The sequence below is a fragment of the Mauremys reevesii genome, linkage group 11 (assembly GCF_016161935.1).
Source record: "Mauremys reevesii isolate NIE-2019 linkage group 11, ASM1616193v1, whole genome shotgun sequence".
Lineage (NCBI taxonomy): Eukaryota > Metazoa > Chordata > Testudines > Geoemydidae > Mauremys > Mauremys reevesii.
In genome coordinates this window covers 66,311,901-67,465,333 of record NC_052633.1, presented here as the reverse complement: position 1 = coordinate 67,465,333, position 1,153,433 = coordinate 66,311,901, and the positions used below count along the sequence as shown (strand labels likewise).

Sequence of the window (1,153,433 nt, the reverse complement as noted above, 5' to 3'; positions counted from 1 at the left end):
TTGGTTTGTAGGAATTTGCATGCGTGTGTTACAAGCATTTTAAAGTGATCGGCCTTATTGCATTTAATTTTAAACAATGGCTATGTACTTTCCTTCCTCTGGGATTCTTCCAAGAATTTCTTTTGGTTAGAAAGGGAGTGAATTTTGGCTTTATACATTTGCAGGTCACCATTTAAAAACTGCTTTCCCATTCACCTTTATTCTGTTATTGATTTGGAATCTTATCCAGTCTCAAGTATTTATTTGCCGAATTCTCATGTTATTGTCATTTTAATAAGTTGAGCATTTTTCAGTAGGCAGCTGGCCAATGCCAGGAGCATATACATGTTGCTGACCTTGCTGTATTTACATTCCCAGCAAGCATAATAAAATACATTTCAGCTACCAGCAGATCATATCTCTCTAATGTCCCTCATTTTGAGGGATTTCCCTAAATTTAGCCCCAAAGTTAACTCTACTCCACAGAAATTGGGTTTTCTCACTTTTTTTTCTTGAAGATTGTTTACATCAGAAAGATAGTATGGTGAAAATGAGGCTACAGGAGTATTTACCCTTAAAAAAAAAAAAAGATCACGCAGCATTTCAAAGTTCCTGTGTAGATAATTTGTTTGTCCTTCATTTTCAGTCTTTCCCATGCATTGAGTCCCACCCGTGGGCCTCGGCGAGTTGAGAGGTGTGGGCCAGACGAATGTGTAATAGCATAGTGACAAAGCAAGGCTGAGGACTTCTTCTTACAGATTCTGTAGACCGTTAAAAATATCAGCAGGGCAGATAGCCGAAGAAGCAACTCCATATAAAAAAGGGCAGATCCATGAGCAGGGAGTTCACCACCCCAGCCCTCCCGAAGCTGCATCAACAGGGAAAGGATGTAGATGAGAGCCAAAATCAAGGATATTTTATATTTTTCAATGTCCTCTACTAATTAGGACCATCCTGACTCCCACCACAGCATAAGAAAGCAAATCATGTGTATTTAGACAACACTCTAGGAAGCAAAGGTCAGATCTTGCAGGCAAAACTCCTGTTTTGTTCAGTGGTGCTTTCCTGAGTAAGGACTGTGCGCTCGTTCGTTAATACCGCTGCTAGAAAGAGTCTATGAGGGGATTACATGGTGATTGTTAAAATATTCTTCAACATACACTAAGGAACAATTTGTCTCCTCAATAGTGTGTCTTAACAACATGCTCTTTTTATGATGTGTCATTTTAAACCACCATATTCACGCAGATGTACATTGAGCATCTGGATAGACAACGAAACAGAAAGTAACAAAGCACCTAATTCCTATCCATATGGGTTGGTTACATAAATAATTGTAGCAAAACACCTCTAAAAGGAGATTAAAGAGGATGAACACATGAGTGACAATGTGCAATAAACTGCAAATGAATACGTCAGGATTCAGCACCATGTGTCAATCTTAATCCCTTGCTAGGATTCAAGCATGTAAAGAACCCAAGCATGTAGAGAACTCTCCGTTTTGGCTACTTATGCAGCTGTAGCATAAAGATCTGAGTGTGAAATGCTTGTTCAGCCAAAATCCATGTGAGAACTCCTTAGTCAGCGTGGGCGTTTATAAAAGCCCAGCATTTCCTTGGAAAAACTAAAGTCAATAATAATTAAAGAAATGAGCCATGTTTCTGTAACAAATCTCGGCTGTTATGTAAAACGGACTTCCCTTGTGTTCATTTGAGGGTACACGCAATCCTCCCAGAGAGGGCTTGTAAACGCAATTGTGATCTGTAAAACATCCCCAGCATTTTTTATGTTTTCTTAATTTTTCATGTGACCTCGGTGCTGGGGAAACACGATGGACTGGGCATGGGACCTCCCTATCAACAGACAGCAGCACAGAGCTCCTGCCTTGTTCCATCAATGGGCTTCAGGCTTATTCTGGAGAGACTAAATCCAAGGGGAAGAAAATAGCTTCCATGCCCATTCTAGCGAGTGGTGATTGAGCTGGGCACATGGCACTGGCTTTCTGTTGTGTATTTGGTTGTCATGGTTAGCCACATGGAAGTTTCATCAGTACCTGTTTGAAATCTTCTACTTTGAACAGGTAGAGAATACACCCATCACTGCTACAGATATATGGACCTGGTGATGCATGGAAAATCTCGACAAACCTCTCCGTCTCATCCGACCTTGTTCCCTACATGTCCAGCGGGCGGGAGGAGTTATCAATCTGGTTGTTTTGTTGGTGGGTGGTGTCATTATTCCACCACCACCAGACTGAGATCATGTTAGAACAGTTACATTCCAGTCACTGTGGAATACTGGCCTGAAATGGCCAGAAGTCTCTATAATGCAGTCCACTTCTGCAGAGATTAGCTGAAAGATTTGTGCAGACAATGGCTAAATGGGTTCCGCCACAGTCATCACTCAAACAGGACCCTGTTTCCTACACAGTCGGACTGCAGAATCTTACCTGGCGACGCGGACATGTGTATCAGCTGTTGCCGCCATCATGCAGTCCTCAGGACCCATCTGCAGTCTGAGGTCTGACTTCACCTCTCTGGTGTAAATCACGAGTCACCTGTTTCTGACTGTTCTCCCTCTAGTCTAGTGTGTGTTTTATTTTATTTAGGGTCTTGTTGGGGAGGATATAATGTGTGTATGTGTTTGTTTGTTTTGTTGTTGCTATGGCCTCTGTGTCTGTAAATAAAATGGAGGTTTTGGTTAGCTGCCTGCTCTCTGGCCTCAAGTGATTGCTTCCTACACCGGCTGTCCCAAGGATTTAACACTTTCCTCCTTATTTCTACCTGAGACTAGAAGGGAGATGAAAGGGAAAACAAAATTAGATGGACTAATTCCTTCTTTCTGAAGGGACCCATTCAGTGTGATGGCCCAGAACTAGCCATTGCAATGACTTTTCTTCAAACCACCTATCACTTTAACGACAGCACTAAATACGCTAAATGCTTCCCTAACGTTACTCTTCCAGGTAAGCCATTGCTGTCGTTACCATAGTGATATCATGTAATCATGATCAGGAGGGAAGGTGGTCCTCACTCTGGGAGAGTTTGGTCGCCCTTCTAGGCTCTCGCTCTGGTCCTGCACATACACAGAGGTCTCACCAGCTAAACTGTGCATCTGGCCACAGAGTTGTTACATTTTGGTGGCCAACTCTACGAATTGAACTTCTATGGACTCCAGTGCTTGGGGATAGAATGTGTTTATCACAGCCACCTAATGGCTGTCCATGGAAAGGTGAAAGCCCTACTACTACCAGTACCAGCTGCAGGAGTTGTTCTTTTAGCTTGTGTGGTAGAGAGCTAGGGGTTCTTGAGGTTGGAGTCCTGAGTTATTCTCTCCCAGATGCTACACATGTGCAGTTTAGCTAGGTGTGATGATGGTATCCATCAGCACGCAGCCTCAGCTCAGTTAGAGTGGGAACTGCTGATCGGAGTGCAGAGGCAGAAGCAAAGATCAGCTCCCACAAAATGAGCAGCAAAACAAAAACTGCATCTATCTGAAATTCCAGCCTCAGAAGATGGAAATCATCAAGCTAGGGATCTGTGTCTCCCTGGATACATAGGGCAGCGTGTGCTCCTAGCTCATATCAAACACTAGCAGGAGTTACTGATGTAAATCTCCCACGCGTTGAGTAGAGCGTATCCCCTTATGTCTGCTCATCACATCATTCCAGCTCTGAGTTCGCAAACCAGAGCTATTGATTTAGAGCGTTTGCCGGCATGCTGTGCTGGTGTGATATACACCACGGTGGCGCTGTTTGTTACTCTCATGGCAGCACTTCACTTATAAATCACACTTCCCAGAGGCTTAGCATCTGCTTTTAAAAATACCTTTCTGCCAGTGCTCTCGGAATTTAATATATTTTAAAAATCCAAACTGTTTAATGGCTCGGACTGAAATTGAAAACTCATTTGCCACGGGCCCAAACTTATTTCCATTGAAGTCAGTGACAGAGCTCCTGCTGACTCCAGGATCCAGTCCTATAAACTGTGAGGACATTTACCGTTTAGTAGAAGGGAGCAGGAACACACCAAATCGAGGTGGAGGTAATGGCAAGACCATGTTTAGGCCAAACTCCAGCACAACACTTAAGCACACGCTTAACTTTAAGCATGAGGGTGGTCCCAGTGAAGTGACGGCAGCTCAGGGGGAGAGGATTGGGTGATACCTTGTGTCCCTCTCTGAAATCAGGGTACTCAAGTGCTTTGCTGGATCAAGATGTAATCGCGCACAGCAGAAGAGACTCTGAGCCTAGCTAATGGCTGCAACTACTCTCCCAGAGCTAGAATATGGTGCACAGGAAGGTCACACAGAGTTTGGGCTCAAAGAATCTGATCCAAAACTCACTGAATTAAATGGGAACCGTCAATGGGCTTTGGATTTGGCCATAAAGGAGACGTGCAACCCTAGAGAAGACACCGAACCAACCCATCCCTTCTAGCAATGTTCAGAGGTGGCTTGGTCCCAGTTCTGAATGATGTGGAGTTGCAGGGTTTCACAACAGCATACGTAATCAGAAAAAATGCTGGTTTGCTATCTGACTGATACACAAAATGATTACTCAGTGCCTGCAGTTAGAAACATTATTGGCCGGGTGCTTGTTAAACTGCAGTGGTCTCTTTGCAACAGCTCACATTTATAGGACACAGGAAAGTACAGGAGTAAGAAGGCACAATGCAGCTGAAGCGAGTGGAGCTGCACCCACTGAGGGTATGTCCACACTTTGAGCTGGAGATATAAATTCCAGCTCAAGGAGACATAGCTGCAATAGCTCTGATCAAGCTAGTGTGCTAAAAATAGCATGTAGCCATAATGAGTGCGAGCAGCAGGCCAGGATAGCCACTCCAGGTATGATTCCATCCAAGATGTTAGGAACGTGCTTGGTAAGCTAGCTCCTCCTGCAGCTTGCAGGATCAGAGCTAGCACAGGTCTGTCTCTGCAAACCTCCAACCTAAAGTATAGGATACTAGGAGAGAATTTGACCCATTGGGAAGGGAGGTGGTTTTTTTTTTAATGGAATTTCTCACAGTATTTCCAGCATAACATTAACGATACATACTGTTCAGATATAATCTGAGTTTTAGGGAAACTTTGAGGTCAGTCTATATTTTATCTAGGCAGGTTCCCCCATCTCAACTTTGTTGTCCCACCTCAAGAGAAACCACAGTGAAGTGGGAAAGCTTAACTGATGTGTGTCTCCAGTTAGTCTGGCTTGTCTGTCTTTCCTTGTCTTATACCAAGTTAAAATAAGAGATTAGGAGCACTGAAAGAGTTCAATTTATAGAGGTAAGACTCAGATGTAGTATTTTGGTAAGTTATTAAACATGATGTCTGGGGATCTGAAATTTATTTCACTTTAAACACCAGGTGGCTGGTCCTAAATTAGCGCTTTGGGCATTGGTTTATTCAGAAACCCTGAATGCTGAATCTGTATGCATGACATTCTATGCAATATACAGTAATTGATTTCCATTGTACTGTGTCTTGGTAAAAATCAGATTGCTGGCAGATTATCTCTGGTGACCTTGTGTGACGGTGCAGGAGAATGCTAATGCAATGTCTGAAGTTTAGCAGATCAGCTACTGCATGTGGCTCAAAAGGGAGAGAAAGTTACTTATTCAGAGACTTATAAATACATGTGCCCATTGCCTGAGCCTCTGAATGCATCCACCACAACGAATCCTGTATTTATCATCATGCTGCCAACAGTCAGCATGATCCAAATGTACAACATTCCCAATGAAACATAGATGCCCTGTCGAATCCTTAGATAGTGGTGGACGAGTGGTCCAGATAAGGAGGGCTAGGCAGAAAACAAGAATATTTTTCAATAAAAAATTTCCCACCAGAACTAATGCTAAGCAACAGGCTCAAATTCAAAATGTACATGATAAAGTGAAAATACAACATAACTGAGAGGTAGCATCTAACCAACAACCAGTCGTCCTTAAAGAAATAATCTTCCTCTTCACCAGCCAGTGTCAGGGCAAAAGAGGGTTTTACATTGTACTCTAAAGATTTACAAACTTAGGCTCTGTCAGACCAATGGCAGAAAGCAGCTCCCAGAGCTGAGAGTCCTCCACTGAGAACTCCCACCAGCTGATCTCAGGGCTAGATTCTCAGCATCCCCTCCCACAGATCTTTATTGCAACACAGGGCTATAAAGCTAGCTTATCTGTCCTGATCTCATTCTAGTAAATGGGGATTTTACCATTGAATTCTATGGGGTCAGGATCAGCGCTTAGTAATTAACACAGAACTGAATTTTTTAAACCCTAAGGAGAATGGGTGCCACACAGCAATGTGGAGAGAGGTAGTTATTGATTATCTGTATTACAGTAGCAGCTCCAGGCCCCATCCAGAATTGGAGCTCCCTTGTGCTAGGCATTATACACACACCTAGGGCTGCCCCTGGCCCAAATAGCTACCAGCTGAATAGGCACAACAAAGGGTGGGAGAAAGGACGTATTATCACCTCCATTTTACAGAGCGGGAGTTGAGGTTCAGAGAAGTTGAATAACTTGCCGAAGGTAATGTACAATATCTAAGGCAGAGTTTGGAGTAGAACCCAGATCTCCTGAGTGCCAGTACTTGAACCCCAAGACCACTGAACTGAATATTTTCAGAAGAGCGAATATCATCCACCATTGGCAACGGTCTCAATGATCACCAGACTGGGACGGAAACGTAATGAGAGACCAAGATTTCTCCCTTATCCAAATCTCTACGTGGCTCAGTGGCCTGTCTCTTTAACTCAAGTTACTTTCAATTATATGAGTGAGTCCTAACTTACACTGGCCCATTCCAGTGGAGCTGTTTCAGGCTCTTTCTTAGAAAAATCGCTAAGTGGTAACCCATCGCTTTAAGAAAACCATAAGGTATAGCACTCATTAAAAAGAGGATTCTTACTAATGCACGTACTCTGTCTTCATTATGTCAATGCACCTCTTTAAAGAGATTTGTAGAAGAATCCATCCATTTATTTCCACACATAATTTCTCAATAGACCATTTGCTTCAAAGATTTTATCGACTTTTACCACTACATGAATCCTCAGGTATTTATTTTTAGGCCCCAGAGGACCCATTGAAAAGGGAATTTATTTTATGAACTTTTATGACTGACTAAGGTTTTTCTATGGCTAAAAAGCTTCCTATTCTGCCCAAATTCTGTTCTCTGCAAAGAATACTTGGCAGACTTTCTGCCTAATCCTGATTATTGACTAAAATAGTGGGTGTAAGACACTTGTGAAATTTTAGCTCCTATGAATAAATAAGAATATAGTTCCTACTGCGTGGAACGTCTGATAGGAATACGCAAGAGAAAACAGGAATGCAGCAGAGATATGTAGACCCTGGCTTGGTGTCTCCTTCCTACCTTTAGGGGATACAGAGGGACTGACTGTGGCCAGCCCTGAGTGGAAGAAGGCACAAGATGATGTCCAACTTCTTGGAACTCCTACACTGTCGGGGTGAGGAGTGGGGGCACAGTTCCAGGGACTTGCGCTGATAGGAATGCTAGCCCCCTCCCAATCTAGCTGAACCATTGCTCTGGCTCCTAGTTCCAAGCTGTCTGAATGACTTATCTACTAGCAAATGAGGTATTCTGAGTAAGCTTCTGACCACTTTGGGAGTAGGGGGGATAGAGGGTCACTTCTGTGGAGTTCCAGAAGTAATTCCATCTTTGAAAAACCCATGCCCTCAGAATTACCGATGATGTTTTGGTGGTACATTTAATATTAAAATCAAATCATGCTAAATCGAAGTGACCACCGAGATGGTCAAGGGTGTTGCCTAGAAAAACAAAACCCTTCTCCCTGTTCCCACAGGGTTCATGCAATATTTGAACAGCACAAGGGCAAAGCAAACTGGCAATTCTCAGGAAGCATAATTTACCCGCAAGCTGTGTTGTTTCTGTGCAAGCAGTGAGATCTTTTCTTGCTTTATATATATGAGGATTGAAAATCTCCAAAAAGGGAGAAGGACCCCTGCCAAAACTATGATAATCTGAGCATTTAGGCATGTTACATCCATCCATTGCCAAACAAGTACCAGTAAGAACTCAGAAATAAGAATATATGTCTGGCTTGTGCAGTTTCCGGACATCGGTGGCTCATGCACACTAGGGGCATTTATTTATCATGGTGTTTAATAAGAAATAAACACACAGGGTGAAACCCTGGGCCCACTGAAATCAATGCAAAACTCTCAAATCCCAAGATTGCACCGAAAGTGACTAGAGGCCCAGTGAGATTTCTGTGCAAAGAGAGATTGAAAAGAGTGAGGCTGTTTAGTTTAGAGAGGAGGCCAACAAGAGGGGGCAGGATAGAGGCATGTGCAATAATGAGTGGGACAGAGAAGGTAAGTTGGGTGTTCAGATCTACCTTTTCCCATCATACAAGAGAGTAGCCAGTGAAGCTGAATGGCAGCAAATGTAACATTGCTAAAGGAAATATTTAACTGGTGGAACTCATTGCCACAAGATGTCACTGAGGCCAAAAGCCAATGGAGTCCATAAAAGGATCAGACAATTATATGGATAATGAAAGCAGCCACAGTTACGTTTTATGCGGGTGTACAGGCATGAGCCACCCCTCTATACCCCCTCCTGGCCAGATGTGGCATAGAAATTGCCCATTTCTTGCTTTACCCTGACCAGGTGTTAACAAGTGTGTTTGCTTACAGCAGCGCAAAGAGAAGCCAAGCCATTAGTAAGGCCTGGGCTACACTAGCGGAGGGTTCAAACTAAGATACTCAACTTCAGCTACGCTATTTGCATAGCTGAAGTCGAAGTATCTTAGTTCGACTTACCTGGCCGTCCTCACAGTGGCGAGTTGACTAGCGCGGCTCTCCCATCGACTCCGCTTACTTCTCCTGCCGAGGTGGAGTACGGGCGTCGATTAGTGGATCGATTTATCGTGTCCAGACGAGATGCGATAAATCAATCCCCGATCTAGCGGGTAGTATAGACGTACCCTAAGTTTCCCTTTAGTGAAGCCCCCTGAAAGGAGCTTTGGAGAACAGTGCCTCAGAGCCCAAAACGTAGAAGTCCAAAACAAAAACTCTCTGGATCTGACCAGATCCGGTCTTCAGAGAACTTGGCCAGAGATCACTTTCCAGTTGTGCAGCTTCTAATCATCTCCCCCGCATTCAGCTTCCTCTTCCTGTTTTAAACAAGGCAGCTCTCGGATGGAGCAGGGAGTCTCCTTGATTATATGCACTTGGTTCTGAGTGCGGCCCCTGACTGGCCCTTACAGGATAATGTACTCCTTCACAGAGGGGTATAAACCCTCATGCTTCAGCGAATAAGCCCACCATTAACTGATAGGGGTAAGGAAGAAACTCCCCTATAAGCAGGTTGATTCACAATTGTCTGGTAGGAGTATCTTGCACCTTCTTCTAAAGCATTTGGTGCTGACCACTGTCAGAGTCATGATACTGGATTAGACAGACCAGGAGTCTAATCTGGTGTTAAAATTCCTATGCACTTAGCACTGGGACATTGAATCATATGAACAAATAGCTAATGCTGGTTTTACAGGTAAAACCATCTTATCACAAAGCTTCTGAGTCTCAGTGTGTTCTCAGATACATTCCCTGTGTTGAACTGTTCCTCCTTGCTTGGCTCCAGCTCATGGGCACTTTATATATTTCCACCCGGTCCAGTAGGAAAGAGGCCTGAGCAGCTGTGTAATGTTGCAGTGCCCCATTCAACAGCTTTCAGGCTCCACCCAACAAGTGGTTGCATTTCAGTGATAAGACAAGTAGATTCTGTAGCAATTGCTGGGATTTGTAAAATGCTTTGAGAACCTTCTGGATCAAAGGTGCAATATAAATGTAAGATTATCATTAGTTATTATTTTAAGATGTTAAGGCTCTGAAGCTCCTGCTAAGCCAAAGTATCACCTTCACCACATTCAAATCCCTCCTAAAGAATCCCTCTCTCATAGGTTCCTAGATTATAAATAGTCATGGAAGGATTCAGTTTTTATCATTAAACATTGATTTCACTGGACACACACAAACTGACAAAAAAAATTATTTCCATCAGTGATCATTGAAATTTACAGATAGTCAAAGAAAGAAAAACGTTGCTTGACAACTTACTAGTTGGATGTAAAGCTATTTATTTTGTATACTTTGACAGTGATGTTGACAATTTGTGTTTTAATTGTCATAAAGCTTTAACTTTGAATCTGTGTCTACTCTCTTTAAACAATCCTTGTCTGAGCCTCCTCACACACAACTATTTCAAATTTAATGACAATATATATCTCCAGTGGCACTAATATTTTATGGTGACATCTTCATCATCTGGACCCATGGGAAGGAGACTCTGGAAAATTACAAGATCCATTGCAACACCATCACAGGACCTAACCAGATCCAGCCACACCATCCGGGTTTTCATTCACCTGCATCCACACCAATGTAATATGCCATCATATGAAAGGATAAATGGACACAAATCAGACATTAGGAATGGCAATATACAAAAACCTGTAGGGAACACTAACCTCGTTATCTCTAGCTTGCTTCTTGCTTGCTTATATATACACACCTGCCCTGGAAATTTCGCTGCAAAACGTCTGTTAGTCTATAAGGTGCCACAGGACTCTTTGCTGCTTCTGGGGAAATTTAAAAATTGATAATAAAATTAAAACATGCTTATAACCCATAATTTTGCACAACTGTGAAAATGTAAGCAGATAACAATAAAAAGTACTTAAAAGTAAACATACATATTATCCACTGAAATGATCAAAAAATAAAAATTGAATTCTGCCAAGCCTAATTATAAGTCAGAAGGGAAAAGGCAGCAAAAAAATAAATTCATATCCCATCTGTTAAACAAAGGTGCAAGCCATCATCCTCTCCTGTGTCCTGCACCTAACACACAGTTGCTAGAGCACAGCTCGGGGTAAACTGAGGCAGGAACACACATGATTGAGTGAGCCAGACATGGGCAGTGGGTATCATAGGCAAGGGGAGGTGGTGCCTCCCCAAACACCCTACCATGGCCCTGCCCCCGGTGGAGTAAAGAAATCGATTTAAAGAGCCCTTTAAGTAAAAAAAAAAAAAAAGAGCTTCATTGTGTGAACGGGTCCAGGCTTAAATCGAGGTAACACTGCTAAATTCAACCTAAAATCGTAGTGTAGACCAGGCCTGTGTGTGTGTTTCTGTGTATTTCCGCCTTGTAAGCTCTTTGGACAGGGTCTGTGTTCATTTGGTTTTTGTACAGAGCCATATTTTAAGCCATATTGTCAATGCTTAAAAATAACCAAATAATAGCAGGACCAGACAGTCTGTGCTACAGCAACTTCCTCTGATTCATGCCTGTTCTTCTCTCTTTGATTGACATCAGCAATTGATCTTGTTATCCATATGAGCACCTGAGGGACATATCATGCCTTCTGTGACTCATGATTGTTCTTTACTCAGAAATTGTTACTGACATTAAAACACAGCGATTAGTTGCAATCATCTTTAATTATCACATGGGTCTTCAAAGGGCTCCTTTTTCTCTTCTACCTCCTTCTTTGGGCTCTCGTTAATTAAATAGAAACTTTCTATAGCCAGTGATTAGATTATCCAATATTACTTGCCTGAAGCAATCAAAATAAAAGCTGGAAATTGTGCTCTTTTAGTACAAATAAATAGATTCCAGAGGCTTTAATCTAATTAACCAGTGACTGAGTTAAGTGGAAGATACTGCATTATGCATACAAAATACCTCCACCCCAATAAGAGATTACAACCAGGTTCTTCATATGGTTTAAGTGATCAGAACCAGAGAACATCTATTAAGGAGTCATAGTTTAATACTTACAGGTATTCACAGTTGCAAGGTAAATAAAATGAAAGATGCTTAGAGGCAATAACAGAGTTTAACAGAAACACTTGTGGTTAAATCCTGGAAGTCAACAGGAGTTTTGCTATTGACTTCAAGGGGACTGTGATTTCACTCTCTGGGATTAAATTTCTGCCTCCCCAGTGAATATAAAGCAAACCTTTTAGAGAAGCTGGAGGATCACTTTGCATCAGACAGTTTCCTGTAGGGAGACACCAGACACCCCTATTTGGTCACCCTCTTGCTGTCTTGATATGCCTTTAGTTAAACACCACAGCTGGGGTTTTTCCTTCTGTTCCTGTAGCTGTTTTGAACGAAGCAATTCTGGCCATAGTCTCTTTGTTGGAGAAAACCTCTGCCATTGGCTGCTTACATGGAGCTCCCATGGCAGTCATTGTGCATGCCTGTTTGAGGGCAGAGTTCTTGATCCTCTTGTTTATCTTCACGTGTAACACAATGGCGATCATATAGAGCTGGAATTTGAATCGCTGAGGCGGTTTAAAGCTGATAGGGGAAATTCTCTGCTCAGTTCTCCTGGGGTAGTTCCGTAGACTTCCATGGTGCTGCACTGGTGGTGTTGAGATGAAAATTTGGCTTGACTTCTTGAGGTTACATTGCTAATACCCTGGGATGCATTCCTGGATAGGGGTTTAAAATGAGGAGTTGGAAGGGTGACCAGATAGCAAGTGTGAAAAATCGGGACGGGGGTGGAGGGTAATAGGTGTCTGTATAAGAAAAATCCCCAAATATCGGGCCTGTCCTATAAAATGGGGACATCTGGTCACCCTACAGTGCCCTCCAACTCCTAGGGTGTGTTTTGGCCCCCAGTGAGTGAGGGCTGTTGAAGGAACAGAGGAAACCCAGGAATCTATACCTTCTGCAGACCCATGATCTTTCACCTCAGTACGCTTGAAAGGATTATGTGAAAATCCAGTAATAGCTGGAAGGACTTTGCCACCTGGGACATATGTCTTATGCAGAAAACATTGAGGAAGGAGTTTATTTTATTCAGGAAACTCCTTAGACAGCTTCTTTTTCCCTGTCTTTATCTTCATGAAGGTTGGCAATTCATGTAAGGATGTGACACCAAAGGTCCTCCTCCATTTTAAAAGGCAGGGCTTTGGCCATCAACACCTGGCTCTGTGTCCTGTCCTATTCGAGCCATGCAATGTTTAAATAAAATTATTGTAGTTCTTAAACACAGGCTCTCTGCAACCTCAGAAGAACTTTACAACAGGTAAGGGAACATGATTTATAACCTGCCATTGTCCCTTTAATACTCCACCTTCTTCATACCTCATTATGTATTATAAAAAAACCCAAGCTATTTGTAACTGTATGTACTATTTTAAAGCAAGGTCTGTCAGGGATTTGTCACTAAAAGGGAGGAAAGACTATGTGAAGATACTCCTGGAGAAGGAATTTCAGACAGGATCTCAAAGCCAGGTGCATTGATAAATGTGCCACTGCCAAAAGCTTGCACAGCCCAAGATTATGATGAATTTCTCCAGCTGCTGGAGTTAATGCATAATGTATTGATATCATTTGTGTTCATTTGTAGCAAATAATTACCTTAAAATATTATCACTCATTTACATTACTTGACTTCTCTATTAATTGCATAAATAATTGGTTAAAAAACTATGTTCAGATCAATGAGAAGCATCAATAATATACTTTCATTTTTCCTGATAAATACATAGGAAAAATAGGCAAGCACAAACAGATGCTGCATATGGTAAAAAGTCTGGGCCATCTAGGAATTTCATGACTGACACTATGCAGTTATGAGAAGCTGCACAGTAGGAATAAAACTTAGCTGTCCAGGTTCAAAAGTACCAATGTAGCTGAAGTAGCTCTCCATTAGTTCTTGGCAGTATAGGGCAGGTAACACAGGTACAGGTAGTTCTCTTTCCACCCAGTAGAGGGCAGTGGCATGCCATATTCTGTTTAATGTATGATCCAGATTGTAATTGACTGGCTAATGTGTATACCAGTCAATTACAATCTGGATGATACTTGAAACGGATAGAATACATTGCCAACATATTCTAGCTACATCAGTTTACAAGAGATGTGTCAAACTAACAAGATAACTCTCAAGTCAGTATCTGTGCATATTTTAATATTATATTTTGGGCCAAATCATATAAGCCAGCTGCATATAGATCCCAGTAATTTCCAGAGGAGTGTCTCATATGGAGGATTAGTAAGACTGGGCCCAACAGCTTCTTAGCCACGTACAGGTAGCTAGGAGCGTCGCATGGTGCAGAGCTGAGGAAAGAGCTGCGGGGGAAAAAAGGAGGTGCCTGTTGTGCTCTTGCACTCAACACATCTTTGGCTGTCGTACTCCTGGGGGAATTCTGTACCATTGCGCAATGCAGAATTTTGCAGAAATTAATGTTGTATGTGAAGAATTTCATTCCCCCCCACGAAATGGGCTGCAGAGCTGCTGGCTGCCACTAGCAGCCTCTGGACCCAGCAGATCCCAGCTCGCAAGTAGGAGATACTGCCGAGGGAAGGGGGAGGAGGAGCTGGAGGGTTCCTGGCAGCTGCAGTTCCCAGCATGCCCTGAAGGAAGGATACGGTTGTGTGCAGGAAACTCTGTGTTTCTCTCCCTGGATCCCTAGGCTCTGGGGCAGGGGTCGGCAACCTTTCAGAAGTGCTGTGCCGAGTCTTCATTTATTCACTCTAATTTAAGGTTTTGCATGCCGGTCATACATTTGAACATTTTTAGAAGATCTTTCTAAAAGTCTATAATATGTAACTAAACTATTGTTGTATGTAAAGTAAATAAGATTTTTAAAATGTTTAAGAAACTTCATTTAAAATTAAATTAAAATGCAGAGCCCCCCAGACGGGCGGCCAGGACCCGTCTGGGGTAATGCGAGTGCCACTGAAAATCAGCTCGTGTGCCGCCTTCGGCACATGTGCCATAGGTTGCCTACCCCTGCTCTGGGGGGTAGGAGATGTGAGTGTCTGGGCTGGGAGTGGGGGAGTGGTTGGGCTCGGGGAGGGGTGAGTGTCTGAGGGGGAAGGCCCCATAGCTGGGCTTTAGGGGGAAGGGGCAGAGAAACAGGAACTGGGTTGTCTTAGGCATTTCTGTAACCCTCTATTCCCGGAGGAATATTTTGTGTGCCTGTATTGTGACAGACATATTTGCTGACAGGTACTTTGAAATAAATTACCAAAATAATTGAAACTGACATGATTATATTGTGTTATTTTGACAAATAGAATTTGCAGAATTTTAAAATATTGTGCGCAGAATTTTTAATTTTTGGTGCAGAATTCCGCTAGGAGTAGCTTTCAGACTAACACCTTAGATAGAGGCTGCTGAAGCCAGCACAGCTCCTCAGAACTGGACCAGCACTGGGGTGATGGCGCTGAGGATGAGGGAGCTGCAGAAGTGACTTAGACACCTCTGCAAACCTCTGACCTACACCAGCAGCACAGGAGCTGGTCTGGATTAGAGGTTTATGGCAGATGTGCTGCCTGAACCAAATGTAAAGGGTCAATTGTGTAAGAAATCCGTTTGTATCTATGGCATCACATTTCTGCTTTAAAAATTAGGACATAACCTGTGATTTCTCAGGAAAGAAGGACCGGTGTCTGCTCTGATCTCGTGATCTTTTGCTGTAAATTTTCTGTCCTGTGATACTTCTAGAAAGAGCAATCCTAATCACCCCCTTTATAATACAAACAAAGGTACCAGGCAAAAGGCTGCACAGCCAATAACTTCTCCACTGTGTGCCCTTCCGTCTTGCTTGATAAATGGTGATTTAGCTCAAAGATTTTTCATGCACTAACATAGCCACACAATACTATTTTCCTCCCTTACAAGGTGAGACAAAAGAGCTGTGCTTTTCGGCCCCATGGCAGTTGTCTTTATTTCCAGAGCGATGTCAAGGGGGGACAGAGAAGGGGGATTGGTTTGTGGGGCTCCCAACCTACTACTGATGCTTCAGTCAAATCAGTGGAGCATCAGAAAAACATGCTGACCTCATTATCATCTTGTCAGAAATCCTCGGCAAGGTTGAATTAATGGGAGGCACCAGCTCCCTGACAACCGGCTCCAATCTTGCAGGCTGCCAAAAACTAAAAAAAAGTAACCGGTCAATTAGCTGATTCTCTTGGAAGAAATTATTTCGAACCATTCTGAAGAGAAAACTTAAAAGCTCTCAACGTTTAATTTGATAAAGGTTTTGGTGCCGTCTGGACAGATTAGTATTCAAGGGGCAGTTCCGCCCTGCGAGAGGCTGTGGAATATGCGCTCTTTGCACTTGTTGCGTCTCCGTGATTTCCATATGAAACATGTTTGTGACCAAAGTGTTGATGAAAGCTCAAAACTGGGCCGTCATTTAATGGGGGTGATGCCATTTACAGATCCCTCCTTCTCCTTCTTGTCCTGTGCCCTGTAAATCCTAACCTCAATCCTGGTCACCGGGATTGCGAGCAATAAAAGTGGGGTGCCAACAAGGAGTTCTGACACCATGGCAAATGCCCTCTTTCCAGCTACGTACCTGACATGGCCCCCATCACAATCACTGATGTAATTATCCTCACAACATCCCTGTGATCTAGGGCAGTGTTGTTATCCCTATTTTACAGAGGGGTAACTGAGGCACCGAGAGACTAAGTGACTTGCCCAAGATCACACTGGAAGGCTGTGACAGAGCCAGGCCTTAAACCAAGATCTTCTAAATCTTAGACAAGCACCCTAACCACTGAACTATGCTTCTCTCTCTCTCTCCCTCTCCCCGAACAATACCTACATGCTGCATCACTTGCTGGAGGTCCTAATAATAATGTTAAAAGTTAGGATGGAGGCTCTTTCATGCCCAACATTTTTTTCAGGCATGTTCTCTGCTAGAAAGGCTGCACTGGAGCTTGCCCTGACAAATGTTTTTACCTTCCTTTTAAAACATGAGATGATTTAAGAAACTGAAAGTTTCAAGGCAGGAGTTTTAACTGAAAAGATATATCGATTTGCGGGAGGTTGTGGAATAAAAAGAATTAGTGTGGCACAAAAAAACCCAACCCTTTGTTCTAAAAGTCACCTCAGTATTTCCAATGTATTTATGGGAGCTGATGCTCACATAAACTGAAGGTGGTTCTCCTATAAACCTAAACAATCATTTACCCCAGTGTGGATTTTGGGGGTGCTGTGTGGCAGGAGCACACCCACCTAGGAAGGAGGCACGTACACCCCCTGGAGTCGCACAGAAAAATAATGATCACACTTAATGCCTCTACCAGGACTTTTTTAACCAGGGATCTCCAAGCATTTTCCAGACATTCATGAATTAAACCTCACATTGTCCCTGGGAGGAATTATATCTGTTTAACAGATGGGATATTAATTGATTTGTTTGCTGGATTTTCTGTGGTGCCTCACAAACATCAATGCATTTATATTCACACACCTGTAAGGAAGGGAAATAGTATCATTTTACAGATGGGAAACCGAGAGATTAAGTGTCATGACACAGGTCACTGAGGAAGCATGTAGCAAAGACTTAAACCCAGATCTCCTGAACTCTAGTCTAATGTCTTAAGTACAAGGCCAGGGAGGCATAGAGGCTTGTCATTGATCACGCATGATCTGTAGCAGAGCCAGGAAGAGAACCCAGGTCTCATGACTTGCATTCTTATGCCTTGACCACAAGAGTCTCCCTGTTCCTCTGCCCATTGTATGACCCCTGCATATGTGGAGAGCTGTGCAATGCATTTCCAGTGAATCTCAAGCCATCACCATCTCAGCACGAGTGATAGACTCAAGTGCTAAAGTGAAAGACTCAAAGAGCTCTGTCTACTTAGCTTAGCAAAGAGAAGGTTATGGGGTGGCTTGATTACAGTCTATAAGTGCCTACAAGGAGAACAAATATTTAATATTGGGCTCCTCAATCTAGAAGAGGAATGTATTGCATGATCTAAGGGCTGGAAGTTGAAGTTAGACAAATTCCAGTGGAAATAACTTGTGCATTTTAAACAGTGAGAGTAATTAATCTTTGGAACAATTTACCAAAGGTCCTGGTGGGTTCTCCATCACTGACATTTTAAAATCGTGATTGGACATTTTTCTAAAAGATCTGCTCTGCAAATTATTTTAGGGCAATCCTATGGGCTGTGTTATACAGGAGGTCAGACTAGATGATTGCAATGATCCCTTGGAATCTATGAATCTTTGAAACCTGGTTGTCTATATCCTCTGCTCTCCAGCCCCTTCTCATGCCCACTCTGCTTCCTGAAGCCACATGGAGCCCCAATGAGGGCACAGAGTGTGCCATGGAGTGGGCGCTCCCATCTACCATCCCCCCCATCCCGTGTCGCTCCCTTCTACATATAAAACAAATGGGGATGACCCAGCCCTTGAAATAACTTGGATCAACCCTCATGCTATCTAGTTCTATAACTATTTTAACCAAAACCTGGTCTCAGGATTTGAGTATTTGTTTGGCTCATCATCTGGGATTTTATCAGTGAGATTTCACACCATCTATTTCTCTGCCCCCTTATAACATTCACGGACTTGCTCTGGCTTAAAGCTGTCCAGTTGCCCACTTAGGGATAAAATATACAAAGCAGTTGGTGGTAAATAAATGCGTCTGGCCTGTTTTGCATAAATCTCTGCTGTCTACCTCCCCCGCCCCAAACTAATACACGTAGGTATAGCTAAACATTTCCATGTTTCTGGAGTTCTAGGAGGAAAACGCTTTCCACTTCCATTCAGCTATTTCCAAGCATAGTAACTGGCGTGTGGCAGCATAAGAGAACTCCCAGAGGAGGGTTTGGATCCTGGAAAGCTCAGATCCCAAAGTTTTTCAGACATAGAGTAAAAATCCTGCCCTGTGACTTCCCCATACCCCCCAAAAGGGAGAAATCTGGCTCCCAAAGCATCATTGTATTTAAAAAGCAACTAAGATTTATTAGCACCTAAGGAGCAAGGATTATTTAAGTTAACGAGTAGCCAACTAAGCCCCACACCGAGCTGGAGTCTTCAGAAAACGTGCGCTCAGAAGCTTAAGCTTGCCAAGGTTAATGAAAATCTCCAATGGCTGTGTGTGCACTCAAGTAGGATTAAATAAAAAACATATATCCCAACTGGACCCCAGGAGGGAGAGCAATGGAAAATTGAAAATATGCAAAACGTTGCACAATAAAAGGCTGCAAGGGCTTGAAAATCCTGCAGTGTTTCATGGCAGCCGTTTCCAACCATACCCTTGGAATTGTTTTGGGGGAATTCTGTGGCTTTGCAACACAGGAGGTCAGACTCAATGATCACGGTGGTTCCTTCTGGCTTTGGAATCCATGACCTAGATCAGTGGTTCTCAAACTGTGGGTCAGGACCCCAAAGTAGGTTGGGAGCCCATTTTAATGGGGTCGCCAGGGCTGGCTTAGACTTGCTGGGGCCAAAGCCCAATCCCGAGGTCTTCAGCCCTGGGCAGCAGGGCTCAGGTTACAGGCAGGGGAAGGTGGGGCTCTGGCTGTGCTCCCCCAGGGGGCGAGGCTTGGGCAGCCTCAGGCTTCAATCCCCCCCTGCTGGGGTCCTGGCTCAATTTTTGTTGTCAGAAGGGGGTTGCGGTGCAGTGAAGTTTGAGAACCCCTGACCCAGATCACAGCTTTATGGAAGTGAAATCAGAAGTAGGCACACATTTTAAATAGCGAGGGGTGATTAACCATTGGAACACGCTGCCAAGGGATTTAGTAGACTATCTGTCACTTGACGTTTTCAGATTAAAACTGGATGCCTTTTTGGAAAATATGCTTTGGACAAACACAAGTTACCGGGCTCAACAAAGAAGTAACTGGATGACGATCTAAGGCCTGCATTATGCAGGCGGTCAGGGTAGATGATCTAATGGTCTCTTCTGACCTTAGAAGATATGACTCTAGATAGGAACAGGTTCCTGGTATGGAGAAGGCTGAGAACCATTGCTCTGAAAGAAAACTGCAACCAAAAAGTCCCAACGAAGTGTTAACAAACCGGTCAAGAGGAGACTGCGAGCCAACGCTACTGGGGTGTAGCCAGGAATCTGCCACTGACATGCAATGTAACGGTGGACTAATCCGTCAACATGACTGTGCTTCTCAGGCTCAGGTTGGCCACTCCTGGCGAAGATACATGACTTACTGTGGCTGTACACTGCACAGGTGTAATTTATAAAGTCAAAATGACCGAGCATTTAAAAATTGGACAATGGCAGCCCGTGAACCCCAGGGCTGCTTCTACCTGGTGATATTCTGGACAAAAAGAGCTCTCAACATGCCACTGCTTCACACTGACTCAACAGACATCTTAGGCTTCAGACAGGTGACAATCCTGGAATCGTGTTATCTATATAGAGGGACTGAAGAGGAAATTGCTGGTAGTGTTATAACAGTGTGCAGGTAGGGTGGGTTTAGGACCAGTACTATGTAGCTGTGGCTATCCACAATGTTATTAGCTATTGAACCGTTATTTTAATTTTCCCGACTCATCATTTTTGAGGTAACAAGGCAGCACCAGCCCTGGTATTGCTACCCCTGCTCTCCTGGCATTATGATGCTCACTCAAATCACTAGATTGTAATGAAGGGATTGCTAGTGGCTTCAGTGTCTGTAGTGGCTTGGGATGGAGATTGACCATCACAAAAATAATTACTCCCAGAGTCCCAGCTCAAACTTGGCAGCACATTTGTTACATGGATCTCAGGCCTGACTTATCACAGCACCCAGACAGAACTTTAGACCCAAACTGGCTTAATTATATGATTTTAGGTCAGACCTGCAAAGGGACATCATCAACTTGAAATTTAGTCAGTTTAAAAGACTTTGGGGTACCACACCTGCCCCACAGTCCCCTGGCCAATTTTGTTTTGTTTTTCCAATCACATCCTAGTTTTTTAAATTTTTCTCTACCTTGTTGCTGAGTGAAAAACCTATGTAAACGACAGGGGAAACAGACTATAGAGAAACACAATTAAACTGACGGTTCTCAGAGTTCTGTTAAATGCACAAAACAATCAAGATGAAAAAAATGGACCAATTCTTTCTTTTTTACACCTCTGTTCTCTCTCAGCCTCAGTCATGTCAGGCCTCACTTGTAACAAGAGTAGGTAAAACAAACGTTCAGACCAAAGTGTAGTTTTTAAGTATCTCCCTTTAGTATGATGTTAATGTAGTTCAGTGTGAGACCCTCATTAAGATTATGAGAGCTAATAAAGTTAAGTCTAAGAGTGTATTAGGTTAAATTCCTGACATATACATAAGGAGTGAATAGTTTTGTGGTTAAGGCACTGGCTTGTGAATCCAGAGGATCTGCATTCAATTTCCAAGCTCTGACATACACTTCCTGTGTGACCTGGGGAATGTTATTTAACCTCTCTATGCCTTAGTTCCCCATCTGTAAAACAGGGACAATAATTCTTTATTTTGTGCATCCTTTGTGAGTCTTAGAATCTAAATAGACAAGCTCTTCCAGACAGCGACTGTCCCTTAGTACGTGTGTATACAGAGCGCACCACATCGGGGCCCTGAGCTCAATTGCAAATAACAAATAAACAATAAGAGCTAATACAGGTTCAGAATATAAGAAACTTTCTCCACTTGAGAAGCAGGCCTCTGCTGTGCAATTGAAATAGATGCACCAGCCGAGTGTTTGTACAGAAAGTGAAAACAGTTCTGTCCTATGAGCAATCTCTCTTGAGGGCACTGAGGTACATGGTAATTGATGACTTCCCTGACCTTATCATTGATGCCCTAGGAGAACAGTGAAGTTCTCTCGCTGTTGTGTAAAGGGAATAAGCTGTTGCCAGTGCCCACTGGGTCTGATCAGAATGCATATTTAATAAACAAGAGATGCAAAAGAGGGCTCATCCTGGCAGAGCCAGCTGGGTAATGGCACCCCAGTTTTGAGTAAGCGGTGGTGTTCTGTGGTTTCCTTGTAACTGTTGCTTCCATAATCATTTTTATTTTTCTGATGCTTTCATTGTTGTAATTTTAACCTGGCCATGGAAATCAAGTTATTTTCTGCTTCACTAAACTACCACAAGTGAGCAGATCACAGGACGTATTGTATTATTCCCAGAGAGCTGCTGCTGGCCTCAGATTTTCAACTGAAACCAATTTTTAATGGCAGCAAATTGTTAATTCCCTCAATGAACTTAGCGCTAAGGAGGTCTAAAACCCCCAAGCAATTGCGCTTGTCAGTTTTAAGCTGTTCTGATCTTTGTGCTTCTCGTCGTTGGTTTTGTTTCTCTCTTGTCAGTTTCACATCCAGGAGCCTTGTGTGCTTGGCAAGAAGCGTAGGCCTGGGAGTGCCACAAAGCACACGGGGGCCTGGGGGAGGGCAGGAGAGAAATACCCCTGGATTGATGGCATCTAATCAAGAAGTAGAATTTTTTTTATTTCATGTTGGAAACTGGCAGCCCTAAGCTGTGACGTACAATATTTCTGGTAAAGTGATTATGTTTGGCTGAGTTTGCATTACTCACAAAACCCCTTTAGAGACAGAGCAGGCCTGGAGGCAAAGACTTGAGCAAGAGGTGGTGAATAACATGCACCGGGTGCTCAGGACAGCCCCAGGAAGTATTGTGCCTCCGAGAGAGAGTTCCCATACTGTTTTCTCCCTGACTCTGGGAAGGGTATTCATGTGTTGCTTGTATAGGTCAGCATAAGAATGGCCCTACTGGGTCAGGCCAAAGGTCCATCTAGCCCGTATCCTGCCTTCCGACAGTGGCCAATGCCAGCTGCCCCAGACCAGGTAATCATCAAGTGAGCCATCCCCTGTCGCTCATTCCCGGTAATACTACCCCTCTGTTCCAGCGTGGCTGTGCTGGCCCATGCATTGCAAGGGCTGGGGCCAAACTCTGACCACCCCCAGCCAACCTGTTCTGTGGGCATTACGTTGCCTGCTTATTGCTGCATGCCTAGACCTAAAGACTGGGGAGCACAGAGGCTAGGGTGACTAGATGTCCCGATTTTATAGCGATAGTCCTGATTTTAGGGCCTTTTTCTTATATAGGCTCCTATTTCTCCCCCACCCCCTGTCCTGATTTTTCACGTTTGCTGTCTGGTCACCCGAACAGGCATAAGGGTGCAGGAGGGTGTTACTAGCCCGAGGCAGGAGAGGGAGGAGACCCCCCTGCTGTCCAAGTCGCACTTTAGCCCTGTGTCACCAGGGTCATCCCATTCAAATACATTTTTCAGGAAAAGCAATGAAAAAAATCTCCCTTGGAAAAGGCCTGAAGAAGACACTGTCCAACGTTTAAATTGCTCGATGTACTTATTTAAACAATTCTAAATACAAGATGGAGTCTCTCGCCACACTTACAGCAGTAGCTTGTCACCCTGACATTGACCTCACAGTCATTTACTTTCCTACTAATTCCCAGTGCAATCCCCAAAACACTGTCAATCAGTGGCACTGAAGAGCCTGGCGGTATTTTCATCTGCACTCCATGAAAGCACTTGTTAATTCTCTATTCCGTCCTTAATTACATTAATGCAATGACCATTTTATCAGTGCTTTACAACTCTGCAGTTAAATCTACTATTAAGGCAGGAATGCTCCAGCTCAGATATTTTAATTAACATGAGTGATCTCACCTTTGTCTGTACTGTTTTTTTTTAATGTTATTATTCCAGGCAATTGTTAAACTACTCACTGTTTTAGAGAGTTCGGCATTTTTGCAAAAATGTCAGAGCTATTTCCCTCTTTTTGACTCAGATTTCTTGCTCATTTTCACTAGGAGGGTGGTGAAGCACTGGAATGGGTTACCTAAGGAGGTGGTGGAATCTCCTTCCTTAGAGGGTTTTAAGGTCAGGCTTGACAAAGCCCTGGATGGGATGATTTAGTTGGTGTTGGTCCTGCTTTGAGCAGGGGGTTGGACTAGATGATCTCTTGAGGTCCCTTCCAACCCTGATAGTCTATGATTCTATGAAGAAGGGATGGGTGCGTCAGACCAACTTAGGGAAGGGCTTTGCAGGCATATGGGGCAAGTGGAAGAAAGGCTGCCGTTGAATGTGGGAGAATAACATGGAGATGGCCTTTAGTAACACAGCTTGGGTGCTGAAATCAATGGGACTCCTCTGTTTGCAGGAGCAGGCCCAATGTAGCGATGCCAAGCACTGTCGTTAACTGGGTTAATTATATTCATGTTGCTAGGACCATTGTGAATTATGTTAATAGCCGCATCTGGGGAAATTACATCTTCATTAATTGGTCCTGATTGCTTTTTGCTGGATGTGATGTTTTTGGCTTTAACATACAGCGTAACAATTATTGTAATCAGCCCATGCAGTAGCTGCATAAACAGTAGACCATCAACTAGCCCAGCTAATTAATTCTTGTAGGCTCTAGAAATGGCAAAGGCCTGTTAGGTTATTGTGATCGGGGTCCCAATGGGAGTCATCTGTGGTCACTCAGGGTGAACTGCAAAGAATGGGGCAGACAGTCCCCCAAAAGCTGGTGGATATTCCAATACTTAGATTTACCAAGCCAGCATAAAACAGCTTCTTTATTACCTCACTAGTTACTCCGAAGTCCAAACATCACAGTTCCCTTAAAGTGATCCAGCCTCAGGCCTCCACCCAGGTACCTAAGTCAAATATGATGATTTCCAAAAAGCTTATTTCATCATATAAAAGAAAAGGTTCTACCAATCCCAAAGGATTGGACACATTGCCTCCCAGGTTATTGAATGTTTCAGATCTTACCCAAATACACGCTACAGCCTAAACTAAACTAAAATGTATTCAAAAACAAAAGAGAGTCTGGTTAAAAGAGCGATATACATACAGACATGAGCTCAGTTCACTGCGGTTCAGATTCATAGCAGAGATGGTGAGCTTTGTAGTTGCAAAGAGTTCTTTCAGAAATAGTTCATATAGTCCAATGTCCAAACATCATATTCAGGGTGGATCAGCATAACTGGGACCTCAGTCTTGCGACTCAAACTTCCCCCGATGAAGCTTAAGCAGATCTGAGATGACAGAATCAAGACCCAAGGATCTTTTTTTCATGTCTTTTGACAAGTTGGAGTTCAAAAGGTAATTAGCCTGACTTTGAAGGAGGTCCATCACTGGTACTTAGCTATAGAATTAACATAAGGCAATTTGCTTGTTCCTCCACCATTCACAGGACATTTCAAAGAGAGATGAATACCGAGATATCCCGTGTTTATGATTAATTTAAATGCTTGGATGTTCTTTTGATCTCTGAACTATCAGAATACAGCATAGACTGGGACTGTTGGTTACATTATCAACCCTACTCATACATATGGAAATACACAAAACCACACACATTATCTCCCCAGTCTTTTGAGGGTTATTTATTTTGTAGGATGTTTAGCCCTTTCTAGCCATGCGTCACAGTCAACTTCTCCCCTCTCCCTTCTGTCTCCAGCCAGTGAAGAGTTGTTTCCGGTGCTTTGTCTAGTAGAATTTTAAACATTACCCTGTAGTTAAAAATGACAACATTGTGGCCTACAGCCATAGAGAATGCCATGGGACAGATGTGACGTCTGAGCTCGAAACCAGTGAGCACTATTTGATGCTTTGGGGCCCAAATTCTGGGGACAGTTACACCTTGGTCCTCTTGGTTCAGTTACAGCAGGACTGTTGCATTTTAGCCCTGATTCAGCAAGGCACTTAACCTCTTCAGAAATCCCTTTGATGGCACTGGAACTACACACATACCTAAAATCAGACATGTGCTTTCATAATTTAAGGCCAGAAGGGACCATTAGATCATCTAGCCTGACCTCCTGTATATTAGAGACCACTGAATTTCACCCAGATAGCCCCATACTCAGCCCAATGATTTAAGTCAGTCCTGGGGAGACTAAACTGTTGTGCGCCACAGGTTAAGAGCAGAAGAGGCCGCGGTGCCCCCAATATCCAAGAACCCTGTAATGGCAAGGAAGTGATTAGGTGAGATTTACCCATTTGATCCATATCCGGCGCAGTAGAGGAAGATGGAAAAACTCCCAGGTCCCTGCCAATCTGTGGAGGGGGAAAATTCCTTCCTAAACACAAATCTAGTGATTGATTTGACCCCGTGCAAGTGAGCAAGACACATCAGCCGGGCATCTCAAAAAGAGGATTCTCTGTACCACCACAGAACCCTGCTCCACCCTGTCTAGTGTCCCACCTCCAGCTGTGGCTAATCTCAGATGCTTCAAAGGAAGGCAACAAAACCCCAACCAAACAAAAACAAAAATACCCAGAATACATCTGACCAATTATGCACTGGGGGGTGGAGGAGAAGAAATTCCCTGCAGGTGACCAGTTGAACGCCTGAAACATGAGATTTGATTACGCCATTGACTTAATCCAGAGCTGCAAGTGTTATGAGTCTGTTGAAGACAATGCAGGCAATTCCATTTGTCCCATGGCCCATGAAGGCCGAGGATGACCAGGGGGACTCCTAGATTAACAAATGCCAAGGCCAGAAGGGACTACCATGCTCACCCACCTGAGGCCCTGCAGGCATCAGCCATAGAATTTCTCCCAGAAGCCGGATTAAAGCATAGCTTTTAGAAAAATATCCAATCTCACTTTAGACTCCAAGCAATGGTGAGTCTGCCACCTCCCCTGATAAGCTCTTCCTATGTTTAATTACACTTAATGCTAGGAAATAGCATCTTATTTCAAGGTTGAATGTGTCTAATTTCAGCTTCTGGCCACTGGATCTTCTTATGCCTTTTTTCTGCAAGATTGAAAAACTCCCCATGATCAGATCTTTTTTCCATGTGTAAGGACCTATATACCCATAGATCAAGTCCCCTCTCAACCTTCTTTTTGACAAACTGTAAGTTGAGCTCCTTAAGCATCACATTATAAGGCTTGTTTTTCAGCCCCTGGTTCATTTTTGTGCCCCCATGCCTGAATTCCCATCAGAATTTCCACATCCTTCTTGAGGTGTTGACACCAGAACTGGAACACAGTGTTCTCATTGTGGTCTCACGGGTGCCGCATACAGAGGCAAAATCGCTTCTCTACTTCTACTTGATAGTTACCTTTTTATACGTGGAAGGATCGCATCAGCCCTTTTGGCCCAAGCATTGCACTGGGAGCTCGTGTTGAGGAGATTGTCTAGGATGACCCCCTAAGTCCTTCTCTGAGTCACTGCTTTCCAAGACAGTCTCCCACCCTGTAGGTATAACCTGCAATCTTAGTTCTCAGTATTTGGCTGTATTAAAAATGCATGCTTCAGTGCCTTTCTGAATCAGGCCTCTAACCCTACCTATGGTCCCACTCAGAGTAACCTAAAAGCTACTGACAAAGCTTCTTAAGAAGTTGTGCCCCCCACAGACATTATCATCTTGATGGTTGCTGCTGGACAGAAGATGGGAGGATTCTACGTGGAGACAGAAGGAACTCTTGGATAAAATGGCAATGGGCTATGTGCAGAGCAGAACACGGATCTCTGTTTTGCTTTCAGTGTAGCTGCAAACAAGGAATTAAACTACATTGCAGTGAACTATTGCTACATGACAGAAAGCACCGTTTTTAGCTAGGGCAAGGATTCTAATCTCTTTTGACAAAAGACAAGCTCAAACAATACAGAATACCAGGCAGAGGTAATATATTACCACTCACGAGGAAACAGGCTAAAACGCGCTCAAGGCAGAGCGCCTCATAAGTTATAAGGGGGTTGGTTCTGGGCTGGCAGTAGGTTGTATTATGGCCCTGCCGGTTCTGCCTTTCATTTACACAACATCATTTTTCACTGTAATGGTGGTTTTCCAGTCAGCTTTGTAAAGGCTGTTACTAATTGGACTGGAGTCGTAGGCTTTGCCAGGACTCAGAACAAGGCCAGCATTGGTTAAATGAAAATGGTGAATTTTGCCATCTAGCATTTCTAAGCATTTTGAATAGCCGTCTCCTGAGCTGGGGGGGGGCAATGGGGGAGGGACATTGTAATGACTGGAAGAGAGAAATTTAGCACAGGAGTTTAACCCACTTGTTGCTTCGGAAACTCAGACGTGCTCTCCAGTTGCAGTGATTCGGTAGAATGCCAGTGTATAAGGGGTTAAAACAGAGCAGCGGGAAGAGAGGAAAAATACCCTAGAGCTTTTTGCAAATAAACTTCACAGCCTTCCTGGGGAGAGATGTGCTTTCTTTTTAAGAATGTGGGTTTAAAGAGCAATGTTCTCAGCTTCCATTCTTTGGAAAAATGTGATTTTTAAATTGATTTTCTAGGGTTGCAATACCCGTTGGAACACTCTGAAAAGATCCCCTTTCCTAGGGCTTTGGAAAAACCAAAAAAGCAAAGTCTACCCCCAAACACTTCATATCAGGTTTTACTGGGACATCACAGTACATGCTTCAAACTTCTTTAAACAGGGACTTGTCAATTTATTTGCCCGCAAGGTGCCAGGTGTCCTCTATAAATAAGTAAATAATGATGCTGGGCGCAGGCGTACTAGAAGGTTTAGTAAGTGCAATGTAGGTCTCAGGCAAAACTAGATGTATTAAATATAGCTCTAGCCCTTTGCCTTAATGCTGAGTTCGAGTGTTAGCTAAAAGCGCCCAGTAATCTAGTCAACAAGACTTGGTGGGCCTGGGTTCCTAGTTTATCCAAACTAACCAGCTCACTCATATGATGTGGCAACTTCATTCTCAAAATAACTGCAGCCCGGATATTAAAACTCCCAGCAGCGATGTCACATTTTTAGCTACATAGGAGTTGTCGAGACCGGAAAAAGGTTGAAGTCAGGCTGGACCATGACCTTTTCCCTAGCACAGGTGAAAGGTAATGCTTTGTACCTTGATTGAGCTGGTTAAGGTCTACCCTAGCTCCCTCTACAGATACAGTAATTCTGTCTTCCATGCCCATTCATATTTTGGATTCTATGTTGAGACTGCCAAGAGAGAAAAACCGCTGATCAGATGGATTAAATAAACTGGAAGGTGATTTAGTGAGGTGTCCCCTAGGAATGTCCCCAAAACTGAGCTCCTAAATCTTGTGTGTATTTTATTTAAAACAGGAAGGTTCCTTTCTACCACCTTCAACTATTGCAATGGGTTGCACACTGCAAAATCCTTCCTTATGGCCCCAGTCACCACAATAGACTCATCTTAGTTCCAGGGAATTGTCAGAGCAAAGACATGCTGATGATCACCGGGGCTCCGTGTGGGGCTTTGTCTGCCTATCTGCATCGCCTTGCAGGATCAGATTCCTAGTTAGGAGAACAAGACAGATGAAGGTGAGAGGTAGAGAGACACTGTGATGATGCAGTAGATGGTAGATGGCTGTGTCACACATTTGTGATGGCTTTCTTTTTAAGCCAGTGTTGTAAAAAATTGTGTCAGCAAAATATTACAAACAAAGAGGCTGCCACTATCATAAGCATAAATGATTCAAGCTTTTTGGTAAGAAACAGAACACAGTACCTTATTGGTAGGCCGGAAGTATTGATATGTAGCACTATGTTTATTCTGAAAGGCAATTAGGGCTGTGCAAGCATTCACGTTGCCTCATCAATATGCCAAAGTCATTATTAGTTGACCATTCCAACTTCTGTCTAATGCTGAAGCATAACATATGCCATTGTTCTTTAGCACAATTGCTTTGTGACCTCAAATAAATACAGATGAAGTGAAAGTCATGAGACATACAATGGAAACAAAATTTAAATACAGGGAACTAATTAATGACATGAAGTAAAATGGTAACTTGTGAAATGCCGCTTCTGCAATGGAGAAAAAGGTTTACAAGAAGGGAGCAAAAATTCATAAGAAACCTAATTGCTTGGGTGTTTTTTTTTCCCTAAAAGGTGTGACTATTTTTGCAGCCATCCTAAATAAGTTCAGCTCCCTTTGTGTTTGAGGACAGAAAGTTGCTAGTGCTGTTTTAAAGAGCCTGCAAGGGGAATGGAGAAGTTTATCTTGCTTTGATATAGGAGTTTTCAGCTCCTGCCATCTTCTGGTACGTTGATAGCTAAATTATCTCACTTAAGTATGCAAAAGTTAGCTCTTCCTTGTCCGGGCGTTCCGAGGTAGCTTTAACAGTGCTAGAGCAAAACTTCTGCATTTGACTGTGGTCAGTGGCAGTAAGGTGCCTAAAGAACTTCAGTAATGCGGGCCTTTGGAGCCTACGTTTTACTGAAAGTCAATGAGACTTCCAGGTGCTTAAGTTCCTAAGTCAATTTTGAAAATGGGACATAGCCATATAAATCATGTAGGCCTTGCAGCTCTGAGTGGAGCAACACCTAAATATCTTTAAAAATCTTGGCCTGTGGTCCTTTTTGGGAAATCTCTCTTCCTTTTACAGGTCTTGGCTATGCACAAAAATCCTGTCCCCAAAAAAGACAACAGGAGTTTTGCCATTGACGGCAATGGAGCTAGGATTTCATGCAAAGTTACATGGACTTAACTAGAATCTGTTTTTATATAGTTTGAGTTAAATCAGTGGAAACTCCTGCATGGCCATTCTTAATTAGATTTCAGTCTGGTTTCTAGCAATTTAGCTTCAGTAAGTAAGGGATCAACACAAGCTAAACTGCTAGAAACCAGGCTGAAGTCATATTAAGAGAGTGTCCATTCAGAAACTGGCATTGATTTAACTAAAACAATTTTAAAACACCGTTTTAGTTACACTGGTGCAACTTTGTGTGTAGACTGGGCACTAGAAACATTAACCCTTCAGACACCATGAGTGACGTTACTCCCAGCCCTTTTTGCTGCTACTTACGCCTCCCACAACCTCCTCCAGCAGCACTGTCCTGTCAGTTGCTCTGACTCCAGTCCTCGCAGCCAGCAAAGGCTTCCTAGGGAAACCCCCCTCACACACACACTACTGGAAAAGAGCCCTGCTTCCCTCCCAGTATACTCAGAGAAATGCGCCTCTCTATGAGCCTGCTTCCACACCTAGGGAGACATCCTGGCCTCCTCCAGTCAATGGCAAAAATACTGCTCTAAGTGACACGGCACAGAATTTGCAGCCAGGGAGTGGGAGCTAAAGTGATTTTTAAACCACATTTATGCCTTCCCAGTCCTGGGTTGCTCCAGGTGCTGGAGCCCTCAGCAGAACTTAGAGCCCTGGGACCTTTCTCAGCGCTTGGCAGCCTCCTTGGACTACCTTATAGGCTACAGCACTGTGCAAAATCCCCACAATGCTGCAGCCACACCCTTGGTACCAGCCTCCTGCCCTATGCCTGGCACACTCCCTATGCCAGGCCTTGCGAGAGCCATAAGACATCCTGAGGACTTATCTCCCATAGTGCCAGTGCTGGATATGGAGCTTTCAGAGCCCTTTTCACTTCTCTGGCCCTTTCGCCCAGGGAAAGGGTGAGAACTGTAGTTTAAGGGTTAACCATCATGGTACCTTGGTAATGGTATTAGCGTTAGCTGTAGACACTTTATAACCACTACCTTATAAAATCTTTACTTGGGTAAGGATCAGAGATATCAGGAAATCCATGGTCTATATTCTTTTGAACTAAAAAATATTTTAATTATTGTATAGAAAAATAGCTAGAACATTGGTCTTCACCTTCCTTAGCCTTGGGGCTATGAGGACTCAGCTCCCACCTCATTGTCCAAAGTCATTACAAAGGTCAGAACTCAGTTTGTTTAAACACTCTTAATATGTAGACAGTTATTCAAACTCCTATGTGCAGGCACATGACGAGAGAGTCAGAAATCATGGTCTTCTGTATACTCTGAATTGGCTCATGGAACTGTAAATTTCCCTTATTAGTCCACGGGCCATTTGCCATACATGACTCCATTCATCTGTGGTAATTTTTCTCTCCATAACCACTTGCACTGAGTATGACTCTGATTTTTATAGTCCGCCTCTGACACATGAAGCCCTTCTGGTGCTTTTTTCCTAGCATTGTAAACAGATCTGCTCTGGCCTCCCCAGATAACGATCTCTGACTGTAGCCTCATCCGTTAATCATGGTCCACACCTGGCGAGACATAAAAACGCTGCTCTCTGCGGACAGATTGAATGTTTGTTTAGAGCAATGAGTGATGTGTCTCTCTCTGGTCTAATGCATACAATTCAGTGCTGTGGCAATGGCTTTCCCTGCTATGCAGACTCTCTTAAAGGTAGGCTCTCCTGTACCAATATCTGGGTTTTTGCCTACAGGGGAGATCGTGTTAGGATCTTTAGAAGTCTAGAAGCCTTCTCAAGGACAGACATTCTGAAATAGAGAGTTGGGAAATCTTTCACGTTAATATAAAAAGCCCTAGCCCTGTGATATCTGAAGTTATCTTTGCTATAGAAAAAAAGAACTTTTTCTAAGCAAGCTTAGACTTTGCCGAATGTAGTAGCCCTGCACCCGAGGATCTGCTCGTTCTTCCCACCCCCTGTGAATGTACCCTCGCCCAGATATAAAAGCTTTCTTCATGAGGATTTTCACTGAGTGTATTTGAATGAAACATTTACAGTATCTCTCACCTTATGCAAATGTTCCCAGCAGCAGCCTCTGTCTGTGCCCAATGCCTGTGGTCAGGCTGAGAAGAGAGCAAACGTAGCAATGTGACAAAGGGGATAGAGCTTCATTAGTGTGTGGTTTTATTATGAAAAGTGACTATGTAAAAACTGCACCTTCTTATGCTACAGATCTGCTCCCAGGGTGCAGCGTGAGTCACTAACGGCAGCAGATGCAATAAATTTCTAACTTCTTCTTACACCCACTGGCATGGCATCACCAACACACAGGCCAGTAAATGAAGTGGATTCTACTCTGGGTCATTCATCAACAGAACAGTTTACTAACTTCCAGTCTGTCACACCTGTGCGATCTCACTGAGGCATTACCACTGAGGGCATCAAACAGACAGGGGGGTTGTATAGATATAACAAGTGACCTAATTTGGCCTGCAATCTTTCTGAGTGGTAATGAAGAAGAAAAAGAACCCATCTTGGTTCTGGGGCCATGGTTGAGTGTGCAGGACTGGGAATTAGATAAAATACGATTTTACTTGTGAACTGAGCACATTTAGGGCAGAGAGAGACAATAAATACAACAGAGTCATTGTTCAGAGAAGAACCACATTTTAAACTCCGCTGAAATTCTTAATTTCCCCTGAGCATGCTCAGAAGTGACTTTTCCCAATTGCTTATAATTTTATTCTCTAATTATAATTCCCTCCCTCCTCCCAACCAAATGACAAGGGCCTAATCCTGCAACCCTTACTCATGTCAGTAGTGAAGAATCTGACCCCCAAATGCCCAGTAAGGATCATATCTCTGCACCATTTCAAATTTCCACCTCTATTCATTTTTCTCTAACCTTGTTCGAAAAGGGTTTGATTTTTTTTGTTTATTTTTTTATGACTGGAAAAGTGTTTCTCACCCCAATATTATGATGAATTGTTTACATAGCCGTAGCACTCAAAGGCCTGAAACAGGATCAGGGCAACACAGAGCTGGGAACTGTACAACCGCAAATGAAGAGAATCTCCACCCCTATGACTTCCATAATTCAAAAACAGCTGGAAAGTGGCTTGTGTGAAAATAGCACCATTGGGCAGAGATCAGGCCAAGAAAATTTCAGGCCAAAAGGTTGGGTGCTTAAGAGAACTATCAATGGGTAAAACTGGAAACCAGTTTGTCACCTTAATAACTGCAGATGTTATTCCAAAAAGAATCTGGCTGAAGCTATAATTAGGACAAGTGCCATTCTGAAGTGCTGCCGCAGGTCAAGCAAAGACATTAAGCATTTCAGGGGAATTTTAAGTGACTTTCCCAACCGTGTTTTATTGTAATGTTCTTGCAAAGATCCTCCAGCTAGACATATCCTATGGTGAAAACAACACTGAGTTCACCATGTGTTAATCCCCCAAGACCATGCTTCAGAGAGCAACACTGTAGCTTCAAAAAGATTCTGCACAGCTTCTAAACTTGTGAACAGGCCCTTGCTGTGAACCGGAGAATATAAAATATGCTTTTTCCAGGATAAAAAAAGATGGATTTCCTCCCAACTTCCCTGGAAACCTGCTGAAAACACAAATCAATGAGTCTAAAATAGCCCACTGTATGAAGAGGGATTCAAATGTGCTATGATCCGAACAGCCGCTCAGAGGGTCTGAGCCGAGGGAGGACTATAGAACTTGCAGCACTAACATTTTTTCATATTTCATATGGAGTAGCTGGTTTTCATGCATTTTCCATTTCATGTACTATTCCTTTCCTGACTCTTTTTAAATCCTCACTGTAAAACTATCTTCTTCACTATATTTCTCTGTGCTCTAGCCCAACCTCCCTGAGGACCACCTCCTGCTCCCTGTAGGTTCTTTTCCCACCCCACCACAGAACTTTTTATTGTTGAGAAGGGATATGGTGCTGGGTGTAGAATTTGAGTTGGGATTAGGTATCTCCAAGTACTTATTATTGTCTTAACTGTTATCTCCTGCTGAGCAAATATCACAACCTATACCAGATCATCCTCTTTATGATCCAGATTGCTTAATGGCTCTCCTATATACATCCCCCAATCCCTTGCATTGTGCTGGTCTTCCAATGGTCGTTGGCCTTTCACTCATCTCATCATCAATTATGCCATGCATCATTATGTGGAGAAGTTACAATGAATGGGCCTGATTCACAACTTGAACCCACGTGGTGGAATGTCAGACTGGAGAAGGGTGAAGAGAAATAAGCCCCACACATTCTCCCAGCGTGGGGTTGGAGCCAGCCAGCACTGTCTGGAGAGAGAATAGGATTAGTGTACCGAAGTAGTGCATGATTCAATACATCTCCCAGGCAGCTTTGGCTCGGAGATTGAAGCTGCCCTACTATCTGGTAGACGACAGCTGTTTTTCCCCTGGGATGAAACTTCCCTTTGGGTACAGTTATTGCTGTGTCTGTGCTGCTGAATCAAGCCCTACATTCCATGAAATGCTGAAGTGGACTAATTACATCCTACTCTGTTGTTTTCCAGTTTTGACCATGGCCATAAAGTACTGGGTGCTACAGGATCTTAACTCCCCATAGTTATTGCCTTTCGCAGGATTACGCCTATTTCAGTGACAGGATACTCTGGGACCAAGAGCTGGTGTTCACCTCGGGCGTATTTTTTTTGCCACGTACTGAGAATCTGTTGTCCAGATGTGTATCAGTTTCTAGGCTCCACTCATAGAGTCATAGCATTTAAGGCCATAAGGGACCATCAGATCATCTAGTCTGACCTCCTGTATATCACAGTCCATCAACGCGACCCAGTACCCACACACTAAACCCAACAACTGAAATTTGACCTAAGTATTGCAACCCCCAAGAAATTAGACTATTATAGACCCACACAGAGAATAGGCGGCATAGAAGTACACCAGTGCCTACTGTCTGACTCATTCTCTCATTAGCCTGTGCATGAGTTTGTTTGGACCCCATATAAATTGAGGCTCCACATACCTGTTATAGGTTTAAACTAATTATTAGGTTATAGGACACTTAAGATACTCTCTATAAATTGGAACCGTGTTGTAACCTGATGAGGGGACAATTGTGTAGCCGCTGGGTATTTTATATTTCTAATCAGATGGATCCCAAAGGGGCTTTGTTTTATCTCTCTTAGTTGTCTCTGCCTAATGTTATTTATTCTTGTTTCAGCTATTCATTTTTATTCTGCCATTTAACCATTTGAAATGCATTCCCAAGCATACTTGTCTATATCTAAAAATATGCAAATTAAAAAAAATAGTAAAATATTCAATTACTAGTGAGTTAAAAAACCCAGAACAAGCCTGCCAGTTTCTCTTTATTTTAGAAATGATAAAATACTCTATCAAACTCTCTCTCTCTCCAACAAGAGACCGGCCACTAAACTGATGACTTGTGGATTAACCAAACAATCTAGCAAGTCATTTGTAGAAATGGCCATTTGTGAAGAGTTTGCAGTGCTGTCTGAATCGGTTTGATCTGCCAGTGTTTCGCAGTCATTACTCATTACCGATTGCTTCCCAGTGCAGCGTGATTTTCCAAAATGTCCTCCTTCATTTTCGCTGAGAAGGTCTCTAGAGTCACTTTCCACTGCTCCTGCCCCCCCTGAGCTTGCTTCTTGAGACTGTGGTAATACTGGAATAAGATGCACCCCGAAAGGTATTTTCTCCAACTTTTTTGCTTTAACCACTGTAAAGCCAGCTTCATGGGTTCCTGATTTATAGTCCTCTGGTTTGGTGTTGACTTGTATTTTCCTTCTTTTACGTGAAGACGCCTCCTTCTCTGTATCATGGGTGCTGGGATCTCTGTCCTCTGATACAGTTACCGTTTGATATTCTAAATATGCAGATATTGCTCCATTTAAGTACTGAAGATTGATTTCATGGGATGTTGCCTCCACCTAAACAAGCAAACAAAAATAAACATAGTGAACAAGCTGTACGTGTCTATTCAATGCTATGCCTCTTCTTAGCTGTATGAAAGGCACTTAACAATTTACTACACAGGAAGAAAAGACTCATAGTAACTTTAAAAGAAATGTCAGTAACTCCAGGCTATTGCTGCTAATGGAAACAAGAGGGAGCTTACTTCTGTAGGATTCAGCCAGGCATCCACATGACTGGGGTTTTCTGCAGATTTTATGGCACACACTAGCGTTCGAGTTATCGCCTCTTCCACCCGGGCTTTGTGGTCTGCATCCTATCCCAAGAACATAAAAGGTAAACGGAGAAAATGTGGCACTTTGCACCTTTTACAAAGCCTTGGAGGACCTTGCAAAGGACCAAACCAAGAGCCTTAACTTGAAAATCCTTAACACAAGAAACCATGGGATTACTCACATGAAGAAGAGGTTGCAAAAGGGATTATTTGGATAATTAAATCTGATACCTCATAAATTATACAGCATATGAATGCTGCTGAATTTCTAATGATATACATTTATATAGCCCCTTTAATCTAGATGGACCACAATAGCATTTTACAAAATTATACATATAAATATTTTAAACACTTGAACCACAAAGGATATTACTGTGAGATGGCAAATACCTTGGGGCTACTAAGGCACATGACTAAGTCCTATGAACATTCAGGAAGCTTGTTGTCGTCTGACAGTAACAGAAGCCCACTAATATGTTGTTGCAGTTTTAAATAGCAACAGAAGGAAAAACAAATGTTTCCTTCCCAGAAGAATGCTCATGGGCTTCTGCTAAACTAAAAAAATCAGTAATTGATACAGCTTCGCAAATGTGAAGAGAATGTATAAAATGACATAAAACAAAACTCACCCCGCAGCGGCAGCTCCTGGGGCCAGGCCTGAGGGCCTACTCCAGTTTGGTCCAGCCACTCCCTGGTCATGATGGAGGGACACCTGGGTCAAATCTGAGTGGCGCTGTGACCCTGCACGCCAGATTGCAATGACCAGAAAGGAGAACCGGGCCCAGCCCTGTGAGACAGGAGCTGCCGCTGTGGGGTGAGTGCAGGGCAGGCTCGCTCTGCAATACCGCAGGGCCTCCCACTCTCCTGGCAGGCAGGATAACACAAAATAACATGACATTCACAAAAAATAAAATGAAAAATTATAAAAAGATTAAGAGTTTTATGGGGCTCTTGTAATTGATTCTTGCCTGGTACAGACCTTGAATTCTCCCTTCACCCCTTGGCCAGGTAGACACGGGCTAATTTGGGATTTTTAGAACAGAGAAACATAATTTTGAACGACAGTCTGTCGTCTTCCACTTTCTATTTAACTAAATAGCTTAGAGGCGGTGGAAAGGTAGTTAGAAGGGAAGGAGGTTGATCGGGGTGTGCAGTGTTGATTAGCACTCAGATATCACAGTGATGAGTAGACTATAAATGGACAGATAATTTAAGAGTCACTTGGGCTCTTCGGGGGAAAGCAGGAGAAAAAGGAAGATGTACCATAAGTATGAGCCAGCCAGCCAGTCAAGGATTGTCAAATTTTGGGTTGAGGGTTTGAAACATTAGAATGTGTCAAGCCTTATAGCTTGCTGGGAAGGGTGTTAAAGGCTGTAATACATCTTGGAGTTTCACAGTAGAACCTGGAATTCATGCAGAAAAATAATCTATCTTCATTTCTGCACACTAGTTTTAGGACAAAATTCTGCCATTGGTGGTGTGTGTGGGGCTGTCATATGGGGGTATCTGTTCACATTTATTAATGTTCTTTCATAAAAACCTCCTCCCTGCCAAAATGACAACATCCTGATTTCTACATATAGTAAAGCTGTCATCAAGGGTTAACTGGGTTACTCAGAGTAGCAGCCATGCTCTATTCCTCTCTTCTTGTCTAGTTAGAGGGAACTGACTCCCCCTTCTCTTGTGGGCTCTGTTGTGTTGTAGTAAAATAAAGTAGCACGTTCCCAGCCTGCAGTCCTGTGAGTAGACTTATTTTTGTTGCACTGAGCAATCCCTTTGCAAAACTACACATGTAAACGGTTAATATTTTTCCAGGTATTGTGATCTTGGGAGTCATCCTACTGTGCTAAATCCTGGGGCTGCATTAATCATATGACTTAGTTCATTAGAAAGCAGGGTTTGACTCTGTCACATTACACTGAAAACAAATTAAACTTCTACTCTTATTCTAAAAAGTCTTGGCAAAATAATTAATGGTATCACTAGGATGATGCTGGCATGACACGCATCTGTCAAAGTGAAAGCGGCTGGTTCCAGCTCCAAGTGAGAGAACTGCTTGAATAGGTAATGGAAACGTTCTCAATATTATATTTTAGTGCCCGAGTCATGAATTATTTTAATAGATGGATTGCCCACATCTAAAAACAATGTTGCTGTCATCTGCAGGGATAATAGGCTGTAATCAACTGTCACCTGTGCCACAGTGATTACATGCACTCCTTTCTAAGGTTCAACTACTGTGCAATTTACTTATTAGCCAAAGTCATTTATTTTGTTTGTGGGGCCTTTTAATTTTTGTATCTTATTAGGAAAGTCCAACAGACTCTATTCAAATTGGACTCCCATTGTGTTCAGTCAGAGCTTTGCCTTAGTAAGGGTGGCAGAATTTGGCTCTATTTTATTGTACCAGTGGATAACAAAATGAGAAAATAGTAAGAGAAAGGAAACAAAAATATGTCCAACAAATAGCTCTCTCACTCTGTATTTATCTGTCTAGTACAGTGGGCCCGACTCTGACCTTCAGCTCCTGAGTGGTGCAGTTCAAGAGGCAGAGCCCAGTTTAGGGATGAGGAGGGGGATTTAAGTCACTTTTGCAGACTCTGAATTCTAGACACTGACAGAGGCACCCCCAGTCGCTGGCACAAATCAGAACTGCCTCAGGGCCTGTACAAATTTATGACAGCCTTGCATGGCTGCCTGTAGGCTGCCTTGCTGACCCAGAACAGAGGGACTGCAGCGTTCCTAGATGCCCCCTGTACGTGGCACTGTGTAGGAGACTGGCACAGGACTGCTACACGTTGTTCTTATAGCTGAATATCCCTTACAATGAGAATTCTTTCTCAGGAGGATCCACCCAGGTTTGAACCCCTCTGTTCTTCCAGGGCAGCAGAAAGATGCCAGAAGATGGCTCAGAAAAGGGGCCATCCCTGTATAACTCTTTGTTCCTATCATTTCAGCTATCATTCACAGATTTCTGTCCTAGTAAAGCCTGTTTCTTTAGCCACTTTAATAGTATTTCATACTGCGATAGTATTCATGATCACACGATTTGGGTTTAAAACATTGTGGAGTATTGAGACTCTATCACTGGAACGATCACATATCTATTCATTAACAAAAACACAGTAAAAACAACGCCCAGAGAAAAGGGAAATTAACAAAGCCAGAAAATCCAATACAAGCACAATCTCCACTCTCAGGAAGATGTGAATTAAACATTCCAGGCAGTCGTATTCTTTGCCATTTTGTTTGCCATTTAGGCCCTGATCTGGCAAAGCACTTAAGCATATGCTTTGCTGAACAGGGAAGGAGTCAAGCTCATGCTTAAGTCCATCCCTGTTCAGCAAAGCAATGTTAACTGTGACTTCAATGGGACATAAGCATGTGCTTTTTTTTTTTTGTCCCATTGAAGTCACAGTTTAAAATTAAGCATGTGTTTAATTGCTTTGCTGAATAGCGTGAATCTAAGGACATGCTTGAGGTGAAGTGCTTTGCTCAATCAGGGCCTTAAATTATGAGCCTTCAAATCCTTATTTGTGTAAAGTCTGACTGATCATGTTGCCTACTCCCTTCCCAAGCCATGAATGCAGCTGCTAGGCATGGGGCAAGATTAAGGGAGCCTCTACAAGACTCCTTGTAGTCCACTGCAAGGATTTAGAGGAAGAGCTGGGCCAGTGGATGCATGATTAAAGCTCTTTACTCAAGAGCAGACATGTGATAACTCTGTGACCTGGTCAAATTCCCCTCTGTAGTATTAGTTAGAGAAGTTCTTCTGCTTCCTGATTTTCCTTACTAAAAACATCCAGGCAAACACAAAGAGTTGTGCAATGTATTGGCCCAGCATGGCTGCATTCTAGTGATGGGTGATAAATGATCCTTCTATAAACACAAGTCTGTAAAGTGTGTTGGGATCCCTCTGGATGAAAAGTGCTATGAAAACGTTAGATTATTAATATAACTGTAATGTGGCTCATTGTGTCATTAGATGTGGGGCCGAATAATTTATTTTTAACCAGTGAGCCTACACTATATGGCATATGCTTTGTAGCTTAAATGACTTAAAAGGAACGTACCAGTTCAATCCAAGAGTTTATACTGACTGTGATGGGGTCAACGCTTTCTACATAGTGCCACCAGTGTCTGGGTACAAACAGGACCTGAAATGAAGGGACACAGTCATCAGAATAGCAGCAGGAATCTTCCTTTTTCAAATACTGTAGCAAATGGTCTATTAAACCTCTAGTGTAACTGTAATATTTCCCTTATTTAAAAGGAAGTTGGAAGAGTATTCCCAGTCTGAAACAGTCAGGCAAAAATAATGGTAAAGTCTCATTAGCAAAGCACCATACTGTACCCAGAATCATTAAAAGCAAGCAAATGCTATTTGTATATATCTTTCATCCAAAGAGTTCAAACACGAATTCATTTCATCTGGAGGAAACAGCATGTTTTTTATGTAGATGGGCACAGAGAGGTTAAATGATTTGCCCAAGGTCACAGAAGAGGTTATCCAGGTCTACAATGAGGGGGTCTGACTTTAATTTCTCCCTCAAGCTCAGAGTATTCCATTGTCTCACAATGTCAGTATTTACTGTGTATGACAGCGGACACAGTCCTGTACTACCACTTATCCAAAATCCTCTTATCTGAAACAGGGTTGTAACCCCATAACTCTTTCAGTTAAGTGAGGTCCAGATGCATAAAAAGCTGCTAGCTGGCTTAGCAGGACTTTAGAGAAAGTCCTAACCATACCCTGCTGAGCAAGGACTCTTTGGTAGACTCTTCAGTTTAGCAGGCTTTCCAGTTTCTTTATAAAGACGGCCAAGCTGGTTTCCCCAGGAAGTCAGTATTCTAAAGTTCTTCTAGGTGATTAATAATGTGCAGCTCTAATTCTGGTGAATAACTATCCTTTTATTACACTTGTCAAATTTAGTAGACTATTTAAAAAATAAGATGCCCTAAAAAATCATGACTATCTAGTTTAGATCAGAGCTATATTACTATATTAGTGTGATATTTTTGACATAAAATTGATTTTAAACCTTGGCTTTTATGGTGCAAAGACATTAACGTTGTTTTGATGATATAGTACTAGCTTTATAGATTGCAGAACACTAGATTAACATAGGGTTATCAAGAACAGCATAAAAGACTGTTTCTGAACGGGTAAGAAAATGGTTGGACTATAGAGACAGTAAAAATATACACTTCAGGAAGGGGAAGAGCAGTAATGATTTTTATCTGAATTATAGCCAGTTTTTTTCTTGCTAGACACAAATTTCCTGTAAGAATGTCCTATCATCAAGATAACCACCTTTTCAGATAATACAGTACTGGGTTGACTAGAAAACTATGTGGAAAAAGACCAATGAGGCCCCCATTCTACAAACACTTACATACTCATTTAGCTTTATGTACATGAGTGGTCTCATTTAAGTCAATTAAGCACCTGCATAAATGTAGCATCAGGGCTTGTGAGCCTGGGTTAATTTTGGATGATGAGCTGAAATACAGCTCACAAATTTCCACTTAAAACAAGCGAAAGGCTATAGATGTTTGAGGGTCAAGAATATTCAGAAAGTAATCTTAACCTCATGCAGCTTACAGACCAGAGTAAGCGGATGATCTGAGCAAGAACAGATCGAATCACGCAGCTGTGAGCACAATGCATACTTGCCATTAAACAAGCCAAATGTTAAAATGTAGATGTGGTGCAGAAGTCCAAAGACATTACAGATCCCTCCAGTTGCTAGAGATGGATCACAATGGTGTTAACTCAGGGAAGTTCTATGGCCTATGTTATACAGGAGGTAACACTAGATGATAAGGTCCTCTCTGGTCTCAGAATCTATGAATATAGTACCCAGTTTTAGAGTATGAACTTGATCTACCAAAGTCAATAGCAAAACTCTAAGCACCCAATACTCATTTACACTAAGGCCACTTCACACCATCACTCAGGAGTGTAATTTATGCTTCCTTTATACTTCCAGAGCGGTGTGAATGAGCATCAGAATAAATGAGAAACAGGCCCTAAGGTCCAGGGTGAAATCCTGGCCCCATGATGTCAACAGTAAAACTCCTATTGACCAGGATTTCACTTTAAAAGTTCTGCTATATTAGCTGGTGACAGGAAGGGGGAATAGAGGGAAGAGGAAAGGATATAATAGTCTTAGACTTCTGTATGACATTTGACTTGGGGGTCACACTTGGGATTAGAGTAAAATAACTAGACCAATATAAAATTAACATGGCACACATGAAATGGATTTAAAGCTGGCTAACTGAGAGGTCTTAAATGTAATTGTAAATGGAGAATTGTCATTGAGAGGGTGTGTTTCTAGTAGGGTCCCACAGGAATCAGTTCTTGGCCTATGCTATTTAATGTTTTTATTAATAATTTTATGTTTTTTTCCCCATCACCAATGATAAAGTTGAAGATGACACAAAAATTGAGGGAGTGGTAAATAATAAAGGGGAGAGGCCACAAATACAGAGTTGTCTGGATCGCTTGGTAGGCTGACAGCAAGCAAATAATGGTGTGTTTTAATATGGCTACCTGTATACAGCCAAAGAACGTTGGCCATACTTACAGATTATTCCCATTTTACAGATGAGGAAAAAGAAGCACAGGGAGAAGTGACTTGTTCAACACCATGTAACAAATCAGTGGCAGAGCTAGGACTAGAACCCAGGTCTCCTGAGTACCAGGGAAAGGGTGATGGCAATGAAGCAAAAGCAAGATAACATACATTGGTAAGTGCAGAAATGCTTAAATACAAGGTGCTGTTTGGAGAAATGAATTGGATGTAAGGAACGGAAGGTTGTGAAGGCAGCCTGGCCTTTCGGTGTGGCTGGTCTCTGGTTGCAGGAGCAGAAGAGGGGATTTCATGTGCCATGACATCAAATGTAATAATTGTAAAGGATGTATATATCTGGAGCCAGCACTGTTTCCTTATAGAATTTATGGGGCAGCTACAAAGCTTTGACTGCAAGAGGAAAACTAGGAAACATAAATAAGAAACAGCGAGAACAGCTGGGTTTAGTAAGCATATGATCATTAAAATCAGAATTTATGCTAGCGAGAAATGTGAAATTATTAAAGGTGAATAGGCAAATCTTTAGGGAAGTTGCAAGACACAGCAAAAAAGTGATCACAGACAGCTGTGTGCAAAAAATAACCTGTATGGGGCTGTCCATAAATTATGTAACACATTTTTTGGTGATTTTCAAGACCCAGCCATCCCTTGTAACACTTTAACACTGAAACAAAACACACAAAATTAAGGACCCATCCACCCCTTAGTGCAGGGGTGCCCAACCTACAGCCCACAGGCCATACACGGCCCACCAGAGCATTTCATAAGGCCCGTGGCCTGCTTCAGCACAATATACTAACAGCTGATTCATTAGAGTTTTGTCATCAAGTTTACACACTTGTGTAAACTAAAATGATGTAAATAGACAGTACTGTACATAGGTTGTTTCTATCTAAACACAGACGAAACAAGAAGGATTTAAAATAGAAATCAATACAGGTGACTTTAAATCTTATTAAAATACGCTGAATCTGTTTGGCCCACGCAAGGTTGTGCTTAGGTTTAGATTGCCCTCCTGTGCAGGGGCGGCTCTAGAGCCCAGCGGGGCAAGCACCTGCCTGGGGCAGCCCTTTCCCAGGGGGGCGGCAGGCTGGGCCGGTGGACCTGCCGCAGTCATGCCTGCGGGAGGTCCACCGGAGCCCCGGGACGACTGGACCTGCCACAGGCATGACTGCGGACGGTTCGCTGGTCCCGCGGCTCGGCTGGACCTCCCGCAGGCATGACTGCGGCAGCTCAACCGGAGCCGCCGGACCAGCGAACCGTCCGCAGCTGCGGGAGGTCCAGCTGAGCCGCGCGACCAGCGGATCCTCCGCAGTCATGCCCGCGGCAGGTCCGCTGCTCCCGCGGCTCGGGGGCGCCTCCCGGGCATGATTGCTTGGGGCGGCCAAATTTGTAGAGCCGCCCCTGCTCCTGTGTAATAAGGTTGGGCACCATCTGCCCTAATGCGTTACATAAATTACGGACAGCCCCTAAGGGAACAAAACCGGCTGAACATGGGGAATATTTCAGATCGGAGAGAGAAATGGAGAGAGAGGGATTTTCATATGCCTAGTTTTACAGAAAGGAAAGCGATAACTTCATCAGATCTCCAAATGAAACAAAACAGAGTCGCATATCTTTGTGCTCCTTCAAAGTGGAGCATACATATTTAACATCTGAAAATCAATGGGAAACATGCTGGTAAACCACAGTGAAACTGAAGGAATAGGGGTAAATGTTTAGCGTACAGATCTACGGATGTTGGTGAAGGGTTAAGTCAAAAAGCAAAGCACAGACAGAATAATTTCAAGCTGAGAAAGAATTCGCTGTGGGCATGCTTTTCACTCATGCCACTTTTGTTGCAGGGGCTGGAAAAGAAAGATACAAAACTAAATAAACAATCAGATAGAAGCAACTCGGATAATTGTAATATTTTGGCTAGTGGATGGCAGATATGGCTCATCGCAGATAAAGGCAAACTAAGGCATTTGTACAAATCTCCTGAAAAAGAGAAAATGAAAGGGCAAAACATTAGAGCACAGATACAGAGATAACTTCTACAGAGTAAATGGAATGATGCAGAGGATTTGTATATCCAGAGCCACATAATGGGTTGGAACTTCTACTGAAACTTCCAATGCAAATGTAAGGTGCTGATAGTCTCTTTTTAAAGAAAACGCTGAGCTTCCCGAGGAGTGAAGTATGTATATGCAAGTAATCACTGCTTGTCACAAAGAGATATTTGGTAATCAGAAAGTGATGCACAGAAGAACTTGGGTGGTGAAGGTGGCAAAAAAATGTCTGCAACGGAATTTAAAAATTCCAAGGCCAGCTCAGCTTATTACAATGGTCTTCCCTCTCTGAGTGCACCCACTATTGCTGCAACTGTGGCAGATGCTGACAGAGCTATCCCGTTCTTGCATCCTTCAACAGAGCCTCTTAAAGAGTACGTCTGCACTGTAATAAAAAGACCCATGGCACAACCACGGCTGGCCCAGGACAGCTGACTTGGGATTGCAGATCTTAGGCTGCAGAGCTAAAAATGGCAGTGTAGACGCTTGGACTGGAGCCCGGGCTCTGAAAACTTTGAGGGGGTGTGGGTCTCATATCTACAATGTGATTTTTAGCCCCACAAGGCCAAGACAATTTGACCTAGGCTCTGAGACTACTTGTCCTGGTTTTTTATTGCCATGTAAATGTACTTTGGTAGGGCGGTGCACCACAAGGTTCTCCCGTCCTCCCATTCACAACAGCTTGGCTTGTCTCCACTTCTCACACACTGCAGGAGAACTGGGCTGCTATCACAGCTGCAGCAGTAGGCAGCAGCTACGAGGTAGGGGAGTCACCTTGAGCAGCCCCAGTGAAATACCGGGGAGGGGACAGCATGGTGGATCAAGAGGTACTAGGACCAGGGGATGGAAGGATTGATGGAATGGGAGGGAAGAGTATGTAGTTAGTAGATTTCCTTATTGATGGGTACAGGGAGGAGTGGAGCTGATGGATTTTTTGTCATGGGGAAGGTGATGGGTGATTCAGCCAGGGATTTTTCACATATTTTGCTGATTGAGGTGAAATTTTTTTTGAGGCAACCTATTCTGGCAGCTCATCATCGATAATGGCATAAATCCACTACCAGTTGCTCCACCTCGTCCAACTTTTCTGTACCAGATAGGCTTGTTCTGAGGTTTAACTGAACCAAGCAGATGCTCCACTGTGTTAGCATGAGCCCACTCCATAGCACTCTGAGAGGCTGATCTGCAGCCACATACACCGCTCCCCCAAAAGAGTTGTTTTATCCATGTTAATCAAACGCCTTCACCTCCGACACTTTTGGATTCTTCTTTAGTTAAAATCATTCAAACTCTGTTACAGCAAAATCCCTTTAAATATTTTAATATACCCTCTGAGCTTGAACATTTTACTGACTTTTAACAAGAGCTTGAATATATTATGTTTCCTGTGTTCCTGACTTGCTCTTTATTTTCAAGGGTATTTTATGTAGAGACAGGAATTTTGTTTATCAAGAATTTATCTGCTCTTGCTTCTTATTACTTGGGACCAATTCCTGAAGTGCTGTCGGTTTAAAAAGCTGGTTACTCAGGTAAAACCCTCATTGAAATCAGGGGGAGTTTTGCCTGCATAAGGGCTGGGTCAGAACAGAGTAAAGAGTTCACGACCTGGCCCCACCTGAAGTCACAGTGTTGTCTGGGATATTTTGTTATTTGTATTGCAGTAGGACCCAGGACCCCGAGTGATGGACCAGGACCACATTATGCTAGGTGTTGTACAAACAGAACAAAGACCTGCAAAGAACTTAGCACAATTACTGATTGTGGAAAGAGAGGCTGGTGTGAGGACATGTATACTGGTTGTTTACAATTTTAGCAGGAAGCCAGGCAGTAGGGGAGTTGGGAACTATTCTAGGCAGAAGCCCCACAATAAAGCAGAGGGAGAGAGAGAAAGACAGAGTGCTAGTGAGTCCTTATTCTGTTTTCCTTATTTTGATAAAAGCTCCTTCTTCAGTGTTGGAAGACAGTGCCTCTTTTTGTGATTCTTTACTATTGATCACATGACATGGGGGATGTAATGACAGGAGCACCACAGCCTGAGAAGTTAGGAGGAGGCAGTAACGGGAGGTGGGGTGAAGGGAAACAATGATCAATAATACTTAGCAATTATATACCATCTTAGAGCATTTTACAGGCATTAAATTAAACTTATTAGTCTGGAAGGAGTCCAGGGAAAAGGGAGAGGATGAAGGGAGAATAGGATGTGGCTCTGGCTTTTCTTTTTTTTAAAAGATTTTTATTTTTTTGGACACATTAAATCATCTCTGAACAAAGAAACCAGAACAGCAGCATTTTGGGTGAAAACACATAGGTTTGGTGAATGAATGCATCAGCAGTCACTCACGCACTTGTGATTCTCCCCTGTGGTACAATCAAGGAATGGCTAAGGCCACATTTTTAAAAACAGCCTCTCAATTTGCCCCTGAAATTTTGCAAATTTGCATGCAGTTGTCTGAGCTTGCAGTTTTGTGAATTCAGTCACTTGCAGATGCAAACACTAGCTTTGAGACCTCCAACTACCTGGTTGGCCCTCCAAACAGTGGGATGTCTCAGTGTTACCATGTGCATCCAAAATATATTGTGGATGCAAAATTGAAGGTTGCATTGAGGCTTTATTAGAAATTTAGCCCACAGCCACAAGTCATGTTTAAACTGAAGTCTTTTTAAAAAACTAATGCAGTCTTTATACAGCTAGTTAAATTGGGAATAGAATCCATTCTTCCAGTGATAAGGGGCACAAAATGTTATAATCAAAGCACATTGTACCAATATATAATTTCCCAATGTACTAATGAGGGATACTGCATTAAATTCTGCAAATGAGCATAGAAAATTGCTTATAGCAAACTGATGAAATTAAACACATTGGCCAGAAGGTGGCATTAGAAACATTAAGTTTATTTGATATTCATCGCTGCACTCAGCCTACATGCAGTTGCTTTCCTGAATACCCAAGAATACCTTTGTCTTTTAATTTTCAAGCCTGTACTGTTACAGTATCTAATCCCAAACACTTTCTAAGAAGGAGTGGAGATTACTATAAATTACCACAAAATAAATCTGATTGCAAATCCTAAAGTAATTGTATTAATTCCCATCTGAAAGAGAGAGACTGAGTGGATATCAAAGTCTTTATTATTTAGGGATCTTCTCCATCATTAATAATGGCATCCTTTTAGGTTATTCCTTCCTTCTCACTCAAACAATAAAGGTCCCAAGGCAGTAACCACCATCCTTGTGGCTGAGAAGTATTGGATGAGACTGCTCTAAGAGTCTGCTGTGGAATGGATGGAGGCACTTCCTCAGTACTCTCTCTCTCTCTCTCTGTGTAGGTGTGGGTGTGGGTGTGGTGTCTCTCTCTCTCTCTCTCTGGCACTGCGTACTACTGAGCTGACCCAAGACCTTTATTCTTCAAGATTAATTTGTAATTAGTTTAAGCCTAATTAATATCATATTATAGAGTCATTATCAAACTGAATCATTCAGACAGAGGTTATAAATGGCAATAGCAGTGCTTGGCACTGTAGATAATGCTATGCTAAATAAACACAGTTTTACTGAAATTAAGCAAAAAATAATAATTTAGTACCAAGCCTTCCTCCTCCACTTCCCCTTCCCACCCCTACTATTGCTGTAAGGAGGGCAAATGGCAAAACCATTCATTTTGTTTTTGGCACTGTTAACAGTTAACATAGTGTAAACTATTAATATGCTTTGCACACAATAAAATTACTTTGAAAAGGCCTAAGCTTTCTATTTTCAGGAGCACTTTACAAGAATGTGCATTGCTAAATGTAAGCAAATGGGTAACTAATGCAGTAAATGGCTGGAAGATGAAGCTAGACAAATTCAGACTGGAAATAAGGCATACACAGTTTTTAACGGTGAGAGTAATTAACCACTGGAACAATTTACCAAGGTTCGTGGTGGATTCTCGAAAAGGGACACTGGTGGCTCCGGTCAGCACCACTGACTGGGCCAATAAAAGTCTGGTTGGCGGTGCTACGGAGCTAAGACAGGCTAGTCCCTACCTCTCCTAGTTCTGCGCTGCGCCCTGGAAGTGGCCAGCTGGTCTGGCTCCTAGGCAGGGGGGCCATGGGGCTCTGCGCACTGCCCCCGCCCCGAACCCTGGCTCCGTGGACAATGGGAGCTGTGGGGGTGGAGCCTGTGGGTGAAAGCAGTGCGTAGAGCCACCTGCTGCACCTCTGCCTTGGAGCCAGACCTGCTGGCCGCTTCCAGGGTGCAGCGCAGAGTCAGGGCAGGCAGGAAGCCTGAGGAAAACCTGTGCCCCAGCCCTGAGCCCCCCACAACCCGGAGCCCCCTCCTACACCCCAAACCCCTCATCTCTGGCCCCACCTCAGAGCCCGCACCCCCAGATGGAGCCCTCATCCCCCCTGCACCCCAACCCCTTCCCCAGCCCAGAGCCCCCTCCCGCACCCTGAAATCCTCATTTCTGGCCCCATCCCGGAGACTGCACCCCCAGTTAGAGCCCTCACCCCCTCCTGCACCCCAACTCCCTGCCCCAGCCTAGTGAAAGTGAGTGAGCCACTGAGGGAGGGGGAATGTAGTGAGCGGGAGACAGGGCCTATGGGAAGGGGCGGGACAGGGGTGTGGCCTTGGGGAAGGGGTGGGGCTAAGCTGTTCAGTTTTGTGTGACTAGAAAGTTGGCAACCCTATTTGTGATGTTGAGCAACTCATTTATAGCTTGATTTTCAAAGACTGATTTATCAGTCCATCGGTTCCCTCATCACTAAAATAGGGTTACTAGTACTCAGACACCCTTGTAAAATGCTACACAGTCTTTCAATGAAGTGCACTATAAGTGCAAGCATTGTCATTATAAATACTCCACTGTTAAAGCAACAAGTTGGGCAAATGTTTCCATGGTGAAGGTTATTCCTCACCATCATAACATAAACACGTTTCTTTGTTAGCTCTGCCTACTCATTAATCAAGTACACTTCACACAACATCCAGGTTTCAGAGCAGCCAGGCTAGAGCACTGCTCTAGAAAGTTTCAAAAACAACCTTTTAAAGAAGAGGATATGTAAGTACTTGCAAGGACTTCTATAAAACTAGGCAGCCTTTTGAGCTAGTCCTCCAAATGTTTGGAGTTCTCTTTTAAAAGTCCGGAGAAACAATAATAGTGAACAAAGGAAGTTACTGTCGCCAGATAATTGTATTAAATCCCATGTGTACTGGGGAAGGGGAAAGCTGAGCTGTTGTCTTTTCCTAGCTCATGTTTAGCAGCATAAACTATTTACAGAAAGTTCCAAAATAACGTCAAGTCTAAGTGTGGGTGGTACCTGTCCTGGATTGAGTGTAACCACATGGGCCTGGGCTTTCCTGAACTGAGGATAGTGTCTCAGATCAGGGTTGACAACGTTGACTTTGCTGAATATGCTGGATTCCTCATAAGGGATCCTAGTGGGATAAAGGAAAGTGGTGTTGCTAGGTGGGAAAAGGTGCCATCTTTTCCTGAAAGGAGAGAGAAGATAAAAGTTGATTCAGTAAATGCCTCTTCTGATGGATGACTGAAGGCAATCACAAAATTTCCAATAAAACATAAATCTACCTGCTGTTTGCGTCTCCTACACAGTAAGAACGCATGCAGTTCCTACAGGCTGTTCTACTAAAAATAGTTTTAAAAAATTCTACACATATTTAACTTTACATTTATATTTAAGATTTACAGCTTCTCAACAATGAGTTTTGCAAGGGGAATAAAAAAAAGTAGTCTGTAGCTCTTCCATTTAGTTTCTCCTTCCTTCTACAGAGCACTTGAATAACCTACAAATACTCAGGGCAACGCGGCCCAGGGTCCCATCTCTGTCCCTCCCCCCGCCCCTGATCCTGAAAAAAACTCTACACTACAAAATTAAGTCGACTTAAGTTACATCGACACACAGCCACTATAGTAATTAAATGTTTTGCACGGTCACACTAACTCCTTCTGTCGGCGGTGCGCGTCCTAACCAGGAGTGCTTGCACCAATTTAACTGTCTGAGTCGGGTACTGACAGCTGGAGCCCTGGGCGGCAGGGCTCTGGCTGTCAGCTCGAACAGTCTCAAGTAAGCAACGCAGTGTCTACACCGACACCGCACCAACTTAACTACATCAACCTAAGTGCTACACCTCTTGAGGAGGTGGAATTAATAAGTCAGTGTAGTGGGCGGCTTACATCGGTGGGAGTAAAGTGTAAGTGTAGAGTCTTAGAGAGTTAGGCCTCAAAATGTTCACAACACCTGACATTTTCCCTATGAACCATGATCTCATGGATGAAGAACACATTTTCACTAGGTAAATATATTTTGATTCACTAATTGACTGTCTGCAATATCCCTGCATGCTATAAGTACAGGGCACTGTACATATATGATATTGATAGTAATAGGAGTACAATTTTGATATTCTACTACATGTTGTCATCTACGTTTCTTATATTCATTTGTTAATCACAAAGTTTGTTATTTAATTTACTAATCCATAATAACTTGATGGTCATCTACCATAGTTATGAGTATGGTATAAAGACATAAGTTAGATAGATATGTGAGGAGCAAGACAAGGTGCAAGAGGCAATATTTTTTATTGGATCAACGTCATTTGGTCAGAGAGAGACAAGCTTTTAAGCTACAGGTGTGGGAAAGGTACCGTGTCACAGCTAAATGCAAGATAGAACAGATTGTTTAGCATAAGTAGTTAGTAAATATTCTAAAGGGACCATTCAAAGTGGAGTGGCCCGTTAACACCTTTGCAGTCATATGACAAAAAAAGTGGGTTACAGATTGTTGTAATAAACCATAAATCCAGTGTCTCTGTTCAGTCCATGATTTGTACTGTCTAATAGAGTTATGAATTTAAGCTCCCAGACTCATCTTTTGAAAGTGTTGTGTAGGTTTTCTTTGACGATGAAGATTGATAGGTCAGATGCATAGTGATCTTCTTGTGAAAAGTGTTCACCCACAGGTGATAAAGTATTTTTGTTTTTTGTCATTTTCCTGTCTGAGTTCATTTGAGAGTGTAGAGAGTTTCACTCATAATAGTTGTTTTGGGGCATTTAGTGCACTGGAGGAGGCATTTGTAGGATCCATGGATCTTGAAAGGTGTGTTGTGGAAGGGTGTTGATCATTGTAGCAGTGGAGATACGCCTGCAGGTTTTCCATCTCTTATTATGACAGGGTCTGGTGCCACTTTGGATTATGGTATATCTACACTTTGGACTATGGTATATCTATGCTCTCCCATCGGCATAAAACCCCCCTACTACCTCAGTATTGTCAGTGTATCACACTGGGTAAGGGTCATGACATCTCTAGTAGCTAATCCAAATAGTGATAAGAGCCTACTACTGCTCCCACTTAATGGGATCTTAACTCTAGTAGTAGAGGACTATGCTTTAGAGTGCAAGGTCCCAAGCTCACTTCCTATCTGTGACCAGTGGTGCAGGTACTCCATCAGCATGCACCATGCTGTGCTGAACAAACAGGAGAGATGGACCATATCCCAAAGAGTTTACAATCTATTTAAACTGCACATGCTGCACTGAAAAAATGTTGAGTTTGCCAGACCTTGGAGCATCAGTTTTATGTATAATATAAATAAATCTTCTTACCAGGTAATTTCTGCATGTATTTTTCCATAAAGCTGAATGGCTAATACATGAGGCAAAGTAAACAGGCATATAAATAACAATTTATAAGGCGAATACATTACGTGATGGAAATAACTAGCAGTAGGAGTAATTAAAGTAATAGCCCAAATGGTGAATTTATGAAATGTTTTAAGAGTAGCCATCTAATCAATACAGCAGTGACCCGCACATTTATTGACACCATGGACTGGTAAAACAGAAGGCAGCACTTTGAAGCAAGGTTAAAACAATCTGTGCCGCTCCCCTCCTACTTCCAGATTCTGGCTGCTTCCCCACTTCTTGCTCCTCTCCTATTTTCATGCTACTCAGCTCTTTCTTACTTGCCTAGAGAATCTGGTTGTCAGTTCTAAGTCACAGATCTGAAAATGAGACATGAAGAAAGCCAAGTGGCACAAAACCAGAAGAGATGGGAACAGAAAAGTAGCCAGAACCAGAGAGATCAGCACAGATGGGAGTACCACAGGTTGCTGACATTTCTTGGTACAGATAATAAAAGCTACTGCTAAGCAGCTGGCATCAGAGAGAAATTTTCAGTATAAATAGTTAACCTATTTCCCAAAACTCAATGACAGTAATATTTTGCACAACCATAACACCCTAGGAAGGGACAAGTGAGTGACTAGCTTAGAAAGCCATAGGGCTCCAGGCCTGGGTTCTATGCAGGAAGGCAAGCGTTGTATGAGCAGGACCAAAATACAGCAGTGTAGCCTGTTAGCCTCTAAAGAAGCCAGTCTGAAACACATAAGAGGAAGCACGTGTTAGCAGCAAAGGGCTAGGGGTAGCTCAGTGGCTGTACTGGAGAGGCAGCACCACTAACTTCAGTGTAAGCCTGTTTTGGGAAATAAAGACTGAGTTGTTTGCCAGCCAGTTAAAAAGGCTTTACTGTCTCTGCTCTAAAGAGGCAAAGGATCCCCAAACTGTCTTAACATGCAGCCTCTTTGAAAGCTTTACGTTCTTCTTGTTCTGAGGAGGAAAAGGGCTTTGTTTCCAGTCTGCTTGAAGGTTTCATGCATATTCTGTCACAGGAAGGAGCAAGCAAACAGAACCAGGGACTTTGCTTTCCCAGAGAGAGAGGAAGTAATTTTGGGAAGGCAGACAAATCGGCAGAGCGGACCCAGAATTTTGTCCAACGTTCCATGCTGGAGACTGGAACTCCAAAGTGTATAAGCTATAACGGGGGTCGGCAACCTTTCAGAAGTGCTGTGCCGAGTCTTCATTTATTCACTCTGATTTAAGGTTTCGCGTGCCGGTAATATATTTTAACATTTTTAGAAGCTCTCTTTCTATAAGTCTATAATATATAACTAAACTATTGTTGTATTTCAAGTAAATAAGGTTTTTAAAATGTTTAAGAAGCTTCATTTAAAATTAAATTAAAATGAAGAGCCCCCCCGGACCGGTGGGCAGGACCTGGGCAGTGTGAGTGCCGCTGAAAATCAGCTTGTGTGCCGCCTTCGGCATGCGTGCCATAGGTTGCCTACCCCTGAGCTATAAGGACAACTGGGCGGCAATTCTGTGATGCAGATGATCTCCCAAACATGTACTACCTGGTTAGGACAGCACCAGGGCTGCTGCAAGGATGTTTCGTGTCCTAGGCGAAACTTCCACCTTGCGCCCTCCCAGCCCCGAGCCTCCCCCACCACGGCAGCTCCCCCCCTCCGCCCTGAGGCGCCCCCCTTGCGGCAGCTCCCCACCCTCACCCTTAGGCACCCCACCCCACCCCTGCTCCGCCCACGAGCACGGGCACCCCAAGCACGCCGTGGCTGCTTCACTTCTCCCGCCTCCCAGGCTTGCGGTGCCAATAAGCTTAGGCGCCACAAGCCTGGGAGGCGGGAGAAGTGAAGCAGCCACGGCGTGCTCAGGGAGGAGGCGGGGCACGGGTGAGCTGGGGCGTGGAGATCCCCTGCGTGCCGCCCCCCCGCTTACTTGCTGCAGGCGGCCCTCCCCGCGCTCCCCTGCCCCAGCTCCCTCCGCCTAAATGCCGCCGGCGACCAGGGCAGCCGAAGATCCGGCCGCCGTGGTCGCTGCCAAAGAAAATGGCGCCTCCCAAATGCCAGTACCCTAGGCGACCACCTAGGTTGCCTAAATGGTTGCACCGGCCTTGCACAGCACATAGTACCTCTGAAGTCAGTGGGACTGCTCATGGTAATAAGCACTGTGGTCAACAGTATTTGTTGAATTGGGCCCATTAAGCCTCCCACATGAGGCTCTCAAATCTCTTTACAAACATCTGTGAAAACACACCTGTGAGCTACGTATAACTAACCCTGTTTGAAAGATGCAGGACCACTGAGATAAAAGCCTTGCAGCAATGCAGAGCCAGAACTCCTGACTCCCAGGGCAGGTCTACACTAAGGGCGGAGGTCGAACTAGGGTACGCAAGTTCAGCTACGTGAATAGCGTAGCTGAATTCGAAGTACCCTAGTTCGAACTACTCACCCGTCCAGACGCCGCGGAATCGAAGTCCGCGGCTCCAAGGTCGACTCCGCCACCGCTGTTTGCAGTGGTGGAGTACCGGAGTCGACCGCGGCGCTTCCGGAGTTCGAACTATCGCATCCAGATTAGACGCGATAGTTCGAACTCCGAGAAGTCGAACTCACCGCATCGACCCGGCTGGTAAGTGTAGACTAGCCCCCAGTCTTGTGCCTTAGTCACAAGTTTATCCTTCCCAAAACAGTGATTTAATTAATCACATTAAAACCCCACTGGCAAGCTATTCTGCCCCACCCCCACAGTACACTGGAGTGCCTGACACAAGTATATACAAACTGCTTTGTTACTGGACAGTTGCTAACTGGGGTTGGGTTTAAGAGACATTTTGTTTTTTTAAGGAAACTAAAGCAAATACTTAAGGGAACGGGGAAGAAGAATTGCATGGAATTTGCAAATAGGAAGAATGAACAACAAAAAGACAGGCCCCAGATTTGAATGTCAAGCCTTGAAGTGTCCCTTTTAACTTTCCTCAGAGCTGGCTGCTCCTGTCCTCATGTTTCCCTTTTAAATGAATTCTAACAGGTGATTAGAGGCTTTAGCCTAGAGCTGCGGCTCTCAACCTTTCAAGACTACTGTACCCCTTTCAAGAGTGATTTGTCTTGCGTACCCCAAGTTTCATCTCACTTAAAAACTACTTGCCTACAAAATCAGACATAAAAATACAAAAAAGTGTCAACACACGATTACTGAAAAATTGCTGACTTTCTCATTTTTACCATACAACTATAAAATAAATCAATTGGAATAGAAATATTGTATTTATATTTCAGGGTACAGTATATAGAGCAGCATAAACAAGTCATTGTTTGTATGAAATTTTAGTTTGTACTGACTTTGCTAGTGCTTTTTATGTAGCCTGTTATAAAACTAAGCACATATCTAGATGAGTTGATGTACCCCCTGGAAGACCTCTGCATCCCTGGTTGAGAACCACTGGCCTAGATTAGTTTATTTCCATATTTTTTATTGCAAAACACAAAAAAGCCAAACAAACTTTCCTAAACCCATCCTGCTCAACTCATAACTATTGATGATTTAAAATATTTATTTATTTTAGATGTATAAAATAGGCCCAATACAACCAGTTTACTGTATAATTTACGACTGATTTAAAAAAAAAAAGGTAAACAAAAAGACTCTCCTTCCACAAACATAACAAAATGTAAATTACGCACCAAACCCTCAAACCTTTCATCGCTTCCCAAAGAAAAACGCTCAGCTGTGCTGGATCACTGAAGGCTTCAGAAAATGAAAATGGTTGACGAGCTAACAATTATAATACCTGAAGGCTGGTTTATAGTAAAAGTTGCTTCTGTAAATTCTGCACAAACATAAATATTTCTGGTTACCTTCCTTGTATCTGTAGTACTAAATTGCAGCCATAGGAATCCAAATGACAAGGAGTATTTGCTCCTGCTGAGCCAATCCACAATGTGCTCTCCTTTCCATTTCTTCCAGGGAAACCAAAATCAGACCACATTATATCCTGTTGCAGAGACAAAGTTATTGATGTGAGCGATGACATCTTATCATCCTTTGACTTCTGTGACCCTGTCCGCTTATGTTTCTCTTCTCTCATTACCCCTCTGATCACTCTTTCCTTTTCATCTTTTTTCTGTTCCCCTATTCCTCTCCATATAGGAATCCCACAAGCCTCAATCCATGGCCTGTTCCCCTTCTCCCTCTAAATCTTATCCCTGGGTGATCTCCTGTGACCTGATTCTTTATGCAGATGATTCAGAAATCTACCTCTCCATTCCTGCCCTGTCCCTATATATAAATATTTCTCCAACGCTAAGCTGAATTTCTTATTTTTCTTCCTAAACGCTCATCATCCTCCTGTCTCCATTCCTCTACCATCCCTCAGGCTCAGAATTCCTGGTTGAAAAATGTCAAAATCTGAAATTTCAACAAAAGAAAGGAATACCATTTTCATAAAATCTTCACTGTTTTATCAACCGGTTCCATGAGCTATGTGGCACCTTTGACTCCTCTCTCTTTCTTCCTAAACATCTTGTCACTACTTCCACCACGATTTCCAAAACATTCAGCCCTTCCTCTCTCTCCACTCCAGTGGCTAAAGCTTTTGTATCCTCCAGCCTCAATGTCTGAAAATTTCTCTTCCTTTTGTATAATGGGGCTAGTCCTGCTTCTGCATTTGCAGCCAGGGAGGCATCCTGGGCAGCTGATTCGATGCGGTTCTGCTGTAAAGGGAGATGGGGAAGGACAAAAGCATAACTGCTATGGAGGAGGGCAGCACAGGAATCCACCAGCGTTTGGATCCTCCCATCCTCCTTTCTTTGGTGCAAAAGGCATATGAGGATACACAGCGTGGTCGTGACCTGTAATGCATGGGCTTGGGTGGCTTTCCCTTGGATGGTTCTCCCTCGTTTGGGGCAAAGGATTCCCATCTACACCCCCAGCCTGCCCCCCCAGACCAGAGCGCACCTAAATAGTCTGGCTAGCTGCTGGGCAGGGGATTTGTCCATTAGAAAATATTTATCCTGAGGCAGGCAATATTGTCTAATGGGTAGAGTCCTAAACTGAGACTTAGGTGATCTGAATTCTATTCCTAGCTCTGCCCCTGGCTTGTTGGATGGTTTTGAACAAGTCTGTGCCACAGTTTCCCCATCTGTAAAATGGGGGTAATGATACCTCCTTTGTAAAGTGCTTTGAGATCTATAGATGAAAAGCAATATAGCTAGATAAAAGACGGTTACTCACCGTTGTAACTGTTGTTCTTCGAGATGTGTTGCTCATATCCATTTCATGTAGGTGTGCGTGCGCCGCATGCACGTTCGTCTGAGACTTTTACCCTAGCAACTCAGTGGGTCGGCTGGGCGCCCCCTGGAGTGGCGCCACTATGGCCGCGGATATATACCCCTGCCGACCCACCCACTCCTCAGTTCCTTCTTGCCGGCTACTCCGACAGTGGGGAAGGAGGGCGGGTGTGGAATGGATATGAGCAACACATCTCGAAGAACAACAGTTACAACGGTGAGTAACCGTCTTTTCTTCTTCGAGTGATTGCTCATATCCATTCCATGTAGGTGATTCCCAAACCTTACCTAGGCGGTGGGGTCGGAGTGAGACGTGGCTGAATGTAAAACTGCCGAGCCGAAGGCGGCATCGTCTCTAGACTGCTGCACCAGAGCGTAGTGCGAGGTAAACGTGTGTACCGATGACCAGGTTGCTGCCCTGCAGATCTCCTGGACCGGCACATACGCCAGGAAGGCGGCCGAGGAAGCCTGAGCTCCCGTGGAATGGGCCGTGAGGTGGCCCGCCGGAACATGGGCCAAGTCATAGCATGCGCGGATGCATGCTGTCAGCCACGAGGAAATCCTCTGAGTGGAGATAGGAAGGCCTTTCATATGGTCCGCTACTGCCACAAAAAGTTGAGGAGACTTATGAAAGGGCCTTGTGCGATCGATGTAGAAGGCAAGTGCCCTGCGGACATCTAGGGAATGTAAGCATTGCTCTCGGGGAGATGAGTGAGGCTTTGGGAAAAAGACCGGGAGGAAGATGTCCTGATTGGTATGAAAGGCCGAAACCACCTTAGGCAGAAAAGCGGGATGCGGCCGCAGCTGTACTTTGTCTTTATGAAAGACCGTGTAAGGAGGGTCTACAGTCAGGGCCCGAAGCTCGGAGACCCTCCGGGCCGAAGTAATGGCCACCAGAAAAACCGTCTTCCACGAAAGGTAGAAAAGAGAACAGGTTGCCAGCGGCTCAAAGGGCGGACCCATGAGTCTGTTCAGTACCAGATTGAGGTCCCAGGTAGGGGAGGGGTGACAGACCTAAGGGTAGAGGCGTTCCAGCCCCCTGCGGAACCTAATGACCACTGGGTGAGAAAACACCGAGTGTCCACCTTCGCCAGGGTGGAAAGTGGATATGGCCGCTAAGTGAACCTTCAGGGAAGATATAGCAAGGCTTTGTTGCTTAAGATACCATAGGTAGTCCAAGATGACAGGAACGGGAACCTCAGTGGGTACCGGAGTCCGTGACTCACACCATAACGAGAAGCGCTTCCACTTGGCCAAGTACGTCGACCGAGTGGAAGGTTTCCTGCTGCTGAGCAAGACGTGCTGCACAGGGGCGGAGCAGCGTAACTCAGAGGCATCTAGCCACGCAGGAGCCACGCCGTGAGGTGGAGAGCCGGGAGGTCCGGGTGGCGAAGAGTCCCGTGCTCCTGTGTTATAAGGTCCGGGCAGAGGGGGAGGGTGATCAGAGGGGACACCGAGAGGCTGAGCAACGTGGAGTACCACGGTTGCCTGGGCCATGCTGGGGCAATCAGGATCAGATGAGCCCTGTCCTGCCGGAGCTTATGGACCACTCGTGGCACAGGAAGGACCTGCTCAAGTGATCCGCGAGAGTGTTCCGAACTACCGGGAGAAAGGATGCCACCGGGTCGATCGCATGAGTTATGCAAAAGTCCCACAACTGGATGGCCTCTGTGCAAAGAGGGGAGGAGCGAGTCCCGCCCTGCTTGTTTATGTAGTACATGGCCGTTGTGTTGTCCATAAATACGGAGACACAATGGCTGGACAGAGACCTGCGGAACGCCTGGCAGGCTAGGCGAACCGCTCTGAGCTCCCGCACGTTTATGTGGAGGGAGAGCTCCTCTGGTGACCACAGGCCCTGGGTGCACAGATGGCCTAGGTGGGCTCCCCAGCCGAGAGAAGACGCGTCTGTCGTCAAGGACAGCGTGGGTTGGGGCGGGTGAAAGGGCAACCCCGCACCAACCGTGGAGGGGTTCAGCCACCAGTCGAGGGAACGAAGCGCAGTCGATGGAACGGTGACCAGAGTGTCCATCGAGTCTCTGGCCAGACGGTACACCGAATGTAACCACATTTGAAAAGGGCGGAGCTGAAGCCTGGCGTACTTGGTGACGTACGTACACGCCGCCATGTGTCCTAGCAGAGCGAGGCAAGTGCGGACCGAGGTTGTGGGGAAGGCCTGAAGGCTGCGAACGACGGATATCAATGCCAGGAACCTTGGGTGAGGGAGACAGGCCTTGTCCAGAGTGGAGTCCAAGGTTGCTCCTATGAAGTTCAGCCTCTGTGTGGGAACCAGGGTGGATTTGTCCACATTGAGCAGCAGGCCGAGGCTCGTGAACAGGTCCGATGCTATCCACACATTCTCCGCGACCTGTTCTCGGGAGGCCCCCTTGAGGAGCCAATCGTCCAGGTAGGGGAATACGTGGAGCCCTTGGCGACGGAGGTGGGCGGCCACCACTGCCATGCACTTCGTGAATACTCGAGGTGCTGTGGAGAGGCCAAAGGGAAGGACCGCAAACTGGAAATGGCGATGGCCCGCCACAAAGCGGAGGTATCGTCTGTGTGGAGGAAAGATGGCTATATGAAAGTAAGCGTCTTTCATGTCGAGGGCAGCATACTAGTCCCCGGGATCCAAGGAAGGGATAATGGTCCCTAGGGAGACCATGCGGAACTTTAACTTTACTAGGAATTTGTTGAGGTCGCGGAGGTCCAGGATCGGCCTGAGACTCCCTTTTGACTTTGGAATCAGAAAGTAACGGGAGTAAAACCCTGGTACCTCCTCTATCGCTCCGATATTGAGGAGCGTCTGGACCTCCTGCAAGAGGAGTTGCTTGTGAGAAGGGTCCCTGAAGAGGGACTGGGAGGGAGGGCGGAAAGGCGGGGTTGAAGCAAACTGGAGGTGGTATCCGTGCTTCACGGTGCATAGAACCCAGACATCTGAGGTCAAGAGGGACCACGCCGGGAAAAAATAAGAGAGGCGGTTGGAGAACAGGGGGGGGAAGGATCTGAGACAGGAAAAGGTATGCTGTCCCCGGGCGCGCCTTCAAAAGGACGACTTCGGGTCCGACTGCGGCTTAGAGGAGCCGCGATTCTGGCCAGACTGAGGGCCCGAATATCGCCTGCGGCCTCCGCGCCCTCGGCGTCTATTGAAATCCTGCCCTCGCCGAGGGACAGAGTACGGATGGAAATGCTGAGGGCGGTAGGTGCGCCGCTGGGTTACGGGAGTGTGCATACCCAGGTTGCGCATAGTGACCCTATTATCTTTTAAGTTCTGGAGTCTAGAGTCAGTTTTCTCTGAGAACAAGGCTTTCCCCTCAAAGGGCAAGTCCTGTAAGGTGTACTGAAGCTCGGGCGGAAGGTTGGAGGCTTGTAGCCAGGAGATGCGTCGCATGGTAACGCCGGCCGCCAAGGTCCTGGCTGTGGAATCCGCCGCGTCAAGGGAGGCCTGCAAGGAGGTCTTTGCCACCTTTTTCCCTTCTGTCAGGAAGGCTTTGTACTCCTGGCGGGAATCCGGGGGAAGCAAGTCCTGAAACTTGTCCATTTCCGCCCAGGTATTGAAGTCGTAGCGACTCAGCAGGGCATGTTGATTTGCTACACGCAGCTGCAGGGCGCCCGCCGAATAGACCTTACGGCCCAGGAGGTCCATACGTCTGGCCTCTTTAGATTTCGGGGCGGGGGCCGGCTGACCATGAAGCTCCTTGTCGTTGACCGACTGAACGACCAGAGAGGAGGGAGGCGGATGCATATAAAGGTACTCATACCCGCGGGATGGCACCATGTATTTCCGCTCGACTCCCTTTGCCGTCGGCAGAATAGAAGCTGGCGTTTGCCACAGCGTATCTGCCTTCGCCTGGATGGTCTTGATAAAGGGCAGAGCTACCCTGGTGGGTGCGTCTGCTGACAGAATGCTGCAGACCGGGTACTCGACCTCTGCGACCTCCTCCACCTGGAGGTTAATGTTAAGCGCAACTCGCCTGAGGAGGTCCTGATGCGCAGCAAGGTCCACTGGGGGTGGGCTCGTCAACGATGTGCCTGCCACCGCCTCATCCGGTGAGGAGAGGATGAAACACCGGGGGCAAGGACATCCTGGAGGAGCTCCTCCTGGTGAGGCTCCTGCTCCAGCTGCTCGGGTGAGATGGTGGTAGGAGGCAGCTGTGCATCCGTACCAGCTGGCGTAGGGCAACTTACGGTTGCCTCAGGGGCCCGATGTTCGGAACGGATGGTCTGCGATGGGACTATGGGAGCACCTTGGGCCTGGTGATAAGCCCAAGGTGTCCAAAAGGGCCACCGCTGAACTCCTTGTGATTCAGAGCGGGAGTCCTGGAATAAGCCCTCCGGCACATCTGCGTCTCAGTCTTGGGAGTATTGGCTACCCACCTGGGACGAAGCCGAGGGGTGTCGAGAAGGCCATGGTGGAGCAGATAGGCCTTGGGCCGACGTCCCCACTGATCTGGTGCTCTTCCGCACCGGGGAGCGGTGCCGTGAGGGACTCCGGTGCCGAGAACGGGTCCGGGAGGTCGACCGTGACCGAGAGCATCGGCGTCGAGAGAGGCTCCTGGTGGGGCGGTGCCGGGACCCCGAACGGTGCCGTGAGTAATAAGATGGTGACCGGGAACGGTGCCGCGAGTCCGACCGGCGTCTTGTCAAGGAGCGGTGCCGGGACTGCGAGCGGCGGGACGAACGCGAACGGTGCCGGGATCTGGAACGCCGATGGGACCGCGATCGGGAGCGGTGCCGGCCGGGGGCGCTGACTGACAGTGGATGGATCAGGGCCGGTTTTCCAATGGAGTGGATGACCCGCACCGACGGTGCCGGGGGTGGCAGCGGTGCCGCATCCGAGATCGCAATCAAGTCCCTCGCCACTTCACAGACCTCCGGCGTGGATGGGACGATCAACTCCACCACGGCAGGTGCCGGGGAGATAGGGGCCGGACTCGACTGTCTTTGGCGGACCGGAGTCGACAGCAACGGCTCCGCAGGCACTGCCATGGCTGCAGGCACCGGCTGGTGCGGTGGAACCGTGCCCTCGTGCCGCACTGCGGGCGATGCCGGGGCGGCAGGGGTCTTGGACTTCTTAGCTTGAGGTGAGAGCGAACGGCTCTGGCCTGACTTAGAAGCAGGCGCCCGGTGCCGAGGTGTAGTGGGCGCACCGGTGCGGCCCGGTGCCGAAGAGGCGCTCCTCGATTCTGAAGGGGGTGCGCTCGGTGCCGTGGAGGGGTTAGAGCCGCCTCCATGAGGAGTTGCTTAAGTCTAATGTCCCTCTCTTTCTTTGTACGAGGCTTGAACGACTTACAAATCGAGCACTTAGCCGATAAGTGCGACTCCCCCAGGCACTTCAAACAGGAGGAATGTGGATCCCCTGTAGGCATCGGGCGATGGCAAGCCGAGCACGGCTTGAATCCTGGGGAACCGGGCATGAGCTCCGGCCCCGGTGCCAGGAGGGCCTAAGCCCAGAGCCCGACTAACTAACTAAACTGTAAGTAAACAACTAAATGCTAACTATCTTATCTAAATTTAACAAATTCGAGAACTATGTACACAACAAGAATAAGAACTATAAGAGAATGCTAGGGAGGTGGAGGTCAGCACGCTGCACTCCACAGTTCCAACGACTGACATGGGCGGTAAGAAGGAACTGAGGAGTGGGTGGGTCGGCTGGGGTATATATCCGCGGCCATAGTGGCGCCACTCCAGGGGGCACCCAGCCGACCCACTGAGTTGCTAGGGTAAAAGTCTCCGACGAATGTGCATGCGGCGCGCGCACGCCTACATGGAATGGATATGAGCAATCACTCGAAGAAGAATAATTATTACTGCCATGACTCCATATTCTGGAATCTTTCAAAACAAATGAGGTACTGTTAGAGACATCTTGATTTTAAAAATATAATTAAAAAAAATACAAAAGCCTAATAAACATTTGTCAAAATCAGCAAGAAATAAAAACTGAAAAACTGCTCATAGAGCTTTCCACAGACACAAGATTTAAAATCCAATATAACTATTTCAGTGATAAAGTTAGTCATAATAACATCTCTACCCTTTAATCTCACACCTAAATAGTTTCTGTATTTTGTTACAATTTAAATGGAAAGATTGTGTGCACAATCAATATTAGATTTAAAAGAACTCTTTGAAAATGCTGCAGCCATAGTAAATACTTGAAGCGATTGTGGGTAAAATAGTTTTTAACCAATGAGCTGAAAAGAAATTGGTAAGATTACTGATATCTTGGCACAATGGGCTTCTTTTTTACAATAAAAAAGCTACAAAAAGAAGAAATGCACTCAGAGGTATTCCCACCATAACAGATGGCACATTACTTGTGAATTACATTTATTTCATTTTCTGCTTATAATGAAGTTAATCTGTATCTGTATATCACTTTAAAAGGTCTCATTTCTATTTAAACTTCATGCGTATATCTTGCTGCTGATTTATATCTCAAATGCTGTAATAAAATATCAACTGAACAAAAAAATGTAAGATGCTAGATACTGCTCATAGATTAGAATAATGGAATCATTACCTTAACCCACATAACTGTAAATGATAAACAGTGCAATCTAAATTTCAAACAACTTCTAAATGGCCCTATTAATCACTATAAATAACAATGTAGTTAGCCTTCTTTTCTCCTTCAAGTCACCTTAGGTAAATCTAAATAAAATCTAAATGAAAAAGGTGTTAACATCAAATTCATAGAACAAGGGAGAATTACTACAAATAACACTTTTGGGTGGCACAATAGTGCAGTAGTGCTTGGCAAATCCTGCCAGTCTCTCGTGGACGGCAGGATTTCACTCCCATGCCAGTACAGTCAGCATATGATAAGTAGATAAGATTCTTAAACTCCTAATTATGTACTTGTGTGGGTTGGATGGAAGTTGCTTCTCTCAAGAAAATTTCTTATTGACCCCCTGAAATAGCAGTTTTAGGTAGATGTTCTGCATGTGGTTATTTTATGTAATTCTCCCAATCTTGTGCCATAAACTAAAGGTCCATTGAGGCAGTAATATATAGGGCCAAAATTCGAGGCAGTCATGTAGAGTCCGGGCAAGCGTGAAATGGTGCTAGAGCTTCAAATCTTGTTTAGCCAGAAAGAATTCCCCTCATGAATCATGCTGACATTTGCAGAGAGTAAACACCCCGACATTGAGAGTTGTTCAACTCGTACTGTATTATTTATTAAGCACTGGCAATGTGTTTGACATGCTGTACAAAAGAGTGCAGGCAGAGAAGGCCTGGAGAAAACTTGCAATGCGTCCCAAAACTGGCTAGGATGCGTGCTCATCCTTTCAAGAATGGGCTACTCCAGTGTATTTTAGCACTTTCACGAATAGTAAGGACATAATCCTGCAAACACCTGTGCACTGGTCTTCAAGGATTATTTAATGAGGAACTGTGTGCCTCCTGAGTCAGTATGCACAAAATGGCAGTGAAACTGTATTATGGTCTTGATGCTGCAACTGGATCTATGCAGTTGGGATCTTTGGGCCAGTGGAGCTGTACTGAAGTTAATGGAGCTGCACACAGGTGTAAGGGTCTTCCTGCATTGATCCAACTGCAGCATCAGGGCCTAGGTTTGTAAACTATCACGCATGCCAATTGCTTATCATACTAGTGGAATAATCAAACCTTATACTCACATCTTAAAAAAAAGAAAGCAGTGGAGGTTTTAAGCTGTAGAGGTCACATAAATGGCAATTTAAGGGCCTAATCCACAAAAAATCAGTGGAAAGCCAGACACCCATTATCTACAGTGGTGTCTAGATCAGATCCAAAATTATGTGTGGCTGGGTGGGAGGAAGTGGTTACAGCTGCTTTAGACAATTTGTTTTGTAACTCCCACAGTGCTGTGTTTTTATATGTCAAGAGTTCCCCAAGCTTGAGATGGGTGCTCTTTGGTGTGATATTTTTGTTAGACTGAAATCAAAATAAACAAGCATCCAATAAAACTGAAAAATTGGTCAAAGGAATAGAGAAGTGAAAAGGCTAGACAGAGTTTAAAAACTATAATAAATCACTTACAATAATTAACCAACATCTTTAGGACATTTACCTGCATAGTTCTGAGTTGAAGGTAAAGTTAACGGTTTACCTTGAAAATTTCTGTCTTGTCTTCAAATATCCTAGCAATATATTTATAGTCAGCATAAGCCCAATATTTGGAGGAATCGTAACAACTGAATGGTCTAGAGAAAGAAGTAGGCTGTCCAGAAGTCCAGGCCAAAAACTCTTCAAGTGTAGCTTCCACATAACTACATTTGGTTTCAAATTGAGGAGCTGGAGCAATATAAGAAAAGACAACATTACATGCATACTGAACACAGCACTATAAAAATAGAGACAGGGTGAAGCAGTTTAGCAGACGAAACAATAACTTTGTCTCAGCTTGGCCCACGGATTAAATGAAATATAAAAACCAACGTGAAATTAGCTCAATTGCCTCACCCCAACACACAACTGAAAACAGACCACGTCACCAAGCTCATGTCTAATTTAACACAATTGACAGTCAGTCTGTCCTTTAATTAGTCTCTCTCCTTAAAGATTCTCTCTCACGTTCCTCCCACCACCACCGTTATTGAGGCTTCTTTGATTTATGGAGCTGGACTCTAACTTTTTTCCTCTCATCTAAGGGAATAACTAAATCAGCACCATTTTACAGAAGCAGCAAATAGCGGAGCCCTACACATGTCCAATAACCCATCTGAAAGGCTGTCACTATTTTTCAATACTTATGGATAAAGCATCTTGCAGCATCCTCTGCCAGCCATAAAAGATTCACTAGGGCCATTACCTCAATTGAAGCAAGCGTTCTTTCCTCAGGAATATATATACAAGATAGGTAATTTTTATGTATAATAATCTTATGGTATTATACCACAAAAAAGGGTTTTAAAGTACTTCCACAAATGGGAGTCAGCTCGCAAGGCTGAATTAACTGAAGCTGACAGAATGGCTGTTTGGAAATTCAGTGAAAAACGCTCTGTATCTAACTCTGTTTGGGAAATATTTTTAAAACTTTGTTCAGGATATAAAGTACAACCACAAAGATCTATGCTATAAAGGCCCTGGAGTCCTCATTGTGCTAGGAGAAATGGGATCATTAGCCCATATGTGCAGGGCTTCTGGCAAAAGGCTTGAATTTTGAGTCAAAATATCGCACAAATACACCCATCTCTCTGCACAAAATCCTGTTATGTTGATCTGTGTGTGCAGAGAACAGTGGCAAGAGGAAACATACCACAACAGAAGCAACCAAAATAAATAGGTGGATCAAGTCTAATTATTGCAGACAACTCATATGGCCAAGTCAGTAAAGATTTGCGATTCATAGGGGATCATCAACTGAACTTGAGCTCCTAGCATGATGCTGTGGCCAAAAGGGTTAAAGCAATCCTTGGATGCAAAAACAGGGGAATCTTGAGTCGGAGTTAGGGAAGTTATTATACCTCTGTATTTGGCTCTGGCCTGACTGCTGCTGGAATACTATGTCCAGTTGTGGGGTCCGCAGTTCAAGAAGGGTGTTGATATATTGGAGAGGGTTCAGAGGACAGCCATGAGAATGATTAAATAAGAAAACATGCCTTATAATGATAGACTCAAGGACCACAATTAATGTCACTTAAGGAAGAGAAGGTTAAGAGGGTGGCTTGATTACATTCTATAAGCTACATGGGTAACAAATCCTTAATAATGGGCTCTTCAATCTAACAGAGAAAGGGAACATGAGTCAATGGCTGGAAGTTGAAACTAGACAAATTTAAACAGGAAATAAGGTTTCATTTTTTAACAGTGAGAGCAATTAACCACTGGAAAACACTTATCAAGGGTTGTGGTGGATTCCCCATCACTGACAATTTTAAAATCATGACTGGATGTTTTCCCAAAAGATCTGCTGTAGGAATTGTTTTGGGGAAGTTCTAGGACCTGTGTTATACAGGAGGTCAGACTAGATGCCCACAATGGTCCCTTCTGGCCTTGGAATGTATGAATAAAAAGCTGTTGTGTGTGGAGCTGCTGAAGAGGATGTTATCCAACCCCAAGTCTGGGGTAGGCTGCAGTGCAGCCATGCTCTGGCTGCTATTCCAGCCTTTAGTTTGAAATAATGTCCACAGTACCGCCATGCCTTGTACACTGGGATTCCTAGCCAATGGATTCATGTAACAGTGGAGTCAGAGGCCCAATCCTGAACTCTTTCCTTCACGCAAAAGTGTATTCAAAGCAGATATGGAGGTCACTTCCCCACTGCACAGGTCCCCTTGCATAGCCACTCTGCCTACAAACATGTGCCCTATGCAGGGGTATGATGGCAGTCCCACAGCACAAAAGCCTTTGAGTGGGCTCTGTGCTAATGGGTGAATTTGTCCCTTTGGGTGAGATTTTGCAAAGCACTCAATGTTGGCTAACTCTGCTCCCACTGAAGTCAACAGGGGATTTTTATCCTTGACTTCAATAGGAGCAGAGTTAGGCCAATGGTGAGTATGTCTGAAAACCCTTAGCAAGTAAGATGGGGGAAAAAAATAGAAACCGGTGGTTGTAGCAACTGTGTGAATCTGTTAAGTCACCACCATCATCAGTCCTGTTAACCATACCATAAAGGTTGGCACCATTGCAGAACAGAGCATTGTAAGTCTTCACTGCACAGAAGACGGAGGGTACTGAATCAGCATGAACACTGGTTTTACTATCATTGCCCTCTTGTCCCAGGAATATTCTGGTACACTATTTCAGGTCAAGGTCAAGTAGCAGGGGAAGGCCTACAGTGTTTTTGCTGCACCATAGTGCACATCACCTTTGGCTTATCAGAGACCTTCATTTCCCATCACAGCTAGTCGTCCCAGCTTCAGATATACTCATCCAGAATGTAAAATGAAAAATTACATACTGTACTATAACCATTATTGATGGAAAAAATTACTACAGGCTGCCTGAATGGCAATGAAACAGCAGTAATTTAACCTTGGACAACTTGTATGCAGCTGCTTAGTAAGGGAATCCTTTTATTCTTGCACAATAGTAAGAACTCTGGGGGAATTCCTCATTGCTCTGATTTTGCTATCATGGCAATTCCCATACAGTCTCATACATTTGTTCTGATTTCCTTTGGGCAGGTGAACAGCTCTCTTAGGGCTTGTCTATACTACTACTTAAATCGATGTATCGCTCTGGGGTGTGAAAAAGCCAACTCCCAGAGCAACGTAAGTTAGATCGACTTAAAGCAGCGTCTACACTCGGCTATGTCAGCAGGAGACACTCTCCCACCGACCTGGCTTCCGCCTCTCATTGAGGTGGAGTAACAGAGCTACGGGAGACCACTGTCCCATTGGCACAGCATGTCTTCACCAGACACGCTCCAGCAGTAGTGAAGACAAGCCCTTACAAACTTTCACTGTCACCCTGTCATTTTCTACTGTAGTAGTGTTGGTAGCAGCTCTCCGTCCAGCTTATTTTCAAGTTTATTAGCTAAGAATGTCAGATAAGCTTAGTATTTAGCAATATATAACTTGGCTTGGTGCTATATAAGGGCTTCCTCCAGAAATCACTTTTCCCTGCATAAGAATTGCATTGAAGACACAAGAACCCCCCTCCCATCTTAAAATCTTATATCTGATTCATCCTATGTGTTGCAGTCCAATGCTGCCTCCAAATATCCAGTCATTAATGCAATGCAATGCACATCATTTTGCTAAAGGATAGACTGATGTAAAAAAATATATAAAAGGTATCAGAACTATTGAAGGCAGTTCAATATCTGAATTATTTTGATCAGAACAAAGAGTGCTCATGACACTGCCTGTTTTATGAGATAAGATAGAAGCAACTATTTTTAAGTGAAGAAATAGGGTATTTCTAACTTTCCATGTATTTCACACAAAGCTTTATTTGGACAATTCCAACTATGAACAGTAAGTCCTGCAGACTGTTGAAGACTGTTGCTTCTAGGCTGTAACTTCCTCGGGGCAGGGATCTTTTGGTTTAATTTAGATTTGGTTCAGCATCAATCACACTGTGGATAATGAATAACAAACAACAACAAAAACAAGTATTTAGAAAATTTAGAAAAATGGAGAAGTCTACGGCAGCCTGCATGCAAGTGTCAGTGATCAGAACTGGAAAGCAAGAACACGAACAGGCTTCTGACTATGCAGTGACTGAAGATTGAAGAATTTAAAAAATGAGATCATTCTTAGACTAAACCAAACAATTCTAAACTGGGCTAGCAGTGCTGTGCATTGACGATATCTGAGTTTGATGCCTGTCACTGATCTCTCATTCCCTGCACTAGTGCTGTGAACTCAAACTTGCGAATAAGATGGAGTACTTTGTGCAGAACATCAGCTCACCTACTTGCCTAAGCACTGGCATTGACAGAAGGCTGAGAGGGGACATAAGTCTTCAAATATGTAAAAGGTTGTGATACAGAGGTTAGTGATCATTTTTTCCTCCATGTCCATTGAGGGTAGTACAAGAAGTAATTGTTTGTAATTTGCAGCAAGGGAGATGTAGGTTAAATATTAGGAAAAACTTCCTAATTATAAGGATAGTTAAGCACTGAAATAGGATTACCTAAGGAGGTGTAGAAACTCTGTCACTGTAGGGTTTTAAGAACAGATTAGACACATACCTATCAGGGATGGTGTAGGTACATTTAATCCTGATTCAGTGCAAAGGGATGGACTAGATGACCTCTTGTGGTCTCTTCCTGCCCTACATTTCTATGATTGTATGATACCAACTGCTGTTCCATCCAGAAGGATGGTGTCTGCAATGCAGGGTCTCTTAGTAGAAGTAGAGAAAATGCAATACCTGAAGGCTCTAATAAAGATGCATGGTTCCACCTTTTTATTTATTTTGATTTATGTTAAATAAACAACAACCAAGCCACCCTACCAAACATCCATCCACACTTCTAGGGACCTTAATTATTTAAAATAACAATCCATGCAGAGAATAACTACTTAGCAGTATAACAAAGTGCATGCACATTCACATACCAAAATTCTATAAAATAGCCAGGGATGTAAACATCCAAAGAATAGACCAGCACATCCAGCATCCCATTATCACCCAAACCCTCTGCCTTCCCCCAAAGCCTTAGCAGATGGTGTCATGGTTACAGGGCAAGCTGCATTTCAGTTCCCTTCATGGGCGCCTTTGAGTGCACCCCTCACGTGACAGGCTTGGCTTTCACCTCTCTTGAGGATGGAACCTCACAATTCAACTACTCTTTGATCTCTGGGTTGCAGCTCTGCCATTTCCCAACTGCGTAATACAACAGGCCCGGCTCTATTTGGCACCTGCAAGAAAACTTTTCTCTGGGAGCTATGGCCCACAGTTGATTAACGGGATCCAAACCTAGCTTCTTCTCATATTGTTTATTCATCCAAAGGTATTGTAGCAAGCAGAGAAAAGACAGTGGAAGTCTATATGCATTGTCTCACCTAAACTTTATCCTTTCCTTGCAAGTTTTGATAAGCTCCCCTCAGTCCACCTATCTCCATTTCTGGGGTGGGAGAGAGAGACTGCGCAGCTACTTACCTGCGCAGGTAAGTTGCAGCAGATGTAGAAATACCCAAACTAGCTTTAATCTAGCATGTATATACATGCTGCAACCACACTTCTGATTGCAGCGCAGGCACATCCTGTCAGAGACTAACCTTCAGCAGCTGCTACCTGCTCCCCACACCTTCCTCTAGGCAGCAGGCTTTAACGGTTTAATGTGCCTTTGATCCTAAACTCTGGCCTTGAGAAAATAAAGCTGTTAATCTGGCTGGAGCCAGGCAGGTAGGCATTTCCTGATCAATAATCCCTCAACCACTCTTGGTATTCTCTCTGGATGCATCTTTGTCATTGTTTTATTCCCTGCTTGTTTTTTCCTAACAGCCTCCTTTGATATAACTTTGTGTAGTCCGACAGAATAATATCAGCAGGCAAGCTGAGGCACCTATCCTAGTCATACACACAATACAGATATCTAACTTGTTCTCCACATCTGGTCTGTGGAATATGCACTAAAGATCAGTTGGCAACTGGCTATTTCAGGCTAACGGGAAAAGCAAGTGCTGAGATAGGTGCTTGCCAGCCGCTCCCTCTCCTTTATACGGTTTGAGGGCCTCCACAAGCTATAGCTTTGATCGTGTTAGAAGGTAATAGGTGGTCTCTCGGGTAGGCAGGTCCCAGGCCACTTAGGGCTTTATAGATCAAAATCACCATCTTAAACTCCTGCCAGAAACCAATAGGCAGCCAGTGCAGTTGAGAGTGATAACACTGTTGGCTTGCAACAAAATCCCCCTTTAAACAAGCGATTTGTCTCACTCTGAACCAGCTTCTGAATGGATTTCAGGTGTAACTCCAGGTTAAGCACATAGCAATAGTCTAATCTCGAGGCAATGAACATAGACAATATCTATATCCGAAATAAATGTTTGCAACCCTCTAGCCAGGCCTGGATGGAAAAAGCCATCCTGGCTGTTGTTATGCTGACCACTGATAGAATCATCTAACAACACTGTTAAATTGTAAACTCAGGTGACTAATGGCAGATGAACACACTCAATCAGAGGGGCCAATATAATCTTTGGAGATTGCGGGAACTGTGGGATAGCTACCTACAGTGCAACGCTCCAAAAGTCAACGCCAGTCTCGGTACTGTGGACGCACTCCGCCAACTTAATGCGCTTAGTGGGGACACACACAATTGACTGTATAAAATCGATTTCTTAAAAATCGACCTCTATAAAATCGACCTGATTTCGTAGTGTAGACGTACCCATAGGTGGCTTATCTAACAAATTCTTACAATGTAATGCTTTCTGGTGCAACAAGATCCTCACTTAGCTACAGTACAACCCCAGAGGGCTCTACTCATTTTCTTAAAGACATTTGCAACTTCTATTGCATATAACGGTGTGGTCCTGGACACAAAACTGATTTCCTAGAGACTGGTTGTCACCAGGGATCAGCAATGAAGGGCAAGACATACGAGGACTTTAATCTTAAAATATGAAAACTCTAACTGTTTTGAATCCCTGACTGAAAGTTGTTATACGAGGACTCATCATGTAAGCTGGTGTCAGTCCAATTCTTAATAGGTGTCACAACTGGAACTCTAGTTGCCAACCTCAAGAAAGATGCCTAAGATTTGACAGACACTGAGACTAAATTACCTTTTCATTCCTATTGGTGCTTCCTCCATGTTAAGGTGGAAGTACATTAACAGAGCATTGTGGAGAGCTTCACAACCATTGCCTATATTGTGCTAGTTTCCATTGGTATCAATATGGTACCATCTGTGAAATGGCGATGACAATAAGAATGGTTGCTTAGATAGCACTTTTTATCAATAGATCTTAAAGAGCTTTACAAATGAAGTCAGTGTCATTATCCCCATTTTACATATGGGGAAACTGAGGCACAGGAGAATGACTTGTTGAAGGTCACCCAGCAGGTGGGTGGTATAGCCAGGAACAGACTAATACCCAGGTCTCCTGAGTATCAGTCCAATACTCTCACCGCTAGTCCACATGTCAAAGGGGTGAAGTGAAGATGAATTCTTGTTTGTAAAGTGCTTTGAAAACATAAAATGCTAAGCATTACATATCTGGCAGTTCTTGTATTCCACAGTAATCCAACATATACTTTGTCAATTCCATGGTTGTTAGTATCTCATTATACTTGTTACATACTTTTATCTCCCTGCTTTGACTCATTAAAAAAAAAAATCTTCCCAATTGATTAGCTAGTGTGTGAGACACTGCCCTCCACTGGACAGACTCAGAACCATTTAATTATGTCCTGTCTGGACCTGATTGTAACCACAGACAGTAGCCGCTAAAAGGCTGCTTCATTTCACCCTCCTCCCCACATAGGGGTAGAGCTTTGGTTCTGCCCTACCAACACAATGGCTAGTGCAGCTGCATCTTTGAGCTGGGGGTGTATGCTGGAGCACGTATAGGGCTGGAACAAAGTATATCGCCACCCCCTTAGCAGGGAGAAAGTAGGAGGCAGGCTGTGGCTTTGACTCACAATCTACTTTTCAGTCTGCTATTGAGGCAGTGTGTACATGGGGCTTTCGGCAAAGCCACAATTGACTCAAGTCATATTCTTAGAGCAGGAGGTTCTGTGTTCTATGCTGTCTTGAAGCTCACAGTGGCTATGGCAAAATGCTTTTATTAACACTTTGTACTTCTATAGTATCTTTTATCAGAGTATCTCAGAATGTTTTAACAAACAGTAATTAGTCCTCATCTGTTTTACATGGAGTTTATCTCCATTATACAGATGAAGACACAAACAGATTGGTTAATGGCATGATTTTCAAATATACTCAGCCCAGCAGCTCCTATAGGGATGGCAGTACAGATGCTCAACACCTCTGAACATCTAAATCATCACCTACCGCCTAAAACATCTAGGTGATTTAGGGATGACCACACAACAATTATGTAACAGAGCCAGGAAAGGAAACCAGGATTTGTGATTCTTAGAAGTCAGCTCTAACCATTAGACTTCCTGATCCAAATGTGAAAAGAGGGGGAGGGGGAGAAAAAAAAAAGAGAGCCAGTGAGAGAGAAAGATGAGATCACTGGCTAAAACAAACCTCTCATTTCATTCCTCTCACCCACAGTCTTTGTTAGATGTAATGTACTGTGAAAAGAACATTTGGCATGAAAGCATTGCAGAGGATTAAGGAGGATATTAAACAGAATTTCTAAATGTAACCTAATGCCATCTAAAATCCTACCTGTGTCCCTGTTCTTCATTCCCATCCTAAACCGTATTGTCCTTCCATCCAACACCTCAGAAAGATATTTAGCATTCCAGTGTAGTACTGGCCAATTGAAAACCATGTTACAAAACACTGCCGGTTGTTGTAGAGACATCACAATTTCCTTGGCTTTCTCTGGAGTAAAAGGTTTGACATCTTCACCTTTGGAAAGAAACAAACAGTTGTAGAGAGATGATTTCACACAGTGTGAAAAACACAAATGACTAATATCTCCCTCGATGATGGCTGATTTTTTTCTATGTACTTGTTATATTTGTTTAATGAAAATTCTATTGCCATTCCAGAGAGGTCATTTCCTATCCTAAATTAGAATTTAAAGAGGCACATTAATACTCAGAAAACAAAACATTGGTAATTATTTATAATTTTCAGTTCCCTAATGTAGAATGTAGCCCAGTGGTTTAGAATTACTCTGACAATTAAGAACTTTGTGATTAATGTCCAAAATTGAGAGAATATAAATTTTATGACTAACATTCCTTCTGTGCAGGGTTCCTTCTGAAAAGTGCAGCATACCATCAGAGATGGCACACCGAGTGCCTAATGCATCTGATTTTAACCAGTGAATTAAACATTCCTTTCAGTGCAATCACAACAGCAGATATCTCAAAAGATAGATATAGTTCTATTTTAAATTATTTTCACCTACAGGCTTTTAAAAGACAAAAGTTGTGCCAATCCAAGGACTATGCTAATCCCAGATTTCAATTTAGCCCTTAGTTGTGGAAAGATTTATATGCCCCACTGAAACTGTCAAGCTGAAAAGTTGGCAACTTTGTATAAACTCGGCAGTTTTACAACAACTTCCCTTTAGGAACACGTTGAAAGGTAAAGTTTCTTTTAAAAAAAAAGAAAACAGCTCCACAGTGTTGGGGCAGTGAACTACATTTCTGGATCATAAAAAACTATAAATTAATTTTACTAGAGGTTAGAATAATGAACTCATCCAGAATTTGTATCCACATAATGCAAAAAATTGAGAAGGACTAATAACTTTGTTTTGTCACACCCAACCCTGCCAATTTCCTCCTCCAACAAAAAAAATATTTTGGGCCAAATCATGGCCCATGCTGCACAGTGCCTAAGCATGTCATAAGGTGGCCCCTTATTCCCTTGTGCTAGTTTCCCCTAGCGCCACTCCAACTATGGGAGGGGAAGCAGGATCTGCAGAGCCACTAGTTCTCCCATCACCACAGGCGTGCGAGAGAAGCGGTGGAGTCTTGGTTCTACACTCCCCACCCCTCCAGTGTGTTAGGCAGCATAGCTGTGCCAGCATGCCAGAAGACGTAGCTTGCACTAGATATAGTCCTAATGTAGTGTACTCTCTCCTCAAAGTGGTAAGGAAACTGAGAAGGTAATTGTGACTGTGAAAGCGAGTCTCCCAAGTAGGCTGCTCCTAGGGAAGTATGCCATGCTGGCCTTCACTCTGGGTTCACGGCAGTGCAATGAAAGAGCCAACTATTATTAATTATTGAATAAATACTTTCACTGGCGTAGGGCCTGGAGGTTCCAATCACAGCCTGGCTCCCTATTATGCTACATATGGTTCACACATATATGAAAAGATTATTCCTGCCCCAGTACAAAATAAGAGACAACATGTGGATAAAGCAAAAAGACAGGGGAAGCACAAAGTAACAGTGAGACAAGTCTGGCTCATGTAATAAACAAGCGCCCAGCACACATACTGTGTAACCATTTAAAAGGCATTTGTAGGTGAGTTTTAAAGGGGGACAGCGGAGTGGCCCAGGAGATTTTTACAAAGGGCATTTCCCATTCGCAAGGTGTGGTCTGAGGGAAAGCACAAAGACGCCTGATGGAAAACTTGACCAATAAGCAATAAATGCACGTACTGTGTTACTGTATTTCCCATGGAATAAAAAGTAAAAGTATCCCATCAGAGGCACTGGTATTGAATAATTAATAATAACTGCGCAAATGATAAAAGTTCATTTTGTAAGTTTTTCTTGGGGAAGAGAAAAGTTTAGCAAAGATAAAGTTCCTGGTCCTCTGGGGACATTAGCAATGGTCAAACTGATGTGGATCTGACTGATAAAACAGAAAAGTAACATTACAATGATATTGTTTCCAGTGGAAACCGGGATGTCAAAGAATGTAGCTACCTGAATTCAAAGTGCAGACTGCGTGATCACCAACATTAACCAAATGCCAGCTTTCCTCCCTGAAAATTATACTGCTGTTGGCAAAACCAGGAAAACCACAAATGCACTATGGGCTCAATCTTGCAAGGTGCTGAGCAGACTGGCCCCAAGTCAGCAAAGCGCTTAAACATGTGAATACAGCAGACCCTCGCTAGAACACGCATCTTTATAGCACGAATTTGGTTATAGCGCGGGGCCGCACATGGATCCCAAATGTAATTACCTTCATTGGAATCCATGGTAACGTGGTCCCCGTGTTAACACGTGACCGTGCATGGCTCCAAAACCCTATGTTCTAGCGGGGGTCCGATGTAGTTTCACTGAAACCAGTGAGACTGCTTGCTTGAAGTTAAGAACGTACTTAAAGTGCTCTGCTGGGCTGGGGCCAGAGTGTTCAGAATCTTGTAGGATTAAGCCCTATATAAAAGCTTCCTTGCCTCATATATTATGCTTCATATGAAAACTCCATTCAGTTTCTTTACTCAGTCTAAGAGTTGTCCCTAGAAGTCATGGCATCATTTATTTTAGAAAAACCCAAAGCCCTTGCACTTATCAAATGAGATGTAGAAGGGACAATGTGATTTGGTTTCATACCATGTAGAAGTGGAACAACATAAGCAAAGATCTGATTTTTTGAGCCATACAAGACTTCCACAGGTTCAGTTTAGACACCCAAGAGAGAGAACAATGTTCATTAAAAAAAATTCTTCAGCATACACAGCAGTTTTAAATCAATCAATAAATGTTTAGAAAATATAAAAATAACTGGATATCCTAGATTTCTATATTCCTAAACACTATGAAAAGGCTAATTTTGTCTGGCAAGAAACTGGTATGTTAAAAAAGGAAGAAGAAAAACAGGATGGATTTATTTAAATCAAAGCAATTTAAATCAAGAAGTGGAAAGCCTTGAAATCATTGATTTTCATCTGTTTCATTTGTTCTCTAGTTAGTTTCGAAATAAGTGCATTTTCATTGGTTGATATTAACTATTAAAACATGTCGATTTACAACTAAATAGTGCCTTTTCACTAGATTTGGTACATCTTTTTGCTACCTAGGAGGGTAAACTGTAACTATATACATTTAGTTAAGCAATTACATAGCTTAATATTTTCAGATTCTTATTAATTGTACATTTTTAGTATGTTAGAAAATGGTGAATGATATATTGCTTATTTACTAGACAGTTAACTTTTTGCTCATGATGTGTCAAGTTTCATTAGGATGGTAACTGAAATTTAATTAAACACACAAAACAGCATAGATTTTTATTCAACAAAACTACGTTAAATGTTATGGTTACATTAACTTCTCTTATCAAAACGTGTTTCACATTTACAAGTAAATGATTTATTAAACAGAGGGATTAACTGTTGTCAGTGAATTAAACTGATTACTTCAGGTCAGCCTGGGAAAATTTTCAAATATGCTTAAGTGAAAGTGACAGGAGCTTAACTTCCTATTCAGCTGTCTCTTGAAATTGATACATTCTCCTAAATTACTTAGGCTGACCTATTGTGCCATATTTATAAATCTAGACCTCAAAAGTTAGTCATTTCCCCCCCGATGCTTTCTTTACATAGGAAACCAGCCTTTAATTTTTTATTTTTTACTTAAATGTTTTAAGAGATTATAATAAATTTAGGCCTTATATTTTGAATTCAGATTTTATTTTAAACAGGTTTATTTTTAAAAAGAAAAATTATTATAATTTAATTAACAAAATATAAAGATCCAATTTAAATAAAAAAATCTTATTTTTTTAATTTTCCTCAAAAAAAAAAATCAATGATTTTTATCCACCTGGAGAAAAATGGATAAATTCAATTTCTTCTTATAGTAGAGTTTAGACCAGTGGTTCTCAAATTTTTGTATTGGTGACCCCTTTCACACGGCAAGACTCTGATTGCAAAACCCCACCATTAATTAAAAAGATTTTTTTATATTTAATACTATTATAAATGCTGGAAGTGACGTGGGGTTTGGGGGTGGAGGCTGACAGCTCGCGACTCCCCATGTAATAACCTCATGACCCCCTGCAACGGGAATAAATTAAGTTTTTGTATTTTATGGAAGCACTGGTTCCTACTCCCATAGAGGCATTAAGCCTGGAACCGTCAAAGGAGACTAAGGGAGTTCGGACTCTAAATCTCAATGAAAGGGTACGTCTACACTACGGGACTATTCCGAATTTGCATAAACCGGTTTTGTAAAACAGATTTTATAAAATCGAGTGTGCGCGGCCACACTAAACACATTAAATCGGTGGTGTGCGTCCACGGTCCGAGGCTAGCGTCGATTGATGGAGCATTGCACTGTGGGTAGCTACTCCGTAGCTATCCCATAGTTCCCGCAGCCTTCCCCGCCTCCCCAGCCCCTTTGAATTTCTGGGTTGAGATCCCAGTGCCTGATGCGGCAAAAATCATTGTCGCGGGTGGTTCTGGGTAAATGTCGTCAGTCACTCCTTCCGCTGGGAAAGCAACGGCAGACAAGCATTTCATGCCTTTTTTCCCTGGATTGCCCTGGAAGATGCCATAGCATGGCAATCATGGAGCCTGTTTAGCCTTTTGTGACTGTCACCGTATGTGTACTAGATGCCGCTCACAGAGGCGATTCAGCAGCGCTACACAGCAGCATGCTTTTGCTTTTGCATGATAGCAGGGATGGTTATCAGCCATATTGTACCATCTACCATACCATAAATTGGTAATAAGATGATTGTGGCTACCAGTCCTTTTGCACTGTTCCATTTGCTGCTGTCATAAGTGCCCCTGGCTGCTCTTAGCCAGGGCGCAAAGCAAACAAATTGGGAATGACTCCCTGAGTCAATCCCTCCTTTTTGGTATCTAAAAATAGAATCAGTCCTGCCTAGAATATGGACAAGTGTACTAGAGAACCACTGTATCATAGAACCAAAGAGCACAGCTGCTCTGTGTCAGATCCTGCAGAAATTATGAGCTGTATTCTATTCACAGGGGGTGCTCCTGCAACAACCCCACCTGTTGATTCCGTTCTTCCCTCAGCCTTCCTGGGCTACCGTAGCATTGTCCCCCCACTTGTGTGATGAAGTAATAAAGAATGCAGGAATAAGACACAGTGATTTGTTAGTGAGATATGAGTGGAAGGCAGCCTCCAGCTGCTATGATAGTCCAGACAGGACAGTAAGGAGTGTGTAGGAGAGGAGCCCAGCATCCCTCTGCTAGTTCAGGGGCACTTGAATCTTTTCTTTACACATGAAGGGTGGGGGCTGATGGAGCTCAGCCCCCTGTTTCTATGACGACGATGGTTATCAGCCATATTGCACCATCTACCATGAAAAATTAGGACCAGGCGCCCTTGATCGACCTAACAGATGCTGGTCATCATGGTTACCAGTCCTTTTGCACTGCCCCTTTTGCCAATAGGCTGATGACGAGGACGGATACCAGTCGTATTGTACCATCAGTCAGCCATAGCGTGGGGGGAGCAAGGATGTTGGTGTTGAGTGCTGCACCATCGCGTCTATCTGCAGCATTCATTAAAGATAGGGTGACATGTAAAAGAGTCAAGAGAGGATTGTTTTCCCTTTCACTTCTTGGGGTGGGTGGGGGGGTGCGTAAATTGCCGAGCTATGCCCTGACCCACTGCGGACACTGTTTTTGACCCTAGAAGCATTTGGAGCTCAGCCAAGAATGCAAATGCTTTTCAGAGACTGCAGGAACTGTGGGATAGCTTGAGTCCTCCAGTCCATGAGCGTCCATTTGATTCTTTGGCTTTCCGTTACGCTTGTCACGCAGCAGTGCGCTGAGTCCCTGCTATGGCATCTGTCTGGAGATATTTAAAAAATGATTTTCAATGTCGTCTTCTGTAACGGAGCGCTGATAGAACAGATTTGCCTGCCCTTACAGCGATCACTGATTAACTGCATCACCACCCGTGCTGATCAGAGCTCCACGCTGGGTAAACAGGAAATATTCAAAAGTTCGCGGGGCTTTTCCTGTCTACCTGGCCACTGCATCCGAGTTCAGAATGCTGTCCAGAGCGGTCACTGGTGCACTGTCGGATACCGCCCGGAGGCCAATACCGTCGATCAGCGGCCACACTAACCCTAATCCGATATGGTAATATCGATACTAGCGTTACTCCTCTCGTTAGGGAGGAGTACAGAAACCGGTTTAAAGAGCCATTAAAATCGATATAAGGTGCCTCCTAGTGTGGACGGTTGTGGCGTTAAATCGGTTTTACACTCCTAAAACCGGTTTAAACACGTAGTGTAGACCAGGCCAAAGTTGACTTCCTAGCTGCCTTTAGCTCTTATGAAAATTCCAGCATGTAAAGTTTTAAGAATAAACTGCTCTGTTCACTCATTTTAAATGATAAAAGTAATATTTTTAAAGATGGCTGCCATGTCTTAATTCAGGAGGTTTTTATAAGCTCTCCTCTTATAAGCAGAACAAAACTCGACATGGCATTGCTGAGAAAGAAGGTGAGGATAAGTCCTGGTCTTCGGCCTCACACACTCCACTACATTAATACCCAAGCATATGGAGGACTCATGGGGACCATATGCCTTGCCATATGTTATCCCTTACACCAGGAAGAAGCAGCTATGGGTTACCAAGCAATAGATTAATACACATGGAAAAAGCAAGTTCAGGAAAAGTGTTCATCTGGGAGCATGACAGCAGATACTGGTGCGGTCACACGCAAGCTGGCTATCTGGTATGATTAACAGATTGCTATTCAGCATGTTTTTGCTGTGACACTAGGTCAAAGATTAAGGGCAAAGCTCAGACACTGCTGGAGGGACAGACTGAACTTTGGAGGAGAGACCTTTTGAAAAATTATACCACCCTAAACTGCTAATTCCTGGTGCAATTCATTGTGATATAAAGCAGAGTTAGCCTTCCATGACTAGGCAGCTGTGCTGGTCGTATTTGTCTTTCAGCTTTTCAAACATACAGTAAAATAAAATTACTCCTAGTTAGGCTAAGTTTATCACCACACAGCTGTTCTTTTGCCTGGTCTGATTTTAAAAAGCCAGTAAAAGCCTGCAAAGTTTAATTTTTAAGGACATAAATCCAAAGAAACACAAACAATTTATGGCAGTTTTCTTGCTTGTAGGATTTTTTAAAATTGCATTTTAATGTGGAAACATCAGTTATATTGTATAGTTTAAGGTGCTAAACTGTTGGGGTGTACTGCAGAAGCCTGTTTATAGAGACTTTCTCTGAAGGGGTGGGAAGATTCATTACAGTGTCCATTCAGCCAACTGTTGATTTTGAGAGTCTTTCTAAACTGATTTATACATACACCTTGTGCTTTAGAGTCACTGAGATCTAGGGATGCCAGGTAGATCCTGGGATTGACTGCCAATATGACTATCTTGAAAGACAGGGTTTTTTGCAAGGCTTGTAAACAACCAGTTCACAAGTCATTCAGATTAAGGATAGGTCTGTCACGGTGTGATGTCTTGAGAAGAACAGACTCCTTAGAATTTTCCTTTCCAGGACCCAGAAATTATTACCTCAGCAGCACTCAAGTTAGACACTGTTCAAAAAATCCCCTCTTCTATGGGTTGTTTAGATTCTTGGATATGGGGCAAAGGAAATAAAGGCTGCAATTTATTCTTTTTCCTTCTGGACTACAGCTAGCATCCATAGGTTCATGTCAATTTGAACCACAGCCTCTCATCATAGTCAACTCTCCATTAGGATGAACAGAAGCAGCATGAAGGATGAACAGAAAGGGAAAAAAGCACTTCGGGTCCTATGGAGCAGCTCTGCAAGCTCCTGCTCCTCATGTGCAGGACAAAGAGGGGAGAATGATTCGACAACCCAAGATGTCTACAACAGTAGATGATAGCTATCTTGGGGACCTCTGGATGGGAATGCTGGGTGTCAGGAAAAGATCCTGTGCCAACTATGTCTTTCAGGGTCTTCCCTACATGTCCACTCGACAGCCTATAAAGGGAACAGAGATACAACTTAATGGAGAGTTCTGCTACTATTACTACATAACAGCTCAGTCTCTTGGCTACCCAGCATGAAGAGGGCACTGAGTTACATCATACAAATACCTCACCTTCAGTTGGAAAGGGGTGGCCAACACTTCTCCAATACGTCTCCTTGCTTAGGCGCCGACTCCGAGGCTGGAGCCACAGGCACCAACTTTCCAATGTGCCAAGGGGTGCTCTGCCCCCATTCTATCCCTTCCCCCAAGGAGTGGGAGCGGGACGTGGGGCAGAGCAGGGGGTTGAGCACCCAGTAAGGCCAGGGATGCTTGTTTTGAGCTACACATATTGGAGCAACTCATGAGGATCAGTTTGGACCCAGAGGAGGTAATAATGGCAAAAATGGAACCAAAGAAGTCATCTAGTGCCCCCTCAAGCAGGCACCCTACTCTGTTATCTGGTGGTAAGAAGAAGGCATCAGCAAGAATGCTGGCACCGACCACCTCAATGCTGATGGCCTTAACTCCGGAAAGTTGGTGCCTGTGTCTCCTTGAATCCTTGCACAAGCACATGGTGACTAGCTTCCACAGCCATTACATCACGTCTCGTGGTGAGCACATTACTCAGTTTGGACTCAGAAATGGATGTGTAAACACTGTGCTGCTGTGGAAATTTTTATCAATATTTTTCATACACCATCTAACAATGGAAGGCAAGTGCAAACGGAAGAAAAAATACACAGATGAAAATCGAGGCTTCCAACAGGAGTGGGAGACTAAGTACTTTTTCACTGAATGTAATGGGAAGGCCATGTGTCTTCTTTGCCAGATGTGTGTATCTCAGTTCAAATCTTCAAACTTGCAGTGTCGTTTCTCTTCGAGCCATGCACATATGGATCAAGAATTCCCATAAGGTTCTGAACTCCACACTTTAAAATTGAAAACTTTGGAAAAAAAATGGATGTAGAATCCCAGTTCGTCACCAGATTTTCCAACTGATAGCAAACTGTAACATTAGCCTCCTATTATGTGGCTTGGCACATAGCCCGTGTGAAAAAGCCCTACTCTGAAGGTGAGTTCGTAAAAAACGTGCCTCACTGATGTGATTTCAATCCTGTCACCAGACAACAAGAATCTACAGAAGAAAATTTCTGGTCCGCAGCTTTCACGTCATGCAACGGAACGCAGAATCTCTGATCTGAACGGTGACACTGAATCACAACTGCACTTGCAACTTCAGCAGTGGGAATATTTGAATATCACTTTGGACGAGTCACGAGTCAATTATCAGTATTTGCCCACACTGTGTCTGACGACTGTGTTATAAGGGAAGAATTCCTCGATATCGTGTTACTAAGGCACGGAACTCATGGACGAGATCTAAAGGAGGCATTGATGTTGGTAATTGTAAAAAAACAACTTGCCCTTACAGAAGCTCACTGCCATTGCAACGGACAGAGCTCCATCCATGTGGGGATCTGCGAATGGATTAGTAGGGCTTTGTAAGTCTGACGAGAGCTTTCATGAATTTTGGACTTTATTCAGTTGGGAGCAACTAGCATCTAAGAATCTCAAATCTGATCATGTCATGAAACCTATCTTGCACACTGTGAATTTCATTTGCTTAAATGCACTCAATCACAGACAATTTCAAAATCTAATTGAAGAACTGGGTGAAGACGACTCCCCTGCCGATTTGCCATTTCACTGTGCAGTTCGGTGGCTCTCGAGAGGTAAAGTTTTTTCCGGTTTTTTGAGCTTCTGAAACCAGTAAAATTGTTTATGGAGGAGAAACACAGAATACTGCCTCAGCTTACAGATCCTGGGTGGGTTCTAGATTTGGCATTTCTTGCAGACATGCTGCTGCATTTGGATAAACTAAACGTGGACTTGCAAGGAAAATTCCGGTTGCTGTCTGATCTAGTGCAAGGCGTATTTGCGTTCATGAACAAACTGCAGTTGTTTCCAGACAAATGTTTGAGGGAGCGCTGACACACTTTCCCTCAATGTCACAACTTCAAGCCAGATCAAAAGAAGATGCAGCACAACCCCTAAAATGGAGCACAACTAGGTATGCAAGTGTGATTAGAGATAGTAAGGACAGTTTTGAGGAAAGATTCCAAGATTTGCAGTGGAAAAGACCTAAATCAGATTTCTGATTGACCCTTTTAGTGCTGAAGCCGATTGTCTGAAGCCCCCATTAGTCACTGATGAAGCAACATCCCAGACCGAAATAATAGAACTTTTGGAAGATGACAGATTGAACTCTGCTCAGAAGACAGAGGGGACCCTTACTTTCTGGAAATCTGTACCAAAGGAAAAGTACCCCAACATCAGAGGTGCAGCCCTAAAATTAATCCTGATGTTTGTTTGCCTCGACCTATCTTTGTGAGTCTGTTTTCTCGACACTCAAACACGTGAAATCCAAGCACTGATCCATTTTGACAGAGAGCCACTGAAGAGAACTGCTGCTTGTGAGCACAACTAAACACAAATAAAACTTCAAGGGAATTGTTGAAAGCAAAGATTGCCAGAAGTCCCACTAAGTAAAAGGGTAAGTTTTTTATTATTGCTAATTATAAATATATAAAATTTGCATTATCAAATTATATAATTATGTGTGTGCATATATATACATATACAGTCATTACATATTACTGTGGCTCTTTGGCAATGTACAATGGTAAATTCTGGCTCTCTCTCAGGCTCAGGGTGGCCACTCCTGAATTAGAGCCAATATGTTCTCAGCTCTCTCTTTGAAGCGTTGCTATCTGGATAGGTACTGAAACACCTTCTCCATTCAGTAAAAAAGCAGTCTGTGTACAGCAAATAAGCAATTATTTAATTAAAGCAAAACAAAAACTCCCTACATCATTTTGTACAGGAAGAGAGAGTGGGTGGGTTAGTTTTTTGGCAAAGGAAAAAAGGCCTCTTAGTGGCAAGAACTGGCTGGGGCTTGGAGCCTCAGAGAATAGTCTTGCAGGAAGCCCTCTTCTATTTAAGTAATTTGTATGATTTAGTAAAATCCCCAGGAACAGAGAACTTGCTGTATCTTTGGAAGATCTTACTGTATTACATGTATGTATCATTATGGGCCAGAGATTGTAAATAATTCCACGGGGGAAGGATGGGACAGTGGGAAGTAATCAGGCAAATTCACTCAGACTGTAACCTCCCCAGAGAGATACCCCTAACCTGTACAGGCTCGCATATACTGGTTCAAACTGGATTCTCTAGAGAACCAACAGACAAAGAAATGACTTTTGGATAAAAAGCCTAAGTTTAAACTGACTTGAGGCCTGCTTTCTGATCCAGCAAACAGACAGACCTTCTTTCCAAGAGAGGCCTCAATCCTTCCTGGGAAGGCTTGGAAGGACCTGAACTAGTCATGGGGGTGCTTGTTCTGAGCCAAGTGGTTACAAACTTATAACCACAGAAATACCCCCAGGTGGGATCTGAAGGACTGATCACCTGCCAGAGCGATTGTTGGAGGTGGGGGTGATCTCTGGTTAGTTTGTTAGCATGAGTTCAGGTTCTTTTATTTTGTTATTTATTGTCTGTAATGCTTTCACCTTAAGAATAAATGTGCTTGCTTAGAAGGAGCTGTGTAGTAACTTATACTTTTGGGCAATTGTGCTGCTTATAGCCTTTGAGGAGAAGGCACAGCAGCCCTGCGTAGGCAGTTTGATTTGCTGGGGAATTCAGTGTAGGCAGCCTGGAAAAAACCCAGTGAGGACAGAGAGAGACATGACAGCTGGAGAGCTGGAAGCCTGAGAGTGGGTGCCCTTGGTGGACCATAGAGGAGGAATATTGGTGCAGTTGCCCTGATCTGTGACACTTGCATCAAGAGTCTTTGAGGGATCAGTCATTCTGGAATCTGAGACTCCTGAAAGCTCCCCATATTCATTTAGTTTATCATTTTTCAGCATTATATCAATCCCCTCCATGGCTTCCTGAAGAGCTGTAGACAATGAGGGTTGACAGGAGATATGAAGATAGATTTTTTGCTTCACATTTTTGTTACCTCCTTCCTTCCTCTGGGCTGACTACAGCACCGTCAAGAGGAAAAATAAACATCTAAAGGTGCTGCGTTAGGATCTGTCAAGCTCTTTCCTGTGTAGCTCTTAACCAGGGGGAGGTCTCTGGTGTAGTCCTCTTCATGCCTCTTGGTAATTAGCAAGCAAAATAGAATATTCATTTTTCAAAAAGTTCACCCAGGTCGAACGAATTATTTAATTCCTTAAGTGAATTCATGGGCAGCACAGTATGTTAAGAAGGCTATCTACTCCAGGGAGACAATTATCAGCCAACTGCAAAGAATGTAGCCAGTAAATCCTGGCATGAAATAGAAGGTAAAACTTCCTAAGTATTCAGGTCATATCATACTACTTAATAAAATATTTATGTCACATTAAACTTTCACACAAAAATAATTGTTTCTGTCATGTGAAAAATAGGACAAAAGATCACGTTTGAAAAGGCAAAGCTGTCTTAATCATGTACTACTTCATTTAAATTGTTTTATACTCCCTGGTGCATGTCAGTTGTTGTAAATGAATGTAGTGATTTTTTGCTTTATTAACTGTGTGGCTGTGAGCTATGGATAAATACTTCTTGCTCAGAACTGCAGGTATTTAACATGAAATCTTATTTTCAATGCAGTAAAACAAGTCACTCCTCTAAATTTTTATTCTGTATCTCCAAGTAGGCGCAATCCTATAATATATGTGCTCATGTGAGTAAAGTTAAGCATATACTTGTAAGAGCAAGGCCTTAATAATTGTGAATAACTTATTAAAACTGTCAGATGATTCAAGATATGCCACCTGCTGCTTTTAAAAAGAAAAGTTCCTTTCCTCTAATACCTCTGGTTTACCTTCAATTTTACTTAAACCCATTCCTAATTGCCAAATTCTACACTGATTTATACCCTGTGCAAACTCCCCACATTGCATCGTGTGTAAATCAGTACACAATTTGGTCTTTGATAAGTAAAAGTAAAATTTATATAAAGGAAACAAAATGCCAATAACACATCTTGGACATAGTATGCCACAAGCCACGGGGAAGCAGGCAGTGGAGATGCATGTTCCCTTTCAAGAGAGGAAACACTGAGACGGAGTCTGCTGCTGCCCAACTGTAATCTGATTAAAAAAGAGACAAGAGTATTAGCAAACTAATTTTTTCTATCGGGCCCAACAAGTGATGTATCTTCACAGCACAAAAGGCGAATGAATAATTTGTCCCACTTTTTTACTTTACACAAGATATGTTCAGAAGCCAACCAAGAATCATACTTTGTCAAGTTTCAACTCAAATTCAATTACTGTAAGAAATTATATGATTTGGCACAGATGTTTTGTATTGTTTGGAATGGCACTTCAATGCTGTTACATTCCAAAATAACAATCTGCTAACTGAAAAGCCAATCATCTTTACAAGAGGTGTTTTAATATACAACAATGGATCCAGATTTTAATACTGGGGAGGAGGTGAAAGGGTAGTGATGATTTCTGACAATCACTTTCCAGTCTCTCTGTGCTGCCAAGAGAAAAATCAGTTCTCAATTTCTGATTTAAAATTTATTCTGAATACTGTGCAGCATTTGGGAATAAAGAGTTTAACACAGCAGGGAGTCTGCAGAAAAGTGGGTTTGATTAAAGTTGTTCAGAAGTTAAATGTACAGTCATTAAGAAGTTAAATGTGCTGTCATTAATGTAGAATAATGTAAATTACAAGAATTCATTAGCGAACAGTAGTTGTCTCCTGCCAATGTACCCTGCTGTTTAAATAATGGAGTTTAATTGAGAGGGTTTAGAATTATCTTCAAAGGAAGGAGAACAAGTTCTATTGAAAATATTTGCAGAATAACCCCCATTACACTGCATTGCTTGCAAATGTGTAAGAATTAATCATCCTAACTTCTTATAAAGAGGGGAAAAATGATAAAGAGTTAAAGGACAACCCCAGGTATTTTGAATACAGTACTCTGGAAGTGCCAAGCCACTCAAGTCAACTAACCTCCATCTTCCTAAGTGCCTGGCAATCAGGGGAGGGCGGTTAAGAAGAGGGGATCCAAAACCCCTCAAAACCAAAAGTAAATGTAATGATCTGGGGAGGAGCTTATACTTAATTTTTTTTCTCAATTACGCCCACAAGGTAAGTTTTATTTTTTTAAATAGTTACAGTAATCTGCATGTGATTACACTGGTCTGCAAAACAACAAACTATTTTATGGCAATAGGAGGCACTTAAATATATATTGATAAGATTTCAGGGCAGTACATGAGTGTTTAGATATGACTTCTCTGAGCATCAATGAGAGTTCCGTGCTTAAACTTCCACTGATCTCTGCTATTAGTGGAGGAGTAGCGGAAGAGAGAAGAAATAGACCCCACTCACTACCAACAGCATTCTTGAAGAATCCTGCTAATAGCAAAGGGAGTGATCAGTCTGCAAGTTACGCTGATGCAGAGTCTGATGACATTCATCACCTGACCTACAGTTTGTTTTTCTTTCCTTGAAGAAAAAAAAAAAAAAAGAACGAGGAGTACTTGTGGCACCTTAGAGACTAACAATATATACACACAGAGAACATGAAAAATGGGTGTTGCAGTTGGTATGGCAACACCCATTTTTTCCATGTTCTCTGTGTATTTATATATCTTCCTACTGTATTTTCCACTGCACGCATCCGATGAAGTGGGTTTTAGCCCACGAAAGCTTATACTCAAATAAATTTGTTAGTCTTCAAGATGCCACAAGTACTCCTCATTCTTTTTGCTAATACAAACTAACACGGCTACCATTCTGAAACCTGTTTCCTTGAAAAGTGATTCAAGTGATTAACTGAGAAACCAGCTTTGTGCTCAAGCTGAACTTTCATTGTTGCCAAGGAGAGGATACAGCTCCAGACTTCATATGGGGCATACTCATTTGGTCTAAAGGACAGCATTCAACAGATTTTTTTGGTAACCTTTGTATATTTCTGTTAATTGTCTTTAGCAGAGTTATGGGAAACAGAACGTTTAGAGGACCTGCAGAACTCACTGGACAGATGAATATTTATTTAGTTTTAGAGGGGAAAAATTATGGTCTTTGATCAAAAATCTCCAACATGATGTAAGGTGTGTGGGGGAGGCTGTGCTTTTTCTTTCTTTGCCTGCCACAAATCCACACCTTTGTCACATAAATTACACCCACTTACACTGCTGTGAGAGTGATTTAGCAGCAAAGAAGTACCTTTCAAGTGCTTCTGCTTGTGTACCCTGATCACAATCCTGTATCTACTTTCTTCAAAGGTACAGGGTATTTAATGCAAAGAGTAGTGTTGCTACAATGACACAATAGAAAAACTGAGAATTCACGTCAGGATATTTAAACATTCATTTTTCAAACCAACCAACAACCACCTACAAAATCCCACCCCACCACATGTTGTGGCCACATTGTACATACAAAATGTTTTCTATTTTTAGCTTTCTTTGTTCATGGTCAATTTTAATATTACTGTGAGTTGTTCAGTGTATACTATAAGATGCACTGACATTTGTAGTCATGTAGGACCTCACAGATGTGTCTGTATTGTACAACATAGTCAGAACTTCAGGGCAATAGCAGAGCGAGAGAGAGACTGTAGATCTTTCTGGTCAAAAGGGACTACCCCCTTTAGCTAGTAACAGTGTACAGCCTATAACATGGTTTCTCAACCCATTGGTTGCAACCCAAAATTGCGTCACCAGAATGTGTCAAAGAGTTGTGTGGATGTCCCAGTGTGGGAGGGGGAATCAAGTCCCTCACCCAGGGGATGGGAGGCCCTGAGAAGGGGTCAGGTTCTGCCTACAGGGGGTGGGGGGAAGGGTTGCAGAACTCACCCCGCAGCACCGGCTCCTGCAGCTCTGGTCCCACAGTGCTGGCTGGGCTTGGCTCCCCTTTCCAGGCACTGTGAGGTTGCAGCGCCACTCAGGTATGGCCTAGCCACCCCTTCATCATGATGATGGAGGGCCAATCAGGTCAAGTTTGGGTGGTGGTGTGACCCCATGTGCCAGGTCACAACTTTACTCTCCAAATTTGGTCTGGCCAGACCCTCATTAGGGAGGTCAGCCCAAGCCTGACCAACGCTGCAACCCCAGATATCGCAATGGCCAGAGCAGGGAGCTGAGCCCAGCCCCAGCCCAGGGAATTGGAGCCACTGCAATGGTATGGATGGTTGTGACATACCAGGATACAATCCAGACTAACGAGTAGCTGTGTCACCCTGCCCTGTAACCTGGGGTACCCTTTACAATGCCTTGCTGATCACAAACGGCCTCCAGCATGTAAGTCACTCCCAGCTCTGCCTGTGTGCGTGCTGCAGCCAGCCAGCCACCCCTTGGTTCTTACCAGACTTAAAGACTGCCACAGGGTGATCCCAACAAACATGTACTCTCAGATTTCCCCCCAGAAATGTATGTCCTGTACTGCCCAGCCCTCTCCTGGACAGTACCAATATAATGAGTGTTATTCCTTTAAGGGAATAATACAATTTGTTACCCAGATACTTCAACTTGAACACACAGGATTAGATAAAACAATCAAACTAGTTTATTAACTACAAAGAGAGATTTTAAGTGAGTACAAGTAATGAGGCATAAAAGTCAGAAATGGTTAGAAGAAAAATAAAGATGAAATGCTTACTGGTGCCTAACAAACTATATTCAATTCAAAGCAAAGTTTTCTCATCATATGCTTACTGACCAAACTCCGTTGGTCAGGACCCCTCCCTACCACCCCTCCTAGAGTTCAATGTCTGCTTCCTTTCTCTCTTTGGGTCTAGTGAATGTGATGGGCAGGGGGAAAGAGAGAGGGGTGCGCCTTGGGGTGTCTGTCCCTCCTTTTAAGAATTTCAGTCCCCCCCTTGAAAAACATTTCCAGCTGAGAACCAGGAGTCAGAGAGTCTATGTGGATGGATATTCCCTGCTGTTTTTTTTTCCACCTGTTTGAACTTCCTTAATCTTCCCTGCCTGCTTGATGACTGTGTTTACTGCTTAAATTAGGAGTGTGTGCTCTGCTTAACTTTTTGTTTAGGACAAACCTGTTTGCCAACTTTTGTTTGGGCAGGGTTGTGGGGTTTGGAAAATGTGTTATCACCACCATACAGGGAAATCTTATAATTTTGCATACAATGTTGCTATGCATATTTTACCAGGACAATACTGACCAGCAAATTATGAATTTTCAAAGGATACCTTACAAGGCATACTTTGTACAAAGATTATTACAATAGTGTGTAGAGTGTGAATACAGGCGTGTATTCCACCACAATTGTGTACTTGTTAAAGTAATAAGTACTGAATAACAATGAAATATGTATATACTGTGGGTAAGAAATATTTAGCAATCTAGGTATTTTTTGCATTAAAGCTATTTACTGGGTCACAACAGGCCATCAAGGTTTACAAATGGGTCCTAAGCCCCAAAAGGGTGAGAACCATAGGCCTATAATACAATTGAGCAGTTCTTATTCTATGCAGTAGGGGGCAGTGGTTCACATACGCACTACCTAGTATAAACGTGTGTGTGTGTATATATAACGTATGATGTGCACCGTGGTTAAGAATATAGTTTTGTCACAGATCATGGATTCTGGGACTTTAACGGGCCTGTGACTTCTTTGGCTTCAGCCCCCGCCTGCAGCAGCGGGGCTGGAGGAGCTGTCAGCTCTCAGTAGTGGCAGGACTCGAGCTGTCAGCTGCTCCCTCGCGCGTGCAGCAGGGCTTGGACTGTCAGTGATACCCCTGCCCGCCCTGGAGAGGTCACGGACTTCTGTGAATCTCTGTTTATTGACCATGACCTGTCTGTGACTTTTACTAAAAAGAACCATTACTAAATCTTAACCGTAATCATGGTTAGTTATTGATGCAGTATAGTTTCTTAAAGGGCTGTCAGGTTAAAATATATCCTTTACAACAAAACAAATATTCATGCTAATAACATCTTAGATTATTAAGCTGAAAGAAATTTGAAGAATCCATTGTGTACATGTCCAGAGAGGTTTATACAGCATGCAGCACAAGAGGGTCTCCAATCCTGATTGGGGCCTTGAGCATTACTGTAATGTAAATATTTAATAACAGCACTTTTCATTATTTATTATGTTTGTTTCCATTTTCCTTTGATGAAAATAGTCTGGTGAGTTTAACTTTTGAGTCAGTTCCTAATCAATTTCACTTTCATGCATATATTCATACAGAGGTGGGCAAACTATAGCCCGCAGGCCACATCCAGCCCGTGGGCCCGTCCTGCCTGGCCCCTGAACTACCAGCCGGGTAAGCTATCCCCAGCTCCCCCCCGCCCCCGCTGTCCCCCCTCCTCCACAGCCACACCACCACGCGGACAGCGCTCTGGGTGGCAGGGTTGCGTGCTCCTGCAGAGCAGCATGTCTGCCTCCAGCCGGGCGGCACAGTTGCCAGACATGCTGCTCTGAGCGGCACGGTAATGGGCAGGGCTGTGGATGGGGAACTGGTGGGTTGGGGTAAGCATGGGGTTCCAGGGGGCCTGTCGGGGGCAGGGGTGTGGATAGGAGTCAGGGGGGCAGTCAGGGGTCTGGGAGCAAGGGGGTCAGATAGGGGGTGAGGTGTCCTGGGAGGTGGTTGGGGCGGGGGGTCCTGGGAGAGGGCGGTTAGGGGACAAGGCGCAGGGGGGTTGGATGGGTCGGGATTCTGAGGGGGGCAGGAAGTGGGAGGGGATGGATAGGGGGTAAGGGCCAGGCTGTTTGGGAAGACACAGCCTTCTCTACCCAGCCCTCCAATGTGGCCCTCGGGCCAAAAAGGTTGCTCACCCCTGCACTAGCATAATGCCGATTGTTTATTAAACATTGTTTCCAGCATTTTGTTTTGAATTTCATAGTTTGGGTTTAGCAAAAACCTGCTGTTACAAAACCTTGGTTTAGGACTAAATTTGACCTAATGTTGTCCATTACTGACCTTTCTGAATGAACTCTCAATCTTAAAGTTGCATTAATGTTAGGGGTTTTTTTACATAATACATATACACTCAATATAAAAGTTACTGTCTGTCCAGAGAGATAGAATATACAAAATTTTACTGGAAAGTACAGCTTTAGAATGTAGAAATATATTAAATTTCACAGCTTTATAGTAGACAAACTACTACTAATGGTATCAAAATCTCTCTCTTCAACCCAGAGATTTTCTTCATGTTTATACATAATGTCCCACTCCAAAGTGTCTCTATCTTCTGGTGGTCGTGCACCATCTTCAATAAAAAGACCAGCTTATTGAAGGCAGTCATTCCCCATTTTTCATGAAGGGCCTGATCACCCTGAAGGCACTCAGCTCCTCAAATTATTTGATTTTGTAAGGAGCACCATGCCTCCTTTGATTCCATATGGCAGCCAATTGTTCAAGATGGAATATCTTCATATATAAATCACAAATGCTTAGATCGTTACATTAGAGCAATTACACTGAAACAGCAACGATTAGTGTGGTGACAGAAGATGTTGAATAAGCCCTGATCTACACTACGAGTTTAGGTCGAATTTAGCAGCATTAGATCGATTTAACCCTGCACCCATCCACATGACGAAGCCATTTTGTCAACTTAAAGGGCTCTTAAAATCGATTTCTGTACTCTTCCCCGACGAGAGGATTAGTGCTGAAATTGACCTTGCTGGGTTGAATTTGGGGTAGTGTGGACACAGTTTGAAGGTACTGGCCTCCGGGAGCTATCCCAGAGTGCTCCATTGTGACCGCTCTGGACAGCACTCTCAACTCAGATGCACTGGCCAGGTAGACAGGAAAAGCCCTGCAAACTTTTGAATTTCATTTCCTGTTTGGCCAGTGTGACGAGCTCAGAGGTGATTGTGCAGATCTCATCAGCAGAGGTGACCATGGAGTCCCAGAATCGCAAAAGAGCTCTAGCATGGACCGAACAGGAGGTACTGGATCTGACCGCTGTATGGGGAGAGGAATCCTTGCTATCAGAACTCCACTCCACCCCAGAGGACTGCCCAAGCAACAGAAAGCTGGCATTCAATAAGTTTTGAAGTGCAGTGTGGCCTTGTCCTTCCCTCCTCCACCACTCCACCTGGTGCTTCCTTCCTCCCCCACCCCTCCCGGGCTACCTTGGCAGTTATCCCCCCATTTGTGCGATGAATTAATAAAGAATGCATGAATTTGAAACAACAATGACTTTATTGCCTCTGCAAGCAGTGATCAAAGGGGGGAGGGGAGGGTGGTTGGCTTATAGGGAAATAGAGTGAACCAAGAGGGCAGGTTTTCATCAAGGAGAAACAAACAGAACTTTCACACTGTAGCCTGGCCAGTCATGAAACTGGTTTTCAAAGCTTCTCTGATGCGCAGCGCGCCTTGCTGTGCTCTTCTAACCGCCCTGTTGTCTGGCTGCGCGTAATCAGTGGCCAGGCAATTTGCCTCAACCTCCCACCCCACCATAAACATCTCCCCATTACTCTCACAGATACTGTGGAGCACACAGCAAGCAGTAATACCAATGGGAATATTGGTTTTGCTGAGGTCTAACCGAGTAGTAAACTGCGCCAGCACACTTTTAAATGACCAAATGCACATTCTACCACCATTCTGCACTTGCTCAGCCTATAGCTGAACTGCTCCTTACTACTGTCCAGGCTTCATGAGCCATGGGAGCAAGGGGTAGGCTGCGGTAGCTGTGACCGCACGGTGCTGCCAGCTGGGAGAGCAGCCTGAGGCAGAAGCCTCCAGCTCGCATGATATTCCAGGCAGGATTGAATCTCCATGAGATGAAACTTAAAGAAGAGAACGACCTGGAGTCACTCCCATTTATGTCCAGGCGCCTCTGACCGACCTCACCGAGGTTGGCCAGGAGCATCCAGGAGACGACAACGATGGCTAGCAGTCATATTGCACTATCTGCTGCCACGAAGGCAAGGAGCTGCTGCTGTGTAGAAATGCAGTACCATGTCTGCCAGCAGCATCCAGGAGATGTATGGTGATGGTGAGCTGAGCGGGCTCCATGCTTGCCGTGGTATGTCATCTGCACAGGTAACCCAGGAAAAAAGGCGAGAAACGATTGTTTGCCATTGCTTTCATGGAGAGAGGGAGGGAGGCCTGATAATATGTACCCAAAACCACGCGTGACAATGTTTTTGCCCCATCAGGCATTGGGAGCTCAACCCAGAATTCCAATGGGCGGCAGAGATTGCGGGAACTGTGGGATAGCCACCCACAGTGCAACACTCCAAAAGTCAATGCTAGCCTCGGTACTTTGGATGCACTCCGCCGACTTAATGCACTTAGTGGGGACACACACAATTGACTGTATAAAAATCGATTTCTAAAAAATTGACTTCTATACAATCGACCTAATTTCGTAGTGTAGACATACCCTTAGTATGGAGAGACATGAACATATGAAACAAGTTACAGAACCGATGTTCTCTGGTGCATATTTTTGATGTTCTGTTGAAAGAACGAAGATGGTAGCTATCATCTCTAGGGGGCACGGAAAATCTTAAGTGGTCTGGATGCCTTTTTTGAGAAGCGCAACCTTATGGACTTGTCTACACAGTGGAAATGCTTGCAGCAGCTAGTGTGCACTACCCTGTGTGGACACGTCTACTGCACAGTAAGAGTGCCTTTGTGCATTGCAGCTTAATGCACTTCAGAAACACATTAAGCAAAACACCTCAGGGCAATCTCAGTGCTGAGTAAGGGTGTCCATATGGGGAGTTAGTGCAGAGCCGCTAGCATGCTTTAAATTCTCACTCTAGCTTACTGTGCACTAACTTCACTGTATAGACAAACCCTAACTGTGCATTTTCTGGGGTCTGAATGTTTGGGGTTGGTTGTTAAATAACATTCTTGAAAAATAATATGCATTCAGATCAGTGACCTGTGCCTTCAAGCTTAACTGCACCTTAACCAATTTTGGGTGTGTGGGAATAGCAAATTGGTCTCAGGTGCTTGTTAGTTCTTGTCTAACTAATGCTGGCTTCAATCAAAAATATCAATGTAAATTATTTTTATTTATAATGAACTTCACACTGACTATCAGAAACCTGCAAATGTACAGAGATCTTGAATATTTTAGAAAATTCCTAGTACCCTCTCCAAAACAAACAAGACTCCCATAAAAACCACAAACAAAACCAATCAAAGATATTATGATATAAACAGGATTATATGCACAGCAATGCACTTTTTCAAATTTTTGTACAGTGAATTTTAAGACATATATAGTAGGCATTGTGAATTGCCTTTACATGAAAGACTGGAGCAGTTTCAAAATAACATCTCCCTATTTCATGTTTGCAGTGTTGTTGTAGCTGTGTCGGTCCCAGGATAATAGAGAGACAAGGTGGGTGAGGTAATATATTTTATTGGACAACTTCTGTTGATGAAAGAGAGAAGCTTTCAAGCTACACGGAGCTCTTCTTTAGGTCAGGAAAAGGTACTCAGAGTGTCACAGCTAAATACTAGGTTGAACAGATTGTTTAGTATACTATAAGCATATTCTTTTATACCTTCAAAAGATAAGCCTGAGAGCTCAAATTCATAACTTTGCTAGACACGAAAAATCATGGTCTTAAGAAAGACACTGGATTTATGGCTATTAGAACAATCTGTGAGCCACTAACTCCCCTTTTTGTCCTATGACTGCAGGGGTGTTAACAGGCCATCTAATCTTGAATGGTCCCTTAAAATGTGCGTGAACTACTTACGCTAAACAATCTGTTCCACCTTGTATTTAGCTGTGACAGTCTGAGGGCTAGTCTACACTTGAAGTGCTATATCGGTGCAGCTGTGCCACTGTAGCAGGTCTGGTGAAGACACTATGCTGATGAGAGAGAGCTCTCCCATTGGCATAATAAATCCATTTCCAAGAGAGACTCTCCCGCTGACATAGCGCTGTCCACTCCAGCACTTAGGTCGGTGTAATTTACGTCATTTGGGGGGGTCATATTCACACCCCTGAATGATATAAATTATATTGAAGTAAGTGGTAGTGTAGACCTGGCTTGAGTAACTTTCCTATACCTGAAGAAGAGCTCCATATAGCTCAAAAGCTTGTCTCTCACTAACAGAAGTTGGTCCAATAAAAGATATTGCCTCACCTACCTTGTCTCTCTCAACTTCATAATAGAAGTTGACCAAATTCTTTGCTACTACATTAAAAAAACAAAAACAAACAAAAAACCTCATAAAACTCTAATTGTGTAAGTCTTAGGAGTCAAAAAATCTTCATATTTGTCTGAATACACATTTAGCTGATCTGACAGTATTCAAGTTTCTAGGTTACATTATAATGATCTTAAAGCATGCAGAGATTTTCATACCCAAATATACAAATGTCAGTTAGGAAAATGGAGGAAAGAGTGATATTAGCATATTTAGAGAAGTGTTATATCCATGAGTGAAATAATGCAATCAGTTAGCTGCCAGATAATTTGATTTCCACCAGTTTATCAACAATGCAATGCTCCTTTACATTAACAAATTTAAATGGTATGAAATCCTGCAAACAAGAATAATTCATGTGAAATGTTAGACTGTGTTAATTAAATAGCTAGAAAAGGTCATGCCACCACTGGAATATCTGCATATCAGCTACAACTGATATGAAATATGGTGGAATGATTTCAAATAAGATTAAAATAAACCATTTTAATCATATGCAATCAATAGTAAATAAAGATAGCTTTACATTATCTATTTTAATATCTGCTGCTCATTTTTTGTTATGGTTGCTGTTTCTTGCTTAAAATATATCAGCTCTTACTGGTCAGTATGAGAGTCAAAATATATTCCAAAACAGTCAGACGATGAGAAGGCTTGAATTAATTACTGAACATTTATTGTATTAATTATTCCACATATATTCAGAGTCTTCATTTTTACACTAGGGTAAAAACAGGGGAATATTGTATTTACTTATTAGCCCAGTGATACTCAGATTGAGGCTTGGGAGCGGCAAGTGGCTCTTTAACACGTCTCCTGCAACTCTTTGCAGCACATGATATTAAAACACAGTGATTTAATTATTAACCAATTTAAGTTATTAGCCAATCAGGATGCTTTTACTACGTTATTAACCAACTGTAGAATACTTGGTCAGTCATTTTGCTGTGATACTATTATAAATATAAAAATATTAAATGAAACAATGAATTCACAATACTGTGGCTCTTTTGGGTAATGTTGATCGCTAATTTGGCTCCTGAATGACAGAGGTCTGCGTATCACTGTACTAAACATTAAAGAGCACTGAAAATTCACACTTCTGAATGAATTATATTTTCTACTGATTAGTGTAACAAAGAACACCTAGGGTTACTATAACTGAAAAAGGTTTTGGGGGGGAAATCTTTCCCCACCCCCTCTTTGTTTACCTTTTGCATTTAACAGCACGTTATCATTGGCACTACTTCAAAGAGTCAGTGAAATTACAGTGTAGTTATACTAGATTGCAAGATCTCTGGGGCAGGGCTGTAACAGTGTTAGTGTTAGTAAAGCACCTTGCACTATGAGGCACTGATCTTGGTTGATACCTCTAGGCGCTACTTAATTGAGCCAGGCCTGAATTTGGACTATGATCTAGTTTTGCTGCCATTTCACATTAAGGTTCATATCTATTTACTCTCTGCTATTACCCATATGTCTCCTATTAAATAATTGTGTGTGAATTATATTTTTCCCAGGTGAACTAGCCTGAATTTGTCTAGACAGAATCTCATTTTCTTACTTTTCCCCCATATTTCTAATTATTTAGGTTGGTATAAATTTTCTTCAATCCACTCTGGTGCTTGCAATTCCTAGTTTAGGCCCCAATCCTGAAATCAGATCTGCAAGGGCATACCATTATGCCAGTGCCCATAGTCTTTCATGAGACTCCATTAGGGCATAAGGATCCACTTGCACAGATCCGATTGCAGAATTAGGGGTTACGTTTGAATTTCGTTGATGTGCTGTTTAGATGTATTAGTGAGATAAATAACACTGAATCTAACAGTCATTCTGGTGCACCCTAATACACAGCTTACCCCAATTTAACATACTGCCATTTATCAATTAAATTTCCAATCATTGTGACAGAACTGAAGCCAGTCTGAAATAAATACATTTTCAGAGAAACTGGAATACTGTGCAGCATAAGCAATTAATTTTATAACTACATGTGGTAAAACAGAGTCTATTACCTATTGATATCTATGACATAATGAACTGAATATATTCTTCAATTTGTTCAAATGATAATACACCTCTACCCCAATATAACGCTGTCCTCGGGAGCCAAATTTTTTTACTGCGTTATAGGTGAAACCGCGTTATATCAAACTTGCTTTGATCTGCTGGAGCGCGCAGCCCCACCCTCCCGGAGCACTGCTTTACCACGTTATATCTGAATTTGTGTTGTATCGGGTCCTGTTATATCAGGGTAGAGATGTAGTTTATAATGAGCTTAGCTCATGTGACAGATGACTGTAAATTCATCTGAGGTTTTTAAAAAAAGTAAATCCATATAACATTCAATGGGGATTATTTTTTTATTTAGATCACCATTGTTATAAAACAATACTAGCAGCTTATAAGCGTAGTTTACATTTGGTGGAACTGTGCCTATCCAAGTCATATCTAGCAGTCACCAGCAGAAACCAGATCTCTTTCCCACCTCTTTGTTTCCTTTTGCCTTAAAGACAAAAAAGGAACAAGTGGCTGACCTGTCACAATACCTCACCATCTTTTATAGCATCTCAAAAGCAAATTTAAACCTGGATCCTGCAATTGGATCTGTATAGGTGAATCACAAGGAGTCTCATTTGAGTCAGGGAGAGGTGATAGCAGATCAGGGAGATTTATGCAAAGTACATATAATGAGGTTGCTTGTACTAGTAAGATACCCATACACACTGAGGAGGTTCATTTAAAGATTGTATGTGTTTTAGGCATGGGAGTGTGGGTCATTGTTGAGGGAAATGTGGACTTTGAGTGGGGATCTGAAGGAGCAGAAGGAAGATGCATGATGCACAACATTCCAAGGGCCAGCAGAAGATTAGTCAAAGGAATTTACAGAAGGATACAAGGGGTGAGTGGAGAGAGAGAGAATAAGATTGAATCTATAATTTGTAATGCTGGAAAACAGCAAATAGAAAAAGAGGATTTATTTTAAAAAATACAATGAATTTAAATCTTAACTTGGAAATATGAAGTGGATACTCATGTGGGCAAGTTAATGTTACTATGAGAACTTTAACTTCTGTGTTTCCTGACATTTTACAGCCTTAATGCGTTTAATGTCATTGGGCTGTTAATGTTCTACTTTTGTTGTTTGATTTTAAAAAGGGGAAGAAAAACTAAGGGCATGGCTACTCTTGCAGATGTAGAGCGCTGTGAGTTAAACCCACCTTCGTAGAGCGCAGTAGGGAAAGCGCTGCAGTCTGTTCACACTGACAACTGTTTGCGCACTGGCATGGCCACATTTGCGGCACTTGCAGCAGCATTGGGAGCGGTGCATTATGGGCAGCTATCTCAGCATGCAAGCGACTGCAATGTGTTTTTCAAATGGGAGGATGGAGTGTGACAGGGAGTGTGTTGTGTGTATTTCGGGGGAGAGAGAGTGGGTTTTTGGGGGGCTGAGAGCATGTCAGCATGCTGTCTTGTAAGTTCAGACAGCAGCAGACCCTCCCTCTCCCCTCCACCTCTCTCACACACAGCATTCCACACTAATCTGTCTCAGAGCACACTTATCTATCTTGGAGCAGATAAGCAGCCGGCTGTCAGAAACAGAGCTTTCAAACGGCATATCCAAATTCCTACAGTGATTCAAATCAATGATAAGAGTGGCCACTTGACTTAAGGGGATTATGGGACGTTTCCAGATGCTGATCAGAGTGCAGTAATGCAACACCTCATCCACACTGGTGCCGTGGCACTCCAGTGGGGGGCGCAGCAAACATTATTCCACTCACCCAGGTGGAGTACCAGCAGTGCTGTAGCTGCAGAATCAGCGCGCTCTATGTGCCTTGCCAGTGTGAGCTAGTGTGCCCGGGGCTCCTTTATTGCGCTGTAACGCGCAAGTGTAGCCAAGCCCTAAGTAGTAATGACTCACCAGAGGCACGAGTGTTAAGGACCATGCACATGACACATTAACAGTCTTAGCACCTGTAACCTTTGTAGATGTAATTCCTCAGGGGTGCAGCTCCAGCAGGGTTAGGAACAGTGGATGCGGTACAGCAGACAGGACTCCCTACAGGTAAAACCTGTCTACACCGCAGCTTCCACTGTTGGCTAGCCCCAGTGGAGCTGAGCTGAAGCGGGGCTGAGTTTGCTAGTGCAGAAGAATGCACGTCTCGGAGACCTGCTAGCACGGAGGTACTTACCGGAACTGAGCCCATACCTTGAGGTTAACAGAGGCCAGACTGTGAGGTGCTGGGAGCAAACGGTGCATGTGTGTGCACACGTGTTCCGGCAGCGGGGGAGGGAGCCGCTAAGGCGCCAGCGCCCGGGCTGCAAAGAGGGTGTTGCAGACCCAGCCAGGCGCTCCCCACTTGCCCAGGCTCTGGGGGCCAGGTCGGAGCCCGGACAGCGGGCTGCGCTCTCAGGCCATGACCGAACGCGGCAGCCAGCCCGGCTGTACACCCGCCGCAGCACACACGTCAGCCGGCCGGGGCCACCTACCGGGCAGCGGGGGATCCAGGGCTGCGGCCTCTGCCATGCTCCCGCCGGGTGGGGGGGGACAAACACGCCCGGCTCAGGCTTTGTCCACCACCAGGAGCCCCGCCCCCTCCGGTCACATGAGAGCAGCGGAACCCTCACGTGGGTTTGTTTGTTTGTGTGTGGAGGAGCCGGGCGCTGTGGTCACGCGCTCGCCGACCGGTTCTGGGGGCTCCGGCCAGCAGCGGGGGTTGGTCGGGGTGGGACAGTTCTAGCATAGCTCCGTACACAGTGGAGAACCCCACTTGCCCCCAGTAGGAAGCGACCGTTTGGGGCGTGGGGGGGCTTTGAGTGAGGGAGACCCCCCCCACCCCCAGGGAGTGTCCGTTGGGGGGGGCTTTGAGTGAGGGAGACCCCCCCCACCCCCAGGGAGTGTCCGTTGGGGGGGCTACGGGTGGGGGGGCTCTGAGTGAGGGAGACCCCCCCACCCCCAGGGAGTGACCGTTGGGGGGAGGTTGAGTGAGGGAGACCCCCCCACTCCCAGGGGTGACCGTTGTGGGGGGGGCTCTGAGTGAGGGAGACCCTCTCATCCCCAGGGGGTGACCGTTGGGGGGCGGCTCTGAGTGAGGGAGACCCCCACCCTCAGGGAGTGACTGTGGTGGGGGGCGGCTCTGAGTGAGGGAAACCCCCACCACCCCCAGGGGTGACCGTTGGGGGGCGGCTCTGAGTGAGGGAGACCCCCACCCCCAGGGAGTGACTGTGGTGGGGGGCGGCTCTGAGTGAGGGAACCCCCCCCACCCCAGGGAGTGACCGTTGGGGGGCGGCTCTGAGTGAGGGAACCCCCCCCACCCCAGGGAATGACTGTTGGGGGGGCGGCTCTGACTGGGAGTAGCTGGGTGGGTGGGAGGCAGGGAGGGAAGGTGCCGGCCGGTGGGCAGGGCCGGCCGGCTCGCGCATGCGGCTGAGCAGGCCCGGCAGAGGCGGTGTGATTGTGAGTTTAGCGTCGTTTCCCCGGACCCCTCCCCGATGCCCTAGCAGGGCACGGGCCCCTCAACCGCCCCGAGCGCTGCTGTCCCCGAGCCCGTCCTGGCCGCCCGGAGGCAGGTCCCTCGCCGCCCCCCGCAGATGGGTCTAGGCTGGAGCAGCGCGGAGGAGCGGGAGTCCCTGCTACCACCGCCGCCACGGGGGGCGGCGGGGGGTCCCGTTGTGCCCCAGCTTCGGCGGGGCCTTACCCCGGCGGCGGCGGCGCCCCGGCTGGTGCCGGTACTGGGCCGGGTTTACGGGCGGCGCTGGCTCGTGCTGCTGGTCTTCTCGCTGCTGGGCTTCGCGCAGGGCCTGGTGTGGAACAGCTGGGGCCCCATCCAGAACTCGGCCCGCCTGGCCTTCGGCTTCTCCAGCTGGGACATCGCCTTGCTCGTCTTGTGGGGACCCATCGGCTTCCTGCCCTGCTTCGCCTTCATGTGGCTCATGGATAAGAGGGGTAAGTGGGGGATCAGGGGTCTGGAGCTGTCGTGGGGTGGGTGGCAAAGGGGTCCCAGGGCAAATGAGAACGGCCCTAGCAGAGGCTTTCTGGCAGGCACGGGCTGCGGTTGAACCCTGGGGCACTGGCGGGTCGAGCGGACTCGCCTGGCGTCCTGTGGGTCACACTGTATAAGGCAGTGGGGGCTGGGGCTGCAGGGAGTTTTCATAACATCTTTGTTCTCCTTATCCCGCTCTCCCCATTCATATTTGTCACTTTGCCTGCTCACCCCATTAGCACCTCTTGCCATCTCTTCTTTCTCTCCCTCGCCATTCCCTTTTCTCTCTAGGGGTCACATGAGGACTCTGACGTACTCCTCTGTGTTTGTTGTTTTTCCTTTAGTTGGGTTTCATTTTTGGATGGCTGTGGTTTGGAGCTAAACCATATATTAAGATTTCTTTGTTCCCATAAATATATAATACTACTACTACCTACTATTATGTAGTGCTTTTCATCCTTAGATCTCATTATACCTAACCCATTTCCATTTATGCTGAGTTGTCTTTCAAGATTGGTTGAATGAGGAAATATCTTAAAGATGAAATGAATGATATTTTAAATATATAATTGAAGCAAATGCACAGCAGAAGTCATTCACTACAAAGGATGTTTAAAAACTGTCTTAACAATACCTTTACAATTAAGGGGATTTACGGAATTTCCCACCCCAAATCTCGAGGCCTGTAGGTAAGGATGTAGAGAAGGTTTAGTGTTTCTAACATGTCCATTTCAAATATTGGGTTAATCTTTGAGACCATTCTAGTATCAATGTGAAGCTTGCATAATAAAAGTTCCTGAAAATAGGAAAATGTTATTACAAATTGGAGCATTTGTGGCAGTTTCAGTGCCTTGGAAAAACTTTACATTCATTTTTAAAAATGGACTAGCTATCAAGTTCGTGGTATCTTTTTAACCAACCTTTGAGGAAATTTTAAGATAATCCCTGAAGTTGTGAATTTAGATTATAAACTTTTTGAGGATTGTTTTCTTACCTATATTTAAAGTAGTACACTTTGTGTGCAAAAATTCTAATATCTACAGCGAGTTTGTGCAAGGCCTGTTAAGAACATGAGCACTCCCACTGAAGTGAATTGAGGTTACTCATGGATAAAGTTGAGCATATGTACGTTTGCAGGACTGGGGCTTTTGTCTCTAGTTATTTCATTTATTCTAGGGATTAACTGTTTGCTTATCTGAAGGAAAGGGAAAACAATAACTAATTTGAAAATATGTACACATTGTAAAGCACTATAATTGTTTTCATTAGATCTCAAGATGTCTTTGGGGGACAAAAACTATGCTAGTAGCAAGCAGTCCTATACTGTCATAGGCCGTCTCCCAAACAGTTTACAGTCTTAAATTAAAAATAGTTTCTCTAGACCAGTGGTTCTCAAACTTCTGTACTTTGGAGACCGCTTTCACATAGCAAGCCTCTGAGTGCGATCCCCCCTATATAAATTAAAAACACTTTTTAATATATTTAACACCATTATAAATGTTGGATGTAAAGCGGGGTTGGGGTGGAGGCTGACAGTTTGTGACCCCCCCCCCATGTAATAACCTTGTGACCCCCTGAGAGGTCCTGACCCCCAGTTTGAGAACCCCTGCTCTAGACTATTGTGCCATTGTTGGTATAATAATGTTAATTGTTCTGTAATTAAAAGTTGTTGGAATCCTGTTGGCTGTTTTCCCTTCTACAAGCAAAGAACACTACAAATGCTCTCCGGGTTATGCAAACCCGCCTTATGGAAATCTGCATTTATGCAAAAAGTTCCGTAAGCTTTTTTTTTTTTTTGCATAATTGTTGGGTATATGTTCCCGACTTATGCAAAATTCAACTTGCATAAGTCAGGAAGCATCTGAATTGTGTTTCCAAATGCAATAAATTCCCATTGAACTTGTGTGCAAAGAGTTTGGACTTGGACAGCATCAGCACGTGCAATCCAGAATGTGTCTAACTGAGAACAGAGTGAACAGTGCATCTTATTTGTTATAGTCTTCCACCTCACAGGCACTGAGGCACTGAAAAACACAAATTGCTGCACACAATTAAAATGTTACTTTCTGCTGCAGCTGCATGTTCTGAAAAACATCTACTAGATTATGTGAATCAGAAGTGCAAGGAGAAGACACAGCAAGTCTTTTTTTGAACATAATGCAGGCTTATGCCTTTTAATTTTCCTGACATATTGAAATCAAATCCTGGACCTCATCAAGTGGAATGTTATGGTGTTTCACCTGACAATTAGCATTTCATCTATATCTTTTTTTTATTAAAGTTGATGAACTGAAGAATCTTTCTTGAATGTTAAATGCACTACTGTTGTGGTCCTGACATACGAACCTGAATATCAATACATTTTGTTCATGGTGAGAGGCATCAGGAGTAGCATCACATATGATAGGATAATAGATGGCTTTTTCTTTTGCTGCAAGAATGGCCTTTTGCCCGCTTTTACCACATAATTCAGTAAACTCATTCTGACTCTCTCATGAGAGGTAATGTACCTGTCCTTGCATTGTTCTATCCTCTACCTGCTTCTGTTTACTCTAGCCAAATGGCCCTGAGTTATGTTGTCATAATGATCTAGTAACTCAAGAGTTCCAAGTTGCCATTGTATGGTTCATCAATCAGACTATCTCCTTGAAATGCTATGCCTTCTGAAGCAAGATGTAAGATATCCCAAGATGTAAGATATCCCAGTATTGCTGTCCATCTTGCAGCTTTTGTTAATATTCGTTTTTGGATCTTACTGTGTGTTCTCCATCCACATCACAACACGTACTCTGATTCCTTCCACTGGCAGTAGTGGGTTTTATGGTCTATGCTCTTTTTATGTTCAGGAAATTTGTGATGTAGGTTGAGACATTTTTTCATAGCTGGAGAATAGTCTTCACTTTTTGCCAGTGTACTGCATTGTTTGTTTGTCCTCACCCTCAGAAAATAGTCAACAGGGGAAGCAGTACAGTTCTAGGTGGGTAGCCCTTCAAACAAGCGTATCTCTTGTAATCTCTTCTCTATTTTTGGAAGTCGTACATTTGAGAAGAAATTCAGGAGAATTATGGCCATCAACATCTTTTTGGCACAGACTTCACCAATGTCTGCATTTCTTTTAAATTCAGTACACCAGATAGAACAATTTTTTGATGAACAGAATCTGTAATGTGTTTAGGCCACAATCGTGAATCAGTTAAAAAAGCATGAATCAGTAAATAGAAGCAGGAGAGATTAGTGCTGCACTTGCAAAACTTCCACTGAGCTTGGTGGTGATAGACTCTTTGAAAGTCATTAGATTGGAATCATACAATTCATCTGCCTGTTTTCATTCATCAATTTCCACGGTCTCTATATTGAAATCACTTTCACCTTGCTGTTTGTGTTCATCCAGTTCCCCAGTTTGTGCATTGCTTGAACCAGACTGTTGAGAGGTCTTGTCTGTTTGGAAGAATTAGAGGATTTATTGTTATCCATTAGCCAGAAACTTGAGGAGTTTAAAGAAAAGAAGCGATCTGATTTGTATTTACAGCCAGACATGTCAGTATGGTACATATATGAATAATACACCAGTGACAAATGCCCTGTAAGCATTCTGGAGGTACTGTACCCTGTCCCTGTGATCTTGTCTCAGCCCTTCTAGACCTGCCGGAGGACCAGCTCAATGTTCCGTCTCTGGGATCAGTTATTAACTCTCAGATCTTCTAGGCTGTAAAGTTTTGGGGATCAGCCAGACCAGTAAAGCATTCTGTTAGCTCCTGCCTTGTAACTTCGGGTGCTTTAATGCTATGCTGCTATGGCTCAAAGCTCTGACACCAGTTGCCAGCCTACAAGCATAAAAATCTCACCCTGGCTTTTGTCAGCCTAGTGACGCCTTGCAGGGTGACCGCAAGAGCACTTCTGGTTCTGAGTCTCCCCAAATCTTTCTATCTTGAAATCTTAACTACCAGGAATTTGAACTTTTCCCTTCTGGTTTGTTACCTCTGAAGGAGTGAAACCTGCCCCTGTTATCAGTGTGCACACCAGAGACCTGCTTGAGATAAACATAAAATTATTTAATAGAATAATTATAGATTCAGAGATGAAATAGTAAGGAAATCAAACAGATACAAGTTACACAGAAAATAAACATAAAGATGCAACTTCAGGCTTCACACTTCTATATTGTTGCCTCTGAACCGTTTCCCAGCATATCCTCTGCTGTCAGTGCCTGGATGCTAGCCCTCAGTTTCTGGATGTCCTTCACTTCAAACCCCTTCTCCTTTAAGGGTTTTCAGTTTTTCTTTCTCTCAGACTATGGTGATTTTCAGGGTGGGGGAAATTCCTTTCTCTTAGGCCCTATCTATACTGGCAAGTTTCTGCACAATAAAGCAGCTTTCTGCGCTGTAATTCCCGAGGTGTACACACTGCCAAGCCATGTAGTGTGCAGAATCTACGCATTTATCGGCGGCTGAACAGCTGTGCAGAATTAGAAAGTGTCCAAGAAGAACTAAGGAGGACTTTCTGCGTGATGTTACGATGCTCTCTGCCACCGAGAAACAGGAACGGAAGGAGTAGCGGGACACAAGAAGAGGGACCAAAAGGAGAACGCGGCACGCTGGAATGAAGGCACAGAGTGGCTCTTGACGGTTATGGAGCACCAAGCAGACACACTCTAGGCGATACTAGCTCTGCAAACTGAGCAGCTCCGAGCCTGCCCTCCCCTTCAGCCGCTGTTGCAAAACGGTTTCCCATGCTCCCCCCTGACACTGCCAACACACTGTTATCAATCTCCTGGCTCTAGTCTATACCTGCGGCTTTCCAATCCTCCCCCTCCACAGTCCAGCACTGTGGACTCCCACTACCCACTGCACTCAACACCCATCCCTCTGCAGTTTGGCCCTGCTGAAGCACAGTACCTGCTGCATTGTACTCTGTAGGAGAAGGTTGGATATGATCCCAGGCCTTACACAAATCTTTAGCTGTCCCAGAACCCCTCTTCCTCCTGGGACCTTCCCTTCCCCTGTCCCCCTCACTGCTGTTTTTTTTGTTTGTTTGTTTGGTTGGTTTTTTTTTTTTTGGTTTTACTCTCTTCTCTGTTGTTTCTTAATAAAAGAATTGTGTTGGTTTGAAAGCAATCTTTATTCTATTAACTGAAAGCAAAAAGAACCCTGCAAAGCAACATACAATTATGTTTAAACCCACATATTACATCGTCTGTACCAATCACCTTGCATTACACTTTTGAGCATAGTAACAAATATTAGTGGCTTTCAGCTTCAAATTGCTGCCTCAAGGCATCCCTGATCCTTATGGCTCCACGCTGTGCCCTTCTAGTAGCCCGGGTCTCTGACTGTTCAAACTAAGCCTCCAGGTGCTGAGCCTCTGCGGTCCAGCTCTGAGTGAAGATTTCACCCTTCCCTTCACAAATATTATGGAGCATACAGCACGCAGCCAGCTCCAGATTGCCATCGAGGCAGCGCCAGCAGGATTTTAAATGGCCAAAAGCACACTCAATAGTTACTCTGCACTTGCTCAGCCTTTTGTTGAACCGCTCCTTGCTGCTGTCAAGTCGCCCCGTGTATGGCTTCATAAGCCACGGCATTAAGGGGTGGGCGGGATCTCCCAGGATCACAATGGGCATTTTGACTTCCCCTATGGTGATCTTCTGGTCCGGGAAGAAAGTCCCTGATTGCAGCTTCCTGAACAGGCTAATGTTCCGAAAAATGCATGTGTCATGCACCTTTCCAGACCAGCCTGCGTTAATGTCAGTGAAATGCTCACGGTGATCAACAAGCGCCTGGAGAACCATTGAGAAATACCCCTTGCAATTAATGTACTCGGTGGCTAGGTAGTCTGGTGTCAGTATTGGAATATGTATGCCATCTATCACCCCTCCGCAGTTAGGGAAGCCCATTTGTGCCAAGCTATCCACAATGTCACGCACGTTGCCCAGAGTCACGGTCTTTCGGAGCAGGATGCGATTAATGGCCCTGCAGACTTCCATCAACACGAGTCCAACAGTCGACTTTCCCACTCCAAACTGGTTAGCGACTGATCAGTAGCAGTCTGGAGTAGCCAGCTTCCGCAGTGCAATTGCCATGCAGTTCTCCAACGGCAGGGCAGCTCTCATTCTCGTGTCCTTGCACCGCAGGGGTGGGGTGAGTTCATCACACAGTCCCATGAATGTGGTCAGCACCTCCATGAATGCCACAAGCAATCTCATGTTGTAGCTACAACGCATGGCGAGATCAATGTTGCACTGCTCTTGCCTTTGTAGTTTAAGGAATAACTACTCCACTGCCACTTGTGACATGTTGGTCAGAGCGAGCATCGTACTGGTCAACAGTTCAGGATCCATTCCTGTAGCCTGAAGAGGCAGGGTGCGCAATACACAAAACTGTTGAAAGATGGCACCAAATGCATATGGAAGCACAGGGATTGCTGGGATGCGAAGCAATGCATCATGGGGCACTGGGACAGGACTCAGGATGCCCCATGACCCCCTCAGTCTTTCTGTAACTCTTAGCAGCAGAAGAGAAAGAGGTGCTCTGTGGGATAGCTTCCCAGAATACACTGCTTTGAATACCGCTGCAAGTGCTGGAAGTGTTAACACACTGTTGCGCAGGCAGCTGTCGTGAACACACCGCAGCAGTTTCCCTTTAGTGTTCTCTGAGCGGCGCTGTAACACTAACTCTGCCAGTGTAGACATGCCCTCATTAGTTTTCCAAGACTGGGGATTTCTTTTCAGTTTCAACATTTTCCCATTAACTCTAAAGGTCCACCATTGTCTTTTCCTGGCAGGACAATGAATAAGTACTTGAAGTTAGTTTCATGCATACAACTGGCTTAAGAGGAACCCCTCCATGCTGTGAGATGTACTTGAAATTGTAGTGCGAGTCATGAGCATACTATACTATGTAGCAGGGATCAGTAACCTTTGGCATGAGGCCCACCAGGGAAAGCCACTGGTGGGCCAGGCTGATTTGTTTACGTGCAGCATCCACAGTTTCGGCCAATTGCAGCTCACACTGGCCGCAGTTTGCCATCCCAGGCCAATGGGACTTGGGGCTTTAGGCATTGGACAGGAGCAGGAGACGCAACTTGGGCATAGTTTGACTTCTGTTTTGGGGGGGAGGCACATGGTGGGGTTCAGGCTAGCTCTGCACAGCGGGGCATGGGGAGGGAGCTCCACAGCCAACCTCTGACTCACCTCAACAGGCCACTCAGCCTGTCTGGGTTGGAGGAGGGGCACAACCAAAAATAAACTCAAAGTGTGTGTGTGATGGGGGAAGGGAGGGGCTCAGCTCACAATGGTTGAAAGCTGCTTAGCATGCAGGCAGGGGATAGCTAGGGGCTGTGCGCTGGAAGGGTTGTGATCACTGCTCCCTGAGGGCTCTGCTGGCCCTGGAGCCAGGTCCGCCCACCCATGCCGCTCGTACTGGCTGCCCGAGCAGTCAAAGTGATTTGGGAACTGATGAGTAGCCTTAGCCCTGGGCACCAGCAGTAGGAGAAAGAGGTGTGGGAGCACCATGGCTGCCTGCTCCATGACACCAGGCAGAGCAGCAGCCGCCCTGCACTGCTTGGCTTAGGCTTCCTGCCTCTGACCTGGTCGGTGGCGGGGTGAGGAGGTGGGGTGTGTGAAACTGCCCTGTTCTGGCACTGCAGTTGGGGGGCAACACCCCCATCTCTGTCCATGGGCTCAGGGCTTCTGCCCCATAAGGCACCAGGGTTTGCGGACCCCCTGAAACTGGCTCATGACCCACCAGGGGACTGCAGACCCTCAGTTGAGAACTGCTGCAGCAGAGCACATAAGCTTGGTCAGAGCAGTGGCCGTGGTCCTTTGGCGTTTTAAGCTCTCTTGGCTAGGCATTTTCATTTAGAGCAGTGTTTTGTTTTCTACTTAGGAATACAAACATGTTTGTAATTACACTGAATTTGCTGTACTGTACAGACATGCTGAAATTACACCATTTATTCTTATGGTATATTCACCATTACTGGCTATCTTCGGCACAGAAAGATACATTGAAAACTGTATTTGTCAAATGCCATCAGCTAAAATTTGCTATTTTGATTGTTACATATCACAACTTGTGAGAGAAGAAAAAACATTCCAGTTCAATATTACTACTGGGCCATATTCTGCCTTAAATATTTATGCACCTCTCTGAAGCCAGATTATGGTTTGTCATTAGTTGTGTAGCTGGCCATGATCTGTTCAGTCTGAATTTGTTTCATGATGGTTCAGATTCTTTGACATGAAAGCTGTTTGTCATTTTTTTTATTACTGTTGTGAATAGTTTAAAAGCTTGGAACTTAAACCTGTTCCCCTACCAAACCTGTTTTGTCTGTATTACATGCATGTCTTGTTATACTGCTGCTTATAAACATTTGCCTGTTCTTACTGGTTTTGTTTTTTTCTTGTAAAAGTAATCTGGAAATGAAAAATACTTACTCAGCACACTAACTAGGCTGAAAAGGATACTCTGCATATAGACAACAGCACACTTTATCTTTTCTAAGGATTTCTAAAATCATGCTGGCGTATTCTGGTGCCCCAGACACACTCATTTTACGATATTACAGCTGTCAGCCCTGGACTATGGAGTCAACCCTAAAAGAGTTAGGTAAGTGGTGTTTATTTTTAGTAAATCATATCAGACTAAAATAAACATCACTTAGCTGACCCTTGGCCATGTTGTTTCCCTTCTACCAACATCTGCATTTGGAAGGGATACTTCACGCACAGATCATAAAAATGTAAGGGACCTCGAGAGGTCATTTAGTCCAGCTTCTTGTGCTGAGGCAGGACCAACTAAACCTAGAGCACCCTGACTAGTATGCAGAGCTATCCGTAGGGTATGGCAAATTGGGGCCACTGCTCTGGGCCCTGTGCTTTGGGGGGGGGTCCCGTGGGCTGGTGCGATTGGCTGGCTTGGTCAGTCCCAGAAGTGACAGATTTGTAACTTCCACCCCGGACCCTCCCAGCCCCCTAGGGACGGCCCTGCTGGTATGAGTCCATTCAGTTCTTAAAATCCTTCAATGATGTAGATTCCACAACTTCCCTTGGAAGCCTATTCCAGAGTTTAACTACCCTTCTCATGCTTTGTCATAGAAATAGGGTTCAGCCACGCCTATGCCATTGTTATTCTCTCCCTTTGTCACCTCCCCAGTCTCCTGGATCCTGTGGAGAGCTCTAGTCAGAGTTCACATAGGTCATGGGATTGGAGGCTGGGTGAGCTGGGGGTGTGAGGAGTGGACAGGCTGCAGGTGATGTGTATCATGCCATGTTTGGCTTCACAGAGAATCCCCAGCATATAGGCTGTGCTGTCTGGTCTGTTTGGCTTCCCAAAGAGTTAGGGAGCAGCTGCAGTCAGGGATAGGCTTATGGCAGGGGTTCTCAAACTTCATTGCACCGTGACCCCCTTCTGACAACAAAAATTACTTCATGACCCCAGGAGGTGGGGGGACTGAAACCTGAGCCCGCCCAAGCCCCACCGCTCTGGGCAGGGGCGGCCAAAGCTGAAGCTCAGGGTTTCAGCCCCAGACAGGGGGCCTGTAACCTGAGTCCTCCAGCCCAGGGCTGAAGTCCTCAGGCTTTGGCTTCTGCCCTGGGCAGTGGGGCTCAGGCTTCAGTTTAGGGGTCCTCTGTCTTATGACATGGCTCCTATGGAGCCAGATTGTCTGATAGCATAAGAGTCAGTGTAGGAGTACGGGGCCTAACCTCCTGCAGATACCCAGGGATTTCCTAGGTTTGAGGGCAGGTCCCACAGCCTTTTTCCTAATGGTGTTTGTGGTAAACCCTGCCCCCTGATAGGACAGTGTGGAAAATTTCCACAAGGGACAACTCATGGAGATTCTCACATTGCCTGGAAAAAATCTCCCAGTCCCACAAAGAGTGGGATGATGTTGGTCCAACATGAGTTAATGTCATGCTCCACTAGGGTCCTTTCATCCCTAATGTATGTGATTTGGGGGTGGGAAGGGGTGGGAGTTGGGTGTGCAGTGTCATAGCAGAACTATATGCAGTTGGCAGTCTCTTGGGGCATGTGAGCTGACAGATAAGTTTTGTTTGTTGTGCAGCATATTTGTGTTAAGTAAGTGAAATGTAATGCTTTTGTTGTCAGCTCATGGTTAAGAAAATATAGTATGTAATATCTTCTAGTTATTACACCTCTACCCCGATATAACGGAACCTGATATAACACGAATTCGGATATAATGCGGTAAAGCAGTGCTTGGGGGGGGCGGGGCTGCGTGCTCCGGTGGATCAGAGCAAGTTAGATATAATGCGGTTTCACCTATAACACGGTAAGATTTTTTGGCTCCCGAGGACAGCGTTATATCGCGGTAGAGGTGTACTTGTTTTCAGGAAAATAAACCCTAAAATATTATATGGTCTTGACAAACAAGTAAAAGAGTGAGTCAAGGGATACTTTTATGGTTGAAAATTTTTCTTCTGTATTGAGAGTGAGGTTTTCCTGACCTAATGTAATTTGACCACACACTTATTCTTCTAAAGGTACGGTTGTAGGAGTTTATTTGAGAGGAATGAGGGTTTGATTTTCACAAATACATCTTTCTTCAGTCAGATAGTAGAAATGATACAAATGTTAAGAGAGTTTTCTTCAGTTCTCATCGGACCTGAGCCATCATTCATCAAAGTAAATGAGAATATTCCCACTGACTTCTGAGAGTATTGGATCAGGCTCTTATTGTTTGAATGGTACAAATTGGCTAAAGATTGTAACATGGCACTTAAATGTTGTGTACCATCAGTACGGTGTACCATCAGGCTTGTTTGGAATTGTAAACTCTCAGCCTTTTTATAAACTCAGAGTAATGACAATACAAGTCCTATAAATAATATGTATTGACAGTCTACAATGCACTCTTTCTCTCTGTAAATGTGGGTGTGTATGCATGCACACAAAATGGAAGTAAATGGTCAAATAAATGTTCTACTTTGCATTAAGTAACGCAAAATTAAACTAATTGAAAATAACTTGAATATTATTAAATTGTCATTTCTGAGTATGGTCTCGGCATTCTCCATCTTGTAATACATTTAACAGTCAGAAGAATTTTGACAGTTTCATGTCAGGTATTTAATTGCATCTATTTCTTTCTTACCTGTTTTTAAATTATGAACGGTTATGTGGAATGTTCAGACAGTTTATTCTCTTGAGTGGGAAGAGAAATTTAGATAAGCAAATTAATTTAAAAAATTAGCTTCCAAGATCGGCCTATCTAATGTAACTGTTGATTTTCTTGTTAGTCACATAAATGACCATTCCTTTTCTGAATATTAAGCTCTTGGCTTCGTTGTTGTTTTGCAACTCACTTAACTTCCCTGTGTCTCAGTTTCCTGATTTAGGAAAGACATACGATAATTCCTACCGACATCACCATTCTGTTGTGAGGCTTAATTCTTTAATGCAGCCTTGCAAAATTGTCATGAAATTTTAACATGTAAGCATAATATTTACTTGACTGTCCTTTAATACTACGAGGACAATGGGGAAAAAACTGTCACCTAGGTAAAATAAATTACTTATGGTGTACAAATTGAATGTTGGACAGTGGCTTTAATATTTGAAATTATCAGATGTGGTCAGTATGCACCCCAAAAATTGAAAAACTCTGATCTAAGTTGCTAGGGGGGTCCATGTAGCTTAAAGCAGTGGTTCTCAAACTAGGGCTGCTGCTTGTTCAGGGAAAGCCCCTGATGGGAGGGGCCGGGCCGGTTTGTTTACCTGCTGCGTCAGCAGGTTCAGCCAGTCGCGGCTCCCACTGCCCGCGGTTCGCTGCTCCAGGCCAATGGGGGCTGCAGGAAGCAGCGCGGGCCAAGGGACGTGCTGGCTGCCCTTCCTGCAGTCCCCATTGGCCCTAGTTTGAGAACCACTGGCTTAGAGCAACTTCGGGGCTAATTACTTCAATTCACATTGTCCCCTCTTTACTTTGGACCTGCACTGAGGAAGGGTTTATGGAATGATATTTTTGGAGAGTTTTGAAAAAAAATATAGAGCGCGCACGACAGACAAGAAGTGAAAGATTGTTCCAAAATTTGAGGAGAGAGAAGATATGAAAGCCACAAATACAGAACCAAAGACAGCAGTTCTGTTTTTACAGTGCTGCCTAGCATAAAGGGGTGCTACTCCATGACTAAGTATCCTAGGTAATACAGTAATACAAATACTCCAATTATATTTATTATTGTTTAATTGGTGCACATCACTGACACTTGACAAAAGTGCCAGACCCAATTTTGGACAAATCTTAACACTGTTTGCTTAGATCAATAGAGAGTGGGGCATTTTTCACACTGGCACACACAACAGGGTGGTGGCTTTTATTGTAATTTTTTCATATTCATATTGTTGTAATCCCCAGAGACTTCAGTTAACATCAGCGCCTCGTTCCTTAGTTAACATCAGGTGTTATACAAGCACAGAAGTAGGTAAACTCCCTGCCTTAGAAGCCTAGAGGAGTTGTCATGCTGTGGCTAGGGAGTACACCTTCTACTCCTTTATGCCGTGATCTCAAAAACAATCTTTTCTTATCTCAGCTGCATTACTGCAAGAGGTTGGTGGTTTTGAAACATAGTAGACCCTCAAAGATACAAACACCAGAGTTATGGAGTGACCAGTCAACCGGACACCATGTGGAATTGGAAGTAAGCAATCATTCAGCAGTGGAGACCAACTCCCTCCCCCCCCACCCCCAACCCCAGCAAATACTGTATTGTGTGTGTATTTCATCTTAAAAGTAGGCACATCTGGGCTGCCTGTCCCCCATCCCAACCCCTTACTTGCCACGTGGGGGGCAGCCACGTGTAGGTAGCAGGTGAAGACACTGAAGTTCACAGGCGCAGCTGTAAGCCCCCAAGCAAGCAGAGCAGGAGCAGTGCTGGGCTCTGAGCTGCTTTTCTGTAAGCCACAGGTGCAGTGTCCCCTCCCCCTTGACCAGGAAGGGGACAAATTTGCAAACTTAGTCCAAGCCCGGGAAAAGAAACTTTCCCAGCTCCTGCTGGAACCTGGTCGGGAGTGTGAGCTGCTGGAGCCAGAGCCCAATCTCCTGCCTGCACGCTGTGCTCTGGAGGAGCAGCTCACTTTTAAAGGGCCACAGCCTGCTCCACATGGTCACTGACGCCATAGTGCCCCTCACTCATCACCCTTGCAGCCAGGGGGCTAGAACCAGTTGCCAGTCCCCACCCCCACTCGCCGGGCAGCCACTTACAGGCAGGAGGTGAAGATGCTGAAGTTCACAGGCGAAGCTGTGAGCTCCCGCTCCGAGCAATCCACCCTGAGGAGCATCCCATAACATCTTGTTCAGAGTTACGAACAACCTCCATTCCTGAGGTGTCTGTAACTCTGAGGTTCTACTGTTATATTGCCTCCTATTGGATCATTCACAAGTCAAGTACAAGTGTGAGCTCCAGCGGAAGAAACCCAAGATGAGGCTAGACTCATACATTTCAAAAAAATTTGTAATGGTTAAAAGGGAAATTGAAGAATTTATGAAACATAATTGGAGCAGTCTCTTCAGTTACTGCGATTTTGGTCAGGTCCAGTAAGATCATAGAATATCGGGGTTGGAAGGAACCTCAGGAGGTCATCTAGTCCAACTCCCTGCTCAAAGCAGGATCAATCCCCAGACAGATTTTTGCCCCAGATCCCTAAGTGGCCCCCTCAAGGATTGAATTTTCAACCCTGGGTTTAGCAGGCCAATGCTAAGATGTTGTGGCAGTTCTCAGGGTACCCGGGACAGTAAGTCACCTTGTTATCTCCCCCTCCCCCATTTAGTGAAAAGGAGTCTGTCTTGTAGTAGTTGGATATCAACTTCCTTACACCTGCAGCCATCAAGCACTCTCCTCTGGGCTTATGCTACCTTTTCTTCATGTTGCAGGTTAACAGTAGGTGCATCCCAATCTCTGAATCCCTTTGAATTGTTTCCTTGTAATATCCAGCCCATGACATTGGCTATTCATGAACTCCAGATCTTCTGCACCCAAAATTGCAGTGCACCCCAGTTTATCAATTTTTCTTTAAACCACTGCTATTGTAAACCATACAGCACTTGTGTGCACTTAAATAAACCTCCTTTTGTTTTATTATAAGAAAGAATAAAGATTTAACTAGATATATGAAATGAGAGAAAGTGATGGAAACAAGTAGATAAACCAAATCATAAAACACAAATCTGAGTCTACACTTATAGTTACCTTTCCTATTAAAAAATACCTTTCCTATATAAAATATGTTTTTGCCTCCAAAAGTTCAGTCTTTTGTCAAGCTGTCTGGTTTCATAAGAACCAGGACCCAAAAGTTCATGAAAGCAGCCTTGCTTCCCAAGGGGTTTCCTCAGTGAATGGATCTAGAGTGCTTCTCCCTTCTCTGTGTTATCAAAGAATCATAGGAGTGGAAGGGACCCTGAGAGGTCATCTTGTCCAGTCTCCTACACTCATGGCAGGACTAAGTATTATCTACACCATCCCTGACAGCTGTTTGTCTCAGCTGCTCTTAAAAATCTCCAATGATGGAGATTCCACAACCTCACTAGGCAATTTATTCCAGTGCTTAACCACCCTGACAGGAAGTTTTTCCTAATGTCCAACCTAAATCTCCCTTGCTGCAATTTAAGCCCATTACTTCTTGTCTTATCCTCAAATTAAGAACAATTTTTCTCCCTCCTGTTTGTAACAACCTCTTATGTATTTGAAAACTGTTATCATTTCCCTTCTCAATCTTCGCTTTTCCAGACTAAACAAACCCAGTTCTTTCAATCTTCCCTCAGAAGTCATGTTTTCTAGACCTCTAATCATTTTCGTTGCCCTTCTCTGGACTTTCTCCAATTTGTCCATATCTTTCCTGAAATGTGGCGCCCAGAACTGGACACACTACTCCAGTTGAGGCCTAATCAGCACAGAGTAGAGCGAAAGAATTACTTCTCGTGTCTTGCTTACAACACTCCTGCTAATTCATCCCAGAATGATGTTTGTTTTTTGCAACAGTGTTACACTGTTGACTCATATTTAACTTGTGGGCCACTATGACCCCCAGATCCCTTTCCGCAGTACTCCTTCCTACGTAGTCATTTCCAATTTTGTATGTGTGCAACTGATGGTTCTTTCTTAAGAGGAGTACTTTGCATTTGTCCTTATTGAATAACTAAATACTGAAAACAGCCTTCTATTTCTGTTCATAGCCAGGGCAAAGTTTTGTCCATTGTAATTTTTCTTTTTCACCTCCGATAGGTTTTGATTGGTGGTGCCTCTGATAGTTTTCCTTTGATAGTTTGTGGAGGGAGCAAGGCTAGTCAATGGAGTCTTGCATTACCTTGCCAGCTAATTAGGGAGCAGTGACAACTCCCTCTTACTTGAATGGGTCATCTTTGAGGCACATCAAATCCTGGGGATTAATTTCTAAAATACATCAATAAAGCATATTTTCAGTATAAATATATTGTTTTTTAAATATTACCTGTACAAACATCTCACATTGATTGAATCTTGAGAAGTTACCAACTGTGGACACCTCACATGATATCCCTGTGGTATAATGAGTTTTTCTGGTCTGAGGTAAGAGCTGTTTAAAAGGTTCAGGGACCCTTTGCAAAGAGATCTCTTGTCACAGGTATACCTTAAAGAAATATTGACACTAAAGCACAGAGCTTTGAAAATAAGGGTGTTTGGGGGGCGGGGAGAGAGTAGCAAGAGTCAAATGCAACATTACAGCTCTCAATTGAAATATCCTCTGATAGTACATTAAGATCCTGATCCTGCTGTCATTAAAGTCAGCGGCAAAGCTCCTATTGATTTTAACAGGAGCAGCAACAGGCTCTGGAGGATTTAATAAAGGCTAAACGTGAATTTAGTACTTTTTTTAAACCAAAAGCTGTCTTTTCAAAGCAAAAGCAGTATGAGTTTGGTGAAAGGGCAAGTAAATTATCCAGTTCAGTCAAAAAAGGCAAAAGAAACCTGAAGAAATGTTTCTAGTTTAATTGCACAACAGGGCATTCACACTCTTCCTGTGGAAATAAGCAACTGAATTTTATGAATAATATAAACCTTTTAATGTCTTAAAAGGTGACACTAATCTGAACATAATAAGTTTTATGAAAGGGATTAATTTAACTAAATTAACAAATCTTGAAAGAGATGACATTGAGGGATCCTTTTCACGTGAAGAGATGAGAGAAGCAATTAAATAGGTAAATCCCTCTGGAGAAAGATAGCTTTGTAAAACCAAGCTGTCAGACTCATTGTGATCAGAAGGCTCCAGTATAAAAATCTGTATTTTCAAAGGATAAGGTAAAGGGCACATTAGTTCCTCATTTAGTCTTGAGCCAACAAAGATATATGCATGTGCTTAACTTTATGTTCTGAGTAGTCTTGAAAATCCTGTTAAGCCTGTGCACATGTGTTTGCAGGATCACAGACTCAAATAATGAAATTGCTATCTTTGAGCACCAAAATTAAGATCTACACTAACATTTTATCACTAAAGAGAGAAAGGTCCCAACAAAATTGGATACGTCATATGAGAGAAATAAAGTACAGAAACTTAGTAAGTGACAACAATGAGAAGTCCTTATGGCACCTTGGGGCTTGGCTACACTTACAAATTTGCAGCGCTGCAGCAGGGTGTGAAAACACACCCTCTCCAGCGCTGCAAATTGCGGCGCTGCAAAGCGCCAGTGTGGTCAAAGCCCCAGCGCTGGGAGCACGGCTCCCAGCACTGTACGTTATTCCCCACAGGGAGGTGGAGTACGGACAGCGCTGGGAGAGCTCTCTCCCAGCGCTGGCGCTTTGACTACACTTAGCGCTTCAAAGCGCTGCCACGGCAGCGCTTTGAAGTGCTAAGTATAGCCACAGCCTGAGAGACTAACAAAGCTTTGGGCATAAGCTTTTGTGGGCTAAAACCCCCTTCATCAGATGCATGGAGTGAAAAATACAGTAAGCAGTGTAAATATTACAGCACATGAAAAGATGGGAGTTGCCTTACCAAGGGGGAGGGGCAGTCAGTGCTAACGAGGTCAATTCAGTTAAGATGGAAGTGTCCTATTCTCAACATTTGACAAGAAGGTGTGAATATCAATGGAAAATTTCTTTTGTAGTGCTAACGAGGCCAGTGCAATCAAGGTGGATGTCGCCCATTTCCAACAGTTGACAAGAAGGTGTGAGTATCAGCAGAGGGAAAATTACTTTTTGTAGTGACCCAGCCACTCTGAGTCTTTATTCAGGCCTAATTTGATGGTGTCCAGTTTGCAAATTAATTCCACTTCTGCAGTTTCTCACTGAAGTCTGTTTTTGAAGTTTTTTTGTTGAAGAATTGCCACTTTTAAGTAGGTGACTGAGCATTGGCATACTGAATATAAAGTGAATGCAACTCAGTTCTCCTCTTCTCCATGTGTCTAGACAGGGAAAGCATTCAACAGGGTGGAATGGGATTACTTATTACAAATATATAAAGTGTGCCGCTTTGTCCTGGCAATATCAAAGTGCATATATTGGCTATGCGCAAAACCTAATGCATTGGAATTAAGTGATGGAATTGCATTCAGCTCTTTAATGCTAGACAGGCACAAACAGACTATTGACTTCTACCACTCCTGTTTACATTTGCTTTATAATTGCCAAAGCATCCAGGAAACAAGACTTTTTTGAGGGAGTTTAATATACATTTTTCTGTGTGGATGACAGCTTATTAATACTAACTAATCAAAGTACATGCACTAGACATCTGATAGAATTAATAAGTAAAAATTGTTTCTCAAGACTTCCCAGTTGAAAAATAAATTAGCAAAAAAAATTAAACTACTTCCTTTGTCCTCTACTGCCCAAATACTTGGCTGTCAGAATGGAACTTATGATGATTACCAAAAGGGATCAAATATTTGGTTATATTGCTTAATGGAGGGTGAAAAACACAAGAGCCAGTAAAAGTACTAATTCAAGAGTTGCACACTTTTTTAATGAACTGGGTTGAACTAATACTAGTGGCATGGGGATGTACACAATCAAGATGACTGCAGAACCTTGGTTGAATTATCCTTTTGATATGTTCCCATTAAGGTATTCCAGTGAGGGATTTTGAAATAAATTAGAATGATTGAAAATTGTATGTAGGGAGGGGAAAAACCAAGAATTTAAGCTGGGTAGAGTAGATGTTCCTAAAACCCTACAATTAATTTTGGGTCAGCATATAAACACCATTATGTCATCCATGGTCTTGCTACACACACTTATACCATCCCTTCTGCATATTAGCAAAAAATTACGCACTCAAGCTTGGGTAAGGTGGTGGTGAAAGGCTGGCATTCTTACTGGGGCAGAATTAAGATTTTGGGATGTTCTCTGTTGTGTATGGTAGTTGTGCTACTAATTAAGGGATAAGCTTTATGCTTTCATTTCCTTGTCTTTTAGGTTTTGTGTTAGTTATGTATAGCATAACCGTAACTAATGCAGAATGCAGCGTTTCTTTGCATATTTCCTATGATTTTAGCTGAATCTTCAGTGTAGCAAAACTCTTATGAAGAACTGGACCTCTGTCAAAGAACTCTGTGATGATGCTACTTTGTGAAATGAGCTATTGCTTTGTCAGAGTTCCTACTCTTCATTAAACTGTTCAGTAGCAATGAACTAGCAGCTTCTTCAGCTAAGATTTCTCAAACAGTACAAAGCCCCATGCCTAACAAACATCCATTCCCTATGCCACTGCTTTGGGGTGCAGAGAACATTACTGAAAGCATACATTCCTCTCCTGAACTGTTCAAAAAGACATCCACACCTCAGTATAGTAGTTGCTGCCATAGGACCCCATTTTCAAGAAGAATGTTAATTTTTTCCTTCTATGAATTAACAAAATAATTATGTAACTCCAGAGAACCTACCAAATTAGGTAATTTTATTTTGCCTTTCTATAGTTTGTAACTATTAAGCTAGAGAGGTCCCCAAATTGAGGGTCAAAGTAACTTCTTTTTTTTTTTTGGTGGGAGTAATTGTTAATTGATGAAAATTTGGAAACTAACTGGTTTTCTTGAAACCTCTCCAATTTCAAGCTTTACTCAGTGATTGGAAAATTTGGGCTACGTACTTGTTTCCTATTGAACAGGCTAAATTCCCCCTTAAAGTGCAAAACAACACAACCTTAACCGTAGTGTCGCAACGGCTCTATTATAATTAGTAGCAGTATTATTGATAGGTGTTTTATGGTTAAGTGCTGAGCACATACATGGCTTTTTACAAATATTAACCACTTAATGCTGAACTATTAATCCTTGTCTTTTCAGTAACTGTTTCTTTACAGATTTATTTTTGCACATGAACATGAAGAAATGGCAGCTTACTTCATCTTTTATTCCTTCCTTCCCCTTTCTACTCCAAGTGTCTTATTTCAGAATGTCTAGATGGGAAGAGGCTGTTAACTTTTTAAGCTCTCACTTTGTCACACTGTGTTCTTTATTTAGTGCTTTTTATATGCATGCTGTGGCTGTGACTCCATAGTTAACTTGTAACTAACGTTCCATTATACTGGCTTTTGACCAATCTTCCAACTTCCTCAAAAATCTGCAAATTAAGCATTCTAATGTATGTTCTGTAAGCCAGAGAAGGACTTTTTTTCCCCTTTGCGAAGTTTGAGGTTAATCTGACTCAACATCACAGAGGGATGAGAGTTTTGAAAGTAAGAGGTCTTCTGCTTTTGTAAAGTCTTCTGGTGTTTTTTTCTGGAATGTTATAGTTCAAATGCAGCTGGGCCTAGAAACTCCACATCTGTTTTATTGAGTTGCCTTCAACAACAACTAGCCCCTTGGAATATTTTGGAAAGATAGAGTTAATTTTTGTTTTATTAGCCACGAAAATTTTTGAATCTTTGAAGACTTATCTGGCCTCAGCAGAGCCTATGAACCTTAATGGTTAATCCTTCAGGTCACTTCTAATCTGAATCATTTACATAACAGTTCCTAGCCCAGGGGTCTCAAATACGCGGCCCATGGGGTTCTTTTGTGCGGCCCGCCAAGCTCCCCCGTACCCTCCCCCCCCCCGCCTACCCTGTGCCGCCGCAAGCCTCGTGCTGCTCCCTGAAGCGGCTGAACTACTGTATGTCCCTGCAGCCCTGGGCAGTGGGGTGGGAGGCAAGTAGAGGGCTCCATGCTCTTGCAGCTCCCATTGGCCGGGAACTGGGAACCACTGCCAATGGGAGCTTTGGGGGAGGTACCTAGAGGAGCAGCACATGGCGCCATTCCCCCCTCCCCGGGACTCCGGCTGCTTCCTGGAGCAGAGCGGGGCCGGGGACAGGGCAGGCAGGCAGGCAGGGAGCCTGCCCTGGCCGCAGGGCACAGCGCTGCCACCCCGGATCCGCTCTAGGTAAGCGGCGCTGGGCCGGAGCCCGTACCTCACACCCCTTCTGCACCCCAACCTCCTGCCCGGAGCCCCCTGCCACATCCCACACCCCTCCCACACCCCAACTCCCTGCCCTGAGCCCCCTGCTGCACCCTGCACAGCTCCTGCACTCCCTACCCTGAGCCCCCACCGCACCCCTCACCCCTCCTGCACCCCACACCCCAATTCCCACCCGTACCCTGCACACCTTCTGCACCTCAACTCCTTGCCCTGAGCCCCCTCCTATACCCCCTGGGGGCAGGGAGGGGGCAGAGTTGGGGTGAGGACTTCTGGGAAGGGGTTGGAATGGTGGCAGGGAAGGGGCGAGAAGAGGCGGGGCAGGGGTGGAGTGGGGGCGGGGCCGGGGGCAGCGAAGTGGGGTGTCAGTGATGCGGCCCTCAGGCCAATGCACTAGTCCCCATGCGGTCCTCAAGGTCATCTGAGTTTGAGACCCCTGTCCTAGCCCATCTTATTGCAAAGATAAAATTGAAATTGTAAACCAAATGCCAAGGTTGAAAGCTTGCTACAATAACTTTTCCTAAAAATCACAGGATTGACATGGTCTTTTCATTGACTGGACTCTAGCAGTCCTATATTCCTCACTCCCCAGGAGGGAGAAGCAGAGAGAGAATTTTCATACTTGCTTTTCTGTTCAGTGTCTGCACTGAAAGCACCACCAGGAGATTGTGTCTTTGCCAGTCGTTGAGCCAGCGCTGCTTCTAACTCCTCTCCCTCATAAGGTGGGATGGAAGCAGCTATATTTCTCCAAATGCAGAATTTTCACCAACCATGTTCTGTAATGTGGGAAGCGAACTTAAGGTAACAGCAGAGCATTTTTTCCTGTGTCAGGTGGGAGCAAGAGAGGCACTCGCCACAGTTAGAGGGCTTTTGTGCAGAGGTATAATAGTGGAAACTTCTCTCCTCTCACAGCAGTCAGGAGCCCTTGGAGTGAGTGGGTGGGGAGAGAGTCAGGTACTTCTCTTGTCCCTCAGCAAAAGGGGTGTGAATCTTAAAATTTCAGACACCTACTTGTGCAGGTCTATTCCGCCCCCAACAATCTTCTATTCATTGAACTTTTTGAAACTTTGCACTTTTAGAGAGAGATAAGGGATTGACTATGTGTACACAAATTTGCAGAGGTACAATAGGGTTGAGGTCTGTTATTTCTCACCTCTGTATATTATTTATTTATTTTAAAACATTTTTGCTGTTAACAAGCATGTTATCTCTGGAGACACAAATCCACAGTTTGAGATCTGCAAAACTAAGCATCTCTGATGGTATTAGACTGAGCACTGAGTCCCATTGGGTATATAGAAAGATTAACCTAAATAATCTATACAGAAGCTCCTGGAATCCCGTAAAATTGGGTCCCTAATCCATGAACTATTGGAACTCATTTACAAAACTTTTCTTAAACATTACATGAATATATTGTCTTATACTATAGAATTAGAATTTATAATCCCTATTCCATGATGAGATATCTTTGAGCTATAATGTATCTTAATTAAAACTATCTTTAGATAGGTTTTTCCTCAAAAAGCATTTTATCTAAAAAATCCGATTTAAATAAACAAAAATCTGATTTTTAAAATTGTTTTTAAAAAATCATTGATTTTTATCCATCCTGCTCCTGACTGATGAAGCTGTGGTGACCTAACTCTCAGTGTAGATGCAGCTATATTGCCATAAGAATGCTTCCGTCAATGTAGCTACCGTCATTCGTTGAGGTGGTATTCATACACCAACAGTCTAAACTGACAGAAGTGTTTTTTCTGTGCCCACACTATGGGGTTATGTCAGCACAGTTGTGGCAATATTGCGTTGTCTCAGGCCTTGGCTACACTTGCAAATTTGCAGCGCTGCAAGCAGGGTGTGAAAACACACCCTCTCCAGCGCTGCAAATTGCGGCGCTGCAAAGCGCCAGTGTGGTCAAAGCCCCAGCACTGGGAGCGCGGCTCCCAGCGCTGTACGTTATTCCCCACAGGGAGGTGGAGAACGGACAGCGCTGGGAGAGCTCTCTCCCACCGCTGGCGCTTTGACTACACTTAGCGCTTCAAAGCGCTGCCGCGGCAGCGCTTTGAAGTGCAAGTGTAGCCAAAGCCTCTGTTTGATTAGCAGCTGATGAGTTACTGCATCCCTACTACGTTACTAGCTCAAATGTGAGCAACATTTGTACTTCAGATACCTTACCCCATTCCCTTTGGCCGATGGACCAGTTAGCCCGAGTTTAAAACATCACATAAGCTAGATTTTTTTGTGTATGGACAGGAGTCTTAGGAGCAAAACTTGAGTGATAGCTTGAGCTTAAAATGCAGTGAATACAAGCCCATGGTGAAAGACAACATTTGCCTCAAAGTGTATGTCTACAGTGTGGCTGGGAGCATGCCTCTCAGCCTAGGTAAACAGACTCGCAATAGTTCTGCTTAAGCTAGTGTGCTAAAAATGTGGACATTGCAGCATGGGTGGTGGCTTTGGCTAACCTCACAAGCTCTGACCGAGGGGGTAGCATAGTCTTAGTCTCAGTCAGCTAGTCTGATCGGCTGCCCATCCACAACATCCACATTGCTATTTTTAGTGCACTAGCTCAAGCAGAGCTAGTGTGAATCTGTCATCCTGGACCAGGGGTCTCAAACACATGGCCCGCAGGCTGCGGGGCTCTTGCGTGTGGCCTGCCAAGCCGCCCGCCCCTCTGCCTACCTGTGGAATTGCCCCTTGTGGCGTTGTGAGCCCCGCGCCGCTCTCTGAAGCAGCTGGCAGCACGCCCCTTCGGGCCGGGCAGGGAGGGGGAAGGAGGCAGAGGGCTCCTGCAGTGCCTCCTTCCAGGCACCGCCCCCCGCAGCTCCCATTGGCCGGGAACAGGGAACCGCGGCCAATGGGAGCTTCGTGGGAGGTACCTAGAGGAGCGGCAAGAGCAGCGCACGCACGGAACCCTGAGTCTCCTCCCCCTCCCCCAGGGGCTGCAGGGACACGGCTCCAGCTGCTTCCTGGAATGGAACAGCGCGGGGCTGGCAGGCAGGTAGGCAGGGAGCCTGCCCTGTCCCTGGTGCGAGCTGCTGCTAACCCGGATCCGCTCTAGGTAAGCGGCGCAGGGCTGGAGCTCACAACCTGAACCCCTCCTGCACCCCAACTCCCTGTCCTGAGCCCCCTGCCACATCCCACACCCCTCCCACACCTCAACTCCCTGCCCTGATGCACCCTGCACTCTTTTTGCACCCCCCCCGGGGGCAGCATTGTGGTGGGGACTTCGGGGAAGGGGTTGGAATGGGGCTGGGAAGAGGTGGGGCAGGGCGGGGCCTAATGGAAGGGGTGGAGTGGGAGCGGGGCCAGAGGCAGCGAAGGGGGGGTGTCAGTGATGCAGCCCTCGGTTCAATGCACTAGTCCTCATGTGGCTCTCGTGGTCATTTGAGTTTGAGACCCCTGACCTGGACTGTGAGGCACACTCAGAGCTGCAGTGTGGATGTACCCATAGAGTTTACAATCAAAATAGACAAGATAGGAAAAAAGCTGGGAGGGGAGAAAGAAGCACAAAGAGGTGAAGTGACTTGACCATGTTCACAAAGCATGTTAGTGCAAAATCAGGAATAAATCTCTCATCTGTGTGTCTTAGTTTAGTGCTCTCTTGTCTGGAATGCTTTGCATAAGAACCTGAACAGATATATCACACTTGAATTAGTAGCGAGAGATTGAGGTTCTCTGTAGCAAAATATGTAAAGTGAATAAACAACTGCAAATTCATTGGTTCCTTCTGAAGCTGAGAAGTAGAAAATTAAAAGCCGGAGAGATAAAACCATAAATTTTATTAAAAACACTAAAGCTTGTTCCAAGCTAGCATTTTGGTCTGCAGGCTCATGCTGTTTAAAGTCTGGATATGTCTATACTGCATCTTGGCGCATACCTCCCAACCTATGTAGACAGACTTGTGTTCACTGTGCTCAAGCTAGAATGCTAAAAATAGAAGCACGAATGTTATGTCACGGGCAGTAGCACAAGCTATTCACCCAAGTCCAAGCTCATCCTACTCTCGGGTCTCAGCTTGAGCCACCATTCTGCCGCAACATCCACACATCTATTTTTAGCACATTAGTTTGAGTGGAGCTAGTGCAAATCTGTCTACACGGGATGGGAGGCATGTTCCCACCTACAGTGTAGACATACCTTCTCTGCTTGTTATCTATGCAAAAAAAAGTGTCTTGAATAAATAAAATGTACAGTCTTTTTGTAGTAATTTTTAACTGAAAAGTGAATCTTTTAACCGGATCATTGCATTGCAACTCTTTTTGCATAATGATGAATAAACAATCATAGAATATCAGGGTTGGAAGGGACCTCAGGAGGTCATCTAGTCCAACCCCCTGCTTACAGGAGGACCGAGCCCCAGAGAGATTTTTGCCCCAGATTCCTAACTGGCCCTGTCAAGGATTGAACTCACAACCTTGGGTTTAGCAGGCTAATGCTCAAGCCACTGAGCTATCCCTCTTGTGCTGTTTCAAAATTCTTAGCTGATAAATAGAAGAAACTACAACACTTGTAAAAAAAAAAAATCTGCCTTTTATGTACCTAGAATCTCAGAACAAACAAATTCCATTCTGAGAGTCAATAATACAGAGTGTATGCTAAAACTGGAAGTACTGCCTAAAACACGAAATTGTTGAATGGTGTTTAACTTAGAATTTAGACAAAATATAATAAGAACATAAATATGGTCATACTGGATCATACCAAAGGTCCATCCAGCCCAGTATTCTGTCTACTGACAGTGACCAATGCCAGGTGTCCTGGAGGGAGTGAACCTAACACGTAATGATCAAGTGATCTCTCTGCTGCCATCCATCTCCCCGCTGAGGCTAGAGACACCATTCCTTACCCATCCTGGCTAATAGCCATTAATAGACTTAACCTCCATGAATTTATCTAGTTCTCTTTTAAACCCTGTTATAGTCCTAGCCTTCACAACCTCCTCAGGCAGGGAGTTTCACAGGTTGACTGTGTGCTATGTGAAGAAGAACGTCCTTTTATTTGTTTTAAACCTGCTGCCCATTAATTTCATTTGGTGGCCCCTAGTTCTTATATTATGGGAACAAGTAAATAACTTTTCCTTATTCACTTTCTCCATACCACTCATGATTTTATATACCTCGATCATATCCCCCCTTAGTCTCCTCTTTTCCAAGCTGAAAAGTCCTAGCCTCTTTAATCTCTCCTCATATGGGACCCATTCCAAACCCCTAATCATTTTAGTTGCCCTTCTCTGAACCTTTTCTAATGCCAGGATATCTTTTTTGAGATGAGACCACATCTGTATGCAGTATTCAAGATGTGGGTGCACCATGGATTTATATAAGGGCAATAAGATATTCTCCGTCTTATTCTCTATCCATTTTTGAATGATTCCTAACATCCTGTTTGCTTCTTTGACTGCTGCTGCACACTGCATAGATGTCTTTAGAGAACTGTCCACGATGACTCCAAGATCTTTTTCCTGATTAGTTGTAGCTAAATTAGCCCTCATCATATTGTATGCATAGTTGGGGTTATTTTTTCCAATGTACATTACTTTACATTTATCCACATTAAATTTCATTTGCCATTTTGTTGCCCAATCACTTAGTTTTGTGAGAACTTTTTGAAGTTCTTCACAGTCTGCTTTGGTCTTAACTATCTTGAGCAGTTTAGTATCATCTGCAAACTTTGCCGCCTCACTGTTTACCCCTTTCTCCAGATCATTTATGAATAAGTTGAACAGGATTGGTCCTAGGACTGACCCTTGGGGAACACCACTAGTTACCCCTCTCCATTCTGAACATTTACCATTTATTCCTACCCCTTGTTCCCTGTCTTTTAACCAGTTCTCAATCCATGAAAGGATCTTCCCTCTTATCCCATGACAACTTAATTTACATAAGAGCCTTTGGTGAGGGACCTTGTCAAAGGCTTTCTGGAAATCTAAATACACTGTGTCCACTGGATCCCCCTTGTCCACATGTTTATTGACCCCTTCAAAGGACTCTAATAGATTAGTAAGACGTGATTTCCCTTTACAGAAACCATGTTGACTTTTGCCCACCAATTTATGTTCTTCTATGTGTCTGACAATTTTATTCTTTACTATTGTTTCAACTAATTTGCCCGATACTGACATTAGACTTACCGGTCTGTAATTGCCAGGATCACCTCTAGAGCTCTTTTTAAATATTGGTGTTACATTAGCTATCTTCCAGTCATTGGATACAGAAGCTGATTTAAAGGACAGGTTACAAACCCTAGTTAATAGTTCCGCAACTTCACATTTGAGTTCTTTCAGAACTCTTGGGTAAATGCCATCTGGTCCTGGTGACTTGTTACTGTTAAGTTTATCAATTAATTCCAAAACCTCCTCTAATGACACTTCAGTCTGTGACAATTCCTCAGATTTGTCACCTACAAAGGATGGCTCAGGTTTGGGAATCTCCCTAACATCCTTAGCCATGAAGACTGAAGCAAAGAATTCATTTAGTTTCTCCTCAATGACTTTATCAACGTTAAGTGCTCCTTTTGTATCTCGATCGTCCAGAGGCCCCATTGGTTGTTTAGCACCAACTGTAGTTTTAGTCCATATTAGTTGAGCTAAACATATGTTACAACACATATGAAAAGAAGCCAGAACTATCAATATTACCGTAACTAAATTTACTGCAGTGGAGAGGTGAAGAATTGTTTTATACTTGGCATCTTTTTAGAATTTGTTTACATACTAATTTTAATATTTTGGGTTGTTGACAGAGAATAGTTCAACTTATCACATTTTAACCTAACTTGGTCTTGCCAGTGTAGATGAGACAAAAGGCATATTACATCCCTTTTACATAGTTATAACATGGCTTGACCCTGACTACAAGGTAGGATCAGACTATGTTATAAGTAGAGCTGGTTGAAAAAAATTGAATTTCAAAATGTTTTCATAAACTGGGGGGGAAATCATGATCAGTTATTTTGTTTTTTAACCTGCCCAGTTATAACACAATCTCAATATGGTAAAATGGGCTGTGTAGACAGAATTTTAGAGATAAAGTATAGATTGCGTAAATTACCTAGACATCTTAATTCTGGATTATTCAGGACTCTCAAAGAGACAGTGTGACATCTTCAGAGCAATGAGTAGTTACGTGATTGTACTGATTCCGCTGAAGTCTGTTTAGTGCATATTCTCATGATTGTCACTTCCTAGCTGCTTCTACATTTATTCCAGTTATTATAAATGTTCATTCTTGTCCTTGAAGGTTGTCTGGTGTTCACACTGAAACACTCAATTTCAGTTTTAGTTAAATTTGCTGCTTTAAATCTCTTGCCTTTGATATAATCTGTTACAAGCTTCAGAGTAACTTCAAAATGTGGGAGTGTAGTTGTGACCGGTGCCTGGAATGAACCCCACTGAGAATGCCACACTCAGGGCAGACTGCAAGAAACAGGTCAGACAGTTCCCCCAAACTGGTGGTTTATTCTATAATTAGATTAACCAAATGAGTAGCAAAAGAGCTTCTTTAGCACCACACTCGTTAACAAGAAGCCAAACACAGGCCCCTTTAGGCATTCCAGCCCTTGGTTCCCATCCAGACAAATTGATCTGATATAATGAGAGGTTACTGAAAACCCAATTCACCATATATGAGGTTCTACCAGTCCCAAAGGATCAGACACTTACCCTCTGATCAATATGTATCTCAGATCTTACCCAAATACCATGCTGTCAGCCAATCCGTAGTTAAACTAAAGATTTATTAATGAAATAATAGAGTTATGAATGGTTAATCATATACATGCAAATGATTACAAAGTCCTTAGATCAGGTTTGTAGCAGTGATGGAATAGACTGCTTTTCCAGGGTATTCTAAGTAACTACTCAGAGTTCCCCATACTACAGATTGAACCTTTTCCTGTTTAAAGTTCAGCAGACTAGAGATGCTGGATCAGGTCTGAGGTTTCTCTTTTATAGCTGAAGCAGGCTGTCAAGTGTTTTGAGGACAGCATATGACTGCAGATTCTTATTTGTGGAGTACACACTGACCCACAACTTTGAAGTTAACATTCTATTTCCTATGCTTACACAGATAATCTAGTTACACTTGTTAACATAAGGCAAGAGCTGGTCATTCATTATAACAGGGATAGATAAACTGAAGACAATGTAGATAATATCAGTTTTCTGCAGTGTCTCACTGTGACGCAGCGATTCTGGCGGGACCCAACTGAGAGTGCCAAATCAGGACCAATTGCTCAAACGTCACACCCCCAACGCAAAATTGATGCAGGAAGGGATGACAAAACATCGCTGACTGCATCCCAAGAGCCCCCTTTCCTTGTGTCTGTCTCACTACAGCTAGTGTTGGGCTAGAGGCCGTACCAGTGTATAACCGAAATGGTTTATCAAAGTCATGTTCAATAACATGAATGAATCTCTTTACAAACTCAAGGTATAACTTGGTTAGCTTTTGCAGCATGGTTCCCGTATGTTTCATGTGATCTTGCCAAGAGCTAAAGAAAACAGCTACTTTATCCATACCAGCTTTGGCCAATGTTTTGAACCCAATTAACATTAAACCAATGTAGATATTGATGTTGTTCATAGTACAGGAATCTTGGCATTTAGCCATGAAAGCAATATGGTAGTGCACCTTAGTTTCCCCTTTCATACAGCACATCAGGTCTGGAATGTATTTTCCCCTGTGAAAAGTTCCAACGCTGTTTACAGGCATTAACTGTGAAACATCAGTATAGCAAGGCCCTTTAACATAAAGTGTGTTTTCATGTATTCCTTTCAACATGTTCAAGGGATTTTCCAAAAGATTAGGCACATTGTACATTGTTACAGTTCTTGGCAATAGCAACACATTAGTTACAAAAATTAGCATTAGCAATAACAACAAATTTATTGCAAGTGTCCATTTACAATTATGTTTGTCATGCCACACCCTTGGCTCAATACCATTGGAGTTTGGGCATTTTAGGGTTAACCTGTGGCTTCCCTTTGCAAAATTCAGTCTTTTCTTTTCTTCTTGTCCTTCAGGATTAAACCCTGATTTCTCTTGCTTAACAGAGTTCACTGGCTGATGGGGTGGGCCCTCTGTGCTAACAGCTATTAGCAAGTCTTTCTTCTCCCTGCCAGCCAAGTAATTCGCATCAACACAGACACTAGCTTTTAACTTCTTAGCTGCTGTGGATTCCAAGGCTGGACTTTGTCTTACAGAGATACCACACAAATTCAAAGGATCTGAGGGTGAGAGCTGGCTTGCTCTCCCCTGCCTCCTTAAGCATTCAGCCCTAAAACTGTTCTGCTTTGAAACACCAGTAACCGAATCTGTCCTCAGATCCTGAAGCACAGACTGCTCACTTACAGATTCAGCATGGAGACATTCCTGTCCCAACACCATTGTCTCCCCAACAAGCTGGCCACACAAAGCCTCGTGGTTATAGGGCTGCTCAACTTCCTTAACAGCTTCTACTCCACCTGAGACCTTTTCAAAGCTGCCAACACTGAATCTCTCAAAAGGAAAGTCAGTGGATCCATTCACAACCGAAAATTTCTGGCTGTTAGGAACTGAAACTTTCTTGATTAAATCACTTTTACACCCTTCAGTTGCAGTAAACTGCTTGCACAGGCTACCATGAGGATTCCTTTCCCTAGGAGCTTCTTCAAGCAGCAATTCACCCCTCTCAGAAATTCTGCCCTCACCCTCTCCACCTAGGGCTTGCTCTACAGGAACACTTCCCTGAGCAACCACAGACGCTTTCTGTGTCTCACTTACATTTAGAATCACTTCAGGCCCAACAGGCGGATTTCTACACAATCCCCTTTTAGGCACACCTACAGACTTTCTAGATAACAGGTTAGAAGCAGTCTCCTTCCCTTGGCCATGAACAAGTTCAGGAATCTTTTCCTTCTTGCTACAAGTTGTCAAACTGTCAGTAGGTAACACCATCAAATCACCTTCATGCTCTCCTTGTGCCCTGGCTAGGGTATCACCCTGATCAGACAGAGTTGCTACACCCCTTTCCAACCACACATTAGCAACTGGCAAACTACAAGCACCAGAATTGTCTGTTCTCTGGGATTTTGCTAAGACACTAACTGGATGCAACCTAGTCACAGTGCCATTCTCCCCAGCAGACACAAACTCAGGACCATTCCCTTCCTGGGCTTTAGCTGTATTTACAACCGACTCCGAGACAACTGAATCACCCTCAACCATCATAGGCTGGAAGGCCCCTTCTGTCTGCTCCACAGACACAGAAGAGCCGGAGACACATTCTCCTTCACCAGGCACACAGCTTGGGATTTCACTTCCCTTGTCCCAGCACACAGGGCTGTTCACAGACAACTGCTTGGAAACCGAGGTAGCTCCCTTCATAGGCAAGTCAATACCCCTGACAGACACAGGCACATTCCCTCCACTGTCACATTTCTCCACACAGGACACAGGTAAGGGATAGGGACACTCCTCTTCCACTATCCCTGTCTTCCCAAACTGCTGATTAGACAAAGCCATTAGCTCACAAGGCTGCCTAGGCTCCTCCAAACTTTCCCTACCAGGCACATTGCCTCTCCCAACAGATAAGCTGCTGCTTTTTTCACTACACTGAGCTACTTTCAGCAAATCACAGTTACCCATTTCAGGTTCACTTCTACAAGCTGCACTAGCCACCAATCCATCACCTATTACAAATTTACCCTTTCCTTCCTTAGTTAGGGCTTTAACCTGACCATTTACTTTAATCTGCTTCTGAGAAACATTTTCCTCCCCAATGAGATCTTTCTGCTTTTGATCTAACTCCAGATTCACTTCTGAGACATTAGACAGACATTCAGAAACTTCACTCACAGACACACTGCTTCTTGGCACAGACAAACCTTTGGAGCAACCCACCTCAGGCAAATCATTCCTCTCCTGTGACTGGTTACCTGGACTGAACAAAGCTTTAACAGTTTCCCCAATTAAAAGATCTTTAGGCAATAACTTTCTGACGCCAGCTATCACTTCATGCTGAGCCCCATTCCACTCAAGGTGGATTCTGGCTAAAGGCACACGGACAGTAAACTCACAGAGGATCACAACATTCACGCTCTGATTTGGCAAATAATCTTCCTCTTTGACCAGATCTGCTTTAACAAGAGTGATGTTAGAAGCCATAATTTGCCCTAAACAGCTTTTACCATTGACTTTTACACACTCTATGAATTTTCCATTACCATTCCTATCCATAGCACTGGCACAATTTATGGGGCCACCCCCTACTGAACACACAGTAACAGCATTGACATAAAAGGTGGCATTGTTGGGGTACATTTGGTTACCCCCAGACAACTGCTCAGAGTTATACAACATACCAACATTGTTACAAACTGGACTTTCAAGAGGATACAGTCTCTGCTGTTCTTCCATTGCTTTTTTGACTTGGAGTTGGAGTCTAGCCATCTCCTGTTGCATCTGTCGAGTTTTCTCCTCAGCAGCCAGCAGCTCCAGACGCCTCTTACGAGCTTTTTCTTCTCTCTTAGCAACTTCTTTCTTTCTCTCATCAGCCTCTTTCTCCATTAGAATTTCTGCCAGTTCTTGCTCATAATCAAACTGCAGGCTGTCTCTCAAGGCTTGCAGTTTCCTTGCTTTTCCTGATGCTTTCTGTCTCATGGTCACTGATCTTTAACCAACCAAACTCTCAATCCCAAAGTTAAAATTTGGATAGCGTGGGGTTCTGACCCAAAGCTTAATTGACCTGGTTCTGTGGATCCTGCTGACTACGCCACTGTGACGGAGCGATTCTGGCGGGACCCAACTGAGAGTGCCAAATCAGGACCAATTGCTCAAACAGGGCAGTCACAGCCCTAGGCTGGGGTTTTTCCACCTCTAAGGCAAACCAAACCAGCCAGACAAAAAGGACTTTGGTCTCACCCCACTGGCTAACCACAAGTCACACAAGCAATTTCCTTAGACACTCCAGTCTCCCAGTATCACCACCAGTGCACTCGTCCTGGGGATAAATGGTTATGAAAACCAACACCCCAATAAAAGAAAAAGGTTCTCTCAATCCCAAAGGACCCAGACCCAGGTCAATATACACATCAGATCTTACCCACAAATCACGCCGTTGCCAATCCTTTAGAATCTAAAATCTAAAGGTTTATTTACAAAGGGAAAAAGGTAGAGATGAGAGGTAGAATTGGTTAAATGGAATCAATTACATACAGTAATGGCAAAGTTCTTAGTTCAGGCTTGCAGCAGTGATAGAGTAAACTGCAGGTTTAACTTAAGTCTCTGGAATATATCCCCTGCTGGGATGGGTCCTCAGTCCCTTGTGTAGAGCTTCAGTTTGTAGCAAAGTCTCTCCAGAGGTCAGAAGCAGGACTGAAGACAAGATGGAGATGATGCATCAGCCTTATATAGACTTTTCCAGGTGTAAGAATCCCTTTGTCCTCACGGTGGAAAATTACAGCAGAAATGGAGTTTGCAGTCACATGGACAAGTTTCTGCATACTTTGCTGAGTCACAAGGCGTGTCTGCCTTCTTTTCATGGGTCAATTGTGTAGCTGATGGCCCTTAATGGGCCATCAAGCCAGCTATGCAGGGCTAACATCAGCTTGTCTGGGACACTTCCCAGAGGCAGAGCATAATACAAAATACAGACAGTACAGAGCGAATACTTATAACTTCAACTACAAAATGATACACAGACATACAGACAGCATAATCATAACCAGCAACCCAGAACCTGGTCTTAGACACCTTATATGACCCCCTTTACTTAGGATTTGGTGCCACTACAGAACCTTGGTTGCAACCCATGTTCTATATGGTTCCCATTTATATCAATAACGTCACACTCACATCTTTCATTTTAAGGTTAACTGAACACAGTTGCATACATAATGTAACGCAATTAAAACATGAAAAAGATTTAAAATCTAAAAGCTAATTTGGTTACATTGATAAACTTCTAACAGGATATAGGTACACAGAGAAATGAATTTAACATCTACCCTTGATTTCTATTACTACGAATGAATGGATTAGTGATTACTGGTCTAGTACATCTTTGGTATTCACATACAAGTAAATTGTCCTTATTACAATTGCAATGCCTCTTGTTAAGTTGTTATGGGTCATATACAGGTTAGCTGATTTGCCAGTGTTGCAGTACTTATATGAGCTATCATCTGGCAAACTATGTTGCTATACTGAATAATGCACCCTCAAGTCTTGTGAGGGTTGTACTGCATGAAAGGCTGATTCTAATGGATATTGCACCTCTTGTTATGCATGTGTGTAAAAGTCCTGTAGTCACCCAACAAGTTATAAGTAGCTGGAATAACTGTACTTCTTGATGAATCTTGTTTTTTATTTAAAAAAGTCTTTACATTTTTATACTAATTATCTAATAATTCTGACACTGCATATATGCACAGTTGTAACCTTCTTTAAGAATTCAGTTTAATCATTTCATAATACTCATTATATTATTCTGTGGACCTTTTGAGGGTTTTATATGCCACTTGAAAATAAACTGTTTTCTTCTCTTTATTGCATTCCCTACTGCTCCTTTATTGCACTCATGGTTGTTGCTGACTGATAATAACAGTGAAAATGTAAGAGGTAACATACAAAATGGTCTATTTTCTCCTCTCAAATAGAGGGAGTTTGTGCATGCAACTCCACATCCAGAGATAAGAGACCTCAAAATATGAGAGTAATGCATGATTTTTTCACATCCACAATGTATGAAAACCTCTTGCTGGGTTTGAGATACAGTAAATTAGGCTCTCCTTTGAGTATTTGTCCATGTTTATCCCAGTCTAGGTGGGGATGTGCCCCCTCAGAATCTTTGAAATAGCAATGACTGTTGGGCTGCATCTGTGCCCTATATGACCTCTTTACCCTCCCCCCCCCCGGCAAACTATGGGCAGAAGGGGTAGAGCAGTTACAACCAGTGGTGAGCTGGAGCCGGTTCGCACCGGTTCGCGCGATCTGGTTGTTAAATTTAGAAACCCTTTTAGAACCGGTTGTTCCAGGACAACGGATTCTAAAAGGGCCGACCCACACCCGGCCCCAGCTCACCGCTGCTTCCTGGGCTCCTCCCCTGAAGGCTCTGCCCCGCCCTTCTCCTCCCCCTTCCCTGCTTGCCGCCAATCAGATGTTAGCGCGGGAAGATGTTTGGGGGGGGGGGATAGCTCAGTGGTTTGAGCATTGGCCTGCTAAACCCAGGGTTGTGAGTTCAATCCTTGAGGAGGCCATTTGGGGATTGGTCCTGCTTTGAGCAGGGGGTTGGACTAGATGATCTCCTGAGGTCCCTTCCAACCCTAATAATCTATGATTCTATGAAGCCTGGGACTGGGGAGGACTCAGAAGCAAGAAGCAGCTTGGCAAGGTAAGCTGGGGCGGGGAAGCCAGGAGGGGACCAGGGAGGGGTGGTGTGGCCTACCTCAGTCCTGCTCCTGCCGAATGCCCCAGCTCCGGCTGAGTGGCTCTGGCCCCGCGCCTCTGACCCCAGCCCAGAGCGCCTCGGGGCCGGGGCGGAGGCGCGCTGCTCGGGGCCGGGGACGGAGGTGCGGCGCTCGCGGCCGGAGGCGCTCGGGGCCGGGGACGGAGCTCCGGCTCCAGCCGCGAGCACCTCCGGCCCAGTTCTGCTCCAGCCTAGCGCCCCGGGCCTAGCTCTGGCTCTGACTGCGAGCGCCTCTGGCCCCGGCCCTGAGTGGCTCCGGCCGCGAGCGCCCCGGGCCTGGTTGAGCAGCACCGGCCCCGGCCCAGAGGATCTGGCCTAGGCTCTGGCTGAGCAACTCCGGTCTCGGGCCCGGGCCAGAGCCACTCAGCCCAGAGCCAGGGCGAGGCCTGGGGCGCTAGGCTGGAGCAGGACTGGGCTGGGCCGCGACGCACCTCCCAGGAGCCCTCCTCGCTCTCCCACCCCATCTTACCTTGCTAAGCCTGGCTCCGGGTCAGCCCCAGTCTGGTCAGTGCTGGTCCCTGCCAAGCGGCTCTGGGTCAGCCCCAGCCTGGTCCAGCACCCCTGGCCCGGCCTCCAGCATGGTAAGGGAGCAGGGAGGGGGTGTTGGAAGAGGGCAGGGGAGTGTGGGGGTGGGTGGATAGGGTCAGGGCAGTGTGAGGGCAGGGAACAGGGGGATTGAATGAGGGCAAGGGTCCCCGGGGGGCAGTCAGGAAGGATCAGAGGTTGGATGGGGCTGTGGGGCCAGTCAGGGGCAGGGGTTCTACTTCCAGGGGCAGTCGGGGACTGAGAGAAGGGGTGGTTGGATAGGGCAGGAGTCCCGGGGGGCCATCAGGAATGAGAGGAGGGGTTGGATGGGGTAGGGATTGGGCGGGGGGCGTCAAAGAATGGGGGGGGGGTTGGATGGGGCAGGAGTCCCCGGGGGAGGCACGACCCCCCCCCCCGTGGGGTGAGGAGGAGGGAACCGGTTGTTAATTTTTTGGCAGCTCATCACTGGTTGTAACCATCCCCTTAGTTTATTCTCCAGATCTATCCTTATCCAGGTAGTTAAAGTTAATTTCCTAGAAATGGTCCCTTATTTTTTTCTCGGCACTTTGTGCCACAGCTGCTTAAAATGTCAAATTCATAGCCATTGACCTTCACATCTTGCCCATCTTTTGGCAGGCACAGTCCTCTAGACAAGTCATAGCTGTTGTTTATTTTGTCTCAGCCAGAGCCATGTGTCTGCCCGTTACTCTATCTGCTTGTCATTCTCAAGAAGGAGAAAATCTTGAGACTTTTGGCTAAAATTACATCTTTGGGAGGAAGTGTATGAGGGACACTTTGGACCCAGAAGAACAGGAATTGAGCTCCAATATGGAACTTCTCACCTTGAAGTTCTAGTCTGTCAGTTTTCCCATCAGCTGGGATGAGACTCCTAAGGCTGGTATCAGTAAGAAATCTGACCTGGCACTGACAAGCCTAAAACCAGCTCAGCACTGGTTGCTCTGGCACCAGAGATGAGTACTGCTTTTTCTACACCCACACAAGATAGGTCAGAGCACCCGACCAAGCACAGTTCCCGGAACCAATCTGCCTCCCCTAAGAAGGGAAAAGTTCAGAGGCCTGAGAACAGCTTTTTGCCTTCACTCTCCTCTTGAGAACTGAACACACATCCTTCTCATGCTACAGGGCAAGTGATGTAGGTTCAGCTTCCAGCTCGGTGCTGAAGGGTCTGAAGGTTTTCCTAGTCCCTGTGTTTGGTACTGATTCCCCAATACCAAAAATCACGGTACCAACACCAAAGTTGGCATCGGCAATTGAGGCACTAACAGTTCCATCTGATTTATTATTAATGGACGTTCCCTCTTCTGTTACCATCCTCAGTACTGAGGGTGCTTCATCCATTACCAGCTCTGACATCTAAGCTCCCAGTATCAACATTACCTCAGAGATCAGAACCCCGCCCTTAATGGAGAACCATTCCTTCTCTTGGTCACACCACATTTCCTCTCACTCCCTCGCATCCCCCAAAAAATCCAACCCGGAACCTTCACCTTCTTGCTCACTGAGTTCAGGAGGTAGTTCTGATCTGAAGGGATGAACTACTCATTTCAGAGCCCTGGTTTACCCATCGCATGGATGTCAGTATCCCAACCAACATATCCTTAACCAATCTGGTCAACTTTATCCATACAACTTTCCCCTATGGCCATACTGGACTTAATGGGACCCACCATCCAGAGTTAGGTTTTCTTCCTGATCATCATCCAAATGTGGAGAGCCTCGTTCTTTGGCATGTGACCCAGGATGCCTAGGGTCGCCCTCACTGAAAATGCTAACATCAGGGTAGGCTGCAAAAAGGAGAGCAGAGTCTCCCAAAAGTGGTGGCTAACACTGAAGTGAGACTCACCAGCCAGTCACAAACTGTGCTCATGATCACTCACACTTGTTATCAAGAAGCTGAAAAAAGAAATCACACAGCCCCCTTTATTGCATTCCAGTTCTCTGCCTCCCAATTAGGACATAGGTCCAGTAAGATGAGGAGTTATTTAAAAACTCTGCTCACTATACAAAATGCTCTTCTGAACCCCAAAGCCACATTACCAGGTCAATGTTAGTTTGGATCTTATGCAAAATACCATGCTGCCAACCAATACTTTAGTATCTGAAACTAATGGTTTACTAAAAAAGAAAAGAACAAGAAGAGAGTTGTTAACTGGTAAAGCAATCAGATACATACATAAGACTTCAAAGTCCATATATCAGGTTCTTAGCAGTATTTATTCCTGGGGTAATTCTGTGCGCCTGCAAAAAACATGCCCCTCCCCCCCAATTCCTGTGCTTCTCCACAGAAAATGGCAAGGAAGCCCCATCTCCCCACACCCAGACCCCCTCTTGCTGAGTCCCAAGCACCTTCACCTGGATCCCCTGCAGAATCCCATTGCCCCTGCACTTGGAACCCCTCAACAAGCCCCTGTGCATCCAGATCTCTCACTGAGCTGCCCGCACCCAGATTGCCCCACACAGAAACCTCTCACCCCACGCCTGTATCCCCCCACACTAAGCCCCTGTCCACAGATATGCCCCTATATGTCTGGCTGACTCACAGAATATAGCCCTTGCCTTCTCTCAATGGGTTCATTGTATAGCTGATTGCCTTTGATAGGCCATAAAGCAAACTTAGTTCTGATGTCATTCTGTCTGGGGGCGTCATCTAGATACACAGCCCAAGCGTGAAATACAAATACATCACACATATTCATAACTCACGATACAAAGATGATACAAACATATAAACAAGACTATCATATTTGTCAAATCATAACTTTCCCACTGATACCTTACATGGCATATGTGGTAAGAGTCATTAAAATTTTATAATATTGGTATCAATAATATCACAAAGTGTCTCACATATTCCATACGGCGTCACATGCAGCCTCAGTTTCAAGATCTCCCACAGAAACTCTTAGGGGAGGGGAGGAAGAACTCCTGATGGATGAGGAACAGACAGGCTCCAGTACCAGGTCCAGATGATTTTGGTGCTTTGTTCGAGCTGCTGTCTTGAATTTTTGACACCCTTGAGATTGAGACCTCAGTGATGTTAGTAATGCCTATAAATGAAGGGATTATGGAGCCAGCTAAAGATGTCTGGAAGATCCCTGCTATTCTTATCCTGATAGCTCCATGTCAGTTCAGCCTCTGATAGCATCTGAGAAAACCTTAGTCCTGTACTTCCTGAGGTCGTTAATTACATCCTGGATCTAAAGCTCTTTGGACTCTCCATTCAGTTCATGTTTTGTCTGTGTGGATCCCTCTCTAGGTGCACATGCGCCCCGTACATGTGAGATCAGAATCTTTGAATAGCAGTGTCCGTTGGATGGTGCCATTCCGCTGTATGTTTTAGCACCCCTCTTCACCCTCCCAACCATGGGGGGGAAAGGGAAGAGTGGCCACAACTATCACTAAGTTTCTTTGCTAATTCTGAATTTCAGCTTAAGGAAGACTCTTCAACAGCAGGGAGTGGAGGGTGGCTCGTGGGATTCACATGGACAAAGTAATAAAACAGCTTTTTATATCATTGGTAGGACTGTGGTATCTTGCCAGGAGGGCATAGTTGTAGGTCAAGGGATTTGCTTCTTCATCTCAAAGAGGTCCCAGTGTAGTGCTGGGCAATCACTGGTTGATCCCAAATGCCAAATGAGGTTCTTTAGAGTTCTATCTAGTTGTTTGGCTTGCTTGCACAATCTTTATATGAAGCTACTGGGCAGATTAAGATATTTTGGGACTGTCATTTCAATAAAACAATATTCAAGTGTAGCTCGCTTTTTCACAGAACTCAGATTTTACAGTTTAATTACTTTCCTAGTGTCTGGTGGATGCAGGCATATGGCTAAAAGCAAATTGTCTACAACTCAGTTGATAGAGAAGTACTTCTTGTTTGGTTTATTTTTGTTTTTGTTAAAGGGAAGCATTTGAAGGAGTGATGGGGAGGCAGTGTCAGAAGCACTTATTGAGAGTATATTTCCAACTTATGCCTGAAAGGGTTTTGTGGACTTAGTGGCCTCTTGGATTCATTGCTGCCACTAGCCCTTAAGTGCCTTTTTCTGTGTGTATGTGGCTGGGATATTGTATTAATTCTTCCTGTGTAAAGACATTAAAGTGGTCATCCAGCTGTTGTTACTTCCGGGGTTACACTTACCCCTGAGGTTCATACAGAATCTTCTAGCTAGTGCAGAACACAGCTCCCAATTCCGGAGTAGTGACTGCTGGTGTGAAAACCTGTACATCAAGCCTACATTGGCTTCTAAGTTAATTCAAAGTTCATACAAAGTGATCTGGATTGGTTGATAAACTGAGCCTATTCAAACAAAATGTATTTTAATATAGCCAAATGCAAGAATCATACATGTAGGAACCAGAAATACAGGTCATACCTACAGCATGGGGGGAATGTATCCTGGAAAGCAGAGACACTAAAAAGTATTTAGGGATCATAGTGAGCTCTGAGTGTTGGGGTACGTCTTCACTACCCGCCGTATCGGCGGGTAGCAATCGATTTCTCGGGGATCGATATATCGCGTCTCATCTAGACGCGATATATTGATCCCTGAACGCGCTTCTGTCGACTCCGGAACTCCACCAACCCGAACGGCGGTAACGGAGTCGACATGGGGAGCCGTGGACATCGATCCCGTGCCGTGAGGATGGTAGGTAATTCGATATAAGATACTTCGACTTCAGCTACGTTATTCCGTAGTGTAGACCAGCCCTGTGACTACTGAAAAAAGGGCTAAAGCCATCCTTAGATGTATAAACAGAAGTAGTGAGTTGGAGTAGGGAGGTGACTTTACCTCTTTATATTCATTAGTAACACCACTACTAGAATATTGTATGCAGTTCTGATGTCTGCATTTTAAAAAGGATGTTGAAAAATTGAAGAAGGTGAAGAAAAGACCCACTAAAATGATTAGAGGACTGGGGAAACTGCCTTACAGTGAGAGTCTTAAAAAGCTCAATCTGTTTAGTTTAGCAACAAGAAGATTGAGAGGTGACCTGACTACAGTGTACATGTACTTCCATGGAGAAAAATATTGGGCACTAAAGGGTTCTTTAATCTAATGGAGAAAGGCATAACAAGAACTAATAGGTTGAAAGCTAAAACAAATTCAAATTAGAAAAAAGATGCATTTTTAACAGAAAGGATGATTAACAAGTAACTACCAAGGAGAGTGGCAGATTCGCCTTCTCTTGATGTCTCCAAATCAAGACATGGATGCCTTTTGGGAAGATATGTTTTAGTCCATGGGTAGTCAATAGTTGGACTGCCGGGAGCAATCACAGGTAGACAAGTGACTGGCTGCATGCTGGCGGGCTTGGGGGAGCTGGGGCTGCGGGGTAAGGTGGAGGAGCCTGGCACCAACACTCACCCTGCTACTGCCACCTTCACCATCCTCTGGCCACACTGGCCTGCCACTGAGGAGCAGCATGAAATGGTCAGAAGGCACAATTGCAGCTCAGTCCTAGCTGCAGTTTAGAGATGCACCATTTAGGGAGGGTGGGGGAGCATCTTGTGGCTGGGGCTGACATCAGGTGAATGGAGCCCCAGCAGGCATGCAAGGCTGACATGAAACTCATGGGGGACAGGTGCTTCTTCGCCTTCCCTAAATAGTACTCCTGCTCCCCCAAGAGCTCTACCAAGAGTCCTGCTGCCCAGATTTTGACAGCCAAGTAGTCTGTGGAACCACAGTTAAAGTGTTGTCTCTCCCCCCCCCTCCCCGCCCCATCAAAATCTGAAATGGTGCCCCTGGGTCACAGACCCCACAAATAAAATGCCCACAATTCCACCTAAGCTGCTGAGGGGTGCATATTTCCTGTGTCTCTTGGGGAAACCTCCTCTGATTAGCTTCATTTTCCCTTGCTAGTCAATAAGCAGATCCTCTGGCAGTCTGCCTATTTGACTACTTGAGGACTAAAGCATTGGCTGCATATTTCCTTGCTGCAATCAGGACTGCTGCAGGAAACAGGTGGTGCTCTCTAGCCCTGCCTCTCAGTAGGTGTCATTCTTACAGGAGACAGGAAGCAGAAGAAAGAGTTCAGTGGCCTGCAGCAGCTTTGCTCTTCCCTTCCCTCAACTCCTGTGACAAGGGGAGGGCTCTTGTGCCTTTCCCTCCCTGCACTCCCCCTCTCCCTGGCCTGTATGTGGGGGGTGAAGAGCCCTAGGAACTGCAGCAGAAGCAAAGGTGAGCCAAGGTAGTCCCATCTCCCACTCTTTTAGCATTTAATGTCACTGTGTTTAAACATGGCAGCTAAAAAGGAAAGTTGACACCAAAAACTGTTCATTTAAAGAAGAGTGACGCTTACTGCTTTATTTTGCCACAACATCCAAAGAGTTGACCAGTATGTTTAATTTGTAGACACTGTGGCTGTTGTTAAAAGCGGGACTATCAAACAGCACTATGAAACGAAGCACTAGGATTTTGACCACAAATGTCCACTGGGCTTCTGTTTAAGATCAGACAAGATCACGTTGTTAAAGGACGTATATTTTCAGAACACAATTATTATTTCAAAGGCCACTTTTGCTCAGGAAAAGGCAACTGAAGCTTCATTGAGGTGTGTGTGGACAATGGCAAAACACAGGAAACCTTTCCCAGATGTGGACATTATTAAGCAGTGTATGGTTACTACAGCTGAAACCGTTTTTGCAGAGAAGAAAGACATTGTTGACGCATTCAGACAACTGCCAATCTCAGACACAACAGCTATTAGGCACGTTGGGATAATGGCACAAGACGTTTTTGAGTAGTTGTATGAGAAACTGAAAATAGGAAAATGTTCCATGGCAGTGGACGAATCCTGTGATATCAAGGATGTAGCTCTGCTAGTGCTGTATGTCCGTTTTTTTGATGGAGAGAAATTTGTGGAGGATTTGTTGTCCCTTATACCAGATAACGATCTCACATCAGGTGGGGATTTATATAAACTGTTTTGTCTAATGAATGTTTTGATGTGAATCAGATTGTATCAATTACAAGAGATAGCACTCCTGCAATGATCAGTACTCACTGAGGGCGTGTGAAATGTCTGGAAGATCTGAACCCCAGTTTGCTTTCCTATCACTGTGTAATCTGCCAAACTGCACTTTGTGCAAAGCTTAGTAATTAGTATGCTAATATAATGTCAATGGTGATTAAACTTGTCCGCTTCCTTTGGTTCAAGTCATCACTGCAACACAGGCAGTTCAAAAGCTTGCTTTCAGAAGTATCTGGTGATTACGATGATCTGTTGATTCATGATGACATTCGCTGGCTGAGCAGAGGGCAAGTACTTATAAGGCTGCGAGAAATTTGAGTTCACGTAGAAGAATACCTACATAACATTGCAGGGAAAAAGGCAGGAGAGCTATATGCATTTTTGAGGGATGCTACAAGCATGATGATATTGGCCTTCCTTGTTGATTTGACAGGCCACTTAAATGATTGTGATTTTCCCCCCATGGCTGTAAATTAAAATGTAGTGGATCTCCACAGCAGTGTCGCTTCATTTCAAAACAAACATAGTCTCTTCAAAAGTGATTTGGAAACTGGGGAGATGCTGCATTTTCTGACGCTGCTAAGCTGCCAGAATACTGCAGGTGTGAATCAGATGGCATCATCTCTGGACAGGCTTCTTCAAAACTTCCAACAGCGGTTCTAAGAATTTGAAAGTGATAGGGACATCATCTTGTTTGTAAGGAACCCATTCATGATATAAGCAAATGGCACTTGCGTTCAAGCAAAAGCATCGTTTACAGATGTTGAAAAAGCAAAAGTATAGCTGGAGCTTACAGTTTTACAAGTAGGTAGATGAAGTGCTTAAGGTGCAGCACACCGAAACTACATCTGAAACTTTCTGGACAACCCTTGTGCTGGACTCTGCACATATCCACACTTGAGGAAGGTGGCATTTAATATTTTGACTGTGTTTGTCTTGACATACATGTGTGAGCCAGGATTCTCAACAACGAACAACATTAAATCGCATAATTGCTCCGTTCTGACTGATAATCATCTGTGCAATTGCCTCCGTGTTGCCTTGACTGAACTTTCTCCAGACTTCAAGGCCCTTGTCCAGTGTGTCACTTTTCCCACTGATAGCGAGTAGTCTAATTATACATTATTTATGCATATTTTATTTTAATTTTGTATTGCCGTATAAAGTTACATTTTCAGTACTGATGCTACAGTTTTAACAGATATTTCACAGTAATTATTTAGGATTCTTTTGCCTAATACATGTGTAGGTGAGTGTGTACTTGTTATTGGAAAGACTTGAATCATAAAAGATAGAGTTCATGTGTACTAAGTGTTTTCTTTCGAACTCTGATACTTATTAAATAACCCACAAAAGGCTTGAACATTTCAACTATTTATCTCTATATATATATATATATATATACATGCCTACAATAATTTTATTTGACAGAACACATTCAAAACTTAAAACAGTTGTCTGAAAGTGTTTTAGTACTAATATTTGTATCTATTTGACATTTTATCTATATACCTTCTCAAAGTCTAAGAAATAATTTATTACATCTTTCTTGGAGGTTATGTTGAGGTTATAAAGTGGTTTTATTTTTCAGTTAATTCACTAAAATATAAGCAATAGGCCCTGGGTATATTACACAGCATTGTATGAGTGGCACGTGTGGTGTGAAAAATGTTGCTCTGGAGTCTGGACCTTGACTATACCTTGATCAAGAAATTCGGACCTTGACAAAGAATAATTGACTCCCCCTGCTTTAGCCAAGCACAAGTTATTGGGCTCAACATGGGGTAATGGTGAAATTAAATGACGTTTTATGCAAAAGGTCAGACTAGGTGATCATGTGATCCCTTCTTGCCTTACAGTCTATGAAAATAAAAACTCATAAAATGTACAGCAAGATGCCACCCCTTTTGTTGTGCTGGAGTCTTGTGGCATTTGGTGTCTTTAGTCAATTCTAGTGCATGAACGTGAATGAGAGCAACCTCTGAAATTCTGATGTGCCTAAAGTAAAGGCATTGCCTCAATGATAAAATAAATTTATATCTGTGCATTCTAATTTTAGGGCTAAATTCTGCATCCCTTAGTCAAGCACATCTCCCATTGGCTTTGGTGGAATAGTGTAAAGTGTTCCTCACTCTAAATATCTAATTTAAATTTCTCCATGATGGAGCACTATGCTTAAAATAAGCAAATTACTGCTGCTTTTGTGACTCCCCAAAATGAGAGAGTTTTGTTCACTGTTCTGATTCTGTAGCAGCAGTTCACTAGCAGACTATGCTGATCTATGCTAACATCAGTCAATTGTGCTGATACACAAAGAAAGATGTTTGCTGTTATAAGACACTATATAAATAGAATTTTTCATTTCTTGACATGAATAGGAGTTTTGACTTGAATGGGTGTTTCTTCTGAGTAAAGTCTGGGCTTTTACCATCTGCTTTTCACATGTACTTTTCAAGGTTCTCTGTATTTTCATCATAACAAGTGACTGAGAATATAGTTTAGAAAGTGAAAGAAGGAGTAATCTTTAAGGCTTACAAATATGTGGATGTGGAATTTTATTCATGTCTCTTTATATGTAGTTATACTGTTTTTGCATGATCTTTGTTTTTATGGCAAAATACACTTGGTATGTCTTAGGTCGCAAATTGGGTAAAATGCCAGTAACAAAAGAAAAAATACCAATCCTATTTTAATGTCTTAAAGTGTTGCTTACATGTAGGCATGATGGGACAAAAAGTACGGCACATACACAGTTCCCTGTGTATTTTATTTTCTGTCATTCCAGTGAAGAGTCATAACTTTTGAATTAATTTGTATTTTGTGAAAATAGAAAGGAAGCTGGAAGTTTGAATTATATGGAATGTTGTCACTGCATTCTTCAGTTTGGGATGGTAAAATATTTAGTGGTTTGCAGTCCGTACAAATGGACCTAGTATTAAAGGAATAATGCTATGCTTATTATATTTAGTAAAATTATAGGCTGAGATTCTCATCCCTGCTCTGGCCCCTTTATAGAAGGGTTGAATTGGTGTAAAGGGACACCTAAAACCCCTGGTGAAGATTGCTTTGGCACAAGCACTATGGAGGAAGGCCCCTGTGTAAGTGGTGTGCCAAGTCATCAGGGATGTGTTGGGGGGTAGGGCTTCAGAAAAAACAAACACATACTGAGAGTGGTTCATGGTCAGAACAGAAAAACTGAGGAATTAAATGAAATATTAACACCTTTATGCTCAAGTGATGTTGTGTAATGACTCCTTTTGCAAATGGTTACAAAAAATTCAGAAATGAAAGGTGCTTCCCATACTGTAACCTTTTCCTAATCCTTCCTGTGTAGTACTAGAGAGAAGAAAAAAGTTAAGATATGATCCTTGTTCAGTGACATGTTCAGCAAAAAAAGTTTTATAAATCACTGGGATCTTTTTTGGCACCTCCAAGATGATCATATTTTCCTAATTTAGCACTTTCAGTCTCTAAGTTGGAGCTGTAAACTTCTTACCGTTGATAACTTCAAATAGAAGACACCTGTTGGAAAAATACTAAGTCTGTGATGGGTTGGATTGTTCCCTTGATGTTGCATAGATATTGCCCCCGTCTTTTAGAAATTCTTCCAGCGCTGTAAAGATTACCAGTCTCTTGTGTATTAAGTCTGTATGAGGTATGGTCAACTCCTGTCTCATGTTTTTGTTTTATGATGGTCACTGAGGAAGAGGCAGTGTCTCTGTTTTAGCAGTCACAAGAGAGAATCTTCAGCCAGTTTGGGGTATTTTTGGGGAAGGTGGAGTGGGAGGGTTTTAATACCCCAGATTCACCCCGTGGATGAAACACAAAGTGGGGACCAAAATGCTTGGAAAAATTCGCTAAACAGCTGGAGCTAATTTCTGCCCTTGAACACATACACATGGCCAGAAATTGTCTTGTTATATATGAGGGCAGGAATTAGTCCTAAATAAAAGCTTTCACTGAAATTGTATGTTCAGCTGTTGTTGTGACCTCCCATGCAACTAGCCTCTTCTCCTCACTTCTTTATATTCCACACCATGGTGCATTAGAAGGTTAATTAGTAAACAATAAGGGCCTGGTTTTCTTCTCTCACCAGCATTATTTCTGTAGGTGAAAGAAGATTTGGGCCCAGTAGTACATCATGTCATTTGCTGTATTTAAATACATACTATATTTAAGAGTTTAGAGGAGTGTTCCCCACCTAAAGCCTTGATAGATATTTAACAGTGGGGGAGAGATTGTCAACTAGCCAAATCAAACATTTGATTGCGCATGTCACAGGGACTTTTAACAACCATGCCTTGGGGTATGTCTATACTACCTGCTGGATCAGTGGGCAGCGATCGATCCAGCGGGGAGAGATTTATCGCGTCTAGTTTAGACGCGATAAATCGACCCCCGAGCACTCTCCCATCGACTCCTGAACTCCACCGGCACGAGAGGCGCAGGCAGAGTTGACGGAGGAGCGGCAGCAGTCAACTCACCGCAGTGAAGACACCGCAGTGAGTAGATCTAAGTACATTGACTTCAGCTACATTATTCACATTGCTGAACTTGCATAACTTTGATCTACACCCCCATCCTCCACCCCCAGTGTAGACCAGGCCTTAGAGAAATGTTATAAGGTATTCAACTTTGTGTAAGTTTTATTTGTAGTTTGTGTGTGTTTATTGTATACCAGTATTGTATACTAGTAATCTGTTTCAGGATATGTGCCCCAGATAGCATTTTGTATAATAAAAGCTTTAAATTTAAGAACGGCTACTAATGTCAAAGCCAAAATGTATGAAGGCTTTAGAGTAAAAGAACAGATACTAAACAATAACATACTGTGACTGCCGTTTGGGAAGTCTTTGTTAGACTATTGTCTTCATTAACTAAGGTGGAAACGAAAAAGAAGTTGAGAGAACCAAGATCTGAAATGTAAAAAAAAATAATTGGGAAGCATGTTATTAGCAACGAGACTATTGTCTAAAATAAGCTACTTGTCTGACATTCTTTTACTGATTTTCTTTGGTGTGACAGTTTCAATGTGCTGTATTATTCTTTAACCGGGGGGGATTTTTAGGTGTACGTGCATATTAAGAGGAAACAAAAGGTCAAAGAAATCATCAGCACAATTTGAAACACTTAAAGGCAATGCATTATAATTTGTAGTTTAGGAACTCAAGGTTTAGACTTCAAATTTGGAAGGGTTGAGGAATTATCAAATACTTCATTTTCTTTATTAGGTTAAATGGATGATTTTCAGTTAAATTTCCTGGCATATGAGATTAAGATTAAATTTAAGGAAAGACTCTAAACCTTGGATTCATTACAGATTTCTTAGCTGCAGGTTAAAGAGAGACTCTTCTGATAGAAGTAAGAGTGACTACAGACCTCACTGTTTTCAGAGTAAAGTGTAGAACAAGGGTTGTTCAAAATTTTTGTGTCCATTCTTTTTTCAGTGGAAAACTATTTTTTTTGCAAAAGTCTGCTATGAATAATTTCAACTTTTCATCCCAAAAATGAACATCTGAAAATGGAAATATTTTGATTTGTAAATGTTGCTTCATGGAAGTTTTAATTTGGTTGCTAATTCTTCTCTATGGGTTAGGCTTCCTGACTGGACTTCATTTTCCATGATGTACCCCTTCCCTCTCCAAGAGGGGAGACTGTGGTGCATTTTGGGAGATGTAATCCAGCCATAGAACCCAGTGTGTACATGAGAATGGGAGCATGAGGCGTCCTACCTACAGCTCTTATAAGGCACTGCAGCAGCATTTCCAAATCAAAATAAATTGATTTCTTTCAGCTCAACTTTTTTCGGTATTTGAATTTCCACCAAAATATTGACATTTTCCATGGAAAAATCAGACAAACTTTTTAGCAGAAGAAAACTCACTTTTTGATCAGCTGTACGTAGAGCTCATTTCTTCAGGGTAGCTTCCCACAGCCACAATAGAAACCACAAATGAAGAAAGGTAGAAGACTGTGGTAGTGAAAGAGGGAGAACAAAAACAAACAAGGTTGCTTCAGGGGAAGGAAGGCATTAGACCACATGTGCCACCACAATATAAATGTTTAATAACAATGTGGACCTTTTATATTGTAATAGTGTTGGTTTTTTTTTAATGCGCACCTCCCGACACGTGCACTGTGTGAAGGATGTATATATAGCGCTGTGCGGTCCAACCATTCACAGTTCCTTCTCTAATGCCTTTGATTTGGGACGGAATCCCCAGCAGAGCCTGCTTTTCCAATTCCCTTACTAGGTAGTACTTTAGCTATTAGTGTAGTATCCTCTTCAACTCCTTTCTTTCTTCTATTTTAAAAATAAATTTTGTTGTTGTTTTAACTTTACCTTCACAGTTATTTCATAGCTTAGGTTTCCATTTCCCTGATTCCCGCTCTTCCCGACCAGGAAGCTTTTTCCCTCACCTTTAGGCCCAGATCCCCCCAGGTTTAAGAGGTGCGTTTCTTATGGGGCTGCCTTCCACAGTGCATTCGCTGTCTGGGAGAGGGACATGTCCCACAAAAGTGTTCCCACTGCCTTGGCCTGAAACCCAGAGCCAGAAAGACCGGGACATTAGATTAAAACTTCTCCTCATGGGGAAATCGCTGCGACTGGCATTGGACCTGGACCAGTTTCTTCCACGGAGAGACCTTCACGCTCTGCCAGGTTGTCTGCCAATCCTCACTCCCCACGTCCCCCAAAGAGAAAGTTTTCTTTTTCTCACTCGGATGAAAAGAAACGGGCTCCCTCCTCACACTTTGAGGCACAGCCCACAAGAACACCGTTCCCAGCGAGGTCTGTTGCTTCAACATCATCTGACAGCGGACACAGCTCCTGGACCTGTTCAAATACCCCGATACCGACATGAAGAAACGGTCTAAAGATCCAAACTGGGCAGACTTACAGCCCTTGGCACAGTTTCCCAGCTCTGGGCAGTGATAGAGGCCGACTTCAGGAGCTACAGCACTGACAAAAATGCCGGCACTGGTGCCTTTCCGACACTGATGAAACAGTTGGCGCCGGCCAAGTCTCTGGCACCATCTTCAGACACTTCAGGAGAATACACCCTTCGTCACTGAGTCATACACTGGCACAGATGATGCTCTTCTCCCTTACCCCCAAGACTTTAGATATCCTAAAGATCTGCTGGAATCTGACACTCCTGAGTCTTCACTCCTTCAACATGACCTCCTCCCACTTCCACCCTCCTCTCTGGACTCACAACACTCCTCCCTTTCTCCACCTAGGATGGCACCTCTCTTCCCCAGTGATGAGGAGGAAGAGGAGGGCTCCATTGCTCCCTCATCTGCCAGGCAAATCACACAAACTCATCCTCTCTATTCACAATCCACATCTGGTCCACAATCTTGACATGGACCACTATGGATGCAGCCACATTTTCCACTCCCTCAACACTGGCCATATTGGGACCCATAGGCCATGTACAGGGCACAGTTTGGGAACTCTCCCAGGAAGCAAAGCTGGAGACCTATACCTCTTCCTTCTCCATTAGTCTCTTGTCCTCCAGCGGTTGAACCCCCGCCTGTACCAACTGAAGAGGAGGAACAGGAAGAGGACGCTCCACCAGCACTACTTTTTTCATCCTCTTGCAAGGCTATCATGCCTCCACCTCCTACGTCTGCTGACAATTTCAGACATTTTCAGGACTTATTCTGCAGGATTGCAGACTCCCTGCAGATTCCTTTGGAGGAAGTCAGGAACCAGCAGCATAAACTGATTGATATCCTCCACACATCCTCTTCCTCCAAGATCACACTACCAATAAGTGAGGCTCTTCTCAATCTTTAGAAGCTGCTCTGGCAGTCCCGGCATTCATCCCTCCAACCTGCAGCCAGGTATCAGAAATGGGTGCCATTCAGTTGTGTGCAGTGAAATTAAGGCATATAGCAACTTTTTAGATGACAGATGAAACTATTTATTTTCTAAAAACCTACTTCTGGCAATTAATAAACCAGATACATATGTTTTGGCAAATACTAGTAGTCAAATATAATGAAAGCTGAGAATATACAAATATGTGATTGCTTAACCTTTCTACTGAAACTGAAAATCCACTCTTTTATCTTTTTTTTTAAGAAACTCCAAGGTGTAGAAATCTGGTAAGCTGTGCAGATACATAAGTAGTTCCCTTTTGATGATCACTCAAGCCAATTTGGACAAGCATTTGCTGTGCTGAGTGTTGCATGTGAATGTCTTAATGCACTTTGAATTTGAAAAAGACTGTTCCATCGTGGCAGTAGAGTAGGGAATAGTCATAATTAAGGTATCTGACTTGTTGACCTCAGACAAGCAAAATATGTAAATCCAGCATATGAATAGTTCTATACAAGTCCAAATTAATTTTTCCCTTGGAGCTGTTCTGAGTTGTACACAGCAAACAGTTCGGAGTGCAGCTGACTAATATAAAAAAATACTGAGGTAACGTACTTGCAGAGATATGAGACTATCAGCTGGAAAATGTGTATGGAACTCCTTGAATCTTTTTGGAGAAATTCAAGTTTTGCTACGCTTTCAAATCTTACTGACATCTGTTTGCTGACATTGTCAGTCACCTCAGAGAAGAGACGCTTACATGTTGCTTGGCCTTCTCTTGCTCTCTTTTCCCGAGGTTCATGTGCATCTTGCTCTGACACCTCTTTCCAAAACTCATCAAAAGTTTGTCGCTTTTGGTGAATTTATTCTGTCTCACAAATCTGCTGAATACAAAACCCAGTATTGTCCATCTTGGTTTGAAGAACATCAAATAACTCTCCTGTCACTTCAAATATGTCACTCCAGAGTCAAAGGAGAAACATAAACTGACAATCATCAAGCATGGTCAGAAAAGTCTTGGCTGAGGTAAAAGATGAGCATTCCAGTCTCCTGGATTTTGCACTACACTTCTCTGTTCTGCTGAACAGTTTGTACAAGCCTTGAGTGAAAATTTCATCTTGTGGTACAAACAGAAGTCAGGCTTTGCTTAAATACGTTTCAGAGAAGTTCAGCTTGATTTGGAGATCAAGAGAAAAATGCAGATATTCCTTCTAAATTTTTTAAAAGAATCAGTCATTCTCTGATACTGTATCCTGGAAAACTGAGGGCAGGATTTAAAAAATGAGCATAGCAATGAGCAAGAAATGCACAGGGGAATTTTTCACAAATGTGTTTCTGAAGCCCACTTACATGACCTGCAATTACTGCTGCACATCGTATGTCTGAGCTACCAACTTGTCACTGAATTTAAACTTCTGGCACACCATTTCAACATAGCGATAAAGGCCAGCTGCAGTTCCATTGTTGCTAACTTCAGTAAAACTAACCAAGAATTCTGTAGCATCACCATTCTTGCTCACATAATGCAGTATAGTCAAAAGCTCACACTTATTGGCGATATTTGAGGTTTCGTCCGGTAAAATAATAACAAATGGCATTCCTCAATTTCTTTGACAATGACATTAAATCGAACATTACTTACTGCTTTGATGAGGTCATTTTGAATTCTGTTTGTTGTTCCTGAAAAAACAATAGAGGTTTCCAGATGCTGCTTCAATTATTTACTCAACTCACTGACTAATTCTAGGATTTTTACATAACTGCCCTGTCTCAGAGAATCATCTGATTTGTTATGCCCATGAAATGCCAGCTCTTGTTCTCCAAGATGACATACAGCACAAATTAGTTGCTGTCAGAATCAGGCTATTTAGCAAATTTTTGTGTGTGTTGTCTCACAGCAATTCTCTCTTGCTCATCTAACTGAAGATAAGTGTAAGCTTGTCCCAATGTTTGTAACTGTATGCAGGGTGCTAGGTGTTTCTGGCTAGTTTCATGATGTCTACATTTTGTAGATTGTTTAGGCCATTGTATCCTGCCTTATTCCGCAATTTCTTTTCCTTGATAAAAAGGTAGACAGGGTCAGCATTATACCTTATTTCTGTACACCTACAGATCCATTCACATTTATACATTGCTTTACTAAAATACTGTTTCAGATATTTTCCTGCTTTTCTGTAAGAACTCACTAATTGCAATTTTGGTTTTGACTGTCCATTTACTATTATTTGTTTTAATTATATAGTCACTTAAACTAAATTTAACTAATTTTGTACTAAACTGATTAAGAGTTTATGCCACTAACTTTGGTCTATCACAGATGATTCATTTGTACACTTGCACGTCTTGTATATTTAATTCTACACTTGCCGTGGGAGTTCTCTCTGGCTTGGTCTCAGCTGTAGGATAGCACTGATGAGGACAACAGTAACAGTGATTGCTGCCATCCCCTTCCTGGGCATACTTGATGTTCTCTTTATTTTCCACACTTGTGTTTTGCCATTAATGAGACTTTATTCCAGCAACCTGTGCGGAACTTTAATCTATGCCTTAAGCTTTTACAGAGAAATAATGTTTTGAAAGTGCTGGCTAGTCAGAGAGTATATGGTACAGAACAGAGAATAGAAGAACATATGAAACAGAAGCATATAAAAAGGCATTTTTCAAGGATGCACTTTAAAGCAGGAAAAGAATCAGGTGTGCTAATGAAGTGGAAACAGTAGGGGGGACATCTTGGTTTTTGAGCACCATAAATATTTAAGTAGATTTTGTTTTAGAAAACAGTAAAGTTTCAAATCAATTATGTATATAACTATCTAGGGGCTTTGTTTAACATGGCAATTTTAGTGTGCATATAATTTGTCTATAGAGTGCTATATGAATTTCTATGTTCTCCTGTATATAAATTTAGCAGAACTTGGCTAGTGGCTACCACTGACTGACTGACTGACCTGCTTATCTTGGTCCCACTCTCCAGTGCATACCTAGTATATTCAGTTACACACTTGCATGCCTGACGCTCCACAAAATGGCATCCTCCATGCAATGTGCCCTTGCATGTGTGGTACAAGCTAAGTCACACTGTGCAGAAGACACAATTTTAAAATGGCATCCTCCATGCTCATTCGCGCAAGCGGGCCGGACAGAATGGGACCACAGGCAGCTAGTTTTTCTGGGGCACACAGTGCATACGTTGCATGAATGGATGGCAACTGAACCAGGGCTGGACTTTTTTTATTCATATCTACAAATGCAATTGCCTATGTTCAGTTGTAGTTCAGAAATGGTGGGTAAGCCCAGGATCTCTGCAAGTTTACAGAAAGGGGGTTTAGAGCAAGAAGAATTTATTAAGGTTTCTTATTTGCCTGTTAGTATTGCAGTTGCTTTAAGTTTCATGTAATTGAATAATTCAGGGGAAAAAATGTTCCACTAGTCTGTGCTCCCTGGGACACAGACATCCTGCTACATGCAATGCTTTCTTTTGTTGTGAATGAACTTCAAGTTGTGTGGCCATATAGATATGAAATGTACAAGTGCTGTTTCATTGGATATATGCCATATTTCATAAGGCTGTCAAGATTTAACTCTGTCAAGATATATCTATTTTCCTTCTGTTTACTGATGACAGAAACACATCATTAGTAGTTGGCAAATGAAATTACAGCACTAAAGATGAAGTTGTTTTTGATCTAGCAGTTTCTCAGTCCTGAATCACAGATTTGGAGGGAAAAGTATTTAAGGAATCAGTCAATTGTAACTTATTTTGTTAGAAATGTATTATGCACGCAACCTCTGACAACTTGATCTGAACCCATCAAAAACTTCTGTTAATTGCAAGCACTGCAAAGAAGGCAAATTTTTCCAGTGAATAATTTATTTCTTCAAGGTGAAGTATAGATCTGCTTTATGAAAGAATTCAGCAAACCTCGCGCCCCCCCCCCCCAAAAAAAACCCCCAAACCAAAACAAAAACTCACTACTTCATTTAGTGTTCAGAAAAGAATGTGTGTGGGGTCCATTTCTCCCTCTACATATATAGTCCAGAGATTTTTAGATTTCAGATCACATCCATTGTGCATAATAAGGAACCTTCAGCATGAGTACCAGTGAAACTGTATAGTATTTTTCTCTTCTAAAGGTGCTTATATATGATTGGCCCAAATCCTGCAAAAGATTGAAAGGTTGGAGCTTGAATATAGAGAGGTCTGTATTTTACAATGTGAAGTCATGGTTGATATCTGTAATAACACAAAGCTTCATGGTTATGTAGGTATTTATGAAAAAGATGGTGTGTCAAGAAGCAATTTCAGGTTGCATGTATGTGTATGTATTCAGCTTCATTCTTAGCATTATTACTGCTTTATTTTTAAAAATTTTAATATATTGCAATTTTTGTTTGTCTTAGGTCTCAGGGTAACAGTGTTGTTAACATCCTTCCTCATGGTGTTAGGAGCCGGCCTAAGATGTGTACCACTGTCAGACCTAACAATAAGAAAAAAGTAAGTGGACAATATATATACACATTTTTGGCGTGTTTTAAATGTCCCTGTTTTCGCTGCTATTACAATACAGAGTAATGTTAACAAAGGTTTTCCATATCAGACTCTGATATATAGAAACACCCATTCAATTTAAACTAGCTGTAACACTTCTTTATTTGTTTCTCAGAATTGATTTTAGCATAATTCTTTTACATGGTATCTGAGATTGCAAAGCACTTTATAAACTTCAATTAATTAAGCATCACCACACCCCTGTGAAGATAAGCATTAAGCTTAGTTTTACATATGAGGAAACTGAGGTATAGAGAGGTTAAGAAACTTGCCCAAGATCATACAGTTAATCATCCCACACAAAATAAAAAATAGCTTATTTGTTTGTTAAATGTTAAGTAAGTAGCTTACATTTTACGTATTGGATTTCTGTGATCAAACACTGAGGCAAATGAACTAATATGAAAGTGCCCCCTTTCATACAGTATATTACAATCCTCATTCCTAGGAAATATATATTTTAAAATTACTTGCTTTCTATGTGGTTGAAATGTATCCTTAGCACGTAGGCAATGTCGGAGATGGGAATAGAAAGTAGTACCTTAATAAAGCCACATAAATCCAAACTGTTCAGTTGTGCCTTTCTTTAGAATGTCTTGAATTTGGAAGCCTGTCCGTAGTACAGGCTACAAGTCTTATTTTTATGGACATGCTAAATGACCATTTGTTGTTCAGCCATCTTTATTTGTCTGTTTTTATACACTCTCTTGCCAATAGGAGGCAGCATAATAACACAGCTATACATTTCTTTTTCTTCAGAAAAGTATAGTAGCATTGACTCATAAATATTTGTGTGTGTGTGTATATCTTATTATCTAGAAAAGGAGTTAATTTTAAAGGATTTTTTGGTCTGGAAGTGTCTCTTTGCTTTAGAAATTCAGTGGTGTATTTAACCTAGCCTTGCTCTAGGACCACATATATTTGCTCTTTGTGGATCATTCAGCAGAGAACAATGAAAGAGAAGGATTTTTTTTAATTCTCCTGCTCCTAGCCTTGCTCCTGAATTTCATTGCTCCAAAATGAAATAGCAATGTGGAAACTTTTTTGCTGAGGAAAGAACAGTGGCTTTTATTTTTGAAATGCCAAGTACATTGTAGGGCAGGGATTTACAGACTGCAAATCAGGTAAGTTGTAAAGAGAGAGTTGGATGGTTTAGGGTACAGGTAATGAGATAAGAGATCTAGGTCATTGATTCTAATCCAGACCAGGTCAGTAGTGAGTAAAGTTACCATCACGTGATGACTAGTTTAATGACGTAGGTGTAATGTGTTGATGATTTCATTCCAATTCTCATATGACAAGTATGTGTATTACAAAAACCACAGGCACACCTGATATTAACCATCTTTGTGCTAGTCACAGCAGGTTATTCAAGGATTCAATGGGCTGTGAAGTGAGGTTGAAGCATATTGTCAAGGCAGCTTGGGGAGTTGTTCTTGCTGATTGCCCATGCTGTACCTGTTCTGGGGATATGTAGCAGTACTCAGTCTACAGCTCTGTCAATCCTGTATCTCTCACCAGCACCAACAATTAAATATTACAAAAATGTGTTAAATAGTTTAAATGCAGTGGAATGAAATATTTTGTACTCTTTCACCTCTGACCTGCTACAGTAGGGTTATGAAGTATTTAAGCACCAGAGATAATGTATTCTCAAACTGTTGCCTGTGGAATAAGTTTCTGGAGAAGATCAGATTAATTAAATCAGCCTTTTTGAGTAAACTTTTCCACCATGTCCACAATGAAGGGAAGCGGGGCAGGAGGGAGAAAAAAAAACCCCACTCCCTTATAGGTGTTTTTCTCACCAAGAGCCTCTTAAATTAGGGAAGGAAGAGGAGCTGAAGACTCAATGAAGACCAATAAGGACCGTCCCATCCATATCTAATTTATCAGGGAAGCTCTTAGCTATTATGGTGAGGTGTGCTACTGAAAACCTATAGATCTATTGGTAGCCTGAGGAGAATCCTGATGGAGAAGGTTACTTATTTCATTTGTTTGTGCTGTGAAAATATATATAATCTCAAATTGAAATTGATAAAATTGCTAGATATTTTGCCTGTTCTATGAAAGTAGAGAGGGTTTTTTAGAACTTACAGCTCTACCTATGGAAATAGTTTGATCGTTTAGGTTGTGTGATAAAAATATACAGAGGATTAATTATTTCCCAACTGTGTGAAAAAGGCTGTTCTTTTTATTGTACATTTCTTGTGACAACTGTAACTGCACTGTTCACACTGTACATGCAGCTATCTGCTGTTAACTTTGCATTTTGAGGCCGAAGACTGAAAGCCAAGTTACATCACTTGAGAAATCTTTTATCGAGTAAAATTGTGCTTATTGAAATAGGCATTCTTGGTTTATACAGCTTTGTTTTTAAATTTTGTAACAGTTGGCTGTGCCCTCAACTGTGCAGTTATTCCAAATACTTATGTACATAAATATATGAGCTTTCATCAGCCCATAGGATTAACAGGTTATGCTTTGGCAATACTTGAATAGTTTGTTGTTCCACAAATAAAGTCTTCTTGAATTGAAAACTGATTTTCTTCTTTATAATGCCTATTTTATAAGGTGGCATAAGTGAAAATCTTTGAAACATTTTTTAATATTCTGTAATGATATTGTTAGAGTCCAAGGAATAATCTATAGAAACATATGTAATGGTTACCCATGGGAGAGTTGCACTGATATGATGATGAATAGAATTAGAATAATGGTTTCTGGGTTTTTATTTTTGTTTTTTTCAGTCTCAGTTTGGCCTAGTAGACATTCTATCCCAAAACCTTTAGCAACTCAGTATTAAGGTTGTTCAAGCACATTTCCTATCAAAGTGATCACTAAAAATCCAGGAGATCACGAATTAAATTTATGTTCCATCCACACCAACTCACATACTTTTCTACATAAACAGTATAATCCCCAAATATGGAGTCCACAACAAACTCCTCAGTTCTAGTGTATAACCACCCACAATGTACACATCCAATACCTCAAAGTCACACTTAAACAAAACTTAATACTGACCTCAGCTGACTTGTGTCCTGTATGCATAGGTATAGTGGTAAAATCTGTAATGTGACTTGCATGTGAGACAGTATTAAGTCAGAATTAAGTTTGTACATTTATGTGACTGAGGAATTACATTATGGATCTGTTCCCAGGGCACCTGATCCTTCTGGTGAACCTACAAGAGGGGGATCTAAGTGCATTAGCAGGACTGTCAAACTAGGACTCCCATGCCAAAAATTAATAAAACTAACAGAGGTTGGATTGAAGGACATGGATGAAATGGAGAGTTATAGATATTGGCATGAGACTTGTGGACCCAGGGTACATAGTGGTGCTAAGGACTGGTGGTCTTTCATGCCTGTGTAGTTAGTATGTCGTAAATGTAATATCCATTGTTACATTTAAAGAAGAAAAAAAATCCTTCGTTAAATTTATGTAGGCTCAGACCAGACACATCTAGACTTTCTCAGATAATTGTTGTTGTAAGTGTCAGGGATATTACGGTAAATTTGTAAAATTGTAAAAAGGTTATTTAAATAAATTTCTAAATGTGATGAAAGCCTCCACACCTCTTATATGCAGATTTAAATTGGGTTTCTTCTTATCTTTTCAGTTTGCACTAAATCTAAAATATTTGTGGTTGATATGAAGGCAAAATTTTCTCCATCCAGTTGACTTCAATATTTATTCTACTTGTAAAAACAAGAGTAAATAATTTTAAATATTGTATGTAAAGCGGAAATGCTCTGTGCATTTTCTTCTTTATTTTTGTTTAAAAAATGTTTCAGTCCAGAAACACTTGTCTCCAAAGGAAAGATTTTACCAGATACGCTGGTGTAATTATACCCGTATAGGTACACCAGAATAAGTGTGTTCACATGAACACCATATAACTCTGTTAGTTTAATAGTGGCTTTTTAGATTAGCTTAAAACCCATCCAAAGTGACATAAACCAAACAGGAAAAAAAGGTGCTGTTATACTGGAATAACAGCATACACAGAGGGAGTTATACCAGTATAACTATATGGCTATAAATCTCACCCTAGCTTATACAGGTATAGTTTGTCATGTAGATAAGCCCTAATATCCTTCATGATTGATGTGGATTTGAGTGTCAGTCTCAGGGCATGGAGGGTCATTAGAGAAAATTGAGTATTGGGCAATGCTTGCCTGCCTGAGGAGACATAAAGTTCTTTACCTCTTGGAAACTGAGGGCTTGGCTACACTTACAAGTTGCAGCGCTGGGAGTTACAGCGCTGGTCATGCAGCTGTGTAGGGCCAGCGCTGGAGTGTGGCCACACTGACAGTTACCAGCGCTGCAGTGTGGCCACACTTGCAGCACTTTCCAGCGCTGTATTGAGAGGTGCATTGTGGGCAGCTATCCCACAGAGCACCTCTTCCCATTTTGGCGCTGAGTATTGTGGGAAGGGGAAGGAAGTGTGTGGGTCATTCCGCTTCCTGTGCCAACGCCCGTGGTGCATCGCTTCACATCCCAGCAATCAGTCTTTCTGGCAACGTTTGGCGCCATTGTGAGTGTCTTTCTGTTTTACTCTCTGTGTGTGAATCGCGATTTCTGTGGGAAATGGAGCCTGAGCTGCTGAGGACTGTGCTGATGAGTGTCGCCAGCACAACATGTTTGGCAGTCGAGCTATTCCTTCAGCTCCAAAGTGACAGTGAGGAGTCCGACGATGATATCGATATGGATTTGCCTGCCGCGTGTGACACTACAGTGCTTGTGGCATTCACGGAAATGCTCAGCACCGTTGAACGCCGCTTTTGGGCTCGGGAAACAAGCACTGACTGGTGGGATCACATCGTCATGGAAGCTGGGATGAAGAGCGGTGGCTACAGAACTTTCGTATGAGAAAAGCCACTTTCATGGGACTGTGTGCTGAGCTCGCCCCCATTCTGCGGCGCAAGGACACAAGATTGAGAGCTGCCCTGACGGTGGAAAAGCGGGTGGCTATTGCAATCTGGAAGCTGGCAACTCCAGACAGCTACCGGTCGGTCGGGAACCAGTTTGGAGTGGGAAAGTCGACCGTTGGAATCGTGTTGATGCAAGTTTGCAAGGCAATTAATCGCATCCTGCTAAGAAAGACCGTGACTCTGGGGAACGTGCAGGACATTGTGGATGGCTTTGCACAAATGGGTTTCCCTAACTGTGGAGGGGCGATAGATGGGACGCATATTCCGATTCTCCCCGGCCTCAGAGTACGTTAATCGTAAGGGGTATTTCTCTATGGTTCTCCAGGCGCTTGTGGATCACCGTGGGCATTTCATTGACATTTACACAGGCTGGCCTGGAAAGGTGCATGATGCACGCATCTTTCGGAACAGTGGCCTGTTCAGGAAGATGCAGGCAGGGACTTTTTCCCAGACAGGAAGATCACAGTAGGGGATGTCGAAATGCCCATTGTGATCCTTGGAGACCCCGCTTACCCGTTACTGCCTTGGCTCATGAAACCCTATACAGGGAAGCTTGACAGGAGCAAGGACCGGTTCAACTCCAGGCTGAGCCGGTGCCGAATGACTGTGGAGTGTGCTTTTGGCCGTTTAAAAGCGCACTGGAGATCCTTGTATGGGAAGCTAGACTTGGGGGAAAGCAGCATCCCCGCGGTTATATCCGCTTGCTGTACCCTCCATAATATTTGTGAAGGGAAGGGTGAAACATTCAGTCAGGCATCGACCACCGAGGTTCTAGTCCTGGAGGCTGAATATGCACAGCCAGAGAGCAGGGCTAATAGAGAGGCCCAGCACAGGGCTTCAAGGATTAGGGATGCCTTGAGGGAAGAATTTGAGGCTGAAAGCCAACAGTAATGTTTGCTGCCTTGCATGGGAGTGAAGTGGAGTTTTTACACTGTTATTCTATTATCCCTAAAATGATTTGCAGTGCCTGTTTCTTTACTGGGCTAAGGTATCTTTCACTATCTGCTATAATAAAGACTGTTTTCAAAGCCAAGAATTGTTTTATTGAAAAGAAAAAAACTTCCTTGACAGACAGACAGACACACACAACATTTCATGAACACAAGAGGGCAGGGGTGTGGGTTGGTGAACTGCACAGTCACAAGTTTGCATATGTCCTGTCTGGAGTGCTGTGCAATGAATCCTGCACTTCAGGGTGCATAAACTGCATGGTGATGGGGGTTGAGTGCAGAGGGTAAGGGTTGTAGTTATCAGGGCTGGTTGGTGAGCATTACAGGTGTTGGAGGCAGCTGGTGGTGGTAAGAACCTGGATGCTGGGGAAGGGGGGTTTGAGCTGACATTGGGGCACAAGGCAAAAAGCTTTGGGACGGGGGGGGTGGGGAAGTAGCACTAGTGCTCTGCTTGCATGGCAACGAGTGACTCGATAGAGTCCGCTTGGCACGACAGGATGCTTAGCAGCTGCTCTGTGCTTTTCCTCTTGGCCACTGCATTTCTCTTGCGGATCCTGCTTTCCTTTTCTCTCCACTCCTGCAAGTTTTTACTCTCTCTAGCAGAGTGAGCAATAACAGTTTTTAGCATGTCCTCCTTGCTCTTTCGGGGATTTTTCCTCAAATTCAGCAGTTTCTGTGCTGTGGTACATCTGGTCAGTCCAGCAGTCAAGGTCACTTTAGAAAGGCAGAAATGACAACATTTAACAGGGTAGCATTGTTTTCATTATCTCATCCAGACAGTAATTCCCACACACTGAAGGAGTTCTTAGTCCTCACTTTAGCATTCTTTTACCACACACATAACACAACAGAAGACACAAAATGGTGAGTGAGGGGTGCTGCATAGAGGGAGAAGTGGGGCTTGAGCGATAGAGGGGTGCTGGTTGCTTCGGGGAAGTGCACCGAACAGCTGCAGTGATAGAGGGGTTGAGTGAAGATGCAGCTGCAGGGGTGATCTTCACTATCTCCCTATCTCTATCACTATCTTCACTAAAGAGTCTCCCAACATTTTTCACAGGAGTTAATCCTGGAAGATATCTCCCTGCTGCGGGTCACTAGGGAAGAGCGGGAGGCTCTTCTACAGCAATGTGGATTCCGCCCTGGACCCTATGCAGCTTGCCTGTGTTCAGCAATGGTCCCCCCACCCCTCGCGGCACAGTGGCGCGGACGCGTTAGCCTGACTGGGACAAGGACCACAGTGGCTCTCCCTATAAACCTGCGCAGGCATATTGCCCACGCTCTGGCTGAAACTTTTGAGGGGATTACTGCAGCCGATTACCGCGACGTGATAGACCACATCAATGGGCTATTCCACATCTAGGCTGGCATGCATGCAGCCCTAACCCCCCTTCCTCTCCAGAAACATTTCCACCCAGAAAATAAAAGCCGCTTACCGGTAACCCGCTGCTCTGCTTGTCCTTCTGCAACTGCTGGCTGCTGCGATTGGGTACTTTCCTCCTGGCTTGAGAACAGCTCCTGGCTGCATGCGCCCTGGGACTCTGGGGTGTCTTCCCCCATCCCAGTAGCTTCACTCATGTTTTCCTCCACCTCCTCCTCCTGTCCACCACCCTGCTCAGAAGTGTCCATCGTGGTCCTGGGATTGGCAGTGGGGTCACCCCCAAGTATCGCGTCCATCTCCCTGTAAAAACGGCAGGTCGTGGGGGCAGCTCCGGATCGGCGATTGCCCTCGCGGGCTTTGTAATAGGCACTCCGCAGCTCTTTAACTTTAACCCTGCATTGTAGTGCGTCCCGGCTGGGTTTGTTTAGTTTTACCTCAGTAGTCTCTTAATAACAAATGGTGAAAAGAAGCTTTCATTTCATATGGCCCCATTTTTCAAACTTGGATAAAGCTTTGACCAAAAAACATTCTCAAGTATATGACAGCTATGATGGCTGTACAAATAACATGGTGTTATGATATGAGGATTTGAGTGAATTTGTCCCTGTACTGTCAGGGGTCTCGCTATACTGTTATGTTGTTGCTTTTTAACTGACAGTATGTCTGACAGAGATGTCAGTGTCTTGGCCTGATACTGCAGTGTTTGTTTCACTGTAAATCCTTGTCTTTCTTCTGGTAGGCTTTCAGTAATATTAGTTTAAAAGTAACTACACTTTTTCAATTATTTTAACTTTAAAAACACAATCCATTGTTTTTTCACAACTTTACAAGTTTTTTTTTTAACACAGGTAAGAGAAGAGATATACCCAGATTTAGTATCTGAGATATGTTCTGATCTGATGTGGGTCATTTCAAAGTCAGCTCATTCTCTAATAACATGATAGATTGTGATGAGACTGCAATAAGTGCACACCGGCTGCTCATAGAACTTCTGTGTGGAGACATCACCACCACCACCACCACCACAGGAGAGAAGCCAGGAGAAGGAACATCAGTCACTGCTGTGACCCAGCAGCCAGGATCCAGAAGCTCTACTGGTCAAACCACCCTAATGCTATGAGACAGAGCCTTGACAGGCCCTCATCTTACTGCACAATCTCGTCAGAGAGACTATTCTCATACTTCAAGGGTATGTTTAACTGTGTAGCTCAGAGCGACGTGCAGCGTCCAGAGTGCCTTCGTCTTCTACCGCACATTGACTGTGCAGGAGACCTGGACCAAGACTTTACATCACAGGAAGTAGAGACCAGACTTACGAAGACCAAAAACACAACTCCAGGAAAAGATGGTATTCGCTATAACATCTTGAAAAAACGAAACCCCAGCTGCCTGGTACTAACTGCACTTTTTAACAAATGCAAACAATTCTGCTGTACGCCCAGCTCCTGGAAGAAGTCTATGACGGTGCTCATCTACACAAAGGCGAGCAAGATGACCCTAGCAACTGGAGTTGCTATCTCTCTCTGCTCCAACATGTACAAACTGTATGCCAGCTGCCTCGCGGCTAGGATAACAGACTGGTTGGTGAATGGAGGAGCCATCAGCTCCATCCAGAAAGGCTTCATGTCATGCAAAGGCTGCTGTGAACACAACTTTGTCCTTCAGACTGCCATCCGCACGGCCAGGAGGGCACGGAGGCAATGTGCCTTAGCGTGGCTCAACCTGGCTAATGCTTTTGGATTGATGTCCCACCAGCACATTTTTGCCATGCTGTGAGAGTTTGGGATGCCTGAAAACTTTCTCCAACTGATCCAGGAACTTTATGAAGGCTGCACCACCACCATCCGCTCCATGGAAGGAGAGAAGTCTGAAATTCCTATCCATAACAGTGTGTGAAGCAAGGTTGTCCCCTCAGCCCCATCGTTTTCAACTTAGCCACGGAGCTGCTCATTTGAGACATCTCCAGCAGGCTAGGCGGTTTTGACCTCTACAGCAATAGCGTGAATATCTTGGCCTTCGCAGACGATCTGGTCCTGATCACAGACAACCTCGAGTGTCTCCAACAAATGCTTGACATCACCAGCCATCCTGCCAACTGGATGGAACTCCACTTCAGTACTAGGAGGTGCACATCCCTGCATATCGATGGCAGTAGAATGGACTCAGTCCAGGCGACATCTTTTCAGATCCAGGGTGAACCTATGATCTTCCTTGAGGACGGGAAAGTATACCAACGTCTCGGCACGCCCACAGGTTTCTGCATCCAACAGACACCTGAGGATACCATTGTAGAGATCCTCCTCCCTGCTGGCACCACGGCAGAAGATCAATGCCTTGAACACCTTCCTGATTCCCTCGTATCTCATTCGTCCTGAGGGGATCTGCTGTGGCGAAGGTATCTCTGAACAAGGCAGACAACACCATCAGGCAGCTAGTGACGAAGTGGATGTTTCCTCCCAAGAGAGCCAGCAATGAACTGGTGTACATCTCGCACAGGCAGGGTGACGCCAACGTCCCTGTATGGGTGATCTGTGCAACATTGCACAGATCACTCACGCCTTCCGTCTTCTGACGTGCCCGGACGCCATGATGAGGAACATCACAGAAAGTGCCATTCGGGATGTCATCAAGAAGCGAGTCGCCAGGACCCTCTCCAACCAAGATGTTGCCACCTACCTGAGCACCTTGCTGAAAGGTGAATTTGGAAGAGACAGGGGAGACTTTGTTTCACTCTGGACTCGTGCTCACAACGCTATGTAACAACTGGAGAAGCATATCTGCTGCCGCTGGATATGGTGCGAGGAACAGTAGGAACTGGGAGTCTTGGTGCCAAAGGTGAAGAATACGGAACACACAGTCCTCACTCCATAAGCTAGAACCATGCTGGAGAGGACCCTGAAGGATGCCATCTGCTGCCAGTATGTTGAAAACCTGAAGCGGAAGCCCGACCAGGGCAAGGCATTCGAGGTGATGTGCAAGTGGGGTGCCAGCAACTGCTTCCTCCCCGGGGGCAGCTTCACCCAATTTGCTGACTGGAGGTTCATCCACAGGGCCCAGCTCAACTGCGTTCTGCTGAATGGAGCTGTCCGCCATGGGAATCAGGACAAGCGATGTAGGAAGTGAGACTGTGCCAACAAGACCCTACCCCACCTCCTGTAAGCCCCGTTCCAGAGCCTGGCAGCTGGGACACAATGCCATCCTAGATCTCTGGTCAGAGCCATCCCACCACCCATAGGAAAGGTTGCCATGAACTCCACCATCCTCACAACTGACCGTCAACTGCAACCACATATTGTCATCACCCAACGAGGACTGGAAGAAGATCATCATGGTGGACGTCACAGTGCCCTTTGAGAACAGGACCCCGGCCTTCCACAGTGCCCGAGCTTGAAAGGTGGAGAAATACACCCCTCTGGCCGCCACCTTGAGAGCTAGGGGTTACCAGGTTCAGACGCATGCGCTGATCATTGGAGCCTTGGGCACATGGGACCCCAGTAACAAGCTAGTGTTGTGAGAATGCAGAATCAGTCAAGACTACGCTTGGCTGATGTGGCAACTCATGGTGTCAGATGCCATCAGATGGTTGAGGGACAGCTACATAAAACACATCACCAGACATTGGCAATACCAGGAGGGATGAGCTAGAGTGCTGATGAGAAGCACAGTAAGGAAAGTAACTGAAAGACTTCCCTGATAGATTTTATTTCCTATGGACAACCTATCCTAATTCTCAATTACTGAGGGACAATCTCCACTCATTAATATGTTTTGCTTTCCACAACCAAATCTCTGTACAACTTCTCATGAGTGATGTACCCGAATACTTGGATGCTAATATCTAAACTGTGTTCCTAAATTTATTCACCTAAATTTGGATTATTGCTGATTATGTACTCTGTGTATCGTATGACTTCTTAAAAACAAACTCTGTATTTGTGGATAATCTAAGTACTATACCCAGATGTACAGACACTCTTTTTTCAACCTATGATATTACATAATTTCTTTAACATTAGCTTTAATAAAATGTTTAAATCTGAGAGATGTTCTGATCTGATGTTGGTCATTTCAAAGTCAGCTCATTCTCTAATAACATGATAGATTGTGATGAGGCTGCAATAAGTACAACAGATGAGATGTGAGCTGAGTTCCTAATGAAAACTGTAGACGGTACATTTATAACAATTTTTATGTAATTTATTGCCAGAGATAATGTACCACGCAGTGGCTCTGCTACACTATGACTTTCTACCTGTAATAATTCTTTTTACTGAGAAAAATGTCCTTACATTATCCCACATATATCAATGACTACATGTGTCAAAAACAAACCAGAAAACGCTAACAACCACAATCCCTGAATATCCAGGTGGCACAAAGCTTTTGCCTTACAAATGTATCATTTAATGAAAATCTTGAAAAAGTTGCCATTTATACACAAAGAAATCGTTTGGTAAGTTAGTTTAATACATTACTTTCTCCAGATGTATGTTTGCTTCCCAGTTCTTTTATTCCGCTGTGGACTGTAGGTAAATTATCTTTGGGCCATAAGCAGAAGAGGGTTTGATGCTTTTTAGTGGAATTGTATTGCTAGAAAGCACTGATATTATCTAGCTTCCTGGTTTCCCTCTACCTTTATAACTTAACTATTCTAAACCTCTAGTATGAGTCTAAGGAAAGATCTAGCCATTGTGAAAATTATATTTTTTTCACTCAAGTAGAATCAATTTCCTCCTATCCTGTAATAAATCTTCTAATGTACAATGTGAATAGTGTCTGTTTTTTCATATATTTTTTTATTTTCTGGGCAAGTGGCTTAACCTCACCATGCATCAGTTTCTCCATCTGTAAAATGTGGTTACTATTTACTCACCTCACTGCCATCTAGCGAGGCTAAATCCATTCATGTTCGAAATGTGCTTGGAGATCCTCACATGAAAGGTTCTGTTGTTTGTTTCCAGTAGCTCCCACAAATTATTAATCACTGTATGAACTCAGAAGAAGTCACCATCTGTTTCAAATGAGCTGAGTAATGAAAATTAGCATGGATTGAATAATTCACTGCCTATGGTAAATGAGAAGCTTTCCCTGGTAAATGTGAGGACATAACCATCAATTGCTGCAAAATATAAACTTCTCTACAAAAAATCCTTTCGTAACGCAGCTATAAATGCCAGCAAAGAATCTGCCAATTGTGAACTGAATGTGACTCGATACAGTGTTATTTTTTCTGAGTCATCACATGGGCAGGTCATTGCCTCTGCTGCTGCTCATAGGTTTGCCAAACAGCAGAGAATGAAACTAACAAAACACTAATTATTTTTAGTGCCTCTGTTTAAAAGTGTGGGCGGCAATGAAACTGTCAAGAATCTTTCAGTTATTGTTGTTGTTTGAGCCTGTAAACAGCAGCAGAGGCAGACATGGTGTTGTTTGTGAAGGCAGAAAGGTAGCAGGGACCTTTTTCCGTCAGCCTCACAGCAGCTAGAAGGAGTAGTGTAGTGTTATGAAGACACCCTTCACTCCTTCACACAGCTCTGAGAGAAGGGAGGCAGACTGTTCCTTTTCCGTTCCAGTAACTAGATGAAGGTGGATCTTCAGATTTACCAAACTCTAGTCAAAGACTAATACAAAAGGGTTTGAATAGAAAGTTTCAACCTTAATGCCTCTAAATTTCAACCACTAAATGCCTCCTGTTGTGTAATCAGCTTGTTTTCTCTTGCTCAGTTCATTCAGTGATGTTACTGTTAACATAACATAAGAATGGCCATACTGGGTCAGACTAAAGGTCCACCTAGCCCAGTATCCTGTCTTCCGACAGTGCCCAATGCCAGGTGCCCCAAAGGGAATGAACAGAACAGGTAATCATCAAGTGATCCATTCCCTGTCACCCATTCCCAGCTTCTGGCAGACAGAGGCTAGGGACGCCATTCCTGGCTAATAGCTATTGATGGACCTCTCCTCCATGACTTTATCTAGTTCTTTTTTTTAACCCTGTTATAGTCTTGGCCGTCACAACGTCCACAGGTTGACTGTGCATAGTGTGATGAAACACTTCCTTTTGTTTGTTTTAAACCTGCTGCCCATTAATTTCATTTGGTGACCCCTTGTTCGTGTGTTATGAGAAGGAGTAAATAATACTTCCTTATTTACTTTCTCCATACCAGTCATGATTTTATAGACTTCGATCATATCCCCCTTTTGTCGTCTCTTTTCCAAGATGAAAAGTCCCAGTCTTATTAATCTCTCCTCATACGGAAGCTGTTTCATACCCCTAATCATTTTTGTTGCCCTTTTCTGAATCTTTTCCAAATCCAATACATCTTTTTTGAGATCAGGCGACCACATCTGCACACAGTATTCAAGATGTGGGCGTACCATGGCATACTGTCACAGTTCAGGGCTGCTACTACGCCTATATTCACCTTCTGTGATCCAGCAAGGGAACCCACTGTAAGCTCCAGGCTACTTAGCCATCACCTCTGTTAGTGGAGACTCACTCGGGGGTATGTTTATGTTGCAGTTAGACACCCGCAGCTGGCCCACATCAGCTGACTGGGGCTCAGGGTGTGGGGGTGTTTAATTGTGGTGTAGATGTTCCAGCTCCGAGCTCTGGGACCTTCCCACCTTGCAGGGTCCTAGAAACCAGGCCTCAGTCTGAGCCCAGACGTCTACACTGCAGTTAAACAGCCCCACAGCTTGAGAGCCCTGCGAACATGGGTCAAGTAGCACAGGCCTGCCATGGGTTTTTAAGTGCAATGTAAACATACCTAGTATCCCTCTGCCACCTGAGGTACAGTGAGTCGCCAGTATACCTCAGGGTTGTGTTCTTGAAAAGGACGACTGATACTGGAAACCCCCCATACAGTACTGCACTCATGAGGGCCCCGCCTCTTCCCACCCTCCCTTCACCCCCACCCCTCCGCTTCCTGCTCAGTTCTGCTCCCTCCTCCAAGCATGCCCCATCCCCACTCCTCCCTCTCCCATAGGTGCGGGAACTAGCCATGTAGGTGATGCTGCAGCACCCCCAGGTTTTAGGTGGAGCTGTTGGCCCCACACCCATGCCTCCACTCCCCAGCCTGAGGCTTGGGTCCTGGCCGCCAGCTCTGCACTGGGGGCCCACTCCCAGCGCCGTGTCTGGGGCCCCGAGCCCAGGACTCAGCTTCCCAGCCCTGCACCCAGGGCTCCATGCCCAGGGCTCGGTCCTGACTGCCAGCCCTGCTTCCCGGCTGCTGGCCCTGTATCTGTTCACATAGCTGAAGTTGAAGTATCTTAGTTCGACTTACCTGGCCGTCCTCACGGCAGCGAGTCGACTGCCGCGCCTCCCCCATCAACTCCACTTACTCCTCCTGCCGAGGTGGAGTATAGGCATCGATTCTGGGATTGATTTATTGCATCTACACGAGACACAATAAATCGATACCCGATACATCGAACGCTACTTGCCGATCCGGCGGGTAGTATAGACGTACCCTGAGTTTCAAGACTTCAGGTTTATGGAGAAGATGGTATGATGAGACTACCTACAGTGGCATGTAGCTGATTTGCGACTGCTAGCAGCAGATATCTCCAATGACTGGTGCTGGGACATTAGATGGGGAGAACCCTGAGTTACTACAGAATTCTTTCCCAGGTGTCTTGCAGGTGGGTCTTGCACACATGCTCAGGATCTAGCTGATTGCCATACTTGTGGTCAGGAAGGAATTTCCCCCCAGGTCAGATTGGCAGAGACCCTGCGGGGTTTTGACCTTTATCTGCAGCCTAAGGCATGGATCACTTGCAGGTTTAAAGTAGCATAAATGATGGAATCTCTGTAACTTAAGTCTTTAAACTATGATTTGAGGACTTCAGTAACTCAGCCAGAGGCTATGGGTTTATTACAGGAGTGGGTGAGTGAGGTTCTGTGGCTGCAGTGTGCAGGAGGTCGGACTAGAAGATCATGATGGTCCCTTATCATCTTCGAGTATGAGGCCTGCTTCGCTTCAGATCCGAGTGCAATTGTATGGTGAGGTTGCTTGTGATGATAGGAGACAGGACTCGGCAACCTGGGGCTCACTCCTGTTCTATGTCTTATGTTGCTAAAAGCTCATGTTTTAGGGCTGGCCACCTGTAGGGCTCATGAAAGCCCTGAGTCCGTTTTGTCTCAGGCTATTTAACCAAATATCCTTTTTTTCCTCTGTTGTTCCCCAGAGAATCCAGTTTGAACCAGTATATGTAAGCCTCTCTCCAAGTGGTCATAATTCATGGAGGTGTTACAACTTGAGTGAATTAGCCTCACCACTGCTCTTACCACCCACCCCCACCGTTCTTAGTTCCTGGGGGGCTGTGGTCCCCCATCACCAAGAAAATACATGCAATCTCTCAATATTATGTAAACATTTGCATTTTTAATACAATGAATTGCTAAAATACTTAAACTTAATTCAATAAGGTTTAACTTGATACAGTAAGATTTGTCCAGCATATTGTCATATCTATCACAGTTACAGTTTCAGTATTTAAAACCTGGTAATTACTTCCTTGTTGATAAATTGTGATGTTGCAATTGTGTCGGGTGAATCAGACAGGGAAGCACAGGCTAATTTTAAGGAAGGACATGTCTACAATAAGGGCACGTCTACTTACAGCACTGGCAGTTACAGCGCCGCTCAGAGAGTGCCGAAGGAAAACCACTGTTGTGTGTTCACACTGACAGCTGCCTGCGCAATAGCGTATGCACAATTGTGGCACTTGCAGCACTATTCGGAGCGGTGCACTCTAGGCAGCTATCCCACAGAGCACCTCTCTCTCTTTTGTCGCTAAGACTTGTGGGAAGGTGGAAGGGGTCATGGGGCATCCTGGGTCCTGTCCCAATTCCCCGTGATGCATTGCTTCGCATTCGAGCAATCCCTGTGCTTCCATCCACATTTGGCGCCATCTTTCAACGGTTTGTGTACTGCACGCCCTGCCCTGCCTTTTTCAGGCTGCAGGAATGAATCCCGAGCTGTTGACAAGAATGCTGTTCGCACTGACTAACACATCACGAGTGGCAGTGGAGTTCCTTAAACTACAAAGTCAAGAGGAGTGCAATGTTGATCTCGCCACGTGTAGTAGCTACAACACAAGATTTCTTGTGGCATTCACGGAGGTGCTGACCTCAGTGGAATGCTGCTTTTGGGCTCAGGAAATAACCACTTAGTGGTGGGATCACATTGTGATGCATGTCTGGGATGACGAGCAGTGGCTGCAGAACTTTCACATGACTGTGTGATGAGCTCGTCCCAGCCCTGTGGCGCAAGGACACGAGAATGGGAGCTGCCCTGCCATTGGAGAAGCGCGTGGCGTTTGCACTGTGGAAGCTGGCTACTCCAGACTGCTACTGATTGGTTGCTAACCAGTTCAGAATGGGAAGGTCGACCGTTGGAGTCACGTTGATGGAAGTGTGCAGGGCCATTAATTGCCTCCTGCTCCAAAAGACCGTGACTCTGAACAACATGTGAGACATTGTGGATAGCTTTGCACAAATGGGCTTCCCTAATTGCCAATTCTGCCACATTCCAATTCTGGCACCAGACCCCCCCTAGCCACTGAGTACATTAATTGCAAGGGGTATTTCTCAATGGTTCTCCAGGCATTTGTGGATTACTGTGAGCGTTTCACAGACATTAACACAGGCTGCTCCAGAAAGGTGCATGACGCGCGCATATTTCGGAATACTGGCCTGTTCAAGAAACTGCAAGCAGGGACTTTCTTCCCTGACCAGAAGATCACCGTAGGGGAAGTCGAAATGCCCATTGTGATCCTGGGACACCCTGTCTACCTCTTAATGCTGTGGCTCGTGAAGCCATACATGGGGCAACTTGACAGCAGCAAGGAGCGGTTCAATAACAGGCTGAGCAAGTGCAGAATGACTGTGGAGTGTGCATTTGGCCATTTAAAAGCCTGCTGGCGATGCCTGTATGGGAAGCTGGACATGGCCGATGACCATATTCCTATGCTTATAGCCACATGCTGTACGTTCCATAATATTTGTGAAGGGAAGGTTGAAAGCTTCACTCAGGGCTGGACCACAGAGGCTCAGCGCCTGGATGCTGAGTTTGAACAGTCAGGGACCAGGGCTATTAGAGGGGCACCGAGTGGGGCCATAAGGATCAGGGATACTTTGAGGCAGCAATTTGAAGCTGAAAGCCACTAATATTTGTTCTATGCTCAGGATTGCAGTGCTTGTAGTGCTAGGAGGTGATTGGTGCACGTGATGCAAGAAGGGACCTTAACATAATTGTATAATTAACGAGGAGTACTTGTGGCACCTTATAGACTAACAAATTTATTTGGGCATAAGCTTTCATGGGCTAAAACCCACTTCATCAGATGCATGGAGTGGAAAATACAGTAGGAAGATATCTGTACTAATACATGAAAAGATGGTAGTTGCCTTACCTAGTGGGGGGGTTGAGACAAATCAATTAAAGTGGGCTATTATAAACACGATGAAAAATCAATTTTCTAGTGGTAATCAGGGTGGCTCATTTCAAACAGTTCACAAGAAAGTGAGAGTAACAGTATGGGCAAATTAGCATAGGGAAATTCGGTTTTTTTAGTTCTTGTAGTGACTCATCCACTCCCAGTCTTTAGGCTATGTCTACACTTAAAACACTGCAGCGGCACAGCTGCAGTGCTGTAGCACTTCAGTGTAGACACTCTCTACAGTGACAGGAGGGGATCTCCTGTTGCTGTAGGTAATCTACCTCCCTGAGAGGTGGTATCTAGGTTGATGGAAGATTTCTTCTGTTGACCTAGTACTGTCTACACAGAGGGCTAGGTTGGCATAGCTACATCTCTTGGGTGTGGATTTTTCACACCCCTGAGAGACACATAGCTAGGCCAGTGTAAATTTTCAGTGTAGACCAGTCTCTGGATGTGGATTAGTGACCTGAGGGAAGTGTAAAAACTCAATAGCTTGAGTCATTTACAATTAGACTTGATAAAGACCTTGAAAAGAGGCAAACAGGATGGACTACAGACCTCTTTGGAATCACAGCCTCTATTGTTCTATGCAGATTCTCCATTGCCCTGTCTCTAGCTAACTAAAAAGATGATCTAGGACAATTGGATGATTCACATGACCTGTCAATTTGTATGTCAGTTAATTTTTATCCTATACATGTCTTTACAAGCACTCCTTATTATAGAATGCTGTGATACATGATACTTAAAGTTGAAAGACTAAAACCAGTGCCACTCCCTGAGTCAAAAAGCTTTTAGCAGAGAATCCACAACCCACCCTCCAAATGTAAGGGCTTGGCTACACTTACAAGTTGCAGCGCTGGTGGAGGCTTTCCAGCACTGCAATTACACCCCGTCCACACTTGCAGGCGCTGCAACTCCTGGTTGCAGCGCTGGCTGAAAACCCATCCCGGCAGGGGTATAAGGAGTGCAGCGCTGGTGATCCAGCGCTGCTCAGCAGGTGTGGACACTCACCAGCGCTTTAAGTGTCCTCCAGGGAATAAGGAGTTATCCCAGAATTCCTGTTCAGCCACTCTGCTCATCAGTTTGCACTCTACTGCTCTTGCCTCAGGTGACCAGCCCTTTAAATGCCCCGGGAATTTTAAAAATCTCCTTCCTGTTTGCTGCAGCCAGGTGTGGAGTGCAATCAGTTAATCTTTCCAGGTGACCATGCCTCCACGTGGCAAACGAGCCCCAGCATGGAGCAATGGCGAGCTGATGGACCTCATCAGTGTTTGGGGGGAGGAATCAGTGCAGGCACAGCTGCGCGATATCTTTGAGCAGATATCAAGGTCCATGCTGGATAGGGGCCATGATCGGGACGCACTGCAATGCAGGGTGAAAGTTAAGGAGCTGCGGAGTGCCTATTACAAAGCCCGCGAGAGATGGGCGAGATACTTGGGCGTGACCCCACTGCCAATCCCAGGATAACGATGGACACTTCTGAGCAGGCTGGGGGACAGGAGGCGGAGGCGGGGAGGAAACCACGAGTGAAGCTACTGGGATGGGGGAAGACACCCCAGAGTGGGCATGCAGCCAGGAGCTCTTCTCAAGCCAGGAGGAAAGTACCCAATCGCAGCAGCCAGCAGTTGCAGAAGGACAAGCAGAGGAGCAGGTTAACGGTTTATTTTCTGGGTGGAAATGTTTCTGGAGAGGAAGGGGGGTTATGGCTGCATGCATGCCAGCCTCTAGATGTGGAATAGCCCGTTGATGTGGTCTATCACGTCGCGGTAATCTGCTTCAGTTATCTCAGCAAAAGTTTCAGCCAGAGCGTGGGCAATATGCCTGCGCAGGTTTATAGGGAGGGCCACTGTGTTTCTTGTCCCAGTCACGCTGCGCCACTGTTCCGCGAGTGGGGATCATTTCTGAACACAGGCAAGCCGCGTAGGGTCCCGGCGGAATCCACATTGCTGTAAAAGAGCCTCCCGCTGTCCCCTAGTGACTGGAGATAGCTTGCAGGATTAACTCCTGTGAAAAATGTTGGGAGACTCTTTAGTGAAGAGATAGGTAGATAGTGAAGATCACCCCTGCAGCTGCATCTTCACTCAACCCCTCTATCACTCCAGATTACCCGAAGCAACCAGCCCCCTCTATCAATCAAGCCCCACTTCTCCTTCTATAAGCACCCCTCACTCACCATTTCGTGGCTTCTGTCGTGTTATGCGTGTGGGAAAAGAATGTTAAAGTGCGAACTCCCTCAGTGTAACAATTCATGTCTGGAGATAGTGGATACAATGCTGCCCCTGTTAAATGTTTCATTTCTGGGTTTCTACAGTGACCTTGACTCCTGGAGTGGGCAGATGTTCCACAGCACAGAGGCTACAAAATTTGAGAAGAAATCCCCGAAAGAGCAAAGAGGACATGCTGAAGACTGTTCTTCATCACTCTGCTGCAGAGAGAAAGGAACTGAAGGAGTGGCGAGAGAAGGAAAGCATGATCCGCCAGAGACATTGGCTGTGGCAAAGAAGAAAAGCACAAACCAGCTGCTAGAGATCCTGTCGAGCCAAGCGGACTCTCTCAAGGCTATCGTAGCCATGCAGGCAGAGCAGTCCCGTGCTGCCCCACAGCCCCCCCCGTCCCAAAGCTTTTTTCCTTGTGCCCCAATGTCAGCTCAAACCGCCTTTCCCCAGCATTCAGTTTCTTACCACAACCACCAGCCTCCAACACCTGTACGTTCACCAACCAGCCCTGATACCTACCACCCTTACCCTCTGCACTCAACCCCCATAACCATGCAGTATATGCACCCTGAAGTGCAGGAATCGTTAAACAGCACTCCAGACAGGACATATGCAAACTTGTGACTGTACAGTTCACCAACCCACACCCCTTCCCTCTTGTGTTCATGAAATGTTGTGTGTCTGTCTGTCAAGGAATTTTTTTTCTTTACAATAAAACAATTCTTGGCTTTGAAAACAGTCTTTATTATAGCAGATAGTGAAAGATACCTTAGCCCAGTAAAGAAAGAGGCACTGCAAATCATTTTAGGGATAATAGAATAACAGTGTAAACAGTGCAATTCACTCCCATGCAAGTCAGCAAACATTACTGTTGGCTTTCAGCCTCAAATTCTTCCCTCAAGGCATCCCTAATCCTTGAAGCCCTGTGCTGGGCCTCTCTATTAGCCCTGCTCTCTGGCTGTGCATATTCAGCCTCCAGGACTTGAACCTCGGTGGTCCATGCCTCACTGAATCTTTCACCCTTCCTTCACAAATATTATGGAGGGTACAGCAAGCGGATATAACCGCGGGATGCTGCTTTCCCCAAGTCTAGCTTCCCATACAAGCAACGCCAGCGTGCCTTTAAGCACACTCCACAGTCATTCTCAGCCTGTAGTTGAACCGGTCCTTGCTCCTGTCAAGCTTCCCTGTATAGGGTTTCATGAGCCAAGGCAGTAGGGTCTCCAAGGATCACAATGGGCATTTCCCTACTGTGATCTTCCTGTCTGGGAAAAAGTCCTGCCTGCATCTTCCTGAACAGGCCACTGTTCCGAAGATGCGTGCATCATGCACCTTTCCAGGCCAGCCTGTGTAAATGTCAATGAAACGCGGTGATCCACAAGCGCCTGGAGAACCATAGAGAAATACCCCTTTCGATTAACGTAATCTGATGCCAGGTGGGGCAGAATAGGAATATGTGTCCCATCTATTGCCCCTCCACAGTTAGGAAACCCATTTGTGCAAAGCCATCCACCATGTCCTGCACGCTCCCCAGAGTCACGGTCTTTCTTAGCAGGATGCGATTAATTGCCTTGCAAACTTGCATCAAAACGATTCCAACGGTCGACTTTCCCACTCCAAACTGGTTCCCGACCGACCGGTAGCTGTCTGGATTTGCCAGCTTCCAGATTGCAATAGCCACCCGCTTTTCCACCGTCAGGGCAGCTCTCAATCTTGTGTCCTTGCGCCGCAGAGTGGGGGCGAGCTCAGCACACAGTCCCATGAAAGTGGCTTTTCTCATACGAAAGTTCTGCAGCCACTGCTCGTCATCCCAGACTTCCATGACGATGTGATCCCACCACTCAGTGCTTGTTTCCCGAGCCCAAAAGCGGCGTTCAACGGTGCTGAGCATTTCTGTGAATGCCACAAGCACTTTGGTGTCATACGCGGCAGGAGAATCGATATCGATATCATCGTCAGACTCCTCGCTGTCACTTTGGAGCTGAAGGAATAGCTCGACTGCCAAACGTGTTGTGCTGGCGACACTCATCAGCACAGTCCTCAGCAGCTCGGGCTCCATTTCCCACAGAAATCGCGATTCACACACAGAGAGTAAAACAGAAAGACACTCACAATGGCGCCAAACGTTGCCAGAAAGACAGAATGCTGGGATGTGAAGCGATGCACCACGGGGCGTTGGAACAGGAAGCGGAATGACCCACACACTTCCTTCCCCTTCCCACAATACTCAGCGCCGACGAGGTGCTCTGTGGGATAGCTGCCCACAATGCACCTCTCAATACAGCGCTGGAAAGTGCTGCAAGTGTGGCCACACTGCAGCGCTGGTAGCTGTCAGTGTGGCCACACTCCAGCGCTGGCCCTACACAGCTGCATGACCAGCGCTGTAACTCCCAGCGCTGCAACTTGTAAGTGTAGCCAAGCCCTAAGTTTCACTTAATGCCAAATTCACTAGCCAAAGGAGCAGATATCCAGAAAATGCTCCTAAACATGGGTTTCTAAGATGGCTGCCAAGATGGTATTTGAATCAGGCCTGCACTCACCCACTTCCATTTTAAGGCAGAAGCAGAACAATTGGTTATTTTATAAGTCTTTGTTAAATTCTTTATGAAATTTTTCTGTCGTAATATTTTTTCATGATTGTGATAAAAAGCGTCACACTCTTGGGATATTTTCTGTTATTTGAGCTCAATACTTTCTACATTGCTTGGTACCTGAAAATACTTTCCCAATATTCATCTAATTAATGCAGAAATCTGAGAGCAGAACAGAGCTGAACACAGAATCAATCAAAATTAATCTGTTAGTGTGTCAGGTCTTAAAAATATTTCCAGCTGGGTTCAGAACTGGACTAAAATTCTCTTGCAGTTCTCGCCTTTCATACAAAAGATATCTTGTATTACAGAATCAAACTTAAATTACAGTGTAAGGCTGTAGGAAAAAAATGTAGTTGCTCTTTGCTCCTTTTGGATAACACAAACAGAAGAAAATGGGGAAATAATGGGAACAAATGTTCTAATCTTAGAGCAATTTTTAGTGCTGATGATAGTCTGTAGGAAATAGTCTTAATAGTCTTTTAGACCGAATCTAGTTCATGGATAGCAAGACACTGTAACAGCAGCAATCCCTGATACTATTGTGTTCATATTTCTCTGTCATCTGTATTAGCTGCTATATATTTGTCTCCTAGATTATAGTAGTAGGTTGCTACTTAATGCGCTGAACCACATTTTGAGTACGTTTTCCATCTCCTTTGGGGAGAGAAGCTAGAGATACATAGAGGAACAGTGAAAATAATCTCCTTCTCTTGAAAAGTAACTTAATTCAAGCAAGTTCATGAATGAAGGATAAAATTAAGTTAACAATACAAACATATGCAGAGACATTTGAAGCAGGAAATACTCTGGAAGCACAAATAGTTGAGAGAATAAAGTTGAAATTTAAAAACCTAAAATATTGGAATTTGAAAAATAATGTGAAAATACTTGTAAAAGAAATAGGCTATACGATGGATTAGCACCAGGCTTTATAGATGACTAAGAGGCAAATAGAGCTGGCATGATATAGTTAAAAAGATGTCATACTAAATGGGAAAGGAATGAGATCACGGGTTAAAGAAAATTAACTGAAGAGACAAATGTGAAGTCTTTAATTCAAAAAAATCCCCCCCCTCATTTAAGTTATTTGGATAATGTACTGAATTAAAACGTGATGTCTCATCTTGGGTTCGTACAGTGACGTGAATATTTTTGTAACTCTGAGGTTATATATGCGATTATTGACCTTTACAAAGATAATAGGTCTTCATTTTGCAACTTGCTCAAAGACAGCATGTCATTTCTTAACCCATTCTGGAGCATTGTTTCAGTACTGATTTAATCTCTCTGCTAAATCACCAGATTCTTCTTCAAGTGCTTGCTCATGTCCATTCCACATTAGGTGTGTGCGTGCTGCATGCACTGTTGCCGGAGACTTTTCCCTCAGCGGTATCCATCGGGCCAGCTCTAGCGCCCTTTGATGCCTCACATCTATGTGCTGGTATAGGAGGTCCCACTGGCCCCCACCTCCTTTCAGTTCCTTATTGTCCATGATGGTTGCTAGAACAACTCCTTTTGCAGACCCCATCTTCTCTCCCTGACACTTCGAACAGGGCAGAGAAGAAATTCTATGTGCCCTGAATACCTATACTCTAACCCCCTTCCTGGCTCCCTAGTTATATCGACAGCTAATGAGAGGTCTAGACAGGGCTAAGAAAGTACTACCCACAAACAGAAGGGCACAAGGAAACACTATCTGTTTGGGAGAAAATTCAACAGGTGGACTCCCCAAGCCCTGCTGGGGAGATACTATTACAATTTGTGGGACTCCTTGTACAAATTTAAAGACTGTGTCAGGACTGAAGGCAGAAATTTTCTGCCCTCTTAAAGGAAGGAAAGAATGTTGCCAGAGCCTCACTCCAGGCGGCATTGGACCCAGCCGACGCACAGCCAGGATGATGGCCTCTGCAGTTGCCATGAGGCGATGCTCTTGACTGCAGTTCTTGGGGCTACCTCAGGATGTTCAGCTGTCGATTCAGGACCTCCGTTTTGAAGGCTCATCGTTTTTTTTCAGTGCAAACAGACACAAAGATCCATGGCCTAAAGGACTCAAGGGTTACCTTCAGGTCACTAGGCCTCTATGCACCATCTACTCTGAGGAAGCACTTTAGGGCTCAACAGCCAGTCCACTTTTTGGCTCCGCCACCAAGACAGGACCTGGTTAAAAAGAAGGGGCAGAGGTTACAAGTGTCATCAACCACTTCTATCCACCTCAGCTTCGATGCCAGGATCACATAGGTACTCCGGTGGCCCCAAGCATGCCTTTTGAAAGTACACTCAAAGGCACTATATCAGTTTCTGCTTTGAATCCTCCCCCCGCCCCCTTTGATTTTGGACCGATTTTCACACTTCAGCCCAGTGTGGTCCCACATCACACCAGACCCCTGGGTGCTAAATAGAGTGGCAAATAGTTATACTCTTCAGTTTTCATCCACTCCTCCCTCCCACCCTCCTCCTCCTTCAGGGAACCTTCTCACGAGCAACTCTTAGCCCAAGAGGTGCAGATCCTCCTACAGATGGGGGCTGTGGAAGAGTCACTTCAAAAATTGAGAGGGAAAGAGTTTTACTCCCAATATTTCTTAATCCCAAAGACCAAGGCGGGAGGATGGGGCTTCGTCCCATCCTGGACCTGCTTCGCCTCAACAGTTATCTCAAGAAACTGAGGTGTCGCCTGGTCTCCCTGGCCTCCATCATCTCCTCCCTCAATCCAGAGGATTTGTGCTCTACCCTCAACTTAAGGATACTTACTTTTACATTTCCATCTTCCATGGCTACAGAAGATTCTTCAGATTTATCGTAAACCAGACCCATTACCAGTCCACCCTCCTTGCATTTGGCTTGTCTGCAGCCCCTTGGGTTTTTACGAAATGCATGGTGGTGGTAGCAGCCTTCCTCAGAAAGCAAGACGTTCAAGTCTACCCGTATCTCGATGACTGGCTGATCAAGGGTTGCTCAGAGGCCCAAGTAAAGAACAGCACGGGCCTGGTCCAAGCCACTTTCTGAACACTGGGCCAATTGATAAATGAACTAAAGTCGATTCTCATTCCAGTACAGGGAATAGAGTTTATCGGGCCAGTGCTCGACTCAACCCAGGCCAGAGCCTTCCTTCCAGAGGCTCGATTCCAAACAATGTCGGCTCTGATATCCCAGGTCACAGCCCACCCAGTCAGAACAGCCCAGGTTTGCCTCAAGCTCCTGGACACATGGCCGCGTGCACTTCCATGTATGGCGTGCACTTCCATGTATGGCATGCAAAGCTGCGCCTCAGGTCCCGCCAGGCATCGTTAGCTTCAGTGTACTCACTGAACAGACACCCCTTGGACTCAATAGTTACTGTTCCGGCCCCGGTCCTTGCCTCCCTCAACTGATGGAAGAGACCTCCAGTTGGCAGTGGTGGGCATTCCCTTTGTTGCCCCCCAGCCATCTGTGTCCCTAGTGTTGAACGCTTCAGACCTAGGTTGGGGAGTCCACCATGATCGCCTCAAGGGCAGGGCCTGTGGTCCCTGGAAGAGCTGTTCTGGGCATAAAAATGTCAGGGAGTTAAGAGCCATCTGCTTACCTTGCCGAGTGTTTCAGGCAAGGTAGTGCGAGTATTGATGGACAACACCACGGCCATGTTCTACATCAGCAAGCAGGGAGGAGTATGCTCCTCCACCCTATGTCACTAGGCCATCCATCTATGGGACTTCTGCATGAAGCATTTAATCCATCTCGAGGCTTCCCATCCTCCAAGGGCCCGGAACATCCTGGCTCATCACCTCAGCAGATCTCTCTCCTCTTACCACGAGTGGTCCCTTCACCCAGAGGTCACCAGGTTCATCTTCCAAGAGTGAGGATCTCCCCAGGTAGACCTGTTCATGACCAAGCAGAACAGGAAATGCCATCAGTTTTGCTGACTGCACGTGCACAGCCCTGGCTCCCTTTCAGATGCCTTCCTGTTTGCATGGACAGAGCTCCTATACTGTGTATTTTCTACAGTTCCTCTAGTACACAATGTCCTTCTAAAAATCAAGCGGGACAGGGTGAGAGTTATTCTTATGACCCTAGCATGGCCATGCCAACACTGATTTGGCATGCTGCTAAACTTATCAGTAGCACCCCTGCTATCACTCCCACTCTGTTCGGACCTGATTTCGCAATACCACACCGTTTGCTCCACCGAATGTCAGGTCACTTCACATGATCACATGGAAGCTCCATGGCTGAACCTGGAGGAGCAAGCCTGTTCAGAACACATTTGACAAGTCTTGCTGGGTAGTAGGAAGCCGTCCACTAGGGCTACCTACCTCACCAAATAAAAGTGTTTCTTGATATGGTCATCCCAATGAGGCTTTTCTCTGGCTTGATTTTCCTTCTGTCTGTTCTGAAGTACTTGTTTCACCTAAAACAACAAGGCACGGCACACACATCTGTCAAGGTACACCTAGCAGCAATTTCAGCCTTCTATCCGCCAGTGGGCAGTCGGTCAGTTTTCTATCACGAGATGACAATTCGCTTTCTTAAGGGGTTAGAGAGACTTCACCCTCAGGTTTGCAAACAATTCCCCCGTGGGATTGAACTTGGTCCTATCAAAACTCACAGGCCCTCCCTTTGAGCTGTTAGTATCATCTCCTCTGCTGTTTCTCTCCTGGAAGGTTGCCTTCCTGATAGTAATTACTTCAGCTAGAAGGATCTTTGAAATCGGGGCCCTTACGTCAGAACCATCATACTCTGTGTTCTTCAAGGACAAGATTCAGCTGCACCCCCATCTGCCTGCTAAAGGTGGTTTCGCAGTTCCATAGCAACCAAGCCATTTTTCTGACAGTCTTCTTCCTGAAGCAGCACAAGAATTCAGAAGAGCAGCAGCTTCACTCATTGGATGTTAGGCGTGCCCTCACCTTCTACATCGAAAGAACTAAACTACTTCTCAGATCCACGCAACTTTTTGTGTCAATAGCAGAGAGGATGAAAGGCCTACTGGTTTCAGCTCAAAGAATCTCATCCTGTATAACCTCCTGTGTTCAGGCATGCTACGAGCAAGCGAATGTTCCACTGCCTGCCATCCTGACTGCTCATTCCACAAGAGTGCAGTCCTCTTCAGCAGCATTTCTGGCCCAGGTTCCGATCCAAGACATTTGCAGGGCCACAACATGAGCAACACATCTTGAAGAACAACTTGTTACAGAAGGTCAGTAACTGTTCGTTTGGGGTTTTTTGGGACCTCCAATCTAAGAATTGAACATGCTTGATCTTGCTTAGCTTGCGATGTCCATTAAAATCATAGCATGAGATAGTATAGCTGCAGTTGCATATTACAAAGAAAGGATAACACATCTAATTGTTAGATCTATAACAAATATTTTTCCTTTTATTTAATCGTTAATATAATTTAACCCCCCAAGTAAAGAGTCAGTAAAATGTTTCCTTTAGATGGTATGTGATGGTGTTTTTTTGCTCTAAAGTATCTTTTATAAGTTTCCTTAATAGATTTGGATTGAAATTAATGTTGAATGAGTGGAATTCATCAGGTTTTTTTATAGGCACATGTTAGATTTTTAACTTGATAAACTGTCTATCAGCCTTTTCCCGAGATTTTACGTTTTAAAGCTTCTGCAATGCTCTATGACGTTCAGCATTTGTGGCTTGAAGTGTTGCCTAAATGCTGATTAAGCTTGGCTTATGTTTCCCATTTTTAGGCCATATCGTTGTTTCTTATGACTATGTTCTTGCAGCAGTAACAGAGGGTTCACATTTCATTTTTTAAAAATAACCATCAAAATAAATTTTGAAATCACCTCCACTCTCATCTTAAGGTGTATCCTTTTGGAGATTGAAAATGATTTTGGCTGGCTTGCTAGCTAGATTGTCCCTGACTGCTTTTTTAGACTTCATGTCTTTTATAAATTCCAAAAGGTCTTGGCATCTCAAGTCTGATTACATTTGCAAAAGTCAAAGTGGAAGGTTTCTGGCTCGATTCCTTGTTTATAAGAGACCTCAAAAATTCCTCCATGTGTGTGCTGACTGTGCCAGTGCTGGATGTGTGTGTTCAGTGTCTATAGTGTTTGAGACTAATACCTTTGTTTTGATTTCCAGCTGTTAGACCCAGGTGAGAGTGCATCAGGGAGTGGGGCAGGGGAAAGGGCAATTGTATTTTGCTACATGGCTGTTCTAAATAGCAGAATATGACTCTGTCTCAGAACAACTAAGGGTCCAATCTTATCTTGCTTTTAGCGTAAATCTTCCATTAGTGTGGAAGTAAATAATATAATGAAAATATGCAAAAGGGCTTTGTGATAGATCCAAAATTGAAACCTGATAAGGGGTTTAAAACTCCCAGTGGGACTCATGCCTGCGTAACACACATGGGGTTCGGTTTAACATTTTGAAGCTTGACTGTGACTAAGCCTCTTTCTTCCTTTATACCCTATCATGCTATCCTCCTCTCCAAAGCAATGTCACTCTTTTATTCCCTTCACCATTCCTTCTTTGAAGAGAACATTTAACTTCTCCATTCATTTAAGTGCTATTAAGAACAAAGAAGCTTCTAAATTCTTCATGAGTCTAGTCCTGCTTCTCTTAGTATAGAATATTCCTTTTCTGCTAATGATTTCTGCATGTCTTTTGTGGAGTTACACATTTTAGTGCATTCTATATCTTATATAATGTTTAAATAATTACTTTGTAAATGTCTGCATATTCTTTTCTCCATTTCAGACTGATTCATGGAGGGCAGCTGTTAAATGGATTGGCAGGTCCAACTGTAATGAATGCTGCTCCATTTCTCTCCACTACCTGGTTTTCTCCTGATGAACGTGCCACTGCAACAGCTATTGCATCATTGCTCAATTATCTTGGTGCAGCATGTGCATTTTTAGTAGGACCTCTGGTGGTTCCATCTCCTAATGAAACATCCCATCTTGCACTTGCATCTGAAAGTAACTCTGAGCATATCAAGGACCGCATTGAGGCTGTGTTGTATGCAGGTATTTTAAAACTAATTTACTTTTATTGTGTCTAAAGTGTGAACTACTACCCTCTAGTGGCTGGCCTGCAGACAAAACTGCTGATGGCTTAAAGAGTAGTTGTCCTATAGCTCAAGTGGTAGAATCCTGGGTTCTAGGGGGAGCTAAATTCTGTTCCCTTTTCCACATGTGTGGGGTAACCAATTGGGCTGTCTCTCTGAATGCAGACACAGATTCATTCCAAATGCAGTATCTGGTCTAGTTTTTCATATCTTCTGATTTCCCAGGACAAATATCTTCCACTAGGGCTTTGTGTTTTAATACAGAACTTCAGAATTATGCTTGTTTTGTTGAACTTTTTTACAGTAAACCTCTCACTACCAGTTCATGTTTCTCTTTATCATTAACAGTGATAGTGTAAATCCAGCAATCTCTCAGCATTTCATGCTTAACTTCTGTGTTAAATCAGTCCTCATTTAGGGCTTAAATGTGTGAGAGTTAGGGCTATCGATTAATCACAGTTAACTCAAGCGATTACCTCCAAAAAAGTAATCACGATTAAAAAAATTAATCGTGATTAATTGCAATTTTAATTGCACTGTTAAACAGTAAAATACCAATTGAAATTTATTAAATATTTTTGGATGTTTTTCTACATTTTCAAATATATTGATTTCAGTTACAATACAGAATTCAAAGGGTACAGTGCTTACTTTATATTATTATTTTTATTACAAATATTTGCACTGTAAAATGAGAAACAAAAGAAATAGTATTTTTCAATTCACCACATACAAGTACAGTAATGCAATCTCTTTATGGTGAAAGTGCAACATACAAATGTAGATTTTTTTTTTTTTGTTACATAACTGCACTCAAAAACATGCTTTGGCCACCATTCCAGAGGACATGCTTGCATGCTGATGACGCTCGTTTAAAAAAATATGCATTAATTGAATTTTGTAACTGAACTCCTTGGGTGAGAATAGTATGTCTCCTGCTCTGTTTTACCTGCATTCTGCCATATATTTCATGTTATAGCAGTCTCAGATGATGACCCAGTACATGTTGTTCGTTTTAAGAACACTTTCACTGCAGATTTGACAGAATGCAAAGAAGGTACCAATGTGAGATTTCTAAAGATAGCTACAGCACTTGAACCAAGGTTTAAGAATCTGAAGTGCCTTCCAAAATCTGAGAGGGATGAGGTGTGGAGCATGCTTTCAGAAGTCTTAAAAGAGCAACACTCCGATGTGGAAACTGCAGAACCCAAACCTCAAAAAACAAAACAAAACAAAAAAAAACCCCTTCTGCTGGTGGCATCTGACTCAGATGATGAAAGTGAACATGCGTCGGTCTGCACTGTTTTGGATCATTATTCATTAGAGACCTCATCTAGCATGGAGCATGGAATGTGGAATGGAAATGGAAGGATGATGAACATGAATTTTTTTATAGTTTTGGCATTGCATAATCTCAATGGCAGCTATAACAGTCCCATGCGAACCCCTGTTATCACTTTCAGGTGACATTGTAAATGAAGTGGGAAGCATTATCTCTTGCAAATGTAAACATTGTGTTTGTTTGTGAGATTTTTGGATGAAAGAAGGAGGGACTGAAGGACTTGTTTGTTTTTTTGTTTGTTTTTTTTTTTTTTTTTTAATTTTTTTTTACATTTCTACATTCACTTCATCAACTTTCATGATAATTATACAGTTGTATGATGTGAATTGAATGTGAATTGAAATTTTTTTTTTCTTTTTAATATTTTTAAAAAAAAAAAAAAAACTGTACACTTGTTGTGTTGTTGTGTTGTGTTGTGTGTGATATGTTAAATCAATAAAAAAAAAATAAAAAAATAAAATAAAATAATTAATTAAATTCTATTATATTTAATCTATTACAATTAATTTTTAATGCGCTTTTTTTTTATTAGTAAAATCTTTTTGTTAAAATTTGTTAAGTAATTATTTGTTAATATAAAATTTAATAATATAAATTTTTTTAACCAAAAAGTACTTAATGCTGTTCTTTAATAACTGTCACATAAATCTATTCAGAAGCAATAATCTAAAATATTAATAAATATACATGAATGTGAATAATAAGAATGCAAAAAAAATATTTACTGTAAATGATTTATTTTTTTTTCTTTTTCTTTTCTTCAGCAGTTCTTTCTGCAAGGTAAAATTTATTCTAGTCATGTTCAGTGGCAAATTTTTTTTTTTCAAAGATGATGAAGATTTTTAAGAAAAGATGAGGCTTCTTTCTTCTTCTATCTAAATTCTATTAACTCTTCTATTGTATAAGAATTCATTTCAGTTTTCTTTCTAGTTAATTTTCAAGAGTTATTCTCTCTGAGTTTTTGTTTTTATTTTTATTTTTTTATTTTTTTTTTTTTTTTAATTTGTAAAGACAACCATATTGTATCCTGCTATATATTTGCATTATGTGCCAGTCCAGTCTTCATGGTGAGTTTTTTTTTTTATTCATTCTTCACAGAGTGAGGGTCTTTTCTTTACTTTAATAACAAGCATTTGTTTAGCAATTTTCATAATAACCCATAATTTGGATCTGGGGTTTGATGCTTTGCTCATAGTGCTTCCATGCCTGGTATGTGTTGCTTATATGTGTGCTTTCCGCCATGTATGCCATTGTGTCAGTGCACAGTTGCCAGAGAATTTTTCCTCAGTGGTATCTGTCGGGCTGCGCTCCACATGCCTCTCTGGTGCTGCGCCTGCACACTGGCCCTGCACCCCCCGCCCTTCTCCTACCTTCTTAGTTTGCTTTGGCAAGGCCTCACCTTCTGGAAGAAGGTGTTCATTCAGTGATTTTTTTTATTCTTTATTTTTTTTTTTTTTTAATAGTTAGTTTTTTATTAGTTAGTTAGTCTAGTTAGTTAGTTAGAGTCCTTCTAGTTAGAAGGAGACATCTTCTTCTTCTCTTCAGATTTCCTCAGCTCTGGCTCTCTGGTCTTATAACAGAGGTGACCAGATCCATCTTTCAGAGGTGGGCGGTCTCCCCAGGTAGACTGGTTCACAACCAGGCAGAACAGGAAATGTCAGCAGTTTTGCTCACTGTGCAGTCACAGACCAGGCTCCCTCTCGGATGCTTTCCTGCTTCCGTGGACAGACCTCCTGTTCTATGCATTTTCCCCCAGTTCTTCTGGTGCACAAGATCCTTCTGAAAGTCAAGCAAGACAAGGCACAGGTTATCTGTGTAGACTCTGCGTGGCCACAACAGCACTGGTTTGGCATGTTTCTGGACCCCTGCCCCAGACCTGATCTCTCAAAACCACAGCCATTTACTCCACCTGAACCTCGGGGCCTTTCACATGACTGCGTGGCAGTTCCGTGGTTGAACCTGGAGGAACAGGCCTGCTCAGAGCAAGTCCTCCCGGTCTTGCTAGGTGGTAGAAAATCGTTTACTAGAGCGACCTACCTAGCCAAGTGGAAGCGCTTCTCGGTGTGGTCATCCCAACAAGATCTCTCACCGATCCAGTCGTCCCTCCAGTCTGTGCTGGAATACCTGCTCCATCTGAAACAAAAAGGTCTGGCCTTTTCATCAGTCAAAGTACATCTAGCGGCAATTTCAGTCTTCCACTCTCCAGTGGATGGTAAGTCTGTCTTCTCTCATGAAATGTCCATCCGCTTTCTCAAAGAGATAGACTTGACGCTCAAATTTGTGAACCGATTCCACTGTGGGACCTAAATCTGGTTTTGTCAAGACTCTCATGGGCCCTCCCTTTGAGCTGCTGGCATTATGCCCTTTTCCAGATCTCTCCTGGAAGATCGCCTTCCTGGTGGCAATTACCTAAGCCAGGAGAGTCTCAGTAATTAGGGCCCTTACGTCAGAACCCCTGTGTATGGTGTTCATTAAGGACAAGGTTCAACTGCACCCCATCCTGGTATTTCTCCCAAAGGTAGTCTTGCAGTTTCATAGTAACCAGTCTATTTTCCTGCCAGTTTTTTTCCTGAAACAGCACACCAATTCAGAGGAGCAGCATCTCCACTCACTGGATGTTAGGCGCGCCCTGGCCTTCTATGTTGATAGGACCAAGCCGTTCTGTAAATCCATGCAGCTGTTCATGGCAGTAGCAGACAGGATGAAAGGCTTGCAGGTCTCAGCCCAGAGAATCTCATCCTCGATCACCTCCTGTATTCATATGTGCTACAAACAAGCGGGCATTCCACCTCCTGCTATCTTGACCATTCCTTTGACAGGAGCTCAAGCTTCATCAGTGGCATTTCTGGCCCAGATCCTGATCCAGGACATTTGCAGAGCTGCGACCTGGTCATCAGTACATACCTTCTCCTCCCACTACTACGCCATCACTCAGCAGTCCTGAGATAATGCCGAGTTTGGATGAGCAGTGTTGCAATATGCATGTCCATGAACTCCGAGCACTCAAAGAAAAAATGGTTACTAACCTTTCCGTAACTTGTTCTTTGAGATGTGTTATTCATGTCCATTTTGTGACTCACCTTCCTGCCCCTCTATCAGAATTACGGGCAAAAGGGAACTGAAAGGGTGTGGGACTGTCCAGGCCCCTCATACTGGCGCATGAGTACACGGCACCTGAGAAGGTGCTTAGAGACGGCCTGATAGATACCACTAAGGGAAAATCTCTGGCGACAGTGCACATGGTGCACACACATCCAACATGGAATGGACATGAGCAACACATCTCAAAGAACAACAGTTACGGAAAGGTTAGTAGCTGTTCTTTTCCTTTTGAGTGACTCACTTTTTTCTGGAGCCAGATGTATTGAAACTGAAGGGAAGTACAATTTTGGGCTACAGCCTTTTTAAGAGGCAGATAAGATGTTGCATCCGAAAGGTTCCATGGCAGATCAAAGTAATGGTTCATGAGAAAGGAGTGCAAGGGAAAACTGATATCCCTTTTCCTGGCCTCATGGCTCAGTGCGGCTCTATAGTAGTAATGTTGATGGAGATCTTAATGGTAGGTAGCACAGATTTTCTGCATTCCTGAAATGGAAAGGGTTTTTATGAGAATCCCTCCTTGAGACTTGTGGGTGGTATTGTCATGGGTGCAGAAACATTGTGTTGCATCTTTTAAATTTCCTGGGGAGCAACATTTCATAAGGCTGCTGTAAGTTTTTTTACTTTATTCAGCAGACTTTTAAACACACAACTGGATTTTTCTGTCTGACTTCACCTGCTGTGTTAGTGATGTGTCAGCGGGGATGAGATTCTCTTTTGAGGTATAGCTCCTTTGCACCACTCATATAGTGAATGGAAGCTGGATCCTGGATATAATTGTCCAGTAGAGAATTCTGCTGGTTGTGGGGAAACTGTCAGCTAGTTTAAAGGTGTCAGACTGGCTCAAGACACTATCACCCTGGACAACATAGGAAAGGGACTGGGATGAGACAGTATAGCTCACAGAATCCGAGAGCTGTAACTTACTCCCTGATGGCCCCATCCCCACTCTCCTGCAACCCTTGGAGCTCAGATATGGGAGTGAATTTCCACCATACTGTGTAACAATAATACTTAGTAATTATATAGCTCTATTCACCTGCAGACCTTAAAGCACTTCACAAAGGTGATAGGTATCATTCTTCCCATTTAACAGATGGGGAAATGGAGAGATTAAGGGACTTGCCTAAAGTCACATAGCAAGCTAGTGGGGCACCTCAGAATAGAACTCGGGTCTCTTGACACCCATTCCTTTGGCACAGCCATTGGGCCATGATGCAGCTCTCACTTTGAGATTTTGGATATACTACAAGAGTTGTTAACCTTGGATTGGTAGCATGGCAAAAGCATATTATTTTTCTAAAGCATATTTTGTGTAATGGTGGATAAGGCTGTAAGTATACATAGATTTGCTTTACAATCTTTCTCTGAACCATTCCCTTCCCTATTTCTGTTTAATGTAGTGATGTTCCTTGCACTAAGAGCTCGGCTGAATTAAGGTCAGACTTAACAAAGCCCTGGCTGCGATGATTTAGTTGGGGATTGGTCCTGCTTTGAGCAGGGGGTTGGATAGATGACCTCTCGAGGTCCCTTCCAACCCTGATATTCTATAATTCTATGATCATGGCGTCCTATTGTCATATCTGCATACCATATTCTGAACCCCATGACTGAAATAACAGGTATGTTCAGATCAAAATCAAGTTGCATTACCTAAACTGCATGGGGAAGTTTGCCTTGCTGTTGGCTCTAAACAGAGCTATTAGCCATTCATTTTCTGGCGCATGAAATTAAACCCGTCACATTTATTATTACAACATTGTAGGTTCTTTCCTTATTGCATTGCAATTCAGTACAGGATTAGGGCTTTTTAAGACTGGATATACCTTTTCAAAAGGAGAAATACCTTTCACCATCTACAAAGATACTTGTACCTCTGGATATAAAACTTTCCCTTTCCCATTTAGAGCCTACTCAACTAGCCAGGTGCCCATTTCTCAGGCAGAGCTGGGGCCATCCCTTCACTATGACATACAGGGGGTCCCCGGTATATCTCTTCCCCCTTCTCTGTTGTTTCAGATATCTGTCGCTCATCAATAGGGGAACCTTGGTTCTGATCCGCATATCCGTCGTGAATTGGAACACCTTCTCCTATTGTACAGTTCAGTACTGTACTTGCATCTGCTGGCCACGTTCAAGGCTTATTACATATGGAGGACATTCTCCATGCTGATTAAGGAGATGGCAGGTGAAGGAAAGCCCAGTGTAAAGGAGTTTTGGAAGTCCTACAACATCTCGAACGGCGTGGAAAACATTGACGCGTCATGGGAAGATTTGTTGCTGTTCCTGCTCTTGAGTTGGTGAAGGATGTCAGCTTCGAGGAGGTGGAGGAGGAGGATGTACAAGAATTGTTGGAGTCTCACACTGAGCAACTGACAAATGATGAACTGATCGAGCTGGACCAACAATGGATATCCAAAGAAAGCAAGGACAATGACGACAATGACGTAGGGAAGGAAGCCAGGAGTCTGATGACAAAGAATCTCTTCCGTTTCTTTGAATTGCTGGATGAGATGATGGAAATCATACAGAGCGGTTATCCTTTTTGTGAACAGTCTGCCAAAGTCTCCAGGGCTCTCAGTGATGCAGTGGCTTCCTACAGGGAGATCTGTCGTTTAAAGATTCATGCAGGAGAGCAGACGTTGATAAAATCCTTTTTAAGATTTCTGCAGGCAAAAAGCCAGCCCAAGAAAACCCAGCCACCACCCCTACCTAAGTTTAGCATAATTGACACTATTTTATACTGTATTATTGTATTAAAATGTTCTGTGTGTTTGAATGGTGTTAGTAGGGTTCTGCATTATTTTATTCAATGTTTTGTATGTAAAATGTGTACTCTATAACCTGTCATTGTAAAAAGGTGCACTGTTTAGGCGAATAAAGCATTGTCATAGGCGAGTGTGTTGAAGTTGTGAATGCATTCCTCCCCGCCCCCATTCCATTATTTCTTATGAGGAAAAATTCTCCGGTATGCATGGTTTTGGTATCCATCGCCCTTTTCAAGAACAACCCCAGTGTATACAGGGGGACCCCCTGTGTACAGGTCATTGTGGCATGGTGCTCAGATTGCTTTCATGAGGTATTAGAGATTCACTCTTCAGCAAAAGACATACAGCTCCATGCTCAGTGTAGCATTTCCTGACAATTAGTTTGTTGACGGTTCTTGTTCTCCCTTCTTGTTTCAAGTGCTTTGGTGGATCCATCCAGTGTTGCTGAAAGAATTGTCAGGAGGAAGGCAGTCAGTTACTGTTAAAGAGCTCTTGTCTCTGACTGCAATTTCCTTGGCACTTACAGTACATCCCTTACATCTGACCTTTTCCCATGTCTTGCTCTTATTGTTAAACTCTAATAATAAGCTGGTAAACTTGGCCTAGGCTTGCTTTTCTTCTTTTATCTAGAGCAGCGGTTCTCACAACAACATTTTTGGTTGCCTCAGAGTCCAGCCACCAATTCTCACTGGTGGCCGCACTGACACTTTTTTCCTAAAATACTTAATTAACTTTAGGAAAAACAATTAAATAAGCACAGATTCACATCCAAATAATTGTAATTTATACACCTCACCCTGATATAACGTGACCCGATATAACACGAATTCGGATATAACGCGGTAAAGCAGCGCTCCGGGGGGGCGGGGCTGCATGCGCCGGTGGATCAAAGCAAGTTCGATATAATGCGGTTTCACCTATAACGTGGTAAGATTTTTTGACTCCCGAGGACAGCGTTATATCAGGGTAGAGGTGTATTTGTAGGGTTTTTTGGCAGACTCAATAACAAAAATAATGCTGCCTTCCTTTTCATGCCCCCTCCTCCCCCCAATCCAGGGCTTAATGGGTCCTGGACCTTGCTGTGAAAAGTGATATTTGTTAATATCACAGCACACTTAGCAGCTACCTGGGAGGCAATAATGTACAGCAGCATAGAACTTACTGTATTTGTATAGCCTAGAGGCAGTGGTGTTATAGGGTACAGTGGGGGTAGCTAACGTATCCTTCACCCTCAAAGACAATCCTTTTATGTAGGAAACAGCAGTAGGAAGAGGAAACAGCAGTAGGAAGAGGAAACACGGCTTCGTCCAAAGTGAATCATTTAGTATTTGATGCTGGAGAACAAAATGGTCAAATCTACATGAATTCATCCTCAAAATAAATCCTGTGTGTTTATATTTTTTTTTCCATAGAGCAAACTGAAACAGTTATTCTGTTTTTTTTCCCCACCTGGTCCATTCAGATTCTGTGTATCATTTACGTTTCACTTTCATGAATTATTTTCTCCTCATTTGGCAAAGCAGTTGGCAAAGTGCCTTCTCTCTCTGAATTGACTTTATTTAAATAAAAAAAAAAGTATTTAGAGAGGAGGAAACTAAAGCAATCCAGTACCCAGCACTACTGGATTTCTAGATAGTATTTCCAGGTAGTACTGGTGAATCACTTCTTTGTAATAAGATCCCAGGTGCTCCTCAGAGGACATAATCCATAGCTATAGGATTGCCTATACAGTAGTAAAGAATCCTGTTTTTAAGAGTTTAGGAAAACTAGCATATTAGGGTTAAGCCTGTGAATAGGGAGAATGCTGTGTAAAATTGTAAAGGCCTGTAAATGTTAGATGGGCTGGGGGTTGATTAACATTTGTGGCTTTCTCTCATAAAGGCTGATCATGAGACTTGCTGAGTGTCTTATGCAGGTTCAGGCCCAAATTGCCACACTGAAATTTCTGACAGACAAACCCACTGCTGTTGAGCAAAAGCAGCATCTGCAAACAACTCTGTTTCTTCATTTCTCTCCCATTTATGTCCATTCTCTCCTTGGGGCATGGCTGACTGTACTTTCCTTCTTACATTGTAAATCTGTCTGTTACCACAGTAACACTCTCTGTGTGTGCTGTTTCTTGACTCCATCTTTGTTGAATTCTTTTTCATGTCTTCATCATTGTGTGCTGTGACTATTGAAATTCATTGCTCTAGGGCTTCCCCAAGTCCCAGCTGTCCAAACTCGAGCATGTACTGCTACCTGTCTTCTCATACAATGAAAAGTAACCTCATCACTGCCCTCACGCCCTCAGAATTATCCACTTGGGTCCAGTTTGATATCATCCTCCTTGTGTTTAAAACCACAAGCAGACCTGCTCCAGCCTGCCTCACAGACCTTGTCCGGCTCTGCATTGGCCTCCTCTCTGTCTCTTCAGGTAGTGTTATAACTGGTAGTGTTATAACCGTTGATGCAAAAGCCTTTACCTCTGCAGCTCCTGCCATTGCCAATGACCTGCCTATATCTATCTACCTAATTGACTTCCAATCTTGCTTAAAAATATATTCCCTTAATTCCTCTTCCTATTGTTTTAGATCTATAGTTCTATTATTGAAGTTTGTAAAGCATTTGGCGTACAATTTTTGTATGAAATAGGCTAGATAATAACTTCATCGTATTAAAATAAGCTCTCACTGTTAAAATCCATCACAATGTTAAACTTCTCTCTTACTGTGGTTTTTCTTAATTGTCTCTTAGAATTTGGAATGGTCTCCCTGATATTTTCTGCAGCACTAGCCTACTTCCCATCACGCCCTCCATTTCCTCCCAGTGTGGCTGCAGCTAGTCAGCGGCTCAGCTATAGGAGAAGTTTTTGTAGGCTATTAAGGTAGGTTCTCCTGGGGACAGCTTGGGTTTACAGTTCAAAGTCAATTCAGCGTTTTTTACACCTACATTTAAAAAGCAAAACAACAGAACATGTGCTTTAATCTTTTCACTGAAGAACAAACAAGTTAATTTGTAGTGCTTTGTAATCAAATTAAATATTAATACACAGACATGAAAGAACACTAGATGTTAAAAAGTGGAGTCATTAATTATTAACTATTTTCAAAAATATTGCAAACCACATGTCAGAGTCACTCAGCATCAACATCACAGCCTCTAAATATTTTTATTACAATGAATACAAGACAATTAAAGGGATGTGTACTGTAAAGTGTTGAGGTAATTTAACATTGTGAATAACTGAGCATTAAATTGTTTTCTTCATTTTCAGTGCTCTTAAGCTACCAACGTTGCCCATTATGTTGGAATAACTTAGGGTCCAGTTCCCCATTCAAATGTGAGCCCCATAGCCCTTGCTATGATGAAAGAAGTACACAAATGCATCTAAGGCAGAATTTCTCCTATTGAGTCCAGTTAATTGCGTATGGTGTTAAAATGCAAAATGGGGGAATGGAAAATAAGTCATATTGCTGGGCAAGGTCTCAGATTAAACATTTTTGGTGTTTTTTTAACTTTATGAAGAAAATGTCCTAATGCTGCTTCCTTTCTCCCACCCTTGTTCGGTCTTGTGTATTTAAACTGAAAGCTCTTCAGGGCAGGGACTATTTCTTTCTATGTGCTCATATAGCACCTAACACAATGGCATCCTGATATCAGATGGGTCCTCTTGGCACTGCTGTAATACAAATAATAAGTAATATTAAAGGCCTGGATCCTGTAACTGATAGCGCAAAGGTGAACTGTTATGCCCATGTACAATCCAGTTGACTTCAATGGAGCTCTGCTCATGTGCAGCAGTCTACCACCATTCTGTCAGTAGCAGGAATAGAATCAATGTGTAAAAGGGACCATTTAGGATGGAATATTTGTGAAGCTTTTTTAACTAAGCAATTATTAGAGAGCAATAAAATCATACTTGTCATGCACTCTGTGCTTTCTTTACTTGGATTTAAAGCCTGCAAAAATTATTCCTCTCTTCTTGTTGTTGTTAGGGAAATCATTTCCAATCAGAAACACTCAATTTCTGCTATTTGGAACCTGGCTAAGGCTATGTCCAAACTGCAGTTAGACACCCATGGCTGGCCTGTGTCAGCTAACTTGGGCTCATGAGGCTCAGGCTAAGGGGCTGTTGAATTGCAGTCTAGACATTTGGGCTCAGGCTGGCGTCTGGGCTCTGGAACCCTTCCACCTCACAGGGTCCTAGAGTCTGGGCTCCAGCCTGAGCCCAAATGTCTACACTGCAATTAAACAACCCCTTAGCCTGAGCCCCACCAGATCCGAGTCAGCTGACACAGGCCAGCTGCAGGTTAATTTCAGAGTAGACATACTCTGTTACCAGAAGGTGCAAGGCATTATAATCACCAAAGTGTGTCCTTTCTGGAGAAGGTTGGCGGTGAGGGAGGAAAAGGTGAGAACAGAATTGGTCAGTTAATCTGTAACTACTTGAGGTATTAAAAAATAGCAATTCCCTTGAGGGCACTGAGCACACTTATTAATGCTGCATTATGAGCCTAAACTGCTGTGGGGAGAGTCCTGGCTGAGGGATGAGTTGTAAAAACGTTACTGTCAAATAAAAACCCAAACAACAACTGATTCTGCAGGTGAAATATAAAATTTCTGTTGACAGTATTCCATTTGGGAGCCTTGTAACTAATTGGTTGTACACAGTACAGTAAACACTGGATCTGACTTATAGTGTCAGCTAGTGAGCTGCAAAACTCTGAATTACCAACTCACTAAACCTTTCTTAATAAATATATCTTGCAGTTAAATAGTGAACTTATTTCTGTTTTAACACATTGCTGTCAAGAGTCAGGATTGTCTATTGCTATTAAGTAAACGTTGCATCTTTCTCCCCTTATGCATTCTTCCATGCTGTCCCTTCCACAAGGCATTCTCTCTCTTCCTTTGTACACCAACAATTGCCATCTCATCATTCAAAACACACTTGTCTTGGGGAGCCGTTCAGCAATAATCCATCAAAGAGGAAGGATTTATAAAAGAACAGAATCTGCTGTGCTGTAAGAGAGATCCATCATCGATTGTGTTAGACATCAGACCATGTTGTCTGTCTAATCTACATTTTGTAGTCTTTGAGACAGGGACTATTTCTGCTGACAGAGCTGTGTAGGGATACTCAGTTGATGAACCCTGGAGAATCCTGACTCCCTGGATTAGAGTTAGTGTCCCTATTTTGAGATTGCCTTCATATGTTGCTGATGTGCATATCTATATTTGATATATGTTAGCCTGTGGGCTAACTCACAAGTCCATACACCAAAAAACACTTCAGCCATGAGTTTGTATCTTTTTCTTCAGGGCTTCAGTTTTATTTCTTATGTTTAACAAAAGTTCAACACCTCAATCATGTCCTTTACCTTCTTCAGGAACCTGTGTAATCCTTGCAGCCCACCTTCTTGGAATCAAGGTGAGCCTCTCTGCTCCTTTCTCCTTTGCAGTCTGCTCTCTGCAGGATTACAGTCCACAGGTCATCTACCTGGGAGTCACATATGATCTGGGTTCTTTCCCCTGACATCTACTCCCGTCAGCTCTCACTAATAACTGAGTTTCTTGCTGACTCTTATGGAGACAAGGTGATCCTCAAGCAATCACCAGATCCCAGTCTCACAACATCAGCTCGGAGGCAACTGAATAGTCACATATGGGGGCTCAACTCAACTTAATGGGCCACCAATCTTGTTATAATACCCTAGTCAAGACTGGAAAAAATACTCTTTCTAAGGTCCTTAGTTTAGCAATGTTTTTTTTTTTACACTGAAACAGGACATACAGCATGTCCTAGTGCTTCAGTAGAAAAAAAAAATCCCAATACCTGCAAATAGTTTAAAATATTTGTTTCAAATTAACAATAACAGATTTAGTTTTAAAGTAGCTTGACAGTATTCGCCAATTATATACATTTAATATTTTGAACAATCTATGTAAACTATTCTAAAGCTCATTTGAAGAATCTATGTAAACTATTCTAAAGCTCATAAAACTAAGGACTCTGTGTATCTCTCGCTCCTTTATGAACTAGAAGTCATAGTTTCACATGGCATCTCTATCCAGAAAGGAGGCCACAGAATAAGGTTGGTGCTAAATAGACATTGTCAAGGTTATTGCCAGGAAGCTGATTGACTCTGACAGGCTTTCCATCTGAACCGTCTTCCCTTATGGAGTCTAGTAGTGTGCAATAGGGGTTGGGTTTTTTTTTAAAAGCTGATCCATATTCCAGCAGAATGTTTTAATAAAAAAAAGTTGATGCTAACTTTCCTATGTCATAGGCACATATATATTATGATGGGAAATAGTGTGGGTGCAGTGGTTGATAGTGTGACAGGCAGCAACATGCTTGCTTTTTCTGTAAAATTTTTGGATGGTGAGGGATGGTAATTGCAAAGATAAATACGCATGGCCAGATTCTTGGCTATATTCACCTTTGCATAGACTCATATTGTCTATTAATAGGTCCAAGGAGACAAAATGACAGCTTAAGATTGGCATAACATAAGATTGCCTCAACTATGCACCCTTTTCTCTCCTCAAGTCCCTAATGCTGGTACAGCGGGTGGCATAGGTGACTATCACCAGGGGAGCCCCTTACACAGATGTGATTCTCATGAGCTGGATACAGCAGCTTATGGCCAGAATCCATTGGCAAAATAGCCATACCACAGCCAAGGAGCTGATTCATAGCCAAAAGTCTAGAAAAGGCAAGATGATCCAGATGAGACCACCATCAAGGTAGGTTACAATTTAACCTCCCCTCTTAGTGTCTCTTTTCAGTCTAGAAGGAAGACTAGATATGCAATCATGTACCCAGAATTTGAGACTATTTGACAGACAGTATTTTGGAACAAGTTCAGTCCCTTCTTTAGAAAGTGCCTAAACAGGTAGAACATTTTCCATTGTGTTTTATTCTGCAAACATTGACATACCTTCCAAATGTGAAATGTTAAATAATTTTGGAAAATAGCAGCACTGAGTATAAAAGACAATCTGCCCTCTTAGACTCTAAGATTGCACAAGGTAGACCAGAGTCAAGGAGGAGAGAGTGGGCCTAGTAGATGACAGACAAATGATGGTAGAAAACACTGTAAATGCATCTTTAAAATTGTAATGAGAACATGAAATAACCTTACTCCTGTGTTTAGGCTTTCTTTGCACTGTTTTATTAAAAGAAAACTGACAAGTGGTATTGGGAGAAGGCCATGTTTATGTAATGTAGTTGCTTTGCTCGAGAAGAAGCTGTGTGAAAGAAAAAGGGCTCCAGGTAAATGTTGGCTATATTCTTTAGATCTTCTCATGGAATAAAACAAACGTGACCTCTGAAATTCTGAACATTTCAGAGAATGTTCTAAGATCTTTTCCTCAGCTTCAATAGTTGTGTGAACTAGCAAATTGCTCCTTCATGTCTAGGGAGCTGGTGCTGATCAATTTCAGTCCTATGGAATGTTTTGAGGGAGGCCTTTTTGTGGTTACATGAACATCCTTTGGGTAACCACCTTGGACAGAGCCCTAAAAGTAAGCAATAAAATAAACACTGTCCAAACCTTAGTTAGAAATACTAGGGTTGCTGAATGTAAAGGCACCATTTTCTGTCTTCAGGCTGCCTCTCAGTAGAGGTGTGTGCTGTCAGTTACAGTAATGCTGTTGCTTACGTGATTGTTTTAGGACTCGTCTTGTCAACTCCTGTTTAACTTTGTAGGGTGCAGATGATGACAAACCTTTGATTGTTTCACCTTCAATGAACAGTGAAGGTGAATCTTTTTAACTGAAAAAAATCCTGATTTCTTTAGAAGACATTCTTAGACTTGTGTGTGTGTTTCTCTCTCTCTCTCTCTCTCCCCACTGCTTTTTATGGTTTAAATTGCTGATGTTTTCCACTCTTGCTACTGTTCCCCTCTCCCTCATCCCCAAAGAAAGAGAAAGGTATTAAGTACTATTAGCTGAATAGTATGTGTAAATGTATTCAGAGTATAGGGTATTTGAACTGGAGTCCTGTTTCACCCATAATGTTGACAGTCATTTTGTCTCCCTGAGGCAGTGATTCTGGGTTCTAAGTTTGCACATTGTTGGTTCTCAGTCTTGCCTGAAATTTCAGCATTCTTCTCTCTGTTATCTTCCTGGAAAGTTGAATTCAGAATTCAAATGGCATTGACTTGTATTCAGATAAATACCCAATCTCTTTCAAGACTACCATGAGTGCTTCTTACAGTTACTCTCTTCCACTGGCTGGTTTAGAGTATCTTGTTAACTATAACTCTGTTTGTCTCCCCCACACACCCAGTGTTAATAGGTCACAAACACTGTGTTAGAATTGTAGGACTGGAAGAGACCTTGAGAGGCCATCTAGTCCAGTCCCCTGCACTCGTGGCAGGACTAAGTATTATCTAGACCATCCCTGATAGGTGTTTGTCTAACCTGCTCTTAAAAATCTCCAATGATGGAGAATCCACAACCTCCCTGGGCAATTTATTCCAGTGCTTAACCACCCGGACAGGAAGTTTTTCAAGCTAAACCGCCCTTGCTGCAATTTAAGCCCATTGCTTCTTGTCCTATCCTCAGAGATTAAGGAGAACAATTCTTCTCCTTTCTCCTTATAACAACCTTTTATGTACTTGAAAACGGTTATCATGTCCCCTCTCAGTCTTCTTTTCTCCAGACTAAACAAACCCAATTTTTTCAATCTTTCCTCATAGGTCATGTTTTCTAGACCTCTAATAATTTTTGTTGCTCTTCTCTGGACTTTCTCCGATTTGTCCCCATCTTTCATGAAATGCGGCTCCCAGAACTGGACGTAATACTCCAGTTGAGACCTAATCAGCGTGGAGTAGAGCGGAAGAATTACTTCTCCTGTCTTGCTTACAACACTCCTGCTAATACATCCCAGAATGATGTTTTTTTCTTTTGCAACAGTGTTACACTGTTGACTCATATTTAGCTTGTGATCCACTATGACCCCCAGATCCCTTTCCGCAGTACTCCTTCCTAGGCAGTCATTTCCCATTTTGTATGTGTGCAACTGATTGTTCCTTCCTAAGTGGAGTACTTTGCATTTGTCCTTATTGAATATGAAGAACATATGAGGAAGTTCTGAAAAGTTTATTGCTTACGATATTGACTTTCTCACTGTACTTTTCTATGATGCTTCTACAGAAAATGGGAACACAACATTTAAACAAGTGGGGATTTCAAATGACAGGACTGTATTCCGAATACATTCATTGGAGGAAAGGTGTTCTACTGCTTAGCTAGGATTCTTGGGTTCTGTTCCGCTTTCTGCTGCGAATTCACTGTCACCTTGGGGGGGAAATCACTGAAGGCATATTTTCAAATAAAAGTACCTAAATTGTGCCAACACAATACATGTGCAGAAGCAAAATAAGGCAATTAGTTTAAAATATGTATTTACATGTGCAAAAATGGCTAATTATACACACAACCAGTTTCTGCTTCAAAATTATGTGCACAGTTTTCTTTTACATGTGTATATTTTATGAGTTTAGCTTGGGCTCTTTTATTAAGGAAACATGGAAAAATACTTAATCTAGTTCACAGTGAGGTTTGTTTGCCGGAGTGCTTTGAGATCCTTGCATAAAAGTTCTGATATAATTGTAAATTGTTGTTTATGTTCTGCATGAGTATTCCAAAGAGTTGGATTATAATATTTATATGTTTTTAAGTAGAAAATAAGTTTTAAGAAAATAAATTTGTGATGTGTAGTGCAAGTGACAAGCTGGTAGGGCAAGAAGAGACTGCAGTAAATTTCCCTTTCTCAAAGAAAGTAAACAGCAAGAGTAGCTTGAAGAATATGAATCTCTGAATTTATATATGAAATAATCTTTTGTCGCACTGAATTTATGCTTATTGGTTTTTAATATGTTAATACTGCATAGACTGTTAATGTAATAAAATAGCATAACAAACTGAATTTCTTGTGAAGAATAGGAAAGTCTGAGAGCCTAGCATGGTCCAAAAATCAAGAAGGTGCCATTGATACGCACATAGTAAATGCTTTTTCTTTAATAACATGGTGCCAGGCAGTAACTTCTCAGCACTTGGAATTTCAGTGAAATAGTCAAATACTATACTTGATTTTTCTGACTCACTCTTTAGATTTCTACTTTTCTTCTTAATGGGCGGAATATAGATTCTAGGGTACAATTTACTCTTGAAGTTAATCTGAGCCGTTTCTAATACAAACAGCAGCTAACTGCATATATGTTGTCTTCACAGCAATTTCCGTTTTTTGATGATTGCGTTAGCCTATGCTATACCGTTGGGTGTTTTCTCTGGCTGGTCTGGTGTTCTGGACTTGATATTAACACCAGTTCACGTCAGCCAAGTAAGTATTTACATGCAGCAGCTGCTCTATTTCATAGGTATTTTGTTAGATTTGTAATGGTGTTTGAGCTGATGTACATATTCCCTACCTTAGTTTTTCTCACTGTTTTCTGGAACTATCAATATATACGTACCACTTCACTACTGACACGTAAAACAAAACAAACTTTTAGCATTGACATACCAAAAGTTATTGTGGCGCCCCCTGCTGATTCTACAGTGGCAGTTCATATCTTCAGAGCTGTATGTACTGTGATAGACCCAGGCCGGCTGGGTACAGCAGAATAGCAGAAGGCAGATATACTGGCCACTGGATTAACAGTTTTCTGTTCCCTGACTGACCAGAGCAGGGGCTGCTCCAGGCTAATGAGAACACCTGACTCCAATTAACCTGCAAAGAGTCAGCTGAGGCCATTCAGTTAATGTGACCACCTGACTCTAATTAAGGCCCTGCTGTTACTATAAAAAGGGCTCACTCCAGTCAGGCAGGGGAGCCAGGGAGTCAGAGGAGAGGAAGTGCGGCTGGTTACTGAAGACACCCTCAAACCATCGTTAAAGGAGCCCTAAGGTAAGGGTGAAGAAGGGAAAAGCAGGAGAGCTGTGGGGAAGTGGCCCAGGGAAATGTAGCAACTCTGGCAGTGAAAGGTTGGCTGCCAACAACTGCTACCATTAGGGTCCCTGGGCTGGAACCCGGAGTAGAGGGCGGGCCCGGGTTCCCCCCACAACCCACCACTACAGGAACAGCTCCTGGAAGGGGAAGTCAGGTCCCTGTCAGGACAGGAGGCTGAACAGAGACTGTGGGAGTTCTCTCACCAACCTCCTTGCAGCCTATGATGAAAAGGGCTCAGTAGACTGTAACCCTGGCCCTAGAGAGAGAAGGGCTACGTGGAGGGTCACAGTGAGCCACTGAGGCTAGCATAAACCGCCTAGAAGCGCAGGACCCACAGGAGCAAGGTCAGAGCTCTGCCACAGTACTACTGATGTTAATAAAGAGGCAAATAAAAGGGAGTAGTGTTGGCTGCTGTACTTTCACAAATAGTGAAGGAAAAGAAAATCAATGTTTGCCAAATTGAAAGGACAAAATCAGTAGAGAGATATTTTTATTTTTAAGTCTCTAATAGAGTATCATACAAATCCAGATGACATTCCCCAGCAGATTCCAATATAAAGAGAGGTCACATTCGGGGCATAGACTATTTGACCATATCCTTTTAATTAAATTATATTTCCTTTGAATTTCTTAGAAAAGTCCATCAGTTTTTTTGCTAGGATTTTTCAGTCCCCCCCACCTCCTTTTTTCAAAGTAGCATCTTGTTTTCTCAGCCTTAACACTTTCATTTCCCCGTGCTGTTTCCCATCAGGTGGATGCGGGCTGGATTGGATTTTGGTCCATAGTTGGAGGCTGTGTTGTTGGCATAGCAATGGCAAGGTAGGAATAATGATCTTCAGTTCTTCATTTTTCTTCACCTGTAACAATCACTTAGGTTTTTAAGACTATAAACTGAATTTATTTCTGATCATTAGTGAAATATTTGAAATGGCAGATATGACTCTCCAAGATGGATGATGTATTGTTTCTTTTTGTAATTTGTATATTTCATGTTACTGGACTACATGGGTTGAAAATGCCATTTGCTCACTCATCAAGTTTAAGAAGTCATATTGTTATGTCTGAGAGTGCTTCCCATCCGCTCCTTTTCAGGGTAGCCTTGTGAGAAGGAGGTTGCCTGATCTTGGGAAGAACCAGTTTAGCACCTCTGAAAAACAACAAAGAACATCAGTGTCTGTTTCCTGCCAATGCCTGTCTAGCAATCTGATCCACTGAGTGTTTGATGCTGAGAATACAACACACTTCCCACATACGTGGACACAGAGTGTTCCTAGCATCTCTCCTCCTGACCACCATGGGTGTGGAGTGACACTCCCCACCAACCATCTGAAAAGATGTGGATTTATGAGTGAAAAAGTCAGACTAGGAATGCCCTTCCCAAACCAAGCTACCAGACTCTTTCTATCCAAGCTTTGTTTAAAAAAAACAAAAATGAAAAAGCAAAAACCTTCACCTTCCTTGCGGCTCTTGCTAACTTAAGTTAATAAAAAATAGAAAACCGCTACATTACACTCATCTCTGGATTTCCCGGTATAGTTCTGTCTTCTTTCCATCCACTACCAAGGCTCTGATTCTACAATGAATGCTGCACGGGTGCAGGAGTCTGTCTGCACAGAGGTCATTGCAGGATTGGGACCCAAAACTGTATTAAACTCTTTTGGGGCAGAGACTGTCATCTTCTTGTACTGTACAACAACAACGTGTATAACTAATAAATAACAAACTGTAGGTTGAAACAAGAACTAGATAAGTTCATGGAGGATAGGTCCACCAATAGCTATTAGCCAAGATAGTCAGGGATGGTGTCCCTAGCCTCTGTTTGCCAGAAACTGGGAATGGGCGATGGGATGGATCACTTGATGAATACCTGTTCTGTTCATTCCCTCTGGGGCACCTGCCATCAGCCACTGTCGGAAGACAGGATACTGGGCTAGATGGACTTTTGGTCTGACCCAGTATGGCCGTTCTTATTGGGTTTCTCCTCTTGCCACCTCTTATTCCACTTAACAACTAGAAAGGAGGAAGAGGAAAGCTCCCCCACAGACATGGAAAAGGGAAAAAGACATTTGAGCTCCCCCACCACAGTACTCCAAATGCTAACTAGCCAAAGAGCTAAATCCTACTAATCAAGGGTCATACTCCAATAGGATCCCTGCAGAGGACCCATTGTTTGTTAGCTATTGCTAGATTTAGCTATGACATTTTTCTCCATAGCGAAAAGTTTAAAGCCCTCCTGGCATTGTAAAAGTAGTGTTTGGTAAATAATGACCTATTAATATATGTCCTGTCCACGCAGCAAAAGCAGTATGATGGAGAAACTAGTGTGAATACTCATGCAGAATTCTCTCTCATATGGGCTAGCCTTTGCTACTGCAATTGAGGCCCTTGAACACTAGAGGGGCACCCTTTCTAGCCTTAAGCTTCTCTAGCAAGAATTTGCTGATTCAGACCCATAATGCAAATCTCAGCCTTTATGGTAAATTAATTTATTTAATATATAGCCTAGTTTTAGTTTCAGAAAATGCTTAAAGCCTCTCTAACTGCTGCAAAATTGACTGCAAACTTTATAGCAAAGTCAGTATTTTGTAGAGTTCAAAACTTTGCTTTTGAGTAAATTAAAAGAATACTAATAGTCTGTTTCCAAATATGTCTCTGCAATTCAGGCACTATATAGTTCAAACAGTAGCGTTTGCACACACACAAAAAGTGGGCAAGGGTGATTTGTCACTTTTGATAGATGATTCCCTCCTCTTAGGCCTATTCAGCAGGTATCTCTGTAGGATTGAACCAGTGATGACTCTGACTGTAATCTGCTGAAAGTTATAATTAGGAAAATTAGGTAATGATTCTTGTCAAGTATGACAAGCTGATGTATTTCAGTGTCAGGACTGTGACTTTCCAGACTTTCAAGCAGCTATCTCTCTGAACAGTCTGTGGTAAGGTGGGTTTTTGTTTTTTTTTAGTTTTTAGGGGGTTTTGTGTGTGTGTTTTTGTTTTGTTTGGGGGGGGTTCTACCAGCTGTTAATTTGTAAAACCAAAAATGTTACAATTTAAGAATGATAGTGTTTGCTTTACTTTATTCTCCTCAAACCATAAAGTCTAGATATTATTTTACCCTTTCATTAACAAGATTTAATTCTTTAACTGCATACAAAGGGCCTGATTTTTCAAATTTGGTTTCAGTTTTTGATGACACAAATGCAACCATGTAGATATCTTAACCACCTGCTGCCTGCAATGGTAGCATTTGTGCCTGCAATTCACTGTGGGTATTAAATTGTGCCCCTTCAAAGGAAGGCTCATATTGAAAATCAGGACCCAAATCTCTTTATTTTGCTTTTTGTGGTATGAGGAGTTTTTCTCCACAAGGTATATAAATAAATCCTACTTCTCTCTACTCCCCCACAATCCTGAACTAGACATGTTTGGTTAATTTGTGTGATGCATTTTAATGATGGAAAAGTCTGGGATATTTTGGGCAATTGGCAGATGTTGTACCCTTTGCTGGCAGAGGTAGAATGAGACTGGTTTCAAGCAAAGCAACTTTAAAGAATGACATTCATGTTTTATTATCGCGCTGAAACATAAATCTATCTCCTTTTCCCCCAGAATTTTTCTTGTCACGTTCACTAATGATCTCAGATATTTCTGGATTTTTGTCCTTCACAGCCCAGCATTTCCTTCTGCTTTTATCCTGCAGTGATGTCAAAATGCTGAAATGTTGTGACTTGGTGATAATTGCCCTAGCAACAGACTTTTCTCAGCAACATACACTTAGGCCTTAACTGCAAGATCCAGCACAAGTGGATTTGCTTGGTCATGAAAGATCGTGTTGGTGTGTTGCTGCATGGTTGTAAGTGACAGAACTGCTGGGACTGGGGAACAAAAATTTTCTTTCTGATCATTGAATTGAGACCAGTGCTGTGAAAAGTTTACAGGTCTTGCAAGCATTTTTACTAGTCATAGTGAGTTCAACAGAGGTGAAATACAGGCCCTTAAAGGACTGAGTATGACCTTATTTGTTATGTTTTCTCCATTTTTGTTTAATTCAACAGTTTTGTGAAACTTAGAACCAAATAAGGGGCAAATGTCAACTTTTACTCCCAGCAAAATCTGAGATGCCTGTTACTGCTATTAATTTCAACAGCAGCTTCTCTTCCTATATTAAAAGACAGCTGCAACTGCTCAGTACAGTAAAGTGGAGAAAATATCTGACTCCATTTTTCCCCGCCCTCCCACCTCCAATCTGATATTTCATCCACTTTTTTTTATTAGGCAGCATATGTAGAAATGGAATACTGATGTTGGCAGCAAAATAACCCCTCAGACTTTGCTCCATGGGACAAATATGAAGTTCATGTTTTGTGATACTTCTGAGAAGTTTCACAGTTAGTTTAATGACAAAAATACAGAAAAAAATGAATAAATAAACTGACTCCTGTGATTTTAAAGTTTGGTCAAACTGATTAGTTTCTTCTTCCCCCCCTTCAAATCCAGCATGAACAGCTAAACTTCTGCAGTTAGAAGTTAATACTCTATGCTATTTGAAAGCTGGGATTACGAGCTTTAAGATGATATACAGCATTGATTCTAGCTCTACCAGTTATTGACTTCTAAGTTCAGTGTGGAATTGAAATAGAGGGAAGGACAAAATAAGAGGAAAGATGTGGTCTTAAGATCCAATATTTCATAAAACTCCCATCTTCGATAAACTGCTAAACATCACTTAAAGGTGGCATTCTCAACTTTCAAGCTGTATATAGTGTTACCTTTTATATCAGATGGGCCAGGTAGGATTGGACCTTAAAATACTTACCCAACTCTTTTTTTTAACAGGGGAAAATAAGGCAATTAGACAAGTTAGGATGTCTTCATCATTCCAAACTTCCTGGACTACACTACCCCAATCCAACAGGAGGATTAAAACTGAGCTAAGAGGGGAGAAGTTCTTCAGACATCATTTCAATAATAGCAAGGGAACTACAAAAAATTACTAGCAAATTGAATAATATCTCCCTCTCAAATGTTTTTTCTAAGTTTGCACCAGTGTTAAAATCTCTTTTGAAAAGAACAGTTGCAGTACTAATTGTGTTGGGGGTTCAGTGCTCAGCTGGATTGTTTGGGTTTTTTTTAATAAATACAAAAGGTGCAAAAAAATTGAGTGCCCCTGCAAACTGTTTAATAGATCTTATTTAGTTTTGTATCTAGGTGCAAGTGTCTGAGCATAGGGTTTCTGCTTGCCCTATTTACTGAGACCTCCATCATTGACTCATTTGGGTTTACAAGACCCAACTTATCCTCTTGTTATACACAGCGTGTTGTTCTTTATTACAATGACTTCATAGTGATATTAGTATTGGGGGTTTGAGAATAACTGGAAAGGTGTGAGTTTTTCCACAAAAATGGATCCTAGCTCTTCAGTCTAGCTTGAATGAAATAAATACATATTTACGCTTGCACATAATCAAGCAAGTTGCCCTAAACTAATTGATCAATGCACCCTCAAGTCTAAATGCCACTGACTGGCAAGCAGCCATGTAAGTAAGGATGTGATTTTGTTCTGAGAGAGATCTGCTTTGGGGGGAAAAAAATTAAAATTTCCTCTTATGTTTAGCTGCTGAAAAACACTATCTGAACTATCTTTTAAGTTTCCCTTGTAAATATACAAAGTGAGACAGTGTCCCCATTGGCTGAATTGTTTTGAATTATTATTATTATTATTATTATTATTTATTCATTTTTATTTGAATTACTGTCGTGTTTAGGAACCCTAGTCATGGACCAGGTCCTCATTGTGCTGAGTGTTGTAAAAACAGAACAAAAAGACAGTTCTTGCCCCAAAGAGCTTACAATCAAAGTAATAAATGAGACAACAGGTGGATACAGCCTGACAAACACAAATGAGGGGAGTAGAAATAAACAATGAGACAGTACTAGCCAGCATGATAGGTTGTGTTCTCGGCATACCAACAGGCTAAATGTCGTCAAGCTTTTTCTAGGCATCACAGTGAACTAGGATTGTCGAGGAGGATAATGAGTTAGTTTTGCAGATGTTTACAGGGGGCTCTTCCCAATTCTCAGGGGGCAGCATAGGAGAAAGTACAAAAATACTTGTTTGAAAATTTAACAAGTGGGCTGTAGACACTGGCATCATGGGCCAGTCAAAGGCGGGAGTCAGCGTCTTGGTAGCGAATGAAAAATGATTGGATGGGTAAGTGAAGACAAATAGTTTTGATTTAATCGAGAAAAGGGAACAAGTTAAGTGATGCAAAGAGAGGGGTGATACGGTCAAAGCACTAGGCTAGGACAATTATCTTTACAGCAGTACAGCAGCATTCTGCGTAGATATGAAGATTGCATTTATCAAGGCCAGAGAATAGGATGTTGCAGTAATTTCACCAGGCAGATGAAAGCCTAGATCAGAGTTTTAGCTGTGGATGAATGGGAAAGGCCATGTCTTACAGATCTTAGATAGAAAGAATCAGCAAGGTTTAGACATAGCTTGAATATGAGGACATAGAGGGAGGTCCAAGTCGAAGATGATGCCTAAGTTATGGGCTTGAGTGACAGGAGGCGTGGTGGTATCCATAGTGATTGAGAAAAGAGGTAAAGGGGAGAGCTTGATGGGGAAGATCAAGAGCTCCATTTTAGCCATGTTGAGCTTCATCTAGCAGCTAGATGTCCGCAAGGAGATGTCAGAGAATGGCAGCAAAGAGTTAATTTTTAAAATATTATAATAGCAGAGATGATCCCGATAACTGTGATCTGGCAAAAATACATAGGAGTCAAGCATAAGGAAGAGGTAGGGAGTGAGTGTAGTGTTTAAGAGGTTTTGTATATTGGAGCTGTGAAGATGCTTTTAAAACAACAAAGAAATCTTGAATTGTGGTTGTGAGACTGTGTAAAGAAAGATTTCAAAGCAGAGGTTAAAGTTATTTTCCAGTTTTAGAGCATGGTGTTTGTTCAGGTATTTAAAAATAATATGGTCCCTGCCCAAGAGGATTTACATTCTAAGAACTGCAAACAAGAATACTTCCTGTATGCCAATGATCCTGAATTGATGAGACAGACTTTTTTGAACTGCTGTGGAATCAAGTCAGGCTTCAGTTTAACCATGACAAAAATCACCATTATATATAACTCCTTCTAGCAGTTTCAGAATAAGGTGCAGTGGTCTTTTCTAATTTCTGGATTATATAGTGAGAATGTCTTAATTTTACTGTAAAGTGTCATGCTTAAATAACTTGAAAAATAACATTTGAATTTATGAGATTTGTGCTTTTATTTCAGGTTTGCAGATTTTATCAGGGGCATGCTGAAACTTATACTACTGCTGCTGCTATTTGGCGCAACACTGGCATCCACCTGGTTCACTCTCACCTGTCTTACTAGTGTCACTCACCTGCCTTTAACCACAGGTACCTAGAACAATGTAAAACCGTAAAAAGAGATGATTTTTATTGTTCTTTGGGTCTGTTTTATAAACAACTGATATTGTAGGCAAATATTTGCCATCTTAATTAAACTATATTATGATCTGTTTTGAGAACCCAATCCTGATGATAAATACATTAAATATAATAATCTGAGTTTTCATCCACTGATTTATAATGATGGACAAAAAAAGGATTTAAAGCTTATTAAATAAGAATGTCTTTGACTAGCTTTTAAAAGCATGATAAAAAAATTAAAAACTTTGACAAAAAACATAATTATTATAATCCAGAGTATTAATTAGTACCTTTTTGGGGAATAGCTGTGGTTCTGAATAAAACAGTGATGGTGATATTATGAGTATATGGTAGTGGTGAATACATAGAGTTAAAACGGCAACTTTGGGAACTTAGAATTCAAAAGGTTAAATAAATTATTAAAAATTAACTAAAACCTTGAATTAATTAATCCAGTGGAACCCAAACTGTGTGGTGGTCCCCCCGTTCTTCATCACGGGTGAAAAAATGGACTAGCAGTTTTTACTTTTTGTGCTTGTCTGTTCCATCATTACACACCTACAGAAAGGTAACTTTGTACAAAAATTTTGTTTTCTGAATTAATGCAGTGAGCCAAACTTATAAGTCTCCTGTCCCTGCCTACATACGAGAACAAAGCAGACCACTTTAGGTGAAATTAATTACATAGATGGTGATCTAAAACAGAACTGGTATATCAATTTTTCCTTACCAGCCTTTAGTTTCTCTTTTTTTTTAAGAACTCAGCACACTATGTAGGATCCTTGAGAAATAAAGCAGCCTCCTTATCTCTTTGTTTACTCAACATACAGCTGCAGGACTGTAAAATGGAAGAAAAAAAAGTGAACCATTGAATTGTAAAAATAAATAAATACTTAAAATGAAACAGAACTTAAACGGACAGTTGTGTACTCTCAAGGAAGAACTACTAATGTTAGTGCCCTCCCACAATTACTCTGTTTAAAAATGAAATTAATGAAGATTTGGAAAGGAGTTTTTGTAGGCAAATGAAAAGATATAAAGAAACATGCAAATACACAATAACTTCTAAAATGTTATTTTTTGTGGGTAGAATTGGCTCAAGAAACAGTCAGTCAGTGATTGTCAGTGTGGCTCTTTTTGCGATTGACTAATGATTGCGAGTCTGCAATGTGTTTATTGGAGAGCATGTCTTCTCTGGGACACTGGTAGGCTTTTTTAATTTGCAGGTGGATTCTTATAACTGGAATGGGACTCGTGGTAAACTATCCTGATGGGTAAACTGAAAGGAAGCAGGTTAATTTGAGGGGAAGGTAGAAATACAGAGAAACAGATTTAACAGCATTTCTTAATTTTGGTCTGCTTTGTATGCCACAAAGTGCATTAGTAATAATGACATTAACATAGCACTTTTCATCTTCAAAGTGCTTTACAAATATTGAATCTAATTTTGAATGAAGCATCAATGAATGAATATGATAGATCCCATCTCTCTGTGCGTGCCTCTGGTTGAATTTTTGTGGGCAAAATATGTTGGCTTACACACACCAGGGATAGTGCATATATACACAGAAAATTACACAAGTGGAGGCCACATACAATCTGACTATCTCCAATCCTCACTGTACACTGGTGGGTTGGGGGGAGAATCTCCATTTCATGGATCAGGAAAAAGGCGAAAGTTAAATGATTTTTTCCAAGGACCCAGGAGTTGTTAGAGTTGCTATGATTATTATATTAAATCTCAGCCCTTATTATTTTTAAAGATTCATTACAAGTTTTTTTTGAAAGACCTGACTGATCAGTGCCCTTACTTCTATATGGTATACTAAAGAAGGTGTCTTTAGCAACATAGTCTCAGTCATCATGCTGGGGTACTGGATCAGTGATGAATCTGAGGTGAAAGATTACGACCACTGAGTCACCATCAGTACTATTTGTAGCAGAATTCCAGATTCCTTTTTTCTTAAAGGGGTCTTCTGATCCTGGGCTGCAGGATTGTTGTAATTCCTTCCTCTATGATCAGGTGCATTTGTGAGGTTTTTTGTTTTTTTAAGTCACGAGGAAGGTCACACTGTTAACTTTTATAGCAAGAATTTTGATGTCTCTGTCTCTACCTTAGTTTTTGTCTTTCTGTGCCTTGTTTCTTTCCCACTTAAAGATGTTTGGCAAGTTTTACCTTGTAACTCATGTTAAAATATATTGCAGGGGTAGGCAACCTATGGCACGCGTGCCGAAGGTGGCACACAAGCTGATTTTCAGTGGCACTCACGCTGCCCGGGTCCTGGCCACCGGTTCGGAGGGGCTCTGCATTTTAATTTAATTATAAATGAAGCGTCTTAAAAATGTTAATAACCTTTACATACAACAATAGTTTAGTTATATATTATAGACTTATAGAAAGAGACTTTCTAAAAACGTTACAATGTATTACCGGCACGCGAAACCTTAAATCAGAGTGAATAAATGAAGACTCTGCACACCACTTCTGGAAGGTTGCCGACCCCTGATATATTGGAAATCATTTTGCCACTTCTGTGTAATTCATGGACTCTCCTGGAAACTTTCCCTGAATAAGATTGTTCGGATGATTTTTGGGCTGACCATTGTTGAATATCTAGTAGAGCTAAAAGGAGCTTGACAAAATTAGAGCCCAGTCTTCCAAGATGGTGAGCACCTCCTGTGAGGTGGAAAATTACTTCAACTCGTGATAACTTCAACAGTGTCCAGAGTAGACAGTAATGTTACTTTAGCACTTCAGTGCAATAAGCTTTCCTTTAAAAGTCTTTCTTACCTTATTCCTGTGTACAAGTACATATTTTAGGATTTGTCATGAAATCTCCTAAACCAGTGTGTAGTTAAAGGTTAGATTATTCTTTTTAATCTGATAGTTTAGAGCGATCTTTAAAATAGATGTATTGTTATTGCCTTCATAATAAGCAGTTCTGTATATTTGTTTTTTATAAAGTATCCAAATAAAACTACTCCTTTCCTGTGGTAGATTTTCTATCTATTTTCTGTCCAAGTTCTTTTAATGTGCACATCACTGTAGTTTCTGAACACCTTTTTGAGAAAACAAAACCTTGCCTTGAATAGCAGTACTAGCTGTAATGAGTACTAGCAAATCTTTAAAAGGGGATTTTAAGGATTTAGGCCCTAATTTATATCTGCTTACAAGATTTATTTTTCCTCTGTGGCCCAACTTCCCAATTTCTTTACTAGACAGGCATTTCTTTTTATAAGCAGCTCTTTTTTGTAAAAAAAAGTAATATAAAACATATGCAATATGCCTGTTTAATGTAGGTCTTTGTATATTGAATACCAGTGATACATCTTTATAAAATACATTCTTATGGATGAAAATGCACAAGCTTTTTAAAGTACTAATGTATAGGGCTTCATGCAGATTATTCCTAAATGTAATGATGCAATATGCATATGACCTCTGCACTTCACAGTAAGTGGGAGAAACAGCACGTTTAAATTGATGTGGTTGAACTTTTTTGTTTAATTAAAAGTTTGAGGGTATAGAATATAACTGAGCCAAAGTACAGAAGGTTGAATGCAGGCCACTGCCTAGTGGCACTTGGGCTTTGGGGAAGAATTGTGAGATGGCTATTTAATGTGGAAGCATCTCTGTGTGCTCAATCAGTGGAGCAACAGTGACATTAGAGGTCAAGGATGTTGTTTGCACTTTTTTGTGTTTGGAAGATGAGCACTATGTATAGCTGAAACAATTTATCTTAGTATTTTTTGTAGCAATTACTGTGTAGTGCTTCACATCTTCAGGGTACTTTGGATTTATTAACTAATCTTCACAACACCATTGGGAAGCAAGTGCTGTCATTCCTGTATTACTGTGAGGATTTTAAGGCAGAGAGATCAAGGTTCAAAATAATTTTTGCAGAAGCTAGCATAAATGTGCAGTGGTACCTGTAGAGGAGTTCTCTGCTCCCTACACAGGTTTCTCTTCCAAGATTTGTGTGTTCACTTCCACTCCACTCCTTCCCAGAGAGCTTCAGTGGTGTCAAATTTCTTTTCCTGGGTGCCTCCTATGCCCATTAGTATATACAAACATCTTTCTCATAAGCCCTACACGTGCAAAAACACAAGCTTGATAGGGTGCAGCAACATTTGAAACTGCCCAGATATCAGGATGAGCTCATCTGATGCTGCTGGTCTGAGCAGTCAGGAGGGGTGCTGTTCCAAAAGGAAAGCCAGCTACTTCGATGAGGAAGCAAACCTCAATCAGAATATTATGGAGGATGAGCCAGGTACCTGTGGAAGGCTACTCCCATGAGAGGAATGCTATTCAGAAGGAGATGGTATATGTTTGGTAGTATCTACCAGACTCAGTGGGGTGAGTAGTCAAGAGGACTGCGGAAGCAATCAAGAAGCGGTTAACTGAGTGATGTCTGGTGGCCTGTTTTTGAAAATTTAGGCCCAAGCTGCTTGGCCAATCCGACACCAGGGAATTGATGTCAGAGCTGGAGTTAAAACTCTGGAGCTCCTGGACTTCCGCTCAGTTCAGTAGACTAGTTCCTGACATGTTTAAGGGGAAGTTGTTATTAGGTATGATTATTCTCCCTAAAGTGAAGTGGAAGAAAGAAGCTCTTAAGATCTGAGTAGAGGAACTGAGCAAATCTTTGTTGGCAATTTCAAAAGTCAGAAAATGTTTTTGGTCTAACAAAATGTTTTTTTGGTGATTTTTTTTTTTGACAAAATGGTCAAAATCTCAACTTTTTTATTTATTGTTTTTGCATTTTAAAAAAATAAAATAAAAGTAAATTTTACAACAGAAAGTTGGTTCATATAAAAAATGAAATGTTTCATACAGAAAACATCTAAATGAAACTTGTCAAATTTTTGGATTTTTTTTAAATGAGCAATTTGACGAAACTGACATGAATTTGTGAAACATTTTTCTGTCACTGAATCTGCATTTTTTGCTGATAAAAGATTTCAGTTGAAAAATTTCATCCACTACTATCTAAACCAATTTTCCATTACCAGTATATGTGGCAATTTTATAAATCTCTAGCTAAAATAGGGAAAATTCAGTCCTGTTCTTAAAAAAGGTAAATTTTATTAAAAACAAAAAAAGAAGAAAATACATTTGGAACTTAATAACTTTCTTGAGGTCCAGCTTAAAGGTTACAAGCAAAACAAAAGCATTTGGGGGTTATCACAGAGGAGTCCACAAGCCAGTGAGAAATAAAAGAAATAATCCTAATCGCATCTTCCTAGACATTCCCTGATTTACTTACATATCTCGGGTTTCACATAAGTAGTTCTAGGTATGATCTGATGATTTCCATACCTGGCTTAAAGCTTCTTATAGCATTGCTGCTATGTGTCTCCTCTCTCCAGAGAACAACAGACAGACACACACAGGGGAAAACGTTTCCCCAATTTTAAAAAGTTCTAGTCCTCCCATTGGCTCTTTTGGTCTGGTGCCCACTCCCTTCCTTTTACCTGTGGACTTGTTAACCCTTTACAGGTAAAGCAAGTAGAGAACAGTAACTAACTGGCTGGGTGGATGTCCATAAAAGGGAGCTACTCCCTCCCCCCCTTCATTTATCACAAGTCCGTTGTTAGTTTGCTTTGTATTGAACTCATTACATTAATTAATGTAAAATGGGGTATTTTGACCCAAGGTAACTATATAACATAGCACAATGCCAGTTTCAATATCTTGGGCTACGTTGTGTTGCTGAAAATACCTATGGATATAAATACTAACACTTTCTAAGAATTGGTATGTAATGCCAGTTGCATATGACTTAGATTCAATGTTTTATGCAAAAAATATCAATACATTTCTAATATTTATCAGTATTTTCAACAGTATTTTAAGATGTTGGGGTCAGAATTTCCTTTTACAAAATCTGTATTCACATTGGGCATCAGGCAGTCAGATTTCCATGGCAGTCCATTGTGTCAACAACTGAATTTAAGTTATGCAATATAATTAACAATAAATGAATTAAAACTTTCAACAAGTAAGAACACATCTCTCTACCCAAATATAGACCACAATATTGAAGAAACAACCACAGCGAGAGAGGCTAGAAAATTATTTATGCACAAAGGGTAAAATAAGACAGTAATTTCTTTACCATAAATAGCACATATTTGATGTGACTAAAGCAGCATGGCCCAGTGGATGATAGAGTTGCTAGGGACTCTGAAGAACTAGATTTTTATTCCTAGCTTTGGCATTAACTTACTATGGGACTTTGAGCAAATTATGTCATCTCTCTGTCCCTTGTTTTTTCCTATCTGTAATATTGGAGATAAAGACACTTGCCTTCCTTAAAGTAGTTTGAGATCTACAGATGAAAAGTGCTTCGTAAAGGTTAAGTTTATTATTATGATTATCAACAATAAAAAACAAGTACAGCAGCAAATGTGTAGCAAAGTCAGTTTGGATCTGAAGTGAGGAACATTTCAAGACTATACCTATAAATGTAACAGATCTTAAAACTCATCAGTATGAAGCCTCCGTTATTTCATGATCTCTACTCTTTAGCTGAAGGATCACTTACCTATTCATACAATTTTTAGCTCCTCAAAGTTTGTACTTCAGCTTTAACCACACGTTTCACTTGCTTTTCTTTTCAGAAATGTTTGGAACAAATCCAATTTGATCAGATTTCCAGTCACTTTCATAACTATATCAAGATATAAGAATTTGCTAAGCATACACAGGAATGAAAAACTGTGTATACACGTTCATAAGCCGAATTTTTTTAGTAAAAAGGGAAGTACCACAGAAAGGGTGTCGACTTATGAATGGGTATAGAGAGGGAGAGGTGGGACACAGCCCCTCCCCCCAGTGGAGCAAGGAGAGGCAGCAGAGCCAGAAGGGAAGAGGTGGGGCCAGAATCTCTCTGCTTCTGGCCACGCTGTTCTCCCCCCAGCCTCCAAAGCAGCTGCCGCTCCGAGGCTGGCAGGCTGCAGCCGTGCCGCTCGGCCCCGCCCCCCAGAGCAGGCTGCAGCCGTGCCGGTTGGCCCACCCCCCAGAGCAGGCTGCGGCCATGCCACCTGGCCCAACTCGCTGGAACATGCTGTGGACATGCCGCCCGGTCTGGCCCGCCAGAGCAGGCTGCTGCCGTGCCGCCCAGCCTGCCGGAGCAGCTCCAGCCAGGCCAGAGACATCCTCCCCTGGCCCTCCCCAGATAAGGTGGGAAGGGATGGGATGTGGAGAGTGTGGGGGGGTCCCGGCCTAGGGGTGGGGTCATGTGGGAGGTGGTCACAGGGGCTACTCCTGTGATCCCCAGCTTCTCCCCCCAAAAAATTTCCCCACCAGTTGCTGTCCCGGCCCATCAGGATAAGCAGCTGGCATGCCAGGACACTTAGTTTACTTGGGTTTACTTCCGTGCCTGTGGACGCTCGAGGTAAACAAACCATCTCGGCCCGCCAGCACCTTATCCTGATGGCCCGGGAGCCAAAGTTTGCTGACCCCTGAATTATAGGGTCGTCTTGTGAACGGGTCATAAAAATTTTCCATTTTTACTTATCCATCCTGGGGGGGGGTCGGCTTATAAACAAACAGGCTTATGATCGAGTATATACAGTATATTAAAGTTATAAATGTACTTTAAAGGGAAATCCTTCCTTTTTATCTTTGCTTCTCTTAAGCAAATTAAAATAAAAGTTATCACAATGGGTCACATTTCTTACAGAAAAGTTAAAGCTGGTACTTCCCCTATGGTTCTTATCCTTGCTCATGATAGGAATGAAGCTATAAGGAAGTTTTGCTGTTCTACTTTAACAAACTGATTAAAGCTGTGGCAGGATCTGATGTTGGAGCAGAATTTCTCTCATTCAGTACATTTTCAGAGTTCAGTAAAATTGACAAACAGACATCTAGGTGAGGCACCAGCCTGTCATCTTGGCACTTGGATTTTAGCATGATTGCCAAATTAGAAACACTTTAGATCTCTAAAGACCTGTTTAAATTCTCTGTTGAGTCCCAAGAGAAAATGAGTTTAGAGCTACCCTCCTTCTTGTCTATCCATAGAAAACCTCTACATGACTTGGCACAGTTTTTCTACTCCTAAGAGGCCCATTACTGGAATAACCAGGGTACTGGAGATCAGGATACATTATTCCTGAGGGAATTCTGTGTCAAAAAATTAAAAATTCTGCATCAGAAAAATAAAAATTATGTGCACAATATTTTAAAATTCTGTAACATTCTGCAACTATTATTTGTCAATAAATAAATGTGGCTCCAGCATGGCAGTGGGGAGCACAGGCCACTGGCTGCATTGAGGTGGGAGATCACCCTGAAGTCCCCACCTCCCCAGCTCTAGGGACTCAGCAGTGATGCTGCACCTGACCCTGACACAGTGCAAGGGCTGGGCCTGCCCCAGAAACACCCCAGGGCCCTGCTTTTCTGCCCCACGTGCACCAGGTGTGGGTGGGCAGGCTCAGCCCAGCAGGATCCAAGAAGGGGGTGGGGATCTAGGTGGGGGGTGAGAGATTTCTGTGTGGGGCAGTCTGGGTGTGGGCAGCTCAGTGGGAGATCTGGATGCACAGGGGCACATTGGGGGGGGTTCCAGGTGCAGGGGCAATAGGACTCTGCAAGGGATCCAGGTGAAGGTGGTTGGGGATCAGTGGGGGGGTCTGAGTGATGAGGGAGTGGGGCTTGATGGGGTGGGGATCCAGGTGCAGCTGGTTGGGGCTTAGTGGGGTGCGGGTCTGTGTGTGGGAGGCTCATTGGGAGGATCCAGGTTTAGGAGGGTAGAGCATATCAGGGTGAGTGTTCAATGAGCCTGCTTAATGGGGGAGCCCCAGCTGCTGCTGAGGAGATGCCGCATGCCAGGCGCCTGCTTCCCCCCAGGATTTCCCTATCCCCTTTTCTTCCTCATCTCATCCCCCTCCGCTCACTTGCACATTCCCTTCCTCCTGCCCTTTTCCACTCCCCCTTTCATCCCCACTGCCTCTTCCCCCCATTCCCTCATTTTTCCCTACCCTGCTCATTACCCAGCCCCACGGCTGGCACTCACTGGTGCACAGAAAACAGGAAGGCTCCCAGCACACAGAAGGGGCGCATGATTGGCACTAGGATCCAGGAGGCAGCGTTCAGTTGCAGAGTCAGCAGAGTTGAGACACGCAGCCTACTTCGGCTGGGCAGCTCTGCATTTGCAGAAATGAGGTGGGGCAGTGGTATGTTATCTCCTGTGCCTCCCATGCCTGGCCTCTGTTTGTGGGGGGCAATCCCCCCCCAAAATTGCCTGTGGTCATCATCCCCCCTCTCCGGGCACAGCTTCCCTGCCATTTTCTGCAGGGGAGCACAGGAATTCTGCAGGGGGCGGTGCATTTTCTGGGGGCGTGCAGTCCCACAGAATTCTCCCAGGAATAGATATATGGTCAGAGTGGTTTGGGGAAGCTTGGACAGCACCACTCACTTGCAGTATGCCTGACATTCCCTCACACTAAGGGCCTGATTCAAAGTGTATTGAAGACAGTGAATATCCAAATCGTAGGGTTGGAAGGGACCTCGGGAGGTCATCTAGTCCAGCATGCATGGCAGGACTAAATATTATTTAGACCATCCTTGACAGGCATTTGTCTAACCTGCTCTTAAACATCTCCAATGATGAAGATTTTACAACCTCCCTGTAATATATATTACAGGACTTTCCTGGAATGCAGGTATTCTAGGAGCTGATTTGTACCCTTGCCTGGAAGATACTTGAGACCAGTTTTGCTGTGTTCTAAGCACAGCTGAAAATAGTTAAATAGCTACCACTGTTTAACCACTTCCTCTGGGGGGCACGGAGGAACATTTGGGGAGATGTGGTGTGGCCTAGGCCAGCCTCCATGGGGGATGGGGAGGGAGCGCCACCCAACCCCGCTCTGCTTCCTGCTCTGCTCCGGCCCTGCCCCCAGCCCAGCTGTGGCCCTGGCCCCTTTACCCCATCTATGTGTCGTCGTTCCTCCCCTTTTCCCCCCCATCAGGAGCCACAGCCCTACTCCCAGCTCTGGAGGGGGGCAGGGGGCATGGACAGGGTTTGGGGACCACTGCTCTATTCCAATTCATTCTTCTTGCCAGGGAAATGTATAGTAATGGATAACCAAATAAGCTCATACATCTGCCCCATCAATAAATGGTTTTGGAAAATCTGGGCAACACAAACAGGGAAATGTTTGTTGTCTTGTAAGCAGTATTCCCACACCAGTTCTGAAACCAAGAAACCAAACTTTGAGCCTTTTTTTTTTTTACCTTTTATGAGAGATGTTGATCCCTAATCACAGTTAGTTATTGTTCTGTTCATTCCCTCTGGGGCACCTGGCATTGGCTAGTGTTGGAAGACAGGATACTGGGATGGATGGCCCTTTGATCTGACTCAGTATGGCCATTCTTAGAATTTCATAGAATATCAGAGTTGGAAGGGACCTCAGGAGATCATCTAGTCTAACTCCCTGTTCAAAGGAGGACAAATCCCCAGACAGTTTTTTTGTTTTGTTTTTTGACCCCAATTTCCGCCTCGAGGATTGAACTCACAACCCTGGGTTTAGCAGGCCAATGCTTAAACCACTGAACTACCCCTGCCCCTGTAACATTCTTATGTTAATATGTTAGTTAATAGCTGCTTAATATACACAGCGATCTATATAGGTCCTAAAAATACCAAGTACTCTATCACAGTTGCTTTAAAAAAACCTGATTCTATTATTTCTTAATGACTAGAGCTTGCTAATGTAAGTGTCTTGAGCACGTCTTCGCACACTGCTCTTTTCCCAGTTAATTACTTTTCACAAGAAAGGGCAAGTGCACTTCTGATATGATATATGTCATGCAGGTGAAGTACAGCTCTGGTGTGTATTTTTAGCCAAGCAGACGTGAATTAGTTGTTTACCCTGTTTTTGGAGCAAGGAAGTGAGGAAGAAATGTTAGCTTCTGTGCTTGTACTTGCACTTGTCTACATTCTGCACCATTGATGGTAGTCAGAGTTTCTTAATTGAAAAAGCATTTAGTGTAATTGTAACATCAGTTCTTTTAAACTATAAAAAAAATCATGGGACTCTTTAATGATCACGCAGTCTGAAGTCCTGTTATGAGAAGTAAATGGACTCCATTTAATAGCTGGCACTCACCCTGCCATAGTAGCTTTGTCACCCCTTGAGCTGGTATTTTAGGTACTGTACTCACTACAATATGTTAAATAAAAGGCCAAAGCCACTTTTGGACTATCATTTATCTGACTTCTTCCAATCATTTTTTCTTGCACTGTATATTTTATTTATGACTTTCTAGGTAGGCAAGAAAATTGGATTTGTTACTTTTAAACGCTGAATTGATGCAGTAAAATTATTTATTATATTTACAGCACTCAGGAGTTTTAGATGCTTTATACTACCATAACATGGAAATGTTATCATTAAAGTGTGGTTACAGTTAGAGACATAATTATAAATATGTTATTGGAGGCGTCCAGATTTTTAATACTGTCATTTCCACATCCATTTTTTCTTCGTTCACAAGTTAAAAGATGTATTTTCTTACTGCAAATCCTGTAAATTCATCCTGGGATCTAAAACACACCCTGTTCTTTCTGCCTTTAACATTGATCCAGTTGCTTTGGCTTTTTAAATATTTTTTTAGATTTTAAAGTGCATGTGTTTTATGATATGTTATATTTAAGTGTTTATGCAGTGTCCCAAGAGCTTTGTGATTGAAGAGAGTATATATAAATATGATCTATAGCTAAGGCTATGTTTTAGTCACGAGTATTTTTAGTAAAAGTTATGGACAGGTCACAGGCAGGAAACAAAAATTCATGGCCTGTGACCTGTCCATGACTTGTACTGTACACCCGACTAAAACTTGGGTGTTCTGGAGCAAGGGGCGGCTCAGAGGTGCCACAAGGGCTTTAGGGCAGGGGGTGGCCCAGGGGAGCCACTGCTGCTGGGGGAAAATCGGGGGGAGGGGGGCGACGGGGCTAGCAGGCTCCCTACCCGGCTCCACACGGCTCCTGGAAGCAGCTGGCATGTCCTTGCGGCCCCTACCTAGGTGGATTCGGAGGCGCAGCGAGGCGGGCTCTGTGTACTGCCCCTGCCCCAAGCGCCTGCTCCGCAGCTCCCATTGGCCAGGAACCATATTGGTGAATGAGGCAGAGAAGAACCCACTTTGCACTTCTATGTGGTGGTTGCCGGCATTAAAATACTTAGAATTTTCAGAGATGCCAAATGAATGCTGAAATACTGCAGCATTTCTCTACAGTTACTGCTGCAATGAGGGCCATGTAAGTTCCTACCTACTTAGGCCATTGGAATAGGAAAATGCAATGCTATCTACTCTGATAAGGAAATACACCAGTATCTTGGATAATGCTGTGGTGATTGAGGGTAAATGTCTTTCAAAGTGACATGTTGACTCTGCATTGCTCATTGTAATATAAAAATGTGTGTTTGTCACTAAAGTAAAGAAAAGTGACTAGGAAAACATACAGGATATAGATTAGTTGAATATGAAGGTGCTATTTGGAAAATTCTGTAGACAACTGTACCCCACATGGTGCTTATGAGAGGAGCTGAAGCTTTTTGCCTCCAAACTAAGGAACTATCTTAGTTACTTTACCATGCCATCCTTTTCTCCAGCAGAATCAGCATTAGGACCTTTTGTAATTTCATAGGAACTCACTATAGCAAACTCATTCTGTCCTCTGCTGGAGATGTACAGCTTGTCCTGGAGCAAACCTGATTATATTAGAGCCTCCCAAGTCATGTAGCTTGCACCTTAGTGTTCAACACTGTACTCACTATTCAGTTAGCAATGATGGATTTCTTTTCCATCTTAGAGTTCTTTGAGATTTAGGGCAGGTCTACATTACCGCTATAGTGTGTCTGGTGGGGACGCTCTAAGCCGTCAGGAGAGAGCTCTCCCATCAGCTTAATAGCTCCACTTCAGTGAGAGGCAGTAGCAATGTCAGCGGGAAAAGCTCTCCTGCCAACATAGTGCTGTCTACACAGGAGGGCTGGGGGTCCGTGTTAAAGTTGGTATAACTATGTCACTCAAGGTGTGGATTTTTCACACCCCTGAACGACATAGTTAGAGTGAAGTAAGTGTGTAGTGTAGACCAAGCCACAGTGTAGGAACACAGTTCTCAAAGTTCATGAGAACTGGTTGGCTAAATTACAAGTATTTAAAATTTGGGGCAAAATTTCTCAAAAACTGTATGGTTAATGTATTTTCACCATCTGAAGTTCTTCCCAATAGTTACTAGTTCCTTATATATTTTCTCTTTGGAAAGTACTAGAGAATCTCACTTTAATTCTAAATAGGTGTCCATAGATTTATCCAACTGAATTTTTGGGGGAGAAAAGACCTGTCTCTGTTGGCTTCTATTCGGATATTGCAGCTTCAAAAGCCACTACCAGATCCCTTTTTGCCTCTGGTATCAAAAAAGATTCAAATAGTTAGCTACAAATTAGAAAACTGAATCAATGATGGCTGCTTATTTAACAGGGATTAGAGAACTGTGAAAGCAAGAGGCTGTGCTACTGGATGTAACCAGGACTTGTGCCAGAGATTTACTAACTTCAAAATATCAATGAGCGCTTGCAGCAGAATCTGTGGATATCATGGCAGTGGAATTACTCATTCAGTTTCAGATACAAGAGCATGTTGGCATCAGGATACTAAATTTTGTTCTCACTCTTTGAGAACTCTGAACTTATCTTGGAACAGTTCCTCTGACTTTCATCCTCCAGCTGGTTATAAAAGAATTTACAGGAGCTGGAAAAGCTTTTACGGTTTCTCATATTTAAAAAGAGAGAGAGAGAGACAGTCATATCCAGGCCTGTTAAAAACAAATATAGAGGCCAACCTGATCAGTTCCCTTCCAAAGTTTTGCCACTATATCATCTTCCTGGCAGCCTTTTCTGCTCCCCTCCTCCCTCTCCTTTTCTAAGCAAAATCCCTGCTCTAGGGAAAGAAATACGTCTGTGTTTTGGCAGAGAACCGCATCAAATGATTGAGCTGGTGAATAGGCATTTCTACTGTATCTCCTAAGGCCTTCTTTTCTGCCTTTCATTATATCTCATATTTTGACAAATGGTGAATTTTTTTAAGCCAAGTCTCCTGCTTACTAACAACTTCTCAGTTGAGAAATTGAGCAATGCTTAATTTAAGATGAAGTACAGCTTTTTCAATTCTCCACTTTCCATGAGGCATTTTTTAATGTAGTATAGTTTCAGTTTTCATATATCATCCTTCTGCTATAGCACAGGGTAAAGAGACCTTAAAATCTGAAATCTTTTCCTAGCAATTGGGTGACTTTTTGCATCCCAAGGATATTTCTTTTCATATCACCGGAGCTCTTATAGAACCTCCAAGAAATATTCTAGACATTTTATTTGTTCTTTTCAGTCTTAATATTTCTTCTAGCTAATTCTTTCCCTTACATATTTGCTTTTCCTTTGATAGGTCTCGTCATGTCACTGAGACTCCAGTTCAGAAAACCATCATTATTCAGGACTGCTCTTAAGCACGTGACTAAGTCCCATTGAAATCAGTGCTTTCTTGATTTGGATCCTTAGAGTTACTGGATGGAAAGAAAAATGTTTTATTTCTGCATAGCTTTAGAAGATCTAGATTTCCTAGCTAAAATATCTATACTAGCATGAAACTGGAAGAAGTGTGGTGACATCAGAAGTCACAGAACAAAATACCCCAGCCAATAAAAGAAATTGCCATATTCTAATATTATGCATCCGGGATGAAAAATCGAAGTCCTGCAATGACAAATAACCTACTCTGTCAACTAGAGCAAGTGTTCTCAAACCGGGGGTCGGGGCCCCTCAGGGGGTTGCCGGGTTATTACATGGGGAGTCGTGAGCTGTCAGCCTCCACTCCAAACCCTGCTTTGCTTCCAGCATTTATAATGGTGCTAAATATACAAAAAAGTGTTTTAATTTATAAGGGGGGTTCGCGCTCAGAGGCTTCTTATGTGAAAGGGGTCACCAGTACAAAAGATTGAGAGCCACTGAACTAGAGGCTAATCCTGCAATGCCTTGGTATCTGGTAGATCATTAGTATTATTTGTCTGGAAAGTGAAAACAAAAATTAGTTCTGACCTTTGGAACTGAGAGTCAAAATGTTAATTTCCAGTTCATTTCTGATTCAGTACAGTAATTGTTTCTGCTCTAATTGAGTATAAAACAGTTATTGTTCACTTTGGAGGTAACTCAACCTAGATGTCTCTTTGCATAAATATTTTTTCCAATGTTTTCTGTTTTCTGATATTTGGTAAACATACTCCAAATCACTCAGTGTATCTTCAGGAATTCAGTTTGTATCCAAATAAAAATTGCTGAAATGATCAAACCAAAAATAAATGCTGAATACTAACAGAGAGACATTATACGTTATATGATGCACAGAAGTAAAAATAGGTCTCATTCTCCTTTGTCTTCCAGTTACTTAAGCATTAATATCCTGGGCATCTTTTGTTTGAAATATGATAGCAAAATGCTACTATGAAACTAAACCACTGTTCTTGTTTTTTGTTGTAGCTACACTATACACATCCTGTATCTTGCTCGGAGTATTCCTGAATAGTAGCATACCTATATTCTTTGAGCTTTTTGTGGAGACGGTCTACCCTGTTCCAGAAGGAATTACGTGTGGTGTTGTCACCTTTTTGAGTAACATGTTTATGGGAGTGCTTTTGTTTTTTCTCACATTTTACCATACAGGTAAGAAATACGAGCTATTTACTAAATGTAATTATCTGTGAAGACATTCTATAAGGGATCTGTTTTGGCACCAGTGGGAGGAGGATTTACATACCAAACTCCCATTAATGCTAATTCTGTGCATAAATCTCCTGCACATCAGTGGGAGAAAAGACCTGTAATTGTTTGTCTTTACATGCATGCCAATCGAAGAATGAAATCCTTTAGTCAGAAAACAGATATCCAGACTTTGCATAGAACTCACTGCAGAAGGAAGCTATTGAGATACACATGATGGCTGGATTTTTACAAAGAACTGGATAATGTTCTGGCCATTAATAACATTTGTAGCTATGCTAGATAAAACAACAATAAAGCTAATCCAATCTCATGCTTCAGGGTATAAACTGCTCGCTGGTGGTGGGCAAAAAAGAATTTCTCCTCCGTCCTCGCAATGTTTATCACTGAACACATGGTTGGGTGAATTATTGATGGTGGGAGAGAGTTACCTTTGCAAGATATTGGCCACAGCTCTGAGTCAGAATACGACAATAGATGATGTGTAGAGGTCTAATATGCTAAGGTAGTCCTTTGTGTTGATATTTCCAACAAATTCTTTATAGATCCTTTATTATTTTCATCTCTTGTGCATTATTTATTTGTTCACATAATGTGTCATTGTAATTTTGAGTGGTATAGCTTGCAAATTATATTTGCATTTAGATATGAGTTACTATGGTACAATATGAAAATCTAGATAAGTTTAGAATAAAACCCTGCAACCTCACTAATTCTTCTTTTTAAAGTTACAAATTGCTATTTTTATATGTAGAAATCAGCAAGGTTAATTTTTCTTTCTTGGTACAAGAAGAATACTTTCAACCAAAATGTTTGTAGTTTGCTTTGTAAGTATAAAACCTTATATGAATTCTAAGTATAATTGTCAAGACATCTCTTAATTAAAATGTTATGTTCCCAGCCAAGAGGAAAGTGGTAAACTTCACAGTAAACTGTATTTTGAAATTAATAATATTAAATTATTGGCCAGACTCAGATGTCTCAGCATAGTCTCTGGTTTTCTACCTACAATTTCACCGCTACCTCGATATAACGCCACCTGATATAACACAAATTTGGATATAATGTGGTACAGCAGTGCTCTGGCGGGGCGGGGCTGCGCACTCCGGTGGATCAAAGTAAGTTCAGTGTAACACAGTTTCACCTATAACGCGGTAAGATTTTTTTGTCTCCCAAGGACAGCGTTATATCGAGGTAGAGGTGTAATTGTGAAAAAGAATAATTGTAAATTCATTCTACCTTCTAACTGCTGTTTTGTAGGTGCAAGCTGATAGAAATTTAAACTGTCATTTGTGGCCTGGAAATTAAAAGCCAGTTTTTCAAACATGGGCCTGTATCTTCCAGTTAAAAGTGATTTGATGTTTGTTTAGGAAACTCGTTCAAATTGCAATGATTTAATCAAATCTATATTGAGAATAGTAGTGGATGTGAACTGATTTAACACAAATACGATTGTTTCCAGTATTCACAAATGAGTTGGCAAGATGAAACAAAACAAATTTGAAATATTTTCAGTGTACTTCTAAATGAGAGTGAAAGTCCAGTGTTATGAATTCATTTTTCATTGAGTATTAGGATATAGTACATTGTACCAACCAAATCAATGGGTCTGAGGTCATTTTACTAAAAATAATTATTATAGTATTCTACAGTAATCTCTCAAAACATGGCAGTAACATGTTGGATAAACCATGGTTTTGGACCATTATTTAGAATACTCTAGTACTTTTTTCCATAAAGGATGTCAATAAATACACGTGAATGCAAACATGAAAAAAGCATAAGCTGTAGTCTTTTTTTTCCAAAGGAAGAAGCACTCAGTTACACTGTTATCTTCAAGATAATGCATTCTCAATGATGCAGTGTCTCAAATTATTAAAAGCGAGATCATTTATATGATCTCTAAGGGTTGATCAATGTCCATTTGATTAAATTACTGGCTATGTTACCAAAACAAAAATCCATGGAAAATGATTTTGTAATAAAAATGCTTCCTTTTTAAAATCAGTCTTTTCTCCTCTGATTTTCATACATCTTTTACTATTATTCTAACTGAAGTGCAGTAGAATTCTAGGCCTCTCTGCCTCACTTTCAAATCATATAATCAGTCACTAGTTTTCATTCTGATGTCTCCCCTCTCCTCATATTCTGATATTAGTGTCCCAATTATTAAGGCTATTGGGGAGCCAGTCCTTAGAGTTTTCTAGTAGACTGAAGATTCTGATCCAGATGATTAGAATGTGAGATTTAAGACTTTAGAATCCCTAATCTAACTTCTTAGCACCATATTCTAGTATCAAAAGCCCAGTCTCTGCATATTGTTTCATGTTTTCTTCAGTGTTCTATTTTTTTAAAACTTTGGACTTTTTATGATTTGTTAGCATGAATTGACTAGTGCTCTACTGATTTTTGTAGTACAAAAAGAGAAAGTTTAAAATAGGTCATAAAATTCTCAGCCTTTTTAGATGTTTGGTTTAGATTATATTCAGTCTAGTTAAGCACAAGTATAGTTTTCTGAGGAAAATGTTAGAGAGGCATGTTTCTGATAACTTCTGGGAATACAGCAGTCCTACCTAAACCAACGAAGAATTTTACTGAGGCATGTCTAAATTTACTACAATAATAGAGACAGGGTTTTTAGGGGGTGGGTTTTGTACTGCCATTTTCTGGGGTTTGGTTTCTCGAGCTTTCTGATGTTGTGTTTTTGCATTCCAGAACACACATTATGCTTTACCTTTAGCCATATGAATTATGGATTAAACTAAGCAGCATTGCTGGAGCCTTTAATATGATTACTAAACCTTAAGAGAGCATTTAGAATTCTGTAGAAATATTGAATGAGGCAAAAAACCATCTCCAGTAAAACTGATGCTTCTTCAGTAACTTATGTCAGAGACAAAATACTAAAACAAAAGGAATTGCTATGCCTTTGCTTTCTGATTAAAATGGCTAAACTAATAATTAAATATTGATCAGTGGGGAGGACTCTTCAAACCTACAAGACACATGCTCTTAAGAGCTCTTACCCATTACATTTAATGGTTACAAAGAGGTCTTTTGAGAGTTTTTTGTGGGACCTTTATAACTTGGATAGTTTTACTGCACAAAAGTTTCTGTTGAGAAATTAGCTTTCCATATCCAAACTGTGTAGCTGAACTGATGCATAATCAAAGTGCTGTTTATTATCCTTTTCATATTTTAGCCAGTAGAAATCTAAGGGCTTAGATACACTAACAACCAGACCATGGCGTGATAGGGTGTGAAACTATCCAGCTCAAGCTGGGTATATCCTGCCAACATGTGTTAACAGTTTGCTAGAGCACTTTGAGCTAGTTTTGTTTCAGAGAGGACTAGATCAAAGTGCTCTAATTAATGGTTAACATGTCACCGTGGTGTATGTGAATAGTTAGACTATGGCAGTTTTCCATGGTGTATGTAATCGTTTGTGTAGACAAGTCCTACGAAACAATAAGACTGCTATTTAAGGTTGGTTTTCTTTTCCCTACTGTCATCACTGAAAAAGTTTGCAGATGACTCAAAAATTGTGGGAGTGGCAAATAATGAAGAGGACAGAGATCACTGATTCAGAGCAATCTGAATCACTGGGTAAACTGGGCGGAGGCAAATAATATGCATTGTAATATGGCTAAATGTAAACGTATACATCTAGGAACAAAGAATATAGGCCATACTTGGAGGGATGTGGGGGGCCTCTGTTCTAGGAAGCAGTGACTCTGAAAAAGATATGGTGGATCATGTCATGGTGGATAAGCTGAACATGAGCTCCCAGTGTGATGTTGTGACCCAGAGAGCTAATGCGATCTTGGGATGTACAAACAAGAGAATCTTTAGTAGGAGTAGAGAGATTATTTTAACTCTGTATTTGGCACTGCTGTGACCACTGCTGGAATACTGTGTCCAGTTCTGGTTTCCACAGTTCAAGAAAGATGTTAATAAATTGGAGCGGGTTCAGAGGAGAGCCATGAGAATGATTAAAGGATTAGAAAACATGCTTTATAGCAATAAACTCAAGGAGCTCAATCCATTTAGTTTAACAAGGAGAAGGTTATGCGGTGACTTGATTGCAGTCTATAAGTATCTACATGGGGAACAAATATTTAATAATGGCTTCTTCAGTGTAGTAGAAAAAAGCACAACATGATCCAATGGCTGGAAGTTAAAGCTACACATATTCAGACTGGAAATAAGGCATACATTTTTAACAGTGAGAGTAATTAACCATTGGAACAATTTACCAAGGGTCATGGTGAATTCTCCCATCACTGGCTGTTTTTAAATCAATATTGGTTCTTTGAGTGACGGTCCCTATAGTATTCCACTCAGGGTTATACGCATGCACTCGGAGCCAGAGCTTTTCAAAATAGCAGTGTCCACTGGTCCACACGTGCCCTTGCTCCACCTCATTGTTTCGACTTAAGTGATAAAGGGTCAGGCAGACCGACCACGGCGTCAGTTCCTTCTCACCACCGCATGGTCTGAGTCAGAGCCCCTTCTGTTCTCTCATCTCTGGTGACGCACTTTCCTAATTTCAGGAGAAAAGACTGTTTTATTCTTGTGTATAGTTAGTGTTTTGTTATTTTGGTAGTCGTTTTAGTGGTAGTTTAGGACTTTAAGGATTTTGGGATGCCATTTTTGCCTGTTTCCTGCCCTCTTCCCCATCAGCACCCACACCTGGGTACTGCATTATGTCAAAGATGCCAGGGTTCAAGATCTGCACTTCCTGCCCTTGCTCATTTCCCATCAGTGCGTAGCACCAACGCTGCCTTTGCTGCTTGGCGAAGCCCACGTCGCATCCAGGTGCAGGAAGGCCGTGCTCTCCATCTCAAGAAACACCTCACAGATGTCGCCATGAGGCCACGGTTGGATCCAGGCTGGGGAACCCCTCTCTCCCTGTATATTGACCGGCGCATCAAGGAGTGCGCCTCCTACTATGGCATTCCAGTCCAGTTCCACTGGTACCAGCACTATGGACCCCGTGCCGGGGCCCAGCCATGAGGCAAGGAAATGTGCATAAGCATGACAGTGAGTCTTCCTCAAGACCCATGAAGGATGCTGCATCCTCAATGGGTTCTAGCCATGGAGAAGTGGCGCATTCCACGGCATGTAAATGCGACAAGAAGTCACTTAGAACCTTGGATCCTATGATCCCAGTTACCGAACTGTGTACCCCTTCCAGATCGATACCCCCAAAGTCACAGGAATCATTGGTTCAGAGGCAATCCTCCATTTTGGCCCTGGTTCTGGCCCCGGCTCTGTCTGTGGAGTGCATGCCGCTGACACCAGGGAAGCTCAAGTCAGCTCTTGGTCCTCATGAGCTGTTTGACCTAGATGAGGTGAGGTCCCACGTCTCCTGGTGCATCACCTCATCAGAGACCCCACTCCCCAGCTTTGGACTTGCTGTCTTCGGGTCATGTTCCTGAGCATTCTCCTGAGACTCACATGGTTCCAACTGACATATGTAGGGCAGCCACAAGGAGTTCAGCACATACCTTTTCTTCTCATTATGCCCTACTGCAAGACTCTGCAATGTGTGCCTCATTCAGTGCAGCTGTTCTCTGTTCCACAATTCCCTCATCTTCCTTGAACCCTCCCAACTAGATACTGCTTGTCAGTCACCCTCAGTGGAATACAGTAAGGACCATCACTTGAAGAAGAGAACTTCCAGTTACCTGTAACTGGAGGTTCTTTGAGGTGTGTTGTCCCTATCTGTATTCCAGTCCTACCCTCCTTCCACTCTGCTGGGGATCTATTTGATTTGCAGTGGAAAAGGAACTGAAGGTGCAATCAGTGTGCCCCACCCTTTATCACCTTGGTTGAAACCATGAGGCAGAGCAAGGGCGCATGTGCGGACCAATGGACACTACTACTTTGAAACTCTCCAGCTCTGGGTGCATGGCCCATGCGTATAACTTTCAGTGGAATACAGATAGGAACTACACATCTCAAAGAACCTCCATGTACAGGTAAGTATTTTTCTAAAAGTTCTGTTCTAGGAATTATTTTGGAGAAGTTCTGTAGCTTGTGTTATACCGCAGGTCTGACTAGATGATTATAATGGTGTCTTTTGGCCTTAGAATCTATGAAAGGTGAATGAATAAGTTATTGAATTAATTAACGGTACTGAGGTTTTTGAAAAAGAAATCCATAACATCTCAAAATATTTCATCCACCTCTCAATCCCATGCATTGTTACTGTTTTGCTATTAGAGCAGAGCTAGCTCAAAGCCATCAGTTAAACTTTTAGTTTCCAGTATTTATGTCCTGATTGCTTTGACGGTGGAGATGTTATATGAGCTTCTGAAACCACATTTTTTGTTTTGTTTTACAGAGTTGTCCTGGTTCAACTGGTGCCTCCCAGGATCATGTTTGCTCAGCCTACTCCTTATTCTGTGCTTCAGGGAATCCTATGATAGACTTTATCTTGATGTCGTTGTCTCAGTTTAATAGCACAGAACTGACAGAGTTTTGAGAGAGCCTGGAAGTCAATACTGCATTCTGCACATTGCTTGGAATTGCACAGTTGTATGGCGGAAAAAGCAAAGAAACTACAAAATTTTAAATGTGGTTTTATCAGACTACGAAGATATTTTTTTAAAACATGTCTTGACTTGATCTTTATTGCTGTCTTGATAAATAGTGTGGTATTCGGTTGGGAATAAGAATATCCTAAAATACACAAGTGGACTATATCTGATGTGTATATCTAAAGTCAGAACTGTGATATCTTATTTAAAAAACAATACTTGCAGCTATTAAGTGTACAGATTTTCTGTGCCAACTCAACCCACTTAAAGAGATGCCAAGGTACCAGTAATCTTTCCATCTTCTATCAGAATACGAATAGTGAATAACCGTTTTAAAAAAATCTATAACTTAAATAGGTAACACATTTAAATATTAAAAGGCCAGCAAACATATAAGCTAAAATAATATGGTTTTGCTGCACTACATTATGTTCTAATAAAGCCATTTCTGGTAAGACTTTGGTACCTGAGTTTTCAACCATATTGACTAATCTTAGCAGTCCTTGAACTGTTGTTAGAAATCTTTAACTTTCACTCCAGAACCAAGTGTGCACTGAATGATAAGTGCAGTTTTAGTTATACAGCAGTTGCCACTAAAAGTCACCTTAGCTGACAGTAGCACTGAAATTCTGCAGTTTTTCCATATGCTTAGAATAGGGAAGAAACAATGGTATCTCAGATGTCTCTGTTGATAAATGTTGATGATGTAATGGCCACCACTATACTTCTCTTTCATCTCCAGTTAATACTGTGAACCCTAATTTCATGCCACTAAATAATGTAGGTGTGTAGGGCCGAATCCCCAGTAAGTTTAGCTTTAGTAAAGGTTTTGGGGTTTGGGCCATAGTGCATCTGTGTTTTTAAGATTAGTTTAAAATTATGGGTCCGAAGTAATGTTTTTTAAATACCCAGTTCTTTAAAAGTGGCATTTTTCTGAAATGTCTTTGGACTTTGTGAGGTGCCCTTGTTAGCAGCGAAATGACACATCATGTGGAATATTTTGTTTCATGAGTCTATGAATTTTGGCATAAACTGGGAAGTACAGTGCCAAGCAGAAAATTGTGGTCAGTCTGGCCCTTACTTGAACAGAGATACTTAAGAGACTTTGAGTAGTTTTTTAACACAATTTTAAACTGATTAGTAATTTCTGAATTCTTATAATTCACTTAAAAATATTTACAGCATTTCCATGCTGAGTATGTTCCTGTACTCTGTTTAATGTGTGTGTGAGCACATGTATATATGTACAGATGTGTGTGTATAATATTTATATGTTGTATATAATTATATAATATATAAATATTGTATGTAGAGTGTGTTTATAGGTTTATTTTAAAATCATGTCTTTGGATGGTGGTATGCCACTGTTTGAACTAAAGCTATCATTTCAGTGAATGAAGTTGCACGCATATACCACTGTGAAATGAGTTTTATTTCACTGGGTGAATGTCTTTTCTTAATGTAGCTATTTGATATAGAGGGATATGTACATGTGTGATGGTGTTGCCATGTAATGTTCTGCTTCAGTGAGAAATCTGAATCAAACACACTCCACTCCTGTGAGAGGCTGTGCTCTGCCACTCCTGAGTAATACAGCCACTGTAACTCAAAAAAATAAAAGCTGAACTGTGCACTACCCTTCAGCTGTGTATCCATTTGTTCTGTCTGCTCTCTGTAGAGAGCGAATATTTCACTGACATTTTAAATTCAAAATTGTATTCATGCAGTAAAATGAAATGTTATTTCACATCATCTGCTTTTATTGTTTTCAGTGAAATGGGCATATTTAGCATAACAGGTAATGGGATGTTGTGACCTTGTTTATTGGCTACAGCAGCTATTACAAGATCAGAGTTATTCCTTGAAAGGCACTAGTCAGATAATGGAGCTATCTGTATTGAGATACCCTAAATAAATTTAATCAGCATGTTCAAGCTGCTGAAGAAGTGGCAAAGTACAGTTGGACATATCCTTTTACCGTCTTCACCAGTTGATTAGTACAAAGGTGTTAACCATCCAGCTTTCTTGGCTATGTTCTACTATATTTAGCAAAAGCCACCACTTTACAGTCCTTACTCAACCAACATTCCCATTTGAGCCTGATGGAGCTTTTGCCTGAGGAGAACTGCAGGAGCAGATCCCAGTTATATAAAGAAGTTCTCCCATAGGTAAGAGTCTGCTGCTATGATAAATAGAAATGAATTTTCAGACTTGAGGACTTCATCAGATCAACATATCTTTGAGTGGCAGGTGGGGGAGAATGTGTTGAAGGACAGAGGATGGGGGAAATATAAAATATTGTGGCTTTGTTAGCATTAGAATGCACTTTGACATGATCTTTAAAATAGCTCAGATCTTCATTTGACTGCACAAAAAGCATTCTCCCCCACTGAATCCAAGCCAGCAGCCCTTACTCAGGTAGAAATCCAACCGAAGCCAATGAGAGTTTGCCTGACTAATAATACCAGAGCAGGCTACCTGTTAGTATTTTTGACTTTGTAAAGGTAAAAGTTATCTTGGTTAATCAGGTCTCACTGAAAGAGACAATGGGAGGGTTTTAAATATTGCTTATATGTTAATATTGAGTAGTCCCAGAAAAGGTTCAGAAATGAAATATAAAATATTTCATATTTATTATTTAGCAGTAAAAAGCACATCAGTTTTTGGAAGTGCAACTTAGTTTTAATTGTCCCTCTAATTTTCAGTGAGTACTGACATTGATTGATATCAAACACTTCTGACCATAACTGTAATTGATTTTAACAGGAAAATACTCTAAGAAAAGATAATATTCCCTTTCCCCTCTTGGCTCTGAGTTATTTCCTGTAGAAATCCAGAAGAGCAATTTTTCCTAGCCCTGATATGTGCAAAGCCACTAGAATATGGACAATCATGCTGCAATTTGTGTTGAAAATGTGAGCAATGAGGCTGTGCAGTTCCCATTCCTCTCTTGTAATAGATCTTTGTTTTAAATAGCTAGTTACGTCCTAGGCTGCTCCTCAGTTTTTCACTTGGCTCCACAATAACTGTAAATTCAACTTCTAGCTATGCTGCTTTTTTCCTTTGGCTGGCTCCTGAGCTGTACTATTTCCCTTGCTGCTAATGAGGTAGGTACGATTTAGAAGGATTGGCCTTCACTTCCATCCCTATTTTCTGTCTCTCTTCACTTCCCTCCTCACCCCATTCCCCCACCACTTCCTCCCTCTTGTTTCCCTTCTCCTTCCTTTATGGCCTTTTCAATCTTAAATGTGTGTCCATACAAATACTATGGAAGCAGAGCTTTCTGAATTCTCAGTTCAGTTCTAAAGAAAGGGTTGGCCAGGCATCTATGCAATATTCAAAGAAAATTATTTTCAGTGGTAGAAAATCACTGAACATAGAGTGTAGAATCCAAAGATTTTAGGTATTGTAATATACAGTACTGTACTGGATATAGCGCATATACAGATATAAACTATATATGTAGTTCCTGTATCCATAGAATATGAAGGAGGAAATTGTGTAGTACTGTATTTAATGTATACAGGTATATGCTACAGCTGAGATTTTCAAAGCCATCTAAGGAATTTAAAAAGAGTGGATATTGGGGGTTCTAAACCCCTAAGTGTCTGGGCAAATTTCAGCCTATATATGTGGTTTGTGCATCCACAGTGCTATGGAGAGACTGTTTTGTACAGATCCAATTGTTTGGAAATGGGCTAGAGATGTTGTCCTCTCTCTTTGTCTCTCCATATACAATTAAAAGTTGGTTTATTGATGCTCAGAGAGGTACTTGAGTGTAGAACCATGATCTTGCTTGTGACTAGATTCCAAGAGGTGGTGACCACCAGCAGCTCTCATCAAACCCAGTGAGGAATGCATTCAGTGTGTGACCTGCTGATGTTCAGCACCTCTTAAGATCAGACTCCTATAGATTTGTCAGACACACTGTCCCTTGTGCAGTCTTATGTACAGTGTGAATTGCAAAGTAACTTTCAAATAATGAGCATTATTTTATGGTAACTCTGTTGGGAAAACAGCAGTCACTACATGGAAACTTGGGAATTTACCAAATGCACTGTTGCATGTAAAAAAAAGACCATATTGCTATCTGGGATATCTTGAAGGAGCTGTATTACCTGGAGTGTGTGTTTATGGAGAACATTTGGACTAAGCAAAGAGTGAATAGATATTCTTACATTGTAAAAAGAAGAAAAAAGTTGATCTGTGTGTGTATATTGGCTGCTACCAAAAAGGGGGAAAGATATGAGATTTGTGAGAATTGACTGATATGTGAATAGGGATTAGATGTTTTATCCTATGGCTTTTGACATCCTATAAAGCTGTGAGAATAGCAATTTATTAATAAATCTATTTCTCATTAAGTCATTTTTTTAAACTTAAGAGAAAAATAAATGTCTAGTTTGTGGTAAACAATTGGTTTTAGATGCTGTTTTTGTATATTTTATATTTTATTAGATTGGTTAGAATCTAAATATAATTCACTACAATTGTTTGGCAGGTTAACTACTACGTTGGTGTGAAAATGCCAGAAATTCACAACACCATTGATGGATGGATGTACAGTGTGTATAGCTGGTGTGATTAGAATTTTGTATTGAATATCATTGTATTAAATTTTGTAAAGTACCAGTGTGTAATCTCTCTCTCTCTCTCGCAAATGGCAGTTACACAATCACATAGGGCTAAAAGCACACCCCATTAAAATGAATGGGAATTTTGCCATTATCTTCAGTGGTTCCAGGATATAGTAGAATCATAGAAATGTAGGGCTGGAAGAGATCATAAGAGGTCATCTAGTCCAACCCCCTGCGCTGGGGCAGGACCAAGTAAACCTAGACTTCCCTGATAGGTGTTTGTCCAACCTGTTCTCAGAAGCTTCCAATGATGGGGACCAGAGTCAAGGACCCTTGCTATCATAAAGAGGAAAACTCTGAAATTAAAACAATACCCACATCACTCTGATCAACCTTATTTGTCTGTCTTTAGCAAGTCGATGCTATTGTTGATGAGATGCTGCTTCATATTTTGGGCAGTGGTGCTCTCCCAGCATCCATAAAACATGAAAAAGCCTCACTTAAGTTTCCTATTTTAGAAGGTTTAGAAATATCTATTTTGATTCATGAAGGAGTATTGCTTTAAGTAACATCAGCGGAGGATGCAGAGGCCACAGTGAAATCAGAAAACCTATCAGTCTGCTTACAGCATTTACACTTGGCATTTTAAGGCAGATGAAACAATAATAAATAAAGGAGAAAATTCATCTTTATTTGAAGTTTTAACAAGCAAAAGTAAATATTTGTGCAGATGTTATGATTCCTGTTTTCATCTTGGGATCACTGCTATGTTTGGGACAGTGTGTTCTGACATAAATATCTTCTGAATTCCATGATCCCACATCACTGCACACTTGTTTTTTGTTTTTTTTTCCTCCTAGATTTGCATACAGGTTCTAAGCAAAGTGAACACTACAGCTTAATACTCATTAAAAGAAAGCAACATTGCAGAAAATATCTGTAGCAACACTGTGGCAGATATTGGTCCAGAAGAGATGGTGAATGGATGCGATGGCCAAGGTTTCCATAAGTGACTGGTGATATGGGGTGTCTCCATTTTTGGTAACCCAACTTGAGACCTCTTAAAGGGCCCGATTTTTAGAAAGCGCTTGGCACTCTCCCCTGGAAGTCATTAAGGTGTCTCAGGATGGGCACCCACAAATCAAAGCCCCCAAAAGCAAATCACTTCTGAAAAGCTTGACTTTTTTTTTTTTTTTCACTTTGGACTTGGAAATAATTTATAAACACATAATATATTGCTTCAGTATTTCTTCCTCACTCCCTGCACAGGTGTTGTGTGTTCATAACACTTCAGGAAATATGATTGCTGGGTTAATTGTTAAGGCTTCCATTCAGCAGTCATCCTTGAGATGTTTGTTTAGAAGACAGTAATTGACCTTGCGTATAGGAGAGTAAACATAAATTTGTTTTGTCTTCCCTGTGTTCCTCACTTGTCTACTCTCACATACTTTCTTTATGTTGCTTCAATGAATTTTTTCACTATTCCATAATGAGTATTGGAATTTCATGGATAACTTTCACCTGTTCTTATTCAGAACACTTGTTCTTATTCAGAGCTTTCCCCCTAGATTGTGGCATTCCCTCTAACCTTAGTTCCACCAGATGTAAAAGTCAAAAGAAATTATTTTCCTCTGTAGATGGTCCGTATGTAGCGGTGATGGGTAGTTTTGTTGTTAAAGCACAGGACTGGGAGTCAGGACTTACTCTGACAAACTATGAGATCTTGGGGAAATCACTTAACCTCTTCATGTCTCAGTTTCCTTGGCTGTAAAATGGATATAATACTTCCCTACCTCACTAAGGTGTTGTGATACTGAAATTGCTGTTTGTAAGGAGTTCTGAGATCCTCTGATGGACAGCACTAGCTCTAGAACTGCAAAATACTGTTAATATGTGGTGTTCTGATATATTCTTCAGGTTTTTATTAAAGTGACTCTTTATTGAGAACATAGAGTCCGATGCTGTGGAGTTACTGAGCTCTCTTTGAAGTCATCAGGAGTTGAGAGCACACAGCATTATTGGGATCAGATCCCCATATATAACATATAAGTGTATATTTCCATACATTTAGAACTGCCTCTGACAGGATGGGTAACCTCAGCAAAAGCAAACTGATCAGAAAAGATGGTGTATCATGAATCGATGATCTTAGAGCATGATGCGTGGGTGGGTGGGTGTCAGAGGGTGAGTGGGTCATCTGGTTTTAAAGCCACTCTTTCTTAAGCTATGTATCAGCAGTGCACCTATATTTCATAGGCTCTTCTACTGCAAAGTCACCTTTTAAGAGCTGCTTGTCATACCCATTGGTTATTTAACTGTCCTTTGAATTGGTTTTGAAATTCTGATTGCCCTTTGATATTGTCCTCATTTGTTCTAATTGCCTATGAACTTAATACAACTACCTTGGGTTTAAATCTGTGTCAAATGTGTGGGTCAGGAAAGAGACAAAGACATTTTAAGAATTAGAGAAGCTTCTTGAAAATTGATGAGTCATGCTACAGTGCCCTTGGCAAGAAGCACAGTGAGCTCTCCCACGTTACAAGAATTTGCCTCATGGGGCTTTATGTTCATATCATTAAATAGAAACCCAGCAAAATTTCACTAACAGCTCTCTGATTATCCCAAGCTCTTTAACTAACTGTACTTTCCTGTATGTGGCTTAGCCAAATGTAAAGCATCCCCTCTGAATTTGGCCACTTGTCTCTGAGCAGGATTTTCACTGGGTTAAAATTCTGCTTGCCCTACGATGTTCGTCTTCAACTGTATATTTTAGAAACAAATATATGTGATGGAAAAACTGGCTTTTAATAATGTGTCACAGTTGGTCTTCTTTTGAGGTGTAAACATATAGAAACATAAGAGGGGTTGTGTGTGTCTATGGGTATGGATTTGTAAACTAGCCTCAGATTGTAAGATTGTTCTGTTTTACTGGAGTTTGTACACACTTTACTTTTTCAATTTTTAAAATTGGTTTTTATTTTAGGGCAAATCCTACTTTTTTATGCAATATTCTGATGTGATGTATTTTTATTTTTTTAAGTTAGAGTTTAAACCACTGTACACTTGTAAACATAACATAGCTGCGACTTAATTTCTTTTAAAACTGGAATCTTACTGTGGAGGTGTGTTATTTTCCATACTGCTTGTTTGACATTAAAATGGTTACTCATGTTTGTTGCCAGTATTTTTCATTAACTTGGAAAATGTAAATAAATACTAATTTCGAGTGTCATATCAACGTTGAAACATTCTCCAAGACATTGCTTTGAAAAGAAGTTTAGTTTGATTAAACTAAGACCTTATCTGGGACGCCGATGGACGCTGAACTCACCGCAGGGGGCGCCCCCTGCACAGCCGATGCCCTGAGCTCGTCTCTCTCTCTCCCCACAGCCCCAGTCTCACTCCAGGATCCGCAGCATCTTCTTCATGACTCAGCCTTCTGGCCAGGTCACGGTGTGTTTTCCCCTTCTTGGGGTAAGATGTGTATCAAAGTCTCTGCTTACCAACATTCTCAGGCAGTCCTCCCATTCGCTGACCCAGGTGCCACTCCCTCAGGGGCTGGTAGGGGAGCCCACGCCTGCCCTCTACTCCGATTTCCGGCTCAGGAATCCTCTAAACAGCAGCCAAGGTGTGGTTCTCTCCTGCACAATGCTGCCTTTCCCTGAGCCTCTTCCTCACCTCCTGGCTCTTCCCACTCCTCTGGGTTTGCCAGCCTCTCACCTCCCTTCTCCCAGGGAAGGACTGCAGACTACCTCCCTGCAGCATCCTCTGCTTGTAACTTCCTGACTTTATATAAGTCCTGCCTGTTCCCTCACAGTCGCGCCTTCTTCTAATTGGCTTCCTCCAGTTTGTTTCCCCCATTTTCAACTTAATTGGCTGGATTGATCCCACTTGGCCTCAGGGCCAGTGTGGGGAGTATGCCCCATCACAGGGACTGATTTCAAAGCAATAGAAAGACTTCTGTTAACTTCAGTGGGCTTCGGATCTGTTTTAGTTCAGAAGAGGAGGGAGACTGGTGAGAATTATTGATGAGGAGAAAAAAGAAGGAAGAATTTGAAGAGGAGGAGTGTGTGTGTGTGTTTGGCAGATGATAATGAGTGTTGTAGCCACTGGGTTATAGACTATCCATTTCCTTGTGGATGCTTGATAACAGTATAGACCTATTGACTAATAAAACCGTGAAATTACACATTGATAGAGCTGCTTACCAGTCGATTTTTTTTGTGTCGATTTTTTTTCCACTATACGGTTGTGTGTCAGTAGAATTGTTTTTTACTGAATACAGTTTTGTTCACCCAATTATCTCAATAGCACTACCTGAGAGGAAGACTGGTATGAGTTCAGTTCCTGGTTCTGCCATGGACTCTGTGTGTGACTTTGAGGTGTCATTTAATCTCAGCTCCCCAGCTATAAAATGAGGATGAGAACACCTCCTTTCTCCCACCCTGTGTTTTGTCTATTTAGGTTGTATGCTTTTAGGAGCAGGCAAAGGTTGTTTTTTATTATGTGTATGCATAGCACCCAGAATCCCCTTATAGTCATAACACTGGATGCTTCTCTCTTGGGATGGGGAGCACATATTTCCTTACACAGCCCATGGCAAATGGTCACAACATAAACCACTTGCCCATCAATCTGCAGGAGCTAAGGACAGTCAGAAATGCTTGCCTCCACTTTCTTCCCCAATCAGTCAAGATCATCACAGACAACATAGCTTGCATAGATGATATCAATCATCCAGGAGGAGCACATTCCTCCTCAACTCTACACCAAAGTGGTAAAGCTCTAGAATTGGTGGATAGCCAACCAGATAGTCACGTTGGCTTCTTCCCCCCCCAACCATGGCAGACTATCTCAGCAAACATTTCTCCCTAAATCACAAATGGGAGTTGGCCTCACAAGTCCTCAACAAAATATTCATAGCTGAGGGGTTTCCAAAGGTTGCCCTTTTTGTCACTGCAGCCAACACAAGGTGCAGAAAATTCTGTTCCAAAGAAGGACTCGATCCCCAATCTCTAGGAGACACCTTTCTCATTACATGCACCCAAGGATCTTTTTAAGTGTATCCATCAACTCCATTGCTTATAAAGTTCTCAACAAGATCAAGCAGGACCAAGTCAGGGTCATTTTGATTGCACCAACTTGGCCAAGACATGTTTGGTTTTCTTTACCTCATCAGATTCATCTCTCATCCTCTGTGGCGACTCCCAATCGGTTCTCAACTGTTGTCTCAGAATGCTTGTAGAACACTTCACCCCAATCTGGACATTCTACAACTCCAAGAATGGCTCCTCAGTGGTTCGCTGGACTAGAGGCATCTTGTTCATTGGGAGAACATGTGCTGTTAAATAGCAGGAAGGAATCTACAATATTTGCTTACCTCCAGAAGTGGAGATGATATCATCTTTCACGTCTCTTTCAAAATCTTGGATTAACTGTTGGAATTGAAAAAATCAGGTCTCTTGAGTTCCAGCAAGGTTCATTTAGTGTCAGTAACAGCTTTCCATTCACCAGTAGAAGGTTTCTCAATTTTTGCACATCTGACCACAGTAAGGTTCCTGAAAGGTCTTTTTCAAATTAGAGATCCTACTCCAGTTTGGGATCTCAACCTTGTTCTTAACCATCTCATGAAACAGCATTTTGAGCCACTACATGCTCATTGTTATATTTATCTATGAGGATGGCCTTTTTGGTGGCCATCACTTCTGCTCAGAGGGTTGGGGGGATGGAGGCTCTAATAGCAGGCCCTCCATTTAATGTGTTCTCCAAGGAGAAGGTATGACCCCATCCAAATTTTTTACCTAAAATTTCTTCTGAATTTCATATTAACCAGACTTTTCACCTTCCAGTTTTCTTTCCTTAAGCTGCATCAGTCTACACAGGAAGCTACCTTCCATATACTAGGTGTTAAGAGTGTGTTGGTCTTTTACTTGGACTGAATCAGACCATTCAAGAAATCCCTTACATCTGTTGTTTCTATTGCATATAGGTCTAGGGGAGTCCACTATTTCCACACAGAGTGGGCAAACATTTTGGCCCGGGGGCCACATCTGGGTATGGAAATTGTATGGTGGGCCATGAATGCTCACGAAATTGGGGGTTGGGGTGCAGTGGGGGTGAGGGCTCTGCCTGGGATGAGGGCTCTGGAGTGAGGGGTTGGGAGAGGGTGCTCCGGGCTGGGACCAAGGGGGTCAGGGCTCGGGCAGGGAGTTGTGGCATGGGAGGGGGTCAGGGATGCAGGCTCTGGGCAGCACTTACCTCAAGCAGCTCCCAGAAGCAGTGGCATGTCCCTCTCCGGCTCCTATGCGGAGATGCAGCCTGGCAGTTCTGCGCGCTGCCCTGTCCGCAGGTGCCACCCCTGCAGCTCCCAGTGGCTGCTGTTCCCAGCCAATGGGAGCTGCAGGGGTGGCGCTTGGAGTGGGGGCAGCGTGCAGAGCCCATGGCTGCCCCTACGGGTGGGAGCCAGAGAGGGGACATGCCATTGCTTCCAGGAGCCGCACAGAGTGGGGCAAGCCAGCGGGAGCTCGAGGGCCGGATTAAAATGTCTGCCGGGCCATAGTTTGCCCACCCCTGCTCTAGATGTGTTACTTGTTATGATTTGGCTGATGCTCAACCTCCCCTATGAGCGACTGCACATTCTATATCACAGTCTACATCTATAGCCATACTCAAAGACATTTCAGTTGCTGAGATCTGCACAGTGCATACTTTCCTCAGCCATTGTGCTTTGGTTCATGCTGCTAGACAGGATGTTGCTGTAGGCAATGCAGGTCTCTCTTCCATGCTGGATTCTGTTCCGAACTTCCTGCCTCCTTAAGGGGGTTGCTCTGTGCTATTTTCAGTACCTTCAAAGGCTCAGACTTCCCCATGACATCAGCAAACTTCTCTATTTTAAATGATGTTCTGCTCCCAAATCCATAGCAAAACATATCTGAACACGTTGCAACCAAGAACTTTTGCTAAAACGTGGCTCTGAGTGTCCAAAGGGGAAACACAAAAGTATGCATTATGTTATGATTCCTTCAGAAAGCTGCCAAGAACAGTAAGGTCTCCACTGCCAAAGAGGGATAATTGGATGAAGTCATTCTTGGATAACAACTATCGTAAGTGCAACAGTGTGTATTAACCCTTAAGGAACCAAATTAAATGTTCCACACTTTGTCTATGAAAATCATGCTAAAGCCTGAAACTGGCTAGCAGCTGCCACACTGGTTTGGTGGGAGTTTGTCACTTACCTTGATGGTACATGTTGGTGGCAGCCATACTACTCCAGGAACTATTGCTGCTCTGGAGCCCCCTGCTGGAATGGATGGGACTGAGCTATATCTTACTCTGCATCTGCATAGTTCCTTCAGCTGGAAGAGCCATTCCAATAAACTCAGAGCTGTGGAGGGTGCAGAAAGTCAGCCTGAGGGCTCTATTTTGTGTTGCATTCATTTTGTCATAGCTGTGAGTGAAGCAGCAGCCCAGCTGCACCAAGAACAGACTTACCCCTAAAATGGGTCCAGTCCCCTCCCAAAAGGCTTAATTCTAGCAAATACACTGGCCTCCTGCAAATCAGAGATTACTAATGGACATGGAAGCGGGCATCTGATTAGCACCTTCAAACTGTAGAAATCTGTTGTGACATTTAAAAACAATTTTGCAGCACTTTGTGACAGCAGGATAAGTGCTGGTTACATTTTCAGAGCTGAATGATTGGAGGAGAAAGTCAATAGTGTACTTGAAAAGCTATTCCAGTGAGAAAGGGGCTCATCCCAGGAGGATCCAGATCACTAGGCCAGAAATATCTACCAAAATCATTTTCCAAAGACGAAAAAAGACAGTTATCTTTTCCGTAACTTATGTTCTTTGAGATGTGTTGCTCATGTCTATTCCACAATAGGTGTGCATGCTCGCCTTGTGCACCGGTGCCGGAAGATTTTCCCCTAGCAGTGCCTATAGGGGAATGCCCCAGCAACCCTTGGAGTGGTGCCTCCATGGTGCAGTATAAGGCACTGCGCACTCCCCCCACCCTCAGTTCCTTCTTGCCAGACAACTTGGACAACCGGGAAGGAGAGCGGGATGTGGAATGGACATGAGCAACACATCTCGAAGAACACCAGTTACGGAAAAGGTAACTGTCTTTTCTTCTTCGAGTAACTGCTCATGTGTATTCCATAATAGGTGATTCTAAGCTATATCTGTTGGAGGTGGGTAGGAGTTCATAAATTCTCGGGACGCAGTACAGCCCTGCCGAACCTGGCATCATCCCTGGTCTGGGAGACGATCGCATAGTGTGAGGTGAATGTGTGAACTGAAGACCACGTGGCAGCCCTACAAATGTCCTAAATAGGGACATGGGCCAAAAAGGCAGCCGACGAGGCCTGCGCCCGAGTCGAGTGCGCCTTCACAATTGGGATTCCCGCCAGGTCATAAGAGGTACAGATGCATGAGGTGATCCAGTTGGAGAGAGCCGCTGAGTTGAGATCGGCCGACCTTTAATGTGCTCGACCAAGGCGATGAACAGTTGCAAGGACTTTCTAAATGGCTTAGTCCGCTCCAGGTAGAAGGCCAGAGCCTGTCTCTCATCCAGCGTGTGGAGGCAGCGCTCCTCACGACGCATGGGGCAGAGGACCAGCAGAAAAAATGTCCTGACCCATGTGATAGGCGGAGACCACCTTCGGGAGGAACGAAGGGTGTGGGCAGAGCTGGACCTTATCTTTATTAAACATCGTGTACGGGGGCTCAGAGGTCAGGGCCCTGAGCTCCGAGACCCACCTAGCCGACGTGATCGCAACCAGGAAGGCCGCCTTCCACAAGAGGTGTGACCAGGAGCACATGGCTAGTGACTCAAACAGGGGCCCCATGAGATGGGCCAAAACCAGGTTTAGGTCCCACTGCGGGACAGGAGGCCTAACATACAGGAAGAGGTGATCTAACCCCATAAGGAATTGGCCAGTCATAGCATGGGAGAATACCACGTGGCCCTGCACTGGCGGATGGAAGGCCGATATGACCGCCAGGCGCACCTTGACTGACGAGGGCACCCGGCCCTGGGCTCTAAGGTGAAGAGGTAGTCCAGAATAAGATGGATTGGGGCAGCCACCAGGAAAATGCCCCGCTTGTTTGCCCATCTGGAAAACTGAGACCACTTTGCCAAGTAGGCTTGGCACGTGGAGGGCCACCTGCTTTCTAGGAGGAAGTACTGAACCCCTTCCGAGCACGTCCTTTCCTCCCGACCTAACCATTGAGCAGCCACGCCATAAGGTGGAGTGCTGCTAGTTGGGGTGGAGAAGGCGGCCCTGGTCCTGGGAGAGCAGGTCCCAGCAGTACGGCAACATCCATGGAAGGGTGACTGTCAGGTCCGGGAGTGTCCGTACCACTGCTGCCTGGGCCATGCTGGGGCAATCAGAAGGACCTGGGCCTTGTCCATCTTTATCTTTTCCAGGACCTTGCTGATTAGCGGGAACAGGGGGAAGGCATAGAGAAACTGGCCTGACCAGGACGGGAGGAAGGTATCGAAGATAGCGCCCTGTCCCAGCCCCCACCCCAGAGCAGAACTGGGGCGGGTAGAAAATACTTGCATTCTGCTCTCTTAGAGATAGGGGCCGATGAGGCCGGGGTTTGCTACAGGGCATTTGAAATTTTCACCACCTTTCATGGAGAGGCAAGGCCACCCTGCCCGGTGCCGAGGAGGACAGCATGTTAAACAGGGAGTCTGAGGGCTCCTCCATCTCCTCTGCTTGGAGGTGGAGGCTTGATGCTACCCTTTTTAAGAGTTCTTGGTGGGCCCTAAAGTCCTCCTGCGGGATGGAGGGGCCATAATCACCTCATGCATGGAGGGTGAGGAGGCCGGAGTAGTACTTTGGGTGTCCACCAGCACCGGAGGGTCCATCACCTGGTCAATCTCCAGGCACGGTGCTGAGGATGTACGTCTCACTGACTCCTTCCTCAGGAGGTCTGGGGAGGGAGGTTGAAGGTCCTTCGGAGGCTCTGGCCACTGAGCGAGCTCCCATCGGGGGCTGCGTCACGGGCTACAGTGCCCACTAGTTCCATTGGGCTGGCCATGGAGCCCGGTGCCACTGCACCTGCTGTGGCACTGGCAGAGCCAGCTGTTCGGCCTGACTGGCCTGACCCATCGAAGGACGACTACGAAGGGAGGCCGGGCTGACATACGATCTGGTGCTGTCTCTGGACCAGGAGGAGTGGTGGCACTGGGAGCGATGCCAACCACAGGACCGCAATCCCGACATGGAGGGCCGGTACTGTTGGTAACAGCTGCTCCGCAATCTGCTCCGGTGGGCAGACCCGCGACAGCAAGACGCCAGTAATCGACACCCAGAGCTGCGGAGGCGGTGCCATGGCAGGGTCCTGGAGCTGAACGGGAACTATGTCGATGTTCGTGCCATTACCGGCTGTTATAGCCCCTCCAAGATGAGGGACCTTTGGTGACATCTGCCTCGGTCCCGTCGGTGTTCACTTCTCTAGGCGGAGCGGTGTCGAGTGTCTCAGTCAGACGGAACCCAACCAGACAGCCTGGTGGGTGTCAAGGGCGATCCACATGGATTTTCCCTGAATGGTCACTGGGCAGTGAACGGTGTCAGGAACATTCCCTCAACTAAGACCAGGGGCGACTGCGGAGATCCTAGTGGCGGCTTGCCTCTGGAGTGCGGGGGTGACATCGGCAGTGCGCCTGGTACCAGCTTGGACATACCGGAGACCCTGCAGGCGGCCTGGGACATTGTGGAGGGCATCCAGACATTCGGGGAGGCCTGCTCTGAATGGGCTGGGCTACTCCACTCGAGTTGGAGGCCTGGAGGCTGGTGGGGATCGAGGACTACCCGACGTGGGTCTATCCGGTGTTGCGGGGAAGGAGGCCTCTTCCTAGCCTTCTTGGCTTGCCCCATGGGTGGGGAACGGTGCCGACTAATCAATGGCACCGGAGGGTCGCCACGCACCAACACCACAATGCCCAGTGCCGACTCAGAGCGGCGAGCTGGGGTCAGCGCTGACTAATGTCCCTTTCTCTCTTGGTCCGAGGCTTAAACGACTTGCAAATCTTGCAGCGATCGCTGACATCAGTTTCCCCCAAACAGCATGGACAGTCTGTGTGCGGATCACTCAGTGGTATAGATCGCACAACTTAAAACTCAGAGCTTGGGGCATGGCCAGGCCCGGGCACTCTAGCTAAACTAAACAGCTAACTACAGGTTCCATACACTGAACAAACAAGCAGTTTTGGGGACGAGCCACAGCAAAGCTGGAGCAGAACAATGGCGGTAAGGAGGAACTGAGGGTGTGGGGAGAGTGCAGCTCCGCTTATACTGTGCCATGGAGGCGCCACTCCAGGGGTTGCTGGGGCGCTCCCCTTCGGGTATTGCTAGGGGAAAAACTTCCAGCACCAGTGCACGTGCACACCTATTGTGGAATACACATGAGCAATCACTCGAAGAAGCAGCTTTGTGCCCAGCAAGTGTGTGTGTGTGTATAAAACAAAAATTAAACAAACAGCAGAAAGAGACTAAGTCAATATATCAATCACACACTGTGTTTGTAAATTTGGTTAAAAAATATTCTCAGACTGCAATGTTTAAGGACTTTTAATTGCTCCAAAGTGTATCTTGGTCAGATAGATGAGGCATCAGCATGTTTTTGTTTTCACTATAACCCCACTGTGTAAGACTGGACAGGCCAGAAGAGAAAATAAAGCACCAGGACTCAGATATTGTGCTATTAGGCATGGGAGAAAAACAGTGGGTGGGTTAGATAGTTATGGCTATTCCTTTAATGGGGACACACAGACCATTGAGCTCCAGAACTATCCCACGGGCTGCTGTATTCATTCAACAAGTGATTTGTCATTGCTAATGGATGTGCAGGTCCAGTAGCTATTGTTGATGTTGCCCCTTCAACCATCTCGTTAGGCCGATAACATCCCAGACAGTAGGTGCTCGATTCTGCAACGGGCTGAGCACTTTGGCCCTGCTCCAGCAAAGGACTTAACCAAAGCCAGCCTACTCAAGGTGCTTAAAGTTAAGCATGTGTTTAATTGCTTTGCTGGAGTAGGGCCAGAACACTCAGAATATTGCAGGCTCGAGCCCTCACAGCTCTGTGCCAGCTCAGAACCACTTACTTGGCCTATTTGTAAGCCAATATTCAGATATAGAGTCCCCCTAAACAAACTTACCCATATGCATGAGGTATTTTTACTAATGCGTAGAGTTGTGAAGGTGAGTGAGAATAACATGCACTGTGGAACAAAGTGAGCCTGTTACTTTAATGACTCAAATTAGTAGCTAGAAAAACAATATGCTAGGCATAGATTTTTAGTTTCCGACTTGAGAATTCACTACACAGAAGTGTCTTGCTTTCTAAATGGTTTTGTTTTGAATCGCTTATGCAAATTCAAGTGTAGGAATAACGGGGAAAAAAATCTGATTCCCACTAAGTTTATTTTTACTGATGTGCCTCTCAATTACTTTTTGATGGGCTGCGTTTGAAAAGAAATTCTTGTACATACACTTGAGCATCTGAAAACACCCAAAAGATAGCTTATGCTTTACTAGGGATAAGGTATTCTATACGCAGGTGTAGCATGTTTCAGGTTGTTAGCAATCCAATCTATTTTTTATGACAGTATGGTGTAATTTTCAGTATAAAACTACAATATAAGTCTTCAGCTGTCTTGAAACAAACTAAAATGTTTCTGACTGTCACTTTTTAGTCTTTATTTTGATTAATAAATGGGATGAGACCACTAACATTCTCCAGTAAGAGGCTATGATCAGCCATCAATCAAAAATGTGCCCATTTTTACAGTTTCTCACTGTGATATGTAACAATTGCAAAGGAGCTGGAATACAGTCTCAAAGTGGGAACTGTACAGCTGAAAGGATCAGCATGTCGATTATATCTTTGGAATAAGCTAATATACTGGATACAATTTAAAAAAAACAACAAAAAAAAAACAGTGTGTCCTTGGGACACTAGTTATGTGGTTCCCTGGACAAAGCAGGGGATGATACAAGAGCCACCGAGCAGAGTCATGCCGCAGAATCAGACCTGGATTTGTATTTCAAACCCACCGGGGTTCAGAGTCACTTGATTCAAAACTTTAGTTCGGCCCAGTTGACGCCTTATTCTGAAATAAGGTTTGTGAGTCAAATGCACCTAAAGTGTGGGAGAGTGGCAGGAGGGGGTTTTGGTGGTATAGTTTTATTCTGGAATGCTGAACAAAATCAGGTTTGTTTAGCTGGAGTTGCATTGTGTAGCTGAATTTAATTTTATACCCAGTAACCTTATGTAGTCATCCAAGCTAAAACTGTGATAAATGCAATTTTGTGTCATGGTTCAGGCAATAAGGGGATTGTGGTCAGCAAGGAATTAAATATTTACACATATTCCAAGTTATAAACCTGGCCCAATTGGCCAGTTGCACTCTGGGCTGTGTTTTGCCATCTGTAACATATGTATTTACCATTGCCAGGAGACGGTTGCCTGTCAAATCTTCAGTGACTTCACGTTACGTCTTTTTGAGAGGAAATGACTCACAAGCTCTTCAGGTGATTGTTTTATTTCTGAATTACTCTTTACATTGTACAATATATAAAAATACAGAGTACCCCCCCCCCCAAATTCACAGTGTCTAAAGGCAGTGATTACAGTCTAGGTCACCTTTATATACTAATAGTACCATCGTGTTCAATTGCATAGGAAGGGTGATGTGCCTTCACAGAGTCCACTAATACTTGCCAGATTTTCCTTTTTAGAGTAAATATACTGTTTTCTGCTAACAATTTCTTGTGTATCAAAGATCCAGTATTGCCTCTGTCTCTCCCTCCTCACCTTTGCGACAAAGGTTGTTTCTGATTAATTGGCTTATCTGTTCCAAATATATGCATGTTATTAGAGATGAGTTGCATGTAGATGAAACCCACAAGATCATGCAGCTGGGAGGCTTTTTTCCCCCCAATGTTTTGCCATATTTCTACTAAAAGCCCTTTCGCTTCAGTTATTAGACACACTGACCTCTCCCTCATGCAGTGGCCTGTATAGTGCACAGCATCCCCATCCCACTGAGGTTTCAGTGTAACACAGGAGTAGTGTAGGAATTCCAGAAAGCTCAGTGCTGTCTTTATAGCATGTAACCATTCACACTGTCAAGGCCAATGTGTTTGGAAAAAATAAATAGCGGACAGGGCTGGGATGAGGAATCAAGTTCTAGAAGCAAACTCAACACTGCTTACAATGATGAGACTAGGTCTTCTGCAGCTGGGAACCTGAACTGCAGTTACAATGTCAAGAAAGGCTCTGCCTTACAATGTTGTGGCCAGGAGAATGAAGACACCGGATTCTCCATGAGGGCCTGCTTTTGTTAGTTTCCTTGTGCCGTTTTGAAGGCTCCAGTGCTATGGACAGCATCCAACGTGGTCAGTGCTTATCTGACCTCAGAATTGTTTGATGTTTGCTCTTAACTGGCTTAAATGAGGGATTTACCTATATGAGGCTGTTCCCATTTGAGAATTCACTGAGCTATCAAAACAACCCCTTCAGCTAGGGCCAAATCCTGCAAAACCACTGCTGAGATGGGTATAGCCCTTACTCTGCACCCCTGGAAATCAATGTTCCCACCACTCCAGTGGGTGCTGGAGCATGCCTGATATTCAGGGAGTCCCACTGATGTTCCTGGGTGAGGGCTAATCTAGAAGGCAAGGCTGAGGATTATAAAAGGTGCCCAAAGGCATTAGCTACATCTTCTCCTTTTGCTCTGTCAGGCCCCCTTGAAAATCACAACCTAGGAGGTGGCAGGATCTAGCTCTTAAGTTGTATGACAACAGTTTTGTGTGGAAATGGTTATTAAACTATTATGCTGCCACTCAACTGCAAAGCTCTTCAACATGCAAGTGAAAATTTCTTCCAGATCCAGTTTGACATTTTACTTTCCATGTGTTGTTCTAACCTGCTACTTTGTCTGCATAATTAGTCTCTACTTGTAGTTAAATTCAAGAGTGATACACACACCTGCCTCAGGCTGATTAGTCATCCACTGAGTGGCTACAAAAATTAGGGGGTAGCCATGTTAGTCTGTATCCACAAAAACAACAAGGAGTCCGGTGGCACCACCAGGCTACAAAAATGGTTTACTTAGTTATTCTTAGTCAGAATGTTTTGTGGAGAATGGGCATTTGTAACTACAACAAAGCAATTTTATTTTCAATTTTTAAAAAATTATATTTAGTTATAAAATGTATTTTGCTATATCTAATGAAAAGAACATGAGGTTTCTTAATCCTTATTTTCAGTCTTTCCCTATGGAATTTGAACACTAGCACTGCCTTTCTAAGTCTAAATTTTCTTTGTAGGCATTTGAATGGATGGAGAAAGAGTGTGTGTATATATTATAAATATATACCCTAGCTATCCACTGATAGCTATGCACACTATTACATTTGTTACATAAACTTTAAATTTACATTTTATATGTATAAACAAATCTGACATTTGGTACAAAGAATACACTGATCTGTGTGGACAGCAATTTCATCTTCACGTGGACTTATTTTAGATTAATCATTGGAGGTGTCCTAATCATCTTTACCACATCTGGCATTTAATGGACTCCATTCCCACTCTACCTTGATTTCAATACAATTTCTATTTCATTTTCTCAAAATAAGGCATTAAGACCAGCAGTCATTACACCATACACATTCTTTTCTGGTATTTGTACATTTCACGTGTTTACGAAGAGCGAGCGGCTCATATTTACAAATGTTCACAAATGCATCTTTAGACAACAGCGCCCCTTTCTCCAGGTATTTTACTTTTGGGGGTCTTGTCTATTGGCAGCAGCTGAAAGTTATAAAGGGGTGGCATGTTTATAATTTGCATCTCAATCCAGTGAAGTGCAACAGCAGTTTTACAGTGGGGCATAGTTCACTCCATACATGTAACCTTTAGAGCAAGGGAGTAGTGCATCTCTTCATAGGGAGGTGGGAAAAAAATGACCTCATTAAAGCTACCCCCCTACACATTTGGGTTCAAGACACTTACTGCATTCAACATGCTGTACAGCTGAACCCTATTCCAAAATATCTGCAGTGAGCTACAGCTGCAAGGTCAACCCAATTTCTTGCTAAATAACTGATCAGCATTTTGCTTTTTTCTAAAAGTTAAAAAAAAAAAAAAAAGCCAAGCTGCTGTTAAAACTTTGGTGTTAGAGCAATGCTATTTCCAACACACTGTGCATACTTTTAGATGACCTTAAGAATGGGAAATTTAAGCAGTTTAACATCAGGCTGCAGAAGCAATTCAATTTCCTATGGACATTGCAGATCTGATGATCTGCTGCCAATTTACCTGCTAGAACCAAACAGAAACACAAGAATATCGTTGTATATTGTGTCATTAACCTGGGCCGCACTGAAGAGCGCAGAAGGAATTCAACCCTCACATTACATTAACATTGCCCTTACAGAACTGCACTCTCACACAAACATTAATTGAGTAATAAGAGTTCAGAGTTTCTCCTCCCCCTGCTTCCACTTTCTGCTCGAATGGAGGCCACAGATTCTCGCTGTGATTGCCAATTTCATGAAGCCATTCAGATGGCTAATAAGAATGACTCTGAAATGTCTTGATGAAAATATAACCTACCCCATTGCCCATACGCATTATAAAATATGCACCTTTTGAGTACAATGGAAGCAGCGATCTTGCTCACTGATCTTGCTCACTAAATAATTTCAGCTCTTACATGGCTTTTTTTTTTTTTTTTTGCAAATGGAAATGTTTGCGCTACCAAAAAAAATTAAAATAACTGCAAGGTTTAACTCACTTGCTCACAACTCTAAGAATTGCAGCTGTAATCCTGCCAAATAAACAATAACCGTATAACTCTCCGAGACAGGGAACCACCTGAAATGGAAGCTTGTAATGCCTACAGTGAGCTTGGGTGCCAATAGTTTCTTTAGAACTGCTGACATTAGACATGTCTAGTGCAACAGTTGTCAGCCAGGAGGGCTCTGCACCAGTCCTGTAACTTTAGGTTGGGATTTTCCATAGCCTTAAGGGAACTAGGTACCTAACTCCCACTGAAAATCAATGGGGCTTTTGTGACCAGTGTCTGCCTCTTTTGATCTAGCTGAATAAGTGGAAGAAACTAGTACAGCCAAACTCTTAGGGCCAGAATCTGCTTTTGGTCATACCGCCGTATAAATCCAGAGTAATTTTATTTCAATGGGGTTTCTCCCAATTTACATTGGTGTCACTGGAAGCAGAACATGGCTCAGCCTGCTAAACTGGTACAGTTGCCAGAAAAGGTTGGGAGTCGTTCAGCTACTCTAAGACCCTCACTGATGAAATTTTATAATAAATCTCCTTACAGCTGTAGATCACTAGGATGGGTTAGGCTTCAACTAGTTTAGAAACAGGTTACTTTGTTCTCCTGCTTTTGGTCCCACACTGTAAGACCAGGTTACTCCACCTCTGCTCTGCCTCACCCTTAGGCGAGCTGTACATTTTGAGTCATGAACAGCAAAGCCTCTTCTCAGCTCGGTGGATGGGTATGTGTGCAATGACCAGCTCCATCTCAGCCCCACCTTCCAAACAAGTGTCCACAAATGACAGCAATGAGAAACTACTGAGTGCTGGCTTACAGTGAAATCTCTCATACGTAACCAATAGAACCCAAACTGCTTCAAACCCATCCCAGTCAATGACTGAAAAGAGACATGGTAATTGCTACAGTAAGATGCATACAAAGAATTCAAGTTCTGGAGCTACTTGGAGCTCATGGGTGTTTAGGTTTGTACTCTTATCTCATGCTCAGTACTGTGGCATTATAAAAGTCTTAGCCTCAGGAGTTCATTATAAATAGTTAGAAACATTCAACAGTAACAGTGTCAAACTTGCTCACGTTGCTAACACATTTGATGGAACTGTCCATTAAGCACTGGCGATACTGTTTGGCCAAAACAAAACCTTATGTCAGACATACATATCTGGTTATACACGCCATGGCTTCTGCAACAGTCTAATACAGTTCTGCTGGACACAGGCACACACATACACAAAAATACATTTCAAGGCTGGATATAAATGTTTAATAACGCTACAGTCCCAATTTAATTTAATAACTGTAGCAAGGTTTTTGTTTGTTTGTTTCTAGCTGAGAAATCTAAAGAAATATTGGCAAACAATGCACATTATTCAGTTGTATAATTATTTGATGGAGGACTGACTGGAAGACACTAAGAATGTGCAGCAGACTTTCTGCTTCATGGTATGCTATGAATACATTCCTTAGAAAAATACCGTGCCAAAAATTCAGAATTTCTTACTCTTCAAAAAATAAGTGAACTAAAAAAATAATAATAAAATAAGAATTAGCCCCAAGCCTAGTGATTTCACAAGAGGAGGGCCTGGCCATCAGTCGTCATTCCTTGCAGATATTAACAGAATCAAGCTTGGAGGGAAAAAAAGTAAATGTCATTTCAAAGAAAGCTCATGGCTCATGTACAGCACTCCTCACATTTTTTCCAGTGGTAAGCACATCTTTGTTATGCAAAGTCCACATCTCATTAGTCCAACATTTACTTCACTTAACATCTCATTGCCTGTATCATTTTCTTTTAATTAAGACTGGAAATATTCTGAAATGCTTCTTTGGGTAGAGTACTTTGTGTGTTTTCTTTACCCAGCTGAACTGGATGTTACCAAAGAAGACTGTGGAGGCTATTTCCTGCAATGTGAAAGGAATCTTCTGGTGAAGCTGGAGACACCACTGTAAACCTAAAACTGTTTTCTGGTTCCTACCGTGATGGAGTCCCAGGCAGCTCGTCATGTGAACGAAGTGTCATTCAATGTACCGCCATCGTCTAGTCACTGTACAATCATCCCTTGCTCTAAGGAGCTATCTGTAATGTGTCTGAGAACACAATAGTGTAGCATGGTGGAAACCTAGCACAGCATGCAATCAGCTCCTTGGCAGTTCAAGCCTGAGACAGAAATACTGATCATCCAGCCGTGAATATTTGCATCAGTTAAGTGTCATCTCCAGCCAAATATCCACAAAAGTCTATGCAGAATGGTCCATGTTCCATAAGCATTCTGTCAACTTAAGGAGATGTGCTGTTTAAAAGTAATACAGTTAACCAAGAAAAAAGGCCCTACTTGTACAATATTTACAGCTGGAGACCGGGCCAATATTTGGTCCATAAACTCAGTTTAAAAAACAATTCATATAGGAAGTGATCCAGTCCTTGGACAGTCTGTCCATCATCAGCTGTTGGTAAAGGTCCTTCCAGGGGAGGCCTCAGGCCTGTAGTCATATTTATTCAGCGTACTGGGATAATAGGTTGTAGTGTACACGTTGGTTTGCTGCAAGGGGTAGAAGTTGGTCCTCTCATCAGGTATTAAGTTGTTCTTGTTAAGCGTCTGTAAAAAGTAAAAACATTACAGAGACATATAAATGCTTTGTAAATGTTCTTTCCTATTTTCAGATCTTTCTCTCTCAGATTCCATCTCCATCCTGGGCCACTGGCACCTTCCCTCCATCTGGGAGGATAAGATGGGTGTGTACCATACATGGCTCTCTCTGTGGAGTCGGTCAGTGGGTGGGGACCCACAGCTCTTGCCATTTCTGTGTTGGTGGATCTGTGCTCAGCCATTACTAGAGCCAGAATCCAGAGTCTTCTGCAGAGACCCAGATTCTCCTAGCAGATGGCATGATGTCTGATCATCATTGTCACACAACCATGCTGGGCCTAAAACAGGACTGAGTGGTGAACTGTACACTCAACCTATTCCCTTCCAAAGTCTTCATTATACAGCCACCAACTCCCTGGCACAGCAGTTACCAAAATGGCACTTCTTTTCTCTTTGGAAGAGCAGGTGCACATTTACCTGATCTCCATCTCCATTGGTAGATATCCAGGTTTGGACCCCCCGATATTAAGTGTGTCACTTCTGTCAGCTACAGTACAAGTAACAAGTCATGGTCACTTTTTGAAAAACTAAAATGACTCAAGAAATTCTACAACCAAGTAACAAGTGTTGTCAATAGCAGCAGAAAAATGAGAAATACAAAATGTATCTTTTACCACTAGAATTTAGAAAAGAGGCAGGGGCTTTTCCTCCCCCTTCTCTGCCTTATCATGGAATCACTTATATTCATGCCACCTGAAATTGTTTTCCCCCTCCCCTTTGTTGTAAAATCCACTGACATGCCAGATGTTTCCATCTCAAAAGGATCAAGTCCTGTTTTGGAGGATGAGACACCTCTCAGAAAATTTATCGTTTTCCTTGTTGTCGATGTCATTTCAGTCACACAATCCATTTCGCTTTTGAAGCATGCTCATGGCAGGCTTTTATTTTTAAATAACTGCATGCCTCAATCTCTCACATGGGCACCTTAATCTGCTGTTACGCTGCAACAAGGAATTCATCCGTTCTTCTGAGGCAACAAAAGGTGCATGTTTCACTTACCCCCTTAAAATAGGTGCACACTATTTCCAAAAAAGGTGCCGAGACCTGTGATTGGCTAGTTGAAGCTTCTTGCCATCTGGAGTGGAGAATGTCACCCATTTGAAAGGCAGCATGGATAGGAGGACTGACTATAGGCTTTGGAGTCTGGAACTCCTGAGTTCTAATGCTGGCTCTGCTACTGACTAATTGTGTGACCTTGGGCAAATGACATCACCTGTTTCCATATGGGTTAATAATGCTTGCTAACCTACCTCCCCGAAGTGATGTGATGATTAACGCGTTAATGCTCAACAAGTGCTAAGGGCCCAATACTTCCACTCTCACTCAACCTGAGAAGTACCCTACTCATGCATAGTCCTAGGTACTTCAGAGGGGACTTCAAGGGAGTAAAGCACTGCTCTCTGTGACTAAAGATAAGAGCATCAGGCACTATAGCCATGCCAAACATCCCTATTAGAATGGGCAGAACTCCTCCTTCAGCTGTGCAAATGCTAAATAATTTCCAATGGGCCAAAAAGGGGTGAGAATTCCTTCTGCCCTTAGAAATGAAAGGAAGATGTGACAGGAAGTGTTATGCATTGCTCCCAATCAGCCAAAGAAATATCAAAATAATAAAGGTGGTGGTCAGGGAATTTGAGTTTAATTCTCTGGCTCTGCCACATTCTGTGTGTCCTTGGGAAATCTCTGAGATTCGGACTCCCCATCTGTAATATGAAGATAAAAATACCCAGCTTGGTCAAACAGTTGAGATCCCTGGGTAAACGGCACATTATATGTGCAAAGTATTATTATTGGGGAGCTCTTCCAAAGGAAATGAACTCAGTTATTCATGCATACTGTATATAAGGATTGTTATTTCCTAGCTAGTGTGATTTAGCTCCGTATACTTAACACGTACAGGTAAATACTACATGCCAGTGCCTTCCATGGAGAAGTACGGCGTACCGTACCACTGGTGTCCTCATTCACCAAGTGAGCATAAAACACCGCCAGATCTACTCAACTGCACAGTAGTAGCACAAGTGTACATTTTCAGAAGCATAAATGAGGGCAAGAGGAACACGTGAGTGAGGAAATCGCCTCCTACATGGTCAAGTCCTGAGATGATGCTGAGGGAAATCTCACGGGTTGCACAATGTGGTAAGGAGAGGGCTGTCAGCATATGGATGTGTGAGAGCAGGTGGTTCAGTTGGGATGCTCTCAGAAGGTCACGGCAGCTGTGGATTAGCTGAGTCTCCACTTGGAATTTCACTAAGGGTTAAGGGTAGAGATGAGTCCAGTTCAAAACCCCAGCTCTAAACACCCCTGAAGTTTGATGATGATCAAATCCTGGTCGGGCCCAGCTCTAGCTCAAAATGAAAAATCACAGCCCTCTATTCCTTGGGCTCTCAGCTGGAATGACTACATTTCAGGATTTCCTGCAATGCTTTAAATCTAGTCACTGAAAGCAAGCGTTGCATTTAATTAACATTGGCATTTTCTCTCTTTTTTGCCTTTACTTTCCTATAACACTTAATTAGAAAACAACCCCACAACTGTTTCTGTGTTCTTTGATGGAGGGTTTCATATCTTTGGGAAATACCTTATGAAAATGCTTTAAGGGATTTATAATGCAATTAGCTGCACAGAATAAGTCTCTGGCGATATTAGGATGGCAGAACAAGCCCTAAATCAGTACGATCAATGTACAGCGCCTTAATGTTTTCCAGCACAAACATATTGTTGGTCTTATTTCAATAAATAGATGGTTAGGCTCCCAGGCACTAGAAATTGGTTGATATTTTTGCAAGAGGAGAAATTAGGCAGCAGCGAATTTTAGAAATCCACAAACCCAGACGGGGATTGCATTTAAATCTCTGTGGGTAGCCTCACTTGTATTAGTAAAAGATTTAACCCTGGCTCCTTTCCTTTCTCCCTATGCAGGGATGAGAGACAGGTGACAAACTGTCCCTCTGAAGACTTTCCTTCAGGTGCCACGTGGGTTGCGCCATCAAGGCAGGACATGGCTCAGACGCTGGACTGCATTCATCCCCAGTGTGCTGAACCCAATGGAGTTACACCCGGGGCACATTTGGCCTACTCTGAACAGACAAAGGTCTCCAGCAAGGTTTGTTTGTTCTATTGCCTCTCTTCTAAAACTGCAGTAAGATGCCTTCTCCTCAAGGCAGCACTCCCCCTGGGCAATACACAGCTGTATCTGAGAACCTTCCTAAACACGGCTGGGAAAGGGGTTCAGGCTCTCACAACCCCATCCTGCCCTGCCTCTGTAGCAGCACTCAGAATCTATGGTGATAAAAATGCCTGTAAGCTATATTTAGATAGAAAGATATAAAATTGTTTCACTCAGGAGCAAACAGGAACTCAAACCACATTGATCAAATATCTGCTACTGATTCCTCCATCCTCAAGATCAGCAGTATCAGCAAAGCCAAGTTATATTTGCCAGTATATCCATCAGGAGCCTCCATCCAAGAACCTTTTAGCAGATGGCTTGCTAGCAATTTATGCTAATCTGACCAAAACCCATTACTCAAAGGCACACACCAGAATTTAAACTTCTTCCTTTAAAAGAGTTTTTATTGTATTATATTGGCAAATGAATAAAACACAAGAAAGACTCTTCTGTCCTACGAATATTAGTTTGTCACATAGGGACGTTTTCAGAAAAGTGAAGAAGAAAAGTGGAGATAAGTGCAGCATTTTGACGTACTATCACTGTCAGCAATTTAAAAAAAAAAATGTCCTGACAATGGTACTGCTTAACCTGGGCTAGCAGAACACTGAATAGCCCAATATTTACAGAAAAGTATAAGCAATGTATAGTTGTCATTACAATAATTTTAAAAGCATAGGGCTACCAAAAATGCCTTCCATATATGGTCATAACCTCTGAAACTTGTATACAATATATGTATGGATATGTTCCATACGGATGGACTATTTTGTATGTGCATATGTGTGTGTGTATTATTTAACATACACACACACATGCACACACAGTTCTGTCCCATCCAAGATAAAGTTCCAATAAAGCAAAGTGTAAGTATTTTTAAACATGACTGGCATCATGATATATTTGTTCACTAGATCTTTTTCATCATTTACTAGTGATACTTTAGGCAAAATAAAACATTCAGACTTTCTAATTACTAAACTCCTGTGCCATAAGCCTTATCCCGATGCCAAAAGATTGTGCCCTTAGTCCAGGTCATTAAATGATAATTCACTAGTGTATTGGATTAAAAACTGACACAACTATCAGCACAAAACATATTTAATACTATGGATATTACAGTACTAATCCAGTTTGATCTTAGATACAACTGTATATATGCCCTGTATGTACATGTGTTACTTATACATATAAATGTGTGCTAAAACTTTTCCAAATTTCAATTTTTTCATCAAAATTTGTCTAAACATCAAATTTGGACTTAAAAATAGGACAATTTTTTTACAAAAACGTTTCAATTTTTTCCCCATTTTTTGACCAGCTCCAGTGAAAAGGGCAATTTTTTGTAGTATATTAGCTATAAATACACTTTCCTCCCAAACATATGCCTCCAAAATCTAAGTCAGCACAATAGAGTAACAGCGTTTCTAACAGTGAAATAATACAGAAAGATTTCTGGTAAGCCTCATCCAGTGCCTCATTTTGCAGTTACTTCCACATTTGCCCAGTCCTCTCAGCACTTCAGACTCCTCTCCCTTTTTTGGAGCTCTCCTAGGATCTTGGGGGCAGATCTTCATCTGGTGTAAATTGTCGTAACTGCATGAAAGCCAATGGCGCTATGACCATTGACACAAACAGCAAATCTGCCCCAACATCTTTCTGCCACTGGCAGATATTTCAGTCTTTCCCTTTTACATATGGCAGATAGTTTTAGTTAGGTGACCCCTTTAGAGCATCTCACTCATTTGTGATTAACCCCTAATCACATTTTAATCTAACCTGGATTAAGAGGTTTTATATCACGATCATATCTTTCCAACTGTAGTTTCCCCCAAAAGATCCCTCTAAAATGCGATGACTGCACTTACATTATATACACAACTGCAGGAGTGGAAGATCTCTTTCTACCATTAAAAACACATCAGTCCTAACCCTCATGTTCGCTGGAAAGGAACACACGAAGCCAGCCAGCCAATCAGCGCTGCAGCCTCTCCACACACTTTTAAGCTTTGACATGCATCGTGCCGTGGATTTAGGCAATAGCCCAGAACCGGTGTCTACATATCAAAGTGACTGGACTGCTTTATGGACAGACAGCATGAATTAGACTACTCCACTCAGTCACAGTAGGAACCCACAATGCCCAAATTGGGACTATATGCAAGTAGAGCTTAATATCCTACTTCCACTGTAATCAAGGGCATGAATTCAATGGCACAACGTTAGACCTTTAAAGAATAAAATGAGTGGTTCCCATTTTCCCTGCTAGCAGTATCCAATCTCCTGCAGTAACAGTGATCTGAGAGAGCATGCTGGACACGTCTTTCTTCTGTGAGGAAAGAGGGAGGGAGAAGGGAATTTATATAATCAAATCAAAATGTAATTACATAATGGATAGAAATAAACAAAGCATCCCAGATCCAACCTTTTGTCTTTTTTGTGTTCCTCGTGGGGCTCATGTTTTCCTCATAGTAAAATCAGATTGGGGGAAACGCTTTTTCAATACAGATTGTTTATGTTTTATGGAGCTAGCCATGCCCTGCTCATGAGAGGAAATTACTCGGTGTCATGGCAACATAAGATAGATAAGGATTACTGAAATGGACTTAGATTATGAACAGTTCCCTGCAGACTGCACATTTCTGGAGTGGTGCAAGGTGGTCATCTCAGCACTATGACTAGCAAGCAAATTGGGGAATAATTAGCACAACAATTACATTAAAAATAAATAAAGCACATGACTAAAATCAAACCTCTTGGCATTTACTAGCACTAACAAAACAAAGGATACAAGGCCTACTCCCGCCCATCAACTGCCTGCTGCAACGGTATCATGCCTCTCATGCTATACATTATAACCACTACTGAAAATACAGACAAAGGCTGGAAAGGGCTTCGGAATCCTACAGCTTTATTAGCCACAAACTATAAAAAGATTCAGAGCCTCTGGCATCTCTTCTTTCAAGTCTTCCTTAGAAGCTCACCTCCTCCCAGATGGTGCAAAGACATTTAGATCCTCTAAGCTGTACGCCCTGTGGGTGAAATCCTAGCCCCACTGCAGTCGATGGCACAACTTCCATTGTGAACTAGGCACATACTTACGGCCAGACTTGTGTTTAAGTATCTTTCTGAATTGGGACCCAAGAGTCTGATCCAAAGGTGACTGAGGTCAATGGGAGTCTTTCCACCGACATCAGCAGGTGTTGAATCTGACCCTAAGTAATTTGTCCACCTCACACTCGTCGGGATCTCAGACTCACCAGTATTTGTTACTCTTCTCTGGATGATTATCATCACTGGTTATTTGTTTCCTGTAGCACTCACAATGTGCTAGGCACTACACAGACACAAAGGAAGCCCCAAGCAACCTACACCCCCAAAATTCCCTTCTGTTTGTCAGTGTGGAGCTGTTTGGAGTGGGACACAAAATTCCAGCTGTTGTCTCAACAGTGCTGTGAAGATACAGACTATCTGCTCCCTGCTCTGTGATGTCTCTGCAGAATTCTTCTGTCCATCTAGCTATCGCCTGTTGGGAAGGTGGACAGATGCAAGCACCCCTCCTGTCGGCATAGCAAGCGCTACCATGGTGCGGCTGCAGTGTTTCAAGTGTAGATAAGCCCTACATCAACATAGCTACACTGGTGCAAACAACCCTAATCTGTATATACTGCAACTTACCCTGGTAACTTACTGGGGTAAGTCACCTGGGATGGTGTGAGCCCTACATCACACCAGCACAGTGCATTTAGACTGGGAGTTACACAGATACAGCTACCCCAGCATGCGCACACACAAAAAAATCACAGTATAGACAGGGTCTAATTTGCAAACCAATACTTCCCTTAGGTCTCTGACAGCCTTCCTGCTTTTCAGTGATCTCCTGTGATGCTGGCAGACCAGGTGCAATCTTTTGCCAATGCTTTAGACCTCAGCTGAGCACTGACAAATTCATTGCTGGAAACCAGTCAGTTTTACCTGTGTAGCCGCATGGCTAAGATGGGTACTGGACTTACCACAAAGTGTTTAGTGTTTAGATTTTATGAAATGCTTAGAAGTTGCTGCAGGCATGAATCTCACGTATCTCTTTATCACATGCTATGAGGTAGTATTTACGTTTTGTTTTGTAACTATAAAAACTGCTTGCTCTGAAATTGTGAACTCGGTCAGGAGGGATGTCGCCTGCCCATCAAGTCGTCCTATCAAAATGAAATGAACCATTGTGGAGCATTACAATACAAAGACTTTGTTAATTGCCCCCTCACACTCATCAAGAGGCTACATCACATCAGCTTGAATTCTGGAAGTAGGAAATAAAAACAGCTGACAAGAAAATGTGTCATCTCCTTTGCTGGTTGGACTCCCTAAGGGCTGGAGGCAGCTCCAAAACAGCAGCAGAGATCCCTGGGTGAACCTGGGTTAGACCCAAAAGACATTCAGAGCTGACATATTACTACAACTCTGTCACCTTTTGAAACCACACATTAATTCATTTGTGTATCTATGTTTGCCTACTTTAACTTTGTAACAACGCTCTATTTATTTTGTAGTTAATAAACCCTTAGATAATTTACAACAGGATTGGCTACAAGCGTTGTCTTTGGTGTGAGATCTAAGGTGCAAATTTACCTGGAGTAAGTATCTAGTCTCTTGGGGCTGGGAGTAACCCAAATCTTTTGTGATCTTTGGTGCATAGCAACCATCTATCACTAAGTCGTTTGCCTGGGTGGCAAGACAGACTGGAATGCCCAAGGGGACTGTCTGTGACTCCACTGTAAGGCTGTTATAGTGCTTCAGGAGTTCACATTTGTTACTGGGTTGATGAAATCTAATTACAGAACATACAACCAGTGTGGGGTCTCTGCCCTGCTTTTTGACAGTCTGCCTTGAGGGTGGCACTCACGATCGTGAGCCATTCCAGACAGCATGACGCCTCCCTCCCGCTACATAGCTGCCTTTTGGGTACCTTCCACATGATTGCTTTGGTTTCCCCCCCATGCTAAATCTCGCCAATTTCCTTTCTACACCTATAAACTCTCCGGGTCCTTACCCATGCGTTTTCTATCAAGGCTGGTATTTGACACACCTCCCAATTTAGGGTCTTCTGATAATTTCATTAACATGCTGTTTGCAATGAAGGTGTCGAAGGAAACCAGGCTTCACACCGATCATTGCTATGCCCCACATGACACCTCCCCACAATATGGGTAGTTGCCATGAATCATTGCTGAGGCTACGATTTAATCACGGATATTTTTACTAAATGTCACAGACAGGTCACGGGCAAGAAACAAAAATCGTGACCTGTCCATGACCTGTACCATAAATACTCCTGATTGAAGGGGGGGCAAGGGGAGGGAGGGCAGGGTGCTGCCAGGGAGGGCGGGGTGCTCCCAGGGGCCCATGGCACCAGCTGCGGGGGGGAGGAGGGCGCTGCCGGGCTGGGAGCTCTGGGGGCCAACAGCTGCTCCTGTGATGTGATACTGCAGTTCAAAAATTAATTCAGGTTGCCCTGCATATAACGATGACACAGCCTGGCTTTAATGAATTTGCACGGGCATACCTGAAAGCAGAGTATGGCCCATTCCAGTCATTGCTCCTGGTTTCATTCTCCACTGTGGGCCCGATTCAGCCAAGCATTCAAGTCCTAATGGTTTGATGGGGATGGACTGAAGTTAAGGATGTGCTTAAATACTCTCTGGAATAGGAGCCTACGTGCCTCCAGATATCTCCTCTTCGCCCCAAATCTAGCTGGCCTTACTCACGTGGAATTAATGCGGCTACTCCTGTGATGGAAGTGACCCACATTTGGTGGTTAAATAGCTGTTCAATTAGTTAAGTAGGGACTGGAGCTCTCTCTTCTCCTGTATTTAATGCTTGGTACTATATATTTGCATTTCACAGCACTGGGGTATTGCCTCGGTTTTCATGAATTTTCATAAATCAATGCTAGTAATTGGGGCTGTTCATTAGCTAAGTCTCTCAGACTCCAGGATAGAGTCCATCCAGACCTGTTGATACAGATTCAGTTTTCCCCTTTATTCCCATACTTAGGGCTAGGTCCCAGGATCCAGTGAGGACACTCAGGCAAAGCAACTTTAGAGATGGCTTAATGAGGCTTCCCCTTGTATACAAGCACCTGAGGGAGGGGTAGGGCCAGCATTGTTAACTCGATGCCAAACCCACCCTGTATAGGGGATGTGACTGCTGGAGCAACCAGTGCATCTTAGAGCAGCACTGAGGCTGCTCTCAACTGCTCCTCTGGACTGCCCTGGTGCCTGGCAGCCTGTGTCAGGAAGACACGAAATTGGCATGTTGGCAGGGTCCTTCCTCAAGCTGCTCCAAGGTGCCAAACAACTGTCCCCTAAGTCTTAGAATTGATAGTTCATTATTTCCTAATTACCAGACTCACTCTTTTTATTATTCCAGTTAAAGAAGCCATTCAGTAGCTCAACTATTCTAGATTCCTAATTAATTTAGTCTCCCTCCAAATGTATCACTGGGCTTATAATTTCTCTGGTATTTATTGTTTCCCTCATATATTTCTAAAGCCCCTCAATTTCTTTGCTTAGCATTCTTCTGTTTTGGTTCCCTTACTTCTTACACAAAGCTTTAACCAATTCTGTCTATATTATTATTAGTCCATGGCCACTCAGGACTTCACTGGTTTCTCTATGCTGCATACCATTGCCTCTCCGGGCTTCATGGCAGCAGTGCAGGGGAGAATACACATCTTCCTTCTCCAGTATCACAAGTCCCATGCCCCCCGAGCCAAGGGAAAACCACCATTAGCTGTTAGCAGTAAGAACCTAGGACATAACTGAGCGGCCCAGTTCTGGCCAGTAGAGGGCAGCGGTATAAATATACAGTAGCCAGTTAACTGCCATATCGTTGAATTCCCTCAGGAATCCACATTTCTTCTTCCTTGAATTCTGTTTTTTTCAGTGTGGGGAACAGATAAATATCATTCCAACGAAGGCAAACCTGGCATTTGCAATGACTCAATGGGGTTCTCAGCTCACTGAGTAGGGGACAATAGCGAAGATCCTGCTCACATGCATATCACCATCGGGATGGGGGAGAGAGTTGAGTAATCATTAAACACTTGGCAGGACAAGAATGAAGCACCTACATCCACAGGGAGGTGGTTCTCAAGATGACTTAAAATCAAAGAGGAAGTGACAACTGGATCGAGAGAACTGAACAGAAACTCTCTTGACAATTACCGATGTGCTAATTTGGATTCCTGCCACACAGCACGCAGCCACAGCCCTGCAAAGCTACGAAGCGCCCGCCTTCAAAACGGTTAGAGTGGAAACCAGATTGGACTAAAGCAGCACGGTGAGCGGCTGTTTAACATTCCAACGGGGAGCCCTATCAGGGACAACCGGAGAGATGAGACATTCCAGCTCTAGCTGGCAGTTTTCGCTGATCTTAAACAATTCATCTATAGAACAGAGCCATATGTGAAAACTAGACGTCAGCTTTCCCCCTCCCAGCCCCTGTCCTCCAGGACGCTGCTGTCACGGAGTAATGACCCCTCTGCTAGATGCAGATCACTCCATGGGCAGAATAATCACATAATAGCCACACATCCAGGCATGCCTGACTGCTCAATTTGACTTGACCCAATTAAATAAAGGGGTGGGGGGAGAAAGACACTAATAGATTTCATCTGAGTTGCATGGCTTAATCCTTTTTCCCCCGCAACAGGAGCTCTGTTACTTTCCTTTCCTAGCAGGACTTATGTAAATCTAGACTCCCCTGAAGTGATATTTGCAACTGCTGGATCATACAATGAAGAGCACAATGCTCCTTTGCCAATACAGCCGTCAGGCCTTACCATTCTTTTTCAAATAAGACTATACTTGTAAAATACGTAACGTGCCATTCAAACAGTTAAATGCCACTTTGCTCAGGGGAAATAGTCTCTATTAAGCATGACATTCACCTAAAACAGATTTTATGTTTCAATCTGATTTACTGTTATTTTTATTTGTTGTTGTTTCATCTGATTGCATCAGCTAAATCTCTCTTTAAAAAGACACACAGCCAAGGCAGATGCTAAAGGGAAACTGTTGAGAACTTTCTTGACTGAGTTGTGTTTCATTAGCTGCTGACTAATGGCTGAACTGTATAGTCCAATTCCTGGGACTTGAATGATGCACAGTGAAAGGGTCACTGAAACAAAAGGAATTCTTATATCACAGCGATATCATGGTCTGTGCTGTGACCACATAGGAATAGGTGGGTTAGCTAAGTGTAGTAGAAGTAGCAACACATCATATTAGGTGATAGGAGACAGAGTCCTAAATTTTCCAAGGGTGAAAGAAGCAAACATCCTCACAAACTAAGAATGCCTTAGGCAAAACTTACCTCTGGGGGACCCAAAGTAGCTAAAAGTCATTTATACTTTAACCCCAGCTGCTTCTCGGCTTTAAAAAAAGATGCAATTTTCAGTAGCGGTAAAAACAATTATACCCAAAAGAAACAGATTTTTAAAACCAAACAGATATTCACAGTCTGCTTCAAGCTTTATTTCTCACTACGCAGTTGGAAGCTGCACCAATCTTTAAGCCTGATGATTCGTTCAGAATATTTATTCTTCAGCAAGGCAGAAACTCTCTCGTACGATCCCCATATTGATATTTTGTTGCTTAAAATATTATGTGATTGTCTGGCATCCCTTGCAGAGGGTGCCTGCTCCACATGGGTCTTTGGCGCTCAGTGGGATTATTCTCCCTTTGTTGAAAGGCATTTAATTTAGACTGTTTTATTTATATAACTCCCATGGGAATTAATGAATATAATAGAATATATGGAGATATACCTATCTCATAGAACTGGAAGGGACCCTGAAAGGTCATTGAGTGCAGCCCCTGGCCTTCACTAGCAGGACCAAGTACTGATTTTGCCCCAGATCCCTAAGTGGCCCCCTCAAGGCTTGAACTCACAACCCTGGGTTTAGCAGGCCAATGCTCAAACCACTGAGCTATCCCTCCCCACTAATTTGTCCATTTATGAATATTTTCTAATAGCTGCATTTTCATTCCGAGGTATAACTTTGTTTGGGCAAGTGTGATACGGGCGAGTCTCATCTTACGCGGGGGTTCCGTTCCGCAGTTGGCGCGTAAAGCGAAACCCGCGTATAGTCAAAATTACATTGAGCTGAATGGCGGGCGGAATCGGCCGCACTACAGGTACAGTATTAAAATTGTTATTTTTCTCTCTTTTTTGCCGACCGTGTAAAGCTGAAATCGTGCATGTTAAATGCACGTAAGATGCGGTAGACCTGTATTCGAAGACTTACCCAAGTTAGTTTGTAGTGGCCTGATGTCTTCCTATAAACTCCAGGCACTAGGAGACACATCGAACATTGACAAGTTTCTCCACAGCTCAATCCTGAAATCCTCACTCAGTTTTCACTCTATCCTCTCTCATATAAAGCTCTCATTGCAGCAGATGGCAGTTTTGCTTAAGCAACAACTTCAGGGTTTTCCCGTGGTTTACAAGGGATGGCAGTGGGGGGTGACAGAGACAGGATGTGGAGTAGAGGAACTGGAAGCTTTGATAATTTGTCTGAGGCATCTCTACAGAGAGAGAGGTTTGATTTTATAAAATATATGGATGTCTTCAAAATAAAGCTACAAGCTACATTAAAAAAAGATACGTCAATACAAGCACAGCTGGGAAGAAACTCTATATAGTTGTCATCACACCCAACCTTGAAAACATGCAATTCTCCTTAATCAATATGACCCTGATCCAAAGTCCACTGAAGTTAATGGAAGCCTTTCCACTGACTTTGTGGGCTTTGGTTTTGGCCCTGTGTGCAGGTGCCTTTCCCAGACTATTCTAAAACTCAGTCCCTATGCTTTGTAGAGTCAACACTTAGCCCCCTTTATTAACAACGAATTATTTATTAACAACAAGAGAAAGTTCAGTTTGAGCCTCGTCTCCAGGCATGGCTGCTCTAAGGCTCCTATCTCAGAACAGCTCAGCCCTGACCCTGGGTCCTCCTTGCTCCTCCCCCTTATATCCAGTGCAGAGCTAACTAGCCACTTGGCAAGAGTGGGCTGCTGGGCAGTTTCCAGAAGGAACAAAACCTGCTAAGAATGCCAGTCCACTGCAGGTTTGCTCTCCCCCATTATCATCAGTTATTAACTACTCAGCCTGACAGTACTGGGGACGCAGTAGGAGGGTCTGTAACCCATTCTGCCATGATGCCCAGTTCAAAGAGCTGCTAATTCTTATCCTATCCTGCCCTTGTACTGCATAGTGCTTGACATTGTCAAAGCCCTGGATGAAATTAACTAATGAATGAAACGTGAACTACTTCTTAGATGACCCCAAAAGTCTCTCCATACAATTTATGAGTAAGAACCCAAAATCTACGTATTGCTGATGAAAGCATATGTATGAAATCTTTTAAAATGTCACAGCAAAAATATCTAATCATAGAATCCACAGAGTCTGACAAAGCAAGATAGAAATTCAAAAGAAGCCAGGAAAATAAAACATTCTTGTACAAAACCCTCTCCTGGCAAGTTATCATCAACTAAATCATCAATAGGTCACTGTCATCGATGGTATTTACATCTGATCTGCATTAATATGTTGCTGTACTTGAGTGTCCCAACAGGGCTCATACCTGGTAAGATTGCCTTCATTAAATCTACCTTAATATAAAATACACCTTGATTTACAATTCCGCATTGTGCATTTGAGTGCAACGCTCTCAAACTTTCAGTTGTGTTCTCCTGCTGATTGGGCAACAGATATTTCAAGATGAATACGAAATAAAGAAGGTTGCAGAAGTCTTAGTAGTATCAAAAGAATAGAGAAAATAATAGAGCTGTGCATTAGCCCAGCCTCATGTTGGCATCCAGTCAATGTGCGTTATTGGTTTCTCTTACTGCAAAGTAGCCCACTGATCATATATTTCCTTAATCTCAGGTTTTATTAACCCATACGCACGCACATACATACATACCGCGTCTGTGTGTATTATTCTGACCCAGAAAATCAACTGGAATTTAAACATTTAGAATACAGACAGGCCCAAGCCAGAAGTCCAGAACACTTCCCATTTTTAAGAAGGTGAATTTTAGCCCCCGTGAATTTAGAAAGAGAATAAAGTCCATGTTACTGTATAGAGCTCTGTAGGATTACACGGAGACCATGGACCCTTCTTTAACTGATGATAATTCTATCTAATATATTTTTAAACTTAAAAAACCATTAACAACATTTTTAAATTTTCCCCTTTTTAAAAACCAGAGCAGGACACAATCTCTCCCATCAACTAAATCATCAATAGGTCACTGTCATCGATGGTATTTACATCTGATCTGCATTAATATGTTGCTGTACTTGAGTGTCCCAACAGGGTTCATACCTGGTATGATTGCCTTCATTAAATCTACCTTAATATAAAATACACCTCGATTTACAATTCCGCATTGTGCATTTGAGTGCAACGCTCTCAAACTTCCAGTTGTGTTCTCCTGCTGATTGGGCAACAGATATTTCAAGATGAATACGAAATAAAGAAGGTTGCAGAAGTCTTAGTAGTATCAAAAGAATAGAGAAAATAATAGAGCTGTGCATTAGCCCAGCCTCATGTTGGCATCCAGTCAATGTGCGTTATTGGTTTCTCTTACTGCAAAGTAGCCCACTGATCATATATTTCCTTAATCTCAGGTTTTATTAACCCATACGCACGCACATACATACATACTGCGTCTGTGTGCGTTATTCTGACCCAGAAAATCAACTGGAATTTAAACATTTAGAATACAGACAGGCCCAAGCCAGAAGTCCAGAACACTTCCCATTTTTAAGAAGGTGAATTTTAGCCCCCGTGAATTTAGAAAGAGAATAAAGTCCATGTTACTGTATAGAGCTCTGTAGGATTACACGGAGACCATGGACCCTTCTTTAACTGATGATAGTTCTATCTAATATATTTTTAAACTTAAAAAACCATTAACAACATTTTTAATTTTCCCCTTTTTAAAAACCAGAACAGGACACAATCTCTCCCATCAAAACAAACACCTACTACAGATCAGTTTAGGAAGGGACAAAAACATAAGCAGTGAAAAAAATCCCTCAAAACACCTGCTGAAGTTTGTCAGCTATTCCAAATACAAAACTAACTAATAATACCCCTGTGCCTTATGTTCCACACACACCTGCAACCTCCCTTCAACTGCACTGACACTACATTATTTAGAGAATAACGAGAAGTGACTCAACTGAAGTGTAGGTCTACGGTTGTTGGACAGATTAGAAGTAGGGGTTTAAGGTAAGAGGAACTATATGCAAGCAGATTTTAAGGGGAGATGATTTTACAGAGGGAGTGATGATTAGGGAGAAGAGATTTCATTTAAATCAACTGCCTTCGCCACACCTGGACATCCATTCCACTCATTCCCCACTGCCTCTGTAAAATAAGATCTCTTTAAATTCTTCTCAATATACAAGTCCCTTTTACCCTGACCTCTTAGGCTGTCCAATGATCTTCGATTTACATACTTCAGTTGTGTCACTTCTTAATAGTCTCTAAATAACCCCCATCTTCTCCATCACTTCTTATATGCGAGTCCCTCCTTTCTGTTAACCACCTTCACTGCCCTACCTTGCACTGTCTCCAATTAGCTAAACCTTCCTTCAAATAAAGTAATCTAAACTGGACACCCAGAATGTGATCTAACGAATGCTAAAAATTCCTACCTAATATATATACACCCCTCCCCCCTTCAGAAAATCCAACATCCTATCAGCTTTTACTGTAGCTGCACACAAGAGCAAATATTCAGATATTTGTTCTGTCAAAAACCCCAGGTCCTTTTCTGATATTGTATAAACTAAACCATTGCCATTTTAAACTGTGCTTCACTTACATTATTCCTACCCAACTGCATCAGACACATTCCGGTCCACAATCCATTTGCCCAGTCAATCAATATTAGTCTGTAATCAGCTGTATCCATCTGAATCTTAGCCACTCCCACTATTTTAGTACCATTTCCAAATGTAATGATCTTATACATCACAGCAACGTTTGCATCATTACCAAAATATTAATATAGTGCCCTGCAAGTATCCATTCCTTGCCCACTTCCAAAAAGAATATCCCCCTTTCACTCCAGCCCTCTGCATGCTGCCCATGAAACAAGAGAACAGCACTGCAAAACTCTACTCACATGAGCAGGCCTTACCTCACCACCACAGGCCTGCAGACTGTGCCCGGACTAGTCACATTACTGAAAGGTTTACTCCTGTGGTTTCGGAGCTTTCAGGATCTGACCTTAATCCTTTACCCATCTTCATAATTTATTATCTACCCTGTATTCTGAGCGTTTATAGGATAATCCATCCTGTGAAACTTTGTCAAGAGCTTTCTCAAAAATCCAGATATTGTCTGCTGCTTTCCTTCTACCTAGATCAATATTTATCTAATTTTAAATAAGGAATCCAATTTGTGACATGATTTACCGTGCACAAATGCAGGCTGACTCTCATTATTATGCTGCACCCTTATTAAACTGCATGCAACTGTATCGTAAACCACCAGGAAACATATTTTTGAGATTGCATTTACAAACTTCACAATCCTGCAAGGTGCTGAACAGCAGAGGAGAGGCCCATAACACCCATCAGGAAGTACTCAGCACCTCAGTCAAGACCGCAGTTACCAGATGAGTCTGTAATTTTCAGACTCTTATAATATTTCTTTGAAGTACCAGAACAATAGCCACTCTCTTCCAATTACCTGGTATAGCCCCATTATCATAATTATTATTGTTGTTATTTGTGTCGTGCTAACACCCAAAGGCCTCAATCAGGATTGACATCCTCTCATGCTGGGCACTGAGAAGATGTTTAGGTAGAAACGGTCACTGCCATGAAGAACTTACAGTCTATGGCCCCGATCCTGCAATGAGCACCGTCCAAAGTCTATGGGTACAGGGGTCTGCCTGCACAGAGCTTATTGCAGGATCATGGCCCAAACAGGAAAGGGAGGCAAGCAGCAAAAGACAGAGAGACAACATACGCAAAATGTCAGTGATACAGGAGGGGTTCTCTGTTGTTATAACTTCCAGACCATCCTCCCCACTGTGTTCCTGTGCCCCAAGACAGTCTGCTCCGCTCAAAGTCCCTTCCTGCCACCTCAGCAGTCACCATTCAGCTGTCTGATCCCTAATCTCATCTGTTACCGGTAGACATAATCCATTGCTACCCCAATTTTACACAAATACGTGTTTACCATTGTTTCAGTATTCTCAGTCTTCTGCAGCACATTGTCTCCTGCAACTCCTCCATGCATGTATTGCTGATGCTCTCCTTACGAAATACAGATGCCAAGGGAACATGTGAGTTCTACTATCAGTTCTTCCTACCTCCTTAAGATCAGATTCTTCCAACTTTTCACACTTTTCAATGGAGCTACTCGCAGAGTAAGGAGTTACCCAACATGAATAAGGCTGGCAGAATTCGGTCTTTATTCTGTTGCCCCAGGAACAGCCTCACCAAGTTCTCTCCTATTTTTCATTCCCTCAGTGTATTTAAAGAATCGCATCCTGTTTATCTAAATATCACCACTAGCTATTTGTACTTTAAGATTTCCATTTTTCTCTCCATTCCGTCTGCTTCTTTTTATCAAGCCCTAACAATGCTGTCGGGTTATCTCCTCTTTCAGATTCTTTTATGTACATATATGCATTTTATCTATGTATCACGCGCACACACATTTATAATTAAAGACCACAGCATAAATATATACGTAGGCAGCTGTTATCAATTTGCCAGTGGTGTTTCTGGTAAAGTACCCTACCTTGAATTCCATGGGCGTGTACTTTTCATTCTTGGGGGTTGTGTTGCCTTTGTAATGGAGATGGTTGGGAGTGGTTGGGTGGATAATAGTCGATTCCTGGGACTGCCGCTGACAGCGCTGACAGTACACATAGATCACAAATGTTAAGAGACTGGAACCGAAGAAGCAGGAGATGCCGGTGGCAATCAGATGGATGAGACTAAACCCTGTAAGCAAAACAACAAGTGATGCTCCTTTCAAAGAGCAGCTTTCTCCCTCTCTGGACAAAAGCACAGATACAAATCAGAGCTACATCACCTCGGAATCAATGGGGATAAGTTGCTGAATTGAATGGGTCCACACATTGTTTTCTCAAAACTCTTTCCCTGTCTCCCCATTCTCTCTCCCTCTATTGATACTGAAACTAAACATTCTGTTAAGCTGACAGCAAAAGAAACGAGGCATACAGACAATACACGTTCACGGGCTCCAAAGCAGGGGCATGTCATGGAAATAGGGGGCTACAAAAACTCAGTGTTTTATCCAATGGAAAATAAAAGCCCTCTTTGTTGGCGACCCAAAAATATTCAGTGGGGGAGGCGTATGGGGGGAAGCAGCATGACACATTCCTCCTTTATGTAATCCCCACAGATACGTCAACAATGCAAAAGAAAACAAAAAAAACCAACCCACGGCAGCAAGTCTCAGAGCCTGGGCCAACTGACTCAGCCATGTGGGGCTCCCACTATGGGGCTAAAGAAGAGTAGTGTAGACGTTCCTGCTTGGGCTGGGGGCCAGGCTCTGAGACCCCGCCGGGAATGTCTACACTGCTATTTTTTAGCCCGGAAGCTTGAGCCCCACAGGCCTGAGTCAGTTGATCCAGGCTGAGACTCACCACTCCAGGACTTTTTTGCAGTGTCCACATATCCCAAGTGTGCACAGCCATCATTTGTTGATTTGGCAATTAGTCTCCCCCCCACTATCTGTGAGGTGTATTAGCAACATTAAAGAGTGTGCTGGTAGGTGCACAGGAGGGGCCAGGGAAAGGAGGGGAATGAGATGGAAACAAAATGGGCAGTGGGGAGAAAAGAAAATACCAAGGAAACTGCCTGAAATATTCTTTGATCAAACTTCTCCATGAGCTGCCCAGACAGAATTCCAGGCAGGCCCTGGCAAAGCCGCTATAGTACAAAGATGTCAAAGAGCAGAGCTCTTAACCTGAGGTTTCAAACACTTCCAGCACAGCATGTTATCTTCTGGAAGGAGATGCATATCTACAGGCAGGAGAAACCACAGGTGCTGGGAGGGTGAATGGAGGAAGTCAAATAAACCCTAGAAGAGAGTCATCCTTCTTAAGTTCTTCATTCCTGCTTCACCGCAGAGAGCCTTTACATGGTCAGGGTATAACCAAACGGCCAACAGCTCTCCACCTTACACAAGAGGAACAGCCCGGACTGGAGTCCATGGTACAACCAACACTAGCAGATGTAGGAGCGGGGACTGGAAGAGTCTTGCGTAGCACCCAGATGTGACCCTGTTTAGTGTCCATCTTCAATCGGAGGGTGCTGCTTTCCGATCGGAAGAGTGGAGCGATTTGAGGAGAATCAGCAGCGTTAGCCCAAATGTACATTTCTACTGACTTTGGTCTGCTACACAATCTTTCCAGGAAGGACGACATGGGCCACAAAAGTTGAGAGGAACCACTGCACTTGAACATCAACATGCTCACCGCTGTGTGCAGCCACTTATGTTCAGAGACTAGCAACCAGAATCTATGGGAGTAACTATGACTCTCTTCAAGTGTTCTACTGGGAAGAAAGGGGGGGTGTCGGGTTCTTGAGGCATGAAGAAGCAGCTTCATTGAGGACGGGGGGTTGACTCCTCCTGAGCAGCCGGTGCTCCAGCTGGATAAGGAGGTTGCACCTCTTCTCTTGAGGTTTGCTGATTCTCTCACTAGTCTGAACCTTTTAGGGGGAAAAGGCGTGGTTTGCCACTGATCCTCCTAATCAGATCTAGTTACTGGGGCAGGAAGAATAGATCCTTAACCTTCCTGCGGTGCCCGCTGGACACCACTTATATGGTAGTGACCAAGAGGATCTGCTGCCCTGCCCCACAGGGTGACTTGGGCTGAAAAACACCCTGTGGGAGAACACTTTTATGTTGAAAAACAAATATGAATTAGCCGAGCCTTATGGTCCACAGCAAATTGCCATTTTTTGCGTAGAGAATGGCGGGGTTCTCTTGAAACTTTACATCTATGCCAACTTAAGTCACTCCCGGACTGGAGGTGGCAGGCGCTCTTCGAATGTAAAGGACTGGAAAACGGGACCCTCCAGACCTCGATAAGATCAGCCTTAAGTCTTCGGACAATGCTGCCTAAGAAGGTTTGGATGAACACCATTTCATGAGATTGTTTCCCTCATGAGATGTCTTTCTTCATTTTCCCACTGTTCTTATCCAAGCTATCTACCTTGCCTCCTTCAGCGGATACAGGCAGTGATCCAGGAAGAGATTCTCTGAGCCGACAATGGACGACCTTTCCTCCTGTTGGCCACCATGACAACTGCATCAACTTGCGAAAAGACTTGGTCCCTTTAACATAGGCGGCTAACACCCTTCTGACATCCAGAGAATGCAACCTGTGCCTCTCCTCCAACTTAAGAGGTTTAGGGAAGAAGATACGTAAGAATATGTCCTGACTCCTCTGTGAGACCATCTTGAGCAGGAAAGCAGCGTGTGGCCACAGCTGGACCTCGTCCTTGTAAAACACCGTGTCGGGCAGCTCAGAAGTGAGCGCCCTGATCTCAGAGACCCAGCAGGCGGATATTATTGCAACCAGGAATTAACCCTTCCAGGAAAGGAGAAAGGGAGAGCAGGAAGCCAGAAGCTCCAAGGGGGGCCCTGTGAGCTGCAACAGCACAAGATTCTGGTCCCACAGAGGCACAGGATTCCTGACGTGAGAGTGGAGGCGCTCTAGGCCCTTGAGGAACCCGACCACCATGTCCTGGGCAAAAACTGACCTGCCCTTGAGCAGAGGATGGAAGGCCAAAACAGCGGCCAAGTGGACCTTAACAGATGAAAGGGACAAATCCCGGAGCTTAAGATGCAGGAGGTAATCCAGGATGGGACTGGCAGCTGGACACCCAAAATGGTAGTCTGGCTGTAGAATAAATTGTTCTGCCAAAGAGGTCCAGTCGTTTGGCATCTTTATTTTTCGGTGAGCCACTCACTTGTCCCTCTTGTTAACTGCGGACACAACCAGCGACCCCGATGGTGGGTGGGTGTGGAGATATTCAAACACCTCTGCGGGGACATAATACTTCTCTTCTGCCCTTTTGGACCAGGGTGGAATCGAAGATGGAGTCTGCCACTGTGTTTAGAACCCATGGATGGACAGGCAGCTTGATGCGGGCTGGGGTAGGAGACAACATGATGTTGAACAGGTCATCTGACTGCTCCGCCAACTCCTTGATTTTGAGGCTTAAGTTGTTAGCCCCCGTTTTAAGGAGAGCCTGGTGCTCCTTAAAGTCGTCAGGAGGACTGCCAGTCTGGGAGGGCCCTGCCACCGTTTTGTCTGGCGAGGAAGATGACAAGGGCATTGCAGGGGAAGGGGCGGGTTCCCTCTCCCTTTCCTTGAGTGGTGGCCTGTTGTGCTGTCCCCACGATGGACTCCGCACCCTGTTCTGAATCCAGTGCTGGTGGTGCCGGGGGGTTTCCGAGGCAACCAGGGAGGAGTGGTGGAAGCATGGAACTGGCATCATCGGTACTCCCCAAGGGTCCAACAGGGCCATTCGGCAGGCCACTGACCCTGCTGCCACGCTGGTCTCACAGGCCGACAGGGATTCGGACCCCTCTGGTGATGGGCTGATCCCTGGCTCCAGCTCGGACAAGTCCCCTTCCGGTGATCACAGTGGGCCTGTGGAGGCCTGCATCTGCTGACTCACCCTTGTCAGAGACCGGTGTCTAGCGGGTGGGGATTTCCACCTGTCCCTCGATCGGTACCGGGGCGGTGAAGATTGGTGCCATGATGGTGAGCAGTTCCACACTGGCGGGGACCAACGCCTAGGAGACTGCCTAAGCGATAGGCACCAGTGCCAAGGCGATTTTAGGTGAGAGACTGGCCGGTACTGGGAACACGGAGCTGGAGTCACATCCCTGGCTGGGCTAGGGGGGATCCGGTCATAGCGGTACTCGCCTGTAGCTCCGGGGCGGGCACGGGGCATGAACTAGACCCTTTGCCCAGAGTCCCCTTCCCCTTCTTGGATGGTGCTGGGTAGCCCTTTTTCCTGTGCCACTTCCTGGGCACCAGCGATGGGGAATGGTGCTGGGAGGATCCCGGTGCTGGTGAGGTGCTCCGCACCAATGCCAAGGTGCTGGAGTGGAGTCCGGTCATGAGAGCTCTGACACTGGGCAAAGTGCAGTCTCCATCAGTAGGGCTCTCAGGCAGATGTTCATCTCCTTCTGGGTTCTGGGATGAAAGTTTTTGCAAATCCTGCACTTGTCCTTTACATGGGATTCACCCAAGCACTTCAAACAGCTGCTGTGGGGGTCACTGACAGACATCAGCCTGTTGCATGACGAACATGGCTTGAAGCCCAGGGAATGGGGCATGCCCCACTCCGGGAGGAAGGCCCAGCCAGGACTGTAACTACTAAACAACTAACACTTACTTAAATTGGCTAACTTAGTACCTAAGTACTATGAATAACAATGGGCTGTTAAGAACTGCTAATGCTCTTACGATGCAAGATAAGAGGCTATGACCAACGTCATGGGCGGTAAGAAGGAACTGAGAGGGCATAGGGCCAGCGGCACCTAATATACCAACGCATGAGGACAACACTCAAGAGGGCGCGACAGCTGACCCTACGGATAGCGGTAAGGCAAAAATCTCTGTCGACTGTGCACGCAGGCACGCACACGCCGAAAATGGAATCGACACGAGCAAGCACTCCAAGAAGAATCTATGGTTTACTTTTTAAACATTGTATAAAATTCCATAGCAGGCATATAATTTTCTATTATATTTTATAGGATGGTCCAAAAAGTCTACAGAAAGACTATAATTTCCTATTAAATTTTCTAGGACTTTTCCATCAGGGCAGTTCCCTCCTAAAAATCCCCTTCTACTTTAACCACTCTTGCATCTCATATCAACATTACAATCGCAAAAACGTAGAATGAATTAGTTGAGTTCAGACGACTTTCTCTTGTCCAGTTTGCCCATATTGTAACGAACCTGGTGATGATTCCATGACGAGGCATGTCTCTTCTGGGTTTTTCATTCATTCATTCATTCAGTACAGTAAGAAATCCTTTCTGAAACCTGAAGCTCTTTTACAAACAGCTCCAGCCCTTGAAAGCGCCATCAGATTTTGTGCGTGTTTTCATAGCACCTTGGGGGCAAGAGATTTTGGGTTTTTTTCATAGGCAGCACATCAGTTCCCAAAGATGCCTTCCTGGTTCGTCACTTTTTAAACGTTGGTTTTCTCTTCAAGATGCAGCACAAAGAGCTTCTATTGATTAGCTTCCTTTGCCGGATATTGTAAGATGCTAAGTAATAAATAATATTAGCCAGTGTCAAATATAAATTGTAACTGCAAATAAAATAGCAATGGAAAAAAGACAGTTCAAATTGTCAATAGCAATGCATAATTCTGGAGTGCAAGGATAATCAGGAGCCCCAGAATAGGAGCAGATACCTTGCATTATTTGGGCAGGAATAAGTGATGCAGAAAGACGCTCTTTATGTAATTGGTACTGAAGACATAATTCCACTGACTGCCCTGCAGCCACAAACCAAGAAGCTACATATCAAAATACTGATGTTTTATGTGTATTTTTTGTCATCCCTTGGAAGGGAGAGTTGCTCTGCATGGACCAGAAGCTGCGCTTCATCTTGAGGACTTGCAGGCACAGCTGGTGATTTGTATTTCACAAGAACTTTGTGTTCACCACCAGTGGAAATCTACCAGAACTCTTGTGTGAAGCTTCTCTGGTACCGTTTTAAAACGTACAGGAAAATCAATAATCCGTGTCCCCAGCGGCAGAGTAGGGAGCAGTAAGGGCATGTTACAGAAACCTTGAAAGTCTTCAGAAGACCTCATCAATCTAGAACTCACAGGACAGGGGAGAGGTGAAGTTATTGATTAGATCGTCCAAGTTCTACACGTAATGAAGACACAGCTGCTTGGTAGATAAACAAGAACATGAATGGATCCACTCTGTCCACTCTGATCTAACCCACCTTGTCTCTCAAACCTCATTATACTGCAAAAGTACAGTCTGGGATGCTCTACTCATTGAAATGTTCATAGGTGTCTGAAGGATACCTCCCTCCAGACAGCTGGAGTGTCAGAGGAATCTCTCTTCATTTCTCTTGGACTGTTTACAAAGTGGGCACAACAAGACAGGCATGTGCTCCCTGCTAATTAACGACTCTGCGGACCCACCCCAAATTCAGAAATAAGTAAGAGTCTTGGAACTGACAGCTGGACAGAGCAATACATTCTTTCAATCTGACTCAGACAACGAGACTCCACGGGAATTAAGGCTATCAGCAGGATGTGAATTGGGTAGATTAATGGTATGGTTGATGCTGCCCAGAAAGGAAAAGCCACATTAAGATAAAAATAAGATATATAGTTAGTTGTACTCTACCTCCACAGTTCGTGCTCTCATCAATGCTTGAGGCCGGCAGAATCACTAAACAAAGAGAAAGCATTGGGGAAAGTTGTCATTTTGCCATCAGTTGAAAAATACTCCCTTTGCTCCTTGCAGTTGTTTGTGCATTCCACAGCAAGCTGCGGGCCTAAGTGGAGCGATTGGCTGATAACATGGATCAAAATTTAACAAAAACTCTGTATAAACCCCAACGGCACAAAGGTGCAGCACAGAAAAGAACACTTAGAAGGGGTTCTTCAGTCTAAAACTGCTAAATATTTGCACAGGGGACTCAAATTCAACTGACACAAAGCCTCAGGTTTCCAGGTGTTCATGAACCTCAACCTGTCACCAAAATTACACCCGAAGAGCCATCAGTGCCCTCTCCCCTCCCCACATCAGCCCTAAAAGCCCAGACGCCTTGCTCCTGTGGGATGTTTCCCCTGGGGTGTCTGAATGAACAAAACTCCACTTGCCCACATTTACACAAACGCTAGGGTTCATTTAATTAACGCCTCATGAATTGCACCCTGCAGGGTTTAATGGCCCCAATTCAAATTAAGCAGCTTACTTAATTTACTGTAGCTGTAAACAGCATTGCCTTATGGGAGAGCTGAGCTGCCACATCCATTTCATGCACAAAGCGCTGTACGTTACGGAGGGGTTTTTCAAAGAGGTCTGCAGGCGTGTGATAGGCCATTGCCATTATTTCTAATGGGCATCCAAACCCCTTAGGCAGATCTAGACATTGCAGCCTATGTTGAGTGACAGTCATTCCTCCTAAGAGAAACCTGCTTTCCTTGCCCTGTGGGGCTCTGCTGCACCTACCGGGAATCTCATTGTACAGGCAGTCTTGGTACTGCGTGCTGTTTCCGACGCACTGGGATGACTCTGGATTGTGCATCTCGCAGTAACGGCTACGATACTGGATCCCATCTTCGTTGCACAGGCTCCACTCTGACCAGTCCGACCACCCACCTTAAACCCAACCAGTCTGAAATCAGGAATAACGCACACACGAGGCTGCCATGGTGGAGGGCAGGGGGAAGGAGGACACCTGTACGATCCCAACTTCCCCAGTGTTTGGGGGTGTCTGAATCCTGATTCCAGTACAGGCCCATCTCTAGTATGGCACACAACAGGGAGCCTTCAGGGGGCTGGATTTAATTCCCTCAACATAATCAACATTACCACTGTGCAACCTAAGCTTCACACTGCACCAGTGAGTGCAAAGCAGCCTGAAGGCTGATGTAGCCAGCCCCAGAAGGGAAAACCCAGACTAGGGGATCCTCAAGGGGCCTAGAGTGGGCATAAAGGCTCCTAGATCAGCCCTCTTCCTATAGTGGCACAGAAGCTGGCTGGGGTTTTGTTCTAGCTGCCATAATGCCCTCGTGGGAGCTGCTGGCAGTCAGCATAACTTAGTGCAGCCTAAGGGCTGCTCTAATGTCCTACTAGCCACCAGCCCAGCATGCAGCCAACCCAGGATCAGGGGAGCTCAAAAGTGGCTTCAAACCACCTCTGCACCCTTTTCCCAACTACCCATCAAGTTGTGATGTGAGCTCCTCCCCCGTTCTGTGTAGCACAACACAGGGAAGGAAAATCCCTTGTCAACTGCACAGGCTGCTACTTCGGAGACGCCTTTGGCTTGTCTTGCAAACGTCTCTGCTTTGTCAATTATTTTAATGGATCAGCTATAAACAAGATTTTGGCTGGCTGGCTCTAGAATACCAGTCCATGCTCTAGTGAACAAGTTAAGAGGAAGGTGATGCATTTAATTTTAAGAATAGGGTGTCTATTCCTGAATAATCTGCTACCTTTGCAGGAGTGCGTGTTGCAGAGTGCCTCCTCGGTGTGCAGGCCAATGCAGATATCCTCTCCGCTGGACGGCGCTGGGTTGGTACAGGTGCGGGTACGCTGGTAGTGTCCTCCCCCACAGGTTGCTGAACACTGAGACCAAGGGGTCCAGCAAGACCACGAACCTTTTACTGAGGATCATAAGAAATAAAACAGAGACACACACACTGGCTTTTATTTCTCTTTCTCTGCTGAAGCTCGGGGGACCAACTGAGTCTTGACCTCCTAGGCAGCCCAGCCCAACCCAACGAGCTCTTTCTGTGCCACTAGGAATAGAGATTTCCTGATGCAACGTCTGTGCCCAACGAAGGACAACTTAAACCAACAACGAGGTTAAACATGTTGTACTCCATAGATGCTGAATCAAACATATCTGTTATTCAGCTAGAGGAAACCCTGTATCTTAGAGTGCTCTAAAGGAAACAATTATTTATCATGTTTCTTTGTTCTTACACATGTGTAATACAGCCATGTTCATAATCTATTATTTACCTATTTCCTGACAAGGCCCACTTCATCTACGAGGAGGCTGAACTACCTAGATTTCTTGGAAACAAATAGCTGCTACAACCCAAACATTTTTAATGCAATAATTAGTCTAAGTTTGCGTAGCACCTTTCTTTTGAAGATTTCAAAGTGCTTTACTAACAGTAAGTCTCAGCACACCCTTGTGAGATGTGAAGATCAACCCCTTTCACAGACTAGAGAACTGAAGCACAGAGAAGTTACTTGACCTGAGGTCACGCAGCCAGTCAATGGCAAAGCTGAGAATGGAACCCATGAGGCCAGGCTCCCAGACCCACATTCTGGCTACCAGACACTGTCCCCATTTTTCTCAGTTCCACGTTCCGTTCCTTCAAATGTGATTCAGTGCAACATCTACCGGTATATTTATACACACAGAGAAAGAAGGAGGGAGGCAGAGATAAACTGATATAGGAACCATGCACTCAAAACAGTGTGCAATAAATCAGAGGAAAAAAGGAAAAAAGAAAAACGGCACAGGATGCACAAAAGGGAACAGCCATTAGTTAAAAGCCCACTGGAATGTTACAAAATAGTAGTAAAAGCCGTCTTTGCAGAGTTCAGATTTTTAATTTTTATGGGCCACGCGGCTCAAATTTTGCCTCTCCTCGTGCTCAAAACATTATGATCACATCTCTCCTGTCTACAAATGGCAGCTTTAGCTATAGGGTTGCCAAGCCTCCAGGACTGTCCTGGAGTCTCCAGGACTCAAAGATTAATTAATAATGAAAGTTTATTGTTGTATGATGAAACCTCCAGGAATACATCCAACCAAAACTGGCAACACTATTTAGCTTCGCCTTTGAGATTTTAAAATTAAGAAATATAATAATTGATACTGCTCATAATGATACTTGGCAGTTGTAGCGATTTCACCCTTAGGGCATAAAGTGTTTCACAGGAAGTGGCTAAGTATTATTACTGTTCAGTGGTGAAGTGACGGCTGAAATTGTTTCTACAGGGTGAAAAGGAGTGGAGTGGGGAGAGCCCATGGACTATGAGTAAGGCACTACTTAATTTGCAATACTGCGGAAATTGTGGATCCCACAATATTAGGCTTCCCCTGCAATTTTGACAGCGGGAGCCACGTCTGAACCAGCGGCTGACAGTGGAAGCCCCTGCTGTTAGCCCAGGGCTGCTGCTCTCAGCCCTGGGGTGCCGACAGTGGAAAACCACAGAAAAAGAACAACAGACCTTATTACCACAAATCGTAAGATCCATTACTACCTTTGATAAGATTCTCCATGGCTTGTCCGCAAGTCAGTAACAATTTTTTGACAATCATCCCACAATTCAAGTCGGGCCTTCACTATGAGTACTATTCTGGACCAGAAGTGCAACAAAAACAGGAGGACAAACTCGAAAACCAGGTAACCTGGCACGAATACTCCCTGCTGGCCATGTAGGAAATGCTAATTGATGTCGGGAGGAAATGCCCATGGTGAAGACATTACATAAGCGGGAGAGGCGGGAAGCGAGAAGAAACAAGTGTTCACACAAAAAAATTGCCACAACAAGCATCTCTACGCAGTAGCAATCCACATTTGTTGTCCTCTCATCAGGAGTAAGGGCACTACACTGCCCTCTGCTGGATGGAGCACTATGCCTGCACAAGTGTGCACTAGTCACCTTCTAGTGCAGTGTTTCCCAAACTTCAGACGCCACTTGGGTAGGGAAAGCCCCTGGTAGGCCGGGCCGGTTTGTTTAGCTGCCGCGTCTGCAGGTTCACCCGATTGCGGCTCCCACTGGCCGCGGTTTGCTGCTACAGGCCAATGGGGACTGCTGGAAGCGGTGGCCAGTACGTCCCTTGGCCCGCACTGCTTCCAGCAGCTCCCATTGGCCTGGAGCAGCAAACCACGGCCAGTGGGAGCCGCGATCGGCCGAATCTGCGGATGCAGCAGGTAAACAAACCAGCCTGGCCAACCAGGGGCTTTCCCTACACAAGCGGCGTCCCAAGTTTGGGAAACATTGGTCTAGTGGCTAGAAAAATGGAAGGTAAGCTACAGTGCTGCTCTCTAGAGCATCTCGGTACGTCGCCCTCTAGGGACGACAGGGCATAAGGCATAGCACTGAAGTGTGGACGTATCACAGGCTGCCCAAAGCTTATTTAAATACCTTCAAAAAAGTGATACAAGTTAAAAACAGACATTTAGAACTATTGAATCTTCATGAGAAGAACACATAATTTTGTGGTGGAAAGAAATTATTTTTACCTGGGCAGGGATGTGGGTTACAATCTTGGTATTCCATTGCTGACCCCACGCAGGGCAGGCCGCCATTTTTCGGCTCTGGGTTTGTGCATGTTCTCTTCCGGATCCGAAAGCCCAATTCACAGTCCCTGGAACACGATGACCAGGCCCCCCAAAAGGACCAGCCCCCATTGATAATCCGTGCAGAGGTCTTACCAGTCTTTAGAAGATCGTCAACTAGAGCTTCAAGAAGCACAAAGAAGACACAAAAGTGTTAATTTGGGGGCAGGGCTTTGCTTGGAAACAAACTCATTCCATATTCAGGCTCTGGGGAGGAATTCTGTGGAAACTGCATCCCCCAGAGGTGCTGGAAACCCAGTGCCAACAGCGTGGCTCGACGGCTCCAGAGTGAAACCAAAAGGGAAATGCAAGGGAGCAATCTGGTTTCCCTGTGTAAACCCAATGAAGTAAAAAACCAAGCCCACAATATCACAGGGGCAACAAATTGATGAGGACCAGACTGGGCCTGAAAAGCACTGACCTGTGCTCCAGGCAGCACAGAGGTTCTCTGCCCCACAGGCAGCACCAGGAGGATTTGTGCTTTCCCCTTGGGCCTCCAGAGCACGCAGTGGGAGCGTAACATGCCACAACTCAGGATGGCGCCCCCCTCCCCCCCCGCCCGTTAGAGAGAATGGGTGAGGCTACGCCCCCACCTGCAGCATCTCAGCCCCCTGCGGGCACTAGGAGGAAGCAGTCCCTACACTCCCATAAGCACAGGGATAAGACTGTGTCCCCTTGACTGCAGGGGAACAAATGCTCCTTGCAGCCTCCCTGCATGGTACTCTCATGCCAGGGCCAGTGACAGTCAGGTCTAGAGACTCTTGCCATCTCTGCAGTATGTGGTGGTGTCAGACCACAGGTCAGCATTTATTCACCACCACAAAGGATGCAAAACTGAGCTTGGCCTAGGGCTCTGGGCGAGCCAGTGGCACGTACAGTCGGTATCACAAACCGCCGAGCCGTCATTGGGGCAGAACCGACTCTCCGTCTTCTTCCTCCCAAACTGCAGCTCGTGAGGATCAGCCAACTGGGCACGGCAGGTGTAGCGGAAGCGCTGCTCTTGGCGGGCTCCATTCTGGGTGAGGTTCACAGGCATCCAGGGGGTCCAGGGCGTGTTTCTGCGCACCTCTGGGCAGCCCTCTGGATTGCAGGTCTTGTATTCCTACCAAGCAGGAAAATCATTTCCCGTTACTCCCAACTTGCTTATGGAGGAGCTTAATGACTATAACACGTCCGCAGCACAGCTAAGGGGAAGGAATTCCTTTACGCTCAAGAAACCAGCACGAAAACAAGTGGATCTAAGAAGGCATACACCTGCATCACCCTGAGAGCTCCAGATACAATTCACCCCCATGCAGAAGGACAGCATGAGCCAGAGGGATTAACTGGGAGTTAACTGGGGCAGAGGCCTCATACAGGTCCTCGGCATGGGATGAATTTCACTCACTGACTTGTGGCCTATGTCTCCTTTGTTTGTTTTTGTTTCTTTGCAGATTGCAAGCTCTTCGGAGCAGGGAACAGGTCTTTGCACACATTTGGACAGTGCCAATTATAACAATAGTCAATCTCTGGCTGTGAACAGCAGAGGGACAATCCTGAAAGTTAAATCTACAGAAGTGCATGGCCCATCATTGAAGTGCATTAGCCCATTCTCCAGCACTTTATATTCCAGTCGTGGCACTATCTGTTTACTTCTGAAGAGGCTTTTAGAAAACCTGTCTTTTGATTTGGGTTTCTGACCTACACGGTGAAGGCGATGGGCCACATAGGTCCTCAGTCTGGGTCTGAGTTCCTACTAACATTTGTAGAAGTTCTGTATGGGTGGATAGCAAGGGGGTCCTGGATTCTGACAACCCCATCACCACCATGTTACAGGATGAATTCCAATGAATAACACCGAGTTCCTGTTTTTTAAAAAGAATAAGGGAATTCCTTCTGGCAGGGGGATAAGAATATTCCTGCTTCAGGACTTTATATGAGTAGATGCCAAATGGCTTGTGAACAAAATCAGAGGTCCCTGATCAAATCTGCTTATACCTAGAAAAATCCTTCAAAAAGAAAAACCTTTCTAAAACAAACTAATTAAAAATAGCGTGCACCCATCAGCTGACAAGCTGTGGAGAAATACAATGGAAATGTTAACCAGTGTATCACCCGCAGGCTGATTAAATACACCTTCCATTGTCAAATGAGCGTGAGGCCCATTTCTGTGGTATGTGCAGGGCTCCCGCTAACTGCAGGAGGTTCCTTCATGGGAGTGAGATGTAAAGGAAAAAAACTGCTGGAACGCGCTCAGTTTCCCAGACAAGTGAGGGCAAAAGGCCTGATCGAAAGCCAACTGAAGTCAGTGTAAAGACACCCCTCCCTCCTTCCACCCCAGCATCAAGCTCCATAAGCTCTGGCTAGTTCCCAATGTAGAATGAATCCACCAACCTACCATTATCCCCACCATCTCACCTAGCAGAAGTTGCTCCTGGCATTTTTTACTAGCATAAAAAATGAAAAAATAAACACACGAGATCCCTTGTAGGCTGAATACAAGGCCAGTAAATAATACATACCACAGCGCAGCCTGGGCAGGTGTTGCCATTCTCACAGGACCTCTGCCTGGAATGAATCCCTCCACCACAATTCGCACTACATTTATTCCAGGGGCCCCACGAAGACCAAAATATTGGTAATGGGCATGGACTGTTCTCGTTGCAGAATCTGAAAGAGTGTGGGCAAAGCACACCAGAGAATCCCTGTCACTTACTAGAGGCATCCAAAGGACAGAGGGATATGGGCTTTAAATGCCACCCCCAAAGCAGGATCACAGCCATTACATACATTTGGGGTGAAATTCACGTGCCGCCAAAGTCAAACTTGTGGGAAGTGTGGGCTTTGCTGGCATGCTGCACAGGAGTGAATTTCACACTTTGCACTTAACCCACGGTGATTAACCATTTAGGGGGAGATTTGCTAACAAGCTCAGCACCGACAGTCAGGGGCACATTTTCAAGAGAGTTCAGATCTCTTTTGGATAGCAAAATCAATCTGATAAGATTTTCAAAAAAGCCATACCCCCAACCCACATGTGTCACAATAGACGCTGGGTGCTGAGCATTTTGGAAATCTGGTCCTTATTTTAGGTGCCTAAATGGGAGGGGAGCTCTTCAATCTGCCCCCAGTTACAGGTGCTGAGCCCTTGATAAACTTTCTAATCACACAAAACCAAACACCCTTGCCCCGCCCCTTCTCTGAGGCCACACTCCCACTCACTCCATCCCCCCTCCCTCCGTTTCTCGCTCTCCCCCACTCTTACTCACTTTCACCAGGCTGGGGCAGAGGGTTGGGGTGTAGGAAGCGGCGAGGGTTCTGGCTGGGGCCAGAAATGAGGGGGTCAGAGTGTGGGAGCAGGCTCTGTGCTGGAGCAGGGGGTTGGGGTGTGGGTGGGGATGAGGGTGCCGGCGGGGGGTGTGGACTCTGGGGTGAGGCCAGGGTATGGGGTGCAGAAGGGGGCTCAGATCAGGAGCAGGGGGTTGGGTGCAGGAGGGGGGTTCAGGGTGCAGGCGCCAGCTGGGCAGTGCTCGCCTCAGGCAGCTCCCCATCAGCGGCACAGCAGGGCTACGGCAGGCTCCCTACCTGCTCTGGTTCCACGCAATTCCTGGAAGCGGCCGGCATGTCCGACTCCTAGGCAGAGGGGGCAAGGGGCTCTGCAGGCTGCCCGCACCTACAGGCGTTGCCCCTGCAACTCCCATTGGCCACGGTTCCGGCCAATGGGGAGCCAGTGCTCGGGGTGGGGGCAGCGCATGGAGCCCTCGTGGCCGCCCCTGGACCTAGGAACCGGACATGCCGTCCACTTCCAAGAGCCGTGCAGAACCAGGGCAAGCAGGGAGCCTGCCTTAGTCCCACTGCACTGCCAACTGGACTTTTAGTGGCCCAGTCAGCAGTGCTGACCGGAGCCGCCAGGGCCCCTTTACGCTCGGCGTTCTGGTTGAAAACCAGACGCCTGGCAACCCTATGACGAACTGTTCTTTTGAAAATCCCACCCTTATTGATGTTTGGAACACAGGTAACTAGTGTTTGAAGTTGGGCTGTACCTAAAAGCAGATTAAAATTCAGATGGAGTTTGATTCAAAAGCTGAACAAAAATGATGTTCCCTTTTTAAAAGGAAACATGAAACAACATTAATCACTCCAGTCTTTAAACTTAGACCACAACTGCCATGCAGTCTTTAAAGTTCCTTTTGAATGGCCACAAATCAAGCCAACATGAAGATGTCCAGAGTCAAGAAAGTGAAATGAATTACCCTTTGCACGGCGAAAAACACAGAGAAACCTGTCTTAAGTCACTACTCAGGAGACCAGCAAAAATCTGCTGCCAAGTAGAAATGGCCTTTAATGAAATGTCAAAGCTAGAATCCACATGGGGATACTTTAAAGCATTTGCTTAAAGAGTGGCTGGACTCTGAGAAGTGATTCTGTGGAAAACGTACTATGCATTCCAAATTTATTGTTTTTCAATGATTCTAGATCAAATTTCCTCAGTTTTCAAGTAAAAACAGTGTTTTCTCATGCCCAACCCTGCAAACTCAACCTGAGATCTGAAAGTCAAACTGAGTCCTTTCTTTTTCACATTACCAGTAACACTGACCTAACGGAGTGAATTCAAGTTGTAATTAAAGTGCAACTGATGTGTACACTGACTAGAGTGTATGTACACCACTGCCCTCTAGTGGGTAGAATCAGAACTGCTCAACTGAGTATCCTAGGCCTTATACTGCTAATAGAGATTCTCCTTTAGCACAAGAGATAGGATCATCTGTGTTTGGGGCAAGAAGATGTCAGTTCTATCCCTGCTACTACAGCAAAGTTCTGAGAAACCATGGCATGCAGCAAGGTGGTAACTGAAGTCTTAGGGCTTGTCTTCACTACCAGGGAGATCAACGCTGCTGCAATCAATGCAGAGGGTGTCGATTTAGCAGGTCTAGTGAAGACCCGCTAAATCGATGGCAGAGCGCTTTCCAGCCGACTCTGGTACTCCAGCTCCCTGAGAAGAGTAAGGGAAGTCGGTGGGAGAGCATCTCCCGTCGACACAACGCAGTGAAGACTCGGCATTAAGTCAACCCTAAGCTACGTTATTTATGTAGCTGGAGTAGCATAACTTACGTCAACCCACCCCACTAGTGTAGACAAGGCCTTAGGTTTTCTCAGGTTTGTTCCAATATAGAGGGTGGTCAATGTGGGTGAGCTAATGCATCTTACCTCTGGAATTCCCTCACTGCTATGCGCTTGACTGGTCAGCCCTAACACTGCATTAACACTAGCGCTTAGCGTTTCATCTACGTTAACTTCAGACCCATCCTTCCCGCTGCCTTGTATTTATAGCCTGGAAAGTGAATGCACTGCCCTAGATGAAACACCCTCCAGTGTTTGGGCTGTGAATGCCTCTTACCGCTCTTCTCTGCTCTGTCCAACACAGACCCTGCCCCCATACCGCGGAGCAGGGTTGCTGCACGATCTCTGACGGACCTGAAAGCCAATCCCACAGGAGGTGCTGCATTGGGCCCAGGCGGACCAGGGTGTCCAAGCTCCATTTCTGACAGAGACAAAGGGAGGGGGCAGATGAGAAAACAAGCTATTTGGGTTAATTACAATTCTTCCCGTTTCATGCTATACTCAAAGGCTTAGGCTGTAAAGTTCCTAAGGGGCAGCCCCACTAAATCACTGGGATACACGAGTTCTAAAAAGGCCCAAGCGATAGGCCCCAAGTGAGGACTGGGATTTTCAGAAGCACTCAGCCTTGGCCTAACTCGGCTCCAACTGAAGTTGATGGCAAAGCTCCCATTGACTTCAAACAAAGCAGAGTTAAGCCAATGCTGAACAATTTGAAAGTCCCACCTGAGGATTCTCTGAGTTTTCTGTGATGTTACTGTTGATGATTTTCCTTTCCCTTCAATCCCATTCCTCTATAAGGCTCCTTGACCAATCCCCTCCAATTTCTCTTCACCTTCCTTCTCTAGTCAATATGCTCACACACCAGCAGACCCCAAAATTTGCATGTTAAAACCCAACCCCATTGCATGAACTGGTCCTCCCACTAAACAAGATTCAGGTGCGGTGGGTCCACAAAACCAGCTCTGCCAATGCCCAGGAGTTGGGAAAACTACCCTTCTCCATCGAGGGCTCGCTGACACTACAGATTTGCTATAACTTGTGTTGCTAACTCAGGATTTTATCATGAATCCTGTGATACTTGGTTTGTTTGTTTTTTAAAGCCCCAGCTCCTAGAATCCTGCTTTTACGTGAGAATCTCAGCTTTCAGTTAAAAAAATTAATATCATCTAGCATTCATGGAAAGTCTGAAAATTTGACCCTAGTGTGACCCTAGATGTGCAGAAACCAGAAGGCAAATAAAAAACCCCAACATTTATTAATTATTAAAAAAATCTCATGATTTTTAACCCCAATCTCATAATTTTGGGGGCCTGATGTACGATAGGGGTTGGTAACACTACTAGATCATAAATCTCAATAGGACCAGGGGACAGAAGAATTAGATTACGGTCTTTCATGTGCCACAGATTCACATCTCAGACTGAGCCACCAGGTAGGCAACTATCTCTCTCCCTGAAGACCTCATCTCAATGCGTTACTGTTTCTAGCCCAGCAATCTCATTTTGTACAAAATGCCACTTTCTGATGTCTACTAAAGAAACGACTCAAGTGCTCTCCTATTACAGCCATGTTCGAAAACTGAGCTGGAAAACAGATATTACTTTTCAAAACCTTTACTGAACTAATAATACTGCTGGCAACACGTGCGTTTTAGCCTGGCACCAATCATGGTACAGGATGAAAGTTGAAACCCGAGTTGCCCTGAACGTTTTTTGTGTTTGTTATCAGCTCTTGCCTTCTCTGAGCAGTCTGACTTCAGAACAGTGCTGGATATCTCCTCCTCCCCACATAGGTGAAGGAACGAGAGATCCTTTTGTATGAAAATCTTACTCTTCCATGTTTTAACCCACCTCTCACCTGCCAGTCCTCAATCCAGGAGAGGTTTTATGCAAAATCTTAAAAGAGAAAAACACTACAAGGAGGATTTTTGTTGCTGTTGTAGCAGGAAAAGAAAAATAAATATATACAAAAAATATTCCTCATAAAAATAACACTTCCCTGCCATCAGGTGATTTGTATTCCAGGTGGAGTGGAGTCTTAATGGCAACAAAAAGTTTCCATTTTCAGATTTCCAACTCCTGCTTTCTAATAAAACTCATCTTTAAACATCCTGCTTTCTCTCTGAGGAAATATCCCAATGGCATATGAAGTCAATTAAAGGAAATTCTAGGGCTTACGTGGATGTAGGATGACCAGATGTCCCTATTTTTCAAACTCTGCTGCCTTCCTATGTTTTATGATGGAATACATATTTCAGCCACTTCTTACAGGCTGTTCCCACCACTTTTCCCGCTGGACCAGAGCCTATAACATGAGCGATCCTGAAATGCTTGTCCCTCTGGCGGGCCTGACATCAGTCACTGACAGAAAGGGTCACCTCAATACAAGGCAGCAGAGCAGTGGCAGGAATGGCTGGCTCTGCTGGGTAGGCAGCACAGCTGGAAGAATAGACTGCAATTAAAATACGAGCCTTAACAAATGTAGCTGATTCTTTTGCTGCCAAGAGCAGGGCTGAGCTCGGGGGAGGAGGTGAGGCCGACTCAGTATGAGGAGGGTTTAAAGAGGGGCTGAGGTAGATTAAGAGCCACGATTAAGTCCCATTGATTGCAATGGGACATAAGCAAGTCCTGTCCCGAATAGGGACGCTTTCCTAGGTATGGCCTTGTCTTGTGCAGCCAGCCGGCACCAATCCCCTGCGTGACATGATGCTGATGGTTCATTAACTCAGGGACCCCGGCACACACAGGAGGCACCTGAACTCTCCCGTGCAATATACTGTCTCTCAGCCCCCTCCATTTGGCCACACTTCCAAGGCTAGAACCACAACACTAGTGTGCTTGGCGCATTTTAATCTTCACAGCACTGTTCAGTCATTACCTAACTAAGCCTCCTGCCACCGCACTGTCGTCTCACTAGTCCCACTGGACAGCAGGGGGAAAGTGAGCCCCAGAGAGGCTAAGTCCAACATTTTCCAATACATCCACTCACTTGGGGGCCTCTCAGCTTTTGGGTGCCTCACTTGACACACATTCAGCCGGTTTTTCAGAGGAGCCCAATCCCTGCAGCTCCTATTGACTTCAACTGGCGTTGCGCCCACTTACCCCTTGGGCCAAATGTGGCCCAGAGACAAGACGATACCAGTGGAAACATAGGTGAGGCGACCAGACATTTAGGACCCACCCTGTTCCTCTCCCAGCCATGCAGAGGTACCTTGAGCAATTTGCAATCTCAATCCTGGCCCCTTCGCAGCCGCGACCCCCGCAGCGAGGGCGAGGGCTGTCACAGGACCGTGACCTGCACATACAAGAGCCTGTGCTGTCCCCATCCGAATGCTCACATGGTTGCCACGGGGACCAGGGCCCCAATCTCCCATTTGTCGTCAGGTTTTTCACCTAATTTTAAAAAAAAAAAGAAGTGACTACAGAGAGTTTACATTAATGGAGACAGCACCACAATAGACATGGCAAACAAAGCTGCTGAGAGGATTAAGATGCAGCTTAGACAGGAGCTGTCTGTGCCTGTGAGCGGGATTCAAAAGCTGGGGTTATTTTCAGACAATGCTGAGCCAATATTTACCCTCAGAATACCACCCTGCATGCCTAACATGCATATACAAGCAGCAAAGCTCCCTCAGGCTACTACCGCATCCCACAAGAGCATTGTCTGCCTACCTCACAAAACTGCCACACCTTCAGATATCATCTCACACTGCCTCAACCTGGGAGGCCGAGTCATGGCCCAGGAGCCCACTGTGCTAGATCTTGTGCAAGCACAGAACAAAGACACTCCCTGCCCCAAGGAGCTTACAATCTACGGATAAGACAAGAGACAACAGGTGGATATGGACAGACGGGGAGTACAAGTGAGCAATGAGACAACATTGCTCAGCATGATAGGCAGGAGGCACTGCCCACTAGCAGCCTAACCACTGCCTTCCTGTGTTAACAGTCCAAAACTCCACCGTTTACTAAAGTACTGCTACAGTGTTTGAGATTGTTCCCGTCAAATTTATTATTTACTATTTATATTACTGTAGCATCCAGCTGAGCTCAGAACCCCACTTTAGCAGACAGTCCACCCCAAGCAGCTTATGATCTAATTAGATAACACAGGCAAAGGGGGAGATGAAAGACACACACACAGGTAAGTGAAATGACTTGCTCAAGGTCATACAGCAGGTTAGTGGGAAAGCAAGGAATAGAACACAGGTCTCCGGTGACCAGTCCAGTAGCCTTATCTAGTAGGCCGTGCCACTCATCTCCAGAAAACTCAAATATATTCAGCTTTGGGGCAAGTGCTGCCTTTTCATTCCGTGTTTGTACTGCACCTAGCACTATAGGCTCCTGCTCCATGACTTGGGGATTCCAGGCATTACAACACAAATAAATAATAATAGTAATAAAAATCAGGGTAATCATGTAAGTGCATAAAACTGGAATAAGCGGAATGTAGCGGGGTGAGCACCCGCTCCAGCCCTGAAGGGGTTGGAAAAGCCCTGCAGAGGGCTGGGGCAGGGAGCAAAACCCTGGCTGATTGGGGGAAGTGGCTGCAGCTGGGGCCATGCCCCAAACTGAGCAACTAGGCCTTATAAGGCAGCCAGGGAAGCCAGAAGCAGCAGTCTCTCTCCGTTTGTAGAGGAAGATGGGCCTGGCTGCAGGGGGCTAGAGACAGGGTACCTGACTGGAGCAGGGCTGGGGAGAGGCAGAGGAGCTGGGGAGCTCCAGCCTGGGAAGCCCCAGGCTGTGGCCTAGCAGAAGGCAAATAGGTCCTGGGGGTTGCAGAGGGCAGCCCAGGGGTAGGCAAAGGCAGCAGGTCCAAACCCAACCTTGCCAGTGATGAGTGGCTGATACTGCAGTCTGCCCCAGGGCGTGGGGGCTAGACAATGACTGGCAGTAGCCGTATACTGAGGCAAGGTGGGGCTAGTGGGTGGGGGTTCCCCAGGGAGGGGACACCCTAAGACTGAGGGGTTACTGCCGGGGGCAGTGCCCCAGATAACAGGGCACCAGGTCCGGGAGGAACGCAGGGGCCAAGTGGTAGCGGGACACCGGCCTGCAGAGGGTGCTCCAACGGCTGGAAAGCTAATTCCCTGAGATGACCAGCAGGAGGTGCTGCAGGGGTGAGTCCTGCACGCTTACAGGGAAGTTTCCGGCTGGGATTGAGATGTGTGTGAGGTGGGGTGTCAGTATCTGCTCATGCGATGCCTGGCTTGCTGTTAGTCTCATGCTGTCAGGATCGCTAAATTATCCTACAAATGAAAAATAACCTTGCATGTTGGTCATGAATTATACTTAAAAAAAAACAACCCAGGCACAATTATTTTATCAAACAATCTTCCTATTTAAATTAAATTCTACAACCATTCCCATCCCCCAACCCTTCTCCCGCTCTTTCTTTTGCTACAGGAAGTTGCTCGTCTGACAGAGGCTCCTATGTGATGCAAAGCGAAGTCAAGGGCCTTGCGGAAGAGAAATGAGTTTGCTGAGCACGGCTGTCCTCCCCACCACAGTTTGGTTTGCTCTGCCAGCGCCGCAGTAATAGACCTGTGCTCTTCACAAACTCCAGCCAGACCCAGCAGTCAGGATATTGCTGCTCTGGGCTGCACCAGCTCCTCTCTATCTAGGGTAACGGAACAGAAAAAGCAGCGGAAACTAATTCTGTGCAGTATGTGCGCTGTGACCTCCGATAGGGGGTCTACATGAAGTGAGGCAGCTATAGGGGAGGTAGCATGGTACCCTAGCCAGCCATGGGAGGAAGTGTAGGGGCCTTAGAGGTGTCAGTGTCTATAACTGTGCCTGAGATCCACTGGGTTCCCAATGCCACTTCTTGAGGATGTGCAATTTGTGTGTTGTCTTGAGCCTACAACTCCCTTGCAGCTTCCACAGAGACAGCCAAAACTGAAGGGCTCTGACAGAGGTGTGGTGGGACAAGACAGAAGGGAATCAGAGAAATGTCCCACCCAGAGCTGCACAAAACCCTGCCACTATAGTGAAACTGCCAATAAAGGCAACATGGAAATAGGTCTTTGTGTCTCATTCAAAGAATGATAAGAAGGGAACAGACTGGGGCCCTGGTTAACATCTCGGGCCAAATTACTAAGCCAGATACAGCTGCAAACAAAACCAACATTGCCATGCTTAATGTTTATCCCTCTACAGCTTCAAAGAGTTCTACAATCATTCTGAACTAGCTGTCACTACCCCGGTGATGTACGCATCTTTTCCTCAGCTTTACAGACAAGGAAACTGAGGCACAAAAAGGTTAAGTGACATGTTTGAGGCCACACAGTGAGTCAATTGTAGAATCGGGAGTAGAACTCTCTCACGCCTCCTCCCCCGTCTGGCCTTACGTTAAGCTTTAACTAGGCACTTTTGAGAGCTGTCATCATCCCCCTCAGTCCATCTAACAGCCTCAGCAACCCGCAGCAATGACATGGAAATAATTTAGATCTGTTACTGTGCTCGTCATATTGTGGCTAAGGGGTTTCAAGCATCTGTTGCAAACCTTTGTTTTCAACAGATTGTCATTCAGCAGCAAAAATTCATTCTGGGTTGAAGGTTACCAGGCAAGATGTCCCAAAGGAGTACATTATTTTTGGTTGATTTTGTGATTTTTAAATAAAGATGTAAAATTAATACAGCTTGGGTGTTACAAAATTAGAAAATTAAGAGAGCTCCTTTCAAACATTTGATTCTGGATTATTATTATTTTTTTTTTTGCTTTTCAAAAGTAAAAATCCAAATATTGGATCATGCTGTTCATTTTTAAGCCAGAAGCCTTTGCTGATTTCCACGAGGAGTTCTGCTTAGAAATCAATGGTATGATATGGCCCATTGCTTCAGTTTTTAAAAATAAAAAGCTGGTAAATAATTATTGGCTCATAATTGGTACTGGGAAACAACCCAACATTTAAATAAATAAACAAAATGGCTGAAATGTTGAGATTTATAAACATGTCACGTTGCAAGTGTGGGAAATTTTTTTCTTAAGAAATTACATATGGATTATTATTCCATCCTGAAATTTGTAGCGACATTTTGAAAAGAGCAAGCTCAGGAATTTGAATAAAAAAAACATGCATTGATCTTTTCCAGAACAGGTCTCTGTGGTGGCTCCTTTGTAGCCATTATATAAACAAGATACATTTTAAAACCTCTGTCATCAAATACACCTTTGAAATTATTACACGACCAGGTAAGAGAGTCCTTGTTAATCACAAATAGACCCATATATGCAGAAGGGTCCAATCCTCCACTGCTCGCACAACTTAAATGTCTCACTGAGTTCAAGGAATGCAGAAACAGGCCCAAAAAGCAGCGGTGCTCAGAATCCAAGTTAAAAATCCAGACTGACCTGTTTTTATGCAGAGCAGATAATTTTGGTGTACAGTCAAATATTATAGGTGGGGATGGTAGCACCACCATAGCTGGCAAGTATAATAGGCCAGGGGAGGCTAAACCTCCCCTGATGCAGCTGCCGCCGCGAGACACCTGGACTATAGTGGCCTCACTTGTACCCAGCCTTTTCCCCAAGCCCTGCCCCCTGCTATCTGGGGAGTCCCTCTTCTTCTCCACTCCCCCCCCCCCGGAGGTCCCCCTTTGCTTGCCACATCCATCCTGTCCTCCACCTCCCTTGCCCCACAAGGTCCCCACCGCCCTGCATCCCTCCTCTCCTCCACCCGCTCCCGCCCGCTGCTCACCGTGTCCCTGCGGGTGGTGGGGGAGGAGAGAAAGGATGCTGAGAGTGTGAGCGGGGGGGGGGGCCTCGCAGGGGAGGGGGCATATGGAGGAGAGGAGGGAAGTGGAAAGCAGCAGGGGCCTCGTGGGGGAGGGGGTGGAGGAAAGGGGGGATGCAGGGAGCCTCATGGGGGGCAGAGGAGAGGAGGAACAGGGGGCGGAGTGGGGATGGAGTGTGGGCGGAGGAGGAACACGGTGAGTGGCGGCGGGGGGCGGAGTGGGGATGGCGTGTGGGCAGAGCCACGGGTGGAAGAGGTGGGACAGGGAGCCAGCCTCCTTCAGGGGAAACTTCACCCACTGCCCATAAGCACCACCTAATATTAATGCTGCCCAACTCTTCTCAGTATAAGACCCCGTTTTCAGTTCCATATAGCTTTGCCAAACTCAGCCATTTGGGCTGGTTTTCCATGACAGGTGTCCGCCTCAGGCTAGGGAGAAACGCATTGTTTTCCCTATGTTAAAAATTTCTGGTGTCTTTCTTTCAACAGCTCTAGTGTCCCTATGATTTGGAACAGGGGTTTGAAATTTGGCAGAGAGGTGAATCAGGGATGTGCCTTTTGCTGTCCCTAGGGAAACTGCCAAATTTGGCCAAGTTATAAGCCTTTGAAAAAAATCACAGTTTGCACAAGCTCAATAGAGACTTCTCTTAGATTTTAGAAGCGGAATTCCATGAAGATTGTATCCATGCTGGGAGGACAGAGCAGGACTTTCTCTCCCTCCGTTCCCCATCTGTAAAATGGGGATATCACCCCTTTCCTCACAGAGACTTTGTGAAAGTAAAGTCATTAGTGAAGCACTCAGATCCTACAGGGATAAGTGCCACAGAAAAGCTCCTGAGGAAGTTAATCATTTTCTTTCTAGAGCAGAAGTTGAATAGGGTGCAGTGAACGCATTGAACAATGAGGAGAAAACAAAATATTGAATAGTTGCTCATTAAATGAGCACTGTCCATACGATACAGTGAATCGGGCAGCGGTCCTGTGGAAGAAATCATGCGTGATCATGTAATTAAAGACTACCATAATGCATACATGCAAAGAGTCTGAATCAATGCTGCACTGGCAACTTTAATTATGGTACTTTCTAACTTTTGAGTGCTTGACTTTGCAACTTGAATAACATTCTTTTAACGCAGCGTGCGTGTGTGTGTGTGTATAATTTATGATTAATAAAAATGTTTGTTTATATAGTTCCTTGGATAGTACTTAATATAATACTATGGATCAAGTACCTGAAACCCAGTAAGATAAAAATCTGGATTCTCCAAGACACAGGAAGTAAAACAAGAGAGATAATGGAGAGGCATTCTTCACAAGGAGAGGCCTGTTAACTTCAGTGTCCCAGCCAAATTCTGACTTGGGTCACTGCATTCTATTTACCTACATGCCACTGCATTTTAAATAGGTAAAACATTCTTCTGCTTACTGTAATGTTAGGCTCCTACTGAACAAGGTGTTTACCATGCACTTAAAGTTGGGTGTATGCTTCCGTACATTGCTGACTCAGGGCCTTAAATCAGCTGTTCCATTCCACATCAGAGACTGATATATTTGGGGGGGGAGGAGCGAGAGGAAGTGATTTCTGTAATGTATGTGGTTTTTAAAGTGGAATGAAAAGTACTATATTGATGAAAATTTAATAATAAAAAACCTAAAACTATCTGCATATTAAATTCTAATGCAAAGGTGAAATGAATGTCCCTAGGAGCACACAATATTCAGAATGCTCCTGAATATTCTGTGCAGCTTTTATAACCTTGAAACAAAGATCTGGAATTGCACGTTCCCCAATGTTCGCCATGGCAGACGTGTTCGAACTAGAGGATTAACACCTCACACACCTATCAACAGACACAGGCATCAAACAGGACGAGATAACAGCTTGTGCAATCAGGAAGCACCACACTAGAGGGTTATAAACACACAAGCCTCTGAATCCAGTGGTGAAAGACTTAAGCCTGCCAAATGGAGGATGGATTGAAGTAATGACTAATATTTCCTGGGAAATCTTCTGAGAAGAAAGATAGATAAGGGAAGTAAATATCCCAGCACCTCCAGACATAAATAGCATATTGAAGACATAACCCACCCAGCCTCTTCTCAGCCTGCTGTAGTTAGCAGCATTAGCACGCTAACTGGCATTAGATAACAATGGAGGCTGAAGAGAAATCTTTTATTTTCCACATTGCAAGGTAATCAGAGGAGATCTCTTTCCTGCAATCTTATAGATATGGTTCAAGCAGCAGGAATTAACGTGGCCATGCAGCTTTCAAAGACTGCAGCCATGAACTGGATATGGTAGGCAGAAAGTCAGCCAGTTTGCTGGTTTGTTGCAACGTCATTTCAGAGACTACGACAAGAACAGAAAAGTATTCCCTTTGAGTGCCTTAAACTGTGTTTGAATCCTACTCAGATGAGTGGAGGGTTACAATTTCATCTCTCTCTCATATACATACATACACACACACATGCCATCACTCTTCCCTTCTACTTGCACCTACACATGCATATAAAATTCTCTCCACTTTAACATACAACCCTATCACTCTCTCTCCTTTGTGCTCCCCCGACTCTAGCATTCTCCCCCCCTTATATACATACACACACACACGCACGCACACACGCACACGCACGGCTTGATTCTCTGTTTATGTTCAGCCTCTTTCTGCTTCTCCAATAGAATACAGCCCAGCACAGGGAGTTTCTCTGGCCAGCACAGAGTTGTCACAAGAGCTCTATGCCAGCTCTTGCCTCCCAGTCCCTCACATAAGGTGTGTGTCAGAGATGAGCTGGGACATGCTGGGCAGGGCCAGAGAACACGGACTTCAGCTATTCTCATTTCCCAAAGAGAGCCGAGAGAATTAGTGCATAAATTAAAGCAGCCTTGAGGCTGCTCTGAGTTAACTGGGGGTTTAGGAATCCCGCAGCAGGACTCAGAGACCCTAGAGCATAGAAATGTATGTACTGAGCAATGGGCTGACTATAATGCGTGCGCACACGCTCTCTCTCTCTCTCTCTCTCACACACACACACACACACTTTTTTCTACTCGTCTGTTTTAATTTCCACTTACCGGGCACTCGGTAATATTCTGAGTCCATAGGCTCATGTTGGAGCTGTCCTCAATGGTGGTGCATCGTTTCTGTTTGTTATCCCAGCCACAGTATGGGTCCCTGGCTCCTAGACATTCCCTGTGTGAGGAAAGAGAACAGATTAGAGCTCTTTAAGACTGGCCAGCTCTAAGAACCTATATTAAAGTGTAGTGCTTCTATATGACAGCTGTCAACTGCAGTGAACCTCAGCAGAAGAAACTTTTCTTTTAGGCAGTACTTCACCTGCTTGCAACGAGAGAACAGTTGAATAACAAGGGTGATAGGACACAAAGCAAATATCACTCATACAAACTGTATATTAAAAACCCAGCCAGTCACTCTCTTTTGAGGCCTAGGGGGGAGAAATTGCAAATTTTAGTCAAAGAACACTTGTCATTGAGATATCCTTGTGCCCCCTAGTAATCCTTCACCAGGCCAGATCTCACACAAAGCATCCTCTGTGAGCATGTTTGCTGACACTATGTCCATCCAAAGGGGTTAGACAAGCAGAATTAGCCAATGGGCCAGTAATAAAGGCTTTCTATTAGTCTTGGCCTTTGTCAGAACAATGATTTCATTTATAATCCTAACATCAAGATGTCAGTTTGGAAAAGTCACAACAGAACATTATTTCTGAGCCTTTGGCTGCTCTGAATACTGGTGCCTTCATTTTCCTGCCAAACCCATATTTACAGCTATGTGTGTGTTCCCATCCTATGAGCTGCTAAAGAAAAATAACTATGGCTGCCACCATCACTGGACAGCAAAGATCAGTGATGAGACTGGTCCATCTCGGGCTGTACTGGTTACTCCCCTCATGGATTCCTTTCAAGTCCTTAATTTTCATTATGAAAACGTAATATCACAAGCCACAGAGAATATGTACAAGTCAGGGAGAGAGACAGAAAGAAGAGGGAAGACCAAAACGAAAAGGGTTTGTAACACCATTTCTTTATTTCAGTGATCTATGCTTTGCTATCATGCAAACCGCTGCTTGGCTCTTTCTGAAATCCCCAAAAGATTTCAGAAATGCCAATTAAATGGTAGCATGAGAGCAACAGGAAAAATCCAGTTCAGGCAACTAAAAAGGAAGATAACGAGATTCATTCCAAGGGTAGGTATCAGTATGATAAGTGAAACATCAGAAAAAAAAATCAAATGAAATGAGATGTGAAGTATTCCCACCCAGAAATCTTTGAAATCCTATTAGACCATAATCAGCTACAAATGAAAAAGGATGTCCCTCAAGCACAGCTGAAAACACTTGGATGCAGCACTAGTCCTACTGATTCCAAAGCAATTTGCCCAGAAGCAAACACTTGATTCTTTTGCTCTCTGGTAGTGGTTTTTTATTACTTAACAACTCTCTAATTTGCTCATATGGTGCAGAAGGGCGTCTGTTTCACTAAAGATTTAAACCTGGTAAACAACAAGCAACGCTGTCTCTTGGTTGTTTTAAAGGAGCGATTTAGTGAACAAGTTACAATGATTTTCCATTATGTTTTCCTTAAACTGCTTAAAAATACCTGAGGAAAAGGTATAGATCATTCTCATCCAGCCCAAAGTAGTAAAGGGCTAGGCTTTAACGTAGAAAAAGACTTGAGATCCGTAGCCCAAGGACACTGAAGGGTACATATGTGCTGCGGTGCTTACTATTCTGGCTAAAGAGCCCCATCCTACTGTTTTGGCTGCCCATCCTGTTCTAATCCACAGTATGGGGTAGCATTCATTTTCATAGGAAGTGCTTGTCTGCCTTTTGCACTTCAAAGGCAGCAGCTCCTCTCTGGGACGGTACAGTCACTGAGCAAATGCAGAGACCGGGAAGATGCCTGGCATATGCTCAGACCTCTAGGTAATCTCAGCACTTCAGGAAGGAACTGTGTGGTTTCTGGAGGAAGTGAGAAAAAACACAGAGAAGAAGAACAAAAGATTCCTGCATATAGCTGTACAGATCTCTGCTCATCCTTCCAGACCTTGAGACGGAACACATGTGGTTGCTTCCGACTGTGTAAAGCTGGTCCACTAGACACTCAGGAAACAGAGGCACGTCATTGTAATTCGTAACAGGGATGGCTATTGTGAGCATCACCTTATTACAAATACACAATTTCTCTGAATTTAATTTATAGGAAAACATGTGCTGCATAAATTCAGAAAATAATCTCCATATGTTCTGTGCTGCAGCCCACAGCCACTCTGCAGGCTGCAATATATCCCAGTTAGGCACTGACCACTTTGCTGGCACTATTATACCGTATGTCATGTAGCTAATGTGCTGCTCTTGGCTGAGAGCAGCAAGCCACAGACCCTTAATGGCGCACACTGTGAATCACAGCCTGCCATTCTCTTGCCTCGCTCGCTAACCCCCACAGCTGATGGGCAATCAGTAACTGAATCACAGGACCGGTGCCTACATTGCAATGCCGGGCCTTGACGAAAGGCTGACACTGTGCGTGTTAACACAAGCTATATCTTGTGCTAGGTGCGCACTCACTGGCCTCTGGAACATGACTAGAACAAAGTGTCATTTGCCTCTCTCTGCCACTTACATGAGAACTGGACTGTATTTGGTTAGCAGAACATACATGGTATAATTTAATAATAATCATAAAGAACAAGACATTTCCCCATCTCAAGGCTGGTTCCCGTGACCAACTGAGATCTAAAAACAAAACAGCTGTGCTGTCAACTTCACTTCAAAATTCAGAACCCATCTTGTTGAATTCTCGTAAGAAACCTACCAACTGACAGTGATATAATTTAGGTTAAAGATAAATGTATTTACTTACACACAAGTTGCTTCATTCTTTTCTTTTTATAAATGGAAATGGAAAGAGCATTACAATACACAGTACAGCAAGAGACGATGTCTGGCTAATGTGTTAAGTAAATACTTTCAAATCCGCATTTCATTTAGAGTTTTGAAAAATATATTCCTATTTTATAAATAATATAAACACACACACACTCAATACACACACAACATACGTACATATATATATATACACACACACACACACACACCCCCCTATACACAGTACATCTCCATTTATCTGAATGGGCTGGGGGACATCCGAATACTTCAGATAAACAGGCTTTCAGACAAACAGAAGTGCTAGTAACTAACATCGGGCTACATGGGAGGGACACTGTGGCTTTGGATAACTAGGATTTTTGGATAAAGGAAATTTTGATACCTGGAATTAGACAGTACATATACACACACCCCAAAATGCTACATAAATTGTATTGAGAAAACGACAATGTATGCAATAAAAAGACAAATTAGACACCTTCTAGACTGCAGACTCTGACATAGGGACTGTCATGTGTTATATGTGCAGTGCCTAGAAAAATGGGACCCTGATTTGGTTGAGGCCTCTGTATGTTACTATGATATAAATGTTAAGGATCAATAATATCTCTACAATAGTCACCATTAGTAAATCAGCCTTTGCCACGCCATGGTAGCTAAGACACCACAGTATTTCCCTGTATTTAGAACAGGAAATACATGTGGTAATTACATACAAATATTATCATGTAGCAGTTACATTTTGATGCTACTGAAGTCAATGGGACTTTTACCATTGGCTTTAATGGGGCCAAGATTTCATCCCTTATGTTGACTCTTTAATGCCAAACAGTATGTAGATTCTTAAAGTGACTGATTAGAACCGCCTCAAGGAGCAAAATGATACAATATTATCTCCTCCCTGCCCCTTGCCATCACAACTCCCATTGAAGCAACGCTGCCAGGGAATCAATCCACTAGTCCCCGCCTCCAGAACGCTCACTGTGGACCTTCCAGAGCACAGCAGGGAATAGTGATTACATTAATCCTGATGGTATTGCCCACTGTTACTTGATGAATTCCCAAAGGGTGAGATGTGCATGAAGAGTAAGATGTTGCTGACAGCAAAGCCACCCCCCGCCCCCTGCACTAGGACCCCTCATGCCGATTAATAATCGCAACATGTTCACCGAGTCAGGAAAATACCTCTCCATGTACAGCTACTGGGCTCAGTTTACGATGACAGGGTATTTGTATCAATAGTGATTCACTTTAGTTCATTAGCTTGCAATAAATGTCTTATCTGGTGCCTAATGGCATACACTGAAAACCCCCAATTTAGAAACAATTCTGCTGGTATCTCCTGCACAGGGTATTTTGTCGCTCGCTCCCTGCTTTCACTCACCAAGGACATTTGCATGAAAATAGGATCTCCTCCTTAAGTGTTCACCTGCTGTTCAGGAGCCATGGGACTGTTAGTTGTTGAACACCACAATAATCTCAACAGCAATGAGTTGGGATAATATAGACAGACAGAGGATTAAGGCTCCAGGTGGGGAATCAGGCAGTAGGATTTGATCCACAGCCCACTACAGTCAACAGAAAAATTTCCCCTGCCTCCTGGCCCCATTCCCCACCACCCAGGCCCAGCCTCCTGGCCCCATTCCTCAATTGCCCAGGCTCTGCCTCTCACTTTCTCTCATCACCCAGGCCCCGTCTCTCTCCCCATTCCACACCACTCAGTATCTGTCTCCTCTCCTTATTCCATAATTACCTAGGGCCAACCTCCCATCCCCACTCCCAGTCACATAAGGTCCATGCAGCAGCGGCTTATTGGGAAAGTATTTGTGAATTTTTACGTCCTTACGATGCTGTTTAGCATCTGAAAACAAGGAGGAGGAGCCAGCATTGTGTGAACAATCGTCTCTGTGCAGCCCACGGCAGGAGAATTTTTCTCTTGCAGAGCAGTGAAAATGAGGTGGCCCTTCAGAGTCACTTTGTTGTTGCTGTTGTGGGCTTTGGTTTTAGGGGAATGAATTTTACCACAGACTGTCCCAAAATACGAGTTAAATGACCCAGAAAAATGTCTGACCTGTGAACACAGTTGTTTCTTAAAGGGAATGTTTATTCCAATGTGCACCTTTTGAAGCACTGGGGATGTTTGTGCCCACACACCTCTAAAGCCCCCTCTCCTTAACCCAAGGAGTGGAGCCACTGGACCCAGGCTTCAATTAAGTTCAGGGGACAAAAAATGAAAAAACAGGGATGGGAATGAGGGTCACAGGTATAAAAGCAGGGATCCAGAGGGGGACACCATGCACAGAACCCGGACACCACCCACTGCTCTTAGAAAGCAACTAGGGAGCCAGTGGAGGTGGCCAGAGGAACTCTACCCAGAGACGTGACTTGAGGGAGGATTGGAAGTAGGCCCCACAGTCACAGAACACTCCTTTCCCACCCCACCCCCCCATCTAGCTTCCTGCTCTAGGTATAGTGGATGGCCATTTTGGCCATGGTCAAGAGGAGGCTGACAAGGAGGTCTTCTGACTTTGTGGGGCCATGGATAGGGTGTGCGTAAATCAGGAGATGTGGGGAGAAGTGCAACCAGAATCAGAGGAGTAAGCTCTGGAGGAGCTGGAAGAGGGGTTGCAACCAGGCACACTTGATATAAACATGCGCCAGGGTCTCCCTCTCGCCACAGAAGGAACAGGTATTAGGGGAAGTCGTGAACCGTGCCAGGTACATGGCCGTGAAGCAGCCACCAACAAATCTCTCTGATGGGCCCTGGAGCCAGGGTGGAATACAGACTAGCCCACCGGGATTCCTCTCCCTCCTTAGGTATTCCAATGTGCAGTGCAAAGCAGCAGCCCACTCAGGAACTCTTGTTTACGAACTGAACACTTTCTCCCTTAAAATCTTCATTAAAGTTTAAAAGTCTGCAGTTCAAAAGTTTCCAACCCGGCCTCGAATGTGCTGATGGCACAAGACGACTCCATCTTTTGGTCAGTTTTCCCTGACAGATAAAAGCTTTAGACTGTGTAATAAACAGACCTTTTAAAATCAATAGAGCAGACCCAAGAGATTAGGCTTTGACAGGCCAAAGGAAAGCAAGAATTACTGTAACTTCTGTCCTCTCTTCTGATTCTCATGGGAGAGACAACAAGCAAACGTGCTCTTCTGTACGAAGAGTCCCAAAGCAGCCACATGGCATTTATACTAATAGATATTCAGCTAAGGCTCTCCAGCAATTCATCACAATGCTCTTGCTCTCTCCATGCCCTTCCTCTCTATTTCCATTTTCCTCTTTCTCACTCCCTTTCTCTTTACTCTGCAAGTAAATGCAACTAATTCTGGAAGGTGGGTGAGAGTGTAACAGGCTGGCATGATCTTTAAAGGCCACAGGCCTGGGGCCAGCTAGCCCTGTTCACTAATCAGAGTTAGCTGAGCAACAGGTCCGTGCTCCTTATAAAGAGCTGCAGGGCAGGGGTGTCTGCACAGAAAACTGCCAGGAAGGGATAGTCTCTTACAATAGTCCCTGCAGTAGGGAAAAGAGTCCATGAAGGAAGGCCCAGGGGAGCAGCTCTGTGGACGCTGTCCTGTATAAAGGGCAGGGAACGAGGAGAGAAACAAGACTGAAGAAAGCCAAGGGACTATAGAGTGGCAGAGGTTACGTTTCATGCCATCTGAGACTACTAGGGTGAAGAAAGGCCCAGGGAAGCAGTCCTGCAGCTACTCTCCAGAACAAGGAGCAGATTGCTGAGGAAAAAACACAGGAGGGACGCAAGACTTTTATTAAGCCTAGGGTGGGTGGATGTTGTTTATGTTATTCCTTTATTTTAAGGAAGACTGGGGACTGATAAAGAACCTGAAGTCATAGAAGGAGATGGAAGCCAGAACCTTCTGGGTTACAGTACTGAACTTTGCTTTGAGATGTTAGGAGTCCATATTAATAGGTTTCAAACACAAAGCAGCTGAGGGGGGGCAGGATGGATCGCTCAGTGGTTTGAGCACTGGCCTGCTAAACCCAGGGTTGTGAGTTCAATCCAGGGGGAGATTTAGTTGGGGATTGGCCCTGCTTTGAGCAGGGGGTTGGACTAGATGACCTCCTGAGGTCCCTTCCAACCCTGATAGTCTATGATTCTAATGCAAAGAGGACAGCATTTTGTAAGCAATAAGGTGGTATTATTGCTGTTGATTAGCTGTGAGCCTAAAGACTGCTTGGCAGACTGGCATTTCCTGACAAGTTTAGCTTATTGTCCCATTAACATTAACCTGCAGAGGGTATGAACGAAACAAATAATCATATTAGCTTCCAGCCAACCAAATCATAATTCCTGACGGTCTCAATAACCCATGCAAAGGAGAGCGGACTTTTGTCTTCCCTAAAACCAGATGGCGTGAAGAGAGCAGAGTCAGAATCAAAGGATGTTCACAGCTTATGAAAGTAAGATTAAAAAGAAAAACCAACTCAAACAATCCCTGTAATTTCAATAAACTTAAAAATTTAAACCCATTGAGATAGGCTCGTGATCTGTGCAAATCCATTATCTTTCCCACTAAACAGACAAGTGGACTGGAACTGAGCTGTTGCAGTCAGATGCTGGTCAAGTTGCAACTTCATTTTTCTGCCAAACAATGCAACACATTCAGAGCCAGATTTTTCACCCATTATTCATTTGGAGTAGGACTTTATCCCTCGAGTAATCAATGGAACTACTGACTAAGATACTGCTCCTAGACCACAGTGGGTAGGGTGATAGTAGCATTTAGAGTGGATAGATGAGGTTCAGTAGTTTGGTGCATGGTGGCAGAACACAAAGGCAGAGAAGTGTGTATGTGAAGTTTATCACCTACACACCACCTGCTTCAGTGACTTCCACTTTGTACATGCTGTGTTTTAATCACATAAATTAAAGCTTGACACTTGAAAATGACTTCTGAAATTAAACTACCTTCCAGGCCATTTAAAAGCCAAAACACATCTGTCAGGGTTCCTTCCCCACTCTGAACTCTAGGGTACAGATGTGGGGACCCGCATGAAAGCCCCCTAAGCTTATTTCTAAAAGCTTAGGTTAAACCTGGTACGCTGCCACCACCAAGTGATTTAACAAGAAACAGGGAAAGGACCACCTGGAGTTCCTCTTCCCCCAAAATATCCCCCCAAGCCCTTACACCCCCTTTCCTGGGGAGGCTTGAGAATAATATCCTAACCAATTGGTTACAAAATGATCAAAGACCCAAACCCCTGGATCTTTGGACAATGGAAAAATCAGTCAGGTTCTTAAAAGAAGGATTTTATTAAAAAGAAAATGTAAAAATCATCTCTGTAAAATCATGATGGAAAATAACTTTGCAGGGCAATCAGATTCAAAGAGCCCAGAGGAACCCCCTCTAGCCTTAGTTTCAAAGTTACAACAAAACAGGGACAAACCTCCCTCTAGCAAAGGTAAAACTCACAAGTTGAGAAAACAAAGATAAACTAATACGCCTTGTCTGGCTGTTACAAGTTTGAAATATGAGAGACTTGTTCAGAAAGATTTGGAGAACATGGATTGACGTCCGGTCCCTCTTAGTCCCAAGAGCGAAACCACCAAAACAAAGAGCACAACCAAAAGCCTCCCCTTCCCCCAAAAAACTTTGTAAGTATCTTGCCCCCTTATTGGTCCTTTGGGTCAGGTGTCAGCCAGGTTACCTGAGCTTCTTAACTCTTTACAGGTAAAAGGATTTTGGTGCCTCTGGCCAGGAGGGATTTTATAGTATTGTACACAGGAGGGTTGTTACCCTTCCCTTTATAGTTATGACAACATATAACTTATTTGAAAGTAATAGTGAATACATGCATTACTTCTGTCGGCAATTTTGGCTTATTTCCCTTTCCATGCCATAGACCCTGAATTGGCTTAATCTTTGTTACTTTCCACTTGGGCCCCAACATTTTCAATATCTCCATAACTGATTGTGGCTTTATAGATTATGGCCTCTCACAATCTACGCAACAAACTATTGCATTTCTTACTCCCTGACATCCCTTTTCATCATTTCTTAGGGACAATGAGTTCCCTATTGGGTATGGTTTGTTTTTTATTAAAGACGTAAAATCAAACAACATTGCATTTATTCAGATTTGAAGATTAATGCTATCCTGAGAAAATTCTGATTAAATCTGGATTTACGTTTGCATCAGTAAAACAGGTTATTAAAATAAAAAAAGAAGCAACAGCACTGGTCCATGAACACTATTAAAAACTCCTGTCACCATGCCAAGCAAAACTGACATTATTGTTTCTAATAACAACAAAGTCAGTGTGCCTTTGACTACCAGATATGGAATCAGTCATCCACAAAGAAATGCAGATAACTACAGAAGTCCTAACCAGAGGGGTCGCAAGAAGGAATTCCTCAATAGGGAGTGTATTTGTCCAGATGTTGAAACACAATCCATTTCCGAAACTCAGAAGACTTTAGCCATAACAGAAAATTCCTAGAGCATATTTTGGGGGAGTTCTATAGCCCTCCTGTATAACACAGGCCGACTAGATGATCCCAATGGTCACTTCTGGCCTTGGAATCTACAAAGACAACATCTCTTATACACAATGCAGACTGCAATGTGGAGCAAACACACTCAAAGCAAAAAGGCAGATGGGTTAGAAGTCCTTTTGAAAAACAGCACTGGCAAATTTGCCCATTCCAGTGTTATTCCCTACAGCTGCTCCATGTCATGAAATGCCAGGATGTTGATGCCACGTATGGCTGGTACCTTGCTTCTGCATTTTGAGTTTGCAATGTCAGATTTCATACTCTTAAGAATGAAGTGAATTCCTGCAATTTACTGGCTTGGGAGCATAGCAGAAGGGGTGGTTGGAGGGAAAAGAAATGTGTCTGCTCTCAATAGCAAGGAAAAATGAATATTATAGGCAACCTCCAGAAGATGCTGCTGATTCACACCTAGGCTCCGATGGGATTTATCAAGAAGAAAGCATGCAGGAGCAAATTACTTTGAAAGAGTCGTGAATGAGATACAGAGGTCTGAAAACAACCTACAATTTTCCCCAAGGCTGCACAAAATAATCCCTATCTGAGCAGCTCTTTCATATGAGCTTGTTTTGTCCAACTTTGGGTAATTACTTTCTGCTCAAAAAACTGCCCTCAGCTGATTCAACTAGAGAGAGTATCTGTAGAATAACAGATTATTAGAGAGTTCAAAGAAATGTTAGGCCACCTAATCTATCCCTTGGGGATATAGTTCACCCCTTGCCCAGGGCAGGATGGTCCCTACGCTAGACAAGTGCAAGACGATCCCTTCAATGTGTTCTCCATCACTTTGTTCTGTCCAATTTTAAGTGTCCCAGGCAACAACACTTCCTCTACTTAACTTGACAGATTATTCCACACTGTAACTGATCTCACTATCAGGAATTTTTTCTTGATATTCAACCAATACATTTTTAGTGCCTGTCCAAAACAGCTGTGTAGTGTTGCTGGGAGCTGCTGTGTCCCACTTGAGAAGTGACTAATTTTCAGTGGTGGATGAAATGGGTGACTATATTTTTCACAGAAGGTTGTTGCTTTGGGATTCTTTGGCATAAAAGACACTATATAAATATAAATAACTATTACTATTATGTGTTTGATTCTGATGATGAATGTGTTTGCCATCTGATGATGGCACACGAGCCGATTTTGCCTGGCACAAGGCTGCCAGCCGGTGTCCAGGCCTCTGGCCCCACTCAGCCCGCGGCCTACTGAGTGAACGGAACCCCAGGCTGGCAGGATGCCAGGACCCCAGACCGGTGGCAGGCGCGCCCCCTGGCTCCCCCCTCACCGCGCTCAGGCTCTGCGGCTCCCGGAAGTGTGAGCCGCCGCCGCCGCCACCGCTGCCCCTCCCGCAGGTCCCCCCTCCCACTGCCTCAGCACTCCATGTGGAGCCAGCGTCTGATCAGCATGGGTATGGTAAGAGGAGTCCCAGGGGGCAGTCAGGCAGCAGGGGGAGGGTTGGATGGGTCAGGAGTTCTGGGGGTCCTGTCGGGGGGCAGGATGTGGTTGGATGGGGCGTGGGAGTCCCAGGGGTCTGTCTGGGGGCGGGGGTGTGGATAAGGGTTGAGGCAGTCAGGAGACAGGTAGGGGGTAGAGTCCTAGGAGGGCAGTTGGGGGGGGGAAGCTCAGGAGGGGGCAGTCAGGGGACAAGGAGAAGTGGGAGGTTGGGAGTTCTGAAGGGGGCAGTCGGGGTAGGAAGTGGGAGGGAGTGGATGGGGCAGGGCTCTCCCCTTTTTTTTTTGATTGTTGAAATATGGTAACCCTAGGCAAGGGGAGAGCCAGGGGGCGCATGGGGGCTGGCGCCTGCATACATCCACTGCAGCCTGCAGGAGCGCCTGGGGCGGGGCGCCGGGCCGCAGCCTGGGCAGGAGGGGAGGGGGCCGTGGCTGCTCCCCACTAGCGGCGCCACCACCTTTTCATGGCTGCTGCTCCCCGAACCACGCCGGCTCCTCGATGGCTGGGGCTCGCTGCTGCCGCAAGTGGGACGCTCTGGCTCTCCGGTGCCTCCAGAAGGCAGCTCCTCCCTGCCGAGCTGCTGCCGCGGCACAAGCCTGGCAAAGCCAGTGAGGGGACTCAGGGCGGGGGCCACCGGGGTGGGGTGGGGAGGGCTCACGGGGGGGCTGTGCACCCTCCAGGGGAGTTCGGGAGTGGGGAGGGGGGAACCTGGTCTGGGGAGCAGCCCCTGGGCATGGCTGGCCCCTGGGGTCTATAAAGGCTCCTTGGGATTTGCTCCTCAATGAACTGACGTGCGGGGGGGGGGGGGGGGTGAGGTGGAAGTTTCGCCTAGGGCGCAAAATATCGTTGCACCGGCCCTGCCCCAGGGGGTGTGTGCACCCCAGGTTAAGAATCACTGCACTCAACTGATAAGATCTGCATTTTAAATTTAATTTTAAATGAAGCTTTTAAAACATTTTTAAAAACTTGTTTACTTTACATACAACAATAGTTTATATACTTATAGAGACCTTCTAAAAACGTTAAAATGTATTACCGGCATGCGAAAGCTTAAATCAGAGTGAATAAGTGAAGACTCGGCACAGCACTTCTGAAAGGTTGCCGACCCCTGCACTATGCTGATGCTGTAAAGAAAACCCTAACAACTAGCACATCTCCAAACGAAAAGGCCAAATTCCCCAGCAGCTATTCAGCTGGATATTAAACTATGACTCTTCCAATCAGGGGCGCACATTGCATATTACAGTGACTGTTCCCTCTCACTGCAGGTCTTGCTATAAGAAGACCAGAAATTTGAGATATGAAGTAGGCAGCCAGTGGAATTAGACTCCAAGCTCTTTGATGCAGAGACTGCGTCTTCCTATGTGACAGTGCCTAGAAAATTGAGGGTGCTACAAATAATATGAAAAAATAGTTGCACAAGATGTAAGAACTGAAGGCTGAAATGGATGAAACACCTGGGGCCTGCTTATAGCATTTTGTTATTAATATTATTTAAATTACTGTAGTGTCAAAGCCATCCTAGCATTGTACATTCCAAGAAAACTGCATGCTCACTGTCAATCAGCACTGGACTGAGACTAATTTCACAGAGCCCACCAAGCAGTCATCAGATGGTAATGACTTCTAGACACCACTGATCTGGGCTGGACTCAAGCCAGTTAGCTAGAGGTGAAAAAATCCATCTTCTAAGCTATTCAGAATCTTCAGAGCCATCTAGGTCACAAGTGCAGTGTGGGGTGTTGGTTTTTTTTATTATTATTAAAACAGTAACACCAAAGCATCCCAAAACAAATTGGCAACAAAGAGATGACAGTGAGAAAACAAAAGCCAGTGAGCCCTGAAATTAGCTCATTTTACTGGGCTCATTCTTAAGTGACCTTCGTCTGACTCAGTTATAACCTTTTTTCAGTAGCTGCGTAAACCTGGGTTTCAGCTATTGTACAATATGGTAAATGGTAGTCTAAAAGTGTGAGAGAGAGATGGTATTCAAAAGACAGCATAAAAATACAGCTTTATAAATTGAGTTTATAGACTCATATAAGTCACAAATTGGACAGAACTATCAAATTGTCCAGTCTGTTTTCCAGGCACTGTGGGATTGTTCCCTACAGATTATTTCTTAGGGTTCTGTCCTTCAGTAGTTTTAAATGTGCCAAGTGATGGGGCTTTCGCCATGTTCCTTGAGAGATTATTCAATAGCCAAACACATTTCTGTAACCACGGGGCATTCAAACCCTGCTCTGAACAGAGCATCCGGACACAGCACAAAATCCTGAATTCCTACTGTTTGGTTTTTCATGTTTAACTCAACCATCACCACCATCAGATCACAAACCTCAGTCTCAGCTTTCTCCCCAAACTCACCCCATCTTAGCTTTCCTTGCAAATACTTAATTCTCTCATCACTGTTCTTTATGATTCTTTCACACTTTAGTATCAGTCACAAAGCATGCTATTTTCTTCCATGTCATAAAGATACTGTCAAATAAGATGGACCTAATGCCAATTTCTTGGGTACCTCACCAGAAACTTCCCCCAACTTGCTTCATTTTCACTTACTCGTGCCCTTTGCTTATGGTCTTTTAATCGATTTTTAGATCCATACGACAATGTTCCTTTCTTAAACAATTTGAATTAAGCTTTCATGAGATACAGTACCCAATGTTTTACTAAAATCTAACCATATTACATCTATCTCATTCCCTTCAAGCACAAAAGTCCAGATCCTGCAAACTATGATGAAGATGCTTAACTTTAGGTATGCAACTAGATTTATTAGAGTAATTAAGACTACTCATCTGCTTACAGCTCAGCATGTGCATTAGAGTTTGCAGTCTAGGGGGTCCAATATTGTAGTGCTATAAAAAAAGCAATCAAATTCATCTACCACATAAATCTACGTAGCTTATTGATTGTAGTTCTGTTTGTTATGCTTTAGGGTTATGTCTACACTGCAATTAAAAACCTGCGGCTGGCCCGTGCCAACTCACTCAGGCTCGTGGGGCTTGGGCTAAGGGGCTGTTTAATTGCAGTTAGATGTAAAGCCTCAGCCTGGAGCCCAGGCTCTAGGACCCTGTGAGGAGGGGCTTTCTAGAGCCCAGGCTGCAGTCTGAGCCCAAACGTCTACACTGCAACCAAGCAGCCTCTTAGCCTGAGTCAGCTGGCATGGGCCAGCCTCGGGCGTCTAACTACAGTGTAGACATACCCTAGAGGTGAAATGCTGGCCCCATCCAGTCAATGGGAGTTTTACCATTCACTTAAATTGAGTCAGGATTTCACTTGCACGATTTATCACATTATATTAGTAGGGTTTGTGGATTGATTTATGGGATAGTACTTTCCTTCTTTGAAGTTTTCCACGGCTTTTCAAATTAATTATCAGTGGTATAGTAAGTAGTTAGTTCCCTTAACCCTACAGTGACCACATCAACCAAACCAGATGGAAAGAGGTAGTACAGATTTTCCCTTTCCTGCTTTTCAACAATATTTATATTTTCACAAGGCTCCCCTCACTACTTCTCGTTAAGCTCTCAAAGATGTGCATAAAAGGAGTTCAGTATCTCAGCAATTTTCATAGTCGTTAAAGAACCAGATTTTCAAAAACACTCAGCTCCCACTTAGGTATCAAAATACTCAGCAAAAATCTGGCCGTCAGTGTCACAATGGGAGCTGCTGTACCTTAATTAGGATGTTTCAGGGCTCCTCTGTCGTTCTCCCAGCATTTTTAATACTTCCTTCAATTGCACATTACTTGTTTGATTTCTGAATTCCCCAACATTTGCTTTCCTGAAATCTAGCAGGCTTGTAATGACTGCAGCTTTACTATGCGAGATTCAGGTAGTTCACCTCTTTGTTTCAGGGATCTCGCTTTTTTGTTTTTGTTTTTTTAAAACATCCAAACCCACACATCTTTCCCCTAAAACGTCTAGTGGAAGTTGCTTAGGCCCAGATCCTCAAAGGTACGTAGGGACCTATCTCCTATGGATTTCAGTGGCAGCTAGCACCCTAAATACCTTTGAGTTTCTGGGCTTAGAGGCCACCTTTAGAACTTTTATTAGACATGTGGTGAGGAAGAGAGGAAGAGTGAGAGCGTGAGAAATGCACTACACTGCTTGGATGCTGCTATTGACCCTTCCTCCATGTCCAACATTCCCCTCCAGAGCAAGTCCAGGAGTTACTCACCCACATGTATTCAGTTGTCTGATCATTGGCCCAGGGCTGCTTTGCAGTGAATTGTGTTCCTCATACAGACCCCAAGTCAGCAAACGAGAGTAGCCGTCAGTCGAGCGTCAGGGTTTTTGCTGGCTTTGCATAAGCAACATGGCCACGGGGTATGTTAAACAGAATTTTCGCCAAGCAAGCAATTTAAAACCCAGAATAACAGGGTCAAAAGACAAGAGAGAGTCACAACTGCATGCAAAGAGGGCCTGGTTCTTACCCCAGTCACACAAGTGTAAATCAGGAATAACTCCAGTGATGTCATTACCCTGCTGCCAAACTGGTGTAGGGCCCAAGAGATTCATAGCTGAAGAACTGAACACAACTGTACAGAGAAAAATGCATATTTAGCAGCAGAGGTGGATAATAAACTGGCCTGTTCCCAAGACCCCATAGTGCACCCAAAATATCACGGATTTGTATGAGCTGTAGACTCACTCCAAACAGTTGTGGGAGATGGCGTGGGGGTGATCCATAAAAAGTGCAGTAAAATAATGTCTCTATGAGGAGTTGGAGCAACTGTGATGTTGGCGTGACCTTTCAGACTGGTCACCAATCACGCTTTGTTGATGCTGTTCTAAACCAAATGCATGACGACAGCTTCGCTCGCATTCCATGCCCTGAATGTGGTTGCCTGACCCACAGTCAATAACCTGCTGCACTCTATGCACACTCTGGATAGATGCTGAGCAAAGCTCCTTGTGTTAGTGCTGGCCTCACTGTCCCACCTGCTTCACTGTGATTCCCAACATGAAATAATGATCTCACGCTCCCTTTAAATAATTCTTGACCTAGACTAAAGATTGGCCCAAACTATCAACACTGGATCCTGATCACAAATCCCCACCTCTCCAAAGTTCAGATGCTAGGCTTTGTTTTTACCTGTTCTAGATATACTGTGATGCCAGCTGTGAAATTTAGAACAGGAATCCAAGACCAACCCCAGGGCAAAGTTTAGGGGTATTTTGAAACAAGAGTTAAACCCAACTTTACCTGCTGCTCGTATTGTAAGGAGATTAAAAAGGTTTCTAAACAAGTACAACCCTGAGCAGCAAACCCAGCCAAACTACTATGCAGCAAAGAAGTCTAGAAACATGACATGTTTAAAAGGGTCTGCAGGTTTTGCATGCATTGGGCACCCTCCTAATACCAGTGGAAGTGAGGAACCACAGCGCTAACACAATAGGAAAACACACAAATGCACAAGGCAAGGTCCCGGAGGCCAAGTCCAGCCATAAATTTGGGCAACTGACACTACAGCCGTCTTCCTGTCGCTCAGCTGCTGAGCCTGGCTGTATTGAAAAGGCCAATTGTGACAGGTCAGTGGACATATACAAAGCACCATTTAGACACCCAGAAATACCTTGGGTCCGTGAAGCACTGTGCAATGCTATCAGTGACCATTTAGCAGGTTCAATTGATGCTGTGGCAATAAACAAACAGTAAAGGAGAGGCCAGACGTGCTTTTTTTAACCCCCTTTCTTCCTCTTCCCCTCTTTCTGAGCCTTGGGTAGGTGTCCCCCTGCCTTGCAGCAGCAGAGCTGTATGGAAAGCCAAAGCTAATCAATGCTAGATCAGTTCTGTTTCCACATCAGATTTCCCTTTCTTGGGGCCCAGACTGATACCATTCCAAAAACTACTTGGCAATCATAATTCCTAATCAGCCCCTGGGGTGCGAAACAGTCACAAGTTTCCTGATAAAGAGAGACAGAGCGAGGGAAACAAACAGCACAAGTATTCCTGCCTGGGAGGCACGAAATTTTCATCACCTGAAAGCTTCCCAAGCCCCCATCAAAACGATTAGATTATGAAAACTGCTGAAACCAGAGCTTTTCTGAGAAGCCAGTCAAGAAGTCATAGCGCCGGCAAGGAAGTAGGTGAGGGGTAGAAATCGAGACTTGCTCCTGAGGTTATTTCTTGGCATGTATTAAACACAGACACAACAATAAGCAATAAATCACAGCCCATGAGAAGTGCCAGGTGGAAAGCAACAGATGAAATTAAAACACCCCTCTTGAAACAACTCAGCGCTGAAATAAATACAAAGGAGGTTGGTAAACGTGTGATCTACACATCTAGGATATTAAAGGGAGAAAGTTTCAGGAATCTGAAATTGAGAAATCCCTTACAAAACAGTTTCTATTAGGGGGGAAAAACCACCATCTAAATATATACAACCCCAGCTCCTCTTAGCTTTCTTAAGGGATGTGCACATTTGCAAGTTTCTATTTGGTTTTTTGCAATGTACCATCCCTCTATTGCTCCAGATCTCATGATACCCTCCCTGAGCTTTTCCTCATCTTCTTTTGAACTCAGGATCCACCACTGCAACACCTGCAAAAATCACATTCATTGACCAACTCTCTCTGAACAAATTCTGGCTTACTACGTTGTACAAATGTGTTCGCTGTTTGGCACCCAGCGTATTTACAGTACATTTCAGTTTATCCTATCCCAGGTACTTCTATTTAACCCAACCCTACTAATTTTACAGTATCTAATCAAACTATGATAAAACTGATTGTAGGAGGCAGGATTTTGAGTCACCAGCCCCTCAAGAGCTGGGTTGATGCTTTATTTCATTGTAAGCAGTATGATCTGGAGAAAATTTAAAACCCTGCCCTGATGTCAGGCACTTTCCAGTCATCTGAGCTAGACCTTAACATTGTACCATGAAGTCAAATGACGACTATGATGTGTGAGAGTCTGTGTGTTCTAAACTACTATATACCACTAAGCTGGAGTAAAGATGGATGACGAGGGGAGGAGTTGTGCCTCCCGGATCCATGTGTGGAGGGGACTTTCATGAGGCAAAAAGGACTCAGCTGCGCTTGTGACACCGTCACCCTTTCCCCCCAGTCCATGAAGCGGGTTCTCTGGGTGTCTGGGATTCTGGGCCAGGTGAGGTGTGGGCAGGCTGGGACTTGGAACACATATCACCACTCCTGGGGCTTTGTCATCTTTTCTGTGGCCCCCCCTCTTTCCAGCGATCCCTTGAAGGGGGATACCCACGGCCAGGGAAGTACCTGGTAGCGCGGCTTCAATGCAGCTCCACTGGAGCACTGAGCTGCTATGGAAGGATGGGGCCTCTGTGCTGAGAGCCTTAGCTTCCCATAGATCCCACAGGATCCTCGGGGTTTCCAGGTGGGTTCCACAGTCTGTTCCATATGCAGGAGCAAACCCTGATCCTCCTAAGGGAATCTCCATGAGGAGATTTTCATAGACTGAACACAGGTGGTCAGGCCTAGTGGTCAGAGCAGGAGTCAGGAGCCAGGAACCGAAGGTTAGCGATGGAACCAGAGTTGGGAGTCAAGCCGAGGGTCAGTGCCAGAGTCAGGAATCGGGCCGGGGCTCAGAGCTCGAGCCAGGAGACAGAGGTGGGGCACAGGAGCAGCGATCTGGAACAAGGCAGGGTGTAGGAACCAGGAATAGGCCAGGAAGGCAGGAATCAGGAACAAGGCAGGACTTAAGAGTCAGGCAATAAGGCAGATCTGATGTAGCTGCTGGCCAGGAATTCACCTAGTTGTTTAGATGACTTCTGGTTCAAACAATGAGTCTGAGCCAATTGGAGAGACCAGACATCTCCTCCAGTTGGGAGCTTTGTGAGCGGTGCCTATAGTGAGCGAGGGTCCACCAGCCCACACTCTTTGCTGGTGCCAGTCACATGGTGGCTGCAGTCAGAGGACTGCCCAGGGACCTGGGTTGAGACCCACGATCCCCCACAGGAGACCCTAGCAGACACTTCTTCTCCGAAACCCAATCTTATGGGTTTTTCACAGGAATAGATGATCCAGACTATTGAAACTACGTTCCAAATACAGTGGTGTTGCACCTGGAATGAAACTGGCCCCAGATGTGTATGTCGCTGTCTCACTAGGAAAACCTTTAGCACTAAATCAGCATCGTAACGAAGACTGTGCATGTTTGTCATGGTCATGACTTCCAGGAAGAAAATAATGATTTTTAGGGGAGTTATACGATGACGGTCTCAGTCACCCAGTTCAGCCTGTTACTGAGCAAGTCTTATCCATGAATGCTCACAGGATTGGCTCGTTCTCTCTGTACAGTGGAGTGGCATATAAGTTCTTCTTTAATGGTTAGCATCCAAATGGAGTGTCCAGATACCTTAGGGAGCCTTGAAATCATTGGCCATTTAACTTTACAAAAGGGTCACGCTGGACCCCACGGTGCAAAGTACTTTTATATCCTCAGACTGGGAACTTTAACATTTAATAAATTGCCAGCAAGTTTAATTTGTGTATATCTTTCATGAACAAACAGAAAGAGAGGGAAGAATTAGGTTTCCCTTGATCCATTTTATATGTATATTCCGTTCACGCTGTATTCTCCTATACAATCTTAAGAGAAAGGCTCTTGTGTTCTGGCCCTTTAAATATCTGCCATTCAGAGGGGAGGATTGGATGATGTTTTCCAACTATGGTTCCTTTCTCATATTAAACCCTTGAAGTAATGACTGACGTGGACGGGTTTTTTCCTAAAAGGGATAAATACACTTACGAGGCTCAGCAAAAATAGAAAGAGACGGTGTTTTTACATTTAGACAGACTCAACTTTAGAACAAGCTAGTTGATCATTTTAACCTGGTTAGAAACGAAGCAATCACAAAATTCGACATGTGGAATCAAGCTTAGTGCTAGGCCAAGAAAGAGGTAGCTAGTTTAGAGCATGCTAATGAACTGCCTCCTTTTGGCATGCACCGAGGATCCATTTCAGACAAGGATCAGCAACCCAAAGGCTGCAATGAAGGGGGAGGAGTGTCCTTAGGGGTGCAAATAAGCAATTACCCACAGCTGGACCCACTTCAAACTCTAGGACTGAAGATGGAAAACACAGATTATATGAGCACCTGTCACAGTCAGCTAGTATCACACTGCTTTGCCTGCTGAAACCAGGGGCAGGCCATGTAGCTATCCCCCCCAGTGTTGAATACAGAAGGGTTTGATTACACCTCTGCAATCAGAGGTCAATACTGAAAATGTTTTTTTATTTTCTTTTAAAATGTTCAAGCCAAACAGCACTTTTCCAGGTGCCAACTCTGTCACACGCTGTTCCAATGAGCTATTGGCTTCTAAAAGCAACGAAAAATAGCCACCCAATGCACCCCTACATTGTTAAATGGTTGGGAAGCAATCATTTATAAGCCATAATGGGCGAGAGGACCAAGAATTCAGAATACTGCAGCCTTTCAGCCAGTGAGAACTACAAGCGAAACACGTGGCGATGATAAAACCAACACTGAAATGTCAAATAAAAAAGGAAATATTGGAAGTTACTCCTCGGTAAACATGTGATTAATTTCTAATGAGGACAAATTAATATTTACCAAAAACAATATCCGTCGTTCCCATTGCTCCTGGCATAAGCACTATCAATCAAGATACACGCACACACACACACAGAAATATCTTGTCTCTCTCTCCCAGTGATGAAAAAAGGCATTCTGAAATGAATCAGACTAGAATATGTTTCCCTGGTGCTTTCCTTTGAAGCTGGAGTGGAATATATCAGAGCAGTAAAATTTGCTTACCCTTCTGTTCTGTACACTGAACACCTCTCCAGAGGAATTTTTAGCACTCCATTATTTAAACCCACAAATAGTGACCTGTCACTATGCAGGATTTGGAGGCTCTTGATTGGTTCCTGTTGACCGTCGGGAAGAATCTGCATTTCCTCTAAATAACAACTCCTCAGGCTCCTATTAGTGGTAGAAAGTGCCTTCAAAATGGTGCCATACTCTAATGGAACAAGAAGCAAGACGCAAGTAAATCTTAGAGCTATTGATTCAATTTTGTACCTAGCACGAAGACTAAAGATTAATGACATCCTATTTACATAAACACTTTAAGGCTTGTTTCCTCTTCTACTACTTTTTAAACATTTTTGTTATCCAGGGTAGAAACTGCCTCAGCTATGTGGGTGCAATTCCCTTTTGTGTATTCAGACTGGTTTATAGCTGTGGAACAGATGGGCCCACAATAATGCCATCTTAACTGCAACAAATAGTGCACCAGTGTTGGAAATCTCTGATGCCATTGTAAATGTTGAATGGGTTTGAAGTCTAAATTATCCTTTCCCTGCTAAAAGTGGCCCTTACAGTAGGAATATGGGATACAATGACGATGAGCATTGTTTGTATGGAAGCTTACGCTACACTGTTGATCTATCAATTGGTGGATTGATGGACCTATGGGAGAAGTTCATCTCTGAGGCTGTCAAACTAGCATTTTTTTCCATGAACAATACATGCATTTAGAACAAAAATTAGATTAGTCAATGCCTGTTATCTTTGAAGTTTGATCTATTCAAGGAATAAGCTTTCCTGGTCAAACAGCAATTTTTTTTGTGTCCGTACCATAGTTAAATTACTCCTAGCAACAAAGTTCTGCTACATGTAGGAAGTATCTATATCAATTTATAGGGCCCCAAAATACAGATCTGGATCTATACCATCATGAAGTTTGGGGTCAATTCCGATTTGGATTCAAGTTCACCCCTAATCTCCATGATCCAATATGCTCTAGGCTCCCTCTAACTGCGATTCTCATCCTTTGAAAGGTTTCAGTTTCAACAGATTCCAGTCTCCAGTGACCACTACCAGTGTCCAGAGAAACAGATGTGTATAAGATAATAGATGATAAAACACTATGACTTCTTCACAGATAACAGAAGGCAAAAAGCAAATGGAATTAAAATCTCAGTCTTCCACTTCTGTTTCTTCTGGCATAGTAACTGGGACACCTCACTTAAGGAATAAAGATGTAAAAGTGGCAAAACCATGCCATATTTCATTTTAAGTATGGTTTGCTCATCACGATCACTTCCATGCAGGCCTAAATCAAGGAGAATGTTACTAGAATATGTCAAAGCTAATCACTTTCAAAGTAAGTGGTGGTAAAAGTTACATAAATTATGACACAATCCTGGAAGATGGTAACTTCAGAGTGAGAGGATGACTCCATATTGCAATGTTAGTTTAATCTAACACTTACAGAGGCAATATATCTTATTATAAAAGTCAACACTCTCACAATAAAGGATGAAAACATTACACCCATGAGGCTGGCCATATGCTCTGATTAACCAAAATATTTAATTTAACTTTTATCTCAAGTGTGAATATAGGTTAAGGCAACCATTTATAATACTTTGCCTTTCTTCATCACCTTTCATCCACAGTCCTTGTGCTTTCCAGCGTGCCCTAATTGTCAGAGCATGGCAGTGGTAGTCAAGAGATTTGCATTATAATCTCAGTGCTGCGACTGACTATTCGTGTGACCTTAGAAAACTGTCTGCCTCAGTTTTCCCATCTGTAATGTGATGATGATAATAATGCTTACCCATCTCTTGACCTCATAGGAGTGTAAAAGTGCACAAGCATTGCAGATAGGTAAACTGTAGCACGCAGAGGTTAAGTTAGCTTGCACAAGATCACACACAGCAATTTGGTTACCCAGGGCAAGCCCTTTGCCCTTCTCCACCATTGTGCCTTAGTCTGATTAGTTGATACATGTTAAAAGGAAAGACATCTTTTGCTTCTTTACGCATTGTGGATTTAAGGCCTATTCTCTCAAGGTCACGCCTCATGGTCTCTATTCTGGTTTTATCTCTTCCCTATTCAGGAAAACTAGCTTCCATGGAGTTTTGCCTAAAGAACTCAGTACAAACAGTAACAGCCTCAGGATCAGGCTCCCATGCTGCTATGTCTCTGAACGAGGGGACTGATCCTCCTTAAACCTGAATGCTCTTACCTGTCCCAATATACATCACGTGGTAAAGAGTATCCTTTCCTTGAACAATGTCAACCACCAGTTTGGAAAATCGAATGCTGTCTTGAGTGACGTAGGGATCCACGGAGACTGGCTGAACCACGTCATTCATCAGGAACAAGCGCTGGGCATCCTGCAGGATCCTTTCGGTCAGGTTCTCATTAGGGCTGTTGTCATTCAGCGTCCCACACTAAACAGGGACGACAGAACTTCGGCAGCTGTATTTGCACTTCACCCAAAACAACCCTCAAGTCCTTCCTCAGGGAAAACACTCGTTGACTTCACTGAGAATTGTGCCTGAGGAAAGCCTTCAGGATTTAGCCCCTTGTGCTAGTGGCCAGTGTTACAGGGAGCTCTGGTCACTCTTCCACCCCATAAAGTCATGTCTCCATATTGGTCCATTGGCCAGTGAGATGGTATTTTATTCCTTTGTGACACCACAGAGTGGGCACATCTACAGATAAACTACAGGAGTTCAGAACTAACCGGGGAGAAAAAAAGTTAAGGATGGATAAAGAAATTCAGAGGAGATAAGAAAACCCTGAACTTCTACCCAAACCCTTTCTGAGGTTTTCCCAGGTCTGCCTGAAATCTCACCTTAAAGTCCTGTAAATCTGAGATGAACTCCCCCCCAAATTACTCTTTTTGTATGACAACACCAAGTTCACCACCTGGCCTCTTCCACATGCATACCCCCATTGGCTCCCCTGACTTTGAATAATCCTTGCAAGGGAACTGGCCTGCAACTTCCCTCCAACTCCTACAGCTTCACATAGACGGCTGGTTAGCCTGTGTCCGACCATCTTCAAGCTTCACCTCACCTCCCACGTCCATCCAAAATTAACCTTTTGGTTAAGGCATTGGCCTCCTTGCTTCAGTTCAACAGCAGCATCAGATCTGCTACCCTGGTTACCTCATTCTGAGGCCTGAGTTGCCCTGGAATTCACTTTATATCATACTTTAATACTTAGCACTTAATATTGTCAAAACACCGTGCAAAATCATACTCCCACAGAAGTCAACGAGATGTTTGTTACTGACATCCCTGGGAACAGGATTGGCGCTGTGAGGTGGGCAAGGAGGCTTTCATTAACCCATATGAAATGTGAGGAGTCTGTTGAATGTCGTGTGCCCCAGGGCACAGAAGTCAACGGCAGAATTGGGATGAGTTCTCAGTCCTAAACTCGGTCCACTGGACTATGTTGCCCCACTGATATACTGATCTTGACAGATCAAGGAACAGACAAATTATGTTTTCCCAATTAGGGTCCCATTTTTGACTGTTTACTGCAACAACGAACAAGTTCTTCACAATGGCTAGGCACAACTTTCCTTTTGTGAATCCCTGCCGAAAATCTGCAACTGTGGGTACATCTACACTACCCGCTGGATACGCCGACTTCAGCTACACCGACTTCAGCTACGCTATTCGCAAAGCTGAAGTTGCGTATCTTAGGTTGACCACCCCCAGCGTAGACCTAGCCTAACTAAAATCTGCAACCAGAGCTGGAGGAACTGGAAGAAATCTAGGGCAGTCAATAGGGCTGGTGCTGATCTACTCCAGCTGAAGATCTAGCCCTTTGGTTAGTATCTTCAGCCTCTTTCTAAATACTCATGCCAAGGTTAGTGGTTTTCTGACTCAGTCCTTACAGAATGCATTTTCTAATAGAGAAGTTCGTTCTAGTTCATCAGTGCCCAATCCCTGGTTCCTACAGAAGTTTGGAAATCTCTCTTTTGCCATCTTTTTCTCATTCTCTCTCTAGCCCTGCACATTCATGTTTCAGATAGTCTCATTTTTACCCACTATACCCTTTTCCTTCACAGGTCATCAATGAAGGAGGAATCCTGATGGTTGGAATGTCATTGTTAGTTTTATTTCCTACGCTCATGAAGCAGAAGGTAACCCTTTTGCTCTCTTGGCAGCCTGCATGCTGACACAGCATCCTCCTGTTATTGTTTTATTTTGTTTTGTTCTAATTTCCTGATTATTTATGCTGTCTTGATCCTCTATATCCTTCAGTATTTCTCCTTCCTCTCTGGGAAGATTTTTTTTTTCTGGCATCCTTCCCTCATCTTCCTTTGTGAACAGCGAGTCAAGGAATTAATTTAATTTTTTTGCAATATCTGCCTCTTCTGTCACTAAATTACCCTTGTCATCTCATAAAGGCTCTTCACTGACCTCTTGTTCCTTACATACTAGAAATATATCCGAATCTCTTTTTGCAATCTTCCTTTCATCTTCCACTGTGCCACAGAGAGATTCACCCTGAGGGTGTCAGGGAAGATTCCTGACACACTGACACTCCCCCTGGGATTTCCACCAGTGTGGGAGGACTAAGTTCTATATTTCAATGCAGGCTTCATGGCAGCCCAGCTAGCAGAGCCTGCTCACGGACACTCTGAAGCAGTCATCTTCACTCGCTGAGGTTTTGTGCAGAGCTGACTGTAACGCTGGATCGTTGCAATTTGTTCCTTTTTTGCCAATTAGCTGTAACTCAGGATCCTGGCAAGTTCACAATTCACAGATGCTTAGATTTTTAAGGCCCAAAGGAACAACTATGATCATCTAGTCTGACCTCCTGAATGACTCTCGCCATAGAATGTTACCCAGTAATTCCTGCAAAAACCCATACATTCCTGGAGAGCTAGCGCTATCTATTAGAAAGACACCTCCCCTCCCCCAATTCTGATTGAAAGACTTAGGAGATGATTTAAGATTTCAAGTGACAGACAATCCTCCACATCTCTGGGTAAGTTGTTCCAATGGTCACGTTCCTTAGTTCTAGTCTGAATTTGTCTAGCTTCAACTTCCAGCCACTGAATCCGCAAATCGTGGCTGGGAAGTCCATATGGCTCATTTTAAGTGTCTCATTCTAGACACTCACATACCACAATGATGAGCATAGCAGAAATACAAAAATAGGAGCACAGGAATTCCCATTCTGCAGTCCCTCTAGCCCAATATGGTCTCCAACAGAGGCCAATGCTAGCTGCTTCAAGGGACGGTGCAAGAAACCCCGCAGTGGGAAGTTATGGGATAATCTGTCTCCCAAGAAATTTTCATTCTCACCCTTTTAATTAGAGGCTATTTTCTGCCTTTCAGCATGAGGGTTTATATCTCTTACACAACTCTTGTTCATTTTATAAGTCTTTACTACAACAACTCTGGCTATTCTTAATCTCCATAGAAATGTTCAGTCTTCTCTTGAATCCTGCTAAACTCATAATCTCAGTAATATCATAGAGTAATAGTCATAATGTTTGAGGCCAGAAGGGGCCACCAGATCATCCAGTCTGACCTCCTGTATATCACAGGCCACCAAACACCACCCAGACACCCCCATATCATGGCCAGCAACAAGGATTAGACCAAAGTATTACAGCTCACAAGAGACAACCCAGGCAGAGAATAGGAAGGATGAAGGAGCACGAATCCCCAAAACCCCTACAATGTCAGGTAATTGATTCGGTGAGATATACCCAGATCATGTGGCAGGGAGTTCCACAGACTAAGAATATGCTGTATGATAAAGATTTACTTTTACCGGATGAGAAGCTTGACCTATATATTTTTTTCTCCTCATTCTACTTCATTTGAATACATACAATGATTCCCGCATTCTTCAAAAAAACTGACCACGCTTTTCCCCTCTACCCACTTCAGTCTTTATCTTGAAGTATTTTGGTAAATCTGGAGCACTAAGAAGAACCCACCCCAAACCCTAATTTTCCATTACACCTCTCAGAGTGGAGCAATATAGTTCAGCGATTTGTACAGCACCAGGATTCTGCCTGGAGTCCTGAATTCCATAAAAATCTACTCAGTACAATAGTTCCGTCAAAGAGAAATTAAAAGGGTCTGGAGTGAATTGAAGTGCTGCAGCAATACCTGAAAATTAGGGATGGGGTTTATTGTTGGCAGCCATGCTGATCTTGGATTCTCCTGGTATCGGAAAGGGCCATTAAACGCCTGAGTAATGGCACTGAGGTTGAAGGCACATACTGCTGAAGCAGCTATACTGTTTCTGGAAAGGGGGAAAAAAATCAATTTAATCATTAGAACACTGACAATTTCATCATAACAGACATCAAACGCCACTTGAATAAAATACATGTAAATTACTAGGTAAAAGTGCAGTGTTACAAATCTCAGAAGGAGGAAAAAATCCAGCCAGATTAGATGACAATTTTGAGAATGAATTTCAATCTCGATTGTAAAATGTACATGATTTAAGAGCCCCGGAAGCAATCCTGACACAAAGGCCACATGGTGTTCAATTTCCATGGATTATTTGTGTCCGGTTTTCTATTTAGTTTTTTACATCCCATCAATCCTGACTGATAATGAACAGACTAATTTTTAATTTCATGGTATTTGTCAGATGAAGTTGAAATTCAGTTTCGGTAGATGCCTGAAATCTATAGCTGCAAAAATATACTAAATACACCTAGAGAGAGAATTAGCACCAAGCCAGCGACTGCAACAGTTCAACATGCAAGGTCATGCCACTGAAGCTGTTTTCAATGACCACAGTTCACTTCTTTGTGTCCCCAGCTGGGAATAGTATCTGTATCTGAATAGTATCAAGAATGCATGTGCCATGCAGAGGAATCAGTCTGTAAAACAAATGCTTCAGGAGGAAGGACTATCTGCAAGGGAACTTGTTTCAGCAACTTTACCCTAACTCAGTCATCATATCCTGCATCTCAGTGGGCCATTGCTGTTCCATTTCTGTCAGTAAGGGCATGTTTTGGCAAGGTGCTAAGCACACTCCACTTCTGACTTTAACAGGCAGTGAGGTCACCCAGAACCACCCAGGACTGGCTCCATATCTAAGTAGGGTCAAGCCCTAAGCATAGATATTTACTTAAGTGACAGGGCTTGTATAAGCCCAACCTGGGATTCAACCCATTCTTTTTAAAGGAAGAAGAAAAGAGAGAGAAAATTAGAGAGAAAGACATCAAATTAAAAATAAAAATAGATCACTAAGGGATAGCGTGATTGACTTGTCATAGTGGCTTTTAGATAACCCAGGGTTTGCTTGACATATTGCGCTAATTAAAGCAATCTCGATTCTCTGAAAAGAACAATTTTTTACTAAACCAATAATTACACACACAAAAAGCCTAGCTGCACAATTCCAGGCAGGGAACGAGAGGGACAGATTCTTTCACAGCGGATTCCTTTGGAGCAACCCAATATAAAGAGGAACTTTTTTTTCCTATTCCTTTTTCCTCCCCACACTAACTCCCCTCCCTGCACCTTCAATTCCACTGTGCAGTGGAGCAGTTCACTTTGAACATGTCAAAGCAATGCAAGTTGAACCTTTCTCCACTTTTGTCTGAATGCCGCTGACGCAGTGCATGTTCACAGAAGGCAGCTCTTTAGACAAAGCTAATGATGGGTGACAAGTAAATGCCTCGAGGCACACAAAAAACGCTAGTCTAAATAAAGCTGCATAGCTTTTCAAAATAGAATGAATTCTTATAGAGCCCTGCTAAACATTACAGAGTCAAGTTCCTTCCCTCTGCTGAAGATGAGTGAGAAGAGGTGAATATCAGATAATTATCCCGCCTCCAGGGCAGTGCTGTTCCACCCTGACTATCAAAAGTTTGATCCCAATCTTAAACCACTGACATTAATTTCTCTGTACAGTTCTTTATTTCTGGGTGATGCATGGGCCAAGTATAGCTATCTCCTTCATTCACATCCAGTACTAGTGGCGATGGATCAACCAGGCAGTTTGGAAAATGATTTCGTTCAAAGGGTTTTAAATGTGATCTCAATGACCTTATGGAAAAACTTTAATAACAACTGTTTAAATATTTCAGAAGCTAGTTCCCTAAATAAACCATATTTTCTGCTGACTTAGCTCAATATTACACAACAATGAGCAATAAATCTGTTTGTCATGGATTTTTCACAATGAAGCATGATATAAGCCAATCGTCCTTTGTTGGGAAACGGCCCTGATCCCATTAAACGCGAGTTTTCAAAAAGTAATGATACTTTTAAACAAAAATCATGTATCTTCAGTCTACCAGCAGAACAGTGGATAGAGACACAGACTGGCGCATAAATCAGCCTTATTTGGCATGCAGAACACATACAGCAAGATATAAATCCTGATGGAAGTTAAAAGAATAATTATCATTATTTCTCTAGTCAGATGACAAATTGGAACATTTTCCTCTTTGAATTCTTGAAAGAACATTCTGTCGTAGCCACAAAAAACACTACTTGATCTAACTTCAGCTATTGTCAATAATAACGCATATAGTCAATTACACCAGTGTTATATAATACATTGTCCTCAGCAGGTGGAGGTGAGAAGGATGAACCAAGTGTGGGGGTGGGCCCTTTAAGGCCATGGAGTAACAAGAGTGTCTAACTGTATCCCATATAGGGATTGGGTGACACCCATTACATTCGGTGTTGCTTACAAATAATGGGAGAAGTGATGCTACAGACCCAGCAGGAGAGTATCCTATCCCACCCATGCCACCCAATACCTTCTCCCAGTAGATTCTAAGTATACCAGTTGTTAATTATAATAATGTTTTAATTTTTTTTAAATCATCATTTCAAACTTTTTCGTGCCAAATGGATGTATGGATGAAAACCCTCAACGTCTTCCTTGCAAACTGGTCAGCCCCTTTTGGTAACATAAGCACTGTCTCATTATCTTCACCCGAAGCTCTAGCCAAGTTTCTTTATAGGGTCAGAATGTTTGGCTAACTTCCTTTAAGCATTAATTCTAGAGAGAGTTTCATGCAGAGTTCAGATCTGAGTTAGATTTTCTCCAAAGTCCACAGGGTGTTTGGATCTGGGTTTGTGGTTCAGGCCCATTGCCCAATTATATTTTCTTTTTTAAGCTCTGCACTGGCTAGTTCCTGGCTGATTTTGGCAGTGAATATGCAGAAATAGCATAAGATAGATAGATAAGTACAGCCTACCACCCTCCCTCCCTCTTGGCGTTTATAGAGTATGGGTGAAAGCCGGGACCCATTGACTTCAATGGCAAAAGTCCCACTGACTTCAATGGAGCCAGGATTTCACCTCTAGGGCTGCAATATCTAAGCACTGTACGCAGATAACGAAAAGCACAACATCGTGAGTTGCTTTGAGAGAAGTTGGTTCTCTGTCCCAATTTCAGTGTCAGTGGAGCCCATGCTAAAACAGCGTGACTCTTTCCAGTCTGCCTCTAGTTCCTGTAGAGAGGTTGAGTTTGCTGCAGCCTTTCAGCTAAGGAATCAGGTTCTTTAGCTCAAAAAGCAGATGTTGAGATCCAGGGTTCCCAAGCTCAATTTCTGCCACTGCCAACCCCTGCAGAAGCATCACTGTACACAGACCCTTATTTGAGTGTGATGCCAAGTCTCTGCCCTGCATAGGCTATTATTTGGGGCCAGATCTAGGATACACTGAGTAGTATCCTAGTCCATGAGTAGCCCTGCAGGAGTTAGCTACACAAATTAGGCTCTCTGAGTGTCGCATCTTGTACAAAAATTAATTCCCTTTTAATCTTCTCCTTTATAATTCAGTCTAACAAACTCTAGAGAGTATTATTGTGACCTTATAATGGACATGCTGGTAGCAGTGAGAAATGGTTCTCACCTGAGTGAGGGGATTTGGAGAAACCTGGTTTACACTCATCTAACTTTAAAAAAGTAAATAAAAACCTAAAAAATTTCACAATATATTTTTTAAACTTCGCTCTTCTCCTCTGACTCTGTCCTCAGGGGCCTCACACATGCGCACCCAAAAACATCCCAATGCAACTTCCTTGAAAACGATTCCAACAAACATCAGAAAGGTGACATGACAGTCTCCAGTTATGTCTTTACTCCCCTCTATTTTATAGTTCAAGCTTCTCCCCGAAAGTTCTAAAAGATACTTTCCTCTAAACGATCGTTCAGAATGATTGACTGGAATTGATAGTAAGAGATTTTCATTGTGCTGGGGATTGAGGTGGGAAAGTGTGGCCAAAACGTAACTGAAAGTGTCACAACTCACACATTGGTAGTGAAGACTCCATAGATCAGGTCTTGCTCAGGAAGATAGAAGGTGCTTTGCAGTTCATTGTAATAAAAGGGGATTTCTCCGGAGCGGGAGCAGTTCAGCCTGGCCTTCATAAAAGTCGTCCACGTGTCCTCCAGCAAAAATCTCCCCCCAATGTCGTTTTTGCAAACTCTGGCCACGCGAGAATAGACAGTTTTCCCACAATCATGTTCCACCGCATTCTCACGGAAAAAGAAGTACGTGAACAAACCAATGTCATAGGCAGCAATAAAGTTGGGCTCTGGAAAACAGATGCGCAATGAGATTTACAGAGCTCAGAAGCTGAATGGTGCTCATTCAACAGCCCTGTGTGTTGCACTGTTAGGCTGTAGGGGACACCGAGTTGGCAGAGGGCATCCGAGCAGTGGGTCTGAGAATAATGACATATGAGTGTGTAGCTCCCATTCAGTTCCTCAGCTCCAACCCTGGTGATGCAAATACTGGGCCCAATCCTTTCACCATTGCTATCAGTGGCAGACCTACCACTGCAGTTAGACATTGTGTGTGTGTGTGTGTGTGTGTGTGTGTGTGTGTTCACTCTACAATACAAGCCACCCACCCCCTTTTCATTGCTGAGTCACACCTTCTGGTGTGTTAAATATGCTGTTTGCATCACCTCCTAATTCTTTAAATGCTGTATTGAAACATTCAACCTATTCTCCTAATGCAGTGACATCTGGCTTCTATCATGAGCCTTTTTCCAGTTCATAGGCACTAAAAGATTTTCTCATGTTTGTAAAACAAACCACACCAAAACTGATAGTATCAGAACAAGCATTTTAGTTCTTCCCCTACAAGAATTTAAAAGACTCTGGAAGAGGTTTGAAGCGTGCATTTTAATCAGACACTACACAAAGTTCTAAAGTGTATATTCTTTCATGCCAACAGACTTTGTAGAAAAGGAAAAAGTTTGGCCAATGAACAATATTTGACTGGAGGGGGCTAAAACTGTTGATTTTACAGGCTGCTTGTATGATGCTTATGTCGGACTCATACTCAAAGTAGGAAGAAAAATGTACAGGAATTCCTTTAATGCTACAGCCCAGGAGCAAGGAGGAGAACAGAGCACGCACGGGGAGCTCTGATGAAGCTGCAAGGCAGGTTTAAGCTGGGAGATAGTAGATAAGTAGGAGAGGGCTCCACAGAATAGCTCCAATCAGACCATCACAGATAAAGCTATATAGATTTTAAGGCCCAAGGGACCATTATGATCACCTAATCTGATCTTCTATATAATACAGGCCACAGAATTCCCCCCTCCCGTGGTTCCTGCATCAAGCCCAGTAATTTCTGGTTGAAGTAGAGCATATCTTTTAGAAAGACACCTAATCCTCACAGACCGATTTCTTGAGATTTCAAATCCTCCACCTTCCTTGGTAACTTGTTCCAATGGTTAATTACCCCTACTGTTAAAAACAGGCACTTTATTTTCAGTTTGAAATTGTCTAGCTTTGGCTTCCAGCCTTTGATCTTATTGTAGCTTTGTGTGCTAGGTCAAAAAACCCTTTTTTAATCAGGTATTTTCTCCCCATGCAGGTACTTAAGCTGCACAATCAAGTCACCTTTTAACCTTCTTTTGAGTAAGTTAAATAGATTATGCTCATTAAGTCTCTCACTGCAAGGCAGGTTTTCCAGACCTCAAATCATTCCTGAGGCTCTTCACTGAACCCTTTCCAATTTTTCAACATCCTTTTTGAAATGTGGACATCAGAACAAGACACAGTATTCTGATAATAGTCTCACCAGTGCTGCATACAGAGGTACTACTGCCTTCATACTCCTACTCAATATCCCCATTGATATATCTACACTTTGCATTAGCTCCTTTAGCTACAGCATTGCGACCGGCAGCTCAGCTTGGCTGTGCTCTTCTTTAAACTCTCTTTTCAGATTTTCTTTCCTTCTCCTGGATTTTTCTCTATTTGCCTTTCTGTTTGTTTGTGCAGGAAAACAGACCTAAAGGAGAAATGCTGGGACTTGCCTCCAAATGGAAAGACAATGCCATAGTCCAGCACCTTCTTCCTCTGGGCACTGCTTCACACAATATCCCACAGCTCTATAGCAGCCTTCATAAGCCTCACCAGGATCTGAAGAGTGGACACAAGCACTGTCCACAGGGTTTGATCCAAAGCCCACAGAAGTCAATAGAAAGACTCCCACTGACCTGAACGGTTTGTGGTTCAGGCCCCACTAACCAAGGGACATAGCAGATTCTCCATCACTTACGTCTTTCAGTCAAGATTGGGTCTCTTTCTAATAGATCTGTCCTTGCTCATGCAGGGCTCGATGCAGGAATGACTGGATGAATTTTTATGACCTAGGTTACACAGGAGGTCAGACTAGAACATTATAATGATCCCTTCTGACCTTAACATCTAGGAATGTATAATAGGGTGGAGGTTTATGTTGACTTAGTTTCTCCCGCTTTGGCATCTCAAGACTACATACCCAGCAACCCGTCTCTGTAAAAAGTATTCTACAAACCACATTCTCTGAATTGTATAAAGTTCTCTGAAATCCCCTGTCAATTCTGGATTCTGGTGTCAAATGAGGGAGAGGGAGCTGATTTACAAGCCTATCCTGTTGCTTTCAATACACGTATTGCTTCAGTTTGGCCAGCGGGACTTTACCATTAAGCCATTTGGAGTTGTATTGTGCAGTCCGAAGTGGGGGAACATTTCCAAGGCTGCGGTAAATGGCAGGATCCCGTCCAGAGAAATCAATTACAGTTGCAGCATAGAGTTCTCCCCGTGATGTAATCACAGCTGTCGAGTTGTGCCGAGGGTCATATGGGCATCTAGCCACTCCATTTATTTTGTCAATGGTTTTACTAAGATTTCCTACCTGTATTTAAAAGGAGAGAGAAAGTGGGAATAAAGGGTTTTATAGCACAGTTGGCTTCTCTAAGCATGCACGCAGAATTCAACCTTTCCTTGAGCACCTAGTAACAACCCCCATGTTAAAAAAAAAAAACCCACAATAGGCAATGGTAAGAAAATGACATTGTGCATGATTGTAAATCAAGGGTCAAATCTGCCACTTGCAGAGGGCCAGCACAAAGCCAGTGTAGTGCATCAGCTTCAGACCTGCTGGCCCTCTGCAAAAAGGTGATGTGCACCAGCCTGGGATGCCAGCGGGCACAGCTTGCCAATGTCAATGGAGTTGTACCCGCATACATCAGCTGCCTATTTACAGTCTCTGGATGTGTAGGTTCCTTCTGTTTCCAATTTTACCTGCTGACATTTTTTAAAGCACTGGGGTGCTGGTCCTGCTTCTTTTAATACCACGGTGAGCTTTGTCGTCATTTGTTTTGGTGGAACCTTATATGAGTTGTAAAAGCAACAAAGAATCCTGTGGCACCTTATAGACTAACAGATGCTCTTGCATCTGAAGAAGTGGGTATTCACCCACGAAAGCTCATGCTGCAGAACGTCTGTTAGTCTATAAGGTGCCACAGGATTCTTTGTTGCTTTTACAGATCCAGACTAACACGGCTACCCCTCTGATACTTATATGAGTTGGAATTCCAACAAACAGGGCCCACTCTCACTGAAAACAGCCTTTGTAGCACTCATGACACAGCTGCAGGGACCAATCCTGATTCTGAGGGGGAATCTCTCCTGTTTGGGAGCTGAAGAATGCGCCCCTCCACCCCCATTAGTTAGTCTGTGTTCCATGTCTCCTGAATCCACCCAGCTCAATTGCCACCCGGGATAATCTGCGCCTTGAGAAGGATGTCAGAGGATGTTGGGGATGTGCCCCATGCACATCCCCAACATCCTAAAACAGAGACAGCTTCCAGTTCAAGCTGACTGAGCATTCAGCTGGGGAAGAATCTTAGAGACAACAGATGCGTGTTGCCAGTCCTAGCTGTCAGCAGCAGGCTTATGAGCAAGGGAAGAGCAAGAAAGAACCATGAAAGGTGTAAAGTTTCAACAGCCCTGTAATCCCTCTCACCACAAGGCCCCCTTCACAGCTCTCCAGCTCTTCTGCCCTGCTCCCTACAAGTGAAAAAAACCTCTCCTCCCAAAACAAAAGGGTAGTCTGAGTCCAAGCCCCTTCCACCACAGTCAGCCTCCCACCTCACAAAGCACTACCCTATAGGGAGTGTGTGACTCACAAGGCCACAAATACTGTTTGTAGCTGAACCCAATCCATATATAGCGTCAGCCTCATTTCCCAGCAAGGGGGGTGGGTGGGATCACAGCAAAGAGACAATTTCAGATCAGCTGAATTTTGAATATTTACTCTATAATAGGGAATACTTCCATCTTCGCCTCAACATGACTCTTTCCCTGGAACACACCCTCATCTCTCTCCGCCATCCCTCCCCCTCCCAAAAGAGAAAGGCAATAACAGACCTGTCTACTGGAACACACTGGGGAGAAGGCATTGGTACCGCAGGTAAAAACCTTCTTGCCATAAACAATCAGCACTCGCACATAGTTCTGGCATTCCTCCTGCAAGAAGGGAAAATACAAACAGTCTATGTGAAAGGGGGACTGTCAAGGTAGCAGTTTTGTTAAAAAATCCTCGTATTTTCCTTACCCGTGTTACAGCCGAAATATACCGTAGAGCATTAATTATCTTTGATTAGCATCCAAGAGCCCCATCCTGGATCAGGCCCCATTGTGCACAGTGCTGTACAAATACACAGCTCTGTACAGTCCACTGCCTGAATGGATAAGTCAGACAGGCAACAAATGACCAACGTGCAAAGCAAGATGTCCACGGAGATGTTAGAAACCCAGTTTGCTGGTTACTCCTCTAACCACCCCCATCCCCACTCCATTGAAAGGGCTGCAATAATCTAATCTAATTTACTCTTCACTGGTTACACCAATGGCTCACTTTAGGCACTTCACCTAGCTTGCAGGATGAGGGAGTGTCCACAACAGGACATTTTGTACCCATTTTCCTAGCAGTGGTGCAGCTGTGCCAGCATGACCAATGGCACAAGCTGTAGTGCAGACCAGGTGCCCTGCTTACACTGGGATTCATATTGTTGCTAGCAGCAGTGTAGTTGCATTGTTGCTGGGAAAACAAGAAAGAAATTCTCTGCTGTAGACAAGGCCTGAGAGTCGAGCAACGAGGCTCACTTGTGTCTAGGCAGCTCCACTACCTGTTTTTCATGCACTGGGACTGTGTTCTCAGGAGTTTCACAGGATTCAGTTTAAAACAAATTCCCCACACCAACCCAGGCCACTGAGTGCCAGCAAAGCCCCTATTTACATCTGTAACTGGAGACTCCAGCACGTAGCAAATGACTGATGGATCTGCACAGCCGTAAATCCATGGTCCCTGCCCCAGTTCCCCAGAGCTGCCCTTAATAGCCCTGCAGAGTATGGGAGATGTCCTGCAAGTCTGCCATCAAAATCATGGCTTAGGGGTCTCTGTCCATCCTGCACTTCACAGAGAAAAGGATACAAGCAATTGTTCAGCAACTACCATTCGTAGGGCACATGGTAAAGAAATCAAATTAAATTCTATTGTAAACAGAAAAGGAAACTTGTTAAAAATAATAACCTCATCTTGGTTACACTGGCTGCTTTGCTTTCCTCCCGCACCCCTCCTCCACCCTCTGTAGATAATAATTTGCCATTAAGCTGAGCCCACAATTGCAGACACCGCTCCTTCTGTTGAGAGTCGCAATCATGCTGCAAGCTCCCCTATCTCCAAGTCCTACAAGCGGCTGATCATTTCCCTGAAGACTTCATTTGCAAGATTCAGCCATGTAAAAACACTCCATATCATTTGGGAGGGAAGAGACTTGCTCAGTTGGATTAAGTCCTATCTCCTTTCATTTGCTACATGGAAATCAATTCCTGGAAGGATTGTATTTAAGGAAAGGCTACCAGCGTTAGCTAAGAACAAGGTACTGATGTTTAGAATATTTGGGGATTTTTTTTTTTTAATATGCTACCAGGCAGTGGGATGTGCACTTTCAGAGCTAGTCAGGGAGCACTCAAGGATTCCATGTGAAGGCTGCATTTTTCCATTGAGTCGGTACCTGCCAATCTTAATTTCAGGTTTATCATTTCTTGATCAGATATAGCAGGGATCAAATTTGAAACCCCAAGTGCCCTGGAACCAGAGCTTCAAATCCTAGCTGCGTCGATTCACCACTTCATCTTTCAGAAGCAGATGAACTGTTGTTTTGTCTATCAAACAGGACTTTAAATAACAAGATCTTTATCTGTTTCATGTTGACATTAAAGCTCTTGTGCTTTTTAAAATAAGACTAAGGGCTTGTCTGACCATGTCTCCTCTCATTCTGTCATGTTCTGTTGTGCTGTGTGATCTGATTGTCCCCCTCTACCCTAGAGGTGGCTGCATTTCACTGGTGGGTAAAGTAATTCTTGTATATGTAAGTCATAGTTCTGCAATCCCGACTCAGCCAAGAACTCAGTGAGGGTTTTGCCTGAATTAGGACTGCAGATTTGGGGTTGATAGCTGTACAGGACCAAGAATATGTTGCTCAGTGGCTGCTATATAAATAACTAGACATGGGCCCAATCCTTTTTTCCCCACAACATTTTCTATTTCAGATGTGGGGAAGGTTCAGCATCTATGCAGATCTATATCCAAATTCCAGTCTCAGAGAAGCTAACCCAACCCCACTCCTACTCCCAATTCCCCCAGCCTTGAGGGGATTGTAATCAGCAGCTGAGCTGAATTAGCCACAGATGTTTAATTTGATCTTTTGGGGGGTAACTTGTGTTAGGGGTGCGTAGAGTGTTGCCTAGATTCCTTTTTATTATTTTAGGAACAACATAAATAACATTTACAGAATTTGCCGCTTTGCCACAGAACTATATTCTGGACCTTCACTTCTATTTAAAAAAAAAAAAAAAAAAAGCCCACATAGCCAGCAAGATAACACTGAAAAAATGAACAATCTGTAAGTTGATGCTGCAGGGTCTTCCTGACTCTGCAGGCAGCCAGCAACAATAAGCAGTGAAGTATGACATGAATTCTACTCCGGGGTGATTAGGATGCTCAAAGCATCCCAACCTGGCTGGTAAATTACCTGTATTTTTGAGAGGTTATGCATGGTTTTTAATTGTGCTTGCTCGAGCAAAAACGTAGGCCATTTAGCAAAAACAGAAGGTGAATGGCTAAGGAATCTATATTGAGGAGATCTTACCACTGTGGTCTGAGCTCATAGCATTACATTCTGACCTGTGACTCAGCCTCCCCACTCCTGATGTGGCAGCAAAGAACATGGTTAGTATGGGGGTAGTAGGTTAAAACAGAAGCATTTGACAGCTGATATTTTTCACAAAAATTGAATGACCTGAATTCGCTAAAGTTTTCATTGGTTGTAATGGAAGCTAGAGAAAATGGTGGCATTTTCTACACCGCTTGAGAGGAGGAAGAAGGGAACGCTGCCAGGCAGAGCGATAACATGGGGCAAATGTAATTGTCTTATTCCTACAAAATAATTGCCTGGAATCTGCATAGCTTCTTTAACTGAACTAAGTCTCTAGTGACAATAACAATGCTGCACACTTCTGGAAGAAGGGCAATGATAACATAGCTCTTTTTATCCACTGAGCTTAAAGAATTTTCCTCAGCATTACTTAAAGCCTCATAACATCCCTCTGAAGCAGGTAGGCATTATTCGCCCGTTTACAGAAAGGTGAACTGTGGCAAAAAGATGTTAAGGGACTTGCCCAAGGTCATGCACTTAGAGTCAGTGGCAGCTCTGAGAACAGGACCCAGGAGTCTTGACTTCCAGTCCCCTCCTCTAGCCACCAAATAGCACAACCTCCTACACATCCCTAAAAATAGTACTGTATTAATCTTACATTTTTCACTGCTGCCTCCACACTCTCAGTTGCCTCAGTCTGTGTTGTGTGAAAGCCTCAAGCAAAAGCAAGAATGATGCAGAAATGTTTAGATTCACTGACTCTCAAAACTTCATGTGCTTAACATGAAATACCCCCTTATTTCCCCCCCTCCTCCTCAAAATACCTTTGTAAAAGACCAGCCTTTCTATACACATTCTTTAAATTTACCACCTTGTCCACAAGACCTGGGGTCTCTCTGAAAAGTTATCTGTGGCTGTATTTGAGATACTTCTCCCTATAACTTAAATTTGTAACTTGTTAGTGAAATTAAATCAAATGCTGCAAAATAACCAACTCCAACTCACAGCCTCTGACTTGCCAGCTTCTTAGACATAAATGTTTTAAACAAATAGAAGCTACTCAGTGCTAGATTTTACTAGATAGATGTGAAGCAATTACTGTTCTAAATAGGTGTGGCTGAATCCAAAGAGATTTTCCTCCTGGTCACAAAGTTTGGAAAGTCAGACTCCATGACACAACAATATTTACATCACAATCTGATGTCATGACACCAGCCCAGATGAACCTGTGACCAATCAGCCTGTGGAATTCATTACCACAAAATATTATTGAGTCCAAGAGTTTAATCAGAGTCCAAAAAAAGGACTGGACATTTACATGACAAACAAAAACAGCCCCCATTATAATAGATAGGATTATTTTCAAAAAAGAGGGTGGAACTGATATAAACCCTTATGTTTACTGCTCAAAAAATAAGCCAACCTCTAAGTAATGGGGTCAGAAGAACTTCCACTAAGGGCAGGCTATTCCATAATTATCCACTTCTGAGTTCTTCTTGCTCTGTCCTCTGAAGAATCTAGCACTGGCCACTCTCAGAGACAAGATACTAAATGAAATGGACCATTGGTCTGATCCAGCTGAGCTATTCCTGTTTTCCTAGAAAGCATGAGCATCTAACTGCTGGCCTAGTACTCAATCCACTAGGTCACCCCGCTTCAATATCAGTGAGAGAACTTCTCTAAAGCCCTCACTTGCGTTTCCAAAGATTCATAGATTTCATGACCAGAAAGGACCATTGTAACCACCAAATCTGACTGCCTGTAGAACACAGGCCATAGGACTTCCCCAGAAAAATTCCTACAGCAGGTCTTTCAGAAAAACATCCAATCTTGATTTAAAAATGGTCAGTGATAGAGAACCCATCACAACCCTTGGTAAATTGTTCCAATGGCTAATTAATGGTTAGTTTTGTTTCCATTACTTTGATTGTTGCCACCTAATTTAAGTCTTTGCTACTTTGTTTCATTCGTTCCAACATTTGGCTTTAAAAGCTCCATGAACGACGTCATATCGACCAGCAAGGTATTAAGAGCAGGCCTCATTCTGGCATTTCCACACTTGCAGGCCACTCTGAATTGTCACCAAGAGCATTTCAAACCCAATCACAGAAAATGGCGCCTTTCTTGCCTTCTCCCCATTACTGCCTTTCTTCATCTGGGGAGACCAGCAAGGCAAATAAAGGGGGCTGAAGTCCCTGCTGGATTGAGGTTCAGATAAAAATCAAAAGGCAGTTTTCAGCATATTCAGAACAAACCTGCTGTAGATGCTTCCCAAGGCATGTAATCTGTCATCCTTGAACACTGGGGGTTTGAAACATGCCAACCCTTAATCTCATTGCAAAGATGTATTTTTCCTTCTGATGACTAACTATATGGCAGGACTCCCTTTAATTGGGACCTCACTTTGAATAAATCAGTGGGGCTGGGTTTTCTGTGTGCTTTTTATTTTGTTTTTAGTCATTTGGCTCAAAATAGTACACAACAGGTGAGCTGAACATCTTGGTGGATCATGAAACTAACATCATGTAAAAATACAAACACATGATATAATGGGGAAGGATCGATTCTGGATGATCTGTTGCCTTTGGCAAAGAAACACATAAGCCATTCAGACAGCAAGGAGGGTGAAGATCCACTTGGTGTGGGATCCACAGTGGTTTTACTAGGAGAAATGGAGTAACGTTGAAACAAAGGTATAGGTAAGAGGAGGACTACAATCAAATCCCTAATGGTAAGATCTTGGTTGTGGATAAATGGAAGTATATTTTCACACTATGCACAATTAACCTGTGGAACTCATTGCCTCAAGATACCATCCAGGCAAAGAGCTTAGAAGTATTTTTTTAAAAAGGAATAGGAGTTTATATGGAGAAAAAGAACATCTAGAGTTTCAACAGCAAGGGTTTATTCCATGTGTTTTGGAAGGGATAAAAACTCTCATGCTTCAGGGTTTCAACCAGCCTCTAATCAAAGAGGCTGAAGGAGCTAGGAAAAAACCTTCCCTGTGGGCAGGTTATTCCATAGCTACTACTGAAAGGTTTCTTGGATCTTTCCTTTGAAGCAGCTGTTACTGGTGCTGTAACAGTCAAGATCCTGGACTGGATGGATCACTGGTCTGAGGCTTGGTCTACACTAGAAAATTAGGTCCATTTAACTACATTGGTCAGGGGTGCAAAAAATCCGTATCGTTGAGTGGCTTTGTTAAGCTGACTTAAGTGCTTGTCTCCACTACCGCTTAAGTTGATGTAACTTATGTCGCTCAGGGGTGTGAAAAAGCCACCCCCTGAGCAATGCAAATTACATCATCCTAAGTGCTGTCCACACCAGTGCTAAGTCAGCAGGAGACACTCTCACTCCCACCTCTCATTGAGGTGGAGTAACGATGCTGACGGGAGAGCGCTGTCCTGCCGGCATAGCGTGTCTTCACCAGATGCGCGACAGCAGTGCAGCACAGTAGTGTAGACTTGCCTCAAGTCTCTGCGTAGACAGCGCTAAATCAATGGAAGAACTAGTGACTGCCTCTCTGGGAGGTGGGTTATCTACACCGATGGGAGATATTGCATTTACACTGAAGCGCCGCAGCTGCAGTGTTTTAAGTGACAACAAGCCCTCAGTTAATATGGTAATTCCTACATTCCTACCCTTCCAAGTGAGGCAATGGAAGCCACATTGCCTGAGTCATTTAAAAGCGGATCAGACCAAATACTGAAGAAAACACAGAGGGGAGAGACCCTGCATGGCGGGTGTCAGGGGATGGACTCTAGACTGGCCCTGGCTGGTATTTCTTCTTTAATTCTATGATTCAGTATTTTCCACTGTAACTTACACATTACTGTCAAAGACTCATGGCTCTATCTATGGCATTGATTGAATGCAAGGGAAATATTTCTTGACAGGGATGGGAATTTGGGAATTTCCACTGCACCAGGGTTTGCTTCAGTTCCCACTTACAGCTCTATACATTTAAAGTATCACAGGGGTAGCCGTGTTAGTCTGGTTCTGTAGAAGCAGCAAAGAATCCTGTGGCACCTTATAGACTAACAGACGTTTTGCAGCATGAGCTTTCGTGGGTGAATACCCACTTCTTCGGATGCAGTGGGTATTCACCCACGAAAGCTCATGCTGCAAAACGTCTGTTAGTCTATAAGGTGCCACAGGATTCTTTGCTGCTTATACATTTAAAGACATTGTTCGCGGCCCTCTCGGCTGCAGGGACAGTGAACATGAGTGCATTCAGCTGCAGCGGGCTCGACTGTGCCTCCCATGGGTCTGGGTTTGCCTGGAGCAGAAAACACACTGCGCTCCAGTGGAAAAGCCCTGACGGGACGAAATTCTGGCTAGTAACAGTGTGGGAGAAGCCTCAGAGGCACGTCCATTTCTACTCACATGCAACAGGTATAGCCAGCAGGGTGTAGCCATCCCAGTGTGAACGGCCATCCCTCCCCAGTCATGCCTCTTAGAAGTTCTATGGCACTGCCAGCAAGACCCAACCAGATCATCCCTGCTCGCCGTGGGTGAGTGGTGAAGTGGGAAGGGAAAGGGCTTCCATGACACCTTGGTGATCTGCCACCCTGTGTCAGCAACTATGATCAGCCCTGACAAATTCACTACACCTACCACATTGCTGTCATAGCATTTATCGATCAAGATGACATCAAATGAAAGCTTATATCCTAGTGGCATGACCTATGTAAGATAATACGTTAGTAGCTGCATGTACTACTCCTGAGGGTATTCTGTGCCAAAAAATTAAAAATTCTGCACCAAGAAATGAAAAGTTCTGTGCACAATATTTTATAGTTCTGCCAATTTTATTTGTCAAATAAATGTGGAGACTCCAGCATGGCACTGGGGAGCACATGCCACTGGCTACATAGAGGTGGGAAATCACTGGGGAGCTCTCCCCCCCGGGATACGGACTCAGTGGTGAGGCTGCACCCAACCCTGACACAGCGCAAGGACCAGGCCTGCCCCAGAAACACCCCAGGGTCCTGCCCCTCCATGCCAGGTGCACCAGTGTGGGCACGCAGGTTCAGCAAGGCAGGATCCAAGTGTGGAGGGGCTTAGTGTGGGGGGATCCGGGTGTGGGTTGAGAGGGTTCTCTGTGGGGCAATCTGTGTGCGGGCGGCTCAGTGGCGGATCCGGGTGTGTGGGGGGGGAGGATCTGGATGCACGGGGGCTTGTTGGGGGGTTCTGGGTGCAACGGTAATGGGACTCCGCAGTGGGGTCCAGGTGAACATGGTTGGAGCTCAGCGGGGGTCTAGGTTTGTGGGGATAGAGCTCAGCAGGGTGGTCTGGGTGTTGGGGACTTAATGAGGGCATTCAGATGCTGGGGGAATGGAGCTCAGTTGGGTGGGGATCCAGGTGCAGCTGGTTGGGGTTCAGTGGGGGGGGGATCCAGATGCGGGTGGCTCATTGAGTGGTCCAGGTGCAGGGGGAGTGGGGCTCATCAGGGGCGGTTCTGGGTGTGTGTATGTGGGGGGGGATAAGGCTTGGTAGGAGGGTTTGGGTATGAGGGGGGATAAGCAGCTACTTGTACAGTGATCCCTCCCCTTGCAGCTGAGGAGGGATGGGTGCAGGAAGCACCGGGGCGGGGGGGGGAAGAAGGAGGGGGATTTGCAGAGTTTCCTATAGTCAGGGGAGAAATCTGGGGGTGGGTTTGACATGGCCTCGGATGCTGTTCAGGGGAAGAGGAAGTCCAATCCTCCCCAGCTCACCTGTGACTAGCAGCTGAGCCTGGCCCAGGGTAGGAGCCACCAGCCAGGTCTTCCCCAATCCCGCCCCCAACCCCACAGTGATTTACCACTCTGCCAGCTGCCTTGGGCACCTGAAACATACTGCTTGGGGAGGGTTGCATGACTGCTCTTGTGGCTTCCCTTTGCTTCCCCATCAGAAAGTCATTTTTTTCTGTGGGGAAGCAAAAAAATCTGTGGGGGACATAAATTCTGCACATGTGTGGTGGTGAAGAATTTCCCCAGGAGTAATGAATGTTCTAAAAGTATGTTTAAACTATGTAAGCAGGCAGGGATTGATAAACAAGTTTTTCCCAAACAAAGGACTGTTGGTTTACCAGTCTGCCTAGGTCTCAGATGCAAATTAAGCACGGTAAGCCAAACCGAATGGGAATATATTTGCATCTGAGGTATACAAGAAGATCAAGTATCAGAGGGGTAGCCGTGTTAGTCTGGTTCTGTAGAAGCAGCAAAGAATCCTGTGGCACCTTATAGACTAACAGATGTTTTGCAGCACAGGCATGTGGTGTGAATACCCTTTTTTTCGATGCAAGCAGTGAAATTTCAGGGGCAGGGTGTATATATGTATAAGAAGCAGGCTAGAGATAACGAGGTTAGATCAATCAGGGAGGATGGGGCCCTGATGGGAAAGAAGCATGGTGTCAGCATACCGCAGCACAAGCAGCTGGGGAGAAGGATCTTATTTGGAGGTACACTTCAAAAGGATCCATTTCAAAGGATTACTGGACTATAAAAAGGAAAAAAGAACCATTTTGCTATCCATCACTGAGGGGGCAAAAAGAACAGCGATTTTTGCATTAATGAAAGTTGGATCCTGGCCCAGGGAAAGGGCTAGTGACACTGAAGTTGCTTTAGGTGAGCAACATTAGTTAGTTAGACAAGAACTGTAGCCTGCTAAAGTTGTGTTTAATCTCTTAAAAGGCTGCTATACTTTTGTTTTAACTGTACCCTATTCAGTATCAATTAAATCTGTGTTGTTTTGTAATACACTTATTCTTGGTTTTATTATAAATTCATCTCAGTGCTGTATATTAAGAGAAGTGTAAATGCTCTGCTAAACCAGACAGGCTGGTGTGTACACTTTCTCTTTGGAGACAGCAAACTTGGTTATTTCTGTGAGTGTCCAGTGACAGGGGCTGGATGCTACAGGAGAACGCTCTTCAAGAGGGCTCAGAGTGCACTGAGATGAACTGCAAGGCGAAAAAAAGGCTGGAAGAGCTTCTGAGGAGATTGGGTGGCTAACAGAGCTGGAGTGACAGGGAGCTGTCTCTCTCTAACTGAGGCAGGGGGGATAACAAGGTGATTTATAATCCTGAGTGCCTTGAGAAAGTGTCACAGCTTCTTTTGGCCTCTTCTCCTTCTGGGGCATCAGCACTGAAGTTCACAGTCTCTCCCCCTTCCATTTACATCATCCCCCCAAGAAGAACCTTAGCACAATCCCAGACCTATTGGCTGAGCTGGATTGACTGGTCACCTTCACTAGCCAGAGGAGATCCCAGTTGAGTGACCCAAGACTTTCCTCTTCTACACAAGCTCCTTCACTCTACAGCACTCCCAGCCTAAAGGAGCACCAATAGCAATGAACTGAGCCCGTCTCTCCCCCATGGCACTGAGGTACAGAGCATTAACCAGCAGAACTACACACTGCTCTTTCCAAAGCCATTTCATTTTAGGCTGCTGCAAACAGATTTAATTTATTTGCTGCAGTCCACCCCTTTTTTAAAAAATCATCCCCTCGCAGGCTTCCAAGCACTGTTATTAATACGCTTTCAGATATTTATATTTATTTCCTTAGACAACCAATTCCATTAGTCAGCTTAGCCTGCATCCCAGCCAAGCTGTCTTTCCTCGGCATGCAGCAGATACCAAGCAGGATTTCCTAACGATTTTCCAGCCAGTTTTATTTCAGTGGACCTCGTATCAAACTTGGGGATCAATCCTGCACTGCCAACTTAACAAGAGTAGAAGGAACACAGGATCGGGTCCTTGGAAAAATTATAACAAGGGGCAAATCCGGACTCATCTCCATTTATCTATATCCATCTATCTAGTATTTATATGGCCCCTATCATATCTGGGTTCGTGTCCTTCGCAATGGGTGGAGAGGACCCAGGGTGAAATGGAACTAAGAGGACACACCCTCTGCACAGCATAGGAATCAGCCCGCAGAGCACATTCTCTTGTAGCAGCAGAGCCACTCCACAGCCGAGGATAGCAGATTCCAGCCCCTGGCATCAGGACTACCTGCACCAAGCCCTTGTAGCTGGACTCAGCACATGGGAAAGACCGGCCCCTAAATGCACAAGAGGAATAAGAGCATATTGCTGATCAAGCATAGAAAGAATGCCATGGTAGGATTTCTTCTAGTTGGACTTTTAATCAGGTGCTTCCCTCAGTAAGATTTATTGCTCCCCAATCACCATTAGCTCCTTGTCTCTCTTTTTCTTTCTGACCCCTGTATTGCTGACAGCCATACAGCCTGGGACTCTCACAGCTGTACACTTCAGGCAGCCTCCACTGAAGTTTTCCCACACAATCCACTCAGTCCCTAGCGGGAAGGCATGCCAATTCAGAGAGCTAAAAATAATTCAGCATTCACCCCAGAGCAACGTGTTCGGAGCGCTGCCAGTCTCTGTGTACTATGCAAAATGACCAGTGGTGGGGTCCGATTGTTATGCAACCAGAGAGGATCCTCAGCTAATGACAGACCAAAAAACATTAAATGCTGAGCTCCTCGCTAGCGACAATGAACACATCTTTGACCCAATGGGGTCACTTCTCCCCATGCTCCACCCTGTTACTCATGCTAGCCACACCCTCAATGTGACTGTGACGGTACCTCCCATAAGGCTTTATGGAAATATGCTTAGAATGTGTTTTATGCTACATATGCCATGTACCATATCTCAAAGGTTATGATCTACTGAATCTATTAATCCTGTTTGTATGCATGTATCATTTTTGTATTCAAAGTTATGAATATTGGCTCTGTACCTAATCAAGAGACACTTAAAGGACAATGAATCTTGGAATGCTCCAATCCACGTAAGTCTACTTGAGGACTTTCAAGGTAGCATGTGACCCATGGCTGCTACCTGGTAAGAAACTGTGAGTCATGCATGGACATGTGACTTGCCCAGGTGACTCCAGAACTCTATCCTGGAGCTGGACTTTGCATAGGAGTGAGGAGGGGGTCTCCACCCACGAGAGAAAGTCTATTTAAACCCCTGGGAGACCCCTCCATTTGTCTTCAGCTGGCTAAAGAGAGAGCCTCTCCATCCCCAGGATTCTTGAAAGAAACTGGAAAAAAGGACGATGTGCAAGGGGTCTGACTGATTGCTGGACCCAGGCTAAAAGGAGATTAGTCTGTAAAAGGGAGCATTCTGTAACTGGTGAGGATCTTATCTGTATTCAGTTTGATTAGACATAGATTTGCGTGTTTTAGTTTATTTTGCTTGGTGACCTATTTTGTTCTGTCTGTCACTACTTGGAACCACTTAAATCCTACTTTCTGTATTTAATAAAATTACCTTTTACTTATTAATTGACCCAGAGTATGTATTAATACCTGGGGGAGCAAACAGCCATGCATCTCTCTCTATCAGTGTTATAGAGGGTGAACAATTTATGAGTTTACCCTGCATAAGCTTTATACAGGGTAAAACAGATTTATTTGGGTTTAGACCCCATTGGGAGTTGGACATCTGAGTGTTAAAGACAAGAACACTTCTTTTAGCTGCTTTCAGGTAAACCTGAAGCTTTGGGGCAAGTAATTCAGACCCTGGGTCTTTGTTGGAGCAGACGGGCGTGTCTGGCTCAGCAAGACAGGGTGCTGGGGCCCTGAGCTGGCAGGGAAAGCAAGGGCAGAAGTAGTCTTGGCATATTGGGTGGCAATTCCCAAGAGGGTTTCTGTGATCCAAACCGTCACAGTGACATCACTTGAAAGACAGGGAAAGAGGCAGCACAGTGTTACACGATGCACTGCCAGCCAATAAGGTGACACTTTAAGATGTTGGTTTTAACCTGCAATCCCGAAGGGGCTTGGACCTGAGCAAGCACCCAGCCTCATGCAGTAGGTGGTCAGGTGTAGGGTTACTACTACAGTTAATGTTATTACGGCAATATACAAACAGCTTACCGGGTAGCTTGTTAATATTTAATCTGTGACTTGTATTCTTAGGCTGAAGCTCCAGGCACTCTATGGCAAGATTTTCTAAGCTACCCGAGGGATCTGATTTAGAGTCTCAATTGCCATGAAAATGAATGGCATTTGGGCACTGTAATCCCTTAGGTGGCTTTGAAAACCCCTCCCTGAAAAGTACAAATAAATAAAGATATATTTGGATGGGGGAACTAAAGCAGACAGGTCAAGTAACTTAGCCCTGGCTATGGGATAATTGATGTCCAGAACTCTTGGCTCTATCTCTTTGGTGCCCATTATTGCAGTATCTGAGCATTTCACAATCTTCAGTGTATTTATCTTCACAACAGCCCTGTGAGGTAGGGCAGGGCTAATATCCCCATCATACAGATAGGGACAGAGACACTAAGTCATTTGTCACATAGAAAGACTGATGGAGCAAGGAATTGAACCCAGCTCTCCTGAGTCCCAAATTAGCACCATAAAACACTGGACCATCTTTCCTCCCTCCTGCCTAGCTGCGGGTGTTGTTGTGAGACCACTAGGCAACACCTGTCTGCTTTCAGTGCTTCTAATAGTTCAGTGGCCCTCTAACTATTGTCCCTGAGAACTGTAAGATGGATTCAAGACATATCTGCAAACAAAGGCCAAGTGCATGCACTAAGGTCCTCTAAGCTATGGCTCAAAATGAGTTTGAACTCAACTTTTCAGAACATTATCCTCTTGTGAAATGTTTGTCAAACTCTTTGCCATATGATCTGCAGGGACAGAGCAGGCAGCAAAAAAACCAGACTCACAAACCATTGCTTTCCACTGACATGACGTTAAAAAGATAAAAGTGAAATTATCATGAAATGTGTTCAGTTGAGTGCATGGGAATCTCACACTGGGTTGCTCTGTGGCTTGACAAAATAATGCTTGGTTATAAATTCAAGTACTTCATGAACAATAGAATGTAATTTTACTCTTGCACATTCCACGGTGGGTGGTGATAGTGAAATGTTCACGTCAGTGCATATATTATAAAACGCAAGTACAGAAGATTTCAGATTCAACTTACAACAGCTCCCAGTGTCTTGATTTTTTAAATTCTCTCCCATCTTGTTTTTTTTTTGTATGTACAGCACCTAGCACAAAGGGGCCCTAATCTCAGTTGGGGCCCATAGGTGCTATTGTAATACAGTAATAACAATTTCAAACACCCTGAAGTTCCCAGCTTTCAGATCCCGGGGTTTGTTTGGGCTTCTTAAGAAGACAGTGGACATTTGCAAATTGTGGGTGCGGATCTCAGCTTGAATCAAAAACACCCACAAATTCAGTTGTGTTGGAATCCTAGCTCTTTACATGGACTGGTTTTGGTTTGAATTGCATTCTAGGAAGGTGGACCTATCTTATAAAGAATGCTGCCACGTCCCTGATGTAGAGAATTGTTTTGTGTCATCAGATTAAACAATGTTGTTTGAATGAATTATACCAGGACATGTGCTTGTCTGAAAATTAAAGCTGAATGCAAACCAACATGGCTGAGATCCAGAATCTGACTGTCTCACAAAAGCGTAAGCTGACCTGATCAGTCTCAGCTATACAATAAATGTTACTCCTGGTCTGCCACCATTCTGCTCTCTGATTTGTCACAAATTACTCCCCTTCCAGCAGTGAATTACCTTCAAATCTCATGCAGAGCAGGTCTAATAACTAGAACAGAGGGCCTTTCAAATGGCTGGTTCTATGTAGCTTATGCATTTGTTGTGGAGGCTCTAAAACTCTGCAGATTTACAAACTTGAGCGGGTGTCAGATGTTCCCTGCACGTATTTCCAAGGGTGTGAAGCAAATAATTTAACTGCAGCCTCTTTGTGCCAAAGCAAAACTTACCTCAGTTTTTCCTTTACTCTGACAGGACCTCCTAGTGTCTTCATCTGAGCCCCATTCTGTTGCCTGGGAAACCAAAATGTACAAGTCACATGATAATAGTGTGAACTATTGCTTCTTGGCTAACCCACATCTGGAGACTCAAAGAAACAAGAGCAAGCATCTCAAGTCAATTTATGCAGTGCAATTTGCAGCAGGCACTGGGACAGTAAACATAATATCATATATATCATTCTTCTTGTGCTCACAGCGCAAACAAATGATAAATAGATGAACCGTCCAGAGGTTGAGGCAACTAACCCTTTAACAGAGAACAGATTTTAATTTGCATGTAAATACAACATCTGATTATAATTCAAGTGGAAGGGTCCAATACACAAGCCCCATGCACCAAGACTTTGCCTTTTTTAAAGATACAGTGCAGTGTAAAAGTACCAGCTTTAAGCACTAAATAGAACAACAACAACAACCCTTACAGCAAAGTTATAGGTATTCAACAATAATTTTGCACAAATTTGTAGTTTTCTTAAAAGCTCCCCTGAGATAATCACCCTATTACTGAAACCTAGTGTTAGTCACATTGCAAAATCAGTTGGATAAGATGAGAAATGGAGGGATATCTTGGCAAGGGAATATGGGGGAAAGAGACCTCCAGGTGATTGTACAGCTAAAGAAATGTGGAGTGCTTGCACCAGATCCTTAGCTTATCCTTAGTGTAAAATGGCTATGCTCAGTGCTTAAATTCAGCTGGAGCTGTCCAGAGCAGAGCTCCGGTAAGTATTTTTAAACCTGAGGCTGAAGCCCCGAGCACCACGAGGGCTCAGCACCCTGAATGCAGGGGGGATGGGGGCTCCAGGAAATACTATATAAGAATTTAAGCCCTGGCTATATTGCATTGCCAACAGTGGAGTTATGCCGATCTATACCAGCTGAGGATCTGACCCATAGGGATTGCTTTGAAAGAGGAGTCAGCAATACTGTATCAAACAGAGCAACTTCCAGCTTTAAAAAGTACCAGCATCAGAGCCAACTGTTTATCACTGTCTCAATTTTTCCCCCTTTAAGCATTTTTTTTAAATAAATAAATTCAAACAAATATTCTTAGTTTTAATAACTGGCAGTGAAAACACACAGACATGCATACTGTACATTGCTCTGAGTGCTAGCAAAATAGCCCTTCTAACAAGACTGGATTGTAAGGTTCAGATATGGATCCAAACTCCCCTAAAGGAGACAGAGATTTGGTGTGGTTTTTTTCCCAGCTCATAACAAAGATTGGTAATAGCAGCAAAGTTTGGTCTAGAACTAAACTTCCCCCAACTTTCTGACTGCTGCCAATATTTTAATACTGAGAGTTTCCAGAAATTGTCCCCTTGACACAAGATGAACCCAGGTTGCCATGGGAGGCAGAGGAGTGCCTGCAGAAAAGAGGGGAGCTATTATTAGTTTTCCCAAGTCAACAAAATACACTTGCTCATAATCACAACCAAGGATGGCGGTAGCACCACCCAGTAAGCACATTTATATTAAGCAGCACCTTGTAGGGAAATGTCTGGGACTGTTTATATATTGATCCTGAAAACTGTGCTTTATATATTATCATCAGAGCACTCCATTCAACCTGGAGAGCTAAAAGTGTGTCTGTACGTGTGTGAGCACGAGAGAGAGACAGCAATGCACTGGAATATGGAGGGAATGGGGGGTGAACTTTTCCTGGGAATTGTTTGGGGAAATACCTGTTATTTAATTCAACTCAGTCCATTCCAAAGGCCAAACATTTGCTCTACACAAGTATTTTATGAGCTTGGGGATAAGTCTCCACTAGCAGGTATCCAGCAGTATCCAGATAGAGGAAAGGCACCATCAGAGGTAGGGAGATGACTCCAACAGTCCCTTCAGTCCGGATGTGGAATTTTAACTGGCAGCTCCCATCAGAGAGGTGTAACACAACAGTTAGGGGGTTTGGATTCTAAGTTCTGGTTCAGTCCCATCACCACAGCCAGCTAGCTGCAATATTCTCTACTCTAAGATTAATTTTTGACAAGCTAAACAAAAACGAAACCAACAACAACAATAAAAAGACCACCACCATGACACACACTCCAGAGCAAATAGCTTATTTGATAGTTTTCTTCCCATTTCAGAAATACTCAGAAGCAGCACTCTCCTTTACAGCACCTGTTTCACATGACGACGCTTGGCAGGACAAAATGAAAACAAAAAGAGAAGGTGACTTACCTGTAACTGGAGGTTCTTTGAGATGGGTGGTCCCAATCTGTATTCCATTGAGGGTTATATGCATGCACCTGGAGCCAGAGCTTTTCAAAGTAGTATTGCTTGGCGATCCGTGCATGCACTCTTGTATTGCCTTGGGATTTCATCCTAGGTGATAAAGGGCTAGGAGGACTGGCCACGCCTTCTCCACTGCAGAACTACAGAACCATGACAGCGGGGTGGGACTGAAATACAGATCAGGACCACACATTTGATGAACCTCCAATTACAGGTAAGTAACCTCCTCTTCTTCAAGTGATGGCCCCTATTGTATTCCACAGAAAGCGATTGACAAGCAGTACTTTGAGAGGCAGAGGGTGCGAGGAAGATGGTGGAACTGTAGAATGGAGGACCGCTGCACCGAATGAGGTATCCGTCGCAGAATCATGTACCAGAGCATAGTGAGAAGAAAAGGGGTGTTCTGAACTCCACATGGCCGCCTTCCATATGTCCGCAAGGGGCAGGTCGTGTAGTGCGGCTGTGGTTGATGCTTGCACTTTCGTGGAATGGGCTCAGATCCCATCTGGTGGGGAGAGAGCCCTGACAAGAGAGAGCAGCGCACAATGCACCCTGAGACCCACTTACAGATTGTCTGGGTGGAAATGGCCTGTCCTTTATTTCTCTCCGCTGTGGCAACAAATAGCTTGGGAGACTTCTGGATCGGCTTTGTCCTTTGTAGATAAAAGGCCAGGGCCCTATGCACCTCAAGGGAATGAAGCCACCGTTCCTCATTTGAGATATGTGGTTTTGGAAAGAATGTAGGCAGATGTATAGGTTGGTTGAAGTGGAATTGGGAAACCACCTTTGGCAGAAACTTGGGTTGCAGTCGCAGCGAGACCTTGTCCTGATGCAACGTGATGAAAGGGGGGTTTTGCCATCATGGTGGCTTCCAGCTCACCAACCATCCTCGCGGAGGTAATGGCAACAAGGAAAGCGACCTTCCAGGAGAGAACAGGGAGAGTGCAGGAGGCCAGCAGTTAGAAGGGAGAGTTCATTAAAGACTTGGTTGCGATCCCATTGGGGAGTGATGGGCTGAATGTGTGGATATTTATGTAATAGGCCCTTTCAGAATCAGGCAGTCAAGGGGTGGGTAAAAATGAGGAATGTCAAACGATTAAAAAAATTAATTGTGATTAATTGTGCTGTTAAACAATAATAGAATACCATTTATTGAAATGTTTTTGGATGTTTTCTACATTTTCAACCGAGTTCCGCGGTTTTCAGATGGAAGAAAAAGTGTAAGAGAATGGGGATGCCCACAACTTCAGGAGCAAAACCTTGCTGTTGGGCCCAGCAGGTGAAGCATATCCATTTGGCCTGATAGAATCGCTTTGTGGGGTCCTGTCGGCTACTGGAGAGGCTGACTTGCACTGCCAATGAGCATTCTCGTGCTAATGGAGGTGTCCATCAAAAAGCCATGATGTCGGGTGTAGCGTCAATGGATTTGGATGTCTGAGTCTGCCATTGTGTTGTGTCAATAGTTCCGGAAATGTCTGTAGCAGGAGTGGAGGTTGTTTTGACATGTGGAGAAGGCGGCGGCACCAGAACTGGTAAGGCCAGAACTGAGTGATCAGAATGGTCATTGTTCTCTGCCACCGGAGTTTGGGGAGGATGTGGGGTTGGAATGGCGGGTGGGGGGGGGGGAAGACAGCGTAGTTTGTCCGGTCTGACCCATCAACAACCAAAGTGTCGCCCAGTGAGTAGGCACCGAGTCCTCCCCTGTTTGGTATTCGTGTGAGATGCAAAGAGATCTCTAATTGGTGTACCCCAATGATCAAAGATGTCCACAATCATCATGTCATGCAACTCCAATTCATGGTCAGTTGCAAAGTTCCTGCTGAGAGACTCTGCAATCACATTCTGGGTGCCAGTCACGTAGGCTGCTGACAAAAGGATATGACGTTTGTTGCACCATTCCCAGAGGCGAATCGGCTCCATACACAGCACTGGGGACCTCATGCCCCCTTGTTTGTTTATGTAGTATACTGTGGTGGTGTTGACATGAAAAGGATATGGCAATAGTGGATAGCTGGTAGGAACATGTGGCATGCTTTGCGTACAGCCCGAAGTTCAAGAACATTTACATGCATCCTGGCCTCTTGCATGGTCCAGGTGCCTTGTGTCATGTGATCTCCAGTGTGAGCACCCAGACAGAGAGTGATGCATTGATTATGGTTGTCACGGTCAAAAAGGATAGGAAGAAGGGCCTCCCAGAGCAGACTTGTATATGTCCGAAGACAACAGATGACCTCTGGTGGAATGCTGAGTATAATGTCCATTGACTGGTGCACAGGGGAATAGACTCTTTGCAGCCATAGCTGTAGACAACAAAGGTGCAGGTGGGCAAAGGGCATGATGGATGTGCACGCTGCCATGTGCCCTAAGATGGAAAGGCAGGTCCTGACCAAGATCGAAGGGTTGGAGGTTATCAGGGACTGAATAGGGTAATAAGTTGATTTTTCAACACTGATGCTCACTCCTAGGGAGGAGAGGAGTAGAAGATGCTAGGACGTCAATGCTCTAGCTTCCTCTTTGGACCATGCTGCCAGCAGCCAGTTGTCCAGGTAGGGGAAGACAAGAATCCCCTGACATTGTAGGTGAGTCGCTACCAAGAGAAAACTTTTGTAAAAACTCATGGGGCAGTGGTAAGTCCAAACAGGAGAACCCTGAATTGGAAGTGTCGATGCCCCACTTTGAACCTCAGGAACCTTCTGTGGGTTAGATGTATGTCAACATGGAAGTAGGTGTCTTGCATGTTGAGAGCTGTAAACTATCTGCCTTTTTCTAGTGAGGGAATAATGGCTGCAAGCGTGACCATACGGAACTTCGGTTTGCGAACTGAGCAAGTGAGGTGATGGAGATCCAAGTTCAGTCTTCATCCCTCTTTCTTCTTGGGTGCCAGGAAACAATTCAAATAGTCCTCCTCTAGGGTAAAAATACTGTTGTGAGAGGGATCTCTATGCGGGGGTTAGGATGGGAGATGTGGAGGAGGCGTCATCATAAACTCTACGGTGTAGCCGTGTCAAACGATGTCTAAGACCCACTTGTCTGTTGTTGCAGTTCTCCAAGCTGGTAGAAAGAGTTTGAGACAACTCCTGAAAGGTGTGGCGGGTAGGAGCACTGATGTACAGATTGGCTGACGGCACTCTAGGCCCACTCAGAAATACCATTTTTGCGATGACTGAGTGCGTCGTGGAGACTTCTGAGTTGCCAGAACAGGTGGACGGGTTCTGTGTATCTTAGAGCACTTCTGAGGAGGTTCATAGGCCCAATGGTGGTAGAAGTGAGGAGTTCTATAGCACTTGACTAGTGGTGGATGATAACATTTTATCTTTGGTGCCAGCGTGTATATGCTCAAGGATCAAAAGATGGCTCTAGAGTCCTTTAGAGAGTGTAAGGAATCATGAGTTTTCTGGTTGAAGAGGTATGATTCATGGAAGGGAAGGTCCTTGATTGTGTTCTGCACCGCTCCAGGGAGACCTTAGGAGTGTAACCAGGATTCCCTCCTCATGGCAATTCCAATCACCAATACATGCAAGGACGTGTCCGCTGAATCAATTGCAGCCTGAAATATGGACCTGGCAACCAACTTCCCTTCCTGTATAATCTCTTGGAATCAAGTACGATCCTGCTGAGATAGTTTATCTGCAAATTCCTCTGTCCGGCCATAGTTTATAAGTCATACTTGGCCATCAGTGCCAAGTAGTTAGAGATCTGGAACTGTAGTCCAGCCAAGGAGGCCTTTCAACAGATGAGGTCCAGTCTCTTACCCTCCCTGTCTGCTGAGGTGGAGCATGGGTGTTATTGTTTGATCCGCTCTGACGCAGCCTGTATTAACAAGGAGTTAGGTGGAGGGTGTGAACATAAAAATGCTGACCTTCTGGGGGGAAGCAGTTCCTTTTCTCTGTCCCCTTTAGGGTCGGTGCACATGTGGCCGGGGTATGCCACACAGTGCGTGCTGGTTGAAGAATGGCATCACTGATCAGTAAGGCCATACTTGCCAGTACCAATGCCTGCAGAATGTCTACTAACTGGTGCTGACTGTCCTGCATCTCTTCTAGGGGGATCTCAAGAGCATTGACAGTTCTCCGTAAGAGTTCTTGAAACTGACGATAGTCATTTGCCGGGGAGGAAGGTGTCGATGACACAGCTGTGTTTGGAGACAATGAAGGGAAATGAGACTGTTCCGAAGGCAAATACTGGGGTCATGAGCTCCAAATGGACAACTCGTTTGATCCTGCTGTTGTCGTCCTCCTTGGATTTAGAGGAAAACTTATTGCCATGCATATGTGCATGCTTCTGTGGCTCATGGCTAGGCCCCGATGCGGAGTCCATAGCACTAGTACCGGCAGATCCAGATGGAGGCTCTGCAGTAGAGGGAATGCTCTTGGAGTGTTCAGGCCGATGTATAGGAGTGAGGGGTTCCCCAACCAGGATCCAACTTTGGACCCATGGCTACCTCCATGGCTACCTCCATGAGAGCTCTGCCTTCCCATACCTGGGCAGGGAAGGAGAGGCAGACACTGCACCTGGAGGTGATGTGGACTTTCCCCAAAAACAGTACAAACAGCACTGGTGTTCATCGCTGATGGAAAACAAGCAAGGGCAGGAAGCACAGACTTTAAATCCCAGCATCTTTGGCATAATCCAGTACCCAGACCTGGGGGGCAGGCGAGGAGGGAGACTGGCAGGAAAAACTGTTGAAGCGGCATCCCAAGTCCTTAATTATAAAAACTGCTAGAAATTACCAAAATACAATGAAAAAACACAAAATCCTAACTATGAACAAAAATAAAAACAGTTGTGTACATTTTTTTTTTAAATGTGTCACTAATACAAGAGGTCAAGCAGAAACTCCTACTCGGACCATGCGGTGATGAAAAGGAACTGGAGATGTGGATGGTCCGCCCCACCTTTTTTTGCCTCGGGCGAAACCACGAGGTAATACGAGTGCACATGTGCAGACCGCCGGGCAATACTACTTTGAAAAGCTCCAGCTCCGGGGGCATGCAGCATGTGCATAACCTTCCGTGGAACACAACAGGGACCATCACTTGAAGAAGAATCACTGTTTTTTTTAGCAATTGATACTGTCCCTTGGCAAATAATCTGGGTCCTTTGGGACAGCGGCAATATAACTGAGAGCAGAATCTAGCCCTCTATAGAAGAGCCTCCACTTTCCACACACAAGCTCAGAGTTACTCTGCAAACACAATTCAAGTCAGGGATGTATCTGTGCTCTAAGCCATGTTTTTGGTGCTGGTTGTTTTCTTTTGTGGACAACGTTGTCCTTAGGTTCTCCCAAGGCCCCTGATGAGACTGCGGATAACAGAAGCCCTTGCTGATAGAACAAATTATAGCAACATGCTGCACCATTCGTCAATTCAAGTTGCATTAGAGTCAAGAGGATAATTAAGCACTAAGGCATGTTTTATTAGGCCAGTATACACACCTCAGGTAAGCTCTGAGGCACACGGTTGAGAACTGATTGACTCCAATGACCTCCAGTGACTCAAAGAGCATATTAAAGACCCTGCAAAGGGGAACCTGGAGCTTCTTGTCGCTAATAAAAATATAGCTGCAAAACCAAAATGCTAATGTATATTTAAGGAAAAGTAACTGTACATCAATGAATGAATGTGCGCCAGGGGTCTGTCTCAAAGCCAACTGGAGTCTGGCCATTCATTCCAATGAGCTCTAAAGGGTCCCATGGAGGGCCAGGATTTTGAGCTCTCGGCCTTTTTATCACCTCTCCTTTTGGACTCAATCTGTTCTATCTGTTTAGATCCCTCTGCTGGCCAGACCCCCCTTTTCAGCTCTGCTACCACTTCCGAGTTTCTTCCTTCATTTCTGCTGTCTTAAGCATCTTGGATTTACCCTATTGCAAGCCTCCCTGAAAACTGCTCAGGCTTCAGTGTAAGCCTGTCCTTTCTACTTTCCTTCCAAGTCTCTCCTTTCCAGAAGCTCCTTATGAAACCTTCCTCCTCCCCTAGACACATTCAACACTTCTGCTTCAGCCAACTTTATCTCCCAGTACCTTCAGTCAGTCTTTCCAAGGAGACATATGTATTCTGCGGCACATTGAGTGTATAAAGCACATGTGTGTCTGGCTGACACCTACATCAGTAATGTAATACCAAACTTTGGGAGTAAGGCACCCTTGCACTCATTTCACTACCTGACCACAATGCATATGGCCAGCCCAGCCATGACACATTTTCTTAGCCCCTAGTAAACAAAAAAAAAGTTATTTCTGTTTATTTCTCAAAGCTGTCTATGCACATTTAGCTACACTGCAAACTAACTAAGCAACAGGCTGCTACCCACCAGGCTGGAGATCATCTCCAATTCTTCACTCATTTTCTCAGCTGTCTGAGCCATTTAAGTTTCACTACCACAGCAAACACAGACTGGACTATTTCCGTACCTCCTGATATGTGTGTCAATCAGGAGAAGAACAGCAGATGCCTATGGAATGACATGGTAAGACGCCAGCTCTCATGGAAAATAGAGCCCGGGTTGTTAGGTGACTGAAGCTGGTAGGAGGATGCAGAACAGGAGAACATGAATGTTCTTCTAGCTGCTTCCCCGTCTCCCACGTGCTTACACCCGCAAGCAATATTTAGCAGTTTGAGGATAGACTGATTGAGGGCACCAGTACTTCACTCCCTGTTCCTCCTAACCTTGAGGGTTCTAACTCTTCTCACCTCCTACCTGGGGGGCTTCCAGCCCCCTCGCCCTTCCCTCTTCCTATTTCCAAACAAAGTTTGTGGGGTTTCTTATTGTCAATTGTTCTGGAAACTTTGGGGACCTCATATGAAACCATGTGATCCATATGCAGAATGAAGAAAGCCCATATTCTTGTACTATAAGAGTTTGAATAACTAGTCCAAGGGTACCGTCACTGCACAAAATGATGGGCACAAAAAACATGCACAGAGTGGCCCACCCATCTGTGCAGCCTGGCACTAAAAATTCTGGCAACAGTATCTGAGGATTGATGGTACCATTTAATGTGCTTTTCATTCATAAAATTGACAGGTGCATCTGCTTCCCCTCTCGTCCACCTCTGTGACTTGTGTTCCTTTCAACACATAGTTCTTCTCCCAAAAGGCTTTTCCTGCAACTTTCTGAAGCCATGCAAGGGAGAAGGATTAATTTTCTGAGCTAGCAGGGTCATGTTTACATCATCTCAGATACATGATGCAACAGTGGCTAAATGGAGAACACTATAAGTACCACAGAGATGAGCCACAGATGCAAATCTGAACTTTCTTAAAGTTCATAGATATTCTGATTGAGAGTCTGGGTTTTGGCTGTTTAATAGGTGATAGAGGCCAGTCGTAAAGTTTGCATCCAGTTCAGAATTTATTTAACGCTGATGGATTATCTGATCTGAAACCTTCATTCTATCTTGTGCTTTCAAACTCTTTATCACTCAGCACACACTTCTCAGGGACCTTTGTAGATCCAGCTACTCAGTTACCTGGAGGTGCCACAGCAGGTATCCTCAGTACCTCCCTGTGTCATACAAATCCTGGTGACCTAGGTCATGTGTGTCCTCAGACTCTGATGCAGGGGTCCCCAACACGTGCTGAGCATCCGCCAAAATGCTGCCAACAAGCGTCATCCCAGCGCATCGCGCCAAAATGCCGCCGATTTTTTTTATATTTTGGCAGCGCTTGGATGATGACGCTCTACTTACTTTCTACAGAAGACAGAGACAACACACCCAAATCCTGGTGACCTAGGTCATGTGTGTCCTCAGACTCTGATGCAGGGGTCCCCAACACGGTGCCCGTGGGCGCCATGGTGCCTGCTGGGGCGTCTAAGGGTGCCCGCGTACTGGCGAGCGGATGAGCATCCGCCAAAATGCTGCCAACAAGCTGCGTCATCCAGCGGCATCGCCGCCAAAATGCTGCCGATTTTCAGCGGCATTTCGGCGGCGACGCCTATTGACGTTGCTGCTTGTCGGCGGAATTTCAGCAGATGCTCATCTGCAGCCCCGGTCCTCCGTGGCTCGTCGTCTGGCGCCCACCAGATAAAAAAGGTTGGGGACCACTGCTCTGATGCAACACTCTCATTGACTTCCTGGACCAGATTTGTCTTTGCCCCAGTAACGTTGATTCACAATCTATAATTAATTTGAGATTGCATTTTAATGAAGTAGATTAAGATCACAATAATCCCTGTGTTATACTTGGACTACAAAGATATAGTTTTTGCCCAGAATGAACTTAGGTATCATTTAAAAAATGGAAAGCAAAGACTATAAAAAAAAGTAAGTTACACTGCATATGTATTTGGTAAATGAAACCCACTTTTAAATTTCTAAAGTATCTCATTACAAACCCATCCATCTGTTACCATCTTCACTTCTATTAAATATGAGTTCCATAAGAGCTGCTGACAGCCTTTCGTGCCTGCAGGTAGGCCCAGAATCATGCTGTTCTCTTCTCTTTTCATTAAGATCTTTTCTTCTTACATCTTATGTTATTTATATCTGGAGGTGATTGGAATGCACATATTGCAAACACAGAGCCTGATTCTGCAAGATCCTGAGCATCTCCTGTAAGATCCTGAGCCCTCTCAACTCCCACAAATGTTTACAGGAATGGAAGGAGCTCAGCATGTTGCTAGATCAGGTCTACAGGGACTGCTAAAGGCAATCAATTCACAGGAATACACAGAGGGGGATTCTTCCATCTGCCCAGGAGGGAAGAGGTGATTTTGTTTCCATGCTTGTTCAATGAATGGCACCCTGAGCCCAGATTGCCAGCTCCATCAATCTGCACTTAGACCTGAACTGGCAAAGTTATTTCTCCCCCTTACATGTCCCTTTCCAATAACCCTAAAGGGGGCTGGTATCTACAGTTAAAATACTCCTCAGAAAAAAGAGAGACACCACCACTGAGGTAGCTTCCAATATTCCTTATTCCAGCACAAACCTCTGCATTTCTTATCATTTACATTAGTAAATCTTTTTGTACTGACTTATTTTGGACCTGACTCGGTGAGGTGCAGACAGCTGTCAAATCCCCCTGACAGCAGGGAGCACAGAGGGTGCTCAATACTCCACAACAGGCACAATTAAGCAAAGCATTTAAGCATTCACTTAACTTTAAGCATGTGTTTAAATCCATCTCCATTCAGCAAAGCATTTAAACATATGCTGAAGTCTGTTGATTTCAACAGAACTAAAGCACCTTGCTGGACAACAGTGGACTTTAGCATGTGCTTAACGTTAATCACATGCTTAAGTACTTTGCTGAACTGGAATCAGGGTAAAGCCCTTTAGGCAAAATGCTGCCTATAGAAGCCAGCACATTTCCGCTACAAATTGCCATCATAAACCTCTTCATCCATTTAACACCAGTCAGGAAAAGGTCAGTTCCATAAAGTGCAACATACAGATTATTGTTGATGTGGACAAACTACTTTATAAGACCATTTCTATGCTCATAAATATTTGGTAATCTCCACAGAAGACAAATCCCACACCATCAATGACAATGCTAACCTACCGTTTATGGGGAAATCCGGTAGAGTTTAAAAGGAAATGATAAACTTTCTATTGATGTTAAATTACAGAATTTAAAAGAAACCACCTCTACTAGATGATTCTATAGGTTGGATCAAGAAAACCCTTAAGAATGGATCTCATTTCACTCTATATAAAAGTATTCTACAAACCTATTCCTTTTCTACATAGCCTCACTGGTTTCCTCCTCATTAAATTCTATTTGACTTATCCATAAAGGCCTCGGTTTTTGTCTGCTAAATACCAGGCACATTCGCCTTGCTCTATAAACAATTATTTATCAAAATCTAACTTCTTAATAATACACAACAGAAGCTCGGTGCCCTAAAAGCCACTTCTGAAGTTCCACAGCAGTTAAATTTATTAAAACTGTGATACAAAAGGCTGATAATCAGATAGATAGAGTTGAAGGTGAATATAATGTTGTGTCTCACTAAATAGATGAACTAAGTATTGCACGGGGTAAATTACAGAACATTGCTGCAGACTGTGGTGCCTATGAGGAATGGTCATGGAATTCAGCAAATTAGTTTTTGATGGGAGCAGAAGTGGGGAGAGGAGAACTGCACTGCAGCTAATCAAATTGCTAATTGATTTCCCTTCAATGATCTCCAAATCCTTAGGATGTGATAAAATGCAAGTTGTACATTTCATTTTCAACCCAAACTAACCACACTGTATATCGGCAAAAGCCAGCATGACAACCTGGCTCTACCCCAAGTGACTGGGCTAACCATATGTGCTACAAGTCACCTGCAGACACTGAACATTATAATGGAACATTTAGGAGGCAGGAGGGATACATGCTGGGGAAAAAAAACAGGCCCAGATCACCATTAACCTGTATTAGTGGGTATATACATTTTTCACCAGTGCAAATCAGTGTACAAGGATCAGGGCGATAGTGAATCAAGCCCTCTGATTATAACTAAAAATAACTTATTAAAACAGTGCACCTGATTCTGCTCTGACACTGGTCTTAGACTTATGTAACTCCCAATTTACACCAGTAAGATCAGAATCAGACCCTACATGTAAGTGACATTAAGGGGAGGCATACACCAGCCAAGGGAAGAAAGTTCTTATTTAAGGTTTGCTCTGGATCTGTAGGTGTCCTGAGGCTGAATTAAACAACCTAGCCCACAAAGAGTTTCATCAAAGTCCTTGTACACTGAGAAATGGTATAGCCCCAGGTTAGCTGCTTTACAAGAGTTGTACAAATCAGCTACAACCACTCTTCCTAAATAAGTCAATCGGGACAAAGCAGGACTGACCAGACACTCAGATTAACTCTTTCTTCTTCTCCAACTGTTATTTATTCCTGGCAGGGCCTGTTTCCCTTCTGTGGAAGGGCAAGGCCAGATGGCTATAGAAAAGTAATGGGAGATAGATATATTAGCCCCAGGTTAAACAAATCCCTGGTACCAGGATAAGTAAATGGCAGCTGCTCCAGGTCAATTAAGACACCTGGGGCCAATTCAGATCTTTCCAGAAGGCAGTGGAGATTGCTAGGTTGATTGGGACACCTGAAGCCAATCAAGGGCTGGCTAACACTAGTTAAAAAGCCTCCCAGCCAGCCAGGTGGGTGTGCACGTCAGGACCTGTGAGAAGTTGTGCTGTTGGAGGGACTGAGTGGCACACACCATACTAAGTACAAGGAAGGAGGCCCTGAGGTAAAGGTGAAGTGGAGCTTGAGGAAGTGGGGGCTGCTGTGGGGAAGCAGCCCAGGGAATTGTATGTCTTGTTCCTAAAAGGTCAACTACCACAGCTAATACTATTAGGGTCCCTGGGCTGCAGCCTGGAGTAGAGGGTGAGCCTGGGCTTCCCCCCTTTTGCCCCCTGATTAATCACTGAGACTGGGAGACAACAGAGACTGTGCGAGGGAGGATTGCTTCTCCTCACCTCCCTTGCTGGCTTATGATGAAAATGGCTCAGTAGACTGTGACCCTTGTCTCTAGAGAGAGAAGGGTTAAGGGGAGGGTCACAGTGCAGGGCTGCCCAGAGGAGGGGCAAGTGGGGTAATTTGCCCTGGGCCCTGCAGGGGCCCCCACAAGAGTTTTTCAGGGCCCCTGGAGTGGGGCCCTTCACTCACTCTGGGGGCCCTGGAAAACTCTTGTGGGGCCCAGGCCCCTGGAGCTTCTTCCGCTCTGGGTCCTCGGTGGCAATTTGGCGGTGGAGGGTCCTTCCGCCCTGGGACCCACCGCTGAAGTGCTGGGTCTTTGGTGGCAATTTGACGGCGGGGGGTCCTTCCACCCCGGGTCTTCAGTGGTGGGGGGTCCCTGCTGCCAAAGACTCCAGGCCCCCTGAATCCTCCGGGCGGCCCTATCACAGTGAGCCTCTGAGGCTAGTGAAATCCGTCAGGAAACGCAGGACCCACGGAGACAAGGACCAAGCTTTGTCACACTTCCTATCATTTGTCTGTCTTGTCTATTTAGATGGTAAGTTCTTCCAGACAGGAACTGTCTCTTGCTAGATGTCTGTACAATGCATAGCAGAATAGGGTCCTGATCTCAGCCAAAACAAATGGGACTTATTGCAAAGTAAGGTAGACAAATCTGGCCCTTAGTTTTTAAATGAAATTCTAAGTAATCTGTTTTTGGTAAAGTACTTTGCCTTCTATGTGTTCTTATTAATGCTGAACATTAGTTATTTTTCTCTCCTGAGTAGCTGCAATTTCATGTATTATTATTTATTTGAACTACAGAAGCTCTACACAGGGAGGAAAAAACCCACAGCTGACCCAGGTCCGAGGACTCCAGCTCATGGGGCTTGGGCCCTGGGGCTTTCCTTCCTGTGTAGATGTACCCCCAGAGGCCTGGACTGAGATTGAGCCCCCCTTGTACTGGCATTATGCAAACACACAGTGAGAGACAACCCCTGACACAAAGTGCTTACAATCTAAACAGACAAAACAGGTAAACGGTGGGAGGTCACACAGCAGGTCAGTGGCACAGCTAAGAACAAAGCCAGTTCTCTTGAATCCCAGTGTGCTGCCAGGTCCACAATACCACACCGCCTCCCAGGTTTATTTTTGTATAGCCTTCTTCATAGAAATATTTTATCACAAAATGCTTCTCAATCACCAGGTCAGTGCTAGCTGGAACGGAGCAGCACTGGGGGGTTTTAAGAACAGGTTAGACAAACACCTCTCAGGGGTGATCTATGTTTAGTAGCTAGAGCAAAAAGGACTGGATACTGGATGCACATTCTTAATTCCAACATAGATTTGCTGTGTGATCTTAGGCAAGTCAATCACCTCTGACTTGTTTGCCACTGTGAAACTGGCATTACTGTTCTGGAGCTGTAAACTTTCATTTGCCCTGCAGGGGATTCCATTGAATAACACCGGGTTCCTGTAAATCAGACACTCCTCCTTCCTGTAGTGTTGGGTAGGAATTTACAGCTCCAAACTCTGTACTTCCTTATCTCAAAGGGTTATTGTGTGAGGCTTAATAGACCACAGTTTCTAAAGCACTCTAGGATGAAAAGCACTGTACAAGTGCAAATTATTATTAAAGATTGTCTAAAGCTTTACGAAAGAGTGATACCAAGTACACTTTTTTCCAGCCCTCTAGAACTAAAATGGTATAAAACTAGATTAAAACGTTTTTCTGAAGTAAGTGATAAAGATAATCACAGCCAGGGTACAGCTTGCATTGCCCGTTTCAGCTCTGTTTTAAGGACATGCATACAAAGGAATAAAAAATATTAAATAAAAACCAGTTTATAACAGAATGGCCAATTCATCCTTAAAGAGACACTGTCAACTTTAAATTCGTAATTTAAACAAACAAATTTCCTTGCTAGTTGGTCTAATCTTACCCTCGGTCATTCAGGTGTATATGCAGTCTAACCAAACTTCCACTGAGAGCAGAACTTGAGCCCTTAACAATAATGTAAACTTAGATGGTTGAAACAGGAAGTATTTTTTAATTTCTGATTTACTTTTCACTAAATACTTTTTGCATTTCTTGCACTGCACAAAGTACAGTCAATGACATTCATGTCACTTTGTTTACAAATCATTGCTCAACACTGCAATATTTGGTTGCAAATATTGCAGAACATCTTTTTTTGTTTAAAAACAACTATAACTATTGGCAGTTAGAAAAAAAACAAACAAATTTCTATTGGTTGTAGACTTTGTAAAAATGTGCTTTTACAAACTTAGTTTGGTCGAAATGCAAGTTGATGGTATTCCTTCACTGAGATTAAAGTTGGGTGGGAAATGATTTTTCTGGCCCGTGAAAATTTTCGAGATTTCAAAAATTTTCCTGTTCTGTATCAGAACAAAACCAAATATCTCAGGTGAGTGTCTTAACCACCAGGCAACTGGCTATCCTGGGGTGGGTTAAATACTCCTTGGAACGGGGACTCAAACTTGGGTGTCTCACATCCCAAGTCAACGCTCTGACTGCTGGACTAGCAAGTCGGTCTTGCTTGGTCTCTCTGACCCAATGAATATATAAAAGCAGCAAAGAGTCCTGTGGCACCTTATAGACTAACAGACTTATTGGAGCATGAGCTTTCGTGGGTGAATACCCACTTCGTCGGATGCATGTAGTGGAAATTTCCAGAGGCAGGTATATATATGCAAGTAAGAATCAGGCTGGAGATAACGAGGTTAGTTCAATCAGGGAGGATGTGGCCTCCTTCTAGCAGTTGAGGTGGGAACACCAAGGGAGGAGAAACTGCTTTTGTAGTTGGCAAGCCATTCACAGTCTTTGTTTAATCCTGAGCTGATGGTGTCAAATTTGCAGATGAACTGAAGCTCAGCAGTTTCTCTTTGAAGTATGGTCCTGAAGTTTTGTGGTTTTTTTTTGCTGCAGGATGGCTACCTTTAAATCTGCTATTGTGTGTCCAGAGAGATGGACCTGTTCTCCTACAGGTTTTTGTATATTGCCACGAAAACTCATGCTCCAATACGTCCGTTAGTCTATAAGGTGCCACAGGACTCTTTGCTGCTTTTACAGATCCAGACTAACACGGCTACCCCTCTGATAATGAATATATAGTTATTTATACAAAACAGAATAGCTCAAATAGGAGAGACTGAGCGAGCCCTATCCCAGAACCACCATTAGCCTGGTGATTATGCTAACCACTGAGCTACTCTGTAAAGACAAGTTACAGTATTTCCTATGATTGAGAACCAAAAGCATACAGGAGCCATGACAAGGTATTTAGCAAAGTAGGCAGTTAACCTCCATGGTAGAATTTGGTCTCCTGCCATTTCAAATATATCTTGTAAATTATGGCAACAAACATTGGCAAAAGGGACAGGTGATTATGAAGACACAAGATTATATGATAAATCAATAAAATAATTATATAAAGGAGGCTAAAATGTACACAGCCAAAAAAAAGATGCCATTTTAATATGTCAGACACAAGTCAAGTATATGAATATAGCTGAACGCGAGTTTATTTTAGGTTGGTTGTAATCTTTAGACACACCTGACATTTTTGTAGCACATAATACACTTTCTTTGCACCTCCAGCTCTGTTTATTTTGCAAAGATCAATTTTTACATTTCTTCTCTCACAGGTATAACAAAGTATTCCTTAGGACTGAATCAAACACAGCAATGCCTCCATTTTAGCAGCATAGATCAATTCTCCCTTCCAGGCTAATGTATCACCAAACGATGTCCATCTCCACCCCTTTTTGTTCTTTAGTAGAGTCACCATTCAGAAATAAATGCCTCCCTCCCATTCATGGGGGCCACTGATGGATGTGCCAGGACTCCTAAACAGCCTTCCTTTACTGTTCTGCACAATGATCTCGGCAGTAGAAGGTTCAAAAATCCTTCCAATGGACCAGCCCATATTCAGTACAAAATCGATTTACCATGGCTGTAGTCCCCTTTGTGTTTCTGCATCAAGCAAGGAGATTTTATTCTCCTTCATTTTTCTGCTCTGGGTTTCCTCTCCATTGTGCTTGCCTTTGAAGCTTACTGCTCTGTAGAGATGTTAAGACTTCTCCACTACACATGCTTTTCTTTTTCCACTACGCAGATAGCCCAGATGGATACTGCACAGTCAATTGAGAGACTTTGTGCACCCGCATTAAAAGGCGTTAATGTCCAGCTATGAAAGGGGATTTTCGTCAACGCTTCCAATCAAAAATGTAACCAACAAAGTCTATGTGAAGCTTCCACACTTATCAGCTTCCTAGATAATAAAGTGGGGAGCCATGCATTCCTTATTCCACTTCAGGAACTGCAACAGGTAGTCCCTTTAAGCCTTTGTTTGTTTAGAGAAATAACTGAATTAAGCTCAAGGAAACTGCCCAGCGTGGACACAATTCTCTCAACAATTAGGAGGAGATTCATGAATCAAAATCAGCTCATCCTGCCATTTTAAAGAGACTAATGAAGAACTCAAGATGACATTTTCACTGTTCTGTGTTCCTTGTTTTTCTTCAGGGAAATCACATCTATTGCATCAAGAGGGCCTAATACTCTTTCAGCTGACAAACACCGCAATATATTCTCATTAAAATCGTATAAGTTGTTCAACATAGGCTTAGCCCTGTCTTGGCTCTAAAAAAGGGGCAATTAAACAAATAAAATGTTCATGTGATTCAACTTATCCTATCCACATTCTTTTCTGGTTGTGCATTTAAGCTTGGTGTAGTGCAACCAAAGGGGATAGAAGTGGAAATCTTTAATGAAGCAAAAAAAAAAGCCTTCCTAGGACCAAATGAAAGGCTTGAAATTACCTTAATTAGCCCAGGGGAATTTCGTACAAGCCAGAGAAACTGGGAAAGTCTTTTGCAGAGAGACAGAGTGAAAACATCACCGGGATCCTGAATAAACATGACTGCACTATGCAACTCTGAGTCTGCAGCACAAAAGGCAAAACCAGAGTCTAATTCTACTTCTCTATCTTATGATGTTTCTTAAGACATAAGTTCAGGAGGAAAAGCAAGAATGGCACAACACCCACAGGTACAAGACACCCTAGTTGATCCCCTTTGCTGAGATCAAAGTTTTGCCCTCTTTTTAAAATATATATATTTAGTGCTAGGGAAAGAATCCAGACAGATGACCATGATTATATGTAAGTCTGGTAGTGCCTGGAGCCAACAGCTCCATATCACTAGGTGCTGTATAAATGTAGAACAAACAGGAAGTCCCTGCCCCCCCAGAGCTTACAATCCAAGGATAAAGTGAGAGATGACAGATAGACACAGCAGAGCACAAGGTAACAATGAGATAGATGACTGACTAAATCCCTGTTTTGCCACAGAACACATGGAGCCCAGGCAGAAGCGATGAAAGCTTCCTCAATGGGACACTGGCAACATGCCTCAATCCTGACTTGGAAGGACCCCCCTGACAGCTGAAAGCACAGTTCAGTCTCCAGGGCCCATTCAATCCATGGCCTACCAAATGCTACCTGGGTTGGTGGATTTGGGGATGCTGAACACACATCTAACAGAAAGCAGACTGAAATCACCACTCATTTCCCTTAAGTAATGAACACTACAGCCATCAGGGGGTAGTGACTTCAGTTGCTACCACTAAGGGATGATGTAGTGGGGCAGCTGCCCCACTCCTGCAGAAAAGGGGTCAAAAGCAGCCCTGGAGAGGGCTGCAGCAGGGAAAGGGATTAAGAACAGCTGGGGGAAGCTGGGTAGCTGACTACAGCTGTGGCCAGCTTAATCGGGGCCAGCTGGCCCTTATAAGAGGGCTCTGGGCTAGAAGCTGGCAGACTCTCTCTCTAGCTTCTGAGAGAGAAGGGCCTGGCTGCCTAGGAGCTGAGCAGGGTACCTAGGGTGAAGCAGGGATGGGGGAAGGCCAGAGGAGCTGGGGAGCTCCAGCCTGAAAAAAACCCAGGCCGCAGGCCTTGCTAAAGGCCAGGAAAGGTATTGGCGCTACAGAAGTGTAGACTGGGAATAGGCAGAGGCAGCTGGTCCAACCCCCCTTGCCGATGATGAGTGGTTTACAGATTGCAGTCTGCCCAGTGAGCCAGGGCTAGATGGTGACTGGCAGTATCCACTGAGGCAAGGTGGGGATTGAGGGTTGGGGGTTCCCCTGGGTGGGAAGACCCAGATTGTGGAACCCTGATGTAAAAGGCACCGGGGTCTGGGAGGGACATAGGGGACCAGCGACAGGCAAGCTACCGGCCTGCAGAGGGTGCTTTGGAGCTGGTGAAGGATGACCCAGGATGACCAGCAGGAGGTGCCGCGCCGGTAAGTCGTCACACCACATGGATTAAAAATCAGCTGAACTAGTGATGAAAGGTTCATAATGCGTTATCAACCCCTAGAGCAATCCAGTCCCCTACAGTATCTTTTTAATTTCACTGTAGATGCAAATGTAGTGTTACAAATCTACACTCCTCCAGCACCTTACTCAAGGCACCCAGCATCTAATTACAGCTTCCTGCCTGCTTTACCTCAAGCTTGCTCTGAAACTAACTTCCAGTGCCAATGTGTTTTCATTAACACCAGACCATCCAGGGTCTATCAGCAATGGAGCACTTTACTTAAAAGAGAGAGCAGAACAAACTATGCTGACTTCCCCAGGCCATGCTCCAAACCCCCACTGCCCTCGACTCAATCTTATGAACAAACGAAAATTGATCCAGTCCTAGATGCACCTTCCAGAAAGACCAATGCGCCCATTTTCTCCTAGAGCCTAGCTCCATAAGATGCATCACCATGTGCAATTACTTCCTCACTGTCCACTAAAACATTATTAGGTCTAGGTCAGGATGACCTTGCCTGAACTTCTCAGATGTAGATAGAAAACTAAGGCTTGGTGCTTCATCATACCGACCAGCTGGCTGCTAGTTTGCTCAGCCTGCAAAAAAAACAGCACTGGATCTGAGTGAGGGAATCTGACACTTCTCCAAGAGAAGCACAGAGTGCCAGCTTTGAGAGAAAGTGATGGGGTTTATAGAAAGAGACCTTTAGGGAGGCTATATAAAGCCCAGCATTTAGTACTACAAGACAGAGACAAACAAGAGTTTAATCAAAACAAGATTATTACCTTAAAGAAAAAGGCTCCCCCCTATTCCACGTTGCCAAAAATACTAGTACCTCCATCAGAATCCCATTCCACAACTCTTGCAGCAATAACATTTTATCTGCCTCTCCACTGCAAGCAAGCCTCCTCCCCCGGTTTCACTCAGCAGTTGCTCTATCTCCTTAGAGTCTGTTGAAACAGATGCCTTCAGACTCCCTGCTTGGTCTGTCACAGTTTGCCTTGCTTCTGTCTCTTCCTCTCCAACACCAGACGTCAGCACCTGATGCTCCAGTCATCTCTGCCAAGCTCTGTCCCAACAAGGAATTTATTTGCTCTTTCTACTGTAAAGAAGACTCTCATCCTGTATTTTTTATTCCTTCCTATCTCTTGACATTCCACTATTTATCTTCCAATTTTTTTCACCCTGAACTCAGCCCCTAGTTTCTTTCTGGCACCTGTCCCTCTCCCCTACCTACTCCTCAAAAACAATTAATTTAACCTCTATCCAAGGTTAAAGACTATAGTAACACATATTAAGAGTATGCCCCTTATTTAGGATGTGGAAATACAGTTTGATTCTCTATTGGTTTTAACGAGGGATATTTTTCCTCTGTCCCATTTCTCTCTGGATCCTTTTCTGGCTGTGCAAACTTTACATGGAATGAAAATTTCAATAGATGCTACAAGCAAAGTACATTAAAATTATTATTTAACATTTATATTGCAGTAGCATTTAGAGGGTAACTAGATGAGGGTCCCATTGTGCTAGGCACTGCACAAGCATCTAAGAAACAACAATCCCTGCCACGAAGAGCTGACAGTCTGAAAGATAAGACATACACACGGATGAGACGCTGGGGGTAGGGGAGTAAGAGAAAACCACAGCAATGGAATGTGCACCGTTCTTAGCCAGTCAGGCGTGGCAATCACAAGTTATTCCGCAGGAAGACCTATACCCTACACAGAACTGTGTGCACTGGAAGCCTTTTTCCTTGAGCAGAATCTGTTCTTTTAAGACGGCTTTTTGAAATGCTAGACTGGAAAACCTGCATGAGTTCAGCTGGTGGCACGAACTCTTAAAGTTGTGGAGAAACCAAACCTAACCCTTCTTCAGACTCCTGAAGCAAGGCTTGAAATAATCCTTGAAACTAGAGTCTCCCCCGCTCTTGGTCCCTTAATGATGGCATCTTCTCCCAATCGAGGCAACTGAGAGGTATTTAGAGCTAATCAAGTTGGGGCTTGATCACCTTTTTCTCCTCTTCATACCTGGCTTATAGGATGTGGTGTGGGTTTGTTTGTTTGTTTTTGAGGGGGTGGGGCTTATTAACGCTTCCAATCAAAAACCTTGTCATGTTATCAAAGATTTCACCCTGGCATGCTGCGGTGAAATCACTGTGCCACACAAGTGATGAACTGTTCTCCTCCCTTCCCAAACTCTGGACGCGCCCTAAGAGCCGCAGAGCTATTCAGCCTGTGTTAGTGACTATGCTGTATGGCTTCAGGCTGCGATAATCCCATGGGAATTACTCATTCAAAACTGTTACGCATCAACTAAACTGTTACCCAACCAAAACAAATCAGGATCATTTTATCCCAGGAAACTGCTTGTGCTACCGTGAAATGTATTTACTGTAAAATAAGTTTTACAAGAGCTCAATAGTTTGTTTTATAGGAAACACACGAGGTTGTTTTTTAGGCCAGTTTTAGAGAGGCACAAATCAATAACTAGTCTTCTTACACTCCCACTATAAACTACCGTACGCTACCAGGGGCAAATTTGTTCCTGTGCAGACAGCCAGCACAAGGTATATGAACCACTTAAGTCTTATTCAATTCCTGTTTTGAATTTAAAATGCAGATATTAACCTATATTATATCTACACTATTCTACAGTAACTTGCCCAAATACTGCAATTTCACTCTTGAAAGATGCAATACTTTGGTACGGAAGAACATAAATGTCTCCTTTACTAAAGGTCACGTAAGAACACACAGGAGGTAATAGCAGAAGGGGAGCAAACATGAAATACTTTTTCAGCACAGTGTCAAGGGATTTTCAGCTCATTTCTGGCCAGATCCTAGGAACAAACATTTCATCTGCTTTCACAGAACTTCTCATTACTGAGTCCAAGAAAAAAAAATTGCCCTAAGCAAACATAAACAAAATTCTGCCAGTAGGTCAATTTTGGTGGAATGTTGATTCTTCACTCAATAATACCAACATAAATAAGGAGTAAGTCCCTAAAGACAACGAACTGATGTTGGTGCAGAGCAAGAGGAGAATCATAGCACACGTACACCGACTTCTTCTGGGCACCCTGGAATCAGAGTAGTGGGAAGCAAGAGACAGAGAAAAATAAGCTTGCTAAAGCCAAAATGTGCTCCACATCCTTTTACAGCACAAGGAATCAGAGGCAATGCTGATTGTAACAAATGCAAGGTGCATTTTTTCTGGTCTGTGTAAAGCATGTTTAATGGCCCTGGCTGTAACTTGCAAGTAATAAGAACATTAGTCTTCATTCCCCACACATAAAATGCCTGACAGGGTTTTATCAAATAAAAAGCCAATATGCCACAGTTATCAGTAAGTGACTTCAGCAGCTACTTAAATTCTCAGTTTTTGACTCCTACTCTAAATGTTTGCTGACAAAGCCCAAAGCCCTGGCAATTGTTTCACCGTTTACATTCCAAGGTGAGGGGTGGGGCATGGCCGCCTGAAAAGTTATCTGGGAAGAGGGCTGACAATCAGCAGCTGACAAACATCACAGAAGCTGCACTTTTCACACATGGGCTAGGTCGGCAGCTGATGTAAATCAACGCAGCTCTGTTGACTGCAGTGGAGCTTCACTGATTTACACCAGGTGGGGTTGTGGTCCAAACACACACAGTGTCAGAGAGTGAACCTCCAAACTCTTCTTACTGCACCCTAATAGTGCACCACAGAGAGCACTGACTTCACTGAGGCTTCACACAGCGGTAAGCAATATGACCCCAATTTAGCAAAACATTAAAGCATATTCAACAAAGCAAGTCCATCCATATTCAGCAAAGCATGTCAGAATATTCTTAACTTTAAGCAAGTCCAAGAGGAACTTGAGCACCTGTTTAAAGTTAAGCATGTGTTTAAGTGCTTTATAGAACACAGATGGACTCCTGAATAGAGACCTTACCTCTATAGTGAGTGTTTGGAGGAAGGAGTCCTTAGAAAGGAACTGCAGACTCCAGACACACACTTTGACACTTCTCATATTTTCCCCTACATCCTAGATTTCAAGAAGCTCCAGCAACCTCTTGGATAAAATCTGGGAAGAACCTGAAATTCAATTTTCAGGTCCAGATCTGAATTTTTCACAAGGTGAATGTATTCAGATGGAGGGTTTGATTTGGGCACAGATGTCAGATAAAACAAACAATGACAAGAATCAGGGTTCCCTCAGTATTCAACCTTCTATAACTGAAACACAAGGAACCACAATTTCATATGATCTTGATGAAAACCAGATTTGCTCAAAAGCAGGTCCAAGATACTAACAAGATTCGTCAGATCTTCAGCACACAGTACATCCATCGTATAAGCCATTTATTATGGAATGTCATTAGAACTCTGGGCTGAGAGTAAGGGATTTTAGGTGTAGCTATGGTAGGTAATTTAGGAATAGATTTATATGTTAATCTGCTAATAAAAAATGTATCATCCTGATAAAATATGTGACATTCATAACTAAAGTATAATCCACATATTGAGGTTTGCTTCTGCAGTACTATATAAGATGTTGATTATGTTTAAAAAAAAATAACTGGATGTGCCTGAAAAATAAGAAATAAATGTTTTATCTAGGTATTTATACCACATCACTGACAGTGGTAAGTGAATATCTGAAACAGACAAGACACATTCAAAACACATGCCGTTAACTACAACTTTAAAACTATTTTCTTCTGTAAAAGTTACATTCTTGAAAATTTCAAAATGCAACTGATTTTAATGCAGCCTCACTAGTAAATAAAGCTATGAAAGAAGTCCAAAACTCATCTGAGTTTTGTGTTGAATGACAAACCTGGAACTCAGACCAGATTCTATTAAAGGTTTACTAAAATTTGTGGACTTTGCAGGAAACTTGGACCTGCTTTTGAGCAAATCCGGTTTTACATAAAGATCATATAAAATTGTGGTTCCTGTTGTTTCAGTGATAGCAGGTTGAATACTGAAGAGAACCCTGATTTGGAAATATTTTTGCAAATAAATACCAATTAAAATAATAATGCTGCTCTTATATAGCCCTTTCTTCTGTAACTCTACAAGCACTTTACAAAGGATCATTATCCCCATTATACAGATGGGGAAACTGATAAGGAGCTGAAATGACTTGCCCAAGGTCGCTTGCAGGCCAGTGACAGAGCTGGGAACAGACTGCATGTCCCAGTGCAGTAGTCTGTCCACTAGGCAACACTACCTCTCAAGTTGAATGTACTGTGATTGGTGGAATATTATTAATCATTTGCAAGTATCCTGCTGAGTACTGGTCCTTCATGAAAACGTTTCTGAATCCTTAAAGTTCCATGAATTTTAACATGAATGAAAATTTGGATGAAAATTTGTACTGAAAACTGCATTATTCACTATTCATCATTTGTTATGCTTATAAATTTTTATGCAACTGTCCAGGAAATACTGGATGTCAGATTCTGCCACCTCTACTTACACTGAGTAGTGCCTTAATATGTGGACTGCTTGCAGAGTAAGGTACCAATCAACATATGTAAGGGAGGTAGTGTCAGGCCTTGAATAGTAGGAAATAAAGCAAACAGGACGTGTTTAATTCTTGTTTTTGATTCAAGACTTGAAATACAAATCTTGTTCATTCTGTTGCAGGGAGAAGATGTTCAGGACCGATGGAGACATATTATTACCATTAACTGCAACCCGTTGATAGGTACTATTGATTTACCAGTGATTTGCCCTAGAGTTAGTGATCCCTCCACAGAGAAGTGTCTGTAGCAAGAGCAGGATCTGGGAAGTGCAGCTGATTGTCAGATTAAGAGAGAAAAAGTGAAGCAGGGTAAAGTACCTTCTCTCAATGGAAAAACTGATCGCTAAGAAGGGCAGTTTAACTACTAAAGAAATAGACATCAGCTTTTCCTCTGTACTTGAGCTTTGCACCTATCTGTTCCTTTACAGCCTGATCCAAATGCCACAGAAGTCAGGGGAAAGAGTTCAGCTGATTTCACCGAGTCTTGCATCAGGCCATATGGGCTTGGGCCCTGATTCAGAAAAGCGCTTAAGCACATGGTGAATGGGATTTAGGCACTGAAGTTAATGGGACTACTCACGTACTGAAAGTTAAGTACTTTCTTACAAGTAAAATTTTCAAAAGCCCCCAAGTGATTTAGGCACATACGTCCCATTGACTTTCACTTAGGTGCTTTTGAAAATTTTACCCTAACTGCTTTGCTGAACAGGTACCATATTTATCTGCTTGAGGGATGGACTGAATTAAGGTCTAGATTCTGATCCCCTTACTCACATTGAAAAGAACCCCACAGATAAGCCACTAAAGACAATGTTGTTACTAAGATGCCTTTTTTCCCCCTCAGTACGAGTAAGGGCCTCCATTCTGCAAGTCTGGTCCAGGTATTTATTTTGCCGTTTAATATGTAAATACTTTATGGCTCAACTCCTTTTTAATGGCACCCTTTTATAAAAGGAGCAAGTATTCTTGAAATAGTTTTAAAGTTGCCTTCATGAAATAATGTCATCAATATACATGATGAGCTCATACCCTGCAGTGCTGTGAGCCGAGCTGGGCAAAATGGTTTGGATGAACGGGTTATACTTGAATAGTCATCTGAGGAAGACTCAAGTTCAAAGTCCAACACATGAGAGTCCTAACTACCATGGCACAGAGTCATATTTCCTTCTCTCCCTCCCTCTGCCCACAATGACTATTCACATATTTTATACACAGTGGAATAGCTTCAAGAGGAGAGATTGAGAGAGCCCTGCCCCCAGAATCCCCCAAAACCCAGTGATTAGGGTGCTCTCTTGGGCGGTAGGAGACCCAAATTCAAACTCCTGCTCCCCATCAGGCAGAGAGGGGGATTGAAAATGCATCTCCCACATCCTGGGTGAGTGGCCTAACCACCAGGCTAAAGTTTGGGGGGAGGGATAGCTCAGTGGTTTGAGCATTGGCCTGCTAAACCCAGGGTTATGAGTTCAATCCTTGAGGGGGCCACTTAGGGATCTGGGGCAAAAATCAGTACTTGGTCCTGCTAGTGAAGGCAGGGGGCTGGACTTGATGACCTTTCAAGGTCCCTTCCAGTTCTAGGAGATGGGTATATCTCCTATTATTATAGGGGACAGTGGTCGCAGACTCACCTTCCTCCCCAATTTGTTAATCTAGCCCCTTTAAAAATACCTAGGAACAAAACGTGTCAGGACAAGCCAATTTTCATTCAATGCACAATCAACTTTCTAGATACACTGAAAATTTCAGAAGTTTTCCATTTCAGTTCAGGTCAAAACAATTCCCACTCCCCAGCTCCCCGAACTGCCAGTGAACCGAAAAATCAGTGATTCCCCCAGCTCTAGTTGTGAGTACCCTCAATGAAGTCAGTAGGAGCTGGGGGTATTCAGTCCTCAGGGCCCCAGTGGGAAATGCCTGCCAGGCAGAGTGATTTTATATCTGCTGGCAAATGTCCTGGTTTAGTCCTTTTAAGAGGCCCAAATTAGCCTAGTGTATTTTTTTAAACGCGCCATGAAGATTTTGTTTTTAAACGGACAGTTTCCACCTAATCCATTAATTGTGAAGTCTAGTATAAACAGCCCCCTTACTGGCCTCTCTGTGAAAGCTGGGGATTAGAGGGTAAACCTGTTACGGGCTCTTGCATAAATTGAACAGTGTGGGCTATACATGCATATCATTGTCTAGGTTTAGAAAATGCCCAATATGTATGAACCATAATGCATACGTGAGAGCTGCTTTCAGGGTGGAAAAGGCAGATGTATGGATTTCATTTTAAAGGGACATTAGCAGATTTTTTAAAAAATTGTATGTTTTAAAGGTGAATTTCCAGAGTTTTGCCAGAATTTAAAAAAAAAAAAATCAACAAGATTTTCAATAGTGACTAATCTTTTTAGGTATCCAACTTGAGGTACCTGAAAGGGACTGATTTTCAGAAAGTCTTGAACTTGTCCCCTGGAAGTTCAGCCTCATTAAGATAGGCACCAAAACATTGAGACACCCGAAATCATTAGTGATTCCTGCAATATCTTGGCCCCAGCTCACGGTTGGCCATTAGCACAGACTGTTCACATTTTTCATTTCTCTCAGCTTAGGTAGGACAATAATAGTCTCCCCTTTCTAATCCACTTTGCTCCCTGGTTCTCAAGCACAGGCCTGGTGCTGCAGCTGTTGGAGGGCCAAACAGGGGAAGGGAATGTTTAACTTCAAATGAAAATCTAAAGCCTCCCCTGAACCAGAAGTGAACCTTGGATCCTGGCAGGACAGAGGGGAGCAAAGCAACTTACTCTGGCGAAGGGACAGGAGGATAAAGAGCTGAGAGTGAACACAGAGGAAAAGAAAGGGAAGGACAGTCTTTACTGTCTCCTTAACAGCTCCCAAAGACTCACATGTCCTCCTCCCCACCGAAGCCTGCCATATTTTACCCTCACCTCCCCAAAGTGCCCCCCCAGCATCCTCCTGCACTCACCGCCTTGAAACACACCCCACAAAAACCTTCCCATACCCATGCCCGACCCGCCACCAAAATCCTATCCTATTTATCAGGAAACATTAATTGCTGAGACATCTTTCATTGCACGAACAATACCAGTAATGTGCTCCCAGAAAACAAGGATGCGAAACAAGTTTTCATCATATGGGCAAGACATTTGTTATAGTTTGCCTTTGTAATTGTAATTTCAAGATCCTAGCTCCATATTTTATGTATTGGGGGGTAATGTTCTATTCCAGTTTAAAATGGGTTGAACCTCATGTCAGTATAGCACATTTTTGTTGTTGTGCTGGGAGCTTACAAGCATTCATTGCAATGCGGTATGGGATAGAGCTGGGCAATTTTTTCCTCCAGCAAATAGTTTATTCACTGAAAAATGCCTTATGGGAGAACCAAGTTCAAATCCCTGCTCCACTTTTTATGTAGATGTGTGTCCAGAATGGAACAGCTTCAATAGGAGAGACAGAGAAACCCACAGCAAACTATAGCCCAACTGCTAGGGTGCTTCCCCCACAATGTGAAAAACCCAAGTTTAAATCCCTGTTCCACAAGCAGCAGAGTGGGGAATTGAACCCAGATTTCTCACATCCCAGCTGACTGCCTCAGCCACTGGACTACAGTGATCAGAAGGAAGACAGTAGCAGCAATGCCACTGCCTCCTTTGGCTATTTTATTTCATTTCTTTTGCTTTTACGGTAAAACGTGCCCAGAAAATACACCAAGCAGTTTGTTTTGACACAAAACAAAACAAAATTTCAAGTTTTTCTATTAACTCAAATTCTTTGGATTTTGTGTGTTCAGTTCGGGTTGAAACAATTTTAATGTTTGTTTTTTGCTATTTTTCAGAGCTGTCAGCAAACTGAAAATCCAGCTACGTGGAAAGAGAGAAACCAAAGTCCCAGAAGGCCTTCAAGTTTCCAAACCAAACAGCATCAAGGTGGTTTACTCTAGCCTTGTGAAATAGTAGCTAGAGCCCTGCACGGATACAATTTTATATTCACGGATATCCACATCCGCAGATATAAATTTGTATCCGCACAAGGCTCTAATGGTAACTACAGAATTTTCAAGGGCATGAGAATTTCCTCTGAATGGAAACAGTGAATAATGTAACGTATATGAGTGACTTTGTCACCTGTTCAACAGTAGGAAATGTTCATTTTCTGATTCGAGAAAAGACGGTGCAGGGTGGATGCATTAGTCAGAGTTAGCCACTAAATCTACAACATTACAGAATGAGAGAGATTTTCAAGCACCCAAGTCAGTGCACCAGGTAACAGTGTCACTAGGATATTGCTCCAGTGTTGCCAGGCTCATGGGGAAAAAAATAACAAAAAAAAACTACTACTAAGATTAGCCTCCTTCATGGCAAAAGCACTGAGGGGCTTGACTCTTGTCTGTGGGTGCAGAGTGACTGACATTTACACTCACCCTTTACCCACAGTCAGCTGTGGCCATGGGGGGTGGCAGGGAAGGCAGCTGTAAGCTCAGGCTAGTATTCAATTGGATCCATTAAAGGCTAGCTTAGAAGATGCGTTGAATCAGGGTCTCTTCTGCCTGTCCTGACGCTGCCCCCGACTCAGCACACAGTTTCTACTCGGTGGGCAGTGCTGCCCAGTTCAACTTCAGCAAAGCAGGGGTGGGGTGGGGACCTGCACCATGTTATCCCCACTTTCAGGCAGATTTGGTGCCACTGGCAGCCTGCAACATGGATTCTAATGAGAAGTGAATCAGATCCACTGTGGGAGAAAAGACACTCCCAATAGATGTCGAACTATAGGATCTGGATTATATTTTAAAAAGAGCTGCTAACACTTCAATACAAAACAGTCTCCATTTTGTTATTTTCTAAACTCTGCCTGCCTCCCTGGCCCTTCTATTGAACTGAACTTAATTCAGTTCAACTGAACTGAATCCCCTTAATTTCTCGACTTGATTTTCTATTCTTTTCTTCAAAATGGTGTATATGGAGGGGTGGGGTGTTCTCTGAGCAGCATTATGTGCTTCACGGATACAAGCCAAATAGCTACTTAGGCAACCACTAGGTCTGGAAACAATCATTTCCATCATTCCCAACACGTGTGTCCGCATAATTCCATGCTCTCATTGTCATGCAAAGAGGTTTGTAGAAATGGCCGGATACACCCAGAAAGCAGGAACAAACTAAGCTCATTATGTTAATCGGAGATCCCACCACATCCTCCACTTACATACAGGAGGGCTTTCAATTTTAGGCAGTGTAGCATGTAGGCCATTGTGGAAGACCCTTACCCCAGTGCAGAAAGCCTGCACAAAGCTCTAGCCATTGTTGAAGCCCCACTGCAGCACTGCCCCCAGGAGACTCTCAACCAGGTCAGGATGTAGGGGACCCCAGGGGGTAACCAGAACAGGCGGCTGTGATAGCCCCTCTGAGAATCAGCACGTACAGAGCAACACTATTTCACCACCACCACTAGGCTACCATCTCTTCTATGTCCCATTGGAATTCTCCTGGCACACATAACCTACCATCCTTGAAAAGGAAAGTTCTGTTAGATGAGGTCAACTTTTAGAGTTCGTTCCACTGTCACTTGTACTTCATAGAATAAAAAAGGAAGATGCACGGGAATTAAGTGTCTGACTGCTAAATAGCTATGCTGCCCTCCATCCACGCTTAATGTCAAGAGACTCTCATGCAAGGAAACAGGGTGTGGCAGGTGCTTTGCTCAGCCATGCTGAATACTGCCCATTGGTCAGAGCATTTTAGCCAGACTCTACGTGGGCAAGGGCGCCTTGGAAGTCAACAGGGCATCACTCAGGCACCTGCACGGAGTGAGACGCCATAATGAGGCACTGGACTCTAAAGTCTTTGCCCCCATTTTGATCTGTCTAACAAGAGCAAGGCACATCTTTTGGTGCTTACAGAAAACAACAATCTATACCCCCAGCATATTTGGTATTGACACTTACTTTTAATTAATTAATAATTAATTTTTGCTGCACCTTTCAGTTCCAGATTCAAGCTGGAGGGGGAAAAAAATCTTGCTCATCCCATTGGCTGTTTGTAAGCCTTTTCAGTCCAGTGCAGACAAGCCTCCTCTTCTACCATTGGGTGGTGGGTGACACACATTTACAACCAGCTGTGCCTCTGAACGCCCGCAAGTCCTATCTTGTTTTTAGTAACACATTCAGCTCCTCCGCATTCCATGCTCCCACGGGCACAACAAAAGCAGAGAGCGGTGATGGACAAGAACTATTAAAGCCATCCCTGCAAGCTGCTGACCTCTGCACTAAGGAGAGCCAAGGATTTCTTTGTATGGTTTTATTTAAGCTGCACCAGTTATCAGTCATGCTACCTGCTTTGTTTCTTTAAGACGTCATATTTTCAGCACCCACTCATCCCATCACCACCAAAAACACTCAAGAATGGAGAGCAAGGAAGTGCTATGCAAATGGCCAAGCACTGGAATGCTCTCCCCTTTAGCATTATCTTCTCAGTGAGAACAAACAGTCTAATTCTTCCCTCTGCCACTCTGAACACATACTGACAGCATACACCAAGCGATTCCAGCAGCACGTTCATTAACGAGTCAAGCATCTTGAGGTCTTCAAACCACAATTTGAAGACTTCAATAACTCAGACATAGGTTAGGGGTTTGTTATAGGAGTGGATGGGTAAGATTCTGTGGCCTGCTTTGTGCAGGAGGTCAGACTAGATAATCATAATGGTCCCTTCTGACCTTAAAGTCTATGAGTCTATAAAACGATTGGGTAAAGAATGAACAGACGTACCTGGATAAGAGAAACGTTGTGTAGACTAAGTCTGAAGAGGTAGTTCCTGCACGAGAAAGAAGAAATAAAAAAAGTTGTTAGATTCAAGAGAACTTTTTTAAAAAGGAAGGTCGGGAGAGAAGAAAGTGAGGGAAAATCAGATACGTTTGGCTAAAATGTATGGTTATGCATTTATACAGGCAGCCAGGCTTTCCAAGATCCACCAAAAGAACAAAAAAAGGCTAAAATGGTGCCTCTTGTTTCACAGAAATGTAGGGCTGGACTGGACCTCTAAAGGTCACCTAAGTCCAGACCCTGGCACTAAGACAGGACCAACTAAACCTAAACCATCCCTGACGGGTTTGTTCAACCTGTTCTTCAAAACCTCTGATGATGGGGATTCCACAACCTCTCCTGGAAGGCTAGTCCAGTGCTTCACTGTCCTTATAGTCAGAAAGATTTTCTTAATCTTTAACCTCAATCTCCCTTGCTGCAGAGTAAGCTGATAACTTCTTGTCCTACCATCAGTGGAGATGAACAATTGCTCCCCATCCTCTTTATAACAGCCCTTAACGTATCTGAAGAGTGTTATCCGGTCCCCCCCCCCACTCTTTTCTCAAGACAAAATATATCCAGGGTTTTTGTTGTAAGATTTCCTCATAGGTCTGGTTTTCTAAACCTTATCATTTCTCCTCTGGATTCTCTCCAATTTGTCCACATCTTTCTGAAAGTGCGGCACCCAAAACTGGACATGATACTCCTGCTGAGACCTCAGCACTGGCAAACACATCAGGACAATTACCTCCCTTTGCCTGTCCTGAACTTTGTAACAAAACTCGGAGCCAATTTGTAGCCAAACTTTCCAAAGCCTGTAATGGAGATGTACAAAGAAACCTGAACGACCAGGGGCTTGATTCAAAATCTTCAGCTGGCCCAAGGCCTATGCTGCTACACTCCTGTTTGCTCCTGGGAGTGGGGAGGAGATGGAATCTGCAGCCCTGGGCTCAGAAGAGCAGGGAAAAGGGCAGCTGCATTCTGCTAGGTGTTCTCCACACACACAAAACTTGCAGCGAAATCAGTGCAAGGGACTGTGGCCTGAAGCTGTGGTCCGTGAGGAAACTCCCCATGCCCCCACACCCAAGCCATGATGTAGAAGCTTCCCAAGCAAAGAGGATTCTGGGGCAAAGGCAGTGGAGGCAGGTCCTGACATGATAGTTCTTGCTGCCAAGAGCTAAAGGGGCCAAGGGGATGGCCAGATGGCTATCGGAGGCAAAGGGCCTAGGCATCCCCATGACACATTCATGATCTGTGAAGAGCTAGAAGAAAGAGTCACAGATTACAGAAAAAAGGAAACAATCATTTGTGTTATGAAGGTGTTTATGCTTAATAACCTTGACTTAATGCATTCACATTTCCACCCATGTCTAATGAATACATTCAATATAGTTAATTCATAAATATAATAAATGAAGAAAGATATGTGATCCAGTGGCTGGAAGCTGAAGCTAGACAATTCAGACTGGAAATGAGGCACAACTTTTTGACATGGTAATTAACCACTGGAACAATTTATCAAGGGCCGTGACAGAGTCTCCATCACTGACAATTTTTAAAAATCAATATTGGATGTTTTTCTAAAATATATGTTGGGGAATATTATTTTGGGGAAGCTGTATGGCCTGTGTTATACAGGAGGTCAGATTAGATGATCACAATGGTCCCTTCCACTCACCTGCACAGGAATAACCGACATAGAGGAGCATGAGACTCTTAAATGATCCCTCATCAAAGCATGTCACAGACAATACTAAATGAATGATTTCCTGAGAAGTATTTAGGCAGTGTGGCCTAACAAAGCACTAGACTGGGATTCAGGAGACTTGGGTTCTAGTCCCAGCTCTGTCACTGGCCTGTTGAGTGACCTTGGGGAAGCCACTTCCCTCTCTCTGCCTCAGTTTCTCCATCTGTAGCATGGGGATAATGACACTGACCTCCTTTGCACAGAGCTTTGAAATCTACTCAACTCTATTCACCTACTGATGAAAAGAGCTAGGTATTATTATTAGCAAAATGTGTCCAATGTATCTTTCCAAGTTCTCACTTAAGAGCATCTCCCCAAATCCAGCAGTTCTTTTGTACATTGAAAACATCTTTCCCTTCTCTTAAAGCTGCATAACCTCCCAGATACTCTGTTATTAAACTGTTTCTCATCAGCTACAGACTTAGGGCTTGTCTACACTGTGGAGCAATGCGCACTACAGAGGTGTGATTCCGAAAGCACACTAACACGTTGTGCACTAAGCGGTCCGCATCAGGAGGCTGCATGAACACTAGAAGTTCCCCAGTGCACTGTATTGCAGTGCTGTTTCAAACAGCATTATGTTAAAGCATGCTAGGGAAATTTTAGTGAAAACCAGCAGAGTCTACAGAGACCGGTTAGTGCACAACAAGTTAGTGTGCTTAGAAATCACATTGTTGTAGTGCACGTTGCCACGCTGTGTAGAGAAGCCCTTTAACAAATACTACGCCCTGCAATGAGCTTGGTTTCACAGACCCATGGCATGAGGGTTACACACAGGGGTGAAAGTAAGGCAGTACAGGCTGGTACAGTGGCCAGTACCGGCCTTTACCCAGCTAACTTTAAAGCGCTGCCATGGGCCTGGGGCTCTGGCAGTGGTGGCTGGAGCTCTGGGCCCTTTAAACCACCACTGGAGCCCCGGGAGGTGCAGCCCGGGCAGCACAGATGGGCTGGCTGGGGGATGCTGACCCCCAGCCCCGCCCCTTCTGCCCAAGGCCCCGCCCCTTCTGCCCAAGGTGCCAGCCTCTGTACCAGTAAGTCCTGAGTTTTACTTTCGCCCTTGGTTACACACAACTATGGAAGTTACTCAAACTGGACATTTTGATCCAACAGCTGATTTTTCTTGGATCCTTTAGGGAAGCGCATACTAATTTAACAAAAATAATAATGCAGCTCTAGTGTGTAAGGTATCATGAGATAATCCTGCTCCTCAAGGTGTTAAAGCATGTCACAGGGCCTCAAGTCTTAACACCCCGAGGAAGGAGTTCTCATGATAACCGGCTCGGAGCTGGTATCCTGTTGTTAAGCATGCTATTTAAATGCATTGATTTTGGAAGTCTTATAACACAGATTCCAGCTCCTTGTTTTAGTCCTGTGAAACAGGGGGTGGTTTGACTGTGTGATCAACTTTTAATATTAGATTTTTTTTTTCCCTACAGTGGAACAGATTCAACCAAAAACTTTTAAAGGAAGAGGCATATTCAAAGGAGATGGTTTTCCTTGCACCCAAAAGAGCTGCAGAAAGAACAGAGTCTGTTTAAAGAAAAGCAGAGTCTATCTTTGTAGAGATCACTATGTGGCGCATGCACATATGCATCAGCTGTGAGCTGTGGTCAGGTGGCACACAATCCTCCATCAGTCAAGGATACTAAAGTTCATGCAATTATCACAATGATCTTCTCGACTCTTCATACTAATGTTACTCCTGGTGGAATTCTGCACCAAAAAATAAAAATTTTTGCAAACAATATTTTAAAATTCTGCAAAATTCTGCATATTTTATTTGTGAAAATAACACAATATCATCACACCAGTTTCAATTATTTTGGTAATTTATTTCAAAATACCTGTCAGCAAGTATGTCTGTAACAATATAGACCCAAAAAAAAATTCAGGACATGTTTTTTGACAAATAGATTCCTTACTATGCATATTAATACAGAACTCTGAGTAAGAATTCATTTAAACTACAATACAGAACCGTATTTCCCACACCCCTCAGAAGCAGTGCACAGGCTTGGGGGCGTCTGGGTTAACGGATGAACTGAGGGAGAGGGAAGTAATTGCTAGGAAGGACCCTGGGTATAAACTTGAAGGGTTGTTGGGTATTGGTGGGGAAGTATGGAACAGGTTTTTTGGAGGGTGGGGAGGGATTGTTAAGGAGCGTCCCCATGCAGATCCTGGCTGACCCCGAGCCTCTCCCATTCAGTCAGGCACATCTGCCCTTGTCCCCATGTCTGTGTGTTCCTACTTAGCCATCCCTCTTCCCCCCCTGTAGTTCTGCACCCTTCCCCCTCTTCCCATGTGGCCCTGCGCCTCCATTCCCATTCAGTCCCTGCCCTAGTCTGTCCTTCCTCACTAGTGCTTATGAGCCCCTCTCCGTGACCTCCCCGCCCCCTGCAGCCCCACACTGTCCATCTCCCGACCTGGTCACAGGCGCTGTGAAGAAGGCAGGCTCTTTCTCTTCCCTATCCGAGCTGGGGCTTGCCAGGAGCAGCTGCTGTGTTCTAGTGCCACAGCCGCCTTCGGGTGGGCAAAAGGCAGAAATGCAGAAGTTATTTTCTGCTGGGAGCCCCTGCTTTGTTCTAGCGCCACAGTACCCTCCGGTGGGCAAAGGTGGAACTGAAGCAAATTTTCAGCAGAAGCTATTTTCTGCAAGAAAAATAAAAAATATGCACACGCACAGTGCCGCAGAATTCCCCCAGGAGTAATTTAATATATACCGCTGTCCTGCAAAAACAACTCTAAGAATGGTGTCCTAAATGTTTGCCATCTTTCCATGGAGAAAAATGGCCCCCATTTACAAATATATTTTTTCTTATTTCTCACCTGGCAAACTCAACATGACATCTGAGATGAAACTGAGTTCTTTTTTTCCTCACATATCATCACCAGTAATAGAAATTCTGCTGGCCAGATTATGCCCTCAGTGATGCCTATTCAATTCTTTGTCTTTTAATGGCTTTGCACAATTGTAACCGATTGAATCTAACAATTCTGTTGGTGATGCACAAGAAGGGATAGAATCCAGCTCAGCTGCTCTTAGCTGTGTTGGCCCTGTAGGGCTAACAGGAGGAAAAAGCAGCAAAAATTTATTTTACTCACTATAGTCAGCAAATGTGACTCTGAATATGCCCAGGGAGAAGATCTATTGAGTAAGGCGGCACCATTTCTACACAGTCACTTTTAAGAGTAGAACTGTAATTTAAGGCCCCTATTTAAAAAGGTACTTTAAAAAGGTAACTCAAAATGCCCCCACATTGACTTCACTGGGACATGTGCTTAAAGTCATATGGCTGTTTAAGTAACTTGCTGAACTGGAGTTTAAATCAGCTGGAGGTGTAGAATTAAGGAATACCCAAGTGCACCAGGCCTTTACATAACAGCAGAGGTGCCTAACCTTATTACTCAGGAAGGCCACATAAACCTAAGCGCAACCTTGTGTTGGCCACACAGACTCTACATAATTTATTAAGATTTAAAGTCACATGTATTGATTTATATTTTAAGTTCAGCCTGTCTGGTATGTATTTAGATAGAAACAATCTATGTACAGTATTGTCTGTTTAAAAACAAATAAAGAAACCAGTGCATAAAACAGGCATCAGAATTATAGAAAACAGGGACGTAGTGAGGCAGACGGGCCTCCCTCCTCCGGGGTGAGTGAGGGAGCATTACCCGCCCCTGGGAGGGCGGAGCCTAAATATAAAAGACCAGACTCGCAGCCCATTCGGGGGGGGGGGGGGGGGGAACCTGCAGAGGGGAAGGACGTCCCGCTGGTTCTGGAGCAGTTCGAGGCAGATCCCCCGCCTAGCCCAGTCCACGCCCCAGACGCGGACGACGACTGGCCTAGAGTGTCCACTGCTGTTTACTCGGAGGAGCCGGACAACGCCTGGACGCAGGAGGTACCCACCCCAGGGGAGGCAGGAAGTGGCCTGGGGCAGCTTCCGTAGGGCTGACTACAAAGCCCAGACCCCCAGCATCGGCGTGTTGCAGTTGGATCCCCGCCAACCCCGGGGCAGCTGACTCTGCCCCTGCCACGGCCCTGGGCTGGGACGCGGTGGAGTAGGGAGGGCCCGCTCGTTCCTCTGCAAGGGGCTCTCACTCCGAAGAGAAGTGGCCCCAGCCCCCTTAAGACTGTGTTGTTTGCTGGCCGCCTGAGCCCCGGCAAGCCCAGTACTCAGGTAAACAGAGACAGGCCTGGAGACAGGCTATCGCGGCCCTCCAGGGACCTCCCTCCTCTGGGGTGAGTGAGGGAGCGTTACACGGGGGGGAAAAAACCAGTGAAGAACACACAACCTTCTCCCAAATCACAAATAAAGAGCTGCCCAGGGCTGTCAGCCCAAGCCCTGCCCAAGGCCTTATGAAATGCTCTGTCAGGCCATATATGGCCTGAGGACCGTAGGTCGGGCACCCCTCTGCACAACAGGGTGGGGAGCTGAGCCCCACTTTAGTACATTGCCCCCACCCCCCGAACCGGGCCCTTTTTCTTTTTTGGGGGGCAAATTTCAGTTATTTCCTTTTTACAATAACTTTTAAAAAAAAATAAACAAACCTGGAGCAGACCAAACAGACAAAAGAATAACTGTCTGGTGCAACAAAGTTATCCTATGAACCCCTTTCTCCTGTAGTTCTATAACAAACAACGGTATGAATACATTTAAAGGGATGGGATGGTATTCACTTCCCATCCAAATTCTCCCCTTCATTTCCTGTCCTAAACTGCCAGGCAAGGTTGCTTCATACTGGTAAACAGTTGCTTGTTTCACTCCAGAGTTGGCTACATTTCATTGGTGGGTGGTTCAAGTGATTATCATTTGTAAAGTGCTTTGGCACCCTTTGGGATGAATAGTACTATATATATATATATATTGTAACATACCATGAATGCTAATTATTATTATTATTACCATCCTTATTTCTCACAACCTCCAAAGCGTTTCTAAAAATTCCCCTATTCTTATTTCTTGTATTACGGTAGCACCCAGAAGCCTCAACCAAGACTGGGGTCCCATCATGCAAGACAATATAAGTATTCGTAGTAAGATCATGCTTCTGCTCTAAGTCCCCAGTTCATGAAAGCACTTAAGCACATGCTTAACTAAAAACCCATGCTTAAATCCTATTCACAGCAATGGAATTTAGGCACATGCTTAAGTACTTATCTGAACAAGAATGCTCTCCACAATCTGAACCTAAATCCTGTTTATTTGCAGGTTTCTTGGAGCTTCACTGTAGTACAAATCCTATAGATAAAAGTATTTATTAATTGGCTGGCCTGAAAATGACTGCATGCTCCTCGTGCCTACCACCACATAGCATGAGCTGTTACAGAAAGGGAACAGTCCTGATGCATCTTAAAGAGTGGAAAAAACATATCCACTTCATTCTCCTTCCAATAACATTCCACAGTCAAATCTGCTTACTGAGTAGCCACCTCACTTGGCCAAGCGCACCCTGGCTGAACTTTATAACACGTTACTATATTCTCCCTCCAAAACTGCCTTGCCTTGAAAGAATTGTATGGAGGGCAAAGTGGCGTTGTCTCCAAAGCACTGAGCAATGCAGCTGGAAGAGAAACTGGACATTTCTAATAAGACGCCATTTAACATGATCTGGAACAAAAGCCGAGATCTCCTCTAGAGGGTTTATAAGTATTTTACAATATACTTTCAGGCACACCAGTCTACAAACAGATGTGTACTCTGCTCTCTACAAAGCCCTCTCTTTTTTCAGTCACCAAGTCTGTCAGCACGATGCCTACTGATTAAAATAAATCTTCCTTCTAATGAAAAGAAATCCTGACCCAGAGCTCACTTATGCTGCTATAAATCAGGAGCAGCTCGAGCAGAGTCAGTGGTGTTATACCAGTTTAAAATGGTGCCAGAGAACGGAGAGTCAGGCTTCCATTAATTTTAAATGGGGTAGTTCATTTTCACATCTTGTTTCCATTTGTATTTACCGTCTTACTCTAAACCAGAGTAACTCAGCTGTGCTTCAGAATGACCTCTGTGCTGGTGGCTAATTGGGATGCACAGAGGCAGATAATGTTAATTCACAATTAAAAGCATGGCTTGTGGGGGGAGGAATGTGGAGGTGGAGAGAGTAAGATGTGTCATTCTCTCCTTTTGGAGCCACCCAACTCACTGATACAGACTAATCCTCCTAGATGAGGGAAGTTTAAAGCCAGCTCTGGCTTATAAGCATTCTGACATGTGCTCTGAGAAACTAGAGACTTCACGTCTATCAGTGTAACTATGGGAAGGAATTTTCTGTATTTATACAACACCTGGCATAGTGGGGTCCTGGACCATGAAAGGGGCTCCAAGGTGCTACAATAATATACTACAGTAGTTACCAAAACTGGGGACAGCAGACAAGATACAGACTGAGGTGTGAGACAAATCCTAACACCTCGCTTTGGCATTTTGCTAGAAGCCATATAGTTTAAGAATGCAAGGCTGGAAGCTGGAACTCCTGACTTCTCTGCCCACCTCTGTAAGGCTCTGGGGACTAGAACCTGGGTCTGCAGAGCCCAAGACAGCTGATATTCTCATGGTATCAACAGGATGCCGTGCAGAGACACAGCCAGGGATCACTTTGGAGAGTAGGCACCGTAGGAAGTATCACCCAAGAGACTCAGCACGATGGTACCTTATGGCCCTCTGACTGGCCATGCGTCCTATTTAGCCCCAGGAAGTTGTCTAGGCAGCCACACAGATTTCGGCCTGCTGCAACGCCAGACTTTGTTTGATCTCCTGATCTTCAGTCTCCAACTCCAGAATGACTCTGACCCTGATTCTTGCCTCCTGATTCCAGCTGGGTACTGCCTCTGATCTCTGGTCTCCAACCCTGGCCTGACTCTGACCCTGACACTTGCTTACAGGACCTGGGTCTTGCAATTCCTCCAAATCCCTGCTCGATGACTACTGTCCCTGGTGGGACCTGAGCCCAGCTGTGACTGCTGAGCCAAACGGCCTATGCCCTAGTCCCTTACATTGTGGAGCTATAGGCCTAAAGAATACTTTGTACTTCTATAGCACACGGCAAACATAACTTAGTTATGTGTCACAGCCCCTTTTGCACATGGAAGAAAAGGAGCCACAGAAAGGTTAATGACCTGCCCAAGAGCACGCAGCAAGGCAGCAACAGAATCAGAATTAATACACAGGTGTCCTGACAGCCAAATCTCATGCTAGACTGGCCCACAATGTCCCCAGTGAGGCCCAGATGTGGTTTGCACTTCTAAGAGGGCTATGTACACCTCTGAAGTTGTCATCTGAAGAAGCCCAGAACACTGACAGATGATTCCAGGCTTCTTACTCAGAAGGGGCTGATTACATGTCTGCTTCATCAAGTGATGCAAACACTACTCTACTGATTCATTTACAGGGCCCAGTGCATGGATGCTGGAGAAAAGTTGATCTGCCAACATCTCCCTTGCAGCTTGTAATCTCATCGGCCAGTAATTTTGTTTCTATTGAAGAAAAACTTGTCTGGAACATCATTCTTTCTTAAAAATCAATAGTTGCTCAGCAGAGAACTGTACTAAATGGCATACAGTAATATGATGCAGTTACTCTCTGAGCAACTGCTTTTTCCTTAGCAACGTTTCTCTGTGATGAATCTAGTCAGAGCTACTGTAGAGTTCCCTTAGCAGGGATTGTCTTGTAGGCAGCATATCATTCCGATTAATCAGCTGTCTCAATTAAGAAAGGAGCCCACTAGGACTTCATGTTTGTCACTGTGCCACTCATTATGGCCATTTGGTCCCTCACACTGGCAGTGAAGGTGAAATCTCAGATTCTTCTGACTCCAAAAACACAGGCCCCTGACCAGCCATGGGAGAATTGCCATCAGCTGAAGCAGTGTAGGGCTTATAACATGCAGTTGAGCAGTTCTGATTCTGTCTAGTAGAAGGTAACAGTGTGCATGCCACTTCTGAACAAAAATACAAGGATAAAAATGGTATTTTGAGAAATCAGAATAGCACAGAAATTCGGTGTGGATATGTCTTAGCAGTAGCAATGAATGAAAAACAAAATAGGGAACATTTCAATGAAATTGTTAGTAGAATTTCCACCCTCTTTTTCACACAACTACAGAACTGGCTGAATCCCGCCCCCCCCCCCCAACTCATATTTGGCCCGGGGGGGGGGGGGGGGGAGAGAGAGAGAAGAAGAATCACAAAAACTTCCATGATACTTTTCCCTGACCAGCTCTGGTTATTAGGTTATCTAGTCCATCCCTCTGACAGGTCACAATATTCTCCCATGCATTGCCCAAGCAAGCTGTAATAAATTCAAACTATAGAGCTTTGACTACTTTCCTAGGGAGCCTATTCCACACCCTAATGCATCTCACTGGCAGCAAGTCTTTCTTACTAACACCCCATTACTTTTAGTTACACCCTGTTGTGCCATCTTAAATAATTCCTCTTAGGTGTTTACATCATTCACATCTTTATTGGTAGTCCCTCCCACCTCCTTAAACATCATCACTTAGCCCAAATAGGTTTCTGGTTTCCCCTAAAACTCCAGATGATCTCTATGTTCTTTATATGCAAATGAAGGCATGCGGGGCTGGTGATGCCGGTTCACTGCTGACCAACCCACTTTCTCTGCTCCTGCTGAGTTCCTTATGCCCTTTGAACTGCACAGAAACTTTAAGCAGATGGAGAAAGAATCACTTTAGGTTGAACTATCCATATAAAACTGCTATCTCACAAACCTTGCACCACAGCCAAAGGTAACAACTCCATTAACACAAGGTTAAAAACTGCTCTGCAGCGCCACGCAGTGGTCCTGAGAGGAGTGCATTAGAAAGAAACCTGGGTTAGCCAATTGCTGGGGTATGTTTTTCTCAATGGGAAGCCGTTCCGTCAGCCTTACGTGTGTTGGGTTGAAGTTTGTGCTAGGCATATCAGTGTAATTAATGTCAGACACTGCCTTAAACAAGCACAACAGCTACTGTTGTGCTGCTCCTTCCTCCCAGGGATCATTCAGTTGGCCATCCTCTAAAGCAGTGGTTTTCAATCTTTTTTCATTCATGGACCCCAAACAAATTTTGAATGGAGATGCGGACCCCTTTGGAAATTTAACCTGGGGTCCACAGGCCCCTATCATAGAAGTCTTAGACTGAAAACTGACTGAACAGAATTCAACATTAAATGTTGCACAGGCTTGGCACAGCATTTGACGCAGTGTGAGAAAGGGCACTAAACTGTGGGCTTCTGGGTTTTGACCTGTAGGTGGGGGTAGTCACATAATTTGATAAAAAAACAGAATGCCTTTTCTAGGATCTGAAACTTAATTTTCATAGTCACCTTTCACAGACCCCTTAGACATAGTCTGTGGATCCTCAGGTTGAAAAACACTGCTCTAGAGCTTTCAGAAAAACATCATGACCTGGTGTTTGCTTATATCCAAGTCTCTGGAACATAATTTTTTAACTTAATTATCCTGTATGGGCTATTAGAAGCAAGTCTCTCTCATGGGTGATTTATTTTGTGATGGGGTATCACTGACATTCATCTGACGTGTATGGCACATTTGCAATCTAGCCCTCACTTGTGAGGTTAGGATGATTTTCATAGAACTCACATTGTGCTGAGATGGTCTTTCACACAGTGCCGTCTGTGAGACTATGTCTTGAGCTAACTGAGACCCTCATGTGTGGATACCATGGGGATGGGAGGTTATAAGATTAGGTACCCGATTAAACAGGCTATTTGGCAGAAATGCAGTTGGTGCCACCCTGAAGTTATAATCGAAGAACATTTGTTTCCATTGCTAACAAAAGGAAAAAATGGGCTAAAATGCCCATTGTCACAGCTTCAACTCCTGGAACACCACCTCTTATTTGCTCAATTACAGCAGCAACTGCTTGTGTGCACTGGCTAGCACCAGCAACCTAAATCTGTTCGTTTGATTCTATGTTCTATTTATTCTCAGGCAATCAAAATGCCCAGGCTGAATGCTAGGTCAATGTACAAACTTTACACAGAAAAAAAAAATACACTGAGCAAACTGGGCCAGTGTTCAAAGATCCCAGAAGCCACAAATTAAAAAAAAAAAAAAAAAAAAGTCTTCTGTCTCCTCCTTCTCAACAGATAGCCAGAGAGACTGCTAAGACTTGGAGCATGGCGTGAAGTAAGCAAATTCAGACTCTTGGGACCTCTCCCCTGGAAGGTTTCTAGTACCTTCACATGTAACCTAGGAGCTGCTATCTGAAGTGCATGAGCAAATTCCAGCTAGCAAAATACCATATAAGAGGTAAGCCCATGTATCTCAAAAGCTTGTGTCATTCACCAACAGAAGTTGGTACAATAAAAGATATTACCTCAGCCACCTTGTCTCTCTAATATGAGAGGTAAGTCTACCTCTGAACTACCTGAGGATCAACCCAGGTAAAGCTCTATGGATTAAAGCCTGCCACTTTAAATCACGTTTGTTCCCCGTGTAAAGAAACTCCGTGCACCCCTAATTAAGGTTTTAACCGGCAGTAATGTCTACTCATATATTTCTCACACTTTGCCATGTTCTCTCTCATACAGAAGATCAGGCAGTTTCTTTAAAAAATTTCAATGGCCTTTTGAATTTCTCTGTACATTTTGAAGGAGGGTCCTTCTTTCGCACATTACTAGACTTGTTTATTTTCTAACACTGGGTTGCGGCTTTTAAATCAGACCATTTCTTTTGTTCCTCAATAAACTTAACAAGGTAAGAGTGGAGGTTATTTGCTTTTCTGAGTTTTCTTCCAGCTTCTGCAACAGATTTCAGATACCCTCCTACAAGCAATATAATCAGACACACTCTCATGCTCTTTGCTTGATCACATTCCCATGAATACTTCAACTGGCAAAGTAATTTCTCAGCCACAGATGACTTGGTAGGAGGCAAAGCCAGCAGGAGGCTGAGTGATATGAATGTAAGCCATCATAACAAATGGCAGAAACTCATCTCAGTCACTCTCAGAGAAATACTGGATCAGATTCAGAGGTGAACTAAGGACTGCACATCTTGTCCCTATTGCTAACTTGATAGTCAACGTGCTATTCAACCTCTCAACTTATCCATCAGATTGTGGGCGATAACGAAGTGTTTGTGTTTTAATTTCTATGTGGGCACACACTACCTGATTTTCTGAGCTGCCGAGCACCCACAACTCCAGTTGAAGTCAATGAGATCTGTGGCTGCTCAGCATCTCTTGACAAGGATGATCCAGTGGTTAAAATACGAGACTAGAACTCTGAAGATTTGGTTCAAGACCCTGCTCTGCCACAGACTTCCTCTGTGAGCTTGGATAAGTCACTTAGTCTCCCTGTGCCTCAATTCTCCATCTAAAAAATGGGATAATAGCATCCCCCTACCTCAAAAGAGGACTGCGAGGATAAGAGATCGTGAGGTACCCAGGTACTATGGCAATAGGAAGTAGCTTAGACAGACTCCCAAACTTATGATCTGACATTCTGTATCTTCCTAGGTATGCCAAACATGAATATAAACTCCCAAACCAGGACTTTGACAGTCCCAGCTTCCTGGTTTGCAATGAATTTCTGCCCATGCAACATAATCTGGTATAGAATCATAGAATATCAGGGTTGGAAGGGACCTCAGGAGGTCATCTAGTCCAACCCCCTGCTCAAAGCAGGACCAATCCCCAACTAAATCATCCTAGCCAGGGCTTCGTCAAGCCTGACCTTAAAAACCTCTAAGGAAGCAGATTCCACCACCTCCCTAGGTAACCCATTCCAGTGCTTCATCACCGTTCTAGTGAAAAAGTTTTTCCTAATATCCAACCTAAACCTCCCTCACTGCAACTTGAGACCATTACTCCTTGTTCTGTCATCTGCTACCACTGAGAACAGTCTAGATTCATCCTATTTGGAACCCCCTTTCAAGTAGTTGACAGCAGCTATCAAATCCCTCCTCATTCTCCTCTTCTGCAGACTAAACAATCCCAGTTCCCTCAGCCTTTCCTCATAAGTCATGTGCTCCAACCTCCTAATCATTTTTGCTGCCCTCTGCTGGACTCTTTCCAATTTCTCCATCCTTTTTGTAGTGTGGGGCCCAAAAATGGACACAATACTCCAGATGAGGCCTCACCAATGCCGAATAGAGGGGAATGATCACGTCCCTCGATCTGCTGGCAATGCCCCTACTTTTACAGCCCAAAATGCCGTTAGCCTTCTTGACAACAAGGGCACACTGTTGACTCATATCCAGCTTCTCGTCCACCGTAACCCCTAGGTCCTTTTCTGCAGAACTGCTGCCAAGCCACTCCATCCCTAATCTGTAGCAGTGCATGGGATTCTTTCTTCCTAAATGCAGGACTCTGCACTTGTCCTTGTTGAACCTCATCAGGTTTCTTTTGGCCCAATCCTCTAATTTGTCTAGGTCCCCCTATATCCTATCCCTACCCTCTAGCCTATCTACCACTTCTCCCAGTTTAGTGTCATCTGCAAACTTGCTGAGGGTGCAGTCTATGCCATCCTGCAGATCATTAATGAAGATATTGAACAAACCCGGCCCCAGGCCCGACCCTTGGGGCACTCCGCTTGATACCGGCTGCCAACTAGACATGGAGCCATTGATCACTACCCGTTGAGCCCGATGATCTAGCCAGCTTTCTATCCACCTTACAGTCCATTCATCCAGCCCAGTGGTCCCCAACCTTTTCGTCTGGCGCCCGTGGCGGCGGTGGAGCACCCGCCGAAATGCCGCCGAATTTCTGCGGCATTTTGGCGGCGACGCCTCTCGATGACGTCGCTTGTCAGCGGCAAGTGGCATCATCAAGAGGCATCGCCACCAAATTTATGCAGCGTTTTGGCGGCGACGCCTCTCAATGACGTCACTTGCCGCCGGCAAGTGGCGTCATCGAGAGGCATCACCGCCGAAATGCCACAGAAATTCAGTGGCATTTCAGCGGATGCTCCACCGCCAACCAGGATGCGGGCGCATTTAGATGTCCCCGCGGGTGCTATGGCACCCGCGGGCACCGCATTGGGGACCCCTGATCCAGCCCATACTTCTTTAACTTGCTGGCAAGAATACTGTGGGAGACCGTATCAAAAGCTTTGCTAAAGTCAAGGAATAACACGTCCACTGCTTTCCCCTCATCCACAGAGCCAGTTATCTCATCATAGAAGGCAATTAGGTTAGTCAGGCATGACTTGCCGTTGGTGAATCCATGCTGACTGTTCCTGATCACTTTCCTCTCCCCTAAGTGCTTCAGAATGGATTCCTTGAGGACCTGCTCCATGATTTTTCCAGGGACTGAGGTGAGGCTGACTGGCCTGTAGTTCCCCGGATCCTCCTCCTTCCCTTTTTTAAAGACAGGCACTACATTAGCCTTTTTCCAGCCATCCGGGACCTCCCCCGATCGCCATGAGTTTTCAGAGATAATGGCCAATGGCTCTGCAAATCAACTCAGGGTGCCAGACCTGCAGGCTAAGGATCTCAGAGCTTATTTGCAATCCCAACCTTATAGAAATATGTGGAACTTAGGTAACACTTCTGGGGCCTCCATCCAGACTCCAGGCCTTCAGCTTAGCTAGTACACAATCATTGTTTGTTCATACTTTACCAAGGCCCTCAGTGTTTGCTGGCATTGGGGGTATCCGGGTGCCATGCCACCTGTTTACCAGTGATCTGACCCCTCCAAAGCCAAAGGAGGTTTTTTTAATATATATCCTCTCCCTTTTGATACTCAGAAGCAGTTCTTTTGACCTGATCCAGAATAAGCATTTCTAATTCATGTCCTGGTCTACCTTCCCTTAAAACATTGAGTTGCCTCTTTGCCAAACACTAATAGGCATATTCGGTTAAGCTCTTAATCTCTCTCCTACAAAGCACACAGGCCTCCATCACTGGCAGCTGCACAGTCCTAGATCAAACGAAGGGCATCAGACCATATCACAGTGGCCAAAAGTCTCACAAAACCCAGGCCCTCTCTCCTTGCCAGTATACAGCTCTGTAACAGGGCTTAGTAACTTCCTTACCACCAATGGCCTCCGCTGCAATGTCTATTTATGGAAACAACTTCTGCGCTTCAGAACCCATGTGAATTCCACGAGGGACAGACATTTTATAACTTCTGCTGGAGCTGGCCGTCCCCCGGGCAGGCTGAACAATGGAGACTTCTTGTCATGATGCTTTCTGGCTGCTTTTCCATAGGAGCACCTCAACTTGCTGCAAAAGGACAGTCTCCTTATAGATGCTTCTCACCATCCACAGTTCCAGCAGGCTATCTCCCCAGAGCGACATTCCCTGCAGCTTCCTTCTCGGGGAAGTTATAGGTTTTCCTTTGGGTTTCCCAGTCATTCTGTGTGTCTCCATTTGTCTGGGCACCATCCTTCTTTCGGCCAAGCTGCTTCACTTCAGTTTGTAGCCGTGCAGATTGTCTCACAGGGTCTCAACTATCCCCCTTTTAAAACTTTTATTCTCTTCTAGTCAGCAAGTTCTTGTACAGTGCAAATGTTGGCTTTTGTAAAGACCCAACTCAGACGATCAACTCTCCCTAGCTGCTCCTGCCGCTGCCCAACAGGTAATGAGAAAGCTCGGAGCTAGCATGTCTCAAATGGCTCTGTCACATACTTGGTAGGGCAGTACATGTCCTCCACAAAGCCCTTTATACCTTTCCCCAGGTTATGCCTTCTGGACCAGAAGGCAGCAGGGCCATCGCATGTGGACACTGAAGGTTCAAACAGTTGCTTTTAATTTACCACTCTCACTTTTCACCTCAGCCATCTAAAAACACTACATGCATCTCTTGCCCATTCATTGAATTAGGAAATTTAGGTTGCCTCCTTCATAAAACCCATTTATTTTTGAGCAGCTAACTCAAGCTGTTCTGCCCAATCCATTCACCATCTGTATAACTCTGGCAGAAGAACGGAGTGTTCCAATCTGCCTATTCTTTGCTCCAGTATTTGGAATAACCTCTCCCCTGGCAGTTTCACCGCTGCAATGCTTTTGTCTGTAATTACTTTTAACACAGACACACATATCTCATTACGTGACACCAATCTGCAAGATGCTGCCACTGATTTGTTACCTATTACTCTTCGGTTTCAGATTTTCTGGCTGTGCAAATATATTCTTAGTTAATAAAAGCAGAACATCCGCAAGGAACGCTGCACAGCAATGTTAAATTTGAACTCTAATAACAGGGAAGAAGAGTTGAAAGTAAAAGACAATTGTTTCAGTTATGGCATTGCAGAGAGATGGGAGCCTTTTCAATAATGAACATGGTGTAGCTGGAAAACTTGACTAGACAAACCACCAATACATAAACCATAGGGCTCAATCCTGCATTGGCAGAGCAATGGACTACACTGGACTACTAGAACTTTTCTAACATCTGTTATTCTCTGGGAGACAGCAGCTTCCTGTTTCATTTTAATTGCATTTCAGACGTTTTAAAAGAAGTCATGATTTCAATTCTTTACAATTACATTGAGATTCTAAAACCCCTACATAATTACAGCCCTCTCTTTGTCGGTCTGTCTGTCTGTCTGTCAGTCAATCTCCCCTGAAGCCAGTAACCTGCAGGGAAAGAGCTTGAACAGCAATACTGGTCTAATTACAAGATTATCTTTACCTTGCTCCCACAACGAGCTGATTCCTGTTGGCATCCAGTGCGAGCTGAGAAAAGTCGTGTACACCTGGATAGGTGAAATTCGACACCCAGGGTTTCAGATCTGCAAAGAAAATGAAAAAGCAGAAAACAATGACGCTGCTCCAGAAACCGAGAGTTCACCCGGACATCCACTAATGGTTTTCCTACCGAGTATCTGTCAGGGGAAGGATAATTAATAATCTATTTAAAGTGCTTCTGTTTATTCTGAGCAGAATCTGCAAAAGCTGCATAATAATGGGAGGTTGTCTCAGCAACTATTTTCACATCCATGATGCCCAAAGATTGAATGTCAGCATTATCTCTGAACAGACATCATGGTGGCTTGGTTTATTAGTTTATTTTAAAGTCTATGTGCCAAATTCAGAACTGGTGTTAGTGGTGCAATTTCACTGAAGCACCACCCAGTGCAGAAAGGCTGGTCTAGTGGATAGGACGCTAGACTGGTACTCAAGAGACCTGGAACCAATTCCTAGCTCCATCACATACTTCCTGTGTGACCTCAGGCAAGTCATTTATTCTACCCTGTAACAGAGTTTCCCCGTCAGTGAAATGAGGATAGAACTTCCCTACATCAACAGGGGTGTTGTCATAGGGTGCTGTGGTGATGAGGGCCATATAATGCCCAGACAGAATTCTTCACCAGGCTTGAATATGGCCCTATAAGATACATGTATCTTATTTATCTAGCTTGGATTTGCTTCCTCAAATTGCAAACACACAAAAGTTAGATTCTAAGCAACAGAACTGGCCATCCTCAGATTGTCAAAACTCCCACTGAAGTCAACAGAAGGCCCATGAGAATCACATCAGTTAACACACTAACATCTACTGAAAGATCCAGGGGAAAATGTTTGTGATATAATAAAAAAAGTATTTAAAAAAAAAAGAGCCCAGTTCCACGGCAGTTCTTAGGATGTAATGCTAAGGCATTTACAGATTTAAGGCCAGAAGGAACCATTAGATCATTTACTTTTACATCCTGTATAACACAGGCCATAGAATTTCACTGTACTGAGCCCAATAACTTGTGCTTGGCTAATGCATATCTTCCAGAAAGGCATCCAGTCTTGATCTGAAGATATCAAGATATGGCATATCCAGCAATTCCTTGGTTAGTTTGTTGCAGTGGTTAATCACCCTCAATGTTAAAAATTTGTGCCTTATTTCTAATCTGAATAAATTCAAACATCCAGGGTAGCAGAGGCAAAAATAAGAACCATACCACTACCTCTCTAGTCCTTCTATGACCAGAAGACCAAAAATCGTGCTCCCCTTAGGTGCTGACCATACGCACTGACTTTGAGAATTGTCGGGGGGTACTCGACCTCCCGGCTCCAACCCAAGCCCTGCTTCCACTTCATCCCTTCCCCAAGGCCCCACCCCGTCTCGCCTCTTCCCACCCCCGCTCCAACCCCTGCGCTCACTCCACCTCCTCCCCCCAGCATCTCCTACATGGCTGAACAGCTGATCACGGCAGGCGGGAGGTGTTGGGAGGGTGGGGGAGACAGTGATTTGAGGGGTTGCCGGTGGGTGCTGTGCACCCACCATTTTTTTCCCTGTGGGTGCTCCAGCCCCAGAGCACCCATGGAGTTGGAACCTATGGTGCTGATAGTAGGGCTAGTCAGCAATTTTCTGATGAATTCATTGAAGCAAGATGTTTTGCTGAATCTATTACAAATTTGACACAACTTTAGTCAAAACACAAGCAGGTTACATTGGAAACCTGCCAGCGTTCCAGGGTCCACAGTTCTGCAGCAGAGAGCCCTGGCTGGAATAGCAACCATGATTCAATGAATAGCATATGTGACGCTGTCAAGAATGTCAATTTCACTTATCCCCTTTCAGGAACATGTTTCAGTGTTCCCAAACTGAATTTTCCAGGGTCTTCGGTTTGCAAGATAGTCTGCTAAAATTTGCACTTTGAAAGCAAATTCCAAAATACTGAAATATCTTGTTAACCGAACCCCCTCAAGTTTTGGCCAGATGAAGCTGGAAGCTTAGAAGGATAAGTAGGATCCAGTACAGTAAGAGATTTCAAAGTGAAAGTTAATGTCTTCTCTGTACATGCCAATCCATGGAGCAGTGATCCTTTCTACCCACTCACCTGGGATCATGCTGTTATGTTCTGCATGACATAACAGATTCAAAATCAGCCCACTAGAGCTTTTAAAATCCGCACATTTCATTTCTATGCTAAGTATGGGTTTAGGTGCCTCACTTTAGGAACCCATGTTTGAAAATTTCAGTCTTAATGTCCCTGTGCCTAAGTTCCTGCACCTCTACACAGGGAGCAATAATGCTTCCCTGAGTCACAGGGGTGTGCACTGTTTGCAAAGCACTTTCAGGTCTTGGCATGCTTTGAAGGGGCTACAGAAGTGCAAGGTACTATAACAAACGAATGGCTGGGTATCTGCTGGTTAACCCCAAGCCCCTTCTCATTCCAGCAACAATCAGGAGGGGTAGATGAAGGCTAAATGAGACCTGGAGCCACCAAAACCTTGAGAAGCACCCTGGACACTCTTCACCTTAGCCTGGCCTGCCCTTTCCCCGACAGACTCTTTCTTCCAAGCTTCCACATTCCCCGGGATATTCTCATGTCTCCCACCCACGCCTGAATTGCTCCTGACTGAGCCATCCCCACCCACTGCGATCAACTGTGCACTGAACTGTGGCCTGGTGCTCTGACTCAGTGCTGAGTCAGGCCCCTTATGGCAATGGATTTAAAGATCCTGCCTCAGGGCTTTTCAGTGGGAGTCATGGGTTTCCTGCACTGCTCAGGATCGGGCCCTTAATCTTAGAGAATAAGCATTCATATCACACTAACCTGGAACATGGAATGCATGTACCCTACTCTGCTATTCAATACAAAGGTGTGAGGTATGGAATAATTCAGCCAGACTAATCTTCAAGCACTTCCACCCACTGAGCAGTCCTCTGAGACCTTTAGTGGTATGCTAGCACCAGGGAAGTGTGATGCTTTCACCTCTGGAGACAGTCCTCGCTAATGCAGCTCCGACTTCTTTTCCTGTAGCTCTTTCGCTGCAGAAACGTTTCTGAGCCAAGCAGCAGAAGCTGTAAGAATAACACCTTTCCAGGCAGGTGAACCAGGGCATTCATGTTGTCTAATGTGGGAAGTCAAACACTGTCTAAGGTGGAGGAAGGGAAGGTCAGCACATAACCATAGAACCTTTTAAGGATCCTACTTTTATGCCATCATTTCTGTTTGTTTTTCTTCTCTTCTACCAACTCTTTCCCTCTCCCTGCAAACCAACCCACTATTATAATTCACTGGCAAGAAGAGGATTTCCTCATCTGCTGTTCTAAATGAAATCTCCTCACTTCAGAGAGGCCCAGTCCTCAGTTCTTCCTTTTGATAGCCAGTTCTGACAAATCACAGGTAAAAAAATAACAACAATCCTAATGAAAAAGCTGTCAGTGGCTCAGTTCTTGCCACAGACAGTTTAAACATCAAGCAAGCCTATGAAATAACAGGCACTGTCCCGCTTTCTATTTACTACTGCAGGTGGCACAACTTATAAAGAAACCTTTCCTGATTATTAAATTAAAGGCTGAAAAGCATGCATCTTCATAGCAAAATTAAGCTTTTATAGACATGTCGCTGGAGATTATTAAGCTCAGCGTGGTTCCCAGCTAAGACTATCCAACTGCGAGTGATGGGAATTAATGACAAACGACACATTATCCTCCCCAACCTTCTTTTCTATTAGAGTGAATGGATAAAATGGGATGGAAATCCAAGCGGCGAGAGAGGATGTAGGTCTTTTTCATTCGACACGTTAAATCCTATCACTCAGACCACAGGCATCCCTAAGGGCAGCTCAGTGCTTTTATTTTAAAATGAGCCTCACTTCTGTGAGAGTAAGTGTTTGGCTGGGCCTGTCCCACCTTAGCAGAAGTTTACACATATGGACCCAATGAACTCTAGAGTGTGCTTGCATTTGACCTTTCTCCAAGAGCTGATTTTTCAGAGCCGACTTTTTCATTTGGCTGGAAGCCCTCAGTGCTGAGGCATGTTTACCTTTGCAAATTTATCGGTTTGAAAACACTATGAAAAATTAAAACCCAACGTTCTGGCTTGGCATGTCAGCAGCAGGGGCAGGAAATCTAGGAAACAAATGACTTAAGGGGTAATCTGCTCATCAAGGCCTCCTTTGTGCTTCATGTTTCTATTTCCAGGGGGTTAAAGAGCCACGTTGTCGCTTTCTCCACGTTCGTGCTCCGAAGTGTAATTGTTTCAAATACAGCCCAGGGTCAGCAATGTGAGCCAGAGCCTCTGAAATTATGCTGGCCTATCTGCAGCCCAAGCTGGTTCACAAACATGGCTGCAAAGACCCAGGGCCTTCATACAACACATCAGTCCTCCACGCATGCACAAAGCTGGGGAGAAAAAACAAGGAATTTGTTGGTCAGGCACAATGACATTTGGGAGGGTAGCCACTGACCCTGCTATCACTTCATTGTGCATTAATCACCTGAATGTAAACAGGATGTGGTGAAAGAGCTGGATCTAAAGGCTGCTGAAGCCAGCAGGATTTTTTCCATTAAGTTTAGATCAAGCTCTAAATGTGGAAATTGTTTCATAAGACTCATCATGATCACACCTAATCCCATGTCTCCTCCAAAAACCCCTTTCTCCATCCCATTCACACCTTGCATGCTTATGAGTAAGGAGCAGGAGAGCAGAGGGCTTGAGACATCTCTGCATAAAGGATTCCACCTACAGTTTAATTTCACTTGTTCACACATAGAGCCTCCACCTGCACTGCAGTGCAACAGTCTCGTGCAACCTGCTCACACCATGTAAGGATCAAGACGTTAAATACCTGCATCTGAAAAATGCAAAACCCTCTCTAGGTGTTAAGTAATATTCCTATTAGAGGTATGCCACTATAATCCACCATCACTGTCAATTTGAACCCTGGACCCATTTATTCCCTGTTAGAAATGAGAGGGTAGCACTGAAACACATAAAAGATATAACAAAAACATACTGAAATAGGCAAGATTGGAAATTAATGGGAAGGAGTCCCCCAGGTCCCCACTCCAGAAAGAAACCCAAAGCAGAAACTCTGTTAATTAGCCTTCAGACTACAGATTTATATTATATGAAGTTCCCATAAAATAAAGCTGATTCAACAGTAAAGGCCTGCGTAATGGAGCAAAACATACTATACTCCTGGGCGCCTGCCAAACCCAGTGGCATAAATAAATACCTGCTCTGCCGACACTCAAACCCACTTTTGTACAGGGCTAACCTGACCACACATGGAGCGGTTTCCTAAGTGCCTCAAGACGCCTTCCTAAAAAGACTTGAACTGGCTTCACTGGCTGCATGTCACAAAACACGGAATGGGTATTTTTCCTGGTGTCTGAGTTGTGTTTATGTAAATTTAGCCCCCATGGAAGGTGCACCCATCTGACAGCCTTGACTTTTGTTCATCCATAGAACAGGTACAGTTAAGGCAGTGACCATGAAAGTATCTCACACGCACCCTTGTAACATGTCTCAACTCTGACAGTGAACCTTTAGTTCACTCTTCATGTCTAGTCAGCCACTGGCCTCTCTGTTGGGAAAGGTCAGTTCAGAATGGTCTCGGATTGCATTGGATTCCACCGCTGACCAACAGATTTCCTTGTAACAAAGGTTCAGGTCTCAGGCAGCTTAGTCTGAATACAGTGACGGTGCCTCCTCCCCAGCAACACACCCACCTTTGAGGCCTCTAATTTGCTTAGCTGGGTGTGCAACCTCATGTAACTCAGCCCACTTCAAGCCATGTTCCCTTGGAACTAGCGTCAACGGTGGCAGTGGCTTTTGTGATCTGGACTTTTTTCTGCTACAAACTGGACTGAGACCATGATCCTCATTTTATATAAACTGCTGAACAGACAGCATCAAATGATGATAACTTCCCATCAGCACCAGCAGAGACTGGATCAGCTAGAAGGGAAAAGGCTTTAGGTGCTACCACCAGTCCTCTGAGGTCAATGTGCATGGGTCATTGCAGAGAGATTCCCAACAGCATCCACATACAATCCTAGCACAATCACTGAGACACCACTTTATAATTCCATCAGCTAAATCTTCTTTACAGCTTCCTTCTATCAGCAGCAACATTTTCACAGCTGAATAAAAAGCTACAATTGTCTTACAATCCTCTTAATATGGGATTCATGGTCAGTTTAATAACCTCCTCCTTTGAAATTCTGAATCTCTCCGTAGGTCACACTGTGGGGTTAGTGCAATAGTCTTTGGAGAACTGAGTTCTAATCCTGTGCAAATGAGCTGCACAGCCTCCTCTTAGTCCCTATTGTACACTGCGCAAAACCAAACCAGGACGTGGGGAACTGGAAAAACCTATAGATGCGTTGGCAGGGCTGCCTAGACAAATATGCCAACATTCAGCCTTTAACATTATTCCTGAAACAAGAGATCTTGGTGTTACCCTGGGTTCTCTCTCTCCAGGGGTGAAAGTAACTTAAAAGACTTACCGTACTCTGGAGTCCTTAGGAGGGGGTGGGGCCTCAACCAGAAGAGGTGTGGCCTCTACTGGAAGAGGCGGGGCATTTAAATTCCCAGGCACTTTAAATCAGGATTTAAAGGGCCCGAGGCTGGGGCTGTGGTAGCAGCAGCTGGAGCCCCGGGCCCTTTAAATCACCCCCGAAACTCCCAGCTGCATTGGCAGCTGGGAGCCTCGGGAGTAATTTAAAGGGCCCGGGGCTCCAGCTACTGCTACTGCAGCGGAGCCCCAGGCACTTTAAATCAGCATTGGAGGGGCTCCAGGCCTCTGGCGGAGCTTTAAAGGGCCCGGGGCTCTGGGGTAGCAGCGGCGGTGCTCTAGCAGCAAGTTAAAGGGCCTGGGGCAGTAGGCGGCAGGTGCCCCAGGCCCTTTAAATTGCTGCCAGGGGAAGCCAATTCACCCCGGTATGGTGCACTGGCTCTTGCCGGTATGCCGTACTTGGGTGTACTGGCTTACTTTCACCTGTGTCTCTCTCTCTCACGCACACACACACACACACACACCCTTGCTGTACTGTCTTAATTGTGCACTAATCACATCCTTGCCTCAGTGACTGCAGTTCCTACTTCCCCTGTCTTCCTGAATCCCTGCTCTCCAAGCAAAGTTCCAGGGATTCAGAATGCTGCAACCAGGCTACACTCTTGTTCTAGGAAATGGAGCTACCTCATCCCAGTTCCTCTGTTATGATTGCTGGCGTCCTTTCCACAACTCTCCATCTCCAAATTCAATTCAAAATTGCCTCTCAGATTTTCGTATCTTCCTGGATTCCCCCAGCCTGCTTCTCTGACCTCATATCTACCCTCCTGTAACTTTAGCGCTCTCCTGGCCAAGATGGGGTCTGTTCTGCAGGCAGTTCTGGCCAAGAGAAGGCGTGCTAAGGAAAGCAGCGGTGAAAGTCCCTTCCGCCCCAGGGGCACCTGTAACAAACACCCTCCCCCACAGGAGTGAACACCCACCCACCCACACACCAGAATAGTACAGTGAATATAGCAAAGGGAAATATTTATTCACAGATGAATGGAGAAAAACAACAGGGGGAAAGACAGGGAGAGCGGTAAAACAGAGTTGCATTCAACACAAGGCCCCACAGGCCCAGTGGTAGCACAGTCTGAAAGGGCAGACACTGAGCAGTGTGTCTGCACTCAGACTTTGGGAGTCCTGGGCAAAGTTGCAGTCCAGTGGTGAGTCTTGGGTGCTCCTGGTCGTCTTCGGTGCCAGTGAACTTTCCTCAACAAACCCCTCCGGGGCCCTCTTCTGCCGCTCTCTGCAAAGCCCCACAGAGCGACCACCTCCCCACTTAACTAGCTAACAGCCTCCCTCCTTATCCCCAGTGCAAGGCCACAAGCTCCAATACTCACAGCCCCCTGCAGCTCTGGGCAGCAGTGATACTGGGTCCAGATCTGGCCTGTCCTTCTCAGGTGATTCCTTCCTGGCACAGTGCTGCTCCTGGCTCCATCCTGGAGTGTCCCAGATCTGGGCAATCAGCATTCGCCTCTCAGGACAAAGATTTAAAGGGGCCATGCTCTCTAAACCTCAAAGGGGATACACTCCTCTCCCACCCACTCACTCACTCAGGCTATGGCTACACTTGCACTTCAAAGCGCTGCCGCGGCAGCGCTTTGAAGCGCTAAGTGTAGTTAAAGCGCCAGCGCTGGGAGAGACCTCTCCCAGCGCTGTCCGTACTCCACCTCCCTGTGGGGAATAACGGACAGTGCTGGGAGCCGCGCTCCCAGCGCTGGGGCTTTGACCACACTGGCGCTTTGCAGCGCCGCAATTTGCAGCGCTGGAGAGGGTGTGTTTTCACACCCTGCTGCAGCGCTGCAAATTTGCAAGTGTAGCCAAGGCCTTAGTCTCCTTTCCATCTCATTTCCTGCCCACTCACTCCACTCTTCCAATCCTGGCCAGCTCCACCAGGAGCGGAACAATGAGCAAACTCACAATGGTGTGAGAGCCACAGGGAATCTTGCCTCCACCGCCCCCCCCTTCCCTTAAAAGGCAGTGACAAAGGAAATACAGGAGCTACCAGTGCTCCCACAGCCCATGCTATCCAACAGCAGGCAGGAAGCAGCAGCCTGGATGGAAAAAGGGAATGAAATTCCTGTTCTCTCCCAGCACCAGGAGGGAGAAAACAACCCCCCTCCCCACCTCTCAGCAACCAAGAGAAGGAAGGATACAGAGCAGGCAGCTCTCCTCCTTCCCAGCAGTAACAGAACAGAGGAGCTGAAGACCCACTTCATCACTGAGTGGAGTCTCAGAGACACGGTGTCATTGCCCAACCCAAGGCGGCTTTGTGGCACTCACGCTTGCAACAGCCCACGCACGCTCCCTAAACTGAACTTCCCAGGGTCCTCCCATCCTAAGTTACAAGGGAGAAATGAGACCTCGTGACCTGAGCAGAGACCAAGGAATCCTGGAATTCCAATAATGGCTCTAACACGGAATCCCTTTGTGGCCTTGAGCAAGTCACTTAAACTTTTCAGTGCCTCAGTTCCCCTAACTGCAAACTGGGGCTAATGACTCCTTCCTAACTCACAAGCGTGCTGCAAGGCCTAATGACTTGTAAAGCACTTGCAGAATGTGATGTACGGCAAGACTATGTGTTGGTACAACATAACATGGATCATCTCAAAGCTTAGGTTCCTAAATAATGATCACTTTCTCAAAACAGGAGTTGGCTTGCCAAATTGCTGTAATATGGACAGAGAGGAACATAATCCCAAACCTCTCCACTGTACAAGTACAATTACTAGTATTTATTTGCTTTTTTTTTTATTACTATTGAGCAGCCAGCAAAGTGTTGTGGTCTGTTTGGAAGACTCCCCAGTGATTCAAAGCCCAGGTAAAGAAATGCCAGATAATCCCTATGGGCTAGATCGTGACTATACAGTCTGCTCTCATTCTGTCCTTGGAGCACCCTGGGAAGGAGACTGTGTGGCAGAGTCTCACAACTACCCTCCTGGATCCCTTGCTGCTCCAAGAAAGAAGTAAACTCCACCAGATCTATACCAGAACAGTGCATGCTGCCTGATGCACTATAGAGTGGAGCCAGGGCTCTGCCATCCCCCACCCTTTCGGGCCCTCCCAAACACTTGCATGAACTGGCGCCCATGTCAGCTAATGTAGAGCCTGCTTGTTTCTTTAAGCACATTCCAGGGCATTTAAACATTGTGACCCATTGTTTACTGAGATAAACACCGAGGCTGTCACACAATCACATTCATTGAGAAAGATAAGACTAGTTGCCCATGCATCACTCATTGCATCTTATGACAATCTGATCCCTATAATCCCTCTTTTCAGGCAGGAAGGCAAGTTGCATCTTGGCTCTCAGAACCACTGGCATCTGATGGAAAAAAACCCACTCTTTTGTCATCACTCAACCTTTCCAGCCAGCCTCTCCCACATCTGGGGGTGGATTTTACATTACCTCTACGCTACGCTCACGTCTATGCCAGCAATTCTGTGCCAACAGATGTGTTGTACCAAATTCAGAACAACTGTCTCCCCTGATCAGATCCTGCAAAGTCAGTAGAGACTCAAATCCTGTTAATACATAAGCTTTAGTCAAATACAACTTACTAGGCTCCACACAGGTATAACTGGGTGAAAGTCTATGGCCTCTTTTATACAGGTAGTCAGGCTAGAGTATCTAATAGTCTATCCTAGCCCTTGAATATATAAATCTATGAACGAACATCAGCCTGAAAAATCCTTTATGACTGGGTTTAAAATCTGCAGCTTGCCAAGGCCTTGATGATTCCTTTTTTATTAGCACTGGGCAATTCTTAGAAGGTTTTAAGTAGAGAGGCTCAAGCTGCAAAATTCAGACCCAGATTTCAAACACAGGGACCATTTGGTTCCAGGGCACATTAATGGAGGGGGGAGGGGGCATTTGTGAAATTTAGTTCATGATCATCCTCCAGTATCAACTTTCACTTCCTGTTTGAAAAAACATCCAGAAAAGTTTGACCGTGTATTCAAAGCATTTCCACATGTATCCAGTCTTCATGCCAAATGGCAAATCTCCTGGGAACTGGCTTCCTTTGAAACACTTCCAGAATTTCACAGCTTCACCTCTGTTTGGTGCATTACTGTGACCCACTGGTAAATGAGTTATAGGCCCCTCTCGGCCCTGAGGATACGCACTTGTTACTATCTAGAGAGCATTAGTGCGAAGTATCGGCTTATGCTTCCAGTTCTGGAAGTCCCCAGTTCTGTCTCCTGTGTGTCAGTCAAGATGGTGGCCATCACATCAGCACGTCTGCTGCATATACACATGGAAATCCAAAAGGTGAAAGCTAATCAAGCTCTCTCTAATCTCAGAAAGGTTATCCCAACCAGATGGCTTAACCATGGTTGAGGAGATTGTTTATCAGTTGTATCTATTGTCGCAACCCTCTGAGCAGACAAAAAAAAATGTGTTAGGGTTTCCAAGTAAGGACTTGATCTTGTAAAGTGATGAGCACTCTGGCTCTGCTTCAGCAAAACACTTAAGCATGTGCTTAGCTTCAAAACACATGAGTCATCCCATTGGCTTCAAGATAAGCATGTGCTTAAGTGTTTTGGTGGATCAGGGCCACAGTGCTCATCACCTTCCAGGACCAATCCCCTGATAGTTAAAGGATAGTATCAAACAAACAGTTCTCATAGAGGGATACATTTAATTCAGACATGATGAGTTCTTTGGCTGGAAGGTGTTAGAGAAGTGCATCATGTTATCGTTATTTACAACAGAAGCTGTGTACAGAGGCTAACTAAATCAGTTTTGCAATGCTATTGGCTCATAAACTGAATCTGTTAAGGAGCAACATTACGCAAACCTTAAAATCCAGAATGAGCTCTCTGGAAAGCATGTGCTTGTTTGTACTGAACCACCACCGCTTCTCTTTCTGTTGCTGGGGTTGCTGCCTGGGATTTGTAAAATAGCACTGCTTATTAACAGCACAATATTGTGTCCGGGATCCAACTATTCTGAATGATATATTCAAGACTCAAAGCAACGCTGCATGCAGTTGTTATCAGAAATTAAGCTAGTGGCACCTAAAAACACCCAGCTGCTCTTCAAAACTACATGGACTCATTCTATCTATGCTACCTTTTTGACCTACTCCCAGTCAACTCCCTTTGCTCCACAACACTCCCTCACATTCTTCTCCTCTGCATCCCACCTCCCATGCCTCTTCGCAGTTGGGGGGGGTGGGGGTTCGCTCTTTCACTTGTGTTATCCCATCTCTTTAAAACTCCCTTCTCCCCTCTGTGAGAAGCTTTGAATCACCCCCCTCCTTTAACTCTTACCGTAAAATCTTCCTTTTCTCTGCAGCTTGTGAGTGACTCTCTCTGTCTAAAGCATTTTATGAATGAAGGGCACTTTTCCCAGACCCTTTTTATCCCAGAGGCCTTTCGGCACAGCACACTGAATCCTTTTTATCAGTTCTCATCGTGTTTATTTGCAAGGCTCATAGGACACCATTGATAAGTAAGCACCAAAGAAAAAATATTAGTGTATTAAAAAAATACATTGTACTGTATAAGTTGAAAGCTGTTGTGTGAGATTTTCAGATGGTTGCCTGAGAGCAAAATTACTTTCCTAACCGTTGTTCAATTATTTATGACTTTATTGCTAGTAATTTCAAAACAAATTCTAAACCAACCCTGAGGAAGAAAATATCAGACTCATTTTCTATAGTTCCATTTTCAAGATAAAAAAATACAATGAGATTTTTTTAATAGAAAAGAAATCCACAGCCAAATGCCTTTAAGGTCAAATATTCTGCACCACTGCAGTCTTAGGCACATGCTGCTATTGCTCACCCATCAGTGTTACATTAGCAGCTAAAGTTTCAACTCCCTTAATGGAGATACCAGGGTGGCAATGGATTTTTCCCATAGTACCTTTGGTTTCCCCTGGATATTTGGCCAGTAATACCTCCCAGACTTCATCCCAAAACCCTCCACCTTTTTTAACAAAATATTTGGTTAGGAATGGCAACAATCAAGCACATTCAACATGAATGCAAATCTTTAGCAAAATTTCCTATGGGCTTTTCATACCTGGGTGGTGGAGTTCATGGATGATAGTGTTTTTTTCCCCATCAATATACACTAAAGGGAATAATGTATTAGTGACCAATTCAACTGTAGTGGGGGTGTTTGGCAGAATATCGTGCAAATCCAAGAGAAATAAATCATACCCCATTATCTTTTAGTCAGACAAAGTTAAAACAGCCTTTTGTTTCAGTACAACAAGTACACATTTAATAGCTCCCCGTAGACCTCAATGTTTGCAAGTTGGCTGTTTTTCAAAAATATGTTGTTTAAAATAAAAATAAGAACAATGCATTTACATGCAGCAAGCTTCATTCATGCTACCCAAGTCATATTCATCTGGTAGCAGGTTACAATTACACATCAGCCCAAAGTAAAACCCCAAATTAGAACACTCCCAAATCAATTAAAATAGCAGGCAACAGAAAACACACCCGAACATAATTCAGGAGAGATCAGATACCTGCCAATAGGCCAAATTTTACACGCACGGAAACTTTCACCAACAGTTATGATAGGATGTGTCATATATAACACCCTATGTAGCTAGGGATTCAACAGTCTGAGTTACCTAGCTCAGTCCACATCTTCCCTGGGCATCAGCATGATGGCTCAGGTCAGCTGAGGCAGTTTTGCTGACAGTCCCCCCAGGGCTGGTACTAGCCCATTGGAAGCCCTAAGCAGGAACATTTCCCCCCGCACACACACACACTCTAAAAATTAATGGGGGGTCCCCTTGAGCTGCTCGGGCCCTAAGCAATTGCTTAGTCTGCTTAAGCCTAGCACCGGCTCTGGTCCCCGCGTTGTGCATGCTTGAGGAGTGGAGGTAGAGGAGGAGAACTGCACGACCAATATTGGAACAAATAGGTCCATCTTAGCCTATAACACCCCATGTCTCAGGGTGAACGTGCTGGCTGATAGGAGAGAACTAAGGACCCTGGTAATTTGTTTACTCATTTAAGCAACATTCTTTCCTGATCATAACCAATAAAGAAGGCAGCATGATTTAACAAACAAAACCAGAGAGAAGTAAGAATTAGTATAGAAATCTCACATGAAAACCTGTTCTCAAGTGACTTCTGGCTAAGTTTGGCAGATCCAGGAGGTTCAGAATGGACAAACACATAACATGGGGCACTGGCTCTGACTTTGTTCCTGTGGAATGGATAAATAAACCTCGAAAGGACACACATTGCCGCAAAAGGCTTACAATATAAGTAAACAAGACAGAGAGTGGTGCCTTACCTTGACCCAACTTATCAATAACCAAGCCAAGACTAGAACCCAGAGTCCTGACTTCCAGTCCAGTGCCCTACCCACTAGACCAGGGGTAACAGCTAAGGAGATGCTTGGGGTCTTGGGAAAAGGAATCCTCCACCAGACTGTGGAGCATCAGCCCAGCTGCGCCATAGGCTACAATACCAGCAGCTGCCCTTGCATTCCCACTACACAGTAGGCTATGGTCAATGGAACAAGGTATTTGGGGACCTATTGGCCACAACCCGCCTGCTCCATGCTGCCATGGAGAGAGACTTCACAGAGCAATACTCTGCACCACATAAGATGTGGATTCCCCAAGCTGTTCCCCTTGCACAGCTGTGGTTCTAAGGGGTTCAGCACTTTCCAGGCCCACTGGTGTTGGGACCTGGACAGGATAGATCCTTAAGGTAAATCAAACAAAGAGCTGTGACGTGCTTTCTGGATGCATAACACTCTCTTCCATAGACTTTTGAGTGCTGCTTGTAGCTAAGGAACAGAGGTGCCTTTAATTTCATTCTGCATATTTTCCTACAGAACATCTTCAGCAGGGCTGCATAACAGAGCACACAAGGCTACAATGTATCTTGAACAATCACCAGGAAACAGGTGCAGAAAACAAACTATAACCATGAATCTAACCAAAGTTTAGAGGACCCATGTGAGGACATTTGCCTTAGATGGCTGTAATTTTCATCTCTATTTCTTTCCTATAATTGCCCGGCTCTAATTAATCCATACCAGAAAAGAGCAGCAAAAGGGAAAAGGAATGCTCTGGGTTTTTTTGTGTTCCTGCTATGCCTGATTAACACAAAGCAGTTTGGCAAATGAAGACACCCATCTTGAGATCAACATCTGCAACTGGCTTCTCAGGATCAGAACCTAGGATTGAAACATGCTTCTAAACTTCACATGGGTTCCGGAAGCTAACACATCTTAAAGATGGATCCTATAAACAGGTTCTTTGTGAATCAAAAAAACCCAACCGAAAATATTATATTTTTTATAATATTAAGAGACCCAACTTCTTTCTGTGTGTGTACTTGTAATATGCTCATTACTGTATTATCTGTTTAAATAGCCAATTGAGTTCCAACACATTTTTTAACCTCAGGGATTTCTTCTTTCGCCCTTCCCCAATAAAACAGAAGGTCAGCATTACTAAGCAATTAAAAATCAAGGTTTATTTACCCATTCCACAGGAATAAGGTTAGAGCGAGTGCCCTATTATGTACTATAGGCTTAAAGATTTGCTAATTTACTTTAATCCACTTAAACCTTTAAAGCATGGATAATGGAAAACAGACAAGAAAACTGTTTCCAAATGTAAAGACAATAGCTTCCTTCCCTCCAACGAAGCATAAAGCCTTAGACAAGAGCCCTAAAAGGTCATCAAGGAACCTTTCAACGTCTCCTTTCTCCCTGGACACCCCATCTCAAAGGTCACAGAAGCCTCATTCAGATGCCCTCAGCAAAGAACCTAACCACAGATGTACTGCAATCCCCCAAAGGGGAACCAAAATCAATACTTCAACATTTAGGAGGAAGCTACAGCTGGCAAGGAGGCTCAACGCACTATGGTAATGGTGTATGGAACTTCTTACGCTGGACTGTATAGGTGCTCAGATCTGAGGGTGATGAGGGCCTGGAACTAGATGGATGAGTAGATAGAAGCGCTGACAGAATCCTAGGGGTACCACTACTACACATAACGACATGGACCATTTATCTGGGATAAGGACACAGTTCTTCAGGCAAATTCTTATGCTGCAAAGCACAGGAAGAGGCCTATGATGTTTTTATGTATGGCACTGTAGGTCTCTGCCGTTAAAAAGGTGGCTGCTCTTTTGCTTCTAAGATCTTATCAAGGCCGGAGTCTGGATGGAGGTCAGAAAAATCACTGGCAAATGACTACAAACGTATGCAGAAAAAAGCAACAATGGACGCAACAAGTGACGATTTTATTATTATTGTATACACAATAATATTGCTCTAAATGTCCAAAATAATAAATGTGCCTTTCATTCAAAGATCTAAAAATGCTTTACAAGTATGAAATAAGCCTCATATTAGAGTCAGTGGTAGAATGGTGCCGAGAAACCTTGAGGTCTTATCTCCCAGCTTTCTGCTCTGACCTCCCTGCTTCCCAGGACGGAGCACTATAGGAAGGTCTCCAGAGCAGACTATCCTATTGTACCTTGCAATCAAGCTAAGGCATCCAAGGGAAGAAAATCTCTTACCTTCAAAAGCAATGGTGGGGTGTTCTCTTCTGACGCATTGCTGTTGCTCAGTTTCAGGGTATTCGGGTGCATTCTGTGATGCTGAGAGATGAAAAGTGAGAAGGAAAAGGCTTGCCACAGACAGAGAAATGCCCTTTAATCTTGATACAACCATGATTGGAGGCCTGCTGCAGATCTAGCTTCCAAGGTAGGCCCTGAGAGGATACCTGCAATGCAAAGAATTTCATTTTAGGAAACATACATCCCTATCTAAACTCTGCAACAAATCTCTAGGGGTGGTTTTCCTCTTTCATTACAAACCCACGTGTGTTAACTAGATGTGATAATATTCAGCAAACAATACATTGAAAAATTAAGTGCCTTTATACAACTCTTAGCATGCAATACCAACAGAATTTGTAACAATATTGAAAAGTGCAAATACTCCAAATACATGTAAATGGCTCAGTATTAAGTAATTCAAGTAATGCAAATGCAAAAATAAACTGCTTAAAAAGGCAGTAGGAAAGACGCACCAGGTAGCAACATTACAAATTAAAGCCATATGCTATGTTTTATTCTTGTTCCTATGGGTTCTGAATATTGCCATAAAGATGATCAGTAACTCTTCACACCCTCTAATATCTGCATCTGCAGCAACTACTATATATTATATAAAAAATTATGTTAAAAGAACATTAAGATTGCAAAATCAAGCACTCAGAAGTTAGGAAATGCCAAAATTAAGATTGCCCCAGCCCCTCAACTGCCTGCACCGATTAATTCGCTCATCCCACCACACCCCCTCCTATCTCTCATCTCCTCTGCATTCCAGAGTGGCTACTTCCTCCTTCTCTCCCTCATTGTCTGGCTTCCAGCAGGGTGTTTTACTGAGAACAGAGGAGACAGTCTCCCCGCTGCAGACTGGAGCATGGTCAGTGCAGACAGAATCTTTAGAGAATTTAGCTGCCAAATTAACAAATTTCTAGTGAGCATGTGCAAAAAGATAATTTTTTTTCAAAGGCTTGTCACTTGGCCCAATGTGGGCAGTTTTTCATGGGAAGAGCAGAAGGTATGTCTTTGACACCAGGGCAACCACCTTCCCCTGCCACATTTCAAGCGCCTGCTCCAAAGCAGGGGGTAGCTAAAGCTTTTCAATGAAATAGTTGCAATGATTTTTTAAAATACATGCACAACAATGTATTTTCCCCTAATTTTGTTCTCAGAAACAACAACCATTTTAGATGAAACTTTCCAAAAAAATTTAAGCTGAGGCAGACATCCACCATAGAAAATTTCAGCCCTAACAGTTATTCATATGGTAAGCAAGTGGGGGCAGTCTTTTTGTTCTGCGTTTGTACAGCACCTAGCACAATAGGATCTTGATCCATGATGGGGGCTCCTATGGAAATACAAACAACAGATAAGAAGAACAATAAAGTTTGACAAAGTTATAAGCAACTGTAATGGTCCTCACTTGGGATCATTGGGAAGTGTGGCCTAGTGGTTATGGCCACAACCCCTGACTGCCATGAGGGTTGTGAGGAGGGGAGCCCAGGCCCTTCCACTCCACCAGGCTCCAACCCAGGGCCCCTTGGGCTACCAGTAGTCTAGCAACCAAGAAAGTTGCCAACTTTCTAATTGCACAAAACGAAACACCCCTGCCCCGAGGCACCACCTCTTCACTGAGGCCCTGCCCCCACTCGCTCCATCTCCCTCCCCGTCGCTAACTCTCCCTCACCCTCACTCACTTTCACCGGGCTGGGGCAGGGAGTTGGGGTGCGAGGGGGGGTGAGGGCTCTGGCCGGGGGTACAGGTTCTGGGGTGGGGATGAGGGGTTTGAGGGGCAGGAGGTGTTGGGGATGTTTGTGGGCTCTGGGAGGGAGTTTGGATGCGGGAGGAGACTCCATGTTAGGGTTGGGGGGCGGGAGAGGGTTCGGGGTCCTGGAGGCACTTACCGCAGCGGCCAGGTCCCTGCAGCCCCTACATGCATGGGCAGCCAGTGAGGCTCCACGCACTGCCCTCGCGTCTGCAGGCACCGCCCCTACAGCTCCCACTGCTCACAGTTCCCAGCCAATGGGAGCTGCTTAGCCGGCATTTGGGGCACAGGCAGTGCGCGGAGCCTCCCTGACTGCCTATGAGCCTTGGGGCTGCGTGGCCACTTCCAGGAGATGCGCGGAGCTAGGGCAGGCAGGGAGCCCGCCTTAGCCCCAGGCTCCCACTGCGCCACTGACCGGACTTTTAACAGCCCAGTCAGCAGTGCTGACTGGAGCCGCCAGGGTCACATTTCGACCAGGCATTCTGGTAAAAAACCGGACATCTGGCAACCCTACAACCAAGGCTGCTTAAGGCTGTCCTCCCTGGGCCTATCTCATAGGACTGGAAGGGACCCCGAAAGGTCATCGAGTCCAGCCCCCTGCCTTCACTAGCAGGGCCAAGTACTGATTTTTGCCCCAGATCCCTAGGTGGCCCCCTCAAGGATTGAACTCTCAACCAATGCTCAAACCACTGAGCTATCCCTCCTGGTCCCCCCTCCCACCAGGGTTAGCTCAGTCCAAGGCCTTCTCCTGGTGGGGAAATCCAAACCAAAAAGTAGTATCTATTGGGTTTCCAGGAAATGGGGTGGGCAAAGCTAACGGAACCCCCCCCAGCCTAAGGGGAGCTTCCATAGGGCCTCAGAAACCCACTAATTGCGGGGGACAACTAATAAAAGAACAGGGACAGGCATGCGGTCAAAGGGTCATAAGAAGGGAGCCTGACGGGGACACCGAGCAGAGAACCCCGGACAGCGCCCACTGCTCCTCGAAGGCATCAAGGGAGCCAGCGGACGCCGCCCAGAGGAACTCCGCCCGGAGACGTGAACGGACTAAGGATTGGAAACAAGCCCCACAGTCGCAGGAGTCTCCATTGGCCACCCGCCTCTCCCTGGTCACGTAGATGGCCATTTTTGCCAGGGCGAGGAGGAGGTTGACCAAGAGGTCCCGCGACTTTGTGGGGCCACGGATAGCAAGTGCGTGGAGAAGGAGGTGAGGGGAAAAGTGCAGCCAGAAACGCAATAGGATATTGGTGAGGAGCCGGTATAGGGGCTGCAGCCTGGCGCACTCTACGTAAACGTGCGCCAGGGTCTCCCTCACGCCACAGAAGGGGCAGGTAGTAAAAAGGGAGTTACCAGTGTCCAAGGTCACAGGATACTTCCCTCTCTGGCTGTATCTGGGGTGGGTCCTCCCTTCTCTAAAGGAGGCCCCCTTTGGGCAGCCGTATCAGAGCCTTTAAGCTTCCCTCTGCTCTACTGGAGCTATGGGCAATAGGTCTGCTCACCTCCAACTCTGACCCCCAAATAAACTAATTGTTCCCTGCCTTTTAATTCCTCCAGCAGATGGAGCATTTGTGGTGGGGAGGAGCTGGCTGAACCCAAAATAATCCCTTAACCCCTTGTTGCCCAGTGTGGGGTTTGTACACCCCATCACAGCAATTGAAAATGGGATCCTAGAACAGGCAGCGTCAGGCAATTTTAACTATAGGCAACACTAGCAGTTCCATGTACCCTAAGAGGCTATGTCCAATTTAAACCCTTACTTGGGCTAACTCAACCCCGTGAAGTCAGTGGGAATTTTGCCTGAATAGTAAGTGATGAAAGACCTCAGAATCTGGCCCTTGGTTTTCACTCCTGTTGCATTCAGCGAATTGTATCTGAAAAAAAGACTTGGGATTTGGCTCGGTGGCAGTTTTGTCTGACACAGTGAAGTCAATGGAAAGCCTCCAATTGGCTGCAATGGGTTTCGATCAAAGCCCTCAATGCTGCAAAGTTACTACAGGAAGGTATTCGGGGTTTGGCCTGAGGATTTTTCAAATCTTTTGCCTCCTTTTGAGTGGTTATGAGCACCATCAATCCCCAATTATGTCACTGATTGTTCTGACAGACATAGCAATTTCCTGTAATATCCCTGAAAGACATTAGTGTATTAAGTGTCTGTATTATTGAGGGCTGGGATTGTGGGCGACCTCTCAGAGGGGAGATGTGACATACAGTGCAATCCCATGCAGCATCTTTGTGGCCCTTGTTTTAAATGAATGGTTTATGTAGGACTGTGTTCCACTCCATGGGGGAGGGCTACTTTAGCTCCTCCAGGAACTAAAACCAGTGGGTGGTGATTAAGGCAAATCAGTCAGGTTGTAACCCCCTCCCAGAGAGGTATCACCTCCTGTGGAGGCTCACATATACTAGTTCAAACTACATTCTCCAGAGACCAACACACAAAGAAAGGCCTTTTGGATAAATAGCCTGAGTTTAAAGCAGACTGCAAAGGGATCTCACAAAACTGGGATTAGACTTTTCCTGTTGTTACGCGTACTTCCACCTTTTCATGTTCTCTGTATGTATAAATATCTCCTGTCTGTGTGTTCCATTCTATGCATCCAAAGAAGTGAGCTGTAGCTCACGAAAGCTCATGCTAAAATAAATTTGTTAGTCTTTAAGGTGCCACAAGTACTCCTGTTCTTTTTGCGGATACAGACTAACACGGCTGCTACTCTGAAACCTGTCAAAATGACAAATGAAATTCAATTCTGGTACATGCAAAGTAATAATCAAACTTAATCCCAAATATACATACAAAATGATGGGGTCTAAAGTAGCTGATATCACTCAAGAAAGATCTCAGAGTCATTGTGGATAGTCCTCTGAAAACATCCACTCAATGTGCAGCAGCAGTCAAAAAAGCATACAGAATATTAGGAACCATTAGAAAGAGATGGATAATAAAACAGAAAATATCATAATGCCTCTATATAGATCAATGTTACACTCACACCTTGAATACTGCATGCAGTTCTGGTCGCCCCATCTCAAAAAAGATAAATTAGAAATGGAAAAGTTACAGAAAGGCCAACAAAAATGATTACGGGTATGGAATAGCTTCCATGAGGAGAGATTAAAAAGACTGGGCTATTTAGTTTAAAAAACTGGCAACTAAGGGGGGTTAGGATAGAGGTCTATAAAATCATGAATGGTGTGGAGAAAGTAAGTGTTATTTACCCTTTCACATAACAAAAGAACCAGGGGTCACCCAATCAAATTAACAGGCAGCAGGTTTAAAACAAACAAAGAAGTATTTCTTCACACAACACATGGTCAACTTGTTGCCAGGGGATGATGTGAAGGCCAAAAGTTTTACTGGATTCAAAAAGAATTAGATAAGTTCATAGAGGTTAGGTCCATCAATGGCTATTAGCCAAGATGGTCAGGGATGCAACCCCATGCTCTGGGTGTCCCTAAATCTTTGACTGCTAGATGCTGGCCCTGGACTTCAGGGGATGGATCACTCAAGAATTGCACTGTTCTGTTCATTCCCTCTGGAGCATCTGGCATTGGCCACTGTCCTTCCGGATACTGGGCTAGATGGATCATTGATCTGACCCAGTATGGCTATTCCTATGTTCTTCTGTTGATTCAGGGCCTTCTTTCTGATCCAGCAAATGGGTGGGGAGCTCTAATCCTTCCGGAAGGATTGGAAGGACTTGTCCTATTAGGGCCCACATGACTGACAGGTGACCTTTGGTAAGCTTTTTAGCATGTGTATAGGTTCTTTTATTGTTTTCAATAGGTTTTCGCTATAATGCTTTCACTTTAAGAACAAACGCACTTGCTTAGAAAGAGTTGTGCAGTCACTGACACCTATAGGTAACTACTCTGTTCTTAGCCTCTGGAGAGGAAGCAAAGTGCAGACTCTAGCTTGTTTAAGGTAGTCTGGCTTGCTGGGAATATCACAGTGTAAGGGAACTCTGCAGCCTGGAAAAGCACTGTTCAAGAGGGAGTGAGGAGCAGGTCTCCGCCCAAGAGAGGTGATGGCTCGGAGCCAGAAACCTTTAAGTGGATGTCCTTGATGGAGCACAGCGGTGGGAATATAGGAGCAGTTGCCCTGAACTGTGACAAGTGTTACCGGCATTTAACTATTCTCAGGCCCCAGATTAGCACAGATTTCAGAGAGGGCGTTTATAAAATCTCACTGTGATTCTCTCCAGGAGGCGCTATGTCTCGGCTCACAAATACTGCAGATGGACATATTTTTTCTTTTAAAAACATAAGCAAGTTAAAATAACAAGTGGCAAAAATGAGAGATGGAAAATAATTCAAAGTTAAAGTTAGCACAGTCTATAGCACATGCCATTAAAGACAAGGCAATTGGAGGGATCACACACACAAAGGGTACTAGGGAGAGGTTACATGCAAGCCATGCTATGAGGGGAGGCATCAAGAGAGGATACTGTGGGGGCGGAGTGAGGGTAACGGCTTCAGCAGTGTTACTGAGCATGCTCAGTCCGTGTGAGCATGCTCAGTACAAGCCAAGCAGGAAATCAGGGGGAGGGGGACCCCCCCCCCACGTCCCCTCTTGTATCACAAACTTTATCATTATGAAAGTGAGCAAGGGACTGAATACAGCAAATATTCTCCACATCTAGGAAGATGTGCTTTGTATCACTCTCCCCACACTGGGTTCCAGAGAAGGTAGCATGCAGCCTTCCTCCACTGCAAGGTGCTTCTTATGGTGGAGGGTGTCAAAGATGGGAAAGGACCTGGGAAGGGGTGGGCAAACTATGGCCCAGGGGCCGCATCTAACCCTCCAGACATTTTAATTCAGCCCTCAAGCTCCCGCTGGGGAGAGAGGTCAGGGGCTTACCCCACTCCGCATGGCTCCCGGAAACAGTGGCATGTCTCCCCCTCTGGCTCCTATGCATAGGGGCAGCCAGGGGGCGCGCATGCTGCCCTCGCCCCAAGCACTATCCCCGCAGCTCCCATTGGCCGGGAACCATGGCCAATGGGAGCTGCAGAGGTGGTGCCTGTGGACAGGGCGTGAACAGAGCCGCCTGGTCACGCCTCTGCGTAGGAGCCAGAAGAGGAACATGCCGCTGCTTCTGGGAGCTGCTTGAGGTAAGCACCAGCTGGAGCCTGCACCCCTGAAACCCTCCCATGCCCCAACCCCCTGCCTCAGCCCTGATCCCCCTCCCGCCCTCTGAACCCCTCGGTCCCAGCCCAGAGTACCCTCCCACACCCTGAACGCCACATTTCTGGCTCCACCCCAGAGCCTACACCCCCAGCCGGAGCCCTCACCCACTCCCACGCCCCTCCCGCACCCTAACCCCCAATTTTGTGAGCATTCATGGCCCGCCATACAATTTCCATACCCAGATGTGGCCCTCGGGCCAAAAAGTTTGCCCACCCCGATCTAGTAGGACCTCACCCAAAAAAGGTGACCTTGATTGACACTGTTGAGTTGCAATAATAACCAGAGATAAAGTGCTCATCCTTGACACAAAGACATATATGCTAGGCCTCCTGCACATTCCTCTGATGCACTCCTAAATTCACTGTCAAGTCTAGAATCAAAGGATAGAGAAGCCCAAGTTGCATACTCGCTAGGATCATGGAACCTTAAAAGCCGCAGAGAGAAAAGACTCACAATGTCATGCAGTCCATTCTCCTGCCAACACAGTGTTCCCTGTTGTACAGTTACTAGCATTTTGTCCAGGCTAGTTGTAAAATGTGTCAAGTGGTTGGATTTCTGCCACTTTCCCTGGGAGACTATGCCACAGCCCAGTAGATATCCCTGTTCCCTAGAAAGTTTTCCCTGATCGTGTAAATTTCCACTCTCTCTTTAAAGGTTTACCAGTGTAGTTAAATCTAAAGTTGTATTCAAGATCATTATTTTCAAAATGATACCGAGTAGAACCAAGGTGAAAAAGAAACCATAAAAAAAAATCGAAAACTTAAATATCTGTGAATATCTTCCCACTACTCTGAAAAACTGAACAAAAATCAATGCCATGAACCCCTTGAATCAAGACCCACTGTAGTCAAAAATAACCTCAAAACCCTTTTTATGGTTGGGTGGATACGTTTATGGTGTTATTGAAACAGGACATTGGAAGCTGGGAGCAACAGCAGACAGAGGTGCACTGGCACCAAAATATTCAAAATGAGCATTGGACCAATACACAAAATAAATATAAATGTTATACAACATGACAGCTGAGCAATACAGTGATGACAGCCTAGCACAGCGAACTATGCACTGTAAAAAAAAAAAAAAGAAAAAACCCCCCCAATGCCGACAAAAATGCAGTTCTTGCTATATTTATGTCATTGCCTGCCCTGACCACAGACCCCAGCCAGCTGGAATTCACTCTTTCAGACTGTTTCAAAAGGCTGCTTCTCACTATCAAGAAAAAAAACAGAGCTTTTCTCTCTGCCACCAGCAGTTGGTACATTTACCCATTAGTGCTGTTTATGTTGTGAACAGTGGATCTGTCTTACAAAAGGAAACGATACAGTGCAATTATATAAAACAATGTCAAATCTTTCAATCACATTTACAGAACTAGACTCCCTTCTAGCATAATGAACTTTTTATTTTTTAATGCTAGATACATTCGACTACATAAACCATTGTTCAGATGCCTGTCTGGGAAGAGGATCTCTCTCTTTTTTTGTTTTAAACAATGCATTGTATTTTTCTTTTTTAAAACCACTGACTTATTTCTACTTTTACTTCCAGTTATACTCTGAAGTTCTTGATTCTGGCTGGGACTTGTTACTTGTAGCTTCATCAGTCTCTACAAGCTACTTATATGGCCCTAATTAGCATACCATCCTGAGAACCTAAGAGCCTCCAAGATATTTATCCTCACAACCCAGGGAAGTATTACCATCTCCTTTTTACAGAAAGGCTAAGTGACTTGCCCAGGATCACACAGGAAGTCTGTAGCAGAGCAGAAACTTGCACCTGGGTCTCCGGCTTGCACTCTAACCGCTGGGCCATTGTTACTCTTTCTGAGTGTATAACTCACTGGGAGTTTGTCTCTTTTGAAGCACTCACCAGCTTTTGACAACATTGTTGTTTCTCATATAGGAGTAAAACACCACAAATCAGGAAATACAAGAAGACACATTACTCTGTTATCTTGACATATGAGAATATTTCAGACATCTCCACATAAATAAAAAGTTACTTAACCTATTAATTCACATTGCAGGCACATGGCATGGAAGCCTGAAAGGGAGTTGGGAAGAAATGGTCTAAGGTATGAGCATCTGTAGGACGAGATAGCTCAAGGGACTGGTAATGGGCTTAGATCACCAGCTGATTCCAGCTCATCTTGGTCGTAACCAAGGACATGATCCAAAGACCACTGAAGTCAACTGAAAGACTCCCATTGACCTCAATGAGCTTTGGATTAGATACTACAAGATGATACTCTCTAATGGCAGCTTGGTGGCTTAGTCTGAAATGAGTCAGTGGGTCTCAGTCCACTTCTGCATGGACCAGGTGTCCAAATCAGAGGAGCCACCAACTGGCATTAGCTGGCCCCCTTGTTGGCAGAGACGCTAACGACTGAATGGTCATGGAAACTGAACTGCTGTCACCCTTAGAGGAGGTCACTCCAGAACAGAATTCTATTATGTAAAGTTCCCATAAAATGTTTATGATTCAACAGTACAGGCATATGCAGCAGAGCACGACCTACTATATCGCTGGGCACCTGCCAAACCCAGTAGGCACAAATAAATACCTGATCTGCAGACACTTAAACCTACTTTTGTACAGAGCTAGCCTAACCACACATGGACTGATTTCCTACATGCTTCAAGATGCCCTCAAAAGAAAAAAAGACCTTTGAACTTGCTTTATTGACTACATGTAATATAAAAACGTGAGCTATTTTGTTAGGGGTTTTGGTATGAATTCAGCATTTGTGAAAGGTGCCCCGGAGTCTGAAGTCTTCTGTTTATCCAAGGAACTAGTTTGGCAGTCAAAGCTTGCACACATTGCCCTGTCCGTATGCCTCAATCCTTCTCTCGGGGACCCCTAGAATCATAGAATATCAGGGTTGGAAGGGACCTCAGGAGGTCATCTAGTCCAACCCCCTGCTCAAAGCAGGACCAATCCCAGCTAAATCAGGACCAATCCCAACTAAATGAGAAAGATGGGAAGGGTGGGAAAGAGCAGCAGCTTGGAGAACGCAGGCAATGATCCCGCTACCTCTCACATGGTAAGCGAGCGCGCTACCATTTGAGCTAACTCCCCATGCCCTCTATGACACCTGCTAGGCTTGAGAAGGTATTTCCATCCCTGTCCCCAGTCAGTACTTGGCATCTCTGCTGAGATGGTCAAGAAGGTTGCCAGAAGTGATGGTGGTTTTTGTGCTGAGGGAGGCTTGTCTGCTTGGAACTGCACTGGGTATGAAATGAGTTTTCAAGGTCCCCATTTCACAGATGGAGAAATCAAGGCAGAGATTAAGGACCTCATTTTCGGAAGTGTCCATCACCCAGAACTCCTAGTGAAGTCAGTGGGTGCTACAGAACTCAGCACCTTGCTAATCAGGCCATAAATTTCTTGCACAAGGCTTCAGGAATAGGTGCTGAGTTTCTAATCTGCCAGGGTGTGCTCTCCCCCACTCCCCAGCTCTGCCCCAACTCCACTCCTTCCCCCAAAACCCCACCCCGGCCCGGCGTTTTCCCACCCCTGCTCGGCCCCCTCACTTCCCCCCACCCCCACCCCATGCCTCCTGATGCAGAGAAATGGGCAGGAGATGCTGTGGGAGGGAGAAGCATTGATGGGGGGCTGCCAGTGGGTGCTAAGCACCCACCATTTCCTCCCCATGGGTGCTCCAGCCCCAGAGCACCCATGGAGTCGGCGCCTACGGCTTCAGGAGGAGTGATTGACACAACCTGGATCAGGACTCAGGAGCCCTGAGTTCCAACTCAGATCTCTAGGTGTTCCATCAAAAGGATTGAACAAGGGAAATTGCAGAGGGCCAGAGAGGGGAGGAGTCCTCACAGGTCACAGGGCAGTAGCAGAGCAGCTGTGCATCCACTATTGCATCCTTAAGCCTGCAGCAGTTCTTTTCTGGTTACTCCCGCACAAGCTGTGGCAATGGCGTCTGGCATGGGCGGCGCGTAGCGCAGGCCAGGAAAGGCTAAGCCTCTCCCAACAGTCAGACATGGCCCCTGCCCACGGTCTGCCCCGAGGCCCCCTCCTGCTATTCCCCCGTAGCCCCAGCCCAGGCTCCTCCTCTTCCCCAAAGCAGGCAGGGACTGGGGCAGGGACTGGGGATAAGTCAGGCCGGCCTGTGGCATGGGACTCGGGGCAGCCGGGGCTGGGGCTGCCCAGTGCTCAAAGGTCTGGGGGGCCGGCGAGGGAGGGGAAGATTTGAGGGCGTGGCCTCAGGCAGAAGGGGCGGGGCCAGGGGCTAGCCTCTCCAAACAGACAGTTCTTGCATGGCTTCTGGATCTGCAGAGTAGTGCATCCAGAAGCGCTAGCTTCACTCTGAGCCCCCAAGTGCCCCCTCTAGAGCAGAGGATTTGCCCCTTACTGCAGTAAATCAATAAATATTTAAATAAATGCAGGTGTATTTTCTGAGTAATTAATAGTTTAAAAGGGAATTATTAGGAAAGGGATAGATAATAAGACACAGAAGCAATATATTTTCTATCAATCCATGGTACGCCCACATCTTGAATACTGCATGCAGATGTGGTCGTCCCATCTCAAAAGAGATGTATTGGAATTGGAAAAGGTACAGAAAAGGGCAACAAAATTATTAGGGGTATGGAACAGCTGCCATATGAGGAGAACTTAATAAGATTGGGGCTTTTCAGTTTGGAAAAGAGACGACTAAGGGGGAATATGACAGAAGTCTATAAAATCAGGACTGGTGTAGAGAAAGTAAATAAGGAAGTGTTATTTACTCCTTCTCATAACACAAGAACTAGGGGTCACCAAATGAAATTAATACGCAGCAGGGTTAAAACAAACAAAAGGAAGTATTTCTTCCCACAACACACAGTAAACCTGAGTAACTCTTTGTCAGAGGATGTTGTGAAGGCCAAGACTATAACAGGGTTCAAAAAAGAACTAGATAAATTCATGGAGGATAGGTCCATCAATGGCTATTAACCAGGATGGGCAGGGACGGTGTCCCTAGCTGCTGTATGCCTGAAGCTGGGAATGGGCAACAGAGGATGGATCACTTGCTGATTACCTGTTCTGTTCATTCCCTCTGAAGCACCTGGCATTGGCCACTGTCAGAAGACAGGATACTGGGCTAGATGGACCTTTGGTCTGACCCAGTATGGCCGTTCTTATACTCTTATGCTGGGGAAATGGGAGTTATTTTCAATTATTTTTCTCATTTTTTTAAACTCAAAAAGATTCAATAGAAATGTCTATATTCATGCAAAGTTACTGCTCACTTTTATAATACTGTGCACTTCCACAGGCCCTTCTATCGGAGGATCTTGGAACATGTCACAAACACTAATGAATTTACCTTCTCAACACTCCCGCGAGTTAATTTTACTAGCCCCATTTTACAAATGGGGAAACTGAGGCACAGAGCAATTAAGTGGCTTGCCTAGAGGCAAAAAAACAGTCTTTGGCAGAGCCAGAAAAGTAACTCGGGTCTCTTGATTCCAAACACTTTAGACACAAGGCCCTCCTTGTTCTCCCAGTTTAATTTGGAAACCATAACTCTGCTTGACTTTTGCGCAATTACAGTACTAACCATAAAGTTTTACTGACATTGTTTGATATTGCCATGTAGAGGCACACTGGGGGTGTTCTTTAATTAAGGCTTTTGGAATAAATTTTGTGCCTGAGGCAATGAAGAGAAACTAGTAATAGCCCTGGAAGTAAGTCAGGCACAGTTCAGGCAGATACAATACTGTGGAAGTTCCCCCTTTGCCTCAATGCTGTAAAACCCCTGGCTAGTCCAGTCCTGGGACTCTTTTCAGGAGAGATTGATGATCATGCTGCACTTTACCAGCCCCTGTGGTGGTCTTGTGACTGCAATATGTGGAAGGAACTAAAAGGAGATCAACAAACTCAGGGTACGTCTACACTGCAAACGTGACAGTGGCAGCAGTGCAGCTATTCCACTGTAGCACAGACACTCACTACAGCAACAGAAGTGGTTTTTCTATCATTGAAGTCAATCCACCCCCTCGAAAGATGGTAGCTTGGTCGACAGAAGAATTCTTCTGTCAACCTATCGGTGTCTACATTGGGACTCAGGTCATCTTAATTAGATCTCTAATTTTGCCCAGCGCTGAGTGATGTAGCTAGGTTGACCTGACTTTTAGATGTAGACCAGGCCTTATTTTCACTTGTGATATAAGCCAGGATTTGAACTTGAGTCTCCAGCAGCCAAAAGCCAACGTATCAACTAGCCATGCCACCCACCTTCCTATCTGATAGTGAGGTTTAACATGCAGGCTTGATCTACTCAGCAAGACTTTATTTTCTGACTTAAAGACGCCAGTTAGAGCTTCCTTCCTCCTCCACTCGCCCTGCCCAACTACCCCTGGATCAACAATTGCCATTCCTCTGTTTTAACTACCACAAGGCATTATGGATACTCAAAATCCTGCACTCCCCCATCGGAAATAATCGGGTTGGAATAACCAATTTGTAGCATACCCTGCAGTATTTCTCTCAAAAACACTGGAGTCCATGCAAAAACTGGATGAGAAAAACCTCCATCTAACATGCGTGTGTGAAGGAGAAATGTGTTTTTGGCTGAGACTTTTGATTATCAGCTGCCTCATAACAAATATATGACTTAATTAGAACTATAGAGGGATAAGCACTTAATGTTACAACGGAACTCAAGTTTAGTATGCTTGGAACCACGAGTACTTTTCACTGCAGTGTTTTTTTGGCACTTCACAGCATTGTTTATCACAAGCAGGCTCTCAGCTACAAAGCATCCAAAAGGTCTATAAATGTCCAGAATGCGAAAGGGGTGGGGTGGGAAATCAAACAGATTCTCCCTTTTCCTGCTACACCCAGCACACCAGTTTTATTCTGCACATTATTCAGCAGCAAGCACCTGCTGCACTACATTAACTTTTCTCATCCATGGACCAACGGCGCTACTTTTATCAGCCCCATCTATTGCACTCTGGGTAGGTGTTCTTTAGGAAAAACTGTGTTATTCTAAAGCATATACAGCTGCATAACATCACTTAAAGGGAGAGAAACAAGTAGGAAAATACCCAAATCACAAGTCACTTCAACTCTTCATTACCATGAAGGGTGTAGAACTGTTACACTCAACACGGTTATTAAGGGCTTAAACCAAACAATGTAGAACTAAATTCTCATCAGAGTAGCTCCACTGAAACCACCCCAATTTACACTTCATAAGTGTCTGACATCAGTCCCCCTAATACTCATACATATCTCTGGTCTACCCATGAAACAAGCAGGCTTTGATCTCATCTTACACAGGCTGGACCAAATTTCTTTCTTAGATACCCTAGGGCATCTGCCAATAGGCTTGCATCATAGTGAACTCGCCAGCTCTTGCTCCCACTGAGGTTAGTGGAAGTTTGCCATCAGCTTCAAGAAGAGCAAGGCAGGTCCCCTGAGAAAATGCGGCTCACTGTTTTCATTGCCTCAAAATTCACTTTGCAGCGGGCTTTAGTTTATGGTCCCAATCCCGGGAAGTGCTGAGCTCCCTCTGCTCCCAGCGACATCAGCGGGACTGAGGGTTCTCAGCTCCTCACAGGGTCAGACTCTGTGTGATCTAACATTAGACCAGACAGAACCATGCTGGTGTAGGAGGAGGGAATATCTAAGACTATGCAGCCCTCCACGCACTTCTGACATGTTGCTAAAAGCTGGGTCAAACCTCCAGTTTAGAACCTCCTTTAGGAAATGTCATCCTTTGGGGGGAAAGTCTGCAAACAGAGCATCTCCCAGCCCCATGGTGCTGACTTTACACTGTGGAACAACTTTTTAAAATCACCTTTCAGATCCAGAACTTGTCGTTTCACGGGTGGAGAAGGGCTATGCGTGACTGCTAGGAAGGCTGGCATCAGTTTCACACACTGTGAAGCTAGGGCTTTCTGGAGAAGATGAATGTGTGTAATGAATTCCAAGCACATGAGTTCTAACCCCCTCACCACCGTGCTGCATATATAACCAAATTAGTTTAGAAGATGTAAGTTATTCAGGGACTTAGCTGTTCAGTCTGGCCTCTGAGGATTTGCTCTCATTATGGCTTTTATGCAAATTCTGTCCTCCAAATCTCTTCTGAATCAATTATTACTAGATTAATTTAAACATGTCCACCTGGGGTGCCTGTATATCATGTGCCTCATGTTAAAAAGTAAAAAGGATGATAATGAATTCAGGAGGTGACTGAAACAGATTCCTGCTTTGTGGAAATGTGACCTTTTTGTATAATGTCATAAAAGAGAGAAGTTCCCTCAAGAAACATGGCAGATAGGGTCGTTCCTCAGATCATCTGGGCTCTCAATCACTCTTTGGAAATTAGCTTGACACAATAAAAAATTTATAAGACATTTTTTTTTAAATATCATTTTAAAGCTCCAGACTATTAAAGTTTTTGATGGAGTGCTAATTGAAATATAATGCTTAATTTTAAGCAATGCCATTTTATTAATGGTAAAAACTTGAATTAATGTCATTAACCAATGTTAATATTACATATACCCGAAGGGATAACTAAGCAATTAAGTTATTCATGAAATTGGAGACAAAAAAAGTACACAGCCTGCACATGGCTCTTGCGAGGAGGCAGAAGAGATCAATATGATTTGCATTTCCCCTACTGAGAAAGGATTTTTGGACAGGGGTGGGGGGAAGAGTGGAGAAGAGGGAAAGGAGAGGAAAAGGAGAATTTTTGCTAACTTAATCACTGAACTTATTCAGACTCTTAATATGGTTTTAAGGCTATTCTGCTACCTGGACACTACACTAAGGAGATTCTAAAAGAATAACTTTGGGAAGCAAAACCAGTGGTGGTGAAGACACCCCATTTGGCTCCCCTTTTGGCTTCAGGATCCAGGTTGCAGCTAGAACACATGCCAGCAGCATACCCATCCCCACACAACTGGACAGATCCTCAGCGTGTGTTAGTGGTTCAATACAGCCATGTCCGTTTGTACCAGCTGAGGCACTGGCCCAACCCAGACACAAGAACTCAACCCTGTGTGGTGCCGAATGCCCCCAGTTCTCTGTGAGTCGAGAAAATTCAGTAGCTTGCAAGATCAACCCTAATACAACAGGGCAGGAAGAGACTTAGTGTTAATAAAAGTCTAGATGAAGAATCAAAAATGAAACCCTCACCAATTGTCAAAAGCCATATTGTTCACAGGGAATTAAAAATTCTGTATGGCAATGACGTAACACTGTATTTACTGAACCACAACCACATTCAGGATAGATCCTTGATTAGCATAGTCTCTGTCATACAGTCTTTGTTTCGCTGAGTATTCAGCAGCAATGGAAAGCCTTCAGCCCCCCAAGCAAAGCAGCCAGTCTTACTGAAGAGCTGAAAACTTTGCTATCTTTCTTTGGGTCCCGAAAGAAAGAAAGAAAGAAAGAAAGAAAGAAAGACTGACTGAGGGCTTGGCTACACTTACAAGTTGCAGCGCTGGTGGAGGCTTTCCAGCGCTGTGCACACCGTCACACCACACACACACGCAGGGCAGGCAACTGCAGCTGCAGCCCTGGCTGCTGCTGCAAAAAAAACCCATCGGGTTGGGGTAGCGGCTGCTGTGCAGCGCTGGCAGCGCGCTCAGCAGACACCTGCCACACTCACCAGCGCTCCTATACCCCAGGGAGCTATCCCAGAATTCCTGTTCTTCCACTCCAGCCACTCCACTCTGCATCAGTCTGCACTCTGCCTCAGGCTTCAGGTTTAAATGCCTTTTTAAAAAAAAAAAAATTTAAATGCTTGCAGCAGCCAGTTGCAGTCAGCAATCAGTTAATCAGTTACAGGTCAGTTACAGGTTACAGGTGCCTCCTCAGCAAGCGCAAGCAGGCAGCAATTGCACAGGTGGTGAAGCAGGACCATCTCAGTTTGGGGTGAGGCGCGTGTTCCAGCAGCGGCGCGCTGGCCGCGGCCGTAGGATATCGATATCTTTGAGCAGATATCAAGGACATGCTGGATAGGGGCCATCAGGCTACAATGTTAAGCAAGGGAAGAAGTTAAGAGTGCTGTGAGAGCCTGCAGAAGCCGAGAGAGATCCGAATCATCGCCGATCCGCCCGTGCGACACGATTTTTGTGGGGACAACACACATACTTGGGGGTGACCCCACAGGGTGGCGGAGGTGAGATGGAGGCAGGGAGGGGAGGAGGAGGAGGGGAGGAGGAGGGAGGGAGAGGGAGAGAGGGGAGGCTCCTGGGAGGAAAGGATGGCCTGGGATGGGAGCCAGAGCAGGAGGGCCAGGAGCTCTTCTCAAACCCAGAGGCAGCAGCAGCAGCAGCCAGCAGGCCAGCAGCAGCAGAGAGAGAGAGGCCCGGGACCGGCAGCGGTTTTATTTCTCTCTCTCTCTCTCTCTCTCTCTCTCACACACACACACACACACACACACACACACACTCTTTTCCTTTAAACGCCACATCAGAAAAGCAGATAAACCCCCCCCCAGCATCCCATTGACAAAAACAAGTCAGTCAAAAGTACAACAAATTCCCAAACAGCATCAATGCATCAAATAAATAAATCAATAAAATTAAAAGATATTTCTATTAGTCCCTGCTATTGTACAGAATACACTAATGCTCTGCTTTAATAGTTCACAGAAAATGGCTCAGATGGTTCTGGTGGGATCTAATGAATCATTTTTTGTAATCTTTTTCTGGTTCCCTTCATTCTTGAGGGGAAACCCATTTACAAACAGGCTTACTAAAAGCATTAGTAACCGACTTCTTACTTACTTTAGGTGCATATATCATAGAGAGCTCAATTCTTCCTCCACACAAATCAACAGAAAACTAACTACTGACTTCAGTGGGTACAGGAACTACCTATAAGTTGGGTCTAGTATCAGAGTCACATATCTGCTATGTGAAACCATAGAGTCTTTGTTCCTTTGTGGCCCAAACCACAACACTCCCACAAAGCCTCTCTCAGCATTTCAATTTGAGGTAGAAATATGACTTTGGACATGGTGAGAGTTTGGGATTTCAATACACTGATACATCACATTGGGTCTTATTTCAAAGGGAAGAGAGCAACCAGGAATACGTAAATGTTAGAGCAATATAAGCCCCCAAGAACTACCGCAAGAATTATCTAGTGATTGCTGATGAAGTCTAGCACACGGAAGGTGCCAGTCTAGCAATCTGGTTGTGTTGGAGACAGACACAATTTACAATCCATGTCTTTTATTTTCCAGTAATGCGCTCTCCTGCTCCCTCCTTTCATTTCTTCAGAGATTGCAACAGGATGCATGAAAACCCAAGAAAAATATACCCAAAGTCCTTTCCTCTAGTGCCATCTCTTCCTTATCCCCCTCTTCTTCAACAGGATGGAGAACAATCATTGAAGACACCAAGGTCAATGCAGAGTGAGCCAAAGTCAAATTCATAAGATCATTTAAAACCTCACACCATCAGACTATTATAGAGATGCGAGACCTTATGGATTGCAGTTTAACAGATCACAAAGGCGGACGATAAAGGGGGGGTGGGAATTCCCTATACACTGAAGCTTACTGATTAAGGAGCAAGAGTGGTCGGGGTCCGTGACAGCATTCACATTCATAAAGCTGAGACTCAATCACTTCTTGATATTAATGGACACACCATTGTCGCCAGACACAGTGTTTTGTTATTCTGTGATTAATTGAAAGTTGCAGGCAATGACATATTATAGGCAGGATAAAGCTGTCACTAGAAAGTCATTTTTCACAGTAATTCCTGCCAATGTCTACTATCTGAAATTGTATACACTGTTACATATGAGCCCTCAAGTACAAACACATTACATATCTTTATATAAATAACAGTGCCAAGCAGCAGCAGTCTAGGGTAATCTCTATGGGATATGAAACAGGGAGAAAGTAAGGCAGAGAAATTGTCTTCAAATATTAGTGAGGTTGTGCGTGTTAATCTCAGTCAAATGAGGCATTTCTCTTTTCCTCTCAAGGAAAACCATGCTTGTCTGAGACGCATGTGATATAATAACAGAGACTCTGTGGCATAAACTACCATGGAAAAACCTTCCTCTTAGGCCACTAATTCTAAATCTTAAAAACAAATCTGGATCAATACTAATTAAGCTTCTACAGGGTTGCCTCATCAGTGACTGGTCAAGTTTAATTTCTGAAGACCTCTTGATCAAAGAGCCTTTTATATTGCTTTCTTCAATGGCCTCAAGAAGATACCAAATCATCACTTTTTTCCAGCATATTTTATTTTAGTCACAAGTAACTGTGACCAAATCATACACTGGCTGACACCTGAAACAATGTCTACAATACTTGAGAAAAAGACACTGCCATATAGATAAAAGGTACCGAGGACACAGTTCACGTCACTTACATGTCTTGTGTAACAAATTCACAGCTGAGTTGCCATATTGGGATACAGTTGTCTAAATTTCCGGAGTTAAACCCCATTCTGCACTCTGTTGAATGACAGTTAGATCTGTCACAATACTCTAATATATTTGCCATTTGAAAAAAAAAATTAAGATATTCCACTATTCCAAGTAGATGTGCATTTCACAGACCTCGCTCTGCAAAGATCACAGTATCTAAAACCAAAAACTTTAGACTTACTGAACCAAAGCTTTTCACCAATTTTCAATCTGCATTTCAGACATCCTTTGAGAAGTCCAAAAGACTTTAAAGCATTTAAATGCACCCACTTTTCTATTTTGCACTGAACTAAACAAAGCAATAGAAAAAGGGGTATTTACCTGGTTGTAAGATGGTCTTGCTCAGACTCTTGTAAATCTGCCAGTGACAGAAAGGACCCAACATAAATGGTGATATAAAAGCACAAAGCCTGGGTTGTCCTATGGCCTACAGGCAAATAGCAATCTCTGTCTTTACCTAATCCAACCAGAACCCTGGAAGGGAGTGAATCTGTGTCCACCGGCCCTTTTAACAGTCACTTAATGACCGTTAACTTTTTTCAGCCAGCCATTGATTCTAATGGCATGTGCATTCACAGACAATAATATCTCAGACGGCCTTCATTAATTTACCATGCATAATTTCTCTGAAAGCTTTTGCCAATAGAATACCACTAAACTGACTAGCTAACTGGTGAAGATAAAGCACTTTCTGTGTGAGACCATTATGCAGATTCATGGAGTTCTCCTAAAATAAGTTAAAAAGTAGGTATTGTTTGGTGTCTACACATTTTTGGACACAGCAAAGTTACATGGCTCGCAAACTTAAAACTGCTGCTTGAATATCTGGTATTACAATGACTATGTAAGATACTCTAGAGGGACAGGAGAAAAAAAACAAACCCTGACTTATATGAATAAGCCTTTCTGCTGTGAAGTTCCTGAAACCCCTTACAAATTTCAACAATAGGAAGCCCTAAAAATGAAAGGCCTTTAAAATACCAAGAGAAAATGCAGCAATATAGATATTCACAAGCCCAGTTTCATTCATCTGGAAAGATTTTTTGGGGGGTAAGTAGACTTTGTTCTTGGGAAACAAACCATCTCAGAAAACAAAACTTTGGAACTTTCAAGAGAATTACAGTGCTGCCCACACTGTATTAGCACCACAATAATTTAAGACTGTCAGCATTTTCCCATTATAAATCTTCTGAGTCTCCTCTCATGTACACTGGTGTAAAACTCAGGAATAACTCCAATGGAGTCAATGGAATTACAGAACGAAGAATTATGGACCCTGTTTATAAAAATTAGCTATAAATATTGTCTATGGCCTTTTAGATTTACATAGTACTGGTTTTACACACAAAGGATTTTTTTTTAATTAAAATTAAATTGGCCTTTTTGATGTTATAGGAAAGACAGATGCAAGACAAACCACAAAAGTTATTTGGAATCAACTCTGCTACCTTTATGCTACATAATACATTACTCTGCAAGTAATCACGTTAATTTCAGTAGGCCTGCATGTGGAGTATGGTATTACTCAAAGGTAAAGGTTATCGTCTAGCTCTGAGTGAATACTGTTTGTTTTGTTTAATATGCAGGCTTTTTTTTCTTGCTCTCCTCTAGCACAATATCTAGAGATGGGATGAAGCCTAAGAAGTTTTGGCCTATAACTTAACTTAGACTTTCTCTAAATTCATGGGTGTTTGGATCCAGAGTTTTGGTTCTACCCATTAGACAGAGAAGAAACGGCACAAAGTTCTAACACAGTAGCAAACTTTACCAAAGGTTATGGGTGTTGGGATCCAGAGTTCTTGCTCAGACTCTATTAAAAACAACTTAATTTTATTTAAAGGAAGTGGCATTTTATTATTATTTCAGAATGTACACTGCACAGGAGGCCCCTTTGGGTATTTTACAATGAAGACTGAGTGACTGGTGGGAGGGGACAGCAGGCGGGGACCTGTTCATATGTAGTAACTTCCTTTAGCCTAAAAACATCCATAAGCCTTTTGACAACATGGACTTAGTGCAAAAGAAGCGAGCTGCTACCAGTACACATGTAATGAATACTCTGCAGGAGACATCAGGGACTTGAGCTAATAGTGCCAAAGAATGGTTAATATTGCTGGTAATTTAAAGTGCCTAAGCACAGTTTTATATGAGGCTGTAATAGTGACAAAGAAGCCAATACACCATCTGTCTAGTGAATAATGTGCACTTCCAAAACCCCTAAGTATATACCTGCATGATGAAATGGAAAAAGCCAATCTACACTTCAGTGGAGAATTATTCTTTAATTTTTCTTTTCTTCTATATGTTTGATTTACACTAACCAACCCTTCGTTGTTGTCTTGGTCAGTGAATCAGACACCAAAGGCTTTTGTTAAAGTAACAGTCTGATTTTGACCAATGGAAACCTGGGGGGAAAAAATCATAGATTCATAGATTCTAGGACTGGAAGGGACCTCGAGAGGTCATCGAGTCCAGTCCCCTGCCCTCATGGCAGGACCAAATACTGTCTAGACCATCCCTGATAGACATTTATCTAAGCTACTCTTAAATATTTCCAGAGATGGAGATTCCACAACCTCCCTAGGCAATTTATTCCAGTGTTTAACCACCCTGACAGTTAGGAAGTTTTTCCTAATGTCCAACCTAAACCTCCCTTGCTGCAGTTTAAGCCCATTGCTTCTTGTTCTATCCTTAGAGGCTAAGGTGAACAAGTTTTCTCCCTCCTCCTGATGACACCCTTTTAGATACCTGAAAACTGCTATCATGTCCCCTCTCAGTCTTCTCTTTTCCAAACTAAACAAACCCAATTCTTTCAGCCTTCCTTCATAGGTCATGTTCTCAGGTATCAGTATTAAGACCAGGATTCTCTATTCACTTAAAGTGGTGGCAGTTTTCTAAGCTATACTAAACAAAGCAGTGGAGCTGGAGAGTTCTGGTTTGGTAGCATTTTACTCACTTTAAACAGGCACAAGCAAGGCAGTGGATAAGCAGGCCTTCTCTAGGTGTTATGATACAGCGATACCTTGGTATGTTTTCCTGACTCTCTGAAAATGTGTTTCTGCATAGTGCTTTCAAGTTTCTTGGTGATGGGGTGGGGGAGAGTGGGAAAGAGATCGATGGATAATTTCCCCTTCTCTAGCTCTTGATTTCTGCATTAACTGGTCTTTATTGAAATCCTGAATGTAATGCTTCTAGTGGAAAATTGCAGCACTCTGCTTTCAGCGTTTATAACGATAGGCCAAAATATAATCCGAATGTCTGAAGTACCAGAGGTTTCTAGGCAGGACTGATAACCGGTGTGATTAATGCCAACTGCATTTCAGCAAAGACAAATCTACAAATAATGTACCATTTCTCTCTTTGTGAATAACCACTTGAGAAAACTCCCCTTCTGTATCTTAGAAACCCAAACCAATTTTGGAAAACTGTCTTACAATAAATCAAATTTGGGACAGCGCTTGACTGATGAAATTTCAAGCATCATCTCTTTATTCTTTGGGTGCCTCTTTTATGATGTCAAGTTAGCAGGGAGAAAACCACAGTGGATATGCAGACTCCAGAGACTTTCAAAAGTTTCCATCTGGGCCTTAATTGCTATCACAGTTGCCTCACTAAATTGGATACGTTCCTCCCCCTCTTCAGGGTTTCGTCTTTGTATCTGTTTTGTCTTCGTTTTGCCTTGATGAATGGAATCTGGTATAATCGTTTTGTATAATGCCCCTGAGAAACATCTTCCTGTGTATGAACATGCAGGCCCATAAGTCAGGTTTTTACAGTTCTGTCTTCAGACGTCACTCTGAACTTTACTCAAATTGATTCTTTTCCCTTTCAGGATATTATTTCGGAAAAGCTTAGGAGTAGAGATTTCCTCCAAAGATCAGACGGAGATTAGATTCCACCCTCCAGTTTTTAACCACTGGAGGAAAAACTACACCAAAACTTCTAAGCAACTTCTCCCAACCCCAGAAAGCACAGACAAACACAACTCTTTCTCCCCTAGAACACAATATCACCTGTTCCTGCCCCTGTCTGACCAGTTCATTATTGCTGTCAGATGTTAATTAAAGATCCCAGACAGTCTGCTCTGGCATTATTTCTGATCTGTCATTGCCTGGCTTCTCACAGTTAATATCAGTGTATTTCTATAGGCATTCTCAGAGGGTAGTAAAATGTACACCATCTGTCTTCACTCTCCTAATTTGGACTGTTAAATAAAAATATGCAACATCATCTACAAAAACACCTTCATTAGGGCTCTGCCCTGAGCTCTGTATCATTTATAATTAACTGCAGGCCTGCTTGTTGGTTTCCAATAAGGTCACTCATTCACTAATCAGATGTGGTCCCAGGAGACAGTGCATAAATATCCCATATTGAAGCCCAAAATTAGGCTAATTTCGAACTTTCTTTTCTCCTTTAAAGCAAACATTTATGAGCTCTTGCAATAGCAGAGATTCCTTTCAACAGCCAGAATTACAGCAGATCTCCTTGCTGATTGAAAAAAACAAAACAAAACAAACACCCAAAAAACAAACAAATCAGCCTAAGCAAATGTACTGCAGTTTGGATTCCTCTGTGCATTCACTATGTTGGAGATTTCTTATTCTACTCCTAATATTTCACTCTTTAAAAAAAATAATAATTATTAATAAAAAAGGAGCACAAAGGATAATTAAACAGGGAGGTAAAGACAGCGAAAAATCTTAGAAGGAAACATGGTTTTGTGGTTAAAGCACAAACTGGCCAAGGATTCGGGAGATCTGGGTTCAATTCCAAGCTCTGCCAGACTCTCTCTGGGACCTTGGGCAAGTCCCTTAATTTTTTGGTGCCTCAGGAACCCATCTACTTAAAAAAAGGCAAAGCAATGGGGGAAATATTATTTCCTTCCTCCTACCTTTTGTCTTGTCTGATCCTACAAAGACTTACTTACATACCTAACTTTATGCGCCGTGAGCAGCCCCATTCCCCAGCCACCATGCGTACAATTCCACAAGCATGTACGTCTCAGCAAGAGTGGGTGGGGCCTTACACTCGAGACCCTCCAGAGCAGAGATTTTCTCTTAATATGTGTTAAGTCCTCTGCTGGATAGGGTTGTTTTTTTTTTAAATGACTGAGGGTTTGCATGCCCCTAGCGATAAAGGGGTGGAAGGGAGTTTTTGTTAGTGTCTGGTTGTCTAAGTTTGGGTTGAAACCATTACTTTAAATGCTCCTGGGATTTTATTGTTTTACGCATGATGTGTTAGGACCTTGGATAGGTGTCTTTTTAAATTACTTTTTATTTAAATCTAAATAATTAATATGCATTTTTACAGTGCCCAGCATAATTAGGCCCCAATCTTTAGCAGAGCTGCTATGTGCTGTTTTAATACATGTAATAAATAATATTAATCATCTTATCCCAAGGCAGCAGTAGAAAATAATAGGTCACTGGAGAAGTGGAAAGCGTTAAGAGATTGGTTTTAGTAACCAACAGGGCATCAGATTATCAACTGGAGGTGTAAGGATTTTAACCTATTGATTTCTTTATCTTTAGCTCCAAGTTCAATTTCCCCCCTCTACATACTACTGCCTACCTCAGGCTGAGACACGATGGAAAACCCTCTGGGGTCTCTCAGGAGGACAGGTTCCCTAGCACTTGTAGGTCTTGCAAGGCAAGAGCATCATCATTGGCTAGCCAGCCTGTCTGATGGCAATTCGTTGTTTCTGGTATCACCCATCAATATGCTAGATACTTTCCAAATATAAAAAGGCATGGGTCCTGCCTCAAAGAGCTTACCATGAAGCCAACACACACGTGTTCAAGGTGTAGTACATTTGTTCACAGGCTAGCAGAATGGGTCTGGGGCCTTCAGCTGCTACCATCACACAATATTAAAGATATATAAGTGAAGACATGAAATTCACAACTGACCCCATTAAGTGTTTTAATTACGTGTTGGGGAGAGAGGGTGGTTTTGGAGTTTAATGTCATATATATATATGCGCACACACACACACACACCCACCCCTCTACCTCAATATAACGCGGTCCTCGGGAGCCAAAAAATCTCACCGCCTTATAGGTGAGACTGCGTTATATCGGGTTTGGTCTGGTACGCCGTGCCGGCAAGAGCCGGTATGCCATGCTGGACTGGACCGGCTTCCTCGGCGGTGATTTAAAGGGCCTGGAGCTCCAGCCGCTGCGGGGAGCCCCGGGCCCTTTAAATCACCACCGGAGCTCCAGCAGCAGGGCTTGGGCAGGGATTTAAAGGGCCCGGGGCTCCCTGCAGCGGCCAGAGCCCTGGGCCCTTTAAATCACCGCCCGAGCCCCGCTGCCAGAACCCTGACAGGGATTTACATTTGGATATAACGCGGTAAAACAGCGGGGCTCGGGTGGTGCTTTAAAGGGCCCAGGGCTCCCCGCTGATTTACTGTGTTATATCCGAATTTGTGTTATATCGGGTCACGTTCTATCGGGGTAGAGGTGTGTTTGTATACAGACACACACACACACACACACACCCCCCCACACAGATACATACACACACAAAAAATTATCCCCCAGTACCCGCAGCCCTAATCAGAGACCTAATTTCTTGCATGGCAGATGTGGATCTTCAGGAGGGTTCTGAATGCAGAGAGGGTACTGGCCTCATCAGCCAGCTCCGGAAAGGTGTTCCATGCATGGAGGCAGCATGAAAAAAAACACAGTGATTCGTGCAGGTGAAGCGCACTGTAGATTTTTTCAGTCTTGGCTAGTTTTTATAATCTCAACATTGATGGTCAGCCTGTTAAATGTAGTCATCAGTAGTAGGTGACACCAGGGGTACCCACACTTTGCAAAGCCAAGAGTCACATTGGCAACTTACCAGGAGCCCTAAAGCTGCACCTGATTTTAAGAGAGAGAGAGAGACACACACACACACGTGAAAAGAAACGGCAAAATATCTCTTCCCCACAAGACTCCATGTCTCCTTGCTCTCAACTGGACAGAGCTTTATCTAGGGGGTCACTCTCAGGAAAATACATTTCAAGGGTGACTGAACTATAAAAGTGAGGGGAAAAGACACCCAAGTTATATCTCCCTGTCCATCCCTCTCTTTTCACCTAAGATGACAAAGAAACAGACATTGGACCTTGGGATCAGATCCTGGCCTGAGAGTTTGGTCAGCAGTGTACTGAAAATATACAGTAAAATTTTCACCTCAAACCACGTCTACTTTGTTAAGTTTAGCACTAAGAAGCGTTTTCTCTCTACTTTTCATCTACCCATTTCTGACTTTAATGCCTCATTACATGTACTCACTTAAAATCCTATTTTCTTTTGTTTAATGAAATTGTTTTATTCTTTAATCAAAACTAATCCAGTATTGTGGTTAAACTGGGCTGTGTGGTAACTCCATTTAAAAGAAGCAAGTTGTTGTATATTGTTCCCTTACAGGACTTTTGTTATCTGAACTATCCAGGAGAGGGCTGAACAATGCAGTACATAACCCACATTTTTTTGGGGGGGGGTGGAAATCTGGGACTGGGAGTGTGTTGGGGACATCCGGCAGGCTGGTGGGAGCTAGAGTGTGACTGGAGCATACTGGCAGGCTGCAGCTATACACAGACTCTCAGGGTGTGACCTGCATGTTATTTGTGAGCGGCCCAGGTGGGAACTACTGCAGCAAGCCATTGTGAGGTACCCACAGTTGCAGGGCAGGGGCGACAAACCCTCACTGGTCTGGATTGCACCCTGAAATGTCATAGCTTCTTTTTTACTTTACTAAACCCGTGCCTTGAAACCATGAAAGAGCGAAGGACAGAAGTGAACTATTTTAACTGTTAAGTATCAGACGGGTAGCTGTGTTGGTCTGGATCTGTAAAAAGCGACAAAGAGTTCTGTGGCACCTTATAGACTAACAGACATATTGGAGCATGAGCTTTCGTGGGTGAATACCCACTTCGTCAGATGCAAGTGGGTATTCACCCACGAAAGCTCATGCTCCAAAACATCTGTTAGTCTATAAGATGCCACAGGACTCTCTGTCTATTTTAACTGTGTTCGTCTTCACCTCAACCTAAAGGTTCTCTTAGGTACAAGAGATGGACTTGTGAAAGTCCTAGTTCTATTTCATTATTAATTCATCTGCTTAAATTTGGTATTTGGAATTGAAAATTGAACTAAATGAAGGCTAAGTGAGTAATAGCCTAGTGTTTATTGCCCCATTGCCTCTGGAAAACTGGCTCCAAATGCCATTATAAATGACAAAACTTTTTTTTAAATAATTTGTTAAGGTCTGATGTGAGAGGGAAAGGGCAAGCCTTGGCAATTCTGGATATGATATGTTTCCCTCCCCAGGTCCCTGATGAATACTGTGTATTTGTGTACACAGCACACAACAAACACCACAGCTGTCTGTATTCTCTCTGCAATTTTTCCCTTTCATACATAATTCACAACTTGCTGCAGCCATTCGGCAAAGTTACATCTCCTTTAAACACAATATACAGATTCTTTCCCTTGCTGTTGTGAATACTGAGCACATTGGATACTGATTTTCTTTTCTTTTTGTTTAAATTTCTCTTTTCAGTGTGGAAATGGCTTAGGCCAGGTACAATGCAGACAGATAGCATGCAAGGATTCCCTACACAGCAATGCTACTCCTTGATTGAAGTCTGCGGAAACTGCCAGTGATGTGGTGGTTTGATGATATGAACAAATGCTTATTAGGATGTAAGGAGGAGATTTTTAAAGGAATACATGGAAATTAGGCACCCAACTCCCACTGACTTTCAATGGGGATTGGGAACCTAAAGCTTTTAGGAGAAGGGACTGTCTCTTTTTTCTCTGTCTGTACAGTACACATTAGTGTGACAGCTGTGCAAATAACAGATGTTTTTGTTTGCTGGCAATCCCCAAAATTTAAAAAAAAAATCGTTTTGGTTCAAAGTATTTTGTTCAACCTGAAGCAAAGTGTTTTAATTAGATTTTGAGCACTTTTAAACATTTTTTAAAATAAAATTAAGAGGAAATTTCAAACCAAAAAGCCATTTTCCACAACAGAAACAATTTTGTAAACAGCACAAATTCTTGAAATGTTCCCGTATCACTGAATCTTACTTTCTGCCAAAAAAAAGTTTCAGTCAAAAAATTCTGAGCCGCTTTAACTGGGGCCACAATCCCACTTTGGCCTTTTGGACACCACCACAATATAAATATCTCCCACTAATAAGAAAGAAAGAAAGATAGATAATGCCTAACTCTTGTCTAGGGCTTTTCATCATAGAGCTCAACGCGCTTTACAAAGGAGGTCAGTATTGTTATTCCCTTCTTGACACAACTGACCTTTGTGTCTTCGAAAATCTCCCCTTCAACTGCCACTACCAAATTCATTTTCACTTAGCATCTAAATGACAGATCTGATATCAGACTTCAGATCACCAAATCACCTGTTGTCTCAGAGTCTAGTTTTAACAATGTCATACAAAATCACAAGTTGAAGTCACATTCCCCTAACATAAGGCTAAAGAGAAATGTAGGTTTTCCTGCTTCTTTTTAAAGTTCGGTAAGCAGTATCATTTCCCTACCATCTCCCCAGGAGTCATGGAGAAAGAAAAAGTGCTATGACTCAGACTGTGTCAAGTGAATGGCATTCCAGCAGGAATCAAAGCGAAAAAAAACAAAACAAAAAAACAACAACCCAAGAATGATTTTATTGTCGGTTTCTAAAAGATCTAGTTGGGTGCAGTAAGTAGAGATTTCTTTTCACTTCTTGCACTTGCAGCACCTTTCTCCTGTAGACTAAATGATTAATATTTGTTTTTCTTTTAAAAGGTTGATCTTTTTACAAACTTGTGTTCATAACGCACTCTGTAGCAGTGCTCTTCTGGACAGCTCCCCTCTAGTTCTGCATGCTTGCTTGTCTATCAACCTAAGGGTCCGTCTACACTATAGCCAGAGGTGAACGAGTAGACATACATAGTAGACATGCTGTTATTTTTCAGATGCTAGAGCTTTGATTCATCTAGCATCTGAAAAATAACAGCATCGCCAAAGCAGCGCAAGTGGCTGCACGTACCTAGGGCCCTGAATGGGATTCAGCTAGCCCATGACGCTGCCCATGCCGCCACGGCTGCACAATCAGTCAAAGCTAGCACATGTACGTCCACCGAGCTGGACGTTTCACCGCCTGCTGCAATGCAGACATATCCTCAGAAAGCAACGCGGAATTACCGGCTTTGACCAGGCATGCTTGATACGGGTTGCATTTCATTGCAACCTCACGCTGACTTCACATTCTGAACACAAAGCAGAGTGACAGGTTACCCATGGTGTATTCTGTGGGCCAGATCCTTAGCTGGTGTAAGTGAATCTAACTCTACAGTAGGTCAAGTAGAGCTACACCAAATTACACCAGTTGAACATCTAGCCTCTGTGTCTAAGAATTAAGGCACAGAACTGCAAGGCAAGAGTTCTAGCCTTTAATTTTAGCGCTACCCTGTGCAAGTCACTTAACCGCTCAGCGCTTTAATTCACGCTTCTGTAAAATGGAGCCGATCTACCTCACAGAAATGGTTTAGTTACAGTTTGTAAAGCGCTTTGGGATTCTAGCATGAAAGGTGCTATGGACATTCAGAGTATTATCATAAACCATTAAAAACACACTACAGAGAAAGTGAATGGGTACAGTTGCTAGAAAAACCATCACCCTCCAGCCCAGGTTAGCATCATGCCGTACCATGAGCCAATGAATTAGGAATCGCAGCAGTGCTGTATTTGAAGAACAGATGCCAAAAAGAGGAATGTCCCATAAACTAAATTCTGGTCAGTCCAAAGGCCATCTGCACAGGTTGGTGTGAAAGTGTTGCGTGTGGCTTTTCTACCCTAGCACCATGGAAATCTGGGGCAACTGGCTACATTTTCAGGGGTGGAACCCGCCACCCAGACAGTACTATTTACCCTTGGGTGCCCTCTCCAAGCAGAGCCTTCACTGGAATAGGATATTGCCAGTTAGAAAGCACATGTGTTGTCCTCTTTCCTCCTCCCCCTCCACTGAACAAACTGTAATAGAACAAAACCACAACAATCTCACAGATCTAACAAGAATATAAGAGAAACCAGGAGGAGCTGCTGCCCACCTATGACTGTCTAATTCCAGCCCAAACAATCTGCCTCCCAGCTACGGAGAGCAATCAGCGATGGAATCCGCCAGTAAAACAGAGCCAGCAGAGACGCGACTTTGCGCCTCTGGCTCCAGCACTCAGCTAATTACAAAGGACCATTATTATAATTAGTGCCAGTGGATGTGGCCAAGTCTCCCTGAAACAACTGCGGGGAATTTTCAACCCTCACTCTCAACCAAAAACCATCTGTCTAACTGGAGAGCGCAAAATGAAACACCTTCATGCCAAATCCTTCCATTAAGTCTGTTAGTGTCACGAATCTAGCTGCAATGTGTGACGTGCAGGCCTCAGATAGGAACCAGTTAATTCATGTTTGTACAAAGAGATTGCCATTTCCAACCCACTTCCTTCCCAGCACATTCCCTCTCATCTGTCCCAGATCGGTGTGTTTCAGTAAGCTGGGCTGGAGAAGAGGGATCAATTACAGAAAGTATGATTTGGAAGGGCTATCAGGCAGCAATGGCAACGTCGCATGTTTTCAAAGGATGGTTGCTCCTGGCTGTTCACACACAGCATGCTTAAACTTTCTTGTACGTGCACTTTGGTGACTTCCTGCATGGCAACTAGAATGCTGATCTAGACACAGACCATGGAGAGAATAACCTCATGCATAAAAAGCTATGGACCATATCAGACTTCTTTTCTCCCTAGCTCAATTAAGAAACAAACAAACAAGAACACAGTATCATCCATCGTAATGCCCTGTCTTATCTCTTTTCATGTTCCAGTGGATTTTTTTCCTTTCCTCTTCATTCTACAGTGTTGGAGATGACTCAATTATTTTCTCATGAGAATTCAACCAAAAGTGGCCATTTTTTGTGTATGTCTTAAGTTACCAGACCCCAATCCACAAGTTCACAGATTGCCATCTGGTTGGTACTGACACCCAATTACCCGCAGTTATTGGGGGAGGGGTACTTACAGATATCTAAGCAGGCTAAGACTGCCAGTCTCAGTTACAATTGTTTCCCCCAATAATCTAATGGTTAATGCAAATAGGCATCACAACTAAATGAGCATCTTCAAATATTTTGGGTGAACATTTTTTTCTTCCAAAATGTTTCTACTTTTAGGACTACAAAGCCAATAGCATAGAAAATCAGAGGTCTCTATGTGCAGATGACCCAGCTACGCTTATCATACCAGCTCAGGTTGCGAACTCCTCAAATCTCAGAAGCAGTGGCAGGCCAGGCCTGGTATGTGACTGAAAGACAAACAGGATGCTACTGAAGAAAGCAATGCAAGTAATTCAGAGGTGGGTGATACTACTGGAAGTAGTATCTTTTAGGTGCAACTAGAACTCAGATCCTAACCACTAGCTGTTATAAAGATAACATAGGAGCAAAGGAAAGATGGTATTGAACTGGAAAGCAGCTTCAAACTCAGAGCTGCCAGAGACATCCCATATGGTCTTAGGTAAATCATTTAATGTCTCTGCTTCATTTCTCCATCTGTAAAATGGGATAAATGAAGGGAAAAAGAAGAATCTGTCTTGTCTAAGAGAAAGCTCCTTGGGGCACAGACTCTTATGATGATGAGTATATATGGCGTATAACACAATGAGGTCCCAAGCTTGGTTTCTATTATAGTAATAATTATAAATAATAAAGATCTGAAGGTTTTAAGCTGACACTGCTTCAGGGACAGAGTTAAGGTTGTTTTTGTAGTATGTTTGCATAGGAGTGTGATGAATGATGCACATGTTCAGGACTGGGCTGAATTTTTGTTGGTTGACTGCTGTCTTGGACATAAACATATTAGGCAATTTGTAATTATCTTAACACCTGGGTTGATGGTGGGTGTACTTGTGTAAACTTAACTGTTACACAAGACAGTGTTCTGTATTGGAATATGCACATGAAAGTTTCTAATGTGCTAGATAAATGTACATTATTTTTTAATATGGAGACTTTTCAATTCATGAAAATGTTACATTTTGCTGCACATTTTAAAAGTTTTCATATTTCCCATCATATTTTATTGTAAATCTTTAATTCCAAAAGAATAAAATAATCCAGAGGAATACAGATCACATTTAATAAATTTAAAGAATAATCTCCAGTGGATTCCAGCTAAATAAACCAATCTCTAATGTGTTTTAAAATAGACAAGGCAACCCATCACTGAACCATGTTTTAGTCTGGGAATTTAAACATACTAGTGTCCCTAGACAGAGATTTAACTTTTCCTTTTATACCCTAAATCATTCTTAAGACTGTTCAGAGAAAATAACCTTTACTGCTTCGGAAACAATGAACATCTAAAGTAATGGGTTTCCCGCCATGTGGATTATTCATATGGCTTTGTTAATGTCAGTAATGATTTAATTTCAAATCTAGATTTCTGGGAGAACAACAATAAAATAACCTTCATATAAATGGTAAGAATCCCCTGGGCTATCTGAGACCACCAAGATGAAACTCCTAAAAGAAAAATTGAGGAGTCCAAATCAGGTAAAATAAACTCTATGTTTTATGCAATTAGTAAGCATGTTTTACACTAAGTCTTATTAATCCCAACTTCCTGTCAAATAACCTAGTCATAAATTCATCAGCACTGAGTCACCGATTTGTCCCTCTAGGGTGCAGATGTAACTGAAATCTCAAAACCACTTACAGCTGCTGTTTTTCTCCCTATTAAAAAGGCTACGAAGGTCAGAGTCAAATGCACTAAAATATCAAATCAATCTGACATTCATCACAGCATTATCTCATGAAAGAGCCCCGATAAGTCTGTGGATAAATGTTTGGCTTTTGATTTGCACTGACTTGCACTATACATACATTCAGATTGCTTGGCCTGGGAACGTCAGGGGAGACGCACCTTCAGTAGAAAATTATTTGACAATCACTTAACAGTACATCTGATGCTTAGCTACATTAAGTCTCATCAATCAGTTTTCATTCTACTTCCCATTGGTATTTTTTCTTTATTGCTCTATGTTCCCTCCATTATTGCTGTTCAATGAAGTAAGTCCAGCACATAAAATGTTAAAACAATTGAGGAGTATAAAAACTACAAAAAGTATGTGTAAATAACATGAAGAGTCTGACTTAAGCATAGGAAAGGAAAGGTGCAGATGACATCTTAGAGCAATTCAACAGCTTGAAATCACAAAAGAAATAAAAAGAAAAATCATCCACAACCATTTAGGACAGGAAGTGAAGAATAACCTATGTAACTGATCAGTGGATGTTATTTGTATTTCACTCTTTCGGTTGCACTAATGGGGATGGGTTGAAGCTTTTAAAACAAAAAACCAGAACAAAAATCAGGCCCTTGTTGTCTCCCAGAACATAAGCAACTACAGCCAGGGAATGACTAGGCTTGTGATCCTACCTGTGCAATAATGTACTCCTTGTACCACAGGCAGCAATGTGAAATTGGCAGCTGTGTGAAACTGACTAATACACCACAGGCCAACATGAACTACAATTTGCAATCCTAATCAGTTCCGTCTGCTGAAAGTGCTGAATGGGAATGGATTTGTCCATATAACCATAACCAAAGCCCTTGATATTCTGCACCCTTCACAAGCCTTTCTACATCAAGTACTCACTTGAAACAGCAGCAACAAACATCACCCACATTTTTGCACACAGAATCAACTAAGAATTCTAGGAGTCCTGTCATTAAACAACCAAACAACAAGCAGCACATCAACCTTATTTGAAATCCTTTTTCAATAATGCTTTACTTCCCACAATATTATTCTTGGGATATTAAATCTCTTTTTGTTCTCATGGAACCACCAGTCTGGATAACTGACACTGGCTAAGTGATGTCAGATCTGGCAATGTTTAACATCAGATACTGTCCAAACAGTATATTTAAGAATGATGCTGACATCCTATATATTGAAATTTTGCAGTTATTCACCTCTATCAATTCCACATTACTTTTCTGTTCTGCAGTCGGTGGGAAAGGAATCGTGAAATTGAAGAAATTCTAGTGGCCTGATTGTAACATCGTCACCATCATATTGTTCTGACTGGCAGCTCTCTTGATCAAAACATAGGGGAAGCAAAATACCCTGATCATACAATACATATGAGAGATAAAACTAGAACCAATTTGGCTAACAATGGGGAAAATATATACACATTTTCATTCAAATGCTAAAGCAAATTTCTATTCAACCGTGTTCACAACCCTTTGATATTCAATTACCATGAAAATTTGAGAGCAAGAGATTTAAGTGTATTATAAGCTCAAATACCAAAATTCATCCAATCAAATAACAGAAACAATACAATAATACTTGTAAGCAACAAATACAGTGCAAACTGAGAATATCTGCAATTTGCAAAACATCACGGACTTCAAATTGTGCTTGAATAAATGATAAATAAATAATTGCACAGTCTGTGAACATTCAGAAATAGAAAAAAAAAAAGGGTGAAATTTGCCAAATAAAAGTTGTTCACACCCAGCTCTAAATCAATTGCTTTCAACGGGAAACATTACTTTAAAATAAACTAAGCAGAGCCAAATAAAAAGATACAGATCTGGCAATACAAATAGACAAAATGTTCTGAGCAAAACAGAAACCACTCTTAATTCATCATTTGGATGCAACCTATAAATCTCAGGGGTTCAGTTTTCTTCAACTTGGAAAAATCTCTCCGCTATGGGAAAAGCACTGGGATTCCAACACACAAAATGAAGAGCATGGAGGTTCATCATGCTACACAATCACCACGATCCTACACTTACTAAAGCTGTGCATTGAGTTTACAAATGGCATTTTCACAAGCACACTAGCCTAACTCTGCTCCCTTTAAGTCGAATGGTTTTTACCACTGACTTCACTGGGAACAAAGTTAGGCCAATGCAGAGCACTGTCATACAGGGTTTTCCCCTAGAGCAGTGGTTCCCAAACTGAGATTCACCAAATGTATTGGGGGTCTCAGAAAAAAAAAATCTAATGGCGGACAGAGCTGGCCCTAGGGAACCCAACCCCCATGGGGGCTGGCAGCCTGAGCCCCATGACCATGACTTCCTGGCAGAACAAGTTTAAGCTTTGTTGTAGTCTTGCATTGTTTGCCAGGACTACTCAAGACCCAAATGCTTGTTAAAAGGAACTCTTTGAGTTGGCTTCTTAAATACCTTCATGCTGTTTCATGTCTGGTACTCCTTGATGAAACATGTAGGAGGCTTAATCTAAGTGATATGAGCTACAGAAGTGAAATCTTGGAAGAGTGTTGCCGTTTTCATAATGTAATAAAATGAATAATGTAATGATAAATAGTGTGTAATAAGCGTGTTATAAAAAAACAAATTATTTCCAAGATCACTGCTTCTATAATTTATGCTCAGGTGACGGAGAAAATCCCTGGAAATATTCATTTTTAGGAGGGGGTTGGCGAGATTTGATATTTTCATTAAAGGAGTTCACGGGCTGTTAAAGTTTGGGACCCACTGTCCTAGAGAGTGGTCACAGTACCACATGAATGCTGGGGGAGGGTTCTTTACCACACATCAGAACTGGCTGCGCCGAGTCCTGGATCTCCAGGAACCCTGGCACAGGCAGTGTAAGCAGGTCTCTAGCTGCCGCAAATGCCTCCGGGATGGACAGTACTGCGAATTTCCCAGTATGCTGCCCGCTAGGAGGATGGTATTTCCTGCACTGAGTTCGCAGAGCTGGCATAGGTGCCGGGATTGACAAAGGCAGCTGCTGCGGTGCCAGGGAGGGAGAGCGGCCTGACACAGGTCTCGCACTATCCCGATCCCCTTGCTTGCTTCCTTTCAGCACCAGGGAATGACTTTTGTCCTGGTTCTTATGGTGCCTCTCCTTGGGGACCAACAAGGAGGACTGGTGCCAGGACTCTCGACTGGTGAGAGGCGCACTCCGCACCAAAGCTGAGGTGCTTGATGCCGCGAACGAGTGCGGCGCCGATGCTGGTCTCAGCGCTGCCTCCATGAGGAGGACCTTCAATCTCACGGCCTGGTTTTTCTGGATGTGGGGTTTGAAGTCCCTCCAGATCTGGTAATGGTCTTTTCTGTGCTTCCCCACAGTACTTCAGACAGCTTGAGCGTGGGTTGCTCAATGGCACTGACTTGCCACAGGAAGTGCAGGGCTTAAAGCCTGGTGACTGAGGCATATCCTGGCACTGAGGAGCAGACAAGCCTCTTCAAGTAAGTGTAGAGGCGTCCAAAACACGCTAACCACAAACTACTACTATCACTATCAAACTAACTAAACTACAAGAACTATATACACAAAAAGGAGAAGAAAACCACTGGAAGAGATTGTCTGAACAATGAGTGAAGTTCCAGCAACGGGCAATAAGAAGGAACTGAACGGGTGTGGGGTCAGCAGGACCCCTTATACCGGGGCATATGAATGTGCGGCATTAGAGGGTGCTGGAGATGACTCAACGGATACCACTAAGGGGAAGAATTCCAGCAACTGTGCTTGTGGTACACACCTAGAATGGAATGGACGTGTGCAAGCACTCGAACCTCCTTTATGATCCAGGTTGTGATTTCTTACATCTTCCTCAGAGGTATCTGGCACTGGCCAACGTCAGAGTCCAGGGATTGCGGGTCTGATCCAGTATGACAATTCCTATGCTTCTAACAAGTAACAATAGCTACAACTGTGTCGCCAAAGCACTGCTTAAAAAAATACACTCCGAATTATTTTGCCAGTAGCATTATGAAATCCTATAGGGACAAGCCACCCACAAGGAGGATGGATATAGTATGGTCAGATAGCTCTATTCCTAAGCAGGAAACTGGTTATCTTCTGAAAAGTAAGTGTTGGTACTAGGCATAACAACACTCTCCTTGCCATCCAAATCATGTTGCATCATTTATGAACAAATGTTTAGTACTGCGAGCACTGGAAAGCCAATACAACTCTGGAAGCGTAGATTCTGCCCTATTTTCCCTCATGCATTACAAGCAAAGTTTCCAGCTAAGTTCTAGATCCAGCATGTTTATTGTAATTGATGACGCATGAAGCAAGAACAACAATGCTTGTTTTTTCCAAAGACCAGGTGGACCTTGCTGTGCTTGTTTTGACTTGAAAACTTACTGGATTAAGTGTATAAACCATGCCTGAAGAAGGAATATCAAGGCATCTTTTCTATTGAGTCACATGACTCTAATGTTTATTACAGTCCAAACATGGTCTGGTCTAAGGATCTCACAGTGCCAAAAGATGAGTCAAGACAACAAGGATTGTATAAGAAGGTAGAGGCCATCAGCTAAAATGGGAGAAAATAAGTATAAAAAAATAGAAGGCTTCAGAGACAAATGACATAAAAATAAAATTCACTAAAGGAAACCTACACACACAGATTTTTGTTAGCTTTAAAAATAGACAGTGATGCTGTAATTCTAGCCTACCGCAGCATAACATGCACCAGCCCACAATTCATACAACAAGCGAAAGTCATTTAGAGGTGGGATGGGAAAAGCATCTCGTTAAATAAAAAACCAAAAGATCAGACAAATAGAAAGGTGCTAGGATCTTAAAATCAACCTGCCGCTTTATTGGGAATCAATCTAGTTCCCTTAGGATACAAATAGCATAATGGAAAGACATAGATCTGGAGAAGTGTATTCCTACTGAATTCTAGATGAGAGGCAAATATTAAAGGACAGCTATTCGCAGCTATGCAGAACAAAAATGCCTCAAATCACACATAGTTGGATCAAGTTTCTGTGCTAGACCTGGGTCTACAAACCCTTACTCAGATCAGGAGGCCTTAATCACATGCTTAGTTTGTCAGCCTCTCTGACTTGGTATCTATCTTCAACACCATCCTCTTCTTCAAAGTAGAATCTTTGGCTTCCCCCTTTGGAACCATGCTCATCTTTTCCTTTCCTCACCCTCTGCCTCTGTGCTGTTCCCCATACTGTACTCCCTCATCTTTTGCAACCTCTCCCCCACTGCAAACCTGCCTTTCCAATAGTCCCTCAACCACTCTTTACATAGTTCCCTTTCAGTGGTAACAAAACAATTACAAAAGCAACACATTGACCTCATATACTGTGATCTGTGCCATTCAAGTCATTTCTTTGTAATCCTTCCTTCCTCCATCCCCCTGGCCTGTTTACACTCCCTCGCCTCATCCTCCCCCCAATATCCTATCTTGTCATTTCATTACACAGCTACGGCCAACATTTTCAGAAGTGTCATTGACTTGGGAAGTCTCCGTTTTTGAGTATCCAACTGGAGACTCTTTGGCTTGGGTCTACACTAGGAATTTATGTCGGTATAACTATGTCACTCAGGAGTGTGGAAAATCCACACCCCCTCAGCAACATAGTTATGCCAACCTAACCTCTGCTGTAGACAGTGCTAAGTCAATGGGAGGGCTTCTCTCATCGACATAGCTACCACCTCTCGGGGAGGTGGAATAACTACACCGATATGAGAAGCTCTCCCATCCTCATAGGTAGTGAATTCACTGCAGTGCTACAGCTGCACAGCTACAACATTGTACGTGTAGACAAGCTCTTAAAGAGGCCTGATTTTCAAGAAGTGCTGAGCAAAAAATCAGGTGCATTTACAATGCCTTAAGTTGGGAATGCAAGAAAAAACAAACCAACCAACATCCAAAATCACTTGGTCACTTTTGTAAATCTTAGCCTATGTGAAGCACAAGAGACATCTATGGCACTATATACTAATCTTAAATAATAGCCTTGTTGGCTTCAATGAAAGAACTCACATAAGGGTTTGCAGTTGGGCATCTTAATGGTGTAAAAGATTCTGAGCACTCTTTGAGTGCCAATCAACCATGACACTGGCTTATAAGTAAAGGCCTTACAAGATCATAGTGTAAAAAGAAGCCAACCTAAAAGCCATCCACAGACAAAAGCTAAGTCCCAGAGCAGACTTAGCAATGGTACTGTGGGCAGGAAGAGCCCGGATACCAAATGCTCTGCAATCACACTGGTGCTCGTGGGACTAATACATTTCATTTGACTAGTTTAAAACACTAATTCAGCTTAGCTCTGGAACCTGGGCTCATTCCACCTTCAGCAGGAAATAAGCATGTCAGTAGCTAGACAGTCTCAAGCAAAGACGATTCAGGTTCCTAACTCAAGATCTATGGAGTGTCATTATGACTCTTCCCCCAATAGCTAGTGCAGAGGCCTGGACTTCTTAAAGTGTGACAGGATTCACTTAATGCTCATGCTGGAATGCTCCTTAGCATTCCTCCTTGCCCCCTTTGGCAGGAAAAGGCTCTTCAGATAGCCTGACTATTTAGTAAAGGAAAATTCCCCTGAGAGCCTTTGCAAAGAACATATTAAACAGAGTTTGTAAGTCCACTGACAGAGCTGCTATGACACCAGCTACTCTTCAGGTCACTTCATGGTATTTATACAGGATGTAGTTGAGGGAAAGGTACAATTGATTAGCCATGGGCCTGGTCCCACACATGGACATCCCCCCTCACTTTGGATCTGAACTTTTGCAGCTCAGGCCTCTGCAACCTAGACAGACACATAGGCTGTGGCTACACTTGCATTTCAAAGCACTGCCGCGGCAGCGCTTTGAAGCGCTAAGTGTAGTCAAAGCGCCAGCGCTGGGAGAAAACTCTCCCAGCACTGTCCGTACTCCACATCCCTGTGGGGAATAACGGACAGCGCTGGGAGCGCAGCTCCCAGCGCTGGGGCTTTGACTACACTGGCGCTTTGTAGCGCCGCAATTTGCAGCGCTGCAGAGGGTGTGTTTTCACACCCTGCTGCAGCGCTGCAAATTTGTAAGTGTAGCCAAGCCCATAGAGCCACATTCTCGGCAGCTGCAAAACTGAAGTCAACAGAGTTGCATCCATTTACATCAGGAGAGAATTTGACCGATAGAGCTCCACATTACACAAGTCAGAGTTCGGTCTGTCTTAGGTATTTATATCTTAGGTACCCGTTCCCATTGTATCACTCACAAAACTGGGTAACTGCTGGGCAACAAAATGGCAGATGAAATTCAGTGTTGCTAAATGCAAAGTAAGGCACATTGGAAAACATAATCCCAACTATACATATACAATGATGGGGTCTAAATTAGCTGTTACCACTCAAGAAAGAGATCTTGGAGCCATTGTGAATAGTTCTCTGAAAACATCCACTCAATGTGCAGCAGCAGTCAAAAAAAACAAACAGAATATTGGGAACCATTAAGAAAGGGATCGATAATAAGACAGAAAATATCATATTGCCTCTATATAAATCCATGGTATGCCAATACCTTGAATACTGCGTGCAGATGTGGTCGCCCCGTCTCAAAAAAGAATATATTGGAATTGGGAAAGGGTCAGAAAAGGGGAACAAAAATTATTAGGGGGCTGGAACAGCTTCCGTATGAGGAGAGATTAATAAGACTGGGACTTTTCAGCTTGGAAAGGAGGAGACAAAGGGGGGACATGATAGAGATCTATAAAATTATGACTGGTGTGGAGAAAGTAAATGAGGAAGTATATTTTCTCCTTCTCATAACACAAGAACTAGGGGTCACCAAATGAAATGAACAGGAGGACTTGTGGCACCTTAGAGACTAACAAATTTATTTCAGCATAAGCTTTCATGAGCTACAGCTCACTTCTTCGGATGCACAGAATGGAACACACAGACAGGAGATATTTATACGTACAGAGAACACAAAAAGGTGGAAGTACCCATACCAACAGGAAGAGTCTAATCAATTGAGATGAGCTATCATCAACAAGAGAAAAAAAAAACTTTTGAAGTGAAATTAAATGAACAGACAGCAGGCTTAAAACAAGCAAAGGGAAGTATTTCTTCCCACAACACACAGTCAACCTGTGGAACTCTTTGCCAGAGGATGTTGTGAAGGCCAAGACTATAACAGGGATCAAAAAAGAACTAGATACATTCCTGGAGAATAGTCCATCAATAACTATTAGCCAGGATGGGAAGGGTTGGTGTCCCTAGCCTCCGTTTGCCAGAAGCTGGGAATGGATGACCAGGGATGGATCATTTGATGATTACCTGTTCTGTTAATTCCCTCTGAAGCACCAGGCATTGGTCACTGTCGGAAGACAGAATACTGGGCTAGATGGATCTTTGGTCTGACCCAGTATGGCCGTTCTTATGTCAGTTCCCTTTAGTCATGGATCCAAACACTGCTGGCTACCCCAAGCTAACACTGCCAAATCCAAATATTTGTCATTTAAACAAGGAACTGCACCTCAAGTATTAGTCCTAGGTCTCGTAAAGCAATACAGAGATTAAACCTTTGGAACTGGGTTCATAAAAGAAATGCCAATGCAACCTTAACTGCAACAGCAGAGTCCCGAGGTTGTGAGATAATGCTGTCAACCTTCAGACTTTCAAACCAGCTGAGCAGTAATTTCTACTTGCTTAACAAAAATAGAGAAACTTTTCTCCCCCATGTCAGGAGACCAGCCCAAGTGTTTTCACGTACGCCCACGTTTGTCTCTCTCTGCAGTACATTACAGAAACGTTTCTTTTTTGCTCTCTTTAGACACCGTGTTCCAAAGCTTTTCTGACAACAGTGAATTAAATCCCCTGTACTGAGTTAATACATGTAGTCAACTCGTAGGCAATCATCAATCCCACATAAAGTCATGAACCTTTTATAGAAGCCTTAAGAAGTGTCATAATGAAAAGGATCAGTGCAAGCCTATTATACTAAAGGTGACATTCCCTTCCCCTCCACTCCCACATTGCCCAGGCTCTTCTGCTTTTGAAGGCCCACAAAAACCTTTAATGTGCATTATAAACCATGCCACAGTGAAGATGACATCTCACATCCCACACTGCACCCAGTGCGTGCCCCTAGAGTTTACCAAGGCCGTCTCCGGAGGGCCTTGTTGCTATGTGCATTGTGACGCTCTCCTTAGTGTGAGAAAGTCTTGTCTGTGCCTTCCGTGGATCAGCTCCCCGAAACCACCAGCCTCTGGCACCACAAGCATGGACTTCCAGGCTTCCACAAGCAAGTCCTTGGTGCGTTCCCTGTAAAGTCCAGCCTCTAATCCACTGAACACTCTACAGAGTTACCAGGTCTGCTGTTCCCAAAGGAACAGTACACACCCCCACCTTGTAAGATTAAACTCAGGAACAGTATTTTGCTCACCACCCTAGCGCTTAGCTATATTTACCATGAAAACCAGGGATACAGAGTCACAATACTGGAAACAAACGGTTACATATAAAACAAAACCATAAACTTCCTTTCTAGACACTAAACTTAGCTTAGAACAGTGGTGACCAAACTTTTCCAGTCACGCCCCCCACCCAGCAGTAATGGAATCTGTCCACGCCCCCGCCCTCCATTACTGCACAGCCAAAGCTGAAGGCAGAGCTGGGGGCAGAAGCTGGGGCTAGAGGCTGAGTTGGTCTGGGGGCGGAGAGGGAATGAAGGCAGAGCTGGATGTCATCTTTGTCCCCCAAATACACTACAGCAAACCTTTAATGTGCTCCTAAAGATAGGGTTCCCCTCTCCCTCACCACTGTATATTTCTTCCTGTTACTTTTCTCTCTTTGAAGTTCTTACAATAGTTCATTAGCATTCGGTTCAGACCTGTGAGAGGAGACCCATTGTGAAACAGACCATACTTAAATTTACATGTAAATAGCTAGTTAGATAAGCATTTCTGCTCTGACAGAAAACCTGTTTTTCACCTTTGCTGGGGACCAGTCCTGAGACACGGACTTTAAGGACATAGTTTTCAGTGTATAGACATAACTCCTTATTCAACATCCGGTACACAATCATACTGATGACCAGTCTGACACTGGCTTTTATTTGAGACCTCACATGACACTCTTGGGTGAACAAGAATGTACATGCCCAACCCAAGAGTAAACCCTCTGCATTGCCTCTGCGCCTCTTGCCAGTTGGCACTCAGAAGTTCCTGGGTGGCATATATTAACACCATATACAGCAATAATAAATATGAACATATGGGCAGACTGGCTGAGTAATGATCAGTGTGGGAGCCAGCACTTAGAAGCTCATAATTTTCATGCATTTAAAAACTGAATCACAGTGTTGCAGTAACACTGGGTGTGACGCTTTCTTGGGGCGTCCAGAACTGTACGTCACCTTGTTACCCATCTGCCTCAGTGAGAAGAGATTTGTTGGCTCTATGCTGTGTGACAGCTCCCTGCCACCCTAGTTTGTTAGCCAGCCAAACAAACTCCACAGGACTCTGCCAGTGCAAACTTTGCCTTGCAGGTTAATCCTTGACATACTTCAGCTCCCAAGTTCCTTGAAAAAGCGTTCTTCTGCAGCATCCAGCCCCCGAAGTCAGGATGCCAACAGAAACATCAAGTCCCCTGTCTCCAAAGATACAGAATACACACCAGCCTCTTGGCTCAACTGAGGGTGCACGCCTCACTTGAGTATAAACTGCACAGAGATGAATTTATAATAAAACTCGAACATGTTTATTAATAAAGAACAGAGTGTTAAGTGATACTAGGCAGAGATAACAGAAGCAGAAACGGGTTACAAATCAAACAAAAGAATAACACACTTCTAAGATTGCACATGTAACCTTAGCAGGCTCCAAGCTTTGTCTAAAGCAGTTTTCTCACCTATAGTTACTTTTCAGCATCACCAACCCACATAGGTAGGGATCCACCATTCATAGATGAAAACACTGACCTCTCTGTTCCCTCCATGATGGGCAACAAAGGGTCTCCCTTATTCTCATAGTCTAGTAAACCCCTGAAATGTATTCCTGTGAAGTGCATCTTCAGATGAAGTTCTCCCCTTCTGTTTGTGTTCCCGTGAGCTGACACCATGCTTTTTTCTCATCCTCCTCAGATGATGTTTACCTCAGATGCGAACAAACCACCCACTGTCTTTGGCTTGACCCTGCTCAATTTAGTTTGGCAAAACAGTGAACAGGCAAGCAACATTTCTTTGTCTAGGAAAAATTTCTTCCTCAAGTCTGCCCCCAAAACATATTTTAGGAATGTATTTCCAGCACACATACATAACTTTTTACCCCCCATCCATACATACATCATGCAATGATATTAGTGACTGGTGTCTCCACAGTTTCCTTGGATATACATACAATATTCTACACAGATATATACTACGATGGCAAGTGTTAAGGTGTACTGAGGGTGTCAGACCTGATGGGAGTTTACAGAACAGTGGGCCATTTGCCACTGAGGGGCTCTTAGGGTTACATGGGAGATTATGGTTGGCGGTTGCATTTAAAGGATAACATTTTATATTTTCTCCACAATGAGAAAACTCAGCAATATCTGAATGGATTCACATCAAAATAATCAAAAAGAAAATTCTCTTCTGCCATAAGAGAAATTTCATCCAAAATGGTGGTTTTTAATAAAAGAATCTGAAGATGCAGGTCTGGAATGAAAGTCCCATTTCAGCCTTAATCATAGATTCACACTGAAACAGTAGTGGATTACATATAAGATTAAAAAAAACAGTGATATTAACATATGAACCCCATTAATTACTGTTGATCAGGAAAATTAGCCCATATATTATTGAAATAGTCTGATTTGGGGAATGACTCAGGTGATTGGTAGTGGACTCTTCTAAGTCAGACATTCAATCTCATCAACAAAAGTCACGGCCATCCAATGAATGTTCAACAGCAATACTTCCCTAAGATAAGTAAAATGAGATATGCAGTTAGTGACTTACGCTGTTAGCGGCATTCAAAGGATTCCCAATATAAGCATAGGGAAGAAGAAGGGCTGAAGTAGCTGAAGAGTTAGATCTAAAGTGCATTATTTTTCCCCTCTCCATCCTGCAAGGAAATTTATCCAACATAATAACTGACAGACAGAGTAACTGCCTTACCACGTCTTAGCTTTCAATCACAAAGATGACAGGGCAATTGCTACTGCCACCAGGTCCTCTCCTTCAGAGACTTCATTCTCTGATACCTGTGACATTGCACTGTCCCAGCAGTGCCCTTGTTGTGAGCAGCATGATAACGAAGTACAGCTAATGACTCCAATTAAGAGGTGTGAATGTCATTCCACTCCCCCTCCTTTCTTCCAGGTCAGTAAGAATGCAGCTGAAAACGACCAGCACAGCAAGTTAACAATAATTTAAATTTAATTTGCTCCCTGTCATCTCTGTTTTTTCTAGAGGCTTTAACAGTTTAATTTAACAGTCGTAAGCGCTCTCTATATTACCAAGACATAATGTATTTCAGGTCTGGGCGGTTGCTTGGCACAAAACAACAACATCTCACATTTATATGGTGCCTTTCATCCTGAAGGTGCTCAAAAGTATCTTAACAACCATATCCCTACAGGAATCACTTCATCCACTCCTGAAGGGCATCCACCTCATAAATGATCAGGGATTCAGTTTTATGTCTACTCAAAAGACAGAACCTGTGGGGGCACAGTTCCTCCAAAAAACCATGGTCATCTGCTGTGCCCAAGATTTTCCTCAGCTGTCTCCATCCAATTACTGACCAGGCGACAGTGCCACTGCTCAGCTTTATAATCTGGTGATAGCCTGAAGTGGTGTAGGCCCCAAAGAGAAAAAAGATGTAGTGAAATAACTGGTTAGGTTTCTCACTTCATAATTGCTCCTGCTGAATATATGCACAAGATCCTTAATACAGAGTAGAGTCCTGATCCAAGACTGAAAGTTGATGGAAAGACACCCACTGACTTGGGATCAGGCCCTAACTGACAAATCTTGATGTGCCTGTATAAATATCATCAGGTGCCAGCTTTCCAACTAAAAGACTTTTGATCAGCCCCACAACTGTGGGGTGAGAGTAACCATTTATGTTTGGATGAGCATCCTGCTTAAACTGAGTGGTACACCAATCACAAGAGCAATTCCTAACATATACATTTAAGACATAACGATAGGGGTTGGGTTTGGAAACTGAATTGGATCTGTTTATATTATCCAGATATTTCTGCTTTGTTTAAGGTGGAGTTCACCGTATACGAGCTTCTGTCAGATCTTCCATATCCTTAAGGCCCTGGCAGCAATCAAACTTGCTGCATTCCTGTGGGTTTCCCAAATAAATCTTCATTGCAAGGGCACATTTTTGTGATCGTGATCCAAAGACCAAAAGAAGTAGCAGAAAGTGGGTGGGTGGAGAATGAATGTGTTAAATTTAATAAAGATTCTCTCTATTTTCTATCTAGCACATTATCATCTATGTTCATCATTTATTAAAAGCCTTTCATTTATTAAAAGTCTTTAAAGCCTAGTTTAATAACCTGTAATCATTATTTGAGTCACAAATTCTCGTGTGCGTGTGTGTGTGTGTGTGCGCACGCGTGTGTGTGTCACACTATAGGGCTCAGTTTAAATTAAAGATATGCTCAAATGCTCCTCTCCAAGCTTGGCTGTTCCTCAGGTTCCTCCAGCAGGACTGCTCAGCCCACACCCTAGAACCTCTTTCCCTTGAGAGAGGATTCCTATTCCCTTATATCCCGATGATATAAAAAGGGGTGATTTCATTATTAATACTCTCTCTTCCTGAGGGTTTTGTGGGTATTTTTAAATTAAGAGTTTAAACCCTAAGATTTCCAAGGTGGAATTTGTGTATGTGACAGGTAAGAATATAACAACTTTGATGGAATTGTCTGGCTTATGGGAGACGGTATGGTAGCAAATCAGAAATCCCACACACAGTTGGGAGACAGGTCTAGAACCCTACCCAGTCAGCTCCAAAGGCACAGACCTCTACCACTGAAGCTAAATGAAAATTCCTTTAAGGATTAATAGCAGTAGGTCTCATATCCCCCGTGAGGCCAACCATTAAGAGAGCATCGTCACTCATACACACAAGAGGAAGGACATTACAAGACCTGGATCCAAACCAGAACGAAAAATAAAACAAGAGCCAAATTAAAATTGGAAACGGGTCCCAGTTGCAAACCTGAGGTCTGAATCTAAAGTTTGAAGCTATTCAAATCGGGGGTTTGGTTCTGTCTCATCTGTAATTAAAAAGATGTACAATCTTCCTGAGACAGTCAACAATCTCCACTGTTTTTGAGATCTGGCTTTCATTAACATCTTAAATGCATTCTTGTTGCTTGTTCTCATGCTAAAGAGCAAGCAAAACAACAACACACCATGAACTATATATTGCCCTTATATAAATCCATGGTACGCCCACATCTCTAAAAAGATATTATAGCACTAGAAAAGGTTCAGAAAGAGCAACTAAAATGATTAGGGGTTTAGAGGGGTCCCATATGAGGAAGATTAAAAAGGCTAGGACTCTTCAGTTTGGAGGGGTTTTAGAGGTCCCATGATGGAAAGAAAGATAGAGGCTAGGAGACTCTCAGTGAAAGAGGAGACTAAGGGGGACATGATAGAGGTATATAAAATCATGAGTGATGTTGAGAAAGTGGATAAGAAAAGTTATTTACTTATTCCCATAATACAAGAACTAGGGGTCACAAATGAAATTAATAGGCAGCAGGTTTAAAACAAATAAAGGAAGTTCTTCTTCAGCGCAGCACAGTCAACTTGTTGAACTCCTTACCTGAGGAGGTGTGAAGGGGGGGGACTATAACAATGTTTAAAAGGGACTGGATAAATTCATGGTGGCTAAGTCCATAAATGGCTATTAGCCAGGATGGGTAGGATGGTGTCCCCTAGCTCTGTCTCGTCAGGATGGCAGATGGAGAGAGATCACTTGATCATTGCCTGTTAGGTTCACTCCCTCAGGGGCACCTGGCATTGGCCACTGTCGGTAGACAGATACTGGGCTAGATGGACCTTTGGTCTGACCCTGTACGGCCTTTCTTATGTTCTTATGTTCTTAACTAGTTTATCTTTGTCTTCATGAGGAAGCAGATATAGTATCAGACTCATGGGCATACAGACCTTTGCATGGAAGATGCTAGGGAAGGGAGTTGTGAAAATCTCCAACTTGAAAAAAAAGATTGAAACTCACAATTTCGGTGCTTTTTGGGAGCTGCATAAAATTCTTAGTATTAATGAGCACAACAATTTATTACTACTTGCAGCCCTTGGCTCAGGGAAACCCCGAACAATAAGGATTCTTATCTGATCTTTCCAGCAATCTGTATTCTGAAAAACTCAACTGGAAAACTTGTAAGAAGTAGCCTAGTTCTCATGAGATTTCCAGCACTTCTTGCTACTGGTCAAGGAAGAACTATTGAGAGCCAGATTCACTACTGGCATTAAGTGGGTGTATTATGTGGTATTTGTGTATCCTGTGGTACTTTGCATTTAAAGCCATAGCTCCAATCTGAAAAGGCAGCAGCAGAGTGAAAATGAAAAACAGTTTGCATGGGGAGGGAAGTCACTCAATTTTTTTTCAACCTAACTAGCATCTCAGGGTACTGAAATTTGGCGCAAACATTTAATAAAACTTCTTATTGTATCTAAACTCTTTTGCCCAGCCGTAGCCGTTGACCAGTACTGAGGTAAGACAAATTACCCATGGAGTTAGCTAGATGGCACTAAAGCATATTTATGCTTGGAATGTGACTGTCTGGAGTACAATATTTGTTGCTGGTTAGAAGTTCCTGGAACAAGTTAACTATTCAGCTTTATGATGCTGTTGATTTTTTTCCCAAATTGGAGCAAATGGTACTGCCTTCACTTAAAGATTTTCAGTGGCAAGAGGAGAGGGTGCTTTTTAAGTGCTGTCATCTTACTTTAAATCCACTTTGAGGTTTAAAAGTAAAAGAAGAGTGAAGAAAAAAGTTTTTCTTCAAAAGAAAAAGATGATAAACCCTCTCTTTTCACATGAGAATCAGTTTTAATTAAACCACCACACACAAATTATAATTTGCACATAAAACTTAACAATACCACCTAAAATTCTCAACAAATGCAAATTTTCTCCAGTGATTTATTTGTGCAATTGTGAGTAGGGAGAAAGCACACAAAGCTTTTAAAGTTGAAGATCGAGATAAATTGTGTCAGACTATGCAAAATGAGGGGGGCGGGGGGAAAGGAGGAAGGAACAAACACACTCCCTGGCTGGGAAGTTATTGAATGCTCAGAGCCAAAGAGGACCTAGCAGCTTGGAGAGGAAATTCCTACAAATAACCCCCTGATTCAACCCCATTTCCACTTCAAATGTCTCTTCCACTTAGCTAACAGATGAAAAAGTTTCAGGGGTAGATGGAGGATTAGATTGGTGGTTTAAAAGGTCATTGCAGAAAATCAGCTCTAAGGTAAGTGAAGTTTTGCAATTGGTTAGATCCTGTGTGTTTCACACTTGTGTAGAGCACTGGGAATGAGGTAATCGGTTAGGAATGTGTGTGGTTGGATGGCCCTGAAAAGAGAGCCGCTCAGTTACCAAAGCTCTGTGCTGAATATTCACGCCACAAACACAATCATTTTTCTTGTTAAGTGCCTAGAAGAATGGGAACATTACAAATGCAGTATCTTTTTTGGCTACAAGTTTAGCTACTATAAAAAGATATTAAAAGACACTCCCCTCCCCCTCCGCCCCTAAAGCAGATCTGGATATACAGGATTTGAGAAGGAAATAACAGAAGAAAAAAGAAAATATATTTCAAATCTAAAAGAGGATTTGCCAAACAATAAGAGGTTTAGAAAATGATGATGTAACAAAACCATAACAAGTATTTTAAGATTTGGCTACATGAAAACAGATCAGCTCCCCACCAGTATTGGGTCATATCCGCTGACCTTATATTAACCAAAACAAGCATTTACTTCTGTTAAGACTAGTCAGTACAGCCATGGGAAAGCAAACTAGGTTCTAATATCAACAGAACTGTCAAGTCAATTTCTGGTTGTGGAATCTTTCCTACCGGCAACACAATTAAGACAGGCAAAAAAAAACACAGCTTGATTTTCCAATACCAGGTAGTGTTTGTGGTGCTGGCAGTTAGAAGAGTAATCTTTTGCCTAAGATACTCAGCAAATTTGTTATGAAAAAAGCATTCAAAGCCTGATCCAAAGCTCAATGAAGTCAATGGAAAGACCCCAATTCACTTCAATGAACTTTGGATTAAGCTCTAAGAGAACAAAACGCTGAAGCCACAAAATAATTAAACTAGCTTTTCTGACTATTAATTGCCCTTTAGCAACAAGATTAGATAGATAATCTTCTCTTTGGGCTAGATTCAACTCCTGCTGAAATCAATGGGAATTTTTCCATTTACTTCAATGAGTATTGGAAAGAGGCCACTTGTTTAGCTCTGTAGGTTCAGTTTTATGCAATTCTCCCCAATGGCAGAAAGAAGATGACTCTGCATAAGAATAATTTCTAAATGGCTGATATCTATGAAAGGAAAAAAAATCACTCAATTGTATGTCTCCTTTTAAAAACCTTAACTCCACACATTTAAACTCACAAGACTATGCAAGATTCTAGAACCAGAGGATTTCTGGATGATTAATCAATAAGATATGTTTAAATACTAACCCATGTTCTCTTAAGGAAAACAACCAGTCCAACATATATCTCTTGGCCTGCTTTAGTTCCTCTATAATATACTGTTTAATAAAAGGGCAGGAGGAGAGCCCATCATCTTAAAATCCTCCATTACAGCTCTGAAGACTTACACACAAATGCTTCTTTGGAGTCTATGTGCTCAGAGAGATGAAAAATCATTAAGCACATGAACATTCTACAGCTCGGCAATAGAAAGTGTGTTCCAAGAAAGCCACCTGTTCCATGCCAAATGGCCAAGATGCTAATTTGCTATCTTCAATTTCCAAGGACACATTTATAAATTTCCTGGATCTCTCTGACTAACATTACAGAACGGGTATCATTTTCCATGACACAAGAGTATGTGAACGATCCTCTCCTGTCCCCCCCACATGCCAATGAGTTATTCCCATAACCACAGACAACCTGCAAGGCAAATGATGAGTTTCAGATGCAGACACCATACTTGTAAGAGGAATACTATTTCAGTAATACAGACATGGCACCTAAACCCTTATACAATAAAGAGTCAGTAGCAACTGCTTAAATTTAATGACCAAGTCACCTTTTCCACCTGAAAGTTACAGTTTCTTCCGGCACCATTCTTCACAAAGCCCCAACTGCTTCACAATGAGGAGACTGAAACATGACATAGAACTGAAAACGCGCACATTGAGCCAGATGATTCTCCTTTGCAGCTACGTCAATTGACACTAGCTGAGAATCTGGCCCTTAGCACTTCTGTTTGTGCCTCCCATCAGAGGGTACTGAAACACTTCAAATGCAAATTGATGAAGCCTCAGAATATCACTGTGAGTTAAGTAACCCCCCTCCATTTCACTTGGGAGGGGAAAAAAGAGTGAGGCTAAGTAACTTGCTCAAGGTCACACAGTGAGAGTCAGCTCACCTATAGGTTAGACCCTCTCTTCAGCTCTTTGTTCTGGGTTCTAACCTCAGCCCACATTCAAAATGTCCTTGTCTCTGATGACTATCTCCAAGCACTCAGAAACAAGACATGAAACGTTAACCAAGAGGAATCTCCTTCACCTTACACCAGTTAAGTTCATTACCTTATTTTAATGAGAGGCACTGCCTTGAATACCACCCCAACCCCACACAGCTTACACCTGAGTTTGATCATGCTTAGAATCACTACGTTCAGTAGAGTGAATGCCCTCAATGGAGCATAATGGAGGTCATCTCCAATGTAAGGCAACTAAGGAATTAAAAACTTCCAGGAGAAATTACATTTATAGCTTCAAATCTGTGCTAATTACACACACTTGAAAGGAGACAATTAGGGACTACACATAACAACAATTATACTAAAAAGTTGTTTTCTTTTAACAAACTTGACAAGACATTTTAATGTCCTGTGATCTTGGGGAAAATGATCCCTTGTTAACATTTCAATTTATTATTGCTGTTCCATTAATGAGATCACACACAAAAAAACCACTTCTAGTGGAGGCCCATAAATATGCTAAGAGTTAAACTCAGGTAGCCTAATATTGTGCGCATTTTATGAACACTGTCATGTTACAGCTAGCATTCAAAAAGCGCTAAGGGATGGCTTTGCAGCATAAGTACCAGGTTTGAAATAGCCACATTCAAATCCCAGCAGGGTCAACTCCGCTATATGTCATGCCATAGTAGATGGATGAGTTGAGTTCCATGTAGTTCATTGTGCAAGTGTCTTTATGGTGAAACCTTCAAATTAGACGTTGCATGTGGCCATTTAACATCCCAGGGCACTTTCTGCAAGAGTAGGGATTTGACTCAGTGTCACTGACTGAAATTCCCCTCCCCCACGCAATTACAGAGAATTGCTGCTGTCACCCCTGAGTGGTGGAGAAAGCAATTTTTATCTGTCAGTTGTTTGGAAGGTATTTTCGGATCCTCCTGAGAATCAAAGTAAAGTCCTTTTTGTTACTAAGCATCCTTTTATTTATATCAGCTCACTGTGGCTCCTCCGCTGAGCTTCCACAAGTACCGGTGAACATGCTCCTCAGGTCAAGCAAGTCTTCTCCTAAGGCAAATGCCATTGCTGTTCTTGGATTTTCAATTATTAATGTTTCACTTCTTGTCTTCCAAACTTTTTCAAAAGAGGAAAGCAGCAGCTACTCTCTCCCTGTGAGCAAAAAGCAAATCACATCACAACATGTTGCTTCCCTGATTCATGAAAGGAAAGGTCCATTCATCACAGGGATGTCTCATCACACAAACAACATTTTTGTCTTCTAATATTTTTTCTCTCTAGTGACTAGTTACAATAAATCCTACCTAGTTTTCTGTGCAGGGCTGAAGGCATGAGGCTCATGCTAAGGGACAGATCTGTGGCCACACTTCCACTACAGGTATCGTCTTGCAAGGAACAAACTTGTTTTAAGATGATTTGCAATTTATTTCCCAGGAAAACCCAAGCTTAGAAGCAGTATTTGGTTTGCGCTGAGGTCTTGCTCCATTGGTGATGAGAGAACTGTATGCTTCATGCTCCTTTTATGCGTTAACAGAAGAAATAATCTAAATTAGCAATTTTCCTGGTGCATTACAAGTGGATTTAAAAAAACGGATACCTTCAGGAAGATGAAATAAAATGAAACATAAAAAGAAGCCTATTTAATGACAGCAAAGACTATCCTAATAAACCTATTTCTTTGATAAGCAGACTCCAGCTGTCAGCCTTTTTATCATCTGCAAAACTGCATAATGGATCTTCTCTGTTTGCTTACAGTTCCAAACCTTCCTCCCTTTGATCAACTAGCATTTTTGCTCCAGTGCCTACAACAACAATTTCTAGCAACAAACTCAGATTCCCCCTCAAGCAGGGCCATTCCAGCCATGGGCTCATTGGTATCTACAAATGCTGCACACAGAGACTGGTGAAAGGCTGTGAAATGCTTTTCTTGTCCCGAGTTTTCTTCCCTTTCAGACAGACTGTCCCCACAGAGGTGGCACACATGCTGCTGAAGCAAACAATATATGTTTAATCGTAGCCACTGTGAAAGGGCATTAGAGTCTAGTCTGTGCATTCTGCATCACCATTCCCTACTGCAGCTGCTCAAGTGAGGCAACTTTGGAGGGTTATTAATTCCCATATTAATGGCTGGCCTTTTCCTCGTTAATGAATCATGGGATCTTGAGCGCGTTTCACTCCTGCTTTCCCACATCTTTCAATTCTTCTATTGTAAGGAGATAAAGTCATTATTCGGCGGAAAAGGGTTCCCATACAGCACATACTTGCAGCACTTTATCTAGCTTCATGATTCAATTGCTCATTTTTTTTCTGCTGGGTAAACAAATCTTGTTTCAAAAAAACCAAAAATGTACGTATGGCAAGTTCCAGGAAAACTGCTGAACTGGCTACTGCCTGTGTGCATTGTTTGCTCTAAACCCGTTCGCCTGCCACACGAAGGAATGATTCAACTGTGAATTTAAACTAGGTTAGTAAAAGTATCTCAGTTCTGATCCTAGCTGATTTGAGATGATTATTTCTCAGCTATGGATTTAAGAAAGCAATGCTGTCAGACATCATTAACATATGGGCACTTTATGCAAAATGCAGAGTACCATACCAAGCCATGTGAAACACCACCAGCTTTCCAGTTCAGAATCTTTCAGGCACTTTGCTGAAGTTCAGGTTTTATTTCTTGGATATTAGTGGGACAAATTATCAACTGATGCTTATCAGTATAGTACCACTGAGTCCTGATACCACTTGCATTAATGCAAATCAGTAGCAACTCCACAGAAGTCAATTGGCCAGATCCTCAAAACAGAAGTCTTTGGAGCTATCCTCGTCTACACCAGCTGGGGATCTACTATCTTCAGACTGAAAGATGCTCAAAAGCTTGCTGTTTTTATTTGCATTAACAAACTTAAAACAAAATTAAAAATTTAATCTGTGATAAAATCATCTGGCAGCCATTATAAGACATGCTGACCCAGATTCTCATCACCTGTTTGTCCACAAGAGTAAATCCATTGACTTCAGGAGTTCCTTTATCCTATCGTCCACACATTCATGAGATCTACTCCAAAGTAATACTTTAGGTGGACTGAATGGTGGTGAAAGGCACTGGACTGATAACCCTAGATTCCTCAAATAACTCATAGAAAAGGTACAGCAAGGCATCAGGGACCAAATTCACCCCAGTGAAGGCCTTTCATTTCAATGGGGTTGCATTAGGAATGAATTTGGCCCCACGGATGTCTGCTTTCCCCAGCACTGCCCCTCAGCCTAGCGCAGGAGGGTTCACCTCTAGAACTGAGCGAGGGGCCTATTTGTTTTGAATATTGCACTGGGAACATTCTTCTCTTTACCAGCAGGTATGTGCCTGTACAATTAAATCATTGAGTATGTGCCGCCACCACCATAAAGAGTTACAAAGGGCTGGGTTCAGTGCAGAATCTTTGCTGGCATCTCACACTGCAGACCCTGCTGGATGCCCCCCAACAGTGGGGAACAAGCCAAAGAGGAGAGTGTGGCCTACCTCAGCCTATAGACGCCCCTCCCCATCTTACACCATATACAATTCCACTATGGGCTACCTCTCAGTAACCACCACCTACCCACACATACACACACACCCCCACCCAGGACCAATCCCAGACCATCCCTCCAGTTCACACTCTCATTACTAGCAAGAGACACCACGATCTTGTTACCCACTAGGTGTGTTCAAAGGGCCAGTGTCCAAAAGGCAGAAGACACTGGCTGCTTGGAGATACCCTGATTCAATGCATCCCATGAGCAGTCTCCTATGGATCTTGCCCCATCCATAAGCTCTAAGTTGTTCCCACCCACAAACCCTACCAGAAAACCCTGAGGTGGAAAGTAGCAGTAACATCACCTACCATCCCTCAGGGCAGATTCCCCTTTGCAGCGGGCAAAGCCTGGGCTGGCACAGGGAGGTATCATTTACACTTCACTGAACTGTCTTTGATGGATCTTGCTGAAGGTTTTGAGAGTTCATAAACAAACGGCTTCTCTTTCCAACATCAGCACTGTCAGAATGTTCCACTGAGGTGTTTGGAGGCAGTATCTGATCTAAAGCTAAAACAATAGAGCTTATTTCCCCTTATCTGAGGGGGAATCCAGTCAGTCTCTTGGGCACATATTTGAAACTACAGTAAGGCAATCAAAGTCCTGGCTGAAATCCCAAGATCCAGAAGAAAGCAAAGCTGTAAGACAGACCGTCTGGAAAAGAGCTGCAATGAAAGGCGAGGTCTGGTGTAGGCCCACAGCAAACGTCTGAGAGCTCACTAACATGGGAAGCAGCATGGCTTAATGCAGAGAGCACTGGACTGCAAGTCAGCAGACCAGGCTTCTTATTCCCGGCTCTGCTACGACCTGCTGAGTCACCTTGGGCACCTCTGTTATCTCATCTGTAAAATGGGGACATAGAGAGGAGCTACGTATTCTTATTAATAGCTCACGGCATACCAGCTCCTACATGTCCTTATCCAGACAACAACCCCACTGAAATCAGCACTAGATTTGCCTGCCTAAGTGTAATGTGACAATATAAAAACAAAAGACGAAACTGGGGGCCATTCTGAGGCTCTCTAGACTGCTGCCAAATGCAGTCCCCATGTTCGCTGTCGCAAAGGAAAGCTCAGGCCTGTTACTCTTTCACAGATGCAAATATTGCTCTATCACGGGGCCCTAGGACTTGATTTTGCTTCTTCCCCTCCCTCCCCCCCGCATAACCAAAATCCTCCCCATTCAGGATTTCAGAAGGTAGTGATTGATATTGGGGGTGGGGGGAATGCGCACCGTTTCTGCTGCAGCTATTGTTTGGCTCCAACCTGGAAAGCCTCTCTGCTTCTCCCCCACACTCCCACCTGGGGAATTCAGCTGCTTGCAGAGAGACTTGAAAAGCTAAAAAGGAATAATAGTAATAATAATTAAAAAAAAAAAAAAAAAGTTGGCTGGCGCAGCCCAAAAATCAGAATCAAAGGCAAGCTGCACATCTCGCCCCAGTGGCTGCAGGATTTGGAGCCAACTCAGGGCTGTGGAAACAGAACATTGCTCTTTGTTAACAAAAATAAATAACTCCTCACTCTTTCCCCTTCGGGGCATGTTTCTACAGAGGAATAAACCTCCACGGGGAGTTTATTATGTGTACATGAGAAGTGTGCCTCCTACTGAAAAACAGTAGGGGTGGTTTTCCCCCTGCTAGTCTCACTCGCGCCCTTCCACCACCTCTTTATTTATCCCCCAGGTTCTCCCCACCACCCCCATTTCTGTAACAAGTGAAGCAACACAAAGGGACATTCAGGTAATTTCGATCTTAGCTGCACAAAATGACACGGCATTCCCCCTTCCTATATAAACGATCAGTGTGTGGCCCGGGTTTCATTTGCAACTGTAAATGAAACAGGCCTGCAACTGTGTTTATAATCCTCCTTAATTGAATTTCTGTGACAAAACCCAGACAAAATTATTACCTTCAAGTTAGCAGCTTGCTCCAAGTAGCCAAGGGTTCCTGGAAAGCTTTTAGAAACACATGGCAGATTCTGATGCCATGGAGCAGTACTTTGGTGTCGCTAATTTTTTTATCTATTTATTTATTTGGTCGAGGGTGGGGAGATACAGAGGTAAAGCTGAGGTGACATGAGCAGGGCTGCTTCACTATCAGGGCCAGCCTTGGGGTCCAACAGACCCCAAGCAAGAAAGAATGGAGGTACCTGGGGGCAAGCACCTACGGTGGAATCAAACCTTAGGCAGTGATTTCGTGCTATGTTCAAGCCATACGCACAGAGACGTTAGATAAAAACATAAAACACTCTTGCTGGAACGTTGCAATCCTACCCTATTTCTTAGGATTCAGAACAACAACACACAAGAACCCAAACACAGAGAGGCCACGCGAGCTGCTCCCTAAAACAGAGAGGCACATCTGCTCTAGGCTGGCTCTCGCAGATGAGCTCCAATTGCACACTTTCCTACTGAGCACTGTAGCTGGCAAGTAGGACCAGAAAACCTCTTAGAAACTTCACAGATTCCAAGTTCAGAAGGGGCCACTGTGATCATCAACCCTTCCCTCTTGTATTACACAAGTGTTACAGGGTGTACTGGACCTTTCAACTAAGCAAGGAAGGGAGGGGGAGAAACCCCATCTAAGGGATGTTGGTGTGACCACCGCCCCAGGAACCGACTGAACTGGGAAGAGAAGAGTTGGTTCCAGCCAAGAACTTATCAGTGGAAAGGGGAAAATTCCAGGACTCTGTTACTTTAAGGGACCAGGATCAGAAGTCTCATAGCACAAGAGGGGCCAGGGCTCTCCTCTCTCCTAGCCAATCGTGAGGAGCTCTTAGAAGGAGGAGAATATATATACCTCCTCCATACTCAGAACAGGGTGCACCCCAAAAGAGGAAGGAAGGCAGAGCCAGAGAGCCACCTGATGAACTATACCAGGGGTAGGCAACCTATGGCACGTGTGCCAAAGGCGGCACGCGAGCTGATTTTCAGTGGCACTCACACTGCCCAGGCTCTGGCCACCGGTCTGGGGGGCTCTGCATTTTAATTTAATTTTAAATGAAGCTACTTAAACATTTTAAAAACCTTATTTATTCTACATACAACAACAGTTTAGTTATATATTGTAGACTTATAGAAAGACCTTCTAAAAACTTTAAAATGTATTACTGGCACGCAAAACCTTAAATCAGAGTGAATAAATGAAGACTCAGCACACCACTTCTGGAAGGCTGCCGACCCCTGGACTATACTGTACTCCGTAAGGGGCCCCAAAGAGAAGGGACAGGTGGAGGGAGCTGCAGAAACACCTCTGGCCACAAGAGGGAGTCCCTGCTACAACAGGCAATAACAGTTCCCCAAAATAATTCCTAGAGCAGATCTTTTAGAAAAATATCCAATTTTGATTTAACAATTGTCAGTGATGGAGAATCTATCACAACTCCCATTGACCTCAGTAGGAATTCTGCCGTGGACTGATAACCATCAAGGGCTCTGTTTGCTAAGTTTGACAGGGAGGAGATGGAAACAAGTCAGCCCAAGTCAATGCAGTTTCCTAGGTTGCCCCCAAGTCATCACAGTGACGGTTGTTCTTTGTCTCTCCTCCAGCTCAAGTTCAAAAGAATGGGTGGAACCGGGTCAAGAGAAATGGAAAGGGAAGAGCAGTGGCTTCAGAGTATCCCCCACTGTAGGCCACAGCAGCTCCTTCACAGACAGAGCAGACAGCTAAGGTTCATGGGTATGTGGAGGAGTTGGGTGTGGGATTCAAATCCCTCTGTATTAAATTACTTCTGTCCTCCTCAGTGGTGGGGTAAGACGCAGGCACAGGTGGTGGAGAAGACTAAAAAGCAGCACGGCTCATGGAGGAGAGGGGAATGTTCAGGAGCCAGGTCCACAGGACCTGGCGACACCACCTGACTCTGTCGCCAGACCAGTCCTCCTCCCCACCTGCTTTAGCGCGAAGAGTTTCTAGGAGACGTTTCCCCTCCTGTGGAAGCAGCAGGAGGAGACAATCAGGTCCTATCGCCTCTCCTCAACATCTTCTCTGCTTAGAATTTGCCATTGCTTGTACGAACAACTGTTTTTGAGAGTGCTGATTAGCCCTGGGGTCTTCTCTTGTAAATTTCACCAACAAGTCACTCATGGCTCTCTAGGTTACCTTTTAAGAAGCATCTTTTTATAGGGTATGGTCCCCGTTTTTCCCCAGGCCATGAGCAAGCTGCACTGAACACCTGGAGCAAAGTGAGACAGAAAGGCAATGTATTTATATATATAAAAAATCAGGGCAGGAGACCAATGCCCTCCGGAGCAGGTGTAAGGGACAGATCTGGGGATAAATCCATTACTGTGCTGTACCACTGCAGCAGCAAAGGGAAAAAAGGGGAAAAAATTTAAAGGGTGATGAAATGCTTTGAGAAAAGGCAATATATTTTTATGTACTTGTAAAATCCATTGGCAGTGAATTTTCTGGTTAATTGGTTTCATCTTATTAAACTAAAAACCTATTTGTAAAAGCCAGGCCTTTTTGAGCACAAGTTTGATTCCTGCACCAAAAGCCAATACAGCATTTTGCAGACAGAAAGCTAAGCACTGCAAGCCAGATTCCATTAGTCTGAAAGCACAGCACTTGCCACACAGAAGAGAAATGGAATGGAAAGCTTGATTTTTGTAAAACACACTGTGAAAATAAACTTGTTAATCCATTTCCCCCAAAATTGCAGGCCCTTCTCTCAAGCAAAAAGTCTGCTCAGGAAAACTTTATAAACATTTCAGTGCAATAGTTTGATGATTTATAGATCAATCTTTTGGTATCTTTCCCTGCACATGTCACGTTCAATTTCTTCCCTTCATTAGGCTACTCTCTCTTTCATTAAATAGTTCCTCTGTCTAACTTGCCAAGGAACTGCCAATGGGCCCCTCATCTTACAGAAGAATAGGCCCAGTTTTACCAATGGGAAAGGGCCTCTAATGTACCATGGACAGAGTACAATGAAGCATGGAAATTTGCCTGTGTTAATGATGCTATTCCGCATTGATCGGTGAAAACAAAATCTTTAATAGCTAAATGACATCCAGTGTTTCTGTAGCCTGTTGAATCTGAAAACAGGGGAAGCAAAAATCGGTGTCCCTTGAGAGGTGGAATCAAAGAAGCTGCAATGTCCTTTTTTTCCAGGTCTGGCTGGAAACACTGGCAAAAAAAAGAAAAAACCCCACACTTTAAGCATGTTAGCAGTTTAAATCAATGGACATTAAGGTTTTGGATTAGTAAACAGATGAGTGTGTTGTCACAATTCAGGACAACGGCACCTGAATTTCCCCTCTGTGGTCCACCAAGGTCACCCACTCGCAGACTTCCAGCTTCCCAATTGTTGCCTCTCTTGGGTGGAGACCCACATCTCACTCCCTTCTGACCAGGATCTGGCCAGGCTGCACAGCTTCCTGATTGCACTGTGTATTTCCCAACAAAGGCAGTCTGCCCTAAACAGACCTGCTTGCTTTCTCTTCAGAGACTGATAGAGTGATTGCCACAGATATAAAAGTTACCACACAGTTCTAAGCCTACGTTATTCTTAAAGTAAAAAGTGTTACAGAGAAAACAATAAAAGAACCTACATGCATCCTAATAAGCTTGTCAGAGTTCACCCTACCGTGGATTCTGGCAGACCCAGTTCTTCCAAGCCTATCCTAAGGATTACTTGTGGCACCTTATTTGAGCATAAGCTTTTGTGGGCTAAAACCCACTTCATCAGATGCATGCAGTGGAAAATACCGATGAAGTGGGTTTTAGCCCAGGAAAGCTTATGCTCAAATAAATTTGTTAGTCTCTAAGGTGCCACAAGTACCCTCGTTCTTTTTGCTGACAGAGACTAACACGGCTACCGCTCTGAAACCTATCCTAAGGATTGGGGCCCTCTGCAAACTGGGGTCCTGTCCGTATGCTGGATCAGGAAGAAGGCCCTGAGTCCACCAAACCCAGGTTATTTATCCAGAAGTCTTTTCTTTGCCTCTTGTTCTCTGGAGAATTCAGTTTGAACAGCTATGTGCATTTGTCCCCAGGGGGGATGGCTACAATGGCCAATAACCAGGAAGATCGTTAGCATATTCCCCCACCCTACTAGAGAAGGTATATACAGTGCCACCAGGGGCGGCTCTAGAAATTACGCCGCCCCAAGCAGGGCGGCACGCTCGCGGCCGTTCCCCGGTCCCGCGGCCGGGGCAGAAGTGTCTGCGGCGGGTGCGCTGGTTCCGCGGCTCCGGTGGAGCATCCGCAGGCATGCCTGCGGGAGCTCCGTCCGAGCCACGGGACCAGCGCACCCGCCGCAGTCATGCCTGCGGGTGCTCAAGCGGAGCCGCGGGAAGAGGGGACCCTCCGCAGTCATGCCTGTGGCAGGTCTGCTCGTCCCGGGGCTCCGGTGGACCTCCCGCAGGCATGACTGCGGAAGGTCCGCCGGAGCCAAATGCCGCCCTGCCGGGACAATGCCGCCCCACGCGCCTGCTTGGCGCGCTGGGGTCTGGAGCCGGCCCTGAGTGCCACAACACACACCACTGCATTTTTCATACCCTAAAGATATTAACCCTAATTCAGAAAATGTATCTTAATTCAATAAAGTGTATCTTCATTCCATAAGGTTTCTTTAGGATACTGTCAGTTTGTCACATAGGTACTTACGTTTGCATACGCTATACACATATACACACGATTAATTACACGGCACAGCTGAAAGCATTAGTGCAAAATATCGTTCATCACTAGAAATAAAAATCTGTGATGCTTATTTTTAAGGAGAATGGAGCAAATCATTGTAAAAAAAATTCACCAACATCCTTTGACACTTTTATTTACTAATCCTATTAAGAACCCGTCCGTGAAGACTTCCCAGTTCAGCAGAGCACCTAGCACATATTTAAGTGTTTGACTGAATTCCAGCCTGATGCACCTAGGATGTGCGGAGCACCCTCAACACATATTGGATGCTCAGCCTCTCTCATGAGCAGGCTCTCTGGGTTGCTTGGTTAGTAAAAGGCTGCTCAATACAGGCGATCTTTGAATTAAATTAATGGAGAATTGTAGTCAATGGGCCAAATTCAGCTCTTAGGTGTGCCTGGGTAAATCTGGTATAACACCACTGACTTTGATGGAGTTAATCTGGTGTAAACCTGAAGAAGCTATGAGCAGAAGTGGATGCAATATGTTTGGGACTACTCAGGACAATCACTGAAGATGTGAGGTCACAAATGAAGTTTCTTGTACAGGTTTCACAATTTAGGAAGACAGAGCTTTGGTTTACACTGGGGGAGTCAATTATTTTTTGTCAAGGTCCAAATTTTTTGGTCAAGGTATAATCAAGGTCCAGACTCCAGAGAAAATAATACAAACATAATAATGATAATAATAAGTAAATAAAAAGATTTTGTAGTCCACTGAAAAGCACCAGGTGGTCTAGATTTGGCCAGCAGTTTGCCTGTTGACTACCCCTGGTTTACACTGTAGTTTATGCTAATCAAGGTATTTGATTGATATTTCTGGTATTTCTGTTATAGAAACCCTTATTTTCAGGGTATTACAATTTGTCAAAAATTCATTGACTGTGTTCATAGCAGTCCAGATTTTCATAATACAATAGGCTTGTCTAAACTACTGCTAAAAATCGATGTAACTTATGCCAATCAGGGGTGTGAAAAAAACACCTCCCCGCCCACCAGACGTAAGTTACTTTGACTTAAAGCCATGTCTACACTGCACTATGTCAGCAGGAGACACTCTCCTGCTGCCATAGCTTCTGCCTCTTGTTGAGGTGGAGTGCGCTCTCCCATCTACACAGCGCTTCTTCACCAGATGCGCTACATCGCTGCAGCAGTGCCGATGTAGCCACGGTAGTAAAAACAAGCCCAACAATAAAGGGTCATCAACGGAGGTCAAGAATAAGCATTTTAGGACTCCTTAAATACTAGTTTACTCAATAAACCCAGACTAGCACTAAGGGGAAGTGTCAGAGTCCAGGAAACGAGTATCTCACACAGCATGTTAATAATTCCCTAATGTTGTATTCTTAGCCTTTCTTTGCTGATCTGAAATATCTGACTCAATATAAAAAGCTCCCTAGATATGTGTTTACATAGTTGGCTCAGTAATCTACTTGTAGAAAGTGGGGTTTTGTGGGGGACGGACATTTTGGTTTTCTTTGAACACTGCTTGAGTTACACAAAATAAATGCAATGAGGAGTCTGGTGGCTCGTTTTTGTGGATACAGACTAACACAGCCACCCCTCTGATATTAAATAAATTAATCCTTAAATTTCTTGGATAAATTTTGTTTTTGTCCTCCTCATTTTGGGTCCCACATATGGCCTGTGGCAATTTAAGAGTATAACTGTCACGAGGAATCTCTCTGTAAGTAACCAAATAACTATGGACAACTCTGCAACAGGTCCCATACTTCACTACTCATTCAAGCAAACTCTGATTGCAGTCAAATACCCAAAGCAAGGACTATAGGATCTGATCAAGTAGTTATTAGTCCATTCCAAATCTGGGCTCCAATCTTTCTCCTAATGAAAGCACTTGAGGTTCTATGCCAGGAAAGGCTGAAGGATTTGGCCTGTAATTTTGCAAAATCCATTATCTACTTTTTGGTGTAAGTGGCTGATCAGATTTTTGTTGTGACCACTAGAGAGTGGGTGGCAGCATGTATAATAGAGAGGCACCTATAAAGTTAATCACACCTATGCAACATCATTTTTCTCTTAGTATTTTCTTACTGTCATGTCTTTTCCTCAAGCTCTTTCATATTTGATCTCCTTGAGAAAAACAGCCTTGCCTACTGATATAAAAAAAATAATCACAATTTTCAATGGCCAGGGATTGAGTTATCTCTGCCCAAAGCCATCAACAATGACTGAAATAAAGGCTGGAAATGGTCTTGTCTTCCTTATAAGTGGTTTGGGTGCTGAGTTTTCCACTGAATTAAATGGAGATTGAATAGACCAGCAAACAAGCTGAGTGGAAGGCATAACATAACGCTTAGGAAAGATCTACTGAAATTCACAGTTAACTATTTAATTCACCCATAAACGTTGGGACCAACCAATAAATAACAGCACGACATTTCCTTTTTTAAACTCTCTCCAGCCCAGCAAATCTAACCAGGTTTATGCCACAAATAGTTTTTCTGCCATACAAGAGGAAGAAAGTTTGTGGAAGGAGAAGGCAACTTCCCATTATGGAAGCTATTTTTGGATGTAATGAAAATTTTAGGCTAATTGCCAGAAACTTTATTCTCCAAAGTGTAAATGGTGAAAGACTGAAAATGTTTTACTTTTAGGTGCGAAAAGCCTTTAGAGAGCTCCGATTCTAACACAAAGTGACAAAAGGCCATTTTTGGAATTCTTGAACAAGAGAACAATAAGCTGTGAAAGCAAAGTGTCTCAACCTGCACCTTCCATTTTGGAACCATATGATCTTACAGTCATTTCCTTCCAAGCTTTCTGTATAAAGGAATTCAGAAACAGAAGGCAGGCTCTAGCAAAGAATAGGGGAGGGAGTTACCATGGCTGTAAATAGAGTCTTAAATACTTACTGCCTCTGCATCACTGGTGTGTCACATTCAAAGTCACACTCAGGGAAATATCCTGTAATAACCTGAGGAAACACCAAAGAAAATGGTAAGTGGGGAGAGGACACACAGGATCAGGTCTCCGCAGAACAGAGCAGAGACTTAAAAAAAAAAATGCATTACTATTATTTAAAAATAATTATTTTTAAATCACCTTGATATTTTGAATTAAGAGCTAAATACAGAGTAAGGCAAAGACTTCAAAAAAGTTTCTGACAATGTTCATTTCAATGCCGCTTCGGAATTTGCTTTGCTTGTGAACACTCCAGTTTTGTATTTGTTTTCTGCATTTATCCTAGCTACAATTTTAGAAATTTTGCAGAAACAGCAACATAGCATTTGTTTGAAAATTGGATATGTGTTTGGCCCCCATTACCGGAGTATCTGAGCACCTCCCAATCTTTAATGCACTCATTCTCCCAGACTCCCTATGGGGAAGGGCAGGGTTATTACCACCATTTTACAGATGGGGAACAGAGACACTGAGAGGCTAAGTGACTTCTCCATGGCCACAAGGGAGATCCATGGTTGAAACCAGGTCTATGAGATCACTAACCACTGGACCATCCTCTCTCTCTCGTTGTGGGAAGCAAATTTGTAAACAAGCACATTCGCTCCAGACATCTAATTCTTAAGAATTATCTTCACTCATTCAAGAGGCAGAAACATACGACATGTCCAATCCAAACTAACCTACACGGCTTGCATTTAGAATTCCATGCAAGTCTCACAACAGGTTTGCAGAACTGGAGAAACTCTTTAGCTGCTTGATGACCGTGAAGAGGCAAGAGTAAGCTATTAATAGTATGAAACTGGACTGCGGTAGTGTCAGAAACCTTCAACCCGTTTGGACCCCCTTGTGCGAGGTGCTATACAAACATAATAAATGACAGTCTCAGCCCCAAAGGGCTTACAGTCTAAATGACAGGCTTGGAAGTTGGAGACATAAGCAAGTAGACAGGCAGGACCACAACAATAAGGAAAAGTATAAGTTCTTTTACCACAGACTGGTTGTGAGTGCAATTTTTAGCCAATCAGTTACTCACTTTGGGACAGATTCTGATATCCTTACCCACATCGAATAGCGCCTTACTCCATGAGAAGTCTCACTTACGTCAATGGGAGCACCCATCTCTCTAGATCTCTACCTGCCCGCCCCCCATCACTTTACTATCTAAGTACCTCACAATCTTTAATATATTTATCCTCACAACACCCTGTTTGGTAGGAACACCTATTATGCCTATTTTACAGATGGGGCAGTGAGGCCCTGAGAGGCTAAGTGACTTGTCCAAGGTCACATAGGGAGCTGTGCCCTAAGCACTGGGCTGTGGACCTCCCAGAGAGAATGTGTCGCTTGTCATGAGCAAAGGGTATCAGAACTCTGAATTTCTTGCTCATCTCTGATATCTGATTATCCTCCCTGTGGAAAAGACTCTAAAGCAGGGGTAGTCAATAGGTGAACCGTGGGCCAAATCTCGACAGCCAGATGCTTTTGAACGGACTCCAAAATATTTTTATTTACTTATTATCTTTTTTTATTATTATTATTTTCTCTGGAGTCTGGACCTTGACTATACCTTGCCCAAAGAAACTTGGACCTTGACAAAAAATAATTGACTACCCCCCCGGCTCTAAAGTGTGTAGCTCTTGCAGATCTTACAGCAAAAAAATACATAGTTCTAATAATTGCAGCAGCAGCCAATCTGGGAAAAACAAGGGAGCTGCAACAACAGAAGAGCATTCACACCGATGGCAGAGGGGACTGAGACAATTGTTTTCCATAAGAAACTTCATTTATCATGTCTCCACAAGGCAGAAGCGGCTCTCAGGCCCGTTTTTGTAACATTTTAAACCTGTCACACATATACACGGTCACACACTCACCATCACCTTTCAATTTCCTTCCCTTCCCTAATTCTGCATGTGGGAAAAACTAGAGGAGGAGCTTTCAGAGAGGAAATCTCCACATGGTTCTCCCCAGCTGTCCTACCGGGGGCTGGACTCAAACGCTGCAGAGCCCCAGAGCTTTCCCCACAGCTCTGGCCTGGCTCTTTGGCAACATAGGCATTACTGAAGTCGCACCAGCAATGACGCTCCTGAGGATTCGCCTCGAAAAGGGAAGGGCGTGTAAATAACATTCAGCTCAGATGATACTACTAGCGCATACAACCACGTGCCTTCCCATCCCTGCAGATGGCCCACCCAGTCTCTTTCCACCCTCACCCCCACTCCATCCTTGGACGCTTCTGCTTTAGGGCAATGTTACACAGCCACCCTTGACAGTTCAATAGACCATAATATATACAAGTCAATTCAGGCCTTTTAACTCAAGGTGGGGGGGGGGGGGAAGAGAAGAGGAAGGGGCTGTCTAAAAGGCATGCTGTACTCAACCACCAGCTACTGCCAAGGGGATTTTCATGGCCGCTGCGATACAGGAGGTCAGACCAGACAAACTGAACGGTCCTTTTGCCCTAAGATGTATGAGTCTATAAACTAACTGACGCGTGTGTTTGGAAGCAGTGATGTGTTTACCTAACACTACTTAAGAAGTCAGATTTTGAATTCCCTCCCAAGTTAAAGCATGAAGCTGTTCTCCTTTCTGTTCAAAAATAAACATGATTTATGGGTGGGATTCTCTAAGTCTGTCAGGTTATTTGGATGCTCTATTCCCACTAATTTTAAAGGAAACTGGGGTTCAAGTCCCGTGTGCAGCTATGAAAAATCTCAGCCTCCATGTTTTGCACAACCGAAGACAAGAAATTCTAAGCGAAGTATGACAGTGAGCGTCAAGAAGGGGCCGTCAGAAACGTTAATAAGTAGAACTCCATGGAAAATAAGGACCAAACCTCACCGTGAACACGATTTCATGCCAGTTGCCATCTTGGCCAACACACCAGAGCTTGAACCGAAGACCTCCAGAGTTAAAAGCACAAACTGCTATAGCTTGAGCTAAAGAACCAAGCCACTCCTCCTGGGGCTAGAATAGAGTCATGTTTTTGGCAGATCAGGCACAGAGAAGGACTTGTAATGCACACTCCCCCGTGGGTTACACAAGCAGCTCCCACTGGCTTTAATGACAGTCAGATGCTACCAAGGGCAGAATATTACACTGAAGAAGCACCACCTTCAAGAAGCAACAGCTGTGGTGTAGAGAACTGGGAGTCCGTGGACATGGGCTACACTCCCAATTCTGCCACAAACTTGCTGTATCATCCTACTCAAACTTCTTTGCTCCTCTGCACCTCTGTTTCCTATGTGTATAGAAAGGATAATGATGCTTGCACACCTTTGTGAAGCATTCTGAGAGCTGCAGACGTAAAGATCTATGAAAGTCTAAATAAAAATGGAGTTTTGGTGTCAGAGTATAATATGCCTTGCTATTTGTGTGGCTCTCTTCAGGATAGCATCTGAGCAATCTCATGATGGATTTTAATCCTCACATCACCCCTGTGAGGTAGGAAAGTACTATCCCAGGTTTACAAAGTAGATTAAGTGCCTTGCCCAAGGTCATACAGGAAGTCTGTAGCTGAGTTAGGACTTGAACCCAGGTCTCCCGATTCCAAGTCCAGTGCCCTATCTACTAACCCATCATTCCTTAATCCTGAACATCCTTTGAAGCTCCCAATGGGTGTGCAAGGAAGAAAGACAAACACAAGAGGTGAATGCAGTGGTTCTGATCACTTTGCATTAGTGTCAGTGACATTTAAGCAGGGAGCTGTAGGATTAACCTGAAATGAAAGAGTGCATTGAATATCATGTTTGGGTTATTACATAAAACCACAAGAAAAATACTGTAACAATGTCAACATTTTCCCCTCCAAACTAATCTGACCCCTAACTGTTCAGTGCTAGGCTCCCAGCCCCACCACAGATTCCCCATGCCTGTCACTTAGTTGCATAGCAAGGAACATTAACACGGCAGAAAAACCAGCCACAGACCATCAGTAGCTGATCTCATGTATCATATCAGTGTGATTGAAGGGGCAGCATGTGGCTGCACAATGAACCAACAGGGAAACAGAAAAGCTAACAAGGTTCAGAGACAGCCAGCTAACTTTTCAAACTGTGCAAGGTTTTAAAATCAGCGTTATTATTACAGCTGTGATTGTTCGCCCTGGTTTTTCTGAACAAAGTGGTGTTTTCCCTTGTAATATTTCAGAGTCCTTTTAGGAATCAGAAAACTACCCCAGACAAGTACATAAGCAGCAAATAGATAATAATGTAAATGAATCAATAATTTAAAGTCAGTGGAAGGTTCCTTGGGTTAACACTGAGAAAAAACCTGGGTCAAGGCTTCAGGATTTGATCCTTTGATAAGATCCTCAGTGCAGAAAACCTGCACCCCTTTGGCTTGTACAGTGCTGTGCACCCATCTCACACAGAAGAAACAGTTACTAACGTTCCATAAATGTTGTTCTTCCAGATTGTCTTCGAAATGTTGCTCATGTCCATGCCAATGCAGGCGTGTGCTCGCCCCAAGCACCGCTGTCAGAAAGCTTTAACTCAGTGGTATCCGTTGGGGTGCTGGTGTCTCTGAGTGGCTTGGCATGGGTCACACTCTGCCAGCAACTCTATGTCTGACCGACCTTGGGGTTGGGGATCGCCTGCAGTCAGTTTTCCTCTGCTTCTTTCTCGGCACCGGCAATGGAGAGCGGTGCCAAGAGTCCTGTGCAGGAGTTGTCTTCTTTGGCAGTGGGGATGACTGTTGGTGCGGGAAGTCCCAGGAAGCAGAAGCAGAGTCCTTCCTCGGCTCCGGAGAAGCAGACGGGCCTGCACCTCCCTTCGATACGCTGGGGCGCTGCTTACTGAAGCTGAAGTACTCTGTGCCAGGTCAGCGCGACTTGGCTCCGAGGGCGGGCGAAGTGCTGCCTCAGCAAGGAGGAACTTGAGGCTGGTGTCCCTGTCTTTCTTAGTTCTGGGCCTGAAGCCCTTGCAAATCCTGCAACGCTCCTGCATGTCAGCATCCCCCAGACACTTGAGGCAGCTGGAATGTGGGTCACTATCTGTCAAGAGGACTGAGGCATGCCATGGTACTGGGGAAGGGCTAACCCGGGCCTGCTAATCAGTGTTCACTCTAATTTTTTCCACCCACGTGCGGAATTAATTTTGTTATGTGCACCAATATGGAGATGGTGTGATACATCACCTTCATATCGGTGCACGCAACAAAATTCATGTGGCAGGGGTGGGGCCGAGAGGTTCGGAGTGTGGGAGAGTACTCAGGGCTGGGGCACCAAGCCGCCGTGGCCGGCTCTGGCCCATGCCGCCCTGGCCAGTTTGGGCTGGAGTACGGGTGCCGGTCCAGGCTGCGGTATAGTTGGGGCTGGGGGGCCGCCCTGGAGTGGCAGGTTGGGGGCCATGCTAAGGTCCCTGGATGGGTTCCCTGAGCACCTGCGCAGCGATAAATAGGCTGCTGCGTGGCCATGTGGCTTACAGGGCACTTAGTTAGTAAATTAGATTAGCAGCTAACTGACTGGAACTTAAGCACTACAACAGAACCACTGTACAGTAAATAAGCAAAGTACTTGCAGGAAAAGGCAAGGATGAGCTGCAGTTCCAGCCATCATCATGGGCGGTAAGAAGGAACCGAGGGGGTGGCAGGGCCCTTTATACTGGTGCTATGAGGATGACACTCCAGGGGCACCAGAGCCAACCCAACGGCAGGGGCGGCTCTAGAAAGTAGGCTGCCCCAGGCAGCGCGGTGTGCTGCGCCGCCCTTCCTCAGTCCCGCGGCGGGTCCCCTCTTCCCGCGGCTCTGGTTGAGCTCCCGCGGCAGGTCCACCGGAGCCCCGGGACGAGCGGACCTGCCGCAGGCATGACTGCGGGAGCTCCACCGGAGCCGCGGGAACAGCGGACCTCCTGCGGGTCCGGCGGCTCCGCTTGAGCTGCCGCAGTCATGCCTGCGGGAGGTCCAGCCGAGCCGCGGGACGAGCGCCCCCTCCGCAGTCATGCCTGCGGCAGGTCCGGTCGTCCGCGGCTCCGGTGGACCTCCCGCAGGCATGACTGCGGCAGGTCCACCGGCCCAGCCTGCCGCCCCCTAGATTTGGCCGCCCTAAGCACCAGCTTGGTTTGCTGGTGCCTAGAGCCGCCCCTGCCCAACGGATACCACTGAGGGAAAACTTTCTGGCGGCGATGCTCAGGGCAAGCACAGGCCTCCATTGGAATGGACATGAGCAAGCACTCAAAGAACAATCCCATACAAGCTGGAGATTAAAAACTATGAATGACATAGTGCGTCTCTCTTACCCAGCTGCACAAGGGAGTAGGAGCGAGTACCTGTTCCACCACGCGTTGCAGAGCTACTTAGGGCCTGTCACAGTTACAGCACCAGTGCTTGAGGAAGCTTAGGGCCAAGGTCCCTCCAGAGCAATGGGACAAGAAGTGGGCAGCAAGTAACCAGAGCCACAGCCATTAGAGCTGCAGGTCACACATGGGGAAATGGGGGGGATGGTGCTGAAGGCTAGACATGGGTGCCACAAATGACTCTTCCCAACCATTGCAACTGGGTAGCCCAGGAAAGAATGTACCTCTCCAAGGCACTATTCTTCAGAACAGTCGCTATTAAGCACAACCCCTTCCTGTGGGCTGGATGCAAAGAGCACAATCCAGCCAATCATTTCTACTAGGGAATATTTTTTTTTCTTAAACAACAAATTGGTCAAAGTGCAGCTGATTTATAAAAGCGCCAACATCCAAACATGCACAGGAAGCAAAGTCATTTTCTTTGTGAACTTTTCGACAAGTTGCATAAATTTGGTGGACATCCTTGCATAAAACATGAGATAAGAGGGGGCTTGTTTTTTAGACGGCATATCTGAGATGGTTCCTTAGATACGAGAGAAAGACTGAAGGCACGTCTTGGCTCTCAATCCATTTTTTTTTTTTAAACATTTTCGGAAAGCTAAAGATGCCTTTGACATAGAACTGATGAGAAACAGGGATGTTATCTGTATCACTCTGGGTAACATGCCAAACCATCTGGAGAGACCATCATATTTAAAAACCCTCCTGTTTGCTACTGATTATGCAGCCGAATTAAAACTGATTAAATGATTGACTGGGATCCAAGACTGTTTATCTGCACATAAATCACACTCACACTATACTCGGCCAGTGTGGATTTGGCAGCCTTGGGAAGAACACCTCTTTGGCAAACTGATTATTGCAGCAATTAAAATATCAATGAAGTACACATCTTTGGGAGAGAGATGTCAGGGGTTCCTGAAACAGTGAATCCATGAAATATGAATTCAAACAGGCTCCCAATTAAAGTTTTGAAAACAGCTCCTGATAGAGTATTAAGTATTAATTTGTTCCTTCTGGTGGATGTGTGATGTTAGAAGAATCAAAACCTAGGCAAGGATAGGCACAAATTAAGTAGTTAGACATGCCAAAGGGATGGTAGATACATATCTTATGAGTGCAAAGGAATAAAAAAATAAAATAGAAGGTGTCCTGTCAATTCAGACATGGTGTTAATAGCTAATGAATATGACAGTACGAACTGCAGTTTTCATAGCTATTAATCTAAACTGAAAATTAGTAGCAGACTGCAGCAAAGAAAAATAAATCACACTTTGTTCAATTTGAAGATATATGTGTCAAATAACTCCCATCCCCACCCTTCTCCCTCGGCAGAACTCTCTACCCTGTCAAACAGCTCCGCAATGAATGTGACATTTCGAAAGCACAGAACTCCCAGATGAACTGAAAAGTGACATGATTTCATACTACTAAACACAGCTAATCTACTTGGGGGGAGGGGAAACCCACAACTTTTGTATTTATTTGAAGCATGAGCCATGAGATGCATTTCCAATCCTGAGAAACTATTTAACATAGGAAGTGGGGGGGGGGGGGAAGAGGGGAAAGTTACATATCCCAGCTGGAATCCATGATGATGCCTCACAGTTCTGATCTCTTTCGGCCAAGTTACATGCAGGAAGTATGAGAGCATCAGGGGTGCAATGAAATATGTTCTAGACAATAAAAAACCCAGGGATGTATACAGGCAGCAATGTTATGGGCCCCGTTGTAAAGCTATTAGCATTTACTCATGCAGGAAGCCAATGGGACTACTCGCATGAGTAAATGCTCATTGTTGAGAGTAAGAATCCCACAACTGGGCTCTATATAAATAAAGTCTTCTATGAAATGTGAACATAGAATATGTCCATAGGGGGAAATGTTTGGATGCCATATGAGCAGACGAGGTCAGTGCTGCATATGGCGGTTGGAAGTAAGAGGCAGTACCCTCATGTGCTGATCCATGGCAGCTCTCATGGTGGAAAAGCATCTGGGAGAGAGTGCCACCCAGCCCCATTCCCAACTCTGCTCCAGCCTAGGCCCCGAACCACAGCTCCATTCCCAGCCCCCAACCGGCCCCAGACTCAACCCCCTTACCCGTCTGCATCCCTCTCCCCAACCCACGGTCCCACTCCCAGCCCTGGGGGAGGGGCGCAGATGGGGGGGTGGGGGAAGGGGAGACAACCCCAAACAGTTTAGGGACCACTGCTATAGACAGTGCTACAGCCCAGAGACTCCCCCCTAGCTCTGGGCTGGGAGTGGGAAAGAAGAAAAGAGGAATTCTGTACCCCCCTTCTGCCCACTAATCAGTACACACAAACCCAAGTTGCTCATGCGGTGCTGGAAGAGGACAATTTGCCCCCAAGTGAGTATTTAAAAAGAGGGGCTTCCAAAGTCCTTTGTTATGATTCTGTTACTCCTCTTAGCTCCTAACTGCCTTCTAGAAGCTACAAACCAAAATATGTAGATTCCCTCCTGTTCTGTCTGATCTCCTTTCCTCTGGTGGCTCCAACAGAGCAGGCAGGGGCGGCTCCAGGCCCCAGCACGCCAAGCACGTGCTTGGGCAGCAAGCCACAGGGGGTGCTCTGCCGGTCGCTGCGAGGGCGGCAGGCAGGTTGCCTTCGGCGGCTTGCCTGCAGAGGGTCCGCTGGTCCTGCGGATTCGGCGGACCTCCCGCAGGCGTGCCACTGAATCCACAGGACCGGGGACCTCCCACAGGCAAACTGCCAAAGGCAGCCTGCCTGCCGTGCTTGGGGCGGCAAAATACCTAGAGCCGCCACTGAGAGCAGAAGCCTCACTCACCGCCTTATGTTTAGTTAATTCTTATGACAGATTCAGCAAGAGAATTCACAACACTGTTTTTGTTATCCATAGATCTAAATATGGATGATGCTTTAATAACTACTGTTAATATGGGTAATTTCACTCATCACAGCAATGCAGCCATTTCTGGGGTGGAACAAGAGGCGGTTATTGAACAAAACAGTTGACAAATTATATGAATATGAATAAAATTTGTCAACTATTTTGGGACCCATCAAGATGAAAGTCTCTACATAAATATATATTACAATTTTACTGGACAGATGATGATAACCTGAGATCCAAAGGAAACTCTCTATTAAAAAGAGACGAGCTGCTGCATGAATCAATTCAATCTCTGTTTTTCAAACAATATAAAGCAGTTATAACTTTCAAGGAGCCACATCTCATCTGATTTTTTTTCCCTAGGCTACTTACCAGGGACTGAACAGTAAGTAAACATTTGAAAAGTATTCCTCTGAGAGCAAAGGTTTAGATTTGAGTCACAGGATCCATTGAAAAGAAAAATTGCTTCTGTGTATTGGGACAGTGCTTTCCTTTCTGAAAATTTTACAAAAAGAATAAATGGAGATAATCTCTTTACAAGGTATAGCCCATATGGAAATTCATTATTATTATTTTTTCTAACGTCAACAGAGTTCTGAAAGGGTGACAAGAAAAAAAAATATTATGTGGAAGAAAGATTTCCTCACACCTACATACAGCATGGGTACGTTTTAAGGGCTGTATCACGGTCTTGAGCGATAATGGAACTGTTAATGGCGATGGGCAACAGAGAGAAAGGTACAAAGCCCCAAGTGATCAAGTGTATACGGCCCAAAATTGAAGAGTAAATATTCAGAGACCCACCCCCCCCCACAAGGCCAGAAGGGATCATTGTGATCATCTAGTCTGAACACCTGTATAAGACAGGCCAGAGAACTTCCCCCAAATAATTCCTAGAGCAGATCTTTTAGAAAAACTCCCAATCTTGATTTTAAAATGGTTAGTGATGGAGAATCTACCATTACTCTTGGCAAATTGGACCCATTCTCACTCAGTGCATAATACCCACCTGTTGCACGTTTTACCTGAGGCTCTCAAACATTTTATTACCAATTAGTCCAGCCTTATAACTCTGCTTTGAGGTACAGTAGGAAAGAATTATTGTCCCCATTTTGCAAATGGAAAACTAAGCCATAGAGAAATTGGAATACTAGCCCACTCTAAACATTAGGTCCCGCTGCCTCCCTTCCCAGACATACTGAGAACAGAACTCGGAGCTTAACTACAGTTTTCAATATTGTACATTTCACATTCAGCTGTAACTACAGAACTTTAGATTCTCAGATCTCGAAGCACAGACATGCACAACAGAATGAGAGAGGAAGCAACTCGGACTGACTGAGCAAAGACAACATTAACGGCTAAATTCTGCTTTCAGCCGCACCACTGTGAATCCAATGTAATTCTGTTGACTTCGTTGGATTTACACTTGAAATCAAAATTTGATCCTAACAGTCTAAATTAAGCCACCCGCTGCCTGAAAATCATTTTCTGTTCTAGCTGTCACTCATTCTTGTAGTCAACTTGACTGTGCACTGTAAGTATGGCAAGCACCTGAGAATGCTAAGTAATCTTCCACACAGGACATGCTGCAGCACCTAGACAAAACAATGCGAGTTCCAGACAATAGGCTGGAATCTGAGTTCCAGACAATAGGCTCATGAATGGTCACCTGAGGCATCAAATTCTTGTCCTAAATGAAGGATAGGTGACTGGCTGGGTTAAGGACACAGCAATGGTTTCTGTGTTTTGCTATTCCAAGCAGAGTCTTTAGGAGCAGGTACCATATATTCTATTCTTAGCACATATTCACAACTCCCATTAGAGTTAAAAAATTGAGTTTTCGATCAAAGTGTGGGGGGAGAGAGGAAATGTCTTCAGCCACAGAAAATGCACTCCATTCCACAGTGAAGTCCACCATATGATTCAACCCTTTTACTGAAGAGAGGACTGCCAAATAACTGGAACAAAGGTTGCAATTTGCAAATTTTTAACCAAGCCTATCATGTAGCAAGTGACATGAATATCTTGTTGCAACATCATGGCAGAGGAGAAGAGCAACTAACTCTTCCAGTGGCACTTATTTACCTTGGGCCAGATTCTGACCTGTTAACTTCACCAGGCTTGATTCACTCTTGCCCGGCCCCTCGGGTAGTCATTTCTACCGTGCAAAATAAGTGGGACATATAAGGTGTAGGGCTACAGTGAACTGGGCCCATAGATTCCAATCAAGTTACTCCACATTTGCATTGGTGTAACCTGGGTCAGAATCTGTCCCTTGCTTTATGGTTATAACAGGGGTAGGCGACCTGTGGCACGCAAGCTGATTTTCAGTGGCACTCACACTGCCCGGGCCCTGGCCACCCGTCCGAGGGGGCTCTGCATTTTAATTTAATTTTAAATGAAGCTTCTTAAACATTTTAAAAACCTTACTTACTTTACATACAACAACAGTTTAGTTATATATTGTAGACTTATAGAAAGAGACCTTCTAAAAACTTTATAATGTATTACTGGCACGTGAAACTTTAAATTAGAGTGAATAAATGAAGACTCAGCACACCACTTCTGAAAGGTCGCCGACCCCTGGGTTATAACATGCTTCTCCCTATGCACCAGACAGTATATGTGAAGATCACATCATTTAACATCTTTGAGGTAGGAACATAGCCATTTTTATGTCCAACCTATCACACAGGTCTACCCACTTTGTGCAGCTAGGCAGCCTGCAACATAAAGGATCCCATTCCCATTGAAGATCATGGTAAAACTCCCACTGACTTGAACGAGAGCAGAGTTAGGACAGCACTGAGCATTTTTAAAAATTCCACGCCTCAAGTCCATGATCCTTTGCTTTACTTTACAGTCTGTGGCAGCCTTAGAAACAGACCAGGTCTCCCAACTCCCACACTTGTGCTATAATTGCATGTCTGCATTTCATCTCAAAACTAAAGCCACTATCACTTTATTAAGAAAAAATCCTGCTCTGAGGAGAGCGGCACCCAGCGGCTCTTCATAACTCATGCTTCAGCACAACAAAGTGTAGAACTCCATCACTAACTCGCCAGAGCAGAATCCAAGTCCAAGACAAATGGTCCTGCCACAGTCCAAGTTCCAAGTCCCACAAGATAAACTAATCAAGAATAAAGAAATACAGAACCAGTGCTGCAAGCCCCTATTCGCACGAGCAGTCCCACTGAAGTCTTCTTTGAATTCCTCATACTCTGAGAGCTTCCTTCACTGGCATATCTCCTGGGCCTCCTTCCCTCTATGTCTCTTAAACTTTGTGGATGATTTATTGCTTTTTAAAAAATGTAGTTTTGCTCATCACAAAGCCCTCCGAGTTTGGCCGGATACAATAATGATGTTATAATGTCTTCTTTGAGGAAGGCTCTCATTCTTTCTGTCAGTTCCTCTCTCTTTTCCTGAGTTATGGGTCTGAGATCTCAGGAAAAATAGCTTAGAGCCCTCATAGTCAATATCCTTTTTTTAAGCAGCATACATGATTTTATGTCTCTCTTGAGAGTCTAGTCTGATATAACCGTCATCACTGAAGGGCTTGCTTTTCATCCAGTAGGGGCACTTGTAGGGATTCTGTATCCCTGTTCAATGTAAATTTCACTGAACGCTCACACATCAGATTATTATTATTACTTGTATTAAGGTTGTGCCTAGCGGTCAGCGCCAGCATGTTAGGCGCCAGGCCCACACACTGAACTCCTTGTGCAAGGCTCTTTTACAATCTGAATAGACACAGAGAGATTAAGTGATGTGCCTAAGGCCACACAGGGGGTCTGTGGTAGAGTCAGAAACTGAATGAACCCAGCTCCCCTGGGTACCACTCCAGTGCCTAAACCATAAGACCATCCTTTCCCTCCCACCTGTCTCTGCTTAGAACCCCCCGCTACGAGTTTCCAGCTGCATCTCTTGCTTGCTACCATCTCAAGTATCATCTCAGTAACAACATTACTAATTGCAGTTGGTTTTTCTGAGCATACATCTCCAGTGGCAACCATGCTGCTAAAAAATTATCTCATTTGTGAGTCCATACTGGTAGCATGGAATCTATTAGAAGAGACTAAACCAATCTGCATCCTGCTATTAATATAGGCTTGACACAGCATTTAAAAATTAAAGTGCCAAGTTCTTCTCTCAGCTACTCATCTGCACCACACAGGCACTTCCAGGGCAAAATTTGATCCTATAAAATTGTTTGAAATATTAAAGCACTCTAGTGTTTCTTCGGCTAGAGGAAATTTGAGCTGAATTTTGAAGCTTTCACTCCCTCCCTTGCTTCTGTATTACAAAACCAGCAATTATGAATCTCTTAAAATTGTTTAGCTCCACTCTTTGCAGAAATAAATATTACAAAATGAGACAAGTGCCAGTCTTGGAAACGCTTGTCCTGACAGAAATGTACAGATTTTTCAAGCTCAGCTACAAAATCTCTTTAGGTCAATCCAGTCCAGTAGGAATTACAAATGCTAAAGAGTTATAAAGCGAAGGCCAGATTCAGATCAGAATCTGTACAAAGTACAAAGGAAAATCAAGAAAGACAGGAAGAGTCTTGAAACACCCACAGTAAGTTCCCAGATACACAGCTCATGACTGTTAAGTGAGTTGAAGTGGAATGGTGTAAAGGATGGAGAACCTGCCAGAGGTTGACAAGCCAAGATGAACTGAAAAGAGGAACAGTTATAGGGAAAGACTTCTTTTCTCTGCAGTGATGAACTGCTCCATCCAATTACAGCACCACAGAGCAGAGAGGGATTAGCCTATGGTATCTGAGCAGAAAGACTTCTGGCACCTTCTTAAAGGAATTAAGATATTGGAAAAGATATTCCCAGTAGGAAATGTTGTCAGCCTGCTTCAGCTACACAGGCTGTTACAACAGGCTGTGCAATCTCCATGCTTATGTCTTTTAAACACTATGGACATTATTCAACTATCAAAGATGCACTTTAATTAGGCATCCTTTGTTTTTTTGGAGCTGAGAAGGTAGACATACGCAAACACTACACAGCAGTGTGAACATTAATAATGGTGGTCTCACAGTAATGTTATTCATAGATGTTAAGGCCAGAAGGGACCATCTGATCATCTGACCTCCTTCATAACACAGGCCTAGACCTTCACCCCGTTACAGGGTTTAGCTGAGAACATGGTATGTATTTGTAGAACACAGTGTGCTATGCACTTTTGCCTACACATTTCTACAAACAAGGGTGCTGGAACAATGTGTATAGTGGGGGTTCTCAGAGCCACTGAACCAAACTGTAAACCCTGTATATAATGGAAACCACTTCCACCCAGCACCCATAGGTTCCTGCACCTATGTCTACAAATATTCATGGAAAAATATCTACCTTTCTTGGGTCATGCCACAACTCTATTGGCATAATCTCAAAGGGTCATTATTGGGCAACTCAAATATTTACAGGATGCCCGGGGTAAAATTGAGCACGTCTCTCTTTTTGCCCCCAGAGAATTAGGCTGCTTCGGAAAAGCACCATTCTTTAACCCCTACTGTATTGGCTGCTGCTAATTTGGATTTGCCTTCTTCAGCCTTCATGATGTCGCTCACTGTTTTGGTAACTATTGCTTGCACTGCCTCTGCTATTGCTGGCACTACACAACCACAGTACGCGAATGATACTTTTCGGCTCATCTACCACAGGTAGAGAAGATTACAAAGCAGTACGATCTCCTGCATGGATTACAGAAGACAGAGCAGGTCTCCACAGGATTGTCATCTCACAAGCGGAACAACATTCTGATGGCCCACAAATTCCATGTGTGCAGTAGATGTGGCAGAGCCCAAATAGAAGTGGAGAGCTCTAAAGGCTGGCTAATAAATATATGGAAGACACCATGGTGCACATCTAGGGAAATGGAAATATCCAATTTCTCTGCATTTTTTATTTTGTTTTGTTTTCATTACCCAAAAACTACACTTTCTTTGGCTGGAAACTAGGTTTTCATCTGCAATTTTGGGGTTTTCAGTTGCTGAAAACCTGAAAAGTTTGAAGTCTAATTTTTATGAAAATTAAAAGAAAAAAGTTTTCATGGGAACAAAACATCTTCCAACCAGCTCTACAACAGGCAGTTACAGCACACTGTACCAAATACTAATAGTTAATAAGTTCAGTGGACTCCCTCTGCAAACAGCAAGCTGGTTTTGTATCTTTCTGAACAAGCAGAAAGATACAACCCTTTTCACTTCAGGTAATTTTTTTCCTCAGTTTTGCATTACAAGATCTACCGCACTGTCCATTTCCATTGTTTCTGGCACAGATCCACACCCTCTTGGACACTGAAATAAAACACCAGGCCCTGGCTCTTCCCTCAGACTGGTTTTATATTGGGGACACTCCATTGACTTCTTTGGAGTAGCTCCTTACTTACACTAGTGAAAGTGAGATCAGAACTAGTGCCCATGTCCCTAAAGTGTCCTAAGCCCACCATCAGCCAATGGAAAACACTCTGCATCTGATAACATATACTACAATCCAATGATTGATGTGATACAGTGAAGACCGAGAAACAATAGCATTTGAAAGTGAAATCTGGGACCACATATAGATAACACAATCACCACCTATGCTATCCATATGCTGAAGAGGGGAATTGATCTAAGGATCCCATGGTCCAACCACAGCCTTAGCCACTGACACTAAAGGAGAGCCATCAGCGTCTATTTTTTCCAGGAGTACAATAGATTACAGCCTCTTCTTAGACCAACTATTAAATGAGGTCACAACCACAAACACTTAGGCCCTGACATTCCATCCAGTAGATGACCACAATAGGTCATAAAAAGGACCACAACAGTGAATCTCTGTGACTCAATTTACCCACCTGTATTAAGCATATACTAATATTTATCTCACAGGTGTGTTATGAAGCTTAAATTAATAATGGTAACACTTGGATATATAAGTACAAAGCATTATTACAGAGTCCTCTTCTCTCTGTTGCTGTGTATTGTTGGCTCGCTAACAAATTCTGCCAATCAAATCACAGAGTGCTTTCCAAATCATATGAAATTAAACAATTTTACAATCACTTCCAAATAACTGAGGATCATTGAGAGTTATATTAATTTTTGAGCAGATTAAATCATTGTATGAATTCTGTTACAATAATGTCATAATCATCAACATTACTTTGTGCATAATCATCAAGTGCTTTGTGCAATATTTGCCATTCTCATACACTAAAATATATTAACCCACTTCGTCTTCAGAAACAGTAAAAATTACCATTTGATGACCATTATCCATTAACTGGGATCCCTCTGGAACTTCATTAATTAGGCATTTTGCATTTGTCAAAGTATTTTAAAAATGAGGCGAGTAACAAACTATAATTGTGGCACAAAGAAATAAATATATTTTACTTTGCTAATCATTTCCCTCAGTATGTAATTCCCTGCACTAAATCCCTCACAGGTGCAATGCCACCAATTTCTTTATTCACTCCCTTCTGTGGACTTAAACCTAGGATTAGTTTGTCCCATTTTCACAAAGAGGTGAAGTTCTGGCAGTATGTAATTTGCATCTCATTTCATAAAGCTGTCATAGTTTTCCTCCAGCTTTTTAATTTTTTTCCACAGGAAAAAGATGTTCAGGTTTGTTATTTGTAAGCTAGAGGAAATGACAACTCTGCACACCAGTGGTTTTCAAAGTATGGGTCGCGACCCAGTACTGGGTCGCAGAATATTAGGCACTGGGTCACTTGCAAATTTAAAGTCTCATGAGCTCTTAAAACATCTTTTATTACAGTTTTAAAATAAACATTACAATCATTTAAATGTCAGATGTTTTACTTATTCGCGGTAAGACAATTTGTTTGCAGAGAGTTTCTTACGCACTATGCTCTACACACGTACACAATGTGGCGATTTTGAATACAATCACCTAGCGAGACTGCTTTCCACACATTGTCAGTTTTGTTAATGCTGTGGAGACTCAAGTTGCAAGGTTTAATCAACAAACCTTAATCCTGAATAAATGGATTGTTTTGTAATAAGAAAAAGAAATTCAGAAACCCAGTCATGAGATCCACCTACATCTGAAAATGAAAATAAGTGTAAATACATCGTCTGCAACAGAAAGTTCTAGTAATAATGGACAGACTTCTGCCATGTCATCCTTGTCCAAACCACCTACTAAAAAGAAAACCAAATTGTGGACTAGGCATTATAGTGATACTTGTTTGAAATATGGTGTCATCAATTGAGCTAACACAAACCAAGATCCAAAGCCACAGTGTGTTATTTACAGCGAGGTGCTTACAAACGAGAGTTTAAAGCCATCAAAGTTAAAAAGACATTTAGAAACAAAACATGGGGGACTCATTGATAAGCCTCTTGAATATTTTCAAAGGAAGCAACAGGAATTAAAGTTATCAGCACAACTTCTTAGTCGGTCAACTACTTTGAGTGATAAGGCACAACTGGTATCATATTTGGTAGCATCCCATCAAGAGAAAATGGCCCATACAGTTGCCGAATATGGCATCGTGCATACAATTTTTGAAAAGGAGTCTGCGAAAAATTGAGAAGTATTCCTCTCAGTGATTACACAACATCTCGGCGAATAGGTAATATTGCAGAGCATTTGAAAGCCCAGCTTATTACTTGGTTACAGTCAGGCAGGGATTTTGCTATCCAACTTGACGAGAGTATTGATATTTCGAATTGTGCAACACTGTTAGTTTAGGTGAGGTAGGTATGGCAGGATGACTTTATGGAAGATTTGCTGTGTTGTCTGACTTTACCAACAAACACAACAGGAGCACAGATATTCGAAGCACTGCATGACTGTGTAACTGGAAAATACAAATTGGACTGGGCTAATTGCAAAGGAATTACAAGTGAATGGTGCAGCAAATATGACAGGTAGAAATAGCGGAGTTGTGAAAACAGTATCTGAGGCAGCTGGTAATGATGTCGTTTGGAATCACTGTTTCATTCACCGTGAAGCTTTGGCATCCAAGCGAATTTCCCTTGATCTTATGGCAATACTGAAGGAAGTAGTGAAAATGGTTAATTTCATTAAAGGAAGCTCACTAAACAGCAGGCTTTTTGAAGTGTTATGCTCAGAAATGGGAGCGGAGCATTCTCATTAACTGTTTCACGCTGAAGTACGGTAGCTGTCACAGGACAAGGTGCTTACAAGTGTGTACGCACAGAGGAATAAGATTCACATTTTTCTGGTAGAGAAACAGTCTAACTTGTCGTCGTCAAACAAATTTGCCAAGTGGTTAATAAAGTTGTTATATCTAGCTGCCATTTTCTCAATTTTAAACTAACTGAATTTGAAGTTACAAGAAAGAAACAAGTATTTGTTTCGACACTGTGAACAGATACAAGCATTCCAAAAGTCATTAGCACGGTGGCAAGCACGACTGAAAAGTAATCGTCCGAGCTACTACATGTTCCCAACACTGTTACAACACACTGGGAACAGTATCAGTGAAGACAAAGTGAATGAAATGAAGTGTCAGACAGTTCCATTTCACTGCTGACTATTTTAGTTGCTACTTCCCTGAAGAGGGGTTTGAAAATTTGAAGGAAAAGTGCTGTGTGAAAAAGATCCTTTGGCTTTCGAAAATCCTGATACCTGAGCAAGAAAAAGGCCTGCTGTAATTTACCTGTGATAGCACATTAAAAATACACCACAGGTCATTAAAATTGTCATCGTCTTAGATAAGTGTTTTCAAAGAATATCCACTGATAAGTAAGATTAGTGTTCTGCTGTTGCTATGGGTTCACAACAACCTACATGTGTGACCTGGGATTTTCAATTTTGACAAGATTAAAAACAAAAGAAAGAAGAAACCGACTCAATAGCACATCTGATATGCAGGTGGCACTTTCATCGGGTGGAGATCATGAACACCAGGCAGTCCCACCCATCACATTAAGTAAGTGAAACTCAACCTGACAGTCTTTTTTACTGCATTATATTGTATTTAAAAATGTTTTACAAGTAACGTCGATGTCTAATTTTAGTTATTACTTGAGGTGAAATGGTTAAAGCTAGCATGTATTGCCCTTTATTGTGATTTTATGAAAGCTCTAGCCAGAAGGTATTATTGTTTCGGGTCACAGGGATGTGTGATTTTCTTCCACTGCGTTTCAAGAAAAAAAGTTTGAAAACCACTGCTGTACACGGTCCCTTTTTCCATGTATATTCTTATAATAGTACAATATCTGCAAGGATAAAATAGAGCAGCTACAGTTCAACATCTCGTGAGGATTGTAAATGGTGGTTAATGAAGACCAACCATTAATAGCCACTGTCAGCTGTGGTCAAAAAAAAAAAAACCCACCCAAAAAACAAACATGAATCCCAGTTTGACTTTCAAAAGAATCAAAGGAAATTAGTGCTTATCTATATAAGGACATTCATGAAAATTAATCTGGATTAGTTAAAACTAAATTAAAACCCTGTGTGGACACACTTATTTAAAATTAAAGTGGCCTTAATTTGGTTAATCTTAATTCACTCCAGAAGTAATTTAGTCATATGATAAGACTGCCCAGACACAGCATACTGTGAAACCAAAGGCTTTAAATCTGAACTAGAAAAACAATTAAGCATTTCACTCTTCAGCTTTTATTTTGAAACTAGAGCACAGCTGTAATTCAAGGATCCTGTCTCTGACTCTTCTTCTCACGCTCTCTACTGTTAAAGGTTAAGAATCTTGTTTCTCTGTAACAGCATTTCTACTAAAATATAGATTATTGCCCAACTAACCATCATAGAGGATAGGACTGGAAGAGGACTGCTGGGTCACCTAGTCCAAACCAGTGTGTCAAGTAGGAAAAATTCAACACTATACTTATTGAACCTAGAGACCTCAACAGCTCTACTGAGTTTGCTATAACTGCCTCATTAAGCAAACTATTCCATTGTCCGACTGCCTGCAACTGTCTGACAGTTTATCCTCATTTCCAATTTGAATGTGCCCTTTATTAGATTAGAACCTATTGTTCTTTGTGTATCTAATATCATTTCATCTCCCTGGTATTTTATTACCCTTAAGTTGATCATCTCCCATTAAACGTTGCTTTGGACTAAACAAGCTGCTGAATTCCCTTTAACCCTCATAAGTCTATCATGCTGGCTGCCCATCTAGGTATACTATCTAGCTTTGGAGCAGTTTTCTGTTTAAGTAAGAGCACTCTCTCTCTGCATGGGATCCCAGGTGTGGTCCCAGCAAAATGTGGTAAGTGACTCTTCAAACTCATACCATGTAAGAAATCCTTCAAGAAAAAGGTCTTAAGAGTCGATTTGTTCTTTACAAAGGCATCACACTCTGAACTGATAGTCAGTTTGTTATCCTCCATTAGCAAATCTCTCCCTTCTGGACTGCTTTCAAAGGGCCAGATTTGTGTCACCTTTATTCAAGACAGCACTCCTACTAGGAATAAGTCACTACACAACATGAGTAAGGTTGGCACAATTTGGTCGTTAATAACACTTTCTTAATTTTCATCTTCTGGTATCTGCTACACATATTGCCTTGCCATTCTTTACATATAACTTGGGTCCAATCAGCTCCTGAAACTATGCAGATCTTTCTGTATGTTTACAAGGTGCTCTCTCTCTGTTTCACATCCCCTCTCTTTCCGACCTCAAGATCCAAACGGAAAGATGCTTTTTGTTAAAGAAATATGTTGGTGTGCAATTCACTCACTCCCTACATTTCCCAGGCCTTTAAGTAAGCAGACGTGACAAATGCTGCAGTGAGCAAATTCTGAAGTGAATCAAGTAAACAAAACAACAGGGCCTGATTAGCAGACATCTGTGTACGTGAAAAATCAGGCCCACGATGCCATTTTTTAAAATGACATTTCTGTGCAGACTTAATAGAATCAGGCTGCTGTATTTCAAAAGCAGCCTCAATGGATGGAAGCAATAAATCTTGTCTGATCAGTTTAATTAAAGGTAGTAAGCAGCAAAGCCTGCTACACAGCCTCTGTGCAAACACACATACACACTAACTCATAATATAAAACCTTTTGCCTCTCTTCCATGATTTATCTGCAAATAGCTTATAATGTGGCCAAAGATCCATCTAGCAGACCCCACATTACAGGAAATATATTGTGTAGTTTGAAGCTGTTTATTTTTCATGGTTCTTTTTTTTTCCTATTTATTTATTTTTAATTTTGATCTCCTCTCCCCCCAGAGAGCAGAATGGCATGGAAATTATTCTTTAAGTGGAACTGTAGCTGTGTGGGGAAAATCTCGCTGGTCTTAATTAGGCAAAGGCTCTTAAACTCATGGAGATATAAATTGCCAGAAGTAGAAATCTATTGAATGTAATAAATGTGCTTTAGATAAACAGCAGGGAAGAAAGTACAAATAGCCCCATGTTACGTGACCTGACAAAGTTTTACTTACTTGGTTTTAGTATTGAATTTTTTATTATTGGAACTTGCAACAGACTATTTAATATCATGAACTGGGATTCATAAAAATAATGAACAGTCTACATATTTTTTCTAATTATAATTTACAGAGACAGTTCTGCACTGCTTATTTACAAGTCTTTAACCAGGAAGCACAAAAAACAAAACAAAGAAAATGAAAGATTTCATCTCTTTACTAAAATACCAAGCAACTTCATTTGCTGTATTTTAAAAAGCTGCATGACACCAGCAGTGGCTTTTCTAATGCCATATGCACCGCTGAACAGTGTTTCACACCACTTGTGCAGTCTTACTGGAAGGTTAATAAAGAGGCGCGATCCTTTGCTAATAAAAACTGAGCCCATTACAAAGGGGATAAATTTCAACTTGCAGGAGGTAAAAAGTGGAAACAATTGTAACAGCCAAGGGAGAACCCTATCCCTACCAAGGACTGTGCTGGAACAGTAGTGTTGGATGGAGTAATTTGCAGAGAAGATAATGGCCTCCTATGATGTATCATCACTACAGAACTTGGGGAAGGTAGCCATGGGCCTGAGTCAGAGAGCTTGGATCTCGATCTAAAGTTTGGAGGTGATTGGAGCCGTAATTTTTTGAGTAGCCCATTAGAGACAGACGGACAGTTACGGAGCTTGGATCCCAAGTTCAAGGATAATGGGAGGCAGCGTTTCAGTTCAGGCCCATCTGTAGGTTTGATGCTCCATATCACTTTGGTGGAATCTGCTGCACTCCAAAGGCAAAGCATTTTCTCTTTCCATAGGTGTTTTCATAGGCCAGAGAAACAGAGTGATCTCTAGTGGGGGACAGCTTAGCAACCTCTAGAGGGGACCAGAACTACAGCACCCCAGAGCAGAATCCCTGCTCCACCATGCAGTGTGAACACTGCCAGCAAGCACCAAAAAGCATCTTTTGAAAAGGTAAACCTCTCGCCTGCTCTCTGTTACTGCTAAGGAAACAGCAGGCAAAGTCCGCTCTTACCAAAGTGATTCACTGCATGCTTTTTAAAGATCTACCATTTCCATAGACCCAAATCCCACAGGCCTGGGTCAGTCTCTCAGACACCCCCACACACCCCCAACAGGCCAGGTCCTGAAGTCTTTACTCTATTTAAAAGTCCCATTGAGGTAAATGGGAAACAGGATGCCAGGATTTGATCCAGTCTTCAAAAGGAATTTTGCTCTAATATAGAACTAAGTGCTGCAGGATTTTGCCCTTAAAAAGTTTCCAAAATGACTCATGGAAATTACCTCCTGCTTGGTTCACTTGCACTGTCACTTTGGCAGGCTATTCCTGAGGGCATCAATGTTGGCATTCAGACAAGTCATCAGCTAAGAGATTTAAGAATTATTGATTCTCCTTTCACTCTGAAGCAGACTACACCAAACTCTTAACATACTGCATCCTTCATTATATCGCTTTGGAGAAAGACATACTTGTAACACTGAGGCGGCGGGGCGGGGGGAGATCTCCATCTCTCACACTGTGATGAGTGGATGGTGTGATGTGGCCGGTGTATTTTACCCTAAAACAATAATTGATTGAACGAAAATATATGTTTGCACAGAGAACTGCTTCCAAATCCCTCCCCCTTGAAATGTTAAGTTGACAATTATGTAAGAAATAAAAGCTATATTATAGTGGATCCAATGTGGCACACAAAGAAGTCAACTCAAGAGGCAGTTTTCCCCAAAGCCATCCTTTGATAACCTCAGATTACAACCTCTCTCCAAAATTCAGGGGCCAATCCATTTAGTTCCATGCATAATCAATGACCAGTAGCACTAGCCTGTGGATGCAAGAAGATCTTGACAACATCTTTTTGCATCCTGCAAGCTAGTAATGGGGTGGGGAGGACTTTTCTGTGGTGTCAGGCAGTCTATGTGCATTATGCCATAGTGACACTACATCACCATTGGATCATGTCATTACCATTATTTTTCTTGCCAAGGAGTAGAAACCATATCTGCATCTCTGGACCTCCCTTGTTTTTCTTCTGCTTAGCCACCACCATTCGTAGGACATGGAACTCCCTTCGGGAATGATGTTTAATAGGCCAGAGGGGTCTCTCCCCAAGGGATGAGCTTTCTGTCTCCACCACACTCAGACCTCCTGCTGTCCCCAAAGACTGAACACCCCAGAATGGAGATATGGAGAGCACTGACTACTACACCTTTCTCTCTGTTAACTTATAGCAGGGGTCTCCAACGTGTCCTGGCCGGCAGTCAAGCATCCGCCGAAATGCCACCGGATTTTGGTGGCATTTCAGTGGCGACGCCTCTGGATGACACCGCCGCTGACAAGCGACGTCATTGAGAGGCGTTGCCACCGAAATTCAGTGGCATTTCGGCGGATGCTCGACCACCGCCACGGTCCTTGGTCTGGCGCCCACCAGACAAAAAGGTTGGGGACCACTGACTTATAGCAACCAAAGAACATGGAAGCAGCTCCCCGTTAGGTCTCCTGAAGTTGGGAAATCTATGTTGGGACTTTCTACAGAGCCATCGCTGACTAATGCTTTGCACTCGTATAGCACTTTTTATCCAAAGATTGAAACCAAGGCTCAGAAAGTTTAAGTTTACTAGCCAGAGTTTACACAGTGAGTCAGCAGCAGAGCCAGAAATAGAACCCAGGAGTCTTCACTCTCAGTCTTTTGCTCCATCAACTAGGCAACACTTTTCACACTATCATACTGGGCCACATCAGGAGTACTAGAGAATCACATGAAACCCCTGGGCAGAACTCTGGCATCTCCTGATTTAGAGTATAGACTAATTCAAGTGGTCCACATCTTTCACTTTGAAATGCTTCCTCTGCACCTGACATATAAATACTTTTCATGCTAATTTTTACTACACATGCCGCAGAGATTCTAAATATTCATTCAACCGACACATCTTAATGGCTCTGAAGATGATATTATGGCTTATCAGGTCAATGATCTGCATTTTAATATCTCCCTAAACACATATTTACAAGCTGCACCACACAGGCTGTTAAAATCTATTGTGTCAAACTGTTACATTATTAGCTTGAGTGGCTTGTTTTTTTTGTGTTGTACAAATACTACTTTTCTCAATATTTAAATAATAACACAAGTGATTGCTTTAGCCACTACTTTTAGGACTGATTAAGATAGATACACGATGGAGATCTCTCATTAGCATGAAATATTTTGTACCATATACGCTGTAATACACAAGGATAATAAATTCAGGGTTGCCACATGTTCCAATTCTCAAGGGACAGCTCTGATTTGGGCAGTGTTGCTCAGACATTAAAAAAAATGCAATAGCACCACATCTCAGTGATGCACTGTTTGCACCACAGGGTCATGATTATGTGTCACAACGATGCTGGGACATCTTGATGTAAATGACAACCGAGAGATGTGAGGACTTTATCGCAGGGGACGAAGTATCAAAAATGGCAACTCCACAGAGATAGGTAAAGAATGCAGAATCAGGCGTAACTTGGTGCTTTCCATTGATTTGTCGCAACGGCTCTGATCTTGCAAAGTACATGCTTAATTTTAACCTCAGTAGGATTACTCACACATCCCATTAGGTCAGGGGAGGGCAAACTACAGCCCGCGGGCCAGATCAGGGTTCCCAGCCCCATGGCGTAGCAGGGCTAAGGCAGGCTCCCTGCCTGCTCTGGCCCCGTGCTGCTCCCGGAAGCGGCCGGCACCACGTCCCTGTGGCCCCTGGGGGATGGGGGGGGAGGGGGGGCTGAGGACTCCATGCGCTGCCCTCACCTACAGGCACCGCCCCCTGCAGCTCCCATTGGCCAGGAACGGGGAACCGGAGCCAATGAGAGCTTCGGGGGTGGTACCCACAGGCGAGGGCAGCACACTGCAGAGCCGCCTGCCCCGCCCCGCCCCGCGGAGCTACTGCTAGACATGCCGGCCACTTCTGGGAGTGGCGCAGGGCCAGAGCATGCCGGGAGCCTGCCTTAGCCCCACTGCACACTGCTGCCACCCTAGAGCCGCTCAAGGTAAGTGGTGCCATGCCAGAGCATGCACCCCGAAACCCTCCTGCACCCCAACCTTGTGCCCTGAGCCCCCTAACTCCCTGCCTTGAGCCCCCTCCCACACTCCGCACCCCCTCCTGCACCCCAATCCCCTGCCCTGAGCCCCTTCCTGCACACCGCCCCCTCTCCCACACCCCGCACTCCCTCCTGCAGCCCAGCCCCCTGCAGCCCTACATTCACGGCCCTGCATATAATTTCCCCACCCAGATGTGGCCCTCGGGCCAAAAAGTTTGCCCACCCCTGCATTAGGGGAACTGACCATGTGTGTGAATATGGGCTCAGAGGCCAATCTTTGCATTTCTCATATGTACTTGGAACAGAAACAATAAGACACAGGCTCATATATACACAGGATGTTGAAATAAAGGGAAGGGGGCAGGAAAACACTGTTCACAATATTTAAATCAAACTGAGTTAACACCAGAGGATAGCAAGGTATTTACACAAACATATATAATACTAAGCAGAGGACAGCACTGAGACAGACATCTACCCTGGATAGATGGTTTTGCAGCCTTGAAAAACACTAGGCACAAATCAAACATGAACAAGCATTAGCTAATGCAACATTTCAGATGTACTGATAACAAGACAAGGCAGATCATGTGTATCTTTTATTGGACTAGTATATAAGCTATTACACACAAGGACTTCAAGCCAAGAAGATTCTTCAGGGGCTGGCTTCAGAAAGAACCTTTCTGACTTGAAAGCATCTCAGTATTTTGGGCCAATGAAAGGCATCCACCGCTGCCCGTTTTATCTCAAGCAGCTGCAAATGTTTTCTGCATCCTTTCAGTGACACAGCAAGACAAATACAACGACAATCTGCACTGAATTGCCACGCCCACTAGAAAGGTCTTCATCATCTGAGTATTCCATTTTCCTTCTGCACTGTTTCTATCAGTCCATAGTACTTGTAGAGCATTCGTTGTGGTAATTAGGAGTCAAGCCTACACTACAAGCAACTCCAAGCTTTTAAGAAGTTTTAAGAGGCACGCGAGCATGTGAAAGTACACGTGACTAATTTCGCCTGACATTAAAATGCAGCTACCTCTAGGACGGAAGACTGCAGCTGGCTTAACAGCACTAGACAACAATTTAGGAAAGGAAAAATACCATATCCAAATGAAAATGCAAGTGGTTCTAGGGAGACAGAATGAAGTTACCCAAATCTAGATTTGGCCAGGACATGGACTATAACTTCCAATCTTACACAAAATGTCCTTGGATCTCTTATTAATAATTATTTGTATTGCAGTAGTGTGATGGCCACCATCCTGGCCAACACATTTGGAACTGAGCCAGAGAACTCCACAGCTAAAAGCATGATCTGCCAGAGTCTGAACTGGTGGTTGTGACAACTTGTATATTCTGTGGATCAGCACAGAGGAGGACCTGTAAACACACACACACACACACACACACACACACACACACACACCCCCCAGTGGATTAAAGTAACCCCTCGCAGTCCTACCTGAGACTGGGCCATCATTGTGTGGAGTGCTGTACATCGATATATACAAAAAAAAAAAAAGACAGATCCTACCATGAATATCTTACAATCCAATGACACAAAAGAAGTATTATCATCCCCATTTTACAGAGATCGTGTGACTTGCCCAAGGTCTCACAGGAACACTGTGCCAGAGCCAGAAATTGAACGCTACTCTTCGAAGTCCCAATCCCACACCTTCAGCACAAATGTCAAAATCTCAAAAGCTTTTGTGAAACTGTTTCTATCCAGCTCTACACACAGGCATCTCACTCCCAATGATTTCTAGGTGCTTTTGACAATTCCATTTAGGGCACCTAAATTCCTTTAAGAAATCTGGCCCAATGTGGCTGTTTTGAATCTCATCTGGAAACTGGATTTTGTATTCCCACAACATAAGCCAAATTGCATCTCCATGGAAATCACTTAACATCAGATTATTTACTGTCTCATGAATACCATTTCCTTTAAAAAAATAAAAATCAAAACACACACCAGCCCCTTGATAATGATACTGTCAGAATTTAGCTGTAATGTACTAAGGTTGTAGCAGCCGATATCATTCTTTCCCCAAAGGAACCTTTAGGTTTATGACAAATAGGAGATGAGGCTCAACAGCTATTTGATGAGCTCCACAACAGCTGCCAAGGTCTGCATGCCACTGCAGCACAGCTGGAAACATACACTGCCGCATCATTAACTGGATAATAATTCAGGGCTTGCCATACACCACGGAGTATTACTAACTTTTTTTGATGAGTTATTTGTGTCGATAATCAGTTGTGAAACCCTCAGGAAAAAGATGCACTCTGCAAAGGAGGATTTATCGGAAAAGGAACCGCACGGTTATTAATAAAATGGCCTGCCCTCCAGAGCTGGACACAAATCAGAATCAAAAGCCTGTGTCGTATTCTTAAGGCATTTAAATGTTTTCCAATTTAAATTTTAAAAAAGGATTAAAAGTATGAAGCTGTAAGTAAATGAATTGAGAGACTATAGTACTTAAAAGGATTCTGTTAGGGGATTCTAATATACCCATCAGTATGGTATGTAGGGTACATCATCTCGCATTACAGCTAGGATAGTATTCAGCTTGAAAAAAAAATCTTCAGAATGAAAGTTGACTAGGGCTTGATTGTAATTTTACTATCTGCTCTGAGTAAGGCATGAGCATAACTGTACTGGCACAGGAGTAGCCAGGGCAGGAACAGTAGATCAGACAGCCACAATTCCTTCCAAGCATTGTGGGAGGAGTAAGCTACCCGACCCTGTTGCATGGAACACTCCATGCCCCATGTGCATGGCCATATTGGCCATCTACTCTAGACAGGGAATGCAGTGGACAGAACCAGGTCCCTCCCAATCTTGCAGTCGATGCCACAATCTGAGCAGGGGGGAAGTATGCATGAGTGGAGTATTGTGTGGCCAAGCGGTGGGATGTGACAAGCTAACTGGTACTGATGGTCTCGTGGGTAGTACAATAAAACCCTTTCCATAGCTCTCAGTCAGTGGCAGCCTGAAGTGTAGACTGTACACTATATCATACACTATACTATGCCAGCCTATACCAGCTTCTCCTGTTGGTGGTGGGGCATGGACCAATAGGTAGCATGGCCAACAAAAGTCCAGAGATTCACCTAGGAGAATCTTCCAAAGACAGCATCCTTCATGGAAAGACCGTGTCTCTTCTGGCCCTCACCCCAGCTCTTCAGCACTGCTGTGTGTTGCATTCCGTCCCCCGACCCACCATGCATGAAGAACCTCTCCTTCATGCAGTGAAAACTACAATGCAAGGAGCAGCTGTCATTCTTGAAGGACAATCAGGGAACCATGCTGCGTAGAGCACACTTCTCTTACTCCCCACTAGCCTCACACCTAAACATTAGATCCATCTCCCTACATAGCTCAGGACTGTGATGGAGTTAGGTCAACCTAACCTACACAGTAGACGCAGCTAAGTCAATGGAAGAATTCTTCCATCAACCTAGTTACTGCTTCTTGGAAAGGTGGATTACCTATAGCAATGGAAAATCCTCTGTCGATAAAAGGATTGTCTATACTACAGCACTACATCTGCAGCACAGTAGCTGTACCACTGCAGTGTAGACATACCCTAAGTAGGTGGCCATTTAGAGCATCATCATGTCTAAGGATATGTCTACACTTCAAGTTGGGGGTGTAATTCCCAAATCGAGGAAACATACCCACACTAGCTATAGTCACAGTAGTGCACGCAGCGGGAGGGACTAGCCACCTCAATTATGTGCTTAGCATCTCAGATGGGACCATACTCAGTGTGGTAGCCTCTCCCACAGCTTGCACTCCACTGTATTTTTAGCGCACTAGCTCAATCAGAGCTAGCACAGGTATGTCTCCTCAAGATGGGAATCACACCCCCAGCTCAAAGTGCAGATACCATCTGAGAGGACATCAGAAGAGCACAGAGGCTACTCATGAACTGAGCAGTTCCTCAGCTCTGACATTTCTGATCACCCACAAACCGCTGAGCAGACAGGTTACAGATGGAGGAAGGGCTGTTGAAAGCAAGGGGAGCCACCTGAGGTGGATTGGGAAGATAGAAGGTACAAAATTCTGCTTTTTGCCCAGGGTGCTAGTTCACGTAGTGCCAGTCTTGCTTTCAGCCAGAGCCATTTATACACTGACCAATCTTTTCTGTCTTACACATTCCAAAGGAGTCTGCCTTAAAGAATTACAATAAATAAGAGTCATCATATTTCCTTATATTATTTATACCTGGGGCATGAGAAACGGGAATCTTGGTCTTAAGTATTCACATCAAATATCATTTTCCTTCCTAAACTACACGATGAGGGGGGAGAAGCTACAGCATGAACCAAGGAGACATCTTTACTGCTATTATCAAAGGAGACCGAAAGCAAGGGAGGAACAAATGGGGGAGCAGGATGTCTCAGACATGGGAAAGCCAGATTCCCACCGGGCAACAGTGTTGTGGAGAAAGAACACATAGGCTGAGCCCATGGGGAGCTGGGTCTACAATGGAAGGGGAAAGCCATTCCCACCCTGTAATCCTACTTCTCCAAGGGGACAGAAATCAGACAACAGCAGCCATACTCCAAAGGTTTCCACTATCCCAGAGTCAAGCGGCATGTGACACCCCATATGGATTTTGTAGGTCTTACTAGATCAACACTCTTCACTCAGGACTTGACTCAGGCAAAGCCATTGCTGGAGATCAAAGACATGGATTTCCCTTAATGGCACTTCGCATTTTCCAGGTTCCCAGTGCTAAGCACAGGGCTATATGATGAGCAATTCACCAGGAGTGGGATCAGAGGAGATGGAAGAGGCTTATTGTAACACCGACCCTCTCCTCCTGCAAGTGCAGGGGTTAGTCTCCAAGTATTGCATTAAAACGGCTACTATATTTGATCTCTACAAAAAGGTCAAGATTCGTTGAAAGACTTTACCCAGCAGCATGTCAGCAAGAGGAAACAGGAACACTCACACACGATACGGCAATACCAACTGGCCTCATTCCCTTTAGCAAAGCATTCCTGGATCCCATTTGGAGGCACTGAGTGAAACAACAATAAATACCAAGCAATGAAAGTTAATCCATGTTCACAGCATTTTAATAAATAAAAATGAATAAACAAATAAATCCAGACCGATTCCAATGGCCCTTGCCAACTTCGTTATTTTTTAGTAAATGACTTCACGCAGGGACATGGAATGTTACAAGTATTTGGAGCCAATAAGTGTCACTCCACTGGCTTCAACTGGAGTTGAATCAGGTCATCGATGTTTTATAATTCACCACTCAAATCTGTAAATCAAGCTGATGTTGTCTAAGCTTTGCCTCCAGAGATAAAGCGTTGGTTGCAAACACTCCACATTTTTTTTTAATGCAGAAGGCGTGTAAAGTGATTGGCACACTTTATTTGAACCTAATTTCTAATTTGCTTTGATGTCAGCTCTGACTGCTCAGGAGTTGGTTTCCTCCAGGTATGGTGGGCTGTCACAATAAGGCTGGGGGGGTTCAATTAACTTTTGATGCATTGCAATATTCTTCACCTGCTGGAACACGGCTGCATGGTAAACAAGAAGCAGGAAGCATTATCTCCTGCAAATTGCAGTCAAACTTGTTTGTCTGAGCGATTGGCTGAAGTAGGACTGAGTGGAATTGTAGGCTCTAAAGTTTTACATTGTCTTATTTTTGAATGCAGGTTTTTTTGTATGTAATTCTACATTGGTAAGTTCAACTTTCATGATAAAGAGATTGCACTTGAGTACTTGTATTAGTTAATTTGAAAAATACTATTGCTTATTTATAGTGCAAATATTTGTAAAAAAAATAAAGTGAGCACTGTACACTTTGTATTGTGTTGTAATTGAAAACAATATATTTGAAAATATAGAAAACATTAAAAAATATTTAAATAAATGCTATTCTATTATAGTTTAGCAGCACCATTAATTGCGCAATTAATTTTTTTTAATCACTTGACACCCTAGTGAAAAGTCAATCCGATTTAAAATCATTTCATTTTTAATCATTATATTGATACTCATTAAAATGAAATAGTTTTAAAACCTATATTTTACTTTTTATCATTAATTCAGTCTGTTTAAATGGCTTAAAGAAAGCCCTCTTCCGTCCAGCAGTGAACTAGCCAGGACCACCATTGGAGACTGTAGTGTAGACAAGACTCTGGCTTTTATACCAATGGGTTGTTCAGCACTGCTTTGACAAAGTGGTAAAAATTGCATTGAGCCCTGTCCATCCTACAGCTTCCACTTGTGCTGTCATTGGTGAGGCGCACCCTCTGGGAACTGTGGCTCTGAAAAATCCTAGCTTAGACAAGGCCTTAGAGGCCTCATCCGGACAGTGATTTACATCACTACAGCAATGAAAATTCCTGTCTGGAACCAAGTGCATCACGGCAAACTTACTGTAGCTTCGGGGCTAACCAAGAGTCAAGAGGTCGCAATGTTTATTTGCTGCTCTTCCAGGCTCATTTTCCCATGAACTTGATGGATCCTCAAATGCCTTGTATTCCACAGCTTCCCGCTCCCTCGAAGGCTAACTGTGATTAATGTAAAGTCTTGTTTTAGTTGGAAAAGCTTCAGGGGGTTTTATGTTTTGTTTTGAAGAGAACCTCCTCTTTAAATATACTCAGATTCTTAACAGCTTTAAACGTGAGTTAGTAGTTGTAGAAGACCAATAAAAAGGTGAGGTTTTGTTTTGTTTTTTGAAATGTAAGCGTAACGGCATTGATCCTGCAAGAATAAATTACTCATACACATAGCCTTTACTTAAGGAGTCCCTCTGAATCCAGCGTACAACTCAAGTGAAAAAGGGTTGCGTGCCCAGGCTCTTAGAAAGGAGCAGGGTGACCTAGTGTAATGGATGAGGCCAGGGCCGTCCTTAGGATTTATGGGGCCTTACGCAGTATTATTAAACTGGCGCCCCTATGCCCGACGGCAGCCTGGGATGGGAGGAACGAGGCAGCAAAGGATACCGAGCCGCCCGGTCTGCCTCACAGCGGCGGAGAGTCACAGTTCCCTGCAGAGAGCCCCGTACCCTCTCCCTCATGCAGAATGCGCAGCACCAATGCATTTGGCTCTGTGAATATGCTCCCTGCCTAAGGAGCCTGCAGTGTGCACGCTGGGTGTATGGGAGCCGACCCGCTCTTACCTGCGGTCACAGGCGGTGGGTGAAGCTGCTGCTTCGGGAGGCTAGCTCCCCAGCCCCCCTCCCCAGCCACGTCAATACCCCGCCCCCACTCTGCCCAGACCTCACTTTCTCTCTTCCCTCCCCCTCCTTGATCACCTCCTTCCAGCCAAATCCCTGAACCCAAATGAAGCAAATTATATTTAGGAAAAAAAACCAAAAAAACCAGATATTGAAGAAGAGAGTGTTGGGTTGGTTTTTTTTCCCCTCTAAAAAAACAGGGCATGTCTTCCACTACATGCCAGAAGGTGAAGACTGGACATGCAGAAGGTACCTAATTTAAAGCACTAAATTTGAGAATAAAAAATGTCAGTCACAGGTTTTTTGATATACCCTGAAGTTTGTCAGAGATTTATTTGCAAAAAAAGACGGTTACTCACCTGTAGTAACTGGTGTTCTTCGAGATGTGTTGCTCCAATCCATTCCAGTTAGGTGTGCGCGCGCGCACGGCATCTCATCACTTTTTTTTTTTCGGCGGCAAGCCCGCCTGTCGTGGCCTGGCGCGGGGCGCTAATGGCTAAATATATACCTCCGTCCCGCGTCCCCTCCTCTTCTCCTTCTTGCCCCGCCCGAGGGAAGGGGAAGGAGGGGGGGTCTGGACGAGGAGAGCATCACATCAAAAGACACCAGTTACTACACACGTCTAACCGTCTTTTTTCTTCGAGTGTTTTTGCATTGCCCATTCCAGAATCCTTATTACTTTAGCTTACCGGTGGGGGGAGTGAGGCGTGGCGAGTGGCGGAGTAATAGCGAGGAGCCAAGGCTGCTCTGAACTGCACTGCGTGCCAAGACAGCGAGGTGAGGCGAAGGTGTGACTGAAGACCAGGTGGCCGCTGACCAGATCGACGGCTGGAAGGCAACCGCGAGGAAGGCGCGCGGCGATGAGGCGTGGTGGGGCGTGAGCGGCATGGCGGCGGCGGCGCGCGCGCGCAACAGGTTCGCAGGCATGCAGTCACCCAGCGACGATTGTCGAGGAGGAGACCGCTGTCTGCGCGGGGCGACGGCGACAAACAACGACTGGCGAACGGCTTGAACGCGCTTAATGCCGGCGGCGGCGGTAAAGGCGAGCCCTCGCGTGTTGTTCAGGTTTGAAGGGCGTGTTTTGCGTTTGCTGGACGAGGCGGGAGGAAAAGAAGACCGGAGGAAGATAAGGGGGTTGGGGGATTAGGGCCGGACCACCGGTACTGCCGGAAGCAGGGGCTGCTGGTGGTGGACGTGGGCCGGTGGCCCACCGCGGTGCCGGGTGGCGCGGAAACTCGCTCTCGATGATGCGATGTCGGCGAGAGGATGTCGGCGGAGGAGAGAGAGAGGAGTGGAGGTGGCAGTTTGGCCAGGGGGGGCAGGAAATCAGGGGGAGGTTTGACGCTTCCATCAGGTTTCGGGTTCAACGCGGCGGGGACGGGAAACGCCCCGGTTTCCGAAGGAAGGGAACCTTGACCGAAGATGGCACGACCTTGGAAGGCGGACGCGAAGGCGACCGGGGCGAGGACGGACTGCAAGAGACCTTGCGAATCCTGGAGAGAGACATTGCGAGAGGCTGGCCTACGGGCTCAGAAGGGATTCAGAGATGGTGAGTCGAACGCACGCAGAGAATGGTAGAACGCACTCAGGCATGGAAAGGGGAGGCAGCGGTCGCCTCCCGGTTTCGGATGCTGGAAGCTGAACTGCGGCTGGAGCAGCCCCTGGTGCGCGCCTCCTGCGAGCCACTGCTGCAGGTCAGCCACTCAGGACTCTGCGAGCCATGGCGATACCATGGAGGCGGACTGCAGGAGCGGGTGGGCCAGGTTGGGGAGGGCAGGAGAGGCACAGGCCACAGGGTGAGGAGAGAGGGGGTGGGCCAGTGCTGCGGGTGTGAGGTGCGGGCTCTGTCTCTCCGCCGAGCTTCAGCTGCACTCGCGGCTCGTGGGAACTGGAGGGGAGGGCAGGGGAGAGCAGCCGTGAGGGGAGGAAGGGGTAGAGGAGGCGCCGCCTGGCGAGGGGGTGGAAAAACAGCGGCGGGCAACAGGAGCTGGGCTCCGATGAGGGAGGAAACGAAACCCTGGCCTGAAAGCCCCTGGGCGAAGACTGGGTGCTCTGGCCTGGACGTGAGAGGAGATGGTGTGAGAGCCTGCCGGAGGGAGGAGTGTGGGGAGAGTGGGAAGAGAGGAACTCTGAGCGGAAGGGATGGAAGTGTTCTGCACTCCCGAAGAAAGGAGTCCCAAAGCATGAGGAAGACCAGGGGAAGAAGGATCGCGCACGCCCTTGCTTGTTCACACAGAAGAATTCGCATGCACCCCGGCATACATGTTGCACATTGGCGCTGTATTAGCCGTGCATACTGCGGCCTGCGCGCAGCGCGGGGAGATGGGCAGCTAGACGGATTCGGCGATGCAGCTCAGGGCAGGGAGCGCAGGGCGGCAGGCGGATCGCCCGCCGAGGCAGGACGGCCGCCGTGGCGGCGTGGGTGCGGAGGCGTGAAAGCCCCCCGGCGAGGTGGGTGACACGCGCGGCGGAGGGCCGGCGGAGGAGGCGAACCGAGGAGGGTGGCACGGGGCCACGGGAGGGCACGCGGGCACCGATCGGAGAGGTCTCTCGGCGAGGCCACCACGGCGGAGGATGAGAGTCCCGCCGCGTCTGCCGGGTGGTCTGCGGGGAGCGCCGTGGCGCAGCATCTGTGAGCCAGCCGGGTGGGGAGCGAGGAGCGGGTGGGAGCATGCGGAGGCGTCACGATGATGGGTGACACCGCCGGAGATGGTGAGGAGTGAGAGACAGGCCGGGCTATGGTGGAGGGAGACCGGCCTGAGAATGACGCCGCGGACCATCGATGAAAGTGGACTTCGCTGAGAAGGGATGAGTGGAGCCGAGGACGAGAGGAGAGAAGACCTGCCCGCTGAGGAGAGGGATCTGCCACCTGGCCCAGCACTAAGCATCGCCGGTCCACCGCGGACAGATCCGTCCTCTCTGTGGCGGGCGGAGCGGTGCGGCCACCGGCCGAGAGCCAGCGGAAAGACGCAGCGCGATGGTGGGCGATGGGCAACGCGGCAGCTGGGCCGCGTTGCGGCGCGTGGAGTGGTAGTGGCGTCGGTAAGGAGGAGGCGGAGTAGATGAGTAGAGAGGAGAGGCGGCGGCGCGTGAGGCGGCAAACCAATCGGGATCGGCGATGCGGAACTTGATGGTCCAGGAGGAGTGATGGATGATGGTCCTCGCGGCAACCTGGCGAAGGCGGGAGCAGTCCAGCTTCCCAAGGTGACAGAGGGGAAACAGGGTTCCGCCTGGAACTTGAAACTTAGGGATAAGCACCCAGAGCTAGCAGCGCTTGTCTTGGCCACTCTTTGCTTGCGCCGCTCTTGAGTCCTGAAGAGGACTTGAGAGGGCACCGCTGCTAGAGGGAGTGAGAAGAGGAGGACAGGACTGGTGGGAAGAGGAGTGGGCTGGGTGGGATCGAAAGCGGTATGTGACTGAGGCGTTTGAAACACCCACCTGTGTGAAGGAAAAAAAGGAGAAAGAATGGAAGAAAAAGAAAAAAAAAAGCGGGGATCAGGGGACTTGGCAAAAGAGATGGGCCGTCCTCGAATAACGGGGGAAAAGCGAGCGCCCGGCCCCCGGGGGGCCGCCCCTGCGAGGCCTGGGCCGGCGCCCCGCGGAGCCCGAGCGGGCGACGCGACGGCGGCTGGTTGCGGCGGGCTGGCCGGGGCGGGTGGCCGATAGCGGCGCATGTCGCGGCGGGTACGGCGCGGTCTCGCTGTCGTCGCGGCTGGGGCGCGCGGTCGCGGATGGCGTCGGCGGCGCTGGGTCTGGAAGGCATTCCGCCGTCTTCTCGGAAAACAGACCCTGGTAGAATCAGGCCGTAATCCTGGAGATATACCGGAACTCGGCGCACCTCGAAAGAGGAGAAGTCAGAGCCACGAGTCCGCCCGGGCACGCCCCTGCCGAGTCCGAGAGAGCCTCCAGGCGGCGCGGAGATGCAGCCGGGATAGGAGATCTGATCCCTCAACCGAGCTCCAACGCGGCCGAGGATGTCTGACGAGATGTTGATGGCAGAAGTGGGGGGCGAGGACAGGGAGCTTGCAATGTCTGGCAAAGAAGGCGGCGGCAAGGGCAATCCGCAGGCATGGCCGGAGCTGATATGTCTCAGGGCCGGGGCGCGGGATGTCCCGACGTCGTGGGGATGGTGGCGGAGTTAGGGTGGGCGGCGGAGCGGTGCGGTTGGCCGAGTGAGGGACCGGGAGTCGTCCGGAGTAGGGGTGGGAATATAGGTAGCCAGTTGAGGCTCGGAGTTTGGCACTCGCCACTCTGCGGCCAGCGTGCTGTAGTGGGAACTTGCCCGGGGAATTTTGAATTGGGGTTGGAATACGCCGTCCGCAGGCAATGCCACGCGACCAAGGCGCCGCCGGATGGGGACGGAGTCGGTGAAGTCCTCCACGGACTCCCGCCTGGCCGCACGCCGGGGCCTCGGCACGCCACCACGCGCCCGGCCAGCGCCTCCCTCGGCCGGTCATCGTCACGGCTGGCCCCTGGGCCTCGCCTGGCCCGCGCCCTGCTGCGCTGTTCGTGGCCGGGGGGCACCGGCTGGGCCGAGGAGGGTCGTCCAGAGGAGCTGGAGCCTGCGGAGGGAGGCCGGGAGCGCGGGCGGGGGGGTGGCGGTCCGAGAGGGAGAGGGGCGCGAGCGCAGGGAGGGAGGGTGGCCAGCTCCCCCCAGAGCCGGGAGGCCGCGTCCTCCCTGGCGGAAAGGGGGTGCCCTCGGGTCCGCCGCCCCCCCCACCTCCTGCCCGAGCCCTCGGCAGTGCGGCGGCGCGGGCGGCGGCAGGGCAGCCCAACCACCCGGCCTGGCGGGCCGGGACCGGGCCGGGGCGCCGCGAGCGGTGCCGAGGCGCGAGACCGGACGCCAGCGGGCGAGAGTGGCCCGCCGACAGCGGGAACGGGGCCGCCGCGGCGGACGGGCGCGAGCGACCGGCGGCGCGCGGAGCGGGCCGAACGGCGGACCGGGCGCGGGAGACGCGATGCCCAGCCGGACATCTGGACGGGGTGCGGCTGCGGTGCGCGCGACCGCGCGGCGCGGTGACCGAGGACTGGAGCGAGCGCCGACCGGGGACATGGACGGGATGGAGTACGAGACGGTACCCGGCGAAGACGGGTGGGCGGGACGCGGGCGCCGCGGGGGATGGTGCTGGTATGGATGAGACGGGCGCCGGATGGAGGGCGGGCCGGCGTGACGTGCCGGGCGCCGATCCGCGGGAGCGACGGGGGGGAGCGGCGAGACCGGGATCGATCCCGCGGCGCTTCCGCGGTGCGGCGGCCCGGGATGGGCGCTGGTGGTCCGGATCGGCGCCAGCGCGGCGGCGATCCTCCGGCGCGGTGCCGGCGCCGGTCTGGCGCGGGCGGGGAGGGGAGCGCGCGCGGCGGGGGCGCGCGCCGCGTTGGCCGCTCCACGGCTCCACGGCCGGTGCCGCCGGGCGGGGCGGGCGCGGCGCGCGGCGGGCCGGGCCAGAACACGCCGGTGCCGCCGCGCCACTGCCCGGGCGGCGCGCGCTGGGCGGTCGCGCCTTGGTGGCGGCACGCCTTTCGCGGTGGCGCGGCGCGCGCGCCGAGCGGGCTTGCCGGGCGCTTGCGCGGGCGGGCTTGCGGGTGCGGTGCCGTGCACAGCGCGCGGGTGCGCCGTGCGGGGCGCACCCTCGGCGCAGGGGGCCGGCGGGACGCGGCGCCGGGGAAGTTGGAGGCGGCCCCGGGTGGGTTTGAAGTCCGCGGCGGTGCGGAGCGCAGCCCCGCCGGCGAGCAGCCCGGCAGATAGCCGTCTGCACAGCGTGCGGCTCCGGGCGGTGCCAGATGCAAGGGCCACGCACAGCGAGGCACCTCATAAGCCAGCGGAGGGCTTCGCAGTGGGCTTAAAGCCCGGTGCAGCCTTCGAAGCCCCCCTCACCTTACCGCAAAAGGAGGAACTACCACTAAAGTACTACTAAAATCACTAACTAACTAACTATTGAACTAACTATACTAACAACTAAGGAACTATGTACTAACTAACTAGGCGAGAGAGGAAACCAGGGTATAGGAAAGCCGAGCTGGACAGCTGAAGGAACTGAGAAACGGGGGTGTAACTAGGGCGCAGGGGCGCACGGGCCGGCACTGGTTAAAAGGGGCGAAGGGCTTTAGCGAAAGAGCGAAGCACAAGAGACAGAGACCACTGCCGGCCACTGCCTGGCGCTCCGAGAACTTTGTAGTAAGGGCAAGTCAGCATTAAATATTATGGAATACATGATGCAGCTCTTCTCTGTTTTGCATTTTCTTAGGCCATGGCTACACTTGCAAATTTGCAGCGCTGCAGCAGGGTGTGAAAACACACCCTCTCCAGCGCTGCAAAGCGCCAGTGTGGTCAAAGCCCCAGCGCTGGGAGCGCGGCTCCCAGCGCTGTACGTTATTCCCCACAGGGAGGTGGAGTACGGACAGCGCTGGGAGAGCTCTCTCCCAGCGCTGGCGCTTTGACTACACTTAGCGCTTCAAAGCGCGGCAGCGCTTTGAAGTGCAAGTGTAGCCATAGCCTTAATCAGTATTTCAAAGCTCTTTTACAGTTTAAATGTACTCTTAAGCCTTCATAAAGTAATCATTTCAGATTACTATATATTTAACTCACTGAAACAAAGACATTATTTTAAATTAATCAGTCACAGAGGTTCAGTGTGTTTATAACAATGTTCATTGCTTTTAGAAAAAGGGAACACTAATTTATTTTGTGTGATCTCCATAACAATAGACATGTTTATGAAATTTCACCAACTTTAAAAAATGTTTCCAAAGATTTTAGGCATAACTAAGGATTTTATATCTTACTACGGTACTGATTTTGCTAGAGGGGTCTCTTAAAACTAGTTCAGCAAATAGTCAGAAGTAAAGAAAGGGAAACTCATTTGTCCAGCTATCTGGCAGGAAAGGGGTGTTGTCCCTTTAAAGGCTCTCTTCAAAGATTTTTTAGAGATGTGATTTTATCATCTTCAGCAACACACTAATGAAATATTTTTAAAGCAAATTTTAAACTAAGGTTCTGTAGAGTAACATGTTCGGAGTACACTTAGATAATGTTTTGACCCCTCCGCCACATATTACAGTCATGCACAACTGTTTTTGTCAGTAAATTCAGAAACTGACAGTATATACCTGGTGGTTGGCAAATGCCTGTTCAATGACTTCATTACCACTTGAATGGCTCTTTAAACAGTTTCATTGTTGTGCTAATAGATCTGGCACACCGGAAGGCCTTTTCACTTTTAAGTTACCAGATCCCCTCTGGAGTAAGAGTCACCAGACTGCAGCAGACGGCTGTGGGAGCCTGCAGGAAGGGTCAGAACAGGAATAGGAATGGGTGGGAGGGTGGACACTAAGACCAAGGGGTGCCCCAAATTTTAGGGTGCCCTATGCAGCCGTGTATGCTGCGTGCGCCTAAGGATGGCCTTGGATAAGAATATTCAGTCCCACCCTTCCATCACTACTTTGTTGTATACCAGGGTACATTTGTGGAACAGTGTCCCAAATCCAAATGGATCAGAGAGACCATCCTCAACAGTGGTCTCAGGAGAGATCTTCAAAAAGCCCAAATGGTAGTTTGTCTTTCCAAGAGAACTTGGCCACCTAACTGCCCTTTGTACCTTTGGAAATCTCCCCATTAGTTAAGATTCTAACAAAGAACAATTCATTTGAATTGCCATTCAAGTTTATAGGATGATGTCATTATTCACAGTGTGCGTCTTGTCAGTTTAAATCACTGGGAATCATCAAGAAAGGGACAGATAAGAAGACAGAAAATATCATATTGCCTCTATATAAATCCATGGTATACCCACACCTTGAATACTGAAGATGTGGTCGCCCCATCTCAAAAAAGATATATTGGAATTGGAAAAGGTTCAGAAAAGGGCAACAAAAATGATTAGGGGTATGGAACAGCTTTTGTCTTAGGAGAGATGAATAAGAGTGGGACTTTTCATCTTGGAAAAGAGGCGACTAAGAGGGGATATGATAGAGGTGTATAAAATCATGAGTGGGATAGAGAAAGTAAATAAGGAAGTGTTATTTGCTCCTTCTCATAATACAAGAACAAGGGGTCACCAAATGAAATTAATAGGTAGCAGGTTTAAAACAAACACAAGAAAGTATTTTTTCCACGCAACGCACTGTCAACCTCTGGAACTCCTTGCCAACACTATAACGGGGTTCAAAAGGGAGCTAGATATATTAATGGAAGATGAATGGCTATTAGCCAGGATAGGCAGGGATGGTGTCCCTAGCCTCTGTTTGCCAGAAGCTGGGATTGGGTGACAGGGTATGGATCACTTGATGATAACCTCTCTGTTCATTCCCTTTGGGGCACCTGCCATTGGCCACTGTCAGAGGACAGGATACTGGGCTTGCTGGACCTTTGGTCTGACCCAGTATGGCCATTCTTATGTTCTTATGTAAATCCAGTCAAAGGGACTCTAGTCAAGACTTGTTGGACTAAAATTAGACATAACGCCTTTGCCTTCATTCATAGGCATGTATATGAAACACGCATCCACAATTGCAAACAAACCAGCTGATCGGAGTTTTGCTGACTGGGTGGGGTCAACTCTCAGAGAAGCTGGGATTGTGGCACTATTTCAGCAGCCCACATAAAGGAGGCAGAGATCGATTTTTGGGGAACAGCAGAAAGTGTAATACTGAGAGTCTTTTTATGTAAAGGTTCCGTTAGGGCCTGTCAGTGTTGATGGTGTCTATTAAAATAAAATGCTGAACAGTGCCTGTAAAGTAACAGACTCAGGCTCATAAGGTGACTTCCAAGAGCCTTATAATTAACTTGTTATATTACAGTAATGCCTGGAAGTCTTAACCATGATCAAGACTCCCTGATGTGAGGCCCTCAACTGGCAACTGGCCACCAGTAGTGACTGGACGTGCCCCAAAGAACTTACAATCCAAAAAGAGAAGATAGTGTGTGGGAGAAAGAGAGTCTATCTCCATTTTACCTCTGGACTTGCCCAGTGTCACAAAGGAAGTCTGTGGCAGACCTATGAATTGAATCCAGATCACCTGAACAGACATCAGATGCCACAACCATAAAGCCATCTTATACTCAAATATCAGGGGGTTGCCGTGTTGGTTTGAATCCACAAAAACAACGAGGAGTCCGGTGGCACCTTAAAGACTAACAGATTTATTTAGGTATAAGTACCATAGTACCAATGTGGACACAAGAACAAATGGATATAAACTGGACACTAGGAAGTTTAGACTTGAAATTAGATGAAGGTTTCTAGCCATTAGAGGAGTAAAGTTCTGGAACAGCCTTCCAAGGGGAGCAGTGGGGGCAAAAGACATATCTGGCTTCAAGACTAAGCTTGATAAGTTTATGGAGGGGATGGTATGATGGGATAGCCTAATTTTGGCAATTAATTGATCTTTGATTATCAGCAGGTAAGTATGCCCAATGGTCTGTGATGGGATGTTAGATGGGGTGGGATCTGAGTTACTACAGAGAATTCTTTCCTGGGTGCTGGCTGGTGAGTCTTGCCCACATGCTCAGGGTTTAACTGATCGCCATATTTGGGATCAGGAAGGAATTTTCCTCCAGGGCAGATTGGCAGAGGCCCTGGAGGTTTTTCACCTTCCTCTGCAGTGTGGGGCACGGGTCACTTGCTGGAGAATTCTCTGCACCTTGAGGTCTTTAAACCACGATTTGAGGACTTCAATAACTCAGACATGGGTTTGTTACAGGAGTGGGTGGGTGAGATTCTGTGGCCTGCATTGTGCAGGAGGTCAGACTAGATGATCATAATGGTCCCTTCTGACCTTAAAGTCTATGAGACTCCTCGTTGTTGTTTTTACACTAAAATGTAGATTAGAGGATCAAAGAACTGATTTGCCAGAGGACTGGCACTAGATCCTTTCAACTTCAGGTCCCTCTACAGTGGAGAAGAGTGTGGACAGCTCCAATGATGGCTTTTCCACACGGCCCTAACAACATGTTTCAGTCCCTGTTTTGGAGGGACCAACTCTAGGGACAATAGGATATAAAAGTTTCAAAGTCCACCCAATACATGGCTTCTCCACTGAGCTGACAATTAGCACCAACGAGGGAGGGAGGGTGTTTTTTCTGTGAACATCTATCAGGAATTAACTAAAGCAGCGGCTATCAATCTTTCCAGACTACTGTACCCCTTTTAGGTGTCTACTTTGTTTTGTGTACCCCCCAAGTTTCACCTCACTTAAACTACTTGTTTGCAAAATCAGACATAAAAATACAAGAGTGTTATGGCACACTATTACCGAAAAATTGCTTATTTTATAATTATATGGTAAAAATGAGAAAATAAGTAAAATTGGAATATAACTATTGTACTTACATTTCAGTGTATTGTATATTGAGCAGTATAAACGAGCCATTGTTTGCATGAAATTTTAGTTTGTACTGACTTCGCTAATGCTTTTTATGTAGCTTGTTGTAAAACTAGGCAAATATCTAGATGAGTTGATGTACTCCCTGGAAGACTTCTGCATAGTCCCAAAGCATCCATATAGCTCATTTCACACTGGCTGCACAACGGAAGTGAGATGATTAAGACTTTTGGTGTCTACTGGCCAGTCTTAATTTAAACCGGTGGCCTAATATTTATTATTTTTATATATATGTTGTTTGCAGTGTTGTTGTAGCTGGGTTGGTCCCAGGATATGAGAAAGACAGGTGGGAGAGCTCAGTGGGGTTTGCAAGCTTGTCCCTTTCACCTACAGAAGTTGGTCTGGTAAAAGATACTCTGAAACCTGTTATCCACCTTGTCGCTCTGATATTTTTAAATATGACAGTTATGGGGCAGTTTCGGGATTGGGCCTATGGGCAGAGCTCCTGGTGAAGTGAATGGGAGCTGAAGTCTTGAGCACATTTCCAGTGGGAAAACAAGTTGTTCCAGAATTTTGAAAGCTGGCAAGAAACCCAGCTTTCCAAGAGACTGGAGTTACATGGGACAAATCCAATGCTGCTACTCAGCAACTCTGTTTCTCAGAGAAATATAGTGAGAAGCACAATAAGGCCAACAGAGAACTAAAAATATCCTAGGGCTTAACCCTCATTGTACATACATCTCTACCCAGCTATAGCGCTGTCCTCAGGAGCCAAAAAAATCTTACTGCGGTACAGGCAAAACTGCGTTATATCGAACTTGCTTTGATCCGCCGGAGTGCGCAGCCCCCTCTCCCCGCCGGAGCACTGCTTTACCATGTTATATCCGAATTCATGTTATATCAGGTCGAGTTATATCGGGGTAGAGGTGTACTGTCATTTAACATGCTGAAGTCATGATTTTATCATACATATCAGCAATATATTATGCAGCACAGTTGCTCAATTAGCAACAGTAATACCAGGGATGGGTTATGGCAACGTAATAGGCAGTGGTACATTACAGCTACCTGCTGAGCCCAGCTGGGATGTCACATATGAAAGAAATAAGTCTCAGAGACAGGAGTACATCAAGAGGAGCAACTCTAGTAGGGGGAGAATCTGCCCCAAACGTTAAAAGAGGGTAGGAAGAAAAGCATGTTCGGGTGGGAGCCCAACAATTTGCTGAATCCGGGTACCATTTTTATTTAGTCTTTATGCTTCCCTGGATTATTCCTGAAAATTCTACTCATGCAAGGCTGCTAAACATCTCTGAGACAGGCTCTAATTCAAGTCATCTTTCCCTTTCAGAGAATAATGGCATCAGATTCCAAATAATTAAATCAGACAAAATCTAGAGCTAAGATGCTGCAAGAGTTGATATTGTTCATGTAGCAGCAGGCCAATCTGACACTCCTTAGTGGATGTGAGTGTGCAGTTACTGCATGAAGCTCTGAGCCCATTGACAATAGTTAATGGATGGCAGTTATCTTCCAGGAGCCAAAAAGTGCCTTTTGACTAAACGTTATTGAAACTTCTCATTTTGGTCCTTGAATTCCCCCTTGGTAGGCAACATCCCCTTCATGTAACCTCTCCTTGTTGATTAATGAAACTTGGCAAAGTGGAGCAACTCCATGCCAAAAGCAGCACAAAATCCTAAATTTCCTCAAATCCTTGAGGTGGAAATGCAGACAACCATCACCATTTCCTGTCTTCACTTAGCTGTGAGCTAGCTGAAAGTACTCAAATAGGCTGTGCTTCCTTCCTAGCACTCCTACCAATGGCTTCACATTCAAAGCAATTGCAGCCATCTCTTGTATACAATTACTGCCCTTTTACAGCCTCACCTTGTCTAATTCCCCACTACCAGGGCCGGCTCCAGACCCCAGCACGCCAAGCGCGTGCTAGGGGTGGCATGCTGCGGGGGGGCGCTCTGCCAGTCACCGGGAGGGCGGCAGGCGGCTCCGGTGGACCTCCCGCAGGCGTGCCTGCGGAGGGTCCGCTGGTTCCACGGCTCCGGTGGACCTCCCGCAGGCGTGCCTGCGGAGGGTCCGCTGGTCCCGCGGCTTTGGTGGAGCATCCGCAGGCACACCTGCGGGAGGTCCACCGGAGCCACGGAACCAGCGACCGGCAGAGCGCCTTCCGCGGCGTGCTGCTGTGCTTGGGGCGGTGAAATTGCTAGAGCCGCCCCTGCCCACTACAGATCACGGCTCCAGTCAGACGCCACTTGCATTTTCAGTAACTTCTCATATCAGTTGCCTACAACTCCAGCAACTTAGAAAGCCCTGCTGCCTGCAAAGTTAACAGGCTTTAAAACCTTGGGTACAATTCTCACATAACGCTAAAACTCAGCTCTGTGGATCATTAATGTCCATGGCACCTTACTGTGCTGGTGTCAGAACAACTAACCTCTGTGGTCAGTAGATCCAGCAATGTAATGAATGTAACATTCACATATGAAGTTCTTGGGTGTTCAGGTTCTAGCTCAATATTTTTTATGCAATATTTGTTATTAGGGAGGCAGTAGAGCCTAATGGATAGGGCATGGGACATGATTCAATTCCTGGCTCTGCCAAGGGCCTGCTGGCTGTCTTTGGGCAAGTTGCTTCCCTGCTCTGTGCCTCAGTTTCACACATTTTTTTAAATGGGGAAAATGATACTGACCTCTTTTGTAAAGTGCTTTGAGATCTACTGGTGGAAAGCACTAGAGAAGAACTACTAGTAGTAAATATTTATATGGTAGCGGTGCCTACAATTCCCAGTTGGGATTGGAGCTCCATTGCAACAGGCATTGTACGAACAGTGTCAGAGGGCTTTCCCTCCACCCTCCCACTTCCCTGGTTCTTGTCACGCAGACAGCAAGCAGCAAAAGACCAGAAGGCCGAAGCGCAGACAATGCGACGTTTATTGGGGTTAGTTTCCAAGCAAGCATATTCGGAAGCCCTTCACGCCAGTCAGACCTATCTCTATCCACCGACAGAGTCTGTTTCACAGTGTTCCGTTCCCAGCTCTGACGCCGCAGAGCGTTTACCCCGCGTCCCCCTTCCCAGCTCTGATGCCGCAGAGCATTGCCTGTGTCCCTGTTCCCTATTCCCCGTTCCCCCCCTTAGCAAACATGATTCCAGTTTCCCTCCCCCCACACTTCCTGTTTGACCCATTTATAATAGTGATATTCTCAGCCATACCTTAACTAATCATTTTACTGAAATTTAACTAACCAGTCCTAACATATTGTAACATAATTCTCTAACCAATTATATTCCACTACCCTAATTAATTTACCCCTAGCAAAATTAATTATACAGCAGACAGAAACAATTAGAGAACAAGATAGATTAACAATAGAAAAGTGAGGCCAGAAAGACAAAAGATCTGTTTCATTATCTGGTGGCGATGGGCACTATCAGGACAGGATCACCTTCCTAACAGCCCAATACCGTCTTATTTCAATGTGACTGGTTTTCAATGTGAGGATGTGACTGTAGGCTCCCAGCTTATTGCTGCCCCTGCTGCTTTAGGGCCTGTGGCTGTGGGCTACGACACGCCACTTCCAAAGCGCTGCCCCTGCAGCAGCGCCCGGCAGCAGCGCTAAGTGTCAGCACCAGCGCGCGCTGGCGCGCTGTCCACCTCCTCCTCCCTGTATAAGTAGGGGCATTTCCAGCAGATCGGGGATGATTCATTCCCTCCTCTCAGCACAGCAGCACTGTCATTCACATTTGGTGTCTGTGTTCAGTTTTTGGGCCACACAGGGATGTGAGGATGTGGAAGGAGGAGAGAGAGTCCAGAGGAGGGCAAAAAAATTAGGGGGGGGAGGGAATGAGAGGAGGAGGAGGCTGAGGAGACTGGGATTTAGAGTGAGAGAAGAGAGAAGAGAGGAGGATTTGATAGCTGCTTTTTCAACTTCCTGAGAAGGGGGATAAAGAGGGGAGATCTCAGTGGATCTCTCAGGAGAAGAGATGAACAGAGACAAGTTGCAGAGGGAGAGGGTTGCAGAGGGGAGGTGGAAAGGAGTTTAGGGGAAAAGGGTAGGAAAACTAGGAACTGGTAGGGGGTGGAATGGGTTACCTTAGGAGGTAGTGGAATCTCCTTCCTTAGAGGCTTTTAGGGTGGGCCCTGGCTGGGATGATTTGGGATGATTTAGTTGGGTTTTGTCCTTGGTTGGATTGACTCCTGGACCCCCTCCCAACTCCCTCTGATAACCCTGGATGATATGACGAATTGCGCTGGGAGCCATGCAGCAGCAGCCTGCGACCACACTGGCGCCACTGCTGGGCTCGCACCGGCCAGCGCTGGAGAGGTGTTTTTCACACCCTTGTGTTTGCGCTGCTGCTGCAGCGTGTAAAATTGGCCTTAGCCCTTAGCCTAAGAACAAGGCTCCTAGGAGAGAGAGAGAAGACACAGGCACACTTGATTTTGATTTTTTCCTTTTGTTTATTTATTTATAACTAAGTAATAATAAAAATTAAATTAAATTCTATATTCTAAAACAACACCAAGACACACCTGATGGACCCTGATTCTATAATGATCTAAGAGACACAAGAAGAGTAAGTAAGGACAAACACAACAAAGGAGGTGCAGAAAGAATTGGTACAGGCTTTGTTATTAGGGTTTGCTGTTTTGTTTTGGGGTGCAGGCAAGGAGCTGAAAAAAAGGGGAAGGGGAGAAGAGGAAAAAAGGAAGGAAGGCAGCGAAGCAACAAGCTGGGTTTTAGAGGCAGAGTAAAAAACTTGCACACACACACTACCATTAAACACACAAAACACACATTACTATGGGAAAATGAGAGGAATCTCCCACTATGATTAAGAGTTAGTATTAGTTTTATTTTTTAATTTGTGTTTTTAAGTTTTTTATTTTATTAGTTGGAACATGGAACAAACTGAAAGTCGGGTGATCAGAGAAAGTAGGAGGGAATGAACAGAACAGGTAATCATCGATCGATCCATCCCAAATCATCTCCCCCATCCATCAGCACTTCTGCCCTCCTGCCCATCCTGAATCATATCCATCCCTTTTTTTTTTTTTTTGTTCTCTGTTCCTTTCTCACTCTTCACTCCTTCCTCTCCAAGTCTTGAATTCTGTTTGAATTGAAGAAAAAAAAATTTGTTGGTTTTTTTTTTTTATTGCCTTTTAATTTTTTTTTTTGAAATTTCTTGTGTTAATAAGTGAATGTGAGAAGTAAATTAATTTCTCTTTACAAATCTTCATCTTATCCTTATTTATTTTATCCCCACTTCCTCATATCCCCTTTTTCCAGTTCTTTCCAAGCTACTCTCTCCTTTATTATTTCTCTCTCCATACCCCGGAATCTAATCTCTCCTTTTTTTTTGTCTTTTTTCTAATTTTTTTATCTTTTTTATATCTTTTTTTTTTCATCCATCCACATCTTCATATCTGTGGTGTACATGGGGTGTGTCATGATGCATATATATTTTTGCCTTATATTTTTATTTTGTATCTCTTTCTATTTTTTTATATTTTTTCTTGTTTTTTTTGAGTGGATATGCATTTTATTCTATGTTTTTCTTTTTACAAGATCTCTTTCTAACAACTCCAAGATCTCTTAACAGCCCATCATTACTATGTATAGTTGGGATTATTTTTTTATTTATTTTTTATTTATTATTTTTAATTTTTCATTTTATTTTCCATTTATTCATCTTTTATTTTATTTGCTTTATTTATTTTGTTGTATCTCACTTTTTAGCCCTTTTTTTTTTTTCCTGATTCCAGTTGACTTATCTGCATGTTGAACAGACAGCCTCGGAGTACAGACTTTATTACCCTCTCTGATATTTGAAAACTGACATTTTATCCTCTACCCCTTATTTTCTATCTTCCATGAGCCACCACCACCCATTTACCAATCCATGAGAGGACCATGACAGCTTACTTTGCATAAGAGCCTTCAAGGCTTTTTACCAAATCTAAGGCCACTATCCAATTGTCTTCTTTGTCACTTGCTTGTGACCCCCATCCACTATGTATGATTGTTCTCCCAAAATGATTTCCCTTTTCAAACAAAAAACAATTCCTTACAAAAAAATGCAAATTATTCTTTTCTAAAACAATTTGATCTATCCTATTGACTCATTTATTCTTTACTATCTGAAGCCACTGTCTGCCTGGGTTTACTAGTTTCCAAATTACGGCCCTATTTTTAAAATTATATTAAAATTTGGCATCATCATAGTTATCCTTCAGTAATTTGATCCTTCATTAGTTTGATACAGAGGTCACATTAAAGTTCCTTCAGTTCTGCACAGCTACATTTAACTTCCTTCAGTCTTTCTGTGATTACTTTCTGTTCCTTCCACTATCCTCCTGATCAGACCTTCATATATTTAGTTTATCAGTATGTTCCAAAACCCTCTCTAATACAAAACAGACATCTGGACCTCAACACCCTGCTCCCCAAGCCTAAGTCTGTATGGCAGTATCTAAAGAGAAGGCTGTTAGCCATATAGGATTTAGGAGATAATGCTGACAAGCTGTGATTCTACCCAGTAGAAGGCAGAGGTGCACATGCACAGTAGCAAGTTTTTACAGTATTACGTGTCCAGAGGAGAACATAAGAGACTGGACACTTAGCCAAACCTCTCTATAGATGCAAGCAAAGGACTGAGACACAAAACTCCAAGCATGGCTCTACCACAGATTTCCTTTTATGACCTTGGTTAAAGCATTCTGCGTGTCAGTTTCCCCATCTGTGAAAGTGATGATAATACTTACTCATTCCCCAGGGCTATTGTGAAAATTAATATTTGTAAAGCCCTTTGAAGAGGAAAAGTAAAAGTCAATATTTCCCTTGTATCTGCAGAGCTATTCTTACAGAAAAGTCCTATGGTGTTTAATAGAGATGAAACCAATAGGAGTCTGTAGAATTGCAATAGTGCTATACAGATGGGATCCTAAAATCTACAGAATGTAATAAAGTACAAGATCCTGTATGGGGAAAAATGTAAGCATCCTATAAACTTTATAGCACGAATTTAAAAAGACAGGCCCAATCTCTATCTCAGTATAGGAAGAGACAGAACAGGACTGGGAAAGGAAGGGACAGAAAAGAGACAAAACTCTGGTATTGGAGGAAAATGACTTAAGAGGCAGAGAATTTAAATGAAACGTGCCGTGTAAGTGTCTAGGGAAAACAGCGTGAAGAGAGGAAATGATGTCCCTGCTATGAAAATCAAGGGAAGCCAGGAAAGATATAAATTCTTCATACATCAGTGAATTAGCAGTGACTACTCAGGGAAGAGGTTTGAAAAAAATTATGTCAACAGGGGAGACGGGGAAAACATTGCAGAGAAAGAGCTGGTGTGGAATTTGCAGGCTGCAAAGTAGAGTCATGGCAAAGGTGCCAATGAAATGTGTGTTATGAATTACTGATACAAATACAGGAGATGGACGCTCTCCACAGAAAGGGTTAAAAGCAGAACCACACAGTATGTTACGGAGGTGGTGTGGGTTAAGCACTTTGCATGCCGACTACCCTGGACAAAGCCATGTAATGTGAACAGAAAATGCCAAGGAGCTGATGGGGCAGGCAGGATGCAAGAACAAAAGGCTTGGTTGGGGGGGCATGGGGAGAAGCCAAGAGAGAAGCTGCTAGATAAAAGTACTGATAACTCTGAGCCCAGACTGGGCTGTCTGCAAGTGAATTGCTTGTTTTTGGTTGCTCATCTCTGTTGTAAATCAACATATTTTCTGTACATGCTAAAAATACAACAAACTAAGAGGTAACAGCAGAAATCTGGACATTCATTTCTCTCCCAGCGTGAGAGAGACAAGCCCTAAAGCTCCCAAAATTCAGCACGAGACAACCATAGCAGCCCGCTGAACACAGATCTCCAAGTAGCAGAGTCCCTACGAAATGCCATGTGATCATTCAGACTATACAGTAACAACACCACCTTTCAGTCATGAATAGCAAAGCATGGCATTAACATTAATACAGCCTCACTGCACTCCTGTGAGGCCAGGGAATATTGCTACCCCCAGTTTGCAGAAGGCCATCTGAGGCATGGAAAGGTAAATGACTTGCCCAAGGTCATACAGCAAGTCAGCAACAGAGCCAGGAAGATGATGCAGATGATCTAACTCCCAGTATACGACTCTGCCTCCCCCCCCGCACACCCGCCAATACTTTTAAATTAGACTTTGGAACTCGTTGCTACATGATGTGGTATAAGCCAAGAACTTAGCAAGATGCAAAGAATCTTTAACAGGACCATCCACAGTTGTACTAGTTAATGCTAGCCAAAAATTAAAAAGAGGAGTTTTGGAAGGGAAATAAAAACCTCATGCTTTGTGGCTTGAGCCTAACTCTAAATATTAGGGGTTAGGAAGAGACCTTCATGGTGGGCAACTTATCCCACATCTGCCCACTGTGGGTTTTTTTGCACCTTCTTCTGAAGCATATGGTGCCAGTCAGTGACTGTCAGAGACAGGATACTGAACCAAATGGACCAGAGATCTGATCCAGTCTGGCCATGCCTATATTCCCAACAAAATCCCTATAGTCTATCTCTATAAACAGACAACTTAGACAATTCAGTTCCTGGCAGAGAGACGCCCTGGCTAGAGGTTGTTTTCAAAATAGTGAGGAAAAGACTGAAAATATTCCTGGATGGAATTAGATTCTCCCCGTCATCTGCATTCTTTTCTTTCTATTTGCCACTTCAGAAACTGCCTCTGGCCAAAACTTCCCCACCAGGAACTGAACATGATCTCAGCTGTCTGCTGACAGATATCCACTTACAGCATGTAAGGAAGTGATTTCTCTCATAGTCCGTGCTGATATTGCAAAAGGGCCCAGGGAGTCATTCACCGAGAAAGTGCTGAGGATGTAGGTACAGGTAAATTCACAAGCCCAAGGACTGGACTGACCTTCAGCCCATTCCTTCACTCCTGGGCCTCTCTCTGCTGATTAGGACCAATTCTCCACTGTCCTCAACTTTGTGTAGTCATTCAAGCCAGCGTGAAGTGAGTGTAAAATGGTACTATTTTTAACTGGTAGCATTTAATAGCAATTTTGCTCCAGTGTAAGCGACTACCCAGATGAAGGGCAAAGGAGAATCAGGCCCTGAGAGAACGGAAATAGCTTTATTAGGCGCATTAGGAATCGTAACCTGTGTATGCACACACGTGCACGCACACACACACACACGCATATTAACATACATATGCACAAGCAGTGGGCTACATTAAAAAAAGTCAGCATTACAAACAGCTACAGATATACTACGTTTCCTGTCTCCTCCACCACATGTATACACCCCCGCTCCACACACAGTGACTGAATAAGAAATAACTGTGCAGCATCTATTGGGAAAAGTTGACCATGTAGAAAACAGGTCCGATGTCTGACAAATAGCAGTTTGTAATTGCTTGTGCAAGTCAGGCAGAGAATCACTATGCTAGACAGGAAGGAAAGATTCCAAGGCACGTCAGAAGTGAGATGATTTAGCCCCTTTTGCCTGGAGCAGTGGTCCCCAACCTTTTTCATCTGGCGGGCGCCAGACGACGAGCCACAGAGGACCGTGGCAGCAGACGAGCATCCGCTGAAATGCCGCTGACAAGCAGCAACGTCAATAGGCATCGCCGCCGAAATGCCACCAACAAGCTGCGACATCCAGAGGCGCCGCCGCCGAAATACCGCCATGGCGGCATTTCGGCGGCGGTGCCTCTGGATGACGCAGCTTGTCGGCAGCATTTCAGCGGATGCTCGTCTGCTGGCCAGTACGCGGGCGCACTTAGACACCCTGGCGAGTGCCATGGTGCCCGCGGGCATCGCGTTGGGAACCCCTGGCCTAGAGTAAGCTCAGAACAATTCCAGCAAGGGGAAGGTGTGTGAAATCTTCCCTGATCCCTGGCCCGGTGCTTCTGACACTGCCCACCTGCTCTGCTACAAGCTGGACACAAGCAAAAGGGAGATCAGCCAGGAGCACATTTACAGGGAAGTAGAGAGAAACAACACCAGGCTGGTCAGAGAGGGTAAGCCGCTGTGTGGAGACCGGAGGGGAGAGGAGGCAACTGGCCATTCAGGGCGGGGAGACTGGGAGGCAGCGCTTTGAGTGCATGAGGGCAGAGGGGAGCTGTGGGAGCATTAGGGAGAGTCGAGGGAACAGCAGCTGCGGTCCTGTTGGGGACAAAGGAAAGTCCTCCAAGGGTTAATACTTTCCCAGTGAGGGTGAGATGCTGCACCTCCTTCCAAGGGGTAGAGGTGAAATCTGGCCCTATGCAGCTCCAGCAGTCCCCAGGGCTTGTTTGAAAGCACTGCCTCAGCAGGAGCACTTTGACCTCTCCTGGCAAAGAAAGTGAAAACTATTGAGCCTTATGATTTTTCTGCACCAGTAATCTCCACCCATCCCTTTCTGGCGACTCAGAGCGGGAAAGCTCTGCACACTGAATCCTCCACAGACCAATAATTTCCTTATTACACCTGGCAGCCTCCCACAGACCCAACCTGCCAGAGGGCTCCTTGGAATCTCATTAGGTGCCTTTCCCTCTCCCTGCTTCATTCCACCCGCCTACTCCACCCTAAAGATTACTGGCTCACAGTAACATCTGGGCAGGCCCGGACGTGCTTCCCTCCAGGGTCCATCAGTATTTAGATAGTCAAAAAGAGGCCCTGGGAAAGAACAGTGCGAGTCTCATTTATAGCATTACGGAACTCACTCTAGTCTGCTAATTCCCATCCAGTTCTCAGTGGCCGGGTGGCCACATGCCCAAAAGCACTAACCACAACTCATAACTGATACCTCCTATTAAGGGGGAGGCATAGCTCAGTGTTTTGAGCATGGGCCTGCTAAACTCAGGGTTGTGAGTTCAATCCTTAAGGGGGCCATTTAGGGAACTGGGGTATGGGGAAAAAAAAAGCCACCGTCTGGGGATTTGTCCTGCTTTGAGCAGGGGGTTGGACTAGATCAGGGGTGGCCAACCCGTGGCTCTGGAGCCACATGTAGCTCTTCAGAAGTTAATATGCGGCTCCTTGTATAGGCACAGACTCCGGGGCTGGAGCTACAAGTGCCAACTTTCCAATGTGCCGGGGGGTGCTCACTGCTCAACCTCTGGCTCTGCCACAGACCCTGCCCCCCCCCACCCCTTCCTGCCCCCCACCCTGAACTTGCCGTGCCTTCGCTCCCCTCCCCCCTCCCCCGAGCCTCCTGCATGCCACGAAACAGCTGACAGGGAGGAGGGAGGGTGGGTGAGGCACTGAGGCGGGAGGTACTGGGAGCAGGGTGGGGAGCTGATGTGGGGCTGCTGACGTATTACTGTGGCTCTTTGGCAATGTACATTGGTAAATTCTGGCTCCTTCTCCAGCTCAGGTTGGCCACCCCTGGACATCTCCTGAGGTCCCTTCCAACCCTGATATTATATATATTGGGGGGGGTCTCCGCCAAGAGTTGAATTAGTCTCACACACCTAGAGGTGATTCCTCTAGGTGAGGGTTGAGGCACATTGAGAGTAGCTTGCATTGCTTCCCCGCTGCATGGAGTTGCAGAGGGCTTCATTCTCCAGGGAATGCCTATGTGGCATCTGTTATACACATAGTCCCTTTTTCAAGGGAATGAAATGAATGAACAAGACTCTATAAATGTACATGAGCTAAGGCTGCAATCTATCTATGGATGCTGGGGAGATCAACGTTGTAGTTTGGCACTCACGGTTTCTGATGTCACCACCAGCATGCCTTGATGGAATTATAGCAGCACGGTTATGCACAGCTGGAGGTAAATTCTTTGTTACTTTTTTATTTAACACAGTAACTTCCCTCGTAAGTACTATTGTTCAGGTCCCATTAGCCAGAGGGAGGCTGCTGATCAGAGCTATGATAGGACTATACCAAGTCTGAATCAAAGCAGACAAACCCCTGCAAAATCCCTTAAAATGCTCTACACGAACACTTAATAGAACGGATTTCAAAAGTTTGTAGCATCGGGGGGGGGCCTGTTTCTCTCTCTTTTTTTTACTACACACAAATGTAACAATTCCATAGCAAATGCCTTTGTCACATAGTTCTACAGGACACACAGACAGGATGTACAGCTAACAGATAGCTGTTGTGAAGTGGTCTCTCCCCACTGGAATTCCTATAAGTCACTAGAACAGCCTGGGAGTAAGGTAAATAGACATTTTCTATAGACATACAATTTTCTCAACTATTCTGCCGTTAAATTTGTATTATCAAGTTCTGGTCAACCTTCATCTTCCCACTTTATTTGTGTGATGTTCCCATTCCCCCCATCTTCCACCTCTTTTTTGTCTTGCTAGAGGATTAAAACGATCCTTTGCCCTACAGTGATTTCTTTTCTGTTTGGAAAGCATTTAGCCCATTGCAGGCTTTACTGGAAACAAATCAATATCACCATCACAATGTCATGATAGTTATAGCAACAGGGAATGGTGATACATCATCATCTCCTAATTACAGCCAAGAGAAATTCAGCAGCATCAGGACATAGGGATTTAAATTTTTTCCAGTTCTGGGTCCAGGTGACTTTGTGCCCTTGCAGTTCTTCTTTGAAGGAACCCATAATCTAAAAGCATAATTCACATGATATCTCAGAACCCTCAGTTTTGCCTAGCATCAGCCTATATCCGTGAAGATTACTGTGGCTTCCACCCAAAACCGTATCTGGAACACATCCCAGAATTATTTCAGGGGTTGAGAACCTCAGCAAGTCTTTAAGGGAATCTAGTCCCAGATCCAGGGATGCAACCAAATCTGAATCAGATGAGTTTCACCTGTTTGGAGACTGTTTGGAGTATGTTATGAAACCTTCACAATCATGCGAGCAACATCACCACATGCTGACAATGCAACATCACAACGCTGAGTCCTGGAGCTACAAAGGAGATTTGGGGCATTAATTGTCCCAAAAGTTAGACCTACTGTCTGCAGAAAAGACCCAAGAAAATCAAGAGCATCCCACAAGTTTCAGGATAGTCCTCTCTATGAAAATAGCACAGTAGTGTTATTTGTATTACATGGGCTTCCCACTGTGCTAGGCAACTGTCTTGAAGGTTTTATATCTAAATAGACAAAGACAGGAAAAGGGTGGAAGGGCATTATGTTACAGATGTGGAATAGTATCAGAGGGGTAGCCGTGTTAGTCTGGATCTGCTTCTTTTACAGATGTGGAATGGAGACGGAGATTAAGTCACATGCTCAAGGTCACACAGGAAGTCTGTGGCAGAACTGAGAATAAAACCAAGATCTCCTGAGTCCCAGGCCTCGTCTACACTACTGCATTATGTCAACCTAAATTACACTATTCCTGTTACGTGAATAACGTCACTGAAGTCGACATAGCTTAGGTCGATTTACCGCGGGGTCTACACTGTGCTGTGTCGATGGGAGACACTCTTCTGCCAACTTACCTTACTCTTCTCGGGGAGCCGTCGTATTGAAACTGACAGGAAAGCACTCTGCCATCGACTTAGCTAGTCTTCACCAGACCCACTAAAATCGACACCCACTGCATCGATCGCAGCAGTGCCAATCTACCGCTAAGTGTAGACATGGCCCCAGTCCAGAGCCCAACCACAAGACCATCTTTCATGTCTATGAAGGATAATCTTTGACTTTCAAAAGGCAACAAAGAGAAAATTCATGTATTTTTTCACTGTGGAACAAAGCAGAAAGTCAAAGTTACAACATGGGCCCAGGTGGAACTGAAGACTGAGTGCCTTTGATGGCAGTATTGAGCATCTAATCTTTTATAGCAATTAATGAAGCTTCACTGCAGTCAAAGGCCTCCTTTATCACAGCAGCACATTGCCTCAGCCTTCCAAGCTGTTTACTTTTGGACAATTTCCCCTCTCTCTCAAGCCCATGTATCAGTCACAGTTACAGGGAACTGGACACTCAGATTGCAGGGGCTGATTTACCCCCAGTCTCAGTTTCTCACCCATACCTATTTCAGCACTGAACATCTGCCCCATATTTCATGTTGCTTTAATTGGGAGTGGTGTTGAATATTTAGCCAGCTCTTTCTTTGGGTACTGTAGCTAATTCCAAAGCTGTGTTTTATTCCTGCAGTGGTTGCCTCTGATTCTCAGGGCTCATCTTAAGGCACAACCAATGCAGGTGACTCCTGGCAATTGAACTCAATCTCCCCCTTGAGCAGTGAGACAAATAGAAGGGGATGCAAGTGTTTGACATCCTCCCCCGGCAATGGAGTTGTAGGAGACTGTTGACCCAAATCTCCTCCTCCCACATTATACACAAAATCAGCCTGCCTGCCCATAGAATTTGAGGCTCTTCCACAAAACCTTGGAACCAAGCAAAACCAAAACCAAACAATTAGAGCAGAGTTTGACCGGAACATCTCCGAATTGTGGGCAAATTCTGATCAAAGTGCAAACTTGTAGCTCAGGGGCCTCTCTCTCTCTGCTGGGTTAAATCAAACCCCCGGATCTAAACATTCCCAAAACTTGAATCTACATAAAACCTAAAATGAGGCAAAACTTGCCTGGTTTCTCTTTTTGTTTGCAACACAAAACTTGGGCCAGGTTTTTCAAAACCTCTTCCAGGGTTCATGAAGCTTTCATCCAGCTCTAACCATGGGATGATCATCCACCCCTCACATCCAGAGATCTCCGTTTTCAGGGCCTGACTCTCAATCTTACAACTCTTTTGGCGACAGCCTCCTAAAATGAATGATCAAGCCAGACCTCACTCTTACATAGATTACCAGGGAAAGATGTTGCTTGGCTGTGAAAGGAGAGGGAAAGGACCTGTTAGCCTCCACCCATCCTCAAGCTGTCACCCCATGAACAACTGCTCAACTCCCAACAAAACCCTGCCTTAACCATCCTGATTAATACTTTTAAAATCTTGTCACCACCTCCAAGCCAATCTGAACCACACGTGCTTAGGTGGACACCTTATAAAACTCAAAGCATCATATGGATTCAGCCTAAAATCAGGCAAAATTTGTTTAAACTTCACTTTCAGTTTTTGGATTTGCTCAAACCTACGTCTCAAAGCAAAATGCAAGGAGGGTGACCCACCATGAGGCAAAGACAAAACATCACTCCAAGCACGACCCTCCTCAAAGCACAACTGCTAAGTTCTGCGGCCCTAGAAGGACAGAGATGCTGTCTATTTTCTGATGCACTGAAGATTTAAGTTGCTGTAAATGCCAAAGAAATTTAAACATTTTTTAGCATAATCTATTGCACTAAATATAAGACTGGGAGTTGGGAACTAAAGTCCAATCCAAGCTCTGCCACTCCCTCTCTAGGCTAAATTTAACCCTGATAAAAAAGGGCTGCAGTTTCACTGACTTCAATCAAACCACACACATCCTCACAAAGGCTGAAGCTGGCCTTTTTGTATGGCGCCAGGCATGTCTCTTCACCTCTCTCTGCCTAAACTGAGCTATTTGTTAAATAGAGATGATCATGCTTACTGCACAGGTGTGTTCTGAGCCTCAGCACCACCTTGAACTGTAGTCAGCTTCAAATGAGAATTTCAAATACTTTCCAACTCTACACCTACCTTGATCACCCTGACAGTTTCTGTGCCCCTAAACTCACGTTTTCCCATGTTTTTCTTTCCTTTCTTTCTGCATGAAAGATGCACACAAACCGAAGGGGAAATGGACTGGCGGACTGTACAGGGGGAAATGGTGCAAACGGACTATACGCAAAGTATAGTATAGGGGGGGGGAGGGATAGCTCAGTGGTTTGAGCATTGGCCTGCTAAACCCAGGGTTGTGAGTTCAATCCTTGAGGGGGCCACTTAGGGATCTGGGGCAAAAATTGGCCCCCTAGTGTGAAGGGGGGGGCTGGACTACCTTTTTCAAGGTTCCTTTCTTCTAGGAGATTGGTATATCTCCCAATTGAAATAATCTCTAAAAAAAAAATTCAAAGACTAGATGACCTCCTGAGGTCCCTTCCAACCCTGAGATTCTATGAAAGTACTGTCAAAGGTACAATATAAGCAAACCAAGGGAGGGATTTATTTGTCTTCCTTTTTATTTTCTTTTATAGTTAGAGCTGTTTCAAAAAATTTCCATCAAATCCAAATTTTAATAAAAAGAAAGGAGGGGAAGGGGGGGGAATACCATGAAATTCTCCCCTCATTTTCTCAGTAGCTCTACTTGTTATAGCAGTCTCCAGTGTTTTTGTGAAATCATAAGAGAAAAATCAGATTTCAAACAGAAGTGTGATTTCTACGTTGAGCATGTCTCTAATTAGTTAGTGTTTGTACAGCACTTTGGAGATGTAAAGAGTTATTGTAAGTGTTAAGCATTATTTAATGACTACGCATATGCAAAATTCAAGCAGGTGTGAACAATGGGAAAGTAGGGAGATGCCAAACACTGCACCATGTGTCTCTAAAAAGTCACAAATCCTAAGAAAGATCTGTAATGATCCTTTCCTCTTTAAATGGAGGGACCAGGTGGTGAAAACTAATGCCAGATCAGGTGGACCTTTGACCCATGCACAGCTCCACTGACTTAAAGCTTGTCATTGTATACACTTAAGACCTAGATCTTATATAGTGCTTTTCTTCTGTATGTCTCAAAGGAGGTCAGCATCATATTGATTTTAGATGGGGAAACAGACACAAGGAGGAAATGACTTGCCCAAGGTCACCTAGCAAATGGGAAATTGAACCCATGTCTTCTGAGTCACAGTCCACCACTCTAGCTATTAGATCCCACGGACTCCCTGGAGTTGGGACAGAGCTGGACAGAGTTTCAATAGTATTCACAAGCAGAAGTATTTGCAGGCTCCCTGAAGTCAATGGCAGCTTTCCCGCTGCCTTCAATGGGAGCAGGCCCAGGCACTAGAGGAAGCAATGAACCACTTCAAGGAAGTGAGGCTAAGAACAGGCACAAAGTGCCATATTTTGCGAGCCCCCCGACACAAATGGCAGGATCTGGCCCAAGAAAACAGCTCTTTTGTACTTGGGGACCTGTTAAGGCTTGCCTGCCTTTAAATAAAATACCCTGAGACTGCATCTTCAGCCTCAGTTAAGCCAAATCTAATGAAACAGAAGCTCAACTGAGCAGAGCTGGTCACAATCTCTTCCTGCTCCACCCAGAAACCAGCTCCTCTTTCAGACTCTGAGGGATGGAGAAGTTCAATATTCTCATTGGGAAATTTTAAAAAGCTGACCCGACCCTAAAACACTGAAACACACTGCCAGGCTCTGGCCTTTTCTTCTTCCTCCTCTCTGAAGCAACGCACGGTGCCTTCATACAGTGCCGCTCCCACACACAAAGCAGTTAGAATACCAAGGACACGTTTGCTCTCTCCACAATGAAATTGCGCTCATGCTACGAAAGCTCAGTGATATGGGCAGATGTCTGGTCAGGCCACACAAACGCTTATAGCCAACTCTTAGGAGTTCGCTAGCTTTGCAAATTACCCTCCACCACCAAAAGGAGCCCCAACTTCCTCCCTGTTTCTGCTCCTTCCCTTCTCTCCTTGACAAAATTTGATCCCTGCCCTAGACCTATCACCAAGCTAATGGCTCTCCTCCCCAAACCAGGAGAAAAATCACTCCCTGATTAGAGCCATCAGCCTTCCATCTCTGCCAGCTACTTCTTGAATACACTAAGGCCTATCTCCCACACATAAGTCCAGAGCCGACAGCAGCAGCAGGATACAGGTCCTATCAAAGATGAAGGAAGGAGTGGGCTTTCTGCAGGATGGAGGCAGAACAAGTTGGGATTTGCTCCTCTGAAGGACCTCAAATTTGTCCCACTGCCCAGTAGCCACAAAACCGGCTTCCTTCATAGAAAATGGCACTTAGATGTCCAAATCCCATTGTACATCTAGCCCTAATGGCCACTTCAGGTGCCTAAACTGAACATTTAGATCCTCAAAACCATTACTGTGGTGCCTAAATTCCCTAGGCACCTCAGCTTCCACTGGTAAAATCCCCAAGGCATCTTCATTGCTGCCAATGGGTATGTGCAAAGCTCCCTCAGTTCTGACACCCAAAGTCTAGCTCACAACTCAGCTCTGGCAGGATTCACAAACTAGGTGTTCTCCTGTCTAGCTTGCTTGTAGGGCCCAATCCAGTGGGGGTACCACTCTTTTACCCAATATCCCAGCGGTTAGCGCTCCCACCCAGGATTTCAAGTTCAAATCCTTCCTCTGCCTGACATGCAGCAGGCACTTGAACGAGGTTTCTCATATACCAGGAGAATGCCCTAAACCCTGGGCGGATCTCTTTCCAGTTCTCCTGTTGAAGCTCTTACACCTTTTATAAAATAATTCATTGGGCCAGAGAAAAAGTAAAATGACTCTACAGCATGGTCCTTAAGGCACTCACGTGGAAAGGGGAAGACCTGTGTTTCAATCCCTTCTGCAATGAATATTTAATACCTCTCCTTGGCACTTCCTATTAGCTAGCTTACCCGGCAGCCCATTCATCTTGTTGGCTTTTGTGAATCCCATTTTTAAGTGCCGATATTCTTCCATGCACTGTATAGGGAGGAGCAAGGTGCCTAACTCAGGGCTCAGGATTCTATTAGGTGGCAGAACCCCTAAAAGTTAGGTGTTGCAACGCTGAATCTAAGTCCCCTCTGGGGAACTAGTCCTTAGCGGCCACCTCAGACTCCTGGAAGTGAGCCAGTTCTCAAGTGCTACTGTTTAATTCCTTCACTCACTGCCTAGCCCAGGCTCTGCATGCATTACAGAACATATACAACGACAGCAGTAAATTATTAACACAGGACACTCAACCACACCCTCTTGGGGAAAAAAATCAAACATGAAACATACTTCTCACAATACCTTCCCAGTCACAAGCAACCCAGCCCCAGCCTTCAATCAACACCCCAATCAATTATCCCCCTCCACTCCCCAGCAAACACCTGGGCAAACAGGTGGCTTGTACAGGGTGCCCTGAAGTTCACCAAATCCACCTGGAAGTTGGCTAGCTTCTCAGACATTAAATAGAGCATAACATGCCCAAGAATTTCATGCCAAATATAACACTTTGCCCCTTTTGGCCCCAAGTGAACTCAGAATTCATGCTGGAAATGGCAGGCAGTGTAGTCCAGCGAGTATGGCACTGGACTGGGAATCTGGAGACCTGGGCTCTATATGTAGCCCTGCCATCAACTTTGCCTCTGTTTCCCAGACTGTCTTGTCTGTTTAGATTCCTCCGAGCAGGGAGTGGTCCCTCACAACTTGTTTTTAGAGTGTCTAGCATGATGGGGCCCTGATCTCAGCTGGGGCCTCTAGGTGCTGCCATAATTCAAATAATGGTCAAAAAACGGATAGCTGTCCACCAGGCCAAACTAATTTCCATTTGTAACTTGACTTAGCATTTGAACCCACAGCTATTGAGTTTAATGGTTGATAGCACTAATCTCTACTGACTGCCAGGGGCGGCTCTAGACACCAGCGCGCCAGGCGGCGGGGCGCGCTTTCCGGGGGGGGGGGCTGGCTCCAGTTGAGCTGACTGCCCCATTCCTCCCCCACTGTGCTTTGACCTCAGGCTGAGATCATTAGCATTTTACTCCTTCCACAATGGAATGAATTAATGATTGATTGTGGGCCTTCGCTATGAATCTTCAGGCTTCTGTCAGCCTGTGTCACAAATGTAACATTATTTAATTGTAAGTTTTCCCATTTAATTGCAATATACACCTGCTCAATGTCCCTCAGTGTGTGGAACAGCACCATACTTCATTTAAAAAGCCCTCATTTAAATTCAACAGCTAGCTGCACAGATTTAACCATTAAACTGATTTATGTTGCATAAAAGATCAAACCAGATCGCACCTTGTGGCCAAATAACCATAAAGGTTTCTGTAAAGATCATTAATTCACCTCCCTGGGCAGTTAGTTTAACAGTAAATATGACTTAGATGACTTTATCTAGTTAACCTTAAATCAATTTGTTATTATGATTGGTTGCCCTACATAATACAAATGTGAGACAAGAAAGTGCTACAGTTTAGGGTGCCCCAAACAGACCATCCCATGATGCATTGACCCTGGGTTCCCATGTTTTTGGGACTGCCTGCTCTGTTACATGCTTTTTTAGGTGACCCATATCTCTGTGCCTCAGTTCCCCATGTATAAATTGTGAAGGATAGTACAGCCCTACCCCACAGGGATATTGTGAGGACATTAAAGATTGTGAGGCACTCAGATACCATGGTGATGCAAGCCATATAAGTGCCTTAGTCAGACAGACAGGTCAGATATCACATTCAGGGTCCAATTATCCTCCCACACCAGTATGACTCTGTTAACTGCAGCAATGTAAGCACAGTCAGAGTCAGCCTGGTAAAGGGCTGGCTATTCATCTGTGTTGATACAGAACCCAGCACCATGAGATATTGGCTGGGACCTCTGGGCACTAGAGTAATACAAGGAATTACCCATAATAGATCTCATAGGCTTGAGTCTCTGCAGCCTTGCTTAGATATTTACACCTGTGCAAAGTGGGTGTGTAACACTGCCAGCTTTGGATTCTCCACTCAACAAGGGGGCAGGTGGGCATTTTGTACAAGCCCTGTATTGAAAAATGTGGGGGTCGGGGCATACAGAAGCGCTGAGTCCTAATCATCCTCTTACCAGGGCAGCACCAGTCTCTTCCCAGTGTGGGGCGCTGGGTGAATTAGTCTCACCCCCTACTCCTCCTAAATTCTGGCCCGGCCTCCTCCCCTCTCCCAATGCCTCACCCCCTGAATGGGGCTGCAGCTGCTCCTCAGCTTCCCTCCACCCTTTGACTGCTCGCAGCCGGGACAGGCCCAAGACCCCAAGTTGGAGCAGGTCAGGCCAGGCAGCTGTGGGGGAGCCCTGGACCCTCCACCTGCCCTGGGCAGCACACTCCTGGGCAACCTGCCTGGACTTCCACCCCCTAGCACTGCCCCTGCCTCTCACACATATTGGCGCAGATCAGGGTTACTCCATTGTAGTCAATGGTATTACACCGGTGTGAGTACGAGGAGAATCGGGCCCAAGGTGTCTAGATTGCTGCTCCGCAAATCAGTCTTCCCATCCTACCAGTGGGAAGAAAGCCTCACTGACACCGTGCTACTGCACTTGGTATTCAGTCAGTGCACCAGTAAATCATGGCTCCTCGCATGAAAGAGCTCATTCTGTCTGTGTGCATATCTGTGTCTGTGTTCAGTCTCGCCAGACTGAGGAAAGCACTTTATCCTTCATTTCTATGCTCAACCACGTGCTTCCTCAGCCTTCCTACCTTGTGCATGCAGCCACAACAGTGGGGAATATTTCTCCTTCCGAAATGCACCCCCCCAACACCTCCCATTAGGGAAAAAAACAAACAAAAAAAACCTATGCACATGGTTTTCTACCTCACACAAAAATCTTACGAAAGAATGGATTTGATATGAACAGGGCAACAAGGACCTGATCCTAAATCCACTGAAGTCAATTGGAGCCTTTTCACTGACTTCAATGGACTTTGGATCAGTCTCCAAGTGTTACTTGTCTTTTTCGCCTAAACACAGAATCTGGTCATACCTTTCAACCTGCCTATGATCTGATTGTGAGACACATGTTACAAGGATCCAAAGTTATTCATTCAGAAAAGCTTAAAATGCTGTGAGGGAGAGCATGAATGAACCTTTCCACAAACTCAGCTGCACAATATTTTATTTCTGATGTAAATACTTTTTCAGCAAGACAGGTGAAGGAGTTACAAATTTGCATGGCCTGGAGGTAAAGTCAGTCTAAAATGAGCGATGTCCTTTGAAATGAGGGACACTGGAGAGGTACGTGTCTGATAGTTTATACTCTCTCAGATCTGACTGCTGGAACATGGTCAATGTGATTATAAAGAAACTAAATAGCCTATTTTCATTCTCCAAGCTACATTCTCAAGATACCACAGAAAAAAGTGTGATAGAAGAGCCTGAATGGAAATCTGACTGAATTGTAAGCAAAACTAAGGCTCCGATTAAGGCTAGCACTTAAAAAAAAACCCATGAAGTTAAGCGTGTGGGTAGGTCTCATTTTGACTTAAACACATGCTTAAGTCCCATTTAAATGCTGTCCTGAATTGGGGCCTAGAAAGCAGAAATATTAGAAAGCAAATCTACAAAAATCTTTTAATTTTAGGAATCACAGGCACTAGCTATAAAACGTGATATGAAATCCAAGTTCTTTTAAAATGCTGAGGGTTTTTTTTGTCACATTTGAAATCCAGGTGCCGCATGTGACTTCCTGACAGATTCACCAAGGAACTGCCAATTAGCAAACAAGAAACAATCAGAAACTGAGCATTACAAAGTCACAACATCATCAGAAAAGGGAACATATTTCCTTTCTCAGATTGAAATGCCACGGGGGGTGGGGGGAGGGAGAAACACCTTTGATAAAAATATCCTTTAATGATAGGTAAAGGGTTAGCCCTTACCACCGACCACACACGCATAAAAAAGGTCTTAGTGACAGTGTAAACATAGAAACTACATATTGCATCTGCATTTTATTTAACAGGGCTCTTCTTGCCCTTATTTCCAACAACAATTTAGAGAGAATTAAAATTGAATAAAAAGCCTAAGCTTATTTTTCACCATCTTGTTTGCTTTTTGCCCTATTTGCATGATCAAACTAGATGGTCAATTTTACATTTGTTTCTAATCTATGGAGGCCCAGCAGCAGGGCCGAAACAGGAATGCTATCTGGTGCTCACAGGTTGTTTCGCTTATTTTCAGGCTGAGGGGAAGGAAGGGGACCAGGCTGCAAGGTAGTTAATAAGAATAATCTCACATTTCTATAGTGCTCTTCATCCTAGAGAATCCTATATTATTTTACCAGCCATGGCCTGATCCTGAATTGAAGCCAACTGGACTTTAGGGGAGAATAATTATCCGCAATCACTTTGCAGCATTGGGGCCTAGGAGCTCTTAAACTCACCCCAGAAATGCAGCCGCTTTTGGGAACACAGCAGCTGTTTAGACAATATAGAGGAAAAGAAAAGAATAGAAAAAAGAAAAGAGAAAGACTATCATATTAAAACTGCAAGGGGGGGTGGGGAAATCAGCCAGCCAGAATGCAAGTACCCAGACTGGAATGTGACCAGGGTTTACACGACTATGCTTCTGAAAATTGCCAGGTGATCATCATTAATGATTTCAAGTGGTCAGTAACTCTCCATAATAGCTTACCTGAAACACAGCACCTCCAATATTGACACTGTGCTGGGCACTGATTCAGGACTGACTCAGACAGAAGGACACCTTCTACTGAATCATCACCTGCATTTCCTGCAGCCCACTGGGGTTTTCCATGGAAGTCTGAGCAGGTCTGACCCTGTTTGACAAGTATGATCTGGAAAGATCAAAGCCTGCCTGAGGTGGTAGGGCTGAATACTGCAGATACACAGAGCTCTGTGTCTCATTACTGTATTAACCCCGAGCCCCCAATATCTGAGTCTTGTCTCTGTGCACCATTACCAGCTTCCTGACTCATGTCCTGTCCATAGTAAGCAATCTGTTACAAGAAACAATTCTGAGTCTCTCTCAGACTATTTCCTAAACCAGTGGTTCTCAACCAGGAGTATGCGTACCCACGTGGGGTATGCAGAGGCCTTCCAGAGGGTACATCAACTCATCTAGCCTAGTTTTACAACAGGCTACATAAAAAGCACTAGTGAAGTCAGTACAAACTAAAATTTCATACAGACAACGACTTGTTTATTCTGCTCTATATACATTATACACTGAAATACAAGTACAATATTTATACGATATGGTAAAATTGAGAAAGTCAGCATTTTTTCAGTAATAGTGTGCTGTGAACACTTTTGTATATTTATGTCTGATTTTGTAAGCAAGTAGCTTTTAAATTAGGTGAAACTTGGAGGTACACGAGACAAATCAGGCTCCTCCAAAAGGGTTATAGTAGGCTGGAAAGGTTGAGAGCCTCTGTCCTACACAATGGGTGCATTCAGAGGACTTATGCAACAGAAGACTCTTGTAAAGGCATTGAGATATAAATGAATACTATTTAATCATTAAGGTAGACAGCTTTGCTACCAACGCATCTGCTGCCCGTATTTGTATATTTGGTCGATGTCATAATTTAAAGACAATAAGGAGGGTGTTTTCTGCAGTAAAATGATCAACCTGTTTTTCAAAATTTTTTTTTAAAAGTCCATTGTACGGCGTGTTTCTGACATAAATACAATAAACTGACTTGGAAAGCTTCCCATTTCTGAGAGAGAAAGCACACTCCAACTCGCTGGGCAATGACGTTAGTTTACATGCAATTTTCTAGCTTGTTTTGCCAACCTCAGACAAAGGTAACAGGTTAATTGCTATTTTTATTGGTATAATAGATGATCAGAGATAAGGTGTTATTTTAAGTTAAACCCTACAGCACAGTTATGTGGAAGAAAAAACTGACTGTGTGTAGTTCTCACGTGCTTCAGATAAAATCTGTATTGCAGAGTCTTGCTGTTTTGTAGATGCATTCAGAGCTATGAGGGTGTCTTTAATGGAGCTTGTATGATGACAACCAAGGCCCCAACCCTGCAAGTTACTCGGTGTGGGCAGAGGGCTACTGATTTCAACAGGGGTTTATAAAGGTGGAAGGATTCACCCTCACAGATTAGTTTGCAGGATCAGGTCACAAGATAGCCCAGGGAAATCAAACTCAATCCTTGTCAGGCCTAATAGATTCAAAGTGGGTGGAAACAAAAAAAAAAAAAAAATCAGCGTAGAGTTTTAAAGTAAGGACCCATTGATAAATAGCTCATAAAAGGGTTAAAACATCTATTAATAAATGATCAATTGTTATAGGCTGTTAGAGTGTTCAACAGGTTCCTTATGATCATTGATAACACTTTCTATAACATCACACTCTTAAGCCCCTGCATAACATTCACATCCAAATTCCCCAGCCAATGCAAAGTTCCTCTTCAGAACGATTTTGCCTTCACCCTTGATTTTTCCATTACAATGGCATTAAAGAAAGGCGCTTGGGCACGCTGGACTTGGAATGACCCTTGAAGGCAGCGCTTACTCTCACAGCAGGACACTTCAACTGCCTGATCAAATAAGTTTCCACCAGACGGGTTTACTGATTGGGAGAAGCCAAGTCTCGGAGAGAGGATAAAGCATATTTCACAAATAGTGGGGAAAGTCCCTATGTCCTCACACAAACCAAAAACATTACCTCTAGGCTGCATACACCGACAATCCTTTGAATTTATCCTGCACCTTCTAATCAGACCTCTTATGAAGAGTCTTACGAGTGTAATAGAGCTAGAACCAATAAGGAATAAAACCTATAAAGTTTAGTAGATAATAAGACCCTGGCTACAGGTTTTACTGTAACTGTCCTATAGCGGGGGGGTGGGGGCTCTCTGTTAAATTGCAATGTTATTTTAGCAAAATACTCAAAGAGGAAGAAGTGCAAATCTAGAGTTATACGTGAAATCTTTCAAACTGAAACTGCAGATATTCTGATGATTAACCCAAGACTAAGGAAAGTAAGTGCCCTGTAACTATATAAACCAAAACATACTTATCTGCTGTCATCGCCCACACCTGTTGCTACAATTGCTCCAGGGATTTGGACCAGGAAAAGTAGCAGAACAGGACTACGCAAGAGAGTCGTCCAGCACCAAGATGAAGTGAGAGCGAATTTAGGTTCTAATCCATACACAAGTTTTAGGAAAAGATCACAAAACTTGGGCTGATGATGTCAGAAGCAGCACTCTTCCACCTCACTCCATCTATACAATCTGGCCCACACACGGGTACCTACCCAGCCACCTTCTCCCAAACAAGCCTTGACTACTCCTCACCTTACTTTAGACACCTTCAGGCAGGGCTCTAGTATGAACAACCCCTAGGGTTTTCAGGGAGCACCAGATGCTGTCCCACACAGGAGCACGTGCTGGTTGGCTAGAAATGGTTCTAATATTGCAGCAGGCCAAGGGGCCGTGATCTATACCAGGCAGCTGTCTGGGAACTGTGCTGACCTATGGGTGGGTGAGGAGGAAGGAAGAGACGCTGTGAAGGGATCAGCACACAGCTGGCACCTCCTCAAGGCCAGGTGTGGCACTTCAGCTCTCTCTCCGCTGTGGTCTGCTGCCACCGGCTATTCTGCCTCTGCGGTGACCTGTGGCCATCCAGCCAGGTCACTCCCAAGTCTCTTCCCTTCTGAGGTAGTCCATGAACAAAAGCAAGGGGAATTAACACAAACCAACTGAGCTAGTGAGAGAGCGCCAGGAATGCATCCCTCTCAGGGTATGTCAGGATCAGGCCCTTCTTTCCCTCAGGGAGGGACCATCAGGCAGTGGCTGTCGGGGAAGCTCCTGCCTTGAGTCAGCCCTTTCCTCAGGAGCTGCGGGTTGAAGGTCTCTTCTCTTCCCTGGCCTGCCCACAAGTGAGCTGTTCTGCTTCCCTTTTAATGCCTCCTCCAGCCTGTGCAGGTGTGGCGGGGTGGGGATACCTGAGCTCAGAGAAGCTCCTGAACCCCTGATGTCCAGTGGGGGGCTTGTATATCCCATCACAGATGCATATCCCACTACCTCACAAAAACCTACAACTATTGGGAGACAACGCACTGCATGGGGCAGCCCCCCTAAAGGATCGCCTGGTTGGAGGGAATGGAGACTCGGTCCTCCTGAAGAACCAGGGGGAGCAGAGGGGGCACCTATATCTCATAATTACTTCATGGGATGGGAGCAGTTTACTGTAGGCTCCCCTGGCAGGCTGGTAGCCCCAGCCTCTGGGGATGAAAAGAACAGAGGGCTTTTCACTGATGGAGGGGCAGATTTACAGTCAGCCCAGACCTTTAAAAATACCCTCAGGAGCGAGACCCTTGTTGCCCTGGGGAATTGATCCTAGCAGATTTTGGCAATCCTAAAAAGGTAGGAGCCTTTTGGGCAAACTGACAGGTAAGAAAACAGCAGCTGCTATAATCCAGATGTTGCCGGGGAAGAGCTGCTCGGACAAGTCCACGACGAAGACCGTATCTGATCTCAGGAGGAGAGCTGTAAGCTATCTATGATGGCAGCAAAAAAACAAAAACTCATTTGTAACCTTTAAAAGCAACAGGCTCAGTGAGCCAAACATCATTTCCTAGATAATGATCTAACGAGAACCAGACTCTCTCTCTGTGTGCATTCCTTTGATGTACAGGTGTACGAGCTAGTGCGGTGTGACTTGTTTCATAAACTGATAGAATACATAGGGCTGTGCAGAATAGTCCCTCCAAAGCTCAAACCAAACTCAGGCTCAACGTTTCTCGTAAGGTTCAGCTCCTGATTACGAAAGTTTGGCAAATGTGGGCTGAGGATGTTTCACAGCTAGGGAGGTAGAAAACTTCCTTTCTCCCCGATAAGCCACCGAGTGTTCTTGAGAGGAAGGACTGAATCCAGTGGGTTTCCTGGCAGATAGGAGTTAATTTAATGAGAACCTGGAGGGGAGTGGTTCACTTGCAATCTCTCTGAACCAAAATTGCAGAGCTCCACTTTTGTGAACTGATCACTGCAGAAAGGAAGGATGCAGAGGTGGGTCATGAATAGACTGGAAAGTATTAAAGACAGGTCCTGAGCCACAAAATTTGGATCCAATCATCCAACTTTTGGACAGGTTTAGATCTTAAGTTTTGTTCTTTATGGAGATGGGACCATCCTGCTGTTAGGAGCTGGGTTTGGATTGCTTCCTTCCCCTCACCAAAAAATGCAGAGGGTGTTCAGATCGGTGTCCATCCCTAAAGCGTATACCTGTTACAGCCCTCTGCTGAATGGAATGAGACCTGCTGAGTATTACTCATTATCTCTATTACATCAGTCCTTTTTACCTCAGATCCCTTGCACCAGCTACTCTACACACACCCACACCCACAGCAAAAAGATGGTTCCTGGCCAGAGAGCAGAGACAACAGGTGGATACAAAATAGGGGAGGAAGCAGTGGTCACAACACACCCCATTGCTCCTGTGCTGGTGATCACTTCGATCCCTAGCTACTGAATATAAGCCTTATACCAGTGTCAGACCTACTCCGAATCCACGGAGACGGCTGTTCCCTTTTGTCCGAAATTTCCTCTTCCCAACACTGGACCCCTTGTGGTAGTGCTAGTAGTTAAGGAAGTGTCTGCATCTGGCTGCCCAACCCCAATACCAAATTCTAACCCCGCACGCTCTTTACGTGAAATCATAATGAAGTCTGTTTCCCTGCTCCTTGGTTATTGATTCCACCTACAATCTTTCATCTCTCCTGGCACGTGCAATGAGCGATTTCCAATATACATGCTTATTATGCTCCACTGGAATATACCATAAAGTAAAGGTAAGCGACACGTAGCAGACTGGCTGCATGTAGCAGTCAGTGATAGGGAAGCTATTCTCAGCTTACAAAATCCACTCAGACACTTCCAGAAAATTCACATCAGATACCCGTGCCCTCTGAACAGATAATAAATACATCTGACCCAGTGATCCAAGTGTTATCTGCGTTTCAGTTACCAAATCATACAATACAGCTGTACACCTGACGTGATTTTAATAACATAAGACCACAAAGAGCAATGGAGCACAATGGTTAAAAGCAGACAAGAGAACATTGATTTTCAGATTGCATTCCACTATAACATCAATCAGCTGGTAGCTTATCTGAAATATAAGCAGCCCCAAGTGAAGCAAAGCAGCCCATGGTACGTTTCCATGTGATATCCCCACTGACTCCTGAAAGCACCCCCTCATCCATCAGAAAAGAATCTTTATTCAAATAAATACCAGCTTTTTGAGAATCAATATGTCCTTAGCTACAGATTTACTTATTGGTTTAGCCAGAATGAAGGGGGTTTGACAACGTTTACATGGGTGTTACAGGAGATGGAGCCTGCATGGAAGGAGGGAGCTTATGTCTAACTACTTGTAGCATATTGAGAAACCTGGCCTGCTTTAAAGCCTTGACCAAAACCCTTGTGCTCATGTAACAGAAAATCTGTTGCCCTTTCTCCTCACTGAGGCGTTTGACCTCGGAACTCTAATCCACTTTAATGGCCAGGCGCTTCCTCACTTGCAGTGGGGTCACAGAACGTCGGGGCATTGTCTTGAGATGGCAATCTCGTCTTCAGCTCCAAATGACATCTCGAAGTTCATGAGAATCACGTGAGCGCCCAGATCAGGCCCACATAATGAGACCCCTAAGGCCAGATTCTGCTCTCATTTCTGTGGGTGTAAATCCAGAATAACTTCACTGATGTAAATGGAGTTACTTCAGATTCACAGCCAGGAAATTGAGAGCATACTCTGGCTCCTGGTGCTTAGGCCACAATAGCTTTACACGATTTATGCAATGAATCTGGGCTTCCTGTAAGAAACTCTGTGATCTTAGCAGATATGGGAGCAGACATACCAAGCACATTTATTTGGCTACATTGGAAGCAACTAGCCCATTTCCCTGCCCAGAATATAGAAGTTAGAAACTGACCAGAACCCCAAACTGAAAGCCTCTGAATTTAGAGGTCACACAAATCCCATGCACTTCAAGAAGTCAGTGGGAGCTGAAGATGTTCAGCATCTCCAGACTACACCCTAAGACTGTGACCCCGTCTCTCCCCCCCACCACAAATCTGAACCCAAACCCAAGTTAAATGATAGGTAGAGCTAGCATCCTGTATCTAAAAGGGGAATCTGTGGGGACAGAGGAGGGGACATTAGAATGACATATCAGCAAGCTGGTGGCCACACACGGGACTCTGTTCCATATACTGGGTGGCCTTCATGGTTGCCCGCTTGCCTTGTATGATACTGAAGTTGAGATTCAAGCCTTGCTGTCTACTGACAGGACTGGAGGAGCCCATACAAGCCCCTTCTTCTGGCTAACTCAGCAGGAGCTGTGCTAAGCTATTCTCAGCTAAAAGTCACCCCTCACATCTCTTCTTTGGAGCATTCCTCCTGCCCACGTTTCTGAGTTGATGGAGGGCCCACAAGTAGAAGATAACTGGATGCAACAGGTCCAGACTCCAACGATCTTACAGTATTTGGGTCAATTTTGCTCCCTTTAAAGTTAATGGGGAAACTCCTATTGACTTGAACAGGAGCAGGCTCATAAGGTAGACAACACAGTGCAGATAGCCAGACGATGGTCAATGTAACAATGGTGCTGATACCACATCTGTCCCATCCTAAAATACTGATGATCATTTTAGAAGCTGTTCCAATGCTATTCTGAGGTTGGCACATGAAATGGCCTGTCCATTTCACCCCCTTTTCCCTCAGCCTTAGAATCTAAGGAAAGTTAGGAGGTGTCCATGCTGGATTGCTGTATCTTTCCCCTTGCCTGAAATGTACAAATGGTTCAGACCCTGGAATACATTTCCAGCACCAAACTTTTGCAAGGATCAGGGCCTCTACAACAGAGCAAAATAAGTGATGGGGTTTGATTTACCACTTGATGACTCCAGTTTTACACCAACGTAACTCAAACTTAGTGAATGGAAAAGAATGATTCAGGGTCTGTAAAACATGCCTTACAGTGAGAGACTTAAGGAGTTCAATCTATTTAGCTTATTGAAGGGATGGTTAGGAGGTGACTTGATCCCAGTCTCTATGTACCTAACATGGAGAGGAGATATCAGATACCAAAAGGCTCTTGGATTTTGTCAGACCTTTGTCTGCCAGATTAAATGGCTAGCAGCTGAAATTAGACAAACTGGAAATAAGATGCAAATTGTTGGAAGAGGATAATTAGCCATTGTAATAGTTGACCGGGGGTGTGGTGGATTCTCAGCCATTGAAAATCTTAAAATTTGAGATTAGATGTCTTTCTAAAGGGTATGCTGAGTCTAGTTCAACCACACATTATTGAATTTGATGGAGGAATTACTGGGCGAAATTATATGATCTGTGTTATGCAGAAGGTCAAACTAGATAATCATAATGGTCCCCTCTAGCCTTAAAAGTCTATGAATTAAATAAATGGAGTTACACTTGCATAAAACTGGAACACTGCATTAGTGAATCAGGCCCATCACTTTTGCAGTGATAGTACAGAGGATAAAATATGTATTTTCTATTCTAAGACAAAAAAATCAGTCCCTATTTTACAAGCAGGGTCCAATAAGACTTTATTCTGTTGATATATTTAAGAAGATGTTCATTAGTTTTCCTTTACAATATTATTCCCTTTAAACCTATACAATTTCTTCTAAGAAAATGTTACATGTGAAGATATGGGTTTTCTTTGCCTTCAATTTTATTTACATCCATGAGTTTTCAAAGACCCACACATGGAACACAAAAGTTGTAATAATGAAGATCTGCATGCTTTAACTTTGGGAGTGAAACTGACATTTTTTCCCTCTCTTTGCAACATCTCATCTTCCAGGGATGGAAATTCTCTCTTTTTGGAAGATTTGGGAATTCCAATCAAATTAGTATGCATGCCACGGATTATCATACTCCTAAAAATGCTTGTCTTCACTTTGCAGGCTTGAGCCAAAACAAAACACCTATTAAAGTCAATGGAAAGACTCCCATTAACTTCAGTGGGCACTGGATCAGTTCCTAAATTATTATTACTGAATATGGACAGACAGAAGGTATTTCAAGGAACAGCCACTATAATCATTTCTTGGCCTGATGTTAGCTATACTGAAAGCCCTACCAAAAAGCCGAACTGAAGATGTCTAAGACCCCATGGAGTATTTTAATGTGAAACAGCCAAATGTTCCCAGACAATTAACAATGGTTTGTACATCTTCCATTCCACAGCTATTCTATAAACTATATCCCCTCCCTCAACCCTATGCCTTTTGTCAGATTATTTCTTCTAGGCCATCTATGGCAGTGGTTTTAAAACTTTTTTCTGGCGACTCAGTTGAAGAAAAGTGCTGATGCCAGCGACCCAACGGAGCTGGGGATGAGGGGTTTGGGGTGTGGGAGGAGCTCAGGACTGGGGCAGAGAGTTGGAGTGTAAGAGGGGGTCAGGGGATGAGGGGTTTGGAGTGCAGGAAGGGGCTCCGGGTTTGGGGGAGCTCAGGGCTGGAGCAGAGGATTGGCGCACGGGCTTATCTCCGGCGGCTCCCGGTCAGTGGTACAGCCGGGGTGCAGAGGCAAGCTTCCTGCCTGTCTGCAGACCATGCTGTGCCCTGGAAGCGCACAAGGTGGAGGCACACAAGCAGTTCTGTGTGGCTCTAGCCTGCAGGCACCACTCCCCCAGCTCCCACTGGCCATGAACCGGCCAATGGGAATGCAAAGCCGGTGCTTGGGGGAGGGGGGTCCACGTGGAGCCCCGTGCCCCCCTGCCTAGGAGCCAGACCTGCTGCTGGCTGCTTCTGTGGCACAGCGCGATGTCGTAACAGGTAGGGACTAGCCTGCCTTAGCCGGGCAGCAACGCCAACGCAACTTTTAATGCCCCGGTTGGCGGTGCTGACCAGAGCCGCTGTGAACCAGTGCCTTACATTCCACGACCCAGTACTGGGTCACGACCCGCGGTTTGAAAACCACTGATCTATGGGAATAGTGTTTAATATCACAAAAGGCAAATCATTTGTGAAGCACTGCTTTTGATATTGTTACATTCCCTTAAATACAAAAAACACATCTTACAAGGAAGAAGGGGAGGGGAAATCTTAATAGCAATGGCTCAAACAATTGTGTGCAACTTACAAAGTTAATTCCACAGACTCCCTAACATTATCTTGGCAAGAACTATCATGGGGCTCTCCAGCTTGTTACAAAATACTACTTATGTCCAATGAAGTGGCATGTGATTGCTGAACAGCAATGAGCTACACAGGTTTGTGGAGAGCACCAGAAAAACCTCTCCATGACCAGTTTTAGAATAGAGGTCTGTTTCTTGTCACATCTCACACGGACAGATAATTATTGGCCTGAAAGTACAGAAACCATTTTTTCCAAAGGAAATCCATGGTAAGTACTGTAAAAATCAAACTATTACTTAAAATAAATAAAGAAATAAAGAAATGAATGAAAACAGGCAGAAGCAGGTGTTTAAAAGATAGAAACAGAGGTTTAAACAAAGTTTGTCTTAGATACGGGCAGAAGCTGATGCACACAGAGTTGGACAGAGACAGGAGTATATTAAAAATTAGCCCTAAGACAAGGTTAAAATCAAGTTGTGTATTACCCTGTTCTATTCTCCATCTTATCACAATTACACTGGTCTACAATTTTTGAGAAGTCGTCTGCTTCAGAGATAAAATGTGCTATTTATTATGTATTTTGATGTGCTGAATTCAAATATGACAATTAAAACAACTGATTGGCTACTGTTTCTAAGATATTTAAGTTTTTACATTTTATGTCTATGTATATTGTGTAGATAGAGTTTTAATTATAATTGGAAACCTAGGTCTTTTCATGTGTTTATGGTTGCTTTACATGATAATATTTCACCTGTCCTGTTTATGTAACACTTTAAAAATCAGCAAAAGAGTTATATAAATAAAATTTATTATGAAACAAAAAGGCAAAACTATTATGTACATAGTTTAGTCCTATTCAGTTTCTACTCGGCGCTTCTTGGCTTGTCTCTTGTATTCATTAAATGGAGCATCTCTTGTCACTGTCCAGCAATAGTCTGCAAGCATTGATGGGCTCCATTTGCCCTGATAGCATTTCTCCATTGTTGCAATGTCCTGGTGAAATCGCTGCGCCATGCTCGTCGCTCACTGCTCCATGTTCGGTGGAAAAAAATCTAGATGAGAGTGCGAAAAATGTATCTTTAGTGACATGTTGCAACCAAGGCTTTTGTATGCCTTGAGGAGGTTTTCCACCAACAACCTGTAGTTGTCTGCCTTGTTGTTTCCGAGAAAATTTATTGCCACTAACTAGAAGGCTTTCCATGCCGCTTTTTTTTGCCAGCATGCCGTCTTTTTCTTTGCCACGCATGTGGTCAAATGCATTATCTCGAAGAAGTTCCACGAATCTGAAGACCAACAAAGACACCTTCCTTTATCTTAGCTTCACTTAACCTTGGAAATTTTCCACGGAGGTACTTGAAAGCTGCTTGTGTTTTGTCAATGGCCTTGACAAAGTTCTTCATCAGACCCAGCTTGATGTGTAAGGGTGGTAACAAAATCTTCCTTGATTCAACAAGTGGTGGATGCTGAACACTTTTCCTCCCAGGCTCCAATGCCTGTCGGAGTGGCCAATCTTTCTTGATGTAGTGGGAATCTCTTGCACGACTATCCCATTCGCAGAGAAAACAGCAGTACTTTGTGTATCCAGTCTGCAGACCAAGCAAGAGAGCAACAACCTTCAAATCGCCACAAAGCTGCCACTGATGTTGGTCATAGTTTATGCACCTCAAAAGTTGTTTCATGTTGTCATAGGTTTCCTTCATATGGACTGCATGACCAACTGGAATTGATGGCAAAACATTGCCATTATGCAGTAAAACAGCTTTAAGACTCGTCTTCGATGAATCAATGAACAGTCTCCACTCATCTGGATCGTAAACGATGTTGAGGGCTGCCATCACACCATCGATGTTGTTGCAGGCTACAAGATCACCTTCCATGAAGAAGAATGGGACAAGATCCTTTTGACGGTCACGGAACATGGAAATCCTAACATCACCTGCCAGGAGATTCCATTGCTGTAGTCTGGAGCCCAACAGCTCTGCCTTACTCTTGGGTAGTTCCAAATCCCTGACAAGGTCATTCAGTTCACCTTGTGTTATGAGGTGTGGTTCAGAGGAGGAGGATGGGAGAAAATGTGGGTCCTGTGACATTGATGGTTCAGGACCAGAAGTTTCATCCTCTTCCTCTTCCTCGTCTGACTCAAGTGAGAATGATTCTGGTGCATCAGGAACTGGCGTGGGGTACCGGGGGGTACTGGGCGTATAGCTGATGGAATGTTTGGATAATGCACAGTCCACTTTTTCTTCTTTGACACACCTTTCCCAACTGGAGGCACCATGCAGAAGTAACAATTGCTGGTATGATCTGTTGGCTCTCTCCAAATCATTGGCACTGCAAAAGGCATAGATTTCCTTTTCCTGTTCAACCACTGGCGAAGATTTGTTGCACAAGTGTTGCAGCATATGTGTGGGGCCCACCTCTTGTCCTGATCTCCAATTTTGCAGCCAAAATAAAGGTGATAGGCTTTCTTAACCATAGTGGTTATACTGCGCTTTTTGTGATGCTTAACCATAGTGGTTATACTGCGCTTTTGTGATGCAAAAGTCACTTCACCACAAACATAGCAGAAGTTATCTGCACTGTTCACACAAATACGAGGCATCTCTGCTCACTTTGGCTAAACAGAAATGTGTCCCTTTGCAAAATCAAACACTGACAAATAAGAGAGCACGACACTGTATGATTTCTAGAGCTGATATAGGGCAATTTGTTCAGCAGAGTGATGTAAGCTTCGTTATGATTGCATCATCCATGACTTCTAGGAATAACATGATGCAATTCATATCATGTATGACACAATACCCTCTTCAGATTGCATCATTCATTGTTTTGCCTAAAAAGCAAGTACTGTCCAAACCCAGTCATAGATTTATTCATAGATCCAGTCAAAGATGTATTTTAGTCATTTCTGGTTGAAATTGAGATCCCTTCCCTTTATAACTCACTTATCCTCCGCTATTCCCAAGTCAAGGGTCGTATATACTGACCCAATAGCATATCTTGAAAACTAGAGCCAATCAACAATTTTAAGCATCATTTTCGTTCTCAGTGACCCAGAATTAGTAAAGTTTGACTACATTTATTTCACAAGCATTTTGCCTGTAGAGCAGTGTTACCACTCTATTTTCCTCCTATAGTTTGTTACACACTTGTTGCATTTTGTCTTCAAATTATCCTGGAAGCTATTCCACGCAGTCAGAGCCCCATAAACTCTAGTGGTGCACTAGGTTCATGTAGATGGACTCGTTTGCAGGATCTGGGCTGGAACTCTCTCCTACTATGACCTGGTCTACACTGAAAAGTCAGGTTGATGCAAAGCAGCTTACATCGACCTAACTCCATAAGCGTCTTCACTAAAATGTTGCCCCCGCCAATGTAACTTGCCTGCTATGCCGATTTAATAATTCCACCTCCGCAAGAGGTGTAGCGCTTAGGACAACATAGGTAGGTTGATGTAGTGTCAGTGTAGACAATGCGTTACTTATGTTGACTTTAGTGGTCTCCAGGAGATGTCCCACAATGCCCCATTGTGACTGCTGTTGTCACCATTTTGAATTCCACTGCCCAGCAGCTAGGTACACAGGTACACACCCCTCCCTTTTTAAAGCCCCACAAATTTTTGAAATTCCATTTCCTGTTTGCTCAGCGTGGAGAGCTCACCTAGCAACTGCACAGCTGACCACATCAACTCCATGCTGCAGACGCACTCCTGCCTGGAGTACACAGGAGGTGGTGGATCTAGGAAACTAGGCTATGCATATACAGCTCTGATCCAGCCGTAGAAACGTCGATATCTATGAGCAGGTCACTCAGGGCCTAGGGGAAAAAAGCAACAAGAGGGCCATGCAGCAATGCCGCGTGAAAATGAAGGAGCTGCGGCAGGCGTACCAGAAGGCAAGGGAGGCTAACAGTTGCTCGTGTGCAGAGCAGCAGACGTGCCACTGTTACGAAGAGCTGCATGCCATCCTCGGCAGAGACTCCCACCACCCACCCTAGGAGCCCTTTGGATACTTCGGGGGAGCTGGAGTCACAGCCCCTGAAGTGAACAATGAGGAGGAGTTGTAAGAAGAGGAGGAGGAGTATGGTGGACAAGTGACTGGGGGATTCAGTGACACAGGACCCGTTTGTGACTCCAAAGCAGTCAAGCCATTCCCTACATCCAGCACGGGTGAGCCTGATGCAGGGGGAGGAACTTCTGGGAAGTATGCACTTAGCTTTGCTATTGCAGGGACACATCTGTTCATTTACTCTTTTTTAATCATGCTAGAAGAAGTAGTGAAATAACGAAGAGACGTAGAGTCGCTATCTGCTTCTCTGTACAGGTAGGCAGAAGGGGCCCTGCAAAACAGTTCGTTTATGTGCACTGGGATGTCCTGTGAATCCTCCATAGCGATCTCGAGGAAACTTTCCTGCAGGTGGTCTGCAATCCTCTGCTGAAGGTTTCTGGGAAGAGCTGCCTTATTTCTTCCTCCACAGTAGGACACATTCCCATGCCACTCAGCAATTACTTCAGCAGGCACTTGCAGTACACAAGCTAGCAGTATACGGACCTGGTCTGCAGATGGATGAGTGCAGGAGCTGTTCCCTTTCAGCCTCTGTTATCTCACTCCTGAGGGTATCAGCTAAAATCACCACTGCCTGTGGAAAACAGTCCCAGTATTCTGTGCAATTGCCCCATCTGCATATACTAATGCCCATAAGCTACTCTTCTGCCCCCTTGTTGTCCCAACTTCCTCTCTCTCCCCCCCCCGCCACCATACTCACATGGCTGGGACTGCTGCTGTGCTCTATGAATCCCAAGAAGTGAGAATGTAGTGCTTGTAATTTGTGTGGATCAAGGGGAGTGAATTCAGTTTCCATTTATCTTTTCAATACAATTACAATGGTACCTCTGTGCAGTGTATATTTTACAGCTGGAAATGTGGCCGTGAGGATGTCTCCATCCACACCAGCAAAGTGGCTCAGCCAGGAGGAGGAGGAAGAGGAAGAGGACACAGGATGACAGGTTCCAAGATTGGTAGCAATCTGCCATTGCAAGTTTCCACACAGCGAATCGCCACTTGCTTCTCCACTGTCAATGCAGCTCTCATTTTGGTGTCGCCGCGCTGGAGGGCTGGGGCGAGCTCCACACACACTTCCAGGAACATGGCCTTGCACATCCAAAATTTCTGCAGCCACCGCTCGTCATCCCATAATCCCGCCAGGCAGTGCTAGTTTCTCAGGCTCAGAACCAGTGCTCCACTCCTGCAGCTGCTCCATGAATGCAAACAACAACTGTGAATTGTTTCTATGTCCCATAGCTAGCTAGCCTCCAAGGAATCATCTTATTCCTCACAGCTCCCCTGGCGGCTCTGCAAATACTGCAGGATCAAGTGCGTCGTGCTCAGAATTCTCATCAAAATAGTGCAGACCTGTGCAAGATCCATGCTTCTCACAGAAATGGCAGACATGAGGGTTTGAGGGGCTTTTGGAAAGAGGCGCAAAACATTATGGGATGCAGATTAAATTATGGGATGGAGAAAACTGCATCATGGGACTTTGAAACCGTGTTCCCATTCACCCCTGCGCGACTCATTTGACCCTAATGGGTAGGGGTTGAGATGCCTCAAACACCCTGTGCTAGAGGGTGGCAAGTTGCAGAGTGGGATAGCTACCCATGGTGCACTGCTCTCTGCCTTGATGCGAGCGTTGCTAGTGGGGACGCACACCGCCAACCCAAGGAAAGTGGTGTGGACATGCAAAAGCGAGTTAGTTACTGCAGTGGCTGTACATCGACGTAACTTAGGTCACCTTAATTTCGTAGCCGTCGCTTTCCCTATGGCTTTGTACAGCACCTCTCACAATGAGGCCCTACGCCTAACTGGGGCCTGTAGGTGCTACTGCAATACAAATAAATAGTAACAAGCATATTTAGTCAGTACAAAGATTAAAATTACAGACTCTTTTGTGGGTCTGAAGAGGTTCCTCCTCCCCAGTAACAATACCTAGCTCTCAGAGAGCACTGGTCATCTGTACCTCCATTTCAAAGCACTTTATGAAGGAGATAAGAATCATTATCCCCACTTTGCAGAAGAGGGAACTGAGGCACAGAGAGGCAAAGTGACTTGCCCAAAATGACCCAGAAAGCCAACAGCAGAGTAGAGAATAGAACCAAAATCTCCTGAGCCCCAGTCCTGTGTTTTATCCACTAGGCCACAGCTGCCTCCCAGGATACTGTTTCCACCCAGCCCCTTGTTAGACAAGAGAATCATCCTAGTATTACTGGGTTTATTTTAAATACACAATGCAGATAGGAATGTCTCCTTCAAGTAGACGGAGAATAAATCTGTGCAAAATACAAAATACTGCATTCTGCTCTGGTGTCTATAATATCCTGCACAGAAAAGAAGAAAAAGCTTTGGGATTCTATCTGCCTCTGCTACACTGCTGAAATGGCAAAGGATAAAGAAATTCATTGGAGGGCAAGGAATTGATTCTCAAAGGTCTCATCTGTTCCAGTTCTGGTCATACTTACAAGTGTGACTCCAGTAAATTATCTCTGCCAGGTCTGTCCCTTGCCAGTTCTGGGAAAGACAAATTGTTGTTCACAGATTCTCCAAGGAGCTGCTACATTGTTCTGATGTTACTGATCATGCTAGAGATAAGTCTGAGCTACAGAGTTCAGAACCAGATCCAAACCGCTGAAGGTAATGAGTTTTGGATCAGCCCATTATGGAGATAGATCTGACTTACCATCTGGACCCTATGGTTTTGGTTAAGGCCCATCTCTGGAAGTCACCATCGCAGTTTAACTTCTATCATCCTGAGGCCTATTTGCCCATTAAACCCCAAAAGTTATGAACAGTTGGAGCCCAATTCTGACCTCACTTATCCTGGTGTGAACGGAGCATAACTCTGCTGAAGCCAATAGAGTTATCGCAGTAAAACTGGTACAAGCAAGATCAGCATTAGGTCCTCACTTTAAGACAGTTCCACAAAACGTCTCACCGAGCGACATGAGGAGAGAACATGCACCCATACCTTAGAGTTCTAGATATACCAGAGAGGACACCAAGACACAGGGCCAGATCCTTAGCTGATGTAAATCGGCATATCTTCACTGATGTCAATGGAGCTATACCAATTTACACCAGCTGAAGTTCTGGTCCACATTCTTTTTTCTCATTTAACGGAGTTGGAACAAGGAATCCAGAGAAGTCACATGAAGTACATGGGGAATTGTCTTCAAATGGGAGTGTAATGTGTAAGGTTCTGCAGAGATCAGTACTAGGGCTGACCCCATTCAATATTTTTAATCAATGATCTGATGTAAATATAAAATTACTGCTGATAAAATGTGACACAAAGATTGGCAGAGTGGTAAGCAATGACAAGGACAGGGCAGTCATACAGAGCCATCTGGATTGCTTGGTAAGCTGGACCCATCCAGACACCAATGTGTTTTAATACAGCCAAATGCAAGATCATACCTTCTAGAAATCAAGAATGCAGGCCATAGCTACAAAATGGAGGACAGTATACTGGAAAGAGGTGCCTCTGATTTAGGGTTCATAGTGGACAAGCAACTTAACAAGACCTCTCAGAGAGCCATACAAAGCGCCAGTGCGATCCTCGGATGTATACACTATTCAGGGGAATAGTGAACATGAGTATGAAGGTGATTTTACCTCTGTATATGGTTTTGGTGAGCCTAATACAGGAATACTGTGCTCAGTTCTGGTATCCACATTTTAAAAATTATGTTGAAAAACTGGAGGGTGCAAAGAGCCAACTAAATAAAAGTGTTTTGAGGACTGGAGAAATGCCTTACAGAGCAGTACTTAAAATGCTCAAGCTGTTTATTTTATGAAAATGAAAATTGAGATGTGACTTGATTACAATGTACAAGTACCTTCATGGGGAGAAAATACTGGGTACTAAAGGGCTCTTTATTCTAGAGAACAATGGCTGGAAGCTGAAGCCAGACAAATTCAAATTAGAAGTGTTGGTAAGTACAAAGAAACGCACACTGGAAAACATAATCCCAATTATACATACAAAATGATGGAGTCTAAATTAGCTGTTACCGCTCAAGAAAGATCTTGGAGTCATTGTGAATAGCTCTCTGAAAACATCTGCTCAATGTGCAGCGGCCGTCAAAAAAGCGAACGGAATGTTAGGAACAGCTAGGAAAGGGATAGGTAAGAAGACAGAAAATATTATAATGTAACTTTATAAATCCATGGTACGCCCACACCTTGAGTGTGGCATGCAGTTCTGGTCGCCCCATCTCAAAAGAGATATTAGAATTGGAAAAAAGTACACAAAAGGGCAACAACAAATGATTAGGAGTACGGAGCAGCTTCCATCTGAGGAGAGATTAAAAAGACTGGGACTGATCAGCTTCGAAAAGAGGGGGGACATGATAGAAGTCTATAAAATTATGAACGGCGTGGAGAAGGTGAATAAGGAAGTGTTATTTACCCCTTCACAAAAGACAAGAACAAGAGGCCATCCAGTGAAATGAATAGGGAGCAGGTTTCAAACAAACAATAGGAAGCACTTCTTCACACAACACACAGTCACCATGAGGAACTGGTTGCCAGGGGATGTTGTGAAGGCCAAAAGTATAACTGCGTTCAAAAAAGAATAAGTAATGAAGAATAGATTATTAGCCAAGATGGTCTGGGATGCAACCCCATGTTCTAGGTGTCTTTAAACCTCTGACTGCCCTAAGCTGAGATTGGATAACGGGATGGATCACTTGATAAATTGTCACATTCTGTTCATACCCTCTGAAGCATCTGGAACCAGCCACTGTCAGAAGACAGGATACTAGGCTAGAAGGACCATTGGTTCGACTCAGTATGGCCATTCTGATGTTCTTAGGAAAAATGGTGCATATTTTTAACTGTCAGGGTGATTAACCACTGGAACAAAACTACCAAGAGAAGTAGTGCATTCTCCATCTGTTGATGTCTTCAGATCAATACTGGAGGCCTTTCATGAACATATACTTTAGTCAGACAAGTTACTGACTCAATACAGGACTAACTGGGTAAAATTTAAAGGTCTGTGATACATGAGAGGTCATATTAGACGATCTATAGATCCCTTCTAGCCTTAAACTCTATGAACATAATGATGATGGTCTCTCTTCAAATTCTGTTTTCTTCTGTGTGCTAAATGCTTCTGTCAGTATGGATGTCTTCCACTGCTGAAAAATGCAGTCTTTGGGGTTATGTACTATGACCCAGTGACCTCTTGGTGCCTACATAATAATTTGTCAAAGGGTGTCATGTAAGGTCTCTACAGAAAGCCTGTGTCACACCAATCATGATAATCACTCTGAAACGTATATACAGATAATATGTAAGGAGTTTGGTATTTATACTGAAAATTACACTCTTAAGGTCTGTGAGTTGGGACTGGTCATCAGAAAGTGATAAATCAGTTTCTTTCAAGCAGAAAGACACTTGTCTACCTGTCTGGCTATATGTAGATTGAGTATTGTAAACTTCACAATGGATGCTTATTTACTGTCTGAGCAAAACGCTAATCAAGTGATTGCGAAGTATCCGGGGAGATTGTATACAGGAAATAAGAAGCAGGGGGGGTTACACTGTTTACAAGAGAAGACAATGGATGGTTGGAACTATACCTGGGAATGCGGAGGCATACCCAGGTATCCTTTACCTAGGGGACAAGCTACCAGCTGGCTTGTCTTATGAACAGAGGATCACAGCTGGTCTGGCTGTAGAACACTGGGAGAGAGATTTTATGAGACAGGAGAACATCTTGTTAGTTAAGTTGAGGCTCTAGAAAGCCTGTTATAATTTTACTTTATACGTAACTATTAGTTTCCATTAATTCTACTTTGTGCTTCTCTAATCTGTGTTCTTCATAAAATAAATATGTACTGGTTTTCGCTATAAACCAGTACACATTTACGCACAAGATAACTTTTTGATTTTAAGTGCAACCCAGGATCTATCCTGCTCCTTCCCCGACGCCCCACCCTGCTCACTCCATCCCTCCTCCCTCCATCGCTCACTCTCCCCCACCCTCACTCACTTTCACCGGGCTGGGGCAGGAAGTTGCCGGGGTCGCGGGTGCAGACTCTGGGCTGGGGCCGAGCTCCAGACTGAGTCCGGGGCAGGGGCTGGGAGTGCGCAAAGGGGTGAGAGGTGTGGGCTCTGGTGTGGGGTGCAGGCTGAAAGGCAGTTTGGGTACAGGAGGGGCTCCAGAGTGTTGGGGTGCAGGAGGGTACAGGGTGCTGGCTCTGGGAGGGGGCTCAGGTCTGAGCCAGGGGGTTTAGGGTGCTGGCTCCAGGAGGGGGCTCAAGGTTCAGGGTGCAGGAGGGGGTATGGGGTGCTGGCTCCAGGAAGGCGCTGGGGGTTGGAGCGTGGGAGGGGTGTGGGCTCCTGTGAGGCGGCACTTACCTCAGGTGGCTCCCAGTCAGCTGCGCCCCAAGGGCTAAAGCAGGCTCCCTGCCTGCCCTATGCCACTCCAAAACCAGCCATCATGCCCCTGCAGCCCCTGGGGTGGGAGCACATGGCTCTGCACACTGCCCCTCTCTGCAGGCACTGCCCCTGCAGCTCCCATTGGCCGTAGTTCCCCGTTCCCAGCCAATGGGAGCTACGGGGATGGTGCTTGCAGGCAGGAGCAGCACACGGAGACCTCTGCGCCGCCCCCCCGCCCCTCCCTGGGGCCTCAGGGGCATTCTGGCTGCTTCCAGGAGTGGCACATGGCCAGGGCAGGCAGGGAGCCTGCCTTAGCCCCCCTGGACTTTTAGCGGCTGGAAATCGCAGTCGACTGGCAGAGGCTCCAGGATCGATCTGTCCATTGCGACCTACTGGTTGGTGATCACTGCTATAAACCAATCTCAGAGTTGTGAGCTGAGCGGTGTGATAATGCTGCTAAATTGATGTGCAATATACCCTTGGGAGTAGCAAATCTGTGAATTCTGCATGTCCAGTAGAACTGGGGATAAACACTCCAAGGGATGCTTGTGGGGAATCAGGGGTTGGTATGGGCCTATTGCTAACCTGCAGAGGGACAGCAGAGCTCGCATGGATTCAGAGGGGAGCACTTGTGCTGCCTGCGGCTGGTGGAGGCAGGGAGCTGACCCAGCAGAAATTATTCCACTTTTTCTTATTTTAGCAAAAAAACAGTTTTAAACAAAGAAACGTTCCCCTGGTTTGGATTGAAAACCAGAGGTTGAAGCACTAAGAACTGGAAACTGAAACTGATTTTTTAAACAAAAGCAAAACTTCATTGATTTCCGTTGTGCAGGCTGAGATGAATGTGAAAAAGTGACAATCTTGGAGTGTTAATTCCCCACACACATACACTATGAACAATCTAGTGTCATTCGTAATTTACGTAAAGAGATGTGTTTATAACCTATAGGGCCAGAACTTCAGCTGGTGCAAATCAAGATAGCACCACTGAAGTTTATTATTCCAGATGAGTATCTGGCCCATGATTTTTAAGTTGGCAATGACCCTTTAAGAAATTAAGCTTTACAGCATGATGGGTCAGATCTTTTAAGTCCTAGTCTTGTGCCTCTCATCTTTTGGGGCTAGTTGCTATAACTAAGGCTTTGTGTTTGTCACAAATTCCATGACTTCTGTGACTTCTGAAGCAGCCCATGTGGCTGGTCCGGGAGCCTGCTGAGCAGCTCAGGCAGCCCCTGGGCCAGTCGCACTGGCTGGTGCTGGGGCAGTCTCGGGCCCTCCTATCTCTCAGCAGCAGGAGTTGGGGGGGGGCGCTCCCCGGAAGGGCGACAGGAACTCCCCTCCCTCAGCTCCTAGCTCAACGTGCTGCCTCTGCCCGCAGGTACCGCCCCCACAGCTCCCATTGGCCGCATTTCCCAGCCAATGGAAGCAGCAGAAGCCGGGCTTGGGGAGGAAACAGAGGCAGCATGTGGAGTTAGGAGCTGGAGGTCGCCGCTTCCCAGGAGCTTGCTAGGGAACCTGCCAAGCCCCCCGCCAGCCCCCCAGATCTACCCAGTAGGGGGCAGTGGTACATGGACACACAGGCCAGATCATGACATTCTATTCTTTTCCTAGATGGTCACCTTCTCCTCTGAATTCTGAAGTAGGATATATGGAAACAACAAGGAGTCCGGTTGGACCTTAAAGACTAACAGATTTATTTGGGCATAAACTTTCGTGGGTAAAAAAACCTCATGGCCATGCATCAGAAGAAGTGAAGGTTTTACCCATGAAAGCTTATGCCAAAATAAATCTGTTAGTTTTAAGGTGCCACCGGACTCATTGTTTTTGTGGATACAGACTAACACGGCTACTCCCTGATACTTGAGGATATATGGAGTGACACGAGAACAAACTCTGAGGGCAGTTCAGTCTTTTCAAGGATCTAACTTACACCATGGACCTAAAAGCACATTGTGGATTCACACTTATATGTTAAAGGCCAAGCCACTGTCAGATATTACTTATTCACCCGGAAACTTCTATTTCTGTTTAATCCAGGAAAACATTGTAAAAAAACCTCAATGGATTTTTTTTCAATCTGTTTAAAAATAAATAAATAAATCACCACCAACAAAAACCCTTACTCCCAGGATGAGGTGCCGTATGCCAACTGTCAGCATGGAGCACATTTTTACAGCCAGCTTCTAAACCCCTGAATAAAGAGAAGGGCTTAGTGGAAATAATGACAGAAGTTTAACTACCATGGGCCAAAGTTAGCCTTGTGTAAGGGCAGGCAACTCCACTGACGATAATGGACTTACATCAGGGCAAGGTTTGGCCCCGTGCCTCTAGCTGGCATGGCTAAAATATGCAGCCATAATACTGAGGAAATGAAAGAGGAAGGTCTCTGGGGGACATGATTCCTGATTCTCGCATCTGTTGGGATTCCTGCTTCAGCAGGATGGATTGCATCGCACACCTCATGAATTAGCACCTGCAGATTCACCCATGACCAGCTCTAAAGGAAAACGGTGCCACTTTTCCACGGGACAGTGATTATGTATTACACCTCTGCTAATAACTTGTAAAGCCCAAGAGACAATAATGGGGCCCTCGTTGGCAGAAATCTCACGGGCAGGTCTCATTTTGCACACAGTAATGTGCTTTGTTTTTTAAAGAGAGACCACACAGGGATTCTGACATCCTGTAAATGGGAAATTGTGGCTGGTTACTAACCATGAGGAGCCCAATCCTTGGCTTCAACAGGTGTTTTGTTTGAGTAAGGAACAAATAGGGGGGAAATCAAGGAAAACAATATGCCGTATTATCAAATTGATTTCACAGAGCGGATCGGGTGAGGTTTCTTGCAGTCTGGCTGTATAGTGCAGTGGCACAATTGCTATCGCGGATGTAGGAAGAGCAAACACTCGGGACCAAAACCATCCCTGGTGTAACTCCACTGGCTTCAGAGAGGATGAATCTGACACACATACACTAGAGCAGGAGTAGTCAACAGGCAGTCCGCGGGCCAAATCCAGACCATCAGATGCTTTTGAACAGACCCCAAAAATCTTATTTACTTATCATCATTATTGGGGGTTTTATATTATTAGAATTTCCTCTGGAGTCTGGACCTTGACTATACCTTGACCAAGAAATGTGGACCTTGACAAAAAATAACTGACTACCTCTACACTAGAGTACATTTTAATAGCACTAGGATGCCGTATAATACAGAGTTTAAACAGCTTTTGATTTCAGCAACAAAGCTGGATTACAGTCTGTGTCTAGATCAGTACATTTAAGTACATTCAAGTGTAACTCCAGTCCTGCAAGGAGCTTCTGCATGGGCATAACTCTGTGCCCACACGGAGCCCCACTGGCTTCAAGCGAAGTTACACCAGCTAAGGATCTTGGCCATATACATTACATGCCCATATACACAGACCAACACGTACACACTGCATCTAACTCCCAGACAGACTGAAAATGATCTTGGATATCGTTCTTAAAGGAGCTCTGCATGGGCAGACCCCAGCATAAGTACCAGACCTTAACAGAACTGGGTCCCGCTCAGCATACATGCTCAAGTTCTGTCCTGAAGAGGGGAGGATGTTTTCCTGACCCGGAGCTTAAAGGCTTTATCCTGCCAAGTGCTGATCACCCCTCAGTTGCCCCTGAAGTCAGTAGCACCAAAGGAGCTCAGCACTACAAGAGCTTTTAATGTTATGGATGTCATCTTGATCGACACAGTGGTGATGGAGCCAGGGACCTTCAGAGCTGCTACAGCTTGAGCTAAAGAGCCATGACCTTCCAACTGGGGCTATAACAGACTTGTCTCTTCTGCAAATCAGGCACAGAGGAGGGACCTATAATCCACTCACCAATGAGTTACAGAAGCAACTTTGTGGACAGAGTCCTAAATCCCATAAAGCATACAGTAAGTTTCTAGGGAAAGTCCTTTTTGAGCTAGGGGTTTGTTTTTGTTTTTTTTTAAATAAAGGTCAGAAGAATTTTCAAAAGAAATCTATTACACCCAACTTTTCAAAGTCTCTTATTGCTAGGGTGACCAGATAGCAAAGATAAAAAATCAGGACAAGGAGGTAGAGGGTAATAGGCACCTATATAAGAAAAAGCCCCAAATATTGGGACGGTCCCTATCAAATCAGGACATCTGGTCACCTTACTTATCGCAGTTGACAGATTCAATAGACACACTGGTCAAAAATCAAATAGGAAAGATTTAAAAACACATGGAACTTTTTTTTTGGAGGGATGAGGGACATCAAGAACAGAAGCATCATTACTGGACAGTTATTATATTAGAAAGCTACCATAACTGCAACCTGAACTATGAAACTACTGGTGCTGCAGGCCAGCAATAATGCTTATAAATACTATACAGTGTATGTGTAATTTCGGGTGTGCTACAGAATCTGCTTGACATATTTAGAAAGCTCTAATTAGTTTAATGATCTATGCTTTGAAACTACCAATTTAAGTTAGTAAAAAAAAAGTTAAATTACATTTGTGAATTAAAACAAGCATGGCTGAGTAATCACCACTTCATGTTGATGTATATTTCATTCAGTTCAATTAAGTTGTATCACAGAATGAAGAGGGAAAGATAGCCAGGCAAAATGCTCTTGCAGGAATTCAGGTGGAAATGAATACAGCTTACAAATTAGGGAGAGAGATTGCTGGCAAATCATCATTTAAAGAAATGAAGTTACAGATCTATTAAAAAGGCAAAATTATTATCACTTGCATTTATAAGTGCCTTTCATTCAGAATACCATCAAAGCATTTTACAAGCTACATATCCATATTAGAAATACTTTGCCCATCACTGAAATGCAGCCACCACCAGAAATGGAAAACAGAAACTCTTGAACAATACACAGTACCACACCACAATGCATTAGAAAAAGAGGGGAAGAACACTCTAGGCAGCTGAAACTGCAAGAGAGACTTAAGTGCAAAGACTCACAAGCAATATGAAATAAACACTCGGAGGAGAACAATTCAATGTAAAACACCTATAGCTTCACTGGAGAGGAGATCATCAAATATTCGACCTACCTAGCTTAGGGTTTTATCCTGACACCCATCACCATGCTATCAATAGCAATGGCCCTACTGGATTTCATGAAATAACCTCCCACACCAAAATAAGGAGATTTGGCTAGCTGGCTAGGGTTTAGCAGGGGTGGATTAACGCTTTCTAGAGGAGGTTGTGCAGATGGGGGTGTCAAGGCCACCGATTAGGGTGACCAGATGTCCCGATATTTAGGGCTTTGTCTTATATAGGCACCTATTACCCCCCATCCCCTGTCCCGATTTTTCACACTTGCTGTCTGGTCACCCTACCACCGATCCTTAGGGATCCAGGTCCTCCAACCCCACAGATCACACCTAGCCACCTGGAAGCGCAACAGGATCAACAGCCACATTGCCATTGGCTGTCACCCCCCCAGCTGTGATCTGTGATGCTGCAAAGGGGAGCCCCAGCGCATACAAAAGCAGTTAAAGCTGCCAGCTGATCCTGTGGCTCATCCCTCATCTGCAGGTATGGAAGGAGAAAGTTTTTAGGCCACCATCACTGTCTCCGCCCAATTCTTCTGTGAAGCTCACTGGGGTGGGGAGGGAGTCAACCTACAGGTTGGGGAACCCTGCTGCTTAGCCACTCCCCGTGCGTGGGTCCACCACACCTTCCTCAGTAGACTTGCTCTCCTCTGAGCCTCACAGGGAACAGCATATGACCCACAGAGTGCGATTTCCCTAGTTTGCTATCTGGCCATGACACTAGGCTGACAACCCTATCAGTACAAAGTTCTGCCTCAAGAACTGATCAGACCTGACCTTCCTCAGCTTGTGAGGAGCAAAGAGATCACAGCCAGGGGCTGCTAGTTACACTTTTTTTTTAAGCTATGAGATAATGAGCAATACTTTCCTACCCAAATCAGAGGAGACGTCATTACTAGAAAATCTTACCACTGATAGAATGTACTACAGCGAGACAGACAGAGGTAGCTCTTGCTGATCTATCAGCAAGCTCTTCTGCTTACAAAAGTCCATGCTAGGAAGACAAAACCTTTCACGCGTCCATCTTCCCCGATTTGTGAGGCATGCCAAAAAGGAAGAGAGCGTGAAGCAATGCTAACTGACTCAGGAGCAGATGAACACTGTAACATTTCATTACCTGGGTAGCACAGTCAATTTCTGCGGCGGGAACTCATTTGATCAGAAGTGATTCTGTTGGCAATTTCACTTCATTGCTCCCATTGAAATATAATCTATGCTCCCTGTTTTAGCCAGGGCTTCTACTCACTGTCCTCAAGAAAATGAAAGCCAGATAAATGATTTCCCAAAGACATGGTGGATGCTTCTTTTTAGATTCAGTAAAATGATTTTGTCTCGATGCATACTACAGGTTTTATTAATTTAATTCAACGCCACGAAGAATCTCTGCTTTCTTTATGAAAGTAAAAAGCTTGATTTTTAAACATACCTGTCTCAGGTTGGGGTTGCAGAGCTGTTAGCATAAAAACCCATCTTTTTGCTTGCAAAACGAGTGTATGAAATAAGGAGCCACTGGGAACCAAATCAACATGCAGCTCTGCATTGCCATTACAGCAGAACCACACTTTAAAAGCAGCTTTCATCTGAAATAACCAGAGGTTATGCACACTAAAAACACTTATTTTTTTTAGATGATTCATCTCCAAAGACCTGGGATGAAAGAAACACCAGTGGTGGCCTAACTGGACTAAGACAGGTGAGTTAATCACAGAATGCTACAATCTCCTCTTGAACTTGCTGGTCTAATATCAGCCAGTCTCAGGAGATGACCTGGTCTCTCATTTTTCATCCTTTTCTTTGCACCTGACCCCCACCGTGCACCGCTCCCCAAATCCCCACCCTTCTTAAACTCAAACACTTGTACTTTTGGCAATACATCCCCATTTGCTTCTAAAAGAAAAAAAAATCACTCAACAACTTAACCATTTGGTTTTGCAGCAAGGCAAATAATCCAGCACATCAAAGCAACAAGTAACAGCAATTGGAAAACTGCACAGGTTTCAGAATCAGAACAGAGCAAAGAACAAGTAAGGTCTTATTGCCAAACAGTGAGGAAAATTAATGAGGCTTTCAAGCACCCAACTGGCAGTGTTACTGCGTTAAAAGAATGTAAAAGAGGGGAAAGGACCATCTGCCTGCCAACTAAGAGTGCTCTCAGGCTGGTGCTAAAAACTCCACTGACTGCTGGGCTTAAAATTCAGGTATTAAAATGTAAGCGATGTATTCAGGACTTTTATGAAATGAATGCGAGTTACACCCGAAAAAAGACACAGTCAGTGATGCTTTTTGTCCTCTCTTACTTTTAGTACAAGTTTAGTGCTGAATGTATTTTCTGGCCACCTGTAAAAATGTTACCTTTGCAAAAAAGGAATGTTTTCTTTATTTACAACAATTCATACAAAACACAACACTGGGGTCATGGCACAGTGTTAGGTTGATGCCTCTTTGCTAGACTCATATCAAAAACAGCCAGTTGATTGCTGACACCATTCTGCTTGACGTTGTCTAAAACAAGGGACAGTCCTCATGTGATCAAGAAATAGGCTCAACATTTGGATCCAGATCTCTCTTGCTCGGACCTGGTGTTTTGGTTGGACCCATTAGAAAGATAAAGGGCCAGTTGCAATAACAATACTTAGCACTAACCATCCATAAATCTCAAAAATGTTACAAAGCTGGGTAAGTATCATTAACCTTAGTTTACAGATGGAGAAACTGAGTCAGAGAGGCTAAGTAATTTTCCCAAGGTCATTTCCCAATTCATCCCAAATTGGCTATAAAAAACCCTGGATCATTTGCATCCCATTCTGGGATGGTTAGATTCACTACAACATGTCCTCCAATACTCAGAACTAGTTCTGGGTTTAGATTTTGAGTACTTCTAAAGATCACAGGTACCCAGATGCAGGGGTTTGGCTCAGAGTCCCGATTTCCATTCTTATTCTGTATGCTATGGAAAAGGCACACTGCTGGCCTGATCCTGGAAGGTGCTGGGAGCCTGAGAGCCCTCACAGAATCAGGATTTGGTCAGAAAGATGTAGATCTACAGGACGGAATTCAGAGCAGCACAAACTATTAGTGAGCTAGAGGGACCAATTTATAAAAATAAAACTCTTGACGGGGTAATGAGAGAACCATCTACAAATATTTGAAGGGTATAAAAATACAAAAAGGGGAAAGTTATAAAGGGTGGCCAAAGAGCTGTAACAAGAAGTGATGGGAACAAATTAAGAAAAGGAAAGTTTAGGCTGAATGTCCAACGAAGCTCACTAACGGCGAGATCTGCTAGACTGCTGAATAATCTCCCAAGTGACCTGATAGAAGCTCAATCATTTAAAACTAACACTAGAAAATGCACTGTAGGGAACAATCCTGCCTTAGCAGGGGGATGAATTGCATGGCTGAACAGCTCAGAGTTTTACCAATTATTTTATGATTCTCTGATAATCCTTTTTGGGACTGAAAGGTCAAACATACTCCACACAGCTCAGTCTGCACACGGAGAAAGGAAAGCAGAAATTCTCTCTGTGCTGTATGTTACATTGACGTTCCTCAGGGTTTCCGAGTGAAACCCTTTCCCAGCGAAGTAGTTACATCACAGAAAGCCCACTCTCCAAGTGGGGGTATCGTTTTAGCCAGAATTGCAATTTACATGGAGCAATTTGGGAGCTTTCTTTCAACTTCACCATAAACACTTTCCCCCACATTTGAGTTTGCTGCAAAACTGTCTAGATGAGGAAAACAGGTTGTGATGAAAAACATGTTAGTTAACATGTTTTAAAAATCAGTAGTGTAGACATGGTTTAACGCCTGTGAAAATGCGTTAGCTGGTTGTGGTCGACCCATGGGTTAAACCCTGTTTACACGGATGTTTTAAAATATGGTAGTAACACATTTTTTAAACAAGACCTATTTTCATAGTCTAAACATGGCCTAAGTGGGTCCCACTACATATGAAAATCTGCAAGGCACAAAAAAACCCCAAAACACACACACCAACCACAGATGTTTGTTGAGTGAATGACTAATAATAATCCCCTTCCCACCCTCAGTAAAACAGGCAGATCTACAGAGGGCTAAATGACAAAGACTATGTTCAAGTGGCACAAAGGGATAGATCCTCAATTTCACAAGCAAGGCTTTAGCTCCCATCGGGGGGACAACCAGAATTTTCCTAAGGAGGGGGCCCACCGCTCTCCCTCCACTGACCTGCACCCAGCTCGACCCACTTCTCCCTCCCTGCTGTCCCACACCCAGCAGCGAGATGTTCCCTTACTGCTCCCCCATACCCACTCCTGAGGTCTCTCAGCCCCCGCACCTAGACCCAGGGTCTCCTCCCCATACCTAGATCCACACACACGCCCCTCCTGTTGCCCCACACTCATCTCCGAGCTCTCCCCACCTAGCCTGGAGCTCTTATCCAGAGAGGCGGTCGGGCTGAAGAACACCTTCCCCACCAGGGGCCAGGCAGTGCTGGGTTCCTCAGACCCCATCCTAGCTCTCCTTCTCTGCTTCCCCAGGAAGCACCAAACGCCTAGCTCTACTCCTCCCACCCTCCTGTGGGCCAGGGGCTCCCAATGCCCATGGCCACCAGAAGGGCTGCAAAAGTGGCATTGCAACTTGGCACCGGGGTCACAATGCCACTCATATTTGGCCTGGTCATGGGCCAAGGAGGTAGGGGGGGCGGGGAGGACAGGGCTACCCCATCTCCCCTTCTTGTACCTTTGGCCTCCATTAGCATTAAGCTGAAAACAGGTCATTGAAAGCTTGAGGAGTTCAGCATACTAGGATAGCAGCCGACAGTTCACAATGCCTGGACGGTTAGGCAGACCAGGAGACTTCTGGTTAGGCACAGAACCAATGTGACACGAGCAGTGGCAGAGTGGGCTTCTTGCCTTGGCAATGGGACCCACGCCAGGACCACCAGTAAGGTTCAGTGGCTAGTTCAGTCCGCAAGCCCACGCAGCTCCCAGCCTCTCTTCAGCCAGCCAACAGGGGTGCCAGAGCTCAAAAACACACTGCTGCAGTGAATGAAGTGAGGAAGCAGGCAAGCACAGCGCTGCCTAGGGGCCTGACCCCTATTTGCTGCTCTCCCTAAAGCACATCCTGCCAGTGAGGTTGGAGGTAGCCAGGGTGGATATTAAAAAAAACAACAAAAAACTGATTTTTTGATAAAATGCTTTTTGAGGAAAAAAACCTATCTAAAGATCATTTTAATTAAGATACATTATAGCTCAAATATATCATCGTGGAATAGGGATTATAAATTCTAATTCTATAGTACGAGACAATATATTCATGTAATGTTTAAGAAAAGTTTTGTAAATGAGTTCCAATAGTTCATGGATTAGGGATCCAATCTTATGGGGCTCCACAGGCTTCTGTACAGATTATTTAGGTTAATCTTTCTATCTACCCAATGGGACTCAGTGCTCAGTCTAGAAGATACCATCAGAGATGCTTAGTTTTGCAGTTCTTAAACTGTGGATTTGTGTCTCCAGAGGTAACATGCTTATTAACAGTAAAAACATTTTTAAATAAATAATTTATAGAGGTGAGAAATAACAGACCTCAACTCTATTGTCCCTCTGCAAATTTGTGTACACAGAGTCAATCCCTTAGCCTCTCTAAAAGTGCAAAGTTTCAAAAAGTTCAATGAATAAAAGGTTGTTGGGGGCGGAATAGATCTGGACAAGGAGAAGAAGTCTGGAGATAAATGTGAGAAGAGAGGAACATATGCTTGTTTTGTTAAAATATTATGTTTGCTGTTGAAGGAAAAAAAATCCAGAATACTTAACGTTGTAGTTTTACTTAAATAAAACAATTTAAATTATCTGTCTGGTGATGTTCTCCTCCTAATACAGCATGGCAAGAAAATCCTCCAAATATTAATGATTAACCTGTTGAACTGGAGATTTTTCTGAAGTCATTGGGAGGTGAACTATCTGCTTAAATTACCTTTGGTAAATGAAATAACCAAACAATCATTCATTTTCTGATATAGCTGTAAAACTAATCTGAAAAGTTTTCAAAATAACAGTGTGTACCCCTTTAAAAAATGAAACCTACATCTATCTCTAAGTTGTGAAGAATATGTATTAAGGTTATAAACCCAACAAGAATGCATTTTTATGTAGAAAATGATGATTAAACTGAGTCTTCCTGACTAGTGATTTAAATCAAATCCACCCTGGAGGTAGCACCTTAGGCCCTGAACCAGACACACGCAGCAGGCAGAGCAGGAAGGAGAATGCCCCAGTGCTAGAGAACATCAGCTTCCGGATGGGACATACAGGGGCAAGCAGCAGCAGCATCACTGCAGGAAAGGAGAGAGAATCCTGCTGCGCCCTGCCCAGCAGGTGCTTCCCCTATCAGCAGCCAGGACAGGAGACCGGAGCTTGCCTGCTTCCAGCAGTGCGGATGGAAGGGAAAGAGCGTGAGGCAGTGAGGAACGCCGCCCATTTCCAGCCAGCAGGAGAAAGCACGTCCAAATAACTTAGCAGCCCGCAGAAGAAATAGCTGGATAGCGTTTGTTTGGGTTTTGCTGTGTGTCTCTGTGAGAGAGAGAAAGAGAAACAAGGGAGCTCCTCTCTTCCCCACCCAGCAGAATCCAAACCCATCACCCATACAAGAAACCCAGCATGCCACCACCTCCACAGTTTCTAGATACTGTGAACAATGAGCTACCCTGTTGACTCTCCTGCCCCTTCTCCCCTCTGGAAAAGCGAGGCCCAGACATTTTGCTAAAGGAAAGCTCCCCATCAGAGGCAGTAGCATTATGATTATCCCCCAAGGCTGCTACCAGCAGAGGGCAAAACACCACAGATTTGTCTTTCTTGAGCATGTGTAACGTTCCATTCTGCAGCCGACAAGCACACAGCTCTACTACAATCAGAGGCCATGCAATGGGTGAGGAATAAAAATCCTAGCACATTATAGATTTTTTTCACACCAACAAGACCCCATAAATCTGTCCACGGCATTAAATGAACAAATTTGCATATTTTCAACCTTAACCAAAGTTTAGCACAGCCAAGTGAAACGCTCAAATGCAGGTGGACAGCACATAAAGCAATACGTCCATCCCCAGGAGTAAGGCACCCGGCCCTTACCGACGTGTGCTCCAGCTGTATTGCACCAGATGTGCAGTTCTCACTTGGCTACATAAATAAATACACACATACATACATAATGGTATGGGTGGAATCGCTCGCTTAAAGCTACAACATGCTGCTGGCCCCAGATTTAGTTGCACAACATCTGTATAGCCACCTTCTGTCAAAAAAAAACACACCCCTCGATTACTACATCCGATGTGGTTATCTATGAAAACCAATGTAAATTCACTATCAGACCATATTAAAAGAAAACAAAACTGTAAACTGGTTGTCCCAGAAAAAGTACCTGCCATTTTGAAATACAAGGCTGTGTTCTCCAGTATTGCACCTATGCGTCGGTGGAAGGTGGAAAAAGGATGTTTCAAAGGGGTTTGATTAAGAGCCTGATCCAGAGCCCTTTGGACTCCTGGAAAGATGCCTCCTCCCATTGACTGCAAAGGGCTCAGGATCAGGCCCATAGCAAGAAGCCCTTAGGTAATTCAGAGATGTTACGGTCATTATGACCATCTAGTCTGGTATAACACAGGCACAGTTCTGTTCCTGGGGAACAGGACTATTTGTCTCTGGTATTTTAAAGTCCACATCAAAGGTAGGGCCGACTAACAACGTTCATGGAAACTTTAAAGCCAGTTGGACCTTTGCAGAGAGCACTTGCAGAGCCGTGAATGGGAAACATCCTCATGGCAGCCCACTTCAAAGTCAAGTGAGATGGGGTATCATGGGAACATGGAGCCACTGAAAAGAGAGGCTTGGCAACACTTTTATAATCTTTTCGGCCTGAAAAGAGGCTCAACAAGCAAGAAGGCTAGCATATGAGACTTCATACACTAGAGAGCTCTCACTTTCATTCTGATCACCAAAGGGTTGAGGATCACGGCCAACAGAGTCAGCAGCTTGTTTCCAGTTCACAAACTACGTATGCAAGCTGGATTTCCACTCTCAGAAAGGAAGAGCTGAAGGGAAATAATTCAAATTATCACACCCTCAGGGGCTTTGTTTGTTTTGTTTTTTTAAGTTGGCACAGGTCACTAGATCCAAAGCCATTAGAAGCACTGGATGTGTCCAATGATTCACTCCTTGTTACCAGAACCGCAGGTGTGGAGGAGTCTAAGAACGGGGAACGCACGCTTCTCCCTCCAAAGAAAATAAGGATGGCTAATGCCAGTTGTTCTGCAAGTAATTTGGGGCAATGACGTGAACGGAGTTACAAGCAGCAAGACTTGGTGCGAATCTGGGGGCGCTGTAAGTAGATCTTTGGTGATATGGATTTCAGAGATGGCACAGCCAGAATTAACTAAATCATCTTTTTATCTTTTTTTTAATGGCACACATCGGTCTTTTCTGTTGTTTTGATTTTTAAAAAGGGTCATTCCAAGAGGAAATCACCCAACAGGAGCTGCACATCACACTCTGGTTTTTTGTTTTGTTTTTTTAAAAAAATTTTTAACCGCATACAATTCGTACATAGAGACAGGAAGCATTTTTAAATACATGGCACTTTTCTGGTTCAAAGCACTTCACAATCTCAGATTAATCCTCACAACATTAGTATTACAACTGGGCAAACGGGGGAGCTGAGACAGAGCTTAAGTTGTTTGTCCAAGGCAACTGACAGAGTAGCTGGTAGACATGGGTTTAAAAGTGAGACTTCCTGGGCTCTGTACCACCAGAGAGCACCATTCTCCCTCTTTCCTGACTGTTGTTAACATGCTCCAAATCTTGCAATAACTATAAAGGATACTTGACTGACACTTCCAGACTACAAGCAGCACACACAATAATACAATACTTTTACTTTACATTTCTATAGCATATCTGAGGCCAAGTTCTCATAGTGCTTCACAAATCCTAGTGATGTAAGCCTCACAACACTGCTGTCGGGCAGGTATTGTTTATTGTACTGTGGGGGAAACTGAGGCACTGAAGGGTTAAGTCACTTGCTCACGATCACACAGCAAGCCTGAAGAAGAACCAGAGCCAGATGCAGAATCCAGCTCTAAGTCTCCTGATTCCTAGTCCTGTGCTTGACAGATGCGCCTATCCTTCCTCTTCGTCCAGTATGCTAACAGAGCTATATGAAGTTACCTTGTAGTGTAATTGCCAGATGTTGTGTTCTCCAGGCAGATATATTTTCCACATGTGGGATGACGATATAATATTACAGTAAAAGATGATCTTAATCAACTTCTTCAAAGCTCCATGCACAACCAAATCTGGAGGAATTAAATGACTGTTCACATAGGGATAAATTATTTTGTTTTGGCCACGTCCAGTTTAACACGTACACAGCATTTAGCCTTTTTAACATTGTTAGTAAAAGTTGCCAACAAGCTCAATAAAGCAACATTTGAATCAGTCTCCCCTAACTCTAAAATCAATTCCACCCATCACAGAGCAGTAAAAGCTAGAGCTGCAAACATATTGTATGGCTCCTAGTGCTCTTGTACACACATCAGGCCCTCAGTGGTAGTCCTGCTAAAACAATTTCCATTAAATGCCTCAAACAGCTAAGATTTGTATCTGAAAGCAAACAGAAAGCATTCAAAAAACACGAAGCAATTGGATTTTTGAACTTATTACAATAGCATCTAGAGAGGCCCCGACTGAGAACGGGCCCATTTTGTGCTGTATATACACATAGTTCCTTTCCCTAAAATACTTTGTGATTTCAATAGACAAGACAAAGGAAGTATTCATATCCTTATTTTACTGAGGGAGGGAGGGCACTGAGGAAGAGAGAGAGAGAGAGAGAAAAGGCTCGATTCTCCATCCCATCTGTCCTCCCCTTGGAGCTGGTTACAACGCCCTGATCCTGCGCCATCCTCACTCCGGGGTAAGTTAGAGTCATTGAGGAGCAGCTCTAATTGATGCCACTGGAGTAAGCATGTCAGAGAAGTAGCCCAGCTCCATAAAGAGCAGCCACAACTGACAGATAATGAAGATATTTTTGTTTAAACAAAACTCTTTGCTCCTTTACAGCCCATCATCTGGCTGGGCTCAGCCAGAGCAAACAGCTCCAGAGGAAAAGAAACAAGACTGTAAGAGCAGGGCAAGTCCTGCTGTCTGCGTGTGGATGGTCTCTTGGATCTTGAGCACGAATGGGTGTTTGGGAATCAAACCTGACCTATTACAAAGAGGATTCAAGGAGCTGTTGTATCTAAATCACAGTATCTGACAGATTCTTGTGTGTGGCATCTTTTAGCTCAAGTGCTGTACAGTGACTCCTCCACTTAGGGTACGTCCAGACTACCCGCCGTATCGGCGGGTAGCGATCGATTTTTCGGGGATCGATATATCGCGTCTCATCTAGATGCGATATATCGATCCCCGAACATGCTCCCGTCGACTCCGGAACTCCACCGGAGCGAACAGCGGTAGCGGAGTTGACACGGGGAGCTGCGGACGTCGATCCCGCGCTGTGAGGACCCAAGGTAAATCAATCTAAGATACTTCGACTTCCGCTACGCTATTCACGTAGCTGAAGTTGCGTATCTTAGATCGACACCCCCCCCAGTGTAGACCAGCCCATAATGTTGTAGTTGTGTTCCTGAAAAATGCGACTTTAAGTGAAATGATGTTAAGCGAATCCAATTTCCCCATAAGATTTAATGTAAATGTAGGGATTAGGTTCCAGGGACATTTTTTTTTTGGGCCATACACAGTACTATAGTTGGGAGGTGCTCCCGCCTTACCCCACACAGGCACATCCCACTGGCACTGGAGACAACACGTTGTGCAGTGGCAGCTTCCCCTACTCTGCAAGCACCAAGGGCGGGGGTGGCTCAACTCTCGATCCTCCAATGAAAGGTACAGTATTGTAAGTACTAACCAGATTTATTATTAAACTGCAAAAATGCTGCTGTCCTCTGTGAGTGCATATCATACACTTCTCAGTTGCACGGACATGAAGCAGACACAGGGGAAAGGGGATGCTGCAATAATCAACTCCAGCCCTTCCGATCTGTTTGTTCTACAAATGAAAGGAATATTTGCTCAGGAAGCAGGTTTACAGAAGATGAAGAGTGTCTAAGAACAAATGTGATTTAATTATGGGTAGATGCAAGGAACATTCTACACATTAAGTAGATTAATTTATGTTCACTGAAAACAGGCAAATTTACTGCACAAGATTGGTACTTGGCTAATAGTTTTCTGTGAGGGAAAGAGAAGGCAATGAAAAACAGAGTAGCTATATTTGTTTGTAGAAAATGTATTTAAAGGTGATTTGCAATTTTTTTTAAATAACTAAATATATTTTTGTATAGTACAACTTTATTTTTACAGCATCTTTCATATAAGCTGTATCCCAAGACGCTTTACAGAGTTAAAGAATAAAGTTACAGAATTAAACAAGAGAGAAATCAAGAGTTTTAAGTAAGGACAAGATTTGGCATGGGACAGAGAGCAGATGAAGTGAGGAGGCAGAGAAAATTTCCATATAGCACAATCCCGAAAGGGCTCTTGCACCAAGAGTGGAAGGGACAGAGAGCTGGCCATTCCTAGACGAGTGCTTGGATTCTATGTTTACTTGTAGCATATTATTCGGTCATTACATGACTGTGTGCTGTAGAGAGTTCCAGACAGGGTGGGATTGTTGGTGAACAAGGAGACAAAGCTGAAACTCAAGCTTTGTGGAAGTCTGTTTCATTGGGTCAGTAGTTGTATCTGTTTTCCTCAATAAAAACCTTCCATTCAAGACAGACTGTATGATTCAATAGAACAGGACAAGTGTTAAAATGAGTAGGAAAGTAGAGACGACAACCAAGCAGGGCTTTAAAAACCAAGGGCAATTCTGAATGAGATCCTTGGAGTGTGGCACTCAAGTACACGTGTTCTAAAACACATCCTATCACCATTTAACCCAGGGCAGTTTACATCTCATTTTTCAGACTTGTGGGGCATCACCAGCTATGGCTTCCTAACTTCTCCAACAGGAGAGCGGTGAGAAGGTAATTTTTCAGAGATGGCAATTTGATGGCACTGCGAATAGTGGGACAAAACCTAAAGATCAAGTGTGAAATGTATTTTGTTATTGTAAGCATCCCTAAGGCACCTATCAGCATAATATTAGAGCTCACTTTACACAGCAAAAATATTTCCCTATCATCAGGAGCAAATATCTCAAGGCCTCAGCACACCAACAAGCAGAATTAGCCAGATTTCTGAGGTGCATGTCAGAAAGTCTCTCTAAAGACGAGTACTGGAATCAGAAACATCTGTGCGCTAATCCTGACCTTGACACTGCCTCCTTCTACGACCTTGGGCAAGTCACTTAATTTCTCTACGTGCCTCCGTTTCCCCATTTGTAAAATGAGGTTTCCTTTGCTGGCGTTTGTAAAGTGCTACATAATGGCTATGATGTTTTAGTGTGGTAAGGGCACTATACAGAAATCATATTGCAGGTATTGACCTATTCTTTCTGTATCTTCTTCTCGCTCTTTTAAATCTATAGCTAAACATAGCAGGGTGAGGGTTTTTCCCTTAAAGTTGCTTTCGCTCTCTCATCTCTGCACTTCCTTCCCCCTCTCCACCACAGAGAAGTTGTATCTGATTCCAGTGTCCTTTATGAACAAACTATTTACTGGAGTGCTAGCACATTTCAATATCCTGGTACTGCTTGGTTTCATACCAGTCAAGGAGTTTGGAAAAGTCCTTCCCGACCGCAAATATGGTGATCAGTTAGACCTTGAGCATGTAGCCAAGACTCACCAGCCAGGACAAAAATTCTCTGTAGTAACTCAGAGCCCTCCCCATCTAGCATCCCAGTTTGCTTTCCAACCAGCTGTGATGTTTGTGGGTATGTAGAAGATTCCATTTTTCCAGAGATGCCCAGACTTTAGCCTGCAGGTGACAGATTCTAGAAAAACATTTTTAAAAGCCTTGATAAAGGGTAAAATGCAGCTAAATCTGTAGGGAAGAAAACAATGCAGAAATAGGGATGGCTACAGCTGCTGCCTTTTAGATCATTTGGTGCAGTCCTCTGCCTTTTAGCAAGTTGCTAAAGCAGCATTCAGTTGGGCAAGATTTGGCCACCAACATTTTAGATGGTTGCCTGACTGTTTACACCATGTAGTCCATCATTACATTGCTATACTGAAATCCCATTCTGAAAAGGAAAAAAAATGCGGGAGGACCCCAGTTTTCTGGAACCTTCCATGAAAGAAAAAAATATATAAGAGCTAGCTAATATAAAATGCTTTGTTGCATATCGGAAATTAACAGCAGCTCCTTTTTATCAAATACATGCTGCTGTAGTTGAGCCAACATAGATTGTGGCCAGATTTGCAACTTTTGGTCTCATAAAAGAAACCACCATTTTCAGAAAAGATCTCCCTACACCAATCTGCTTTGAAGTGCTTCCTACAATCATGATAATCTGTTCCAGAAACGGGTCAGAACAGAAAGCAACATTTTAAGGCAGCACATGAAATACATTTCCAGAAATGCTTTCAGTTACACCTCAATAGCAAATGTGCTTACTTTGTCATCTGTGAAGGCTGGCTGTGATAAGCATGCATTTCCCCCCACCCCCCACTCCCCCCGATCTATTGCCTTTTAATCATACCTATCAACTCAATTGTAACTGAGAAACACGTTAGCTTTGCTATTTATAACAAATTGGAGATATCTAAATTCACAGAATCATAGAATTCAAGATCAGAAGGGACCATTATGATCATCTAGTCTGACCTCCTGCAAGATGCAGGCCACATAAGCCGATCCACCCACTCCTGAAATAATTCTCTCCCTTGACTCTGCTGTTGGAATGCTCCAAATCATGATTTAAAGACTTCTAGTAGCAGATAATCCACCAGCAAGCGACCCCTGCCCCATGCTTCGGAGGAAGGCGAAAAACCTCCAGGGCCACTGCCAATCTACCCTGGAGGAAAATTCCTTCCCGACCCCAAATATGGCGGTCAGCTGAACCCCGAGCATGCAGGCAAGACTCTCCAGCCAGACCCTCTGGAAAAAGGCTAACAATATCCTATCATTGACCCTTTGTAGTAATTACCATTGTGGCACGTTATTGACCTATTGACTAAACCCGTTATCCTATCATACCATCCCCTCCATAAACGTATCTAGCTTAATCTTAAAGTCATGGAGGTCCTTCGCCCCCACTGTTTCCCTCGGTAGGCTGTTCCAGAATTGCACTCCTCTGATGGTTAGAAACCTTCGTCTAATTTCAAGCCTAAATTTCCTGACTGACAATTTATATCCGTTTGTCCTCGTGTCCACATTAGCACTGAGCTGAAATAATTCCTCTCCTTCCCTGGTATTTATCCCTCTGATATATTTAAAGAGTGCAATCATATCTCCTCTTATCCTTCTTTTGGTTAAGGAAAACAAACCGAGCTCCTCAAGTCTCCTTTCATACGACAGGCTTTCCATTCCTCGGATCATTCTAGTGGCCCTTCTTTGTACCCGTTCCAGTTTGAATTCATCCTTCTTAAACATGGGAGACCAAAACTGCACACAATACTCCAAATGAGGTCTTACCAACGCCTTATATAACGGGACTAGCACCTCCTTATCCCTACTAGAAATACCTCGCCTAATGCATCCCAAGACTGCATTAGCTTTTTTAACGGCCACATCACATTGCCTACTCATAGTCATCCTACAATCAACCAGGACTCCTAGGTCCTTCTCCTCCTCCGTTACTTCCAACTGGTGCGTCCCCAGCTTATAACTAAAATTCTTGTTAGTCATCCCTAAATGCATAACCTTACACTTCTCACTATTGTATTTCATCCTGTTACTAATACTCCAGTTTACAAGGTTATCCAAATCTCCCTGGAGGATATCCCGATCCTTTTCCGATTTGGCAATACCTCCCAACTTTGTGTCATCTGCAAACTTTATCAGCCCACTCCTACTTTTGGTTCCAAGGTCAGCGATAAATAGATTGAATAAAATCGGACCCAAAACCGAACCTTGAGGAACTCCACTGGTAACCCCCCTCCAACCCGACAGATCACCCTTCAATACGACCCTCTGCAGTCTCCCCTTTAACCAGCTCCTTATCCACCTCTGGATTTTCATTTCGATCCCCATCTTTTCCAATTTAACCAGTAATTCCTCATGCGGTACCGTATCAAACGCCTTACTGAAATCAAGATATATTAGATCCACCGCATTTCCCTTGTCTAAAAAATCTGTTACTTTCTCAAAGAAGGAGATCAGGTTGGTTTGGCACGATCTACCTTTCGTAAAACCATGCTGTAATTTGTCCCAGTTGCCATCGGCCTCAAGGTCTATAACCACTCTCTCCTTTAAAATTTTTTCCATGACTTTGCATACTACAGATGTTAAACTAACAGGCCTGTAGTTACCCGGGTCACTTTTTTTCCCCCTTCTTGAATATAGGAACTATATTAGCTAATCTCCAGTCAAACGGTACAACCCCCAAGTTTAGAGATTTATTAAAAATCATCGCTAATGGGCTTGCGATTTCACTCGCCAATTCCCTTAATATTCTAGGATGAAGATTATCCGGGCCCCCTGATTTACTTCCGTTAAGCTGTTAAAGTTTGGCTTCCACCTCAGATACCGTAATGTCTACCACCATATCTTCATTCCCATCAGTCCCTCTATCACTATTCCTTAGCCCTTCATTAGCCTCATTAAAGACCGAGGAAAAATATTCGTTCAGATATTGTGCCATGCCAAGATTATCCCTAATCTCCACTCCGTTTAAAGTTTTAAGCGGTCCCACTTCTTCCTTCTTGGTTTTCTTCCTATTTATATGGCTAAAAAACCTTTTGCTATTGGTTTTAATCCCCTTCGCTAGGTCCATCTCCACCCAGCTCTTTGCCTTTCTCACTGCTTCCCTACACCCTCTGACCTCAATAAGGTAGGTTTCTTTGCTGATCCCTCCCATTTTCCACTCCTTGTACGCTTTCTGTTTTTTCTTAATCACTCCTCTAAGACGCTTGCTCATCCAGCTCGGTCTAAAACTGCTACCTACGAACCGTTTTCCCTTTCTCGGGATACATGCCTCTGACAGCTCCTGCAACTTCAACCTGAAATAACCCCAGGCGCATCCGCCTTTAGATCTCTAAATATGTTAGTCCAATCCACTTCCCTAACTAGTCGCCTCAATTTAGTAAAGTTAGCCCTTTTGAAATCGTAAACCTTAGTCTCAGATGCAATTTTGTTTATCCTTCCATTTATTTTGAAATTATGCCATTGCATTTTAAAAGAGACCCTTTCAGGTTAAAAATTCAGGATCAAATCCTGCCATCCTGACTCAGACAATACTGCAATTTCAAAAGCAAGGAGTGCCTAAGTAAGAACCCCAAGAGCTGCACACATTTAAAAGAGCCCAATCCTGTTCTCATTTAAGTCATTGGACACTTTATTATTGAGTTCCACAGATGCAGGATCAGGCCCCTCATTTATGTTACAAATAACACAGTTATATCTGTAATAATTTAAGAGTTGAAAGCTTATTTTCAACACTTTGCACTGCTCATTTAGGTTTGGTTTCTGCTATCCTAACTCAGGCTGAGAAGAGCTTTACTACGCTACTAGTCCCATTGGAATCAGTGGGCCGGATCCTCAGCTGATATAAATTGGGGTAGCTCCATTAAGCTCATTTAATAGTTAATTTGGTCTACTTTGTGTATGAAAGTACAACTCAACCCAAGAAAGAATGGCAGAATGTGGCTCTTAATTCCCCACCATCCCTTCCAGTTCATCAGTCTGGCCTGCGAAACAAACAAGACTCATCCATTTCACTTCTGCTTCTAATCCATTTCAGAACTGGGTCTCATGCTTAAACGTTTGTGGTGCTTGTACCTCTTTTTAAAAAGCCTGTTTCCATTGGCTTGTTCTTACACAACCTTATTTTGGAGGGCAAATTTGACCTGACGACATCCCTATATAACCCTGTAACAGATAAGCCAAAGACTTTTTAAGGACATATTTGTGTGACACTATAGGCCAAACTGTACTCTGTTACTCTGGTCCAACTTCAAGATGCCAGGGGGGTTATGCCAGAGTAAATGAGAAAAGAATTTGGTCTGTAAAGTGTTCGTGGATCTCCAAGTCCTTTGAGAGCTCTGTAAAAGGTCAGAGTACCATGCTGCCAGAAAACAAGAAGTTTTCATTAAGTGAGACTATACCTCTACCCCAATATAACACTGTCCTCGGGAGCCAAACAAATCTTACCACATTATAGGTGAAACCGCATTATATCGAACTTGCTTTGATCCGCCAGAGCGCACAGCCCCGCCCCCCCTGGAGCACTGCTTTACCGCATTATATCCAAATTCGTGTTATATCGGGTCACACTATATCGGGGTAGAGGTGTGTCTTCCTGAACTTAATACACAGACTGTTACTTAAAAGGTCCTAATCCTTAGGCATAGCAGTTATCACAGTTTATGCCAACCCAACCCAACCAACCTAACCTGGTATTAGATTCATAACTTTGCTTGATCCTGTAAAATCTCCTTCACTGGTAGTCTCATTGAAATGAATAAGACTTCATGCACAAAGACAGACCACTCACAAGAGACAGTTTTTGCATGAACATGCCTTATGGCAGCATGACTCATGCTAGCTAGACATTGAGACTCAATCCTCATCTTACACTTTTGTTTAAAATGTCTTCTCCGGAGTGTGTATTTGAGTACTCTTCGGTAAGAGGGTGCGTTTCCATGGCTGGGAACAGATGCTCTCAAACTTCCCCACGTCAAGCTCTGCTGATACAATCCAGTCCTGATTTACAACACTTTCCGCTAGCCCAGAACATCCCATCCTATAACAGAAGGTGGTTTCCCAGAGATACTCCAGCTCTTCCCCAGGCAAATACCTCTGAATCTTAGTCCAGACCTGCTGTTCCATTCCTAGACCTCCCGTGCCAATAAGCCTCAATCTTGACTTACAACTTCGTTGTTGTACTAATCTTTACCTTGCCCCCAGCTATGCTAAAACACCTCAGTCTTGACCTGCAGCTCTGTGGTATTCCAGTCCTCCCCACCTCCTACAGATCTGCCACTACACCTCAGTCCTGACTGCCAGCACCCTCACTGCAATTTACTGTAGGCCGGGGGTTTTCAAACTTCATTGCACCGTGACCCCCTGCTGACCAAAAAAAAAAAAAGTTATTACACATCCCCAGGAGCAGGGACCGAAGCCTGAACCGGCCCAAGCCATGGGGCTCAGGCATCTGCTTCAGCCCTGGCCCTGAGCAAATCTAATACCAGCACTGGTCACCCCATTAAAATGGATTCATGACCCACTTTGGGGTCCGAACCCACAGTTTGAGAATCACTGCTATAGGTTATTTATCGGTGGGGGGGGGAGCACATTATTTCAGGAATCAGACGTGTGGTGTAACAGTGGGTACGTCTCCACTGCAGCAACAACAAAAAGGCACAGCAGCGACTCTCAGAGCCTAGGTCAACTGACTCAGGTTTGCACTATGGAGCTAAAAATAGCAGTGCAAACATTCCCGCTTGGGCTGGAGCTCAGTCTCAGAGACCCACCCCCCTTTCTCAGTTTCAGAGCCCAAGCGAGAATGTCTACACTGCTATTATTAGCCCATAGCACAAGCCAGTGCACTTGGGGTTCTGAGACTCACTGCCACAGGGGGTATATTTGCAGTGTAACCATACCCAGCAAGATCTACTGATGAAAACAGCTATCTAGATTTATTAATGGTAAACACCTGCAAATCCCAATTCACATGTGGATTTCTTACTCACACAAGTAGCCCCAATAAAGTCAACACGATTGCTCACGGGTATTAGTCATGTGGGCCATTTGCAGGTTCAGGCACTGGGTTTGCAATGAACAATTTTAGATTTGTCACCTCTATGCACACTGAACTAGAATAGAACAATCACTTTGTCCAGCTGTCTTTTTAAGTGATTTAGCCTTTTGGATGCCTTACCATCTGAACTTTACACAGTGATACTTGGCGGGGAAGGAAGGCATTGTAGCTTCGGCCTTCTTAAAATTAACTCACGCCAGCTATTATCTGAGGCACCATCATCATCTGTGAAACTGTGTTCAAATGAAGAATCAATAAATAAATATGAAGAAGAAATTTAGGGAAAATGAAGTGCCATTAACACTGCAAGAGTATAATGAACTCATCATTCTCAAAGGCAACGCAGCAAAACCCAGCTGTATGAGGCAACCAAAGACAAGCAAGTGTACAGAGCTCATTCCAAATCTAAGTTGTTTTAATATTTCAAAGACACATTAGAGGGAACACATCACATTAGCAACACCATGATGTACAGTCCTAGACAAATACAGCAGATAGCTGGTAAATTACTCTCCTGGAAACAATTTCTGTTGGTTAAGGGAGGACATGCTAAGTTTAATAAGATGTTATTTACTTGTTTTTATTTTAATTAAATCTTTATATATCAAGAATGATCCAGTTCCACTTCAAAAATACTGGGCCCAATTCTGCACACGTTTACCTAGGTAAGCAGTTCTCTCTCAAGTAGAAATCCTATTGATTTCAACTGAATTATGTGGGTGAGTAAGTATTTGCAGGATCATGTTCATTGTTTAAAGGCACGGGACTAGGACTCGGATTCAGGAAAGCACTGAACTGAAGCACTAACTCAATGGAACTTAAGTATATGCTTATATATGTACCTGTTTAAGTACTTTCCTGAACTAGTGCCTAGGAATCATGCGTTCTGGAGTCTAAACTCATCTCTGCCAGTCACTCACTGTGTCCTTTGGCAAGTCACTTAGATTTCTGAACCATTAATGGGAGGTCAGACATCATTATTAATTATTGGTATTGCGGTAGCATCTAGGAGCCTCCACCATGAGTAAGGAGGCGACTGTGCTAGGTGCTGTACATATATATACCCCTTGACCACTTCATGCTACCAATGTATTTCTTCCCCATTCACCATCACTGGTATTTCCTGGCTACATGTAGAATACTAAATTCATTATTTTTTATTTTAGATATTTAGTTACTAAGTAATTAAATAATAGTTGAGCTGCCTTACTATGGATAAGCATATCAGACTTCAGGCAAATGCCAAGTCTCGTACTTTAAAAAACAAACAAAAAAAAAACGCATGTGCCCTTGAGATATACAGTGGACCCTGGAAAGGTCACATTGTGGAACATTGTATGGACTGACAGGACATTCATTGATTGTCCTGTATAATCCAGCTGATTAAAAAACTCTCTCATCATTTATAACAGAAAGGGAGGTGGGGTAGGAGGAGAACCTGCGATCACTTTAACAAACTTTTGAGACCTGGACAATTCTCTTCTCCCCTCATACATACAGGATCTATTAGGTCTCTGCATGTGTCTGTGTCTATTGCATCGGTCCTTCTAGATGATCTGTCCAGAACGAGCCTCTAGCCATGACCAACGTTTCATTTTATGAGACAAATCGGCACTCTTTAGCTGAAACTGCAATCTAAACAATTTATGCCTGACCTGGAAACAGCACAGCAATTACACCTGGACAAGAGGCCATCCTTATTCAGCAACCTCCTGTCTTTCATATAGGCAAGAAAAAATAATAATTAAAAAAAAAAATCTAGTTTCAGGTTGACCAGAAAAAACATTTTTTTGGGGGGGGGGATTGTGGGGGGGTGTCAGTTCCCAAACTGAGGAATCAAATTATTCACACAGCTCTAACTCTGTCCAATTTAGAATATATGCTATCTGAGGAACCACCTAATCAGACTCCATTCCCACACCTACCAGATCAGGGCGCTGCTGGTGCACGGTCTCGGTTTCAAGTTCACATTGTCTCTGCCTCGCTCGGTCTTCAAGCATCCCAAAGTATTCCCAGACTTAGATCCCAATCCTATGCACTGATCCCAGTATGGGCAGCCCCCTGTGCTCACTCAGAACCCCTTGAAGTTACTCTACACAAGCACCGAGATCCAGTGTACAAATCCAGCTGCAGAAATGAGGATTTTGTAAAATTCTGATCCTCCTTTATTAGGAAACCTGTTATTCAACCAGTTTGTTTTCTGTCCTCCGAGCGGTTCCCTAAGACAGGTATCTACCCCGGTGCCATTAATAACTATTATGGTCATTTCATAGAAACCACTATTTGACCAATATGTTAGAACACTTTTGGTACCATATAAGCAACTTCCATTCTGTTATGTTCTGAAAACATTAAGTAAAATTAAAGCTACTTATAAATTTCTGAGTACCTTGCATTATCTTTGGATTGATTATTAAAATGAAAATATTACTATTAAAATGAAGCACTTGGAACATATTACATCTATCACAGCTTAAAAAAAAACAACACCACTTTAAGTCTATGAATGGATGTAGTTCATTCACTGATACGTGCACCACAACTCCTCCAGGGAGTTTCACAAATTCACATGATCTCTCACAGAGCCGGATTTTGCATCTGAATCTGTGTTAGATATAAAACACATGTAAAATCCCATGTAGCCAGACACAGTTCCCTCTTGGCTACACAATACACATCTTAGGAAGCATAAATTATTACAGAAAGTGGTCTGGAATAAATTACGTTGAATAAACTGACTTCAGATCCACCTGTTTTCAGCACATAGCAAATGCATTTTGCTAAAGCCACACGCTTCTATTCTAAGCGAGGTTTTTTTAGAATGTTTTTGAGAATAGAAAACTACTAGTGGATCACCCACTTAGGGCCAAGTCCTGGAGTCTTTACTCTAGGGTGACCAGACAGCAAATGTGAAAAATCGGGACAGGGGGTGGAGGGTAATAGGAGCCTATATAAGAAAAAGACCCAAAAATCGGGACTGTCCCTATAAAATCGGGACATCTGGTCACCCTACTTTACTCACAGGAGCTATAAGCTTCAGTGGACTGCTCAAATGAGCAAGGCCGTAAGCAGCAACTATGCCAAGAGCCTGATTGTACTTGGTGCTAAACTCAGAGACACCTACACCACCAGTAAAAGGAGGGCCCATCAGCACCTTGAAAGATCCAATCATAACACACTATTCCAAATTTTGGAAACTGTCTCAGTGATCTAAAAGCAAGAGCAAGCCCTTGAAACTCAACAAAATATCTGGCAGAGACCAAATACATTACAACAATTCTGAATGGTAAGCTGTTGCATTCCAGCTAGTCACATGAACAGGAATGTTGCTGCAGAATGGATAAACTTGAACCTTTGTAACTGGCACATTGCATTGGGAATCAATTTCTTTTGCCTCCTTCCAATAATCTTACAGTCAAAGTAATTATATTTTGAACCTAGCAAGTATATAGGCATTTAGTCAGCTGTATGACACGGGGAGGGGGGGAATCCTTGCTCATTCTGCAAACCGCTACTTAATGAAAAACCAATCAGAAATTACACAGTCTTATTATAAACGCGCAGTGTGGTCACAATCGATTTGGGAATTAAGCCTCGCAGTCGGCATGATTGCTTGAGATCTCATTTAAAGCTCACTAAAATAAATAAAAAATACATAGGCCCTTATCCAACAAAACACTTAAGCACCTGATTAACTTTAACCACGTGAGCAGTCCCATTGCTGGATCAGGACCACATTCTATAAGTTGGTAACATATTCCATGCATAATTACCCCACAGATTTATACAGCTATGAAAAAAATCATATAGATCATAGACACACGTTCCAGAACAATGTAACAGCTCCAACCCATCAAAGTTTACACACTGGTCAAGGGAAGTTTGTTAAAAGCACAGAATAATTTATATGGTCATTGAAATTTGCTAATTTCTTTCTCCCAGTGTCTGACATAGACCCAGTCCAGTAAAGCATTGAAGCACATAGTTAGCTCTGAGCCTGTGGGCAATCCCACTGAAGTCAATGGGATTTCTTACATGCTTAAAGTTACATGGGTGCGTAAGAACTTGGCTGGACTTGGTTATAGGGCTTGAACCTGGGATAGAGGGAAACAATGAGGATAGAGTACTCTACATGACAGTGAAATTATAACCAAGGTAAACCCCCCACTCTTCCACCAGTATCCAGAATGTGCAAGGCACTGTCCACAGAAATAGGAAGACATTGTCCCAGACCCAAAAAGCTGTAGAAATCTTTCCTTACTCAGGTAATACTCCCATGAAGGCTAGTGAGAATTTTGATTAAAGAAAGAGAGATTGAATGCATCTATCAAACCAATATGTAGCTGCCAAGAAAGAAAGAGAAGGGAGCCCGGAACAACAATATATCCACATGCCATTATGTTATCACACCTTGCTGTATAAGCATGTTTGTTTTTTCTTAGAAGGGAAACATAAAAAAAAAAAATACTGGTATTTTGTTCCCACTACTGGCTAGATATTCTAGAATGCAATCTTCACAATCATGTTAAATGTTACAGTCGGGCCAGCTGAACTGTGCTGTAACACTTTGAGATAGTCTCTTGCAGTAAATCAGAATAATGCGAGTTGGAATACTGCAAATTCACCACTGCACAGAGGGTCAGCAAAATATGTATCTCTTAAGTAATATTTTGAGATCTTCGTGGAATTTAGGTGCTGAATGGGGCACAGGGGAAAACTTTAACCTGAGAGAAGCTTTCCAATCATCTCCAACCTTATCTGTACTTGATTTTAAATAACAACCTCCACTTTTTATTAAAATGTATCAAACTACTGTATTTTGTGCTTCTTCATTTGTAAAGCAAGTCTTAAGAAACATAAGAGAAATATTAAAGCCAGATTGTCAATTTAAACTTGGCCCAATCTTTTGTGTGAAAACAACTCTCTCGAACCGAAGATTGATACAAATCATGGAATCATTTCTAAGATTTTTTTTTTAAGAAATAAACATTCCTCTTCATTATTGGAAACCCAAACAGTGCAGCCTCATGAACCTTGGAACCAGTTACGTGAAACTAGCTTGATTGATTTTTTTCTTTGTCCAAATTGAGGGAAATGCAAAAATTAAACAAAAAGAAAAACAGTGACGTACATTTGGATGTGTCTGTCACTTTTAATAATCAGAAAGTCCTAGTAACAGATAAATGTGTATTTGCCAACTTATGCCTTTATACTGGTAGCGTTCCTTGAACACTGAAATATGTCACATTCAGTTTTATAGCAAAAGATATGTAAAATCATATAAAGATTCCAACTATGTGAGTAAAGAAAGGGTTAAAAGTTTTTAATGCACTTCTTAAACAAATTTCTGCATGCCTGATCAATATATTTCCCTAGGCTGAAAATAAATTAGTTCTCCTAGGAAGCAAAGGACAGAACAAAATGTCCATTTCTCTTTCTTGTATGCAAAGTAGTGATATAAATGCCCTCCAAGTAATTTTCATTAACTGCGGTCCAAACCTAGGGCTTGATCCTGCTGATTGAGATCAATGGGAGTTTTGCCTTGCCATGGACTTCAATAGGAGCAGGACAGGGCCCCTGTAGCTGGTATTTTTCACAGTTGTCAGCCTTCTTAATAGGAAGAAAGGTGGCTTTGCAACCATATGGTATTATTTTTAACCAAAACATTTCACTGGAGAAATTTAGGCATGTTACAAACCAAGGTAGTCATAAGCTTGCTACTTCATGCTTCAAATATTCTTCCTTTGGGGAGATCTAACAATGAGGCCTTTGATCATGTAACTTTTACTCGGGGAACTAGTCCTGATGACCATTAGTGGAACTAATCACCTGAGTAAGGGCTGCAGGATCAAACCCTACATTACCAGGTCCTGGTAGGAACGGCAAATGAAATGTTAATACCCAAGGCAGAAACTCAAAGGCACAGTTCCAAAGAGTAGATTTCTTTGTAGTATTGTTTGATACTGCCCCCTTTTGCCCAACAACAAATCAACACCTAGACTCCAGACAAAACTTTGGATGACATGCCGTTATTTTCAGTACTGTAAAACATGATCATGCAAATGCTCTCATTTAACCCTAACATTGCTGCTCGGTGCTCTAAAGAGAGACTATTAATCAGGGCTATCTAGCACTGCTGTGCAAACCTCGTTTAAAAACTGGCTGCAATTTGCCTGGCAAGATCCTTTTAAAACAGAAAACCCTTCAGCGATATTCTTCAGTAACATTTCCTCCCTGGTACTAAGGGCCTGTGGTCCGATCCTGCTTCAATGTAAAGTGACTTAAATGGGAGCAATACCTGAGTAAAGACTGCGGGAGCGGAACCCCAGCTCACCACGTGGAGCGAAAGGCAGATCAGGCAAGACCCTCAGAGACCTTTTGAAATTAAGCCCTTGTTTCATTTTCTCCAAGACACCCGCATTGTCTATCAATCTTTGGGCATTTCCAATACACCCATCCCCGTGCTATCTTTCTGAGGCTGAGGCTGTGTATAATAAACGGATGGGGCCACCTTGCTACAAGTCATTCCCCCCTGTCCATTCCCCTTTGCCCAGGGCCCCCGCTTCAAGCTTTTGTCTTCTGATCTGAACTCTCTCCAGCTAGCCCCCTTTCTCCTCTCTGGTGAGCGCTTCCTAGGGGTCATACGAGGGCAAACGCCTTGTCAATTGCCCCAACCTAACAACAGGAGGGTGGGACAACAAACAAAGCCAAGACCCACATTCTGTATGGCAGCAGCCCCTGGACCACTTCGGGATTAACACGTCCCTGACAGGCTGAGGACAAAAACATTAATCTTTTTAAGGATAGAAAAAGGGAAAGGGGGAAATCGCCCCCCTCTAAAACAGCATAAGGCCTAACATGCACCTCAAAGGTTCCCTACTGGAATCTGCTTTATGCATCACTCAATGTAATTTGGAAAAAGTTTTAGTCGGAGGGTTTAGAAGAAGAAAAACATGCATGATTCAAGCAGCTGTTAAGAAAAAAAAAAGAAGCTATTTTAAAACCCTGAGTAATCTGGTTAAATATCAGCAGGATTTTCCTTCTTGCCACCCCCTTTCTCTCTGCAGTTTTTGACTAGCGTTTTCTCCCTTGGGTACCTTATAAATCAGGCATATAGCCAAGTTAGAGCTTCTCTGTAGGAACAGTCGTTTGTTCCATCTATGCGGTCTCCCTCCTTCTTGCCTTTATCCGCCCAGCTTTTCTACTGAAAACAGCAACAACAACATTTGCCATCCGTTCAGTAAACAAATACTGAGCTGGGAGAAGAATCTCAGCCCTGTTATAACTTTTTGCTTTTAGTTGGTTTCTCTCCTGTTTGCAGAGCAATCAGCCCAGGGTATCAGCTTGGATCTGAACCCACCCAAAGGCGCTGAGATCAAATCCACTGCAGCCTAAACAAGAGTTTAGGCAAACAAAGATATTAAACAAAGGCGTGGGCATTCTTGTTTAGTGCAAGCTTAAATTTCACCAGGAGCCCCCCACACACTCACACAAAACAGTTAGAGAGAGATCAGGAGCTGGGAATCTCACATGCTTGCAGGGTTGTTTTTTTTAAGTGCAGGAACTAATTTAAAAACCCGAACAGAGCGAACAGTGTACAAGGAACCATACAAGTGTACTTCTCCCCAGTTACTTCCCAGCAGCGATCTAAGCCCATAAATAAAGGGGCAGATTTAATAACGGAGTAATGCGGACTTGACAACCCCTTTAAAATATCCTCCCCCTCCCTCCTCCCTTTGTTTGTTTTCTTTAAGGAAACTAACACCGTCTGGGTACTCACGCTCCCAGGCAGCACCCTGTGGCAGGTGGGAACTGCCGGAAAATACAGACCTGCAACTTTTGGTGGGTGGGTGTGTATGCGTTGGCTCGGCAAAAATGTGTTTTAGGTCCCCCCCTCCGCCCCCACCACCTAAATTTCCGACAATACATGAAACCAAGGAGCCGTACAAGGCTCTCTGGTTCCCTCTCCCCCTCTGCTTTTGATCTTCATCAGGACGTGAGCTGAACGTTAATGGGCCACCCCTACCACAAAGACAAATTACCATGGGGGGGGGTGGAGAGAACCATTCATCCACTTTTCCTCCAAGGTACTGCGCCCCCCTACACACACACACACCCCTCCCGGTCTGTGCAGCCCCGGCGAGTGGATTTAGGGGAAGAAAAAAGAAATCGCCTCCACAGCCGCCTCTCCTAGTTCATTTCCTCTCCAGCGCTCCGGGTCCCCAACTGCAAACCCCCCCCCCGCCCTTCGCTCTACAGCCCCCCCGGGGGGGGGGAGATGTGAAAAGGGACCGCACAACCCGGAGACACACACACACACACACACAAGGTACAACGCAGCTCCCCAGCACCTCGCCTCCCCTTCCCCGGGGCGCCGCGAATCGCCTCGCACCGATCCCTGTTGCTGCGGCAGCCGGAGCGAGGAGGAGGTGAAGCTACACAATAGCTTTTCTCCAAAGACCCCCCCGCGGCTTTGCCATCCTTTCTCCTAGGCACGGCTCCCCCCCCCCGCCCCGTTCCCATTTACCCCACCCCCGCACGCCCTGAAGTTGCTAAAGTTTGCAACTATACCCCCCCACACACACCCACCCCTCTCCCTTTTCACTTACACAAACACACACACACACCTCTCCCTTTTCACTTACACACACACACAGGATGGCTCTTACTTACTCTTCGGGGGCGGGGGGCAGTAACTCACTTGCCCACCTTGCTCTGGCTCAGCTCACACGAGTCCCCCGCTTCTCGGCCACCCCGGTCTCCCACGCGCGAGGCTCCCCGCAGGATCCCGGTGGGCGGCGGCGAGTTGCCGGGACTGAAGTCGTCCCCGTCCCTCCTCTCGCTGCCTTCCAGCCCGGAGCAGCCCGGCAGCTGCTACCAGGAGCGCTTCCACTCTTCCCATCAGGGAGAGGCGGAGGGAGGGGGGGAGCCAGGGGCTGGCAGCCCCACTCACACTGATGTCAACTAATATATTCAAAGTTCACCAGGGCATTTATGGACCCGCCGCTCCCTCTCTTCCTCGCGGCGCGCACACCGCCTGGCTAGATGCTCCGCTCCCGCTCCTCCTTAGCGGCTCCCGGTGCAGCCCGCGCCTTCCTCCGTAACCACACTCCAGGAGCCCGGGCTCCCGTGCATCTTAAAAAAGCCTGCACGCGAGACCCACGTTAGCCGTTTGCACTGGGGCTCGCCTCTCTGATAAAGCCGTTGCAATATTTGTCCTTGCCTCCTCGGCCAGGCACAATGCCTGCCTTGTGTGCGTTTGCTGAGGAACTGTTTCTCACGGGCTTACCAACTGCAGAGCTGGGTGTTTTCGCGTGCAAGCCTGCTCGGCGCAGGAGTGAATAGCCGAGGGCATAATGCAAGCCCCCGGCTAGGAATGTTTGCATTTAACCCATTAGGCGCGCAGCATCGTTTGCTGCCTGGGCAGGAGGTGGAGCAGGCGGGTGCTGTTTGGTTGCAGAGGGTCTTTTTTGGAAGCAAGCGAAAGTGAGAAGTTTAAACTTCGGCCCTGGGAAATCTTCAGAGCAAAGCGCGTTAAGAAGCAAAGGAAATGCACACAAGCCACTCACTCCCTCTCTCTTCTGAGTGGAGTTTCTACGACTACAGCGAGCAAACGAGTTCAGTTTGGAGGGAAACCTGAACACACAGCCCGGGCAGTAAGGGACTCATCTGTCAGGTCAGCTTTGGACCAACATTTGGGTTCTAGAGACACCCTCTTAAAGTTCCTACAAAACCTAAGACCAATGGAACTGTCTCCCTGGAACGTCCCATTGAAATTGCTTAACAAACAAATATTTCCCTGCACTGATTGCATCCCCCACACTGCAGCTTGGTGAAGCATTAGGAAGATTATTTGCTTTTTGGGAATGCCCACCCCACAATGGATTTATGTGATTTGTAAAGCAACACGAAGGTAGGGTTCCTGCCCCACACAGTTTGCAGACTGGGAGACAGAGGGGAAGGGAAAGTGGTCATGGTGATGTTGCCAGGATGCAACCCCATGCTCCAGATGTCCCTAAACCTCCAACTGTCAGAAGTTGGGACTGGACATGGGATGGATCACTTGATAATTGTCCTGTTCTGTTCATTCTGAAATATCTGGCCCTGACTACTGTAGGACTAGATAGACCATTCGTTTGGCCCAGTATGGCCACTTATGTTAATTGCCCTTGCTGGGTGATAATGTTTTCACATCACAGTGAGGTGAGTGTGAACCAGAGGGATTTATCTCCAAGTGCCTCCAATCTAGCCATAATCAGCCACTTGGTTTCCTTGTAAGGTCCCAGGGTCCAAGAGAATCTTTAGCAGAGTTTTGAATGCAGAGAGGATAGTAGCAGGAAAGTGAAATGAAACTGAGTGGTGTGTTTTCTAGAGACAAGGTAGGTGACTATCTTTTACTGGACCAACCTCTGTTGGTGAGAGAGACAAACTTTCATACATCTTCTTTTTCAGGTTTGCTTTGTTTTTGTTATTCTAAACTGATAGAAATACAAAGTTTAAAAAAAAAACACAGGTGAAAAGCAAATAAGATTTTTACAATTATTTCACTTTTAATACTCTGAGGTGGTGTTAGTAACGCAAATGAGGACATTTGTTGTTTTTTTAACATTACTTTTAATCTGATGGTATTCATTTAATAGCTACTGCATCTTACATAGATTTAATAGTGATCTCTCAAGTACTGTTTTAGAGCTACATTGGGCCATCTAGAAGCAGCTGGTAGTGGCAGGGTGTGCACAACATTGTGCCAAACAACACAAACACAATGCCACCAGAATTCTGTGGGCAGCAGGCATGGTAGGCACCCTGCAAGGCTAGCCCGTGCAGGGGAGTGGTTAGGGCTGTGTTCCCCTCCATCCCCCTCACTGAGGCCAATCATTGGGATTGTATCAGAGCCCTGCACACAGCTGCAAGGAGGTGAGGGTTGGGACAGGCTTCTTGAACCTCACTCCTCCTCCCTGCAGGGCATAGGTAATCTAGCCCTTAATAAGGATAGACTCCAGCTTCCATTGAAGGCAGTGGAAAACTACACAGGTTGCAGTGCAGGCCAACCCATACTGAACAGAAGTTGATCTGAATGTGCTATTGCTTGTGATCACATGCTAAACAGTGCCAGGAGAGTTTACTTCAAGACAATACAGTGGTGGTTTCTCCTGAGTGCTTACACTGCAATTGCATTTATTGGGGAAGGAAGGAGAAGGGGACTTGCCATCCCTCATTTCAGTGAAATTTAGGTGTTAGTACAGACAGGCATTAGTACTATAGCGTGGCACATTTTGTTAGAGCAGAGGTTTGCCCCAGTGGCCTTGCCCAAAATTCTATGCCCTTATGGTTACCCATCTGGTTAACACCCTCCATCTTGCAAGTGGTTGCATCTCGTTAATGCTATATGTATATTGTCACTCCAGGATCCTTTGCCCTGAAAATTGGTACCTATGGCCCTAAATAAAAATTTTAAATTACTAACAGTTCAATATTTACATTAGCAATATGTATTTCTTAAGGTGTTTAGCTGAAGCTGTATAGAGACAGTACAATAAATAACTCTATAGTAAAAAGAAATACATCAAGGGGTTATAGTGACATTACAGATTACAAGATGAGAGCCTCAGTTACTTATTTCCAGAATCCCAAAATGTAATTTTCTTTAGCGGCAGTGTTTCAAGATATATATTAAACTGTTTCTATTCAATAGACTAATCCAGTCATATTGATATTGTCAATATGTTATAGTTATAAAACAGTGTGATTGTAGGATGTCTCATCAATGCTAATATGACTATACATCATGTTGGTGGTGGGTTTTTCAGAAATCATATCACAGGAAAACGGCGGTATAGATCCACTGATGTAGTCATCACACAATAAATAATAATCTGTCTATTCTTTGCCTGCTCTAATTTCTCTGTCCTTCTGTAATCTTGTTATAATTTAACTCCGTGATTGCATTCTTTAACTCTGCAAAGCATTTTGCAGTACAGTTTGTATAGGAAAAATTTTCTATATAAAGCTATAGGTATAATATTTTCAATCTGACTTCCTTTCAAAAAATGAGATTGAAAAGCAGGGGACTGGTACTTTAAAAAACATTTGAATTGTTTTCTGATTGCAAATCTATTGCAATGCCACAATGGGCTCCACTCAAAGTTATACAAAGGAACTAGTCTTGATCTAGTCCTGGTGTAGAATATATTGTTCCAACTGCCCCATAAACCTCTCCTTTCTTCCCTGTTCATCCAGCCTGGTCCACTTGTAGGATATGATCTGAAGCACATGGAAGCCAATGGAAGAATTCCAATTGACTTCAGTGGGCCTTGGACCAAGCCTTGGAACAGCAATGCCACGTATGTGAAACTGCTGCAATGGAATCATTAGTTCTCTCTCCTGGTCAGTGTAGGCATGTGATCGAGCAGAGTCAGGAATTTGGAAGTGAGCAGTCCTCTCCATTTTTCCTGTCCTGCATTTGTTTTTCCCTCAACTTCTCTTTACAACTGTAGTTTTATTTGGCATTTACATAGTTTTTAGGGGGTTGCCTTAGTTGTCAAGTGTCTTGTAAATATCTTGTGTTTCTCCATGTCCTTAACATGATGAATGATTGCAATCTTACTGGATGTATTTTTGTTCCGTTTAATTATATTACATTTTAAATAACTGATGTGCACCAACTTGGGCACAGAGAGGAGATTATATCTCCAGCTCTGTAGGCATCTGATAGTACACTAGCAGTTTTCCTTTTAAAATTTAATTTGGAAGGGATGGGTTAGCTGTTAGCTGACACTCCCTGCAACTGAAAATCTAAATCCCAGAAGAGTCAACTCAAACTTTCTTTCTTGTGAGGTATGAAATTTAAGTACTGAGCAGTGTACTGTGTGTGGATGTTTACCACAAGCCCTTGTAAACCAAGGTCCTCTCTGGTCTCTTTGAACATTAAAGATCCCACGGCACATTTTTAACAGTGGAGTTCTCCCCTTATGTCCTTGAGCAAAATTTATCCTCCGATACTGTTGTGCTACCTTTCACCCAAAAGGTGGTGGCAATTCAGTGGAACTGTACATATGTAAATTGTAGAGAGCTTTGGGACTCAAAGTGTTATATAAAATAAAGCCATTGTAACATTTCTATGGCTACCTAGAATTTCATGGTTGTCACTTTGCTGCAGATTGTGGACTCTTGGAAGTTCATGGTGATGGCAGCAGGGATGAAACTTAAATCTTCCATCCCTAATGCAGAGGACCCTATCTCTTGAGTTAAAGTAGAATCTCCATTAGCTGTTAGCATTATAGGGCCAATGACATCTGGTTGTTCAGTTCAGAGCAATGTACGTGAATAGTCAGGCTATTACAATATTACTTTCCACTTGACATGACATACAATCAGTTTTCTGACCTCAGAATCCTAGCCCCTATTCCAGACCATTATACAGACTGTATCAGGGCTTTACAAGACTTTACAAGAAAGAGCTCTCGCTGGCCAGACTTTGAACTGTTACTATTTATACTGACTACGGGCCTCTTCTCCCAAAGAATGGCCCTGCAGGACTCATTTGTTATGGGGACTGGTGTCTGGGATGAAGGCCTTTCTTCTGTGCGACTGTTCCTTTTCTCCTTATTCCTCCCTTCTCTTGATTTCTTCTTCTGGACTTCACCTTACACTGCATGCTATGTGAAATGCCCTGTACTGCATGCAGATGTTTGACAGCTAAACTAAGGACAGATATTGCAAAAAGGATTCAATCTGGCAATTGCATACTCCTGCCCTGCATCTCCCCCCAGAAAAGTGTTCAATGTGATTTTCACCACTAGGTGGTGCTGATGCATCCTAATGCTCTCTTGAGTATGGTACAGAGGAGGGACAGATTGCCCTGGAGAATTCACACTCATGAGGATGTGTCCATCACACCAGCAAGAGTGAGGCTACAGGAGCATATGTTTAGTCACAGGGTGTAATATATAAAATCTGTGCCCTGTAGACAGTAGTTGAGTTGCATATTCTGTCTGAGGGCCCACACTGCAAGCCAGCGGCCTGGCCTCAGGAATCCCTGCACATTTATGTCGCTCTGAGGGTGGCCAAGGGTTGGGATAGAGGTGCAAGCCAGGGAGACTAGGGGAAAAAAATCTTATTGCTTAGGACAAGGCAAAGTGCTGCCTGTGCAAGTTGAAGTGTTGCTGACAGACAGGGCTGGGGAGGCAGGTTTATTACCATCAGCCATAGCCCTGCTGAACTGTCTGTCAGCAGGGACAGTGACACACAGGGCTAAGTGGACCAAAGAGAACTGAGCTGCCTTAGGCAAGAGAAGGAGGAACTAAGCTGCCAATCCAAGGAGGGCGAACTAGCAGATATCGGGCACACAAACAGAGTCTTGGGGGGAAAAGGGGTGGAATCAGAAATACAGTGCGGAGCCAGCCTGAGCCTCTTAGAACATGTGGCCTGCTAGTGCTTTGATCAGAGATCTGCACTGAGTGGGGAGGGGAGAAGTTGCATTAAGGTTTTTCAGTGACTGCCAGGTAGTTCAAAGGGAGTAACCATTGCAAGAAATGCAGCTAAAGTGTCACTTTCCAGCCAAGCCAGAGAAGGCTGTGTAACATCTGTTTGAACATAGAGAATTGGTCTGTTTGTTTGTAACTGAACTGGCTGGCCAGAGGTGCTCCAACACTTCAGTGCATTCAGATTAGTCATGCTAACAGACTTCAGAGACAAAGGCAAATCCACAGAAAAGTCTTGCCATTGGCCTTAGCATCTGGATACCAGATTCGCATGCGGGTGGCTGCTCTTGGTGGTTTCAATGCTTTGACTACATGTATTGACCTAGTGATTTAAAAAAAAAAATTGTCACTCTGCCATAAGGGGCTGGACCACTTCATATATATTGAGGGAAGAGGAAAAGGAGTGTGGTTGCATTTAAAATGACTCTTAATACCATCAAATCCACATCAGTGCATGCACATGTTTTACCGGCAGGCCACCTGCCTTTCAGGATCAACTTCTCTTAACCTTCTCATTGTCCTCTAGTGCTGTAATGGAAGAATGTGGGTTTGCCACAGCCACAGTGAATGTAATCAAAACAAACCCACACCTGTGTAGCAAAGCAGTCAGACTGAATGGCCTAACTGGCCTGCTGGCTACAGCTCTGCTCTTTTAAAAGGTGAACTGGGACCAAAATGTATTTCTGAATGGATTCGTAGGGAGCACTCGACAGCAGGCTATGCTAGTGGAAGGTCAGGGCTCGCCTGAACGATCAGGTCTAGATTTCATGCCACATAGCCATTATCCATAATATTTAGGTATAGGGATTTTTGCTTAAATTTGAAATGTTATCATATACTCTCTGTTGCAGCTTACAATCTCAGACTGGTGGCAATGTAACTTATACTAAACAGAGGACAAAGCTAAAGATATGATCCCACGCAAGAGTCAGGCAGGCACATTGAAAGCAAGAAAATAAAAATGAAAAGCCCTGGGGACAGTAGCAGAAACAGAACCAGCAGAATGCAGAGAGGCCTTTAGACAATTACAGCAGCAACTGTATTTCATTTACTGGGAAGATGAAGTGAAAGCTTGAAAACTGGAAAATCTGTTTTCTTGTCATACAACCAAATTTTAAGTTTAGGTGCCCATGAAAAAGTAATCTGCAATTTTCCCATCCTGAAGCCAGGTACTGTTAATTATCAATCTTCATATGTCCATTGGTGTGATAAGGCAGGCAGGTATCAACATTGCTAATACAGGTAAGACCTCTGGACTTCTGAGTGTCTCTGACTGACAGATGGGGGGAAAAGGATCGTGGGTCTGTCTCCATAAACAGAGAAGCCTAAAGGATTTGTGGACTAGAAATTCATTTGACCATGTTGGGGATTGGTCCTGCTTTGAGCAGGGGGTTGGACTAGATGACCTCCTGAGGTCCCTTCCAACCCTGAGATTCTATGTGTCTCATGTGTGGCCCGAGACACATTCCATTGTGTGGTGTGTATCTGCATTACTGCAGCTCTCCCAACACACAGTAGCCAACCATTTGCTGCCAGGTAAAAAGGAACAGTGAAAAATTAAGTTATAGCATCACCACAGTAAACTAAATGGTTCAATCCCACATTAGGAACCTGTTTTTCAGCTCTAGCTTTGAGCCCAAGAGATCATATAAATTATAAACAGTTTCTGCTTTGAGACTGGAAAAATAAAACCAGACTCTGGATTCATGTATTGTACCAAGGATAACTTTATCACAGGGACTGAAAAATTCATTGTGGAACTCTCTCCAGGGTAAGTCTGGGGACCCTATGTCTCATTTGCTACAGAATTTAAGCTTTCAATGAAAGGCACTTTAGTTGGGTGGATAAAAGATCATAGTGATAAACTTGATATAAAAGTCAGAATAAAATGGAGCAGTGGTTCTCAGCCTGGGCTCTGGGACATCCCTGGGGGGCTGTGAGCAGGTTTCAAGGGGTCCGCCAAGCATGGCTGGCATTAGACTTGCTAGGGCCCAGGGCAGAAAGCCGAAACCCTGCTGCGTGAGACTGCGGCCCTGGGACCTGACCCCCACCACTGGGGCTGAAGCCGACGCCTGAACAACTTAGCTTTGCGGTGCCCCCTATGGCATAGGGCTGCAGGCAATTGCTCTCCTTGCTAGTCCCTAACCCGGCCCTGGCTTTTATATGCAGAAAAGCAGTTGTTGTGGCACAGCTGAGCTATGGAGTTTTTATAGCATGGTGGAGGGGGACTCAGAAAGTAAAAGGTTGAGAACCCCTGGAATAGAGCCACACTAGAGCTCAAGGATCTGCTCCCTGCTCAGCCACTCATTTAATTGACTTTGGATACATCAACTAGGAGTAGTATCAGAGGGGTAGCCGTGTTAGTCGGGATCTGTAAAAAACGACAGAGTTCTGGGGCATCTTATAGACTAACAGATGTATTGGAGCATGAGCTTTCGTGGGTGAATACCCACTTTGTCAGACGCAAGTGCGTATTCACCCACGAAAGCTCATGCTCCAATACATCTGTTAGTCTATAAGGCTCCAGAGGACACTCTGTCGCTTTCAACTAGGACTAGATTTTCAAAGAGCTCAGCATGCAGCAGCTCCCATTGTGACACTTTTAGCTGCAGGAACAGGGTAGTAGCTCTTTAAAACAGTTGGCTCACAAACTATTTTAAGGGATACTATCCTATTCCTACACACTGCAACACTTACAGCACCCAGTGAGCTGTGCTCTTTGGAAAATCTGCCCCCAACTGTGGATGTTGTGCTCTTCGAAACGCTGACTCTTAGCCTTTCACCTCCACCTCCTTTACACTACGTGTAATATACTGACACAGAGTAGCCTGGTTAATGAAATGCAAAGAACTACCAAAGTCCTTCCAGGGAAGAGGTGGAAATAGAATGTTGGACTTCCAGGCTCCCAGCTCTGTGCACATTCCCTTGGGATATTCTGGTGGAGAATGCAGTGGAAGGAAGAGGATCTTCTTACCAGATTCTAGTTCTTTCACAATATTTGAAAATCATGGTCTGTTTGCAGCTATTTTGAGCACTAAAGAGTCAAGAGCACTTGGCTAACACAGCCATATAGAACGTGTCCTTCCATAGCTGCACACTTTTCATGAGCTTGAGTAAAATACCTTCTAGACATGCTCAGTATGTGATAGTCAAATACTTACCAGTCAGTCAAATCAAAGCCAATTAACTTTCAAACTTCACCCAGTTTGGCTGCAGTGTTGTTCAAATTAAAAGGTGATGAGAATTGTTTTTAAAGGGGAAAAAAAATTTCCGCCCCACTCTCTTCTTGCTTTTAAAAAAAAAATCATAACTATTTATTCAAAGTTGAGAAAAGTCACATTTGGGCTGAGATCACACAGAGAAAATTTAATCCACCAGATTTATACATTTCAGAAAGTTATGAGTGATTGAAAACGGGTTTAGAATAAATCTATCCTACAGCAGCTGTGACGAAATGCCCACTATCCCAAGAAATGGAGCTGAGGCAGGGATTGAAATCCAAACTTTTATCTCTGACCTTTGGGAAAGTTCCGACCCAAACTCCTGTCCAAATCAGAACTTCACCGCTCAGACCTGTCACAATGATAGGCTTGAAATGGAATCCTGAACCTCATAACCCTCCCCCAACCCCAACCGTGGGAAGGTTAGAATCCGGACCCAAACTTTGTGGCTCAGTCCCCTCTCAGAAGGTAAGATACTCCATTCTGCAACATTTTGATATACCTGAAGGACCCCAGCCATGTTGGGCTAGAACCCCTGTTGCAGTGGGTTGGCAGGGAGATACCTATGGGGCTCTGCACTGGCACCTTTCTGCACTCTCCTTTTTGTCTTTTTTTTGGGGGAGGGCACCCTTTTTAGCAGTTTGTGCGCTGTCCCCCACACTCCCCAGGAAGCTATGTTGTCCTGGGGGCAGGACCTAAAGGGAACAATTCCAACAAGAGAGTTTTCAGAGAAGGAATAAAAATTAAAAGAAAGACCAGGAGTGTAGGGATCCTGCTCTCGTCAAAGCCCGTGGGAGTCTTGCCATTGACTTTAATCCTGGGAGCTGGATCAAGCCCTTAGGTCTCCATCCGAGGAAAAGGGGAAAGCCCCTCTTGGACTTACCATCCTGTGGCAACTGGACTGCAATTGGCCATCTCAGGATTGTGTCACACTTTGGCCATCTATTAAGCGATGGGCTAATAAGGAGTCCACTTAGAGGAGTTTACAGGGGGGCACAGTACAAACATGAGATTGTTCCCATTTTTCCATTTGTACGATGCTGTGTGGTGAGTTGGCTTGGCAGCAATATCACTCATTCACAATTCTTGCCTTTGCCTCTGTAACTAGGTAAGAGGGAATCAGTGCTACCGTGGAGAAGAATGGCAAGCAATAAGCCCTATGTGATGCAGCTTTGTTTTAATCCAGGTCTCACAGCCCACTCTGAAACCAGTGCCCTGAACACATGGATGGGAGCATGGAGAGAGACCTGTAACAAGCAGTGTTCACCTGAAACACTGTTAGAAGATGTTGATCCTGCTGAGAGCGGGTTTCCTGGGTTCTACTGACTCATGGAGATAAGTGGCTCATACACCCACGGAGGGTTAAAGAGAGGTGGGAGTAGCTTAACACAAGAACCAGGGATCACCCAATGACATTACTAGGCAGAGGTTTTAAACAAAACAAAAGGAAATACTTCACCTAACACAATCAAGGTGTGGAACTTGCCCAGAGGGAAATGTTGAAAGCCAAAAATATAACTGGGTTCAAAAAACAATTAGGTAAGTTCAAGGAGGATAGGTCCATCAATGGCTCTTAGCCAAGATGTTCAAGGATACAATCCCATGCTCCAGGTGTCCCTAAACCTTCAGCTGCCAGAAGCTGGAACTCGACAATGGGATGGATTACTCAAAATTGCCTTGTTCTGTTCATTCCCTCTGAAGCATTTGGCACTGGCCTCTCTCAGGAGACAGGATAGTGAGCTAGATGGATCGTTGGTCTGATCCAATATGGCCAGTCTATGTTCTCTGAGAAGAGAGGATCTAGAGTGTGGGCTGAGTTGTCCTAAGAGGAGCTAAGACTGAGCTGAACTTTGTTAATGTTTCTTTTTTGTTCATAAAACTATACCCCAGAAAGACAATGAGTTTGGACTCGCTACACTGTGCACACTTTGTTTCTAGAGCAAGTTGGAAGAGGTGGCTGCTCACAATACCTCAGCAAAAGTTTTATTGACACAACAGCCCATTATATTACCTTAAAGCTGAGAACACAGAGATATAGCAATGCACTGTTCAGCATCCTAATGGAGTGTGTCTGCTTCCCTTCACAGGCACAGCCAGAGATGCCAAGAAAGAAAGATGATTGCAGCAAAGAATGTGTTGGTGCAGAAGGAGAGTGGTTTCTTACTCTAAATTTCAGTGATGATAAACTTGCAAACCTCTTCTGCCTAGCATCATGTCCTTCATTCAGCCTGTGCATCACAACACGTAGCAATGGACAAATAGCCACTAAAATTCCACCCGTGAAGCACAGCACCAAAGAGAATCAACAGCTTTCTCGTAGTTTTTGAAGGTATTATATAGCACAGTGCTGCTGCATAAGATGAAACACTGTTCTGTTCATACACTGCCTTTGAATGTCTAAAATCAAACCCTGTACTTGTATTTCAGGAATCAGGAACAGGGAACATTTTGAACAAACTATAATCAAGATTGCGGTGGCATTAAACACATACACAGCATGAGCATTGTTTCATCCCAGGTTAGGTATTATTAAACAGTAGTATTAGACTCTTGTAAGCTGCCTACTCAGATTTTACTCAGTGGAGTCTAAATATACTGTATATTTCATTTAAATCTCATAGCCCAAAGCATTCAGCATCATTTCAGGCAACAATCCAATACACCCAGTTTATCCCTTGGGAATGTAAGCTCCAGCTGAGTAAGCAGAGTATCTCATCCCAGTACTCTGACATTAACCTTACAGTCCACTTAGGGCCCAGTCTTGTAAGGTACAGAACACTTCCAGCCTTCCATAGAAGTGGGTCAAAGGTACTTAACACCTCACAGGAGCTCTTGCTGCATTACAGAATCAGACTGTTCATTAGAGCAGTGATCTAAATTTCAGCTCTGTTTGTGTGTTGCAAGTGACCTGCTATCCAGCCTGATCAATTATTTGATTTCTCATGAGTGCCTCCACGCTTGAATCCTTCTTCCTATTTCTTTCATACAAAAGTTGTCCATCAAAAAATTCTTTTAGTAGGCTAGTTTTCCATTTATATTCACTTTGTGATGGGAGAGTGAAATTTACAATGTTTGATTCTTCTGTCAGGCCTGTTCTCATTTTCCACCAAGTGTCTGATTCAAATAGGAACAGAACAGAAGAATGTTTAAGGCAAATAGTGTTTTTCATCAAATAGTGAATTTTCCTACTGAATGTTATGCAAATATTATCATCGATTTATGTTACAATTATTTCTTTGTACTGCAGTCAGTAGGACAAATCTTATTCCCGTATCAAAATGAACAGAGCAACTGATAAGCAGGAGCTACTCAGGTGAGTAAGGTTTTTCAAGAATACTAACTAATTTGTATTAAAATGCTTATTCTTATAAAGGAAGTATTAAATAGGTTTTATTGTTCAAGCTTAGTTTCTTTTTCTAGAGCTATTCACATGCAGCATAGATGCAACAATGTAGGTTTTCTGAAAGTAGAAGTGATTAGTTCTAGGAGGTGTGTTCATAGTCAGTTGAAAGTCATGTCTTGGGGGGAGGGGGGGAAGCCAAACACAAGGGCGTTGAGGTATTAACTAGGTAGATTACATAGTAGCAAAAGGGTAGGATTATTTTTGTATGAGTGCTCAATTTTTGAATCTACAAGGACAGGAAAAAAGTCCCAAACCCAATGTGTAGGAACTTAGGCCCTGATTCAGGACAGCTCTCAAGCACATGAGCAATCTCAGCTCTGTTCTTCAAAGCATATAAGTACATGCTCAAACTCTGAGTAAAGGCTTAAAAGTTCCACTGAAGTTTGAGTGAAGACAATGGAACTTAAACAAATATGCTTAAAGTTAAGTGCTGGGCCTTATTTACAGTAAAATACCCCCATTCTACAAGCTAGGAGCTGTCATCAGGTTTATTAATATGTTATGCATACATCCTCTTCTCCATCCCTCTCACTCCATCTCCATCAGGAATCATGAGGCAAAACAATTTTGGGTTTCATCCACTGAAGGAAGTGAGAAATCTTTTGAGACTCTCAGGTTGGGCCTATTTAAGACCTCCTGAGTTTAGCCACTGTCTTCAGGGAGAGCAGGATTGGTCCCAAAGCACATTCTATCTATCTCAGGTAAGCAAACCTCAGAAACTGAGCTGTAACAGCAGCACACACTTCAGAGCGTCATTTGCTCCCACACAGGCTGTTCCTCTTTTTTCTTGTTAAATACGATTGAACCCCACAGTGAAAAACAATCAAACACACAGGTCTGCCTTGGTTTCAGGAGCTGACAGCAGGATGTGGCTGTGATAAACACGGTAGCACACTTTTCAACCTCTTTTCAGCATTGCCATGCGCACACCTAGGGACATGCCTTTAAAAAAAAAATCCATTATTACAGAAGACCACAATGTTCAGATTGGCATCCACTTCCCCAAAGTTTGAGAGTGTTTGGATCATCCGGTTATAAGATAGACCCAGACCTGAACTCCACAGCTCGCCTTCAGCTTCAGGCATGCTTAGATCCAGGTGTTTGCTTTGAGTCCGCCTCTAATCCTTAGTGCTACAGCAGTATACAGACAGGCAAGATCTACATCGTGCATAGGCATGCAGGTGGTTAGCTCAAATATCCCAGGCAAACAATTTTGTTGAATCAGTGACCACAGTGGGTCTCAAGCTGTAATTGGCTGAGCTGCTCCTGTCACAATAGTGAAGCATCTGTCAGTCTTCAAGCTGTGACTCTTGCAGCTAGTTGGAGCTCAGTTAAAGATTCTCTTCAGGTTTCCAGATGCTGTTTTGGGTTGTTTGACCAGCTGAACTCAAGCCATCCCTGCTTCATCGCCTGTTTTTCTGTGTGGGGTGTCTTTTTGGTGTAAATTCAACTGTTGATCAAACTTTCAGACAGTGACAGGATAGCAAACACACAGGAAGACAGAACCAAAATGCAGAGTGACCTAGAATGATTAGTGAGAACCTGAAGACAACAAAATGAGATTCAATCCTAATGAAAACATGAAGCCCCATGTCTTCTATTTAAACAGTACAGATGCAAAAGAGTGGGATGTAACTAACCAGGTGCACACATCCCATTAAAGTGAGTTTAATTTCACATCACTACTTAGCACTAGCCTAATTTTCTCTTCTTTTTTTCTAGTAACTAGAGTTGCCATTGGAAAAATAGGAGATCAGGGTTGGGAGGAAAAATAGGGTACAGAAAAGGAGAGCTTAAGATGAACTGACAGTAGGAAAATGTTTGAAAACCACTGAGTCAATCTGTAGTTAGTTATGCTTGCTGTGGAAGCAATGCTGTTCTATTTATGTAAATTCCCCCTGTAGTTTCAGCTGGAGGTAGTATTCTTCACATCCTGGCCCCAACTATTCTGTAGTGTGCATCATTAAGCAGCGGCTGCATTTCAGTGGTAGGCTAAGAGATCCCGATATGTAAAATATTTAGGAGTTAAATAAGTGTAAGTCATTTTTATTTCATTAAAATATATGCAATTGCCTTCTTTATGGAAAAGGCACATTACATGTAGTGCATGAGCTTGTCTCCCCTGAATCATCTGGAAAGCCCCCCATAGTCCAGTAGTGGGTCATCATCTGATGTTTGGATACCTTTTGATACACCAGGTTTTGCACTTGCAAACTATATCAATGGTGTAAGGTCAACTTGAGTTGTTTACCTTCCACGTTCATGCAGTGCCATTCTTGTGTGGAGTCTGCTTTAATCATCTGACTTGACATTGAGCTTCTGCACGCTTTGCTGATATATCGGTACACTCCAGAGGTGATATTTCCCGTGTACAAATACAAAATTGGGAATAACTGGTTCACCAGCAATACTGCAGAAAAGAATCTGGGGGTTATAGTGGATCACAAATTGATTACAAGTCAGTGTGATGCTGTTGTGAAAAAGGCAAATACCATTTTGGAATCCGTTTTGGGTGCCACATTTTATGAAAGATGTGAACAAACTAGAGAGAAGCCATGGGAGAGCAACAAAAACAGTAGATTAAGTAAACATGGCCCCTGCAGAAAGGTTGAAAGAACTGGGCATGTTTAGTTTAGAAAAGGGAAGGCTGAGGTGGGACTTGATAAGTCTTCAAATATATAAAAGGTTGTCATAAAGAGGATGGTGATCAGTTGTTCTCCATGTCCACCAATAGTAGGACAAATAGTAATCAGGTTAGTTTACAGCAAGGGAAATAGAGGTTAGAAAGTTTTTTTCCTAGTAACTATTCTTCTAGTTAGGTATCAGGGAGGTTGCGGAAGCTCCATCATTAGAGGTTTTAAGAACAGTTTAAACAAACACCTTCCAGGTACGGTCTCCGTGTCCTTGGTTCTGCCTCAGCACAAAGGGATGGACTAGATGATCTTGTGAGGGTCTTCCCAGCCCCATGATTCTATGCCATCGGAAATGTTGTCAGACTGCCCTAGGACTGGCCCGTAAGTTCAGGTTACAGCCTAAACAATGGGATTTCCGTCCATCATGCTGTGCAGTGCATGCACAAGAAGTCCAAAAGGGTAGGAACTAGACAAGAGACAGGAAACCTGAATTAAAGCATGGAAGCAATAACATTTTTGCCAGTCATCCCTATTTCCATGTAACCTCAGTAACTGGAAATCATTAAAGTTAGATTTGCTTTCATTTGTCACCAGTTAAGCTTGCTGATCTCTTTGAAAGGGCGTAAGTCACCTGACACTGGTATGCAGCCTTCCTTTGCATGGCAGGGTTCGGCCTACAACATAGGAAAGATTGGATCAAGTCAGCAGTCCATCTACTCCAGTATTCTGTCTCCAGCAGTGGTCAACACTGAATGCTTTAGAGGAAGGCGTAAGAACTTGCAGAGCAGAGGTGGACTAATCTGTCCCCCCCCGCCCCAACATCCTAGATTGGTTTAAACCCTGAAGCACAAGGATAACATCTCTTCAATTTTTGCCACCATTAATTATGTAGAGCACTTTACCGATGTTAAACTAACCCTCACATCAGCCCGGTAAGGTAGGTAGGTAGGTCACTATTATCTTTAATTTACAGGTAGGGAAACTGAGGCAACTTCCCATAGGCCACACAGTAAGTCAGTGGCAGAGCTAAGTTTAAAACTCAGGTCCTTCTCGTCCCCAGATGCGTGCTCATGCCTGCTTTGAGCCCTTTGTTCATCCAGCAATGGCCGTCGCTCCTTCCTGTCTCACTCACACACCACTATTGGTTTAGCCTTTCTGCCAGGTGTCATCTGCCAGCAGCAGCAACGGCTAGGTACAGATGTCTAGGGGTTCCTATTAAACTTCTAACAAATACCACAGGCTCCAGCCTCCACCCAGACGCACTTGACACCTGCCTACGAAGGGCACCCAGGAAATCTTTCCCCACTCGCAAGAACTGTCTGTGTATGAAACAAGGAGACCTCACTAAGGTAAAAGAGGACACAGAACTGACTTGGGAAAACACAATCGTAAACCTATATATGAACTTACCCTCATGTTGTCTTTGTCAGAAGTCCTTTAGCTCAGTTTCTCACCCAATGGTGTGAACATCCTATAAGGCAGAGGTGGGCAAACTACGGCCTGCGGGACCGTCCTGCCCGGCCCCCAAGCTCCTGGACTGGGAGGCTCGCCCCCGGCCCCTCCCCCGCAGCCTCAGCTCACTCGCTCTGCCGCCGGTGCAATGCTCTGGGTGGTGGGGCTGTGAGCTCCTGGGGCAGCGCAGCTGCAGAGCCCAGCCTGACCCAGTCTCTGTGGTGCATGGTGGTGGCAGCGGCAGCGTGGCCTGACTCCAGCCAGGTGGTGCGGCTGTAGCGCCGCCAGCCACCAGTGCTCCAGGTAGCGTGGTAAGGGGGCAGGGGTGTGAATAGGGGTTGGGGTGGTCAGGGGGTTGAAAGGGGGCAGTCAGGAAGGAGGGGAGGTTGGATGGGGCGGCAGGGGGCAGTCGTGGGCAGGGGTTCCAGAGGCAGTCAGGACACGGAAAAGGGGTGATTGGATGGGGCAGGGATCCCGGGGGGCCATCAGAAATGAGAGAAGGGGTTAGATGGGGCGGTGGCAGAGGCCCGGGGGCAGTCAGGGGAATGGGAGCGGAGGTGTGTGGATGCGGCAGGAGTCCTGGGGGGGCAGATAGGCGGTGGGGGCTGGCCACAACCCCCTCCCCTAACTGGCCCTCCATACAATTTATGAAACCCAATGTGGCCCTCAGGCCAAAAAGTTTGCCCGCCCCTGCTATAAGGCAATGTTTCTAACAGTCACTTTCTTCTCTCCTATATGCTACTTACAGTTGGTTGTCGGTGGTTAGCTAAATCCCAGAGTTCAGGTTGGTCTGTCTCGAGTCCAGCCATTAAGGGAAGTGCTTCTTGATCCAGAGCTGAAGTGCCACCTACCTAATCCAGCTGTGATGATTTCAGCTTTACTGGTGCAGGATAGGGGGCCCGCATTCAGTTGTTGCTGGCTCTGCAGCAAAAGCCATCTGGAACTGCATTTATTTCCTCTTGTCCATTAAACCACAGCAGACCTCATTTCCCCACCCATGCCTCAATTTCTTTTCCCCTCGGATATCATTAATTCCATAACTGGCTTATTGATATTGTCTGCTGATTTCTACAAAAGACACTAACATAAGAACCCCATCTTCACCCTATCACTCATGCTAGCGGTCCTTCATTAAGGCTACTTATGTAAGTGAAACTGTGCAGAATCAGGTCCTAAAGCTGTATTGTTTTGAAGAAAAAAAAACTGTGCTAATAGGGGGACCAAGTATTTGTTACTGCAGAATTCACCAGGTGTCACACACAGGCCTACAAGTTATTTTTCTTAGCACATATTGTATCATTGTTAGGTTTGTGATGTAGCTTCTCTTTGGGAGAGCTGCTACAAAAAGCAACTGAATTTGCATTCGGCCATAATATCTGTAGCTAGAGATCATTCTTCAGGCAAAGTGACTTCCTGGGAACCAGGCATCTGTGCTGGGCTGAGAGTTCTGAAAGAGGGGTTTGCCGATATGCCATTTGGCCACCTTTGTTCAAGGACTGGTGTATATAGAGTAAGTAAAACAAATTACACTGAGAAAATACCCAGACTCCATGTCACTGATTTCTCCCCAAATGGGAAGCTGAGCCACACAGTCCAAACATCTACCACCACTCAGCAGCGGGGTGACACTATCACTATTTGTATTACGGTATGGCCTGCGGGCCCCAACTGAAGCTCTGGGTGTGTAACCCAGATTAACCCATTCTAGGTCTGTCTCCCCTCTTGTGGCTGATCATATATGAGCTTACTACTTTCTCTAAAGCAGTAAATGTGTCTTCGCTCAAGCGGTGGAAGCTTAGGCTTTTAGATCCAGACAGCCCAGGTTCAGTCGTAACTGATGGTGCAATAACTACCCTAAAGAGTTAATCTAAACAGACAAATGGGGGAGAAATAAAGTGTTATTTTACTCAGGGGGACAGAGACAGAGAGGGAGTGATTTGCACAAGGAAGTCTTCAGCAGAACCAAGAATTGAGCCCAGATTTTCTGCATCCCCCTGCAGCATTTTAACTACAAGATTACCCTCTCCCTGTGGTATCTAGAGTCCAATAAGATGCGGCTTCTCCTATCTTATCTCTTGTATCTTCCTCATTTTATTGTTACTATTTTTGAATCCGATCGTATTGTTAAGATATTAAAAAAGTGAGCCAAATGCAGCCAAGTGTAATGGGTTTGCATTAGGCATGAATTTGAGCCAATATGTTTGGCTATATTCATTCAGTTTAGTGTTGTCCTAGGTGTGTGTTTAAAAAATATTTGTTTCTTGCTCTTTTCCACTTGCTCATGGAAAATTTATTTTGGTTGTGGTTTTTTCCCCTCATGAAAATTAATGAAGAATTAATTGACAAATGAGATGCTTGGAATTATACTAAACTCTGGCTCTCGCCAGTTCTTTGTGCCTCAGAGAAAGAAGTAAAACAAAGAAATACTAATGGGGAAAGAATATAATAAACTACCTTGGAATGGAGAGCATTTCAAAATTATGCAGCCTCTCTCCCTTTCATTATGCCCTTGGTTTGCTTTAATTCATACAGTATTGTTATCAGGTTTGTTGGGGTTATTTTGAGAAGAATGACAAAACAAAGTAATGAAATGTGGCTGTATTCATCAGCCAGAATTAAACTCAGAAAATTTAGCAGCAAAAGCTGAAGTCCTTACCAAGCGAACTGAAGGAGTGACTAATGCCTGGCAATGAGTAACAGATTGTTACAGTCTCAGGAGCCAGCTGCTAGAGGGAAATATACTCAAGTAGTCAGTATACTACAATTATGCTGTACATCAGAGTCTTTCCGGTAATGCGTAGAATAGATGTATGTAGATCATCAACAGTTTTTAAGAAACAGCTCAAGAATCTCTTATAATGGAAAATAAACCCAGTGGAAGCTGGTGACATCTCAAAGCCGAGAGCCCAGGTCCCTTTTCTCAGGCTGCTTTCCTTTGTGTCACTGTGGATTGTGCTGATGGCCAAAATTCAAAATATTTCTGAAATGCTGCTGCAGTGGTGTCTAAATGCAATTATAGTTCAGGTGTCCCATGCTCCTATTTTCCTTGATAGGCCAGGATCTGTGGTTGGACTACATTAGCTACAAACAATGCACCATGGTTTCCCCTTCAGTCAGCAGAGATGCTGCATCATGGGAAAGATCTGGCTAGACCCACCCATCCAGAAGAAAGGGGGATATAAGGCCCTTGAACTACACTTCCCTCGAGGCATTACAGCAGCATTTCAAAATTGGAACATTTAAGTTTTTAGGCAAAAAAAGTCAAAAACTTTCCAGGTATTCAATTTTTATATTAAAACATTAAAGTTTTCTGCAGAAAGAGACACTTTCATGGAAGAGTTTGTTTTGTTGAAAATCCAATTTTTGATTGCAAACAACTTTTATAAGTGATAAATAGAGTAGGCACTATCTGGCATACCTGCTCCCTATAATTCTAACACCTAGATTGCAACCTTGAGATGTACCTCTGAATGTGATCAGATTGAGGCTGGTACATTCTGGCAGGCAAAGCTCCTTTAGTGATGCATTGGAAAAGGTGCCTTCATAGAAAGAGAAAGTGAAACATACTTTCTTCAGACAAGTCCTGAAAAGAAGAAATAATCCATTTTAGATTCTGGAAGTCCAGACAAGTATCGTGTAGCATAGGCATGGAAAATAGCCTTGCACATCCAACTGTTCTGGCCATACAAGTCTATGTTCAAGCAAGCACTCTGTCAAAACCTGAATAAAGGTGGGCTTTTTGAGGGGCTGTTGATTTTGCTGAATGCTAAGGAACAACAGTATCCTGTCTGCCAAACAGAAAACTCAAATGGGGAGAATAAAATAATTATGGTGAATCAAGTGTGACACATTGCATTCCATATTCCTTATGAAAATAGGCTTATGATATGAATATGACATAACAGATATAATTGGAAAGGTTATGATTTACTGAATGTGAATACCCATTTCTGTATCTGAAGTTAGGAATATTGACTATGTATCTGTGTTTCAACTATGCTACTTTGGGTGACGCCCACTGCTAACACTTCAGGTACAACAATGGAAATGCCAGACAGGGCTGATGGCCTATCAGCAAGGACAATAGACTGTGAAAACCTTGGCCTTCCTATGGATGCTCCATACTGCCACTGATCCTACAGAGTCAGGTGGTCTTGTCACCTGATACTAAAACATTACCAGGGACTTGTAACTTTCCACTGTAAGGGAAGGGGGGAGGGTGTCAAATTTGGGAAACAAAGGATTCCCACCTTGTGTAAATACTATATAAGGGTGAGGCAGAAGGCAAACAGGACTCCTCCTCTCCATGGCCTGGCTACTCGAAAAGACAAACTGCAAAAGGGAAGGCAAGCGGGGGGGGGGGGGAGTCCAGACAGACAGGGGTCCAGTCTGAAAAGGAATATAACTGGAACTCTGAACCACAGAAGCTTTGCAAACTGCCTGCAACAATATCTAGGGTGAGAAATACTATTTGTAACCAATTTCTTTAGTGAAACTAGGGGAGTTTGCATGTTTGATCTCATTTGCTTAGTAATCTGCTTTGTTCTGTTTGTTACCCCTTTTACCACTTAAAATCTGCCTTTTATAATTAATTTTTTTTTGTTTATTATTAAACCCAGTTTCTGTCATTTCTAACTGGGTGAGGGGGTAAGAAGTGTGCACATCTCTCTCTACACTGAGGGAGGGGGCGAAGTTCATAATATATCTTTGAGTCTGCACTCCAAGGGAGGTGGACACCTGAGTGCTGGAGCAAGTCCCTTAAACTGAGTCTTCCCAGAGCTACTCTGGAGCTGGGTGTGGCCCTGCCGGTGTGTGTTAGAGGAGGATTTAAGAGCAAAACAGATTAATGGGGCATGTGCTGGCAGAAGAGGTAGACTCAGTAGTCCCAAGGGGTCCAACCTGTCACAAAGTGTTTGGAAATAGAAATGTAGGACTAGCGAGAGTGAGGGTGGGCCAGTTGTTAGGGCGTTAACCTTGGATTTGGGAGACCTAGATTCAAGTCACTGCTCAGCCACAGACTTCCTATGTGATCTTAGCTGTGGGCACATCTCTCTCTGTAATATGGGGATAATAGCACTGCCCTACGTCATGAGGGGGTGTATGTAAGGATCACTATAACAGATTGCGAGGTACTCAGTTAGGAATGGAGGCTATATATGTACAATAAAAGCATGCAATACCATTGGATTGGCCATTGATTTCAATGGGATTAGTTAGTCCTTTCAAAAATTCCACTCCAAACGTGGATCTAATGATGCACATTGGAAACAGGGATGGCTAGTTAAATAGAGGGAAAAATTCCTAAATGTGAAATTTGGCACTTAAATCAGATGACAAATATTATTGGCTGCATCTTATTTATGCAGCTCTAGAGCGGGTCAAATACTTCTCTTGCTGACATTTTAATTTTTGGTCAAATGCTTAAAACCATCCGTTGTACAAACTTCCAGTTTTGCTCAGCATAATCATATTTAGTTCTTCTTTAGCACACTTCCTTCAGAAACAAAAAAACTACACAAACATGAAGGGGACACTAACATTCTTCCCTCTTGGGGTCAGGGAGCCCCTTTCCGGCAGCATTGGGAAGCTGGCACACCTGCCAGAAGTTCGTTGGGTGGTCTGACCTGCGACTGTGCAAGTCAGCCAAATAGCAATTCAGGTCTCCAATACGAGGGCTCAGCCTCCTAGTTGGGGTGGACAGCAATAGTCTATGGTCCCGGCCCTCTGAGCATGGGCTAAACACTTCAACAGTCTACAGCCCTCAGCTTCCTTGCTGGAGTGAATAACGCTGTTCTAGGGCTCTGGCCCAAAGGTTAGTGCACACCCAGCCCTGGCAGTGTTAGGTAATCCCACCACAGGGTCAATAGGGAAACGTGAGGTTGCTGCCATGCATCCCAATAGGACAACTGGACCAAAGTATTGTTTCCCCAGGCTACTTCCTACCAGTTCCTGCCGGCGCTGCTCCATCCCCGCTAGGACCTGGCTCTCAATCTCACAGTCCTTCCTCCAGTCTCTCTCCATAACCTTCCATCTCAGGGGACCATGGTTTACTTTTCCTCCCCGCCTCCAGCCACAGGCTCAACTCCCTGGGAGGGACACCTGTCTCCTTCCCTGGTCTGCCTGCAATGGAGCTACAGGGCCCTCCTCTTATACTTCTTGCCCCACCCCTGCACTTCCAGTGAAGGGGGTGGGGCAGGCTTAGCTGCACCCACCAGGGGCATTAGCTCCCTCCATACTGAAGTGAGGCCACTCTGCCTCACCACAGACACCATCAAACCATACTGGACTCCAAATTTAGAATATGTACAGGGGAGGGGGGGTGTAGAAGTATGCCAGTCAAGTTTCCCCATGAGTTAAGACACAGCATGGCAGGTGTCTTCCACTCTATCACCCCCTGGTACTCAGCTCTTTGGTGACTCAGTCACCTGTTCTTGTCCACAACTTAGGTGGGGGGCTAAGTGACATATAATCCAGATCCCTTCCAGGGTAAAGAAAGTCCCACCAGTCCCTCTCAGGCTACTCCTCAACCCTGGGCTCAGTCTTCAGCCCCACCCTAGGCTCAATCACCCTTACATTGAGGCTTTTACATCCCTTTCTCAGGGCTGGTAGGGGAACATAGCACACCCTCTACAATGATTTCCAGCCCAGGGATACTGCATTAAGTCTGCTCCTGTGGACATGCTGCTTCTTTCTTGGGCCACTTTCTACCTCCAAGTCCCTTAATGCAGTTTCCTAGTAGCTTAAAGCTAATTTAGGGTCTCAGGGTTTCTTCCTAGGCCCTCCCAGCCCCTCATTCCTCCCCTGATACAGCAACACACAAGGCTGCCTCCCTGAATATCACCCCTTTTTCTAGGCCCCTCATAGAGCTATCCACTCCTTCAGCTGACTGCCTTCTCATCCCTCTCTATGTAGTTCTGCCTGACCCTTCCACAGCTAGAGTCACTAATTGAAATTGTGTTCAGATCAGGATCATCCAGCTGGAGATTAACTGCTAGCTCACAGACAAAGCAGAGCCTGACTTCCCTTAAAGGGCCAGCCAGCTAGTGATAGTGTAAAAATAAGCTTTTTATAAAATCTAAAACCAATAGAAATGTTTCTAGACTGTAAGCTCTTTGAGGCAGACACCATCTTTTTGTTCCATGTTTGTACACCACCTAGCACAATGGGACGGCTGGGACTTCTAAGTGCTACTGCAGTACAAATAATTAATAGTATTAATCTCCATTAAGTTGCATCCCACAGCCATTCAAAAATTCAGTGCCAGTGGAGACAGCGCTCTCATCCTTTGCTTCCAAAAGAAGAGGTCCCAATGATTTGAGCTAAAGGAGAATCTGTTAGCTATTAGCATTACAGAGTATATGACACACAGTTGCCCATTTTTTATTCTGCCCAGGAGAGGGCAGTGGTGCATATATTCAAGAATCAGTTCAATACACAATTAAGTGGAAATATCAAATATTATTTAATTGTATTATGTTAGCACCTTGGAGTCTTAGTCACGGACCAGGACCCCATTGTGCTAGGTGCTGTACAAGCAGAGAATAAAAAGATGGTCCCTGCCCCAAAGAGCTTACAGTATAAGTAAGAGCTTACCATCTGTCTGTTACTAAGGAGAAATGGTTTCTCTCTGGACATTTACTAGTGTAACCGAAATGAATATTTGGTAATCCTATATTTGAACTAATTACATTAATCCAGGGTTGTGAACGTTCCCCATCACAGGATCTCATATTTTTTGCATGAGATTGTTTTCCCTTTCAGGGGCCTGGACGTAGTACCATGGTATAGCTCATGAGCAGTGTTGTGCTTCACATCCACAGCATTTTTCACTGTCAGCTTCTATTTCGTAGGTCACATTTGCTGCACATGCTAGCCTTTTTAACACAACCATTTGCTGCCTTTCATACCTAAGTGCCTTCAGCAGATGCTCAGTTTTTCTGTTTTTCTACCTGACAGAATGAAGGGAAAAAACAACAACAATCCCTACAGTTGTTCAGTTCAGCTGTGTTCCTTCTCTGGTGCATGTGGGGAAATGAATTCATTGAAATGACCCTGTCAGCAACAGCTAAAACTCGTTCTATTGTTCTTTACTAGTTCAGCTGGCCTATACCTTGTTAGTGTTTCAGGGTTGTTCCCATCTTATATTTCATAGACTGCATGGTCTGCACATAGCTAGTTTCAGTGGATGTTGTATCAGCCTATCCTTCTTCCTATATATATATATATATATATATATATATATATATAGATAGATAGATAGCCTTGGCTCTGTGTTGCTGCTAAGAAGCAACTTCTTTAAAACATTAAGCAAACCTAGATCCTGATTTATATCACCAGGATAACTTCAACTCTATGGTTGTCTCCTTAATAACGTCAACCTATGAGGTGAAATCATCTAATAAAATTAAACTGGGTTTGTGGGAAATTATGTCTCATGAGTAGGGCCCTACCAAATTCACGGTCCATTTTGGTCAATGTCATGGACATAGGATTTTAAAAATCATAAATTTCATGATTTCAGCTATTTAAATCTGACCTGTGGAGCGACTGAAGGTCCCGCCGCCGAAGACCCGGAGCGCTGCCCCGTCAGCAGGGGCGGCTCCAGGCATCAGCACGCCAAGCACATACTTGGGGCGGCAAGCCACTGGGGGCGCTCTGCTGGTCGCCACGAGGGCGGCAGGCAGGCTGCCTTTGGCGGCTTGCCTGCGGAGGGTCTGCTGGTCCCGCGGCTTCGGCGAACCCTCTGCAGGCAAGCCGCCGAAGGCAGCCTGCCTGCCGTGCTTGGGGCGGCTAAATGCCTAGAGCCGCCCCTGCCCATCAGTAAAAGTGCCGCAGCAGGTGGCGCCTTTTTTTTTCCGCTCCCCCTCTTCCCTCCACCTGGCTACGCCTCTGTTTCAGTGACTTGCCCCACGTCACATAAGAACTCTGTGGCAGAGGCAGGGATAGAATCCTATTCTCCAGAGTAGCATACAACATTAGCCAGGAGATCATCCTTTCTCTTCCCACGAGCCCCCTGCCTCATTCCTACACACCTGTGACTCAATGGGAGCCTGACTTGCGGGTGGTCTTGTCAGTGTATGCAGGGAGATCTTGCCAAGCCATCTATTTGATGGCTTCCTCTGCCAGGGTCATCTGGGTCAAGAGCTCTGGGCTGATGATCAGGGGCAGGTGGGGTCCCTCTGACCCCCGCTTTGTGCCATCTGGGGTGTGTGGGTGTGTGTGCAGGGCCCTGCTCTATCTGGGTGTGTACCTTTCTGCCACCAATCCCTCCTTGCTGGAGATCTGGATCAATCTAGACAGCAGAGTGTCTGACTGGGTGCAGAGGTGGATGGGGCTGCGTTACTGCCTTACCCTTTGGGAGAGGGTGCTAGCATTCAGCCAACCAGTCCTGTCCCTGCTCTGGCAGCAGTTTAACACCCTGAGCCCACCCCTGGAACCCAGGCCAGTCTCCAGAAGCAGATCCCGGAGTTTTTCTGGCCTCCAGAGGTCTCTTCCAACCCTAATATTCTTTGATTCTATGATTCTATTGTGCAGGTAGTCTGGCATGGAGCTTGCTGGTGCACACCTTTCTCCACCACCGCCAATATGACCAGCCATCAGGGCTGGCTCTGGCTTTTTTGCCACCCCAAGCAAAGAAAAAAAAGGGGGGGGGGGATGCCCGGAGTGACAAAGCAGGGGGAAAAAAACCAAAACAAAACCAAAAAAAAAGGCACGGCTGGAGCGGCAAAGGAGGGGTGGGGGAAACGGCACGGCCGGCAAAGAAGGGTTAAAAAACAAAACAAAAAAACCCTACAGGGCAGCCGCAGCCAGGGCTTCAGCGGGGCACTCACCCCACAGCCCCAACCGCTGCGCCGCCTGCCAGGAGGGCTCCGCTCCGCTCCAGTCGGCGGGGAGGGAAGGATGCGGGTTGCCCTGCTGAGTTTGCTGCAGGGCGCTCCCCTCCTCCGCCCCCGATAGGGCGGCGAGATCGGGGAACCAAAAAAACCCAAAACCTGCCATGCCGCCCTAGGATTGGGCGGAACGCCGCCCCGTAGAATCTGCGGCCCCAAGCACGAGCTTGCTCGGCTGGTGCCTGGAGCTGGCCCTGCCAGCCAATCTTCTACCAGCACTGCCTCAGGACTGGAAGTTAGTCTTAGCAACCAGGTTCTAAGTGAGTGCTGAGGGGGACACGCTCCTAGCAGAACCACTGCTATATAATCCACAGCTTAGTGTGCAAGTGGTGGAGTCCCTGTTGGTGCACTGGAGGTTGGTCCTGGCTGCACCACCAGGCTCAGAGACCTCCTGGACTATGATCAGAGGGGCTGGGTGGCCCCTGTGGTGCTCAGTTAGCATATCAGGCTGCCCACTCGGTGTGTCCCCTCTTGTATGCTTCAGGAGCTGAGGGGAGCCTTGTCTCTTGCTTTCCTTGAGCAGGTCCTGCAGGAGCGTGTGCTCCACCCACCCCTCAACCCTGGCCCCCCAGAGCTAGTCATCAGGCCCCTGCCCTGCAAGCCTCTCCGTCTGCCCCCAAAAAGCCATCTGAGCTGTCTGCACAACATCCACCTCCAAACTGCATGCGCCCAGAGAACATCTGTATGTGCTCGTGCTTCATATCATCCACTTCCTCATTCTCATGTCCCGCCTTGACATCAAGTGGCAGGACCTATTTTCTCATTTGTTGTTCCCCATAATTAATTGGAGTCTGGACTTGGTGGTTCCTTCCTTTACTTGGGGGGGGGGGGGGCTTTCAGTTTGGGCAGGCCTACCCCCACCTGTCCAGTATTTCAAATAGTACACACCCTCCAGCTTCTGCAATAAAATTGGCAGGGATTCTACAGACAACAATCTTCTTCACTACGCAATCTTGATGCATCCCCAAGAGCAGCTCCATCCTGTGTGCTGAATGAGGCAGGGGTGCCGTGGAAAAAATGGCATGTGATCATGTAATTAAAAACTGTATCCTAATGCATACACACAAAGTGGCCAAATTAAGGTTGCAAATGCAAAGATCTTCCCTTCTCTAGCAACTTCCATCTACATATATCCGATGAGCTCATCCCTGTAGTATGTAGGAGACAAATACAAAGGGGATGAGAAACTTCATTGCTGAGTGAATAAAGAATCATGTCCTTTGACCTGCTCTAAGCTATACTGTGATTCTAAGAGATCAATCTTGGTGGTTGATTTCCAGAGGGAAAGACCCATGTTGCAACCTCTGCAAACATCTGTTAGGGCTTTTGGAAAGGGCCGCGGGTAGAATTCCCACAGTGATGAAGGGGGTGGAAAGGAGTTCCTGCTGAAATGATTGTCTTAACCCCTGGCTAGGATTTCATTGTGTTATTAATGATGTGTTAGGGTGCCTAAAGCCTGGGATTGGCATTTTTTTTCAATTATTTAAATTCAAATAAATAAATAAATGCAATAAGTATTAAAGGAAGGTCTGCAAAACTAGCCCGTCTTGCACCGACCTCCAATGGTGGCAAGATTCAAACTCTCCAATGGCAGCGGGGTCCACAATAGAAGGCTCTTGAGATCGCAGAGTGCTTTGTGAAGACTAGCTAATGAAGCCTCAATAAGCTGAGGAAGTTCTTTCTTATTACAGAAGAGGAAACCGAGGCAAGATCAGCTAAGTGACTTGTCAAAGATCATGGTGAATCTGTGGCAGAGCTTTGGAACTTTGATCTCCTGACTCCTCATCCCATTCTTGAACCCTCAAGACCATCCCATGTTTATAAAACCCCCAAATCCACATATCTATCATTGTTTAGCTAAGACTCAAATCTGCAAGATGCCAAGCACTCCTGTGAGTGCTGAGTTCCCTCAGCTCCCATTGATTTCAGCAGGAGCTCAGGGTTTTCAGTAACATGTAGAAGTGAGCTTTTAGGGTAGTCTTTTATTTTTAGTGCAGTGTAAACAGCACTGAGTCTCAGAGCCAGGTTAGCTGACTCAGGCTCAAGAGGTTCTAAAATTGCAGCGTAGACGTTTGGGCCTGGGCTGGAACCAGGGTGGTGAGACCCTCCCCGCTCATGGGGGTCTCAGAGCCCAGACTTGAGCCCAAGCCTGAATGTCTGCATTGCAGTTCTGGAGCCCTGCAACCCCAGTCAGCTGGCCAGGGCCAGCCACTGCCGTGCCACAGTTATTTTATCGAAGAGTAGATGTACCCAGCGAGGCCAGTTTGAGCCAGAGGAACCACCAGCTTTGAAACAGTCAGAAATCAGCTTCTCCTGAGTCAGCTTGTGCCATCAATCCCCAATGCTGCCTGCCCGCACAGGCTCCTAGCTGGATTACTCACTACCTCTCATTCTTTCCCTTCATAAATGCCCCAAAGGCTTCTATACCCCCTCCCTCCCACTTATTGCTATGTCCCATCCCACTCTGATTTCTTCCTTCTGTCTCCTGCATGGATTCCCTGTTGGCTTCCCATTCCTCTCCCTTCTTCTTCTATTGACTTCATTCCCACACATTTAGGGCCTGATCCAAAGCTCTCTGAAATCAATGGGAGTCTTTCTATGGACTTCAGTGGGCTTGGGAGCTTGACCTTATTCCCTTGTTCTTTTTGCAATCTCCTGTCCTTGTACATGATCCTCCACAGCAGTCCCAGTGGTGTTTCTCTGGGTTTTTTAGGGGGGAGGGATAGCTCAGTGGTTTGAGCATTGGCCTGTTAAGCCCAGCATTGTGAGTTCAATCCTTAAGGAGGCCACTTAGGGATCTGGGGCAAAAATCAGTATTTGGTCCTGCTAGTGAAGGAAGGGGGCTGGACTCAATGACCTTTCAGGGTCCCTTCCAGTTCTATGAGATAAATATATCTCCTATTATTTATTAGGGTTTTTGCAATGTGTGTGTGAATTCTCAGGACCTTGTAAATTCCTTGCTGAGTTACTAAATTGCTACGCTGGCAGTGGAATTGCAGAAAGCCAGCAGACCTGATCATAATTTTTTTAAGGTAGCTCTGCCATGCTTTTTATATGGCTATGAGTAATGATCCCTGCAAGAAAAAGGTCCTTTAAAAGGAAAATCCCTCTTCCATTAAAGTGTTCTTATTGCATTCTATAACCAATGATTGCAGTCATGTGTTTAATTGTGGCTGCTGGTAATAAGTCTGGACAGTCTGTATTTGAATCATACAAAAGAATGTAAAAAAACCCTGAAAAAAATAGGGAAAAATTAAACATACAAGAATAATTGTGACTGAGTCATAGGAAAAACAAATTATCTAATATATATTGTATATTTATATAGAGATACATTCTATCTATGCACACATGCGGAGAAAGAGGGAGAAGTACCGTGTATGCATCTATAATATGTATTGCTTGGAGTAGATATACATGAACAAATTATCTGAGTGGAACTATATTGAGCTCAATGTGCTGAAAGATTAAATTAGTTTGCATTTTTAGAGGCTCAAATAACATTTCCATTTGTGATCATTTTGTACAGGGGGGGACAGATCATCAGCCAGTTTAAATCCTCACAGTTCCACTGAGGACTGAAGTCAGTAGAGATATGTCAATTTACACCAGCTGAGGTCTGGCTGTGTTTTATATACTGTTTGTGTTACATATAAGCCCGATCAAGCAAACACATACAGGTGTGAATAACTTTACTCACATGAATAGCCCCATTGACTCTAATGCCACCATTCACGTGCATAAAGCTAACTTATGTGGGTGTAATGGGGAACAGTCACTATTGAGGGCACCTCCTTGTGGTTGGGCCTGAAGAGCTTTCATTGGGTCTGGTGCCCCTTTCTGTCAGTTGCTTGCACCGTAGCGCCCATCCGCCCCAGGACTCAGGGTGCTCCCTCTTCAGGACTCAGCCCTCTGGCCAAGTCACAATTCAGTCCTCCCCCTCCAAGGTGCCAAAGTCCCACTGGTGACTCCATCCATATACAGGACCAGGCAGCCTTCCAGTTCAACTCCAGGTCTAGTACCACTTCCCTAATGGCTGGTGGGGGAACCTGGGCCTGTCCACTACTCTGGGTTCCAGCGCAGGAACCCTATGCCTAGCAACCGTGATCTATTGTATCCCAAACCCGGTTGCGGTTTCCTTCCTACTTCACTTCTCTATCTCCTGGCCCATGTCTGGGTTTACCAGCCCAAGCTTCCCCCTCTCAGCTTCCTGCCAGACTCGGTAGTCTGGGACAGGATCTCAGGGTTTACGCCTCCTTGTCTCTTGCCAACTCCCTTCCTCTCGGGGGAGCGACTGCAGAGCTCCCGACTGCACCCACCTCCTGCCTCAACTTCCTGCCTTTATTCAAGCCCTGCCTAGCTGGGCTTTATCTTCAGTTTGGCTTTACCTGGCCCTGGTTCTCCTCCCAGTGCAGCCTGAAAACACAGGCTCTGACTTATTTGTCTCAGTGGGTGCTCCACCCCTGCTCTGCCCCAAAGCCCCACCCCAACTCTGCCCCTTCCCCCAAGGCCCCACCCTTGCTCTGCCTCTTCCCACCCCTGCACCTCCTGCAAGGCCCCCCTGCCTGCCCACCAATCTCCCCTCTCGAGTGCCTCCTGGCCGCCGCCAAACAGCTGATTGGTGGCCAAGCTGAACAGCTGTTCCTAGTGGGTGCTGAGCACCCCTTATTTTTTTTTCTGTGGAATCTATGAATGAGCCTCCCAGCCCAGGTCCACAGACTCCTGCTAGCACTCTAAAAATAGCTGTGTAAACGGTGCTTCAATATTCAATATTCTCAAGCTCACCACCCCACTGGCTTCAGAGCCCGAGCTGCCATGTCCAGCTGCAGTATAGACACGTCCTATACGGCCCCCACCACCATTATATCTGAGTTCTTTCACAATCATTAATGGATTTCATCCTCACTCCCGCACTGTGAAGAAGCAAACTGCTGTCCCCATTTTATGGATGGGGAACTGAGGCACGACATAGATTAAGTCTTGCCTAAGGTCATGGTTGCAGGAGCTTTGTGGCTGAGACAGAAATTGAATGCAGAGCTCCTGAGTCTCATTCCAGTGCCTACTCATTAGATCAACAGACAAAGGGGAGATGAGATAATATCTTTTTTTGGACCAATTTCTGTTGGTGAAAGAGACAAGCTTTCGGGCTTACACAGAGCTCTTAGATCAGCTTTCCACCCAGCCTTGATGATGCATTAAAGTAAAACTACCTTAAAACATTTTAATGCTTCTGCAAATCACTAGAAAACAGACTTGTCTGTTAATAAATGCTTATGAAACATCCAATAGGAAATGCCTCAGTCTCTGTACTTCAGTGGGTGTTTTAATCTTGTTTAAGCAATTTTCTCAACAGGTGACTGAAAGACAAATTATCTACAACATGACAACAAGGGCCCATACTCGCTCGAACTACAGATGGTGTTTATATTACATATGAACATATTATACCTGCCTTTGGAGACTTGAGGAAAGAGACTATAATATTACTAACAGTAGGGCCACTTTAATGTTAAGGGGAGCTCAGACCTGAGACTTAAAGAAAACAATAAAAACTAATGGAAATTTTTTGAGAATAAATATTTGAAAAATATCTGTACTAAACTTTTAAACTGATCCCTGAGATTCCTACTGTTATACCCCCCCCCCCCACACACAGACTGCTCGACCTATAATCGAAAATTACTTTGATTTTAGACTGAGGGAAACAGTAACAACAAAGTACTGAAGTAAAGTTTCTGTGAAAAAAACACAGTGCATGTCTCCCTTGTGCTGCATGAAAGGGCTGTCCTTAAAGTCCTTAGAAATGTAAAGGTGTAGTATGCAGAAAAAGAAAGCATCAGATGTGCATAGGTGCACATAGCTAGGGTGACCAAGTATCCTGATTTTATAGGGACAGTCCCAATTTTGGGGTCTCTCTCTTATATAGGTTCCTATTACCCCCCCACCCCCATCCCAATTTTTCACATTTGCCATCTGGTCACCCTACACATAGCACACCTACAGATGGATCAAACTCTCCCCTGCTTTGCCTTTGTTCCACTCCCATTGACTTCAGTGAATAAATCAGGGGTATCAGGCCAGTGACCTGATCTATTTTCCAGGTTTAAAAATATGGGGAAACTGATAAAATAGGAAAGTTTGCTCTCAATCCTTTAGATCCAGCCTGCACCCTTAAACAATTTCTGTTGGTGTGATTACAATCTCTTACGGCATTTGTTAGCAGGATGCTCATAATAATAGATCTGTCTGTAGCTCTCAATATCGGGTGCTGGGGACCTAGCAGGAGCAAAAAAATGACTTTGGTCACTCCCTTCAAACTGATCTCGGAGAGTAGCTCTGTATAGCTGTTCCTCATCCTCCAATGGCACTTGCACATAGAGTCCTGAAGGGGTCAATCCTGTCTCTTCTTTTCCATCATGCACAGGAGACCTCTTGGAAAGGTCACGAGGAGCAAAGGGCTACACAATACTGTCAATACGTGGACAACCACCAGCTCTTGTATGCATCTCCTTCCAGCAGAGGCAATCAGTGCTGTCACACAGATGTCACAGCGCCTGTGAAACTGAAGCCCATGGATAAAAAGCAGCTGGTCAAGCTGAATCTAGGAGAAAGAGGTGATGCTGGTAGTAAGACAGTGACCAAACCCTTCAGTAAGGACATCTGCCCTCATTTTATCCAGGCAATGCAAAGCCTTGGGGTACTAGCACAGTCATCACTGCTCCTGGATTCACTGATAACATAGCAAAAAACTTTCTTGCACCCTTGGCTTGCTAACAGGTGGCATCTATTCCTAGCCACACTGATATCCTCTCTAGCCTACTAGAGGGGGGACTCCTTTTACCTGGGCTGAAAGTGAAGGCCACAAGAAACTTGTGCAGGTTAAAAAGACAATAACTAAAGTGCTCAAGTAAAGTGGTAAAACCTAGGAATGGCGGCGTGCACAGTCCTTTACATTCATTTGCAATGTTACACTATTTGTGTATTAAGCACTTGCACACTTGTATTTTGTATAGGTGTTGTGCACTTGTATAGGTCCATTACAAATGCTTGAGATAGATAGATCGGTAGTGGCGAGTGGTCTGAGCAGAGACCTTGGCGACAATATCTAATTGCCACTCTGATCCTCTCACTTTATGGCCTATGGCAAATCATTTAACCTTTTTGCCTCCTGATTCTGACCTGTGATCTGGAAACAATCATCCTTCCTTCCTCAGAGCGGTGAATTAGCTAATGTCTATAAAGTGTTTTGAAAAGCCTTTTACAAGTGCTATGTCTTGATATTCTGGACAGGCAAACAGCACAATGCTACACCGCAACTTGCCACCAAATCAAAAATGGACAATAATGCCAAACAGACACAGCATGGAGCCTGCAATACTAGATAGCAGTGCCCCAAGATCCCACAGTGACGAGTTCATTAGAAATGCACAGCTAGACTGATTAGATAGATAACGCTATGAAGTTCTGTCCTGGTGAGAGACAATGTGTGATTTTGACTTCAGACAGATACTTACAGGACAATAGCACTGGGTAACGACAATGTCAGGAGTCAAGGCCTCAGCTAGCCAGTCTGGGAGCAGGTCCTGCAGCAGACCCAGTCTCCAGGCAACCTAACAAGCACAGGTGGCCTGTAATAGGCTGCCCCGTTGGCTACATTGCCGGAGTGGTTGGAAGAGTCAGGAGACCAGCTTGTAAGCCCAGCAGCAGCAGCAGTTCAGTGGCTGCTCACAGTTTTTGCCCATGGCTGCAGTAGCTCCTGTGCATACTTGTTCCCAGCCTGTCTCCTGCTTTGTTCCAAGGTTTGACCCTGCCCTCCACCCGCCTTGCCTGACTCCAGGTAACCTAGTTCTGAGCCTGGGCTCAGAGTCTCCTGACTCCGGCTGTGACCCTTGGCTCTGGACTCTGACTCTGGTTCTGACCCTGGACTCTGACTCCAGGCTAGTTATGCATGTTCTACTCTGCTGCAACCTCTAGGTACAACCACCCATGTCCTGGTCACCGACAGCTTGAGCAGCCCAGAACACAAACAATAAGGGCATTAGAGCTGATGCAGCAAACATGAATCCTACAAAACCCAGTCTCTCTCTGATGGAGATAGTGGGCGCCTTATAGAGCTTGCAGGCCGAGGTTGCCCCCTGCAGGCACAGAATGCAGTCCTGCAAGCTCCAACTGCACCGTCTTCATCCCCAGCCCCACAAGCCCAAACTCCCACTGCCTGACAAATCCGATGGGTTCCTAAATCAGTTTTGGCTCCTATTTCTGCTATGCCTACAGTTGTACCCCACTGACCAAGCTTGAGTAGGACTGATTATCAGCCTGCTTCCCGGGGAGGCCCTGGCTTGGACATCTCTGCTCCAGGGAAAATCAAACCTACTTCTGGAACAATGTGAAGACTTCGTTTGAGCTATGGCAGTGATCTTCAATGACCCAAGTTGCGAGCAAATGACCAAAGCCACACTTCAGGTATTGTGGCAGGGACGCTAGCCAGTTGCTGAATATGCAGTGAAGTTCTGATCCTTGGTAGTAGACACTGAGTGGAACAAGGCCACCCAGTATTAACAGTTCCAGTTTGGCCTAAACCATGATATTAAAGATGAACTGGCATGGGTGAAATCCCCATCCGACCTGGATGCCTTAGTTGACCTATGCCTCAAGATTGATGAATGCCTTACTGAATACTGCCTGGAAAATGCCTTCTGCTACCACAGGTTACTGACAGGCATCGTATTGGACTGGGGTCCCTAGTTCATCTCCTGATTCTGGTGGGAATTTCTCAGACTCCTTGGCATCGAGTCCCTCACCTGATCTGCCTGTCACCCATAGACTAATGACCACACAGAATGGGTCCATCAAATCTGGGAGCAGTATCTTCATGGTTTTTTGAGCCAGCACCAGGATGACTGGCTTCCCTTGCTGTGCTATGCCGAATTTGCATTTAGTAACGCAATCCATATCTTGACCCAACAGAGCCCATTCTTTGCAAACTATGGCTTTCACCCCCACTTCCACCCAGACTTGCCCTTGAGCTCCTCAGGACCAGCCAGCATGGATTTAGCCTCCGACCTGCCCTCTTGTAGTCCACCAAAAATAAATAAATTATACAGTACAGTGTGGACCAAGACCACCAGGCTGCCCCCCATCTGGCTGTAGGGGACAAGGTGTGTCTTTCTGCCCAGAACCTTAGATCAAGCCGCCTGTCCACCAAAACTATATCATCTGTCATGGCTTGAGTCGTGGGCAGCCAGATCTAGTGGTCACAGCCAGAGTCCACATTCAGGATAACAGGGGATCAGAAGCAGGAGACAAACTTGAGATCAGAACCATGAGTTGGTAACCAGAGTCATACTGGGTCAGGATGCCAGGTAGATAGCTGCCTTCCTTCCTGTCTGGGAGAAAACCTGTTTCTTTCCCTTTGGTGGGTCACAGACTTAAAGTATAATATTAGTGAGTATCCATCATTCCTCAGTGTTAATACATACATTTCCCAAAGATATTAATCCCTAGTGTGTCACCAATTTACATATGATACCCATTTACATGCAGATTATGGCAGTAAATTGGGGTATACTGGGCTGGTAAAGTCAGCTGAAACTCACTACTACATATCAGGGAGTCCCTTGCCATCTGTCACTGGGGTGCTCTTAGGGTTACACCTTCACTCTGGCATCTGATCCTGCTTCTGACCCTGGGTTCTGACTCCTGGCTACAGATGTCTGCTCCAACCACAAAACCTGACTGCCCATGTCCCAGTTGCTGACAGATCATTCTTCTCATGCAGAAGAAAAAGGAAAACACAGTACACATTATTCAGTTGAGAAAGAAAAACTGCAGGAACCACATGAATGTTCTCTGTGATATTTCACTGTGTGCGTGTGAGAATTAGAGTCATCAAGAAATTGCCAAACTGGATTTTTTGTATAATCTTTCTGAATTGCTGTTTGGAGTAACACATCTTGTACAAAGCTTTTCATTCTTTTTTCCCCCACTATTCCTGAGAGTATTTCTTTTTTTCTTTTCACTGTGATTTTTTTTAAAAGCACCGCTATCACAAAAGCAACGACACACCAGGATTCTAGCCCTTTCTGCAGCAATGGCAGCATATCCTGCCCGGTGCTGACCTACCTCAGCAAACTGTCATATTAAGCAGTAACACGGCTACCCCTCTGATACTTGTCATATTAAGGTTACTTTTGCATTGCCTGAAATATTGCTGGTGACAATGATATAAAGCATTAGGAGATGTAACAATTTTCGACATAAAAGAGTCAAAGGAGAAAGTCGTGCTGTCATAAAGAGCTTGGGAACCCAAGTGAGAATGGAGGACTGGATGGGTCAGGTCAATTGTGTACTTTCCTCTTTCAGCGCTCGGTTATCAGTCTGAAAGTGAACTAGTTTGGCAGTGAGTGGAAGTTGCTACTAGGTGACGGCTGTTTGATGACTTACTTGGTTGGGGGCGGGGGGTGGGCTGACTCCATTTCCTAAAGGGAAGTTGCCAGTTCACCACATACACCACCACTGGAACCACTGCCTTCCTCCTCATTGGTAGTCTCAGAAGAGTGGCCAAGAATCGAATGGGCAAGGATGCAAGTGGACATGGAAATTAACAGCATCTGCCTTGAGTGTCCTTGGGGTAAAGAAATGTTTGTACTAGCCTCTTTCACTCTTAAGTTAAAACTTGTTTTCCTTCTTTTTGACTTTTGTAGGTCTCTGCCCAGCCGTGTTTTCATCTCCAACCCAACCCTGCCTGAAAAAATTGTCTACTAGCCAACTAGCTTCCTTCTGTAGCTCTTGTTCTAGGGATGGGTCCCCAGAATGCAGGGGATTCCCAGCCAGGTTGCATGTTCGTGCAATGGAAATCATCTTGGCAATCCCATCACATATGGTTCTTTCAAAGGTTGCCTATCTAACTTGTGCCTAAAGTCACTTCTGGTGATCCCTGGATCCGCCCCAAATAAGGAGTGGTGGGGACATTAGTGGAACAGTATGGGGTAGTTCAGACTGCTGTTACATTGTCCTGTGTGTAAGCAGGGTCTGAATGAACTCTCCTCTGACAGCTAGTTGGGGAGGGGGAGACACTTCAGGAGCAAACTGTATTTACATTAACACACCTATTCTGCTTAGGTATCTAGTAGACGGGAGCTGTGTAGCTGCAGGTGATCAGCTTTGGTTGGTGTTGGGTTTCACATCACTTTTGAATGCAGGGGTAGTGAAATGTTATCAGTGTTGTTATCTTCACTGTATGAATAAAGGGGAGCAGAATTGTGCTTAACCTGTCCCCAATGAGGGGGTCACCCTCAGCTGAAAGAAACTCATTAAGCCAGAGGCTCGAATCCCAGACCCCTGTGAAAGCAAGAGGGGTGGGGACAGGTGTCTCAACCAAGCAGTGAGTCTGGTTTAACCTATTGCTCCCCACTGTTCAAAGATACAGCTAAATAGGCTTCATTGGGAGACTTTTTGTTATTTTAAATGATCAGTCAGATCTGAAATCACTTGTGGTGGGATCATGTTTCTCCCCAGACTGCTAAGAGCTAAAAATCACTAAGCAGTGACAATCACTGAGAGACTGAGCTGCAGAGATCACAGCAGAGAGGCAGGTGGTAGCAGAAGGGTGGCCAGTGGGAGTGACGAGTGGCTGGCAAGGCAGCCAGCACAAGTGCTCAGATGGTGGATCAAGCTAGCTGCCTTCTTCCCTGGGTGGGAGGTGAATTCACACAGATGCACCTCTGAACCCTGGGTCCTCACTGACCAAGGACAACCACTGTGAGAGGTGTATGGGGAGGGAGCAGAGAGGGGCACAGAAAAAGAACCTTTGTTTGTCGAACTCAAGAACATGAGGCAGAAGGCACAGGCCCACGCACTCTGGGGTGGGTGTCCTGCTCACAGTTTTATGATTATGAATCCTGCTTGTGGCTTTTTCCCTAATTAATGTTCGGTGGCTTCCCTCCTTTCATTAAAAGTTTCTTTTCTACGCTCAGACTCTGTGTTTGCTAGTGGGGAAGTATTGCCTCTCAGAGGTGCCTAGGGGTGGTGTGTAATTTTCCCAGGTTATTGTGGGGGGGCTCGAGCTGGTTCTGTGTTGTATTGTTGGAAAGGAACCCTTAGATATTGAACCCGGCCCTGGTTGCTGCCAGCTCCATCTGGCAGAAGGGTCACATTTGGATAAATACAGGGCTTCAGTCTCCATTTGCAACCACATACCACAGCAATGGGAGCTATGGACCTACTAAACTAAATACCTAGATAATCAGAAAGATAGTGGGCAGAAAGACAGATGTGGGCTGCACGAATCACCAGCCAAAAGGAATCCAAGAGGAACCAGTGGTTAGGGAAAGTGATGCCAGTTCAGTTGACTCACATACAAAGAACTCATTAGAATTTCTTTCTAACCTTTGATTTAGGTTTAATAGGTCTGTTAAACGGATGTACTGTGCAATAGGCTGCCTGAATCAAACGACCTTTTGGATGATGCGCAAAACAGGTCTTGAGCATTTATAACATTGAAGATTCCAAGGCGCTTCTCATAAGAGTTGGTGCCAAATTTCCTTTGCTATTTCAACCAGATAATACATTTCTGCTGCTTCTACTGACACCAGTCTTCCATTTCTAATAATAGTATTACACTTCTGCCAAGCAACAGGGGAATACTGGATGTCAGTGACCCAGCTGCTTTATTTACACACATACGCCAGTCTTGGAACAGAGACCGGCACTGACAGAATGCATGCAATCTCCTATTCCACACGTTTCAACCCACACACCAACGTCCAGTTCGCTAGGAAGCTGCTCTCTCCCAAGAACTTCTCAACCTTATTCTTTATATTTGGAGAGAAAACTGCCATCTGCCACCCTTCCCACATAAGACCACTACAGCTTTTCTTCAAAGACTAAAAGTTTGCTCGCATGCTAAGAGAAAGAATTTGTAAGACATTATATATATATAGTCTTACAAATTCTAACAGTGCTGCCTGTTGGCTCCTCCCATAACAATATTCCTCTTCACTTTCTGCCTTACACAGTTAGAAATATTGCTGTGAACCGCTAAATGTCTTCCACATTCTGTTATGGAAAGTGGCAGCATTTAAGTGGTGGGTAAATGAACAACAGATAAACGTGTGTGGAAGAAGTTGTTAGCTAAGAAAAACCCATGGATAACAGCTGAAAGTGTGGAAGAAAGAAGAAAAATAAAAGCACAAAGACCAACAACAGAAAAAGAGGAATACCGAAGACTAAATAAAACTATAAAGAATAAAGGCAGATTTACAAAGTCTGAATGAGAAATGCAAACAAGTTAAACAGTTAGATAAAGAGAACAAAGTGAGATGTGTCACAAGATGCGAGACTTTAATTACAGAAGAAAGGTGATCAATATGACCCTTAAGAACAAAAATGGACAATATTTGACAGACCCTAAAAACAAGAATGGGAGATGGTGAGAATATCCCCAGGAACTATATGGTGATGATAAGCCTGAAAAATCTAAACTATAGATCAATCAAGTAACTCCACTGTCACAAACCCATGTGCTGTGCCTCAGTTTCTCCTTCTAGCTATATAAATCCCTCTCATATCAGATTTTGACTCCAAAATTCCCTTATCCAGACAGACTTTATTTATCAGTAACCAATAAGCTAACATAGAGAGATAGGCCAACGCTTCAGTTTCAGATACTCAAGTCATCATCTTCTTCCCTCTTGTCTCTCAGACTCACCTGCTGGGCCCTTGCCCACACTGGGGTTCAGTCTCTTGTTCTGTTACTCCTCCTTAGAGCGCTAGTCTCTTTTCAGGGTCTCTCCTTCTCTTCACCAGCACCCTTTTCCTCTTCCTAGTCCCTTCCCAGGAACCAGCTCAGACTGTAGGCCTCTCCTCTCCAGGGGCAGACACCAACCTTCTTCCTGGACTTACTGACAGGAGTCTCCCTCTGTCTTCCTCAGCCAGGGATTCTGAGCCATCTCTTGGGGATCTTACTGTTGACTCTACCCATCCTTCAGGGCTTGTTCCCCCTTCCTGCAGCATCTGACAGCCTTACCTGAAGAGAGCTCCCTTTCCCTAGGGTAATTTCCTCTTTCACTATTCTAGCAGCCTCCTAACTCAGTGGTTCCAATTCTAATTAGCTAAAGGAGCACCACCTGGATCATTTGATTGCTCCCAGATATAGCCTCTCAGGCCATCAAGGGCCAGGCAGGTCCTATTTCTCCTGCAGAACCATTAGCCCTATTGCACCTACCAATAATGGATGAGGAAATCATGGCCTTAATAAGAAGACTTTTGAATGGAAAAGCACTAGGTTGTGATGGAATACCGGCTGAATTGTTCAAAAGCATAGGAGATGAAGACTTGAAAGCCCTATCAGAGATAACGAAGAATATGTTTGAGACAGAATTACCAGAAGATTTTACAACCTCACTGTGTATTCAAATCCCTCAAAAGAACAATGTGATGGACTGTAAATACTACAGAACAACCAGCCTAGAATCGCATGCCTTTAAGATACTTTTGTGAGTTGTTCAAGACTGATAAGGAAATAAGTGAACAACTTTACAGCATCAGATATGGAAAGGGCATGATAAACACCATTATGAACTTGAAGCTCATATTAGAAAGATCCACTGAAATGGGGAAAACAGTCTATTTGCATTTCATTGGTTTTCAAAAAGCATTTGACAGAATCTACTACTACAGATTGCTCAATATAGTAAGATCTGTAGGGACTGAGGGATATGAACTCTGAGTAATAAAACAATTATACTGGAATCAGAGTGTGACTATAATGGGAGATGAAAATGACAATCTAATAGAAATCAAGAGAAGAGTGATACAAGGTGGCATAATGTCACCAACTTTATTCAACATTGATAGTGAGTGTTTGATCAGTTGAAGAAACAGAAGATATTAAGATGTATGAAAAATGGGTGAATAATGTTCACTATGCAGGTGACACAGTGCTGTTGACTGATTCAGAAGAAGGTCTGATGAAGTTAGTGGAGATTCTAGATGAACAGGCAAAGAATATGGGCTAGAGTTGAATGTGGATGAGACAAAAACTATGGTGGTTGGCAGGGAGCCTGGGTAAATGTGCAAGATTTCAGTGAATGACTCAGCCATAAAGTAAGTGACAAATTATTGCTCCTTTGGAAGCATCATTATAGAAGACAGAAGTTTAGATCCTGAAGTCAGCCCTAGAATAGCAAAAGTGAAAGAGATGTTCTGGAGCAGGGGTCGGCAAGCTACGGCACGTGTGCCAAAGGTGGCACGCGAGCCGATTTTTCATGGCGCGCGGGGCGGGCTGAGCTGCTCATCCCGCTGCCGCTCTGGGGTTCCCGCTGCTGGCTCCTTGCCAGCCGGGGTCCCACTCAGCACCCGCTGCTGGCCTGGGGGAAGGAACCCCAGGCTGGCAGCGGGCTGAGACCCAGCTGGCAAGGAGTTGGTGGTGGAAATCCCAGAGCAGCGGTGAGCTGAGCTGCTCAGCCCGCTGCCGCTCTGGGGTTCCCGCTGCTGGCCCCTTGCCAGCCGGGGTCCCCCCCGCAGCCCCACTCAGTACCGGCTGCTGGCCGGGGGGAAGGAACCCCAGGCTGGCAGCGGGCTGAGACCCCAGCTGGTGGGAGCCAGTGGTGGAAACTCCAGAGCTCTGGCGGTCAGCCCCCCGCTGCTCTGGGGTTCTGGCTGCTGGCCCCTTGCCAGCTGGGGTCCCCCCTCAGCCCCACTCAGTACCCGCTGCTGGCTGGGGGGAAGGAACCCCAGGCTGGCAGCGGGCTGAGACCCCAGCTGGCAGGAACCAGTGGTGGAAACTCCAGAGCTCTGGCGGTCAGCCCCCCCGCTGCTCTGGGGTTCTGGCTGCTGGCCCTTTGCCAGCCGGGGTCTGCTCAGCTTCCAGTTGGAGTTCCAGCGCAGGCCCCTGCCAGACAGGGTCCAGGCTTCCGGCCCTGCTCAGCTCTACCAGCCACCAGCTCCACTCACCTCAGCTGCGGATCAGGGGTACCAGCCGCTGACCTTCTGCCAGCTGGTTATCAGCTTATAACTCAGAAGCCTGTGTGCAGCTTCTAAAGTATCTAAATAGGTGCCACCAGACATTGGAAAACTCAGCAAGGAAAAGCAAGGGCAAGGATCACACTAAACTAATAAGATCTGAATTTTAATTTAATTTTAAAGAAAGCTTCTGAAACATTTTGAAAACCTTGTTTACTTTACATATAACAGTAGTTTAGTTATATATTATAGACTTATAGAGAGACCTTCTAAAAAATGTTCAAATGTATTACTGGCACTCGAAGCCTTAAATTAGAGTGTATACATGAAGACTCGGCACACTGCTGCTGAAAGGTTGCAGACCCCTGTTCTGGAGGAATAAACATCTGATGGGAAGGAACATAAATCTGAAAACTAAATTCTAATTCTTAAAAACTTACATTTTGTCTGTTTTAAATTATGGCTGTGAAACATGGACATTCAAACAATAAATAATAAAGAAACTACTATTCTTCATATGATGCTGTTAAAAAAAGAATTCTGAAAATATCATGGATGGACCGTGTAACCAATGAAAAAGTATTGCAGATTATTGAAACTCAGCAAACCCTTGCTAGAAATCTTAGGAAAAAAGAGATTTGATTTGCAGAGCACATTAGGTTCAACGGGCGATGCATATTTATGGGCACTGGAAGGGAACACTGATGGAAAAAGAACACAAGAGAGAAAAAGATCTTGGATAGACTGTGTGATATCCTGGGTGGATCAAAAGGACTATTCAACCACAAAGAGATTATCAGAGGACCGTAAAGAAAAGGCTACCATGGTTGCAAACCTCGAGTGATAGAGGTGCCACATAAAAGAAGTACAGTAACTCCTCACTTAATGTTGTAGTTATGTTCCTGAAAAATGCAACTTTAAGTGAAACGATGTTAAACAAATCCAATTTTCCCATAAGATTTAATGTAAATGTGGGGGGTTAGGTTCCAAGGAAATTTTTTGGGGGCAGACAAAAGGTATTATATACGGAGGAATAGGAGAAGAGGAACTTGTGCAATGCTCCCTTGTAAAGTTGCTGCCCTTTCACAGAATCTTACAAGCAGTTTACAGAGCAGGCAGCCAAATGACGTTATAAGGGAGCATTGCACAACTTTAAATGAGCCTGTTCCCCAATTGAACAATGATGTAACTTTGAAATAACGTTAAGCGGGAGGATGTTACGTGAGGAGTTACTGTAAATTAACTCTTTATATACTTTGGATGTATCAACTCATTACATCTTTGCTAGCTTTTATGATAAAGCCATAACATAAATGTAAATCCTAATATCTTAACCTCTTTTGCAAGAAGTGGAATTTGCTAGCTTTGCAAAAGGAGAACACTAGATTGTAAATCCATTATTATTAAAATAATATAATAATAAATACCTAGCTCTTAAAGCACTGTACAAAGGAAAGAAGTGTCATTATCCCCCCTTTTACAGATGGAGAAACTGAGCACGGAAAAGTGAAGTGACTTGCCTAAAGTCACCCAGCAGGGACTGGATGATTAGTGCAGGGACTGTCTTTGTGCTATGTCTGTGTACATATGAATGTATCAGAATGCTACAGCAATATAAATAATTATAATAATAACTTTCTCTACATATGTTTCTAGTTTATATTATTAGCTCCCTAGCGGTGGGAAGAGTTGATTTCAGTAGCTTTGATCACCACTTGAAGTGATCAGTCAGCTGTATGGATCTACAAATTACTTCCCAGAATTTGCCTCGGATTAGTGCTGATGGGTTTTCCTCTCACATCAGTTGTAAGCATCAGACTGTGAGTGATGTCTTTGATTTCTTTTGATATTTCCAAGGGAAGTAAAAATGTCACACCTTCCCGCTTGGCTGTAGGTAAAGAACTGTGCTGTTTGTGGAGGGCTAAGAAGAATCAATTATAACCTGTGTGACCTCTCTTGACATTAAGATTCCTAGCAGAGCTCACTGTCCTTGTTTGCTAGATAGAGAGCTGCCTCTCTGTTTATGCCTGAGCTGGAAAACGCTCAGGAGATTTTCTAATCTGGATGAAGTGATCATTCAGCTATAAAGATCAAAATGAAGGTTTCACAAACGGATACTAGCATTTATTTATTTGCAGTTTTAGGTTGTCACCAACACATGAGGACATTCAGAGATGACTTTAGGATTTTGGGGGCACCTAGTGAGATTATTCTTTGGGGTTGAGGGTCCCATTTCCTAACTCACTACCCCCTCAATCCTCACCTCACCTTTTCTTACTCCTCTTTACTTATCCTCCCCTTCTCTTGTTGTAAAACTAGGCAGAGCTAGCAAAGACTTCCCAGGGTGGAGAATAGAGTAGGGGTGAGAGCTGATGACAAGGGTAGAGCCACCAAGAATATGGTGGTGGTGGGAGTGGGGCAGATTGCACAGATTAAGATAAACATTTTGGGGAGGGGATTGAGGTACAGGAAGCAATGTTCCTGATAACATCCAAGAGCTGCAAATAGGCACATTTGAAAAGATAAGAAAAATAAAGATACACCATTGAAATACACTGAACAAGAGTAGCCCTTTATTATTATTATTATAGATGAGACAGACTGGGAGAAAGTACTATTATTCCCATTTTACAGATGGGGAACTGAGGCACAGAGGAGTTAAATACTTTGCCTAAACTCACTCATGACTGTGGGTAGAGTCAGGAACTAAACCCAGATCTGTTAAATCACAGGCTTCTAAGTCACAGGTGTAGTGACTTAACAACAAACCAGCCTTCTTTTTGTATAGAGACCAAATGGAAAAAGGATCAGCATAGTTACTGAAAACTGGGGCCTGTCCCTCCTAAAAGAGGGCCAGTCAGCACGGGAAGGGATATGCATTGCTGAGTTCTGGATATGCATAAGAGTTCTGGATATGCATTGCTGAGTGGCTCCCCCTCACACTGCACTGCCCAGGGGCAGGAATTGAGATGTGGCACAGCTCTAAATGTCTGCAGCTCCCCAGTACCCTCCTACCTGAGAGAAGGCTGGGGAGGTGCAGACATTTGGAGATGTGCATGTCTCAACTCCTTGCCCTGGGCAGTGCCGACTGAGGGGGCTCCACACAGCCTGGTGGGCAGTAATGCCAGCCTTGAGATCAAAAATCATGCCTTGGACCCCTTACACCCTGAAAGAGATCAGAAGTAATTAAATTGGCCCCAAAATTATGACATTTTGATACAAAGATGATCTTGTGGGTTTTTTGGCTGTTTTTTTTTTTAACTCCTTCTACCCATCTCCAACGTGTTAGCAATTAGAGAGCTCATTCTCCCAAAGGTATTGGGTAAGGTGATTTTGGTCTCTCATCCTCACATCTGCCCGATCCCTGACCAGCAATTAATCCTGTCCCCTACTCCTCTCATAAGTTCTGTCCCCAGCCATCCCTCCCATTAGTTTAGCAGATGTAGGGGCTGAGGGGCAGAATTAGGGTGTTTTTCTTATATAAACTCCTATTACCCCCTACCCCCATCCCGATTTTTCACACTTGCTGTCTGGTCACCTTAGCCAGAATTGATTTGTGGCAGAATCACTTGCTGGGCAGGAGTGGAGCTGGGGGGGAGCATGACATGGAATTAATTAATCAGCATGTTGGGGAGAAGCTGGAAGCCCCGTGCCATCAGGCAGCCAGCCCCCGAGAGCTCCAGCAATGGAGGCCAAAATCACCGTATTCGCTCCATTTGGGGGCCTTGGCAGCACTGATTCTCTGTCTCACACACACGTGGGCAGGGCGAGTTCAAAAATCAAACCAGCCCAGCCACCGCATTATGATCAATTGTCTGGCCTAACCTCTTGCACCAGGGCGGGCGGCGGTGTCTGACTCATTATTTTTGATCATTTGGGGGTGGCCGTACTGCATGGTCCCACCTCTGAGCAAAACCTCAGCTGAGATGGGCTCAGACCCCCGGGGATACCCCAGGACCGGCAACACGCCTGGGCTCCAGCGTGAGCTGCCTGTGGTTTGCCTGGGTGGGGACGGTGTGTGGGGGCCCTGAGCAGTCCTGGGGGGGCACCCCTGCTGCAGTGGGTCTGGGGGGGGCAGCACGGTGCCCCTCTGACTGTGCACGTGCTCTCTGCAGACCGAGCCCCCAGGCACTCGGTGTCAAGCAATTGCCCTGGGGAGGAGAGTTGCTGCTGCTGCTGCTGCTCTTCTCTTTCCCCATCTGCCCCGCGCCCCTGCCACGCGCCTCGCCGCCAGGACAAAACTACAACCCCCGGCATGCCTCGCGCCCCTTCCCTCCTCCCCGGGAGCGGGGTTCCCCGTGGATTGCGCATGCGTAGCCAGACGTGGCAGCCACCGCCGGCAGCCGCCGCAGCAGCAGCGCGAGCGGGGGGCGGCTCCGGCTGGGCACGGAGCGCTCTGCGGGGAGGAGGATGCTGCTGCTCGGACTCCTGGTAGGCGCCTGGCGGGGGCTGCCCGCGGGCGGGGGGGTGCGGGGGGGAGCCCCCGTGTGCCGCGCTCGCTCTCACCGTGGCTGCGCGGCAGCAAGTTGCCCGGGCAGTTCTGGCAGCCGCCGCCGCTGAAGTTGAACTTCGCCGGGAGCCTGCAGGCGAGTCCCGAGCGGCTCCTGCTGGGGCAGCAGCTGCCCCGCCGGCGGCTCTGGCTGGGCTTGCGGTCACCCGCCGCCAAGGTGCGGGCGCTGGCGCCTCACGCCGCCTGCAACACACACACGCGCCTGGCCCCTTCCCCGCCGCCCCCCGATGACCCCTGTCAGATTTCCTACCTGCAGGCTGTGTATGGGCTGTTCGGGGGCGGGGGGTTATATAACACTCTGGAGTGGCCCTCTGACATGCATCCTGCGTGGTGGTGCGATATTCCAGGGCATCCAGTTTCAAGTGCAGAAAGTGTTGCTGATGGGAAAGGGCTGAGGGATTTCAAGTCAGCTGCAAAAGGGGCAGAGTTGGGTTAAGCTTTGGGTAAAATGTAAATGTGTATATATCGCAGTAGGTTTGAAATACCAAAGCCTTTTCCCATCAACAGCACTTTTTGCACTTGGGATGGATACACTAAAATATTGCAAGTATCAGAGGGGTAGCCGTGTTAGTCTGGATCTGTAAAAGCAGCAGAGAGTCCTGTGGCACCTTATAGACTAACAGATGTATTGGAGCATGAGCTTTCCGACGAAGTGGGTACTCACCCACGAAAGCTTATGCTCCAGTACGTCTGTTAGTCTATAAGGTGCCACGGGACTCCTTGCTGCTTTTAAAATATTGCAATATCACATTGGATGCATCTAAGGCTGGCACCCTGTAATATTATATAATCATTATAGAACAGTCTATACAAATATATTTATATTTAATGATCCTTTCGGGTATTAAAGGTGTGTAGTCCTGAGGGGATCCTTTGAAATGTTTTATAACATAAGGCTATAATGCTGCAGGGACATCCAACACTCAGGGTAATCGTGCTATTAGATGGAGGAGGCATTGGCATTTCAAACTTGCTACAAAATGGGTTTAACTTTGTGCTAAGTAAATGCATTTTTAAACAATATCCTTTAGATTCTATAGGTATGTTTGTATATGTCATAGAAATATAAAATAACTAGAGAATATGTAAATACTGCAACACCGTAGGGTATTCCATGTGGAAAAAATTCCCCTGAGGAGACTGCTGGCCCTGAGGCAATTAGCTTTGACATTTTGTGTCTCACATGGCTTTACTCTGGGGTGTCTGGCCCCTTCTGACTTTGCCAGTTGCTGAGGTGAACTTTGAATTGTTTCTCCATTTTTCCTTTGGGGGCTTTATTTTCAAAACAGGGTGATTTTCTTCTTTTATTTTGTTCCCTTTCACCTATTATTTTAATCACCTAATGTACTCTCCCCACCTTCTAAAAACATTTCCATTCTGCCAATGAAATAATCTATACATATTTCTTTATAACTTTGTAAAATATGAGAGACACTATTATTAATGGTGAAGGGAATATTTCTGTGATCAATATTACGTATTAGATTAATTTCTTTTTTTGATTGATCAGTTCACATAGTAACTAATTAGAAACAAAAGTTCCTGCATGATGAAGTGTGGCTTATTCTGTTGAAATTCCTTTTAAAGAGATCTGATTTGGTGACATTGCCTCTTTTAAATCATAAATTTCTATAAAAAATAAACATTACCACTGAAAATGGATTTATTAAAGATGTCTGTATAGTTACTTTCTATAGCTTTTTCCAGGATACGTTTGTATGTGTGTACTCAGATTACAGATATCCAAAACAATGTGGAAATCTTAAACTTTAACTGGGCACTGAGTGACAAATTGTATGACAGCACATCCAGGATATCTAGGCACATTACGTTTAAATTCTATGAAAGAGAATGGCAAAATAATGCTGTTTCGTACCTTAGACTCATAGGCCTGCAAAAAGATGCTTTTAAAACTGATTCTTTGAAAGTTTAGTATAAATATGTAAAAAGATTGGTTAACATGAATACTTGCATTCACTCTTTTGTTGAACTGATTTAGTAGAAATATATTTCTTTCCCTTCTCTTTACAAAAAAGTTAATAATTAATGATAAACGGTGTTTATTTTCTCATGCGCACACAATCCAAAATACATGGCAGAAATACAACTATATGAAGCAAGTGGCAGAATTGCTAGAATTTTTATGGTGTGAGGGATTGCCCCCATTGCATTGGAAATTAAAACATAATGTTGGAGTTGCTGTTCTAGGACAGAACTGTTGGCCCATCTAGACTAATCTCTTGCTTCTGACAGTGGCCTAGATATCCGTTGGTTCAAAGAATGACGGAAAAGAACTACACATTCTGCACAGCTGGTTGCATGTACCTGAAGCACAGAGTTCACTAGCATTTGTAGCTGTGTAAGCGTCTAATTGAAGTGAAGCTGAACTGTGGACCCAAACTCTTTCTAAAATTTGAAGATGTCTTGATTCAAGGTTTTGTATCTGGCTCCTCTTTAGTATGTGAAGCGTTTGTCTCAATAATAGCTGTGGCAGTGAAAGTCCCAGGTTGATTATACAATTTGGACCAAGATTATGCTAGTGGAGTTACACCAGTGATGAGTTTGATCCTAGGTCTTTAAAAATAAATACAAATTCTTATATCTATTTCCTCTTTTTTCTTATCAGATTGGAGATCATTATACCATTCCCTTTCTATATGTAGCCAGCTGTCATAATTCCTCTTCTCTTTTCCAGATGAAATAATCTTAAATCTTCTAAATCTCTTTGTATAGCACTCTCTGACTCTAAAATTCTTGTTGCCTTTCTCTGGATCTTTTTTATTACAGTCATGTCCTTTTTGAGATAAGATGAGCAAAAGTGAATGTGGTATTCTAAGTGAAATTACATGGTGCCATTATAATTTATCCACATTATTCTCACTCTCCTTCTTAATGTACCCCAACGCTTTATTTGCTCTTTGCTGCTGCACACTGAACAGATGTCTTAATTGAGCTGTTGATTGTACTGATGCTTTACCCATCAGTGTGTACAAGTAATTTAAATTCTTTCTTCCAATTTTCGTTATCTTGAACTTGAAGGTGTGTGTCCTCTTGAAATTTTACTTCAAGATAAAAAAAATAAAAATAAATTAGCCTATGGTCTTGATACAGCAAAGTCTGTGATTAACTTTATGCACTCACTAATTTACCATAAAGTTAAACGTATGCATGAGACTTTGTAGGATCAGGGTCTTAGTCTTGATTTTAGTGAAGATAGTGTTAACTAGTAATTAGAGCAGAGGATAAGGAATCAGGAGACCATTTCCAGCCCTGACTTGCTCTGTTACCTTGGACTGGTAACGAAGGTCCTGATTTTCGTAAGTAACCTCAATTTTGGGGTGTGGACTTCTGGAAAAATCTCAGAAGTGCTGAGCACCTGCAGCTTTCTCTTTGATGTCAACTGGCATTGTAAGGTGCTCGGCACTTCTAAAAATCTGAGTTAAGTGCCCCAAATTAGAGGCTGCTTTTGAAAATCTAGATTTTAACCTCTTTCTGGCTCAGGTTTCCCATCTGTAAAATGGAGATGGTTCACATGCCTCTGTAAAGAACTTTATGATCCTCTAAAGAAAAGCACCGGAAAGCAAATGATTATTCCTAAGGCAGTGAATTATATCAGGAAAATTACTGCAATAATCTGTGTTATTTGTAAAGTTTTCCTTACGGATGTCCAAGTAATGATAATCAAATTGTGTGCAACCACAAAGTGCTGTGGTATACCTTTTTAAGATACTTCCCTTTTCAGTATATCAAATGATTGATTAAATCTTATAACTCAGGGCAAAACCTGGTGGTTGTAGGAGTCAGGAAGGCATCTTCCTTCAGTGCACAACTGATAAGGTGGAAAGTGCACCTTCTTGTGGTGCATAAGGTGTAGACCGTTGCCGGAGGCAGGATAATTACCGCTTCTACAGCATTCCACATCTCTGGAGTATTTTGCAAACATTGACTGACCCTCACAACATCCCTCGGAGGTAGGTGACTGAATGCTGTTGGCATCATTTTACCGATAGGGAAACTGAGCTCAGACAGTTTGACTTTCCTGAAGACGTTCTACACATAGGTGACAGGGTCAGGATTAGAATTCAGGAGCTCCTGGTTCCCAGACCATGTCTGAGCCTATTAGAGTAGACCATAGTGTCTGAGTTGGTGTGGCAAGTACTCTTGTGTGTGTCAGAGGGACACTGCGGACTGCCAAGTCCTCCACTTTAGACCCTCTCATAAATACAGATATGTGCATGTGTCCATTTTGTCCCTATCCCACCTCAAAATATTCATTTCAAAAAGCGATCCTCTGGGTAAAGTCTCAGCTATCCCTCCAGAACCAAACCTTGACTCTTGAATTGGTTTTGGTTCACAGGCGTACGCTTGATGATACTTGTATAGAGTGAGATCCTGTTTCCATTGAAGTCAATGGGAAAACTCCCACTGACTTCAGTGAGGCCAGGTTTTCACCTGTAGGGTCAAAAGTGAGTGCTCAACTTTACAAAGCCCTGACCAGAGGAGCTTATGGTTTACATGTATGACCTTTAGATGATGTTTGTGAAGAAGTAAAAGCAAATGATTGAGTTGGGGCATTAGCAAATGTCTTGTGATTGGAGGACTAGACTGGGATTCGGGAGACCCTTTCTGTTCCTGGCGTTGCCGCTGGCCAGTCGTGTGATCTTGAGCAACTCCGTGACTCAGTTTCTCCAGCTGTAAAATGGGGCGTAACGATATTGAGCCCCTTTTATAAAGTGGTTTGAGGGCTATGGATGAAAAACTCAGTATATGAGCTATTATTCTCAGTTGCAAGATTTTTGTTTCTTTTTTGCTTATGCTTTTTTGGGGTAGGGCTAAGCTTGTAAGGACTCTGGCAGTCAGCTTCAATATTATGACACAACAGGCCACTGAAACTAGCATGGAGCTAATTTCAATGTCCTGGTAGCTCATGGGAGCAGAACTGGTAGTGTGAAGGGAGGGACAGTGAGATCTGTGCACCTGCAAAACAAAGATGACAGAGTTACTCCCAATTTTGGCAGCTTTAATGCAATGTGCTATCTTTGGTTGTGTTGATATGACTTTAATACCTGCTCTGCATCGGTGAGAGGTTTCTTTTACTTAAAGATGCAGCATAGTGTGATCATGCCCCCATGATCTACATATTTGTGAATTCTCATAATGTCTCTGACACTGCCTCTGTCTGGCCATAGTCAAATCACTTTAACCTCTGTGTGAATGTTATTCCTGCTGTTAAATTAAGATAATACTCCTTATCAGCATGGCTAGGATGTTATGGGGATTGAGTAGGTAATGTTTGTGCAATGCTTTGACAATATAAAGCATTTTGTAAGTGCTAAGTATTATTAGAGTTCATCCCCCCCCAAATCCCATTAGTGAAGTGCAATTTCTTTCTTTGGTCTCAGATATCGAATAAATGATACCGTATCTCTTTACACTGCCTCAAAACTACTGTCTAGCAATAGATAATATGGCACACACTCTTTTTCTCATGCCCTTAATTTTTAAAATTACACAAATGTGTTCATTCATGAGTTGATATCTGGGACAAATATTAAACAGAATGTCAATAAAATAATATGTTGCACCAATGCTGGACTTGATGAGAAATTGAACTTTACATTCATAACAAGGAGAAAATTCTTTGTCAGCATTGGTAATTGACCGTATTACAATCGTGTGTTAATTAGTAAATAGTTGTGCAGGTTTTCCTTCACTAAGCATTTTAAAACCAGTGATATGCAGTATAATTAATGGGTTACACAGAGCTTGAAACAACTGTTAGGACAAACGCTATATTATGCCTGTAGTTTAAGTACTGTGCAGAACAATAGGCACTAGTCAAATTTCGACATCACCATGGTATTTTTCACTATCCTCTTGATTTAGAATGTGAATTATGCAAATACCATGTTACCTTTAATGCATTGTTTATAGTGTTCCTTATTTTAAGGGTATGTCTATACTGCAGTTTGAGGTGTGATTGCAGCATGGGTAAGATACCTAATCTAGCAGTGAAAACACAGCGGCGTGGGCTAGCAATGCAATACGTACTCAGGGTCCCTGGCAGCCTTGTACGGCCTACCCTAAAATCTGCACTGCTGTATCTTCATTGCTATTTTTAGCCGAGGTAGCATGGGAATGGTAACTGGTGCTGCAGTTACACCTCTGATTGCAGTGTAGACGTACCCTAATTTTAGGGTAGAACATAAATACCATGATGTTATCCCTGTGTCACCTCTTCTGTTGAAGGAAGGAAGAAATGACGTTTGTCCTTTTAGTTACTATGCATCATAACTGAAAATGCATCAGTGCTTTTTGGCTGTGTGTTGTTCCTTAAAAGGCTAGAGGTAAGGATTAATGATTCTCTTCATAATTTGGATCAGGAAAGGGCCATTTTTCTCTCAAGAAAAATGAACATAAGTAGAAAAGTCAGATGGGATTTGCAATCCTAACTCTACATTAGTTGATACTTCTTCCTTTTTTTTATATGCATTGTCAGTACCACAGTGGTTAAGAAAAGGTCATGTTACTGGTCCGATGGGTACCATAGATGCTGTTTATATTTTTATTTTGTACATTAATAAACTGGAGATTTACTTATGACTACTAAAATCTGAGGCCAAAATGTTATGCTTTCTTTGGTCCAAATATGAAGAACGCAGCAGTTTTCTTGAAGCTTTCAGAATACAGAGTTCTAAATACCTTCATGTAATGGGGGAACCCCATTGTTTCTGATTTGATTAAAATGTTTCTTCAGCTATTTTAGATATTAATCATAAACAAAAATGGGGGACTGTTTGACTTACCACTTTCTGTCTCACAAGACATTTGTTACAAATGGCTCAGTGATCAAGGCAGCACCATCCTGAATGTAGACAGTGGTAACGAAAAGGTGTGTGTGTGTGGGTGGAAAGAAAGCAATTATTGCACAAGGTCAAAAGCAGTTTACATGAGGAGCTAGGAAGATAAAAAGCCTATTAACATTTTTTCTCTCTTAAACAAAGGGGTCTACATTTTCCAGAGTGACTACTTAATGTGGGTGATGCAAATTTTGACATGCCCAACATGAGACAATCTAAAGGGACCTAGTGTTCAGATAGTGCTGCCTGCCTGCTATCTGAAAATCAGCCCTCTTTGGGGTGTTTCTCATTGAACACCTAAAATCACTAGTCACTTTTGAGTAGGTCTACATAAGTTGTTTGGATATCAGAGATTTGGGGGAAAAAAAAACCCACCAGGAAAATTAATTTGAGATGTTTTTGTGAATCCTTCATATATGGGTTTACCCTTTAGCTTTTGGTGATTATTATAGAACATGTATAATAATACAATATACAGGTTTCAGAGTAGCAGCCGTGTTAGTCTGTATCCGCAAAAAGAACAGGAGTACTTGTGACACCTTAGAGACTAACAAATTTATTTGAGCATAAGCTTTCGTGGGCTACCGCCCACTTCGTCGGATGCATAGATTGGAACATACAGCAAGAAGATATTTATACATACAGAGAACATGAAAAGGTGGAAGTAGCCATACCAACTGTAAGAGGCCTATCAATTGAGATGAGCTATCATCAGCAGGAGGAAAAAAAAACTTTTGAAGTGATAATGGAGATGACCTATATACGTTGTATGTATATGTTATAGTATGCGTTACAGTAGCTTTCACCATGCTGTGGTTTCTGTTAAATCCTGTTATAAAAGATGTCTCTGATTCATGATTATCATGCCTTCATACATGTACCTGGCACAGCTTATTTCAAGTGTGCTAGCAATTGCATTAAAAAAAATAAATAAAAAACGTGTATTAGAGGAGGGAAAACAGTAGTCATGAGTGACTATTTCAATTTGTCTAGACGGGGAAAATCCTTCTCAGTTTTGGCAGTATGTGACTATTTAAAAGTAGTGGAAGATCCAAGAGAACTAACTTTTAAAGAAAGTTGCAAATACAGCATAAAGCACTGCCACAGGATTTGCTATAGGAATTGGTAGGAAAAGGATGGGCAAAGCCAGTCTGGCTATAAGGATTGCCTGCTCTTTCCCATCTCACCCTGGCAAGTGAAAGACCTTTTTTGGGTTGTCCTGCCCGGAATATGTGTTGCTCCTCTTGTAAAGAAATAAGAACTTATTTAAAGTCTATAATCTCCGTAACTGTGTGGAATTTCAAGGCAGTCTTAATGTCCTTCTAAACGCCGATTAGGAGAATCGTGTAAAACGGATTTTTTGTCAGACAAGGTCTATTTCATACACACAGGATGACTTAATATTCTTATTAACAGTGACTAAATGCTGCTGTGCCAAAATGAGGACACTTGAGAGGGTGACTGTGCTAAGGTGGGGAGTCCCTTTCAAAGACGAGTTGCAGGAGAGTTGGTGTTGTCATCAGTTGAGTTAGGGGAGTCTGGAGAAGTCATTACATACAGGAAGACCATGATTTCATGGCAGGATGCTAGGACCTCCTGGTACTTGTATTAGAACCCAAATTACTTTCATGGTCCCAAAAAATACACATTGCCATCAGTGAGACTTTCAAAGGTAGGTATGTGCAGTAGCACACACCTGTTTTATGCATGCAAATACCAATTGTGCACGTAGAAATCAGATATTTGTACATACGCTTGGCCAGTTAGGTGCCATTTTGGCAATATGCCTGTGCAAATACCGAAGTCACATAGATCTGTTTGATTATGACTAAGGCTGCGAGTTTGTCACAGAGATCCCGGAAGTCACATATTTCGTGACTTTCTGGGATTTCCGTGATGTCTGCAGCGGCCAGTATGGCTGGCTCAAGGGCCGCCTGAGGGTCAGCTGCACCGGCCACTGCTGGGGCAGTCTTGGGCCACTGCCCCTTCTCCCCCCCCCGTCCAGCAGCAGCAGGAGACTGGGTGGGGGACAGGGCTCAGGGCCGAGGGATGGATGCGGGAGGGGGTGAGGGCTCTGGGTGCTGCTTACCTAGGGGTTGGGGGGAAAGCTCCCCAGATCAGCGACATCCCTCAGCTCCTAGGTGCAGGCATGGCCAGGCAGCTGTGTGTGCTGCCTCTGCCTGCAGGCACTGCCCCCGCAGCTCCCATTGGCTGCATTTCCCGGCCAATGGGAGCTGCAGAGCCGGTGCTTGGGGTGGAGGCAGAGTGCAGAGCTGCCCGGCCATTCCAGGAGCTGCAGGAGGGGGATATCGCTGCTTCTGGGGAGGTGCAGAGCCAGGTAGGGAGTCTGCCAGCCCAACCAACTGCCCCCCACCCACCAAAGAACCAGCAGGGGTCCCGGGCCGCCTGCCACCACCTGTGCCCCCAGCACAAGCGGGGGGTTCTGGTTAGTGCACTGTTGCCACCCCAGCACCCGTGGTGCCTCCCGGGCTGCACCCTTTTCCACCCCCCCCTGCTCCCCCTGATTTATTCCAGGTTATATAGTATAAAACAGAGGTGGGCAAACTACAGCTGGCGGGCCACATCCAGCCTGCAGGCCCGTCCTGCCCTGCCCTTGAGCTCCCGTCTGGGGAGGCTAGCTCCTAGCCCCTCACCTGCTGTCCCCCCACCCCCACAGCCTCAGCTCGCCGCGCTGTCAGTGCTCTGGGTGGCGGGGCTGCGAGCTCCTGCTGCTCTGAGTGGCATGGTAAGGGAGCCGGGGGGGGGGGGCGTTGGATAAGGGGCAGGGGGTCCTGAGGGGCAGTCAGGGGACAGAGAGCGGTTGGATGGGATGGAGATTTTGAGGGGGGGGCAATTGGGACAAGGAGCAGAGGGCGGTTGGATAGGGGGTGAGAGTCCTGGGGGGCCTGTCAGGGTGTGGATAGGAGTCGGGGCAATCGGGACAGGGAGCAGGGAGGTGGGGTTCCGGGGGGGCTTTTAGGTGTGGGGGGCCCCGGGAGGGGGCATCAGGGGACAAGGACCAGGGGGGGTTGGATGGGTCAGAGGTTCTGAGGGGGACAGTCAGGGGGTGGGGGCCAGGCTGTTTGGGGAGGCACAGCCTTCCTTACCTGGCCCTCCATACAGTTTTGCAATCCCGATGTGGCCCTCGGGCCAAAAAGTTTGCCCACTCCTGGTATAAGTCATGGATAGATCACAAGCCGTGAATTTTTGTTTACTGCCTGTGACCTGTCCATGACTTTTACTAAAAATACCCGTGACTAAAACGCAGTCTTAGTTATGAATGCATAAGTTAAATGTGTGCAAATGCATGCATAGACTTTCACACTCCTCATACTGGAAGCCAGGGCCCACGTTACAAATATAGGAAAGTTTTCTCCTAACAGTGGTAACTTTTTGACAGTATCCTTTTTTTGTTTAACTTTGATACACCATATGAAGCAAAGCTGTGTTCCACTTTTGGGTAGTAAATGTGCCTTGTTCATTTGCATTGTTCAGCACAAAAGTGGACTTCCAAGTTTGAAGATTACTGTGTGTTCAGTGTAATTGTGTGAAATGCCCTGGTGCTTTTGTGAGCTGTTGTGGGGCTAGTTGTATAAGTTAAACCACACACCCAGCTACAGTGGTACTTTTTTTGAGTCATACTCAGTATGGATAACCGGGTGTAAATATGAAAAAAGCATTCTGAGAATTGTTTAAATAGCATTATCTTTTGTTGTTGCAAAACCAGCTTAGTAGCCTTATAGGAGCTTGAATACACTCTTACCTCTCTTTAAACTCCTGATGATTTTGGAGTGAACATAAGGAATAACAAAAAAGTTCTTCAAAAGTTCATTTGCCCTGAAGGTGACTTACAGACAATTACTTACACACCTGCCTCCGGGGCCAGTGAGAGTGGATTTTAGGCGTTCCTGAAAACCCAATTGTCACTTGAGCAACACCTCTTATTATAGTGGGGCAGTAGGTTGAGACAAACTTGCTGTTTAACAGCTGATTCTTCTAACAACCTGTAGGAATCACTAGTTTAGAGATAATGGAAAAGCTCAGAAGGAAAGAGTAAGCTAAATGGAAAGACTTAAATATATATCTTGATGTGGTGGTCAGGGACAGAGTAAAACCCTGCAGCTGAATCTCATGATCTTATAACTCCGTATATTCAAATAGGAAAACACATCTTGTTCTGAGTACTGTAAGCAATTATAGGACCTTTTACACGGTCTAGCTCAGATACTATTATGATGAGGGCAGTGTAAGAATCTAGCTAGAATGCTAGTATTTATAGAAATAAATCCAGATCCTGGAGACAGGGCATGGGATAGGCTGACCAGATAGCAAGTGTCAAAAATTGGGACAGGAGGTGGGGGGTAATAGGTGCCTATGTGAGAGAGTCCCCAAAATCAGGACTGTCCCTATAAAATCGGGACATCTGGTCACCCTAGCATGGGTAGAACAGAGTGGAACTGAGCTCTGCCACCTCAGGGCTCTTCTCCACGCAGAGTTCTAAAGGCAGGTGGCCTTGAGACATCTTCATGTCATAGTGCCTCTCCTTGAAGGCCTCCACCAAATTTTCACACTGCTGATGTGCACAGTGCCACAACTGTTGTTTGTATTTTCATAGAGCCTAAGAGCCCAACTCTTTTTTGCTAAGCACTGTACAAGCACAGAACAAAAACACAATCCCTGGCCAGAGAGCTTGTGATCTTAGAAAATTGTTGGCTTGACCTCACTCTTTCGTGATATCTTTAGAGAGAAGGCACTTCTTAAACAGCGGGCATGTTGCTTTAATATTCCCTCTACTCTCAAGGATTCCAGAAGTCCATTCCCACATGAAGCTACCAGTCTTGCTGGGCTTTTCATGAATAGCCCAGCAAGACTGGTAGCTTCAGGGGCCTTGTCTACACTTTTGAATTTTTAGGTTTCTTTGATCAAATGGCAGGTCGGCTTCATTTGTTTCTTATTTATAGTGCTCCATGCACGTGCATAGTGCTTCCTGAGACAGACAAAGTCAGACTTCCTGCCTGCGGGAGTCTGTCACCTTTCCTGGCCCCTTCTTTGTAGTATGAGCTCATCCTCTTCTGTCTCCTGGATTTGAACAATGATAAAGCATTTAATGCAGTGCTGGCTGGCTTGTAACCCCTGCTACAAAGACTTGGACAAAAAGTCTGGTGTAAGTATCCCTGAATCCCATCTTGGTATCCAGCTAAGGTAGCAGTGGATGTGCAAGTCAGCCTTCTCCGCGCTAGACTTCTTTGCTGTGGATTTTCAAATGAACCTCAGGGAGATAGGTGACCAGTTCTTATTGCACCAGTTTCAGTGGGAGTTGGGTTGTCTTGACAGCTACCGGCCTTGTTTCTTAATTGCCTGCTGGTGCATCTCCAGACCAGCTGCTAGTGTTTTAACCCTTGTGTTGACTGAACCATGCCTGGAGCAGAGCTATTTGAGCTGATGGTTGAAATCCAGGCCAGTATTGGTGGCACCGTGTCTGCATTAATGCTAGTTGTCCCATTGTTGCCGCTCGGTTTGGTGGTAGCCAGGGTGAGGGATCTTAAGGGGCCTTGTCTACACTAGACATTTTTTCTTATGTCTGAGGACGGTCTCAATTTATTGATTTTAAACTTGAGAGATTCAGAGAACACAAACCTGACGAATTCTTATCAATTTGCAAATGCCATGTCCCTCAAACTCTTATCACAAGGCGATGAACTTGCAGACACCAGCTGTAACCTACCAATATTGATGCACAGCCTTAGAGTCATAGGCGCTGACTCTGTGGGTGCTCCGGGACCGGAGCACCCATGGGGAAAAATCGGTGGGCAGCTCCCCCCACCCGATCACCTCCGCCTCCTCCCCTGAGCGTGCTGTGTGCCTGCTTTGTCCCCTTAGCTCCCAGCTCTTGTGCCGCGAAACAGCTGTTTCCTGCGGCTGGGAGGGAAGGGAGAGGAGGGAGTACGCGGGGGCTCGGGGAAGAGGCCGGAGCAGGGATTTGGGGAAGGGGTCCAATAGGGGCAGGGAGGGGGAGGAGTTGGGGTGGGGACTTTAGGGAAGGGGTTGGTATGGGGGCAGGGTGGGGGCAGGAAAAGGGTGGAGTCAGGGCTGGGGGCACGAGCACCCAGTGGCACTGGGGAAAGTTGGCACCTATGCTTAGACTGATAAGCAATTGCTATATTCATGTATAACTCAATACTTTCATATCGAACCTTGGTTTCTTGTGGCTGCAACATTTATCTTAATTCTGAGAAGATGACAATGATTTATTTGGTGAGGGCGATCAGTGTACTTGGCATGCTGCAATACCTGGCACCTGCCCCAGTGGATTTATGATCTAAAATGGACAGACACTTGGGGATCACAATGATTGGTGTGGTAGAAGAATGAATGAATAACCCACATTGATAGCTGCAAAGCAAATTGTACTAGGTAGCAATGGATATATGCAGTGCAAGGGGCTTCCCCTTTAAGGGGACTGCAGTTACACCAGCACAACAAATTCTGTGTTGGTGACAACACGTAAGCGGCTGTCATTAAAGTCATTGTTTCCTGAATCCATGTTTTCAACGGATGTATAACTCTGCCATAAAAATTCACTGAAATTGGCTGCACAGCTTCTCTGTCTGGAAAAGACACAATTTTTCTTCCAAACTATCAGTAAATCTATACAAGTGCTTTTAAATAAAGTTTACCAGTTTATGCTGCAGCCTGGTGTTAGTGACATTTTGGAAATGGCTTTGAGTTTTAAACTCAGATTTTCTCAGACAATGATTCCATAGTGTAGTCTTATTGATTTTTGGTTTCCTAGACAAATAAAAAGTGCATAGTTTCAGCCTCTCTTTCTTGCATGCTAGACGTATTTGGCAATCCCTAACCTGAGCAGATTTTTGAAAAACCTGTTACTAGTTCTGGTATAAAGTTGTGAGAACTTCAATCATGCCCATCCCCCCTCCCCTTTTTTTCTTTTTAAAAGAAAAATAATTATACGGATTGTGTAAACAGACCCTTTTCAGTCCATGTGTTAAATTCATCCCATTCATTGATGCCCGTGGAATTCCATGAAGCTGAATTTCAGTACGTATAACCCCCTTAACACAGTGCAGCTATCTGTCCCTTCTAATAGCTAGAACGTGTATTCGTTTAGCTCAAGCAGTATACTTGTATCAACACTGCTGATTCCAGGGATTGAACTGTGGACCTCTCCAAAAGAGCCCCTGCTGCTTGAGCTAAAGGAGCAAGCCTGTTTTATTTTGGAGGTCTGAGTGGATTTACAAATCTCTATATGTTTGTTGTCTAACCACTAGAGTGAGACTTAGAGCCATGATCATCCTCAGTTCCAATTTATGGAAGGTTTGGATGTGGCAATATGCTAGTAAACACCATCTCTGCTCATGCTGCTATGGCATCTGCGATCTCAACCCTAAGAATCATACTCTGTTGGGAGGTTACATGTGGAGTGGGGTAACTCGTTCATTTATGGGTGTACGTGACTTTTTACAACTACAGAGTAAGTGTCAGTATAGTTTTCTGTAACTTTAGGGTCCCAAACAATGTATTTCATTCCCAGGGCTTCAGCAATTTCTATATAACCTGTCAATTGCAAAAGTTCCTGAAAATACTCTGTCCAATCAGGAATTTGAAATATCTTTTCTTTGGAAATGTCTGCCACCAAATAACATCGCTTTTATGGATTTTGGGTTTTGTTTTTCGGCCTTGATGACAAACTGTTGCTTGTAAATAATTTTGCATTTCATTGCAAATTTAGTGCCTGGAGCAGAGAGCTCTGACTTTGATTGGCTAAGTGTCTTGCTTTTGAACACAGGTCTGTAGCAGACAGGATGCAACAAGAACTGGCTTTTCCTTTTTCATATGCACTCTGGACGCATGTTTTACATCTCTCTTGTAATGAGACACTTAACTATTAGTACTGTAATTAGGGAAATGCTGAACCTCTTATTTGTCTTAGGCAAATAAACTAAAGCTTTTAGCTAAGCAATTGAATATTAAGGTTTTCCTGTAAGGTGAAAGTAAACTAGAGAATTTTTCCAGTGAGGCTTCCTATAATCTTTTGATTAGTATGAATGCATTATGATTAGAGTGCAGAAGTGAGGCGAAATGGTCCAGTAGTTAGGATGATTATTACTGGAGGCTACTGTAATGCAAACAAGTAGTAGAGGCCCCAGCTGAGGCGCTGGCCCTGTTGTGCTAGGCTTTTTACGTACATAGGCTAAGAGGCTAATAAGGTGTGACAAAAATATCATCCCCATTGTATTGATGGGGGAACAGAGGGTACGTCTACACTGCAATTACAAACCTGCGGCTGGCCCATGCTAACTGACTTGGGCTCGAGGGGCTTGAGCTAAGGGTCCGCTTACTTGCGGTGTAGACTTTCAGGCTCCGGCTGCAGCCCAGGATCTGGGACCCTCCCAGCTCCATCCTCAGCCTGAACGTCTATGCCAGGGGTGGCCAACCTGAGCCTGAGAAGGAGCCAGAATTTGCCAAAGAGCCACAGTAATATGTCAGCAGCCCCCGCTCTCAGCGCCTCCCACCCACCGGGAGCCCTGCCGATCAGCCCCCCTCCCACCCTCCCCACATCTCCTGATCAGTTGTTTCGTGGCGTTCAGGAGGCTCTGGGGGGAAGGGGGGAGGGAGGAGCGAGGGCACAGCAGGCTCAGGGTAGGGGGCAGGAAGGGGTGGAGTGGGGGCAGGGCCTGTGGCAGAGCCAGGGGTTGAGCAGTGAGCACCCCCCCGGCACATTGGAAAGTTGGCACCTGTAGCTCCAGCCCCAGAGTTGGTGCCTCTACAAGGAGCCGCATATTAACTTCTGAAGAGAGACATGTGGCTCCGGAGCCACAGGTTGGTCACCTCTGGTCTACGCCATTATTAAGCAGCCCCTTAGCCTAAGCCCCATGAGCCTGAGACAGCTGGCCTGGGCCAACCATACCCAGAGAGGCAGCGAGATGAAGTGGCTGGCCCAGGGTCAAAGAGGATGTGTGTGAGCAAATCTCCTGACTCTCAGTTCAGGAGGCTCTCTAAGATACGGGACTGGGAGTTGGGAGATGTGGGGTGAAATCTTGGCCCCTGTGAAGTCAGTGAGATTTTTGCCATTGATTACAGTAGGGGCATGATTTCACCCTTGGATTCTACTCCTGGGCTCTATCACTGACTCTGTCACCTTGGGCAAATCCCTTAACCTCACTTTCCCTACTTGTAAAGAAAAAAGAGAGACAATATTTGTCCCCTTTGAAAAACATTTGGGGATCTATGGGCAAGAATGCTTTATAAGTGCTATATTATTATTTATTATTACAGTGGATAAATAAAATAAGAATTAGGTTACTTGAGGAGCAGATTTTAATGGGTGTGCTTGCACACCTCCTAAATAACTGTCGTGGTGGTGGTGGGAAATATTTATCCAATACTTGCCAGTTAGGAATTTCTTTGTGGAAATTCTTAACATTGCATAGTTCCAGTTTTGATTGAATGGGGTTTTTGTTGTTGTTGCTTTTTGTTTATCAAATTGTTGTGCAACTTTGCTTAAAGCACTAAGTTATCTGAGGTTGGACAGTTTGAAATGCCAGAAAAGTGGTTGGTTTTGGAAGTGCCTTTCTGCATTTGTTTTTCATGCAAGCAGGGAAGTTGTCACTTACATTTCTAACTTCCTGCATCCTTAGGCAGTCCTGCCAGCATGTCTGTTTTCGGCGAAGGTGTCTCCACTCATAGAAAAAATTAGCGACCACAAGGATTTCAAGAAGCTCCTCAGGACACGGAATAACGTATTAGTGCTCTATTCCAAATCTGGTGAGTTCTCCTTTTGCTTTTGACTGTTGTTCTTTGTGCCTGATGAACTAGATTGTGAGCCCCTGGGTACTTATTTAGGTGCCTAAATACAGACTCCTCATGTTTAGCCCTCATTTTTTAAAACGTTGGCCAGTGTCGTCGTCTTTTCCCTGTACAGTGATGAGCAAGCTCTTGGTGCTCAGAATTTAATAACCGGAATGCACAGTTGTAGTTTAGTGATTAGAGCAAAGGCCTGGGAATCAGGACTCCTGGGTTCTGTTCCCAGCTCTGTTGCTTACTCCCTCTGTGACCTTGGATAGGACACTTCATTTCTCTATGGCTTTGTTTACCAATTGGCAAAAATGGTCACTACAATATCTACCAGTCAGGCAATGTTTTAGTCACGGGTATTTTTAGTAAAAGTCATGGACAGGTCACGGGCAGTAAACAAAAATTCATGGCCTGTGACCTGTCTATGACTTGTACAATACACCTGACTGAAACTTGGGTGCTCTGGGGCAGGGGGCAGCCTGGAGGGGGCACGGGTGCTCTGGGGGCGGCGGGGAGCAGTGCATGGTCTGAGACCCCTGCTGCTGCTGGGGGAAGGGGCGAGGGGGGGCTGATGGGGCTGGCAGGCTCCCTGGCAGACTCCGCATGGCTCCCGGAAGCAGCCGGCATGTCCCTGTGGCCCCTACATAGGCGGACTTGGGGGTGCTACTGGGGGGCTCCACATGCTGCCCCTGCACTGAGTGCCCGCTCCACAGCTCCCATTGGCCAGGAACTGTGGCCAATAGGAGCTGTGGGGGCAGCGCCTGCAGGTGGAGGCAGCACAGAGAGCTGCCTGGCCACTCCTCCATCTAGGAGCTGAGGGAGGGACTGGTTGCCACTTCTGGGGAGCCCCCCCCAAGATAAGCACCACCCAGAGCCCTCACCCCCTCCTACACCCCAAGCCCAACACCCTGCCTCAGCCCTGAGCCCCCTCCTGCACCCAAACTCCTGCTGGTGGGGGAAGGGCGCTGTGGCCCGGGACGGGCCTAGCAGCTCAGGTGGCCCCCGGGCCAGCTGCATCAGTCACTGCAGAGGTCACGGAGGTCCTGGAAAGTCACAGAATCCGTGACTTCTGTGACAGTCACAGGCTATCAGACACGGGTATTTCTAATGTGCCTGTTGCCATAATATTTAAGTACCAACCTCAGGGTGGTGCATTGTAAGGCAGAATGAATGAACGTTTAGAATACCTAAATCCAGCCATTTGTATTGCTAACACCTTTGGATTTTATATGGTTGCCTTTTGTCTTAATTACCATAATAGTGGGCCTCTTGTGTCGCTCCCCGTCTCCCTCATCTCATACCATGTCACTTGTCCCTCTAAGATCTTTTCACTGTCGTCTACCAATCTTATTCAAACTCTCCATCCTTCCCTTTAAGGCTGTTCAATCTTGCTCTTATGTACCTCTTTAATCTTATTTCCTCTTGCTCCTTACCCTTCTGCTTTACTTCCTTTTCCTGTTTGTGCCTTTGTATCTTCCTTTGTGCTGCTCCCCAACCTTGGAACAGTTTTCCACTTCTTGGTATGTACCTGCTCTGTCTCTCCCATGCCTCTTAGTTAAAACCAGTGTCTTCCTTGAATTCTCCCCTGCTGATCTTCTCACCAGAGATGTCCCCTCACAATCCATAACTGAAATCTTGCCCTGTGTCTTTGTGTCGTCAGACATTGATTGCAAGTTCTTTTGGACAGTGGTACTGTCTGGCTCTGTGTGTCATAAAGTACTGGGTATATTTATGGTGCCAGGTAAAAGAAACAGTGCTTTGAGATCCTTGCGGAAATGCAAAATGCTGTTATTGTTGTGGATTTGATACTCATTTGGCCAGCACACATGAGAACTGCTGATTAGCCGTGAAGTGAGATCAAAACAGTCTCTTTGATGCTGCTGCTGCTTCTCGCCCTCCAGCCCCCACAAGTACAGTAAGGAAAAGGTAGTAGCCAGGAATTGTTGTTTTTTAATATTAATGTCTCTTGAACTGTTCTTAGTGAGATGGACCCAAATTCTGTTCTCTGTTAAACTGGTGTAAATCGAGTAACCCCATTGACTTCAGTGGAGTTACTCCAAATTTACACTACTGCAACTGAAAGCAGAATTTGGACCCTTAATGTGGTGTTCCAATGTTCTTTCCCCAAAAGAACTATTGTTGATAGAATTCTCCTGTTTGCTAAAGTGCAGATGCTTGGGGGAATTAACTTTATTTCCGAGGTGTGGTAGGGTTATGCTGAAATGGTTAAACTGGCACGTACGCAACGTGTGACTTAAATACTGTTAAAATATTTAAATGTTTGGTATAATGGGAAAGTGTTCAGACTTGGCCAAAAATTTCTGCGGAACAGACTCAATGTGAAAATCATAAATCGTGTTTCTAACATTTTTCTATTTGAAAAGAACGTTTGTTAAAACATAAGACAACTGTATTGTTCAGCTTTTTAAAAGTTACTTTTTTTTTTCCAGGCTTAACATTGTTAGTGGTGGTAGCTTTCATTTTTAGTAGTACAACTGCAGCACTTCAGCACAGACACTTGTCAAGTAAATGTCACCCTATGGGCATCCTTCAAAAGTCATGTTCTCGCTCTTTTTTTTTTTAATTTAATTGGCTGGATTTAACAATGTAAAGCATTGCGCTGAGAGCTGTCTGGGGGATTAACATTTCCTAGAGTGGTGATCCTTATACACAATTAAAAAATCTCTCGCTTAGCTGCTGTCCTGTAAAAAGTCATCGGGCACGATTCTAATCCCAGATATGCACCATGCATCTGTGTTGAGATTCTGGTCAGCCGACAGTCACACTGCTGATGAGAAGGGTTAAAATATCATGTGGGGCTCAAGCAAGTGCTACCTAATATTTCTGGTACATGCAGAAAATTCATTGATCATGAGGGATGCTCTCACTTGAGGTATATGCTTATTCCATGCTAACAGATGACTTCCACAACCATTGTTGCAGTCCGTGGAGGAAACTCTCTCCATGTTCTCGTCCAGTATTTTCCAGTTTGAAATGCTTTCTTGGCACTGGATTTGGCGATTGGGTATATTTAGGCTTGAAAGGATTAGGTTTTTATTGGTAAATGTCTTGTTAAGATTGATTTCACCATACACACACGAACAAATGAAAAAATATTTTCATCAGTACTCATCGAAATTTACAGGTAAGCAGAGGAAGAAAAATGCTGCTTGAGAACTTATTAGAATTTGATTAAAGGATATTTTCTTTGTATATTTTGACATGTAATGTTGAGCCCTCTCCCGTAATTTCGTGCAGCTGTGAAATGTAAAGCCATAAATATTTGAAAAAATGCTTTAAAATAAACATTGATATTATCCCTTGAAATTATATTAAAAAAAAAAAAACAACCCTCATTTGGCCAAGCCTAGGTATATTGTTGCATTCTGTACTGTTTGGAGCAAATGCCAGTCACATAGGGTCAGTGTTTGGGGACGAGGATAGTTTCCTTAGTACTGATTCCAGTGGGAGGAGTCCCTGACAGCATAGCTTCTTTGAGCCTATGCTGCAGAGACATGGAGCAATGCTGGGGATTATGGAGCTGGTATACAGAGAAGGTGGTTCCTGTTACTTAGATTCCAAGATAACAGGTGCTTCATAAACATCCTACATAGAACAAGAATGCTTTTTAAAAATTCAGCTGGTAAGCAGAAAAGGAATGTTCTTCGCAGCCCATGCCTCCTTGTTAACCCAGCCAGCATCTCCATATGGACACTGAAGAAGAGCGAGAGAACCTTTCATGAGAGCCTTTGGGGCAGAAGTGCTGCTGTTTAAAACTACCCTCTGGGAACTCTCAGGCCTTGATTTGTCTAGGAAACAGGTTGGCTTGTTTTTATAGATCAAGTTAGCTAACCCCCTTTGAAATAGCAAAGAGTCCTGTGGCACCTTATAGACTAACAGATGTATTGGAGCATGAGTTTTCGTGGGTGAATACCCACTTCGTCGGATGCATGTAGAAACTGCTGAGCTTCAGTTCATCTGCAAATTTGACACCATCAGCTCAGGATTAAACAAAGACTGTGAATGGCTAGCCAACTACAAAAGCAGTTTCTCCTCCCTTGGTGTTCACACCTCAACTGCTAGAAGAGGGCCTCATTCTCCCTAATTGAACTAACCTCATTATCTCCAGCCTGATTCTTGCTTGCATATATATACCTGCCTCTGGAAATTTCCACTACATGCATCCAACGAAGTGGATATTCACCCATGAAAGCTCATGCTCCAATACGTCTGTTAGTCTATAAGGTGCCACAGGACTCTTTGCTGCTTTTACAGATTCAGACGAACACGGCTACCCCTCTGATACTTGACCCCTTTGAAATGGCCTTCAACTCTTAGTGTAGGCAAAGTTCAAGGCCTTAGTAATCGAGTTAGCTGGTAACAGATGGCCCTAGTGAAGAGTCAAAAGTGGAACCCTACCATTGGGAAAGGTTCCAGTCTTGCTAGTTGATTGGTGTAGATAAGTGGTTCTGTTCATGAGGATTAGCTTGTGGGGTCAGGGCCTAACCTGGTGGGATGTGATAGGCTTGTTATTTTTCTGTTAGCTGAGGAGCCAGCAATGGGAGCTCTTGTGGTTTTGATGGTTCCATTAAAATTATGTTTTATAGTGGAGCGGCTGATTTCTTTTAATACGAAAGAGGTTTTTGGAGTCTAGAACAGTTTTTATTGTAACGGTTTAAAGAAGTCAGATATTGGGTTGAAAATAAAAATGCTTCTAGCGTCCCTCCTTAATTTTTTTTCTGATTATTGTTAATAAGATTTTACACTTATAATAGTGCTTTGGGGTATTTTGGAATGAAAGTGCTTTATAAAAACCGACACATATTTTTTGCAATGCTGTGCCATATCTATCTTTGGAATTTCAGATGCAGCCACTTGTAGGGTTAAAATGATAAGGCCTCCTTTACCATAGTATTTGAGCATCTCTTTAATATAATGTATTAATCCTCCCAACATCCCTGTGAGTGAGCAAAGTGCTATTATTCCCATTTTACAGATGGGGAACAGAGTGACTAAGTGACTTGCCAAAGGTCACATAAGTCTCTGGTGGAGCAAGGAATCGAACCTCTCTCTCCCAGAGCTTTCGCTAACGCTCTAACCACTAGACTGTCTTTCCAAGGCAAACCACCAAGTGCACAGCTGTAGGGAGAAGGAGGTGGGAGAAAGAAAGATACTGAAGTCTGTGGTAGACTGCGTGACATACTCTCAGAAATGCAGGCAGTGGTGCATGCTGTAGGTATAAATGTTCAGGGTATCAGCACTCCTTTCAAATTACACAAGTGTTACTGATTTGATTTCTCTTACAAATGGCACTCTAGGAAAAATCTTCTCTCTCTGGTTTGAGCAAAAGATTGCAATTGCTGTATCTGCTGATTGGATTAACGCTGTTATTACTGTTGTTTTCAGCTGCCGCTGCTGAAAATCCACTCAGGTTCCTGTCCGACGTGGCCCAAGAGGTGAAAGGACGAGGTACTATAGCCTGGATCGATTGTGGGTATGTGATGTGCTGTTTTCTTTTCCCCCTTCCTCTCCAGTCTTATTTTGGTACTGCGAATTTACCTCTTCAGTGGCTGTAAATCGATCACCTCATATAATGGAAAGCACTTTGTCATGAAGGGTAACCCTGTGATTGGAGTGGGTGTACCTTTTACACACCTTTCTGGTCTTCCTTTGGGATGTCCTTGGATAGTCTCTTCCCCACAGCTCTTGTCAATTCCTCTCTGCCAGCATGTTCTTTTGTCATGAGCTGGGAACCCTGGAGCATGGTCTTTCTTTTGCTATGTCTCCCCCAACCCCTTCAGAGGGGAATGCAGCATGAAAGCTCTTCTCTCCTCCCTCCTTGGTAGGATGACCAGATAGCAAGTATGAAAAATTGGGACTGGGGTTGGGGGTAACAGGAGCTTATATAAGAAAAAGGCCCAAATATCGGGACTGTCCCTATAAAATCAGGACATCTGGTCACCCTACTCCTTGGCTCCTCATGGAAGAGATTGCAACACAGAAGACTCTGAGCTGGAAGAGAGATTGGAGTGTACTCTGACAGCACATCCTCATCCTCTGTGCTTCATGGCTGGGAAACTACAGCTTAGGCCGGGCCTGCACAACATATGGCCCGCGGGCCGCATCGGCCTCCAGAGCCTCACTGTGCGGCCCCTGGGGGGATTCTAAATCCCCCGCACACGGCGCTCTGCGGGCAGCCCAGAGCCCTTTGAATCCCGGCCGCGGCTGGGAGTCAGAGGGCTCTGGGCTGCCGGCAGCCACGGGGAGCCCAGAGCCCTTTAAATCCCAGCCACGGCGGGAGTCAGAGGGCTCTGGGGTGCCCGCAGAGATTCCCAACTGCGCCTGGGATTTAAAGGGCTCAGGGCTCCCCGCGGCTGCTGGCAGCCCAGAGCCCTTTGAATCCCAACCTGCGGCCGCTGATTGCCCCCTCCCCGGGCCCCCGCCCCAACTGCCTCCCAGGACCCCCACCCCCTATCTAAGCACCGCTGGTCCTTGTCCCCTGATACCCCTCTCCTGGGACTCCTGCCCCGAACTGCCCCCTCGGACCCCAGCCCCTATCTAAGCCTCCCTTCTCCTTGTCCCCAACTGCCCCCTCCTGAAACTTCCCCATCTTCCTCCCAGGACCCCAACCCCTACCTGTCCCCTGATAAAACTCTGGGATTCCCATGCCTATCCAATTGCTGCCTGTCCCCTGACTGCCCCTCCAAACCTCTGCCCCATCCAACCACCCCTGCTCCCTGTCCCTTGACTGCCCCCTGGAACCCTCTACCCCTTCTCCAACCCCCAGCCCGCTTACCATGCCATTCAGACCAGCGTGTCTGGCTCCGTGCAGCTCCAGACAGTTGCTGCCATGCTCCCCCGTGGAGCCCACAGCACACCCCCCCAAGCACCCACCTTCCAGATTTGAACACCTCAAAATTCAGGAGTGCTCAAGCTCAGTTTGGGCAGCTTTTTCTTCATTTCTCCCAAATCAAATATACTGATCCACTGTAACTTGCTGTAGAAAAAGTAGGATAAAATTGAGCAAGAAATGCTTATTAGGACTGGAATTGCTATTTTTAACAGCCATTGCCTTTTTGTTTGTTTGAAAGGAAGACAGTGATATTGCATTGGCAAATTCCCCATAGAAAGAAAGAGTAGAACAAAAGAATAATAAAGGCACCTCAACTTTTCCTCATTTATGGAGGACAGTCTTATAATATGCATCCAGATATCCTCCAATCACAAAAGCTGAAAATTGTTCCACTTTACTGCAGCTCTGTAACCATATGGGAACCAATCCTGCCTGTGTTTTGTACACATCCAAAATTCCGGCTGAATGACCCGCCCTGGGAGCAAGTTACCAGTGACCCAGGGCTGGGGTGGCAGGAGGTGCGGGGGGCACTGGTGGTGGGGAGCCCAGGGCTGGGGCAGCAGCAGGGTGGAGGGAGGGCACTGGTGGGGAGGAAAGGGGGAAGCCCAGCGCTGGGGTGGCAGGGGGGGGTGAGTGGGGGGGAGAGCCCAGGACTGGGGCAGCAGGAGGGTACAGGGGGGAGCCCAGGGCTGGGAAGGGGGGCAGCCAAATTTTTTTTTGCTTGGGGCAGCAAAAAACCTAGAGCCGGTCCTGCCGGGTTCCCCCAGCCCCCGGAGCCCCGGGCCCTTTAATTTGACCCTGAGGGCTCCCAGCCACCTCTTTAGCTGGGAGCACCTGGTTGATTTAAAATAAAGTATCACCGCCCCACCCCCAACCTTCCTTTTTGGCCCACAGCTGTTTTGGTGGGGTGGCGCTGGGGAAGGAGGGTTTGTTTCCGCAGGGCTGGGCGTCCCTGGGGTGGGTGTTTCCGCAGGGCCAGGAGGTTTCGGCCCTCGGCTGTTTTCTTTGGAGGAATGTGGCCCTCGCCGCTTTACGAGTTGTGCAGGCCTGGCTTAGGCTGTTCTCTGCTGGAGGAGAGCAGCAGGCTCAGGGGATGTTAAATATGCAGCAGTGAACAAGGGGACCTTCCTATGGTTGAAACAGAACTTCACAGTGGGCGCAACTGACCCCTGTGCAGTGGGACAGCCCCAAACCTATGTAACACTGACATCGTATATTGAGGGTAACATAGCTGTGGTAGAACATGCAAACATTGCATGATTTGTATAACTCTTGGGTTTGGAAGGGACTTGCAGTTAGAGCATTTCATGAGAAGTTGTGTTTTAGAAACTTGCTCTCTCGCTTGTAGTTTCATGGCAGTTCTCAGTGCAACATTGGGGAAACTTTTTGGGTTTTTTTGTAAGTAGTCACTTATTTGAGGGGGAAGGAACAGGTGTGCGGTTTGGTTTTAAGATCTGAAAGCCTCTGTGGTTCTGTTCATGATGCTGACAATAGCACAGTACATGTGGGTTTAGTTTTCATATCCTGGTGTGTGTTTCTGTCTCTACATCTTGAAAGCCATGCTTTTCTGCCTGCTGTTGACAGTGTCCACTTCTTGTTCTTATAAGGGAACAGATTGCTGGCTACCTTTCTAGAGGCTGATATGCTATAGTACAAGTAGATGCACCATGGTCAGATTTAGCTCATCTATAAACTCAAAGGGATTTTTCTAAAATTGTATTTTTGAGTCCGGGCCCTTCCTTTTTTGTTAGAAAACAGTGACCCACAATAAAAGTTATTGGTTAACCAAAGTTAATTCATCATTATTTTGCTCCCTGCCATCTGTAAACAAATCATAACTAACAAAGGTCATGTTATGCCTTTCTTCTATGTCAGGGGTGGCCAACCTGAGCCTGAGAGAGAGCCAGAATTTACCAATGTACATTGCCAAAGAGCCACAGTAAAATGTCAGCAGCTCCCCACCCCCCTCCCAGCACCTCCCACCTATCGGCAGCCCTGCCAGTCAGTGCCTCTCCCTCCCTCCCCGCACCTCCCGATCAGCTGTTTTGTGGCAGGCAGGAGGCTCAGGGCCGGGAAAGGGGGAGGAGCGAGGGCATGGCATGCTCAGGGGAGGGGGTGGGAAGGGGTGGACTGGGGGCAGGACCTGTAGAAGAGCCAGAGGTTGAACAGTGAGCAACCCCCGGCACATTGGAAAGTTGGCGCCTGTAGCTCCAACCCCAGAGTCGGTGCCTCTGCAATGAGTCGCTTATTAACTTCTGAAGAGCCACATGTGGCTCCGGAGCCACAGATTGGCCACCTCTGTTCTACATTCTTGTTCTGTAGGGCCAGTCTAAATGAATGTTATGTCTTCCTCCCAGGAGACGAAGACAGTGGTTGAGATTGTTAGCTGGCATAAACTGGGGTAGCTCCATTGACATCAGTGGAATTGTATCAGTTTCCAACCTCTGAGGCTTTAACTCAGCAAATGGATTGTGAAGAAGAAAATGTAATGGGGAAATGTGGCATATCTCTTAGGTCCCCTCTCCTGCCAAAAAATATCAATGACAACTAAAACTTGACAGGCACTGAGGTCTAGTGAATAGGACACCTGACTAGAAGTCAGGAGACCTGGGTTGTTTTCACAGATTTGCTGCTGACCTGCTGTGAGACATTTGGCAAGTCTCTTCACCTCTCTGTGACTTTGTTTCCCCTCTCACCCTTTCTCTTCCTTTTCTGATTTAGATTGTCACTATGGATCAGGAACTGTTGCTTACTGTGTGTGTGGGTACAACTCCTAGCATAGTGTGCTCCCATCTTGGTTGGAATCTCTAGGTGCTACTGTAACACACATGATAACCATAAGCTTTTATGTAAATTTTAGCATTACGTCAGGGAGAAATGCTTAGTATTTAGGGCCCAATCCTGGTCCCATTTGAAGTCAATGGGAGTATTGCTATTGAGTTCAGTGGGATCAGAATCTGGCCCTTAATTTCCCCATGTTGGGATGGGAGGAGGAAACTCAACGTTTTGATCTTTGTATTACAACAGGTTCTGTTGACTTTAATTCTAATATCTTCCTCCCTCTGCTTTCCTTCCAAAAGGCTGTCACTTTAAAACAAGCTTCCTTTATGAGTTACTCACAAGGAATATACTTTAACTTGAGGAGACTTGAATACTTCAATTTACTTTCTAATATGTGTGGCACTTACAGTGCCTTTCATCTGGTCAGAGCAGAGTTCTGTACAAATATAATCAATTAATCCATATCACCAGTATGAGGGGAGCAAGTATTGTCCTCAGAGAAGTGAAATGGCTTGCTGAAAATTGTACCGTAAATCACTGGCAGAGCTGGGAATAGATATCCTGGCTTCAAGATTGCTCCTTTTAACCCCAGATAATGCTGTTACAACAGTAATTGAGTGTACTAATAATGGAGACCATGTTGTAAACATGGCGCCGGTTGTAATCCGTCAGAGGGCTGAGCTACGTTAATGTTCAGAGGGTTTGATTTGGGAAGAGACCTAAAAAACTTGGATGCTTTTCCCAGACATAATCAGAATTTTCAGAGGTCTTTCCCTGCCCCCTCATTCACAGTGAGATATCTTAACAGAGAGAGATGAACCAGCTGAGTGCCGGAGACCGAGTGAGGGAAGGCCAGAAGTCCTGATGGTAGCCAGGGGAGTTCTGTTGCAGATCCGAATTGGTTTGGTTTTGAGTCAAGTTTTGCTTGGTGGTTGATGGTTTTAAAGCCGTGGAGAGCCCTCTGAAATCAATATATTCGTAGAGGATGGGGTATTATGTTTTTGCTCTTGAAAGATTTTCCAACCCATTGTCTCTTCCTTTCTGCAAGAGGCTGCAAACTACCGGTGGCTCCCCTTGTTCCAGCCAGAAAGTGTGGAAGGTGACTGTAGAGTCTTCTGTTGCTGACTACAAAGGCCTGTTTCCAGGAGTGCTGAACAGCTGAGCGCTACCAGAGCTGCTCAAGATACTCTCCCATTGCAAAATTTTTTGTGATGCTTATTTGTGGTCTCGGCACTGAAACAACAAATGCACAGATGTAGGGATATTTACAGGGCAGGCTCAATTTGTTTTACAAATATTGACGAGAAATGGTTTGTTTGGCAGCAGTATTCTCCGCTCCCTTAAGCAGAGAATTTTGGCTTTAGTCTCTATGCCCTGCTGTAGCGAGCTCCCTTTGCTTTCGGATATGTGCGTTGGCACGGCTGGCATTCATGCAGAGTTGTAGTTGCTGCCTTCGGCTCGGCTCCCGTGTGGCGATGAAAGCGCTACCTCTTCTATTGGCCATGTTTGCCGCTTTCTCAAGGCACAGTGGTTTTTGCTCCTTTTGGAGGAGAAAGCAAGAGTATATTGCTCCTCCAACAAAGCTGGTTATTATTAATCTGTTGTTGAGCACTAGCTGAGCTCTCTCTGCTGTGTGAAATACAGAGGAAGATGCAGGCCTTACCACCAGAAGTTTTCTGTCTAAATAGCCTACTTACATGTAAACCAGCTTCCCCACTCATGGGTTTCCATGGGTCAAGCAAGAGGTTAGGCTTGAGCTCTCTGGTCCAGTGCTGATGGAAATAGAGCAGTCTCTGGAAGGCCAGGAAGACTTGGCCTTGCATAGACTCTGGGGGAAGAGTTGGTTGCTTGCCCAGCTAGTTAGCATGGAGAAAAGCTGCTGCTTAGTTGGTAGCAGCTATTACAAGGATAGCTGAGCTCCTCCAGGATAGATGTGACTGGCTTCCCTGTGATGCTTTGGACACAGTTCTGCAACATGCTGAGCGCCTTCCACTCCCAGGCCTCTGGGATTTATTCACGTGCATCGGTCCCTTGCTAGAGCAGGGCCCTATTGTATATAGGCTCTGGGGCCTCTTAGCACTTTGCAGCATAAAGCCATTACTCAGCAGCTAGATTTGAAGTGATTCATATTGGCTTAAGCCCTGGCAGAAAGGAGCTGACCCCTTCTAAGGGGGTGCTTGTGCTGGTGGAATTTATCAAAATATCAAAGTGAGGACTCTTGGTTCCTATCTGAGGTACCGTAGGTGGCTCTGTACATAATGAAACACGAAGCAGTTCAGTTATGAATAAAAGACCCACAAACGATGTGACAAAAATACTTACATTTTATTTCAGCCTTTCCATGTTTTAATTAGGAAGCCCTCACTGAGGCGTTTGATGTTGAATGAATTGCAGCGTGTGAGATGTCAGAATGTTGAATTAATGATGTCTGGTGAGATGCAGTCTTACACATGACATCTACTTTTTGCTGCTGTCTATTTAAACAGAATGCTCCCGTTTTTGCATTTCAAGATCTAGTGCATCACTTCTGGATTAGAAACTAACAGCGAACTATATGAGGGTTCCGTAAACCTGGATGGGGACAGCTGTTGGCAAGATAAGGTTTCTTATGAACTGCTCCGGTTTGGGCTATAAGTGCTTAGAGTGAGGCACCCGAAATACAAACTGACTCAGGTAGGGTTGTCTAATAGCTAGAGCAAGGAACTGGGAGTCAGGTCTTCTATGTTCTATTCCCAGCTCTGCCACTGACTGTTTATAATTTTGGGCAATTAACTTAAGTCTCTGTGCCTTGGTTTACCAGACAAATGGATAGGTTAACACCTAACTCCTATGGATGTTGTAAGGCTTAAATAGTTAATTTTTATCAAGTGTTTGGAGATTTTTTTTGAGTGACAAAAGTGCAAAGTTAAAATACTTCTTACTGTACAGTTAATGTGTCCAGATGCTAATGTGGTGGGCAAACAAATCATCAAAAAGGCTTGATATTTCGTTAAGAGTCTAGTTCAGCTTTCACAAATGCGGGCGTGGATCTGGTTGTAAGTTTGCAGGGGAACTGAAATGGGGAATAGAAAGCTTAACTTGTTTGAAAAGAGAGAATTAGTTTCAACCCTTATTGTGACCGTAAAATAGGCTATGTGGTAAATAGGGTGATTTAAGAGCTGTGTGTGGTGCAGTGTGAGGCTCCCCACCGTGTGCATCTGATTGGCTTACTCTACCTAGTGCCGCTGCAGATCTTCCATGTGCACAGCTCCCATTGTGCTCCCTGGAGTTCCATGTACTGAGAGGATGCAGGATTGGGGCCACGAATTGGTGATTTGCGTAATGGGTAAATCAAAAGAGCTGTGTAATAGGGCAGTTCTTTGGGCCCTTTGTAGCAAATGTTGGCATGGCCTAGCAGTGACAAGTATAAACTGTGAAATGACGTAAACTTATTTCTGTGTTGGGGTGCGGTGGTAGAATCCCAGTGTTGTTATACTGCTTGGATTGAAGTTCAGTCACTCATTACTCAGGTATCTTTGGCCTAAACAAAGGAAAACCTAACCTCAGCTTGGAAGGCGCTGAGATCTGGTTTTGAAGGTTACCAATCATTCTCAGATTAGTTTGCAATAGACGGGGCAGAACTAGAGTGCATCTGAGTGGAGGGGGAAGGGATGGGTGGAATGTGGCACATGGGTGGTGGAGAAAATCAGTTGGAATTGTGTGTGTGTGTGAGATTAAGGAAGTGAAGTAGGTTATTTGGGAGATGTGGTCAGGAGGATGTGGCAAAGGGTCTCTAGAGAACCTTTACGCTCTAAAATGATATCCACAACACTGATGCCTCTTTCTGCCCCAAATTCCTACCCACAAAAAAAGAGGAAACGGATAAAATTAAAAAAAAAAGAAAAACAAAAAAGAGCCAACCTCCCTATCCCAACCAGTGCTGTGACTTTGAAAACGGACAGATGCCAAGGACTCCATAAAGTCCACCATGAACTTTCCTGTCCCTGTTGATTGTACATGAAAGGTACTCTGATGCTACCATGTTGGGTGGCAGTACGAAACTCTAAGATAGATGGAGAGATAGAAGTGGGAATTGCGTCAGAATGTTTGCAGGTCACCTTTTAGATGCTGACCTTCTGCCGAACACTCTCTGAAGGACACTTAGGGTATTTTGGATGTGTGGCTCTCCTGCCCTATTTGTATAACTGGGTATTTGAATTTGGTATCCCCGTCTGATCTAGCTTCTTCTGGAATCCCAGGAATTTATCTCCTGTTCTCTAACATTTTTGGTTTAGTATCATTTTCCCAATTATGAAAATTGGTTTTAAAAACCAAACCAAACCAAAACAAGTGCATATTGCTTTGGCTTTGAGTAATTAATCCTTCATCAAACACACATGCTTTTTAACGTAGGTCCCAAATAGAAACAAAGCTGTTAGTGTGGGTCCCATCTGCTGTCACAGAGCATGTGCTCAGATTTAGCACATCCAGACTGTTTGTTTGTTAGGGAAATGCCATCTGGCCTAAGATGCCTTGCGCTTGGTTGGTCTTAATCCCACCTTCCTGCTTCCATGTCATATCTCAGTCCTGTCTACCTCCCCCAGAAGTGGGTGTAGGTGGCTGATGAATGCCTTTGTAAGATATTGCTCTCCTTCCCTTCTGATATGTTATCGTATTTGTAAGCTGTTGGGTGAAATAGTTCTCTCTGAGTTTCTCATTTCCTAATGTTTTGAATACAGAATGTATTTATAGGATCTGTAGTACATTAATTGGTTTAATTACTTGGGATGGAGGAGAGGGACTTTTAAGAGTCTAAAATCCATCTCAATTTTTGTGACTGAAGGTGGAAATAAGAGCTGGTCAAAAAATGGGATGCAAATTTATTTGATCTATTTATTTCAATTTTTCTCACACGTTTATTTATTTATTTTGGGGGTGGGAATTGAAATTTTGATGAGAAACTTTGATGAAGTTGTGAATTTCAGAACTTTTCTCCTAGAGCTGGTGAAGAGAGAGAAGAGGAAAGAAAGGAATGCAGTGCTGTTGCATTTATACAGTGTCTGTTTAAGTGTAGCTGTGTCTGGGGTGAAAGATAGTAACTGTACAGTAGAAGATAGCAAGTAAACATTACAGGACAGGTAGGAGAGGAAGTGAAGAATACAAATATCTGTTTGAAGCTCTTGAGGGGATTTAGGGAAGGTCTACATTAAAAAACACACAGTTTTGCTAGCATAATTGTGTGTACATAGAAGGGTTTTGCCAGAATAGCTGTCAGCCAGAGAGCTCACCTCATCGCACCACTGACCAGCAGAGCTATGTTTGTGATGTAGACCTGGCCTGACATGGTGTAATCACCCACATTCAAATTTAGCCAGGGTGAGACATGTCTGACTATTGTGGTAAGTGCCATAGGATTCTACTAGCTCCAAGGAGTCGGGGCTTCAGTTTTAAGTACCGACTGGGAGATGGTCTCTCTGACATCACACAGCCTCCGAAATCATGCTGCAGCTTTAGGTCAGCGACTTGGGGAGAAGAGTGGCACCTCCTTGGGTTAGTAACTTGCGTTAAAGCATGTAGGGGAGCTGCTAACCACGTTAAAAACTAAGTTGGCTTGTCTTCCCTGATATTTTAACCTGAGTTAGCTAACACGATTTAAGAACACTGGTTTTATTCATAGTGTAGACATACCCTGTATCGCCTCTGCACCCTACAGCACCCAGTGTAAACATTTCTCACGCATGGGGAATAGCTCCACTGTAAGAATATAAGCAATTTTATAATTATGCTATTCCTTTAGATTGGGGAAAGGAGCAGACTTGTCATCCGTAGATTTCAGCCCGGTGGGTAGGCTTAGCCTTTGGGCTACTAGATGTAAAACTCTTCAAGCCCTGGTATATTATATTAGTTCAGAAGAATTATGGTCACATCTAACTAAAGACTACTGGAATACATGTACATAAGAGGTAGCGTTCAGATCGTGCATTCAACTGTCCTGTTTGTTTTCTGATTTTCTGAATTGTTGATTAACTGCGGAATGTTAACATTAATGTCATTAGCTAAGAGTGAATTAACGCTACTTCCGTTTTCTTGCATTTAGTCCTTAATAATCCGCTTTAAACATTCTCTAGGTAACTCTCCCAGTTCATCGAATACATATGCAAAGACGCAACCAAAAAATAATACATTATATAACAGCTTCTGTATATATGTGGATGATATTTCCTAGAAGTATTTTCATATATATTTAATTCTAATGTGGATTCAAACATATACTTATCATCTTCTATTGATTACAGCATTGTTACCATAATTTGGAATCTCCTAGGCCATGATCCAACAGTTTAGGTGGAGTCTAGCAGAATCTACAAAGAGAGGGGCTTTTTTTTAAAGAAGAAAGTGACGCTTGCTTTCTGCCCAGCCTTTGGTTGCTTTTTTGAAAATCTATTTTATTTTGATGCAGGTTTGTGTGTTGCTGTCTCAACTTATTAATTTGGAACTCCAAGGAAAATACCATTCATTATAACATTGGGGCTTTCTGCAGAGCTGGAAGATCATGGTGTATAATGGTTCTTTTCCTGCTCTTGATTGTTGGTGTCTGAAGACACCTGCATTAGCTTTATCTTTGGGTGCTTGTTTTTTTTTGGTTAAAGATACTTTTGCTGTTAGTGATGTAATCTCCCAAGCTTCAGTTTTGGAAAATGTCGTTGTTTCTCCCCCCGCCCCCATTTTTTTTGTGTAGGTTATTTGGCTTTCTAATTGACTAGAGGGTAGACAGAATCATTTTTATTGGAAGGCTGGTGGTGCTGGTTTTCGACAGCATATAAATTGCTGCTGCCTCTCCCATTCGCATCATGTTTCAGGGGAATGTTCAGAATAGAGAACTATGATGCATTGTGGGTCTCTGATGGAGGAGTTTTGCTGTCTTTCGGGTGAGCCCCAAAATCCACATGAGTCCCTGGATTCTTGTTGATCTGCTGATCCTATTTCCTATTTACTTTCTATGAAGCAGTTTTTCCTTTTTGGTTCAAACCTCCCTGTCCCCAAAATCAAATCAAATCAAACCCTTTAACCACTGCGCAGCCCCTTACTTGATTTCTGTCTGATACAAGCAAAACCTGTTGTTCTCACTTCTCTAGTAAATTAGTTTCCATGAGAAATGCAGCATCACACTATGGCATAGGTTATTTATAATAAAGGAATGAGTCCTTTATTTTAAACTTCCCGTGTTTAAAATTTTATCTCTGTCCTGCTGTCTGGGTCTTTGCCTGTTCTGTTCGACATAGGTTCTTATACTGCTCTCGTTGTCACAGTATTGGAGTGCCTGTCCGAGTTGAGAGCGATGCAGGTGCTTTCTGTCTGAGTGGATGTAAGCCATTATCATCCAGTGGCTGCTTAGCATAGCTGTTTGGAGAAGAAGAGCTCTTGCAGCCAGGTTGACAGGTTCTGAGAAGTGATCCCCCGCCCCCCATTTCAGATCTGTCTCGGGAGAGTGATACAGAAGGGCCTGAGATCATTACAGAATCTGAGGATCCATATAAATGTGACATACTGTAAGCAGCACTAGTCGTGGCAGCTGCTACCTCAGACTAGGAAGTATTAATAATGATACACACACAAACACTTCCCTACAGTTGGGGTGAGATTGGAGGGAGGGGGTTGGTATGTCTTTCCTTTGATTGGCACGGTACACAAGCTGCTGTATTATAAATGCATTGTGTGGTTCTTGCTCTAGTGTAGGGAAGGTGATTGTAAGGTGTATGGTCAGAAATCACATGCTGCCTAAAACACATTGCTAATCAGTTGCATTTAAAGTTCCTAAACGTCATAGTCACAAATAAGACGCTGACTGGCAATGGCTTTTCATTTCAGAGGATGCATCTAAGAGTTGCTATCGCAAGTATGTATGTTTTTGTTGAAATGGATTGTGAATGTTTCTGGCATCTGTGTAACCCTTTCGATTGCTGCTTTATTGGGTCACAAGTGCGAGTGGATGTCTGGCTGGAGGCGTTTACAGGATCTGAACTCCATGCATCTCTGGATGTGCCTTGGCTTGTTGCCATAAAAGAAGAAAAGCAGGACGGAGCATGTATCTCTGGAAGCCCACCACAGGGCTTTGTGCACTGGGGTTGGGAACCCAGAGAAGCGACACCAGCAGGCTTTGGGAGATTAGCCAGAGCACAGCTTGGGCTCCCCAATCTCAGAGAATGCTGGCTGCCTGCGAAGCTATTGGGCAGGACAAATCCAAGGGATGTTCCAAAACTCCAGTTAACCTGGAGTTACAACTGGGTCTGTAGTGTGCATGTTGTTCCTGGCACATTGTGGGGAAGTAGAAGCACTTAAAGAGCAGAGGCAAAAAGTGATCGGGAACACTGATGGCAGAAGGACAGCATCTGAAGTGTATCTGAGAGGCGTTGTGATCCAGTGAATCAGATGCTGGACTGGGGTGTTAGAGACACTGGTTCTGTGTCCAGCTCTGGCATTGACCTGCTGTGTGAGCTTGGACAAGTCACTCCACCAGTGTGTGTCTATGATTCGCCCTGCCACCCAGTCTCTGTCTTGTCTGTTGAGACTGTAAGCGCTTCAGGGGCGGGGCTGTCGGTGTGTGTGTATGTACAGGGCCTAGCACACTGGGGTCCCAGTCTTGGCTGGGGCCTCTAGGTGGTGCTATCATATAAATAACGAGACCTGGGAAACAAAATGTAACAGGCAGGAGTCACTGAGCCTGATTTCGGATTGTGAGATATGGCTGCATGGTTCAGCTGGGCGTACATGGATCTGCGTATCCGGGAGTGAGCCAATGTTAATATAGGCAGTGTTCTTGACCTCGTTATTTCTGATGCAGGCATAGGGCTCCTTTGACTTCCTTGGTGAGAAGCCAAGGGTCAGCATTGTCCCAGGAGGGAAATCTCCGAGGATTCTGGAGGTTACTGTCCCTGAATTGATGAGGGGTGGGAAGAGAGAGAGAGAGGACGGACGTTGGCCAATGCACCGAGTCTTGTCCCCTGGATTTCAGAATTTGCCAGGGGGATCTTTGACTTGCACCTGATGGGATGCTGATCAATAGCACCACCACCAGGCACGATGTTCAAGTCAGTATCCAATTCCGCCTTGATTTCCTAGGTGCCTAAAAACCCTGCATGGGCTCGCTGCAGCCAACCCCCTGGACCATGTCTCTCTCTGCTCCCCGTTATCTAGCAGTGGCCTCTCCTCTCTCCGTCCATGCAGCCTGCCCACAGTTGGTGCAAGAGCCTTTTCCTTGCAGCGCCTGCCATTGGGAACACCCTTCTGTATTTCTCCCCCTCATTGACTTGCCGTCCCTCTGAAAATTGAGCTGAAAACGTATCCCTTTCCTAACCCTCGCCCACAGATCTTCACACAACCTCACCCAGGCAGAATGCCCCGGTGCTACCCCTAAATCCCCAGCACCACTGATTCCTCATCTGCACCTAGGCCAACTCCATCACCTTTGGGGGTGTGTGGTGGGCAATACAAAGCAGGTTTCCATGCAAGCTAATGTTGGCAGGGGCAGCATTGTCGGACGCCAGGAAACTCGGTGGATATTCCCAAGGTGGCTTTCCATGAGCTCAGTCCCTCCCGCAAACTATAGATCACTTAATGGCTTCTGTGGAGCCAGATTGGTGGGAGGTGGTGAGGTGGGACCACTTTGGTTCAGCTTCCCGTTCTCTATTAATGTTTTCAGCAAGTTTCCTGGTGTGCCCACACCTTTGGGAGGGGGATATTCTGGCGCCTCGTTTGGGCTAAACGCAGGGGATAAAGCTGGATCATTTGTGGAACACACCGTAAATAAAGCGGTGGCCTCTTCCTTGTCAGCGGTGGTGTGGCACTGAGCTGCTGAGGTTAGCATTCATGCAGAAGTGGGTGGCATGAGGAAGCAGAGCAATATTAATGTGGGCAGCGTTTCTGACCTCATTACTAAAGCTAGCATTTCTGAGGTGTCTCTAGTAACCACTTCTCCTGAGCCTGGATCCTTATCTCTAATGTCCTATAAGTTTGACAGTCAGTTTGGGAGTTGTGTGAGAGATTTTTTTTTTTTTTTAAACAGGCCCTGTAATGAACTTCCTTTCCTCTTCAAACAGTATAATTAAATCGCAAGAGCTGGAGACCTAATTATCCTTTCCCATGTGAGAGGTGAAGCGCTTGTCATTAGAGAAAGGCTGTTGGCTGAAATCCAAAGGAGGTAAATCTCCTCAGAGCAGAGGCTGAAGGTCTGTTGGTATTTGCTGTTAAGAATAATGGCAGTTACCAAACGTATCGGAGAAGGTTGCTATCAACAGACACCTTGCGGATTATTTTATTTTATGGCTTGCGTGGAGATAAGCAGAAGGAGCAAAGATAAAAATAACTAGATTCAGCATTCCCTTCTCAGTTACTTGTTTGGTTCTTTGCCCCTTCCAAAGAAACATTAATGAAGCCTCTGCATGATGCATTTGACATGCTGAAATCTTGGCCTAGGAACCTGTGAAGCTATGACATCTGCGGTGATGCATGAAAAAATTACTGATGGAGATCTAAGCCTCATCTGTGCTGGGGATTTGCTGTGATCCAGCCCTGGGTGTAGCTTGTTCAATGCAAACCCTAGTGTAGATAGGTGAAACTTTCATGGCCTGGTGTACCTGTGCTGGAAACCAGGGTAAGATGCACCAGTGCAAATCATAGCTTTCCTTGTCTATACTAGTGGGTTTGCACCTATGCATCTGTATAGGTGGCTGCAAATCCCCAGTGTAGGCAATGCTTTAGAGGCTGGTTTTTGACCCGGTACCACCTGTTGTTTGTATTCCCATTGTTTAATAGATGCCCAAGTTAGTGGGGAGTTAGTAGGAATTGCATTCAGTTATGTTCATTACAGGTATTCATAGGGCATTCATTTTAATACCGAGCCATCCCTTCCCTCGGAGAACAATACTGTGTAGCACTAAATCTAAAGAACTTTTCAAAGGTAAGATAGGAAAAATGAGGCTTTGGGAGCTAAGTGACTTCCCCACAGTGAATCAGTGGCAGAGGTGGGAATGGAATCCGTCTCTTGACTCCTATTCCAGTGTCCTGTTCAGCAGACCAAGATAAACAGCAGCAGAAAGCAAATATACAGCAACACTATCTGCAGATCTAAAGGTCTGTCCTACTGTAACTTGTGCTATATAGAGTTGCCAGCACCTTTGTACATGCTAAATTAGACACTCCACAACATTTGTTCTAAGATGAAGCTGAGATGTAGGGTAAACCACAGTTGTGTGTGTCCTGGAACGAACATTTGCGGGGTGCCGAGAGTAGCATTTGCAAAGGTGTTAGCTAGCTCGTGTTAATTGGCAACCAGTTACTCCAGTTACAACAGCAGCACAAGCTCTACTCCAGATGGACCCTCTATGTCTTAGCTACAGTGTCCTGGTGAGAGTGAGTTTTGGATTTGGCTCTGAGAATTCACTGTCATCGGCTCCCCTGAGCCCGGCCCATGGGGCAGTTCACTGAAGCACCTTGGATGAGGGGAGGTGGCGTGATAGGCCAGAGAGGGTGAGGAGGTCTCTGGTAGCTCGGCTTATGGCCATTTAAGGCTTTGTGGATGGTAAACAATGCGTTGAATTTCCTTCAGTTGATGTGCAGAGAGTGGATCACAGGTGTCTCACGCTGTCACTAGCTCACTTTGCTCATGAGATGGGCAGCCCTGTTTTTATTGGCTGCAGTCTTAGAGTCCTGTCCCACTGTAGTGCTACGGAGAGTGAATCTCAGTAGTCCAGCCTGGAGGTAACAAAGATGTTGCTGACCATAGTGAGATCTGTATTGGAGAAGCAAGCATGCGGTCTCTTGGTATCTGAAGGTGAAGAATAAGGAAATCTATTACTGGCCATGATCTGTGACTCCAGGAACAGATGTGAGTTTAGTAAGCCCCCAAGACTGCAAGCTATTTTGATACTGAGAAATTGAGGGAATAGTCACAGGCTTTGCTGTTTCCTCAGAATGCTAATTTGGATCCACAGAATAACACTTTAGTTTTTGTAGGTGTCAGTACTATTTTCTGTAACGTAATGCCATCTGTCAAATGTGTTCAGAAAACCTCTGCCCACAGGGTTTGCTCTTATCTGCAACACAGTGTTAATTAATTGTTCGTTTCTCCCGTTTGCAAAGAGACAGACAGTTCTTCCCACCGTCTCAGTCACAAACACCAGCAGTAGCACTGCGTTTATTGGGGCTCCTGGCTCTGTGTGTGTGTGTGTGTGTGTGTGTACACACATTGGAACAAAACACCCAGACCTGGCCCTTGTCAGCTGACTTGCTTGCAGGGCTATAATTTGAGCCTCAGCCCAGGCTCTGGGACCCTCCCACTTGCAGGGTTCCAGAGCCCGGGCTTCAGTCCGAGCCCAGACAGCCGCACTGCAGTTTTATAGCCCTGCACCCGGAGCCCCTTAAGCCCGAGTCAGCTGACATGGGCCAGCGTGGGTGTTTTATTGCAGAATAGACATACCCAGTGTGTCTAGGCTTTCATAAGTGGCTCTAATCAGTGTAAATTTCAGCAACATTGATGGGCGCTCAGCGTTTTCATTTTCTAAATAGATTTATCAGTGCACAAAGTACCAGCTGCCGGCTGCTGAAGAACAGGTTTCAAGGCCTTTTAATCTCGCTCTTTGTCTGTGCAAAGAATAACATCGCCAATGCGAATCCTCCTTTTCCCATGCCGCTCTGACCATTTTTGGCCTCTCTGCAAAATTTCTTCACGGGCTTCCTCTTGCCTTTCACATTCACGTCAACCTTTAAGGCTCCATGCAACTCCACTCTGACCTTTGTGCGGAATTAAGGACAACACTTAAGTATGTGCTTCAATGGGACTTAGCAAGTTGGCATGTGCTCGTCTTGAACAGGGATGCTTTCCTGAATTAGCGTCTACAGCCGCTATCCTTTTCCCACTCTTGTCTTCACTCTTTGCATGCTGCCTGCCCCTTTTGCCTGGAATTCCCTTCTACCCCGATTAAAAAAAAAAAAGTTGATTTTAATTCAAATCCCTTCCTGAAACACTGTTTGCTCACCAATCCCGTCAATAAAGCGGTGGACACATTCTTTGTGGAACTTAGAATCTCTCTCTTAGTCACCTGCACTGAAGCCCTGCCTGCACACTAAAACACCTAGTAGGTAAACTCAGTTCTGAGAGAGAGGAATCTGGGCAGGAACCTCAATTATTGGTCCCCGTTTTATCACCATTCAGCCCAATTTACAAACTGTCAGAATCAGAGCTGGCTGCAGCAAGGTTCCAGTATGCTTGTCAACTTTGATAGAAACCACTGTTGCTCGAGATTTAAGTGAATGAGGTTCCTAAACTACCAGTAATCACAACAAAGCTGATGAGAAACCAGACTTATGCATTTTATTTTAAATGTTGGACACATTTTGATTTCATTTTTTAACCATACATTTTCCTGTCTCTGTATTTTGCAGTGATGCAGAAAGCCGAAAAGTATGCAAGAAGATGAAAGCAGATCCTAATTCAAAGGAGAAAGGGGTGGAATTACTGCATTATAAGTAAGTATAGGACAGGGATGAGATTTGCTGTTACTAATTGTTCAAGCTACTGTATAATGACGTTCATTATTAGTTCTGTTTTATCTTATACTGCACTTTAGTACAGGGGCTTATTAGCTTGCCACTGTGCACTTGGACATTTAAAGCAGCTCAGGCCCCTATTTAACGACACATCTCAGCATGTGCTTATGTCCCATTAAAGGTGAATTTACTAAGGTATTGAATTTCATGGGATGTAATCACATGCTTTGCTGAATCAGGCCCTATATGAATAGAGGTATGAATCTGAGGGAGCCTGTGTGGCCTAGTGGATAGAGCACTGGACTGGGACCTGGAAGACCTAGGTTCTATTCCTGGCTCTGCCACTGGGTGACCTGGGGCAAGTCATTTCCTGCCTCAGTTGCCCCATCTGAAATAATACATACATACATCCTTTGCTAAGCACTTTGAGATCTATTGATGTAAAGTGCTGTGTATTATTACTCATAAGAAGAGTTGCAATATTGCCAATGTAAGAGGTGTTGAGCAGCTGCATCTCCCAAGATCATACCTCTAGTAAATGTTCTCATTAAGGCTTCGCAGAAGAAATTATTCGCTAGAGAGCTGTTTGCTTTAAGCTTCCCCCCTTCTTTTTTTAAATTGCTTTGCTGTACATTTCACACAGTTCTGTGATTTGAGTAGGATAATTTTATTCTGGATAACGAGATGCCAGGATAAACAGCTGTATGATTTCTAGCAACATTCCTGAAAGTTAACGCTGTTCCCCACTCTTCATTCACAGGGATGGTGCATTTCATACTGAATATAATCGAGCTGTCACACTGAAGGTAAATTTACATATTTAGTGGTGGGGGTTTTTTGGCACTGGAAAGTGGAGGGATGGGGAGATATAGGTGGATTAAAAACAGATGTTGCCTTTTGCAGTTTTTTGTAGGAGGCGGCAGGGAGAGGGTAATTTTCACAAACAGCTGTTACAAAAAAAAAAAACCCAACCCTTTTAGGTCATTCTGTCTCTATGCGTCTGTCAGCTACATATCCACAAAAGTTGGATATGATTACCAAGATAGAGCCAATGTAAACTGTGAGTTTACTTGCAGGCTGGTAACAAATATGTTGTTTTGCTGTGAGATCCTGTCGATGGCAGTGTGTAACTAATAGTGTTAGCTGGACAGCATTTTGGGAAATACTTTCTCTGTTGTTCTAGCCACCAAGATATGAGCTTTAAAGGGAGATGAAATGGCCTTTTCTCTGATCTGATTATGGCAGCCTAGATTCATATAGATCTGCCCTGAGCACAGCGGGAACAAAATGACCTTCTTTCTCCTCCTGCAGATTTCACACAGACCAACAGGAAGCAAAATTCTATGGGAACAATGAAAAGAAGGAAAAGACTGTCAAAAATTCAAATAAATGTATGAATTTTGGTGCAGTAGATTAAAAGCACTGTAGGTCAGGCAGACATTGCAAAGCTTTCCCCTATGAAGCCCTGGCAGGGAACCTGCATCCTAACTGGCAACATGTCTTACTATCTTGGTGCTGGGCCTTCCGCAGCCCTGCCACTGCACCAGATCCAGACCTGCAGTAACATTACCTGTGCAGCTTTGCTGCAGCTCCTCCATCCAGCCCTGCAGCACCTCCTGCTCTCCCAGCAGGTTTAGCCTTGTGAGCGGGGATTCTCCTGAGCCCCAGGCTAACACCACGGCATTCACTTTTCCCTTTTGCCTCAGGCCAGGATTTGAACTGGTGATGAACAAACCTGCAGAGCTTGAGGCATGTGAGTTACATGAACTTGCCCTGTGGGATCCATGCTCATTGGCTGACTTTCAGTCCACTCCTGCATGTTCCCTTTAAAGTCAGGATTTCCAAGGGGACTTGCGTTTTCTATCTTTGAGATGGGCAGAGGGCTGAATCCATGGTCCTCGGGGAGCACTCAGTGTCTACTATCCTGTCTTCAGTCCTTGTTGGGTAAGGGCACTTGTCTTTCCACCCTGTTCAATAGAGGTCTTGATGGCTGCCAGGAAGCACCCCATATCCCCTACAAATGTTGCCACAACAAGGGAGAAATGCTCGTGCAGTGCTGGCTGATGGGCTATGGTAAACGGCAAGGCATGCGCGTCTCCCCGAAGAGATTAGTGTGCTGTTACTAGGGAGCGGAGCAGGTATATTCTTAATCATTACAGGCTGTTACTTGTTCTCTCAGCTTCTGCTGGGAGCTTTTCCCATTCCCGCTGCCCTGTTTGGCACATCTTTCTTGGGCCTCCCCTGACCCTTATTGACTGGATTACATGGCCCTACCATCCACCCTGTCCACTGCCTACTGAAGATGGGTAAGCAACTCATTGGTGACCCAAGGAAGGGGGTATCTGGCTCTAGTGCAGATGAAAAGGGGTTATCCAGGTACCATCCTGCCCCCATGTTCAAAGACCATACTCCTTATTATCAGTTTAGTGTCTTTAAAGTTAGCTTGCAAATGCATCAGTCCATCATTCAACATGACTTTCATAAACTTTCTCACTAGCTTTGCTACTCAGAGCTATGTGTATATTGGCAAGGGCTTTCTTCCTTATAGCCCATCTTCTCCTCTTCCTATTTCATCTTGCATGGGCTGTGACAAACACTAACTAACTAAGTGGTGCAATACCCCAGCTAGGTAGGTCATTGTACCCATTTTACAGATGGGCACACTGAAGCTCAAAGAAGTTAAGAGATTTATTTCACATCACACAGCAACTCAGTGGCAATAAACCAGGATTTATTTTTATTCCAAGTCATGTGCTTTAATTGATCAATCGACCATACTGTCTAACTTGTAGTTTTCTGTAGTGTAAGGCCAGGATGCCATAAATGCAGGATTGGAATTTAAGCCTCCACTGCAGGATCTACCTGAAAGGGAATTTTCTTCTGTTCTGTAAAGGATAAAACTTGTTAAAACACAAATCTCTTCAATAATAGCAAAGAGAATACACAGAAGCGTTTGTCCGGTAAATTAGTCCTGGTATTATCTCTGAATCAAGTTTGATCTTGCAAGTCCGTGTTTAAAACTGAAAGATTGATGTGTCAGAGCTAAAGGATAATAAGCCTCTTATTCGCATTCTGATGCATTATAGTTTACTTTCCATAAGATGGCCAGTTAACAACCAGCTTATATGGGGCTCATCACTGTGCTGGGGAACCTGGTTCCATCATGTTGAAACATGGTTTCATCTTGCAGTATAGCGTGGACAACACCAGGTTCCTGAACCGTGCTACATCTGTGTTAAGTTCAAAGCTTTGGTGTGGTTTGAGAAAACAGTTAAAGCACAACTTGGTCCTGTCTGTGCGACGAGATCAAAGTGTGTTTTTAATCACCGTGTTTGCTACGGACCCCCTGACACAGTGGGTGGACCTTGTCCAGATCTCCAACCCTAACCTGGGAATGCAGGAACCCTTGTTGTTGCTTTTTATGTTCTTGGGATTAAAAGGTTATTTTAAAATGCTCAGGAAATGCGGAAGCTCCACTGAGCAGAGGAATGAGTGGAAAGCAATATGCTGCCTACCCCTGCCAGAAAACATGACACAGCATCTTTTTTTTTTTGGCTGCAAGAGAGAGGCTGGATGAATTAAATCCCTTTAATCCTTCATCCTCTAACGGCATCTGTTTCAACATAGCTGAACTTGGCACATGGGAATTCCTGAAATCACGCTTGATAGCAGTTAAAAGATTGACCCCCTATCTCTTTCCCTGATATATAATTGAGATTTAGACAAGCTCTGCCAACTGTGAGAACAGAAACTGATGTATCATTCTTAACTGCAGAAGATCTCTCTCTCCCTTCCTCCCTCTCTTTCACCTGCCCTACCTCCCCTGCATGCTATAGAGCCCTCTTCCAGCATTGGTCAGGGAGGTTGTCAGTAGCTTCTGAGTGCCTTCTATGCTACCGTTACAATTATGTTGTAAGATGGTTTGGCCTGTCTAGATGGGACGCATCTCTGTTACCACTGTGGTAATGTGTGTTGTTTCTCCCAAAAGTGCCTGAGTAAGTAAAGTCTCCTTACTCAGTAGATCTGCTCCCTGGGTGTATTAAGAGACCTGTGTGTTGACTTGAACTAAAATGCACAGATACTGCTTTTCCCTCCCCTGAGCTCTTCAGAGCCAACTGGGAGGCAGCTGGAATCTTTCTTTTTGCCCATCATGAACAGATTGTTGTGCTGAGTCCCAGTCGGTTACACCGTTGCATCTCCACTGAAGGCAATAGGGTTGTAAGAATGTCACTGAGACCTTGTCTAGGCCAGAATAAAAGGTGGGGTGTTAGCATATGTCAGCTAACATGTCTGAAAAGTCTCAAGTAGACAAATCTTCAACTCCAGCTAAGCTGGTTGAGCTCAAGCCTAGATTTTAATTTGACCAGCTGAGCTGTGCTAACTATGTCTGGCTATGAGTACACTAGACTTCTCAAGTGTGAGCTGCCTGAATGGGATGAGAATCTGGCTTGAAGGAAGGGAGGAATCTTAGCCCACCAGGCCAGGGAGCAGCTGAGGAGCTGCTTTATAGAATCTAGTTCCGCTGAAGTAGTCCACTGCAGTCTGGAGGATCCTTGCCGCAGTGTGTCCTCTAACCTGATCATGCCCATCTCTTGGCCTGTTTCTGCCATGGCTCCATCAGCCATGCAGAGAGAACAAGCCCTGATGACCTGGGATATTCATGTTATGCAAGGAATTCGTGCCTTTGAACAGCCCCTCAACTCCAGCACCTTCCACCCTTGTTCAGATGAACTGCATCAGTTCCCCTACCCAGGGGCCCTCTGCTGCATTAAAGAGTATGGCTTTAGGGCAGAATGGCAAAAGCTGTTGCTGAAAGGGAAGACGACAAGTCAGCTTAGTGGAAAGGTGGCATTCGGGATGGTATCCTTCCTGTTCTGGTAGCAATTATGTTTAAAAGCCCCTTGTTGTCTTTCCATTCATCGCAGTCAGTGGTGGCCTTTCTAAAGGATCCGGAAGGAGCTCCCTTGTGGGAAGAGGATCCCGAAGCCAAAGATGTTGTGCATGTGGACAGTGAAAAGGTACTTCAACCAGATACATAAAGTGTGTGTCTGTACTTCTAACGTAATGTCAGTAAGAAGTGTGTAAACTCTTTACAAAAGTGAGCAAGCGCCATTATCCCACTTTTCAGAAGAAGAAACTGAGGCACCGATTGTTTAAGTGACTCTCCCAAGTTCACATCTCGCATTAACTACAGAGCCCGATCTCCCGACTCCTGTCTCTGCTGCAGCACGCTGCCTTACTTTTAGTGAATTGCAAAACCATTGGGGGTATTGCAATAGTACAGCTGAGATCAGGGCCTCATTGTGCTGGGAGTTGTACACCCAGTAAATGACCAGTCCCTGCCATGGGGAGTTTACGTCTAAATAAAGATGAGAGAGACCGGTTGGGAGAAAGTAATGCTGTTTTCATTTTATAGACTGACAATAAAGCACAATGAGATTCAGTGATTTGCCCAAGATCATGCAGGGAGTCTACAGCAGAAGCAGGAAGTAAAACCACATCTCCAGGGGGCTTACCCAGTGCTGTAACCACAAGACCAGCCTTCCTCTCAGTTTAAGTGGGAAGGCTGTGAATATATAAAATTGTACTTCTCGTTTTGAAAAGCCAGGGTTGTTGCAGTGGTAACAGTGCTGTCTCCAGTACTGATCAGTTGGGTGATTTATATACTTTTTCAGTCTATTGATTTTAAAATTTTAATTGATTGAGCTTTAGATGGTGTTTCATAAAAAGCCTTTTCCATATCTAGCTTTCATTTCTGATATGAGGAACAGTTATTTTGACGTTCAGTTTTTGTAAGAAGATTAATTTTTAATGTTCACCTTTTTGTTCTCTATTACAAGCTCTCCCAGGGTCACATTCAATTTAAAAACTTCATCTGGTTTTCCCACCATACCGGCAGTGAAAAATCTATTCTCATTGCCTCTCATGGCCCTGCCTAGGCTTTCATGGTGTGGAAGCTAAAGTCTTTTTATTTTATTTTATTTTATTGAGTCCAGCTCCTTAATAAGAAATCAGAGTAGTTTTCTTTGAGAGGATCAGGTTGGAAAACGGGTCTATTATCCTATAGCTTCAAAAAGCCTCTATTGAGAGTTGGCAGGTAGTGTAATTTCTACATCCTATCACTGAAAATTTCTCATAAGGTATTTAGTGAATCAGTCCCGTGGTAATTTGTATTAACTCTTTCTAAGCCAGAATTGAGTGGAGAGAAGTGATTCAAGTTTTGGCTTTTTATAAGATTTTTCCCCCATAAATAATGAAGCAAACAAGGGGAAGTGTCTTTAATACAGTATTTGCCTTTTAAAATTGAACACAGATAAAAGTGACTATGGCCTGATGCATGTGTCTGTTTCACTGATAACGGTTTTTGTTTGGTTTATACTTTAGGAATTCAGAAGGCTTCTAAAGAAAGAAGACAGACCTCTTCTGATGATGTTCTATGCCCCATGTACGTGATCTGGTATTTCCTATCAACCTGTCACTCCTGTGGCTGATCAACCATGCTCCCTATCTAGAGGTGCTCTCCTCTGAGTAGTGGTTTTTCCACCACTTTCTTCATTAATTACATTTTAGTGACGAATATTCATCTCCTTGCACTGTACAACCCTTAGCATTTGTCTTCTGGTTTCTTTCTGGTCTCCCACCCCCTGGCATCCACTCTATCACTTTCCTAGCCAATCTGTCTTTTTTTTTTTTAATTAGATTCCCTTTTCTTTCCACAAGTTGTGCCTCTTTCCACTGCCTGCTGGTACCAGTCTCAGTCACTACACTTTCACATCACTTTCTTACGACTTGTCCTGTCTGGTTTTCTCATGCTCTATTCCTGTTTGGTATGGTGAGTGCATATGACTTAATAACGCATATACTTTTGTGTGTGCCCAGCACTCTGCCCTGTACAGTACTATGGACGCATGTGAATACTGTTCATGTTTTTATTTACATTCTGCAGTGTTCTTCTCCATAACCCATGAAAAGCTGGTCCCATGAGAACAGTGAATCTCCAAAGGAGACCAGGGCTCTGGCTGCAGCTTCATATGTTCTGTCTAGTGTCAGGCAGAGGGGACAGAGTACTGCTCAGGAGAGCTGCATACATGATGTAACATAGAATCATAGAACTTAAGATCAGAAGGGACCATTATGATCATCTAGTCTGACCTCCCGCAAGATGCAGGCTACAAAAGCTGACCCACCCACTCCTGAAATAATTCTCTCCCTTGACTCAGCTGTTGAAGTCCCCAAATCGTGATTTAAAGACTTCAAGTAGCAGATAATCCTCCAGCAAGCGACCCCTGCCCCATGCTGCGGAGGAAGGCGAAAAACCTCCAGGGCCACTGCCAATCTACCCTGGAGGAAAATTCCTTCCCGACCCCAAATATGGCGATCAGCTGAACCCTGAGCATGCGGGCAAGACTCTCCAGCCAGACACTCAGGAAAAAGACTTTCAATATCCCAACATTGACCCTCGGTACTAATTACCAGTGGCGGCACGTTATTGACCTATTGACTAAATCACGTTATCCTATCAAACCATTCCCTCCATAAACTTATCAAGCTTAATCTTAAAGCCAGAGAGGTCCTTCGCCCCCACTGTTTCCCTCGGTAGGCTGTTCCAGAATTTCACTCCCCTGATGGTTAGAAACCTTCGTCTAATTTCAAGCCTAAACTTCCCGACTGCCATTTTATATCCATTTGTTCTTGTGTCCACATTAGTACTGAGCTGAAATAATTCCTCTCCCTCCCTGGTATTTATCCCTCTGATATATTTAAAGAGAGCAATCATATCTCCTCTCAACCTTCTTTTGGTTAAGGAAAACAAACCGAGCTCCTCAAGTCTCCTTTCATACGACAGGCTTTCCATTCCTAGAATCATTCTAGTGGCCCTTCTTTGTACCCGTTCCAGTTTGAATTCATCCTTCTTAAACATGGGAGACCAAAATTGCACACAGTACTTTAAATGAGGTCTCACCAAGCCTTTTATAACGGGACTAGCACCTCCTTATCTCTACTAGAAATACCTCGCCTAATGCATCTCAAGACCGCATTAGCTTTTTTAATGGCCACATCACATTGCCGACTCATAGTCATCCTGCGATCAACCAGGACTCCGAGGTCCTTCTCCTCTTCCGTTACTTCCAACTGGTGCGTCCCCAGCTTATAACTAAAATTCCTGTTAGTCATCCCTAAATGCATAACCTTACACTGCTCACTATTGAATTTCATCCTATTACTAATACTCCAGTTTACAAGGTCATCCAAATCTCCCTGGAGGATATCCCAATCCTTCTCCGAATTGGCAATACCTCCCAACTTCGTATCATCCGCAAACTTTATCAGCCCACTCCTACTTTTGGTTCCAAGGTCAGTGATAAATAGATTGAATAAGATTGGACCCAAAACCGAACCTTGAGGAACTCCACTGGTAACCTCCCTCCAACCCGACAGATCACCTTTCAGTACGACCCGCTGCAGTCTCCCCTTTAACCAGTTCCTTATCCACCTCTGGATTTTCATTTCGATCCCCATCTTTTCCAATTTAACCAGTAATTCTTCATGCGGTACCGTATCAAACGCCTTACTGAAATCAAGATATATTAGATCCACCGCTTTTCCCTTGTCTAAAAAAATCTGTTACTTTCTCAAAGAAGGAGATCAGGTTGGTTTGGCACGATCTACCTTTCGTAAAACCATGTTGTAATTTGTCCCAATTGCCATTGACCTCAAGGTCCGTAACTACTCTCTCCTTTAATATTTTTTCCATGACTTTACATACTACAGATGTTAAACTAACAGGCCTGTAGTTACCCGGGTCACTTTTTTTCACCTTCTTGAAAATAGGAACTATATTGGCTAATCTCCAGTCAAACGGTACAACCCCTGAGTTTAGAGATTCATTAAAAATTATCGCTAACGGGCTTGCAATTTCACTCGCCAATTCCTTTAATATTCTAGGATGAAGATTATCCGGGCCGCCTGATTTACTACCGTTAAGCTGTTCAAGTTTGGCTTCTACCTCGGATACTGTAATTTCCAACCCTGCACCTTCATTCCCATCAGTCACTCTGCCACTATTCCTAAGCCCTTCATTAGCCTCATTAAAGACCGAGGCAAAATATTTGTTTAGATATTGTGCCATGCCTAGCTTATCCTTAATCTCCACCCCGTTTACAGTTTTAAGCGGTCCCACTTCTTCTTTCTTGGTTTTCTTCCTATTTATATGGCTAAAAAACCTTTTACTATTGGTTTTAATTCCTTTCGCAAGGTCCATCTCTACCCGGCTTTTGGCCTTTCTCACCGCATCCCTACACCCTCTGGGCTGCTGAGTAATTGAACCCAAGTTGCCAGGGTCCCTCAAAGCATTTGGGAAAGAGTGTCAGGTGGAGTTGTAACAAATCACAAAATGACAGCAGTGTGACACCTTGACATTGTGTTGTATCAATGCCCGGTGACTGAGTCATGCTGCGAACATTGCTGGGTGTGAATGTTGCACTGCTGCTATTTGGTGGCTCCTTGCAGTTCCATTCAGCAACCTAGAGACTTTCCAGCTCTTTAATGCTCAGTACCATTGCACTAGAGCCATTGCCCACTTGCAAGGCAGGCGAGCTGTGAAAAGGGAGCGATCACATGATCCAAGATAGAAAAGCACTGTTGCATTAGCCTTGGGAGTGGAACTAGTGATGAGTTAGGTGTCACTTGCAATTGGGTGATCATTGCTTTGCTGTGTTAAACTGAGCATCCCAAGGCAGCATTGTCTGTGGTTTCCTAATGAGTGGCCCAAAGTGGTTTCCTCATCCAGGACATGTAATTCTACATTTATCCCCATCTGAGCTTTGCTAGGAACTGCCCAGGACTTGGTCTAATAGCTCAGTAAAAGAGCGCATTTCCCTTACCGCTGCAGCTTACCCTAGCTCCTTTCATTTAAACTTTACACGTGTGGAGAGATTCTCCGGTTCATCGCTGCGTGGCCTTGCCGTGTTCTGAGGTGTAGCATGTCCTGTAACTCCCAGCAACTGCCTCCTGCCTTGTGTCCGGTGGGATGATATGCCTTCCCCACGTCTGTAACTCGTTCCCCTAGGGAGATTCCTGAGCCCTGGAACACTTCCACAATTTACCTCCTTCATTAATAATTGTTTTCCACAGCCAGTCCTTTCTTGAAATGTGCATCACTTGACCCTTCATTCTCTTTGAGCTCTTCCCCAGACACACGGCCGCCTCCAGTGTTGCTTCTTTTGAACACCTGCTGGTTTTCGCTATTGTAATGCTTTTGCTGCTCTCTAAACTTCTGCAAAGAAGTCTACTTTTTTTTTTTACCCTTCTTTGATTTCACAATCCTTCATTCCCTCGTCTTTTATTTAACATTAACCTTCTGACTTGTTCTCTTCCCACTCTTCTACTTCCCTTCTGCTGTGCCACCTACACAAGAAAGACCAAACTCATCCAGCAGTCACATTAAAATACTGGTTATCAGACAGAATGTGCAGATACTGATTGCTGCCACGTGGTGTGGATGGAACCTTTTGTAGCCCTGACCTAAGTCTTGTTACTGGAAAAGGGAAATCTGGATCAGTCTCTTACAAGGGAGGGATTGCTCAGTGGTTTGAGCATTGGCCTGCTAAACCCAGGGTTGTGAACTCAATCCTTGAGGGGGCCGTTTAGGGATCTGGGGCAAAAAATCTGTCTAGGGATTGGTCCTGCATGGAGCAGGGGGTTGGACTAGATGACCTCCTGAGGTCCCTTCCAACCCTGGCTCATTTTCCGTAGAGAAATCAGTTGCCACATGAACGCATTGATGGTTGTTACAAGCCTGTGCAACTAAGCCAAATCTAAACAACTAGCAGGTGGACTAATTGGAGACCAAATTATTTGTGGTATAACTCCAGTTCAGTGCAAAATGATTGCAGGAAGTGGACCTGACTTTGCAACAAATGAAGGATATTTATAGTACTGGGCTTCCAAAATGGAATGGTTAGTGAGCATTGCAAAAATTGAAGTGCATCTGATTAAAAATTCATTTGAAGGCATAAAGACAAAATGCAGGAATAAGCAAATGACAGAGACCAAATTTGCTTGCCGGGAATGTGGAGGAACAGCACAACTGAGATGTCTGCATACACTAGAGGTGCGGGATCATGTGTTCTGCAAAAGCATGGTGTTCTCAGCACAAGTTGCGAAAGAAGTACAGAAGCAAAAACGTGACCAGACAGCTGGAGGATATATCTCATGATGACGATGACAAAATTAAGTTCTTGATTGGGTCTCTTGATTCAATTTACAAAGTGATGCAGTCACATTCAGTGTTTGTTAGAAAAAGATCAGTGACTGTTCAATGTTAAAATAAACCCTAGCCTGTTTCAAATACCGGGCACAAAATGAGCCCTTGTGACAAAGCTACACTGAGAAGTCTGTATAAGGACAGATACTAGTTGATGAAGTTTGAAATAGGATAACAGGGAGTCCACTGCTGAAAGATGGTAGATGCAATACAGCATGGAGTTGAAGGTGAGGACCTCAAGGCATCTGTGAGTTTGGAGCTGAAGGGAGTTAGGCAGGTTGGATTTTTGCAGGTAGAGAAGACCAGTGCATGCTTGGATTTTAGGAAAGAATCCAGAAGAGAGTGAAAGGTTAAGGTGGGGATGACGGAGGTTACTAGCCAGGACAGTCTGAGGCCCAGAGGGCTGCTGGTAGGAGTTTGAAGTATAGAACAAGAGACGTAAGCGTTGGTGAGAGGACAATGAAAACGGCTTGTGGGAGGAAGTGATTGACAGAGGATGCCATTTGCTGGCTGTTCAGCAGACTGCATGAACAGTGATTGATGCCAGGTTAGGCCTCAGTGAAATGGATGGTGTGCCATGCACATTATGAAATCTTCTTAACTGGCACTAATTAGCCCCCCTTGTACCAATCTCAGCCAAGGTCAATCTCACGCCAAAGGTGGAATAGCCATGGAAACTTGAATCCTTTCCCCTTCTCTCCTAGAGGAGGTTCCCCCTGGTTGGGGATGAGGCACACTGATGTGGAGAAGTCTGAATTGCTGTTGCCAAAGTCTCCCCAGAAACATTAGCAGATCTTTTTTGGAGTGATCTCATGCAGTGTACAGGGCAACTGCTTATTCTTTTTCTCCTCTTCACTGCTGGCTGGAAGACCAATACTGACTACTGTCGCATTGCAGTCCCAGGAGTCATTCTGATAAAAGTCCCTTTCATCTGACTCAGAAGGACTTAGTCACGTCTTCTCCCCCATCTCAGTTTACTTGGCAATGGAAAAACCTTCTGGTTACAAGGTGATTTATTGCTAATCTACTTAAACCTCCTACAACATCATCTACACACAGCTTTTTAGCACATGCCAGTCCCATGTCTTCTCTCTCCCTTTTTTTGCTAGCTAATCTGCCTTGTCTGGCATCTGGGGGATCTTCTTTGAACTGTCACCTTTCCTAAGTAGTCAAATGAGCACTAGTGTTTTTTTAATGTCCACTTAGTGTGTTAAGGAAGGGTTCCTCGGTTAAATTCTTAAGACTTGTTACAGTGGATTGAATCAGAAGTGCCCACATTTTTCCATATTAAGGGCCAGATTCTGATTGCTCTTGCACTGGAGTGCAAGTTTGGGGGGAGACACATGACTTTGAACTTGGATCTTGACAAGTGACTTTTAAAATGTAGGGTAAGACCCAGATACGTATTGAACCCAGCTCAGTGGGAATATTGAGTGCCTAGAGAATACAGAATCAGGTCATTTTAATTATAAGCCTGTGTGTATGGTTTCAGTTAAAGGGACACTGAGAACTTGGTTTAGGTTCAGAATTTAGAATTAATTTTTTTCTCTAAGTGAGGAGCGAGGGAAGAAAAAGGGTTTTAATGAAAAATGGAGAGAGATGTTTTGGTGAAATTTTGGGGGGAAATATCAGTGATAACTGTTTCAAATTTTAAGAATTTTTATGAATTATCATGGCCCCAAACACAACACCACTGTGCTGCTGCCTCTGGAATCAGAATGTGAAACTGAGTATGAAACTGGCTGATCTGGATGAGTGAAATGCAAAGCCAAACCCGAATGGCAAAAAAGTAATTCTCTTAGGGCAGGTCTACACTAAGGGCGGGGGTCGAACTAGGGTACGCAAGTTCAGCTACGTGAATAGCGTAGCTGAATTCGAAGTACCCTAGTTCGAACTACTCACCCGTCCAGACACCGCGGAATCGAAGTCCGCGGCTCCAAGGTCGACTCCGCCACTGCCGTTTGCAGTGGTGGAGTACCGGAGTCGACCGCGGCGCTTCCGGAGTTCGAACTATCGCGTCCAGATTAGACGCGATAGTTCGAACTCCGAGAAGTCGAACTCACCGCGTCGACCCAGCTGGTAAGTGTAGACTAGCCCTTAGAGATGTTAAATAATCTCAGGGGCTGGCTTAGTAAAGTAGGTAAGGAATAAACAGTGATTTTACTTTTTTTATCTTGACGTTCTTTAGGATGTTTTGAGATTTGAAGCTGTTTTCCAGAAAACATTTAATCTTTCACTGTTTTGATGTGCTAGATTTCATGTATGAAATAGTGTCATTACTGGTATATGATTTGCCTTGTCTTTTTTCCTCCTCTTTTTGACCAGGGTGTGGTGTGTGTAAGAGAATGATGCCATCTTACCAGCAGGCAGCCACAGAACTGAAAGGCACATATGTAAGTGAGAGGATGACAAGATGTATAAATGTCAAAACCAAAAACCTTAAGTTTATCATCTGAATATTTAAGACTATATACATATTAACTGAAGCAGGACATTTTAACTGATTTCAGGTTGGATGAGAACTATTTTAAGCAACTCCAAAAAACAAAACCCAAACCCGACTCCAAATCCTTTCACAATGTTTGGTCTTGATTTCTGTACCGTGGAGCATGAGATTTTACTCATTCACCTGCTACACCATGTGTGACTCTTGGCAGAACAGGCTATGGTTCTGATCCCGCACACACTTACCCACACACTTAGCTTTAAGTATGTGAGTAATCCTGTTGATTTCAATGGGGCTGGTCATGTGAGTAAAGTTAAGGAAGAGTTTGCAGGATTGGGGTCTAATAGTCCTTTTAGTCTGGTGTCCTGTCTATGAGGGTACGTCTGCATTGGAATGGGAGGTGGAATTGCACCAGTGAAGCCATGGCAACGTGGGTGGTGACCAAGTAAGTACCCAAGATCCTGGGTGGGATTGCACTTGGGCAGCGAGCCTGTGCTATTTTTAGAGAGGAAGCTAGATTAATGCTAGCGTAGGTATATCCACCTGAGCTGAAGTCACATCTCTTGTTGCAGTGTGGACATATCCTGAGAATGACCAAAGCCGGATGCTTCAGAGAGACACTTAAATTCTCATAATACACCTAGTTTTATAACAGGGAATCATACTCTGGTGGGAGGGCGAATTCCTCCTGACTGCATCTTGTGATCAATCTGTCATGAAGGATGAGGATTGATTGACCTTGTAATTTTATCTTAGCTTTTATAACTGCAGATAATGTATGTATTCATAGATATGTCAATCATGTTTAGAACTTCATTAAAGCACTGGCATTGGTAATATCCTGCAACAGTGAGTTCCATAGGTGAAATATATATTACATCAATAAGATTTAACATTGATCATAAAATCATAGAAATGTATGGCCGGAAGGGACATTGGGAGGTTAAGTCCAGCCCCCTGCACTTGAGGCAGGACCAAATAAACCTAGAACTTCTCTGACATGTGTTTGTCCAACCTGTTCTTAAACACTTCCAATGATGGGAATTCAACAGCCTTCCTTGGAAGCCAATTCCAGAATTTAACTACCTTTATACTTAGAAAGCTTTAATCTAACCTAAATCTCCCTTGCTGCAAATTAAGCCCATTACACCTTGTCCTTCCTTCAGTGAACATGGAGAACAATGGATTGCCGTCCTGTTTAGAGCAACCTTTAACATATTTGTTATCAGTCTCTCCTAAGTCGTCTTTTCTCAAGACTAAACATGCCCAGTTTTTTTAACCTTTCCTCATAGGTCAGGTTTTCTAAACCTTTTATTATTATTTGTTGCTGTCTTCTGGACTTTCTTTAATTTATCCACATCTTCCCTAAAGTGTGGTGCCCAGAACTGGACAGAGTTCTCTAGCTCATGCCTTACCGGTGCTGAGAAGAGCAGGACAATTCCTCCGTGTCTTACATATGATACTCCTGTTAATATCATTTTGGGGTGTATTAGCCTTTTTCACAACTGCATCACGTTACTGACTCGGATTCAGTTTGTGACCCACTCTAACCCCCAGATCCTTATGAGCAGTACTACCACCTAGCCCGTTATTCTCCATTTTGTAGTTGTGCATTTCATTTTGCCTTCCTGAGTGTATTACTTTGCACTTATCTATATTGAATTTCATCTTGTTGATTTCAGACCAAGTCTCAGATTTGTCAAGGTCATTTTGAATTACGATTTTGTCTCCAAAGAGCTTGCAACCCCTCCCAGCTTGGTGTCATCCACAAATTTTATAAGCATAGTTGCCCCTCCATTATTCAAGTCATTAATAAAAATATCGAATAGCACTGAACTGAGGACTGGCCCCCACAGGACCCCACTAGATACGCCCTCCCAGTCTGATAACGAACCATTGATAAGTACTCCCCGAGTACAGTCTTTCAACCAGTTGTGCACCCACCTTGTAGTAATTTTATTTAGTCCACATTTCCCTAGTTTATGAGAATGTCATGCGGGACTGTGTCAAAAGCCTCACTAAAATCAAGATATATCACATTGACTGTTTTTCCCCTACTTGATATCTTCAAATAAGTCACGGGGAGTGCTTGGGTCAAGAATCAATCAATCAATCTCTCTATCTATCATAGATAGATAGATATAGATATATAGCAAAGAAATTCAGAGAGGGTCTGGGTACGTGGGAGGCAAAGGAAAATGACTGATGGAAATTTGGGTTAGAGCAGAGTTTAAGCTGAGTTTGGGTTCCTCCTAACAGTGTTTCATCATTCAGGTTGTCGCAGATGGCAGGCTATGCCCCAGAGAGGCTGCACGTGGTAGAGCAGAGAGGTTGAAGCCTTGAGTTTCATCGGCAGGGCAGTTCCAGTCAGTGTATCTTCCTCACACGTGCATGCTCCCCCAAGTAGTTGTTCTGAAACTCTGTGGACGCATGTGTTAAATGCTTGTTTGCTTAGGGCTACCTTCACTGAGATTTGCTTGCATTTCTTAAGGGCAGAGTACTGCCCTTGAAGATATTTTTATAAGAATTCTGGTATGGCTGAAGAGCATTAAAATACCACCTGTCCTACAGTGTGAATTCCATTGAATTAACACTAGATTCCTCTGTACAAGACACCCCTGTCTGGCAGGACAGGTGAATTGTATTGCTTCAGGACTTTAGTTATACAGGAATGAGATACATAAGGATCCATATGTGTAACCAGTGCTGGAGGGCTAGCACTATGCAGAACACACTGTATTTTCTTGTAATTTTCTATTGCCTATGCCACAGACAATTCCACTTTTTATGCTCAAATACATTTGTTAATCTCTAAGGTGCCACAAGTACTCCTGTTCTTTTTGCTGATACAGACTAACACGGCTGCTACTCTGAAACCACTTTTTATAGGAGTTGCAACTCAGGCCAGAGAATTTAAACCATTATTGCCCCATTTCCTTCCCTCCCCACCCCAACAGTTGATCATTTCCTTCTGCTCTTTAGAACGATCTTTCAGGAGTATTGTCTTCATAACCTAGTGAGACTGAATGCTGGGGTCCCAACACTACAGCGAGCTCCATGCAGGCAGACACCTGGGCCGGGCGGAAAGTTGTTGAAGTCAGCGGGACTTCATGTTGGCACAGGGGGGCCTCTCTGCACAGATCAGCTAAGATCAGTGGTCATCAACTGGTCGATCGTGATCAACTAGTTGATCCTAGAGGATCTCCCAGTTGACTGTGATCTCTGGTGGTGCTGTGTGCCTGCTGCTAAGGCAGACTCCCTGCCTACCCTAGCCCCATGCTGCTCCCAGAAGCGGCCAGTGCAGCCCTGGGAGTGGGGGGACAGGGATCTTCCTCCGCGCACTGCTCCTGCCTGCAGCCACAGCCCCCGCAGCTCCCATTGGCCGGGAGAGCTGCGGGGGCAGTGCCTGCAGAGAGGGAAAGCGCACGGCACCATGTGCCTCCCTCCCCCGCAGGGGTGTGTTGGCCCCTTCCCAGAGTGGTGTGGGGCCGGGGTAGGCAGGGAGCTTGCCTTAGCCTCGCTGCACCTGCCGCCGACCGGGAGTCGCCAGAGGTAAATGCTGCCCAGTGGGAGGCTGCACCCCAACCCTCATCCCTGAGCCCCCTCCCGGAGCCAGCACCCCAACCCTCTGCCCTGAGACCCCTCCCGGAGCCAGCACCCCATACCCCCTTCTGCACCCTGAGCCCTCTCCTTCACCTCAAGCCCCAGCCCTGACCCCCCTCCCAGAGCCAGCACCCTGTACCCCTATCTGCACCCCAACAGTCTGCCCCAGCCCAGAGCCCCCTCCTGCACCCAAACTCCCTCCTAGAGCCTGCATCACCTCCGACACCCCAGCCCCCTCCCACACTGTGAACCCTCGCCCCCAGCCCAGAGCCCGCACCCCTCCCACACCTCAATCCCCTGCCCCGGCCCGATAAAAGTGAAGGAGAGCGAGCGACCGGGGGTGTGTGGGGCGGGGGGGGATGGAGTGAGCGGGGCTTTGGGGAAGGGCCGGGGCCTCAGGGAAGGGGCAGGGTTGATCCTGGGTTGCCCTTAGATTCAATACGTGTTCTTGGATGTGGAGACCACTGCTGTAGATGATGCTGTTTCCGCACAGAAGCTCAGTCCTTTGGTCTAAATTCAAACCCAGTTTTCCATGGATTAATGTTCCTATATTATCTAACTTTTTCCATATATATTTCGCCATTTCTAAAAGTAATGAACTTTTAATTATACTGCACACGTCACAGTTTTTCCATTGCGTACATTAAAGCAGTAATGGCTCCGGGTGAGGTGTTTCCTGGCAGTTTGTGACTGGCTTGGACAAGCTGAGGGTTTGGCCTTTTAACCCAACCAGTCATTAACTGCCAGGAAATGCCAGGCTCTGAGGTCATTATTGCTAGGAGAAAGCATGAAAATATGAAATAAAATAACTGCCTATTTAATAGGTTGTAAAAATGAAAAGGTGAACGGTACCTGACATTGGTTACTGTATTCTGCTTGTGCGACTGGTCTCTTTGCTGTCAGTGCTGTGGCCCAGAGGAAAGCTAGGTGACTTTTTCAATGTTAAAGTAGGTTCATAATTCACATTAAATTGCACAACGGTGCAGAAGGAAAAAGACCAGCTCACCATTTGAATGGGGTATCTTTGTCCTGCAATCAGGGTGAATTCCAGTTAATAACAGTGAATTCCTGTAACTGTCACCCTCTGGCCCCAATTTGGGAAAGCATCCCTGGTCGGCAAAGCACTTAAGCACATGCTTAAGTTCCCATTGATATCAGGTACTTGCTTAAGAAGGCCCCTTTCTTGGAGGTTATTGTGCTGGTGCGTGTCATGTGTTTTACTTTATTGCATGGGATCAGCAAAATCCAGACATGTTTTAAAATACCGAGGGTTACACATTGCATGGAAGTTTTGATCTCATCTTTCTCTTGGAATTCTTAAAGCATATATTATAGCAAATTTGGGGTCAGTTCATGCCCCTGTTAATGTTTATGGGACATAAACCGTTCGCTTAGAGCGATCATGTGTCCCTGAAAACCAAGGGCCAGATCCTCAGCTTCTGTAAATCATTGTATCTTAATTGAAGTCAGTGGAACTACAACAGTTTACACCAGCCGGCCCCAGGAACATCCTTGTGAAGCCTTGGAGTTTTCTGAGCTCGTGTAGCTAATGATTTCAGTGAGAGCTTTGGCAGCTTGACCCTCAGCAGAAATGTAATTAATTGGCCTGATTCACCACCCCTATGGCCTGTATAGTCATTTATACCATGCAAACTTACCATTGTGATTTGGTAGCTTGTTGCACTTACTCTGCATGTGTGTAAATGACAACATGAGATACAAGGCATGGAGAATCAGGTCCAGTACCTGTAGGGATCAAGTAAAATCAGTCATTGGTGGTTCAAAGAAAATGTATAAAAATAAAATGAACAGAAGGCTGATGTAGGGCCTGCTCCTTTAATCTACCTCTTTGAGTTTGCTGGAGTAGGTGTGGAGGAAAAGAGACAAAAATGTCTCCTTTTGTAACTCTCCAATACATTCTGAGTAAAGGCCGACTGACCTTCATGTGAGGATTTTGTACTGCAGATTTATTTCCAGCTGGCTCTGAGCACATTTTGTCCATGCAGTTTGCTGCAGTCAGGAAACTGGTATTAAATTCTGATGTGGTATTTCAGCTGGAAAGAGAAAATCCTGTTTTCAGAGGGGTTTGGATTAAGCCCATGCTGCTAAAATGATTTAAACCGTCAATGCCATTAAAATGGAGTTAATCTTGGAGTTGTATCTCCAAGTTGTGAGTTGACCTCGGTGTAAGTCCCACACCCACAGAAATGCATAGCTAGTCCCATCCACTACTCTCCAGTGTTTTGAAAGTACTTGAGGGGTAGTATGGTCTGTTGGTTAGGGCACAGGATTGTGAGCCAGGAACTCCTGAGTCTGTGTCCATTTTTTGTCACTGACTCACTGGTGTCTCTGTGAGACGTGTCACTGTGCCTCAATTTCCCCATCTGTAGAATGGGTATTGTGCACACCGGCATCACGGGCATTGTGAGGCTGAGTTAACATTTATGAATTATATAACCACAGTGTGTTATTTCGAGACGCCATGGATACTTGGTATCAAAAGGCAGGCTACCCCCTTGCCAGGCATTGGTTATAATGGACGTATACTTTCTCCAGCCACAGCACAAGAGGCTGGACTAGATCACCTCTTGAGGTCCCTCCCAGCCCTACGTTTCTGTGATTTGAAGTGAGGATGGATAAGGGTGGCTTTGTTTGTTTAACGAAATTCATGCAGCTCAGAGCCCAAACCCATTTCTGGAAGCCTCTGAGGAAGGACTCCTTTCCTGTTGCATAAAATGAAAGAGAACTCTATTTTTAAATTGCAGCAAGGCTGATTTGTCCCTCTTCCTCCCCTCCACCAAGTGCCTTTTTAAACGGCAAAGCCACTGCTCAGGCAATTGGGTTTTCTGGCCATTAGGTGAGACTTTAAACTGGCTGCCCAAATGGAAGCCAAAGACGTGGGGCTAGAATTGCTGCTGTCCTGGCTAATGTCTGCATGCTTTCTGAGCTGTGGTACTTGAGAAACAGAATAAACCTGTTCATCCTGCCACTTGAAATGTAAATATTCAGAGATGGCATCAGTAATTCTATTGAACAAGTCCCCTTTGGGTACTTTTATTAGACTGTGCATATAAATATGAGTAATCTGTAGCAGAAAACAAGGAACAGCAATAAGATAACTGGAATGTTTGTTTACAAGCTGTATATAGTAGGCCAAGCTCTGATCTCTCTTGCATTAAAGCAAAACCAGAGTAATTCCACTGACTTCAGTGATGTCTCTGTGGCTTTGCAGTAAAATGAGTGCAATCAAAATCTGTCCAGGACGATTAGTCTGGGCAGTTTGTTTCTTGTTTTGAATTTGCAGTGATGTCCTGTATTATTGGGAATAGCAGGAGGGCAAAGAAACAAATGGTTCTGTTCTGATCTTGCAGGTACTTGCAGGGATGAACGTCCACTCCACTGAATTTGAAAAGATAAAGGAGGAATACAATGTCCGGGGATACCCTACCATCTGCTACTTTGAGTCAGTCCTTTTTACTTCTTCTTTAGAAATCATATGTTAAATCATAATTTCATGTTCCTCCTTATCTTCCAGCACAGGGACTAAATCTCGTTTTGTTGCATTAATAGGAAAGGAAAGTTCCTGTTCCACTATGAGAACTATGGGGCTACTGCAAAGGATATAGCAGAGTGGCTGCAAAAGTAAGGCATTGAACTTTATGTACTGTACAAAACAATCCAGTCCCCTTCCTCCCTCCCTCCCACGCTTCCTCCTCTCCAAAGACCAAATAAAACCACACCACTGATGTTGACTGAACTGTTACAGGTTAACTCTGATTAATGTTTGTTTTTAGCATGCATGCCTTGTATTTTACAGTTGCAGTGTGTTGCTAGCAAAAGGCTGTCTGTGACCTGTCTGCTGTAGACAAAAAGGTGTGCTGATCTATGGGTTTCAATTCCAGTTCAAAATGTGAGCCTAAATTTTCAGTTATCTTGGACGTTTCCATTTTTAGTGACCAACTTGAGACACCTTTTTAAGGGGCCTGATTTTCATAAGCTGGGTGCCTCAGCGGTTTTAAAAACGACAGGCCCCTTTAAGGTGTCTCTTGTTAGTCACCAAAAGTCAATGCACCCAAAATCACTAGTCACTTTTGAAAAACGAGGCCAGGTTTTCTGTCTTGCTAGTGGCAGTGCTTATGTCATGCTAAATATTTTTTTGGCTTGTTGGAGGTTTGTGGGAATCATAGTTGAGTCACTATACATTTTTAAACTAGCTCGTTTTGGCTAGATCTTCAGCTAGTGTAAGTTGGCGTAGCTTCACTGAAGTCAGTAGCTACTGACTTCAGTGAAGCTACTGGAAAGCACGCAGATACTGTGGTGATGAGGAAGACACGAGAACCTATGTAGAATAGACTAGAACGCCAGTTTACAGCAGCTGAGGACCTAGTCCGTGGATTTTATCAAAATTTGAGAAAGTCAAGATTTTTCCCCTTGCCTTCCCTCATCCGGTATGCTCTCCAGCACCATATTCTCCATATCTTGGTTGATTCCTCAATAGAAAATCTGCACCTCCCTCTTCCTTCTCTCCCCTTCATCTGTTCGCTACATTTGAGGCATGACGGTCTTGGGGCATTCACAGCAGTAGGCCATTTGGCCTATTGCTGATACTTCACCATGCTGGTACCCCAGAACGGATCCTTGACAGCATGCCCATTCACATCAATGGGAAATCTGCATTAGGGAACCTAGGATGCTGAGGTTGGCTTGAGTCCTACTGTGTGAATCAAAGAGAAATTTGGCTTTGGTCCCTAAGCCTCTTTCAGTCCATGAAGTCATCAGAATTGAATGAGTAAGACAGCAACTCCCTTAGAGCGAGGATATATGACTTCATCACCTGTACTTTTTATGCCTTTCAGGCCTGGAAGGATGTGGGTTATCACCTGGCTACCACATGTGAAACCTTAGACGTTTGGTGCTTTTTCAGTCTGCCCATATTACATCCAGATAATCCCTGTAATGTGCAGTACTTTTATATCAGTGCCGTGACAGCTCGTGAACACCGCTACTGGAAGCAAAGCAGAACAGCTGCAAGCTCTTTCCAATGATAATCTCCGTTAACAAGCCGCTGTGGGCTTTGGCTGTTGTTGCAGCAGTCCAGAGCTAAAGACAGCTGTTTGTCCTCACTTAATTTTCCGTATGTGCTTAATAGTTTCTCAGAAGACAATCTGTGCAGAAGCTTTCTTGCCCCTCTTTTGTAATCAATATAATTTTTAAGAAATCACATGTAGAGATTAAAAACACTAGGATTTTACCAGTAATAGATGTGGCAATTAAAATTGTATATAGTGTGAGCCTATCACATGCCCAATGTGATCTTACACAGAGCGATCTGCAGTACAAGTAGCCAAAAGCTGTGGCCAGGGCCTAAAAGTGTAATTAAACAGCTTCGAGACGTATGTATTTTAAATATACAGCACATCTGTAATTGAAAACTCTCAGCAAATAACTCAACCTCAGGTTCATCCTGCTCTTTGCAATATCTGTTTCTCAGGCTATTTCTGTAAGTGGATAGAGAGGAAAGTGGCTTCCTTTATGAAACAAAAATGGGGTGAAGCAGTCGGTGAACATGCGTACTCTATACATGTGCCCACACCAGCTCTTGGTTCTAATATCCTAGCTCCAGATGTCGGGAATGCTCAGATCTGAGTCTAAATTTCCCTGCTTTGGTTGTCTCGAGCACGAATGAGGGGTGTGTGTGTATAACTTCTGAAATAAGATGGTTTGAGGTTAAAGAAAGCCCCTGCAACAGAATCTCTCACATTAGGGAGCTACATTGGTACAGACCATTCTATATTCTGACAGTGCAGAACAGCCAGGATGTGTCCTTACCAGAGTGTCCATTGTGGCTGGTGGTTGGGCCGGCCGTCACCTATACCAAGAATCCGGCGAAGACTTGTGAGCCATAGAAAATGTCAGTAAAATTGTGACATATAAATATATCCTCCAAGGGGTTGCCTTCCCCCCACCCCTTTTCTCAATAAACTTGCTTTCAGTATTTGGCAAATCAGTCAGCCTGTCCTAAATGCTGCGGGGGGAAACAGTAATTTGATTTTGGGGTCGCGAAGCAGGGAGAGAGAGAGAGAGAGAAAGGAAGAGAAGGATTGAGTCAGCCAGGGTAGTTGTTTTCCCTCAGGATAGGATTTTTATAGTTTGGAGGATTGGAGCATTTTTCCTACTGCTTACTCAAGATTTCGGTTTCTTACGCTAGAGGCTTCTACCTCATCAATCTGCAGATATTTGACCTCTCTTATCTTTCTAATAGACACCCAGATAGATCTGACTGCTATCTCATTGAGCCTTAAGACATTTTTATGAGGATGTGGAGGAGCAGCAGTCATACAGCCTCCCCCTGCACACTGCGTGGTTAATACATTGGATGCTATTCTGTACATACAGTGCTGTAGTACTTCTCCCGCAGCCTTTCCTATCCTGATGATACAGTGCTTCTGTCTTATTAATGGCATTATATAAATGATCTTCAGTGATGTCGCCTACTCATGCTCCCCTCCCTAGTAACAACCACCAGGCCCAACTCCTCGCAACTGATTACTGAGTCCATCTCTTCCTTTTTTTTTTTTTAAACACTCAGTTCCTAAGCTCCGCTTTTTTCACCTGCATCGGTCCAGATACAAACTGTCTTAGTAGGTTCTTAGCTCCTCTCAGTGGCTTCTTTTGACCTCCTGGTGGGCCCCACTCAGACACTCCACTGCCAGTTACAGTACTCCCCTCGTCCCTAGTTCCTCATTTAAATAGCCCTTGATAACCCTTCCATGTCGTTAGCCACTAGGTTTGCCTTGTCCCTTAACATGCCCCAGGTGCTTAGATGGGATTTCAGCTAAGCTGAGGTGTCTTCTCTGCTGCTATCTAGCCTTACTAATATGCACACAGGATTTTAAGTGAGCCACCAATGTGGAACACCTTCTCCTTAATTTACTAATTAGTTCCTAAAATAGATTATATGGGGCCTCCAGCACTGCTTCAATTATTTCCTTAGGTTGCTATTGCGAATGATTTTTATTATTGAAGCATCTAAGAGCCCCAATTGTGGACCTGGACCCCATTGTGCTAGGTGCTGTGCAAACACAGAACACAAAGACAGTCTTTGCCCCAAAGAGCTTGCAATCTAATTAATTGCCTTCATTAATTAAACTGCCAGATCCTCTCACAGACCTGGTAAAATTCTGCCTGCTAATGGGGAACAAAAACTCTCTATCAAAATTCTTAAAACCACCATGTGATCGTCTTTAAAAAAAAATAAAAAAAAATCCCTCTTTAAACCCTACTTCTGCCAGGACCCTACAAATCTGGCACTGATTAGGCAAGTGGCTTTTCTGCTAAACCCTTTGTTTTATAGTTACCTGAAGCGCCTCGCCCACCGTCCCTCCGTTTGTCTGTTTTGCCCTCCTGTTAGGCTCTCTCTACGAATTAGATTGTGAACTCTCTGGGCAGGCCCTGTCATCTTCATTTGTCTGCACAGTGCGTCGCACAGTTGGGCCCTGATTCTTGATTTGAGGTTCTTAAATACTACTGGGATCTAAATAAAGGGCCTGGTGCATCCCAATTTACTATGTAATATTTGGTATTCTTGGGCCATACCTCTCTGCATATGTAGGTAAAATTCATTATGTCTGTCTGTCTATATCTCTATTCTACTGTTACTAAACTGTATTTTGTCTAGAAATGACAGCCAGACAAGATAAATGGGTTGTATCCTCCAGTTGCCATTGCATGTGCCAGGCAGCTGAAACACTAATACATTTTAATCAATAATAGCAAATCTGCCTCCATCAGAGATGGGCCAGAGGCAGATGTGAACTTTGCTAAAGTTTTTGAGGATGTTTGGTTCCATGTTTTTAATTCAGCTGATTCTAACATCAACAAAGTCAGGATCCAAATGTTCCTGTGTTTGAGTCTACCGTATTATCAACAGCATCTTAATAAATGTCAAATTAGTACCGCGCTTTGCATCTTCCAACTTCTGTTGCTTTTCCTTCTTTCCGTTACCCCATCATCTGCCGTCTCTTTACTACCCATGCTTCTGCACCATACAGCATTGTGGAGCGCACCACTGTTCTATACAGTTGGGCTGTCAGTCTCCGTGGCACCCACTTGTCAGACGTAACACCTACGATGTTATTTCATGCTCTTCTAGCATTCCCCAGGCTGGAGTGTAGCTCTGTCTTCCATAATCCAGCCACCAAAGCACTTGAGATGATGAGTCTGATTAAGTTTTACTACTCTAATCTCTTGATCCAGTTTTCCAGTGGCATATTTATTGATCCACGTGCCCTCCGTCTTAATGATGCTTGTTTTCATCTCATGACTGCTTAGGTGGTCACACCGCTGGTTTCCTATTTCCTCTAGGTTGTCTTTTGAGTATGCCCTTATTGATATGTCATCCGCATATAGCAGCTTCTCACCTTTTCCCATTGGGATCTTCCTGCTGATGTAGTCACAAGTATGATAAACTGCCATCTGCCATCTTCTGTCTCTTTAGTGTACGTTTATGGAGGGGAAGAAGGATAATCTTCAGGGTGAGGCATTGGACTGGAACTCAGGAAATGTGGGTTCAGTTCCCAGCTCTGACACAGGCTTCCTGTGTGTCCCTGAGCAGTCACATAACCTCTTTGACTCCGGTTCGGCAGATTACGTAGGCATGTGCCCAAGGCCTGGTCTACACTAAGGGGTGTGTGTCGAACTAAGGTATGCAAGTTCAGTTACGTGAATAGCGTAACTGAACTCGAACTACCTTAGTTCGAAGTACTCACCCGTCCAGACGCCGCGGGATCGAAGTCCGCGGCTCCCCCGTCGACTCCGCCACCGCCGTTCGCGGTGGTGGAGTTCCGGAGTCGACGGGAGCACATTCGGAGTTCGATATATCACATCTAGATTAGACGCGATATATCGAACTCCGAGAAGTCGAACGCTAGCCGCCGACCCGGACGGTAAGTATAGACGTACCCTAACTCTTAAGCACATGAGCATCCCAGTGAAGTCAGTGGGACTCGTCACGTATTTGAGGTTAGGTATGTGTCAGAGTCCCTTGCTGAATCAGAGCATAAATGCCCAGTTATAAGCGAGGCCAGTATTATCTCACAGAGGTGTTGAGGATAAATCCATAAGTATTTGGGAGCTACTCAGATGGGGGCCATAGATCACTAGAGACAGAATCTTGGCACAAAATTCTGAGACCACCCCCGTCACTTTACCTCTGCGTAGGAGTGCTAAATCCAGCATCGTGTGTTCTGAGGCTGTTTGTTAGAATGGCTGTTTGACATTTGCTGCTTTCCTTTCATCTGGAGTGGGGCTAATGGTAGCTAATTCTGGGAGAACAGGGAGCATTCTGCTGAGCTGGCTAAAAGAGTGGTTTAAAAAAGTGCATTTTATATTACAATGAAATAACAAAGTATTTCTGTTTATCTCCCTGCTCTACCCCTTCTATTTCCACCGTCTTTACGAGCTTCTGCTCATGATGGATTTTTCTTTTCTCCCCCCTGTTTTATCTAGTTTCACTGCTTATCAGCTCAGAGTGGAACCAATTACAGAACTCCATTTGGTGGGGTTAGCGTGTCATGCGTTGGTGTTTGCACAATCAGATTGGTTTCCTGCAATCTGGTTGGCTGAAATGATTGCTATTTAACACAGAAGAGCGTCCTCTCAGCTGTGTATGTTTGTTTTATAGTCCCCAGCCGCCTCAGCCACAGGCCCCGGAGACTCCCTGGGCAGATGAGGAGAATGCTGTTTATCATCTGACGGATGAAGACTTTGACAAGTTTATAAAGGAGCATTCTTCTGTACTAGTGATGTTCCACGCACCATGTGAGTTTGCGTTTTCCATTCTGGAGTCTGATCCAAATGCCTGTTTATAAATAAAAAGAGGGTTGTTTACATCTCAGTCTCTCATATACAATCTGAATGTCAAGATGCAGATTTTTTTTTTTTAATGATCCTCCTAAAAGAAAATTGGCTTGAAATGTTCATAAGTTCAGAACACAGATGAGGAGCTGGAGATGGCTTGTTTTTTTGTTTGTTTTTTTACCGCAGTTGAAAAACTTAATATGTTGAATATTCTGGACACTCATTATTTTACAAAGCGATCGCCTCATGTTCAGCTCATCCCGTGCGTTGTCCCACTTCCACTGCAGGGGATTTAGTGGATTGAGCATGTAACTGAGAGCCGGGTATTCCTGAATCCTAATCCCATTGCCTCTAACTTTTCACTCTGCAGCCTTGAGCACGTCACTGGCACCTATCTGCCTCAGTTTCCCCAGTCTGCCAGAATAGAGACAACAGTAACTGTGGTGACAGCTGGTTAGTTTGTGTTGGTAAAGGGCTTTGAAAACCTAAAGTGCTGTAGAATTGTTGGTATTTTAATGTTAATTATTTTGCTTAAAATAAATTGAGGTGGGTTGGATTACTTGAATTTTCATCTTGAGCAGGGCAAATATAGGATCTTGCCTCAGATCGTTGCCTTTTTGCTCCTTCTATGGTCTCATCCAAGCAGAATGCTCTAAAGTGACCAGGAGAGAGTATTTGGAGCACATGTTAAGTTGACTCCTGAGGTTGGTGGTGCTTTATTGACACATCTCAGGTTGTCTAGGAGGCTGTAAGCAGGCCTTGCCATGATGTTTCATGCTGTTATCTGCACGCTGAACTACTGAGGGGCACTCTGTTTTAGTAGATCACTTGGTGCACACGTGAAGACCACTCAGATACTTCCGCTAGTGGAGAATGTGGTAGCTTGCTTACTTAGTGGCATTCTGCATCCAGTGCATATATCACTACTGTTATGCAGATTGCCCTGGCTGCCAATTTGTTTCTGGGTGCAACTGAGGATAATTATTTTAATCTATGTAGCTCAATATGGCGTAGCTCCTGTCTCTTGGTATGCACCATCCTGGCCATTGCAATCAGCTGGGATGTTCGCTCTAATGTACCTAGATTTGAACACCACAGGGGCTCTGGAGGCAGCATGTTCTCAATTAGCAGTCTTTGGCTGTAAAGTTGAAATCTCAGCCCCCTTGGGGGGTTCTTGGCTCGAGGGTTGAAATCCTGGTACTAGTACTTAAATCCTGGCTCTGTTCAAATCAGTTTTTGCTGTTCATCTCAATGGAGCTGGGATTTCGCTCTAGAACTTTCTTTTCCAGCAAAATCTAAGTTAGAAGGCCTCTCTTTAAGGAGGCCATGTGGGTAACATTGTCAAAATAACCTGAGGCCCAACCATGCAATTGCTCTACTCCTATGAGTAGTCCCATTGGTCCTACCAGCGCTTTGTCCCACCTGGCCTAATGTGGAGTAAAAAGCATGTTTACTATTAAAACAAGTCCTTTTAAACGGAGTTTTTTTTATTTGGGGCATAGAAGACCTGGTGTGACTTGTTTACATCCAGAAAATTCCTATTAAAGATAGGTGTGTATACATGCAGAATCTGGCCTACAAAGATGTAAAAGATCCTAACTCGCAAAAATCCTCTCCAGGCATCAGCAGCAGAGGATGGGCATGCAAACTAATTAACAACAGACAGCTATCATAAACATTATCGCCATGATTAAAAGATCTTCTCCAGGCACTTCTTAAATTTGCTAATGGAGTCACCTTACGAATATTAGGAGATAAATTACTCTCTAGCAGAACATGCAGTAAAGGCAAAGGACATCTCATCATTATTTGTTTTAACCTTGGGAAACTTAGAAGATGTGAATGTGTCTTCATTTAAAATATATACACATTTGGTCTCAGAAGAGACCAAATAAAAAAAAAAATAGACAGGACAGAAATTCTGGATATACTCTGTGTAAGCTCTTTTGGTAGAGGCAGAATTATGGCAGTGATGCTTTAACTACAGTTTCATAGATGGCCAAAGTACTAACAGACCTAGTATTACGAGACCACAGGAAAACAGAGGTTTTGGTTTTTTTTAACATTCTGTTGAGCCAAACTCCATCATGGTGTAATTCTATAGTTCCATGGCATTTTGCCAGGGATATATTTGGCCAATTGTATCTCCTTAGCTACTAATGATAGTCCCTGGGGAACAGATTATGATATCTTTAATCATGATGATTTGCACCTTATTTCACAAGTAACCCCACTGAAGTAATTAGGACCATGGTGGAGTAAAGCGCTACTCAGCCTGAGTAAGGGTATCAGAACAGAACCTTCTGTGGCAAGTGCAGTCCCATACTACTAGTGCAGTCCAGGGTGAGCAGGTGCACATATTGACCACCACTGGCAGTGCAGCTCATGCTCCCACTTAATCAACCTGTGCTAGTCTGGGGATAGAAACTTAGATTTGCTTTGAAGCTTGGTGCATAAGTGGGCAAGAAGATGCATTGCTTCAAGTCACTAAGGGCTTGTCTACGCTTACAGCGGGGCAGCTGCACCACTGGAGCACTTAGTGAAGCTGCTATCTATGCATCGGCATAGGTACGCCGCCTCCCTGAGAGGTGGTAGCTGTGTTGGCGGGAGAAACCCTCCTGTTGACATAGCGCTGTCTGCAGCAAGGGTTAGGTCGGTAACTACGTCGCTCAGGGACGTGGATTTTCCATACTCCTGAGCAATGTCATTATACCAACACACGTTTGTAGTGCGCGACAGGACTAAGGTTAGGTTTTTGTTTTTCGAGTTAGTTTAGGCACAATGGTGGGTTTTAACCTTCTAAAACAAATTGCATTGTAAAGCTCTCAAGAGGATGTTCAGCTAATCTGAAAGTTTGGATGAGGGGAACCGTAAATAACAGTCAGGTGCACTTTTATGATGTGTGAATCTGAAGGCCACCTCTTAACCATCCAGGCAGGGTGTGCATCGTTGCATTCAAATGTTTTGGCTCATTTCTGTAACTATTAGCTAACGTCTTCAGCTTTGCTGTGATCCTGGATTACTGTAATATACTTCTACCTTAATCCCTATAGAAATCTTTGTATTGGTGTGACGGTGTCCCTGGGGTGCAACCTGGATTGTGGGATCACTGAGCCTTCTGTCCAACCAGGCTGGGGTATCCTTGTCACACTGTGATGCTGTTACCAAGCTACAAGCCTCTGACAGGTGCTGCACTTGTGCTGCACTTACACAGACATCCACAAGCAGGGACACACCCAACTGAAGTACGTGAATGATCTCTCCGCCATTCATGAACCAACAAAAGAGAGGTTCCAGCTAATTCCTCCCAGCCTTGCACCCCAGAACTGACCAGTGTAAGTTCATTACCCAGTCTGCCCATGCCTCGATGTGGAGAGGACACACACTAGTCTTTGTAAACTGAGCTGAGATTTCCCAGGCACCCCAACCGCACTGCTTTAGGTAAAATGCAAAACAGACTTATTAACTACAGAAAGATAGATTTTAAATGATTATAAATAGGAAGCCTAGAGATTAAAGTTGGTTACTTAAGAAATAAAAAATTCACAGTCTGAGTTCTACAAACTAAACAGGATTTGAATCAAGCAGTGTCTCACCCTGATAGATGGTACAAACAGGTCACAGAGCTTCAATACATAGGCTGAGACTCTTTTTCAGCCTGGAATCAGCCTCCCTCAGTTCAGTCTTTTGTACTTCAGATGTGTTTCCAGGTGTTGAGTTGTGGGGGAGAGAGAGAGAGACCGAGTGATGATGTCACTTCCCTTCTTTTATAGTTTCTTCCAACTTGCTGGAAACATCTTTTGCTGTGACGTGAGGGTCAAGCAGTCTCCTTTGTCTATGTGCTCTCCCTAAAAAGTCTTCTAGGTTGGCTGTTGGGAGAGTAGATTCCCTTCAATGGGCCATCAGCACATGTCTGGCTATTCCATTTTTTTTACCTGAAAGGCTGGTTGTGGGTGTTCCCAACCTCACAGCATATTTCAGTAACATATACAGCAGTGCTTTATAACCTCACCTATAATGATAGCACATACAATCCAACAGAATATTAATGTTCAACAGAGTAAGACTTTTAAAATGATACCTCAGAAGGCATACTTTGTACAAAATATCTCATAATTATGTGACAGTGGTGAATATGCAGGTTCCAGGGTGCTCCTTTGAAGTATAGTGTGTCACAGTTGGAATCTACTATCTCTAATATTTACAGTCCTGTGTTGAGTTCCTTGTGGACTAAATCTGGCTGCACTTTGATTCTACCATCTCAACGTTGCACTGAAAGGGTGAAAAACTCCATTTAAACACACTTGCATCTTTTCTTGTATTTTTTCTTTTTGTTATTTTAGCTGTTTGATGTTCCAGTGCTGATAATACAGAAATATGCTGTCCCAGAAGCCTTCCTCCTCACAGCAGGGGGTGTTTCACTCAATTTGTTAGCATGGGCCCGCACAGCTTTGCTTTGGAACTGAATGGTTCCAACCAGAGCTATTCATCTCACCTCCACACCATAATATAGAGGCAACTGTGCAATTCATAATAGAGAGAGTCTGAAAAGCCTCAGAGTCAAGACTTTCAAGAATAGGAGCCTAATTTTAGCCTCCTGAATCCATATTTAGGAACCTACGAAACAGCCAGCTGCAGTGCTGTGTGCCGAACACTTCTGAAAAATCTGTCCGGTTCATTTCAGTTCCTAAAATGAAAATCTAGCCCATTAGGTCTAGACTGCTGGTAATATGTTACACTCCTAAGTCTTTGAGCACTTAAGTTAAGTCCTGATGGGCTCCTAAATCCTTAGGCACTTTTGAACACTTTGCCCTTCATCTCTCTTGTGGCAAATAATGTGGTGAGGCACATGTGAAACAATCCCTTTAAAAAAAAGGGGGGGGGAGGGGGAGAAATAATCACCAAACTAATGGAAGTGGGAATCTCTTGGACAACATTTCTCAAAGGAAAACATAAGCTCTGCACATTTTCTCCTACACTTAATTATTTTCCCCCTGTATTTCCCTCCAAGCACGATTCTATTAAATCTGATAAGTCAGTGGAAATGCTGCTAAAGGGCATTTAAAGTCTCAGATTGAAATTAAAATAATTCATGAATGGATTTTAAAAGTGCCTGTATCTCGTGCATTGGAGATACTGTTCATTATGTTTTCTTAACGCAGGTGACATTGGTAACATTTAAAGTAATGTCACCATTCCCGTTACATCATGTAGAAATGACCTCTTGAGCTCTTGTCTCCTGTGGTGTATTAAGCAGTACAGATTCAGCAGCAAGTCCCAGTTGCTAGGGCAGTGAAAGTTGTTACCCTCCGATGGTGGTTTGGTGGCCTGGGCAGGGCAGGGACTTTAGGCTGATTCCCTTCCCATACTATGTCAGCTCTGATGAAGTCAGTAGAGCTGCTCTCATGTCAGAAATGCTGGAAGTGAGACGAGAATTGGACCAGCTGTTTTTAGGATTAAACAATTAAAAAAATATTATTACAACCACCTCCTCCAAGTCTCAAAGCCTAAACTCACGTTAAACCCACTTCCAAGCAGATCTCTCCAGAGCTGACTCAGGCATATGATGTAACCTGTTGCAGAGGACCTGATGATTGCAAAATTACTGTTGCTGCCCTAGGAGCCATATTCTTCTTCCCACTGTGGTGAGCAGGGCAGATATGGAGTACTCTTCGTATCCCCTGGACGTCAATATCCACAAAGATGCAGCTGGTGACGCACATCATCTCAGTTTCTTCATAAACAGAAGGTCTGGCGAGAACAAATCTAGAGCTGGTAGAAATATTTCCAGTTTTGGAACTTCATTGAGATTTTATTGAAATTCCCTTTCCCCCTCTTTAGAAATGCTTTCCTGGTGTGCTGTTCCCTTTGTTCCCCCCAAACCAGCTCTATGCATTACATGATTGAGATTTTTTTCAAGTAGGTGATTTAGCCACACAGTTCTCTTCACTTGTAGTGGGAGCTGTGTGGCAAAATCCCCCAGTTGGCTCTGAAGAGTCTCAGCCCATATTTTTTCTTTTTAATCAGCGAAGCCCAAAATGTTTTGAGACAGACTGTGAACATGCACTCCCAATGCTGAGCAATTAACCCAATGTGAGCGAAGAGCTCAGAATCCTAAACACAGGAGTCTAGTGCTCTCCTACTGACTTCAGTGGAGTTGCTTCTGATTCTTACTGCGAGTGAAGAACTGGGACAATAGATTTCACTTTTTACTTTAAAAACAAAAACCCAACCCCCCAAACTGATTTTAGAACTATAAATGAATTAATAAATCCTCCTTCCGGTTCCCACGGGCACACGCTCCGGAGACTCCTTACAAACAGCTACCATGGTAGTTAGCTCTAATTGGTACCTCTCTGGCAGTTCCAGCAGAGGGGCTAAGGATCGAAGAAGCTGGAGACTGGATTTACTGTGTAGCCTGAAAAGCGGTCCTTACAGGACAGGTTGAAGCTCATCAGCAGTGCAGTGTGGGCAGGCCTTTGAAAATACAAACTCATCCCATTAATTTTTTTTATGATGCTCTGTGATTTGATCAGTATGAGCAGCACTAGGGTAAGCAGTTTTGTTCTAAATTGGTGTTGTTTGGTGCTCAGGTGAAGGAGCAAACAAATTTTTGTTTGTTAGGTATTTTGTTAAGTTCTGGATGAAGAGTGGGTAAAAAGGATTCTTCACTACTTCTTGGGGGATGACATGTGTGTGCACTTGAGAATTTGCTTTGAAAGTCCTTCAAGGAGCATTCCCATGTTGGTCCCATGCGGTGGCTAAGTACAGAACTTCATGTGGCAGTTGTCACCAGCATTCAATTCACTAATAAGGGCAAAATAGAGAGCAGTGGGAGACCTTTCCAAACTGTATACTTAACTCATTGTGGGAGAGTGTAATTTTTTGTCTCCCTCTAGTGGCTGGCCTGCATGAGAGTTGGAGTTCACTGCTACTTCCAGCTAGAAGGACTAGTCCTTTAACTCAGATAGTAAAGATTCATTCTTTTTAGTTGTGAAGGTCTTGAGTTCAGATCTCACTGTTCATCCAAATAGAATCAGTTATAATAAAGTGGGGTCTGACGTGAAGTTCCAACACAGAGAGACCTCAGATACTTTGGCCATCAGTGGGATCAGTTACAGAGACATACTTCCTGCAGTGTAGGATGGGGAGTTTTTTACCTGGAGTTTGTTTATATTCCCTGTTTTCAGTCATTCGTCGTTTTCAGAAACTTTAAACTCTGAGGCTGATGTTTTCCAGGCTTGGTCTGTGTCTGAAGATGGGTGTATGGGTTGGGGATAGATAAACTCATTAAGTGAGATAAGAATGGGCAAAGGTTCACTTCCTCCATTATATAAATAATATTTCCATCGCTTGAAATGGCTGGGACTTGAAGCTGAAATTTGGCAGGGAAATATCCCTCATTCAGGGAAAGTCCCTATTGAGTTTCCTGGTGAAATTCAGTCTTTGAAAATTGGATTTTACACACGAGTAATATATTTTACCAAATATAACCTTATTTAACTTCAATCTCATGAGAGAGAAACAAAGATGTATTGTGCCTGGTACATTAGCCACAGAGTAAAATAAATTACTGGAGTAAAATAATTGTAGGGAATGAGGCAGGCATTCACAAGGGCCTTGTAAGAGGGCATCACCCCATGTACGCTTGATAAGGGTACATATGAGCTCACTGACTGAAAAGGTGTGAGCTCATATGAGCTCACTTTAGAAAGTATTCACTGAGAGATTGAGCCACCTCCCATTGAAGTCAATGGAAAGGCTCCCATTGGCTTCATTGAGAATTGGATGAAGCTTTGAATGAGGTAAGTCTTCTCTGGACAGTCATCTTATTTAATTATTTACTGGACCATCACCTGCCTTGTACTGTGTGAATCCTGTGGAGGTCAAAACAGGGCAGATCTCACAAGGCTCTGGAAAGGGGATGGGACTTTGTATGTATTTCAAAAGGGGAAAAAAGGAAGAAGAAAAAGAACTTCCATCCATAAAACTTGTTTAAAGAACATCGTCAGAACATAAGAATGGCCATAGTGGGTAAGACCAATGGTCCATCTAGTCCAGGATTCAGACTTCCATGAGTGGCCGATGCCAGATGCTTCAGAGGGAATGAATAGAACAGGGCAATTTATCTAGTGATCCATCCCCTGTCATCCAGTCCCTCAAAGAACTCCAATAGATTAGTGAGGCATGATTTTCCTTTACAAAAGTCATGTTGACTCATATAAATGCAAAGTGAAACTCTAAGTCTGGAAATGACAAAAATACTGCGTTTGAATCATAATGCAAACGCACAAGGATGCTCAGATACTACTATGGGGAGTGCTGGTAGAAGAAACTGATCGGTAGATGAAAGGGAGGAAAACATCTTAATTTTGCCATTTCTTGACTTTGAGAATGCTTAACTACATAATCTTAATGTCCTTTTAAAACATTTCTTTTTATGGAATATATACTAAAATGTTCCCCCTCTGGTAAATAATTCAGTATGTCAGCTTTCATCTAATTTTTTTCATCTGAATTCTAAACACCTGAGAAAGGTGCTACTGTACAGCAGAAATTCTTAGACTCTCTGCTACTGTAGTATAAATGGTTCAGCTACAATTTTGGGGCCTTATCCTACTCTTAGAGAAGCCAACTGAGGTTTTGCCACTGATTTCAGTAAGATTAGGATAGGCCTCCCCTTACAAAATCCAAACACTCCATGAACAAAATGTTTCAAAGGGTGTTTATTTACAGATAAAGTGCTTGATATTGCAGAGTTTTTAAAACCAACAACAAAAAAAAAATCCAAGGGAGCATAATGCACAGTAGACAATTCACTATCATATCTATCAAACTAATTACAGCACCAACTCTCAGTACAGCGGTTATTAACATCCATTCGAACAGGTGTCCCTGAAAATGCAGTAATACCATTAACCTGTAAAATGAAAATCCCACTATTGATTTTTTGAGCTCTTGAAAAATGTAGGTGGGATTGTGATTTAAAAAAAAAATCAATGCAAGTTTATAGCGATAGATCATGTAAATAAGAGTCAGAACATTGTAAAAATCCTAGCCATCAAGTTATGCAGTAAAACTTGGGTAGATAATCAAAAGGACCAAGGCATCAAAGACAGTCCATGGTCTCTCTTCTGTACGTAACCTTCATCAGTTGTATAACAGTAAGGGATTTATCTGTTGAGTGTTCCCAGGGCACTGATGTGACTAGAGGAAGGATTGTCCACTGTTAGGGTGCTAGTCTGGGACTTCGAGAGATCCAGGTTTAATTTTCTGCTGTGCCACAGACTTTCTCTGTGTCTTTGGACAAGTCCCTCAACCTATCTGTGCCTTGGTTTCCCCTCTGTAAAATGAGGATGAACACTTCCCTATCTCCCGGGGGTGGTAAGGATAAATACAGCCAAAAAGATTGCAAGGTGCATAGATACTAGAGAGGCACCAGAAAATCATGCCAGCTCCCAGCCTTGCACCCCAGAAATATACCATCTTACACAGGTAGAGATCCCCTGGGGCAGTACAAACTCATTAAGTTTGCCACTTCTTCAAAGGAAAGTGGACATGCACCAGCCTTTGTAATCTGAGCTGAGATTCCCCAAGCACTTCAACCAAAAACACACTGTTTTAGGTAAAACATAAAACAGATCAGTTAACTACAGAAAGACAGCTTTTAAGCGATTATAAGTAGCAGTCGTAGAGATCAAAGTGGGTTACCTAAGAAATAAAAATAGAAACACAGTCTAAATTCTAACTTTAACAGACTAAGAAAGGTTTGAATCAAGGAGTCTGTCACCCTAACAGACATTACAGGCAGCTCACAGTTCAGCTGGAAGGTCCCTTCCAGCCTGGGGCCAATCTCCCTAATTCAAAGTCTGTCTTCCAGGTGTTGAGACCGGGAGAGAGGAGGAAGGGACAGGCCAAGCGATGATGTCATTGTCTCTTTTATACATTCTTCCAGCTGCTAGAAAGATCCTTGCTGTTATGTGGATTGTGTACATGCTTTCTCTGAGAAGCCTCTGGGATAGTGCATTCTTCTTGATGGGCCATTAACGCCTGTCTGGCCAACTATAACTGCTCCTTTGTTGCTACTGAAAGGCCAGCTGTGGGCATCTCTCAACCTCCCAACATTTTTCAGTAACACTTATAGCAATACCTCATAACTTCATATACAATTATGGGACATACATTCCAACAGGATATTAAGGTTGAACAGATCAAGACTTTTAAAATGATACCTCACAAGGCATGTGTTTTACAAAACCTATCATAATCATCTAACATTGGTGAATAAGGGGGTTCCAGAGTGCTAATTGAGCTACAGAGCGTCACAACCATCTTAAGGGGTTCAGAGCTATTTCATTTCCTTGGCCTGGCTGCTGGGATGGACAATGAAGGTGCATTTATGATGATGGGTTTGGTGGGGTGTTGTTTTTGGTCACATTGAAACTTATCTCTGACAGCCTTTGGTCCTTGCAGGCCTGGGAGACTTCTGCTGGGAAAGAATCATGGTTTATATTTATAGCCTTAACCCATGAAACCATTTCTTACTGTTAAAGCAGCCATTTGTTTATTTCATTTTGAATGAATTCCCTCCCTTGCCCAGAATATAGAACCAATTAGGTTGATTTATGGTGCAAAGTTTCCAGTCATAAAGTCTCCTATCGTATCTGTGCCGCATGATGGCTAAGAGTCTCTCATTGCTTTGATGTTAGAGCCACTCTGTTTTTTCTGGGCCTTGCATCATTTCCGCTAGACTGAATTTAAGAACAATCTCTGGTTAGATTAGACAAACCTAATCAGTGTGTGTAGGTAGGAAGAGGTTGGCTTTTTTGTTTAAGTTCACTTTCCTAAATACTGTGTGGTTTCACTCAATTTTCTGTTGTCCTCTGCGAATAGGGAATTTGGCCTGCCAACCCTGTAATATAATCAGGGAACTGACTGTCAAAATGGTACCTTCTTCCTCCATATATCTGCTCCCTGGGTATTTGAGATATATATTTACTAGTTTTGCTGACAAAAACCCTGTTGGCATTGCAGAGGATTTACAGCTGTAGAGGAATGATCTTGATTCTCTTTGACCTGCTGCCCTGCCTACCATCTTTCTGCTGTAATCCTCTCAGAGTTTCCGATCAAAGGGGGGACAGACCAGTTCAGTACTTGAATGGGGCCATCTCCAAAGGACGACTTGGTGTTGGTGTTACTCTTTCTTCTGTCTTAGTAATGAACCAGTACCTCAATATGATGAGGACAGTGTGCAGGGAAAGGTGCTGTGTTCTGGAAGAGAGATCTGACTGGTCACTTGTGGTTAGTAAGTATCCCACAGCACTTTTTCTAATTGTGTGTGTGTGTGTGTGTGTGTGTGTATGCACAGGTGGAGTTCCCACCCTGCTCTGAATCTGAACAGAAAATAAAATAAAATTTGCATAAAATCCAAACTTACCCCTTCCTGGAGTTTGCCTTTGTTGGTAACAACACAAATCCAACATCAACATCACTCTACTTTCTCTCCCGACGAAGTGGGTATTCACCCACGAAAGCTCATGCTCCAATACGTCTGTTAGTCTATAAGGTGCCACAGGACTCTTTGCTGTGTCTCCAAGCTTGGCTTCTCTTAGGGTTCTGTGTCCCACACTCTAGTTCCCTCTGCCTCTGAGAGAGGATCCAGTCCCACTTACAGGCGTCCAACTGCTGACATCAGGATAACTCTGAGGAATGCCACATTTTTATGCAGGGTCCAGAACCTGTTGTACTGCTCCAGGATGTTAACCCCGATGTCCTGAGCAAACTGCATCTTGGATTAAGATGTTCTGCTCCCTTAAACTCGCCTTGCAATTTCAGCGAGTTACATTACTTTTTGCTATCTGGCCTGAACTCTCTGTAGAGTTGTGTTGTAGCTAAATCCTAAATGAAGAATCTCTCCTGGTGCTGGTGGTATAACAGTCAGGAAGAATACAATTTAACTTCCCCCCGAGACAAGTTTGTGTTTGCAGGGCTGGCAATTGGCGGGGGGGAAGGGGGATCATCTTATGACTTATGAACAAAGTGCATTTGGTTATGGAATAATTGTGAGAGAATAAAGATGGAACTCTTGTGGTAGTGGTCTCATAACATCCCTTCAACAATTTCACCTGAAGGTGATGCTGTTCTCTCTTATTTTCACAATCAAATATGAGAGAATTAATTTTTCACACCTGCTCAGGGCCTGTTTCCCAAAGCTGGCGTAGGGAAGTATAATCAGCCACCCCCATATCTCTCCCATCTTGGAGGGAGGGAAGTTTGTGGTACCAACCTCTATCAACTCTTTCCACGGATTGGGAATCTGTTTAATTTCAATGGGGCACACCATATGACCTCAAAAAGTTGAGACTAGGGATGCAAAGGCAAGATCAATGTCTGGAAGCTGCAGCGAGACAAATTCAGAATAGAAACAAGATACAGTTTTTTAACAGTGGGGGTAATTGGCCTTTGGAACAACTTGCTGAGGGATGTGATGGATTTCCATTGCTTTAAATTGAGATTAGATTGAGAAGAAAGATGTAGGTCAACCAGAAGCTTTGAGCCTGTTCCAGGAGTCACTTGGTGAAAGTACATGGCCTGAGTTCTGCGGGAGGTTAGGCTAGATGATGATCATGCGCCCTTCTGGCTTAAACTATGAATGTGATCTGCAGGAGCTCTGACTAAGCCGTCTCTCGTCCCCGTACCACCTCTGTATTGAGCTGTCCTGACCAATGGGGTGGAATTTTTTACCTCCTTCTGCACCTCCCCCTCCCACTTGGGAGTTTTCCTTTGCCAGGATCTTCCCTGGGTGAATTTAGTCCTGATGCTGTAACTGTGAAAATGGGTGAATGCACAAAGGATTTCTGACAGAAGCATTGAATAAAACTTTCTAGTTTTATCTGATTTCTTCCACAGAATACAGTGATAATCCAAGCCTGTTTTTTTAAACGTAAATCCATTTAGCAGAACTTGTGGATCACCTTTCTAAAAACAGTTGTGAATCTTTCTGCTATCTGCAAGATTTTTGTGCTTTCAGGGACAGTGTAATGCTTGTAAGAGGAAGGGGAATCCAATTCTTGACCTCTAGTTCAACTATATCTCCTCTCCTTCTGCAGTGATGGTAATGAGATATCAAGTTTAGGGAATTAAAGCCAAAGCCGCAGTGGTTGCCATAGTCAGAGTTGCATACCATTCTAATCCCATGTTTTCAGTTGCTGAGAACTTAATAGAGCACTACGCCTTGACTGAGCCTCTAGATCTGATGCGGCAGTTGGCAATGCAATTCTTTCCTCTTTTGGACTTGATTCCGCAGCTCCTTCCTCCTTATGTGGATACTGTTCAGGGGTCATTTGAAGTGGAGCACCCACAGGGACACTACTTGAAGGAGGGGTTATTCACCCTGTGCAGTAACTGTAGTTCTCGGAGCTGTGTCTCGCTATGGGTGCTCCACTATCCGCCCTCCTTCCCCTCTGCTTCGGAGTTTCCTTCTGAGACTTGGCGATGGAGAAGGAACTGAGGACGGTTTGGCCACACGGCCTCATATAGCCTTGATCTGATAGACAGGATATGGGGCATATATGCACATGAAGTGGGGCACCCGCAGGGACACACGTCTCTAAGAACTACACTGACTGCACAGGGCGAATAACGTACCCTCTCTTTTCCCATTAGGTTAACAGAAATATTTGTAGTATGCAGCCATAGGGAAATGCAGAAATGGCACGTTCTAATGAATATTGATAAATGCTAATGTTGCCCGAGTAGCTTGTCAATGGAAGGAATTTAATAATGATTCTTTAGAATCTTTATTCATATTTTAATTTGTCTCTAGGGTTCTGCAAATCAGAAATTGCTCGTTCTCAATCAGCTGGAGGTTGGTGATGATCTCTTGCTTGTCGTGTACCTGCCTTCTTTTGACAGCCTCTCATTTTGACACAGCAGTGTCTGAGGCTGTGACCAAAATTGTGATATTTATATAGCCTTAACTTGAGAGAAACAATCCGTAAATAAGTGCCATGGAGAAGCAGTGATATTTGTATTCTGGGGGCAGCAGTAAGACTGCCTATGCAATAGCTTGGTAGTTGGATAATTGGTTTTCTGCACGTCTTCTGTAGGCAGAACTGTAAGTTTTCAGGGGTAGAAATATATAAGTTTTTAGCAGTGGTTTTGAAAACAAGTTGCTGCAATACAGACTGTAGTTTTATGTCTTTTTAATGGTCCCGAGTGTCACATATAATAAATAAGAATGCTGTTTATTTTGGGGGAGGGAAGAAATTCTCTTTAGTTAAAGCTCTACACTGCCATGTAAAAGGTCTAGATTCAGTTTCCATTCCTGATCTCTTGCTTTGTAGACCACAGGGTTGGGTATACTGTGTAGGAGGGCATGTATGTATGGAAGAGGGAGGAGAGGGCATATCCTCACATTGGTGAAGTTGGGTTAAGACCTGCAGTATTGGAACAGACTAGCTGTCCATCCGATTCAGTAACCTGTAAAGCTTAGCATGTTCCCTACTGAGGTTTTGGTCTTTGTAATGCTATTATTAACTGAAGGCTAAAATGCAGGAACCTCCGATCTTTACAGGTAGAAAACATTTTACTCCACTTGGAGATAAGTCTGATAATTGCAGCAGTTGTTGTGGAATATGAACGTTGCCATCTCTGTAGTGCATCCATGATTAATTTTTATTTTAAAGGCGAGATTGTTCTGTCCGATAACCTGCAGCTAATAATTGTGACTTAGATTTTTCATTACAGGTCAGTTCAGCCAGGTGGTAGAATAGATAGTTTCATTGCATAGAATTGTATGCTCATGTCTTCATTCAGTCATTCTCCTTTGCAATGTGATGTCTGAACCATTCTGCTGTCCCTTATTTTCACTTGCTAAATGCTACTATTCTGTGGTGGGAAGGAGTGTGCTAGAGATCCAGATAAGAGTAGGGTGGCATTTTCAAATGTATCAAAGTGGCTCCAAAGTACCAATCCCACTGAGAGCTAATAGGATTTATGCTCCTAAGTCACTTAGGTATTTTTGAAAATCTCCTCCCTAGCCCTCAGATACTTCCAGTTTTCATCGTAGCAAACAGTGGGCCTCAGTCCATGCTGCATGACTCCAGTTTTACGCAGATGATGTTTGAGACCTTCAACACCCCAGCTATGCATGTGGCTATCCAGGCTGTGCTGTCCCTGTATGCCTCTGGGCGTACTACAGGTATCGTCATGGACTCTGGCGATGGGGTCACCCACACAGTGCCAATCTACGAGGGCTACGCCCTGCCCCATGCCATCCTGCGTCTGGACTTGGCTGGCCGTGACCTGACTGACTACCTCATGAAGATCATGACGGAGAGAGGCTACAGCTTCACCACTGCGACCGAAAGGGAAATTGTGCGTGACATCAAGGAGAAGCTCTGCTATGTCGCCTTGGACTTCGAGCAGGAAATGGCCACGGCTGCTTCATCTTCCTCCCTGGAGAAGAGCTATGAGCTACCTGATGGTCAGGTGATCACTATTGGGAACGAAAGGTTCCGGTGCCCAGAGGCAATCTTGCAGTCCTCCTTCCTGGGGATGGAGTCCTGTGGCATTCACGAGACCACTTTCAACTCCATCATGAAGTGTGACGTAGATATCCGAAAGGACCTCTATGCTAACATGGTGCTGTCTGGGGGAAGCACCATGTATCCTGGCATTGCTGACAGAATGCAGAAGGAGATCACGGCCCTGGCACCCAGCACAATGAAAATCAAGATCATTGCCCCACTGGAGCGTAAATATTCCGTCTGGATTGGTGGCTCCAGGAGGGATAGCTCAGTGGTTTGAGCATTGGCCTTCTAAACCCAGGGTTGTGAGTTCAATCCTTAGGGGGCCACTTAGGGATCTGGGGCAAAAATTGGTCCTGCTAGTGAAGGCAGGGGGCTGGAGTTGATGACCTTTCAAGGTCCCTTCCAGTTCTAGGAGATTGGTATATCTCCTATTATTATTATTATTACAGTGGTGAGCTACATTGGTATAAAGCTGCAGTAACACAGTGGTGAATCAGGGCCAATGTGTCCCATAGCTTCATGGGGTCAAATCCTCAGGTGGCGTGAATTGGCCATTCCTGAGGGAATTTGGCATTAAAAAATTACAAATTCTGCGCACAATATTTTAAAATTCTGCCTATTTTTATTTGTCAAAATAACACAATGTAGTCACACCGGTTTCAGTTTTTTGGTAACTTTTGTCAAAATATTTGTCAGCAAGTATTTCTGTAACAATACAGACAAAAAGATACAGGAAATGTTTTTTGACAAATAGATTCCTTACTAGGCAAATTAATACAGAGCTTGGAGTAATAATTCATTTAAACTACAATACAGAAATGTATTTCCTGTACCCCTCAGAAGCAATGCAAAGGGGGAGTCAGGGGTGATGGAAGAGATGAGAGAGAGGGAAGTAATTGCTGGGAAGGAGTCTGGGAGTGAACCTGGGTGTGTGTGTGTGTAAGTGTAAATATGGAACTTCTTTTTGGAGGGGTGGAGGGAGAGTTGGGGAGCCTCCCCCGTGCAAACCCTGGCTGACCCCTAGCCTCTCCCACTCAGTCAGGAATATCTGCCCCGTCCCCATGTGTCCCTGCGCCCAGGTGCCCCTGCACCCCCATTGAGTCACCCCCTTCCCACTGTCCCCATATATACCTGTAGCCCCACTCAGCTGCCCCATCTGTCTCTGCACCCCCTCCCCACCCCGCTGGTGTCCTTACACTCCCATTCAGCCACCCCCAACTCCCCATCCCCATGTGTCCCTGCACCTCCACTCAGGCTCCACTGGTTCCCATGTGTCCCTGTCCCCCTCTTCCCCCCAGTGTCTCTAGAGCCCCACTCAACCATCCATCCTCCCCCATCCCCATGCATCTCTGCACCTCCACTCAGCCACCCCCCGCCTCCATGTAGCTCTGCACCCCTGCTTCATTCTGTACCCTTCAATAGCCCTTCTGAACTCCAGTCTGTGAGACCCCGCCGGGCAGCCCTTATAGGACTGTGACTTTCCCTCCATATCCCATGCCTCCTCACCCGGCCCCGCAGGCTGGGCACTGTGGTGAACGTAGCCTTTGCTCTCTCCCTATTGGTTGCTGACTGCTATCAGTGGTGAGCCGGCTCTTCTGTTCTGGCACCACAGCAGCCCCTGGTGGGCAAAAGGTGTAATCGCAGTGCCTAGCAGTCAGAATGTGTTTTCTGTGGAGAAAAAAAAATCTGCAGGACACATGAATTCTACACATGTGCAGTGGCACAGAATTCCCCCAAGCATTGAGTAATTGGCATGGCTCGTTTGGTTTCACTAGAGGCACATGGATTTACACCTGCAGAAGATCTGGCCCCTGAGGCTCTAAGGCAGGGGTTCTCAAACTTCATTGCACTGTGACCCTCTCTTCTGACAATAAAGTTACTAAATGACCCCTGGGTGGGGGGTATCGGAGCCCGAGCCCTGCCACCCTGGGTGGGGTGAAAGCGGGGCTTGTGCTGCAGACCCCTACCCCGATTGGGGTGGAGCTCAGGCTTCAGTTTCAGCCCTGGGTCCCAGCAAGTCTAATGATTAAAATGGGGTCACGACCACTTTGGGGTCCTGACCCACAGTTTGAGAACCGCTGCTCTAAGGTGCTTTTATCCTTCTTTGAAGAGAGCTCACAGAGCACCGTCCTCTGTTCCTGCATTGTCACAAGAAGACTGAAACGTTGGTAATGGCGTCTTCAAAGGTGGACCTCACAGCTGCCGCCAACTAGGCATATGTTTGCAAAATTCTCCAGCCTGCTGTCTGTGATAAAAGCTCCCTTCTGTACCTACAAGCTTTCTTGTCAGTTCTGTTGGTAACTGGTTTCCTGGACTGGAGCAGAACCTTGGTAGTATGGAAATATTCAGTTGTTCACTGGTGATGTAAGTCTTAGTAACTTAGTAACTCGTCCCTTTGTCGATATACTGCTACCTCTTCCAAATTAATATCATCCCATCCGCTCATTCAACTGCTTTGTATCTGAAAGCACTCCCAGCTGCTAGCACTTGGGATGTGCCAAGTTACAGTCCTATCTGTCCAACAATGGGGTTTTGGTCTCCTGATTCTTGCAGTTTATGCTTTCTCTGCCTTGGAATGATACAGAGGACGTTAAACAACATGATTCTGGCTGTTGTCATTGAGCCTTTTGACTCCTGATTAACTAGCAACTGCACTGGAGGAAGAAACTGTTTATTCCGTGGTTACTGAGGGCAGTTGAGAACATAAATTATAAATAAATAAGGAAACTGGAACTCTGTTCGTGCAGCTATTTTAAAACAATTAGCAGGGGCTTGTGTTACACAGTATGTACAGTACTTGATGTTTTTGTAGCTTTTTAAAAGTTTAGATCCCCCTCTCTTTTCAGTATGGAATATTAATAATTTACACTTGTTCTATGTATCACATTTCACTGCAGTGGCTCAAAGCATTTCACCTCTCAAGCCCTGCAGACTAGGTAAGATGTCCATTGAATAAGTGGAGGAAGCTGAGGCACAGAGATGTCAAGTCATTTGCTGAAGATCATTCTTCTTGAAACCTGCAGAGACCAGGGCTGGTTTTCCTGCTGCGGGATGAGAATCACTATCTTTCACTTCCGCAGGAGTTCCTTTTTCCTGTGATGTGAGTCTAAGGGTACGTCTACACTGCAAAAAATAAACCCTGTGGTAGTGTATCTCATTGCCTGGGTCAACTGACTCAGGCTCACGGGGCTTGTGCAATGGGGCTAAAAACAGCAGTGTAGACGTTCCTGCTCAGGCTGGAGACGGGATTCCGAGCACCTCCCCCCTTGCTGAGTGTGAGAGCCCAGGGTCCAGCCCAAGCAGGAATGTCGACAGGGCTATTTTTAGCACCGTAGTGCGAGCCCCAGACAATTGACCTAGGCACTGAGACTGTCTGCCACAGGGGTGTGCGTGTGTTTTTTGCAGTGTAGACATACCCTGAGGCTCCCAATTATCCTTATTCTCACTTATCTACAGTCCTACTCTCTCCCGTGTCTCAGATGTTCCCAATAGCCCCAGCCAGGGTAGACGACGAAGGCATATTTGCAGCAGGCATCAAGACATCCTTGCACTTGATTGTGACCTCTCTTCCTCTTCTGGGACCGGATAGGTCACTTTCCTTGCTTTGTCTTTTGCTTTTAATGGCTCCTCATGTCAATATATACACTTAACACAAAAGTGCATCTTCTCAGAGTGCACATCAGAGGTGTTTGCTATAAAACCTGTGGGCTTCCATCGAGAATCCCAGCAGACCTTATGCAGCACATGATAGCATCTGGGTTAAGGGCATCTTGTAGAATTGTTATTATTTTTCCCATTCATTTTTCCAATAGAAAGCATCCAAAGTAGAGGAACTTAGCACTCAGGGAAATATAAACTGTGCTGAACAGCATAATGTGGCAGTCAAAGGAAAGCAATGACCTTGGAATTCATTTTCATGGCTTTCTCATTGACCATGAGAACTTAATAGCAATCCTCGTAAGATTAGTGGAAGGTAGAATAAGTAACTATAGGAGAGATTGATTTGCAATGTTGATATCAGACTTAACTTAGTCTTTCTTTTTCTCTTCTTGGAGGGACTAGGCAGGCAGCAACACACAAAATAAAAGGAAAAGGTAAATTCCCCATAAAAATGGGCAGAGTAGCTTCTCTTTATGATAGTAAAAGCTTTAGCTAAAGGATTTTTATAGCCTTAGTTTAACTGGAATTAGGGCTGTCAATTTTTAAAATTGCAATTCATAGCGAGATTTTTTTTTAAATGGTTGTGATTAATCACAGTTTTAATTATACTGCTAAACAATAATAGAATACCAATTTAAATTTATTATAGATGTTTTTCTACATTTTCAAATATTTTTCAAATATAACACAGAATGCAAAGTATACAGTGCTCACTTGATATTATTTTTGATTACAAATATATTTTCTGTGAAAAGATAAAGGAAATAGTAGTTTTTAATTCCCCTCTTACAAGTACTGTAAAACTTTAGAACCTCTACAAGTGCACTCAGTCCTACTTCTTGTTCAGCCAATCGCTAAGACAAACAAGTTTGTTTACATTTATGGGAGATAATGCTGCCCTCTTCTTATTTACAATGTCACCTGAAAGTGAGGACAGGTGGGGTCTGCTTGATAACAACAATCCAAAGCAGTGTGGACCGATGCACCTTCATTTTCATAGTCTGAGTCAGATGCCACCTACAGAAGGTTGATATTCTTTTTTTCTGGTTTGGGTTCTGTAGTTTCCGCGTCAGAGTGTTGCTCTTTTAAGACTTTTGACAGTATATTCGACTCCTCGTCCCTCTCAGATTTTGGAAGGCACTTCAGACTCTTAAACCTTGGGTCGAGTGTTATATGTACCTTTAGAAATCTCACATTGGTATCTTTGCATTTTGTCAGATCTGCAGTGAAAGTGTCAAATCAAACAACATTTGCTGGGTCATCATCCGAGACTGCCATAACATGAAATATATGGCAGAATGTGGATAAAACCACGGAGAAGGAGATGTTAAATTCTCCCCCAAGGAGTTCGGTCACAAATTTAATTTAACGCATTATTTTTTTAACAAGCGTCATCAGCATGGAAGCATGTCCTCTGGAATGGTGGCCAAAGTGTGATGGGGCATATGAATATTTAGCATATCTGGCATGTAAATACCTCGCAACGCTGGCTACAACAGTGCTATGCAAATGCCTGTTCTCACTTTCAGGTGACATTGGAAATAAGAAGTGGGCAGCATTATCTCCCATATATGTAAACAAACTTGTTTGTCTTAGTGATTGGCTGAACAAGAAGTAGGGCTGAGTGGACTTGTAGGTTCAAAAGTTTTACATTCTTTTATTTTTGAGTGCAATTATGTAAAAATAATTCTGCATTTGGAAGTTGCACTTTCACAATAAAGAGATTGCACTACAGTACTTGTATGAGTACTGTATGAATTAAAAATATGATTTATTTTGTGTATCTTTTGTGTAATAAAAATAATATGAAGTGAACACTGAACATTTTTACTCTGTGCTGTAGTTGAAATCAATATATTTAAAAATGTAGAAAAACATTCAAAAATATTTATAATACATTTAAATTGGTATTCTATTATTGTTTGACGTGTGATTAAAACTCTGATTAATCGAGACTATTTTTTTTAATCTAGTTAATTTGTTTTGCATTAATTGCTTGAGTTAACTGTGATTAATTGACAGCTCTAACTGGAATATAGCCTCTTTCCATCCTACGGTCACACAATATTGTGCTACCCTATTACCTGTTCTACCCATGACATGAGAGATGTTTCTTGGGATACTTTGGGCTTATATTGGAAAGGTTTTAATACCATGATCCTGATTCTCCTCTGTCTTACATGGGTGTAAATTGGGAGCTAACGTTGTTGAAGTTGGTGGAGTTGTACCAGTGTAAAGGGCTATGAATTCCCTGAATTACGAATTACATTTTTGTTTTCCAAACAAGATATGCCTAATCTGCCTTTTCCTACCCTGCCATGCGAGAGCTAAGATAAATTAACAAATACAGCAGAAAAGCATTGATCTTTGTGGCAATTAATAGCAGCCCATGCTTGCTGATCAGCAGTCAACAAGAAGCTGGACAAACCTACATTGTATCCCTCTTTTTATTGGGGAGCCAAATGAACAAGTAATTGATCAGAGACTGCCCATCTCTGGGGTTGCTGAGTAAACGTCTCAAGCAGTCTGAGCTCTGATTCAAAGTTTTCTTTATTTACAGGACGGGGTAACACAAAATGAATAAAGTTCCCTGCTCCAAAAAGGTTTAGTAAATCAATTCAAGTCTATGTCAGCGGGAACTGTCAATCCCTCCCAGAAAGCCGTGTGACTGCAGGATTTCTGCAGTGGCAAATAAATCATCGCACAAGCTTTTTGCATACTCTTAAAAACGGGATGAGCATTGACTGCAGTGCTGAGACAGTAACTCTTTAGGCTATTCCAGCTTTTCTGAATAGAATTTCACCTCTTAGTCAGGGGCGGCTCTAGGCATTTTGCCGCCCCAAGCACGGCAGGCAGGCTGCCTTCGGACCAGCGGACCCTCCGAAGCCGCGGGACCAGCGGACCCTCCGCAGGCATGCCGCCGAAGGCAACGTGCCTGCTGCTCTTGCGGCAACCAGCAGAGCGCTCCCTGTGGCTTGCCACCCCAAGCGCGCGCTTGGCGTGCTGGGGCCTGGAGCCGCCCGTGCTCTTAGTGTATCACATTTGGTTCCAAGCTCAGGGCTTTTGCTCTTTTGACTGTAAAAGCTCGTCTTGTAGCTCCCCAAGGCAAGGAGTTTCAGTTCCAAGACCAACCTGATTCTGCCATTTTAATGGCTTTAAAACTGTATTTGTTTTACTCACATTAAAAGTGCCTCCTGGTATCACCTATAGCAGTTGGGACTGTACCTAGTTGTTTCATAGATGTTATGCCATAATATTGTAATTTAGGCCCTGTTTGTGATGGGCTTTGAACCTAATGTAACCACAGTTCCATCTGTTATGGGTGCAAACACGGGTGTCTGGCCAGGTTCTAACACCATGTTCAAGAATAGCAGGGCCGGCTCTACAGTTTTCGCCGCCCCAAGCAGCGTGCCGAATTGCCGCCCTGGGCGGGGCGGGGGAGGGGGGACAGTCCGTGTGCCCTTAGGGCGGCAGGCGCGTTTCTGTGGCGGCGGCAATTCGGCGGCAGCTTCTATGTTTAGCTGAAGCCGCCCCGGACAGCTAAACATAGAAGCTGCAGCCGAATTGCTGCTGCCGCGGAAACGCGCCTGCCGCCCTAAGGGCACACGGACTGCTTCCCCCCCACCCCGCCCGCGGCGGCAATTCAGCGCGCTGCTTGGGGGCAAAACAAGGGGGACTGCTGCCCCTTGCAGAATGCTGCCCCAAGCACCAGCTTGGAATGCTGGTGCCTGGAACCGGCCCTGAAGAATAGATCCATAACTGCTCTGGTTTTGACTTTCTTTCCTCCAGAATCCTTCCACTGGGCTTCATCTGGCCCAGCTTAGTCTCAGTGCACTCTTTGAAAATGGTTTAAAAATAGCCCTGGTGCAGTCTACACAGCCTAGAAAACGGCTTTTGCTGGAGCCACACTGAAACGGACAGCAAGCCCCGTTTTCAAATATGGTATTCAAAGCCCAGTAAAGACAGGGACTTTGAGTGCCTAATACAGCAACAAGCAAAGGAGGAGAACAACATGACTGACCACAACCTAGGGGAAAATAAAAGCACCTCTAGGGATGATCATCACCGGGTATCTAAATGCAATACATCCCTTTTGCAGCACAGTACATTAGCCGCCTTCAGGGTTTCTCCCTGTTTAAAGCTGTTGATAACCAGTTCTAGTGCTTTCAAGCTCTTGCCCCTTGACAAATGGTGGGCCAACTCTATTCTGTGTTTGTACCGCATTTAGCAGAACGGGGTCCTGGGTCCATGAGCAATTCTCCTAGGAGCTCCAGGGATAAAATAATAAATAATAACTTCACACCTCCCTTGGTGTTCACACCTCAGCTGCCAGAGGAGGGCCTCACCCTCCCTGACTGAACTAACCTCATTATCTCCAGACTGATTCTTGCCTGCATATTTATACTTGCCTCTGGAAATTTCCATTACATGCATCTGACGAAGTGGGTCTTCACCCAAAATGAAAGCTTATGCTCCAATACATCTGTTAGTCTTTAAGGACTCTTTGTTGCTTTTCACACAGGAAGTACCTTTATCTCCATTTTACAGGCCTTGCTTTCATTAAGAATATATGTATTGGTGTAAGGACATGGAAGTGATTAAGCTGGTGCAATCCCCTAATGTAGACTGGCTGCACCAGTATAAAGTGGGATTTGTATCACGGCAGTGTAATCCAAATTAAATTGCTAATTTAAGATGCACCAGCATAAACCCAAGTTTAAATTGATGAAGTTACCCTGGTACATCATTTCTCTAAGTCGATCAGAATTTGGAAATTGAGGCAAGAGAGGTTGAGTGACTTGACCAAGGCCACACTGTATGTCAGTGTCTTGACAGATACTGTGTGTTCTGTACTTGTGATTCATTCCAGAATCCTGCAGAATGTGTCTATTGCATTTGTTTAAACAAGTTAAATTCTAGTGACCATTTTGGAAATGATCCGAAATGTCGCTGAAGCTTTACAGATAAAACGTTCTGAATTCAAGTAAATCTCCACTACATGGTTCTGGACATTGACTGTGACGGGATGCGGGAATGACTAACCACGGAGTGATTCTTTGTTTTTAGTGAAGCTCTAAATCCAGCTGCCAATATCATTACATAATGTAGAGTTTAATTTGGGTTATCTCTGGCAGGGTGCGGGCACTGTAAGAAAATGAAGCCAGAGTATGAGATGGCCGCAGAGATGCTGCACGGAGCCAGTGATGTAAGCTAATTTCCTTTATTTCCCCCTTTTCAAATAATCCATGATAAATACCAGAAGTAATAAAAATGACTTTTCCATCCCTCCCTGCCACAATTTTAGCTGTTCTCATCCTCCCACAGGGCCCGCCGAGATGTGCTTCCAAAGTACAGTCTCATCGGTAATGCATGAGCCTTGCCAAAGCGTTAGCAAGAACATTCTGTCTTGAGCAAAAACAAAATTGCCAAGTGATTATATATTGTGATGTAGGGCCTTATTTATACACAATATGATCAAACCCAAATATAATGTGAAAATGTTTATTTTCCCATTCATTAAAGGCCTCATGCTAAATGCAAATTAAGAAGACGTGGGGGGGTTTCGGTTATGGTGTAGATGCAAAAATTTAACGGGCTTGTTTCTCGTCTTGCATACGTTGATTTTACACTGGTGTCATTCCACTGTACATCAGTGTAATTAAGAAGAGAATCCCAGGCCCAGCGATGATGATAATCACTGTTGTTGATTCAGCACCAGCACGGCACAGGCCATACAGGAATGGAAGAGATGGTCACTGCAGCTCAGACACTCAATGCCTAGGAGACAAAGGTCTTGTCTCAAAGCATAGTAGGTCCTTTTTCAATACTGCTCCCTTCCATGAAGCCCATCAAGCCTTCCCAAAGAAAAGAGTGTCAGTTAAGGAAATCTGAATGAAGAGTGGTTATTTGGCACAAGAGTGTATTGCAGTTGCAGGGGAAGACCTGAGGGGAGAAGGCAAAGATGAGAATGGGAGGAGGATATGAAAGGGGGCATTTAGGAACTCTTCTGGGAGAGGAGGTAGGAGTAAGTGGGGGAATAGATGTAGGATAGGATGGTGCAGACACTTAAAAGTGAGATGGGGGCTTGAAGTTGATGCAGAACGCGAGAAGAAGCCAGAGGAGGGTTTCAGAGAGTGGAGTGACATGGTTAGAGTAGTTAATTTATCAGCAGCATTCAGTATTGATTGGAAGGGTGCAGGAGGCGGTATGGGTGGCCATATAGAAGAGGCAGGATTGCAGTACTGGAAGCAAGCACTGACCAAGGAATGGACAGTGAGTTAGTGGGAGGATCGGAGACAACAGGGTAGGTTTGTAGCGATGTTGTAAGGGAAAAAATAACTGCCTGTGTGTTAGGAGAAAAAGGGAGGGGAGCATATGGCACTATAGTGACAGGCTGGGGAGGGGAGTTGGAAAGTGGAGTTTTCAGCAACGGTAGACAGGAAGATTTCAGTGTGAGGGGTGTGGATCAGGAGCTCAGTTTGCCCCATGCTACTTCTCAGTTGGTGGTAGGGTATCCAGGATGAGATGTGGGACTGGACAAAAGGGAGGGTGGGGTGGAGAGAGGGTTCTGAGGGTGGGTAAGTGGAGAGTAGAGAGTGTATCAAGGTCACCTATGTTTAATAATTTACGTGGTAAAGGGAAAATCCTGCTCCCCCATGTGGCTGTGCATAGCAATAGAACCAAGACAGTCCCACTGTGCCGGATGTGGGGATGAGAGTTGTGCAGGTGGGCTGCTCTGGCACAGGGCAGAGCCTGGGTAGCACAGGCAGGGATGAGGCAGGACCAGAGGATCTGCTGATGCATGTGTCCTCCGGTCCTCCTCCTCAGCTCTCCTGTGGCCAGGGCATATGAGGGCTGTGGATGGCCTCTGCAGCCATTGGGCTGAAGTAGCTTTGTCTGAATGGCTTCACAGCCACCCAGCCTGGAAGGGAGAATTCCTCCCATTTGTCGCCCTCCCCTGACCATAATACATCTGGTCAGTGTTCAGCTAGGCTCCTGAAGCTGGTTGTGTGCATCAGGCTGAGCTGCAAGGTCTTGTGTTACTTTGACTCTATGACAGGGATAGGCAGCCTATGGCAAGCGTGCCAAAGGCGGCACAAGAGCTGATTTTCAGTGACACTCACACTGCCCGGGTCCTGGCCACCGGTCCGGGAGGCTTTGCATTTTAATTCAATTTTAAATGAAGCTTCTTAAACATTTTAAAAACCTTATTTACTTTACAGACAACAATAGTTTAGTTATATATTATAGACTTACAGGAAGAGACCTTCTAAAAACATTAAAATGTATTACTGGCACGCGGAACCTTAAATTAGAGTGAATAAATGAAGATTCGGCACACCACTTCTGAAAGGTTGCCGACCCCTGCTCTATGACCTGGTAAAATATATCCATCCCTTCACAGTGATATTTGGAGCCAGCCTTGTTTTTCAATATACATGCAGTTTGCACTTGGAGTCTAAACCAATATGGGTGCCTCTGAATCTGTACCATCTCTGGGCTAAGAGTGAGTGTGATGCCATGGTTTGCAGTTAGCTTTCTCTGTTTCAGAGTCCTGGTGTCCTTGCAGCCGTTGATGCTACTGTCAACAAGGCTGTGGGAGAAAGATTTCACATCTCAGGGTTCCCTACGTTGAAGTACTTTCAGGATGGAGAGGAGAAGTACACTCTGCCGCAACTCAGAACTAAGAAGAAGATCATTGACTGGCTGCAAAAGTAAGTTGTATGAGTTGGAGATTTCATCCAGATTTCTGGCTATTAGCCACTGAAGATTGCTTTTGTGAAGAAGTAAATCTTAAACTGAGATTCATCTCATACTTAAATCCTTACTAACAAAAAAATAAATTGAAAGTACTGAAAGCCACACAAAGAGGTGTTCATTATATTTTTTTAATATACAAAATCCTTTGTTGCTATGGGTTTTTTTTTAATACGTGTCCCGGTAATTCTATCCCAAAATAAATATTTTTAAAATATCTCCTAAGCCTTTCTCTGGGGGGGCATAACAGTGGCTCAAACAAATAAGATCAAATTTGCTGAACCCTCTTTCTGTTAGCCAGTAGTTTTCCTTGTTTAGCAGCCAAATTCTTGTAGTAATTTCTGACCATCAAAAATGGCATCTTTCTTATGAGTTGCAGTAAAACATACAGATTTAGGTTGAATGCACGTTGAGAAGAATGTAGCTCCAAGAGGGAAGAATTGTTGATGTAATTGTCTCTATTCACTGTTTTGGAAGAAAAATATAAAGAATTGTTTTTCTTGATGTACAGAGTTTGTTTTTTCAGAAACTTTGTGTTCTTCTTCGAGTGATTGCTCCTATCCATTCCAGTTACCATTGGAACAGTGGAGTGCTCCTTTGACCTCCACATCCCTAGCTTATCTCTGGTTCTTATTGTATTTAGTGTATATAGTTAGTTAAAATAGTTAGTTTAGTTAGTTTAAGTAGATTAAGCATTAGGGGCTGAAGCTCATGCCCAAGACACCAATGGCCCATGCCGATTGGGGACCTCACGACTCCTGCCTGTACTGAAGTGCCTATCTGTAAATCATTCAAAGCCGAACAAAGAAAAAGAGGACATTATTTTATTAAAGCAGCTCTGGAGTCGTCGGCGCCTCCGCTTGCCGTGCCGCCACCAACAACCCCCCCAGTCGCGCTCTTCGGGAGCGCCCAGCGTTCGGTCGTCCGTCCGGAGACTCTCAAAAAAAAGCCGCATCGCCATTGCCACAGCAGAAGTTTGTCAAGGCACCCGAGATCACGACCTCCCAGCACGACAGACTGGCAGCATCCTCTCTCAGTGCCTCTGCCCCCGCTGCCTTCCTGCCAACCTTCAGTCGCCTCTAAACTAACTACTAACTTTAACTTTAAACTAACTATATACACTAATATAATAAGAGAAGAGATAAGCTGCACTCCACTGTTCCAATGTATATCTGAACAACAGTTACAACGGTGAGTAACCGTCTTTTTACTCTGTTTGCTATATTGTTCCACAGAAAGAGGTTTCATCTGTATTTTGCGATTATTTGTTGAAGTTGTTGCGTTTTCACCATCTAATTGTGAAATGAGGCATCCAACCTTGATTTTTTTAATGGAAGTGTTTGCTTAATAATACTTGGGCACTTTTATTGTGGTGGGCTTGTAAGTCTCTCTAATTGCCTTACATCAAAGGATTAATTTGGTCTCACAACACTGTTGTGTGAAAAGTAAGTATTAGACACGTTTTACACTGGGGTGCACTGGGGAGCAGTGAGATTGTGATTTGGCCACGTTCACACACAAAGTCAGTGATGGTGAGGAATACAGACTCCCTCTTCCTGCTGTAATCACTGGACGCTCTCCAAAGCAGTGCCAGATACAGTACCCAGAAGCCAGATGTTGAGCTGGGATATATTGTCATAGCTCCATTGAAGTCTGTAGAACTATGATAGTTTTCATCAACTGAGGATCTGGCCCCCAGGTATCCTGATTCCTTTGTTAGCAACTGGGCAACTCAGTAGTGATGGAAATATGGTTGGTGTCTAGTGAATGACCTTGAATGGCATTAAAATGTTGAGTTTTCTTTTGTTTTATCCATAGCCGACTGTATTTAAAACAGTACCTTTCAAAATGACAGGAAAGTGTGGAAACTGTAATTTAATACTGCGGTGACAAATGAAGGTCTTGATAATATGCCTTCACACTGATGATTTTATATAAGTAATCACTTATTTAAGATACAGCAGGAATGAGTCTGAGACATGTCCATGAGGTGGTGAATAGCAAGCGATTTCTAGGGGTACTCTCTGTGTACAGGATTGCTATTAGCTGGACACTATATGCAATCACAGTTGATATATGAAATTCTCTTTATTCAAATGTTGCAGTTCATTTACTCCATACCCTCCAAAATGGGCTAGTGTTGATTATTGTATCCTGGTTACACTTTTAGAATTTTGTATTTCCCAGACGGTCTTGAAAGACTTGATGACAAGTTTACATTATGGTGATACACAGTACATTGTTTGCTTTAGTGGGTGTGATTGATGTATGTCAATTGCCTTTTGATTCCACCTGCTGTACCCTAATGTTCTGTATGCACGCCTATAAATGCAGCCGCACTGGTGTGACTAGAGCAAATCAGGAAACCTTTATTTCAGCCTGACCTTTGTTTCAGAACTATAAATTCCCACAGTCTTTTTAAATGGTTCTGGAGCAAAAGTCCACTGTGACACATCTTTGCTGAAATAAAGGTTTTCCTATATTGAACCAGTCATGTTCAAAATCACTTTTTAACTGATTTCTGAACATTAACTCTTGTCCTTCCTGGCAATGGAAATGCTAAGTGCATTTTTCTTCTGCACAAATAGCCATAAGGATCCTCTACCACCATTTCCTCAAAGCAACCGGTGACTGAGCCACAAGGCCTCTTTGCATGCTTCAAAAAAGATCTAAGAGATCCATGGTTTTTTCTTCTCCTCTAGCCCGCAAGCGCCACCTCCACCTGAACCGGCTTGGGAAGAAAAGCTAACAAGTGTTATCCACCTAGCCGGAGAAGACTTCAGGGAGTCTTTAAAGAAGAAGAAGCATGCCCTTGTCATGTTCTATGCCCCATGTGAGTATTTGTGTCTCTGTTTATCATATAGCTTCTGTGTCCCTTGTAGCTTCTGAAATCCTGTGCGTTGTATATACTTTTGTAAACAGTCGTTAATTTAGACATAGACCTGAAACAAACCTCCAGATCTGAACACCCTAAGTTTGTAGAAGTTCATATCTCATTCTGACTTAGTTGCTTGAGACCCTCCCTAATATATTTTATGAATCTGTAGTGGGGGCAGGATGGGGCCTACAGCTTTAATCCAGAGACTGACTGTACTGCCAGGGATCACAAAGGAGGCAGATGAATAAACAGAAAGTGCATTTATTTTCCTCTGCTTCATTTTATGGCCTGCATAACAAAATGTGATTCCTTATAATATAGTGATGGATATGTTAGTATGTTCATTAGTATGTTACTCCAGTTTATTTGCCATGCTAGCTCCAGTGAAATCAATGGAGTAATGCAAGGGTGAATCAATCCCTTGATAGTCCAAATCTAAATTCTGATGGAACCATTTCAGGAGTAATCTAAACCCACATTTTGATCCCTGCCTGGAACGAGAGTCCAACTTTAACAACTTCATCACCAGATTATCTCATTTACGTATAAATAAGCTCCAACCAGCTCCCTTTAGAAGTCAAAGGGAGTCTTTCCATTGAGATAAATGGAGATTTGGATCAGGCCTTTTGTAAATCAGATGTGCAGGGTGGGGAGAGAAGCCAATTTCTCCCACTATTTGAAATAACTCTTTTTCTCAAATATGTTCAGTGTTAGAAATGTTTCCGGCCAGCACTGGCGCTTGGCCTTCTTCCTGATTTGCACTGTGTTGTTTAAATCAGCAGAGTCATCCCTTCCATTGTCAGTATTAGTCCAGAGGTGGCTGGACGCCATTCAGCTTTTAGTCTTGGGGAGGTGTTTTGGTTTGTGTTGGGGGGAGTCTGTTTAATATCTATGGCCTGATTTGTTTTATTAAGGGCCCTGACTCGGCTCCCACCCAATTTTTCATGCAAAATACTGTACCATAAGATGACTGTCTCTGCAATTAATTGATAGCATTTAGATATGTAATTTTCTCAATCGGATTTGTTCCCACACAACTGGAGACTGTTTTTGAGAAATCAGGCCCTTAATGTTTAATCAGGCAGGAAAAAAGCTCCTTATTTTGCTTTTCTGTAAGAAAATTAAACATGAATGCATTCTGGGCTCCTGTGAAGCTCTGCTGGATGTGGGACGCAGAGAGAAGGGAATTCCTGGGAGGTTGTAAAAGAAAGGGGAAAGAGATTTAATCCTTTTTCAACTCCAGTTCCCACCGCCCATTGGCTAAAAATTGCCCTTGTGCCAGGAATTTCTGATACATGGATCCCTATTGATTAAGAATGAAGTTTATTTTAAAAGCAAATACATTTAATAGTAAAAGTAAGACATATGCCATTGTTCTCTCCAGCTGGTTCATTTTACCCTAGCTTCCTAGTGTGAACAACATCCATGGAGGGAAGAGATCTTTTTCTTCCCCCACCCGTGTGTGTGTGTGTGTGTGTGTGTGTGTGTGTGTGAGAGAGAGAGAGAGAGATTGATTATCTTTAGGTCATTTTAACAAAAACTATTTAAAAGCATGCATTTAAAATATTTTAGTCTTCATAAGTCACTAAGGGCATGGGTTAGAGACTCATCAATATGCAACTCTAGTGATCAGAAGCATGTGGCTATTTACTGATACTCTTACTTGTGTTGGATAGTACCTTATACCATAAGTAGTCCCACTGAAGTCAACAGGGCTACTTACGAAATAAGGTACTAATCTCATTGTGAGTAAGGGTATCTCAGTCCGGCCTTAAGTGCGTTAATGGGTCGGCATAATTCAGTGCTGTTTAGTGCAGCTGGATTACTCTTTGGATGTAGTTTTACAACACACCTTTGGGTAAAGTGGTACATGAGTCTGTCTGCATAGAGGATAGATTAGTGTTTATTAAATATCCTCACAGGGCTGTTTATGACTTGTAGTCAAGAGTGACCGAATTTCCATTACAATTTCCCTTGTTCAGGGTGTACAGTATTTCAGCAGATTTGTTTTTGCTTAATGTGTGTCTGTGTGCGTGTGGGGGTGGGTACACACACACATGCAGCAAGCCTGCTTTTAGTCAGGCCTGGTAGGAAAGAACTGATGAATATTTTAAATCTCTGGTTGCAGTAAGATCATTATTAAGGAAACAGAACAGTACAAATCATCCTATACGGAGTTGGCTGCGTTTCTGCCCTGACAATGTGCCTTCTGCTAAATTTGATAGATTATCTTTTGTTTACCATTTCCTCAGTCATGGGACTTCTTGGTGCTTATGCTTGCCAATTAACGTTAACTTGCTTATTTTAGTGCAGAAGGAGCACCGCTAAAATTGCCAGGCCTCATTAGATCAAATAATTTTCTTTCTCTATTCAGCACCACATCCTAGGCCAGTGCAGTCCTGCAGTGTGTTACTGTATCCAGTCAGCGCCCTATGAAGGAGCTTGTCTTATTTTTTTATTTTTTTTTTTTGGTAAGAATTGTGAACCTCTGATTTAGATTTTGGATCTAAAACAGTAGGTTGAATGTTCTGACCTTTCTAAAGCCTTCAGTTAGACGAATAGACCTGTAGGCGAAGGCCACAGTCATTTCCTACCTTTTATCCTTTTCAAAATAATTGCTTGCATTTATATAGAACCTGATAACCCAAAGCACTTAATGCATCTAGGAATCCCTTCACCCACTGAAATACAGCCACTTGTGGGATTGGAATGTGGCAGTGTTTTAACAGCACAGTGCAACCCTTCACAGTCGTTTAAAACAGGAAGTGAGGCGTACTGAATCAAACCAAATCTACAGGGGGGATTTAGGTGGGCAGCGCATAAATTCCCCATCAAGAATTTGGCCAGGACATGGAGGCTAACACCTCTGTGCTTGCAAAAGGATCTTAATGACTTTGAACATGTACCAAAGCCCCTTGAAGTCAACAGAAAGACTCCCATTGATCTCAGTGGACTTTGTATCAGGCTGTTTTGAGTGGTAAGGGTCTTGGTTTTATGTTTCATGCAAAAGATGGCAGTTCTAGCAGTGTAATGACTCCTAATTTATATTAGGCTGTTAGTACTGACTCGGTAGAAGAGCAGCACCCACTATATAAACAATGCAAAGAGTCCTGTGGCACCTTATAGACTAACAGACTTATTGGCGCATGAGCTTTCGTGGGTGAATACCCACTTAGTCGGATGCATCCAACAAAGTGGGTATTCACCCACGAAAGCTCATGCTCCAAAACATCTGTTAGTCTATAAGGTGCCACAGGACTCTTTGCTGCTTTTACAGATCCGGACTAACACAGCTACCCCTCTGATACTATATAAACAATGCTACTTGTAGTAACTAGATTTTCACTGGTCTTCTATCTTGGTACTAAGCAGATCCAACCTGGACCAGAGTGGTTCTGTATGGCTGTAGGCTGTATGGTGACAAATGGCATTATGGCTGCAGGCCTTTTCAGCTGTACCAAAATTTTTTAGTGTTAACATGCCCCTGCCGTTGCACAGTAAACTTCATGATAAAAATCAGTTGTTGATTAGCTGTCAGAGCCACAAAGGGCAAACAAATTGCAATAGAGTATCATTTCAGTTTGGAATGTTTTGCTGGGTAACTCCCAGTGAATCAGACAAGAATCCATTAAAAGGTTTATTACAGAGAGTAGCATTCTGGTATTTTCTTCTAGTTAGGATTTCTATTAAGGGTTTTCCACACTGTACGAAAGTTTCCAAAAGGAAAAATAAACGCAACCCACGTTTATTTTCTTTCAAACAGAAATACTGTTCTTTAAGAAATGAAAACTAGCATGGAGACACATTTCTTTGTGGATTATCATGGAGGTCAAAATCTACCTCCAAGAAGACTTTTATACAAAGGAATCAACCAGATCGGGAATGGGGTTGGATTGTGATGGAATAGTCTTAGTTCTTTGGGATTTATTTTAATTGGTCAGTTTTAGTGCAAAGGTTTGGTGTTTCCCAGACCAATTTGATTTCTCTTCTTAAGACAAACACTTTAACAAACATGTCCTGTCAGCTGAAACACGAAGTAATAATAAGAAAAAAAGTTCACTGTTCCTTTTAGTGTCTTGTAACGATGGTCATTGCCAACACTATTAACTTCCCAAATGGCTTCAATTTGTAGGGCTCAACAGGAGTCACAGAGTGGACATTTTTAATAGATATTTCACTGCTGAGAGCTGATTTTCAGTTTGCTTTACTAATCAGCAGAGAAACTTCAATTTAACCTGAAATGATTATTGCCTGCTGGTGAAGTTTAGTCCTTAGTATTATTGTAGTGTAACCCATGGAGGTTATGCAAAGATGACCCAGAATAAAAACATTATTAGGGACCACACTCTTCAATGAAAGGGTTTTATATAGAACTAGTCGGAACTGGGCAGCCGCTATACGTATAGTTAAGACATTCATCTCTTCTTTGGCTTTTGCTTATCTCCTAAAATTTCCCCAAACTTGCATCGCTCTTTTTTGTGGTGTGGGTGAGTTAGAATGTGAAACCTATCTCTGAAAAAATTTTTGGGTGGGGTTTGAATCTTGGTTAAAAGAAAATGGGTCTTAACATTGTTGTAGGATGGTGGTTGGGAGGCATGGCAGCAGGTCCTTCTCCTGGCAGTGGTACAAACACTCTTTTCAGGCTGCAGGATCCTTATTAAGATGTACCCTGATTGAGAGGCCTTGTCACCAGCTAGGCCAGGAACACCTCAGTCTGCTTATGCATAGTGGTAAGAAATCAGATGGGGACACGGCTTTGTATAGATTAGATCAGTTAGTTTCTGTATTTCCGTATCTATCTCGTTGATGTTATGTGGGACACTGAAGTCTGCAACAGGCGCACGTTGATTTCCCCCTGCAGACTTTACTGGAAACTAAGATCAGCCTCCTGCCTTATTACCTGCACCAATTTTACCCCTTCTTCCTCCCAGTCCCCGACCCCCAAAATGGAAACTTCCTGGTTTCGTCTCATCTGTACACCCACAAATACACAGAATGACACAGGTGAGCAGGAAGTTGGTGCACAGGAGTGGAACACATCTGGGCTTCTCCAGGGGCACAAACAGGCCAGAAAGTTGCCCTAATAAGATAACGGAGGATCTCCCTTCCCCAGTCCCATTGCAGAGTAATCCTTAGCTGGTATGGAGCTGGCTACACCAGACCTCTGCTATCCCTTCTTTGTCCCTCTCATGTAGGGGTGTAGTCGAGTCTGCTGTGCTCTGGCAATCCCTGTCTGGTGTAACAGCCAGCCAGCATAGCTTAGAGCAGGGACCAATGGAGAACTAGCCCCAGAATCGGGGTGTCATAGAATTGTTTCTTTTGTGGCATTCCTTGTCCCCCTGCTAGCTCATCACTGTAGATGTGGAGAGAATTGATCCCTATGTGAGGGAACCACAGCGAAAAACTGTCTGACATATTCAACTATTAGATGAGCTAGAACCAAACATGCATCACAAAGCAACAGGTGTGTGATAAGTTCTGTATCCCATAAGCATGTAGGAAATGCTGCACTGGATCAGATCAATGGTCCATCTAGTCCAGTATCCTTTCTCTGACAGTGGCCAGCACCAGCTCTTTCAGAGTAGGCGTTTATGACATAACTTGTCCGTGGGAGAGATTTCCTAACTTCCCAATGGTTAGAGGGTGGTTTATGCTGTAATTGAGTCTTCTTATCTTTTGTGCAAAGGACTGGTATTTAGTTCCTCAGACTATCCCTGCAGAGTAACTACATAAGGGGGTGTGTATACATAAGCCAAAATCCTTCAGGAATCTTCATGACAGAGGTACCAATTTTATATGCGCGCACACACACACTCACTTACTTACTGGCTGCACACAGCAAAGAATCCCTTTAAAGGCAAAAGCATCTCCAGGAAGGTTTTACTGGCTGAAAGGAGAGGAAAATATCCAGGACCTAGATCTGAGCATTCGGATAATGATGCTTCACATCCAGTGGGTTTATGCATTTCAGAGTTTTGATGATTTATGTGAGCTCTGCCTGTACCTAATTTCTCTCTGTACATTAGTGGGGAACTTGCTGTTTACTCTCATGTCAGTCAAGTATCTGCTTATTGGTGTAAATAGGGCGGACGACAGTGCTGTCCAGCGAATCCATTAATGGTCTGTTTTGTTAATGGGTGAATCTGTACAGAGGCTTCCATGATCAAACTGGCACAGCCACTGTTACATTCTTGGTGTCTGAGGATAATAATTAGTACGGAGAGAACTGCTCTTAAAATTGTTTGTCCATTACTCTTACTTCAAAATTATGAGTTAGTTTAGTGGACTGAACACAGCTGAGGAAGAAATCTGAGGAAGAAGCTGGGAATACAGCTATGGCACTAAACCTGAAGATAAATTAGTCAGGTTTACACTCATAAAGCCCTCTTGTTTTCTGAAACAGGATTCCTGCTTTAAATCTTTAATAACCTTAAAATGTTACAAGTGATTTATTTATTGGGAGGGAGATTACCCATATTATGAGACTGGCTATGTTAGACGATTTAGCAGTCGTACCACGTGTGCCATTTGCCGCAGAATATTCCTTCTCCCGTCCCCAAAAGTACTACCGTTACCCTACAATATAAAGATATGAATAGAGAAGGTTTCAGATTGCTAATGTACTACCATCTTTCTGAAGTCTCTTGACTTTGTGGGGTCAAGCTCATATTAGGTAATGCTGTAACTTCCGTTTTCGGCTGATACCATACTATTACAATGGGCCTGATTTTGAGCCAGACTCTAATTTAGGACTTTGATGCTGCAGGTAAATGCCCCTTTATCTTTTCATCAGCAACTAGCTGCAGGCACAGCTATAGGACTTTACCAGCTGTGCCTACAGGTCAAGTGATTGCATGGCAAGATCCGGTTTGCTCATGCAGTTAAATGCAGCCACACAAGTGTGGTTGGAGTTAATTGTGCCTGCAAAATCAGAGGCCAAGTTGAGGCCTGTGTTTGTGGTCCACAGCTTCATGAAGCTGTATTTTAAAGGCTTTGTCAGGTGCCACTGGGAACTGACAAAAAATGCAGAGAAAAATTCCAGGTGTTCTTTGAGTGAAACAGCTTTGTTCTGAGTGTCTTTTATTTCAACCCTTTTCTGTTCTAAACCAGTTCAGAGGTGCTCACTGTACATCTTTCTGTTTTGCAGGATTACATGTGTCAAGGGTCAGAACTACTTTGATGTAGGTGATAGTCCACTCTTAATAAAATCGCATCCTTGTCCCTACTGTACAGGGAGATCCAACCGAGAAGTCCTCCACTGCTAACCTCTTCCTCTTTCCTTGCTTCCCCCATCCCCAAATTCCAGAGAACTCACGTCTGGCCTGTGATATTTTTTGTCAAAGCTCCACACATTTCTGTTAAAGGCAGCTATTTGAAAGGATTTGGTTTTACGCCGCACCTTTGCACTCTAGGTATCTCAAGCGTTTGACAAAGTAATGAGATAAATACAGTATGCAGACAGTAAATGCGTAGGCAGAGCTGTAGCCATAGTTACCTGGGTGCCCTTTCAACACGCGATATGCATGCTCTTTGAACAAGTGCGCTTCAAGGGTTAATGATATTCCGCAGCCAGTAGGAGATTCTGTGCCAGTTTCAGACCAGACAGATTTCTAACTAGCTAGGACTTCAGAAACCGACAGGAGAGGATTCCAAGGGTACGCAGTGCATGTCGTTGCTCTGCCAAATGACAGCAAGCTAGGAGCTACACTTCTACGATGAAGACTGACGATCTAGGGTGAGTATCCAAAGGCACCTCAGGAAGTTAGGTACACAGCTGCCATTGACTGTCAGTGGTGATTGAATGCCTTAGATGTCCTTGAAAATCCCCCTATAAGATTGGTGAAAGAGAGCTCTCTTGGATACTACTACTAAGGATAAAAATTAGCACTTAACGTTCACATAGCTCTTCCTAGACTATGCAAGAAACTAATTAGCCCTGACAGCATCCCTGGGGAATAGGGTGTAAGTTTTTCCATTATACAGATTGGGTAGTTGAGGCGGAGAAGTGGACACTTGTCTGAACGCACACGATGAGTGATGGCAGAGCTGGGATTATAGCACAGGAATCTCAGAATTTTAGCCCACTGCCTATTGCTACAGACAATGCTGTGGAATAGTATCTAACCCACACTCCCGCATGCTTCATGCACAATTTCAGATGGCTTCCTTTCACCTGGTCCTTTAAATCACCTACTACAATGGAAGGAAAATTTCTTTTTTACTCTTTTTTTTTTTAAAGTGTTGATAAAATAAGACTTCAGATATCTTAGCAAACACCAGCACATTGTGAAATTATTAATAGGTTGCTTGTCAATGTTGAGAGCCATGAGGCAAGGCCTAATTGACCTGACACTTAAATGAAACCCCACAAATGTCTCTCATCAAAGGACAAATGCCTTCCTTTCAAATATTAATGATCATTCTCCCAAGCCACAAGTTATGCTGTGTCAGGTCATATTATGAAAAAAGGTTTGGTCCCAGATATTGTATTAAAAGCCCTCCAGTTCTTTACCAGTGGAACAAAAACAAATTAACCTTTCAGTAACATCTCCAAATGGCTTTCTTGAATTTGTCTGTGGTTTCAATAACTTGTGTAGCTGCATGAATTGTATTAGTATAAGCACTAGCTGTTTTTTTCAGCTCTGATCTCTGCAATTATAGTACATGGTCTAACTTTCTTTGATTGGCCAAGGAATAGCCTTCTTTTAATTCTGGTGAACCGCTTCAATTCTCAAAATGGAAACAGCCTTTTTTGTCTTCTGCATTCTGCCAGCTCCTCTGTCAGCTTTGATGGATTCTGATGTGTTTCTTTCACTTGCTTGGAAGTGTGGTTGTTTTAAAACCAGTAATGAAAGGCAATGTCTCTTTGTCTTATTTAGAGGGTGATTATTTAGACCAGCAGACAGGGAGTCAGGACTTCTGGGTTTCAATCCCACCTCTGCAACCAGGCTTGATTCTGCAAAGTGCTGGGCACTCTCAGTCAGACTTCAGTGCACTCAGCACCTCACAGATGTGCTCAGTACCTAGCAGAACCAAACCCCACAAGGAAGTTATGTAACCCCTTTTTGACATAGGTTAATCTTGAATCTTATGAAAGGGATAGTAATGCCTATCGCTCATGGGCAATTTGAAGCTTAATTAAATGAATGTTGGTTACAGCTGTTGAGATCCTGGGATGCGAGTTGCTAAAAGATTGAATGGTTTTTTTTCTGTTGTGCAGAGACAAGAGCTCAGACAGTGTAAATGCCATTGTGTCCTAAGCCAGGTGTGACAGTGCTGGTTTAAGTTTGCATAATACATTTTATCCTGAAGCGGGTTACAACCTTAAATGTCGATGTTGTGTGTGTAATCGGTCTGGTAAAGTACTGGATGTATAACAAATACATATCCTAAATATATTGATTACTCATTATACTCCTTACTCATGTGTGAATCTATATGTGTGTCTACATATAAATGTATGTGTTATGATCAAGACAGAGATCTGTAAAGGTATAATAAGATAAAGTTGTCAAAAGTGCTAACCACCTGGTCTGCACACTGATTTTGTAGTGGGGGGAGGGATAGCTCAGTGGTTTGAGCATTGGCCTGCTAAACCCAGAGTTGTGAGTTCAATCCTTGAGGAGGCCACTTAGGGATCTGGGGCAAAAATTGGTCCTGCTAGTGAAGGCAGGGGGCTGGACTTGATGACCTTTCAAGGTCCCTTCCAGTTCTAGGAGATGGGTATATCTCCAATAATTAAAATTAGTGGTATAAGTACTTTGATTTGGGACGTGACCAAAATAGTTGTACTGGTGCAATTCCTCCTGTGGGCGCAGTATAGCTCCTTCTCATATGGGAACTCTTATAGTGGTGTAGCTGCGTCCACACTAGGGGAGTTATACTGTCTCACTATATCAATAGAGTTAAAACCCATACCGTTTTTGTGTGCAGGCAAGGCCTAAAGTGACTTAGTAGCAAATTCGAAAGACTCAGGCATATAGAAGTCTTAAGTCTTTTTTGAAAATGGGACTTAGGAGCCTGTCAATGGGATTTTGGCTCTTAAGTGCCTAAATCCCTTCTGAAAATTAGATTTAGGCTACTTAATCAGTTAGGAGCTTTGACACTGAACACAGCAATACCTAAATACCTTTACAAATGTGGGCCTAAGTGACTAAGGTGCCTAAGTGCCTTAAAACCTTTTGAAAACCAGATTTAGGCTGCTAAAACAATGAGGCATTGCAAGGCTGAGCACAGCCATATCTATGCTCTGCTATGTACGTCGGCCAAACTGGACAGTCTCTAAGGAAAAGGATAAATGGACACAAATCAGACATTAGGAATGGCAATATACAAAAACCTGTAGGAGAACACTTCAACCTCCCTGGCCACACAATAGCAGATCTTAAGGTGGCCATCCTGCAGCAAAAAAACTTCAGGACCAGACTTCAAAGAGAAACTGCTGAGCTCCAGTTCATCTGCAAATTTGACACCATCAGCTCAGGATTAAACAAAGACTGTGAATGGCTTGCCAATTACAGAACCAGTTTCTCCTCCCTTGGTTTTCACACCTCAACTGCCAGAACAGGGCCTCATCCTCCCTGATCGAACTAACCTCGTTATCTCTAGCTTGCTTCTTGCTTGCATATATAAACCTGCCCCTGGAAATTTCCACCACTTGCATCTGAAGAAGTGGGTATTCACCCACGAAAGCTCATGCTGCAGAACATCTGTTAGTCTATAAGGTGCCACAGGATTCTTTGTAGCCATATCTAAATACTTCTTAAAATCTGAGCCTCAGGCATTTTTGAAAATATTGCCCATATATATTATAAGTTCAATATTGTGACTGCTCCTTGTCGGTCACTATCTATTGCACACACTGTTCTTTGGACACATGGATAATAACTATCTGGTCCTGATCATTTACTGCAGTTGAGTTTCTAGACTTTCTCGTTCAAGGCTTTGATGTCTGTTAAGGAGACAGTCCGTTTTCTTCTTTAAAAATAAACAAAAAAAACCCTTAAAATGAGAATTTCCCTATCATACGCTAGTAAAATAGAGGCAAGAAATTCATTTCACTTTTTCACTGCTTGAACATCCTATCCCATCTCCTTTTGATAGTATGGAAGGCCTACAGTTGAACATGCAGTCTTCTATTTGTGATATAGCAGAATGATTACTTACAATCATTTGGTTGATTTTTTTTTTATTATTATTATTTTGTTTTTGGTCAATTTGTTCTTAATATGTGCTTTGTATTTTTCTTTAAATTACACTTTACCTGGCATAGGTTTTTATTTTTTTCAATCCGTTCATTGTTATGGCAAAATTTTCACTTGCAAAAGGGCATTTGTTAGCCTTAGTAAACTCACATACAACCAACTCACATATATCTGGGGTGCAATCTAGACCAATGAGGTTTTGGGTCATCCCTGCCCTGTAACTTTGGGTGCCTCACAATGCTTTGTTGCGTTAGCTCCAACCTGGGCCACTCACAAACGGCACACAGGTTGTACCCTGGGGTTTCTGCATAGGGAATGAATTTTGGTCAAGATTTTTAAAAGCAATTTAAGGATTTTGCTTGCCTCCATTTTAGGATGCAACCTTGGTGGATCCTTTACAAAGGGCTTCATTTTCACAGGTCAGGATGCTTGGCATGTTCTGAAAACAGGGTCCCTTTAAGGTATCTCAAGCTGGGCACCCAAAATCACAATTCTCTTCTGAAAATCTTGTCTGAACTGTGTTTAAACATGTCCTTTGGTAAACTCAACCGCCATGTGAATTCAGCCAGGATCAAATTTGCCAATGACACTAAAAGTGGAGAGGTAACCTTTAGGACAGTAGTGGGGCATCAGGCAACTAGGGGAGATTCAGTAAACTTTCCTGATGGGGGAAATTAATGCAGTTGTATCTATGTTCTTTAAGTGAGTTTATTTTCATGTTGTGACCCTCATATTCTCCAAGGGTATAACCAAAACTTTGCTGCAGTGAAGGTGTAGGATAAGGATTAAGCAGCTGGGAGAGATGAGCCATGACACAATCGATTTTGAGAAATGTTACGTGCTAGGAACAGAACCAATGAGAGCCTCTATTTCATTCTTTTATGTGTAATGCTACCCAAGCACCCTTGGTGACTTATTCTGGCTGTGCTGACGAACTGGTAATATCCCTTTTTATTTTTTTAAATGATTCCTTTACATCTTTAACCTCAATTATCTAAACCTCCTCTTCATAGAACGTGAGGTCTTTTCTGTCTCCTACTTCTCCGTTAGGTTATCTAGTCCATCATGATCCCAGGACACCTGTCCCATCTTGCCAGGAATCCCTTCCTATTTAACAATAAGTGCAGGGTGGTCACAACCCCCTGACATCTGTTTGTGATGCTCTTGAGGGTCACCACCCCCTGATTGAGAATCCTTGATCTAGTTCATCTCCTGGTGGCCTTTGCAATTTATTCCCGGCAATATGTTTTGGAATTATTTGTCCATTCTGGTTTTAAATGCCATAAACTGTAGAGCATCTAAGGGGATCATTCTAGCTTGCCCATTTCTGGATTTTAGTCTTATCGTTGGTATTTACTTCTGCCAGTATGGGGCATTCCTGTTTCAAAATGAAACACTGCTGCTTTGACCATGTTGACCTTGCCATGGGAAATTGAACTCTTCTTAACAAATACCTTCGTCTTAGCACCTCATTGCAACCAAAACAGCCTATGGATGTTGTCGTGCATCCTTAAAGGGCACCTTAACCTCTGCTGATTTCCCCCAGACTCTTTAGTGTAAATAACCCTCCTCTGTCATTATAAAGCCTGTTTTTTTCAAGCAAGCTGAATAAGATGGAACCCATATCCCCTGGCATAGGTCTTCCATTTCAAGAATGTTCATGCCATGCCGCCACCCCCATCTAGCTAGATACAACAACTGAGATTTTCAAAGATACCAGAGGGGTTTTGAATCCCATTTCCCATTGCAATTAAAATCTCATCTTTTCAAGATTTGCTGCCCTATAAATACCTGAGAGAGATGTATAGAACCTTTCCACTCTTGACATCTCGTCGACACCTTAAATTGCCTCAAGTTTAATCTCTTTCCATTCCAGCCCATCTGGAAGATCTCTTCTGAGCAGCCTGTGTACTTTCATATCTTAATCCACAGTAATTGTACACTTGTTCTTTTTAACATTCAAATCTCCACGACAGCGTGAATGCTTAAAATAAAAGTGTGATGGGAAGTGTGAAAAAGGAGTGGTGGGAATGAGTTTTCCTTCTGTCAAAATAAAGATGTCATCCTCTGCTTTTTTGTGGGTGCGCGCCTTAAATAGAATGACTGAATTGGGTGATTTCCAGTTTTCTGCATTTGGCAATCCTTTTAAGTTGTAACAGATGAAGTTCCGTCTGAGGCGCTCCTTCCCACATCTTTTTCAATGACTTCTTGAAACTCCTTGAGCATTCAGCACAGAATTTGGCACGGACTTCACATCTGTTCCATGGGTAGATGGCCAAAGTTAACAGAACGCCCATTGAACAGTGATGCTAAAAGCCGCATGTTGGTGTTTTTAGCTTTGTGACCAGAATACGTTAAATAAAACACACTGAGTCAAATTCAGAAGTGAAATGTAAGATACACACCAATAAGCCATGGTCGGGGAGGGGTTGTGTTAGACATAGGAAGGACAGGTCGGAAGGGAGGAGTGTAGAAGTGAAAGCAACTACCAAGAGTGTGTAAGATGTGGTAGGATAAAACTGGGAGGTTTACACTCCTTTACCAATGATTTTGGATTATGTGTGGTTTAGCTATCTCCTCCATGTTGCCAAAAAACTCCAAACATATTAGTCTTAGCATTTGGAAAATACAGGCAATGATCCAGATGATCTAATGGTCCCTTGTGCCCTTAAAAATCTATGAGTCTTTGCTCATAGCTGTCTTGATGCCCTCTGTTGGATATTACTTTGCAGTATGTGTCATGATGACGTGCTAGGACAGTAGGGCCATTGAGCAACTGTTGACATGCCTGACAGTTTTATTAATCCCCTGTTATCAGCTAAACTGCTGTTTGGTATTCCGAGCTGCCATCTGTTGACCACTGTAAAATACCAGGTTGCATTTTTAATGTGAAGTGGACTTTTCTGTGTCTAAAGGGACACTCGTGGTTTATTGGCTTTCAGTTGTATTTACTTGAAAAGAATGACTTGTTCTAAATCCTAACTATCAAAGCTACGTGTCAGCACATAAGTGGGGGCTTGTAGCTGGGAGCTTTAACAGATTCCCTCCTCAGGCACAGAGAGTGGTACAAACCACCCGAGGGACGCTGTCTGAAAGACATTTACTTGTTCGGGGGGGGGCGGGGGAGAAACACTTTAAATCAAGTTGTGTTTGGTTTTGGGGTGTCTTATTTTCAATCTGAAGGATCACTTAATAAAAACTGTGTTGGAGAATCAAACTCAAGTCCTTCAAAACAACCCCCCCAACCCTCCAAAACACTTTGTAGGGTAAGTTATTGGGGGGACCCTTGTCTTCTAGAGGGACTGAGTGGAGCAATGCTGTCAAAGTGTAAACTACTATTGAAATAATTTTGGGGGAAGGGTTTCTTTGTGGGTGTGATTTCTTGCCTTTTTGCTTCTGAAATGTCTTTAAGTGTTTTCCCATCACCCATTATTATCTTATTTGTATTGCATTAGCAACTGGAGGTCCCAGCAAGACTGGGTCCTCATAGTGCTAGGTGCTGTACAGAAAGATACTGAGAGACAGTCCCTGCCCTGAAGAGCTTACAGCCCATATAGACAGGACAGTGGAAACAAGGGCACAGAGAGGTGATGTGACTTATCCAAGATCACCTATCAGATGGGTTACAGACCTGGGAAAAGAAACCGAGCAGTCCAGAGTCCCAGTCGAGTGACCTGTCCCCCGGGCCAAACGGCCAGTTCAGCCTGATCAACACTAAAGCACTTAACAAAATGAACAAAATAATCTTCAGACTATACTGTGTATGCGCAGGGATCTCTTTACCGAGCGCCCAAGTGCAGCTGCCTTTGGGATGGAATGTAGCAACACTACAAAGTAGTTGAGGATAGTAAGGCCTGGTCTACGCTGGGAGGGATCGACCTAAGATACGCAACTTTAGCTACGAGAATAGCGTAGCTGAAGTCGACATATCTTAGTTCGACTTACCTCGCATCCTCACGGCATGGAGTCGATTGCCGTGGCTCCCTCGTTGACTTTGTTTCCGCCTCTCACCGAGCTGGAGTTCAGCAGTCGATGGGAGAGCGATTGGGGATCGATTTATCGCATCTACAGTATACGCGATAAATCGATCCCCAGTAGATCGATCGCTACCCACCGATCCGGCGGGTAGTATAGACGTGCCCTAAGGGTGGGATTTTAAGAAATGCCTGGGTGAATTAAGAGTACGAGTTCCATTGACTTTCTTCGGTATTTACTTCCTACCACGTCACTGGCTTTCAGTGGGACTTGTGCTCCTAAGTCACTTGGTGCTCTTGAAAATCCCTCCCTGCAGGAAGAAGACTGTGTACAATTCAAACTGAAGTTGGCAGGATGGCCAACAGTGTAATCAATGGTACTGCAATTTGCCAAGATGTCAGGATTAACCATCTTCACTTGTGAAAAAGACCATGAAATCTTTGATACGAGAACCTTGGTTTTACGTCTCATGTAAAAGACAGCAGCCCCAGTAACAAAGTGCCTTTTAACATCATGCTAGGGCATCTGTTCAATACTGACTAAGAAGGGAAGAGTGCCACCTATTTACAAATATTTTGCAGTGATAAATGACAGTAAGACTAATGTGAGCTGTACTGTGAACACACAGTTGCCTGCATGCTGCTCTTTATCATTTGAAGACAAAGGCAGGAATACTTTGATGATCCGTCGATAGCTTTTTACCTTTACCTTAGATCAGTGCACGGCTGGAGGAAGTTAACCAGTTTCCTTTGTGTCTAATCAAAAGAGAAGGGCTCTGACAACTCCTTTGTGCACAATCTCCACAAGTTAGGAAGAATAGTTCACTGCAGATATTTTAGTTACTTTTGGTCACACTGATTTATCTAATGTAGGCCAAGTATTTGAGAGTACCTCAGGTTCATCACAGACAATGTACGGAGCCGCTGAATTGAGACGGTTAAAATCTGAAGCTGCTCTCTAATGAAAAGGGTAGATCTTCCTTCCCCGGTTTGCTTTTTTGTAAAATATGAATGAATGTTTTGTCCACATAAGTGAGAAACTAACCAGTCTTTAGTTTGACACTGCTATAATACCAGCATATAGTAGCCAGTCTTTCCCACGAAGTTTTACCAGTATACTGCGCAGCCTTTCTGTGTGTAGGTTTTTTCCTTCAGTCCTATCCCACCCAATCCCCTTTCAAATTGCCTGGTGTTTGTTGTGTGAGCAAACGGGAAGAAACTGTGGAAAAGCAAGGACTTGTAACCTTAATGCAAATTGGAGGTCTGTCCTCCAGCTGTGAAAAGCTGGTGTACTGATGTACTTCACAGCCACCCCCAGGGTATGGCTCTAAACTTTCAAAGTGGGGCTTGATGTTTAATACAGAGATTGTCTCATGGACACCTCCCTTCCAATTCTCATGCCTACAGACCACCTCTCCTCCCATTCACAACTGCCTCCACCTCTAGTCCTCCCATTCTCAGTCACATAACGTCCCTGTGGCAACTACAGTAATTACATATGTGAAAACAGAATAATATGAAAATCTTTAATCTGTTTATAGATGTTTTCTAATGCTATTTAAAGCAACTGGAAATAAGGAGGAGACCCTTGCACTGTGGTTCCAGTTCAGTAAGGCGCTTAAGCTTCAGTCCATCCCTGTTCAGGGCAGCATTTAAGCATGTGGGGGGACTTATTGGGACTTATGCAAATATTTAAGTTCTCTCTTAAACTCGGATACTTTCCTGAACTGGAGGCCATGTCCCTCATCATACCACCAAGTTCCTCGGCTAAGAGTTTGAGAACCTCTCATCTAGAAAGTTTTTTCTTCTTCTTTTAAATGCTTAATTTACCTACAGGCTTGTCTTTCTGTTGCCCCAATGTCTGTTCTGCAATTAATTTTACATTTTTTTTTCCTTTTCTTCCCATGCTGCACAGGGTGTCCACACTGTAAAAATTCCATCCCACATTTCACAACTGCTGCAGAACTCTTTAAAGAAGATCGAAAGGTAACCCATTTTTAATAGTTTCTGAGATGTTTAAAGTGCCTCTGCCACCTTTTCACTTAACAAGCTTAATCTAGTTCATTTAATGATAAGGCTTGTGCAGAGGAATGCTGTTGAACAAGTTAATCAGTTATAAAATATGTGTGCATCTTAGAAGTCATACTTTTTTTTGGCCAAACTGAGTTGAACTTTTAACCTTCTTTCTGATTTTTCTTTATTTTCCCCTTTTAATTCTTCTTGGATGAAATCTTCCCTGTTAAGTCATGTTGGAATTCTTTGAGTCTACAGATGAGAAATAAAGATTATTTTAAACATTTTCTTGTTCACCCTTCCTTACAGTCTTGTTATAATTAGTGGGGTGGACATAGGAAGAAATGTATGTGTCTGAGATCTGGGCTAGCCTAACTCTTAGTTTGACCTGGCTACATAGTTTAGAGCAGTGAAAAATTTTGCTTCCTGTTCCACAGGTCAATCTAAGCCCTGGTGTAGACGCAGTTAGGTCAACAGAAGAATTATTCCGTCAACCCACATACCACCTTTCATAGAGGTGGATTAATTATAGCGACAGAAACACTCTTTCTGTCAGTGTAGGGAGCATCTACACTACAGTACTTCAGCAGCATAGGTGCAGTGCCAGAGCTGTGCACAGTAGCAGCTGTAGTGTAGACATACCCGGACTCTGGGCAGAAACGCAGAGGGGATTATCAAAAGAGCTGAAGTGATTTACAAGCAAAACCCAGTTGAAGTCTCTTGGGAGCACAAGTCCCATTGGCTTTCAATAGGACTTGTGTTTTGTAGATCGCATACAAGCTGTTGAAAATTCCACCCTTAATCCAAAACCTGGGAAATTGCAATTTGTGTCAGATCTATCAAACCCACAGTCACATGGGGGTAGTCCTTGCTCACACAAATATAATGGCCTCATTGGCTCATATAAGCAAAGGCATCTGCTGTTAGGCCCTATCATCTCTCCTTTGTTAGTACATCTTCAGTCTTCTCTCTTGTCTCTGTGATCTGTAATGTGTTTCAGGATATGGTTTGTATGAAAGGTGCTATTAAAAAAACAACACTTTTTTTTGTTTGTTTTTTTAGTTCCCTTTACTTCTTCCCAGTCTTTGCAACCCAGCACCTTCTGTCTGTACAAAGAAAGAGAGGCTCCAATTCAACAAGCTATTTAAGGACATGACGAGTCCCTTTTTCTCACTTGCTTACAGTGAGGAACATGATTTAGTCCTTTGCTGAATTGGGGCCATAATCCTGTATCTATGTTTGTGGTTAAACTTCCTGCCTGCTTTTCACCTAGCCATGCTGTGGAAATGGCTTGGGGGATTTACCAGGAAATGAAGGGCTAGCTTTGAAACCTCTTTCCATTTAGACTTTACAGATATTGGCGAGACCTCAATGAACTGTGGGTGCATCTCTGCGCGCACATGCTGGGAGAGCAGGGAGGAGTTTCTATGGAGGGCATTTAGTCAATCTCTGAACTACATGTGATAAACTGTAGGGTGGCAAACTGCTCTCTTGTCTTGCTTATAGATGAAATTAGAATGCTGCTGTTATGCCCTTGGGTTCAGGTGGCATGTAGCAGAATTTAGTGGCACACCGTTCTCAATTCTCCTGCAGTGTTATGCCTTGTGGTTACTAGTTTGTTTCCAAGCATTCTAAAAACATGTCATTTTCCTCTCTACCTTCTGCTAGCTCTGAGACAGGCCTTTCTGTCCGGAGCTCCCTGCAATTTTATTCCATCTAGGAGTTACGAAGTGAATGTACCAAAAAATCTGAGACTTGCTTATTCGGATGTATTAATAAACATCTGATCACAATTTTAGCATGTGTCATGGTTGTGCTGAATGCAAACATCTGAAGGTTTTGATTCACAACTGCAGGCAGCTGTGAAAGGACTCAAAGCCCTGGAGACAATGATTGATGGCTGCAACTCTTTATTTCAGCTGAGGGCACTTAAGGCTGAAGTGCAGAGGTATAAAATGTAATGAGGTGGAACAGAAGATCCAATAGAGAATATTAAGGTTTGTATAGTTTCCAAAAGGTAGGCACACAGCAAAAACAGCTTCGTTCCCCTTGTTGATTTATGAAAGTGCTAAGGATTGATCACCTTGGGAACCCTCTTCAGTCATGCACAACCCATAGGCTACCAAGATGTTTCTTGCTGCCTGTTGGTGCCCTTGTAGAAAAGACATAAGGCCTTGATCCAGCTAAGGACTTAAGCAAGTGACTGTCTCCACTAACTTCAATAAGACCACTCCTGTGTTTAAAGTTACACACATCCTCAAATGTTTTGTTGAATTGTGACTCTATGGAATTACATAGGGATTAAACCAAAAGGGCGCAATAGACATTGCTCCAAAAATAAGGAGCAAAGGTATTAATCTTAAAAATGTACAGAATGTAATAGAAAATAATTAAGCTTTCTCTGTTTTTTAAACTGTTGTCCTATAGGGTTCTGTAACAGGGATGCTAACAATGCTAACAGATGGTTCAAGTTTTATCATTTTCTATTAAATTCTCATGGACTTTTCAATAAGTGTGGCCCCTTAGCATCTGGAAAATTTTAACTTTTTAAATTAAAAAAGGAAAGGAAGATTCCAGGCCTTATTGTTGCAAAAGTATCTGAAAAAGTGAACTGACGGAGCTCTCCCAAGTTCATAGAGAGATTGAAAACAGACTGCTCGGAGGTGTGAATGTTGTCTCCGTTATCAAAATGGGGCATTAATTTTGAAGACTCATAACAGGCCAGATTTTTTCCAAAGAACTCAATCTGTTGGTGTGCACTTTTCAATCACATAATACTTGTGCACTAGCGACAGAATTTGCACATTCAAAGCCCATCATCTGCATGCAAAATCACATGCACAGAAATGAAGGTCACTATTTCAAAATTGGGCCCCAAATATCAACGTTTCATTGGTTGTCTCATGGCTGATTACTTCAGCAGAAATATCCAGCTGATGTGCTTGTCAAATGTGTCTACGCATTACAGAAGACCTGGAAATATCTGGCTCTGGCTCTGGCATACCACCCACAGCCCCTGCACCTCCACTTGCTTTAGTGTCTCTGAACTACTGGTAAGAGCAGGCCAGTGAGGAGAGAAGTCTAGAGACGCTGAGCACATCCTGACTGTACAGAATTCAGAGTAGCTTCTGGAAAGGTTCTTATGCAACCAACTGTGCTAGGCCAATGAGACATCCCCCATTGCAAGGCTCCTCCCTCACTGCAGGGCTTCATTCTATGCCAGTTGCACATCACTTCTCGTTTTTCAACAGCTGACAAAATATTACTTTCAGGTACTTTAAAATATTAAACCTGGGTCCTGGGACCTTCTTGTTTTCAGCTGCCTAGGGAGCTATGGCCCTCACTTGCAGCTGCCAGGAGAGATCCCTGGGCCTTGATTTGCATCTGCAGCTCTCCTTATGGATGCTTTCAGCAGAGACCATTCATACCTTCTGGCTCACCAACAGATGCTGAAGAGCTGCAAGTGTGACAGTTGTCCCTTTGCTGAACAGATGGAGGAGCATGAAGATATGGTCAGTCCATACTCTAGACTAGAGACTCTTAGGGACGCCAATAAAACCTTTAGAAGTCCGCAGGCTCATTTTCAGCTGAGCCCCAAAAAGCTGAGTCCAAAGTTAAGCTAGAATGAATTGATTTATGGTGCTCTGATCTGAACTTTGTGGAGGAAATCTGTTGAATTTTTTCCCATGCCCACAGAGTAAGAAATATCTAGAATTCTGCAAAAGGTGCTGCTGTTTGGGCAAGCCTCTTTGGAATTACTTATATTTTTGAACACACTTGTACTCTTATGCATCAATATAAAGCAGAACACCAGTCAGCTAACAGTGGGTTTGTATGGTTGTCATTGAGGGCAAAATCTGAAGAAATTGGGATTGCACAGCCATCACTGAAGGAAGATCTGCTGTGGTCTGCAGAACCTCTAGAAATCAGTGAGACTTAATGAATCACAATATGGAACTCCACCATGCTATTTTTGGCAGTTGCTTTTTTAAGGTTGAACGACACTTTCAGGTCCTAATCCAGGAGAATTCTGTGTGATGAAATTGGGACACAAATGCACTAAAGAAACAAGAAACTAATACTTTGGAGATTCAAGCATGTCTTGAATTAAAAAAAAACAAACAAAAACTCATCAGACATGGTAATGTTGTTCCTGTACATAATGGTAACTAAAGATTAATCTTCTCTTGCAAACTGATTCCCATAACAAGTGAATTGTGGCTAACCTCAGTGGGGTGTATTGTATTTTGGAGCTATAACCAATTACATAAATGAAACCTTGTACAGTAAACATAGGGAAGAATGGGTCCCTGTTTAATTCATATGTGCTATCAAAACCTTTAAGTCACTTGGCAACAACAGACTTTTTTTTTATAATCAGATTTGTCATCTGTAGTTGACTACTCTGTAAAGCAGATGCTTAGTACCATTCTTTTTCGCACTGAAATGTTATCCCTAATTTATTTTTTTAAATAAGCCTGTCCTATATCATTCCTTCCTTGAATCAATATTCAGTTATTCACTTCCATTTTCATAACAAAAGTCAATATTAGCTCCTGCAGAGATTTATTTCCTTGAATCAATAAACCTGTGCATGGCGGTACATATTTTAATAGGAGAGCAACTGCTACCGAAGAAAGATATTTTACACCATCTCACAATGGCTGGAAGACACTGTTAAAATGCAAAAGGTTGAAAAACAGAAGGGGAACAATTTCCTGAAAGGAAAGGAGATTCCATTGTCTCTTTCCCAGACACCCATTTAAGACATGCACATTTTTTTAAAATGGTAACGTCACTCTAGAATAGAAAATTGTTTCGCAATTCTGTTGGGAGGTGGTTCCCCTGAAGAAAACAATGACACTAAGTATAGTAATATACTAGGGCTTGTCTACTCAGTGAGGTAATGCGCGCTATTGGGTTGTGGTTTCTAAAGCGCACTAATGTGTTGCACAGCATATGCCCCCATGGCTGACTCCTCCTCCTACCCCCGGGGCACATATGGGCACATATGGGGACATCGCAAGGAGTAATAGCTCCCATTGCTCCAGGAAGAGAGAGAGAGAGATGGAGCACCACCACCACCCTTTGACGCAGCATATAGCCTCACCAGCACATTTCCCTCCACTGCACCCCCTTGCCTCTGAATAACAGCTTTCTCCTGCTGCCTGCTAATGTAGCAAGTAGAGGCAGTCTGTGCTGCAATGCTGAGGGTTTAGGATTCAAACCCAGTTTGATGCACAATAGAGAGATTTACAGTTGCACCTAATAGAACTTGTTTTTTGCTTTTTCTTTAAAAAAAAAAAAATCCAAACCAATTAGGAAATTACATACGAAACTTCGTTAAAAGAACATTAAGGCTGCAAAATCAAGAACTCCAGAGATAGGAAATACCAGGTCTACGGTTGCCCATGCAACTTTAATTCTGCCCTCTTACATGTACATTATGATAGTCTTTCATTACATGGTCAGATTCAATATTTTCTCACAGGGCTCCTGCTTTATTTTAGTGCACACAATGGTTGCACAAGGAGGCAGCAATAAGCTTGCACAACTGTAAATCTGTCTTTTCCTTTCAACTACTTGACATGCAACCTAAATAATGGTCTTTTAATATCACTTTTAATGTATAAATACCAGACATAAATAGATGAAGAGTTCTTGCTGCGGATTATTCTTAACGTTTGTCTTTAGTGGCCCCGATTCATCGAGAGTTGTACAAAAACTACCAAAATGTATTTGTGATTTTATTGCTTTATTTAAATAGTCTTCAGGAATCCTTGGTCTTTTAGGCCACTTTAATGGTTTGCCTGTTTTAACACATGAATAAAGAAGTGATATTCTGCAATGAGGTAGCAATTTTCATCCAAGGATACAATTGAGTTTGATCTTTCTAAGCCACTGTTTTATGAGGATCTCAAATCCAAAACAACACAAACCCCAAGATAGATTTTTCCAGTTTCTTTTAATTGCTGCCCAGATGTTGCGATCAGTTAATGTAGTTTTGACTGCCCCACCATGCAAATAAAAGACATAGTGGCATAGTAAGTGATCTTTAATTATGGGAGTACGGGGCATCAGAAGCACTGACATCATGCAAATAAAAGGTATTTTGCTCAGAGTGCTTGGAGTAGGCCAGAGGAATGGAAAGTTAAAGTTAAAATGCATCTGATATTAAATTAGTTTTGAAACACTGTAGCCAGTAGTCAAAATAAACCCTTCTCTAATTGGTTGGCTTTTATGTAGCATAGACTTAACACTGTGTAACTCGCCCAGTTTCCAGCAAATGCGTAATAGGATTGTGAAGGTAAGTGTTTGTAAATTGCAGTAGAACTTTAGAATAACTTCTGCAGGTGGAGCTACGTATATATAATAACAGTGGGATTGGGCCAATGTAAGTAAAGTCCATTTTCCAAAAGAGCTGAAGCTGAAAATTTTAAAAAAAGGCCTGATCCTGTGATGCATCCACAACTCCCACTGCAGCCAGTGGGAAGTGCTGGTTCTCAGTATCTCTCAGAATCAGGTTCCCAGTGATATACACAGGGTGGTAACAGTAGCCGTGAGCCCTGTTTTAGTCTGGGACGACATACTGTGGCTCCTAAGTTAGGAGCTCTCTCTGTGAGCAGGCAAAGAGGGACAAAGCCAGTCTACGGTAGCTCAGCAGAGAGTTGCCATGCTGGGTGCTCTCTCGAGCTATTACTGTTATTTATTTGTAGTGTCTAGGGACCATACCCGAGATCAGAACTCCATGGTGCTAGGCACTGTACGTACTCATAACACACCTTACCCCAAACACCTTGCAGTCCAAACTACAAGACAGACAAAGGGTGGCAGAGGAGTAAAGCAACCTGCCTAAAGGCACGCAGAAGATGAGTAACGGAGCCACGATTAAATCCTAGGTCTTCTGACTCTGGTGCCCTACCCACTAGACCCACATCTCGCTTAACCTGGGTGAGGGTTGTTTACAGCTGCTTTGAGCATACATCATTAATGCCCTTTACACTTGTATGAATTAATTAATAAACATTGCACCATCTTTCTATATAAGCTTTTCTCTGAGTAAACGAAAGAGGGAAGAAGACGTTGCAGCCAGCCAGATACAGTAGTATATTTAGGGATAACGAAGATGGTTTTCTTACCCTACTTGCAGCCGAGTAGCCCTAATTAATGAAGTTTAAGAGATACAGTTCTAGCGGCATAATGAATTGCACCCCTAGAGAACAGAGTTCCATGTCTTACCTAAGGATTGTGCAAGTCAACTTGAGTCTGATGCTCTTATCCTTCTCCCCATCTCTGGAGATTATAAAAGCATTGCATATTTTGGTACAAGTGGTTGTTCCTATTCCAGACACATCTAGGCTGCAACAGCGGAGGGTGTGTGCACCTCTTCAATTTCTCATCCAATAAAAGTGCCACTATTTGAAGCAGCAGACAGTTATGGTTTTTCATCTCTTATGTGCTATTCCTTTTGTATTTCAGATAGCCTATGCTGCAGTGGACTGTGCCAAAGAACAGAACCATGATCTGTGTAAACAGGAAGGTGTGGATGGTTACCCCACCTTTAACTATTACAACTATGGGAAGTTTATAGAAAAATATAATGGAGAGAGAGGGGTAAGTATAAGAATAGGTTGCAATTTGAAAAAATAACCTCCATGGGGAGAGGAATGTCTTGTCTCTTTCCATTTTTGTTGTAAATTAACAGGACTGGGTAAACTTTCAATGTATTGCAAAAGGCTTCAACTTTTCCACTCCCATCAGGAATTTAGTGGGCTGAATCACTGTGTACCACACCCATATGCATTTTTGAACTGGAACTTGTTTGATCTATTTGGGGAAATTTAGCACCTGCTAAGGGAAATTTGGAGTGAATTTGATGATTTAGGCTGCCAGGTAAGAGATTGAAGTCCAGGACTTCCATGGTAGCCTTTAATTTCAGAAAAGGGAATGACACAAAAATGAGGAATTTAGTTAAACAGAAATTAAAAGGTACAGTGCCAAAAATGAAATCCCTGCAAGCTGCATGGAAACTTTTTAAAGAAACCATAATAGAGGATCAATTTAAATGTATACCTCAAATTAAAAAACATAGTAAGAGAACCAAAAAAGTGCCATAGTGTCTAAACAACAAAGTAAAAGAAGCTGTTAGATGTAAAAAGACATCCTTTAAAAATTGGAAGTTTAAATTTTATTGAGGAAAATAGAAAGGAGCATAAACTCTGGCAAGTGAAGTGTAAAAATATAATTAGGAAGGCCAAAAAAAAATTGAAGAACAGCTAGCCAAAGACTCAAAGAGTAATAGCTTTTTTTTTTTTTTAAAGTACATCAGAAGCAGGAAGCCTGCTAAACAACCAGTGGGGTCACTGGACGATCAAGATGCTAAGGAAGCATTCAAGGAAGATAAGGCCATTGTGGAGAAACAAATGAATTATTTGCATTGGTCTTCACGGCTGAGAATGTGAGGGAGATTCCCAAACCTGAGTCATTCTTTTTAGGTGACAAATCTGAGGAACAGTCCCAGATTGAGGTGTCATTGAGGAGGTTTTGGAACAAATTGATAAACAGTAATAAGTCACCAGGACCAAATGTTCTGAAGGAACTCAAATGTGAAATTGCATAATTACTAATGGTAGTATGTAACCTATCATTTAAATCAGCTTTGGTACCAGATGACTGAAGGATAGCTAATGTGATGTCAATTTTTAAAAAACGCTCTAGAGGCAATCCTGGCAATTACAGGACTGTAAGCCTAACTTCAGTACCAGGCAAATTGGTTGAAACTATAGTAAAAAACCAGAATTATTAGACACATAAATGAACACGATTTGTTGGGGAAGAGTCAACATGGTTTTTGTAAGGCAAAATCATGCCTGACCAATCTACTAGAATTCTTTGAGGGGGTCAACAAGCATGTGGCCAAGGGTGATCCAGTGGATATAGTGTACTTAGATTTTCAGAAAGCCTTTGACAAGGTCCCTCAACAAAGGCTCTTAAGCAAATTAAGCTGTCATGGGATAAGAGGGAAAGCCCTCTCCTGGATCAGTAACTGGTTAAAAGATAGGACACAAAGGATAAAATGGTCTGTTTTCAGAATGGAAAGAGGTAAATAGTGGTGTCCCCGAGGGGTCTGTACGGGCCCCAGTCCTATTCAGCATATTCATAAGGGATCTAGAAAAAGGGATAAACAGTGAGGTGACAAAATTTGCAGATGATACAAAAGTATTCAAGATAGTTAAGTCCCAAGCAGACTGCAAAGAGGTAGAAAATGATCTCATAAAACTGGGGGACTGGGCAACAAAATAGCAGATGGGACTTTTCAGGTTGGAAAAGAGATGACTAAGGGGGCATATGATTGAGGTCTATAAAATCATGACTGGTGTGTGGAGAAAGTAAATAAGGAAGTGTTATTTTCTCCTTCTCAAAACACAAGAACTAGGGGTCACCAAATGAATAGGCAAGCAGGATTAAAACAAACAAAAGGAAGTATTTCTTCCCACAACATACAGTCAACCTGTGGAACTCCTTGCCAGAGGATGTTGTGAAGGCCAAGACTATAACAGGGTTCAAAAAAGAACTAGATAAGTTCAAGGAGAATAGCTCCATCAATAGCAGGATGGGCAGGGATGCAAAACCATGCTCTGAAGTGTCCCTAGGCTCTGTTTGCCAGAAGCTGGGAATGGGCAATGGGATGGATCACTTGAGGATTACCTGTTCTGTTCATTCCCTCTGAATCATCTGGTATTGGCCACTGTCGGAAGACAGGATATTGGGCTAGATGGACCGTCTGACCCAGTATGGCCGTTCTTATGAGATTTATGAAGGAAAGGATTCCAGCTCTAGAATCACCTGACTTAAGGGAGACACTGTCCAATTATTGGAAAATGTTCTAGCTAGTGTGGTTTGTGTACAACTAACACTTCATTGGATAGAATTAGAATTACTCTGCAGCGTCTCTCTACTTTAAGCAAGTACTGGAGATTCTCCTTTAGTTTGATGGCATGGCATGGCCATCTGCTTTTGGAACCAGAGAATGTGATTTCTGTCTCTGCTGCCATTGTGAACTCCTGAATGGACATAGCATGCAGCAAAGTGACAACCATGAAGTACATAGAGTTACAGGTTTGTTGCAATATCGTAGCAAAGGATTCTGTTACTAAAGCAGTAAAACACTTCAAGAGCTGCCATTCTCCTGGATTCCGTTTACTGTGTCAAAGGTTGAAGAATCTTGGCTTATAGCCTCCTGTCTTGCAAAGGAATTCTAGCAGTTAGAGGAAGGCACTGGGTGTCAGGAAACCTGTATTCTGTTCCTGACTCTGCCAAAGAAACCTTTACTTGTTTCATGGGATAAGAGGGAAGGTCTTATTTACCCACGAAAGCTTATGCTCCAATACGTCTGTTAGTCTATAAGGTGCCACAGGACTTTTTGCTGCTTTTACTTGTAAATAAATTCCCTGGGTCGCACAAAGAACCACCTTTTGTTAATCAGGGCCCCAGTCCTGTAACTGATTCTGCGTGAGCAGGTCCTTTACATTCATGTGGCACTTCGTGCCCATGTGTAGTCGGTTGTGATCTAAGGTCTAAGAGAGAGCCCTAGAGACAACTAAGGCCGAGCATACCATGGAATAAAGAATTGTGACACATCTCTGTGCTCCAGGGTGGCAATCGCATGTCCGCTAGCTGGTTTTGAAGTGGTGCATGCAGCATATTAACATGGCACTAATGTATGTTTCAGAGTTTATTAATGAAAAAGCATTGACAACATTTGTGAGAAGCTCCCTGCTGTCTCCTCCATTACATTGTTGCCTTCCATATTCTTCCTTCCCTCCCCACTGCCAGTTTTGCATGAGAGACTTGATGAATCTAAAGCCTCTATGGATATTTCCTTTTCCACTTCATTGGAGGAGCCCTGCACCAGCACATTGTTGTGATCAGACCGTACAGAAGCAATGACTGTTCTCTCGTTTACATTCCACATACATCCCCATCCCTTGGTGTTGGGAGTCTTGAAACATTGTTTTGGTGTCTTTTATTTTAAAAATTTGACCAATATTTTTCTTTCTTTAAATACAGGAGTCTGGATTTGCCACTTTCATGCGAACCCTTAGAGAAAGAGACCATGAAAGGGTAGGGAAGAAGAAGGATGAACTGTAATTTCTGCCTCAAAAGACATTTTCCACTGCACTGTGAATGGTCCCAGGTCCATTGTTACTGCGCCTGAGATTTCACATATTCTAAAGACAGAGACTTAAAAAAAAAACAAAAAAACCAGCCATGGCCATTTTGTACAATTTTGAAATAAAGTGAAACTACTTGATTTTAAAGGAAAACAGATTGTTGCCATATTCTGTTTAAAAACTAGCATTTTTCTCATGATGTGAGAATATGCCCATCAACACTCCTATGCAATATTTTTGTAATCTGTAGTGTGTCTGTAGGTGAAGATGTTTGATACGGTGATTCTGCATTTTTCTTTTGAAGGGTATTACAATCCATGTAATAACTTGTTTGGTTTTTTTTAAATCAGTGGAGGAAAATGGGACTTTGGAGAAACATAAAAATCTGTTCAAATGCAGTTTTGCATTTTTGTGAAAATAGATACATGTTCTTCAGAGATGTTTGTGGGGGGGACAGTTTTAAGGTGCTCAGGGATAAATAGGGAAATTGAGTTAATGAAGACACTAGCATTGACCATTCCAGATCAAACTGATTTCACGTTTAATCCGCTGAACCAGAACTGTTTACAAATCTTTATAGAATGTACTGAGTCATTTTAAACAAAGTTCTCAAAAATCAGCACAGCATAGTTTAAGTTCAGAATCAGTCTCATTTTTCAGCATTTATGTCATCAAATGCCCCTGTAAATATGGGAGCAAAATGTAGTCTGTCTTTTTGTAAGTTTGTTTAGGCCATATAAAATGCATATTGAAAAGCAGAATATTTGATTGTATGTCTGACAGATGTGTAATATTTTTGATATGCAGAAATTACATACAAGACAATTTGTTTACATTCCAAATGCTTGTCCGTATTGTTTGTTAAATAAAAATTAAAAAATGGAGTTATAGCATTAAAACAATTTCTTTAGCAGTCATGTTAAAGACTAAGTCACTGTAAACAAATACAGCATTACTACAGAGAGTGCTTTAAAAATGTGCAATGGTGCTGCTCATGCTACAAAGTTACATTCATCTGGAGGTACTTGTTATGTCTTCATAGAATGGGGTTTTTTAATATTCATTTTGACCTAAAAATAAATCAATAAAAAAATTGAAAATGTTTTAATCATGAATCAGCCTTGTTTTGCAGCTCTTTCAGGCAAGGTGCTTATGTAACCAACCAGCTCCCATAAGAGCTGGTGACAAGAAAGCATAAGCCACTGCAGGTTCCATGAACAAGGGTTATTTCCTGTCTGATGACTAAGGGGCAAGCCCATCGTTTAGCTCTTATAGGTTCTTTGTTTTTAAGTGTATCCTCTGTGGCACTAGTCTCACATTTCACACACTCTGGTGACACTGAGCTGCAGGTTGACATAGCATCCTCATTAAATGAAGGAGAACCATCACTTGGACCTGAACACTTTCTCTATTGCTATTAGAAGTTTGCAGATATATTAAATATATCTTATAAATATATATATGAAATATCTCTTTTGCCTGTCTCACTCCATCAGTGATGTATAGGGGGCAACTTCTCACTACACTGGTGGAGAAGTTAAGGGTTTTCTCACACTCTTGTCCATTTTGGGTGCACGTCGCCACCGCCTCCTCCTCTCTCTTGCCCAATTAATGGGACTGTACATTTGCCACTCATTAAGCTGCTGAAGCCATTACTGAGTAATCAGGAGTAAGAGCTGGTAGGCTGATTTGTCTTGTGTGGTGGCCAGCTTGTTAACCATGCCATAAATCTAAGCAATGATGATGCCATGCCAAATATTTCCTCTTATTAGGCACCTCCTGAATCTTCCCACCACCAACAAAATTAGCTGTCAAGCTGTACACGGATATTCTGCATGGCCTAATAATTTATTACAACCTCCTATTTACCCTCCCACTGGTCAATTTTTTTTTTTTTTGGCATAGTCACTGTTTTGCATTATGTTCCATGCTCATTGGTAGCTATGGATCAGATCCTTTAAACTGTCCTCATGCTGAGTAGGGCCTATTCAGCCTTATGTGTGAGAACAAAAATTATATACGGTCTTTAGATTCCAAGAGGGAAGATCTTTGCATCTGGCTGAGTATGAAGCAACGAATACAATCAGTCCAAAACTGTAGACATGTTACTGTAATTTTCCTGATCTCTAAGTGGTTGGCACTGAGGAAAGGAAATACAACATCCATGAAATCCTAAGCTGTGGGATATGTCTATATTTGCATTAATTGCAGAGAACTGTAGACTTTTTTAAAAAATAAGATCACAGCTGGCCAATGGTGACATCACTTCTTGGGACTGCTGTGATTTATAGGCTTTAGTAAATGTTTAGAATAGGACAATTACACACTATGCTTTAGACCAGTAATTCTTTACAGCTGGTTACACCATAATAAAATTAAGGAGCCTAGTTTTTCTTTTGGTGTTTTGTCATGTTGCTTCTTGGACTTGGAGGGGCTTTTTCCTCAGTTAATTGTGTGTTAATGTACAAATACAAAATACTTGAAAATACTTTACCTACTGTTATAGGGTCATTACTCATCTGGTTTATAGTCAGAATGTCTTTTGAAAGAATTATTTTGAACAAGATGAACAATTAAATCTAATTGCTAACAAAAGCATTGGCTACTATGAACCAGAATATATCAAGCTTGCTTCCTAGCCTGTTTAAGTAACATTTGGGCCTGATTCTGATCTGGGTTACACTGGTGTAAATCCAGAATAAATTTATTGAAGTCAATGAAGTTAGTCTGAATTTATATTAGGGCAAATAAAATCATATTCTGACCCGTTGACGTTACACTGGCTATTCAACTTCCTTTTTTCTAAAATCACACTTAAATTTTTTTTTTAATTTTTTTTTTTACAAGCTCTTACTTTACAGACACAAGATTTGAGTCACTGTCTTTAAATGGAAGCCCAGTTTCACATATTTATCATCCCCAGCCATTTGCAGAAGGTATGGCTAGTCAAGCATGAATTTGTACTATTAAAGATGAGTAACAATCTTTGTCAAATCAGGTATCAACAATAAATTAATTACTTGTCATTAGTGGCTTAAAGTGAATCAGAGAGGCTGCCGTTCTTGTGAACCATGGTCCTGATCCTGCAGCCCTTGTCGGTATGATCCAAAGGCCCTTCAAGTCATCCACAGGAGTAGTCCCTTTGAGACTAATGGTGTGAATAAAGAAGTCATAGATTCCAAGGCCAGAAGGGACCATTGTGATCATCTAGTCTTACCTGTATAACAGAGGCCAGAGAACTTCCCCAGACTAATTTCTAGAGCAGGCCGTGCCATTCTTTTTTGGTTTGCAAGATTCACTTTGCATTTTATCTTTGCATTTGCTTTTTAATTCTTCCATTTCAGTCTCTCATTTTAGAGCAACTAGCTGAAGTTCTCTGTGTTCTGATAGCTGAGGGGGGCGGGGAAGCCCAGATGATTTACTTTCCCTGATCAGAAAATGCTACTGTACATCTAGTGCAGCTGGCCAGACTACCAAGCTTCCTAGTGCCACCTTCAGCCACGATACTGTTATGAAGTAGAGCCCTTTAAGACTTTTCTTTTCCTTGAATATAGATGAAGTCTCTTTAGGAAAAAAATCAAACTTTGTGCATAGGGAAGCTGAGCCCAGTGTGTTAGAGGTAATATAGTTCAATATGAGCAACCAGCTAGTGGAGGTAGCTGGATCTATTCAGGCATATCTTTCCATCTTGTGAGGTATTTGGAACCCCGGAGGACAATCAGGAGAAAAGGTGTATGTGTTTGGTAAACTCTACACAACATTCATGTGCCACTGTGCAAAGGGCCAGCCAAAGACTATGTACCACTTAAATCCTCAAAATCGGCCTTGTACTTGCCCCACAGAGCCTTAGATTTCTTCCCAAGTGAGAGAGGCTACAGGATAAAGTCCTATGTAACTGTAGAGGCAGGGCTCTTTATTTTTGGTTTTTATTTTCTTTAATTTTTCCCAGGAATTTATTGGTGTTTATTACTACAACAAAAAAAACAAGTGAAAATCGGTGGAAAAAACTATTAATTTTTATGGGTAAATACCTTGGTTTATTTTGCTGGATGGAAGCACAGGAGGGAAAAGTATTCAGTAGATTAATGCTTTGATGAATAGACCTCAGCGTGGCTTGCTGCAGAACTAAAAACACAATACCACATCTGAATTTAAGAAAATATATCTCCAATCCCCAAATACAAATTTTCATTTGAATAAACAATTTACTGTTGTAGACTTAGAACTATTAGCCTATAAATATTTACAGTTAATAATTTGCAATGCATACACTCAACTTCATCCTTTTCTCCTGTTTTTGTTTTCTGAAACATATTCTGATACAGATTTTTGTTTTCTTCCCGTTTTAGTGTGTCACATCTTTAAACCATTATCTGCTAACAGTTTGAAACGGGGATGTGGTGGGTGTGAGATTAATCAGTACATTTAGACACGCATGCACTTCAGAGTTTGAGTGCGTGCCTGTTTGTTTATTGTGTGTATCTTCTAGACTAATACATAGCCTACTTGAATATACACACAGATGAATGTATTCTCATAATACATATACTTCATGCAATATATTGTATTTTCCTAATAAAACAAGTTTTTTTATATATTTGAATGATTCAAAATTAGGGTGAAAATTGGAAAAAAAAAACAATACTTTTTTGTAAAACCTGTGATTTTTTTTATTTTATTTTTTTGGTAAATATCAGTTTAAACTGAAAACAAAGGGGTTTATGTACAGGTTAGTAAGGGAAGCTCATTTACTGGCCCAAGAACCTGTATTGGGAAACTGGGCTGCTTTTTTCAAAGGAATTCCAGGGATTCATGTCCCCAGGTTCCACTGAATTTGTTGAATTTCATTGGGATTTGGGGTAATTACCTTATGTTGCTTTAAAAATCCAAGCCTTAGTCTCTGTCTAGTGGCTAACTGCTCTACCATTAAGAATAAAAAGTGAGTAGGGGAAGAAAGGAAGTTTGTATGTTTAAATCTTTAATCCAAGGATTCGATAGATAGATAGTCTCTGAATAGGCAAGTCCTGCATGCATAGTAAAATTTAAGATAAAACTGAAGTACATTTCTGAGGTATTCTATAAAAACATTTCATGGATGATTTAATGAGTTTTGAGGTTTATAGCTTTTTGAAAGAAACATCACTCAGCAATTCAGGAATTTACTAGTTGATTTTATTTTATTTTTTTAAACAGACTATCAGCATCAATCGTAATAGTCTTGGTAGTAGTGAATCAATAGAAAAGCAATGTAGAAAAGAAAACATTATGTATACAGATTTACTAGAGTAATTCAAGATCCCTGCCAACATGCATTTTACAGCTCAAAAACATTTGACAAAGTAATCTTACATTCAAAATAATCCAAGGAGCAGGGACTACTTATTTATGTGTACACCTCCATTTAATTTAATGGTGAGTAGTCCCATAAATCTGTAATTAAGGACTACACCACTGAGTAAGGGTTTCAGAATGGAATCCTGAAAGCAGCGAGAAAGAAATTTAGCCTTTACCACCAGCTAATGATCTTTAAGTCAAATATCTGTTTTCTTTGCCATTTGATTCCCTACATTAATGTTACCTTCCCTCAGTTTTTCCAGTGGTAGAGCTGCAAACCAGTGGATCCAAAATAAGTTTTCCCTTTTATCTGTGAGCTTTAAAATTTCTGGATGTATAGGTAGGAGTATTAAGGGTAAATTAAAATGATGGGGGAGTTTGCAGCAAAGGTCATGTGTGTAGTGTGAAGGGGATTCATGCTGAAAACATGGTTGAGGTCACTACTCTTTGGACTTCAGGGAAAACTTTACTCACACTCCTACTAAAGGAAGGGTTTATCAGTCAATTAATGGGACTAATTTTTCTGCTTACCTTTCATGGCTAGGCTTAAGTTGAGAGGGAAAAACAAGAGCTGATCCTTTTCTATTTGTTGCTCTTGACTGGTTGCATACAAAACTGCCCAATGTCCAAGGGCTTAGAACATCTTAAGCCTCAGAGCCATGATAAAGAGGCACACGGGTAAGACTCCACAGCTGCAACATTGCCACCTATGATACCATCCAGGTCGAGGAATCGAGAACCACTGGTACCATCAAAGAGCACACGATGGAGCCTCATTCACTGGCAGTACTGTCATGACCCCATATGGATCTGCCACGTAAGCCTTCCCACATTGCTTGTCCCACCAGAGTTAGGCAAGCAGAAATATACACCACTCTAGAGAACATCTGTGTTCTCCTGGATCCACAGATGCCCCAGTCCAGATCCCCTCAACGCTCACCAGGGGGGATTTTGACAGTGTCAGGAGACAAGGGGCTATGGGAAGAGAAGTCCATCTTGAGTACTGTCTACTAGCTGTGGCTGTCCTTCAACAGGAACGACTGCACTGCCTATTGAGCCCAATCTGACCTTTTTGTCATTGGGAAAATCAGATGTGCTGGAGGAACCATCATCGATTTCACCAAGGGAGATCAGTCCAGACGTGAGATCAAGAGCTTTCTGAAACCAGCCATGTCCAACTGGGATTACCCCCTCGGGTCCAGCAGGACCCATGCCTTGGGGACTTTCACAACCCTCTTCAACCCCTCATATTAGCCTTTGGGGCTTATGAGACCTGTACAAGTGACACCCAGAGTCTGTGGTATCTAATACTGAGTCATATCACCCCTCACAAAGCAACTAGAACTTTCTCCTGAGCTCAGAGAAAAGGAGGAATATGAGCTGGTGCTGCTGCTTACTGATGAAGGTAACTTCCTCATCTCCTGATTCAGCTTCACTGTCTCCTCTCAATGACCACAGCAATTCCTGGAGCTACTATGGAGGGTGGCAGAAGAGCTCCAAATCTCTTTAGAGGAGATCCAGGACACAATATATAAACTCCTAGACAGCCTGAAACACACAGGATCCAGACAGCCAGCGCTCCCGTGAACAAAGCCATACAGGAAGCAGCTAGGGCAGCATCGTATACACCAGCAACATTCCTTGCTATCCCTCTCTAGAATTCCATAGTAGTCTAGTAGTTTTTATTATTCTTATTAGTCTGGAACCACTACTAACTTGTTCTCCATATTGGCTTCCAAAGAGTCAGTCAGATTTTACAGATATTACTTTACCTCCTAGTCTATAGTACTCAATCTCATCAAGTACTCGTCAAAGGAAAACAGTTCCCTTATGAACAAAATCTTTAGAAAGTGGCCTCTGATGCCCCACTTAAATGGCTTTATATATACTGGGCATTCAATAGAGAGAGCCTGGTTCATTAGCATGTGCAATTCTCCGTGATCTGATTAGTTCTTACAGCTTATTTGGCAGCAAACGTATAATGCCACCACAGTCCACATGCTAAATATGTGCACAGTTAACTGAGAAAGAAGCAAGAAATGGTGCAAAAGTAACAGGCTTTGCTTGTAAAGAGAAGCAGGGGTTTTATCGAGGGCACTAGATTTATCTACTGTAGCAGACTGGACTTACCCAGTGCACTAGTCTCACTCGCACTTTGGTACCTCTCAACTATTTAAATACATAATAATTCTTCTCATGCTGATGTCCCTGTCCAGCGTATTTAATTTTTGTGCCTCAGGACGATAATGGATTCCAACGTGCAGTTCCAATGGCCATAAACCAGTGACAAGCATAACAAAATGCAGTCTCCATTTGCACAGTACATAAAACTAAATTAAACAGTTATTAGTGTATTAACAATGTTCTCACCCCCGTTTTTATTGCTGTTAAACTGACAGTATCTAAACCACCCTTGCAATAGAAAGTACTGAGTGGGGGTGTCAGTGGGGTGTGTGTGTGCTGGGTCTGGGGATCAGCTTTCCTCCACTCCAGCCTTCTGTTGCTCACTTATCTCATGGTCCCTCTTGCTCTCCAGGGTGCTCTCTTTGTGACTCAGCCCTTTGGCCATGTCATTATATAGTTTTCCCCTTCCAGGGTATCATCTTGCTGGACCCAGATCATCCTCCATGACAATTCCCAGGCTGTACCACTACTTCGGGTTCCAGCCAGGGACCCTATCATCATCAGCCAAGATCTACAGCAGGGGTCGGCAACCTTTCAGAAGTGGTGTGCCGCGTTTTCATTTATTCACTCTGATTTAAAGTTCCACGTGCCAGTAATACATTTTAACGTTTGTTGACGGTCTCTTTCTATAAGTCTACAATATATAACTAAACTAAAGTTTTTAAAATGTTTAAGAAGCTTCATTTAAAATTAAATTAAAATGCAGAGCCCCCTGGACTGGTGGTCAGGACCTGAGCAGTGTGAGTGCCACTGAAAATCAGCTCGCATGCCGCCTTCGGCACCCATGCCATAGGTTGCCTACCCCTGATCTACAGAGTCTCCTCCTTGCTGCTCTTTCCCTGGGCTCTTCCTACTCTGTTTTCCACAGGCTTTCTTCCCCACAACTCCTCTGGTAAGCTCTTCCATCAGGGACAGGATCCCAGGGCTTTCTCTGCCTGAGTTTCCTCCTAGCCACCTCTCTGTGCTCAAAACGTGGCTGCTATCTCCTTACAGCCCTAGTTAACTCCCCTTCTCTCTTGGGAGTGACTGCAGACCTCAACTGTTGTCACCTTGCTGGCTTTATACAAGCTCCTGCCCAGGTGGGCTTCATCTTCAATTAGGGCTTGTCTTCACATACAGCACTGCTGCAGCATTTTAGTGAAAACACAACTACACCAAAGGGGGAGAGTCTCCCATCGGTGTAGTTAATCCACCTCTCTGAGAGCTATGTCGAGAGAAGCCCTCTTGTCAACATAGCACTGTCTACAGGGCAGGTTAGGTCAGCAGAACATCACCTCTTGGGGTGTGGATTTTTCACACCTCCAAGTGATGTAATTATACTGATATAGGTCTGTAGTGGAGACCTGGCCTAGGCTTTTGCAGATCCTGACTCACCTCCAGGTGCAGCCTATAAGGTTAATTGTCCATTAAACTAATGTGGGGTAGACTTCCTGTCAGAGAGGTTTTTGATTTTTTTCCCCACCTACTTAGGAGCTCTAACGTGACCATCTATTTCAACAAGAGAAGCATTATAGTATGAAATAATTAATAAGGCTGCTATTCTGTCATGGACATCACGGAACCTCTGCAGCTGCAGCAGCCAATGCGGCTGGCCCCAGGGAGCACCCCAGTGGCGGCGGTCCCGGGGGCAGCTGCTGTAGTGGACCTGGGGAGCACTCGAACATCGGTCCCGGGGGCCCATGACTAAATCCTAGCCTTAATCATTAGCGTGCAGTGATGGGCAGGAAAGTGAAGTATGTAAAAATGGCATTTTCTTACTCAGCAGACAAGCACCCCGGCTTTATTCAGAGTCACATCTTCTGACACCATGAGTGACTGCTTCAGTGAGTTACACTGCTGCAGAATTTGGCCCTGAGTTTACAGTTGTTTTGGGCATGTTCTACTACTTTTGACACCTGGTAGCCGGCTCTGCACAGCCAACAAGGCTCCAAGGTCCTAATTCAGCAAAGCACGTAAGTACATGCTGAAATCCCACTGACTTCAGCGGCACTTCAGTCTGTGCTCAAGTGCTTTCCTAAATAGGGATGGGCTTCATCATGTTTTTAAGTGGCTTGCTGAATCAAGACCTGAAAGCCAGATCTGGATCCCATTTTGGCTTGTGAGAATTGTTAAGCAAGTTCCAATACAGGGTCAACTCTGCCCGCAGTAGAGCTGGCTGAACATTTTCTGATGGAACAGGCTGGTGGGCTGCCTCGGAGTCCTGGATCCTCAGATGCCAGGCTGCCTGCCTGGCAGATGCATGAGCTGACTGAGCTACCTGGGAAGTTGGGCAGTCAGTTCCCCACCTGGCTGGCTCCCTGAGCCACCCACGGGACGGAGGACTGGGCAACCAGTTCTATTGTACCAGTAACCTTCTCATGTGCATATTGCTGCTACAGTCTCTGTTCAGCCTTACCTGCTAATCAGTAATAAATAAAATATGAATGTTATTCAAAAGACACAATATTCTTTCTCTGTCTTGGTGAGTTACTATTATACAGAGCTACATTTCCATCCCATTCAATTATAATCTTATTTGATCTTACAGTACCTAATAATGTTTTCCAGCCCTGCTAAGGCTACTTTCTATCTTTCTGAATTGAATTACGGCTATAACATCATAACTCTACTTATGCAAAGTTTGTTGTGGATATTATTATATTCAAGGGCAAATTGCTTTAGGGACCCAGAGTTCTCTGAATATAAATGAAGTGTTTATAGTACAATCTTATTAATAAATAATGCTTTTATTTATTGTAATTGTTTAAATGGCGTCTACTGAAATTTCCGGTCTTGTGATGTGATTAGCTTGGAATGATTTTCCCTCTCTGGAAATATTTGAATACAAACAAAGTCTGGTGATGTGTTCAATTACAGTAATGTAGGGAACTAAAGGGATTATGCCTACTAGGAATACATTAATGTGGTTTTTCGGTTCATTTTTCCCCAGTGAACAGGAAATAAAATAAATAGAGACGAAAAGCCCAGAAGCAAGACCTTTATTATTGGAATGGCTTGTTACATGATAATCGAAAATAGCCCATCTTGTTTAATTTCTACAAATCCAGGATTGATGGCGCTGAAAATAAAAATACACTTATAACTTGTCAATCTCATTGGAGCTTGTTACTTTGCAGACAGACTGAGATGCAGTGTGAAGATTAGAGACATTAAGTATTTTGCATGCCACAGTTGTTGTAGCAAATGCATTTATTAGTTGTGAGGTTCATTATGTGATATTATTGGGTTTCTTCACATTTTTGTAAGGTCCCAGAGAATGAAACACTGTTGCTCTAAGGAACAACCCCTTCTGCCTCCAGAATGGACTCTTGAGAAAATTTCAACAGAGAAACACAGGAAAACATGTGAACAAAGAAATAAACTGTTTCACGGCCGTTCTTTATCACCTTGACCACACTCCCACCTCAACTGTGCTAGCAACAACAGCATTGAAACCAGGGAAGCAGTGACTGTATTACCAACTCTCACAATTTTGTTATGCGAGTCACAATATTTAGTGTTTTTCTTGAAGTCCCAGATGCTAGGCTCACCTTATCATCTGCGAACGTCAACTTTCATTTAAAAACAGTAAGGTTCTTGATATCATGGTTGTGGACAAAAGCTTGAAAGTGTGACCTCTTCAAGCTCTAACAAAAACACAAACACCTAATCAGTGTTCTGATTTTTAAGCCACTGTCATGATTTTGGGGGATCTGATTCATGTTTTGTAAATATTTGAGGTGAAATGATGGCCCTAACTTCCATAATGGAATGGAATAATGGCCAAAACGTCCATTGATTTCAACAGAGCCAGAATTTTACCTTTGGGGTGAAACACTGTGTGAGAAACAGTAGGGCACAGAGGCTGGGGGAGTTTTCAGAGCTTCCTGCAGCGGGGGTAGAAATCTGGGAATGGGTCTGACCCGGCCCCAGATGCCATGCAGAGGAAGAAGTAGTCCTGTTTTCCCCAGCCCAGCTGTGACTAGTGGCTGAGCCTGGCACAGGGTAGGAGCCACCAGCTGCGTCTTCCCCAGTCCTGCCTCCTGCCCCACAATGATTTACCTCTCTGCCAGGCGCCTTGGGCACCCAAAACGTGCACAGTGGTGCAGAATTCCCCTAAATCATCCCAGCCAGGGCTTTGTCAAGCCGGGCCTTAAACACCTCTAAGGAAGGAGAGTCCACCACCTTCCTAGGTAACCCATTCCAGTGCTTCACCACTATCTGAGTGAAAAAGTTTTTCCTAATATCCAACCTAAACCTCCCCCACTGCATTATTATTATTTATATAACGTTAAAACTCCACCAGGCACTTTACACACAGCGGGGGTGGGGGGGAGGGGCTGTCCACAAGCACCTGATGAGGGAGTGTTAGGAACACAAGTCCCATTGAAAGCCATCAACTATTGGGGGCCCTACTCCAGGGCCCCACCTTTTACAGGCATTTGTGGCAACTTTTCCAATATCTGGAACTTTATTAGCATCACAAATCGCTGACAAGGTGAACTACCGCCCCACCCCCACAGAGCAAGGGCGGTCCCGTCTCACCCCACAGAGCAAGGGCGGCTCGCCAAGCCCCACCCCCACAGAGCAATGGCGGTCCCTTCTCACCCCCACAGAGCAATGGCGGCTCGCCAAGCGCCCCCCCAGCAATGGGGACCCAACTCCATCTGAGCAACCGCGCCCTTGCGACCACCCCATATCACCGGAGAGCAACGGCAGCTCGACCATCTCCTCAGTCCTCACCCCGCCGCCGAGCACCGGCCGGCTGATTACGCAGAGTCACGTGATATCCCCTCGTCCTGCCATTGATTGCTGCGGGGGCGCGTCGCTGGTTCCCACAATGCTTTGCGGCAGGCGGACGTGGTCCTGCTGCCGATGCCGCGGCCCCGGTGAGGCAGGTAGCTCGGAACGGTCTCCTACGCCTCGCAGAGCAGTTGCCTAGCAACAGACCTAGGCCCGCCTGACCACCCGGCCGTGCGGGCTGCGCGGAGGCGGCTCAGGTGGGAACTGGGGCCGGGAGAGGCAGCCCCCGGGGGCGGGGCGCCCCTCCCCCATGGGCCCGGGCACAGGTATGGGGCAGGAACAGGGCTGGGTCTCCTCCTCCCGGGGTCCCCGGGTGCAGGGATAGGGATGGGCTCCTCCCCCACCCCGGGGCCTGGGGGGCAGGAATAGGGATAACGATGGGCTCTTTCTCGGGGGCCGGGATAGGGACGGGTCCCGCTCCTGGTGCCCGGGTACCAGACTGTGGGGGACAGGGGATGTGGGGGCTATTGCAATGGAGGAATTATTCCACCTGCCACTTGCCTTTCAGAGATAGGGAGGCATAACCCTGCCCACGACCTCTTCCCTGTAGTGTAAGGTTGTGGCAGGGGCTAGGCGTGAGTACAAATGCTGCTCTACAAAACAGCTGTGACCCCTGTTTCCTCCCCACTCCTCCTTCCATGGACAGAGTGCCACGTGTAACGTATGGGTGCAACACAGGTGTGTCTGTCTGTTGGATAGCTGCTGTAGCCAAAAGGTTTTGTTTTTTTTAGTGTGCCCCATTGAGAAGGAGGCAGTCTCCCCCCCGCCCCCTCCGTGATGTGGGTTATCCCTAACACCTCAAGATCAGGTTATTGTACTGCACTCTACATGGAGTCACACAATGACATTACTTGGAAATGGAAACGAGTGCTGAACTGGGTAGCCTGCTTATTAAGCATTAAGTTATGCTTAAGTTATTAAGCGTAACTGAAGTTCATTACAACATAGTTCCAGGATCTTCATTGGCTGTTAATAGACTTCTGCATGGAGACCCTCGGCTTTGGTGCTAACCTTCAAAGCATAAGTGGTCTGAGCCCTTGTAACCTGGGAGATTGTTCTGTCCCCATTTTTATGGTACTGGTGCAATCTGTTAAAGTGCTCAAACGAAAGCTTCCTTGTTACAAACAGAAGGAAGCTGGTGATAGCGCATTCTAGGGTTCCTTAACTTTAGTATGCAATTTCCCCCTCTATTTGGGTTTGCCAGAAGCTAGATCGGGGTGGGCAAACTTTTTGGCCTAAGGGCCACATCTGGTTGGGGAAACTGCATGCAAGACCATGAATGTAGGGTGGGTGTGGGAGGGCGTGCGGTGTGCAGGAAGGGGCTCAAGGCAGGGGGTTGGGGTGCAGGAGGGGTGTGGGGTGGGGCAGAGAGTTGGGATGCAGGAGGGGTAATAATAATAATAATTGGAGAGATACCAATCTCCTAGAACTGGAAGAGACCTCGAAAGGTCATCGAGTCCAGCCCCCTGCCTTCACTAGCAGGACCAAGTACTGATTTTGGTGCAGCAGGAAGCTCAGGGCAGGGTGTTGGGTGCAGGAAGGGGCTCAGGGCAGGGGGTTGGGGTGTAGGAGGGGGCTCAGGGCAGGGGGTCGGGCTGCGGCAGGGGGTCGGGGTGCAGGAGGGGTTCGGGGTGCAGGCTCCGGCCCTTTGCTGCTTAACCTGGAGCGGCCCTGGGGTGGCAGCAGTGCAAAGCAGGGCTAAGGCAGGCTCCCTGCCTGCCCTGGTCTCACGTCGCTCCCAGAAGCAGCCGGCATCACGTTTCTGCAGCCCCGGAGGGTACGAGGGGGACAGAGGGCTCTGCATGCTGTAGCTGTACCTGGCCTGCGGGTACCTCCCCTGAATCTCCCATTAGCCGTGGTTCCCCATTCCCGGCCAATGGGAGCTGTGGGGGGGCAGTGCCTGCAGGTGAGGTAAGCGTGCGGAGCCCTCTGCCCCGCTAGAGGCCATGGTGCCGGCTGCTTTTGTGAGCGGTGCGGGGTTGGCAGTCCCGCGGGCTGGATCCAAAGCCCTGATGGGCCGGATCTGGCCCACGGGCCGTAGTGTGCCCACCCCAGATCTAGAGCATACAATGTAAAGCTTTTATACAGTTAAGAAAATAAACTAATAAATAGAAAATTGTGAAACAGTTAAGGCTGATACACATGACATGACACAAACCCAGAAAAGTCAAGAAAAGGAGACGTTAACCCACCTTACAATACATAACAACATGCACACACCTTACTGTTCCCACAAGTTCTGTACACCTTATCTCTGCTCTCTCAATCAGCCCTTCGGCAGGCAGCAGTCTACCAAATTATCCCATCCATTAGTTGTGGCTGTTTAGTGTAATAAGTTCATGTGCTGGAAGGGGATAATTTGGAAAATGAGGTGCTGGAAGTCTAGCATATGTTGGAGAGCAGAGACTACCCGTTGCACCAGATCTACTCAGAATTCATCTCTGTTTGTTTTTGTGAAGCTAGGCAATGTGTTGTGTTTTTTGTTTTTTTGTTTTTAAAGGTGGTACTGCCATGAATGACACTCATCAACAGCCCAATTTCCAACAGTTTGTATTAAAAATGTATGCAAAGGAGTCAAACAAAAATTGCCGTGAAAATTCAGACTATAAAACTAACACCGTGTCATCTTCACATAGGGGATATATACCTCATATTAAGGCTCATTTCAGAACATAGCTCTGAATATGGAGTTGTAACCACGTGCCTCCATATTAAAAACAATTACCAGTTTCCTCTTCTCAATAGAAGAAACTGGGATTAGGTCATGGACCCCACAGCCACATATTCCTACTTCCCAGGGGTCCTGCAATGGAAACAGCAGGCTTTCAAGTGAGTAAAGTACTTTTCACAAATTTGTGAAGGGTGGGAGACTCACTGTTATATTTGTAAGGAAAGTGAGGTCCCTTGAGCTTAGGATAGTCTGAGGTAGAGAGTATCTGAGGAAAAAATACTAAATATGTAAGGGATTGAGTGCAGATTAATACCTAAACTTTTGGATGGATAGATAGAAGTGACATTTAAAGATAATATTACTTTATAGAAATATTTCTTCATCACATTTTCCTATGTGCACATATATACACACGCACAAAAAACTGCTTGCTGTAGAGAAATATTTAATATTTTTGGTTGGCTGAATAAAATATCCCTTGTTTTTTAATTTCAATCATCCTGTTATAGGAAGGATTAGTACATTTTGTTTAGTGGTAAATTTTCATGACAGTTTTGCAATGCTGAATTGCATACAGTTAAAATATGTGTATTTATTAATTTCTCTACATTCATATGCTCTTGTAGCCACAGTGTGTTTGGTGACCGTATTTTTGTTTGTTTTTGTTTTTAAGATAAATGACAACTTTTTATACAGTCTTCTGACATTGTTCTTCGGAGACTAAGAAGAAATAAATGTATTCATTGGATGGCTTAATAAGAAATATTATTAAAAAATGATATTAAAAAAAGACTGTCTAAACAAAGTTTTGTTTTTCTGTCATTTCATAATGCATGGAAGACAGCTGGCAGGTTTCAGGGAGGTTTATCCTTTAAAAGAGGGACTAATTTGCCTTGATATAAATAGCTTTCATTTAATCTGAATCCCTATTTATCTAGGATTTATGAGAATATTTTATTTACAAAATAAATATGTAAAATAGATAACTTAGATCTAGAAGAAGGATTTTATCCTCTCTCAGTTCTGCTGTCTCTATTATTGATATTGGCTATTTATATTCTTTGCCCTTAATTCTGGGAGTAAAACAATGATTGAATGGAAATTAGGTTCAGTATTTAATATATGGGCAATGGGAGAGTTTTGGAGAGATAAATATAGCATTATGTAATCCTACCTACTTGATATTTTTGCACTCCTCCTTTTTCCCCATAAGAGATTAGGAATAAATGAAGTAACATTTATTAAATTAATCACAGCAATCAGAGAGCTTTATTACTGTAGTTCATTTGTCCCTCTTCCTGCCAATATAGGACCGTTCTTCATAATATACTATTCAGCCTAGTTTTAAATGACTGAAGGGATGGGTCTTTGTCCTCTTCACTTTGGAAATCTGCATAGTCAAATAGAAATGGTTTTAAATCCCATTTTTAAATCATGTGATTAATCACACTGTTAAACAATAATAGAATACCAGTTATTTAAATATTTTTGGATGTTTTCTACATTTTCAAATATATTGATTTCAGTTACAACACAGAATACAACATGTACAGTGCTCACTTTATTTTTTTATTACAAGTATTTGCACAGTTAAAAAACAAAAGAAATCGTATTTTTCAAGTCACCTAATACAAGTACTGTAGAGCAATCTCTTTATCATGAAAGTTGAATGTACAAATGTAGAATTATGTACAAAAAAACCTGCATTCAAAAATAAAGCAATGTAAAATTTTAGAGCCTACAAGTCTACTCAGTCCTACTTCTTGTTCAGCCAATCACTCAGACAGCTTATTTACATTTGCATGAGACAACGCTGCCCGCTTCTTATTTACAGTGTCACCTGAAAGTGAGAACAGACGTTCACTGTTGTAGCCAGCGTCGCAAGATATTTACATGTCAGATGCGCTAAAGATTCATATGTCCCTTCATGCTTCAACCACCGTTCCAGGGGACGTGCTGATGATGGGTTCTGCTCAATAACAATCCAGAGCAGTGAGGACCAACGCATGTTCATTTTCATTATCTAAGTCAGATGCCACTAGCAGAAGGTTGATTTTCTTTTTTGGTGGTTTGGGTTCTGTACTTTGTGCATCGGAGCATTGCTCTTTTGAGACTTCTGAAAGCATGCTCCACACCTCGTCCCTCTCAGAGATTTTTGGAAGGCACTTCAGATTCTTAAATCTTGGGTCAAGTGCTATAGCTATCTTTAGACATTTCACATTGGTATCTTCTTTGCATTTTATCAAATTTGTAGTGAAAGTGTTCTTAAAATGAACATGTGCTGGGTCATCATCCGAGACTGCTATAACATGAAATGTATGGCAGAATACAGGTAAAACTGAGCAAGAGACATACAGTTCTCCCCTAAGGAGTTCAATCACAAATGTAATTAACACTTTTTCTTTTAACGAGTGTCATCAACATGGAAGCAGGTCCTTTGGAACGATGGCCGAAGCATGAGAGGCATATGAATCTTTGGCGCATCTGGCATGTAAATATCTTGTGACGCCAGCTACAACAGTGCCATGTGACACCTGTTCTCACTTTCAGATGACATTGTAATTAAGAAGTGGGCAGCGTTATCTCCTGTAAATGTAAACAAACCTGTTTCTCTTAGCGATTGGCTGAACAAGAAGTAGGACTGAGTGGACTTTGTTTTGTTTTTGAGTGCAGTTATGTAAAATAAACCCCTACATTTGTAAGTTGCACTTTCATGATAAAGAGATTGCACTGCAGTACTTGTATAAGGTGAACTGAAAAACTATTTCTTTTTTATCATTTTTACAGTGCAAATATTTGTAATCAAAGATAAAAAGTGAGCATTGTACACTTTGTATTCTATGTTGTAATTGAAATCAATATATTTGAAAATGTAGAAAAACATCCAAAATATTGAATAAATTTCAATTGATATTCTATTGCTTAACAGTGCGATTAATCGTGTTTAATTTTTTTGAGTTAATCACGTGAGTTAACTGTGATTAATCGACAGCCCTAGTTTATACCCTTTAAATAATTATAAACTGTTGAAGGTAGACAAATTCGTACTGGAAATAATGCATACGTTTATAATGGTGAGAGTAATTAACCATTGGAACGATTTACCAGGGGTCGTGGGAGATTTAAAATCAAGATTGGATGTTTTTCTGAAAGATCTGCTCTAGGAATTATTTTTGGGAAGTTCTGTGGCCTGTGTTTTACAGGAGGTCAGACAAATGAGCAGATAAGTAATTTTACTTTTAGAGAACCACATAATGCTTGTCTTGCTAAACTTTTGATCATTTTGATATATCTGCTGAAACTTTTAAGAGTTTGGACATCTATCTATCTGTCTGTCTGTCTTTTTAATTCTTGACAAAGGTTGCAGGGGTGTGTTTTAAAATGTCTGCTATGATTTGCCACCTTTTGTTTCATGAATATTTTAATAAAATCCTTTTGTTATATTGTTTTGTACATGCAGACCAAGCAAGTTACAGAATATATAATTGTTGGAGAAAGTTGAGAGCAGCATTACATCAGGGCCAAAAAGTAAAATTTTAGTTTGAATAGGAATCACTTGATGTTACATTTATTTTATTCTTCCCCATCCCTGCCTCAGAGGTTAGATCCCATGTATCTTAAAATAATTATACTTTGTCCTTTTATGGTAGTTCATTCATGGTTTTCACATGCTTTACAAGCATTATTTATTTTAAACTTCTCAATACTTGTGTATGGCGGATATTGTTATACACATTTTACAGATCAATAAACTCAGACCCAAATAAGAGAGAGAGGGTTTCATGGTTAAGACACTAGACTGTGACTCAGGAGACCTAGGTTTCATTTTTGGCTCTGCCACATGTTTCCTATGTTACTTTGGTTAAGTTAAGTCGGTCTCCATTCAGCAAAGTACTTAAACTTGTGCCTAACTTAAAGCATATGTATAGTCCCACTGAATTCAGTAGAACTAGTCACATGCTGATAGTTAGGCACTTGTTTAAATTTTTCCTTGGTCATGGCCTTATTCTCTCTGTATCTCAATTCCCGATCTATAAAATAGGAATAATAAAACTCCTTTGTCTGTCTTGCTTATGTAGACTTTAAGCTCTTTTGGCAAGATCTTATCTTTGTCTCACTGATCAAGAGTATGTGGTATGTATAGTGCGTAGCACTATGATCTTGATCTCAGTTGCTGCCTCTAGGCACTACTGTAAAACAAACAATAATTAAAAAAATAGCAGGGCCTCAATCTCAGAGTCTCTAAGTGCTGTGGTAATTCGAATAATACATATTAATAAGAGAAGTCAAAAGTCTGATTCTGTGACCTGTTTGTGAGTCCGAGAGACTGGTAGGGACTACTCAACAGGACTTCTTGTGTGAGTTTAGGTTCAAGGCTAAACCCTTTGTGACTTGCTGTGTATTAAGGCTGAACCAGGCATATAATCCATCAGCCTTGATTGAGAGTTACCTCATCTAGCCACCAGATAGTAATGGTTCTGGCTGCATATTCAATTTTTGTTTATTTGTTTTAATTTTGCCTGATCTGCATTTCTGAATGTATTTGTTTTGTTTTAGGTTTTCACTAAATCTGTTGGCAATGTCTATGATCTTATCTGCCTCAGTGGTCCGTGTTAGAGATGGGCTCCCGCTATCTGCCTCTACAGATTATGAGCAAAGCATGGGAGTGCAGCAATGTAGAAAATATTTTAAAACACTCTCGAAGAAGCTTGCTCAGCTTCCTGATAGATGTGTGCTGAAAGCTGGCCAGTATAATATAAAGTAAGAATTTCTTTTTTTATCCTTGTAACATTCCTGAGTGGTGTTTAGTTAACAGTTGCAGTGTAGAGGTAATGAATTAAATTAAGAATAACTATCAATAATTATTTTTGTATTTTGGAAATTGAAAGTTAAGACACGATAGACTTTAAAGACGTTTATATTCTGGTAGAAATCCTAGTTTGATGTAACCTACGTTGTTATAAATATTTAAATTATTGACCTACTAGAGTCTTGCAAGATTAAGCATTTTTAAGATTTATTCCATTATCCTCTTGGTTTCAAGGTAGCGTGTGGCATTAAAAGCCCCAGGAGCTCAGGAGACGTGTGATTAGTCCTTGGATATTCTTTGTTATGGTAGTTCAAGGAAATTATGATAGTTTTTGTTTTCTTTGTCTGATCTGAATTATCAAAATATAAAATGAATGTAAAATTACTACCTTTTCAAATCATAGGTCTGCATATAAAAATGTGTTATAGAATTGGGGCCAGATTTTTACAGATATGTACGTGGCTAACTCATTGAAATCAGTAGGAGTCAGTGGTCTAGATACTTTTAAAATCTGGGCCATAGAGTCTAACCTGCATGCCTTGTTCACCTAACATTACTATTGACTTCAGTGGGAGCATTGCATATGTAAAGAATACAGGATTTGCACCCTTACCTTAATTTGTAATACCAATAGCAAATGTTAATTTGGATAGGGACCATGTTTTCCTACATCTGTAAAGCACCTGGCTCAGTAGAGCTTCCGTCCTGATTGGAATATGCTAGCTGCCTCCATAATATAAATAATAATAATAATATGCTATATTGCTAATAATATGCTAATATGCCATATATATATATATATGGCGGAAATATTCCATGATTAAATGTGCACTGTTGAGATAAACATCTTATCATTAACAGCCTAGTTTATTAATAAACAGTTACTTAGTAAACACCAAAATCTAATTTACTTTTCATCTTTTATGTACTTTACTCGCTTGGACAGTGAAACTAAAGTTTCCCTTATGGGTCTCATGCATTAACACATTGCTATTACATTTCTTTCCAGTACTTAAGGTAACCCTTTACATCGCCTGAACCCTCTATCTTTTCTATCCCTCGCCAATTTTTTAAGTTGTACTCATATTTTAAAAAATCTTGAAAATATTTATTAAAAGTTTTGTAAAAGCATTTTCCTATGTATGTCTGTGCTTTTCTATAATGCTCATCAGTGTAATTTTGTGTTCTCATGAACATATGCAGGATGTATCAATGAGGTAGAGAAAGTAGAATTGTCCCAATTTACGGAGATGGGGAATTGCAACACAGAAAAAGGAAAGTGCCTGAAGTCTGTAGCAGAGCTTTGAGTAGAATCCAGGGGGCCTGAAGTCCATCCAGCATATTCACAATGGTGCCACTGATTCTCCTAAAACTTTTTTGTTTTTGATTTTTGCCAGGCTTAAAATTTGGATCTAAAGTATTTGACAGTGCCCTTGAATATTGGCAGGGGCGGCTCTAGCAATTTTGCCGCCCCAAGCACGGCGGCACGCCGCGGGGGGGTGCGCTGGCGGTCGCCGGTCCCGCGGCTCCAGTGGACCTCCTGCAGACGTGCCTGCGGAGGGTCCTCTGGTGCCGCGGCTCCGGTGGAGCATCCGCAGGCACGCCCTCCCGGTGACAGGCAGAGCGCCCCCTGCGGCATGCTGCCCTGCATATTGGTGCTATGTAGTTAGTATAACAATGCAGAATGTATTCTTTTCCTCCATTGTAGTTTTGAAACAGGAAACTTCTTGGATTATCCTGAAATAGTTATCTGATTATAATGTTCACTTTTCAAATACTTCTTGATATGTATTTTATTTTGGAGGTTTTTTTTTTTTTTTTTAAAGGTATCACTCGCTAGAAAGGTGTTTCTGTGGGAAAAGAGTTAAGGCAGGTCTACACTACACAGTTAATTATGTCAGTGTGTACACTACAGCCTTCCTTCTACCAATGTAAGCGCCCTACTACACTGATATAATAACTAAACCTCCACGAGAGGCGTGAGGCTTATGTCGGTGTAGTTAGAACGACACTGTGTCCCGTGCATTGGCTGTCTTATCAATTTCACGGCATGAGCTGTGCAATTAACACGAAAGCCCCCACTTCCCTGGAGAGCTGAGTAGCTGGACCTTACTCCCCACCGGGAGCTGGGCCAGAGGTCAGGGTGGCTTTGCGACCCCATTCCTTGCTGTGAGTTTAACAGTCTAATCAGTTTCACAACTCCTTGAGCTGTGAAATTGACAATGCTGCAGAGCTCCTAGTGGGCAGGTGGGAGATCTGGAGGGGGGAAGTAGCCAGGACAGCTGGACACCTCTCTGCAGTGGCGAGAAGCCTTAGTTGGCTTCCCCCTGCTCTTGGCGGGGGATGGGTAGGGGAGAAGCCTTGGGAGGCTTTCCCCCCGCTCCTGGCGGAGAATGGATAGGGCAGAAGCCCAGGGGCTGGTGGGGCGGCCCACCAGAAGCTTGCGGAGCAGCCAGCTTCTGGCAGGGAGCTGCCAGCGGAGTTGAGAGCCCCACACTGCTGCTCTTAAGTCAGTGGAAGCGCTCTGGTGAAGCGCTTACATTTATAATGGTGAGAGTAATTAACCATTGGAACAATTTACCAGGGGTCGTGGGAGATTTGTCCATTATTGGCAGTTTTAAAATCAAGATTGGATGTTTTTCTGAAAGATCTGCTCTAGGAATTATTTTTGGGAAGTTCTATGGCCTGGGTCGGCGTTTACAGTGGAAGCGCACCATTGACCCAAGCAGGGTAGCATGGACACCCACCACTACAGCAGTTGCTGAGGTGGCTGTAAGTTGACCTGCACCTCTCAGGATCAGGCCACAAACAGCCTGAACTTTTCCAGTTTAAATTTGTCTGATTCTTTGATTCAGCATGGTTGGCAGGCTCAGCTCAAGAAAGGTTCTTACAAAAGCAGGTCAGAAGAGCAGTGGCAGTTCTGCATGAAGAATCTTGTGCAACACCTAACTTTACTAATTCTGGCTCTAGCCAGTGTTGCCTGTCTTTCACTTTCATGAGCATGAATTTAACCAAAATTAAAAGGTCAGGGATTTAATGTCGTTCCCCCCCAACCATTCAGCATACTGAATTTAAAAAAACCAAACACATTAGCATTAGAAATATTTGATGTGGCTGCTTAATGGTAGCTATTGTATTCTAATAACTTCTGTGGCTCACTGATGTAACTGTTTAATGTTATAACTATTACAACATATGAGTAAAGGTTTAGCCTCTCGGTTTGTTTTAAAAACATCCCCACTAATTATCCTCTTCCCCCCTCCCCAAAATTTGTACTTTTACCTTTATGTTTTGCCACTCATTGTAGCTGTGCTTGAGATGACACAAAAAGAACAGTTTTTACAAAACAAATGTACACAGTGGCTGATATTTTTATCTCTGTGAATTAAGATAAATGCAAGCAATGAAACCTAAGCTATACTTGTTAAGGTAGAGCAAATATCGATTCTGTGTGCGTAAATGCAAATGAAAAAGTCAATATTTCCTCTCAGAAGTTAATGATCATTGCTTTAACTAATTATGCACAAAAATATAGCACTGTGGTTTTGACTTTATTAATAAACTTCAGTAGTTAATCTTGATACATCTATAATTTCTTTGACAACTGATAAACTTTAAAGAACTGGACATCACATGTAATCAAAGATTTTATATGTTTACCATCTATTATTAAGACTCTGTTAAAATCTTGATATATAATGATTAGGTTGATTTATTTTAAGCTGTATATGACAGATACTTCAACTAATTTTGAAACTTCTGTTTCATGAACCAATAATCAAATACAATAATTTGTTAACATCTAAGTGAAATATGTATAGGTATATACCAAATGTTAAATTGGAAGCGGGGGAGATTTTCCTGTCTCTGGTCATTTGCATCTCCATGTCTGGTTACTGATGAAACATTCTTTCTATGGAAGAGTTTAATACCCTCACTTATTAAAAAAAAAAATAATAATAATAATTCTGAAGAGCAGTTTTTTGCCTTTGGAATGCACCAGATGGCATGTTCTGCATTTATTCTAAATGTGCCATTCCCAGGAGAGGATACCCATGTGTTTCCCACCCCCAACGATTTTATCATAATCTCCCTCTCGTCCACACGTTAGTCCATTGCAACACACTATACACTTTTATATGTATAGCATAGCTTCTCATTCATTAATACAATTCTGTTTAAAAGAAAGACATTATCTAAAAGTAATTTTTCCCTAAAACAATCTCTGGCTTTTTCAATAAATATTAATGTCTTCATTACCCCATAGACATTTTTTGCTTCTCTGTTTATGGCATATGGAACCAGTCTTGCAAAGCTGTAAGTTACATGGACTTAATTTTGAAATTTTAAAACCATTTTTTAAATTATAGTTTTATTAGCTCTCTGGGAGTGAGCTACATGATGCTGTGCACTGAAAATTACCCCAATGTTCTGGCTTTCTGCTTCCTGGATGAGCTTCAGAAAGAGTTCATCACCACGTACAATATGATGAGGACAAATACTGCCATCCGGCCATACTGTTTCATAGAGTTTGGTAAGGATCTGACTGCTTACTACAATAACTCTTTCAAACCTAACTCAAATTCAACTAACTATTTTAAAGAACGTACAACTTAAAACATACAAATCACAAATATTCAGCCAAGATTATGTTTAGTTAGCTTTAGGGTGATTGAGGGCCTAATCCAGCTCCCATTAAAGTCATTAGAAAGATTCCCATAGTCTTTGGTAGGAGTTGAATCTTTCCATTAACTTCAATAAATTTTTGATCAGGTTCTGCGTGAACAAATGTGGATGAGTTTAACTTCTGCCAGTTAGTAATATGTTGAGATGTTTGACCTTATACGTGTATCAAAATACTGAACCTATAAAGATATTGAGCTTTGTAAGCCATTTCCAAACTAAAAAATCCTAGTTGTATGTTTGTTCTTCACTGTGTAATAGTTTTGTTCAATGCAAAGAAAGGAAGTGAAGATTTTGATTTGCTGTATGCATTGAATTTTCTGTGATTCAAGCTTCAAATACCTACTACATGTGGCATTACTTGTAGCATCTCTTGTGGTTTCTGCTGATATCTGCAGTGGCTTAAAAATTATACCTTCATTTGGAGGTAAAAGAAACTAGTTTTATTTATTCTAACAAAATACATTTTAGACAGAGTAAAAGGAATACAAGGTGCAGAAAAATGTGTTACCTACTAAATTCATTCAATTTTCCAATGCAGCTGATCCAGTCTGTTTTTTAAAGGTGTCCTTTAGAATAACCACTGCTTGCTTTCTTCCTTTTCTCCATCCTTCAATGTGTTTTCCTAGCTGTTAGTTTAGAAAGTAATTTCATTATATTGGTGTGTTCACTGCTGAGGAGAGAAGATATAATGAAAGTATTCAGCCCTAATATTTTGCAATTTAAGTCACATTTTAGAATTAAGTGCATTTATAGCTGAAAAAAAATTACTTTATTTTATAAGAATATATGCTAAATTGAGAGAGAAGCTAAAACTAGTGAAATACATCCATTATATTAACAGTGCTTTCAGTATCATGCCATGTAAGTCATTAGTTTATTCACAGTCGTTAAGTAATTAGATTTCTAGAGCTTAATTTTTTATATTGCAGAAAGAATTAGTCCATGATATATTAGTCATAAAACAGAAATAGTATTAGAATGTTCCAAGATAAATGTAAGAATTTCAAATAATAAATTTAAATTTGTATTTTAGAAATATATGGCCCATAAAGCCTTAGTCTGGAATGGTTTAATTAACAAATGTCTATAGGGATATATTTTTTTAATTTTATACAGATAATTTTATTCAAAGGACCAAGCAGAGATATAATAACCCACGGTCTCTGTCGACAAAGATAAATCTTGCTGACATGCAGACAGAAATCAAGCTGAGACCACCTTATCAAATTTCCATGTCTGAACTTGGTTCAACTAATGGACTTGCACACTTATCAGCTGCAGAATTTAAGGGTACTGGTAAGATATCTGCTGGTGAGTTTGGTACCTTAATTACTGTTATCTTATGTGAACCAGATACAGAGCCATATGTTTACTTTGCTTGTTTTTTAATCAAAATTAAATATGGAAAATAATGCCAAACCTGGTTTCTAGTCTGTATAAAGAACAATTGCCATGACATAGGATGTGTGTCCTGGTTTAGCAGCTGTGGCTTCAGTTAATTACTCTTCCCCTGCAGCTTCCATAGAGGGCAATTACTGATAGACTGGTTTCTAAATGAAAATATACAAGTGAAGGTAGACATTTAAATATACACTTTTTTTTTATAAGACTCATAAATCTGTTAGTGATTTCTTTGTAATGGGATCTGAAGGCATCATGAAAGCATTGTATTGCTGTGGGCATGTCATGACTACTGGACTCAGTGGGAAGAGCATCACATAGGGCAGGTCCTTGACATTCAAATTGAAAGTAATTATCCTGTTTAAATTCAGTACTCTTAAAAAAAAAAAAATGTGTGTACCTAGTACATCACATCAGTAATAGCACATTTTCATTTATTTTTGTCATGACAGTTCTATTTTAAGTCTTGATTTTTTTTCATTTATATCATGAAAAGAATACATTTTATAGGGTAACTTTTAAAGCACATATGATAACTAATGCATTGGTGAGTTTGGATATTAGAGTACTATATACTGACATATGATTCTAGACTTTATCTGGTGATATTAAAAACACTTTCAAGCAGTTAAACTCCACATTTGGGTATTTCCCAGCAGAATAGAAGAATGAAAACAAGAACACAAAAACATTATACTAATGCATGGATTCTACAAATGAAACTGACTAGAGAAAGTGAAACCGAGTAGTCTAGTTTCAGTCTTCAAGTTCAGTGAAATGAAAAAATTAAATTAAGTTTTCAGCATTTATTGTAATGTTAAATATTTTTCATTTAAAAAAAATCTTTGGCCCTTATGCTCATCTACATGGGCAGACTTCTGTACCATACAGTTCATCTTGCAGGATTAGGGCCTGAATTAATGACACAAATGTGAACTCTTATTAAAGTACTGTAAAATAAGTGATCAGCTAAAATTCATACACTTTTACAAGTATTAACAGTCAATTTAACTATTATGCTAGTAATTCTTTTTCAGCGATTACCTTAAACACTTCAGTTTCTTCTATTTCTACTGTAGGTTTTCTCTATACAGATGTTAAAATGCTGTTTTAGTTGAAAAAGGTACATTGCTAAGGTGTTTGTTCAGTGCCCACCACTGTGGGGTTCTGATCCTAATTGAGACTTTTTGGAGCTATCAAAGTGCAAATAATTTATAGTTATAATGATTATAATGTTGATACTGACAAAAGAAAAATCTAACTACTGCAACAACAAAGGAGAATGTGTAATCGTGTTCAAATTATTTAGGACAATGGTACCTCTCAAGGTATGCCATATCCCTATGCTAAATCATCCAGAGCATTCTTAATATTGTTGGTGACTGATGGAGAAATGTGGAAAACATTTTCAGTACCACTTCTGCTTGTATATATGTACTATACATTTTTATTATAATTCTATGGACTCCTTTTATCACTTCTGACACTTGCACCTTTCTTCAGAGTTAATCTCCTGCTACTTATTTAACAGCCTGATGTAATCCTGTGTCTGTGGAAAAGGTTATGGTGTCACAAGGGGAAGCAAATAAACTCAATAAAAATCCTCTGAATGGAGTTTATGGTTAAAAGAAAAAATACTGTACGTCTATGGCAGAGGCAGAATTATTTTTAAATAGATTATTTTTAAAAAGTGTTTTCAGGAAGCATTAGACACTTATTTATGACACTGTTAGAATAAAAGATCCTCTGAGAACATAATAGCTTAAATTCAAATGCAGTAAGGCACCTTTCCTTCTCTTTTCCATTCTTCCTTGCTTTTTTCTTTATCATGTTATCACAAATTAAAGATTTTTGTAAAAAACTTTAAATCAGAAGTCAGAGTTCCCTTGCTGGCTTTTGCTTGACCTGATTGTTTTAGAAGTATTGTTTCCTGACATTTCTCAATTTTTCCTGTCATATTTTCATTTAATTAGTTTATCCTTCCTCTCTATTTTACATATTTTTCTCTTCTCTTTTTCCTTTCTGGAATCTGCCTGGTTGCAGACTCTCCCTCTCAAGACCTATACATCCAGGGAAGATCACACCCTTTTTTTTTCTCCCAATATTTAAGTTTTAGCTGCCTTTTGCTCCTGATAGAAAGGACCATTGGATACTACAGTGTTTGAAGTGTAATTATTCCTTTAATACAAGTCTTTTATCTTAGAGCAGTTCCAGAATTTCACAGGTCAGCTGCTTGCTCAAATATAAGCTTGTGACCATCTCCCAGAGTAAGGACTTGCTTAAAAAGTCTTCGCTGTCTGTCTGATACCTATGCAGTAGGTCAGACTTCCCCGTTTCTCTTCTGTTCCATGGATAACTTTTCCAGATGTGACCTTGCTCAAAGTCCCATAATTTTTTTTGCTTTCCCATTCAGATACGAGTTTTATGGTGGATGAGTTACATGTCTTAAACCACTTCAGCCAGTAAGTGGTGCTAAATAGACACACAGGCCAAATTCTGTTTTGTTACACGAGTGTAACTTGAGAACAGAATTTGACCCATTAACTGTAGCTATAATAGTAAAGCATTTGGCATTACTAGGACAGATACAGCTATTGGGCATATATCTGATGTTGAACAATATTTAGAGTCTAAGCTTATTAAAATGTTGTAGTTCAAATGGTTGAAAATTGGAATAGTTTCTTTAGAGACTGTTCTGTATAATGAATAAACTAAAGCTATTTTTTTAATGTAGAGGGTATGCATTATGCAGACTCCTGATAGTATTTTGCTTTAAAGATAATCTCAGGTTTCATCATGCTTTAGAAATGTGGTGATAACATACTGTTAATTTGTTGTATACATTTGTCTGGTTTTAAATATTTTTAAAGCTTAGAAACTGACAATAGAAAAAAAAAAAGTTAAGGTGCCATTAACTTTCCTACTTTTAAAATAAGGAATTCCAGTAGAACTGGTACAGTCTTTCAAATCATTGGAACTAAAAGAGGTACTCACTGTATAAATTAATAAAAATAGTACATTGAGGTTTACATATAATAAGGTAAACAGCAATAAAACATACTGCATATCTAGCAGAAGGCCGTGTTACACTTCTTGGAGCTACCTTAAGCCACTAAAAAGTTGAGTGCTCGATATTTCAATCACAATATTACGTTACATTTTTTTAAATGGCAGCTGAGGAGGGAGGGCAGGACAAATGTGAATAAATTTAAAGTAATTCCTTACAGGGAATGTACAAGTTCTGACACCAGAATTTGTACGTTTTTTGATCCTGGGCCTATACTAAAAACTCACTAATTTAGTGATTATCTGCTGTCTCCTCTTAAGAGTTTGTAAACTGAACAGGCTGATGGACCTAGCGGCTCTTGTACAGCTTGTCTTTTTCTCTGCCATCTTTAACTGACATTCTAAATTCTGTTGTTATGCATTTATTTGCTGTCTGGTGCTTAGCTCTTTTGACAATAGAATGTGTAATCCCCTGAGGAGCCTAATAGCTTTAGCAATGGTGTAGATTGTCCTTAATTAGAGTGCCTGAAAATTTTTAAAGAAAAAATATTGAAACGTTCTAACACTTGTGCACAAAATTGCTGATTTTCACTAATAAAATGGTTGACTTTTTCAGAATAAGACATCCCTCATTTTTGTGTTATCAAAATGTAAAATTCTTGATTGGAATATGTGGGTGTGGCTTTCCCCCCTCTACTCATAAAACTCAACAAGAGCTGAACTAATTTTACCCAACAGTTTAAATAAATGCAATTTGGCTGAGACTAAAATTTCAGCCAAAAACCCCCCCAAAAGTTTGAGAAGTTATAAGTAACTGAAGAAATTAGAATGGAAATTGGCATCCAACCTTAACTTTAGTAGTTGCCACATCTAATGTGTCTCGTGGTTAGAATAAAAATAAGTTATCGAAGTTGAGCATCAAAGTATTTTTTAGTTTAAAACAAAAACATATGTTAAGTCTTGTACAAATTAGTTATAACAAAACATATATGCTGAGCATAATAAAGTTAGGACACAATGACACTCAAACAGTCTTATGTGCTTATCAGGCGAAATAGCTTTTGTCATATTTTTTGTGGTTTCTGTAACTTTCTGAACTGTTTGGAGAGCCTTTGTCTGCAGCTGTTAAGTGCAAACAACCAGGATTGACACCCCTTCTATATTAATGTTACAGTTCGTTAACTTCATTGTTTGCATCTTTACACTTCACTGATTTAAACAAAATGATTTAAATATGTGAACCTCTTGTGCCCCTCTCCCCTCCCCCATGTTGCATAGACTGTTATGGATTTTGTGTTGGATTCCCTCCCCCCGCCATATTTGGCTTCTTTTATGTTATGGAAAAGCACAATAATGATTAATACACATCTACTATGTATTTGCAGTCATTTGTGTAACTGTGTCCCCTGATAAGCACAAATAAATGTGTGCAGAGAAATGTATATTTTCAAATCCCTTTCTGTATTTTGTTTTTAATATAATCGGAGACTTCTGAATCACAACTGGAAAGTATGCATCCTATTGTAGTACAAATACTAGCTGTAGTTCCAGATTTTTTCTTTATTTGTATCTCTGGTAGCATTTACAGCTGGTGTGCTTTGCTGTAGTGGCAGGTAATAAGCTTTGCCTCACAGCATTTCGTTCAGCAAACAAGTTAAATCAGTCCTGATAGCCCTTACTAATGCGTTAGTGTTAAAGAACAGTGGAGGTTGTGAAAGGAGCTCTCAGGTAGCTGGTTGCTAATTTTGGACAAATTTTACCAGCAAGTACATTATTGGATATTGATTTACTGGCATGTTTGAACAGTCTACAGCACCATGCTGAATAAACTGGATATCTCAAGTTAAATTTCTTCTTTAACAAAGACATTATTTCAAATAAAATACAGAATTGATGTTCCTTAAAGTATATTTTATCAAATCTTTCACTCTTTATAGAATTTTACATATACGCATTAAGGTTTATCATCTTTAATTATGTGTTTTTGAGCAGGAAGAAGTCACTGAAAAATAAGATTTATATTTTTCTAAACTTTAAGGAAAATGCTTTGATTTATTTCATACTATTTTTTTTTCCTGTGCCTTGCAGCTCCTCATCAACGACTGGAAGCCGTTACTCTGCCAGGGATTGTTTCATTTATACTGAGCCTGTTATGTGGGGCTTTGAATTTAATTAGAGGGTTTCATGCCATAGAAAGTCTTCTGCAGGTACTGTACCATGTTTACAACTCTGTAGTGGGGAAGAACTGCAATCAAAGTGCCATGTTTATGCAAAATATCAATCATAATTAGCTTATATAAACTTTACAGTATGAACCAAATCCTTCTACCCTAATTCATATGAATGTTCCTATTGATTTCAGACCCAAAATGTATATTATTACTCCTTGGGAAATTACACGCACAGAATTCATGTTTGGTGCAGAATTTTTTTATTTCCCGCAGAAAATATATTCTGCCCAAGAAGTGCTGCAGTTCTGCATTTTGCCCACCAGAGGCCACTGTGGCATCAGAACAGCCGGCTGACAAGTAGTAACAGCTAGCAGCCAGCCGCCTTCATTACAGCAGCCTGCCCGTGGAGCCAGGTTAGGTGGAGAGTGGGGCACACGGGACTGCTGTGGGGGTCAGAGATTGGGGTCAGAAGGGCTAGTGGGGGGACAGACTGGGCTATGGGCTGAGGAGCTAGTGAGGTGACAGCATTGAGCCAAGGGCTGAATGGGAGGGGGGCTCCAGGGCCACATGGGGATTGGGGCAGGGTTTCCAGGGCCACATGGAGACAGGGGCAGATGTGCCTGACTGAATGGGAGAGGCTTGATGTCAGCCAGGGTCCACATGGGGAAAGCTCCTCAACTCCCTAACAATTCCCCGCCACCCCCCAAAAAAACAAACAAACAAACAAAAAAAACTGCTCCATACTTTTCCCACCCACACCTAACAACCCTCCAGGTTCACTCCCAGGCTCCTTCCCTCTACCTCAGCTCCTCCGTTACCCTTGACTCCCCCAAGCTTTTGCACTGCTTTTGAGAGGTGCGGAAAATACATTTCTATATTGTAGTTTAAATGAATTACTCAGCTTTCTCTATTAATATATCTAGTAAGGAATCTGTTTGTCCAAAAACATTTCCTGAATCTTTTTTTGTCTGTATTGTTAGACATACTTGCTGACAAGTATTTTGAAATAAATTACCAAAATAATTGAAACAGGAGTGATCATATTGTGTTGTTTTGACAAATAAAATATGCAGAATTTTGCAGAATTTATTTTTTGGCACAAAATTCCCCCAGGAGTAATATTCTATATCCATTATTGAGTGTGTACAGGAAGAGATGTTCAAAGGTGCCTAATGGAGTTTGTAAATCAGTGGAAGATGGGCAGCTTACTCCCTTAGATACTTTTGCAAATCCCACCAGTACAGGGCATAGACTGCTGTTTTCTAAACCCATGCCATAATGATAAACTTTGAAAAGCCACTTTTTCATAGGTGTCTGTTATGCATAATGCTTGAGCAAAATGATATGCCTTCAAAATTTGGATAGTCTAGCCCATTGTCAGCAAAGAACCACAGAACATGGGTCTTTGAAGGATTTTTGTAACCAGGACCTTTGTTCCTTTGAGAATAAAATGAAAAATGATGTACTTGGTTATGGGAAGTTCTATCCCTTTAGAAATATATTTGCATTCGATATTGTGATTCATGACCTTGCAGTGAATAAGAGGTTTTTCTTTGTACACCATTACTTCTATAAGATACATTGCCATTGATATTATGTACTGAATGGAGGATACTGTGCTGTTAGAAGGGCGCATCTTCTGATGGTGTAACTCGTCATAGCTCCATTGAAGTCAGAGAAGCTATGACAATAGACAGCTGCTGAGAATCTGTCCCAGTTTAAAACCTTAAACTGAGGTCCCCTCATGGTGGTTGTCCTAGTGGAAGATGAAGATCCTGTGGTGGCTTTCAAAAGGAGTAGGGGGAATCTTACTATTTTGGTTAATATTTTCTCAGTAAAGTAAATTCAGGTGTCTAAGACTTTGTGCACTATTCCTTCATAATCTCAGCATTATCAGTGTTTGCTTAATCACTTTTTCAGGACACTGGTTACCTAAAATATGAAAGATGGTGTGTGCATTCTAATTGTGCTCTGTATACATACTTGTGTATTAATTTAAACATTAAGAGTTGAGGCCCAGGGCATTTCCTGAAGATTAATGAATGGCTGGGAGGAGTTGATGAAAATGCCCTGTGCCAAGGTCGTTGTTGCTATTACAAACTGAAAATGAGAATAAAGCCAAGGTATATGGATTTTTTTAATGCATTATGCAGTTTCATGTGGCATTTCTAGAGAATTAATGCCCTGTTCCTTCACAAATCATATTTTTTATATATTATATACATATAAATAATATTTCCTGAATGCTTTATCGCCATGCCATTAGGTTTATAAATATAAATTACAGTACAGAGTTGCACAAATAGCGGACAGAATTTCACCTCTTTAATTGTATAATATCTGTGTTACTTATTCTGTTTCTAAAGGAACACGGCTGTAGAAGGATATTCCAGTGTAGAGTTAACCTATGTAAACAATAATGTGGTGGCCAATTCAGTTTCTTTCGATGGTGGATAGTGATTTACAGGTGGAATATAGTGTTTAGTATTTAATTCCTGGCATTTTGGAGCCACCCAAAATAAGTGAAATGAAGAGGAACTTAAAATTAACATGGAATAAATCTATGAAGGTCAAGGCAGAAGTCATCCGAACACAATGTTAAATGGAAGTTTAACTCCAGGAAAAAAAAACAAAAACCTTCCATTACAAAGGTTCCTTCTGAATTTAGAATACTTTCCTTTTTAATCAATAATTCATTTAGAGGTTACAAAACTACTTTACTGGATTCTGTTGTGACTGTGAGGTGAAAGTTTTTTATAATCTGTTGAAGTTCTGTTCCTGGACATAAATTTTATGTGCGGAAATACAGATTTTTTTTTTTATAACCAAAGCTACAGATGAGAGAACTTCAGGCTAAACGTGTTTTCAAGAGAGAGGGGCTGTCGTTCCAAATGGACCGGCTTCCTTTAGAAATGGAATTCTCCTTGATGAAAAACAGATTGCATGAGTGCCCTTGTTCATATGGGAAAGTTTCTGATTGTGGCAGATGTTTGTTTGAAAAGCATGAAAATGCAGTTTAGAATAATCACTGACAGTGTAAATTTATTCTGCTCAGCTTTATGGAAAATATTAAAACCTGTTTGAATATATTAGAAGAAATAAGTCTGTTTAAGGAAAAGCAACTTAGTGAGAAGATCTGTAATTTTAAGTTAAAATTTTTTATTGTTCTGCTTAAAAGAAATTCAATTTGCTATCCATATAACTGTTTATGAATAATCTTTGTCTAGTAAATAGTCATGCTTTTGTTTGTTCTTTCTTCTATTAATGTATGTTTGCCTGCATTGTTTTCTACATAGAATTTTAGCACACCCTAGTGGACAGTTTGTATTTTTCAGTTTACACAGTTTCCATTTTGTGATGTTATATTAAGACAGTTGTACAAATTGTTACTTCTTCTAGTTCCCATCATTTAGACTAGGATTTTCAAATTAGTCTAGGGAAACTAGGTGCCCAAAGCTGCAGATGGGCCTCCCTTAGGTTTTTTTGAGACTCTTAACATTAGGTGTGTGCTGTGCTGAATAGAAATAGTAAGCAAGGATAATTAGGATATTTTGGACCCTCCTAACTTCATTCTGTGGAGAGAGAAATAAGTGGTGCCTTCTAATTTCTCCACTGTAGTTTTGGTACAGGAGGTAATTCTAAATTTGGATTATTTTTAATTAGAGCTAGAAGTTATTTGTGTACACCATGCATATCTTAGGTATTTACTTTTGTTGAAATATGCTGTTCTTTTCACAGAACGAGGGTGAAGATTTCAGTTATGTCATTGCCTTTTTCCTTGGAACAGCAGCCTGCTTGTATCAGGTAAATTCTTCCTGCTGCATATTGCAATAGTCTTCAGAAGCATTATTTAGTCGTGTACAAATATCAAGTTTTGTTAAATATTGTGTATATTTGAATGGATTGACTTTAACAGTAACCTCTGCTCTTATTTTGGTGGTGATGAGAGATCACAGCATAGGTTGATGCCTGTATCCTTGATTCTGGGCTATTGTTTTCTGGGATTGTCTTTTCCCAGTTAGTTTATCAAGAGATAGGGATGTGTTTGTCTCCTTCCGGAGGCTGATATTAGGATTGCTGTATGATTCAGCATCATAGAATCATAAAAGTTAAAGATGAAACTGACATTTTAGGTCCCTTTTTTCCATCTTCCTGGGCAAATACAGGTTTTGTTCCTACAGTGTTAGTCCCAGGTTAGTTGTAAATGTCACAAGGGACAGGGAATCCTTCACTTCTCCAAAATGACTATTACACAGGCTAATACATCTCACCATCTGGAAGTTTTCCCTGATACGCAGTCTTCCTTTTCCTCTCCTCGGTGTTATCTCACTGTTCCTCGTTATACAGTCTTTCTATCCCACTAAGTAGTAATCCTCCTTCTTTGATATTTGTGCTCTTAATATATTGTTAAATTTTTAGCAAATCCCTCTTCTTTCTTAGTTGCTTAGCTAAACTATACATAATTAGCTCTCTGTCTTTCCATATAAGTCAATTGTCACAGTCCCTTCATAAGCATTATGGCTGTTCATTGAATTCTCGCTAATTGTTGCTTATCTGTCTGGTATTGATGAGCCCAAAACTAAATGCACTATTTTTGGGATTATCACCTCACTGCTTCATAACATAATGTGCGTTCAGTCAGAAATCTCACTCCCTCTTTTGCTGCTATATCACATTGCTTACTTGTACGTAATTGCTGTAAACTCCAATCCCTTCCATAGGTGTCTTTCAGCAGCAGTCTAACTGGCCCAGAATTTACCTCTGTGATCTCAACCTGTCACTTGTCTAGTTCAGCTGTAGTTTCTGTCCTTCCTTTTACAGGACACAATTAACCTTCATACAGTAACTCTTGTTTAACATTGTAGTTATATTCCTGAAAAATGCTACTTTAAGTGAAACAATGTTAAGCAAATCCAATTTCCCCATAAGAATTAATGTAAATGGGGGGGTTAGGTTCCAGGGAAATTTTTTGCTAGACAAAAGACTGTGTGTGTGTGTGTAATGTTTTAAACAAACGAATACTGTACACAGCAATGATGATTGTGAAGCTTGGTGGAGGCGGTGAAGTCAGAGGGTGGAAGAGGGTAGGATATTTCCCAGGGAATGCCATACTGCTAAATGATCTAGCACTTGGCTGAGCCCTCATGGGTTAACATGTTGTTAATGTAGCCTCACACTCTACAAGGCAGCACGAATGGAGGGAGGGGAAACAGCATGGCAGAGAGAGACAGAGACACACTGTGTGTGTGTGTGTGACGCACATTGCCCCCTTAAGTACGCTGACCTCGCTCTAAATACACTGCCTTTTTAAGTAGGTAAGTAAGCTGAGACAGCAGCTGCTGCCAGCAAGCTCCCTCTGTCCTGAGCCCTGTTGTGTCCCTCCTCCCCTGTGGAGATGGGGTAAAGGAGTGGGGCTGGGGAGGGTGTCATAAATATAGAGAGAAGAATAGCATAAGATCCCTCCTTGGCAGCTGTACTCAATTGCCTTACTTGTAAGGGGTTAAACAGTTCAAATAACCTGGTTAGTACCTGACCAGAAGGACCAATGAGGAAAGATGATGCTTTCAAATCTGGGTGGAGGAAGGATTTGTTTGTTTGTTCTCTTTTGTTGTTCCCTCTCTGCATGGAGGGAAAAGCCAAACAGGTACATCATCTCCTGAAAATATACCTGGAATAATCCATCTAAAACCACAGAAATTGTAAGTAGGGAAAGGAAATGCGTTAGGTTATCTTTTGTTTTTGCTTGTGAATTTTTCCTATGCTACAGAGGTAGTTTTATTCCCGTTTTTGTAACTGTGAAGCTGAGCCCAGAGAGGAATCCTCTGTGTTTTAAATCTTTTTATTACCCTGTAAAGTTACCTTCCATCCTGATTTTGCAGGTGTGATTCTTTTACTTTTTTCATTATAATAAAAGTCTTCTTTTAAGAACTTGATTGATTTCAGTGTCCTGAAGACAAAGGGTCTGGTCTGTGCTCACATTGCCAAGGCAATTAGTTGGTATATTATTCTCAAGCCTCCCCAGGAAAGGGGGTGAATGGCTTGGGGGGATATTTTGCGGGAATAGGGATTCCAAGTGACCCTTTCCTGAACTTTTGTGTAAAACACTTGGTGGTGGCAGCAATACCATCCAAGGACAAGGGAAGGAATTGGTGCCTTGGAGAAGTTTTAACCTAAACTGGTAGAATATAAGCTTAGGGAGTCTTTCATGCGGGTCCCCACATCTGTACCCCAGAGTTCAGAGTGGGGGAACCCTGACAGAGGGGGACACTCTGACATTAGCACCCCTCTTCTCTCTCTCTCTCTCTCTCCCCACCCCTGCACAGCAAGCAGGAGGTTCCTGGGAGCAGCTCCAAGGCAGAGGGCAGGAGCAGCACATGGCAGTGGTGGGAGGGACAGCTGAACTGCCTGGCAATTGATAGCCTGCTGGGCAGCTGCCACACAGGGAACTTGGGGGAGCTGATAGGGGGGCTACTGGTCCACCCTGGTTCCAAGCCCCCACCAGCTAGCTCCAACGGGCTGCTACTCCTGCAAGCAGCAGACAAAGAAGACGGCTGCCAAACAACGTTATAAGGGAGCATTGCACAACTTTAAATGAGCATGTTCTCTAATTGATCAGCAATGTAACAACATTAACTGGGACGACGTTAATTGAGGAGTTACTGTATTAGTGACATCTCTCTAGCAGATGTCTTTTTACAACTTGAGTGCTCTTCTGCACCTGTTGATTTTTCATCAGTGCCTACCTTAAATAATCTTCCCACAAACGTTGTTGTTTTTCTATGCCAGCAGGCTGGTTCCATTTTGGATAAGGTGGAGCCGATCCCTTCTGTAGAGGGTGCCCTTCCCAATTAATTTCCCACGTAAATTTCCCAATACCTCAAAATTTGAACCCCCTCTTCTTTACATAATCTTCTTATCTGTGCATTGCAACAGTGGAGTCCCGCCCCTGCCCCCAGCATACTTGCTGACCCTCTGCATGATGGAGCTGGAAATGTTGCAGAGAAAGTGACCCCAGAAGCTCTGGATGTATAACCCTTTTCCTAGTAGTCTAAATTTAATTTCCAAGTCTTCTCTCCTATATCCGTCTGTGTCATTGACCAAAATGCACTTAGCCCTCTTTGCTCCCTAAATCCAGTGTCAACGACATGGCATGTTTAAGACTGTCCTGGCATGGGAGTTATTTCTAAGTCTAGATCAGGGGTCTGAAACACGCGGCTGCCCGCGGAGTTATTTTTTGCGGCCCGCCAAGCTCCCTGCCCCACCCCCCGGAGTTATTTCCTGCGGCTGCCAAGCTTCCCTCACCCGCCGCCCCCCCCAGCGCACCGCATCCCCACTCTGCCTACTTCCAGGCGCTTCCGGTGGTGCTTAGCGCTTTCCAGGAGGGAGTGCAGAGGAGCGGGGAGCTGCACTCAGGGGAGGAGGCGGAAAAGAGACAGGAAGGGGCAGGGATTTGGGGAAAGGGTTGGAATGGGGCAGGGAGGGGGCGGAATTGGGGTGGTGACTTTGGGGAAGGTGTGTGGCAGGGGCAGGGCCTCATGGAAGGGGTGGAGTGGGGTGGGGGGACTTTTGTATTTTTATATGAAAAGCTGTCAGTCATGCAGTCCTCGGGCCAGTGAACTAGTCCTCATGTGGCCCTCGTGATTTGAGTTTGATATCCCTGGTCTAGATGTTGCAAGAAAGCGCATTGCATTGCTGTTCAGCCACAGGATTGACCGAATGTTTTACATTTTGTTCAGTTAATACTTTAGAAAAAATGCAGTTTATTAATTTACAAGAAAATGGTTACAGTCAAGTTGTACAAGACAAAAATTGGACCTAAAGGGAATAGAAATTTTTAGTCCAACATTTTAAACTAATCACTGTGCTACCAGAAATATTATACTTTACTATCGCTTAGCAAAGAATAAATGCAGTGTGGCTCTGTATCTGTGTCCAATCTCTGGGTTTGAAATGCAGCTGCTCCCGCTAGATCTAGAATTCTAGTTATGTAATCCTAAATACCAAGAGTCCAAGTAGAATTCAGCCATGCAAAACAAAATTCTTCAGCCTTGTAATAGATATCAGCAACATATAGGTATCATTGACTGGTAAACCAAGACTCAGAATAATAATATAGAGGATGGATCAAACTTAAAAACAAAATGCAGTAGCTCGGAGTAGTTTTTAAGCAGATGAAGGAAAAAAACAGGACCCTAAAACAACTTCAGAATCAGCTGTTTCAGCCTTAGTATGAAGGGTCTCTCCCTGGCAGTCTTTACCACATGTTCTTTAAAATCTCCAACTCCTCAAGCAGGTGTGATCAGCATTTCTGTTCGTTCTTTAAATGCAAATCCAATAACGTAAAACTCACATATATAGTTTGGTCAAGAAGTATCCGTGAACTATTTGCATATTAATTCTGATTTTGAGGCACATTTGACATTGTATATGTCTATCCTCAGATATGCATTTCCAAGAAAAAACTTCTATTTTTCATTTTCCTGAATCCAGGTTGCTCATGAATCCAAGATTTGACTCTGATTTCCGAGCTCCAGCCAGACTAAAAAAATCTTTAGTTTGTCCCTCAGTGCTGCAACTTTGATGAAGCAGAAGCACTGTAATATTCAGAAAGAAAAGTAACTGAGGGGTTAGGGAATCAATAATACAGCCAAGAAAACCAAAAGTTTCTATCCCAATAATGGAAAATTAAACCTAGTATCTGAAATGTTATCTGGTCTGCTTTGCATTTTTCTGGCTCGCTCCACAATCTTGTAGCTGCCTTTGAAGTCTGTTTCCCCCAACTACAAGTCTCAAGAACTGACCTCAAGCCATTTCTTAATAGGTATAAAAGCTTTCTTTCTCTGAAGTAACATAGGGAAGCCTTCTCACAAGAGCACATTCTGTAATTGACATGCAAAACAGTTCCCTTAAAACGCACCAACACACAAGTTTCATTACATTGCTTGTTAGAGTGACATGTTAAAATTACAGTGCCTTGGCCTTTTGACTGCTGTTGTTTTGTAAGGGGCAAATGTCTCCCCATCTCAAAGTAGGAAAGGGATTGCTGAAAAATTCAGCTCTGCACATACAGCAAGGGAACGAAACTTGAGTAAAAGCCTCCAAGTTTATGGAGCCTTGATCAAAAAGCACACTTACATTATTAAATATAGTTACTACATTTGTCATCCTATTTTTAAACCCTTTGTTTTCCTTGATCATTTGAGAGAAGCACATCCTGATGGCTTATTCTGTTCTTTGAAGCTGTCACACTCAGCTCTTCAGATTTTATCACATGGCGAGGTGATTTCACGAAACGAGTTCGATTCTAATTGCTGATTTACAGGTACATGTTAATTGTCTTAAGTATAACTTTTAGAACCCTCCCCAAAAATAGACATTAGGTGCTGTACTTGAAGATTCTCCACATGTTCAGAGGAAGCCAAGCTGTTCTCTTGATCCTAGTTTTACTTTGGAGTATTCAGCGGCAGCTCCAGGCACCAGTGCTCCAAGCGTGTGCCTGGGGGGGGGGCCTGCTGGTCCCTGCAAGGGCGGCAGGCAGGCTGCCTTTGGCGGCTTGCCTGTGGGAGGTCCGCCAGTCCCGCGGATTCAGTGGCAATTCAGCAGCGGGCACGCCGAATCTGCAGGAGCGGCGGACCTCCCGCAGGCAAGCCGCCAAAGGCAGCCTGCCATCCGTGCTTGGGGCAGCAAAAAAGCTAGAGCCGCCCCTGGGAGTATTTTTGTTCTGTTTCATAGGGAGGATAAACAAATGTCTTAATAAAGGGGCCCAGACACTATGGTGATGGGCACTATAAGGCCTGGTCTACACTGGGGGAAGGAGGGGGGAGATTGAGCTAAATTACGCAACTTCAGCTATGTGAACAACATAGCTCTTAGACGAACTTAGATCTACTCACCGTGGTGGCTTCACTGTGATGAGTCGACTGCTCCCGCTCCCCCGTCGACTCTACCTACGCCTCTCGCACCGGTGGAGTACAGAAGTCGACGGGAGAGCGCTCGGGGGGGGTCAATTTATTGTGTCTAGACTAGTCACGATAAATTGACCCCTGCTGGATCAATCACTGCCCGCCGATCCGGCGGGTAGTATAGACATACTCAAAGATAAAGCAACACGTTAGTAAAATATCCAACAGAATAAAAAATAACCCAGTAAATTGTATTATCCAGAAGCAATCATGCAATTCCTGACTTTCTTTGGTGAAACTTAAAAAATAAACACTACCACTATCCGTCTGTCAGTATTGTAATACTAATGACAATTAAGGCAGAGAATAGTGCTAAATTATTGTGATGGTGAGTACTGTAGAAATCCCGAAGGCAGGGCAAATGGCAAATGGAAATGGAGAAAAGAAATAGAGAAAAAAAAAGTTTGGCCACAAGCTGAGTGTATTTCGGAGAATAGAGTGAATGAAAATAGTACCTATGGGAATGTACCTTTTAAAGAAAGAACTAAACATGGTAAAATTATCCAAAATTTAGGTATTGTACAAATAGGCTTTTTACAAAACATCCTCTTGCACATGTTTGCAACCAAAGTTCTCCTAGTACAGGAGAACGGAAAGTGAAAACAATAGAAGACAGTTGGCAGTTTTTCAAAGAGACATTATTAAGGGCACAAGAGGAAACATTCTCTCTGCATAGGAAAGATAGGAAGTATGATAAGAGACCACCTTGGCTTACCCTGGAGATCTTCAGCGATCTAAAAATTAAAAAGAGAGTCCTACAAAAAGTGGAAACTAGGTCAAATTACAAAGGATTGATGTGAACAAACAACACAAGTAGGTAGGGACAAAATTAGAAAGGCCAAAGCTCAAAACAAGATCAAACTAGGCAGAGACATAAAGGGTAACAAGAAAACATTCTACAAATACATTAGAAGCCAGAGGAAGACCAAGGACAGGATAGGCCCATTACTCCATGAAGGGGGAAAAATAATAACAGAAAATGTGGAAATGGCGAGGTGCTTTAACGACTGCTTTGTTTCAGTTTTCACCAAGGAGCTTGGTGGTGATTGGATGTCTAACATAGTGAATACCAGTGAAAATGAGGTAGGATCGGAAGAGGCTAAAATAGGGAAAGAACAAGTTAAAAATTACTTTGACATATTAGATGCCTTCAAGTCACCAGGGCCTGATGAAATGCATCCTAGAATACTCAGGGAGCTGACTAAGGATATATCTGAGCCATTAGCAATTATCTTTGAGAAGTCATGGAAGACAGGAGAGATTCCAGAAGACTGGAAAAGGGCAAATATAATGCCCATCTATAAAAAGGGAAATAAGGACAGCCCAGGAAATTACAGATCAAACAGCTTAACTTCTATACCTGGAAAGATAATGGAGCAAATAATTAAGCAATCCATTTGCAAATATCTAGAAGGTGATAAGTGACAGTCAGCATGGATTTGTAAAAACAATTTGGATCAAACCAACCTGAGAGCATTCTTTGACAGGGTAAGAACCCTTGTGGATGGGGGGAAGCAGTAGACGTGGTATATTGACTTTAGTAAAGCTTTTGATACTGTCTTGCATGACCTTCTCATAAACAAACTACGGAAATGCAACCTAGATGGAGCTACTATAAGGTGGGTGCAAAACTGGCTAGAAAACCGTTCCCAGAGAGTAGTTTTCAGTTATCAGGCTGGAAGGGCATAACAAGCGGGATCCTGCAGGGATCAGTTCTGGGCCCAGTTCTGTTCAATATCTTTAATTATTTAGATTATGGCACAGAGTACACTTATAAAGTTTGTGGACGATACCAAGCTGGGAGGGGTTGCAAGCGTTTTGGAGGATAGGATTAAAATTCAAAATGATCTGGACAAACTGGAGAAATGGTCTGAAATAAATAGGATGAAATTCAATAAGGACAAATGCGAAGTACTCCATTTAGGAAGGAACAATCAGTTGCACACATACAAAATGGCAAATGACTGCGGAAAGGGATCTGTGGGTCATAGTGGACCACAAGCTAAATATGAGTCAACAATGTAACACTGTTGCAAAAAAAGTGAACATCATTCTGGGATGTACTAGTAGGAGTGTTGTAAGCTCTACTCTGCTCTGATTAGGCCTCAGCTAGAGTATTGAGTCCAGTTCTGGGGGCCACATTTCAGGAAGGATGTGGACAAATTGGAAAGAGTCCAGGGAAGAGCAACAAAAATGATTAAAGGTCTAGAAAACATGACCTATGAGGGAAGATTGAAAAAATTGGGTTGTTTAGTCTGGGAAAGAGAAGACTGAGAGGGGACATAACAAGTATGTAAAAGGTTGTTACAAGGAGGAGGAAATTGTTTTTCTTAACCTCTGAGGATAGGACAAGAAGCAACGGGCTTAAATTGCAGCAAGGGAGGTTTAGGTTGGCCATTAGGAAAAACTTCCTGTCAGGGTGATTAAGTACTGGAATAAATTGCCTAGGGAGGTTGTGGAATCTCCATCACTGGAGATTTTTAAGAGTAGGTTAGACAAACACCTGTCTGGAATGGTATAGATAATTAGACCTGCCATGAGTGTAGGGGACTGGACTAGATGACCTCTCGAGGTCCCTTCCAGTTCTGTGATTTTGTGAAAATCAGTAGAAATAAAAGTATGCGGTTTAGTTGTAGCCATGTCGGTCCCAGGATATTAGAGAGACAAGGTGGGTGAGGTAATATCTTTTTTTGGACCATCTTCTATTGGTGAGAGAGACAAGACCAGAAGACGGGGATTCAGGAAAGATTTCTTTCAGGATGGGGTCCCCATAGAGTAGTTGTTTGATACGCCATGTGGGTTCCATTGTTGGGGGATGGTGACAGCTATGGGTGTGTGGTTGGAGGGGATTTATTTCTGTTCTTCAAACAACCCGCCAACCTCTCCTAGCTCCTCATCAAAAGCAAGCTCCCCACAGACCAGGACACCATCTCAAAGCCACACCAGGCTCTGCCAGAACAACATATGCAAAATCTGCAGACATATCTCCGCTGCTACACCCTCCACAACACACCCTTTACAACACACCTTTCAAGATCCATGGGTTCTACGCATGCCTATCACAACATGTGGCGTACCTCATCCAGTGCACTAAATGCCCCAATAACAATTGTGTGGGTGAAACCAGACAATCACTACACTTTCAAATAAACTCACACAGGACGATGATAAAAGACAAAAACACCGTATCACCTTTGAGTGAACACGTTTCACAAAACGATCACCCTGTATCTGACCTATGAGTCCTCATCCTCAAAGGAAAGCTGCACAACACTTTCAAAAGACGAGCCTGGGAGTTTAAATTCATAAGTGTTACACTACACTTTGGTAGACACTGAAATCATGGTCTTAATAAAGACACTGGCTTTATGGCTTATTACAACAATGTGTAACCCACTAACCCCCATTTTTGTCCTATAATTACAGGGGAGTTCGTGGGCCACTTCACTTTAAAAGGTCCCTTAGAATATGTGCTAACTACTTATGATAAACTGTGTGTTCGACCTTGTATTTAGCTGTGACACTCCGAGTTCCTTTCCCAGACCCAAGAAAGAGCTCTGTATAGCGCGAACGCTGTCTCTCTCACCAACGGAAGTTGGTCCAATAAAAGATATTGCCTCACTCACCTTGTCGCTCTAGAAATAAAAGTGCATATGACAAGTCTTTTTTTGTACCAGATGCGAGAAATGCAAATGGTCAACAAGTAGCATAAAGCTTTTTTAAAAACAATTCTTTCCAAAGAAGAATATTTTCTAGGGATTCTTTCTAAAGAAAAACCTCTTAGATCAACATCAATCTTGACCACTGGATCCATGGCTTGATATTGATCTAGAGCAGTGGTCTCCAACCTTTTTTCATCGCGCACCCCTATCAGTAAAAAAATTTTTGAGCACGCACCCCCAAATTTATTTATGTATAAATTGTACTACTATACTAAAATATTATGTACATTATAAAACATATACAAAAAATAGAAATGAAAAAAGGATGAGATAAAGATAAAAAATATTTTTAAAATATTATTTCATTTTATTAACGGTACCAAAAAAACCTTTCTGCGCTCATAAAAAAAAATTTTTTTAGTGAGAGCAATGTGATTGAATATGCTTCATTATTGCTGAACATCTTGGTTTAACACTTTGTGGTACAGTGATTCGAAGGTCTGGGTTAGGGTTAGGGTGGGGTGCAGGGTCCGGGAGGGAGTTAGGGTGCAGGAGGGTGCTCAGGGTGTGGGTGTGGGAGAAGGCTCAGGGCTGGGGCAGGCAGGAGGTGCAGAGAACTTACCTCGGGCAGCTCCTGTTTGGTGCAAGGGCAGCTGTGTGCAGGTGGGTCAGTGCAGCACGGTCTCCATGGCCGTGATTTTGGGACCTCCCCCCCCCCCCCGGGGGGGGCAGGCAGGGCCACCCAGAACACAAGGGCTTTAGGGACTGCAGGGCCCTGGGCTAAGGGGGCCCCGGTCTGCAGCCCTAAAGCCCCTTTCAGAATGTGGCCCTGCGAGCACGGGCCGGGTGACTCAGGAGGAGCAGGGGCCGCCATGCTGGGAGCCACTGGAGAGAAGCGGCGCTTTCCCCTTCAAAGCGCCACTTCTCTCCAGCTGGCTTTGAAGGGGAAAACGCCGCTTCTTTCTGGCCGCTGGGGGACTCAGGGCCACATTCTGAAAGGGGCTTTAGAGCTGCAGGCCAGGGTCCTGGGGCCCCCTTCGCCCAGGGCCCTGCAGCTCCTAAAGCCCCTGCATTCCGGGTGGCCGGGCGGGGAGGCGGCAGCTTCCCCGCTCGCTCCCTCCTCTGGCCGCCTGTTTTTTTCTTTCCTGTAGCTGAAGTTGCATATCTTACATCGACACCCTCCCCGCCCCCCCAAGTATAGACCAGGCCTTACAGTTGTGAAACCAGAATGCAAATATGCATTTGACTCTCCACAGTAATCCTACCACCTTTTAAGGATTGGGGTGTGTACAAAGGGAAACTCCATGTGCTGGGTAAAGTAGCGCATGGGGGCTATTTACAGCTCCCTGATTTTCTGGCTCCTATCCCACTGCAGGTTAAGCAGCCCAAGATCTATTCTAACTTGTGCCAGCTAGCAATAGCTGGGGCGTCTCCTGACTCCCTATGCTAGTGACTACAAGGAGTGAGACCAAGGGGACAGTCTACCAGCTTCACACCCATATTAACTCCCCAATGCTGAGGGATTCCATCCAGCAGGGGACTTAAGGAGGCTTCTGTTTTTTGTGCATTGCCTGAGTGGCATAGACAAGCCAAAACATTTGTTTCTATTGCCACTTTCGTTATTGCTAATGAGCAAATATGATGAAGAAATCTTCCTTGAAGCGAGAATAATGGAAACAAAATTTAACTTGTTCTGATGCTGAGCACTGTTCACTCCTGAAAGCCCACTTACTTCACTTAACTTAGTACCACATTTACCTACTTAATTAAAAAAACAACACAGTTCTACATGGTTCATTTCTGTATCTACGCACTAGTTCAGTGTGATTTGTTAGCAGAAGTAATTTTCAGTGCACTAATCAGTCTTTGTATTTTCTTCTTTGCAGTGTTATTTATTTTTATACTGCACAGGCTGGCGGAACGTCAAATCCTTCCTGACTTTTGGTTTAATCTGCCTATGTAACATGTATCTGTACGAACTGCGTAATCTCTGGCAGCTCTTCTTCCACGTGACAGTGGGAGCATTTTCAGCATTACAGATATGGCTAAGACAACCACAAGGGAAATCCCCAGATTACAATGTCTGACCCAAGTCCTGGGACCTCCCAAGGCAGTCTCAGTCCACCCATGGTTCCCTCTCAGGAATGAAAAGCTTTTCTCCAAAAGAAGAAGTTGTGTTTTGTTTTGTTGTTTTAAAAGATCACCGTAAGATGCCTGTGGACGTTTGTGACTTGAGACCTTAGCCTTCTCCTTGAAGACTGAAGACACACACACTACAGGATTAGTGGAGGAAAATGGGTCCTATCCATGCAGAGCATTGTCCCTTGAGGACAAATAAAAGTTTGGAGGACTTGACTGATAGCAGGAAAAAGCCTCCTTCAAAAGTATGATAATGGAAAAAAAAAATATATATATATATATACAGGGCATGTTCTGCATATCAAGTGAGTGCTCCAATTCCAAAATCAGTTTTGCCTTTGTGAGGCAGTAGTATAGGCTAAGATGCTATTGCATATTAGCAGACTATATTTGGAACGAGAGAGTTACTAAATGTGAGCCTATTGGATTGCACATTAAATTTAATGGAATGTGTGTATGTGTTTTCTTAATTAAAGCCTAACCTGGAAACCATCTGTTTATGGGGATTAGCTCCTTGGTCCCAGTGGCCTTCCATCTAGTGCTGAGTTAACTATAAAGCTTGGTAAATATTTTTCTCTGTATAATTTGTTTTTAAATGATCTTTTGAAAGTGACCTTTATGGACAAGTTTTATTTAAGTAAATAACCTACAATTCTGTCTCTTGGCTCTCTTTGCTCTCTTCTATTTGAACACTAGAAGTTTGAAAAGAAGTTGCCAGGTGGGTAAACAGACTGATTTGCAACCTGTTTGAGCTATTGCTTGTCTCGCTATACATTTTATGAGCTGGATTAATAGCCAAAACCTAATTTAGCATATAGGCAACTGGTGGTGAGTTTATTTCCATCAATCATAAACTGAGTTCAGTTTAAAAAAAATCCTTTTTGGAGCCAGGGATTTTGTTGGTTTGGTAGATTTACATTTCACTGAATTGGAGTGGAACCTCACTCATTTGTAGTAGTGGCTAGGACATCTATGTAAAGTCAGAGTTTGTGAATTAATTAGCAGATGAACAATCAAGGCTATTACATTGCATTCTGTTTCTTTTAACAATCATATTTTGTGTTAATTATTTCAAGGGCTTTCTAGTACACTATAGTTTTAATATAGTTTGCTCAAGTAGTGAGGTGTAGTAATATGGGACATAACTAAAGCATTCAGAAAAGTTTTAGTAGCAGGAAGGCTTCCACATTGCTTGTGAGCATTACTAGGCTTGGTGATTAGTGCGGTTCTGCTTTACTATGAAATGTTACTCATCAAATCGCTGTAGGCCGTCCCCACCTAAAATGTTCTCTTCAGTAATTTATTGGCACTCAAGCTGATAGCAGGGAAGTAATACCTAGACTGGGAACAACTATTATTTTTTTTAAAGGAAGTGACCTTACTCAAGGAGATCCAGGTGCCCAAGACCAAGATAATTTACAGAAAATAGAATCAGTCCTAAATGAACAGCAGTGGTATGTATTTTTTGATGCACTCTTTATTATAATGTCTCTAAGACCTACGTAATTAAGAGTTTGAAAATATCTTGGTGCATGTCGTAGCTAAGATAGGTGTGCTTTGCCACTGAACCTTTTTCTTTTTTTTTTTCATTCATCCAGCAAATAGAATGGGGATGCATTTGTCTGGTCTTGTATGTTCCCATTGTGACATTTTTGTTGGTATTTTGGGGCAGTGGGGGAAGGGAAGGAAGGAGGAGGATTTGAAATTTAAACAGAGTGTAAGAGGCGTATCTGCAGGAATACAAGGATTTCAATAATCTTAGTTAAACCCTTAGTTTTAAACAGCTCAGACTACCCCCTGCCAGACAACACACATTGCATTAGATTACAGTGCAGCCTTTTGAAATCAGAACACCTGAAAACACAAAAATAAATCTTTCACTATATTAAACTTGGGGTTTGAAATATGGATATTGTGTATTTAGTACAAACTAAAGCTTTTGTCTTTTCAACACACTCCTTTGAGCCAAAAATTCTGAGTTTTTTTAGTTTGGGGGGGTTTTTTGCTTTAAAAAAAAAAAGGCAAAAATCACTCAGGAACGTTAATTTGTTATGCTGATATATTTAGGACCCAATCCGACTTCCAGCGAAGTCAATAGAAAACCTTCCATTGACTTGAATGAGTGCAGGTCCCCCTTAAGCGACATTCTAATGACTTTAATGGTGCTTAGGTCTTGCGTGAATTTCACTCAGAGGAAATTGGACCAAGGAGTTGCTTCTTGTTAGGAAAAAAAGAGATAATGAAGAAGTAATTGTAAGGGTTACTTATGGAAGCAGCCCAGTGGAAGTCAATGGGAATACTAGCATGTGTTCTAAATACTTACGAGAACACGGGTTGCAGGATTGGGCTTGGTATTTGTAACTTCTGTAGTTAATGAGTTAAATTGTTTGCAAAGATAATGCTTTTAGCTTATTATCATTATGACAGTCAGGAAACTAAACAATTAGCATTATAAACCTGCTCTGTTGGAAGGTCTAAAATAGTTCTTTTACCACTATTCATTTCACCTCAGGTGTAGTACTATAGCTGCTACTAGGAATGTACACTGAAGTACCTCTTCGTTCCAGTCTTGTGACCTTATGCAGATGTAGCTTTTCTGCCCTGTCAGTGGCTGCTGATGTATCCGTCTGAGAAGTCTGTTTTTCCTTTTAATCATCTTCCCTTACCCCTGCTTTTCAAAGGATTCGTTCCCTTGTTGTAACACTTAGAGCCATTATTGCATTACTATTACTAGTGGCATTAAACAAACTGCTGATTTAACAGATGTAATGAAAAAATATAACTGTCAGACAGATTTAACTCGCTTGCTGAGAAAAATCACAATTTACAGTGAAGAGATAATGTCTGCTCTCCAGCTGACAGTTCCTCACAAATTCACTACTGAACGTGGAAGCTAGTAATACATATTAGAAGATGTTCAGAGCTGTTTTTGTGCACAAACTTCATGTGGGTAGTTAGAATATTTAAACTTTTTCTGTGCAGGGGTTTGGAAAAATGCACCCTTTGTGTCCCGTTATGGGGTGAAATCCTGACCCACTGAAGTCAATGGCAAAATTTCCCTTGACTTAGTGCAGCCAGGATTGTGCCCACTGGACCTCATCCAATACTCACCGAAGTCAACAGGAGACTTTCCATTGCCTTCACTAGATGTTGAATCAGGTTCATGAGGACAGATTCTGTACTGGTTACACTCCAAGTCTGATTAGAACTGGAGTTGCGCAAGGAAAAGTGCCTGGTTCTGATAGGAGCTGGGTGCATTCAGTGGGACATCAGTGGAAGCTGAGGCCACTCAGCATCCTATTGGAGGTTAAGCTCTGAGGCAGACTGGATCCAGCATATGTAAAAACATGAGTCTGTTCAAATTTGATTAATTAGGAATGTTCCCGTGCCTCACTATAGCTTTTTAAAACACACACTGTGTTGTTTTTGTTGTTTCCCTGTGTGTTTTCTGACCTAAAAATCCTGACGCCTTTCATGGTATTGTGTGGTCTGTTTTTCATTTATTTTTTAAATACCTGAGTAGAACTGTGAAACTTTTAAGAATCTCCTCTTCAGCCGGTTAGCATTTTTGTTTGTTTTTTCTTTTCTCTCCAGCAACCAACCTTCTCCCAGGCACTGAACGGTAACCAGCCCTCTCTGTTTTGTGTTTTTTCTAGCAATCTTTGGTGGGTTAACTACCTAAAGGTGTATTTTAAAATGTAGAATAATATCAAAGTCTTTCGGAAAATACAGTTTTTGGGTTTGGACTTTTCTTTGGTAGTTTGCGTATGTAGTTGGTAATGTAGCAGGTTCAAGCCAATCACTTTTTTGTCCTAAAGAACTCATTTTCTCTGCATCAGATGGCTGACTGGAGGTAGAACACTATTGTTTTAAAGTCTGTCAGTTTTTTTTTAAATGGTGAGGTTATTCAACACTCATTGCCATATCTTTAATAATTAGTAGTTTCTTTAGCAAAGAAGCAATGACACCTGTTTAAGGTTCTCACACACACACCCCACCACATGAATTGCTTTTTTGAATCCCAGATTAAGTAATAAGTAGAAATGCATTACCATTTACAAACACTAAGGATATGCTCGTTGGGCTTGGCACTTGGCAAGACAGTAACAGCAGGAAAGCTATGTGCATCAGCCACCCACTGTAAAAATGCATGTTGTGTGAATGCTTGTAGTATTAGTGGTTTTGCATAATTGAAAGTGTTGCAGAGGCATTTTACTTTTTTTTTTTTTTTAAAGTGCTGGTGGAAGAAAGCCCCAGTTGTACTCTGATCCTGCAATTAGATCCATAAGGGCACAGGAATCTGCTTCTAGAATCCCCAGTAATTTCAATATGGGTCTGCTTGTGTGGATCCATCTGCAGAACCAGGACAAAAAAAAATCTGTAAACGTTGGCATTTCTAAGTGATTTTACAGGGGTTTTACACATGAAATTGTATTCCTCACTTACGCAGCTCCATTGACCCCATTGCTAAGTGTAAGACAGATTGGATAATATGTTGAGAGGATATAATTACTCATGATGGGACAAAATTAAGACAAGGAAAAACTTCCTGACAATGAGATGGGTTAGGCTGGAGAATGTCCTTCCAGGAGAAGTGGTGGAAGCTCTGTTTCTTGGCCTACAAACATTAGGCAGGACAAAACACACTGGTACGTAGACAAAAGGGAAGAGTCATGCATGGCAGGAAGATTATCTTGGAATTTGGGGTCTAACTGGACTTTTTCTAGCTCTGCTCATCTGTGAATTAATGTACAAATACAGAAATCACTTTAAAGATGAAACATGCGAGCTGAGCAGGGAATTAAGTCATCACAACCGAGCTACGAATTGTTCACGTTACAAAAAAACTGACTCTTGTCTAATGAGTTGGCTAGAAAAAAGTGAGATGAGTTTTTTGGTTTCCTTCAGTTGCTTTTGGTCACTTTAGGTGAGAGAAATTATAGAAGCAGGTAAATATTGGATACGGCATGCCCTCTCCTTAGGAAATTCTGCCAGGCTGTTGGATTAGATCTAGTCCCTGCATCTCTCCCATCTCTGAGTTTTATGATGCTATGTTTGGTTTTGGTTGTTTAAAGAAAAGTGGTGTTAACATAGTGGATTGCCTGAAGTATAAAGTAGTTTGTTTCCAGCAGATGGCAATATTGTACACCTCTGAGACTAAAAAAAGGGGAAATTCAGATTCTGGGGAGATGTACCAAGTACAGTACTGATTGTAGGTTTCTAGTCTAACGCATCCTTCCTCCCCTCCCCCCCCCCACTACAAAGAATACAAGATTCCAGATATCTTTACTCTGGCAGGGCAATAGGAGGAATTCTATAACCAAAAGGAAATAGAGGTGATTTTAATTTATTCATAATGGTTTTTATTAATTTTTAATTGTCCTTGTTTTCTCTGAACAAAGAGTCAACTCAGTAAACCCCCCCCCCCCCCCCACTATCTATGATATGTTAGGTGCTTAATCTAAATCAATGCTCCTTTTTTGGTAATACTTGGGCCTGACCAGTTAGTGCTTGAAAAATTATACCTGTAAATCAGCTTATTTAATATTTTGAGACATATTATGAACTCCAAGGTTGCTGTACCTAAGTCCTAGGGGCCCTGACACCAAGCTGAAATCACCAGGTTCCCCCACACCATGCACAGGGAGCGATAGGGCCTGGCTACATGGTAAGCTCTCTTATGTAGCCACTCTGAACTGCCGGGAGAGAGCTCTCCGGTCAGCTTAACGACTCCCACTGGCAGGGGCTGGAGATGCTTTCCTGGTGACGTAGCGCTGTCCACACCGGCTCGGGTGTGAGTTACACCAACACAAATAGTGGTGTAGACAGCCTCAGGTTCAAGGCCTTGCTCCAGTAAATACTTAATTATTCAAAGTGAAAAAGCTCATTAGCTGTGGGGCAGCATCAGCACTTACGTGGCTTGGCTCATGCCTACTAGCAGCAATACAGACATGGACAGCAGTGGTGCCTAAATGTTGCTTAAATCTCTTTGTGAATCTAGCTATGAGGTGTTATTTTGACAAGAACTGGGTCCCCTTCCAATTGTCCTGGGGAGTTGCATTGTAACAGAATGTGGCATTTACGTCAACCTTGCTCTCAGTTCTAGGAGGTATAGCTTGAACCCCTATACAGAAGTGCCTCATCCTTCTAATGCCTAGGCATGCTAACAGGTCTGCTCTTAAAATTGCATTGGCCATCACACAAGCTAACTTTGAATGTAGTAGCAAATAAACCATGTGCAGCAAAACAGTAGCATTGTAGGTAGAGTAGCTATTTCAAAGTAAGATGAAGCAGCAAAGAATCCTGTGGCACCTTATAGACTAACAGATGTTTTGCCACTGCTTGCATCCGAAGAAGTGGGTATTCACCCACGAAAGCTCATGCTGCAAAACATCTGTTAGTCTATAAGGTGCCACAGGATTCTTTGCTGCTTCTACAGAACCAGACTAACACGGCTACCCCTCTGAAAGTAAGATGAGTTATTAGCCCATCTATTTAAATATGCCAGATATAACCAGGCTTTCTGATATTGGCTCAAATTTACCTTAGGTGGTTCCTCAATACACAGCACACACATATAGTGGAATGTTCATAGTACAAATAAGTGCTAACAGATCTGTGCTTAAATAGTCTCACAGTAGATAACCTGGATTGTGCAACTGGTCACAAAACTTCATTCAAACACAGTTCTAGGTTTTCTATACAGAACACATCAGTTACATTACATTTAAATATGGAACGTCTAAAACTTGTGCATAATTATCATCTGATGCACAAATGTGTCTTTTCACGACCCAGCTACAGCTTAAATAAAACGTAGACCAAAGCCATGTTACCAGTGAAACAGTGTTTAATATAGTTAAATTACTTAAATAGATTTCAATTTCCATGGGAAATCATAATGGTATCAATTTTTATAGGAGCTAAAATAAAGAGTGTGTATACCCCTTGAAATGATCATGACACACTGTCAACAATCACAGTCAGAGATACTTGGGACTCGAAATATCATTGACAACACAGCTGCGCAAGGTGGAGCAGCAGACTGATCAAAAGTTAAGAATACAGACTTTAGTAAAGTAGAAAGCAAACCAAAAAATGAATGTACATGATGAAGATGATGAAATCCAGTGAGTGGTAGAAAGGGATGGGGGAGAGGGAAGGGCGTGGTCATTGTGCCATGTAACAAAAGAATTTTGCAAATCAGAAAATGCAAAGCAGCAAAAGTATAGTACAAGGGCAGACTTGGCAGTTTTACAGAAGTCAATATACTATACTTTTCAAAGCTGTGGCCTATTAAAGAGGAAAAGGAAGGATAACAGGGGTGCCATTTAAGCTCAAGTTTAAATGGCTGAATGCTAAGCAACATGGTAAATTAATTAGGACAGGCCCATGCATTTTAACTTACTTTTGTTGTAAAAAATAAAATGAAATACTTATTTTATAAATCACCACTATAGTGCAATCGTTAAGTTGTTAATACAGTAATTTTTGCCCTGAGAAGAGTTGAAAAGAACTTTACTGAATGTCAAAATATTTGTGTCATTTTAGTGATAGCCAAATTCAGTATCAAAACTCTCCCCTCATAGAATATAAAAAATAGGGCTTTAAAATGCTTTTTTAAAAAATAAAATAGCAAGGGTTTAATTTTTACAAGCTAAAAAAGGTACATAAATCATAACGAATTATTCATATACCCCCCCTCTAGTCAGAGGATATGTCCAACATGATATCGGTGTCACTCTATTTCAAGATCTCCTGAATCCACATACAAATGATCCATCTGTCTTTTTTTTAAAAAGATAGAATCACCTAACTCTTAAAATAGCTGTGAATCATTAATTTAATTAAATGTTTGCTACAAGATAGTCAACCTGGCAGTGCAGTACATAGTTCTTTGTAAAGGCAAATGGCACTTCGAGTATCTTGGACACTTCTTTGTATTATCAGGATTCTATTAATAGCTGCTGTGAGAAAATAACAATTTTAAAGGAATTGTTAAAATGATCTTATTTTTGTTCCAGTGTGACAGAGTTTTTGCTAGCTTCAGATGAAGATTTGCTTAGTGCTCTTCCCTGTTAGACTTGTTTGATATTCTCAACAGCTCAGTTATTTATCATGCATCCTACTTCCATTCACTGCGCTCTATCACCTCCAACTGCATCTTGAATCCTGACATGAACAGTTGTTTGTAATGATTTTGTACTCGATTTTTTTTGTCTTCTGTAGGGTTTTCTGAATTTTCACTTAAAAATGCATCTGACTCGGCCTGCAACCTCATCAACTGTTGTTTGATTGTTTACTCTTAATCTGAAAACTGCCAAGTCTGTATTCAGAGAATAATGCACGGAATGTTACATAGTTCTGCAGGTTATATATACACAACCCACCACACGCTACTGTGGACAGACTTTTTTCTAATATATATAATTTACAAAATATAGAATTTGGTATATCTGTTAGATCTCCATGTTTTCAATATTACAAAATAAAAAATAAGAAAACAAGAAAGTTGAGGGAGGAGGGTTCCCCCGAAAGTGTCTGTCTCTTGTTTTCATCTAGTCTTTCATGTGTAAACTGATATATATACCAAAGAAGAGCACAGAAGACTTTCATTTAATAAATATGTTTGCAGAGCCATGTTTCCTCATCTTGATCTTAGGTGTACCAGTCCTATTCAGAAGAGTAGGCTGTTAGCCATGTAAGAGAAAGGGGACAGTTTTATAGGGCAAGGTGTCTTTTTCAACCTAAAAACATTACCAATGCTGTTCTGAAAGGCCTTTTGTGTAGAACAGTGGGGGTCACTTTTAATTTTGAAAGCCTATCAAACAGCTAATAAAAGAAGAGGGGTACACTTGAAAGAGCTGACTGTATGGAACGGAAATATTATAGGAGTGCAAATCCTTTCCAAAATAATGCTTTGTAGTGAATCATACATTCCTTCAACCCAGTAAAATTTTGTGTAGCTTCAATAAATATTTAAATATCTTTATATCCTGTGCAGCAGCTTCATTTTCAAAGCTCAAATTCATTTCTTTTATCTGGGAATTCCACAGAGATGCATCTTTGGTCGATTTAGCACTCCACTGGGAATTACTCCACAGTGTTTTCTTTCTTCTGCACTGCATGGCATGTGGCGAAAGTTCGTTTGCTTGTCAGAACCATGCTCTAAAGTCGTTTGCATGAAAAAATGCAACTGCGCTGTACTTTTGGGTCCACAGCTAAACAGCAATTCTTCTTCGTGCAAATGCCATTTTTAAAGTTGTGCTATGGTTGCTGCTAACTGATCGGCGGCCCTTCGTTTAGCAAGTAGGTGGTCATTTCTCCTTTACCCTTTACCTTAACCACCCCTCGACATTCCAGCTGATAGCCGTTGGCTGCTAAAACCTGGTACATGTCTGTGGTCACCTGTAGAGAGAGAATAGATTAGAAGCGATAGCAGAACCGATAAACTTGCTCGCCTACACCATCTCTCTTCAGCCACGTAATCCACACATGCAATTAATTTTGGGTGTAATATTTTGTTTTGTTAAAATTCTCTTACTTGTATCAACCAGTTTATAGGAAGGTGGCCAGCACAAGTTACGTAACTGCTACAAGCTGCAAACAATGATTTTCAAGGTCATATTGGGCACATCAGCTGCTCTCCAGCTGAGGGTCATGATTCTAGAGGCTGGGGAGGAAAGAAATTACTAGCAATTCCATTTCACGGAGCCGGTATTCTGCTGAAGTTGATTTGCTTTGGGGCGGGGGAGGGGCAGGCTACAAGGGATCGCAATATGAATAAGGTAAGTCACAATTATACGCTTGCCTCTAGAACCCAGGTGAAGTGCTGGGTCATGGTCCCAGAAAGGGGGGAAGGAAATACCCCATTTCATGTCTCCAGTATCTGCTTACATTAAGGGCGTGGGGCGCAGGTCACAATATGAAAAAGGTTAGTCATAGTCAAAGTTAAGATTCTGTCACAGGTATTTTTAGTAAAAGTAACGGACAGCTTGCAGACAATAAACAAAAACGCCCAGGCTTGCAGCTGCTCCTGTGGCAGGTGCTGACCATTGCTGCTCCAGCCCCTGGGGGACTGACCCAACCCCAAGTGCTGCTCTGACCGGCCTGGGGCTGGCCAGCTGTTTGGTGGAACCAGGACTTGACTGCTGGTCAGCTGTTCGGGCAGCCCCTATCCTGGCTGCTGCTCCAGTGGGCTCAGAGCCCGCTGCTGCCAGTTGTTCCGGGGGCCACTGCTTCAGGGCTGGCTGCCAGCCACCTGTTCTGGCAGCAGCTGCTGCTGCTCCACAGCCCTGTCCCAGAAGAACTCATGGAGGTCCCAAAAAAATCACAGAATCTGTGACCTCTGTGACAGATTCGTAGCCTTAGTCATAGTACTAAGCTACTGCATCTAGAACCCAAGTGAAATGCTTGGCTGTATTCCTGTGGAAGTAGGGTGCTGTTAGGGAAGTAGGTTGGAAATCCATTTAAATTGTGGACCCTATGAAGTAAGCCCTTAAATAGGTTAAATGGATAACACACGACTCGTGTCATTTCTCAGGAAGCTGCAAACAATCAATCAAACAGGAAACACACTAGGTGATCAAATTGGGTGAAAAGACGACAAGGATTGTTCTGGCACTATCCTGTTTCATGCCGCGGCTTAAGGCAGCTGCCATTCAAATATAACCATTTGCTACATAGACAAACATTTTCAAGGGGGTAGGGGCCAAATTTTCAAAGATATTTAGTTGCTTAAAGAAGCAGTTTAGGCACCGAACTCATTGGGAGTTAGACCTCTAGCCTGCTTAGGCTCTTTTGAAAATCCCACTAGACACCTAGCTACCTCTGAAAAGCTAGCCCCAAATCCTTTCAGTTTAGGGCCTATCACCTGACATTTGTACACAGAAAAGCTGATCCAATCATCGTCTTGCAACAGTCCACTGATCTTCCATTGCCTGATAGAGCCGGAAATCTACCTGCACTCATTGTGTTAACTATCAGTGTGGGCAAAGAGTCTGATAATTTCCTGAACTCGCCTTTTTTCCTTGACTATTGTGTTGTATATATGGCATACCCGTGTATTTACCAGCTCACAATGCAGCTCATTAAAATATGGTCACTTTGAAAACACAGCACTGACAAAGTCCTGTTAAGATCTGATCTACTACAGACTCTGTTCAGGGCAGAATTTTTCCTTACAGCATTTTCTCATGCTCTGTTCTCTGGCTTTAAATGTTTTCAGTTCTACCTTCATAGGGCTGGAAAGTCACTAGTCTAGAGAGAAAACTGCTCAAGGATATTCTTAGGTAGAAAAGTTTTAATAAATAGTGATCCAGTTAACTCTCAGTTTAACTGGCAAAAAGCACAAAAAATCTTCACTTGGATTTTGCATCATTTACTCTTATTATTTTTATACCTCTGCAGTATGTTACTGAGGAATGATGATACACAACAGTGGCTTCAACTCTTTAGAGAAAACAGAACTGTATGTGCCATGTGACAATGGAAATGAATTGCCTCTCTTTGAACACTGAACACAGAGCTTGATTAGAATAAGAAAGATGCATTAACCTTAAAACTACTCTTTTTCTCCGCTTCTCTAGGGAAATGTCCCCACCCCCTGCCTGTCTGAAATCCTTCTACAGTTCTGAAGAAAGAGTATATATATATATGTCCTCACAGAATACAGGGCATCATTGTGACAGAGAAAATTAAGGACATTATAGTTTGTGGAAAATGCTGCTTACAACAGATAACTATTCACAGAAACAAATTTGTGAGGCAAGTCCTAGTAAACCAAAGTAACTCTAAGATTCTCCTTGCTCTTTAGCAGTGAGGTTGTGTGGCAACAGAAATATAGCCATATCCTACTTCAAAGGATGTCATATTTTCCAATAGGTGTTAACATATTATCTAGTTGCATGGGGCTCAACAATAAAGAATTTGCCTCCTAGTATCACTTCCCCCAGTGCTTTAACATTATCCTTCACAACGTCCCTACAGCATCGTAACCCCCAACGGAAAGATAGGGAAATGAATGAATTGTCTCAAGACCACTGAATTCAGGATCAGAACTCAGGATTCCAGGCTCCCAATACTGTGCTCAGGCCCCTCGTTCACCTCTCTCACCCTACTGTCTAAATGTTTGGCATAAAGTGATGAAATGAGAGAGAACCCTAAGTTAGATTAAAAGATACATGATATGTTTTATGTTAATTAAAACTCACCTGAATTCTGTCAGGAACACCTGTACTGTCCATGCGACTGGCTACGTTGACTGTGTTTCCCCAGATGTCATATTGAGGTTTGCGTGCGCCTATTACCCCGGCTACCACGGGACCAATATTTAACCCTAGGAACAGAAAAGCAATCCCAGTGCTTCAGGTCCATCACTTAGGAGTCATGTGAGCAGGCTGTTCATCAGGCACATACATGAATGTCCCTGGGCTCGGCATTGCCCTGTCTAAATCCAGAAATAATCCATAAAACCTTCCAGCTGTGCAATATGTTGTTTTTTAAAGCTGTGGGAAGACTGGGAGACGTATATGCCACAGGGAAGAACGGGGTCTTCTACGTGATAATACAGAGTCCTGATGACGTCCCCCACCTAAATATCACTTTAGGGGGTTGTCACACTCCTTTCCTTCTCATGACTTCCCCTATTTTTAAAGGAAATTTAATGTCCAAGTCAGGTGATAAAATGACAGGCCTTGAGATTGAAGTCTGTGTCCACATAGCAGGTGTATCAGGGACAGCAACAATGAAAGATTCCCAGTGCTGCCCAGATGCCAGCATGCCTGAACCTTTACACAGTAAGAGCCTCTGTGACTATTCAATCTTTGGCCTTGCTGCTGCCAATGTCACTTCCCTACTAGTGCCAATTCTAGTGGTGGTTTTCATAATGTGGACACTTGTCCTCAAAGAACTGGACAGACATCATTTTATATGGACCAAAGAAAAGCATCATAACTAGTTTTCTGTCATCACAGGCTGGATTCATTGGAACCGGCAAACTTGTAGGTTTTAAATATAAATTAAGCTGCACTTTTAACTCTAGATGAAGTGGCCAGGTTGGAATGAACATCAATAAAAATTAATTCTGTAACCTCCAAATAAATACTTTACCTATTTTCATCTGGAAGTTGTTGAACGAATGCTCATTAATGTACTTCATTTGGTCCATTAACCTCATGGCAAAGTCAGCCAGAGCTTTGATGTGTGATTTTCCCACCTTGTCATAAGTAGAGTCATTGAGGCCTGAAGCAGCCATGTACGTACTGCCAATGGTTTTGATCTTCTCCAGCTGACGGAATTGGTCCTCACTTATTATCTGTTTCACAGAAAGAGAGCAAAGTTACTGAATAAGACTTGATGCAAACGAATAGATGCTGTTTAATTCATCCTTACAGCAACCCAGTATGGCATGGCACATCCACTATGAAAAATTGTATCAAGTGTGTCCATGACTCAGAGAGGATGTGGTCAGAGTCCATGGAGCTCCAGCCAGGTAACAATATGCAATACAGAAGTTCCCCGACTTACGCAAGAATTCCGTTCCGGAACGCCTTGCGTAAGTCGAATTTTGCATAAGTCAGGAACGTATTTCCAAAAATTATGGGGAAAAAAAAAAAGTTTATGGAAATTTTTCCGTAAGTTGGGTTTGCATAACTCAGGGAGCGTCTGTGCACAAAGGAAGGGAAATTATTTGGTGCTGTAGAAGAGGGTAAGGAAAAGAAAGTGACCATAAACTAAAACAGGTTAAAGACTGAGAATGTGTGTGATGAGGACTGGACTGGTCCCATTGCTGGCTGACTTCCTTCTCGTGAGGGAAGGGTTGAACTGATTCTGTTTGCTCTGTCAGTAGAAATCTAGCAAGATTAAAAGTCTGGATAGCCTTTCACTCACTTCATCAAAGTCTGCAATAATTTCGTTGAGGAGCCTCAGACATTCCACCCCTTCGTTGTTTGCCTCTAACTCCACGTAGAACTCTGAGAAGTTGCTGATGGAGGCAAACATGACAGCCACGCACTCACAGGACTGGTAATACAGCTCATCGTTTCGCCGCTCTTGTGCCAGGAAATGGGCTGCCACGTCCTTGGGCAAGATGTTGTGGAGGAGGCGTCTATTGTAGGCCTGTAGCTCCTCCATTTCCTCTTTCTCTTCAGTGGCCTAGTTGAGAAAAGATAGAGAGTCGTGCTGGCCATTCTAGTTACTACTTGGGAGGAGAGAGAACTGCAAATGAGCTCACAGAACCAGAGAGCAGAACATTAATACAGTTTAGAAACATAGTCATACTTGGTGTAAACATTTGCCCTGTTTTTGAGCCTGCTCAGCTCCCACGAGGAGATCATTTCAATAGGGCCAGAGTGGAATCAGCACCTCACAGGGTTGTACCCTTTGTCCGAGGGCAATTGAGACCTTGAAAATCTTTAAAGACAAGCTGTCCTGCCCCTTGGGTAGTTATTTACAGCCGCACAAAGGTCAGTGTAAAATTCTATCACTGGTATACGGGAGGGGAGAAGGACGGGGGTGGGGAGGAATGCTGGAACAGTAGGGTGTGGGGAGGGGGTAGGAGATGTGGGAGTTGTATGGCTGAGAGGCATGTGCAAGGAGATGGAAGTGGAGGAAGCTCAGGGATGTTTACATGGGGTACCAGGAGTGGGTGTGTAGGGAGGGATAGCAGAAGGAGGCCTGTTCTGGGGAGGCCAGAGTTAGCGGGGAGCGGAAGGGGTGGGTGTGTGTGAAACCAAGTTGTTTGGTTTGTTCCAAAGCTTGTCTCCATCTTATTGCATACAGATCCAAAACATTAACACTGCTGAATTATGTGGGTTTCCTCCTAACCATCTGCACAATGCCTCAAGAGTACATTGCCAGGATATCTCCATCCAAGTCTGACTGCAGAAGTGATATTACAATGTAATCCCCCTCACAAAAGCTCATTACTCAACTAAACAAAAGGAAAGTCAGTTTGCATGAGGTGTGCCAGTACATATGATGCTCATGAAATGTAATTACAATTGAGCTTACACAAAATCAAGCTAGTCTATAGCTCTGGTCTGGTCTACACTCTCAGCGAACCTGTTAAGAGTTACTGTATTATAAGAGAGATCTTCACCATAGGAGTGCAATGCCCAGTCCACCCTGTGCTGGCCAGCCAGAGTCTGGAATAGATGACCTTCAGGTTAGTCTGCAAAGTCTATCTGCTTTTCCAGGTATTTTCAGAAGAGGAGGAGTATGTTTGAGTGGATGGGAGCTTGGGTTGAAAGAGTTTGCGGGTTGAGGAGGGGTGTTAGTTTCTGGATACTGGCCCAGCATGCATGGATTTTAGGATTATTATTTAGATGAAACGGAAGCTGTTGCATGGATGTACTTTCGTAAGATGAGGCGGATACAATAAAATAAGAGTATAAGCTCACTATATGACTCAGACTTCATGGATAATCTTTCTGAGTTCTCCTTATAGACCTAATTAGTACCAGCTTTGCAGTCATTGAACACTAATTTCACTGGAGATGCTCCTGTGAGAACGGCATCAGACCTGCATATATTGTGCCTCTTCCATCACTACCATCTGGTAATTGCTTTCTTCCCTCTCCAGCCCCCTGAAAAATCACAAAACAAAAGGAAAGAAGGAAATCTGTACAGGAAGCAAGTGTGAACCATGTGGCTAATACACAATGACCACAGAACTGCCCTGCTCACAGCAACACCAAACAGCTGCCCCAGGTACATGTGTGCTTTCACTCCTCTAGAAACCAGGACTTCAATGATGACACTATGAACCTGATTTATACAAATAAGGACACTTCTGGAATGTAATATTTCCAGGTCTGACATGAAACACAAGAACATGGAATCTACAAGGGCCAATTGGGTCTGCTTTCCTGCATGGAAAACGCTTTGCTCCATCTGGAGAAGCAACATGATCGAAGGACTGAGCACAGGATGGGAATCCTGAATACTAAACTTGGCTCTGTTCTGAATCGTGGAGCAGCCATGGGCACGTCCCCTCACCTCTTTTGTTTCTTCATTTGTAAACTTGAGGTAATAATATTTACCTACCTCCCAAGCGAGCACTAATTAATTAATGCTTGTACAAAGGTTTGAAGCTATATGTGGCACTATGTAAATATCCTATTATTATTAGTGTGATATCTTGCTATGTGAATATTAATCCATTTAATCTGGTAGCAGGAGTCCACTATTTGACTGAAAAAGGGGAAAAACTATAAAGCATCTAGCCAGCTCCAATGCTTTATGTGACAGCAAAGTTGAAAACTCCACTGTGAATCCTTCAAACATTCATTCATCTTGTACCCTGATGGATTTACCTTGGTTAGTATCCTGACTGGCTCAGCTGTGTTACTAGGGATTGTAAAATTGTCCTGCCTTTTTAAAAAACTAAGCCATAAAACATTCATAGGCTCTAAATATGTTAATATACCCAAACTCCGACAACCATACCTCTGAAAGCTGAAAACTAAAGCCTACCCAACTTGGTTTCTGCTTATATTTCAGAGGTGGTTTCTGTGTTTGTTTACATAGAGATCAAGGGCTAAAAGAAGCATAAGTGTCTGATAACTTTTGAAAGCTGTACAGACTCTTTCTGCTGCCTGCCTCTGATTTCAGAATTCAGCAGCATGGTTAAAGAAAACAAATGGTGCCTTGCTACGTGACCTTTGGCAAATGGCCTAACCTGCCTGCGCCTCAGGTTAGCCAGCTGTAAAACGGGGATAACGCTTACCCATATAAATTAAGTATCATAGCATCCCTGTAAATAAGGTACATCAAATGCTTTAAGACCCTTGAATGAAAGATGCTACAGACGAGAAGAGCATTATTGGTCTATCGGATTGAAGGCAATGTCCAGCTCGAATTCATGAGGATTTGATCACACAGTCCATTACTGTAGCGCAATAGTTTTGCATTATGAAACACAACCTCAGTGCATTATGCAAACACATACAGCACCCACCCACCTGCAGTTTCCAAAGGAAGTCGAGCCTTGCTGTGGATTCCACCTGCTGGGCATGCAGATATAATGCCAGGACAAAAACAGTTATGACGATAGGGGTCACAATCTTCAGTGCCACTCTCGACGCTTTCGGGGAGCTAGAGTCAAGGAGAAGACAGAAGTCTGTGAATATTCTTGGCCCTCTGCTCCTGACCAGGAAGAACAGAAGCTGTAACTGGAAGCTCCATTTCTCTCTTGAAGGCACAGTTGTGCAACCTAACGTTTGTTTTGCAAGAGCAGTGGAGGGAATGTTCCTGACTTGCCATTTGAACAATACTTGTGGTCGCTTGCAACCTTTGCAGTTGATAACTGATTTCAAATATGACATCTGAAACTGGAGATTAGATTTAACTTCTTAAAGTGACATCATCAATATAAAAGTCATCTCTAAAAAGCCGCTAACACAACACTATACTCGGTAAAACTGAAATAACTTTAAAAATCTGGTTTACTTAGCACCATTTATGCTTTTTTTCCTTCCCCAATTAAGCTTGGACAGTGAAACTAGCCTGCTCAGTTTCAAGTTGTATGTGGTTAATATCTAGTCAATCTCGCTCGCTCTTTCATTTACATTTATTAAAAAGTTTCACTTCATGGAAATTTTAAAATACCTCCCCTCCCCCCCCAAAAAATTCCCTTTTGAATTTAAAATTATGAAAACATTAAAATAAAACCTTCAATCTTTTTTAAAAAACAAAATCTACAATCTGGATCAGTAGCTAACTGGCATCATCCCTTTCAGAATATGCTCCAAGAACAGGCATACACGGCTGGTCAACATTCAGGACCTTTAAAGTATCTATACTTTATTGTGCCAGCTCATAGAAGCAATGACGAGAACTAGCGGCAGTCTTGCCATCTGTGACTCAAACATGCTGCTAGTATATTTTTGTGAACATTTTAAAAGGCAATTTTTGGCATGAAATGTGAAAAAAAAGAAACTCACCATGTTGATGTTGCATTAGAGAACTCACTGGAAAAAAAATCAGACATATTTAAGATAACTATTTTGGTTTGATCTCTTCAGGAGTAACACACAAGTCTTTTTGACATCACTGAGTAATCTCTTTACAGTCCTGCAGTTTTAACACTGTGTGGCGCCACAATCCTTTTAAACAGTATGTCATTACTGGTCAGTAGTTAAAGTGAAAGATGCAGAATGATGCTATTACATTAATTTCCCCTGAAGTGAGAGTGTGAATTAAACATACATCATGTACAAAGATCACTGGGAAAGTTAATTTTCAGAAGGCTATCCTGGATTTAAAATCCAATGGAAGGCGCTTGGCAAAAGCCTGTGCATGTTTCAGGACAATTTGTCACACTAAAGCCAGCAGAACAACTTGCTTTAAAGCTGGGGGATTTGGAAAAAGATGTTCTGAACTACCAGATCCATCTTCCCAATTCATGAATTCTTTAATATTAAAAAGGAGCTTATAATAATAATAATAATAATAATGGTAATTTACTTAATTGTCATTATTGCAAATGTCAGTGTGTTGTAACAGGAATCATCAATTTGCGCTGTAGCTAACATGTGGTGGCAGGATCTAATTGGGCCTAATCTTCCACCCACTGAAGTTAGAGGCAACCTTCTGTTGACATCACTGGTTCAGGAATAAGCACACTTGTCACACACACTCATTGCATCTAATTTTCAAATAGATTCTGAATACTTTGGGCAGGAATGCCTGAGACTGCTACACATGACATGTTGAACGGTATGATATCTCTGGATCCTCTAAAAGCACATTAGCACTGCCCACCCCATCCTGCAAGGCATTCAGTTACCAACGCGGAACCGTGTTATAACATTAGTGCAAGCGCCCTCACTATACGCATGAATGGTAGCAGGAGAAGGGACTTCTTTTAAGTACACCAGTGGTTCTCAACCTGTGGCCCACAGGCCGCTTGCACCCAATCAGCACACAGCTGTGGCCCATGTGATATCCTCAGGCCCATACACAGGCAGTATATATATTGTGTGGATGTAGCCCACATAACACAGCCAGAGCTGCATATGCAGCCCACAAGGGTAAATAGGTTGAGAAACACTGAAGTAAACTTTAAGGGCCACTTTAGACAACAGTTGGCATTACTAGTACTGTGCTGGGTAGGCTGCAAAAGACATCAGTTTCCCAGAGTTGTTGCAGAGAGCGGAGCGTATGCTCCTCTTACAAAGAAGGGGTGGCAAGGCCCTCTTCTGTGAGTAGCTGGCTGGCAAGTTCCTGTCTGATTGTTTCATGTTGCTGGGGCTAGGCTGTAGTATGAATTGAGTGTTCAGTGTCTAGCACCCTATATAGGTGTCTCTTCTTTTTTAACTCTTTACACAAAAATAAATCAATGATTATTGTTATGGTGCCACTGGTGTGCTTGGTGCTTTACAGGCAAATCAGATGACATAACCTTACCCTGAGACCTTACAATATCCCTGAATACTTTGTGCTAAATTAGTCTGCAATTTGTGTTATACTGAGACTAAAGCTATGTCTACACTTAAACCACTACAGCAGCCAGCTGCAGTGCTTCAGTGTAGACACTCGCTACAACAACAGATGTTCTCCCATTGCTGTAGTTAATCCACCTCCCTGAGAGGCAGTGGCTAGATTGATAGAAGAATTCTTCCTACCAGGGATTAGATCAGCAAATATATCGCTCGGGGGTGTGGATTTTTCACACCCCTGAGTGACATAGCTGGTTCAATGTAACTTTTAAGTGTAGATGTGAACTAAGAATATTTGACGTCTCGCTCTAGAATTAGATATAGAATCCACCAAAACCCAAGAAGCATAGTGAAAAAACGTTTGGTTCCCTAATCTTATTTCTTACAGAAGATTTTCTGCTGTATTGAGACCAGGGTTCCCTCATTTTGATTTATAAATACATCTTTATCTTGCACATTATTCATATCAAACTTCTTAGCCACTTACTCTGCTACACCAGCAATAAACAAGGCCCAGGCTGTATGTATCAGTGTACACAGTTCAGGAGCTTTGGAGACAGCTAACCTTGGCTGTTAATCATAGTGAAACGGTGATGTATAATAAAGCCCTAGTGAACAAAAAAGCCTGCTGCCGCAAACGATGTCTTTCTATTAATAGGTTGAGGGAGATTCATGTTTTGTGGCAGGAATATTTTACAGAGTTTGCACCGATTGGAACAGCAGAAAAATGTACTATTCCTCCAGGTTAGTGTATTTCCCATCTGAGAGCAGTGGCTGTATAGGGGGGTAGATTCTCCCTTGTGGCGAGGATCTACCTGGCACAGGATAGGTGTGGTGAGAGACGGAAGAGGCCGTCGGGGAGCTCGTTGTTTGACTCCCAGTGAGAGTAGCTCTTCAGCTGCTCTAATTCACAACACAGGCATAAGGTGACTTAGGAACCTCACACTAATAGAGGACTGGCATAGCAAAGTAGGCTGAGTTAAGTGGGATTGTGGCGGAGATGACCACACAGGGAGACTTCCTTACCTGAGCTTGAGACTTCAGGAATGTCCTCTGACAAAAGATTCAGTCAGGAGGCATGTATTAGATGGGTGCAACATATACATGCAAGTGCTTGGTCGGCCTGACGGCTGGGGTTCTCAGGAACACCGGCATTCGGTAAGTATTGAAAGACTTGTCCAAGCTCACTCAGTCATTACTGTTAGTTTGTAACAATGTCACACAGAGGCCCATTGGTGCCTGCTGGCCAAGGGCTCACTGCTGTGTCAACAACTGTTAATAGGCCTGACAAACTCACTACACCTAACACACTGCTTTTGCGGTAATTATTTCCACATAGTGTCCTGTTAGGTATCAAATTAAAGCTGGTGTCATGCTGCGCATTAATATCAATGTGAAATGTATGTACTGATGATATTTAAAAAGTTATGTACAGAAAATATAGCCTGAGCGTCTGTATCAAAGGTCTGAGTCACCAGCAGGGACAGGTTCTCTCTCAGCACAGGGGTGTTTGTATGGCCAGCTAACTTACATGTAAATAAAGCCTTGTATAGTTTCACAACGGGCCTCCCGTCACTGGTTAGAACTGAATGCTAATAAAGAACAGAGACATATGAAGTCATCCTGAATTCAGCAGGCACCAGAGAAAAAACAGGCTTTGTCTCCACTTAAACCACTCCACTAGTGCATCAGTGTAGACGGGTTCTCCCATCGCTGTAGTTAATCCACCTCCCCAAGAGGCAAGTAGCTAGGTCGACAGAAGAATCTGTCTGTCAACATGTCTACACCGGAGGTTTGGTTGGCATTATAGCTTTATCTCCCAGGGGTGTCGATTTTTCACAGCCCTGAGAGATATAGCTACACCTATGTAACTTTTCAGTGTAGACCAGTCCCTAGAGGGTTTTACTGACTCGGGGGACAAAATCACTGACTTTGGGGGAATATAAGGGGAAGGCAAAAGCACACATCTTGGTCCATCATGGAGGGCGCACAAAGGACGGGGCTTTTGCACCCATGAACAGTAGATCCAGCCACGTGGGTTGATGATGCTGGGAGAAAGGTTTATGTGAGCTTTAGACAAGGATTTTAGCTGTTAAAGTTAAGTTTAGACTCCAAGAAGCGGGTTATACTTTTTATTTCATATGTAACCATTCCTGTTTCCATTAATCTTACTCAGCATCTCTTAAATCTTAATCTTTGATGATAAACGTATGATTGTTTCACTATATCTCCATGCTGTGGTGCTATAAAGGACCTGATCCTAAGCTGGGGACCTGATCAGTGAAGCTGTGTGTATACTGTTCCCTTGGGAATAGTTACTGTGAGTGTCCAGTGACATGGGCTGGACACTACCAGGGGACACATCAGAAGAGGAGCTCAGGGACTGAAGTACACCAAGTGTTAACCTGCAAGGCAAAGGGCTTGGCTACACTTGAAAGTTGCAGCTGGGGGCTTTCTTCCAGCGCGCACCAGTAACTGTCCACACCTGCAGCACATCCAGCGCAGCGCTGCGCTGCTGGCTGCAGGCGCTGGCTGGCACCTGGTGGGGGCTGGGTGCAGCAGTGCAGCGCTGGTGATCCAGCTGCTCTCATCAAGTGGACACACCAGCGCTGTTATGGGCCTCAGGGTATTGGCAGATATCCCAGAAATGCTTTTTAACTAACTTTTTTTTGTTTTTGTTATGCAGCTCTTCTTTTGTTTTTTTTGTGAACTCGAGGGAGCTGGCTGCTGCTTCCTCTCCACTTTGTGTTCATCAAAATCTGTGTGTGACTGTGAACAATCAATGAGATATCCCCTGTGATGAGGGAGGCAGGGAGTGAGAGTGCAGTTTGTTTTGAGGAAAGAGGGGGGAGGAGGAGAGGAGAGAGAGGGGAGTTGATGCAGGGCTGCAGTTAGTTAAAGAGGTAAAGGGGAACATGTTCTGTTTTTTGCAGGCAAGGCAGGAAGCTAAACAACAGTGTTGCTCCATCTCTCCTCTCTCTCCTCTCTCCTCTCTCCACACACACACCACACCCTTGAACTGAAAAGCACGCCATTGCCATTGGAAGCTGCCCCTGCTGCAAATGTGGCCATACACTAGCGCCAGCGCTGCAGCAAAAATGGCACACACACAGCGCTGTACCACAGGTGCTGGTGGCACAGTACAGCTACACAGCACACACTGTCAACCAGCGCTGCCAGCAAGCCACACTCAAAGTAAGGGTTGGCAGAGCCCTGAGGAGACTCTTTGAGTGGCCAAGAGACTGAGAATGTCAGGGAGAAGACACCCAGTTTAGCACCAGCAAGTCTCTCTCTGGCTGAGGAAGGGGGATAATCAGGGGACTCACAATCCCGGACACACCGAGAAACCATCACAAACAACTTTGGGAAAACTGGGGGAGTTCCAGAGGAATGGAAAAAAGCTAATGTTGTGCCACTATTTAAAACGAGTAAATGGGATGACCTGGGTAACTAGACTGGTTAGTCTGACATCAATCTCAAGCAAAATCATGGAAAGGCTAATACGGGATGCACTTGGTAAAGAATTAAAAGCTGGTAGTTTAATTAAAGGCAGTCGACATGACTTGATGGAACATAGGCCATGTCAAACAAACCTGATGCTGTTTTTTGATGCAATTACAACGTTCGGGTTATAACGGTGATTTTTGACATAACATTCTGATAAAAGAGTAAGAACTACACCAACCCAATGTAACCCATATTAGATGGATTAAAAACTGGTTAACTGACAGATCCAAAAAAGTAATTGTAAATGGGGAATCATTATCCACAGGAATATAAGTCATAGGACTGGAAGGGACCTCCTGGGTCATGGAGTCCAGTCCCCTGCTAGCACAGAAAACACCATCAAGTAATCCTGTTAATAAACATATCAAACTCCATCTTACAACTAGTTTGGTTGTTTGCCTCCACTACTCCTACTGGAAGAAGGAGGGGATGTTTCTAGTGGACTTTCACAGGGACTGTTCTTGGCCCCATGCTATTCAATAGTTTTTAGCAACGATCTGCAGAAAACATTAAGTCATTGCTAGTGAAGTGTTCGGATAACACAAAAATTGTTGAGTGGTAACTAATCATGGGAACAAGTAGGTAATACAGACCAGGCAGGATCGCTTGATAAGATGCACTTCTTCGGGCAACATGCATAGGAGCAGCCCTAGGCATTTTGCCAACCACAGAATTTCAGTGACCCCCTCTCCCAAAGCGGCAGAGAAATAAAAAAAATGGCCAGCCAATCAGCGGAGAAGGGGACAAAAAAGTCAAGTGCCCCTGAAAGTTGGTGCCCAGGACAACCGCCCTGCTCAGCCAGTTCTAGAACCAGCTCTGAATATGCATTTAAAACAGAGCAAAACGTGAGGTCATACATCTAAGAACAAAGAACATTGTTCACATTTACAAGATGGGGGACTGAATACTGGTATGCAGGGACTCTGAGAAGGACTAAGGGGTTATGGCATATAATCAGCTGAACATGAGCTTCCAGTGCAGTGCTGTAGCTAGTCAGCAAATGCAATGCTTGCATGACTAAACAGAGGAATATCAAGTGGGAGTACAGAGGTGGTATTACCTTCTGCGTACGGCATTAGTGAGACCATTACTGGAATACTGCATCTAGTTCTGGCGTCCATACTTCAAAAAATATGTTGATAAATGGAAAGGGTTCTGCAAAGAGCTACAAGTACAGTTCAAAATCTTATAATGAAAGGCTGAAGAAGCTTAATCTAGTTTATCCAAGAGGAGGTTAAGAGATAACTTGATCATATCTACAAGTACCTACATGGGGAAGAGATTTCTGATAGTAGATGGATCTTTAGTCTAGAGAAAAAGGCATAGCAAAATCGAATGGGTGGAAGCTGAAGCTAGACAAATCCAGAATAAACCTAAAATGAAAATTTCAAAATTGAGGGGAATCAACCATTGGTGCAACTTACCCAGGAACATGATGTACACTCCATCTCAAGACTGGATGTCGTTCTAAAAGATATGCTTATAGCTCAAGCAGAAGCTTTGGGCTTGATGCAGAAATTACTGGGTGAAGTTTTCTGGCCTATGTCATGTAGGAGGTCAGACTGGATGATCATAACGATGCCCTTTGGCCTTAAAAGCTATGACTCTATGAAGTTAATTTTATCTCCTGCATTGCAGATGAGTCCTACATAACACTAGCTTTAGCTCTTCTAGTTATAACTCAAGTGTCATGATGCTGGTGTGTCATTGTAGTCATGTCTAGTAATTCCCAGTGCATTACTATCAGTCTTCAATTGCTTGCATGGTGGGAGGGTTTGTACCCAGAAGTACAAAGTGACATCTGCATAGTTCCTAATTAGTGAATGTACTCTAAAGCCTGCAGAATAGACAGTAATTATATAACTACAACGGGGGTCCAATTAAAGTATTATGAGGCAGTGTTTTTTATGTCAGCTGGACATGGTGGTACATCTCTAGATTGTGTATTGTACACTGACTACCCATCTCCCATAAGACACAAATGGATTGCTATGCTTTGGGGTGTTAGCTGCTAATGGAGCTTTTAGTGGAAACAAAAATCATTTAATGAGAATACAGCAGCACAGAAATTTCTTTCTGGGAAAAACTGCTGATTTCCTCCACCTTATTACTCACATTTTGATTGCAGAGTGATGTAAATTACACTTTTAAGTGCTGTAATCTTGCAGAACGCTAGGTTTACCAAGAATGTGATGCCTTTTTTGGGTATAAAATGCTTTTTTTCTCCTAATTATGTTTTTATGTTATTTCTTCAAACAGGCAAAGCTATTTAGGGATACATTTTCTCCTAAAAGAAGGAAAAAACAACCCCAAAAAAGATTAATTGCACCAAAACTGCTGACAATGAACATGGCAAAGAAGCGATAGGAGTGCCACTTGGCTTCCTACATGATTTTGTTTGCTTATGCTAACAAACTATTTGCAATGACTCCATTGAAAATTTAAAAGAGAACCCATACAATCATAAATTATTATTGGACATATAATAATACTAATACAAGTGGTTTTGAGTGTTATGAGAATTGTGCATGCCCAGCTCGAAAGAACCAATGGACCTCAGAAAAGACATGAAACCATCCATGTGGGGTAGTTGTCTCCATCTCAAATGTGGTGAAATTAGGATAGATGAACATGTAAGAAAACAATGGAATATGTGGTGGGCAACTCAGGAGGAGAGAGAGAGAGAGAGAGAGAGAGAGAGAGAGAGTGTGTGTGTGTGTGTGTGTGTGTGTGTGTGTGTGCGCGCGTGCCCACCCCTCTCTCTCCTCTTAACATCTTGAGATTCCATGATCAGTGGAAGGAAGTTTGTTCATCAGCATTAGTACAAGCTTCCCTCACACTGTGCTTCAAAGCCCTGACCTGGAGGGCCCAATGCACCTGGATAGATAAAGGGATAGCTTTCATTCCCACTTAGTCCTTGGCCTATTTGCAGAGATTGAGAGTTAATGTCACTGTTGGTGTTGGCGTTTGAGACGTGGACATTAGGAACAGGGCGGAGAGCACAAGGCAGACATCAGCTGATAGCAATTTTGACTCCCTACTAACCTGGGCTGGATTTGAAGCAACAACCCATTGGTCAAACCCAGCACCTCAGTATTTCATTACCAAGGGCTTGCCTAGTGGAATAGTTAGTGCATGGTAGGCTGGGGTGTAACTCTACCTTGGACTAGCCTGCTAAGCACTAATGGTCCATGTGTACTCTTCTGCCCCACACTAGAAGTTCCCTAGTGACCTATTCTCATTTCAAAGCTGGGTATCTCTAAGACCATTGAAACTCCTAGTGCGCGGTACCAAGGTTCACATGGACAGTTGTATGCAGCACAGTAATGCAAGGTAGCTTTACAGCCCAGCCTGTGGTGCGCTAACTGTTCATTTGATGAGCCCCAACTCTCTGAGCCATTCAGACTCTGTTGGTATTTTTATTTTTGAAGTAGCCATTTCTGTCTTGATAGTGTTGAAGAGTCTTACGCTAGCAATCAGAACAGCTAACAGCCTCCATTTTAAGAAAAAAAAATCCACAGTCATTCCAATTATGTTTTGCCGGTAATATTTGATCATTACCGAGAACCTGACAACCAGGTTTAATCTTCAGGAGAAGATTTCTAGGATGTAGAGGCCTGTGAGATGGCATGGAGGATAGCAGCAGTGATGGAACCTTAATTTGTTGTGACTTACACGTTGGTACTGCAGTTCCACAGTTTATGCACTGAAGACTCAGAAATCCCGTCTTCCTAGTGATATGGAAGCATCATAGGGAGTCAACATGATGGAAGACATTTTGAAAATGAAATCCACTTACAAACTGTTGGCTGCAACCAGAAGATCTGCATTGTCAAAGAGGTTCACCCCTGGCACCTCCACAATGAGAACGTATATGAATTCGATGATCAACATTAGGATCAGTTTCCCAATGCAGCTGATCTGAAGGAACACAGAGCAGGCTAGGAGACTCAGTAAGACACTGTAGGTAAAATACTGTGTAAAGACAAAAAAAGAAAACAGGAGAGAGATAAAACTCGGTAGGACAAAGCAAACCAAAACAAAGAGACATAACAAACCATATAGAGGGAGTAGTAACCCTACCCCTGAGCTAAATGAACACTTAGACTGAAGGCCAAGGTGTGTGTGTGTATCCAGGAGGTAGTAGAAAGCACCATCACAATATTACAGTAAAATGCCTAATGTTCTAAGGCCAGATTCTGCCCTTGTCTATTATACCCACCGCCCCTGACGCTATGGTATTTACCCTGCACAGCCCTCTACATGCTCAAGCAGTGCCTTCCACATCTGCATTGCTATTTTTAGCAGCACAGTGTCCCACTGCCTCTCTGCTGCTAGAGCCTTTCCCCAATGCAGGGAAAGGCTCCAGCAGCAGGGAAAGATTCCTGCAGTACCAGTGGGGAGCCGCCAGAGCCTTCCCCTGCCATCTCCCTTTCTGCTGCAGCCTTTCACTGCCATGTGTAGCTACATACTGCAGTTACAAGTGGACACAGCCTGCTTTCACTGCGGCTCGTAGTGCAGGTACCCTCTATGCCACCATACGTTTAGACAAGGCATAACACAGATTCTGAAATGTTGCAAATTACAGTAATGAGTGTGGCATAACCCCCCCACCTCCCAATAGATTAGACAATGGCAAAATTCCCATTGACTTTAATGGTATCAGAATTATACCCCAACTGCTCCAATGGGAGATAAGTGCACTCAGCATATCTTGGGGGCTCAGTAACACCTTGACCAATTGGGCCCTAAAGGATCAGCCAGAAAACTGAAAAGGTTCCCATAAACCTCAAAGATCCAGACAGCACAACCGCCTGCACCACAATTTTTTCCTTTTCAGTTCCTACAGAATTTTTTTTTATGGCTGTGACCTAAACGCTCACAGAAGTATCTTGAACAACTGCCCAAAAGGAAGAGATTTAGGGCGCAGTAAAGTACAACGGCATGAAAAAGATTTATATCTTTTGCTGTAGCAAAATAAAAATCAACAGTTCAAAGCAGATTGCTTCAGTGCTACAAATCTTGAACCATTATAACTTTCCTGCTTCCAGTCACGGCCCATATCGGATGCTCCAGAGAAACTCAGAATGTACTCAGGCCAAAGTTTTCAAACTAGGTGCCTTCAGTTAGGCTCTTAAATGCATATTTAGGCACCTACATTATTTTTCAGAGGTGATGAGTACCAAAAAGTTCTACTGAAGTCACTGGCAGCCACTGAAGCATGTCCGTAAACTATGTCATGAATGCATGTGATCATATCTCCCTCTAGTGGTTGGATCCAGTGACTACAAAAGCCTACTACTACTAACTCAAAGCTAAAGGAGTTTTCCTGGCGAAGGTCTCTGGTTCATCCCTTCCAACAACAGCATGCATATGTAATAGCTGTGGTTTGTTACACTGAGCACCTGCAGGTCCCACTGACTTCAACAAGTGCTGTGAGTGCACAGCAGCTCTGAAAATCAGAACACCTGTTTAGATGCCTTAAAATGGATTTAGGTGCCTAACTTGAAACTCCCATGTTTGAGAATGTTGACCCTTGTCAATTCTGTAATGATGGCTGCAAAGGGAAATGTGTGTCATGGCTCCTGTAGTGAACAGTTTCACTACATATCATGAGATTTATATTACTTTTATGCACGCATGAGTAAATACAGAACTGAGCCCCTTTTAAAATCCAGCTCTGCAATCAATTCTTTAAAGCAATACCTCTGGGAAGTTGCAATTGGGCAGGGAACTGCCACAGAATCCCTGCCAGGTGCCCAGGCTGTATTTGAAAGACAAGTTGCTGATAAGGCCTATGTCCACCTGGTCGGGAGTGATGTTATACTCTGTAGCCACACAGCTGACAAGATCCACAGTGCTGCACATAAACTGGAGAAAATAAAGATTGTGACAAAAACCAAAGGCACAGGTAAGAAGAAAAACCAACAACCAATCCACTTTAAAAATTCTCTTGAAAACGATAGAATTAAACATCGGGTGACACAAGATATATATTCAATGCCCCAGTTTCCACAATAAGTTTGCTTATCTATGCAAATCACTGTTATACTTATACTTGGTAGCAACTGATGTATTGACAAAGGGGATATGCTGATAACTTCTCATAGCTAGCAATCTATCACTCAGACCACTGCAGCAGGGAGTCGTCTACAGCAAAGGCTATTGGACCAAGACAAAAACCCACTGTTGCAGATTTGCTACAAAATGCTGAGAAACCAGCAGAGTACTGGTACTACAGAGTACCAAGTACTACTTCATGACTAGTCTGATTAAGCAACGAGTTTGCATCAGCCTTGGTAACGTTGTTATAAAATGGTTAGCAATGGCAACGGCCAGACGCTCCAGGCTGTTGAGTAGAATGCCCATGAATAAGGGTCCAATTCTAAAAGGTGCTGAGCACCTTTAATCTACACCTGCTTCTTTATAGTTACATTATTGGGGCCCAATCCTACAAGGTGCTTAGCGTCTTGAAAGATCGGGCCCTAACACTGTAACCATAATAATACTTTGCACTTCCCTAGTGCCTTCTACCCAAGAAACTAAAAGTGCTCTACAAACAATGTTTATCTCCATCTTACAGATGGGGAAAGAGAGGTATAGAGCGGCTACCAGCCTGATTTAAGAGGTGCTGAGGATCTGCTATTTTCATCGAAATCAATGAGATCTGTGGTAGATCAGCCCTTTTAAAAGTTAAGCCATAATTGATGTACAGGAAGACTATAGCAGTGCCAGCAATAGAGGCCAAATCCAACAGACTGCCCAGTGTTTTAATCACAGGATCATCCTTTTTCTCTTAAAAATCCCCCAGATCTATGTAGCATACAGACTATTTAGTTTCATGTTTAAAATAAATTTAGCTAACAAGTTAAAAATTAAAAATAGTAGGCTATCAAGAACATTCATTCTTTCTCTCTGCGTCTGAAATTAGCAGCAGCGTCTGGATGCAAAGAAATCCAAATGTTTCACTTAAAATGCAGCCTTTCCAATCGCTGTGAAGTGATTACAGTCAGTGTGAAATTCAACGTTGTGCAGAGGCCAGCACAAAGCCGAGGCAGCACGTAAGTCCTGCTCAAAAGAGAGCTTTTGCGGGGCCTGAGTGACACATAGGCCTTGGCCTGGCCCGTTGTATAGGGGTAAACTTTGCTCCTGGTTTATACAACTACCAAGAGAAATAGAACAGTCAGAAAAATGGATGTGCAACAAAAGCAAAACCAGAGTCAGCAATGCAGGCTGTTAGGAGGGCATTTAGATGACTCCCATTTCACTTTTGGGGTGGAAAGGCTGCGCTCAGATATAGCAACAGCAACATCTGACATTAATTCACATGATTGCAATGATTATGCGTGTGGTATGCATGCCCGAAAAGCAGGGGCGGCTCTAGCAATTTCGCCGCCCCAAGCACGGCGGCACGCCACGGGGGGCGCTCTGGTGGTCGCCGGTCCCGCGGCTCCGGGTGGACCTCCTGCAGACGTGCCTGCGGAGGGTCCGCTGGTCCCGCGGCTCCGGTGGATCATCCACAGGCATGCCTGCGGGAGGTCCACCGGAGCCGCGGGACCAGCGGACCCTCCGCAGGCACATCTGCGGGAGGTCCACCGGAGCCGCCTGCCGCCCTCCCGGCGACCGGCAGAGCGCTTGGCGTGCTGGGGCCTGGAGCTGGCCCTGCCGAAAAGATCAATAATAAAACTACACAGTAAAGAAATGGATTAAAAACCATGTACCATGTTGACAAATGCTGACAGAAAAACCAGTATAATGGTGAAGACCCCAACTAAGGTGCTATTGGTCCTGGATTGAACAATCTTCCTTGCGAGAGTCTGGAGTGGAGCTGGGAAAAGCTGGACATGAAATAAAAAGTAAATAAAATACATAAGACATGGATATTTATAAATGTTGTAATGTTAAGAGCAACCTACATCCCTACATATAAATGGTAGTGCTTGTGCTGGATGGGGTCAAAAAAGGGTGACAAGGACTTGTCTTCTTGCATGTGTTTTTTGGGAGGCGGAGGCAGACAATAAAATGACAGCAATACAGTCTGGCAGACTTGTCAAATCTAGCTGTTTCTTCCCAATAGAAACGATGTCTTCTGAGCCAAGATGACATGGTATGCAAAACTGTGTATCCCATCATGGTGGATGGTAAGTTAACCACAAGTCATCTTTAACTGCCAGGATCTAGAGGTCATGGTTTGAAAAAAAGAGGGCTGCAAAATCTCTGGCGTACTCGTCAATGCAATCATGGATTCATACCTCACTTTCATTCAGGGAAATTAAGCTGTACCATTTGAAGGACACATTGCTAATAGCTTGCGACCTCATCATATTATCTACTCTATCCTCCCTGCCAGGCATTTGGTTATCAAACTCTCTTGTCATGATTACGCTACTGGGCGTTCTCGTCCATCTAGATTAACCTTCTCCATAAGCACTCTCCTACTAACAGGGCATCTTTAGAACACTTGCCTCCCAGATGTCTCACTCTATTCAGGGGGGAAATACAGCGAATGGTGATAATCTGTAGGAATCCAAGCGTAGGCTTCCCCGGTCACCCATCTTATTGAAAAGCAATACTGCAACAGGTCTTCTTTCCAGCATGAAGCATTATCTCAGCTATGGCAAGTTCCACTGTGGGTAGGATACATTTTTTTTTGGGTGGGGTGGGGTGGTTTTTTTAACCTTTCCCTTCTTTTATATCCCCCTTTTCTGATCCCATTCCCACCTTCATTTCTCTGCTCTATCACGGCACAGAGCATACAGCTACAGAGGAGCAAAGAGGCTCCTCTAGAACTAGACATTAGCAGATGTCTGAGAACTATTCACATTCCTCACAGCCTGTGAGCATGACCTCTATGATGCGCCCCAGCATTTTCGCTCAAGGAAAAGAAGGGCTAACACAAGGCTTCTGCTGCTGCTCCAGAATCCAGATCTCTCTCTGTTACTGCACTGTTGTACAAGCAAAGCCACTAGACTAGAGGGTATTTTTAGAGACACTAGAAGCTAGTAGCACAATGACACCACACTGTAATTTATCTATGACTAATGCTTCTATTAAAAGTCCTGCTTTTCCCTTTTACCCTTCATTCTTACATTTTCAGAGGTGCAACATTTTGCCACTGTACTGCTTCCCACACAGCAAACCTACAACATAATTATTAGCTGATGACTATTACAAAGGGGGAGAGAATCTGCAATGCTACTAACCATTTTAAAATGCTGACTTCACCAGCTTCCGGCACAAAACTGTTTCTCTGTCTCCTGGGGGGACAGGGTGTGCGTCTGTGTGGACTGGGGGGGCTTAGCGTTCTGACACATTCACATCAAATGACTAAATCCCAGAAAAGGTTACAAATTATTCCGATTCTTGTAATGTTCTTGGAATTAATTTTTTTAAAGTATTCTCTTTGGAAATAAAAACTGTTAATATGGCAATTCTTGGCATCTAGAGATGAGCCAGCGTCAAAAGACTTTTCCTGTCCGCACCACGCAGCTGCTCCTACAACAGAATTAGGGCTCGTCTACACTTGAAATGCTACAGCAGCAGAACAGCAGCCCTGCAGCTGCACCACTTCAGTGTAGACGCTACCTATGCCAATGGGAGAGGTTCTCCCATCCGATTAGGTAATCCACCCTTCCCAAGAGGCAGTAGCTAGGTCAACAAAAGAATTCTTCCGTTGACCTAGCGCTGTCTAGGCTTGAGATTAGCTCCAAACAGCTCCGTGTCTCAGGGGTGTGGGAATTTTCATACCCCTGAGAGATGTAGCGATGCCCAGGTAAGTTCCCAGTGTAGACCAGCCCTTAGGCAAGCAGGAAGGTAAGCCCACATGCCTAAGTCTAAAGAGGTATTGCAACAGATGTCTGTATTTTCAACAGTCAATGGAATTTTGGCTTCTAAATGCCTTTTGAAAATGAGATATAGGCTGCTAAATCAGTTAGGTGTTGAAATACCTAAACATCTTTAAAAATCTGGGCCACCAGGTGCCTTAACTCAAGCTTTAGAGATGTTTGTGTTCAGCTCTAGACATCTCTGGTTCAATCGTTGGTATGCTGGCATGTAATTTTGGAGTTGATTTCTATTTTTTTTAAATAAATCCAGACCCCAAAAGAGTTGACTTTTGACTCTTCATTGTACATGTAGCTTTTGTTTTGAACTGGAAGGGAACATCACCACTTTATAGGTATCTTAATAATTAGCAGCCAGAAGACTTATAAGTAAGCAACTGTCCAATGTCTTTAGCTTGAAAGCTTTGCTACCACCACAATTAGGATCTCTGACCTGAAATTTCAGTTCATCTGTAAGATTTGACGGTTTTGTCAAGGGGTTAAATTAACTTTAAACTCAAACATTCAGATCTTGCACCAACAGTCAGTCAGTCAATCATCCATTACAAGCTCTCTGAAATGGCTACTTGACCCCCCTGCTTTTCAGAAGTGCGGTTCCTGGACAATGTGGCATGCAAAACCTCATCACAGAGAACTATCATTTTTTGATCTGTTGATGCAACACCAGCTCATATTAATGGGAGCTGTATATGCAGATCAAGCATACAAAATGGCCCTTAAACTCTAGCGGTCACGATAACACTGAGAAAATTGTCATTAAATGTAATTTATGACATCACTTTACACTCACACCCTCTTTACTCTAATGCACATCTAAGCCCCACAAACCAGACTCTCCTCTCACACCAGTTATACACTGGTGTAATTCCACTGACTTCGGAGAAGCTATTCCTGATTTACACCGCTATTTGGTGAAAGAAGAGTCGGACACCGTGAGTTCTACTCTAGCAGCTAGACTTCTAATGAGGGTGCTTTTTTTGGGATTAAACTGAGTTTCAATATTCAGCTACAATCAGCAGATGTGAGTTTCTAAAAAGTTAAATTGGAAAATGGCAGTCACATCTGCAAAATACATTTCTGAAAAAAGAGAAGGAAAATCATGAAGGGAGAAACAAGGGAATTAAGAGCAGCGGAGTGGATTTCCCATTTTCTCTATTGCAGGAGCTGCTATACAATAATGCCGTAGCAACTAATTTTTAAACAAGTAGAACAGAATAATAATTAGCACTTCAAAGTGCTGAACAAACACTAAATAATTAATCCTTACAACACCTCTTTAAAGGACTCCAGGTAAGCATTATTCTCATTTGATAGATAGGGAAACTGAGATAACGCAAGGAGTTATCCCAAGAATGAATATGACTTGCAAAGATGAAGGGACTGGCTCACATCTGTTCAGGAAACAGTGGCAGAGCCTGGATTAGAACTCAGCCGTTCTTTCTAGCCTCCAGTCTTGTTCTCAGAGAGCAAGACTATAAGGCCTGCAGTCCACGCTATATAGGATTGACCTCTAACCAGTCCTGAGAAAATGGTAACAGTCAAACAAACTAAACTCCATTAACAAACATGCTTTCCTGGAACAAATATTGGTTCTCATTACTCTGTAAATTGGGGAACAGATTGTGTCAACAAACAAGTACATCCTGGAAAAAATGGAAGAGAAAATCAATGAGAAGCCGCCCAATGGATACAGGATACTGTAATGCCATAGAAATATAGCACCTCTGAGGCAATTATGCTTTACAAACAATAATGAATTTAGTTCCTAACATATTCCATAAGGTAGGTACCTACTATCCCCATTTTACAGATGAAGAAACTGAGGCACAGAGAGGTTGCAACTTGGTTGAGATCTGTGACAAAACTGGGAATACAACCTAGATCTCCTAACATCCCATCCTGTGCGCTAGCCACTGGACAATGTTTCCTTTGCAAAAGCCTCTACAGAGAAGCAATCTAGTAACAGTCACTCCTGTTCTATTAAAAGTAGCCAAACACACACGTAAGCATAGTTCAAACTATGGTTATTGCTTGTTTGAACTAGTAAATGCGATTCATTTTCTGTTTAAAATGGTATCTAAATGCAGAACAGCAGAGCAAATATGACGAATACATATACACACACACACACACGTATAGGAGGGGCTGAAAATAGGGACATGACTCATTTGGTAAATAAAGGTGCTGATGTGTGCTGATATGGGAATTTGGGGCCAGATACCATTAGCCCGATCAGGCTCCCAAAATCCAAGTGTCAAGGAAAATTAGTATAGGGAAAAAATATTAAGATGGATTTCCCCATTATTTAATTCACAAAAGGCATTGAAAGCAATAGGTGAAATCCTATCTTCAGATGTCCAGCTCTGAAGTACCAACAGCTAGAGCCACTCTCAGATGCGGGACACCAACAGGATTATATAGTAAGTGCGTCATAATTAAGGCTATGTTTTAGTCACGGGTATTTTTAGTAAAAGTCATGGACAGGTCACGGGAGGTAAACAAAAATTCACCGCTCATGACCTGTCCATGACTTTTACTATATACCCCTAATTAACACTTGGGCTGGGGGGCCCGCGGATGCTCAGGGTGAGCAGGGGCGGCCCAGGACCCCTGCTGGTGCTGGGAAGGGAAAGTGGGCTGTGGCGCACGGCCGGGACCCCCACTGCTGCTGGGGGGGAGGGGGCAGTAGGCCATGCTGCTGGTGCTGGGGTGGAGATTGACAGGGCTCGTAGGCTCCCTATTGGGCTCCACATGTCCCCACAGCTCCGGCCAGGGGGGCTCCAAATCGCTGTTCCCGCCACAAGCGCCAGATCTGCAGGCAAAGCTCCCATTGGCTGGAAACCGCAGCCAATGGGAGCTGTGGGGGAGGGCCTGTGGGCGCGGTTAGCACATGGAGTCCCCTGGCCCCTCCTCCGCTTATGCCAGTGGGAGCTAGGGAGCCCCCAACCCTGAGGTAAGCGCCCCCTTCACCCCCAACCCTTAGCCCCCTCCCATACACCAAACTCCCCAAACTGATGCTGCTGGCAGAGGGGCTGCCTGAGCTGGACAGCCCCTGAGCCAGCACTGGCTGCTGCAGAAATCATGGAGGTCACGGAAAGTCACGGAATCCGTGACCATCGTGACAGACACAGCCTTAGTCATAATCATCATGGCAGGAGAAAGTTTCGGAAAACACACACTGAGCCGAGTCCTGTCCTGATTACACCCTGTGCATCAGTGTTGTTGCCCAGAAGAAATCAGGATAGGACTCACCTTACAGTATTCAGAAATCTACCACCCAAGGGGCCAGGAAAGAGGCACTGCTTTATACAAGGAATGTTGTGTGTAAAAACCAAACCTACAGGAAGGTGGGCACATTTACAGACAAAGGCCAAACTCGTACAGAATTCTATTGAGTCCAGTGGAGTTATACTGGGGAGGACTCATGACCTCCATTCACAGGCCTGTTGAAAAGAGAAAACACACAAACTAAAATGATAATCTACAATGAGAGAGAAAAACAACAACAAAACCACAACCACCCAGAGAAAGGAGAGTTTTCTGCTTTCTGTCTTTTTCAACATATACTCTGGACATGGAAAACTGTTTGACAGTCAGGATGTAATTAGTGCTGTATGCTGCAAAATAAATAACAAATTCTCTAAATCCTGAACTTCCAATCTGAAATAACATAATTTTGGTCGTTCTGCAATACATTAAGATGTCTGAAGTTGAAGTCAATAATGACAGGCAATTCAGGTCTGTAAATCCATTTATTTGGTTTATTATTTAGTGTTTTATCAGCCTATAAAACCAACGTACAGTTTTCAATTCACTAAATCTTTCCAAAAGGAAAGATCACAAAAATGAAAATATGCTTTTAAATTTTCTGGCCACTTTGGGAGGGAGAAGCCAAGAAATGGGTATGTGAGAGCTAGTATACAAGTTGTGATTTCCAGATCAAATTAACTCAGGAAGATGTAGTGTGTACTCTGTCTCACATTCATGTCCAGCAATGTCCAAGCAGTTGACCTCCACAGAGCGGTGAGTACAGTATAATTTATGGGTTCTCAGAAGAAATGTGAACTTTTAAAATCAGTAGCAAAACAGATGTCAGTCAGCAGTGTATTTAAGAAGAGATAGTGGTTCCCATGACCTTGCAGAAACTAGATTTTAATGGGAAGACACCATTAGACCTCAGTTGCCAAGTCTTCTCAGAATAGCAAAGTGAGGAGTGAGAAGAGTTCTCCATTTATTGCAGCTGAAGGAACTTGGAAACCTACATTGGCTAGACTGGCAATTCCAGGATCAACTCCCATGGAGAATTTTATAAGTGGGATATAATGACAGCAAAAAATAAAACAAAACCAAGTTGCCCTGAAAGTGTCTGCTAGCAATGGTCAATGCCAGATATAGAGAGGACAAAAAAAGGAAAAGGAAATCTCAGATTGGAAACTGTAAAAAGATAAAATGGGGGGAAAGGGACCATGTACCATCTAATAGTAGTGCAAATAGACATAAATTATGCTTGCACTCCATCAGTTTGATATTCCAAGCTGGAATGCCACAAATGCTGGTTTTCCCACACTTCCTGTATGGAACTGATGTCACCTAACACACATGCCCTCCAGGCACAGAAAAAAACATTAGTCCGGCTATCAAAATGAACCTGACCCAAAAGAGAAGCCCTAAAGTGAGCTAGGGAGCTTTATATCTTAACACAAAACCCCCAGACTACATCTATCTGTCCAATTAGTTACATAGCCCTCAACACAACGGCAGCTGACTGCCTTTTCCTCACATACTTTGACAACAAGCTGGTATTATAGCAAAAATCAAACACATATTAGGGGTGAAGAAAAGAGAAGATGGTTAATTAGTTGCTGTTTGTACAATGGTTTGAAAATGTAAAGTGCCACATATGCGCTTAGATTAACAGCAGTATTTTGATTAGAGAACAGGACAGACATGAGAGATCATTTCTTATCTGCACTGTGGCTTGCTAATGAATCCCTCCACCAATCTGCTCTCAGCACTAATATCCTCTATAATGACCTGCAGTGATGCACTGGTATTCGACCAACTGGTGTTCAATTGGTTTACTTGTTCTTAGGGACAGAGTAATTCGTTAGTTCTGATAATCTTGCTGTAAAACAGGTGCAATGCTCCTGTAACAACCACTACACTGACTGGATTCTTGAGTCACTATCAGATTGTATATACTGTACCCTTCTCAAGAACCAGAGACTTGAACTGGAGGACAGAGGTTGCTTTGGTTGGTATTTAGGTGGCACTGCCACACACAAGGCCTTGACAACTCCACAGCAACTCCTGTTCCTCTTCAACATTCCCATCATTGGTTTCACCACCACTTCTCTCAGGATAACAAAAGCTCCAGCACATTTCTCCAGCTGGTGGTCAGAGAATACACAATAGAATCCTCTTTTGGACAAACTAGTCAAGTAATAAAAACTGACCTGAACATTCACCCCTTAATCTTTCAGTAATTGACCACTAGAAACTGCTGACATCAAAAGTCCACCTCTGCTATGTGACATCTTTTCACTGTAGACACTGACAAGACCATCTTTGCAACAGGGGAGCAGGCTGCCAGCAGCCAGCCCAGAACCCATTAGTTATGTTTACAATCTGGTGCACTAATCAGGGAGGCTTTTGTGCATCTGAGCACTAAATGGTGGAGAAATCAAAAATTCACTGGTGCTGAGAAGCCATATGCTTGGGTTTCTCTTTAATAAAACCAGCCACCAGAAACTGTTCACTAGATCTTTCACAAGGCAACCTCTCATGTAATGCCCTCTGGTGGCCCTCTCAGGTCCAGAAAAGGAAGGAAGAAGTGGGAAAAACAGCATCCAGACCCACTCATTCTCTGTGAGTTCTATGGGGTAGGATACACCTCACTGTGTTTTGCAGAGTATTGTGCACCTCTGTAACGTTACGCATACAGTGATAAACAACCACTTATGAGAAATACCAGGCAGTTCACAGTAACGTCCTCATTTCTGCCCTCTTTGTGTTTGTCCACCTGCATTCCCAGGGGGCATGTGTGGTTTTGTAGCCCAGGCTGATCATCTGAGGGAGGAACGTCTTAAAAATAGCAGCTGCAGCCATTATTAGACAGATCTCCTAAATGGGAACTTGGGAGGTCAAGGCACAGAAAACAAAACAGAACAGCCTTCCAGGGTCATGGAGACACAGAGAACTCCTTTGTGTATTATAAACTCATTCTTCATTCAGGTCACTCATAAAAAAAATCTTTGACATCCGAAAAGCTAGTGCTGCTGTCAGTATACAAAAATAATATAAGCCCGTACAAGCCAGCAGAAGGAAAGTATCCATGCCTGTTGAAGTCAGCTTTGTTTGGTGTCAGCCAGACTCAAATGCCACAAGCTTGGGCTCAGCAGAGCTGATGCTTCAACAACATTTGTCCTATGACACGAGTCCAAAAAGAGCTGTGCACTGCAGCAACCAACCACTCCAGCACAGGCTCTAGCTGGCTGGTGTGGTGATCGAGTGTTGCTGCCTGGTGCCATTATGTCAGTGTGTCGGTCTATGCTGGGTTCACAAGACGCTTTCTGGATTGGCCCACACTGTATCATTAATCACAAAAGCATTGCATACACCGTAATGACAGTCAGAGATAGGCAGTGCAGGCTAAGGGTTTAAAATGGAGACATATAAAGTTTAACAAGGCACTCTGGGCACCATCTCCTGGGTCAGAGGGACCTGTGTGCCTGTTAAGATTGGTCTCTTGAGCTTGTAAACGGCATCATCCACCGAGAAAGGATGACTGGCCCCAAATAGCATAAACAAGTGTGGTCAAGGAGAACCGCTCATTTCTGAGCAAGGTTCCCTCCAAAGGGACCTTTGGGAACTTGTCAGGGAGCTACCCTAAGTCCTGAGTTTTAACATAGCTTAGGGCCTTCGGAGTTTCACTGGGAATATTTCACAGCCCATATTAAAGGAAAAACCGAAGTCTAACTTTTAACAATAAAATCTGCCAAGAGTGCCTTCCTTAGACCGGTACCACCAACAGCATCCAGAATTAAAGAGCTGCAGATATCAGGCAGATTTTTTTCCTAGAAAAAAAAAAGTGCTATTGAGTTATTTTGTTTTAGCCTGTTAGGGGCAGAGTTGGGTACAGCCATGATGTGTGGTTCCCTGAAGTCTGGATCTGAACTTTCAGAGGCTTTCAAAATGGGAGAATCCACAAAACATCAGACACAACAGACCATCAGACCAAATACTCCAGCACCAACACACTGCCTTCCCAAAAGCACAGAGGAGAGTTTTACTATGGAAGGCTGAGCATACTTAACACTTGTTTTACAACCATCCTTCTTTGCTTATCCACCACCAGTTACAAAAAGGAGATCACTGACTGACTACTGCTTATGCTCATCTGAGACAGGCTGAGAAAGCTCTAAATGTTTATGCTTTTATTTCTCTTCAAGACATATTTCCTTGATGCTATTCTTATTCTGATTATCTGCCTACCAAACCAAGCCTGTGCCACAGGGGACAATACACAGCTGGCTCTCTGGGAAGTTTAAGGGAAGGCAGCGCAGGGTCAGTGTTCTTGGTTCCACATTGGGAATTTTGTTCTTTTAAAGTTAAAATAAGAGTGCCTGTAGGGGACTTCATAGACATACAGATCCACAAGGAGAGAGGCTGATTACTTCTGACAGTGGAAAACTATGCCGATCCTAGCACAACATGACCTCAGCTCATTCTGTCTTATCTAAGGTTTCTTCTATAACCTTTATCATTGTAGTATGTAAGTGCATCTACCTATGGAGAAAGGTGGGGAAAGGACAGCTAATGAAATACAAGGATGTTATATATAGCTTAAGAAACAGACTGGTTATACTAACAGGGTCAGCAAAGGACAGTATAGAGAAATCTCATTACTCACCTTTACGCAGGAGTAAATGACCGAAACAAACACCACTGTGGTCAGGATCAAAAAACTGGTCAGGTAAAAACCCAACATAAATGTAGAGCTGAAACCAGAAAGGGATTTTTAAAGATTTACACCATATAGAACAGTTACCGCTCTGCTTTTAGCCTTAGTACATCTGTACAAACCATGACATGTGGTATGGGCTTTCTCTCTGGCTAGGACGGCAGTAGGAGGTAGGAGATGCTTTGAATAAGGAAATTCCCTGTTCCCTTTAAATTGCTGGGGTGACAGCGGAGAGACTGAGAAACGTTTCATGTGCCAGAAGTGATGACAAAATAATTTGTTACAGGCTGGCAATGGATACCAGATTTGCTGGACGAGAAACTTGCTGCGCTTTAGAATGGAGGCCTCTGCAGACAAGTGCATGTGAAATACGCAGGGGAGACATATTTCAAGTCACACTTATGGGTCCATCCCCATCCTTTCATTTGCATCCTCTGCGAAGGACTCAGAAACCCTGCACTGGCTAAGAAGGACAATACAGAGAAATAGCCCACATCCAACAAGGTCATGGAGATGCCAAGCCTACCTGGTTTCTCCTATGGAGAATCTTTGCTCTACCACTTTGGCTGCCCTCCCGCCTAAGCTCAGGAACAAAGGTGGCTAAGTGGGCCTCCGAGCACTCATGAATAAAGCAGCAGTGCTGGGAGTCTGCATTGTGCCCCATCTCCTTCCACTCTTCCTTTCAGTGAAAACAGGATTTCCAAGCCAGCTTTGTGGTACACATTTTCGTTTTGATCGTGCAATTATTCAATAACATTTGAAAGTTTCTGATCTCAGTACAAAAGAGACAGGTCCCCTCCCATCCCAACACTTTAAATTCTCAATGAGGTTATCTAGCACCGTGACATTAAGACCAAACACACCAAAGCCAGCTGGTTTCCATGTTCTTCCAGGACAGAGGCAACTGTCTTTGCTAATTCATTGTTTGAGCCTTCAAGGCATTCATTAAGGCAATTCCTCTTTATTATCACAAATGATCGTTGCTATTTTGTCTGAAGTTTCAGATTCTGCTGATATTTCATGAAAGCATTTGATGGCGACACACACACACACGGCTGCAGCTGCTTGTTAATTGCTGTCATCAGTAAAGACAACAATCATGCAATTAAGAATATTAGAAAAATGAATAAAAAGTGTGATGGAAATATATATCTGGTCCAAAGATGAATCATGAAGCTTTGTTTACTCTAGAAACCAAATCAGCCTACAGACTTGCCAAGCTATCCAAAGGATGGTGGAGAATTTAACAACTCCCATGCAATGTGAGTATTATTCTGTTCTCACCACTACTTGCATGCAAGTACTACTTGCACACAACTAGCAGGTGTTTGTGTTTTGGATTCTAATTTTGGGATGAATTTAATGGTTGTGAAAGCAAGGTGATTGATGGTGCTGGCAAATGAGTCCTCTTCTACATAGCTCAGCCAATGCACTTGACCACTGACCTCCAACTCCTCTGGTATTCTAGTCCTCTCCTAAGCAGATATTACCCATTTATACTATATTTCTGCTATGTGGACAAATGACCTCTACAGACTGGAACAGAACCTTAGAACCACCAAATTCAGGTTCACTTGTAACCCAACTCAGATATGAGTTTGGGTCTCTGGAGATGGTATGTTATTATGGTAACCCACACCACTTCCAGTCAGTCTTGCTAGTTAGCTACTATTAATATATATGGAAAAATAATGCTCATGTATTGATCTCTGGAGCTATATGTTCTTCATTACCAGAGTATCTGAGCACCTCACAAACGGTAATGTATTTGTTCTCACAACACCCCTGTGAGATAGGGAAGTGGTGTTATACTCATTTTGCAGACAGGAAACTCATTTTGTTATACTCATGAGGCACAGAGTAAAATTTTCAAAAGCATCCAAGTCCCATTTTCAAAAGACTTTGGCATCTAGCATCCTAAATCTCAGTGACTTTCCTATCCATGGGTTTCCGTACTAGAAAAAACATGCATGCAGATTTGGGCATGCACATAAATACAGTTTGGGGTCTGAAATGTCAAGCCCAGCAGGTTTTGCCATACAGATTAGACTAATTGCCTATAAGGTCCAGTATCCTGCCTGTGGATTCTTTTGAGGAAAGCTAAAAGTGCTCAAGATTATGGGAATCTCTAAAACATCTGGAAATAAAATGTCAAAACATCAAATATTTCTGCCCATAAGAGAAGATTGGCAGGCATACAGCATATGCCACATCATAATGAAGCTGCTCCGATTTCCTTGTGTAATACAGAACAAAGAAAGCCAGCCAATAGGACACCCAAGGACCCCGACATTTTTTGTCAACCCTTTTTTAAAATGTTAAATTAGCTCTAATTAAATAGTCCGGTAGCTGCTTAGGATATGTCTTCACTACTTGCTGGATCGGTGGGCAGCGATTGATCCAACAGGGATTGATTTATCGTGTCTAGTCTAGACGTGATAAATTGATCCCTGAGCGCTCTCCCGTCAACTCCTGTACTCCAGCTCGGCAAGAGGTGCACGTAGAGTCGACGGGGGAGTGGCAGCAGTCGACTCACCATATTGAAGACACCGCAGTAAGTAGATCTAAGTACGTTGACTTCAGCTACGTTATTCACGTAGCTGAAGTTGCGTAACTTAGATCGATTCCCCCCCCATGTAGACCTTGATGGGCAAACCAAACCCTTTTAAAAGGGCTTCTCTCACAAAGGTATGAATTCAAGGCAGCAGTGTCAAGTCAGCGGATCTAAAGTGTAAACCTTTACAGAACCTGGGCAAACATGAAAAGAACAGCTTTCGTGATTATTAAGCATGTGTAAAGTGCAGGGATTGACCTAATTTCAGTTTTCAGCCTCTGATTTCCTTAAATGGATCTGTCTCTTTACACACTGTATTTCTGCTGCTGCTATTCTGCTTTGTTGATTCTATCATTCCTCGAGCAGTGGCAACTGTCCTTTTGCCTAGGGGGAGGAGAAAGAGTGACCTCAAACATCATATTGTTTCTGTGGTACAGACAGACATTAATCTTGTGTCTTTTTAAAATGAATTTTTGCTTTCTTAGATTGCAAGAAGATAAATTGGAGCATTTCTGACTCTTCAATTATATTATTCTTCAGATTAAAAGTGACTGATTCTAAAATTATCTTACGAGCACTTTCTATTTTTAGGTGCCCAATTCATGAGAAAGCATCGCTACTGAGCCAGTTATGGTCTCTGAAAAACACAAACACGCTTAGTTTCTCATTTTTCAATAATATAAATGAAAATTCTGAAGCATCATCTTTTTTGAGAAGATCCCCTGGGCTAGGTTGTGCCATTAGGCACCCATCTGAGCACAGGGCCATGCATACGCTGCACCAGTCCAGAAGGCACTGTATCTCTGACACACCCACGAAGCACAACTCCTTCCCACTGCCTCTCTTGCCTGGCTGGGAGAGGGTGAATAAATGACTGCAGCCCTTGAAACGCTGCTCTGCCCATTCTCTGACTTCCCCATTCATTTGTTTGTCATAGAGCAGGGCTGAGATTTGCAACAGTATTCGGACCCAAGATCCAAGTAGGCTGAACAAGAGGATTGTGGTGGATTGCTTATCCCCCGTCCTCCTCTGCTCAGCTGCATTCAACACAGGCCCACTCTAGCCTTGTATTACAAAGACTTTACTGCCTCAGTAGACAACCCTTTCTATTCTAGTGATCTTATTTTGTGTGGGATTACAATATACTAAATCAAACTTCTCAAATGAGAGGTAAATATTAAAAAAAATCATGCCAGCAAAATGAAAATCCTTGCATGCCAAGCATAATATACCATAGCTGGTAATGAAGGCACACAATGAACATTGTACATTACTTAGGCATGCATTATTTAAAGACTTTTGCTTCCTTTTGATGCACTGAAGCCTCAAGGACAGAGAAAAAATGCCAGAAAAAGCAGAAAAAGTGATAGAGAGCGACTCACTGGGGCACAATTGTGATTTGGACAAAGCAGATGAAGAGGAAGACGAGGGAGGCACAAGCCACATAGGCTCCAAATCTGTCGTCCACTTGCTTGGAGTACTGCGAGGAAGTAAACAGGCTTTTATAAGCACAGGCAACACATATAACCACCCTCTTATGCCCCACCAAACCCCTCATTCAGCACCCAGCACCCTCTGGGTTCCCCAAGAAGCATCACTTGCAGAACTACCACTTAGAGAAGTGTGAAAATTTCCCCTTACTTTAGGCTATATTTTGGGGGCCCCTCCCTCCAAAAAAACCTCAGGGCTGTGGAAAGGTCCTGTGCAGATGGAAAGAAGATTTATATTTCGTCCATTTCCTGATGTCTGTCAAAATAGATAAATCTGGACCAGAGGGCACAGCTGTGAGATGCAGACTCATTTCATCCGGGGATCCCTCCAGTGGGGATAAATAGTTAAACATGGCCAAAGCTTTTTAAGGCTCCTAAACTGAATTTATTTGGTGTTATATCCAGACTGCTCTCTGCTATATACACACCTTCTTTGGGATCACTCAGAAGGAGAATCTCTTGTTTAAACTAAAATCTCTGGGGCATCACTTTAAGTGTAACCTCTTTGGGATCCACTTTTCGCTTTGTATCTGTACAGGGTCTAGCACAATGGAGACCTGATCCCTGTTTGGTGTCTGTAAGTGCTGCTGCAATATGAATAATAATAGTGATAGCTGGGAGCTGTAGTCCAATTGGAGCAGGATCATGGATGCTCCAGAACAATTCGCCTGCCCTCCAGGGATCTGGGGACCTAGCAAAGGCCAAGGTAGAATTGATGGGTGCAACTTATATGATACAAAGACCTTCTGAGAATTTTTTGTTCATGCATTAAAAGGTAACGTGTCATCAACAAGTCACTGCGTTTTGCCAGAAGTGAAAGATTATTGTGAAAACACCAATTTCTTGTTTGCCTCTTTCAAGCCTAGTGAGAAAACATTGTTTTTCATGGTATCTGCCAGTGTTAAAAGATGTTTGTGCAGTTTTAGTTGGCTCTAATGAAAATGTGAGGTTGCCACAGGTTCTCATGAATTCACAACATTCAGATTAGTGATCAGCGTCAGTCACAGAGGAGCTGTGTCCACTTCCTAAACGTATCGTCTGTGCTGCTAGAACTGCAATTCTTAGTCCAAACAAACTCAATCCCTAAGCTGTGAAACAAGGAGGCCCTTGAGATATGTGAACCATTCAGTTTTCTTAACATTTTAAAATTAAATGGGGAAAATAACATGCTTACACTTCTGATCAACCCTAACGTGATCCATTCAGAATTGAAAAAATACTGCAATTACTGCAAAAACCTCTTGCTCTTTAACTAGATTAATCACTGTATCCTCTTTTTGCAGTACAAACATAATTGCTAAACATAGTGATAGAATAGCAGACTCAAACTTAACCTGACCAATAAAAATTGTATAGATGTGACTTTTCCTGTTAAAAATATGGCTCACCTTTTATTGTTATTATTAAGGGTTATCCTAAAGACAGCTCACATAGCCCTAAGGCTCACATTATTTAGGATTAAAAAAGGCAGAGCTTAAATTTTCCCTAAGCAGTGCGTGTGCGCGTGTGTACAAAAGCAGTGCGTGTGCGTGTGTGTACAAAATAATTTATTTACTTATATGGTACATATCATTGCAGTATGTGAGTGCCTCCAAACTTATTATGAATTTATTCTCACATCCCTGTGAAGTAGTATGGTCTCCATTTTACAGGCAACTGAAGGGCAGAGAGATTAAATGCTTTGCCCTAGATCACACAGGATATCTGTGGCAGATCCAGATTTCCTAAATCCTGTTCCTTAGCCTCAAGATCACCCTTCCTCTCCTAAATTGGTAGACGAGAGCAGTGCAGTTCAGAAAGAGTATAATTTTGAGTGCCACCCACGACACATCCTCCAGTGATCAGTAATGAGCACAAGCATATCTTGATTTTACTCTGAAGTTCACTATTGCTATAGGTGAGAGAGAAATGACTCAGCATGCATTCCTACCCAATGGTGCATTTCTATCAAATGTTTCCTTCAACAGATACGCTGTGCCCTCTAAAAGCAGGTAAATCAAAATTTCCCTAAAGGAGCTGAAGTGATAAGTGGGGGAAAAAAAGTGAAGTAACTCCAAACTGTAGGAAGAAGATTTTAAGCTTAAATTGGACAAACAAAACTAACAATCAACTTTCTTCACCCGAGAGAGTAGTTATCGGGGAATCTTACCTTCTTCTCTAAGTCAGGCTCCCTGAATGTTAAGAGAAACTTGCGAACATGCTCCGAGCGTAACCGATCAATACTTCTGGCATCGATTGCACGACCCAGAAACTCATCCACCTCATCCTCCGGGTTCATGCTTTCTTGGGTGTTCCTGAGGATGTCACAAAAATGGAAGAGAATGAGAACTTTGCAGTGCACTCAGCTTGATCTTTTTTCAGCAAAGGGTCCCAAAGGAGTTAATCAGTTCACCATAGAGCTACCTGGATGTTCATCACTTCTCATTTATTACACACTTTAGCTGGATAATCTCCAGGTGAAATGCTATCAGCTATCCAATACATTGTCAGTCCTCATCTGTCTGTCCTCACCCAATTAAGATATTTGATATAGCTGTCTTTCCCTATCATCAAGGTGTTTGCTTTCCTTGAAAGTGTCTTTTTATCATACATCAACCTCTAAAACCACATGGATTTTCCCTCCATTATTCTTGTGCTTTGTTTTTTCCCTATATTTCATTCCTGCCGTGTATGTTATTGCCTGAGTTGGTCAAAAAACATGGCGGGGGGGGGAGGGGGAGAACACAAAAATTGTCAAAATCTCACGCACGCTGCCCCCGCTTGAAATTTCAGAACTTGAAAAATTCTCCAGCTTTGATTATCTACAGTGTTGTCAGGAACAGTTAAAGGTGTTGGGCATGACTCTCCACTGTGTCATTCCTGTGTAGTTATTTACAGCTCGGCAAAATATAAATTGATACCAAATCGGAACTTTCCATTTGTGACACTTCTTGGGGCAGCCAGGGCTGTGAGTCTCCTCGTCACCACCTGCCTCCAGCATGACAGTCTTGCTTGTGCCAGGTGCAGGGCCAGTGCAAGGAAGTTTCGTGCCCTAGACGAAACTTCCACCTTGTGCCCCCCCAGCACTGCAGCAGCTCCCCGCCGCCCCCCCACCCTGAGGTGCGCCCCCCGCCCCCCGCAGCAGCTCCCCACCCCCTGGCCCAGGGAGCCCTGCAGTACGTCCCCACCCCAGCTCACCTCTGCTCCGCGTCCTCCCCGAGCACGCTGTCCTGCTGTAATTCTCCTCCCAGGCTTGCGGCACCAAACAGCTGATTGGTGCCGCAAGCCTGGGAGGTGGGAGAAGTGAAGCAGCGACTGCGCAATGGAACCCCTGGGCTGCCGGCGGCGCGCTGACCCAGGGGAATCCCTGGGCTGCTGGCGGCAGCTCAGACTCCCTCTCCCTCAGCAGCCGCTGAAATGCTTAAAAAAAATTTGGGGGCACCACTTTTTGGCGCCCCCAAATCTTGGCGCCCTAGGCAACCGCCTAGTCCGCCTAAATGGTAGCACCGGCCCTGGTCAGGTGGGTGTTAGCTCCCCAACACAACCAGCCTGTCAGCCACTCAAGCACTCTTCTTTGGGCTACACCAGCTGACTCTTTGCTTTGCAAGTTCACTATAGATGCACCCTAAATCATTTCAAAGTGTTCCCCTATTGAATCCAACCACAATCACTGAATACCCACAGAAATCCCAGATCCTCTGTTCCCAAAAGAACAGTGTACCACAGTTTATCTGTTTCACCTTAGACCACCGCTCCTGCATTACGCACAGCACTTGAGTACAATTATAAAACAAAAGAAAAAAGTATTTACAAAAGAATAGAAATTCCAATAAAAACCAGTGTGAAAGATGGGAACAAATGGTTACATATAAAACAACATCATAACATGTACTCTAAAGCCTAAACGTAACTAACTATACCACTGCAAACAAGTTATCCTCCTGTCTTAAGAAGTTCATCTCAACCAATATTCTCTCCAGCATTTTCAACCGAGCCTGGTTGAGATCCCTTTTTCATGAAGCAAACTGGCTCTCAGTTTACTTCCTAGGCGAAGGACACCAGAGTGTCTCTTTGCACCACCAAATATACCAGAACAGACTTTTGAAGGTCACCTCAAGATAGGGTCCCTCCCCCACTGTTTAACCTTCCTGTTAACTTTCTTCTCAAGTCTCTGCCAGCTCTTCACTGGCAGTTGCCTTAAAATGATAACAGACTCCTATTGTAGGATCTACAATACACAGTAGCCCCCGTGGAGATAAGTGTCTCCCATACCCTGTCTGGAGAAGTTTAGCTCAAGACACGCTACCTTTGAGTGACCTGTTTGTAACTACAGAGATGACAATTTTAGATATATACACATAACTCCTCACATATTCTCCGTACATGCATCTCACAATGGTCATGATGACCAGTGCGACACAGGCTTTCATTAGAGACCTTGCGTGACATTCTTTTGGGGAACCCAGGGGGATCTCTGTACCCCTATCCACCTCAGGGATCTGTGCCAGCCCTGGCAGCTCTGGCATCCCGAGGTTCTTGGGTCAAACCATTTTCTTATGCAAATGATATTATTTTATACCTTTGAGCTAAGAGAAAAGATGACACGAGGTGGCAAGGCAATGTGGAGTCAGATCCTACTTTCCAAACATATGGACCAAGATTTTCAAATGATTAGTGATTTTCAGTCCCACAGCTTTTTTCAGACCAGAGTTTTTCCAATGCCTACATAGAGCTATCTTAAAGGGATCAGCAAAGAATCCTGTGGCACCTTATAGACTAACAGCCGTTTTGCAGCACGAGCTTCCGTGGGTGAATACCCACTTCTTCGGATGACTTGCATCCGAAGAAGTGGGTATTCACCCATGAAAGCTCATGCTGCAAAACGTCTGTTAGTCTATAAGGTGCCACAGGATTCTTTGCTGCTTCTACAGAACCAGACTAACACGGCTACCCCTCTGATACTTAAAGGGATGTAATTTTCAAATAGTGATGAAAACCAACCGTCTGAAAATCAGACTCCTTTCAGGTGTCTCAAGTTGAGCACCCAAAAAGTAAGACACTAATCATTTTTGAAAAACCTTAGTCAGAATTTTTATAGCTTGACATGGTCTCTTTAATGGTCTGGCTTAAACTGACGAGGCAGAAATTAAAAGCTAACGCTGAAATTTTGTTATTCTGCTCCGTTTCCATGATGCCCAAGTAAATATAGCTTCTATTAGGACAGACCCTAATGTGATTTCTGATTCCAACTGCAATTCTGATTGATTCCAGGGCAATATACAGCCCATGTTAGGCAAAATCAACCATTGTTCAGACACTCCTAAAAAAATGAAACCTAAAGCACAACAGGGCAGGATGTAAGATGGTATTGCCGGCTGAGTTTTCTGGGTTTTGTCAGTGCTATATAACACTGGCTAATGCAGGCATATTGCATGAATTGTAACAAACCCATGGCCAACAGACCTCTGTAGGTGTGAGTAAGATGCTTGCAAAATTGGCCATTTAGAACTTCATGGCAGCTGCCAAAACATAATCAGGACTGCTGTTTCAAAAGCCAATGCCCCACAACACTGGAATTAAAGGAGATTTTTCACTAGCTTTAGCATTATTGGAGCTGATTTTCAGAAGCGCTCAATACCCACAACTTCAATTTAAGTCAACAGGATCTGCACATAGCTGACAAAAAATAATAATCAGGCCCCATTGTCTTAGGACACACCACTGATCACTGAAATTCCAACCAAAAGAAGACAGTGATACATATATACAGTAGACAAGTCATTACAATACATCCCCAGCATTCAAACAGGAGGCAGTCTGGCAAATGCAAATGGTCTTTGTCTCAGTTCCTTAATGTTGTTATAGCAAAGGTTTGCATTTCAACAAGGGTCAGTGAAAGGAGAAGGACTGTTTTTATTTTTGGACACCACAGTTATTTAATCCATCAGCGAGTATATATTCCATTCTGAAATGCAATTTAGATTGGAGTGGAGGAAAGGAAATTCAATTTACTTCTAGATGTTTGTTTTAAAGAAACCACATCTGCTTAAGTACATAAAGAGCCATTTTTTATTTTTGCTCAATTATCATAATCCTGTTCTCTAGCCTCATAAAAAGAGCAAGGAAATTACTAGTCCTATTTACAGAATGCATTCAAAATTCCTGCTAGTTATTTCTAGATTTGGACAATTTAAATTTAGCCATTTTTATATCACATGAGAGTTGCAATAATTTTCTCTAAGAATCCAAGGTTAAAACTCATTGAATCTAGCTGAGGCTCACTGAGATGGCAAAGTTCCAGTCTAATAACACAGCCTGGGAGGAATTGGAAAGGAGAACTACCACTTTGGGTAGTTTTTGACTGTGGCTGGCTGGTTCAGGCTTAGTAATGGCCTACGGGTCATTTCACCACCAGGTCCCTGGTTTGAATCCAGCCAGAGACTCGAAGTGTTATCCCGTCACAGTCTGGTAGCCTTGAGTTGGTTACCTCAGAGCAGTTCCTTTTGGACATTAGTCCACATCACCTTTAGCAGGATACTTCTTGCCACAGATACCAAGGATTGAGAAGACTCACGCTTGGAGGTGGTCCCTATAAGCAGAGTAGTTTTACACTGCTCGAGCAATGAAGGGTGTGTGTAGAAACTTTTATTGATACTGTTATATGTTATATGGTCCTGGGGAAGGCGAGCATGTTAGGGTCCCTTGCTGTCAGACAGACTTCAGAATTATTCTTGTTTTTGGAAGCATTTAAGCTACATCCAAATGCTTAAACTTGAGGAGGCCCACCCTGCTGGTACTCTGAAAGACTTCCTAGGCCAGTGGTAGGCAACCTGTGGCCACCCATCAGTGGGGGGGAGTGATAGCTCAGTGGTTTGAGCATTGGCCTGCTAAACCCAGGGTTGTGAGTTCAATCCTTGAGGGGGCCACTTAGGGATCTGGGGCAAAAATCAGTATTTGGTCCTGCTAGTGAAGGCAGGGGGCTGGACTCAATGACCTTTCAAGGTCCCTTCCAGTTCTAGGAGATTGGTATATCTCCACTTATTATTTTATTTATTATTTAATCCACTGGTGGGCCACAAGACAGTTTGTTTATACTGGCGTGGCCACGGTTCACCGTTCCTGATCAATGGAAGCTGTGGGAAGCGACAGCTAACATGTCCCTGCAGCCTGCGCCGCTTCCCATAGCTCCCATTGGCCAGGAATGTCAAACCGCGGCCACTGGGAGCTGTGGGAGGCCGTGCCTGTGGACAGTCAATGTAAACAAACTGTCTCACGGCCTGCCAGCAGATTAATCTGATGGGCCACATGTGGCCCATGGGCTGAAGGTTGTCCACCACTGTACCAGGGTTTTAACTGTCCCCCCCCCAAAAAACAATTAACAATTCCTGCTCCCCATAATTTTTATTCTTATTGATTGACACCTCCTCCTAGAGACTCCACTGGGGGCAGGGTCATTACTCCAAAGGACATGAAACAACCTATTTATGCCCTGTCACAGGAAAGAGCAGTAGAAATTCCCAAGCATGATTCTCATGGAGCTTCCTGAGCCACTTGTCATTTTGCCATGTCACTTCCAGGGGAGGTGCCAATTTGACCCTAAAACCAGATATTTTACAAGTGGCAGTGGCAACCAATTCAATTCAGCTCCCACATAACTTGATTCATTCACATCAAAGACCTACAGCCAAATAACATTCCTCTGTTCTTTTAATCATACCTCTACAACAAAAATTCTCTCATAAGTAAAAATACCTTGGTAATAAAGATACTTTATTAGTAAACACAACTGGCAATTAATCCATGGTTGTTTCCCCCACCCCTCCTTCTCACTGCTAGCCTCTTCCTCTACTTCTGTTGCAAATACATTTAGTGAGCAACAGGTTAATGTCAGTAGTGAGATCAAACAATGCAATTATTAGGATTTAATTCTTAATAGCATTTTTATTGTTCAAAATTTAGAGGTAAAACCTCAGAGTTAATATGATCTTGAAGAATCTTTTTTAAAAAAACCAGCAGATTTTAAGACCGACAACTAACTGGAATATATGCCAAGAAAAAATTCTGTTGTGAGCCAACTTCGTAGTCAAAAAAAGAGGCGAGCAAGTAAAGATTTAAGGCATAAACTGGTATATGATCCTGAGCGAACTGGAAAATTTAGAGCAAGTATCACTCATTTTAATGAGCTGCCAGAGATGAATTTAACCAAAGAGGATCATCTTTCTTGGAAATTTATCATCAACATCTTGTTACCATATCCTTCTCGTAATGGCCCAGCATCATTAGAGAAAACATCCTTTATATGTAAATTTTCTTCTGGGTATGTTTTGAAGACAAACAAAGAAAAAGATAAGGAATGTTGAGATTAAGCATTTTTGTCACAGAGGTTTCTTAGAACCACAGGGACTAAATAACTTGATAGAATTGGTCTTTTATTCACACAGGCCAACATTTTCAGAAGCAGTCAGGGATTTTGGTCGTCTCAATTTGAGAGACCTTAAAGGGGCCCAATTTTCAGAGGTGCTGAGCACCCACAATTCCCATTGGCGTTACTGAAAAACTGTGGGGTGCTCAGCGTCTCTGCAAATCAAGCAAGATGTTTCTAAGTTGGACTACCAAAAACAGAGGCACTTAATATCACTGGCCACTTCTGAAGATTTTGGTCACAACCCTTTGTACTGGAGGGAGGGGCCCAAAACTCTGGAATGCTGTTCCCTTCAACATACGTCAAAGTTCACTGATCACATCCTTGCTTCCCTGTTTCAATTTGAATTTTCATGGAGCGGGCTTGACTTTATGTATTCATTGAAAAGCATGACCCCAGTGGGTTTAGCACAGAACTGGGAGCCAAGAACTCCAGAGTTCAAATGCTGGCTCTGACAACATCTCCTGGTGGCAAGTTGCAACCTCTCTGCCCCAGCTTCTCCTCTTCTAAAATGGGGATAACTATTCTTACTTACCTTGTTACTTGATAGGGCTGCTATGAGGGTTGGATAATGTTTGTAAAGTGATTTATAACTATAAGGTAGGGCCCTGCCTGTTGTGGATAACAGAGTCATCCATTTGTTTGGTGTCACAGTAGGATAGCTTTCATATGAACCCTCATTCACAAGTATCCCAATACAGCTCCTGTTCGGTTATTTCTCTCTCATTTGCTTCATTTAGGAAATGAGCCCAGTGTAAGTGTACACAGGTTAACTCTTACTTCCTGGCCCAACTGCTCCTCTACATTACCGCCTACTACAGGTAATTTCATTTGCACTAGCAGTGCATTTTACACCTCTCTTGTCCAGCTGGGTTTCTTCTATCTGAGCTCCCACTTCCCCTAAATGAATGATCTGCCAGCTAAAGCTCTGAGCATGCCTTTGCTGGATGGACAAGCTGACATGGGAGCCCCTGTAAGTGTAGCGATTGTGTAACACTAAGAGAGTGAGAGTTCTGCCTCAGCTCTCTTGTCTCAGGGATTCCTCTATTTCTCTACTGGAGCTAGGAGGATCTCTTACTGTCCTCTCCCACTTTATAATCCCCAGTCCCATCTTCCCTGAGCTGATATATTGAACCCATTCCTATTGAAGCCCATCCTTACTGTTCCTTAACTGGTAAAGCAAAATAAATAAATAATAATAGCAGCAGCAGTGGCTACTGCTCAAGCTCTCTTGCACAAGAAGCGCCCTGGGTAAGAGGATGCCATGTGTGCCAGCATCATTTATAATTCTCTAGGACAGGTTCTGCAACTGGCACTTAGACTCCTTCAACAGAGATGCTTAAAAGAGAAGATAATTGGAAATGGACTAGTCCTCACACTCATGGAGGTGGTGCCTGTAGATTAGCTGCCCCTACAGGAAACGTCACTGCCACTCTTCATGTTATGACTTCATCCGTGTATTAAAAAAGATGGGGACTCCCGTTTCCACTGCTGGAAATTGGGCCTCTGTCTCAAACGCTAATTTCACATTAGGGGAAAAAAAACAACCAAGAATGCAGAAACACAAAACATTTATGACAAAATTTGCTTACTTGTCCTTGGGATCCTCAAAACCCTGAAAGAAAGGAAAATGAAACATAACAGTTAGGAAACAGAATGACCCTGGATACAACAAAGAATTCTGAAGGATGGCATTTCATACTGGAGCTTGCACAATGTTCATTTGTTATATTTGATGGAGAACCTTGCCAAGCCAATACAATATTCTCTGTCCCTATATCATTTATCAGATAGATTGGGCAGAACACAGTTTTATATAAATACATGTCTTAAAATAAACATAGGAAAGTTAAAGGTAAGGGAATGGCTTCTTCTCCTTCAGCTGATCTTCGTCATGCATTTGCTGTGCCTTTAAGAAAAGGTTACTGATACAAGTGATGCAATACACACTTGGGTCAAAATTCAGACAGACCGGTGGGTACAACTCCATTGAAGTTAATGCACTGCTAGCCTGCACAATGTATGAATTTGGCTGATGTTGTCTGCCTCCAATCACAGGAAGGGCTTATATAGTTAGATATCCATTTCTTCCTCAATACTTACTTTCATGAGTCTTTGCTCTCCCATGTCTAGTTTTGAAGTCTTTCGTTTTCTTAAAGTCATTTCTCTTATTAGGGTGGGATTTTCAAAAGTGCTCAGAGCTGGTCAAACACTGTGAAACTTAAATGGGAGTAGAATTTTGCCACGGTTTTTGAAATTCCCATTCTTGGAATTTTATCATGCCAAGTATTTTGCATAAGCATAGACTTTTCAGCCATCAAAACAGTGGATAAGACATTAATAGACTATTTATTGGGGATCCATTTAGTTAAGCATTACTAACAAAATCTGTTTTTTTCTCTTTTTCAAGCCCTTCCATGTTCTCCTTTAACACGAAAATGCATCTCTATGAATGGGAAGGGGGAAATTTCCTGTATTTTGGCAAGTAATTTAAAATACACTTTAGGGTCATTCAGGTTTATTGAATAAGCTAGCTACACGTTTACAGGTCCGACAAAGCCCTGAGAGTTGTTTGAAAGGTCCCAAGAGAAAAATATGCATTTATCTGCAATCTGAAACGTCTATTCACATACCTGCAGAATAGCTTCATAAAATAGGTTTAATATGGACTGGACCAAAATCTGCCTTCAGATACCCAGGTACAAGTCTCACTGAAATCAACAGGAGTTATGCCCATGTACATGAGGGCAGAATTTGTACACTGTGTTAAAATTCTCTGGCAAATGTAGTGATGACAGATGTAGGATTCCATGGAGTTTTTGTGCCTCTCAATGACTCTAGCTCAAATGTGTTTAGTTTACAAGTAAAATGATGGTATGCTATACTACTGGGGGAATTCTGCTCTACTGCATGCATGTATAACAAATGAGCCCCACATATTTTTATTTTTTTGCAAAGAAAAATGCTTCTGTCAAAATGTTGCTGCAGCTCTGCCTTTTGCCCACTAAAGGGTGCTGTGGCGCAAGAACAGCAGCAGCTCCCTGCCTGCGAGGGAATAGAGGGAGCAGCCTTCTTCGCAGCGGGCCAGGTCAGGAGACAGGAGTTATGGGGAGACAGACAATGTGGGAGGTCAGATAGGGGCTCATAAGGGCTAGTGTGGGAGGACAGACTGGGGAAGGGGCTGAATGGGAGTGGAGGCGCAGGGCCACAGGGGGGAAGGAGGTGCAGGGCCACATGGTGATGGGGAAGGGGGTGCAGAGCTACATAGGGACAGGGGAGTGGCTTGGTGGGGGCACAGAGACACATGGGGACAGGGACAGAGGGTACAGAGACACGAAAGTGGCTAGGTGGGGGCACAGAGACGCATGGGGATGGGGCTACAGAGCTACATAGGGACAGGAGAGGGAGATGCAGTGCCACATGGGGATGGGGGAGAGTGGGTGTCTGAGTCGGGATAGCGTGACACATGTGGACAGGGGGTGCAAGGACACATGGGGGTACAGGAACACATGGGGACAGGGAGAGATGTGCCTGCCTGAATGGCAGAGGCTAGGGGTCAGCCAGGGTCTGGATAGGGGAAGCTCCCTAACAATCCTTCCTTGTCCCCCACAAAAAACCTGCTCCATACTTTTCCCACCCATACCCAACAACCCTCCAAGTTCACACCAGGCTCCTTCCCAGCAATTTACTTCCCTCTCCCTCAGCTCCTCCATTACCCCTGACTCTCCCAAGCCTTGGCACTGCTTCTGAGGGGGTGTGCGAATTACGGTTCTGTATTGTAGTTTAAATGAATTATTACTCAGAGTTCTGTATTAATATGCCTAGTAAGAAATCTGACTCTTTTTTGTCATCTGTATTGTTACAGACATACTTGCTGACAGGTATTTTGAAATACATGACCAAAAATAATTGAAACTGGTGTGATTATATTGTGTTATTTTGACAAATAAAATATGCAGAATTTTAAAATATTGTACGGAGAATTTTTAATTTTTTGTTGCAGAATTCCCCCAGGAGTAATGCTAGCACTGCAATCTTAGCCTGGGTACTGAGATTTAATGTGGATCCTTTCCATACACAGCCTGCTGGCCAAATCCTGCCCACAACTTCATTTGTTCAATGACACTGGAGACAATGGCATTGAACAGTTGTAAATGAGGGCAAAAATTTGGCCCTGCAGCTGGAAATAAGTTATCAATCTGGTGATGCTGCCAGAGGCAGAACAGAATCCTGCACATTTTCCCTAAGCTGGGTAGGCTTTCCGGGACGAACAAGAGAAAACATATTTTTGTCACTGAAATCAACAGGTCTGATTGTCTGAATACACAGAGCAGGTCCATGAACAAGAAAGTGTCATTTTTAGAGTTGCTTTTCAGACTAAACCCACACTTTAAAATAGAAACTGCAACTCAAACACTGCCATTCAGGCACGCAGAAAGAGGAACCCTCCTGTCCCCCTGTTCTTCATTACTAACTACTAGCAGACTAATGCCGAATGGGAAGGAAGCATGTTTTAGCATGCCCAACAAACTTAGCATGTCCAAGCAACTAAGCCAAAGAATATTACAAGTGCTTTTGGTTTAAGGCTAAAGAGGGACTGAAATATCACTTAGATATTCGTTTTGCTTAAATTGCTTTACAGCTGTCAAAAGAGTTGATTTTTTCCCCCACCTGTATGGAATTTTAGAAGATGGTGCCAGAAATAAAAGCCCACTGATTAGCCATGTAGACAAAGTGCTCATAATTTGTCTGGTGTCATAGCTAATTGCACTGACAAAAAACCCCATCTGAACGTGAATAGCTATCACCCAACAAATTGGGCGGGATGAACCTTAATGTAAAAACACAGACAGTGCTTGCTTGTTAAATATAAAGTCCATATTTTCAGACATGGGTTCCTGGGATTAGGGAACTAAGTCCATACACAGGAGCTCAAATAAGTGGCAGCTGATTTTCAATGGCAGCTGAATATCTACTGTTCCTACTGACTCTACATGTTGACACTACATACTGATTCTGAACTCTAAAGGACACAGCAGTGATTCTCATAAAAACAGGTGAACACATTACAAAGGGCAAACTTTCACAGGTCAACAGACATCTGACAATCATGCCTAACTGCCCACTTGAGTGTGCAATTACCTGGTTTGCCCAAGCAAACTTGGATTTTTTTCTGGCAAGCCCATTTAAAACATTAAAAAATAATATTGGGTTAATTTAGATTCTTGTTTAAACACTAAAACTTGCTTGAAACACCGGAAATGATTAATGAGAGACGTCTATACTAGTAGTTCAACTTACGCTGTATTCTCAAAATGAAAGACTCAAAAATGCATACATCAGGTATAGCAAAAATATATTACTCAGTTTTTCTTTTGTGACTCTTCTCATCTAATGAGGTTAAATATTTAAGAGTGACTTGAATTTTAATTGAAGGGAGAAGCAGCTTAAAATTATATTTAGTGGGAACCTCTTTAGCTGAGTAAATTAAATTATTCACTTCAAATACTCCCATTTTGAATGAATGATGGCTTCTTCATACAGCAAAGCTCATAAAATGGAATTATTATGCAAGAGAACCTGCAAGCTGATTTTTTTTAAATGCACCGTCTAAAAGGCTGAGATATTATTAAAGGAAATACTCCTTATTTGCACAGAAGCACTTCACTGGGATACTGAAAACATTGCTCAGGGATTCAATTGAGATAATCTTGGGGTACTTCCCCATAACATTTCCTCAAGTAGACCCTTTCTAAGCAATTGGCAGAAAAGCATAATCAGTGTTTGGAATTTTCCACATACTTTAGGGCTCTATGCTGTTCTCAGTAAGCATACGCATTTTGTGCATGATGCCTGTTAGTGGAAACGACATGCTTTTTGAGGCCAGTGGGAGTGTGGAGCTGGTGTTTGGGGTGGGGGCAGCGTGCGGAGCCATGTGGCCTCCCTGCCTACGAGCTGGACCTGCTGCTGGCCACTGCTGGGGCGCAGTGCAGTGTCAGAACAGGTAGGGACTACTAGTTTCTACTGGCCAGCGGTCAGGGTCCCTGGGTGCTGAGCAAGGTGACCCAGTGCCTTGCATTCCATGACCCAGCACTGGGTTGTGACCCAAACTTTGAAAACCACTGCTTTAAACAATAGTGCTCAGTTGAGAAGCTTAAAATATAGGAGTTGCAAGTGCTTAATACCTGTGAAAAATCAGGCCTTGTCTTATCTACATAGCTTGTTTTAGGTCCTCTCTTCAAGTGTCCTTCAGCTTGGTAACTCAATTTACTCTCTGCTTGGTGAGGTTTAAGGCTCTTCTATGTAGATGTGTACACCTTTTCATTCCAGGTGCAATTCAGTGAGTGGCCTTGTAATATTTAAAGTCCTACATTATCAGGACCCCAAATATTTGAGACAATCTCTCCCCTTAAATTCTGACATGGCACTAGAGGCCTCTTGTGGCACTCTTGCTGCTGGAACCTAGAAACCAGCTTTGTAGGTTTGTCAGAGAGTCTCCCAATTTAACAACCACAATTTACACCCTGAAGGAAATTGCGGGTGCTCAACACCTCTCAAAACCAAGCCTTAAGACAAAAACAGCATGTCAGTGGTATGACAAAGTGGTAACATTGAATTCATGATGTGGTTTCAAATGGATCTTTGCCTCCCTTGTCAGCATTGCTCAAGCTAGAATCAATCCATGGCTACTGGAAGGGTGACACAGCAGGCATCACGACAAAAATCAGAAAAATAGAGTTCAGAGGAGGTGAAGGACAGTTCTAGAATAAAGACAATGAAATGGATCCTCTTTTGGGTACAAATCCTCGAGCCCTGTCTAAAAATGAACTGGAAACACATTAAGGCTTTTATTACAATGTATTAACTAAAGAAGGAATGTTCCAGACAGTGTCTTAGCTAATCTTTTGTCAAGTCTCATTTTAAATGTCCCCAGTGCCAGAGCTTCCGCCACTTTCCATAGGGGACTACACCATTCCACGATCTAACTGCAATCATAAAGTAATGAAATCTGAGAACTGCTGTAAAACTAAAATAATCCACCACATGTAAATTCAGGAATATTAATCCACACTTAGCTCCACTGGCGGCACAAAGCCAAGACAACAGTTATTAACGAGGGATGGATGAGATGATTTAACAGGTCTTCTATCTGTTTGATCCGATACATTTTAAAACCTACTTTTACGTGGAATGAGTCACGAGTAATTATTTTTTATTACAGTGCTTGGGAGGAATGGGAGAGAAAGACTGATCATTGTATTGCTGTCTCTGTTCCAAAATTTTATTATATGGATTTATATGAGTGCCTATTGCTCTAACAGTGCAAATCATTCTAATTTCCTTGCTTGCTTTATAAACTGACTGAGTTTATTTGAAGTTGCCGATCGATACAGATTATTTAAAGGAAGTGATAAAACATTTGTCAAATATATGACAAGCAGATCACTATTTCTGTTTCAAGTCAAGAGCCTTTTGAAATAATAATGCCAACTTTGAGAACACTTGTTGCAATAACTAAGCTATTGTAAATTTAAGAAGGAAGGTGAAGAGTCTTACATCTGCCTTTTACCTTTTTATTCAGCTCCAAGGATGTGACAGCCTCTAGTCACAGTCTACCTCCTACTGTCCACATGGTTGGAAAGCACCACCATAACAATTGGCAGCTTCATTGGCAGCCCCAGCAAAGATTTTAAGGAATGAGTCAGCATGAAGAACAAACTATGCAAAAGTGTGCACCCACAGAGCAAGGTTGAGGCATATTTGCAAGGTAGTCTAGGACGCTTCCACTGCGCCTGCCCTTTGCTGTACCCATTTCATGACTAGAAGGGTTTAGTTTCAACGGTGCCAATTGGAACTTTTCACAGGCAGTAAAAAGTGATGAGTTGTTCCTTAAACATTATTTAGTACCAGGTGTCCAGCTTCTGGCTCGTGACTTAGATTTGGCCAACATGGTGGATATATCTGGCCCAGCAACAGATTCATTTTCTGCAGAATGAAAGTTTTCACTGAATCCCCTGCCCCACAAAATGTTTCTTGGAAGGTTATCTTAATAACCATAATGACAAATGTAGCACTGTCTTAGCCAGAAGCAACACCCCTGAGGGGTGTGAGCCTCACACACTTACCAGTTTTTCATGAACTTTTAATCTTGATTATGACAGTTCAGGGGCCATATTTTCACATGGAGCAGGTCAGAGTGATGGGCCTACGCTGTGCATACAACTACCACAACTGGGCTTGCAAATTTGGTAAATGAACTTTCAAATGGCCAAGAAACAAAGACAGAAATATCAGTAAACCTGGGAAGTTCTCTATATCACTCCTTCCCATCCTTAATCCCCTCCCACCAAGTGATGCTGACTGCAACAACAACTTTTCTACTTTCGAAATGGCGTTAAAATTAAAGTGCCCAATCTTAGATACATGGAGCCTGAAATCAAAGCAACTGAGCAACGATCAACATCTCTCATTGACTTCAACTGCAGCATCACTGAAATGATTTTGTTGAGGATTCAGCATCCAAGAACTGTGACATTCAAAAAATCAGAGCTCCCGTTAGAAAGTTTTGGCATTCATTGTTAACTACATGCCACAATTCTACCTTGATCTTTGTGCAAAGCTCCCAATGATATCGGAGGGAGTTCTGCTGTGCGTTAAGGGTAGGTAACGTATGGCCTTATTTTTGTATGTTTGGACCACAGACAATAATTAAACATATAATTCAGTCCACATTCTAGACTGCATTTGACACCTTTGATTCAATGTCTTAAGCGACTTTTCGGTATATGGAATAGGTTAAGCTTTTGATACATTATTTACATTAATTACGTAACGCATTTGGGGAAATGGTTTGTTCAAAAGATGCCGTTCAAAACAAAATGGTCTAGAATGTTCCTGTATTCTTAGAGCAATTCCAAGGTTTTCAAGTAAAAATAAGAATGTAATAAATGTCAAGTCCCCTTCACTCAAACTCATTACCATACAGACACATTTCAGAGTAGCAGCCGTGTTAGTCTGTAGCTGCAAAAAGAACAGGAGTACTTGTGGCACCTTAGAGACTAACAAATTTATTTGAGCATAAGCTTTCGTGGGCTACAGACCCACTTCATCGGATGCATGCATACAGACACACACACTCCAGATATCAGTTGTAGAACTTCAAATTCTATATGCTAATTATGTGTAAAACAATAGTGCTGACTTTTTAACATTATTTTAAATAACTTACTACAGGATGATTGCCAGTCTTGATCCACCAGAATAAAGTTTGACTTTCATTGTATTTAGCCTGTATGAGGTATTAAACATTTTATATGGTGGTTCCATAGCTCCAGTATGGAGTCGTGAAGCTGACAAGACAGCCAACAGCCAATGTAAGGAATGCAGTGTGTACACAGAGCTATCCACAGATACTGCGTCGCCCTAACTACACTGACATAAGTGCCACGCCTCTCGTGGAGGCGGAGTTATTGTGTCGGTGTAGTAGGGCACTTACCTTGGCAGAACAAGGCTGTAGTATGTACACTGACATAATTAGGTCGACATAAGCTGCCTTACGTTGACCTGTGCAGTGTAGACCAGGCCTCAGTTAAATCAAAGTTAAAATCATAGACATTTGCACCCAAAATTCCTTTCTTTCCTCTTCCCTAGCCCAACCCCTGGTTTTTAGCTAACAGAGCAGTCACCCTATTGGAGCAGACCTCTAAAATCAGCTTGCCTCTCCATGGGCCTGATTCTGGCATGGTGCTGAGTGCCTCCTGAACAGCTCCGTCTCCCATTCTCTACAATGGGAGTGGAGGGAGCCTGACACCTTTCAGGAGCCGCTCATGCCTTCCCCTCTTGTAGAACTAAATCCACTAAGCAGGAAAATAATCTTGGAGACTTAAAGCTCTCATTGAGAGTCCACTGAACCTGTAGCTCGGCCTCTGCTCTCTACAGGACCCATGTGCAGTACGGGCTTAACTCAGCAGCTCTCAAATCTTTCCATTACCTTTGCTCAACTCTTCAGCATCTCTCCCACCCACTCACATGAAAGAATCCAAATGTGTGAAGTCTTGATGGTTGGTTTCAAATTAGCATTGCACATTTCAATTTCTTTTTATTCCTAAAACTACTCAGTTTCAGATCCTCTCCCTCTAAGAGTACGTCTACTACACTGCAATTCAAAACCTAAGGCTGGCCCATGTCAGCTGAGCTGGGCTCGGACTAAGGGGCTGTTTAATTGCAGTGTAGCCATTCGGGCTCAGGCTGCAGTCTGAGCTCTAGGACCCTCCAACCTCACAGAGTCCTGGAGCCCAAACAGCTACACTGCCTCTAAAAAGCCCCTTACCCTGAGCCTCGTAAGCCTAAGTCAGCTGGCATGGTACAGTCATGGGTTTTTAACTGCAGTGTAGACATACCCTAAGTGAAACAATAATGGGGGGAGATGCCTGGAGTTCACACCAGGACTCAGGTGACATTTTGAGAAATTTGCTCATGCTTGCTTAAAAGGGCTTTTTACTTGATTCTAAATTAAGCCCCATCTTTTCCCTGAGACACGTGCTAGCTGTCAACCTACGCAGTTTTACATCACTCAGCATAAGAGGAGTATAATGAACATATGGTAGCCTTTGGAACCCATGCCAGCACTTATGCATGACCAAACAGGGCTGGCTCCAGGCACTAGTGAAGGAAGCAGGTGCTTGGGGCGGCCAATAGAAAGGGGTGGCACGTCCGGGCCTTCGGCGGCAATTCGGCGGCGGGTCCCTCAGTCCCTCTCGGAGCGAAGGACCCACCGCCAAATTTCCACCAAAGAATGAAGCAGAACAGTAGAGCTGCTGCCGAAGTGCCACCGATTGTGGCTTAATCTTTTTTGTTTGTTTGTTTGTTTTGCTTTGCCGCTTGAGGCGGCAAAAAAGCTGGAGGCGCCCTATGACGAACTAGATAGCACAATGCACGTCATACTGCTTTTTCTAAAGGTCAAAACCTAACTGTCCAGTGGCCACAAGGGCACTTTCCAATCTGTGTATTTTCAGGTGAAGGGATGAACTCTGCCACCATGACAGACAATTGGCACTAAAAGGGACTTTTGGTAAAAACAAATTATTCTTAGCTCCACAAAGAGAAGAGCAAACAGGCATTTTTTTTTTTTTTGGAAAGCCAAACAAGTGTTATTAAAATTAACAACAACTGACTGAAGCCAAAGTACTTTAGTTTATTATAGATTATGGTGTGCAACCTTAATTCAGCCCCATGGTGTGTATGGATTATGATAGTCTTTAATTACATGGTCACCTACTACTTTTTCCACAGAATCCAGCATGGAAATTCAAAATTCTGTCTTCAGAGCAGGGTTTGAATGATGTGCAGAAAATAGTCCATAGGGCAATGAAGATAAAACAAAATATTGAATAACCACTCCTGAAGTGAGTATTGTCCATTCTGTGCACTGATTGAGGCAAAAGTCCTATGGGAAAAAACTAATATGTTATCATGTAATTAAAAACTACTATAATGCAGAGGCACATGGGGGCTGGCATTTCCTGATTGTTGAGTGCTTTCTGTTAAAAGAACACAATTAAGGTTGCAAAGTAGTTTGTGTGTGTGTGCAATATTTACAAACCAAAGACTCTCGCACTTGTCACCCTTCGTTTGAGACTACATGGACAAAAGCCTCCCTCCATGTTGTACATTTATGGAGAATGGACTGAGATCAGAAGGCAGAGGCAGACTTCTTCCCCTAGTGCATGTATCAGGACTTGCTGCACCTTCCAAGTGCTTGCTGAGTGCGAGGACGGGGGCCCCATGAAGTCTGCTGGTGAGGGGCACAATCAGCAAGCTCTTGGCCTCCCACCCATGAGTCAGCAGCACACACTTGAGGACGGCACACGTGTGGAGCAGCAATAAGCAGTGCTTCCCACCAGTCTACCCGAACCATCCTGCCTGTCAATTCCTCTGGTAACAACGTTATCCTTCCACTTGCGGCCAGATGGAACACTGCGTGCTGGGGCATGTGATCTCTGTGGGTTGCACTTTCTTATTAAAGGTATGGCTGGCTGCAATCTGCTGCATTTTATAGCAATTTGTCAGTGGTTTCCAGGAACTCATCAAGGAGCCAATGTAAAAGCTCAGACGGGCAGTCCTGAGAGAGAGAATAAGATTCCTTTTCTCAAAGATGTACCATACTTAGCTCTGCTACAGACTGTGTTTGTGACCTTGGCCAGGAGATTTAGTTTTTACATTCCCATTTTACAGATGGGGGAACTGAGACACAAAGATATTCCCTGACCTCCTGGGTGTGTGAGAAACTAAAATCCATTCATACACTTAACACACTCCAAGATCTTAGTCTGGAAGGTGTTCCAGAAAAGCAAAGTATTGTTACTATTGAACAAGTGAAAACATCCTCATCATCACCACATTTTCAAGTCATCTGAGTGTGTAACAGTGAGGAGCAGGAACTCTGTTTCTTTGTGTATATCACACACTGTGCAAACAAAATTGTATTTCCATGGGGGGAATAAATACTAGTTTATCCTTGGTCCACTACCGTTGCTTTAGAAAGAAAAAATATCCTAAGAGTAACAAAAACAGAAACCAGCTGACAGCAGATTCTTTCACAGAGTTACTCTGGCTCTTTTCCAGTTCTGTGCAGTCACAATGCCGATCTTGTCCAGGTCTCTTCCACACGGTTTGCTTTGGCTAATTAACATGAGTGAGATGACTCTAATTGCTCTACACTGTTTATGCTGGAAGAGGCATCACAAGCAACAAACACAGGCCCATCAAAGGAACAGTGGCCTAGTAAGGTTTACAGCAGAGTCTGCCAACTGACAGCAGTTTCTCACACAGGGCAGATTATTTTCTCCATTACTTTTTTTGGAGCAGGCAGGTATTTCTCATGGTGTCTGTTTCCCATCCTCCCCTGTCTTTAACTGTCAGAGGGATATAGTGCTGATGCTGGCAAAAAGCAAAGAAAGAGGGTTTGGTGGAAATCCTGTGAGGAGCTGAGGCAGTTTACACTGAGGGGGGAATGAAGCAGAGTCCTGGGGATCTGGACCCCACAGGGAGGGCTCACATGTATGGCAGTGAGCCAGAAACAGAGGGGCCTGGGCAGTGGTGTAGTGTGCCCTGATTGGTGCTAGCTGGCAACCTCCTGGATGGGCTCTGTTGCTCTACTTGGCAGGAAGATCAAGAATGGAGGAGTGGGAGGAAGAAGATCATAGACGATTAGGGTTGGAAGGGACCTCAGGAGGTATCTAGTCCAACCCCCTGCTCAAAGCAGGACCAATCCCCAACTAAATCATCCCAGCCAAGGCTTTGTGAAGCCGGGCCGTAAAAACCTCTAAGGATGGAGATTCCACCACCTCCCTAGGTAACCCATTCCAGTGCTTCACCACCCTCCTAGTGAAATAGTTTTTCCTAATATCCAACCTAGGCCTCCCCCACTGCAACTTGAGACCATTGCTCCTTGTTCTATCATCTGCCAAAACGGAGAACCACCTAGCTCCATTCCCCTTTGGAACTCCCCTTCAGGTAGTTGAAGGCTGCTATCAAATCCCTCCTCACTCTTCTCTTCTGCAGACTAAATAAGCTCAGTTCCCTCAGCCTCTCTCATAAACCATGTGCCCCAGCCCCCTAATCATTTTTGTTGCCCTCCACTGGACTCTCTCCAATTTCTCCACATCCTTTCTGTAGTGGGGGACCCAAAGCTGAATGCAATACTCCAGATGTGGCCTCACCAGTGCCGAATAGAGGGGAATAATCACTTCCCTCAATCTGCTGGCAATGCTCCTACTAATGCAGCCCAATATGCCATTAGCCTTCTTGGCAACAAGCACACACTGTTGACTCATAGCCAACCTTTTTCCAACTGCCTGGGGCCTCCCCCGATTACCACCAGTTTTCAGAGATAATGGCCAATGGCTCTGCAATCACATCAGTCAACTCCCTCATCACCCTTGGATGCATTAGATCCAGCCCCATGGACATGTGCATGTTCAGCTTTTCTAAATAGTCCTTAACCTGTTCTTTCACCACTGAGGGCTGCTCACCTCCTCCCCATACTGTCTTGCCCAGTGCAGCAGTCTGGGAGCAGACCTTGACTGTGAAGACCGAGGCAAAAAAAGTGTTGAGTACTTCAGCTTTTTCCACATCATCTGTCATTAGGTTACGTCTCCCATTTAGTAAGGGTCCCACACTTTCCCCGACCTTCTTTTTGTTGCTAACATACCTGTAGAAACCCTTCGTGTTACCCTTCACATCCCTTGCTAGCTGCAACTCCAGTTGTGTTTTGGCCTTCCAGATTACACCCCTGCATGCTCATGCAATATTTTTATACTTCTCCCTAGTCATCTGACCAAGTTTCCACTTCTTGTAAGCTTCCTTTTTTTGTGTTTAATCTCACTGAAGATTTCTCTGTTAAGCCAAACAGGTCACCTACCATATTTGTTATTCTTTCTGCACATCGGGATGGTTGGTTCCTGGACCCTCAATAAGGCATCTTTAAAATACAGCCAGCTCTCCTGGACTCCTTTCCCTCTCATATTAGCTTCCCAGGGGATCCTGCCCATCAGTTCTCTGAGGGAGTCAAAGTCTGCTTTTCTGAAGTCCAGGATCCGTATTCTGCCGCTCTCCTTTTTTCCTTTTGTCAGGATCCCGAACTCGATCATCTCATGGTCACTGCTGCCCAGGTTGCCATCCAAGATAATCAATCTGCCTACCACCCCAGGAAAGGCTACGAGTAAGAGCTTCAGAGGCTGTCAGGGAAGGCCGAGTGAGCCAGCAAGGGTGTAATTTCATTGGATTCAAACCCCATTTTACTTTTCTCCACTCTGGATCTTCGCTAGAAGATTGGGACCAGGCAAGTGGTTCAGGAAAAAAAAAAAAGATCTCCTGGCCCATGTGAACACTCTTTGTTTGAGAATAATAAACCTAACCCAAATGTGTCAACTTGATGTTCTGCATTGTTGGTATCACAGTGTGATTCTAGCCCAACTTAGTTCGCCCTCTGGAAACCCATCCCCAGAACACAAAGAGAAGGTGAGGACTAGCTACTTCCCAGAGCACCCAGTGCTCTCCCGCTACCAATGCCCCATTGCTGGTGAGAAGTGCTCTACCGGGCTGGTGTCTCACTGCAAGGATGGCTGCGTTGCATCATGACGTAAATGTCATGTTACAATGAAGTGACAAGATAAAGCTTACAAAGTTATAGGAAAAAAGGTATGGGCACTGCAACCACTAATCCATCTCACCCAGTAACATTAATATATTTCAAACCTCAGAGCCCCCACATACAGGATTTAAAAAAATAATCACATTGCCATTAGAACATTTCTCTCTGTCCTCCTGAATGTGGAAGTTTGATTCCAAAATGTCTTTGCTGAGGAAATGCAATTCAGAAGAGTGTAGTTTCTCTTGTGTGTGACAACAGGAAGGCCAAAATAAATGCTTTAATGACACCCTTAAGACAAACATTCAGAGATGTGGCATAGATACCATGCACTGGGAGACAGTAGGCCAGGACTGGCCAAGACTTGCCAGAGTAGGGACGATCACTTTTGAGGAAAATCGCCTTGCTCTGGTCACAGAAAAATGCCAGAAAAGCAAGGACAGACGATTGTCATGTAGCAATCACGGCCCAACACTGCCTTCCAACATTACCTGCAATGTTTGCCAACGAGTTTGCGGCTCAAGGATTGGACTCCTCGGTCACCAAAGAACCCATAAAAATAAAAACCTGGCTAAAAGAGCATCCCTGACCCCGAGGGATTGCCAACAAAAAACCTTTATACCACACCATCATGGGCAGGGAATGGGAAAAAATGCACAGTGAGTGGTATGTAGGGAAGGGTACATTTCCAGGAGTTTGGGATGACTGTTACTCATGAAGGTCAAAGCCATGACATCATCCCACTTAAGTGCCGATAAAACCTGTGTCCACCTACACATATTTTTGTGCACCCATATTTTGTGTCTATTTTACCCATAGACATATAGTTTACAGACATAATGTGCTTGTGTGCACACAACACAGGGTATGCATCTAATACAATAGCGGCAACATGTATTTTATACCACACACATCCACTGCACTGCCCATGTGGCAGGGTAGAAAGCTAACCGTTACAAAGCTGCAGAAGGAGAATTTACTTTAAGGGAGAAAAAAATCCCACCTATGATTGAAACAGCAAACCACCTGCCTAGTGGACAGTAAAATGATCTTTTCCATGGAGAAAGCAGGTGTTATTTTTGGCTACAGCATCACAAACAAAAGGAAAGTGTTGTGTAAAAGCAATAGTGGGGGGGGGGGGGGAAGTCTCAAAACCTGAAAATAAGTAAAAAAACAAAACGGAGTCAGTTTCAAATTGATTTTTGAGAGTGAATCTGACACAAAGAGTTGTAGACAACGTCAGCCTCTCAAATTAAATTCTCCCATCAGTGTAACGAAGAAGTATTAACTGCTACTAAAAGGAATGGAGGTTGATCTACCAGGAAAGAATTTCTGAGCTGCAGACTCTTTCTAAAAGTAAAAGTCATTGCAAGTTAAGGTACAAGATATGTAAAGGAATGAGAAAGTGACACTGTCTTCCCTTGTTCCAGAACTCTCTCCCACCCCCAAGCAATTGGCAGCACATTTTTTTATCTTATCTTGATATGTCAATAAATAATTATGTTTTTCCAACTGAACAAGGAGCTAGACATGGCAAACTGTAATTAACAGCATGAAGCATAATACCATTTGGCATGCTCACTCCTCATTTCTGAATAGGATGATGCAACAACCCTTTTCAAGCCAATTCAAAAGAAACTTCTACTTATAATTACATGCTATCTTGATTAGGATTTGCTAATAACATCATGCCTATTGAGTCTGAACTACTGAAAAGATAACATAGATTCGTCCACTAACAAAATGTACTGCCAAGACAGATAATATGTTATGGCTATTTCATGGAACTACATTTAAAGAGCTTGGGAAGGGAAAAAAAGCCTGCATTCATTAAACAAGATCACATGACTATAGGGATACAAATGGATTAGGCTTCATTATTGTGAAGGTAAAAGATATTATAGGCAGACTGGTAGCACCACCTATAATTAAGGTTATCTGACACTTCCCATTAAAAGACCCTGTTTTCAGTTGCTTATAACTTCACCAAACTAATTGTTTGGGCTGAAATTTTACATGCAGAGGTCTGCATTTGGCTGAATTTTTAGGAAAATTTTGTTATGCCCTTGTTAAAAATTTCTGGTAATAATTTCCAGTCCTAGCATCCCCGTGCTTTGGAGCAGGGACTTGAAATTTGGCCGGGGAGTGGCCTTTGTGTCAGCAATGTGTTTTTTGCCATGCCTGTGAAAGTCTGCCTACATTTGGCCATGTTATCAGCCTTTGGGGGAGAAAATCACAGTTTGCACATGCTCCATAGAGACTTTTAGATTTTACCAGTTAAAATCTCCAAAGATTCTATCCTCACTGAGCATATTTGAGCCCCTCACAACCCCTTTGTGTGACCAGACTTTGCATGCAATCATCACAGAGTGGCTGAGCATACTCCTTACAGCCCAGAACTATGGGGTGAAGTTGGATTTTCCCTGTAATGGCTGCTCCTAGCTGCTGTGAGCCCGGCCACCTGAACGATGGAATTTCCTAATTTCTGAGTGCTTAATGTTGCAACTTGAATAATGTTCTTTTAACATAGCTTTTTGGTTTGTAATGTCAATGATAAGTAAGGCTGCGAATCATTCACGGAGGTCACGGCTTCCGTGACTTTCCGTGACCTCTGTGAATTTTGCAGCGCTGGTGCAGCTGACTCCAGGACCATCCCAACAGCTGGGAAAGCCCAGGGGCCAGCCGCACTGGCCGCTGCTCTAGCAGCACTGGCTGCTCCCCCGTGCTGTCCTGGAGCAGTGGTCCGGGACCAGCAGCCGTGGCAGCGGGGCCCTGGGCTGTCCCTGCCTAGACCAGTGGTGGCAACCATGTGGCCCTGGGCCATCCCCTGCCAGGACCAGCGGTGGTGGCAGTGGGGCCACAGCCTGCCCCCTGCCCAAAGTGGCAGTGGTGGTGGGGCCACGGGCCACCTCCCGCCCAGAGCGGCTGGAGGGCCATGGGCCGTCCCCCACCAGGATCAGTGGCAGTGCCACAGGCTGACCCCTGCTCAGAGTGGCAATGGGGGCATGGGCTGCCCCCCCCAGCAGAAGCGTCACCCCATGCTGCCTTCCACCCCCTAGCAGCAGTTTTCAGGAGCGCCCCCCTCCCAGCAGGTAAGATTTAGTCACAGGTATTTTTAGTAAAAGTCATGGACAGGGCTCAGGGGCCGTGAATTTTTATTGCCCATGACCTGTCCATGACTTTTACTAAAAATACCCGTGACTAAAACGTAGCCTTAATGATAAGCAGTTTGCAGAAAAATGCAGAGACCCTCAATCATACCTAATTATGCTTAGTGGAAACAAAAAAATAATTCTCCTATCACTCAGTAAGCGCTGCAATTTCAAAAATATATGGGGGTGTATGCGACATGCCACATAATTATGTGTGCAAAATATGTGTGTGTATATAGTTTGTAATTTCCAATTGGCTGTCATATACAGAATACACTTATAAAGTCTCTGCGGACAATACCAAGCTGGGAGGGGCTGCAAGTGCTTTAGAGGATAGGATTAAAATTCAAAATGATTTGGACAAACTGGAGAAATGGTCTGAAGTGAATAGGATGAAATTCAATAAGGACAAATGCAAAGTACTCCCAGAAGACATGATAAGTTGCACATATACAAAATGGGAAATGACTGCCTAGGAAGGAATATTGCAGAAAGGAATCTGGGGCTTACAGTGGATCACAAGCTAAATATGAGTGAACAGTGTAACACTTTTTTGGGGGAAAAAAAAAGGCGAACATCATTCTGGGTTGTATCAGCAGGAATGTTGTAAGCAAGACACAAGAAGTAATTCTTCCACTCTACTCTGTGTTGATAAGGCCTCACCTGGAATGCTGTGTCTTGTTCTGGGCGCAATGTTTCAGAAAATATGTGAACAAACTGGGGAAAGTCCAGAGGAGAGCAACAAAAATGATTAAAGGTCTAGAAAACATGACCTATGAGGAAAGATTAAAAAACATTGGGTTTGTTTAGTTGGGAGAAGAGAAGACTGAGAGGGGACATGATAGCAGTTTTCAAGTACATAAAAGGTTGCAACAAGGTGGAGGGTGAAAAATTGTTATCCTTAACCTCTGAGGATAGGATAAGCAGCAATGGGTTTAAATTGCAATAAGGGAGGTTTAGGTTGGACATTAGGAAAAACTTCCTAACTGTCAGGGCATTTAAGCACTGGAACAAATTGCCTAGGGAAGTTGTGGAATCTGTCATTGGCAATTTTTAAAAACAGGTTAGACAAACACCTTTAGGAATGGTCTAGTTGTTACTTAGTCCTGCCTTGAGTGCAGGGGACTGGACTAGATGACCTCTTCAGGTTCCTTCCAGCCCTACACTTCTAGGATTCTACAATCTCAGAGACATATCCATTTGTAACCGAGACACATTTTTAATTTTGCCCTGAATTAATTTGAAATGTAGATTAAAGGAAATTCATTTATTTTAAAAGCTTTGATTAATCAATGATTAATAAGTTAATGTTTGTAAAACAATGTGACTCTGCAAATTACTACAAAAGTGCTAAGTGTTATTATGATGTTACTATTATGAAATGCCTATTAAAATAAAGTGTTTTATTTTCCTTCATCTTTCTTGCAGGGAATACAGGGAAATAAAGACTCACCATCTCCAATGTTGCCTAAAATGAGCCAGAGAGCAGCACTGCCCTGTCAAGAAGTTGTGTTGGCAACTGGTTGGATATCAAATTCAATTTTCCCAAAGGAAGGCTAGGAACTGGAGACCTATTGCCATAGGTCAACTATTACATATGCTTTACAGTGTATTCTCGAGTGCTATGTATAGTGCAATCTTAAATAATTAAAGTGATGGAGCTGCCACTTTTCCTTTGGAGAGTTGCAAGTCATGAAAAAGATTCCTTTTAGTAGGGACCCTGGAGACCAATGACTATAAATGATAACATTACTTACAGTAGGTGTACACAAAAAAACCAAAGCAATGAAAATAACCTTTGGCAATTAATCTCGTTTACATATGGAAAACTTGGTGTCTACACATATTTAGTAGAAAACTTGCTCTTCTCACTCAATGTGGGGTGAGTGTTCTCAACATGGTGAAGAGTTAAATAAAAGCATTCAACCTCCCATCTCAGTATTAGTGATCCTCAAATAACCTAGGGCCCAATTCCACAAAACACTTGCGTCCAGGTGTACCTAGTACTGCTGTGAATTGTCCTTCTGAAGTCAAGGTAATATTCACCATGTCCAATAGTAAGTGTGGGCAGCATTGGCCCCTTAGACTGTAAATTCCTCGAGACAGGGACTGTGCCCTATTTTTCTGCAATGTGCCATTCACAGCCCCTGGTGCTCTATAAATAAATAATAATAATAATAAATATTCCATAAAGCAAAACATCTTTACCATTCTCTTCATCTCCTTGGAGACCTGGTGAGTACCCAGATGGTTGTAAAAGGGGCGATCCACACCCCAGTGTGGAGGGTTATGGCCGATGGAATTGGTGCGCTGTCTGTTCATCTTGGCTATTGTCGCTTTCTCATCTTTCTGAAATAAAAACATGAGAGAATTGCATGACGTATTTTGAAACATTTTACATGGTAATCACTCCCCAGATGCCTTTGTTTCTGATCATTTATCCTCCTGCATTAACCTATTAATCATGCATTTCAACAGAAATAAGGAGCATTCATCTGATCAGTTCTTTATTGCTTTATTTCCTGTCCTTCCAAGCATCACAGTTAAGTATAATGGGACAGTTTTTCTAAGGACTCAAAATTTGTTGCCCACCAACAACTCCCCTCCTCTGTGAGGACAAACAACTCCGGTGAGTGCAAACAGGGTGTCTTTTTTTGCCTTGAGACTGAACAATTAAATTCAGGAACAAAATTGTAGTTCCGAGGGGAGAGGCTGTGTTAAGATTCCTTGGAAAACAGGAATCAATGTGCCTGCAATGTACAGGGCAAAGGCAGAGGGCTGATCTGTGTAAAGGACTAGGAGCCAGGTTTCAATTCTGGCACTGAGCCAGCCCTCCTGTACAATGGGAATGCCTCCCAAAGGAGGGGTGAAGAATACTTAATGTTTGCTGGGTACTGTACTTGTAAGTGCTAAGAAGAAAATAATGGTACTGCACAAGGTGAAAAAGGTGTTTTCTCCTCTTCAACTCTAACTGCACATTTTGTCTTTGACTGAAATACTCCCGAAGTTGAAGGGTGTTTGGTGGTAAGAGCTAGCTATGACATTTGGACCTGACTCAAGACTGCTGCAAAGGTTGGGGTGTGTTTGAACCTAGAGATTTATTTCAGGGTCATCATCAATAAAAACAGGAGTGCAGGCAGGGCCGACGCTTCCATTTAGGCAACCTAGGCGGTTGCCTAGGGCACCAGGATTTGTGGGGGCGGCAATTCGGCGGCGGGGGGTCCTTCCGCGCTCCGGGTCTTCGGCGGCAATTCTGCGGCGGGTCCTTCACTCACTCTGGGACCCGCCGCCCAAGTGCCCCGAAGACCGGGAGTGTGGAAGGACCCCCCCACCCGCCGCAGAATTGCTGCCAACGACTGGGAGCGCGGAAGGACCCCTGCCTAGGGCGCCAAAAACCCTGGCGCCACTCCTGAGTGCAGGGTGCTATGGGGTGACATAATAGTATTTTGAATTATGTATATTGAGGGTGTTTTCGAGCTGATGAAAAGCATTGCTTTTTCAACATAGGATTTTCTCTGTCCTCCCCTTGTTGGCCTCTGTTTTGTAGAGGAGGTAGAAGTAGCCTGTACAGGATCAATCCTGCAGTTTTCATTCAGACCAAGATTTCAACAGGAGACTTGCTTAGTAGGGAACTATGTGATCTGACCGTGTTGACTTAACAAAAACCAACGTGGCCATGGTCGTAAGCATGTTAATATATAATTACTGAGAGATGGGCAACTCTGGGAGAGTTCGCAGGTTCTGTTGGAATGAGCATTTGAAAAGTTGTTTTTTTAATAGCTTGAGAGATCACCTTTTTTTAAGATTTCCTGGATCTGGCTAAGCACAAGCACCAGGACAGACTCATGTAATTATTGTTGCGTATCTTGGATTTCAAAGCCAGGAACTGCGGAGGCAGCAAAACAATTTTATAAAAGAAAATGCCACAATTTTTTCAAAATGATTGAGCCTGGTTCAGCTCAAGTCTTGGATGAAGGATACAGGTTAGTCCATGTATTCTCTATACGGATTCTCTTGTCCCAAGCAGTAACTGTGGTTTCCAAGGCATTCACCACGTTCCTGTCACGTTCTCACAGAATGACTGGTGCTATTTCCATGGTAACCAGAGAGTTAACTGTCACGTTTTATATTGTCATGCTTTTTTGAATTAAAAAACAAATCTTTGTAAATTTAGTGCTGGGGAAAGGTGCTAGATCGACAGCCATGGAGACGGCAGTCCTCGGTACTCACAGGAAAGGGACAGTCACACCGACAGTGCCCTCCAGTAGACTGCAGGCTCTTCATGCCGAGACCAGTTACAGTAGTGTTTGAGTGAATAGTTCAGTCTTTATACCCCTTTGACTTTCCTGGGAGTGTCAAGAAAGGTGCTGACCGTGGCACAGTGTTCATAATTGAGATCTTAATAGCCACTGGATAATAACAACCTGGGGTTGCTACTGCCCCAAGGCTGCATTTGAACTGCTGCAAGGGTTCTATCTATCTCATTACCGATTCCCAGGTCGCTGAGAGCACTGCTAGTGTATTGCTACAATGGGCTGGGGGCAACCGCAAAGAACTGTCAGCTCCATTGCAAAACTTAGAAGAAGCAGCCACACATTATCACAAACTGCTGAAGCCACAGAAAGACAGGTGTGGGGAAACAAACCTCATGAATACTCACTCCTGTCTCTCATCTGCATCAAACCAGCATCGTTTAATCTATAAGAGCTGGAACTGTGAACATTTTGTGCCAGATGAACTTCACATTAGCAACCATTATGGAAACTCTAGCTAACCTCCAAGAGAGCTGTGTTTTAAATGTTTCTAAAAATACACAAGTATGAAATGACTCTATTATCGTTTTTTTTTAAAGCCACAGAACTTTTACTTTTCTAACCTTTACGATCATTTGTGGTGCTCTAGCTGCAACCCCTTGCATAGTTACAGATCTATATATATATATCATCTGATGCCAAAAAAACACTGGCAGAAAGAACAGATTAGATATCTACAACCAAATATTTACTGCTCTGAATAATAAAAGTGACACTGCCTGTACATTTTATTACAGCTTAGCGAGAGACTTTCAACCAGTAGCAATCAAAAAAAAAAGCTAGGCAGTAAATCTAGTCTGGAGACCTATAAAAGCAAACCGATCTGGTTACATTATAAATGCCTTTAGTCAACAGATGATAAAAGATACGTGCAACAAGTTTTCCCCAGTGGTGAAGCACAGTCCAATATGTATCTAGTAAACGCAGACATAATCTTAAGAAAAGACTTAATTCCAGAAATCTAAGCAGATAAACTGAAAGGTCTCAGCCAATTAAACTACATTTGCTTTTGACTAGGGACAATTGACTGTCATACACTAAAATTTACATTATGTCATTTGTGTGATTAATTTGAAGGGAATAAAAGACCTCAGTAGGTACATGTGTATTGACAGTTCTGGGTTGGGGCAAGGTCAGGACAAACTGTGGTAAACACACACACTATTGAGGTCATTTACAACCATGAGATCACAGACCATATAAATTATCCAAAGCTGTGTGAAGAACTCTTGCATTTCTTCCCCAGGAAATTGTGTAGGGGAGATTTTGAACCATGTATTCTGTAGCTTTTGCCATAGATAAAACCCAGTGTGGGGCAGTGTTTTTCAGTCAAAGCCTCTGGTGGCAAATTTTGCTTGCACAAATAAAACACGATACTCAAACTTCTTACTCAAATGGACTTCACTGTTAGTTGTATCACTTATTTAAAAGCATCTTCTTAGCTTGATTTCTTTTTAAATTTACTTTTTTTTTTAAATTCCGATTTTTGGTTGAACACTCTTTAAAAGTATGCTGTGATTTAATTTAAAAAAAAAAAAGATGAAGTCCCAGATTGTTAATGGTATTTAGAAATGACTGCATTCAGTGTCACAATGCCTAACAGATTTAGAAGCCTAAATCTAATTTTTAAAAAGATTTAGGCACTTAGGAGTCTAAATCCCATCAACTGACTATGGAATTTAGACTCCCAAGTGCCTAAATCCCTTTTGAAAAATTATATTTTATGCTTTTAAACTTAGTTAGGCATCATGATGCTGAATGTAACACCACCAAAATAACTTTAAAAATCTGTGCCTAAGCGATTTTCTACTCTATAGATGTTAATAAGGGTAGGGTGACCAGAGAGATGAAAAAAATATCGGGACACATGGTGGGGTCCACCGGCAGACCAAAAAAAACCAAACAACAAAAAAACCAGTGCTGCTGGCGAAGCGAAAGATCGGTCGGGACGCGGGACAACCACCTAAATATCGTGATGGCCCCGATTTTATCGGGACTTCTGGTCACCCTATATAAGGGTCACTCTTTTCAGTTTAGTTAGCCTATTGCTCCCTTGCTAATTGACTATACAGGAAAACTGACTTGATCGATTGCACCCCTGTATTCACATCATACACACTAGTATAATAATCTTTGTACAATACATGCCTTGTGAGGTAAACAAATAACTCACTGGTCATCAATATCATGGTGCAATGTATGTAGCAACATTACATGTAAAGTTATGAATTCCCCATGTATGATGTTGGTAGCATGTGTTCAAAGCCATGCCTGACTAGCCAGGAGTGGTTAAACAGGTCTATCCTAAACAAAGAAATGTGTGTTTACCTCAATTTACATATAAGTAGTAAACAGGGTCCTTGAGACAGCAGGAAGAAGACAAGGCAAATCTACATTTCAGCATACGCAGGGGAGATGAAAACACTTGGGTCACCTTCACCCCCAGACTCCACTTTGCCTTCTTTAAGGCTTGAATAAACTTTGTTTTGAGGGGTAACCCTCACACGAATCCACTTCAAAGGGGAACTGGATTATAAAGGTGAGGGGCAAAACCCATACCAGGGTCTCTCTCTCTCTTGCACTCTCTTTCACCTGAGACAACAAAGGAACCAGCCTTTTGACTTTGGGGGGAGGAGGAAGACATCCTGATCTGAAAATTTGGTCAGCCCTGTTGCTGGAAACATGTGCTAAGGATTTCACCTTGAACCAGTTTAGTTTGTTAAGTTTTAGTTACTAGAAAGCATTTTATCTTTGCCTTTCTTGTAGCCATTTTTGACTTTAATACCTGATACTTGTACTCACTTAAAATCTCACTCTTTGTAGTTAAATAAACTTGTTTTATTTTTTAATCTCAACTAACCCAGTGTTGTGTTTAAACTGAGCTGCTTGGTAACTGAAATAACAGGCTGTTGGTTATTGGCTATTGACCCCGTACAGGGCCAACGAACCTTTAATATCTGAACTGTCCAGGAGAGGGCTGGGCAGCACAGAACACAAGTTTTGGGGGAAAATCAAGACTGAGAGTGTGTTGGGGTCAGCCTGAAAGTAGTAACCAAGGAGGTTGGAAGCCAGAGTGTGGCTGGTGTGTTACTGACAGGCTGCTGAGGTCAGAGCTGCTGGATCAGGACTGCAGCTATGCACAGACGCTCAGGGTGTGACCTACATGCTGTTTGGCTGTTTGTGAGCAGCCCAGGTTGGGAGCTACAGCAGCAAAGCATTGGGAGGGACCCCAAGTTGCAGAGCAGGTGGTGACATAACCCCTCACTGGTCTGGACTGCACCCCAGAATGACACTGACTATACACAAAGTGTCATCAAATGTATGAGAAAAGATTGAGAAAGAGAACTGTTGACAATGTCTTTCAATTCTGCTAATTTTTATGTGCTATATGTTACAATGGGAGCTGCAATATTTTCAGACAGCAATGAGCTTTTCAAATTTAACATGGATAAACTCCAGAAGCTGCTGTGGGAACTTTCAAATATGAGCTTGCAGAGACCGTAAATCTTATCCCCAGAGGTTTTATTGAATTCTCATCACCATTTCCCACACACTGAGCTACAGTAACACCATGTCAAAAACACAGAAATAGTTGAGATTTTCTTAGACCAATCAATTGCATCAAACACCTTTACTCTATGGCTGCATCTACAGTAGGATTTTTTGAGATCTGTGGTTATCAGTGGGGCAGCTCCAGCAGTCAAAGCTGTAGCATAGACATTCCTAACTTAGCTATAGGATAGCTCCTTAGATTGTCTTGCTGTTGTACTGCCATGTGAACTGTATTTTTGACCATAACATATAACTAATTCCATTACAGCAGTAAACCTATGTGAATGGAAGCCTGGCTTAGTTGCAATGAAACTCATTAAATCTAAGATGTTTTAGTAGAGTCACATCCACAACATATAAACGATCATTTTGTTTGTTCAGCTGGATGGAGTTCTAGGACATTATTTAGAGAAGAATGAACGCTGTTTTCCTAGGAGCCATGGCCAGAACTCATTGAGCCATTTCAGGCTTAAAAAGCCATCATTATCATTTCTTTCTGAAAAATTTGTACCTGTTAGTATTACAGGGAACAGCCACATTTCCTATAACTGAATGAGAAGTGAGAAAAATGTGTGTCCTTTTTTTTTAGGGTTTGTTGACTTTGTACATTCAGCAGCACTTTGTGGACAGTCAGCATTCTTACCCTCTAGTTGATGGTCCTGTTCAGTGCCTGCCTTATTTTCTTAGCATAGTGTTTCCCAAACTTCTGAAAGCTGATGCTCCCCCATTCAAGAAAATGAAACTACCTACAATGAGCCCTACTCAATGTAACGTATACATCTTCCACACTCCCCCAGGTAGTCCTTTGTGCCTCCCATCCCACTTTGGGAAATGCATGCATAGATCTTCATTATAGCAGAGCAGCAGCTCTGCTATAATGGTTAAGGTTGAGATACTATAAATCCTTGCCTTTCTTACATGCTTTGACGAGCTATGAAATAGTTAGCAACTTGCTGTTTAAATTGGCATCTGAGTTCACATCCCATTAAAATAAATGGGAAAGGTCACACTTAGAATCTATTGTTTCAGGCTGTCTGCAAATTCAGGCAGACATCTGAGCATTTGTTACACTTGCTTTATATTTTGAATGGTTTCTTCACAACCCTAGGAGCTAGGGGTTTTTGTGTTGGTTGGTTTATTGGTTGACTTGTTTTGTTTTCAAATGAAAGTGGAGACTTGGGAGAACAATAGAGAGGTCTGTCTGTGTCCCCTTGGCTATTTCTTCGCATCCCCCGGTTTGAGGAAAATGGCAGTAGCATAACACCATCACTCCTGTACTTAACTGAGGCATGGGAGGGCAGGGGCTCAAACACCTGCTTTCCCACAAGTTCTGCAAGGAAGTGCTTACCAGTAACAGCACCAGCAAAGCTGCTGGTGAAACTGAAGAGGCAGTAGGCAGGTATGTGCAGGGAGAGGAAAGAGATGGGGTTGGGTCTGAACTGGTTTGGTTTTGAACTCTTGGGTCTGCTCGTTCCCTCCGCTAGTAAAAGATCTTTATAAGCATCAAGGGAGAAGCAGAAAAGTCCCTATGTATATTTTCAATTCTGTGGATGTTATTTAAAGACTGTTCTATCAGAAACTAGATTTTTTTTTAACAAGTCAATATAAAAAAAATTCAAGTTGGTAGCATCCTTTTATTAAACTACTTTCAAAGGAGGACCTAGTCTGATATATATACAAGTCATTGGAACAGAAAAATATTATACACATTCCTCCTATTTAATCAGTGCAGCAGAAAACTATGTTGATGCAAATAATTCATTTAATGGCTGAGAATTCAAACAGACAAAACAACAGGAAATTCAAAGTTATGATTAATCAGAGCAACAGTAAGTGGAATTTGGTTTCACAGTGTATGCCATTAACATTTTTTTGCTTGGGGTAGCAAAAATGGTAGAGCCTTGGGCATTAATTTTATGCCTTAACTATACTCCTGACAATGCTGAGTTACAGTGTCTGTGGGAGTTATGGGCCAGTTATTCAGACAATTGAGGTATGCCCACGTAAACTGGGAAATTGCTCATCCAAATGGCTAATTACATGGATTTGAAAATGCAGTCACGGTAACTATGTAAATGAGGTCCACAAGTGTTCACCTTAATTATCTGAAATTCTGGCCTCACTACTGTGAATTTCCTTACTTTATTTGGCATCAACAATAAAGTTGTATTTACTTGGGTTTTTTGGCATAATAATTGCATAGGTAATTGATTGCATATGCAAATAAACATGCTAGGCCAAATTAATCACTGGGGTAAGGAGTGCCCCTCCACTGAAGTCAAGCAACCCTGTTTTCCCTCTGACTGATTTTACCTGAAGATGCAAAGGTGAGTTCTGTTTAAATTCAAGATTTTCAAAAAACTGAGACTAAGCATGCAAAATATCAGCTCCAAAGGTCATAGTTTCAGAAAGTTTAAAATGCAAATAGCTCTCTCAATGATAACTGCAAGTAAAATAGCTTTCTGGAAAGAATAAATAAGACTTGCAAAGCCTGATGTAGATGTAACTGATCGTGCTTGGGCTGATAGCAGGGTTGGAACATGGGACCTTCAATGCTAAAAGCATGATCTTCTACCACTTGAGCTAAAGAACCCATGTCATTAACTGGAAACAGTAGCAGACTCAGTAACCACTTACGTCAACCAGCTATTAGAGATGGACAAAGATTCAACATTATCCTGGTGTGGGTTACATGGACAGTGCAATCAACAGAGGTCCTGGGCTGTAAGGCGCTGAATGCCACCAGAGCCACTTGAACTGGGTTTTGAAGGGGTTCACCACCTTGTAGAAATCAGGCACCAAGTGACCGAACCGTCCAATGAAGTGTTGTTCACCAAAAACAACCCTTCTTGGCAGAAAGGCCAAGGATTTAAACAGACCTACTCTCTCACCCCTGGAAGGAGCCTAAAGATTGGAGATGAGGTACATTTGTGGAGCAGTGGAGGGTGAGGGAATTTGCCCTGCCACTGCATCTGCTGCTCCTGATTTAGGTGGAAAAACAGAAGATTTACATCTTTAGCCTATATGAAATACATTGGTACTCTGGGCCACAACGCGATACATACTCAGCTTTGTTATGAGAACTCCATATACAGTGTGTGACTAACAGGAACCCAGACACGACTCACAGGAACCCATTACTAAGTTAGACGAACATTTTATGGAGGTTATTGGAACGGACTCCAGTAAAAACCTCACTAAATAAATCATACACAAGAAAGTAGCTAAAAATAGAGGGAATGGAAGCAAAGGTAAAACACTGGTACCTTGTCCATCTTTACTTCTAGCAAAATATTAAGCAAGGTGGGGGTGGGGAAAGGGAAAATGCTTTTCACGTCTGCTAACTTTTTATTCTATTAAAATTGGTATTTAAATTTGGGCAGAGATTCAATGAGATGCAAGCTCAGGGCTTCAATTACAAACAAGTGAACTATAAGAGTGAGGTAGCTGGAATTGTAAGGCCTAGAACTCACGACACCTCGCTTCTCTTGGACTCTGACACTAGTCTTTGTGACCTTTAGGTCAGTCACGTCTTTGTGCTCAGTTTAAGTATAGTAACTTCCTAAGCCACATGGATATTGCAAGTCTTAATATTAAGTGCTTTGGGACCCTGAGGTGCAGAGTACTATTAGTATTACGTTAGAGCCAGGAGGTCCCAACTAAGACCAGGGCCCGATTGTGCAATGTTCTGTACCACCAACACATAGTACGAGAGCTTATAGTCCAATAGACAAGGCAGGAAAAGGGTGGAAGAAATGAAGTATCAAACCCTCAGGGGACTGAGGCAGAGAGTCACACAGGAAGTCTGCTGGAGAACCGGTAACTGAACCCAGAACTTTTGAGTCCCACTCCACTACAAGACAGTCTTTGCCGAAAAACGAGGCAAACGTGGAGAATGCTTTGGATTACTCATTCTGAAAATTCTATTGCCGTCTCCGCTGCAGCCACCGTGAGGCAGCAGAATGTTGTAACATACTTTGAAGTACTAACATTCCACTTGTCCCAACAAAGATCTATAGATCTTCCCAGGAACATACCAGATACTTAGTGTGTTCTCCTGATGTAACAAAACAATACACCCTCACTCCCCTGGACATGGGCCCTCACCAAAATTGTGTTTTGCAGCAGCAAAGAGGGTAGAGTGTAAATATCTCAAGTGGCTTGAGCTGCCAACTGACAGGCCACGATGTGTGGGACATAACGATCTTGCCCTGAAAACTATAATTATCTTCTGAAGATTGGGTAGATAGATATCAAAACATTAGCTTCTCTCCTTAAAGGATAATAATGGATTTTCTTCCTTTTTTTGCATTTAGAAGATTTAAGGCTTGCTTCCCTTCCTGAGAGAATGTAACTGCAAGTGATGATCTCAAGCTAATTTTGTATAGGCACAGTGGTCATTCACCATGTTATTGAAGCATGTCACCAGCAATGCATTTAACCTCATAATGCCCATGTTTATCAACATTCCTATTTTACAGAAGGGGAAACTAAGGCACAAATAGGTCAAGTGATTTCTTCAAGGTAAGACAGCAAGACTAAGGCAGACCTGGGAACAGAACCCAGATGTCCTGACTAATAGTCCTGTGCTTTAACACAAGACAGTCTTTCCTCTGTGAGTTAGAATAGATGATCCAAAGTTTGGGGATGTTCTGAAATAGTGTTTTGCTTTGTCCCATTATGGACCTGGAGACAGCTGCAAAATAAACATTTGGATCCAGTTCATAATTTTTCAGATGCTCAGGGGGTTTCAAATCTACAGTAGAGTTTTGATTAGTCTCAGATTCAGGGTAATTCAAAAACTGGGTTTTGATCCAGGCCCATCACTACAAGCTGGTAAGAACTTCGGACAGCATACATAGTCTCCACTGGTGCTTGGAGCTTGATGAACGAAATGCTGGGTGAAATATCATGGTCTGTGTTATGCAGCTGGTGAAATTAGATGATCAAGGCAGTCCTCTCTGGCCTTAAAATTGGTCATAATCTGGACACACACCTGTTATAGAGACTAGTTGCAACACAGCCCACATTTTGTTGGAAGACATACACAGTGGAACCAGTGACTGTAGCCTCCAGCTCATAATGTCCAGCTCAAGTCAATAGTGACTGAAAGCTGTTACTTTGTGCTACTTGTTCAAGTGATCTATGGGAAATGAATTGGTACTCTCAGTCCCGTTCCACAGGGACAGGCATCCACCATCCCAGCACACCTTGACTGATAACCTGGCTGGCAGAACCAGCAGATATACTGAGGAAGGATGTACCATGGAGTGAAGCACTGTCACTAACTCAAGGGGCCCCTCTAGCTCATGTTTGAGGCATGCTAGTGGGCAGGCGGGGAAAGCTTCCACGGCTGCAGCTGAAGCTGTACTTGGCCTCGGGTATGATGGAGAACTTTGCTTTTCTAAGGCTAATAATTTGCCAGCTTCCACCAGCATAAAACTCAGTTACAAAATAATCTCCCAAGTGGTTAAAAAAAGGACTAAGGCCAGATTCTTTTGTACAGACGAATTGTGCTTGGGGCAGGAATGGGGTGAGAAGAAGTGCAAAGGTAGCCATACCCTGCCTCCCCCCAGACAGACAGACACACACACACACACACACGCTGGGGACCAGGAGGGAAGGTATCCTAGAAGTTGTTACACTGGGCCTCTGGAACTAGAGGACTTATTGGCATAGAGGGAATCCTCTACTGGCCAGGAAAGCCTGGCTTTCAGGCTGCTTTGAGGTGTTAGGAGTGGCCACCAGCCAAAAGCACCTAAAACATACATTAGTCTGTTTGCTCTTACCCGTTTTTGACTGCAGCGTACAATCAGGAAGGTCTCTATACTGTGCTCCTTGAGGTAAGCATTGCGTTCTCCTCCAAAACCCAGCTCCACCTCGTAGTCTCCATTCAGATAATTCAAGGTTGCTTTGGTAATGTGGATTCGCCTTGAATGAGACAAAAGGCAAATTGTGGAGTTCATTAAGCAGCTCTAATAATCACATATCTAGTAAGCCAATTCCTGCCGGTGACAGATTCTGTGCACTAGAATAAATAGCTCATTTCAAGGTCCAATCCTGCTGCAGTTGATATCCCCTGGGAGTTTTGTCTCACCTTTCAAAGGGAGTAAAATCAGGCCCATTGATATTTTTCCATAGAATTAGGTTAAAACACATTATCCAAGTTTTGCATCCATTAATAAGCATCCCGGTGGATGTGAGGCAGCCATTCATTCATTCATTCATTCGATATGCTTGCTCTAACACACAGTAGACACGCTTGCTCAACAAACAAAACACATTTCACACAAATGACCGAGACATGGGTCTACAAAGTCATATGCCATGTATACTCTGCTGCATCTAGCTTACTATACCATATGAATCACCGTAGTACCCATGTGCCTTACAGAGGTATACGATCAAATAGATTATCTATGTTTTCTACTCTCCCTCCTAGGGGAGAGGAAATGTAGAAATACCTGCAGAATAATAATCTCATGGGGAAGCTATGTCAGGGAGTTGGTCTTCCACTGGTCCTTAAGGTAGTGAAATGTACATTTATTTGGATCTCTTATGGAAGGGTGTTCCAAAGCAGGAACATTTCCTTCTGATAACCAGATGATATCTTCAGCAAACATTTATTAGCATATGGTTACATCTCTCTCTAACTGCGACCCACTGTGATAGGGATCACACAGAGACTTTAATCCCAGGTGTCACTTCATCAATTTCATTGGAATTACAAAGAGGATGAATTCCATTCTTTGCATATAAGGCATGTCCACCGTGGGTGACTGCAGACCTATTGTGGACAGAAGTGTAGGGTTGAGAGGAAATAAACTAGCCAGTGAGTGCCCAAATTCAAAATTCTGCACCTCACTCATGCTATGACAAACTAACCAAGACCCTCCTGCAGGTCAAAAGCAAAACTGTCATGTGGATTGACTCATAACAGCTTTGCTGAAGCAACAACTTACCCTGCTTTACCTCCGGCTTCCATGTGATTGGCTAGCGTGACATCATTTGACCACACATCAAACTGCCACTTTCTGAGGCCCAAGACTCCACAGTGAACTCTCCCACTGTGGATCCCAACCCTCATGTTCACGTTGACTCCTGTCACCTCCCGGACCAATCTGAAAAGAGATGCAGAAAGAGAAGGATGTCTCTGGGAATTATGTGCCTGTATCCACTGACATAACTTGGCTCCAAGAGTGCAAAATCCACAATTCCCTAGAAATTATTCAAAACACACACAAAAGGGCTGCTCATTCATAGTACTTTGGCTACAGAAAACAGACAGGCTGTACTGCACTTTGATAATCTGGCTAGCCAAGCAAAGTACTAATTAGACAGGGGTGTCCTTGGAATAAGTCCTTGTTCTCTCAACTTGGTCACAAGTTCAGAGCTCATGGAAAAATTCTTTGGGAGGGTGAAAGCACTAAGTCTTAGTCTTTGATTTCCATACCAAAACTGGACATAACCTCCCAGCTCTCTGAACATCATTAAAAGTAATAGCATGTTGCAAAGAGAAAAAGGAAATGATTTTGAGCTCGTAATTTGTCTGTATGGCACCAGGCATCAAGTGTTCCATGGATGAAACCTGATCTGTGTGTGAAATACCCACTACAGTTGGAAACCTTGAACTGAGCTTTAAGCTACAGCAATCGCAAGCCACAGAACCACATCTTCTGCTCTCACTCCAAGTGGGCAGCTACAAACACTCAGACTCTGATTTTAATGAGCTCTTGGATCCTCTGTTTGCTCCCAAAATGATTACTGTCATACTTGGTGGGTTTTTCCTTTTTAGGGCAAAAATTTACTTGAAGAGCTCTTCACATGGAAATTTTATTTGGGAATTCTGGTAGGGGGGGCCCTACGAAGGGTCTGATGGCCTCATTAATGCCAAATGTGGCTTATAGTTGCTGATGATCACATCATTACCAGAATACCCATGTTTCACAGAGAAACTCACCTGACAGTTCCTTGGTTGTCTATGGGGTTGAGAGGGGGGCAGGGCACGCAGAACAATCTGAGCAGCTGATTCTATGAGCCAGATCCTGTACTTTCAGTAAATGCAGGTTCTTGTTGTGCACAAGGCAAATCCTACTAACTGCGGTCAGTCCTAACCATAGCCCTGTTCTGTTCCTGCAAAGACAACCTAATCTGGGGGCGGAGCCTGCATGGAAAGGGAGATATTGATTCTCCAAGGATCTAGTGCATTCTGCCCTCATCACCTGATATGGGGCTCCACAGCCTCAGGTCTGGCAACAAACCGAGCAGTGATTGAATACACCGGTCAATAAAATAAATTGCCCCAAATTCAGTTTCATTTGTTCCTTATTCTTTTCTTTTCTTTAAGAAGGAATCAGATGATTTTATAAAAGTGCTATTTTCAACTGCAAAGCCTGATCAGGATTGAGACCTCCTTGTTCTAAGTGCCATACAAACACAGAGGTAGATATGGTCCCTCTCCCAAAGACCTCACAATCTAACACTTGACATGTTTCTAATGGCAACTGCTGATACTTTGACTTACCAGGGGGTTATCACTGAACCTTGTCTCATTGCTCCCAAGTGAACTGATAACACAGGCTGTTTATTTCTTCCTCTTGTTTTCTTAAATATATATACATAAATAGAAGCCTATCTTTCCACTTACTCATCACTGTACTTACATGTCCTCTGTGCACTGCACTATCTAGCTTTGAGAACACGTATTTGTAACCAATTATGCCCATGTTAATTGATCTGCTCAGAGCTGGAACTACTCAATATAGGTCCAATTCTGTGATGTGGTGAGTGTCCACAAATCCCACTGATTTCATTGGGAGCCAACATGTGTTCAGTCCTTTTCAGGATCAGCTCCTCTAGCATTAAATTATTTAAAACAGAAATGTAAAGGCTCTGCAGTTCTCATCTCCTTCAGTTCAGTAAATTGGATTGAATTTCCACTTTATCTTGATCAAGTCTCAAGGTACGTATTTATTGTGCTGGGTACAGTACATCCTTATTATTGGGATTTTTTCAAGGACATAAACAAACACCCACACCTTTGTCTCATTTTTTAGATCACAAGTATGTGGTTTAAAAAGCAGCATTTCCATCTAAGAGACCTCTTTCTAAGACTAGTATGCAACAACTATTCCTCGTCTCATACACAATGCACACCTGGGCTATTATATCTGTACTTTCACTTATTTGGACATGCTGCTTCTTGCACTGTTCACCTTTGAGATCTGTATAAAAGGAGTTGCCGAATAACCTGCTTTCAATGGCTGTAGTAAAGAATCCCATGGAATTGATGTGGAGTACAAAGAAATGGCAGGTTAGGCAGCATCTTATTAAATGCTAAAAGGAATGATTTCCAACAACTTGTACTACCAAGAAAGCACTCAGTCTATTACATTTAACAGCAAAGGTCTCGCTTTGTACTGTGGGTGGCTTGAAAGAATCTACAGCCCTTGACAGGTTGCTTTGTAAACCACCCTCCCCGCTCAGCTGAGTAACACTTAGGGTATGCGGACTCTGCAGTTAAACACCCGCAGCTGGCCCACGTCAGCTGGGATGTGGGGCTACAAAACTGCAGTGTAGATGGCTGGGGCTGGAGCCTAGATTCTGGGACCCGGTGCCGGGTGTCCACACTGAAATTTTATAACCCTGTCTGAGCCCCACGAGCCTGAGTCAGCTGACACAGGCCAGGTGCAGGTGTTTAATTGCAGGGTAGACATACCTTATGAAGCCTGAAGAGTCTAGGCTTATTTACTGAACTGCAACCCACCTTGCCTTGAAAAAAATGCATTGGGCTGCTAGTACCCTAGGGTTTACAAATAACTCCTCCTCTACCTTTAAAGCTTGCCTCCCACTTTGTATGGGATGAAAGGCATTTAACAATCTTATTCTTTGCTAAATCTGGAATAAGTGATTTTCTGTTCTCACTCCCCCTGCCTCCCCCAACCTCCACCTACCCTGAGGAATACAGAGAAAATATTTCAGATTTATTAACAGTTACAAAGATCTCTTGAACATTGTAAAACAGATTTTATCATTGCTGGGCCTTGCCCCATGTGGAGTTACTTTTGACTGTGCACAGGGATGGCAAAGTGGGTGTTGAACGCTACCGTTCTGACCCACTGGCTTTATACACTCGCTCAGTGCAGTGTAAATGACTGAAAAGGGACAAGGCAATGAAGCACCAGGCTGCTTATCTGTGAATAAACAGCCAAACCCAACTGTTTGCTGCTAAGTAATTAGTCTGAAAGAAGCTGTCCACCCACCGATAAACAAATCTTCTGGTCTTGTGCCCATCTTCAGGAAGATGACTTGGCACGGGGTGGATGAAGGGGTGATCTGTGGCAGTTGTGAGGAGGATACGATCCTCTTTCTCCATCCAAAATACACACACTGCAGCTGCTACAGGGGCGTCCATGGTTGTGGCACCAGCAGCATCCTTCAGTGCCCTGATCCTAACCACCCTCTAAGCTGGTGCAGCTGGAGCCCTTTTGGTGCACAGGCCTATATCATATTGTCCTCATGTAGCTTCACCAACATCCTGTCCTAGCCTTTCCTCCCCCTACCCATTACATCTGCAGCCTATTGGGCCTTTTCCAAATCAGGTTAGTAGGCAGAATTTTTCCCTTTAAGAAGCAAAGGGGAAAGCTACTGCAGAATGACCAGGGGTCTACAAAGGTTACAGACAGATTTACATTAGAAATCCTCTTTTCACATGCCTCTACCTTGCTGAAAAGTTCTCTTTTGGGACTGACACCTTCCATGCCTAGGTTGACCTATCCCTGTAGGGGGGAGGGGGAACATTTTAGATGCCCCATCTGGTTCTAATGGAATTAGGCTTCCGTCTTTCTACTGTAAGGTCCATTTGTGTGCCTGTGCTGGTCCCAAATGTACCTGGCTCTCTGCTGGCCTTTAGCTCAATGAGCTAGCTAGCTACCTCGTGCATTAAGAGATGAAATACATTTCTCTCCCTGGGGAATCGGTACTTACGAGATAGCTTCTATCATGTCCATTCCCATTTCAACACAGCAGTGTGCATGGTCAGCTCTTGCTTCTGGTAATCCAGACACGCAGTAATAGCAATCGCCCAAGATTTTTATACGTAAACAGTGATTTTCCTACAAAGAAAAAAGAAAGAGAGGGAGAAGTATGAAACTTCATTTCATGCTTGCAATAACTTGCCTTTTAGGGCAGTGAATGTTAGAAACCTAGTGAACCGGTGCAGTATGTCAATCGTGTAACAGGAACCAAAATCAGAATTATAATAGAAAAAACTTACAGCTGCAAGCTTATCAAATCTGGCAAAGAGCTCATTCAGCGTCATGACCAGCTCCTGAGCTGTACACTGGGAGGCCAGGCTGGTGAACCCCTCAATGTCTGCAAAGAGGATGCTATGGGAAAAAAAAGAAAGATACAGACACAAGTGCCATTAAATTATTGCCTCGTTGCCTAAGTTCTAATCTGCTAGTTAATTTCCCAAGAAGAACACACAGGCTGGGAATCATTCAAATGGCTTAATTCATGGTTGATATCGATCCTTTTCCTCAACTGTCTAACAGAGCACACTCTTGGTAATGTCCCTCCTTGTCCCATTTCTGCAGGCTCCACTCAGAAAAGCCGCACTCATTTGTCTACTTTCCTGCCCCCCATAAGAAATTGAGGTTTTTCCTGTAATGTCTAAATCTAATTTCCTTGTCCCACCTCTCACACGGCTTGAATGGTCTGGTTTTCTTGCCTACACCCCAGATCCTTTACTACTGCAATAATAACAACAGTACTCTGCTCATACATTGTAGCCAGGGACCTTAAAGTGCTTAATAGATGCTAAGTTGCACAGTGAAGAGCAGGACCCAAGAGTCCTGATTCCCTGTTCTAACCCACTAGAACACACGGTTCCAGAGCCATGGAATGCTTCTCTGTTTTTTATGCACCAGCGAGGGAAGTCTGCAGTTTTCTTATAGCCCAGCCTTATTAGCTTCCTTTTCTCACCTCTAGTTTTTTGGTCTGATTTCTGAAAAACGTATATAAATAATATTTCACTTTTACACAGCATCTTCCATTCTGAATGGTTCCCAAAGCACTATACAAAACTATTCACATACAGTACCCCGATACGCAGTCACCACTGAGGATGTAGGGGAAGCAACCTGGCAGCGTAGAATGCTGCCGCAAAGCAAGGAGGGAGGGGAGGACATTCTTGCCAAAGACTCTGGGGCAAACCACTTCTGTTATAAGAAGTGTCTCAGGATCTTTAACATCCAAATAGAGCACATAAGACTCAGACTGTTAAGATTTCATCCGAAAGACTGCTAAACTGCACCACACAAACAGACATGAAACTAAATGATTCTACCTTGGAAAAAAGATGAGTTATGCCTCCAAGATTTGATCCAGTTGAGTCTAAATATTAGACATGCTGTTTAGGCCAGTGAGGTGCCTCACAAAGGAGTGTGAGATGCCACATTACACCCAGCTCATTATTTGCTATAAGAGATCTCTGATTTGTTACTCCCCAAGAGCTGCTGCTCTAGCCAAACTGCAGTGGGCACCTTTTCAGGGATCTCTTCCCATAACATCCTAGGACATGAAGTAGTGCAAAAGTGGCAAAAAAAATTTCATGAGTATTTTGAAAATGCTGAAGCACATTTTGATTCAGGCACATTTTCACCCTGTTTTCTCACTTCTCTTCCATATTTCAACTCTAATATCTGATTATACTGCATGAAATAATTTTGGTCGGGCAGATGTTGAAGCTCAAACACAATAGGGAAGAGAGAAAACAGGGTGCCAAACATGCCTGAATCAAAATGTGGTTTGGGATTTTAAAAAAATGCTAATGGAAACATATAATAAATCAAGCTTTCATATCATTTGCAAACAAGCTAAAACAAAGGAATACAATTAAAATAAACCAAAAGTCTATTGAGAAGCATTTATAGCTTCCTAAGCAACCACGGATCTCCCCTGAAGACCTTGTACATTTTAATCTTGTGTTGTACTTTTGGACCATGAGCATTTTATTATTAGAACTGGCTCATTATAAAAATTGGAAAAGGTCTGATTCTTATGCTGGTAAAAAACCTAATCTTTTTGTGGGCTCAAGATCTACATGAAAACTACTTTCACACTGTTACTTACTTTTCAAGACAGGAATACTCTGTTAGGCACTGGGACAAGACACAAAAGCATTTAAATGGCCCTGTATTCAATATAATATGTGGTTTCCCTTGACTGGGATGGGAGGAAAACTGGTAAAATTTCACTATGGGGAAAACAGTGAAGTCCTTCATCTTGCTCAGATCCCATTGTGTGGGCCTGTGCACATTACATAAATGACATTACACCCAAAGCACAGCTAGTAGTACTGCTCACTGTTCTCTTCTAGGTATTTCTGGAGACACTGTGCATGATGCTTCACGTCGCGTCACCGCTTGGGCAGTATAGTGGCTGTCTCTCACACACAGAGATTACTCTAATGATTCTGAAATTAGGGTCAGTGCTAATGCTAATATGCACAGGATAATAACTAATGGTCCCCCTCGCCATCATGTCAGGTAGGTAATGGACACTCCACAAAAGCTAATCCTGGTAATCTTTTCACTGGTGAAATGGAGTAATTTTCAGAGGGCTTCATAGCTGATTTGCACACAAATTTATGTCTTTTCCAATTGAAGCTAAATGCCTATCAACATTGCCTTAACTTGTAACCTTTGCTAAATGAGCAAAAATTGCTTTTTGTTTGAACTCTGATGAATTAAAGATGCCATTTTGTCAGCTTTGTCCTCATCTTGAAGTTACACAGGGAGAGAGCAGCAAAGGGCCCTATTTTAGGATTCCACATCTGGCCCTCTGCCTGAATTTTGGACAGCTGTTCTACAGTGCAACATTAGAACCTCACAGTTACAAACACCAGTTTGTAACCACACACCTCATTTGGAACCAGAAGTAGGCAATCAGACAGCAGCAGAGACCCCAAACAAGGTAAGGAAACTGTTTTTGCTTTTGTTTCATTTAAATTAAGATGGTTAAAAGCAGCATTTTTCTTCTGCATGTTCTGGCTGATAAAGTCAAGCACTGGACACCTTCCAACTTCTGCAACAAATGAAGCAGGTTTCTACAGCCAACAACCTCCTTCATTCTAAACCAATGGTGCTCACACTTTTTCAGTTGTGCCCCCTCTTACCAGTAATGGGATCTGTCTGCATCTTCCCCCTCCACTACTGCACAGCCAAGGCTTCCTCAGCAGTGGAGCTTGGGCTGAAGGCAGAGCTGGGGGTGGAACTAGGGATGGGGGAGTAGCTCCAGCACAGAGCGGAGCTAGTTTGGAGGCAGAGAGGGAATGAGGGCAGAGCCCGTCTGGGAGCTGGTCTGGGGGCAGAGAGGGCGTGACGGCAGAGCTGGGCCTGGAGGCAGAGCAGGACTTGGGGCTGAACAAGGGTTGGGAGAGGAGCAAAGCTGGGGGCAGAGTCGGTCTGGGAGCCAGGCTGGAAGTGCAGCACCCCCCCCACCACCACCACGGGGGCTGGCCCCAGCCCCGCCGTATGCCCCCCTGAACATTCCTCTGCGTCCCCTAAGGGGAGCATGCTGCAAAATTTGGGGACCACTGCTCTAGACCCCTGATTCATCCCCAGAGCACCACCCTTCCAGTGTACTGAATGAAACAGGGTCCTGTGAAAAAATGGCAAGTGATTACATCGGTAAAGGCTGCATGATAATGCAAACACACAAGAAGGATGAACTGAAGCTGAATGGGCAGCCTTCGTTCTGGCATTAAAGTTTGTGTGCTTGACTTTGAAACTGCAATATTCTTTGAACCGTTCTTGGGGTGGAATAGATTTATAGGCCACAATTTAGGACTATTATCATTATCTAGTCTGCCCTCCCCCTCCTACACAACACAGGCCACACAATATCACCCCGCAGGCAGAGTCAGAGTCTCTTTAGAACAAAATCTACCAGAAATTCCCCCCAAATGGCTGATCAGATTTGTGGGACATAGAATTGAAAGAGGAATTACTGTAATTATGCCAAGATATTCTGAGGGAAAAAAGGAGCCTTCGTGCCTTAATTCCACCCCACTTGCCCACTTCCTCGCCTTTCTTTGGCTGGTGCCATTTATTTCGTGCCGTTTTATTTCAGGCTGCCCTTAGAAAATAAAGATGTTTTGTTCAAGGAGGATGGCAGCTGGCATCTCTATTGGAAAGCAAAAGTCAAGCCAATTATTTTGCAGGATGCATCAGATGAGGCATTTTCCAACAGGTGAAAGTGAACTATGCTTACACATCAATGAGTGCAAGACACTGCAGTCACGCCCCTTCACAGACCAAGGGTCAACCAGCATTGAATTTTTGGGAGGAATAGAGATGTTGATGATAAAGGCTAAACAAAATGAGGGTTTTAGCTATAAATCTCAAGGGGATGAAGAACTTATTGGTTTAAAAATGCCATTGATGCCATTAGTGAAGGCTGAGTGGAGAGGAATGGTAGTAATTGACCACAATTAATTTATGGCCTGAATTTCATTGATGATCAGCTGCCACAGGCCCAGCTGACTTCACTGGGAGCGGAGACTGTTAGCACATCTGGAAGGCAATTGCTGTGTAAAAAATATAATCTAAATAGGTAATTAAAATGCAGAAATGGCTTTAATGTTCTGGAGGTAGTTTCTGCATCATCACTGACCTCATGCTAATCTCATAGTGGGGTCTACATTGACCAGGGCTTCACTTTTCCCCTTATTTTTACCTAACTATAAGAGATGGTAAATTGCTTATTTCTGGGGGAATACAGGGGAGAAGAGAAGTTATTGCATTTTTTTATATGGCTAAAGACAGTTGGTCTCAACTTAGTCTTAACTCGATGACCCACAAGGAGCACTACCCAGTGTTTTATTACTTAAAATTCATTATCTTTTTTCCAGAGTATATTTTCCTTTATCCTATAACACAACACAACTTAACTTCAGCTCCTACTCCCATTAAAATCCTTGACAAAACTCCCAGTAATGTCATGGGCTGCAAGATCTGGCTGGTACTGTAATTTATATCTTATATACTGACACCATCCTCAGATGCTTTCCAGGGTTAAATCACAGAGCAACAGCAGGAGTACAACTACACATAGAGAGAGAATGATTAAGGGACACAGGTAAGAGAGAAGACACATTTTGAGCTCAGATTTCAACACAAAGAGAGAGTCAATGAGTCAGAAAACATAGGAGGGCTCTTCCAGATGGCAGGCATCATAGAGGAGAAGGCTCTTGGATCAAGAGCCTGAGACATGAGGCAGAGAATCCAGCTGGAAACCAAAGCAATGAAGAGAGGAATAGAAAGAAGTGAGGTCAATGAGGGGGGCTGGAGCAACTCTATGCATGTTTAAAAAAAAATCTAAACACACACCTACCTGCCCTCCCACAGGTTGGAGGCCTTATATGACTTAGGGCAGGTCTACACTAAGGGCGGGGGTCGAACTAGGGTACGCAAGTTCAGCTACGTGAATAGCGTAGCTGAACTCGAAGTACCCTAGTTCGAACTACTTACCCGTCCAGACGCCGCGGGATCGAAGTCCGCGGCTCCAAGGTCGACTCCGCCACTGCCGTTTGCAGTGGTGGAATACCGGAGTCGACCGGAGCGCGCGGGGAGTTCGAACTATCGCGTCTAGATTAGACGCGATAGTTCGAACTCTGAGAAGTCGAACTCACCGCGTCGACCCAGCAGGTAAGTGTAGACTAGCCCTTAGAAGCCAGCGGAGTTATCAGAGGATGGGTTTAACATGGCCATGCTTCTTTTTAAATGCAAGAATATTTGAAATGCTAAATTTCAGAGTAGCAGCCGTGTTGGTCTGTATCCGCAAAAAGAACAGGAGTACTTGTGGCACCTTAGAGACTAACAAATTTATTTGAGCATAAGCTTTCGTAGGCTACAGCTCACTTCTTCGGATGCATAGAATGGAACACACAGACAGGAGATATTTATACATACAGAGAACATGAAAAGGTGGAAGTACGCATACCAACTGTAAGAGTCCAATCAATTGAGATCAGCTATCATCCACCTTTTCATGTTCTCTGTATGTATAAATATCTTCTGTCTGTGTGTTCCATTCTGTGCATCCGAAGAAGTGAGCTGTAGCCCACGAAAGCTTATGCTCAAATAAATGTGTTAGTCTCTAAAGTGCCACAAGTACTCCTGTTCTTTTTGTGAAATGCTAAAGCAAATCACCAGTATTACTAACGTCAAGAAAAATTATGTTCTATTTCAAAACATTTGCATCCCAACCACAACACAGATCTTGCAAGGGAAGAAACACAAACCCTATCACCATCACAATGGCAACACGAGCCATGAATATAAACAACATGTGTTACTGGAAACTGAGCATCAACATGCACTGTACGGCAAACTCAGCAAAACCCTAGACACATGGAGATTTAATGAGTTATAAAACACAGTAAAGCACATCCAACTGCATGAAAATTAAACCTGTGGTATTTGATTGTAAGAAATGATTAAGTAATGAGAAAGTGGAAAGCTAATTTGGCATAATAAAATTATCATTGTTTACAATAAACTATCATTTAATTAATTTGGGCAAACGGTTAGAGGTAAAATAAGCGAAAGTAACTAGTAGTCTGTAGCAAACAATATGCCCAGCATCAATGTTTTTACTAGGCTAATTGGTAAGGATAGTCACTCGGAGCATTGCTGTTAGGTTTATGACACTACCAGTGTGCTGCTTGTTAATTATTTATTAAAGTCAGCGTATCTTTTTAAACTGGTTAGGTCATTTTGCACTAGTTACCTTTACTACTGGAAATCGCATTCTAAATTTGGCTCCATCAACTACTCTGACACATTAACTGGCACTGCTACAATTTGAGATACATATTTCAGGGCAACTACATTACATGTAATGATTGTGCTATCTATTCTAGGATCATAAAAACATAAGAATGGTCATCCTGGATCAGACCAATGGTTCATCTAGCCCAGTATCCTGTCTTCCAACAGCGGCCAATGCCAGGTGCTTCAGAGGGAATGAACAGAACAGGTAATCGTTAAATGATCCATCCTCTGTTGCCCATTCCCAGCTTCTGGCAAACAGAGGCTAGGGACACTTCACAGAATGGGTTAGCATCCCTGTTTATCCTGGCTAATAGCCATTGATGGACCTATCTTCCATTAACTTATCTAGTTCTTTTTTGAATTCCATTATAGTTTTGGCCTTCACAACATCCTCTGGCAAAGGGTTCCAAAGGTTGACTGTGCATTGTGTGAAGAAGTACTTCCTTTTGTTTGTTTTAAACCTACTGCCTATAAATTTCATTTGGTGACCCCTAGTTCTTGTGTTATGAGAAGGAGTAAATAATACTTCCTTATTTACTTTCTCCACACCAGTCCTGATTTTATAGACCTCAATCATATCTCCCCTTAGTTGTCTCTTTTCAAGCTGAAAAGTCCCAGTTTTATTAATCTCTCCTCATATGGAAGCTGTTCCATATCACTAATCATTTGTGTTGATTAGTCTTTCTCCCCTTCAGCCATTTGGAGGACGAACATGCACATGAAAGGGTGCATGTGAAAACTAGTGCATGAAGAAACTAGGGAAATGTGGTCTAGATGAAATTACTATAAGGTGAGTGCATAAGTACAGTCTTTCAACCGGTTAAAGAGTCGTTATCTATGGTCTGCTGTCAAACTGGAGGCCATATCTAGTGGGGTCTTACAGGGGTCTATCTTAGGTCCGGTAGGACTGATACTAGTCAACATTTTCATTAATGACTTGAATAATGGAGTAGAGAGTATGCTTATAAAATTTGCGGATGATACCAGGCTGGGAGGGGTTGCAAGCACTTTAGAGGTCAGTAATCAAAATGACCATGACAAACGAGAGAATCCATTTGAAATCAACAAGATGAAATTCAGTACAGACAAGTACAAAGTATTACACTGAAGAAGGAAAAATCAAATGCACATCTACAAAATGGGGAATAACTGGTTAGACAGTAGTACTGCAGCAAAGGATCTGGGAATTATAGTGGATCACAAATTGAACATGGTCCAAGAATGTGATGGAGTAATGAAAAAGACAAATATAATTCTGTGATGTATTAACAGGAGTGTTGTAAGTAAGATATAGGAAGTAATTGCTCCACTTGGCACAGGTGAGTTCTCCAGTAGCATGCCGGATTTAACTAAATTGATTCTTCACTGGAAACAGGTGATAATAAATAACCTCTCTGGAAGGAAGGCTATTTTAGGAAGGCAAAACAAATAAAATGAGATATGCAGTGGCTATAAGCCAGACCACAAAAGGAGTTTGTTATATCTGTCTTTGTGACATGCAAAGGAAATTCAGTGGTTTACGCACAATGTAAGTACCACTTTATTAATCCATCACCACAAACCAAATCAGATGTCTCTGCCTGCTGATCATAAATATGAATCCCAATGACCGTTTCTAAATGAGGTTTCAGAGGATTTTGAACCGTGTTGTGTGTCTAATAGGGGGTCTGTTCTTCTGGGCTGCTGGAAACATGGAAACATTCACAACTGTTCAGGACAGAAAGTGAAGGATGTCATCTCTATTCATACTGAAAGGGAATTTAGGAAGACAGAGTTTAATTACCCAGATTGGAATATGACCCAGCATTAAATCCCTGCTCTTGCAATACATGTCATGGGATCCATAAGGCTCACAAATGTGCAGATCCTGAGATTTATCTCATTCAAAATAGGTCACCATCAGCAGAGTATGTCTGCCAAAACATGGGGGTGCTGGTTCTCTACAGATTTAAAAGGGAAAGTACCATCTACCGGATCTGCAGCTGCTGATCTGATTTTATCATCAGTAAAAAGTCTCTGGGAAGTAAGAGGAAAACAACTGATCCAAATTCAGCCCTCAAGTCAGGGGAAGCTCAATACTTTACTTTGAAACTTTCATTGTTGTATGCAATATTGTTGTAGCCATGTTTCTTTAATGTCTCCCACTTTAAATATGTTTTCTGTAATTCTGGGGTTCTAAAGAGTGAATATGTTTTTAGGGTCAAGAGAGAGACAGAAGGATTCTCTTGTCATCTAAAAATGTTAGTGGTACCAGAAGCCAATAGGGAAAAGAATAAGATGACTCACTACCAGGATGGCTTCTTGACTCTAGTGCTACTACAAGAGGAGTCCTTGTGGGGAGTTGAGGAAAGCAATAAGAGCCATGAGGATGTAAAGGGGAAATTAAACTAGGGCTGTCAAGTGATGAACAAAATTAATAGTGATTAATTGCGCTGTTAAAGAATAACAGAATATCATTTATTTAAATATTTTTGGACATTTTCTATATTTTCAAACGTATTGATTTCAATTACAACACAGAATACAAAGTGTACAGTGCTCACTTTATTTTTTTATTACAAATATTTGCACTGTAAAGACAAAAGAAACAGTATTTTTCAATTTACCTAATACATGTAGTGTAATGCAATCTCTTCATCATGAAAGTTGAACTTACAAATGTAGAATTATGTACAAAAAATAACTGCATTCAAAAATAAAACAATGTAAAATCTAGAAGTCCACTCAGTCCTACTTCAGCCAATCACTCAGACAAACAAGTTTGGTTACAATTTGCAGGAGATAATGCTGCCCGCTTTTTGTTTACAATGTCACCTGAAAGTGAGAACAGGTGTTTGCATGGCACTCTTATAGCCAGCATCGCAAGATATTACATGCCAGATCCGCTAAAGATTCGTATGTCCCTTCATGCTTCAACCACCATTTACAGCATTATCTCCTGTAAATGTAAACAAATGTGTTTGTCTTAGCAATTGGCTGAACAAGAAGTAGGACTGAGTAGACTTGTAGGCGCTGAAGTTTTACATTGTTTTGTTTTTGAGTGCAGTTAGATAACAAAAAATATCTACATTTGTAAGTTACAGTTTCATGATAAAGAGATTGCACCACAGTACTTGTATGAGGTGAACTGAAAAATACTATTTCTTTTGCTTAGCATTTTAAAGTGCAAATATTTGTAATAAAAAATATAAAGTGAGCACTGTACACTTTGTTTTCTGTGTTGTAATAGAAATCAATATATTTGAAAATGTAGAAAAAAATCAAAAAATATTTAATACATTTCAATTGGTATTCTACTGTTTAACAGTGCGATTAATCACGATTAATTTTTCTGAGTTAATTGCATGAGTTAACCACGATTAATCGAGAGCCCTGCTTTAAACATAATATGGAATATTTATCTTTCAGACACACTCTGCATTCACTGCGACTGTTAAGCAAGAATCAGAGCAGGCAGCAAAGAAGGAATAAACTTCAGCTGACTAGCGTACAGAAAGCAAACTATTCATGTTTGCACCTTGAATCAATGGTGTCAGAAGTTAGAGAGAAAGAGACCCATTCAGTCTCATCTAGTCCAGTGCAGGAGGCTCCTTACAGTATATTTTTCAGGGCTTTGTCTAGCACAGCTTTAAATCCATAAGCTCTCAACATTTGCTGTTTGAATCACATTTGGCAAGTTTATCCTAGCATCAAGGATATTTAGCCAAGCAAGGCGGCTTTTCCATTCCCTATCCAAGAGCAGCAATATGTGCAGAATGATCACTTTCAACCTAACAACCTTATTTGGGGTATTGCTTCCTTGCTCCCTCTTCTCCACTCCCCTTTTATCTTGTACAGTCTTCTTGGAAATTAATTCATTTGCAAACTGTTTGGACCAGGGATTATGTCCCTGCTCACTATGGGAAGCATTGGGATTGCCTATAGCATTACGTTACGGTGTTATACAACACTAATTCCTTGGATAAAACAGGTGACTAGCGCTGCAAAGTGGATGAGCTTGTGCCAAGACATCAAGAGAACCTCACAGAGAACTGAAAGTATGGATCAGAGGGACAAGTGAAATTTCACAAGAGTAATTTTCAGTCCAGTTTAGGGAACATATTAAATTGATGACACAAAGAAGAAATATGAGGTAAAACATCAATTATTTGCTGGGAGGATTGAATTAGCAGGGAAAAGACATTCTAATTAGAAGATTGAGTTGCACAAAAATGGGACAGATAATAGGGCCTATGGAATTTAATCATCAAATCATAGAACCATAGGGTTAGAAGGGACCACAAGGGCCATCTAGTCTAACCCCCTGCCAAGATGTAGGATCTGTTGTGTCTAAACCATCCAAGACAGATGGCTATCCAGCCTGTTTTTGAAAACCTCCCATGAAGAAGCTTCCATGACTTCCCTAGGCAGTATGTTCCATTGTCCTACTATTCTTACAGTCAGGAAGTTCTTCCTGAGATTTAATCTAAAACTGCTATGCTGTAGTTTGAATCCATTGCCTTTGTTCTGCCCTCTGAGGCATGAGAGAACAACTTTTCTCCATCTTTTTTATTGCAGCCTTTCAAGCATTTGAAGACTGCTATCATGTCCGCCCTTAATCTTCTCTTTTCCAAACTAAACATACCCAGTTCCTTCAGCCTTTGCTCATATGGCTTGCATTCCATCTCTTTGATCATCTCTGTTGCACACTTTTGGATCCTTTCCAGTTTCTCTACATCATTTCTATACAGCAGTGACCAAAACTGGACACAGTACTCCAGCTGAGGTCTAACCAGCACCGAGTAGAGTGGTACTATCACCTCCCATAACTTGCATGCTATGCCTCTGTTAATGCACCCAAAATTACATTTTTTTTGTGTGTGTGTGGTTGTTTTTTTTGCAACAGTATGACATTATTGATGCATGTTGAAGTTGTGATCCCCACAACTCCCAGATCCTTCCCAGAAGTGCTTCTGCCAAGCCAATTATCCCCCATTCTGTATCTGTTCATTTAGTTTTTAATTCCATAAATGTAACACCTTACATTTGTCTTTGCTGAATTTCATTCTGTTGTCTATACCCCAGTTCTCCAATTTATCAAGATGCCTTTGAATTTTACCTCTATCCTCCAAAAGTGTTTGCAACCCTGCATAACTTTGCCATCTGCAAATTTGATCATTATGCTCTCTATTCCTACATTCAAGTCATTAATAACAATGTTAAATAACACCAGACCCAGAATAGATCCCTGTGGAACTAAACTTGAGACCTCCTTCCAAGCTGACATCACTCCATTAATAGTTACACTTTGTTTGTGGTTGTTTAACCAATTATGTATCCACATAATGTACCAAACTTTAAAGGCAACAAGTCTTGGGACAACATTATGAGGAAGAAACATATTTGGTCATTGTCAGCTAGGCTATATTGACAAATTCCATAAGTAAATATTAAAGATACATAATTCTAAACTATATATCATTGGCAGAGCCATAGTTTTAACCTTCAGAGTTCCCAAACTGCTATCCAAATCAGTGCATACAAGGGTGCATTTTATTAGCAAAAACTCAGCATATTAGCAAACCTTTAACAAAAAACAATATATTGATGTTTTTGATATTCTTAAACAGAGGGCCCAAAATGCTGCAGCCAGTATAAATTCTGATTCCAGGGACCAAAGCCAGACCAATCATAATAGCCTCACCCAGGGTCACTTTCACTTCTTTTGTATTCAATAACCAATTAAAAATTTCCCATGTTGTCACTCCACCCTCATATCTGCCTACTCATTCCATGCTTGGCCTCTTATGTTCCTACTTCCTCCATTCTTCACTGGTGGAGGCAAAGGGGTCATTTTTACATTGTGATGCTCCCTACCTCTGACTCACTTTACCTTTTTAATCTATCTAAGGCAATTATACTGCACCAATGACCACAGCATCATGGTACCACATACAGTAAGAACAGCATGTGGATATCGGCACACATATCTTTCCCTAGCCACCTCATCTTACTGTACTTTTTGAAAAGAGTTACCCCATTGTATGTTCCAAGGGGAAACCTAGCAGGACCATTCTCCAGACACTGTTATTGGAGGGAACATCTGAACAAACACATTCTTGCATCTTGCATCTCAAGATGCCTAGATTCTGTCTTGTCCTCATTATTCCTGGTAGAGATTGCCAGAGCCAAGTGCCCTTCTTGGAAAACTACCTCTGGACACCAAGAAATGTTTTCAGGATTGTCAGGTGCAGAACACTCGTTATTTACGGCTATCATACTGGGTCATGGGGACAGAGAGGCTCTCTCTGATACAGCCACCACCTACCCTGCTCAGGACTTTAAAGATAATGGCCAAGAGTCTGAAGAGAATCCAGAGACTGATCGGGAACCAGGGAAGACCGCAGAACAATGGGGAGATGTGATCTCTTCTGGCACAGGTAAAGTGTAAGTAAACCTAACCTTAAAACCTTTTCTCTCACCTCTCCGGAAACCATTTTATGATGCTTTATAGGAAGGATACAACAGAAAGACTATTTTGCTATCATTAACAACTTTTAACATCTATTTTGTATATTCATTAAGGGGTACTGCCATCTGCAACATAGGCAGATATGGACAATGTTATGACACCACTTTGGTCAGCACGGTGCAGCTGTTAGAGTACTGGAGTGGTAGACCTGTGTTTCAGAAATGCTTTGAGATCTTCCAGTCAAAAGCACTACAGAGGTATTCTATCCTCAGCTACTGCACCCTCTCCCATGGTCAATGTACTGTACCTTAGCAGTAAAAGAACAAATAGCTGCCCACTTCAAGATGTTAAATTTAGAGATGTGGAAAGGCAGATCAGACATTAAGAAATAAAGGCAAAACAGATTATCAGAGAAGATTTCTTCCTGAAATAAGGTAGTCAGAATGATTCCAGAAACCTTGCAGAATATAGCATAAGAACATAAGAATGGCCATACTGGGTCAGACCAAAGGTCCATCCAGCCCAGTATCCTGTCTACTGACAGTGACCAATGCCAGGTGTCCCAGAGGGAGTGAACCTAATAGGTAATGACCAAGTGATCTCTCTCCTGCCATCCATCTCTACCCTCTGACAAACAGAGGCTAGGAACACCGTTCCTTACCCATCCTGGCTAATAGCCGTTAATGGACTTAACCTCCATGAATGTATCTAGTTCTCTTTTAAACCCTGTTATAGTTAAAAAACAGATTATCATAAAACTGATTATCTGAACACAAAGAAGAGATATGTAATAACATAAAAGGAGATGATGGAAAATGGTATTTGCCATCAACTACGCTATTTAACACTCTTAACACACCAGTAGACAGCTGGATGCCTGTATAAGCAGAGTATAAGCATAAGAATAGAAATTGGGTTTACATAGTGCCTTTCGTACTCCAGTTTCTCACAGTATTTTCTAAAGCAATGACTGACTTACTGCTAATACAGCAACTATGGAAGTAAACAAAACATCTATTACACGTTCCAGTGTAGCGTACATAGACTGGGCGTTAGGACTTGTTTTACTGAGCGGAGGTGGGAAACTGTCCAGATCAATGGGATTGTGTGGGAATTTCTGCGCATGTGTTTACAGCCACAGTCACACAAAGCACTACTGAGATTTTTAACCTCTTATGGAACAGTTTCTAGAGATGGGCAGACTTCATTTAACATTTGACATCAACGACAGATTATAGAATTATTTCATTACAAGACAGAATCAAACTGCCGAATTTTAATCCCAACCTCAAACTGGTTTCCCTTTCCACGCCTGCAGTTTGGTAAGCACAAATTTTATGCACAGTCGGTGCTACTTAAAAACCTTACCTCTTGACTGCATCAGTGTACTAAGAAGTTCAAATTCTAAAGCAAGTTTGAGGTATACCTCTACCTCGACTTAACCCTGTCCTCGGGAGCCAAAAAATCTTAGTGTGTTATAGGTGAAACCATGTTATATCGAACTTGCTTTGATCTGCCGGAGTGCGCAGCCCCGCCCCCACGGAGCACTGCTTTACTGAATTCGTGTTATATTGGGTTGCGTTATATCGGGGTAGAGGTGTACTTGCTAATTGCAGATGTAAAATTTCACCTTAAGGCAGGTTTTAAGAATCCAGCCCATTAAATCTAGGGATGTAAAAGACCTATTAGGTCACCTTGTTCCCTACAAAATGTTTATCAGTGTTTTGTCCATTCTAGTTGTAAATGTCACAAGGGTTCAGGTTTCCAACATTGGCCTCAAGAGACTATTGACAGCCTAACAGATCTCATGGTCATGAAGATTTTATTGATATGCATTGCCTTTTACCATAGTTTTAACTTTTTTCTCGTGTTAACTAATTCCTTTCCTAGCTATTTGCACCCTGAAAATATTTGCTGATTTTTCTACTGTCTGCTATCAAATTCTACTCTGTTATACTGATGTTAATCTGGTGTAGTTCCATCACCATTCCAGTTATTCCAGGTTTACATCACCACTGTATGTGCTTCCATTACACATACACTACCCAAGTGACTATAATTCCTGCCTCTAAATAATACCACCACCCTTTCCATGGCTATTGAAACAAGTCCACTGTATAAACAGAGCAGTAGCGGGAGCAGGGATTTATACTGTGAACGCTCATATTTGAGGCGTTAGAACTAAACACCACAATCGATTTCAACTCAACAGAGGGTTCAGTACTGCAGATGAGTGAATAAGTTAAGATAAAACAACTTCCCCATTTGATTCTTTGCCGAAAACTTGATCCCAGATTTTTAGTTTTAAAGACTTTTTAGAAAGTTTAGTTAACTTTCTTTGTTGTACACTTTTATATTTATTTCTGCATCCAATATTTCCAGTTAAAGAAGATCAGATAGCTTAGATAAGCATTGCAGCCGCAACGCTGAGAAGTAGAAGTGTCTAGCTCCTCTATTGTGAATAGTAAAACACTGTGGGAGTTGGTCTCAAATACTTATAAAATCCACCCAACTGGGTTTTCACAAACTCCAATTTGGTTTAACATTAATGTAATAAATGGGAGAGTGGAAAACACTTTGCTTCACATAAACTGAAAAATAGGGGATCTTAACAATTTATTTGATGATGTATTTTTTCAGGACTTCAAAAGAGAAAGTGATTATAAATTTACCTGAGGACCAAGCATGAAAATAAGGGCAGATTAGAAATAGCGATCGGGCTATTGTGCAGAAATTGGAAGGATTTTCCTGGAACATCCATTCTGGGAGACTTTGATTTCAGGGGCAAACACTCGGCATATTACTTGCAGCATTCAGTTAAAGAAGGTAACCTGAATGTGTCACACTCTAAATGTGATATCACTGTAAGACAAACTGAAGAGCTCTCCAGGAATATGAAAACCCAGGCAATCCACTTATCTTCAAGAACGTTTTGGGAAGTGTGGCTGCTTTCTGCTCTCTCTCTATCCCTTTCTCTTATATGCCTCATCTTCTCCATCCATAAAAGTCAGATAATACATCAATTCGGTGTTATGAAGTGCAATCAATATTATTAAAGCACCTTAGGGCATCAGGTAGAAGGTATCAATTTAGTGCTTTAATTATTATTATTACTATAACTTATTGCAGCAACTAGTTATCCCTTAAATGTTCCCCACCCAAGTACTGACCCACCTGGCCCCTGTTTAGCTTTTGAAATATCACTGGATCACCAACTTGGCTTTAGAGCAGTAGAATTAAAGAGGACAGCTCCAAAACCACACAGAGCTTGAAATAAAATTTTAGATTACGTTATGACTCTCATATAGTAGGTATGGGAGATATAAGAAAAAGAGGAATTTTCCTTGGTTTGCTCAGAACAGATATATATATATATATACACACACACACACACACACACACATCTTGGAGGAGGGGGCATAGAGAAAGGCAACAAATAAACACCATGCTAATGTTGGAAAAATGCATGATTGTGTCAAATAAATTATAGGCGAAATTGACCCTTGTGCCAACACAAGGCTTATGTGCCATGGAAGACCCTCTGAAAGGGGGTCCTTAAGGGGATCTTAAGTGGAGCAAAGGCTTTGTGCTGGCCCTTGGCACCAAGGTGAAATTCACTCCATGTGAATATTTCGAATTTTTCCTAAGTCAATGAAACTTGTGTTAAGCATCATGTAAAATTGTGGCCCTGAGTAGCTGAAAACTTTAAGTTTTGTTTTTGCACCTGCCCATTTGCTCCAAAGTCTCCATTTCTACCAAGCCTCCTCAAGGTGTTTTGGACATAGATCTTGGAGTATGATAAAAAATCCTAGGTGGCTGAACTACCGATAAATTAAAGGATGGAGCTTCCATTCTGCAATTGTTCTGAATAAGCTACACTAAAATGTATCTTCAGGTGTACATGAATCCAGTAAGCCCAGAACCTGTTGCACATTCTCTCTCCATCTAATGGTTTGTTTAGGGAAAAGATACCCATTTGTCAGGGAGTGAATTAAGCAATGAGAAGTGCCGGAATTGAGATTCTTGACCAATAACAGAAAGGAACATATTGGAGAACTATCCATTTTCTACCTCTATGGGTATGGGTTTTTGAAAATTTAAGAGGTGGTAATTATAATGATTATATTTTATTGCATCCAAAACAGCAAGATTAAATATCAAGGCTTCAACAGAGTAATTGACAGCTATGAATATATACCGAGATTTGACTCTAGATGTGATATTAATGGTAGCAATTTGTAATAAAGTGTAAACAGACAAAATATTACACAGAAACACTGGTAATGTGAATGCAATTGGGGACATTATAGCAATTTGGATAAACAGGTTCAGATAAGACATGGAGTTTTAATGTAAATGAAGCCTATTTGTCAACATGATCTCATTTTGAGGAAGAAGACTGTTAGGATAGTAGTAATAATAAAGCAACAATATTAGATGCTTAGATATTGCAGTGAAGGGCGCAGTGTAGATGGTAAGAAACGTTATCTAGGATAGGTAACGAAGATGTCACTGGACTCACATAGCCTCAGTTTTTGAAGATACAGCATTAAACTAAACTAAGAAGGAATTCTGGAGGCAGCCTTACACCTATTCCACGTACAGGAATGCATAAGCTACAATCTTCTAGGAGTTTTGCACCCCCCAGCTATCATGTCCTCACTGATTTGCCATTCATGTCCTCATCCTACTTCCAAGCTGATCAACCTCAACAGAGATTGATATCCCAAAGAGTCCTTGAGGTTTGAAAAGTTGTATTTCAGATCCACTTCTTGGCTTCCTAGAGCAGGAAACAGACCACTGGTAATACAAATAATTAATAGTAATAAATAAAGTGGAAAAGGAATTTGACCACAGCCAGAGGGCAGGAATCTCAGGTAGGTTGTGGGGGGGGGGGGTCAGCTGCGGAAATGTGTCCATCATGGATCTGATCATAGGTTGTGAGGAACTGTAACGATCCCTGTACATGCTACTACATACTGGACTCCACACAACTGACAGTGGACCATACTGTAGGCAATGGGGAATAGTGCAGTGTAGCTAGTCACGAAATCAAAATGGCCTGGGCACTGAAATGGTGCCGACTAACCGTAAGCCTATAGATCATCACAACTCAAGCATGAAGAAATCAGAAACTACAAAACAATGTAAAAGTGACCAGATATAGAGCAGCAGCGAAAGCACTGTCATTTCACATCTATGGTGTGAATATGCTAACATCAGTCTAACAAATGAATCTTCTATCTACCATGTTTGCTAAGAACCACTCTTCTGGGGAACATTTGTGCTGCATTAAAGGAGAAGAGCTGGAAGCTAAGGTGGCTTCTTTCATTCATGATTCTAAAAGAAAAAGAGGCAATACTGAAAGGGGTATAGCTCCCTCTTAAGGGACCATCCTGCTCCCCATGACATCAATAGTAAGACTTGTGTGGATTTTGGTGGGAGAAGAATTGGGCTTAAAGACTTTAGAAGGAGAAATAAAGAGGAGGATCCACTGTGGGAGTGAAACAGCATCCTCTGGATGCTGCAATCGTCAGTGGTTGGCAAGAATCTGGGGTGAGATCTTGTCTCTACTGAAGTCAAAGGCAAATTCCCACTGACCTTATTGGTGTCAGGACTTCACCCCCGCCCCCCACGAAAAGTTACAAACCCAGCATCTAGTATCATACCTTGTTTAATCAATATATTTAAAGCTAATATATATCCATACTTCCCTTTGTAATTCTGTAACTGTTAAAGACGTCTGAATTACCAAACTAAACATAAAAAAATTCCAGACACTCATTGGCAGGCATAAAAATAGCTCCCTTTCATTTGAAGGCAGCTTTGGATAAGTCACTGGATGAATAATACTTTTGGGTAAAATCCATCCTGCAATATGAAACGTATTCCACACATCATTCTTCCCTCCCTAATTATCTGACACTTGGAATTCAACGAGCAAATGCTTTACATAAATTAAGTTAGTTACTTATGGAAGTACTAAAGTGAAGTTAAATGCTCTTATACTGTGTATTCTATCTTGTGCTGTTCAGATAGTACACAGCAGTACCAGAAAATGTCTTCACACCTCTTCCATTTCTACTCGGTAAGGCAGGGGCAATGGCAGCCAGCAAATCTGGGTTCTATTCCCTTCTGCCTCACTGTTTGACCATGGGCCTATTGCCTAAACTGTCTGTGCCTCAGTTTCCTCACCTGTAAAAAAAAAAAAAGTGTAATAACGCTTACCTAGCTTTTTCCCGTGTGTGCCAAGATCCTCGGATAAAAGGCACTATGTAATAACTAAGATTACTAAGTATTATAACTTGCAACAATTTGGCACTGAATGGGTGAACAAACATACAGCATATACCAGGCGGGCGTGCAGCTGGAAAAACAACAAACAGTACAAGTGAACAGTATGATGGGGAGGAGGCCTGCTTTAATTGTACCTCTTCCTGCGAGCTGCTTTTCCTGCTATCTAAGGCACTCATTCATCCGTGCCCCCCGCCCCAACACACACCTAAATTACCACAGCATCTGAACACCTCACAATCTTTAATATCATCCTTTTGAGGTAGGTAAGTACTATTTTGCCCTATTTTATACCCGGGGCACAGAGAGACCACGGGTAGGGCTACACTGAAATCAGAGGTCTGACTGCAGCATTTGTAGACACCCCTGAGCTAGCACTGATATAAGTAGCTCGAACAACAATAGCAGTGAAGCTGCGGCAACTTGGGCTGACCATCTGAGTACATATTCTGGGTCCCGAGCGAGCGGGTACAGCCTGTGGTGCTGTGGCTTCACTGCTATCTCTATTGGAGCTAGATCAAAGCTAGCTCGGGTGCACTACACACGCTGCTGCAGGTACACCTCCGACTGCAGCGTAGACATACCCAAAGTGACGTGGCCAACGGTGAAAATGTGGGGAATCTGTCTGCACAATTTCTGAGTTCTGTGTGAGATTACGAACTCCTTGTGTGTGTATTTTTACCAAGCTGCAAACCCCATTTCGAATGTGGGGCTAGTTGTCATTTCTGTGGTGCTGCTGCTACTGTTAACTGAAATTTCAAGGCAGAGCAGCAGAGGCCTTACAACAGTGTCTCCTTAAACTTGGACAATCATCCATCTAAATGACAAAGTTGGCTGCTGTCCAGGGCAAACTGGCTTTTCAGGTCTGAACTCAGGGGGGAGGTCATCTTGGGAATGAAGTCACCTGACAGGGAACTCTGATTCTTCTCAGCCTCCTTGAGTGATATCAGTTGACAAAGAGTGTGAGGTTATTAAAAAGGGCAGGAGCTGAGCTGCTCAGCAGTCCATTTTTCTCCAGCTCAAGAGGAGAGAGAACAACTCAGCATGTAGGAGGAGCCTGTGAGGTAGAGCAGTCTGCACCTACCTGGACACAGGTGGTCCCCCGAGAACTCCTAAGGAAAGAGTGAGTTAGTAGAGGGCATTGCTTTTAGGATGTTTACTGTTTTCTAAATGATGTGCATTCTCTTATGCTTCATCTGGAAAGGAAGAGAGTCATTTTATTAGAATCCTGGGCAAAGGGTTGGTGTGAGTTATATATTTCACAACTACCATGTACATCCTGAGAGAGCTGAACTGTAACCCAGAAGGTTCACACCTTACGTGGTACTTTGCAGGAGAGAGTCTTTAAGATGGGGAGAAGTCAGAAGGGCCAACATTTCTAGAGTTCTAGACAGCTGGACAGCATATTTCAACTCTGGGGAAGAGGTTCTTGACAAAGGGGCTGTGCCTCAAGGGGGTACTAGGGACCCCAAGACTGGGGTAGTGGCTGCACTCTGTTGAGGCTCCAGAGGCTTAACACACACACAGGCACAGTCGTCTAGTGAGTGGTCATGGGGAGCCAACTGGGACCCGACACCAAGGTCACCGGACCCCTGGTTCAGAACCACTGCACTAGGGGGTGTTGCTACAGCCACATCACTGTAATCTCTTACCAGAGACACAACTGACCAAACTGGTCTGGACAGCACTATGTCAATAGGAGAGCTTCTCTCATCAACACAGCTACCCCCTCTCAGGGAGGTAGGGTACCTACGCTGACAGGAGAAGCTCTCGCCCATCGCCATAGGTCGCATCTTCACTAAGCACTACAGCGGCGCAGCTGCACCACTGCACCAGCACCGCTGCAAGTGTAGACAAGCCCTCAGTGTATACTGGGGAGAGGAACAGAAATTGAGACACAGTTTGCTAGCAGCTGCATGTCAAACGGCTGATGGCTGCTGCTTATGTTGTGTGAAATTCAGTTTGTTGGTCTCTGTGGACAGGCATCCACCTCACAAACCCATCATCGTAAGTAGTACTAAAATTTTTGTCCGTCTCAGAGAGGCAAAGGATAAAAACAGAGGGACTCCGTCCCACTCCCTAGAGGTGATCCTTGAAGTCAGGGTTAGCGTACATTAGCAGAGCAGTGGAGAAACTTTTGCACAATTGCTTTTGGTGCTGCACCTATTCTGGAGGATATAGGACTTGCGTCACTGGTCCACACTGGGAAGTTGTGTGGTTGTACACCTATGATTGTTGGAACGTAACTTTTTTTAAAATCAATATAGTTATAACTGCATCCACCCTAGGGATTGTACCAGTATACCAGTATAAAAGTGGTATATAGTAGTGTGGCTTACTCCACGTCCTGAACGGGAATCGCTATGCTGGTATAGAGTAGTAAATATAACATAACTGCCTCCACTCTAGGGGGCATATCTCTCTAAGCTCCCTTTAAGCTTTGTGGCTATGCAGCAGGCTATCAAGGGCTGTGCAGGCACGCAGCCACAGGGGCCAGGAGAGGAGAGAGGTAGGGGGTTGGCAGGGAGCAAGTTGGGGCATGCAGGGCTGAGGCAGGGAGAGGCACCTCACCCCTAGGCCCAGCCCCAGAGCTGCCGTCACCGGGGAAAGGCACCTCTCCCCCGGACCCAGCCCTGGAGCTGCTGCGGCCGGGGAGAGGCGTTCTCCCACAGCCCCGGGCTGCTGCGGTGAGAGAGGGCTGCGGTGAGTCCTCTCGCCCCGCTGAAGCCCCTGGGCAGCCTGCACCCCAAATCCGATCCCTGGCCCCACCCCAGAGCCCTCATGCCCATGCACCCCAAGCCCAACCCTCTGCCCTAGCCCTAAGCCCCCTCCCACACTCTGAACCCTTGGGCCCCACCCCCATCACCTCCATATTGGTGCACATAACAAAATTCATTCCGCACATGGATGTAAAAAATTAGATGGAACCCTGGTATCACTGTAACTATACCAGTACAGTTAAAGTGGTACAGCTTTTTAGTGTCAACAAGACCCAAGGCTGTCAATCCAAAACGTGTTTTTAAGAGCCCTGTAACGGGTCGGACTCACCCCTGCAGCGCCTCCTGCTGGTGACTCTGGGGAATTAGTTCTTTCCAGCCCAGGAGCGCCCTCTGCCGGCCAGTGATCCACCTGTTTAGTACGGGCCCCCGTGTCCCTCCCTGGACCCCGGTGCCCTTTCACATGGGGTGCTGCCCCTTGGCAGTAACCCCTTTTTCTCTGGGTCTCCCCTCCTCAGGGAACCCTCACCCTACTATCCCCACTTCGCCTCAGTAGTGGCTACTGCCCAGTCTCTATCTAGCCCCCGTTCACTGGGGCAGACTGCAGTATCCAGTACTCATCATCGGCAAAGGGGGTTTGGACCTGCTGCCTTGGCCTACACCTAGGTTGCCCCCTGCAACCCCTAGTACCTTTTGCCCTGTGCTAGGCCGCAGCCTGGGGTTTTCTAGGCTGGAGCTTCCCCAGCTCCTCAGCCTTTCTCCAGCCCTGCTTCACCCTAGGTACCTTGTCTCAGCTCCTAAGCAGCCAGGCCCATCTCTCTCTATAACCAGAGAGAGAGTGGGCTCCTGGCTCATAGCCGTTTATAGGGGTCAGCTGTGGCCTGATTGGGGTGTGGCCCAGCTGCGGCTACTTCCCCAATCAGCCCAGCTTTGACAGCAGCAGCTCTCAAACCCTGCCAAGCCGCTTTTAAACCTCTTAAAACCAGGAGCAGAGGTCCACCCTGCTACAAGCCCCAAAAAACATCTATTGGGAAGAATGAAAAAAAAAAAGCCAAGAAAGTGTAACACTGTTCTGAAATATACCAGTATACTCTCTGCACAAAATGAAATTGGAAAAACACATGCTAAGCCAAACAGCAGCTGTGGTATTTGATGTCTGCACTGCAGTTTTCTCTATCAAGAAGTGATTCTCTGTTCTGAAGTACCATGACACTCTAGAAGCCCAAGAATGCTTAGCACAGCTAGTCCGTTTCTTATCTGGCATAATGAAGTAACTTTCAGAGCAGCTAATTTCTTAAAGCCAGTGGAAAAATAAAAGCCTACACAGCCTCAATTGTGGGTGTGCTCAGTGCTAAACAGCAGATGATTCCTATTGAATAATTGCCCTAGTTTTTACAAACAGTGCAGTGAACAAAAATAGAAACCAATTTACATACTGATGCTAATAACTTTATTTATAGTGTCACAGCTACAACACAACAAACTGCAACTGCAGCCCAACTTGGAAGCCATTCACTGTAGAAGAGTTTTCCCAGCCCATACACCACAGAAAAAATGCTGCTTAAGGCAGCCAACACGACCTTTAAAATGGGACATATGGTACCAGCCAAAATGAACAGTGTTCAAGATATTCCTGAGGCACATATACCCCTCTCAGAGCCCTTCCCTGTTAGTTAACATGAACTGCAGTTCATCAAGTGAGGCTCAGTAATGTTACCACATCCCATTTATCAAGTCACACTGTATATTCTGGACCTCATGATAACATCCCATAAACATATTTGACTGATGATTCACTTGGAGAGGAGGAGACAGGGATCACTCTAACCCAGGCCAGAAGGTGTAATAAGAAGGGATACATTTGATACTATAGATAAGGAACGTCTTTAACACATTGGTGCTGCCTGGTGCAGGACTTTTGCCAAATTATAACTGGCAGGCATGTAGAGCTGCCAGCTAAGACAGTTTGGGTCTTGTATATCCTTAAGGAAAACACACATACCTTTATGTTGTGTGTTTTTATGGGCTTCTTTGAATAGGGAATTAACCCCGGTTTCAACCATCAGTGTAGCTGTGCTGGTAACAAGGTTCTACTATAGACAGACTAGAAAAACTGCAGTTTGCCCTGATGCAGCTTACCTCGGTTTCAAGCGATGGTAACGTCCATTGATTCAAATCAGGGCTTTCCTTGTCTGCAATATACATAGCCACACCAGTGGCTGAAATTGGAGCTCATTCCCAATACAGACAAGGGCAATAACTGTAAAAAAGAGCTAATCCTCAGTTCAGAGTGTGAGAACATCTCTCCCTTGTTACTAAAACATAATTATTTTTCAATGTACTTATCAGAGGCAGCAAGGTCTAGTGGTGACGGGGAGCAGGAACTTCTGAGTTCTAATCCGGCTTTCCTGAGTTCTAATCCGTTTCTCCTACTGAGTCACTAATTAACATTAGACAAATCACCATCACATCCTCTCTCTCCCTTTCCCCATCCACAAAATGGAGATAATTCTTATCTGCCTCTCAGGAGGGTTAATATTAGCATGGTGTTTTGAAAGTGTAAAATGCTAAGACTCACACAAATAAATATTTTCCTGCTCTCTAAATGACAGTATCCTAACAAAATGACATAGGATTTTTTTGTTCAATTATCTGTAATAATATAAATGCAGTATCTGACACAAGTTAATTGAAAAACTACAAAGCTATGAGATATGATCCATGAACAACCAATGTCAAATGCTCTTTAGGTTTCTACTAGGAGCTCTATCAGGGCTTATTAGTAATAGAAATTGTTTTCCTAGGTCTTTAGGGAGAATAATCCAAAAGCATGTGAAGGAACACAAAGGAAGAATTAAATAAATCACATAATAGCTTCAATTTTATTTATATATTTAAGCCAAGCACAGTGATCTAATAAAGACTAATGAAAGTGCTATTCAGGGATTTAGTAGCACTGAATCGTATCCTTTCCAACTGATCATATGGAGACCAACGACTAAAAGTAACGTTATAGCCACATGAATCCCAGAGTTTTTAATTACAATAGAATCTAGAGTTAAGCATTTTACCTCACTCATCACAGCCTCCAGGTTTATCATCTAAAGGTGGCATTTTGAATACATTACTCAAGAAGGAAGAAGACCTATTTGTACTTTCACAGCCTTTTGTTACTCCAGTTTCCTAGCACTAACTAAATAACATTTTGAGGACTACCCAAATAAAAGATGGAGAGATTTATTTGATGTGACTTCAGCACAAGAAAGATGCCAAGCGTAATATATAAAGCATGTGAGGCCTTTATTTAATGAGAAATATTTTGCGATGAAAATTAGTAGCAAATGCACATTATACTAGCTCTGTAGGCTACTAGTAGGATGTCATCACTGCAGTATCTGAGCACCTGGCAACAATTATATTCACATGAGTAGCTTAACACACCAGAACAGAGATAGGTAGGATAAGTAACTACAAATTTCACCTTTTAAACAGTGTAGTCAAGGGTTGGGGAGGGATGAGGCATTTGTGCACTGGAATGGGACATGAATGTGAGCAAATGGGAATGCTATGTCTAAGGGATGATTCTTATATTTCGTCCTGAAGATGGTCAAATTCATAACCATCCTCACTTCTGAAAGCAAGTTACACAGTCATGGGTCAGTGCTGAAAAATATGTCTCCCACTATCACTTCTACTCCCCTTACACTATCTGTTGAGTTTTTCATCATCTTTGAGGACTGCAGCCACCTCGGGAAGCTGTGTTTATGGAGGGAAAGATGATGTAATATTCAATGAGTAGGCAGCTCAGTCGTCTGAGCACTGGAGTGATGTACTCCAATTTATATTTGTTAGCAGGCAGACGTATACGTTCTGCTCCAGATGCAGTTTCTTTAGTGACTGTGGACTCCCTCCTGAGTAATGTGAGTGGAGATAGCTGAGCTGGAGCTGATGAATGTATGGATTGCAATGATCACTCCAGGTTTGTGGAGTATGGCAGGTTGGGAAAGTCTTCTAGCCATCTGAAGGTGGGTTCTTGTTATCTGGCTATCTATTATCAAAGAGAAATCCAGAATGATTCCTAAGATGTATACCATTTTGACAATGAGTGGGCAGATACCCTTTTTCTGAGGATGATGGTCTAATCCTTAAAAGTGCTAGCCACGAGCACCACTGTGTTTCCTAGGTCCATCTTTGTCTCCACTTAGTTGTCAGTTACTCTAGTGTAATGACAGTTTATTATTATTTCTTTACGCTTTTAGATTATTATTATTCAGGGGTTGCCTATACAAGCAGTGTACAGCAAGCTGGGATGGAAACCTACAGTGCTCTAGCCCACCACACAATAACTGGCCATGGAGACCCTGCCACCATGCACTAAAAGTTCCGTAGTGTGCTTTGCGTATTGCAGCAGTATGCAAAAGTGCAATTCAGAACTTTTAGTGTGTGGTGGCAAAGTCCACATGGCAACATAGTGCACAGCAGGCTACAGAGCTGTAGATTTTCACTCTGGCTTGCCATGCATTATGACTCCATGTGGAAAAGCCGTTAGTTTTCATTCTACTGTATCTGCAAATACATCCTTCCAATAAACACAAACTGACAAAAAAAATTTTTTTTTGGAGACCACACAACTGCAGTTCCAGACCTTGCATGCCTGCAAGAAATTCATAAATATTTTTCATTGTAAAACCTACGTTTGATTTAGTTGCAGTAGCAAGATGACATACAGTACTGTAACTTAAAAAAATAGACCACACCCCCAGCATTTTCACACCACGAAACAAACACCAGTTCATGGCATTTGTAAATCAAGATTCATCATGCTGAGGCAGTATTTCCTGGTTACTATTTTATATAAGTAAGGGTTCTCCTCAAGAAAAAGAAAAAAACTGTATACTCAAAAGGCCTCTGTGCTTCTCTACAAAAAATCTCCAAACCTAAGAGATTGGGATTTACAGCAGCTCTGAACAGATCCCAAATCAAAGCAGCAGAATAATTATATTTTTATGGATGACTATTTGGTTTCTGCTGAGTTCAATTTGATCTATAGCTACAAGTTATCAAATTGCTTACTGCAGAAGCCAAAGCTCCATTTTCTTCACTTCACAAATTGATCCCAATTAATGCACTCTTGGGAATCATCAGTCACTGCAGAAAGGAGAATATATATGTGGAAACTGCTAATCAGTCCTGCTTTGCCACCTAATAATTAACTTTTAAAAGAGCCTGACATGGCTCACCTTCTCTCTATTCCCCAACCCCGATCCAGGCTAATGATCAATGTATCTGCTCCTCACTTTCCATGTAGTGTTTTGCAGTTTTCTCCCCTCTTCCCTACCCCCATCCCACAACAACACACCCCCTTCAGCTCTTTGACACACCATCTCTCGTCTTCGTCACGCTCCCAAAGACATTTTACAAAGAGTCTCTCCAATGTACCTCTGCACTCAGCACTCCTGGGTATGGCAGACTTTGGAGAGAACAAATTAAGTTATTGTCAGACTATCACTGGGGTTGTCCGAGTAGTAACATCTAATTAGCAACACAGTCCATATAACGAGCATTACACCGTGCCAACAAACTACCAAACTTGACAGAGAACTCTGTTGTCAAAGTTAAAAAAACAAAACAAGTGAGCTGTCAGGGTGGATCAACAAATGATTGCTACTACATCAAAGGAGCCAAATGGGCATTAGCAATGGGTGTGGGAATGAAATAAAGCCTTGGGCATCCAACTCTCCGAACCGCTGACCTTTCAGGTTGGAGCACTCGTCAATAAGCAGAGGCTAAGACAGAATTTTTAAGGACAAAGTGATACTGATTAAGTTTATGTGACTGAGCATGCTGCATAACCAGTTAGTGCACAAGCCTTTCATCTCCAATGGCATAAGCCTTAGAGGTGCTGAGGAACTGCAACTGGAACCAACCTTAATGGAATCAGGGGTTCAAGTCCTAACTTAGTGTGGGGCTTGGTTCAGGCCCTTAGTTCAAAAGTGTAAAGGAGTTCCTTTGTGGACATCACTGATGGAGTTATATAGTGCTTTCTGAAAGCTTTAGAGAGTTTTTCTGAATTGCCAATTACATACATGTTGTATCAGCCGAGGCTAAGAATTGGAACAACCCTGAAGGATCAGAAAGGGATCTTAAGAAACAAGAAACATCCCGTCCCTCTTTTTCCAGAACAGACCAATGAGAGCTAACACAGCCCCTCTTCCGAGGGTTCTTAAAGCAAAACATATGCACCTACCCCACTGGGTTCTCAGAACAAGCTTTATTTCATTAAAGTCTTATTCCTGTCATTTAAATCTATGTATTTTTCCAATGCTGATTTAATTAAAAGGAAAATGCACAAAGAGAAAATAATATGCTATGTAACAGTGGTAGAAGAATTACTCCAGAAGACAGAATGGCACAGGCAGATACCCTAGAAATGATACATCTTTCTTCTCCTCTATGCTCCTTTATTCACAGTCTCTCTATTAACGTGCTTTTCCTCATTGCTCAACCTCATCTCCCTAAATCCACCCTATTTTTTGCCCACTCTTTGCCTTCGCTCAGTCACCTTTTTGCAGTCTCTTCTAAGCTGAACATACAGCCAGGAAGAATGAGAGACAAACTTTCACAACAAAAAATTGATGAAGGGTTAAAAATTAAGGCACAGGCAGGTTATTTATTGTATTTTGTTTCTTCAACAAAATGATTTTATGAAGTTCAATGTACTGTGGGATGAAAAACTTCCATGTCAAACATTTATTCATTGTAATGTAAGGAGTGGTGGGAAAAGGTGTATGAAGAATATTTAATAAAAATAATAATAAAAATACATCCAAAGCAGGATATAAATTCATTACTCCTCTTAAACCATCTGCTCTGCATTTTGGTCAACTAGATAGTACTGTCTTTGGTTAACTTTCAGTGGGTCTTTTGAAGTATAACTTTGGCTACTGGAGAACGCAGTTTTAGTCCTTAGCAGTAGAGTTTAAACATATTGGGACACATTTTACGTACCTCATCAAATCCTTATTCTGGCATTATGCCATGAAGAATAAGGGGAGGCAGAAAGGGAATCTCCCTAGTTGGTTAATTAATTAGCACCCTTTGAGATTTGCCTGGATCTATCTTTAGGGTGATCAGAAAATGAGACCTGCATTATTTTGCAAATGAATTTATTAATAAGTCTGAAGAAAAAATTGACTCTAAATAACCTTGGTGAGCTAAAACACTCCTCTGTAGACTTCTATGAGAATCTTTTCATTATTTTCTCTAATTCTCTAGCCACAGTATTTCATCATTAAAACATCTAGCACTCTCCTATCCATCACCCTGGGGACTTCACAGACCCCTCTGTAAATTTGGAATAGCAGGGTGTGAATTATACATCACAAGTACATCCTATTTGTGGATAGACTGCTGGGGGGGGGGGGGGTTTGCAGATCTGCAGTCGCCTGGTACTCTGTACTTTTTGGTTGTTGTCTTCATTACTACACAAATGTTTAAGTAATGCACTCCAACAGGGTGTCTTACAGCTCATTATTTAGCTATTTTGTTCTTTAGGAGTATAGACAAGCCCTTTGTCCCCTTTGAAGACCTTAGGAGTTGCCAGCAGTAGTCAAGATCACAGCACAAGATACAGTTCTAACACACACACCCACACCCACCCACCCCTATAGCCTCTCAGATGAAAACTGTAAGCAAGTTACTATGTGTTTGGTCTTTTATTATTATATTAAGATGAGCAGCTATGTTTGTATACATGTGTCAACTGCTCTTGGTGCAGTCTCTCTAGGGGTCCCACCTTTCTCCTAACTGGTCCCCTTCAATTCATCTACAATTATACCAGTCTATAACCTCTTAACTTCAGTCGAGTCTATGAACCCTTAAACGCCCAGGCTTGCTATCTCCTTTTGTTCTCCTGTCAGTTTCTCAGAGGCAATCTGGCATGGGGCTGTCAGCCCCCTGCTGTCCCAGGGCATCCTGCCTCCCGTTCCCTCGCTGTTCTCCCAGGCCCCCCTGTATAGCTGGGCTTGTTTTCTTAGTGGTTGCAGCTGTAGGTGCATGTGTCCATGACAGGCAGTTCTGGATGCTGCATGGGGTGTGATCAGTCTGATTGCAATAAGCAGGGAAGATGCTCCTCACCCATCTGTCTATGCTCAGTGTGGGGTTTGTAAGCCCCATTGCAGCAGGTATGTAGAGGAGAATTCGATGAACTGCTATAAAACTGTGTTGTCCTTACGTTTAAAGATTATCTGAAGCTTTCAATAATGTCATGTCTATAAAATGTGTATCACAGAGAGGGAGTGATTTGGGACTAAATACTACTTTTGAAGTGTCCTCTTTGATCCTACATTTCCCATCTTATTGCATAACTTTTAAGCCAATTTTATATCAGCTACTACGACTACTGTAAATACAGATGCTCCTCTCACAGGCAGATTTTAGATTTAATATCTTTTCCCAGAAGACTCTTGTTTGCTCAATCACATGCCTCAGAGAAATCATAAGTGGACAGGATGACTCAGGCGGCTAGGAGAAAGCTAGAGTTTTTCAATAATTGGTTCAAATCCAACCTGGGTTGGTAGTCGCTAAAGAGTTACTGCTATCTGAAAGATTCTCAGGATTTATGGAAAATTATTTAAGATGAAATTCACTTCACCTGGATAAAGCTGGAATATTCAGGCATGAACTCTCTGCAGGTGAAGTGCAGAGCAGTTCAGGAAGTGAAATCCACCACCCTCACTCCAGGACGATTTTGTGGAGCTGCTATGCATCTCTCTCACTGCTGCTGTTCCAAGTCTATGGACTGCAACAGCAGGCACAGCCCCTCTGCAACAGTTGTGTACTGTCACTGGATCCACATAGACCTGAATATGCAGCCCTTCCCTGGTAGCCTTCCAGTTCAGCATAGACCCCCCACATAGGAGTGCACAGCCACCACAAAAACCCCAAGAGGTTTGCCCTGAAGAGCCATGATGTATTGGCACTGGCTTTGAGGAGGCAAAATGATCTCTCACAACAAGAACACAGCAATCCCATGCTTCTCCCTCTGGGGAGCTGCAAACAACGTAATAAATATGTAGTCCTGTTGCTTAATGCCCTACTGGAAGGTGCTCAGATACTACAATGATGAGCACAGTACAAAAACCTACATCGACTAGAGGAGAATCCCCTAAAAGAAAGGCCGCAGAATACTAGTGTCCTTGTTATCCTTCCAGCACTCCACCATCTCACCTGGTATGGAGAAAACCAGAAAGGAAACCAAAGTTGTGCACTGGTCTGTGACTGATATGGAGAATACCTGCTGCTGGGCCTGCTCCTGACTCACGTAAGACTCCCATGTTTTCAACTATAAAGCATCATCTTTACACAAGCTGACAGAGTTGGGAGACTGAAGGAAGAGGAGGGACTGAGCAGCAGATATTTAAACACTTCCTGGTGCAGCCTCACCCCAGTGACGATGCTTTTCATGGTAATAGTAGCTATGTTAACACTGGCTGAGACGACAGATTATTTTTGGAATCACCGAAAATATCCAGGGCATGACTATTACACATTCACTCTACGGTATTTATATTTATGGAAGATGGTAAAATTAAACCCACTTCTACTTAGCTTTAACTGCCTCAAGAAGAAAATACGGCAATAAAAATCCAGATGAGCTACTGACTAAAAACAGCCAGATGACAAACCTATCTATAGATGGAATGCACCAATTTGAACCGGACTTAATAGAATATGCCCCATTATAAACTCATTCAGTTTCAAAAGAAGGGTGTTGTAATTTAGCAACCCAGAAAATCAAGAGCTAAACCTACGTATGCCACCAAGAAAACACCACTAATTAGCAAGCAGAGTTGATAGACTATTGCATTAACATTTCAAGTTATTCTATGGGAACCTTTCCACTAGCTGCAATTAAAACCAAGCTGTGTGACATAGTGTTTGGACTGATATCTCCTTTAAAAGAAGAAGCATTTAGGCTTGAGGGGGAAAAATAGATATCTAGAAAATTTTAATTGTACTTTGAGACTAAAAGAAAATCTGAGATCTGTAGCAATTTTAGTTGAAGATTATTACGCAAAAGTAATAATTTGCAATTATGTAGTGCCTTACATTTTAGGATCTCAAAGAACTTTACAAACAATTAGTTAAGCACCACACTTTACCTGTGAAGAAAGTGATTATTATATCCATTTTACAGAGGAGTCATAAAAAGGGTAAGTCAGCGGCAGAACTGCTATTAGAAGCCAAGAACCTGATTCTCAGTTGAACTATACTGATTTACTCTAATTGAAAACATGTTTAATGATAATTAAGGTGGGTTTTTTTTTTTAAGTTTTGATGCTAGAACATAATTGAATTGGAAAGGTAGTTAAACATATTTCTCATTTACACTGCCTACAGAGAGTGGAATCCATTGTTTTATTTCTGCAAACAGTGTAATCCAAGTTGTCAAGCTATTTTAAACAATTTACAACATCAGGTTAATCTTGTTCAGTATACAATTCATAAGAATTATATAACAAGGAAATTGTCACTTTCACTATGCCTGGATACCATCTCTAAAATAAATTTTGTGAAACAGTTCATCAGAAGAATTTAAGTGACACTACCAACCTTTATTCTTTTGCAGAGGACATCTGAACTCTGTTTATAGTACTGAGATTACTATATTTGGCTAAACCTAGATATCATTAAACCATTATCATATAAATAGCAAGGGCAACACTGCAAGTTTAAATTTCCACCTGGAAAGCATCAACTCAGCATCATAATCCATGCATATTTTAGTGCTTTTGGGTCAGCTATAATCTCGTTCAAGATAAAAAAAACTGATTTAATTGCACAATTCACCTTGTTGTTTACACACACAAAAAAGTGACTGGTATGGTCTTGGGAACTCCTTTCCTGATTCTATTTGACAATGGCTTTATATTTAACACACAGACGTGGGAAAGGTCAAATCATTCTATAAGGTTCTGTATTTGTCAAAGATAATTCTCATACAATAACTCAGGGAGGAAGAATGTTAGTCTCGCTATAAAAGCTCATAAAACCTGCTCATTTACACTGCAGTAGAATATATTAACCCAAAATATCTTTTCATCTTGACTACCACCATCACTCCTAATACACTTTAACAGAGGAGAGTCTGGAAAAGTAACTTGCTGCCAAAAGTGACAGGAAATCATATTTTCATTGTGGATAAATTAATCTCTAAACTTTACTTTCCATAACAATGAACAGAAGACTATGAACTCATTCCCAGGAAGTCCTGAATAAGGTTCTGAAAGACTTTCTTTTATCCACTCAGATTAGAGGAACCACTTTACTTCTTCATGAAAATCCTATATATTGCACACATATGTATGCCTTAAGAAATATATTTTATTTACATGTTGTATTAAACAGGTTATGTGAGTACCACTACACTTTAACGCGTTGAATCTGCTTTGCTCAGCTGTGTTTCTAGGCCCTAGCCAACAGCTAAAGAAGGTTTCTCTTGTACATACTTTTAAAACAATGCATGTGTAACCCACACACCTCCTGGGTGTGGTGTTCTGTCCCATCTAGTGGCACCGAAACCACTTAAAGACAGAGATAAAATGAGTCTGCTCTACAGACTTAGCTAACAGCCAGCTGGCTTTTAGCGCATGCTGTAGCGCAGGGGTCAGCAAGCTTTCAGAAGTGGTGTGCCGAGTCTTCATTTATTCACTCTAATTTAAGGTTTCGCGTGCCAGTAATACATTTTAATGTGTTTAGAAGGTCTCTTGCTATAAGTCTAGAATATATAACTAAACTATTGTTGTATGTAAAATAAATAAGGTTTTCTAAATGTTTAAGAAGCTTCATTTAAAATTAAATTAAAATGCAGAGCCCCCCCAGACCGGTGGCCAGAATCTGGGCAGTGTAAGTGCCACTGAAAATCAGCTCACATGCCACCTTCGGCACTCATGCTATGGGTTTCCTACCCCTGCTGCAGCAGTTCATGCACTAAGCTCCAGAGGTCCTGGGTTCGATCCCACCCATCTAGTTCTGTCCCATCTAGTGGCACTGTGACCACTTAAAGAGTGATAAAATGACTCTGTTCTATAGCAGGAGCTAACAGCTAGTTGGCATTTAGCTCATGCTGTAGAGGCTCATGCACTGAGGTCCCCAGTTCCAGCCTGCCCACCGACGACCGGGGTCTGTCGGCGTTACACATGCATAGGGAAATTATCTAAAATATCACAAGAAAATTAGTCTCATCTTTTCATTGCTAGGAAAATTATTCTCAGACAGTTGGAAGGACAAAAATGGTCCACTTGTGAAAGTTGTATTCCTTACACTTACAGGGTCATGGTACGATTATATGAAAGGCTAGTTTCCGGAAAGGTGGACAAACTGGATATTTTTGTGAAAAAGCCACACCAATCTGGGGTGGAGTGGGGGAGATATTAAGATTAGCAGAAAACACATGATGTTTTTAGTTATTTGTAGTCAACAGTCAATAACACGTAGAAAGGTATGTGATAGGTTTCCATGTTAAGCATCATTGCAAAATAGATCAAATATAGAGTAACTTCCCACAACAGTTTACAAGAGAGCATTTTCTGTTCAACAATTTTTCTACTAAGTAAAATTAAAGATGGGTCCTCAACAAAATCCCAGATCCAGTCATCTTTAGAGAATCTGAAGACTCTATCTGGATCTGAATTCAGCAAACGGCTCCTCTCGCTCTGTAACAGGATTAAACAAAAGCTTGGCTTCCAAATATCCTCAAAACTTTAGGTGATCATAAGCCAAAATTTACATCCTGAGCTCATCCTTAGTTAAACTTCATAAACAACTTGTATATATATTTTATATTTCTGAAACCCTAAAGTTGCTTACAGGATTTCTAGGTATGGTAACATACTTTTGCACTTGTAGTTCTCTTTTAATTCTGTTCACTCTATCTTGTAAATATCAATTAAAAATTGTATGCTTCAAGTGCATACCAAAAATGCGAAAGGCAGCAGCCAGCCAGACAACTGGCACAAAATGCGCTGCAAAATTGTGAGGGTTTGGAGAATTTCTGAGTAAGGATACCAGGTAAAAGCCTTTTTCTCTTCAGGTTCTTCATGAGGTGCACATGGAGCGGACAGGACCTGGATGCTAGTAAGAGCTTCATCCAAGAGACCTAAACACACCGACTTCACGGAGCTCAATGTACCTGCTTCAGAAGGGCAAAAGGCTGAGCTGAATCTGCTGAGATCAAACCTAGGGCTGCAGTCAGCCTCATTACTTCCACAGTGATTATCAGATCACTTTGCCTTCCCTATTTATGAAGCATTAGAAGAATGACTGTTCTCAGAGACTGGATATTACAGGAATAATCCTAACATCATCTTTGAATCAATAAATGCAAGTGTAAACCAAAACAGAGTAGACAACAGGATCAGCCTATTTTAGCTCATGTGTGAGATCACTAGAAGAGTTTTGTTAGGAGACTGATTTACAAAATTCAAGTGAAAACAATAAATAATAAATAAATAAAACGTTCTCCACTTCTACTAACTACAAAGGAAATGTTTCTGTTCATTAATCAGCAACAGGAAGCCACATTCAATGGGCGGGCACAAACCCCTGCACGGATTTAACATGTTTCTGAATTGCCTTGACACAATGACCTTTATCTAATACAGAACTTAGATCTTTTTACTTTTTATAACACTGAAAAACAAACAAGATTGGTTGGATTTTTCCAACCTCAAACAAAAAGCTTGCCTTGACTGTTGCACAGATTAAAGGAAAAAGCATGCCTGCTAATTTTCAGTTAAATTCCTTTATTCTTTTGATTTGTACACTGTGCCCATCAACAAGTTTCTAGGTACACATCTAGGCTTTAAAAAGGGCCCACAGTAAAGAATAATTCCCAGTACAGAAGGTTTTACTGAGCCCACTTAAGGCAATAAACTTCATGCCTGACTCCTAGAGTGAAAGGAGTCATTTGTTCCAAATCACATCTCCTTTTCCCGGACTGTTACTTATTTTTTCATTTCTCTGAAGCATAGGTAGAGGAGACATACTAATTCTAAAGTCATTTCCCCTTTTGCTTTCAATAAGGCCATGCCTAGGCTAGGAAAATAGACTGTGTTTGAAAAGGAATTACGTAGCACATTTTAGGCCTCAATTCAGCAAAATACTTGAAGACACACTTAAGTCCCAGTCACTTAAAACCTATTTACTCTAGTGTTTAAAACATATTAATTAAGGCATCAATTCAGCAAAGCACTTAAGCATGTGCTTTTAACATTCTCTCTCTCTCTCTCTCTCTTTTAAAGTGTTAGTTGGTTGAGGAAATCTCTAGGCCCCCTTCTCGCTTCAACCACAACCAGCGAACACGTTTTTAAGAGGCATGAAGCCCAATATAATCTAGCGTTTAAAGAGGTGTTAGTTAAAACATGCTAGCTAGCATGTGCTTAAAACAAAACATTTTTCCTGTCTAGACATGGCCTAACACATAGACTCCTTCACCTTTATTCATACTGATTAACAAGAGTAAATGTGGCAGAATGTACTCCAAAATTCTTAAGGGATTTGATTTGGGCACTTGATACTTAAGAACATAAGAACGGCCACACTGGGTCAGACCAATGCTAGGTGCTCCAGAGGGAATGAACAGAACAAGTGATCATCAAGTGGTCCATTTCCTGTCGCCCATTCCCAGCTTCCAGCAAACAGAAGCTAGGGACACCTCCCTGCCCATCCTGGCTAACAGCCATTGATGGGTCCATGAGCTTATCCTCCATGAACTTATCTAGTTCTTTTCTGAACCCTGTTATAGTCTTGGACTTCACAACATCCCCTGGCAAAAGAGTTCTACGGACTGACTGTGGTTGTGTGAAGAAATACTTTTTTTTGTTTGTTTTAAACCTTCTGCCTATTCATTTCATTTGGTGACCCCTAGTTCTTGTATTATGAGAAGGAGTAAATAACACTTCCTTATTTACTTTCTCCACACCAGTCGTGATTTTATAGACCTCTATCATATCCCCCAGTCGTCTCTTTTCCAAACTGGAAAATCCCACTTTTATTAATCTCTCCTCATACGGAAGCCGTTCCATACCCCTAATAATTTTTGTCGCCCTTTTCTGAACCTTTTCCAATTCCAATATATCTTTTTTGAGATGGGGCAACCACATCCTTATGCAGTATTCAAGATGTGGGCATACCATGGATTTATATAGAGGCAATATGATATATTCTGTCTTATTATCTATCCCTTTCTTAAAGATTCCCAACATTGTGTTTGCTTTTTTGACGGCCGCTGCACATTGAGTGGATGTTTTCAGCGAACTAGTCACAATGACTCCAAGATCTCTTTCTTGAGTGGTAACAGCTAATTTAGACCCATCATTTTATATAAATAGGTGGGATTATGTTTTCCAATGTGCATTACTTTGCATTTATCAACATTGAATTTCATCTGCCATTTTGTTACCCAGTCGTCCAGTTTTGTGAGATCCCTTTGTAGCTCTTCGCAGTCTGTCTGGGACTTAACTATCTTGAGTAGTTTTGTATCATCTGCAAATTTTGCCACCTCACTATTTACCCCTTTTTCCAGAGCTTTTATGAATATGTTGAATAGGACTGCGCCCAGTACAGACCCCAGGGGGACACCACTCTCCATTCTGAAAATCAACTTATTTTGTACCTTTACTCATTCTGTACCTTTACTTTTTCTAGTTACTATCTTTTAAATACTGATTGTGCTTAGGCTAGAGTCAAAGCCCACTGAAGTGACTGATGGTCTTTCCATTGATTTCAATGGGCTTTGGATAAGATCCTTAATATTTTACTGAACATGGAGGAGGCAAGGTCCATGACCGGAAGAGTTTACCCTCTAAGATGTTTGATCCTACAAGGTGCCAAGTGCCTTCAACTCATCACCTTTCAGGAATTTACTCTGTGGACTCAACGAGAGAGACAAAGTGAAGGTTATCTTTGGAATGTGCCGTGTTATATTTTTACATATGTATATCTATTTAAAAGATCATACAAGCTGTTAGGATATTTGAATATTTATCAACTTGTCTATATTTGTCTATTTCTATACTTCAATATTCTTTCTAGAGTCTAAGGTCAGGAAGACCACTGTGATCATCATCTAGCCTTACCTCCTGCACAGCCCAGACCACCGAACTTCCCGGAAATAATTCCTGTTTGAACTAGAGCAGCTGTTTTAGAAAAACATCCCATCTTGATGTTAAATTTGCCCATATTGGAGAATCCACCACAACTCTTGATAAATTGTTCCAGGGGTTAATTCCCCCACTGTTAAAAATTTGCAACCTTATTTCCAGTCTGAATTTGTGTAGCTTCAACTTCCAGCCATTGACTCTTGTTTTACTTCTATCTTCTTTCAGAGTGAACAGCCCATTATCAAACAAGGTTCCCCATGGAGATACTTATAGACTTACCCCTTAACCATCTCTTCATCACTTACATAAATTGAGCTCCTCAAGTCTATCATGACAAAGTATGTTTTCCAGGCCTTTAATCTTTCTCCTGGCTCTTCTCTGATTTCTCTCCAATGTGTCAACATACTGCTTGGACATGGTATTCCAGCAGCAGTTGCACCAGTGCCAACTAGAGAGGTAAAATAAACTCTCAATTCCTCAAGATTCCTTTGTTTACGCATCCAAGGATTGCCACAATGTCACACAGAGAGCTCATGGTCAGCTGATTATCCATCAGGGCCTCCATATCTTTTTCAGACTCACTGTTTCCCAGGATAGGGTCTCCGATTCTGTAAATATGGCCTATATTCTTCATTCCAAGATGTATACATTTATATTTGGCCTTATTAAAATACATATTGTTTGCTTGTGTCAAGCTTACCAAGCAATCCAGATGACTCTGTGTCAGTGACCTGTCCTCTTCATTATTCACCACTCCCCCAATCTGTGTGTTCTCTGCAGACTTTATCTGTGATGATTTTATGTTTTCATATGCCTTGGGCTGTGGGGTTTTTTTGGACTGTAACGTTCTTTGGTATGCATGTTTCACCTTTAATGTTACTTAGCAACCTTGGCTAAAAACATAATAAAAGGTTTTGTCTGTTTATACTGACGGTTCCTTCACTGGATTTTGTCATCTCTGTTACTGTTTCTCTCCCCGTACTGGTCATCAACTTGAGGTCACATTTGACCATCAATTGCTCTCTTTCAGCTCAAACTCCCCCTTTAAAATTGTTGATTAAGATGACGGGTTATATACATGAAACAACTTTTAGATCCTCGTTTATTGGTTTGTGACTCTGATCTTGCAAGTCTTACTTTAAATTCTCCATCTCTCAATGCTGCATCAAAACCCAATGTGTATCAGCTACTGTAACTCCTCACTTAACGTCCTCCTGCTTAACATTGTTTCAATGTTACGTCGCTGCTCAATAAGGGAACCTGCTTGTTTAAAGTTGTGCAATGCTCCTTTATAACGTCATTGGCTGCCCGCTCTGGCCACTGCTTGTAAGATTCTATGGAAGAGCAGCGAATTTACAAGGGTGCATTGAACAAGTTCCTCTTCTCCACCTCCATGGCATTTCCCTGCTCCTCCCCCTCCCTCCCAGTGCTTTGCGCTTAGGACTTTCTGGGAGGGAGGGGGAGAAGCAGGGAAGCGCCGCATCTCCTGCTCCTCCCCCTCCCTCCCAGAAAGTCTTAAGTGCTGCCAAACAGCTGTTTGGCAGCGCTTAGGACTTCTGCGGGGGGAGGGGGAGAACGGGGATGTGGCGTGCTCCAGAGAGGAGGTGGAGCGAGGTGGGAAGAGGTGGGCCTGGAGTGGAGCCGGGACAGGAAGAGGTGGGCCTGGAGCATTCCCAGCAAAGTCGGCACCTGTTCTTTTCCAGGGAAGCTGCCACCCCTCGCATTTATATTAAATCTTATGGGAAAATTAGATTTGTTTAACATCGTTTTACTTAAAGTTGCATTTTTCAGGAGTGTAACTACAATGTTAAGTGAGGAATTACTGTACAAATTATTCAGATTATCCTACAGTGCCTCCATGGATTTCTGTAATATTCCGTTTAGTCTAACCCTGATCTGTGGGCATTCGAGACAGGGGACAGAGCATTGAAGTAACATGCCGTTCAGCATGATCAAATACGTGTCTCTGAGACTTGGGAACTACATATATTACACAAATACCACAATGCCCTATCTGAACTGAGAGGGGCTCATTTTGCGTGGGGGAAGAATTGCCTTGAGACCTTTCTTCATAATACATAGACCAAAGAGGGAAGAAAACAATTCGGAAAATATGGAACAATCTTCTAAACCTCTCTAACAGCAGCTGCAATAACATCTGTAATTACTTCTTGTACAAGTTTCAAATCACTAAGAGCAAACTGTATATTAAGTCAGCTATCCTCTGTTTCTAGCTTTGTTAACTTGTTGCCTAGAGACTCTTAAGAAACTCTAATAAGGTTTCTGCATTTCATATCAAAGACATGATACATGGATTGAGGGCAACCTCTGCTTTGGATCCAATTCCTGGTTGGATGTTAAGGTGGTGCATATCTATGATAGCACCTCTTACTCAAGGACTAGCAAATACCTCCTTTGAATGTTATTGTCTCATCTCATTTGAAATAAGCTATTACACCTCCTCAGCTGAAGAAGTCATCATATTAAGTATGACTTATCTGAAAAATTCTAATCAGTTTTTAGAGCTGAAGAGAGAACTATTAGCATTATATAATTTCAAGTGTAATGACTACCTTTATTTGCTCATTGTGACCCTATAAATTACTAACGGAACTCAGTATTCTATTTTGTCCTTTAACTCTGGTAGAATTTATTTTTGATTGTTTATTAAAGAAGAGTCCATACTGAAGATACATTTTATCCCTAGATATTTTATTTCAGCCCAGCTTTATGTAATATGGTTTCAATGAAATAAAGAGGAAAGAACAGTTAAGCTTGTTCTCAGTTATTTAAGGAAGGTTTCTATAATAACCAACAAAATTTCAGATGAATTATTATCCTAAAAGGACAATCAAATCTTCATAAATATGATTTTATTCGCATGTCCTCTATTCCAAATCTAGGAATTGCAACATCACATAAAGCTGGTCTGATGCTACCCAATATGATGATATGTGGTTGTCCTGTATTGCTTCCTCTAGTACAGGGCTTTCTCAAACTGGGGGTCGGGACTCTTCAGGGGGTTGCGATGTTATTACAGGGGAGGTCGTGAGCTGTCAGCCTCCACCCCAAACCCCACTTTGCCTCTAGCATTTATAATGGTGTTAAATATATTAAAAAGTGGTTTTAATTTATAAGGGGGGATGTCACACTCAGAGGCTTGCTGTGTGAAAGGGGTCACCAATACAAAAGTTTGAGAACTGCTGCTCTAGTACAACTAGTCACATGCTATTCAAATATCAAGCCAACTTGCAGGTACTGACAAGAAGTCATTTTTCTTCTAGAGAAATTGTGACCACCATCCAATCACGCTGAAGTTACAAACTCTTCCCAAACAAATTGAATAGGAAAAATGATATACATAAAGAATGCAGTAGCTCATGTTGTTACAAGTACTGCGTTGATGTAATATACTTCCTCTGATTTAAAATCACTAAACCAGTTACCATAAAAATCTGCATTCATTTCAAAGCTGTATAATTTTACTTTTACATCATTAAAGGTTGTAGCCTTTCATAGCTGATTAAATATTTGTCTTACATCCTACCCATGCATGGATATCAGTTACCAGACCATTTGATATGTCCAAGTTACAATCAGAAACAGAGGCCTGATCTAAGACCATTAAATTCAATGGAAAGTCTCCCACTGATTTCACTGGGCTTTCCACATGAATGTTCCATTTGTTGCCATTTTCTAGTCACCTGTTATACTTTTTTATAGCTACAGACACATCAGCTTGTCATTGCTTTCAACTGCTTTGACAAGTCTGAATATGTTAAATGTGTTTTACTATCTCGAATCAAAGAATGGGACTGCAAGTTCTTTGGGGCAGGGACTATTAGTATTAGTACAGAACCTAGCGCAATAGCTAGGGGCTCCCAGGTGCCATGGTAACACAAATAGTAATAAATTACTAATCACAGAGGACAGTATATGAATTAGAGACACAGTAAACCTATTTTAATTTTATTTGTTGGTTACCAAATATCAAGTTATAAATTGCATTGGATACCAAACACAAATCAGGGTAGTAAAGCATGTCACACAAGTTGTTGGGAAAAACTGTCTCATTTGAGTAACATATATAATCTATCCTGTGGAGCATTGATGAGAGGGAAGGTTCCCTAGTTTATCTAGCGTTATGGCTGGAAGAAAGCTACCAAACCACTTCAGAGTCTGGCTCAACAAAGGCCAAAATAACCCCACACAGGTTGATAACTGCAGCAGAAATAAGTCACATCAAAATTAAATTATTCATCAACATCCCATGGGCATCAGATTTTGCTCCTTTAAAAATGGCAAGATAAATTAATATTTCTTCTCGTCCCCTCTCTGTTCTCCCAGACACATGAATCGATGCCAAGCGGCCCACTCTCTCTAGCCAGGCTGCTGCTGTATCTCCCAATGCTCACAAAAAGCCCAAACACATGATGTGATGAAGAACCCCAGCTTTCCTTGAAATCAGTGGGAGTGAGGGTGCTTAGAAACTTGCAAGACTGGGCTTCCTCTCAGCAATACAAACATTGTATTTGATTGTGCACTGCTTGCCATAGATTCAGTGCCTGCTTCTTGTGGGACCTTCTCTAAAGGGCCAGACCAGGGAGCTGTGGAACATGGGTGCGCAGTCTGTTAACGGAGTAGCTGCTAGGAGTTGGTTCTCACTGATTACAAAGCTTGTTGTTTAAGGCTAGTGATGAATATTCAAGTCATTTAAAGAGCAATTTGACTCTGCAGTTCTTTTTTCACCCAGGTGCTGGCAAGTCAGAAAGGAGTGCAATTTGGGGTAACTGGGATGGTTTCCTCGATAATTAAACAAGCAACCAAACAACATGTGACTTCCCAGCACCTTTCCAAAAAGTGTGAAGGATTCTAGGAAAAGTTCTTGGAAGAGGGATATAGTAGAAACTACTTCTTGAAAGGAAGATGTTGCAGATACAGAGGATGCTGCCATCCCATCCCACACACAAACTCACTGATGTTTGTTGGTGCTGCTTTTTAATTCAATTTTCTAGCTGTTATTTATTTTGGATTGTGTGTCCCTGCCACCTGGTACTTTAATTCTCTGTAACTAAGAGGTGGGGCTCAGTATGGCCCCCCACTTCCACTGCCAGCTGGGATTCAGTTAGCAGTTCTTACCTGACATTGTCGTGCTTCTGGATGTAGATCTTATGAAACATCATATCCTCCTGTTTGGCATTAATGTCGGCTTTCATCTCCATGGCAACGTGACGAGGAAGTACAGAGAGCAGGAGCCGCTCCTGTTGAGTCAGACAGATGAACCAATTAAAACACCTGCTTCCCAGTTAACAAACACACGTTGTTTCTTATCGGAGAGAAACGAAGCCATCAGTTCAGTGACTGCGGAGCAAAAGCAAGAGGAATGGTCTCCATAAATGCAGCCGCCAGTTCTGCCATCGAGGCACCGGGGGTCCTGTCCCACTCAGAAAAATATGAACACAATATCAAAGGGAAAATAAATTAACCTTCATGCCAGATCCACTGTATATGCTATCCACAGTGGCAGATTCTTCCAGATGAAAGAGCCACATGGAGGCAGCTGCCTCAGTGCCCAAGTCTGTATAGTACACAGGTTTGCATTCTAGCAGGGGGCTCCAAAGCAGCAGGGACTTCGTTATATAGACCAGCAGTCACTGCAAAGTACTGAGGGGCTCTTGAAAGAGCAGTATTACTAGCTGAACACATTCACAGGCAGCAAGAGTGACAAAGCCTCATGTAAAATGTAGACTTGGAAGTCTCATTATACAAACCATGCATCAGTACAGGGTTCTCCGTTGGCCATAAGGCTACAGGACTGATTTCCCAATTCCCCTGAAATCCATTTAAGAGTCCCATTTTATTTCACTAACCGGTAACAGGCAGAGCATAATCTAACTCTCAAAGGCAGCGTTCCTCACTACAAGCAATATGGCAGGGAAGGGTTGTACCAATATAACTGGCAGGAGAATTTGGCCCAATTGTACAACACATACTCCTGAGGGCATTCTGCACCAAAAAATAAAAAATTCGGCCCCCCAGAATTAAAAATTCTGCAAATGTTATTTGTCAAATCAATGTGGAGGCTCCAGCATGGCACTGGGGAGCACAGGCCACTGGCTGTCCAGAGGTGGGAGATCACTGTGCAGCTCCCCCCAGGGACACGGACTCAGCTGTGAGGCTGCACCCAACCCTGACACAGCACAAGAACCAGGAGATGGGGAGGGATAGCTCAGTGGTTTGAGCATTGCCCTGCTAAACCCAGGGTTATGAGTTCAATCCTTGAGGGGGCCACTTAGGGATCTGGGGCAAAAATCAGTACTTGGTCCTGCTAGTGAAGGCAGGAGGCTGGACTCGATGACCTTTGGGGGTCTCTTCCAGCTCTATGAGATAGGTATATCTTCATATATTACACACCCCAGGGTGCTACCCCTCCGTGCCAGGTGCACCGGGTGTGGGCAGGAAGAATCCAAGGGGGGGATCCAGGTGTGGGTTCGAGAGGTTTCTGTGGGGGGCAATCTGGGTGCAAGAGACTCAGTGGGGGATCAGGTGTGGGTGGGATCTGGATGCTCAGGAGCTTGTTGGAGGGGGTTCTGGGTGCAATGGTAATGGGATTCTTCAAGGTGGTTGGGGCTTGGTGGGGTCGTGCAGAGGGAGTGGGGTTCTAATTGCGGGGGGGGAGGAAGTGAGGTGGGAGGGTCTGGGTATGAGGGGATCTGGATGCAGGGGGGTTGGGCGGATGGGAGAGCAGCTCCCTGTACAGGGATCCCTCTCCCTGCATTTGAGGAGCAATGGGTGCAGGAAGCGAGGTGGGGAGTTTGCAGAGCTTCCAGCAGTCTGGGGAAAAATCTAGGGGTGGGTCTAACCCAGCCCTGGATGCCATGTAGGGGAAGAGGAAGTCCTGTCCTCCCCAGCCCAGCAGGGACTAGCAGCTAAGCCCAGTGCAGGGAGGAGCCACAGGTTGGGTCTTCCCCAGTCCCGCTTCCTGCACCACAGTTATTTACCTCTCTGCCAGCAGCCTTGGGCACCCAAAACATACTGCTGGGGAGGGTCACATGACCCCTCTTGTGGCTTCCCTTTGCTTGCCCATCAGAAAGTCATTTTTCTGCAGAGAAGCAAAGAAATCTGCAGGGCCATAAATTCTGCACATGCGCAGTGGCGCAGAATTCCCCCATGCGTAAACACACTATTAGCAGTAATTTTACTGTAGCACCTGAAAACCTCAATTAGGATTGGGGCCCAGCTGCATAAGGCACAGTAAACATACATGCATACAGTGACATTACCTTCATTACCTACCTTCCATCACCCACAATTCACATCTCTCTACCCTCATCCTGAATAGCTCAGTGGTTTGAGCATTGGCCTGCTAAACCCAGCGCTGTGAGTTCAATGCTTGAGGGGGCCATTTACAGATCTGGGGCAAAAATCTATCCAGGGATTGATCCTGCTTTGAGCAGGGGGTTGGACTAGATGACCTCCTGAGGTCCCTTCCAACTCTGATATTCTATGATTCTCTATGAACTAAGGTGCATCCTTGTTTATTGGTAATATTTTTGTGTTTTAAAGATTAAAATGGGCTCAGTGTAGCTTTCAAAAAATTTCTTTGTATGTTGTTCGCTATCTAGTTTTGTACCTTAAGAAAGTGAGCTATTGTGTCACATTACAACTGATGGGAGTGGGACAACTTTTCCTAAATATCAGAGAAAAGCCTATGTGACCTGGCCATCTATGTAGCCTGTGATCAGCCTAAATCTGGTAGTAATTTTTATGCAGAAGTTGCAGAATGTAAATCTGCATGTGTATGCATGGTGGTGTTTTGTGTGTGTTGTTAGAGTTAGACCCAGATACAATACGGTTTTGCCTGAATTCTTTATTTGCCTTTTGTTTTCTGATTTCACCTCAAAATTCTTTTAGTTTACGGAATTTTTTTCTACAAGAAAAAGGCAGATTAAAATATGGACATCTATTTTGTTGGTCCAACTCAAATGTAGTCTAATCTGCAGGCAAGCAGCAAGGTTTCTGGCAACACTGTAGAATCACAAAGATTTATACAGTCTGCCCGTCCATACCATCTCTTTTTCCTGCATGACAATTGCTACCACATAGCATGGAGGAAAGCAATTGTCTCCTTCACCAACCACACAATCATAATCTAATTTAAATGAAGGTCCATAACCTTATTCAATAGATCATTAATTCCTAACAACACAGAACTCCACGGATCAAACTGCAATCATGACTCAGAGGGGTCAATGCTCTTGTACTAATTGCTCACATCACCCTCTTTTCCATAGTTCATTCCATTATAAAACACAATTCTGGTTTGTAATTCATATTTTTGTCTTACTGTTGCCTATTTACTTGTATCCAAGTACAGCATAACTAACTCTGTAAGAACTGTAAGAGAGCAAACTTGTTGATATGTGCAATGCACTCACTAGAGAAATTTTTACAATCCAGAGCGTTGCACTGTATTTACTTGTCCTTTAATGTACATTGTCAGGGCTCGATTCCCATCTCCAGTCCCTTCATCTGTACCAACAATATGGAACAAAATTCATGAGGGATCACTATCAGGCACAGCTCAAAACTGTAGCAGCTGAGAGAAGGTACTGCGATGCTTGAAAATACATGATAAAAAGAGGTCTGCATCATCTGTGCCTGTGTGCTTGAATATCGAAAGAAGAAACTTTAGCTACTTGCACATCAATTATACTTGTGCTTCTGACACTAATGCATGTCATGAGCACAAAAGCACAATATATTTCATATATTTACTGGAATAACCAAGGCACATCGGTACACACACCGTTGCCTCTCAGATAATAATTGTAATGGACACTCTCAGATGTGCAGAAGCTGCTAATCCTACACATCTGTCAGATAACTCAGAGAGCCAAATAAAAACTCCTTAATAGAGCTGGGCAAATTTTTTTGACAAAAACTTTTTATTTTTTGGCCAAAAAAAGCAGTTTCTAGTTGATCAATACATTTTGTGAATTGGTGTTGAATTTGCCCGATTCACTTAAAAAACTGGAAGAAATTGAAGTGTTTTGTTCCAATATTTTCAAAACTCAATGTTTTAAATTTTTTTATTTGAAACTACTTTTCTTTTGTAAATTTTCTTCAATTTTATTTAAAAATGTAAAAAAAAACCAAAACCCCAAAAACTCAGTAACAAAATGAAATCATTTCACTCAACCTCATCCAGATTTTTTTCAACTTTTTGGTTCATCAACAAGTTGAAATTTTTTTATTATTTCCACATCAATGAGCAAATAAAAAAAAATCAGGTATTTGTAAAGCTCTACTCCTTAACCCAGGGACATCTTATAGGCTTGTGACGCTCTCCGTAGGTCCATAAGGGCAGAAAGATGATCTTGTGCTTACAGCACCACAATGGTGATCAGAAGGCTATGTTACTAGCACTGCCACAGACTTCCTAGGCAACTTTCAGAATGTTCTTTAATCTGTCTACTTTCCCCATCTGTGAAAGGAGAATACTAATATTTCCCTACATCACAGGGATTTTAGGCTCAATCTATTGATGCTTTTGAAGTATTTTGAGATCCTCAGGTGGAAAGCGCAAAGCATCATCATCAACCAGTGAACAGGTTACACTTACCCAGATATAGCTTGCCATCTCATACAAATACATGGAGCAGTAATAGCCTTCATTTAATAACTAATCTAAGCACAGTTCAATACAATTTACTGGTACCAGTTAGTCACCTTCATTTTATGTAACTGGTTAAGAACATTCACAATAAAACACAACACAACTAGTATCTGGCTTTAAATTTCATTGAGATCTCTAATGAAACACTGTCATCCTAACCGTAATATCATTCAGCATGTATTGGCCTGGCGAATAGTATTGCCTTGCTATACTTATGTTGGCAATAGTCAAACAGGAGGAGAGAAATAAGTACAAATTATATACATGTCCTTGATTTTTATACAACGATATACTAGATAAAGATACAGAATTACAGATAGGTCTCTCTCTTGCTCTCCAGCTAGCTATGTATAACTAGCTAACTTACCTATATTACTAGCTAATACTGTTAATTAGTAGTATGTTGCACTTTCCCATGATGACCTCAAAGCACTTACAAACAGTAATTATTTAAACCTGTGAACCTGCTTGTGAAATAGGTATTCATAAAATAATTATACCTGTTCAACAGATAGGGCGAGTGACTTGTTCATGGCCAAAAAATTAGTAATGCTGGGAGCAGATGCCTGTAGGCCTGACTTCAAGTCCTTTCCTCTAATCCTTAGAAAATACACACTTGTTGGAGGTTGTTTAGGGTGTGCAATTTCAGCTAAGAATTCTTTATTCCATTCCACTAATGTTAACCTCATGTACTATTCCTCGCTAGGTTATAGGGATAATCAAATCACTAGAAGGTGGGTGAGGTAATAACTTTTATTGGATCAACTTCAGCTGTTGAGAGAGACAAGCATTCCATCTTACACAGCGCTCTCTCCCATATAGCATGTGATAATACTGTCAGATTCTGACGGATGTACTGTTAGATGTATTGTTATAGCAGCTGTTGGCCTGGATGGATATTTTTTATCTATGCCTAGTCTGGAGACTGATTCATGTCTTGTCACCTGAAGACAAGATTACAGCAATGCATTTTACAGGGGATACACCTTAAACGAGCTGGGAAATCAGTACAGGATGAAGTAGCAAACTTACTGAACAAACTATCTTGCTGTGAGACCATACCACCAGCATTCTAGGACCTGCACTGGCTGCTGGTGGGTATCTGGGTGAAGCTTAAGCTGTGGTTTTTTGACCTATAAACCTCTAAACTCATGAAATGGGGTTTCTATTTTTGACCTACAAACTGGACTGCCTCTCCCGCCATGCATCATAACTACAGTCTGGGGAGACATTCCAGCTGGATTCCCCTCGGTTTAAAAGGGAGGGATCTGCTAACAGGGCGTTCTCCATGAGGGCCTCTTGACTATGCAAAGCCTGATCTAAAGTAGCCCAAACTTCAGGATATGCTGCAAAGCCCATCTGTTTGCCAGGGTTTTGTGGGAGGGAGAGGCTTGTTGACATCCGGCGTTTGTAGGTAAAACATTTTCCTAGTTTGGGGACTTGGCGGTAGGAGAGGCTTCTGGTTTTATCTTACTGTGACTGTATTTTTAGTTTGCGTAAAAGTCACTTAGTTATGGTTGCTAACTTTCTACTCGCACAAATCAAACACCCTTGCTCCACCCCCTGCTCTGCCCCTTCTCTGAGGCCCCTCCCCCCACTCACTCCATCCCCCCTTCCTCTGTCACTTGCTCTCCCCACACTCACTCATTTCCACCAGGCTGGGGCAGAGGGTTGGGATGCAGGAGGGGCTGGGCGCTCTAGCTGGGGTGTGGGCTCTGGGGTGGGGCCAGGGATGAGGGATTTGGGGTGCAGAAGGGGGCTCCAGGCTTGGACTGAGGGGTTTGAAGGGCGGGAGGGGGATCAGGGCTATGGCAGGGGATTGGGATGAGGGCTCCAACTGGGGGGGGGTGCGGGCTCTGGGGGGACTGGAAATGAGGGTTTTGAGGTGCAGGACGGTGCTCTGGGCTGCAGCCGAGGGGTTCGGAGGGTGTGTGGAAGTAGAGAAAGAACTGACAGGGATTTGAAGGGGATTTCAATGCAAACAGTCCCCTCTGTGAGCAAGAGTCAGGCTAGCTGTAATCCTAACAACGGGAGATTTGTAGAAGCAAGGATTGTGTGAGGCGAGTGGAAAAGAACTGTGAAAGAGGTTGTTTTGACCTTGTGTTAAGATAAAAATGGAATGCTGAGTATAGCAGAAATTGTTGAGAGAAATAAGATAGAGAGAAGGAATAGGTATAAACAATATGCAGCTGTTGCTCATTATTGTCTGTAAAAAAGGTATAAATGTTGGCTCTAATTGTTTATCTTTAGCGAGACCTGCCTAGGTGGGGGAAACCCTGTGTCCTAGTGCACTCTCTCCCTTCACGCAATTGCTAGAGAATAAAGTATCTGACTTGCTGCACCCAACCAGAGAGTGAGAACTCTGTTTTTTCTCTGACCGGTGGGAGGGGGATCAGGGCTGGGACTCGGGGTTGGAGCATGGGAGGGGATCAGGGATGCAGGCTCTGGGTGGCATTTACCTCAGGCAGGTCCTGGAAGCAGCAGCATGTCCCCCCCTCCAGCTTCTATGCAGAGGCACAGCCAGGCAGCTCTGTGCACTGACCCGTCTGCAGGCACCACCCCTGCAGCTCCCATTGGCCACAATTCCTGGCCAATGGGAGCTGCGGAGCCAGCGCTTGGGGTGGGCACAGCGTGTGGAGCCCCCTGGCTGCCCCTATGTGTAGGAGCCAGAAGGGGGAACATGCTGTTGCTTCCTGGAGCTGCGCGAAGCCATGGCAGGCAGGAAGCCTGCCTTAGCCCTGCTGTGCCACCAATCAGACTTTTAGTGACCTGGTCACGGTGCTGACCGGAGCCGCCAGGATCCTTTTTCGACCAGGCATACCAGTCGAAAACCAGACTACTGGCAACCCTACACTTAGTACATGAAATAGATGCTCTTTATGTACCAGATGTCAAATTAAATAAAATATGCTTAGGTATACATACATACTTCATTTCATGGTGCCCGTGTTGGCCAAAAGTAGCCCAGAATAACACTGTCCATGGCCAGATCTACAGATGCAGGAGCGCTAAAGCAGAGTAGTATAGAGAAAATTGAGTTGCCCTTATGACTCACAGAAATGCACAGCCATTTCAACTGATTCATTCCCCTCCTATCTGAACTCACAATCAAAACTGTAAGGTACTTCTCAAGGGAAGCCACAGAAAAACTCATTTTATGAGTTATTTAAAACTGGACTGGACTGGAAAATTTACTGCAGGGCATGGTCTCACATTATCAAGGGAATGGACAAGCTGACCTAAAAAGTTTTTTCATCTCTAATTATTATGATGTAAGAGACTCATTGTAGCAAAACCAAAGAATGTATTAGCAAACAGATATTCCCACAGCCCTTGAGAGCAAGACTGTGTGCTGATAGCAATTAGGCCTTTTTCTAACAAACAAAAGTACACAGGACACTAGGTGAGGACATTAAAAATGGTTAAAAACTAAAATGTAAGTTAGCAGAAGCCTGTAGTGTTGTGTTCAAAGCCACACACACAATGTGAAGTGAGGATGCTCTAGAGCAGGGGTAGGCAACCTATGGCACACGCGCCGAACGCGGCACATGAGCTGATTTTTAGTGGCACTCACACTGCCTGGGTCCTGGCCAATGATCCGGGGGGCTCTGCATTTTAATTTAATTTTAAATGAAGCTTCTTAAACATTTTAAAAACATAATTTACATTACATACAACCATAGTTTAATTATATATTATAGACTTATAGCAAGAGACCTTCTAAAAACATTAAAATGTATTACTGGCACGCGAAATCTTAAATTAGAATGACTAAATGAAGACTCGGCACAGCACTTCTGAAAGGCTGCTGACCCCTGCTCTAGAGACAGATAGAAGAATGCCTTTGGAGGCACGGGGGCAGCACCCTCTATGGGAAACTACTTAATTTCTGCCACAATTGGCCTCCAGCTGCTAATGTGTGCAGAAGAGCAAAACAACAGCCCTACCATTACCAAATGCTATTTGCTGTGCTGACAAATCATCATGCTGTGCACTTATGACAGGGTGAAGTATACGCCCTGTTCAGAGGGCCAGCACAAGGCCCATATGCCACTTGTGCTCAAGATAGGCTTAGATGAGACTTAAATGGTGCCTAAGACCGTGCAAACCCTCTTCTTAGTGTGAATTTCATACAGGGAGCACAGGCAGCAGGATTTTGTTGGCACCCCTGAACAGGTCTATAAGGGTAGCTCAGTGCAAAGTTTCCTCTGAGCTCTCTTCTCCACCTTCCCAAATCCTGCCCTGCCATCTGCGATGCATTTTCACACAGGGTCATTCTGTACCTGGCCCTAAATTAACAATTTTCAGACTAATTCCAAATCAGCAGTTCCATTCTCAAATTTCTTGACACTCTCCTTCTTACCTGTTGCTGGTTCTCCCTTTGAGAATGTAGCCTGGCCTGAATGCACTCCCTGGTCTCTTGGAATGCTTGTCTTTGAGACACCTCTGCTGGGTAATGGGTACACACTCCTACAATGTTTGTGCAGGAGAAGATGAGAACATTGGAGACCAGCTGCAACAAAAAAGAGAAACATATGATTACGATTTGGAAACCTACCATGAACAATAGACAGAATACTTAAAAGCTCAGCATGTTATATGACTCATTCCACAATCCAACACATGACTGAGTCTAGTATTCTTCATTTCAGTGCATTTTACTGTGCCGTTCTTTGAAGTATAAACTTTTACACATGCCCTCAGAAGTGTATTTCTTCACATTAATGTAAATTGTTTTCTCTAATTCTGTTAGCAATCAAGTGTCTTAAAACTACTATGGCAGAAACTTATAAAGAGGTTTTAATGTGACTATGTTTGGCTAGCTCAGAATTATGTAGAAGAATCTGAAGGAAGATTTCAATTATTACTGTTTTAAAACACCTGCATGTACGGCATGAAAATACTTTGAAAGATACATTAGCTTTCATATTCCAGATAGTGTTCTCTTATTGCAAGGAAATAACTTTAGATTTCAATTGACTTTAAAAACTGGGATTTTTTTTTTTATCACCCAGTCTCAGCTCTTTAAAATGAGTTGAATGATAATGATTTTCAGATCACATCTTTATGTGGTCAATAATATGTTATATACATATATGAATGTGCAAATAGGTAGGAAGAGCTACATTGCTCCGTTGTTTCCACAGAGACTATATTTCCCAGTAAAATAATTACATCTCTCTGATTGGTAATTAGAGCTGGTTAGAAAACAAAATAACTAAACGTTTTCAAAAAAGAATTTGCATTGAATTTTTTCATTTTAAGAGAAATTTTCAAATCAGTTCTACCGGTAACATGCAAACAAGCATTCTGCCCAGAGGTGACCTTGTGCTTCTGTACCATCGGCCGCTTGGGAGCTAGCCAGAATATACTGTATTTTCCTATAGAGACAGACTTGTGTGAATACAGCTCCTATTTCCAGGGGAACAGAATATCAGACCTGTAACAGTCTCATAGATATGAATATTGGAAGTATTTTTTCTGAATGGTTTTCTGTCATACAACAACAATTCAAAATTTCCCACTCTACTCCCTGCAGATACAGAGCCAGATTCTGACATGCAACGTGGACAGGGGTAAATCAAACCAAGAAGGCAGCAGTGGGAGCTCGGAACTCAGGCTGGCTACTCAAGCAGTGGCAAAATCTAACTTTAACAAGATGCTGCTATCATGCTATAGAAGACAGTATTACGCGTTGCATGTTTATGCACATACACACACTCTCTGTCCCAGGAACAGTCTCTACTCCCAACTCCCATCAGGATTATTCTGACACTAGGGATAAATCCATGTATTGGAGACAGCAGACAATTGCTGTATAATAGCCCTGCCCCCATTCTGAGGAACTGGGAACAGAACCCTGGTCCTTCAGCTTCAAAAACCTACCACAGATTCAGCTAAGGGGGAACGCTTTGGAGTGGTAGGTCCTTATCCTCTTTGCGGACCAGCCATTACATGAGAATATCATCCACTCACACACACAAAGTGAGTATATTCCATACCTAGTGTTGCAGTCAGAATTAGGGCACATATTAATGCTAGCTTTGCAGTGCATGAATGCATTTTTAGGTGGTGGTTACACCACTTTCCTTGCATTCAGGATTTGATTCACAGCAAAGAACAAAAATCTAAAGATCTTTAATTTCCCCCCAGCTTCCGCTAAAACAATTCTGTAATTAATGAGGACAAGAATGATATTACATCAACACAGTAAAAAAATACAAATCACTGAGACTTAGTTTTTCCAGGTCTTTGGAGGGCCAGGAAAAAATAGTTGTGTGTCTTTAATATCTTATAACATTAGAAAATCTAGCATGTATACAAATCAAGCAGATCTAATTTGAGCAAAAGTAAAGGTAACAAAATTTTGTGGAAAAATGTGTTTTGTTACAGTCCTAATTCTAGAAGGATATTTGGTAGAAATACTTGTTTATAGACATTGAGGAAAACATTGGCTTTTTTAGAATTATTCCCCCCCGAAAACATAAGAACACTGATGCTCATCATCATAGAAAAGGAAAATCAATAAGGAAATGAAAGTAAGGGCTTCCCTAGGAATTACAGAAAGTTCTGCATGTTGGTTCATAGATGGGTTGATTGTGATGGACAGCCTGTGAATCTAGTATGGTTATTACAAACAAGCTCAATGAGTTAACACTAAATAGCACTGTTTGCGTCATCAGATTAAACTGACTCCAGAATTCTCTGTACTGAAACTACTTAGTTACATTAAACAGAACATTTATCAGTATGCATAAAATATAGTCCAAAACATACATGCACACCATATTTTACATAAATATATAATACATGATTGTTCCACTTTATAATATTGCATTGTAATTTTAAAATACAAATAAGTTTGGGCTTAATTATGTTTGTAGTTGCCACAGCACAAATGTAAAGTAAATTTCCTGAGGACAATGGACTTGCTCTGAATTTAAACATGTGTAAGTGAGAATACACTCAGAGCTCGTCTATACAGATTTCAGAGTAGCAGCTGTGTTAGTCTGTACCTGCAAAAAGAACAGGAGTACTTGTGGCACCTTAGAGATTAACAAATTTATTTCAGCATAAGCTTTCGTGGGCTATAGCTCCTGGGTGTCTCTGTATAGACAAATTTATTTGAGCATAAGCTATAGCCCATGAAAGCTTATGCTCAAATAAATTTGTCTATACAGACACACCCAGGAAAGTTAAGACAAATCAACTAAAGCTATGAAGTTAACGCACTGTGAAAGCGCATTAAATCTCTGTGTGGAAGCTCTCATTCAGAAGTGAGGTGACTTTAGTTTGCTGTAGCTTAATCCTTCAAAGGGATAAATAGATTCATTTTAAAAATCCTCAGAGTCCTCATGTAGACAAGCCTTCTCTAGGCAGTTTAGACATTGTGCAGTGAATACAACAGGGGTCCACTCATTGGACAGTGGGAAGACCTCACTCCTGCAATGAGCTTTACTGCAGGCCCATCTCTGTGCCAATACAAAGCCACATTGAAGTCAGAGGGGATCCACAGATGCAGATATCATTGCAACGCGGGTGACTTAAATAGCTCAGCTGCCTCATTCATGGTACACCATCCAGGTGTGCATGGAGACAGATGATATCCATGGGTTCAAATAACATTATCAGATCAACATTATCAAAATAGATATGGTACTGAAAGTAGTAACGTGATTTTCAGAGATCTCATTAACTTCATTTCAGACTTGGGTGACCAGATAGAAAGTGTGAAAAATCGGGACAGGAGGTGGGGGGTAATAGGCACCTATATAAGAAAAAGCCCCAAATATGGGGACTGTCCCTATAAAATCGGGACATCTGGTCACCCTATTTCAGACAAACCCATGGGACTGCAGAGACTGATTTACAAAAGAGGCTCAGAAAAATCACACTCCACAGGACTGAGATAAGTTACCTGCAATGAACATTCACCAGCAATGGATGTAAGCCGGTATTTAGTCTCCGAAATGAAAGCTGATTTAGACTGTAATATTACATGGCTTGAACAAAAAGAGAAATCTACAATACAATATTGAGAGTATCAAGCCTCTGCAAAGATTTAAAGCTCAGCTCTTGCTACTCAAAGCAACATTCGGCATTTTGCTTTGGAAATATTTCTCTTGGGCCTCCCAGTTCATCTGATGTTCCTAAAATAATGTGGGGGATGGTGTGGGAGAGGACAAGGGGACGGTGTGTGGTGAAGAATACTTTACTTAGTATTTGATTAAAATCACTTTGTTCACAGGTGTTTTAAAAATAAATTAAGCCAAAATTAAAGATTTTCTGTCTCATTAATTTTTCCATAGTCCTCTGTCTTCTTAATGCAAATGAATTTATATCCTGTTTGCCAAATGGTCCTACTGTACTTGCTTATCAGTTTCCTTGCAGTTTTGCTATGGTAACCAGCTTCAGTCCCACGAGGAAGGAGATGATGTAGATATTAAAACTGGTTCCCTCAGCTCCATGGCCCGAAAACAGAAAACACATTATTGGCAGCTATTTCAGGCAATTTATGTTTGTAAAAATGTTCTTAAGAGGCACTGGGAAAATGTAGATTTCTATTTTGGGGTTGGATTCTCTCCCCCCTGCCTATTAAAACATTAGACCATGAGGTCTACCCATAGCCCTCTGATTTTGGTGAAGGCTGTTTCACTTAGGTATCTTAGATAGGTACAAATAATAAATATTTGGCTCCCATTACCAGAGTGCTTGGGCACCTGATAATTAATGTATTTATTCTCACATTACCACTGTGAGGTAGAGAAGTGCTACCATTCCCATTTTACTCAGGCATGGAGAGATCCAGGGTAAGAGTTTAAAAGTATTTCAACACTTAAAGATGCAGACAGGCACCGAGAGGGATTTTCAACAGTGCCTAGGCACTTAACTCCCATCAAAATTGATTCATTTTTCACTGCTTGGAAAATAAAAATACACTAGGCAGTTTCTAGTCACTTTCGTTTAGGTTCTCATACACTAGCCAAACGCTGTATTGTTTGTACTGAAAATAATGCAGAAAATTATGTTTGAAATACTGTTTCCTTGGGAATTTAAGAAAAATACATTGATGGCAATTTTTCTTTTAGATGTTTTGAAAGCTCGTTAACGCAAAATAAAAATTGGAAGAGAAATTTAAAACAATGCCATCTCTTTAAAAACAGAGAAATGTAGGGCTGGAAGAGACAGAGAGAGGTCATCTAGTCCAGCCCCTGGCACTGAGGCAGAACCAAGTATACCTACCTATACCATCCCTGAGAGGTGTCTGTCCAACCTGTTCTTTAAATCTCCAATTCTAGGGATTCCACAACCTCCCTTCTGGGAAGCCTATTCCAGTACTTAACGATCCTTACATCTATCTAACCTAAATCTCCCTTGCTGCAGATTAAGCCAATTATTTCTTGTCCTATCTTCACTGGATTTAGAAAAGAATTGACTGCCAGCCTCATGTCCCCCCTCAGTCTTCTTTTCTCAGACTAAACAGGCCCAGTTTTTTAACCTTTCCTCATAGGTCAGGTTTTCTACAGCTTTTATTATTTTTGTTGTTCTCCTCTGGACTCTCTCCAATTTGTGCACATCTTTCTTAAAGTGTGGTGCCTAAAGCTGGACATACTACTCCCGCTGAAGTCTCCCCAGTGCCAAGGAGAGTGGGACAATTACAACTACAAGCTGCGATATATGACACTCCTATTAATATACCCAGGAAGAATATTCACCTTTTTCACAACTGCTTCACTGTGTTGGCTCATGTTGAATTTGTAATCCCCTACAACCCCGATCTTTTTCTGCAGTACTACAGTCTAGTTAGTTATTCTCCATTTTACATTTGATTTTTCTTTCCTACGAGCAACATTTTGCACTTTATTGAATTTCATTTAATTGATTTCAGTTCAATCCTCCAATTTTATCAAGGTCATTTTGAATTCTAACCCTGTCCTCTGAAGTGTTTGCAACCTCTCCCATGTTGGCTTCATCTGCAGATTTTATAAGCATAAGCATATAAGCACTCCAAGCCATTAATGAAAATATTGACTAGTCCCAGACACAGGACAGACCTTTGCAGGTCCCCATTAGATATGAAATCCCAGTTGGACAGTAAACTATAGATAAAATGTCACAAAACTGATGGCTAGGGTGCGACATGTAAAGATCAAGTCGTAATCTGTTGTTTCAGTGATTCAGGGGATAGCCTAGTGAAACCATCACAAACAAAATAAAATATCAGCGTGAATCAGTATGTTGTTTTTAACCTTCTGCGTTTGTATCCAATTATTCAAATGCCAGGATGCTAGTTAATATATGATAAAGCGATGGCAATATGTTTAAAAGAGTCACTGTCAGGATAATTTATGTTAATTCCTCACCTGTCTTACTGCTAACAATGAAGGCTGTTAAAATGGAAAGATTCATCTTTTAAAAAGCTTTTATTTACTTTTGACCCACTGTCAAGGGCTCAGCTGAGCCCAGCACCCCCCATAGTGGGTTCACAAGTTTACAGAAAACAAATTAATGCTGAACTCAAAATAGCTACCTGGGTGTTAAAGCCCATAACATAAACAACAGTCTTTCACAGAGGTCCAAGGCATATACTGTCAAGGTCAGGCCCTGACCGGAACAGGTTATTTGGATTTGGGCAGATCCTTCCTTCCCTCTCCTGGCTTCACTCAGAACTGGCCCTTAGTAGAAGCAGCGAGTCTTTTTCAATCTGGCCTGTTGGGCCCTGATTGGCCTCTGCATCCTCCGAGCACTTCTAGGTGCTGGAGGACCAACTCTTGCTGGTTCTGCCGGCAGCCAGTTGTGGGAGGCTAATTCTAGAGAATAACTGGAAATCTGAACTCACGGTGCTCCCCACTCAAGCAGGACATCTTTTCAGGGCAGGGTGTGCCAAGGCAGGAGAGCCGCCAGCAGGGGGAAGCAAATGCCTGGTACACCCCATCACACCCATTCTTTACCCTTTCTTGTCATTCTGCTTCAAAAGTACAATTAGACTGGTCAGTTACCTTCTTACCTTTAAAAAAATATTTTTTCCATTGAAATCAAAACAAAATCATTAAAATATTTATTATTCAGATGATATTAGATTTTGTAAAATCCTATTTAAAAATTCTAAATTTTGGGCTTATGCTGAATAAAAGTTATTCATCACTGGCACAATTTGAAACAAGGAGAAGGCAAACACATCACGCAGGGAAATCTAAAAAGCCACGCAAAGCACAATCTACTGCCAACAGAGAATTACACATCCTTTCTTTTTGGAGTTCAGCACAGCTCTAGATATGCTTCCCAGCTCTCATAATTCTCTTATTCACTGGGAATCTATTGTCAAATTAATTATCATTATAACGGCATGTCTAAAAGGAGGCACGACAAGTGAGTTTCTAGAATGCATCTTATGGGGCCTGTATGGTGAGTCAACAAGATCTAATTATTTTACTAAAATGTGCACACATTATGAGTAGCCGGGGCCGCATTTAGGGGCAGGTAACCCAGGCGACCCACTAGGGGGCTGGACTTGGGGGGCTGTTTTTGTTGTTAGCAACAAAAGAGAAAATAGAATGTTTGAAATAAAATATTTCAGGTATTCCGTATGTGGTTTCCAGCCAATGGGAGCTACAGAACTGATGCTCGGGGCGGGGGCAGCATGCGAAGCCCCCGTGACTGCCCCTGTGCCTAGGAGCCAGAGGGACATGCTGGCCAGTTCCTGGGAGCCGTGCAGAGCAGGGTAAGGAGCCTGCCAGCCCCGACTTTTAACGGCCCAGTCAATGGTGCTGACCAGAGCCACCTGGGTCCCTTTTTGACCAGGTGAAGAGGGAAATTATTTTTTTTTAATTTGCTTATATATAGTATGAATAAACACAGATTTACAGATCCTAGCATGCAAATTTATCGTCTGATATGACAGGGATAAATCATGCATGCAAATCATGCATCAAAGTTGTGAAATGGGCCATAAATGCAATAAAAAATAAGGTATTCAAAAGTTTAACAAATTGCGGGGGGGGGGGGGACAAAGACATCCTTGCTGGGGGTGCCATTTGGTCTAGGGGTGTAGCTTTACTCATGAACGTCCCCCCTCTTTTTCTAATATTTTTAAAAGAAAAAAACATATAAACTTTGTAATGTCTATCTAGAATACAATCAAGGTACAGTGTGTGACCAGCAACAGATGCTCTGTTTATCCAAGCTATTTCTATAATACGGTATCTAAGTACTGATAGTTAGACACATTCCAAATGCCTGGCTGCCAAGAATCAAAAGCACAAATATTATGTGAAGCATTTTTTTTAAAGGTCTTCATTAGAAATTAAATTGAAGACTGGTTCTAGCTTTTAAAACATTCTATTAAGCAGCAATTAACTCTGGGCTGCCTCTTTCCATACTACCTAATAAAGAGCTGGAACAGTTACATAGCCAGAGGTGCCACCAAGATTAAAAGAAAAAGAAACCATTAGCAACTAGCAAGATCAATTTCTGTAGTTTTTCTGCACATGCTGTCTTTAGTCCCAGAGATCAACAATCCAGTACAGCCATACTCTAGCACAGGGCTAATATGGTCAAAACCTGTAGATCAGAATTAGGATGGCAATGAGACAGTTATAGTCATATGAACCTCTCTTGGCCATTTGGATGGTGTTTGGGCAGTGAAAGACATAATAAAAATAAATATTAGTGCAAAATCGAATGCACAGAAGAAAATAATGAGGTTTTTGTTTTTGTTTTAAAAAGGCAACCTCTACTTTTATTTTTAAACGAGCCAGTTGCATCGTTGTGTTCTGAATGCCTGAAATAGCAAAAAAGGGGAATCCAGCACAAAAGAGTTTCTGAACCAATTTTTTGAACATGCTTCTGGAGTAGCAGTCAGCTGGGTCCCTTTCCGCTCTGCGGCCTTGGTGCACCACACTGGGACAACACAGCTTTCACCGAACCCCACCAGAGCACAGAAACAGACTACGACCATGCTCTTGCAAGACTTATGCCGCTGCGTATGTCTAACTTAATAAACATGAGTAGTCCCACTGAACTGATGTGTGTAAAGTTAACCCACCTTTCCAGGATCAAGATAAAATACCAGGTTTTACCTGATGGTGCCCTTATACAGTTTACCAAAAAAAACATGATATGAAAACAAAAAGTTTTCTTTTGCAAGTTGTTTGTGCTCTGCTTTAATCTCTCTCACTAGACTCTATTCTTAGGGCAGTTTCTTCCTGAGAACCAGGTGGTGGTTTTTGAGCTCAGTTCCAAAAGAGGGGCTTACCTGCATGCTGTTTGTGACAACCTCTGTTCAAGAACTGGTGTATACAGTGTAAATAAAACAAGTTAACATTAAGAAAATACCAACACTCCCTGTCACTGATTTCTCCTCTGATGGAAAACTGACCTGCAAGGCCCTGATATAGATTTACTGTTCAGCAGAAGGATGACAATATATTCTATCCTCACAGTGATAATAATTTTGCAAAAATGCACCACAGAAATTCATCCTTCTTTAGATATGATAATACAAGCAATTCTGTAGTTAAAAATAGTTGCTGCTGAAGTAAGAGATAGACACACTATGAAATAAATTACAAATTTGCCTCAAAGCAATAATTTACTCTGGAAACTTGGATGTTTACAAACAATTGCCTCAGATGAGGTCACAAAAATCTTTGCACAAACAGCTTTATAATATTTAGTATTCCACACAAATCTCATGTTCTGTAGATTTTCTAGTTTACTGCTTGTTGCAATTATGAACCCTGTGTATACTTTCTTTCTATCCAAGAGACAGATGTTCTTCTCCCACTGATATTTTCACTGACTCATACACAGCAGAGAAACATGAAACATCTTAGTCATGATCCACTTCTCTAAGAAATAAATGGTGGGTATCTTTTTGAAAAGAATAAGAGATTACATATACAGATGCAGCTTCAGTAAACTTCTAGCTTAGAAGGAATTTTTCCTACATGCTATTGGTCACAAGTTTTCCTTTCCCAGTTATTTTTGTGTTAAGTTTTCTTCTGGGATTTGAATTAGACCATATTTTCTCTAGCCACCAAGTGATTAAGGGGCAGTGAGGGAGAGGGGCAGAACCTACTGTCCTGCCAAAATGTTTTGCTAAATACCAAGTAGAAAAGGTATTTATATAGCTACATTTTCCTGCTCTTTTATGCTCTTGGCTAAGGCAATTCTGTACAGCAAAAGAGTCTATTAGGGAAGGGGATGCTGCCTTGGGAAAGAGTTAAAAAAACTGGCGAGCGAGGATCACTGGCTCCCATTATCTGCTCTACCACTGAACCGCTACAGAAGCCACGTTTTGTGCAGCTTCATGCATGACATCTCTCAGCTGCCACTGATGTCAATGCAGGGTCCAACACTGATCAGTCAGACAAGTGGGGCAAACCAAGAGGCAGCTAGAGGAGAGCCATGTGGCAATCATACAGGAGAGGGATAGCTGTGCAGAAAGAAAGCCTGGGGTAGAGGCTACTGGAGAGATCCTGGTGTGGCTGTGGCATCTGGAGTGAGATCTGGGAGCAATATGGGGAAGGGCTTGTGGGGAGGGGGCTTGTTCAAGGTTGAGTGAGAGAGCTTCCCCCATTCTGTCCCTGTCCCCCTGCAGTTCAACCCCAGTCCCATGGTTCAACCTGTCTCCTCCATCAGCCCTTGCTTCCATCTTGTCTCTCCTATGCCTCACTGGACTCCCACCTCCTGTGCCAGCAAGACACCGAGCCAGCCAGCACCTTTGCCTGGCAGTGGGGAGAGGAGAGCATGGTCAGAGTCTTAAACCTGTCTGCCTTCAAGTGAAGGACTGTGGCAGGGAAGAGTCAACACAGGGGAAAGCATGCTTGGCGTGAGCAGAGAGGCACAGGCACAGGCGACATGCCCATTGCATTTAGCAGGTTTGACTGTGTAAGACCTTGGGCAGGTCATTGATTCTGGGCCTACTGGGAGCTGAGCTTCCTCCACTTTCACTGAAAAGTACTGATCTCCTGTTATACAGAGGAGCAGACGAGTCCAAGAGTGGAGTTACCAAACCATGGTCTTTCTACATTACAAAACTTTTTGGGTAAGTCTCTAGATATCAGGCTAGCCTTGTCTTTGTAGGGGAAAGGGTTGATGGTGGGGAGAGATGCACTTAGCGGAGAGGAAAGTGATCAGGAACAGTTAGCATGGATTCACCAAGGGCAAGTCATGCCTGACTAAGCTTATTGCTTTCTATGATGAGATAACTGGCTCTGTGGATGAGGGGAAAGTGGTGGACATGTTATTCCTTGACTTTAGCAAAGCTTTTGATATGGTCTTCCACAGTATTCTTTCCATCAAATTAAAGAAGTATGGGCTGGATGAATGGACGGTAAGGTGAATAGAAAGCTGGCTAGATCGTCAGGCTCAACGGGTAGTGATCCATGTCTAGTTGGCAGCCGGTATCAAGCGGAGTGCCCCAAGGGTCAGTCCTGGGGCCGGTTTTGTTCAGTATCCTCATTAATGATCTGGAGGATGGCGTGGACTGCACCCTCAGCAAGTTTGCAGATTACACTAAACTGGGAGGAGGGTAGATACACTGCAGGGTAGGGATAGGATACAGTGGGACTAGACAGATTAGAGGACTGGGCCAAAAGAAATCTGATGAGGTTCAACAAGGATGAGTGCAGAGTCCTGCACTTAGGACAGAAGAATCCCATGCACTGCTACAGACTAGGGTCCGAATGGCTAGGAAGCAGTTCTGCAGAAAAGGACTAGTGGTTACAGTGGACAAGAAGCTGGATATGAGTCGACAGTGTGCCCTTGTTGCCAAGGAGGCTAACAGCATTTGGGTCTGTATAAGTAGGGGCACTGCCAGCAGATCAAGGGATGTGATCATTCCCCTCTATTCAACATTGGTGAGGCCTCATCTGGAGTACTGTGTCCAGTTTTAGGCCCCACACGACAAGAAGGATCTAGAAAAATTGAAAAAAGAGTCCAGCAGAGGGCAACAAAAATGATTAGGAGGCTGGAGCACATGACTTGTGAGGAGAGGCTGAGAGAACTGGGATTGTTTAGTCTGCAGAAGAGAAGAATGAGAGGGGGATTTGATAGCTGCTTTCAACTACCTGAAAGGGGTTCCAAAGAGGATGGATCTAGACTGTTCTCAGTGGTACCAGATGACAAAACAAGGAGTAATGGTTTCAAGTTGCAGTGTTGGAGGTTTAGGTTGCATATTAGGAAAAACTTTTTCACTAGGAGGGTGGTGAAGCACTGGAATGGGTTACCTAGGCAGGTGGTGGAATCTCCTTCCTTAGAGGTCTTTAAGGTCAGGCTTGACAAAGCCGTGGCTGGGATGATTTAGTTGGGGATTGGTCCTGCTTAGAGTAGGGGGTTGGACTAGATGACCTCCTGAGGTCCCTTCCAGCCCTGATTTTCTATGATTCTATGACATTCCTGTTTCTCTATATCTGAAATAGCGATAGGGTAAAATGCCACAGCTGTCGCACACGTGTAAGCATTCCCAAATACAGAATATCCAATTCAAGCTCCATGTTTCAGACAAACCTCACCCTGCTGGACAATTACACATACTCAAACCCAGGAGAAGATGCAGAGAGTAAAACCACTTGAATGATAATTTAATCAAAGCTGGGCTAAGGCACCTTTACATCTCCCAAAGTTCTCCCAGCTCTACTGTCAGAGACTTGTCAACCATATCAAACTATTGCGGGGGGGGGGATGGGATTGACCAAAAACTAGTTTGAAGTTGGGAGTCTTCCACCTGTTTCCCACCACTTCTAAGTTGTGCTGGGGTTGGGGCAGCAGAGGAGGGTGCATGCTTGGATTTTCCTCCAGCCCCTATTATAATTCTGCCACCAAAGGGAGGGTTGGGGCAGTTTTCCCGACTCTGATGTCATCCCCTCCATCTTTGAATACTTGCCCCCAAGGCTCACAAGTTTGCTTGTGAGAGTTTTAGGGACTTGGGTTCCCCCCCTCCCCGCTTTGAATGGAGCAGACTGTATTGTGTGGTGCAGTGGCTCTCAACCTTTCCAGATAACTGTAGCCCTTTCAGGACTCTGATTTGTCTTGCGTACCCCAAGTTTTACCTCACTTAAAAACTATTTGCTTACAAAATCAGACATAAAAACACAAAAAGGTGTCACCGCACACAGATACTGAAAATTTGCTTACTTTCTAATTTTTACCATATCATTATTAAATAAATCATTTGGAATACAAATATTGTACTTATATTTCAGTGTATAGTATATAGAGCAGTATAAACAAGTCATTGTCTGTAACATACTAAAATGTGTACTGACTTCACTAGTGCTTTTTACATAGGCTGTTGTAAAACTAGGCAAATACCTAGTTGATGTACCCCCTTGAAGATCTCTGTATATCCCTGGTTGAGAACCACTGGGGTGGTGGATATTTTCAAATGATGTCTTGGGGCGGGAGACCTTCCCAGGCTGCACTATTAGCAATTGACTCCTCCCTATCCTCAAATCAATCTACACAAGTTGAAACGTGTACTATACTGACAATATACTCTACACTTTCCAGAACAGAGCACCTAAACATTTCCAGCAAATCACTTAATAGAAGTTTTTTTTGCCAAATTGTGTGACTTTTCTCACTGGTTATGAGACAGCACTTTTGTTTTAAAAGGAAAAATAAATTTAATTTTATTCCACGGTCCTTCACTATTCCTGTCTATCAACAAACAGTCATGGCCCATACAGTTCATCACATGCTTCAGGGAATATTTATGGGATCCCTATGTTAAAATATTGGCAGTGCACCACTGCTTATTTCCCTTTCATTTAAACCCAGGCTTCACCACCAGGTAATTGTTAAAAATGTATCTAGTTACAGGAAAGTACTATTAATCTGGAAGGGAAGAACATTCCTCAAAAGCTCAGAAGGCACAAGTGAATGCCCCAAATATGGTTTGTGTGTTGCAAAACTCATTTTCCCCCGCCCCCAAGTATTAAAAAATTGGTGGGAATTGTAAAATTGGGGAATGGTTTGACAGAAAGGGAAATTCAGGATTTTTAAATTAAGACCACTGTTCCTTTGTCTTTTGTTGCCTTTTAAGTTAAGGTGAGGGCACCTAGAGTATACAGATAGATTTATAGAAATGCTAAAAAGGATGCCTAACAAGTACAATCATACAAAGACCTACATTAAAAGAACATTATTTGACTTTTTCAACCTAAGCACTTAAAAGTGAGACAAAGCCAGATTTATGGTTGTTCAGAGAACCTTAATTCTGTTTCCCTTTCCATCCTCTCTGAGCATTGAATGAAAAAAGTTCCTGTGGGTAAAAATATGTGATTAATTAAAGACTGCATTGTAATGCATATGCGCAAGTGAGCCAAATTAAGATTGCTCAGACAACTGTAAAACTGGCATTTCCTAACTTTTCAGTATTTGTCTATGCAAACGAAATACTATTCTTTTAATGCAGTTTTTGTATGTAATTTCCCACTATTCTTTAATTTTTAAAGAAAAAAGTAAAACACAAATTCTATTATGTGCAACTAACAGCCTGGACCATTTTATGCACGATCTTCAGCACTTCAGGAGAGAACATAAGAATGTCCATACTGGGTCAGACCAAAGGTCCGTCTAGCCCAGTATCCTGTCTTCTGGCAGTGGCCAATGCCAGGTGCCCCAGAGGGAATGAACAGAACAGGTGATCGTCAAGTGATCCATCCCCTGTTGCCCATTCCCAGCTTCTGACAAACAGAGGCTAAGGACACCATCCCTGCCCATCCTGGCTAATAGCCATTGATGGACCTATCCTCCATGAAGAGACTGTCACTGCTTGAGGTACAGGACTAGCTACTGTAGGTGACAGCAGAAGGATGCAACCCAAATGGGGGATAAGCTGCTGGTGCCATGTGCTGTGTTCAGAGGGGGCTGATCGAGGAGTTCAGCTCAACTCTCCCCACCCTGCATCAGGAGTTGAGGGAGCTCCAGCCCCCTGTGTTACCCCTACCTACCCAGCTCTCTTGCCCACCTCTCTCAGCCACTACAGCTACTCTCACACTTCCCAGGTGCTCCAGAGCAGTGTTCTGTTTTGGATTCAGAGGTAGCCTATGCCAAACTCTTTAAACCATCCATAAGTGAGTTTGGCAGAATGCCAAAATTCTGTTATGGAAGGGAAATGGTGATTAGTTGTTTATACCTCAGCTCCTATCTACATACAATTTATGTACCATTGTGTTTACAAACAGCTATACTTAAAGAGGTTCATCATTCCTACTATGGACATTGTTACACTAGAATGAATGTATTTATAACAGTTTATAATAATGTTCATGCTAGGAAGATGTACCTCTAAATATATTGGTTTCTAAACAGATAGTTATAGTCATGGGCTGCGGGTGGAGCTCCCCTTTGGGGAGGCTAGCCCTGGATCCACCCCTTCCACCCAGACCCCCCCATCCACAGCTGGAGCCCCAAGACTCCCTGCTTCCCCCCTCCATGGCCGAAGGCCTGAAACTTCCCCCTGCCCAGAGGAGCCCTGAGCGCACACACACCTCCGCAGCCAGATCTCTGAGACCCCCCTGCCCAGAGAAGCCTTGAGCGCCCCCAACCCAGCAGTTGGAGGAGCCCCGAGACTCCCATAGACACACACCCGGAGGATCCCCAAGCACCTCCCGTGCTGGAGCCCTGAGCACTCCCCTCCATGGCTGGAGCCCCTGAAACACACACACACCCATGTCCGGAGCAGCCCCAAGCGCCCTCCCCATGACCGGGCCCCGAGCCCCCATCTGCCCAGAGGAGCACTGAGTCATCCCCCACCTGCCCATAGGAACACCGAGTCATCCCTCAACCTGCCCGGAGGAGTCCTGGGCCAGCTGCAGCCACTCCGTGCCTCCCCTCCCCAGACCCCAAGCCATCCATGGAAAGGCTGCTTTCAAACACTAGTCTCCTCCTCCGGAAGAAGCTTCTGATATTCCCCATGAAGGTTACGGGGCAGTTGAGGAGATGGTATTTGCTGTTCAGCTTCCCGGGTTCATCAGTAATCTCTCTGGAATCCATTTATTGATATGATAAACCAGTTTTGACAGCAGGTTCAAGGAGAATATTTTCTTCATTTCAGTTTATTCAACTAATTCAGTTCAATGAGTAGTTAACTCAGAGTTAAGAAACAAACTGCAAGCTGAAAAAGCAAGAAAGGTTGTTTTCCTCTTTCAATCTAAGAATAAAAGCTAGATATTAGAAAGGATGAGATCTACTAGTTCTAAAATCTTGAAGCACATGGTGACCAGAAAAAATCAGTTCAGTTCACAAACTACAGATAATATTACCTTTGTTTAATAAATCAGTTAGTTTTAAATGCCAAACATGTTTGGATGAGGAAAACGTTTATGTATCCAGAAATTTAAGGTAGTTTATTTAATTAAAAACAATTAAATTGCTGTTTTTGTGCATGTTTAACTGAATTTGAATATCCATCTAAATAGACTTTGACACAAATCACCATTAAAAAAACTAATCGTCCAGTAAATAAGAAATTCATCATTCGCCATTTTCTAACATACTAAAAAGGTAAAAAAATAGAGTCTGAATAAATGTAAGTTAAGTTATATAATTGCTTAAAGAGATGTGTAGAGATACAGTATATCCTCCTGGTTAGCAAAAAGAAGCACCAAATTTAGTGTACAAGTTATATTTACTTAAAAATCAACATGTTTTAATGGTTATTAGCTAATGAGAATCAAACTTTCTTTAGGAAAATAACTAAAAAGTACAAATGCAAAACATGATTAAAACTGATTATTTAAATCAAGTTTTCCTGTTTGCTGATTTAAATCATGGTTGGACGCAGTGATTTGGTATTGCTTTGATTTAAATCAATCCACCCTAGTTCTAAACATTATTTAGGTCCCACTCTGTAAGACTTGGGGTGATGAATTTCTTCAGGCAGACAATGAAATTGAATGAGCAAAATCTTGTATTCAGAAACAATGTGGCCACACACGTAATATTGTCAAGATCTGCATTTAAGCCTATTTTGTTTACTATCAAATTCCCAAGTTGAAGATATTTGAGGAATTGCCAAAAGAAAAGAAAATGAACAAAAATATTTTTACTGAAGATTTAAGTTTTAACAGCCTTTGCCACCTCAAAACTATGAAATGAAAAAAGACAAGAAACTCAGGATCTGCTGAGAACTGGGTGGGCTGTGGGAGAATAAATGATTCCACACTTTTGTAATCCGTGGAAAATGTGGAGTCCAGAGATTAAAGCGTGTTTCCCCCTGTCCAAAAGAATATTGATCAGGGATAACACAGCAGACACAGGGCTTTCTGAGGTGAATTTAACATTGTCATATCATCATACTGCACTATCTTGAGGTCACCATAGCATTAGGCTTTAAAAACACTGAACCACAAATGTTTAGTAACAGCCTAAATTAACCAAAAGAAAACCACAAGCTGAAAGAGAAAAAACAGAGGGCATGTTTACTTGAAAAACTGTAGTCAGTCCATTGAATTTGGAACCCACACCATTTTGAAGACTATGATTCATACCATTTCAAAACAAGTTTATTCAAAATACTTCACAAAAATTAAAGATAATTAGGTAAACAATTACTTAATAAAAAGGAGCAAATGGCTGTTAGAAGTGTTGCTGTGTTACAGCATAAAATCTGTTTATTAAAAAACTACGTAGGAGGATAGTCTACATAGCTTGGAAATAAAGAAGAACCATATTCAGGAAACAAGAAAGCAAATAAGCTATTAAGGAAGACAATATTATTCATGGTGTAAAATCATAAAATGCATGATCCTTTGCAGGATTAGGTCTTGAAAACACAGGGATTTATTTTCCTCTTTGTTACTCTAGTGTAAATTAATAATATGTACGTTGATTTAAATCCAATAAGGAGCTATAAAGAAGCATTTGATAGGATAAAAACATCGTGTCATATTCTTCACTCATTTTGGTTTAACACTCTATGTTTATGGAGTTAAAATCTGTGTGAGTGGAGATTTAATCTCAAAGATTTCATCTCCACAAATGCTTCTTCATAGCGCCTTAAGGGATATGGGTCATTGAGACACAGGCATCAAATAAGGCATAATCCTTAAATTACGGGATGGGTGGCCAGGTTATAATGGTGATAACTAAGCAGGTTATAATGGTGATAACTATCACTCTGCGGTATATAAGGCCCAAAGTGCTTCATAAGAGATCTCTAAATTAGGCCCAATGCCGCAGACAAATATACACATACACCTTCCGAAGACTTCAGTCAGATTTGCATAGCTGTGTTTGAGGGCAGAGTGAGATCTAGTGAGTGTGTTCTATTTCATATCATTTAAATTAACTCAAGCAATTAACGCACAACAAATTAACTCAGTGGTTCTCAAACTTTTTTTTTTTTTTAACCAACAACTTAAAAATTGCTGAGGATCTCAATGAACCACTTAATGATCTTTCCAAATGTTGTTTGTACTGTTAGCTAACTATTGTAAAGCGCTTTGGATAAAAGCACTATATAAAAAAAACCCAATAATAATTAACGTTTTTTGTTCTACAAATAAAAGTACACAACTCATATTTTAATACCAGTAGTCTTACCTTTCTAATGTGCTGAATGTTCCCTCTCTCCCCCGCTGAGGCAGACCCCGAACTGGGCTGGGAAGGAGGGGGGTCTCTCCCCCACCACAGCAACTACAGAGGTGAGTCTGGGAAGGAGGCCCCTCTCTCCCGGGCAGCTGCAGCCCTGGAGCTGGGGAAAGTCACCTCTTTCTCTGGCCGCCACAGCACTGCACGTCCCAAATTCCCCCCACCCCCTTTTCTCACCCCACTGCCCCTTCCCATCTACCCCCTATTTCCCCCAAGGCCACCACCTCACCTTACATGTGTGTCTTCCCCAGGGTCCAGGAACCTAATTAGCGGAGCCACGCCTGCGTGACTCCCCTAATTAGGTGAGTGCCCCTTCATCCTCTCATGTGTAGCTGCCCAAGCACGCACCTTTAGAGGCAACTATCCGCGGACCACCTGAATGGAACTCGCAGACCACTGGTGGTCCACGGACCACAGTCTGAGAACCTCTGAATTAACCAGATAAAAAAATAGTTGCAATTAATCACAGTTTTAATCACACTGTTAAACAATAATAAAATACTGTACAATTTACATTGATTATAAATATTTTAGTTTTTCTACATTTTCAAATATATTTATTTCAATTACCACACCGAATACAAAGTGTACAGTGCTCACTTTATACTATTTTTTATTACAAATAGTTGCACTGTAAAAAAGATAAACAAAATAAATAGTATTTTTCAATTCACCTCATATAAGTACTGTAGTGCAATCTCTTGACTGTAAAAGTGCAATTTACAAATGTAGAATTCTTTTTTTCCATATAACTGCACTCAAAAACAAAACAATGTAAAACTTTATAGCCAAAAATCCACTCTGTCCTATTTCTTGTTCAGCCAATCACTAAAAGAAAGAAGTTTGTTAGCATCATCTCCTGTAAATGTAGTCAGCTTCTTATTTACAATGTCACCTAAAATTGAGAACAGGTATTTGCATGGCACTTTTGTACCTGGCATTGCAAGGTATTTATGAGCCAGATATGCTAAACATTGTATGCCCCTTCGTGCTCTGATTTGTAGATTTTTTTCATCTTTTTACAGTGCAAATATTTGTAATAAAAATATAAAGCAAGCACTGTACACTTTGTATTCTGTGTTATAATTGAAATATATTTGAAAATGTAAATTGGTATTCTTTTATTGTTTAACAGTGTAATTAAAACAGTGATGAATCACAACTTTTTTTTAATCTTGCGATTAATTGCAATTTTTAAAATCATTTGACAGACCTAAAAAAATAGATCTTCTGACATATATTAGAGTGGGTGGTGAAATCCTCATCACTTTGGAAATCTAAAGCTAGTTTTACAAAATGCTAGGAAAAATGTGTGATATAGAACAAGCTTGTAAGAGCAGGGGCTGGATTGATTATATAATAGGGTCTTTTTCATCTCTAACTTCTATGATCTAACTTCTTCTTCTGTCTTTATTGTAGGATTGGAAGGGACCTCAAGAGACCATTTAATCCAGTCCCCTGCACTCAAGGCAGGACTAAGTATTATCTAGACCAGGGGTCAGTGGACGCGGCAGGTAAACAAACTGGCCCAGCCCGCCAAGGTACTTACCCTGGCGAGACACGTGCCAGAGGTTGCCAACCCCTGATCTAGACCATCCCTGACAGGTGTTTGTCTAACCTGCTCTTAAAAATCTCCAGTGATGAACCTCCCTAGGCAATTTATTCCAGTGCTTATCTACCCTGATAGGAAATTTTTCCTAATGTCCAACATAAATATCCCTTGATGCAATTTAAGCCTACTGCTTCTTGTCCTATCCTCAGAGGTTAAAGAGAACAATTTTTCTCCCTCCTCCTTGTAACAACCTTTGAAGTACTTGAAAACTGCTATGTCCCCTCTCAGTCTTCTCTTCTTCCAACTAAACAAACCCAATGTTTTTCAATCTTTCCTCATAGGTCATGTTTTCTAGACCTTTAATCATTTTGTTGCTCTTCTCTGGACTTTCTCCAATTTGTCCACGTATTTCTTGAAATGAGGCACCCAGAACTGGACACAATACTCCAGTTGAGGCCTAATCAGCTCAGAGTGGAAGAATTACTTCTCACGTCTTGCTTACAACACTCCTGCTAATTCATCCCAGAATGATGTTTGCTTTTTTTGCAACAGTGATACACTATTGACTCATATTTAGCTTGTGATCCACTATGGCCCCCAGATCCCTTTCCGCAGTACTCCTTTCTGGGCAGTCATTTCCCATTTTGTATGTGTGCAACTGATTGTTCCTTGCTAAGTGGAGTACTTTGCATTTGTCCTTATTGAATTTCATCCTATTTACTTCAGACCATACCTCCAGTTTGTCCAGATCATTTTGAATTTTAATCCGATCCTCCAAAGCACATGCAAACCCTTGGTATCATCTGCAAACTTTATAAGTGTATTCTCTATGCCATTATCTAAATCACTGATGAAGATATTGAACAGAACCAGACCCAGAACTGATCCCTGTGGAACTCCACTTGATACTCCCTTCCAGTTTGACTGTGAATCACTTGATAATTACTCTCTGGGAATAGATCTACCCACCTCATAGTAGCTCCATCTAGGTTGTATTTCCCTAGTTTGTTTATGAAATGGTCATGCAAGAGTACCAAAAACCTTACTAAAGTCAAGACATACCACATCTACCACTTCCCCCATCCACAAGGCTTGATACTCTGCCAAATATAGCTATTAGGTTGGTCTGACATGATTTGTTCTTGACAAATCCATGCTGACTGTTACTTATCACCGGATTATCTTGTAAGCGATTGATTATTTGCTCCATTATTTTTCTGGACAGGAAGCTAAGCTGACTGGTCTGTAATTCCCTGGGTTGTCCTTATTTCCCTTTTTATAGATAAGCACTATATTTTCCCTTTCCCAGTCCTGTGGAGTCTCTCCCGTTGTCCATGACTTTACAAAGATAATCCCTAATGGCTCAGATACCTTCTCAGTTAGCTCCTTGAGTATTCTAGGATGTATTTCATCAGACCCTGCCAACTTGAAGATATCTAACCTAAGTAATTTTCAACTGCCAACTCTCTTGAATTTTTTTTCCCCTTAGACTTGCTTCCCATGAGATCTTACCTATTAACTCCCTGATTTTGTTAAAGTCTGCCTTCTTGAAATCCATTATCTTTATTGTGCTGTTTCCCTCCTACCATTCTCAGAATCATGAACTCACTATTTCATGATCACTTTCATCCAAGTTGCCTTCCACTTTCAAATTCTCAACCAGTTCCTCCTTATTTATCTAAATCAAATCTAGAACAGCCTCTCCCCTAGTAGCTTTCTCCACTTTCTGAAATAAAAAATTGTCTCCAATACATTCCAATAACTTGTTGGATAATCTGTGCCCTGCTGTGTTATTTTCCCAACTGACATCTGGGTAGCTGAAGTCTCCCATCTCCACCAAGTCCTGTGCTTTGGATGATTTTGTTAGTTGTTTATTAAAAGCCTCTTCCACCTCTTCTCCCTGGTTAAGTGATTTGTAGTAGACCCCTACCATGGCATCACCCTTGTTTTTTTACCCCTTTTTATTCTTACCCAGAGACTTTCAACAAGTCTGTCTTCTATTTCCATCTCAACCTCAGTCCAATTTTATCCTACCATCTTCATTTTAATGTCAAAACACCATCACTAAGCAAACAGCCACCTAGTCAGAATGGCTGTCCTGGAAGCCACAGAAATATCACAGAGTTCTTAAGAGGTTTAAGCAAAACATAAGATATCAAGTGTCTTGTTTGCCTGTGACTAAAATAATTCCCTTTTAAGGAATCTTACTTCAGAAAACCCTCTCTCAGTGCAACTGATAAATCTCTCCATTTCACCATGTTGATTCCAAAACACAGTACAGTATGTTGTACTGTATTATTATAGATGGCCCAAGTAGTGCTGCCTATAGTTAAGTTTGCTGAACACTTTCCATTGTAAGACTCTTATTGTTGCTTATTGTTTTGCTAACTAACTTTTTAGCCGAGAAGTTCTAGCATCTACGGGCTTTAGATTAGGATTTGAAATTGGCAGCAGGGTAGCCCTGGTATCAAGGATGCGCCTTTTGCTGTCCCCATGAAATCCACCCAAATTTGACCAAGATAGAAGCCTCTGACAAAATCTCAGTTTGAACTTGCTCACTAGAAACTTGTTCGAATTTGGCAGATAAATTCTCCAATGAGTCCATTGGCACTGGTCATGCTCCACCCCTTCAGAGCTCCTGTATGTGACTGGACGGTGCATGTGTCATTTTCACAAAACAACTGAGCATGCTACATCCTGGGAGTACAAGGGATGATCAGGACTCCCCCCCCCCCCGGCCCCAATTGCTTCTCCCAGCTGCCAGGGGCATCAGAACTGAGAGCTGGGAGACTGTCTTTCCTGTTCTCTCAATGCTCCTCCTGCTGATGTCCAGGCAGTGTGGAGGAGAAAGGAGGAAGCAACCTGATTAATATGCAAAGGGGTTAGGAATGGAGCAGAAGCTTAGGTGGAGGGGAGGAACAAGAGGAGAAAGGAGCAGAGAGAAACAGGGAATGGAGGCAGGAGCTGGGATAGAAGAGAGTAGGAGCTCCGGATATAGAAATAGGAACAGCAAGGGACAGGGGCAGAAGGGTCTTAAACCACTAGGACACACTTCCCCTGTAGAACCTGGAATTGAACCCATTATTCCTGAGTCTCAACATTCCTTTGCTGTCTAGAAAACAGACGTGACACTCATTACCAGTATCTCTCCATCCCTCTAGAAGATAACAGCTTTAAACTGCTCCCAGTTTCTCCACTGTCGCAAGCAGAAGAACTTAATATGTGATCTGTAATTAAAGATTATCAAAATGCATAGGCATAAGGGGGCTGAATGAAGGTTGCACGGGCTACCTTAATTCTGAACAACTTTTTGCCAGCTCCCCGCGCATTTTTATTAGAACAGATCATATATACTAGGCAAGGTCTGCCACTTCCTAACTTGAGTTCATTGCTTTGCAACCTCAATGTTCTTTTAACACAGTTTTTGTCTCAGGCCTGTGAGGGTTGCTATAGGGTAGACCAGGAAGGGGCTCCTAATTGTCATGTTGTCAACACTACCCCTTCTCCAGTCAGCTTAACAGAAAGCAGTGGCGGCAGCTTGAGCTGGAGCTGAGTACAGTGTGAGCCAGGCCCCAATCCCTGCCCTGCACCAGCTATTGATAAGACACCCCCTCAAAACTCCCCCTACTCCCGGGGATAGGACTGGCCTACCACCTCCCTGACCCACTCTGCGTTCAGACCGGCTTGCTACCCCCCACGAGGAGCCGTAGCCTCAGCAGGAAGGTGGAAGAGGGGAATTCTGACACAACTTTGCCCCCACCCCATTAATTTTTCTGAAATGACATCCCTGCTATATTCCTCAAGTGGCCCCTCTCCAAAACCCCACAAATTAACCCAGTCAGCTTAACTTCAGTACCCGGAAAGATAGTGGAGCAAATAATTAAGCAATCAATTTGCAAACACCTAGAAGATAATAAGGTGATAAGTAACAATCATGTCAAGAGCAAATCGTGTCAAACCAACCTAATACTTTCTTTGGCACAGGGATGGTCTAGAGAATACTTAGTCCTGCCTCTTGAGGTCCCTTCCAGTTCTATGATTCTAATAAAGACTATCCTTGCAAGACGACCTAAAAGTCAACACATTTCAGGCTCTGCTCAACCAAAGGGTAAAGGGGAGTGAGTGCAAGATTGGAAGAACATGTACAGAAAAAGCCCTGCTTCTCTGGGTGACTTTTCCATCTATTAATCCAGAGATCTGTTAGTTCAAGTGTCCTTATGGCCGTTGAGAGAGACGGTTTCTCAGAAAGCCACACCCTAAACCATTTAGGGCTTTACAGATCCAAAACAAACACCACCAATTCCACCTCAAAGCTACCACCACTGGAAGCTGGTGTAGCTCATGGGGCAATAGTGTAACTTACTTGATGTATGAAGCGGCACTTTGTAACCTGGCAGCTGTATCCTGCACCGACCTTTCACTGGGAGCACATTACAGTGCTTCCAAACTCAAGGGAACATAGTGCATAGTTTAAATGAATTCTGCACCACAAAGAAAAAGCCACACTCTTCTTGTTGAACACAGGTGGGGAAAAAGTGCTCATGCACAGCTACTACTTGAGCATCCAAAAATTCCCGAAACCCCAAACTGGAAATCTGATTTATAAACAGCAGGTGCATTCCCTTAATCAAAGGGGCTGGTTAAATCTCTTCCATTTCTTCTGACTGTTGCCCCAGTTTAGCAGTATTCGATCAGTCTTATCAGGGTTAAATCTCAGCCAGTTAGCCCTCACCTAAGCCTCAATCTCAAATCAGACACTACGTATAAGAATAGCTAATAATCAGACCTAAAGCCAGGTCTTATCAGCATACTAAAGGCGTCAGAACCCACACCTCCTCACTAATCTTTTGATAGCCTAATATTTATTAGTTGTATAGGAATGCTCAAAAAGGCACCTAGCTATGCACTCTAGTGCCCCTGGAAGCAGCTTGAAAATACATCCTAAATGTGGTAGTGCAATTTAAAAGCCAGTAAGCCAGGCAACTTGAACTCAGATTCCCCCTCAAACAATTCCTCACCTTCAAATGTGTGGCACAAATTGAAGAGGGAAAACTAAATAGTTGAAAAGGAGGATGGAAACCTGTCCCCATTATGAGAAAGCCTTATGGGCAGAAGAACAATTATCCAATGCTACCTTCAAAGACATCTTGGGGCAGAGGAAAGACTAACAGTTACTCGCAAGGGCAGATCTACTACCTCTACTGGGGACCACGGTCATGTCCACAATCCTTTCTGATTAACCATAGTGAAAGCTGCTGCAAGACTTGAAGAATCAACATGCACACTTGATCCAGACTAACACGGCTACCCCTCTGATACAATGCACACTTGATGTTTCTCCAACACCAGGAGGAGATCCTTGAGCAACACAATTCATATGGCCTCTGGACCATATTAATAGAGCCCTGCATGGATACAAAAATTTGAATCCTCATCCGCGGTAATTAACCCACAAACGGTACTCCATCTTTATATTGTGATACAGCATGGCCAGAAGGCAGCAGGAGAGTGTCACAAGGGAGCCTTATTCCCTGTAAGGGGAAGAAAGTTTGCTATACATTAACTAGAGCACCTGAAGCCAATTAGAACACCTGAAGCTAATTAGAGCACCTGCAGTCAGTCACATGATAAAAACCCCTGCTTCAATCAGACAGTGTGGGAATTGGAGCAGAAAAGATTGGTATTGGAGCAGAGAACAGTTTGAAGGAGTTGGAGCAGAGAACAGTTTGAAGAGAAAGCAGAGGAAAGTTTGGAGGAGTGCTGCGGTGGGCTAAGAAGTCCAAGACCCTAGGTAAGGGGCACCTGGCTTGTGCAGAGGGAGGGCAGGAAGCCCGCCCCCCACAAGCTGAAGGGCAGGAGAGGGAAGTAGCCCAGGGGAAGGAACCGCCAGTTCAAGTGGTTCACCACTATCCTCAGGGCCCCTGGGCTGGGACCTGGAGTAGAGGGTGGGCCCAGGTCCCTCCCTCTCCACTCCCCTCCTCAAAGACACTAGTGGAGCAATTAATATTCCGATTCAGGGGCAAGAAATGGTGCCCTGAACCCCCCCCAAAGAAGAGAAAGCGCGAGACTCATCATAATAGTGTTGGCAATTTGCCACAATATGTATCTGCATCCACACCTGCATCAGCACCCTATCTCACTGTGCCTCTTCGGAGGAACATCTGTGTGCGTGCGTACTGTATAAGAAAGCTATATGGCTTAATAAATATGCACATTATTGTTATTATTTTAAACTTCAATTTTATTCTAAACAGGCATCAGAACAAATAGCCTTTTACATAAAAAATAAATGCCTCAAGTAAATAATGCTCAAAATCACAAACTGAACTGTAAAATAGAGTCAGCTGCCTATTTAGCTTGTGATTTATACCAGCCCTGAATTGCAGGACTTTGTTTTAGATATCTTCCTCGGGAGAGCTGACTTTCTTTGAAATATTACTATGCAAAAACATTAAATCATCCACAGTTTCTGGCTTCAGTGAAGAACAATGCTCATTAATTGTGTAACCAGAGACTGAGAAGGATATCTTGGAGGGTGCACTGGATGCAGGGATGGAATGCACAAACTGTGCAACTTGACTGAGAAGGGGAAAGTTGTGCTTGTGTTGTCTCCACCGCTCCAGCATTTGCACATCTTCATTCTTTGTCAGCTTCAGGGTGATATACTTTGACACTTCACCATAGTTATTTCCGCAGTCACTGTCAGAATCCTCAAACTCAGCATGTGACCATTTTGTCTCCTTTGGTGATGGTGTCTGTATAGCTGATGAAAGAAGCATAAGATTCATTGCAGGAATATTTCTCTCCTGCAATGAGATAAACTTCTTGATCTCTTGATAAACTTCCTGTCTCTCCTCTTCAGTGAAAACTTTCATCCCCTTCATTCATGAGTGCAAGAAAACTGCTACTCTGTGCATTGGCTTGATATTTAACTTTTCGATGAGATCTTGCAAGGCTTTGGATTTGAGTTGACTTAGACTATCTTCATCAGTGGTAGGATGGAGATTCTTTTTCAGCCCTTCTTACCAAATGGACACCAAGTGGAGACTGGGCTATGATGACTGCTCTTATGCATTTGACGCTACCCTGAAGGGCTGCAGGAACTCTGTTAAGATGCTCAAGGTGTTGTGGTCAATGCTATCAATGAGCTGAGTATCCCCCTTTTCTGTCAAAATTTCTTATAATACAGTGCATCCCACTGCTCCTTGATTGTCTGAAACATAAGTAGTTTGCTGTTCCATCGTGTTTCTACATCTCCTTTCGGACATCTTTGCAGTCTGCTTTGAAGACCAGATTTCCTGAAATAAGTAATGAGATTTCGGCTTACATGGATCAGTTTGGTTACTGCTTCCTCTTTTTGGTTTCTCTGTTTGGTAGTGTGCTCAAGTATGGTATTTATAATGTGCACTGAGCAGTTTATTCACCCATAGGACTTGAGGGCTGCAACCACGTTCCGTGATAAAAACCATCTGGTTGGTAATGCTGTGTATATAAAATCTTCAGAATGCTTGAATAACAGCCGATCGAATGTTCTCTGCAGTTTTTGGTTTCCCGTTGTCAAACTGAGTCACACAAAGCACCTGCCCTACCATTCTGAAATGTTGCGACTCTATGTAATGAACAGTTACTTCTAAATAGGCAACCTTTCTGTAATCATCTGTCCACAGATCGAGGGTAACCCAGTGTGCTAAGAACTTTCTCGGCTCTGTGGAGATTTGTTTTCTTTTTTCTTCTGCTACAAGTGCAGTATGCTTGGCTAATGTTGTGGAATGTAGTATTAGCGTACGTGTATCCATCTGACCATATTTGGCACATGGATGCAGATACCCATGAATTTGCAGGGCTCTACATTTGAAGTCCTGAAACCAGACTAGGTTGGAAAAACCTGAGGACTCCCGATATTGCCAGAGCTCCCCTGTTACAACCTTCTTTCCCAAAAAGGGAGATTCAGATTGCTCACATCAAAATACACATTTCTTTGAAGTAGAATCCTTGTAATTGTTCACTGAAAGAGAACAGGCTCCTCCCTCCCAAAGGGATGCAGGGACAAGTTTCCACTGACAACAGAAACTGCGGGTCTTCACCCCCAAGAACTGTATGTTTCCATCTTACAAGTCACATTCCAAATTTCCTCCAACTGTTGAAGAGTGAGGGACAAATTTTGCTGTTGGCTAGACCTATGCAACCTCAATGAACTAAACAGGACTGGCAAGAATGTAGCTAAGCAGAATTTGGCTCCCATTATTACTATATTTATTTGTAGTGCGGTAAATGCCCTAGTCGGTTTCAGAGTCCCATTGTGCTAGGCACTGAAGAAACACGAAGGAGTGTCCTTGACTTGAACAGCTCACAGCTGATACATCACTACAGCTAGCTTCAGCACAGCATCACTACCATGCCAGCTCACAAGATTCACCACAGAAATCTTGCTCTCGCACACACTCTGTCTGTCTCTCTCACGCACACACTTTAATCTCATCCAGTAAAGCAGAGTTACCAGAGGATTTTGTGGTCACTCTTATGAGAGTTCCCACAATATTCAAGTGCTGTTTGCACACAGAATGGAGTTTGGCTAAATCAATGGAGCCATCTCTACTAACTCCCGTGAAAACCATCATGGGTTCTTTAATGGCCATCAGGTTATGACTTTGGGATTATCTCTCATCTTGTTTCTCCTCTGTATATGCAGCAAACAGGCAAAACTACAGTAAGAAACTCAAGATAGAAACTGTAAACCTAATGGAGTTTTCATATTTCCAAAACCTTCTTGCCCACAATTCCAATCCCTCTCTAATCTGAACTGCTAAACAATAATCATCATTTACTGGGATCTGTATTACTGAAAATGTTTATTAAATTGGGGGATTGGGAGAGAAGGGAGTAAGCTTTGAAAACTCAGAATTGGGGACAGGGTGGCTGTTAGGCAACTATTAAGCAATCATTTCACTCCCACCTTTCCCGGGAATCTGTGCAGCTCTGAACGCTTGAATACAGTGCTTCAGGCCATTTGACAAATCATGACGTTCTTGAATAGGTGTGAGGTATGAAAAGAATGGAGCTGCAGTTGAAACAGTCTAGATACCAGTTCATCCATGCTTCTGGTTCTCCAGGGAGAGCTGCCACTTTCCAAAACCTCCCCATCCCAGACCTTCTGGCTCAAGTCTTGACTAAGATAATGCAGAGGTACACAAGTGCAATCAGAGGATGGGAGACATACTTGCTCCACACCCTTAAATAAGATTTTTTTTTATGATTATTGGGGAAAAAAACTGAGCCAAGATTTAAAAAATTAGGAGCCTAAAGTCAGGCTTCTAAATCCTTATTTAAGCACCTATATAAGAGGACTGCTTTTCAAATTGCTGCGTACCTAGCAGCTCTCACTGAAGAAGTTACTGGGCTTGGGTGCCTACAGTTAAGCACCCATGTTTCAAAGCCTCAGCCCTGCTCCATTTGGGTGCTCTGACCTAGTAGTTATATACAATGATAATCTCTATTCAGAAGTACATGAACTGTTGATTTTATTTCCCAGTGAAACCTACCAAAAATAAATGAACTACAGGATTCCAGGAAACTTGTTCACTAGGGAAACACTGATATATTTAATAACAACCCCCACTTCTAGGGACTGAAAATAGGCTAGAGTCTTTTTCCATCTTCAAGTCACTAGTTCAAATCCAGAAACTACTTCAGTACTGGCCAAAAACTCCTGCCATCTGATGGCTATTCTGTGGTTATGTGAAGTGAATCAGAGGCTTTGATCTAATTCCTAGTAGTTAATTATCTATGCTTATATGGCCTCCATCACCATGCTATGCTTGGATCAGTCCACATAAAAAGCATCACCATTACAATTGACACTCTATGGTCATTTCAGTTGAGTGGCCAATGACTGAATAAGTAGTCAACATCGGTCCCCAGGGGCAGCTCCAGACCCCAGCACGCCAAGCACGTGCTTGGGGCGGCATGCCGCGGGGGGCACTCTGCCGGTTGCCGGGAGGGTGGCAGGCGGCTCCGGTGGACCTCCCGCAGGCGTGCCTGCGGAGGGTCTGCTGTCCCGTGCAGCTTTGGTGGAGCTGCAGGACCAGTGGACCATCTGCAGGCATGCCTGCGGGAGGTCCACCGGAGCCGCGGGACCGGCAACCGGCAGAGTGCCTCCCGCAGCATGCCGCCCTGCTTGGGGTGGCGAAATGTCTAGAGCCGCCCCTGTCGGTCCCTGTATAATTAAGAATTTGTATTGCTGTGCCATAGAGGCTCTAGTCATAAACCAGGAACCTACTGTGTTAGGCGCTATACCAACACAGAACAAACAGAAGGTCCTAACAAGTCAGCGGCACGTAGGCAGCATGTGACAGAAACATACAGCAAACTAGGATCCATCTATTCCAATATCCGGTCTCCGACAACAACCAGTACCAGATGCTTCAGAGGAAGGTACAAAAAACCCTGTAGTAGCCATTTGTGCGATAAGCTACCCCCACAGAAAGTTCCTTCATTAGTCAGAGGTTGGCTTTAGATCTGAAACATGAGATTTTATCTCTCTTCAATTGCCTGATATGTATCTTGTGTGGATAAAGACAAGGCATCAGTCTTCTGTGTTGTCAATCTGACACTTTCCACCAGCGCTAATGTTTCTTAAAAGATTAAAAAAAACCTTTACACTATAAATTTACTTATGATTTTACCCTGTAGAAAAGATAAAGTTAATTTTATATCATCAAAAGCAGCACTAACAAGTGTTACGTGATTTCCTACTTGATCATTAACCTGTCAAATTCAACCCAATAAAGCTTTCATCAGTTTAAGGAAACACAAAAGACTTGTCACAGAGAGAATTTTAAGAACATGACAATCATGGTAAATTGTATAAATTTAAAAAAAAAAAAAAAAAAAAAAAAGGAGAGAGAGAGAGAAAAGAAAAACTATTTTCCACAAATGGAATTGGATAGTTGCTCCCTCTTCTTGTACTAAAGGCAGTTGCTTCTGCCAGAGACTTTTTTTTTATTGATTTGCTGCAACTTTCTTTAGCTTAGATTCCTGCAACTGATCTATTCATACCCAAAGTGGTCCTGTGAGTGCAGAGACACACTAAACCCTTTCAGGAACCAGGTAGTGAATCAGATATACAACAAGCTTATGGTATGCCTTAGGCTCCCTCCTCAGCTACAACATGACCAGCTAACATAACTAGAGAGGCATTCAACTGGGTATACAGGAAGGTTAAGGAGGTCAGTTTCCAATCTTCTTAAGCCAACTGTGGAAGAAAACAAGGCCTTAAAGACAAGTATAGCAGAAGCATCAAATTCTAGGACCCTGGGGCATCATTATTGAGTGGTTTCTCAATGAAGGCACAAATGCATGCCAGGTTATGAAGTAGGTTTCACAAGGGCTGGCAGGATGGAAAGGCTGCGCATATCCCTGGTGCAGGAACTAAGATCACTGGCTACAGAAAAGTCTATGTTATTTCATTATGGCCCTTAGAAGGTAATACAGTGGTAAGGAATTTTTATGCCCTGGGGCTCTTCAGGTCTCTGTGATGTCCCTAAGTGGGTGAGACAGTCTGAGATCCTTGATCTCAGTAGCCAGGACATTGCCCTCCCTGAAGGAAATTTCTGTTTTAAATTGTTTTCTCAACTAGTTCTTAGTGCTACCAGCGAACAATGGGTAATTAGAACAGAGAAGAACACCTAATTGGCTACTGGCTCCAGGAGCAACTGGTTCTTCAGAACAAGCTGGAGTGGAAGATCAGTGATCAGATGGAAGATTTCAATGGAGTCTATTGGAATATCCATCAGGGACCCACAATGGTCTGGGCATTGTCTAATTGGATTGATGGGGATTTCCTGCCAGCTAATTGCATCCATGGTCCAACACCCTCTGCTGACATTGGCCTCAGCATGCTAACCCTTCCATCCAACATGTTCCCAAGTCTGGAGCCCTGTGATGGCAGTAGGGTTTAAGGTATTCAGCCATTTTAAAGCTGCCTGAGAAATTGGGTGGTCACACTGGTCCATGTTCCACAAGGGGAAGATCTCCCTTGAACTAGTTTTTTAAGGGGACCCCAAGGGCTTGCCCACATGACCAAACTGGGCTTCTTTCCTGGACCTTCAGAATGGTTATCCAAGGAAGGGAGGGCTCCCAGCTCTGATCTGTGTATGCGTCATTCTCCGAAGCCACATCTTTGTACAGACAACACTTTAGCTAGTAAAGTGAGCAGACAAGACTCCTGGTGGTCTTGTTTGATACCAGAGGATGAGTCCGCCCTTTTCCAACTGCTCGGTTGACTCCTCTTAGCTCATAGCGCTTGCTTGGTTTATTTGTAGTAGCGCGCTAATGTTATCTGACAGCTACTATTAAAGTGTTACAAGCATGTATATGCAATAAGACAGCTGCTGCAGGGATTCCATTGCAGGCCACTATCTTCCCAGCCACAGAAAAAGGTGGGGGAGATGGTGATAGTTTTACAAATGGAAACATTCTGCTGCTGCCAACAAGAGTTTTCCCTCTCCAGAGATTGAGGTTTGTCAGTGAGAAAAAAAGGTTAAAAGAGGCGACACACGCAAAGGGAACCTCCAGCATTCGCACAGAATGAGTTTTGCAGGTTTCTTCACATATGCCCAAGTGATCAAATTGAAAGTCAGTCTTGGAGGCAGCAACAGCTGCTACACTTGGAATACAGCGGCCAGTTCCAGGTAGCATCTCTGGGCTAAACAGGGCTATACTAGAAATATTTGAAAGCTGTAAATACTGAAATGCAGAAGAAAGCCCAGGTGCAGATGTTGTGGTGTTCAAGGTGACGGGGGAAAAAAAGGATAAGTTACACAGAGGTAAAAGGGTGCAAGTCTAGATTCGTGTACCAATACATTTTGAGGAAGGTGGAAGAAGGGATAAGTTACAATCTTGGCTCCATGTAGACTCACCTCTGAATCTGGCTTGAATAATTTAGTGCTATACATGGTCGGATGAAATTAAAAAGCAGGAAATTGGTATTGAATATCCAGATAATTGTCCCAAAAACAAGCTGTTCCAGCCTGTGGAACAATCTCCCAAGCTCCACCATTTGGGGCTTTAAAAGAAACTAGATCGGAAAATACACTAGCAAGTTTATTGTAGGGAGGGAGATGGCAGGGAGATGGACTGGGTGAGCTAACAGGCCTTTGCTATCATATGATGGAATATATCATCATATGAGCAAAGGACACTGTAGGGGGGAATACAGTAGAACAGGCATAAATTTTATGTGTAAGCTCAAAGGTGTGGGGGTCATCAGAGAAGCCATATCAATGGAATTTTCAATCTTGAGGACTATTAACCGGTAAAGATTTGAATAGTGGTTCAAAAAAAATGTGATATGCTAAATTCAGTTTTTTCTTTAAACTCAGAAGTTGGTTTTGACATTCCACCACACTGCCCAGTATTTTCAATGCAAAGCCTTTTCAGAACACCACTCGAAATCTCTCTCCCAGAAACTGCAGCAATCTAGGTAATTCTATGGAATCAAACACTGTAGTATTCTTCCCAGGGGCAGTTCTATGTATTTTGCCACCCCAAGCATGGCAGTCAGTCAGTTGGCTTTTGGCGGCACGCCTGTGGGCAGTCCGCTGGTAATGCGGATTCGGCAGCATGTCTGCAGGAGGTCCACTGGTCCCGTGCCTTCAGCGTACCCGCCGCCGAATTGCCACCGAAACCGCGGGACCCACAGACCTCCTGCAGGCATGCTGCCGAAGGCAGCCTGACTGCCACCCTCACGGTGACCGTCAGGCCACCCTCCGCGGCTTGCTGCCCCAGGCACGTGCTTGCTGCACTGGTGCCTGGAGCTGCCCCTGATTCTTCCCCATGTCTCCTCCGATCATTTATGGATTTATCCTCACAATACACTTGTGAGAGAGAGAGAGAGGTATTAGAATGGACAGGCAGGGGAATTAACAGGAAAGAGAGTTCTGGAAAAGAGGAGTCTCAGACTGCTTTCTGCTTTACTCTGATTAGGGAAAGAAAGAAAGGCAGAAAGAAACCAAAGACTTGGCCAACAGTAACGTACATCCGCTGCACTACGGAATTCAACTTTGGGAGGGATTCTAAAAGCCTGCAACAGCTGGGGTTAGAAATCAACTGTCTTGATGTCCTTGGAAATCTCAGCTACTTAGGACATCATGTCATTGTAATTTGAAGAGTGACATTTTTCATCAATAAAAAATAACTTTTTGGTCATTCGGATTTATTTCAATTACTTCTAGTATGAGAATGAATATTCCACGGTTGGCACAATGTAGGAAGTTCATGAATCCTATAAGGCCATCTTTCACGGTGAATCTGAATAAAACAGTAAAGCAAGTTTGTTTTCAATAGCCCAATGAATATGGCTTAGAATGCCTACTTTTATAGTCACATATGTTTAATGCACCAATTAAAATTTATCACATAGTTCTATGGATTTTTCAAGGGACACCAACAGTATAATCAGGAAAGACAGAATTAGTTAGCTTGGAGGTGCATTAGGTAGGTTACTGAACCAGAGTAAAGCTCTGGAGATATTTGTCATGAGGAAAAAAAAAGACAATTTTATTACTCTCTAGTTATTTCCAAAAATCCTCTCACCACAAAGACTTTAAAAACTGCTTTGCACTGATAACCTTTCTATTTGACTTTAAACACTAGGGTATAAAAGAATTAACATATCTCCTAGCTGCTAGATACAACTGAACAAACTGAATATCCCGAGGTATGGTTAGACACCGATTTAGTTTCCTAGTTATAAAAATATAATATTGTTAACTAATTATCAGGGAAGCCGCATAATAGGAGGTAGTATATAGAGTTGGGAGTCTCTGACGCCTGAATTTTATTCCTGGATCTGCCACTAGCTCTCTCTGAGACCTTGGCTCAAGCCACTTAAGCTTGTTCCTAAGAGGGCCATATTCTATCTTTAATTATGATACATATACCAGTATATAATTAAGAATGATAATATCGAGCTCTTATATACTGCTTTTTATCAGCATTTTACAAAGGAAGTATCATTATCCCCATTTTACAGATGGGAAAACTGAGGCACAGAGAGGCAACATGACTTACCCAAGGTCACCCAGTGGAAGAGCCAGCAATAGACCCCAATCTCCTGAGCACCAATTCAATGCTCAATCCACAATGACATCTTGCCTCCCTAATCAGGTCCTTCCCCTCTTTCTAGGGGAAAGTCTCAAACATTTGTCCATACCAGGAGGTTCATATACTACACTTGCAGATCTCCCGTGGTGCACACTTCCCATTAAATACAAGACTGAGGTCAGAGTAGGTCCTTTAGACATGAAGGACCTGATTCCACCACATTTACTCCCACTGAATAGTACCTGAGCTAGCAAGTAGTCCCACTGGAATAGCTGTGCAGTAACATACTAAACCTACAGGAGTAAGGGTGGCAAAACTGGGCACTAAATTTTTAGTTATCATCACTGTTATTAAGTGGCTTATTGTTGCATTCAGCACCACTCAGTCGCTGCTACGGAACAACAGGTAACTGGGCTGGAATTCGGTAGCTACTGTACTTCTGTCTTTTGCCCTTGCAGGATAAATATACCAAAAACAAACAAACCAAAATAGTATGGGCGAAAGTGAGCTAGGTGCCTAGTTCTTACTGACTTTCAATGGGAGTTAAATACCTAAACTGTTCAGGCATTTTTGAAAATCTCAGTAAACACCTATCTGCATCTTTGGGCACCGACATCCTTTGTACATCTGCGCCTATAACTTTATCTGATTCATGGTACTTTGTCTGGAATGAATTAACACAGGAGTTCTCTATGGTCAGCACGCCAGGGTTAACATGCTTCACTCCAAACCATGGAGTCAGCGGTAAGCTACAGTGTTCCTGTCAGAGTTTAGAGAGATGCTAATCAGGTAAACATGGGGGTGGGGAGCGAGAATAAGCACAGAATATGGTAGGAAGGTTCATGTCACGAAGAAGAGAGTCAAGTGCTGAGCTCTGCAGAGAAACAAAGAGTGAGCTGATGATGTGTACCGCAGTCTGTTACATTTCAAGTCTTTGAAGTATCCATGTGTTGGCTTGCAGCCCCCCTAAAGGGAGAAAACTGCATTTAAAACAAAAGCCAAACGCAACATGCTGTAATTTACACCCATAACAAAACTCAGCTGCGCTGAAGCATATTTCTTCAAAAAGAAACAACATGACATTCTCTCCCTTTACAGCTGCTCCAGCCCCAGTTAGTTCAAAGCCTTCACAAAAGTCACCAATGCTGTGACTGGAGGAAAATCTGATAAAAGCACTGGCTTCAGCACACATGGAGTCTTCAAGGGTCTTTTTTAAAATTAACTTTTTAAATTAACTTTAAAAGTAAATACATTTTTAACCTACTTTAGGTTAAATGCTAAGAGTGCTTGGTTAAATCATGTATTTCTGAAAAGCAAATTTACTTACCTTATTAGTTATACCTTCAGTTATTAAAAATTGCAAGAATTTTAGAAGTCTGAATTTACTTTTCACCAGGTGTGTTGTTCTGTGGTGTTCTGAACTTTATACTCCTGGGGAAATTCTGTGCCATTGTGCATGTGCAGAATTCATGCCCCCCACAGATTTTTTTCTCCACAGAAAATACATTGTGCCGGAGAGACAGTGCAATTGCGCCTTTCGCCCACTGGGGTCTGTTGTGGCACCAGAACAGAGGTCAGCCGGCTCAGCCAGACCTAGGAATCAGAAGCCGATAGAGAGGAGGAGAGGCTGCATTCTTCACAGCGCCCTGCCTATGGGGCCAGGAGAGGAGGCACAGGATATGGGGGGACAAACAGAGAGGGGCACACAGGGCTGCTGGGGGGGTCACATAGACTAGGGTACAGAAGGGCTAGTGGGGGGGGACAGATTGGTGCAGGGCCACTGGGGACAGGGGTATGGCTAAGTCAGGCTGCAGGGCCACATGGGTATGGGGAAAGGAGTGCAGGGCCACATCAGGAAAGGGGTAGATGTGCTTGACTGAATGGGAGAGGCTAGGGATCAGCCAGAGTCTGCATGGGGGAAGCTCCCCAATTCTGTAACAATCCCATTGCCAAAAAAACCCCCAACCTGTTCCATGCTTCTCCCACCCATACCTAGCAACCCTCAAGGTTGACTCCTCAGCTCCTTCCTGGAAATTACTTCCCCCTCCCTCAGCTCCTCCATTACCCCTGACTCCCGCAAGTCTTTGCACTGCTTCTGAGGGGTGCAGGAAATAGGTTTCTGTATTGTAGTTTACATGAATTATTACTCAAAGTTCTGTACTAATATGCCTAGTCAGGAATCTATTTGTCAAAAAACATTTCCTGAATATTTTTGTTGTCCATATTGTTACAGACATACTTGCTGACAAGTATTTTGAAATAAATTACCAAAATAATTGAAACTGGCATGATTATATTGTGTTACTTTGACAAATAAAATATGTAGATTTTTGCAGAATTTTAAAATATTGTGTGCAGAATTTTTAATATTTTGGTGCAGAATTCCCCCAAGAGTAATTTTACTCAGCTTGGATACTGAACACACACGAATCACTTTCACTTCTGTTTGTGGGCAGCTTCATTTTCTGATCTCTGGCACTAGAATAACATTGCAATGTTTGGGTTGCATGCACGGCAGGGAAAGTTTACATCCAAGCCAGTAAAAGTGCTTCTCATTTACTCTAACTAAAAAACAAACAAAAAAAGAAAATCATGGAAACACTTCTACTAGTTTCAGGATTAGTTTATGCAAACCTTGAATTTGGGTCTGACAACAGACTGACAACATCCTTGTAACATGCAGGTCTCTCTGCCCGGGCCTTTAACTTCCAGTCCCCTATTCCTGCTACTCCTGTTCATAAGCTGGTTTTTCATATATCATATATGAGCACAGACAGATTCCGGGTGGAGGAAGAAACAGGGATAGTGCAGTGTTAGAGCATTTGCCTAAGACTTGGGAAACCTAGGTTCAATGAACTATTCTACCACAGATTTCTTGTGTGATCTTGGACAAGTCACTTAACCACTCTGTGCCTCAGTTCTTCATCTGTTAATTTTAGGTGCTAACTCCTGCTGAGCTACCATGTGTATGACTACCCACACTGGGAATTATACCTCCCAGCTGTTGTGTAGATAGATGTAACTTTACTCCATGTATGTACAGCACCTAGCAAACTTGTATTGGTCATAGAGATGTTGCTTTAATAAAACAGCAGTAGCAGAGAAAGGCTGGTGGAAAGCAGGAGATAAGAAATGTAACTATGGTCCCTTGTGGTTTAATCCTGCTGTCCCTTTCCTCACTCAAAACTTTCACTGACTTCAACAGAAGTTTTGTCAGAGCAAGGACTGAACGTTTATGAAATAGAGACACAATTCTTGCAGAATGATCCTTTGTGGGTGTCTAAATCTGAGACTGGAAAAAAAATCTGTCTAATCTTTTAATGATTAGTCAAATCACCAAAGTAGAGAGTCACAATATGCAGCATTATTGCTAACTTCAAACAAGGATGTGAAGCATTATAGCTTCCTGCCACACTAGCCCCATCTTCCCCCAAAGCTCCTTTTTAAGGTTGTATCTAATGACATATTTTCCCTCTCTTTTTTAAGGTCACTTAAAAAAACCCCTCAAAAAACAGCTGAGACATTTTCCCTCAAATTTTCCAAAATAAGATATGACGTTCTGCTCTGAGTTGAGACCAGGCATAAGGGTTTCCTGGCCGCAAAGATCTTTAAAAAGAAGTCAAGAACAGGAGAACCAAACTTGCTGGTAGCGAGCAGGTTACCCAGGTACGTCTATGGCTCTCATCACTATGGTATATGAGCACTTCCCAAGGATTAATGGCTTGGATTTATTCTCACCACCTCCATGAGATAGAGATGTACCATTCAGAGTCAGAGAGGTTAAGTGGCTTGCCCACGGTCACATAGGAAGTCTGTAGCAGAGCTGGAAACTGAACTCAGATTCCCAAGTCCCCATCGAGTGCCTTAACCACAAGACCATCCTGGATGATTTTCGTGATGATAGTTCACCCACAATTAACCAGAGCAGCTGACTCTCCTCAGAGCTGTACATAGGTGCTGATACTAGGAGTGCTGGGGGTTCTACCGCCTGCCAGGCTTGAAGTGGTTTCCATCATATTCAGGGTTTACAGTTTGGTTCAATGGCTCTCAGCACCCCTACTATACAAATTGTTCCAGCACCCTTGGAGCTGTACCCCCCTCCCTAGTCCATGCTCTCCTTGTGTTCACTATGTCACTGCTTCTCTCATTCCATCACTGGAGGCCTCTCCCTCTTTCTGTGACTAGGCTTCTCAACAGGTAGTTAAGAAACAGATCCAGAGTCTGCACACCCCTGAATTTTGTGGAAAAAATGGATCTGAATCTCAACTTTGCAATCCACATCCTTTTCCCTTAACTTTTTTAGGACAATCTCACATTGATAAGTAGTCACGGATTGTGAATAAATGACAGACTTGAGAATTCCTACTGATCAAAGAAGTTAGTTTGGTTTTACTTGTACTAGAGAAACCTGCATCTGAAGGACTAAGTGCAGGGGAGATGGAAGAAAGACTTTACAAGGAATTGATGCTGTTAATACTTATAGATGCAGCAAAGAGTCCTGTGGCACCTTATAGACTAACAGACGTTTGGGAGCATGAGCTTTCGTGGGTGAATACCCACTTCGTCGGATGCATGTAGTCAGGGGTCCCGGGGGGGCCATCAGGGAGAGGGGGGTTGGATGGGGCAGGAGTCCTGAGGGGGATTGTCAGGGGGCAAGGGGCAGGGGCTGGGCCACGCGTCCCCTAACTGTCCCTCCATACAATTTCAGAAACCCAATGTGGCCCTCAGGCTAAAAAGTTTGCCTGCCCCTGTCAGAGGCCGGGTAGGACGGTCCGGTGGGACGGATGTGGCCTGCAGGCCGTAGTTTGCCCACCTCTGCTGTATGACAACCCTGTGCGCTAGCCCTGAACTGAGGTAAAAGGATAAATTTTAGTATTTTACAATGTTGTTTCAGCTGTCTCAATCCCAGGATATTAGAGAGAGACAAGGTGGGTGAGGTAATATCTTTCATTGGTCCAACTTCTGTTGGTGAAAGAGAAGCTCTGAAGCTTACATTGACCCGAAGAAGAGCTCTGTGTTGCTCCAAAGCTTGTCCCTTTCACCACCAGAAGTTGGTCTAATAAAAGGTATTATCTCACCCACCTGGATTCTCTAAATTTTACTGTGTCAATTTATCAGTTAGAATGAAGATGACTGTTGGCAGCTGCTCCCTTTTTCCAGCTAACTCTGGGACACTAGTATTTCCACAAAGTGTGTGATCCCTTTGAAGGGCTCTAGTGAGGAGGAACTCCAGCCCTTCTGCCAGTTAGGCACTCCAATACTGTGGGGACGGGCACAGTGTAAGATAGATAACTACGTGCAGGCCAGCTGTCGGCCAAAGCAAGAAGAGTGCATATGCTACAGTTTGGTGCTTCATGTGAGTACATAAAAGATACAAATTAAGAGAGAAAAGTATGCGTTTGTAATACATGGAAGCCATCTCCACAGTAACTTATCGTAGAGCTAAATAAAGAAGAAGCTATGGATTTCAGTCTCTCCCCCCACATGGTATTATTCACAGCTACTGTGTCCCTATAATGGATCCAGCACACTTGAATTCCATGCAGTAGTGAACAAGGTGATCATCTCCCGTTAGCAGAATCCTGCAAGGAATAAAACTGGCTGACATCCTACAAAAACAATTAGCCTGATGAAGCGATTTACCTTGCTGTTAGCAGCAGTCAGCCCTACGGGTTTACAAGAGTTCTCTGCCCACTCCAGCTCACCATAAAAGGGGTTCACCATCTCAGTCCCTTTGGGACTTTTGAAAATCCGACCCTATGTGCACCCCCCCAAAAATCCTGTCTTGCCCCCGACCCATGTCACTGAACAGTCTGTCCTTCACCACTTTGAAGCTGTCCTCCTGGCTCCTCTTCAGATCCTTTCCCCCGACTCAGGAAGACAGCCCTGAATCTGTATAACTTCCGTTCACCCTTGGAAAGTTACCTTCACGGTAAGAAGGGCTAGGAACTTGTGGCTTGCTGTGGAAACAAAAGGGTGGATTGTGCAGAAGTTGATAGCATGTATCTGAGAAAGTTTCCTACTCACCCTGGATAACTTGATTTTGCCCTCTCCTGTTGAGGTTCTGCTTTAAATGATCTGATTTCTGTCTATTTACTACATGCCTTTTTGCCTTATCTAAGACCTATTCTTCCTGCTTTGTCCTTTACTGAGATAAGGTCATCAGAAATGAATGCAACATTTCATAGAATTATAGAATATCAGGATTGGAAGGGACCTCTGGAGGTCATCTAGTCCAACCCCCTGCTCAAAGCAGGACCACTCCCCAGATTTTTGCCCCAGATCCCTAAATGGGCCCTTCAAGGATTGAGCTCACAACCCTGGGTTTAGCAGGCCAATGTTCAAACCACTGAGCAATCCTTCCCCCCACATGACCCTTCCTCAAGTTCCCACCCACACCACTGACTTTTATAACGGCATTATAATATTTTCAGTGTTATTCTCCAGTTTGTTCTCTGTAGGTCCTAATGTTTGGTTTCTTTTTTCTGAGTCCTGCTGGCCCATGTAGTGTTCTCGTGCTGTGTGAGCCAGAACCTCATTGGTAATGGGAGGAGGAAGTAGCAGCCCTCTGGAAGCCTATGGATTGGCACTGATAATTCCTGGGCATTCATAACTAAGGAGAAGATGTTGTTTCATTCATACAGGTATAGACAACGCTTCCCACAGTGCTGCCATGGGCCAAGCAGAGGAAACGTGTGAGCCACTGTCCTGCTGCATCCCACTGCACCAAACCTGGGCATGGAATGCTGCAGTCAGGACTGGTTAGCACACCTCTATATAGTCAGCAGCCTAAGTATGGATGCCTCTTCTATAGATGGGTTTGCTGGAGCCACAGGATTCTGCTGCCCATTCCTCCTAGTAAGCCTTCAAGGGGGACCATAAATGAGCTCACAGTGAAGGATTTCCTCTACAAGTAGTATGGTAGAAATGCCTCGACGGATAAAAGTCATTGGTACTGTGTTTGTATCACATGCAGGCAGAATCGCATTGAATCTGGATGCCGGAATTTCACACATAGTCTTTTTTATGAGAGCAGTGAATCCGTATAGTGCAATTTTCTGTTTTGTTAATTCCCTACTAAGAAATAGCAAAAATGGATTCATGTTAACAAAGCCTCAAATCAAATCACAAGACAAGGAATTCTTTGGCAGCATCCTCAGCATTAAATATTTATTGACTTTTGTAAACCTTCCAGGGACCTAGCCAAAATAAGAGAAAAAGCATGTTGGGTAAACCTTCCCTAAGCTCCAACTAAGCAGAAAATCTCACGCCTGAAACCACACGTCCCCTGCTGAAAGATCACAGAAACCTGGCCCCAGAGAGCATTCATCTGAAAAGAAAAAAACTGGACTGGTGGGCTCAAAGGCACATCGGGCAGCCATCACAGCATAGCTGCCTTGATGTGCCCTGCCCCCTTTCCCTTTCTCCTGGCAAGAATTGTTCCTCTCACTACAGACTACGAGCTCAAACAAATGTTGTTTACACTAGTGCTTGATTAAAGCAGGAGAGTTGTCTACATAGTAAAATTTTACTCTAAACCTGACGAGGCTCGTGATTGCCAGCATACCAAAGTGAGCTGCTCACTTTCATTATTACCTTCCAGCTTCCCTTTCCCATAGCAACTCCTTGCAATCAAACAACATTAACTGATCCTGGAAATTGATCAAACTGCTGTTACTTTTGCATACAATATTCTATGGTGACTCACTTTCGCCCCATGGACAAAATAAAACAGATTATTTTAATCAAATTTATACAAAGAATATATTGTGCCAACACTTCAAAATATTGTCAACACTTAGTCCACATAAATCCATCGCTAAAAACCAGAAGTGGATAACCAATGAAGCATTAGAATTTAAATGGGTGAGGGAAAGAGGCAAATATTTAATCAACAGAGACACAATCTCATCAACAGAAAGAGATAGGGGATAACAGGAGGAGGGTAAGGGTAAGATAGGGCTGAGGTGTGTCAAATTAAAATTCAATAATGTCACAGCAAGTGGCAATGCACATGGAATGAAGACTCCAAATCTGTCCTCCCACGATGGAAGATATCAGAAGCTAAGAGCAGAATCATAACTAGGCATTTTGGTGCCGAGAGAGCAAGCATATTTGCACCCCCTACCAGAGGCGAAATGTGTGTGGAGGGAGCACGCATGGTCACATGACCCCCAGATTTTTTGATTGCACACCCCCAACCCAAACAGTCTCGGTGGCCTGCTGAGGTGAGTCAAAGGGCGGAGGTGGTGTGCCCTCCCTGAGCCCTGCCATGCGGGGTTGGTCCTGCCAAGCTTCGCCATGCAGGGCTGGCCCCATAGGCAGAGTTTGACTTCTGTATTTGGGGGACACGGGGTTAATAACAGTGTTTGTAGATAGAGAATTGGAAGTTAGATGCACAAGTATGTGTATCTGGTGAAGTGGTTTCCCATTCACCCAATCACAGAACAGAGACAATGACTTATGATTTGTCTGACCATTCATTATTAAATAACATCTTGATTTTTGAATATTGGGCAATCCAGAATGCAAACAGCGTGACAAGGTATCTGTTGAATAAATTTGAGGAAATTATAATCTGCCTGCCTATATCCCACAAACAGAAAAACTCGGCTCCACTTGCTTGATAAGTTATTCACTCAACTCTAGAAGTGGACTAGAAATTGAGTTACCATGTTTATCTCCTACCAAACCAGGAGGCACAACCTTGGTCCAGTGCATTCTTGTGTACTTTATCTAGTCCCATTTCATGAGGGGCGGGGCTCTTATTGCCTTTTGGACACTATTCAGCAGTATAATAGGCCTCTCCATGCACTCCAAATTTTCCTTTGCTCAGTTTCATCCCATAACTCTCACTTGTAGTCCACTAGCATTACCCTCCGCCAGCCAATTTAAAATTTGATCCACTGACCTTTTCCTGGTAGCCCTCAGAACGAAGCATTTGAAGAAGCACATTCAGGGTAGGGCTGGGCGGGTGAGATTGAGCATTTAGGAGAGAAATGGATCTATCTTGTATGCTGTCCACACAACAAAAGAGCTGGAAAACCACTGCTGTAAATAACAACTTGGGAGGGACAAACCTCAGGTAGTTCAGAAGTTCAGCTCAGCTATTAATCCAAACCTCTTTGTTCTGTAGAATCATACCAGAAATTTCATAACAAAATATGTGGGGCTTCCTGCCTGGTCAGAAATATTGCAAGAACAGTCTCTCTCCAACTATTATTTTGTCATTTCTGGTTCTGCTTCCAGCTACAGCCTGGAACTCAGAGGAAAACAAAAATGGAAAAAATAGAAAAAAAATAAACATTTTCTAACATCAAAACATCAACAAAGTTTCTATAGCAGTAGAACTAGGCAAATAATTTTGTGTTTGGTGCCCAGAACCAAAACATTTCATTTCAGGTCCAATGAAAGGAAACATTTTATTTCAGTTTTGGGTGGGTTTTTTTTTTTTACCCTTTTTTGTTTAATCTAGTTAAATTTCTAAACAGAATATCATTTTAGAAACAAAAGACAGGGAGCGCTTAGAGGATGAGGGAGGGGATTTTGTGGACCTCTAGCAGGGACCATAGCAAGGTCTGTTCTCCCAGCACCTGATCCTGCCCATGTAGTCCCCCAAGGTGTATGACCACAGCTTACTGGCCAGGGGCTTTTCCTCCAGCTTCTGAGCGATGGTCTCCCTGCTCAGGGCAGCTGCATGGCTCCCAGGGTTGGCACCAGGCCCCATGCAGCCTTGGTCTGGGCTTTCCCCTCGCTCCTGGTTCTGGGTTGCAGCAGCTGCTCCCCAGGGAGCCCCCTCTCCACTCCCTTCCTCCCCATGTCCTGCACAGAGTTCCCAGGGAGGCTCCAGCCACCCAGCTCTTCTAGGGAAGTTTCACCTGCCTTTGGACGCCCCCTCCCCTGTCCCCCAGAAGTTTGCCCGGCTGCACTTCAAGCAGCGCTTGGAGATGCAAGGGAGCAGGAGTGCCCAGCTAGGGGCTTTGTGCCTGTTTTTCTACCCCTGTGGCTTTGTGCCCTGGGGGGCTTTGCGCCCTGGGCTGCTGCCTCGCTCGCCCAGCCATGGTTACGAGGGAAAAAGCACAGAGACAGAAGAAGAAAGCACAGTGCCACAATGCCCTTGAGCTGGGCAACAGAAGAGGCAGAGGCTACCTAATTGACTGGGAACAAAAGCTAAGATAGTAAGCTTCTACCATGGAATCTGTTCCCGTGCATGAATGGAAATTTAAAATGGACGGCCAAGCATTGATACAACACAACCTATGTTCCAACATGAATGAGAACCTGGAATTGTCCTTTTAAATGTGCATGGTTGAGTATCGACAGGAAGAAAGAATCTTCAACTGCTTTACAGATAAGTCAGTCAACGACTTCACCTGTGGCCTTGTCCACACTGGCAGTGGTGTGTAGGGTACAGGCACCACTCGTGTAGGTGCAAGCCACCATGAAAAGCAGGCTGTGTCCACACTGCAGCTTGCCGCTACACGTGGCAGTGAAAGGCTTTGGCAGGGAGGAGGCAGTAGGGAAAGGTTCCAGAACCTTCCCATCAGAGCCTTTCCCCACTGATGGAGCCTTTCCCTGTGGTGGGGAAAGGCTCCATCAGTGGGGAGCAGTGGGGAGAGGCACAGCTTTGGCATGTAGAGAGCCATGTAGGGTACAAAGCCTAGGGTTCTGGCGTGTCTTTACTCACCCTAAGCAGAGCCTCACCATCTACATTGCTATTTATATCCATGCTGGGGTGTGTGCAGGGCACCTACTATACACGCTGCTGTAAGGAGCGTACGGTGTAGGCATATCTGGAGTTTCCTGTTCCCTGGAGAATCAGCTTTTCCAAATACGACTGGGTTCAATTTTAGCTAATATTTTCTTCAAAGGCCAAATCCTGAGGCCCTTATGCAAATTCTATCCATTCCATTTTACTCAGCCAGACTTTAATGAGAGAGTCTGCCTGAATAAAAATTGAATAACATCTACACAAGGATCTGAGGATTCAGCTCCAGCAGAGCTCAAATATTCGACACAATGCCCATTTCCGTTTCACCTAACGCCATGCTTCCATAATTAAACAGACTTCATTTCCCTCAGCAGGACCAGTTTCATCTGGGGTATAACTCTACTGTAGTCAATGGGAGATGCAGACGGTCTACATCTTTGAAAAATCATACCGTAGGCTTCTCAAGATGGGCACTCGAAGACTGGAAGAACCATAATTTTGAAAATGTACGTGTAACAGGGCAGCTACCTCCTACGTCCTGCCTCATGGCCAGAGGTCATTTCGTGGCTGTCTGCCTCTGTTTCCCCTTCTTCATGTTCCCTTCAGATCCGCGCACAGGTTTCCCTCTGGGTTAACACCACCCCTGCCTAGGGCTCGTTTAATAACAGAACAGCTCAAAACAGTCCTCAGGGTCCCATGGTAAAAGCCACTGCCACAAGACAGAAGTTCATACTAGCTCTGGCATCTTCCATCACCAGCAGAACCCTTCTGATATCCCAGTCTGTTTTTGCAGCCAGTCATCCCAGCTCTTCCTACTGTATATGTAGCTCAGCCTCTGACTCTGGCCTCCAGACCCAAATCGAGTCAGCATTTCCCTCAGAAGACTCTTTCTTCACTGGACCCTGGAATCCAAACTCCCCTGATGTCAGGGTCTTTCCTGCAGGAGCCTTTCTCCCTGTGGTTTTCTGAGCTTTCCCCCTCCAACTTCCTGGTGCTCTTTACAGGGAAATCACCTGATCTCTCTGAGGTGTGGCACCTTCAATAATCAGGGATGGCGATTCCCAGGCCCTCCAGGGGCAAGCCACTCTGTTACATTAAGCTTTTATCACTGTCTGTGCCTCAGTTTCTCCACCTGTACAATGGGGATCTTGCAACCTGTTTGTAAAGCTCTTTGAGGCCTAAGAATGAAAGATGCCGTATTCTGCATTTTGGAGTGTACATCTTTTATATTTTAATTCACCCAATCATCAGTTCCTAACAATTTCCTTAACAAAAGATCCTTATCACAGAAGATACAGCATATCTCAGAGACCTGGTTAGGATGATAAGATTAAACACAACTAGCTACCTGTAGTTTGTCTACCTGCACTCTCTTTATCTTAGAGTGTAAGTTGGTTGGGGGCAGGTACCATCTTTTTGGGATGTGTGCATACAGCATCTAGCACAATAGGTTCCTGGTCGATGACTGGGACTCGAGGCGCTACTGCAATGCAAATCCTAAAATTAATTAAATAAATTGGAAGTAGGGAACTAACTAGTAATTATCTCAATTCTCCCCACCACCATCACCACCCCACTTAGCTTGTGGCTGCTAATATTGCTTCGCAGCCTCAGGCTCTGTTGTCCATTCTTTGCTGTTATTTATTTACCTAGAGAGATCCTCTAAAGTGCTCTGCCTTTTCATTACCAAATTATTTTAATTGGTTTCTGATCTTGTTCCCAGTTTCTTTCTTCTCTGAAATTGTTAGGGGCTTCAGCACTCACACTGATGTAAACACAGATTCTGTGGACAAAAGAATTTACAGCTACTCTGGAATCACTGAAAACATGACATGTTGTCACTCCTGCTTGCTTTAAAGATCACATGTAGGATTTGGTTACTTCTTTGGATCTTCTATTCTGTATAGGTTCACATGCCACGCTCATCATTGTAGTGTTCACACTCCTTCCAGTAACGAATTAAGCAACATCCGTCTCATATTTTTCTTATCCTCCCACCAGGGGAAGAAGCAGGTGCAGTGGAGTGCCTTGGTTTGATTAGGGTTTTTAAATTATAGCAGTAGCTACGTATTTATGTTAGAGAAGGCAGGTTAAATAGACACACCTTGCCCTTGGCATGGAAGATGGAGAGATTTGTGATGGTCCTTAGTTCCTGAGGGACTTAATTCCTGAGTCTGTGACAGGCCCCTAAGAAAGTTCAGTTTCCTTCACAGGTGAGCTTATCGTAGACAGTTCTACCGTGACAGAGGAGTACAGCTGTCAGCCATGGTCTTCATCTCAAAGCTTCAGTCAGTTTTTTAGGTATGCTGGGCTCAGCCCATGGAATGCTTTGAAGATAAGGACTGAGACCACCTTGAACTTGATTTGAAATTCTATGGAAAGCCAGTGTAGACAGCAGAGGGTAGGTCTGGTGTTCTTACAGCACCCTGTGCTGCTGAGGACATGTTGCAGCACATTGCATTTCCCCGTTTCTGACGTTTCCTTCCTTTATTTGTACCTTTTTTTGCTTGCTCTTTAATTTATTTTCAAATTTAAATAACTGTCCTGGTTAGTTGCTGCTGCTCAGCTATTACTGTCTGTTAAGATCTCTTTTCATTTCACAGGTCCTCTCATCTCACATGTTTCCTGCATCCAGTGAAGTCAATGGGAATTTAAAACCTCTCCAGCACATCATCAAAGATCTACAACCTATCTTGAAAGATGATCCTCCACTCTCACAGATCTTGGAACAGACCTGTCCTCGCTTACAGACAGCCCCCACAACCTGAAGCAAATATTCACCAGCAACCACACACCACAGAACAAAAACACTAACCCAGGAACCTATCCTTGCAACAAAGCCTGATGCTGACTCTGCCCACATATCTATTCAAGTGACATCATCATAGGACCTAAACACATCAGCCACGCCATCAGAGGCTGTTCACCTGCACATCTACCAATGCCATCATGTGCCAGCAATGTCCCTCCGCCATGTACATTGGTCAAACCAGACAGACCCTACGCAAAAGAATAAATGGACACAAATCTGACATCAAGAATCATAACATTCAAAAACCAGTAGGAGAACACTTCGACCTCTCTGGTCACTCAGTAACAGACTTAAAGGTGGCAATTTTGCAACAGAAAAGCTTCAAAAACAGACTCCAACGAGAAACTGCTGAACTTGAATTAATATGCAAACTAGATACTATCAATTTAGGCTTGAATAGAGACTGGGAATGGCTGAGCCATTACACACATTGAATCTATTTCCCCGCGTTAAGTATTCTCACACCTCTTGTCAAACTGTCTGTAATGGGCTATCTTGATTACCACCACAAAAGTTTTTTCTCTTAATTAATTAGCCTCTTAGAGTCGGTAGGGCAATTCCCACCTTTTCATGTTCTCTGTATGTGTATATATATCTCCTTACTAAATGTTCCATTCTATGCATCCGATGAAGTGGGCTGTAGCCCACGAAAGCTTATGCTCAAATAAATTTGTTAGTCTCTAAGGTACCACAAGTACTCCTGTTCTTTTTTCAATAGATGTAGGATCCCTTTCAAATGCAGGGATCCATTTCATAGCTCCCATGTTGCAGTTACCATTAACCACAGGGCCACTTAGCCAACTCCACTTCTAATATAACAGGTGCTCTATAATGTTGTTCCTGAAGTCCAAAATTTGATTCCAACATTCTCCTGCAGCCTTCATTGGATTCCCAAGTCTCTATGACTGTGGTCCAACTGAAATACAGAGTTGGTAGCTTAAACATCAATGGAAATCAACTGGATTTCATGCTATGTTCCAATATTAAAGTTCTCATGGTGCTAAGTATTAAAAAGCTTTTTAGTACACGAGCTTATGAATTGTTACACTGACTCAGATCAACGGTCCATATACTCCAATATCCTATCATCAACAGTGGCCAGTAACATGCCTCAGAGGAAGGAGCAAGAAACCCTGTAATGGGAAATTTTGTGATAACCTAAGTTTTGTCCTAATTCCAGTTAGTCAGTCATTAGTTTCCAGACTGAAGTACTAAGGTTCACCTAACCTGTGGCTATTCTAATCACTAATGTAAGGTCCAAACCTTTATCATTTTAATTGATCCCCTTCTTTTATTTTGGTATATCTTTTTGGAGAGAAGGTAAGCAGAACTGAACAGTGTATTCCAGAATTAGGGGGTACATTCAATTTATTACAATATTTTCCAGTATTATTTGCTATCCTATTCTTTGTAACTTTGACCATTTTTATGCTTTTTTGGTCCACCACTGCACACTGAGCAGGGATTTTAACTGAGCTGCTGACAAGGATGCCCAGGTGGTTCTCTCACCCTTGCAGACCCCTTTCCCAACTCCATAGTAAATGTAATGAATTTAAGACCTGGCAATAAGTATGAAGAGTTCTTATTACTCCTTCCTAGGCCTACTATCTTGCATCTGTCAAAAAAGAATTTAACCTGCCATTGTGCTGCCCATTCCCCTAGCTTAGTAATGTCCCTCAGAAGTACCTTAGTCTTCTCTAGTCTCAGTTAACCTACAAAATCTCCTGTCATTTCCGACTATTAGCATATTAAACGTTGGCCATAATTAGGACTGTCAAGCGATTAAAAAATTAATCGCTCTATTAAACAATAGAATACCATTTATATAAATATTTCTGGATGTTTCCACATTTTCAAATATCTTGATTTCACTTGCAACACAGAATACAAAGTGTACAGAGCGCACTTTATTTTTATTATAAATATTTGCACTGTAAAAATAAATAGTATTTTTCAATTCACTTAATACAAACACTGTAGTACGATCTCCATCATGAAAGTTGAACTTACAAATGTAGAATTATATATAAAAATAACTGCATTCAAAAATAAAACAATGTAAAACTTTAGAGCCTGTAAGTCCACTCAGTCCTACTTCTTGTTCATTTGCAGGAGATAACCCTGCCTGCTTCTTGTTTACAATGTCATCTGAAAGTGAGAACAGACGTTCACATGGCGTTTTTGTAGCCGGCGTTGCAAGATATTTACATGCCAGATGTGCTAAAGATCCATATGTCCCTTCATACTTCAAACACCATTCAGGCGGACATGTATCCATGCTGATGATGGGTTCTGCTTGATAACAGTCCAAAGCAGTGCAGACCAACATATGTTCATTTTCATCATCTGAGACAAATGCCACCAACAGATTTTCTTTTTTGGTGGTTCAGGTTCTGTAGTCGGAGTGTTGCTCTTTTAAGACTTCTGAAAGCATGTTCCACACCCCATCCCAATCAGATTTTGGAACGCACTTCAGATTCTTAAACCATGGGCTGAGTGCTGTAACTATCTTTAGAAATCTCACATTGGTACCTTCTTTACTTTTTGTCAAATCTGCAGTGAAAGTGTTCTTAAAATGAACATGTGCTGGGTCATCATCCAAGACTGCTATAACATGAAATATATGGCAGAATGCGGGTAAAACACAGAGCAGGAGACATACAGTTCTCCCTGAAGGAGTTCAGTCACAAATTTAATTAACACTTTTTTTTTTTAACAAGCGTTATCAGCATGGAAGCATGTCCTCTGGAATGGTGGCTAAAGCATGAAGGGGTATACAAATGTTTAGCATATCTGGCACATAAATACCTTGCAATGCAAGCTACAAAAGTGCCATATGAACATCTGTTCTCACTTTCAGGTGACATTGTAAATAAGAAGCGGGCAACATTATCTCCCGTAAATGTAAACAAACTTGTTTCTCTTAGCAATTGGCTGAACAAGAAGTAGGACTGAATGGACTTGTAGGTTTACACGGTTTTGTTTTTGAGTGCAGTTATGTAACCAAAAAAAAAATTTACATTTGTAAGTTGCAGCAGCAAAGAAATGCATTTGTAAGTTGTGCATTCATGATAAAGAGATTGTACTACTGTACTTGTATGAAGTGAGCTGAAAAATATTATTTCATTGTTTTTACAGTGCAAATATCTGTAATAAAAATAATATAAAGTACTGTACACTCTGTATTCTGGGTTATAATTGAAATCAATATATTTGAAAATGTAGAAAAATATCCAACATGTTTAATAAATTTCAATTGGTATTCTATTGTTTAACAGTGTGATTGAAACTGCAATTAATCGTGATAAATTTTTTTAATCATGATTATTTTTTTTTTAAGTTAACCACATGAGTTAACTGCGATTAATCACAGCCCTAGCCATAATATGAAATTTTTGAGCACCCACTGTGATGGGTTGGATCACAGAAACCCCCTTGGGAACTGCCAACTGATGTGCCAAGACTACTTCTGACCCTGCTTTCCCTGCCAGCTTGGGACTCCAGCACCCTGTCTTGTTGAGCCAGACACGCCCGTCTGCTCCAACCCAGATCCAGGGTCTGAACCACATGTCCCAAAGCTGCAAACTTAGCTGAAAGCAGCTTACAGAAGTGTTCCTGTTCTTAACACTCACATGCCCAACTCCCAATGGGGTCCAAACCCCAAATAAATCCGTTTTACCCGGTATAAAGTTTATACAAGGTAAACTCATAAATTCTTCGCCCTCCATAACACTGATAGAGAGATATGCACAGCTTCCCCCCCCCACGTATTACTACATACTCTGGGTTAATTAATAAGTAAAAAGTGATTTTATTAAATACTGAAAGTAGGATTTAAGTGGTTCCAAGTAATAGCAGACAGAACAAAGTGAATTACCAAGTAAAATAAAATAAAACATGCAAATCTAAGCCGAATACAGAAATAAAACTGAATACAGATAAAATCTCACCCTCAGATATGTTTCAATAAGTTTCTTTCAGACTGGATGCCTTCCTAGTCTGGGCACAATCCTTTCCCCTGGTACAGCCCTCGTTCCAGCTCAGGTGGTAGCCAAGGAATTTCTCATGATGGCTGCCACTGTTTGTTCTGATCCACCCACATATATATTTTGCAAAAGGCAGAAATCCTTTATCCCCCTCTGGGTTCCCACCCCTCCTTCTCAATGGAAAAGCACCAGGTTAAAGATGGATTCCAGTTCAGGTGACATGATCACATGTCACTCTAAGACTTCATTACCCACTTGCCAGCCGACACATATACAGGAGGACTTGCAAGTAAAACAGAGCCAATTGTCCTGATTGATGGGAGTCATCAAGATTCCAAACCGCCATTAATGGCCCACACTTTACAGAATTACAATAGGCCCCCAGAGTTATATTTCATATTTCTAGTTTCTAATACAAGTGATACATTTATACAAATAGGATGATCACACTCAGTAGATTATATGCTTTGTAATGATACCTTACAAGAGACCTTTTGCATGAAGCATATTCCAGTTACATTATCTAATTTTATAAAAATATGCTAATGAGTGTGAATATAGAGTGCAACATCACACCCACCTCTTAACTTTTTTGCAATATAAAAAAGTAACAATTTATTCCTAATCTTTTTTTTGGGGGGTGTCTCTTGGCAGCAAGGCCATCACATTAATCATCATTACTAATTATAATAAGAACAGGGCAGAGAGCCAGACCTCAGACTCTCAGTGATATTTTGAATCCTAAAACATCAGTTTTAACATTCTCACAGAATGGTTCTTTGCATATAATTATTCAAAAACCAGATGAATATTATAAGCAGATGCATAGCATTTTTATGCAAGGATTTCCAAATGCTTTACAAACATTGGCTCCAGCAAGGCAGAGGAGCATGATGTGCAAGTCAAATAGTGAAGTCACCCTTGTGCCCCATCAATATCGGGAGCTGTTCGGATGCCAGCAGCTTCAAATGGCTGTTCAAGCAGCTGCATATTGCTGAGATAAAAGGGAACCCTAATCAATGGCCCCATACCAGGCCAAAGCCCCTTGCACCAGCTGTTGGGAGGTAGAAGCTACAGCAGCTGCTATGGTGGCTCTATGTTCAGCAGCTGCCTAGGCCAGGTTTTGGCAAGTGGCTAAAGTACAGGGTAGGATTTCTCATTGCACAAAAGACGTCCCTATTGCGTTAATACTGGATTAATTTTTACAGCTCGTAAACTGATGTGCTGGGGGCAGTTAAGGGGCATACTTAAAGGCACACAAGTCAGTTGTGTTGTTGGGAATATAACCCAGCAGTACTGATTCTTTGCTCTCCACTGTGAACATTCCAAACGGACATTTGAAATGGAATGGAGCCTACATCTTATTATTATCTCAAGAGGGAGGATATTGGAAGTTTAGGCTTTTTCTTTCCACTTTCCTTATTCCCCATTGTGAACTGGTTATTACTTTCAACACATCAGGAAAGAATGGTGGCTACTCAGTTACCTTCTGTTCAGTTCTGTGACCCATACAACTTCTTTGGATGGCAAAACCTTATTCATTTGGATTGTGCTCAGCAACATGGACTGCAGGGTTTTTGACTGCTTTGACTTTCCTTCTTAAATGGTAGTGGCAAAGCATATTGCTATGCTGATGTCACTCAGACTCTACCATGCTTTGCCTCAGTCTTTGTCAAAATAATACCTGCATTGTTACCATGACAGATGTTCAGAAATAGACTGGATTGCCTGGTTCTAAAAGTCTTTTCCTTACAGAATGACATTGGGATAGGTTACCTCTGCAGTAACCAACCAGAACTTCTTGACCAACTCTTTCTTCTGAACATCTATAGCTTGTTACTACAGCTTTATGTCACTTAAAAGATTACAAGTCATAAGTCCTGCATCTTCTTAGTCTGAGGTGGAGATGGCGATAAAACAATCTTTCAGATGTGACCAAAATATTTAATGCCTTATTTCCTTAACTACCTTGACAGTACTCCATACAGATGATAATTTGTGCAGAATATTGCAATTGAGCCGTTTTAAGAAGCTTGGATTAGTTCTTAGTTCAGTTTCAAATTCCTCTATCAATATACAATGAAATCTGCTCTATTTCAGCAGTATCCATGTAGCCTGCATTCCAAGTCACATACGGAAGACAAGTGAAGCAAGTCTTTTTTGATGGCTTCTAGTTTATAATATAAGAGCTATCTGCTTACTGATTTGAACTTTAAATACATCTTTACTTAGGAAAATAATAGTGTAGGGATGCCACGATAATTTCTTACACAGAAGCAGCATAAAGAAACACCTTGTGGAAAATATGAAGTAAGTTCTATTTAGGGAAAAAAATCTTGGATCACATTTTCTATTACGTCTCCTTTGCTGGTGGTTGGTGAGTATGGGCAGGCGCCAGGTGGTGGATGGTTACATGTCGCCTCTGGTGCCCACCCATCGGCCCTTTACATGCTTCCCCTCTTGGTGTTCTCTCCGTGCTTTGCCTCTCTGCCCCCCGCCCCCAACCCTGCTGCTCCTCCATATCCCCCCCTCCCCACAGTGCAGAGAACCAGCCCTGGTCAAAGCACTCAGCTCACCAGCAGCCTGGCCAGCAGGCTCCTTCCTCCCCCCGCTGCCTCTGGCTGGGCTGGCGCCCCAGGACAGCCCAAGACCCTCCAGCCAAGGGCACTGGCCAGGAGGAGCCGAGCCCTGCATGTGCCAAAGCCCCGCACAGCGCTGGCCCGGGGCCTCTCTAGCCTTCAGCTAAGCTCTGGGCTGGTGGCAGGGGGGCGAAGTGATTTTCATCTGTTCATGCCCCGAACTGGCAGGCTCCTCAGCAGCCCCCGGGGCAAGGGCTTAGCACCCTTTTCACCTGCCCCCACCCCTGGATCCTGCCCCCAGGGAGAGTGGGGCAGCTTTGTCCCCTAGGCACCCTCCTTTGCTGAGCCACCTCTCTGGCCGGTTCGCTGAAGCCCCTGCAGTCAGGTTCCCTTGGCCCTGGTGCACAATGCATCCGTAGGGCTTAACCTCTTCCTGCCCGCGCTGCAGCTGGGGGACAGGGGGCAGCTGGTTTATGTCCGTGGCCAGGTGCAGCCTGGAGGTGTTAGCTGCCTTTTGACGCTGTGTGGGCAGGAAGGGACAAGCTGCTTCCTGCCACACAGGAGCAGAGGGGTGCGGGTGGGGGGAGGGATGAGCTCTGCAAAAACATAGGCCAAATCATCCCTCCCCAACCCCTTCTCTCTTGCGGCTGGAAGCAGCTTCTGTCCCTTCCCTCCCACACAGTGTCAAAAGGCTGCTGCTGGCCACGTTCTGGTGTGAACCCTGGCAGAAATTGGGGGCGGGGGGAATGTGACACTTTGTGACCCCTCCCCACACACACACAAGACGCGGTGCCAGGTACCAGGAGAGCCAGGTACGTCCCAGGGGCCCAGCCAGGCAGGGAGAGTGGAGAGTGCCAGGCAGAAAGGGTTGGGTTGGTTGGCCACCCTCATCTGTGAGAAAGGTGTACAGGAGTGTATGTATGTCAGCTCTTCCCATCTGAACCCTAAAGCCTTAAAGATAACAAGGTAAATAAAAAGAATCCAACTATGCGGTACTTCTTTTTAACAGAGGCTCAGCCAACTTCATGTTATTTTGAACATGTGTACGATTGATTGCTGTTGAACTCACTTGAATACAAGTAATTTTACCAGGTTTCCCCTATTCAGCATAGGGAAATATAGTCACGCTATGTAATTAGCGATTATTAACTTCTCTAAAACAATCCACAGAGTTATCTTCAACATCTTGGGCTGCAAAACCAGAATAAAAAGAGGACTATAGCTGACATTTTTGTTTCCTTGGCATGTTATAAAAATAATTTACCTAAGGTATTTGAGTTGTTCTGAACACATGGTGGATGAAATGTAATTAACTATGCTTTTCTGAAGGCTGGATCCTATGAGCATCAGCTGAACTGGATTACATAACTTCTAAGATTAGATGAAGGGGATGAAATGATTGCCCACATAAAAAATATTCCAGCTAATGATGCCCTGCTGCTCAATAAAAGCAAGTGGTTAATCATATATTTATGCAATAACCCCCCTCTTCCCATCTCCTTGTATGACAGGTCTTCCAACAACTTGTACATTTTAAAAAAATGACGATTGCTTAATTAGGAGGACATCTCTGGGAATGAGTGTGTCAAGTGTCCAAAGATGACCACAGGGAATGAGAACCAAGTTACTTTTGAAGAACAGCCTTCAAAAGAATGGAGTCCCTTGATCTTTGCAAGCGCAGTGGTCGTGGGATGTTTTTTTCAGATGACTACTCTTCAGAACATGGTCATGAAGTCAAGCTTCAATCACCTTCACCTTTCCTGAGTGAAACGACTTTCCTTAAAATTAGCTTTCTTCTTACCTGATCCTGCCTTAGCAAAATCCTGTCTTGGATGGGACATGGGAGTGGAAAATGGAGAGGAAGGAACTACATTAATGCAAAAAAACTTGCTTAGAATAGCAAGCATTTGTTTCAACTTAATAACTGCTGAACCTCACTGTAAAACAAAACAAAAAAACAAAACCCACTCTTTTTTTCAGCAATTTTGCGTCAGTAGGATGGGCTTTTGCCAGGACAAATTTTAAAGAGAGAAGAAAATTAATGGATAAACATTATTATCACTCTCTGAACTATAATCCCTGGCTGAACAGCGGTGAGATTTAATTGATTAGGAGCCGGACTGTGACTCAAGACAATTGGGTTCTTGTTCCAGCTCTGTCAGAGACTTACCTTGGGCAAGTAATTTAAACCCAAATTGTTGAAAGTGGCTCTTAGCGTTGGGCATCCCAACTTGAGACACATCAGGCCTGAGCTTCAGAGGTGATGGGCACCTAAACCTCCAGCTGAAATCACTAGAAGAACTGGGTGCACAACATGCCAGAAAATCAGAATCCAGGTTTTCAGGATGGGCACTGAAAACTAGGGGCCATTTCTGAAAGAGTGGCACTCAACCTTTGTGTTTTTCAGATTCCCCATCATTAAAAAGGAAGTAATAATACCTACTTATCTCACAAGAGTGTGCTGATTATTAATATTTATAAAGAGCTTATATCTTTATAAATACAATACAAATTCTAAATATCATCACCAGTATATTTACTTGATTGTGTGCATTCAAACTGTCTGTTTCATCGTTTCCACTCTATTTGTTTCATCATCAGCCTTTTATTCATGTGCTGAAGACTATTCAGTCTGGTGTAAGCTTAATATTCAGACTGACAGAGACCCTTCATTAGAGACAAAGGGACAAATCTATGACTTGCAAAGGTAGGTGCAACCTTAAATTCAGTGAACTTATCTCAATGGCTACAGGCAGGTATGACAACTAGATTAAAATCAATAATTAACCGTCTCTTAAAAGAGTTACAGATAAAAAGAGTGTAATGTTAGAAATAGTGTTTAATTATATACAATTGAAAAGATGTTTATCTCAACATATGAAAGATGAGGCTTTAACTGTGAACGATGCTAACATTACCAGCATATTTTAAAAGGTACTGAAGCACTGGTCACTCAGTTTCTCATATACAAGCTGCTATAAAAATAGCATATTTTCTGGCTTATTTGCTTTACCTGGGCTATGCCACAATCATGCAACAGAATTTAGATTGCCAAATTAATTATTTTTAGAGATTTTCATTTTCAATTAAAAAGGGATATATACATTAGTTAGTGTAACCACGACACTCTCCCATGTTTGCAACATGGGCAAAACTCCCATTGTATTCAAGGAGAATAAGATTTGAACCCTGAGTATTTATAAAACATGCTTTTTAAAAAAATCCTGACAGAGTGATCACATGTGCAAGAGGAGAAAAAAAAAGTAATCCTGTTGTGATTCTTCAGGAGATGCTGGCATGGACGGTGTGTTCTTGTTATTCTCCTAATTACACTATACAAGAGGAATTTCATTCTCTCTGTTTTATTAGTGACTATTTGCTTTTACTATCTGCTGTTACTACAGAAGTCAATTACACAAATATAACTGATGCCAAACAGCAATATATAAAAAAATTAAATTACTCCATTGGGTTCAGTGTTTGGGCTGCTCTTTATGCTCTGCTTTCACACTCTATCCTGAAGAGTGCTCTCCTTTCTCCACCCATGTAGGGTTGCCAACTTTCTAATTGCACAAAACCAAACACCCTTGCCCTCCCCCTTCTCTGAGGTCCTGCCCCGCTCACTCCATCCAGGTAGGGAGCCTGCCAGCCCGTGCCAACTGGACTTTTAATGGCCCGGTCGGAAAACTGGACACCTGGCAACCCTACATGCCAGTTCTGACACTAACTTTGTTCAGCCACTACGTGTGCATTAGGGCCTGTAACGGGGCGGTCAGAGCCAGGGTGGTGTTAGGGTTGCAGTCAGAAGTCATGCCAAGGGTTAGTGCCAGGGTCAGAGTCAGGAGCCACGCCAAGGAGCAGGCCAAGGGTCAAGCCGGAGTCACTGGATTTAGGGCAAGGAATCAGGAACCAGGCACTTAGTCTCAGAGGTCTGGCCAGCAGCAGGCCTAGCAACTAGTTGCTCAGACAAGCGGTGGGACAGGAACAGCCCATCACCAATTTTTTCTGCTTTGCTGCCAAATCAGTAATAGCCATCATAACATTCTTTAGCCTATTTAAAATTCACGATGCATTGCACCAAACTGGGAGAGTAGCAGATGTTTTACATTCAAGAGCTATAGACCATCAGCTGGCTAAGAGCAGAAGAAATGCAATTTTCTTTCTTCCCCATTCAACAACTCAGTCTTCAACTAAATCAAGAAAACTGAACATATAAATGAGCCTGGGTTTAAAATCAGTGGCAGAGTTAAAGCAATTGAGTGTTGATTCATCAAAAATCACCAGAGTTCTAATCTCTAAAGAGAGAATAATTAAAGAAACACATCAGTGGTACCAGATGACAGAACAAGGAGTAATGGTCTCAAGTTGCAGTGGGGAAGGTCTAGGTTGCATATTAGGAAAAACTTTTTCACTAGGAGGGTGGTGACGCACTGGAAGGAGTTACCTAGGAAGGTGGTGGAATCTCCTTTCTTAGAGGTTTTTAAGGTCAGGCTTGACAAAGCCCTGGCTGGGATGATTTAGTTGGTGTTGGTCCTGCTTTGAGCAGGGGGTGAGACTAGATGACCTCCTGAGGTCCCTTCCAACCCTGATATTCTATGATTCTATGATCAAACTCAATTGTGCTGTAAAGGAAGCGGTAGGTATTTAAATGTCCGTACCATACAATACTTCACGTTCCAGATGATCTCGTCTACATTAATTTGTAATTACAGACTGTGTAAGTCATATTAAAGATATCCAGACCACTAACTGAAAAACAATTACATGCTTGCCACTCAGTAACTTATTTCAGTATGGAGCATCCGATCACAATCTAAACAAACTCTTTCCATAAACTTCTAACAACTGACTTATACTGTGTAATACAATTTAACTACCTAAAGGTTTCATTTTTACACCACTAACACAGAAAACAGGCACTTCCTCTGAATTGTTACCATATAGGCGTCAGAACAAGATGGAAGGGGTGTTTCTCTTTCAACCCTATTGCCTGTTTTTAATCAAACAAATGTTGCTAACTGCATTGAAATTACTGCCTTTTGGAACCCAGAAAAAACACTCTTTGTTCAGGCAAGTATTCTATGCATTTAAAAGGGAGTTTCCCTACATAAGGAGTCCAACAGTGGACCAATAGATAAGTGAAGTCTGAGCCTGAAATCCCTAGTTCTAAACCCCACTCTTATATTTGCTCCCTGTCTGCCTTGGAGCAAGTAATTTTCATCTCTCTGCCTCAGCTTCTTCTACTTATAAAACAGATGCTATTCACGTACCTCACAAAGGTAATATACCTCACAATTAGTTAATATACATCAAGCACTCACTCCTTTACCCACTTGAGTGTGCAATATTACTATTAAAATAGCAACACAAGGTATCATCACTACAGTAATAAAACCATCTTACAGCAGAGGAACACTTTTCAGGCCAATGCCTTTGCAAACATCGTAAATACAAGAACCACTTCATCTAGCACTGAAAAGCAGCAGCTGGATACTATGCCTCGGTATGAGAAGGATGGCATTAGAAATGGCTTTGATGGATTGACAGAGTACAGCTGTACACAAGAGTTATGGGGAGGAAATGAAGAATATCATATGCAACAAACTACAGTGGAAATTTAGGCAGGTAGAATGTAATTAACTAAATTGGTATTCGACAACGACATTGGGTCCAACATCCCCTACTAGGTCATTTTATGAATAAAAAATACATCCACTGTTCCACACACACTAGAACTCCCATCTCTCAACCTGCACATTTCCTCCGAGGGCTGTATATGGAACAGATTAGTCTTTCATTTAAATGGATTTCAACAGGACCCCTTTTCGCGTTGAGGATTTTAAAGTTACTTGGACAAAAAACACTAGGACACAACTGGCCTTTCAAAAGTCATTTAACTCCCACTATGACGGACAAGCTTTCAAACAGAAAAATGCCAGATGGAAAATTGCATGCGCGTTAATATTTGTACAGAATATTCAACAATGTCTTCATCTGTAAAACACGTCCTCTAATATTTCCATGTATGGATCATGGCTTTTTTTGTTTGCTTTAATACTATTGTAATGATAAATGGGAAAGGAAGAGAGAGGAGAATGGCACCACAAACGTCTCTCAAGTCAATAGGTCCCCAGGGAGTGCACTGTTCATTGGCAAAGCCTTGAAGAGTCCCCACCTTCCCTGCAGTTCATACCGTCCAGGAGGGCCTATCTTCTGGTGATCTGTCTTCTTCCTGAGGCCAATTGAATGGGATTCATTTCAGAGCCCGTCACTGACCTGACCCTCACTCTGAGTTGTACCAAATAGGGACAGCGTATAATGAAATGAGCTGCAGCAACCAATTACGTGAAGCAAGTGTCTCTATAAAGAATTAAGAGAGCCACACTCCGGTGCCCTTCCTTGCCTCATGTTGCCCTCACAACGTGCTCTGCCTTTCTGGCCAAGACTGATCAATTGAGCTCAGGCCTCCCATATAGAAGCACAGATCATGGCCCACAAGACGACCAGATTATTCCCATCTCTCAAAGTCACTTAGGTCAAAGTATATTTATTACTAACTCAGACTGTTCAGTGCAGCAGGAACTACCATAAGCAGCAGATGTCCAGCAACAACTTTATTTTCCTACAAACAGACAAACAAACAAACAAACAAACTGGTGTGTTGAACTCTTAGGCAATATCTAAAGGATACCAAACTTTACCCAGAGACCCAGCAGGGAACTAAAACAAAGCATGCTGCTGCGAGATGTTGGACTTCCTTATAGGGGCAAAAAATGTCTAAAGCAGTCAAATGAAATCAATTTTATGTCCTGAAGAGGAGGAGGGAAAAAAAAGTCAATAGATTTAAATTGCTTATTTTAGCAAACCGTGTAAATAAAAAACTGTGCTTATATAAGTTTATTTTTGCTCAAAGAAAAGCTTCTCCATATTTGTTGAAGTAAAAACATTCTGAAATTATGGCTTTGTTTGAATGGATACATTACATTAACTCATTCCAATTACTAGTTTCCCAAAGCAGAGATACCGGTATTAGCTACACAAAAGGTGGGGAATTAAAAGACACGAGAAGCAAATTATTTCCTTTGTTTTACAGTAATATGCCAAGATCCTATTTTTCGCTAGATGCTTTTAAGGTGCCGTACACATACTTCCCATAAAAGGAATTACTCCTGCAAAGTTTGGTGCAATTAAAAAAAAAATAAAAAAGAGCTTCTATGAGCCTGACTTCGAGCAGTACCTGCAAAGACTGTGAAAGTTTAAGTGGTTGGTACTAAGCAATACTCAATTAGAGCTTCTATTATATAGGACACCCCTGAAATATAGCTACCTCTGCAGGGGAGGGCAGCAGCGAGTGAGGAAAGCACATTTTCAAGCACTACCACGAGGGTAAATCCCTGCTCTTACAAAAACTGCTATGGGGTTATTAATGCCCACATAAAACCTTATTACATCCAAAAGACTCCCACGTTGTAAACTGAATTCCATGCAGTTTATCAGCAGTCCCTCTGGAGGAGAAAAGTCCGATTTAGTCCTGCTGGCATTCTGTGGTTCAGAGGAGTCTGTTTTTTAAATGTGATGCCTAGACTTCCAAGCCATGCCCAGTTTCAGACATTTGATGAGCAATAAGCCACATTAGCTCTGAGCTATCAGGCAGAGCCATAAAAAACTGCTTGTATTATACCTGAAGGGTTAGCACAGGGGACTCAGACCCTGGCCTCCCACGTGCTCTTCCCACTTCTAGCACTGAGCTTGGACAAGCCACTCAACCATTCTATGTCTCCATGTATCCATCCATAACATGGGGATAATGGGGCGAGGGTTTGGAAAGTCCTTGGAGACCTTCAGCTAAAAGGACCACTAAATATTTTTGCCAATCATCATCTCTAAATAATTCTTTGTTGATAAAGGTGACTATACATATACACATGTGTACAAATAAATAAAAACTTATTTCAGTATGAAACACACACACACACCAAGGACATTTCTTTAAACAGACTCAGATACATCAACCAAAATGAATAATATATTCATAAAACAGCTTTATACTATTTATATGTTTTTGTTATGTGTGTACATTGCACAGATACCGGACATTTATTCTAATGAACTAGGTAGTGTAGGTGCTTTATAACCCTCTATTGGACGAGGCCCCAATCCTAACTGTGCTAGTGCTTTGCAAATAGAAAGTATTGACACCAGTCTCTCATAGGGGCCTATGCTTCTGCAGCATGAAAAAATGGAGTTCTATTCCTGCAATTATCCAGGCCAATTCTACCACCATTACTTATGTCCTAGGACTACTCGTGAATTAAGGTACTAGTCAGCGTAAGGGTTGAAGAATTTGACCCAAACCCATGCAGCGTAATCAATGTCACACAGTGACCACAGATTAGTTATGTTATTTTTAACCACAGTTGAGTGGATTCTTTCTAGATCTAATATTAAGCACTTCACTCTCTTGGAATGTTTAGTGTGAAATTTTATTTACGCTAAGGAGCGCCACATGAAAGGGAAGGTGAAATAAGCTAGGTGCAGCAACCGTCTATTTTACAGTCATTCACTTGACAAGTTTCACTATTCAGAGATGTTGAATTTCATTAAGAACACCATGAACTGATCTAATCTAAGCACATTCTTTTTAAAAAGAAGCAGATGTATAGTATTTGGAGCATGACCAATGTCACACAGAGAGAGCCCCCCTCTGGAAATCAAAATGGTAAAGAAAAAAAGAACACTTTGCTTTTTACTTACACTCAATCCAGCCACTCAGTTCTCAAAAGCTAATGCCACATAGATTCGTGGCTTTAATAGAAAAATAAATAAACGGAGGACCTGGCAGTTCAAGTTATTGATTTTATAATTCTTAGGGCTAATAATGCAATTTATTTGTGTTTAACTAAGAAGTGCTAATTAAAAAAAAAAACAACCACGATTTGGTTTCCTCAAACAGAATGCAGAGGGTGGGAAAAAAAAATTCTGATTTCTCCTTAATTTGGTTCATGCAGCAGAGATATTTTCCATCAAAAGTACAAATATAAGAACTGAAATCTTCATGCTGGACAGGACTGTTGAAGGAAAAACGGTAGATCCTCTTAATTAGGGTTGTCTTGTATCATCTCACTGAAACAGGCATGATCAATAAGGGCAGAATAAAATTGATTGCTGCAGCTCATATCATTATGTGAAGCAAATGTCTCCATAGAGATTAAGCATGTCTTTAATACTTGAAAGTGCTAACATCTGCCCTGTTGCAACTGTGCAATCTTTGAAGGTTTAAAAAAAAAATAAAATTACTAGCAGCAGAGTAATTCTTACAGTTCTCCCCCACCCCCAACTACCAAACCCCATATTTATAGAAATTATCTTTAGGGCTCTTATCTAATTGACCCTCCAGAGTGATACTGGATGTCACATCCTCCCCTAGCAACAGCTGCTAGACAGAACAAGCTCCCTGTCTGCCATGCATATTTCTGATTAGCAATTATCAGGGAGTTCCAGCAAGGAAGAGGCTGGAAAAGAAGGGGAAAGAAGGTGGTGGGGGGGGAAGCCCAGGAGATCTGCAGCACAGAAATGGTGGAGGGAAGCAGAAACTGGCAGTGAAGAACTCTGCCATCTAAGCCAAGAGATGAGAAAAGTGGTCAGGCAAGGTAGTCGGTGGGGAGGATCCTTGCCCCCTCACCACACCTCCCCTCTTTGTGCTGCTCCTGTTAGGTAGGCTGTTTGCATGCGTAGTCATTACCGAGATCAAGACCTGATTTTAGACATGATCCAACAACAGGAACAAACAATGGGAGAGGATAGAGATTATTTTTTTAAGCCAATCTCATGATTCTTGGGGGGCCTTACTGATGATTTTGCAAGGGCCTATTTATAAAAGTGGGATCTAATTCTCTGTTACCTTTCTCCAATGCTTTACATCCGTGCAAGGTGAGCACACAGTGGGCATAGAGGCTGCCTCAGCGAAAGGATCACATTCTGCCATGATGTAAATGACTGAAACCGTGTCTACCAGTAAGAGCACTACTAGGGTACGTCCACACTACCCGCCGGATCAGCGGGTAGCGATCTATCGGGGATCTCATCTAGATGCGATAAATCAATCCCTGCTGCACTCCCCATCGACTCCGGAACTCCACCAGGGCGAGAGGCGGAAGAGGAGTCGACGAGGGAGCCACGGCCATCGATCCCGTGCCGTGAGGATGGGAGCTAAGTCAAAATAAGATACGTTGAATTCAGCTACGCTATTCTCGTAGCTGAAGTTGCGTATCTTACATCGACACCACCCCACCCCCCAGTGTAGACCAGCCTCTAGTAAACCACACCAGCAAAGCACTCCTAGGGTAGTTGCAGTTATGCTGGCAAAGCCGTGCTTTTACTGATGAGGCTTATTCCATCCTCCCTGAGCGAAACAAACTGGTCAAAGTACATTTTTGCCAGTATAATTAGGTCTACTTTTGCTGGCACACTTCCTCATACCTGATCCAAAGAGCTGTGCCAGCGGAGGCCCAAAGCGTAGACATGGTCTAACAAAGGATGCCAGATAGCAGAGAATCAGGCCCACCTTTTCTTTTGTGAATTAAAATCACTTCCAGGAAGCAACACAACAGGATGGGATTAGAACAGGGCATGGGCAACAGTTCCTCTTTAAGCAGGGCATCTTGCCAAGATGAAAAATGTTGCAAGGGCTAACATTATTCTAAACCATGTAACTGAATTTTATGCTAGAAAACTCTGCATTTTGGGGCTGCTCTATATTTAAGGCTCAGGTCCTCCTAAAAGCAAGTGCTGAAGTCTTTGCAGGATCCAGGCCTTAGAGGCATAAAATGTTTCCCCACCTCTAACTGATTATTTTCATTTTAACTACACCTGCACCATCTGTCACAGTTGCCTAAACAGTACCATGTGTGCAGTTTGTGCTATTCTCTCTTTAAAGCTATTTACATACTCTCTGCACAAAACGCTCAGGAAGATGGATGAAAAGAAAGTGTGACCCTTCTGAGGCACCTATAGGAAAAGTTTAAAAAAAAAAAAAAAGAACCATTTGGAATTAATATGATTGTACTGCTTGGTAAGGTATTAAAACGCTCCCATTGGGCTCTCACAAGCATGTTTATGTAACATTTTTTTATACTATCCTAAACAAAAATTATTGCAAAGTGCTAGTCATTGTGGAGATGGGCAAAATGTTTTCAAGGAAGCTAGCCAGGCCTTGTTCCAATCTGCTACTGTCCTCTCGTAACCCCCCCCCCCCCCCGCCCAGGTTTCTGGTTTTGTTCGAAACAAACTGGCAAGAGTTCATTAAAGTTGGTGGCCTTTCAAACAAACATGCACTTTGGTTTGAAAGAACCTGGGCTGATTTCTGGTTCTGATGCCAAAACAACAGTAATAGCTTGCTCTTAGCACTTTTTATTCGTAGATCCCAAAGCAGTATACAGAAGAGGAAAGTATCACCTTCCCTGTTTTACAGATGGGGAAACAGAGGTACAGAGAAAGGAAGTGATGTGTCCCAGGTCATGCAGCAGGGCAGCAGCAATGCCAGCAATAAAATCCAGGTCTCCTAAATTGCAGGCCAGTGCTCTATCAAGAAGGCCACAAAATACGTGAAAGTCGATGGTTTCATCAGATATTCATTTTTGGGGTTTATTTAAATCCAAAACTCAAAATCAGACCTAAGGGTGCAAACCCGTGCAAACTGCTAGTAAACAAACAAGTTCTACGTAGGCATTCCTCGGACACCCATCATTGGGTATGTTGGCTGTGGAAATAGTGTCAAGCGGTGGATCAGGTTTGTAAAGACCCAGAGACAAGAGCTCAGGTGTTCAGAGGCTGGGATAGCTGATATTCCCACAGTGCCACCAGAAGGCTATGCAGAGGCACAGCTAGGGAGCAGAATGGAGAGTAGACACCACAGGACTTACCGCCAGGCCCGCCGACTGGGGGAAAGAGGGGGGCAAAGGGGGCAATTGTCCAGGGCCCCGGATGATTTAAAAGGGACCAGGGCCCCCGGGCCCTTTTAAATGGCCTGGGTGGGCCGCAAAGCTCCTAGGTATGTGCAGGGGTGGAGGGGGTGGTACCAGCGGCGGTGAAGGTAGCCAGGCAGGCATGTGGAAGCCCTGGCCGTGCCAGAAGAGCACACCCAGCAACAGCTCGCTGGGCATCAGCCAGCACAGCCGGCGGCAGCTCGCTGGGCACCAGCCAGCACAGTTGCAGCACCGCCCAAATGTCAGGCGGACCTTTCTAGGGGGCCCATTGACTGTTCTGCCCTGGGGCCCGGAATTGCTGTTGACAGGCCTGGGCACTGCCCAACAGATCCAGGGTGACAATACCTGGTCCCTGCAGCACTCTGAGTGGCCAAGTGCCCTATTTAACCCCAGGGTTTGGCCAGAAAGTCGTCTGGGCACCCACACAGACTTTGCCTTGTTACAATCCCAGACTTTGCCTCACGTCCTGATCCCCAGTCTCTGACTCCAGCCTGATTGGGACCCTGATTCCAGTCCCTGGTGGGCAGACCTCAGCCCAACTGTGACCACTAGGCCAGACTGCCTGCGCCCCAGTCCCTTACAAGGTTTCTGTAAGAGAGGCATCAAAGTTCAAACAAAAGAGCTTTAAATCACAATCACATACATCCTTTCCTACAGCCCAGGCAATGAAAAAGTGTGAAAGTAGCTCAACTAAAAACAGCAGCATTTCAAGAAACATGCTGCTCCTTTTAGGTGCCACAGCCGCTAACTTGCCTGCAAAGATTTATGCCTGCTGTGAAGTGTCTAAACATTTAAGCTCCCTTGAAAGAGTGCTTCAACATGTCAAATGCATGCTGATGTGGAAAGGCTTTGAAATGAGAGTAAGATGCAGGCAGAACTTAGATGACAAAAAACGGTTCCTAGTTAAGTAAGAAACAGACAGCATGGAGACATGAAAAGGACAACTGCCACCATGTATCAGAGAAACGTGGCTTTCTGTGATACTAAAGAGGGCATTTCCCACACCCACATCATGCAGTTCTTTGAGCTAAGGGCAATATATGTCAAAGTTTGAACTTGGCTGCAGCTCAGTACTTTCAGTGAAAGGAGATGCATAGGCCAGCCCTGCCACAAAAATGAGGTGCGTTTCAGAAAGGTATAAGCCAACACATCTGAGACACCACTCAGAACCTAGTGTAAATTAACATGGTCACTAACAGTTACTAAGCAGGTCCCATTTTCCTAGACAGACAGGTTTCCAGAACAATTGACTATCCCTCCTGAATGCCTTTAGCCAGGAACAGGTGAGTTTTGAATACAAAAAAGGAGGAAATAATCCAGAATCTCATACTAGAGGCAACTCTTTTACTTCATAACATTCATCATAAGGTGGGAACTGGGCCTCCATCCCACTGATAAAAGGGCTAACTAGCATTCTTGCACTCGAGCAGCAGCAATTAGTTTCACCTGCAAAACATCCCCCACCTGGAGAAGGGGAGCTTAAACAGGTGAAACTTGCCACAGAGAGACTTTTCCCAGGAGGAGAGGCTGCTAGGGACTGCTACTGCCTCCAGTAACAGGGGAGCCCAGCCTCAGGCAGTGGTTTGATCCAGTATGGTCGTTCTTATGTTTTTGTAGCTCTGCATTGCTGCTGAAATACTGTGGAGGCTTCAGCTTTTGAACAGGAACTGGAGGAATAAACAACCAACTCTGGCCATGTGGAGAGCTTTGGTGATGGGATGAAAGTTTGGTGATGCTTTAGAACACTTTTGAACGTGCCTGTAGTTGGCTGATGCTCAGCCCAGGCCTGGCCATTGTCTTTTGAGTCTCTTGTCCCTGAGTGCCCTAAGGGAGCCCCACTCATAAGAACGGCCATACTGGGTCAGACCAAAGGTCCATCTAGCCCAGTATCCTGTGCTTTGTGTGAAAAAATACTTCCTTTTGTTTGTTTTAAACCTGCTGCCTATTAATTTCATTTGGTGACTCCTAGTTCTTGTGTAATGAGGAGTAAATAACACTTCCTTAGAGACCTCAATCATATCCCCCCTTAGTCGTCTCTTTTCAAGATGAAAAGTCCCAGTCTTATTAACCTCTTCTCAAATGGAAGCTGTTCCTTACCCTAATCATGCAGGACAAGCTCTCAATTTTTGATTCGTTGGCATCAACACAAGCTAAAGAGAGTAACTGAAAAGATCCAGAAGAGAAGTTAGCTTCAAGAAATGCGAAATTTCATCCTAGATAACAGACAGAACATCTGAAGTCTGTGTTGTTAACACTGAGCAGCTGGGGAGCATTCAGTAGCTTTCCCACACTGAGGCCTTTTAAAAAAAATATTAAAAACTGTATTTGAAAATGCACAGACCAAAACTCACCCACAAAAGCTCATGCTGCAAAACATCTGTTAGTCTATAAGGTGCCACAGGATTCTTTGCTGCAGACCAAAACTTGTTTGCCAGACAGTGGATAAGACTGATCCCCATTTAACATCACAAACATGAAACTGAAGATCTTTTTTACAACTTCTAGTACATTGTTACCTTACACCTATCATCGATCTGACAGGATACAGCAAAGGTTTCAGAAGAGGAAATATACATGGAAGGGGAAAGAGGAGGAAATGGTATTTGATAACTGCATTGCCGGATAACATTCTCTACAAGTTGTCATGAAAAATATTAGTTATGTTTCTGGAGAGTAGTTCATTCCATTAGCTGGTGGTTGAGTCTCACTTTTCAATTAGCTAATGGAGTGACAATTTGTCTCTTCCAATGTCTGAGTAGTACGCGACCGGCCAAGACTTTCTTCTCCACTTTACCCAGAAAAATAGGGGACCATTTAACATCAAGACAGAGGGCATCCAATTTGTCATTGGTAAGTTGTTTGACAATGTTTTGTACCATATCTGGCAGGACTTCCGAACAAACTGACAGAAATGAACTTTCTGGTCCACTGGAAGAAGCGATTTGCAAAATGTGCTCCACAGTAGCTCATACCCCATTCTCTGCGGATCTTTTGTCATGTAATTAAAGACCAAGGGACAGAAATAAGCTTGTGCATGCAACTTCACCTTTGGCATTTCCTGATCCCAGAGACAAACCATGCAATTTTAGTTCTAAAATTTGGGGTTTTATACTAAAGCAACCCCATTCACTTCCATAGAGTTACTCTGAATTTAAAAACTGTTGAGAAACGTGAAATCGGGCCCTTAGAGTTGTTTTTTATGAGATGTAAGGGCTACAGCTATGGGACTTCAGCTGAGGAGTTGGGAAGGTTTAAAACTTGAATTCAACTCTCAATATCCAATAGGTTATTCTTGAGATGCCAACTTCCCCATGCAGTTTGATAGCAGGACATTCCCAGAGGAGATCAAGGATACAATGAGCCAAGACGAGCTATTTGGACTATTCTGTGGTGTCTATTACCAAGTGATCAGTAAACTTCAAGACAGCACTCTTGTTGATGAGTTGTTTCTGAAGCTAGTTTAAGTATCGTCTGAAATAATGAGAACTGCTGTATAGATAAGTGTCTCTTTTTGGACTTATTTAGATTAGGGAAACTGGTGGGGTGTTTTTGTGGTGGTGTTTATTTTATTTTTTTGAAACAGCACAAAAGTGCTACATTAAACGAACACGTTTAATATGCACCAGCAGTGTCTTCCTGGACCAATTATATGCCAGATGTTAGTGTGCTTTAGAAATCACACTCCCATAGTTTGCTTTACTCCACTGTGTAGATAAGCCCCCAGAAATTACAGTAACTGGCTATATTACCTAGTAGTTTCCCTGAGTAAGAGATTGAAATGAACATACTTAAGAACTGGTCAGTTGGTCAAGAAGTCTTTAGTGCAAAAAACAATTATGAGAGGCTTAGCTCTGAAAATTGCTATACTTGTTTTAAATCATTTTGCTAATCTAGAAGAGTAACTTTCCAGATGAAAGAGTCTTTGGTAAATTGAATGATCCAATGTACGTTCTGTTCTCTCTCCTCTTTTTAAATACATAGCTATAAGATGGCATGGTGAACATAAAATAAGAAATGTTCAGCACGTTTAGCTTGCATGTATTTACAAATTGTTTGCTGTGGTATACTTGTTTTCTGTGTCACTTTCCCTTTGTTCCCATATTCCTACTATGAAACACAATGAACTGAAAAAAAAGAAATTGAATTAGAGGTAGACTAGAGATTTATATCTTGTTTTCCATGATTTAGCTGTGTCCCTTCATGTCATCTTAGTTTTTATTATGCTGCTCTATAGTTTTTATGAATGCAACAGATGCTTGTGTATTTCCACTACCTTCAGCTGCTTTGCTTATTCCTTTAATTCCATTGAAATAAACTATTTGAAAAGAAAAAGAAGAAAAAAAACCCAAACCTCCACATTTCAAGTCGGAACACCGTGCCCCAACAATGAACACAGACAAAGCCTGGCCTTCCTTTAGACAGCTATCAAGTAAAGGGCCTGCATAAAAGAAAAAATAAAATAAAAGTGTATGTCTTATAGGACAGGCATTTATTACATTATGTGGATTAACCCTCAAGTTAATCCACATAATGTAATAAATGCCTCTATTAGAGAAGCCAATCAAAACCAAGTCAGCCTGCCAAAAAGACTCAAAAAAGAGACCTTAGAAATGTCTACTTAGAATGCAGCTCATCTGATGACAGTAGCTGTACAGGCATATAGTGCCCTACAATCATTAAGTCTCAACAGCCCTGTGAGTTTAGGTGAATGCCACTCCCATTTTACAAATGGATAAACTGAGGCATGCAGATGTTAAGGTCAACTTTTAAAAAGGGACCGCTGATTTGGGGAGGCGCCATTTGAGCTGAGAGTGATGTCGATGGGAGATGTGGATGCTCAGTATCCCTGAAAGTTTCAAGCCTAAGGTATCTCATGCTGGGCATCCAAACACTGAGGTTAATAATGGGCCTCTTTTGAAAATATGGCTGTAGCTTGCCCAACACAACATGATGAGTAATCAACAGAGCCGGGAATAAAATCCAGATAAACTGATTTTCAGTCACCTGCTTTAACCACTAGAAATTCTGCCTCCTATTTTTTGCAAGGGAAATATTTAAAACTGTAGGGCAGACTCTTTTAAACGCAAGGCAGCCTAAGACAAATTATGTCAATAGGAAAAACAATAGACCAAGGATTACATTTTATTTATCTCTAGCTAATACAACGTACAATTCACTACTATATTTTACTACTGTGTTTTCTTTCTTGGCATTTCTAATCAATCGCCATTTGAGAAAGTGGCTACACTAGTAGCACAGTTAACGGATGAACCTTAGTACCTTACTCTGCTCTATTCTCAACAATATCTCATCTTCGTCAGCAGTGCAAGTTAATTGAGAATCCACAGGACACATTCAGTAGTACTTAATGGTCCTTTCAAATGCAATAATTAATTGCTAGCAAACAGCAGCTGAACTAATGTTCCTTAAAAAGGTCTCAACATCATCAATTCTCTCTTTTTTCTCATAACTGACTAGGGGACAGGTTATGATTAACACAGTAACTAAATATAGTAAAAATGAAGTTCACTCTTTTTTAAACAGGAGCTGTAAGAGAAAGGTGTACTGTAGAAGACTGAACATGTGGAATTGGGAGCCGGGAACTTCTTGAGTTCATACTGTGCTATTTATCCATAGCTCTCATAGCACTGTATGAAATGGCGCTAAGCATATGTGGAGAAACAGAAGTACCAGAGAAGATAAGTAACTTGTCCAAAATTACACAGGTTATGTCTACACAAGGGTAAAAAACCAGTAGCTGGCCTGGGTCAGCTGACTCGGTCTCATGGGGCTTCGATTCCAGGGCTGAAAAAAATCACAGCGGAGATATTTGGGCTTGGGCTGGAGCTGGAGCCTTGCGGGGCTCCACCCTTGCAGGGGCTCAGAGCTTGGGCTGAAGCCCAAGCCTGAATAGCTACTCAGCAATGTTTAACCCAACGGCCCTAATCAGGTGACCCGGGCCAGCTGCAGGTCTTTTATCCCTATGTAGATGTATTGCCAGTGACAGGATTGGGAATAGAAAGAACCCAGGTCTCCTGTCCTGTAGCTTTGCATTCAATCCACTGGCCCACAGCAAGTCACAAAAAACTGCCCTCCTTCCCCAAACAAAGCATTTGGAAGTAACTTGACGATCTCATAGCCATTCCAAGAGAGCCACAGGCACCAAACTATGACTTCGCTCACGGCATTTCAAGAACACAAGATGTAGTTTTATGCTTGCTCTGCTGGAAGTGACAATGGAAACAGGACTCAAGTGACAGCATAATACCCCAAGGAGATAATGCTTCCCCTTTCAGCAGATGTTACAGGAGCAGACAAACAGAAAGGGGACAACTAAATTCCAGCAATGCTCAGCAGAAATTATCAGCAAATTACCTAATTTATTGTGCTACCTTCAGCTCATTGCTATTGGGTAGCAAGGTAGCTAGGTAACCAAGGCACCTCATGCACTTACTAGGATTTTTATCTTGTTAACATAAAGGAAGAGATGATTAGAGGTTGGTTTGCATTGCTGTGTTCACTCCAACAGTTACACAATGTGTTTCCCATTTTGAGGGCACAACGTAAATTAAACTTTGGCTTGAGAGAGAGTTGGGTGAGGAAACAGGACAGTGGGTCACTGTTGCCAACCTCTGCAATTCACTGATTGAAAAATAGCCCAAAGGCCTCTGTGACAAAAAAAAAAAAAACCAAAAACCTTGAATTGGCAACAGGCTACAAATAAAACTTCCTTGTGGCAAAATTTGGGCAATTTAACTTGAAGCTCCACTGCTCCCCAGTCTTTGTCTCTTTGCTACCAGCTGGTGGCCTTTCAAATGAGCAGCCACTGAGGTGCATTCACAACAGGACCAAACCTGCCTTCCCTGGCAAGCAGAAGTCCCACGGTGAATATATCTGTGGGAACAGAGCCCCAGGGGCCATGACGAAGTGGATTTTCCTATTGGCCATGGGATGTATCCAATCAGACAGAGAGGCAGCCAATGCGGAGGGTGGGCTTTAAAAACCTGGAAACGGCCCACAAACTCATGAGCGGTGGCTATTGAACAGCTTTGCCAACATGACAATTTCTTTTGAAATGGCAAAAAGGCGGGCTTTTGAAGCCATTTGGAGCCTGCTTTTTGCATGCGATTAGTAAAAACTCAAGCTCTGAGGTTGGCATACACCTCATCTCCCACTCCACCCCCTACTACTGCATTGTCTGCCTTTCCTTCCAGACAATTCTGGACACTTTGGTTGGCCTGCTGTAAGTTAGGACCTAAGTTTGACTGGCTTTCAGCAAACTGAACTCTTCAAAAACGCCATATAAAATACAGCACCCAGTACTAAGAGCACAGATGCTCACCATTAGGAGAGGTAAGTAAAGGTAAACCTCATTGCACAGGCTCTATTATAGATTCTGTCTATCCCCTGCCTGTCCCCCTAATGCATGTCCTCTGCCAGTTCAGGGTCTGAGGCAGATCACAATAGGACAGCAGGCTGGAAAAGGAATGGAAGGTTCCTAGCAAGGATGGAGCTGGATCAGAAATCCATTTCCCACCACAACATCCACCTGTTAACTCACAGGCCCCAATGCAGCATGGCACTTCTCAAGTGCTGCACACATGGAGTCCCCTATTGTTGGTGTCCGTAGGCCTAAGTAAACCAAAGTTGTGACTTTGGGCCTGAGTGAGCCAAAGCAACTCCATCTTGTGAACTTCAACCAACCTAAATGTTAACAGCCTAAAAGCAAAATGTGTAACTGTCAGCTGTCTTAGCTTACAGCTGCAGGACAGTTTGAAACAGCAAAAAGCGGCGGGGAGGAGGGGGAGGAAAATCTGCATGCGTCTGTGCTGTGAAGGCCATAGATAAATATGTGAATGAGAACAGTTCTAACAAGCTACATTATAGTGTTAAGTGTAACTGTTGCAAGGGGGAGGGAGAAAGGGGGAAAAACAAGGGGGGTATAAATGCTGGGACCCCGCCTGCGTGCGGGTGTGCAGGATTTGAGAATGCTTTTTCTCCCTGGCACCTTATTTGGGCTCAAATAAACTTGGTTTGCTTCTCCACCCTGGTGTGTTAATTAGTGCGACGCACACCGGGCAACGAACCCCCGCTGTTGCTCCTCCTTGGGCCCTTTGAGCCGGCAACACTATGACTTCAATGGAATGACTCCCATGCTTAAGTACCTTGCGAAATCAGGGCCCCTAGGCCCAACAGTTAGAGTTTGTAAAATAAAACAGTGACAAGCCCTCACACATAGAGAAGGGCTGGCCGAAGTCCTTCAAATGTCAAGAATCAGGGCGCAGGAGTTAGGTGAGCTATCAGACATGCCCATTTTTCCCCAACAAATATTTTGAACCTCCCCCAGCATTTTTTTAAAACAAGCCATTTCTGTAGCGTCCCAGCAGCTGCAGTTTCCTTTTAGTGCAGAGGTTTTCAAACTGTGGGTGTGCCCCCTAGGGGGGTGTGGAAGAACGTTTGGGGGGGATGAATGGTGACACCAGGTGGCCCGTGCCAGCCCCCATGGGGCGGAGGGAGGAGGGAGCGCTACCTCCACCCCCTGACTCACCTCCGTGGCCCCCCCAGCCTGTAGGTCAGTGTCAACATCCACCATGGCCGTGCTGATTTCCATTCCCAACAGCCTCTGCGCTGAGCACTGGCTCCACCCCCAGAGACCGTCACACGTGCCTTCCCCCACCCTGAAAACCTGAGAGGGGAGAGGAGAAAGGCAGGTATTGGCCCTGCCTCAGTGGTGCAGCCAGGCTGCAAGGTAGAAGCAGCCCACTGCTGAGGAAGCCTTGGCTGTGCCATTGGTAACTATCTGTGCAGGTGTGGGTAATTTAATTAAAGTTGTGTCAAGGTCTCTGTTAGGTTTATGAGTAGACCATCAAGCATCCTTTCGCATGTGTCTATTTTTGTTGGGGGGGGGGAAACTAACTCAAAATGGGGGCTCAGCTCAAAAAGTTTAAAAACCCGCTGTTTTAGCGTCATGTTCACTGGGCCTCTGCAGTCACATTCTGTTCCCAGATTAGGATTCCATCCTCATCACCAGCTGATGTGTCTTGTACGCTTTACCAACAAAAACCGTATGTAGAAACCACAGGGGCTCGGTTGGGCCTGAACTACTGATGTTTACTAAACACAAACAAGCCAAGCCTAGCTACATACATACTGTTGCTCTGACTGGTTTCTGGTGGCTTCTAAAACAGAACATGCTCCATGCCAGTAGAGGGCTCACAAACTATTTAAAGGGATACCATCTTATTCCTATACACAGCAGTTTATGTTAAAAAAAAATTACCTATGGAGCGTTGTAAATCCAAACATAAAATAGCATTTTACTAGCACACAAGAACGAGGAAGCAAAACTGACTGGTCTGGTTCGCAAAAAGATTCCCCTTGCCTCCCATTGTTTCCTAACTAGCCGTAGCGATGACGACAACAATTTAATGTCAACTTTGCTAACTATTTCACTGGGGTTCACGTCAACAGAAGCATCGAGATATGTGAGATTGCGGATGGAGTTTGACTAACATACCACTACACTCACTCTCTCACCCCCACACCTGTTCCCTGTTAATATGGCTACCTTGTCTGTTTTCCTTTAATTGTATCTAATCGTGCTGTCATGGTAACACACATCTGAGAAAGAATGAACCTCCCCTCTCCCCATTTCTTATGACAAGACTCCAAAACGGTGCACAGTAACAGGAATGCAAACATTTGACCCAAACTGCACCACGTTAATTGTCATCCTTTAACCTGAGGCAGATTCCTCCACAGCAGATGGACTTTCAAAATTCTCTTGTGTGTCAGATTTTCTATTCCCCGTTCCTTTCCCTGCCTATACAACTAGACATTTTTCCTTCTCAGCTCTTACACTAGTAGACGTCCCCAGTGCTCTCCTCATCTTAAGGGGAGGAGTTTGGTCTGAGCCAGATAAGCACAGATATTAATAATGTTCAATGCATCCCTGTGCATTAAAATGCTTCTTTAATCTTGCTGTCTCAACAGCAGCATTTTTCTTTACTTTCTAATTTACTTTGAGTTGGAGGAGGTACATGACTTTGTCAGCACGGCATGGGAAATTAAATCTAGGCCCAGCAATCAGAGAAAGAACATTGTTGACAACAACCAAAGAATTTCTTTCATCTTTTACTTTGTTTTAAAGAATGTATAACTTACTCCTGAGTTTTAGATCTGGAGCCTTTTGATTTTGCAGTACAAAGACAATGAAATCGCTGCCTGGAGAATGCAGACAGTGTAAGGTGTTTGTAGGGGGCAATCTTTCCTGCTGAGTCGGTATCAAAACAAGTACAGGGCAAAAGGTAAGTAAGGGTTATGCATTGCTGGAGGGGTCCATCTTTTGCATGACATTTACAGCAGTGGCCTGGAATATTTGCAGTCATGAAAGAATGACACAGCACTCTTTACACAAGTCAGAAGTGTTCAACCTAGGCGGCTTAGCCAAATTCCAGATTGCTTCAGTTGCATTCTGCCTACCTATAACCTCCACCGTTTCTACTGAATATGAAAATCTTCACTACCTGTCCTAAAACTGTTGCTTAATTTTGCAGCATGCTATTAGAAATCTGCCACATTCCACTGCAGAGGTAGGTGAAGTGATTCATGTTTTATATATAAACCTGTTGTTCGAGCGTAAATTTTTTTTTCTTTTTTGCAATTGATCTGAACCCACTTTTACATTTCACGTTATTTGTTTTTAATGGCATGTTGAGCATCTGTCAGGCTTAAATACAAACTGGCTTGTCTTATCTCACAGATCAATACAAGCAGATTTGATATATTTAATAAGTTTCATGTTTTTGCTCAAGTTTTCAGGTGATTCAAAACCTTACAGCATAAGAGCAGGTGTGTCAGGCTTTTCACGTTTCCTCCTTCAGCTTTACTATTTAAAGCTATACTATCAGTTCAACTATTTGGAGGGGGGAGGAACGGCTGTTTATAAAATCCCCCCCAGTTGTGTCTTTTTGGTGGCGCCCCACTTTAATTGAAGCCACCTGCAACTGGGAAGCTCATTGTCAGAGTTCCATGAATAAGATCAATAAAAACTATATCCCTCAAGGGATTAGTCGGCCAATACACTATTGAAAAACTCTTGGGTACAGTAAACTGCGCTGGTTCTCATGTGTAACTAAGATGGAACATGCCCCTCCTTTCTTCCCTTTACAATCCAAAACCCGGAAATGAAGGAATTCCCATTTTTCCCAATGTAACCTTTTAAAAAAAATACAATAAACAAATTCAGTGCTTCTAAATTTATCTGGAGAATGACTGGGGGTAGGTAAAAGGGAAGGCTGTCTGCCAGATACTTCCTTTGCTGCATTTCCTAAATGACTTTTTCCCTGTTCTGTATTGTGGCAAAATTAAAAGGCACATATTAGATTTAGTCGTGCATTTATCAATTTTACTTTTGTCCCCGAGCAAGCCTCTGCTGAATAAAAGTCACCTCACATCAGTGGCTGTAGTCAGGGTTAGCAATGGCAGCCTTTCATTCCCTCCTCGCCAAGCTTCAACTCTCAAGTCTATCCATTTTTCCAACTTCAGTTTTGGTTAATAAAATGGAGAGGGGAAAAATTTACAGCATTGAGAATTTAAAAAAAAATCCCCAGGGTAAACAGCAGCAAGACAATAAACACAGAGCTGCAAAAGCACAGAAGTATATTTGTTTCCCTGGAAAACAAGATGTCACCAAAAACATGTGCATTGCCATGGAAGAAAGACTAGCTTTCTGGTTGCATATATGAGCTCATCTGACTGGAACAAGTTGACATTACGCTGCGGTTATTTATCACACACATGTTTATGGACACCTCTTAATAAAAAGTGATAATCATTAGCAGCAACACAAATTCACCAGACCATGAAAGCTAATATTTGCTCAACGCTAGGTACCTAATGGCCATATAATTCCTCAGGAGACTTTGAGTTTGCCTCTTGCCTTTCCATTGAAAAGGTGATTTAAAAAAAAAACTATTTAAATTAAGAAAAAATCATTTTGTATTTTTACCAGGTTATTCAATTATAACTTTTCCCATCAGGCATTACAAATACTCTACTACACAATACAAGTCAGACTAATTTCCTTTAAAGTAAAACCTGAGATTTCAACATTTTAAACCACAAATCACAGTGAAATAGATTTTAAACTTTCCATTCAAGGTTTTTAATTGATAAGGATCCTGGGAAAAGGAAAAAAGAATGACAAGAGGAGGCCAGGGAAAGAAATGGGACTTAGTCAAAATCTCCAGCTTGCTTCACCCTCCTAACAAATTAATTCCTTCCATGCCACTCCTTTTTGCTGGTTCAGCTGTGCTGGGGGGCATGGACTATAGGCTCCACTCATGCCTTAGCAAGCTTAGATACTCATATGGCCCTCATTACTGTAGTGTCTGAGTACCTCACAATACCCGTGTGAGGTAGGGCAGTGCTATTAACTATATTATACAACTAGGGAACAGAGGCACAGAGATTACATAACTTGGCCAAGGTCACACAGGAAGTCTGTGGCAGAGCAGGGAATTAAACCCAGGTCTCCGAAGTCCTATGCTAGTGCCCCAAGCACTGGGCCATGCTGCTTCACCTGCACAGGGCCAGGCAGTGCTCCTGCAGAGCCTGTTCTTCCCCTCATTGCCTAGAGTGGTGATTCAGGGAGACTGGTCAGGGGAGTATCCGGGTGTATGTGAGTGCATGTCTTACTTCCCCTTCTGCTCCTCTGTGGCTGTGTACACACACACCACAAACTGACTCTGAGCAGAAAAATGAGCACATTTCTTCAGATAAATTATTCATTCAGCTCTATTGATTATACAGGAGAAAAGCTATAGTGTACAAATATCCAGAGGCAATGGAAAAATGCAGACAATTGCTTAAGGTGTCAGGGAATTGACTCATTTGCTTTAAAGAGCGAGGTGCTCATTTACAAATCACATCTAACCTCTGCTCTATAAGAAGAGGGAGTGATCAGAAAAGTGTAACTTGCAATTATTGAAAGAAATAGTGTGGCTATAGACTGCACTTCTGTAGTGACTTTCCTCTGAGGGCCTCTAAATGCTTTTAAAAAGTCACTGGGATACATTCATTGCTTTAAAAAAAAAAAAAAAAGTGCGCGAGAGAGATTGTTTCCCTGAAGAACACTTTACAAGACATTGCAATAATGAAATTACTGGCCAGAGGTGCATCTGTCTCCAAAAGGAAAACAAACATATCTGCTTAAACGTACAGCACATCCCTGCTCACAAGATGTATTACACGCACCTCTGAGAAGAGAAACCATTATATAAGAGAAATAAAGGCCCAAGTCTCCTTTCATTTATAATGGTATAACTCATTCCTTCATAGATTCCAAGGCAAGAAGGGATCATTTTGTCATCCAGCCTGCCCTCTTGTATAACACAGACCATAGAACTGCCCTAAAATAATTCCTAGAGCAGATCTTTCAGAAAAACATCTCATCTTGATTTAAAAATTGTCAAAGATGGAGACTCCACTACGACCTTGGGTAAATTGTTCCAGTGGTTAATTACCCTCACCATTAAAAATTTATACTTTATTTCCTCTCTGAATTTGTCTATCTTCAACTTCCAGCCACTGGCTTGTGTTATGCCTTTCTCTGCCAGATTGAAGAGCCCATTATTAAATATCTGATGCTCATGTAGGTACCTACAGACTGTAATCAAGTCGCCCCTTAACTGTCTCTTTGTTAAGCTGTATAAACTGAACTCCTTGAGCCTATCACTATAAGTAAGGCTGTGTGTCTGTCATGGAGGTCATGGAAGTCACGGATTCCGTGAGTTTCCGTAAGTTCTGCATCAGCCAGTGAGGCTGGCTCTGGGGCTGCTTGAGCAGGGCTCTGTGTGCTGCCCTGCCCACCCCTGCAACTCCTATTGGCTGCGGTTTCCAGCCAGTGGGAGATGCAGAGCCGAAGCTCATCGCAGGGGCAGCATGTGGAGCCCCCCTAGCCTTCCCTCCCCCTAGGAGCTGAAAGGACACATGGAGCTGGATAGGGAGCCTGCCACCCCGCCAGCACCAGCGCAGGTCTCGGGACACACACACCCAGCACCCGTATTGGCCCTGGACCGCCCCCTCCAGAGCACCCCCACCCAAGTTTTAATTAGGGGTATAGTACAAGTCATGGACAGGTCACGGGCCATGAATTTCTGTTTACTGCCCGTGACCTGTCCATGACTTTTACTAAAAATACCCGTGACTAAAACGTAGCCTTAACTACAAGGCATGTTTTCTAATTCTTTAATTTTTCTTGTGGCCTGTCTATGGATTTTTACTGATCTGAATTGGCATAAGCAGGGAGAATCATTACCGAAGATCAATTAAAAAAACCAAACATACTGAACCATTGTAACAGTGAAGTTAATATGTTGTATGGTTGCATTACAAGAGCGTGTAAAATAAGTATGTCAGTTGGTATCAAATATTGATGACATTACATTATATTAGAGAAATAGTATGTAATCACATAATTTAATGTTGTGTCACAATGCATACGCACAAGGGGCAGAGTTAAGGTTGCATAGTCATCTTCAGTTCTTGCATTTGCTGCCTTTAGAATGCTTCACTTTTGCAGCCTTCCTGTTATTTTAACATAGTTTGGATTATTTGGTTTGTTCAGGGACAATCATCATCAGCGCGCGATTTGCTCCTATTCTGCATTTTCAAAGACATCCAGCAAAGCTTAGATTCAGGTGGGTGGACAGCTTTTAAAAGACAGTATTTCATACTAAATCTTTTACAGGTAGCAAGAATTTGATTTTGCCAACTTATTTTCTACCATCTCCACGAGATAGATTTCATAGAGCCTTGTTCAGAACTGCTCCACAAACTCTCCCCCCAAAACCCCTTTGCTGTCTCTTACAAATGTGTGAATTTCTTTGTGCAAATTTCAAAAGAAACGCCCTGGGCTATGAGCCATGTTAAAATAATGAGGCATACTTCTTGTGGCACCAAATACATTTGTTAGTCTCTAAGGCCTGGTCTACACTGCGGGGGGCGGGTTCGAACTAAGGTACGCAAGTTCAGCTACGCGAATAGCGTAGCTGAACTCGAAGTACCTTAGTTCGAAGTACTTACCCGTCCTCACGGTGCGGGATCGAAGTCCGCGGCTCCCCCGTCGACTCCGCCACCACCGTTCACGGTGGTGGAGTTCCGGAGTCGACAGGAGCGCGTTCGGAGTTCGATATATCGCGTCTAGATGAGACGCGATATATCGAACTCCGAGAAGTCGATCGCTACCCATCGATCCGGGCGGGTAGTATGGACGTACCCTAAGGTGCCACAAGGACTCCTCATTGTTTTTGCTGATACAGACTAACTCGGCTACCACTCTGAAACCTGGAGCCATGTTAAGTTTCACGGAAATCTGTGCAAGGCAGTTACACAGCGCAGAAGGGAAGGGATACAGCCTATACTACCTCAAGCTTTGTGTGTCAAATCTCAGTTTAACTTACAATTGACTGAAGTACTGCAGAAAGCAGTGGTACTCATGCTTCTGACATAAAATTCCTCCCCTGCAGCTTCACTGGATACAGCATTCATCTTCACTTCCTGTCCTAAATTGCTGTATAGTGGACAGCAGTGCTACGTTGTTAAATGGTCACCAAGTTCCACCCCAGAAGAGATCACATTTCAGTGGTGTGAGAAGTGATTCTTATATACTGTAGCAGGGTAGTTACCCGTTCCTGCCCTGTGGGGCTTGAAGCAGCCCAGGAGAGGGCTGTGGCTGGGGCAAGAAGCCTGGGCTGATTGGGGAAGCAGGCTCAGCTGTGGCCAGGCTCCAATCAGGCCCAGCTGGCCCCTATAAGAGGCTGTGAGCCAGCAGCCTAGTCAGTCTCCCTCTGCTTGGAGAGGGAGAAGGACCTGGCTGCAGGGACCTAAGCAAGACACCTAGATTGAGAGTAGGGCTGGGGAAGGGACAGAGGAGCTGGGAGCTCCGGCCTAGAAAGTCCCAGGTTGCAGGCCTGACTATAGGCCGAATGGGTGCAGGGTTGCAACAGGGCAGGCCATGGGTAGGCACAGGCAGCAGGTCTGAACCCCTTTGCCTATGATAAGTGGCTTATACTGCAGTCTGCCCCAGTGAATGGGGGCTAGATGGAGACTGGGCAGTAGCCAAGACTGAGGCAAAGTGGGGATAGTGGGTGGGGGTTCCCCTGGGGGAGGGGAAGACCCAGAATGGTGGGGTACTGCCAGGGGGCAGCACCCAGTAAAAGGGGCATCGGGGTCCTGGGAGGGACATGGGGGCCAGCGGTAAGGCGGATCACTGGCCAGCAGAGGGCACTCAGGATGCTGGAAGCTAATTCCCGAGGATAACCAGCAGGAGATGCTGCTGGGTTAATCTGCATGCTTACATATACATAATCAGTAAAGAGCCTAGAGAAATCCCTTGGGGTGAAAGGGGCAATAGGAAACCAGTGTAGGATGTTTGATATATATGTAAATTGTAAAATGAGGAAGTTAACTAGTGAGTTGACATTACTTCTCCCCTTGTTAGACTTAATTGGAGGACTCTCAAACGCTAAGCTGATGGGAGTCATATGGCTAGGTAGGTGTGTTTTCTGGCTACTGTCATGGCCTCTGCAGTCACCTTTCCCTAGTCTCACAGAGCTTCACTGAAGCTCAGCTTAAGATACCCAGTATCTAATCCTGCACAACCAGGTGCATTTCCTTTGAAGTGCTCATGTTCCAAGTGCTGCTACACACCACATGCAACGACAGCAGCGTTTGCAGAATAGTAGGTTTAGAGTTAGCATAAGAAATACCCTAAAACCTGCTAGTGCTCGATCTTCAGGACTCAATTATAAAGTCTGTAATTAACCAGCTTCTTGGAACAATCGTTCCATTTCTAAGACTTTTAAAGGACTATTAACCACATTTAAATTACTGACATGGCAAAGCAACACGAACTGCTCCACTCATGAAAATATTAAAGAGAGAATGCTGAATTAAAAAGAAAAAGTAACGCTACATGATTTCCAGCTCTAATAAAATAGATTAAAATGGTAGTGCTGATGCTGGTAGGATGGTTCCTACAATGTCTGAAAATACATAAAGAACAAAAATCTGATTACTAAAGCAACCCGGTGCATGTACAGCATTCTGTGATCCGCACAATGCAGTCATGATCCCAAGAGTCACTACCCCTCCTGCCTTGGCTGTATTGATCAGAAAGCAGCTATTTTCATTTCCAACATAATTAATCTCTTCCCTCCCCCCGCTCCTGCCCCCCAAAAAGTTGTTGCAACATCACACTGTACAAAAATGCACCTTCTGCTTCCTCTCAGACTCTGGGTATCATCACCATGGCAACACATTTTCCTGCAGTACTATAATCTCCAACTTGGCAAAATGATTTCAAGATGCTGGATTGCAATCACTTCTGCTTTTTAAAAAAACAACAAAAAAACCCAAGCAACAATAAACACACACCTGGACTAGTGGAAGCAGAATATGTGGCCAATTGGCAGGTTTTGGTTTTACTTCTTTAATGCTATAGGGAGTTATTAAGAATTGTAACATGCAGAAAAAGTTGGATTAAGTAGGATGGATGGTCCTGTGGTTTAGAGCACTAGCCTGGGACTCTAGATACGTGGTTTCAATTTGCTTTTCTGTCTCAGACTTCCTGTGAGACCTTGGTCAAGTGACTTAGTCTCTCTCTGCCAGAGTTTGTGAAATGGGGGTAACGGCACATCCCTACCTCACAGATGGTTTGTGAGGATAAATACACTGAGGATTATGATTTCGTTATGGCGGAGGGGGCCATGGAAATACGATGAAGAGAGTGGTATTAGGAGGAAACATTTGAGTGTGGAAAAATTAAATTCCCACGTGAAGGTTCCAGGGTAAGATGGCTACAGGACTGAGAGCCAGGATGGTCTGGATTCTATTTCCAGCTCTGCCACTGATTTACTGTGTGGCCTGTACCTACTTACAAGCTACCTACAGTTGATTTTCAGAGATGCCAAGCACTGGCAGCTCCCATTGGCTCCAGCTGGAGTTAGGGCCTGCGTGTCTGAGTTTCCCCCCATCAGTAAAACAGTGGGAACCTACCTCACAGGGGTTGGGAAACTGAATTCATTAATGTAATGTGCTTGGAGATTCTCAGATAGAAAACACTGACCCCTAAGGAGGAGGGCGGGGCACCATTTCCTGCCATTGTTCCTCCGTTCTCCCAACTTGTCCTTTTAATTTTGACAAGGCTTCCCCCATCCCCTCCCTTCCTCTCCTATTTACTCTTTGCCACTCCCCGCTCCCTCTCTAACTTATGCAACACTTCCCCCTCTCTAGAACACCTTTTAACTGGAGCTGATCTGGGCTCTCAGCAGCACCTTTACCCCATCACTGGAAGCTGCTTTCAGTCCCCCGTTCAGATTTGGAAGCTGCCTGTGCCTGCAGCCCCATTCACAGCCTTCCTTTCATCCACTGCTGGAAGTCATCTGGACACACACACCCATTTTTCTCTGACTTTCTGGCCTCATCAGCCACTGGGAACCATGACCCAGATGCTTGGCAGAGGACAGAGCGTGTTGGGCCACTGCACTGAACTAGCGGCAACAATGGGCTCTCACTTTATGCTCCCTGGCCCTTCTGCCATTGCTAGAGGATGCAGCAGAGTAGGAGATCAAGCTGATAGCCACATGGAAAGTGAGGGAGAAACTGAAGGAAAAAGTCTGAGGCCTGATGGTTAAAAATAAACAATCACAGTTCCTTCAGTGGAACCTTGAATTTAACAACCCCAGCCCAGGAATCAGAGTGACATTAACCAATTCACTTCAATCTCTCTCAAAGGAGCCTGGGAATTCATGAGGTTATATATTCCCCTTGCCCAGCTGATCTTGCAATAAAAAGTATGGATGAACCCTTTTGTTGATGCACCACAAAAGTGGGAAATTTTACACATTTGCAAAGCACCACATATAAAAAAGGAAAAAGTGAGAATAACTCACACATGAACATCAGTCACAGCAGCAGGAATTAACACCGTACTGAAGTCAACTCCATCCTCAAACAAAGACATGCCACCTCATACCTGGAAACGAACCTGCCTCTCCAGCAGCCTGAAATTGTGGCTTTTAGTTTGTGACAGCGCCTGTCTAATTTGCTCAGGACTGTGTTTCATACAGTTGACTAAATGATCATGAAAAAATATGGCCCAAATTCCTCAAGTTTAATTAAAATGATCTTTAGGGAGCCTGAATCATTGCTAGTTGTGGAAAAGCTGCTAGAATTGCTTAATTACAATTAAGTGCATGGGCAGATTAAACACAAAAAGGACCAATTTTGGGGAATCCATAAAGAAAATGATTACTCAGTATCACTAATTATAGTGATTTAAACTACATGAGCCATCCCCCCAGACCTGCAAACATGCAAATAATTAGAAAAGAAACAGCTTGGTCCTAGACAAAAAGCATACAAGTACGCTGGCTCCAGGAAGGTGTTTTATTAATATACTGAAATCAGTATGTAACACTGAGAGTATTTGGGCCTTTTTATCTCAGGGCCTCAAAACACTTTACCAATATAAAATTAAGCCTGCGAGATAGCTGATGCCCATTTTACAGGCACAAAGCAACTAGATGGCTCTCTCAAAAAGTCACATAGGAATCCTCCAAGCACCTGCTCGAACCAGCAGATTCATCTCTAATGGAGTGAGTGTAGATAGGAAGGAATAGGAGAGTTCCCATGTTTGGTTGAGGCATCTGATTGAGATCTGAAGTATCTGTTACTCCTGATAGCAGAACTGCTGGGAACCAGGGCTAGCTCCAGGGTTTTTGCCGCCCCAAGCAGCAAAAAAAAAAAAAAAAAAAAAACGGGGGGGGGGGGAATAAAAAAAAAAAAAAGCCACGATCGCGATCAGCTCTACCGCTGCCGCTTCAGTCTTCGGTGGCAGGTCCTTCACTCCAAGAGGGAGTGAGGAACCCGCTGCTGAATTGCTGCCGAAGAGCCAGACCTGCTTGCTGGGCTGGTGCCTGGAGCCGGCCCTGCTGGGAACCACACAGGTTTTCCTCCAGTTCTCCCTCAAGCATGATCCTGCACTGGCTTCCGGTTGAATGGAGCATACACAGTGAAGTCTTAGGAGTAGCATTTGAAGCTTTAAAAAGCAGTGCGTCCCCAGACCTGTGGACTACAGACCACAGTGATTAGTGCAGAACAGCTAGTGATCCAGAGAGCGCTGGCTGGTTACATGGCGCTGGCTGGTTACACGGCGCTGGCTCTCCTAATTTCCAGCTGCCAAGTACCACTAAGAGGCTGAAAATACATTCAATACTTTCCTTGTGTTAATTTTCTACATAAGCAATTGCCACAGGGACCTTATATAATTGCAGAGGGAGGAGAGATGGTTCATGTGATTGTGAATGGAATGGAAGGGGAACTTGTCCTCAAGACACTCTCTCCATTAACGTGTGGCCTTCACGTGGGGGGGGGGGGCGGGAATTAAGTTCCCAGTCATACAAGGCAGTCAGATATTTTGGCCATCTGTAGAGGCAGCATGGGTCAATGGACAGCCCTCTCTACTGGATTCGTTCTCCCCTCTGCCACTGACTGGTTTTTTGACCTCAAGCAAGTCTCTTCATCTCTCTGCCTCTATTTCTCCCTTTGTAAAACTGAGGAAATTATGCCTCTCTTTCTAGCCCTTCCTTGGTCCACTTTCTAGTTTAGAAGATCCGATGCCCAGGATTTATAAGACATGGATATGAGTAGTAGGGAACACAGAGGAAGCCCCTCACCACCCAGCTCCATAATATAACACCCATGTGCATATGAAACACACAGTTCAATGCTTATCTGACGATGACTAATAGCTACTGTGTAGGTGTCTCATATGGAAATTTATCTTCAGCTGCAAACACTGGTGAAAAAATCTGACATCACCTATTGTACAGCCAGAAATGTTACAGAATCTCCCAGGTCAGATATATTTTGAAGGTGCAAACCCTTGCCAATGCTATGAGATTCCCACCCGCCCCCCCTCACCTCTGAAAACACACACACACAAAATCTAACTAAATAAAATGGATCTCAAGAACATAATAACATGCACACTACGATATAGTATATGAAGGTGTAAATCTGAACAAATGCAATTGTGACATCACAGTTCCAGCCTCAGCTGCACCGCATAAAACTACATCTTCTCCTGCAGTTGTACCTTGGGCTCTGATGTCACATTACATACGCACATTCTCTCCTAATGCAAAAGCATCAGAGGCACACCACAATGAACAATAACCACAACGCATGGGAGTTATTGGCCAGAAATCTTACTCCACCTTTCATGGTCTTCACACAGCCTAGAGAAGCATGCTGGGGCAGGGTCCCCAGGTTGCAACCTGGACTGTGGGACCACTGAGCCCCCCAAAACCCACCAACCTGGGGTATCCCTCACACTGTGTTGCGGATGTCAAACTACAAGCCTCTGATAGGCACTGCACTTACACAGACATCTACAGGCAAAGACACACCAGGCTGAGTTACATGAATGGTCTCCCAGTCATTCATTAACCAACAATAGAGAGGCTCCACCCAATTCCCCCAGCACCTCAGAACAGTACTATCTTCCATTGGTCAGAAGTCTGACCAGTCTAAGTTCATTACCGAGGCCTTGGCTACACTTGCAAGTTAGAGCACATTAAAATCAGACCTGGGCGCCCTAACTCCTGAGGGTGTCCACACTGACAAGACACTTAGAGCGCCTGGACTCCACGGCTGGAGCACTCCTGGTAATCCACCTCCATGAGAAGCATAGAGCTTGCTGTGCCCTGACTGAAATGCCAGGGTGTCGGTGTGAACAACGTGTTGCATTACTGTGCTGTAATTGGACTCTGGAAACGACTTCAGGGGATTATGGGACAAGTGACCACTCTGATCATTATTTTGAACTCGGCTGCAGGCATGCGGATATCCCCTTTCAAAGCTCCGTTTCTGAAAGCCGGCGTGCTTATCTGCTCAGAGACACAAAGCAAACCATTACTGTGGAATGCTCCTGCTGCAAAGGCAGGGTGTGTGTGTGTGTGTGTGTGTGTGTGTGTGTGTGTGTGTGTGTGTGTGTGTGTGTGTGTGTGTGTGTGTGAGTGTGAGTGAGAGAGAGAGAGAGGGGGGGGGGGAGGGGGCTGATGCTGGGTTCCCCCTTCCCCTGTCTGAACTTACAAGATAGCATGCTGACACACTCTGCCCCCCATGCTTTGCAAACCCTTTCCAAAGCATGCTGCAACCACTTGCACACTGGGATAGCTACCAGAATTCACTGCTCTCTGTGGCGCTGCAAGAGCTGCTAGCGTGGACATGCTCCACCATCATAAGGAGCACAGTGTGAACACACAGCAGCGCCTTCCCTGCTGCTGTCTCTGAGGGCTGGTTTAACTCCCGGCGCTCTACATCTGCAAGTGTAGCCATGCCCCTAGTTTGTCACTTCCTCATAGGAAAATGGACATGCACCAGCCTTTGTAACCTGAGCTGAGATTTACCAAGCACTTTAGACAAACTGACTGGTAAGGATAAAATGTTAAAATAAGTTTATTATTAACTACAGAAAGATAGATTTTAAGTGATTATAAGTGGTATGCATAAAAGGTCAGAGATAGTTACCTTCAAAAAGTAAACACTCATTCTAAATCCTAAACTTTTAGTCTAAGTAAGAGATTAATCCAAGTAGCTTCTCTCACCCAGACAGAGGGTACAAACAGCTTGGGACTCCTTCCAGCCTGGGACCAAACTTCCCCAGTTCAAAGTCTTTGTCTTTCAGACATTCTTCCAGGTGTTGAGATGTGGGGAAAAAGAGGCCAAGTGATGATGTCACTGTCTCTCTTTTATGCCTTGTTCCCACTGCTACAAAGAACCTTGGTGTGATGTGAGGGCAGGCAATCCCCATGGGTTAAGCAGTCTCTGTTGTGTACGTTCCTTCCCTGAGAAACCTCTGGGATAGCGGATTGTGTGTTGATGAGCCATTAACAACCACTCCTTTGTTGTAACTGAAAGGCTGGTTGTGGGTGTTCCCAACCTCACAACATACTTGAGCAACACATAGTTATACTTCGTAACTCCACATACAACAATAGCCCATACAATCCAACAGGATATTAATGTTCAACAGATTAAGACTTTTAAAACGATACCTCACAAGGCATATTTTGTACAAAATATATCATAATCATAGGATAGTGGTGAATATGGAGGTTCCAGGGTGCTGCTTTGAGGTGTCTCACAGGTGCCATCAGGTATCTCGCCCAGATGGCCACATCATTGAACCGCACCTGCAGCAGGTGCCCACTGCCCCTGGCATCAGTCCCTGAAAAACTTGCTTCAGCAATCTCTCTGCTCATCTGGCCCCCATGTCCGACAGACTCGAGTTTTCTTCATCTGACCATCTTGACAATATCAGGGATCACTCCAGTGATGCTGTAAATGTGGGTGATTACTCCTAATTAGTTGTGTGTGAGGTGTAGCTAAAATGCACAGCAATCGCCTACAGCATTTCAGTTGGAAGGCAGAAACCTTCTTAAGGTCCTGTTTCTTCGGGGTCCATGTCTCGTGTGCATGTAGCAAGATGCTGAACACCAGAGATGGCAGCAGTTTCATTTTACACTTCATGGTTAAAACTTTGCTTCTCCAAATGTGGTTGAGTGTTGCTAGAGTATGTCTATGTCAGATCCCTAAGCGATGTTTAGTGTCTCTTGAAATACTGCAAGTGCTCAACACACTCCAATGCCTTCTCAGATTTGGGTAGAAACATCTTCGCCTATTCAACATACTTAAACATCTCCACTGTCTTTGTCTTTTCATGTCACATGTTTAGATCTAACTTCTCTGCTTCCATTGCTACTCTTGCTAGCAATTTTTGCACCTCTTCTTCTCGTGAGGATCCAAACTGGTCAATATCAGCAAAGCACGGATGACTAGTTTTTTGTCCATTGACAGGTCAACCCTCCTGTGGGTTTCCATCAGTTGCTCCTCTTAGGAATTCATCAAAATAACTTATTTTAATGAAAAGGTTGGTGATAGCATGCAGCTCTGTCTCACATCTGTCCTCAAGTCAAACCAAATCATGCTATCAAATGCCCTAGCAAAATCCAGAAACATGTGGACCATCTCCCATCATTCTCTAGCACTTTTTCAGCCAGGAAGTTCTCTATCTGTATAACCTTTCTTCAGAACAATTATAGTTCTAATTAATTCCACTGACTTCTCTCAATGTACAGTGTGAAGCCAGTGTTAGGTCTCAAGTGCCCCAAGTCACTGCTGGGAGATGAGGCATAAACACCACCAGAGAGAAACAGTGGCAGCATTTCTCAGTGAAGGGAACAAGGAAGCCAACCAGTGTGTGGTAGCCACCACAGTGCTTGTAAATACCTAGTAGAAGGCAGCTGTGAAAATAAGGGGGAAGGGGAGGGCCAGCATGGTATGGTAGGTAGAATCAGCTCAAAGTCACTTGGCAATTCTACTCTCCTTTCTACTGATTCTTGGGTCTCCCCGCCCTTGTGACCTTCTTTTACAACTGGCTGGGCAAGCTGCTGTCTGCCCAGTTCAGGTAACAGACCACACCGTGCATCTCAACTAAATCCTCAGGGACGAGACTCCAGCCACAAGCTTCAGCTGTCATTTGCACCAGACAGAAAGAGGGATGGGCAACAGTTAACTGACTTAGTGTGTACCTCTAGGATCTTCCTGCTACTTGTTCTGCAGAGGGGTTTTAACTAACAAAAGCCATTCCCAGTTCTGTGCTGTTGTCTTCCATTCCTACAGTGCACAACCAAATGAATAAGACAGGTATGATTACTCCAGAGCTATTAGAAACACACATTATCTGTCAACACCATGTCCTTATTTGCTTGGGAAAGCTCAGCTCATTTCCAGAGGCTGGTTCATATTGAGATCCCGTTGCTAGTTTTATTTTAAATCCAACATTCCCAACTGTGTTGACTGAGGCACAGCGATCAGGGACTATGCTTTTTAAATGTTTACAACCATAAAAAATGTGTGTGCAACTGTGCCCCAAATTCGTGTGCATCATTATCACAAGTCAGGTAATTGTGCATGCAAGTAAGTCTGAATTGTGTCTGCAGTTGTAGTAACTTCACACACAAATTAGGCATGTAAGTGCTCATATATTTTGCACTCACAAATGCACTTATTAAAAACTTCACCCGAAGTTCTGCTCAAGTGGGATTAGGACTCAATAATTCTGCTTCTCCAGTCCTCTGGTTTAATCGCTAGATGACAAAATGTATGCGTCTTAAAGCCCTACTTGAATCGCGGGATAATCTTCAAATAATTGCAGCTGAGTTGTAGACAAAACATGGAAAATCACAGAAAAGTAATAACGGACCTTTATTAATAGTGGTAATTTGGAACAACCAGAGTAGACCTATCTGTTTAGGAAAAATTTGCTGGAACAATATAAACAGTCAAGTATGTTATGCCTGCTAATTTTTCTTGATAACCAGACATTCTGCTGCAACTATATTACATTCATTTAAAAAAAAGTGACTGGTACAACAGAAAACAAACTCTTATCATAACTACCATAAATATTGAGTCCAGTTACTTTAGCCTTTTACATTTTACAGGCATTGAATGTTAGTACTGCACTAACTGCATACTCAAAATGCATGCAAAATTGTGGACTGTGCAAAGTAAGCTAATTAAAATCAAAATTGCGGTGGAAGCCTAATATTGTGCGATCTGCAATTTCGCAAATGAAGTAAGGCCTTATGTTTCTGTATCTTTCATTTGTTACTGATTAGGTTTATTTTGGAGGGCTAACCACTATTTATTCACTGTGAAGTGAGATTACTTAGTTTTACGCAACACTAGTAATATTCCTGTCTCTGGATTTGTAGTTTCCTAAAATGATTTTAAAAGTTTCTTTCGGGATTCCCTTCCCCCACCAAATGGCTCATTAAATAATCACTTTTTAAAATACATTACTTAGCATTTAAAGAGACTTGAGTTGTGCTTGAACACTCTTATCTACATGCATGACCCCAGATTTGTAACTGATGTGTATCCTCACAAACATATCCCTGTGTAGGGTGTGCAAATCCAGGGTTGCACCCACACAAGCTGGACATGCAGGCTTTGGGAAAAATCAGGCTGGGAAGCAACATCAGAATGCAAAGGTTACACAGGAGATTCCCTCCCACCTCCTCCACTCCGTATTTGATATTTAACTTGTTCTTTTTTAAATCTGTGCTTCTCAGGTTTTTACATTGTGTTCTTCTCTGAGGAACAGGAAAACACACACCCACACACCAAAAAACAAAAACAAACAAAAAATCCAACCCAAACCTGTATTTAGACCTCCCCACATTAAAATATTTTCAAACAGACTTCTTAGTGTACGCGCAACATGCCTCAGGTGGCATGTGACCAGGATTCATCACCAAATTTGATCAGCTGTTAGATCTTTAGCTTTCCCAGCCCTGGCTTGGTACTGATGGGAAGTGCGAGGAATCTCCTATAGACAACAAACATTTACAATAGCCTTCCAAACATGTGCCTGTTCATTTTCCGCCTTTAGCCAAGTCATCTACTTAGTGGAAACAAACTCTTCTGATTCCACAAGGCCCTGCGTGAAAAATCAACAAGGAAAAGCTCATGTGAACTTCCTGTTTTTCCTGGGCTTGCTTTGTGCTCCCTAGGAAGATGATGGTTTAAGAAAAATTCTTCCAGGTGCCCTGGCAATCTCTAATAATAATCAGCATCTTTTTGCTATCCTCTTCAATAGTATTACGCACAAGCACAGGAATATGTTCACTCAAGTGCTGCCCTCTATGGGGTGCAAAGGCAACGTGGTTTAGTAGACAGGGCACCATGACGGGAATCAGGAGACTGGGGTTCTTTTCCCAGCACTGCCACTGGCCTGCTGTGTCACCTTGGACAAGTCACTTCACCTTTCAATTCTTCTATTTCCCCTCCTACCCTTTGCCTCTCCTCTCTATTTCAATGATAAGGTCTTCACAGAAGGACCTGGATCTTGCTACATGTGCATTGAGTGCCTAGAGCAAAGGGCCCCCTATCTTGGTTAAGGCCTCTAGATGCTACTGCAATAGAATAAATAATAAAGCTGCAGCCACATGGTCAGACAACAGGCTTGTAGCAGTGGTAGACTTGAAAAAAAACCCCACCAAAACAAACAAACAACAGAAAACTTGTCCCAGAGATCAGGGCAAATCCCTGAGCCTTACAAAAAGCACATGAGATTTCTAAAGTTTATCTTAAATACACAGAACCAGTGTTTAAGATTTCATCCAAACGACAGCGCTCAGCACTCACTTTATCTGCTAAAAAGGAGAACTGAGCCAACCTTCCTGGGATTTGAAGCTACAGTTGAAGGAAATGTAATATTTCTAAACTAATGCTTAGGCCAATAAGCTGCCCCTCTCTCCCTGACCTCTCCAATAATGAACGGTTAGTGTACTTAATCAAAGGGTAGCCCCTTATAAAGTACTCAGTACAATGATGAAAAGTGATATTTACACGCTGGTTATTCCTGTAACTGCAGTTTTGTTTATTTCAATGAAAATGAGGTAGTCTCTGAAGTCAAGGTAACTGCCAGAAACGAGAACTGTTTTAAATACTATGTTTTATTTAATAGGCCACTTATTCAAAACGTAGCATTCTACTTAAAAGCTGATTAGAAATTATGTGGTTTACGAAAGTTCACATTCACACTAGCAAACGTCAACAGTACAAACATTGGGTTGACGACTCTGCAGCCTACTGCAGTGGTTAGTAAAGTCAACTGCTTGCATTTGCTATTTGTTTTAATAATCAGCATATGGAGATTATTACATACACCTTACTCTGGCACACAGGGATTGGATTTCTTAACCTAGAAAAATTATAAACACTTTTAAAAGTGCCCTGGTTAATAATTAAAGCAACACAGTGTAGTAGTGACAATCTTCCCTGAACATCTGTGTGTGGAAAAGCAAATTGTCTTTTTCCATCTTTCACCAGCACCAAACTCTCATTAAAAATATTGACAGTCTTAGAATATGAAGGCCCCTATATCCAAGTGAATGACAATCCTTGGCCTCCTCTCTACTGCCTCAACCCTGCTACTGCAGGAGGTCAGACTAGATGATCATATGGGTCCCTTCTGGAGGGGGGCATCTCAAAGGGTATGGAAGAATCTTGCGGTTCATTAAACAACAGCCTTCAGGGCACACCTCCAAATTCCTATGTTCATAATACTGTCCCTTATGAGGGAGCGTCTCTAAATTACAATGGTCTACAAACATATCTCTACAGAGTAAACAGTCCCTATGACCACTGGGTCTTTGACCCCTTTGCTAGGCATCAGAGGGTTCTGCTATCTATGAGAGCAGAATCTGAGCATTTCCCATGTCAAAGCCTGGCAGTTGTGTATTTCCTAGTAAACTTAATGAAATCTCTGGCTCTTTACCCTTTGCAGGTTATAGAAACACTGTTTGCAGAGAACAGCAACCAGGGGGTCAGTTATAGATTGAGAGCTGGATGCTTCGGTCCAGCTCCTAGTGCATCTGAACCATGACACCTCTACCTATGTTGCAAAGGCCACTGAAATTCAATTAGATGCTTCTGACTTTCCATCCCCATAAAACCTGTGTCAGATTTGAACTAGTTTTTAATGTGGACCACAGAGCTCAGCATTCACACTGTTCCTTTAGCCACAATAACCCTCTATGACAGCTTTATGCTCCTTGTTCATGCTCAGCTGCTCCCTACATAAAAGCCCTGTTCAGCTACATATTTACAGCAGCTTCAATCATAGTCCAGAGCACTGTATCCACTCACCTGCTAATTCACACTGTGAGCTACACCTTTATTGTAGCTGTTAGGAAAGCAGTTGTTAAACTTGCCCCATTTCAGATCCTTGTCATGGGGGGCGGGGAGTGTTTAAATGGAGCCACATGTTAAGCAGTGTTGAGTTTGCCCATAAGTATGGTCTTTAGGCAGCCATCTCTCTCTACTGCAAGCGAAAGGGCCTAAGGCAGCATTTCGATCTGTTCATAGTGGCTGGCTTACTTAGAAAGGCTGCTTCCGCTCCACTCTGCTTAACTTCTCTTGGTATCCTGTGTCAGGCTGTCCAGAATGGCGCACAAAAGTGTGCGCCAAGCTCAGGGCAGACGGTTATACACCAGGGCACAAACCCCAAACTGGCTGTGAGTTCTCTAATTAGATTTCACCAACTGAGTATCAAGTTTGAACTCCTCAAGCACTGTAACAGCCTTACCATGGAGTCACAGATAGTCCCCTTGGGCACTCAGGTCTATCTTGCCATCCAGACAAACCTATCTTTGTGATAGATGGCCCTTACACACACACACACACACACACACACACGTTACTTCCAGTCCCAAAGGAGCCATCACTTACCCCAGGTGAATTGCATCTCAGATCATACACCAAAGACAACTCTAGCCAATCCTTTAATTAGCGTGACCATATTACCCTATGCTGAATATGGGATACCTGGTAAAATTACTCATATTCAAGCGAGTTCAATGGCGATCAATCAGAACTACGCAGTACAAATGTTCAAATTAACATCAAGTTGACTGAGCCCCTGTTAAAAAGAAATACTGCATAGTTGGATTTTTTTTTAAACCTTCTTATTTTTAAGGCTTCAGAGTTCACACGGGGAGGGAAGACACACAGACTCCTATCCTCCCCCCCCCCCGCACTCTTATACACCTCTCTCACGGGGGGAAAAAGAGAGTGCCTAGGGGACGGAGCAGCCCCATGCTCCCTGAGAGCAGGGCCCAGGGCTGGGGGACAGGTGAAGAGGGTGCTAAGACCCTGCCCCAGGTGCTGCTGTGGAGCCTGCAGGTTCATGGCATGGAAATCACTCCCCCCCTCCACAGCTTAACTGGGGGGTGGAGAGGCTTCCCCATGCCAGCGCTGTGCAGGGCTTTGGCACACGCAGGGCTCAGAGCACAGCCAGTGCTGGACAGAAACGGGACGGGGGCAGGGTCCTTCTGGCTGACAGCTGGCACTCAGCGGGGGCTGCGCTGACGGACCAGCAGGGGGAGCGGCCGGCCAGTCCTGTGCGCTACATCTTTGCCCCACCACCAGCCTTGCACACCCATCCCCATCGTCAGCCACTGGACCCCACAACACTCACTGCTGAGGGGTGTGTGGCTGGCAAGCAGGGATCTGGCCATCAGCAGGACCCCTCAGTACTGATGTGGGGGGGGGAGACAGAAAATATGGGACAATTTGCCCGTTTTTAAGAAAAAGTCAGGACACCTGCAGGAGGGCTTAAATATGGGACTGTCCCTTTAAAAGCAGGACATCTGGTCATCCTACCTTTAATAAACTAACTAAAGATTTATTAACTAAAAAGGAAAAGAAGTTATTTACAGGGTTAAAGCAGGTAAACATACACCCACAAATGAGTGGTTTCAAAGGGTAATAGATGCTGCTGTAATAGGCAAGCTCTTTAGGGCTAACCCAAGCTAAGCAGCTTGAGATCATTTGCTGTAGAAATACTGCCCTCTCCAAATTCCAAGCAGCATAGTGATACAGTTCCTTCTGATCAGGGATTTTTATTCCCTGCGCTCAGAGTTCAAACTGTGACGGGACAAGGGTTTGTGCTCCTCCCCTCTTCATGGGTGTGGAGGGAGCAAACAACAAAGTCTTTGGTCCACTGATGTTCTACAATGGTTCATCTCGTGTTTGTGGGCCTCCTTTAGCTGGGCAGAAGATGACACCTCTTGTGGTAAACTAATATTTCACACCTAGTAATGCTTCTCTCTTGCCAGTGGGGGTTTCCAGTTTCATAGCAAACACTTTTATAGTTACAAAGCAAATACTTAAATATTACCTTAGAACATGGGATACAGATATTATAAGTGAGATTAATGCATGTAGAAACTCCCAAGCATAAAGTTCAAACGCTGAACACATTTTTATAACCTTAACATCTGTTCTAACAATGCTAACACACAGGTGAGCCCAAATGGTTTCCAGCAATGTGTTTGTCAGTGTTCAGTGAGGCCTGGGAACCTTGGCATGAGCTGGCACCTGGTCTGCCAGCATCACATCCTTCGTGTCACGTATTCAGAATAATGCCCTGCTCTCGTACTCTGACATGATCCTTGGCAGTGTAGATAGAGTGCAAGTTGCCAAGAAAAATATATAGGGGGTGCAGAGCCAAGAGACAGCCAGTTGTCAAACACCCACAAGGGACTCTTTATTTAGCTACATCCGTAACCACGTAATGTTCATAGTCGCACAGGTAAAGTTATACAAAGATAACATTCAAAGTTAGTATGTATACAGTGAAATAGAGATTTACTGACATTTGCTGACAAATACATAATCCTTCCAAGCCTAAATATGCTGTTTATTTACTTTTGAGTCACAAAACATGCAGCGAATGTTAAAGGGCTTTTCAACATCTTTCATTTAGCAACACCTACATGTGTAGTATGGCCTGCCGTGGCGGTACACCTTAGCAAGTGAGCGATAACATGGTTAAAAAAGGGGGCTTGGAAATACTCTAGCCTCCTAGGGATTTGTATGCTCATCTCCCAGTGAAACCAGTGGGGACTAGACATCCAAATCCTTGATCTGACTGAACTCTCAGCCATGCGCTCCATGTACTAAGGGTGATTCTGAAGGAATCATGAAACTCAGCCCTGTCAAAACTAAATTTTCACCAGAATATTCAAGGGCTACAGCTACATTATAAGCTAAGGGTTTGAGTACCTCTCTCACGTACACACAAATAGTAGAGTAGCCACTGTAACGTGGGCTGCGGATGTGCTGGGTACAAACCTGCCTGAGCCCCATGGGTACGCACTGATGTACATGCATGCTGCCCACGTTACAGCGGCTACACTGCTATTTATACTCACACTCGCTCTCATGGAGCTAGTGCAAGTATATACACACACGTGCTGGGAATCACCCTCCCTGGCTTATAGTGTAGATATAGACAAAGTCACATCCCCTTGATAAAACAAACAAGTTATGAATAACTGAAAACTGAAAAGTTAGAATGGAACTTCTTGGGCAAGCTTAACTATAGCCATCATTAACACACCAATTACAATACTGAGAGCTCACAGCTGTTTAGATAGAAATACCAAGCAGAAAAGTCTCAAGCAATGGGTCTGTACTCAGGTGTCACAGACTAGCAGCTATAGACTCAGCCAGCCAGCCAGCCACTGGCCAGTCCCCTTTTTGTAAGCATGGGCTCCACACATCGACCAAGACTGGGGAGGACGTAAAGCTTTTCCATGTTACAGGGCCAGATCAGGCCTTCTCTGGAAAAAAGCAAGTCCCAATGGATCAGGCACTGGACTGGGAATCAGGAGACCTGGTTCTAATCCTACCTCTAGTCGCTGACTGCTGTGTGAACTTGGACAAGTCACATCATCTCTATAGTGCCACTCTCTCCCCCTTTTTGTATCTCATCTAGTTGGGTTGTCAGCCCCTCAGAGCAGCAGTGCTCTCTCATTATGCATTTGTACAGTATCCAGGAAACAAAGCCTGCATTGCAGTTGGGACACCACACTCCCACCACTGTTGTGGAGCTTTCCAGTAGCAGAGCTGCCGTGACAGCTTCTGCCTTTCCCAGCTTTTAAGGAGGCTTCCATACGCTCCCAAGCCCAACCTGCTCAGCTCTGCCTATCCAAGGCTTGTTACTTCGCCTGAGTAATTCCAGGTTCTCAGACACTTCTGTTTTTTTAACTAATTGAAAGTTGTGAAGTTACAGTGTTGTACCAAATATATGGGTATATCTTACTTCCAAACTTCCTTACCTCCAGTGTTCTCTCCCCAGCAATTTTCTAATTGTGTTTTCAATTCATCAGTGACTACATGTAACATTAACTCTGTAGGGGGCTTTTTTGCTCTGAAAATATCCTAATTTAATTAAATATATTTTATATTAAATTGAAAGTACAAAAATTCAGAAGTTTTCAAGTTGAATCTGTACTCGCTAGATGAAAAGTCACAACCATTGATATACATAACATTCCTTTGTGCAGCAAAGGCATTCAACTCAATTGGGTTTTTTTGGAATCCCAAAGTCTTTGGCTCTCTAAACATGCTCCAGAAGCAGTTTATAAACAAGAGTAACTTTTCTCTAGACCATTACAGCCACATTCCTTAGAAATTAAACAGATTTCTCTTCCAAAGATTTGAAAGGACCTGATAAGCAACAACAAATGCTGTAGCTCTTTTAGCTTCAAAAGTAACAAATGCTATTGAAGAGAGAGCGAGCTCTGACACTATTCTAATGATGACGACAAAGAGATAAAAGGGGTTGGGTAACCGTTTGAAAGCCCCTTTGAAAAAAAATTGATTAAGTTTGACCTTTGTGGCTTAGTGCAAGGACAGAAATGGAAGCATTTATTTGAAGTGGTAAAGATTAAAAGAGATCCATGAGGGGTGTTAGCTGCATGACTCCTATGGACTTTAGTGTTCAGCAGGGTGGCTAATTTTCACTTTTGTCTATAGTGAGATGAACCCCTCCACTGAGAGACAATATTCCTAATATTTGTGCATATTAATTTGTCCTGCTCAAGAGCATGTAACACTCATCTGATGACACAGTGATGGAAATCTAGGTGGGAAGTCTAGAAACCACGTAGGAACAGCAGTTACACTGGGGGGGGCGGGGAGAGAGAATCAAGATTTATTTTATTTTACAATTTAAAAATTCAGACAAAAAATTTAAAGTTAGATGGTTATTTACAACATTATTAAGAATGTGCCACAGTTTGTTCATTGATATTACGCAGCTGGAGCGCAACTTCTTTACATCAGGATATCCACAACACAGGCATTACGCATCATGACACAAAAGTAGGATGGTGTTGCAGTGTCTCAACACATGGAGGTTTGCTCAAGGTATCAGAGATAAAGGAAGGACTCGGCTGTCCTGCAATACATGGTGGGTTTTCAGCTTACATGGAAGACCTGTTTATTTCCACAGGTGACAAATCTATTTTAAATGAGAGTTGTGATGCTAAATCACTCCCTGCTATATTTGAAGCTTTAATAAGAGGTGTCCACTACTCAGACTTTGTGTAGCAAGCATCTTTTCAAGTCATAAGGGTTCATCTATCCAAAAAGATATTAAAAGCTCTTTATTCTCTGTTCTGTATTATGTTCTTCTGCTTCACTGAATTCAACACAATATAAACGATATACAATGAATTCCTCAGATACCAGTATTCGGACATTAAAATCTAACCTGCCCCGTGTCACTCACCATATTATTGCTTGTCCATATTCATTAGACCTTGTGCTCCTCTTTGAAACCTTTGTCTGTCGTGTCCACAGCCAAGCCATATCCAATTCCTGCTGCTTCTTCCTCAACACCTCTAAGATCCAGCATTTCTTTATATCCCTACAGCTAAAGCTCTCATCCAGGCCTTCACCTGCTGTCCTGATTACGGTCATTTCCTTTCTAGCCAGCCGGACTCCTATCTCTCCTCCCAGCAATCTACCCAAAGCACAGCCACTAAGATCATCTCCTTTGCCTGATATCCAGACCACTCCTACCCGTCTCTTTGAATCCTTTTTCTGGTATCCCCTTCTCCATGGCATCCAGTTTTAGCTTCACATCGCCATCTTCCAAGTCCTGCATACCTCTGCCCTTCCAACTTATTCCATATTCTTGTTTACCTCAGCCTCACCCTCTGCCACGGACACCAGCTTGTCTACCTGTTCGCCAGCTGCTCATACAAATGGCTCCACATGTTGTGAGCAATTATTTGTTGAAGAATTACCAGAATTCAACACCTGGTATTACTTGAAAGAAATTAAACCAGCTACATTATTAATATTTCCCGACAGACATTCTTTTGACATGAGGTAGTGTGGTGGTATCCTGCTTAGAACAGGGGTCTAGAGTAATAAAACCACAATTCTAATCCTTCCCCTGCCACTGTTTGAGTTTGGACAAATCGTGAAACTCTGACCCTCAGTTTCCCCCTGTATTAAAGAGGGAGTATTGAGCCCACCTGCTTCCATCACTTTCAGGTTCTCAGATAAAAGATGCTATTTTAAGTGCAAAACATTATTATTTGAGTCTTATAGCTTTATTCCCTGCTCCCTTGCAAGTCTATCTTCCCTGAGCATTTCTGGGGCTCACTGTCTGGTTAAAACAAAGAAACCCCAACATGTTACACCGATGAGTATTTTTTCCATACACACTTACAGGTTTCCTTACACCTCCATCTTGTTATAGCAAACACACATAAGCTGATAAAGAAACAATCTTTAGGGTGGTTGCAGTAGCTCCTTGATTCTAAGCAGTCTTGGTATTTATTTATTTTTGACAAACCCATCACTCCTGTTTAGGATTGTCCAGCAATTTCTGAATCAGGGAAATATCTGTACAGCAAGGCCAATCTACTTTTTCTGGCTGAATTTCATTGTTAACTTTCAGCCAGTTAAAGTTAACACTTCCGCTGCCAAGCACCATCAATTACAAGATAAAAATAAAATTACTAAAAATTATTTTACACAGAGGTGGACTGCTAGTTCCTACACTTTATAATCATCATCAGATGATATTATGCAGCTGCTGATGCAAACAGCTGTTCAACTCACATCATCCACTGTTACTGTAAAATTTTAATGCACTGGATTGCTCTCTCTCTCTCTCCTGAAATGAGCATAGCAATCTATTAATTACACAGCCCGCACGAACTTTCCATTAGAAACACTTCTGCAAAAATTAAATTAAGAGATTTATTCAGTATGACACAAGATAAGAACAGAACAGAATAAAAAGACTCATTATATACACAAGATAATATTAAGTAATATGTTAACGCAGACCCTCCAGGGCCCGGTTTTCAGAAGTGCTAAGCACCAACAACTGAAGACAATGTATTTATTTGTGTTGCGGTGGTGCCCAAAGGCCTGGGCCAGGTCAAGATTCCATTGTGCTAGGCGTTGTACATATATATAGTAAGTGACAAGTGCCTACCCTAAGGAGCCTGCAGTTTAATAGACAAAATGTAACAGATGGACAAGAGAGCCATGTTGGTAAAGAGAAGCAACATAATTAACAGGATATCTCAGTACAGCTGGCAGTTAGAGTTGGCCAAAGCTTGTCGGGTGTCAAGATTTTGATGAAATTCTTTTGAAGTTTCATCTGCAGAGAGCTAATCTGGTTTATGTTCTGATTTAGGAGCTCTCGTCCTTTCTGATCTGCAATACCATTGCAGCATAAACTTGCACCAGGTAAAGGAAGAGGACTGTAGAAAAGGGGAGGGGGGGGGGAATTACATGCATCGTCTGGAGAGACTGTCCTAATTAAAGCTTACACAGCATAACAGGACAATCCAAAAGCCTTGCTCTATGCTTCACCTGCCAAACAAGTTAAGATGCTTTTCACAGCATTGCAGGATTGGGCTCTGCATTTCCAGCAAACAAACAAAACACCTAGGCTATAAAAATGGATACTTTTAGTGTACATTACACAAAATGGGCTAAAGTCATCCCCGATAAAACTCCACTGATGCCAATGGAGATACACCAGACAAAGATTTGGCCCAATATATTGATGGCTACTTAAAAATATCTTTCTTTGCTGTGATTAACGGCATCTGCACCACATAGCAACAGAAATTACAAAAATCTCAGATTTTTAAGAATTTCTCTTTCATTCCTGGGTTTATGATTTTGTAGGCAAAGTTCATCTCAAGAGAATTAAAAAAAAGTGACAAATGTCATCCTCATTATGAAATTTCCATGGAAACTCTTCATATGCAGCTCTGCAGAATGTGTTAAAATGGGCTCGCTCATAAGAGACTGCACTTCGTCAAAGAAAATTGGGTATGCTTGTATTACAACCTGCAATGCACTTAAAATAAACAATGTCTTGCATTTCCCTTCAAGTGTGTTTATCTTATGTTTTTCTCCAAAAGATGGCCCTAGAAGAGGGAACATGATACAGAAACCATGTGAAATGCAGATGAGAGATGACCAGCGAGTGACCTGGGGCTTGCCTATATGGGGAGATTTACTGGTATTGCTATATCAGTGTTATTATACTGGTATAAGACAAAACTGGCATTGTCTGTGTGCAATGAATACTTGATCTCAGAGATCAGTCCACAACAAAACTGGTACCTTGTTGGCAGGCTTGGCAGAGGCACCAAGGACTGAATGGGTATGGAAGTCTCCAACCCTGTAACCCTAGAGCCACATCAAGGTTGCAGTACATTGGCATTGCAGTATAGGGAAGGTTTCCTTGCTCCTACCCATACGTTCTCTGCTCTGTGCATACACCGGAGTTCAGTTACCAGGGTGATCAGTTCAGCACCTCACAGAAGCATTTAAAAAAAATAGAGAGTCATTAACATAAATTGCAACACAGATGCCAAGTGCAGAGAAAGCTTTGTGTAGCTGAAACACTGACAACTGTACAATGTTGCCGTAGATGAATATGAATTAATGTTTTTTTAAATGACTGAATTTAAGGAGTACCTCTTGGGGTGCAGAGCGGGTGGCGGAAAGAGATGTTTTCCTCGATATTTTTGGACTGCTTTTTAATAGTGCTACGAAACTGCAGTTTTCAGAGGAACAGCCATTCTTCTTAAATCAGAGCTGTTATACGTGCACACTGTGACAGGGTCAGGCCAGATGGCTACAGGAGAGCGTTCCTGTTGGGAACCAGGAAGTGGGCGGGCAGAGCCCACGCACTACTAAAGGACCTTGCCCTCAGCCTAAGGGGAGGATCCACAGGGCCTGGAAACCAAATAATTCCGGCGGACAACGAATGAGATAATAGGGACGGGAGTGAAGTCAAAGGGTCAAACGAAGGGAACCTGACAGGGATACTGAGCAGCTGAGTGTTAGAAGGCAGATATATTAGTCCCAGATTAAGTAGATCCCTTTTCCTGGGTAAGGTAACAGGAGCAGTTCCAGAACAAGCAGGAACTTGCTGGAACCAATTAAGGCAGGCAGGCTAATTAGGACACCTGGAGCCAATTAAGAAGAAACTGCTAGAATCAATTAGAACAGGCTGGCTGATCAGGGCACCTGAAGTGAGGTCCATTAAAAAGGACCTCACTTCAGTTTGTAGTGTGGCATGCAAGGAGCTGGGAGCAAGAGGCACTAGGAGCTGAGAGTGAGAAGACATATTGCTGGAAGACTGAGGAGTACAAGCATTATCTGACACCAAGAGAAAGGTCCTGTGGTGAGGGTAAAGAAGATGTTGGGAGGAGGCCATGGAGAAGTATCCCAGGGAATTGTAGCTGTTGCGCAGCTGTACCAGGAGGCACTCTAGACAGCTGGAGTCCACAGGGCCCTGGGCTGGAACCCAGAGTAGAGGGTGGGCCTGGGTTCCCTCCAAACCTTCCAACTCCTAATCAGACACAGGAGGAATTAACCTGGACTGTGGCTTCTACCAGAGGGGAAGGTCTCTGGGCTGTTTCCTGACCCACATGGTGAATTTCTGAGGCGAGCAAATCTGCCAATAAGCGCAGGACCCACCAAGGTAGAGGAGAAATTTTGTCACAACAACACACACACACACCCCCAGGGCTTATCAGTTTGTTCCAATATCATATCCACCAACACACACAATTCAGGATGGAGGTACTGCAGTTGTACTCTGCCTACTGTAAACAAGATTATGAGTTTACAGTTTACTTAGAAATAATTAAAAAAATTAACCCTTCCATTGCCAAGGGATACACTTATTCAATAAATTCTATTAAGGAGGATCTACTATGTGCCACCAAAACAAGAATATTTTTAAAACTTACAGTACAGATGGCTTTAGTAACTCGCACACTGAATGTAACTAACACTTGATGGTTTGTTTGTTTTAAATTGGTATTGTCAAGAAATACATATTTTTTAAAAAGTCACATTTTATTAATCCAATGAGCAACCGTCTGAATTCTTGTTAAAAGGTTTGAAAAAAATCCAGATAAAGTCAAAATAAGACGATCACTACACTCACTGCATGCAAAATACTGAGATTTGGCCTAATTCTGCTCCCATTTAGCTTAAAAGGCAAGGCTCCCATTAACTTCCATAGGAGCGAGTTAAGCCAAAGTGGGGCATTTTGAAAAGTTCATCCCTAAGCGCAAAATCACACCGCTTCAAGTTAGCTTTCCTACAACTGTTATTTCCTACCAATTATTATTAATCATTGGTATGATGGTAGCACCTAGAGCTCCAACCAAGTTTGAAGTCCCATTGTGCTAGATGCTGCACAGTCACAAAGTGAGAGTGCCAGCCCCAAAGAACTAACCATCTAAATAGACAAGGGCGAGGGGAGGGGCTAAAGAGGTGAAGATCACACAGCAGGCTAGTGACAGAACTAGGACATGAAGCCAGACCTCCTGAGTCCCCGTCCAGTGCTCTAACCACTAACCAATGCTGCCTCCCATGTACACCAGTATCCTGACACTCAGAACACCAAAACAGGGCTATAGTTCTGGGTTTCCTTTTCACGGAAGGCGTTCAGGTACCACAGTGAGAACCTATACAGATAGCTATAGTATTATATTAATGACTGTGCATCACAACCATGATTTGGACTCTTGCAAGTCCTCTGCTTCTTGTGCAGTGCAATTTGCTAAATATCTTTCCAGAGCTGAACAGATGGATGATGGTGCATCCAACAGGAATTTAAATCAAAGAAAGTCAAACAACTCCTTTGGTGGAATAAAAAGTATTTACCTAATGAAAGGAGGTAAGCAACAAACATGTCTGTAGGAACAGAGGTTTTATTTTCAAAGCCATTAAGAAAGTTCATTTATGCCCCCTTTTGAAATCCCTGTCAGGTACAGTACTGTAGTCAAAGATCCACTGAATTTACATCTATGAGACTTTGTTCATTCATTTATGACTGGGCTCCACCCTGGTTCCTTGCCCTCTTATTTCCATTAATTGTTATGGTTTTCCTCCCCAGGACAATCCATCCAGAAAACAAGTACAGTTGTAGGGTCTATAGTTTGAGTTCTTCTTAAGTACACATTTGTTTTCTAGTTTTTCTGTGGCCATTCTTGCACCTCCAAGGAATCCTTTGAAAAGAAGATAGAAAATGGCTTTCAAGATGGCTTCTCCAGGTGACAGCTATAAAGCCAGTGAGCTATAAAGCCAGATTAAATCCTGCTCCACTGACTACATCATAGTAAACAGAGATGGAGGGGACCAATGCAGGATTGTTCCATATTAATGTTTTCTTCATAGCTCTCTCTCCAGACCAGAGCAGTTTTACTTTGAATGGAACATAATAAAGGCCCTATCCAGATAAAGTCTAACCCTTTTGTTGTCCCTCCTCAGTCTCCAAGCCTACAGCCCATTCCACTTAAGCAAATGATGCAAACAATTTGCACCTACCCCTTGTATCTTGAGCCAAGTGATAAAACAAAATCCAACAGATCTTTAGTACAGATGTTTTATGAAAAAAAAAAAAAGTATGCCTTCTCTCTGCCCCCTCACCCAGTTTGATCATTGGATACTCTCCCTTCTTTATAAATTGCTCTACCCCCCAGTAAGGGCAGCCCTGAAAAGGTTTTACATGCCACTAGTTTAGACATCCCTATGAAGCATGTACCAACTCAGTGCAAGATGGCTCCACACCAGCCACGAGGGCACACACCCAGTTAAGAGCAAAATGAGTGTCCTGCTCATGCTGTAAATATATAATCAATAGAAGAAAATACTATTGATTTCAATGGACTAGGATAAGTCAGCTACTAGTTTCTCCACTGTATATTATGGTGAGCCAGCCATCTTACCGCAGCTTCAGGTTCAGTGAAAATAGCCCTCCTCCCTCTCACCCTAGGCATCCAAATGTTCTCGTCCCTAAAGAAACAGATCCACCATGACTGACAGCCAAGAAACCTGGAGCTTCTGTTCCACAGAAATAAGTACTACATGCCAGGGTGCAATCCAGACCAGTGAGGGGTTGTGTCACCACCTGCCTTGCAACCTGGGGTGCCTCACAAAGTTCCCAAGCAGGGCTGCTCACAAGCAGCATGCAAGTCAAATCCTGAGAGTCTGTGTCTAGCTGGTTCTGGTCCAGCAACCCTGACCTCAGCAGCCTGTCAGCAACACACCAGCCCCACTCTGGCTTCCAACAACCTTGGTTACTACTTGCAGGTTGCCCACAGCACACTCTCAGTCCTGAATTTCCTCCAAAAACATGTGTTCTGCATTGTCCAGCCCTCTCCTGGACACTTCAGATATTATAGGTCCATTGCCCTTGTAAGGTGCCAACAGCCTGTTACTTTAATTGGAGTTACTAAACAGCTCAGTTTAAACACAACACTGGTTTAGTTTAGATTAAAAATAGGGCTGTCAAGAGATTAGAAAGATTAAATTGCACTGTTAATTATAGAATACCATTTATTTAAATATTTTAAGTGTTTTCTACATTTTCAAATATATTTCAATTACTACACAGAATACATATATAGTTCTCATTTTATATTTATTTTTTATTACAAATATTTACAAATATTCGTAAAAAAAAGAAATAGTATTTTTCAGTTCACCTAATACAAAGTAGTGAAATCTCATTATCATGAAAATTGAATTTACAAACGCAGAATTATGTACAAACAATAGCTGCATTCAAAAACGAAACAATGCAAAACTTTAGCGCCTACAAGTCCACTCAGTCCTACTTCTTGTTCAGCCAATCACTCAGACAAACAAGTTTGTTTACACTTTACACATTAGGAGATAATGCTCCTCACTTCTTGTTTACAATGTCACCTGAAGTATGCCCATTTATGCTTCAAGCACCATTCCAGAGGACATGTGTCCATGCTGATCACGGGTTCTGTTCAATAACAATCCAAAGCAGTGCCTCCTGATACATGTTCATTTTCATCACCTGAGTCAGATGCCACCAGCAGAAGGTTGATTGTGTGTGTGTGTGTGTGTGTGGGGTTCTGTAGTTTCCACATCGAAGTGTTGCTTTTTTACGACTTCTGACCGCATGCTCCACACCTCATCCCTCTCAGATTTTGGAAGGCACTTCAGATTCTTAAATCTTGTGTCGAGTGCTGTAGCTATCTTTAGAAACATCATATTGGTACCTTTGCATTTTGTCAAATCTGAAGTGAAAGTGTTCTTAAAATGAACACCATATGCTGGGTCATCATTCTAGACTGCTATAACATGAAATATATGGTAAAATGCAGGTAAAACAGAGCAGGAGACATACAATTCTTCCCCAAGGAGTTCACTCACAAATTTTATTAACTCGTTATTTTTGTAATGAGCATCATCAGCATGGAAGCATGTCCTCTGGAATGGTGGCCGAAGCACGAAGGGGCATACTAATGTTTAGCATATCTGGCATGTAAATACCTTGCTTTCAGGTGACATTGTAAATAAAAAGGGGAAGCAATATCTCCCTCAAATGTAAACAAACTTGTTTGTCTTAGCGATTGGCTGAACAAGAAGTAGTATTGAGTGGATTCATAGGCTCTAAAGTTTTGCATTGTTTTGTTTGAGTGCAGCTATGTAACAACAACAACAAAAATCTACATTTATAAATTACACTTTCACGATTAAGAGCTTGCACTACAGTATTTGTAGGAGGTGAACTGAAAAATACTATTCCTTTTAAAATCATTTCATGGTGCAAATATTTGTAATAAAAATATAAAGTAAACACTGTACACTTTGTATTCTGTGTTGTAATTGAAATAATATTTTAAAATGTAGAAAAACATCCAAAAATATTTAAGAAATTTCAATTGGTATAATAGTGCGATTAAAATGGTGATTCATTTTTTAAATCGTGATTAATATTTGAGTTAATCTCATGAGTTAACTGTGATTAAATCGACACATTTAAAATTGAATTTAAAAACAAAGCAAGTTTATTTAAGCACAAAAAGATTTTAAAATGAGTACAAGTATAAGGTATTAAAGTCAGAACTGGTTACAAGAGACAAAAATGAAATGCTTTCTAGTAGCTAAACCTTAAGCTAGATTTGGTTCAAGGTAAAATCCTTATGCCATCTCCCAGAAACATTGCTAAACACATTTTCATGTCAGGATCCCTCCCAAAGTCAAAAAGCTGATTTCTTTATCTTCTTAGGTGAGAGAAAGAAAGATCATCTCAGGTGTTTTTGCCCCTCACTTTTACAGTCCAGTCTCCCTTTGAAATACATTTTCCCCGAGGGTTCCCCCTAGATAAAAGTTCCTTCCAGTTGTGAAGATGGAGACATGGAATCTCATGGTGAAAGACAGTCCACGTCAGCGGTGCCCGCGGGCACCATGGCGCCCGCCGCGGCATTTATGTGCGCCTGCCTAGTGCTCAGCAGGGGAAAGAAGCCACGGCCCTGCGGTTGCCAGGGACAGAGAACTCCAGGGCTGCGGGCACCGGTGCTCTCTGTCCCCGGCAGGTGCGGGGCTGCAGCTTCTCTCCGGCTTCAAGAAGAGAAGCTGCGGCCCCGCACCTGCTGGGCACAGAGAACTCCGGGGCTGCAGGCGCCAGTGTTCTCTGTCTCCGGCAGGCGCGGGGCCCACCTAGTGCCCAGCAGGGGAGAGATGCCAGGGCCCCCCGCCTGCTGGGGACAGAGAACTCCGGGGTTGCAGGCTGCGCAGCTTCTCTGAGGCTTCTCCCTGCACTGCCCAGAACTGCCGCCAAAAAACAAAAACAAAAACACACTCCGCCTCTGCAGAATGGACCGAATGCTGCCCTGTAGCATGTGCTGACACAGGCACCTGCTTGCTCCACTGGTGCCTGGTGACAGCCCTGTATGTGAGTATTCTTCCTGCACTGATACTGCTGTTTTCTTGTGCTTTGCAATTTGTTTATTTTTTTTTTAAACATTTTGCTCCAAAATGAGTGGTTCAAATAAGAGACAACATACGTATTATTTCAACCCAGAGAGGGAAGAATATTGAACATTAAATAATACGAAAAACATCACATTTAAATACAAAATAAGCCTTGAAAAATTGTTGGTGCCCACCACACTCTTCTGAAAACATGAATGTGCTACTGGCCACAAAAAGGTTGGGGACCCTGGTCCATGTTGTTGCTTGCTAAAATGCAGATTGGCAACGAAAGGGGGCAGAAACAGATCAAAGAATGGCCACTAGACCAGTGATTGCCAATTAACTCTGATGATACCTGGCTGAAGGTGTCAGCTTGTCCTTTGTCTTTCAGAAAATCTATTTACCCCCTCTTGTTGTTCCAAGGACCCTGTTTACTACTCATATGTAAACTGAGGTAAATACACATTTCTTTCTTTATGATAGACCTGTTTAAACAACTCATGCCTAGTCAGGGCTACGTGGGTCTGAACATGTGCTAATATCATCATACAGGGGCAATGGAGAAAGTGAATAATGAAGTGGTATTTACTCTTTCACATAACACAAGAATGCGGAGTCCCCCAATGAAATTAATAGGCAGCAGATTTAAAACATACAAAAAGAAGTATTTTTTCACACAATGCACAGTCAACCTGTGGAACTCATTGCCAGGGGATGTTGTGAAGGTCAAAACTAAAGGGGTTAAAAAATAATTAGATAAGTTTATGGAGGATAGGTCCACCAATGGCAGTTAGTCAAGATAGTCAGGGATGCAACCCCATGCTCTGGGTGTCCATAGTATCTGATTGCCAGAAGCTGTGAGTGGATAACAGGGGATGGATCGCTCGATGATTACCTGTTCTGTTCATTCCCTCTGAAGTACCTGGCATTGGTCACTGTCAAAAGACAGGATACTGGGCTAGACAGACCATTGGTCTGACCCAGTATGGCCGTTCTGATGTGCTTATGTTCATAACTTTACATATAATTTTCTACATACATTTCACCATGATATTGTTGACCAGTGAGTTATTAGTTTGCAAATGATAACTCACAAGGCATATTTTGTATAAAGATTATTACAATAGTGTGTATAGTGTGAATACAGGGGCTTACTCCATCACAATGGCAGCCAGAAGAGTGAGGCAAACATTAATTCTTTAAAGCAGGCTCTGACAAATCTGAATTTGGCCAAGGTGAGAAAGCCCTGGGAAATACAGAGTACAGAATTAGCAGCAGCACAGACTAGATGTTGTGATAGGTCTTTTCCATAACTAACTTGGAGTTATGGAATTTTGCAGCTCCGCTCACATTATTGTATTGTTGTCCATGCAACACCACACAACAGTTTGGAGAATGATTTGCTAATAAAGGAACAGACAAGTCATCCATGTCACTGGCTCAAATCCAGCCCTAGTCAGCAGTGAGGGACAGTTAATGCTATCTCATGACTGTTTAGTGGCCTGTGTGAAATGAGTGGGTGGAGATCGGTACAGTACTGAGCAAACCCGTGTCCACTTCACACAACTATCATCAGAGTTTGCACTGAATGGCTACCTTAACTGCTTCAGTTGGAAGGATGGCATATTAATTGGATCACTGAGATTAAAGTATCCTGTCACCTCAAGAGATTGTGTCCTAGAGGCACCATCTCACACCACCAGCATGGGGGACCTGGCACTGTTTTCAGTGTTGTACCCGCTCTATGGCAAAGTCTAGTCGATCAGAATCCAGGAATGCCACTCCAGCACTTTTCACCAACACTTAGACGCAAACAAAAAGAATCAGATAAGACTACTGCCAAAAAGCCCTCTGATTAAGAACCATTTTCAGCAAACTCTTCATACACTTTCAAAGAGGAATCCAATATGAATTAAACGCTTGTCAGTGAGCAGTACAGCAGAAAGCATTAAAGATCAATTCTTATTATGGCCACACTGCAGAAAGCTAAAGCTACAGAAGCAAATGACCTTTTAGCTTAGAAGATCTCAGCCTGAGTAAAGTACATTTTTAGTAGCAATACATGTGGAATAAAATGTAAATTTCCAGTTCACCAAAATAGGGGTGTCTTTTTCCACCCCCCACTACCACCACCAAGATTAAAACAAGAACATATGTTCCCATTATACTAGTTATCTCGCAAGCTTTTCCAGCAAAGAGTCAGGAAGATACCTGCATCTTTCTAAATGAGTGGGCAAATATTCCCAAAACATGGGGGCAATTCTGTTTATGGCTTGTGAGCAAACACAAGAATAACCCACACGCTAAAGTGCGTGAAAGTTATTAATATGTTGGTGGTTTACATAGCATAATTGACCTTTCCAGTTTCCAGTTATTTCTTTCAGTGACTGAAGAGATCTGTTTTATGGCTCTCATAATTTAGAGAGGACCTTGGCAAATGTACACCATATTTTTCAACATTGTTGCCAAACAACTTGGGTTCAAATCGTAAATCACATCATAACTGTCCTCTGGCTGATAAGCAAAATCACCAGCAACACATGCTTTATAGCTCAAAGACATTAGCTACTTCTATGATTTAAATCATAGCGTCACCTGAGGGAAAAAACGTGCAACAGTACAATTACAAAGCACCAATGAAGCGTTGCATGAACAGTACTACTAATTGTCATTTTATTGCTGTGCTTTGAGTCGTGGTTTGAGAAAGCTTTGCCAGATAGCAACTGTAGGCTACAGCACACTCTTGTCAGAGAAAAATGGAGCTGGGAAGAGCAAATGTATTACTCACCTGGACACAGATTCTATTCCTCTACTATGATCTAATATTGTTTCAGCTGCCTGGACTTTGGAAAGGCAAATACTTTAATAAACTGACTCAAAGGCAGTCTAGTGTCACCGAAGCTTCCACAAGCACCATGTTGGGGTCCAATCATGCAGATGCTTACTCTTGAGCTCATGGCTTTATTACTGCAAATGGTGGGTGAAGAAAATGCAGCAGTGTGATGCTCTCCTCTAGCATTTCTTCACTATTTCAGGCTGGTGACCCCTTATTCAAGGTCACGTTTTCAGGATCCTCTCCATTTACTATTAAAGAGAGTTTTTTAAAAAATGTATATTTGATAAGGATAATCTCAGAAATGTCTGTGCACGCGTTCCAGAAAGTTGGCAGAATACTTGACTCTGAAGGGCAAGGATGTTCAGAGATTGAGGGAGCAAGATTTTTCTTTGCTTTCTGTTGTAATAAAATTCTCAGTGCCTCACAACCGCCCTCGTTGCCTTCTGTGCCTGCCCTCCTGCCTCCGGAGTTTGCAATTCACCAGCTGAGAAACAGTTTTGCTCAGACAGACACATTTTCCCTTCTGCTTTAATTGTCTGCAGCTCACCATTTCCCCTAATGACCAGGAGACTGGCTGAAATAGTGGAAACAGTGAAACAAAATGTAGTGTATCTAAGTGCCAGATTGGGTCCCCCAGTGTAGAGAGGGGCCAACAGGGTAGCAGGAGAGGGGAGAGAGGAATCAGGTTGCCTGACCAACCTAATTGCCTTCTATGATGAGATAACTGGCTCTGAGGGTATGGGGAAAGCAGTGGACGTGATATATCTTGACTTTAGCAAAGCTTTTGATATGGTCTCCCACAGTATTCTTGCCAGCAAGTTAAAAAAGTATGGATTGGATGAATGGATTATAAGGTGGACAGAAAGCTGGCTAGATCGTTGGGCTCAACAGGTAGTGATCAATGGCTCGATGTCTAATCGGCAGCTAGTATCAAGCAGAGTGCCCCAGGGGTCTGTCCGGGGGCCGGTTTTATTTGACATCTTCATTAAATGATCTTGTTGATGGGATGGATTGCACCCTCAGCAAGTTTGCAGATGATGCTAAACTGGGGGAGAGGTAGATATGCTGGAGGGTAGGGATAGGGTCCAGAGTGACCTAGATAAATTGGAGGATTGGGCCAAAAGAAATCTGATGAGGTTCAACAAGGACAAGTGCAAAGTCCTGCACTTAGGACGGAAGAATTCCATGCACTGCTACAGGCTGGGGACCGACTGGCTAAGCAGCAGTTCTGCAGAAAAGGACCTGGGGATTACAATGAACGATAAGCTGGATATGAGTCAACACTGTGCCCTTGTTGCCAAGGCTAATGGCACATTGGGCTGCATTAGGAGAAGCATTTCCAGCAGATCAAGGGAAGTGATTATTCTCTTCTATTTGGCATAGGTGAGGCCACATCTGGAATATTGTGTCCAGTTTTGGGCTCCTCACTACAGAAAGGATGTGGACAAATTGGAGAGAGTCCAGCGGAGGACAACAAAAATAATTAGGGGGCTGGGGCACATGACTTATGAGGAGAGGCTGAGGGAACTGGGCTTATTTAGTTTGCAGAAGAGAAGAGTGAGGAGGATTTGATAGCAGCCTTCAACTACCTGAAGGAGTGTTCCAAAGAGGATGGAGCTCGGCTGGTCTCAGTGGTGGCAGATGACAGAACAAGGAGCAATGGTCTCAAGTTGCTGTGGGGGAGGTCTAGGTTGGATATTAAGAAAAAAAACTATTTCACTAGGAGGGTGGTGAAGCACTGGAATGGGTTACCTAGGGAGGAGGTGGAATCTCCATCCTTAGAGGTTTTTAAGGCCCAGCTTGACAAAGCCCTGGCTGGGATGATTTAGTTGGGTTTGGTCCTGCTTTGAGCAGGGGGTTGGACTAGATGACCTCCTGAGGTCTCTTCGAACCAAATCTTCTATGAAAGAGGGTATAAGGGGTCCCTCCCACACCTTCTTGTGCCAGAATCCCTACAGGGAGTGTTAGTCACTGTTCCCCGACCAGCACCTCAGGGCTCTCTAGGTGCCAGATGGGGGCAGGATGACAATGGAACCATGGTTACTGTCCTGTTCCATCTCCATCAACCTGAAGAGCTAGGAATGGGCTTATAATGCACTGCAGCAGTAGTGCAGTGGGCATAAAGTTTGGTGCCGCTGAAGTCACTCAGAGATTTCCAAGTTAGAAGCAGTCCTAATGGAGAGGGATTAATGGGCAATCCAAGTGAAGTCAGCAACAGGTGCGTGCTAAACACAAATAGGCAGATGCTCCCTAATTTATCACAAGAATCCCACAACCAGCTAGTATGTTGTATTACACACATGTATGTACTAGGCATGATGCATGCATGCATGGACAAATGTCCATAAATCATATACACCACAAAACACAGTTGTACTTTACATTAAGGCAAGGAGAGCTTATATTTAACAGTTACGTTATTCCTTTATTCACACTTTATATCCACATACCAAGAGCCTGCTATAAACTGCAGCCTGCTACTGTCCGATCTGTGCTCTGCAATTCAGAGCCGCGCCTTCCAAAATGGAGAAGGGCCTTTGGTCTTTGCAGCAAGACCCCGCATCTTTTCAAAACAAGGACAGCTGCTCCAGAAAGTGATCCCACGAAAATGACCACCACTCCATACACTATGAATGAAGGGGAGCATCAGGAAAAAGCTTCCAACACAGCAAAGTCTTGCAGAATGAGATTTTTAAAACATGCTCAGAGTGGCTTAATTATTCTGCCATTGAGGTCAATGGGAACCGAGTACTTTTGAAAAGTCCAATCACTATTCTGCAAGAATCTTCCATGTAAAGAGATGGAAATGCCAGTGTTTACAGGCATTCAAAAGTAGACTAGACAAAGCACTAGTAAATCGATAAGGCAAATAACAATGTTACAATTATCCTTGGGACAGTCTTGGACTGGATCTACCTGGTAAGAGGCAGCATGGTTTGGTGAAAAGAGCACATGCCAGATTTCTAATCCAAGCTCTGATCCTGACTTGCTCTGGGTGCTTCACCTCTCTGTGTCTCAGTTTCTTCACCTGTAAAACATGAGTTTATACTATACCGGTACGTTACAAGGATTTGTGGGGACTGTACTGTACTGTTCTCTATACTGTCCCACTCATGCATGTCCCCAACCTTGACATTAGTCACCTTTCTTCTAGATCTCATAAGCAGATCCACAGGTGTTGCTGGAAAAACTCAACACACCCCAGTTTTAATGTACATTGGCACACTGGGAAATTAATCCCAATTAAGTTGCCTGGGAGGCCACGCTCAGTTGAGCCACAATATAAATATAATTTTTAAAAAGCAGCTGTGATTATATCAATACAGGTGCAAGAGTGAAGCAACACGTTTGTCTTGCAGTTTTTATTGACTCGATGACAATTTCATTGACTCAGAACCCTGGATCATGACATCTCTTTGTTACAAGGGAGCAATTTCAGACACGTTATTTTTCTGCAAGGATTTGACTCATTCTTCTAAGCTTTCGTTTGAAATCAATTGTCTACTGTATTACTTCCATCATACAAAACGGCAGCACTGGCTCTTATTCCCCCACGGCGGCTTTTAAAAAGATGCAATATAGTTTGGGGGGGTAAGTTCACACCTTAAAAACAAAACCACCCCCACTCCCCACCCAAAAAACCATACATCAGCTGATCAGGCTACTCAGCTAAGCTAAACATTCTAATTACTTGCTTTTTGTTTCACAGAGCAATACAGCTAGTCACTGGGAGTCCCTAGTTTGTACAACTCAACAGCTAATAACACTGTTTGATTGTCACTACCGAGGGGGTGGAAGTTCTTTTAAACCAATTAAGGGAAAAAAAAAGCCACCCACACTTTTCTACATTTAGTTAGAATCAGGGGGTAAATGACCACCTACAAGTCTATGGAGAAAGAAAATTCAACATTGTTCCTATAGCTTGCATAAGGATTTTCTCTTCTCTGCCAAACTAAACTAAGGTGGTAGGATTCTAGGTGGATCAACAAAACATGAATTCATGTAACCATGTTAAGATCTCAGTACTGTGCATTTAAGAACTGACTCTCTAATTGACCTGCCAATCAAGAGTTTGACTAGGAAGATGTACAGATGATTAAAATCGCTGAGCAAATCAGATCTTTTTACTATACTGCAAGAGCAACTATTAAATAAGCATCTCTTTGTCATAATGAGAAATGTAGTCTCACTCAATTCTGTCCATCTATAATCAGCTGAGAATTGATATAGACAGGAGATGCCCGCCATAAACTCAGGTGGGAAGATTCATTACAGATCTTGCAAAGAGTAAATGACTCAATACTGGAAACTCAGATCTTCCCCAGGACAACTGATTTTCTAAGTAATTTCTGTCCTAAAAACCACAGCTTCAGTAACATTTTCTTTGAATGACAATCTGAGGAATTAGAAAGTGGTTTTAATCTAGATGTCCAGATGTGTGCTTCAATGAACACTGAACAGTGGTCCAAAATTCTCCTGGACTGATTGCCTTGACTGACTCTATTGGTGCGTCTTTTACCAGAGTATTGTGTCCAATTCTGGCATCCACACTTTCAAAGAGTACATTGAAAAATTGGAGAGGGTTCAGAGGATACTAGAATGATCTGTGGTTTGGAAAATACACCTTAAAATAAAACACTTAAGGAGCTCAATCCATGTAGTTTATCTAAGAGGCACTTACTTGATCATCATCTATAGTTACACAGTGGAGGAGATACCTGATACTAGAGGGCTCTTTAATCTAGCTGACAAAGGCATCACAAAGTCCAAAAAATTCAAACTGGAAACAAGACATTTTTAAGAGTGAGGGCAACTGCCCACTATAACAGCTTGCCAAAGGATATGATAAATTCACCATCACTTGGAGTCTATTTAAAATCAAGCATGTCTGTCTTTCCAGAAGATACAAAACAAGTTACTGGGTTTGATGCAGGAATTCCTGGGTGAAGTTATAGGACCTGTGTTAAGTGGAAAGTCAAACCAGGCCAGGATATATGAGTCCCTTTAGGCCTTAAAAGTCTATGATTGAATTTAGGTTCTATATAGAAAAAGAATTATGATTTATTTTCTGACACAAAGAGATGGGATTTTTATATTATCTTACCTACCCCCACAAGAATGTATGGTTTTAATCATGCATCATATTTGGAGCCTAAACATGTGCACACACACACACACACACAGAGTCTCAATAGCCATGGGGCAGACTGCATTGATTCTGCACCATTCACCACCTCACCGAATTTAAAGTGCATGGGGCTACATCCCAATCCCCTCAGCCGTTTTCCACAACTGCCATTAATATTTAAGAATAATAATCTAGGTCAAGAGTATTGGTTTCTCCCACAATACTCATAAAGGTGACCTGTGGCAGCCAATTTTAGTTCAATTGGTGGAGGTCTATGCTTTGGGTGTAGAAGGTTCCAGCCTCTTTCCCTACCAATGCCATGCAGAGTAACCTCTAAAAATTTCACTGGGAATTACTATAGCCTGACTGTTTCACTAGTCATAGAAAAAAAAAAACAGTTACAAACATTTCCAAGGCTTTTAAAAAGCATTTTAAGATTATACATCCCTCCCCACTTATTCTGCAGAGTTGATTTCTTTTAATGAGACACATGGCAATTAAGTCAACCCAGTTTTACAGGTGAAGGTAAAATAAGTAGTCTCAACAACAACAAAACCCGTTCAACTTTAATTACGGTATAAAATTGCTTACCTTTAACATCTATGGCATAAGTGAAAGGGTGGTGTGGGACATATCGCCTTTATTGGTACTCATTTGGATGTGCTATATTAAAGCTACTTTGCTACTGGCATTTAATAGAGTTCTCAAACTCATGCCAATGAAAGCTGTGTATCGCGCTGGTCATTAATTTATTTCATATATTTTATTACCTACTGGATGCCCCTCCTAACTCCTCCAATGAGACCTGCCAGAGCTGGCGGAGGGCCAACAACAGTGGCAGAAAAAGTTTAATAGAAAGAGTCCTCCTGAAGCTATGACATGAAGTGAAGCTGGTCAACCAAAAGTCAATAATAATTATTTTAGACTGACATTTTATATAAACATAAGTTACAACTGCTAGAAGGTGGGAGGATCTTAACTGGTTACACAGAAATACTGCTCAGATACAAGACTTCTAAAAGGTCCATTAATTAAAAACCCTGAAGAAAAAAAATATCTAGTTCAGTCAGACAATTGGAGCATTTGAGTGCCAACAACAAAACTGAGTCGTGCTCAAATATTACGGTATTATAGGTCGATCCTCTGTATTAACCTATGCATCATTTTCTACTTAATATCTCTGAGTTGAATGAATGGCAGCTAAAAAGCGATGCTCAAGCCAGAAGAAACAGACACATATGTATGAAGTAGCATAGGATGGTGCTTATGGAAAAGCTGTCTCGCAGCTGCCAAAGCACAGTGAAGGAGGTGCAAGGCTCCCAAGGTAGGTCTATTGAATGTGCAATATTGTTATGTACGGTAATGCTCGTTGCCAACATAATGCTGAAGAGCAGAGTTGGCAGGCAGAACACGCAGTGGATAATGTACTGAGTCTTGCAGATACTCTCACAACTCGGCCCAGTGTATCTGGGATGGGGATAAGCAAGTGCCCTGGTCAAGGTTTAGTTGCACTGATGAGGCATGCAGGGAAGCTCAGGCAGTACCATTAGCATCATGTTCCTGAGCATTATAATCATGCTTTACTTTATCTCCACCCCCCAAAATTGATCATAAGATCCATGCTGAAGTCAAAATTATTATTTTAATGGAGTACAAATTTAAGAGCAAAGGAGTGCTAGATGATCATGACTTTCGTAAGCGATCGATAAGTTTCACACACAGCGTGTATTTCAGTGGACTGATGCAAGTCATCAGGAAATAGGAAATGCATGCAGTCTGACAAAGGACGCTCTTGCCATTTGCATTAAGGTAGTCAGCTGCAACAGAGCACAGGAACATGGGCAGAAGAGAATGACTGTAGTAGTATATTGTCCTCACTTGCTGCGTCCGTCCCATCAGAGCAACTAAATGCATAATGTAATGCAAATTATATTTACTGAACTTAATTCATCAGTCTCAGCTGACAGAGGTTAGTTTCTGAGCACATTATCTCTTGACATGTATAGCGCTGCCATTTAAAATGTGGATGAGGGACAGGCAGACTGAAAGTGAGGTCGAAGGCTCATTACAAAAAGGTTTATTAATAATTATGCTGTCAATGGCTCTCTGAATTTGTGCAGAAAGGAATCTTACTCTGCCAACAACAGAAGCATAGCCATTTTGGGAAATAGCATTTGAGCCCTAAAGAATTATTCAGTTCATTATAAGGTCAGAAAACATCAAGCCTGCTTAAACTTGGAGTTGGAATAAAACCTTTATATTTTGCTTGGAAAGAAGCGGTCTTATGTTAGTTGAGACAGTAACACAGGCGAGACAACAAGGTGGCTTGGTAGCCATCTTCTCAGAAACAACTGTTTATAAAGGCATAGTTACCACAGTGCCTCCATTTCGACTACAAGCGCACCACATACCTCCTTCTACCATTCGTGCTTGTACATTGAGGACAGTCATGATTTGATGACAGCAGTTACGTTCACAGCATACGCACACAGATGAGTTAGATACAAACACCAATCCTCTTCCTGGCAGGTTGCAACATAACACTACTTTATTTCTTAGAGTTCAGAACAGTAACACACAAGAACCCAAAGTCAGAGCGAGAGAGAACAGGCTGCTCCCTTCACAGATGCACAACTCACCCCACCTTACTATAGGCTTTCTGTCTGCAGGCTGACTGGGGGCTAGGCCCTGCTTCCCTACAGAGCCCCGTAGCCTGCAAATAGGACTAGAAAAACCCCATGAAATTGAAAGAGAAACAGCTTACAATTTTAACATCTTTTCTGTGCCCTACCATGTCTGCAACCAACAAAGTAAAGATGCCTTCTCTAATTAATCTTGTTTCCCACATCATGAAATAAATCATAGAGTCCCCATTCAGAACAGGCATGCTGCACAATGTCCACATCTTTCAGGGACAGGAATAGTTCCCTACTATGCCTCCCATGGACGCTGAAATGGGGTCTGTGGTCTACAGGTCTTTGACAATGAAGAGCGCTAAGTAAGGTCAGATCCAAGGGCACATGCCTCCCCCCAACCACTATCATACTGAAATGGTTTCCTAAAAACATCTCTCTCATGCTGGAAACTCAGAGATGCTCTCTCTACTACAGTCCTTACTTGTGCTCTCCCTTCCTAACAAGATGGTGGATATTAATAAACAAAGCCCAAATCATGTATGTTTTAATTAACACCAAAAAAAGGTGACCTACCCTAATTCAAGCCAGTGATCTGACCTTATTTCAGAGCTGGCACTTTTGGCTTATCTGCTTAAATACTTTCAGAGTGAACAATCTGTTTTATAAGCCCAAAACCTTGGCAAAGCTCCACTTAGGGTCAACACTACTCTAGTAAGGTGCTATTTGCTAATAGACCTCGAGTTTTTCCTCCTTTGAGTAAAGCTGTAGGGTCATGGCTCTAACAGAAATGTTCCCCGCGGACGGCTTAATTCTGCATGAGGGATGGGGAGTAAGAGTGCGCAAGATGAGCATTCTTCTACAATTAGCTAGCTGAATCCTCAGAAGGGAACACATCTGTGCACCCAAACTGGTGGGTTCACCCACCTGCTGCCCCAGACAGCTTAACCCCCAGGGTGTGTATCTGAGAACTAGCAATATCCCCCTCCCATCTCAGGGGATTAAAATTCCAACTAGGGTGACAGCACTAGCTAAAGGAGACTCTTCCGAGAGGATTTACTCAGAGCTCAGAGGGAACTGAACCTACAGAGAGCCACAAACAACCTACTCAGCCCTATAACATCAAGGGCCTGGGTCTCATTTACACCAACACCATATGAATGGCCCACTTTGAGGCTCCTTTAGGCTGCCAGAATTAGCTCAAAGAAGTCTTAGTGTAGGTGGGAATCGGGCCCCAGGAGAAGAGGGACATTTATTCACCTTCTAAATACAGTGGGCCAACTGTAACACGTCCACAGTGAGAGCCATGGGAAGTCGAACATGGGTCCATGAAATACATTACTCAGGTGTGAGGGATTTGGGTGCCATTGGGTGAGCTAGTCACTTCGGGATACCTCAGGAACCTCAAGTGCCAGTTAAAACTCCCCTCCACTGATTGAGCCCCCTGATGAAAATGCTGCCTGCACTCCCCCTGCAATTTGGGGTAATTAAGTCCCATAGAGCTTGGTTTGGTTTGTTTTTTAAGTGAACCAGTAAGGAAAATGTGTTAAGGTCAAGAAATGCTCTAGAACAACTGGTGTGATTAGAATTCAATGAAACTGTACCCCGACTCAACTAATGCAGCAAGGTTTCATTTCAGAGATCAGAATAAGGGGAGGCAGTGGGCACTACAGCACAGAACTGAAGACTGGAATCACGCCCTCTATTTACAGCTCTCCCACCGGCTGTTGGCATGAGTAATTCTGAGGGCCAAGCATTATCATTAAAATGCAGTGTCTGCAGGAGTTATCCACTTCTGCTCCTTTAATGCACTGCCAAGATTTCCTTCCTGTGGATTAGCAGGAGGGAACACAGGTTTGCATTTCTGGCTGACTTCAGAAAGGAGCATCATTTTTTCTTGCCTTTGTAAACACAGTTCAAATTTTAAAATATAAATCTTCTGGGTTAATGCACATGTTGGGCAATGCATAAACCTAAGCAGGGTATATTTAAACAGGATATCACATTCCATTTCTCAAAGACATCTGGTTTTGTTCAAATTAAAAAAAAAAAAAAAAAAAAGACACCCCAAATTTAAGACCTGGGAAAAGGCCATCTGGCCAATTGTTCCTGCCCTTGTTTTGATTAATTTTAATCCCACTTTCCTGTTTTCTTATTCACCATATCCCTCAATCCTAATCTCTTTGAGATATAAACACAGGTTTGTCTTGAACTCATTTGCACTTTTAATTCAGTCACCATCCTTGGGTAACTTCTGCCACATATTTATTATCTTGTGTCAAAGCGCCCCATTTTCTAATTTTAGTCCATGGCCTTTAGAACCATGATGTGAACAACTGAACTTCATTATTGCTCTCAGTCCTAGTGACATGAATTGTTAGCTACTATGAACTGGACAGAACCCACCAAACTCACCTCATGGAACAGCCTTTTTCTATCTTTGGATTTCTATCCATATAAATACAAATATTTATATTCACCACTTGGGTGTTTGATCACCCTAAAATTTGCATTCAGTCAACTCTCCCCCCCGCCAAAAAAAAGTTTACAAACCACTGATGCTGGTTCCCTCCTCCCTTTCTCCATAGGTAGATTTTCCCCATTCCCTTTTCTTTTTTCATTCTCCCAGCAAAGTCTACAGGGCCTGACATGTAGGCAGAGTTGCTGAAAAAGCACCTTAAAATGGCAAACGTGTGGTATAGAAATGTAACCCACGCTTACTCAGGATGGCACTCTGTCCCCATCTAGTGTTGGCTGGACTTCCTATAAAAGGTTGGAGAAATTTTATACATTTTTTTTTAATTGACAGATAACCTTCTTCCAATTTTTATCAATTAAAATTTTCCGATGTTGTGGGAAATTAGTTTATAAAACTGTTAAAATACAAGCTGTCAACACCACAGGTCAGAATATACAAGGTAAATTTACTTACACCAACCATAAGTTCTCAAACACCATTTTTCTTACTTTGCCCAGCTGTAAATTTTGATTATCAACCATGGAAATGTGTGTGTCGGTTTGTGTGCGTTCGGTGTAATTGGCATTTACTGACATTTAACGACACCAACTTAATCCTTCCAAGCCTATGTATACAGAGGTTGATTTGAGCTTGCCACAGGCTTTGGCTAAGTCTTTTAGCTCAGGCTGAGGCTCATGGTCTTAGAGCCAGAGGCCGTAGGTACAAATCCTACTGCTGACAACCAACCCAGGGGCATCTCATTACAAGTGGTGACTTGGAAGGGGATTTGAGCTGGATGAATCAAGGCTCATGAGGGGTTTTCATTCATTAACATTGTAAACTTGTTAATGCTGCCTAAGTTCTCAGCAGGCTAATGCAATGTTAAACATCACTGATGACTTAGTGTAGATGAAGACAGACGTGTTTAAAAACTTAACTGGTCACAGTTAGCACTGCGGCAGTGCTTTAATGTGGCTGTGTAGTCGCAGCACTAGCGCTGGGAGAGAACTCTAAAAAACTCTCTAAAAACCCACCTCCACAAGGGGCGTAGCTACCAGAGCTGGTGCACTGTCTACGCCGGAGCTTTACAGCACTGAAACGTGCAGCGCTCAGGGGGTGTCTTTTCACATCCCTGAGCAAGAAAGTTGCAACGCTGTAAAGTGGCAGCGTAGACAAGGCCTAAGAGATGTAGCTCTAAGGTTTAACCACAACCAGTAAAAACATTTCATCAACATGACTGTCTCTGTGTGACGTGGTCAGTGGTGGTCCAACTGTTAACATGTTTAACACACCTCATTTTCCAGGTGCAGACAAAGCCTTAGAGTAGGTCACCCACTTTCCATCTGTGCACAGGAGAAAGCACAACAGTTATGGCAGAATGCTATGGCAATCTACTTCGAAGGCTCAGAGCAATATCTTAAACCGGGTAGTGTTTGGGTCTCAAGTTTTCATGGTGCAGACAAAATTTTAACACACAGGTTACCTTGTGGGCTACCTGCCTCCCATCAGCAACCCACTCATATCTTTGCAGCAGCAGAGATGCTTTACCTGGAAAATTATTAAGAAAGTATGCGTTGTGCTCTTTAAGCTTCTTTTTAGCTTCCCAATGGTTGGGAATAAAGAAGGACAGCTATCATCATGTGACCAGCCAGGTCTCCATGGACACCACTTTGTGAACTTCTCTTCTTATATTTTTGTAACAGAAATATATTCTGCTTCCAAACCCAGTGAACTTTTGCCCCTAAGTTCAAGGGGACTTAGAGGGAAGTGATTAAAATCGCCAAGCATTATGATTACTGTTGAAGCATTCTTCATTCCATGCAACAGATACAGGAGTTAATGCCTGCAAGTAACTAAGCAGGGCAGAATCAGCACCTTGGATCAAGTTTGCATATCATGTTTCCTGCTTAGTAAAATTAAGAGGGAGACTGTCAAGTGAAAATAATGTAGTAAAAACAATTAAGTAGTCATTTACTTTTATGCTTTTTAATCTAAGATCTTCACTCAACTTGAGCTAAGAAAAACTAACTGTCAGGATGATTCTGCCAAAACACACACACTTTCATTCTCTGGTTCTCATAAACTAGCACAATGTTATGGTTGCAAATGATGCAAGGGGAACTAACTTTTCAGAGAAATTAGAAATTGCATTAAGCCATTTATATGCAATTTTATGCTTTGTTAGAGTTAAGATTCTCAAGAATGTACCTTTAAGAGGAACCTACAAATTCATCAGAGTTAATTCTTTCTAGCATCCTTTCAAATTCACACTGACAAGAACTGCAGTGGCAGTTGAAGAAAGTACCTGTGGATTTTTTTCTAAGTGGCTTTTTTAAAACCAATCAATTTATGCCAAAACTTTATTTTAAAAAAAAATTGATAATTATTTCCAATTTTATTATGTGGAAGGTGGAGGAATATACAGAATTCTGCTGTGTTCTCTTGTCCCTATTGAAGTTGTGGCCTTAAGGATTAAACTGCCAGGAAGGGTGAATAGCACAGACAGTAAATGCTAATTATTTCAGACAACCCCTGGGATGATGCTCAGATCAGTTTAATTAAGGCGTGTCATGCACCCAGTTGTACAGAAAAAGAAATCTCCACCTTTTAGCACAGCCCAATGGTCTGGAAGCTCAAAAAGCCAAGAATGAAGTACAAAAGAACATGACTGCACCTGTATGCTTATTGGGGATGATGCCTTCAAAATCCTCTTCTGAATGACAGGTTGGGCACCCTGCAGCAAACTTACACTTGTGTAACAGGATGAAGGACACAGCAGAAGAACAAGGAGCACGACCCTCAGGCCTACCGTTTATTCCCCCATAGAAAACCTGCCACTGAGAATAAAGCAACAGGCAGGTATTTGAAACCTTTCTTACCTCACTGGGATGAAACCCTGGCCCCACTCAAGTCAATGGGACTTTCACCATTAACTTCAGTAAGGCCAAGATCTCATCTCTGGTCCCTAATGGGCATTGGTCACAGGAGCTGCTCATATTTATAGGAAAACAGACCCAGGAAGCAGCTAGCTGGCTCAAGATTGGCGCTCTCAACTCCTTAGAAATTGGCATCATGGAGCTACCAACAGACAGCCCCAAGCCTGAGGAGGAGGTAGCCAGCTGGGGAGAGAGGGGGCAAAGCAGCAAACTCAGCACACATCAGACAAGAGACACAAAGAGGAAAGATCAACACTGACTGAAAATAGAATTTAAAAAAAGTAAGCCACTAAAGGAAAATAAACTAAATGGAGTCAAAAAATAAAGGGGAAAAGACAGAAATAATTGGAAATGTAGCAATTGTGTCAGGACATGAAAGAGAGAATAGGGTATAATTCTATTCCATTCTTATGTAAAAGCTGTCTCTGTTTGGCAACTCATCTCGGCTAGAGTTTCAGTCACAAGACAGGCTTCCTTGTTTATCATATTGTGCAGAGCGTATACACACACCCACACCCCAAAGCAGTGATCTGGGCAACCAGTGTGGGGAAATAAAACAGAGTGCTGCAAGGGTTAATCTGTACTAAACCAGGATGAAATAGCCTCTGCTCCAAGTCTTATGGCGGACTTCCCCAGAGACAGCATCACCAATGGCTGTCATCACACCAGTCTCAGAAATGCCTAGTGCACAGTGTCTCACCGGGGGGATGACAGACAAATTTCAAACAGCTGCAAATCACCCTTTTTTAATGGCTAAATGGCATTGTGGGAGGGAGGATGGGATGGGGGGAGGGGCCATGAAACTTTCTGATGTAATACAGGGTCACAGTACAGAAGGGGTTCAGAGCTACTGGCTCTGAACCTTGTCTGCACACGAGAGTTATACTATGTTGGTGTCATTCAAGTGGTACAACCTCCCTAACGTGGATGCAGCTATACTAGCTTATAACTGCTATACTAGCAGAGCTTATTCTCTATTTTAACTGTTCAGACTGCTGGCTTGTGCAAGATAAATGTAGTTTTCTGAACACTGCTGTTTAAAATGGATATATACATTCTGGTCCAGATTTAATATGTACAAACAAGTAGAGAATACTTTCCAAACAAACCAGAACAAGTTATTTCCGGCAAATTCACACCTAATCATGCAGTAAGGAAATGTCAGCATGGTAATTAACATTTTATGTACTACTCCAAGAGAGGAATATATAAACCGTCCTCCAAACAAAGAGAGTCCTGTGTGTTCACACTGGAAGTTGTCAGTTAGAGGAGTAACTCCAAGGATTATTTCATGCCAAAAAGAGAGCATTTACAGTCATCCTTGGTCCATCAAATACACATTGAGCCAGGTAAGGTCACGAAGCAGGTTTCTTCTATAATTAGAGTGATATTGTAAAAAAGGAATTTACTGAGGAAGAAGATCTGGTACAAAAGAGGGTGTTTGAGTGTTGGGCAGAGGGAGGGGGGAATATTTTAACTTCAGAAAGAAAATACAAAGGAGTCCTATTTTGAAATGGTGGGGGGGGGAACCCTCAAAAATGTGGAAAGAAATGTGGAGATTTATTTAAAACAAAACATTCTTTTTATCTATGGTATTTATGTGGCCCCCATTACCACAGTCTCTCAGCACTTCTCAATCTTGAGTGTATTTATCCTGCTCTCCTACCCCTAGTGAGGGAGGGAAGAGTGATTATCCCCATTAGAGCCCAGACCCACAGGGAACTGGAGCACAGAAGAGAACTTGCCCAAGGTCTCACAAGACTTCTGTAGCATATCAGGGACTTGAACTGAAGTCTCCCAATTCCTAGGCAAGTGCCCCACTGAACCATCCCTTCCCCAAGACCTAGTAGCCCCCTAAGTCCGTGTCTACTGCAATACAGGGTGTGTGTCAAAAGTTGCCTAGCTGTTGCTAGTACCATTGCCACTCCACCACTTATACCAAAGGTGGGAGCCCTAGTACAGACCTGGCTCCTGTGGCCACTAGTGTTTTTCAGCTGCTTAGGTCAGGTCTAAATGACACAGCATTAAACACACAATGGCCTGCTTGCACTAGCACTCCCGCCAGGGCTACAGCTGGTAAAGCTTCAAATTCTGAAAGTAACCCTTAGCCTAAGCAATAAAAGTGGTGGCATCATTCAGATTTGTGAGTTTCTGGAATTTGAAAAACAACAAAAAAATTAAAAGAAGGAGTTGTTTTTAAAACTAGTGCAAATATCTTTCTTGTTTTTTGACTGGCTGTAAGGCAAAGCTTTTAGAGAACTGATGATCTGTAGGTCTTAATAAATATTTAAGCGCAGGTTAACTGATCATTGGAATTTGGCAGTAAATCTTTGCCTTAGACTTCAGAACATCTTACACTTTCGCAGATGTCTCAAAGCTACAAAATATTTATACATAAGTACAATTGGATCAAATATATTTTACTCTTAAGCCAGACCCATTCAGTTATTTAGTGACGAGACCTCTATAAAAACAACCCCATTAGCAGGGCCCTACCAAATTCACGGTCCATTTTGGTCAATTTCAGTGTCAAGGATTTTAAAAGTAGTAAATGTCACGATTTCAGCTATTTAAATCTGAAATGTCATGGTGGTGTAATTGTAGGGGTCCTGACCCAAAAAGGAGTTGTGGGAGGGTCACAAGGTTATTGTAGGGGGCTTGCGGTACTGCTATCCTTACTTCTGTGCTTCTGTGCTGCTGCTGGCAGTGGCGCTGCCTTCGGAGCTAGGCAACTGGAGAGCAGCGGCCAGGGAACCAAAGTTAGCTTTCAGCAAGAGAAATTTTGCTCCATGAGTCAGATCCGATTTCTTGTGAAGTCAACAGAAAGACTCCCAAATGGAAGCTGGATTAGGATCTAAAGTACCCTAATGTAAGCCTGGAGTAACTCCAGTAAGGTTGGTTTTTTTTTTGTTTGTTTGTTTTTTAAAAAGGTCACTCCAGATATGCATGGGAGTAACAGAGCAGAGTCTGTCCTACTGTGTGGATGCCCAACCCTTACCTCACGACGCTTTTCATAAAGCTCACAATTTCATGTGGCAGAAGCATCTCCAGCTCAGCTTACACACACTGCTACTCCACACACACGGTTTTACACACACCTAGGAAGGTCTCTCTTGGAGCACAATCCTTTTGCCTGACAATCCAGATATTGCAGTGAGGCAACAGTTTGCATTTGTGACCAGAATCCATTTCCAGTTAGGCCACTTCCTTTTGTGGCACACATATATTTTATACATGGGTGGAACTAAGAGACCATGACCACTTCTATTTCTTCCCCTTTGTAAAAAAAAGTGTTCAAAATTAAGTGTTTGGACACAGGAAGCTTTAATAGAACCACCTCAGTTAGAAATTGAGCTTAGGTCTCATCCTATAGCTTGGCAGTGGGCAAGTTCAATTAGGTTCTTCCCTTCTCATGCATGATTGACAGGAGTAAGAGAAGTCGCCAGCCAAATTATGTCCCCTTGGTTATGTCTGGGCAATCCAGCTGTCTGGTGATTGTGCCCTCGGTTACACCAATGCATCTAAACATCAATGGTAATGCACATGTGAGCGGATTCTTTGCTGTTGTGATTTTCACTAGACTGAATTAAAAAAGAAAAAAAAACATATTTAGCAATTCTATAGCATTTTCCATCAAAGGATCTCCAAATGATTCTCAATTAATTTAGCCACAACACATTTCTGTAAAAGAAGACAGTGTCATTTCCAGTTTACATATGTGGTAACTAAAAGCACAGAGGTCAAATTACTGAGTCAATGTCACAGCCACAACTACAAGCTGATCTCCCAGTTCCCAGTCTCATGCTCCAGGAAGCAAAGCTACAGAGAGGAATTTCTGTAGATTCCCCCAAGACAAGTAATTCACAGCCAATGGCTCCCAGAACCATTGACATTTTCGGCGAGAGAGAATTTTTAGGAAATTCACATACATTAAGAATTGGTATCAATAATCACTGCATTTCATTGGAAAGAATGTTGTTTGGATAAGAGAGATTAGGCGCCGATAGGAGATGTGGACATTGTGCAGCATGCCTGTTCTGAATGGGGACTTTATGATTTATTTCATGATGTGGGAAACAAACAAGATTAATTAGAGAAGGAAACATTTCTAAACCTAGAGCCAAAAAGTCTTGTGGAGGAAAAGGAGCCAAGTCACAATTAGCAAGTCTGACACAAAGAGGACAAGCAGCAAAGGATTATGAGAACAGTCACTTTTTCTCAGTACTTAAATTTTCTTTACCCGAAGTCTAAATATTTTTAGACTATTTCATTGTTAACATTTAAACACTGTTCCATATGACCCAAAATAATGTTTTCCAGACACATTCCTGCTTCACACGACTTATAAAAACTAAAGTCAACAAAAGGTTAAAACAGAAAGTTATAATTGCAGCTTTTGGGTACAGGTTTAAAGGCTCTTGTTGACTGCTCAAAGGTATTGTTTCCATTATCACGATGCAACTGAAATAATAGTTACAAGTAGAAGGTAAGTGTTTTGGGTCAGACTGATTCATTATGTAACCTCATTATTTTACATCATCCAAAAACTGTCTGGCTGCCTCAAGTATACACAACACTGGCCTCTCAGCAGGTTTAATAAAGCCATATTTCTTACACCTTGCAGCATCACAACACAGTGCTATTGAAGAGGCTGTGTTAAGAAGGGGAGGACCAAACTTCAGTGGTTACAGGCGATGGAGAGGGCAAGTGATGGCAGTGTTCTTTGCAGTGAAACAGTTAATGGAGAGAGGAGGAGCTGGGGGAGGGAAATTGTAGCAGGATAGTTCCCCCCTTGTGCCCTGAGGGGTTTAAAAACAGCCCAGGAGAGGGCTGTGGCTGGGGCAAAAAGCCTGCACTGATTGGGGAAAGTAGGCTCAGCTGTGGCCATGCCCCAATCAGGCCCAGCTGGCCCCTATAAGAGGCAATGAGCCAGGACCCAGTGAGTCTCCCTCTGTCTGTAGAGGGAGAAGGGCCTGGCTGCAAGGTGCCAAAAAGGGAACCTAGACTGGAGCAGGGCTGGGGAAAGGCCAAGGGAGCCGGGAGCTCCAGCCTAGGAAAGCTTCAGGCTGCAGGCCTGATAAGGCCTATTAGGTACTGGGTTGCAGGGGGCAGCCCATGGGTAGGCAGAGGCAGCAGGTCTGAACCCCCTTTGCCTATGATGAGTGGCCTATACTGCAGTCTGCCCCAGTGAACGGGGGCTAGATGGAGACTGGGCAGTAGCCTAACACTGAGGTGAAGTGGGGATAGTGGATGGGGGTTCCCCTGGGAGGGGGAGACCCTGAGGCTGTGAGGGGTTACTGCCAGAGGGACAGCACCTCAGGTAAAAGGGGCACCGGGTCCTGCGAGGGACCCGGGCCAGCAATCAGGCAGATCACAGGCCTGCAGCGGGCACTCCTGGCTGGAAAAAAAGAGCCAATTCCTGAGGACAACCAGCAGGAGGCACCACAGGGGTGAGTCCGCATCCCTACAGGAATGAAGAAGGCAGAGGTAGAGATAAGGCTGCAGATAGCAAGTTTGAGAGACAAATATGGTGTCACCAAAGGGTGTGGCAGGAAGACATGATGGGGGAGAAGAGGATGTGCAAGATACAGGAAAGCGTTGCTGGGGGCTAGCAGGTGGTGGTAGAGATTGAAGATAATTTGGGAGGGTGAAAGGAGGAGATAGAGCTGGTGGGAGCAAGAACGGGGACTGGGGAGGAGGGACGAGGCTAGAGTGGGCAGCATCGTTCAGATAGCAAAGCGATTCAGATGGTGGCAGAACCGACACTGTAGCAGAAACAGTCAGGCCAAGATACTGGCCCAAAAAAACCCCCAAGCAATGAATCACATTAAACTAGCAAATGGTGGCAACTCAGTCAGAAAAACAAGGGTAGCATCTGTGAAAACTCACTCAGTGGAGTTGGTCACAGGTGAAAGGAGGCTGCATCCCTGGGTCTTGCCAAGGACTGTGAAGGCCACTTCCCTGGCTTGGCTGGCTGGGCCCAGCCCTTTAAACAGCAGGGCACCCAGAAGATGATGTGTTGGTCTATAGCATGGGTTACTCTAGGGATTAATGGGTCCTTAGTCTCCATTGATCCGAAGACTGTCTCTGCAAGGCACTGGATGCCGAAACCGAACTAAGTTTTTCTCCTTTGTACACATGTAAAGTGTATGGTTAGGAGAGAATCAAATGTGAGTTTCTGATAATGAAGGGGGAGCTGTGTGCCACTGCAGGAATCCCCACGGAGCGTCATTCGGCACAATCAGGGTTCGAGGCAGCAAGCACAGCCATGCCCTTTCTTTTCTAATTATGCTTCTTTGCCAAGAGGCAAGGAGTTTGCCAGCTTACTCGTCATGCCTGACAAACTGCAGATCTTGCAGTTGCAGTTTCTGACTCTGACCTGGGAGAAGTTCCTTTTCCCTCCCTCCTGAGGCCAGATCCTCATCAGTGCTTCAATGCCATGGAAAGAGGCACCTTATAAAATGACTGGAAATAGAACAGCTTCAGTTACACCCATGTAAATCCAAAGTGACTCCACTGAGTCAGTGGCATTACTGCCAATTTAGATCAGTATAGCTGACATCCATCTGCCCTCCCTCTCCCAAAGGATTTAAATTCCGATGGAGGGAATGTTTTCGACACGTGTACTATGGGCCTAATCCAAAGCTCTCTGGAGACAATGGGCATCTTTCCACTGAGTTCAATAGGCACTAGATCAGGTCCTATATGGGTGCTTAACTATTAGCTATTACTAAAAGGGATCCATTTATGTTATTACAATAAAGACATTATAATATTTTCCTAGTCCCAGATTAATATCATGGTGAGCTGACAAATGGACAATAAGGTAGGAGTCTTCTTGTATAAAGGTATAGCCTTTGGAGAACTTGTATTCAGTATTTACTTTTGTATTGAAATGAACAAGGAAGTAAGAACAGCGGTCAGTCGCCTCCCAGCTTATCTAAGGTTACAGGCTCCAAGCAATCTTTTAAAAAAAAGTTCCTGAAGTCCAGTTGATCTCCCATCTGAGCCAGTTCAACCATTCTGCTGGGTGTTAAAGGGAATTTTTAGGGAAGAGGTGCAAAGGAATGGCCATATCAAGGGTTAAAAAGCAGAGCACGCTTTGCCAACAAGAAGTTGGCTCAGCTAGCAAGACGCTCGTGCAATTAACTGACACAATCAACACCCCATCCTCTCAACACAGCTTAGGCGTATCGTGTTCTAATGGGGAGAAGAGAGCAGACAGCTTGAACTTTGTGTTCAAGAGGGAGAGCCTTATTTAAGAACATTTATAAAGTGCACTACGTTTATATGACACTCCTGTCTTGCAAAGAGGGTGCAGAGGTTCTCAGCATGTGTGTTCCCTAACTTGGGCACCTGGTCATTCTACCCAGAAGGACCCAATTTCCATTTACACTCAGGCCCCTTTACATTGCGTCAACAATTTTAAGAATCTTAGTACATTGGGGATAGTTAAAGCACAGCAGCCATGGTTTCTACACACCTGCAGCTCCCAGTCAAACCACTGGTTTTAGTGCCTACCTTTAGGCAGGGAAATCTGAAAAGTTTGGAAGTCATCTTTTGGAAGATCTAAAGCAGTTAAGAGACTGGAATTAAACATTTGGATTTTAGGAATTTGATAGAGATAATGGCTGCTTTAAAAGTACACAGGTCTGTACTTGCTTTTTAAAATTTCTCTGAAGATATATTCTGCAGAAACTGTACTTACTGTTAAATGCAGATAAGTTTGGATAACTTTGCTCATCTGTGTCCACTTTTCTCTGTCCAACCATCTGTGGAGTCCAAATCTTCCTGACCCCTGACAAACTCTAGTATGGGAAGAGAGTCTCACCAAATGAAGCAAGGGAAGAGTGCATCATGTGTCTCCAAAATACAATCCATGTACTTTCTAGAATGGTCTCCTGGATATGCCATGAAGTGATTGCAGGTTTCTTAGGACTAAAACAAGTTTCATTCAACTCACAGCCAGGTGAACAGAAGCTTCACTGAGAACTCATTGTCATTAGACGAAGGATGGTTCACTTGTTCAGGAACTCATAAGACATAGGTTCAATGCTCTGCTCTGGTACAAGCTGTGTGTGAGCTATTGGGCAAGTCATTTAGTCTCTCTGTGGCTCAGTTCCCCATCTAAAGTGGAGATAGCCGTATTTCCCTACCTTGCAAGGATATTTATCCCCACAGCACATTAAACAAAAATTGTGCTCCGATACTAGGGTAATGGAGGCCAAGGAAGTACCCAATATACAAGCTTGAACCTCTCTTCTTATATTGCATAACCTGATATTAACTCCTGGTTTATTTCTACAACCTGGTAATTAAAAAAAAAATCAGAAGGGCAAAATCCTAAAACCAGAGCTAAGGAAACCATCTCATGTGTTGCTGAAAGCACCCTTACCACTTCCACTCTTGTGGAGAGGCATTTCATTTGGGGCCTTTGAGTGCTGAGCACTGTGCTGTGCACGCTATGCAAATTAGAATGCCCTCCAGACAATTCATGTCAGTAGGAAATTGGAGATGGCAGAGTTTGATACCTTTGCCTCATTAACATTCCTAACCTGGTCCTCAGCCAATCACGCAATAGCAGAGACCTCATCATCAGGTACTACTGCTGTCCATGCAGTATTAAAAGGAAATTTTAAAAAGTGCCAATAGGAAATCTCTTTGCACTTAAATAGTGAGTCTTGTCCTGTAGGAATGCTGGGGGGCTTTTGACCCAGAGTGAAGATGGGGCAGGAAAACACATTTAAAGAGCTAAAATTTGCATGGAGTGATGCAAAGCTCCATAGTCTGAGTTAACTTTAGGTGTCAAGTGGCTTTTGGCAACTTGCCCAGATTCCTTGGACAGCTGCCTGCCAAAACCTTGGAGACTATTTTTATCTTTATTTATTAAAAATATCAGTGGGCTGGATTGCAGACAGACAGCTTAAAAAAATGCAGACAAATATTATTTAACATAAAACCTGTTAACAGAAGAACAAACAGGTTATGTAAAATGAGAACATCCAGTCCTGTCCCACAACAGAGAATAACTCCTGCAGGAGCTGCTAGCAAGAGGGCTGGCTGGCTGGCATAAGTCTTTGCCAGTTCTCTGACACTCTACCTCCATGAATCACATAGTGGTTGTTGATGTGATAAGAATGCATGACGGACTCCATGGTTTATGATTTCTGAGGCAGATAGCAGACTGACAGCACTAGAAACGGATACCATGCAAGCGGTCGGCCCATCCTACCAAACTGGAGAGGCCACTTCTAAGCATGAATCTGTAGTCCAGTCTCCATCAAGATTCAGTCTTTTATTCTTTACTGCCAAGACTGCAACAAGGATGTTACATTGGTGGTGCTGTCTTGTTTTTGTGTTTGTTTGTCCACCAGGGCTCCGGTCACTAATCCTTTCACAGAGACTGCTCAACAGCCAGAGAGCTTTGTGCCGATAGACCTTGAATGCTGCACCTGCAGTGGATGCTAGTGAGAGTTGTGGGCATTCAACACCTCTCAGGAGGAGACCTGGACTGAGACAGTAACTACTTTCAGCCGCTACCAACCTGAGCTGGATTCAAGCTAGTGAGAGGTCTGTATCCCAGTCCCATGCCACGCAGTCTTCTATTTGGAAAGCACAAAAACCAATCATAGTCAGAAACAAAACCCACGGTTCAGAATTACATTTCCAGATGGACTGAGATTAAATATAATGATTTGTATCCTAAGAAGGAACCATGTATCTTAATGCATAGCTATCAAGTCTGGGAACAGGAACATATTGCAAATAAGGAGAATTTCACACTAGGATAAGCAATTGCATTGTAAATAGGAATACTTCCCACTAAAATAACGCTTTCCGCCTGCAGACCACAAAAGCGAGCAAGTGTGGTTATTCCTGTTGAACAAAAGGCAGCTGAAGCATAGGGAGGGCAAGTGACTTGTCCAGGGTCACACAGCACAATACTGTATTGTCAGTTCTTTTGACCTTGCTTTTTCAGTGCTTACCTTTCCCCATTGTACGCACTGGTCAACATGCTGATAGATGATAAACATTCTAAGGGCTATAAATCACAACTACCGACCTGCTCACATTCTCAAGCTCAGCAACTCCAACACTGTCCTTTAAATTCACATCACTCCTGGGTTTAACTGAATCAAGAGGAGGTGCCTATAGTTGGTATATCAACATTTTGATGCAGGGACTTAACATAGTAACACCCTGATAGCATAAGTCCTAGGAGTATAGTGTAGCATATGCTTGATTGTACCATACAGAAGTTAAAAAGTTCATTTTCCATACAGCTGGGCAGCAATTCTTTGTCTCACTACATGCATTGGTAGCTCACTCAGTGCACATAACTCTGCATGTCCTCTCCATGTGAAGCTTCCACTGACTCCACTGGAAATTCCAGGCTCAAACAGGTTTGTGGGATCAGGACCAGAGCAAGCTAAGACAATGTTACAGGAGCCAAAATGGCTTGGATCATCACATAACAGTTAGTGCTGTATCGCCCCATATTTCCTGCAAGACAGAGAACTGCCATTCAGTCCTGGCAAATTAAGCATTCTGGATGCCTCTGTTGTCATGGTTCAATCACACGTGCTAAAACCACCATGCTAACACCACATGCTTATTAAACACAGCACGGATTAAAAGAATCCGAGCAAACACACACCTTAATTGTGGCTTAAGCCTACAACCTATCAAGCACCTTCAAATACGGCATCTTCACTCCTTGAATTTGGAAGCACTTTGCTAGCTAAGACATTTCTAAAATGTATATGCATTGTATTGAATACAAGTACTGGGGCAAAAAAAAAAAAAAAAAGGGGCTATGAGACTCCAAAAGAATCAGTCTTGCTGAAAAGTTTCCTTCGTGACATTTTGCTGGCTGAGTCATTGTGCAGTACATGCTTTTGTCAGTAGGCCTTATTTGGGGTGTATTCACTTGAACTGCAGTTCTCTTTGGCCTGCTCTACACTGAGGGGAGCAGAAATCGATCTAAGATATGCAACTTCAGCTACAAGAATAGTGTAGCTGAAGTCTACGAAGCTTAGATCGAATTAAAATTACTTACTTTGTGTCCTTGCGGCGCGCCACGGCTCCCCCGTCGACTCCGCTTCCGCCTCTCACCCTGGTGGAGTTCCGGAGTCAACGGGGAGCGCGTTCAGGGATTGATGTATCGCATCTAGATGAGACGCAATAGATCGATCACTACTCGCTGATCCGGCGGGTAATGTAGACGTACCCTAAGCATTTAAACAGTTTAAAGATGCACTTTGAGTCAAGACATTTTCTTTTAACACTACAGGCTTGACTTGACACCCAGCACCCCAGAAAGGAATAACAATTAGGCCCTATGTACAACTTCACCCCAGTGGGCCCACTTCTGCTCAGTTACAAGGATGTAAAGTGGGAAAAATTCTGCTGAGCTCCAGAGGAATCAGAATCTGGTCCTTTCCCTTTGCTCCCACCTGCTACTGTGCAAGTTGCCTGGAAGCAGAATTTGGGTATTGATCTGCTCCATCCTCCTGGAGAGGAATCACAAGATTTTTTTTTTTGCAATGCCCAACCTTATGTCCTCAAAGGAGAAGCCAGAGTGCACCCTAGTTAGCTGTGTGATGCTGAATCATTTGAAGTTCTGCACTAATGTGCAGCGTGGGTGCAGCTGAAGTGAGATATCTTTGTTGCATCCATGGCTTTCTCCATTTTTAACATCTCTCTTCATTTTGAGTAGGCAGAAACTACCCTTCCAAAGCTTATGATCTGCAAAGTTACTTTGCAGAATTCCACAGACTTGGACCCCAGAAAAGAGGAGGTGGTGATATGGAGGCAGAATACAGCAGCACTTGCCAGCAGTTTGAATAAATGGATGCTGACTCTACAGCGATGCAGTATGCTAGTTGCTGGGAAAGTCAATTCCTTTCACACAGCAGACGTTTCCTTTAAAACAGAGAAAGCCACAGAACAATGTGGGAGGTAGCCCTATCACCACTCCTCCCACACACTCGTGGTTTTTTTCCACCTCACTGATCCCAGTACTTAGATGTTCGCTATGATGAAAGGACAGGCAGAGGATTGGAAGAGTACATGTACAGGAACAGAATTCTGAGGTGCTATTCAACACCATTACACTCTGTGTGGTGCTATGAGAAGTATTTCATAAAGCTCCTAAATCAGTCCAAGTTCCCTAAGATTTTGTTCCACAGTCAGGGCCGGCGCTTCCATTAGGCGAACCTAGGGCACCAGGATTCGGGGGGCGGCATTTCGTGCGCTCCCCACAGGGCACATGGGAGCTTCCGGTTCCGCTCCCGTCGCACCGCGGAAGAAGGACCTTCTGCCAACATGCCGCGGAAAACAGCGGCAGGCAATTGAGCAGCTCAATGACTGCCGCTGTCGCCTGCGGCATTTCGGCACAGGGTCCTTCTTCAGCGGCACGATGGGAGTGGAACCGGAAGTCCCGCGCACCCCGTGGGGAGCGCACAAAATGCCACCCCCTGAATTCTGCCTAGAATACTCCTGCCTAGAATTCTGCCAGATACTCTGGCGCCACTCCTGTCCACAGTCACCATATAATGCTTCACAAATTCATCTGAACTGCATATTCTTTATCATGTTTTCCTGTGTTTGAGAGGCATGACAGAATTAAAGAAGTGGTTGATCTGGGCCATTGAGATAGGACATTTGGTTGGATGAGGTATTTCCAGTTAAACTCCTCTTCCCACCCACCTATCTCCCGCATCATTTAGAGTGGTCCCCCAAGACAACCGCAAACATTTTTTTATCCCTTTGTTTTCCCTTTGTTTTGTTTTATCCCTTTGTTTACCTCCCACAGAAATTTAGAGTTTAATCAAAGGGTTTGTGAAAGTCCAATTTAGTTATATAAATACTGTAACTCAGTATGATATATGTAACAGTCAGTGTAGTATGCAAGGTTAGTCAGATAAAGTCTCAATTTTTTTTTTACACCAATTATTGCCAACGGAAGTGCAGGTACACTCAGAGGTGAGACCCCACAAAGTCATTATATGGATTACAATATTGCCTGGAGGCCCCAACCAAGATCAACGCCCTATTATGCAAGGTGCTGTACAAACTCATAAAAAGAGGACAGTCCTGGCCTCAAAGAGCTTACAGTTTAATAATACCCCCACACTGCGCTCCAAGTAACAGCTATAGCTATTTGGCTATACAAAAACCCACTAACAGCATGTTCAGAGTACAAGGCCAAACACTCCAAAAGTAGAAAACCTGGTCTTGCCCCTTGTGTGGATGAATCATGTGGTTTGTATTCAGGAAAAGAAGAGGAATTGGATGAATCAAACCAGAGGACACCACTGATGCACGGTGGCCAATATCTGATACTCCAAAGTTACGATTAACAACCCTTTGTTGCTGATCTCCCTTGATTATCAGACAGGGAATGTGTCTTGCATGTACATGTCCTAGCATATCATGAGTGCTTCTGCAATACAAAAATATCTGAACTATTAACACGCTATCTTCCCATCCTCAAGGAGAGGCTATTTAAAAGGAACAGTGTTCTTCAAATACCACCTCATTGCTTGATATATGTTTTTCTTAGGCTAAGACTACATTGGTCTGGAAAACTTAGTTCTGGGGAAAGCTGTTCAAACAGAATTCTTGCTAGAAATTGCTAACTCAGTTTTTCTGGCCAGCACAGATGGAGTTAACTATAGCCAGCTATAGCATGGTTTAATGAAATAATTTAAAGCAGGGTATAACTTATAGCCCTGGGTACAATGGTCAGAGAAACACACAAGCAAGAACCAGTTTAAACCCAGTTCTGGGAAGAGGTGCCAACACAGTTTTCTTGGCCACAGCAGACAATGCCTTATTGTGTTTTCTAGAATGGTTTTGTCTGGGCCCTCTTTGAAAATTACATGATGAGTCTCAGCATGGACGCATGCTCTCCTCCTCTATCGTTTTTTCCAACTAGGATATTTATTGCACCCCCTATAACTTCTTAAATGACGATCTGCCCCATGTGATTCTGTGCAAGAGCTCTCTAAACAACAGTAGATAGTGTAAATTACAGAGTTGTGAATTACGAAGACATATATTAAGGGAGTCTGGGTGACACAGATGAGGTTTATGCACACTCCAAAGGCAGCTCTAACAAAGGACCTCAGTTTTATTCTCAAAGGGGGTAACTGAATTATGCTGCCAAACAACTCCCCTTTATTTTTCTCTTCAAATTTTTAAGAACTGTAGGTACCATATGATAGCATGAATACTCAGGATTCAAGGTTTTGCCCCGATCTCTTTAGGGACATTCCATTTACATATTTCCAAGGGTACATATATGAAACACTGTTCCCTAAAGGAATAATGCAGGAAGCACAGTGTGAGGAAAAGTAGGAATGAAATTAATTCTTAAATCTAACATAGCAACTACAGACTAATATGTACAAGAAATTCCGGGAGATTAAAAGACAGCATTTGACCTATGTACATAAACAGAAAGAATAGACACTTGTATATTCAGGCAGATACTAAAAATAACTTTTAATTAAAACACAAAAAAACCCTGATAATGAACCCTTTCCTGTGATCTGAGTGACTGTATAATCTCATTGAAACATAGTTCATCCAGTAGACAGCCTCCGTGTGTACTATCTTTAGTCTGGGGAATATCATTTCCCACAGAGCCCTCTGGTCCTTCTGGAAACAGAAAAATAAGGCCTAAATGTTGGACTAGTCCAACTTTTTCTTTTTTGCCACCATCACCTCAGATGCCTAGAATAACTGCAGCAATGCCTTATAGACGTTGTGTATATGCACTGTGGGGCCACCTGGAGGTCTAAATCAAGATTGGGACCCCCCTTGTGCTAGGCTCTCCACTACCAGGACACACCAGAATCACAAAACATCTGCACCCATGAATACTTCAGTCCCTAGTGGATTTAAGGCTCTCTGAATTTCCCAGCCCCTCTATTCTTCCTATCCCACTATTCTACCCCATAGCTCTTTCCCCTACTTGTCCAATTTTCAAATCAATCTGCTAGTCTATCAATAGCCTTGGACTATCTAGTCTATTTTAAAATAATCTGGCACAGTTAAAATGCTGACTTGAGCTTTTACATACTCCAGATTAGACTTTCTAAATAAGCAAGCATAGCCACTGATGAATGCTACATATCTAAGAGGCTTTATGGCTGTGGTATATAAACTACTGAGCTAGATAATCATAGGGCAACTTCCCACCTACATTTTCCTCTGCCAGTTTCAATACAGCTCATCAGAAGCCACTTATAACTGTGTTTGAAAAGGATTAGTTAGAAACAAAGAGAGATCAAGCACTGAGAGCAGGGGACAGGGTCTCAGGACTGCTGGGTTTTGTTCTCAACTTCGTCATAGACTCATGGTGGGTAAGTCAATTATGGCATGATTTTCCAGAGATTTCTCATACCCACTGCGGCTGGTAGAGCAGAGGGAGGGGGCAGGATGCCATAGTAAGTCTTAACCAAATTGAGTTAGTATCAGCTGCCAGCTCGTTCCTTTGAGGCCACAAAATTGCTCTTTCGCAGAAGGGAAAAGAAAGCCATTAAGGAGGCAGAATATACCTGTGATGTCTTCACTTCCACTACTAATTACCCCACTGGGATAACAAATACCCCTTAAGTGAAATACAGGAGAGAAGGAATCACTCTAGTCTAATCCCATTGTTCAAACAAAGCTATAAAGGTAATACTAGCCAGATCACCTGACTTTCTTGTTTGGTCTCTCACTTCAGTATATTCACCTCCCCTCGCGACACACACACACTTTTCTTATTAAGTTGCCCAAGAGTGATTTGCTTGCAGGCAGGTTTGAGACAGTTTTTAACCCGACAGACATTCAAAAGATGTAACAGAAGGGTCAATGTTACCTCTTCTCTCCTGCTCGGTCACTTTCGGGAACACAGGGCAATAAATGCCTTTTATTAGTTACCGTAATTCATTTTTCAGTTGTGAGCATCTTATGCAACTGTTTCCCTGCATGTCAGTGAAGGATGATATTTGATCACTAACAACGACAGAGGCCTTGCATGTTAGAGAGCCAGAAAAACCACAGCCAATAACAGGAGCACAGGGCTGTGTGGGCTTCTTGGATTCAGTCTCTTGTGAGAGGGGATAACACAATAATCAAAGGGACAATGTGTCTGTGACCAGCCCCAGCGCATATATAGGCCATACTCCCAGCCTCTTCCCCCAAAGTTATTCTACTTGTTTGGTGGTATAGTGGCTTTAGGCCCATTCCAAGCACCAGCTGTAATGCAGCCTAGGGGACCATCACGAGTTTGGAAAGAGACGCCCCTGTCCAATGAAACTGGTCAGGCTATGGACTGCTAAATTTTCAATGATTATATCATTATGTTTTGCATGAGCAGTGGGTACAATAGGTCAGGGAAGGCTCCACCTTCCGTGGATGGAGCTGCTCCAGGCGGAGCTTGGGTCAGTCAGTTGGCTAGGGCTGGCCCATGACTCCTCTGGTGATGGCTTGGGGTTCCGGTCAGCCCAGGGCGTCTCCAGCCACAGGAGAAGGGTTCAGGGCTCCTGCTGGGGGGGGGGGGCCTAGGGCCTCATGCAGAAGGGGTGGGCCCATGGGGCTAGCCTCCCCGAAGTGGGGGGGGGGTCCACCCACCACCTGTGATGTTTTGGTGTATAAACTGGTGGCCCAAGGATCCTTGTCAGTGTTCCATGGACAGACTGGGGAAGGAGTACAGAGGCTCTGCGACAATGCTGCCCTCACAGACAGGACACTATATGGTGGATAATACAATAGAGCTGCCTCTCAGCAAAACGGGGAATTAAGCATAAATCAGCCACTCTTGTTTTATGCCAACAGTCCCTTCTTCACACAGGGAGGAGCTGAGGGAACCTGACAGGCAGTTAGAGGATGGGGGCATTTAGAGTCAGAGTTCTCTCCAGTAAGAGAAACAGTCAAATGAAAAAGAATCCCATGCAGCTACATCACATGAAGGAAGAAACAATTTGTCAATATTTAGTATATGTGCTTGTATACAATTGCTAGAAATCTAAATACAAAGATGGGTGAACTTGAGGGCCTGGTATTATATGAGAGTATTGATATAACAGATATCACAGAAACTTGGTGGAATGATAAGCAATGGGACATGGGAATACCAGGATACAAAAGATATAGGAATGACAGCTGCAGAGGGAGCGGAATTTTATGTGAAAGAAAGCAGACTCAAGTATAGTAAAAGTCTTAATTGAATCAAACATTACCCTAGAATCTCTGTGGATAGAAATGCCATGCTTGAATAAAAGTATAGCTTTAGGATTATACTACCGACCACCTCACCAGGGTAGTGATGGTGATTGTGAAATGCTCAGAGGCTACAAAAACCGCAAACCCAATAATAATAATAATGGGGGATTTCAACTATTCCCACATTTACTGGGAACATGTCTCCTCAGGATAGGATGCAGAGATAAAACTTCTAGACACCATTAATGACTGCTTCGAGGAACAGCTAAGTCCTGGAACCCACAAGGGGAGAGGGAATTCTTGATATAGTCCTGAGTGGTGCACGGGATCTGATCCAAGAGATGAATACAGCTGAACCTCTTTGTAATAGCAACCATAATGTAATTAAATTGAACATCCTTATTAGGAGGGAAAATGTCAAAGAAACCCACCACAGTAGCATTTATCTTCAAAAAGGGGAATTACACAACAATCAGGAGGCTAGTTAAATGACAGGGAACCGTTTTAAGAGTGAAATGCCTGCAATCTGCATGGAAATTTTTTTAAAACCCCATAATAGAGACTCAACTATAGGATAGACAGACACCCCAAATTAAAAAACAAAACCAAAAACAGTAAGGAAGACCCAAAAAAATGCCACCATGGATCTTTTGTTCTGTTAACCAGTTACAGACAAGATGACATCTTTTAAAAATTGGAAGTGTCCTACTGAGGACAATAGAAAGGATCATAAACTCTGGCAAGTCAAGTATAATTAGGCAGGCCAAAAAGAATTTGACGGGCAACTAGCAAAAGACACAAAAACTAACAGCAATTTTTTAAAGTATATCAGAAGCAGGAAGCCTGCCAAACAACTGGTGGGGCCCCTGGATGATCAAGATGCTAAATGAAGACGAGGCCCTGCCAGAGAAGCTAAATGAATTCTTTGCATCAGTGTTCACTGCAGAGGATGAGAGATTCCCCACACTTGAGCCATTCTTTTTAGGTGAAAAATCTGAGATATGTAGAACAAATTGATAAATTAAACAGTAATAAGTCACCAGGACCAGATGGTATTCACCAAAGAGTTCAAATATAAAATTGCAGAATATTAACGGCAGTACATAACCTATTGATTAAAATCAACCTTTATACCAGATGACTGGCAGATAGCGAATGTAACAATCTTGGCAAGTCACAGGCTGGTAAGTCTAACTCCAATATCAGACAAACTGGCTGAAACTATAGTAAAGAACAGACTTATCAGACATAGATGAACACAGTATGCTGGGGAAGAGTCAACATGGCTTTTGCAAAGGGAAATCATACCTCACCAAACTATTATAATTCTTTGAGGGGGTCAACAAACATGTGGACAAGAGTGATCCAGTGGACATAGTACTCTTGGACTTTCAGAAGGCCTTTGATACGGTCCCTTGCCAAAGGCTCTTAAGCAAGAATGCAGTGATGGGATAAGGGAGAAGGTCCTCTCCTGGATCACTAACTGGTTGAATGATAGGAAACAAAGGGTAGGAATAAATGGTCAGTTTTCATAGTAGAGTGACATAAATAGCAAGGTCCCCCAAGGCTGTGCACTGAGGCCAGTCCTGTTCAACATATTCAGGAATGATCTGGGAAAAGGGGTAAACAGTGAGGTGCCAAATTTTGCAGATGATACAAAACTATTCAAGATTGTGAAACCCAAGATTGTGAAGTTACCCAGTTTTATAAGGGCTCTTTGTAACAAAATGGCAGATGAAATTCAACGTTGATAACTGCAAAGTAATGCATATTGGAAAACATAATCCCAACAATGATACAGACAAAACGATGGAGTCTAAATTAGCTGTTAACATTAAAGAAAAATATTGGAGTCATTGTGGATATTTCCCTGAAAACATTTGCTCCATGTGCAGCGGCAGTCAAAAAAGCTAAATGTTAGGAACCATTAGACAAAGGATAGATAATAAGACACAAAATATCATAATACCACTATATAAAGCCCTGGTATACCCACACCTTGAATACTGCATGCAGTTCTCAGAAAAAGATATATTAGAAATGGAAAAAGTATAGAGAAGGGGAAAAAAATAATAATCAGGGGTATGGAACAGCTTCCATCTGAGAAGAAATGAAAAAGATGGCCTGTTCAGCTTAGAAAAGAGACGACTAAGTGGGGGGTGGAGGGAGGGGACATGATCGAGGTCTATAATTCATGAACCATGTGGAGGAAAAAAAAAAGTGTTATTTACCCTTTCACATAACACAAGAACCAGGGGTCACCCAATGAAATTAATAAGGCAACAGGTTTAAAAATAAAAACAAAAGGAAGTACTTCATACAATGCAGTCAGTCTCTGGAATGTGTTGCCAGGGGATGTTGTGAACTAGGGTGCAAAAAAGAATTGGATAAATTTATGGAGGATTGGTCCATCAATGACTATTAGCCAAGAAGGTCAGGGACACAAACCCATGCCCTGGATGTCCCTAAACCTCTGACTGCCAGAACTTTGGACTGGACCAACAGGGCATAGGTCAGTTGATAAATTGCCCTGTTCGGTTCACTCCCTCTGAAGCATCTGGCACCAAACTCTTTTGGAAAACAGGGTACTGGGCTACATGGACCATTGGTCTGACCCAGTACAGCCACTCTTATTTTCTTAAGAAACTAGAATTCAGAAGCGGTTTAACTTGGCCCAACACCACATCACATCCTTAACTAAAGCCATCTGCAGAAGACGCTTTCTTTATTTGTGCCTCCTTGTTAGATCTGAGCCCTAAAAATCACATCCCTACCAGAGGGCAGAGTCTCAACACCCTCGGTTCTTGTAGAATGCCGAGCTGCTTTAATGATCTTCAGCATTAGGCTCAGCAGCCAGCTGTGCCGGAAACCAGTGTATCATCTTCTCTTGCCTTTCCCAGCATGTCTGGGAACTCATGAGGCGGTCCATTGATTTTGGGGAGAACTGGCTGCCCATTACTGCATCGGTATGTAAACCACCTGTAATAAAGGGGAGGGATAGAAGGAGGAAGCTTATACAAATAAAGGGGGTTGCCAACTTTCTAATTGCACAAAACCGAACATTCTTGCCCCACCCGTCCTCCAAGGCCCCTCCCCGCTCACTCCATCCTCTCTCCCTGTCTCTCGCTATCCCCTACCCTCACTCACTCACTTTCAGCATCCTCCTTTTCGACCAGGTGTTCTGGTTGAAAACCGGACACCTGGCAACCTTTATTTGAAATAAAGGAAGTCTACCATAGAAAGCTTTTACTCTTAAGGAGATCAGTTGAATGCAAAAGATCACCTGGCACACTGATATTTAACAATTTAGAGTCACAAGTTAATATTCTAATACAATATGTTGTAGGAAACAGGACTCCTCAAGGGATTGGCAGTAGGTTCAGTTCCATCCCAGATCAATAGACACTGAAAGCTGGTAGTTGCTGATGATACTTCCACGGCCCATGTGGAATGAGCTCCATGATCTCCCAGCAAATAAGTGACTATAATCAGAAAGACAGCAACAACTGGCATCCTTATTAGCAATTGCATTAAAGGGGTCAAGGGTAGACAGGACAAGTGAGCAGTTCTCTTGCCTCTTGGAAAGGGCTGAAGCATGTTGGTGGCGCAGCATAGCCAAAGCTTGCAATGAAGAGAAAGGCTGGATCTGTTCTGATAGTTTGCTACATATGTGCAGGGTGGCCAAATTAATGTTACTAAAAAGTCCCAACTTGTGCAGGTGTAATTGTGTCTTACCTCAGCTACGTCACACTAATCCTGCAACAGATTTCTCCCCTCCCCCAAATTGTTTCAGAGATTTTTAAATGAAAGAGGAAATAGAATTACCTACTGGTGTCTTTAAGTGGTACAAAAATGAGATCTTGATATGGTTACAAAGTAGTACACACTCTGAATTGCATCATTAATACAAACACACTTCAAAGGAACATGCATTTCATTTGGGAACAACTAGGGTGTTGCAAAGCGTGTCCAGTAAGTCAGCACAGGAGAGGACTGAGCATGCTTATCCAAGCCAGGTGAGAGGGACCAGGAATTAGATGGAGAACCCACATCCAAATGGTGGAGAGGAGTTAGGGTTTAACAATATTATTTGTATTATAATAGCTCCTAGAGGCTCCAATAAGGTGCTGTGCAAATGTAAGGAACAGTTTTAGGACACTGGGGACTAGCCCTGATGAGCTTACATGTAACAAGTAAACCATGAGACCCGTTTCCAATGGGTATCTTCTCCCTACTTGGGGAGGGCGGAGAAATCTACTTCTCAGCCAAGGAACTCCTTCCCAGCTATCAATTTCAAAATGTCCCCAGGTTCTGGGAAACTTGGCAAGCCTAGGCCGAAAAGCACATAAAAAAGGGAAGTATTAGTTGAATGTGTGATTTAGTGTCTTCCACAAACTTCAGTACAGTTGTACAGGCTTACTCGAAGATTGAACTTGGCCCAGCATATTAATATGTGCAGTTAACTAGTAGTCAAGATGCATTATGTCCTATGTACAACGTGACCCAGATAAGATGCTAATTGGAACCTTAGCATCAGCATTTTTCTGGCTTGTTTGCAGTCTTGCACGTTTCAATCACAATTGTAAAGTTACCTGCATGCAGCAACTGTTGAAACCTGCATAGCAGCTCTAAGAATACAGAATCACGAGTCAAGAATATCACACCCAGTTGAAGTTACAGAGTACTTAGGGATGCAAAAATGTAATTACTCAACATGAAATCTGGACGGCATATCAAAGCCTTATACTTGGGAAAAATCCCAGAAGAATCTTTAATGACCACAGTCTGTCAGGACCTCTGTTTTACATTTCACCCACAGGCTTCGAAGCGTTCTCAACCCCCTGCATCACAAAGCACTATCATCCTTACTCATTAAAGAAGAAAAAAGGCATTGGGTCAGTTCAGAGATCATTTCTGATCCATTTTTAAATTGACAAATACTGCATGATTCAATATTAATTTTCCAGGGAAAGGAAAAAGGAAGAAATCGTTATTACCATATGGGAGTCATTCAATAGCCTGTGTTCTGCAGAAGGTCAGACTAGATGATTATAATGATCCCTTCCAGCCTTTAAAAGAATAAATAAAGATCTATGAGTCTTTTCAAGTGGTAGGTGTATTTCAGACACTCATTTCTGAGCACAAGGCCAACAACCGAATAGGGGGACATTCTTGAGGGTTCATGAGACTGCAACTCTCACTGGAGAGTCATAATTCACTTACTAGCAATGTGTCACACAGTAGCAGCTTTGAAGGTTCCTGTTATCTTTCTCCCACATGTCAGAAGGTGTCAGATGCGCCATCTCCAACCACACTGCGCAGTTTCCTTCTTCACTGATAACACAAGGACATTTCTCCTCCTTCCTCTCAAAAAATATTACTATGGGCTACCTTAAAAAAATTTCACATCATATGGAAACAATTTTCATGAATGTATTTGTGGGGTCTCTGCATAAATCCCCCATTTATTAAAACTGAGAATTGACATCAGTGCCATAGGTACTGTCTACCAAATGGAAAAGATGCATCACTCATACGCAGATGCAGTGTCCTCTGTACACTAGCTGGCAATCTTGCTGTTAATAGAAATACCAATTTGACTTACTCCATAAATTAGCCATGTCTGCAAGCTGACATGCTAAGGGACTACTGCTTGCAGCAACTGTCTTCTGCCTCTGTCACAAGCATGGGACAAAGAAGGGAGGGGGAGCCATAGCGTTTGGGAAAGTGGCACACTGCTGAGGCATGGCTTGCATTAGCTTCTCTGTGACAAAGCTTTGCTTGCAGCAATACCAAAAAGTCTTTTGACCACAGAACCAGGCTGCAACTGGTAACTGAACTATCTATAGACTGCTTCAGAGGAAGCATAGGAAACTGTCTTTTTAGTATCAGAGGGGTAGCCGTGTTAGTCTGGATCTGTAAAAGCGGCAAAGAGTTCTGAGGCACCTTATCGACTAACAAACGTATTGGAGCATGAGCTTTCGTGGGTGAATACCCACTTCGTCGGATGCAAGTAGTGGAAATTTCCACACGTTTTAGTCTATCAGAACTCTTTGCTGCTTTTTCTTTTTAGAGAAGAGTTTAACAATTAGCTGAAGTCACTTCTCTGGCAGATCTATTTCTGACAGCTGAAAAGAACCATTTCTTCACTTACATTTCTCCCCTTTATGGCTACCCCTCCTCTGTACCTCCTCGTAATTACTCTCCACAATGCAAACATTTCCAGAGCATCATAATGTGTGACAGGTTTACATAGCAGCTTTAATCCCAAAAAAGGCTCTTAAAACACTTTACAGTATCACTGAAATGGAGCCTCCTTTGAGGTGAAGGGTGACAGCTACCTAACCAATGCACAGCATTCTGAACAGCAGTATGGGGATGGAGGGGCATTTTGACTAAGGATACCAGAACAAACTCATACAGGCTGTTTTACGGGAGCTTTAAATGTCTATGAAGAGCAGACAGAACCTCTGGATTTTGCTAGTTTCCAATGAGAAGCGCCTCGCCACCCAATGAACTGCAGAGAATTCTCTTTATCTAGAAGAGAAAGGCAAGTGGTTACATAAGTAGATGGGACTTAGACTCCCTAGCACCACAGGTCTATTTCCCTTCAGATGCTTATATCACCAAGCCACCCCACAGGAGAGGCCAAGCACATGCAAAACTTAGGCTGCATGCATCATGTATGAAATCTTGCATACACAAATTGGAGGTGGGCAGAATACATCCTAATCGTATTAGCAACTTCTCATGCATGTGGAAAAGAGCATAGTGGCAACACCTTTCAGGAAGAGTTAAACATAAGTGCAACCTGGCATTATAAACCAACTTTTTATAAAGACAATCAAAATGAAAGCCTTACTGAATGTCAGAAGGTGCACCAATGAGAAGCATTGCTAATGGTCTGTCAGAGATACAAATGCTGGCAACAAGCTCCTAAGCAGCTGAGCCTATTGCCCTTCATGCAGAAAGCTTATCTTTGCATTGCAAGACTGAAGATATCCAGGAGATGAGGCCATTCAAGTATTTATTCAGGGAAATTCTAAATGCTTCAAATACAGAAGCCAAAAGCTGAAGTTAGAGGCCGTGTTCCCAATGACATTTAAAATGGGGAATTCCTATTAGTCCACCTCCTTAGCGGTCAATGCAGGACTATCCCTGCACCCGTTTCCACAGTACTTCAAGCCTACTATTAAATGATGCAATTCCTATTGGTGCCAGCATAACAACCGGTGAGGCTTCAAGTTCACATGAAACCCCCAAAGCACAGAACTTCCCAGATGCGGCTCAGCTATGGATGCTGAAAGCATCCCGACTTCTCATTTTGCCTGGTACAAGGGACCAGTAACCATTCCAAGGTACGATCTCATGAAGTGCAAGAAACCTCACACCGTGTTCATTGGAAAGCTGGAAGCCCAGCTATAGCAGGCGTTCTCTTGCTTTGGGGATTCAGGCGGTCAAAAACTTTGGGGAAGGATATTTTTTAAATCCACATCTGTATTATCCTCTTTCATGTTTGATGGGTTATGCTTGTAAAAGGGCATCCTGTCCTATCACATAACTAATCCTCCTCTGAGACTTCCTCCTTAGTTCTGCTTACCGGACAACCAACACTGCTCTGCCAGCATATAGTCCTTTTACCTGTCCCCTGTCCTGATGCCAAGGGTTAAGATTAGGCAGAGAGTTACCTTCCATTCCATAAGTGCTCATATAGCCCTAAAAAAATGTCACAAGCTTGTGGTGGTTGTAGACCATAAACAATCTCTAACTTTGCTTGTGCCTCAGCTAGGTACCAGTTTCCCTTTGGAAAATGTTTCCCCTGGCCCTCTAGAAGATCTCACCATTAAGAAACCTGAACTAATTATTCTTACTCATAGCTATTCTGCCACTCCCCACATCCCCCTTAGTCAGCACCTGCCAGGATCTCAGTGCAAATTGGACTTTGGTGGGGGGCAAGGGGGTTTCTTGTGCATAGGCTGAAGTGAAGATCAATGAGGAAGTAGTGAGAGGGAGGAAAGAGGCGCCACAGGATAGAAGGGAGCAAAGACTGTTAATGCTATGTGTTTAAAAAAACCAAAAAAAAAAAAAAACCTGTTCACAAGTGAGTCAGATTCACATCATTACTTTTCAGAAAAGCAAGACAGAAGATTTTAAATATTTGCATTCCCCCTCCCCCCCCACACACACTTCCTTCATCACACCACTATTCCCCTCCAGCCATGAAGAGATATACATCAGGTTATTGGACAATCGGAAGGTGAGGAGAGATGCCGATGCACTAATTCCACCTGCAGTATATTTTTTGCACATATGGTCTATACAGGATGATGTATGAATCCTTTAATAAAATGCATACAAGAAACTAGAGCTTGCCTTAAGCTCACAAGAAGAGTTATATTTAGAAATCTCTCTTTTTAAAACCCCACCCACACCACATCAAAAGCTGATCCGTTTTCTCAAACATACTCAGCAGTACAGCATAGAAAAAAAAAACACAACAGGAACTAGAGAGTGTGGTTTCTCAGAAGCCACTGAACAGCTCCAGGGGAGGGCCACTTTACCACATTAACAAACCTAATGCAAACCAGGTAACAACGGTTAAATATGACAATAGGCTCAGTCTACGTTTAACTAAATGCTAGAGATTTTTAGTTGCAGGATGAGTAATTATAACAAGAGATCAAGAAGATTCTGTTGAGCTGGCCACAGAAGAACAACAACAAGAAAATATTCCACAAGCGTTCCAGTTAAGAAAGAAAGAAAGAAAAAAAAAAGAAGAAGAGAGAGAGAGAGGCAGGTAACGAAAGCTAATAGAACCAGATTCAATCGCTCAAGGTGGGGAGGAGTCAAAGGTGGACAACTAACGGTTTTCAAGCAAAATCCAACCCTAATCCATTTGAAGAATGGCCTGATGCCCAAAGCTCACACTCCTGTTGAGACGATTCACTGCTTTCTCCTGCCCAAAACCTTGGCAACGCTGTCAAGCCAGAGTTTGCTCTGTGTGCGCGCGCATGTGCACGATTTGAAAACACCACACCTGCTCGAGACTCAAGGAAAGCAAACATTCTCCTTGAGCCTGTGGAAATCTTACACCCTCAATTAATGAGCGCCTTGTAAATGTGGCTACAGTGTCAAGTATTACACCATTCTGGAAGGCAGCAGCTAGAGATCATTTCATTGTAGTTAAAGGCTTCTAAAGCGCAAGACCAGGTCACTCAGAGGCCCTATTGTGGGCCACATAGAGTCCATATCTGACATTTGTTTAAGGGCTTTGTTTCCCTTTCACTAGCCTTATTTATCACCAAGGCTATCACCCTCCACTGAAATCCTATCAAACAGACAGACACAGCAAGCCTAATATGCTTAGATGTCAGTCAACTGTGCCTTGTAAGAGTCAAGAACACCTGAAGCTAACATTTCTCCTCTGTGCAAAGCATGAAACAATCCATCAACATTTGGCTGAAACATCTTCATCTAGACAGAGAACAAAGATGAAACTTGCATATCCTGCCATTTCCAAAAAGTGTCATAAAAGTGACTAGAGTGATGATTCTTTCACTAGAATTATTGCACCTGGCACAGCAGTATACCTAAGCCATCTCCACCAAGGTAGGTTTGATATTCAGTTCACCTACTCTCTGTCAGCCATAAGACTCTGCAATCATTGTTGAAGAGATGAGAGAACTAAGTGCAAGGGGTCAATCTACTAGGTTGCTGAACATGCCATAGAGTCCTGCAGATCAGGAGTGGAGGGAAATTAAGAGCATCTTCTCCAGCACTGAAACACACTGTCAGCACTCAAACATTATATCACCTGTTATGTTTGTAGTCATCAGGACCAATGAACACAACAATAAACCTCCATCTCTAACAAGCTTCCTTTCTGGCAGAAAAGAAAAAAGGATGCTAGGGAAAATTAGAGAGGGGGAAGAGAATCATTCATAACTAGACCTTAAAAAAACCTCAAGCCATAATCCCACTGCAATAAATACAGAACAATGTTATTTTTAAGGACAGTAGATACTTAAGTCCCTGAAATGTTGCACAACTGGGGCTAATTTCTACCCTCAGTTGCACCCACTGAAGTCAGTGAGACTGCATGGGTATAACAGAGTTTTGCTTTTGGGTTCTTCAGTTTTCTAAACCAAGGACTCCCAATCCTGTATCTTTTACTGACTTCAGATGAACTATTCCTGGGGTAAATACTGCCACCATTACTCACATTATATTATATGTTATATGAGACCCGCTATTGAAGTCAGTGGGACTTCTGAGAGCAAGGTATTATGCAACATAACTATGGGCGGTAGAATCTGGCCCCAATGTGCATGAGAACTGCAGGAGTGGGTCCCATATTAGTGTTATTTAGATTTGCCCCCAACCCCACTTCCAATAAGTAACAGAGAAAGCACAAAAATCAACAAGCTTAAAGAGGTCACACATGGGGCTTTGCATTTCACGTAGCAAGTCTATCTCTGCTTAACAGACAACCCCAATTCCTATTTGAAAACAAAAACAACAAAAAATATATCCCATCAACTCTGCAGTGGCACATTTCTGGTAATCTGTCAGTCTCAAAATTCAGTCATGACCTAGATATCTTATGTGCTATTGCAAGCTAGCCGTAGTACAGAGATAGTAATTTCTCCTGGTTTGTAGACTGTGCTATTGCAACTAACTGAACATTAATTAGATCACATCCAATAAGAAGCATCTTGATGAGATGCTAAAGAGCTATTCGTAACATGAGCTAATGTTCTAATAGGAGCAGGAGCTGCTTCAACTTTGCTAAAAATAACAGCCTATTTCAGGAAAACAGAAACAGAAAAGTATGTATACCTACACCCACATAGAAATGGGAGAATGGAATATTACATTCTTGTGAGGGTCCAACATTCAGCTGCAGAGCAAAAATGTATCATTAATACAAATCTATGGAGAGAAAGGTCAACGCGTTCCCCATTCTCTGAAGTCAGGCATGGGGGATCATTAGAGCAGTATTGTTATGACAGAGGTGTTTGTGATGGACTGAACAGCTAGGAGTCTAGCTGCAGGAGGCTTGGATCAGAGAGTGGTATAAAAGAGCCACATGATGGTGCAGCTGTTTGTGAACAGTGCTATTAGAACTCTTGAGAAAGGTTAACAATAAATGTTACTTTAAAAGAGCACTGTAATTTCAGTTCCATTTTCCACAAGGTTATTTATGTAAGACAACTTTCCTAGTCATCTATTATTCTGATACATCGTAACTGGACGACCTTGCGTGGCCTGAAGTATTTAAATGAACTACAAGCGCCCTTCCTCAACCATGTTACTGAGAAATAAATGTGACGTTACAGGTTTGGGCAGTAAAACAAAGCCTAAACCTAAATTAGCTGTTAGTTAATGCCTGTTATGTTGCATCCCTATCCCCAACTCTTGGTTCTCTTTTTCCAAAGCCCAATAAAGTCTACTGAAAGACTGTCCATTGGATTCTCAACCCCTGATCCTGTAGACACATAGACTTGATCTTAACTTTATACACTCAAATAGCCCCACTAAGGTCAATGGGGCAACTTGCATACATGAAGTTTTTATAATTGTTTTCAATGTTACAGCTTTACATTGTAAGCTCTGTGATCTTCCTAGGTGTCTGTGCAATACTTGCACATTTGAGGGTCTACTGTAATATTACATACATGGTAAAACTGGTAAACAATTAAGTGAGAATAGTAGGTTTCTTTTCAAATGAGCAATTATTAGACTGTCTTGTTACCATAAAAGGGTATTTTACTGACAGTCTTTATATGTTAATTCTGGAGCTGATCTCATTTCTTCATAGTCCGGAAGTGTATCACTGCCTCATGGAAATTTCAGCACAAGACGAGATATACAGTATGTATGCTGAATCACATTTATAAATCAAACATTCTCAAAATAACTCAAGGATAAAACTGGAAAAATAAAGGTTTTGCATTTTAAACAGGTTTAAAAATGTGTAAATTTTAACTAGTTGCAGGTGTACAAGGAATACATAAGCAATTAGGATTTGTAGTTTGACTAAAGTATTATGCATGGAATATATTTTGCTTCCACCGAGCACTTTGCTCTCAATACACTAGTTTATTTCTTTTACCTAGTGCAGTCCTGAACTGGGAATGGTCAGTCATAATAAAGGTTCACATTTCTTTTCCTCCCTCACTCCCAGTCAAGAAGAGTTGACCAGGTGCTAAAGAAGGCCAAAATTTCTACAAGTGACCTCTACTTAAGGTTCGGGTGCCTGACCTTATCTACAGAGATAGAGAGTACCTGCAGCTCTTGCTGACCACAGTTAGAGCTGCCAGCGCTCAACACATCCAAAAATCAGGTCCAACGTACCTCAGGTTGGAGGACCTAACTCAGTGGCTGCTTTCGAAAGTTTTAGATTCCCAGAAAAAATTTTAAGAGCAGCACAGCTCTAAAAGGGAGGAATCACAATAGCCATGATTTTCAGTCCATCCTGCACTGAGCACAGGAAAAGCACGGAGGGGGAGAGTGTGTGCAAAGGTGGTTTAGGACACTTTTGTGTTCCCTATATTCCAAGGACATTAAGGGGCAGGGGCAGGCATGGCTTCCAGTATCACAACAGCCACAGGGCTGCTCTAAATTTACACCCTTCTGCTAGGGTCTGCGTCCCATGGGAAGGAGTGCAGCGGGCTGTGGCCATGTCCAATCCTGCCCTCTCCTTCTCATTCCTCAGCCCCACATTCCCCTATCCTAGAAGGTGAGAACGGAGCTAGTCAGGAGCCCGTTTATTATGATACTCTGCAATTTTTGCATGAGTACCTGTTTTGTCCAGCCTTGATACGATTGGGAGAAAATAAAAACAAATCATCAAACCCACAAGCCAAAGAGGAAGGGAAGAAAGTAGTTGCCATATCATGGTCAAAGTGCCACGAAAAAGGGAGAGGGATAAAAGTTCTAAATGGTCTTTGAATAAGAAATATGGCTGAAGGACCAGTTGGTCTGATGGCCATGAGTTCAATTACTGACCAATTCGACAGTCACATCATGACTAATAATAGTGGACTGAAAAGGGTGGAAAAGTCATTTGATTTTTCTGGCCTTCATCCAGCTCTGCCCATCTTGGCTTTAAGAGAAAGAGAAATACAGAAGAGGGCTTATATGCATCAGTGGGGCAGAGTCTAACAAAAATGAGATTTCCATGGCAACACGCAACAGCCTCTGTCAGAAAGGCCTGCTAATAGTTGTGAGGCAATATGCTTTGTAGATACAGATTTTAATATTGGACAAATCACATATGTAAACAAATACACAGCAGGCCAGCTCCTCAGCTGGTAGAACAGAGAATAGCTTCACTGATTTCAATTGAGCTAGGCCAATTCACGCCAGCTGAGGATCTCGCCCAATACCTGGATTACGCAAAACAAACCCCACAAGAAGATCACGCAGAGAACTAATTTTTGAAAATAGTTTAAAAGGAATCCTGGGATGTTGTTTAACTACTGCAGAACCTCACATTAGAATAATTGGGAGATCTACTGTTGATGCAGAAATTTGTGAATTACTCAAGAGTACCAGGGCTGGTTCTAGGCTGGGTAAGAAGGGTGCCAACTTCCTGGAGACGCTGTACTGCCCATTATTTTATTTTGGGGGGGGGGGGCGCTCTGCTGTTTGGCGAGCAGGTTGGGGGGCAGGGGTGGAGGGGAGGAGAGAGGGGAACATGACAAAAATCAAAATGGCTAGGGCCACTCCTGGAGAGTAGGGATATTACAGCGCATTATTACTTTTGACAAGCGTAGTTTTATTTGTGATAATACTTCACATTTTACCAGTAAGTGTGCTGCAATAGAAAGAAGGCAGGCAGTCTAGTGGTTACAGAAAGTGGCTGGGAGCCTGAACTATCATCCCAGTTCTTCCAAACTCGGTGACCTTGGGCCAACCATTTTACCTCTGTGACTCAGTTTCCTCACTACTGGTTACAAGGTTTAATGCTTTCAACAGTAATTTGAAAATGCAACATTTTAAGTATTATTAATAAATTATTTTGTAAGGTTTCAGAGGAAATGTCACTACAGCACTTCGAGAGTAAGCCTTTGCAGGATCAAGGCCTAAAAACTTTCAGACATGCTTCAAATAAGTAGTCTCATTGACTTACATGGGACTACTCACAGTCGGTAAAATTAATCTTGTGCACAAGTCCTTGCAGGATTAGGGCCCTAACAAGGAATATTTGAGCGTGTTAGTGAAAGAAAACAAAACAGAAAAAACCACCAATTAGTAGTTCTCATGCTTGTAGATTAGGGAAGTCCTGCAACAAATACATAAAAATACACTATGTACAGTTTAAGCCTTCTTACCTAGTTTCTATTTTAATGGACAAAAATGCATTTTATGTGATATTTTGGATTTGTACAGAGCATCACTGGCACAATCCCATTAGGTTTTCCTTGTCTAATTTCAGGCCCCAGAAGAAGTCTCTCTCTAGAACACTCATAAGCTGAATACTGCGAAGAGGTCAGAAGTAATAATACTTGGTCAGCCACAACAAAGTGCGGCATAAAATATAGTGCTGGAAAAGAGACTAAACTACCAATACCTGATTTATACTTAAATTATCAATTCTTAGTTAATATACACATCCCTGCTCAAACCCCCTATTATAAGAGGGACTGCAATGCTCTGCAGAATGAAAATGATTTTCAGAACTTTTTAGTGATAAACAAGGATAGTTTTCTATTGTCAATGTGTCTGTTAAACTAAAGCAAACAATCCCCAAATATTGTTTGTTCCATTTGGAAAGGAGAAGAGGTTCCTTGTATTACTGTTGTCTAAACAGATATGGTAATTTCTAAACACTGCACACTGACCCATTCTATGAGTCTTATTGTTTCAATGAGCTGAACCACTCACTGGTAGTTAACATTCTACCACAGCTACAGATAAGAGAGTTTAAAATGCAAGGTTGTTTAAAAAAAACCAAAAAAAAAACAACCAAAAACCAAGGTTATTGCTAGCAACATATGGAATCTATTTTTACCCCTTACCCTCTAGGCATTTACTGTACATTTCACAGAGCAAACCCCTCTCTTTAGGTCACTGATTTACATGAGTCAAGGAACACGCATCTCTGAAACCAAGTTGTACATTTTGTTGACATTTTACAGAATTACAGGCAAGCACAGTTCTCCCCCCCATAAGAACACCAAGACTTTTCCACGCCATTTTTCAGTCACACGGCACCGAGCACAGGTACCACTCCACTGGTGATCTGTTGACATTAAATAAAAACAGAAAGGCTCTATCCACAGGGCTAGTCAAGATCAATCTGTGCTAAAAATGCCATTTACCTAAAAGCTAGTAAACCAAATTAAAAAAAAAAAAAAAGGAAAAAGGTTAAAGCAGTTATTGAAAAGGAACAGTAAGGAGAGCATGATTACACTAGTCAGCATCCAGGGAAAACTCCCACCTAGTAGCAGACAAACCAGCGTCCAGAACAAGCTACCAAATAGATCCACAAAACTAAATTTAAGCCCAGACTCCTTTTGCCATCTAAAGCCACCAGAGCTTAGAGCCAGAGCTTGCCTCACCTGCTTTAACAGGAACTGGCCCTCTGTGTTGGTCTTCAGGGAGATGGCCAGGTGGATTGCTGAGAGGACCACCCCACTGATGACCGCTGCCCTCATCCTGACTGGCAGCAGTGTGTAGATGCTGTAGATGAAGAAGACAGTCCACCAGATGCCCTCGGAGGCGCTCCTGGGACAGACCAGCAGCACCCCCACCACCTGCACGGCCACGATGGCCAGGATGACCGAGTAGCACACCAGCCACATGTGATCCTGGTGGAAGTCGTTGCGGTTGCACAGCACGCACAACACCACCACCAGCAGGATGGCCAGCGAGAGCACCACCACGTAGGGCACCTTATAGTGACCGCACACGGTGTGGAAGATCAGCATCACCAGGCACACCAGCACCAGCACGGCCATCAGCATGGTGAGGCTGCTCTGGTTGAGCCGGAAGAAGTAGCGCTGGTAGAGGCGCTCCAGCTTCTCTGACTGGAACTTCTTGGACCTGAAAATCTGCAACAGGCTGCCACAGCAGCTGCCCATGGAGAAGGCCACCTGGGAGTCCCTTTCCTCCTCCTCCAGCTCCTCAATCTTAGCCTTGATCCGCTTCTCCTCCAGCCCCAGCTCCACAGACCGGGGCCGCACCTCGCCCAGTTCCCTAAAGTGCCGAGGGCTGGTGGTAAATGTGGGATTCCCTCTGCGCTGGTGGTGGCGACTATCTTCGCCGTGCTCCTGCCAGGCGGACTTGGATCTAAAACTCATCATCCTGCAACCGCTCTCCCCTTGGTTCCTGTTAGGCTGAGGCTCGTAGTCTTCCTCACTCCTCCACCTGCTCGCCATGCGAGAAGGCTTCTTGCTCGATGACCTGTTTGGGGCAGGGGGATAGGAATAGCCATTGGCCCTGGACTCTGCTTCTCCCCAGGCGGATCGATGCTGCTCGGTGCCTCCCCGACGTACAGGGGCTCCAAAGCCCGGGGGGCTCACACTGTTGGGCCGGGACATGCCCTGCAGCAAAGTGTGTTGGGAAAGGGGACAAACCACAAAGAAAAGGAAGGGGGGGGGAAAAAAAGTCCACTCACAGCCAGGAGGGACCTGATCTGTCGAGCATCTTTCTCCCAGCGTCAAGGGAGCAACGCAAGGGGAGCGAAAACTGCAGATCCTTCCCTCTTTGGCAAAGTCCCGGTTCACACAAAAGTCTCAGGTTGTCAGTGATACAAGATTCCTGCTAGTTGCCAGGAGCGCACAGCCAATTCGGTGAACAGCCACCCTCCCCTCTACAAACTGGGGTCTCCTGCAGCCTGCTACAAGTGCCTCAAATACCTGGAATCCCAGCGGCAGCTTCCTAGAGGGTTCTCCCCAATCTGTCATTTCCTCTCCCAAACCTCTAGGGAACTGGTCATTTGTTTAAATAATTATACAGAACTTTCACAGGAAGGGGGTTGGGGAAGAAGAGGAAAATCATCTGAACTCCCACCACAAGCCAGAATCACTGCCCCAGATTACTCAGTTTTATTAGCATTGTAAAACTGCAAATCCTCTCTTGGATCAAAACAATTATCCAGGCACAAGAAGCAAAGGCTCCCACTCCAAGGTACCTTACAAGAAGCGTGCTGAAGAGCCAGCATATTTCTGCGCCGGCTGCTGCGTGGAGGGCAGAAGAGAGTCAGTGATAACAACCCCCACCTGGGGTTAGAGCTTGGCGAAACCACCATTTGTTGGCCATCTGAACCGACTCAGAACCAAACTATAAAGGGCAGAAGGAGGGCGGTGCTGGGACCAATCTTTGGCGGTTAATGGCATAGAAAAAGAAAACATGTCCTAGAGATTGTCAAAATCCGTCCTCGCCCCAGCGGAGAGCGCTGCAGCAAATGAGGGGCTTGGATTTTTTTTATTTTTTTTTTAGGCTCTCAGTACAATAATGGTCTGGAGTAGTGGATGCATCCTTTAGAAAGAGGACATACACTGAGCTTTCCCTTCAGCAGACTCAGCATTAGTGTCCGGGGTGCTGGGGGAACCAAATCGATCGACTCCTTTAGAGAGACAGAGCCATCCACTAGCTCACAGGGCTATTTCCCAGCCAGCAGGACGCGTGGGGGTAGGTTCTAGCCAGCAGCTCCCGCTGCGGGGCGATGCGCTATCTCCGCCGCAGACACACCAAATGAGCCAGGAGAAGAACTAGCGACGGTCTTGTCTTCCAGGGGCAATGCAGCCTTCTCTGCAAAGCAGGATCGAAGGGGACCTGGCAATTCATTCACACATCCTCCTCCATCTGCTGACCTGGCTTTTGCTTCCGATCAATGCCGTCAGCCTAGGGTGCAAGCCCTCACCCTTCCATGCCAAAAAAAATAATTAAAATTCAACAGCAGAGTGGCTTCTTTTTCTATGCAGTGCAAACATCCAGCGCGGGCAGCGGGTGGCTGAGCTGCCCGGTCGCTCTCTCCTGGAGCTGAGGCTGGCTCTTACAGGAGACGCTGCTCTGCAGCGCTGGCTTCCCCGCGCACCGCCAGCGGCATCTCGCCCTTGTCCGCGCTCACACGCGCCGCATCTAGAGACATTCCATCCGCACCTTTCAAACTCGCCTTTGTACTCCCCCATTCAACCAAACTTCAGCCCGGCTCGCCTCCGCCCTCCGCGCCGGCTGATTGGTGCGGCCTCGGCGGCTGCCTTCTCCCATTGGGCGGCTCTGCTACCTGACCGCCGGCCTTGGCTTCTCTTCCAATAGATGGTCCCGTTTGGCCGTGGGGGCGGAGACCGCGGGGGCAGCCGCAGCTGGAATCTGCAATGTAAATTCTTTAACTCCTTCACCCCCTCCCTCCTGTCCCGAGGGGATTGACAGGCAGCCGTGCCCGCGCCTCCCTCTTCACGTGGCTGCAGCTGCCGCCTCAGACACACACGCGTGTGTGTGTGTGTACACACACACACTCTGTACACACACACACTCTCTCTCTCTCACTCTCCCCACTTGGCTGGGACAGGACTGTGACACTAGGTGATGGGGGTGTTTAGTTGGTTTTGGGTGTGTGTGTGTGTGTGTGTGTATCGTTACACCGGCTGGCTGCGTACTCTCCACGTGGCTGGGACAGGACTGGCACTAGGTGATGGGGGTGTTTAGTTGGTTTGGGGGTGTGTGTGTGTGTATCGTTACACCGGCTGGCTGCCTACTCTCCACGTGGCTGGGACGGGACTGTGGCACTAGGTGATGGGGGTGTTTAGTTGGTTTGGGGGCTGGTGGGGGGGGGAGAGTTGTGTATCATTACACCGGTTGGCTGCCTACTCTCCACGTGGCTGGGACAGGACTGTGGCACTAGGTGATGTGTGTGTGTATCGTTACACCGGCTGGCTGCCTACTCTCCACGTGGCTGGGACAGGACTGTGGCACTAGGTAGGGGGCGAGGGGGTGTCTGGGTTGGTTTGGGTGTTTCTGGGGTGTGCGGTTTGGATTACTGGGGGTGGGGAGAGTAGCAGCACTGCTGCAGCGCAGCAGCCTGATTTGCCTGGTCTGGCTGCTGGCTTACTTACGCTTTTTTGGTTTTTGATTTTTTTGTTTTCACTGATCGTGGTTCACCTCATTCCCCCACCCCCAGAGGCACTTAACTCGGTGCCTGTCTCCGTCGGAAAGCGTGTTCTGCACCTCCAGGGTAAGTACCCGCAGCTCAGGTCGGCCGCGGGCCACTTTTTTTTTTTTTTTTTTTTTTTTAAGAACATAAGAACGGCCACACTGGGTCAGACCAAAGGTCCAGCTAGCCCAGTTTCCTGTGTTCTGACAGTGGCCAGTACCAGGTGCTCCCGAGGGAATGAACAGAATTCGTAGTGCATCTCTGGTGGTGGGGCGCACCTACCCCTCGGGAGAGGCTGGCTGTGGTATGGCTGCTGGGCTGGGGGAGCTGTGAGGGGCAGGGGACACACAGGCTGCGGGGTGGCAAATCTGGGTGGGGGTGCAGCAGCACAGCTTTGGGCAAGTCGGCAGCGAGTGGGAGTGGCACAGTTGTTGGTCAGTCACTGGTGGCTGAAGCAGGCATAGCTGTCTCAGGGGCCTGTTGGGGAGAGGGGGTGGCACAGCTGTGAGTGGGGAAGGGGGACTGTGGGGTGGCCATGGCATGGGCCTCCTGCTGTGTTGCCCGCTCCATGCTCGGGGGGCTGTAGACGTAGGGTGATGTTGAGGGGCTGTGGTGGGCCCCTGCTGTCTGCAACTTTACTGGCAGTGGCCAGTCTCCAGCGCTGACCTGCCTCACTCCCACTCCCCTGTCCTTGGACAGCCCCCTCCCTCATGAGGTTGCTACCCCCTGACAATGTGGTGGTACCCCCCCACCTCCTGTCCAGTGCCTCCTCTTTGACTGCCCCCACCCCGGAAGGACAGCATCAAGGAGTGAGGAGCAGCGTACATCTCTCCTTCCCCCATGATAAGTAAGACTATAATGGAGGAGCCAGCTTTCCCTTTTTCCAACCCCTTCTCTCACCCCCCCCCCCGAGGGCTGGTGTTGGTGTGAGGCAGATATCATTCCTCCCCCCTTCCCCTCACAATGTAGCACATACACCAGTTGCTCTCAACCTTTCCAGGCGACTGTACCCCTTTCAGGAGTCTGATTTGTCTTGGGTACCCCCAGTTTCACCTTACTTAAAACACACTATTACTGAACAATTGCTTACTTTCTCATTTTTTACCATATAATTATAAAATAATTGGAATATAAATATTGTACTTACATTTCAATGTATAGTATGTAGAGTAGTATAAACAAGCCATTGCCTGCATGAAATTTTAATTTGTGCTAACTTTGCTAGTGCTTTTTACGTAGCCTGTTGTAAAGCTAGGCAAATATAGAGATGAGCTGATGTACCTCCTGGACCCTCTGCGTAGCCCCACGGTACACTACACATACCCCTGGAGGAGAAGTGACAACACTATAGTGAGTGAGTTGGTTTTTGGAAGGGATGCCTGTTTTTCTTTCTCCTCCCCTTATAATAGTAAATAAAAGAGAGGGTGTTTGTTCCCTTTTTCCTTCCTACCCCGTGTGTCACTTGTGGAGTTCTGTAATGGAAGGGGTGTGCTTGCATATATAAAGCCGAACACCTGATTACAGAAATGATGCATCTCTGGGCGGGCATGTTGTTCTTCATGCAGTTATTTGAATGTGGTGGATGGCCTTTCCCCCCGCCCCTTGTGATAAATGAAGTGGGGGGGAGAGGTAGCTCCCTTTTATGGACAGCCAGTAGCTATAAAATCCCTCTTCGTAGATGTTCTCTAACTGCTGTACCTGTAAAGGGTTAAAAAGTCTCACTGCTATGCATAGGTAAAAGGAAGTGAGTGGGCACCTGGCCAAAAGAGCCAATGGGAAGACTAGAACTTTTTAAAATTGAAAAAAGACTCCCCTTTTGTCTGTCTGTTGTTCTCCCGGGGAGAAGCGGACAGGGCAGCAGCTATGCTCTAAGAAGCTTGGGCCAGGTATGAAAAAAATCATCAGTATCGTATCTAGAAATGACTCATTTAAAACGCTAGATATGTAAGTAGATCAGGAAATGTCTAGGAAGCTTTAAGCTGGACCTCAAGAAAGCTATTCTTGGTGCTTAATTCTTGTAGTTGCTCTTTTAAAATCTATCAATAGCCTGAGTTCCCAGATGTATTTTCTTTCTTTTATTAATAAAATTTACCTTTAAGAACAGAATTGGATTTTTGTGTCTGAAGAGGTTTGTGCACATTGTTTAATTAGCTGGTGGCAACAGCTGATTTCCTTTCCCCCCCCTTTCTCAGCTGTTCCCTGGAGGGGGGGTTGAAAGAGCTTGAGGTTATCCCACAGGAAGGAATTCCCAAGTGCGCCTTCCTGGGCTCTCAAAAGGGTTCTGCACTTGGGTGGTGGCTGCATCTACCAATCCAAGGTCAGAGAAAAGCTGTAACCTTCGGAGTTTAATACAAGCTCCTGAGTCCTTATTGTGGGTGGTTCTTGGTGTGGGCCAAAATAATGAACAGTCTTGACCAGGTCCACCCACTTGATGCATCCCTCCTATTCCTATCATGTTCCAGTTTAGTCTGCCTTGTCCGCCATTTTGAGGCTCAGCCAACAAAAGAGGCAAGAAGAGCAGTATGCACCAGCAGTAAAGCAAATGGGCAGAGTATGGGGGAAAATACAAAAAGGAGTAGGAAAAAGAAAAGGAGTTGAAAGACTGGTTAACGCCTGCAGTTAGTGCTAACAGTAAAGCTTTTTGCAAATTGTACAAAGCCCTGATTTGTGCACAGCATGCAGACCTTTTGCAACATGCAGGGACTGACAAACATAAAGCAAATGCAAAACCATTTTCTTCTATGTGCCTGACAGATGTTGGTTTCACAGTATCAAAACCTTCAACCATGATGCACCAAGTAGAGCTATCACTGGCATGCTACATTGCCTGCCACTCAGCAGTTAGTTCCATGGATCACTCCAGTGAACTTGCCAGAGTAGCTTTTGATAAAGATGTAAAATTCCATCACTCAAAATGCATGGCATTAATAAACATTAGCAAAATACATGGCATTAATAAATAAATGTTATTGCGCCTTGCATGTTCTCTGACCTCATCAAAGACACTGGTGAGTACCAGTATTCACTGGTTATAGATGAGAGCACAGCTATTACTGCAGTAAAGCAGCATGTGAATTGTAGTGTACTACTTCAGCTCCTCCTTAAACAAAATTGTGTATGTTTTTGGGATGAGTCAGCTTGGAAGGTGAAACAGCAGAAGCAATTGCCGCAGCACTGATACAGTTTCTTGACAGTGTTGGTCTGGATTTGGGACTGATGGCTACAGCGTTACGGTCGGGAAGAAAAATTCCAACTACATGCATCTCCTCAAAAGAAATAAGAATCTCAGTCTCATCAAATGTGTGCCAGTAAAGCTGTAGAAATGCTGCCACAGTCTTTAGTTTCTCATTCCTACAGCTGGTTTTCTCACAGCCCCCCAAGACCACGTGAATATGTGCAGATATATCAACTGATTAATGATGGCAACACTCCATTGAAGCTTGTTCAGCTATCAGCGACAAGATGGTTCTCCATTCACGACTGTTGTGTGCACGTACTGGATCAGTGGGATGAGTTAAAGTTTCATTTCCAACTGAGCAAAGATAGACAACAATGCTATGATGCAGAAGTTCTGTATCAGGTGTATTGCAACCCTGTGAATAGAAACTGTAAATACAGTTTAACACGAGTTCTGCAGGAATTTGCTAGAATCATCAAACTGTTGCAACTCGAATCTGGTGGTAATGCCTTCAAAATGCTGGACTGCCTCCAGGCTCTCTTTGATACTCCTATATCAAGAGTGTTGCTTTCACAAAGGATACCTGTATCTGACACTCAACTCCTTGAAGTCAATTTGAATGACACAGCCAGCCACTTGCTGCTGTGTGCTGCTAATTTCAGTGCAATGTTCACTATTGCTGTAGGAGATGCAAAGCTTGACAAAGCTGTTGAAGAGACTATAAAGAGTAGATGCCGAAACTTCCTCCTTGAAGCTGCTAAACAAGTGCAGTCAAGACTTCCAGACTTATTAATCTGTGGAACTCTGTCAGTGTTTAGTCCATCAGTTATTCTCTCTCAGGAAAAACCTCAACTAGTGACCATCTCCATGATGAAAATTTTCAAAGGTGACTTGGGGGCCTTGGATGCACAGTATCAAGCCATCAAATTCCAGAAATGGAAGACTACAGATGACAAACGCACAGAACAGTTCTGGGTGGAGGTATACAATTTTGAATACTCCCGCAGTGAGCAGTGCTTTAAAGAGTTAGCCCTGTTTTCACTTTCCTTACTTGTCATGCCTCTGAGCAATGCTGATGGAACGAGTGTTCTCTCAGATTAACATAGTTATGTCCAAGCACTGGAACAAGATGGGTCACCAGACTCTGAGCAGTATACTGCATATCTGCTATGGGTTAAGACAACGGGATTTGTAGTAAGGCTTTTGTCTCAACCAAGGATATGCTTCACTGGTTTAACATAGGAATGTACTACAATGAGGCAACAAAGACCACAGAGGATGACAAGAGTGAGGATGATGACCTTTAAGTTACACATTAACATGAAAATAATAGATATAAGCAGACAGGAGCTCTCCTCTGACAGCTAGCTGGGGAGGGGAAAAGACGGGGTGGGCATCAGGATGTCAGTCTGGAAGTTGGGGTCTCACCACCTCTGCTCATCCTCGCTGATCTCCTGTAGTTTCCTCTTCAGTTCCTGGCTCAGCTCTTTGTGATTCACTAGGCCGAAGCAGTTCCTGCAGACCCTGGTGCAGGTGTGAAAGGGGAAAAAGTCTTGCTGGCAGCCAGGTGCTCCATAGCCAAGGTGCTAATAGGTGCATGACTTGGACATTATGGTCCTGCCACTGGCGGGGCAGTGCTGGTGAGGGGCAGGTGGGTGGTGGCAGCAAAGCTCTGCTGATTGGCCAGCAGGGTTTTGAGGGGAGGGGGTTGGAGGGCAGAAGGGGGAGACAACAATCATTTTTCTCTCTGGCTGGCAAAATGTCTAGGGCCACTCCTGGAGACTAGGGCTATTGCAGCATATTACTTTTGACAAGTGCAGTTTTATTTGTGATGATAATTCAAATTTTACCAAAGTGTGCATTTTACCAGTAAGGCGGGCAGTCTAGAGGTTAGAGAAAGGGGCTGGGAGCCTGACCTATAATCCCAGCTCTTCCAAAAGCTGACCCTGGGCCAATCCGTGACTCTGTTTCCTCACTATTAGTTATAAGATTTAATGCCGTCAACAGCAATTTGAAAATGCAGCATTGTAAGTATTAATTTATTTTGTAAGGTTTCAGAGGAAATCTCACTACACACTTCAATGTTATGCCTTTGCAGGATCAGGGCCTGTGATGGGATGGACTAGGCCCAAACATGCATTGCTGGAGGCCTCAGGGCTCTGCCACACCCATCCCAGGAAAGGAGCAGTGGAGAGGTCCTCCAAGCAGGCTAGAGGGCTGCAGGGGAAGCACCCAGTCTGGGCTCTGTAGGGCCATATAAAAAGAGCTGCAGAACAGAGCAGCAGTTAGGTGCTGCTGGAAGCTAGAGAAGAAAGGACTGTGTGCCTGGCTGAAGGAACTGCAGCACGATGCACAGCTAAGTGGGGGCAGGGACCAGGTGAGTGAGAGGCTCCTGGCTAGCTGCTAGGACCAAGCCAATGACACTCTGTCAGTGTTTAGCTAGCAGCAACCAGTGGAAAGCAATGAAGGAGCCCCTGATTGGCTGGCTGCAGGGACTGAGTAGGGACTGAGCCTGGGAAGGGCATCAGGAAGATAGTGTCTCCAGGGAGGAAGCCCTGGGGATACAGCCCCATACCAGGGCTAGACTGGTTGAAAGAATGCAGACACACCCATCATGGGGGGCCACTTGCAAGAGATGAGTGCCAACCCTGTTACAGGGCCTAAAAACTTTCAGACATGCTTCAAATTATGCACCATGTGAAGCCTGTGACTCACATGGGACTACTCAGTGTGTAAAATTAAACTTGCGCACAAGTCTTTGCAGGATCAGGGTCCTAACATGGAATATTTGAGTGTGTTAGTGACCCTTCCCAACTCAAAACAAAAACCACCAATTAGTAGTTGTCATGCTTGTAGATTAGAGTGATAATTATGCTATAAATACACAAAGGCAATGTACATCATATATAGAAAAAACACTATGTACAGTTTAAAAAACCTGACCACTAGAAAAACTTGCTTCACCTGCTTTAACAGGAACTTATTCTCTGCATTGGTCTTCAGGGAGATGGCCAGGTAGATTGCTGAGAGGACCACCCTGCTGATGACCACAGCCCTCATCCTGACTGGCAGCAGCGTGTAGATGCTGTAGATCGGGGTAGGCAACCTTCGGCACACAGCCCATCAGGGTAATCTGCTGGCGGGCCATGAGACATTGCTTACATTGACCCGTCCGCAGACATGGCGCCCCGCAGCTGCCAGTGGCCGCAGTTCGCCCTTCCCAGCCAATGGGAGCTGCGGGAAGCATGTCCCTGTGGCCCGTGGCTTCCTGCAGCTCTCATTGGCTGGGAACAGCGAACCGCAGACACTGGGAGCTATGGGGGGCCATGCCTGCGGATGGTCAACGTAAACAAAATTTATTGCGGCCTGCCAGTGGATTATCTTGATGGGCTGTGTGCCAAAGGTTGCCAACCCCTGTTGTAGATGAAGAAGACAATCCACCAGATGCCCTCGGAGGCGCTCCTGGGCCAAACGAGCGGCACCCCCACCACCTGCATGGTCACAATGGCCGAGTAGCACATCAGCCACACGTGGTCCTGGTGGAAGTCGTTGTGGTTGCACAACACCAGCAGGATGGCCAGCGAGAGCACCACCGTGTAGGGCACCTTGTAGTGACTGTACACAATGTGGAAGATCAGCATGACCAGGCACACCTGCATGGCCATCAGCATGGTGAGGCTGCTCTGGTTGAGATGGAAGTACTAGCGCTGGTAGAGGCACTCCAGCTTCTCTGACTGGAACTTCTTGGACCTGAAGATTTGCAGAAGCTGCCCATGGAAAAGGGCACCTGGGAGTCGCTTTCCTCCTTTCGCTCCTCAATCTTGGCCTTGATCTGCCTCTTCTCAGCCCAGCTGCACGGACCGAGCTGCATCTCTCCCACCTCCCCAAAGTGTCGAGGGCTGGTGGGAGCAGTGGGATCCCCTCTGCGCTGGTGGTAGGGGCGGTGACGCTCTTCACCATGCTCCTGCCAGGCCGACTTAAATCTAAAACTCATCATCCTGCAGCCGCTCTCCCCCTGGTTCCTGTTGGGTTGGGGCTCGTAGCCTTCCTCATTCCTCCACCTTCTCACCATGCAGGAGGCCTTCTTGCTCGATGACCTGTTTGGGGCACAGGGGTTAGGAATAGCCGTTGGCCCTGGATGCTGCTTCTCCCCCAGTGGATCGATGCTGCTCAGTGCCTCCCGGTAACTCAGGGCTTCCCAGTAACTAAGGTAGTGATCTGCCCTAAAGGAATTTCCAAGATAGTATCAGGCTGCTTCTCTCTGATATGCAGAGGGCTCCCAGAGCAAGCTAGTCTTACTGCTCCTTGAAAGGACACGGATACAGGCCTCTGATCAAGAATAGGCCCAAAAGCAGTAATTCTTCAAAAAACATGAATAATGGTTATTTAGAAGTGAGTGGTTACAATAAAAAAGAAAAGAGAGAACATAAACAAAATTAAGTTATTTAAAAATGAAGCAGCCTGGCACATAAAAGATACAGACTCTGTAGCAGGGGTGGGCAAACTTTTTGGCCTGAGGGCCACAGCGGGGAACAGAAAGTGTATGGTGGGCCATGAATGCTCACAAAATTGGGGTTGGGGTACAGGAGGGAGTGAGGGTTCTGTTTGGGGGTGTGGGCTGGGGATGAGGAGTTTGGGGTGTAGGAAGGTGCTCTGGGCTGGGACCGAGGGGTTTGGAGGGGGATCAGGGCTGGGGCAGGGTTGTGGGAAGGGGTGCAGGTTCCAGCTGGGGGTGTGGGCTCTGGGGTGGGGCTAGGAATAAGAAGTTTGGGGTGCAGGAGGGTGCTCCATGCTGGGATAGAGGAGTTTGGAGAGCGGGAGGCAGATCAGGGTTGGGGCAGGGGGAGAGGCTCAGGGGTGCAGGCTCTGAGTGGCGCTTACCTCAAGCGGCTCCCAGAAGCAGTGGTATGGCCCTTCTCCAGCTCCTACGCATGGAGTGGCCCCCGACCCTCAGAACAGGGCCATGTTGCGGCTTCCAGAAGCTGCATGGTGCAGCCAGCGCCCTGGCTGGAGCAGGGCTGAGCTGCGTGGGGCACCCCCTGAAGTGGGGCCGAGCTGCGTAGTGCAGCCCCCGACCCGGTGCCCCAGCAGCAGCTTGCGGGCTAGCTTAAAATGCCTTGCAGGCTGTAATTTGCCCACCCCCGCTCTATAGCAAATAACAATAACAGTTAAAAGCAGCAAATGAAAGATAGACATTTATTTAATGCTCTATACCATAATAATATAACCATTCTATATAACATCTAACAATATACTATGCGTTTAATACTTTGGCATATATCAATATACAGATTCTATAATATACCTAACAATTCACTTAACACTATAACATTTAATACTTAAATACTTCAGCACTTATTAGATGTTTTAGTGTTATCAGGCAGTCATTACTGGGTAGGGGAAGATCTCACTCAGACCACAGGCACCCAGCTTTATTTACAGACGAAACCCATACATTCTGTGGATAAAAGGGTAAAAAAAGATTAGACTTACACCGCTTCCAGTTAAATATCCCTCTGATTCGTCTATGGTCCTTCTGTTCTGTCAAAATACCAGGGAGTGCGTCTGCTGCTGTCAGTTGTCATTAGCTGCCGCTGGCTGTCACTGAGGTAAATGTTGTCCTCTGGTGGCAGATAGAGATGCCTGCTTGGCTGCTGAGGTGGCTGCTGCTGGCTGGGTTGCTGTTGCAGACATTTTCTGGGGCAATCTTGGAATTCTGTGGTTGCTGCTGCTCAGGTAGCTTCTTCTTTGCCAGGTTCTATTGCTGCTGTTGCTTTTCAGGTAACTTCTTCCTAAGTGTCTTGCAGCTTCTGCTCTTCTGCAAGGTCCTGATTCCACTACTACTACAGCCTGTTGGCCGACGCCCTTATATACTGGTTGCTCACCCAGGCTCAGCTCATTATCATTTATTCACTGACTCAGCCAATCAGCTGTCAGATATTAGCATATATTAATTAGGGTTAGCCCACCATCTTGGGTTCTAGGACATTCTAGACGGTCCTAGGACATTCTTCCCTACTGGAAGTCCCATATGTTCCTATGGGGTTTTGCTGAGTCATTCGCCACCGGAATTGGAATCTACCATTATGTCACAGAAAGAGGTTACTCACCTTATGCAGTAACTGAGGTTCTTTGAGATGGTTGTCCCTGTGGGTGCTCCACATTAGGTGTGTATGTGCCCCTGCGCTTCTAGTCGGAGACTTGCAGTAGCAGTGCCCCAGCTGGCCCCGCACACGCAGCACCCATCTCATGCCGCTCTGAGCGGCTACCCAGTGCATGCAGCCAACTTCCCCCAGTTCCTTCTCTACCTCGGAGTATCGACAAGAAACTCCAAAGAAGAGAGGAAGGGAGGGGTAGTTGGGCACCCACAGGGACAACCATCTCAAAGAACCTCAGTTACTGCACAAGGTGAGTAACCTTCTCTTCTTCTTCGAGGAGTGTCCCTGGGGTGTGCTCCACTTTAGGCGACTGTAGAGCAGTGCACCTCTTTGGAGGGAAGAGGCTTCAGAGTTACTGAATGTACCGTGGATAGCACCGATCGTCCGAAGTGAACTTCGGTAGCTGAATGTTGCTCTAAGGCAGTGGTCCCCAACGTGGTGCCCGTGGGTGCCATGGTGCCCGCCGGGGCATTTATGTGTGCCCGCTTAGTGCTCAGCTGGGGAGAGAAGCCGCAGCCCTGCGCCTGCTGGGGACAGAGAACTCCGGGGCTGCAGGCTGCGGGTGCTGATGTTCTCGGTCCCTGGCAGGCGCGGGGCTGTGACTTCTCTCTGGTTTCTCCAGGGCTGCAGACTGCAGGTGCCGGTGTTCTCTGTCCCTGGCAGGCGTGGGGCTGTGGCTTAAGCTGGAGAGAAGCCAGGCCCGGCGCCTGCTGGGGACAGAGTACTCCGGGGCTGCAGGCTGCGGGTGCCAGTGTTGTCTGTCCTCCCGGCTTCTCTCTGCACTGCCCAGAACTGGCGCCAAAAAAACCCCAAAAACAAAACAAAAAAAACTGCTCTGACTCTGCAGAATGGAAGGAATGCCGCCCCATAGTATGTGGTACCCCAGGCACATGCTTGCTCCACTGGTGCCTGGAGCCGGCCCTGTATGTGAGTAATTGTTGGCGCCCGCCACACTCTTCTGAAAACATGAATGTGCTATTGGCCACAAAAAGGTTGGGGACCACTGCTCTAAGGTGTAATGTTTGGTAAATGTGTGGGCTGCCTTACAAATGTCAATGATAGGTAGGTCTTTGAGAAAAGCTATATATGTGGATATAGCTCTGGTAGAGTGTGTGTGAAGTCCGGAAGGAGGTTCCAGATAGCATTTTTGATAGGATAATCTGATATAGTCAGAGATCCATTTCATGAGTGCTGTTTGGAAATGGTTTGGCCTTGGGATCGTTCTGCTGTGGATACAAATAATTGGGATGATTTTCTGAATGTCTTTGTTCTTTCTATATAGAACGCAAGCGCTCTACGAACATCCAGTGTGTGAAGACACTTCCCTGCTGTCAGCATGCGACTTTGCAAGAATACAGGTAAGTAGATGGGTTGGTTGAGATGGAAGAAGGAGGCAACCTTGGGTATAAATTTTGGATATGGATGTAAGATTACCTTGTCCGTGAGGAATATGGTAAAGGGTGGGTTTACCATTAGGGCACCCAGCTCTCCCACCCTCCTTGCTGACCTGATCGCCACTAGGAAGGCAACCTTCATGGATAAGTGTAACAGTGAGCAAGTACCTAGTGGTTCAAAGGGTTTGCCCATGAGAGTACAGAGAACAATGGTGAGGTCCCACATAGGGGTTGGGTCTTTGTGTGGGATAAGTATTCTGTATGCCTTTGAGAAAGCATTTGGTTAGAGGATGGGTGAAGACAGTGACTCCATCTACCTTAAGTGCTGGCAGGTAGAGGTCCTGCACTCAGGATCAGAAGCAGGTTGAAGGGATTTCTCCAGCATCATAAGTTTTAATTGGAGATCCCTGGCTTTTCTAGTCCTTGCTGTCAGCTTTTTGCAGTGGTGGTGCTTTTGGGTGATGTGTCTCTCTCCCAGACAGCAGACAAACTGAGAGTGACTGTCTGAGATTGGTATTGACAGTTTACAGGTCAGACAGCATTTAAAACCTGGAGAACCAGGTGTGTCAGAGAGGCTGTTCACAAACAAGGAATGGGAATAGGCCCTTCCAAGTGCCTCTGGCCTGTGAGGATGATGGCCGCCTCAGGAGGGAAAAAAGAGAGGGTTTTTTTTTGTTTTTTTTTTGTTTCAATAGAGAAAAAAATGAAGGAAGAAGTAAATAAAGAAGGATAAAACTATGAGGGTTGAATTAAATGAATAATGTTTTGAGGGTGCTGCTGCTGTTCCAACAGAAGCCAATGGTGGGAGAGAAGGAACTGGGGGGTGGTTGGTTGTGTGCGCTGGGTAGCCACTCGGAGCAGTGCAAAATAGCTGCTGCGTATGCGTGGCCAACCGGGGCACTGCTACTGCAAATCTCTGACTAGAAGCGCAGGGGTGCATAAACACCTAAAGTGGAGCACCCACTGGGACACTCCTTGAAAAAGTGGAATTATTAAATCACAGGGAATGGAATTTCCTACTGCATTACAGGGAATAGAATATCTGCGTCACCCTATCTTTTTCAGAGATGGAGTCTTCCACTATATCATCCCTACATCCACCCTTATTGAATTCTTTCATTCTAAACTACTATTAATTCCTATTTAATTAAAGCTTAAATTTTAAAACTAATTACTGTCTTATGCATTCCAAAGTGCCCAGATACTATCACCACACTTTCACAGTCCAATTAAGATAATTTTTCTGAATTTTAAACCCTTTGAGGTTTTTCGGCAAGCTTTTATTTGTGTTTGTAAGGTAATTCAGACAGCTAGAGGCAAAATCTCCCATTATAGGCTCACGCTGTTTGACCTGCAGCAAAGTGTCTTGGGCAAGGGGACAAGCCACAAAAAAAAAAAAAAAAAAAAGTCCACTCACAGCCAGGAGGGACCTGCTCTTCTGAGCATCTTTCTCCCAGCGTCAGGGGAACAAAGCAAGGGGAGCGAAAACTGCAGATCCTTCCCTCTTTGGCAAAGTCCTGGCTCACACAAAAGTCTCCGGTTGTCAGAGATACAAAATTCCTGCTAGTTGTCGGGAGAGCCCAGACACTTCTGCGAACAAACACCCTCTCCTTTATAACCTGGGGTCTCCTGGAGCCAGCTACAAGTGCCTCATAAATAGCTGGAACCCCAGCGGCAGCTACCTAGAGGGTTCCCCCCAGTCTGTCATGTTCTCTCCCAATTCTCTAGTGAACTGGTCATTCGTTTAAATAATTATGTAACTTCCACACGAAGGGGGTTGGGGGAGGAGAGAGGAAAATCACCTGAACTTCCACAAGCCAGAATCACTGCCCCAGATTACTCAGTTTTATTAGCATAGTAAAACTGCAAATTCTCGTTTGGATCAAAACAATTATCCCGGCACAAGAAGCAAAGGCTCCCACTCCAAGGTACCTTACAAGAAGCGTGCTGAAGAGCTGGCATATTTCTGCGCTGGCTGTTGCTTGGAAGGCAGAAGAGAATCAGTGGTAACAACTCCCACCTGGGGTTAGCGTTTGGAGAAACCACTATTTGTTGGTCATCTGAACTGATTCAGAACCAAACTACAAAGGGCAGAGGGAGGGCGGTGCTGAGACCAATCTTTTGCTGTTAGTCGCATAGAAAAAGAAAACGTCCTGCAGATTGTCAAAATCCCTCTTTGCCCTACTGCAGAGCACTGCAGCAAATAGGGAGCTTGGGTTTTTTTTAATTTTTTATTTTTTAGGCTCTCAGTACAATAATGGTCTGGAGTAGCAGATGCATCCTTTACAAAGAGGACATACAATGAGCTTTCTCTTTCAGTAGACTCAGCATTAGTGTCCGAGGGGAGGGGGAACCAAGTCAACCGACTCCTTTAGAGAGACAGAGCCATCCGCTAGCTCACAGGGCTATTTCCCAGCCAGCAGAACGTGTTGGGGTAGGTTCTAGCCAGAAGCTCCCCTGTTAAAGCCACACCAAATGAGCCAGGAGAAGAACTAGCGATGGTCTTGTCTTCCAGGGGCAATGCAGCCTTCTCTGCAAAGCAGGATCGAAGGGGACCTGGCAATTCATTCACACATCCTCCTCCATCTGCTGACCTAGCTTTTGCTTTGGATCAATGCAGTCAGCCTAGGGTGCATGTCCTCACCTTTCCATGCCAAAAAAAAATTAAAAATAAGCAGCAAAGTGGTTTCTTTTTCTATGCAATGCAAAAATCAAGCACAGGCAGCTCATTGGTGATCTCACTGGTGATCAAGCTGTTTCCTCCATTTATGGTATTAGGCCTTGATCTTGCAAACACTCATTCATTGAGTAACTTCAAGCAGATGAGGAGTCTCATTGACTTAAAATGTAAACATGCGTGTAAGTATGAGCAGAATCAGGGCCTCAGAATGCAGGCTCTTTGCGGAAGGGTCCATGGCTTTTTAAGTGTGCTCTGTAAAGGCTCAATATCCATTTACTAGAGCGGGACCCCAGGTCACATACCTTCTTATTCTTTTCCCCACACACTCAGCCATTCTGTTCCCACATACTTATGTTTAATCTTTAAAAGAAAAATGCATTAGGGCCATCTAAGAAGCTGTCCTGGGTCAATCTTGCACTTTCTGACACTGGAAAAAGAATGAAACCAAATCTACTTAAATTCCCTTCAGCTATGGACTTTGTTCCCAATAGGTGCCTAATTTTAAGGATGGTGTGCTTAAAAATTCAGCATTTACCTCTATATTCTTTGCTGACCTGGGGCCTCTGTGATTCCTTCTGCAAAGCCAGATAGAAGATTTTGCTTAATTTGCTTAAAGAGGAAGAATGAGGGTCACAAAAAATAAAATGTGTTAAGTTGAGATCTCTAATTTCTTTCATCTCCAATGTCCAGGAAAAAGGATTTCCCCACACTACCTTCAGTTTCAAATGGAAATAGAATACTTTACTTCCTAGCCTAAACTGTTATACACTATTGTTGCTTGCTTCTACCTCAGAAATGGTTGCATTTCAAAGATTGGTAAAGTGAACTATGGTAGTGCTAAGGGCTCCCATCAGGGATCAGAGTTTCATTGGGTGAGGCACTGTACAAACACATAACACAAACAGCCCCCAGCCCAAAGAGCTTACAATTTAGGTATAAGACCAGAGACAACAGGTGGATACACCTGTGACTGCTTAGACTCCCCTTTCAGGGTGCCACCGGATGTGCTGGGGTTCCACTGAGCCCACTCGTTCTATGATCCTGGGCTTCCTCATCCTGTCCTTGCTGTGCCAGGCCCTCAAGCCTTCTACAGCACACACACACAGGTAAGGCCACAGCCAGCTGCAGACACAGACTGAAATCAGCTGTGTGTGGGAGGATTCAGCTCAGGAATTTACCCAGCACTCACATGCACACCTCCTTTGGGGTGTAAACCCAACATTATATTGTCTTGCGGTGCACAGAGAGATCTGTACAGTGTAAGCTCATAAAAATCACCCCCTCCCTCAATGTGCAGGGAGATATGCACAGCTCTTCCCCCTCCCCAGTTATGAATTGCACAAACTGGGTTTTGAAATAAACAAGAAATAAGTTTATTAACTACAAAAGGTAAAATGTAAGTGATTCTATGGGATAGCAAACAGAACAAAGCAGATTACTGAGCAAATAAAGCAAAACATGCAACCTAAGTTTAATTTCCTAAAGAAACAGGTTACAAATAGTAATTCCTCACCCTCATGTTGTTTTAGGCTGGTTGCAGAGTTTCTGCAGCTTAGAGTTCCAGTTATTTCTCTTCACAGGCTAGACCCATCTCAGGCAAGGGCTGAGTTCAAGCTTTCCCCAGCTTAGTTCCTTTGTCTCTTTAGGCACTTTCAGCAGTCTTCCTTCTTGGGTGGGGAGGCAATAGAGAAGAGCCCTGACTGACTCACTTCCCAGCCTTAAGTAGGATTTACATAAGGCAGGAATCCTTTGTTTCCAGTGGAAGAATACCAGCAGTGTCCAAGGTGGTACTCCATACCAGGTGACATAATCACATGACCCTGCAGTGTCAAAGCAACGTCCCAGGAAGCTTCTTGGAAAGGTGGGAGATTAGTATCTTCAAAGTTCTGCTGTCTTTCTTAAATGGCCACTTTCAAGGCTGATTGCCTACTGTCTGATGGGCGTTCTCCCAAGTACACACAGTTGTAATTGTTACATAGTCAATATTCCTAACTTCAGATACAGAAATGATACAAGTATACAAATTGGATAACCACATTCAGCAAATCATAACCTTACATGATAACTTACATGATTCATCTTGCATAAAATATATCTTAGTTATGCCATATTCATATAACAATATTTCTATGAAGAATATGGGGTGTAGCGTCACAACACCAACAGAAGAAACAAGGAAATAATACTGATCAGCATGTAAAACAGTGATCAGAGCCTTACCTACTTTATCAAACACTTTATACCAGCCTTCAGTCTACCAGACTAGAGACCTTCTAGAAAGCAGCCATATATTCTTTATGTTTAGCACATTCCTTCATTGTTGCTTTTGGAATTAGAATGTGTTTTGGGGGCACCCATCAGGCTGTGAAGAACATGCATGAGTCACATAAGATCTTATATAGTAGGATTTTTTTTAATATTATACTCCTAAAACATATCTTTTGAGCTGATATCTACAATTGTTTGATTCTCAACTGAAGTGCCAGCCCTCAGCGCTGGTGCCGGGGTCAGTGCCGACTCCATCAGGAGTGCCCTGAGATGGATGTCTCTCTCCTTTTTCATTCTGGGTTTGAACGACTTACAGATGCGACACTTGTTGCTTGTGTGTCTTTCTCCTGGACACCTTAAACAGCTAACATGCAGGTCAGTGATGGGCATAGGCTGCTTACAACGATTGCATGGTTTAAAGCCTGGGGATCGGGGCATGCCCCATCCCTAGGCTGAGTCCCATCCGGAACCAATTAACTACAACTAATACTAAGGGTAAATACTAAACTATATAAAACTGTTTTACAAAGAAACATTCGTGAGACATGCTGAACTAAGCGAAAGGTAGCCGAAGCAGCAGAAGTTCCAGCACAGTCACTGGGGGCAAGAAGGAACTCAGGGTGGGGGGAGCTGGCGGCGCCCCTTATACCTTGCCATGTGGGTGCCATTCCAGAGGGTGCCAGAGTCAGTCCCCTATGGATACTGCTAAAGGAAAAACTTCCGGCACCAGTGCATGTGGCAAGCACACACACCTAATATGGAATGGACATGAGCAAGCACTCGAAGAAGAAAAACCTTTACATTTCAACTTGTGGAAGTGGTATCTGAAATAATTTGATCCTACTAAGTAGGCAATCTTCAGGTAAATTATTCATAAGCATTAATTTGCACTGGAAGTAATATAATGTAGCCCTTATTCCTGCAAAAGGGTCAGATACTAGTGTCACACTGGACTTCAAATTGTCTTAACGGAAAGCACAATCCTACCCTGGTACAGGTAATTAATAAACTCTATAATTCAAGACTTCAAGTCACAACCTTGCAGAAACAATGAAAAAGGCAAATAATTATTTATTTGTGTTACAGTAGTGCCCAGCAGCTCGAGTCATGATAGAGGCCCTATTATGGTAGGCAGTATAAACACATAGTAAGAAAAGACCCCGAAAGGATTACACTTACCGTTTGTCTTAACATGCAGCTCCTGTAAACTTGACCACCTGGTCAAATTCATGAACCAGGAACATAATTAACTGGCAGGTAAATAGCTCTGGAAGTAAAACTCCCCAGTTCAGTTTTGAATTTCCACTTTTCAACACAACTCCATGGACTAAGAAAGGAGAAACCCAGGTTGATGGAATGCAAACATAAGTCTTGTCCAGTCCTTGTCAAGATGGGGTCTTTGCGATAGAGCCATGAAGACATGAATAGCAGGGGGCCATTAGTCACTCGAGAAAAAAATTACCCAATTGATTTAAGATCCTAAAATCCATTGGTTTTAAGTGAGTTAAGCTCCTAAATCACTTGTGCTTTTGAAAATGTTACATCTTGTCTTTAGGGTTGCCAAACCTCCAGAAATTTAAGAGTAATGTGATGAAATCTCCGGGAATACATCCAACCAAAATTGGCAACCCTACTTGTCTCTATCATAGACCAGGGGAACAGAGACTGAAACAGGGAAGGAAAAATACTTAAATGACTTACATTTTAGTTCCAGGAAGTTCACAAGGCCTAATTTTTCAAAAGTGATTTAATTTCAGGTACCCAGTTTGCCTGAGACAACTTAAAGGTGCCTGATTGTCAGAAATGGCTGAGCATGGCAGAGTTGGGCATCTGAAAAATCTAGGCACCTGAAACCACTGATCATTTTTGAAAATGTGTTTCAGTAATAAAAAACAAAAATAACCCAAGCTAAATTCACACATGGACTTAAGACTGAAAATAGCCAAATGTGCAATATATCACAACCATGCACTATGAGAAGAGCTATTCAAGGAAGAAAGCTAACAAGCCATTTGGATTTCTTTCCTTTTTAAACTCACACAGGCCTAACTTCTCACTAGGATGCAGGGAAGAGAGACCTAAGTCATTTAGTCCACTCCCCTGCCAGTAAAGGATTATTCCGTACAGTATGTTTTACTAACATTTCCATTGGGAAATTATCCCATAGACTTAATATATGAAGCATCGATGTGGGAGCCAAGAACCACTGAGTTCTAGTCCCCCCACAGCTACTGACTAGCTATGTAACCTTTGCTAAGGCATATTACGCTCTGTCTCTGTTTCCTGATTTGTAAACTACCTGTCTAACTCTCAGAGATCAATGAATGTGTCTATAACTATGACAATATAATGCATAAGTACAAAATGTTATTAATTCTTACCTAGATAACATGCTCTCCCCACACCTTAGCCCAGCCTTGCCTAATTCTACTCATCTGCTTGCTCATATAACTAAAATATGATTACTTTTTAAATTATTACAAAAGTAAATGTTGAAAAGTGGATTTTGTACCTCTTCTGGTAAACGTCCATGATAGTTTTGCCAGGCTACCTTAGTCATCATTTAGTCAAGCTCCAGATAGTGTCAGTTCTTAATTTTTTTTCTCCTAAATCGATCCTTTCAGACTCTTTACTTTGTAGATCAAAAGGAAAAAGAAATTTCAGGTACGGAAGTGCCTAGAAATGCACAGTATCCTGAGAAGTGGACATGCAGCAGATCCATGGTTTGCCAACATGGAAGTCTGAAGGAACTGCCTTTATAGTAACTGACCTAAATGAAGGTACATTATGTCACAGCTGGTTCTTACAGGGGAAGATACCCCTGTTTACAGATAGACATTCACTATATAGCCAGAGGCAGTGTCACATGTAAATATTACAATGAAATGGAAAATGTTGCAATAGGTGCAAGTGGGCACCTTAAAGATGGAGGTTTGCTCACTCCATTACTTACTTGGAATGGGAAACATAATGCCATAGTAAATGTCATCAGTGCAAGTAGCAAATATTCTGTTTTTAATGGCTTAATTTGTTGTATGAGGTTTGCAAAAAATATTGTTCCTGACCTCTGAAATGTCCATGCCATCTGTACCAGTGAAGGTCTCCTAAAACACTTCACGTTTCCATCAAGACATCACCTACTTGGCACAAAATAATGCTTGGAACCACAAAGCAATTGCAGAATTTGACTCTGCATCATGAACAAGCTGAAACTCCATTCAGCCTGCTTTTATGTATTCTCTCAGCCTTTTCTCATGTGATGATTCAGGAGGAAAAAACCAAGGGAGAGAGTGGCACTGTGAAAGTACAGCCATGTCTTCTTTCTAACAGCCTGACTCATAATTGACCTTTATTTTGTAAGCTAAACCAGCTCACAAGGAAAGTTAGCTGCACAGATCCTAGAAAGACTTAAAACTTGCTTATTGAGCTGGATGTATTTATAATGATTTATTTCATTTTATGAACTCCACTGTCTCTAAGAATTGAGAAAAGATGAATAAGGATTTGCACTGGCATGGCACACAGGGTCAGCCTTAAAACAATCAAGTGGGGAGAGGTATGTGCATAGATGCAATGGAAAACATTGCAGCCTGGAATTAACATAAATGCAAACACAAGTGGTTATTTTCTTTGCTTTTACCTAATGCTGGCACCTTGGCTGCAAGGATCTTAGTGCTTTAGAAAGACTAAGCCTTACATCACCTCTGTAGCAGTATTGTACTCATCTAACAGATACATACACAGAGGTAAAGAGACTTGGGGACAACATACTCCAAGTTAGGCACCTAAATCCAGACATAGGCAACTAGATAATCAGCCTGATTTTCAGAAGTGCTGAGCACCAGCAGCTCCCCTGGGCTTTCACTGGAATTTAGGGTATTCAGTATACCTCAAGATCAGAACCCTAATTAGTTGTCTTCTCCCACCCAATGTCTGTGACACTGAGGGTACGTCTACACTACAAGACTATTTCGATTCATCTTAATTCGAATTTCTGGAATCGACCTAATGTAGTCGAAGTTGTGTATCCACAATAAATACAGTAATTCGACTGTGTGAGTCCACAGTAACGGGCGAAGCGTCGACTTTTGAAGCGGTGCACTGTGGGAAGCTATCCCACAGTTCCCGCACTCCCCGCCGCCCATCGGAATGCTGGGATTTCCCACCAATGCATGCTGGGGGGGGGGGGGAAACTGTGTCGAGGGTGGTTTTGGGTAACTGTCATCATTCAACCGTCACTCCCGCCGGCGGGAAATCAGTTTGCGCACTTTTCCTGCTATAAGTGACAGCGCGGACGCCACAGCACTCCACTGCGACCATGGAGCCGGCTGTGATCATCGCTGCAGTTATGGCCGTTGTCAACTCCTCGCACCTTATCGAACACCTCTTCCACAGTGAGATGTTGAGAACTCGGTCGAGAAGGCAACGGCAGCGTGGTGAGGACATGAAGTCTCAGAGTGGCACAGACCTCTCACAAAGCACGGTACGCCGCGCCGTGGAGATCATGGTGGCAATGGGTCATGTTCATGCTATGGGACGTCGATTCTGGGCCCGGGAAACAAGCACGGACTGGTGGGACCGCATAGTGCTGCAGGTCTGGGATGAATCACAGTGGCTGCGAAACTTCAGGATGCGTAAGGGCACTTTCCTTGAACTGTGTGACTTGCTGTTCCCTGCTCTGATGCGCAAGGACACCCGGATGCGAGCAGCCCTGACTGTGCAGAAGCGAGTGGCCATAGCCCTCTGGAAACTTGCAACACCAGACAGCTACCGCTCAGTAGCGAACCACTTTGGTGTGGGCAAATCTACCGTGGGGCTTGCTGTGATGCAAGTAGCCAACGCAATCGTTGATCTCCTGCTCTCGAAGGTGGTGACCCTGGGAAACGTACAGGTTGTCATAGATGGCTTCGCCGCAATGGGATTCCCAAACTGCGGTGGGGCTATAGATGGGACTCACATTCCTATCCTGGGACCGGCCCACCAGGCCAGCCAGTATATAAACCGCAAGGGCTACTTTTCTATGGTGCTGCAAGCACTCGTGGACCATAGGGGACGGTTTACCAACATCAACGTCGGGTGGCCGGGCAAGGTTCATGACGCGCGTGTGTTCAAGAACTCTGGTCTGTTTAGACGCCTGCAGGAAGGTAGTTTCTTCCCAGACTACAAAATACATTTTGGGGATGTGCAGATGCCTACAGTGATCCTCGGGGACCCAGCCTACCCGCTAATGCCCTGGCTCATGAAGCCCTATACAGGCGCCTTGGACACTGACAAGGAACTCTTCAACTACCGGCTGAGCAAGTGCAGAATGGTGGTGGAGTGTGCTTTCGGACGTCTGAAGGGGAGATGGAGGAGCTTACTGACTTGCTCGGATCTCAGCGAAAACAATATCCCCATTGTCACTGCAGCTTGCTGTGTGCTCCACAATCTGTGTGAGAGCAAGGGGGAGACGTTTATGGCGGGATGGGAGCTTGAGGCACATCGTCTGGCTGCTGATTACGCTCAGCCAGACACCCGTGCGATTAGAAGAGCACAGCGGGAAGCGCTGTGCATCCGGGAGGCTTTGAAAGGCAGGTTCCTCAGCGAGCAGGGTAACCTGTGACTATTAACTTTGTGTATAGAGAAGCAGAACCTGCCCCTGTTTCTTTACCCAGTTTCTGTTGACTCTCCTCTACAGTTTCATATCCCGTTCACCCCGTTCGCCCCCTTCCAACACACATGTACAAATAAAGTGAATAGAGCATTGTTCAGCAACAACCGTCTCTGGACTACTGACTTTGCGTGAAAGGGTTGACACAGGGACAGTGACTGTGCTGGTTGGGTGTGCAGTGATGTAGAGACCGCTTCTAGACTATAGGACTGATAGGCTCCTGCTCGTACAGCGGTCTCTGTGGTGAGGACTGGTACAGGTGCGTGTGCAGGAATGGGTGAGGGGTGCAGGCTTTGCAACGGAGTTTGGATGCAGGCTCTGGGCTGGGGGTTGGGGGCGTAGGAAGGTGTGAGTGGTGTGTGATAATGGGGAGGAGGTGTAGGGGGTAGCGGGCTGGGAGCTGATGGTTTGATGCATTGTAGAGGCTCAGGGCTACAATAGAAGGGCAGGGTGAGGGCAACCTGCCTTGCCACTTGTGGATGGCATGTTCAATGACCCTGGGGCAGCAGACAGCATTTCTGCGGGTAGCCTCTCTACTGTGAGACAGGGACGTGGCGTGGCGGGGGGGGGGGGTGAGACGACACGCCGGGGGAGGGGTGGCAGGTGGGGGCTGGTACCTGCTCCAGGCAGGGAATTGACGGGGCTGGGGGAGACCCGCGTGGGACAGGGCACGATCCAGGCATGGCCGGTGGAGAGACGCACCTGCAAATATACCTGGCGCAGGGCACCTTCCTCCTATGAGCAGAACATGAAAATCACCCCACAGACTGACCAGGGTGACTAGAGGCTGCACTCTGTGAGTGACCAGCTGTTGATCTTGCCCCCATATCTGTACCACTATTAACGATGAAAGTCCTATGCAATTCCCAAACCATTCTCCCCCCTTCACGGAAAGTATTCTGCAAAGAAACCTGACGGGAAAAGAAATTACCAAAAAATAAAAACTTTTTATAATGAACAGCACATTAAGGGAAGGACTTCTCAAAAGTAAGGTACTGAGAGCGTTTTGTAAGTTTAGCACTCTGCTGTGGTGCAGTAACATTTTTCACGGCCCTTGGTGCCCCTTCCTCTATTCATTTTGGGTGATGGTGGGATTGGACTTTGTGGCGGGGGGGGGGGGGCGGTCGCAGATGCAGTGAAGGGGAGCTCCATCCTCCTTCCTGCGGTGCTGCAGAACATTGACAAGGCGCCTGGATCAGGTAGGGATACAGTTGCACCTGTGTGACGGGAAAAAGTGAGTGAATTCCATAGAGAGATATTTTTGGTCAAAAAAGAAGCAAAGTCTACTCAGTGTGTGTGAACAAGAGCAAGCACAGCACCTCTCTCATGAGCACTCACTCGGGGAAAGTTCGATTTCTCTGGGTTCGCTTTCATTGCCTGTGGTATTGCACTGCAGACCAGAGAAGCGGGGCAGGAAAGAAGAATCCATGGAGCGGCCAGGCATGGTAAGCCTAGGTTTTTTTGCAGCTTTAAGTTGCATCTACAGCACTGTCCTCCTGCTGCAGGCAAACATGAAAGCAGAATCGGTGCCCCTGTTGCAGCCCCTCGCGGCCGTTCCCTGTTAGAGATCCCTGTATTCTCCCACTCTGCAGCCTCCTACACGTGGCTGTACAGTGACGCTTCTTGTTATGCAAAGGAACAGTTAAGCACAACCATTACTAATGGTAGACAAATTACTCTAATTACATGCAGGAGTCTGTGCGCGACATCACACTGAGGAGAGTGTCACGGAGAGAGAGAGCGCGCATGCTGGAGGAAAGCCAACACAACCCTGGGGCCTATGCTGCCATGCTCGTGAAGGCGCTGGTCCCCGAGTTCCAGCTGAGAGCGTTGCATGGAAAAGTGTGCTTCCTCGGGGCACCCAATAAGCAAGCCCTGCCCAGGAACCTCATGCAGAGGCTTGGCGATTACCTCCTGGAGAGCTTCCTGGAAATGTCAGAGGAAGATGACAGTTCCATCCACCTGTACATAGACCTTGTGTTCGCCTAGTTGTTTTCCCAGTTTATTTAAAAAATAAATGTTAACATGTTTGAAGCAGTTACCGATTGATCCTTCTCCTGAATCAGGGTCCATGGTAACGGGTGGGGAGTGTTGGTAGGGGATCTCATTGACGGTGACGAAGAGATCCTGGGTGTCGGGGAAATCTGTGTTGTAAGCGCTGTCGACTGCCTCGTCCTCTTAAACTTTCCCGTACGCGAACATCTCCGAGGAACAGTCCGGCGACAGTATCCCATCCTCTCAGTCCACGGTCACTGGTGGGGCAGTGGTGGCAGACCCACTGAGAATGGCATGCAGTGCCTCGTAGAAGCGGCATGTCTAGGGCTGGGCTCCGGAGCGTCCGTT

At 43.5% G+C, this 1,153,433-nt stretch overlaps 7 protein-coding genes and 6 long non-coding RNA genes across 29 annotated transcripts; 8 read left to right on the top strand and 5 right to left on the bottom strand.

Moving 5' to 3' along the window:
- Positions 1-35,496: 35,496 nt before the first annotated feature.
- On the bottom strand, positions 35,497-102,893 carry HSPBAP1 (HSPB1 associated protein 1). 3 transcript variants are annotated; one of them, XM_039494265.1, is made up of 8 exons: positions 102,512-102,893; positions 74,695-74,880; positions 66,043-66,227; positions 56,517-56,653; positions 50,327-50,444; positions 40,447-40,530; positions 36,302-36,412; positions 35,497-36,113 (listed from the first exon to the last, which is right to left on the bottom strand). In XM_039494265.1, the coding sequence occupies exons 1-8, from the start codon at positions 102,546-102,548 to the stop codon at positions 35,559-35,561; spliced, it is 1,413 nt and encodes a 470-aa protein (XP_039350199.1). In that variant the 5' UTR covers positions 102,549-102,893; the 3' UTR covers positions 35,497-35,558. The 3 variants fall into 3 exon arrangements, with proteins under 3 accessions (XP_039350199.1, XP_039350198.1, XP_039350200.1); XM_039494264.1 differs by having other exon boundaries at positions 35,498-36,113; positions 50,327-50,498; positions 102,512-102,884; XM_039494266.1 differs by lacking the exon at positions 102,512-102,893 and adding an exon at positions 102,231-102,249 and having other exon boundaries at positions 35,498-36,113; positions 50,327-50,498.
- Positions 102,894-102,973: 80 nt separating this feature from the next.
- On the top strand, positions 102,974-237,805 carry SLC49A4 (solute carrier family 49 member 4). Its single transcript, XM_039494267.1, has 9 exons — positions 102,974-103,967; positions 158,580-158,673; positions 187,942-188,210; positions 198,197-198,326; positions 205,688-205,796; positions 207,157-207,224; positions 213,696-213,823; positions 229,385-229,567; positions 235,974-237,805. The coding sequence occupies exons 1-9, from the start codon at positions 103,613-103,615 to the stop codon at positions 236,087-236,089; spliced, it is 1,452 nt and encodes a 483-aa protein (XP_039350201.1). The 5' UTR covers positions 102,974-103,612; the 3' UTR covers positions 236,090-237,805.
- On the bottom strand, positions 207,128-220,519 carry LOC120374504. The gene is made up of 3 exons (XR_005586125.1): positions 220,402-220,519; positions 214,587-214,694; positions 207,128-207,552 (listed from the first exon to the last, which is right to left on the bottom strand). It is a non-coding gene; the product is annotated as an uncharacterized LOC120374504 (long non-coding RNA).
- A 16,509-nt stretch (positions 237,806-254,314) lies between the features above and the next one.
- SEMA5B (semaphorin 5B) lies at positions 254,315-605,959 on the bottom strand. Of its 6 annotated transcripts, none has more exons than XM_039494195.1 (24): positions 604,980-605,959; positions 486,026-486,087; positions 421,050-421,255; positions 404,930-405,029; positions 387,550-387,595; positions 355,255-355,317; positions 340,696-340,794; positions 338,965-339,178; positions 336,290-336,575; positions 332,165-332,300; positions 328,258-328,465; positions 326,037-326,244; positions 305,463-305,580; positions 297,868-298,049; positions 294,935-295,078; positions 292,059-292,206; positions 290,434-290,659; positions 289,462-289,680; positions 286,684-286,854; positions 285,698-285,847; positions 284,867-284,911; positions 278,228-278,433; positions 277,661-277,737; positions 260,033-260,165 (listed from the first exon to the last, which is right to left on the bottom strand). In XM_039494195.1, coding segments are annotated over exons 3-24 (3,201 nt in total). In that variant the 5' UTR covers positions 421,204-421,255; positions 486,026-486,087; positions 604,980-605,959; the 3' UTR covers positions 260,033-260,164. The 6 variants fall into 6 exon arrangements, with proteins under 6 accessions (XP_039350125.1, XP_039350127.1, XP_039350126.1 ...); XM_039494194.1 differs by lacking the exon at positions 277,661-277,737 and adding an exon at positions 260,634-260,703 and having other exon boundaries at positions 260,051-260,165; XM_039494191.1 differs by lacking the exon at positions 277,661-277,737 and having other exon boundaries at positions 254,315-260,165; positions 604,980-605,956.
- LOC120374461 lies at positions 368,614-373,819 on the top strand. Its single transcript, XR_005586114.1, has 2 exons — positions 368,614-368,739; positions 372,615-373,819. It is a non-coding gene; the product is annotated as an uncharacterized LOC120374461 (long non-coding RNA).
- Positions 377,069-390,943, top strand: LOC120374465. The gene is made up of 3 exons (XR_005586118.1): positions 377,069-377,257; positions 384,625-384,715; positions 390,766-390,943. It is a non-coding gene; the product is annotated as an uncharacterized LOC120374465 (long non-coding RNA).
- Positions 605,960-606,593: 634 nt separating the features above from the next.
- On the top strand, positions 606,594-615,210 carry LOC120374464. The gene is made up of 3 exons (XR_005586117.1): positions 606,594-606,689; positions 608,547-608,650; positions 615,119-615,210. It is a non-coding gene; the product is annotated as an uncharacterized LOC120374464 (long non-coding RNA).
- Positions 615,211-616,101: 891 nt separating this feature from the next.
- Positions 616,102-622,509, top strand: LOC120374463. The gene is made up of 6 exons (XR_005586116.1): positions 616,102-616,339; positions 616,438-616,528; positions 617,258-617,323; positions 617,960-618,114; positions 621,286-621,395; positions 622,247-622,509. It is a non-coding gene; the product is annotated as an uncharacterized LOC120374463 (long non-coding RNA).
- Positions 618,072-645,393, bottom strand: LOC120374462. The gene is made up of 4 exons (XR_005586115.1): positions 645,097-645,393; positions 620,294-620,512; positions 619,665-619,823; positions 618,072-618,955 (listed from the first exon to the last, which is right to left on the bottom strand). It is a non-coding gene; the product is annotated as an uncharacterized LOC120374462 (long non-coding RNA).
- A 6,251-nt stretch (positions 645,394-651,644) lies between these two features.
- Positions 651,645-777,154, top strand: PDIA5 (protein disulfide isomerase family A member 5). The gene is made up of 17 exons (XM_039494443.1): positions 651,645-651,782; positions 668,381-668,507; positions 673,944-674,031; positions 691,591-691,674; positions 692,456-692,501; positions 696,621-696,713; positions 698,080-698,140; positions 705,287-705,354; positions 712,382-712,473; positions 712,581-712,652; positions 718,693-718,829; positions 743,197-743,267; positions 745,613-745,776; positions 748,522-748,652; positions 765,791-765,861; positions 773,368-773,502; positions 776,959-777,154. Exons 1-17 carry the CDS (start codon positions 651,762-651,764, stop codon positions 777,037-777,039), a joined length of 1,542 nt encoding a protein of 513 aa, XP_039350377.1. The 5' UTR covers positions 651,645-651,761; the 3' UTR covers positions 777,040-777,154.
- LOC120374473 (actin, cytoplasmic type 5-like) lies at positions 733,935-734,678 on the top strand. Its single transcript, XM_039494213.1, has one exon. The coding sequence runs from the start codon at positions 733,959-733,961 to the stop codon at positions 734,676-734,678; it is 720 nt and encodes a 239-aa protein (XP_039350147.1). The 5' UTR covers positions 733,935-733,958.
- Positions 777,155-789,197: 12,043 nt separating the features above from the next.
- SEC22A (SEC22 homolog A, vesicle trafficking protein) lies at positions 789,198-836,054 on the top strand. 7 transcript variants are annotated; one of them, XM_039495158.1, is made up of 8 exons: positions 789,198-789,448; positions 796,591-796,794; positions 801,214-801,377; positions 802,646-802,840; positions 808,025-808,143; positions 811,846-811,911; positions 825,240-825,324; positions 832,100-832,220. In XM_039495158.1, exons 1-7 carry the CDS (start codon positions 789,435-789,437, stop codon positions 825,297-825,299), a joined length of 822 nt encoding a protein of 273 aa, XP_039351092.1. In that variant the 5' UTR covers positions 789,198-789,434; the 3' UTR covers positions 825,300-825,324; positions 832,100-832,220. The 7 variants fall into 7 exon arrangements, with proteins under 7 accessions (XP_039351092.1, XP_039351093.1, XP_039351094.1 ...); XM_039495159.1 differs by lacking the exon at positions 832,100-832,220 and adding an exon at positions 827,465-829,287; XM_039495160.1 differs by lacking the exons at positions 825,240-825,324; positions 832,100-832,220 and adding an exon at positions 835,459-836,054.
- ADCY5 (adenylate cyclase 5) lies at positions 830,703-1,138,450 on the bottom strand. Of its 4 annotated transcripts, none has more exons than XM_039495153.1 (21): positions 1,138,434-1,138,450; positions 966,745-966,894; positions 957,842-957,963; positions 914,513-914,624; positions 914,224-914,351; positions 910,200-910,358; positions 909,027-909,168; positions 897,581-897,721; positions 878,662-878,684; positions 870,818-870,962; positions 868,561-868,658; positions 864,574-864,661; positions 854,541-854,657; positions 852,526-852,690; positions 850,619-850,794; positions 841,816-841,842; positions 840,835-840,967; positions 837,761-838,024; positions 836,981-837,185; positions 836,083-836,207; positions 830,703-833,278 (listed from the first exon to the last, which is right to left on the bottom strand). In XM_039495153.1, exons 3-21 carry the CDS (start codon positions 957,922-957,924, stop codon positions 833,150-833,152), a joined length of 2,460 nt encoding a protein of 819 aa, XP_039351087.1. In that variant the 5' UTR covers positions 957,925-957,963; positions 966,745-966,894; positions 1,138,434-1,138,450; the 3' UTR covers positions 830,703-833,149. The 4 variants fall into 4 exon arrangements, with proteins under 4 accessions (XP_039351087.1, XP_039351084.1, XP_039351083.1 ...); XM_039495150.1 differs by lacking the exon at positions 1,138,434-1,138,450 and adding an exon at positions 1,127,801-1,128,871; XM_039495149.1 differs by lacking the exon at positions 1,138,434-1,138,450 and adding an exon at positions 1,126,227-1,128,869.
- Between the last annotated feature and the right edge of the window lie 14,983 nt (positions 1,138,451-1,153,433).

What these genes read in the sequence shown, in the direction of transcription:
- HSPBAP1 (XM_039494264.1), bottom strand. Translation starts at nt 102,548, where the DNA reads ATGGCAGAGGCCGCAGCCCTGGATCCCCCGCTGCCCG. An exon ending in ACAAGACAGAAATTTTCAAG is followed by an intron (nt 56,654 to 66,042) that starts GTAAACCGTTAA and finishes TCTCTGCAACAG; the next exon opens with GATATAATGTGGTCTGATTT. An exon ending in TTACACTCAATCCAGGACAG is followed by an intron (nt 40,531 to 50,326) that starts GTACCACCCACA and finishes CCTTCATTTCAG; the next exon opens with GTCCTGTTTGTACCCAGACA.
- SLC49A4 (XM_039494267.1), top strand. Translation starts at nt 103,613, where the DNA reads ATGGGTCTAGGCTGGAGCAGCGCGGAGGAGCGGGAGTCCCTGCTACCA. An exon ending in GTGGCTCATGGATAAGAGGG is followed by an intron (nt 103,968 to 158,579) that starts GTAAGTGGGGGA and finishes TGTTTGTCTTAG; the next exon opens with GTCTCAGGGTAACAGTGTTG. An exon ending in GTTGGCATAGCAATGGCAAG is followed by an intron (nt 207,225 to 213,695) that starts GTAGGAATAATG and finishes CTTTTATTTCAG; the next exon opens with GTTTGCAGATTTTATCAGGG.
- SEMA5B (XM_039494191.1), bottom strand. Translation starts at nt 421,203, where the DNA reads ATGGTTGTATCAAGATTAAAGGGCATTTCTCTGTCTGTGGCAAGCCTT. An exon ending in AGAATATTACCGAGTGCCCG is followed by an intron (nt 298,050 to 305,462) that starts GTAAGTGGAAAT and finishes TTTTAAAATTAG; the next exon opens with GTGAAAAACCTGACGACAAA. An exon ending in CCTGTACAATGAGATTCCCG is followed by an intron (nt 284,912 to 285,697) that starts GTAGGTGCAGCA and finishes CTCTTTGTTTAG; the next exon opens with TGATTCTGCCGGCCTCAAGC.
- PDIA5 (XM_039494443.1), top strand. Translation starts at nt 651,762, where the DNA reads ATGCTGCTGCTCGGACTCCTG. An exon ending in GTGGAATTACTGCATTATAA is followed by an intron (nt 691,675 to 692,455) that starts GTAAGTATAGGA and finishes CTTCATTCACAG; the next exon opens with GGATGGTGCATTTCATACTG. An exon ending in CAGAACTGAAAGGCACATAT is followed by an intron (nt 705,355 to 712,381) that starts GTAAGTGAGAGG and finishes CTGATCTTGCAG; the next exon opens with GTACTTGCAGGGATGAACGT.
- LOC120374473 (XM_039494213.1), top strand. Translation starts at nt 733,959, where the DNA reads ATGCTGCATGACTCCAGTTTTACGCAGATGATGTTTGAGACCTTCAAC.
- SEC22A (XM_039495154.1), top strand. An exon ending in GCTGGCCAGTATAATATAAA is followed by an intron (nt 796,795 to 801,213) that starts GTAAGAATTTCT and finishes TTTAAATTATAG; the next exon opens with TTTTATTAGCTCTCTGGGAG. An exon ending in ATACTGTTTCATAGAGTTTG is followed by an intron (nt 801,378 to 802,645) that starts GTAAGGATCTGA and finishes AATTTTATACAG; the next exon opens with ATAATTTTATTCAAAGGACC.
- ADCY5 (XM_039495149.1), bottom strand. Translation starts at nt 1,127,207, where the DNA reads ATGTCCCGGCCCAACAGTGTGAGCCCCCCGGGCTTTGGAGCCCCTGTA. An exon ending in GAAGCCGGAGGTAAAGCAGG is followed by an intron (nt 909,169 to 910,199) that starts GTAAGTTGTTGC and finishes GTCTCATTCAAG; the next exon opens with GCGAATCCACATTACCAAAG. An exon ending in CTGGTTGCAGCCAACAGTTT is followed by an intron (nt 841,843 to 850,618) that starts GTAAGTGGATTT and finishes TTTTTTTTCCAG; the next exon opens with TGAGTTCTCTAATGCAACAT.